This window comes from Callithrix jacchus, chromosome 5 (genome assembly GCF_049354715.1).
Source record: "Callithrix jacchus isolate 240 chromosome 5, calJac240_pri, whole genome shotgun sequence".
Taxonomy (NCBI): domain Eukaryota; kingdom Metazoa; phylum Chordata; class Mammalia; order Primates; family Cebidae; genus Callithrix; species Callithrix jacchus.
Genome location: NC_133506.1, coordinates 95227431 through 96380863, shown reverse-complemented (window position 1 = coordinate 96380863; position 1153433 = coordinate 95227431). Strand labels below are relative to the sequence as shown.

The 1153433-nt window shown below is 40.9% G+C and overlaps 5 protein-coding genes, 5 long non-coding RNA genes, 5 other non-coding genes and 5 pseudogenes across 38 annotated transcripts in view; 12 read left to right on the top strand and 8 right to left on the bottom strand.

The window, feature by feature from the left end:
- APPBP2 (amyloid beta precursor protein binding protein 2) overlaps window positions 1-52863 on the bottom strand; it is a 74644-nt gene extending 21781 nt beyond the window's left edge. Inside the window, exons 1-6 of one of the 2 annotated variants that reach the window (XM_078373718.1) lie at window positions 52444-52863; window positions 31729-31817; window positions 27055-27083; window positions 25439-25590; window positions 15558-15681; window positions 1871-2039 (exon numbers count right to left, since the gene is read on the bottom strand). In XM_078373718.1, coding sequence (XP_078229844.1) covers window positions 1871-2039; window positions 15558-15681; window positions 25439-25559 — 414 coding nt within the window. In that variant the 5' untranslated portion in view covers window positions 25560-25590; window positions 27055-27083; window positions 31729-31817; window positions 52444-52863. The remainder of the gene's footprint in view (window positions 1-1870; window positions 2040-15557; window positions 15682-25438; window positions 25591-27054; window positions 27084-31728; window positions 31818-52443) is intronic. The other variant, XM_002748188.5, reaches the window with a different exon arrangement.
- On the top strand, window positions 39928-40299 carry LOC108591772 (splicing factor 3B subunit 6 pseudogene; annotated as a pseudogene).
- A 54-nt stretch (window positions 52864-52917) lies between the features above and the next one.
- On the top strand, window positions 52918-89854 carry LOC118153788 (uncharacterized). The gene is made up of 4 exons (XR_004743333.3): window positions 52918-53140; window positions 85962-86054; window positions 87466-87567; window positions 89727-89854. It is a non-coding gene; the product is annotated as an uncharacterized LOC118153788 (long non-coding RNA).
- Window positions 89855-136367: 46513 nt separating this feature from the next.
- On the top strand, window positions 136368-188949 carry PPM1D (protein phosphatase, Mg2+/Mn2+ dependent 1D). Of its 2 annotated transcripts, XM_017972501.4 has the most exons (7): window positions 136368-137060; window positions 154631-154859; window positions 162301-162425; window positions 174400-174590; window positions 180876-181118; window positions 183841-183889; window positions 187503-188949. In XM_017972501.4, exons 1-6 carry the CDS (start codon window positions 136589-136591, stop codon window positions 183868-183870), a joined length of 1290 nt encoding a protein of 429 aa, XP_017827990.1. In that variant the 5' UTR covers window positions 136368-136588; the 3' UTR covers window positions 183871-183889; window positions 187503-188949. The 2 variants fall into 2 exon arrangements, with proteins under 2 accessions (XP_017827990.1, XP_002748233.1); XM_002748187.7 differs by lacking the exon at window positions 183841-183889.
- On the bottom strand, window positions 186425-186526 carry LOC118154293 (U6 spliceosomal RNA). Its single transcript, XR_004744170.3, has one exon. It is a non-coding gene; the product is annotated as a U6 spliceosomal RNA (small nuclear RNA).
- Window positions 188950-207255: 18306 nt separating the features above from the next.
- BCAS3 (BCAS3 microtubule associated cell migration factor) lies at window positions 207256-961809 on the top strand. Of its 19 annotated transcripts, XM_078373694.1 has the most exons (27): window positions 207256-207291; window positions 209494-209581; window positions 213602-213656; window positions 226394-226469; window positions 253997-254103; window positions 285287-285368; window positions 337673-337745; window positions 434417-434524; window positions 437421-437497; window positions 455921-455997; window positions 465294-465377; window positions 474923-475093; window positions 482284-482377; window positions 501183-501316; window positions 557898-558162; window positions 582205-582355; window positions 594224-594268; window positions 602062-602186; window positions 605371-605536; window positions 607647-607747; window positions 646159-646259; window positions 649264-649460; window positions 654479-654576; window positions 936497-936664; window positions 948798-948863; window positions 957688-957778; window positions 960963-961809. In XM_078373694.1, exons 2-27 carry the CDS (start codon window positions 209499-209501, stop codon window positions 960997-960999), a joined length of 2832 nt encoding a protein of 943 aa, XP_078229820.1. In that variant the 5' UTR covers window positions 207256-207291; window positions 209494-209498; the 3' UTR covers window positions 961000-961809. The 19 variants fall into 19 exon arrangements, with proteins under 19 accessions (XP_078229820.1, XP_078229822.1, XP_078229823.1 ...); XM_078373696.1 differs by lacking the exon at window positions 594224-594268; XM_078373697.1 differs by lacking the exon at window positions 948798-948863.
- On the bottom strand, window positions 210304-210380 carry LOC118154349 (small nucleolar RNA SNORD74). Its single transcript, XR_004744216.1, has one exon. It is a non-coding gene; the product is annotated as a small nucleolar RNA SNORD74 (small nucleolar RNA).
- Window positions 251309-253988, top strand: LOC118153787 (large ribosomal subunit protein eL32 pseudogene; annotated as a pseudogene).
- TRNAK-UUU (transfer RNA lysine (anticodon UUU)) lies at window positions 314227-314299 on the top strand. Its single transcript has one exon. It is a non-coding gene; the product is annotated as a tRNA-Lys (tRNA).
- On the top strand, window positions 429990-431045 carry LOC103793152 (WD repeat-containing protein 25 pseudogene; annotated as a pseudogene).
- LOC118154408 (small nucleolar RNA U13) lies at window positions 518117-518217 on the bottom strand. The gene has a single exon (XR_004744270.1). It is a non-coding gene; the product is annotated as a small nucleolar RNA U13 (small nucleolar RNA).
- LOC118154032 (immediate early response 3-interacting protein 1 pseudogene) lies at window positions 555068-556521 on the bottom strand (annotated as a pseudogene).
- Window positions 814861-859402, top strand: LOC144582630 (uncharacterized). Its single transcript, XR_013535719.1, has 2 exons — window positions 814861-818020; window positions 818102-859402. It is a non-coding gene; the product is annotated as an uncharacterized LOC144582630 (long non-coding RNA).
- LOC144582629 (uncharacterized) lies at window positions 900405-913210 on the bottom strand. The gene is made up of 2 exons (XR_013535718.1): window positions 910130-913210; window positions 900405-909653 (listed from the first exon to the last, which is right to left on the bottom strand). It is a non-coding gene; the product is annotated as an uncharacterized LOC144582629 (long non-coding RNA).
- Window positions 961810-962421: 612 nt separating the features above from the next.
- Window positions 962422-968450, bottom strand: LOC144582628 (uncharacterized). Its single transcript, XR_013535717.1, has 2 exons — window positions 968092-968450; window positions 962422-962703 (listed from the first exon to the last, which is right to left on the bottom strand). It is a non-coding gene; the product is annotated as an uncharacterized LOC144582628 (long non-coding RNA).
- A 245-nt stretch (window positions 968451-968695) lies between these two features.
- Window positions 968696-978176, top strand: TBX2 (T-box transcription factor 2). Its single transcript, XM_078373713.1, has 7 exons — window positions 968696-969417; window positions 970516-970783; window positions 971795-971941; window positions 973154-973230; window positions 973330-973493; window positions 973896-974530; window positions 976783-978176. Exons 1-7 carry the CDS (start codon window positions 969020-969022, stop codon window positions 977233-977235), a joined length of 2142 nt encoding a protein of 713 aa, XP_078229839.1. The 5' UTR covers window positions 968696-969019; the 3' UTR covers window positions 977236-978176.
- Window positions 978177-980376: 2200 nt separating this feature from the next.
- On the top strand, window positions 980377-990402 carry LINC02875 (long intergenic non-protein coding RNA 2875; the record flags this gene model as incomplete). The annotated part of the gene is made up of 1 exon (XR_004742704.3): window positions 980377-990402. It is a non-coding gene; the product is annotated as a long intergenic non-protein coding RNA 2875 (transcript).
- Window positions 990403-990484: 82 nt separating this feature from the next.
- Window positions 990485-994200, top strand: LOC100400509 (small ribosomal subunit protein uS2B pseudogene; annotated as a pseudogene).
- Window positions 994201-1024183: 29983 nt separating this feature from the next.
- TBX4 (T-box transcription factor 4) lies at window positions 1024184-1056233 on the top strand. Of its 4 annotated transcripts, none has more exons than XM_035300701.3 (9): window positions 1024184-1024343; window positions 1028235-1028420; window positions 1029278-1029372; window positions 1037563-1037682; window positions 1039170-1039317; window positions 1050585-1050737; window positions 1051711-1051799; window positions 1051903-1052132; window positions 1054665-1056233. In XM_035300701.3, the coding sequence occupies exons 2-9, from the start codon at window positions 1028238-1028240 to the stop codon at window positions 1055279-1055281; spliced, it is 1635 nt and encodes a 544-aa protein (XP_035156592.1). In that variant the 5' UTR covers window positions 1024184-1024343; window positions 1028235-1028237; the 3' UTR covers window positions 1055282-1056233. The 4 variants fall into 4 exon arrangements, with proteins under 4 accessions (XP_035156592.1, XP_035156591.1, XP_035156590.1 ...); XM_035300700.3 differs by having other exon boundaries at window positions 1054662-1055411; XM_035300699.3 differs by lacking the exon at window positions 1024184-1024343 and adding an exon at window positions 1026756-1027066 and having other exon boundaries at window positions 1054665-1055411.
- A 35534-nt stretch (window positions 1056234-1091767) lies between these two features.
- Window positions 1091768-1149143, bottom strand: LOC128932124 (uncharacterized). Its single transcript, XR_008481571.2, has 4 exons — window positions 1149037-1149143; window positions 1096491-1097805; window positions 1095667-1095821; window positions 1091768-1091913 (listed from the first exon to the last, which is right to left on the bottom strand). It is a non-coding gene; the product is annotated as an uncharacterized LOC128932124 (long non-coding RNA).
- Between the last annotated feature and the right edge of the window lie 4290 nt (window positions 1149144-1153433).

Below are 1153433 nucleotides of genomic sequence, written 5' to 3'. Positions count from 1 at the left end.
TTTACATCTGAATTGTCTGTTTAGTTGAGTGCTTACTTTGTCCCAGCTACTGTCCAAAGTATTTTATGTGCATTAACACATTTACCTGACAACAACAGTCCTATAAGATATGTACTATTATGGGAAACTGAGGTATAGAGAGGTTAAGTGGCAGGCAATAGGCTAGTATCTAGGTACGAAGTGGGAAACAAAACAAAAAATGTCCTTCCTCTCCTGGTGCTTAGTGGAAGAAATAAAAAAGGCAAAATAAATTATCTTAGGCTGGGTGTGGAGACTGAAGTGGGAGGACTGCTTCAGCTCAGGAGTTAAGAAACCAGTGTGGGTTATCACATAGTGAGACTTTGTCTCTATCAAAAATTTAAAAATTTAGCTGGGTGTAGTGATGTGCACCTGTAGTTCCAGCTACTTGGTGGGGCCAAGGTGGAGGCTGTGGTGAGCCATGATCATGCCACTGCACTCCAGCCTTGATGGAGTAGATGCTATCTCAAACAAACAAACAAACAAAGACAAGTGTGGCCATATGATTTCTTTCGGCAATTAAAATATGAGAAGTGAAATGTGCCTTTTCTGGAAGAAAAGTCCAAGAGCCAGCAGTACTTCTCCATGAAGTTTCTGTCCCCGTGCCCAGGCTGGTAATGTTCTAGATAGGTATGTTCCACATAGACCCAAGAACCATACTGGGTCTTGATCAAAGTACAGATATAATGTTAAGAACAGCCATAGCCATCTGAAGACAGGAATATATTATGAGCTGGAAAGAAACTGTCATTGTTCCAAGCTATTCTGGGGTTGATACAAACTCTGCATAGCCTAGCCTATCCTGACTAACACAAGAACGTGGTGCTAATTCATCAAACTATGTCCTTAAGATTTGTGTACTTTTTTGTAAATAACAGTGAAAAGCTTATTTATCACTAAAAGATTAAACTGTCAAAAATTATCCAAGACTTCTACATTCCTTATGAACGTGCTGAGAGTTGCAAATACATGAATAAGGCATTGTATAAACCCCTAAATCCAAATGCAGAAAGAAAATAACAGTCAGGTTGGGCATGGTGGCTCAAGCCTGTAATCCCAGCACTCTAGGAAACTGAGGAAGGTGGATTACTTGAGCCCAGGAGTTTGAGTTCAGCACAGGCAACATGGTGAAAACCTGTCTCTACCAAAGAAGACAGAAAAAGTAGGCAGGTGTGGTGATGTGTGCCTGTAGTCTCAGCTACTTGGGAGGCTGAGCTGCGAGAATCGCCTGAGCTCTGGAGCAGATTGTGGTGAGCCGAGATTGTGCCACTACACTCCAGCCGGGGAGACAAAGCAAGACCCTGTCTCCAAAACTACAACAAGAAGACCATCCAAACAATTTAGGCAGATACTTTTGGTTAAATTAAAAGAAAAACAACAAAAAAAAGGGCTCTAAATTATATATTTATATATTTCAAATTCATCTCACAAATAATCCTTTTGTCTGATTTCACTTTTCTTTTATTGGAGACAGAGCCTCACTTGGTCACCCAAGCTTAAGTACAGTGGTATAAACAGGGTTCACTACAGCCTCAACCTACTGGGCTCAAGGGATCCTCCTGCCTCAGCCTCCCATGTAGGATGACCATCACAGGCATGTGCTACACACCCGGCTAATTTTTTGTAGAGGCAGGGTCTCACTTGCCCAAGCTGGCCCCAAACTCCTGGGATTACTGGTAGGAGCCACAGTGCCCGGCTTGTCCGATTTAAATTTTCCATTACAAATGTGTACTGCCTTAAACCTAATACGTAAAAATGAGATCCGTAAGAAAAATAGGAGAAGACTATTTGATTTGCCCTCTGTTTTATAAGTACTTATTGGTCACAATGAAATGTACCTTAAAACACTTACCTCATCATAGTGACTTTTTGCAAACAGGAGTGCACACAGTTCTCCATAGAGTGCAGCTTTATTTGCTTGCTGGCCATGTTTTGATAGTTTATCCATATATGTCTGAGCTAATTTAAATGTTTCTTCACCCAAATGATATTTGCAGTTTCCATTTCGCACATGAAGCAATCTATAAAACACAAATAACATTGCTCTGTTTTTGATATTTCCAGCTTGGTGGACCTCTTACCAATCACCTAAATGACTTAAGGTAATTAAATGTAATTACAAGGCAGCATCTGAAAATAAGTGTGTGGCCCAAATTGGAGTTGACCTCATGCCCAAAAAAGAAGTACATGCTTTTTCCTGAAAGCTTCCTATAATTAATCTCATCACTGTTGATTCCTTATCTTCTCTAAATATTTGATATATTTTGTGTACTCAGCATGTGCTGCATCTAAAAAAATGACATTTACTCTTTCTGTTCGAAGTCCACAAGTAATATAGTCTCAGTATAAGAAACTTGGAAAATAATGACGAAAATAAACTAAACATAAAATATCTTCTATTCTTATTCTTAGTTTTAGTATAGTCTGTGTAACACTTGATCGGTTACTACTTATTTCATGATGCTTCATAATGTTCATTTTTATTTCTTTCCAATAAGACAAATTTACTGAAAACAGCAATAGTGTCAACCATTTATTTTAAAATCTTTATCCTCTATAGTGGAAATACAGAGTTCTTTACATAAAGTAACTGTACGACCATGTTGACTATTTAATGATATGACAAAATAGTACAATACTTTAGAGAACACACTAGTATTGATAGCAATAGACTGTATATCTATACAGACTGTACAAAGATAGGCAAATATTGTTAGGACTAGACAAATTATTTATTTATTTATTAAATGCTAGCTAGAACATTATGTTCATGTATCAAGCCAATATAATTTTCTGAAAATGCTCAGTCTGAGAAGGAACAAAGGCATAAAAGCTATTTGAAAGAAAACCAAGGATGGAGAAGTTAGGAAGTATTCTTCAGGAGCATCAAATCAACAGATATATGAAATTTATTTTTTCCATCTATACCACAAATATTAACAGATTAATAACCCATAATGAGAAAAAATCAATCTTTTAATCTTGCATAGTTAGGGAAACAGATTAACTTTAAAAGAATCAAGACTAATCAATAAAGTGATGAATACTATACAATGGCAGTGTGTATCCTCCTAACACATACCATACAGTTATCTGCAAAATCTATTACTGTAAGAGGCTTACGTTCTAGTGGTGAAAAGGGTATTAGGATAAGAAGACAAATATACAAATAAGACTTTCATTTAAGGATAAATGCTACAAAGATGATAAAAAGTAAGGTAATATGATAAAAAGATTCTTAAAGGAGGTGTTTAGGGTAGATAGGGAAGAATTCTCCTGGGGTGAAAATATTTAAGTTGATACCTAAACGATGACAGTGGAGCTGGCCAAGTAAAAATCTGGTGGGGAAGCATGTTCCAAAACAGAAGAAACAGCCCCTGAGAAAGGATGGGGGGAAATCCTGGCATAGTCAAAGGAACAGAAAGAAAGCCAATTCATCTAGACGATAGTGAATAAAGGGTTATGTAAAGAGAAATGAGACAGGGGAAATAAGCAAGATTTTACAGCACCTTGCCGGACGAGGAAAGGAATTTCAGTTGCAACAGTAAGGGAGGTGATTTGACTTATGCTCTAGAACACTATCAAATTTCCTGAGATGTCAGAAATGTTCTATGCTGTATTGCTCAATTTGGTAACCACTAGCCACAGTGGCTGAGTATTAGAAATGTGCCTAGTGTGACCCAGGCACATTTTACTTTTAATTAATTTAAGTTTAATTAATTTAAACTTAATCACATATGGTTAATGGCTACCATATGGGACAATGCAATGCTATCAAGAATGCTCTGGCCACAACAGTGTGGAGAACAGATTATAGCAAAGCCAAGAATGGAAGCAAAGCAACTAAGGCAGAAGATATTGTAATAGTCCAGAAAAAAAAGTCCTTGAGAAAAAAAGGATTAGTATTTGAAACATAGATTTGATGGCCAAATGGTTGAAAGAGAAAAAAATGAGAAAACCATAGGTTGAAAATTTAGAGAATAAAAAGAACAGTACTTACTTCTCATTTCCACAATACTAAGAATTTCCTTCCTAAAGACCTTCACTGTAGTAAGTATTCTCCTGAAATAACAATCTGTGGATATTATTTAGTAATTGGCACATGATGAGTTAACAAAATAAACACTATGCCAGAAAGGCACAGCTTGATATTTTCTCCAGTCCCTGCTAAATGTCTGTTTAAACAAAAGGGCAAATTAAACATATGGAGACTCTTTAGGTCTGGATGTTCATCTGGGCTGACAGTAAGCAGTATACTGAATCCAAGGAATTTTTGGTCCAACTTATTATGGTCTAATTTTATCCCAACATTCTGCCTAAGGAAAAGGCAGCCTCTCAAAATGTGGCACTACCATGTAAGCACAGTATTTTGCTTTCTTAATAACATAAAATCACGTCTACCTGATCAACACCTATTGTTAAGGGCAATTACTATTTGATTGAACTATTCATTGTTTGAAATGAAAAATATACAAATGTAGAAGTCATTAGTTTACTACTATATTTACCATTAAGACTGAATATGACTAGTTAAGGAGCCTCATCAGCCAGACATGACAAAAGCAAAATACACTGAAAATGAACTAAAGGAAAAGAATTTCTCTCCTTCTTTTAAGTGTCTTTTTCTAGAACCAGTTTAAATTTTTAGAAATAAAGGAGAGCTTGAAGGAGTGAGCTGCATAATGAAAATAAAGACTAGTACGGGTTTTAAAATATTTTTTATTATGGTAAAATATATATAAAACTTTGCCATATGAGCCATTTTTAAGTATACAATTTAGTGGCATTAATTATATTCACTATGTCAAGCAACCATCAATACTATCCATTTCCAAAACTTCTTTATCACCCCAAAGGGAAATTCTAAAAGCATTAAGCAATAGCTTTCCCTTTTGCCTTACCCCTAAGTCCCTGGTAACCTTTAATCTGCTTTCTGTCTCTATAAATGTGCCTATTTTAGATATTTACAGTATTTGTCCTTTTATGTTTATAAAAGGATAAAATTTTCAAGGTTCATCCATGTTGTAGCATATATCAAAACTGAGGGAATCACTGTATGTACATGTATGTAAATGCCAAATTTTGTGTATCTATTATCTGTTGATGGATACTTGGATTGTTTCCATCTTTTGACTTGTGAAAAATTCTGCTATAAACACTAGCACACAAATAACTTTTGATTCCCTGCTTTCAATGTTTTTAGGCATATACCTCGGAGTGAAATTGCTGAGTCATACAGTAATTCTATGTTTAGCTTTTTGACAAACTGCCAAACTGTACTCCACAGCAGCTGCACCATTTTACACTCCCAGCAACAGTGAACAGTTTCCAATTTCTCTTTTTTTCAAATGCTCTCTCAGCAGAATCACTGGATTTCTTCTCATCCTTACCAACACTTATTTTCTGTTGTTTTTACTTTTTTAATTGTACCCATCTTGGTAGGAATAAAGTGGTACCTCATTATGTTTAATTTGTATTTCCCTAATGCCAAATGACACTGAGCATCTTTTCACGTGCTTACTGGCCATTTATATATTCCTTGGGAAAACGTCTATTCAAGTCCTTTGCCCATTTTTTATTTTATTTTATTTTTTGAGACAGAGACTCACTCTGTCATCCAGGCCTGGAGTGCAGTGGTGTGGATCAAGCTCACTACAGCCATGATCTCCTAGGCTTAAGGGATCCTCCCACCTTGGCCTCCTAAGTAGCTGAGACTACAGGCCTGCGTCACCACACCTGGCTAATCTTTTAAAAATTTTTTTTTTTTTTTTTTTTTTTGAGACGGAGTTTTGCTCTTGTTACCCAGGCTGGAGTGCAATGGCACGATCTCGGCTCACCGCAACCTCGGCCTCCTGGGTTCAGGCAATTCTCCTGCCTCAGCCTCCCTAGTAGCCGGGATTACAGGCGCGTGCCACTGTGCCCAGCTAATTTTTTGTATTTTTTTTAGTAGAGACAGGGTTTCACCATGTTGACCAGGATGGTCTCGATCTCTTGACCTCGTGATCCACCCGCCTCGGCCTCCCAAAGTGCTGGGATTACAGGCTTGAGCCACCGCGCCCGGCCCTTAAAAAATTTTTAATAGAGAAAAGGTCTTGCCATGTAGCTCAGGCTGGTCTCAAACTCCTGGGCTCAAGAAATCCTTCTGCCTCAGCTTCCCAAAGTTCTGGGATTACAGGTGTGACCCACCATGTCCAGCCTGCTCTTTATTTTATTAATTATTTTTTGACTTACAGTTTTGCTTTTGCCCAGGCTGGAATGCAGTGGCACGATTGGCTCATCGCAACTTCTGCCTCCTAGGTTCAAGTGATTCTCCTGCCTCAACCTCTGGAGTAGCTGGAATTATAGGCACCCGCCACCATGCCTAGCTAATTTTCATATTTTTAGTAGAGACGGGGTTTCACCATGTTTGCCAGGCTGCATTTTATTTTTTTTGAGATGAAGTCTTGCTCTGTCGCCCAGGCTGAAGTGCAGTGGCACAATCTCAGTTCACTGCAACTCCTGCCTTCTGGGTTCAAGTGATTCCCCTCCTCAGCCCCCTGAGTAATTAGGATTACAGGTGTGCACCACCATACTTGTGTGTGTGTGTGTTTTTTTTTTTAGTAGAGACAGAGTTTTACCATGTTGGCCAGGCTGGTCTCGAACTCCTGAACTCATCTGATTTGTCTGCCTCAAACTCTGAAAGTGCTGGAATTACAGGTGTGAACCAACACACACAGCTTCATTTTTAAATTATTTGTAGTTCTTGACATATTCTGGATACTAGAACCTTATCTGACATATAATTTGCAAATATTTTCTCCCATTCCATAGGTTGTCTTTTTACTTTCTTGACGTTTTTTGATGTACAGAAGTTTTTTATTTTGATTAAGCCCAACAAATCAATAGTTTTACTTCTTCCTTTCCAATACTGATGCTTTTTGTTTTTCTTGTTTAATTTCTTCTGCTAACGCTTCTAGTACAATGTTGAACACCACTAGTGAAAGCAGGCATCTATGTCTTGTTCCTGATCCTATGGGGGAAGCTTCTAGTCCTTCACTATAGAGTATGATGTTAAATGTAGGTTTTTCTTTTTCTTTTTTTTTGATGCCCGGTTAAATGTAGGTTTTTCATAAATACTTTTTATCATGTTGAGGAAGTTCCTTTCTATTCCTAGCTTTCTAGGAATTCTTTTTTTTTTTTTTTTTTAATCATGAAAAGGTGTTGGATTTTGCCAAATGTCTTTTTTGTGTCAACCAAGAAGACTGGGTTTTTCTTTTTCTTTTTTCCCCTTTATCCTATTAACATGGTGTATCACATTGATGTTCTTATGCCGAACCACCCTTGCACTCCTGGGATAAATCTCACTTGGTCATAGTGAGATTCTAGTGGTCTAATATTCTATTAGATTTGATCTGCTAGTATTTTTTTTTTTTTAAAGACGGGGTTTCACCATGTTGGTCAGGCTGGTCTTGAACTCCTGACCTCAAGTGATCCGCCCGCCACCTTGGCCTCCAAAGTGCTTGGATTATGGGCGTGAGCCACCGCGCCCAGCCCTGATCTGCTAGTAATTTGTTGAGGATTTTTATATCCATATTTGTAAGAGACACTGGTCTGACACTGTCTTTTCTATGATGTCATTTTTTGGTCTTTGGTATTAGGGTAATGTTGTTCTTTTAAAATGAGTTAGGGGGCTGGGCGCGGTGGCTCACGCCTGTAATCCCAGCACTTTGGGAGGCCGAGGTGGGTGGATCATGAGGTCAAGAGATCGAGACCATCCTGGTCAACATGGTGAAACCACGCCTCTACTAAAAATACAAAAAATTAGCTGGGCATGGTGGCATGTGCCTGTAATCCCAGCTACTCAGGAGGCTGAGGCAGGAGAATTTCCTGAACCCAGGAGGCAGAGGTTGCGGTGAGCCAAGATTGCACCATTGCACTCCAGCCTGGGTAACAAGAGCAAAACTCTGACTCAAAAAAAAAAAAAAAAAAAAAAAAAAGAGTTGGGGCTCGGTGCAGTGGCTCACACCTGTAATCCTAGCACTTTGGGAGGCCAAGGTGGGCGGATCATCTGAGGTCAGGAGTTTGACACCTGCCTGGCCAACATGGTGAAACCCCGTCTCTACTAAAAATACAAAAATGAGCCAGGCCTGGTGGTGGGCACCTGTAATCCCAGCTACTTAGGAGGCTGAGGCAGGAGAATCACTTAAACCTGGGAGGTGGAGGTTGCAGTGAGCTGAGATCATGCCACTGCACTCCAGACTGGGCAAAAGGGTGAGACTCTGTCTCAAAAATAAAATAAACAAAATGAAAATGAAAATAAAAATAAAAATAAAATAAAATGAATTAGGAAGTGTTTCTTCCTCTGCAATGTCCTGGAAGAGTTTAAGAACTAGTGCTAATTCTTTAAATGTTTGGTCGAATTCACTAGTAAAGTCTTGTGGTCCTGGACTTTGTTGGAAGGTTCTTGATTATGGATTTAATTTCTTTACTTGTTATAGGTCTTGTAAGAGTTTCTATTTCTTCTTGGGACATTTAGGTAATTGGTACATTTCTAGGAGATTTGTCAACTTTATCTATATTACCTAATTTGTTGGTGTTCAACTGTTCATAGGAGTCTCTTTAAATCCTTTTATTTGTGGAAGATTGGTAGTAATGTTTCAAGTCCCATTTCTGATTTTAGTTATTTGAGTCTTCTTTTTTCTTTATTAGTCTGGTATGGTTTTAATTTCAAGTCAGGGAGGACATCACTACGAGAGTGTTTCTTCTGCTAGAGAATGTAGAATCTGTACCTGATACCTCAAACCATGGCAGTAATCTTACAAGCAGTGGAGAGCTAACCAAAGAAAAGACGGGTACACACAGAATTAGCAGACAGATGATACAAACCTAGTTAATCAATAACCTCTATATATTCAGAATTAACCTACCCTGGAGGCACTCAACATTGTACTGATTATCTTTTTATCAAAGTTTTTTATTTTTAAGGTACACTGCTTATGTTGGTGGCTCCAATCTTATTTGCTACACATAGGTTTATGATCTTTTTGTAAATTATACATTCTAGTATCAATATCCCTTTCCTATCAATTTATGATTTTAATCCTGAATTCTTCCTTATTGTCAGTATTATTGTTTTGGGGTGTTAGTGTTTATTGTTAGTATTATTGTTTTTCTTTTTATGACATAGCACTAGCTTTTATTTTTTAACCCTTTTGGCAACTGCCACCTTTAGGTAGGAGAATTGAGCCCATTTACATGTATTATGATGATAATTATATTTCATCTAACCTTTTCACCTTATTTTTCATTTGTCATAATCAGTTATTTCCTCTATTCTCTTCGCTTATGAACTAGCTTGGTCACGTTTCCAATTATTCTCACCCATATGCGTACCACCTAGTATGGAAGTTTTATCACATTTTTCCATTACACGAGGCATTTAAATACCCAGCTCTAGCACTGATAATGTTTGAACATTAAATAATGATGCCCTTTCCTACTCTACCCACAAAGATGAGAACTTTATAACACTTTTACTTTTCCATTCTCCCAAATGTTTATTTTACTTTTTTTTTTTTTTAAGAGATGGGATTTCTCCATGTTGGTCAGGCTGGTCTCGAACTCCTGACCTTGTGATCCACCCACCTTGGCCCCCAAAAGTGCTGGGATTACAGGTGTCAGCTACTGTGCCTGGCCCCAAATGTATATTTTTAAAATAGGCTATATGCCTATTAAAAAATAACCTGAATGTAAGGTGAACCTCCATTTTCCATCTAACAATATTTTTACCAACTCATATATATCAAGTTTTAGGGATATATGTGATAACATTAAAACACCTATAATTTATATTTAAGGTCAGGTGTGGTGATTATGCCTATAATCCCAGTATTTTGGGAGGCCAAGGCAGGAGGATCACTTGAGCCCAGGAGTTTGAGACAAGCCTGGGCAACATCCTGAGGTCTTGTTTCTATTAAAAACAGAAAGAACAAAAATTTATAACATTTAAATCTTTCCTTATACATACATATTGAATTAAATTTTCAAAAATCGCTTTTCCTCTTCACAATTTGCTTTATCCAAATTATTCACATGTACCTTAAACATTTAGCTTCATCATCACCATAGTTATTTCTTTAGTCACCTGACAGTTTTTACCTTTTAAATAAATAAATTCTTCCTTGGAATGACAGTTTTTTAGAGTAAAACCTTTTCACTTGTTTGAAAACCAGTACTTCTGAACCTCTGATGTCACCAGAAATTTAATCCAAAGCTACCAGTCACCATTTGCAAAGCATTAGGACTGCTGGGCTTTTCAATTTCTCCTATGGCAAGTAGTCATCCACGATCTCCACAATTGAACTACTCACTCCATCACTTTTCAAAGTAATCTTTAAAAAGCCGGTTAATAAAATTATCCAACTCTTAAACTATAAAGTCATGACCTCCAGAATAATTCTAAATTTGTTAAATTTCATTACTTTTTTTCTTTTTTTTGAGACCATTTTGCTCTTGTCACCCAGGCTGGAGTGCAAGGGTGTGATCTTGGCTCACTGCAACCTCCGCCTCCCAGGTTCAAGCAATTCTCCTGCCTCAGCCTCCTGAAGTAGCTGGAATTACAGGTGCCCACCACCTTGCCCAGCTAATTTGTTTGTATTTTTAGTAAAGATGGGGTTTCACCATGTTGGCCAGGCTGGTCTTGAACTCCTGACCTCAGATGATCCATCCACCTTGGCCTCCCAAAGTGCTGGGATTAACAGGCATGACCCACTGTGCCCAGCTAGTCTTCCCATTCTTAAGGAAGATTTGAAAAAGGAATTCCAAGGGGAGGTGACAAGAGCTTAGATGTTAGTGCTAATGCTAATTTTTTGTATTTTTAGTAGAGATGGGGTTTTGCCATGGTGGCCACGCTGGTCTTGAACTCCTGAATTCAAACGATCTACCCACCTTGGCCTCCCAAAGTGCTGGGATTACAGGTGTGAGCCACCACGCTTGGCCTCATTACTTCTTTAGAAAAAAAAATTTTGCTAGGTGGTCTCTATAAGCTTCCTGGCATTAGAACTAACTGAAGCTTCAGGTTAACATTTCTTTCCTGAATACTACTTTGTTGTTTAAAATACAGGTTGACTATCCTTATTTGAAATGTTTGGGACCAATCATGTTTCTAATTTCAAATTTTTGGATTAGGAACACTAAACCTGTAATAGATTTGACATGGTAACTAAAAATTTTTGTAATTTCTAAAATTTCTTTTTCATCTCTGGTTTGAAAAAAAATCCTTATTTAAGGCCTATTACAAATTCTCAATTTGTTCTTCATTCTCTTCCTACTCCATTTACATGTGAGACATATATTACAATATTCATTATTTACCATTGTTTCTATATCATCTTCCCCTACTTGGAAATTGTTATTATTAATAAGAATTTTTTTTAAAGCTTGTAAATTTTATTTTAAAATAAAATAAAGACAGTCTCATTATATTGCCCAGGCTGGGCTCAAGCAGTCCTCCTGTCATGACCCCCTCCAAGTTCCAGGATTACAGGCATGAGATACCATGCCTGGCCGGAACTTATATTTGGTTAGAGAAGTTCTTTGATTATTTCCTTCTGATAAGGTACATGGAGGTATACTGGGTCTTTATATATTTGAAAATTATTTCTTTTGCCCTTAAAACTGGTGAGGTACAGTATTTTCTCTCAGTAAATGAGATTTCTATTTCTATTTGGATTTCAGGAAATTCAACTGCCCAGGGTTCTCTTTCAATCCACATTCAAGTCTTTACACACACTCCACCATCCAGTAGTTCAAGAAGTTCTTATCATTTTTAAAAAACTACTAACGTAATATATATAAATGGTTTAAAAACATAATAAATAGTAGAAAAGCATTTGGAATAAAATGAAAAGTTTGTTCTGCCCAACTCTGACAAGCCCAAAGGCAATCTCAATCTCTGTTCTCTTATCTGGAGGTGCTAGAGAATTCTTGACCTCAGACAAACCATGCTCACATGGATTGATTAACTCCATAGAAAAAAACTGAAAAGGGGGCTGGGGGTGTGATTTTAAGTTTGTCATCTCCCAGTAACAGATCAATTCAGTAACTGGTTATTTCTGAGCAGCAGGGTTATAGGCAACAATTTTCTTCCTTATTACTTTCTGTATTTTCTGGATGTGTTTGGCCACAGACATGTAATAACCAAGAAAAACAAAGCTATTAAATAGAAAATGAATAAATGGAAATAGGCAGGGTCCTCAAAGAATACAAAGGACTGAAAAATGGCATCAGGTTTAACTACTTTCTATTAAGACCTTTGTTCTATAATGTTCTGATGTTCTATAATGTTCTAGCCTCAGATTAGAAATTGGTTTTGTGACATTAAATTGAAAAACCTACTTTTATTCTTGCATCAGGCTCAAAGCCTGGTATTGGCCAAAGGATTTGATTAGTATCTGCTCTGCAAAACACTTCTTTTCCAATTCAATTAAACACATGGTCAATTAATACCCCAAGTTTCTCTATGCCTTAAAAAAAAAGCTAAGTCATAAAAATTTTAATCTTTTCAAACAATAGATGAAAAAAATTAATTATATAAATTATATTAAATATCCCAAATTTCTCTCTGCCTTAAAAAAATAAGCTGTCGTAAAATTTTAATCTTTTCAAACAATACTACGTAGATAAAAAAATTAATTATATATAAATTATAATACACCTATAATAACCAATAATTTGGCAAGGTTAGTTGAGATGGAGTTTCGCTTTTGTTGCCCAGGCTGGAGTACAATGGTGCAACCTCCGCTTCCTGGGTTCACGCAATTCTTCTGCCTCAGCCTCCTGAGTAGCTGGGATTACAGGCAGGTGGCACCACGCCCGACTAATTTTGTGTATTTAGTAGAGATGGGGTTTCTCCATGTTGAGGTCTCAAACTCTCGACCTCAGTTGATCCACCCCCCTCGGTCTCCCAAAGTGCTGGGATTATAGGCATAAGCCACCACGCCCAGCAGCAAGGTTAGTTAAATAGAGGCAAATTTTATTTTGAAATTTCAAATTCATAAAGACAAAATATCCTGGTATACAGGCAGTGAGTTGGCATTATAAATGACTTTGTTCCTTGGTCCAGACAATATTCTAGTTTCACATGTGCTTGCTGAAAGGACAGCCAGTTCTGAATTGTTAATTATTCTTTCTATGTATTTAAAAATTTTTTGTAGAAATGGGGTCTTGCTGGTCTCCGATTCCTAAGCTCAAGCAATCCTCAAATCTTGGCCTCCCGAAGTGCTGGGATTATAGGTGTGAGCCACTGCACCCAGCCAGTTACCAGAAATCATCCAATATTCCTCATGTCTTCTTCCTTAATGTAGATCCATAAATTCATTGATGCACAATTAAAAATGTTTTGCTTCTCAGACTATATTATACAGATTAGAAGTTATGTAGAATGTGTTCCAGTTTCCAGTTTAAAAGACAGGTAATCAAAGAGATAGGGTTAGACTTCTGGGAAAGCAATTTTTTTCTGATTTAAAAAAGAAGACTCAGCTGGCATGCACTTTTTGCCCTCCCCTCTTCTCACTGCCTATTAACAGTTGCTATAACCATAATGATGTGAGCTACTTGCTAACGATGACAAGTTAGGAAGGAGAGAAGGAGACCGATTTGTCTTGTGAGAAAACTAAACCTTTTGGTAAGGCTAAAGCCAAATTTATACAGGAGCCTTAAAATCAGAAGAAACACAGGTAATTGGATGAACTAAATCTGAATATGTGAATAAAAAAACTAAAGCATATACAAAAAAGAAAGTGTTTTATCTTTTGGTCAAGACTGCTATAGTGAATAATCTATGATAAAATCATACAAAATGCCTTTTCTGTTCTAAATTAACCAGTTTATATACATACCTCCCAAATCCCATATGGGATAGTCTAGTCAAATATAGAATAGGCAGAAGGGGGGAAAAATGAGAGATTATTTTTATGAGTACTATAAATTATAGGGCTAAATACCAGTCCTTTTACAGTTTCTGCACACAAATATTCCTATAATTTGTCATACACTTCTAAAGCAGATGTGGGAAATTGTCACCTTCTAAAATATTATTTATAATTAAGATCACATATTGCAAAACTAACTTCACTATTTGAATGTCTATGTGACATAGATAAATCTTGTATAAAAAAGGGCAATGACAGCTTCAAAAGACTGAAATTCAACTGGAAAAAAAAAAAGAGTTTTACTCAATTTTAGCTTAAATCAACAGTAATCTGGCTGGGTGTGATGGCTCATGCCTGTAATCCCAGCACTTTGGGAGGCCCAGGCAGGAGCAGTGTTTGAGCCCAGGAGTTGGAGACCAATCTGGACAACATAGCAAAACCCCATCTCTAATAAAAATAAAGTAAAAAATATATTTAAAAAACCCCAAAACAAAAATACAAGAGTTTTATAAAAGACTATTCTGGCTTTGAAGGGATTCAGATTTAATTAATTCATCTAAAAATACCTAGAAATATGTACCTTAATTCCATAAAAAGAGAAAATTGTATATTCAATAAATTGATTGGACTTTTATAATTAACTTAGGATACAGAATTTCCGCTGTTTAATTTTTTGACTTTATTTTTATTTTCTTTTAGTTTTACATAAAAAATTCTTTTTAAGAAATGCCAAATCAAATTGGGGGACAAAGAGAAAACCTGTATGAAAATAGCTAAAGGTAAATGTAACATGTGCAGACAAAAATCAGGACAATAAAGTAGTTATTTTTAGATTTGCTTGACTTTTAAGAGTATCTATAAAAAAAGTAATAAATACAAATGTATCTTCAAAGAAAGTTGTTCATAAGTAAAGTACTAATCTTGTTATGCACAATTACGGAAATATAAACGGAGCAGGGGTACAAAAGTAACACCCAAGAAAAAGTACATTTGTGGAGTTTCCTAGCATTCAATGTCTACTGTAGTTCCTAGTACTAATAACTATTCAATACATACTTCCTGAATGAATAAACAAGCGCTATGACAAAGCAAAATGATATACAGAAACACATTCTGGGCCAGGCTCAGTGGCTCAAGCCTGTAATCCCTGCACTTTGGGAGGCCAAGGCAGGTGGATCACCTGAGGTTGGGAGTTTGAGCCAGCCTGATCAACATGGTGAAACCCCATCTCTACTAAAAATACAAAAAATTAGCTGGGCATGGTGGTGTATGCCTGTAATTCCAGCTACTCAGGAGGCTGATACAAGAGAGTAACTTGAACCCAGGAGGTGGAGGTTGCAGTGAGCCAAGATCGCGACACTGTACTCCAGCCTGGGTGACAGAGCGAGATGTCATTTCAAAAAAAAAGAAACACATTCTGGTTCACAATACACAAATCTAACCTAAGTTGCCTATAGCAGATTAACTATTTTAGAGATGAGAGAGAGGAGGCCAGACTAGTAAAACTATGACATATAAATATCATCTCAGAGAGTTACTCAAATGTTGGCATATACTTAGAACAGCTAAAACTATAAAAGCTACTAAATACCACTAGAGCATGTAATTACAGGATATGTTCCAACTTACCTCACACAACATTCTACTGCACGAAACCAATGAAGCATCTCATCATGTAGAGTACACAACTGAAGGCAGGACAGAAAAACTTTCTCAGCATCACTGTACCAGCCTGCATCTGAAAGAAAGCCACCTAAAAAACAAGAAACATCATTTGATAAATAGCCTGAAAGCTGAAATGACATGCTGACAGTGAATATTGCCTAAATTTTAAAAACCCCATGATAATAAAGTCTTGTGTTTAACACAGATATGAATTGTAAGATTTTTATAAAAAGATTTTGAACTAGGGGAATGAGGATTAAGGCTAAGACCTTGAATAAGAAGTCAAAGTTTCAACTCTCTAAGAATACTCACTCCATGGTCTAAGAGTTGTAATTTTCCAGCTAATGAGCTAAGTTATTTTACTATTTTTATCTTGCAGTGTACATACAACTTTAGCTTCTCCCAATATGAAATCCCAAAGAAGATAAATCTGAATATACTTTTTCTTCTTTTTTTTTTTGAGACAGTTTCGCTGTTGTTACCTAGACTGGAGTGCAATGGCACGATCTTGGCTCACTGCAACCTCCGCCTTCTGGGTTCAAGCAATTCTCCTGCCTCAGCCTCCCAAGTAGCTGGGACTACAGGCACGCATCACCATGCCCAGCTAATTTTTTATTTTTAGTAGAGACAGGGTTTCACCTTGTTGACAACGATGGTCTCGATCTCTTGACCTCGTGATCCACTCGCCTCAGCCTCCCAAAGTGCTGGGATTATAGGCGTGAGGTACCGTGCCCAGCCAAATCTGAATATACTTAATCTTCTTAGTAAGCAGCACATAATGGAGGATATACAGATTAAAAAAAAAGACTTCGATGCTTAATTATCTTTTTTTTTTTAAGCAAGAAATTACTGTTCTGGATATTATTTACTCAGAATATTATCTTTTTGAGGAATTTCACCCCTAAAAATGACTAACATTTAATACACTGTTACTACACTGTGTAAAACACCTCGTATTGTGGTAACTACTCTACATGAACTCACTCACTTAACTTTCATAACACACCTTCAACTTAAATGAAATAACTGCCCCAGTTTAATAGATGAAAAAACTTGAGTCACAGAAAGGCCAACACTTATAATTCAGCAAGTGAAAAGATTCAAATCCATACAATCTGACTTCAGAGGCTATGTCTGTAGTCCCTATACTACATTAGTTATTAAAGAATAATTTCTTAGTGCTATTCAGGATTAGTTACAATAACCAGAAAACACGAAGTAACATACCATCATGGTATGTTCTAAAACATGTTTTTTTGCACATTAAAAAAAATCTCTGAAATTATTTGAGACCAGCCTGGGTGAAATGGCAAAATCCTGTCTCTACAAAAGATATAAAAGCCAGCCAGGTGTGGTGGCAAGTGCCTGTAGTCCCAGCTACTCAGGAGGCTGGGGTGGGAGAATGGCTTTAGCCTGGGAGGCAGAGGCTGCAGTGAGCAGAGATCATACCACTGCACTCCAGCCTGTGCAACAGAGCGAGACTCCATCTCAAAAAAAAAACCTCTCAAAGTAGAGTACATGATAAAACTGATGGTAATATTACAATAATTGGCCGCATTTTTTTTCTTGGCACACAAAAAATTACAGTGTGTCTCAATAGTATTAATGTCTGAGTCAACAAAATACTGTATTTTGCTTAGATTCACATTTTATATTTAATTAAATCCACATGTAATTAAGCAATTTTTAAAATTAATTAGAGAGAACTGTGCTTTAGAACTTTCTAGGTTTCTCACCAAGTTGGGCAGAATAATGAGGTTATTATTCATATTCATACTAAGCAATATTCTATTTATTGTCCCAGCATATTGTGTATTGGGTTGGTTATTAGAGTATTTTCTTTCAGCTTCAAATTCACACTACTAGAGTATGTTTGAGGATGCTGAGCAAGGACTCTGCAAACCACATTTCTCCTTTGCTAGCTGGCTTCCTGTTAGGCTCAGCCAATAGGAGGCACTGGAGAAAGGCTGCAAGACTGCAAGAGCAAAGGACACTTTCTTTCCTGTTTGTGTTAGTGAGGTTCCTGCTGACAAAAACACCCCGGGGTTTGCTTCTTTACTCTGGTAGTAGTAGTTCATTCCATTAAGTAATAGTCAATACCAGTTGCAGTTTTCCAGTGCTTGCAAAACCAGTTTCACAGCACTCCATCAAACACCAGCAACAGTCACCCAGATTGTCCCTCCTAGAGGTCTAGCGTAGACCCATGGCCCTCTTTTCAGACCTCTGAGGCACCAGTAACAGCCTAACAGCATCCCAGCTTTACAGGGCAAACCCCTACAATTTCTAATTTCTAATTCCAACCTCTTCTCTTGGTTTCCCAAGCCACAGGTATGGTAGCCAGTTTTCACAATACTCTACTATTCCTAATATTCTACTGCTGTGTCCCTAATACTCTACTGTTGCCCTTTTTGTCTTTTTAGTTCTCTAATATCTGGTTAAAAATGATTTGTATTAGGCCAGATACAGTGGCTCAGGCCTGTAATTCCAGCACTTTTGGAGGCTGAGGTGGAAGGATCAATTGAGGCCAAAAGTTCAAGACACGCCTGGGTAACACAGCGAGACCCTGTCTCTTAAATAAACAAATATTCTTTATATTAAATATCTCTAGAACATGGATGGATTTTGAAAATATTATGCTAAATAAAATAAGCCAGCCACAGAGATCACATATTTTTTTCTTTTTTTTCTACCAAGATGGAGTCTTGCTCTGCCACCCAGGGTAGAGTGCAGTGGCCTAATCTCGGCTTATTACAACCTCTGCCTTCCGTGTTCAGCGATCCTCCTACCTCAGCCTCCCGAGTAGCTGGAATTACAGGCTCATGCCACTATGTCCAGCTAATTTTTTTGTATCTTTGGTAGAGATGGGGTTTCACCATGTTGACCAGGCTGGTCTCACACTCCTGACCTCGTGATACACATGCCTCGGTCTCCCAAAGTGCTGGGATTACAGGCGTGAGTCACTGTGCCCAGCCAAAGACCATATATTTCAAGAGTCCATTTATATAAAATGTCCAGAACAGACAAATCTAGAGAGATAGAAAATGAATGATGTTTGCCTGGTGTTGGAGGGAAATGGAAGTGAGTGCTAATGGGTACTGTTTTCTTTTTGGGGTGGTAATAATGTTCTAAACTTATTGTGGTGATGTATGCAGAACAGTTCTCTGGGTAATTTTTTCACTCTCTGGGTAATTTCAGGATTAAGACTGATAACTATAAGTTTGCCAGGACTTGTTTCTCCCTCCAAGGTATCTGTGTATCTGGGTCATTACAATGGCCAGATTGGCATAAGTAAATGTGGAGATGACTGAGGACCTCAATGAACACTAGTCTTCCTTTCATCTTCTTTGATACTAAATTTCTCCTATGCACACATTTTTACATGATCATCCAGAACTAAAGGGGTATCATCCTTAACATCAGTCAAGATCACAAGTTTTTAGAGACTTTCTTTGGACAATGCTTTGTTGCTATTGACATTCCTAAGACTAAAAAATAAATGCTGAGGGTCCCTTTCAAAAAAATATGTTCTGAAGTTCCTTCAGCAAGCTGTCTTTGACTACCACAAAGAATGATTCTAAGATTAAAGAAAAGAGGCCAGTGTGGTGGCTCACGCCTGTAATCCCAGCACTTTGGGAGACTGAGGCGGACGGATCACCTGAGGTCAGGAAATTAAGACCAGCCTGGCCAACATGGTGAAACCCTGTTTCTACTAAAAATACAAAAATTTGCTGGGCATGGTGGTGTACGCCTGTAGTCCCAGCTACCCAGGAGGCTGAGGCAAGAGAATTACTTGAACCCAGGAGGCAGAGATTGCAGTTAGCTGAGATTGTGCCACTACACTCCAGGCTGGGTGACAGAATGAGCCTGTCTCAAAGAAAAAAAAAATTACAAGAAAATGACTATTAAAATTTGCTGGGAAAGATAGGTATGTATATGTGTGTACACTTTTAAGACAGAAAACACACAGCACATGCACACAGTAATGGGAGAAGTTAAAATAAAAAATAGGGCTGGGTGCAGTGGCTCACAGTTGTAATCCCAGCACTTTTGGTGGCCAAGGTGGGTAGACCACTTGAGGTCAGGAGTTCAAGACCAGCCTGGCCAATATGGTGAAATCCTGTCTCTACTAAAAATACAAAAATTAGTTGGGCGTGGTGGTGCATGCCTGTAATCCCAGCTACTAGGGAGGCTGAGGCAAAAGAACTGCTTGAACCTAGGAGGCGGGGGTTGCAGTGAGCCAAAATCACACCATTGCACTCCAGCCTGGGTGACAGAGGCAGACTCCATCTCAAAAAAACAAACAAAAAACACCCCCTAAAACAAAAGTAGTTTGTGGTGATCAAATAGTACTGCATCCTGATAGTGATGGTGGTTATATGACTCTTTACATGAATCAACCGTACAGACACATACACACACAAATGAGTGCATGTAAAAACTGGTGAAAACTAAATAGGGCCAGGAGTCTAGTTAATGGTATAATACCCAGTGTCAATTTCTTGGTTTTGATATTGACCTACAGTTATATAATATGTGACCACTGGGGAAGCTGGAGGAATGGTTCAAAGAATTCTGGGTACTCTTTTGCAGCTTCCTATTAATCTAGTCACTTCAAAAAAATTTGTTTAATAAAGAAAAAAAGAGCGAAGTGTAATGGCTCATGCCTATAATTCCAGTAGTATGGGAGGAATGCTTGAGCCCAGGAGTTCAAGACCAGCCTGGAAAACATAGCAAGACCTTGTCTCAACAAAAATAAAATAGCTGGATGTGGTGGCACATGCCTGTTGTCCTAGCTACTTGGGAAGCTGAGGCACGAAGACTGCTTGAGCCCCAGAGTTTGAAGTTACAGTGAGCTATAATTGCTGATATGGCTGGACTGTCCCCACCGAATCTCATCTTGAATTATAGCTCCCATAATTCCCATGTCTTGTAGGAGGGACCTGGTGGGAGAGAATTAAATCACAGGGATGGTCTCATCAATACTGTTCTCAAGGTAGTGAATAAGTCTCACAAGATCTGATGGTTTTATAAGGGGTTTCCCCTTTCAGTTGGCTCATTCTCTCTTACCTGCTGCCATGTAAGATGTACCTTTCACCTTCCACCATGATTATGAGGCCTCCTCAGTCACATGAAACTGTGAGTCCATTAAGCCTCCTTTTTCTTTATAAATTATCCAGTCTCAGGTATGTCTTTATCAGCAGCATGAAAATGAACTAATACAATAAATTGGTGCCAGTAGAGTGGGGAACTGCTATAAAGATACCTGAAAATGTGGAAGCAACTTTGGAACTGGTAAAGTTTGGAAGTTTGGAGGGCCTAGAAGAAGACAGAAAAATGTAGGAAAGTTTGGAACTTCCTAAACACTTCTTCATTGTCTTTGACCAAAATGCTGATAATGATATGGATAGTGAAATCCAGCTGAGGTGGTCTCAGATGGAGATGAGGAACTTGTTGGAAACTGAAGTAAAGGTGACTCTCGCTATGTTTTAGCCAAGAGACTGGTAACATTTTGTCCCTGCCTCAGAGATTTGTGGAACTCTGAACTTGAGAGAGATGATTTGGGGTACCTGGCAGAAGAAATTTCTAATCAGCAAAGCATTTAAGAGGTGACCTGGGTGCTGCTAAAAGCTTTACTTATTTATTTATTTATTGAAACAGAGTTTCGCTCTTTTGCCCATGCTAGAGTGCAATGGTGCGATCTCGGCTCACTGTAACCTCCGTTTCCCAGGTTCAAGTGATTCTCCTGCCTCAGCCTGCCACGTAGCTGGGACTACAGGCACTCACCACCATGCCTAATTTTTGTATTTTTTAGTAGAGACAGGGTTTCACCATGTTGGCCAGGCTGGTCTCAAACTCCTGACCTCATGATCTGCCTGCCTCAGTCTTCCAAAGTTCTGGGATTACAGGTGTGAACCACCGTGCCAGGCTCTTGTTTTGTTATGTATGTATGTATGTATGTATGTATGTATGTATGTATGTATGTATGTATTTATTTGAGACAGAGTTTCGCTCGTTACCCAGGCTGGAGTGCAATGGCCTGATCTCGGCTCACCGCAACCTCCACCTCCTGGGTTCAGGAAATTCTCCTGCCTCAGCCTCCTGAGTAGCTGGGATTACAGGCATGTGCCACCATGCCCAGCTAATTTTTGTATTTTTAGCCGAGACATGGTTTCACCATGTTGACCAGGATGGTCTCGATCTCTTGACCTCGTGATCCACCCGCCTCAGCCTCCCAAAGTACTGGGATTACAGGTGTGAGACGCCGCGCCCAGCTGTTTTATTTATTTTTATTTTTTGAGATGAAGTTCTCTTTGTCACCCAGGCTGGAGTGCAGTGAGGCGATCTCAGCAGTGCAGTGGGAAGTTATCAACTCACTGCAACTTCCACTTTTTCTGTTCAAGTGATTCTCTTGCCTCAGCCAGCACCTCCCGAGTAGCTGGCTCAGGGATTACAGGCTCCCACCACCATGCCTGGCTAGTTTTTGTATTTATAGTAGAGACAGGGTTTCACTATGTTGGCCAGGCTGGTCTTAAACTCCTGATATCAAGTAATCCACCCGTCTCAGTCTTCCAAACTGCTGGGATTAGAGGCATGAACCACTGCACTTGGCCAGCATTCAGTTTTTTTTTTGTTTTTTTTTTAATGGAGTCTATTAACTCCTGGGTTCAAACGATTCTCCTGCCTCAACCTCCTCAGTAGCTGGGACTACATACCCAGCTAATTTTTGTATTTTTAGTAGAGACAGGGTTTCACCATGTTGGCCAGGATGGTCTCAATCTCTTGACCTGGTGATCAGCCTGCCTCAGCCTCCCAAAGTACTGGGATTCTGCGCCTAGCCAGCATTCAGTTTTAAAAGGAAAAAGAGCAAAAAATTTGGAAAATCTGTAGCCTGAGGATGTGACACAAAAGAAAAACCCATTTTTGGAGGAGAAATGCAAGCTGGCTATAGAAATTCACATAATGTTAATCTCTAAAACAAGGGAGAAAATGTCTCCAGGGCATTTCAGAAACCTCTGTGGCAGTCCCTCCTATCATAGGCCCAGAGACCTAGGAGGAAAAAAACACTCTTGTGGTTTTGTGGCTGAGCCCAGGACCCCACTGCTGCGTGCAGCCCAGGGACTTGGTCCCCTGTATTCCAGCTGCTCTAGCCATAGTTAAAAGGGACCAAAGTACAGCTCAGACCATAGTTTCAAGTCCCAAGCTTTGGCAGCTCCCAGGTGGTGTTGAGCCTATGGGTGCAGAGAAGTCAAGAACTGACATTTGGGAACCTCTGCCTAGATTTCGGAATGTATGGAAATGCCTGGATGTCCAGGAAGAAATTTGCTTCAGGTTGGAGCCCTCATGAAAAACCTCTGCTAGGGCAATGTGAAAGGGAAATGTTGGGTTGAAGCCCTTCAACAGAGTCCCCACTGGGGCACTGCCTGCTGGAGCTCCAAAAAGGGGGTCACTGTCCTCCAGATCCCAGAATGATAGATCCACTGAAAGCTTGCACTGTGTGCCTGAAAAGCCACAGATACTCAATGCTGGCCGGTGAAAACAGCTGAGAGGGAGGCTGTACCCTGTGAAGCCACAGGGGTGGAGCGGCCCAAGACCATGGGAACCCACCTCTTCCATCAGCATGACCTGGATGGGAGACATGGAGTCAAAAGAGATCATTTTGGAGCTTTAAGATGTGACTGCTCTGCTGGATTTCAGACTTGCATGGGTCCGTTAGCCCCTTCATTTTAGCCAATTTCTCCCATTTGGAATCACTGTATTTATTCAATGCCTGTACCCCCACTGTATCTAGGAAATAAACTAACTTGCTTTTGATTTTACAGGCTCATAGGCAGAAAGGACTTGTCTTGCCTCAGATGAGACTTTGGACTGTGGACCTTTGAGTTAATGCTGAAATGAGTTAAGACTCTGAGGGACTTGCCGGGCACAGTGGCTCATGCCTGTAATCCCAGCACTCTGGGAGGCCAAGGTGGGTGGATCACGAGGTCAAGAGATCGAGACCATCCTGGTCAACATGGTGAAACCCCGTCTCTACTAAAAATACAAAAAATTAGCTGGGCATGGTGGCGCATGCCTATAATCCCAGCTACTCAGGAGGCTGAGGCAGGAGAAATGCCTGAACCCAGGAGGCGGAGGTTGCCGTGAGCCGAGATTGCGCCATTGCATTCCAGCCTGGGTAACAAGAGCAAAACTCCGTCTCAAAAATAAAAAAAAAAAGACTCTGAGGGACTGTTGGGAAGGCATGATTGGTGTCAGAATGTGAGTACCTGAGATTTTGGAGGGGCCAGGGGAAGAATGATATGATTTAGCTGTGTCCCCACCCAAATCTCATCTTGTAGTTCCCATAATTCCCATGTTGTGGGAAGGATCAGTGAAAGATAACTGAAACATGGAGGTGGTTCCCCCATACTGTTTCATGCCATTCATACATATTTCATGCTAAAAATAAGTCTCACAAGAGCTGATAGTTTTATAAGGGGTTTCCCCTTTCACTTGGCTCTCATTCTCTCATCTGCCACCACGTAAGATGTGCCTTTCACCTTCTGCCATCATTGTGAGGCCCCCCCCTCAGACACGTGGAACTATGAGTCCACTAAAACGCCTTCTGCTTTATAAATCACCCAGTCTTGGGAATGTCTTTATTAGGAGCATGAAAATGAACTAATGCAATTGTGCCACTGTACTCTAGCTTGGGTGACAAGAGTGAGACCCTGTCTCAAAATAAAATAATAAAACAAAATAACAAAAAAGGTAGCAAAAACTTTAATATGCAATTGCCTGAAACATGTTTATCTATACAGATATGTGAAAACCATATAAAATTTTATACAAACATTAAACAGATTTTTCTACATGTATAGCACACAAAACTTTTTTCTACTTTTATATTTATCATTTATTTATTTATTTTTTAAATTTATTTTAGAGATGAGGTCTCGCTATGTTGCCCAGGCTGGTCTTGAACTGCTGGGCTCAAGTGATCCTTCCACCTCAGTCTTCAAAAGTGCTAGGATTACAGGTGAGAACCACCATACCCAGCCTTTTTTTTTCTTTTTTGAGACAGAGTCTCCCTGTCACCCAAGCTAGAGTGCAGTGGCACAATCTAGGCTCACTGCAACCTCTGCTTCTCAGGTTCAAGTGATTCTCATGTCTCAGCCTCCTGAGTAGCTGGGATTACTGACAATGTGTCACCACACTCAATTAAGTTTTGTATTTTTAGTAGAGATGGGATTTTGCCATGTTGGCCAGGCTGGTCTCAAACTCCTGATCTCAAGTGATCACCAGCCTCAGTCCCCCAAAGTACTAGGAATTATAGGCATGAGCCACCATACCTGGCCCTATCATGTATTTTTAAGGTCTCACAATGTTGCTACTATCCTCATAACATCCCCATGAGGAAATAAAAAATAATCCTTATTTTAGAGATGGAAAAACTGAGGCTCCAAAAGGATGAAGTTCCCTGACACAGCCTACAGTATGTAGGTGAAAGAGGCTGGTGGCAGCATGACATGGTAGAAAAATAAGTACCTTAGAATCACACAGACAAAGGATTCTAAACTTAGCTCTACTAGCTATGTGACTTGAGCCGGTTACTCAACTTTTCTGAGTCTGTTTCCTCATTTGTAAAATGCTATTAATACCAACACTTAGTTAGAATGTCATGAGGATTTAGAAAGACACTATCCAAATATATAGTATAGTGCTTTGGCACAGAGTTAAATAGTTCTGATGTTCTTCTCATAATCTTCTTATGCAGACTCTGAAAAAATCCTGGAAGAATTCTTTGTTAGCAGGTTTAATTCTGAGTCCATCACAGGACAAAACACTTCTGTTTTACCATTACTTACCTAAAACAAAGCCAACCTGAATGGCTTTTTCCTTTACTGCAGCATCTGATTCTGCTATATAGGAGCACCGCCTACTGAATGAGTAGGCCAAGACTGAAGCAACTTTAACACCATGATCCATCAAAGCCTGAAAACAATGATGAAGCAAATGTCTGTAAGAAAAGAAAAAGTTTATTTTATAGAGGTAATTTATTTTTCTCCTTTTAGAAAGTGCTGCTTCTCTTCTCTTTTAAATAATAGCACCATTATTTTCCAGGATGGAATAAGATAAAAAGCATTTTGCCTTATCAATTATGAGGCCAAAATTCAAAATTTAGCCTAATATCTTTACTCAGTAGATAACTGAGTGATCCTACAACATTCAGGAAAAGTACACAATGTGTAATTCGATGACAAGGAATGATGAAGCTAACTTTTAAAATTGGCTCTAAAAACCAAATTGTAATCCACAATAAAAAGGTACATAATCCAATTCTTAAAAGGTAATGAAGATATGAACAGCTGTTTCTCCACAAAAGATATACAAATGCCAATAAACACAAAATAAGAAGTTCAACATTATTAATGATTAGGGAAATGCAAATCAAAATCATGATGGAAGTAACACTTTAAACCCAACAGAATTTTAAAATATATTTATTTATTTATTTATGTTCTAGAGACAAGGCCCTGCTCTGTCACCCGAACTACAGAGAAGTGGCATGACCACAGCTCACTACAGCCTTGAACTCCTGGTCTCAATTAAGATCTTCCTGCTTCGGCCTCCAGAGTAGCTGAAGGCTCTCTGGACACCCATCACTACACCCTTCTATAATTTTTTTGAAGTGGTCACATGGTTAAAAAACAAAAACAAAAACGGGAACTCTCATACATTGGTGGTGGGAATACAAAATGGTACGGCTGCTACAAAAAACAATTTAGTGGTTCCTCAAAACGTTTAACATAGGGTTACCATATTATACAACCTAGGTCTATACTCAACAGAACTGAGACTATATACACACAAAATATTGTTTAACCACATTCACAGCAGCATTATTCATAATAGTCAAAAGGTGGAAACAACTCAAACGTTCATCAACAGATGACTGGATAAGCAAAATGCAGTATTATCCTTACAATGGGAAAGTATTCAGCCATAAAAAAAAAAAAGTAGTACTGATGCAAGCAACAACATGAATGAACCTTGAAAATGTTATGCTAAGTGAAAGTGTCAGTCACAAAAGACCATATAAGACTCCATTTATATAAAATATCTAGAATAGACAAATCTATAGAAACAGAAAGTAGATTAATGGTCACCCAGTAACTGAGAAAATAGAGTGACTGTTAACTGAAAAAATGGTAAGCCAGAGTAAGAGGAAATGGAGTGACTGTTAATGATTTCTTTTTGTGGTGATCAAATTTTCTAGAATTAGATAGTGGTGATGGTTGCAAAATCTTGTGAATAGTTGAATGGTAGCATTTAAACTAGTGAATTTTACAGTGTGTGAATTATGTTTCAATAGAAAAAAAGCTTTTAAACAAAATTGTAAACAACAAAGTCACTGATTTGGATAAAGAAAAAAAAGGCCAATTTACATGCTTTTAGTTTCACAAATACATAAAACACTTACCAAAGGATTTGGACTTGGTGAAAGATAACCTAAGAGATGAAAGAGAGGTATTCCACTAAATCTTTACAACAGCCATGTTTAAAACTACCTAGAGAGATTCAAATCCCCGAAAGCTAACTTTTCCTTAGAGTCAGGAATATTTTTTAAAGTTTTTCTAGTCTTCTTTTACCAAAATGATAAGTTCTCATTTATTAGTTTTTCTTACAGACTAACTTTAATCAACTAATCAAGAAGTCTCTCTACAGTCTTAGTACATAGGCCATATTTCAAAATTATCCTTAAACCCTGAAATCATGCTATTTGCTTACTTGTTTGTTTATTTATTTATTTTTAAGACGGAGTCTCACTCTGTCGCCCAGGCTGAAGTGCAGTGGCACGATCTCACCTCAGCACAACCTCTCCCTCCCAGGTTCAAGAGATTCTCCTCCCTCAGCCTCCCGAGTAGCTGGGATTACAGGCACCCACCACCAAGCCTGGCTAATTTTTGTATTTTTAGCAGAGACAAGGTTGCACCATGTTGGCCAGGCTGAACTCCTGACCTCCAGTGATCCACCTGCCTTGGCCTCCCAAAGTGCTGGGATTACAGGCGCGAGTCACTGTGCCCAGCCAATTTACTTGTTTATTATCTCATCATGCCTCTCTAAAATACAAACTCCATGAGGAAGGGACCTTGTGGATCATATTCACTGCTATGGTCCCAGGATCTAAAACAGTATCTGGAAAATGTACTAAATATACACAATGGTCTACTATTCAGACATAAAAAAGAATGATGAGATCCTTGCCAAGCGTGGTGGCTTACGCCTGTAATCCTAGCCCTTTGGGAGGCTGAGGTGGGCAGATCACCTGAGGTCAGGAGTTCGAGACCAGCCTGACCAACATAAAGAAACCCTGTCTCTACTAAAAATACAAAATTAGCCAGGTGTGGTGGTACATGCCTGTAATCCCAGCTACTCAGGAGGCTGAGGCAGGACAATTGCTTGAACCTAGGAGGTGGCAGTTGCGGTGAGCTGAGATCACGCTATCGCACTCCAGCCTGGGCAACAAGAGTGAAACTCTGTCTCAAAACAAACAAACAAACAAACAAACAAAAAAAAACAAAGAATGAGATCCCACCATTTACAATAACATGCATGGAACTATATATGGTAGGTAAAATAAAGCCAGCCAAGGAAAGAACAACTTTGCATGTAGTCACTTATTTGTGGGAGCTAAAAATTAAAATAATTGCATTCATGGAGATAGAAGAAGGATGATTACCAGAGGTTGGGAAAGGTAACTGGGGAGAAGAGGGCAAATGAAGATGGTTAATGGGTACAAAAAAACAGGCAGAATAAAATCTACTATTTGCTAACACAACAGGATTATAATAAAAAAAAATTTAATTCTACATCTTAATAACTAAAAGAATATAACTGAATTGTCTGTAACACAAAGGATAAATGCTTGAGGTGACGAATACCTCATTTACCTTGATGTGATTATTACACATTGCATGCTTGTATCAAAGTATCTTATATAACCCATAAATGCATGCACCTAGGTACCCCTAAAAACATAAAAATATAAAAATAAAACAAAACAAAACAGTACCTGAAGCATATTAAACACTCAACAAGTATTTAATCTGTTGAATAAACGCCAACAACTTTGTAAGATTCTTATTAGAGATCAGCAGTATTTTGTGAAGCTATACTCATATTTTCCTAGAAATTCAAGTTAGGAAAGAAAATGGCAGTTAAACTTAGCAAAGAACACTAAAGAGAACAGCAAGTAGGTCAGGCATGGTGGCTCACACCTGTAATCCCAGCAATCTGGGAGGCCAAAGCAGGTGGATGGCTTGAGCTCAGGAGTTTGATACCAGCGTGGGCAACATGGCAAAACCCCGTCTCTACTAAAACTAGAAAAATTAGCCAGGTGTGGTGGTGCATGCCTGTATTCCCAGCCACTCCGGAGGCTGAGGTAGGAGAATCAATCACCTGAGCCCTGGAAGTCAAGGCTATAGTGAGCCATGATCTTGCCACTGTACTCCAGGATGGGTAATAAAAGTGAAACCCTGTCTCAAAAAACAAAAAAAAGACAATAGCAAATACAATGAAAAGCCAGATCTGTAGCTACTTCTACATGACTATATTTACAACAGGAAGATGAATTCAATCTCCCTTTTTTTGAACTCAAAAAGCTAAACTGCCAAAATGTTTTAACTTTCCAAAGGGGATAGAAGCAGGCAGAACAAATTATCTTCTCTTTGTCACCAAGCTTCTGTTTGGGGCTGTATAATTACTGCCACAGTATTTTTACTATATTTTCTATGATGCTGGCAAAGACTCCTTGAGTTGTCTTAAATTGTTTCAAATTCTACTTCTAGGTATGTATCTATAGATATGCATACATATGTTCACCAAAAAACATTTACAAGAATGTTCAGGGTAGCATTAGATATAATAGCTAAAAACTGGAAAGAGCCCAAATGTCCATCAACAATAGAATGAATAAATAAAAACATATTCATATAATAAAACACCATATATATATACAGCAGTGAGAATGAACACACTGTAAATGCGCATAAGTGATTCTCATAAAACAATACTGGGGGGGAAAAAAGCCAGACACGAAAGTGCACAAACTGTATAATTTTATTTAATATGTTCTAAAATACATAAAATGAATCTAGTGGTTACCCTAGGGGAGGGGAAGCAGTGACTGGAAAAATGTGTAAGACAGGGGTTCTGGTAACAAGTGCAAATAAACATAATTCATAGTAAAATAATACCAGGCATATGGAAAAACCAATTGAAACAATTTCTCAATGAAACAATTTTATAGATTTATATTGGTTCTACACTTACTAGGCAAAATTATTTTATCCATTCTAAATTTTCTGATATAATCAGATTTATGAAATAATTTCTAAACCACATAAAACATTAGCCAAAATAAATGTAACTTCGGCGGGGGGGGGGCGGATAACACAGGGAGAAATGCCAGATATAATATGCACCTAAAGTTAAATAAATAGATTTAAAAAAGAAAAAGAGCTGTAGTGGAATTTTTTTAAAAAGTAACTTAAAAATGAATTTGGCTGGGCACGGTGGCTCATGCCTGCAATCCCAGCACTCTGGGAGGCCAAGGTAGGCAGATCATGAGGGCAAGAGATCAAGACCATCCTGACCAACATGGTGAAACCCTGTCTCTACTAAAAATACAAACATTAGCCGGGTGTGGTGGCACGTGCCTGTAATCCCAGCTACTCGGGAGGCTGAGGCAGGAGAATTGTTTGAACCCGGGAGGTGGAGGTTGCAGTGAGCTGAGATTGTGTCACTGCACTCTAGCCTGGCGACAGAGTGAGACTCTGTTTAAAAAAAAAAAAAAAAAAAAAATTTGTATTTAAGTCCCAGCACTTTGGAAGACTGAGGCAAGAGGATCACTTGAGCCCCAGGAGTTCGAAACCAGCCTGGGCAACCTAGAGAGACCTCATCTTCACTAAAAATAAAAAAAAATTAGTTGGGTGTGGTAGCATGTGCCTATAGTCCCAGCTACTCAGGAGGCTGAGTTGGGAGAATGGCTTTAAGCCAAGGAGAGTTTGTTTGCAGTGAGCTATGAACATGCCATTGAACTCCAACCTAGGCAACAGAGCAAGAATATGTCTCAAAAAAAAAAAAAGTATGGAAAACAGTAGGACAGTTCCTCAAAAAAACTGGAAACAGGAGTTGGGTGCAATGGCAGAACACCAGTAGTCCCAGCTAGCAGGGAGGCTAAGAACGGAGAATCCCTTGAGCCCAGGAGTTTGAGGCCTGCCTGTACAATATAGTGAAACTAAGTCTCTCAAAAAATAAACAAATAAAGATAGAATTACCATATAATCCAGCAATTCAACTTCTGGGTATATAACCAAAATAACACAAGGCAGGGACTTCAAAAGTCATTTCTATACTCATGTGCAGAGCAGTATTATTCACACTAGCCAAAAGATAGAAATAACCCAAATATCCATTGACATGACAAATGAATAAACAAAATGTGGTATATGCACACAATGGAATATAATCTATCCACAAAAAGAAATGAAATTCTGACTTGTACTACAACATAGATGACCCTTAAAAACATTATGCTAAATGAGGGCGGGTGCAGTGGCTCATGCCTGTAATCCCAGCACTTTGGGAGGCCGAGGCAGGCAGATCACCTAAGGTCAGGAGTTTGAGATCAGCCTGACCAACATGGAGTAACCCTGTCTCTATTAAAAATACAAAATTAGTTGGGCATGATGGCGCATGTCTGTAATCCCAGTTACTGGGTAGGTTGAGGCAGGAAAATCACTTGAACCCAGGAGGCAGAGGTTGTGAAACTCCGTCTCAAAAAAAAAATTATGCTAAATGAAATACAACACACACAAAAGGATAAACATTATAGGATTCCACTTATACGGGATATCAGAGCAGTCAAACTCATCTCAAGTACAATGGCAGCTGCACAGGATAAGGGGAGGAGGGAATGTGGAGTTACTATTTAATGGGTAAGGAGTTTTTGTTTAGGGTAATGAAAAAGTTCTGGAAATGAATGGTGCTGATGGTTGCACAATGTGAATATACTTAATGCCATTGAATTTGGTTAAAATGGTAAACTTTATGTTATGTATATTTTACCACAATTTTTTAAAAAAGAATTTACCTTTTATCCAAAGCTCTCAGTACTTTAGCAAAAACTTCCAATTCACAAAATTCACTGCCCAGTTGACATAAGCGTCCCTGTTGGTAAAGCTGAAATAAAAAACAAATAATTATGATTTTAAAATTCTACAATTTTATTTTTAATAATATTTGATAAATGTAATTTGATTTATTTCAGGAAAGATGCTTAAAAGAAATGTAACACTAACAAATTTCTACAATTCATATAAAAATATTTTAGTAGTTGTATATAATCATTATAAATTGGTATTTGTAAACCCCCTAGAACAAACAGTACCTGGAACATGGTAAGTACTACAGAGTACTATATAATTATGTATTTATTAAATACAGATAAAAATCTTTAAAGAAATGTTAACCTGTTAACTTTTTTACTTAAACAAAACTGGAGAGTCAATGTAAAGTTATCAAAATAATGGCAAAGGTAATGTCCAGAAAACAGAGCTGGTCAATATGACCACCTCAAAAATCTCAGTTCAGTCTTGAGTGTAACAATTCAAAAACACACCAAGAGTAGAGTATGTCTATAATAATGCAGAATGAAAGGATTTCTAATCACATCATAATGGTTTATACGTCCTAAAATTTTAGAACTGCTATTTAAAATAACATTTTAAGGCTGGGTGCTGTGGCTTGAGCCTGTAATTCCAGCTACTAGGGAGGCGGAGGAGGGAAATTGCTTGAGGATGGGGCAGGAGAATTGCTTGAACTCAGGTTGCAGTGAGCCAAGATCACGACACTGCACTCCAGCCTGAGTGACAGAGTGAAACTTTGTCTCAAAAAAAATAAATAAAAACAAAAACAAGTTATACAACTACTTTGCCTAAAAACAAAATTTTATGTATTTTACAATTCACTGTATTCCTTTAATGACTAAAAATTGGTGCATCCTACTAAATGAGTTTTAAAAACAGAACTTAGAAAAAGTGTTGCTTTAGTTTGAAAATATGTCCTATTAACGAATACTGGCAGTTTCTATATTCAGCTGCTTAATTTTTCTTTTTTTCTTTTTTGAGATGGAGTCTTGCTCCGTTGCCAGGCTGGAGTGCAATGGCACAATCTCTGCTCACTGCCTCCCAGGTTCAAGTAATTGGCCTCCCAAAGTGCTGGGATTACAGGCATGAGCCACTGTGCCTGGCCTTTCTTTCTTTCTTTTTCCTCCCTGAGAGACAGTCTCACCTCTGTCCCAAAAGCTGGAGGGCAGTGGCATGATTATGGCTCACTGAAGCCTCAATCTCCTTCTTGGGCTCAAGCAATCCGCCCACCTCAGCCCCAGACAGTAATTAGACTACAGGTATGCACGACCATGCCTGGCTAATTTTTCTATTTTTTTGTAGAGACAGGGTCATACTATGTTGCCTAGCACAGTCTATGAACTCTTGGGCTTAAGCAATACTCCTGCCTAGGCCTCCCAAAGTGCTGGTATTAAGGCCTGAGCCACTGCCCCCAGCTTTGATGCCTGCCTGTCTTTCTGACCTAATCTTTTACTACTGTTTCTCCCTGTCCCCTATATTCCTCCTACCTTAGCTTTCTTACAGCTCATAAGTTGCACACATATGCTACTACCTCTACATGAAGCACTGGTAACATGATTCTTTGCCTGGTTAGGAATATATAATATATATATATATATTATAACTTTATAACTCATCCAAATCCTCTCAACTACTATGTTACTTCCTCACAGAGACCTTCCTCTGACTCGGCAATCTAAATTCTGTGTCCTGTTAAACTTTTTCATGACACGCTGTTTTTTTTACCTCCATGGTAGCATTAAGACATGCAGGCATTCACTGCTGAGCAGTCATTTGTTAAATATATTATTCCGGCTGGGCGCAGTGGCTCACGCCTGTAATCCCAGCGCTTTGGGAGGCCAAGGCGGGTGGGTCACGAGGTGAAGAGATCAAGACCATCCTGGTCAACATGGTGAAACCCCGTCTCTACTAAAAATACAGAAAATTAGCTGGGCATGGTGGCGCGTGCCTGTAATCCCAGCTACTCAGGAGGCTGAGGCAGAAGATTTGCCTGAACCCAGGAGGCAGAGGTTGCGGTGAGCCAAGATCACGGCCATTGCACTCTGGCCTGGGTAACAAGAGCGAAACTCCGTCTCAAAAAAAAAAAAAAAAAAAAAAAAAAAATATATATATATATATTATTCCATCACATTCAACCTTCTATGAGGTGACCATAGTCACCACTATATTCCCAATACGTAGCACAGCGCCTAGTGTATTGAATATTTTCTTTTTTTGGAAAAAAAATATTTTCTTTACTCTCTTTTCAAAAATTTTAGATTTGGGGGTACATGTGCAGGTCTGTTACATGAATATATTGCATAATGCTGGGGTGTGGGCTTCAACTGAATCTTCCTCCCTCCCTCCCTCCTTCCTTCTTTCCGTTCTTTCTGCAGGTTTGTTACATGGATATATTGCATAATGCTGGGATGTAGTCTTCAATTGAACCTTTCTTTCTTTTTTTTTTGTTTTGAGACAGAGTCTCATTCTGTTACCCAGGCTAGAGCACAGTGGCACAATCTTGGCTCACTGCAACCTCCATCTCCCGGGTTCAAGTAGTTCTCGTGCCTCAGTCTTCCAAGTAGCTGGGATTACAGGCTTGCACCACCATGCAATGCTAACTTTTATATTTTTAGTAGAGATGGGGTTTTTCCATGTTGGCCAGGCTGGTCTAGAACTCCTAACCTCAAGTGAGCTGCCCACCTCAGACTCCTGAAGTGCTGGGATTAGAGGCATGAGCTATCATGCCTGGTCCCATTAAATATTTTCTAAATCAATAATCCAAATTGGTACTTACCTACTTTAGATGGAATTCAGAAACTCAGAAGACACAAAAAAATTCAAGATATAGTCTCTACTCTAAATCAACACTAAATCAATGATTTAGTATTGTTATTATAGTACATCCTTATTTACTGAAATCGTCCAGGTCAATCTGGTTGGTAACTGTGACACTTTGGGAAAAACCTCATTTCCACACAGTTTACTACTGCCTCTCCAATCAGACTGTAAGCACCTTTCATTTTCACTGTCACCATGGCTGGAGTGCAGTGGTGTGATCACAGTTCACTGCAGCCTCCAATTCTTGAGCTCAAGAGAGTTGCTTTCCAAGAAGATACATGCTGCTACACCCAGCCAAGCTGTTTCTTTTTCTTTCTTCCTTTTTTTTTTTGGAGACAGAGTCTCACTCTGTTGCTCAGGCTGCAGTGCAGCAGCACAATCTCAGCTCACTGCAGCCTCTGCTTCCCGGACTCAAGGGATTCTCCAGCCTCAGCCTCCAGAGTAGCTGGGACTACAGGTGCGAGTCACCAACACCTGGTTAATTTTTGTATTATTTTGTAGAACTGTTTTCTAATCTCAAAAAATTTAGAATCTTTCAAAAGACGAAAAAAAATGTTCACAGATTATACAACAAAGGGAGACAAACTGCTTTAAGAACACAAATAGGCCGGGTGCAGTGGCTCAAGCCTGTAATCCTAGCACTTTGGGAGGCCGAGGCAGGTGGATCACAAGGTCAAGTGATCGAGACCATCCTGGCCAACATTGTGAAACCCCATCTCTACTAAAAACACAAAAAAATTAGCTGGGCATGGTGGCGCGTGCCTGTAATCCCAGCTACTCGGGAGGCTGAGGCAGGAGAATTGCCTGAACCCAGGAGGCGGAGGTTGCAGTGAGCCGAGATCGCGCCATGGCACTCCAGCCTGGGTAACAAGAGCGAAACTCCATCTCAGAAAAAAAAAGGAGCACAAATAAAATATCTACTCCAAGAAGTTCAGATGTAGAGAAATTGCTAGTAACATTTCGAGCAATATGGCAGACAAAGATGCTAGCCTTTCAACCCTTTTCAAACATACAAAGGCTGGATATTAAAAAAATAAAAATCACAAAATAACTTTTGGATAAATAGCTAAACTGAAACCAGGCATAGAAACCCCAGAGTTGCCAAAAATTAAGAAAATACAAACTTGAAAGTACCTAGGTATCAAAGTCCAGAAAGGAGCTGAGGCAGTATATCCTGGAAGCAAAGAGACCTGGAGATTAACAACCTGCCTAAAGAAGTCTATAACATCTCCTCTGGTCTTAGCAAATCTCCTATGAAAAGCTGAAACCTCCAGCCCAGGACATACATGGGTACCTGGTCCAAATTCATACTACCTAGATGATTTACAGACCCCAAACTCAGAATATGGCATTAAAAAGGTCTGAAACCAGTGAAACTCATGAAGTCCCCAGACAGACACATGCAAACACACCCAGGTCTTTCTGAGGGGAGATGAAAATGCTGTATATACTGATCAGCAAAATTTAGACTTCAGGAAATTCTGTAGAGTTTGCAGGACAAAGGAATGTGTTTCTTCAACAAATAAGTTGCAAAGAAAAGAAAACAGAAGGAAAGGTAAACTGTAGATCAAGAGAGACTAAAGAGGTCTATCAACAAAATGTTAACATGTGAAACTTACCTGGATCCTGATCCAAACAAGCAAACTATAAAAATATACACATTTGAGGCCTGACATGGTGGCTCATGCCCTGTAATCCTAGCACTTTGGGAGGCCGAGGCGGGTGGATCACGAGGTCAGGAGTTCGAGACCAACCTGGCCAGCATGATGAAACCCTGTCTCTACTAAAAATACAAAAATTAGCCAGGCATGATGGCACATGCCTGTAACCCCAGCTACTCAGGAGGCTAAGGCAGGAGAATTACTGGAACCTTGGAGGCAGAGGTTGCAGTGAGCCAAGATCATGCCACTGCACTCCAGCCTAGGTGACATAACAAGGCTCCACCTCAAAAAAAAAAAAAAATACACATTTGAAACAACTGAAAATTTGAACAGTGACTGTATATTTAAGAACATTAAAGAATTATTGTTCATGTTCCTTAGGTGTTATAAGAGTATGGTAGTTACTAAAATATGTATAGATGAAATTATCTGATGTCTAGATTTGCTTCCCAACACTACATGAAAGGGGAAAGTGAAGGGAAGAATAGATTCAGTAACAAGACTGGCCAAGAACTGATAACTATTAAAGCTAGGTGGCAGACATATAGGAATCTATTATTCTATTCTGTTTTTCTACGTATTTAATTTTCTAAAACAGAAAATTCTTATAAATGTATCCTTTATCTCTAACATAAAAGAAGAATATGTTTCATTTAATAAACGTGTTATCTTCACTTACATGATTCTGAAGGCTGGCACAGTGGCTCATACCTGTATTCCCAGCAATTTGGCAAGCCAAGACGTGAGGATTGCTTGAGACCAGGAGTTCGAGACCAACAGGGGCAATGTAGCAAGACCCCCTTCTCCATAAAATAAATAAAAAAATTAGCCAGACGTGGTTGTACATACCTGTAGTCCCAAGTACTTAGTTTGAGCCCCAAAGGTTGAGGCTGTAGTGAGTTATGATTATACCACTGTGCTCTAGCCTAGACAACACAGCAAAATCCTGCCTCAAAAACGATTTTAAAAAGTAAAAAACTCATTTGAGGTTGAATGTCATGGCTCACACCTGTAATTCCAGCACTCTGGGGGGCCAAGGTAGGAGGACTGCTTGAGCCCAGGAGTTTGAGGCCAGCCTGGACAATGTAGGGAGACTCCATTTCTAAAAAAAAAAAAAAAAAAAGCCAATCGTGGTGACATGCGCCTGTGGTCCCAGGTACTTGGGAGGCTGAGGTGGGAGGATTGCCTGAGCCTGGGAAGTTGAGGCTGCAGTGAGCCATAACTGCACCACTACACTACAGCCTGGGTGACAAAGTAAGATCTTGTCTCTGGGGAAAAAAATTCATCTGTACTCTGAAAAAATTATAGACCAGGTGCAGTGGCTCATGCCTGTAATCCCAGCACTTTGGGAGACTGAGGTGGGCGAATCACTTGGGGTCAAGAGTTTAAGATCAGCCTGACCAATATGGAGACGTCTCTATTAAAAATACAGAATCAGCCAGGCGTGATAGCACATGCCTGTAACCCTAGCTACTCAGAGGGCAGAGGCAAGAGAATCGCTTGAACCCAGGAGGTGGTGCGGTAGTTTCGGTGAGCCAAGATCGTCCCATTGCACTTCAGCCTGGGCAACAAGAGCAAAACTCCATCTCAAAAAAAAAAAAAGTTATATCAGAATTCCTTTTCTTTGTACTTTATACCATACATTTAATGTCCTTTATCTGTTGTTTGATTACAGTGTCATTTCAGAAAATAGTTTACTAAAACTTAAAATATGCTGTCCATTTATGATGATGATGTCACTAGGTCAATCATCCATGAAACAAGAAATTAAGAGTTTTTTTTCCTCCCATGGTTAAAAGAATGAACTGTGTATTTACCCAGATTCTCCTACTGCATATTTCACTTTATAGGTCAATGGCCTAATTGTCAAGATAGTATAATTGTGTTAAAGGTAGGAGATGTTACCATAGTACAAATGGAAGTTCAAAACAAAAATCTAGCTAGATGTTAAGGCATAGCCAGCAAGCAATAACCAGTCAGACTAACACAATATATACCAGCAATCTCTGTATTTGGAATAAGTTTCTCAGCTTCTCTTCTTGAAGTTTTACTACCAATATGTGGTGAAAATCAGAAGTGTTCCTATGAGGCAGAAGGAGAGGTCAGTATAGCTAAGAAAAGACGTTCTGGCCGGGCATGGTGGCTCACACCTGTAATCCACCTTGGGAGGCCATGGTGGGTGGATCACGAGGTCACGAGATTGAAACCATCCTGGCCAACATGGTGAAACCCTCTCTCTACTAAAAATTACAAAAATTAGCTGGGCATGGTGGCGCGCACCTGTAGTCAGCTACTAGGGAGGCTGAGGCAGGAGAACTGCTTGAACCTGGGAGGCGGAGGATGCAGTGAGCGAGATCGCGCCACTGCACTTCAGCCTGACACCTGGCGACAAAGCAAGACTGTCTCAAAAAAAAAAAAAAAATATATATATATATATATATATATATATATTCTGCCTCTATAAGAAAACTCATTCTATATTCTAGATAACCAACTGTAAAACATTTGTTTTCTCTGATTTCAGAATTTATGTTTTTAAGAACATTAGAATATGTAGGGAATTTCAAAAAGAATTGCTCAATTTTACCATCTACATAGAAAAATCACTGTCAACATAATGGCACACTTTTCAGTCTCCTTTTCTTATTGATTTGCAAGAGTTTGGAATATGCTTAATAAACTTTAGTATATAATATACATATTTTTTCCCACTACACATTTTTAAAATTTTTAACTTGGTTCTAAGAATGGTTCTGGGGATTCTGATTAAATTTACACTGAACATATAGATTTTGGGAAGAGTTACATATTTAAAACCCCAAATCTTCTAATCTAGGAACAAAATATTGTCTCTTCTACATTTATTGAAGACTTCTGGGTGTCTTTTTGGATTTACTCCTTGGGGTGTTTTATTATTTTGAATCAGACGTAATCTTTCCTGTACTGCATATAGAAAAATTGAATTTTTAATTATAAACATGTAATCAGCTCCTTTACTGCTATAGTTTTTCAGTTGACTTTGCCAATTTTTACTAATTCTAATTGTACTGGTTAGCACTTCAAGAATGTTAAATAGAGATGGGAGCAGTGGCTCACGCCTGTAATCCCAGCACCTTGGGAGGCCAAAGTGGGCGGATCACGAGGTCAAGTGTTTGAAACCAGCCTGGCCAACACAGTGAAATCCCATCTCTACTAAAAATACAAAAATTAGCCAGATGTAGTGACACGTGCCTGTAGTCTCAGCTACTTGGGAGGCTGAGGCAGGAGAATCGTTTGAACCCAGGAGGCGGAGGTTGCAGTGAGCTGAGACTGCACCATTGCACTCCAGCCTGTGCAACAGAAGACTCGTCTCAGGGGGAAAAAAAAAGTGCTGAACACATAGTATACAGTTTCAGAAATAAGTCTGAAAGTCTTTACTTTAAAAAATAAAAGGGTTTTTTTGTTTTTTGCTCTGGGAGTCCATTCGAAAGGGAATGCTACATGGATGTGTCTCGGCGTGAGACAGTGCTATTCTGTGGGTGCTATAACAGCTTCCGGCAGAGCCTGGGTGTTGATGTCCAGCGCCCTGACGCCATGCAGCGTCTGAAGCCCAGCTAACTCAGGAGGTGTCTGGAGGAGTTTCAGCATTTGCTACAGTAACCTCATCAGCCTGCCAAGACAGCAATGCAAGTGGCTAAGAGGGCAGGCATTTGACTTCCACCTGAAGTAAATAGAATACTATAAATAAGAAATCTGTCATACAAAATCACAACTGAATCAATGTATGATATATTTGGCAAATACGGAACTATTCATCAAATCAGAGTGGGGAACACACCTGAAACTAGAGGAACAGCTTATGTGGTCTATGAAGAAATCTTTGTTGCCAAGAATGCCTGTGATCACCTATTGGGAGTCAATGTTTCTAACAGATAATTTGTGGTTTTGTACTACAATGCCAACAAGGCATTTCAGAAGATGGACACAAAAGAGGAGGAGGAACAGTTGAAGCTTCTCAAGGAGAAATATGGTATCAACACAGATCCACCAAAATAAATGTTGTTTTCTACATTTTTATTTTGAGGCTGGGCACAGTGGCTCACGTCTGTAATCCCAGCACTTTGGAAGGCTGAGGTGGGTGGATCACTTGAGGTCAGGAGTTCAAGACCAGCCTGGCCAACATGGTGAAACCCCATTTCTACTAAAAATACAAAAAATTAGCCAGGCATGGTGGCATGCACCTGTAATCCTAGCTACTCAGGAGGCTGAGGCAGGAGAATCGCTTGAACCCGGGAGGCGGAGGTTACAGTGAGTCAATATCGTGCCATTGCACTCCAGCTTGGGCAGCAAGAGCATAACTTCATCTCAAAAATAAAATAAAATACAGCAAAGCATACATGTACAAAGTAAAAAGCATCTACAACCCTACTCCTTAAGTAAACACCATTAAAATTTTGTTTTGTGGCCAGGTGTGGTGGCTCATGCCTGTAATCACAGCACTTTGGGAGGACGAGGTGGGCGGATCACAAGGTCAGGATATTGAGACCATCCTGGCCAACATGGTGAAACCCGTCTCTACTAAAAAAATACAAAAATTAGCTGGACGTGGTGGCAGGCACCTGTAGTCCCAGCAACTTGGGAGGCTGAGGCAGGAGAACTGCTTGAACCTGGGAGGCAGCAGTTGCAGTGAGCTGAGATCAGGCCACTGCACTCCAGCCTGGCGCCTGGCAACAGAGCGAGACTCTTTCTCAAAAAAAAATTTTTTTTGTTTTGTTCCCCTATATTTCTTCTTTCAATGTGAACACATAAATATACATATATTTTCCCCACATTAAGAAAAAAAAAGCAAAAATGGCCAGGAATCGTGGCTCACACCTATAATCCCAACACTTTGGAAGGCTGAGGCAGGAATATCACTTGAACCCAGGAGTTCAACACTGGCCTGAACCATGCGGCAAAACCTCATCTTTGGAAAAAATACAAAAATTAGCTGGGCATGGCAGTACACAACTGTAAGTCCCAGCTACCAGGGAGAATCACTTGAGCCTACGAGGTGGAGGCTGCAGTGAGTGGTGACTGTATTTCTGCATTCCAGCCTGAGTAAAAGAGCAAGATCCCGTCTCAAAATAAACAAACAAAAAACCCACAATGGAGGCTAGGCAAGGTGGCTCATACCTATAATACCAGCACTTTGGGAAGTCAAGGCAGGAAGAGCACCTAAGGCCAGGAATTCAAGACCAGCCTGGGCAACATAGTCAGACCCCATTTCCACCAAGAAAGCAAAAACAAAACACACACATAAGATTATTCTATTCATACTACTTTGTAACAAACTTATTATTCTCCCTACTTGCTCTATGTTCTGGCATCTCTACTCCAGTATATACAGAATACTCATTCTTTATAAACGCACTATGATAGTCCACTCCTGATTAGCATACGGTTTTCAACTTTGCCATCGTTATAAACAAACACTGAATATCCTTGAATAGGATTTTCCACATATTCAACAAGTATTCCCGGAGAAAAAATTCTTTAAATGGTATTGTTGGTTAAAGGGTATGAGTGATTTGAATTTTTCAACCATGACAATCTGATAGGTAAAGGCTGATATTATTTTAAAACTTTTTTTTTGAGACAGGGTCTCACTCTGTCACCCAGGCTGGGGTGCAGTGGTGCAATCTCAGCTCATTGCAACCGCCATCTCCCAGGTTCAGTGATTTTTCTGCCTCAGCCTACCGAGTAGCTGGGATTACAAGCACCCGCCACCACACCCAGCTAATTTTTTTATTTTTAGTAGAGATGGGGTTTCACCATGTTGTCCAGGCAGGTGTCGAACTTCTGACCTCAAGTAATCCACCCATCTTGGCCTCCCAAAGTGTTGGAATTACAGACATGAGCAACTGCACTCCAGCCGGGGAGACATAGTGAGACTCTGTCTCAAAAAAAGAAAGTTTTTTTTTTTTTTTTTGAGACACAGTCTCAATAAAAATAAGTCAATAAGAAACATAAGTCCAGGCTGAACGCAATGGCTCATGCCTGTAATCCCAGCACTTTGGGAGGCTGAGGCAGGCAATCACTTGAAGTCAGGAGTCTGAAACCAGCCTAGCCATGGTGAAACTCCGTCTCTACCAAAAATGTAAAAAATTAGCCAGGTGTGTGGTGTGCACCTGTAATCGCAGCTACTGAGGAGGCTGAGGCAGAGGTTGCAATGAGCAGAGATCCTGCCACTGCTCTCCAGCTTGGGCGACAGAGTAAGACTCCATCTCAAAAAAAAAAAAAAGATGAGAATGGTGGTATCTGGTCTGATTCCAAGGTTTGAGATGCTGTACACTGCCCAATAAACATACATCCCATTAGTTAATGTGGTTGTCTAAGAATGGAAGTTTTTTCGATTCTTGTGCATTTTAAAAAACAGATCTTAAGTTGTTAGGACATAAACAATATAAAGTTTTTTTGGATCTCATTACTTAATAAACAGAACTGTCACAGGTATTTCTTTTAGCCTGGGGTTACCATGAACCAAGTGTTACAAAGTGAGAAAGTTTAGGAACCTCTGGTATACATTCCTGTGACTGCTTTATTTTACTCACTATCATTTGCAAGAGTTATTCATATTATTTCAAGTAGTTGTTGTTCATTCATTTTCATTGTATAATATTCTACTGTATGATTATCCCACTATTTATTAATATTAATTCTTCTATTGATGGGAATTTGGACAATTTCCACTTTGGGGCTATTATGAATAGTGGTGCTATGAACATTCGTAAGCATATATATCTTGATGTAGCATTACTGGCTTACAGGGTGTGTATATGTTCAGTTTTAGTACATAATGCCACTTTTCCAAAATGGCATTATCAACTTACATTCCCACTAACAATGTATTAGAGTTTTTTATTTTTCCATATCCTTATTTACATTTTCATTTTGTCACTGTGACAGGTGTACAGTAAAATAGTACTTCTCTGAAGAGAAAATAAGGTTGAGTTGCTTTCTAAATGTTTGACTAGCCCTTTGAATATTCTTTTGGGATGCCTATTTAAGTTCTCTTCATTAAAAACAAAACAAAACAAAAAACAAAAACAACCAAAAAAAAAAAAACCTAAGTGTTTTTCTCTGCTATTTTTTTTTTTTAAAGACATAGTCTCACTGTGTCACCAGCCCAGAGTTCAACAGAGCAATCTCAGCTCACTGCAACCTCCACCTCCCAGGTTCAAGCAATTCTCCTGCCTCAGCCTCCCAAGTAGTTGGGATTACAAACGCCTGCCACCATGCCCGGCTAATTTTTTTTATTTTTAGTGCAGATGGGGTTTCACCATGTTGGCCAGACTTGTCTCAAACTCCTGACCTCAGGTGATCCACCTGCCTCAGCCTCCCAAAGTGATGGGATTACAGGCGTGAGCCACTGTGCCTGGCTTTTGCTCTGCTATTAATGTATAATTCTTTATGTGTACGATGAGTCCTTTGTCAGATAGAGGCACTGCAAATATCTTCTCCCACTCTGTGGCTTGATTTTTCACTTGCTTAATGATATCTTTTGATAAGATGTTCTTGATCTTAATATAGCACCAATTTTTCACACTTTATATTTACCTACTTTGAGATCCTAATTAATATTTGCTGACATAAAGAAATTTTTTTTTCTAAAAAGCAGTTTTGTTTTTACACATTTAGATGAGCAATTTATCTGGAAATGACTTTTGTGTGTGGTATGAGGTAAAGTCAAGATACTTTCTTCCCTGATACAGAAATTAATTGACTAATACCATTAACTTGACTTTCCTTTCCCTATCTTAGTGCTGTATCACCTTTATCATAATGTTGGTGATGGCATATGTATCAGTCAGTTTCTGGACTGTGCATTTTGATCCACTGGGCTATTCGTCAACCCATGTGCCAATACCATATTATCTTAACTGTTACTGCTAGGTAACAATTAAGTTTAATTCCTCCAGATTTTCTATCTTTATCATCATGATTCTCTTGCATTTGGCTTCATCTTGCACTTGTATTTGTATTTCAGTTGAGTATCCATTAATGTTCATTGGCCATTCATATTTCCTCTTCTGTAAGCTGGCTGTTCAGGTTTTCAGGACATGAATTAGTTGCCTTAGCTGCCTTTCTCAAACTGATTAGAATTAGATCTTTCTGTATAAAAAAACATGCCCTTCATCTGTCAAATGCCGTCATTTGCAGAGTGTTTTTTTAAAGTGTGCTAACAATTTCTTTTTCTTTTTTTTTTTTTTTTTTTTTGAGACAGTCTCAATTTGTCTGCAGTGCAATAGCATGATCTTGGCTCACAGCAACCTCCCCATCCTGGGCTCAAGCAATCCTCCCACCTCAGCCTCCCAAGTAATTGGAACTATAGGTGTATGTCACCATGCCTGGCTAATTTTTTATTATTTTTTGGTACAGACAGCATTTTGCCATGTTACCTAGGCTAGTCTTGAACTCCTAGGGTTGGGCAATCTACCTGCCTCGGCCTCTCCAAGCGCTGAGATTACAGGCATGAACTACCATCCCCACCCTGTATGTGTTTGTGAAAGACAGAGTCTCACTCTGCCAGGCTGACAGTGGAGTGAAAAGATCACCACTCACTGGAGCCTTGAACCTCCCAGGCCCAGGTGATCCTCCTGAGTAGCTGGGACCATGGGCGCATGCCACCGTGCCTGGCTAAGTTTTAATTTTTTTGTAGAGACAGGGTCTCCCTATGTTGCCCAGGCAGGTCTAGAACTCTTAGCTTCAAGCCATCCTCCCAGCTTGACCTCCCAAAGTTCGCAGATTACAGGAGTGAGCTACTGCTCCTGGCTCTCTACTTTTTAATGCATTCTAACACATCAATTTCTTTTTTTCCTCCGGGTTTCGGTTTCATTCTTAGAAAAGCCTTCTTCATGCCAAGATGGTATTCCATTGTTGGCAAGATGATAAGACAAGAGAAGAGGTAAAGATAGATTTTAACATTATTTTTACATTACTTTTTTTTCCTTTGAGCCAAGTTCTCACTGTGTTGCCCAGGCTAGCATGTGATGGCACAATCACAGGTCATTGAGTGGCCTTGACTTTCCAAGCTTCAAATGACCCTTCCACCTCAACCTCTCTAGTAACTGGGACCACAGACATGCACCACCAAGCCTGAATAATTTTTTTTTTTTTTTTGTAAGGACAATGTCTCACTATGTTGCCCAGGCTGGTGTGGAACTCTTGGGCTCAAGCAATTCTCCTGCCTTGGTCTCCCGAAGTGCTGGGATTACAGGTATGAGCCACTGCTCCTGGCCACTTATTTTTATAGTGTTTGACATTTTCATAATTTGCATATTACCTTAAAAATATTTTTTTAGGCCAGGCACAGTGACTCACATCTGTAATCCTAACACTCTGGGGGGCTGAGGCGGGAAGATTGCTTGAGGCTAGGGTTCAAGACCAGTTTGGAGAACAAAGTGAGATATGATTTGTCTCTATGAAAAAAAATTTTTAAGGTATTTTTGTTGTTATCTCCTACAAGAAGGAGAAAAAAATTTTTCTTAATTAACTAGGTCTGGTGGCATACACCTGTAGTTCTAGCTACTAGGGAGGATGAGGCAGGAGGATCACTTGGGGCCAGGAGTTCAAGGCTGCAGTAAGCTATGATTACGCCACTGCATGATAGCCTGGGAAACAGAGGGAGGCCTTGTCTCTTACAAAAGAAAGAAAACCAATTTCTCTAAAAAAGAAATTTCAGTCATTTCCCATTCCAAAATATTGACCCAATAATTTCTTCTGATACTTTTATAATTTCAGTAGCCAAATTTAATCTTTTTTTTTTTGTTTTGAGACAAGGTCTCACCCTGTTACCCAGGTTAGAGTATGGTGGTGCAATGACAGCTCACTGCAAACCTCAGCCTCCTGGGCTTAAGCAATCCTACTGCCTCAGGCTCCTGAGTAGCTAAGACTATAGGCAGGCAACACCACACACAGCTAATTTTTTCTTTTTTGGAGAGATGGGATCTCACTGTGTTACCCAGGCTGGTCTCAAACTCCTGGACTTAAGCAAAATCCTCCCACTATGGCCTCCAAAGTGCTGAGATTACAGACAGGAGCCACCATGCTTGGCCGTCAGTGAATTTTTTAAAATTCTCAGAAAACTGAATGTTGGTTCAAGCTATATATAGCTATACAAATATAGATAAAAAGAAAAAAATTAACTCTCATCCTAAATCAGAACCTAATTAGTACGGTTTTCAGCATGATACTTGTTTTTATTTTGTTTTTTTTTCTTTTCAGCATGATACTTTAAATAATTTTTTTAAAAAATCATTAAGGAGGCTGGGTGCAGTGGCTCACTCCTGTAATCCTAGCACTTTGGGAAGAGAAGGCTGGCAGATCACCCAAGGTCAAGAGTTCAAGACCAGCCTAGCTAACATGGTGAAACCCCCATCTCTACTAAAAATGCAAAAATTAGCTGGGCGTGGTAGCAGGTACCTGTAATACCAGCTACTTGGGAGGCTGAGGCAGGAGAATCACTTGAACCCAGGAGGCGGAGGTTGCAGTGAGCTGAGACTGTGGTACTGCACTACAACCTGGGCAACAGAGCGAGACTTGTTTTAAAAAAAAAAAATCAAGATTGTGAACATAATAAATAGAACACATTACTGAAACATGTCACCTAGGTAAAGCTTAACTGTATGGCATACTTCGTATTTGGAACAAAACACAAAATAGACCTTCGGCAGTTAAAATAAAAAGATCATAAACTTCATTTTATTAAAGAGATAGAGTCTCACCACATTGCCCCGGCCGGCCAGTCTTGAACTCTTGGACTCAAGAGACCCTCCCAGCTCAGCCTCCCAAACTGCTGGGATTATAGGTGTGAGCTATCATGTCTGACAATAAACTTCATTCTTTAGAATAAGAATGCAGCCCCCTGTCTATTTTCTTTCACTCTGTATCGAGTTCTACAATTTTTTTTTTAAGAGATGGGGTCTCACTGCGTTGCCCAGGCTGAAGTGCAGTATTCACAGGCACAACGATAGCTAGCACACTACATCCTCCAACTTCTGGGCTCAAACCATCCTCCTGCCTCAGATTCCCCGGTAGGTAGGATGGGACTACAGGCATGTATCACTGCATCTGGCTTACAATTCTTTCACTTCATCTTATCCGCTTTTATACCAAAATGGTTGGAGAGAAAACTTTCAGAATCCAAGCCACTACAATCACATGCCACCTAACATTTTGGTCAACAACCAACTGCATATACAGGTGATCCCATAAGATTACAATAGAACTGAAAAGCTCCTATTGCCTAGTGACATTGCAGTCCAATTACTTTATTTTTTAACAGTAATTTAGTGTAGTTTAAGTATACACTGTTTATAACATCTACAGTAGTGTACAGTGATGTCCTAGGCCTTCACATTCACTCACCACCTACTCACTGACTTACCAAAGCAACTTTCAGTCCTAAAAGCTCCATTTATGTTACGTGCCCCATACAGATGTACCATTTCTTATCTTTTATACTGTATTTTTACTGTAACTTTTCTATGTTTAGATCAAGCTTGCCCAATGCACAGCCAGCAGGCCGCCATGTAGCCCAGGACAGCTTTCAGTTACACTTTTTGTTTTTCCTTTTTGTGAAGAATGGGGTCTCGCTATCTCACCCAGGCAGGTCTCAAACTCCTGGGCTCAAGCCGTCTTCCTGCCTCTGTCTCCAGAAGAGCTGTGATTACAGGTATGAGCCATCACACCTGGCCCCGAGGACAACTTTGAATGCAACACAACAGAAATTCATCAACTTTCTTAAAGATTATGAGATTTTTTTTCCTTTTTTCTTTCCCCTCAGCTTATCAGCTATCGTTAGCATATTTTACATGTGGCCCAAGACAATTTATCTTCTTCCAACATGGCCCAGGGAAGCCAAAAGATTGGACACCCCTGGTTTAGATACAGACATACTTACTACGTTACCACTGCCTACAGTACTCAGTAAAGTAACAACGCTGTACAAGTTTGTAGCCTAACAGCAAGAGGCTATCCCATACAACCTAGGTGTACAGTAGACTTTACCATCTAGGCTTACATATCTATGCTTGTGTAAAATATACTCTCTGATGTTCCCGATGTTCCCACAAGCATGAAATCGCCTAACAATGCATTTCTCAGAACGTATCCCTGTCATTAAGCAACACATGACTGTATTTTGTAGGGTACTGATTTTTACTGAACTGTCAATTCTTTTACATATTTTTTTTTTTTTTTTGAGACAGAGTTTCGCTCTTGTTACCCAGGCTGGAGTGCAATGGCGCGATCTCGGCTCACCGCAACCTCCGCCTCCTGAGTTCAGGCAATTCTCCTGCCTCAGCCTCCCGAGTAGCTGGGATTACAGGCACGCACCACCGTGCCCAGCTAATTTTTTGTATTTTTAGTAGAGATGGGGTTTCACCAAGTTGACCAGGATGGTCTCGATCTCTTAACCTCGTGATCCACCCTCCTCGGCCTCCCAAAGTGCTGGGATTACAGGCCTGAGCCACCGCGCCCGGCCTCTTTTACATATTTTTAGTAACCTTTCATTCTCATACATCTCAGTAGCCATTCCCAACTTCTGTTTAGACTTCCTACATAAAAGCTACTACTACTACCAATCATCCTCAGCAAATGAACTCACCTCCTAGTTCATTACAATCATTCTTACAAACTTATCTATATTAATGACTTGTTTTGAGATAGGGTCTCCCTTTGATGCCCAGGCTGGAGTGCCGTAGCACAACCAAAGTTTACTGCCTGCTCTGACCTCCTGGACTTAAACAATCCTCTCACCTCAGCCTCCAAGTAGCTGGGATGACAGGCATGCACCATCACACCTGGATAATTTTTTCTATTTTTTTGCAGAAGCGGGGGTCTCACTATGTTGCCTAGGCTGGTCTTGAACTCCTGGGCTCAAGCGATCCTCCTGCTTCAGCCTTCCAAGTGTTGGGATTACAGGTGTGAGCCCCGTGCCTTTATATCTTTAATTATTTCCTTCTGATCTTAGAAGAAAAGTTATTTCCCCAACTCCAATATAAGGATAATACCTTAATTTAGGTATGGTGAAGGAGGAAAGACCAAAAATGGGCAAGACTCATCAACTAATGGTCCTGCTCAGGGACCTTGCTCCATAACTTATTTCCCATCTCATTTGGATATTCAAGCTCACTCTCTTGGTTTCTGCCATGCAGCCAACAAATATATTCTAATGTCTTCCATTCTTTACATAAAAAAAAAAAGAAGAAATACTTCATATTTTACCCTATTTATCAACTCCTCTCTCCCTTCCCTGCTTATGGAGCAGTCAACACTCCTACTTCTTTACCTTCCATTCATTTCATAACCCCATCTCCTAATGCTTTATGACTGTGCCTTTATCTGAAGCTATTACAAAAATTAACACAGTCATACTGTACTACACCAAACAAGCAGATGGGGAAATTTATGATTCCACAAATACTACAATTTTGTCTATGACTATGCCTACTGATGGAAATTTGGACTGCAAGAAAGATGTAGTGATGAGTTTCTCCTTGGCTTTAAAGTGTAGAAAAATGGAAACTGTAAATAGTAAAGCTTCCTAAAATTTTCACGAGTTGGGCAGAGGACTAGCATATTATATTTATGTGTGCAATTATACTGCTTTAAAAAGTTTCTCCAGCCTGGGCAATATAGCAAGACCTCATCTATACTGAAAAATAAATAAATAAAAATTAGCTAGGTGTGGGTGGCATGAACCTGTAGTCCCAGCTACTCAGGAGGCTGAGATGGGAAGATTGCTTAAACCCAGGGGTTCAAGGTTGCAGTGAGCTATGATCACCACTGCACTCCAGCCTGGGCAACAGAGCAAGATCTTGTCTCCACACAAAATAAGTTTCTTATACTTATGTATAAGTACAAGAAAACACTGTATAATACAGTGTTTAAGAGGAAGAAAAGCCAGGTGTGGCAGCACATGCCTGTAGTCTCAGCTACTCAGTAGGCTGAGTCAGGAGGATAACTTGAGTCCAGGAACTCAAAACCCCAAGCCTGGGCAAAATAGCTAGACCCCCACCTCTTTTTTTTTTTTTTAATTTTAATAAAAAGAATAATTTCTTCTTATACCTCCACTAAAAACTAGAATAGATTCCTGGCATTGAATTTCACTCTACTTCTATGGAAGCTAATAAAAAATTAGGGTTATAATATCTTTCACGAAAATAATCTACTCTCTTAAGATAGGTATCTAAGTAAAAAAGCAAGGAACTCAGGAACTAAATATCAGGCTTAAGACCTTAATTAAATTACTTAACTTTCTCACCAATAAAGCAGGGTAATACTGTACTCTACTTCAGAAGTACAGTTTAATTCTGAAGATTAAACAAGGTAACTATATAAAAGCACTTAACACAGTTACAGGCACATGTAATCTGCCTTCATCTTAGCACAGTGCCATACTCCCAATAAGCATACAACTATTAAGAAGTAAAAGTGTACCAAAAAGGAGCAATATTAAAACTGTGTGAACTACGTCAAACAGAAATTCTGACAAAAGCACCGTCTGTTCATACTAACAGTCTTCAAATGAAAAGCGTCAATTAGAGGTGAAAGTTACTAGAAGACATTCAAGTATTTTGAGCGAATTCAACTAGTAAATATACTTTGATCACATTCCCAATAATTTCTTCTGAAGAGATTACATATGAGGTACAAGATTACATATGATTTAATAAAATGGACAGAGAGCACACACAAAGTTGCAGTCTCCCAGGCTGAGAAAGACAAATCTAATTTGTCCTTCCTGCAGAGGAATGTATCTTAAATGAACAAAATGTCCTTAGATATACACAGAAGAAAATAAATGTATCAAAGGGATTAAGAATAAAGGAAACTTTTTCCTAAATCAAAAATTATAATATGCATGACCTAAATGAATCTTCTCCAAGTATTTAGGGGGGAAACTCCACTTTAATTGTTAGAATTGGTGCAAAGCAGCTGGATTTAGCAGAATGCAGCCCATCAACTGCTAATTCTGAAAAAAAAAAATATATATATATATATATATATATATATATATATATATATTCTAGGCAATCTTCCCAATAAAACAACTGCCATAAACCGTACCTACATAAGAACATACACATTTGTTAAAATATCAGTTTACACTGTTAAAGCCAAATTACAGATCAAGAGGAAGTATTTAAGATCTAAAAAATAAATTACGTTCTACTTCTGGTAACATTTTGCATGGGTGGCTACTGGAGACTAAGCCTTATGGACACGGATTCAAGACAAGGAGGACTGAATAATAAATCCAGTGTTCATATTCAAATGTGGGGGAGAGAAGAGGCAGGCTCTGAGTTCATAAAGTTCTCCACACTCTCAAAACAGTGCAAAAATAGTTCACATCTAAGGACATTTACCCTTGAAACTCCTTGGAGAGTGGCTTGGAGACTTTCTGTTCAGATTTTTGAGAAGCAATTCTTAGCAAGATTGCAACTTTCAAACACAGGAACATAATCGAAAGTATTTTTTTGATCTCTCTCCCTGTCCTCTTCAAACAGTTGATCAGCACTGCCATCTTCAAAAATTCCTAATTTAACTGCAAGTATAAACTTTTTCCTCTCCCACAAAAAAATCAAAGCTTTAAAGAATATGCAAATAAAACACACAGATTATTTCCAATAATCCCTAACTTCTTCCCAACTGGGAAAAGAAAGGAGAAATGAAGGAACACGAGGCAAAAAAACCAAAACACTAGGGGAAGGAAGGAGGTGAGATGAGAAAGTAGGAAGGGGTCGGGGGAGGAGCAGGGAAAAAAAGTCTAGCTTATGCTGACACTTAATTGGAAGGAAAGGGTGGAAAATATCCTGAAGATACAAGCTAGAAGGAAAGGACTAGGTGGGACAGGGGCGCGATAGAGGAAGTCCACGGAAAAGGCCTACCAAAGAGGGTCACTGTGTAGAAAGCAACACCAAAAGCGGGCAAGACTCCTCAGGAAGATTATTGCAAGGCCCCAAAAGCTTAAGAGACAGGGCATGGGGAGACAGGGTGCTTCTCAACTGGCAACGCGGCCACCGCATCAGACGTTTCGGGAAGCAAGCCTACTGCGAGGGGTGAGGGGTTAACTGCGGGGGTTCGCAGACGTGGAAGGGGGTGCGGACCCCGGGGTTGCGGGCGGAGAGCAGAGAGCAGGCCCACGGCGCATACCTTGTAGTAAACATCGAACTGGATGTTCTCGGGCAAGGAGCGGATGTCTCGGCGGGAGCGGATGTAGTTGTCCACGACAGCGGAGATGGCGGTGTTATAGAGAGTCTCTGGGATCCACTCTAGTTCCACGGCCGCCATCTTCCTTCCCTCCTCCTCCGCCTCCTCCGCCTCCTCCCGAAGGCCCCCGCCTCCCTCCGTAGCGAACCCCTCTGCGGCCCCGGAGGATTCGGAGGGGCGGTGGCAGCCACGCGGGCGCACGGCAGAAGGCACGGCTGCCCTGCCTCCGCGGGCGAACTGAGGAACCGCGGCAGCGGACGCAGCCCCGGGTGAAAAGTGGTACCGAGAACAGCGGCCGGCCAGGCCAAAGCCTCACATTCCCGGTTTGAGAGAAACCCAGGTTCCGTCCCACCGCGGATCTCTGCAGGGGCGGGGCTGCGTGTGAGGCGTCATGACGTAAGCGCACGCCGACGCGCCAAAGGGGAGGAATGCGCCGGGCGGAAAACTTAGGAAGAGCTGGATGCCTCCCCCGGAGAGCGTCGTTTCCTAGTGCCCGGCTAGTGGAGTGGAGTGTATAGGGGTAGACTTTTCACACAGGGGACAAATTATTGCACGATATTTGCACCCCCCGTTCCGAGTCACTCGGGCGCATCGTTTACTTCAGCAGGTTCTCTGCATCACGGACTCTTTTGAGGCTCAGGTAAAAGTTTGGATCCTCTCCCCACAAACGAGCAAAATTATCTGTACATTGAAAATTATGCATTGAGAAAATTCACATTCCTCTGGAATTAGACTGCAGTTCCTAACCCAAGTTAAGAACCCGCTGTCCAAGAACTAGGGGTAACGATAGAAGAGAGACTTACTTTTCTTTGTGTAATTATTTGCACCGTTTTAACTTTTTGACCATGTTTCTTTATCCAAATAAAATTTCCGAAAAAAGAAAACTCCTGCCCCAGAACTTAGTAGGAAGGCTAGCTTGATTATGGAATTACAAATAATAGTAAGAGAAAAAAGGCTAAGTGATGGCCGTGATAGGACTTAATGATATTCCAATTCCCAGAGTTACAGTGGCAGCTTCAGGGGATTTTTGAATAATTGGTAGTACTTGTTTCAGCTTTTTTCCTTTCCAGCCTGAACATCTGCTGTTTATGTAACTTAATCTTCTAAGTCTGCAATTTCAAGAATTTGATGTAACATCTTTCTGTTCTAGGAATTTAACATGGAAATTATTGGCCATAGTGTTGGTGAGACTATCAAACTCATAGTCACTCTTATGATGTAAGTCCTGAAAACAGCGATAATAATGTCCTCATTGACATTTAGAGATATAAAAGAAGCAGAAAGAGTTTTTTCGGTTTACCCTTCACCTAGTACTTATGTGTTAAATGGTTAAATAATTCCACAAAAAAGAAACACACTTAATCTTCTTCAGTCTATATAAACTCTTCCTCTATAATCTATGAAAGTAGGAAAGCTGTGAATGGCCTCAAGATCAGATTGCTGGATTTAGCAAGTAAAAAAATACAAATGTCCAGTCACATCTTAATGTCAGATAAACAAATAGTTTTGAAATGTAAGTATGTTCCATGCAATAGTTTGGCTCATGCATTCAGTTCAGTCAGCAAATTCTTCATCGCTTCTTAGGCGCTGGTGCTTTTGAAGCTCAGGATTCCTGCCCCACAGAAAAGAATAATTATCTATTATTTCTACAAATATTACAGGGGACATGCTTATACTAAAAACTTATTTATGACCAGCCTGAGCAACATAGCAAGACCACCATCTCTACAAAAAAATTTTAAAATAGCCAGGTGTGGTGGCGTGCACCTGTAGTCCTAGCTACTCAGGAGACTGAGGCAGGAGGATTACTTGAGCCCAGGATGTTGAGGCTGCAGTGAGCCATGATCATGCCACTGCACTCCAGTCTGGGTGACAGAATGAGACCCTGTCTCAAAAAACAACAAAAAACTTTGTTGTTCATCTGAAATTCAGATTTGACTGGACATCCGTATTTTATCCAGCAACCCTACCTCAAGGAATCCGTGAATCCCCTGAAATTAAATGCACATGTTATTGGACATTTTGGCTAAATCAGGACCTGTAGTAAGGTCCTGTAAACAGGTAAAGGTATGTCAGACACACATATTGATTGCTGTGTAAACCTTGAATGCTTAGTATATTAGTCCATTTACACACTGCTGATAAAGACATACCCAAGACTCAGCAATTTATTAAAGAAAGGTTTATTTGGCTTACAGTTCCTCATGGCTGAGGAGGCCTCACAATCATGGCAGAAGGCAAGGAGGAGCAAGTCACATCTTATGTGAATGGCAGCAGGCAACGAGAGGCGAGCGAAAGGGGTTTCTCCTTATAAAACCATGAGATTTCGTGAGACTTATTCACTACTATGAGAACAGTATGGGAAAAACCACACCCATGATTCAGTGATTTCCCACTGGGTCCCTCTCACAACACGTGGGAATTATCGGAGTACAATTCAAGATGAGATTTGGGTGGGGACACAGAGCCAAACCATATCACTGAGTTAGACATTAAAAAATGTATATAGTCATAAAGGGGATTCTGGATGAAAGGGCCTGTTGATCCTTCTTCACTGCTTTCATACTGGAAGTTATTCAGATGTGTGTGATGGACTAGGAGGTCCTGACCAAGAGCAGATAAACTGCCAGATAGGATAAGACCCCTGAGAAGGACTTAGTCCTGGCAGTATTCATCACCTTCTAATTGAAGAGCCCTTGGGCCCTAAATAACCAGCAGATATACCCAGGTACTACGTTGTGGACCTTGGATATGATCCTCTGAGACTTGCTAGCTTCAAGTGCCAGCATGGCCACAGAGGGGTAGAGCACCAAGTGGGCCCTTGGGGTTCCTGATTCCAGGTCTTGACTCTTAAATGGCATTTCTGACCTGCCCTGGTCCAGAGTAGAGCCCACTGCCATGCCGGGTGAGTCTCTGGCCAGACAGCATTCACCACACACTGATTTGAGAGCCCCTAGGCCTTAAGGAAACATTGGTGGTAGTCTGGCAAGTACTTCCCATGGCTTGTGGTGGTGGTGGCTACAGAGTGAGGCTAGTCTCCCTATGGAAAGGAAAAGGAAGAGTAGGAAGGACTGTGTCTTATGGTTTGAGAGCCAGCTCAGCTGCAGTACAATAGAATACCAGGTAGACTTCTAACATTTTTTACTCTAGTCCTTGATTACTGGACAGTACATCTGGATCTACCTAGGGCCTGGGGGAACTTGCCACCTTGAATGGGCAAGTTCAATGGAAAGACACACACTTGGCTAGCTTTGCCACCTGCTAATTGTAGAGCTCCAGGGCCTTGAGTGAACGTAAGCAGTAGCCAGGGAGTGGTTACAGCAGGTCTTGGGTGAGACCCAATGCTATGCTGGCTTCAGCACTAACCCAGTGCAGTCATAGTGGTGGTGGCCACAGGGATGCTTCTGTCACTCCACTCCCAGCTTTATGTGGCTCAGGACAGAGAGAAATTCCATTCATTGGGGCGAAAGTAAGATAAGAGAACAAGAGTTTCTGGTAATCCAGAGAATTTCTCCCAGATGCTGTCCTTGACCATCAAGGTGGTAAGAGTCTGCAAGAACTTCAAAGAACTACAGTGTTACTGGGTTTGGAGTAAATCCCCCCTCCTCCCAACCAGCTCCAGGCAGCTCAGCACAGAGAGAGAGAGAGATTTTGCATATTTAAGGAATGTAAGGGAAGAAAACAAGAGTTTCTGCCTGGAAATCCATGGAATTCCCTTGGATCTTATCCAAGAACACCAAGATGGTACCTCTACAAGTCTGCAGGAACACAACATTACTGGGCTTGGGATACCCCCTAAAGCAGATACAGCTTAGATCACAGCACTGAAGTCCTTTGAAATATCTGGAAAGCCTTCCCAAGAAGGACGAATACAAACAAGCCCAGACAGTGAAGACTGTGATAATACCCAACTCTTCAATGCCCAGACACTAAAGAACATCTACTAGCATCAGTACCATCCAGGAAAACATAACTTAATCACATGAACTAAAGAAACCACTAGAGACCAATTCTGGAGGAACAGAAATATATGAACTTTCAGACAGAGAATGCAAAATAGCCATGTTGAAGAAACTCAAAGAAATTCAAGATAACAGAAAGAAGGAATTCAGAATTCTATCAGATAAACAACAAATAAATTGAAATAATTAAAAAGAAGCAGAAATTCTGGAGCTGAAAAATGGAATTAGCATACTGAAGAATGCATCAGAATCTTTTTTTTTTTTTTTTGGAGATGAGGTCACACTCTGTTACCCAGGGTGGAGTGCAGTGACATGATGTTAGCTTACTGCAGCCTCAACAACCTCACAGGTTTACGCAACCCTCCCAACCTCAGTCCCTGGAGTAGCTAAGACTAAAGGTGTACACCACTATGCGTGGCTTGAATTTTTTTGGAGAGATAGGGTTTTGCTGTGTCGTCCAGGCTAGTCTTGAACTCCTGGGCTCAAGTGATCTATCTGCCTCAGCCTCTCAAAGTTCTGGGATTAGAGGTGTGAGGCACCACACCCAGCCCAGAGTCTTGTAATAGCAGAATTGTTCAAGCAGAAGAAAGAATTAGTGAGCCTGAGAACAGCTATTTGAAAATACATGGGCAGGCTGGACGCAGTGGCTCAAGCCTGTAATCCCAGCACTTTGGGAGGCTGAGGTGGGCAGATCACCTGAGGTCAGGAGTTCAAGACCAGCCTGACCAACATGGAGAAAACCTGTCTCAACTAAAAATACAAAATTAGCTGGGCATGGTGGCACATGCCTGTAATCCCAGCTACTTGGAAGGCTGAGACAGGAGAATTGCTTAAACCTGGGAGGCAGAGGTTGTGGTGAGCAGAAATCACGCCATCGCACTTCAGCCTGGACAACAAGAGTGAAACTCCAACTCAAAAAATAATAATAGAAAAAGAAAATACACAGAGGAGACAAGAAGGAATAAAAAACAGGCCGGGCGCGGTGGTTCAAGCCTGTAATCCCAGCACTTTGAGAGGCCGAGGCAGGTGGATCACGAGGTCAAGAGATCGAGACCATCCTGGTCAACATGGTGAAACCCTGTCTCTACTAAAAATACAAAAAATTAGCTGGCCATGGTGGCATGCACCTGTAATCACAGCTACTCAGGAGGCTGAGGCAGGAGGATTGCCTGAACCCAGGATGCAGAGGTTGTGGTGAGCCGAGATCACTCCATTGCACTCCAGCCTGGGTAACAAGTGAAACTCAATCTCAAAAAAAATAAATAAATAAAAACAAAAACAATGAAGCATGCCTACAGGATCTAGAAAATAGCCTCAAAAGGGCAAATCTAAGAGTTATTGACCTTAGGAGCTGGAGAAGGAGATCAGGGTAGAAAGTTTATTCAAAGGGATAATAACTGAGAATTCCCCAAACTTAGAGAAAGAAAGATATCAATATCCAAGTACAAGAAAGTTATAGAACACCAAGCAGATTTAACCAAAAGACTACTTAAGGCATTTAATAGTCAAACTCCCCAAGGTAGAAGATAAATAAAGGTTTCCCTGACAAAAGCTGAGGAATTTCAACACCAGACCTGTCCTTAAAGAAATGCTAAAGGGGCCGGGCGCGGTGGCTCAAGCCTGTAATCCAGCACTTTGGTAGGCCCAGGCGGGTGGATCACGAGGTCAAGAGATCAAGACCATCCTGGTCAACATGGTGAAACCCCGTCTCTACTAAAAATACAAAAAATTAGCTGGGCATGGTGGTGCGTGCCTGTAATCCCAGCTACTCAGGAGGCTGAGGGAGGAGAATTGCCTGAACCCAGGAGGCGGAGGTTGTGAGCTGAGATCGCGCCATTGTACTCCAGCCTGGGTTACAAGAGCAAAACTTCGTCTCAAAAAAAAAAAAAATGCTAAAGGGAGTACTTCAGTGAGAAAGCAAAAGACATTAATGAGCAATGTGAAATCATCTGAAGGTAAAAAATTACTGGTAATAGTGATTTTGATAAAGATAATAGAAAAGCACAGAACATTATAACATTGTAACTGTGGTGTAGAAACTACTTACGCTAAGCAGAAAGACTAAATGATGAACCAATCAAAAATAATAACTATGACAACTTTTCGAGACATAGACTATAAAATAATATAGAAATAACAAAAGTTAAAAAACGGGGATGAAATTAAGACGTAGAGTTTATTAGTTTCTTTTCGCTTGTTTATGAAAATAGTGTTGTTATCAGAGTATAATAATGATTTATAAGATAGCATTTGCAAGCCTCATGGTAGCCTCAAACCAAAAAACATACAATGTGTACACAAAAATAAAAATAAATAATATTATCAGAGAAAATCACTTTCACTAGAGGAAGACACAGAAGGGAAACCAGGAAGACCACAAAACAATTAGAAAAGAAATAAATTGACAGGAATAAGTTCTTATCAATAGTAACATTGAATGTAAATGGACTAAACTCTTCAGTAAAAAGACATGGAGTGGCTGAATGGATGAAAACACAAGACCGGTTGATCTGTTGCCTATAAGAAACACACTACACCTGTAAAGACACACATAAACTAAAAATAAAAGGTTGGAAAAAGATACTCCATGCCAGTGGAAACCAAAAAAAGAGCAGGACTAGTCAATGGGATATCATCTCACTCCAGTTAAAATGGCTTCTATCCAAAAGACAGACAATAACAAATGCTGGCAAAGATGTGGAGAAAAGGGAACCCTCATACACCATTGGTGGGAATGTAAACTCGTACAACCACTTTGGAGAATTGTTTGGAGTTTCTCAAAAAACTACAACTAGAGCTACCATATGACTCAGCAATCCCACTGCTGGGTATAGACCCCAAAGAAAGGAAATCAGTATTTCAAAGAGATACCTACACTCTCATGTTTGTTGCAGCACTGGTCACAATAGCTATGATTAGATTTGGAAGCAACCCAAGTGTTAATCAATAGATGAATGGATAAAGAAAACAGTGGTACATACACATAATGGAGTACTATTCAGCCTTAAAAAAAAAAAAAGATCCAGGCACCCTGGCTCACACCTGTAATCCCAGCACTTTGGGAGCCCGAGGCAGGTGGACCATGAGGTCAAGAGATTAAGACTATCCTGGCCAACATGGTGAAACCCCGTGTCTACTGAAAATACAAAAATTAACTGGGCATGGTGGCATGGGCGTGTAGTCCCAGCTGCTTAGGAGGCTGAAGCAGGAGAATCGCTTGGACCCGGGGAGGCAGAGGTTGCAGTGAGCAGAGATTGCACCACTGCTCTCCATCCTGGCAACAGAGTGAAACTCCATCTCAAAAAAAAAAAAAGATCCTGTTCTTTTTAGCAACATGGATGGAACAAGAAATCATTATGTTAAGTGAAATAAGCCAGGCACAGAAAGACAAATATTACATGTTCTCACTTATTTGTGGGATCTAAAAATCAAAACAACTCATGGTCATAGAATGTGTAGAAGGATAGTTATTGGAGGCTGGGAAGAGTAGTCGGGGGTTGGGAGGGAGATGGGATTGTGGTTAAAGGCTACCAAAAAATGGAAAGAAAGAATAAATCCTACTATTTGACAGCACAACAGGGTGACTATAATCAATAATAACAATTGTACATTTTTAAATAACCAGAAGATTGTAATTGGATTGTTTGTAACACAAAGGATAAATGCTTGAGGAGATGAATACCCCATTCTCCATGATGTGATTATTTCACATTGCATGCCTGTATCAAAACATCTCATATACCTCATAAATACATATATCCACTCTGTACCCACAAAAATTAAAAATTTAAATCTTCTTTTTGGGCCAGGCACAGTGGCTCACACCTGTAATCCAAGCTACTTGGGGGAGAGGTAGGAGAATTGCTTGGAAGAAAAAATATATATATGACTATATGTGTGTGTGTATACATATATATATGTATATATATATATATATATATATATATTTTTTTTTTTTTTTTAAAGGATAAGCCAGATGCAGTGGCTCATGCTTGTAATCCTATCACTTTGGGAGGCTGAGGTGGGTGGAATGCTTGAGCTCAGGAGTTCAAAATGAGCCTGGGCGACATGGTGAAACCCTGTCTCTACAAAAAATACAAAAATTAGCCAGGCATGGTGGCTTGCAGCTATACACCCAGCTACTGGGGAGACTGAGGTAGGAGAATTGCTGGAGCTTGGGAGGCGGAGATTGCAGTGAGCCAAGACAGCACCCCTGCTCTTCAGCATGGGCAAAAGAGCCAGACCCTGTCTCAAAAAAGTATAAGGTCCTAGAAAAACAATTCACCATGAGGGTTAGAGGAGTCAGGACCAATAGGCTGGCATCTATACTAAAGGTCAAAGGTCCATTTTCAGGCTTGGGCCCTCCGGAACTGACTGACTAGAGAAACTAGTGGAAACTAGGTCATTTTTGTTGTGGAGTATCCACAACTAAGGGAAGAAAGGTCCTCCCTTGTACCCCAGAAAATCAATGAAGCTTACCAGAGTGGGGATTTGAACTCAGTTATTATGCTATGCTGCTTTCCATGTTTTGGACTAGAACATAGAATCTGGCCGGGTGCGATGGCTGAAGCCTGTAATCTCAGCACTTTGGGAGGCCGAGGCAGGTGGATCACAAGGTGGTCAAGAGATCGAGACCATCCTGGTCAACATGGTGAAACCCCGTCTCTACTAAAAATACAAAAAATTAGCTGGGCATGGTGGCGCATGCCTGTAATCCCAGCTACTCAGGAGGCTGAGGCAGGAGAATTGCCTGAACCCAGGAGGCGGAGGTTGCGGTGAGCTGAGATCACGCCATTGCACTCCAGCCTGGGTGACAAGAGCGAAACTCCGTCTCAAAAAAACAAAACAAAACATAGAATCTGAGTTTCTAGTGGTCAGGAACAGAACATAAAGGGGCCTATATGTGATGCCAATGGCCCTGGACTTTGTCTTGGAGCTGATAGGCAATCCTTAAAGCATTGTAAACAGGAAAGTAAACAGATCAGATTTGTGTGTCAGAAAGAAGATGGCAGTAATCTATGAGCAACATAGAGAACCAGATCCAGAATCATGCTCTCCCAGTTCAAGAAGGGTAGAATACAAAAGAGGCCTAAACTGTTATGGCCACCTATAACATTTTAGACAGAGGACCTTAATATCACAAAACTACCCCTGTAGTCTACCAAATCCCCCTTAATCCTTGGCTTTTGATAGCCTCAAATTTGGCAGGAGGCCTTGCACCACACAAAGCTATCTGAGACATGAATCTTGTCCAAAAAGATCTTGAGAATCCTAAGAGTCTATGATGCACATTGTGATAACTTGTTTTTGTTTTTATTCTTTGAGATGGAGTCTCACTCTGTCTCTAAGGCTGGAGTGCAATGGCCTGATCTCAGCTCACTGCAAACTCCACCTTCGAGGTTCAAGCTATTCTCATGCCCCAGCCTCCCAAGTAGCTGGGATTACAGGCATACACCACCCCTGGCTAATTTTTGTATTTTTAGTAGGGTCAGTGTTTTCACCATGTTGGGCAGGCTGGTCTCAAACTCCTTTATTCAGGTGATTCAGCCTCCCAAAATGCTAGGATTATAGGCATGAGCCACTGTCCCTGGTCCCTACTGTGATAACTTTTAAGCTGAAATTACCTTAAGGATCCCTTCACTGAGATGAGATCTAAATACTTTCCCCTTCAATCTGGGCGGATTATGACTGCTCCAACCAATGGAGTGTAGCGGAAGTGATGCTGCCTGCCTTTTGGGGCTAGATTAGAAAAGGACACTCGAAGGTCACCTCGTTATCTATAATACTCACTCTTGGATTCCTAAGCTACCTTGTAAGAAGATCAGCTACTCTGAGGCCACCATGCCCTGAGTGATATGATTATATATTTTTTGGTTTTCCTCCATGGTTCCTGACTCATGGCTCCTGTGACCCTTGTAATTTCCTCAGGGACTAGAGCAAAACGAGTATCTTTTGTGAAAATATTTGCCCTTTTGTCCTTGGTTCCTGAAACAGCTCCAGGGAATAAAGATGAAAGACAGTTTTGTGTTACTTATAACAAGCCCCTTGCAACCACCACACCTGAGCTTATGTTAATGAGGTGGTTTTTGGAAAGCTTCTAGATAACCACTGGATGGGGGTGCTGCTTGCCAAGGGAACCGACCAAATGTTCAGAGGGTTGGAACTCGTAGCCCTACCATCCACCTCCAGGGAGGGAAGTAGGGGCCGAAGGCCACCAGTGGCCAATGACTTAATCAGTTGTGACTGTGCAATGAGGCCTCCATAAAAACCAGAAGGATTGAGTGCAGGGGGCTTCCAAGAAGTTGAAGGAAAATACATCTAAAAGGCAATTCACTGCAGCTTCACGAGGATGGAAGTTTTTGCTCTTGGGACTGTTCCAGACCTCCTCACCCTATATATCTCTTAATCTGGCTATTCATTTTGTCGACCTAAAATAGTCAAAAGGATAAGAATCTAATGTAATTATTTATTTATTGAGACAGGGTCTTACTGTGTCATCCGGGCTGGAGTGCTCAAGCAGTCCTCCCATTTTGACCTCCCAAAGCCCTAGGATTACAGGTGTAACCCACCTCACCCAGCCAGAGTCTGATTCAAAGAGAGTTTATTCAAGCACAAAGTTTGAGGACAGCCTCCTGGGAAACACAGATTCCAAAGGATGGAAGTCAGTGTTTTGCAAATGTGAAGTTTGGATCATTTATATAGACAGAGATTGGGGAAGCTTAACAGAATGTCAACATCTTTCTATATAAGCCTCTCTCCCTGCCTCCCTCCCTCCCTCCCTCCCTCCAGGGTCTTATTTGTTATGTAGTCTGGAGTCCAACGGCGCAAACATAGCTCACTGCAGCTTCTAACTGCTGGACTCAAGGGATCCTCTCACCTCAGCCTCCTGAGTACCTGGGATTACAGGTACCAACCACTGCATCCAGCTCTATATAAGACTTAATGCATAGTTACAACGATCTGATTAGTCAGGTGGTCTTTTTCTTTCATCAAAGGTATATTTAACATTACACACTGAAGATATAGCAGTCATGGGGTCTTTTTCGTCATCTGGTCTGTACCTCCTTTAGGTACACAACAATAAAGGAGGTGGTTAATCTATAACAAAGATGAGTGAGTGGAAGGGGAGGAGCCGTGGTCTTGCTTAGTCATTTATAAAACAAGAACAGTGAGGAAGAGAGTTAATCTATAATCTAAGGAGCAGAACTTGCAAACATGCTATGTGACTCAGTCTCCAGGGCTTAACTTTTTCCTTGGCATAATAAATTTAGAAGGTCCTGTTTTTATTTTCCTTTACAATTTGTATCCTTTAAAATATCCTGGCTGGGCACGATGACTCATGCCTGTAATTCTAGCACTTTGGGAGGCCGAGGCGGGCAGATCATTTGAGGTCAGGAGTTTGAGACTAGCCTGACCAACATGATAAAACCCCATCTCTACTAAAAAAATTTTAAAAATTAGCTGGGCATGGTGGCAGGCGCCTGAAATCCCAGCTACTTGGGAGGCTGTGGTAGAAAAATCGCTTGAACCCAGGAGGCAGAGGTTACAGTGAGTCAAGATCGTGCCACTGCACTTCAGCCTGGGCAAAAAGAGTGAGACTGTCTCAATTAAGAAAAAAAAATCCTTTTATAATAAACTTGTAAATGTAAGTAAGTGTTCCCCTGAGCTGTGAGCCACTGTAGCAAATTAATCAAACCCAAGAAGAGTGACATGGGAACCTTAATTTATAGCCAGTCGATCAGAAGCACAGGTAAAACAGGCTGGGACTTGCAGTTGTCATTCATTTGCATCAAAGTTGGGGGCAGTCTTGTGGGATGGAGCCCTCAATCTGTGGGGTCTGATGCTTTCTCCTCTGATGCTTTCTCCAAGTAGATAGTGTCTGAATTGAACTGGAGGATACCCAGCTGGTGTCTGCTGCAGAATTGATTGATTGCTTGATGTGTAGGGGGAAAAAATCCACACAGCTGGTGTCACAGGCATATTGTGAGGGTATAGTAGGAGAAACTGAGTATTTTTTTTTTATAATCATACCCTGACAAAGCCCAAGCCTAATGGAAGGCTACATGTAAGCACTGTAGTCACAGCTCCACACTACAGCCCTTGAGTCATCCCAGCCCAGGTTCAGTGAGGAACCTTCAGATGATTCCAACTGTAAGACATTTGAGTCACCCTTTATTTTGTCCCACCGAACCTGCAGCTTGGGTCACCCCAAAAGTGGAGGCAAGAATGTTCCCCAAAAGTGCTCCAAACCATCTCAAGATGAGGCTGGTTGGGATTCATAAGAAAGAAGCACAAAATGCTATCATGATCAGTCCAAAGCATTTATTAGTGGAACTTACATACAGAGTGTTGCAGCATATCCTCATGACAGGTGGTGAGAGAAAAAGAATGTTCTACCTGGGTATGTCTGCAGCAAAGGGGTCAAAGCATAGAGTTTACATGAGGGTTTAAGGAATTTGACTCAGTACTAGGGCCAGTTCTTTCTAGTAAACCTAAATAGCTTTATCAGTGCCTGGGGATGTTCAAGGCCCCAGTTTGAATTCATGCTTACTGGGAAAAACATACAGCTGACAGAGAGTCAAGGCACTCTGGTTTTTGGTCAGGACACAGAAAGTGGGGGAAACTGGGAGACCCTACACCTTCAGTCTTCCTAGACAAGGGCCCAGCATCATGGAGCCAAAACAAGCATCCCTGCTGTGCTCTGTTTGAAATTCTCACCCACAAAAGTGTAATAAAATGGTTGTTCATTTGTATCACTAATGTTGGGGGTGGTTTGTTATGCCAAAATAGATAGCATAGATACCATTCCAATTCCCTAAAGTTCCCAGGAACTCATTATCTTAGACTTCATAATAAACCTATTCCTTTTCAGAGATACATTTCACTAAGCATATGGATTCATTGATGAAAATGATACTATTCAGGCTGGGTGTAGTGGCTTATGCCTGTAATCCGAGCACTTTGGGAGGCTGAGGTGGGTGGATCATTTGAGATCAGGAGTTGACCAGCTTAGCCAACATGGTGAGACCCTGTCTCTACCAAACATACAAAAATTAGCTGGTCATAGGGGCACATGCCTGTAATCCTAGCTACTCGGGAGGCTGAGGCACGAGAATCGCTTGAACCTGAGAGGCAGAGGTTGCAGTGAGTAGAGATTGCACTCCAGTCTGGATAACAGAGTGAGACTCTGTCTCAAGAAAAGAAAATGATAGGATTTGTTGCCTATATTAGACAACTTTCATAATTTACAGACTATGACTCTGCTACATTTTTAAGTGTGAACTGCCTAGTCACAGAGTGTCAAAATGGAGACAATGATTTTTTTTCCTAAAACTGGCCTTTTTCAGAGCCCTCCAAGTCTAAAATGTATGTATTCATTGCTCATCAAATAAATAGGATCTTGTCATGGCACACCTATGACACCACACATCATAAAAGCTAAATGAGGCTGGGCTCAGTGGCTCATGCCTGTAATCCCAGCACTTTGGGAGGCCGAGGCAGGCAGATCACGAGGTCAAGAGATCAAGACGAGCCTGGCCAACATGATGAAACCCCGTCTCTACTAAAAATAACAAAAATTAGCAGGTGCCTGTAATCCCAGCTACTTGGGAGGCTGAGGCAGGAGAATTGCTTGAACTTGAACCTGGGAGACGGAGGTTGCAGTGAGCCGAGATCAAGCCATTATGCTCCCTCCTGGGCAACAGAGCAAGACTCTGTCTCAAAAAAAAAAAAAAAAAGCTAAATGACTAGGTCATTTTGTAATGACACATGTAACTTGAAACAACCACAGATCAGAGAAAGTCTTTGTCAACAACTTCTGGTCATCCAAGAAAACAATGTGGATAAGAAATCCAGCCTAGGCCAGGTGCAGTGGCTGACATCTGTAATCCCAGCACTTTGGGAGGCCGAGGTGGGCGGATCACGAGGTCAGGAGTTCGAGACCAGCTTGGACAATATGGTGAAAACCCATCTCTACTAAAAACACAAAAATCAGCCAGTCATGGTGGTGTGTGCCTGTGGTCCCAGCTACTCAGGAGGCTGAGGCAGAAGTATCACTTGAACCTTGGAGGTGGAGGTTGCAGTGAGCCAAGATAGCACTACTGCACTCCAGCCTAGGAGACAGAGCAGGACTCCATCTCAAAAAAAGAAATTCAGCCTAATTCTTTTTTGTTTGTTTGTTTTGAAACAAGTTCTTTCTCTGTTGCCCAGAATGGAGTGCAGTAGTGCCAGTACAGCTCACTGCAGCCTTGACCTGGGCTCAAGTGATCCTCCCACCTCATCGTCCTGAGTAGCTGGGACTATAGGCACATGATACCAGCCCAGCTAAATGTGTATATTTGTAGGCACAAGGTCTTGTCATGTTTTCCAGATTGATCTCAAACTCCTGGTCTCAAGCAGTCTGCCAGCTGCCCAAACTGTGGGGATGACAGGTGTGAACCAGCACAGCTGGCCTAAATGCAGCCTAATTCTCATCATCCCTCATCACCCATATCTGCAGAAAACTAAAGAGTTTTCTGAACATGTTCATAGTTACCATCCATCTTGTCTTGGCCCCTTTAAATTCACCCTGCTTGTTAGACATATATCCTATGACCAAAATTAATCCTGTTATCTGGTAGGCTGTTCCCTTGTTCTTGCTCTTTACTGTGTTTACTAACATATACACCTCCCTGCTGGGTGCAGTGGCTCACCTGTAATCCCAGCATTTTGGGAGACTGAGGCAAAAGGATCACTTGAGCCCAAGAGTTGGAGACCAGCCTGATCAACATGGCAAGACAAAATCTCTACAAAACTTTTTAAAAAAACATTAGGCAAGTGTGGTGAGGTGCACCTAGCTACTTAGCTGAGGCTGATGCAGGAAGGATTGCTTGAGCCCGGGAGGGCAGAGCTGCAGTGAACAGTGTTCACACCATTGCATTCCAGCCTGGGTGACAGAGCGAGAACCTGTCAAAAAAAAATCCTGTCCCTGCTGGCTGCCATGGCACACACCTGTAATTGTACCACTTTGGGAAGCAGAGGAGAGGGATATTGCTTCAGCTCCAGAGTTCAAGGCCAGCCTGGGCAACATGGTGAAATCTCATCTCTACCAAAAAACATTACAAAAATTAAGGCCAGGTACAGTGGCTAACACCTGTAATCCCAGCACTTTGAGAGGCTGAGGCAGGTGGATCACTTGAGATCAGGAATTCGAGACCAGCCTGTCCAACCTGGTAAAACCCCATCTCAACTAAAAGTACAAAAATTAGCCGGGCATGATGGCAGGTGCCTGAAATCCCAGCTACTCAGAGGCTGAGGTGGGAGAATCACTTGAACACAGGATGAAGAGGTTGCAGTGTGCTGAGATCGCATCAGTGCACTCCAGGCTGGATGACAAAGCGAGACTCTTGTCTCAAAAAAAAAAAAAAAAAAAAGATTGACCGGGCAAGGCATACCTGTAGTCTCAGCTACTTGCTTGGGAGGCTGACGTGGGAGGATCACCTGGGCCCAGGAGTTCAAGGCTACAGTGAGCGGTGATTGCACCACTGCACTGCAGCCTGGGTAACAGAAAAGACCTGCCTTAAAAAAAAAAAACAAAAACCAGGCCAAGCATGGTGGCTCATTTCTGTAATCCTAGCACTTTGGGAGCCCAGAGAGGGTGGATCACTTGACACCAGAAGTTTGAGACCAGCCTGGCCAACATGCTGAAATCCGACCCCATTAAAAATACAAAAATTAGCCAGGTGTGGTTGTGCATACCTGTAATCCCAGCTACTCAGGAGGGTGAGGCAAGAGAATCACTTGAACTTGGGAGTCAAAGGTTGCAGTGAGCTGAAATTGCACCACTGCACTCCAGCCTAGGCAACAGAACAAGACGCCATCTCCAAAAAAACATCATCCCTATTTGACCCTAAGAAGCAAAACAAAGTATAGGCTCTGATTAGCCAGTCCTTATTTTGAAGAAGCCCACCTGAGGCTGAAGCAGGAGGATTGCTTGAGCGTGGGATGTCAGATTGTGCACACACAATCTGCCTACTCGCCTTGACAATCTGAAGTAGAAATCCAGCATAGAAGGACTGACTAGTTTTGGATTCATGCTGCCAAGGCTTGTTTAATGTATGGAATAAAGGCTTAAGGATCATATATGGAAAGACAGACATGTAACCAATGATAATTCATTGTGAAAAGTCTGTAATAGGGTTTGCACAAAATCTTATGGGAACACATAAGGAGGAGATAATGACTTGGTTTGGGTTGTAATAATGCTGTAACCGTTCCAATATAGGTCAATGCTCAAGTATTTTAGTTGCAATGAAGCTCATAGGAAAATAACACTGGAACACATTTACTTGAGCAATTATAAGTGGGTTCATTTTCTTTCTTTTTTTTAAAACATGGGTTCATTTTCACCCTGACATTGCACTTAGTAAAAATTGCTAGAATCTTTTCTAATTATCAGAATGTATAAAATACATAGAAGTTTGTGAATCAAAGTTGTGGTTCTTGGCTGGGTGTAGCCACTCACACCTGTAATCTCAACACTTTGGGAGGCCAAGGTGGCTGGATTGCTTGAACTCATGAGTTTGAGACCAGCCTGGGCAACATGGTGAAACCCCATCTCTATGAAATATTTTAAAAATTTAGCCAAGCATAGTGGTGTGCACTTGCAGTCCCAGCTATTTGGGAGGCTGAGGGGAGAATCCCTTGAACCTGGGAGGCAGAGATTGCCATGAGCCAAGATCACACCACTGCACTCCAGCCTGGGTGACACAGTGAGTCCTTGTCTCAAAATTAAAAAAAAAAAAAAAAAAAAAATATATATATATATATATAGTTTTTTAGAACTATATATAGTTCTTTATGACATTTAAAGATTATAGCTTTTTCAATGACATAGAAAATAGCAAAGATCATGGATCAGGAAAAAAATGTAAAAGTAGGGGCTTGACCTGGTGGCTCATGCCTGTACTCTCAACACTTTGGGAGGCTGAGATAGGAGGATCACTTGAGGCCAGGAGTTCAAAATGAGCTTGGCCAACATAGTGATACCCTATCTCTACAAAAGAAAAATTTAAAAAATTAGCCAGGCATGGTAGTGTGCATCTGTAGCCCCAGCTACTTGGAAGGCTGAGGCAGGAGAATTGCTTGGGCCTAGGAGTTCAAGGTTGCAGTGAGCCATGATTGTGGCACTGTACTCCAGCTTTGGCAGCAGAGTGAGACTGTCTCAAAAGAAAAAAGAAAAGAAAAACTAGGAACAAGGAAAACTATAGGCAATATAATATAGTCATATAATAGTGACAACTCTTGAGCCATCTGATAGAAATACCATTATTCTGAGTGATCCCATATACCTCTAACCTCCCACCAAACATTTTAGTTACAGTGTGCAAATGACACATGTTTTTAACTTAGAATACAAGATATATGGTAAGGCTATCTACTGAGCCTAACAAATACTAAAGAATTTGGGTCCAGCTTTTTGTTTATTAAGGCTGATGTATCTATAAGATGTTCAGGCAGCTATAGCCCCAGCTACCCTGGAAGTTGTGCTGAGGTGGGATTTCTTGAGCTGAGGTGTTTTAATCCAGCCTGGGAAACATAGAAAGACCCCCATCTCTTAAAAAAAAAAATATATGTATATATTATGTATAATATGTATATATAATATGTATAATATGTTATACATAATATATATAAAGTATGCATACATATGGCCACACACACATATATATTCAGGAAGACATGGGAAAAAGCTTTAAGACTAGGGAAAATAATGTGGTAATTGTTGATGATAGGTAAAGATAAGAGAGTATAGTATATCAAAAGAGAGAAAGAATATTGCTATGGTTTGAATGTTTGTCCCCTCTGAAACTCATGTTGAAACTTAGTCTGGGCACAATGGCTCATGCCTGTAATCCTGGCACTTTGAAAGGCCAAGGAGAGAGCATCTCTTGAGCCCTGGAGTTCAAGAGCAGCCTAGGCAACATAGTGAGACCCTGTCTTGACAAAAAATTTAAACAAATTGCTGAGTATGATGACACAAAGCTGTTGTCCCAGCTACTTGGAAGCCTGAGGTGAGAGAATCATTTGAGCCCAAGAGCCTGCGGCTGCAGTGAGCTGTGATCATGCCACTGCACTCTAGCCTGAACGATAGAGTGACCCTGTCTCAACAGAAAAAAAAAGAAAAGAATCTTAATTCATAGTGTAACAGTGTTGGGAAGTGGGGGCCTTTAGAAGGTGATTAGGTCATGATGGCTCTGTCCTCATGAATAGATTAATCTACTCATGGGTTAATTAATGAATGAATTATGATGGGAGTGGGTTAGTTATCATGAGAGTGGGTCTGTTATAAAAAGCCAGGTTGGCTCTCTCTCCTGAGCTCCCTAGCCATGTGATGCCCTATGCTGCCTAAGGACTCTGCAGAGAGCCTCCCAGCAGAAGACCCTCACCAGATGTAGCCTTCATCCTTGGACTTCCCAGCCTCCAGAGCTGACAAAGTAAATTTTCCTTATAAATCAGTCCCTCTAGGATAGTAAGTTGTAGCAACAGAAAATGGACTAGGACAAATGTGTAATTCAAGAGAAAAGAAAAAGAGGTCACATAATAATCTGTCCCCTTAAGGTCTCTTATAGTGATATGTTATAATTTAACATAGTATGATATACAGTAGTCCTTCCCTTATCTGCTATTTTTCTTTCTGCAGTTTCAGTTACAGTCAACTGGGGTCCAAAAATATTAAATGGAAAATTCCAGAAATAAGTTCATAAGTTTTAAATTGCCCATCATTCTGAGTAGTGTGGAAAAAAAAAACTTTAATTCTCCATTCTGTTCTGTCCTGCAGAACAGGGCAGAGAATCGTCTTTTTTGTACAATATATCTACACTGTATACACTATATACCCATTACTGTATAAGAAAAAATATACTATATATAGGATTTGATACTATCCGAGGTTTCAGGCATCCACTGGGAGTCTTGGAACGTATCTTGGAAAGCAAAGTAGGGACAACTATATATAGATGCCTTACCCCACGAACTGGTCCATAAGCATTTTTTTTTTTTTAGATGAAGCCTCACTCTGTCACCCAGGCTGGAGTGCAGTAGTATAATCTCAGCTCACTGCAACCTCAGCCTCCTGGGTTCAAGCAATTCTCCTGCCTCAGTCTCCTGAGTAGCTGGGGTTACTGGCATGCATCATCAACCCCAGTAAATTTTTGTTATTTTTAGTAGAGATGGGGTTTCACCATGTTGGCCAGGCTGGTTTTGAACTCCTGACCTCAGGTGATCTCCCAAAGTGCTGGGATTACAGGTGTGAGCCACTGCACCCGGCCCTCATAAGCATCTTGAGGACAGAAACATAAATATTATGTATTTCAGGTACCAGGTATAGTGCAGATATAGGATGAGTATTTAATAATTGGGTGAAAAGGAAAGATCCTTTCTACTTTTCTCTAGAGGGAAAAGCACATATTCTACTAGGTTTATGTAGGTGTTTGCTGCATTGCAAAACATTTACTTTCTTTAAAATTCAAAGTAGCAAAAACATACACTTTAAAATATTTTTTTCCTGCTGGGTGTTGTGGTGCACAACAGTAGTCCCAGCTACTCAGAAAGCTGAGGCAAGAGGACCGCTTGAGCCCAGGAGTTTGAGACTCTAGTGAGTTATGATCACACTTGTGAATAGCCATTGTACTCTGGCCTGGGTAACATAGCAAGATCCTGTTTCTAAAAAAAAAAGAAAAAAAGACCAAAAAAAAAAAAAGAAATTTTCTTTTTTTAAAAAATGTGCTATAACATAAAATGTACCATGTTAACCTTTTCTTTTTTCTTTTTTTTTTTTTTGAGATGGAGTCTTGCTCTGTCCCTTGGTTGGAGTGCAGTGGTGCGATCTCGGCTCACTGCAACCTCCACTTCCCAGGTTCAAGCCATTCTCCTGCCTCAGCCTCCCAAGTAGCTGGGCCTACAGGCGCCCACCACCATGCCCAGCTAATTTTTGTATTTTGAGTAGAGACGGAGTTTCACCATGTTGGCCAGGATGGGCTCAATCTCTTGACCTCGTGATCCACCCGCCTTGGGCTCCCAAAGTGCTGGGATTACAGGCTTGAGTCACCACGTCGAGCCTATTTTAATCAGTTTTAAATGTACAATTCATGGGCATTAAGTATATTTACAGTGTGAACAACCATCACCACTAGCTATTTCCAGAAAAATTTCATCATTCCAAACAAAGCCTGTACCTATTAAACAGTAAGTCCCCAGTCCCCTGTCCCCACATCAGGCCCTGGCAACCAGCTTTCTACTGTCTGTCTCTAAATTTGCCTATTTTAGGTACCTAATGTAGTGGAATTATACATTATTTGCCGTTTTGTGTCTGGCTTATTTCACCTAGCATAATGTTTTCAAGTTCATCCGTGTTGTAGCATGTATCAGAATTGCATTCCTTTTTAAGGCTTAATAATATTCCATTGTGTGTACATGACACATTTCATTTATTCATTCATCTGTCAGTGGATGTTTGGGTTATTTCCACCTTCTGATCTAGATGTTTGGGTTATTTCCACCTTTTGACAAATGTGAATAATGCTGTGGTGAACATCAGTGTACAGCATTTGTTTGTGTCCCTGTTTTTAATTCTTCAGGAATATATCCAGGAGTAGAATTGCTACACCATATGGTAATTCTATGTTTAACTTTTTGAGGAACTGCCAAACTGTTTTCCACAGCATGTGCACCACTTTATATTCCATCTAGCAATGCACAAGGTTTCCAGTTTCTCAGCATCCTCACCAACACTTGTTATTTTCCTTTTTTAAAATAATAGTCATTCTGGCTGGGCACGATGGCTCATGCCTGTAATCCCAGCATTTTGGGAGGCCAAGGCGGGTGGGTCACTTGAAGTCAGAAGTTTGAGACCAGCCTGGCCAACATGGTGAAACCTTGTCTCTACTAAAAATACAAAAATTAGCTGGGTGTGTTGTCGAGCGCCTATGATCCCAGCTGCTTGGGAGGCTGAAACAAGAATTGCTTGAACCCTGGAGGTGGAGGTTGAAGTGAGCCAAGAACATGCTATCCTGGGTGACAGAGGAAGACTCCATCCCCTACCTCCCCCCAAAAAAAGAAAGAAAAGAAAAAAATCGCTGGGTGTGGTGGCCCATACCTATAATCCCAGCACTTTGGGAGGCTGAGGCAGGGTAGTGGGGGGGTGGTCACTTGAGGTCAGAAGTTCAAAACCAGCCTGGCCAACATGACAAAACCCCTTCTCTACTAAAAATACAAAAATTAGCCAGGCATATTGGTGCAAACCTGTAATCCCAGCTACTCAGAAGGCTGAGGCAGGGGAATTGCTGGAACCCAGGAAGCGGAAGTTGCAGTAAACTGAGATCAGGCCACTGCACTGCAGCATGGGCAACAGAGCAAGACTCTGTCTCAAAATAAATAAATAATTAAATAAAATAATAGTAATTTTAATGGGTGTAAAATGGTATTAAAATATTTTTGTAGCCAGGTGTGGTGGCTCATGCCTGTAATCCCAGCACTTTGAGAGGCCAATGAGAGAGGGTCACTTGAGCCCCGAAGTTCAGGGCAGCAGTGAGCTAGAATGGCACCATTATACTCCAGCCTGGGCAACTAGGCAACAGAGATTCTGTCTCTTAAAAAAAAGGCTGGGTGGTGGTTCACAATCACTTGAACCTAGTAGTTTAAGACCATTGTGGGCAACATAGTGAGACCCTGTCTGTACAAAAATAGAAAGTAAAATAAATTTTAAAATTAGCCAGTTGCGGTAGTACATGCCCATGATCCCAGCTACTTGGAAGGCTGAGGTAAGAGGATCGCTTGAGCCTGGGAGGTCAAGACTATACTTGTGAGTCATGATTGCACCACTGCACTTCAGCCAAGGTGAAAGAGCAAAACCCTGTCTCTAATTAATTAAAGTAAATTTTATCTCACAAAATCCACAGAGGGGTGAGCTAGCCTGTTAAGAAAAGCATATTAAGTTTAGAGTTGAAGACACTAAAGTTATGTTGGAAAATGTTTAGGCAAACATGTCAGAAGCCTTAAAAATGTTCAATTCCAACTGGTTTTATAGATGTTTTCTCACATCTTCAAATATATTATAAGGATGTTTATACAGTTTGTTTACATGGTAAATACCAGTCTTTTTGTTTGTTTATTTGTTTGTTTGAGTCAGGGTCTCACTCTGTTGCCTAACCTGGAGTGCAGTGGCATAATCACAGCCCACTGTAGCCTCAACCTCCCTGGGCTCAGATGATCCTCCCACCTCAACCTCCTGAGGAGCTGGGACCACAGGTGTGTGCCATCGTGCCCAACTAACATAACCATTTTAATGTGTGAACTGAAGTTACTCTGCAACCCTTCCCCTACATTGAGGCAGCAGCTATTGTGGTTCTATGTTTACTTCTTTTAAGTGAGAGGGCACAGAAGACAGAAACAGGAGCCTTTTGTTTAAAAGTCTAGCCCTGAAGGGAAATAGAAAGAGCTAATATGCATAGACACTGCAGTAGATTTGGGAACAACTTGATAAACAGAGCTTCCACATCCCTCATACAAGCCAGTTTGCCTGGAGAGGAGAAAGGAAAAGGAAAGTACCCTGCAGTTCCCTCCCCACGCCACCGCTATCTCCACCCATAGATCCCAGAGGAGGAATCAAAAACTAAAGATCTGTGGCATCTGACTGCATAGGACCTATTTTCACAGGAAGATTTGAGAAATTGCAGTAGGAACCCAAAATGGAACAGCTGCCTGATATGCCCAGGCTGATGGGCCTTAGACAACATCTCCAGGCCCCTCAGCATGATATGGGAGTCTTACAATGATGCTCTTGAATTATCTGGTGGTAACCAGCATCTGTGAAGTGTTTTGGGTAATTCAGTAGTTGCTCAGAAAAACAATGATTTCTGTGTGTCTGGGAACTTCAGGCAGCCTCCCAGAACTGGCCACTGACAGCGTGTCACAAGGGTTGACAATTCCAAGGTGCCCGGGAGAAAGGACAGAGAAATTTGCCTCTCCAGAAGCTCTGTGATCCAGAAGGAAGAAAGCATAGCAGTGATGGGCACAGACCATGGCCATGGATGAAGTAGACATTGGCCATCTTACAGATGCTGATCACTAGCAGGATGAAACAGCTGTAAGCATTTTTTGGTCCTTGGATCACATGACTCAAAATTAAAATTCCAGGGATAAAAAGGCTGATTGGCTCTCTTGGTCACATGTCCACCTTTGGCCAGAGGGCACGTCGATATAATTGTTCACCAAAACTACATCAGCTAGAAAAAGGGTAACAACCTAAGAAAACAATCAGATGATGTTACCAAAAGACGGGATCAGGAATGTCTGGCAAGCAAAAACTACAGATGTCTGAATTCACCACATGGACTCACAGTGTCAAAGATATAATAGTTTGTTGGGTCTTTTTTCCCCCGAAAACTGTCTGCAAGTAAAGATATGATAGTGGTTTTGTTTTGTTTGTTTTGTTTTGTTTTGTCTGAGACAGAGTTTTGCTCTTGTTGCCCAGCCTGGAGTGCAATGGCATAATTTCAGCAACCTCCACCTCCCCGATTCAAGAAATTCTTCTGCCTCAGCCTCCCAAGTAGCTGGGATTACAGATGTGCACCACTGCACCCGGCTAATTTTGTATTTTTTAGTAGAGACAGGGTTTCACCATGTTGGTCAGGCTGGTCCTAAACTACTGATCTCAAGTGATCCACCCACCTTGGCTTCCCAAAGTGTTGGGATTGTAGCCATGAGTCACCGTGCCTGGACAGTTTTTTTTTTTTTAATCAACTTTTTTTTTCTTTTCTAGACAGGGTCTCACTTTGTCTCCCAGGCTAGAGTATAGTGGCATGATCCTGGTTCACTATAATCTCCAACTCCTGGGCTCAAGCAATCCTCTGCCTTTGCCTCCTGAGTAGCTGGGACTACAGGTGCAGTGCATACCACCATGCCTGGCTATAAAAAAAATCAACTTTTAAGGCAAAATTTACATACAATAAAAGTCATACATTTTCAGTGTACACATGGATGACTTTTGACAGATGTACGCATGTATGTAACCACCACCCCCAGTCAAGGTGGACATTCCCATCTCCCAAGAAGTTCCCTGGTGCTCCTGTGCAGTTAGTTGTCACAAATCACAAATGCCCCAGCCCAGGCAACTATTGTGTGATTTCTGGTACTATTGGTTAGTTTTGCCTGTTGTAGACTTTTGTCTAAATGGGTAATGGTCTAATATTTTTAATATTCCATTTTATTACCTATTAGCTTCTAAGTTGTGGGTACATATATATATGACCAGATTCTATATATAGAGATAGATGAATCTAGATGAATCATCTTTATATATAGACAGATGGAGAATCTGATCACTTCTCACCACTGCTATTGCTACCACCGTGGTCCAATCCATCATCATCTCTCATCCAAATGACTGAGATAGGCTCCTCAAATGGGTCACTGCATTCACCCTTGTCATTCCTTTGCCCAAAACCCTGCAATGGCTTCCCTATTTCACTCAAATTAAAAACAAAAGTCCTTCCCATGGCCAAGAAGACTCCACACAATCTGAAGATCCCCCAGCTCCCTCTCACCTCTCTGACTGGATTTCCTACTGGTCTCCTCCACTCTAGTCCAGCCACAGTGGGCACCTTGCTCTTCTGTTCCCTCTGCCTGGATCACTCTTCCCACAGAGGCCTTAACTATTAACTTTCTCACCTCTTTCAAGTCTCAGCTCAGACAGTACCTTTTCAGTAGACCTTCCCTGATCACCTTAAGTAACATAACTACTTGACCTCCAACCCATTTACTCCTAATCTTCTCCTTTCTCTGCTTTACTTTTTCCCATAGTACTTACCATTTTCTAACATGCCACATAAGTTAGTAATTATTATGTTTATGTTATTGCCTCTCCTCCTCCTATTAATAGAATGTAAGTTCCACAGTGGTAGGGATTTCTGTCTGTTTTGTTCACTGTTTTATCTCCAGTGACCAGAACAGTATCTAGCACATAGCAGGTGTCAATAAATATTTGTTGAGTTTAATAAATAGGATATGTTTAGATCCCCACTGATATTTAAATATCAGGTTTACTGTTTAGGTTATTGGCTCTTCTGCCAGTAACCTAATATGTAGATAATATCAGTCTATGTACCTTTTTCTAAGTAGAGGTCATCTGTGGAAAATTCTTAATGCACAAGCCCCTCTTTTAAAATCCCCAAATGAAATAATCCCAAACTTTAACAAGTTGTCTATACTGTTGATTCCTCCAAGCCTTTCAGCTTCATGGAAATCACTTGAAGACTAAGGTGTGAAAGGGGTTTCTCTTTAATTTTTAGTAGCAAGATGAAATTTTTTTTCTCCTTGAATCATTTCACCAGAAAGTTGGAGAGATGGAAGTAGAATGTGTGTAATTTGTTCACCACCTTTGGCCAATTCAACATCTATTTTGTATTAATAGTTTTACAAAACAGTATTTAAATATTCCTGACTTCCAGTTTCAGTGGTTTGAACAACTGAGCTTTTCTGCCAAAAAATACCTCTTTGCCAAACTCCATTATAACAACAGTGTAAGTATTTTTTTAAAAGACATAAACCAATAAGAATAAAGAAAACAAGGCCAGGCACAGTGGCTCACACCTGTAATCCCAGCACTCTGGGAGGCTGAGGTGGGTGGATCACGAGGTCAGGAGTTCAAGACCAGCCTGGCCAACATAGGGAAACCCCGTCGCTACTAAAAATATGAAAATTAGCCAGGTGCAGTGGCATGCACCTGTAGTCCTAGCTACTTGAGAGGCTGAGGCAGGAGAATCACTTGAGCCAGGGAGGCAGAGGTTGCAGGGAGCTGAGACCACCCCACTGCACTCCAGCCTGGGCAACAGAGTGAGACTCTGTCTCAAAAAAAAAAAAAAAAAGAATTAAGAAAACGAGTTCACAGGTTCTACAAATTAGGAAAACTAATAAAGAAAACCGGAATAGAGGCAACAGTAACATAATTTTGTCAATAGGAATGGATATTAACTAACAGTAGATCCAGGACACCACAAACTTAAGCCAGGAATGGATAAAAGAGACAGTCTTATTTATGTCACAGAACTTGAGGGTACTCCTCTCACCTTCAGCCTTCTTCCTGCTTCAGCTCCCAGAATGATTACAACTAGGTCTGTACCATCTAGGCAGGTGAAGAGGCTTCCCTAGGGACTCTTAATAACCGGAAAGGGCTAAAGAAATTGACATGAGGTGTTCTTCAAAACAGCTGGGTCAGGTTAACGGTTAGTGAAGGCCACAGTCAACGTGCCCCACCCACATATAAAACCCAGAGGCAGCTCAAGATTAAATAAGAGCACTCAGCCAAGAATCACCAGACATTAGTAGCAGCTAATGTAAAACAGCGACCAAAACACACAGCAAAAAGCAACTTGGAGGAAATCTATATAAGGGAGAAGAAAGCAAACAAACTATTACAGTACTCAAATCTTCACAGATATTTCATCTATTAAACAAGAATAAGATGAAATTATAAAAGGGAACATTTAAATTCCAAATTTTAGAGAGCAAAAGAGCTCTCGGGAATTAAAAATATGATCACAGACATTAAAAACTCAATAGTAGTTTTGGAAGTCAAAGTTGAGGAGATTTACCAGCCTGGGCAACGTAGAGACATTGTCACTACTAAAAATAAAAATACATTAGCCATGTGTGGTGGCACTTGCCTGTAGTCCCAGCTACTGGGAGGCTGAGGTGAGAGGATTGCTTAAGCCCAGGAGTTCAAGCTTGCAGTGAGCTATGATGGTGTCACTGCACTCCAGCCTGGGCAACATCTCTGCAAAAAGTAGGAAAAAATTAGTCAAATGTAGTGGCATGTGCCTGTAGTCCCAGCTACTTGTGAAGCTGAGGTGGGAGGATCACCTGAACCTGAGGGAGGTTGAGGCTATAGTGAGCTATGATTGCGCTGCTGTGCTTCAGCCTGGGTGACAGAGCGAAACCTTGTCTTAAAAAAAAAGGAAAGAAAAAAAGAGAATAGAGAAAATTATCAAGAAACAATTTAGGAGAATTTTCCCCAAACCGAAGAACACAAATAACATGAGTATCTAAATAGAAAGGGCCTACCAAGTGCCTAGAAGATTGGATGAGAATAATCCTCCACCAAGGCTCATCAGTGTGAACTTTCAGAACACTGTCAACAATGAATGGGTTCTTCCAGCAGGATTTTAAAAATTGTAATGACATCGAACTTCTCAATAGCAACGCTGTTGTAAAAATGTTTATTAGTGTGTCATCTTGAGGTAAACTAAAAGTATTTTCAGATGTTGAACTTCTTAAAAAAAAAAAAAGGTTGCTCCCTGTGTGCCCCTTCTCAAAAAACTACTAAGGGATAGCCAGGGGAAGTGGTGCATGCCTGTAGTCCCAACTACTTGGAACCTGATGCAGCATGTCAGGTTCAAAGTTAGGTTCCAGCTCATGCTGAGGTCTGAAGGGAGTGGGTGGATGAGTGGCAGATAGCTGAAAGAGGGGCCACAGGCAGGTGAAAGATGGTGTCATTCAGCATCTCTCCTGCACTGTCTGTCTCTGTCTCGGCTACCTGTTCCAGCTCTGTAGCTCCTGCCACTCGCATACACAGCTGCACAGCCAGCTCTCCCTACAAGGTCAGCAGCTTAACTCTCTCTCTTTGGGCATGAGTGTGCTTGTACAGCATCAAGGGGCAGTTATACCTTTTACAGGCATTAGGGGCTCCAAACCAAGTGCGGAGCCTTTCCATGTTGTGGCTACATAGTGGTGATTATATATCAAGTGGAGTTATGCACCTGCACTCCAAACTCACTGAGTCACGCAGAATGTTAACCTCAGCCCATTCCCACTGTGGTGAAGCCATGTTCCTTACACAGGAGGATCCCTTGAGCCCAGAAGTTTGAGTCCAGCCCAGGCAACATAGCAAAAGCCTGTCTCTAAAAAAAAAAAAGTAAAATATTTTTAAAATAGGAAGCTACTAGGGATAGACTCCTCCAAAATAAAGGAATAAACCAAGAAGGAGGAAATATTTGACACAAAATGAAGGGTGTAACCAAAAGAGAGTTATATAGTAAACCACTAGGATGGTTGGAAAGGAAGATACAAACAAGAAAGTGGTATAGTCCTAGAGAGGAACCAGTACAGATTGGAGCAGGCATGAAGGGTCTAGAAGAGATGTCCAAAGAAACACTAAATTAATAGATTATAATTGCTTGAAAAACACTTGTTAGATCTGGGGTCTGGGTCCAGCCCATGCTGAAGTCTGAGGGGAGTGGGTGGATGAGCAGAAAGAACACTTGAGGGGTCGTAGGCAGGTGAATATGGTTTTATTCAGCCGCAGCTCTCTTACATGGCTTACTCAAACTAGCTTTTTACACTGTTCATCCTGTCTTGGCTGCTTAGTCCAATGGCTCCCACACACACCTGTGCAGCCGGCTCTCCCTTGCCTTCAGGGTCAGCAGTTTAACTCTTTTTCTCTCTGGGCACAAGCAAGCCACACCGTGTCCTGGCTCCCTCTTTTCTGTCAGATGGACAGCTTTGGCGCTCTCTCTCTTTCTCGGGGTGCCAGCACACCTGCCATGTCAAGTCATGTTGAGCCTAGCCAAGCCCAAGATCCCCTGTACAGCATTAACAGGGCAATTATGCCTTTTACAGACAATAGTGGCTCAGAGCCAAAGTTACAATTGGCCTGCGCGCCAAACTCGCCGAGTGATGCAGGCCTGGATATCCATCTTGGCCTATTCCTTGACCAAAGCACATCCATATGTACCTTACTCTCCACCCTCTAGGCTGGGGGAGACACAGGCCTTGGACAGACAGGCTTGGCACACAGGCCTGACATATAAACTTTGAGGATGCAGGCCTGATACATACACGGGCTTGACATAGAAGCCTAACACACAAGCCTTGGGCACACAGGCCTGATACATACATAAGCTTTGATAAACTACCCAGCTATTGGTGCAGATTATTTTAGGTGTCACCTCCTTGGTGATTACCATTCACAGTGCCTTGAGTTTAGCTTATTAACTACTTTGCCTATACCTGCTTTGAAACCATATGGTGTCAGTACATGGCTGGACTGCACCAGCAGTAGCACCCCAGCTAGACCCACTTGTACACAATACCCTATTAGGAATGGGGGGAAGCCCTTCCTAACAATGAAGGCTTAGGGTCTGGGGATGCCTCCGGTCCCATGGCCTCATCTTGCATTAGGACTTCAGGTCCCAAAACCTCTTGTAACTCTGCTGCTAAGGAACTTGTACTCAGCATACTCTACTGCTTTAAGTAGACACCCCACTTCGCTAAAGTCTTCCCTGTCCCTGTCCAGGGGTCGTTATCCATGAACACACCCATTTGCTATTGGGTTAGTCATCAGCACAATTAATGTAACCCATCCTGCCAGGCTCTTGTGCGCCTGAAGGGCAGCATATGCAGTTACTCTTTTCCCAGTCTCAGGGATGGTTACCCATGAACACACCCATCCCCCTGTTACTGACTGCTTCTTTATTAATGAACACCGGAGCTCAGCTCTCTTCCACAGCCGGGACTAAAAGCTTACTGGCGGCTGGGCGTGGTGGCTTACACCTGTAATCCTAGCACTTTGGGAGGCCAAGGTGGGCAGATCATGAGGTCAGGAGATAGAGACCATCCTGGCCAACATGGTGAATGAAACCCTGTCTCTACAAAAATACAAAAAAAACATAATAATTAGCTAGGCGTGGTGGCGGGCACCTGTAATCCCAGCTACTTGGGCAGCTGAGGCAGGAGAATTGCTTGACCTCGAGAGGTGAAAGTTGCAGTGAGCCAAGATTGCACCACTGCACTCCATCCTGCTGACAGAGCTAGACTCAGTCTCAAAAAAAAAAAAAAAAAAAAAAAAAGAAGCTTATTAGCACGTCCAGGTGCTCCATACACTGCTATAGTCCCTAGCCAAAGCTATCTGTGGTTACATCTATATCTAGTGTAAATGGGCACCTTTGGTTTACTACCCAGAAAGGCTGTCTAGGCCTCGTCATCCCAATCCCAGGCAAGAGGGGCGCTGTCACTTTTAAACCTGCAAGAGAATCAGAGGTTAACCTAACATTATTAACAAAACCACACATATGGTGGGACTATACAATAGCCCAGCCAACAACACTATGAAAGTCCACGGTTGCCCTCCCATGAAGGCAAACTGTTCCTGGCTCTCTGGATAAGAAGTCCCAGTTCCGTTATCAAGCAGTCCAGCAAGTCCATGATAGATGGTATAGCTGGCAAACCGTACAAAACATCCACCCCCAGAATGTCTTAGGTATGGGAGACACATACACAGTGCATAACTGAAGAACCAAGCAGCTGATACCAAGATGCAAAGACACAGGTTTTCCTTTCACTGACCAGCTTTCATAGCTGTTTATGCAGCTCTGCCTGGAAACTTATCTGGGTTCAGAGACCAGAGGTTTGCCAAATCCACATGTGGCTTTGTCCAGTGTCCCGCAAGCTGGGCACCTTGGCCAGTTCTCTTATCAAGCAGAAACTGCTTTACACTTCCACTGACTGCAGCAGGTACTCTTTGAACTGGAATGCTTGGGTGGGAATGGGTTGCACAGCAGTGTTCTTCTCCTGAATGACTTGCGCTAAGTCTGTACACAACTGCCGACATTAGTTGCTTAACTTCCGCAACTCAGTGGGGACACAGGCACCATAGGAAATGGTTCCACCATGGTTCCACCATGATAGGGGGGTCTCTGGGCCCACCCTTGGGGCCCAACAGCTGTCTGTGCTCTATTTTCTGATGGACTACAGGGTGAGCCTGCAATGAAGGTTCTTCTTCCTCCCTGTACTGCATCCTGCAGGGACTGGGCATTATTTCCCTCAGCACAGTCACAAATGCCCATCTGACTCTGCTGGCAAAGGTATGTTCCTTTCAATGCTGTGCATATCCAGGTGCTTCAGTGCCTTCTCCACACTCATGGGGTATCTGTCCACTGCCTCCCATGTTTCCACTGGGGATCATTCAAGCAGCACCACTATGACCAGGTACCACAGCTCATGCTGTGGCCACATAGTTGACCTGGGAACCCTCAGGGGTTGAAGACTCACTCACCTCATCCTGTCCTCATTTCCAATTGTTAGATCCTAGGGTCTGGGTCCAGCCCATGCTGAAGTCTAAGGGCAGTGGGTAGATGAGCAGAAGGAACACTTGGGTAGCCATAGGCAGGTGAATTCGGTTCTATTTAGCAGTGGCTGTCTTACACAGCTTTTTCAAACTAGCTCTTTTACACTGTTCACCTTGTCTCAGCTGCTTAGTCTGGTGGCTCCCACATATACCTGTGCAGCTGGCTCTCCCTTGTCTTTAGGGTCAGCAACTTAACTATTTTTCTCTCTGGGCACGAGCAAGCCAAGTTATGTCCTGGCTCCCTCCTGTCCGTCTGCAAGACAGACAGCTTTGGCTCTCTCTCTTTCTCTGGACACCAGCACATGCCTCATGTAAAGCCATATTGAGCCAAGCCAAGCCCCCAGAGCCCCTGTATAGTGTTAGCAGGACAATTATATCTTTTACAGACAATAGTGGCTCAGAGCCAAGTATGAACTTACACAAAAAGGTTATATAACAAGTGGTGGTGTGCGCCTGTGCACCAAACTCACTGAGTCATGCAGGCCTGGATATCCACCTTGGCCTATTCCTTGACCAAAGCATATCCATATACATTACACCACTGTTTTTAATGTATTAAGAGCAGATTTATATAACTGGAATAAGTTTGGCGTTAAATTAATAATAAATAATTAAAAAGCCAAATAAATGAACAAACAAGATAACTCCAGGAAAGACAAAAATGTAAAAGGGACAGTAATCATACTATAATATTAGCATGGATAAAAATAGCATTTTTCAGCTGGGTGCAGTGGCTCACGCCTATAATCCTAGCACTTTGGGAGGCTGAGGCCAGTGGATCACCTGAGGTCAGGAGTTTAAGACTAGCCTGGCCAACATGGTGAAACCCCATCTCTAGTAAAAAAATATATATATATACATAAATTAGCTCAGTGTGGTAGCAGGCACCTGTAATCCCAGCTACTTAAGAGGCTGAGGCAGAAGAATCGCTTGAACCCGGGAAGCAGAGGTTGCAGTGAGCCAAGATTGCACCATTGCACTCCAGCCTGGGCAATAAGAGCGAAATTCCATGTAAAAAAAGAAAAAAGTAGCATTTTTTACTTCTCCTTCCTGCCACTTTGTGAATAAGGTACTTTGCTTCCCCTTCTCCTTCCACCGTAATTAAGCTAGGAGAGGATATGCCTCCACAGCATGGCAGACTATCGATGGGGGACCTGAGAAACTGAAGTTCTATACAAATCAAGGGCAGAGAGGATGCTCCAGGTGATGGTGAAGCTAAGCTCCAGTTGGACAAGTGGAGGATGGAGTATACCAAAACAATGTGAACTGATGAAAACTGCTGTCACTGATTCTCTCCAAGCTGAGGGAATACACATGGTCCCTGCCTCCCACGAAGAGCCATTCTTGATATTCATCCAGCAGCATTGTATGGAGATCAAGAAATCCAAAAGGGCTGTGAACTATTTATGTTCTGAGCCGGGCGCGGTGGCTCACGCCTGTAATCCCAGCACTTTGGGAGGTCGAGGCCAGTGGATCACGAGGTCAAGAGACCGAGACCATCCTGGTCAACATGGTGAAACTCCGTCTCTACTAAAAATACAAAAATCAGCTGAGCATAGTGGCTCGTGCCTGTAATCCCAGCTACTCAGGAGGCTGAGGCAGGAGAATTGCCTGAACCCAGGAGGCGGAGGTTGCAGTGAGCCGAGATCGCGCCATTGCACTCCAGCCTGGGTAAACAAGAGCAAAACTCCGTCTCAAAAAAAAAAAAAAAAAATGTATGTTCTGTTCAGTTTCAAGAGCTCTGAAATGCAAAGTGAGATGTACACTAAACACATGAGAAAATGCAAATACCTTTATAACACTTTTCTCATAGCTCTATTTTCATCCCTATTTGAAGCAAGTCATTAACATTCACTTTATCATAAATATAATGGCAACAAGTTTTAATGTGCACAAATCAAAACATTTTATAAATTAAAAAAATAGCTTTTTACATTATTCAACTTACGGAACTGTTGGACTCTAAATTATATGGCTGTATAACCCTAGAAAACTAAATACAAAATATTTTATATCATTCTATTTAGGGTATTAGATAAAAAATTAAATAACTTATAATGACTAAACTGGCTAATTATTGTCCTTAAATGGATATTAAAAGCGAATTTTTCTCCTTTGGTAAAGTAACTAGCAAATGATGAAATGTGAAAGTGTTTCCTGGTATATAGATTCACTGAATTCCTTTGACCCACTTAAACAGAACGTGTGACATTCGTGAAATAGTAACTTAATAGCTTTAAAAACAGCTGTTCTGTAGCTCCAAATTAATTTAGCTTTTCTTTTTTAACATGTCTACTTTATGAGAAAAAAACGTGAGAAATGAGTTGTTCTTTTGCTTTCAGGCCCTGCCCTACCATGAGCTGAAGAGGCAGCAACATACATGTTTGGAGTTTAGCAGGGACTGAGAAGGGTGGAAAAGAACTGCCTAACCAAAGGTATCTTTCCCACCTGACTTCCAAGACATCAGAACATTCTCCCTAGTAGATACTCTTTTATATGTGAATATTAGCAATTGCTGTTAAAATGAAAACAGGTTAAACTTATTAGGTTATCATCACCTATGAATAATTTAGACTATCAGCTTATCAGATCTGTCAACCAGTCTTGTAGTGAAATCCTGGTGTTAAACAGTACAGAAATAGGAGAGAAGAAAGAATTGTCTAAGTCTGCCCTGTCCAACAGAAATATAAGCCATATGAGTTGAAATTTTCTAGTAATTAGCAAGTAAAAAGAAACAGGTGAAAGTATTTTTCTTTTTCTTACTTTCTCCTCTTCCAAGGTGAAATTATTTTTAATAACATATTTTCTTTAACCCAAATAACATATTTTATTTCACCTAAAATTTTTCAAACATAAAATCAGTATAAAATTATTAAAGAGATATTCTGTATTCTTTTTTGTACTAAGTCCTTGAAATCCACTGTATGTTTTATACATATAGCACATCTTAATTTGAACTAGACACATTTGAAGTTCTTAATAGCTACATGTGGCTACCATATTGGACAAGCAGGTCTAAGTCAGTGGTTCCCAAAGTGTGGCTCCTAGAGCAGCATTATCAGCATCACCCTAAAACTTGTTACAAATACCAATTCTCAGGCTTCATCCCAGATCTACTAAATCAGAAACTCTGATAGTTGGGCTCAGCAATCTGTGGTTTAACGAGCCTTTCAGGTGATTGTCATAACATGTTAAATTTTAGAATCAGCAGTCTAAATTATAGGGAACTGGCGGGAGAAGTTTTTTCCTTGCTAAGTATTAGAATAAACAGGGTTCAAAATTCAAAAAGTACAAAAACATATACAGTGAAAATCTTCCTTTCCTAGCAGGCACAAGCCCTCTATCTCCCCTCCCTAGAGGCAATCAAAATGTTATATTGGTAGGCAGCTGTCATACCAGACCCCTATTGACTTCAATAGGGATGGTACCATGTTTGAGAGGCTGAAGACAAGATGTAGAGCCAGTGAATGAGACATAGGGTTTATTTAATTAATTAATTTATTTTTTGAGACAGAGTCTTGCTCTGTCACCGAGGCTGGAGTGCAGTGGCGTAATCATGGCTCACTGCAGTCTCAACCACCTGGACACAAGCGATCCTCCTGTTTCAGCCTTCTGAGTAGCTGGGATTAGTCCTGGTTAATTAAAAAAAGAAGGCATTAGTCCTAGCTAATTAAAAATTTATAGAGAGAGATGGGGCCTCACTATGTTACCCAGGCTGAGAAATAGGGTTTATTGAGAAGACTTATATACAGGACAATCAAGTGGTGCCGGGCTGGACAGGAGCTGCATTTGCTTATAAAAAGCATACTGATTATATAGCATTTTCACTTAGCACTCTCACCTTAGGAACCTCCACCTGACAACCTTCATTAACCCAAAACAAAGGACCACAGTACCCTGTATGGCCTGCATTCCATGGGATGAGATGGGGATTCATGCTTCTCATAGGTAAGGAATGAATTTCCTCACTGGCAGCTCCCAGGTTCCTTTTTTTTTTTTTTTTAAGAAACATGTTTATTTTCTGTCAACCTTATTTCCATGTGGCTTATCAGCCTGTGGAAGAACAGCTTAAGACCACTCGGTGGTTATTCCTACCCATTCAGTGGCCTGAGCACTGGGAGCTGCAGACCAGGCTTCCGTGGCAGGCTGAGCTCTCCAGCCTTCAGTAGGGAACTGCTGGATAGGTGCAGAGGGCAGCTGCCACCTTCAGACAAGTCTATACTCTCAGGCAGAGGAGCAGTGAACTCAGGAGCTAGAGCAGTCCACTCATTCTGAAATTTCTCCTCGGTCACAGCTTTTCTACAGTAGTAGCCTGCTCTTTCTCTTTCTTTTCTTTTTCTTTTTTTTTTTGAGACGGAGTTTCACTCTAGTTACCCAGGCTGGAGTGCAATGGTGCGATCTCGGCTCACCGCAACCTTCGCCTCCTGGGTTCAGGCAATTCTCCTGCCTCAGCCTCCTGAGTAGCTGGGATTACAGGCACGCGCCACCGTGCCCAGCTAATTTTTTGTATTTTTAGTAGAGACAGGGTTTCACCATGTTGACCAGGATGGTCTTGATCTCTTGACATAGTGATCCACCCGCCTCAGCCTCCCAAAGTGCTGGGATTACAGGCTTGAGCCACCGCGCCCGGCCCTCCTCCTCCTTTTCTTTTCTTTCTTTCTTTCTTTCTTCCTCCTTCCTTTCTCTCTCTCTCTCTCTCTCTCTCTCTCTCTCTCTCTCTCTCTCTCTCTCTCTCTCTCTCTCTCTTTTGAGACAGAGTCTCACCCTCTTTGCCAGAACTTTGGGAGGCCAAGGCAAGCGGATCATTTGAGGTCAATAGTTTGAGACCAGCCTGGCCAACATGGTGAAATCCCGTCTCTACTAAAAATACAAAAATTAGCCCGATGTGGTGGCGAATGCCTGTAATCCCAGCTACTCGGGAGGCTGGGGCAGGAGAGTCGCTGAACCCTGGAGGCAGTGTTTGGAGTGAGCTGAGATCACACTACTGCACTCCAGCCTGGGCAATAGAGGGAGACTCCGTCTCAAAAAAAAAAAAAAAAAAAAATCAGATGGGAACTGACATACAATTTTGTTAATATGGACAAAACTAGTACACCTTAATTGTAGCTTAAGCTTAGGTTTGAGGCTAAAATAAAGCATCTTACTTACAGCATGAATCCAGATCTTATGACCCACACAATCATGCATTCTTGCAGATAGATCAGTAAAAGCGAAACACACGTCCCTTCTTAACTGCAATTTCCCTTCGGGCAGTTAAAGTCCCAAATTTGATTTTCCCGATTTTTGTTTGGACTGATGAGTCTGGTTTCCAAGAAGAGTAGCTAAATCTCACGTTAGAAATATATCCTGTTTATCAGACATGGTTTGAAAAAAAATTGATTGGGGACTGAAAGCGCTCATGTCTACTTCACTGTTTGTGTGTGTGTGTCAGTGTTTTCATTTGTTCGAGAGGGAGTCTCACTCTGTCGCCCAGGCTGGAGTGCAGTGGTGTAATTTTGGTTCACTGCAACCTTCGCCTCCCAGGTTCAAGCGATTCTTGTGCCTCAGTCTTCGAAGTAGCTGGGGTTACAGACATGTGCCACCATGCCCAGCTAATTTTTATATTTTTAGTAGAGATGGGGTTTCACCACGTTGGCCAGGCTGATCTTGAACTCCCGATCTTGGGTGATCCTCCCACCTCGGCCTCCCAAAGTGCTGGGATTATTGGCATGAGCCACTGCGCCCAGCCTCTACTTCACTGTTGATCTGCTGGTCCACTTGGTAGATAAGGAAGTCAGGCCAGACCCCTGTTGCCAATGGTTATGTATATTAAACCATATTCCTTGAAGTTTGGCTACAAAGATGGCATATCGGCTTACTGTTACATAGTTATTGATGCAAGGGTATGTTTCTAAAGTATAAATATACCATTTTACTTCCCTGATTGAAAACTTCTAATGATTCATCATTACCTAAATCATAAAGTGTGTTTTTCATAATATGGCTTTTATAGCCCTTAACAATCTAATCCAAACCTACTCCTCAGCCTCTTTCCTTATTCTCACCCTACCTCTGATCTCACTCCCGTTTCTTGAAATTTGGGTCATTGTTTGTTTGTTTTTAAATAGAGATGGCGTCCCGATGTGTTGCCATGGCTGGCCTTGAACTCCTGAACTCCAGTGATCCTCCTGCCTTGGCCTCTCAAAGTGGTAGGATTTCAGGCATGAGCCACCATGCCCAGCCGCCTTCTTCTTCTTCTTCTTCTTTTTTTTTTTGCAATTTTAAGCATATATAATTATTTTATGAATGTCTGACTTTCCTATTAGATGATAAGTATCAAGAGAAGAGGAACTAACCTCTGCAACTAGTGCAGTGTCTAACACATACCGGGAACTCAACAAATACTTCTGGACTTAATCATATTGACATTATTATTATTATTATTATTATTATTATATGTTTGCCTTCTCGACTGTCACCCTCGATGTCCCACAAGGTATCAACTTCTTTTTTTTTTTTTTAAGTACATGCATATATGCAGTCCATAGGTATGGGTTTTTTTTTTTTTTTTTCATGAAAGAAAGAAAGAGAAAGAGAAAAGGGGGAGAGAGAACAGGAGTCTTGCTCTATTGCCCAGGCTGAAATACAATCTAAAAGTAGGTATTAAAAACCTCTTTTATGCTGATAATTGTGCTTAACAGCGGAGACAGGAAGGAATAAGGAAAGAAAATAACAAACAGCCAACCAACATTTCATTTAAATCTGTGAAATGCTATGCAAATGCTGAAGAGTGATTTGCTTCCATTTATGTGGTCACTTTCAAAATAGGTGTAATCTGATACTAAAAAAAATGTATATTCTGTGGACCTGGGGTGAAGAATTCTATAAATATTCACTGAGTTTACTTGTTCCAGGTCTGAGTTCAAATCATAAATGTCCCTGTTAATTTTCTATCTCATTGATCCGTCGAATATTAACAATGTGGTGTCAAAGTCTCCCGGTAATATTGTGCGGGACTCTTTATAAGTCATTGAAAACTTGTCTTATATATCTGGGTGCTCCTATATTGGGTGCATATATATTTATGATCATTGACTCCTATTGTTGCATTGATCCTTTTATCATTATGTAATGTCCTTCTTTGTTTCTTTTAGTCTTTGTTACTATTAAAGTCTATTTTGTCAGAGACAAAAGTTACAACTCCTGTTTTTTTTTTTCTCTCCATTTGATTGGTGAGTCTTCCTCCAACCCTTTGTTTTGAGTCTGTGTGTTCTTGCTTATGAGATGGATCTGGATACAGAGTGCTGATGTGTTTTGACTTTTTATTCAGTTTGTGTGTCTGTGTCTTTGACTGGGGCATTTAATCCATTTAAATTTAGGATTAATATTGATATTTGTGAGTTTAATATTGTCATTTAATACTAGCTGGCTATTTTGCCCATTAGTTGATATAGATTCTTCATTATGGAGATACTCTTTACCTTTTGGTAAGTTTTTGGGATGACTGATACTGGTTGTTCCTTTCTGTGTGTAATGCTTCTTTCAGAAGCTCTTGTAAAGCAGGCCTGGTGGTGATGAAATCTCTGAGTGCTTGCTTGTTCACGAAAAATTTTATTTTTCCTTCATTTATAAAGCTTAGTTTAGCTGGATATGAGATTCTGGGTTGAAATTCTTTTCTTCAAGGGTATTGAATATTGACCCCCACTCTCTTCTAGTTTGTAGGGTTTCTGCTGAGAGATCTGCTGTGAGTCTGATAGGCTTCCCTTTATGGGTAACCTGACCTTTCTCTCTAGCTGCCCTTAGAATTTTCTCCTTTATTTCAACCCTGCTGAATATAATAATTATGTGTCTTGGGGTTGCTCTACTTGAGGAATATCTTTATGGTGTTCTCTGTGTTACCTGGAGTTGAGTATTGTCCTGCCTTACTAGGTTAGGAAAGTTTTCCTGAATTTCCAGCTTGGATTCATTCTCTTCATGACATTCAGGTATACCTATCAAACATAAATTAGGTCTTTTCACATAGTCCCATATTTCTTGGAGACTTTGCTCATTCCTTTTTACTTTTTTTTCTCTAATCTTGTCTTCTCGTTTCATTTCATTAAGTTGGTCTTCAACCTCTGATATCCTTTCTTCTGCTTGATCAATTCGACTGTTAAAACCTGTGCATACTACGTGGAGTTCTTGTATTGTATTCTTTGGTTCCATTAATTCACTTATATTCCTCTCTAAATTGTCTATTCTCGTTACGATTTCGTCAAACCTTTTTTCAAGGTTCTTAGTTTCTTTACATTGGGCTAGAACATGTTCTTTTAACTCACAGAAGTTTCTTATTATCCACCTTCTGAAACCTAATTCTGTTATGGGAATGCACTCGTTCTCCATCAGGCCTTGTTCCCTTGTTGATGAGGAACTGTGATCCTCTGTAGAGGGAGAGGCATTCTGATTTTGAGTATTCTCAGCCTTTTTATGCTGGTTTCTTCCCGTCATTATAAATTTATCCACCTGTCGTCTTTGTAATTACCGACTTTCAAATTAGGTCTCTGAGTGGACGTCCAACTTGTTAATTCCCAGCACTGAAATCTGAGCTACCCACTGTGCTGGCTAAATCAGTGGCGTCAAGATTCTTGGTGCTTTTCTGCCTGGGCGTCTCCGGTCTGGCTTCCCTCCTGAATCCCTTCTTCAATCAGCTGAATGGGTGACTCTGCCTTTGCGGAGCTCCAAACGTCAACCAAAAGGGGACCCAGTCCCGTTTACTCTGCATTAAAAACTGCCATGCTGGGGCGCTGGCAAAACCGCCGTGCTGGCCACAAGAGTTGCGCCAGCCACAAGAGTTGTGCTGGCGACCCGTGGGGCTCCTCCGCTGGGAATCTCCTCGTCCGTGAGCAACAAAAATTCATCTGAAAGTGTGGCATCCTCTCATCCTCTGTGCTTTCACTGGGAGCTACAAGTCTGAGCTGCTAGTGATCGGCCATCTTGGATCTCTTCCGCCGCCGAGCCTACTTCTTGAAATGTGGTCTCCAACCATGACAAAAAACTGGCCATTGCCTAATCAGGTAAGACATGATAAATCACACTCCCTAGGCTCTTGAAGTATCTTATCAATATTGAGAATACCTGTTTACCCTGATTACTCAGACTATATCCTGCCTGGGCTGTCAGGCAACTCAAAGTTAAATTTTTATTTTTTATTATTATAAGAGACATGGTCGGTGTGGTGGCTCATGCCTGTAATCCCAGCACTTTGGGAAAACAAACTGGGCAGATTGCTTGAGTCCAATAGTTCAAGACCAGCCTGGGCAACATGGTGAAACCCCATCTCTATAAAAATAGAAAAAATTAGCTGGGCATGATGGCACATGCCTGTAGTTCGTTCCAGCTACCCAGGAGGCTGAGGTGGGAGGATCACCTGAGCCCGGGAAGTCAAGGCTGCAGTGAACTATGATTATGCCACTGCACTCCAGTCTGGGTGACAGAGTGAGACCCTGGCTCAAAAAAATAAATAAATAAAAACAAGAAAGACATATATACCTTGCTATATTACCCAGGTTTGAATGCAGTGGCTATTCCCAGGCACTATCATGATGTACTATAGCCTCAAACTCCTGGGTTCTAGTGATCCTCTCAGTGACCAGAGTAGCTGGGACTATGGGCACATGCCACTGTACCTCGCTTTCACAGTTAACTTTAGTGCCTACTCACTAACTCTTATTAGCCTAATTATCTTTTCCATTTATTTGGACCATATTTTTGTCATTATATTTAAGACTTTATTTTTTTAATGATAAAATCAGTGAGATATAGAAAAGAGGAAAAATATTTAAAGTGCTATTTTTAAATATTATTTATATCTTAGTTATTTAGTTATTTTTGAGACAGTCTCACTCAGTTGCCCAAGCTGAAGTGCAGTAGCATAATCTGGGCTCAGTGCAACCTACACCTCCCAGGTTCAAGTGATTCTCCTGCCTCAGCATCCCAAGTAGCTGGGACTACAGGTGCATGCCTCACGCCTGGCTAATTTTGTATTTTCAGTTGAGACGAGAGTTCACCATGTAGGCCAGGCTGGTCTCGAACTCCTGACCTCAAGTGATCTGCTCACCTTGTCCACCCAAAGTGTTGGGATTACAGGCATGAGCCACCACACTCAGACTATTATTTTTTAAAGAAATACATGCTGTTGTTAAAAAAGAAAAAGTACTCAAGTGTATGAACTATACAGTCACACATTCTTCCCTAACTCCACTGCCCAGAAGTACCTAGTTAAGCTTAACATATATACTCCCAGATTTTTCATATAAGCAGCTGATAATCTCATACATTGCTGGTGGGAATATAAATTGGCACACCATTTTGGAAAACTGTGACACCATCTACTAAAACTAATTATACACATAGACACAATGGTCTCATTTTTAGGCATACATCCAGCAGAAATGTAGGCATCTGTGAACTAAAAAAATATATAAATGTTCATATAAGCATGATTTCACAGTAGCTCCAAACTGGAAACAACCCAGTTGTAGAATAAATAAATTGCAATATATTCAACTTGAATCTCTCTCATAAACAATAATGACCAGAGAAGTCAGACAAAAAGAAATATGCTGTATGATTACATTTCTATAAAGTTCAAAACAGGCAAAACTAATCCAATAATGGTAGAAATCAGGAGGTAGTTACCTTTGGGGAGATCTCTGTGACTAGGAGGATGCATGAGAAGGCATTTGCGCTATTAATAGGTGTGATTGCTTTGTCATAATTTATTAAGCTGAACATGGATGCAGTGAAAAGATATTGATCTCATTATTTTTAATGGTTCCAGGGTCTTCCATTGGATGGATGTTTACTAATTTAGTTAACCATCTCTCTACTGATTGCACATTTACATTAGTTTTTTAGGTTGTTATTCCTATGATAATGCTGTTGTAAACAACCTTATATAAATTCTTCCATTTTTATGAATATATCTGTAAGATATATTTCTAAATAGAGGAACTGATGCTTCAAAAGAAATATATGCTGTAAATGTTGATAGATATTGTCGTAAAACCCTGAAAAAAAAAAACTATAACAATTTGCATTTTCACACAGGACATAGTTGCCTAATTTCCATAATCTGAAAATTCACTGGGTAGTATTGGTCTTTTACATTGCTGCCTTTAGTAGGTGAAAGGATTTTCTCATGACTGTATTCATTCTCTTTCTTTCGATCTTTCTTTCTTGCTTGCTTTTCTTTCTCAGAATCTCGCTCTGTCACCCAAGCTGGAGTGCAGTGGCGTGATCTCAGCTCACTGCAACCTCTGCCTCCTGGGTTCAAGCAATTCTCCTGCCCCAGCCTCCTGAGTAGCCAGTACTACAGACACCCGCCACCACGCCTGGCTAATTTTTGTATTTTTAATAGAGATGGGGTTTCACCATGTTGGCCAGGCTGGTGTCAAACTCCTGACCTTGTGATCTGTCTGCCTCAGCTTCGCAAAGTGCTGAGATTACAGGTGTGAGCCACTGCGCCTGGCCAGTTCTTTTCTTTCTTTCTTTCTTTTATTTCTCTCTCCTTTCTTTCTTTCCCTCCCTTCCTCCTTCCTTTTACTCTCTTTCTCTTTTTCTTTTTTTCTTTGACAAGTTCTTGCTTTGCTGCCCAGGAGTGCAGTGGTGCAATCATAGCTCATTGTAACCTCCAGCTCCTGGGCCAAAGTGATCTTCCTGCCTCAGCCTCCTGAGTAGCCAGAACTACAGGCACTTGACACTGTGCCTGGTTTCTCATTCATATATATTTTTTTGAGATGGAGTTTCACTCTTGTTGCCTAGGCTGGAGTGCAATGGCATGATCTTGGCTCACCACAACCTCCGCCTCCCAGGTTCAAGAGATTCTCCTGCCTCAGTTTCCTAAGTAGCTGGGATTACAGGCATGCACCACCATGCCCGGCTAATTTTTTGTATTTTTAGTAGAGACCGGGTTTCTCCATTTTGGTCAGGCTGGTCTCAAACTCCCAACCTCAGGTGATCCATCCACCTCAGCCTCCCAAAGTGCTGGGATTACAGGCGTGAGCCACTGTGCCTGGCCCTCATTCATATTTTTAAATTATTTTTGGTGAATTGAAAATTTTTAAAGTTATTAGCTGTTTGCTTGTTATTTGCTATTTGTTATATGCTATTTGTAATCGCTTGATCTTATTTATGTTTTTCTCTTTTGTTCCCCCTCTAGGGAGTTGTTTGCTTCTAATCTATATTAAGAATACTAATCCCGGCCAAGCACAATGACTCATGCCTGTAATCCCTCTACTTTAGGAGGCCAAGGCAGATCGCTTGAGCTCAGGAGTTTGAGACCAGCCTGGGCAACACAGTGAGATCTGTCTCTACAAAAAAATTTTAAAATTAGCCAGGCATGGTGGCTCATGCCTATAGTCCCAGCTATTCAGGAGGATAAGGTGGAAGGATCACTGGAGCCCGGGAGGTCAAGGCTACAGTGAAAACTCCAGCCTGGGTGACAGTGAGACCCTGTCTCAAAAAAAAAAAAAAAAAAAAAAAAAGTGAGAGAGAGAAAATACCAGTCCTTTATCAAGTGGTACATTCAAAATATGTTTTCCAGGTGTCATTTGGAATTTGTCTTCATTAATAGTAACATTTGCCCTAAGAAATAGTAGTTTAAATTTTTATGTGTTCTGTTTTATGTTTTCAATGTTTTCTAGTATCTTGTCAAAACTCGAAGGCCAGTAAGCAAGTTTTTCAGAATTTGTCCCGTGCTGACATTTTGTGTTGGTTTTTTCCTGGAACACAGTGTACCCTTTGGATATTCCAAGGGAGGAGATCAAGGTAATATCACACAATTCCTGCCCACACATCCTGGGCTGGCCTCCCAGACGCTGTTCTCAGGCAAATAAGACAAGCAGTCTAGCTCCTCAAGGTTTTTATGAACAGCTCTTTTGATACTGGCCTCTGAAGCCTTTGAAATGGGTCAAGGCAGAACATTTACCTTTTATCCAATAGTTGCTTATACACTACAAGAGAAATCACAGCTTATTCACTACTCAGTTACATTTTCAAGTTGAGTTTATTAGTTGTATCACCCCAATGATCCTGTGCCAGTTATTTTTCAGTCATAGCATTTGAAGTATAGCAGTATGTTTCGTCTCTTACAGTTTGAGAGAAAATGATGTTCGCAAAATGAACTGCCCACCCCTCCTTTACTCCCAAAGAAGCATTAGAGTATCCAGATTTCCCCTTTCCCAATTCTCCTTTTGCAGGGTTCTAGCTGGAAGGGTCTTACTCATGTGCCAGCTCAATGTCAGGGCTCTCCTTAATTTTCCACTAGAGACATTGTGGTTTCTCCAGCTCCTCCCAGGATGTTCCAACCCAATTCTGTACTTTTCCTCACTTCTAAAAGGACCCATTAAAAAAAAGTTAAGACTCATGCCTGTAAACCCAGCACTTTAGGATGCCAAAGCAGGCAGATCACATGAGGCAGATCACATGCGAGCCCTGTCTCTACTGAAAATACAAAAATTAGCTAGGCATGGTGGTGCATGTCTGTAATCCCAGCTACTTGGGAGGCTGAGGCACAAGAATCGCTTGAACCTGGGAGGTGGAGGTTGCAGTGAGCTGAGATTGAGCCACTGCACTCCATGTGCCACTGTGCCTGGTAATTGTTTTATTTTATTTTTTAGAAGTGAGGTCTGGATATGTTGCGTAGGCTCATCTTGAATTCCTGGCCTCAAGCAATCCTCCCCACTCAGCCTCTTGAGTCTCTGGAATTAACAAACATGAGCCACAATGCCTGGCTAAAATGGGTACATTTTATCATATACAAATTACATCTTAATGAAGCTGATTTTTGGGTGGGTTGGGAATGGAGTCTCCCTCTGTCATTGGAGTGCAGTAGTGCGATCTCGGCTCACCGCAACCTCTGCCTCCTGGGTTCAAGCAATTCTCCTGCCTCAGCCTCCCAAATAGCTGGGATTACAGGTGCTTGCCACCACTCCTGGCTAATTTTTGTATTTTTAGTAGAGATGAGGTTTCTCCATGTTGGCCAGGGTGGTCTCAAACTCCTGACCACAGGTGATCTGCCCACCTTGGCCTCCCAAAGTGCTGGGATTACAGGGGTGGGCCATCGCACCCGGCCAATGAAGCTGATTTTTTTAAAATGCTAAAATCAAACTACCTACACTTTTTCTTTATTTTCAGGCACTGTTAAGGTTGAACTGTGTCCCCCAAAAGAGATGTTGAAATTCTATCCCAAGTATCTCATAATGTGACCTGATTTAGAAACAGGGTGGTTGCAGGTACAATCAAGTCAAGATGAGGCAATACTGGATTAAGATGAGCCCTAATCCAGAGACTGTTGTCATAAGGAGAGAAAATTTGGACACAGAGACACAGACACATGGGAAGAACACTACGTAGTAAAGGAGGCAGAGGCTGGAGTCACTCGTCCACGAAACAAAAAAATGTCAAGAATTGCCAACAACTACCAGAAACTAGGAAGAATCAAGGAAGGATTTTCCTGCTCTCCCAGCTCTCCACCAAATGAGGATACAGTGAGACAGCTGCTGTCTACAAACCAGGAAGAGTGCCCTGCCCAGACACCCAATCTGCTGACACCTTCATCCTGGACTTCTCGGCCTCCAAAACTGTGGGAAATAAATGTTGTTTAAGTAAAAAAAAAAAAAAAAAAAAAATAAGTTTCTTCCCCTAGAACCTTCAGAGAGAGCATGACACCTCAATTTTGGACTTCTAACCTCCAGAACTGTGAAAGAACAAATGTCTGATGTTTAAAGACACCCAGGACCAGGACTGGTGGCTCATGCCTCAAATCCAAGCACTTTGGAGGCCAAGATGGGGGAAATTGCTTGAGGCTTGGAGTTTAAGACCAGCCTGGGCAACATAGAGAGACCCTGTCTCCATTTTTAAAAAATTTAAAAATTAGAGGCCAAGGTGGGTGGATCACTTGAGGTCAGGAGTTCAAGACCAGCCTGGCCAACGTGGCGAAACCCCATCTCTACCAAAAAATACAAAAATTAGTTGGGCAAAGTGATATGCACCTGTAGTCTCAGCTACTCAGATGGCTGAGGCAGGAGAATCAGTTGAACCCAGGAGGCGGAGGTTTCAGTAAGTGAAGATCCCACCAGCCTGGGTGATAGAGCTAGACTGTCTAAAAAAAAAAAGTAAAAAGTAATAATAATTTAAAAATTAACTTGGCATGGTGGTATGTGCCTGTAGTCCCAGCTTCTCAGGAGGCTGAGGTGGATAGGAGGTGAAGGCTGCAGTGAGCTGTGATTATGCCAGTGCACTCTAGTCTGGGTGACACAGTGAGACTTTGTCAGAAAAACAAAAACAAAAAGCGTAAAGACACTTAGAAGGAAGGAGAAAGAAGGAAAGACACCCAGTTTGTGATAAATTGCTACAGAGTCTAGGAATCTAATACAGACATTTAGAATTATTTTTGTAATATGCTCTTGCCCTACAGAGATGTTTTATAGTCAGATATGAAGTCAATGAGCTTGAGATCTGAAAAACTTCCTCTTTACCTTGCACCTCCTTGGCAGAGTTCTCAGAGCACTAGTCTTCTAGGCAGCCCGCATCCAGCCTGCTCTCACACAGATGCTGTCTGGCTCCTGTTGAGGGTCTCCAGTGACTCAGATGCCCAGCTTCACAAACCCCCTATACTCGTAGTGTGTGTTTTTCTTTGCCTATGGAATGGGCTATAGTATTTCAAATATTAATGTGCATTTCCTTACTTTCTAGATCATCACATTTTTTGTTGTTGTTGTTTCTTCCGGAAGAGATTTTTCCACAACCTAAAATTAGTTCTGAATCTCCCCTTGCTTTGAGAAAACAAGGGTGGAGGGTGGGGACATCACTGTGGAATGTCAGAAATGAAAGTCAGTACATTTTGGTTTTTAAGTTCAAAAGCTGTTTATGTCTCATAAAGCAAAAAATACCACATAGGTAGAGACTGAGAATGTCACAACCTTTCCTCACTCCTACAACCACCCTGGTAGCATTTTTATCTCCTTCCCAGGAATATTAACTCCAAAAGGAAGAAAGATCAAGTAGAAAGAAATGTAACTGAGGGGTTTTAAACATGAATTGAGATATAATTGAATTTGATTAAGTTTATCTTAAACTAACAAGATTGTTTTCTGCCTCAGGCAGGATGGGGACTCAAGGTCAGAAATTAAGATTGACTTGTAGAAAAGTTCTACTTGGCTGGGCATGGTGACTCATGCCTGAAATCCTAGCACTTTGGGAGGCCAAGAAGGGAGGCTCATTTGAGGCCAGAAGTTCAAGACCAACCTAGGTAATATAGTGAGACTTCTATCTCCACCAAAAACCACAAAAATTAGCCGGACATGGTGGCATATACCTGTGGTCCCAGCAACTCAGGAGGCTGAGATGGGAGGATCACTTGAACCCAGGAGGCTAAGGATGCAGCAAACTTTGATCTTTCCACTATATTCCAACCTGGGTGACAGAAAGAGACCTTCATTTCAAAAAACCAAATTAATTAACTAAATTAAATATAACTTTTCTTTTTTTCTTCTTGAGACGGGTCTTGCTGTTTCGCCCAGACTGGAATGCAGTGGCACCATCTCAGCTCACTGTGACCTTGACCTCCTGGGCTCAAGTGATCCTCCCACCTCAGCCTCCCAAACAGCTGGGACCACAGGTACATGCCACCACACCCAAATAATTTTTTAATTTTTTTGTAGAGATGGGGTCTCACTACATTGCCCAAGCTGGACTTGAACTCCTGGGCTCAAGTGATCCTCTCTTGGCCTCCCAAAGTGCTGGGATTATAGGTGTGAGTCATTGTGCCCAATTAAAAAGTTCTATTTTCTATACACCTGCATTTGGAGGACTCTGTGGGTGAGCATCTATCTGTCTCCTTAAGTTGTACACAACTGGTTCCTCACTTGCCTCTCCCTAGCCCCAGCCCTGCTCTTCATTTGCTGCTTTCAGAGGGTATCTTTCAACATTTTCCTGAACTTGGGCCTTCTCTGAGAGAGATCCAGCAGTTTCTGAGATCACTAACTGCTAGTTTACAAAATCCCTTGGGGTCCCAGATGTCCTCCCTATTTCTTGAGAATATTTTTGGCTGGGCACAGTAGCTCATGCCTGTAATTCCAGCACTTTGGAAGGCTGAGGTGAGTTGATCACCTGAATTAGGAGTTCCAGACCAGCCTGACCAACATGGTGAAACCCCATCTCTACTAAAAATACAAAAATCAGTTGGTGTGGTGGCACATGCCTGTATTCTCATCTACTCTGGAGGCTGAGGCAGGAGAATAGCTTGAACCTGGAAGGTGGAGGTTGCAATGAGCCAAAATCGTGCCACTGTACTAGAGTCTGGGCAACAGAGCAAGACTCTGTCTCAAAAAAAGAAAAAAGAATATTTTTTAGGACTGTTATAGCTGAGTAAAGGTTTTTTTTCATGTGTCCTTGAGACTTATAAGGACAGCCTTTCTTCCTGAAAGTCCCTCTTCTCCCTCGCATCCTGAAAACCCCTATTATACTCTCTGCCAAATTTGTATTAAAAGTCACACGTGAGCCCAGATGACAGCTGATTCTCTATAGCTAACAGAGGGCTAGCAACAGAAATCTTATATCCTGGCGATATGTAATATACTACCTTTCTTGTCTAGTAATGAGAGTCCTTAAAGGGTCTAGTTTCTTCAAAAAGAATGCACTCTCTGAAACTAGACAACAACCTTATAACTTTGAATCATTCCCTAGCTAGAGAAGAGCATATCTTGTAAAATAATTTTATATGTTCTACTTTGAAAATGCCCCCTAGTGGACAGAACTAGAAAGGTTTTCATAATAACAACCAGTCACCAGATAATCACTGGAGTGAGCCCAGGTGTTTAACAAACCCTCCAATTGGGTCCACTTCCAGCACACAAACCATCCAAGTGGCCCTGTGATGACTTTTCTCCTGTCTTTTCTGCTTCCATCCAAATTAATCACGACACAATAATTAAGAAAATATTTGAGGCCGGGCAAAGTGGCTCACACCTGTAATCTCAGCACTTTGGGAGGCTGAGGCGGGTGGATCATTTGAGGTCAAGAGATCAAGACCAGTCTGGCCAACATGGTGAAACCCCATCTCTACTAAAAATACAAGAATAAGCTGAGCATGGTGGTTCATGCCTGTAATTTTAGATATTCAGGAGGTTGGGGCAGGAAAATCACTTGAACCAGGGAGGAGGAGGTTGCAATGAGCCAAGATCACGCCACTGTACTCCAGCCTGGGCAACAAAGTGAGACTGTCTCAAAAAAAAGCAAAAGAATTAATATCAAGAAGAAAATGTTGGTTGTTCCATTTCATGTTGTTAGACGTCCAAGTTGCTAGCTATTGTAATGGCAAAATATTTGGGAAAGTACATGGAACAATGGTTCATGTGCTGGGCAATGATGGGAAGCTAGTAATTCGTATGTCCACTCTCCAACAGCATATAATAGTTTATACCTAGCAGGAAAATCACTAAAGTAAAATCTCAAACATTATATGAGAGTTTAATAGGTACTAGGCCAGGCACAGTGGCTGACACCTATAATCCCAGCACTTTGGGAGGCCGAGGCGGGTGGATCACAAGGTCAGGAGTTCAAGACCAGCCTGGCAAAGATGGTGAAAACCCATCTCTACTAAGAATACAAAAAATTAGCCAGGCACGGCAGGAGGCACCTGTAATCCCAGCTACTCGGGAGGCTGAAGCAGGATAATTGCTTGAACCCTGGTGGCAGAGGTTGCAGTGAACCGAGATTGTACCACTGCACTCCAGCCTGGGCAATAGAGTGAGAATACGTCTAAAAAAAAGAGAGAGAGAATTTAATAGGTACTTTATTGTTTGGAAAAAAAAAACATATAAATCATGACTGTTTCTTGCCACCCCTAAGAGTAGCAATTTAAAACTCTGGAAATCTTTTAAACAAAGATAGGAAGCATTCCTTCATTTCAAACATAAGAGTACTTGCAGATAAGATCCCTGAAATCTTCTTTTGAGAAATGTCAGGGCAAAACTGAGATCCAGTTTCTGAGTTTAGATAGAAAAATTGCTGAAACTTTTTAGAGTATTTGGAACTTCAAATTATCTGTGACTCCACTTTTACTGAGTCATACAGCAGCCATTACAGCCCTTTTCTGTTTCTTCCTTTGTGTTGCTCCATCCTAGGTTTGGGAAATGGTACATTTCTTCCTCTCTGCCCACTAGCAATTTTGCATTTCATTTTCAGGTAGGGGCAGAGACACAAATAAACACCTATTAGAAATTACAGGGTGAATAATTTTTGGATGAGACAGTTTCAAAAATCATGAGCAGGACCTATGGCAGACCCCCTAAGGTCTCATATAATGTCCCCTCCACATGTCTCTGCTTCTAGACACAGCTGTGCTGAACAGTTCCATGCATGTTCAGAGGCAATTAGCATTGAGTGTGCCCATGAGTACACATATGCATCCTGTTCAGTACCCAGGACATTTTCCAGTGCCACAGTAGCCTGCTAGACCCATGGAAAAGTACAGTCCAGGGCAACCTTCAGGCAGAGAGGGGTGGAAATAGGTGATGATCCAGCCTCCTTTCCTTCGGAAGAATCACTATAGGAGGCCCTGGCTCACTGGAGCCCCTGATACCCACAGTCACAACCGGGATAATGACCTTTATATGATCTTTTACTCCTTCTATGTTTCACTCTCCTCTATGTCTCCTGTGATCACTTTCCAAATAAACTACCTTCATTCAATTCTTTGTCTCAGCCTCTGCTTTTTTTTTTTTTTTTTACTTTTTTTTTTTTTTTAAGACGGGGGGGTTTCACCATGTTGGTCAGGATGGTCTTGAACTCCTGACCTCATGATCTGCCCACCTTGGCCTCCCAAAGTGCTGGGATTACTGGCATGAGCCACCGCCCCAGCATCAGCCTCTGCTTTCAAGTGAACCCAATCTGTATTCACTAGGAGACAAGTGAGAAAGTATTCTGAAGTCCATTTTTGCTCTAAGTTAAGAAGAGTATACCTTCCGTTTTCATGCTACTAAGAAAAATAAAATAAATTTTAAAAAATTTAAAAAAAGAAGAGTATACTTATTCCGGACCAGATACAGTAGCTCACATGTGTAATCCCAGCACTTTGGGAGGCCAAGGTGGGCAGATCACTTAAGGTCAGGAGTTTGAGACCAGCTTGGCCAACATGACGAAACCCCATCTCTACTAAAAATACAAAAATTAGCCGGTCGTGGTGGCAGGCGCCTGTCATCCCAGCTACTTGGAAGGCTGAGCCAGAAGAATTGCTTGAACCTGGGAGGCAAGAGGTTCCAGTGAGCTGAGATCACACCACTGCACTCTAGTCTGGGTAGTAGAATGAGACTTGATTTCAAAAAAAGTAAAAAAGAAGAGTATACTTATTCACTCCCAATGTTTTATTTGGTTAAGTGGGGTGACATCTATTCCCATTTTTCATCTCTCTATGGTTAATATACTGTTGCCACACTGGCCTTCTTTCTGTTTCTCAAACAAACCAGGCAATTCCTGTCTTAGGGTGTGTGGAGGAATTGTTCCTTCTTCCTGGAACACTTTCCATCTGTGGCTTCACGTGACTGGCAGCATCTTGTCATTCAAATCTCAATTCAATTGTCACTTTCTCAAAGAAAACAACCTTGACCAGCAAAAGTAACCACTATACATACACACACTCCCAACACCCTAACATATCACTTTGATTTATTTTCTTCATAGCTGGTATAGATTTATCTGGTTGGTTTGTTCAATTGCTTATTGGTCGTCTATTTCCTCCTCAAAACCTAAGATCCAAGTACAAGTAGGTACTCAACATACCTTTGCTGATTAATAAATCTCCTGGACCAGGTATGGTGGCTCATGCCTATAATCCCAGCACTTTGGGAGACCAAATGGGCAGATTGTTTCAACCCAGGAGTGTTGGGACCAGCCTGGACAACATGGCAACACCCTGTCTCTACAAAAAATAAAAATAAAAAAATAAGCTGGGGATGGTGGCATAAGCCTCTGGTTCCAGCTACTGGGGAGGCAGAGATAGGAGGATCTCTAGAGCCCAGGAGGCAGAGGTTGCAGTGAGCCAAGATCAGGCCACTGCACTCCAACCTGGGTTATAGAGCAAGACTGTCTCAAATAATAATAATAAACCCAATAAATCTCTTTTTACCTATAAAGAATTGATTATGTTTTCTTGGACTTGTGCGCAAAAACGAATATGGATTTTTTTTTTTTTTTGAGACAGAGTCTCACTCTGTCACCAGGCTGGAGTGCAGTGGCGATCTCAGTTCACTGCAACCTCTGCCTCCTGGGTTCAAGAGATTCTCCTGTCTCAGCCTCCCAAGTAGCTGGGATTACAGGCACACACCACCACACCCAGCTAATTTTTGTATTTTTAGTAGAGACAGGGTTTCACCATGTTGGCCAGGATGGTTTTGATCTCCTGACCTTGTGATCCGCCCACCTTGGCCTCCCAAAGTCCTGGGATTACAGGCATGAGCCACCATGCCCGGCCACTTAAATACAAATTTTTAACAGAGACTGCTCAGCTCACCAGTGTCTGGGAAAGGGCAGCCTAGCCTCTCCCTCTACATATATCAAAGGGTTGGAACAGAGCATTCCAAAGAATGATCCAAGTAGAAACCTCTGAAGGAAAACCTCTATGAACATTCCATTTGACGTATGAGGAGCTTAGAATTTAGCTCCCAACTGAAGAATTTGTTTGTCGCCTTCAGTACTTGCTTAGGCTTGCATTACCTTACTCCAAGGGCCTCTTTACCTTTTTGGCAAAGTCTAAGTTTGTCACAGAGGTGAGATTTTTTTTTTATTTTGCTTTTACAAAGTCAAGGTTTTTCGCAGATTGGAGGAGTCCAAGTGAGACTGGGTGGAGATGGGGCTTGGCTTCAGCTTACCTGCCACTAGAGCATTCCCACTGAAATGCTCACACGACTACGTCACTGCTAATAATCCTTTTACTTAAAGAATTCCAGGAACTGGCCTTGGAGATAACCAAGGTTACAGAGTGTTCCCCCTTGGGAAGGAATGTCAAACAACTGACTTACAGCCTGCTTGTCGTGGCCAGACCACCAGGTAGTCCATTACTCAAGATAACCATCACAGTCAGATATGCTGACCTGCATACCCTACCCCTCACGTGCTTTGTCCAGCCCAGCCTGCATACCCTACCCTGGATGTCAGTTCTCATCAGGGAATTCTTTCTCTTGTGCTGCCTCCCTTACATCTCAACATAAGCTCCAATGAAGCCTTGTCTGGGAAAACTCTTTTGGCCTCATGTCAATTTCTTTTGCATCGAGAGTCCGAGAACCCATGGTCAGTAACATAAGGAGACATGACAACTAAATGCAATATGGGATCCTGGATTGGATCCCAGAATAAAAAAAGAATATTAGTGAAAAACTGATAAGATCTAAATAAAGATTGTCATTTCTTTAACAAAAGAAAAAAGTAACTATGAAAAATAGACTAGATATAAGACTAAGGTAGGCCATTCCCAGAATCCAGCTTTGAAAGACTTTGCCACCTTATCACAGATCAAAAGTGCTTCCCAGAGTTGAGAAACTATACTTGCATGAGGAAGAGGATACATGAGTTTAAAGAAGTTTCCTACCCATCATCTTTTCTCTTCTCTGCTCCCTCTTCCCCCCTTTTCTCTCTCCATCTCAAATATATTTTGAATGTGTTATGAGCTATAAAACTCACAAAGTACAAAAATGGATGCGTACTTTAAATTAATACTGTGTTAGCCTGAATAATAATCCTCCCTAAAACAAAATATTTACATCTAATCCCTGGAACTGGTGAATGTTACTTTATGTGGGGAAAAAATAACTTTGCAGGTGTTATTAAGTTAAAGGTCTTGAGATGGGGAGATTATCTTGGATTATGTAGGGGGCTCCTAAATAAAATCACTTCTATCTTTATAAGAGGAAAGCAGAAGGAGACGACACAGACAGAAGAAGAAAAGGCAATGTGACCATGGAGGTGGAGATTGGAGTGATGTGGCCACAAGCCAAGGTGGGCTAGCATCCACCAGAAGCTAGCAGAGGCAATTTGACTATAATGTGTCTAGCTAAGGTTTTTGAGTTTATTCCCCTTGGTGCTCATTGCACTCTTGAATGTCTTGTGCTTTTCTTCAAATTCGAGAAGTTTTCAGCCATTATTTCTTCAAATATTTTTTGCACCCTTTTCTCTCTATCCTTTCTTTCTGGAACTCTTATTATTTGTATTTTGGTTTACTTGCAGGTTACCCACAATTCTCTGAGGCCTTTATTGTTATTTTCTTGCTGTCCTCCAGATTGGCTCTCAGTGGACTTATCTTCAGATTGCTGAAGACAAATCTGAGACAGGATCTTGCTTGTCACTCAGGATGAGTGCAATGGCACAATCATGGCCCACTGCAGCCTCGAACTCTTGGACTCAAGTGATCATCCTATCTCAGCCTCTCACCTCAGCCACTGTTGGAAATGGGTTTATAACATAGGGAAAGATCCACACCGAGACAATGGATTACTCAGCAAGGCTAGTTTACTTTCTGCAGAAAGGGTGCAACTCATCAGCAGTCTTGCCATGAGAGCACACCTGAACAAAGTAGACAGGGACATTTATAACTTTCATAACCTCATGCAATCACCCTACGGCTGTGTCCAGTTTCCATTGGCTGGAATGGGACCTCACATTCTATGGTTGACTCGACTGGCTAAAAACTTGAAAATTTCCTGAATAGAAAAGGGTGAAAGAAGACAAGGAAGAAGAGGAAGCTAGTCAGGAGAAGGTCAGGAGAGTTTCCAAATAAGGAATGGCATGCACCAGGGTTTGGAGCTTGCCCAGTTCTGTTCAGACATGCTGGAGCAAGTCAAGGTAGCTGATTAAAGATGTAGCTGATTTAGAGAATATATATATGTGGGTATATGTTTATGCTAATAGCAGATAATGGCCATAGAGCAAGAGATTGTAACTCCTTATAATGTAGTCTAAGATATACACTTTGAAGAACTTTCCTATCTCTCACAGCCACCATGCACAGCTAATTTTTTGATTTTTTTAAGAGATGGGGTCTCACTATATTGTCCAGGCTGATCTTAAACTCCTGGACTCAAGTGATCCTCCTGCCTAGGCTTCCCAAAGTGCTGGGATTACAGGCATGAGCCACTGCACCCAGTGGGTTTTGTGTGTTTGTTTTCAAGATGAGGTCTCAGTCTGTCTCCCAGGCTGGAGTGCAGTGGCACAATCATAGCTCACTGCAGCTTCAAACTTATAGGCTTAAGTGATCCTCCTGCCACAGCCTCCTGAGTAGTTAAGTGCATGCCACCATGCCTGGCTAATTTTTAAATGTTTGCAGAGGTGGAGGTCTCACTACGTTGCGCAGGCCAGTCTTAAACTCCTGGCCTTTAGCAATCCTCCCTCCTCAGCTTCCCAAAGCACTGGGATTACCGGTGTGAGCCACTGCACCCAGTCCCAGGTTTGGTCATTGTCAGTTCAAACCCATTGTTGAGCACCTCTAGTTAATTTTTCATTTCAGTTCTTATACATTTCAACTCTAACATTTATATTATGAGCTAATTTCTATCCTTTATTGATATTCTCTATTGGCAAGATTTTGTCATACTGTCCTTTAGTTCTGTTTTTTTGAGACAGAGTTTCACTCTTGTTTCCCAGGCTGGAGTGCAGTGGCATGATCTCGGCTCACCGCAACCTCTGCCTCCCTGGTTCAAGCCATTCTCCGGCCTCAGTCTCCTGAATAGATGGGATTACAGGTATGCGCCACCATGCCTGGCTCTAATTTTGTATTTTTAGTAGAGATGGGGTTTCTCCATGTTCATCAGGCTGGTCTCAAATTCCAACCTCAGGTGATCTGCCCACCTCAGCCTCCCAAAGTCCTAGGATTACAGGCATGAGCCACCATGCCTAGCCCTCTTTTTACTTGCTTTCCTTTAGTTCTTTGAGCATATTTATAATAGCTGATTTAAAGTCTTTGTCTACTAAGGTCAAAATCTGGATGCACTCAGGGACATTTTCTGTTTGCTGCTTTTTGTCCTGTGTATGCGGCATACTTTCCAGAGGTGGTGGTGATGGTTGTTTTTGTTGTTGTTGTTTCTCCTTATTTTTTGATGAGTTTCTTTGAATAATTCTATAACTTCTGTATTCTGTGCATTGTGTGGCAATGGAGTTCTCTGCTAGCTTTTCAAAAAAAAATTATTTATAAGCTAGAATTCCTAGGTGTTATCTCTGGGTCAATATAATTTAGTGATCAACCAATGAACAATTAGAAGAATTCCCTTAATGCTTTGTCTTTCTGTCCTGTCTTCTTTGCCAAGGGAATCTGTATGAGAAGGAATGCCTTCATACTTTAAGCAGTTTACAAGACAGCCTTAGCTTTCGTTTTCTGCTTGCCCATGAGCCTTAAGGTCAGCCAGAAGAATGTGACTGGAAACTTCTTAATTCCCATCTCTTTCCTAGGTAAGTACACAGCCTAGAGCATGCACGCAGCCTTTTAGATCCCCTGGAATATGCTGAAACTTTTCAAAGTTCCCTACATCTAGTTCCCTTTTCTAGTTCCCTATATGTCTCTTTCTCCAGGATGTTCTTTTGGATTCTTGCTTACCCCAATGGAAAGTGCAGTCTTAGCGTCAACATTGCTAGCAGATGGCTCTTGTTTTGTTAACGCCTTGGGAGTCGGGCATTTTTTCTGATGAGCTGAGTTCTAAGTCATCAAATAATTACAATTCCCTAAATAGAGATTTTCCAAAGAGCTGCAAGTTTGAACTAAATACTGGCTGGGCTTGAGGGATATTTCTTTTAACTGACCTCCACAACAGGTCAGCCCTTGCCATTGGCTGTGAGACTGCTGCTCACAGCTTCCCTTCCTCTGCTGAGCTGAGGAAGGGAAGGTGGATGGGAATAGTATCACATCCATAAGTTAAAATATCACAGATCACACTGCCTTAGCAAAGTTTAATAGTTTCTCTTGGATAGACAATTCTGTTTGTTCCTTGGCTTTCGTTAATTTCTAGAGTTCTAAAATGGTTAGCCTTAGTGGTTTTGCCAGTAGTTTTCATTGCTTGTGTGGGAGAGCATGTTCACAGAGGTGAACTATTCTGGAAGTTAATCTCCAGGCAAGCTCATTCTTTTTTTTTTTTTTATTGAGACGGAGTCTCACTTTGTTGCCCAGGCTGGAGTGCAGTGGCGTGATCTCAGCTCACTGCAACCTCTACCTCCTGAGTTCAAGCAATTCTCCTGTCTCAGCCTCCTAAGTAGCTGGGACTACAGGCGCATGCCACCACACCTGGCTAATTTTCGTATTTTTTAGTAGAGACAGGGTTTCACAATATTATTCAGGCTGGTCTCAATCTACTGACCTCAGGTGATCTATCTGTCTTGGCTCCCCAAAGTGCTGGGATTGCAGGCATGAGCCACCGTGCCCAGCCAGGCAAGCTCATTCTTAAACATGGTTCTTCTCAAGTCTCCTACATCTCTGCAGGGAAAGTTTCTATTTAAAGTCTGTCCTGCTTTCATCAAGCTAAAGGCCAGACTATGAATCTTCATAGCAGTATGATTTAAGCTTATTCTGCTGTGGAATACCCCCACTATCATCAAGGTGTATTTTTTTTTAATGGAACTCCCAGAGGTCAATGGAACATATTTTATAAAGAGTATCCCAAAAGTCTGCTGTGTGATAGAAGGCTATTTACTGATAGAGGCATCCTAGACCAAAGATAACTTGGATAATTTACAAGAGCAAGAGAAAAAAAAAAAAAGAAGATAACTTGAGTACTGTCACATTCTCTGCACAAGTGAACTTGTGCAATTGCTGGAACAAATCTGAATACATTCTTCTGGTTCTGTTTATTTTCATTTTAGAGAAAGCTTCTTGCTATGTTGCCCAGGCTGAACTTGAAATTGGTTCTGTTTTTTATCATCAAGGATGCATTCTTATTATCTATTTATTTTCAGATACATAAATCTCTGTTGCTCAGGCTGGAGTGCAGTGGCATGATCTTGGCTCACTGCAACCTCCGTCTCCTGGGTTCAAGCAATTCTCCTGCCTCAGCCTCCCAAGTAGCTGGAACTACAGGCATGCGCCACCACGCCCAGCTAATTTTTGTATTTTTAGTAGAGATGGGGTTTCACCATGTTGGCCAGACTGGTCTTGAACTCCTGACCTCAGGTGATCTGCCCACCTTAGCCTCCCCAAATGCTGGGCTTACAGGTGTGAGCCACCTTGGCCGGCCCAGGATGTGTTATTTATCTATCATTACCACCTGTAGGGAAATGTTGGCAACAGATGCTTGGTGCCACAAAGAAGAATCAGCACTGAGACAAAGAATCTCTCAATGAGGCAATTTTACTTTCTGAAGAAAGGGTGCTGTCCATCAACTATCTTGCCATGAAAGCACAATGAACAAAGGAAAGGCAAACATATTTATTCTTTATGCATTGGGTCCTTACTGCTCTGTCTGATCTCCGTTGGTTGGAGCTGGACCTCACAATCTAAACTTGATTGGCTAACAACTTAAAACTCTTCTAAATAGGTAAAGGCAATGGAGAACAAAGGAAAAGAAGAAGCTGCTTGTGAGAGGGCTTAGGAAAGTAATAACATTCTTAAATAAGGAAGGGGCATAGGCTGCGAGCTGGGACGTGCCTATGAACATGCCCAGCACAAATATCTTGGTTAATGTACAAGGACATAGAATGTCCTCATTCCTTTATATCTAACAGCTACAGAGAATAGGACTTAACAAAGACTGACTAGCAAAAAGCAAGAAGGCTTTGAAGAAAGTTAGTCTTTAAAAGAAACTATTATTTCTAACACCTATTATTATTCTTTAACAAGAATGGAAACTTTGAAGAGGAACTCTTTTATTTTCCACAGGAAAGGAATAGCACTATGGACTACTTGAGATGAGGTGCTAATTTTCCTGCTTAGCTCTAGACCTTTCATCTGGCATTTGTTTCACCTGGAGCCAATCAATAATGCCATTTCTACAGACTGCTCAGTCCCTCTCCCGAGAATCAGTTCACATTGTCCACATGTCATTCATGACTTTACTGCTGGGACATGAACTGTGCCTTTTTGGGGTCTCAGATGGTAGTGTGAAAGAAGATACACTTTCTGTCTTTAATGAGCTTTTATTATCCTCCAATGATTGAGTGTGGATGAAGAAATAGACAACTACTCCTCTATCTCCAAACAACTGATTAAAATAACCAAATGGGCCAGGTGTGGTGGCTCATGCCTGTAATCCCCGCACTTCAGGAGACTGAGGTAGGCAGATCACTTGAGGCCAGGAGCTCGAGACCAGCCTAGCCAACATAGTGAAAACCTGTCTCTAATGAAAATGCAAAAATTAGCCAGGTGTGGTGGCACACGCCTGTGATCCCAGCTACTCGGGAGGCTGAGGTGGGTGAATAGCTTGAACCCAGGAGGAGGAGGTTGCAGTGAGCTGAGATCATGACATTACACTTCAGCCTGGGCAACAGAGTGGGACCCTGTCTCAAAATAATAATAATAATAATAAAAGGAAAATTAGCATCAATGATAAAAATATACATATCAAGCCAGGTACAGTGGCCCATGCCTGTAATTCTGGTGCTTTGGGAGCCCCAGGCAGACGAAACCCTATCTTTACATATACTCAGTGTGGTGGCACATGCCTGTAGTCCCAGCCGCTTAGGACGCTAAGGTAGGAGGATCACTTGAGCCCAGGAGACTGAGGCTGCAGTGAGCTGAGATCATGCCACTGCACTCCAGCCTGGGCGAAGGAGTAAAACCCCATCTCAGAAAATAAAACACACACACACAACTGACAAAACAGTGGAAGGGTGAGAAATATGCCCAATGATAATGGTTACCTAGGACTGAATGCTGGGGTAAAACCCATGTATACACCTACTTGTTTGTTTGTTTGTTTGTTTGCTTGTTTTTTATAAGATGGGGTTTCACCATGATGGCCAGGCTGGTCTTGAACTCCTGACCTCAGGTGATCCACCCACCTCAGCCTCCCAAAGTTCTAGGATTACAGGCATGAACCACAGCGCCCAGCCTATATACACCTATTTATAAGAGAACAAGAGAATAGTGCAGTATCATGAGAATTGAGGACAGGAAATCTTGGCAGATTCCTACTAATAACTACTAATCACAGATACAAGATCTAGAAAAAGCTGTTTCTGGAAGATATGTGGGCCGTTTTCCTTGAAATCTCTTTTCACGGATCTGTCAAAAATACCTGAAGGCAATTGCACAGAGTTTAGGAGAGAAAAGGAGGCCATAAAAAAGAAGAAAATCTGTGGTGAGGTTCTACCCTGACTGGAACATCTTATTAGAGCAGGTAGCTCATCTCAACACTGGGAGAAGTTTCCTTATTCTTATGGGCAACTGACCCCACGAGGCAGTTTCCCTCACCTCAATTTACAAAACAGTGAGGAAGGGAACCACACACTGCTATGCCTTGTACCTGAAGCACAAGCCAGGCGAAACAGGCCAGCTGCGGTGGCTCACGACTGTAATCCCAGCACTTTGAGAGGCTGAGGCAGGCAGATCACTAGAGGTCAGGAGTTTGCAACCAGCCTGGCCAACAGGGCAAAACCCTGTATCTACTAAAAAGACAAAAAAGTTAGCTGGGTGTGGTGGTATACTCCTGTAATCCCAGCTACTTGGGAGGCTGAGGCAGGAGAATCACTTCAACCCAGGAGGTGGAGCTTGCAGTGAGCTGAGATCACGCCACTTCACTCCAGCCTGGGCAACAGAAAAACAAAAGAAAAAAAAAAACAACTCAGCTATCAAAAACTGTCATCTGGCAGGGCATGGTGGCTCACACCTGTAATCCCAGCACTTTGGGAGGCCAAGGCAGGCAGATCACTTGAAGTCAGGAGTTTGAGACCAGCGTGGCCAATGTGATGTTGAAAAACTAAAACACTGTCACCTGGGGTAGCAATTTGAACAAACAGTGGGAAAAGGTCCACAAAGGCAAACCTGTAGATAAGATGACGCATGGCACTGACTTTCTCTCAACCCTTGTGCAGGAAGCTAAATTGTTCAACTGGTTGTTTAAATCCACATAATGAGAGATTCCAACAGCATCCAGGTAAATAACGGGACCCAAGGAAAATAAGTGCAGATATTTTTAGTTAATTATTATGTCTATTCTAAATCAGGAGGTGACAATATTTTTTTAAAGGACTCAATCGGTAAACATTTTAGGCTTTGTGGGCCAACAGACACTATGAAGCCTATTATGTAGGTACTTATATAACAATTTAAAATGCAATCATTTAAAAATGTTAAAAACTATTCTTAGCTTGTGGGCTGCTAAAAAAAAATCTCTACCAAAAATACAAAAATTAGCTGGGCATGGTGGTACACACCTGTAATCCCAGCTACTTGGGGATTGAGGCAGGAGAATCACTTGAATCTGGAAGGCGAAGGTTGCAGTGAGCTGAGGTCGAGCCACTGCACTCCAGCCTGGGCAACAGAGTGAGACTCTTTCTCAAAACAAAAACAAAAACAAGGCCAGACACAGTGGCTCACACCTGTAATCCCAGCATTTCGGGAGGCAAAGGTGGGCGGATCACCTGAGGTCAGGAGTTCAAGACCAGCCTGACCAACATGGAGCAACCCTGTCTCTACTAAAACTACAAAATTAGCTGGGTGTGGTGGTACATGTCTGTAATCTCAGGTATTTGTGAGGCTGAGGCAGGAGAATCACTTGAACCTGGGAGGTGGAGGTTGTGGTGAACTGAGATCAAGCTATTGCACTCCAGCCTGGACAACAAGAGTGAAACTCTGAAAAAGAAAAAACAAAGGTGAAGCTGGACATGGTATCTTATACCTATAATCCCAGGACGTTAGGTGTCTGAGACAGGAGGATCACTTGAGCTCAGTAATTCAAGCCTGCAGTGACCCATGATCATGCTACTGCACTCTGGCCTGGGTGACAGAGCAAGACCTTGTCTCAAATAATAAGACTAAGATGCCAAATGAGTAGTTATGAACGTGTGGAGGCTTAAGTTACCTGGAGGAGGCTTGGAATGATGAGAAGATAATGGGAGAGGGAGGCAGCAGATAAAGGACCAGGAATAAGGTTCTTGAGTGTTACTTTGGGCATACAGATCTAGAATTGTGTAGCAGCACTTATCCTCATAGCATTCCCCATCTTGTTATAGGGGCAGAGCAAATGGTACAGGATTGTTTCTGGGGATGTCTAGTGTTGGAAACAGATGCTTGGTGCTACAAAGAAAAATCAGCACGGTGACAAAGGATCTCTCAGCAGAGCAATTTTTACTTCCTGCACTGCAGGAAGGGTACCCTCGCTAGCCATCTTGTCATGAGAGTACAATGAACAAAGGAAAAGCAGACATATTTATCCCTTATGCATTTGGGCTTGTCCTTATTGCTGTGTCTGATCTTGTTGATTGCAGCCAGACCTCACAATCTAAACTAAAACCTGATTGGCTAATAACTTAAAACTTCTTTAAACAGGTAAAGGGCATAGGCTGTGAGCTGGGACATGCCTGTGAGCACTTCCAGCACAGATATTTTGGTTAAAGTACAAGGACATAGAGTAGAATATACTACATGGCTATAAGCTTGGCATGTCTAACAGCTACACAGGATAGGGCTTAACAAAGAGTTATTAGCAAATTTATTTTTTAACAAGGAAACTTTGAAGAGAAACATTTCTACTTTCCACATCCAGGTTGATAGAAGAAGGAAGGGATGCAAGGGAGGTCAACATGCTCCTGAGTGAGCAGTTGGAGTGATAAACCATGGAAGTCAGACTAGAGAAGGAAGGAAAAGGGAGGTTAGACTAGAGAGGTTGAAACAACATAGAAGGATGAGGAGCCTATAGGTCTCTGTATGATCTAAGAATAGTCGTAGTAAAAGTTAGGGCATGGGAGATCTGGAAGGAAACGTGGAAGATAGAGAATGGTAGATACGAGGAATCGGGCAGCAAGTGCTGAGGCAGCTGCTGTGGCAGGAGAATGGCAGATACATAGAAGTTTAAGATTGGTAATGTGGCACAGCTTCCAGGATGTTTATGTATGAGTCTGATTGGCCTAATGTGAAATGTCACTTGAGTTGATTAAGTCATGGAAGCGTGAGGTTATTGTGTTTAATGTTTTCCTCTGAAGAAAGGTGACATTATCAGGATGGTAGCACAATATGGGATTTAGAGGTAAATAGTGAGCAAGGTGCTGCATGTTCTTATAAATGTAAAATAGTAACCATGAACTGATAGATAAGAAAAGTTGGAGAGGATTTTTTACCCTTCTGAGAGAAGTACTGATTTGGTACAATGAAAACAAGAAAAATTAAAAATTCCCTCTAGACCCTATGATTTGTAGATTCTGGGAGACCATGAACCTCCTAATCTCAAAAGGATAGCACCAGGAGTAGGATTTGCAGGATAAGACAAGAAGGGAGTCGGGGAGGAAGATTATAGAAGAAAGGAGAATGTGGGAGACTTTGTTTACAATGGAAATAAAGATCCAGAAGTCAGAGGGGAGAAATATCTTAAGGAGGGGAGCACTGGGTGAGGCAGGAAAGAGAATAAATAATTTTTTAATATTAAAGAGACATATTCATTTTTAAAATGCTGACAGGGGCCAGGCACGGTGGCTCACACCTGTAATCCCAGCACTTGGGAGGATGAGGTGGGTGGACAATTTGACGTCAGAAGTTTGAGACCAGTCTGGCCAACATAGTGAAACCCCATCTCTACTAAAAAGACAAAAAATTAGCCGGGCGTGGTGGTGGATGTCTGTAATTCCAGCTACTTGGGAGGCTGAGGCAGGAGAATCACTTGAACCCAGGAGGTGGAAGTTGAAGTGAGCCGATGTTGAGAAATGCTGAGTGTACGATAAAATTATATTGTTTGCTAAGAAGAACAATGGCAAGGAAAACCTGGCTGCTCACCACCCCCTCCACCACTGCCCGACACAAGTGGAAAACTGCTTGGGGCATTCTAAAGTAGCAAAACAGTAAGTGCATCAGTTACAACAATTCTTTAAGCATGGTGTATGTGACTCTGCCCCCGTGGCTCCCTCGTGGAGAATACTTTCTAGTTTGTCCTTGATCAGTGGTAAGCGGGCACCAGCTGCCTACCTAGTTTATCTTGGTTCCATGAGAAAACACAGGACACCTATTTGTTAATAATAATCACCTTTTCAGAGAGAATAAGCGTGAGTCAGAATCTGCTCGAGGCCCTCAGCCTGGAATGCTGCCAGTCCCCTGAGGCTCTCATCTCAGAAGGCTGTTGACCCCTGGATAGTCCCACTTTGCTGTTCTATCTGGGTGTCTGCTTCTTAATGCCTTCACTACTGCCTGGGGTCTCTATAGCTAAGCTGGTCTTGGTAAGCTGAGGTTGTGCCATTGCACTCCAGCCTCCCAGAGTGCTGGAATTACAGGCATGAGCCACCATGCCCAGCAGAAGCCAAAGCTTCTTTGGGAGGCTGAGGTGGCTGGACCACTTGACGTCAGAAGTTCGAGACCAGCCTGGCCAACATGGTGAAACCCCATCTCTATAAAAAGTACAAAAAATTAGACAGGCGTGGTGGTGGTCCATCTCCCTCCAGTATGCCTAAATTCCATGCCAGTATGCCTAAAATTATTGAATTTTTAAGTTTCTAAATCACAACACCTAGTCAAGCTGGGTGTAGTGGCACATGTCCTATATACTGGGAGGCTGAGGCAGGAGGATTGCCTGAGCCCAGGGGTTCCAGGCCAGCCTGAGCAATATAATCAGACCCCTTCTTAAAACAAAATAAACTACATATTCAATAAGTGTGAAAAATTTCAAGCAGGTATTTGTAGTTACCAGCCAAAGAACAATCTTAATTCTTTCACTGCCTTACATAAGTTCCTTGTCAACTTGTCTGGACGAATTAACTGCAAAATGTTCCTTTAATAAATAATAAAACAAGCTGGGTGAGGTGGCTTGCACCTATAATCCTAGCTACTCAGGAGGATGAAGTGGTAGGATTTGGCCAAGGTTTCCAGACCAGCCTGGACAACACAGCAAGACCCCATCTCTATCTTTTTTTTTTAATTAGCCAGATATGGTGGCCTAGCAACTATAGTCTGGGCTACTCAGGAGGCTGAGATGAGTGGATTGTTTGAGGCCAGAAGCTGGAAACTACAGTGAGATCCCATCATGCCACTGCACTCTAGCCTGGCTGACACAGCAAGACTCTGTCTCAATCAATCAATCAATACACAAATAGACTTTCTGTATAATGTTATGAGAAGAGCTAACTGGAGAGCAACAAGCCTTCACCTAATGTTCATAGTTCCCTCTCCCCTCACCCTCCCCCTTGCTCTCAGCAAGTAATTTTTTTTGTATTTTTAGTAGAGATGGGGTTTCACTATGTTGGCCAGGCTGGCCTCAAACTCCTGATGTCAGATGATCCACCCACCTCAGCCTCCCAAAATGCTGGGATTACAGGCATAAGCCACCATGCCTGGCGGAAGCCAGAGCTTCTTGTTCTGAAGACCCTCTTACTCATAAATTCTATGCCAGTCTGCACAGATTTTATTCAGTAATTTCTTACTTCATTGAGAAGATACAGGCCAATGGGCAGTGAATTCTTCAGTGTCCTATCCTCCCTCACAAATCTACAAACTTATCTGCAACCTTGTCAATTCTTGCTTTTTCCTTTTCTTCTCAGTGGTGAAATTCTTTCTTTTAAGATGATTTTCTCCACACATACTCTAAATCAATCATCATCTGAAGATTGATAGGAATTTAATTCTTATGCTCCATCCCAGACTTACTGAATCAGAAACTCTGGGAGTGGGGCCAGCATTCTGTGGATTAACCAGCCTATCAGGTGATTCTGATGCATGCTAAAGTTTGAGAACAATCATTAAAGCCCTACTATTCAAAGTGAGGCCCATGGACTGGCAACTTTGGTACCACCTGGGAGCATATTAGAATTGTAGACTCTTGGGTGCCCTCTTAGACCTAATGGAGCTGAATCTTCATTTAATAGGATCTTCCAAATGATTTCAAGATCCCCAGATGGCTCATGTACATGTTAAAGTTTGCGCTCTGCTCTAAATATCAGTCGCTTCTCATGGATTTTCCTCATTTTTCCCTCTCTCTTTTACTTTTTCCATTGTTTTGTATCTTTCCTGTCAGCATTTTATTTTTTTATTTTTATTTTTTTGAGATGGAGTTTTCTCTTGTTGCCCAGGCTGGAGTGCAGTGGTGAGATCTCGGCTCACTGCAACCTCCACCTCCTGGGTTCAAGCGATTCTCCTGTCTCAGTCTCCCAAATAGCTGGGATTATAGGCATGCAGTGCCAAGACTGGCTAATTCTTTGTGTTTTTAGTAGAGATGGGGTTTCACCATGTTGGCCAGGCGGGTCTCGAACTCCTGATCTCAGGTGATCCACCTGCCTCGGCCTCCCAAAGTGCTGAGATTACAGGAGTGAGCCGCTACACCTGGCCCCTTTCAGCATTTTAAAAATGAATATGTCTATTTAATATTTAAAAATCATTATTCTGAGCAGGCGCAGTGGCTTACACCTGTAATCCAGCACTTTGGGAGGTTGAGGCAGGCAGATCACTTGAGCTCAAGAGTTGGAAACCAGCCTGGGCAACATGATGAAACTCTACATCTACCAAAAATACAAAAAATTAGCCAGGTGTGATGGTGTGCTCCTGGAGTCCCAACTACTCAGGAGGCTGAGGTAGGAGGATCAATTTAGCCCAGGAGGCAGAGGTTGTAAGTGAGCTGCGATCGAGCCATTGCACTCCAACCTGGGTGACAGAGTGAGACCCCATCTCAAAAAAAAAATTAATGAAAAAAGAAAAAAGTCATTATTCACTTTTTAGCTACTTCTCTCTCCTATTCACAGACAAGCTTCTTAAACAACTTATCTATACTGTTACTGTAACCAAGGTTTTTTCTCATCTCCTCACTCACTCCTTAATCCCTATCAGCCTAACTTGTTCTTGTCACTCCACTGGAACTTCCTGAGTAAGGGCAACAAGAAACCCCTTATGGATAAATCCACTGGATGATTTTCAGTTGTAAACTCACTTGACCTCTCTACAGCATTTGATGATATTGGCCATGTTTGCCTTCTTAAAATTCTCCTTTGATTTTTGAATAGGACTTTCTTTCCATCTTCTTCTATCTCTCTGACCACTCATCATCATTCTTTCTTTGGTCTTCCCCGCTCCTACACCTAGTCTGGGTACGGCCGGGGAGTGGGCCTACTTGATCTAAAACAAAGTTTCCCAGTCTCAGCACCCTTGACTCTTTGTTGCAGGGGGTGGGAGGGTGGCAGGGGGAGGCTTCAGGGGTGGGGGTGTCCTGTGCATTGAAGGATGTTTAGTAGTAACATCCTTGGCCTCTACCCACTAGATAGATACTAGTAGCATTTTCTCTCCTCAAGTTGTGACAATCGAAAATGTGTCCAGATATTACCAAATGTCCCCCAGAGGAAAAACTGCCCATGGTGAGAACAACATATCTAAAAGCAATCAGATGTGACCTGGTTCTGGTAAACAGTAAGAGAGCCTTGCTGGCTGAAGACTTCTAGGAAAGTTCTTTTTTATTTTTATTTTTTCAAATGCAGTCTCGCTCTGTCACCCAGGCTGGAGGGCAGTGGCACGATCTCAGCACACTGCAATCTCCACCTCTTAGGTGCAAGTAATTCTCCTGCCTCAGCCTCCCAAATAACTGGGATTACAAATATGCACTACCACATTCAGCTAATTTTCATATTTTTAGTAGAGATGGGGTTTCCTCATGTTGACCAGGCTGGTCTCAAACTCCTGACCTCAAGTGATTCGCCCACCTCGGCCTCCCGAGGTGCCTGGGATTACAGGTGTGAGCCACCACACCCAGTCTGCTCGGAAAGTCCTTTACTTGCAAAAAAGCTATGGGAAGTTATTCTTTATCTCCTGTCATATGGGGAAGCATGTAGCCATTCTACATATATGTAATGCCACAGGTAGCCATTCCATAGCTCTGGATGAAGAATGAAGTGGTTTCTGATGACATCGCTGGATCAACCAGTTCTGTGTCAGCCCTTCCTCTAGATTTAGTCCTGACTAATACACCTTCCAAACTCACCTACTCATCCTGTCTCCTGTTGTCCCATTCCTTCTACCTCTTTGTCTCTTAGCCCGTCCCCTTCAGATTGACATTTCATTTGCACTGTTTGGTTTTCTAATTTATTTTTCCCAGTAGATACTAACTTTTCCTCTATCTTTCTCCACATTTTACATGGAGGCTAGTATCTCACCATTGTCACAATGACTGCCAGCTCCCAGGCCTCAACGTGGAATCTCAGAAGCAACTCTTTCTGTACAGCTGAGGGGCATGTGGAACATAGAAGTTAGGAAGAGATCTGGCTGGGATCCAGAAACCTCCTTCGCGGCATGTGAGGCTCAATCATGCCCTCTGCTGATACTAGGTCAGGAGGCTGGACAGCTCCAACTTGAAACTTGAAGCAAGGTTTTAAGACCTCTGCTTTCTCATGTTGAAGAATTCGAATAGAGAAATAGAAAATCCAAAAATGATGAGTCCTTGGAATGGATAGGACACATAGACTTGAGAGGCTTGAATGTGTTTTTTGTCTGTTTGATTCCCTTCTCTATTCCCAGTGTTTCAAGCAGTTCTAAGTCCATGGTAAGTGCTTAGAAAATATTTGTGCTGACGAGCAAGCAAAGGCTGTTCTGCTGTGAAAGGCATAGTGGAGACCCTTATGCTCCTAGAAAGATGCAGAGAACAATCGCCTTGGTTCCTGACAAGTCCCTGTCCAAGGTCCTCATCATGCTTGGGTAGGCTTCCTGCCCTCTGGTTCTTTGTGATATCCCTATATCTGTGTAACAAATCATTTTTTTCTTATACCATTTTGAGGGGTTCAGCATAGATTGCCAGTCTTTCTTTCTTCCTTTTCTTTCTTTCTCCTTCTTTCATTCTTTCTTTTCTTTCTTTCATTTATTTGAGACAGAGTCTCATTCTGTCACCCAGGCTGGAATGCAATGGCACTGTCTCAGCTCACTGTAACCTCCGCCTCCCAGGTTCAAGCGATTCTCCCTGCTCAGCCTCCCAATTAGCTGGGACTACAGGTGGGTGCCACCACACCCGGCTAATTTTTTTGTATTTTTAATAGAAACGGGGTTTCACTATGTTGGCCAGGCTGGTCTTGATCTCCTGACCTCGTGATCCACCTGCCTCAGCTCCCAAAGTGCTGGGATTACAAGCATGAGCCACTGTGCCCAGATTTTTAATTTTTTATTTTTTGAGATGGGATTGCTTTGTCACCCAGGCTGGAGTGCAGTAGGGCCATCATGACTCACTGCAGCCTCAATTTCCCAGGCTCAGGTGATCCTCCCACCTCAGCCTCCCAGGTAGCTGGGATTACAGGTGTGAACCACTGTGCCCAGCCTCTGGGCTGGTCTTGAACTCCTGGGGTCAAGCGATCCTCCTGCCTTGGCCTCCCAAAGTGTTGGAATTACAGTCATGAGCCATCATCAATAAACTGAACATTCTTTTAAATAATTCAGAGAGCTGATTCCATTCAGGGGCTCCCATTTATGGAGCTTTACTTAATTTAAAGGGTGAAAGGGGAAAATGTTAATAAATCATCATTCCTATGCTTTGGCATCTGCTGAGATAGCTTTTTCTGCTACTTCTCTTGACACCCTGGCCTTTGCGAGGACCATGATATGGCGGACCATGATGCACCTGCCACCATGCCTAGCTACTTTTTGTATTTTTAGTGGAGAGGGGGTTTCACCATGTTGGCCAGGCTGGTCTCAAACTCCTGACCTCAGGTGATCCACCCGCCTCAGCCTCCGAAAGTGCTGGCATTACAGGTGTGAGCCACTATGCCTGGCCTAATTTTTAAATTTTTCTTTTGTAGAGATGGGAGTCTTGCTTTGTTGGTTTCAAATTCCTGTCCTCAAGTGATCCTCCCACCTCAGCCTCCCAAAGCGCTGAGCCATCAATTCCAGTCTTTTTTTTTTCCACATACAGAAAAATATGGAGAATAACAAAATGAACATGTGTCCTCACTACCAAGGATCAAAGATTATTAACATTTTTGTCATATTTCTGTCCTATTTTAAATAAATGTAAAAATTACAGATTAGTTTTATATTCCTTTACCTCTTGCTCTGTACCTCAGAGTCGCATTAACCATGTCCTCTCCCCAGGGGCAACAACTACCCTATTTGTTTGTATTCTTCCAGTAGAATTTTTAGATTTGAAATACATTAGATTACTTTATACTATATATATATTACACAAATTATTTTACTTTAGCAATATATAATAACATTCTTTTTTTGAGACGAAGTCTTGTTCTGTTACCCAGGCTAGAGTACAGTGGCGTAATCTCAGCTCACTGCAACCTCTGCCTCCTAAATTCATGCAATTCTCCTGCCTTGAGTAGCTGGGATTACAGGTGTGTTCCACCAGGGCCAGCTAATTTTTGTATTTTTAGTAGAGATGGGTTTCACCTTGTTGGTCAGGCTAGTCTCGAACTCCTGACCTCAAGTAATCCACCCGCCTTGGCCTCTCAAAGTGCACAATTAAAGGCGTGAGTCAGTCACTGCACCTGATCTATGATAATGTCTTGAATGTGTATGAAATGTATATAAATATGCTATGCCATATCAATTTGTGTATTCATTTTAAATCATCCACTTAAGGCTGGCATGGTAGGTCATACCTGTAATTCCAGCACTTTCGGAGGCCGAGATGGGAGGATTGCTTGAGGTCAGGAGTTGGAGAACAGCCTGGCTAACATAGTGAGACTCCATTTCTATTTTATAAAATTAAAATATTGGCTGGGAACAGTGGATCATGCTTATAATTCCAGCACTTTGGGAGGCCAAGGTGGGTAGATCACTTGAGGTCAGGAGTTTGAGACCAACCTGGCCAACATAGTGAAACCCAATCTCTACTGAAAATACAAAAATTGCTGGGCATGGTGGGCAGGCCCCTGTAATCCCAGCTACTAGGGAGGCTGAGGCAGGAGAATTTCTTGACCCTGGGAGGTGGAGGTTGTAGTGAGCCTCGATCGCACCACTGCACTCCAGCCTGGGGGACAGAGCAAGACTCCATCTCAAAAAAAAAAATTAAATTAAAATACTAAAAATAAAATAATCTACTTAGGCTGTGCATGGCTCATGCCTGTAATCTCAGAACTTTTAGAGGCCAAGGCAGGAGGATTGCTTGAGGCCAGGAGTTTAAGACCAGCCTAGACAACATAGTGAGACCCTGTCTCTGGAAACAATACAAAAATTAGCCAGGTGTAATAATGTACACCTGTAGTCCCAGCTACTGAAGAGGCTGAGGTGGGAGAATCACTTGAGCCCAGGAGTTAAAGGTTTCAGTGAACTATGAGCCTGCCACTGCACTCCAACCTGGATGACAGAGCGAGACCCTATCTCAAAAAAATTTATAAAAATGCAATTATCCTTTAAGATCTTGTAGTTGTTTTTTTTTTTTTTTTTTTTTTTGAGATGTTTCCATGTTAACACAATGTACCAGTTAGGAATGCTTCTGGCTAAAAATAATGCAAACTCCAACCAAGAGTAATTTAAACAAGTGAACTTTTTTCTCTCACATACAAATATTCTGGAGGTCAATAGCTGTTGACATTTTTTCATAACTCAGTTATGTCAGGGACAGAATCTCTGTACTTCTCCTGGCACTTCCTTCACAGCCGTATGCAGTGGGGAGGCAGTGCCTGCTCCATTCATCTCTAGAATCCCTCAACAAACTTCCAATTATATCTCTGATCCGCTGGGCACAATGGTACACCTGTGGTCCCAACTACTGAAGGCTGACCCCAAGAGTTTGAGACCAGCCTGGGCAAGAAAATACCTCTTCTCAAAAAATGAAAAAAAAATCTCATTTTTTTCCCATGGTCCAGGTGCAATAAAGCTTAGGAAAGGGGATAATTAGTCTTTTCACCCCATGGAGAAGGTACCAAATGGAGAAAGGAGTCAGGAATGGTTGCTGGGTCAGTCAGTCAATGTCTGGTATACTTTTCCTAAAAGAATATTTCTGGCCGGGCGCGGTGGCTCATGCCTATAATCCCAGGATTTGGGGAGGCTGAGGTGGGTGGATCACGAGGTCAAGAGATCGAGACCATCCTGGTCAACAAGGTGAAACCCGGTCTCTACTAAAAATACAAAAATTAGCTGGAGATGGTGGTGCGCGCCTGTAGTCCCAGCTACTCGGGAGGCTGAGGCAGGAGAATTGCTTGAACCCAGGAGGCGGAGGTTGCGGGGAGCTGAGATTGTGCCATTGACCTCCAGTCTGGGTAAGAAGAGGGAAACTCTGTCTCAAAAAAAAAAAAAAGGAATATTTCTTGTGACTTCTATTACAGTTATGTGAATTTTCTAACTTATTCCACTATTGATGAATGTTTCCAATTTTTGTTATTTCAAGCAATGATGCAATGAACAACCCTGTATATGTCTTCTTGTGAGTTTGTAAAATCTTTATCACCTTCATTGCACCGAAAAAACTGGCTCTGCTAAATTGTATATTTTTGCATACTGGGATAGGTTTTTGAAACAAAAAAGCTGAATGTTTAACTTTTTCCTCTCTAACATCACTTTCTTGAGGCACAAACCCAAATGTCTTTGAGTAAGGGAAGAATCACGAGGGAGTAGGGATGTCTAGGGGTGGAAAGCTAGTGAACATTATAAAAATGATTTCCTGCTACAAAGAAATTAATAAAGTCTTTTTTTTTCTTTTTTTTGAGACGGAGTTTCGCTCTTGTTACCCAGGCTGGAGTGCAATGGCGCGATCAAGCAATTCTCTTGCCTCAGCCTCCCAAGTAGCTGGGACTACAGGCATGTGCCACCACGCCCAGCTTATTTTTTTGTATTTTTAGTTTCACCATGTTGAGTATGGTTTCGATCTCTTGACCTTGTGATCCACCTGCCTCAGCCTCCCAAAGTGCTGGGATTATAGGCGTGAGCCACCGCGCCTGGCCAATAAAGTCTTAATATATTAAAAATTGTATTCTGAATTAGTACATAAACAAAAACTAGGACATTTTTTGAAAAACTCACCAGGAAGCAGAAAGCTCAGAACAGACCACACAGGATGAAAAGAACACTGCAACACAATAATTCAGGAAAGTTAGGAGCTCAAACAAGACCAATTACACTAGTTACAGGATATCCTCAATTCCCTAGCAAGGAGGAGCAAAAGATTTTTATCTGTGTCAATAAAGATTCTTTATATTGCAAGTGAAGAAAAATCCAAGGCAAACTGCTTTCATTAGAAAAGAAAATAGGCAAGACTATTGCTAAGTCCAAGGATAGTCATGACTTTATTGAAAGTTCAAATCATGTTAGTAGGATCTAGCTCCCAGATCCTCTTCCTCTGAGTGTTAGCTTCATCTTCAGACTAATTCCTTTCTTGGTAACAGAGGGGCTGTAGCAGTCCCAACTTCACATTCACAGGACACAGAATCCTGAAGAAGCATTAGCTTATCTTCCAGTAGTTTCGTTTTATTAGGGAGAAGTTTTTCCTTCCCAGAAGTTCCAGCAGATGTCTTTATATCACATTGGCTTCTGACTAGGTTATGAGTTCATTGATGAACCATCAGTAAGGCCATGGAGATGAAACATGTTGACTGGCCTAACCCAGTCTGAGCTCTCCCAGAGCTGAGGCTGAGACCAATTCTACCCAATCATATAGCTTGAGAGTAGGGGAGGGAGTGATTACCCAGAAGAAAATCTTTGTATTATTTCACCAAAAGAAGGGTGTTCAACCCAGCAATCTTGTAACTGGGTATAGACCCAAAGGAAAATAAATCGTTTTACCAAAAGGCTACATGCACCCATATGTTCATTGCAGTGCTATTCACAACAGAATCAACGTAGGTGCCCTCAATGGTGAATTAGGTAAAGAAAATGTGGTACACATATACACCACAGAATACTATGTAGCTATAAAAAAGAATAAAATCATGTCCTTTACAGAAACACGGATGGAGCTGTAGGCCACTATTGTAAGCAAATTAACACAGGAACAGAAAACCAAATACCTCATGTTTTCACTTATAAGTGGGAGCTGAACATTGGATACATATGAACATAAGAATGAGAACAATGACACTAGGGACTAAAGGGAGAAGAGGGGGTGACAGGCAAAAGCTGAAAAACTACCCATTGGGTACTATGCTCACCACCTGGGTAATGGGTTCACTTATACCCCAAACCTCTGCATCATGCAATCTATCTTTGTAACAAACCTACACATGTACCCTCTAATTTTAAAATAAAAGTTGAAAAAGAATGGCTGGGCATGGTGGCTCATGCCTGTAATCCCAGCACTTTTGAAGGCCAAGGCAGATGAATCATCTGAGGTCGGGAGTTTGAGATCAGCCTGACCAACATGGAGAAGTCCTGTCTCTACTAAAAAATACAAAATTAGGTGGGCATGGTGGCACATGCCTGTAATCCCAGCTACTCAAGAGCCTGGGGCAGGAGAATCACTTTAACCCGGGAGGAGGAAGTTGCAGTGAGCCAAGATCAGCCACTGCATTCCAGCCTGGGCAACAAGAGCAAAACTCCATCTCAAAAAAGAAAAAAACAGAAAGAAAAAGAAAAAAGAAGAGTGAATGGATGCTATGGATACAGGAAAGGAAAAAACAAAATGTCCACTAGAGTATCAGAAAAAAATTTGTATGATTTTTAGTTAATTATGTGTAAGCAGGTAGAGTTAGCCATATTAATCTCATTACAAAGACAGTCTGTCATTATCTATGAATCCTTTGACTCATTTACCTCATTTTTCTTTCTTTCTTTTTTTTTTAAGACAGAGTCTCACTCTATCACTCAAGCTGGAGTGCAGTGGCCTGATCTCTGCTCACTGTAACTTCCGCCTCCTGGGGTCAAGCAATTCTCCTGACTCAGCCTCCTGAGTAGCTGGGATTTCAGGTGCCTCCCACCATGCCCGGCGAATTGTTGTATGTTTAGTAGAGATGGGGTTCCACCATGTTGACCAGGCTGGTCTCAAACTCCTGACCTCAGGTGATCCGCCCAACTCGGCCTCCCAAAGTGCTGGGATTACAGGCGTGAGCCACCATGCCCGGCCTATTTACCTCATTGTTCATTACAACCTATCCAAGAATAATTATAGACCAGAAGTTCTTTCCACCAATCACCACTTATATGATAAACCTAATCATTAAATGATAAACCTAAATCAGTGCCCTCGATATCCTGTGAAAAAGATATTGAGCGAGGCACAGTGGCTCATGCCTGTAAACCCAGCACTTTGGTAGGCTGAGGTAGGAGGATCACTTGAGACCAGGAGTTTGAGACCAACCTGGGCAACATAGGAAGACTCTGTCTCTACAAAAAATCCAAAAATTAGCTAGGTGTGGTGGCATACCCCTATATTCCAGCTAATTTGAGAGGCTGACGTGGGAGGATAACTTGAGCCCAGGATTTTGAAGCTTCGGTTAGCTATGAATGTTCCACTGCACTCCAGCCTGGGAAATACAGCATGATGGACAATGGACTAACTACTACTCTACTTGGTAGATGTCACTGATAGTTTCTAGCTATAGGAAGAAACAATAGCAAATTAATTAGATTTTTATTTTGCTTCTGAAATTAATTCCCTGTCTCAGAAAAAGAAAAGATATAGAAGTCCAGTGCATGTTGAATCCTTGGAGATAGACTTCAACTCTCTGATCCTCTGATACATCCACACACTGCTGCTCCCATTGTTGAGTTAATGCTTGTTCACTAACCTGTTTGTTCCAGTTGTTCTTGTTTTAATTACATACTTAAATAAATGTTACATTACATGATGAAATAAGGGTGGAGGAAAAATTATTTCTATGAAAAGTAAATTGAATACTTTTGAAAGACTAATAACGGCAAATCTTTTTTTTTTTTTTTAAAGACAGAATCTTGTTCTGTTGTCCAGGCTGGAGTACAGTGGCGTGATCTCAGCTCACTGCAATCTCCACCTCCAAGGTTCAAGCGATTCTCTTACCTCAGCCTCCTGAGTAGCTGGGATTACAGATGCCCGCCACTGTGTCTGGCTATTTCTATATTTTTAGTAGAGACAGGGCTTCACCATGTTGCGCAGTCTGGTCTTGAACTCCTGACCTCAGGTGATCTGCCCACCTCAGCCTCCTAAAGTGCTGGGATTATAGGTGTGAGCCACCCAACCTGGACCAAGCTTCCCCTTTTTAAATAAGTGTTTTAGGAATTCAAAGTTACAGTGAGCTATGATCACGCCATTGCACTCCAGCCTGGCAACAGGGCAAGACCTTGTTTCTAAATAAATAGTTCTGAAGTCCCTTCTAAGTTCAGTTAAGCCCCACATACTGGATAGAGGCAGAAAAATGTGAAAAAAAAAAGTTATGCCTTATAGTTTAACACACAGGAACGCTGAGTGTTCTAAGATAATCTGCTCCTATACTAGCTCAGAAACAAAAATTTGTTAACACCTACAAACAAATGCAATGTTTAACTAATTTCTATCTTAAGGGTGGTTTCTCTAATTTTGTCTCAAAATCTGGATGGTACACTATTAGAGACATAAAATCTTCTGCATCAGAAGTGTAGTAAATAGTACTGCTGTAAATAACGCAAAAGCAATTAAAAAAAACAGTACTACTGAGTAAAACTAAACCATACAGTAATGACCTCAAGGAAAAAAATGCTTTGTCCGAGTTATTTAAACAAATAGCTTTTACTTAACTTTTCATAAAATGGAAAAAAAAGACAAGGAAAAGCAATGAAGCAATAAAAACTAGGCCACATCTCTTTAGAAAAAGAAAAAAAAGGCTAAGCTAAGTGCATAAGCAGAACTATCCGAAGAGACAAAGGTAGGAATATTCTTTCCTCATTATTAACTCAGAAACCACTTATCTGCAGAAGCATGACAGACTGAATTTCCACGGCTAATTAAGAACATATACAGGTTTGATACCTTTGGGACTCTGGCGGCTGTGATTCTAATTTTGTGTCTCCCACCAATTTACGTTCACATACAATGAATGTGACAGTGGTAGTCAGATTAGAATGATTATTTTGTTAAATACTGAGTTGCAAAAATAACAGGGTCAGAGTAAAGGCAGGTGTACAGAATTTAACCTCATGAGACACATTATCTCACAGCTGTAAATATACAAAGTGGCTGTAATAGATGGACGATGAACTACTACTTTGTAGATGTCGCTGATCTTTTCTAGCAATGGGAAGAAACAATAGCAAATTAATTAAATTTTTAATTTGCTTCTAAAATTAATTCTTTGTTTTGTTTTGTTTTTTGAGGCAGAGCCTTGCTCTGTCACCCAGGCTGGCATGCAGTGACACAATCTCGGCTCACTGCTACTTCCATCTCCCAGGCTTAAGCTATTCTTGTGGTTCAGCCTCCCAAGTAGCTGGGATTATAGGTGGGCATCACCCTGCCCAGATAATTTTTGTATTTTTAGTAGAGATGGGGTTTTGCTATGTTGGCCAGGCTGGTCTCAAACTCTGAGCTCAAGCAATCCACCCACCTCAGCCTCCCAAAGTGCTGGGATTACAGGCATGAGCCACTGTGCCTGGCCTAAAATTAATTCTCAGAGTGTATGTTTGAAGATTTTGAACTCTATAATTAATAGGAAGACATGACTCCTAACTGAACAAATCAGTGGTTGACAATAGTTAACTCTGAAATAGATCTAAACATATATAAAATCCTGCCATCTGATAAAGGGAGTATCAGTGACCAATGGATAAAAATGGATCATTTTACAAAACACATTGGGAAACATACTTGTTTGAAAGAAACTCAAATTCACTTTATGCCAAAATAATTCCAGATAAATTTGAATGTAAAAACACATTTTAGTCAGAAAAATACCAAATGAAAACATAAAATTTTAGTCATATTTAAGTAATCTCAGAAGTAAAAAAGAACATTTTCTGGATTTTTGTTGTTGTTTTCTTTTTTAAGATACGAGGTCCTGGTTTTGCTATGTTGCCTTGGCTGGTCCGGAACTCCTGGCCTCAAACAACCTTTCCACTTTGGCCTTCCAATGTGGTGGAATTACAGCCATGAGCCACCATGCCTGGCTTAAAAGGACACTGAGAATATTTTAAGCATAAAACCACTGGAAATATCACAAAGGAAACTTCAAAAGATTTTTAAGGATATTTTTATACCATGTTTTCTTTTAGTATTTTAAAAAATATATTTATTTACTATTATAAACAATGTTGCCGTGAAAGTGATTGTATATCTAACTTTTCCAAAGATACCTGTATGGTAAATTCCTAGCAGTGGAACTTATAGGTCAAAGGATATATGCAGTTTTTGTTTATTTATTTGTTTTCGAGACAGGGTCTCACTCAGTCACGCAGGCTGGAGTGCAGTGGCGCAATCATGGCTCACTGCATCCACAACCTCCCTGGGCTCAGTTAATCCTCCTGCCTCAGCCTCCTAACTGGGACTACGGCACTCGCCACCAAACCCCGCTAATTTTTTGTTTTCCTTTGGTATCTTTTGTAGAGATAGGGTTTTGCCATGTTGCCCAGGCTGGTCTCAAACTCCTGGGCTCAAGTGATCCTCCCAACTTGGCCTCCCAAAGCGCTAGGATTACAGTCAGAAGCCACTGCATCTAGCCATAATATACATAGTTAACATTTCAGTTGATATGAACTGAAACAGAAGTATCAAATTACATCCCCACTAATAGTTTATGAGAGTGCTCCTCTCCTACAGCTTTCCCAGCCCTACATGTTATCAAACTTAAAAGATTCTTTTGCCAATCTGGTAGGTAAAAAAGATTTTGTTTCTTCTTAAATTTTTAAAACTTTTTCCTTAATTTTAGCTGTTTAAAATCCACCTGCCATTTTATTTTAAATGTGGCATGAGTTAAGAATTTGATCTGGCCGGGCGTGGTGGCTCACGCCTGTAATCCCAGCACTTTGGGAGGCTGAGGCGGGTGGATCATGAGGTCAAGAGATCGAGGCCATCCTGGTCAACATGGTGAAACCCTGTCTCTACTAAAAATACAAAAATTAGCTGGGCATGGTGGCGTGTGCCTGTAATCCCAGCTACTCAGGAGGCTGAGGCAGGAGAATTGCCTGAACCCAGGAGGCGAGGTTGCAGTGAGCTGAGATCGCACCATTGCACTCCAGCCTGGGTAACAAAAGCGAAACTCCATCTCAAAAAAAAAAAAAAAAAAAGAATCTGATCTGTTTCTCCCCTCAATGATAGAAGTTGTCCCAACAAAGGGATGGACAGTTGTCCTAACATCAGTTGGTGAATAATCAGTTCTCCAATTATTTGAAATGTCACATTGATTATATACTCTTTCTCATGTCTGCATTGATCCATTTCTGGACTCTGTTCTGTTGATCAATTTGGTCATTTCTCTATCAGTGCCAACTTTAGTTGGAGTATTCTGATGTCAGCCAGGCACAGTGGCTTAAGCCTATAATCCCAGCACTTTGGGAGGCTGAGGCGGGCGGATCACCTGAAGTCGGGAGTTCGAGACCAGCTTGACCAAGAGGGAGAAACCCCATCTTAACTAAAAATACAAAATTAGCTGGGCATGGTGGCAGGCACCTGTAATCCCAGCTACTCAGGAGACTGAAGCAGGAGAATCATTTGAACCTGGGAGGCAGAGGTTGCAGTGAGCCGAGATCATGCCAATACACGTCAGCCTGGGCAACAAGAGCAAAACTTCATCTCAAAAAAAGAGAATATTCTGACATCTGGCTGGGCACAATAACTCCATGCCTGTAATCCCAGCACTTTGGGAGGCTGAGATGGCCAAATCACTTGAGGACAGGGGTTTGAAACCAGCCTGGCCAACATGGTGAAACCCTGTCGCTACTAAAAATACAAAAACTATCCTGGTGTAGTGGTGTGCGCCTGTAATCCCAGCTACTCCAGAAGCTGAGGCACAAGAACTGCTTGAACCCAGGAGGCAGAGGTGCAATGAGCTGAATTGTGCTACTGCACTCCAGTCTGGGTAACAGAGCAAGACTCTGTCTCAAAAAAAAAAAAAAAAAGAATATTCTAATACCTGTAGGACAACTAATCACCTCCTTTTTCAACATCTTGGCTATACTTATCCATTTTCTCTTCCAGATAAGTGCTGGAATCAACCTGTCAAGAAAAAAGAGAATCTAATTGGAATTTTGATTAAAGTTATAATAAATTTGTAGATTAATATGAGACCAATTGAGTTGACTTCTCATCTAGAGACATGGTATGTTTTTACATTTATTTAGGCCTTTTTTCTTTAGCAAAATTTCCTGGTTTTTCTCATATTAATTTTACACATTTCTTGCTAAGTAAATTAATTAATCAACTCACTTAACAATTCTTTGTCCTAGGCTCACAGTATGCAGCAGTGAACAAGACAAGTTCCTTGTTCTCATGGAGCCGATATTCTAATTGGGACAAATAAACAAACAAAAAAGATCAGCTAATGAGAAGTCCTCTGCAAAGAATTAAAATAAGTTATGTGATAGAGAGATATTGAGTGTCTACTTTAGATTGGATGGTTAGGAAAGTCCCTTTATATTTCAACTGAGATCTGAGTAGCAAGAAGAATTCAGCTTTGTAAAGCTGCTGGGAGTGGGGATAGCATTTCAAGAAGAGGGAACTGCTAATGAAAAAAAATCACTTACTCTCCTAATAGTTTGGTATTTTAAAAAGGCCAGTGTGGCTAGAGGTTAGTGGTGAAGGGGGAAGTGTTATGAGAAAATGTGAGACAAACATTTAGGGGCAAAACAGATCATTCAGGCCTAAGGAGTTGGCATATCATTTTTTTTGAGACAAAGTCTCTCTTGCTCAGGCTTCGGTGCAGTGGCATGATCTCAGCTCACTGCAGCTTCTGCCTCTAGGTTTGGGTGATTCTTCTGCCTCAGCCTCCCCCAAGTAGCTGGAACTTCAGGTGTGCCAAAAGGCCTGGCTAATTTTTGCATTTTTAGTAGAGAGAGGGGTTTTGCCATGTTAGCCAGGCTGGTCTCCAACTCTTGGCCTCAAGAGCTGGTCTCTACCTTGGCCTCCCAAAGTGCTGGAATTACAAGTGTAAGCTACCATGCCTGGCCCATATTATTTTAAATGTGATGGAAGCCATGAATGTATTGAGTAAAAGAATGACTTGATCTGATTTATGGTTTTTGAAAGATTGACATAGTTGCTGGAGGAAAAAGGATCACAGAGGGCCAAGAGTGAAAGAAAGATTTGTGAGAAGGCTAGTGTAGTGGTTCAGGTAAGAGGCAATAGCAGCCAGGTATGGTGGTGGCTCACACCTGTAGTCCCAGCTACTAGGGAGGCTGAGGCACGAGAATTCCTTGATCCCGGGAGGCGGAGGTTGCAGTTAGCTGAAACCATGCCACTGCACTCCAGCCTGGGGGATGGAGGGAGACTCTGTCTCAAAAAAAAAAAAAGAGAGAGAGAGAGAAAGAAAGAAACCAGAACATGTTTACACAAATGGAAATGATCCAGAAGAGGAGAAATTAGTCTGGGTGTGGTGGCATATGCCTTAATCCCAGCTACTTTGGGGGATAAAGTTGGAGATCAGCAGTTTGAGGCTGCAGTGAGCTATAATTGCACCTGTGAATAATCACTGCACTCCAGCCGGTGGGCATCATAGCAAGTCCATGTCTCTAAAATTTAAAAAGAGAGAGAAAGGAGAGATTGATAAGGCAGGAGCAAGGAGGATCATTGTTGGAGCAGTAAAGCTCTTGAAAAGGAGAGAGTATGGAAGATACGGACAATATCTTGAGAAACAAAGTGGACGAGAAGTGACATGAATAGTGGAAAGGGAGACAAGTGGGCTATGAAAAATGACAGGGAAGATACCAGGGATCAGTAGGTGACAGCATCTCAGAGTAGTGGCAGTCTGCATGAACTTTAAAAGAACTTGGGTTTCTGAAGGAATAAGGAAGAGAAGTGGTTTGGAGGTAATATGAGGAGTGGGCCATAAGATAAGAATACCTGTGAGAGGAAAATAACCTTCTGTAGTTGAAAAGTTGCACGGGAGATAGTTTTGCCAAGTGTTAAACCGGGTTTCAGTTGGAATGGGAAGTTGATGGGAACATTTACAGAAGAGGCTAAGAATAAAAGGGAAGTGACTGATGGCAGATGTTGAAATCAAAAGTGTGACGTGAAATGGTTAGGATGTTTGAAGAGTGGGATATGGAATCAGAGTAGCTGAAGCAGAGTAGCATGGAAATATTAGAGCAATAAACGGGTTGCACAGATGCTTTTGGTTGTGATTCAGGTGGAGAGGATTATAAAGCATGGTGGAATTATCTTTTGGTAATCTCCTGGGTCAAAGGTGGTGAACCGTAAGAGGAATAATATAGAGCTACACAAACCGTTCTTGTTGCAGGTCTTGTGGTATGGAGGCTGCTGCTAATATCTCATTTAGGGTTTTTGTATTCCTGTTATAAAATAGGGTCTGTAGGTTTCCTTTTAGTGTTCACAATGTTTCTGTTTTATTAACAGGGTTATGATAATCTCTCCAAACAAGTTGTGATTTTTTTTTTCAAGCGCTTCTATGCCCTGGAACCATCTGGTCTAGTGCTTTTTGGGGCAATGGATATCTTCGATTATATTTATTTTTATTTAGTTGATCTATTCAGATTTTCTACATTTTCTTGAGCTGATTTTGCTTATTTATATTTTTATTGGTATAAAGATTTTTTTCTATTTGTATTTCTTGTGCCAACTGTATGTACATTCTCCCCATTCCCATTTCCATACTGTTTTCAGGGCATTTGAAAATCTCAAAGGTTGTACAGGAAAGTACAAAGGTTGATGAAGTGGCCAAAAACGGAAAAAGTGAACTTTAAAGTGATTCAACTACAAAACGTATGCTACTAGTGTATGCCCCGCTCTGCGGCTTAACTCCGTGGAAATCCCGTGCAAAGGTTTTAGCGCTGGGATTGTGACTGACCGAGTCGGTGAAGAGAAGGGACGATCACCAAACCTTTAAGAGCACTGTCGCTCTTGGCAGTTTTTGTCAGTTATTTTCTAGTGATAACTTGGGAGTGATACCGCAAGAATAAAATGCTGTATCCAGAGCTGGTTGGAACGAGCACTGTCTTTAACAAAAGCTGAAAAGATCTGCTAGGAATTAGTTAGAATCCAGCCCTCTTAACGTCTCTGACATACCTAGCTATGTGAACCCGAGACTGTACAGCTGACGGTGGAAATTTCCCAGGTGTTTTTTAAACAACAGAATTGGACGACCTCCCTCCTCCATTCCCAGTCGGAAACGTCCCACCCAGATCCAGCTCAAAGGTGCCGCACTTGTTCCGGCCAGTTCACAATCGCCCTTCGGAAGGGAGGTTTCCCGCCATTTCGCTTAGCAGCGGAGGGTGAACTCTTCTCTCTTCATTCTCCACTCGCTAGGGGCCCGAGCCCTAGCTGCCCCCGCAAAGCGAGCAGCGGGACGCCAAGGCCAGTAGGCCGCATTAAGAACCCCGGACAGAGCCAAAAGGCGACACAGACCAAGCTGCGGGGGAAAGGCTCAGCAACTGCAGACAACCCTGACGGCGCAATAGCCCGCGGCGTGGGGCAAGCGAGCTGGGAGGGGCGCAGGCCCATCGCCAGCTGAGGGAGGAGGGAGCACTGTCGTCGCGGGCGGGAGCGAAGGCGGGTATGAAGGGCGGGCTCGCTCCACTCGACTCCGGATTGGTGAGACTCAGAGAGCCGAGTGACGTCAGCGGGGGAGAACGCCTGATTTGTGTGGTGGGCGCGGGCGGGCGGGGGAAGCTCGGTGCGCAGGCGCAGCTCTCCGGCTCCGCTCGCCCCGGCGGTCCGGCCCAGCTCTCGCGGACAAGTCCAGACATCGCGCGCCCCCGGCCTCCGGGACCGCCCCCTCCCACCTCTCCGCGGCGTCGAAGATAAACAATAGTTGGCCGGCGAGCGCCCAGTGTGTCTCCTGCCGCCGGATTCGGCGGACTGCGTGGGACCGGCGGGATCCCGGCCAGCCGGCCATGGCGGGGCTGTACTCGCTGGGAGTGAGCGTCTTCTCTGACCAGGGCGGGAGGAAGTACATGGAGGACGTTACTCAAATCGTTGTGGAGCCCGAACCGACGGCTGAAGAAAAGCCCTCTTCGCGGAGGTCGCTGTCTCAGCCGTTGCTTCCGCGGCCGTCGCCACCCGCTCCTCTCGGCGGCGAAGTCTCGGGGAAAGGCCCAACGGTGGCAGCCCGAGAGGCTCGCGACCCTCTCCCGGACGTCGGGGCCTCGCTGGCGCCTGGCCGCTGCTGCCGCCGCCGTTCCTCCGTGGCCTTTTTCGCCGTGTGCGACGGACACGGCGGGCGGGAGGCGGCACAGTTTGCCCGGGAGCACTTATGGGGTTTCATCAAGAAGCAGAAGGGTTTCACCTCGTCCGAACCGGCGAAGGTTTGCGCTGCCATTCGCAAAGGCTTTCTCGCTTGTCACCTCGCCATGTGGAAGAAACTGGGTAAGTTCCCTGGCTTGTTTGGCGCCCGCCCCTTTTTTCAGGCAGTTCAGGGCTTTTATGGCAGCAGCCCCGCGTGGGCCCCCGGCACCCGGAGCGCATCCAAAGTGTACATTGATGGAAGTGACGACTCTTTTAAACGGTCGAATAGCGCTTTGCTGGGTGGAGGTCCCGGCAAACCAAGTGGCCTTGGGGACGATAGGATTGCTGTCTCCCTGCAACCTCTTCTCGCTTTATTTCCGTCCTCCAAGGATCAATGGGAAGCAGTCCTCTCCTTTCGCTGCTTCACTTTGGTGGCAGTCAGCGAAAACGTGTTTGAAACCAGGCGCCAGATTTTGGCCAAAAGATAAGTTGATGATGTTACCTGGGCCAGGCGAAGGAGAAATTGGAGTGTTTCCTTAGAATCTGTCATAATTTTGCTCCTGGAAGTCTTGTCCCTCTCGGTTGCCTCCTACCGGTGGTGTCAGTTCTCCAGATTGACCCAGGATAGCTGGGGTTGGCTGGGAGTAAAGCGTGAGCTAATTTAGAAGGGCTGAAGTGTAATCATCCGGCAATTTAAAGTTTTGGAAGGAATTCCGTTGTAATGATGGTGAGATATTTTTAGGTTCATAAACGTGTGCTGCTTATGAAAAATAAAAGCGCGGAACGTGTTGCCTCTTAAAGTGGCCCCGTGTTAAGGGTGTGCGTTAAATTCTGCTTGAGCTTTCTTTTTGGAAATTGCCTTAGGTAATTGCTTTCAGATAGTTCTCAACCGTTCCTACTTTAAAAGTACTTATAAATTGTAAATGCCCGTCAAAATAGGAAAAGGCAAGGAATTACTGTATACTGGGAGGAAATCAAGGCCTTAAATGTCTAAAAATTCGGTATAGTTGTAGTTTCATCTGAGTTTTAAATGTTTGTAAAGCGGGCAGGATTTCTGTACTCAGCAGTTACAGAATCATCTTACAGGTTTATAATTGCTTATCTATTGCAGTGAATAAATAGCATGCATCTTTGTTAGAGCAAAGAAGACAATGCTCTCCAATGGTGGGAAAAAACCTTCTTGTTTATGGCAGCATAATAAAGTTGCTTTATTTTCAGCAGAGGGATGGAGACATAGAGAAAAGAGTTAAAGATTTAGCAAATACAGAACATTTTTAGAAAAGTATTGTCATAGAGTTGTAGATTCGCCGGTTTCAAAGAATGTTTTCCATTTGCTTGGCTTTCTGCCAAGAATTAGTTGATTGACTCAAAGATCAGCCAGCCAGTAGGCTTGATGGAGGCGTTTCCCATTCAGTCCCAGGGGCCTCTCTTTATGGATGTATTTTGTTTTTGTGTAGGCACTATAGAGCTGAAAGCACTGTAGTATATTGTAGAAATATGTCATATCATTGACTGCAGGGCAACGAGAAGTCGACAGCAGGACAAGAGAGGAAGATTAGACACAAAGAACTACTTAGAGTCTTGTTTATTTTACAGTATACTTGGAGCAACATGAATTTGCCATATGTTTGAACTTTAAGGATAAAAAAAACTTTAAGGCATAAACCCCGTTACATGAGCATTTAATTTAATTTTTTTTTTTTTTTTTTTGAGACGGAGTTTTCCCTCTTGTTACCCAGGCTGGACTGCAATGGCGCGATCTCGGCCCACCGCAACCTCCGCCTCCTGGGATCGGGCAATTTTCCTGCCTCAGCCTCCCAAGTAGCTGGGACCTACAGGAACGCGTCACTAATTTTTTTTTTTTTTTTTAAAGAGACTGGCGGGGGCGAGGTATGTATGTGGGCGGTCTCATTTTGTTGCCCAGGCAGGGCAACAAGCGATCCTGGGTTTAAGCGATCCTCCCGCCTCAGCCTCTGAAAGTGCTGGAATTAAAGGTGTGAGCCACAGTGCTGGACCTGCAGCAACATTTTTTTTTAGTAAAGCAGGAACCATGTTGTTAAATGCAAATATGTATGGTTTTGTTTTACATACACAGACTTTTCGAATTAAGCTTTCACTCTTATGATGCATAGAACCTTACACTCCAGAAAAATGTTGAAGTTTATTTTGGGCCTGGCGCGGTGGCTAAAGCCTGTAATCCCAGCACTTGGGGAGGCCAAGGAGGGTGGATCACGAGGTCAAGAGATCGAGACCATCCTGGTCAACATGGTGAAACCCCGTCTCTACTAAAAATATAAAAAATTAGCTGGGCATGGTGGTGTGTGCCTGAAGTCCCAGCTACTCAGGAGGCTGAGGCAGGAGAATTGCCTGAACCAAGGAGGCGGAGGTTGCGGTGAGCCAAGATTGCGCCATTGCACTCCAGCCTGGGTAACAAGAGCGAAACTCCATCTCAAAAAAAAAAAAAAAAGAAGTTTATTTTGTACCACAGCTAGACCTCAGACTTTGTCCTCAAAACTTGGGGAAAAAAAGTAAGCTAATTATATTGGGAGTTTTCACAAAGGAAATGAGGGTTAAAAAATTTTTTTCTAGTCACAGGTTTGAGAAAGACAAAAAATTTGTATTGTCACAAATTCTTGGATGGCTTCACATTTTCTATAAAATAAACTATAGTTTGTAATCTGCAGGCCAACCCCTTTACCATCCAAATTCAGCCTCTCTAGTAAATTATATCTGTTAAGGCGAATTTCCATTACATTACTCACCTTTTTTCAGGGAACATGGAAAAATACTCCATTTCCATTTTCTTGGCTTCTGGTTTTCAGCCCGCCCCCAACAAGGAAAATTAAAACAAAAATATATCTATCATATAGATTCCCAGTCAGTATTTTTTTTTCTGTGAAGACTTCTTTCTTTTGGAATTGAGCATCCTTTTTTCTAATTTTGTAGTGCTCATTGGATTGTAGTAGTAGTTCTCAAACTTTTTGCTCTCAGAACCCTTCATACTCAAATTATTGAGGACCCCAAAGAGTTTCTGTTTAAGTGGGCTACATCTTCCGATATTTACTATATGAGAAATTTAAACTTAGAAAATTAAAAAAAATTTCTTCAAAAACAAATATATGTTTATACACACACACACACACACACACACATATATACACATACACACATACACACACACACACACACACACACGCACTTTTTTACCCAAATAAGAAATAGTGGTGGGAGGAATGGCATTATTTTACATTTTTGCAAATCTCTTTAAATATTTAGCTTAATAGAAGACAGCTGAATTCTCATACCCACTTCTGCACTCAGTCTGCTATGCTATTTGAAGTGTCTAAAGAAAAAGCAGCCCCACATACATATGTAGTAGGAAAAAGGAAAAATATTAGTCTTTTCAGATAATTATGGATATTATGCACAAAAGTGGTAATTTCTTTCTTTTTTTTTACTCAGAGGAAGGTAGAAGAAAAGTAGTTTCTTAAAGTTAGTTGAATTGGAATTTGAAACCTTAGTAATGAATTTTGTACTCTTACATTAAGATCCATTGGTTTGGTTTGTACTTTGAATGAATCTTCTCTGTGTGTGATTTTGTGACATAGTGCTTTAGTCATTTGGAAAAATAATGCTTCACTCAGTTAAGAACATCTTCTGAATAATAACACATTTCATTATACAATATCAAAGAAAATCATATTTGTTAATATCACTGATCTCATCAGAAAAGTCTTTAAATATTGAGAAGCTATCTAGCTCTCTGTTGTAGGTACACATTTTCCAAAATGTATTTTTCAAGCAGAAATTAGAAATGTATTATTGACAACAAATACCGTCAATTTTTCTTGAATTGAAAAGCTCACTTTGTTCATGTTCAAATGCCCAAGTCTTATAATAACACAGTTTATCAGTCTCAAGGAAAAATGATGGTCCATGAAAAATGTGGCTAGTTCATTACATGACTCAGACAATCACAGGTGCTTTTCCTCTTATCAGCCCTAGTATGTAATAAAAGGCTGTTGTATATAATCTCCTTTTAGTCATATTAAAAACATGTGCAGCCTGGGGAACATGGTGAGACCCTGTTGCCACAAAAAATAAAAAATTAGCTTGGCATGGTAGCATGTGCCTGTAGTCTCTGCCATTTGGGAGGTTAAGATGGAAGAATCGCTTGAGCCTGGGAGGTTGGGTTACAGTGAGCCATGATGGAGCCTCTGCATTCAGCCTGGCAACAGAAAAAAAAGTGTGTATTCATGGATTGAGATTTAATAAAATTAGTTTTTATTGTGTCATCAAACATATTCTTTTTTTTATTTTTTGAGACAGATTCTCACTGTGTTACCCAGGCTAGAGTGCAGTGACATGATTTGGGCTCACTTTCCCAGGTTTAGCCTCCAGAGTAGCTGGGACTACAGGTGTGTGCCATCATACCCAGCTAATTTTTGTATTTTTAAAGTGGAGACGGGGACAGGGTTTCGCCATGTTGGCCTGGCTGATCTCGAGCTCCTGATCTCAAGTGATCCATCTGCTTTGTCCTCCCACAGGCCTGAGCTACCACGCCTGGCGAGGAATATTCTTAAGTGAAACTACCTTGCCTTTTCTGGGCTGTAATTAGGTAGCTGTGAAGAATGCAGTGACTAACAGCTCAGTCTGGTGCCACTGCCTTGACTCCTGCCAAGGCACCAGCAGTCTACCATTGGTACAAATGTCAGCACATGAAAAGGACAAATAAACTCTTGAATTATTATGAAAATAGTTTGGCCTTGTAGAATTCCTATAAAGATTACACAGACCTCTGGGAGATACTGGTCTGCTGTAGTATCTGCCTGTCACCTAAATCTTGAGGTCTTTGGGGCCAGAGATATTGCCTTACTCATAAGTAATCCTTTTAGGATTGACCGCATAATACCTTGCCCAAAGTAGCTGCTCAACAACTAGTTGAGTTGAGTTCAGTTTCTGTTGAGTGTAAATAAATAAATGGACTTTCTTTCATTTTTTTAAATTAAAATTTCTTTCTCCCTTTAAAAAATTGTGCTAAAATATACATAACATAAAATTTATACCAGGCTCTGTACTGTGGCTCACACCTGTAATCCCAGCACTTTGAGAGGCCGAGGCAGGCAGATCACCTTAGGTCAGGAGTTTGAGACCAGCCTGGACAATATGGTGAAATCCTGTCTCCACTAAAAATACAAAAAAATTAGCCAGGTGTGGTGGCATGTGGCCATATGTAATTTCAGCTACTGGGGAGGCTGAGGTGGGAGACTCACTTGAACCGGGAGGTGGAGGTTGCAGTTAGCCGAGATCGTGCCATCGCACTCCAGCCTGGGCAAAGAAGCAAGACTGTGTCTCCAAAAAAAAAAATGTCTTCAGAGTCAGAATTTTTTTCCTTTTTAGGGCTGAATAATATCCCATTATATAGATATTACATACAAGCCTTAGTTTTCTGTTGATGGACATTTGGGTTGTTTCCACTTTTTTGCTATTGTGACTAGTGCTGCTGTGAACATTGGTGTACAAGCATTTGTTTGCATCCCAGTTTTTAATTGTTTGGCTATAAACCTATAAGTGGAATTTCTGGATCATATTGTAATTCTCTGTTTAACATTTTAAGGACTTGCCAAACTGTTTACACAGCAGCTGTACTATTTTACATTCCTACCAGCAATGTATGAAGGTTCCAATTTTCCCATATTCTAACATTTATTAACTTTTTCATTAAAAAAAGTATCCAGGCCAGTCACAGTGGCTCACACCTGTAATCCCTGCACTTTGGGAGGCCGAGGCAGGCGGATCACCTAAGGTCAGGAGTTCGACTAGCCTGACCAACATGGAGAAGCCCTGTCTTTACTAATAATACAAAAAAAAAAAAAATTAGCTGGGCGTGGTGGCACATGCCTGTAATCCCAGCTACTCAGGAGGCTGAGGCAGGCGAATCACTTGAACCCAGGAGGTAGAGGTTGCTGTGAGCACAGCTCTCCACATTGCACTCCAGCCTGGGTAACAAGAGCAAAACTCTGTCTCAAAAAAAAAAAAAAGAATCCTAAGAATATGGAATATCTTACGTTTTAAGGTTGTATCTTTTCTGTTACTTAGCCCTTCTTGATTTATTTGATTAGTGTTAAGCTTGATCTGTCTTTCTAATGCTGTGTACCCCTCCCAAATTTACAAAGGAAAATTTTTAAAATGGGTTGTTTTTGTTTTGAGGTAGGGAGATTTGGTAAATACAGTATGGAATGAAAGCAAATGAATATATATTTTTTTGAGATAGAGTCTTGTTCTGTTGCCCAGAATGGAGTATAATGGTGTGATCAAAGCTAACTGCAGCCTTGACTTCCTTGGCTCAAGAGATCTTCCTGCCTCAGCCTCCCAAGTAGCTGAGACTACAGACATGTGCCACCGTGTCCAGCTAATTTTTTTAAATAATTTTTTTGGTATAGACAGGGTCTTGCCATGTTGCCCAGGCTGGTTCCTCACCCTGGGTTCAAGAAGTCCTCCTACCTTGGCCTCTCAAAGTGCTGTTATTACAGACATAAGCCACCTCACCCAGGCCTGAATATATTCCTTTTTAAAAAGTTATTATTTTTCTTTTACGTTTATTCATGATCATAGTTTTAGTTTGTGCCTAATTTATATATATTCGCATATGAGTTTACTGCCCTTTTATTATGCTTGCCTTCTAAGAAATAAGTTTTAAAGTTCGTATAGGCTTTTTTTAGGTTTACTTATTGGAAATAATGTTTTAATTGCCCCTTCTTTTGATAGTTTAAAGAAGATGGTGAACTGAATGCAGCTTTTGCCTGTGTATTATAGTCTTATCAATAATATTCCGATTCTGTTGAAATAAGTGAAGGGTGATGATCTCTGGTGTGATCACAGGGAATTAGCCACAGTATTTGTAAAGGAAAATGAAATACAAAAGCTTCATTTGTTAATTTGGACTGAAGACTTAGAGCATTCATTTTAAAAGACTATGACCAAGGAAATCATTAAGAAGTTGGTCTTAACCTAAATTGTTGGTTCTTGATGTGGCATTACTTTAATTTAAAATGGAAGGAAACTGAAGTGGGGAGAGAGAAAGAACTGAATTTGAAGAAACCTCTTAAACCATACAATTTTAAATGTGTATCTTGTTTTAAGTTGGTCATTCCCATTTTTTCACTATCAAGGATCTTCACCTTCTCATAAATTATACATTCTGAAAGAGTTGTGTGTCATGTTACTTATCAAGTTCAAATTTATTTTTTCCATTTTCAATATCAGTCATTACTTTTGATCTGTGATAGGTAGTCTCTAGAATTGATAGAGAAAAGATAAGCAATTTAAATTCTAATTAGTTTCTGTATTATGCAAGTAAATCTAGATTTCTTTGAATCTTTATGTTATGAAATACTCAAAAAGGTATAAAGTGATATAATAAACACTCATCCATAACTCAGGTTAAAAAATAAACGTGCTGGGCACTGTGGCTCATGCCTGTAATCCCAGAACTTTGGGAGGCGGAGGCGGGTGGATCACCTGAGGTCACGAGTTGGAGACCAGCCTGGCCAACTTGATGAAACCCCATCTCTACTAAAAATACAAAAATTAGCCAGACATGGTGGCGGGCGCCTGTAATCCCAGCTATGGGGGAGACTGAGGCAGGAGAATTACTTGAACCTGGAAGGCGGAGGTTGTGGTGAGCAGAGATCACGCCATTGCACTCCAGCCTGGGCAACAAGAGTGAAACTCCAACTAAAAAAAAAAAATTTTTTTTTAATTACCAGTATAGTTAAAGCCCCCCTCTCTCTGTGTTATATTATATATTTTCTACTCCCCATGAGGGACAACTGCTTCTGTATTCAGTGTTTATCATCCTCACTATTTTCTTTATAATTTTATTGTGTATGTCTTTAACCAATATACAGTACATTTTGTATGTATGTTTGTTTGTTTGTTTGTTTGTTTTTGAGATGGAAATTTCGCTCTTGTTACCCAGGCTGGAGTGCAATGGCGCGATCTCGGCTCACCACAACCTCCGCCTCCTGGGTTCAGGCAATTCTCCTGCCTCAGCCTCCTGAGTAGCTGGGATTACAGGCACGTGCCACCATGCCCAGCTAATTTTTTGTATTTTTAGTAGAGACGGGGTTTCACCGTTGACTAGGATGGTCTCGATCTCTTGACCTCGTGATCCACCCGCCTCAGCCTCCCCAAGTGCTGGGATTACAGGCGTGAGCCACTGCGCCCAGCCTTGTTTGTTTCTTAAGACAGAGCCTTGCTCTGTCTCCCAGGCTGGAGTGCAGTGGTGCAATCTCAGCTCACCACAACCTCTGCTTCCTGGATTCAAGTGATTCTCCTGCCTTAGCCTCCCGAGTAGCTGGGATTACAGGCATGCACCACCATGCTCTGCTAATGTTTTGTATTTTTACTAGAGGTGGGGTTTCACCATGTTGGCCAGGCTGGTCTTGAACTCCTGACATCATAATCCTACAACTTTGGCACCCCAAAGTGCTGGGATTACAGGCGTGAGCCACTGTGCCTAGCCTGCATGTTTCTTATAACTTACATATGATATCTTACTATCTGTATGGTATTATCCCGCCTTATCTGTGGTTTCACTTTCTGCAATTTGTTATAATCCTTGTTCAGCGTCAAATATTACATAGAAAATTCTAGAAAGAAACAATTTGTAAGTTTTAACTTGTGTGCTGTTGGGAGTAGTATGATGAAACCTTGTGCCATCCCACTCTCAGACCCTGACACTGATCATTTCTTTGTCAGCATATCTATGCTGTATATGCTACCTAGCTGTTAGACACTTGGTAGCTTTTTAGTTACTTAGTAGCTTGTTAGTCACTTGATAGCAGTCTTGGGTGTTGTTTATCAGATCAACTCTTGTGGTATTGTAGTGTTTGTGTTCAGTGACCCTTATTTTACTTAATAATGGACCCAAAGAGCAAGAGTAGTAATGCTGGCATATTGTTATACTTATTTCATTTTATTAATGTTAACCTCTTACTGAGCTTAATTTCTAAATTGCATTTTATCATAGATATGTATATATAGAGAAAAACATAGTATATATAGAGTTTAGTACTAGCCAAAGTTTCAGGCATCCACTGGGGGTTTTGGAACATATATATGCCCTTGGGATATGGGGGTACTGTTGTATTCTTCTGGGTTTAGTATTGTATGTGATTCTTCCATGTTGACACACGTAGCTCTAGTTTGTTCATTTTCACTTATGGATAGCATAAATATACCAATATGGTGCTCATTCATTGTATCTTAGAAGGCTATTTGGTTTTACAACTATTTGTAATTAAAAACATTGATGTTTGGAATATTTCTGTACATGTCTTTTATTGTTTTTCAAATATCTGATGGGTTCTCTGAGAGCCTGGCTTTGTCAAACTAAAGCCTACAGGCCACATTGGGGTAACACCAGTTTTTGTAGATAAATTTTTTTTTATTGGAACACTGCCAAGAAAATTTGTTTATACAGTGTCTGTATTACTTTCACACTTTGGCAGCAGAGTTGAGTAGTTGTGACAGATACCATATGTTTTGCAAAGCCAAAGATATTTCTCTGGTCTTTTATGGAAAAGGTTTGCTGACCCTGCTCTAGTGTACTAGGAGAACAATTGCTGGGTCATGGGGTATGTATGTCTTGGACCTCACTAGATATTGCCAAATTGCTTTCCAAAGTGTTTATACCTGTTTACCCCCCTGAAGAAGTGTAGTGTAGGAGAGTATCATTCCTTCACCTTCTTGCCAATACTTGAAGTGGCATTTTATGGTGATGAAATTTTATCTCATTGTGATTTTAATTCTCATTTCTCTGATTACTCATAATAAGATTGAGCACCTTATTATCTTACTGTGTTTATGTAGAACACTTTCATGTTTTCTTTCTTTTTTTTTTTTTTGAGACAGAGTCTGGCTCTGTTGCCCTTTTGCCCAGGCTGGAGTGCAATGCCTTCATCTCACTGCAACCTCTGACTCCCGGGTTCAAGTAATTCTCTTGTCTCTGCCTCCCGGGTTCAAGTAATTCTCTTGTCTCAGCCTCCCAAGTAGCTAGGATTACAAGCATGCACCATCATGCCCAGCTAATTTTTGTATTTTTAGTAGAGATGGGTTTCACTGTGTTGGCCAGGCTGGTCTTGAGCTCCTGGCCTCAAGTGATCTGACCTACCTTCTCCAATCTCCATTTCTAGGTAACGCCTGAGCCACTTTCTGTCTTGTAGATTATTTTGTTTTTCTGTAATTTTATATATAGTCATATGTTGCTTAACAACAGGGATGTGTTCTGAGAAATGTATCTTAGGTGATTTTGTGTTGGTGAGCGAATATCAGAGTATACCAACACAAACCTAGATGGTATAGCCCACTACCCACCTAGGTTATATAGTGTAGCCTGTTGCTCCTAGGCTACAAACCTGTATTCAGGGCTGGGCGCAGTGGCTCATGCCTGTAATCCCAGCACTTTGGGAGGCTGAGGCAGGTGGATCACATGAGGTCGGGAGTTGGAGAGCAGCCTGACCAACATGGTGAAACCCTGTCTCTTAAAAAAAAAACAAAAAAACAAAAAACTCGTATGCAGGTGTTATGGTATCAGTGTTAACTCCCTGATTTTGTTGGCATTGTAGTTATGTAAGAGAATCCCTTTGTGTGTAGGAATTAAATAGTATAAGTATTTAAAATGGTTGGGATTTGGTGCTTTACACACTATTGCTTCAAGAAAAAGAAAATACAAAAACACGTGCCGGGCGCGGTGGCTTACACCTGTAATCCCAGCACTTTGGGAGGCCGAGGCGGGTGGCTCACAAAGTTAAGAGATCGAGACCATCCTGGTCAACATGGTGAAACCCCATCTCTACTAAAAATACAAAAAATTAGCTGGGCACGGTGGCGCGTGCCTGTAATCCCAGCTACTCAGGAGGCTGAGGCAGGAGAATTGCCTGAACCCAGGAGGCGGAGGTTGTGGTGAGCCGAGATTGTGCCATTGCACTGCAGCCTGGGTAACGAGAGCGAAACTCCGTCTCAAAAAAAAAGAAAATAGAATTATTCTTGCAAAAAAGAAAAGGTAAAGCTGAAGATATAAAAAAGATCAGAAAGCTGGATACTTTTAGGAATCTAGGCAGCAGTTTCATTAGAGTCCTGCTGTTGGATATGTACCAGATAACAGAGTCTGTTTTTTTCAATGAAAAGAATAAATCAGAAACAGCAGCATTTGGAGTCACCATTTGATTATGATAATTAACTGTCATTTTCCAAGAGCTATCAGATTTTTGCAGTGGTCAAACTATATAATAGGAATATATAGGATTTACTACCCCTTCTTCTTTCATGTTTTACCAATGGCAGGAATCTTGGATTCTTTGAGGGATGTGACATTGCTTTTATTATTTTGGAATAGTCTCATTGTTAGGGTGCTCCAAAGTCTTGCACTTGGCCTTTTTTACGATAATAGGCTTCCTAACTTATCAGTTAAAAACTTTGAGGAGAAGCTATTAGTTTTTGTCTAGCTAATTGAGATTCCATTCAGTCTATAGATATGGGGGAGGTGTGTATTATGTAATAATAAATGGTTTTACTGCTTAAATAAGCTCTTTAAATAAGGGCTAAAGTGAAAGCAGTATAACCTTTTTTTTAATTTGGACTATTTCTTCAGAAAAAAAATTCTCAAAACTGAATTATTTGCTTAAATAATGTATGCCTTTTGATGGTTACTAATAAATGTTTTCAAATTCCTCCGTGAAGCCTTTACATCTCCATACTACTTTGGAATTAGAATTCTATAAGAACTCTTAAGTGATTGAGAGTATGTGCTCTAGAGTTGTACTGCCTACCTTCGAATCCCAGCTTCTCCATTTACTACCTTTGTGCCCTTGAGGTTTGGGCCCTTTGTGCCCAAATAGGTTTCTATTTGCACCAAGATATCCTTACCTGTAAAATAGAGATGACAGTACCTACCTCTTGAGAGTTAAAAGAGTCAGTGAATAAATAGTAATTGGTACATACATAAGTTTGTACTTAAGTGTCCTAAGGTTTAAGTTTTCACAAAGAACATACACATTCTGTAACTAGTTATGATAGCTTTAGTTTATTAAGAATTTTATATTTTTATGTTAACAAAAAGTTACTGGTTTTGCCTTTATGACATGTGTATTTTCTTGCTTAAGAAAATTTTCCTTAGGCTGGGTATGGTGGTTCACGCCCTCTAATCCCAGCACTTTGAGAGGCTGAGGTGGGCAGATTGCTTGAGCCTAGGAGTTCAAGACCAGCCTGGGCAACATAGTAGAACCCTATCTATATAAAAAATACAAAAATATGCTGGGTGTGGTGGCGAGCACCTGTAGCCCCCACAAACCCAGCTCCTCAGGAGGCTGAGTGATAAGAGGATTGCTTGAGCTCAGTAAGCAGAGGTTGCAGTGTGCCAGGATCGCACCACTGCACTGCATTCTGGGTGACAGAGTAAGACTCTGTCTCAGAAAAAAAAGAATACTTAAGTGAGAGTTAATGTACTTACTATCTGATGCTGTCTTTTAATGCACTCCTAGTTTTATGTCGTTAAAGATTAAAATATAAAGTAGAAAACAAATACTGTAATAAGGGAAGACAGTATAAAAATATCAATTCCTTAATATATAAATTTAGTGCAATTTCAATCAGAATCTTAAGAAGGTTTTTTAATTTTGCAAGTTGCTGCTAAAGTTCCTTTGGAAAACTGCGTGGGAGAATTTTCTTTCCCTTTTTTGGTGGAGGGTAGAGATAGGGTCTTAATATATTGCATAGACTAGTCTTGAACTGCTGGTCTCAAGCTGTCCTCCTGCCTTGGCCTTTCAAAGTGCTGGGATTACAGGTGTGAGCCCCATGTTCAATCACAGTGTGTACTACAGCTTCTAACTCCTGGGCTCAAGCAATCCTCCTGTCTCAGCCTCCTTAGTAGCTGGGACTGCAGGCATGAGTGACTGCACCCAGCTTTTTAAGTTTCATTTTTTTGTTTGCTTTGGTTTTTGGAGGCAGAGTCTTGTTCTGTCACCCAGGCTGGAGTGCATTGGCATGATTGCGGCTCACTGCAGCCTCTGCCTCCCAGGCTCAAGTGATTCTTGAGCCTCAGCCTCCTATAGCTGGGGTTATGGGTGTGGTGGTGCACAACTGTAATCCCAGCTACTCTGGAGGCTGAGGGATAAGAATTGCTTGAACCTGGTTGGCAGAGTTTGCTGTGAGCTGAGATGGAGCCACTGTACCCTACCCTGGGCAACAGAGCAAGGTTCTGTCTCAAAAAAAAAAAAAAAAAAGAAAAAAAGAAAAAGAAGGCTAGGCATGGTGGCTCACACTTGTAATCCCAGGACTTTGGGAGGTTAATGTGGGTGGATCACTGGAGGTCAGGAGTTTGACACCAGCCTATCCAATATGATGAAACCCCATGTCTACTATAAATACAAAAATATTAGCTGAGTGTGGTGGTGTGTGCCTGTAACCCAGCTACTTGGGAGGTTGAGACACAAGAATCACTTGAACCCAGGAGGCAAAAGTTGCTGTGAGCTGAGATCGCGCCACTGTACTCCAGTCTGTGTGACGGTGACAGAGCGAGACTCCATCTTAAAAAAAAAAAAAAAAAGAAGGAAAGAAAGAAGACTTAATTGAGGGATATTTAAACTACTAATTATTAAAAAGTACTATAAATAGATTAATAGGATGAGTTCAGAAATAGATCTAAGGCAAAATGTAGTATATAATAAAGGTGACATTTCAAATGAATAGAAAAAGTATGGGTTAGTCATCATTTTTAGGTCATTGCAAAATATCTCTTTGTTCATGTTAGGCTTTTGACCAAAAGTGTGATTTGAATAGCATTGCATCTAAGGATATTTATTTTTAGATTTGTTTTTCACTTGCCATTTTGTTTTAGGTGATTTTTGTGAATGGCTGAATTATTTGTATACTGTAGGTAAATTTTATTTTCTTTCTTTTATTCTTTTTTCTTCTTTAAGAGATGGAGTCTTGCTCTATCACCCAGCCTGGAGTACAGTGGCATGGTATAGCTCACTGCAGCCTTGAACTCCTGAGCTGAAGTGAAGCTCCTACTTCCCCCTCCGAAGAAGTTAGAACTAACAGTTGCATGCCACCACACCTGGTTAACTTTAAAAAAAGGTTGTTGTTGTGAAGACAGAGTATGGCTATGTTCCCCAAGCTGGTCCTGAGCTCCTGCCCTCAAGTGATCCTCCCACCTTGGCCTCCCAAAGCGCTGTGATTGTAGGCATGAGCCACTGTATCCTGCCAAGTTTTGTTTTTTGAATGTGCTTTAGAACTCTTTCTGAGAGTTCATCTCATTTATTCATTCATATTTATTATGGTAGAAGTTGTTGTTGTTTTTTAATTTACTTCAACTTGTTTAAAAAGAAAGGGCATAGCCAGGCACGGTGGCGCATACTTATAGTCCCAGCTGCTTGAGAGGCTGAGGCAGGAGGATTGCTTGAAACCAGGAGTTCAAGGCTATAGTATGCCTTGATCATACCTGTCAATAGCATGCACTCCAGCCTGGGCAACATGTTGAGACCCTGTTGCAAAAAAAGGGAAGGGTTTTATCAAAAGCTAGTAAACACCCAAAATAATTGATTGAAAGGGCTAAAGAAACATGCATTATATTCTAGGATGAGCTTCTAGGAAATAACTTCTGTAACCAGATTGCACAACTGGCTGGGCTACAGAGCTGTCCTTGCTATGATTTCTGCCAGCAAAATATACCTTCTTGCTGCTTTTTAAAATTTTTAAATATTATGAAATATATGTATAGAAAGGTCATAAAACAGAAATGTACACTTTAGTGAATAATTATAAACAGAACACCATCCAGTTTGGAAAGAGAACATTGTCTGCACTATAGATATCTCTATGTCCTTTCTGATCTCTTATTTCTATCTCCCCCTAAAAAGCTACCTTCCTGACTTTTGTGATGAGAGTTCTGTAATGATTTACTTATTTTTCTTAATAGTTTTACCACTTTTCTCTAAACATGATTGTTTTTGAAGAAAATCATGCTGTATGTGTTCTTTTATCCTGTGCTTCTTGTGAGATTCTTAAGTGTTTTATGTAGTATTGTCCATTTTCACATTGAACAACTTGGGCTGTTGCTCATTTTTAGCCCTTATTAACAATGCTGCTTTGAACATTCATATGTAATTTTTAATTATTGTTTATAGTCTTGCTATATATCCCAGGCTGTAAACTCCTGGGCTCAAGTGATCCTCCTGCCTCAGCCTCCTGAGTAGCTGGTACTACAGGCATGCACTGCCATTGTTGACTCATGTATTTGTTTTATATGTATGTTAGTTTGTGGTATATACCTAGAAGGTAGTCAAAGAGTATACATATCTTTACCTTTACTAATTAGTGCCTAAATGCTTCCTGAAATGTACCAGTATACATTCTCCAGTAGTTGATAGTCCATGTTGCTGCATTTTCTTAACCACAGTTCAATTGCTATTGTCAAACTTTTAAGTTATGCAGTCTTGTAGTTATGCAATACTATCTCATTGTGGTTTTAAATTAGTATTTCCCTAATGATTAAAGAAGCTGAATACCTTTGCATGTTTTGTGGCTGTTTGGATTTCCTCTTTTGTAAAAGACTTGTTTAAACTTTTTGTTCATTCTTTTATTTGGGTAGTCTGTCTCATTGATTTGATTTGTAGCAACATTTTATGTATTCTGGATGCTTTTCCTTTGGTGCGGGTGCGTGCAAGTGTGTGTGCGTGTGTGTGTGTGTGTGTGTGTATCCTCTTCCATTCCGTGTGTTCTTTTTTCATTCCAGTTATGGTATCTTCTGAAGAATATACTTTTGTAGTTGCTTTTTAAAAAGATGTACAATGTGATGATTTTATATATGTATATATTGTGAAATGATTACCACAATCAAGTTAATTAGCACATCCATCACCTCACATAGTTACCTTTTTTTGGTGGTGAGAACAATCAAGATCTATTTTCAGCAAATTTCAAGTCTACAAAACAGTATTAACTATAGTCTCTGTGTTGAACATTAGATACTAAGAACTTAATCTTCTTATAAAGGGAAGTTTGTACCTTTTGACCAACATCTCCCCACTTCTCCTACCTTACTGTGTGGAGAGTTTAGGCACTGACCCAGCTTCTGCAGTTTGAAAATTTATCTGCCAACCTCCTACCATCCATTTCTGCCCTCATCCGTTACCACCCTTCCTTTTGAACTTTGCTGGGACTCTGTTAAAAAGGGAAGACTCATTTACTGTTTATTACTGATTGTTCTTTTTGCTTATGTTGGATTATAAGACTGTATTTTGACTTTTTTCCTTAACATAATTCTATTTGTTTAAACTTCCAGGAACTCTTCATCTTTGCTTATGACCTTTCTATGTGTTTCGTAATTGCTGTGGTTGTTTTCTTTTCTTTTCTCTCTTTTTTTTTTTGTGACGCAGGGTTTTTTTCATGTTGGTCAGGCTGGTCTCGAACTCCCAACCTCGGGTAATCCGCCCACCTCGGCCTCTCACAGTGCTGGGATTACAGGCATGAGCCACCATGCCCTGCCAGACTTTTTGTAATATTTATGTTCTGTCCTTTCAGTGGGATTTTGGTGGGGAGAATATGTCATTGTTTGGACTTATTTTGCCATCGTGAACTACAAGTTTAGTGTTACAGAATACTTTAGAATTGTTGAATGACAGTGAATTTAATTAAACAATATAGGGTTTGTAATTTAATATACAGGGATTCTGCCACTGAATTTTTGAGTTATCTCAAGCAGTTTTCTTAATTATTCAAAATATTGATATCCTTTTCTGCAAGATGAGGAATAAGTAAAATAAATAAATGAAATAATCATAAGTTTGTTACAAGCATTATTTGAAATAATACATGTAAAGCTCTTAGTATAGGACCTGGTAATAACTCAGTAAATGTTATTTGTTAAGTAGTGACTATTCAAAATAGTTACTTCAAAAACAAATCAAGCCAGGTGCAGTGGCTCACGCCTGTAATCCCAGCACTTTGAGAGGCCTAGGCGGGTGGATCACTTGAGGTCAGGAGTTTGAGACCAGCCTGGCCAACATGGTAAAACCCCATCTCTACTAAAAATACAAAAAATTAGCTGGGCATGGTGGTGGGCACCTGTAATCCTAGCTACTTGGGAGGCTGAGTCAGGAGAATCATTTGAACCTGGGAGGCAGAGGTTGCAGTGAGCCGAGATCAGACCACTGCACTCCAGCCTGGATGACAGAGTAAGACTTTGTCTAAAAAATAAAAATAAAAACCAAATCAAGTAGGTTTTTCAGAAAGCCTTTTCGAAGAGAGATTAGATTAGTAAACAGATGCTTAGTGGCTGGCTAAATGATAGCAAAACTCTTTTGAATCAAAACTGACTCAGATGAAGAAAACCTCTTAACATATTCTTTCCTTTCAGTGTAGTTAGGACTAAGAGTTATGTAGCAGTAGTAAACCTATCCTGTGGTATGTTTCTGTTAGGATTGGTTTGATAGTTGTATTATAATTGTAGTATTTGTAGAATTAATTTATTAATGTATTGATTGATTAACCTAAGTCCTTTAGTAGTTTTCTTAAATTTTTCTTAAATTTTTTCCTATGCTAATTCTAATGTTAACATGCTCATTCACGGTATGCTGCCATTTGTATCCTGACAGTGTATTAATGTTTATATTTGTAAGAGTAAAATATTTTATTTCTTATTACAGCGGAATGGCCAAAGACTATGACAGGTCTTCCCAGCACATCAGGGACAACTGCCAGTGTGGTCATCATACGGGGCATGAAGATGTATGTAGCTCATGTAGGTGACTCAGGGGTGGTTCTTGGAATTCAGGATGACCCGAAGGATGATTTTGTCAGAGCTGTGGAAGTGACACAGGACCATAAGCCAGAACTTCCCAAGGAAAGAGAACGAATCGAAGGACTTGGTGGGAGGTAACATTCTGTTTTCTCTTTCCTCTCTGGGTTCTATTTAGTCCTTTTATGCTTTACTAATGAAATTGACCTACTACTCTCCCTTTTACTGAAGTTACTTTCTTAGTACTACAGGTTTTTTAGTTTGATGTAGTACCCATGTATGTGCATTCATATTTTTCTCATTATTGTGAATTGACTGTTCATTTCTGGTATTGACTCTAAAAGGAGATAATATTTCAGTGGGCCTCAAGGAACAATACAATACAAGGCTTTATTGAAAACCTTTCACGTAAATACTGATCAGCATTATCTTCAGAATCTAGACAGAGCAGCTCTTGGAGATCCAGAGTAGAACACTTTGAATCTGGCTGGGGAAAAAAGTTAAGTTAGAATTAACCTTCAGCTTTTTTCATTGATTTCAGATTTGCAGCAGACCTTTCCAATTATTATTTTCTTTGTTTGGACTTAGTGTTTCAATGTGTAGCTAATTTGTAAACCAGGAACTGAAATTGATTTCAGTATTATATTTTATGATTCAAACTTAAATGAAAGATTATTCTAAAAATCAAGACTGAATAACATGAGAAGATTTAAAAATTATCTCAATATTAATGGTTAAAAATTGAGGGTATGAAGCAAGTTGAGTAGAATCCAGTGATTTCTAAATAATCATTCTAAATAAAGCCTTCCCGTAATATCACTACTTGCCTCCTCTTTTTTGCTTTTATGAAATCAAAATTGATCTTCTGCAGAGAAATAACAAACTAAGGAAACTAATTAGCATCCTTAAACTATAAGGAGTTCAACAAATTAGTAAAGTACTAAAGTGCATGGCACCCCTGGATAGGAGAGAAAATTTTAACAACACGAAAAATGCAAAACAGTATTAAACATTTGGGGGGGAAAAAAGTTAAACATTAAAATGAAACTATTTCCTGTTATTAGATTAATAAAGATTTAAAAAACCAAAGAGATTCCTTTAGTGTTTTTGTTGAAATGGTTACACTGTTGGTAGGATTTATAAATTGGTAATACCTATGTAGAAATATTTATTTTCTATAAATATTAACTTTAAATGTTTCCATTAGCTTTAAATGTTTATTAACAGTAATTTTAGGAATCTATTCTAAAGAAGAAATCTGAATTGTGGACAAAAATATCTGAATAGAGTTATTGATTGCAGCATTTTTAATGACTATAAAAGGCTGGAAGTAACTTCAAGGCCCAACAGCTGGAGAATGGTTAAGTATATTTAGCAAACGCATTCATAATACTGAATGTGATACAGCCATTAAAAATGACATTTATAGGTAAGTTTATAATACTCCTGGTGTTTTGAAATTTTTCCATCAAGTAAAGGTAGACAGAGTAATGTAAACTCCCATGTATATGGGGAATGTTTAATGATACGGAAAAATGCTTACGGTCACAAAAAAAGCAGGATATAAAATTATATTTCTAGTGTTACCTCAGCAATGCAGAGAGATGGGAATAAGATGGGAATATTCCAAATTTTTATAAACAAGTGATGAGATTTTATACACACATACACGTTTATTTTAATTTTCTTAATGGTGACATTCATTTGGTTTAAATTCAGGTAGCATAAAAAGAGAATAAGCTATGGAAGATCTTTCAGCTAGTACTGTCCCAAAGGCCACCTGGTTTCCTCCACTTGATAGGCAACCAGTATGGCTGTGTGTCCTTTCAAAAAAGAGATACTCATATACAATCAAATATATTATGGAGCTGTACCATGTACAGATGTATCATCATTTATTTAATCAGTCTTCTCTTGAAGTAATTTTATTTCTAATTTTTTTGTTATTGCAAACACTGCTGTGAAATGAAAAATCTGCACATGTGTGTTTTTATGCACTTGTCGGTTTATTTGTAGAATCATTTCCGAAAAGTGGAATTGCTTGGCCAAACAGGTGTGTGTTTTGAATATTGATAACTATTTGTCTGTCCTGGACAACATATAGAACTTTCTGATCATATCCAATTTCAGGTTTAAAAAAGAAGTGTCTCAGTGATGTTGTTTTAAAAAAATTTTTAAGAAATAGAGATGAGGTTTTGCCATGTTGCCCAGGCTGGTCTTGAACTCCTGGGCCAAGCAGTCCTCCCACCTTGACCTTCCAAATTGTTGGGATTACAGATGTGAACAACTGTGCCTGGCCCCAGTAATGTTTTAATTTGAATTTATCTTATAAGAAATGTTGAATCTGTCTATATATTTAAGTACCATTTATATTTTCTTTTCTCTGTATTTGTTTTTACATTCAGTGTTCATTTTGGGGTATTGTTAGACTTTCTTTTTTCACATTAATGTGTAAGGGCTATAAACGTTAAAGAAATTAGTCTAATATATGTGATGTGAATTTTAGATATTGTTTCCAGTTTGTCTTTTGATTATCCTCCTGGAACTTTTTCTGTGTGGAAGTTTCTTGTAATGTAGTTAAATTTATTAGTTTCTTTTGTTACAATGTTTTGGATTTTGTGCCAGTGAAGCTTTTTAATAAAGTCTTCTGTATTTTCTTTTAGTACAACAGTTAGGAATATTTTTGGTCTTAGAAACCCTCTTTGTTCTTTCTGTTTATTTGTTTGTTTTTGAGACATGGTCTCACTCTGTTGTCCAGGCTGCAGTGCTGTAGCACAATCATGGCTCACTGCAACCTCAAGTGTTCTTCCCACGTCAGCCTCTTGAGAGCTGGGACTACAGGTGCACCTGTGCAACCATGCCAGCTAATTTTCTTTTTCTTAAAAAAAATATTGTCTCTTTTGGAAAGAGACAATATGGAAAGAGACAATATGTTGCCTAGGCTGGTCTCAAACTGGGCTCAAGCAGTCCTCTTGCCTTGTTAATTCATCTAAAAATAGCAATTATGAACCCACTACGTGTTTTGCCAAAACATTTAGTGAGAAGACTAACATTGTTTTGGTTGTGTAAGTTTCTTTCTTTTTTTTTTTTTTAAATTGAGACGGAGTTTTGCTCTTGTTGCCCAGGCTCCCCAGGCTGGAGTGCAATGGCATGATCTTGACTCACTGCAACTTCTACCTCCCAGGTTCAAGAGATTATCCTGCCTCAGTAGGAAATTAGCTGGATGTGATAGCACACACCTGTGATCTCCCAAGTAGCTGAGATCACAGGTGTGCGCTACCACACCCGGCTAATTTTTTTGTAGTTTTAGTAGAGACAGGGTTTCTCATATACACTCTGCCCTCCCCACTACCTTCCAGGCTTCCCCACTGTCAACATCCTTTTCCAGAGTGTTTGTTATACTCAATTAGTGAACCTACAGTGATAGATATATCATTATTACCCAGTGTCCTTAGTTTACATTAGGGTTCACTCTGGGTATTGTACATTTTATGAGTTTTGACATAAATGTCATAACATGTAGCCATTATAGTATCATGCAGATTAGTTTCATAACCCTAAGAATCCTCTGTACTTTTCCTATTCATCCCTCCCCACTTACTCCTGGCAGCCACTGATCTTTTTACTGCCTTCATAATTTTGCATTTTCCAGAATGTCATATAGTTGGAATCATATAGTATGTAGTCCCTATGGATGACTTTTTAATATATGCATTTATCATTTGTAATATACTGGTTTACTGAATTATGTAGATCTTGCAAATATTGACACTTTTTATTATAGTGAATCATATCCAGTCATGCAGCCTCTCAAAAAACTCCACTGTATGCATGTGGTTTTCGTAGTATTATGGAAAAAAAACTAACCTTGGGGACATCCTGAAAAAGTCTTCAGCAACCTGCTGGGGTCTCTAAACCACATTTTGAGAACAACTTTCCCAGTACTATTATGGTTTTCATCATCTTTTATATTTTAATCTTCAATCCTTCTGGAATTTTAAGATCTAAGTTATGTAGTAAGTATAAAAGTTAACTTTTTTTCTAGATGGCTATTAGTAGCCACTTATAATTAATTATACATCTTTTTATTACAGAGTAGCAGGCTGAGCAGGCTTAAGACCCGTCTTCAGTGGGAAGGTCACCTTGAATTTACCCTCTCCTTGTATTTCTCTGGTTAAGATAAATGTGGATATCACCTCTGTTATAAGACGGCATTGCTTATTGTAGAATGATCCTTGAACAGAATTGCATCTTGGTAGGGAAGTCTTTGAATGAACTATACATTTCTATTCGGAAGCACAGACCTTGGCTTCCTTATATGCATGCAGTTTGTCTTGTGTAGGGACCAAGAAACTATAGTCATGTGCTGTTTATTACATAGGTTTCTGTGACACCTGAAGCTTACCTAAGCTAGACCCTGTCATCTTGCTTACAACTGAACCATCACTTGGGAGATTAAAAAATGGCTTCTGGCTGTCTGAATTACTGCTGAAGACAACATCCTTGAAGCGTTATGGTAGTGTACTGTATTTCCTGCCGAATATCCTGCAAAGTTTGATGAACCTCCTTTCAGGCTATAGTTTATTTGATCCTGTGATTGTGAAGGTCAGAATATGTCTGAGACCTCTCTGCTGGTTGTCATGCTCAGTGGGCTTTTCAAATTATAAACAGAATTCCTTCATATATTTGGGTCTTTTCTGGGCTATTTTTTCCCCTGCTTATTTACCAGTATTATAATTTTTAAAACTGAGACTTTGTTGTAATTTTTAATATTGGTAGGCCTGATTCCTTTTCATTAATCTTTCTTTAAAAAATACTTCTCTTGGCCAGGTGCAGTGGCTCACACCTATATAATCTCAGCATTTAGGGAGGCCAAGGCTGGTGGATCACAGTCAGGAGTTTAAGACCAGCCTGGCCAAGATGGTAAAATCCCATCTCTACTAAAAATATAAAAAATTATCTGGGCGTGGTGGTGGGTGCCTGTAATCCCAGCTACTCAGGAGGCTGAGGCAGAGAATTGCTTGAACCTGGGAGGCAGAGGTTGAAGTGAGCTGAGATCGCACCACTGCACTCCAGCCTGGGCGACAGAGCAAGACTCCGTCTGAAAAACAAAAAACAAAAAACAAAAAACTATTATTGGGACCAGGTGTGGTAGCTCACACCTGTAATCCCAGCACTTTGGGAGCCTGAGGTGAGCAATCACCTGAGACCAGTAGTTCTAGACTAGCCTGGCCAACGTGGCGAAACCCCATCTCTACTAAAAATACAAAAAAAAAGTATCCAGGTGTGGTGGTGCATGCCATAATTCCAGCTATTCGGGAGGCTGAGGCCAGAGAATCTCTTGAACCTGGGAGGTGGAGATTGCAGTGAGCCAAGATCATGCCACTGTACTCCAGCCTGGGCAACAAGAGTAAAAACTATGTCTCGGGAAAAAGAAAAGAAATAAAGCGGTTGGCTGCGATGGCTCACACCTGTAATCCTAGCTCCTAGATGGGAGGATCACTTGAGGTCAGAAGTTTGAGACCAGCCTTAGCAACACAGCGACCTCCATCTCTCTGTAAAAATATTTTTATAATTAAAAATAAAATAAATGAACAAAAAAGGAAATAATTATTTTCTACAGAAGAAATTACCCTTTTGTGTTTAAAAATATATATGACTATTCTTTCTTGTTTTTTCACTTGAATTTTAAAATTATATTTTATTTGATTTTAATAACTTTTTTAGAAAGAGTTTTTTGGCTTTATCGCTAAAAATACCATCTGGACAGTTGGACAGATACTGTGCCATTTTGGAGCAGGTAACTTTTTGCAAAAATTGAGCTATTTTATTATAAGTTATTTCCTTGCTTCCCTCTGTCCCAGCCTAGGCAACAGGCCAGCATTATGTTTTTCCAGGCTTCTGTTGCTGCTCAGTCAGCTCTCTGCATGTCAGGCTGTTCCTTTTTACATGCCTTTTAGTCATATAGGACAACAACATGGAGTGCAGTAAAAGCAGCATCTTTTATACCATCATTGCTTTGGTTTTTTGTTACTAGATTTAAAACTTCTATGTTTTAATCAGTATCATTATTTGTCTTTTTGTTTCTCAGAAAACAGATCATAATATCTTTGAATACTAAGTGTCAGGAGAGCTGCTTGTCCTAGTTATGTTGAAAGCAGCTACTGTAAATTACTTAAGTACTGAGTCTTACCTTTTAGGAAGCAGGTTTAGGAAACAATAATAGAGCTTTAAGATGGTATTAGGGCAGAATGTTGGCATCTTACCATAACTCTATGTTTCATGGATTCTTGTGAATGGCAAATTTAGTCTTTACTCTGCTGTTGACTCTTGAGGATCATTGCTGAAGAAAGCTTAATATAATAAAATGAATACCTTTGATATTTAACTCTTGTGATGATCAACGTGTTGATTTCAGAACTTATTTAGACTAGTTCTTGGCTGGACATGGTAGCCCATGCCTATAATCCCAGCACTTTAGGAGGCCCGGATGGGAGGATGGCTTGCACTCAGGAGCTTAAGACTAGCCTGGCAAGCATAGTGAGATCTGTTCTCTACAAAAAAATTTAAAAATTAGCCACATATGGTGGTGCATGCCTGTGGTCCCAGCTTTTTGGGAAACTGAGGTGGGAGGATCACATGAGCCTTAGAAGTCAAGCTGTGGTGAGCCATGGTCACACTACTGCACTCCAGCCTGGGCAACAGAGCAAGACCCTGTCTCCAAACAAACAAAAACTAGTCTTCAAAAGGGATGGAAGGTCAGGCATGGTGGCTCATGCCTGTAATCTCAGCGCTTTGGGAGGCTGAGGCAGGCAGATCTCTTGAGGCCAGGAGTTCAAGACCAGCCTGGCCAACATGGTTAAACCCTGTCTCTACTAAAAATACAAAAAGTAGCTGAGCATGATAGCAGACGCCTGTAATCCCAGCTACTCAGGAGGCTGAGGCAGGAGAATGCTTGAACCCGGAAGGCAGAGGTTGAGGTAAGCCGAGATTGCACCATTGCCCTCCAGCCTGGGCAACAAGAGCAAAACTTTGTCTCAAAAAAAAAACCACCACAAAAATTGTAAAAATTCTGCTATGTTTTCCCCCATCCTCAACAGAAACCCTCAGAACTCTATAACCTTTCCTTTATGATTGCTTATATCATGATTTAGTCCCTCTCCATTTATTTATTTATTGAGATGGAATCTCACTCCATCACCCAGGCTGGAGTGCAGTGGTTCCATCTTGGCTCACTGCAGCCTCCACCTCCTGGGTTTAAATAGTTCTCTCCACTTAGATAAGGTCTTCTGCCAACCCCCAATTGCTTGCTAATTAAATCATTTTGCTTTTTTTTTTTTTGACATGGTAGTTAAACTCACTTTTCTTCACATTTGATTCATTTGGTTGTACTGCCTATTCTAGTAATCTCAAAATTTTCCTCTCTGAACAGGAATTTCAGCTTATGCATCTTTGTATCTGAAACACATAAGGCATTATTTTGTGATAATGTAGTCTTCTTTTATTAGTTATTTAATATATTGAGCTACCTTGTTATATTTTAATCATTTAGATTATTTATGTGAACTCTATTTTTAGTGTGATGAACAAGTCTGGAGTGAATCGTGTAGTCTGGAAACGACCTCGGCTCACTCACAATGGACCTGTTAGAAGGAGCACAGTTATTGACCAGATTCCTTTTCTGGCAGTAGCAAGAGCACTTGGTAAGTGGGACTTAATTTGGTGAAATTATATCGAATTTTCTACAATATATGGTGACAAAATAAAAGAGGAGACTGAGAACTAAACCATTACTTGGCATATGGTAAGGATAGACCTATCATGATATTCTGTTAAATGTTTTAGAACCTAATCGAGGCCATGCATGGTGACTCATGCTCATAATCCCAGCACTTTGGGAGGCTGAGACTTGAGGTCAGGAGATTGTTCCAGTGCACTCCAGCCTGGGTGAAAGACTGTGTGTGTGTGTGTGTGTGTGTGTTTTAAGCCTAATTGAGGGGAAGGTTTAGGTATCTATTTCACCAATAATTGCCCTTTGTTTATGAGTCACATTCAATGTTTTGCTAGTTTCTATCTATGCTTAAAGAGGTATATGCATGTCTAGGCTTAATGTTACCCTTGAAACTTTTTTTTTTTGAGATGGAGTCTCACTCTTGTTGCCCAGGCTAGAGTACAGTGGCACAATCTTGGCTCCCAGGTTCAAGCGATTCTCCTGCCTCAGCCTCCCAAATAGCTGGAATTACAGGCATGCGCCAACAAGCCGAGTTAATTTTTTTTTTTAGTAGAGATGGAGTTTCCCCATGTTGGTCAGGCTAGTCTCGAACTCCCGACCTCAGATGATCCTCCCGCCTCAGCCTCCCAAAATGCTGGGATTACAGGCATGAGCCACCATGCCTAGCCTCCTTTAAACTATTTTTAAGTATCCTATCCTACTTTAGCCCTTAATATTCCTCCTGAGAGCCTTCAAAACCTCTTTTTTTCTTTAATTAGCAAAGTGAAATAACTATGAAAAAAAGTTATATTTCTGGTCTACCTGGTTTTAGAAAGAAGGCTAGAGAATTATATCTATTAACATATCTTACCTTGGCTATGCTAGATGGGGGTAGTTTTTCCAAAGAAAATGTCTCTGAGAAAATGCAAATTTGTTTTTATTTTAAGAGACAGGGTTTTGTTCTGTTATTCAGGCTGGATTGCAGTGGCATGATGACAGCTCACTGCAACCTCTACCTCCCAGGCTCAAGTTATCCTCCGACCTCAGCCTCTCAAGTAACTGGCACTACAGGCGTGAGCTACCATGCCTGGCTAATTTTTTCTTTTTTGAGGAGATGGGGTCTCACTTTGTTGCTGGGCTGGTCCTGGGCTTAAGCCATTCTCCTACCTTGGCCTCCCAAAGTGCTGGATACAGTGGCTCATGCCACTGTATCCAGCACAATGTGTGTGTGTGTGTATATATATATATTACAGGCATGAGCCACCACGTCCAACCACTACTCATGACTTTTAACCTAGCAGCTGGAAAGATAGAGTTGAAATGACTGGAACATCAGTGAAAAGGAGAGGTTGGAAGTTCAGTTTTGGACACATTACCCTTTAGGCACTTTTTAGACATTAAGATGGTGATACCTATTTGGATTCCAATTATAAGAATTGATTTCAGGTGAGGTCCAGGCTGGAGATTTTAATTTGGGGGAGCCAGTAGCATATTGATAGTATCCAAAGTCTCGAGGTCATATAGGGATTGAGTACAGAGAGAAAAGGGGGAAGGTCTAATGGCCGAACCTTGAGGATACTTTCACTATTCAGACTTGGAGGATGTGCTCTGGTTCCACTTGAGGGTTGGATTCAAATTTTAAAAGAAAAGAGTTAGGGGATATGAGTGGAGGAATAAGGTAAAATAGCTAAGAGCTGTAAGTCAAATAGCAGGAAATTTCAGAGAGGGTGCCCTGGAAGCTAAGTGAAGAAAGTGTTTTCAGAAAGAAGGTATTTCAAATACTGTTGTAATTTAGGTGGAGGGGGGGATTGAATGACCATGGGATTTAGGAATGTGGAGGTCATTGGTGACCTTGACAAAGAAAGTAGCTTTTGGTGGAATAGGGAGACCACAACCATGATTGGGGTTAAAGAAAGAACTGTCTTCTTGAGTAGGAGGAATAAAAGTTGATACAGCAAATTTAGACAGTTTTTGGTAGAAGTTACCTTATTTCAACATAATTATGTAAACACATACAGAAATTAATTAATATTTTGATAATAGGGCTTACACAAGACAAAATAGTTTTAGTGATAAAAAAGCTTTTTTCCTCTTGATTTTTCTTGTCACATATTTCTTTTCAAAAATAATGATACCTTTTAGATTTTAATATTTAAGTAAAAAGGCTTTGTCTTACTACTTTTCAAATCATTATTCTGACATTTGGAAATTTTTTTTGTGTGTGAAATGGAGTCTCACTCTCAGGTTGGACTGCAGTGGCATGATCTCAGCTCACTGCAACCTCTGCTTCCCAGGTTCAAGTGATTCTCCTGCCTCAGCCTCCTGAGTAGCTGGGATTACAGGCACGTGCCACCACACCTGGCTGATTTTTCTATTTTTAGTAGAGACAGGCTCTCATCATATTGGCCAGGCTGGTCTTGAACTCCTGACCTCAGGTGATCCACTTGCCTCAGTTTCCCAAAGTGCTGGGATTACAAGTATGAGTCACCAAAACCAGCCCAGAAAAAATATTTTTAAAAGAGCTATGCTGGCCAGGCACAGTGGCTCACCCCTGTAATCCCAGCACTTTGAGAGACTAAGGCGGGTGATCATGAGGTCAGGAGTCCCTGAGACCAGCCTGGCCGACATAGTGAAACCCTGTGCCTTCTAAAAATACAAAAAAATTAGCTGGGCGTAATAGCAGGCGCCTGTAATCCCAACTACTCAGGAGGCTGAAGCAGGAGAATTGCTTGAACCCAGGAGGCAGAGGTTGCAGTGAGCAGGGATTGCACCACTACACTTTAGCCCAGGCAACAGTGTGAAACTGTCTCAAAAAAAGAAAAAAAAAAAAAAAGGCTATACAATTGGTTTTCTGAGTTTATCTTGTTGCATGGAAGTACTTATTGGCTTAAAGTAAATTAAATGCTAGTAGTTAGCACACACCCTTATGGTTTATGGCCGTTTTTCTTCTAGCCTTTTTTTTTTTTTGGTGGGGGAGGAGGTGGGAATAGATTTCTCCTTGTCAATGTTGGTACCCTATAGACACTGATGATGATAATTACTCAAGTACAAATGTGGCAAAGATGCCTCTTAGTGGCTGCCTGCTGGAATTGCATTAGAGTCTTGCAAATTATTCGTTGGGGAGATAATTTTTGAGTACAGTGTGTATAAAGCACTCTGTATGTACAAGCACGTGATCTTTGCCCTCTTGGAGCTTCCAGTCTAGGAAAGGGGGAAGGCATTCATCAAATGATCACAAAAACGGAATTTTTTTTTTAATATGGAGTTTCGCTCTTGTCACCCAGGCCGGAGTGCAGTGGTGCAATCTCAGCTCATTGCAACCTCTGCTTCCCAGGTTCAAATGATTCTCCTGACTCAGCCTCCCAAATAGCTGAGATTACAGGTGCCTACCACCACACCCAGCTAATTTTTGTGTAGTTTGTATAGACGAGGTTTCGCCGTGTTGGCCAGGCTGGTCTCAGGTGATCAACCCGCCTCAGCCTCTCAAAGTGCTGGGATGACAAGTGTGAGCCACTGCACCCAGATAAAACTGAAAATTTTTAATTCTTTTTTTTTTTTGAAATGGAGTCTCACTCTTGCCCAGGCTGGAGTGCAGTGGCACGATCTCGGCTCACTGCAACCTTCGCCTCCCAGGTTCAAGTGATTCTTCTGCCTCTGCCTCCCGAGTAGCTGGGACTACAGGCTTATGCCACCACACCCAGCTAATTTTTATAGAGATGGGGTTTCACCATGTTGTCCAGTCTGGTCTCAAACTCCTGACCTCAGGCGATCTGCCTGCCTTGGCTTACCAAAGTGCAGGGATCACAGGCACGAACCACTGCACTCATATAATTCTTATATGTATTAATGAAAACTTAAAGATATTTTACCTAACCAGAGAGTCAAGAAAAGTGACATTTGAACTGAGATTTGAAGAACTGCTAGAGGTTAAGGAGGAAGAAAGTGTGTTTTAGGCATAGAAAACAGCATTTTCAAAAATCTCAGTGATAGGAAGAAGCATAGTGACATAAGAAACTCTGGTGAAGGCCAGTGTAGCTGGAACAGGGATAAAGAAATAAGAGACTTGGATAAAATGAGAAAATACTGCATTTTATAGGCAGTGATAAAGAGTTGTGTTTAACTGGTGGCTCACACCCATAATTCAAATACTTTGGGAGGCCAAGGCAGGTGGATTGCTTGAGTTCAAGGAGTTCAGGAGCAGCCTGGGCAACATGATGAAATCTCCTCTCTACAAAAATTTAGCTGGGCATGGTTGTGTGTGCTTGTAGTACCAGTTACTCAGGAGTCTTTGGTGGGAGGATTGCCTGAGCCCAGCAGGCTGCAGTGAGCCAAGATTGCGTCACTGTACTCCAGCCTGGGCAACAGAGCAAGACCCTGCTTCAAAAAAACAGAGAAGTATTGCATCTATTTTAAAATCAGTTGTAAACTATAACAGAGTAAAAGTGGGAAACATAACCAGATTTGTGTGTTTTTAATTGTGGAATTGTGGTAAAATATACTTAACCTACACATAACTTACCGTTGTAAGCATGTAGTTCATTAAGTACAGTTACACTGTTATGCAACCATCACCACCATTCATCCTAGATTCGTGGAGAGGTTTTAATTTTTGTTTTTGTAATTTCAACTTTTAGATTCAGGAAGTACATGTACAGGTTTGTTACATGGCTATATGCTGAGGTTTGGGATATGATTGATTACATCATCCAGGTAGGGAGCATAGAGTACCCAATTGTTAGTTTTTCAACTCTTCCTCCTTCCCTCCCTTCTCCCTCTAGTAGTCCCCAGTGTCTATTATTGCCATCTGTATGTTTATATATACCCAGTGTTTAGCTCCCATTTACAAGTGAGAACATGTGGTATTTGGCTTTCTTTTCCTGAGTTAATTTGATGAGGATAATGGCCTCCAGCTGAATCTGTATTGCTGCAAAGGACATAATTTCATTCTTTTTTTGTGGCTGTGTAGTATTCTGTAGTGTGTATGTACCATATTTTCTTTATCCATTTCACTTTGATGGGCACCTAGGTTGATTCGTTGTCTTTGCTATTGTGAATAGTGCTATGATGAACGTTTAAGTGCAAGTGTATTTTTTGGTAGAGCAATTTATTTTCTTTTTGATGTATACTCAGTAATGGGATTGCTAGATGGAATGGTAGTTCTGTTTTAAGTTCTTTGAGAGATCTCTGTATTGCTTTCCACAGTGGCTGAATTAATTTATATTCCCACCAACAGTGTGTAAGCATTCCCTTTTCTCTGCAGCCTTGCCAGTATCTGTCATTTTTTGACTTTTTAATAGTAGCTGTTCTGGCTGGTATGAGATGGTAACTCATTGTGGTTTTGATTTGCATTCTCTAATCATTAGTAATGTAGTGCTTTTTATGTTTGTTGACCACTCGCGTGCCTTCTTTTGAAAAGTGTCTGTTGATGCCTTTTGTCCATTTTTAATGGGATTATTTGTTTTTAACTTGTTAAATTAAGTTCCTTATAGATTCTAGATATTAGATCTTTGTCAAATACATAGTTTGTGAATATTTTGTCCCTTTCAGGTTGCCTGTTTACTCTGTTGATAAGTTTCTTTTGCTGTGCAGAAGCTCTTTAATTAGGTCCCTCCTGTCAATTTTTGTTTTTGTTGCAGTTACTTTTGAGGATTTAATCATAGATTCTTTCCCAAGGCTGATGTCCATCCAGGATTCTCATAGTTTGAGCTCTTATATTTAAATCTTTAATCCAGTAGATTTGTGTTTTAAAGAGAATTTTGATTGCCATTTTGAGAATGAATTAGAGGGGGTAAACATTGTTGGAAGTTCTCCATGGGAAGCCACTCAGAGGGGTGTTGAAATTTGCTAGGGGTAAGGACCACTGAATGTCTTGTGTACTGCTGGTTGCCATCTGCCAAGGAACAAGCAGAAAATATACTGGAACCAGAAGAAAGGGCCTCCTCTTTTCTGGTGTCCTTTCAGCGCCCTCTACTGAAGAAAAAAGGGAATTGGCTGTCTGCCAGTGTTCAAGGCACCTCCCTTCAGGACCTATAGAAATGATGTTCTGTGATCTTACTTTGGTGTAGTAAGTTACCCTAGACCAATAATAAAATCCATAGTTAAAGGCTCAGTTCTAATACTTACCAGTTATTTGATCTTATATAGAGTCACATAGACTTTTTGAACTGGTAAAATAGGGGAAAGTGACTATGAAGATGAATAATCTATCTGGTGAGTCTGTTAAAAGGGACTTATACCAGCAAATTTGAAAGAACTTGAGCATCAAAATGAATCATAACAGGAATAAATTTTAAAATATTGAATAAAAAAGAATCTATAAGTCTGTGTTGAGAAAGAATGTACAAGTAGAGAGAAGAATGGAAAACTTTTTTTTTTTTAACATTTAAAGGTGTTTAATTGGGTAATGAATGATTTGCAAATTGAATGTGCCGCAGCCCCACTCCCCTGCAACCACAGCAGATGCAGAGAGACTGCAAGGAAAACTCTTCTTTGAAAAAGACTTTCGGGTTAGGTACAGTGGCTCACGCCTGTAATCCTAGCACTTTGGGAGGCTGAGGCAGGTGGATCATGAGGTCAGGAGATGAAGCCCATCCTGGCTAACACGGTGAAACCCCATCTCTACCGAAAATACAAAAAATAGGCCTGGCTTGGTGTCACGCGCCTGTAGTCCCAGCTACTTAGGAGGCTGAGGCAGGAGAATTGCTTGAACCTGGGAGGCGGAGGTTGCAGTGATCCGAGATCGCACCACTGTACTCCAGGCTGGCCAACAGAGCGAGTCCCTGAAAACAAAACAAAACAAAAAAAAAACCAAAGTAAAAGCTTCTTTGGGGGCTGGGCACGGTGGCTTATGCCTGTGATCCCAACTTTGGGAGGCCGAGGTGGGAGGATCACAGGGTCAGAAATTTGAGACCAACATGGTGAAACCTTGTCTCTGCCAAAAATACAAAAAATTAGCTGGGCGTGGTGGTATGTGCCTGTAATCCCAGCTACTCAGGAGGCAGGAGAATCACTTGAACCCAGGAGTCGGTGGTTGCAATGAGCAAAGATTGAGCCATTGCACTCCAGCATAGGCGACAGAGCAAGACTCTGTCTCCAAAAAAAAAAAAAAAAGGCTTCTGGGCCAGGCACAGTGGCTTATTCCTGTAATCCTAGCACTTTAGGAGGCTGAAGTGAGTGGATTGCTTGAGCTCAGGATTTTGAGACCAGCCTGGTCAACATGGTGAAACCCCATCTGTAGAAAAAAAACAAAAAATTAGCTGGCTGTAGGGGGTGCACGCCTGTAGTCCCAGCAACTTGGGAGTTAGGTGAGAGGATTGCTTGAGTCTGAGAGGCCAAGGCTGCAACGAACCACCACTGCAGTCCATCCTGGGCGACAGAGTAAGCCCCTTTCAGAAAAAAAGACTTTTGGAGGTTGGGAAAGAGGAGAAAAAAGAACCAAAATAAAGTAAAACTGTCAGCTAATAAGTGTAGTTAGAATGTTCTATCATCAGTTTATAACCATTATAATAATTTATTCATTCAGGAATCATCAGTAGATGCTAAAATATGGCATATTTTGGTACAGAATAGGATATTTCACAGAGCCTCAAACTTGCACCCTACAGACTACTCACCAGTTAAAAAAAAAGGCACTTTATGTTGCCAGTAGACAGCACTTTAACCAAATGACCAAAGTCAGTACTGCCAATAATAGGACAGACTGACACACTGTCTCTCTTCATGTGATGTGCAGAGAAGGATGTGACATCAGCAGTGTAGTTCTATAGCCAAAAATGAGTTTACCTGGACATGAATCACTGTAGAGCATGAGGAGACAATCCAATGGATCCAATTTAAAGGTCATTGTGCAAAAAAACTGTCTTCCTTTTTTTATTTTTAAGATGGAGCCTCACTCTGTTGCCTAGGCTGGAGTGCAGTGGCATGATCCTGGCCATATCCAGGTTCAAGCAATTCTCCTATCTCAGCCTCCTGAGTAGCTGGGATTACAGGCGCACGCCACCACACCCAGCTAACTATTGTATTTTTAGTAGAGCCAGGCTCATCTCAAACTCCTGACCTCAAGCAATCCACCTGCCTTGGCCTCCCAAAGTGCTGAGATTTCAGGTGTGAGCTGCCACACCCAGCAAAAGGACTGTTTGAACTCTTCACAATTGTCAATACTGTGAATGATAACAAAGCAAAACCCTAGGAAACTGTTATAGGTTTAAAATGGCTAAAAAAATGACATACAATGAACGATTTTTTAAAAGGTTTTTAAAGAATAAAGATAGGGTCTTACTGTGTTGCCCAGGCTGGTCTTGAACTCCGGGGCTCAAGCGATCCTCCTGCCTCAGCCTCCCAAAGTCCTGGGATTACAGGCGTGAGCCACCTAACCTGGCCAAAGAATGATCCTTGAATGGATCCTGGATATTAAATGCATTATTGTGACAACTGGGAAAATTGAACACTAACTTTATATTATATAGTAGTGTAGCAATACAAAATTGCCTGACTGTGGTAAAATAACATCCTCATGCTTAGGAGATAAATGTCGAAGTATTACTATTTGGAGGTAAAGTGTTTTGAGTCTGTAATCTAATCTCAAATGGTTCAGCAAATAACTAAAACCATTGTCTGCTTAAAAGATCCCAAATAGTCTTCAAATGAACTATTAGAATTAATAAATGGATTTTGCAAGTTCACAGGACCTAGATTCAGCATACATAGTCTATCATATTTTTATGTACTAGAAATGAATAATTCATAATGAAATTTAAATAAGGATCATTTATAATTGCACCAAAAAAAACCCCATGAAATACTTAGGAATAATTGTAACAAACTATGCTTAAGATTTAGGAAACTACCAAGTAATGAAAGAAATCTAAGAAATAGAAATAAACCATATATCTTAGTCAAAACCCAGATATATTAAAGTTAGAATTTAAGTTAGAAGAAACAAAAATTTAAATTAGAAACAATCTCTTCTTCTAAAAACCTATTGAGGTTTATTGAGAAAGAAATAGAGCTTGAGGGCCGGGTGTGGTAGCTTACACCTGTAATCCCAGCACTTTGGGAGGCCAAGGCAGGTGGATCACAAGGTCAGGAGATTGAGGCCATCCTAGCTAATACAGTGAAACCCCATCTCTACTAAAAAATTAGCCGGGTGTGGTGGCATCCGCCTGTAGTCCCAGCTACTTGAGAGGCGAGGCAGGAGAATCACTTGAATCTGGGAGGTGGAAGTTGCAGTGAGCCGAGATCACGCCGCGGCACTCCAGCTTGGGCGACAGAGCAAGATTTTGTCTCAAAAAAAAAAGAAGAAGAAGAAGAAATAGAGATTGAGACCAGGTGCGGTGGCTCATGCCTGTAATCCCAGCACTTTGGGAACCTAGGTGGGCAGGCCATCTGAGGTCAGGAGTTTGAGACTACCTTAGCCAACATGATGAAACCCTGTCTCTACTAAAAATACAAAAATTAGCCAGGTGTGATGGTGGACACCTTTAATCTCAGCTACTCGGGAGGCTGAGGCAGGAGAATCACTTGAACCCAGGAGGCAGAGGTTGCAGTGAGCTAAGAACATGCCATTGCACTCCAGCCTGGACAACAAGAGTGAAACTCCATCTCAAAAAAAAAAAAAAAAGAGTGAGATTGGCAAGATATTGGAGACTAGTGATTTCAAAGTTGTCAGTAGAAGTTGGAAACTTGAAAGGATGTTTCACCAAAGCAACCTAAATATACGCATATATATATATGTGTATGTAGGTAGATAGATAGATAGATAAGTATCTCTAGGAAGATAAGAACATAAAAATAATGGTTCCTACAGGGAAAACTGGAAGGGCAGTGATGAGAAAGGAGAATTTTCACTGTATACCCTTTTGTATTTTTTGGATTTTTTACCATGTGAATATATTACATAGGTACTGTGGCTCATACCTATAAGACAGGTCCAGTGCCGTGGCTTATACCTATAATCCCAGCACTTTGGGGGATGGAAGTGGGAGGATCACTTGAGTCCAGGAATTGGAGACCAGCCTGGACAACATAGTGGGATCCCATCTCTACAAAAAATAAAAAATTAGCTGGGCCTGTTGGTGCACACCTATAGTCCCAGCTGCTTCAGAGGTTGACGTAGGAGGATCACTTGAGCCCAGGAGATTGAGGCTGCAGTGAACTCTGATCGTGCCACTAACTGTCTCCATGTTTTATTTTTATTATTTTGTCAACCAGGGAGCTTTATTTTCTGTTATAAAGAGGTAAATGTGTTTTTGTGAGCTTATCTGGATTATAATTAGCTTTTAGTGGTTGCATGTGTTCTGTTCTACTGCTCAGAGGGTTGAATTGCTCTTTGAAGAGTCTGGTTAGTAATGATTTTGCTATTTTCAAGTGGGAGTAATTGACTTGAATTATTTCACTGGACTCTGAGCATGAATTGCCGGTATTTCTCATGGGCGCTAATGGGGAGGTTTAAATAAGGGAAAGGCTAAAGAGCTTCCTCTTGTTTGACCAAAAAAAAAAGAGAGACCTACTGAAAGGGGACAAAAATTGTTTAACCTCTTGTCTGAAAATCTTTTGCTTTGAATTTAGGCCTTTCCCTTAAGTAGTTCATGATAAACCAAAGAGGTAGAAATTAATGTTTTCTCCTTTCTGTCTCCTCTTCCTCATTTATTGGAAACAAAAGAAAAATTTATATTGTTTCATTTATGTTGTCTTACGTATTACAGAAAAGTAGATGGTTTCTATAAATCATTTTTATTTTCTTCTGTTTCAGTTTTATTGATCTTTTATATGGTCTGAGTTGACTATATCTAATAGGTCTACAGGCAGAAGTTTAGGCATTGTTTTTATGTGGAGCTAATCAAGGAGAAGGATAAAAGTAAGAGCCTTCTTTTTCCGGCTCACTGAAAGGGAGAACTGTTGCTCTCCAAAAGTTGGTCATATGGTTGGGAAAGAGCATTAAAATGCTAGTTTTTCGATTTTGAATTTTCTTCCAAGTGACTGGTACTCATTCTGTAAATTTTGATGTAGGTACTTTACTTATCTAGGGATTAACAGGAAGTTTGCACACAGCCATTGGTACTTCTGTTTGTAGGATAAGTTCTCATTTTCTCCTTTTTCTTAAAAATTATCTTGATTAATCCTGGCCCTTTGTGCTTAGCCTATCAAATTCTACAACAGTCCTTTGGGGATTTTGGTTAGAATTGCATTGACTTTGTAGATTATTTTGGGAAGAATTAATATCTTTATTATAACAAGTATTCCTATCTATGAATGTGATCGGTTTCTTCATTTATTTAGATTATCTTTTTAATGTTTCAAAATAGAGCCTATAATTTTCATAACAGGTGTGTATACCTTTTATTAAATTTGTTCCTAAATACCTTATATTTTGATCATTGTTAAAATCAGATTATTTAAAAATTTATATTTTCTAAGTATTACTATGGTATAGAAATACTGTTGACTTATATATTGGGTTTGTATTTAACAACTTTGCTAAACTTTCCTACTGTAATAATTTCTTTTTGGTTTTCAGTGTAGAAATGAAATTATCTCAGCTGGTTCTGTTTCAAGATTAAAAAAAGTAGTGAAATTTCTGCAATAATAGTATTATTTTCTCCTTTCCATTTTGTATACCTTTTATTTTTATTATCTTACTGTGCTGGGAAGGACTCAGTATAGTATTAGAAGAGAAGCAATGATACAAGGTATAGTTTGCTTATTCCTGCATTTTAAAGGGAATACTTTTAACATTTTATCTTTAAGATGATTATTACAGAATTCTAGTGGATGTACTTTATCAGGTTAAAGAAGTTCCCTTTTATTCTTGCTTTGCTAGAAAGTCATCATGAAAGAAGTTTGAATGTTATCAAATGCTTTTCTGCATCTATTGAGATGAACTGTGTGGATTTTCTCTTTTAATCTGTTGCTGTCATACTATTGGCTTCCAACTAATACTTCTTGCTTTTTCTGCTCCCTTTCCCCAGGTGATTTGTGGAGCTATGATTTCTTCAGTGGTGAGTTTGTGGTGTCACCTGAACCAGACACAAGTGTCCACACTCTTGACCCTCAGAAGCACAAGTATATTATATTGGGGAGTGATGGACTTTGGAATATGGTTCCACCTCAAGATGCCATCTCAATGTGCCAGGACCAAGAGGAGAAAAAATACCTGATGGTGGGAAGTGATTGAATAACTTGATATTGTTGTCTAAACATTGTTTTGGTACTCTGTCAGGGTCTTGAATATGAATTAAGGACATTCACCTCGGGTAGATTTTTGCATTTGCCTGGATCTGCTAGTGGGTAAAACATAGACTTTGTAGATCCTAATCATTAGGGGAATGAGACAAGAAATAAGTAAGAGAAACCTAATAACAAAATACGCAATCACTGACTTCAGTATAAATTGGCCTATGAAACATTGCTAATTCCTTATTTTTAAAATGACATATAATTTGCATACCATAAAATTTATAATTTTAAGGTATATAATTCAGTGATTCTTAGTGTAGTTCACAAAGCTGTGCAACCATCACCACTACTACTTTTTTTTTTGAGACAGAGTCTCACTCTGTCACCCAGGATGGAGTACAGTGGTATGATCTCAGCTCACTCTAACCTCTGCCTCCCAGGTTCACGTGATTCTTCTACCTCAGCCTTCCGAATAGCTGAGACTACAGGCATGGGCCACCACACCCAGCTAATTTTTTGTATTTTTAGTAGAGATGGGGTTTTACCATGTTGGCCAGGCAGGTCTCGAACTCCTGACCTCAGGTGATCTGCCTGTCTCAGCCCCACAAAGTGCTGGGATTACAGGCGTGTGCCACTGTGCCTAGCCTCCATTACCACTACTTCTACTACTTTTTTTTTTTTCCAAGAGATGAGGTCTCACTATGCTCCCCAGGCTTGTTTAGAACTCTTAGGCTTAAGCAGTCCTCTCACCTGAGCCTCCTGATTAACTGGGACTACTATGCTGCCATGTCCAGCTTCTAATCTTACAACATTTTCATCATGATCCCCTAACAGTGTACATGGACGTATCTGGAATCAAAGACCCACAGATGGGTTATCCTTAGAAAAGATGATCTTTCTCTTAGATGGAAGGAATGGTAAAGCTGTATTTTGAGGTGAAACGAGAGGCAAATTGATTGAATTTTTGTTAAATTGCCTTCATTCAGGCCGGTGTAATGGCTCAAACCTGTAATCCCAGCACTTTGGGAGGCCAAGGTGGGTGGGTCACCCAAGATCGGGAGTTCAAGACCAGCTTGGCCAACATGGTGAAACCCCGCCTTTACTAAAAATATAAAATTAGCCAAGTGTAGTGGCACACACCTGTAGTCCCAGCTACTTAGGAAGCTGAGGCAAGAGAATCTCTTCAACCTGGGAGGCAGAGGTTGCAGTGAGCCAAGATTATGCCATTGGATTCCAGACTGGGTAATAAGAACGAAACTCTGTCTCAAAAAAAAAAAAAAAAATTGCCTCCATTCATTCACTCAACTAACATATTAGGTACAGGGGTTACAAAAGTAAATAGAATATGGTCCTTCCTCAGCACTTACCATATTATTATAAATAGAATATATAAATAACTAACAATCCCATTCGATTATGAGTTCTTTAAAGGTGAGAGTCATCTTGATTCAGTTTTATAATTTCAGGGCCTGGTGTCTTGCATTTAGTCGGAGATTATCAGATATCAAAGAATAGCATAAAGATTGTTCTGTCGGGCTGGGCGCAGTGGCTCAAGCCTGTAATCCCAGCACTTTGGGAGGCCGAGGCGGGTGATCACGAGGTCAACAGATCGAGACCATCCTGGTCAACATGGTGAAACCCCGTCTCTACTAAAAATACAAAAAATTAGCTGGGCATGGTGGCACGTGCCTGTAATCCCAGCTACTCAGGAGGCTGAGGCAGGAGAATTGCCTGAACCCAGGAGGTGGAGGTTGTGATGAGCCGAGTTCGCACCATTGCACTCCAGCCTGGGTAACGAGAGAAACTCTGTCTCAAAAAAGAAAAAAATTAGATGAGTATTGAAGGAAGCATTCATATAATAATAATTAGAACAAGTCTTGTGATACTTGAGTGAGACAATAGAAAACTTCAGAAGACTGCATAGGAAGCTTCATGGAAGAGAGTGATATTTGAGCAAGAAAGTTTGTAGGATCTAAGGCAACAATGGTTTTTGGAAAAAACACAAAGAAATACATGTAGGCCCGGCATAGTGGCTCACGCCCATAATCCCAGCATTTTGGGAAGCCAGGGCGGGTGGATCACTTGAGGTCAGGAATTCAAGACCACCCTGGCCAATATGGTGAAACCCCCTCTACTAAAAATACAAAAATTAGCTGGGCATGGTGGCATGTGCCTGTAATCTCAGCTACTTGGGGGGCTGACACAGGAGAATCACTTGAACCCAAGAGGCAGAGGTTGCAGTGAGCCAAGATTCCTCCACTGCACTTCAGCCAAGGTGACAGAGTAAGACTTTTGGTCTCAAAAAAAAAAATTTTGAGTGGACATAACTACACTTAAAAATAGAGATTTAAAAACACACTTTAAAAAATTTGAAGAGAACTATACATATTTACTTCAAATATATATAGTTTTTGTGTATAAAAATGTATAGTTTTATGTGTATGTATATAAAGAAATTTGTACACTTTCAAGTAGTACAAATTTATCATTTGTACTACTTGAAAGTGTACAATTCAATAGTAATTAATACATTTATATTCTTTTTTTTCCCACTCTTCATATCTCCTTCCCCACTACCCTTCCTGGCTTCTGGTAACTACAGTTCTACTCTCTCTCTTTGCGAGATCATGTCTTTATGTGCTTAGATTATTTTATTTAGCATGATTGACTCTAGTTCTATTCATGTTGCTGCAAATGACAGGATTTCAGTCTTTTCTGTGGCTGAATACTATTTCATTATACACACACACACACACACACACACACACCCCATTTTCTTTCTTTTTTTAAAAAAATTTCTGGACTATTGTGAATAATGCTGCAGTAAACATGGGAGTGCAGATAGACCTTCAGTGTATTGATTGTCTTTCTTTTGGATATATGTGTAGTAGTGGAATTGTTGGATCATATGGTAGTTTACTTCTTTCTTTTTTTTTTTTGAGGAACCTTCATACTGTTCTTCATAGTAGCTACACTAATTTACATTCCTGCTAACATTGTTTGAAGGTTCCCGTTTCTCCACATTCTCAGCAGCATTTGCAGTTGCCTCTCTTTGATACAAGCCATTTTAACCGGCATGAGATGATACATCATTGTGGTTTGATTTGCGTTTCTCTAATGATTAGTGATGCTGAGTATTTTTTCATATATCTGTTAATCATTTGTATGTCTTTTGGGAAATGAGTGTTTTAGATCTTTTGCTCATTTTAAAATTGGATTACTTGGGTTTTGTTTGTTGCTACTGATTTAAGCTCCTTACATGTTGTGGTTGCTAATTCCTTGTCAGATGGAATAGTTCGCAGATATTTTATCCCATTCTGTAGGTTGTCTCTTCTCTTTGTTGATTGTTTGCTTTGCATTTTAGCTTGTATTTTCATTTGCCTATTTTTGCTTTGGTTGCTGGTGCTTTTGAGGTCTCATGCAAAAATTGTGTCCTGGAGCATTTCTTCCATGTTTTCTTCTAGCAGTTTCATAGTTTGTGAGATCAAAATAGATCTCACAAAGAGTGAATAGAATTGTGGTTACCTATTCTACCAATTGAGGTCTTAGATTTAAGTCTTTAATCCAGTTTGATTTGATTTTTGTGTATGGTGAGAGATAGGGGTATAGTTTCATTCTTTTGCATATAGTTATCCAGTTTTCCCAGCACCATTTATTGTTGCTCTTGGCACCTTTGTTGAAGATGAGCTGGCTGCAAATTGTGTGGATTTATATATGAGTCTCTTTTCTGTTCCATTGATCTATGTGTCTGTTTTTGTAGCAGTACCATGCTATTTTGGTTACCGTAGCTCTCTAGTATAGTTTGAAGTCAGGTAGTGTGATGCCTCCAGCTTTGTTCTTTGGCTTAGAATTGCTTTGGCTATTCAGGATCTTTTGTGGTTCCGTATAAATTCTGAGCTTAAAGAAAAAATTATGTGAAGAATGTCATTGCAATTTTGATAGGGATTGAATCTTAAATTGCTTAGGGTAGTATTGTCATGTTAAAAGTGTTAGTCCATCCAATCCATAAGCATGGACTATCTTTCTATTTTTTGTGTGCCCTCTTCAATTTCTTTCATCAATATTTTCTAGTTTTCTTTTATAGAGCTTTCACAACTTTGGTTAAATTGATTACTAGGTATTTTATTATTTGTATACCTATTGGAAATGGGATTATTGCTTTCTTGATTTCTTTTTCAGATTGTTTGCTATTGGTATAGTAAATGCTGCTGATTTTTGTATGTTGATCTTGTGTCCTGCAATTTCACTGAATTTATCAGCTCTAACAGTTTTTTTGGTGGCATTTTTGTTTTTTGTAGATAGGGGATCATGTTATCTGCAAACAAGGCTCATTTGACTTCTTCGTTTCCAATTTGGATGCCCTTTATTTCTTTGTCTTGCCTAATTGCTCTGGCCAGGACTTCCAGTATTTATTTATTTTTTTACCTGAGACAGAGTCTTGCTCTGTCTCCTAGGCTGGAGTGCAATGACACGATCTCGGCTCACTGCAACCTCTGCCTCCTGGGTTCAAGAGATTCTCCTGCCTCAGCCTCCCGAGTAGGTAGGATTACAGGTGCCTACCAACACACCTGGCTGATGTTTGTATTTTTAGTAGAGACAGAGTTTCACCATATTGGTCAAGCTGGTCTTGAACTCCTGACCTCAAATGATCCACCTGCATCAGCCTCCCAAAGTGCTGGGATTACAGGCGTGAGCCACCATGGCCAGGCAACTTCCAGTATTGTATTGAATAACAGTAGTGAGAATGAGGCATCTTTGTTTATTTTAGTCCTTAGAGGAAATACCTTCAATTTTTTTCCTTATTCAGTATGATGTTAGCTGTGGGTTTGTCATTTTGAGGTATATATCTACTATACCCACCTTTGATGAGGGGTTTTTTATCATAAAAGGAATGTTCAATCCTATAAAATGCTTTCTCAGCATCTATTGAAATAATACGCTTTTGTTTTTGAGACAGAATTTCACTTTGTCACCCAGGCTGGAGTGCAGTGGTGCAATCTTGGCTCACTGCAACCTCCATCTCCTGGGTTCAACTGAATCTCCTGCCTCAGCCTTCTGAGTAGCTGAGGTGGGAGGATCACTTGAGCCTAGGAGGCTGAGACTGCAGTAAGCCGAGATCACACCACTGCACTCCAATCTGGGTGACAGAGGGAGACCCTGTCTCAAAAACAACAAACAAACAAATTTCTACTCTTTTTCATCATTCATTTATTTCTTCAGGTACTTTTAATACATGTAGGCAGCCGGGCGCAGTGGCTCACACCTGTAATCCCAGAACTTTGGGAGGCTGAGGCGGGCGGATCACCTGAGGTCAGGAGTTCGAGACCAGCATGGCCAACATGGTGAAACTCCATCTCTGCTAAAAATACAAAAAAAAAAATTACCTGGGTGTGGTGTTGGATACCTGCAATCCCTGCTACTAGGGAGGCTAAGGCAGGAGAATTGCTTGAACTGGGGAGGTGGAGGTTGCAGTGAGTTGAGATTGCGCCATTGCAGTCCAGCCTGGGCAACAAGAGCAAAACTCCGTCTCAAAAAAAAAAACAAAAAACAAAAAACATGTAGGCTTATTTTCTGGAGTACATCATTTTCATTTCTATTCTGTGAAACTTAGCAGATTTCAAATTTATGTATGACACTGAAAGCTTTATTCCAAGCCACATTTATTTGCACAAAATGAGATCCTTTTGGTTTTGTTTCCCTTACTCATTTGGTTGGTATATATTTGTTCTCTTTACTATAAGCAGTTACTGTGTTACTTTTTCTCCATATGAGTGACATTGTTTATACACACAGATACACAAAGTTGTTTATATTTCCTTTTCTCTGGATTTTGTTTATATTCTTTGACAATTTTTATGTTGAGTCATTGTTTTCGATTTGCAGAAGCTCTTATGTTAGGAGGAAATTGACCCTTTGTAATGATTTTTTTCACCATGCCTGATTGTCGTTTGTGAATTATGTTTTCTAAATAACTTGATGTTTACTTTCTAAGTAACTTCTTTATAACTTTTTCTAATTAAAGTTACAGTGAAGGCTGAGTTTCTTGATAATTTCTGAGTGAAATTTAGTGACAGTCTAAAACTGTGTTTTGTTAGTATTTGTTTTAATTCAAGAAAGTACTATTTTGACATAGCTAAGGAAACTGGGGATAATGTGTGAAAATTTGGGAGCTTTATTTAGGCCACAATGAACACCAATTATTTAATTTGATATAGATGTAGTGGCAGCTAAATCTAAGTTACTTTCCTTCTTATTCTTTTGAATACAGGGTGAGCACGGACAATCTTGTGCCAAAATGCTTGTGAATCGAGCATTAGGCCGCTGGAGACAGCGTATGCTCCGAGCAGATAACACTAGTGCCATAGTAATCTGCATCTCTCCAGAAGTGGATAATCAGGGAAATTTTACCAATGAAGATGAGTTATATCTGAACCTGACCGATAGCCCTTCCTATAATAGTCAAGAAACCTGTGTGATGACTCCTTCCCCATGTTCTACACCACCAGTAAAGGTATATAGTTCCATAGTTTTTAAGTTATGTTTTAGTAGTCATCAATTCTTTGGTTAGTGTCACCTGGAAACAATTTTTAAATTCTTACAGGATTTTGGATTTGAACTCGATTCAACAAAGTGATGTAACTTATTATTAAAGAGCGATCTTTACGTCAGTACTAATCTGAATGCCAGCTGTGTGTACAGAACTAATAAAAAGTTGATTTTGGCTTATTAAGAATATTATCATTTGCCATCTGATGCCATGAACATTATTTTTAAAGTATTTAAAAGTTAGTGAAGCACTTAAATATATTTTATTTGAATCTCATAGCCCAGAAGTAGAGCAAATGTTATTATTTCATTTTATCAGTAATAAACCTGAGAGATTAAACTGTCCAAACAAGGTCATAGAGAATCAAGATTGAGCTGGACCTGAGGATAGCAGACATTAGAACTGGTTGTCTATTAACTTGTATAAGAAACCTTATTCCATCATCAAGAGACCCTTGAAAGCTGTAAATAAAATGAAAAAAAAAAAAAAAAAAAAAAACAAAAAAAAAACTTTTCCTCGGCTGGGCACGGTGGCTCACACCTGTAATCCCAGCAATTTGGGAGGCTGAGGTGGGCGGATCACGAGGTCAAGAGATCAAGACCATCCTGGCCAACATGGTGAAACCCCATCTCTACTAAAATACAAAAATTAGCGGGGCATGGTGGCGCACACCTATAGTCCCAGTTACTTGGGAGGCTGAGGCAGGAGAATTGCTTGAACCTGAGAGGTGGAAGTTGCAGTGAGCCGAGATTGTGCCTTTGCACTCCAGCCTGGTGCCTGGCGACAGAGCAAGACTCTGTCTCAAAAAAAAAAAAAAGAAACCTTATTCCTGTTTTTTATCCATGTTAATATTGAATGAGTTTAAGATATGCTGTGAAATAACCAAATTTTAAGTTGATATCATACTTTCCTGTTTTGATTTACTAAGAATTCAAATACCTGGTTGTGTTTTCATACTAATTTTTTCCAATAAAAATTAGCAATATTGATTGATAATTGCTTTAATATATAGTATGGCTATTCTGGCCTTCTGAGAATGTGTTTTCAGTAGACTGACCATTAAAATGGGAAATATAGCAAAATCTAATGTCATCTATTCAGGCAGTTTTTTAAAGTGTCAAAGGCTTTTAATTTTGGGCATTGTAATTCTATAGCTAGTATTTGGAAATGTATTGTCACTGTTTGGCTTCCTTTCGCTTTACATACATATGGAAAAAAACACATATGGTCAGATGAAATGGAATATTTTCTTTTTTTGAGACAGAGTTTCACTCTTGTGGCCCATGGTGGAGTGCAGTAGCTCGATCTTGTCTCACTGCAACCTCTACCTCCTGGGTTCAAGCAATTCTTCTGCCTCAGCCTCCCAAGTAGCTGGGATTACAGGTGCCTGCCACCATGCCCTGCTAATTTTTTGTATTTTTAGTAGAGATCAGGTTTCACCATGCTGGCCAGGCTGGCCTTGAACTCTTGGCCTCAGGTGATCCACTCACGTCAGCCTCCCAAAGTGCTGGAATTACAGGCATGAGCCACTGTGCCCTGCCAAAATGGAGTATTTTCATTTACAAAAGCTTTCTTTGAAAACTGAATGGTAATGCAGGTTGAAACCTTTTAAAACCTCTTTATTTTCTTTTTGAAGCTGTGAAGGAGCTTATGTTTGTCTATTTGCCTATTTCTGAATATTTGTATGTAATTTTTACTTTTATGTTCCCTAATAAACCGACCTTTAGGTAGTGTAGAGGAGGAGACATTAGGGTGGGGAACAGTGTGAGGGACAAAAGGGCATTCTTAATATTGACCTCAAATAAAAATTATTGTAGTCTACTGATTGGCATTAGTAAACCCATACATAAAATATATTTTAAAAATTACTTAAATTCTGATAGTGACCTAATAATAACAAAGTAAAGATAAGGAGATGTATGTATGCCAAAACTTATATGCAGGTATAGTTATTTGTTAACCAGTTGGCCATGCCCAAATACAGGAAAATATTTAGAGTAATTCAGAATAATTAATATTGTTGGCTCTGATCTAACAAGTAACAAAGACAAATTTCTGTGCAGAAATTGTTTTTGGTTTATTTACCTTAATTGACATAAAGTTGAATATTCCTGACTATATTTTATCTATAACATTTATATCATTGTTAAAGTTATCTCATGTTTAGTAGCACAGAGATAAATTTATTTTTATTATTTATTTATTTTCTAAAGACAGTGCCGTTTCACCATATTGGTCAGGCCGGTTTAACTCCTGACCTCAGGTGATCCACCTGCCTCAGCCTCCCAAAGTGCTGGGATTACAGGTGTGAGCCCTGTGCATAGAGATAAATGTAATGATTATTTGGTTAAGATTGAATAGTTTCAGAGACTTATTCACATTCAGACTATGCATTTGAGACTAGATTTGTCTGTAAACATGTCAACTTCCATTTGAATTCTGACGTAAATTAGTCTTTGTTTTGGGATGAAGATAGTGGAAAAGCCTTTGTTTAAGTGGTAGATCACTGTGACTCACGTTTCTTTCTGTTTGTTTAGGGCAAAACTAAATTTAGCTATGTTTTATAAGCTAAGATTTATAAGAAAGGAATGGAGAAGAGAGGAAAGAGATTCAGAAAATTAAAATTTAAGATTTAGTTGTGTTTTAGGCACCAGTTTGTAATTAATTGTTTAATATTGGATTACAGGGTAGATGGGAGCAGAAAGTTGATCTCTGAAGCAGTGAACTTTTTTAAAGTATGTATTTTTAGGGGGTAACCTCAATATAACGTAATTGTTTTATGAACATGCAGGGCTTAGCAGTACAAATCAATCTGGGTTAAGTCTAAAAAGTCTAAACAGTTGCCTGTGCTAACAGATGCAATGTATTCTCACCAAATGCCAATAAAAAGAGAAGAAAAAGGAAAAGTTCAAGGCGAAAGTGGGGGAAGAGAAGCCAGCACACCTGTAGTGTCAGAATAATAATAATCTATGCATTTAAAAAGATATAGCTGGCCTGGTGCGGTGGCTCACGCCTGTAATCCCAGCACTTTGAGATGCCAAGGCGGGTGGATCCTGAGGTCAAGAGATCAAGACCATCCTGGCCAACATGGTGAAACCCCATCTCTACAAAAATTAGCTGGGGGTGGTGGTGCATGCCTGTAGTCCCAGCTACTTGGAATGTTGAGGCAGGAGAATCCCTTGAACCCAGGAGGGGGAAGGTTGCAATGAGCTGAGATTATGCCACTGCACTCCAGGCTGGCGACAGAGCAAGATACTGTCTCAAAAAAAAAAAGGCACACAGCTAAACAAAAATTAAAATATATTATGTTAACTCTGAAGTCATTCCATTATTTTTTTTTTTATAGAGGAATTCCTGTTAGTAACTGAGAATTTTTTGTTCTTTTCTTCAGTGTCCATTGGTCCTAACGTCAATATATATGTGTTTTTTAATAAAGCATATTAATGTTTGTTGTTAGATTGAGATCATTTTAGAAACAAGTTTCTGGGCCAGGTGTGGTGGCTCACCCCTATAATCCCAGCACTTTGGGGGGACCAAGGCAGGTGGATCACTTAAGGTCAAGAGTTTGAGACCACCCTGGCCAACATGGTAAAACCCTGTCTCTACTGAAAATACAAAAATTAGCCAGGCATGGTGGTGAACACCTCTATCCCCAGCTACTCGGGAGGCTGAGGTAGAACAATCACTTGAACCTAGGAGGCAGAAGTTGCAGCGAGCAGATATTGTACTACTGCACTCCAGCCTGGGTGACAGAGCAAGACTCAGTCTCAAAAAAAGAAGCTTCTGGGTGCCTTGAAGTTTCCTTTTATTTTTGAACCTCCCTGCCTCTCTTATTTTCCTTTCCTTTTAATTCTAGACAATGGAAACATTCCTATTATAAGTACATTTTTATATAGCACTTTTAAGAAAGGTGTTTATTAATAGAGGATTTTATATCAGAAAAAGATCAATATGTCTTTATTTGCCGCTCTACAAAAGGATTTGCTTGGGCTTTTCAGAATCTGTTAGAATTTTAATAAATTTGATTGAGAGTCCACTTGAGGAAAATTTTACATGTTTTGGGGGAGAGAGTATTTATGCTTTAACTCTGGACCTTGATAAACTATTAAGACAATGATTTTGTGAAATGTTATTAGTTTGGAAGAGTTGAGTTTGATAGTAAGAATGTTCTTATCTGGAGATGAGCCGATATTCTGCGTATATGTAGATTTATTTATTTACTTTTTTTTTTGAGATGGAGTTTTGTTCTTGTTACCCAGGCTGGAGTGCAATGGCGCGATCTCGGCTCACCGCAACCTCCGCCTCCTGAGTTCAAGCAATTCTCCTACCTTAGCCTCCCGAGTAGCTGGGATTACAGGCACACGGCACCGTGCCCAACTAATTTTTGTATTTTTAGTAGAGACGGGGTTTCACCTTGTTGACGAGGATGGTCTCGATCTCTTGACCTCGTGATCTGCCCGCCTCGGCGTATATGTAGATTTAGAGCACTACACCAAAAGTAGTGGTGCATATCTATCTAGATTGACATGAAGCTTTTTTAAAACAGCATTTTTAAAAACAGTAAGTGCCCTCGATAATTCTCATTTATTTCATCAACTGGGAATTTCCCTTACCATTTCAGTAGGGGCCCATGTGTACCACTTTTCTCAGATCACAGGATGGTATTTAGTGTTTGCAGGATGAGTGCAAAGCAATATTGATGAGTTTCCATTATGGCATAGTTGCTTTAATGTTGTACTTTGCTTTAATAATGTGCTTTAATATTGTAATGTTTCCCACACTGCATACTCAAAAATTAGAATTTAGGAGATAGAAAATAAACCAAAAACCACAATTTTGTTGCTTATCCCACTGAGGTGCTCATCCGCCACTCCCAGTGGTTACACTAGTTTTCATTACTAAAAAATTGAGATTTTAATTTTTGTTATTTATTTATTTTTTTGTGAGACAGAGTCTCGCTCTGTCACCCAGGCTGGAGTGCAGTGGTATGATCTCTTCTCACTGCAACCTCCACCTCCCGGTCTCAAGCAGTTCTCCCGCCCCAGCCTCCAGAGTAGCTGGGATTACGGGCATGCACCACCATGCCTGGCTAATTTTTGTACTTTTAGTAGAGATGGGGTTTCACCACATTGACCAGGCTGGTTTTGAACTCCTGACCTCAAATGATCCGCCTGCCTCGGTCTCCCAAAGTGCTGGGATTATAGGGGTGAGCCACTGCACCCGGCCAAAAATTGAGATTTTTTTTAAAGTTTTTTTTATTTTTTATTTTTTGAAATATGTAATGCTTCATGAATTTGTGTCATCTTCACACGGGGGCTATGCTAATGTTTGTATCACTCCAATTTTAGTATATGTGCTGCTGTAGCAAGCACTTAATGGCATCTTAAAGTATGTTTTTGATGGTTCTTATGGAAAATATAAGGCTTTTCTGAAAAACAACTAGAGCAATTTCATCAGCATTATGTTATTGTCAAAAGTAAAATTAAAGCATACACAGGCTGGGCGTGGTGGCTCATGCCTGTAATTGAAGCACTTTGGAGGCCAAGGTGGGCATTTCACCTGAGGTCAGGAGTTCAAGACCAGCCTGACCAACATGGTGAAACCCTGTCTTTAAAAGAAAAAAGAAAAAAAGAATACACAGAGTATGCAACACTTTTGATCTTCACCATGTTTGGGTACAGAATAGTGGAAGAGTGAAGGTGTGCCTATGGTTAATTTTGAGGGTCTGGTTTGAAATCTTGTTCCTTAATGTGTCTTATTTTTGGTTACCTGCAAGTAGACAGAAAAACTTGTGACCACAAGAATTTTCACCCACTTGAATAGATTATTTTATAATTTCATTTATTATCCTGAAGACAGATTTCAATGTCACTTTTTTTTTTTGAGACGGAGTCTTGCTCTGTCGCCAGGCTGGAGTGCAGTGGTGCAATCTCGGCTCACAGCAACCTCCGCCTCCTGGGTTCAAGCGATTCTTCTGCCTCAGCCTCCCGAGTAGCTGGGACCACAGGCGCGTGCAACCTTGCCCAGCTAATTTTTTGTATTTTTAGTAGAGACGGGGTTTCACCGTGTTGGCCAGGATGGTCTCTATTTCTTGACCTCTTGAGCCACCCACCTCGGCCTCCCAAAGTGCTGGGATTACAGGTGTGAATTACCCTTACTTTATATTGTCTTCTCACTCAGGTTCTTCCCATTAAACCTTACACATAGTTTAGTAAATATGTGGTGAATGAATTAGTGAATGCATACCATGTTTTGCCATTCTAATAGCTTCATAAGAAGCCTAGTAACACATGTATAGGCTTGTTGAGTTCTAGGATAAATTTTTTCTTGTTTTACCTTATTTTTTAGTCACTGGAGGAGGATTCATGGCCACGACTGAACTCCAAGGACCATATACCTGCCCTGGTTCGTAGCAATGCCTTCTCAGAGAATTTTTTAGAAGTTCCAGCTGAGATAGCTCGAGGGAATGTCCAGGGTGTAGTCATGCCCTCAAAAGATCCAGAACAACTTGAAGAAAATTGTGCTAAAGCCCTGACTTTAAGGATACATGATTCTTTGAATAATAGCCTGCCAGTTGGCCTTATGCCTACTAATTCAACAAACACTGTCATGGACCAAAAAAATTTGAAGATGTCAACTCCTGGCCAAATGAAAGCCCAAGAAATTGAAAGAACCCCTCCAACAAACTTTAAAAGGACATTAGAAGAGTCCAATTCTGGCCCCCTGATGAAGAAGCATAGACGAAATGGCTTAAGTCGAAGTAGTGGTGCTCAGCCTGCAAATCTCCCCACAACCTCACAGCGAAAGAACTCTGTTAAACTTACCATGCGACGCAGACTTAGGGGCCAGAAGAAAATTGGAAATCCTTTACTCCATCAACACAGGAAAACTGTTTGTGTTTGCTGAAATGTATCTGGGAAATGAGGTTTTTCCAAACTTAGGATATAAGAGGGCTTTTTAAATTTGGTGCCGAAGTTGAACTTTTTTTAAGGGGACAAAATTAAAAGAATATACAGTTTGACTTTTTGGAATTCAGCAGTTTTATCCTGGCCCTGTACTTGCTTGTATTATAAATGTGAATTTTGTAGATGTTAGGGTATAAGTTGCTGTAAAATTTCTATAAATTTGTATCCACACAAATTCAGTCTCTTACTCTGATACACAGCAATTGTGACAACAGGGCTAAATGTTTAAAGAAATCAAAAGAATCTATTAGATTTTAGAAAAACATTTAAACTTTTTAAAATGCTTATTAAAAAATTTGTATAAGCCACTTGTCTTGAAAACTGCACAACTTTTTAAAGTAAATTATTAAGCAGGCTGGAAAAGTGATGTATTTTCATAGTGACCTGTGTTTCACTTCATGTTTCTTGGAGACAATTATCTTTCAAACATTTTTAATTTCTGATTTCATAATTCAGAACTAAATTTTTCGTAGAAGTGTTGAGCCATGCTACAGTAAGTCTTATCCCATTAAAATACTATGCAGTATCTCTTACATCAGTAGCATTTTTCTAAAACCTTAATCATCAGATATGCTTACTAAATCTTCGGCATAGAAGGAAGTGTGTTTGCCGAAAACAGTTCCCTTCTTTTTCATACCAGACCAATGGCATTATTAGGTCTTAAAGTAGTTACTGCCTTCTCGTGTTTGCTTAAAATATGTGAAGTTTTCCTTGCTATTTCAATAACAGATGGTGCTGCAAATTCCCAACATGTCTTTAAATTATTTGATATCATACAGTTTTCATTGATTATATGGGTATACGTTCATCTAATAAATCAGTGAACTGTTCTTCATGTTGCTGGATTTGTAGTTGTTGGTTTATTTTAATGGTATGTACAGGTTGAGTATCCCTATCCAAAATGCTTGGGACCAGAAGTGTTTCAGATTTTTTTAAATGTCAGAATATTTGCTTTATACTTAGCTTTTGAGCATTCCTAATCTGAAATTCAAAATGAGCATTTCCTTTGAGCATCATGTCTACTCTGAAAAAGTTCCCAATTCTGGAGCATTTTGGATTTCGGATTTTCAGATTAGGGATGTTTGACCTGAATTAACATTCTGTTGTGCTATGATCATGCTTTAAAGTGAGTTTATTTTTATTTATTTATGTATTATTTTATTTGTTTGAGATGGAGTCTCACTCTTTTATCTAGGCTGGAGTGCAGTGGCATGATCTCAGCTCACTGCAACCTCTGCCTCCTGGGTTCAAGTAATTCTCTTGCCTCAGCCTCCCTCCCCAGAAGCTGGGGTTACAGGTGTGTGCCACCACACCCAGCTAATTATTGTATTTTTAGTAGAGACAGGGTTTTACCATGTTGGCCAGACTGGTTTTGAACTCCTGACCTTAGGTAATTTGCCCTCCTGGGCCTCCCAAAGTTCTGGGATTATAGGTGTGAGCCACCGTGTCCTGCCTAGAGTGAGTTTAAAATACAACTTAAAGTCTTCATTTTTGCATACTGAATTTTGTATTTTAATATAGAATACATTGAAATAGGCTGGGTGCGGTGGCTCACGCCTGTAATCCCAGCACTTTAGGAGGCTGAGGTGGGCAGATCACGAAGTCAGGAGATTGAAATCATCCTGGCCAATATGATGAAACCTTGTCTCTACTAAAATACAAAAAATTAGCCAGGCATGGTGGCAAGCATCTGTAGTCCCAGCTACTCGGGTGGGTGGGAGACTGAGGCAGGGGAATCTCTAACGTGGGAGGCGAAGATTGCAGTGAGCTGAGATCATGCCATTGCACTCCAGCCTGGTGACAGAGCAAGACTCCATCTTAAAAAAAAAAAAAAGAATACATTAAAATAAACTAAATAATAAGAATGTGATTAAGTCAATTATGGCTTATAAGCATTATGTAAAATATGTAGCAATTTAAAATGAATAAAACACTGTATACTTTGGTAATACAGGGAAAAATCTAAAGGAAATTAATACAGAAACACTAACTATATTATTTTGATGTGATGACTTGTACACTGAGGTATTTTTTAATTTATTAATTTGGAACAAAATCTGTCATTGAGAGATTCAAGAGTTCATGAATTCAATGTCATGCACCTACAGTATGCTGCAAACTCATTGGAAACATAACTGTTTTTTATAGGAAAACTTAAAGAGTTTTTCAGATCTTTCCAAGAGAGAGATAGCAACTAGCAGACACTTCTGGAGTCTGTTCGTTGTGAAGGGCCTTTCCATCTTGTACACCTGTAATACTATCCTAGCTGCACCACCTGAAAATCCAGCAAGCCAGGCGTGTTGTCACATGCCTGTAGTCCCAGCCACTTGGGAGGCTGAGGTGGAAGGATCACTTGAGCCTGGGAGATTTAGGCTGCAATGTGCTATGCTCCTGCCACTGCACTCCAGCTTAGGTGACAAAGTGAGACCCTGTCTAAACAAAACAATGACAACAAAAACCAGCAAAACTAAATACATATTGAAATCCATTTGGGCCAGATGTGGTGGCTTCTGCCTATATTGCTAATACTTTGGGAGGCTGAGGTGGGACAATTGCCTGAGCCCAGGAGTTTGAGACCAGCATGGACAACATAGAGATACCCATCTCTGGCCGGGTGTGGTGGCTTACGCCTTTAATCCCAGCACTTTGGAAACCGAGGTGGGTGGATCACTTGAGGTCAGGAGTTCAAAACCAGCCTGTCCAACATGGCGAAACCCTCTCTAAAAAACCCCATCTCCACACACACACACACACACACACACACAAACTAACTGAACATGGTGGTGTGTGCCTGGGGTCCCAGCTACGCAGGAAGCTGAGGTGGGAGGATTGCTTGAGCCTGGGAGGTGGAGGCTGCAGTGAGCCGTGATCATGCCACTGCACTCCAGCCTGGGCAACAGTGAGACCCTGTCTCAAAAAAAAATCAATTTATCTACTTTTTACTTTTTTTTCTTTTTTGCCAGTGGTTGTAGAATAGATGATGTAATCTGTGTTTTTCAAATAAGTTAATGTAAAAAGTGTCATGGCATTCTTTCCTACATCACGTTATTTTTTAGTGCAGTAGAGTCTAATTCCTTACCATATTAATAGCTAATGTTGGAAACCTTTTTGAGACATGTAACTGTACGTGTTAAAATTACTTATTTTTTTGTATGTGTTCCTAGGGCTTTGGTTAGACTTACTCTTTAAGGGAGTTGAAGCTGTTACACAATCACAAATAATACTTTAATGTTTCTGTTTTTCTTAAATTTTGTCTATGTAACACATAAATCATTATAATACATAATGGAAAATTCATGACGTGTAAAATGAAAGCCCCCTCTTCAGTCCCCAAGACAGTCAACATTTCCCCGTTTTTTGTGTGTATTCTTTCAGCCATAGGCTATGCATAGACATGCAATGATTATATTTATCTTAATCTTATTTTTTGAAGATTTTTCTTTATCAGTACATCAAAGAGCCTCATTCTTTAGTATTTTAGTTTACAGATGTAAGTTATTAACTATGCCATTATTTAACTATGTCTATACATTCTGGTTATTTTCAGTATTTTGCAGAAGATAATTCGTGATCTGTGTATCTTATGCCACAAGGATTAAAATACATATTAGTTATCCATTGCTACAAAATAATATCGAAATTTAGCAGCTTAAAACAAATATTGGGCCGGGTGTGGTGGCTCACGCCTGTAATCCAAGCACTTTGGAGGCCAAGGCGGGCAGATCACCTGAGGTCGGGAGTTCAAGACCGGCCTGACCAACATGGTGAAACCCTGTCTTAAAAAATATATATTGGTGGGGCACGGTGGCTCACACCTGTAATCTCAGCACTTTGGAAGGTCGAGACAGGTGGATCATGAGGTCAGGAGTTCGAGACCAGCCTTACCAACATGGTGAAACCCCGTCTCTACCAAAAATACAAAAAATTAGCTGGGTGTGGTTGTGCATGCCTGTAATTCCAGTTACTTGGGAGGCTGAGGCAGGAAAATCGCTTGAACCCTGGAGGCAGAGGTTGCGGTGAGCTAAGATTGGGCCATTGCACTCCAGCCTGGACAATGGGCAAAACTCCTCAAAAAAAAAAAAATATATTATCACCAGTTTCTGAGCCTCAGAAACCTGAGAGTGGTTTAGCTCTGGTGAGTCTTGTGGTTTTCGTCAAGCTACCAACCAGGGCTACAATCTTTTGAAGGTGTCACTGGGGCTAGAAGATTTGCTTCCCACAAGACTCAACAGCTATTGACAGGAGACCTCAGTTGGTTGCCACATGTTCCCCTCCAGAGGGCCTTTCACAACATGGCAGTTAATTTGTCCCCAGAGGAAGCAACCCAGAGGGCAAGGCAGAAGCCATGATGTTTTTTGTAACTTAGCCTCTGGAAGTGTCCTATCAATTCTGTTTTGTTGTTCACACAGACCAAGTCTGCTTACACACAAGGCATGAATTCTAGGAGGTAGGTATTTTTTTTTTTTTTTTTTTTGAGATGGAGTTCCACTTTGTTGCCCAGGCTGGAGTGCAATGGCGTGGTCTTGGCTTAGCTCACTGCAACCTCCACCTCCCGGGTTCAAGCGATTCTCCTGCCTCAGCCTCCCAACTAGCTGGAATTATAGGTCCCTACCAGCCCGCTGGGCTAATTTTTGTATTTTTAGTTGAGACGGCGGAGGGGGAGCGGTCAGGGGGGTTCACCATGTTGGCCAGGCTGGTCTCAAATGCCTGATCTTGTGATCTGCAGAGGTGGGCATTTTTAAATGTCATCTGGAAGGAGGCTATCACAACCTAGAAGTTAAAAGCTTTGATACTCCAAAATACAGCATGTATAACATTTAGTAAGATGTGCACTAGCTATGTTTTGGTAATAATGAGTAATGTTATTTTCATCATCTCCCAGATTTCTGGAAGATTGCTCTAGAGGAGTAAAGCATCTTAGCGTATTTTCTGCCTAATTAAACTATCTCATTAACAAAGTTGAGAATAAATTTAAATTTTTTTTTTTTTTTTTTTGACAGGGTCTCACTTTGTCCCCAGGCTGATGTGGAGTGCATTGGCACGATCATAGCTCACTGTAACCTTTAACTCCTGGGTTCAAGTGATCCTCCCATTTCAGCCTCCCAAGTAGCTAGGACTACACATGCATATCATCACACCTGGCTAATTCTTAAAATTTCCGTAGAGACAAGGTCTCACTACTTCTCTTTCTATGGAAAGAGACAGGGTCTTAAATTCCTGGCCTCAAGTGATTCTCCTACCTCAGTCTCCCAAAGTGCTAGGCAAATTTTAATCTTTCAGGGAAAATATTTAGGCAGTATTAGTGGTTGCATTAGGGATTACAATGTACATACATTTAGAGTCTACTTAGAATCAATGTTCTATGACTAAAAGTGGAATATAGAAACTTAACTAGCTGGGTGTGGTGGCATTTGCCTGTAGTCCCAGCTACTCTGGAGTCTGAGGTAGGAAGATCATTTGAGCCCAGAAGGTTGAGGCTGCAGTAAGTTGTGATCACACCACTGCACTCCAGCCTGGGCAACAGAGTGAGACCCTGCCTCATAAATAATAAAAGTAACAAGTTTTAGCAAAAGGAAAAACAGAGTTAAAAGAGAGCAAGGCGGGTGTGGTGGTGCAGTCCTAGCTCTTGTAGTCCTAGCTACTCAAGGAGATGAGGTGGGAGGATCGCTTGAGCCCGAGAGTTCCAGGCTGTAGTATGCCATGATCACACCTGTAAATAGCTATTAGACTCCAAACTGCACAGCATAGCTAGGCCCTGTCTCTTACACAAAACACAAGCTTTAAAAATGAGACTGGGTGCGGTGGCTCATGCCTGTAATCCCAGCACTTTGGGAGGCTGAGATGGGTGGATCATAAACTCAGGAGTTTGAGACCAGCCTGATGGTGAAACCCTGTCTTTACTAAAAATACAAAAAATTAGCTGGGCTTTGTGGCATGGGCCTGTAATCCCAGCTACTTGAGAGGCTGAGGTAGGAGAATTGCTTTAACCTGGGAGGTAGAGGTTGCAGTGAGCTGAGATTGTGCTACTGCACTCCAGCCTAGGTGACAGAGTGAGACTCCATCTCGGGGGTGAAAAAAATTGAAACAGGGCCGGGCGCGGTGGCTCACACCTGTAATCCAAGCACTTTGGAGGCCAAGGCAGGTGGATCACCTGAGGTCGGGAGTTCAAGACCAGCCTGACCAACATGGTGAAACCCTGTCTTAAAAATTAATTAATTAATTTTAAAAAATTGAAAACAGGCGGGTGCAGTGGCTCAAGCCTGTAATCCCAGCGCTTTGGGAGGCAGAGACGGGTGGATCACAAGGTCAGGAGTTCGAAACCAGCCTGGCCAACCCCCATCTCTACCAAAAATACAAAAATTAGCCAGGCGTGCTGGTATGCGCCTGTAATCCCAGTTACTTAGGAGGCTGAGGCAGGAGAATTGCTTGAATCTGGGAGGCAGAGGTTGCAGTGAACCGAGAATGCACCATTGCACTCCAGCCTGGACAACACAGTGATACTCTTGCAAAAACAAACCAAACCAAAAAAAAAAAAAAAAGGCCGGGCGTGGCGGCTCAAGCCTGTAATCCCAGCACTTTGGGAGGCTGAGGCGGGTGGATCACAAGGTCAAGAGATCGAGACCATCCTGGTCAACATGGTGAAACCCCCGTCTCTACTAAAAAAAATACAAAAAATTAGCTGGGCATGGTGGCACGTGCCTGTAATCCCAGCTACTCAGGAGGCTGAGGCAGGAGAATTGCCTGAATCCAGGAAGCGGAGGTTGCGCCATTGCACTCCAACCTGGCTAACAAAAGCGAAACTCCGTCTCAAAAAAAAAAAAAAAAAAAAAAGAATGTGGTGCTTAAAAAAAGAACTAGGTCAGGCACAGAATATGCCTGTATTCCCAGCACTTTGAGAAGCCGAGGTGGGTGGATCACTTGAGGTTAGGAGTTTGAGACCAGCCTGGCCAACATGGGGAAATCCTGTCTCTACTAAAAATACAAAACATTAGCCGGCTGTGGTGGCATGAACCTAGAGTCTCAGCTACTCAGGAGGCTGAGGCAGGAGAACCGCTAAAACCCAGGAGGCAGAGTTTTCAGTGAGCTGGGATTGGGCCACTGCACTCCAGCCTTCATGACAAAGTAACACTCTGACTCAAAAAAAAAAAAAAAAAAACAAAAACCTCATTAAATATGACTTTAAAACATCTTAAGTCTGGTGAAAGATGTAAACCTACAGATTCAAGCTCATCAAATCCCCAAAGAAATCTTGTTACATAAGCAAATTGCTAAAAACTAAAGAGAAAAACAATCTTGAAAGCTAACAGAGAAAGAAACAATGCATAATGACCTACACAGGACTAATTTAAATTACAAATATTTCTCTTCAGAAACCATGATAGGGCTGGGCATGGTGGCACACCCTGCCTGTAATCCCAACTACTGCAGAGGCTGATGCAGGAGAATTTAATGAGCCCAAGAGGTAGAGGTTGCAGGGAGCTGAGATAGCGCCACTGCACTCCAGCCTGGGTGATAAAGCAAGACTCCATCTTGAAAACAAAAAGAAAAAGAAAAAAGAAACCATGAAGATCAGATGAAGTGGCTTTTAAAATTTTTTATTTTTTATTTTTTTTTTTTGAGATGGAGTCTTGCTCTGTTGCACCCAAGCTGGAGTGCAGTGGTGAAATCTCGGCTGACTGCAACCTCCACCTCCCGGGTTCAAGTGACTGTCCTGCTTCAGCCTCCTGAGTACCTAGGATTACAGGCACCCACCAAGTGCCCAGCTAATTTTTCTATTTTAATGGAGACTGTGTTTCACCATTTTGGCCAGGCTGACCACGGATACTTTTGTTTTGGAAATTAATCTGGTTAGGTTCATGTTACAGGTTTGAATCAACTACCTGTGGGGTATGGTTCTAATGTCAATTTCATTTTAGAAGTCTCTTCCATTGTGTAATTTGGTCTGTCCGTGTACGTGTATATGGCCCAGAGGCTAGTATGGAACCTCGGGGCAGTGAGCTGTTTGCTGGTTCAGCTCTCAAAAGTCTTTGCTTCGCTAATTAGGAGCTGTTTGATTCACTCCATGGGATCACTTTCCTGAGTTCCTCTCTCTCTCGACTGTCTCCAACAGTACTTTCCCCTTCCCTGAGGCTACCTTTAACATGCTCTGGGGCTTTAGATCCCTCATATTTCCACCACTGTGCCTGCTTCTGGCTAGACAGCTTATCTTTATGTCTTGGTCCTCCTCTGTAAAATACAGGTAACCCTATAATGACTAGCACATAGAGCTCAGGAAATGTTACCTAATATTATTTTTATTAAGTACTTATGAACACTGTTAACTACAGATTCAGTTTTCCTTGATTTTAAGGCAGTTTTTGACCAAGGTAATATATATGGTGAAGGCAAATTATGTTGTCTTGGTTTTTTTTTTGAGACAGAGTCTCCCACTGTCGGCCAGGCTGGAGTGCAGTGGTGAGATCTCTGCTCACTGCAATCTCCACCTTCTGGGTTCAAGCAATTCTCCTGCCTCAGCATCCCAAGTAGCTGGAATTACAGGTGCCCATCACCACACCTGGGTAATTTTTTGTAATTTTAGTAGAGATGGGCTTTCACTATGTTGGCCTGCCTGGTCTTGAACTCCTGACCTCAGGTGATCTGCCTGCCTGGGCCTCCCAAAGTGCTGGGATTACAGGTGTGAGCCACTGCAACCGACCTTTTTTTTTTAAAAAAAAAAAACATATACAGAGTTTTGCTCTTGTTGTCCAGGCTGGAGGTTAATGGCACAATCTCAGCTCACTGCAACCTCCACCTCCCAGGTTCTTTTGTCTTTTTTCTTTTCTCCTGCTCCCCACCCCTACCTCCCAGGTTCAAGTGATTCTCCTGCCTCAGCCTCCTGAGTAGCTTGGACTACAGGTGCTCGCCACCATGCCTGGCTAATTTTTGCATTTTTATAGAGGCAGGGTTTCATCATATTGGCCAGACTGGTCTCGAACTCATGACCTCAAGTGATCACCCTGCCTTGCCTCCTAAAGTGCTGGGATTACAGACATGCACCACCGCACGCGGCCACCTTGTGTATCTTTTAAACAGTTGATAAAACTAAGGTTTGGGGGCTGGGCATGGTAGCTCATGCCTGTAATCCCAGCACTTTTGGAGGCCAAGGCAGGTGGATCACCTGAACTCAGGAGTACAAGACCAGCTTGGCCAACATGGTGAAAATACGTCTCAACTAAAAATACAAAAGTTAGCCAGGCACGGTGGTATGCACCTGTAATCCCAGCTACTCAGGAAGTTGAGGAAGGAGAATCACTTGAACCCAGGAGGCAGAGGTTGCAGTGAGCCAAAAAGGCAGAGGTTGCAGTGAGTCAAGATTGAGCCACTGCAGTCCAGCCTGGGTGACAGAGGAAGACTCCGTTACAAAACAAAACAAAACAACAAAAACCAAGATTTGGTCTTTGTCAGCAGTTTCACTTTCTTGTATCTTTTTAAGAGTCTAGGGTGGGTTTATTTATATTTATTTATTTTTAATTTTGGAGAAGACAGGGTCTCATTCAGTTGCCCAGTGCGAAGTGCAGGCACAGTGACACAATTACAGCTCACTGCAGACTCAAACTCTTGGACTCCAGTAATCTTCCTGCCTCAGCCTCCAGAGCAGGAGTATAGGCATGGGCCACCACGCCCAGCTAATTTTTTTGTAGAGAAAGGGTCTCACTATATTGCCCAGGTTGGTCTTGAACTCCTAGGCTCACGCAATCCTCCTGCCTCAGCCACCCAAAGTGTTGGGATTACAGGTGTAAGCTACTGTTACTGGAAAGGGGTCCCTATCCAGACCCTAAGAGAGTGTTCTTGGCTCTTGAACAAGAAAAAATTTGGGTGAGTCCATAGAGTACAGTAAAACAAGTTTATTAGGAATGTAAAGGAATAAAGAATGCCTATTCCATAGACAGAGCAGCAGGATGAGTTGCTAGTTGGCCATTTGTATGGTTATTTCTTGATTATATGCTAAACAAGGGGAGGATTATTCATGACTTTTTTGGGAAAGGGGTGGGCAATTCTCAAAACTGAGGGTTCCTCGCCTTTTTAGACTATATATGGTAACCCCTTGACATTGCCATGGCCTTTGTAAACTGTCCTGGCCCTATTAGGAGTGTCTTTTAGCATGCTAATGTATTATAATTCATGTATAATGAGCAGTGAGGACAACCAGAGGTCCCTCTTGTCGCCATCTTGGTTTTGGTGGATTTTGGCGGGCTTCTTCACTGCAACCTGTTTGTGCTGACCTCCTGTCTGATCCTGTGATTTATTTAGAAGGCCTTGTTATAAGTGGAATTTTCAATGCCACAAAAGAAGTAGGAGTTGAATATAAATTTCCTCAGCAAGGCAATTCACTTTTTTTTTTTTTTTTTTAAAGATAGAGTTTCACTGTTGTTAACCAGACTGGAATGCAATGGCATGATCTCGGCTCACCGCAACCTCCGCCTTCTGGGTTCAAGCAATTCTCCTGCCTCAGCCTCCCAAGTAGCTGGGACTACAGGCGCGCACCACCATGCCCAGCTAAGTTTTGTATTTTTAGTAGAGACGGGGTTTCACCTTGTTGACCAGGATGGTCTCGATCTCTTGACCTCGTGATCCACCCGCCTCGGCCTCCCAAAGTGCTGGGATTATAGACGTGAGCCACTGTGCCTGGCTGGGCAATTTACTTCTATAGTAGGGTGTGGCTCACAGATGGAACAATGATGAGTGTACACCTGGACAAAGAAAGGAAGGGGCACTTATGCCGGATGGAGGTCGACACTACTGCTGTGTTATTCCCCTGCTGGCTAGGGTTAGACAGCACAGTCTAGTCTCATTCTGATTGGCTATTTTAAAGGTAGCAGGGGTACAAGCCCGAGTGGCGGGGCAGGTAGTTTGGTGGGAAAGGATGGTTACCGGCAGGTCAGAGCAGGAAAGCAGAGCTCAAAGCAGGTGACCAGGGCAGGTGACTGGAGCAGGTGACTGGGATGAGTCAGGATGGGGTAGGGGATCGGGGAACAGATGTGAACTACTGATTAGAACCAGTGGAATAGGTTGTTTACTGAAACTACAAGTAAGTTTAAAATAGAGATTTAAAGAATAAGAGAGCTAAACATATTGGCATACTAATATTTTGAAGAGAAACTTGGGGTTCACTATATCTAACAGCCTAACCTCCTGGGAATGCAGCCCAGTAGGTCTCAGTCTCATTTTACCCAGCACCTATTCAGGATGGAGTTGCTCAGCTTCAAAGACTACTGACACTACTATGCCTGGGCAACAGTAGAGTAGGAGCTCCTACATTTAATTGCTCCTCTTAGTGAATAGAGCATCATGGAGAATAAATGAAACAATCCTTTCTGGTAAAGAGATTTTGTTACATTTTAGTTACAGGCAATAGAATTATAAGCAGTTACAAAGTAGCACTGACCTCTCAAAAATAAGCAATGACCATACTTAGCCTGGCTGTGGCTCACTCCTATAATCCCAACGCTTTGGGAGGCCAAGGCAGGCGGATTAGTTGAACCCAGGAGTTTGAGACCAGCCTGGGTAACAAAGTGAGACCCTGTCTCTACAAAAAAAAATTAATAATTACGTGGGTGTGGTGGTACATGCTTGTGGTCTCAACTATGTGGGAGGCTGAGGCAGGAGAATCACTTGAAGGGGGGGCGGGGGGCGGAAGTTGCAGCAAGCCAAGATCATGCCACTGCACTCCAGCCTGGTGACAGAGAGAGACTCCTTCTCTAAATAAATAAATAAATAGGGCCGGGCGTGGTGGCTCATGCCTGTAATCCCAGCACTTTGGGAGGCTGAGGCGGGTGGATAACGAGGTCAAGAGATCAAGACCAACCTGGTCAACATGGTGAAACCCCGTCTCTACTAAAAATACAAAAAATTAGCTGGGCATGGTGGCGCATGCCTGTAGTCCCAGCTACTCAGGAGGCTGAGGCAGGAGAATTGCCTGAACTCAGGAGGCAGAGGCATGATCTCAGCTCACTGCAACTTTTAGTAGCTGGGATTAAAGGAATGCGCCATGCCTGGCTAATTTTTGTATTTTTAGTAGAGACAGGGCTTTACCATGCTGGCCAGACTTGTCTTGAACTCCTGACTTCAGGTGATCAGCCCACCTCAACCTCCGAAAGTGCTGGGATTACAGGCATGAGCCCCTGCACCCTGCCTTCTTCAGGATGTGTGCTGGATTTGGGAATAAGTAGAGGCATCCAACATAATAAACAACTGCAAATACTTAGAATTTTGAATAAAAATTATGGGGAAATGCTGTTTCAGAAAGCATAGGTACCTAGTACCTAGTATTCAGGATGGACAAATGACATGTACTAACAGTAATTAATAGAGGTGAAGTAATAGGATTCTGGATTATGTTGGTTTTGCTATTCTTTTTTTTTTTTTGAGACGGAGTTTCGCTCTTGTTACCAGGCTGGAGTGCAATGATGGCACAATCTTGGCTCACCGCAACCTCCGCCTCCTGGGTTCAAGCAATTCTCCTGCCTCAGCCTCCCGAGTAGCTGGGACTACAGGCACGTGCCACCATGCCCAGCTAAATTTTTTTGTATTTTTAGTAGAGACGGGGTTTCATTACGTTGACCAGGATGGTCTTGATCTCTTGACCTCGTGATCCACCCGCCTCGGCCTCCCAAAGTGCTGGGATTATAGGCGTGAGCCACCGTGCCCGGCCTGATTTTGCTATTCTACAAATTTTGTAATTCTACTTTTTAGGAGATTACTATGAAATGTAGTGTTGGCCGGGCGCGGTGGCTCGCGCCTATAATCCCAGCACTTTGGGAGGCTGAGGCGGGTGGATCACGAGGTCAAGAGATCGAGACCATCCTGGTCAACAAGGTGAAACCCCATCTACAAAAAAAATTAGCTGGGCATGGTGGCGCATGCCTGTAGTCCCAGCTACTCAGGAGGCTGAGGCAGGAGAATTGCTTGAACCCAGGAGGCGGAGGTTGCAGTGAGCTGAGATAGCACCATTGCACTCCAGCCTGGTAACAAGAGCGAAACTCGGTCTCAAAAAAAAAAAAAAAAAAAAGAAAGAAAGAAAGAAATATAGTGATAGTGTTTAAAAATTGTGGGCTGGGTGCAGTAGCTCACACCTGTAATCTCAGCACTTTGGGAGGCCAAGGCGGGTGGATCCTGAGTTCAGCATCATCCGGGCTAACATGGTGAAACCTTGTCTCTACTAAAAATACAAAAATTAGCTGGGTGTGATGGTGCATGCTACTGTAATCCCAGCTATTCAGGAGGCTGAGGAAGGAGAATTGCTTGAATCCAAAGGCAGAGGTTGCAGTGAGCCAAGATTGTGCCACTGCACTCCAGCCTATTGACAGAGCAAGACTCTGTCTTGAAGAACAAAAACAAAACAAAACAAAAATTGTGACCTAATGAATACATCAGAAAAAGTCAATATTGTGAGTAATTAATGTATTTTTATCTTGTAGGTAGAAGATTTTAGAGAAAAGTGATGGGGCTTTATTTTTTAAACTGTTTTTTCTCTTACTTTGCTGAAAATGAAAATACTAACATTCACTATAGTTTGTGTGAAAACAGGTTATTTCTGCACTGCTGAAAATACAGGATTATTAACGTGTTTTTGGTGGCCTGGGTCAGTGAGGAAATAGTTTGTTTAAGGCTTAAAAAACAAACCAAAAGAAGAATCCTATCCAAAACAAAAACACACAAGAAAGTACACATTGACCTTGAAATCTGGCTCACATTTGGACAGCTCTCTGATTATACTCCAGGGATTTTTGTTGTTGTTGTTGTTCTGCAGGGCCATAGGAGAGACAATCTTAGTCATCATTAATTTATTATACTGGGCCAAGGTAGCAACTGGAAAAACAAAGAACTCTTGCTTAAAATTACTCATTTCCACTAAAAATGACTTTCGTAGCTTGGATTGCTCGGTATCAAGAACAAATAGTTCACTGAAGAGTTTCTCCTCATCTCTGTCCTTTGGAGTGACACATGAGCTGGCAATATGTACAAAGCATCAACTAGTTACTTCCATTAAAAAATATGATCACCACATGTTTTATCTCCATGTGAAGGCTCATAAGAGAATCCATCTTTGGATTCTCTTACCATCTTTGTGAATAACAAAATGGGCTAATTAGAACTAGTTCGTAGTTCATTTGGATAATTTTTTTTTTTTTGAGACAGAATTTGCCCAGGCTGGAGTGCAATGGTGTGATCTTGGCTCACTGTAACCTCTGCCTCCCAGGTTCAAGTGATTCTCCTGGCTCAGTCTCCCAAGCAGCTGGGATTACAGGCATGTGCCACCACACGTGGCTAATTTTGTATTTTATTAGAGATGGGGTTTCTCCATGTTGGTCAGGTTGGTCTTGAACTCCCTACCTCAGGTGATCTGCCTGCCTCGGCCGCCCAAAGTGCTGGGATTACAGGTATGAGCCACTGCACCCAGTCCCATTTGGAGAAATTTCTAATTAGATCTAAGAACTTTAAATTTGGGCTGGGCGCCATGGCTCAGGCCTGTAATCCCAGCACTTTGGGAGGCCAAGGTGGGCAGATCATGAGGTCAACAGATCGAGCCCATCCTGGTCAACATGGTGAAACCCCGTCTCTAATAAAAAAACAAAAATTAGCTGGGTATGGTGGCAGGAGCCTGTAGTGCCAGCCACTCGGGAGGCTGAGGCAGGAGAATTGTTTGAACCTGGGAGGCGGAGGTTGCGGTGAGCCAAAATCGCGCCATTGCATTCCAGCCTGGGAAACGAGCAAAACTCTGTCTCAAAAAAAAGGAAAGAAAGAAAGAAAGAAAGAAAATTAGCTAGGTGTGGTGCTGCAGGTCTGCCATCCCAGCTACTCAGGACGCTGAGGTAGGAGGATCACTTGAGCCTGGGAAGTCGAGGTACCAGTGAGCTATGATTGTACCACTGCACTCCAGCCTGGGTGACAGTGACACTCTGTCTCAAAAGAAAAAAAAAAAAAAAGGAAAGAAAAAAAATCTTATTTACTCATAAAAAGCCTATGGGTCAGGTGCAGTGGCTTACACCTGTAATCCCAGCACTTTGGGAGGCTGAGATGAGAGAATCACTTGAGCCCAGGAATTTAAGATCAGTCTGGGCAACAAAGGGAAACCCTGACTCTACAAAAAAAAAAAAAAAAAAAAATTTAAAAATTAGCCAGGCACATGTTGGTGTGTGCCTGTAAGCCCAGCTACTTAGGAGGCTGAGATGGGAGGAGGATCACATGAGCCCAGGAGTTGGAGGTTGTAGTGAGCTACGATTGCACCACTGCACTCCAGCCTGGGTGACAGCAAATCTATCCCCCCACCTCCAACGTCCTAGCTTAAAAAAAAAAAGCCAATGAGCCTCATAATATTTCTTCTACAATTTATGAAGGATGAAACAAATGAAGGCACAGAAATTTACTCCCACTAAGAAATGTATCACTCTTAAATGAAAGTTGCCAGGAATTAAAAAAAAAAAAAAAGAAAAAGGAAATGTGTAACTCAGTGTTCATCGTATTTGTAAATGGCACCATTCAGCTGATCAAGCCCAAAATACAGAAAACATCCTTCCTTTTTTTTTTTTGAGACAGTCTTGCTCTGCCGCCAGGCTGGAGCGCAGTGGCACAGTCTCGGCTCACTGCAACCTCCGCGTCCCGGGTTCAAGCGATTCTCCTGCCTCAGCCTCCCCAGTAGCTGGGACTACGGGCGCCTGCCACCGCGCCCGGCTAATTTTTTGTGTTTTTAGTAGAGACAGGGTTTCACCATGTTGGCCCGAATAGTCTCGATCTTGACCTCTCGATCTTATTTTTTATTTTTTATGTATTTATTTTTTTAGACGGAGTTTCGCTGTTGTTACCCAGACTAGAATGCAATGGCATGATCTCTGCTCACCGCAACCTCCGCCTTCTGGGTTCAAGCAATTCTCCTGCCTCAGCCTCCCGAGTAGCTGGGACTACAGGCGCACACCACCATACCCAGCTAATTTTTGTATTTTTAGTAGAGACGGGGTTTCACCTTGTTGACCAGGAGGGTCTCGAACTCTTGACCTCGTGATCCACCCGCCTCGGCCTCCCAAAGTGCTGGGATTATAGGCGTGATCCACCGCGCCCGGCCGACTTTTAGATCTTGACCTCTTGACCTCGAGATCCGCATGCGTCTGCGAGGGCCTTGAGCCACCACACCCTGCCCCCCCACCTTTTTTTTTTTTTGAGACGGAGTTTCGCTGTTGTTACCCAGACTGGAATGCAATGGCATGATCTCTGCTCACCGCAACCTCTGCCTTCTGGGTCCAGGCAATTCTCCTGCCTCAGCCTCCCGAGTAGCTGGGATTACAGGCACGTGCCACCATGCCCAGCTAATTTTTTGTATTTTTAGTAGAGACAGGGTTTCACCATGTTGACCAGGATGGTCTCGAACTCTTGACCTCGTCATCCACCCGCCTCGGCCTCCCAAAGTGCTGGGATTACAGGCTTGAGCCACCGTGCCCCGCCTTTGTTTTGTTTTGTTTTGTTTTAAACACCTTTAAGATTTGTCGGACTTGAACATCCTTGATTCTTTCCCTTCATCCTGTAACTGAGCCCAGGCTGAGAACAGAAGCTCATGGCATGACAGCCAATGGGTCAAGAGTCAAGGAGTTAGAGCAAGGACAGCAACTTTATTTCCGAGAGCTAGCAAACCGGGAAAATTATAGAATAATATCCTAAAGAATCAGGCCGGAGTGCAGTGGCACGATCTCGGCTCTCTGCCTCTGGCTTCCGGGTTTAAGTGATTCTCCTGTCTCAGCTTCCCAAGAAACAAGGACTACAGGTGAACACCACCAGACCCAGCTAATTTTTGCACTTTTAGGAGAGACGGGGTTTCTTCATGTTGGATAGCCTGGTCTTGAACTTCTGACCTCAGGTGATCCACCTGTCTTGGCCTCCCCAAAATGCTGCGATTATAGGTGTGAGCCACTGCACCCGGCCTAAAGAACCATCTTTAGTCAGTACACATTTCAGGCTCTTTTTGTGTTAAGGGCAGGGGGAAGGAGAGGGGTGGTGACATTTAGGCGCCAGGGAGGGTTCCTGGAGGCCTGAAGCCTTTCTGTTATTGGTCAGGTCACAACACTCCCACAAACTCTCAACATTGTTACTTGTGTGTACACCCTCCTTATCTCCTTGGGGGTTAGTTTTGGGAAGGAACTATTATCATCCTTGCTTTAAACTATAAATTTCTCCCATAGTTAGTTTGATCTATGTGATAAACAAAAGCAGTTAACCTAGATATCACTGAGGGGTGGGAGTGAGGAGTTTAGGAGCAAAATGGAGTTAGTCATGCTAGGCCTATTTTTCAATGTTACAATTCCACATTATTTCAATATTTCAAAATATATTCTTTATTTTTTCTTTTCTTTTCCTTCTTCTTTTTTTTTTTTTTCTTTTTAAATAGAGTCTCGCGCTGTCACCCAGAGGCTGGAGTGCAGTGGTGTGATCTTGGCTCACTGTAACATCTACCTCCCGGATTCAAGCGATTCTCCTGCTTCAGCCTCCCGAGGAGCTGAGATTACAGGCATGCGCCACCACACCTGGCTAATTTTTGTAGTTTTAGTAGAGACGAAGTTTCACAGTGTTGGCCAGGCTCGTCTTGACCGTCTGACCTCATGTGATCCGCCTGTCTCAGCCTCTCAAAGTGCTGGAATTACAGGCATGAGCCACCGCGCCCTGTGTGTTTGTTTGTTTCGTGTTTTTTGTTTTTTTTTAAGACGGAGTCTCGGTCAGTCGCCCAGTGCTGGAGCGCAACGGCGCGATCTCGGCTCCCTGCAACCTCCGCTTCCCAGGTTCAAGCGATTCTCCTGCTTCAGCCTCCCGAGTAGCTGGGATTACAGGCGTGTGGCACCACACCCGGCTGTTTTTAGTAGAGACGGGGTTTCTCCATGTTGTCCAGGCTGTTCTAGAACTTCTGGCCACAAGCGATCTTCCCGCCTCGACTTCTCAAAATTCTGGGATTATAGGCGTGAGCCACCGCGCCCAGTCCACCATTCCCGTTGGCATTAAATCTGATAATACATATGGAGTACTGTATATTAAGTATACAAAGGACTATGCTGAGTGTTTAAGAAATCAGTCAATATTATTCTTTTTTTTGAGACGGAGTTTCGCTCTTGTTTCCCAGGCTGGAGTGCAATGGCGCGATCTCGGCTCACCGCAACCTCCGCATCCTGGGTTCAGGCAATTCTCCTGCCTCAGCCTCCTGAGTAGCTGGGATTATAGGCACACGCCACCATACCCAGCTAATTTTTTGTATTTTTAGTAGAGACGGGGTTTCACCATGTTGATCAGGATAGTCTCGATCTCTTGACGTCGTGATCCATCCGCCTCGGCCTCCCAAAGTGCTGGGATTACAGGCTTGAGCCACCGCGCCCGGCCAATATTATTCTTATATTAATAAATTTAATTATGAAATGACAACGGCGAGATCTCGATCCTCAACTATAAGGGAGTCGGAAACTGAGGCAAGGAAGGGGTCAGGCGTGGTTTACAATATTGCTCAAATTGTTGAGATAACCGGCCGCGCCCCTTATTCAGATCAACCGTCCTCAGCTGATCAACGGCGCGAGCCAGCCTAGGCTCCCGGAAGGTAAACACATCGCCAAGGGCGGGGCAGAAGGCGGGTGTTAGACGAGTGAGTGGCCACTTAAAACTGATTGGCAGCTGCCATGTCCACGTGCTCTGAGCTTCGAACCAGCTGTCGCGAGAATTAGATGTAAACAGAGCATTTATCCGGTCCTTCGGCTCCAACCTGAGACGCTCGCGTGAGCGAAACGGGAATCTGGGGCATGTTGTTTTTCTTTTCAAAGCCACGAAGGTTCTGTGTTCCAAAAAAATATACATGTTCATAATTATTCCCCAGCTGCCTGCGTTCGCAACCGAACCTAACACGTCGGATTCACCCGAACTTACATGCTGTTGTTGTTTCCTTCCAACCCCAGCGGATTGGACACATTCAGGAGGCGGGTCCGCCTCTTTTCTACTTGCTGGTTGGCGAAGCTGACCTACAAGGGCGGTGCCCGGCGGTAGCCAGTTTGCTTCTGGGATTGGCGAGAGCCGTGGTTCCGCTGAGGTGTGGTAGGAAGTGGCAGCCGTCAATCACGCGAGGAGACTCCAAACAGCCTAGAGCTGGAGAGCAGCGTTAACCGGCGGGGCGGCCGGTGAGAGGGCTGGCGGGGCTTTGGCTTTGGGGAGGCTTGGGGAGGACGAGGGACCGGCGGCGTGAGGGACTGGGTCGGGATGGCAGGAATTTGACAGGAGAGTGGTGTCAATACTGGAGGGGGAGGGGAGCAGTGCAAGGGGCTGGAGGGCGGCCGGGGGCAGCAGTGGCTCCGTGTTGAGGTTAAGTGGGCAGCGCAGTGCTAGAGTCTTTCAGGAGACTGGGGCCTGAGCGGCTGACGAGGGTCGTCCCCAGGAGACAGGGCCCTTAAAGGACAGGGCTTGGGAGACTGTGGTTCGAGAAAGCAAGAATGGGATGAAAATGAGAGGGCTGAGGGGCTGGAGGTGCCGGTACCCACTGAGGAAGTGGTGGCTGCGCTAGTTGGGGCACAGGGTGTTTTGGTTGTAGGAGGTGGGGCGCACAGGTTGGGAGTTTTCTCATCAGCTGTGAATGCTCCTCACTTAGAAATGATGGTTTCAGGTGCCTTCAAGATGAGTTCCAGGCTCTGGGCTTTCCTGAACCCTCTAAGAGATCTTTGCTGTTGCTGTCAGTCCTCTTTTTTTTTTTTTTTTTTTTTTTTGAGACGGAGTTTCGCTCTTGTTACCCAGGCTGGAGTGCAATGGCGCGACTTCGGCTAACCGCAACCTCCACCTCCTGGGTTCAGGCAATTCTCCTGCCTCAGCCTCCTGAGTAGCTGGGATTAGGCGTGTGCCACCATGCCCAGCTAATTTTTTGTATTTTTAGTAGAGATGGGGTTTCACTATGTTGACCAGGATGGTCTGGAACTCTTGACCTCGTGATCCACCCTCCTCGGCCTCCCAAAGTGCTGGGATTACAGGCTTGAGCCACCGCGCCCGACCCCGCTGTCAGTCCTCTTTTAACCTTAACCAAGCCAACTCCATGCCCTTAAAATCTCAGTGATTCATTCAGAAACTCATGAAACAGTCTAGGATCAGGATTTACAGTTGTGACGGGAAAGGGTAAAGGGCTGTAACAACATTTATGTGTATATTACTTATTTGACTGCTTACTACTAGTCAAATACTTATTTGACTTATACGTTGCTTATTAAACTCCGGTGATTAGGTAACTCCCCAGTAGTGAGGGGTTACAAATTGATTTAAACTGTGGCCACGCAGTCTTTACTCATAGATTCCCGACAGGTTTAATTGGAAGGTAGAGTGGTTTCATGTCAATTGTTCCGTTTGGTCTTGAAATACTGTACCATGTGTATTTTGCAGTGAGTATCTCAACATAAAATTTCAGTAAATTCCAATCATGATCTGGTTCTCTTACCTTTGTAATTTATTTATTTATTTTTTGAGGTGGAGTTTCGCTGTTGTTACCCAGACTGGAGGGCAGTGGCACGATCTCGGCTCACGGCAACCTCCGCCTCCTGGGTTCAAGCAATTCTCCTGCCTCAGCCTCTTGAGTAGCTGGGACTACAGGCACGCACCACCATGCCCAGCTAATTTTTGTATTTTTAGTAGAGACGGGGTTTCACCTCGTTGACCAGGATGGTCTGGATCTCTTGACCTCGTGATCCACCCGCCTCAGCCTCCCAAAGTGCTGGTATTATAGGCGTGAGCCACCGCGCCCAGCTTACCTTTGTAATTTATGTTAATAGACCAAAGGGTACAGTAAGAGTCTTCCTTAAATTGTTTTGTGGTTCTGAGGCCTGGTCCTATTAAAAAACAAAACAGGATGGGCGTGGTGGCTCACTCCTGTAATTTCAGCATTTTGGGAAGCTAAGGCGGATGGATCACTTGAGCTCAGGAGATCGAGACCAGCCTCGGCAACATGGCGAAACACTGTCTTTACAAAAAAAATATAAAATTTAGCCGGGCATGGTGGTGTGCACCTGTAATCCCAGCTGCTCGGGAGGCTGAGGCATGAGAATTGCTTGAGCCTGGTAGGCGGAAGTTGCAGTGAGCAGTGCTGCTGCCACTGCACTTCATCCTGGGCGACAGAGTGAGACTCCATCTCAATACCCCAACCCCCTCATTTTAATTTGAAAGAAATTAAAAATCTACTTTCTCTTTTTTTCCCCTTTCTGGTGTAATAGGAATTTCTTGGAAAGTTTCCTATATTTGAGGCATTTTTGACAAGGGATCTATGGTGAGCAATCATAAATCTTCCTCCCTACCCCAACAATGATCCATGTCTTTCTGTTTTTTTTTTGTTGTTGTTATTCTGGAAACAGGTTTTATGAATGAAGCTATGGCTACAGATTCCCCAAGAAGACCCAGTCGTTGTACTGGTGGAGTTGTGGTTCGCCCCCAGGCTGTCACGTAAGCACATTTCAGATAAGCCCAATAGCTGAAGAAAAGACTCAGGATAGTAACTAACATTCAGGTTTTCTTTATGAACAGTGATAACTTTTGTAAAACCCTTTTAAATGTTGGCTTTATGGGATGAATAATTATTTCCAAGGCTAAATGAAGAATTGGAGAGTTAAGTTGATGTATTTAGCACATTTACAGAGTACATGAAGAGCACTATGCTAAATCCCGAAGAGCAGTGTTTTCTAACTCCAAGTTTAAAAAATTAATGGATCAGTAAATCAGTTTAGTGGGTCAGGACTAGTATTAGAAAATGAAATAGAATATAATAAAATATATAGCTGAGAATTCATATTCCATGACATGCACACAGATGTGTTCATATGTATGCATGTATTTACCAGATGGTGATGTAAAATGTCTCTCTTTTAAGTTCAAGGGTACCTGTGCAGGTTTGGTAAATAGGGAAACTCATGTCATAGTGGTTTTTTGTGGAGACTATTTCATCATCCAGGTATTAAGCATAGTCCCTATTAGTTATTTTTCCTGATCCTCTCCCACTTCCCACCCTCTATCCTCTCATAGGCCCCAGTGTGTGTTGTTCCTGTCTGTGTATCTATGTGTTATCTGTAAAAGGTATGTCTTAGTCTAGGTCTCTGCCAGAAAGTTTCAAAGTAAGTTACGTAGTACATTTCTGTGATTTTGGCATTCTTTTTTTTTTTTTTTTTTTTAAACCATCAGAGTGCTTGGCATTCATCATCACTCTCAGATGTCCCTACCATCACAGGCTTCATCAGAGACAGGGCACAAGAGCCGAGGCTTCTTCGCAATTCTACCAGAACAATATAGTTGCAGCTTAGATCATGCCTACCAAATGTGCAATTCCTGACCATCCTTGGCTTGTGGGCCCTGACCGGAGCCGCTTCCTACCTCAAAAGTGATTTTGGCATTCTTTGACAAAGAATGTCTATACTTACTAGGAGTTTATAATCTAATATGGCTTGAAGATATATATGTACATTTTGTTTTTGAGATGGAATCTCACTCTGTTACCCAGGCTGGATTGCAGTGGTGCCATCTCAGCTCACTGCAGCCTCTGTCTCCTCCTCCACCTTCCAGATTCAAGCGATTTTCCTGCCTCAGCCTTCCACGTAGCAAGGATTACAGGCATGCGCCACCACGCCTGGCTACTTTTTGTATTTTTAGCAGAGAAGGGGTTTTGCCATATTGGCCAGCCTGGTCTTGAACTTCTGACCTCAGGTGATCTGCCTGCCTCGGCCTCCCAAAGCGCTAGGATTCCAGGTGTGAGTCACCGTGCTCGGCCAAGGATATGTATACTTGAAGGCTGAGGTGGGAGGATTGCTTGAACCCAGGAGTTTGACACCAGCCTCAACAACATACTGAGACCCTAATGTCTTACAAAAATAAAAAAAATTAGCCAGGTGTTGTGGCAGGCACCTGCAGTCTTAGCTACTCAGGAGGTTGAGATGGGATGATCACCTGGATCCAGGAGCTTGAGGCTGTGGTAAGCTGTGATTGTGCCATTATACTCTAGCCTTAGTGAGAGAGTGAGACCATGTCTCAAAAAATATATATGTATATAATATGTTTCATATATATTATATATATATATATTTTCTTTTTCTTTTATTAAGATGGAGTCTTGCTCCGTTGCCCAGGCTGGAGTGCAGTGGCACAATCTCAGCTCACTGCAACCTCCGCCTTCTGGGTTCAAATGATTGTCTTGCCTCAGCCTCCCAAGTAGCTGGAATTACAAATGTGGATCTCCATGCCTGGCTAATTTTTGTATTTTTGATAGAAATGGGGTTTTGCCAAATTGGCCAGGCTGAAGTAAACAAGTAAATAAGTGAGATAATTTCAGGCTACGATTGTGCACAGTGTACTACAATGGATAATGACAAAGGAGAATATAAATAAGGCTGTCAGGGAAGGTCTCTCAGAGGAGGCAACACTTAACCTGGAGATCTAAAAGGAACGGAAGGGTACGGGAAGGAATCCAGATAGAGAGAAAGTTGGTATAAAGGTCTTGATTCAAAGAAGAACTTAGTGTGTGCTAGGAATTGAAGTTGCATATGGCTGAAGCAGAGTAAGGAGTGACAAAAAATGAGGTTGGCCTAATAATTTTTTTAGACCTAATCTATTTTTCTAGATCTCTAGGGCATGCTGCTTTTTAAATAGGATTTATGGTAAATCATATTATTTTCAAGTGTGATTTTTCACGTCTCTTGAAATGGATTAGAATTAGTATTTTGATTTCTTTTTGTTTTTTGAGAAGGAGTCTTGCTTTTTTACCCAAGCTGTAGTGCAGTGGTGCTATCTCGACTCACTGCAGCCTCCATGACCTGGGTTTGGTGATTCTCCTGCTTCAGCCTCCTGAGCAGCTGGGATTACAGGCGTGCACCACCAAGCCCAGCTAATTTTTGTATATTTAGTAGAGACGGGGTTTCACCATATTGGCCAGGCTCGTCTTGAACTCCTGACCTCAAGTGATCTACCTACCTTGGCCTCCCATAGTGCTGGGATTATAGGCGTAAGCCACCATGCCTGGCCCGAAATAGTATTTTGAAGTATTTTTTCTCCACTTGCTGGAATTTATATGCTTTATATTTAAAATATATTAATTTAGTGTCCTTACATAATTAACAATGTTTTTTCCCATTCACTTTGTTTGATTTTTTGAGATGGGGTCTTGCTATATTGCCTAGCCTGGCTGCCAACTTCTGGGTTCAAGTGATCTTCTCACCTCCCCTTACTGAATAGCTGAGACTACAGGCACATGCTACTGCACCCAGCTTTCCCTCATTTTTATTGTTTCATGTCTTTCCTATACCAAAATTCTGTGACGGCTTAATAGCTTCTTCTAATACCTGTATCTGCTAGAAAATACAGACTCACTTGCTATATACAGGTAAGGGACTAGGTTCATAACCAATTTAAAGAGAAGGTCACTAGATAGTGAGTCATCAGCAACAGTTTTACTTGCTCTAACTAGGGCATTCTTCTGCTCTGACTCAAGAGGAGAAGCATTCTTTTGCTCTGCCTTAAGTCTCTGTTGTCACTCCTTCAAATATGGCTTAGAAGTTATCTCTATCAAATTAGGAGATCATGCCTTTTTTTTTTTTTTTTTTTCTGAGATGGAGTTTCGCTCTTGTTACCAGGCTGGAGTGCAATGGCACGATCTCAGCTCACCGCAACCTCCGCCTCCTGGGTTCAAGTAATTCTCCTGCCTCAGCCTCCTGAGTAGCTGGGACTACAGGCGCGCACCACCATGCCCAGCTAATTTTTGTATTTTTAGTAGAGATGGGGTTTCACCTTGTTGACCAGGATGGTCTCCATCTTTTGACCTCGTGATCCACCTGACTTGGCCTCCCAAAGTGCTGGGATTATAGGCGTGAGCCACCGCGCCCAGCTGATCATGACTTTTAAAAAGAGATAATATTAAGAGATTCTACTCATGAAAAAAGAAAAAAAAGATAAATAAAAAAGAGATAATGTTTAAAGATGTTGAAAGCTCATTTACATTTAATAACATATAAAGACCCATGAAACCAGAAAGTAGTTAGTTTAGCAGAAATATCAGATGATAAGAGTTAGCCTCTTTTTTTCTTTTCCTTTTTTGAATATTACAAGTGATGCCTGTAATCCCAGCACTTCGGAAGGCTGAGGTGGCAGGATCGCTAGAGCTCAGGAGTTCAAGACCAGCCTGGGCACATGGTGAAACCCCATCTCTACAAAAAATACAAAATTTAGCTGGGCATGGTGGTGCATTCTACTTAGGAGCCTGAGGTAGGAGGATTGCTTAAGCCCGGGAGGTCGAGGCAGCAGTCAGCCGAGATTGCATGACTGCATTCCAGCCTGGGTGACAGAGTAAGACCCTGTCTCAAGGAAAAAAAAAAAAAAAAAGGAAAACAAAAATGAGTTACTTTATTAAGGCTTGTAAATAGAGCTTTTTTTCATGGTCTATATTAAGCTCTCCTAACCAGTGTTGTCTATTCCACCCTTTTCCAGAGAGCAGTCCTACATGGAAAGTGTTGTGACTTTTCTACAGGATGTTGTGCCACAGGTAAGTGTCTATATGTGCCTTCAGAAATAGTCAGTTTTACCTTTGTTCAGGAGAACTCTGAAATGTTTGGTTTCCAAAACTTGACACTAGTACCAGCAACTTCAGAAAGTGTTTTGATGTTTTAGCATCCTGAGCATTGGTAGGATGGGACTATGTTAATGTTTAGATGTGCAGCAGTGTTGTGATGACAGTGGCATAAAGATTATTCCTCAGGACTTTCCCCTCCTAAGAAGAATCATGGTGAATTTTTAGTAGAGTTGAGACCTGGGACTCTCGTAGGTTTCTGTTTTCTTGTCCTATTTAAGGATTGTCTGTCAGAAGGGAAAAAAGCAAGATACACTCTTCACTCCTTAACTAGACATTAGCTATATTGTACCTTAGCACAAATCTACTTCTCTTTTATATTGAGCAGTATTTTTGTGTCAACTAGGGTATCCTGTTACTCCAACTGATAAGAGACTAAATCTTTTACTGTTCCTTTTATATAAATACGAGAATGAAGAATGAGAATAGCCTTACTGGGATTGTCTAGTATATTATTGCCCAAACCTAACATAATTATCACTTGGCATGCTTGTTAAAAGTAATAATAATTTCCTCTCTCAGAGACTCTTAACTCAATTGATTTGGGATGGTAACTGGTAACCTGCAGCAATAGTAAGAATCTCAGGTGATTCTTATGAAATGGTAACTTTGGGAAGCACTGTTCTAGTGGGAATACTGAAGGAAAAGGTTTCCATGCTTCTCCTTATGGTTATGTAGTCTTCCTTTTTTCTTTTTTTTTGAGTTGGAGTTTCACTGTTGTCACTCAGGCTGGAGTGCAGTGACACTATCTCGGCTCACTGCAACCTCCACCACCCGGGTTAAAGCGATTCTCCTGCCTCAGCCTCCTGAGTAGCTGGGATTACAGGCATGTGCCACCACACCTGGCTAATTTTGTATCTTAAGTAGAGATGGGGTTTCTCCATGTTGGTTAGGCTGGTCTCGAACTCCCGACCCCAGGTGATCCACATCAGCCTCCCAAAGTGATGAGATTACAGGCATGAGCCACTGTGCTCAGCCTGTTAATATAGTCTTCCTTAACTACACTATTCAGGGTATCTGTAACTGCACTATTCAGAAAGGACATTCATAAATCCAGTGTCCCAGCTTAATGAGATGATCCTAGAAAACAAAGTGCCTTCAACCTGAAAAGCTGAGTGGGAAGAAAAGGAGAAAAGAAACAGAGTGTCATGGTAATATAGTAGAAGCAAAACTAAAATCAGTTGCAGGACATCAAAGAAGGCTTAATGAATGAGATGCCATATAAATTGAGGAATAGAGTAGAGTAAAATCCAATGATGATAAATTGAGTGGGAATATAATGGGGACAGTAGGATTCTAGTAGATGTTTGCTTTATTTGGCAAAGAAATTATAACTTACATTTTGCACATTAGACTTAGAGTAGCTTAGTGATTAAGAGCACAGACTTTGATATTAGACCTGGCTTTGTATTTCAGCTCTGCATCTTACCAGTTCTAGACAAGTTACTGAATCTTGAATCTTTCTTTCTTTCTTTCTTTTTTTTTTTTTTAAATTTTTATTGCATTTTAGGTTTTGGGGTACATGTGCAGAACATGCAAGACAGTTGCATAGGTACACACATGGCAGTGTGTTTTGCTTCCTTTCTCCCCTTCACCCATATTTGGCATTTCTCCCCAGGCTATCCCTCCCCAGCTCCCCCCCTGCTGGCCCTCCCCTTTTCCCCCCGGTAGACCCCAGTGTTTAGTACTCCCCTCCCTGTGTCCATGTGTTCTCATTTTTCATCATCCGCCTATGAGTGAGAATATTCTCACCTGTGAGGTATTTCATTTTCTGTTCCTGTGTCAGTTTGCTGAGAATGATGTTCTCCAGATTCATCCATGTCCCTACAAACGACACAAACTCATCATTTCTGATTGCTGCATAATATTACATGGTGTATATGTGCCACATTTTCCCAATCCAGTCTATCATCAATGGGCATTTGGGTTGGTTCCAGGTCTTTGCTATTGTAAACAGTGCTGCAATGAACATTCTTGTGCATGTGTCCTTATAGTAGGACGATTTATAGTCCTTTGGATATATACCCAGTAATGGGATTGCTGGGTCAAATGGAATTTCTATTTCTAAGGCCTTGAGGAATCGCCACACTGTCTTCCACAATGGTTGAACTGATTTACACTCCCACCAACAGTGTAAAAGTGTTCCTTATTCTCCACATCTTTTCCAGCATCTGTTGTCTCCAGATTTTTTAATGATCGCCATTCTCACTGGCGTGAGATGGTATCTCAATGTGGTTTTGATTTGCATCTCTCTGATGACCAGTGACGATGAGCATTTTTTCATATGATTGTTGGCCTCATATATGTCTTCTTTCGTAAAGTGTCTGTTCATATCCTTTGTCCATTTTTGAATGGGCTTGTTTGTTTTTTTCCTGTAAATCTGTTTGAGTTCTTTGTAAATTCTGGATATCAGCCCTTTGTCAGATGGGTAAACTGCAAACATTTTTTCCCATTCTGTTGGTTGCCGATTCACTCTAGTGATTGTTTCTTTTGCCGTGCAGAAGCTGTGGAGTTTCATTAGGTCCCATTTGTCTATTTTGGCTTTTGTTGCCAATGCTTTTGGTGTTTTGTTCATGAAGTCCTTGCCTACTCCTATGTCCTGGATGGTTTTGCCTAGATTTTCTTCTAGGGTTTTTATGGTGCCAGGTCTTAAGTTTAAGTCTTTCATCCATCTGGAGTTAATTTTAGTGTAAGGTGTCAGGAAGGGGTCCAGTTTCTGCTTTCTGCACATGGCTAGCCAGTTTTCCCAACAGCATTTATTAAACAGGGAATCCTTTCCCCATTGCTTGTTTTTGTCAGGTTTATCAAAGATTGTATGGTTGTAGATATGTTGTGTTGCCTCCGATGCCTCTGTTTTGATTCATTGGTCTATATCTCTGTTTTGGTACCAGTACCATGCTGTTTTGATTACTGTAGCCTTGTAGTATAGTTTGAAATCCGCTAGTGTGATGCCCCCCGCTGTGTTCTTTTTGCTTAGAATTGACTTGGCTATGCGGGCTCTCTTTTGGTTCCATATGAAGTTCATGGTGGTTTTTTCCAGTTCTGTGAAGAAAGTCAATGGTGGCTTGATGGGGATAGCATTGATTCTGTAAATTACTTTGGGCAGTATAGCCATTTTCACGATATTGATTCTTCCTAACCATGAACATGGAATGTTTCTCCATCTGTTTGTGTCCTCTCTTATTTCGTTGAGCAGTGGTTTGTAGTTTTCCTTGAAGAGGTCCCTTACGTTCCTTGTGAGTTGTATTCCTAGGTATTTTATTCTTTTTGTAGCAATTGTGAATGGCAGTTCGTTCTTGATTTGGCTTTCTTTAAGTCTGTTATTGGTGTAGAGGAATGCTTGTGATTTTTGCACATTGATTTTATATCCTGAGACTTTGCTGAAGTTGCTTATCAGTTTCAGGAGTTTTTGGGCTGAGGCGATGGGGTCTTCTAGGTATACTATCATGTTGTCTGCAAATAGAGACAATTTGGCTTCCACCTTTCCTATTTGAATACCCTTTATTTCTTTTTCTTGCCTGATTGCTCTGGCTAGAACTTCCAGTACTATATTGAATAGGAGTGGTGAAAGAGGGCATCCTTGTCTAGTGCCAGATTTCAAAGGGAATGCTTCCAGTTTTTGCCCATTCAGTATGATATTGGCTGTTGGTTTGTCGTAAATAGCTTTTATTACTTTGAGATACGTTCCATCGATACCGAGTTTATTGAGGGTTTTTAGCATAAAGGGCTGTTGAATTTTGTCAAATGCCTTCTCTGCGTCAATTGAGATAATCATGTGGTTTTTGTTTTTGGTTCTGTTTATGTGTTGAATTACGTTTATAGACTTGCGTATGTTGAGCCAGCCTTGCATCCCCGGGATGAATCCTACTTGATCATGATGGATAAGTTTTTTGATTTGCTGTTGCAATCAGCTTGCCAATATTTTATTGAAGATTTTTGCATCTATGTTCATCATGGATATTGGCCTGAAGTCTTCTTTTCTTGTTGGGTCTCTGCTGGGTTTTGGTATCAGGATGATGTTGGTCTCATAAAATGATTTGGGAAGGATTCCCTCTTTTTGGATTATTTGGAATAGTTTCAGAAGGAATGGTACCAGCTCCTCTTTGTGTGTCTGGTAGAATTCGGCTGTGAACCCATCTGGACCTGGTCTTTTTTTGTGTGGTAAGCTCTTAATTGCTGCCTCGACTTCTGACCTTGTTATTGGTCTATTCATAGTTTCAGCTTCCTCCTGGTTTAGGCTTGGGAGGACTCAGGAGTCCAGAAATTTATCCATTTCTTCCAGGTTTACTAGTTTATGTGCATAGAGTTGTTTGTCATATTCTCTGATGATGGTTTGAATTTCTGTGGAATCTGTGGTGATTTCCCCTTTATCATTTTTTATTGCATCTATTTGGTTGTTCTCTCTTTTCTTTTTTATCAATCTGGCTAGTGGTTTGTCTATTTTGTTGATCTTTTCAAAAAACCAGCTCTTGGATTTATTGATTTTTTTGAAGGGTTTTTCGTGTCTCTATCTCCTTTAGTTCTGCTCTGATCTTAGTTATTTCTCGTCTTCTGCTGGGTTTTGAGTTTTTTTGATCTTGCTCCTCTAGCTCTTTCAATTTTGAGGATAGGGTGTCAATTTTGGATCTCTCCATTGTCCTCATATGGCCACTTATTGCTATATATTTTCCTCTAGAGACTGCTTCAAATGTGTCCCAGAGATTCTGGCATGTTGTGTCTTCGTTCTCATTGGTTTCGAAGAACTTCTTTATTTCTGCCTTCATTTCATTGTTTACCCAGTCAACATTCAAGAGCCAGTTGTTCAGTTTCCATGAAGCTGTGCCGTTCTGGGTTGGTTTCTGAATTCTGAGTTCTAACTTGATTGCACTATGGTCTGAGAGACTGTTTGTTATGATTTCAGTTGTTTTGCATTTGCTGAGGAGTGCTTTACTTCCAATTATGTGGTCAATTTTAGAGTAGGTGTGATGTGGTGCTGAGAAGAATGTATATTCTGTGGATTTGGGGTGGAGAGTTCTGTAGATGTCTATCAGGTTTGCTTGTTCCACGTCTGAGTTCAAGCCCTGGATATCCTTGTTCATTTTCCGTCTGGTTGATCTGTCTAATATTGACAGTGGAGTGTTAAAGTCTCCCACTATTATTGTGTGGGAGTCTAAGTCTCTTTGTAAGTCATTAAGAACTTGCCTTATATATCTGGGTGCTCCTGTATTGGGTCCATATATATTTAGGATCGTTAGCTCTTCTTGTTGTATCGATCCTTTTACCATTATGTAATGGCCTTCTTTGTCTCTTTTGATCTTTGTTGCTTTAAAGTCAACAAAGACTTTAAAGAGACGAGAATTGCAACTCCTGCTTTTTTTTGCTCTCCATTTGCTTGGTAAATCTTCCTCCATCCCTTTATTTTGAGCCTTTGTGTATCCTTGCATGTGAGATGGGTTTCCTGGATACAGCATACTGATGGGTTTTGGTTTTTTATCCAGTTTGCCAGTCTGTGTCTTTTGATTGGTGCATTCAGTCCATTTATATTTAGGGTTAATATTGTTATGTGTGAATTTGATACTGCCATTTTGAGGCTATCTGGCTGTTTTGCCCATTAGTTGTTGTAGATTCTTCATTATGTTGATGCTCTTTAGCATTTAGTGTGATTTTGGAATGGCTGGTACTGGTTGTTCCTTTCTATGTGTAGTGCCTCTTTCAGGAGCTCTTGTAAAGCAGGGCTGGTGGTGACAAAATCTCTGAGTACTTGCTTGTTCGCAAAGGATTTTATTTTTCCTTCAGTTATGAAGCTCAGTTTGGCTGGATATGAAATTCTAGGTTGAAAGTTCTTTTCTTTAAGAATGTTGAATATTGGCCCCCACTGTCTTCTGGCTTGTAGAGTTTCTGCCGAGAGATCTGCTGTGAGTCTGATGGGCTTCCCTTTGTGGGTGACCCGACCTTTCTCTCTTGCTGTCCTTAGTATTTTCTCCTTTATTTCAACCCTGGTGAATCTGATGATTATGTGCCTTGGGGTTGCTCTTCTTGCGGATTATTTTTGTGGTGTTTTCTGTATTTCCTGGATTTTTGTGTTGGCCTATCTTGCTAGGTGGGGGAAATTTTCCTGGATAATATCCTGAAGAGTATTTTCCAGCTTGGATTCATTCTCTTCATCACATTCAGGTACACCTATCAAACGTAGGTTAGGTCTCTTCACATAGTCCCACATTTCTTGAAGACTTTTTTCATTCCTTTTTGCGCTTTTTTCTCTAATCTTGGTTTCTCGTTTTATTTCATTGAGTTGGTCTTTGACTTCTGATATTCTTTCTTCTGCTTGTTCAATTCGGCTGTTGAAACTTGTGCATGCTTCGGGAAGTTCTTGTATTGTGTTTTTCAGCTCCTTCAATTCCTTCATATTTCTCTCTAAGTTATCCATTCTTGTTATCATTTCCTCGAATCTTTTTTCAAGGTTCTTAGTTTCTTTGCATTGATTTAAAACATGTTCTTTTAGCTTACAAAAGTTTCTCATTATACACCTTCTGAAATCTAATTCCGTCATTTCGTCACAGTCATTCTCTGTCCAGCTTTATTCCCTTGCTGGTGAGGAGTTTTGGTCCTTTGTAGGAGGTGAGGTGTTCTGGTTTCGGGTGTTTTCCTCCTTTTTGCATTGGTTTCTTCCCATCTTTGTGGATTTATCCACCTGTCGTCTGAGTAGTTGCTGACTTTTTGATTGGGTCTCTGAGTGGATGCCCAGATTGTTGATGATGAAGTATTTCTCTTACTTGGTTTTCCTTCTACCAGTCTAGCCCCTTTACTGTATGACTGCTGAGGTCCACTCCAGGCCCTGCTAGTCTGGGGTGCACATGTAGCAGCTGTGGAACAGTGAGGGATGCTACCAGTTTCTTTTTTTGCTATCTTTGTCCCAGAATGATGCCTGCCAAATGTCAGTCTTCTGGATATAGATGGGTTAGGGAGCTGCTGGAGGAGACATTCTGTACTTTATAGGAGCTCAAGTACTGAGCTGTGAGCTCTGTTGTTCCTTCAGGGCTGTTAGGCTGCTACGTTTAATTCTTCTGCAGCAGAACTCATAAAAAAAAAAACCCTTTTTTTCTCAGATGCTCTGTCTCGGGGGGTTGGGGCTTTCTTTATGAGTGTCCATTGCGCTGGCCTGCCCAGCTAGGAGGCAGTCTAGGCACTCTTTGCCTGCCGAGGCTCCGCCCTGGTGGTGTGAGGTCTGCCCTTTTGCTGTAGGCTCTTCCCTGTTGCTGCAGTCTCCGCCCTGTGGCAGGGTCTCTCTGTTGTGGCGGGTTGCCTCGGCAATGACAGGCTGCATCAGCAATGGACATGTACCTCAGTAGGGGCAGATTGCCTTGGTAATGGCGGACGCCCCTCTCCCACCGAGCTGCACCATCCTGGGTCCAGCTGTGTCCACAGTGAAACTCTTCAACTGGAGCGTTTGGAATCGCTGTTTTGTTTGTCCCATTGCGCTGGCCCAAACGCCATTTCCCTGGAATCTCCTGGCCTGGCTCACTGTCCAAGTCCCGTTTAATCATATGGATATGCCAGTCTGCCCTCTCAAGTCTCAGATTGCCAGTTCAACAGGGCCCCCGGACCTGTGCGCTTTGTGCGGAGCGCTGTGGAGTGCCGCTGCACTGTAACGCTGGCCGCCGGCTGCACCGGCCGCTGGCTGCACCAGCTAAAACCTCTTTGCTGGCGCCCTGCGTCTCTTTTATACCTGGGAATTTCCCCGTTATGTGGGCAACAAAGATCTGTCTGGAAATGCGGCCCTGACTCACCCTCTGCGCGTTCACCGAGAGCTTCAATCCTGGGTTGTTCTCACTGCGCCATATTGAGTCCGTCCTTTTTTTTTTTTTTTTGAGACGGAGTTTCGCTCTTGTTACCCAGGCTGCAGTGCAATGGCGCGATCTCGGCTCACTGTAACCTCTGCCTCCTAGGTTCAGGCAATTCTCCTGCCTCAGCCTCCTGCATAGCTGGGATTAGAGGCACGCGCCACCATGCCCAGCTAAATTTTTGTATTTTTATTAGAGACGGGGTTTCACCATGTTGACCAGGATGGTCTTGATCTCTTGAACTTGTGATCCACCCGCCTCGGCCTCCTAAAGTGCTGGGATTACAGGTGTGAGCCACCACGCCTGGCACAACTTACTGAATCTTTCTAAACATCAGTATTCTTATGTATAAACTGGGGTTAATCATCTTATTTATCATCGGTTTGTTTTGAAGCTTAAAGGGTGTCATGTATGTAAAGCATAAAATAGAGCCAAGCAAATTCTACGGAGCATTTCCTGGAGGGAGCATGAGGAGACTGGAGATCCAGGGTGGAGATGTAGCTTTATGGCATATGATTGGTAGTTGAAATAATCAGATGAGCCAAAGACATTACAATTTCTAATTGTGATGGTGTGACATTATCATTTTAGCACCTACTCACCATAGTTTGCTTAGGAAAGCAATAATAGGAGTTAACTTTTTGTTATATTAGACATTTTCTCTACTGTTTCCTTGACATGAAAACAGTGCTTTCTAATATTTTTTTCCCCACATTTAATTCAGATGCTGTGTTGGTACTTTGTGGTCAGACATTAAAAAATAATATTTTCGGCCGGGCACGGTGGCTCATGCCTGTAATCCTAGCATTTGGGAGGCCAAGGTGGGTGAATCACCTGAGGTCAGGAGTTCAAGACCAGCCTGGCCATCATGATTAAATCCCATCTCTTTTAAAAATAAAAAATAAAAAAAAATAATGTTTGCTGCCAGTATTATGTTCTACCTCCTGCTCTATTCTGGGAATCATCAAATTCGTGGAGCCTAGATATTCTCTGAGTCTGCAAATATCTTCCTAAGGAGAGAACATGTTGTAGGACTGGCAACAGCAGCTTTAGTTATTACCCATTGGATTCTAGTTGTGTTAGCATTGATGGCTGGTAGTTGCCCTTAGCTGTGTCTTGATCTAATGATTTCACTTATGAAAATTTATTTATTTATTTATTTAATTTATTTTTTTCAATACCTATTTCTAATACATATTTATTTTTTTGACACGGAATTTTGCTCTTGTCATCCAGGCTGGAGTGCAATGGCATGATGTCGGCTCACTGTAACCTCCGCCTACCAGGTTCAAGAGATTTTCCTGCCTCAGCCTTCTGAGTAGGTGGGATTAAAGGCATGTGCCACCATGCCTGACTACTTTTTGTATTTTTTTTTTTTTTTGAGACGGAGTTTCGCTGTCATTACCAGGCTGGAGTGCAATGACGCGATCTCGACTCACCGCAACCTCTGCCTCCTGGGTTCAAGCAATTCTCCTGCCTTAGCTTCCCGAGTAGCTAGGACTACAGGCACGCGACACCATGCCCAGCTAATATTTGTATTTTTAGTAGAGATGGGGTTTCACCATGTTGACCAGGATGGTCTTGATCTCTTGACCTTGTGATCCACCCTCCTTGGCCTCCCAAAGTGCTGGGATTCTAGGCGTGAGCCACCGCGCCCAGCCTACTTTTTGTATTTTTAGTAAAGACGGGGTTTCCCCATGTTGGCCAGGCTGGTCTCGAACTCCTGACCTCAGGTGATTCTCTCACCTTGCCTCCCAAGGTGCTGGGATTACAAGCGTGAGCCATTGTGCCTGGCTGAAAATTTATTTAAAAAAATAATTCAACAAAGAAAAGATTAAAGCTCAGAACTTTTCAGTATATATGAAATTTTTACATTTTCAGTGTAAAAACTTGTAACCAGCTTAAATATTAATTAATACTCAAGCAAATGATGATATATCATGGTCCCTACAGAATAATGTGCTGTAAATAAAAATTATACTTATGACAATGGTACATTATGGAAATTATTTTCTCTATGGTGAACAAATAAGACAACATACAGAATGATACCTACAATGATTATAGCTATGTTATATAACATTGAAAAATAACTTTGTACTTATGCATATATGTATGTGTGTTAGAAACCAGTGTTAAGGTATAAAAGAAGTAAATCTGTTCAGTAGTGATATGAAAGTTTGACTCTAAATAAGAAAGCTAAATTGGTTGCTCTTGTTTGAAGGACTTTTAATCAGTGCTGAGGGGAAAAGGAAAAAATGTGTGGCAGTACATTGACCTCTGTAAAGATATCAGGTGATGCTGGATGTGGTGGCTGACACCTTAAATTGTAGCACTTTGGGAGGTCTAGACAGGCAGATTGTTTGAGCCCAGGAGTACCAGACCAGCCTGAGCAACATGGTGAAACCCCATCTCTTCAAAAAATACAAAATTTAGCTGGGTGTGGTGGTGCATGCCTGTAGTCCTAGCTACTTGGGAGGCTGACGTGGGAGGATCACTTGAACCCAGGAGGTGGAGGTTGCAATGAGCTGAGATCATACCACTGTACTCCAGCCTGGGTAACAGAGCCAGACCCTGTCAAAACAAAAGCAAAAACAAAAACAAAAAAAACCCCAAAAAACTTTTTTTTCCTTTTTTCTTAAAATTATTATTATTATTTTTTTAAAGAGGGTTTCACCATGTTGGTCAGGCTGGTTTTGAACTCCCGACCTTAGGTGATCTGCCCGAGTTGGCCTCCAAAGTGCTTGGATTACAGGTGTGAGCCACCATGCCTGGCCGGAAACTTTTTTTTTTTTTTTAAGACGTCAGGTTAAAGCTAGAAGGGCAATGGTGAGTCTGTGTCTCACTGAGAATAAAATATCTAAGCACCGGAAAAGGAGATCATAAGAAGCTGAGAGGCAAATAATGATGTGCTGTACCTTCTTTGTGCAAAGCTGTAATAAGGAACACACGAAGCAGAGCTCAGGTGCTTCAGTCAGCTTTTCAGAATGTTCTAAAAAATGCTTAATAAAAAACACCACGTCCACTAAGGAGAGAGGAAAACTTGAAGACACATTGAAAGCATATAAGCCTCCTTTTGCAAGAGTTATTTCCCACTCACAGGGAAAGCAAAAAGAGGTTCATGAATCCCGATACACTGAAAGACCTTCGACCTTGTTGTGTTCTGCATATCACTCAGAAATCAAAGGAGAGCATCTTGAACGTATTGGAAAGGAATAGGTCTGCTAATCTGAAGAAGAATTTGAAAATGTTATTGCTTCACCAAGTTAAAGGAAAGGAAAGCCTGATACAGGAGAAAAGGAAATTGTCCTAAATGCAAGGTAGCATCCTGGATTGGATCCTGGAGCAGAGAAAGGACATTAGTGGGAAAACTTGTGAAATTCAAATAATGTCTGGGATTTAATAGTAATGTACCAGTGTTAGTTTTGTAGTTTTGAGAAATGTAAATGTCAGATTTGATTAGATAATTAATATTTGGGGACAATTTTTTTTGAGACATGGTCTTATTCTTACCAGGCTAGAGTGCAGTGGCACTATCATGGCTCACTGTATCCTCAGTTTCCCAGGTTCAGCTGATCCTCCCATCTCAGGCTCTGTAGTAGCTGGGACTATGGGCGCATGTCACCATGCTCAGATTCTTTTCTTTTTGTAGAGACGGGGTTTTCTCCATGTTGCCTAAGCTGGTGTTTTTTTTTTAAAAAGGTAGTTTGCGCAGGGCATGGTGGCTCTCCTGTGTAATCCTAGCACTTTGGGAGGCTGAGGCAGGGTGGATCACCTAAGGTCAGGAGTTTAAGACCAGCCTGGCTAACATGGTGAAACCCTGTCTCTACTAAAAATACAAAAAATTAGCTGAGAATGGTAGCACATGCCTGTAGTCCCAGCTACTCAGGAGGCTGAGGCAGGAGAATCATTTGAACTCAGGAGGGGGAGGTTGCAGTGAGCTGAGAGCGTCTACTGCATTCCAGACTGAGTGAGACTGTCTGGAAAAAAAAATATATATGCTTTATGGAGCAATGCCTCCTTTTGAATCCTGTTGATACTTTGTGCCATAATGCTTATCTTTGTTACCTTCGAAGGTTTCCAGGAAGCAGCCGATAGGTTGGGTCTGGAAGCCTGATAAGAGATTTAAAAAGTACAATAATATTCTTGAAAAGTATAGGTTCAGTATAATTGCCACAAATTTTGTTTGTTTCTGAGCCATATTTGTTGACCAGTATAGGAGATGGTTAGTTTTTTGTGTGTCTTTGAATTATAGTAATGCTTTATAAGGGATTATTGTATTTTACGTTTCTGCGGTTCTTTTTTTTTGAGACAGTCTTGCTCAGTCATCTAGGCTGAGCATATAAGCCTCATTTTGCAAGACTTACTTCAAAATGGCACGATCTCTAATCGTGGCAATCTCTGCTTTCCAGGTTCAAGCGATTAGGTCTAGTGTCTCAGTCTCCCCAGCAGCTGGAATTACAGGCTTGTGCCATCTCACCCAGCTAATTTTTTGTGTTTTTAGTAGAGACAAGGTTTTGCCATGTTGGTCAGGCTGGTCTTGAACTCCTGACCTCAAGTGGTCTGCCTGCCTCGGCTTCCCAGAGTGCTGAGATTACAGCTGCCCAAACTGCCATTCTTTTAATAAGTTAAAAACACTTTTGGCCAAAGTTATCAGACTCATGGATAATATTCTTTGGGGGTAATAAGGTTCCAAATGTTCTAGTTACCAAGATTTAGGGTTGGTGAAGTTGGAGGAGTATAATGTTGGCTTTAAGTCACTGTTTATTTTGAACATCAGTAATATTAAAGCTGTAAAATATGTTTATTCAAATGTTTCTGTTTACTATGCAGGCTTACAGTGGAACACCTCTAACAGAAGAAAAGGAGAAAATAGTCTGGGTCAGATTTGAAAATGCAGATTTAAATGGTATGGTTTTAACTTTTTTGGGACATATGAATTAATTGTTTGGAGTTGACCTGATTCCCCAAAGAGAGCCTCTACTTTAGTCAGATTACTTTCTCTTATAGTAATTTTTCGGTTTTCGAAATAAAAGGTAGCATAACCACAGTACAGAAACTTTAGAACTAATACTGTGTAACAAGTCTTAAAGTAACTGTAACACAGTGTGTAAGTGTTAAACTTCAATCAAGTTAAAGTGAGTTAAAATTTTCTTAGGTTAAAAAATAGTTTTCTTAAAAAAGGGGTTATTTAAGTTTGGTCAGTTGTATAGGATTTTTATTTTTTAACAGAATTTTCGCTCTTGTTGCCCAGGCTGGAGTGCAATGGCACGATCTCGGCTCATTGCAACCTCTGCCTCCTGGATTCAGATGATTCTCCTGCCTCAGCCTCCTGAGTTGCTGGGATTACAGGCATGCGCCACCACACCTGGCTAATTTTGTATTTTTAGTAGAGATGGGGTTTCTCCATGTTTGTCAGGCTGGTCTTGAACTCCCGACCTCAGATGATCTGCCTGCCTCAGCCTCCAAAAGTACTGGGATTACAGGTGTGAGCCATCATGCCTGGCCTGTATGGGATTTATAACTGCAAAATAATCATTAGTGTTGAACTTTCTAGGCTTGAAAATTATTATTATTTGAGATGGAGTGTAACTCTGGTGCCAGGCTGGAGTGCAGTGGTGTGATCTCGGCTCACTGTAACCTCTGCCTCCTGGGTTCAAGTGATTCTCCTGCCTCAGCCTCTCAAGTAGCTGGGACTGTAGGCACGCACGACCCCACCTGGCTAATATTTGTATTTTTAGTAGAGACAGGGTTTTTTTTTTTCTTTCTTTCTTTTTTTTTTCTTCCATTTTTATACCACTATACTAATGAGGAAGAGACAGGGTTTCACCATGTTACCTAGGATGGTCTCAATCTCTTGTCCTCGTGATCCACCTGCCTCTGCCTCCCAAAGTGCTGGGATTACAGGTGTGAGCCACTGCACCTGGTTGAAATTTTTTTCTGAACAGAATTTTATGCTAGTCCAGGATCTGTTCTCAGATATGTTCCTTTGCTCTTTCTTTTAAGGGGGCTGCCCCTTGTGTGTTTCCCAGTCTACCTTGTTGTCTTCTGGCTGAGTTTGGGAGACACTGGTGAGAAATTGAATGTGAGGATGGGAGAAAGGGAAAAGTATTATTCCTCCTCCTTCTGTCAACAGCTGTATTTCCGCTATGGGTTTAGCTCCTCCTACACAACCCCATTGGCATTCCAGTTTCTGCCAGGTGACCCACCATCCTGCACTCCTCTCTTGTCTCTTTAGCCTACAGGTCATAATGACTTCTTGCTATTGGTAATGGATAGGTTGCCTCACAGTTCCTTATTTGGCATCTCAACTCCTCCATCACCTGTGTAACCAGTTGTCTGTATTAAATTCCCTATTTTAAACACGCTGAGTTGTTTTCCTAGTGTATTTTTTTTTTTTTTTTTTTTTTTTGCGGGCATGAAAGTTTATTAAAAAGCTTTAGAACAATAAGGATATTAGCTGGGCTTGGTGGTGTCTGCCTGTAATCCCAGCTGCTCTGGAGGCTGAGGCAGAAGAATTGCTTGAATCTGGGAGGCAGAGAGGTTGCAGTGAGCCGAGATTGTGCCACTGCACTCCAGCCTGGGCAACAGAACAAGACTCTATCTCAAAAGCAAACAAAGGACCCCCCCCCATAACCCCCAAATAAACAAGCAAAAGCTTTAGAACAGTAAGGAAAGGAAGGAAAGGACAGAAGGAAAGTACAACTCAGAAGAGAGTCAAGTGGGCAACTTGAGAAACCAAGTGCATAGATTGACCTCTTGACTTGGAATTTTGTATGGTGACATACTTCCAGGATCTTGCATCACTTCTCCCCACTCCTGAGATCTTACTGAGAAGCTGTTGATCAGTTTTAGATGTTTTCTATCTATTAGAACATTGCCTTTCCCTGGCACTGGCTATGACCAGTTATTGTTTTAGAGAAACAGTTAACAACCGCCAACCATCACCTGATGGTTGCCCAACACGCTTGGTGTGTGTCTAAGTGGGGAGCCCTCTCCTGCCCTACTCATACCTGATTAGCTGTCTACTACTGTAACCTTTCCCTCCTCAAGAGTCCATGACCCCAAATCTTTGGGGGAAAATGGACGAATCTGTAACTGCTTCCTGCTGACAGAGGATTGGTGGTAGTTCTGTGGGTCTTGACCTCTTACAGGCTGTCAGGGCTGAGCTGGCTCCATGAGTTAGTGACAGCAATATCCAGCCAGGTGCAAGGGAGAGGGGCAGGAATTCACCTTTATTGTGTCCCACTGATGGGCAGTCTAGAGGTTCCCTGTAGATAGTGAACTCTTGAATATTGGGAGGACAGTATGCCTCACTGAGAATCGTCTGGAGCTTACTGGCCACTAGGGAATGTATCCGAGTCATGGCCCCAATATATTACCTGTGGCAGGTATACAGGTTATCCTGTTACTGGTGGCATATCCGCGAGGGTCTGTATTGACTTCAGTCCTTGCCTCCTGAGAAGAAAGAATTTTACTGAGGGTCATAAGGCAACAAAAGAGACTGAGGCAGGTTTTAGAGCAGGAGTGGAAGTTTATGAAAAAGCTTTAGAACAGAAAAGAAGAAAGAAAAGAAGGAAAGTGCTTAAAATAGGGCCAAGTGGGTCACTGGAGGAACTGTGTGCCCCTGGTTGGATGTTGACTGATACACTCGAGTCTTTACTTTCTCTAAGACTTTTTGTTTGTTTTTGATATTTTTTATTGTGGTAAAATAGACATAGTATAACATTTGCCATCTTAACCATTTTTAAGTGCATAGTTCTGTGACAATAAATGCATTAATAAGGCTGTGCAGCTGTCACCACCCTCCATCTCTGTAACTTTTTTTCGTCTTGTAAAACAAACTCTATACCTTATGTTAAATAATAATTTTACATTTGCACTTCTCTCCAGCCCCTGACAACTGCTTTTTTACTTTGTGTCCATGATTTTGGCTACTCTTAGCACCACATATAAGTGGAATCATATGGTATTTGGCTTTTTGTAACTGGCATATTTCACTTAGCATACTGTCCTCAAGGTTCATCTGTGTTGTAGCATAGGTCAGAATTTCCTTCCTTTTAACAACTGAATGAGACGGGGCATGGTGGCTCACACCAGGAATCCCAGCACTTTGGGAGGTCGAGGGTGGAGGATTGCTTGAGCTCAGGAGTTCAAGACCAGCCTGGGTAACATAGTATGACCCTGTCTCTACAAAAAATTAAAAAATTAATGAGGCTTGGTGGTGTGTGCCTGTAGTTCCAGCTACTTGGGAGGCTGTGGTGGGAGGATAGCTTAAGCCTGGGAGGTCTAGGTTGCAGTGAACTGAGATCGTGCCACTGCACTCCAGCGTGGGTGATGGAGTGCAACCCTGTCAATAAATAAATAAAGACAGTTAAATAAGTACATAAATAAAAACAATTATTTATAAGAGGCTGGGTAGGCTGGGCACTGTGGCTCATGCCTGTAATCTCAGCACTTTGGGAGGCTAAGTTGGGAGGATCACATGAGGTCAGGAGTTCAAGACTGTCCTGGCCAACATGGTGAAACCTCGTCTCTATTTAAAAATACAAAATTAGCCAGGAGTAGTGACACATTCCTACAGTCCCAATTACTCAGAAAGCTGAGGCAGGAGAATCACTTGAACCCAGGAGGCAGAGGTTGCAGTGAGCTGAGATCTCGCCATTGCACTCCACTCTGGGTGATAGAGCAAGACGACGTTTCAAAAAAATAATAATAATAATGGAGTCTCATTCTGTCACCCAGGCTGGAGTGCAGCAGCACAGTCTCGGCTCACTACAATCTCTGCCTCTTGGGTTCAAGCGATTCTCCTGTCTCAGCCCCCCAAGTAGCTGGAATTATAGGCGTGCGTCACCATGTGACTCATACTTCTATGAACATGGGTGTATAAATCTCTCTCTCTTATCTTTTTTTGAGGCAGTTTCACTCTTGTTTCCCAGGCTGGAAATGCAGTGGCATGATCTTGGCTCACTGCAACCTTTGCCTCCTGGGTTCAAGTGATTCTCCTGCTTCAGCCTCTGAAGTAGCTGGAATTACAGGTGCTCACCATCATGCCCAGCTAATTTTTGTATTTTTAGTAGAGACAGGGTTTCACCATGTTGGCCAGGCATGTCTCAAACTCCTGACCTCAGGTGATTCACCTACCTCAGGCTCTCAACGTGCTGAGATTGCAGGCATGAGCCACCGCGCCTGGCCTCTTATCTCTTTGAGGGTCTACTTTTGAGAATTGCTGGCTCATATGATAATTCTGTTTTTAATTTTTTAGGAATCACCATGGTTTTCCTCAGTGACTGTACCATTTTTCATTCCCAACAACAATGTACAAGGGTCCCAACTTCTCCATATCCTTTCTAACACTTGTTGTATTCTCTCTCTCTTTTTTCCTCTTGATAGTAGCCATCCTAATGAGGCTGGGTTGTGGTTTCAATTTGGATTTCCCTAATGATTAGTAATGTTGAGCAGCCATTTGTTTAGCTTCTTTGGGGAAATCCCTATTGAAGTCCTTTGCCCATTTTTGAATTGTTTGTTTTTGTTTATTTAGTTTTAGGAGTTTTCTAAATATTCTGGGTATTCCTTTATTAGATATATGCCATGAAAATATATTCTCCTATTCCGTGAGTTGCTGTTTCTTCTAAGACTTTACAAATATGAAGACTTTTTTTTTCTTTTTTTTTTTTTTTAGAGCTACCATCCAGGATAAGAAAGTCTGAGTGTCACTTTTACAGATTGATTTCCTTTGAATTTTGGATTCTCTATTAGCTTATTCATTCAAATAATAAAAATTTGTTGGGCCTTCTTAATGGAGAGTAAAACATTCATTTGTAAGGGTGATTATTTATGATATCCATGACAAATATTTTTTGAAATGTTTTTTTCATTTTGGAACATTACACTGACTGAAATTAGAAGAAGAAGCAGTAAAGCTTCATCCCAGTGTTTTTTATAGACTCTTCCTGCTATATTTCTCTTTGAAAGCTTATTGTTTAAATTTTCTTTCTTTCTTTTTTTTTTTTCCCCAAGACATACGGTCTTGCTCCATCACCCAGGCTGGAGTGCAGTGGCTTGATAATGGTTCACTGTAACTTTGACCTGCTGGGCTCAAGCAGTCCTCCCACTTCAGCCTCCCGAGTAGCTGGGACCGAAGGCGTGTGCCACTGTATTTGGCTAATTCTTTTTTTTTTTTTTTTTTTTGAGTTGGAGTCTTGCTCTTGTCGCCCAGGCTGGAGTACAGTGGCACAGTCTCCGCTCACTGCAATTTCTGCCTCCCAGGTTCAAGCAATTGTTGTGTCTTAGCCTCTCAAGTGGCTGGGACTACAGGCATTTGCCACCACGTCCAGCTAATTTTTTTTCTTTTTTTTTTTAGTAGAGATGGGGTTTCACCATGTTAGCCAAGATGGTCTCAGTCTCCTGACTTTGTGATCCACCTGCCTCGGCCTCTGAAAGCGCTGGCATTACAGGCATGAGCCACTGCTCCCAGCCCAAGTTAAAGGAATTTTAAGGTCACATAATCAAAATGTTAAAAGTATTATCACCCAGCCGGCGTTGTGGCTCACGTCTGTAATCCAAGCACTTTGGAGGTCAGGGCGGGCGGATCACCTCAGGTCGGGAGTTCAAGACCAGCCTGACCAACATGGTGAAACCCCGTTCTTAAAAAAAAAAAAAGTATTATCAAAATAATTTTTACCCAGGCAAGATTTTCACTTTTCTTATTTATTTTTTAACAACAAGTAAAAATGTTGGGGTAATGTTCCATGAAGACTTTGCTTTATTGAAGTAAAAATACATTTGGAAATGCAGATGCATCCTACTGAAAAATTATTTAGCACTATGTATCCTATTGAATGTAAAGTAATTTTCCTTAACTTAGTATCCATAGCTTAATTAACTTATTTATCTTAGATTTGTACATTTTCTCCTAAATACTTTAGCAAAGTCACATGTCTTTTGGTCTCTCTTTTCTATAGTATACTGGTATATTGTGTGATATTGTGGCTGGGTTTTTGTTTTTTTTTTTTTTGAGACGAAGTTTCGCTCTTGTTACCCAGGCTGGAGTGCAATGGTGCGATCTCGGCTCACCACAACCTTCACCTCCTGGGAACAGGCAATTCTCCTGCCTCAGCCTCCTGAGTAGCTGGGATTACAGGCATGCATCACCATGCCCAGCTAATTTTTTGTATTTTTAGTAGAGACGGGGTTTCACCATGTTGACCAGGATGGTCTCGATCTCTTGACCTCGTGATCCACCTCCCTTGGCCTCTCAAAGTGCTGGGATTACAGGTGTGAGCCACTGCGCCCGGCCCTGTGGCTGGGTTTTTAATGGATATTCTTTTTATTTTCTTTGGCCCTAGGTGTGTGTCAGTGTATATATTTATACCTGTGTGTACATATGTCTGCCTGTGTGAATCTGTGCATATTTTAAGGCAGTAGTAAATTATACAGTCAAATGACAAAATTCCAATTGAGTTTAAAGATCCAAATCGATTTTATTTGCAATCTGGAATACTTCATTCCATGGTGGCTCACGCCTGTAATCCCAGAACTTTGAGAGGCTGAGTAGGGTGGATCACGAGATCAAGAGATTGAGACCATCCTGGCCAACATGGTGAAATCCTGTCTCTACTAAAAACACAAAAACTAGAGGCCAGGCACTGTGGCGCACACCTGTAATCCCAGCACTTTGGGAGGCCAAGGCGGGTGGATCACGATGTCAGTAGTTTAAGACCAGTCTGGCCAAGTTGGTGAAACCCTGTCTCTAATAAAAATCCAAAAATTAGCTGGGCATGTGGCATATGCCTGTAATCCCAGCCACTCAGGAGGCTGAGGCAGAAGAATTGCTTGAACCTGGGAGGCAGAGGTTGCAGTGAGCTGAGATCGTGCCACTGCACTCCAGCCTCGGTGACAGAGGGAGACTCTGTCTCAAAAAACAAACAAACAAAAATAGCTGGGCATGGTGGCATGTACCTGTAGTCCCAGCTACTCAGGAGGCTGAGGCCAGAGAATTACTTGAACCCGGGAGGTGGAGATTGCAGTGAGCCAGTGTTGTGCCACTGCACTCCAGCCTGGCAACAGAGTGAGACTCTTGTCTCAAAAAAAAAAAAAAAAAAGTTCCAATGAGCTGAGCAGAAGAGGTTGGTTTTAGAAATGGAGAAGGCCTGAAGGAGAAACACAGAAGAAAAAGTGGACTTGTCATTTTAAAGTTACTTCCCCATAAGGTGTGAACAAAGAAACAAAACAATAGAGAAATAATTTACTGATTAACATCAGGTTACTTTAGGTTACCTTTGTTCTAAGGATTAAAACAGGAAACTTTATTATCATGCTGGTTGAAGATTGAAACAGGCCTGCTTGGGAAATTGGCTATTATGTCTCTTTTCCGATTTCTCCAAAGATCAGGTAACAACTTAGTTTCAGTTTGGTGACGTGGAACTTTTTTTTTTTTTTTTTTGAGATGGAGCCTTGCACTGTCACCTAGGCTGGAGTGCCAGTGGTATGATCTCGGCTCACTGCAACCTCTGGTTCAAGTGATTCTCCTGCCTCAGTCTCCCAAGTAGCTGAGATTATAAGCACCTGTCACCATGCCCAGCTAATTTTTTGTATTTTTAGTAGAGATAGGGTTTCACTGTGTTGGTCAGGCTGGTCTTGAAGTCCTGACCTTGTGATCCACCTGCCTTGGCCTCCCAAAGTGCTGGGATTACAGGTGTGAGCCACCGCACCCGGCCCTTTTTTGGTAGGGGATTTTTTTTTTAGAAAGAATATCTCTCTGTTGCCCAGCCTGGAATGTCGTGGTGTGATCTCAGCTCACTGCAACCTCTGCCTCCTGGGTTCAAGGGATTCTTCTGCCTTAGTCTCCCAAGTAGCTGGGATTACAGGTGCGCAACACCACTCTGGGACAAAGTCTTGCTCTGTCACTCAGGCTGATGTGCAGTGGTATCATCTCAGCCCACTACAACCTCTGCCTGCTGGGTTCAAGTGATTATCCTGTCTTAGCCTCCCAAGTAGCTAGGATTACAGACACATGCCACCACACATGGATCATTTTTTGTATTTTAAGTAGAGGCGGGGTTTTACCATGTTGGCCAGGCTGGTCTTGAACTCTGTACCTCAAGTGATCTGCCCTCCTCAGCCTCCCAAAGTGCTGGAATTACAGTCATGAGCCACTGTGCCCAGCCAGATTTCTTCATTCCTAGTCAATGTACTAACTTTGGCTTGCTGTTAGTAGAGATTCTGCTTTTGGAGTTCAGTAGGGAGGATGATTAACCAACCCTTTGTATCATGCATGGTTACTGATCTCTTTCTGCTTTCAGGCAGTCTGATTTATTTATTTACTTACTTTTCGATATGGAGTTTCACTCTTTTTTTTTTTTTTAGTTTTTCCTGAGTTATTTATTTTTTTCTGATGGAGTTTCACTCTTGTTGCCTAGGCTGGAGTGCAATGGCACAGTCTCTGCTCACTGCAACCTCCCCCTCCTGGGTTCAAGCAATTCTCCTGCCTCAGCCTCACGAATAGCTGGAATTACAGGCATGTGCCCCCACATCTGGCTAATTTTTGTGTTTTTAGTAGAGACAAGGTTTCCCCATGTTGGCCAGGCTGATCTTGAACTCCTGACCTAAGGTGATCTACCCGCCTCAGCCTCCTAAAGTGCTCAGGTTATAGATGTGAACCACCTGCTTGATTTATACCCAGGCTTGTTTCTCTCGACACTACACTGAGGAGAAAGGTATAAGTAGCCAAAGCAGTTTAATCTGACATTTTTCTGTCAAATTCTCTAAAGGCGAGAATATAGTTTAAATCCCAGAATACATCAGATCAAACTGATGCTGGTTTACTATAGTATAATGGGAATTGCTTTCTAGCCTGTGCAGTGAAATTTTTACCATCCCCTAATCCCATACTTCATAGTTCATACTTGACCAGTTTTTTTTTTTTCTAGACAGAGTCTCACTTTTTTACCCAGGCTGGAGTGCAGTGGCATGAACTTGGCCCACTGTAGCCAACCTCCTGGGCTCAAGTCATCCTCTCACCTCAGCCTGCTTAGTAGCTTGGACCACAGGCATGTACCACTATATCTGGCTAATTTTTTTTAGATGGGGTCTCACCATGTTGCCTAAACTGGTCTCAAATTCCTGGGTCCAAGCAGTCCTCCTACTTTGACCTCATAAAGTACTGGGAGCAGGTGTGAGCCACCATGCCTGACATGGCCAGTTCTAATATACAGGTCTAGTACTATATTTGGATTTCATGTTCAGTAGGCCCTTTTTTTTTTTTTTTTTAAATTTTTTATTGGATTTTAGGTTTTGGGGTACATGAGCAGAGCATGCAAGACAGTTGCGTAGGAACACACGTGGCAGTGTGCTTTTCTTTCCTTCTCCCCTTCACCCACATTTAACATTTCTCCCCAGGCTATCCCTCCCCACCTCCCCCTCCCACTGGCCCTCCCCTTTTACCCCCAATAGACCCCAGTGTTTAGTACTCCCCTTTCTGTGTCCATGTGTTCTCATTTTTCATCACCCGCCTATGAGTGAGAATATGCGGTGTTTCATTTTCTGTTCTTGTGTCAGTTTGCTGAGGATGACGTTCTCCAGATTCATCCATGTCCCTACAAATGACACGAACTCATCATTTCTGATTGCTGCATAATATTCCATGGTGTATATGTGCCACATTTTTCCAATCCAGTCTATTATCAATGGGCATTTGGGTTGATTCCAGGTCTTTGCTATTGTAAACAGTGCTGCAATGAACATTCGTGTACATGTGTCCTTATAGTAGAACGATTTATAGTCTTTTGGATATATACCCAGTAATGGGATTGCTGGGTCAAATGGAATTTCTATTTCTAAGGCCTTGAGGAATCGCCACACTGTCTTCCACAATGGTTGAACTAATTTACACTCCCACCAACAGTGGAAAAGTGTTCCTTTGTCTCCACATCCTCTCCAGCATCTGTTGTCTCCAGATTTTTTTAATGATCGCCATTCTAACTGGCGTGAGATGGTATCTCAATGTGGTTTTGATTTGCATCTCTCTGATGACCAGTGACGATGAGCATTTTTTCATATGATTGTTGGCCTCATATATGTCTTCTTTCGTAAAGTGTCTGTTCATATCCTTTGCCCACTTTTGAATGGGCTTGTTTGTTTTTTTCCTGTAAATCCGTTTGAGTTCTTTGTAAATTCTGGATATCAGCCCTTTGTCAGATGGGTAAACTGCAAAGATTTTTTCCCATTCTGTTGGTTGCCGATCCACTCTAGTGACTGTTTCTTTTGCTGTGCAGAAGCTGTGGAGTTTCATTAGGTCCCATTTGTCTATTTTGGCTTTTGTTGCCAATGCTATTGGTGTTTTGTTCATGAAGTCCTTGCCTACTCCTATGTCCTGGATAGTTTTGCCTAGATTTCCTTCTAGGGTTTTTATCGTGCCAGGTCTTATTTTTAAGTCTTTAATCCATCTGGAGTTAATTTTAGTGTAAGGTGTCAGGAAGGGGTCCAGTTTCTGCTTTCTGCACATGGCTAGCCAGTTTTCCCAACACCATTTGTTAAACAGGGAATCCTTTCCCCCTTGCTTGTTTTTGTCAGGTTTATCAAAGATTGTATAGTTGTAGATATGTTGTGTTGCCTCCGGTGCCTCTGTTTTGTTCCATTGGTCTATATCTCTGTTTTGGTACCAGTACCATGCTGTTTTGATTACTGTAGCCTTGTAGTATAGTTTGAAATCCGGTAGTGTGATGCCCCCCGCTGTGTTCTTTTTGCTTAGAATTGACTTGGCTATGCGGGCTCTCTTTTGGTTCCATATGAAGTTCATGGTGGTTTTTTCCAGTTCTGTGAAGAAAGTCAATGGTAGCTTGATGGGGATTGCGTTGATTCTGTAAATTACTTTGGGCAGTATAGCCATTTTCACGATGTTAATTCTTCCTAACCATGAACATGGAATGTTTCTCCATCTGTTTGTGTCCTCTCTGATTTCGTTGAGCAGTGGTTTGTAGTTCTCCTTGAAGAGGTCCCTTACGTTCCTTGTGAGTTGTATTCCAAGGTATTTTATTCTTTTTGTAGCAATTGTGAATGGCAGTTCGTTCTTGATTTGGCTTTCTTTAAGTCTGTTATTGGTGTAGAGGAATGCTTGTGATTTTTGCACATTGATTTTATATCCTGAGACTTTGCTGAAGTTGCTTATCAGTTTCAGGAGTTTTTGGGCTGAGGTGATGGGGTCTTCTAGGTATACTATCATGTCGTCTGCAAATAGAGACAATTTGGCTTCCTCCTTTCCTATTTGAATACCCTTTATTTCTTTTTCTTGCCTGATTGCTCTGGCTAGAACTTCCAGAACTATATTGAATAGGAGTGGTGAAAGAGGGCATCCTTGTCTAGTGCCAGATTTCAAAGGGAATGCTTCCAGTTTTTGCCCATTCAGTATGATATTGGCTGTTGGTTTGTCATAAATAGCTTTTATTACTTTGAGATACGTTCCATCGATACCGAGTTTATTGAGGGTTTTTAGCATAAAGGGCTGTTGAATTTTGTCAAATGCCTTCTCTGCGTCAATTGAGATAATCATGTGGTTTTTGTTTTTGGTTCTGTTTATGTGTTGAATTACGTTTATAGACTTGCGTATGTTGAGCCAGCCTTGCATCCCCGGGATGAATCCTACTTGATCATGGTGAATAAGTTTTTTGATTTGCTGTTGCATTCGGCTTGCCAATATTTTATTGAAGATTTTTGCATCTATATTCATCATGGATATTGGCCTGAAGTTTTCTTTTCTTGTTGGGTCTCTGCTGGGTTTTGGTATCAGGATGATGTTGGTCTCATAAAATGATTTGGGAAGGATTCCCTCTTTTTGTATTGTTTGAAATAGTTTTAGAAGGAATGGTACCAGCTCCTCTTTGTGTGTCTGGTAGAATTCGGCTGTGAACCCGTCTGGACCTGGGCTTTTTTTGTGTGGTAGGCTCTTAATTGCTGCCTCGACTTCTGACCTTGTTATTGGTCTATTCATAGTTTCAGCTTCCTCCTGGTTTAGGCTTGGGAGGATGCAGGAGTCCAGGAATTTATCCATTTCTTCCATGTTTACTAGTTTATGTGCATAGAGTTGTTTGTCATATTCTCTGATGATGGTTTGAATTTCTGTGGAATCTGTGGTGATTTCCCCTTTATCATTTTTTATTGCATCTATTTGATTGTTCTCTCTTTTATTTTTAATCAATCTGGCTAGTGGTCTGTCTATTTTGTTGATCTTTTCAAAAAACCAGCTCTTGGATTTATTGATTTTTTTTTAAGGGTTTTTCGTGTCTCAGTCTCCTTCAGTTCAGCTCTGATCTTAGTTATTTCTCGTCTTCTGCTGGGTTTTGAGTTTTTTTGATCTTGCTCCTCTAGCTCTTTCAATTTTGAGGATAGGGTGTCAATTTTGGATCTCTCCATTCTCCTCATATGGGCACTTATTGCTATATACTTTCCTCTAGAGACTGCTTTAAATGTGTCCCAGAGGTTCTGGCATGTTGTGTCTTCGTTCTCATTGATTTCGAAGAACTTCTTTATTTCTGCCTTCATTTCATTGTTTACCCAGTCAACATTCAAGAGCCAGTTGTTCAGTTTCCATGAAGCTGTGCGGTTCTGGGTTGGTTTCTGTATTCTGAGTTCTAACTTGATTGCACTATGGTCTGAGAGGCTGTTTGTTATGATTTCAGTTGTTTTGCATTTGCTGAGCAGTGCTTTACTTCCAATTATGTGGTCAATTTTAGAGTAGGTGTGATGTGGTGCTGAGAAGAATGTATATTCTGTGGATTTGGGGTGGAGAGTTCTGTAAATGTCTATCAGGTTTGCTTGCTCCAGGTCTGAGTTCAAGCCCTGGATATCCTTGTTGATTTTCTGTCTGGTTGATCTGTCTAATATTGACAGTGGAGTGTTAAAGTCTCCCACTATTATTGTGTGGGAGTCTAAGTCTCTTTGTAAGTCATTATGAACTTGCCTTATGTATCTGGGTGCTCCTGCATTGGGTCCATATATGTTTAGGATCGTTAGCTCTTCTTGTTTTATTGATCCTTTTACCATTATGTAATGGCCTTCTTTGTCTCTTTTGATCTTTGTTGCTTTAAAGTCTATTTTATCAGAGATGAGAATTGCAACTCCTGCTTTTTTTTTGCTCTCCATTTGCTTGGTAAATCTTCCTCCATCCCTTTATTTTGAGCCTTTGTGTATCCTTGCATGTGAGATGGGTTTCCTGGATACAGCACACTGATGGGTTTTGGATTTTTATCCAATTTGCCAGTCTGTGTCTTTTGATTGGTTGCATTTAGTCCATTTACATTTAGGGTTGATATTGTTATGTGTGAATTTGATACTGCCATTTTGATGCTAAGTGGCTGTTTTGCCCGTTAGTTGTTGTAGATTCTTCATTATGTTGATGCTCTTAACATTTAGTGTGATTTTGGAATGGCTGGTACTGGTTGTTGCTTTCTATGTTTAGTGCCTCTTTTAGGAGCTCTTGTAAAGCAGGCCTGGTGGTGACAAAATCTCTGAGTACTTGCTTGTTCGCAAAGGATTTTATTTTTCCTTCACTTCTGAAGCTCAGTTTGGCTGGATATGAAATTCTAGGTTGAAAGTTCTTTTCTTTAAGAATGTTGAATATTGGCCCCCACTCTCTTCTGGCTTGTAGTGTTTCTGCCGAGAGATCTGCTGTGAGTCTGATGTGGGTAACTTGACCTTTCTCTATGGCTGCCCTTAGTATTTTCTCCTTTATTTCAACCTTGTTGAATCTGACGATTATGTGCCTTGGGGTTGCTCTTCTTGCAGAATATCTTTGTGGTGTTCTCTGTATTTCCTGCATTTAAGTGTTGGCCTGTCTTGCTAGGTGGGGGAAGTTTTCCTGGATGATGTCCTGAAGAGTATTTTCCAGCTTGGATTCATTCTCTTCGTCCCCTTCTGGTACACCTATCAAACGTAGGTTAGGTCTCTTCACATAGTCCCACATTTCTTGGAGACTTTGTTCATTCCTTTTTGCGCTTTTGTCTCTAATCTTGGTATCTCGTTTAATTTCATTGAGTTGGTCTTCGACTTCAGATATCCTTTCTTCTGCTTGGTCAATTCGGCTATTGAAACTTGTGCATGCTTCACGAAGTTCTCGTATTGTGTTTTTCAGCTCCTTTAATTCATTCATATTCCTCTCTAAGTTATCCATTCTTGTTATCATTTCCTCATATCTTTTTTTTAAGTTCCTTAGTTTCTTTGCATTGATTTAGTACATGTTCTTTTAGCTCACAAAAGTTTCTCATTATCCACCTTCTGAAGTCTAATTCCGTCATTTCATCACAGTCATTCTCCGTCCAGCTTTGTTCCCTTGCTGGTGAGGGGTTTTTGTCCTTTCTAGGAGGCGAGGTGTTCTGGTTTCGGGTGTTTTCCTCCTTTTTTCGCTGGTTTCTTCCCATCTTTGTGGGTTTATCCACTTGTCGTCTGCGTAGTTGCTGACTTTTCGTTTGGGTCTCTGAGTGGACACCCAGATTGTTGATGATGAAGTATTTCTGTTACTTGGTTTTCCTTCTACCAGCCTAGCCCCTTCGCTGTACGACTGCTGAGGTCCACTCTAGGCCCTGCTTGTCTGGGGTGCACCTCTAGCAGCTGTGGCACAGCGAGGGATGCTACCTGTTTCTTTTTCGGCTATCTTTGTCCCAGGATGATGCCTGCCAAATGTCAGTCTTTTGGACATAGAGGGGTCAGGGAGCTGCTTGAGGAGACAGTCTGTTCTTTTTAGGAGCTCAATTTCTGAGCTGTGCACTCTGTTGTTCATTCAGGGTTGTTAGGCTGCTATGTTTAATTCTGCTGCAACAGAGTTCATTAAAAAAAACCCTTTTTTTCTCAAATGCTCTGTGTTGGGGGGTTCGGGCTTTATTCTTCTATGTTCTTTGAGGTGTCCTGCCCAGCTCAAAGGCAGACTAGCCACTGTTTGCCTGCCGAGACTCCGCCCTGCTGTTGTGTGATTCGCCCTGTTCCTGCAGGCTCTGCTGTGGTCTCCGCCAGGCCCTGCGGCGGAGTCTCTTTGTTGTAGCGTGTTGCCTCGGCAACGGCAGGCTGCGTCAGCAGTGGGCGTGTATCTCAGTAGGGACGGGTTGCCTCGGCAACGGCTGGCTGCGTCAGCAGTGGGTGTGTATCTCAGTTGGGGCGGGTTGCCTCAGTAGTGGTGGACGCCCCTCCCCCACAGAGCGTCTCGGACCGTCTGCTCAGGATAGTTTGAAATCGCGGTTTTGTTCGTCCCACTGGGTATCCCAAACGCTCTGTCCCTGCAATCCCCTGGGCTGGCCTACTGTCCAAGTCTCGTTCAGTCTCAAGTCCAGCCCTCTCAAGTCTCAGGTTGCCGGTTCAACAGGGCACCCGGACAAGCGCGCCCTGTGGGAATTGCTGGGTAGGGCCGGCCGCCGCCGCCCCGGCTGCCGGCTTCGCCAGGCAGACTTACTGCCTGGCGTCCCGTGTCTTTTCTATACTTGTGAGTTTCCTTGTTCTGTGGGCAACAAAGATCAGTCTAAAAATGCAGCTCGGACTCACCTCTTTGCGGATTCAACGAGAGCTCCAATCCTGGGTTGTTCTCACAGCACCATCTTGAGTCCTCTCGGCCCTTTTTTTTTTTAAAATTTTTTTTTTTTAAAGATGGGGTTTTTACCATGATGGCCAGGCTGGTCTTGAACTCCTGACCTCAGGTGATCCACCCACCTCGGCCTCCCAAAGTGCTAGGATTACAGGTGTGAGCCACAGTGCCCAGCCCCGTAGGCCCTTTTTTTTAGTTGCTTTAAAATAAAAAAGTAATTGTTTTAAATAAAAAAAGGGATTTTTTTTAATTTTGGAAAAACAAGGATAGCATAAAATTTATCATTTTAACCATTAAAAATTTTAGAAAAATATTTATTGATTATTTAAAAAAATTTTTTTTTTTTTTTTTGAGACGGAGTTTCACTCTTGTTACCCAGGCTGGAGTGCAATGGTGCAATCTTAGCTCACCACTACCTCCGCCTCCTGGGTTCAAGCAATTCTCCCACCTCAGCCTCCTGAGTAGCTGGGATTACAGGCACGCGCCACCATGCCCAGCTGATTTTTTGTATTTTTAGTAGAGATGGGGTTTCACCATGTTAACCAGGATGGTCTTGATCTCTTGACCTCGTGATCCACCCGCCTCGGCCTCCCCAAGTGCTGGGATTACAGGCTTGAGCCACCGCACCCAGCCAATTATTAAAAATTGAGACAAGGTCTCACTGTGTTGCCCTGGTCTCAAACTCCTGGGCTCAAGTGATCCTCCTGTCTCAGCCTCTCAAAGTGTTGGGCTTATAGGTGTGAGCCACCTTGCACAGTCTTAATTTTTTTTTAGTAAAGACAAGGTGTTGCTACGTTGCCCAGGCCGACCTTAAACTCAAGTGATCCTCCCACCTTGGTGTCACAAAGTGGGATTGCACATTGCACATGTGGGCAACCATTATCATTTTAAAGTATATAGTTCAGTATTATTAAGTAATTCACATTGTTGTACAACAATCTCTAGAAGTCTTTATCACGCAAAACTGAAACTCTATAACTATTACACAACAATTCCACAGTCTCCACCTCCCAGCCCCTGGCAACCACCACTCTACTTTCTGTTTCTATGATTATTTATTATAATGACAGGGTTTCACCATGTTGGTCAGGCTGGTCTTGAACTCCCGACCTCAGGTGATCCGCCCACCTTGGCCTGCAAAGTGCTTGGATTACAGGCATAAGCCGCCATGCCCAGCCTCTTTCTATCATTTTTAACTACTTTAGGGACCTCACATAGGGTAGAATCATAGATTATTTACCTTTTTCTGATTACCTTATTTCACTTAACGTAATGTTCTCAAGGTTCGTTCATGTTGTAGCATGTATCAGAATTTTCTTTAAAATTTGTCATATTAAAGTTACTTCCCCTGTAAGGTGTGAACAAAGAAACAAAACAATAGAGAAATAACTTACTGGTTAACATCAGGTCACTTAAGGTTACCTTTTGTTCTAAGGATTAAAACAGAGGGAACTTTATTATCATGCCACATTTTAGTCATTCATTTGTTGAAAGACATTTGTGTTGCTTCTGCCTTTTGGCTTTGTGAACAATGCTGTAACAAACATAGGTGTTTAATATCTCTTCTAGTGGAATTGTATCATTTGGTAATTCTTTAATTTTTTGAGGCACCATCATACTTTTTTCCTTACAGGATTTAAAATTTTATTTTTAGAGACAGGGTCTTCCTGTGTCATTCAGGCTGGAATGATCACAGCTCACTGCAATTTTGAACTTCTGGGCTCATGTGATTCTCCTTCCTCAGCCTCTCAGGTAGCTGGCAGTATAGGCACATGCCACCATGCCCAGCTTATTTTTAAATTTTTGGTAGAGATGAGGTCTTGCTATGTCGCCCAGCTGATCTTAAACTACTGGACTCAAGCAGTCCTCCTGCCTCAGCCTCCTAATGTGCTGGGATACAGGCGTGAGCCACTATACCTTGGCTCATAGGGGATTTAAAAATAATCTGCTTATGGATCTGGTAAGGGGAGCGGCGTCATGCTTATAATCTTTGTGCACTTCTTGTCACTCCTCTCTGAATGTTTGCATCTCTTCTTTGACTTCTTTTTAGACAGTTGGTGCAGTGCTTACTCAAAGCTCTTTATTCATACCTTTATGATTATATGATAAGATCAAAGACAAAAAAGTATTCATTAGGAAATCTAGATGACTCAGTCTGAGTCACTCTCCCATAATTGGAATAGTTGCTGTAGCCAAGGATGTAGTACTAGAATTGCTCAGCTAGTCATGTGCCTTGCCCTGTGCTTGACGGAGGATGAGATTAGTTACCGGAAAAGAGGGAGGTACAGAATGGGAAGTGTGTGAGGTACGAGGTACAGAATGGGAAGTGTGTGAGGTACACAAAGGTAATAGCTGCTGCAGCTGGGCACAGTGGCACGCACTTGTAGTCCCAGATGCTCGAAGGTTGAGGTAGGAGAATCGCTTGAGTCTAGGAGTTCTGGGCTATAATGTGCTATGCCAATTGGGTGTCTGCACTAAGTTCAGCATCAATATGGTGACTTCCCGGGAGTAACCACTGGGTTGCCTAAGGAGGGGTGAACCAGCCCAGTCTGGAAACAGTTAAAATTCCCATGATGATCATTAGTGAGATGGCATCTGTGCATAATAGCACAGCAGTCCAGCCTGGGCAACACAGTGAGACCCCATCTCTAAAAGAAAATGCTGCTGTAAGCTTCTATTGCTCTAGACGTTTGGGTCCCACAGATGCCTCAAACTCTGATTTCTTTTCCCATCTAATCGTCTCTCCTTAGCAGCTGTGCACTGACCCCACTTACCTTTCAGGTCATTAAAGCCACAGAACTCTTCATGCCTCAGGATCTTTGCAGAGGGGACCCTGTAGGTGAAATGTTGTTTTCTGCCTCTGTCATCATTTACCTTTTAGAGTGTACAAAAATGACTCCACAAGCTGGGTGCAGTGGCTCATGCCTATAATCCCAGCACTTTGGGAGGCCAAGATGGGTATATCACTTGAGCCCAGGAGTTCAAGACTAGCCTGGGTAACATGATAAAACTCCATCTCTACAAAAAAATACAAAAAAATTAGCTGGGTGAGGTAGTATGCCCTTGTAGTCCTAGCTACTCAAGAGGCTGTGGTGGGAGGATTGCTGCAGTCCAGGAGGTTGAGGTTTCAGTGAGCTGTGTTTGTGCCACTGCACTACAGAATGGGTGACAGGGCAAGACACCTGTCTCTGAATGAACGAATGAGTAAATGAGGGATGGAGGGAAGGAAGGAAAAGAAAGAAGCAGGTTTGGGAAGAAAGATTCAGTTTTGGCCAGGCTCAGTGGCTCATGTGTGTAATTCCAGCACTTTGGGAGGCCAAGGCATGTGGATCATCCGAGGTCAGGAGTTCAAGATCAGCCTGGCCAACATGGTGAAATGCATCCCTTTTAAAGATACAAAGAAGAAAAATGTATTTTTAGCTGAGCATGGTGGTGGGTGCTTGTAATCCCAGCTCCTCGGGAGGCTGAGGCAGGAGAATCAATTTAACCCGAGAGGCGGAGGTTGCAGTGAACTACTGCACTCCAGACTGGGTGACAGAGCGAGACTCTGTCTCAAAAAAAAAAAAAAAATTAGCTAGGCTTCATGACGTACATCTGTAATTCCAGCTACTCAGGAGGCTGAGGCACTGGAATTGCTTTAACCTGAGAGGTGGAGGTTGCAGTGATCATACCACTGCACGCCAGCCTAAGTGATGGAGTGAGACTCTATCTCCCAAAAAAAAAAAAAAATCAGAAAGGAGAGTGATGAAATAAAGTAAAGGAAGAGATGTTTATTGCTTTATGATTTTAACAAAACATTTATTGTACAAAAATATGGCAAATAACACAAAAGTATAGATTAGTGAATGAGTTTTTACAAATTCACTGCTTATATAACTGGCACCTAAAATATAGGATATAGTTGACCCTTTAACAACATGGGTTTGAACTGCACAAGTCCACTTTAGTTATGCCCAGACTTTTTGGAATAAATGTGTTGGAAAATTTTTTGGAGATTTGTATGACACTTTGACAAAACTTGCAAATGAACCACATAGCCTAGAAATATAAAAAAAAAAATAAGAAAAAGATATGTTATGAATGCATAAGATGTATATAGATACTAATCTATTTTATCATTTACTATAAAATATGCACAAATCTAGGCCAAGCAATGTGACTCATGCCTGTAATTCCAGTAATTTGGGAGGCTGAGGTGGGTGAATCATTTGAGCTTAGGAGTTCAAGACCAGCCTGCCCAACATGGTGAAACTCCATCTCTACTAAAAAAAAAAAAAAAAAAAATTAGCTGGCGTGGTGGTACATGCCTGTAATCCCAGCTTCTTGGGAGGCTGAGGCAGGAGAATTGCTAGAGCCTGGGAAGTGGTGGTTGCAGTGAGCCGAGATGGCGCCAGTGTACTCCACCCTGGGTAACAGGGAGAGACTCCTCAAAAAAAAAAAAAAAAAAAAGGTATGTTCTCTCTCTCTCTCTCTCTCTCTCTCTCTCTCTCTCTCTCTCTGTGTATGTATAGCTATACACCCACAAATCTATTATAAAAAGTTAAAATTTATTGAAATGCACACACACACACTTGACAGTACATGGTGCCATCTATAACCATGTAAACAAATGTACAGATGCAGTATTAAATTATAACTGCATAAAATTAACTGCGGTACCTACTGTACTACTGTAATAATTTGTAGTGACCTCCTGTTGCTGTTGCATGGAGCTCAAGTATTATGAGTATCCACTTAACATCATATCTGGTGAGCAGTTTGTCTTTCTAGTAAATTGCATCACAGTAAAAAGTGATCTCTTTAGATTCTCACCTGTTTTGCATCATGTTAATTGTAATACTATACCTTGAATAACACTGGGACCCATATGAAGTGCCCACTAGTGATGCTGGAAATTTTCCCAAGAAACAGAAGTCATGACACGATAAAAACTTGAATTGACTGATAGGTAGTATAGGTTGAAGTCTACAGCTGTGATTCAAGATAAATGAATCTGGCCTAAAGACTATTGTAAAAAAAGGAAATGATTTTTTTTTTCTTTGAGACAGTGTCTTACTCTGTCACCCTGGGTGGAGTACAGTGGTATAATCTCAGCTCACTGCAACCTCCACCTCTGGGGCTCAAGTGATCCTCCCACCTCAGCCTCCCAAGTAGTTGGGACTGTAGGCATGCACCAGAGTGCCTGGTTAATTTTTGTATTTTGTTTTTTTTTTTTTTTTGTAGCGATGGGGTTTTGCCATATTGCCCATACTGATCTCAACTCCTGAGCTCAAGCAATCTATCCACCTTCGTCTCCCAAACTGCTAGAATTACAGGCAGGAGCCTCCATGCCCGCCCTGAGAAAGGGAAATTCGTGATGCTACTATTGCAGTGACACCGGCAGGCACTAAAACCTTGCACATTTTGCTAAATACTTTTTTATCTCATATTGAAAATGCAGGATGGTGTGGTGGCTAATGCCTGTAATCCCAGCACTTTGGGAGGTTGAGGCAGGTGGATCGCCTGAGGCCAGTTGTTTGAGACCAGTCTGGCCAACATGGCAAAAGCCCGTCTCTACTAAAAATACAAAAATTAGCCGGGCGTGGTGGCAGATGCCTGGTGCCTATAATCCCAGCTACTCAGGAGGATGATGCAGAGGAATCACTTGAACCTGGGAGGCAGAGGTTGCAGTGAGCCGAGATCATGCCACTGCCCTCCAGCCTTAGCAACAGAGCGAGACTCAGTCTCAAAAAAAAAGAAAATGCAGCTTTTAGGCCAGGTGCAGTGGCTCACATTTGTAATCCCAGCACTTTTGGAGACTGGGGCTGGCAGGTCACTTGAGCTCAGGAGTTTGAGACTAGCCTGGGCAATGTGGCAAAACCCCGCATCTATAAAAATTAGCTGAGTGTGGTGGTGTGTCCCTGTAGTCCCAGGCAGGAGAAATGGCCTGAGCTTGGGAGACAGGTTGCAGTGAGCTGAGATAGCACATTGCTCTTCAAGCCTGGGCAATGGGAGTGAAACTCTGTCCCAGAAATCAGTCAGTCAATCAATCAATCAATCAGTCCATCAAATGCAGCTTTTACATAGGTACAAGATGCTAAAAGAAAGACTTACCTGGCCGGGCGCGGTGGCTCAAGCCTGTAATCCCAGCACTTTGGGAGGCCGAGACGGGTGGATCACGAGGTTGAGAGATCGAGACCATCCTGGTCAACATGGTGAAACCCTGTCTCTACTAAAAATACAAAAAATTAGCTGGGCATGGTGGTGCGTGCCTGTAATCCCAGCTATTCGGGAGGCTGAGGCAGGAGAATTGCCTGAACCCAGGAGGCGGAGGTTGCAGTGAGCTGAGATCGCGCCATTGCATACCAGGCCATATCCAGCCTGGGTAACAAGAGCGAAACTCCGTCTCAAAAAAAAAAAAAAAAAAAAAAAAAAAAGACTTACCTATAACTCTAATATGATTTGAGAAAAAGTGAAGTCATTATGTGACAACTTAAAGCAAAAGGAAGGTGGAAAATCTAAAACTGGAGAATTTAATGCCAGAAAAAGGTGGTTTGATAATTGTAGAAAGAAACTTGGTTTAAAAAATGTCAAGATAAAAAGAGAACCAGCTTCTGCCAACCAAGAGGCAGCAGGGGAGTTTCCAGGTGCCATTAAGAAAATCAGGAGAAAGGTTATCTGTCTGAATGAGTTTTTAATGCTGATGAAATGCCCTATTCTGAGGGAAAAAAAGCCACAAGAGACATTAGGAAGAGAAGTGCACATCTGGAATTGAGACAGGAAGGCATAGACTAACTATTTTGTGCTAATGCAGTCATGTTTATAATCGGGACTGTCCTTATCTATAATGCTGCTAACCCCTGAGCCTTGGAGGGAAAAGATAAATAGCAGCTGCCAATTTTTTCATTGTACAGCAAGATGACCTAGCCCTTTTTCTGGATTGGTGTGATTCATGCTTTGTTCCTAAAGTCAGGAAGTACCTGGACAGTAAGGGACTGCCTTTCAAAGTTTTTTGAGGCTGGGCTCAGTGGCTGACAACTGTAATCCCAGCACTTTGGGAGGTTGAGGCAGTGGATCACTTGAGGTTAGGAGTTTGAGACCAGCCTGGCCAACATGGTGATACTCCATTTCTACTAATACAAAAATTAGCCAGGCATGGTGGTGTGTGCTTGTAATCCCACCTACCCAGGAGGCTGAGGTACAAGAATCACTTGAATCTTGGAGGCAGAGGTTGCAGTGAGCCAAGATCATGGCACTGCACTACAGCCTGGGCAACAGAGTAAGACTCAGTCTCAAAAAAAAAAAAAAAGTTTTATTGATATTGCACAGTACCCCTGGCTACCTGAAATCTCATGAATTCAATACCAAAGGTGTGGAAGTAGTCTACTTACCTCCAGACACAGTGTCTTTATCTTGATCTAGGGCCTCTAGATCAAAGGGTCACACGGACCTTTTAAAGCTCACTATACATGGTACTCTATGGAAAGGATTGCCAAGTCTGTGAAAGAACCCTGATGGAACATCAAGAAAGCGTGGAAGGATCACACCATTGAAGGTGCCATCAATGTTACAGAAATAACCATGAAAGCCAACAAGCTTGAAACAATAAATTCTGCTGGGGAAAACTATCCATATGTTTTGCATGACTTACAGGATTTACGATAGATAATACCATTGAGAAAGTCATGAAAGAGGGCTCATGCCTGTAATCCCAGCACTTTTGGAGACCCAGGCCAGTGGATCACCTTAGGTCAGGAGTTCGAGACCAGCCTGGCCAACATGGTAAAACCCTGCCTACTAAAAATACAAAAATTATCCAGGCGTGGTGGCGGACGCCTGTATTCTCAGCTACCTGGGAGGCTGAGTCACAAGAATCGCTTGAGCCTGGGAGGCAGAGTAAGCTGAGATCGTGCCACTGCATTCCAGTCTGGGAGACAGAGAGTTTGTCTCAAAAAAAGAGGAAAATCATGAAAGAGGTGTAGATGTGGCAAAAAAAATGAGAGGTGAAGGGTTTCAAGATAGCGATCTTGGAGAAATTCAAGAACTAATAGATAAGACACCAGCGAAATTAAGAGAAGACAGCTTGACAGAGCTCAGTGCTTCCAAACCAGTGCTAGATCATGAGGAAGAAGATGTAGAAGAAACAGTGCCAGAAGATTGATGTTAGTCTCCCAGAAAGTTTCCAGTTATTTAAGACTGCTTTGACGTCTTTTAGACATAGATCTTTCTATAATACTGGCACTGAAATAAAAGCAAATGGTGGAAGAAAGGTTGGTACTATATAGAAACATTTTTAGAAAAATTTGCAGAAATATCAGAAACAAAGTACAGTATATTTTCATAAAGTTATACTGAGTATGCCTGCCTCTCCTGCCTTCCCTTCCATCTCTCGCTACCCCTGAGAGAGAAGACCAACTCCTCCTCCTCTTCCTCTTCCTCAGCCTACTCACTGTGAAGACAAGAATGAAGGCTTTTTTTTTTTTTTTTTTTTTGAGACAGAGTTTCACTCTTGTTGCCCAGGCTGGAGTGTAATGGCGTGATCTCGGCTTGCCACAACCTCTGCCTCCCGGGTTCGAGCAATTTTCCTGCTTTAGCCTCCCGAGTAGCTGGGATTACAGGCATGCGCCACCATGGCTGGCTAATTTTGTATTTTTAGTAGAGACGGGGTTTCTCCATGTTGGTCAGGCTGGTCTCGAACTCTTGACCTCAGGTGATGCACCCACCTTGGCCTCCCAAAGTGTTGGGGTTACAGGTGTGAGCCATAGCTCCTGGTCATGAAGACTTTTTTGATGATCTGCTTTCATTTAATGGATTCGCTTATGTATTTTCTAAGAATACAGTATATGAAACATATAACATATAAAATATATGTTAATTGACTGTTTATGTGCCTTCTGGCCAGTGGTAAGCTATTATCAGTTAAGTTTTTGGGTGAGTCAAAACTTATACATGCCTGTATTCTGTCCTAGAACTTTGGAAGGCCAAGGTGGACGGATCGCTTGAGGCCAGGCACTCGAGACCAGCCTGAGCAACATGGCAAAACCCCATATCTAGTAAAAATACAAAAATCATCCAGGTGTGTTGGGGGCTGCAGTGAGCTGAGATCATGCCACTGCACTCTGGCCTGGGTGACAGAGTGAGACTCTGTCTCAAAAAAAAAAAAAAAAGACCCTAAAACCTTATACCTTAGCGATCTCCTCCTCGGCATCATGGCCGCCCTTAGACCCCTTGTGAAACCCAAGATCGTCAAAAAGAGAACCAAGAAGTTCATCTGGCACCAGTCAGACCGATATGTCAAAATTAAGCATAACTGGTGGAAACCCAGAGGTATTGACAACAGGGTTCATAGAAGGTTCAAGGGTCAGATCTTAATGCCTAACATTGGTTATGGGAGCAATAAGAAAACAAAGCACATGCTGCCCAGTGGCTTCTGGAAGTTCCTGGTCCACAACATCAAGGAGCTGGAAGTGCTCCTGATGTGCAACAAATCTTACTATGCTGAGATCGCTCACAATGTTTCCTCCAAGAACCGCAAAGCCATCGTGGAAAGAGCTGCCCAGCTGGCCATCAGAGCCACCAACCACGATGCCAGGCTGTGCAGCGAAGAAAATGAGTAGACGGCTTATGTGCACGTTTTGTGTTTAAATAAAACTGGCATTTTCCTTCCTTAATTAAAAAAAAAAAACCTTATACTTTTTTTTTTTTTTTTTATGGAGACAGGGTCTTGCTCTGTCACCCAAGCTGGAGTGGAGTGCAGTGATATAATCTTAGTTTACTGCATCCTTGACCTCCCGAGCTCAAGTGATCTTCCCAATTCAGCCTCCCTAGCAATGGGGACTACAGGCCTTTGTCACCACACCCAGCTAATTTTTGTATTATTTGTATCGATGGGGTTTCACCATGTTGCCCAGGCTAGTCTCAAACTCCTGGGCTCAAGCAGTATGCCCACCTTGGCCTCCCAAAGTGCTGGGATTACAGGCGCAAGCCACCATGGTCGGCCTATACATGGATTTTGATTGCATTGGGGGTTGGGGGGACTCGGCATCCCTTCACATTGTTCAAGGGTCAGCTGTACTTTTCCACTTCCAATCTTTATGTCCTTTATTTTTTGTTCCTAATTGCACTATCTAGGGCCTGTAGTACAATGTTGAATATAAGTTTTAAGTTTGGGCATCTTTGCCTTGTTCTGCCTCATTGGGAGAAAGCATTCAGTCTTTTACCATACATATGATGTTAGCTATCGTGTTTTCATAGACATCCTTTGTTCTTGGTTTGCTGAGTTTTTTTTTTTTTTAAAGATGGGGTTTCACCATGTTGGTCAGGCTGGTCTTGAACTCCCGACGTCTGGTGATCTGCCTGCCTTGGCCTCCAAAGTGCTTGGATTACAGGTGTGAGCCACCAAGCCTGGCCTTGCTTGCTGAGTTTTTTAAAAAATAAAATAGCTGTTGCATTTTAGCAAATGCTTTTTTTTAAACATCTGTTGAAATGATCATATGATTTTTCTCCTTTATTCTGTTAATGTTGGCAAATTGTAATTGGTTTTTCCAATGTTAAACCATCTTACATTTCTGGGACAAACTCTGTATTTTAGTGATTGGTTATCCTTTCTATAATGTGGAATTCAATTTGCTAGTCTTTGTAAAGTATTTTTATATCTATATTCATGAGGAGTATTGATTTATAGTTTTCTTTTTCCTTTTTTTTTTTGAGATGCAGTTTTGCTCTTGTTACCCAGGCTGGAGTGCAATGGTGCAATCTCGGCTCACCGTAACCTCCACCTCCTGGGTTCAGGCAATTCTCCTGCCTCAGCCTCCTGAGTAGCTGGAATTACAGACACGCGCCACCATGCCCAGCTAATTTTTTGTATTTTTAGTAGAGATGGGGTTTCACCACGTTGACCAGGATGGTCTTGATCTCTTGACCTCGTGATCCACCCGCCTCGGCCTCCCAAAGTGCTGGAATTACAGGCGTGAGCCACCGTGCCTGGTTGATTTATAGTTTTCTTATAATACCTTAGTCTGGTTTTGGTTGCCCCAGAATGAGTTGGTACTTCTTTCCTTCTCTTCTGTTTTTTAGAAAAGTGTGTAAGGCCAGACACAATGGCTCATGCCTATAATCTCAGCACTTTGGGAAGCTGAGACAGGTGGATTGCTTGAGCTCAGGAGTTTGAGACCAGCCTGGGCAACATGGCGAAACTCTCTCTCTACAAAAAATACAAAAAATTAGCTGGGCATTATGTCACATGCCTGTAGTCCCAGCTGCTTGGGAGGCTGAGGTGGGAGGATCATGTGAGCCTAGAAGGTCAAGACTGCAGTGAGCTATGATGGCACTACTGTACTCCAGCCTGAATGAAAGACTGAGATTCTGTCTCAAAAAAAAAAAAAAAGTTTGTGTAGAATTGATGTTATCATTTCTAGAGCCAGGGACTCACTCTGTCACGTAGGCTGGAGTACAGTGGTGCCATCATAGATCACCACAGCCCTGAATTCTTTGCCAAAGCCTTCTTCCACTTCATTCTCCAGAGTATCTGGGACTATAAGTGTGTGCCACCAAGCCTAGCTAATTATTATTGTTATTATTTTTATAGAGACAGGATCTTGCTACATTGCCCAGTCTGGTTTTGAAGAGAGGCCTCCTACTTTGGCCTCTCTTAAATGTTTGATATTATTTAAATGGTGTGGCTAGAAGCTATGTTGAAATGGGCCAAGGAACGACAGATAGATAAGGAAATAGATAGCCAGGATGGACAACTTTGAGAGTTCTGACTATGAAGAGAAGAGATGATAGTTACTAGAGAGACGTAAAGGTCGAATCAGGCGTTAAAGAAGTACAGTTGTTTTCTTGATTGACTTTATCTTTTAAATTTGCTTCTTTGTTACTTAATTCTAATTCAGATACATCAAGAAATCTGGAATTTCATGAAATACACAGCACTGGGAATGAACCACCTTTGCTGATTATGATTGGCTACAGTGATGGAATGCAGGTCTGGAGCATCCCTGTAAGTATGCATATGGTTGAATACCTAAAACATTATACTTTCCAGCATGTTAGCTTATGTGAAATCTGTAGATACTTTTTTTTTGAGAGAGTCTCACTCTTTCACCCAGGCTGGAGTGCAGTGGTGCGATCTCAGCTCACTGCAATCTCCACCTCCCATGTTTAAGCGTTTCTTCTGCCTCAACCCCCCGAGTGTCTGGGATTACAGGCGTACATCACCATGTCCAGGTAATTTTTGTATTTTGTATATATATTTATATATATCTTGTTTTGAGACAGAGTTTTGCTCTTGTTGCCCAGGCTGGAGTGCAATGGCATGACCTCAGCTCACTGTAACCTCTGCCTCCCAGGTTCAGGCGATTCTCTTGCCTCAGCCTCCCGTGTAGCTGGGATTACAGGCATGCGCCACCATGCCTGGCTAATTTTGCTGTTTTTTTTTTTTTTTTTTTTTTTTTTTGAGGTGGAGTCTAGCCCTGTTGCCCAGGCTGGAGTGCAGTGGCGTGATCTTGGCTCTCTGCAACCTCTGCCTCCCAGGTTCAAGTGATTCTCCTGCCTCAGTCTCTCAAGTAGCTGGGACTACAGGTGTCTGCCACCATGCCTGGTTAATCTTTTGTATCTTTGGTAGTGACAGAGTTTCACCATGTTAGCCAGGCTGGTCTCAAATTCCTGACTTTGTGATCTGCCACCTTGGCCTCCCAAAGTGCTGGGATTATAAGCATGAGGCACTGTGCCTGGCCCTAATTTTGTATTTTTAGTAGAGATGGGGTTTCTCTATGTTGGTCAGGCTTGTCTTGAGCTCCTGACCTCAGGTGATCTGCCTGCCTCAGCCTCCCAAAGTGCTGGGATTACAGGCATGAGGCACTGCGCCTGGCCCAATTTTTAACACTTTTAGATGGAGACAGGGTCTTACTGTGTTGCCTAGGCTGGTCTTGAATTCCTGGGCTCAAGTGATCCTCCCACTTGGCCTCCTAAAGTGTGGACATTATAGGCATGAGCCACTGTGCTTGGCCAATTCTATTCTTTTTTTTTTCCTTGCCGGTTGCGGTGGCTCATGCCTGTAATCCCAGCACTTTGGGAGGTCGAGGTGGGTGGATCACAAGGTCAGGAGATCGAGACCATCCTGGCCAACATAGTGAAACCCCATCTCTATTAAAAAAAAAAAAATTCTATTCCTATAATTGTCATATAATTAAGTATCAAAGATGTGGAATTTTTTTTTTAACTTGGCTTTACTTTTTAGAGGTAGAAGAATCATGCTGTTATGTCATGAAATTAGAAGTATTCTTTTTCTTTTGTCTTTTGGGAAGTGTAGCTGACATTTTTCAGGGACCTGCAATTTTCTTTGTAATTTCGGTATTGTTCCAAAGTAATGGAAAAAGTACTTAAAAATTGGCAGTGTTTTTTTTTCTTACTGGGAGAAATATCTGGGTTGTGATAAAAATGAAAGGATTTCTTAAGTATAATTTTTTCTTACTAATAGAGAGTACATTTTCCTTCATTATGCTGTTTGTTGACAGAATTGAAGACAACGAGGACGCTATACCTTTAACGAGAGGGTTGAGCCCTCTGGTTAGGGGTGTGGACTGGATTGAACACATTCCTTTGGTGGTACCCAGGTTGCTTTAACTGCCCACTTGTTTTGGTTATAATTAGAGGTATTACTTTTAATAGTTTTGAAGTTAACTTCTGTTTATCTTTGAGTAATTAAGGTTTATTCCTCCTTAGGCCTAGATTGTATTTTGAGAGACTTGAATAATTTTTTTTAATGGAATTTTTCTTTGACCAATTGTATATTGTTGTAATACCCCTATTTCATGAATTAGGGCCTGGTGCAGAGGCTCATACCTGTAATCCCAGCACTTTGGGAGGCCAAGGCAGGCAGATCATTTGAAGTCAGGAGTTCGAGACTAGCCTGACCAATTCTGTCTTTACTAAAAATACAGAAAAAGTTAGCTGGGTGTGGTGGTGCATGTCTGTAGTCCCAGCTACTCTGGAGGCTGAGGCAGGAGAATCGCTTGAACCTGGGAGGGGAAGGTTACAGTGAGCCAAGATCACGCCACTGCGCTCCAGCCTGGGTGACAGAGCAAGACTGTCTCAAAAAACAAATAAATATAGTGAGACTTTCTCTCTACAAAAATTTTTAAAAAATTAGCCAGGCATAGTGGCATGTGCCTGTGGTTCCAGCTACTTGAGAGGATGAGGCAGGAGGATTGCCTGAGCCTGGGAGGTTGAGGCTGCAGTGAGCCATGATTATGCCATTGCACTCCAGCCTGGGTGACAGAGTGAGACCTTGTCTCAGTCAATCAATCAATTAGTCAATCAATCAATGAGACAATGACAATCTGGAAAAATAAGATGCTTATGTTCCATTGATTGAGCTCTCTATATGGTCAAAGAGGTTTATATACATATTATCTCATCTGATGTAGAAGTTATCTTGTTTTACAGGTGGTAAGATCACGCTGCTTTTAAGAGGTGGAACTAGAATTTAAACTAGTTCTGTCTGGATTCCAATTCAAAGCCCATAATCTAAGAGCTGTACTTAATCGGTTTTCAAATATGACAGCTAAAGTTATGACATGCGAGTAGTTTTGTAGTTTAGGTTTAGTTTTTGTAGAAGTGAAGGGAATTTCCCCCTCTCCCTCTGAAATAAATTGGCAATAGATTAACAGGAGGAAAAGCATACATGTGCACAAGAGCCATACAAAATATGAGACTCTCAGTAGGGCCTGATAGCTGAAGCTTCCAAAGTACTTTCTTCATGAGGAGAGGGAGATGGAGGAATATAGTCAATTTTGAGAGTTAGTAAATGATTCTCAGGAAAGTTGAATGGGCCCAAAGAGCAGAAAATTGTTTATAAGTGGTTCTCTTGCGAAATGGGATCTGAGAAGAGATGATAGCCTGTGACAAAGTCTGTCTAGATGTGGTGTCATTTCTTGGCTTTCCTTCCTGCAATTTGATATTTGGAAATTAAAAAAAAGGATGGTTGTGTCTGTACTGAACAGGTATAGAGTTTTCTTTCTTGTCATTATTTACTAAATGATGCAGTATGATTACTTACATAGCATTTACATTGTACTAGGTATTATAAGTAAGAGATAAAGTATATGAGAGGATGTGTATAGCTTGTATGCAAATACTATGCCATTTTATGTAAAGGACTTGAGCCTCATGGTATCATTTGGTATCTATGGGTGCTTTGTGGAACCAGTCCCTCACAGATGGTGAGGGACAGTTGTATTTGCTTTTTTTGTTTGTTTGTTTAGTTTTGAGACTGAGACTCACTCCGTTGTCCAGGCTGGAGTGCAGTGGTGCCATCTCGGCTCACTGCAACCTCTGCCTCCTGGGTTCAAGTGATTTTCGTGCCTCAGCCTCCCGAGTAGCTGGAACGACAGGTGTGAGCCATCATGCGCTAATTTTTATATATTTTTAAGTAGAAATAGGGTTTCACCATGTTGGCCAGGCTGGTTTCAAACTCCTGACCTCAGGTAGTCTACCCACCTTGGCCTCCCAGAGTGCTGGGATTAAAGGTGTGAGCTACTGTACCCGTCCTGCATTTTAAAAATAAAGATGAGGTCTCACTATGTTGCCCAGGTTGGTCTTGATGTCTGGCGTCAGGCAGTCCTTCTGCCATGGCCTCCCAAAGCACTGGTATTACAGATGTGAGCCATCATGCCTGGCTGTGTATTTGCTTTTGAGTAAATGTAGGTTGGCAGAAAATCAACCCTTGTCCAAACCTTAGCGTAGTTTTTGCTTCTAGTATGTGCTCAGGACTTCCTTTAGTTGAGTTTAATATAACTATCCCACTGTGGCTCATGCCTGTAATCCCAGCACTTTGGGAGGCTGAGGCAGGCAGATAACTTGCGGTAAGGAGTTCAAGACCAGCCTGGCCAACATGGTGAAACTCCGTCTCTACTAAAAATATAAAAATTAGCCAGGCATGGTGGCAGGCACCTGTAATCCCAGCTACTCGGGAATTTGAGGCAGGAGAATTGCTTGAACCCAGGAGGTGGAGGTTGCAGTGAGCTGAGATGCACCACTGCATTATTGCCTGGGTGACAGTGTGTGAGACTCTGTCTCAAAAAGAAAGATAAAACTGTCCATCTTGGAGTCTCAGGTTAAGAAAATGAGCATATCATGGTTAAACATTTAAACAAATTGTCTGTTGAAGTACATAGATATGAATGGAACTTAGATGATGCCTAAGAATATTATTAATTAGAGTCAGCTCAAAAGCAGAACTATGCAGTAGTTTACTGCCCAATCTCTACCGCTTTGTAAATGAGATGGCTGCAGGAAAGCACCAGCTTTCCTAGCTTTCCTGAGCTCTCACAGCCCTTCTTTCAACACACCTGATGTAACATAGAATGATTGTTATGCTTGTGTTCTGGATAAACAATCCTTTTTCAACTCATGCCTAACAATGTTATTGCCTCTTTTTTGGTGAGGTAAATATAGGCTTTCTTGCTTAAAATTTTTAATTAAAAAAATCAAAGGTATCTTTGTATATATTTTAAAAACCAAATAGTTTTGTGAGATTCAAATATGAAAAAAATGTTCTATACTCTACCTTTCATCACTCCTTCAAATCTAGTAGTTATTGTCATTTTAGTATTTATTTCAATCATTTCAAAATATGATACTTGTTATTTATTTTTATTTTGAGATGGAGTCTCACTGCAACACCCAGGCTGGAGTGCAGTTGTGCGATCTCAGCTCACTGCAACCTTCGCTCCTCAAGTTCAAGCAATTCTCCTGCCTCAGCCTTCTGAGTAGCTAGGACTCCAGGTGCCCACTACCACCAGATTTTTGTATTTCTAGTAGAGACAGGGTTTCACCATATTGGCCAGGCTGGTCTTGAACTCGTGACCTCAAGTTATCCGCCTGCCTCAGCCTCCCAAAGTGCTGGGATTACAGGAGTGAGCCACGATGCCTGGCCTCAAAATAAACTTCTTGAAGATTTTTTTTCTCCCAGTCTTAGATTGATTGGTGCCACCCTATATTGGTGTCATCATATGTCATGCTTTTTTTCATATTACAGCAAAGTTGTATATTAATTTATTTTTATTTAAATCTCTCTCTTCTACTAGCTCCAAGACTGTGAAGACCACATCTATTGTGCTCACCACTGTATATCCCAGACATGTGCTGAATAAGTGAACATCATTTAAATCTTCATAGTTCACCAGCCACCCTACCATAATATCTGTCATCATCTAACATGGTATATATTTGTTTATTATCTATCTTCCCCACCTACCAGAATGGAAATTCCACAAGGAGAATATCATTTGTACTTATCCCATACACTTATTAATTCATTCACTCAGCAAAGATTTATTAATTGTCTGTTACATACCAGACTGTGTAGGTGCTGGGATAACACTGAACAAAACAAAGTCGTTCTCCTTGTGGAATTTCCATTCTGGTAGGTGGGGAAGATAGATAATAAACATATCATGTTAGCTGGTAATGGATGTTACCATAGGGTGGTTGGTGTTGCTGTGGGTTGCTCTTTTATATAGGATGGTCTGAGAAAGCCTCTCAAAGACCCAGTGACATAGTGGTGTGAAGTTATCCACATGGGTATTTGAGGGAGGAACACTCCAAGCCAGTGCAAACACTGTGGTGCAGAATATGTTTCTTATATTTAAGAATAGCAAGGAGGCAGTTTAGCTGGAGTTAGGGGAACAAAGCAAAGAATAAAAGAGGTGGCAGTTGACTAGGGCTTTGTTTTAGCCCTTGTAAGGACATTTAAAATATCAAATATAGAGCAGAGTTGAAATTTTACAGTGGAAATACTTACACCTTACACCTGCCATCTAGAGCAGCAGTCCCCAACCTTTTTGGTGCCGGGGACTGGTTTTGTGGAAGACAATTTTTCCATGGGCTGGGGCTGGGGTGGGGATAGTTTCAGGATGATCCAAGCACAGTAAATGTATTGTTCACTTTATTTTGATTATAATTACATCATAATATATAATGAAATAATTTTACAACTCACCATAATATAGAATCAGTGGGAGTCCTGAGCTTGTTTTCCTGCAACTAGATGGTTCCATCTGGGGTTGATGGGAGACAGTGACAGATCATCAGGCATTAGATTCTCTTAAGGAGCACGAAACCTAGACCCCTCACATGGGCAGTTCACAGTAGGGTTCCTGCGCCTATGAGAATCTAATGCTGCTGCTGACCTGACAGGAGGCAGAACTTAGGTAGTTATGTGCGCAATGGGGGGCAGCTGTGAATACAGATGAAGCTTCGCTTTTGATTGCCTGCTTCTCACCTCCTGCCGTGAGGCCTGGTTCCTAACCAGTACCTGGCCAGGGATTGAGGACCTCTCAACTAGAGTATACCCTTAAAATTTTACTATTCTTTCTGTTTTTTTTTTCCCAGTTGTTTTTTTCAGGCAACCCTCAAAACCAAAAGGGGTTCATAGAGCTGCTTACTACACTTTGCCTCATATCCATCTTATTCAGTGCATTTCAGAGGAAATGCAAACATCAGCATGCTTTCCCCTAACTACTTTTGCATGCATATAATTAACTAGCAATCAATATTTGGTTAGTTTTAAAATTTTTTTTTTAAACAGAGCCTCGCTCTCTTGCTCTGGCTGGAGGGCACTGGTGCCATCCCTGCTCACTGCAGCCTCTACCTTATGGGTTCAAGCAATTCTCATGCCTCAGCCTCAGTGAGTAGCTAGGATTACAGGCACATGCCACCATGCCTGGCTAATTTTTGTCATCTTTTAAATTTTAGCTGTTTTGGTAGTTGATACCTTGAGGATTTACTTAGCATTAGCCTTTCCCTGACGACTTATAATGTGGAGTACTTTTTCATGTTTCTTGGCCGTTTGTATATCTTTTAGCAATGATTTGTATAATTTATTTGCCCATTAAAAAATCTTAGTTGTAGAAGCCATTGGAGGACTTTGAATAGAGGTAATATCACTTTTAAAAAGAAGAAACATATGTGAGGAGCAGATTTGGGTAGAAAGATAGTGAATTTGGTTTCAAATGTGTGACCCATACTGGTGATAGTAATCTGTTACTGGCAGCAAAAAGGTGAAGTGTGGAAAATGAGAGTAAACTTATAGAAACCAGTTGGATTTTCCAGTGCACCCAACCAAACATGTATAGTTTACAGAAGTATAGTTTGTGCCAACTTTTAGAAAAATAAAAAAGTAATTTGTCTTTTTTGACAAATGGTTTGAAAAACACTATCACCAAGGCATCTAGTTAGAGTTGTTTTTGATTAGTATGTTTAGACATGCAATCATGTATTATTTTATTTCACATAAATAACCTTTGATTATTAACATTCATTTTAGCATTATACATTCTTTGTAGTCATTAGAATAAAATATATAATTTTCAAGGAGGAGATTTGAACTGCAGGATGAGGAGTTGGACTTATTATTTCAGCTATAATAATTTGGACTCATTGAACTTGTTTTGGTAACACATATTCCAAATGCTGTCTGTAATATTGGTCTTGTGGTGGCATTAGGATGAATAGCAGGAGAAAAGAAAGGTTATAAGGCTAGTTAGGAGGGAATTTCAACACTGCCTAAATGTTAGATGTTGAGAGCCTGAACTAACTTTGTTGTGACAGGATTACCAAAAACCGTGGTAAGTGGTTAGACATTTAGAAGAGAAGAAAGTCAAAGATGTTTCCAGAGTCTTGACCTGGGGGCTAGTGCTGCTTGGTATGAGAGATGGCATCATTTTTGCAGAAATAGAATTTTATTATTAGACTTATACTATGTTAAAAATAATATAAAGCAAAAATTAGATAGTATATTGTCTTATAAGTAATAAAGGGTTCTCAGTTAAAGTTTCCATGGTAAAAGTCTCTTGATATTTTCCCACATACTTTTTGCTATCTGTTTAAATGGCTACTTAGTTTTCTCTTCTTTTTTTTTTTTTTTTTTTTTTAAAGACATAGTCTTGCTCTGTCACCCAAGCTGGAGTGTAGTGGTGCAATCACGACCTCAACCTCCTGGGCTCAAGTGATTCCTCCACCTCAGCCTCCTCAGTAGCTGGGACCACAGGTGTGCATCACCATGCCCAGATGATTTTTGAAATTTTTTTTTGGTAGAGATGAGGTTTTGCCATGTAGCCCAGGCTGGTCTCGAACTCTTGAGCTCAAACGATCCTCTTGCCTTCCCCTTCCACAGTGCTGGGATTACAGGTGTGAGCCACTATGGCTAGCATCTTATCTTCTTTTGAAATGCTTATTTTTTTCTAAAAAAGTGGAAAATGTATTTTTCACAGCACCTAGAATATGGCAGTTGTATTGTGTGTGTGAAACAGTATACAGTTGGCCCTCGGTATCCATGGATTCTGAATACATGGATTCAGTCAATATGGATAGAAAATACTTGGGAAAAGAGTAAAAAAATAATTCAACAATAAAAAATAACACAAAAACGACAGTATAGGCTGAATGCGGTGGCTCACGCCTGTAACCCCACACTTTGGAAGGCCGAAGTGGGCACATCACAAGGTCAGGATTTCAAAACCAGCCTGGCCAACATTGTGAAACCCCATCTCTACTAAAAATACAAAAATTAGCTGGGTGTGGTGGGGTGGGCACCTGCAATTTCAGCTATTCGGGAGGCTGAGGTGGGAAAATCGCTTGAACCCAGGAGGCAGAGGTTGCAGTAAGCCGAGACTGTGCCATTGCACTTAAGCCCTGGCAATGGTGTGAGACTCTGTCTCAAAAAAATAAAAGGACAGTATAGCTATTTACATAGCATTTGCATTGTATTAGGCATTATAAGTAATTTAGAGATGACTTAAAGTATGTAGGAGGATGTGGGTAGGTTATATATGCATAGGTTATGTGCAGATGCCATGCCATTTTATAAACGGACTTGAGCATTGGAGGTTTTGGTGTCCACAGGGATTCTGGAACCAATCCCGTGTGGATACAGAGGGATGACTGTATTTTTATTTCAAAAGTTAGTATTTGTAGTGTTTTCCTGGAGCTGTGCTTACACGGTACTTCAATGATCTAACACTAGGTGTCGCTACCACATTGAGCTAAGAAAAGTACAGCTGCTCCTTGAAAGGAAATACTTGCCCTAAAGCTCTTTGTGTAGCTTTTACACACTAAAAGCTTTAGAGCAAACATGCAAGGGCATTCTTGAGGTAAATACCAATTAGTCTACTATTTATTAGAGGTTGGGTGCCAATAGACCTTGTCATGTTAAGATGGTTAGCCAGGAAACAGTTTTTATGGGTTTCATTTGGGAGTAATATAAAGTTAGTGATTTGGGTACACTGGCAAGCAGAGAAAGGTTGAATATGGATGCAGTCCAGTGAAAAAAATTGCCTTTATTGAGAATAGGACTTTATTTTGTTTGGTCCATTCTCTTCTTCCTGGAAAGATAAGTAATAGGTGGATCCTTAGACATCTGCAGTGAGAGGGCATTCGTTGTTATGGATGAGTAAACAGTAATACTGAAGTAACTTCTGGAATTTACCCATATTGGTGGATTAAAATATCTTTTCTTATAGTATGTTTCCTAAAGTATCACTTCAGAGAAGTCTTGCATCTGAAACTTAATTTTTCCCTATGCGCGAATGGTGGCATGACTTTTGTTGATTTGACATAGGCGGTAGGCATTACTGTGAGTTTGAAATTTATCGTTGTAAGTTAGAATCTTTCTTATTTGAGATATTTTTGATGTTTTTCTACTCCAAAACAATATACTGATTTATAAGTCTGTGGAATGCATTTTTTTCCTGGTACACGTTATTGAATATACATGCAGTAAAATGCACACATCTTTTTTTAATTTTTTTTTTTTTTTTTTTTTTTTTTTTTAGAGACGGAGTTTCGCTCTTGTTACCCAGGCTGGAGTGCAATGGTGCGATCTCGGCCCACCGCAACCTCTGCCTCCTGGGTTCAGGCAATTCTCCTTCCTCAGTCTCCTGAGTAGCTGGGATTACAGGCACGTGCCACCATGCCCAGCTAATTTTTTATATTTTTAGTAGAGACGGGGTTTCACCATGTTGACCAGGATGGTCTCGATCTCTTGACCTCGTGATCCACCCGCCTTGGCCTCCCCAAGTGCTGGGATTACAGGCTTGAGCCACCGTGCCCCGCCTCTTTTTTTAATTTTTAATTTTTATTTTTTTAGCCAGTGCAGCCCTGCGGGGGTGACCCCCTTGCAGAGGGCCCCTGCAAGGGGTAGGCACCGGGAGGGGAAAAAGCAAAGCAAAAAATGCACAAACTTTAAGTGTACGGAGTAAATTTATATCTTCTAACTATCATCCTAGGTTAAGATCTAGAACATTTCCAGTACCTCAGAAAAGTCCCTGTGCCACTTCCTTGACAATAGTGCCTTCTTCCTACCTACAGATAACCATTATTCTGCTATTCTGACTTCTGTCACCATCGATTTGTTTTTTCTGTTCTTGAATGTCTAAAAAATATGATATAGATTTAAAACGTATATATTCTTTTATGTTCTGGCTTGTCTCTTAACATTACAACTGTAAGATTATTTTTTCTGCTATTGTGTATAACACTAACTTTGCTGTGTAGTATTTATAATGAACACAATACATTTTGAAAAATCCATTATATGACTGAGAGACATTTTTGTTTCCAGTTTTTGAGTGTTATTAATAAAGTTGCTCTGAAAATTCTTGTATATGGTAATTTTTGGTGGACGGAAACAAAAAATGGTATTTTTTGGTGGACATAAACACTCATTTCTCTTGGGTATTGACCTGGGAGTAGATTTATTGTGTCATAGGGTAAGTATATGTTTACCTTTAACAGGTACTCCCAAATAGTTTTCAAAAGTGGTTTTGCCAACTTTGTACTCCCACCAGAAGTTGGAAGTTCTGTTGGTCCTGCATTCTTAGCAGCACTTGGTATTGTCAGTCTTTTTATTCTGTTTCGGATGTGTTGATATCTTCTGGGAGGTTTTAAAAATGCTTTTTAGGCTGGGCCCAGTGGCTCATGCCTGTAATCTCAGCACTTTGGGAGGCCAAGGTAAGAGGATCCTTTGAGATTAGGAGTTTGAGACCAGCCTGGGCAACATAGTAAGACTCTGTCTCTACCAAAAATAAAACATTAGCTGGGCATAGTGGCATGTGCTTGTAATTCCAGCAATTCAGGAGGCTGAGGGTAGAGAATCACTTGAGTCCAGGAGATCAAGGCTACCATGAGCTATGATCATGTTACTGACCTCCAGCCTGGGCAACACAGCACACAGTAAGATCCTGTCTCAAAAAACGCTTTTTATTTTGCAATAAATGTTAAACTTCCAGAAAATTTTGTAATGTATACAAGGTATTCCTCTTGCCCATTATGCAGATTCACCAATTATGGATTTTGCTTTATTTGCTTTGTTATTCTCTCAGTGTCTGTATCTATACACATATTTTCTGAATCATTTATAAATTGGGGAAATGATGTAATCATTTCCATAAATTATTATTTTTGAGATGGAGTTGCACTCTGTTGCCCAGGCTGGAGTGCAGTGGCGTAATCTTGCCTACTGCCACCTCTACCTCCCAGGTTCAAGCAATTCTCCTGCCTCAGCCTCCCGAGTAGCTGGTACTACAGGCATGTGCCATCACGCCCAGCTAATTTTTTGCATTTTTAGTAGAGAGGGAGTTTTACCATGTTGGCCAGGCTGGTCTTGAACTCTTTGTCTCAAGTGATCCACCCGCCTTGACCTCCTAAAGTGCTGGGATTACAGGTGTGAGCAACTGTGCCTGGCCCATTTCCACAAATTATTTAGTTTAATTTCCTAAGAATAAGCAGATAGCCATAGCAAGGTCATCAAACCCAGGATATTTAAATTTGATGCAATACTATTGTGGAAACTTCTTCATATTCAGATTTCATTCATTGTCTCAGTAGTCTCCTTTATAGCTGTTGTTACTTTTTCACTTTCTAAAGATTGTCTTTTGATGAAAAAGTCTGGTTCAGATTTTTGATCTTTTACTCTATTATTATTTCTTGTATCATTGTTTACTCTAAGGACATGAAAATATTCTTCTAACCTGGGTGGGGTGGTTCATGCCTGTAATCCCAGTACTTTGAGAGGCTGAGCCAGGTGGACCACTTGAGGTCAGGAGTTTTAAGACTAGCCTGGCCAACATGGTGAAACCTGTCTCTACTAAAAGTATAAAAATTAGCTGGGCATGATGGTGTGAGCCCTGGGTAGCTGAGGCATGAGAATTGCTTGCACCCGGGAGGCACAGGTTGCAGTGAGCCGATATTGAGGCACTACACTCCAGCCTGGGTGACAGAATGAGACTCTTGTCTCAAAAAAAAAGAAATTCATTTATATTTTCTTTTAGTGTATTGTTGTTTTTACTTTTAGGGTTAAGATTCATTTGGAAGACAAAAACTTTGTATGTGTATGGTATGAGATGGGGTCAGGGTTATTTCTTTTTCTTTTCCTTTCCTTTTTTTTTAAGAGATAGGGTCTCACTCTGTGTTGACCAGGCTGGAGGAAATGTCACTAATTATTTGTGGTCTGTGTCAGTGGTTCCCAACTAGGAGTAATTTGGTTCTCCAAGGGGCCATTTGGCTATTTGTTTTATTGTCATGATTGGGTGTTGCTACTGGCATGTGGTAGGTAGAAGCCAGAGATACTGTTCTTCATCCTAAAATGTACAGAACAGCCTTTCTGGAACAAAGAATTGTCCCATCCAAAACATCAGTAGTGCTGAGGTTGAAAAACCTTGGTCTGTGTGATCAGTGTTAGGACACAGGTATGAATAAAGTGCTGTAGAGCCCCCAAGGAATGACGGCTGCCTAGGGATTTTTTTTTTTTCTTTCTTTTTTTTTTTTTTTTAACCCAGGATCAAACCTGGGGGAGGAGTTTTAACACTAGTGCTCTCTAGTAAAATTTCATAGAATATAAAAAAAAAATAGTTCCAACTAGAATATTCAGAATGCACCATACATTATTTTAGGCACATTGTATGTATTATTTATTATCCTGTCAATTTTACTAGTTAGTGTTAATCTTATTTTACACTTGAAAAAATTAAGAGTTATATTTAACTAGGTCAAGTTTTTAAATAGATACCTTTTAAAAAACAGACTTTAAGGGCTGTTTTAGGTTCACAGCAAAATTGAATAGAAAATATAGGGAGGTCCCATATACCTCCTGCCTCCACATACACACCCTTTCCCACTGTTAACATTCCCAGCATGACATTATTGTCACCCACAGTTTACATTAGGATTCATTTTTGGTGGTATGCTTTTTTTTGTTTTTTTTTTGACACAGGGTCTTGCTCTGTTGGCCACACTGGAGTACAGTGGTGAGATCTTGGCTCACTGTAGCCTCTGCCTTCTGGGCTCAAGCGATCCTCCCACCTTAGCCTCCCAGGTAGCTGGAACTATAGGTGCATGCCATCAAGCCTGACTCATTTTTGTATTTTTTTGTAGAAATGGAGTTTTACCATGTTACCTAGGCTGATCTGGAACTCCTGACCTCAAGTGATCTGCCCACCTTGGTCTCCCAAAGTGCTGGGATTACAGGTGTGAGCCACTGTGCCCAGCCTGAGTTTTGGTGACATATATATAATTTTTTTTTTTTGAGACAGACTCTTACTCTGTCGCCAGGTTGGAGTGCAGTGACACAATCTCAGCTCAGTGCAACCTCTGCCTCCCCTTTCAAGTGATCCTCCCCCCTCAGTCTCCCGAATAGCTGGGACTACAGCTGTGCGCCACCACCAATAATTTTTTTGTTTTTTTTTTGTAGAGTTGGGGTTTCACCATATTGGCCAGGATGGTCTCGATCTCTTAACCTCGTGAACCGCCCTCCTCAGCCTCCCAAAATGCTAGGATTATAGGTGTGAGCCACTGTGCCAAGCCTGGTGGTATACATTCTATGTATTTTGACAGATGATATAATGACAGGTATCCACCATTGTAATATCACCCAGAATAGTCTCACTGCCCTACATGTCCTCTGTTCTCTATCTATTCATCTGTCCCTCCCTGATAAACCCTGGGCACCATTGATCTTTTTACCATGTCCATTTTTTTTGCCTTTTCCAAAAAACCATATAGTTGGAATCATACAGTAGGTAGCCATTTCAAATTGGTTTCTTTCACTTAGTAATATGCATTTAAGGTTCTGTCATGTATTTTCATGACTTGATAGCTTATTTAAATGCTGAATAATATTTCATCATATGGGATACCATAGTTTGTTTACGATAGATATATCTTTACAAAATTTAATTTCATTTAATTTTTGAGGCAGAGTCTCGCTTTGTCACCCAGGCTGGAGTGCAGTGGGGTGATCTTGACTCACTACAACCTCCACCTCCTGGGTTCAAGTGAATCTCATGCCTCAGCCTCCCAAGTAGCTGGGATTACAGGTGCCCACCACCATGCCCAGCTAATTTTTGCATTTTTAGTAGAGACAGGATTTCACCGTGTTGGTCAGACTGGTCTTGAACTCCCGACCTCAAGCAATCCACCATCTCGGGCTCCCAAAGTGCTGGGATTACAGGCATGAGCCTCATGCCTGATATCTTTTTAAAAATAAAGATAATAAGCATACTATGAAATACACAAATCTCAGGTCCATAGTTTGGTGATTTTTTACTTGTATATATGTATTTGTATATATGTGTGTTTATATGTGTCTATGCATGTTTGCATGTGTACACATACAAGTACATGAAACCACCATTGGGGAGAAAATGTAGAACATATTTGTCCTCAAAGTTTTCCAGTCAACATTACTCCTCCTTTCAGGATAAGATAATTACTATTCTGACTGTAAATTAGTTTTGCATGCATTGAACTTTCTATAAATAGAGGCACACTGTATGTACTCTTTTGCATCTGTCTTCTTTTGCTAAATACATTTTTTAGATTCGTCTGTGTTGTTGCTATATCATAGTAGTTTGTATTTTTTGTTTTTACTATTGTGCTTTATTTCACTATTTTAATATACCTTAATCTGTTCAGTTATTTTCTTTTTGATGGGCTTTGTGTTTCTGGCATTTGCCTATAATGAATAAAGTGTCTGTGAACATTCTTGTAGATATATGGACTCTTTTTTTTTTAAGTTGCCTAATGGAATTGCTTAGTCACAGGGTAGGTGGCATATATTTAACTTTATTAGAAATTTCCTCCCTCCCAAAAAAAGAAATTGCCCAAGGGTTTTCCAAATAGGCTGTATTGTTGGATATTTTCATTTGTAGTATCTGGGAGTTATTACTTGTTCCACTTACTGCTACTATTGATTTTGTCAGTCATTACAAAAAAATCATCTTGTTAATCTTACAAATTAATGTGATACCTATTTTATGGAAAAAAACTTTTAGGCTTCTATTTAATATAAGCAGTTCCTCTTTGGTTAATTATCTATTGCAAATCTACTTTAATCAATGGATTAAATCAAGATAAGTTTACAATACCATTAAAATGTAACAAATTCAGTCTTTTAAAAGTGGAAAGAGGCGATGAGCCAAAATTGGGTTATCTGTTGCACTGTTTTCTCTCTTCGCTTTTTAATTGAACCCCTATCAGCATGTAATAAAATAATGAGAATCCAGTTTGTATGTCTGAGTGATTATGAAGTGTTTATGACAGCGGCTATGCTGACACTCTCTATAATGGTGTTACATTGACTTTTGAACACCTTCTGATCTGCCTCCAGGCGTGTGTGTAAGTGTAGTCTGAGTGGTTTTACATTAACATCTACTCTGAGTAAGATCTCTTGACTACAGAAGTGTTAGTTGCAAATGGAAGATACCATTAAGGCGGCTTCAAAGGACTGGAATGATATTTGGATTGGTGCATGCTGAAATAATGGCTAGAGTTTTGAAGTGTAATGTCTAAATCAGTGTTGCATAACTGAAGGAACGTGTGAGTTCAAACCACTTTTCTTTGATCTTCCTTTAGGAAATCAGGCTGAAGGGGAAAGGCCAACGTTGCCTTAAAATACTCCTTTCTATGTGTGCAAAAATCTGGAAGTTTGAAAATATGATTACAAGTTCCATTCATTATTTGTGTTTGTGGTTTTCATATTGTTCTTGAAATTTACTTCCTTCCTGCCTCAAGTTTTGTATTATGAATTTAGTGTCAAGACCAGAATATAGGCTGGGTTGCTGTTTCCTTTATGTGGTCAGCAAATATCTGTTCTATAAGTTGTTAGTCCTCACAGATAGCATTTTAGGCAATTTTTGTGGCTTGTATTTTTTTCCTAGATGGTATACACAGTAGGTCACAGAGATGCTGACACTGACATTAACTGAATTCTTTGTGGTTAGGCAGGAAAAAAAACAAAACAAAAAACAAAAAACTTGTTCCTAATTTTAGGAGCTTTCAAAAGGACTACTCTTTACTATTAGGAAAACCTTCCTCAAGCTGTTCTATCTTAAGTTTTTGAAATTGTGGAGGCAGAGCTGTAAAAAATAAAAGTAACACACTGACAGTGACTTGTTAGAGAAACAAAGGCCTGATTTAAGAACTGTTTTGAATATAGTGTATTTATAGGAGAATTCTGATGTCTCTTTGGGCTGGTTATTTTTGGCAGTCTTTTTGTTTCCTTATCTACGAAATGAAAATATATTATCAAATTGGCTTAAAGGGTGGTTCTAGGGAGAGATTCTCGGCTTTCAGTAGAGCTGGCTCTATAGTTACTGTGGTCACTCATGTAGCTAGGTGAGTTATTTTTGTTGCTTCTTTACTGAATTCATTAGTATAAGGTGATATCTGCCATGCCTCTCATATTCTCCTTTACATTTTTACAATTTCTCTCTAATTAAATTATTGTTATTAATTTTTAAGTTTAAACTATAATGAATCAGTCTTCTTTTTAAGGAACTTCATTTCTTCCAGTTGTATCTGTATGATTAGTACATGTGAAATAATTAATAAATTGATAACTATATACGTGTTTATTTATTTATTTATTGAGACAAAGTCTGTTCTGTCATCCATGCTGGAGTGCAGTGGCATAACCTTGGCTCACTGCAACCTCTACCTCCCAGTTCAAGCAATTCTCATGCCTCAGCCTCCCAAGTATCTGGGATTACAGGTGTGTGCCATCACGCCCATCTAATTTTTGTGTTTTTGGTAGAGATGGGGTTTCTCCATGTTGGCCAGGCTAGTCTCAAATGTCTGGCCTCAGGTGATCTGCCCACCTTGCCCTCCTATGGTGCTGAGATTATAGGCATGAGCCACCACTCCTGGCCTTCATGTGTTTATTTAAATGGGTTATGTGAGGTATTTTTGTTGCTTTAGGAACCGAATTCCTTAGTAGATTTCCTTTCTCTAGTCTCTATATTTTTACCTTTTATCCTTGATTTTTTTTCTATTAGAGAAGATTAACATTTTGTGGGATTTTTTTTTTTGAGACGGAGTTTCGCTCTTGTTACCAGGCTGGAGTGCAGTGGCGCGAACTCGGCTCACCGCAGCCTCCGCCTCCTGGGTTCAGGCAATTCTCCTGCCTCAGCCTCCTGAGTAGCTGATATTATAGGCACGCACCACCATACCCAGCTAATTTTTTGTATTTTTAGTAGAGACGGGGTTTCACCATGTTGACCAGGATGGTCTCGATCTCTTAACCTCGTGATCCACCCGCCTTGGCCTCCCAAAGTGCTAGGATTATAGGCGTGAGCTACCGCGCCCTGCCCGGGATTTTTTTTTTTTTGAGTTGGAGTCTTGCACTGTTTGCCTGGGTTGCTGCAACCTCTGCCTCCCAGGTTCAAGCGATTCTCCTGCCTCAGCCTCTCGAGTAGCTGGGATTACAGGCATGGGCCACCACACCAGCTAATTTTGTATTTTTAGTAGAGATGGGCTTTCTTCATGTTGGTCAGGCTGGTCTTGAACTCTCAACCTCAGATGATCTGCCTGCCTCGGCCTCCCAAAATGCTGGGATTACAGGTGTGAGCCACTGTGCCTGGCCTACTTTTCATAGTTTATATTGTGATAGGACCTGATTTTTGGAATAAGACTACAATTTCCGGGGTCTCAGGTATTGGCTGCTCTTGTTCTCTGTCTTCCTAGGTGAAATTAGAGCAGTTACTAATTTAGAATACTCTGAAATCAAAGGTATTTTTGAGAGAAAGGCAAAATGCACTCGAGATAAACACGAGGCATTCTTTTCCTATTGTCTTCTGTGTCTAGTGGCCCATGTTAAATACTGATCTTTGGTTGGGTGTGGTAGCTCACACTTACAATCCTAGCACTTTCAGAGGCTGAGGCAGGAAGATTGCTTGAGCCCAGGAGAGTTTGAAATCAGCCTGAGCAACTTTGTGAGATGCCCCCTTCTACAACAGAATTTTAAAAAGTTACCTGGGCATGGTGGCATGTACCCATGGTCCCAGTTACTTGGGAGGCTGAGGTGGGAGAAATGCTTGAGCCCAGGAAGTCGAGGTTGCAATGACTTCCAGCCTGGGCGACAGAGCTAGACCCTGTCTCCAAACGAAATCAGGTTTTCTTATCGTTGAGTTTTAAAAGTTCTTGGTGGCGGGGCTCGGTGGCACATGCCTGTAATCCCAGCACTTTGAGAGGCCGAGGCGGGTGGATCATGAGGTCCGGAGTTTAAGACCAGCCTAGCCAGGATAGTGAAACCCCGTCTCAAAAAAAAAAAAAAAAAAAAAAATTCTTTGTATATTTTAGATAACAGTACTTATCAGATGTGTCTTTTGCAAATATTTTCTCAGTTTATGGTTTGGCTTATTCTCTTGACATTGTCTTTTGGAGTGCAGAAGTTTAAAATTTTAACCAAGTCTAGCTTGTTGTTGTTTTTTTTTTTTTTTACACAGATGGTGCTTTTGGTGTATCAAAAATGTCATCACTGTACGCAGTATCAAATAGGTTTTCTCCTACATTAATTTATTTACTTATTTTTAGAGACAAAGTCTTACTCTACTCCCCAGGCTAGAGTCTGGCTCTAACCCCCAGCTAGAGCCTTGCTCTACTGTACAGGCTTCTACTACACAGTAATTCGATCCTAGCTTGCTACAGCTTTAAATTCTGGGCTCAAGTGATCCTCCCACCTCAGCTTCCTGAGTAGCTAGGGCAATAGGTGCACACTATCACACCCAGCTATTTTTTCAATCTTTAGTAGAGATGGAGTCTTGCTATGTTGCCCAGGCTGGTCTGAAATTGTTGGCCTCAAGCAGTCCTCCAACCTCAGCCTCCCAAAGTGCTGGGATTGTAGGGGTGAACCACTGTGCCCAGACTCCTATGTTATTTTTTGAGTTTTAGAGTTTCATGTTTCACATTTAGGTCTGTAATCCATTTGGAGTTAATTTTTGTGAAGGGTGTCAGGTCTGTATCTATGTTCATTTTATTGCATGTGGATGTCCAGTTGTTTCAGCACTATTTGTTGAAAAGACTGGCTTGGCTCCATTATATTATCTGTGCTATTTTGTCAAAGATTAATTGACTGTATTTATGTGGGTCTATTTTTGAACTCTTTGTTCTGTCCCATTGATCTGATTATCTAGTCTTTCACCAGTACTACACTATTTTGGTTACTGTAGCTTGTAAGTCTTGAAATCAGTTAGCATCAGTCTTCTGACTTTGTTTTCTCCTTCAGTATTTAGTTGGCCATTCTGAATTTTTGCCTCTCCGTAGGAACTTTAGAATTGATTTGTCAATAGCTACAGAATAAATTGCTTTGATTTGGATTTGGATTACATTGAATATATACATTAATTTGGAAAGAACTGACATCTTTTTATTTTTTATTTTTATTTTTTTTTGAGACAGAGTTTCGCTCGTTACCCAGGCTGGAGTGCAATGGCGCGATCTCGGCTCACCGCAACCTCCGCCTCCTGGGTTCAGGCAATTCTCTTGCCTCAGCCTCCTGAGTAGCTGGGATTACAGGCACGCACCACCATGCCCAGCTAATTTTTTTGTACTTTTAGTAGAGACGGGGTTTCACCATGTTGACCAAGATAGTCTCGATCTCTTGACCTCGTGATCCACCCACCTCGGCCTCCCAAAGTGCTGGAATTACAGGCTTGAGCCACCACGCCCGGCCAGAACTGACATCTTTTTAATATTGAGTCTTCCTATCAATGAATATGGAATGTCTCTTCATTTATTTAGTTATTTTTTGATATGTTTCCTCAGTTTATAGTTTTTCTCATATAGATTGTGTACATATTTTATTAGATTTATACCTAATTATTTCATTTTTGGTGGCACTAATGTATATGGTAATATATTTTTTTTAATTTCAAATTCCACTTGTTTAATGCTTGGATATAAGAAAGTGGCTTTTGAATATTAACCTTGTATTCTGCAACCTTGCTGTAATTCCTTATTAGCTTCAGCTTTTTTTGTTGTTGTTGAATCTTTTGTGTTTTATACATAGATGATCATATCTTCTGGGAACAAAGACAGTTTTATTTCTTTCTTTCCCATTTTTATACCTTTAGTTTCCTTTTCTTGTTTTACTGCATTGGCTAGGATCATGTTAAAAAACCCAATGAGGGGGGACACCTTGTCTTGTTCCCGTTCTTAGTGGGACAGCCTTGAGTTTCTCGTAGTTAACTATGATTTCTTATTTTATTTTATTTTTGAGACAGGGTCTCAATCTGTCACCCAGGCTTTAGTGCAGTGGCATGATCTCAGCTCATTACAACCCCTGCCTACTGGGCTCAGGTGATCCTCCCACCTCAGCCTCCTGAGTAGCTGCGACCACAAGTGCATGCCACCATGCAGCACTAATTTTTGTACTTTTTATAGAGACAGGGTTTCCCCATGTTGCACAGGCTTGTCTCAAACTCTGCGCTCAAGTGAACCACCCAGCTTTACTTCCTAAAGTGCTGGGATTACAGGTAAGTGATGTTAGCTGGACTTTTTAACATTGTACTTTAAGTTCTGGGGTACATGTACAGATCTTGCAGGATTATTGCATAGGTACACATATGCCATGGTGGCTTGCTGCCTCCATCCCCCCATCACCTACATTAGGATTTCTCCCAATGTTATTCCTTCCTTACCTCCCCACCCCCGTTCCTACACCTCCCTGTGCCCATGTGTTCTCATTGTTCGACACCCACCTATGAGTGAGAATATGCGGCGTTTGGTTTTCTGTTCTTGTGTCAGTTTGCTGCCAATGATGGTTTCCAGATTCATCCATATCCCTACAAAGGACATGAACTCATCCTTTTTTATGGCTTTTTAGTATTCCATGGTATGTATGTGCCACATTTTCTTTATCCAGTCTATCACTGATGGGCATTTGGGTTGGTTCCATGTCTTTGCTATTGTAAACAGTGCCGCAGTGAACATACATGTGCATATGTCTTTATAATAGAACGATTTATAATCCTTTGGGTATATACCCAGTAATGGGATTGCTGGGTCAAATGGAATTTCTAGTTCTAGATCCTTGAGGAATCGCCACACTGTCTTCCACAATGGTTGAACTCCCACCAACAGTGCAAAAGTGTTCCTGTTTCTCCACATCCTCTAGCATCTGTTGTCTCCAGATTTTTTAATGATTGCCATTCTAACTGCTGTGAGATGGTATCTCAATGTTTCTTTGTAGATATTCTTTAATCAGGTTGAGGAAGTTCCTTTCTATCCTAGTTTCTAAGGAGTTTTTTTCTTTTTTTTCACGAATAGGTGTTGGATTTTGTCATATGCTTTTTCTGAATCTGTAATTTGACCATGTGATTTTTACCGTGTAGTTTATTGATGTGATGGTTTCTGTTAAGTGAGCAATTAAGTGAGTGTAAGTGAGCCAGCCATTCAACATTTTTTGAATGTTGAACCAGTTTTGCATACTTGGTATGAATTCTACTTGGTTCTTTATTTTATTTTCAGAGTCAGGGTCTCACTTTGTCACCCAGGCTGTAGTGCAGTGGCACGATCATAGCTCACTGTTAACCTCAAACTCCTGGACTCAAGCGATCCTCCTGCCTTGGCCTCCCAAAGTGCTTGGATTACAGGTGTGAGCCACCGAGCCCAGCCTCCTTGTCTTTCATTTCCAATATTAGTGTTTTGTGCCTTTGCTCTGTCTTTTTCAATTAGCTTGGCTAGAGTCTTAATTTTATTCATCTTTTCAAAGAACCAGCTTTTGGTTTCATTGATTTTCTCTATTGATTTCCTTTTTCAATTTCATTGATTTCTGCTTTATTTTATGTTATTTATTTTCTTCTGCTTACTTTGGATTCAATTTGCTCTTCTTTTTCTCGTTTTTTAAGGTGGAAGTTTAGATTGTTAATTTTAGATCTTTCTTGTTTTCTAATATATTCAGTCAGTGCTACAGATTTCCCTCTGTGCACTGCTTTGACTGCATTACACAAATTTTGATAAGTGGTATTTTCATTTAGTTAAAATATTTAAACATTTTCTAGAGCTTTCTTCTTCGACGTATGTGCTACTTAGAATTACGTTGTTTAATCTTCAAATATTTGGTTATTTTCCTGCTATCTTTCTGTTTCTAGTTTCTACTATAATAATTCCATTGTGGTCATTGTGTGATTTCTGTTCTTTTATTTTTTTATTTTAAATTTATTTTATTTTATTGTATTTTATTTTGTTTTTGAGACAGAATCTCTCTCTTGTTGCCCAGGCTGGAGTGCAATGCTCACGGCAACCCCTGTCTCCTGGGTTCAAGCAGTTCTCCTGCTTCAGCCTCTTGAGTAGCTGGGATTACAGGCATGCACTACCACGCCTGGCTAATTTTTGTATTTTTAGTAGAAATAGAGTTTCACCATGTTGGCTAGGCTGGTCTCAAACTCTTGACCTCAGGTGAGCTGCCTGCTTCAGCCTCCCAAAGTGCTGCGATTACAGGCATGAGCCACAGTGCCCAGCATGTTCTTTTAAATTTGTTAAGGTGTATTTTGTGGTCCAGAAGATGCCCTTTCTTAGTGAATGTTCCATGTCTGTCTGAAGAATGTTTATTCTGCTACTGTTGTAAGAAGAAGTTTATAGATGTCAATTATATTCAGTTGACTGATGGTGCTGTTGAGTTCAACTATGTCCTTTTGTGCTTTTCTGCCTGCTGGATCTGTTCATTTCAGATGGAGGGGTGTTAGAATCTCTAATAGTGGATTCATCTCTTTCCCTTTGCAATTCTTTTTTTTGCGGTATGTATTCTGTGTCGTTAGGCACGTATGTAGTAAGCACCAATTAAGTCTTCTTGGAGTATTGACCCCTTTATCATTGTGTAATATCCCCCCTTTTCCCTGATAACTTTCTTTTCCCTGATAACTTTCTTTTCCCTGAAATCTACTCTGTCTGAAGTTAATACAGCTGTGGCTGTTTTCTTTTTTTTATTGTTAGCATGGTATATCTTCCTACATCCTGTTACTTTTAATCTGTCTTTATATTTAAAGTGAATTTCTTCTATACACCATACAGTTAGGTCTTGTATTTTAATCCATTTTCACAGCCTCTGTTGTTTAATTGACATATTTAGACCATTGATGTTTAATGTGATTATTGATATAGATGGATAAATAGCTACCATATTTGTTCCTGTTTATTTGTTGCCCTTGTTTTTATTTTTATTTTTTCTAGTGAAAGGATCTTGGTCTGCTGCCCAGGCTGGAGTGCAGTGGCATGATTGTAGCTCACTGTAGCCTTTGCTTAATTGATCCTCCTGCCTCAGTATTCCATGTAGCAAGCCACCTTGGCTGGCAAATTTTATTTCTTTTATTGTTGCTTTTTTTTATTCTTTTTTTTTTCTCTTCCACACTTTTGCTGCCTTTTTAGTTTAATTGAGCATTTTGTATGATATTGTTTCTTATCTTTTTTAGCATTGTCATTTATACTACATTTTTAAATTCTTTTAGTGATTGACCTAGAGTTTGCAATACATTTGCAACCAATCCAAGTTCACTTTCAAATAACACTGTACTGCTTCATGGGTAGTACAATGCCTAATATTAACACACTATTCCTAATTCTCTTTTGTTTCTTCTATCATTGCTGTCATTTGTTTCACTTATGCATGAGCCCATATATCTATACACACAATACCACACATATATACATAATTGAGTACATTGTTGCTATTGTTTTGAACAAACTTTTATGTGTAAAAAAATTAATAAGAAAAATAAGTTTTATTTTACCTTCACTTTTTCTTCTCTGATGTTTTTCTTTCCTTATGTAAATCTGAGTTTCTGACCTATATTGTTTCCCTTTTCTCTGCAGAACTTTTAACATTTCTTGCAAGGCAGGTCTACCAGCAACAAATTCCCCCAGTTTCTGTTTGTCAGAGAGTTTTTTACTTTTGTTTTTGAAGGATGATTTTTCAGGATACAGAATTAGAGTTTGCTGTTTTTTTTTTTTTTTTTTTTTTTTTCCCGCAAGACTCTGAAGTAATTCACTCTTAGTGAAAAGGCAATGTAATTCTTATCCTTGCTCTTCTATAGGTAGGTAATTTTTTTTTCCTCTGGCTTCTTTCAAGATTTTTTCTTTGTCTTTGATTTGTTTGCAATTTGAAAATAATATGCCTTGGTGTAGGATTTTTTTGGGGGTGTTTATCCTGCATGCTGTTCTGTGAGCTTACCTGTTCTGATTCTGATGCTTGTTTAGTGTCTTCAGATTGCATTGTTTACCTTTTATTATGCTTTCTAATTTTTTGTTAAACAGAAGATACGGTCCATGTATGGTGGTTCACACCTGTAATCCCAGCAGTTTGGGAGGCTGAGGTGGGCAGATCACTGAGGCTAGGAGTTCAAGACTAGCTTGGGCAATATGGTGAAACCCCATCTCTACAAAAACATACAAAAAATAGCAGCTGGGCATGGTGGTGGGCACCTGTAGTTCCAACTACTCAAGAGGCTGAAGTGGGAGAATCGTTTGAGCCCAGGGCAGCAGAGGTAGCAGTGAGCTGAGATCATGCTGGTGCACTCCAGCCTGGGTGAAAGAGTGAGACCATATCTCAAAAATAAAAAAAAGGAGGATATGATGTATTGGGGAAAAGGAACTGTGGTAAATTACCATTAGTAATTGAGTGGTGGTGTGTGGGGAGGGAAAGTGTTCTATAGTCCTGTGGGTAAGTTTTAGTCATTTGCTTCACAAAATTTTTTTTGAGTGTGTGTGGTGTGTTTTTTAACACCCTTGGGTGAGACAGGAAGGTAAGAGGAGACTGGAGTTTGGTATTTACCTTTCCCCAGGTAGGTTAATCTCTGATATAACCCCAGCAAGTTAGGCTCTCATAAAATAGTTTCTGTCTAGGGCAAGCTTTGTTAAGAACAGAATGATCTGGTCTGGTGTATTTCAAGATGGTTCCATTTTCACACCCACTGCCAGGTGTAAAAATTGAGGCTTGAGGGGATTTTTATTCAGTATTGGGTGTTAGGGCCTGGTGGAGCTGCTGGGGGTAAAACACATCAGTGTGAGGCCCCCCAGGTCTTGGTCTCCCTGGAATTTTTACTTTTCACAATTTTTAGTTTTTATATTTTACAATGTCTTGTTGACATTGAGCCCCTAGAAATTTGTGAATCACAGTTTAGGTATTCCTACCTTGGTACTGGTTCCTGTGAAGGCTTCTGCTTGTGGATTTCTGCTCTGGTAAATTGTGATTCTTTGTATCTGCCTATCTGTCTCTCCAATTTTTGGGGCAGCAGTTTTGCTCTATGACCTCATTTTTCTGATGGATGTAAGGAGAGCTGTTCAGCTTTTACTTGTGGTCAGATCTAAGTGAAGTCTTCTGAGCTCTGTATGTGTTGGCCTGGAAACTGGAAGTCTGAATTTTTACAAATCAATGCCTTTCTGCTTCAGAGGACATTGTGTTGCTATAACCTAATCATTGCACCTTAGTTTGAGGAAAGGATTGGTCATTATTATATTTGGAATTAAGATATGAGTTTCATTATGTACAAAAAAAAATACTTGTTCCAAGAGCTGCTTAATTGAGTCCTTGAATCTCATTAACATTCTGTGCTATCATACCTATCTATGGTCCTTTCGGACAGAAGTCTTACATCATCTGCCCTCATGGAGGGCCATTATAATAAAGACTATTTGTGTATATATTACTTTGAGACAGAATTACATATCCATTGGAGACTGATTTATGCATTTTATTCACATACATCTATTGATTTAAATTCATAATTTCTGGACACCCACCAGAATGGCTGACACTAAATATTGGCTAGTATATGGAGCAGATAAAATTCTTGTATGTTGCTGGTGGAAGTATAAATTGGTACAATCACATTGGAAAACAATTTTGTCAAGATCTGCAAAAGATACACATATGCCTGCCCTAATACACAGAAGCAGTTACTCTGCTAGATATATATCCAAGAGAAATATGTATACATGTTTACTAAAAGACATTTGTGAGAATATTTACAGCAATATTCTTTATTATGTTGTTTTTCAAAATGGTAAAACAGTGATTCTCATACAACTATATAAGGGACAGATATCCAGCGCTTTTCAAACTCATTGATTAGGGATTTGGGATGCTATTACAGCTGGTTCAAAGAAGAAGGTGACTATCACAGAGAGGCAATTAGGAATACTAAAATGAATTTTTTAATAGATACAAACTTGGTTAATATTCTGTTGGCACTAAAATGTACTGTTTGGAATAATCGTTTCTACAGAGTGGAATTCTGTAGAATTGTCTCTGCCAGACAAAATTCATTTTCATTTCTGTGCACAAGAATCAATTCCTTTACTATCAGTTTTCTACAACTCAGAGTATTTGTACAGTAGCCCAGTCAAAGACAAAGTGTAGATCCCCTATAGAATCAGATAACCCCAAAGGGTCTGCCAGAGAGCTCTTGGTAATCCATAGAAAAAACACACAGAACACATAATAATTTTTTCACCATTTCAAAATCTTTCACAATTTTCCTTGACATCTTTTTTTTTTTTTTGAGTCTTGCTCTGTTGCCCAGGCTGTAGTGCAATGGTGTGATCTTGGCTCACTGTAACCTCCACTTCCTGGGTTCAAGCAATACTCCCACCTCAGCCTCCCAAAAGTAGCTGGGACTACAGGCATGTGCCACCATGCCCTGCTAATTTTTGTGTTTTTAGTAGAGATGGGATGTCACCATGTTGGCCAGGGTAGTCTCAAACTCATGACCTCAAGTGATCCACCCACCTTGGCCTCCCAAAGTGCTGGAGTTATAGCCATGAGCCTCTGTGCCTGGCTTCTTTGATATATTAAGAGCTAAAAACTAGAAGTAAAAAAATAAAAACTTCATGAGCAGTACAAGGGATAAAATTGTAATATTTTCATACAGTGGAAATCTATATACCAATGGGAATAAAAAAACTACAATTGCATGCAACAATGTCAATTAATTTAGTAAGAATAGTAACGTGTGAAAGAAGCTATTCCCAAGGGTACATACTGTGTGAACCTATTTACATTAAGATGAACAAATAGAACTTATATAATGTAACATAAATCGGAATTGTAGTTATGGTCACTCTTGAGTTGGGATTATGACTGAAGAGAGATGTAGCAGGACCTTCTGTGTATCCATAATATTCTTTTTCTTGATGTCTCTTGGTTCAGAGGTGTATTAACATTTAAAATTCATGTTGTACATATACTTGTGATATATGTATTTTTTCTGTTTCTTACCTTTCTATAAAGTTTGCTAAAAGAAAGTCATTTGCAGACCACAAACATTCATCTAACCAGTATGTATAGGGGAAAGTAGGGAAGTGCATATGTACTTCTGTCCTAATAATGCAGCATTATGGAGCAGTATTTTTATTGTCTTTGGTATTTGATTGAATTTTCTATATTATAGACAGTCTATGAGAAGTCATCAGAATTTTAGAAATAAGTTTGGTTCTGAGGGTAAGATGACCTTCATCTGCTTTTAGGATTCTCTAAAAGCACTTCTACAGCTCTCCCAGAACTTGTATAGCCTTTTCTGTGTGTATATTATTGTCTTAGCTGTTGTAATTTCCTTTTGCCTTAGATTGAGTTGTAAGATTCTAAACTTGTACCACCCCCACCCCCTTTTTGGTTTGGTATGTAATTTGCATATTTTCACCATGCGAAAGCTATTTTCTATGGTTGGAAAAGATTTTTTTTCCTACAGTGTGAACAAATCATTCTTTGTTCTCCTTATTGTGCCTCCAAACTGGTACGTCCGGTTTATGCTCCAAACAACAAAAGTCTGTCATCAGAAATTAAAATGCCAATAAGAACAAAGGCAGAGACCAGGAGGAGCTCTTGGAGAGGTTTTCTCCCTGTTCACTCCTCTCCCCAAGTTACCACAGTTGCCAGGAAGTTGAAATACTGCTTGGCATACTCCTTTTTTGTAGTTCTACTCTTGTATTTATTGTCATTGTTGGTTTAAAAGTGAACTTATTGCTTTGTATACTTCTTTTCAGGATCTATGAAATCCTTATCTCTGAGATTCCTTGCCTAATGAGCTGTCTTCGTAAAACCTAAAAAAATCACTCCTGACAGCCGAATAAATTCAGTTTTGGCACTTATTTGAAGGCACATTTTTCAGTGAACATATTTTATAAAATTATTATTCAAAAAGATAGCTAAAGCAGAATCTTAAAGACTAACCATCCTATGTGTGTCTTTTCTGAAATGTATGCATCATATCTGTATAAACTTTGTTAACACTGTTTCTGTTCTGAAACGGTACTGTAATGTAGAATTCGCACAGACTATTTGGAAAGTTATCTCCTTGAGGAAGTTTGACATTTTGTGACTCACACAGGATAGTTTAGAATTATGCTTCTAAGTTCAATAGGTTGTACAATCCTGATTTTAATATATTCAGAAATATCTATAAATGTGATACAATGTTTCCTCTGCTCCCTTGATGCCCTCCCCCAAGTTATAATTAAACAGAGATCCTGGGACCTTAGAGGTAATGAAGAATGGACGGTGAGTGTGGGGATGCATTTTATAATCAGTCTAAATTTTTTTTCCCCTCACCTGTTGCCTTATATGTAAGGAAGGATTTAGGATAAAAGCTTCGAATAGGGCATTTAGGTTTGTTTTGAAAGCTGTTTTGCTGAAAAGTATTGTGTATTCAGGTTTCAAAATATTTTTCTATGTCAAAGTAATCTCTTGTGTATTAAATACAATAGCAAACTTTTATCACACTGTGAGTATGCTAAGACAGATTTGTTTTTTCTTTTCTTTTTTTTAACACTTCTTTAACATACAGGTTTTACTTGATAGGACTAAAAGCTAAATACTAGAACTCTGGCATATAGAAATAATAGTACAGAGTGGTGGATTTTGTTTTAAAATACTGTAATTTATTATAAATGTAAAGTGAGACGTATTACTTGAAATATAATTTTAATGTAAGTTCTATGGTATTTAAAACATTTTTAATTTTACTAATTGGAATAGCATGTATATTGGGTAACACCTGTTAAAATAATTTATTTTTAAAATGTAATTGGCTTGGCAGTGTTTTTATTCTTTTGGCTATTGTTAAAATCTTAAAAGATAGATGGAAACGGCAAATAACTTATCTGTAATATAGTTAGATTACATTAGTGTTATGCTTTTTAGCATAAATCTGCGTAGAATAAAAAAGACTGTAATTTTTAGATTTCAGAGAATGTATGATACTGCATTGTGGGGGAAGTTGAACAAATAACCTTTTAAGACTTCTTCTAAATTTTGGTTTTTTTCTATAATAATGTAGACTATAATGGCCATGGTTTTTATTCTGAAAATTAAAAGTTACAAAGGTATTTGTAGAGTAAGTAAGTTCTTATAGTTTGGTATAATGAGTTTGTAGCTTTTCTGTGTTTCATTGGTGATAGGTGGTGCTGTTGTTGCACAGTTAATCCTGGGATTCTTCACGTCTGCATCCCAAGTGCTACAGAAGGATTTATTGCTAATAAATAATTTGCAGTAATTATCATAAGCAAAATGAATATGATGGTTATTTAGGTGTTGCTGCAACTTAACATTTAAGAAACAAAAATATTTATAGTTTGCAGCTCTTAAATTCAGATAGAAACTGAAAAATCTAAAAAGTAGTTACTCTACAAGCTCTGAAGATTTATAGTAATATTGTAAGATTTACACACTTTTTACTTTATAATATATACATCTTTGATATTTTAAACTGATTGTATGGCAGGCCTATTAAAAAAATAACATCAGTACGTTTCCTCTATTGAATTTATATCTTTATTACATTGGTTGTAAGTTCTTTTGTATCTTGAACTGGTTTTATAATGTTTGCCATTTTCTCTGATATTGCGTATTTCATCAAACACTAGGCAATTATGAAAATGTTTTAAGAACTACAGAACCATGTACAGTAATTTAATCTGTCCATTTCACTCCCTCAGCTCCCCCAAAGATAAACTCTTAGTTCTGTCAGTTGAGATGGAAATAGGAAAGCTATTCTTAACTATAAATTAATGTGCTCAGTGCTTCAATCAGCAGTTTGAAAAGCAGTTGTTTTCACACTTGACACATATTACCATGCCCCTCTACCTTTTATTCTTCTTTTTAAAAAAATTTTATTCCCCCAAAAATGTCCTGAATATACCCTTTACCATTTGAAATAATAGAGTGAATGACTCAAAATACTTGGATATTCATACAGTGTTGGATCTATATATGTATATTTACGTGTATAATAAAGTGATGACTTTGAAAGTTATATACACAATTTTTTGTACACAGAATACTGAAATTAGAAGTATCCTGGAGGCCTTTTTAGCAGCTTTTCCATTTTATGATTGCCAAAGAATATAGGCTTACTGAGGTTAAATGATTTACTCAAGGTTAACGGACAATTAGTTGCCTAACCATAAGTATACCTAAATTACTCATATTTTACTTAAGTGTTCTTTGCAATATGTATTGCTTTTTCTCATTTACAATATATTTGTTAAAGTTGCTGCAATATTTGAGATTTTCAAAGTAGTATTAAAGTTTGGTTTTCAAAGAGAAAGCAATTGTGCAGGAACTGTACAGATTTCTAATGGCTTAATAAGATAAAAATTACAGACTTTCAGAACAGACCTTTTTCTTTTTTTCATATCAAGTGTGTGTTCTTACAGTTTTCTAAAATTACTTGCAGTAATTTAAGATGTGAATATATTTAACTTGTATGACCAACAATACAGTGTGTGGGTGTATGTATATATATGTATATATATTTCAGACAAAATATTGTTATAAAATTTAGAAGATCTTGTTTTTATATAATACTGTTGTGACCTGCATTTTCCCACTGAAATATTTTCTTTCTTCTCTTATGCAGATCAGTGGGGAAGCACAGGAGCTCTTCTCTGTTCGACATGGCCCAATTCGAGCAGCTAGAATCTTGCCTGCTCCACAGTTTGGTGAGTGTAGTCCTTGAGAAAATAATCATTCAGAAAAGAGTTTCTCTTTTGTTGGTCTTGGACTACAAACAGCAAGAATGATAACTAAAGTCTGTTTTCCTCCAAGTGTTCATTCCCCTTCCCCACCTCCCCCAAAGATAAACTTAGTTCTGTCAGTTGAGATGGAAATAGGTAATCTTAACCAATTCAATATGGCCATTCACTTTCTGCTGTGGTTTTGATTTATCTTCATCCTCTTTGATCTTGCTTTAGCCTCTGCCTTTGCTGGCTCTTTCTTGAAGTCCTTTTCTCTCTTGGTTTTCATGGCATCCTTCTTCCCAGATCCCTTCCTGGCTGACTGTGCCGCCTTTGTTATGTTTCTGGCTTAGCTTTCTTCTTTGGGTATTCCTGAAGTCTCTGTTGTTCTCATGCCTTTGCCCTCCCCTTCTCAGTTATACTTATGCCATGGAGAGCTTGGTTTTCACTTTTATCTGGGTTGTAGATGACTCTGTTCTCTGCATCTACAGCTATGTCAGAAGTGGAGTTTTGGGATTTTAAGCTTGTAATTCTGCTTTAATAGCGAATACTTCTTACTGTTGTGTTTAAATAGTATATATGTTTTATATTAAAAGAATTCAGATATGTGTTTGTATTAAATCTGCTGCTTAGATGGCTAAGTAACTTCTTACTCCTTAAAACTCTGAGTTTTCCAAAGGTAATATTTTATTATCTTTCCTGTGTTCACTCAAGAATGCTTTTGCCTGTGCACTAAAAACGTAATCATAATGATCATGTTTGGATACTTTAAAATCCTTTTAAAAAGAGGATATTAAAATATTTTGATTCTATTATATTTTAAAAAGTTATCTGAAGTAAAAAAAAAATCTTATAAGACTTCTTGTAGCAGTTAATCCTCTAAATTTGTGAGAATGATGTTTTCGAAAACTTACAACATTGTGATTGTGCGTAAATAATTTAGGGATTAATTTGGCAACTAAATCTGCCTGAATGAAGTGAGCAGCGTCAAGGAAACAAGGCAACAGTATCTTGCAGTCATGTGTAGATTTTCTTCCTTGCTATTCAACTCTGGCATATTCTGATTTCAGCTCTTTAGCTGTCTCTGTTTCTTCCCCACACAATTGATCGAGTTCTCTCTCACTCTCTCATGCTCTGTCACTCTCTCTCTTGTTCTGTTTTTTTGTTGTTGTTGTTGCATTTATACTTTGGTGAAATATTTTGACGGTGATGATTCTAGACCATCCTTTTCTAGAAGGTTTTTGGAGTAGCCAGTTTTCTCTTTGGATGGTTGGAATCAAGGAGGACTTTATTACTAAAGGACTTGGCTCTGTTTCTTTGCGTGTAATTCACAGACGAAGATTTTTCCCTCTTCCTGTTATTTATGAAGTTGTTTTGTTTATGCTTATTATCAATGTCCATCTTTTCTCAACTTTAAGGAGAAATATATCATGAAAATATGTAATATTGCTAATATTTTATGTAAAAGATTTAATTTACTTTTCTCTTTTAAAAAAGATTTCTTCCTTCACTATAATGTACTCGTTAAAAAATGGATTGTTAGATTTAAAATATAATCTTACATGGGTAAGTTTTCTGTTATGATTTGAACAAATTACTTGTGTAGCTTTTATTGTATTAATTTTTTAGATTTTTTAAAAAGACTGGTCAAGTACAGTAGTGAGAAGGGGGGAAAGTAGAACAAGGAGTTTCATCTGTAACTGACTGTAAACAATCAATTGAGATAACTCACTACCTTTGGACCACCCTTTTAGATATTTTTTCGCCCAAAGTTATCCATGTACATGATCACATAAAACTTTTAATGGAAAAGAGTAATACTCACTTTTCTCTTTTACTCATTTTGCTCTAGTTTGTTATGGTGGAATATGTGGCTTTCTGAAAAAGGTTGTGTGGGAGATATTATCTGCCTTCATTCTTCCTTCACTCTTGATAAATTATTTGGCTGGATAACAAATACGTATTTATAAGAATGTTACTTCAGAATTTTGAAGGCATCGGTGTAACGTAGGTTGAAAAGTCTGAGGCCATTTTGATACCTTTTTCTTTGTAGCTTGTTTTACTTTCTGGAAATTCGTACAATGTTGGCTTTGTTCCTGATGTTCTGAAACTTTGCAGCCTTGTGTCTTGATTCATACGTTTTCCTGGACCCTTTTAATGTAGAAATGCAAGTCTGGTATTTTGACAGAATGGCTTCAAATTTTTGTTGTTTTTTGCATTAAGTTTTCATTGTTTACTCTTTCTATAACTTGTATTATCTGGATGTTAAATCCCCCCGTACTGCTTAATTTAAAAAAATTAATTGCTTTTTTAGAGATAGTTCCAATGTGGCTTACTAATACTTTTTTTTTTTTTTTTTTTGAGACGGAGTTTCGCTCTTGTTACCCAGGCTGGAGTGCAATGGCGCAATCTCGGCTCACCGCAACCTCTGCCTACTGGGCTCAGGCAATTCTCCTGCCTCAGCCTCCCGAGTAGCTGGGATTACAGGCATGTGCCACCATGCCCAGCTAATTGTTTGTATTTTTAGTAGAGACGGGGTTTCACCATGTTGACCTGGATGGTCTCAATCTCTTGACCTTGTGATCCACCCCTCTCGGCCTCCCAAAGTGCTGGGATTACAGGCGTGAGCCACCGCTCCCGGCCCACTAATACTTTTATTGAATAATTCTTTTCTACTGTTTTGTTTTTCTTATCATATACTTCTCATATCCAGCACCTTCATCCCTCCTTCTTTCCCTTCCATTCTTCTTTTTGGTATATTTTATATATAAGTAGGTAGCAAATAGAATCCAATGATATATAAGAAGAATTACACATCCGGACAAAGTAAGATTTATTCCAGAAATACAATGTTGGCTAACATTTGCACATTAATGGGCCGAGTGCCGTGGCCATGCCTGTAATCCTAACACTTTGGGAGGCTGCGGTGGGTGGATTACGAGGTCAGGAGTGTGAGACTAGCCTTGCAAACATAGTGAAACCCAGTCTCTACTAAAAATACAAAAAATTAGCTGGCCATGGTGACGGGCACCTGTAATCATAGCTACTCTGGAGGCTGAGGCAGGAGAATCACTTGAACCCAGGAGGTGGAGGTGGCAGTGAGCTGAGATTGTGCCATTGCACTCCAGTCTGGGTGACAGTGCAAGACTCCATCTCAAAAAAAAAAAAAAAAAAAAAAGAAAATTGATCAACATAATCTGTATTAGAGTGAAGAAGAAAACCTGTATGATCATCTCAATGGAAGTAGGAAAAAACCTTTGCCACAACTCAGTAGCTATTTATGATAAAAAGTTTTAGCAAACTAGAAATAGAAAAAAAACATTCTGAATATGATAAAGGTTTTTCTTTAAAAAAATCTATAGCAAGTGTCATACTCAGTGGTGATATAGTGAATGCTTTCCTGCTGAGTTCAGGACGACTTCTATTACCACTTCTATTTATTGGAGTTTCTAGCAATTACAATAAGGCAAGAAAAAAAAAAAGACATAAAGATTAGAAAGAAGGATGTGAAAGTGTCTTCATTCATCAGTAACATAATTGCACACATAGAAAATGCAATGGAACCAACAAATGGTTAGAATTAATCAGTTAATTTAGCAGACCTGCAGCATACAAGGTTCTGTAAGTCGTTTGTGAACTGAATCCCTTCCTGTGTATTTTTCCAGCATCATGTTCTGCCATCCTTACCCTGTCCCCTCCACTAGTCATCACAACATTCCCTTGTGATAGTTGTACTGCATTTCTTTCATTTCCTCAAAAGAGCCATCTTCCTGCTTTCAGATCTGCATTTGTTATTTCCTCTCCTAGAATATTCATGTCCTTCTACCGCCTCTTGCTCCTTATCCACTGTCAGTAGCATGTGCTCCCATAGGACTTCATGTTCTTTAATTGCTCATTTGCCTCTTATTTGCTATATCTGTAGACTGTTTTTATGTATTCAGTGCCTCACAGAGTGCTTTATATAAGGTATTAATAAATATTTGTTGAATTTTGCTGGATTGTGTGATACTTTGAAAGTTAAGACCTGGAAGAAGAAGTGAGTTCTGTTTTTGAAGGTATTTCTGTAGAAAGTCTGTCTCCTAACTAAAAGTGAAAAACTGAAGGATTTGGTTGTCTTCTTATCTCACAGAAGACCAGCATTGAATTTAAGGAATTTAATTCATGGCAGCATAGCTTATGCATCCCTGCTTCTTCATGGCCACTATCAGCGATAATTGATTATTTTCTTAATGAACCTAGATCTGCTTTAGAATTTTTTTTTGATGCAACAAAATTAGAAAGCTATGACCAATTAATTGGTATTATCTCAGATAAAAACTGTTACTAATTATCTTTCAAATCTGTTCTTCTAGAACTTAATTCCAAGTAATAAATTCTTCTTATTCATTACTCTAAGTAGCCATTTCGGCTTTTAGTACCTCACTTTTGTAATAAAATGTATCACTATGGGCCAGGTGCAGTGGCTCACTCCTGTCATCCCAGCACTTTGGGAGGCCGAGGCTGGTGGATCACAAGGTCAGGAGATCAAGACTATCCTGGCCAACATGGTGAAACCCCTTCTCTACTAAAAATACAAACAATCAGCCGGGCTTGGAGGCATGCACGTGTAGTTCCAGTACTTGGGAGGCTGAGGCAGGGGAATTGCTTGAACTGGGAGGTGGAGGTTGCAGTGAGCTGAGATCGCGCCACTGCACTCCAGCCTGGTGACAGAGCAAGACTCCGTCTTAAAAAAAAAAGTATCAGCATGTATCTTTTAATATACAAGTCAAAAATTTTATATGGTTATAGACTTTGTGCTCACAAAGATTATTTCTGAAGAATGGGATCAGAAGAGGCTTTCACTTCCTTTAATATGTTTTTTATTTCTTAAAGTAAGGACCATGTAATTCTAACCACTGAAAATATTGATTATTAAAAAATCATATAATACTGAAATGTGGGCAATGAAAATTTATGTGATACTGTGTTAGCAAAAGTAAACCTGACTGCTGCTTCCTTTTCATCCTTCCTCAGATGTTGAGCATGTACTGAAGGCCCATATTAACAGTATATATTTCCAGGTTTTTTTCTCCTTAATTATTCACACATGCATAACACTAACTTATATTATTATGTCCCAGGACTGATTCAGATTCTTTATATGTATTACATGTATTGGACATTATTTTATTTCAGAACGTAGATATTTCTTTTATTATTGCTAAAAATTACGTAACATGTATTGTATGGGCATTTATGTTGTTTTTCAGCTTTTTCCCTATTGGTTATGTTGTTGTGTACCTAAATATATGTACATTTTAAAAAATATACAAGGAATTATTTTTTTTAAGGATAACTACTAATGGGGATATTGCTCAAAGGATCTGTGTATTTCAATTTTGATGCATGCTGTAAAATTTCCTCTGAGAGTGAGTCTACCAACATTTTTACGTGAGAATGCCATTTCTCCTTATTCTGTCCTATACTGGTTATTATGAATGTTTTCAATCTTTGCCTGTCTGGATAACAGAAAATCCTATTCATATGTAACTCAAAAATTTTTATTTTTAGAGACAGTCTCACTGTGTGGCCCAGGCTGGGATGCAGTGGTGTGATCCTAGCTCACTGAAGCCTCAAACTCCTGGGCTCAAGCAATCCTCTACCATAGCCTCCTGAGTAGCTAGGAATACAGGCACACGTCAGCATGCCTGGCTAATTTTGAATTTTTTTGTAGAGGTGAGGTCTTGCTATGTTGCCCAGGCTAGTCTTGAACCCCTGGCCTCAAATAATTCTCCCATCTCAGCCTCCCAGTGCTGGGATTATAGATGTGACCCACTGTACGCATATGTAATTTTTTGATCCTTGATTACTAGGGAGCATACAAAATACTCATATTTTTACTATTTATATTAATTAATACCACACTTACTTATATTCTTTCTCATTGATTGAGCTCTTTACTAGGTTATTATTAATCTTTTGTTTTATATTAAAAAAAATCCTTCTGTATTTTACTATGCCTAACTCTAAACCATGACTTTTCTTGAAAGTTTAATTAACATTTTGTTTTGTTGTAGTTATTCATCTTTTTGTTCTGTTACATTTTCCTTACTGTTCATGGTCAGGAGTAGTTCTTGCTTGCCAGTCTCTGATTTTAATAGATTTTGGACAAAATTTCTCATTTATTATGGAGTTTCCCTTAATATAACGTTAGCTTTTTGGAATGACAGGAACTATGTTTTTCTAATATTTGCATTCTTTGCAGTGACTTGTATAATAATAATGTGTGCCATATGAGGGGTGCCCCATATTGAATTTATTCAATATTTTATAGATAACAGTCTAGAATATCACTTTTTGTAAAGTGTTTATAAATTATTAGTGATCAAATGATATATTTTATTTTATTTATTTTATTTTGAGATAGAGTCTCTCTCTGTTGCCCAAGCTGGAGTGCAGTGGCACAATCATGGCTCACTGCAGCCTTGACTTCCTAGGCTCAAGTGATCCTCCTGCCTTGGCCTCCTAAAGCACTGGGATTATAGGTATGAACTACCACACCTGACTTTCCCCCTTGCACCCCTCACCCCCCCACAGGGTAGAATCTTGTTCTGTCATTCAGGCTGGAGAAGGGTGGCACAATCATGGCTCACTGCAGCCTTGACCTCCTAGGCTCAAGTGATCCTCCTGCTTCAGCCTCAGGCATGTGCCACCATGCCTGGCTAATTACAGAGTCATGCTCTGTTGCCCAGGCTGGAGTGCAATGGTGTGGTTGTAGATGGGGTCCCACTGTGCTCCACAGGCTGTTCTTGAACCACTGGCCTCAAGTGATCCTCCTATTTTGGCCTCCCAAAGTATAAGGACTACAGGCCTCTTTGCCTGGCCTGGTGTTGTTTTCTGCATTAATAGAGTTTATAACTCTTAAGAATTACATTAGCCTTGTGTATATGCTGTTTCCTTCCTGCTCATGGAGAAAGATAATCATTTTGGCCTTGAATAATTTCTTAGAAATGCAGATGTAAATTAAAAAAAAAATACACACACACACACACACACACACACACACACACACACACACACAGTCTGTTCAGCCAAAACACTAGCAAACCTCTAAAAGTAGGCCAACTGACATTTGTTTATATTCCTTACCAGTCTTTTGCAAAGATGAAGAAACAGGCTTATTGACATTTTAAATGGTAAACTATGAGATTTAGGGCTTCTCTAATGTTTTCTGCTCTAATTACTTCTCAGTTTGCCTTGTATATTGTATATTTTTAAAACTAACACCTAGTCTTTATTATTGAGGTCTTACTGCTTGTGATCATTTAGATTTTTGTAATATTTTGCTAAGCCTGTGATTTAGGTAAATTGTAACTTGAGAACATATGTTCTGTTCATCTTTTATTTCTTTAATGTTTTCTGTCAGAGAACAGTGTTTCTGGGGGAGAATGTCTACTTTAGAGGTGCTGCTTTTTTAGTTTGGTGATTTCATGGTTTTAGGTATAAGAAACTGATTTCAGAAGATTCTTAGTTTATACGTAGCTGAACCCTGTAATTAGGATGTTTTTCTATAAGAGCTGTAGAGAGAAATGTACTGAACAGAAAAGAGAGGTGATGCTTGATACTTTTCAGATAACGTTTTAGGTTGATTGTATACATTATTACCGCTTTACCACTGTTCTGCAGGGTGAGTACCATTATTCTAATTCACAGGAAAGGAGACTTAAAGCTCAAAGAAATTAACAGTTGGTAAATGGTGAAACTGAAACTTGTAATATCAATTATTATTTGGTTATATAACACTAAGTATAAAAAAGTACAAAGTATCTCAAAATCCTATTCCCTGAAGATACCCTGTGTTAATCTCTTGTTTTATATCATTTAAGCTTCTTTATACACACACTCCATATACATGATGTGTTTTAAAAATTGGGATTACTGTGTAATGTATTTTGATCCTTTTATTAATTTAACATTATTAGTTGAGCATTTTCCTGTTATTAGATATTCTCCTTTAATATGCCTTTCAATAGCTGCATACATTTTCATCATGTGGGTTTACAATTATTTAAGCAACTGTAACATTTTTCATTTTTCTCCTATTTTTTCTATTTTTAATTTTTTAATTGATACAAATATTTTATATGTTATGTGATACTTGCGAGTATTTCTTACATGCATATAGAATGTGTAATGATCAGGTTAGGGTATTTTAGGTATCCATCACCTGAAGTATTTATCATTTCTATATGTTGGTAACATTTCAGGTTCTCTCTTCTAGCTACCATGAAATATATAATACATGTTGTTAAATATAGTCATCCTACTCTGTTATTGAATATTGAGGCTTACTTGTTCTAACTCAGTGGCCCCAACTTTTTCAGCATCAGGGACTGGTTTTGTGGAAGCCAGTTTTTCCATGGATATGGGGGCATGGTGGGGGGATTATTTTGGGATGAAACTGTTCCACCTCAGATCATCAGGCATTGGTTAGATTCTCATAAGTGTACAACCTAGATCCCCCACATGCACAGTTTGTAATGGGGTTGGTGCTCTTATGAGAATCTAATGCCACCACTGACCTGACAGGAGGTGTAGCATAGGCGGTAATGCCTTCTCTTCTAATGCTTACCTCCTGCTGTTTGGTCCAGTTCCTAACAGGCTCTGAATTGATACCTGTCTGCGGCCCAGGAGTTAGGGACCCCTGTTCTGTGTGTTTGTACCCATTAACCAACCTCTTTTTATCCACCCCACTTCTATCCACACATTATTCCCAGGCTCTGGTATGTATCATTGCATTCCCTATCTCCATGAGATCAGCTTCTTTAGCTTCCACATATGAGGAAGAACATGTGACATCTGAATTTTCTGTGCCTGGCTTATTTCACTTAACATAATTACCTCCAGTTCCATCCCTGTGCTGCAATGACATGATTTTATCATTTTTGATGGCCACATATTATTTCATTCTGTATTTATACCACATTTTCTTCTTTCATTCATTTACTGATTGGCACTTAGGTTGATCCCATATCTTTGCTGCTGTGAATAGTGCTGCGATAAACATGTGAGCGCAGGTTATACAGATTTTGTTTTCTTTGGATAAATACCAAGTAATGGGATTGCTGGATCATATGGTAGCTCTATTTTTAATTTTTTGGGGAATCTCCATATTGTTTTCCATAGTGGTTGTATCAGTTTACACTCCCACCAACAGCATATAAGAGTTCCCTTCTTGGCTAGGTGTGGTGGTTCACGCCTGTAATTCCAGCACTTTGGGAGGCTGAAGTGGGTGGATCATGAGGTCAAGAGATCAAGACCATCCTGGCCAACATGGTGAAACCTCCTCTTTACTGAAAATACAAAAATTAGCTGGACGTGGTGGCATGCGCCTGTAGTCCCAACTACTTGGGTGGCTGAGGGAGGAGAATCACTTGAATTCTAGAGGTGGAGGTTGCAGTAAGCAAAGATCATGCCACTGCACTCCAGCCTGGTGACAGAGCAAGACTCTCTCAAAAAAAAAAAAAAAAAAAGAAAAAAGGAGTTTCCTTCTAAATAAAAAAAATTAGCCAGGCATGATGGTGGTGTGCACTTGTAATCCCAGCTATTCAGAAGGCTAAGGCAGGAGAATCACTTGAACCTGGGAGGCGGAGGTTATAGTGAGCTGAGATCGTGCCACTGCACTCTAGCCTGGGAAGCAGAGCCCGACTCCATCTCACACACACACACACACACACACACACACACAGTTCCCTTCTCTGCATCTTTTATTTTTTTTATTTTAGCTAATGGCCATTCTAACTGGGGTAAGATGATATCTCATTGTGGTTTTGACTTGCGTTTCCCTGATGCTTAGTAATTTGAGTATTTTTCTTGTATACCTATTGGCCATTTTTATGTCTTCTTTTGATAAATGTCTGTTCATGTTCTTAGCCCACATTATGATGGGATTAAAAAAATGGTTGAATTGTTTGAGTTCTTTGTATATTGTGGATATTAGTCCCTTATTGGATGAATAGTTTATAAATATTTTCTTTCATTTAACAAGTAGTCTGTTCACTCTGTTAATTGTTTTCTTTGCTGTATGGAAGCCTTTTAAGTTTAATGTAATCCTATTCATATATTTTTGTTGTAGTTGTCTGTGCTTTTGAGGTCTTTAGTTATGAAGCTTTTGCCTAGACCTATGTCTTGAAGTGTTTTCCATATATATACATATATAGTAGTCTTATTGTTTTAGGTCTTACATTTATGTCTTTAATCCATCTTGAGTTGATTTTTGTATGTGGGGAGAGATAGGTGTTCAGTTTCATTTATGCATATGGATATTGAATTTCCTCAGCACCATTTATTGAAGGTGTCTTTTTCCCTGTGTATATTTTTGGCATCTTTATAAAAAATTAGTTGGTTGTAAATATATGGATTTATTTCTAGACTCTCTGTTCTGTTCCATTGGTTTATGTTTCTGTTTTTATACCAATATCATGCTATTCTGGTTATTATAGCCTTGTAATATATTTTAAAGTCAGATAGTATGATGTGTTCACCTTCTTTTTTCTTTTGACTCAGGATTGCTTTGACTATTTGGGCTCTTTTTTAATTCTATACACATTTGAGAATTGTTTTTTCTAATTATATAAAAAATGACGTTGGTATTTTGAGGTTTATTGATTTTGTTTATCTTTTTGAAGAACCAACTTTTTATTTCATTGATATTTTGTACTGTTTTTTGAGTCTCTGTTTAGTTTGCTCGAATCTTTATTCTTGCTTTTATTCTGCTAATATTGAGTTTGGTTTGTTCTTGCTTTTCTAGCTTCTTTAGGTGCATTGTTAGGCTGCTTATTTGAAAGCTTTCTACTTTTTGGATGTGTTGATTGCTATAAACTTCTCTTTTGGCACTGCTTTAGTTGTATCCCAAATGGTTTTGGTATAATGTGTTTCCATTTTAATTTGTTTCAAGAAATTTTTAGATTTCTCTCATAATTTCTTCAGTAAACCAATGGTTGTTCAGGAGTATCCTGTGTAATTTCCGTGTTTTTGTATAGTTTACGAAGTTCATGTTGATATTGATATTTAGTTGTATTCCACTGTAGTCTGAGAAGATTTTGTTTTGTTTTGTTTTTGAGACAGAGTCTTCCTCTTTTGCCCAGGTTGGAGTGCAGTGATCTTGGCTCACTGCAACCTCTGCTTCCTAGGTTCATCAATTCTCCTGCCTTAGCCTCCTGAGTAGCTGGGACTACAGGCGCTTGCCACCACTCCCAGCTAATCTTTGTATTTTTAGTAGAGATGGGGTTTCGCCATGTTGGTCAGGCTGGAAGATTTCAGTTTCTAAAAATTTGTTGAAAGTTATTTTGTGGCCTAACATATGGTCTGTCATGGAGAATGTTCTGTGTGTTGATAAGAATGTTTAACCAGCCTGGGCAACATTGCATGACCCCATTTCCATAAAAAAAATTAGCAGAATGCATATTCTGTAGTTGTTGGATAGAATGTTCTATACATATCTGTTAGGTTCATTGGTACTGAAGTCCAATTTAAATTCAATGTTTCATTGTTGATTTTCTGCCTGAATGATCTGTTGAATGCTGAGAGTGGGGAGTTGAAGCCCCTCACCATTACTGTATTTCAGTTTATCTCTCCCTTTATATATACTAATATTTACTTTATGATGCTACAGTATTGGGTGCATATGTATTTAGAATTGTTATATTCTCTTGCTGGATTGACTCCTTTATCATTATATAGTGACTTTAAAAAAAACTGCTTTAGTTTTGTTTCATTTTGTTTGTTTTATTTTTATTTTATTTTATTTATTATTTATTTATTTATTTATTTATTTTTTTGAGACGGAGTTTCGCTCTTGTTACCCAGGCTGGAGTGCAATGGCGCGATCTCGGCTCACCGCAACCTCCGCCTCCTGGGTTCAGGCAATTCTCCTGCCTCAGCCTCCTGAGTAGCTGGGATTACAGGCACGTGCCACCGTGCCCAGCTAATTTTTTTTTTTTGTATCTTTAGTGGAGACGGGGTTTCACCATGTTGACCAGGATGGTCTCGATCTCTCGTGATCCACCCGCCTCGGCCTCCCAAAGTGCTGGGATTACAGGCTTGAGCCACCGCGCCCGGCCTTGTTTTATTTTTAAAGATGAGGTCTCATGGTGTCATCTGGGCTGAAGTGCAGAGATGTGATTGTAGCTCACTGCAGCCTTGAACTCCTAGGTTAAAGCAGTCCTTCCGCCCCAGCCTCCTGAGTAGCTGGAAGTACAGGTGTGCACCACCATGCCTGGCTAATTTTTTAAAAATACTATAGAGATGAGGGTTTTGCTCTGTTGGCCAAGCTGGTCTTCAACTCCTGGCTTCAAGTGATCCTCCCACCTTACCCTCCCAGAACACTGTGATTACAGGTATGGCCATCGTGCCCAGCCAAATTCTGTTTTATCTGATATCAGTATAGCTAGTCTTGCTCACTTTTAGTTTCTATTTGCATGGAGTATGTTTTCTCCATCCCTTTACTTTGAGTCTAAATATGTCTGTAGGCAAAGTGCATTTCTTACAGGCATCATATAGTTGGATTGTGTTCTTTTATACATTCAGTCAGCCCTTATCTTTTAAGCAGATAATTTAATCAATTTACATTTAGGTTTATTGATATGTGAGGTTTTGTTACTGTCATATAATTTGTTTTTCTGGTTGTTTTGTATATTCTTTGTTTTTTTTTTTCTCTTATTGTTTGTCATTTTGTTTGGTAATATGCTGTAGTAGTATCATTTGAGTCCTTTCTCTTCTTTATTTGTGTGTTTTCATGATCAGGTATATGTTATTCTTTCACTTTCATGTTTAGGACTCCTTGGAGCAACTCTTGTAGCTAGTCTAGTGGTGACGGATTCCCCCAGCTTTTGCTTATCTTGGAAAGACTTTATTTCTTCTTCATTCATGAAGGATAATTTTGCTGAATATAGTATCCTTGAATGACAGGTTTTTATGTTTTTTATTTTATCACTTACAGAATGTGATTCAATTCTCTCCAGGCCTATAGCTTTCTGCTGAGAAATCCACTGTTGGTTTAATGGAAGTTCCTTTATAGATGACTAAATGCTTTTGCTTGCTGCTGTTAGTATCTTTTCTTTTGCTTAGCTGTAGTTTGACTATAAAGTGCCGTGGACGAAGACCTCTTTGCATTATATCTGGGGATTTTTGGACCTCTTATTTGTGAAAGTCTAGGTCTTTCTCTTGCTAGACTTGGGAAGTTTTCATCTAATATTTTGTTAAATAGGTTTTCTAACTCTTTCATTCTATCTTCATCCTTGTGAATATCAGCATTTCAAATTTTTGGTCACTTTATGTTGTCCCAAATGTCACAAAGGCTTTGCTCATTCTTTTTCATCCCTTTTTCTTTATTCTTGCCTGACTGCATTATTTCAAAAAACTGTCTTCAAGTTTTGAGATTCTTCCTTCTGCTTGATCTTGTTTATTGTTGCGTTTGAATATATTTTGTATTTTATTCATAGAATTCTGTTCTAGAATTTATTTTGCTCTTTTAAAAAATACTTCTTTTGTAAACGTCTTAGTCATATCTTGAATTGTTTTTCTGATTTTTTCTTATTGTTTTTCAGAACTCTCTTGTATCTCACTGAGCTTCTCTAAAATCAGTATTTTGAATTATTTCTCTGGGATTTTGTGAATTTTTTTATTGGACCCTGTTGCTCGAAAATTATTGATTTCTTTTGTAGGTTTCGAAACCTACAAAAAATTTTCTTGCTTTTTCATGTGTCCAAGTCTCTTTACATTGATATCTGCACATCTGGTTTAATAGTCGGGTTGCTTCTTCCAATTTTTTATTTTATTTTATTTGTGCATATTTTTTAGAGATGGAGTCTCACTTTGTTGCCCAAGCTGGAGTTCAGTGGCGTGATCAGGGCTCACTGCAGCTTTGACCTTCTGGGCTGAATCCTCCTACCTCAGACTCCCAAGTAGCTGGAACTACAGGCATGTGCCACAATGCCTGGTTAGTTTTGAATTTTTTGTAGAGACAGGATCTCACTATATTTCCCAGCCTTGTCTCAAATTATTGGCCTCAGGCAATCCTGCCTCGGCCTTCCAAAGTGCTGAGATGTGAGAGGTGTGAGCCACCATACCCATCTACCATGGGTAGGGTGCTTTGGCTCTGATTTTAGGTGCATATGTTAGTGTGAGCACTGTATAATTTCTTTGGCTGTAAACAATGTGAGTGGTATCTATGATTTCCTTGGTAGCTGTGATCGTTAATACTGTCAACTTGATTGGATTGAAGGATACGAAGTATTGATCCTGGGTGTGTCTGTGAGGGTGTTGCCAAAGGAGATTAATACTTGAGTCAGTGGGCTGGGGAAGGCAGACTTATCCTCAGTCTGGGTGGGCACCATCTAATTAGCTGCCATTGTGACTAGAGCAGGCAGAAAAATGTGCAAAGGCTAGACTGGCCTAGCCTCCCAGCCTACATCATTCTCCCATTCTCCTTGCTCCTCAGCTTGCAGACATTGTAATCCTGTGAGTTAACAATTAACTCTCATTTATATATACATATCCTATTAGTTCTGTCCCTCTAGAGAACCCTAGTACAGTAGCTTTGGGTACAGTTATTAGTGGAGGCTGTGGTGAAGTTTTGCTGGGCGATTAGGACACCTGGTGGGCCATTCTTTGTATTCCAGTGGTGGCAGTGATAGGCTGATTGTGCCTTTCTGCCCCAGGGCGGCTTGTACTGGCACCAGTGTTTGTGGGTCCAGGCAGTCTGAGTCTTGGGCCTCAAGATGGCTTGCTTAGCAGTGGTGGGCCAGGCATGTGAGGCAGCTTTTCAGGCCCCTGGACAGCTGGTATGATGTGGGGAGTGGCAATAGCAGTGGTGAAGCAATACACTGGAATCCGAGTGGTTTATGCTGATATTGGCTGCAACAGGTTGGCAGACCTGTTCTTTGACTTGATGGTGGTGCATAGTTGTAGGTGCCAGCTCTTGGCAGGTTGTATTGGCCCGACTGCAGACCCCAGGAGGAGTGGTCAGGTGCCAATGGTGATGTACTGATCTGGGTGATTTCCAGGCCCTTGGGTGACATGCTCAATTACTGTGGGGACTGGACTGGATCAGAAGACTTGTCCTTGGGTCCCTTGGTAGTGCATTCTGGTGATGTCCATGATAGGCAAGGGCAGGATGGCCCCTAGCCCACTGGTGGAATGCTCAGGTGTTGGCAGTGGTGTCTGTGCTGCAGTTCTGCCACTGGGGAGAGCGAGGTCACTCAGTGGGAGCAGCATAGGGAGGTATCTGGGATGTGCAGTTTTCCTGTGCTCTTCTCATACAACAGCCTGCAGTAGTGGAGGTGGGCTTCGTCTTTGAAGCACTTAAAAGTGCCTGGTCTCTTTTTTTCTCCTTGGCCTGGTGCTAGAGGCAGCATTAGCCCTAACCCTAGCCCCAGGTCCAGCCCCAGGGCAGGTCACAGACCTTTGGAGACTGGCTGTGGGTCTGCTATGGGGGAGGGGGAAGGCCCCCCTCAACAGGAGCAGCCTAGGCAGTGGCAGTGGGATTTGTCCTTGGGTGAAGGTGCCCTGCCTCCCCTCTCTCTCCTTGGCCCAGTGGCCTCAAGGGAAGGACATAGTCCTTTGGGGTTTGTTTTTTTTTTTTGTTTGTTTGTTTTTTTTTTTGGAGATGAAGTTTCACTCTGTCACCCAGGCTGGAGTGCAATGGTGTGATCTCTGCTTACTGCAGCCTCTACCTCCTGGGTTCAAGTGATTCTCCCCCTACAGCCTTCTGAGTAGCTGGGATTACAGGTTCCTGCCACCATGCCCGGCTAATTTTTATATTTAAGTAGAGATGGGGTTTCCCCAGGTTGGCCGGGCTGGTCTTGAACTCCTGACCTCAGGTGATCTGCCTACCTTGGCCTCCCAAAGTGCTGGGATTACAGGTGTGAGCCACCATGCCCAGCCTGGGTTTGGTTCTTAGAATGGTGCCAAGCTACAGCTGTTTAGGGCTTGGAAGCCTGTGGGAGTGCAAGTTCCTTCTCTGCAGCAATACCTCTGTCATTCTATAGGCAGTTCCCTATGTTAGTCTTGAGGCCTATACGGGGCAAGGGGTTCTTGTGTAGTTAGTATTGTGAAACACTGTGTGGGGGTGTGGAGCCTTGGGGGTCTGTCTCCCCCCTTTCCTCTGCCTATGAGCTTTCCCCAGTTTCTAGTCCATCCCTACTTCCCTCTCCTTACTTGTTACCTGCTTTCAGTCCTTGCCATCGACCTCTTTAATACCAGTCTTCTCTCTCTTATTTTTTTGAGCTGGATTCACGTTCTGTCACCAAACTGGAGTGCAATGGCGTGATCTTGGCTCACTGCAACCTCCAACTTCCTCGTTCAAGCGATTCTCCTGCCTCAGCCTCCCAAGTAGCTGGGTTTACAGGCACGTGCCACCATGCCCAGCTAATTTTTGTGTTTTTATAAGAGACAAGGATTCACCATGTTGGCCAGGATGGTCTCGATCTGCTGACTTTGTGATCCAAGGTTGTAGTGACCCAAGATCGTGTCACTGAACTCCAGCCTAGGTGACAGATTGAGACCCTGTCTCAAAAAAAAAAAAAAATTTAGTTTTGGGTTCAAGATCACTTACTGCAGATAGTATGCACCTCCTCCACAGAGAGGAACAAAAATAGCAAGTAGATATTCACACTTCAAATAGATTGTCTAAGAGAGAACACTGGGGCCAGGTGCGGTGGCTCATGCCTCTAATCCCAGCACTTTGGGAGGCTGAGGTGGGTGGATCACTTGAGGTCAGGTTCGAGACCAGCCTGGCCAACATGGCAAAACCCTGTCTCTACTAAAAATACAAAAACTAGCTGGGCATGGTGGTGTGCATGTAGTCCCAGCTACTCGGGAGGCTGAGGCAGGAGAATCACTTGAACCTGGGAGGCAGAGGTTGCAGTGAGCCAAATCACACAACTGCACTCCAGCCTGGGCAACAGAGTGAGACTCCATCTTAAAAAAAAGAAAAAAAAAAGGCATCATGTGAAGTAAGTTAGTTCCATGTAAGCTTAATGATTCTGACCCAAATATAAAAATGAGTTTTCAGTTTATTCGGATAAATACCAAGGAGCATGCTTTTGGCATTGTGTGGTAAAAGTATGTTTAGTTTTGTAAGACACTGCAAAGCTATCTTCCAAAGTGGCTGTATCATTTATTATTTCCACGAGCAATGAATGAGAGTTGCGTAGCTTGCATCTTTGCCACCATTTGGTGGTGTCAGTTTTCTGAAATTTGACTATTCCGATAGCTGTGCATTAGTATCTTATTGTTTAAACTTGCAATTCCCTAATGACATATGATATGGAACATCTTTAAATGTGCTTGTTTGTCATGTATTATCTCCTTTAGTAAGGTGACTCTTCAGGTCTTCAGGTCCTTTTTTTTTTTTTTTTTTTTTTTTTTGAGGCAGGGTCCCCTCTGTCACCAGGGCTGAAATGCAGAGGTGTGATCATGACTCACTGCAGTCTTGACCTCTCAGGCTCAAGCAGTCCTCCCAACTCAGCCTCCCAAGTAACTGAGACTATAGGCAAGCACAGCCACGTCTGGCTAATTTTTGTATTTTTTTTTTTTTTTTTTTGAGACGAAGTTTCGCTCTTGTTACCCAGGCTGGAGTGCAATGGCACAATCTCGGCTCACTGCAACCTCTGCCTCCTGGGTTCAGGCAATTCTCCTGCCTCAGCCTCCTGAGTAGCTGGGATTACAGGCACGCGCCACTATGCCCAGCTAATTTTTTTTGTATTTTTAGTGGAGACGGGGTTTCACCCTGTTGACCAGGATGGTCTCTATCTCTTGACCTTGTGATCTGCCCACCTCGGCCTCCCAAAGTGCTGGGATTACAGGCTTAAGCCACCGTACCTGGCCAGTTTTTGTATTTTTTGTAGAGATGGGGTTTTGCCATGTTGGTAAGGCTGGTCTTAAAACTACTGGTCTCAAACCATCTGCCTATCTCAGCCTCCCAAAGTACTGGGATTATAGCATGAGCTACTGTACCTGGCCGACTGTTCAGGTCTTTTGCCCATTTTAAAATCAGGTTTTTCTCTTATTGTTGAGTTTTGTTTTATTTATTTATTTTTGAGACAGAGTCTCATTCTGTCACCCAGGCTGGAGAGCAGTGGCATGATCATGGCTCACAGTTGCCTCTGCCTCCCAGGTTCAGGTGATCCTCCTGCCTCAGTGTCCCGAGTAGCTGGGACCACAGGCGTGTGCCACCATGCCTGACTAAATTGTTTTATTTTTTGTGGAGACAGGGTTGTGCCATATTTCCCAGGCTGGTCTTGAACTTCTGCACTCAAGTGATCCACCTACCTTGGTCTCCCAAAGTGCTGGGATTACAGGCGTGAGGCACTTTGCCCAGCCTTAGTGTTGTGTTTGGAGGAGTTCTTTGTATGTTTTTGGGTAATAGTCCTTTATCAGATAAGGCTTTTGGAAATATCTTCTCCTACCTATGGCTTGTCTGCTTATTTTCTTTACAATACTTTTTACAAAGTATATTAAAAATACTTTTTCTTTCCTTCCTCTGCATGGATTTTAGCTCACCTGTTGTTTCATAACTCACTGATGCTTTGTTCACTTTCAAAGTCTTTTCCTCTCCCTTCTTCCAGTAGTTTCTATTGCTGCCTCTTCCTATTTCATTGTTTTTGTGTGTGCAGTATCTAATGTTGTTAACCTATCCAGTGTATTTTTTTCTCTCAGATACTGCATTTTCCACTTATAATTTGCATGTACATGTGTATGTGTGTGTGTAAAGACGGAGATCTTCCATGTGTCTCTATCATGCTCATTTTCCCTTCTTGAATAAAAGGAGTATGTTTATCATAGGAATTTTAATGTTATCTAATATGATTCCATTGATTGATTTTTCTCCTTATTATGGGTTGTATTTATTCCTACTTCTTTGTATGACTTAAAATTTTTGTTTGGATGCCACACATTTTGAATCTTAGATTGCTCAGGGCTACTTTATATTCCTTTAAATATTTTTGGCTTTGTCCTGGGACACAGGTAAACTACTTGGCAATAATTTTATTCTTTCAATACTTTCTCTTATTCTTTGTTAGGTATTCCTAGAATAGCCATTAATCTAGAGCAGGGGTCTATAGACATTTTCTTAAGAGGGGGTCTATAGACATTTTCTTAAGAGGGCTAGATGGTATTTTAGGCTTGTGGGCCATCTGTCCTGAGTATTCCACTATTCATCTCTGCCCTGTTGGGTAAAAACAGCCATTGACAATACTTAAATGAATGAGTGCTAAGTTGGGGCATTCATGGGGCTCACGTCAATTGTTTCACTTGTCTCAAGGATCACTGACCTGGGTTGCCTGCTGTCAAATGTCTTGAAACTGTTTTTTTTTTTTTTTTTTTTAACATTTTATCTGTTTCTTAAGTTTTTCTAGCAGGAGGGGAAATCTGATCTGCTGCAGAGGTTAAGCATTTTGCCTTAGCTCCTTATTTTGGATAACTTAAGAGTGCTTAGGATAACTCTGGGTACATAGTAAAAGTTCTATGTGAGTTTTTGTAAATAAAGAAAAAAAATTTGGAATTGAATTTCATTTGTAAGACAGTAAAAAATTTTAGTTTATCTTTGGAGAAGTTAAATCTCAAACACTTTGAAAGATAGAGGCATTATAGAGAAATTTCTGGAGGTATCATAGCATTATTTGTGTTTTCTTCTCTCGGGTGCGAGATGCAGTAGCAAAAGCAAGTGATAAAAACACCAAGGGATTCCTTTATTTCTTTTAATCTCATGAATGGGTAAAGGAGTCTTAAACTTTCCTTCTCCTCTTAACTATCAACAAGGGACTACTATGATTCTTGCCTTTCAGAGACTGGCATCATTATTTTCTTTCCCCATGATGCTTTTAGTCTTAACAACAAGAAGTGAGGGCCCCCACTGTTATCATTTAAACTATCTTTTTGGCACCTACTGTTTAACCTAGTTTTCATTGAATTTTTATCTCTTGTTTTTACTGTACTCTGTTTTTTATGTATATATAGGTTTTTACCTTGGGAATATTTCAGGATTTCTAATTTTTTTTCATTTGTGGAACATGGAAATAATCTAATTTGAGGCCAAGTAAATTTATGTAATTTTATATAGTTAGCAGTAACAACCAGACACACTAATAAAAAGCTTCTAATTTTAAAATAAGGAAAACAAAAACTGGGTGTGTGCAAAGGAATGATCTGCACAAGTTTTAGGATACTGACTACCGGGTAATGGGTGATACGGTTTGGAATGTATGAATCTGTGTGAGTAAATGAAAGTTTTTGGCAGTGTTTTACTTCTTATGGATGGTGGGGAGGGGGCGTAAGTGTTTATTATTAAAATATAAAGAAGAGGTCCATGTATTCATTGAGAAGAAATGAACCAAGAATTATGAATATTCTAATTCTTTGTACTTAGTGCTCAAGGTAGAGAGGAGAAAGATGCAAATGAGAGAAATGGAATATGGCAGTCTTTATTGGATTATAAATAAAAAAATTAGAATTATGAGTTGAAGATTAAAATTAAAGTTTGGGTGAAGAATTTGAAAACAGACTTATTTCCCTCTATATGGGAAATACATACAGTATTTTGCCCTGAGAAGTTTTCTTGGTATAAAGCTGTACTTCATAGTTTGTTAATGTTTTAAATTTATAACAGTATTAACTCTTTGTTTCACTTTTAAAGTAATCTGTGTGTGTGTGTGTATATGTGTGTGTGTGTGTGTGTGTATGTGTGTGTATACTCTTTAATCAGAATGACTGCATATATAGAGCTAATATCTGCTCTTGGTATTTTATTCATATTTTTGAAAAAGCCACTATAATATCTCACATTAGTCATTTAACCTTTATGCATTAATATTAGTTTTCCAAATGTAACTAATATTTTTCTTTAACCTATCTTATAGCAGTATAAGAACAAATGAAGTAAAGTATATACATATATGTGTGTGTGCATGCATATATATGTATATGTATATATATATTTTACTGACAAAATTGATAAAATCAGCAAATATCAGGAGGGAGCTCCATGACTTCCACACTGCTACTGGCAGTATGGAAAAAGTGGCTCCAGAACTCTTGGTGTCTTTCCCATCACCACCTTATTCTCTTTGTTTCCTACTATACTCAAAAAAGCATTGCCACTACTGTTATCCAACTATGGCCACTAAGTTCCTTATGTTTTTTACCCTTGTTTACCTCAATCACCATAACAAACTCAAAACTTGGCCAGGCAAAAATAAACAAACAAACAAACAAATAAATAAATAAACTTGGCCAGGCATGGTGCCTCACACCTGTAATCTCAGCACTTTGAGAGCACGAGGCAGGTACATCACTTAAGGCCAGGAGTTGGAGACCAGCCTAGCCAACATGGCAAAACCCCATCTCTACTACAATTTTAAAAAATGAGCCAGGCGTGGTGGTGGGTGCCTAAAATCCCAGCTACTCAAGGAGGCTGAGGCATGAGAATTTCTTGAATCTGGGAAGCAGAGGTTGCAGTGAGCTGAGGTCATGCCACTGCACTCCAGCCTGAGCGGCAGAGCAAGACTCTGTCTCAAAAAAAAAAAAAAAGAAAAATACCATAAAAACTCACAGGTTATTTCTCATTCTCACCCTCTCTCCATCTGGCATTCAGTTTACAAACTCCATCTCTATTCATTCCCGCATTCTCTCAAATACCTACTCCAGAAACTTTTTGACAGGGCCCTCTTGGAAGTCACTATCCATCATCTGCAAAATTTCTATGTCCTCATCCTCTTTTTGGAAAGTTATTTCCTCTTTCTTTGTTGCTGCCTTTCTTTCTTAGTTATTACCTTTTAGTTTTTGGAGATTAGATTTTTATCTCATAGTTTTCTTTAGTACCACTCCTTTCATAATTTCTAAAAATGAACATATTTTTTATGCTCATTTGAAATGCCTGTGTCTTCTTTGGTGAAATGTCCGTTATGTCTTTTGCTAATTGCTATTGAGTTTAGATAGTTCTTTACATACTCTGGATACATGTCATTTGTTGGATATATGATTTTCAAGTATTTTCATTCTGTCCTTGGCTTATAATTTCATCCTCTCAGTTTGGATGAAGTCCAAGTTATCATTTTTTTCTTTTATCAGTTGTGCCTTTCATGTCCTATCTGAGTACTTAGTAAATCTGTAACACTGGGGCCTTTAGCATCCTTGTCTAGAATTTGTGATTTTCCTGTTTATCACTCTTTCCCCTTCTCACACTCGTTTCATCTCCTCTGAACAGAATATATTTTTAGTTAATTTTATAAGGGATTATTAAGATAGATACTATTATATGGAATTCATTCATATGCTTGTTTCATTTTGTGGTGGAACAAAATTTTAAATTAATAAAATTGTGTTCTATAATGAATAAAGCCTTATTTTCTTTTTTAAATAAAATTTATTTATTTTTTTAAATTGAAATGGGGTTTCACCGTCTTGGCCAGTGGTCTTGAACTCCTGACCTCAGGTGATCCACCCACCTTGGCCTCCCAAAGTGCTGGGATTACAGGCATGAGCCACCGTGCCTGGCCAATCCTTATTTTCAAATGAGAATAGAGATAAGATAATTTGCCACAAAATAGTGAAATCCATGCACACATTATTAACTTTGATGGTTTCCTTCTCATTTGTCAGGTATTGTTGTTCTTGGGAAATTGGTGCTTACTCAGTAAGCAGTTTGTGTTACTCAGCAAGACTTATTTTCCTACAGTCTGTAAATCTTTAAAGGAACTGGACAGATTCCCACAATTTAGAAGTGGATGTATTTGATATCTGAGTGGCATAAGTGGCTTTAAATCTCTTTATAAGATGATATACCATGAAAAAAGATAGCTCTAGCATTTGACCCTGTAGTAGTATTCTTTTGGTTGAATGTTTTATTTGTGTGTGTTGGGTGTATGCTCTAAGTAGCATATGATTGTGTGGCATGATAAAGGTATGGTTTATTTATATATTAACACATTTCAATGAAAAATTTCCTTGTGTCTATAGATTTTTTTTCTAGCAGATATTTGAACAAATATCTAAACAATCTTTTTTTGTAGTACACTTTCGGTTAATATTGTATTAGTGCTCTTAATTTGTCTTAATACAGCCTTGCTTCTAACCACATTATATTATTAATATAATTATATTAATATAATTTGGTTAGAATTAAAAGAATACTGCATCAAATTATTTTCAGGCTATATGTGTAAGGTACATATGAAACATAAATGAATTTCATGTTTAGACTTGGTTCCTATCTCCAAGACAGCTTATTATGTATATACAGATATTCCAAAATCCAAAGGATTCTGCAATCTGAAATGCTTCTGTTCCCAAGCATTTCAGATAAGGGGTACTCAACGTATACCACTCTCTTGAGTTTTTCTGAATCGTGCAAGAATGGTATGATTCTGTTTGAGAAATCTTCTTGGTGCTGTTTAACATATAGACCTTTGCAAAATAGGTAAGACAAGGCTCTAATATGATTACTGGAGCTTGGTTTCTATTGCAGTATTTTTGGGAAAATATCCAAATGTCTAAAAATCTTTATTTTCATTTTATTTCTTTTAAATTTTTTGAAACAGTATCACTCGTGTCGCCCACGGTGGAGTGCAGTGGAGTGATCTTGTGATCTTGTCTTGCTGTAAACTCCACACTTCCGGGTTCAAGCGATCATCCTGCCTCAGCCTCCCAAGTAGCTGGATTATGTGTGCCTGCCACCATTCCAGGCTAATTTATCTATTTTTAGTAGAGACAGCCTTTCACTGTGTTGGCCAGGCTGATCTCGATCTCCTGACCTCAGGTGGTCCATCTGCCTTAGTCTCCCAAAGTGCTGGTATTGCAGGCATGAGCCACCACGCCCAGTCCTAAAGAACTTTTTGTCATGTTAGTACTGTAGGTAACTTGTCATACACAGAGATTTATTGGTATAAAAGATCTCTTGATATGAATTTTTGATAACTTTTTTGGGAAATACTTCTACCTAAGCTGTGTTGCAGAGCTTCCCCTTACAAATTATATCACAGCTTTGTTCCTTCTAATTTCCAGGCTGAGGTCCTTCATATCTTTCTTTGAGTTGTGGCTAATATAGCTGTACATTTTTTGAGATGCTTTCCTAAGTTAATTGTAGAATATCTGTAGATGTTTTGTTAGATGTGCATACAGATATTTAAATTTTGACCCTTTAAGGTAGTTTGCCACCATGGTTCTGTCTTATTTTTTGTCTTTTTTGCCATCTTTTTTTTTTTGAGACAGAGTCTCACTTTGTCGCCCAGGCTCGAGTGCAGTGGTGTGATCTCAGCTCACTGTAGCCTCCAACTCCTGGGTTGAAGTGATTCTTGTGCCCCAGCCTCCAGATGGGGTTACAGGTGTGCACCACCATGCTGGGCTAATTCGTATTTTTAGCAGAGATGGGGCGGTCTCACTGTGTTGGCCAGGCTGGTCTCAAACTCCTCACCCCAGGTGATCCACTGGCCTCGCATCCCAAAGTGCTGGTGCGAGCCACTGTGCCTGGCTTTTTTTTGGCCATCGTTCCCAACGAAAGAATTTTCTGATTGGGCATGGTGGTTCATGCCTGTAATCCCATGACTTACGGAAGCCAAAATGGAAGGATCACTTGAGATTAGGAGTTTGAGACCAGCCTGGCCCACATGGTGAAATCCCATCTTTTCTAAAAATGCGAAAATTAGCCAGGCATGTTGGTACATGCCTATAGTCTCTATTACTCAGGAGGCTGAGGCATGAGAATCTCTTGAACTCACTTGGGAGGTGGAGGTTGTTGTGAGCTATGATTGTGCCACTGTGCTCCAGCCTGGGTGACAGAGTGAGACCTTTTCTTTGTTCTTTTTCTTGTTTTTCTCTCTTATTTTTTTTCTTTGAGACAGAGTCTCACTCTGTTGCTGGGCTGAAGTGCAGTGGCATGATCCTGGCTCACTGCAACTTCTGTTTTTCGGTTTCAGGCAAACTCCTGCCTCAGCCTCCCAAGTAGCTGGGACTACAGGCACTCAGTACCATGCCTGGCTAATTTTTTGTATTTTTAGTCGAGATGGGGTTTCACCGTGTTGGCCAAGATGGTCTTGATCTCTTGACCTTGTGATCTGCCCGCCTGGGCCTCCCAAAGTACTGCAATTACAGACGTGAGCCACCGTGCCCAGCCATTTTTCTCTTTCAACCTAGCTTAATTTATACTTATTTGAATCACATTTCCTCTTATTGTTTCTGTTGTATTTCTGTGTTTTTCCCCCTACCCCTTAAAAACAAATATAAAAAGAACTTTTTATAAAAATGAATTATATAATTATGTGTATTTCTTTACCTATTTTTTTCCATAATTCAGTTTTTTCCTGCATTAGTTGATAACCGTTGCTATATACTTCTAGACCTTTTTCTAGGTGTGACTTTCTTTTTATTTTGATGGAGACTTACTAAGGTTTCTGGTTCTTTCTTTAGAAATTCTGGAAAATTCTCTGCCATTTATCTCTTTGAATATAGTGTTTTAAATTATTTCTGTCCTCCTGTCATTGCCCTCACCATCCTCCACCTAGAATTTCTGTCAGAAACTGAGCACACCAGATGAATAACTGAGTTAGAAATCAGATTAATTTTCACAAAAGCGAAAGAAACCTAAACCTGCTACATAGCCATTTTATCTTAGATAAAGACTGCAAATTAAGGATGACCACAAAAACTTTAAAAACTACTTTTGTTTATCTGTTGCATTCTTTCAAATAGCTTGTAGCACAGTGCGAGACCTAATAATGGTTGGTTAATAATTGCCTGTGTAATTGAATTTATAGTTAAAGATGTTATGTTATTTTTACCAACCTTTAAACATCACTTTAAGAATTCTTCATTTTATCTTAGTTTATGATAACAGCTACCCTTTTTTTTGAGTACTTGGTATGCTTGAGGTAGGTAGCATCTCCAGTTTACAGATATGGCAGTTGACCTTCAGAATGTAGGTTACAAACCAATTAATTATGAAAGTCAGTTTGGAAATTCATGCCTATTTGATTTAAAATTTCATGCTCTTTCTGTTTTCTTTGTTACTTCTGTTCAGATCAAGTGTTGTGACCAGAAAACATGTTAGTTGGTCTTTTGAAATTCTAAATTACGGCTTTCTCTGTCATGCCAATTAAATTTGGGGCCTCAAATGCATGCACATGTATACTTACGTATTTGTGTACATGCCATAAATATAGGTCTTTCCAGGGAGTGGAAGGGATGAATAACCAGAGCACACAGGATTTTTAGGGCAGTGAAAATATTTGATATGCTAATACATGTCATTATACATTTGTTCAAACCCATAGAATGTATGCAACCCCAAGAATGAACCCTAGTGTAAACTATGGACTTTGGGTGATAATAATGTGTCAATGTAGGTTCATCAGTTGTTCAGTCAACAGTTTATTTATTTATTTTTGAGACAGTGTTGCTTTTTCGCCCAGGTTGGAGTGCAGTGGTGCAATCATAGCTCACTACAGCCCTTAACTTCTGGGCTCAAGTGATCCTCCCACCTCCATCTCCCGAGTAGCTGGAACTTTAGGCGTACACTACCACGCCAGGTTAATTTTTGTATTTTTTGTAGAGATGGGGTTTCATTATGTTGCCCAGGCTGGTCTCAAACTCTTGTGTTCAGTCTGCCTGCCTTATCCTCCCAAACTGCTGGGATTATAGGCGTGAGCCACTGTGCCTGGAATCAACAAATACTGATAACGTGGTAGACTGTGTATATGTGTGGTGGGGGATGTATTAGAGATTTCTATACTTTCCTCTTCATTTTGCTGTGAACCTAAAACTGCCCTGAAGAAAATAAAGACCTTAAAAACAAACGAAAAATATTTTTTAAGCATGTTAACATTTTTGGTGATACAGTATTCCTCATAATAGCTACACAACAGTTTTCCCATCATTAACTTCCTATTTGCCTTTTTGTCTGGGCATATTTGTTCTAAACTAAATGTACTCCACATCCAAGTTATATACAGAGTTTCCACATTTGTATAAATTATGAGATAATGCTACAGGTGTGATTTGAGACCGTTTTTGTTTATTTCTCATGTTATAATATTCTCTTTGACTTCTCTAGACTTCTTTATGGGCAGCTGTAGTGTACAATGAGAATTCGCCACATAAAGTTTCCTTAAATAGGGGAAGATAAATGAGATGTGGCTGGGAAAATATAGACATTAAGTATAATATAAAGCAGCACTCCATTGTAGAACTGGTGCCAGGAAACTATCTAAACATCTGGAATATGGTCAGAATTCTACATTAAATAATGTCATCAAAGCATGTAGTATGTCTAAGTTCAGAATCTCTTTTATTGAAGATGTTAGGCACCTTATCTAAAGGAGTGCAGCATTTATAATTTGGGAATACAGAAGAAAGAAAGGGTCTACATGTAAAATTACCAAATTGAAAAAAAAAGGTGAAAATAGTAATGATGGCATGCATTCTTTCTAAAATATTAAACAAAATAATTTTTTAAAATGAGGTGGAATCTCGCTATGTTGCTCAGGCTGGTCTTGAACTCATGGGCTTGCAATCCTCCCATCTCATTCTTTCGAGTAGCTGGGATTATAGATACATGCCACTGTGCCTGGTTATGAGAGAAATGTGAATTTTAGATGCATTTCTGGAAAGTAACTCAGCAAACAATATTTACTAAATTAAATGTATCTAGCAACCACAAACATGCCCTTTAACTTATGAGTTTCACTTTTTTTCTTAGTTTTTTGAGACGGAGTCTCACTGTTGCCCAGCCTGGAGTACAGTGGTACAATCTTGGCTCACTGAAGCCTCTACCTCCCAGGTTCAGGTGATTCTTGTACCACAGTCTCTTGAGTAGCTGGGATTACAGGTGTGTGCCACTATGCCCGGCTAATTTTTATAATTTTAGTAGAAATGGGGTTTTGCCATGGTGGCCAGACTGGTCTTGAACTCTTGGCCTTAAGCGATCTGCCCACCTTGGCCTCCCAAAGTGTTGGGGTTACAGACATGAGCTACTACTCCCGGCCAGTAGTTTCACTTTTGAAAGTCTGTTTCATAGGAGCAAAAGTACCTATACATTACCAGAATATTTTTACTAGGATGTTTATAGTCAGATAGCCTGAATGTACGTCGGTAGGAATGGTTGGACGAATTGTTAACAGCCATATTGTGCAATATTATAAGTGATTAAATACTGAGTTAGGTGTATATTTGTTGACCTAAAGGGATTTACTTGAGGTATTGAGTGAGAAAAATAAGATACAGAGCAATGTGTATGCTAATGTCTCATTTTGTTATCTACAACATATTATTACGGTTATCTACAACATAAAAGAACTCTGCTGTATTTAACAAGTCAGCTCTCAGTATCTGTGGTTTCCACAACTGTGGATTTGACGAACTATGGATCAAAAATACTTAGGAAAAAAGTTATGTCTGAACTAAACTTATACAGACTTTTTCCCTTTTCATTATTGCCTAAACAATACAGTATAATAACTGTTTATATAGCATTCACCTTGTATTAGATATTACAAATAATCTAAAGATGATTTAAAGTACACAGGAGGATATGCATAGGTTATATACAAGTATGATGCAATTTTATGCCAGAGACTTGAGGACTTGCAGATTTTAGTATCGGAGGGAGGTCCTGGAACCAATCCCTCACAGATACCAAGGGTCAACTGTTTATGTTTTATTCAGGATTGAATTACTATGGATAAAATTATGAAGTAATTTCAGGGTATTAATATTGTTTACCTAGACATATGGGCAGAATGCAAAGATTATATATATATATATATATATATATATATATATATATATATATATACATACACAGTATGAGGAATCCTGGATAGCTCAGTTGGTAGAGCATCAGGCTTTTAATCTGAAGGTCCAGGGTTCAAGTCCCTGTTTGGGTGTGTCCTGTGGCTTTTAGTACCTAATTCTGACTCCACCTTTGAAAAAAACAAAAAAGAAAGAAAAAAGAAAAAGCGTTGTTTTAGCTGGGAATGGTGGTGCACACCTATAGTCTCAGATACTCAGGAGGCTAAGGTGGGAGGATTGCTTGAGCCTGGGAGGTTGAGGCTGCAGTGAGCCAAGATTGGGCCTCTGAGTTCCAGCATAGGCGACAGAGCAAGACTCTCATTTCCCGCCCCCTGCCAAAGTATATGTATATAATATATGTCAGTGGAAATCTGAAATATAAAATCTATGTATATTACTATGAATATGTAAACATTTTAATATGCTCATTGACGAGACTCGTGAACATTAATTGACTTTGGTATGGGAGCAGGCATGACTGCCCATGTTTACAGTCAGCAATCGAAATGAAAAAGAGATCAGTTGTTCCAAGTGTTTATCCTAAGGTTACTTGTTTTTCTGTTAACATTTCTCTAGAGAGACCAGACTACAAATCGTAAAAGCCTTATGTTTTATTATTGACAATCCCTTTTAAAGTTGAAGTGATTAACATTTGGAGTGAATTGGATTATTTTTTATTCTAATTTGTGTGTTTTCCAACTTTTTATTTTCAAAAACTTCAAGCCTTCATAAAGAAAGAAAGCATAGGATAATAAACACCTACATATCCTTCACCTAGACTGATTATTAAGATTTTCTTATACTGTGGATAAAAAAGGAGCAAAAGCTCACCTCTTTTCTCCTACTCTAATCAGCCACTGTTAATGTCATGCAAACAGTTTATGTATTCTTTACCACTAAACATATTTCTTATTTGCTTAAATGTTTAAAATGAAGGCATAATTTATGGTAGATAAATACACAGAATTATGTGTTATAGTTCGAGTTTTGACAAATGTATATGGAGTTGTAATCTATACCCCTGTAAAGCTAGCATTTCTGTCACCCCAGAAAGTTCTCACCTGTGCTTTCCCAGTCACCCTCATCTCTGCCAGAAGCTTCTACTGTTCTGTTTTCTTTTGTTTCAGTGAGCAGTTTTCCCTGCTTTTGATGTTGTTGCATACATCAATATATCTTTCCTTTTTATTGTGAAGTATATTTCATTATATGAACATACCATGTTACCAGTTTTTCTGCTGATGGAATTTGGGTTGAATATTGCTTGGAGTTATTATGAGTGAGCTATTATGAACATTCTCATTCAAGTCTTGTTTCATAGAGTTAACATTTGAGTATGCTGAGCAAATAAGTAAATCAACAATATATAATGTGCACAATATGAGGTTCTGTTAAGTGCTATGAAGAAACATATCAGGATAAGGAGATAGAGTAGGATGGAGGATGGTCTCCAGAAACAATTTCCTGGTTAGGAGATATTTTAGCAAAGACCCAGCAAAGTATACAAGTGAACTATGCAGATCACAAGGAGAAACTGTATTTCCAACCAGAGAGGAGAAAGAGTAGCGTTACTGAGGCAGGGGTGTGTTTGATATACTCCAGTATGGGGGCAGAGTGAGTGAGCAATGTGGGGAAATGATAAGGAGGTACTGGCGCGATGGTAAGAAGAGCAAGACAGGAGTCAAGGACATGAATATTGTGTGTTTTTTTTTTTTTTTAACTAGAAAAGTAGATGAACGGTTTCACCATGGTAGGGTTGCCAGAAACAGCACAAAGTATATAACGTTTGAGTTCTTCTATGTTACAGCATCATATTTAGTGCTTTGTGTATATTATCTTTTTACAACAGTACTAGGTGGCATATTGGTACTTATCCCCATTTTACAGGTGACAGGATTGAAACACTAAGGGATTAAATGCATTAGCCTTTTTATCAATAATTTTGTTTACAATTTTCAGCAGATGAGTTGATCATGTATTCTTTTTTAACAGTAGCTTTTTCAGTGAATAAGAGTAACTAACAGAAAAGAATTCTTGTCTAGCTTTGAGGTTCATACGTGGCATTTAGTACTACAAGAATTTGGACAAGTTATTTAACCTCTCTTAAGATCACGTTACTCCTCTATAAAACGGAAGATTTGTATTTGGTGCTTTTTAAGGTCTGAGGAGTCTAAACTGTGAAAGAGCACAGGGGGCTGATGATCAAAGTGAAATAGAAGGTACCATTAAAGGTTAAGGGATACCTCATATATTTAACATTCAAAAAATACTGTCTTTAATATAGTTTAATAAACTTTTTGGAGTCACTGTGGAGGCTGAAATCTACACATATATTTTAGATATTTAAGGCAAATGGCAAAGATGTCTTTGGTGATCATATTTAGTTTAAACAGTTCAAGGTAGTACGATTTATGGCTTGTTTCTCCTTTTTTGTGGGTTAGTTGATGGTGCCTGGAGCCTCACCATCTGTTTTCCTGTTTCTCCCTCTTTATCTCATCTTTCACTTCATCTCTCTTCTCTGTCTCAAAAAATTGCTCACAGTTTTCTGTTTAGATAAGAAATAACAGAGTATTATTCAATTCATAATGAAGATTATAGAAAATTTGGTAGGAAAATAGAATTTTATAGCACACGACATTGACAGAATCTAAAAATTTACACATAAAATTTATTGACAATAGAATCAAACTTTATGGATAAAATTTGGATTTGCAAAATTTGACTGCACTTTGAAAGCTCACATTGAGAGAATATATAAGTTAAACTCAACAAGGAAAAACTGATTGAATCAAATCTATCTTAAAAAATAATTTCAGTAAAATAAAAAATGAAGCATAAGACTTGGAAATGGTTTAAATGATAAATTTAGTTGTTCAGTGGAATTCTAGAAAATATTTTTCTTAGTGAAAATTGATTAGTTTTAGCATACTTTTGCATAAAATCTTTACATTCAAGATATAATTCTTAACATCAAAAGACTAGAGTTATTTCATTATCAGTTGGATTTTTATTTGCCTCTGGGTCTATTTTTGGACCCAGGCAGAAGCCATTTCTATTTTATGTCTTGAAATCCTTAAGGCTGATATCTGAGCTTAAACTCTTTGGTTTAAATGAGTTTACAATGGTGTGTGTGGTGGGGGATATTATTTAACATTTTCTGACAAGCAGACGCTTTTGAATTTTTTTTGCGTGGGAGAGGAGTTGGTGACTTGGTGGGCAAGCCCATTTTCATTACTTTAATTGTGCGATTTATTAGGATTTTAAGCTTTTTGTAAATGTTTTTGTGTTATAGGACAGAATTAAAAGGATTTAGAATAAAAGGAGTTTAACAAAAGGACTGCAACAGGATTGCAATAGTTTTTATATTTGATGGATTTGGCTAGCCGCTTTTCATTTCAATCATCGTGGTACATTCTGTTAAATTGCGGTAGAACAGGTGTGTGTAACGTCATTGTCTCTATTGTACATGCAAATAAACACACAATTTTATATATAAAAAGTTAATCCGCTGCAATTTGGAGGATTATGTTATGGGAGGGTGATGACTCCATTAGGCATCATGAAGAGTACATGTTATTTATACTGCACAAAAAAACAAGTTAATAGCTACAATGTTCATGAGATTGTAGAATTTTTATATGGACACTTTGAATTGTATTTATTCAAGCTATCCCCAATAAAATTATTTAAATGAACATTAAGATTTTGTTACATTGTTTTCTAACTCTGAAACAAGAATTTTTTTACTGGATAGTCTGCCTTCTATAAAGTTGGAATTTTAAAAAAATACTTGTTTATTGTAGATTCTGGTCTTTTCTCCTTGCATGGACTTTCTAGTAAATGTTTTTGGGGGTTATTGCCATTCTTAATGTAGGGCTTTTATTTTGTAGTTTAAAATTTTTGCTTCTTTGAATATCCATAAACTATATAAATCTTTAGTAAGTATTATGTACCTGATCTACAGAACAAAATTTACTCGACTGATATACTTCAGTAGGTCAGTGAAAACTACTGGAATTTTTCAATTCAGGTTTGAGAAAAGCAAAACAATCACAACATTCTTGCCAGTATTATTTGCATTTTAAAAACTTGATGTTTCATTTATCAAAATACCAAATTGATATGAATAATATAGGTCCAAACTGTAAAGACCTTGTAAAGACCAGGAAGTAGGAAGAAAATAGGTATTGTTAAAGGTGAAGGTGAAATATGTAGGAGTGAAGAATTGGCTCTGTATAGATGAAGTTCATTTATAATTAATTTGGAACATAAATATTGTGGACTGTGAGGCTGTTAATTTTTAACTTATGCTTGGATCAAAAGTCATTTTGTGCACTGTGAAATTGATTTGTTTAGCAGGAGTAATGGCACACAATGTACAGTAAATTATGTTTGAACAAACCTATTTTTGATGCTTTCTCAATACATAATCACAGATTTGTATAAAAGATATAGGCACCTTTATATAATTCTAAAATATTTAAATAACTGTAGAGAGTTTTATTCATAAACAGTTGTTTTTAATGTTTTTGTTTCTGTTTTTGAGGTGTAGTCTCTCTCTGTTGTCTAGGTTGGAGTGCAGTGGCATGATCTCAGCTCACTGCAGCCTGTGCCTCCCCAGTTCAAGCCATTCTCCTGCCTCAGCCTCCTGATTAGCTGGAATTACAGGCACATACCACCTCGCCCAGCTAATTTTTTGTATTTGGTCTCAAACTCCTGACTTCAGGTGATCCACCCGCTTCAGCCTCCCAAAGTGCTGGGATTACAGGCGTGAGCCACCGCACTTGGCCTAGTTTTGTTTTTCTTTTAGAGTTGGGGATTTTGCTGCATTACCCAGGCTGGAGTGCAGTAGCTATTGATAGGTATAATCATAGAACATAACAGCGTTAAACTTCCAGTGTAGATACTATAGTCTGGTGTCTAAGAGATGATAGAACTTGTCTAAACTTAATTTTCAGTCTTAATTATTATAATCACAGTTAAAAAGTATTACAGTATGTCAAGTCACAATCTCAGTATATAACCATTAACCTGTCCTTTGGATTAAACCTCATTATTTTTGGAGCGATCAATTAACATGGATTGTTAATGTTGCAAATGCTTTTTACTGACCAGGCATGGTGACTCATGCCTGTATCCCAGCTCTTTGGGAGGCTGAGGTGGGAGAATAAAGATAAACACTAATTTCAGTTAGCTAGAAAGGGACTTAACTCTTACGGGTTTAGGAAGCAGAAAATATTTGGAAAGTGTAGCCAGGGGACTTCAAAATTATCTCTTAGGCTGGGTGATAAAAAGCATTTTTATTGTCTGTTTTTTAGAGATGGTGGCGCATGCCTGTAGTACTAGCTACCTGGGAGGCTGATAAGGAAGGCTCATTTGAGCCCAGGAGTTAGTGGCTGGAGTGAGCCCCTAGTGAGCTCATGGCACCACTGTAGTAAGCCATGATGTAAGCTCATCATGTGAGCCATGATGTGAGTGCACATCAGTGAGCTGTGATGGCACCACTGTACTCCAGCCTGGGTGACAGAGGAAGACACCATCTCTAAAAAACAGACAATAAAAATGCTTTTTATCACCCAGCCTAAGAGATAATTTTGAAGTCCCCTGGCTACACTTTCCAAATATTTTCTGCTTCCTAAACCTGTAAGAGTTAAGTCCCTTTCTAGCTAACTGAAATTAGTGTTTATCTTTATTATGTATTTATGTATCCATCTGTCTATGGATATTTGTCCCCTCCAAACTTCATGTTAAAATATGATCCCCCTTGTAGCAAATGTCAGAAATGTTGGGAGGTGGTGATGGCAGCTGTGGCCATGGCAGTGGCTTCTCCTGGGCTGCATGCTCCATGGAGCTGGTGGGAGCCAGGAACAGGCAGAAGCCCCACCTTCTTCTGAGTTGGCCGGGAGGGAGCCTTGTGCATGGGCCTCGTGCTGGCACCTGGAGCTTCCTGCCCTGCCGCAGCTAGCATGCCTGGCTGTGAGTGGTGTCTGGACCCCATGCTCACTCGCCCACACATCCCTCACCACTCTGCTTCTTCCTGGCAGGCATGAGATCCAGCCTGGTAGTGTGAGCTGAGTGCAGCCTGCCAGGCTGAGTGGGCCCAGTGGGCCTGAGTAAAACTTGGGCAGAGGTGCCACTGGCCCAGAGGTTTCCAGCTGGCAAAGTGACACTCTAAGGATTCTGTAACAGTGGGGCCTGGTGGAAGGTGCTTGGGTCATGGGGACAGATCCCTCATTAATAGATTAATGCTCTCCCTTAGAAGTCAGTGAGTTCTCACTCTGTTAGTTTCCAGAAGCTGGCTGTTAAAAAGAGCCTCCCCAGCCATTTGGCATGTGATCTCTGCAAATGCTGGCTCCCTTCTGCTTTGTGTTGTGAGTTGAAGCAGCCTGAGGCCCTCATCAGCTGCTTAATATTGAACTTTCCAGCCACCAGAAGTGTGAGCCAAGTAAACTTCTTTTCTTTACACTACCTAGTCTCAGGTATACTGTTATGGTGACACTAATTGTACTAAAAAAATGAATGTGACTACTTAAGTTTTTAATTTTTTCCCCTCTTCCACCCTAGTGTGACTATGTTAGATGTCTCATCTCAGTGGAATCATGTAATATTTATCCTTTTGTGATTGCCTTATTTCACTTACAGTGTTTTCAAGGTTCATCCATGATGTTGTAGCACCTGACAGAATTTCCTTCTTTTTTCTTTTCATTTTTCCGTACGTTTTTGGGGATACAGGTGGTATTTGGTTACATGAGTAAGTTCTTTAGTGGTGATTTGTGAGATTTTGATGCACTCATCACCTTAGCAGTATACACTGCATCATATTTGTAGTCTTTTATCCCTTGTCCCCATCCCACTTTTCCCCCCAAGTCCCCAAAGCCCACTGCATCATTCTTATGCCTTAGTGTCCTCATAGCCTAGCTCCCACATATCAGTGAGAATGTACAGTGTTTGGTTTTCCATTCCTCAGTTTAAGAGATAATGTGGTATATCACATTTATTGACTTGCATATGTTAAACCATTCCTGCATCCCTGATATGAAACCCACTTGATCATGGTGAATTATCTTTATGATATGTTGTTACATTCAATTAGCTAATATTTTGTTAAGTATTTTAGCATCCATGTTCATCAAGGATATGGGTCTGTAGTTTTCTTCTTTGGTTATGTTCTTTCCTGTTTTAGTATTAGGGTAATCCTGGCTTCAGAGAATGAATTAGGGAGGGTTCCTTCTTTCTCTGTCTTGTGGAATAGTGTCAGAAGGATTGGTACCAATTCTTTTTTGAATGTCTGGGAGAATTCTGCTGTGAATTCATTTGGTCCTGGACTCTTTTTGTTGGTAATTTTTTAAATTAGCATTCCAATCTTGCTGCTTGTTATTGGTCTGTTCAGGGTATCTAATTTTTCCTGATTTAAGCTAGGAGGGTTGTATTTTTTCAGGAATTTATCCATCTCTTTTAGGTTTTCTAGTTTACATCCATGAAGGTGTTCATAGTAGCCTTGGACGATCTTTTGTGTTTTGTGTCAATTGTATTAGCTCCTGTTTTGTTTCATAGGTTAGTTATTTAGATTTTCTTTCTTTTCTTGGCTAATCTTGCTAATGGTCTGTCAGTTTTATTTATCTTTCTAAGAACTAGCTCTTGTTTCTTTTATCTTTTGTATTTTTTTTTCAATGTCATTTAGTTCTGCTCTTGGTTATTTCCTTTCTTCTGTTGGGTTTGGGTTTGATTTGTTCTTGTTTCCCTAGTTCCTTGAGGTGTGACCTGAGAATATCAGTTTGTGCTCTTTAAGTCTTTTCGATGTGGGCATGTAGGGCTATGCACTTTCCTCTAAGCACCATTTTTGCTATATCCCAGAAATTTTTTTTTTTTTGGGGGACAGAATCGCACTCTATTGCCTAGGCTGGAGTGCAGTGGTGTGATTTCGGCTCGCTGCAACCCCCACCTTCCAGGTTCAAACAATTCTGCTTCAGCCTCCTGAGTAGCTGGGATTACAGGCACGTGCCACCACGCCCAGCTATTTTTTTGTATTTTTAGTAGAGATGGAGTTTTGCCGCCTTGGCCAGGCTGGTTGAGATCTCCTGGCCTCAAGTGATCCACCCACCTTTACCTCCCAAAGTGCTGAGATTACAGGCATGAGTTACCAAGTCCGGCCAATTTTCTTCTTTTCTTAAGACTACATAATCCATTCCAGTATACCACATTTTCTTTATCCTTTCATCTATCAGTAGACTTTTGGATTGCTTCCACCTGTTGGCTGTTAATGACTTATGCTGCAATGAACATAGGTGTTCAAGTGCTTGCTACATTTATTTTTTACTTTTATTGTGTGTGTGGGGTGGGTGGGAAAGAAGATCTTGCCATGTTGCCCGGGCTGGCCTTGGGCTCCTGGTCCCAAGCAGTTCTCCTGCCGTGCCTCCTGAGTAGCTGGGACTATAGGTTTGTAGCACCACACCTGACTACATTTATTTTTAATTAAAAAGCTTTATTTCTTAGAGCAGTTTTAGATTCACAGAAAAATTAAGCAGAAAATAGAGTTTTCCAGCCTGGGCAAAATGGTGAAACCTTGTTTCTGCAAAAAAATACAAAAATTAGCTGGGCATGGTGGTGTGTGCCTGTAGTCCCAACTGCTCAGGAGGCTGAGGTGGGAGAATCACTAGAGCCGGGAGGTGGAAGTTCCAGTGAGTTGAGATCATGCCACTGCACTCCAGCTTAGGTAACAGAGTGAGATCCTGTCTCAAACAAACAAAAACACATAGAGTTTCTGTATACCCCCTGACCATACTCAGGCACTCCCTCCTTCCACTTCCCACTTTTTGCGTCATTGTGGTACATTTGTTACAAGTGATGATCCTACACTGACACATTCCCCGGAGTCCATAATTGACATTAGGATTCTCTTGGTATAGATTCTAGAAATTTTCACAAATGTATAATGATACGTTTTACAAATGTATAATGAAATAGTAATCCACTAAGCATCATACAGAAGTTTCAGTTAAAACTTAAAACTTGAAATTCTTAAAATTCCTGTGTCATGCCTATTCATGTCTTCCTCCTAATCCCTGGCAACCATTGATCTTTTTACTGTTGCCATAGTTTTATCCTTTCCACAATGTCCTGTAGTTGGTAACATACAGTATGTAGCCTTTTTATATTGGCTTCTTTCAATGAGCAATATGCATTTAACATTCCATCATTTCATTAACTCATTGCTTTTTAGTCTGTTGTTTGGATATACCACAATTTATTTATCCATTCATCTGCTGAAGAACATGTTGGTTGCATCCAAGTTTTGGGAATTATAAATAAAGCTGTCATAAACATCATGTGCAGATTTTTTGTGTGGGCAAAAGTTTTCAGTTAATTTTGGTAATTACCAAGGGACGTGATTTCAGCTTTTTATGGTAAAAGTATGTTTAGTTCTGCAAGACACTGCCTAACTGTCCTCCAATATGGCTGTGCCATTTGGCATTTCCATTAGCAGTATGTGAAGGGTCTTGCTTGCTTCCTCTTCAACATTTGGTGTTGTCAGTGTTCTGAAATTTGGTCGTTTTAGCAGCTGTGCCAATGGCATCTCATTGTTTTAGTCTAGAATTCTGTAATAACATGTAACCTAGAGCATCTTTTCATATGCTTGTTGTGTGTGTCTTCTTGGGTGAGGGTGACTGTTCAGGTCTTTTGCCCATTGTGTTTTCTTGGTATTTAATTTTGTGATTCTTTTGTATTGGCTAACAATCCTTTTATCAGATGTGTTTTTTGCAGATGTTTTCTAGTTTATGACTTGTCTTCTTATTCTTTTTTCATGTACTTTTTAAAATAGCAAACCAGAATTATTTAATATTATAGAAAATAATTTTGAAAGCAATTCTAGCAAGAAGTTTTCTCTATTCTATCTTCCATTAAAATGTTATTTTTAAACAATTACAGACTTACTGGAGTTGTAAAAATACTACAGAACAGTCCAGTGTATCCTTGTGTGTACATAGTTTCATGTCATTTTATCACATTTACCACCAGCACAATCAAGATACCGCAGTGTTCCATCACCACAAAGATCTCCCTTATGCTACCTCCCTACAACGTCCCCAGCCTTGAGAACCATTTTTCTCTATCTTTATAATAATTACTTTGTCATTCAAGATTATTACATAGTAGAATTATAAAATATGCAAGTTTTTTGAGATTAGTGTTTTGTTTTGTTTTGAGACAGTCTTGCTCTGTTGCCCAGGCTGGAGTGCAATGATGTGATTTTGGCTCACTGCAACCTCTGCCTCCTGGATTCAAGCAATTCTTGTGCCTTAGGCTCCTGAGTAGCTGGAATTACAGGTGCGCACCACCATGCCTGGCTCGTTTTTTAAGTAGAGATGAGGTTTCACCATGTTGGCCAGACTTGTCTTGAATTCCCAACCTCGAATGATCTGCCTGCCTTGGCCTCCCAGAATGCTGGGATTATAGGCATGAACCAGTGAGCTACCACGCCCAGCTGAGATTAGCTTTTTCACTAGCACAGTACTCTTGAGGTATATCCAAGTTGTTTAGTCTATCAGTAGTTAGTTCCTTTTTATGTTGATTAGTATTCTCTGGTATGGATGTACCATTCATCTGTTGAGGGACATCAGGGGTGATTTCAGATATTGACTCTTATATCTAAACCTGCTATTAACATTTGTGCACAAGTTTTTCTGTGAGCACAAGTTTTTATTTCTCTGGGATAAATGCCCAGTATGGTGATTACTGGGATTTTGTTTTGTTTTGTTTTTTTAGTTTTTGTTTGGACAAAAGTCTTCAGTTCATTTTGGTAATTACCAAGGAGTGATAATTGTGGCATTTTATATTTCTGCTGTGGCATTTTATGTTTCTGCTAACAATGTATGAGACATCTAGTTTCTGTTTATTCATCTTGTTCAGCGTTTACTATTGTCATGATCCTTTGAGCTCTTCTAGTAGGTGTGTAGTGATATCTCACTGTACTCTTAATTTACATTCCCTAATGGCTTTTCCTGTGCTGATTTGCTATCTGTTTCTTCTTTCCAGTGAAATATCTCTCTCTTAATGTCTTTTGCCCATTTTCTAATTGGATTGTTGTTTTACAGTTGAGTTGTGAGATTATATATTCAAGATTTGAGTCATTTGTCAGATATGTTGTTTGCAAGTATTTTTTAAAGTGTGGATATAGCTTGTGCTTTCATTCTCCTATAATTTTAATTAAATCCAATTAATTGATTTTTAAAATTATCTTATGGATTATACTTTATGGTATCTTGTGTAAGACTTCATCAAACACTGTATCCTACAGATTTTCTTCTAAAAGTGGTAGAGTTTTACATTTAAATCTATGCTCAATTTTGTGTTAATTTGGGATTAATGTAAGATTTAGTTTTTTTTATTATTAATAGACATCCAGTTGTTTCAAGGTCATTTGTTGACTATTCTTCCTCCAGTGAAGTGCTTTTATACCTTCATAAAGAAAATCATTTGCCCATATTTGTGTGGTCTATTTCTGTGTTTTCTTTTCTTCCTTTAATCTATTTGTGTATTCCTCTGCTAGTACCACTAACTCATATGTACTGTAGTTATATAACTCTTGAAATATGTTAGAGTGATTTCCTTCACTTTCTTCTTTTGTTAAACCTGTTTTAGCTCCCTTACATTTCCATAAAATTTTAGAATACTCATGTTTATAGTTGCAAAAAATCTTGCTGGAGTTTTGGTAGGAATTGCATTAAACTTTATATCAGTTATGTATCTCCATGTAGTTAGGTTGTCTATTTCTTTTATCAGCATTTAGTAGTTTCCAGTACATAAGTCCTGTCCATGTTTAATTGATTTATACTTCAGTATTTAAATTTCTTTCGAACAAGTATAAATGCTCCTGTACTTTAAATCTCAATTTTCATGTGTTCATGGTAGTATGTGTTTTTGTATGCCACTCTTATAGCCTGTGACTTGCTGAACTTATTCTAGTATATTTTTTTTCTTGAGTTTTTTTTGTTGTTGTTGATTCCTCTGGATTTTTATGTAATCAATCATGTTATCTATAAATAGGGAGTTTTATTTCTTCCTTTCTGATCTGTATGACCTTTATTTTGTTTGCTACCTTATTGAACTGGATAGAACCTCTAGTACTCTATTGAAAAACAGTGGTGAGAGTGGACATCCTTGCTTTATATCTGACCTCAGAGGAAAAGCATTCAGTTAGTATGATGTCAGCTGAAAGATTTTGTGTTAAGTTGTATCATTTAATACCTGGAGCAACCACTTGAATTGCTAATCCTATAAGAATCTGTTTCTGAGAAGATCCAACATGGCCGTTTAGGAGCAGCTCAGGATTGCAACTGCCAGTGAAAGTGCAGAGGGCGAGTGGACATCACATTTCCAGGCAGATCTTTATTGCCCACAGACCAGGAGATTCCCAGGCAGAGGAGCCCCATCGGTCCCCAGCACAGCTGAACCCGGGATGGTCCCGCTCTGTGGGGGAGGGGCGTCCACCATTACTGAGGCACTCTACCCCTACGGAGGTAGTCTGCCATTGCTGAGGCATCCCACCATTGCTGAGGCAACCTGCCATTACAGAGAGAGTCCGCCATTACAGAGGTGGGCCATCATTGCCGAGGCAGTTCTAATCACACCCATATAAACAGGACTACAGGGAAGTTCACATGGCAGCAGGGTGGAGCCCACAGCAGCTCAGCAAAGCCTCTGCAGGCAGACAGTGACCAGGCTGCCTCCTTGCTGAGCAGCACAGCCCTGAGAAAAAAGGCAGCAGCACAACGGAAACTCATAAATAAAGCTCTAACTCTCCGGGACACAGCACCTGGGGAAAAAAAGGCGTTTATGAGTTCTGCTGCAGCAGACTTAAACGTACCTGCCCACCAGCTCTGAATGAACAACAGAGCTCGCAGCTCAGCACTTGAGCTCCTATAAAGGACAGACTGTCTCCTCCCTGACCCCAGTATATCCAAAGAGTCACCTCACAAAGGACTGATCAGACTGACATTTGGCGGGCATCATTCTGGGACAAAGGTAGCAGAAGAAGAAACTGGTAGCAACCCTTACTGTTCTGTAGCTGCTGCAGGTGATCCCCAGGCAAGCAGGGCCTGGGGTAGACCTCAGCAGTCCTACAGCAGAGGGACCAGACTATTAGAAGGGAAACTAAGAAAAAGAAATAACTTGATCATAAACAAACTGGATGTCCACTCAGAGACCTAATCTAAAAATCAGCAACTACAAAGATGACAGGTAGATAAATCAACAAAGAGGGGAAGAAACCAGTGCAAAAAGGAGGAAAACACCCAAAACCAGAACACCTCTTCTCCTACAAGGGATCACAACTCCTCACCAGCAAGGGAACAATGCTGGATGGGGAATGAGTGTGATGAAATGACAGAATCAGACTTCAGAAGGTGGGTAATGAGAAACTTCTGTGAGGTAAAATAACATGTTCTAACCCAATGCAAAGAAACTAAGAAACTTGAAAAAAGTTTTGACTAAATGCTAACGAGAATGGACAACTTAAAAAGGAACATAAGTGAATTGATAGAGCGGAAAAACACAACACAGGAACTTCACAAAACATGCATAAGTTTCAACAGACAAATTGACCAAGCAGAAGAAAGGATATCAGAGGTCAAAGATCAACTCAATGAAATAAAAAGAGAAGGCAAGATTAGAGAAAAAAAGCGTAAAAAGGAATGAACAAAGTCTCCAAGAAATATGGGACTATGTGAAAAGACCTAATCTATGTTTGATAGGTGTACCTGAATGTGATGAAGATAATGAATCCAAGCTGGAAAATACTCTTCAGGATATTATTATCCAGGAAAACTTCCCCAACCTAGCAAGGCAGGTCAATATTCAAGTCCAGGAAATACAGAGAACACCACAAAGATATTCCTCAAGAAGAGCAATCCCAAGGCACATAATCATCAGATTCACCAGGGTTGAAATTAAGGAGAAAATGCTAAGGGCAGCCAGAGAGAAAGGTGGTTAACCACAAAGGGAAGCTCATCAGACTCACAGCAGATCTCTCAGCAGAAACCCTACAAGCCAGAAGAGACTGGGGGCCAATATTCAACATCCTTAAAGAAAAGAACTTTCAACCCAGAATTTCATATCCAGCCAAACTGAGCTTCATAAGTGAAGGAAAAATAAAATCCTTTGCAAACAAGCAAGTAATCAGAGATTTTGTCATCAGCAGGCCTGCTTTACAAGAGCTCCTGAAAGAGGCACTACACATAGAAAGGAACAACCAGTACCAGCCACTCTAAAAGCATACCAAATGGTAAAGAGCATCAACACAATGAAGAATCTAATGGGCATCAACTAATGGGCAAAACAGCCAGCTAGCATCAAAATGGCAATATCAATTCACACATAACAATATTAACCCTAAATGTAAATGGGCTAAATGCCCCAATCAAAAGACACAGACTGGCAAATTGGATAAAAATCCAAAACCCATCAGTGTGCTGTATCCAGGAAACCCATCTCACATGCAAGGATACACAAAGGCTAAAAATAAAGGGATGGAGGAAGATTTACCAAGCTAATGGAGAGCAAAATAAAGCAGGAGTTGCAATTCTCGTCTCTTTAAAGTCTTTGTTGACTTTAAAGCAACAAAGATCAAAAGAGACAAAGAAGGCCATTACATAATAGTAAAAGGATCGATACAACAAGAAGAGCTAACGATCCTAAATATATATGGACCCAATACAGGAGCACCCAAATACATAAGGCAAGTTCTTAATGATTTACAAAGAGACTTAGACTCCCACACAATAATAGTGGGAAACTTTAACACCCCATTGTCAATATTAGACAGATCAACCAGACAGAAAATGAACAAGGATATCCAGGAGTTGAACTCAGACCTAGAACAAGCAAACCTAATAGACATTTACAGAACTCTCCAGCCCAAATCCACAGAATATACATTTTTCTCAGCACCGCATCACACCTACTCTAAAATTGACCACATAATTGGAAGTAAATCACTCCTCAGCAAATGCAAAAGAACGGAAATCATAACAAAGAGTCTCTCAGACCACAGTGCGATCAAGTTAGAACTCAGAATTCAGAAACTAACTCAGAACCGCACAGCTTCACATGGAAACTGAACAACTGGCTCTTGAATGTTGACTAGATAAACAATGAAATGAAGGCAGAAATAAAGATGTTCTTCAAAACAAACGAAAACGAAGACACAACATACCAGAATCTCTGGGACACATTTAAAGCAGTCTCTAGAGGAAAATATATAGCAATAAGTGCTCACAAGAGAAGCAAGGAGAGATGCAGAATTGACACCCTGTCATCAAAATTGAAAGAGCTAGAGGAGCAAGATCAAAAAAACTCAACACCTAGCAGAAGACAAGAAATAAGTAGCAGAACTGAAGGAGATAGAGACACAAAACACCCTTCAAAAAATCATTATATCCAGGAGCTGGTTTTTCAAAAAGATCAACAAAATAGATCACTAGCCAGATTAATAAAAAAGAAAAGAGAGAATAACCAAATAGATGCAATAAAAAATGATAAAGAGGATATCACCAGAGATTCCACAGAAATTCAAACCATTATCAGAGATTATTACAAACAACGCTATGCACATAAACTAGTAAACATGGAAGAAATGGATAAATTCCTGGACGCTTGCATCCTCCCAAGGTTAAACCAGGAAGAAGTTGAAAACCTGAATAGACCAATAACAATATCTGATGTTGAGGCAGCAATTAAGAGCCTACCACAAAAAAAAAGCCCAGGTCCAGATGGGTTCACAGCCGAATTCTGCCAGGCACACAAAGAGGAGCTGGTACCATTCCTTCTGAAACTATTCCAAATAATCCAAAAAGAGGGAGTCATTTCCAAATCATTTAATGAGACCAACATTGTCCTGATACCAAAACCCAGCAGAGACTCAACAAGAAAAGAAAACTTCAGGCCAATATCCATGATGAACATAGACACAAAAATCTTCAATAAAATACTGGCAAGCCAATTGCAACAGCACATCAAAAAGCTTATCCACCATGATCAAATAGGCTTCATCCTGGGGGTGCAAGGCTGGTTCAACATACGCAAGTCTATAAACATAATCACCGCATAAAAAGAACCAAAAACAAAAACCACATGATTATCTCAATTGATGCAGAGAAGACCTTTGACAAAATTCAGCAGCCCTTTATGCTAAAAACCCTCAACAAACTTGGTATTGATGGAATGTATCTCAAAATAATAAAAGCTATTTGCGACAAACCAACAGCCAATATCATACTGAATGGGCAAAAACTGGAAGCATTCCCTTTGAAATCTGGCACTAGACAAGGATGCCCTCTCTCACCACTCCTATTCAATATAGTATTGGAAGTTCTAGCCAGAGTAATCAGGCAAGAAAAAGATATAAGGGTATTCAAATAGGAAAGGTGGAAGCCAAATTGTCTCTATTTGTAGACGACATGATTGTATATCTAGAAGACCCCATCGTCTCAGCCCAAAATCTGAAACTGATAAGCAACTTCAGCAAAGTCTCAGGATACAGAATTAATGTGCAAAAATCACAAGCATTCCTATACACCAATAACAGACTGAAAGAGAGCCAAATCAAGAACGAACTGCCATTCACAATTGCTACAAAGAGAATAAAATACCTAGGAATACAACTAGCAAGGAACGTAAAGGACCTCTTCAAGGAGAACTACAAACCACTGCTAAATGAAATAAGAGAGGACAAAAACAGATGGAGAAACATTCCATGTTCATGGTTAGGAAGAATCAGTATCGTGAAAATGGCCATATTGCCCAAAGTAACTTACAGATTCAACGCTTTCCCCATCATGCTACCAATGACCTTCTTCACAGAACTGGAAAAAATTGCCTTAAACTTCATATGAAACCAAAAGAGAGCCTGGATAGCCACATTGATTCTAAGCAAAAAGAACACAGCAGGAGGCATCATACACAGCAGGAGACTTCAAACTATACTACAAGGCTATAGTAATCAAAACAGCATGGTACTGGTACCCAAACAGAGGTATAGACCAATGGGACCAAAACCAAGAGGCGTTGGAGGAAAAACCACACATCTACAACCATCTGATCTTAGACAAACCTGACAAAAACAAGCAATGGGGAAAGGATTCCCTGTTTAATAAATGGTGTTGGGAAAACTGACTAGCCATGTGCAGAAAGCAGAAACTGGACCCCTTCCTGGCACCTTACACTAAAATTAACTCCAGATGGATGAAAGACTTAAACATAAGACCTAACACCATAAAAACCCTAGAAGAAAATCTGGGCAAAACCATTCAGGACATGGGAGTAGGCAAGGACTTCATGACCAAAACACCAAAAGCGTTGGCAACAAAAGCCAAAATAGACAAATGGGACCTAAGCAAACTCCACAGCTTCTGCACAGCAAAAGAAACAGTCATTAGAGTGAACTGGCAACCAACAGAATGGGAAAAAATTTTTGCAGTTTACCCATCTGACAAAGGACTGATATCCCAAATTTACAAAGAGCTAAAACAGATTTACAGGAAAAAAATGAACAAGCCCATTCAAAAGTGGGTAAAGGATATGAAGAGACACTTTACAAAAGAAGACATACATGAGGCCAACAATCATATGAAAAAATGCTCATCATCACGTCATTAGAGAGATGCAAATCAAAACTAAATTGAGATACCATCTCATGCCAGTTAGAATGGCGATCATTAAAAAATGTGGAGACAACTGATGCCGGAGAGGATGTGGAGAAATAGCACTTTTACACTGCTGGTGGGAGTGTAAATTAGTTCAACCATTGTGGAAGACAGTCTGGCGATTCCTCAAGGACCTAGAAATAGAAATTCCATTTGACCCAGCAATCCCATTACTGGGTATATATCCAAAGGATTATAAATCGTTCTACTATAAGGACACATGCACATAAATGTTCATTGCAGCACAGTTTACAATAGCAAAGACCTGGAACCAACCCAAATGCCCATCCATGATAGACCGGACAGGGAAAATGTGGCACATATACACCATGGAATACTATGCAGTCATCAAAAATGATGAGTTGGTGTCCTTTGTAGGGAAATGGATGAACCTGGAGACCATCATTCTCAGGAAAGTGACACAAGAATAGAAAATGAAATACTGCATGTTCTCCCTCATAGGCGGGTGTTGAACAATGAGAACTCATGGTCACAGGGAGGGGGGCACTACACACTGGGGTCTGTTGGGGGGAATAGGGAGGGACAGCGGGGGGTGGGGAGTTGGGGAGAGATAGCATGGGGGGAAATGCCAGTTATAGGTGAAGGGGAGGAAGGCAGCAAATCACACTGCCACATGTGTACCTATGGATCTATCTTGCATGTTCTTCACATGTACCCCAAAACCTAAAATGCAATAAAAAAAAAATCTGTTTCTTCTCTGTTCGCTCTTGGAAGCTTTTCTTTGTTATCACTGTCTTGAAACAATATACTCTGATATTGTCGTGTTTCATCTACTGTGCTAGAACCTGAAAAAGCTGATAAAATCGTAGTTTTTTGTTCTGGCGAAACTTTTTGAATTATTTCATGGGTGATTTTCTCCTATTTTCTCTCATCTCTTTTTGGAACTTCCGTCATCTATGTATTAGAAGATTGAACTCATGCCTTTCAGTTTCTTGTGTGTGTATAAAGAGATGCTTTTTTTCTTCTCTTGTGTTTTTGCTCTTCTGTCTGGAAAATATTCTTTTGTTTATTTTTATTGCATTTTAGGTTTTGGTGTACATGTGAAGAACATGTAAGATTGTTGCATAGGTACAAACATGACAGTGTGATTTGCTGCCTTCCTCTCCATTGCCTATATCTGGCATTGCTCCCCATACTATCTCTCCACAACTCCCCACCCCTTGCTGTCCATCCCCTATTTTCCCCTGACAGACCCCAGTGTGTGATGCTCCCTTCCCTGTGACCATGTGTTCTCATTGTTCAACACCCGCCTATGAGTGAGAACATGCGGTGTTTGATTTTCTGTTCTTGTGTCAGATTGCTAAGAATGATGGTTTGGACGTTCACCCATGTCCCTACAAAGGACAACAACTCATCATTTTTTATGGCTGCATAATATTTCATGGTGTACATGTGCCACATTTTCCCTGTCCGGTCTATCATGGATGGGCATTTGGGTTGGTTCCAGGTCTTTGCTATTGTAAACTGTGCTGCAATGAACATTCATGTGCATGTGTCCTTATAGTAGAACGATTTATAATCCTTTGGATATATATCCAGTAATGGGATTGCTGGGTCAAATGGAATTTCTATTTCTAGGTCCTTGAGGAATCACCACACTGTCTTCCACAATGGTTGAACTAATTTACACTCCCACCAGCAGTGTAAAAGTGTTCCTATTTCTCCGCATCCTCTCCAGCATCTGTTGTCTCCACATTTTTTAATGATTGCCCATTCTAACTGGCGTGAGATGGTATCTCAATTTAGTTTTGATTTGCATTTCTCTAATGACCTGTGATGATGAACATTTTTTTCATATGTTTATTGGCCTCATGTATATCTTCTTTTGTAAAGTGTTCATATCCTTCGCCCACTTTTGAATGGACTTGTTCATTTTTTTCTTGAAATCTGTTTTAGTTCTTTGTAGATTCTGGATATTAGCTCTTTGTCAGTTGGGTAGATTGCAAAAATTTTTTCCCATTCTGTTGGTTGCCGATTCACTCTAACGACTGTTTCTTTTGCCGTGCAGAAGTTGTGGAGTTTGATTAGGTCCCATTTGTCTATTTTGGCTTTTGTTGCCAACGCTTTTGGTGTTTTGGTCATGAAGTTCTTGCCTACTCCCATGTCCTGAATGGTTTTGCCCAGATTTTCTTCTAGGGTTTTTATGGTGTTAGGTCTTATGTTTAAGTCTTTCATCCATCTGGAGTTAATTTTAGTGTAAGGTGTCAGGAAGGGGTCCAGTTTCTGCTTTCTGCACATGGCTAGCCAGTTTTCCCAACACCATTTATTAAACAGAGAATCCTTTCCCCATTGCTTGTTTTTGTTAGGTTTTTCTAAGATTGGATGGTTGTAGATGTTTGGTGTTGCCTCTGAGGCCTCTGTTCTGTAACATTGGTCTATATCCTGTTTTGGTACCAGTACCATGCTGTTTTGATTACTGTAGCCTTGTTAAATTTGCCTCTGATTCTTGTTTTGAGTTTAAAACTATATATAACTGCCTGTAAGCCCAGCACTTTGGGAGGCCAAGACAGGCAGATAAACTGAGGTCAGCAGTTTTAGACCATCCTGGCCAAAATGGTGAAACCCCATCTCTGTTAAAAACACAAAAGTTAGCTGGGTGTGATGTCACATGCCTGTAGTCTCAGCTACTTGGGAGGCTGGAGCAGGAGAATCATTTGATCCTGGGAGGCGGAGGTTGCAGTGAGCCGAAATCGGGCCACTGCACTCCAGCCTGTGCAATACAGTGAGACTCCATTTAAAAAAAAATATATATATATATCATGTTTTTATCATTCTTCGAGAGCTCTCTTTTATTCTCCAAACCTATTTTTTTTATTGTATTCTTATTTTGTTTCATGTCTGCAGTATCTTATCTTACATCATGGAAATTATTAATGACAATTTTTAATTTTTAATGTGTTCTTCCTGTGTAGTATTACTTTCCAGATGACTTAAACATTGACTGTTTGCACATGATTGTCAGTGGCAAACTGGAAGGCTAATTGAAACACTGCATATCTGTTTGTTGACTTTTTTTTTTTTTTTAATGAAATTTCACTCTTATAGTACAGGGTAGAGTATGATGGCACTGTTTGGGCTCACTGCAAACTCTGCCTTACAGGTTCAAGTGATTCTCATGCCTCTGGCTCCTGAGTAGCTGGGATTACAGGCACCTGGCTAATTTTTGTATTTTTAGTTGAGACGGGGTTTCGCTATGTTGGCCAGGCTGGTCTTGAACTTCTGATGTCAGGTGATCCACCCACCTCAGCCTCCTAAAGTGCTGGGATTACAGGTGTGAACCACTGTGCCTGGTTTATTTGTTGACTTTTAACTTTATTGTGAGGTGCTTTGATTGTGGTGTTTGTTTGTTGGACCCCTCTGATGGATAGTATATTTTAGTCTTTCCTCGTGGACTTGTTAGCGTGTCTCAGAGGAGAGTTACAAGTGCCCACCTAAATAAAGGATAAGGTTCTGCTGCTAGTGTCTTGGAAGCACTTGGGAAAGGCAACATGAAGGGTGATGAAGGTCTGTTTCAGCATTAAATGTTAGTGTTGTCATTTAATCTTCATTTTTTTGTTTTGCATTCATGTATACCCAGTGTCCTTCTGTCTGTCACTAGAGAGTAACCATTCAGCTTTGTGCTGGGAATGGGGAAGGTGAGTGCCCTAACGAGGTAAAGATCTTAGCATCGTTGTATTTTTCAGATAGCCAATATCAAATCTAGTCTTCTTTATTTTAGCTTCATCTCCCATCAAATCCAGTACCCAGTATTATCAGTTATTGTGCCTTTTAAAGATTCTGCAATATAAAGTGATTTGGGTGTCAGGTTTTCCCCCACGCAGTACCTTGAACTTTTACTTACGATTGCTAAGTCAGTCATCAGTCTTCTATTTCCAAAATTTGTTGGGGTTATATATTTTTAAAGTCAATTTAATTCAATATTTTTTTTTCTTAGAATTTTCTGAAGGTATAAAATGAAAGTCCTGTGTTCAGTCTACCATCTTAACTCAGAAGTTGAAATAGCCATTTACTTTTTTCTTAGACATTTACCTTCTTATTTAAAAAACAAAGGAAAATATTTTGGGGGAAATTTATATATTCACATGGTTTGAAAATGAAAGACCCTAAAGTATATAATGAAAAGTTTCTTCTATCATTTTTTTTCATTTTTCCTCTTATAAGTAACTGTTACAGTGTTTTTTTATGTATCCTTGTGGAGTTCATATATGCGTGTATGCAGGTCCTTTTTTCTCCTCTTCATAAAAACGGTAGTATATTACTCTGTGTCTTCCTATTGTTGTGTGTATTCCTTTTTTCCACTTCATATCTTCTATCTCATTACATGTTTTTACAGACTAATTCATTCTGTTGTTTTGCAGTGGTAGGAAATATTCCACTATAAACTTGAAATGTTTTATCTTTTCGTATTATAAACAATGCTGTTGTGAATAATATTATATACAATTTATTTCTCTCATGCCTGAATATATATGTAAGATGAACTTCTAGCAGTGACTTATTGGATTAAGGGGTATTTGTATTTCAATTTTGATTAATATGATGATAAGATTTTGTCAGATTTTTGGAATTTTTGAGGAGCTCTTAAATAAGTGTCAACATGTATAGTTAAATTTCATTATATAGTCCTTTCGTATCACATTTAGTACTGGTGTTATCAATTATTGTGGCTTTTAAAGATTCTGTGATGTTGCTATTTAGTTTGCTAATATTTTGTTAAGGATTTTTGCAGTTAATGTGTATCAATGGGAATGACCTATTACTTTACAGTTTTCTTGTCCTGAACTACCTTTATTTAGTTTTGACATCAAGATTATACTAGTTTTAGGTAATTAGTTGGTGGGGTATGGAATGGTTTTCTGATCTCATGGAGAATGTGACTAAGATTGAAATTGGTGCCAGTTAACACATTAAAAATATGCTGGTTCAGGTTGGGCATGGTGGCTCATGCCTGTAATCCCAGCACATTGGGAAGCTGAGGCAGATGGAGCACTTGAGCTCAGGAGTTCAAGACCAGCCTGGCCAACATGGTGAAACCCTCTCTCTACTAAAAATACAAAAATTACCTGGGCATGGTGGCATGAGGCTGTAGTCCCAGCTACTCGGGAGGCTGAGGCAGGATAATTGCTTGAACCTGGGAGGCGGAGGTTACAGTGACCTGAGATTGTGCCACTGCACTTCAGCCTGGGTGACAGAGCAAGACTCTATCTCAAAAAAAATAAAAAAATGCCGATTAACTTGAAAAAAATTTTATTTATTTATTTATTTATTTTGAGATGGAGTCTTGCTTTGTCACCCAGGCTGTAGTGCAGTGGCACGATCTCAGCTCATGTCATCCTCCGCTGCCCAGGCTCAAGCGATTCCTCTGCTTCAGCCTCCTGAGTAGCCGGGACTATAGGCACTCACCACCACGCCTGGTTAATTTTTTTTTGTATTTTAGTAGAGATGGGGTTTCACCATGTTGACCCAGGATAGTCTCGATTTCCTGACCTCATGATCCGCCCACCTCAGCCTTCCAAAGTGCTGGGATTACAGGCGTGAGCCACTGTGTCCAGCCTGATTAACTTTTTAAAATTATTACATATATAATGGTAATTTATAGTAGCTTTTCTACTTTTTATTGTCAATTATATAAATTATATCAACTTAAAAATGAATATTTTTCTTTTTCAAGTATTTTGAAAACATGAAAATAATGGGAAGTATATCATGATATTTCTCAAAGCTTACAGTTTTTTTTATGCTCCCTATCAGGTGCTCAAAAATGTGATAACTTTGCTGAAAAAAGACCCCTCCTTGGTGTTTGTAAGAGCATTGGATCTTCTGGGTAAGGAAATTTAAAAAATTCTTTGCATCACCTATTACAAATTTGTGTTACTGCAGAGGGCAAACTTTGATGTTATAAAATCTTCGGAACCATAAGATTAAGCTCTCATAAGAGAGAAGAAGGAGGAAGTAAAACATATTTAGGGTTTCCTGTGATGCAGTCACTAAACTGCTTTCTCTGCTATTTTTTCATATGCAGGGTGATAGTAGGAGCCAAAATAAAACCAGGAATAGATTAGAATATACCCTCTCATTGAGAAAAATATTTTTTAGTTTAGTGTTTCTAATATGATCACTTATCACGGCATTTTTACACTGGATTAGAAGTTACCACTGGGTGGTAATAATAACTTATTTTTATTATATAATAATTGTTATTAACAGTAAATGACATTTATTGATACTATAGCATGTGCCTGACATTGTTCTAAACATTTTGCATGAATTTTCTTTTTTATTTCTTACCATAATATTGTGAACAAATAGAAATATCTTTCCAGTTATTGCATTTTCTCAAATTGAACTTCTAGCTTCAGGGAAAGTTGGGAAGTGATTAAGGTTTTGTTAGTAAGGAAAATTATCAAAATGGATATTAGGTTGGCTACTAGCAGTCTCTGCCCCATGCTTTCAGTAAATAGTGTACACTTCAGATTATGTGACATTGGAGAAGGGAATGACATATTAATAATATAACATTGTAGCTATAAATTAACCTAATAATAGGTGAGGAATTATTAGGTTTCAAGAGGTAAATATATGACTCAAAAGTGTATATGTTTGCTGTCTCATTTAAATGTCTGTCTCTGGGCCTGGTAATTTAAAAGAATAAATATTTTTTTCTCAATACTACTGCTACTACTACTACTACTAAAAAACATGGTTAGGTCATGGAGTCTTGATTATTGTTTCCTAATGGTATTGTTTGACTTCATAGGCTACAAGACACATTTCTTCAAGTGTAGATTTTTTTTTTTTTTTTTTTTTTTTTTTTGAGGCAGAGTCTCACACTGTTTCCCAGGCTGTAGTGCAGTGGCACGATCTCAGCTCACTGCAATCTCTGGCTCCTGGGTTCAAGCAATGCTCTTGACTTAGTCTCCTGAGTAGCTGGGACTACAGGTTTGCGCTACCATGCCCAGCTAAGTTTTTTGTATTTTTAGTAAAGACTGGATTTCACCATGTTGGTCAGAATGGTCTCTGTCTTCTGACCTCATGATCTGCCCGCCTCACCCTCTCAAAGTGTTGGTATTACAGGTGTGAGCTACTGCACCTGGCCTCAAGTGTAAATTTTTTGAGACATAAAGCCTTTGAGAATTTACTGTACACTCAGCACTTTGCCAGGTATAGGATAAGGATACAAAATCATGAAAACCCAATTTCTTTCCCCAAAGGCTTTTGAATGTGGCTGAAAAGAAAAAGTACAACACATGCAAAATAATTATGAAATAATGATGCATGATAGGAATTCAGAGAAGGGAGAGCTCAGTGTATATCAACTAATGAGAAAAAGCCTCATGGAGAAGGAGCAGCATAGGTTAGATCTTAAGGAATGAGAAATATTGTAGTAGATGTGCCAGAGTAGTTTGTAATATAGTAGTGGAAGAGAAACTGAAATAAATACATTTAAGAATGGTAAGAGTTTGTGGGCTGGGCATAGTGGCTCACACCTGTAATCCCAACACTTTGGGAGGCCGAGGCAGGCGGATCACGAGGTCAGGAGCTTGAGACCATCCTGGCTAACACAGTGAAACCCTGGCTCTACTAAAAATGCAAAAAAAAAAAAAAAATTAGCCGGGCGTGGTGATATGCGTCTGTAGTTCCACCTACTCGGGAGGCAGAGGCAGGAGAATCACTTGAGCCCAGGAGGCAGAGGTTGCAGTGAGGCGAGATCCTGCCACTGCACTCCCACCTGGCGACAGAGAGAGACTCTGTCTCAAAAAAAAAAAAAAAAATGGTAAGAGTTTGTGACTTAGATTTAATGGCATCTGCAAAATAGGTGAAAACAACTATTGTAGTACTCTGAAACTCACCCAAAGGCATATAATAATCTGAAAGGTGTTTAAGCTTGAGAAACTGCTAATCTTTGCACAACCACAGTGGGAATCTGTGGCATTCATGCCTGCAGCTGCTCCCATCTCACTCTGTGCTTTCTCTCTTCTAAGTCTGGTTGGCTGATTAGTTGGTGTAGAGGATCTTCCAGGGTGAGAAAGGTTGTGTAGACTAGTGCCTTACCTGCTGTGCTTGGAAAATTCTCACTCATCTCTGAGTGGCAGGTATTGCATATGCCCACCAGCATTGTCTGCAGAAATTACTGTTTTGGTGGCATGTGTGCTTTGGGAGCCAGTGGCTCTTTCAGCCTAAGATAATGATTAGCTGTGGGTGCAGAGGAACCATGAAAAAGTGTCCAGGGGAAAGAAAAATCTGGGTAGATGTACAGATCCTTTGGCAAAGGAAAACGACTTTTGTTGACTTGGGGTATTTGAGCAAATCTTCTGTTGAATAGTTGGCTATCCACTAAGATACATAGACACATGGCCAGACCCTGAAAGTCAGGCTTGAAAGTAAAGCAAGAATAAAAGAAATAATAAAACTGAGCAGAGAAATCAGCAACTAGCACATTGTAGAGGAAGACCAATTTCACAGAATCCAGAGTTGTTATACCATAGTTTATACAATGTTTTTAAATATAAAATTATGACACATACCAAGAGACAGGAAATTGTGGCAGTGATCAAAAGGCAGGCAATAGAAATCATAGCTCATTGTCTCCAGGTGCTAGATTTTACAGACAAGGATTTTAAAGCAGCTATTATAAATAGGTTCTAAGATCTAAGTAAACATGTATAAAGAAATAAAGGAAAGGGTTATAGCAATAACTCAACAAATAGAGAATCTCAACAGGGAGTTAGAGTTTATATAAAACTCTGCTCTGCTTTTTTTTTAAAAAATCAGATAGATAAAGGATAGTTGGAACTCAAGTGCCATCAATAATTCATGAGTTGATACATACATACATACATACATACATACATACATACATACATACATAGAAACAGTTGAATTTATGACAACTGAGTTTGTGTGTTTATTTATTTTAGAGACAGAGTCTCCCTTTGTCACCCAGGCCCAGGTGCAGTGGTCCGATCATAGCTCACTATAATCTTGAACTCCTGGGCTCAAGAGATCCTCCCACCTCAGCCTCCTGAGTAACTGGGACTATAAGTTGTGACACTATGTTTGGCTAATTAAAAACAATTTTTTTTTTAATGAGCTTAAGGTCTCACTATATTACCCAGGCTGGTCCTGAACTCCTGGCTTCAAGCAATCCTCCCATCCCAGCCTCCCAAAATGTTGGAATTACACATATGAGCCACCACACCTGGTCCAATTGTATTATTCTCATTTTATGCAAGAAGAGGCTAACAGGTTCAGTCACACAGTCATGGACCCAGGCTTCTGCTTGACCCTCAAGCTATGTTCTTTCCAGTAACCATACTATTTGTCATTATGGAGGACATTCTTCCATATATACACAGGCATGTTCCATCTACAGACTGTGCTAAGGGTGTCTTAACCTCAGGTTTAGATATTTATATTTTTCTGACCAGTTATTTTCAGAGGTAACAAAAATTTCTTAAAAAAAAAAAAAAGAGTACGAGGTTAGGTTAGGACAAATTAAGTAATTTTTTTATCCCTTCCAAAGTACCTAGGACTACAGGTATGTGCCACCTTGCCTGGCTAATTTTGTGTGTCTTCATTTGAGACATGTCTTTTAATGTGTGTTGCCCATTTTTTAGTGGGGTAGTGTTTTGCTTGTTGAATCGTTTAAGTTCCTTATAGATTCTGGATATTGGATATTTGTTGGATGCACAGTTTGTGAATATTCGTGATTCTGTAAATATTCACAAAAAATATATTCACAAACTGTGCATCCAACAAAGGTCTGTAGATTGTTTGCTCTGTTGATAGTCTCTTTTGCTGTATAGAAGCTCTTTAATTTGTTCCTAATTGGGTATTTTGTTTTTGATACAGTTGCTTTTGAGGACTTTGCCAAGGCCAGTATCCAGAATGGCATTTCCTAGGTTTTCTTCTAGGATTTTTATAATTTAGGGAGTCCTTTCCCCATTGCTTGTCATTGTTGACTTTGTTGAAGGTTCCATATGAGTTTTAGAGTAGTTTTTTCTAATTTTGTGAAAAGTGACATTGGTAGTTTGATAGGAATAGCATTGCATCTATAGATTGCTTTGGGCAGTATGACCATTTTTAACAATACTGATTCTTCCAATCCATGATCATAAAATGTTTTTCCATTTGCTTGTATTGTCCTGATTTCTTTCAGTAGTGTCTTGTAGTTCTCCTTATAGATATCTTTAACCTCGTTGGTTAGATGGTATTGGGTGTGTGTGTGTGTACCCACTGCAAATGGGATTGCATTCTTGATTTGGTCTCAGTTTGGACATTATTTATATATAGAAATGTTACTGATTTTTCTACCCTAATTTTTTTTATCCTGAAACTTACTGAAGTTATTAATTAGTTCTAGAAATCTTTTGGTGGAGTATTTCAGGTCTTCCAGGTATACAATCATATTGTCAGTGGAGAGAGATAATTTGACATTTTTCTTTTTTCTTATTTGAATGCCTTTTATTTCATTCTCTTGCTTGATTGTTCTGGCAAACAGTAGCTTCTTAAGAGAGTTTTTGTGTTTGGCATATATTTTGATGTAGTGTTTCTGCACAAGTAAAGATACTTTTGTTACTTAGTATGTTTGACATATACTACTACATAGCCATTTAGTTACTTAGAATTTTTCAGGGTGGAAAAGGACTTCCCTGATTTTATTTCTTCATTTAAACACGTTGTTTAATAAACTCAAGGGAGGTCTCCTTTACATGATAGCAGGACATGCTATCATGTAATATAAGAAGGACATGGCTATTAGAAAATTGTGGTTGCTAAATTCAGGAACTATTATTTAAAAGTCCGTTGCCAACTTATGTCTAATGCAAAGTAATTTTGAGAATGGGCAGGTTCCCTCCCTCACTTCCAGTTTTTTAAATAAAGTAATGCAGGCAGTTGATAATGTAGAACAGAAGATGTAAGTGCTTCCAAAATAGTTTAAGTTAATGAGACTCAAGTTTATAGGCATAAATATAGGTGATACAAGGAACCATTTCGGGAACCAATGAAAAGTCTGAAATAATAGAGTAAGAGAATTCATAGTTACTAGACAGCAGATAGAATAGCTACTGCCTAAAATGGAGATGGAGAAAGTCACACATAATCATGCAGTGGCTGCTTAGAGACATTCTCTAATTTCACGTGTACCTTGAGAATGTTGACTTTATCTTGCCCATCTTGCTTTATATCCAGTAGATTCAAATATATATATATATTTTGCCTAAGTAAATTTTAGGAAGCTTGCTATACTAGCAGTTACACTCATCATTTACTTTCTTAGTCTCACTTTTTTATGATTGAGAATATCTCTTAATCTAAGGAATCATATGTCCTGTACCTGGGTGTTTACATTTTCATAGCCCGCTGGGTACAAAACCTTAGGACATCACTTCATTTTGAGAGGAATGGGATGTGCAGGTTGCTCTCTGTCTCCCTGGCACATGCTTTGTTGAGCACCAGGTGGTTTAGACTTTGTCAAGTTGCTTATATTCACAACTAATACTGCCTATTAAATTATTCTTGGGAAAATTCAGTAAGATTTTCTTTTGATGTATAACTTTTCTTTTTTTTTTTTTTGAGACGGAGGAGGCTGGACTGCAGTGGCACGATCTTGGCTCATTGCAACCTCCACCTCCCAGTTCAAGTGATTCTCCTGCCTTAGCCTCCTGAGTAGCTGGGACTACAAGCGTGTACCACCACGCTCAGCTAATTTTTGTATTTTTAGTAGAGATGGGGTTTCCCCATGTTGGCCAAGATGGTCTCGATCTCCTGACCTTGTGATCTGCCTGCTTCAACCTCCCAAAGTGCTGGGATTATAGGCGTGAGCCATTGGACCCGGCAAACATTTCATTTTTATAATTCATCTTTCCTTTTCAAAGAGGAAGGGAATTGTTATAGAAAGTGTCAATCAAAGTCAAAATAAAAATATAGAGATGAATCTATGCAAAACATTTTATTTGAGAATGTACATAAAACCGAATTGCAATTTGGGGCACGTAAACAGATTGGGGCAGTTTTTGGCACGTCTGAAGAACAAAGAAAAGCTTGGGAAATTAGAGAAATGCAACACTTTGTTTTAGAAGAAAGCTCATTGACACTAGAGTGACAACGATGGAGTCATGGCAGTTCGTTTCAGCAGTTACTAGTTATAACTGATCTTAGGGTTATAGCAGGCAATTTCAGCAGCTGGGCTTTACAGCTGATTTTTGGAGCAGGTGCTATGTGCCCCAGGTGCTTTCCCCCACTGGCCTCTTGACTCTGATTTGCTTGGGTAAGACAAAAATGACCTGATCTGTATAATTAGCTCTCAGAAAGTAATCCCAGTTGTTCATATTTTATCCTTTATAATAAATACATTGCTCCTAGTCCAAAATTTAGCATACTGTCTCTTACTGCATTGATGACAGTTATTAAAATGCCATTTATTTAGGTATTCTAGTGTTTTGTTGTGTTTTGAGAGATCATACCATAATTCCAGATAAGTCATTTAAGCTCTTGGAAAGGGATAATGTTTATTTTGCCACTGATCCAGAAACTAAGGTAGTGTCTTGTGTAACAATGTCAGAGAGGGAGGAAGCCAAAGTTTATTGTGTGTTACATGCTAACCATTTCTCCGAATGTAGCTATTTATGGTTAGGATCTTGTTGGCTACTATGAGTAATAGCAAATGAATAACATTATGCAAGAGCTGACTGCAGACCTTCAAGAATGTTTAATATATTATGATCACATTATACACATTATGTGAAATATGACCTTTATGTAGAGAGAATCATAGACTATGAGAAGTGGAAAGAACCTTGAAGATCACGTAATTTCACTGCCTCATGTTGTAAATGAAGAAAGAGGTTAAGTGTTTGTCCAGAGGTTCCCATCACACATTACTGTGGTGGGGGAAAACTCTTGTAAGAGCGAGAGAAAATTTCTTCATCTCAATTGGTTAGGAATCTCTTATCTCTTGTTATATAGGCATTCTATGGCCATTGTTTCCAAGACTGGATTTCAAGACTCAGAAACATTAAAGTCTTTTGTTTGAAAAATTATAATTGAGTATCAGGTATTACTTTGAATTTGCTTTGAGAAAAGCAAAATAATCTTTTTTTTTTTTTTTTTAATTGAGATGCGGTCCCAATCTGTCGCCCAGACTGGAGTGCAGTGGTACGATCTTGGCTCACTGTAATCTCCACCTCCTGGATTCAAGCGATTCTCCTGCCTCAGCTTTCCAAGTAGCTAGGACTACAGGTGTGCACCACCAGGCCCGGCTAATTTTTATATTTTTAGTAGAGATGGGATTTCCTTATGTTGGCCAGGCTGGTCTCAAACTCCGGGGCTCAAGTGATCTGCCTGACTTGGCCTCCCAAGGCACTTGCGCCAGGCTGAGAAAAGCAAAATAATCTTAATAGCTAAATAGGAGGAATGACTTAATTTCAAAATCGACTGTTTATTAAATAGAATACAATTCATAATATTAATATTTTTCTGTCATTATTACAAACTGGCGAAAACATCATCTTGGATTGGCAGAAGTCCATGGAGTGGTATTTGGGAACCAGTTTCATAAAGCTGCAGTTATTAGGTGGAGGTTAAGCGCAATATCACCATCCTGAGGTGGCACTGCACTGACTTTGTTTCATTGTTTGTCTAATATAAATAAAGGTTATGTTATAAAATGATTAGAAGTAGAGGGAGATTGCTTGGGATAATAGGTCTGTGACTCTTCTTTTTGTTGTGAAATATCCCAGAACTCTCATATATGATACTTGATGTTTTTAATTTTGACTTATTTTTGTCAGTTTTGTTTGCAAGGTCTGACCGGTGTTATTTCCATAGGCACCAAAGTAGATTTACACCATTTCCCAGTCTTTGCTGCTCATAGACAGGGGCTCTTCTAGAGTTGGCACCAAATCCAGACACCAAGTCTTTCATTTGCCCATCTCTCTGGCATTTTTCAGGCTTTCTGTGGGTATCTGGATTTTCTTCTGGCTCTCTGCCATGGCTCTGTGGCTCTCTTTACTCCTCAAAGAAAGGTTTTTACATCTGTGGTATACTTTTTATGCTGAGAGCTGCCGCATTGGCATAGAGACTTTCTTAATGGGATGGGTAAGCATACTAGGGGATCCAAGAACAGAGATGATTCGTGGGCCTCTGGGCTTTAGTATTAACTTAGAACCATGAAGACTTCAGTGCATGCTAGATATGATCTCTGTTTATCTGGTTATGGATGTAGGCAACCTTAGGGAAATAAGATGACTTTCCTGTTACTTCTGTTTAATTTTTGTCATGTGGCTTAAGGATATTTTTTATAATATGTCTTAAAATGTTAACATTATCTTTCATAAACAGGAGTCAATGTATAAAATACTAATTAAGTACATTTTTCATGACCCCAGTTCACTTAATTACTTAAAGCAAATTTTTAGTTTTTGTGTGATTTACCAGCAAAGGGCTGGAACATTACACACCTGACTCACACTTAATACAGTTTAAAACACATGCTCAACAAATCTCAGTGGGAGATTAAGAGTTGTCTGTTAGTGTCAATGAATACACATATTCTATTGTCAAATTGTAACCATGGGCTAGTTGTTTATGTATTTATTTTAAACTATAATATTTAAACTATGGACACATCTAATGAGTGTGTGAGATTTTATTTGCGGACTTTGTATATTTTCTTGTGATATTGAAATTGGTACAAATCTCAAATGGTTTACCAAAATGGTTATGTGCAGGTGACCAAACCAAACGAATGCTGGTTTAATTTCTTAAAGAATCGATGTACTTGCTGTTTGATATATGTAGTATTCCTGAAAATCTGTGCTGTTCGGGCTCTTGCTGGAAACAGATAACATACTCAAAGTAGGTAATTCAAAGAGAGTTTAAGTAAAATAACACATGTAGGAGCTGAGACTCATTATCCTTCCCTCTTCTCCCTTTCTCTTCCCTCCCTCGCCCTGCCCTTTCTCTTCCTTTCCTTTCCCCTTCCTCTCTCCTTCCCTCTGTTTCTGAGATCCTGAGACAGGATATCACTCTGTAACCCAGCCAGAAGTGCAGTGGCTTGATCCTAGTTCACTGCAGCTTCAGACTCCTGAACTGAAACAGTCCTCACACCTCAGCCTCCTGAATAGCCAGCACTATAGGTGTGAGCCACCATGCATGGTTTATTATCATTTCTAAGCAGAGAAGATAACCCTTAGTAAAGCCTGCAGAGAAAGCGATATGAAGAGTGTTAGCAACAGGAACTATGGGCTCTGGTGGATGGGTTTTGGCTATCTTCAGTAGCCTGACAGTGGTGCATCTCATTTCTCTAAATGCTTCCTGTTGGGTCAACCCAGTCAGAAATGGATTCTGAAGGTCCAGAGAGCCCACTGATGCAATTCATAGGATATGAGTCAGTCTCCCAAGACAAAGAACAAGATATAGAGAATGCAGTGTGTATTTGGAGGGGCAGTACACTTCATTCTACAAAATTTCACACTAAAATGAATAGAAATAGGTTTGGTGAAATGTATGCAACATTGTTTTCAGAACAATAATTTGAATACAAAATTAGAACATTTAAAAAGTTGTTGACTGGGGTTTTCAAGATGGCGCAGTAAGAACAACTTGGGATCTCAGCTCTCAGCGAATGCTCAGAGGGTGAGTCAAAGCCGCATTTCCAGATGGATCTTTGTTGCCCACAGAACAGGGAAAGTCCCAGGTGGTAGGAAAGACATGGGACCCAAGTGCAGCCAGTTCGGCTGTTGCAGCCGCTTCAGCCGGTGCTGCAGCGCAGGCACTCCCCAACAATCCACACAAAACACACGGGCCCAGGTGCCCTGCTAAACTGGCAATTTGAGATTTGGGAGGGCAGATTAGCATATCCATCTGATGAAACGGGACTTGGACAGTGAGCCAGACCAGGAGATTCCTGGGAAGTGGCGTTTGAGCCAGTGCAGTGGCTAGCTGCACGGGAAATCACACAGATCCCGGTGCTCTAACAGTGAGCAACCGAAACACCTGGGAGAGAGCCATCCGTTCAACTTAAAAAAAAAAAAACAAAAAAAACTCGCTCTGAGGCAGGGAGCCAGGCGAGTGGGCTCAGCGGGTTTCACCCACACAGGGACAAACAAAACGGCAACTCAAAACGCCCTGGGTGGAGAGTTTCACTGCTAGCACAGCTGAATCCAGGATGGTGCAGCTGGGTGGGGGAGGGGCATTCGCCATTACCGAGGATATCCACCCATACGGAGGTACACTCCCATTGCTGACGCAGCCTGCTGTTGCTGAGGCAACATGCCATAACAGAGAGACTCCGCTGCAGGGCGGAGCTGGTGGCAGCAGGGCGGAGCCTGCCGCAGAGCCCGCAGCTGCAGGGCAGAGCCCGCAGCAACAGGGCCCACACCACATCAGTAGGGCGGAGCCTTGGCAGGCAAATAGTGACTAGACTGCCTCCTAGCTGGGCAGGATAGTGCCACGGACAATCATAAAGAGAGCCCCAACACCCCCGAGACAGAGCATCTGAGGAAAAAAAGGGGTTCTAAGAGTTGTGCTGCAGCAGAATTAAACACACCTGCCTAACAGCCCTGAATGAACAACAGAGCTCACAGCTCAGCACTTGAGCTCCTATAAAGTACAGACTGTCTCCTCAAGCAGCTCCCTGACCCCTGTAAATCCAGAGTCACCTCAAAAAGGACTGATCAGACTGACATTAGGCGGGCACCATTCTGGGACAAAGATAGCAGAAGAAGAAACTGGTAGCATCCCTCACCGTTCTGCAGCTGCTACAGGTGTACCCCAGACATGCAGGGCCTGGAGTGGACCTCAGCAGTCATACAGCAGAGGGGCTAGACTGGTAGAAGGAAAACCAAGTAACAGAAATACCTCATCATCAACAATCTGGGCGTCCACTCAGAGACCCAATCGAAAGGTCAGCAACTACTCAGACGACAGGTGGATAAATCCACAAAGATGGGAAGAAACCAGCGCAAAAAGAAGGAAAACACCTGAAACCAGAACACTTCACCTCTTACAAAGGACCAAAACTCTGCACCAGCAAGGGAACAAAGCTGGATGGAGAATGACTGTGACAAAATGACGGAATTAGACTTCAGAAGGTGGGTAATGAGAAACTTCTGTGAGCTAAAAGAACATGTTCTAAATCAATGCAAAGAAACTAAGAACCTTGAAAAAAGATTTGAGGAAATGATAACAAGAATGGATAACTCAACGAGGAATATGAATGAATTGAAGGAGCTGAAAGATACAATACGAGAACTTCACGAAGCATGCAGAAGTTTCAATAGCCGAATTGACCAAGCAGAAGAAAGAATATCAGAAGTCGAAGATCAGCTCAATGAAATAAAATGAGAAACCAAGATTAGAGAAAAAAGCGCAAAAAGGAATGAACAAAGTCTCCAAGATATGTGGGACTATGTGAAGAGACCTAACCTACGTTTGATAGGTGTACCAGAAGGGGACGAAGAGAATGAATCCAAGCTGGAAAATACTCTTCACGATATTATCCAGGAAAATTTCCCCCACCTAGCAAGATAGGCCAACTCTCAAATTCAGGAAATACAGAGAACACCACAAAGATATTCCGCAAGAAGAGCAACCCCAAGGCACATAATCGTCAGATTCACCAGGGTTGAAATGAAGGAGAAAATACTAAGGGCAGCCAGAGAGAAAGGTTGGGTCACCCACAAAGGGAAGTCCATCAGACTCACAGCAGATCTCTCAGCAGAAACTCTACAAGCCAGAAGAGAATGGGGGCCAATATTCAACATCCTTAAAGAAAAGAACTTTCAACCCAGAATTTCATATCCAGCCAAACTGAGCTTCATAAGTGAAGGAAAAATAAAATCCTTTGCGAACAAGGAAGTACTCAGAGATTTTTGTCACCACCAGGCCTGCTTTACAAGAGCTCCTGAAAGAGGCACTACACATAGAAAGGAACAACCAGTACCAGCCATTCCAAAATCACACTAAATGCTACAGAGCAGCAACATAATAAAGAATCTGCATCAACTAATGGGCAAAACAGCCAGCTAGCATCAAAATGGCAGGATCAAATTCACACATAACAATATTAACCCTAAATATAAATGGACTAAATGCACCAATCAAAAGACACAGACTGGCAAACTGGATAAAAAACCAAAACCCATCAGTGTGCTGTATCCAGGAAACCCATCTCACATGCAAGGATACACAAAGGCTCAAAATAAAGGGATGGAGGAAGATTTACCAAGCAAATGGAAAGCAAAAAAAAGCAGGAGTTGCAATTCTCATCTCTGATAAAATAGACTTTAAAGCAACAAAGATCAAAAGAGACAAAGAAGGTCATTACATATTGGTAAAAGGATCGATACAATAAGAAGAGCTAACGATCCTAAATATATATGGACCCAATACAGGAGCACCCAGATACATAAGGCAGGTTCTTAATGACTTACAAAGAGACTTAGACTCCCACACAATAATAGTGGGAGACTTAACATTCCACTGTCAATATTAGACAGATCAACCAGACAGAAAATCAACAAGGATATCCATGGCTTGAACTCAGACGTGGAACAAGCAAACCTGATAGACATTTACAGAACTCTCCACCCCAAATCCACAGAAGATACATTCTTCTCAGCACCACATCATACCTACTCTAAAATTGACCACATAATTGGAAGTAAAGCACTCCTCAGCAAATGCAAAACAACTGAAATCATAACAAACAGTCTCTCAGACCATAGTGCAATCAAGTTAGAACTCAGAATTCAGAAACCAACTCGGAACCGCACAGCTTCATGGAAACTGAACAACTGGCTCCTGAATGTTGACTGGATAAACAATGAAATGGAAATGAAGACAGAAATAAAGAAGTTCTTTGAAACCAATGAGAACGAAGACACAACATGCCAGAATCTCTGGGACACATTTAAAGCTGTCTCTAGAGGAAAATATATAGCAATAAGTGCCCATATGAGGAGAATGGAAAGATCCAAAATTCACACCCTATCATCAAAATTGAAAGAGCTAGAGGAGCAAGATCAAAAAAACTCAAAACCTAGCAGAAGACAAGAAATAACTAAGATCAGAGCAGAACTGAAGGAGATAGAGACACGAAAAACCCTTCAAAAAAATCAATAAATCCAAGAACTGGTTTTTTGAAAAGATCAACAAAATAGACAAACCACTAGACAGATTGATAAAAAAGAAAAGAGAGATCAACCAAATAGATGCAATAAAAAATGATAAAGGGGAAATCACGACAGATTCCACAGAAATTCAAACCATCATCAGAGAATATGACAAACAACTCTATGCACATCAACTAGTAAACCTGGAAGAAATGGATAAATTCCTGGACTCCTGTGTCCTCCCAAGCCTAAACCAGGAGGAAGCTGAAACTATGAATAGACCAATAACAAGGTCAGAAGTCGAGGCAGCAATTAAGAGCCTACCACACAAAAAAAAGCCCAGGTCCAGATGGGTTCACAGCCGAATTCTACCAGACACACAAAGAGGAGCTGGTACCATTCCTTCTGAAACTATTCCAAATAATCCAAAAAGAGGGAATCCTTCCCAAATCATTTTATGAGACCAACATCATCCTGATGCCAAAACCCGGCAGAGACCCAACAAGAAAAGAAGACTTCAGGCCAATATCCATGATGAACATAGATGCAAAAATCTTCAATAAAATATTGACAAGCTGATTGCAACAGCAAATCAAAAAACTTATCCATCATGATCAAGTAGGATTCATCCCGGGGATGCAAGGCTGGTTCAACATACGCAAGTCTATCAACGTAATTCACCACATAAACAGAACCAAAAACAAAAACCACATGATTATCTCAATTGACGCAGAGAAGGCATTTGACAAAATTCAACAGCCCTTTATGCTAAAAACCCTCAATAAACTCGGTATCGATGGAACGTATCTCAAAGTAATAAAAGCTATTTATAACAAACTAACAGCCAATATCATACTGAATGGGCAAAAACTGGAAGCAGTCCCTTTGAAATCCAGCACCAGACAAGGATGCCCTCTTTCACCACTCCTATTCAATATAGTACTGGAAGTTCTAGCCAGAGCAATCAGGCAAGAAAAAGAAATAAAGGGTATTCAAATAGGAAAGGTGGAAGCCAAATTGTCTCTATTTGCAGACGACATGATAGTATACCTAGAAGACCCCATCGCCTCAGCCCAAAAACTCCTGAAACTGATAAGCAACTTCAGCAAAGTCTCAGGATATAAAATCAATGTGCAAAAATCACAAGCATTCCTCTACACCAATAACAGACTTAAAGAAAGCCAAATCAAGAACGAACTGCCTTTCACAATTGCTACAAAAAGAATAAAATACCTAGGAATACAACTCACAAGGAACGTAAGGGACCTCTTCAAGGAAAACTACAAACCACTGCTCAACAAAATAAGAGAGGACACAAACAGATGGAGAAACATTCCATGTTCATGGTTAGGAAGAATCAATATCGTGAAAATGGCTATACTGCCCAAAGTAATTTACAGAATCAATGCTATCCCCATCAAGCCACCATTGACTTTCTTCACAGAACTGGAAAAAACCACCATGAACTTCATATGGAACCAAAAGAGAGCCCGCATAGCCAAGTCAATTCTAAGCAAAAAGAACACAGCGGGGGGCATCACACTAGTGGATTTCAAACTATACTACAAGGCTACAGTAATCAAAACAGCATGGTACTGGTACCAAAACAGAGATATAGACCAATGAATCAAAACAGAGGCATCGGAGGCAACACAACATATATACAACTATACAATCTTTGATAAACCTGACAAAAACAAGCAATGGGGAAAGGATTCCCTGTTTAATAAATGGTGTTGGGAAAACTGGCTAGCCATGTGCAGAAAGCAGAAACTGGACCCCTTCCTGACACCTTACACTAAAATTAACTCCAGATGGATGAAAGACTTAAACTTAAGACCTGGCACCATAAAAACCCTAGAAGAAAATCTAGGCAAAACCATCCAGGACATAGGAGTAGGCAAGGACTTCATGACCAACACACCAAAAGGATTGGCAGCAAAAGCCAAAATAGACAAATGGGACCTAATCAAACTCCACAGCTTCTGCACAGCAAAAGAAACAGTCACTAGAGTGAATCGGCAACCAACAGAATGGGAAAAAATGTTTGCAGTTTACCCATCTGACAAAGGGCTGATATCCAGAATTTACAAAGAACTCAAACAGATTTACAGGAAAAAAACAAGCAAGCCCATTCAAATGGGCAAAGGATATGAACAGACACTTTACAAAAGAAGACATATATGAGGCCAACAATCATATGAAAAAATGCTCATCATCACTGGTCATCAGAGAGATGCAAATCAAAACCACATTGAGATACCATCTCATGCCGGTTAGAATGGCAATCATTAAAAAATCTGGAGACAACAGATGCTGGAGAGGATGTGGAGAAAAAGAAACAATTTTACACTGTTGGTGGGAGTGTAAATCAGTTCAACCATTGTGGAAGACAGTGTGGTGATTCCTCAAGGCCTTAGAAATAGGAATTCCATTTTACCCAGCAATCCCATTATTGGGATTTATATCCAAAGGACTATAAATTGTTCTACTAAAAGGACACATGCACACGAATGTTCATTGCAGCACTGTTTACAATAGCAAAGACCTGGAACCAAGCCAAATGCCCATCGATGATAGACTGGATTGGGAAAATGTGGCCCATATACACCATGGAATATTATGCAGCAATCAGAAATGATGAGTTCGTGTCGTTTGTAGGGACATGGATGAATCTGGAGAACATCATTCTCAGCAAACTGACACAAGAACAGAAAATGAAACACCGCATATTCTCACTCATAGGTGGGTGATGAAAAATGAGAACACATGGACACAGGGAGGGGAGCACTACACACTGGGGTCTATTGGGGGAAAAGGGGAGGGCCAACGGTGGGGGAGCTGGGGAGGGATAGCCTGGGGAAAAATGACAAATGTGGATGAAGGGGAGGAAGGAAGCAAAACACACTGCCTTGTGTGTACCTAAACAACTGTCTTGCATGTTGTGCACATGTACCCCAAAACCTAAAATGCAATAAAAAATTAAAAAAAAATCTCAGATTAGGAGAACTCTGAAAAATATTGTTTTGAATATTAAGAATCATGTTTCAGGGGAGGGAGAGAATTAACAGCCTTTCTTTGCCTTACCATACTTTTTATGAAATGTTTTATAAAATTGTAATTGGAATGAAGCAGCTGCTAAAGTCGTCAGTGTCTAGAGGAGGAAAAATTGAGCACAGGAGCAAACTACTGTTTTACTCAGTTCCTTCCAATGCTCAGCTGAAGAAGTTCTCACTGAAAAGAGCTGCTGAAAGCAGGCACAGTGGCTCATGCATGTAAATCCCAGCACTTTGGGAGGCCGAGGGGCAAGGGGGGATCACTCGAGGCCAGGAGTTTGAAACCAGCCTGGCCAACAAGGTGAAACCCCATCTCTACTAAAAATAAAACAATAGCTGGGTGTGGTGGCAGGCACCTGTAATCCCAGCTACCCGGGAGGCTGAGGCAGGAGAATGACTTGTGCCCAAGAGGCGGAGATTGCAGTGAAATGAGATTGCACCACTGCATGCCAGCCTGGGCAACAGAGCGAGATACTGTCTCAAAAAAAAAAAAAAAAAAAAAAAAAATAGAACAAAACAAAACAAAACAAAAAAAAAAAAAAAAAAAGAAAGAAAAAAAGTTGTTGACTGAGTGCTGTGGCTCATGCCTGTGGTTCCAGCACTTTGGGAGGCCGAGGAGGTAGATTATGAGGTCAGGAGCTTGAGACCATCCTGGCGAACATGGTGAAACCCCATCTCTACTAAAAATACAAAAATTAGCTGGGTGGGGTAGTGCATGCCTGTAATCCTAGCTACTTGGGAGGCCGAGGCAAGAGAATTGCTTGAACCCAGGAGGCGGAGGTTGCAGTGAGCCGAGATCATGCCACTGCACTCCAGCCTGGTGATAAGAGTGAGACTCCGTCTCAAAAAAAAAAAAAAGTTGTTTTAATGCTAATAATAAAATTATTAAATAAAGGATTTTACCTAAAAAAGACAAAGATGCCTTGATGGAATGGGGCTATAAGAAAGAGTTGAGACTGTTAAGTTATGGAGAAAAGAACAAAATGGACAAAGACCAGGGAGTAACACTCTTTAAGCACTTTCAAATCTGAGGGCATGGTCAAATTGAGCCACAGAAAACATGATTTCTCCTAGTTTTCTGCACTCAGTTGATCTAATGTGCTTTGTATTCAATTGCTGTTAAATTATAGTACAAACAAGTAAAATACTATGAATTTTATTTATTAATATAACTTACTTTTTTTTTTTCTGAAACAGAGTTTTGCTCTTGTCACTCAGGCTGCAGGGCAGTGATGTGATCTTGGTTCACTGCACTCCGTCTCCCGGGTTCAAGTGATTCTCCTGCCTCAGCCTCCCAAGTGGCTAGGATTACAGGCACTCACTACCACGCCTGGCTAATGTTTGTAATTTTAGTAGAGATGGGATTTCACCATGTTGGCCAGGCTGGTCTCAAATTCCTGACCTCAGGTGATTCACCCACCTCAGCCTTCCAAAGTGCTAGGATTAAAGGTGTGATCTACTGTGCCTTGCCATAATACAACTTCTATGAGGTACTGACATTCCCCATTGAGAATCATAATTGTAGCAGAAAAGACTGCAGTGTGTGTGCCCATACATACTTTTAACATCGAATTATTGAGGTATAATTGTAATTGAAAGAAGTATACACATTTAAGGTGTACAGTTTTATGTGTTTGATGCATATACACTTTTGAAACTGTTTTACAAATAAGTCAATGCATATATTATTCCGCAAAATTTCCTCATGTCTCTTTGTAATTCTTCCTTCTGCCCCTCCCAGCTCTTTTCTTCAAGATAACCAATGATCTACTTTCTGTTACTATAGATTAGTTTGCATTTCCTGAAGTTTTATGTAAGTGGAATCATATAGCATGTACTCTTTTTTTGGTCTAGCTTTGATTATTCAGCATATTTTTTTTGAAATTCAGCCGTGATATTACATGTATCAATAGTTCTTTTTTTTTTTTTTTTTCTTTTTTAAGACAGAGTCTCCCTCTGTTACCCAGGCTGGAGTGCAGTTTTGTGGTCTTGGCTCACTGCAACCTCTCCCTCCTGGGCCCAGATGATCCTTCCACCTCAGCCTTTTGAGGAGCTGGGACTATAGTTTGTGCTCTACCGTGCCTCGCTAATTTTTTTATTTTTTGAAGAAACGGAGTTTTACTATGTTGTCCAGGCTGGTCTTGACCTCCTGAGCTCATGTGATCCATCTGCTTTGTCCTCCCAAAATAGTGCATTCATTTTTATTGTGAAATATTACTATATTGTATTAGTTTACTAGAGTATGATTATGCTCTCACTTGTTGATGGATATTTTGGTTGTTTTTAGGTTTTGGCCTTTACAAATAATGCTGCTATGAACATTATATTCAAGTCTTTTTTTAGACACATATACTTCCTTTTCTCATGAGCAGATACCTACAAGTAGAATGGTTAGATCACATGTTAGATGTGTGCTTTTCAAAGTGGCTGTACAATTTTACATGTACCAGTAGAGTATGAAATTTCTAGTTTTTCTGTAGCTTAAGAAACATTTAACATTGTCAGTCTATTTTTTTAAGTGTTTTTGATTTTAGGCATTTTAATAAATATGCAGTGGTGTGTCATGGCATTAATTTGCATTTTTACAAGTTATTTTTCATTCTTAATCCTTAATTCAGTTATCTTTTTATTCATAACTTTCTGTTATTTGGCCATTTCAAGTTAGTGAATTTCTGATTTATAATATTGTTTTATATCTGCAGTTGCTTATTTGGCTACAGACTTACCTTACATAGCTCTTGAAAAGCTATACCTATACTACTTTACGTACACTTTTTTTTTTTTTGGCATAATGGTTTTTGCACAAAACACAGTTTGAAATACATACAAGTTAAGAAGTAATATTCCTGTATATAGTTTCATGCAGAGACACTGTTGCGAGTTTAGTCAAAACAACAGTCTCTAGTCAAAGAATATTGTATCAAACAACTTCGAGATGTACAGTTTCTATTTATTGCAGAAACACCTTTCAAGGAATTACACTTCCAGATCAGACCTATCAGTGTTCTGATGGTGTTCCCTCTCACTTGACTGTGAGCTGCTTTGTGAGCCTTGCTTTAACCAACAGTATGTCAGTAGACACACCAGAAATGCAAGCTTGAAAAATGTGTTTATACTGGGATTTGGTCTGTTAAACAACCATTGTCATTATTATTTGAGGGTGAAATACCACATGGAGAAAGAAACCCAACCATCCTCACTTTCTTAACTTGCAGCCAACTCAGAAGTACAAAATAGCTATACAAGTGATCCCAGGGGAGAATATCAAGAACAACCCATCCAGTTCACAAAATATGAGAAATAAACTGATTATTCACCTAAGCCAGTGTGATTTCTACTGGTTTGTCATACAGCAATGGATACATGAACCATAGTAACCATCTTTGTATTACAACAAAAAGTTTTGCCTTGCTTATATATGCCTAGTTAGAGGGTAAATATGGTAGTACTGTCACAACTCTTTAATCCGCAGTTTGCCATGTTTCTCTGTGTTTTGGAGCACTCTTGATTTTTAGCTTTTATTTTGTCCTAAGTTGTTGTTTGGTTTGAGAGCAAGGGAATCATGAGTCTTAAAAAGGTTGAAAAAAGGGTGAGGGGAATCATGCAGATACAAGGGAAGCAAATGGGAAAAATTTTAATCACTTAGCAAAATATTACTTTATAGAGAAGATTGAGGCCCTGCACAGTAGCTCATGCCTGTAATCCCCATACTTTGGGAGGCTGAGGTGGGAACATCACTGGAGCCCAGGAGTTCAAGACTGCAGTGAGCTGTGATTGTACCACTGGCCTCTAGCCTGGGCAACAGAGTGAGACTCTGTTTCTTACAGACAAAACAAAACAAAGCAAAATGGAGAGAGAAAGGGAGAGAATTGAAAATGGATGTAGAATAAGAGAAGTTAATTCTCTTTAGAGTTAGGTCACTGACTGATCTGGTTCTGTGTTCTAGGAAGTTTCATCATCTTCAAAAATAGACGTGGTGTTTGAGAAACATTGTGTGTAATACACTGCATGGAGAAGGAAAGCCAGTGGTGGGTTGATATTGTCAAACTGTGAGAGAAGGCAGTCTTCCATCTTGTGCTTTTTTTTTTTTTTTTTTTTTGACATAGAGATTCTTCCTTTATGACTCTGCCAGCTTTTTGTTTGCTTTAGTTTTGGCACCATAGTGTTGAGGAAAAGAAAATTCTCATCAAGCATGTCTGATTCTGATATTGACTGTCCCCCTGGAAGTGGATCACCTGACTGCTACCTTTCAAAATTTGGCTCCCTGGCACTCTTTCTTATCAATAGCCATATAGGAGCAAGTCATCTCTCACTTTGACTAGTATAATAAACTTTTATTATGTGTTAATGTTAAATAATATTTCTTTCTCTTGAGTAAATGTGAGTTTGTATATTATTCATTACAGTTTTTCCCGTTATAAGTATTGGAAATTGTTTTCCGTTTAATGCCTTTTCCTTCCTTTAGTGGCAGAGTTTTCAGGAAGAAATTCCAGTCACTAAGTAGGCATACATATATAAAATTATGTTATGCTGTTGTGTTTTAGTTTTCTGTTTTGTGGGATTTGGGGAGATATTAAGATAAAATTCTGGCTTTCTTCTGGTAGCTTTATGTGAAATGTTGTTATTCCATTTTTGGTCATAAGTTCAGTATGATTTTTTTGGTGATGGCCTTAGCATTCAGTTTTAGAGATGTTAGGGTTCTGGCTGGAGGAGTATTGGTGTTTTAACTGGTTTCCTAGTGGGAGTATTTTTTTTTTTTTCTGTAGGTATAGTGAAGCATAGGGTTTCTTCAATAAATGGTATTATGGGGTAATGGCTTTTAGTTCCTTTGCTGATTTTCTTATGAGACCCTTACTTTCAGCTCCTTTCTTCTTTCTTCTTTTTAATCACAAAATTCCCAAGGGACACATCTCATTTCTGATGCTTTTCCTCTGATTCTTTCCCTTTGACTGGCATCTCTTATCCAGTACATATTCTCATCTCCTTCTTTGTGATTCCCTAGTAGCCCAAGCTTTGATTCAACAGGTCTTAAGCCTGTTTTCAGCATTTCCTTGCTCAGGGTGAGACTCCCTGCTTCTCAGAGTGAATCCTACATGACTTTTTTCTGTGTTCTGCCATCAGTAGGTCCATTTCATTCTTATGTTTTACAAGCAATTCCTGCTCAGCTCTGGTGCCAGCTTAGGAGCCACCTTGGCCAATTTTGAATATATATCATCCCCCAACATAATTCTTATTTAAAGTTGGGGGTTTTTCTGTTTTCTAGTTATGCTATGTTGTGATTTAGGAGTGATTCCATTTGTTTTCCTTGTTGATGTGTTGTTTTTTGGCAGATGTTTGGAATTAGGTGGCTGTAAAAATACGTGGGTTGGACTGGGCACAGTGGCTAATGCTCATAATCCCAACATGTTGGGAGACCAAGGCAGGAGGAACACTTGAGCCTAGGAATTCGAGACCATCCTATGCAACATGGTGAAAGCCTGTCTCTATAAAAAGATACAAAAATTAGCTGGGTGTGGTGGCATGCGTCCATAGTCCTAGCTACCTGGGAGGCTGAGGTGGGAGGATTACTAGAGTTGAGGAGGCAGGGGTTGCACTGAGCTGAGATCACGCCACTGCACTGTGGCCTGGATTACAGACTGAGACACTGTCTCAAAAAAAGAAAAAAAAAAAAGGGTTGTATTGTATTTAAGTGTACCTTGCTTGCTTTTTTTCCCTTTTAATGTATTACGGTATGGTTTATTTAACAGTGAACATTGATCCTACCTTACACACATTATTTCATTATATACATATCCTAGTAATATACATTTTGAAAATATAGATCATAAATGAAAAGAGCTTAACATAGGCCATCTTGTGCTTTCACCACATCTCTGAATCTCATGTGTGGCTTTAAAAGATTTTGTGTCAGAATATGCTGGTGTTGAGACAATCAAAGATGGCTGAATGGGAACAGCTCTGGAGTGCAGTTCCCAGTGAGAATGCAGGGGGTGAATGATCACTGCATTTCCAAATGAATTTTTACTGCCCACAGACCAGGAGATTCCTGGGTGGAAAAGCACCGTGAGTCTCCAGCACGGCTGTTTCAGCTGGTGCAGCAGGTCTCCACACAAAAACTCACACAAATCTGGGTGGCATTTCAACTGGTGCCTGGAATGCCTGGGAGACATAGTCATCCATTCAACTGAAAAAAAGGGGGCTGAAACAGGGAGACAGGTGATCTGGCTTGGTGGGTCCCACCCCCACAAAGACCAGCAATCTGAAATGCCCTGGATTGAGAGTTTACTGCAAGCACAGCTGAACCTGGGATGGTCTAGCTTTGTTGGGGGAAGGGTGTCTGCCATTACCGAGGCAGTCCACCACTACTGAGGCAGTCTGCCATTACTGAGGCAGTCCACCATTACTGAGGCAGTCCACCATTACAGAGACAGTTTGCCATTACTGAGGCAGGCCGCCATTACTGAGGCAGTTCTAACTGTACCTCTATAAACAAAACTGCAAGGAAGTTCACACAGCAGCTGGGCAGAGCCCACGGCAGCTCAGCAACGCCTCTGCTGGTAGACTGTGACTAGGCTACCTCCTCTGCTGGGCAGGGTATCTTGGAAAAAAGGCAGCAGCACTTCAGGAACTTATAAATAAAGCCCCATCTTCCCAGGACAGAGCACCTGGGAAAAAAAGTGGTTATGAGTTCCGCTGCAGCAGACTTAAACGTACCTGCTCATCGTCTCTGAATGGAACAATGGAGCTCATAGTTCAGCACTTGAGCTCCTATAAAGGAAAGACTGTCTCTTCAAGCAGCTCCCCGATCCCCATATATCCAAAGAGACACCTCATAAAGGAGAACTTAGGTTGACATCTGGCAGGTATCCTTCTGGGACAAAGATAACAGAAGAAGAAACTGGCAGGAACCCTCACTGTTCTGCAGCCGCTGCAGATGAACCCCAGGTGAGCAGGGTCTGGAGTGGACCTCCAGCAGTCCTATAGCAGAGGGGCCTGACTGTTAGAAGGAAAACTAAAAAATGGAAAGAAATAACTTCATCATCAACAAAACGATGTCCACTCAGAGACCCCATCCGAAAGTCACCAATTCCAAACACCACAGGTAGATAAATCCACAAAGATGGGAAGAAACCAGTGCAAAAAGGATGAAAACACCCAAAACCAGAACACTTCTCCTCCCTCAAGGGTTCACAACTCTTCACCAGCAAGGGAACAAGGCTGGATGGAGAATGAGTCTGATGAATTGACGAGACCGGCTTCAGAAAGTGAGTACTAACAAACTTCTCTGAGCTAAAAGAATATGTTCTAACCCAATGCAAAGAAACTAAGAAACTTGAAAAAAGGTTTGATGAAATGCTAACAAGAATAAACAGCTTAGAGAAGAATATAAATGAATTGATGGAGCTGAAAAACACAACACGAGAACTTTGTGAAGCATACACAAGTTTCAGGAGCCGAATCGACCAAGTAGAAGAAAGGATATAGGAGATTGAAGATCAACTCAATGAAATAAAATGAGAAGGCAAGATTAGAGAAAAAGTAAAAAGAAATGAATAAATCCTGCAAGAAATATGGGATTATGTGAAAGATCTAATCTATGTTTGATAGGTGTAATTGAATGTGACAGAGAAAATGAATCCAAGCTGGAATACACTCTTCAGGATATTATCTGGGAGAACTTCCCCAACCTAGCAAGGCAAGCCAATATTCAAGTCCAGGAAATATAGAGAACACCACAAAGATATTCCTCAAGAAGAGCAACCCCAAGGCACATAATCATCATATTCACTAGGGTTGATATGAAGGAAAATATGCTAAAGACAGCCAGAGAGAAAGGTCGGTTTACCCACAAAGGGAAGCCATCAGACTCAAAGCGGATCTCTTGGCAGAAACCCTACAAGCAGAAGAAGGGGGGCCAATATTCAACATCCTTAAAGAAAAGAACTTTCAATATAGAATTTCATATCTAGCCAAACTAAGCTTCATAAGCAAAGGAGAAATAAAATCCTTATGAACAAGCAATTGATGAGAGATTTCATCACCACCAGGCCTGCCTTACAAGAGCTCCTGAAAGAAGCACTAAGCATAGAAAGGAACAACCAGTACCAGCCACTCCAAAAACGTACCAAATGGTAAAGAGCATCAACACAATGAAGAAACTGCATCAACTAATGGGCAAAACAACCAGCTGGCATCAAAATAGCAGGATCAAATTCACACATAACAGTATTAACCTTAAATGTAAATGGGCTAAATGCCTCAATCAAAAGACACAGACTGGCAAATTGGATCACAAGTCAAAACCCATTGGTGTGCTGTATCCAGGAAACCCATCTCAGATGCAGGGGTCAAAAAGACTCAAAACAAAGGGATGTAGGAAGATTTACCAAGCAAATGGAGAGTAAAAAAAAGCAGGAGTTGTAATCCTAGTCTATGATAAAACAGACTTTATCCATCATGATCAAGTAGGCTTCATCCCAGGGATGCAAGGCTGGTTTAACATGCACAAGTCTATAAATGTAATTCACCACATAAACAGAACCAAAGGAAAAAAACCACACGATTATCTCAATTGATGCAGAGAAGGCCTTCAACAAAATTCAACCTTTGTTTATGTTAAAAACTCTCAATAAACTAGGTAGTGATGGAACGTATCTCAAAATAATAATAGCTATTTATGACAAACCCACAGCCAATACACTGAATGGGCAAAAACTGGAAGCTTTCTCTTTGAAAACTGGCACTAGACAAGGATGCCCTCTCTCACCACTCCTATTCAATATAGGATTGGAAGTTCTAGCCAGAACAATCAGGCAAGAAAAAGAAATAAAGGGTATTCAGTTAGGAAAGGAGGAAGTCAAATTGTCTCTCTTTGCAGACAACATGATTGTATATTTAGAAGACCCCATCATCTCAGCCCAAAATCTCCTGAAATTGATAAGCAAATTCAATAAAGTCTCAGGATACAAAATCAATGTGCAGAATTCACAAGCATTCCTATACACTAATAACAGACTTAAAGAAAGCCAAATCAAGAATGAACTGCCATTCACAATTGCTACAAAGAGAATAAAATAGCTAGGAATACAACTAACAAAGGATATAAAGGACCTCTTCAACAAGAACTACAAAGCACTGCTCAAAGAAATAAGAGAGGACACAAACAGATGGAAAAACATTCCATGCTCATGGTTAGGAAGAATCAATATTGTGAAAATAGCCAAAGTAATTTATAGATTCAATGCTAACCCCATCAAGCTACCAATGACTTTCTTCACAGAACTGGAGAAAATCACATTAAGCTTCGTATGGAACCAAAGGGAGCTCACATAGCCAAGTTAATTCTAAGCAAAAAGAATAAAGCTGGAGGTATCATGCTACCTGACTTCAAACTATACTACAAGGCTACAGTAGTCAAAACAGCATGGTACTGGTACCAAAATGGAGATAGATACAGAGAACAGAACAGAGGCCTCAGAGACACTGCCACACATCTACAACCATCTGATCTTTGACAAACCTGACAAAAACAAGCAATGGGGAAAGGATTCCCTGTTTAATAAATGGTGTTGGGAAAATTGGCTAGCCATGTGTAGAAAGCAGAAACTGGACCCCTTCCTGACACCTTACACACTAAAATTAACTCCTGATTGATTAAAGACTTAATAAAAACCCCAGAAGAAAACCTAGGCAAAACCATTCAGGGCATAGGCATAGGCAAGGACTTCATGACTAAAACACCAAAAGCATTGGCAACAAAAGCCAAAATAGACAATGGAATCTAATTAAACTTAAGAGCTTCTGCACAGCAAAAGAAACAATTATTAGAGTGAACTGGCAACCAACAGAATCGGAAAAAATTTTTGCAATCCACCCATCTGACAAAGGGCTAATATCTAGAATCTACAAAGAACTAAAACAGATTTACAAGAAAAAAATGAACAAACTCATTCAATAGTGGGCGAAGGATATGAACAGAACCTTTTCAAAAGAAAACATATATGAGGACAACAAACATATGAAAAAATGCTCATCATCACTGGTTATTAGAGAAATGCAAATCAAAACCACATGAGATACTACCTCTTGCCAGTTAGAATGGTGATCATTAAAAAATCAGGAGACAACAGATGCTAGAGAGGATGTGGAGAAATAGAAACGCTTTTACACTGTTGGTGGGAGTGTAAATTAATTCAACTATTGTGGAAGACAGTGTGGCAATTCCTCAAGGATCTAGAAATAGAAATACCATTTGACCCAGCAATCCCATTACTGGGTATATACCCAAAGGATTATAAATTGTTCTATTATAAAGATGCATGCACACGTATGTTTATTGTGGCATTGTTTATAATAGCAAAGACTTGGAACCAACCCAAATGCCCATCAGTTATAGACTGGACAAGGAAAATGTGGCACATATACACCATGGAATACTATCAGCCATAAAAAACGATGAGTTGGTGTCCTTTGTAGGGACATGGATGAATCTGGAAACCATCATTCTTAGCAAACTGACACAAGAACAGAAAATCAAACACTGCATGTTCTCACTCATAAGTTGGTATTGAACAATGAGAATGCATGGACACAGGGAGGGGAGCATTACACATTGGGGTCTGTTGGGGGGCACTAGGGGATGGACAGCGGGGGGTAGGAAGTTGGGGAGGGATAACATGGGGAGAAATGCCAGATACAGGTGATGGGGATGTAGGCAGCAAACTACATTGCCATGTATGTATCTATGCAACGGTCCTGCATGTTCTGCACATGTACCCCAGAACCTAAAGTGCAATAAAATATTTTAAAAAAGAAAAAAGAATATGCTGGTGTCTTAGTTTGTTCCTTTTACTATAACAAAATATCACAAACTGGGTAATTTATAAATAATAATGATTATAACAGTTCTGGGTTGTCTGTGATCAAGGCAATGGCAGTTTTGGTGTCTGGTGAAGAAGGCTCAGTCTTTGCTTCCAAGGTTGCACCTTGAACTCTATGTCCTCACATGGTGGAAGGACAAAAAAACCTAGAGTACTCCCTGAAACCTCTTTTATAAGATTTCTAATCCCATTCATGAGATTGGGAAAGCTCTGTCCTCATGACTTAATCACCTCATAAAGGCCCCAGTTCTTAATACTATCTCAGGGAATTCAATTTTATTTTTTATTAATTATTTAATTATTTTTGAGACAGAGTCTTGCTCTGTCGCCCAGGCTGGAGTGCAATGTTGTGATCTTGGCTCACTGTAACCTTTGCCTCCTGGCTTCAAGCAATCTTGAGCCTCAGCCTCCTGAGTAGCTGGGATTATACGAGTGCATCACCATGCCAAGCTGATTTTTTCTATTTTTAGTAGGGATGGGATTTTGCCATGTTGCCTTGAACTCCTGGGCTCAAGTGATTTGCCTGTGTCAGCCTCTCAAAGTGCTGGGATTACAGGCATGATCCACCATATCTCCTCTGATTCAAATTTAGCATGTGAATTTTGGGTGACACATTTAGATTACTCTAGCTGGTAAGGTTAAAAAAAAAAAGAATATATTTGTAAAAGGTTTGCTTCTATACTGCTTGATTCTGAATTTAAGAATAACAGTTGGCCACATACTTACTAAAATGGGATTATCTACCCAGATATCTTACTAATGTGTATTTCATGTAGCAATGTTGCAAAGAGGTATGTTTTCCACAAGCTGCATGTAGTTCTTGTCTTCTCATCTCTCCTGAGCTATTTACCTGGAAATTTAATAGGAATGCTTAGAAATGTGACATAAAGAAAGATCACCAGAAGATAGTAGTCTATAATGTAAATCCGAAGAAAGACTACCACACAACAAATATTGGCAGGTGTAATGATATTGTGGATGATATTGGGCCTTCAGTGGCAGCTTTTGCAGTTTAACAGGACATCTGCTTGTAGTGATGTTTTTGTTTAATGGATCTCAGTTTGATTTTGTATTCAATAATTTTTTTCATATGTGGTTTTAACCTAAGGTTTGCACTCCATAATATTTATTGGTATTCCTGAATCCATGGATAAAAATATAGAATATTGGAACTAACAACGGTTTTGGAGTCAGATCTAGCTGTGAGTTACTAGCTGTGTAAACTAAATACAACTAAATTACTTGATAGTTCCTCTTTTTTTTTTTTGAGATGCCTTGTAATTTGTATATTAAGGAGACAATACATTTCAAGAATTGCTTAAATTCTGATACCTAGATTTAAGCATGTGAACATGTGATGAGACTTTTAAACATACAATTAAAGCTGTTCATCATAATTTGCTATACTGCCAACATTAGTTACTTTGGAGTGTAAGTCAAATGGTTTAAAATAATCCTGTGACATACCTAAAGAACACCTTCCTATATGATGTGTGCAAATTACTTCTCAACGTAAAGGTCTTTTCACTTTAATTTCTATGTTACCCAGCTCTGAAGTCACTACTTGGGCTTATCATGGTCCACAGACAAGGAGGGGGTGGCAAATAACCAGGACTGATGAAGATGTATATGGATATATAGATATGGATGGCACAGCAGAAGGAAACACAATTGGGGAAGTGGAAGCCTTCAAGAAGCAGAATATAATGATAAACCCCTCCTACAGAAATGTATAATTTTTATCACTGATACCACAGGATAAATTACATATTATGCCATCTTCAAGTAACAGTTGAGGCAATAGAATAAATGCAGAGGCATTACAATAAATCCCACTTAATACAATGAACTATACAGACCAACGCTTTTCTACAATTGTTTTTTCCTCATTGACAGTTAAATACAGTTTTACTTTCACAGCTTGACAATGAAGGGCCATACACTGAAGCTAATACATACCTAGCATTTCAGCCTAAGCTTGTCTATGTACATAGCTAAAGTCAATTACAAGGCTAGCACTCGAAATGCTAGGGGAACTTCTTTGTAAAGTAGTTTTTACAGGCATTAAATTTCATTTTACATCATGTCCTTTCTAGGGACATGGATGAATCTGGAAACCATCATTCTCAGCTTGTTTTTGTTTTAATATTTAACTATAGTAGTGTTTTGGAAAGTTAAATGAAGAAGAAATGCAAATATAAAAGCTCTGACTTTGCCCTGTATGTATGATGACTTCAGTGTATTTGACGGTTCTGAGGCTCACTTTCCTTATTTTTAAAGTAGTGCTTATAATGACTGCTGTGCTTGGTTTTTGTGGGGATTCAATGAGACACTGTTTTCAAATATTGATTATATCCTGATACATGTTAGGTGTGCCTCATATTATTTGGGTTAGGGAGGTATTAAGTATAGTTAGGTATCACTCTTCAGCAGGAATTTCTTTTCATGCATATTTATATACTTTTTTTGAGCAGGAGTTTTGCCTCTGTGACTATTTGAGAAATAGGGCTGTACCCACCTTATCTGGTGCCTGTGCTACAGATTTGTCCATCTCCATTGCCTGAGTACTGTACCTACAGGTCTTTAATTTCATTGGAAAATGGTAATGTGTTTAAATTCCCTACAGAAGCTCATATAGTATAAAGTGATATGTGTGTGTGTTTTGTGTTGTCTTTATTGAGGTATTACTGAAACATGATGAACTGCATATATTTAAAATGTACAGTTTGATAAATTTTGACATCTGTATATATCCATGAAACCATCACTCCAATCAAGATAACAAGCATATCCATCACCCGCGATAGTTTTCTCATGTTTCTTTGTAATGCAGTCTTCCTGCCCCTCCCTTCATAGAAGGAGCATGTTTCTATGTAATAGGTCTTATTGAGTAGCAGTGCCATCTTCACTTTGTTATGAGGTTTTTTTGGAAATACTTGGCTGTCACATAGTTCAAAGTGACTATAGTATACAGTTAAAAATACAAAGGTAAAAGTCTTGAGTTCAAAATTGTTTTTTCTTCTGCTCTGCAACTTAAACCAAAAAGTAAAGCTTTCCATCTAGAATCAGTTCATAAAACAACTAAAGGGCTTGCAGTTTCTCTGTGTAATCGTTTCAAAACAATAGTTTTTTTTTCAGCCACCAAGAAGGAAGCAGTCTTGACATATAAATAGAAAACAGATTGAATTTTTGGCTGATAATGCTATACTGGTTTAAATGTTGGTCCAGTCAACTTCAGGCTTAGATTACAAGATTTGCAAATTAGAGGAAAACCAAAAGGGAAAGAACATCTGCACAGATTCTGACTTTGTGGAATTCCATACAGGCATGCTGACTTGACTTCTGGTGGAACAGGGGATGTACATAGTGAATAAGCCTGAAAAGAGATCACTCTTGTGTTGTGATTATGTTTTTTTTTTTTTTTAATTTTTTATTGGATTATAGGTTTTGGGGTACATGAGCAGAGCATGCAAGACAGTTGCGTAGGTACACACATGGCAGTGTGCTTTGCTTTTCTTCTCCCCTTCACCCACATTTGGCATTTCTCCCCAGGCTATCCGTCCCCACCTCCCCCTCCCACTGGCCCTCCCCTTTTCCCCCCAATAGACCCCAGTGTTTAGTACTCCCCTTTCTGTGTCCATGTGTTCTCATTTTTCATCACCCACCTATGAGTGAGAATATGCGGTGTTTCACTTTCTGTTCTTGTGTCAGTTTGCTGAGGATGATGTTCTCCAGATTCATCCATGTCCCTACAAACGACAAAAACGCATCATTTCTGATTGCTGCATAATATTCCATGGTGTATATGTGCCACATTTTTCCAATCCAGTCTATTATCAATGGGCATTTGGGTTGATTCCAGGTCTTTGCTATTGTAAACAGTGCTGCAATGAACATTCGTGTACATGTGTCCTTATAGTAGAACGATTTACAGACTTTTGGATATATACCCAGTAATGGGATTGCTGGGTCAAATGGAATGTCTATTTCTAAGGCCTTGAGGAATCGCCACGCTGTCTTCCACAATGGTTGAGCTAATTTACACTCCCACCAACAGTGTAAAAGTGTTCGTTTTTCTCCACATCCTCTCCAGCATCTGTTGTCTCCAGATTTTTTAATGATCGCCATTCTAACTGGCGTGAGATGGTATCTCAATGTGGTTTTGATTTGCATCACTCTGATGACCAGTGACGATGAGCATTTTTTCATATGATTGTTGGCCTCATATATGTCTTCTTTCGTAAAGTATCTGTTCATATCCTTTGCCCACTTTTGAATGGGCTTGTTTGTTTTTTTTCCTGTAAATCTGTTTGAGTTCTTTGTAAATTCTGGATATCAGCCCTTTGTCAGATGGGTAGATTGCGAAAATTTTTTCCCATTCTGTTGGTTGCCGATCCACTCTAGTGACTGTTTCTTTTGCCGTGCAGAAGCTGTGGCGTTTCATTAGGTCCCATTTGTCTATTTTGGCTTTTGTTGCCAATGCTTTTGGTGTTTTGTTCATGAAGTCCTTGCCTACTCCTATGTCCTGGATAGTTTTGCCTAGATTTCCTTCTAGGGTTTTTATGGTGCCAGGTCTTATGTTTAAGTCTTTAATCCATCTGGAGTTAATTTTAGTGTAAGGTGTCAGGAAGGGGTCCAGTTTCTGCTTTCTGCACATGGCTAGCCAGTTTTCCCAACACCATTTGTTAAACATGGAATCCTTTCCCCATTGCTTGTTTTTGTCAGGTTTATCAAAGATTGTATAGTTGTATGTATGTTGTGTTGCCTCCAGTGCCTCTGTTTTGTTCCATTGATCTATATCTCTGTTTTGGTACCAGTACCATGCTGTTTTGATTACTGTAGCTTTGTAGTATAGTTTGAAATCCAGTAGTGTGATGCCCCCCGCTGTGTTCTTTTTGCTTAGAATTGACTTGGCTATGCGGGCTCTCTTTTGGTTCCATATAAAGTTCATGGTGGTTTTTTCCAGTTCTGTGAAGAAAGTCGACGGTAGCTTGATGGGGATGGCATTGATTCTGTAAATTACTTTGGGCAGTATAGCCGTTTTCACGATACTAATTCTTCCTAACCATGAACATGGAATGTTTCTCTATCTGTTGGTGTCCTCTCTGATTTCGTTGAGCAGTGGTTTGTAGTTGTCCTTGAAGAGGTCTCTTACGTTCCTTGTGAGTTGTATTCGAAGGTATTTTATTCTTTTTGTAGCAATTGCGAATGGCAGTTCGCTCTTGATTTGGCTTTCTTTAAGTCTGTTATTGGTGTAGACGAATGCTTGTGATTTTTGCACATTGATTTTATATCCTGAGACTTTGCTGAAGTTGTTTATCAGTTTCAGGAGTTTTTGGGCTGAGGCAATGGGGTCTTCTAGGTATACTATCATGTCGTCTGCAAATAGAGACAATTTGGCTTCCACCTTTCCTATTTGAATACCCTTTATTTCTTTTTCTTGCCTGATTGCTCTGGCTAGAACTTCCAGTACTATATTGAATAGGAGTGGTGAGAGAGGGCATCCTTGTCTTGTGCCAGATTTCAAAGGGAATGCTTCCAGTTTTTGCCCATTCAGTATGATATTGGCTGTTGGTTTGTCGTAAATAGCTTTTATTACTTTGAGATACGTTCCATCGATACCGAGTTTATTGAGGGTTTTTAGCATAAAGGGCTGTTGAATTTTGTCAAATGCCTTCTCTGCGTCAATTGAGATAATCATGTGGTTTTTGTTTTTGGTTCTGTTTATGTGGTGAATTACGTTGATAGACTTGCGTATGTTGAACCAGCCTTGCATCCCCGGGATGAATCCTACTTGATCATGATGAATAAGTTTTTTGATTTGCTGTTGCAATCGGCTTGCCAATATTTTATTGAAGATTTTTGCATCTATGTTCATCATGGATATTGGCCTGAAGTTTTCTTTTCTCATTGGGTCTCTGCTGGGTTTTGGTATCAGGATGATGTTGGTCTCATAAAATGATTTGGGAAGGATTCCCTCTTTTTGAATTGTTTGAAATAGTTTTAGAAGGAATGGTACCAGCTCCTCTTTGTGTGTCTGGTAGAATTCGGCTGTGAACCCGTCTGGACCTGGGCTTTTTTTGTGTGGTAGGCTCTTAATTGCTGCCTCAACTTCAGACCTTGTTATTGGTCTATTCATAGTTTCAGCTTCCTCCTGGTTTAGGCTTGGGAGGACACAGGAGTCCAGGAATTTATCCATTTCTTCCAGGTTTACTAGTTCATGCGCGTATAGTTGTTTGTAATATTCTCTGATGATGGTTTGAATTTCTGTGGAATCTGTGGTGATTTCCCCTTTATCATTTTTTATTGCATCTATTTGGTTGTTCTCTCTTTTATTTTTAGTCAATCTGGCTAGTGGTCTATTTTGTTGATCTTTTCAAAAAACTAGCTCTTGGATTTATTGATTTTTTGAAGGGTTTTTCGTGTCTCAATCTCCTTCAGCTCAGCTCTGATCTTAGTTATTTCTTGTCTTCTGCTGGGTTTTGAGTTTTTTTGATCTTGCTCCTCTAGCTCTTTCAATTTTGAGGATAGGGTGTCAATTTTGGATCTCTCCATTCTCCTCATATGGGCACTTATTGCTATATACTTTCCTCTAGAGACTGCTTTAAATGTGTCCTAGAGGTTCTGGCACGTTGTGTCTTCATTCTCATTGGTTTCAAAGAACTTCTTTATTTCTGCCTTCATTTTGTTGTTTACCCAGTCAACATTCAAGAGCCAGTTGTTCAGTTTCCATGAAGCTGTGCGGTTCTGGGTCGGTGTCTGAATTCTGAGTTCTAACTTGATTGCACTATGGTCTGAGAGGCTGTTTGTTATGATTTCAGTTGTTTTGCATTTGCTGAGCAGTGCTTTACTTCCAATTATGTGGTCAATTTTAGAGTAGGTGTGATGTGGTGCTGAGAAGAATGTGTATTCTGTGGATTTGGGGTGGAGAGTTCTGTAAATGTCTATCAGGTTTGCTTGCTCCAGGTCTGAGTTCAAGCCCTGGATATCCTTGTTGATTTTCTGTCTGGTTGATCTGTCTAGTATTGACAGGGGAGTGTTAAAGTCTCCCACTATTATTGTGTGGGAGACTAAGTCCTTTTGTAAGTCATTATGAACTTGCCTTATGTATCTGGGTGCTCCTGCATTGGGTCCATATATGTTTAGGATCGTTAGCTCTTCTTGTTGTATCGATCCTTTTACCATTATGTAATGGCCTTCTTTGTCTCTTTTGATCTTTGTTGCTTTAAAGTCTATTTTATCAGAGATGAGAATTGCAACTCCTGCTTTTTTTTGCTTTCCATTAGCTTGGTAAATCTTCCTCCATCCCTTTATTTTGAGCCTTTGTGTATCCTTGCATGTGAGATGGGTTTCCTGTATACAGCACACTGATGGGTTTTGGATTTTTATCCAGTTTGCCAGTCTGTGTCTTTTGATTGGTGCGTTTAGTCCATTTTCATTTAGGGTTAATATTGTTATGTGTGAATTTGATACTGCCATTTTGATGCTAAGTGGCTGTTTTGCCTGTTAGTTGTTGTAGATTCTTCATTATGTTGAAGCTCTTTAGCATTCAGTGTGATTTTGGAATGGCTGGTACTGGTTGATCCTTTCTATGTGTAGTGCCTCTTTTAGGAGCTCTTGTAAAGCAGGCCTGGTGGTGACAAAATCTCTGAGTACTTGCTTGTTCTCAAAGGATTTTATTCTTCCTTCACTTCTGAAGCTCAGTTTGGCTGGATATGAAATTCTGGGTTTAAAGTTCTTTTCTTTAAGAATGTTGAATATTGGTCCCCACTCTCTTCTGGCTTGTAGTGTTTCTGCCGAGAGATCTGCTGTGAGTCTGATGGGCTTCCCTTTGTGGGTGACCTGACGTTTCTCTCTGGCTGCCCTTAGTATTCTCTCCTTTATTTCAACCCTGTTGAATCTGACGATTATGTGCCTTGGGGTTGCTCTTCTTGCGGAATATCTTTGTGGTGGTCTCTGTATTTCCTGCAATTGAGTGTTGGCCTGTCTTGCTAGGTGGGGGAAATTTTCCTGGATTATGTCCTGAAGAGTATTTTCCAGCTTGGATTCATTCTCTTCGTCCCCTTCTGGTACACCTATCAAACGTAGGTTAGGTCTTTTCACATAGTCCCACATTTCTTGGAGACTTTTTCATTCCTTTTTTCGCTTTTTTCTCTAATCTTGGTTTCTCGTTTTATTTCATTGAGTTGGTCTTCGACTTCAGATATTCTTTCTTCTGCTTGGTCAATTCGGCTATTGAAACTTGTGTTTGCTTCGCGAAGTTCTCGTATTGTGTTTTTCAGCTCCTTTAATTCATTCATATTCCTCTCTAAGGTATCCATTCTTGTTATCATTTCCTCGAATCTTTTTTCAAATCTTTTTTCAAGGTTCTTAGTTTCTTTGCATTGATTTAATACATGATCTTTTAGCTCACAAAAGTTGCTCATTATCCATCTTCTGAAGTCTAATTCCGTCATTTCGTCACAGTCATTCTCCATCCAGCTTTGTTCCCTTGCTGGTGAGGAGTTTTGGTCCTTTCTAGGAGGCGAGGTGTTCTGGTTTCGGGTGTTTTCCTCCTTTTTGCGCTGGTTTCTTCCCATCTTTGTGGATTTGTCCGCTGGTCGTCTGCGTAGTTGCTGACTTTTCGAATGGGTCTCTTTCCGCGGACACAACGTGAGCTCCAATCCTGGGTTGTTCTCACAGCGCCATCTTGAGTCCTCCCATGATTATGTTAAAGGCAAAAATTGAAGTAGATAATTAGACAATTTATTATGAAGAACAATGACAGTTTCTAAGTCAAGTATTTTTAACCGTCGTTTTTGGGAAAATCTTTTGTTGATGCAGTGAGATGTTATTTTGTCAGAATAAAACCTTGCTAATTGTGTTACTTGACTTTCTGGTATCATAGTATTGGGATTTGGAAAAGGTAATTTGCTACAACTAAGGTTTTAAATTGGTTAAAATCAAAGACTATTTGGATATAATTTATTCTGTAAATAACACAGTCTCAGTGAGATGTAAGCTTGTCTGCTACTGGGCTAATCATACATTGTGTATATGATTTTATGATGTTTTATAAAGATCACCTCTCCTGCCATTTAGATAGGAATCTTAAGAACTGCGTTATTTGATTTTTTTCCCCTTTTGTTCTGAGAAGAGGCTTCCTTATGTTCTTTCAAGACATGTTTATGGGTATCTGTTACATTTCAGCTACTGTTAAATAATCCAGGACATTGTTTCTTAACTGAGGGGAAAAAGGTAGAGATGATTTTGATCCCCAGGGGACACATGGCAGTGTCTGGGGGCATTTTTTTGGTTGCCACAACCTGGAGTAGAAGGTGCTGTTGGTATCTAGTGTGTAGAGTCAAAGAACCTGCTATACTATGCAACCTATAATTTGCAGATCAGCCCTTAACAGCAAAGAATTATCTAGCCCATAATATCGATAGGGTCAAGTTTGAAAAACCCTGATCCAAGAAGACAAAAATCTGTATGTTTAGAGCTAACATTCTTAGACATTGTATTGCTAGAGCTGACATTCTAGCAAGGAGAGAGAAACAGTAAAAAAAAATAAGTAAAATATATAGTATGGTGATATAATGTATAAAAATAGTAGAGGGCTGGGTGTGATGGCTTATGCCTATTAATCCCAGCACTTTGGGAGGCCCAGGCAGTTGGATCACAAGGTCAGGAGTTCAAGACTAGCTTGGCCAGCAAGCTGATACTCTGTCTCTACTAAAAATACAATAAATTAGCCAGGCATGCTGTATGTGCCTGTAATCCCAGTTACTTGAGAGGCTGAGGGAAGAGAATCACTTGAACCCAGGAGGTGGAGGTTGCAGTGAGACAAGATTGTGCCACTGCATTCCAGCCTGGGCAATAGAGAGAGCCTCTGTCTCAAAACATAAAAAATAGTGGAGAAACTAGTTATATAAATATGGATAGAACAGTGGTGTTTGTTGTTGATGGTTATTTGGATGGTTTGCCATTGGGGGTTTGATGAATAGTATGGATATAAACATTTCTATATTGCTTTTGGTATACATTTCTGTTTGGTATGTATAACTAGGAATGGACTTGCTGGGTCTTAAGTTCTTTGTTAGATATTTCTAAGCAGTTTTTATTATTCCATGAATCTTTATTTATAGCCAGTATATGAAATAATTAGAACAATATAGTAAATGTATGTCATTTCCTGTTTTGATTATATCATGAGTCTTATGAGATTGCGTTAAATAATTGGGATTTGAAATCCTGGGTGTGTTATTTCTCCACTGGCAGCTATTGTAAATATACCTTTGTCTCTTAATTTTTCTTCCTAATATTCAAATATTGAACACTTTTATTTTTTATTTTTATTTATTTATTTATTTTGAGACAGAGTATTCCTCTGTCACCCAGGCTGGAGTACAATGGGGTGGTCTCAGCTCACTGCAGTCTCTGCCTTTCCAGGTTCAAGTGATTCTCCTCCCTCAGCCTCCTGAATAACTGAGATTACAGATGAATGCCACCACTCCTGGCTAATTTTTTTATTTTTAGTAGAGATGGGGTTTCACCATCTTGGTCAGGCTGGTCTTGAATTCCTGACCTCATGTTCTGCCCACCTCAGCCTCACAATGTATTGGGATTACAGGCATGAGCCACTGTGCCCGGCCTGAAGACTTTTAAATAGTGTTTCTTACGTTTGAGAAATGTAAAAGTAACTGTAACAGTATAAAACATGATGGTTGCACATGCATAGTTGGAAAACCTACCTGGAAAATGGCAGAAATCTAATGTCATCTAGATCATGAAGGGGAAAATTAGGACAAATATGAAGCCCTGAATAGTTAACCTTATAGAAAAGGTCATGCTAAATGAATTGGTACAAGAAATTAAAAAAAAATGCCATATGATTCTGGGTTGTGTTTTTTTTTTTTTTTAAATTTTTTATTGGATTTTAGGTTTTGGGGTACATGAGCAGAGCATGTAAGACAGTTGCGTAGGAACACACATGGCAGTGTGCTTTTCTTTCCTTCTCCCCTTCACCCACATTTGGCATTTCTCCCGAGGCTATCGCTCCCCACCTCCCCCTCCCACTGGCCCTTCCCTTTTCCCCCCAATAGACCCCAGTGTTTAGTACTCCCCTTTCTGTGTCCATGTGTTCTCATTTTTCATCACCCGCCTATGAGTGAGAATATGCGGTGTTTCATTTTCTGTTCGCTGAGGATGACGTTCTCCAGATTCATCCATGTCCCTACAAACGACACAAACTCATCATTTCTGATTGCTGCATAATATTCCATGGTGTATATGTGCCACATTTTTCCAATCCAGTCTATTATCAATGGGCATTTGGGTTGATTCCAGGTCTTTGCTATTGTAAACAGTGCTGCAATGAACATTCGTGTACATGTGTCCTTATAGTAGAATGATTTAAAGTCTTTTGGATATGTACCCAGTAATGGGATTGCTGGGTTAAATGGAATTTCTCTTTCTAAGGCCTTGAGGAATTGCCACACTGTCTTCCACAATGGTTGAACTAATTTACACTCCCACCAACAGTGTAAAAGTGTTCGTTTTTCTCCACATCCTCTCCAGCATCTGTTGTCTCCAGATTTTTTAATGATTGCCATTCTAACTGGCGTGAGATGGTATCTCAATGTGGTTTTGATTTGCATCTCTCTGATGACCTGGGTTGTGTTTTTTGTTCAGTATGGTACAAGGGCCATATTTTTTTTCTTTATTTCTTTCTGTAAAGTTGTTGGTCATGACTTAGGATATGGAGGACCAAATATTTGAAGAGAATTTGGAAAGATTTAGAAAAATTCCTTTTGCCACAAAAGGAGTTTAAATTATAAACCTGACTGAAGAACTTGAAAAAATGACAAACTTTGAAGTATTCTTTTATGTTTATGAACAGATTATTATTATTATTTTAAAAATAAACTTTCTGGCCCAATAAGGTATTTGTCATAATTGCTATAATATCCTAGAGCCAAGATTTTCTTTTTCTTTTTCTTTTTTTTTAAATAAACATCTTTTTGTTTTTTTGAAACAAGGTCTTACTCTCTGACTCAGGCTGGAGTGCAGTGGTACAGTCTTGGCTCACTGCAACATTGCCCCTTCGGCTTAAACAGTTCTCCCACTTCAGCCTGCTGAATAGCTGGGAATACAGGTGTGTGCCACCACACTCAGCTAGGTTTTGTGGTGTTGCCTAGGCTGGTCTTGAACTCCTGAGCTCAAGCGATTCTCCTGCCTTGGCCTCCCTAAGTGCTGGGATTATAGGCATGAGCCACTGTGCCTGGCCAATACCAATAAATGTCTTTGATTGAGGTATATGGGTGTGTGTGTGTGTGTGTGTGTGTGTGTGTGTGTGTGTGTGTCTCTCTCTCTCTCTCTCTCTCTCTCTCTCTGTCTTTTTGAGACAGAGTCTTGCTCTGTCACCAGGCTAGAGTGCAGTGGCATGATCTCGGCTCACTGCCACCTCTGCCTCCCAAGTTCAAGTGATTCTTCTGCCTGCCTCAGCCTTCTGAGTAGCTGGGACTACAGGTGGGTGCCACCACGCATGGCTAATTTTTATGTTTTTAATAGAGACGAGGTTTCACCATGTTGGCCAGGCTGGCATCAAACTCCTGACCTCAGGTGATCCACCCACCTCAGCCTCCCAAAGTGCTGGGATTACAGGTGTGCACCACTATGCCAGGCCTATGTTATGTCTTTTTTATGTTAACTGATTTTATCTTTTGTTAGAAAACAATTGTGGTGACTAGTGGTGTTCTTTGGATTTATATGATTTTATTAACATCTTGTTTTTCAAACACAATATACAAAGAAGGTTAAAACAGTTATTATGAGATAACTGACATGTTAATTACTGCCTCCCTATGTGGGTATGGATGTGGGTGTGAGTGAATGTGCTTTTGGAGAGACTGATACAGAAGAAGGGACAGTATTTTGAGGGTTTGTATGGTGGTGGGTTTCTTTTTATTAGAAGCCCTCAAATATATGGTATATTTAAATCTTATCGGTTATTTAGATATAGTCATATTTTTCTCTGTATAAAATATAAAGTATAATAATTTATATATTGTAAAGTAACATCATTTAAAATTTTTTGATTAGTATTTTTCACTTTCTTGAAAAATTTAGAGTAGTACCTTCTGAATGCTTGTCTGTCAGTTTTGTCCATGCACCTTTCTCAAATGAGGAAATAAAATGTATGTTTATGATGATGAAAACAGCTGCAGTGCATACTTCTGAGAGTCACTTGTCAAATGAAGCAGCAATGGAGGAAAAATGATAATATACCACTCCACTATTAAGTATAAAACTGCTGCAATTGGTGCCGTTTTAAATTATTAAACACTGTAAATGCCATAAAGTTAATTAGAAGAGGAACAAACTCTACAAAGATAAATGTGTTTTCAATATGATTGTTAGGGGAGGGTACTAGAAATCAGTGAATAGAGAGGAAATTTATTTCTGGCAGGACTCTAGACATGGAACTGTGGCTGAACTTTTTACCCTAATTACCTCCTGCTAATGCCTGCAGCGGGCTGGAATCAAAGTGGTGCTTCAGGCCCTGGAAATTCTCTGATGTGGCAAACGTTTGTTGTGTGAGGAGGGTTTCTTAAGAAAAAGCAGAATATTGTGACAGGATTTAAAAAAATTTCTCAGTTACCACCCACCTCACTTGTTGCCTACAAAAATAGAGTAATTGTTTGCATCTGTGTGTGCTTTTTTACCACCCCCGCAAGAAATAACTGTTATAAATCAATGTGACATAGATCCAGTGAACTGAGGCTTGCCCGAGGTAGGATTTTTTTTGTTTTGTTTTGTTTTTAAAGGTTCTTCTTTAATTGAAAATTTAGATTCCAAATGTAAAGAGGTTATTTTTTATAGTTGAGAAGAAACATTCTATGCATTTTTAAGGAGAATTTGGATCTTAAAGTGTGCTTTTCAAAAAGAAATCTCATAACTTTTGTCATATCAAACTGGTAACTATTAAATTGCTTTATCCTGGAAAAAGTGGGAATTTCCACTTTTCATTATTAGTTCTCCATCTAAGACTAGAACCTAAAAGACATTTCTTTTTAATCTTTGAGAAAGTTTTTATCATTCCATTTATGTATCACAAAAGGTTTGGCCATATATGCATTTTTGAAATAAAAAGAATTCGTTCTTTAAAACCACTGACTTTTCGACTTCTGCTTTTAAATGCAGTGTTTCTATAACACATAAAATATAAGTACCATGACAAGTCATTTTATATACTCTATTTAAAAAAAGTAGAGATGGGGGTCTCACTGTGTTGCCAAGGCTGTTCTCAAACTCCTGAGCTCAAGTGATCCTCCAACCTCAGACTGCCAAAGTGCTGGGATTACAGGTGTGAGCCACCATGCCTGGCCCATTTTATATATTCTGAGAGAATCCAATTTTCCAAATAGTCTGCCCTTGTGCACCTGTGCTGTCTTGTGTCTCCAGCTCCAGCCCTTATCAAATCTTCTTGAAATATCTTTTAGATACTTCTTGAATGCACTAATAGCACTGTTTTTTTAATGGAAATAAAACCATGTTTTGTGTTGGTAAAAATTTAATTTGGCCATCTTTTAGTTAGATATCCTAAATGAATAGCTTTAATTTTTGAAAGCAGAATGCTGTGAGTTTTCTTGATCCTGAGCAATAAGAATTTTAATGAAATCCCAGATTTTCCCAAGATTGTGTCAGAAACTCACACCTTGCTGTGGTTACAGATTGCTTCAGTATAACCTTAGTATTTTGCATTTTGCACACTTGTACTTTTGCATCGCATCTTCATTCATGTAATAGTTTTGTGAATTTTGAATGAGGGCTATTTATGTGAATGAGGGCTATTTGTTTGAACGACCAAGTTTCAAAGTTATGTTACAAATAATTTATTTTTATTTTGTAGAGTACATATGCATGCAAAAACTTTGATCAATGGTAAGGCACTTAGATGTTTTCACTTCATGTATCTCAAAATTGTAATTATCCACATTTGATGTAATAGATGTAGTTCACAACATTTGTCTTTGTCGTTTGACTCCCCTTCATTTTCCCCCTCAATTCCAACTGCCTTCACAAGAAAAGCCAAATAAGAAAACATTTTATTTCTCTGTGTACTATGAAAAGTAATATTTCATGGTAATAATATGTCAATGTGAAAACTACGTTTTAAAGCCATATTTATATCTTTAGGTATTTGATGCAATTTCATTTATATTTCGCTATAAAATAACTTTGCATATTATTATTAGAAAGATTGAAACTATCTTATGATATTTTTCGGATTCTAATAACACAGGGAAGAGATTATACTGATTTGGCTTAATCACAAATTATGTAATATGACAACATTTACGTAAAATGAATGTAAATATTACTAGTTTTCAAACAAAACATACTTTATGCTATAAGAAGAATAATTTTGTTGTACTTCAATAATATGTCAAATTTCTCAGGAGTATTTAGAAAAGGATATTTCATTGTCTTTTTAATAAATATAAGCAAAAAAATAAATATAAGCAAAAGCTTAGATTTTCTGCTATCATTTTAAGAACTGACAAGGAAAATAATTGACAAAACTTTTTTACACATATCCTTCTCGAAAATGTTTCTTGTTCTGTTTTGATATAGCAGGTTATTCCTTGATTTTTACAGTTAGATTTTAAGCATAATCGATTAATTTTGGCTTTACTTCGTTTCTCAGTGTGTCTTAAATGCTGTGATGAATGTTTGGTTTCTTTGAAATGTTTAATAAAGTGGTTTCTGTTGATTATATGTATACTCAAACTAATGTACATTAGTAGATTATCAAGTTTTAAGATACTAGAGTAATAAAACTGGGCGTACTCTTTCCCATTATAGCAGTATATTTGGCCTCACTGTGCTTGCTTGACAGAAGACGGTGTAATTAACATCTTTTTATGAGTTGAGCCAGACTTTAGTGTCCTCATTTCAAGTACTCCATGTTTTTTATTTTTTAGTTTGCTGTAGTTATGTATATCTGTTGATATGAAAAATGACTCTATTTTTTATCATAACTGATAAGCAGTTTTAGGTTACATTGCTTTTAGGGAAGTAAATCCCGACAACAGATTGCTTTTTGTTGATGTTAGTGCTTTTACCATAGCCAACTTACAAATTTTTCGTAGTATATTCTTTTAGTTTTCAAAAGTTCTCTATAATATTATGACTCACAACTAACTGTACATGATTTTTAGGGAACTTTATGAGGTATTTCTTTATCATTAAAATTTTAATGTTTAAATTTTTAACTGGTCTGTTTTGTCTTTCTATTCTTCTGTATTCCTCTGCCAACAGTTTCTGTGATTTTATCAGAAGAAAGTGATAAAATAGGAATTGTGCAACAGAGCCTTCTAATAGACTCACTAAATTCATGTATCTTCCAAAATGTAAAAATAGTGAACAATTTATTAATATTTCTGCTATTAAAGATATAAATGCATTTTTTACATGGGGATTTACAAGATGAGATTCTTAGTATCCTGGATGACTACTTTCAAACAGTACACAATAACAGTTCTGCTATTATTATGGCTGATTATATTATCTATTACTTGAATACCAAAGGGCAGATTTGTTAGTTCTTTCTTTGGTTGTTTGGTAACCTGATGTTACTGAAGTCAAACTTGTAATTCCAGTCTTCTTTTAATTATTGTCTACATCTATAAGTGGCTTTCCTAATCAACCAGTAAATGAATATCAACAACTTAAATTTTACATATTTAGCAACCAAAATCTTTGATATTGTTAGAAACATTTCTACTGGTAGTTTATTGCTGAACATTAAGTGTTCCTTTTTTTGAATTTGAAGATTGAATCAAGTGTTGAAAGAAAAGCTTTTCTTATCAGGTCATGGTTGCTGAAATAAAAGAAAGAAACAGAAGCTTTCCTGTGTAAAGTTTTACCTACATCATAGGGTTATTGTAAAGGTTAAATGAAATAATACTTGTAAAGCTGTAATAACAATGGGTGTTATTTATCAAATGTGCAATATTCATATTCTCATGACGAAATTATAGATATTATACAACAGTAACAGATACAAGCCTTATTAGAAAAGTAAGATCCACAAAAGGTGGATTGTCAAACATTTTAGGATGTTTGTTTCAGAAATGAAATTTTGCCAAGTGTATCTCTTGAATTCATTTATTCATTTAGTCATTAATTGTTTAGACTTTTAAATGGATTTTAAAAAGTAGATTCTCTAAAAAAATTTTATCCTCTCAGCTTTCTTGGGAGATTTGTAGAGAAGTTTTAGGGTCACAGCAAAATTGAGTGGAAGATAAAGTTCCCACATGTCTCCTGCCCCCATACATTTATAGCCTCTCTCATTTTCAACAGTCCCCACTGGAATGGTACATTTGTTATAGTTGATGAACCTACATTGACACATCATTATCACCCAGAGTCCATAGTTCACATTAATGCTTACTCTTGGTGTTATACATTCTGTGGAGTTAGATAATTGTATCAGAGTGATAAAATCTTTTAACAGATATGTAACATTAATTCTCTTTTTAAAATTTTAATTAATTCTTTTAACAAGCAGTAGTAATGCTCAACATATAACAGTGAGCAAGACTTAATCTCTGCTCTCTGGAAGCTTATACAGTAGTTCTTTTTAGTGAAAGAGCTTATAAGTCTGAAAAATGTACAGATGGCATTAACTAGATTGTTTAGTTTTGTTGTTTGCATTCCTTCATTAATAATGTTTTAATATCTCCACATAATAAAAAAGCATGGAAAGTATCCTGGGAGGACTAATGGGTAGTTATTTTCTTTATTAGAACAAACTGTTGTTTGGTTTGAACTCTATTGTCATTAGCCTTGGAAATGTTGGAATTTTTCGTTAATATGGATTATTAACAGTATTTACAGATATCTCATATATATTGAATTATGAATTGTCATATAGTACTTTTAGATGGAATCATTTCCTTTGGGGAAAACAGAAAAAGTAGAATGTTTCCTGTGTGTGTTTTAGTTATAATAACCTAAACATACTTTTATACTACTTTATATTAGATCAACTTGTGTAGAAAAGTAATTAGAATGTTTCACTTGCACCTCAGTAGATTGAAACTAGTTTAGAAGTTTTAAAATGTGCTCATTATTTTTGGGATTTGTTGATTTATCTGTTTGGTGAAGGCAGAATTTGGATTTCAGTTTAGGGAAGATGATACTTAAAGGACTGACAAACTTGTATTTTGTGTTATCAGGAAAATGGGACCTGATTATTTCTTGGAGACTTGGAAAATTTTGCTGTATTGTCAGATGATTGCACTTTAACCTTTTATCTAGTAGAAATTTTACTTTTCTTAGGTGAGATCAGAATAGTTGAACTGTAGATTTATATGGCAAAATTCATATTAGTAAATGTATATTCAATAAATAGATGTAATAAAAGATGGCAAACTAGCTGTTCTAAACATCCACAACCTTATTTAAGCCCTTTCTTATTCAGCAGATAATCATACCTCCTGATTTCACTGGAACTTTAATCTAATTTATTTGGAATTTCCCGATTCTTTCAATTAAGCCAAAAACCGATTATTTGGTAACAGCAGTAAAATTGATAACCCTTTAATGAGATTGATTAAGAGAAGCAGGAGATACAAATTACCGATATCAGGAATGAAAGAAGGGGCATCACTACAGATCTTATTATCAATCAAAGTTAATAAGGTAATATTATACAACTTTTATGGTAATAAATTTGTTAACTTACATGAAATGGAAAACCTAACTCTTTGAAAAGTTTTTGACAAGTGAAGAATAATAAGTAGAATAATGTTCCTGGGGAGCACTTTAAAATAATAAGCAAATATTTCACTATATATATTTTTTCGAGATGGAGTTTTGCTCTTGTCACCGAGGCTGAAGTGCAGTGGTGAGATCTTGGCTCATTGCAACCTCCACCTCCTGGGTTCAAGTGATTCTCCTGCCTCAGCCTCGCAAGTAGCTGGGAACAGGTGCATGCCACCATGCCTGGCTAAGTTTTGTATTTTTAGTAGAGGAGGGTTTTCACTATGTTGGCCAGGCTGGTCTCAAACTCTTGACCTCAGGTGATCCACCTGCCTAAGCCTCCCAAAGTGCTGGGATTACGGGTGTGAGCCACTGTGCCTGGCCACACAATACTTTTTTAAAATTCATTTTAAATTAAAATTTAACATTTAAATTAAAAAAATTTAAAGCTTATTTTTTCTATGAAGGAAGGCCATAAAACATATGATAAACCCCACAAATTTATCACAGAAATGATGATGAATTGGAAGGCATGGAAAGGAGAATAGATAGAAAATGGAAGTAAATGAGAGACTGAACAAAATGGGAAGAAAATCGCAACATGTGCAGAGTTGCCAAATAAGAATAGCAAGGCATTGTGATTGAGGAAATATTTAAGGTAAAATTTAAGAAAACTTTATGGAAATAAAATGACTTTATTTGATGTAATGAAATAGCACAGCATGTACTAAGGGTAATTGACTCAGAATGGTCAATTCCAATATATATCATTTTAAAGTTTCTGGATTTTAGGAGCTTTAATAACTGGAAGTTGGTGACAGAGGATGTGGGGTGCAGAGAGGGAGTGGTGAGGATCAGCCTGATCCCATATTACCCCACGACAACTAGAGCAAATGCTATAAGACTCCTGAGAAAGATAGTGAAAAGCAGCCCAAATTCACTTGAAATAGAAGGGTATAGGTAAGAGATCAGCAAACTTTCTCCTGCAAGATTAGAAATATTTTAGGTTCAGTGGATGATATGTTCTCTGTAGCAACTAAACTATAGACAATAGGTGTGGCTGTGTTGCAGTAAGACACTGACAAAAATAGTAGTGGGGCAGGATTTTGGGCATAGTTTGCTGACTTCTATACACCGTCACTTTGGAAATATCTTTCTAGATAAAAATCTAAAAAAAATTAATCATGCTGTACCCATGCATGGTTTTTGTTGTTTTTATTAGAGACAGAGTTTCACTATGTTCCTTAGGCTGTAATGCAGTGGCTATTCACAGGCATGATCATGGCACACTGCAGCCTCAAACTCCTGGGTTAAAATGGGCTCAAGTGATTCTCCTGCCTCCTGAGGGACTACAGGTTTATGCCACTGTATCTGTCTTATGCATGGTGTTTAGTGGAGGAAGATTGTGTGGGCATAGTAGAAAATAGTATCATATAAATAAATAACATGTATGTCTATATATTATATTACATGTATCTATGTAAATAAACTGGCAGCCTGTATCTGTTTCCTGTAACATTTCTTTCATAATTTGAATTTTCATTGTATTGGTTTATCATTGTGGAATATCAAACATTTTCTTGTATTATAACTTAATTTTCAATCCTTAAAAGAAAACTCAGCTATTTATTTTGAAGCTTTTTTTTTTTTTTTTAAATTTTTTATTGGATTATAGGTTTTGGGGTACATGAGCAGAGCATGCAAGACAGTTGCGTAGGTACACACATGGCAGTGTGCTTTGCTTTTCTTCTCCCCTTCACCCACATTTGGCATTTCTCCCCAGGCTATCCCTCCCCACCTCCCCCTCCCACTGGCCCTCCCCTTTTCCCCCCAATAGACCCCAGTGTTTAGTACTCCCCTTTCTGTGTCCATGTGTTCTCATTTTTCATCACCCACCTATGAGTGAGAATATGCGGTGTTTCATTTTCTGTTCTTGTGTCAGTTTGCTGAGGATGACGTTCTCCAGATTCATCCATGTCCCTACAAACGACACGAACTCATCATTTCTGATTGCTGCATAATATTCCATGGTGTATATGTGCCACATTTTTCCAATCCAGTCTATTATCAATGGGCATTTGGGTTGATTCCAGGTCTTTGCTATTGTAAACAGTGCTGCAATGAACATTCGTGTACATGTGTCCTTATAGTAGGACGATTTATATTCTTTTGGATATATACCCAGTAATGGGATTGCTGGGTCAAATGGAATTTCTATTTCTAAGGCCTTGAGGAATCGCCACACTGTCTTCCACAATGGTTGAACTAATTTACACTCCCACCAACAGTGTAAAAGTGTTCCTTTTTCTCCACATCCTCTCCAGCATCTGTTGTCTCCAGATTTTTTAATGATCGCCATTCTAACTGGCGTGAGATGGTATCTCAATGTGGTTTTGATTTGCATCTCTCTGATGACCAGTGACGATGAGCATTTTTTCATATGATTGTTGGCCTCATATATGTCTTCTTTCATAAAGTATCTGTTCATATCCTTTGCCCACTTTTGAATGGGCTTGTTTGTTTTTTTCCTGTAAATCTGCTTGAGTTCTTTGTAAATTCTGGATATCAGCCCTTTGTCAGATGGGTAGATTGCGAAAATTTTTTCCCATTCTGTTGGTTGCCGATCCACTCTAGTGACTGTTTCTTTTGCCGTGCAGAAGCTGTGGAGTTTCATTAGGTCCCATTTGTCTATTTTGGCTTTTGTTGCCAATGCTTTTGGTGTTTTGTTCATGAAGTCCTTGCCTACTCCTATGTCCTGGATAGTTTTGCCTAGATTTCCTTCTAGGGTTTTTATGGTGCCAGGTCTTATGTTTAAGTCTTTAATCCATCTGGAGTTAATTTTAGTGTAAGGTGTCAGGAAGGGGTCCAGTTTCTGCTTTCTGCACATGGCTAGCCAGTTTTCCCAACACCATTTGTTAAACATGGAATCCTTGCCCCATTGCTTGTTTTTGTCAGATTTATCAAAGATTGTATAGTTGTATGTATGTTGTGTTGCCTCCGGTGCCTCTGTTTTGTTCCATTGATCTATATCTCTGTTTTGGTACCAGTACCATGGTGTTTTGATTACTTGTAGTATAGTTTGAAATCCGGTAGTGTGATGCCCCCCCGCTGTGTTCTTTTTGCTTAGAATTGACTTGGCTATGCGGGCTCTCTTTTGGTTCCCTATGAAGTTCATGGTGGTTTTTTCCAGTTCTGTGAAGAAAGTCGATGGTAGCTTGATGGGGATAGCGTTGATTCTGTAAATTACTTTGGGCAGTATAGCCGTTTTCACGATATTAATTCTTCCTAACCATGAACATGGAATGTTTCTCCATCTGTTTGTGTCCTCTCTGATTTCGTTGAGCAGTGGTTTGTAGTTGTCCTTGAAGAGGTCCCTTACGTTCCTTGTGAGTTGTATTCCAAGGTATTTTATTCTTTTTGTAGCAATTGCGAATGGCAGTTCGCTCTTGATTTGGCTTTAAGTCTGTTATTGGTGTAGACGAATGCTTGTGATTTTTGCACATTGATTTTATATCCTGAGACTTTGCTGAAGTTGTTTATCAGTTTCAGGAGTTTTTGGGCTGAGGCAATGGGGTCTTCTAGGTATACTATCATGTCGTCTGCAAATAGAGACAATTTGGCTTCCACCTTTCCTATTTGAATACCCTTTATTTCTTTTTCTTGCCTGATTGCTCTGGCTAGAACTTCCAGTACTATATTGAATAGGAGTGGTGAGAGAGGGCATCCTTGTCTTGTGCCAGATTTCAAAGGGAATGCTTCCAGTTTTTGCCCATTCAGTATGATATTGGCTGTTGGTTTGTCATAAATAGCTTTTATTACTTTGAGATACGTTCCATCGATACCGAGTTTATTGAGGGTTTTTAGCATAAAGGGCTGTTGAATTTTGTCAAATGCCTTCTCTGCGTCAATTGAGATAATCATGTGGTTTTTGTTTTTGGTTCTGTTTATGTGGTGAATTACGCTGATAGACTTGCGTATGTTGAACCAGCCTTGCATCCCCGGGATGAATCCTACTTGATCATGATGAATAAGTTTTTTGATTTGCTGTTGCAATCGGCTTGCCAATATTTTATTGAAGATTTTTGCATCTATGTTCATCATGGATATTGGCCTGAAGTTTTCTTTTCTCGTTGGGTCTCTGCCGGGTTTTGGTATCAGGATGATGTTGGTCTCATAAAATGATTTGGGAAGGATTCCCTCTTTTTGGATTGTTTGAAATAGTTTTAGAAGGAATGGTACCAGGTCCTCCTTGTGTGTCTGGTAGAATTCGGCTGTGAACCCGTCTGGACCTGGGCTTTTTTTGGGAGGTAGGCTCTTAATTGCTGCCTCGACTTCAGTCCTTGTTATTGGTCTATTCATAGTTTCAGCTTCCTCCTGGTTTAGGCTTGGGAGGACACAGGAGTCCAGGAATTTATCCATTTCTTCCAGGTTTACTAGTTTATGCGCATAGAGTTGTTTGTAATATTCTCTGATGATGGTTTGAATTTCTGTGGAATCTGTGGTGATTTCCCCTTTATCATTTTTTATTGCATCTATTTGGTTGTTCTCTCTTTTATTTTTAATCAATCTGGCTAGTGGTCTGTCTATTTTGTTGATCTTTTCAAAAAACCAGCTCTTGGATTTATTGATTTTTTGAAGGGTTTTTCGTGTCTCAATCTCCTTCAGCTCAGCTCTGATCTTAGTTATTTCTTGTCTTCTGCTGGGTTTTGAGTTTTTTTGATCTTGCTCCTCTAGCTCTTTCAATTTTGAGGATAGGGTGTCAATTTTGGATCTCTCCATTCTCCTCATATGGGCACTTATTGCTATATACTTTCCTCTAGAGACTGCTTTAAATGTGTCCCAGAGGTTCTGGCATGTTGTGTCTTCGTTCTCATTGGTTTCGAAGAACTTCTTTATTTCTGCCTTCATTTCGTTGTTTACCCAGTCAACATTCAACAGTCAGTTGTTCAGTTTCCATGAAGCTGTGCGGTTCTGGGTCGGTTTCTGAATTCTGAGTTCTAACTTGATTGCACTATGGTCTGAGAGGCTGTTTGTTATGATTTCAGTTGTTTTGCATTTGTTGAGCAGTGCTTTACTTCCAATTATGTGGTCAATTTTAGAGTAGGTGTGATGTGGTGCTGAGAAGAATGTGTATTCTGTGGATTTGGGGTGGAGAGTTCTGTAAATGTCCACCAGGTTTGCTTGCTCCAGGTCTGAGTTCAAGCCCTGGATATCCTTGTTGATTTTCTGTCTGGTTGATCTGTCTAGTATTGACAGTGGAGTGTTAAAGTCTCCCATTATTATTGTGTGGGAGACTAAGTCCTTTTGTAAGTCATTAAGCACTTGCCTTATGTATCTGGGTGCTCCTGCATTGGGTCCATATATGTTTAGGATCGTTAGCTCTTCTTGTTGTATCGATCCTTTTACCATTATGTAATGGCCTTCTTTGTCTCTTTTGATCTTTGTTGCTTTAAAGTCTATTTTATCAGAGATGAGAATTGCAACTCCTGCTTTTTTTTGCTTTCCATTAGCTTGGTAAATCTTCCTCCATCCCTTTATTTTGAGCCTTTGTGTATCCTTGCATGTGAGATGGGTTTTCTGTATACAGCACACTGATGGGTTTTGGATTTTTATCCAATTTGCCAGTCTGTGTCTTTTGATTGGTGCGTTTAGTCCATTTACATTTAGGGTTAATATTGTTATGTGTGAATTTGATACTGCCATTTTGATGCTAAGTGGCTGTTTTGCCTGTTAGTTGTTGTAGATTCTTCATTATGTTGAAGCTCTTTAGCATTCAGTGTGATTTTGGAATGGCTGGTACTGATTGATCCTTTTTATGTGTAGTGCCTCTTTTAGGAGCTCTTGTAAAGCAGGCCTGGTGGTGACAAAATCTCTGAGTACTTGCTTGTTCGCAAAGGATTTTATTCTTCCTTCACTTCTGAAGCTCAGTTTGGCTGGATATGAAATTCTGGGTTGAAAGTTCTTTTCTTTAAGAATGTTGAATATTGGCCCCCACTCTCTTCTGGCTTGTAGTGTTTCTGCCGAGAGATCTGCTGTGAGTCTGATGGGCTTCCCTTAGTGGGTGACCCGACGTTTCTCTCTGGCTGCCCTTAGTATTCTCTCCTTTATTTCAACCCTGTTGAATCTGACGATTATGTGCCTTGGGGTTGCTCTTCTTGCGGAATATCTTTGTGGTGTTCTCTGTATTTCCTGCAATTGAGTGTTGGCTTGTCTTACTAGGTGGGGGAAATTTTCCTGGATGATGTCCTGAAGAGTATTTTCCAGCTTGGATTCATTCTCTTCGTCCCCTTCTGGTACACCTATCAAACGTAGGTTAGGTCTTTTCACATAGTCCCACATTTCTTGGAGACTTTGTTCATTCCTTTTTGCACTTTTTTCTCTGATCTTGGTTTCTCGTTTTATTTCATTGAGTTGGTCTTCGACTTCAGATATTCTTTCTTCTGCTTGGTCAATTCGGCTATTGAAACTTGCGTTTGCTTCGTGAAGTTCTCGTATTGTGTTTTTCAGCTCCTTTAATTCATTCATATTCCTCTCTAAGGTATCCATTCTTGTTATCATTTCCTCGAATCTTTTTTCAAATCTTTTTTCAACGTTCTTAGTTTCTTTGCATTGATTTAATACATGATCTTTTAGCTCACAAAAGTTTCTCATTATCCATCTTCTGAAGTCTAATTCCGTCATTTCGTCACAGTCATTCTCCGTCCAGCTTTGCTCCCTTGCTGGTGAGGAGTTTTGGTCCTTTCTAGGAGGTGGGGTGTTCTGGTTTCGGGTGTTTTCCTCCTTTTTGCGCTGGTTTTTTCCCATCTTTGTGGATTTGTCCGCTGGTCATCTGCGTAGTTGCGGACTTTTCGTTTGGGTCTCTGAGTGGACACCCAGAATGTTGATGATGAAGTATTTCTGTTGCTTGGTTTTCCTTCTACCAGTCTAGCCCCTTCGCTGTACAACTGCTGAGGATCTGCTCCAGACCCTGCTTGTCTGGGGTGCACCTCTAGTAGCTGTGGCACAGCGAGGGATGATATCAGTTTCTTTTTCTGCTGTCTTTTTCCCAGGATGATGCCTGCCTAATGTCAGTCTTTTGGATATAGAGGGGTCAGGGAGCTGCTTGAGGAGACAGTTTGTACTTTATAGGGGTTTAATTGCTGAGCTGTGCACTCTGTTGTTCATTCAGGGCTGTTAGGCTGCTATGTTTTATTCTGCTGCAACAGAGCTCATTAAAAAACCCTTTTTTTTTTTTTTCTCAAATGCTCTGTGTTGAGGGGTTTGGGCTTTATTTTTGGATGTCCGATCAGGTGTCTTGCCCAGGTAGAAGGCAGACTAGCCACTGTTTGGCTGCCGAGGCTCCGCCCTGCTGTTGTGTGATTCGCGCTGTTCCTGCCGGCTCTGCTGTGGTCTCCGCCACGCCCTGCGGCGGAGTCTCTTTGTTGTAGCGTGTTGCCTCAGCAACGGCAGGCTGGGTCAGCAGTGGGTGTGTATTTCAGTAGGGACGGGTTGCCTCGGCAACGGCTGGCTGCGTCAGCAATGGGCGTGTATCTCAGTTGGGGTGGGTTGCCTCGGCAACGGCTGGCTGCGTCAGCAGTGGGCGTGTATCTCAGTTGGGGCCGGTTGGCTCGGTAGTGGTGGACGCCCCTCCCCCACAGAGCGTCTCTGACCATCTGCTCGGGATAGTTTGAAATCACGGTTTTGTTCGTCCCACTGGGTATCCCAATCCCTGCAATCCCCTGGGCTGGCCTACTGTCCAAGTCTCGTTCAGTCTCAAGTCCAGCCCTCTCAAGTCTCAGGTTGCCGGTTCAACAGGGCACCCGGACAAGCGTGCCCTGTGGGGATTGCTGGGTAGGGCCGGCCACCGCCGCCCCGGCTGCCGGCTTCGCCAGGCAGACCTACTGCCTGGCGTCCCGTGTCTTTTTTATACTTGGGAGTTTCCCCGTTCTGTGGGCAACAAAGATCAGTCTGGAAATGCCGCTCTGACTTACCGTTTGCGGATTCAACGAGAAGAGCTCCAATCCTGGGTTGTTCTCACAGCGCCATCTTGAGTCCTCCCGTCCCTTTGAAGCTTTTTGAAGGTAGAGAGTTTTTCTAATAAATCTTTGTATTTAATCACAAATAAGGGAAAATTACTTTTTTCAATATAATGTATTATGTCTTTGCATCTTATGTTGTCTGTTAGATCTCTATTGAAGAAGAATGTCTGATTCCAACCCTAGTTGTAATATTACCTCCTATTTTTGTGTGGAGATAATTGCTTACCCCTTTGTGTCTGGTTACTTCTCTATAAGTTGTGGGAGTGTTGGAAAGTTTCATAACCCAGTGTTTTTTGAGAACTCTACAGAAGAAAAATTCAGCATACAGTTATTATTAACTAGGCTCATCACAGGTTTAGTTTTTAATATGGTTAAGTTTCCATTTTCTTTGCTTTTTCTTTTTAATTACTTAATTTAAAACAAGACCAACTGGCTTTTGTTCTTTAGGAGCCAAATAAGAATACAAATAATGTAATACTATCAAAAATTTTCCTCTTAAATTTAAAGCATGAGATTCAGTAACACATGTTGAAGGTCTTGCAGCTTTTTCCCATTTAAAAATAAGTGTTTCCGTGCTTCTTGCAATTTGTGGTAGATTTTAAATGTCTTTGCTGTTTTGTGTTTCACTTATACATGCACATTCTTGGAAAATGTCACTTTCTCAGATACTTTGTTCCCCTTTTCCTAATTTTGTTTCAATCTGTTAAATATCATGAATGAAAATAATAAAAGTCTTTGTAAAGGAAAATAGTATTAATGTTTAGAATTTTGAAATCATGAAAGGCATATTTCACATTGCTTTAAAGTGATGTTCATTGTATTGCATTTTTTTTTAAAAAAAAAAACCTCTATTTTGTAAACATTGTCCAGGTTAAGAATGACTATGATTCTAATAAAATATACAAGTATAAAATAAAAAAAATACTTTTACAAATAATTAAAAATAGACGAGAGATAAAATTTGAATATTTTGTTAGGGATTTACGAAAGTTGAGTTTTGGAATTGAATTTAATATTGTGATATTTGTAATTCTTGTTTTTCATCAAGCATAAAAGATCCTTTTGCGTCTGTGTACTGTATCATTTTTCAGGAGGTATTTAACTTTTAAAGATGCAGAAGGTACAGTGTGAGGCTGCCATCTTCTTTCCTTCATGGATTATTATTTTTAAAAAGCTTAAGTATTCAACATCAAACTTAGTCTTCACAAAAAACTCAAGGCAGTTAGCTCATTTTTATTCTGTAAATGGAAAAAAGCTAGTTTGTGACAAAGAAAATGAATTGTTGATCCTATGATATAAAGATATAATACTACACAGGAAAACTTAGGTGTGCATAGCTAAAAATCGTATTCCTGTTTTTTGACCTATTCATGTTTTGGCTCTTTAGTGGTTCATTTGACTGGGCCTCACTGCATTCTTGACTTTTCTCTTAAGTAGAAACTTGGATCGGAAACAGATTGTCAGAAGGTTTTTCTGTGTTTACAATGTGTATGGTAGTATTTATATATGAAAAGATTCCTAAGTTATGGGTTGAGAATTCTCATGATTACTCAACCAAGTAATGTGGTTATATACATTTGGCCAAATCTTTTAACAGGTTAACCTCAATTAAGAACAAATTACTGATATAACTTATGAAAATTAAAATAACTTTTGATTAAAATTGCTTAATGCTTGGTAGGCTTCTCTGTTTTTATCATTTCAAAAACTGTCCCTATTGTCTCAATAAAAGTGAGTTAGAACACTAGAAATGTTAGTGTGTTATAGAGCTTGACCAGTAGAGGCCCATTTGGTTAGATTTGTTTCAGAATCTATTTTTTAAATTTTTAAAATTTAAAATAAAAGTTTAAAATTTATTTAAATAAATTTGTTTAATAATTTTTAATCTACTTTTAAGGAAATTAATTTGGTAGATTTAAATGTAGCACATGTAAATGAAGTCTTAATTGTACTTACATTGCTGAAATGTAATCATTGTCATTTTGAAGTAGTATAATGGCAGAAGGACTGAAACTTTATTATGTATCTATTAAAAAAATCCTTCTGTGGCCAGGCACAGGGGCTCATGCCTGTAATCCCAGTACTTTGGGAGGCCAAGGTGGGTGAATCATGAGGTCAAGAGATGAAGACTATCCTGGCCAACATGGTGAAACCTCGTCTCTACTAAAAATATAAAAAAAATTAGCCAGGCTTGGTGGTGTGTTCCAGTAGTCCCAGCTACTCAGGAGGCTGAAGGCAGGAGAATTGCTTGAACCTGGGAGGTGGAGGTTGCATTGAGTCGTGATTGAGCCACTGCACTCTAGTCTGGCGAGAGAGCGAGACTCTGTCTAAAAAAACCAAAAATATGTAAATAGGTGAAATGCCCAATCAAAAGACACAGACTGGAAAATTGCATAAAAAGTCAAGACCCACTGGTGTACCATATTCAAGAAACCCATCTCACTTGCAAAGACACACATAGGCTCAAAATAAAGGGATGAAGGAAGATTTTACCAAGCAAATGGAGAGCAAAAAAAAAAAAGGAGTTGCAATCCTAGTCTCTGATAAAACAGACTTTGAACCAACAAAGATCAAAAGAGACAAAAAAGGGCATTACATAATGGTAAGGAGATTAATGCAACAAGAAGAGCTAACTATCCTAAATATATATGCACCCAATACAGGAGCACCCAGATACATAAAGCAAGTTTTTAATGACTTACAAAAAAACTTAAGACTCCCACACAATAATAGTGGGAGACTTTAACACCCCACTGTCAATACTGGACAGATAAATGAGACAGAAAATTAACAAGGATATCCAGGACTTGAACTCAGAACTGGACCAAACAGACCTAATAGACATCTACAGAACTCTCCACCACAAAACCACAGAATATACATTCTTCTCAGCACCACATCACACTAATTTAAAAATTGACCACATAATTGGAAGTAAAACCTTCCTCAGCAGATGCAGAAGAACAGAAATCATAACAAACAGTCTGTCAGACCACAGCACAATCAAATTAGAACTCAGGATTAAGAAATTCACTCAAAACTGCACAACTACATGGAAACTAAACAACTTGCTCCTGAATGTCTGCCGGATAAATAATGAAATGAAGGTCGAAATAAAGATGTTCTTCGAAACCAGTGAGAACAAAGACACAATATACTAGAATCTCTGGGACACATTTAAAGCAGTGTCTAGAGGGAAATTTATAGCACTAAATGCCCACCAGAGAAGCAAGGAAAGATACAAAATCGACACCCTAATGCCATGATCAAAAGAACCAGAGGAGAAAGATCAAATTCAAATGATAGTGAAAGGCAAGAAATAACTAAGATCAAAGCAGAACTGAAGGAGATAGAGACACAAATAACCCTTAAAAAATTAATAAATCCAGGAGCTCATTCTTCAGAAAGATCAACAAAGTGGTAGACCACTAGCCAGACTAAAAAAAAGAAAAGAGAGAAGATTCAAATAGAGGCAGTAAAAAATGATAAAGGGTTCAACCATTGTGGAAGACAGTGTGGTGATTCCTCAAGGATCTAGAAATAGAAATACCATTTGACCCAGCAATCCCATTACTGGGTATATATCCACAGGGTTATAAATCATTCTATTATAAAGACACATGCACACGCATGTTCATTGTGGCACTGTTTACAATAGCAAAGACTTGGAACCAACCCAAATGGCCATCAATGTCAGACTGCATAAAGAAACTGTGGCACATAAACACCATGGAATACCATGCAGCCATAAAAAAGGATGAGTTCATGTCCTTTGCAGGGACATGGATGAAGCTGGAAACCATCATTCTCAGCAAACTGGTAAAAGAACCAAAAACTGAACACCACATGTTCTCCTAAGTGGGTGTTGAACAATGAGGACACATGGACACAGGGAAGGGAATATCACACACTGGGGCCTGTTGTGGGGTGGAGGAGTTAGGGGAGGGATAGCAGCAGGTTGGGGGATTGAGGAGGGATAACATTGGGAGAAATACCCAATGTAGGTGACGGGGGGATGGAAGCAGCAAACCATCATGGCATGTGTATTCCTATGTAACAATCCTGCATGATCTGTACATGTACTGCAGAACTGCAAGTTTAATAATAAAAAGAAAGCTATCAAAAAAACGATAAAAGGGATATCACCACCAATCCCAGAGAAATACAAACTACCATCAGAGATTACTATAAACACCTCTCTGCAAATAAACCAGTAAATCTAGAATAAATGGATACATTCCTGGACATCTGCACCCTCCCAAGAATAAATCAGGAAGAAGTTGAATTCCTGAATAGACCAATAACAAGGTTTGAAGTTGAGGCAGCAATTAATAGCCTACCAACCAAAAAAAGTCTAAGACCAGACAGGTTCACAACCGAATTCTACCAGAGGTACAAAGAGGAGCTGGTACCATTCCTTCTGAAACTATTCCAAACAATACAAAAAGAGGGAATCCTCCTCAACTCATTTTATGAGACCAACATCATCCTGATACCAAAACCTGGCAGAGACACAACTAAAAAAGAAAATTTCAGGCCAATATCCTTGATGAACATTGATGCAAAAATCTTCAGTAAAATACTGGCAAACCAAATCCAACAGCACATGAAAAAGCTTATCCATTACAATCAAGTCAGTTTCATCCCAGGGATGCAAGGCTGGTTCAGCATCCACACATCTATAAACGTAATCTATCATATAAACAAAACCAAAGACAAAAAACACATGATTATCTCAATAGATGCAGAGAAGGCCTTCAACAAAATTCAACAGGCCTTTAGGCTAAAAACTCTCAATATTAGGTATTGATGGATTGTATCTCAAATAAGGGCTATTTATGACAAACCCACAGCCTATATACTGAATGGGCAAAAACTGGAAGCATTTCCTTTGAAAACTGGTACAAGACAAAGATGCCTTCTCTCACCACTCCTATTCAACATACTATTGGAAGTTCTGGCTAGGGCCATCAGGCAAGAGAAAGAAATAAAGGATATTCAAATAGGAAGAGAGGACATCAGATTGTCCCTGTTTGCAGATGACATGATTGTATGTTTAGAAAACCCCATCATCTCTGCCCAAAATCATCTTAAGCTGAAAAGCAATTTCAGCAAAGTCTCAGGATACAAAATCAGTGTGCAAAAATTGCAAGCATTCTATACACCAATAATAGACAAATAGAGAGCCAAATAATGAGTGAACTCCCATTCACAGTTGCTACAAAGAGAATAAAATAGTTAGCAATACAACTAACAAGGGATGTGAAGGACCTCTTCAAGGAGAACTACAAGCCACTGCTCAAGGAAATAAGAGAGGGCACAAACAGATGGAAAAACATTCCATGCTCGTGGTTAGGAAGAATCAATATCATGAAAATGGCTGGGCAGGGTGCAGTGGCTCAAGCCTGTAATCCCAGCACTTTGGGAGGCTGAGGTGGGTGGATCACGAGGTCAAGAGATCAAGACCATCCTGGTCAACATGGTGAAACCCCGTCTCTACTAAAAATACAAAAAATTAGCTGGGCATCGTGGCGCGTGCCTATAATCCCAGCTACTCAGGAGGCTGAGGCAGGAGAATTGCCTGAACCCAGGAGGCGGAGGTTGCGGTCAGCTGAGATTGTGCCATTGCACTCCAGCCTGGGGCAACGAGTGAAACTCCATCTCAAAAAAAAAAAAAAGAAATGGCTGTACTGCCCAAAGTAATTTATAGATTCAATGCTATCCCAATCAAGCTACCAGTGACTTTTTTCACAGAATTGGAAAAAAACCACCTTAAACTTCATATGGAACCAAAAAAAGGCCCCATAGTCAGGACAATCCTAAGCTAAAACAAACAAAAACCAAAGCTGGAGTCATCACGTTATCTGACTTCAAACTATACTACAAGGCTACAGTAATCAAAACAGCATAGTACTGGTACCAAAACAGAGATAGAGACCAATGGAACAGAACAGAGGCCTAAGAAAGAATGCCACAGAACTACAACCATCTGATCTTTGACAAACCTGACAAAAACAATCAATGGGGAAAGGATTCCCTATTTAACAAATGGTGTTGGCTAGCCAAATGGAAAACTGGCTAGCCACATGCAGAAAGCTGAAACTGGATCCCTTCCTTACACCTTATGCTAAAATTAACTCTAGATGGATTAAAGATTTAAACATGAGGCGTAACACTCTAAAAACTCTAGAAGAAAACCTATGCAGTACCATTCAGGACATAGGCATAGGCAAGGACTTAATGACTAAAACACCAAAAGCATTGGCAACAAAAGCCAAAATAGACAAATGGGATCTAATTAAACTTAAGAGCTTCTGCACAGCAAAAGAAACAATCGTTAGAGTGAACTGGCAACCAACAGAATGGGAAAAAAATTCTTGCAATCTACCCATCTAACAAAGGTCTAATATCTAGAATCTATGGAGAACATAAACAAATTTATAATAAACAAACCCATCAAAAAGTGGGCAAAGGATATCAGAAGACAGTTTTCAAAGAAGACATTTATGCAGCCAACAAACATATGAAAAAAAGCTCATTATCACTGGTCATTAGAGAAATGCAAATCAAAACCACATTGAGATACCACTTCTTGCCAGTTAGAATGGTGATCATTAAAAAATCAGGAGACAACAGATGCTAGAGAGGATGTGGAGAAATAGGAACGCTTTTACACTGTTGGTGGGAGTGTAAATTAATTCAACTATTGTGGAAGACAGTGTGGCGATTCCTCAAGGATCTAGAAATAGAAATACCATTTGACCCAGCAATCCCATTACTGGGTATATACCCAAAGGATTATAAATTGTTCTATTATAAAGATGCATGCACATGTATGCTTATTGTGGCATTGTTCATAATAGCGAAGACTTGGAACCAACCCAAATGCCCATCAATGATAGAAACAAAATGTGGCACATATACAACATGGAATACTACACAGCCATGAAAAAGGATGAGTTCATGTCTTTTGCAGGGACATGGATGAAACTGGAAGCCATCATTCTCAGCAAACTGACACAAGAACCGAAAACCAAACACTGCATGTTCTCATTCATAAGTGGGTGTTCAACAATGAGAACACATGGACACAGGGAGGGGAACATCACACACTGGGGCCTGGGGGTGGGGGGCTAGTGGAGGAATAGCAGAGAGTAGGAGGGTTGAGGAGGGAGGGATAGCATTAGAAGAAATACCTAATGTAGATGACAGGGCGATGGATGCAGCAAACCACCACCATGGCACGTATATACCTATATAACAAACCTGCACGATCTGCACATGTACCCCAGAACTTAAAGTATAATAAATAAAATAAAATAACAAAAATGAAACCCTCTGTCTTTGAGATCACACTAAATCTAAATATCATTGTGTGGCAAAAGAGAGAAGCTGGATGGGTTATGTATTGCTATATAACGTATTAGAACACATTTAGCATATTAGAACAACATTTGTCTTCTCATAGTTTCTGTGGGTTAGAAGTCCAGGCACAATTTAACTGGTTCATTACCTTAGGTCTTACAGGCTGGAGTCAAGGTCTCATCTAGGGGCTTGACTAGGGGAGAATCCACTTCTAGCTTTCCTAGAGGCAGTTCTTAAAGGCTGTCTGCAGTTCCGTGGTATAGGGCTTTCCCATACAGCTGCTTACATAATCAGGCTTCCAGAAAGAGTCTCTAGTGATGGCCTTTGGGGAGACTGGGGACCACCAAATGGAAGATGACACGAGGCACCTTTTGAGGTGCTGAAAATGTATTTTGTTATCTGTGTGGAGTTATAAGGGTATATGTACTTTATGAAAATTTACCAATGTGTACACTTTAGATTTTTACACTCATTTTAGGTATGTTATACTTCTATATATCTTTATTTAAAAGTAATTGTAAAACATACTTTAATAAATAACTGCTAGTTACTTTTAGATTTTTTGATACCCTTTTCTACTTTGGAACTAATTTTTTAGTTGATATGACTCAACAAAAGTAAATGATAGGTATATCCTACCACTGCTTTAACCAGATCATTAGATAACCTTTAAAAATAGGAGGTCTTTGGGTCGGGTGCAGTGGCTCACGCCTGTAATCGCAGCACTTTGGGAGGCCGAGGCGGGTGGATCACGAGGTCAAGAGACCGAGACCATCCTGGTCAGCATGTTGAAACCCCGTCTCTACTAAAAATACAAAAAGTTAGCTGGGCATGGTGGCGTGTGCCTGTAATCCCAGCTACTCAGGAGGCTGAGACAGAGAATTGCCTGAACCCAGGAGGCAGAGGTTGCAGTGAGCCGAGATCATGCCATTGCACTCCAGCCTGGGTAACAAGAGTGAAACTCCATCTTAAAAAAAAAAAAAAAAAGGATGTCTTTGATTGCAATGGAATTTCAGCTTTATATATTTTGGTAGTAGACAACCTTATACATTTGGTAAATTAATAGGAAACATAGTTATTAAAAATGTAAGGATATTACTACATAACATACCAAAAATAGAGGCATGAACTGCTTATATTCAGGTTAACTTCTGGCACTAAAATACCACCTGCCTATATGGTAATTAAAAAAAGAAAGTATAGTAGAACACATCTTTTTCAATTTTCTGTTTGTAACCCTGACTATAGCTAGTTCCATGTCCTTTTCCTCTGCAGTATTCTGCATACTCTACAGGTCATGGTCATCTGTGATTCCACATTGTGGGTTATAGTTCCTTTCTCCACTTATTTATATTCTCATCTAAGTAAGTAGTACTCACATTTGCTTACTCCTGAGTGTGCTCTCTCTCCTTTCTCTAATGTTCAGTTTCTAAGCTCTTTTTTCTGTATCCTTGGAGTCTACCATTGTGTTGAAAATAAACTCCTCCGTATCTACAGGCTGGCTTTCATTCGAAAGACAATTATTTTCTGATAACACTCACTTTGTTTGGCTTTTGCATTCTCTTAGCTTTTTTTTTTTTTTTTTTGACAAGGTCTTGCTCTCTTGCCCAGACTGGATACCATGGCCCAATTATAGGTCACTGGAGCCTTGAAATTCTGGGCTCAACATATCCTCTCTTCTCAGCCTCCTGAGTAGCTAGGAATATACTTGTACACCACCACACCGAGCTAATTTTTAACTTTCTTTTTGTAGAGTTGCTTGCTACACTACCAAGACTGATTTTTGTTTTTTAATGTGTGTGTGTTTTTATTGTTACCTAATTTTACGTAATATTGGTATATATTTTTAAAAATTGGCTAAAGTTTATACATACCCTTTTCCTAGTGTCTTTATTACTATTTGTTGAAGTTAAGAATATGTCCCTCACACCTGTAATCCCAGCACCTTGGGAGGATGAGACATGTGGATCACAAGGTCAGGAGTTTGAGTCCAGCCTGGCCAACATGGTGAAACCCTGTGTATACTAAAAATATAGCAATTTGCCGGGCCGTGATGGTATGCACCTGTAATCCCAGCTACTCAGGAGGCTGAGGCAGGCAAATTGCTTGAACCCAGGAGGCAGAGGTTGCAGTGAGTCAAGATCATGCCACTGCACTTCCATCTGGGCAACACAGTGAGATTCCATCTAAAAAAAAATAAGACTATATCCCATTTCCATATTTTTGGCAAGATGTGCCCTCCTGTTTCTCTCCCTACACTCATAGTCATACTGCCATTTATTTACCTTGTGACCAGCATGACAGATTGTGTCCTTTTCATATACAGGCTCATATCAGCTATTTAAAGAATTGAGGTCATTTCTAATTCTTACTTTCAAATATTCACATGGCTATATGGGCAGTGTTACATATCCTTTTTTCGTCTGCGCTTATCTCTTTTTCTTACTGTTTGTTTTTCTTTACGCATATTAATCTCTAACATTTGATTTATTTTACTCATTTATGTGTTTATATTGTGTTCAGTAGGTGTCTCTACCTACTAGGGTATGTTCAGCAGTGGGAAGGATTTTGCCGTTTTGCTCATAGAGCCTGGCATAAAGTATACAACTAATAGAAATTTATCAAAGGAATAAATTAATGATAATATAATAGACAGTAGTTCCCTCTGCCATTCTGAGATTGAGACCTAATTTTGACTTAAGATTCATTGTTACTTCCATATTACTCAAAATAATTTCATTGGTATTTAATAACCCATTTTCGATAAATTCCTTCTGTGATATATGAGGTGTTAGGTTATACCAACATCACATCTGGTTCCCAATCTTCCCTATATAGTTGTACGAAAAGCTTCAGTTTTTCCATTTTTTTTAAAAGGTGCTATGGTCTATCTCTATAGAAATAGAGTTTTACACTTTATGCTAACCTGTAAATTGCTTGCCCTTGGTTCAGATACCTTTGTTGGTCAAACTAAGGGGAAGGGCCCTAATAGTATCAAGCATGACCGTCTAAGACTACTAGCTTATCATGAGATAGTGCGTAAGACGGTTCTCTTTATGTCAGTTGTAGCTGGCAGATCTTTTAATTGACCTGATGTATACAAGTATCGAAAGATTGCAAAGGAAGAAGTAAGCATCTCAATCTGGCAGGATATCATTGTAGTCAATGAGTAGACATGAGGATGGAATAGAGCCAGGTAGATAGAATACTGTGAGTAAAATAAAGGTTTAAGGGCCACAGTACATGTTGCCTGAAAGGGGAGAATGTAAACTAACAGCAAGGCTGGGCGAGGTGACTCAGCCTCTAATCTCAGCATTTAGGGAGGCCAAGGCAGGTGGATCACCTAAGGTCAGGAGTAATTAGCCGGGCCTGTAATCTCAGCTCCTTAGGAGGAGCTGAGGAAGGAGAATTGCTTGAATCCAGAAGGTTGCAGTGAGCCGAGATGATGCCGTTGCACTCCAGCCTGGCCAACAAGAGCAAGACTTCATCTCAAAATAAATAAATAACCCCAACAAACAAACAAAAACCTGAGTCCATCTTGTGGAGGTCTTTATTTGCATAGTTAAAAGTTTGAACTTTATGGCAGTGGTGTGTTATTGAAAGCTTTAGAAACAGGAATTAAGTGATTAGAGAGAATTGTTTAGGGAGATTACTATGACAAGATGGATTTTAAAGTTCGTAATGTTTGAGTGTGATATAATAAAAGAGATCACAAGGGATAAAGTCCGCTTGCTTATGATCCTTAATAGTGGCCACTGCTCATACACTTTGTTTCTGAACATCTTGTTTTCCTTCAGCTGTGCTGGTTTCTGCTTCATTCTACAACATTTATTGATGGTAAACTATGTCTAAGCACATGCCTGGGCATCTGAAATGAAAAACATACTATTATTGGCTTAAACAAGATCACAATCTGATGAAGACTTAAAGTATAAAAATATTTTGAAAATGTTATTGTTCCTAAAGGTTCCACCCTGTGTTCTATTCTCTTGGTTACATACTCCCTTTCTACTTCTTTCTTTCCCTCCGTCCGTCCATCTGTCCTGTTCCTACCATGGAGAAGGGGAGGAGAATGGGGTCTAAGGGAGAAGGGAGAGGCTGTTTTGGGAGGGGCTGGGGTCTTACCCCACCCTGCTTTGCACCCTGTCCCCATCCCAACCCCTTCCCTCTGTGTCTGTGTGGGTACTTCCCCAGTCCCCTCCCTGCTCTAACCCCCAACCCCCGCCCCCCACCCTTAATTGCTCCCATTCCAGTTGCTGCCTGCTGCCGGCTGCCGGCTGCCATGTGTTGTGCAGCTGTCTTCAGAAGGGTAAGGTGTGGCGGGAGTGTGGAACAGCCCCCTGCCAGCCCTGCCCCTACCCTCCCTTGGCCGCCTCTACCAGAAGTCCTGGTGGTGATAAGAGTCGGTGTCACAGTATTTTGTGACAACCACTCTGTTGGCGAACTTGCGGCCTGTCAGGCCCTGCATAGCTCACTGCAACCTTGAACTCCTGGGCTCAAGTGATTCTTCCACCTCAGCCTCCTGAGGACCTGGGCTCACAGGTATATACCACTGCACCTGGCTAATTTTTTTTTCTTTTGAGACAGAGTCTCACTCTGTCACCCAGGCTGGAGTACAGTGGTGCGATACCAGCTCACTGCAGCCCCAACGTCCCAGCCTCAAGTGATCCTCCCACCTCAGCCTCCTGAATGGCTGGGACCATAGATGTGCACCACTACACCCAACTGATTTTTAAACTTTTTTGTGGAAAGGAGGTCTTGCTTTGTTTCGCAGACTGCTCTTGAACTCCTGGGCTCAAGTGATCCTCCCTGCCTTGATCTCCCAAAGTGTTGGGATTACAGGCATGAGCCACTGCGCCTAGCCCTGTTCTGCCTCTTTGTCATTTTTTTTCAATCAGGATCAGGTATATTTCTTATGTCAAAAGTGCTTTTTTACTAGTATGGTTGAATATGTATACACAGGCATCTCCACTTCCTGTCTTGTTTAGTAGCATCAACAGGTTCTCATTCAAATTGGCTCAAAACCTCAATGTCAAAATAATCTATACTTTGCTGTTGTTGGGTATTATGTAAGTGTCAAGTTCCTGTTAACTGATGGTGTTGGTGAGTTGTTCTGTATGGTTTTTTGTCTAGTCTATCAATTGTTGAGAGAAGCATGTTGAAGTCTTTCCTATTATAATTTGTGGATTTGTCTATTTTTCCTTCCAGTTCTACCCATTTTTACTTCAGATAACTTCCAGCTCCGTTGTTCAGTGTATATACATTTAGGGTTGCTGTGTCTTCTTGATGTATTGACCCTTCTATCTTTATTTTCCTCTCTGTCTCTGCTTATTTTCTTAGCTCCAAAGACTACTTTATCTGAAATTACTCTGGCAGCCTCCCTCCCTCCCTTCCTCCCTCTCTTTCTCTCTCTCTTTTTGTTGAGGTGACTTTACATAATATAAAAGTTACCATTTAAAGTATACAATTCAGGGTCCAAAGTGGCTCCCGCCGGATGTCGTGGCGCTTGCGAAGGCGAGGTCATGAGTTCAGGGCTAACCTGAGCAACCTTACAAGCTCACATTGATTGGCAAAATAAATAAATAAATAAATAAATAAATAAAATAAAGTATACAATTCAGCAGCATTTAGCATATTTACAATGTTGTATTACCACAACCACTATCTAGTTCCAGAACATTTTATTCACATCAAAAGAAAACCTCATACCCATTAAGCAATCCTTCCCCATTTCCTCCTTCCTCCAGCCACTGGCAACCACCAATCTGCCTCCTGTCTCTATGGATTGACCTGTTCTGGGTATTTTATATAACTGGATTCATACAATAAGTGACCTTTTGTTTCTGGCTTATTTCACTTAGCATAATGTTTTGGAGGTTCATCCATGCTGTAGCATGCGTCAGTACTGCATCCCTTTTTATGGCTTAATAATATTACATTGTATGTATATATTACAATTTGTTCATTCATCTGTTGAGAGACATATGGGTGTTTCTACTTTATGGTTGTTATGAAAATGCTGCTATGAATATTCATGTAAAAGTTTTTGTGAGAGCATATGCTTGCATCCTCTTGGGTATATACCTACGAGTAGAATTGCTGAGTCATATGGCAATTCTGTGTTTAACTTTTTGAGGAACTGCCAAGCTGTTTTCCTTAGGCGATGTACCATTTTTTTTTATTCCTACCAATACTGGACCAGAGTTCCAATTTCTTCACATTCTTACTAATACTTGTTATTTCTGATTTTAATTTTTAAATTATGACCAACCTAGTGGCTGTAAAGTTGTATTTCATTGTGAATTTGATTTGTATTATCCTAATGACTAATGATGTTGAGCATCCTTTACACACTTGTTGGCCATTTGTATATCTCCTTTGGAAAAAGTCTATTCAATTCCTTTGCCCATTTTTTTTTTTCTTATTGGAATGTTTGGCTTCTTGTTTAATTGTAAAATTATCAATACATTTGGGATACTAGACCCTTATCTGATATATTGGTCACAAATGTCTTCTCATATTTTATGGTCTTCTTTTTACTTTCTTAGTAACGTCCTTTGTTGCACAGTTTTAAAATATTGATGTAATCTGATCTGTTTATTAATTTGTTATTTATACTTTGTTATTTATATTTAGATACTATATCTAAGAATCAATTGCCAAATTCAAGGTCAGGAAGATTTACCTATTTGTTTGCTAAGAGTTTTATAGTTTTTTTTTTTTTTTTAAAGAATTTTGTAGTTTTATATTTGGGTCACTAGAACCATTTTGAATTGGGGGCTAAGGTTTTACTTCATTCTTTTGCAGAGAAGTATCTACTTGTCTCAACATAATTTACTGAAGAAAAAGACTGTCCTTTCCCCATTGAATAGACTTGGCAGCTTTTTCAAAAATTAATTCATCATTAATTTATTTTTGGACTTTGAATTCTATTCCATTTTTGGAACATTAGATATTAGTATGTCTAATGCTAGGCCAGTTTCACAGTGTTTTGATAACCAGTTTGTAAGTTTCAAAATGTGACTCCTTCAAATTTGTTTTTTTCCAACTTTGTTTTGGCTGTGGTGCCACTTGTACGTAAATTTGCATTTAGGATTGGATTTCTCATTTCTGCCAAAAAGGCCATTGGAATTTGGATAGGCTGTTGTTTTGCTGTTAACAATGGTACCGTTTTCTTCATTTGTCTTTTGGATTGTTCATTGCTAGGTTTTGCATGTTCATCCTGCAACTTTGTTGAATTTATCAGTTCTAGTACTTTTTTATAGATTATCTGGAATTTTCTCTCTATATAAGATCATGTTATCTGTGAATAGATGCCTTTTATTTCTTTTTATTGCCCAATTGCTTTGTGTAGATCTTTCGATACAATGTTGAATAATAGTGGGTATCCTTGTCTTGTTCCTGATGTTAGGGGACAAACTTTCAGTTTTTCTTTATTGAATGTGGTGTTAGCTGTGGGTTTTTCATGAGCCTTTTATAATGTTTGCAAGTTTCCTTCTTTGTTTTTTTAGTTTTGTCTTTTTTTTTTTCCTTTTTGTGGAGAATGAGATCTCGCTATATTGCCCAGGCAGGTCTTGAACTCCTGGACTCAAGCTGTCCTCCTGACTCTGCCTCCATAAGAGCTGGGATTACAGGCATGAGCCACTGTGCCCTGCCTCCTTCTTTCTTTCTTTCTTTTTTATTTTTTTAAGGCAGGGCTTTGCTCTGTTACCCAGGCTGGAGTGCAGTGGTATGATTGTAGCTTATTGCAGCCTTGACCTCCTGTGCTCAAGCAGTCCTCTAGCTTCAGGACTACAAAAAGAAAGTAGCTGGGACTACAAAAAGAAAAAAAAAGTACTCTGGTATTTGCAGATAGGCTTTAAACCATGGCAGTCCTTGAATGTGTAGTAATGCCATATACAACTCTGCCTTAGTCTTCACTTCCATCTTGAGATGAGCCAGAGGCTCAGCCAGGGGCGTAAAATGAGAGTCCTTGCTGTTTTTCTTTGTGCAAATGTTTGGCCCTGTGTATGAGTGTTTTATTTTTTATGCCCCAGTATATTAGTCAAGGTATATAAGCACAGATACACACACACACACACACACACACACACACACACACACACACACACAATATTCATTTTAAGGAATTGGTTTGTGTGATTTTGGGGTACAGCAAGTAGGAAATAGGATAGGCTAGCAAGCTGGCAGGCTAGAAATTGTCAGAGCAGGATTGATGCTGCAGTCTTGAGACAGAATTTTTTTAAATAACATGTAATTTCACAAATTGAATCTCCATGTTCAGTTCTTTTTTAATCTATCTTCCTTTTCAATCTCTTTATTCATTTCCTTTTCATTTTGGAAAATGTTTATACTACACAAATTCAGTTTTCTGCACAAACTAGTCTATTTATAGCTTCATGTACATTTTCTGTTTTTACTACTTTTTTTGGAGGGGTAGGATACAGAGCAGAGTAACGGACTTGTTGGGTGTTTATTATTTGCTTGAGCATGGTATGTTTTCTGTATTCTTATGAAGAAAATAAGGCTTATTTTTCCAAAATTAAAAAAAAGTTTACAAAGAGATTTTCTCTTGGGAAGCTATTATTCTAACTTGTAGCTGAGGTTCCACAGCAAGTGGTGCATAGTAGTGTTTTATAACAAATATCAGGCTGGGGGCAGTGGCTCATGTGTAATCCCAGCACTTTGGGGGCTGAGGAAGGTGGATCACCTGAGGTTAGGAGTTCGAGACCAACCTACCAACATTGAGAAACCTCATCTCTACTAATAATACAGAAAGTTAGCCAGGTGTGGTGGTGTGTGCCTGTAATTCCACTTCTTGGGAGGCTGAGGCAGGAGAATCACTTGAACCCAGGAGGTGGAGGCTGCAGTGAGCTGAGATTGTGCCACTGCACTCCAGCGTGGGCAACAAGTGAAACTCTGTCTCAGGAAAAAAGAAAATTCAAGTTGTTGTATGGATTCAGTGAGTCATTTGCAAGAACTGATTTTCTTTTTGCAATTCTTTTCAAAGAAATGTTATTTCATGGTACATTACATTTATTTATTTAATGAAAATTTTTTTTTTTTTGAGATGGAGTTTTGCTCTTGTTGCCTAGGCAGGAGTGCAGTGATGCAATCTTGGCTCATCGCAGCCTCCGCCTCCTGGATTCAAAGGATTCTCCCGCCTCAGCCTCCCGAGTAGCTGGGATTACAGGCGTACACCACCACACCCGGCTAATTTTTTTGTGTTTTTATACAGATGGGGTTTCTCCATGTTGGTCAGGCTGGTCTTGAACTCTCGACCTCAGGTGATCTGCCTGCCTTGGCCTCCCAAACTGCTTGGATTACCGGCATGAGCCACTGCGCCTGGCCTGTGACTAATTTCTTTATCATGTGACCAGCTGTTGCAGCCTCACATCCTGGGCAAAGACAAACTGACCAATGTGCTCCTTGGGCTGGATAATCACACTTGCCTGTAGCAGTTGCTCAATTTGGTAGGCATGTGGCTCACACAAAGGCCTAATGCCTTTTGTTTTGTTTTTGTTTTTGTGAAAATCCAATGGTTTCTGTACCATTTGTTGAAGACTATCCTGTTTCCATTGAATTGCCTTTGCTTCTTTGTCAGTGATCCATCGTCTATATTTGTATGGGTCTATTTTTTGGTTCTCTGTTCTGTTGCTTTATATTTTCTCTGTTCTTTCACCAGAACCATACTATCTTGATTACTGTGTCTTTATAGTAAGTCTTAGATGTCAGGTAGCATCAGTTTCCAGCTCATCTCTTCTCCTTCAGTATTGTGTTGGCTATTTTGAGTCTTTGGCCTTTCCATGTAAACTTCAGAATCAATTTGTCAACACTCAAAAAAGCAACTTGCTGGATTTTGACAAAATTCAACACCCTTTCATGATAAAATCTCTCAGCAAACAAAGAATAGTGGGGAACTTCCTCAATTTGATAAAGAATTTCTACAAAAAATATACAGCTAACATCATACCTATGGTTACAAGCAATATACTTTCCTTCTAAGGTCAAGAACAAGGTGAGGATGTCCACTCTCACTTCCGAGTGAAAGTCCTAGCTGGTGCAATAAGACAAGAAAGGGAAATTAAAGGCACACAGATTGGGAAGGAAGAAAGGAAATGTTTATGAAATTTTGTTTATTATTTTTAAAAGTAGTAGACTTGTATTGGGCAGTTTTAGGTGTATAGAAAAATTGACTGAAAAGTACAATGTTCTTTTTTCTTCTTCCTTTTCCTCCTTTGTTGTTCTTTCTTCTTGACAGGCTCTTACTCTGTTACGTAGACTGGAATACAGTGGCACAATCATAGTTCATTGCACATTTGAATTCCTGGACTGAAGCAATCCTTCTGCCTTAGCCTTCTGAGTAGCTGGGACTACAGGCATACTACCATGCCTCGCTGGCTTTTTTAATTTTTTGTAGAGATGGTGTCTTGCTACATTGCCCAGGCTGATCTTACACTCCTGGGCTGAAGCAGTCATCTCACCTTGGCCTCTAAAATTTTGGGGATTAGAAACTGAAGCCACTGCACTTGGTGCCTGGACTGCCTTATTCTTGATACATCCACTTTCTCCTATCACTAACACATTACATTTGTGTGTCTAGTACATTTGTTTCAGTTGATGTGCTGATGTTGATACAACTGATATCCTTAGTTTATATTAAAATTCACTCCTTGATTTGTACATTCTGTGGCATTTGAGAAATGTATGGTGCTGTGTACCCACTATTATAGTATCAAAAAGATAAAGATTCCGTCCTTTTTTCCCTCCCCCAAACTCCTGGCACCACTGCTTTTTTTTTTTAAAACTGTATCCCTGGTTTTGCCTTTTTCATAATATTACATATTTAGTGTTATGCAATTTTAGACTTTTTCTGACAGGCTTCTTTCACGTAGCAATATGCATTCAGGATTCCCTCATTTTTTTTTCTGGTTTGATGGCTCATTTCTTTTTATTGCTGAATAATATTATTACTAGCAACAAAGAATGAAATACTTAAGAGAAAAACAAGCAAAAGGTCTATATGAATAAACAATAAAATACTGATACATGAAATAAAAAAAGATATAAATGTCATCTCTTTCTAAGTGGATCTACACATTCAGTGCAGTTCCTATGAAAATACAAGTAAGTTATTTTGTGGATATGTACTAATTCTAAAGTTTGTATGGAAAGGCAATACTCACAGAAGGTAACAGAGAAAATCTAGGTGGCCTGGAGTTTGATGATGACCTTTTAAATACAACACTGAAAGCACAATCATAAATGAAAAAATCAGTAAATTGGACTTCATTACAATTGAAAACTTTTGCTCTGTGAAAGATTATTTTAAGAGAGTGAGAAGACAGGCTGCAGATGGTGAGGAAATATTGGTGAAAGACATGTCTGACTAAAAACCTATTATCTAAAGCATGCAAAAACCTCTTAAAACTGAACAGTAAGAGAATGAACAACCTTATTTAAAAAATGAGCAAAAAACCTGACTAAAGAAGATACACACGTGGCAAATAAGCATATGAAAGATGCTCAATAGTGTATGTGATTGGGGAACTGAAAATTAAAAGTAACAATTGGATACCATATTTTCAAAGTACTAAAAGCTCTAACATTGACAATACCGAATTGCTGAGAAAATGTGGAATAGCAGGAATGCTCATTTATTGCTAGTGGAACTGAAAAATTGTACAGCTACTTTCAAATACAATTTGGCAGTTTCTTACAAAGCTAAACATGCTCATACCATAAGATGAACCAATTGCCCTCCTTGGTATTTAGTTCAATGAGTTGAAACTTATGTTCTCACAAATACCTGTGTAAAGATGTGTATAGCAACTTTATTCATAATTGCCAGAACTTGAATACAACCAAGGTGTCCTTCACCATGAAAATAGGTAAACATTGGTACATCCTGTGACTGGAATGTCATTCAATGTTACCTCAAAGGAAATGAGGTATCAAGCCATGAAAAGACATGGAGGAACCTTGAATGCATATTACTCTGTGGAAGTCAATCTGATAATCATACTCTATGATTCTAACTCTATGATTAAACTGTGGAGACAATAAGTTGAAAATTTATGTCCACACAGTCTGCACATGAATGTGCATACCAGCTTTATTTATAATATCCAAAATCTGGCAGCAAGTTGCCTTTAAGTAGGTGAATGGATTCACAAACTGTGGTATAGTCATAAAATGGATTATTATTCTTATTTCCAGTGAGTTTTTTTAAAAATCTTCCTTTCTTCTTATTTTGGTTGTTCGTGTGCTAGTTGCATGTATAGTTTTATAAGAAACTGTTAAACTGTTGTTTAGGGGACTGTTCGATTTTATATTCCCACCAGCAATGTGTGAATGATTCAATTTGTCTTTATCTCTTCCAGTATTTGTTGTCACTATTTTAAAATTTTCATCAGTTTTGATAGATGGGTAGTGGTATTTTTTAGTGGTTTTGTATTTTCTTTTTTTTTGAGATAGGGTCTCACTTTGTTACCCAGCCTGGAGTGCAGTGGTACAATCACTCCTCACTGTAGCCTCAACTGCCTGGCCTCAGGTGCTACCCCTACCTTAGCCACCAAAGTAGCTGGGATCAAAGGTGCACACCACCATACCTGGCCACTTTGTATTTTTTGTAAACAGGGTTTCACCATGTTGCTAAGGCTGGTCTGAACTCCTGACCTCAAGCAATCCTGCCTGTCTTGGCCTCCCATGGTGCTGGGATTACAGGTATGAGCCACTGTGCCCTGCTGTTTTGTATTTTCTTTGTGGCTAATCGTGCATCCATGTAATCTCTTTCATGAAATACTTCTGCTTATTTACTTTGTTAAAAGAAGGCCATCAAGAAGGCCATGACTGAGGCCAGCTGAAAATATTTCTGATTCTCCTGGGATAAGTACTTAATGATGCTATTTGCAAAAACTACCATCTTTTCCATATCCTTTGAAAGCAAATGCCTATGACTCAATATTTGATTATATAGATTATAATGAAGACTCAACCTCCTAGTTTGTTATTAATGGGAGAAGAAGTAAGAAAGTGTGTGGAGAATAGGTTGATAGGCCTGAATTTAAGATATATATGATATATGATATGAAAATTAAAAGAAGTTTTAGCTAAGTATAATTATTTTAGTTTGTCCAGTGCATTCTAAAATTATAGATTGAGGCTGGGTGTGGTGGCTCACACCTGTAATCCCAGCACTTTGGGAGGTGAAGGTGGATTACTTGAGGACAGGAGGTTGAGACTAGCCTGGTCGACATGGTGAAACCCTGTCTCTACTAAAAATACAAAAATTAGTCAGGTGTGGCGTCATGCTCCTGTGGTTCCAGCTACACAGGTGGCTGAGATACAAGAATTGCTTGAACCTGGGAGACAGAGATAGCAGTGAGCCAAGATCGAGCCACTGCACTCCAGCTTGGGCGATAGAGGGAGACTATGTCCAAAAAATTCTTTAAAAACATTATAGATTCATTTAGATGAAAATGTTTAGTGATTTCTTATTGATTTTTATCTTCTATATTTATAATATTTTTTCTTTTAAGAAATCTAGTGTAAATATTTTGTAGTTCATAATTACTTAATTTAACCTTTTTATTTTCAATAGAAGAAGGATTTTTTGAAATTTGTTCTTTAAATAGTTGTAATTAACCCTCTCTGCTGCAATGAATTCACTGGGTAAATTCCATACCTTTGGCTCTTGTAATATATAAAAATGAGGACTTTTTCCTGCCTAATAAAATCTTAATAACTTTCTTTATGAGTATGGGTCAAACGTATAGTAGGTAACAGATTGTTCTGATAAAATTTTCGACACACATGCTCAATAACTCACTATAAAGCAACTTCGATAAAGAAAAGGTCGGTTAAAGAGAATTTGCATTCATTTCTATTTTAAAATTATCAGGAATAGTGTAAAGTACCTTTACTCTGCATTTTTATATGTATATATGGGATCCTGGGCACAAATTACTGATGTTTAAAGAACTGTTTAGTAATAAAAATTGCGTTCTTCCTGTCTTTCCTGTAACCTCTCATATTTGTTTACAATAGATTCAGTTACATACTAAGCTTGGCTCTGAAAATGTCTTCTAGCAACTTACCCCCTTTTTTGCTGTTAGGTTTATCTTTAAAGTCATAGCTCCATGTTTAAATGTCAAACACAAACCGTTAAAAATAATCCATTACAGCTCTGTAGAAGTCACAAAAAGACTGTGTTCTATGTACAACTTTCTTGTGCACTGTTTTCTACACCATTTGTGGCTTGTATGATAGAAACTAAAAGCTTGTTTCATGTCTTTGTATTTTAATATAACACGTTATGGGGCATGCATAGTGATTATTTTATGGAAAACTCTCATCAGCCTGCCCATGAGGAAAATTAAAATTGTCTTGCTATGTTCCATGGAAATGGTCAAGGCTTTTCAAAAGAGAAAAGAGAGGACAAAAGAATATGTCGGGCGTGCACACAACTGTGTCATTGGCAGGAAGCGTGCTGACTCCTTTGTGAATGTGTGAATTTGCGAAGACCCTTATTTTAAAGAATTATCTTTTCCTATTAGCTGTTAAGTGAGAGATTTTTCTCATATATAAATAGTTTTCAGTTTTGACAAATTTTGTTCAGTTATCTACAAGCTGAACCTTCATAACATTTGTTTCGTCTGTTTCTAATGAAGGCTTGTTGCAGAAAGAATCTAAGTTGTGACATTTTATGGATGATGCCAGTGAAATGATCAGAATTCCAGTGTCTAGTGTGTTGTAGCCATAATGAGCTCCTAATTGAAGGCGACAGGCTGCGTTTTTCCCTCCTAGTTGGTCAGGCAAAATGTTAGATTTCATTCATTATTAACTCATTCCTTATCAGCAGAGGACTGGATTAATTTGTAGGGAACATAAATAATTTTTGCTTTGTGTTAATTTTAGAGATTGAAGTTCAGGCTATACAAGATTCCCTCCCACCTCCAGCTGTTCTGATTGTATGCATTTGTGTAACTGCCATCATAATACTGATACTGTAACATTTCTGTCACCCCTAAAGTTTCTCATGCGACTTTGTGCTCGTCTTCTTCCCCTCTCTCTGGCAACACTGATTTGCTGCTTTTATTATAGTTTTGCCCTTTTTTTGTTTTACCTTTTCATAGAAGGGACTCATACAGTGTGTAGACTTTTATGTATAACCTCACTACCCCCACAATCATTATATTGAGACTCATTTTTGTTGTTTTTTTAGATAATTTGTTCTTTTTAAATGCTGATGCTTTTCATTGCATTAATGCATAATTGGCCATTCATCTATGATGGACATTTCATTGTTTCTAGGTTTTTTATTATGGATAATAAAATACGTAGTTGTGACATATGGAAAATGTTTTTTTTTTTTTGTTTTTACAGACCGATAAAGTATTTTTCAGAGTGATTATAACATTTTGCATCTCCAACAGTAATGTGTGAGAGGGTCAGTTACTTTGCATTCTTCCCATAACTTTGTACTTTGTACTATTAGTTTTTTTTTTGTTTTTTTTTTGTTTTTTTTGAGACGGAGTTTCGCTCTGGTTACCCAGGCTGGAATGCAATGGCGCGATCTCAGCTCACGGCAACTTCTGCCTCCTAGGTTCAGGCAATTCTCCTGCCCCAGCCTCCTGAGTAGCTGGGATTACAGGCACGCGCCACCATGCCCAGCTATTTTTTTTGTATTTTTAGTAGAGACGGGGTTTCACCATGTTGACCAGGATGGTCTCTCTATCTCTTGACCTCGTGATCCACCCGCCTCAGGCTTCCAAAGTGCTGGGATTACAGGCGTGAGCCACCGCGCCCAGCCTGTACTATTAGTTTTTAAAATTTTTGTCATTCTAGTGGGTGTAGTGGTATCCATTAGTGGATTCAACTTGTGTTTCCCTGATAATTAAGTATATTGAACATCTTTTCATGTACTTACTTGCTATCTGTATATCTTCTTTAATCAACTATCTTTAAAAATATTATGGCCATTAAAATTGTATTCTTCTTTTTGCTCCTACAACAGTTATCATAGAATTATGGTCATTTTATTTATTTGGTACAAACAGCTTTTTAATTTTTTCATGCATTAAATCATTTATTTTAGAGCTAGTGTAAGCTTAGCCCATATTATGTTATAACATTAATTTTAGTGCTGACATTGAAATTAAACATTAAAACAACATCAATACAGAAAAATATGACTTAATATGTGCAAGAGAGTTAGCAGGAAAAACTTGATAAAGAATTTTTTTCCTTCCAAAATTTATTATTTTTTATTTATTTATTTATTTTTTTTTTTAATTTTTTAAATTTTTTATTGGATTATAGGTTTTGGGGTACATGAGCAGAGCATGCAAGACAGTTGCGTAGGTACACACATGGCAGTGTGCTTTGCTTTTCTTCTCCCCTTCACCCACATTTGGCATTTCTCCCCAGGCTATCCCTCCCCACCTCCCCCTCCCACTGGCCCTCCCCTTTTCCCCCCCAATAGACCCCAGTGTTTAGTACTCCCCTTTCTGTGTCCATGTGTTCTCATTTTTCATCACCCACCTATGAGTGAGAATATGCGGTGTTTCATTTTCTGTTCTTGTGTCAGTTTGCTGAGGATGACGTTTTCCAGATTCATCCATGTCCCTACAAACGACACGAACTCATCATTTCTGATTGCTGCATAATATTCCATGGTGTATATGTGCCACATTTTTCCAATCCAGTCTATTATCAATGGGCATTTGGGTTGATTCCAGGTCTTTGCTATTGTAAACAGTGCTGCAATGAACATTCGTGTACATGTGTCCTTATAGTAGAACGATTTATAGTCTTTTGGATATATACCCAGTAATGGGATTGCTGGGTCAAATGGAATTTCTATTTCTAAGGCCTTGAGGAATCGCCACACTGTCTTCCACAATGGTTGAACTAATTTACACTCCCACCAACAGTGTAAAAGTGTTCGTTTTTCTCCACATCCTCTCCAGCATCTGTTGTCTCCAGATTTTTTAATGATCGCCATTCTAACTGGCGTGAGATGGTATCTCAATGTGGTTTTGATTTGCATCTCTCTGATGACCAGTGACGATGAGCATTTTTTCATATGATTGTTGGCCTCATATATGTCTTCTTTCGTAAAGTATCTGTTCATATCCTTTGCCCACTTTTGAATGGGCTTGTTTGTTTTTTTCCTGTAAATCTGCTTGAGTTGTTTGTAAATTCTGGATATCAGCCCTTTGTCAGATGGGTAGACTGCGAAAATTTTTTCCCATTCTGTTGGTTGCCGATCCACTCTAGTGACTGTATCTTTTGCCGTGCAGAAGCTGTGGAGTTTCATTAGGTCCCATTTGTCTATTTTGGCTTTTGTTGCCAATGCTCTTGGTGTTTTGTTCATGAAGTCCTTGCCTACTCCTATGTCCTGGATAGTTTTGCCTAGATTTCCTTCTAGGGTTTTTATCGTGCCAGGTCTTATGTTTAAGTCTTTAATCCATCTGGAGTTAATTTTAGTGTAAGGTGTCAGGAAGGGGTCCAGTTTCTGCTTTCTGCACATGGCTAGCCAGTTTTCCCAACACCATTTGTTAAACATGGAATCCTTGCCCCATTGCTTGTTTTTGTCAGGTTTATCAAAGATTGTATAGTTGTATGTATGTTGTGTTGCCTCCGGTGCCTCTGTTTTGTTCCATTGGTCTATATCTCTGTTTTGGTACCAGTACCATGCTGTTTTGATTACTGTAGCCTTGTAGTATAGTTTGAAATCCGGTAGTGTGATGCCCCCCGCTGTGTTCTTTTTGCTTAGAATTGACTTGGCTATGCGGGCTCTCTTTTGGTTCCATATGAAGTTCATGGTGGTTTTTTCCAGTTCTGTGAAGAAAGTCAATGGTAGCTTGATGGGGATAGCGTTGATTCTGTAAATTACTTTGGGCAGTATAGCCATTTTCACGATATTAATTCTTCCTAACCATGAACATGGAATGTTTCTCCATCTGTTTGTGTCCTCTCTGATTTCGTTGAGCAGTGGTTTGTAGTTCTCCTTGAAGAGGTCCCTTACGTTCCTTGTGAGTTGTATTCCAAGGTATTTTATTCTTTTTGTAGCAATTGCGAATGGCAGTTCGCTCTTGATTTGGCTTTCTTTAAGTCTGTTATTGGTGTAGACGAATGCTTGTGATTTTTGCACATTGATTTTATATCCTGAGACTTTGCTGAAGTTGTTTATCAGTTTCAGGAGTTTTTGGGCTGAGGCGATGGGGTCTTGTAGGTATACTATCATGTCGTCTGCAAATAGAGACAATTTGGCTTCCACCTTTCCTATTTGAATACCCTTTATTTCTTTTTCTTGCCTGATTGCTCTGGCTAGAACTTCCAGTACTATATTGAATAGGAGTGGTGAGAGAGGGCATCCTTGTCTAGTACCAGATTTCAAAGGGAATGCTTCCAGTTTTTGCCCATTCAGTATGATATTGGCTGTTGGTTTGTCATAAATAGCTTTTATTACTTTGAGATACGTTCCATCGATACCGAGTTTATTGAGGGTTTTTAGCATAAAGGGCTGTTGAATTTTGTCAAATGCCTTCTCTGCGTCAATTGAGATAATCATGTGGTTTTTGTTTTTGGTTCTGTTTATGTGGTGAATTACGTTGATAGACTTGCGTATGTTGAACCAGCCTTGCATCCCTGGGATGAATCCTACTTGATCATGATGAATAAGTTTTTTGATTTGCTGTTGCAATCGGCTTGCCAATATTTTATTGAAGATTTTTGCATCTATATTCATCATGGATATTGGCCTGAAGTTTTCTTTTCTCGTTGGGTCTCTGCCGGGTTTTGGTATCAGGATGATGTTGGTCTCATAAAATGATTTGGGAAGGATTCCCTCTTTTTGGATTGTTTGAAATAGTTTTAGAAGGAATGGTACCAGCTCCTCCTTGTGTGTCTGGTAGAATTCGGCTGTGAACCCATCTGGACCTGGGCTTTTTTTGTGAGGTAGGCTCTTAATTGCTGCCTCAACTTCAGACCTTGTTATTGGTCTATTCATAGTTTCAGCTTCCTCCTGGTTTAGGCTTGGGAGGACACAGGAGTCCAGGAATTTATCCATTTCTTCCAGGTTTACTAGTTTATGTGCATAGAGTTGTTTGTAATATTCTCTGATGATGGTTTGAATTTCTGTGGAATCTGTGGTGATTTCCCCTTTATCATTTTTTATTGCATCTATTTGGTTGTTCTCTCTTTTCTTTTTAATCAATCTGGCTAGTGGTCTGTCTATTTTGTTGATCTTTTCAAAAAACCAGCTCTTGGATTTATTGATTTTTTGAAGGGTTTTTCGTGTCTCAATCTCCTTCAGCTCAGCTCTGATCTTAGTAATTTCTTGTCTTCTGCTGGGTTTTGTGTTTTTTTGATCTTGCTCCTCTAGCTCTTTCAATTTTGACGATAGGGTGTCAATTTTGGATCTCTCCATTCTCCTCATATGGGCACTTATTGCTATATACTTTCCTCTAGAGACTGCTTTAAATGTGTCCCAGAGGTTCTGGCACGTTGTGTCTTCATTCTCATTGGTTTCGAAGAACTTCTTTATTTCTGCCTTCATTTCGTTGTTTACCCAGTCAACATTCAAGAGCCAGTTGTTCAGTTTCCATGAAGCTGTGCAGTTCTGGGTCGGTTTCTGAATTCTGAGTTCTAACTTGATTGCACTATGGTCTGAGAGGCTGTTTGTTATGATTTCAGTTGTTTTGCATTTGTTGAGCAGTGCTTTACTTCCAATTATGTGGTCAATTTTAGAGTAGGTGTGATGTGGTGCTGAGAAGAATGTGTATTCTGTGGATTTGGGGTGGAGAGTTCTGTAAATGTCCACCAGGTTTGCTTGCTCCAGGTCTGAGTTCAAGCCCTGGGTATCCTTGTTGATTTTCTGTCTGGTTGATCTGTCTAGTATTGACAGTGGAGTGTTAAAGTCTCCCACTATTATTGTGTGGGAGTCTAAGTCCTTCTGTACGTCATTAAGAACTTGCCTTATGTATCTGGGTGCTCCTGTGTTGGGTCCATATATGTTTAGGATCGTTAGCTCTTCTTGTTGTATCGATCCTTTTACCATTATGTAATGGCCTTCTTTGTCTCTTTTGATCTTTGTTGCTTTAAAGTCTATTTTATCAGAGATGAGAATTGCAACTCCTGCTTTTTTTTGCTTTCCATTAGCTTGGTAAATCTTCCTCCATCCCTTTATTTTGAGCCTTTGTGTATCCTTGCATGTGAGATGGGTTTCCTGGATACAGCACACTGATGGGTTTTGGATTTTTATCCAATTTGCCAGTCTGTGTCTTTTGATTGGTGCATTTAGTCCATTTACATTTAGGGTTAATATTGTTATGTGTGAATTTGATACTGCCATTTTGATTCTAAGTGGCTGTTTTGCCTGTTAGTTTTTGTAAATTCTTCATTATGTTGAAGCTCTTTAGCATTCAGTGTGATTTTGGAATGGCTGGTACTGATTGATCCTTTCTATGTGTAGTGCCTCTTTTAGGAGCTCTTGTAAAGCAGGCCTGGTGGTGACAAAATCTCTGAGTACTTGCTTGTTCGCAAAGGATTTTATTCTTCCTTCACTTCTGAAGCTCAGTTTGGCTGGATATGAAATTCTGGGTTGAAAGTTCTTTTCTTTAAGAATGTTGAATATTGGCCCCCACTCTCTTCTGGCTTGTAGTGTTTCTGCCGAGAGATCTGCTGTGAGTCTGATGGGCTTCCCTTTGTGGGTGACCCGACCTTTCTCTCTGGCTGCCCTTAGTATTCTCTCCTTTATTTCAACCCTGTTGAATCTGACGATTATGTGCCTTGGGGTTGCTCTTCTTGCGGAATATCTTTGTGGTGTTCTCTGTATTTCCTGCAATTGAGTGTTGCCTTGTCTTGCTAGGTGGGGGAAATTTTCCTGGATGATGTCCTGAAGAGTATTTTCCAGCTGGGATTCATTCTCTTCGTCCCCTTCTGGTACACCTATCAAACGTAGGTTAGGTCTTTTCACATAGTCCCACATTTCTTGGAGACTTGGTTCATTCCTTTTTGCGCTTTTTTCTCTGATCTTGGTTTCTCGTTTTATTTCATTGAGTTGGTCTTCGACTTCAGATATTCTTTCTTCTGCTTGGTCAATTCGGCTATTGAAACTTGCGTTTGCTTCGCGAAGTTCTCGTATTGTGTTTTTCAGCTCCTTTAATTCATTCATATTCCTCTCTAAGGTATCCATTCTTGTTATCATTTCCTCGAATCTTTTTTCAAGGTTCTTAGTTTCTTTGCATTGATTTAATACATGATCTTTTAGCTCACAAAAGTTTCTCATTATCCATCTTCTGAAGTCTAATTCCGTCATTTCGTCACAGTCATTCTCCGTCCAGCTTTGTTCCCTTGCTGGTGAGGAGTTTTGGTCCTTTCTAGGAGGCGATGTGTTCTGGTTTCGGGTGTTTTCCTCCTTTTTGCGCTGGTTTCTTCCCATCTTTGTGGATTTGTCCGCTGGTCGTCTGCGTAGTTGCTGACTTTTCGTTTGGGTCTCTGAGTGGACACCCAGAATGTTGATGATGAAGTATTTCTGTTGCTTGGTTTTCCTTCTACCAGTCTAGCCCCTTCGCTGTACGACTGTTGAGGTCCGCTCCAGACCCTGCTTGTCTGGGGTGCACCTCTAGTAGCCGTGGCACAGCGAGGGATGCTACCAGTTTCTTTTTCTGCTCTCTTTGTCCCAGGATGATGCCTGCCTAATGACAGTCTTTTGGATATAGAGGGGTCAGGGAGCTGCTTGAGGAGACAGTTTGTACTTTATAGGGGTTTAATTGCTGAGCTGTGCACTCTGTTGTTCATTCAGGGCTGTTAGGCTGCTATGTTTGATTCTGCTGCAACACAGCTCATTAAACAACCCTTTTTTTTTTCTCAAATGCTCTGTGTTGAGGGGTTTGGGCTTTATTTTTGGATGTCCGATCAGGTGTCCTGCCCAGCTCAAAGGCAGACTAGCCACTGTTTGGCTGCCGAGGCTCCGCCCTGCTGTTGTGTGATTCGCGCTGTTCCTGCCGGCTCTGCTGTGGTCTCCGCCACGCCCTGCGGCGGAGTCTCTTCGTTGTAGCGTGTTGCCTCAGCAACGGCAGGCTGCGTCAGCAGTGGGCGTGTATCTCAGTAGGGACGGGTTGCCTCGGCAACGGCTGGCTGCGTCAGCAGTGGGCGTGTATCTCAGTTGGGGCAGGTTGCCTCGGCAACGGCTGGCTGCCTCAGCAGTGGGCGTGTATATCAGTTGGGGCAGGTTGCCTCCGTAGTGGTGGACGCCCCTCCCCCACAGAGCGTCTCGGACCGTCTGCCCGGGATAGTTTGAAATCGTGGTTTTGTTCGTCCCACTGGGTATCCCAAGCGATCTGTCCCTGCAATCCCCTGGGCTGGGCTACTGTGCAAGTCTCGTTCAGTCTCAAGTCCAGCCCTCTCAAGTCTCAGGTTGCCAGTTCAACAAGGCACCCGGACAAGCGCGCCCTGTGGGGAATGCTGGGTAGGGCCGGCCGCCGCCGCCCCGGCTGCCGGCTTCGCCAGGCAGACCTACTGCCTGGCGTCCCGTGTCTTTTTATACTTGGGAGTTTCCCCGTTCTGTGGGCAACAAAGATCAGTCTGGAAATGCAGCACTGACTCACCGTTTCCGAATTCAACGCGGGCTCCAATCCTGGGTTGTTCTCACAGCGCCATCTTGAGTCCCCTCACCCTCCAAAATTTATTTTAGGTTCTGGAAGTATGCATTCAGATTTGTTACTTAGGTAAATTGTGTGTCACTGGAGTTTGGTGTACAGATTATTTTGTCCGTCAGGTAGTGAGCATAGTACCTGATAGGTATTTTTGATCCTCACCCTTTCACTTTTTACCCTCCTCCCTCAAGGAGGCCCCCGTGTCTGTTGTCCCCTTCTTTGTGTCCATGTGTGTTCATTGTTTAGCTCCCACTCATAAATGAGAGCATTCTGTATTTGGTCTACATTAATTCACTTAGGATAATGGACTCCAGCTGCCTCCATGTTTCCGCAAAGGACATGCTTTTGTTCTTTTTTATGCTGCATAATATTCAGTGATGAATATGTACCACATTAAAAAAATCCAATTGACTGTTGATGGGCATCTAGGTTGATTCCATCACTTTGGTATTGTGACTAGTGCTGCAAAGAACATAGTAATGTATGTGTCTTTATGGTAGAATGACTGATACTCTTTTGGGTTTATATCCAATAATGGGATTGTCCTGTGTCGAATGGTAGTTCTAAGTTCTTTGAGAAATCTCCAAACTGCTTTCCACAGTGGGTGAACATTCCCACCAGCAGTGTCTAAGCATTCCCTTTTCTCCACAGAATCTATTATTTTTTGACTTTTTAATAATAGACATTCTGACTGGTGTGAGATGGCAGCTGATTGTAGTTTTGATTTGCACCTCTCTAATGATTAGTGATGTTGAGCATTTTTTTCATATGCTTCTTGGCCATGGCCATGTGTATGTCTTCTTTTGAGAAGTGTCTGTTCATGTCCTTTGCCCATGTTTTAAATGGGGTTGTTTCTTTTTTGCTTGTTGTCTTTTTAAAATTCCTTATAGATTCTGTATATTAGACCATTTTCTGTTTGCTATTGATAAGTTTCTTATGCTGTGCTGAAGCTCATTAGTTTAATTAGGTACCACTTGTTAATTTTTGTTGCAATTGTTGAGATTGGTTTTGGAGTCTTCCTCATGAAATCTTTGCCAGGGTGTGTGTCCAGAATGGTATTTCCTAGGTTTTCTTCTAGAGTTGTCTTTTTTTTTTTTTGAGACAGAGTCTCACTCTGTTGCATAGACTGGAGGGCAGTGGTGCGATCTTGGCTTACTGCAACCTCTGCCTCCAGGGTTGAAGCAATTCTCTGCCTCAGCCTCCTGAGTAGCTGGGATTACAGATACCCACTACCACGCTCAGATAATTTTTGTATTTTTAGTAGAGATGGGGTTTCACCATGTTGGCTGGGCTGGTCTTGAACTCTTGACCTTGAGATCCACTCACATCAGCCTCCCAAAGTGCTGGGATTACAGGTGTGAGCCACCAGGCCTGGCCTCTTCTAGAGTTTTACAGCATTATGCTTTACATTTCAATCTTTAATTTACCTTGAGTTGATTTTTGTATATGGTATAAAGATTTTTGTATTTGGAGCCCAGTTTCAATTTTTTATGTATGGTTTGCCAGAAATCCCACCATCATTTTTTTTTTTTTAGTAGTTGAGATGTTTTTATTTATTATTTTTTTAATTGCATTTTAGGTTTTCGGGTACATGTGAAGAACATGCAAGATAGTTGCATAGGTACACATGTGGCAGTGTGATTTGCTGCCTTCCTCTTCTTCACCTATATCTGGCATTTCTCCTCATGCTATCTCTCCCCAACTCCCCACCCCCCGCTGTCCCTCCCCTATTCCCCACAACAGACCCCAGTGTGTAGTGCTCCCCTCCCTGCATCCATGCGTTCTCATTGTTCAACACTTGCCTGTGAGTGAGACCATGCGGTATTTTATTTTCTGTTCTTGTGTCAGTTTGCTGAGAATGATGTTCTCCAGGTTCATCCATGTCCCTACAAAGGACACCAACTCATCGTTTTTGATTGCTGCATAATATTCCATAGTGTATATGTGCCACATTTTCCCTGTCCAGTCTATCATCGATGGGCATTTGGGTTGATTCCAGGTCTTTTCTATTGTAACCAGTGCTGCAATGAACATTCGTGTGCATGTGTCCTTATAATAGAATGATTTATAATCCTTTGGATATATACCCAGTAATGGGATTGCTGGGTCAGATGGAATTTCTAGTTCTAGGTCCTTGAGGAATTGCCATACTGTCTTCCGCAGTGTAAAAGTGTTCCTATTTCTCCACATCCTCTCCGGCATCTGTTGTCTCCAGATTTTTAAATGATCACTATTCTAACTGGCGTGAGATGCTATCTCAATGTAGTTTTGATTTGCATTTCTCTAATGACCAGTGATGATGGCATTTTTTCATATGTTTGTTGGCCTCTTGTATGTCTTCTTTTGTAAAGTGTCTGTTCATATCCTTTACCCACTTTTGAATGGGCTTGTTTTTTTCTTGTAAATCTGTTTGAGTTCCTTGTAAATTCTGGATATCAGCCCTTTGTCAGACGGGTAAATTGCGAAAAATTTTTCCCATTCTGTTGGTTGCCAATTCACTCTAATGACTGTTTCTTTTGCCATGCAGAAGTTGTGGAGTTTGATTAGGTCCCATTTGTCTATTTTGGCTTTTGTTTCCAACACTTTTCGTGTTTTGGTCATGAAGTCCTTGCCTACTCCTATGTCCTGAATTGTTTTGCCTAGATTTTCTTCTAGGGTTTTTATGGTGTTAGGTCTTATGTTTAAGTCTTTCATCCATCTGGAGTTAATTTTAGTGTAAGGTGTCAGGAAGGGGTCCAGTTTCTGCTTTCTGCACATAGCTAGCAAGTTTTCCCAGTACCATTTATTAAACAGGGAATCCTTTCCCCATTGCTTGTTTTTGTCAGGTTGATCAAAGATTGTATGGTTGTAGATATGTTGTGTTGCTTCCGATGCCTCTGTTCTGTTCCATTGGTGTACATCTCTGTTTTGGTACCAGCACCATGCTGTTTTGATTACTGTAGCCTTGTAGTATAGTTTGAAGTCCAGTAGTGTGCTGCCTCCTACTGTGTTCTTTTTACTTAGAGTTGACTTGGCTATGGGGGCTCTCTTTTGGTTCCATATGAAGTTTAAGGTGTTTTTTTCCAGTTCTGTGAAGAAAGTCATTGGTAACTTGATGGGGATAGCGTTGATTCTGTAAATTACTCTGGGCAATATGGCCATTTTCATGAAACTGATTCTTCCTAACCATGAACATGGAATGTTTCTCCATCTGTTTGTGTCCTCTCTTATTTCATTTAGCAGTGGTTTGTCGTTCTCCTTGAAGAGGTCCTTTACGTTCCTTGTGAGTTGTATTCCTAGGTATTTTATTCTCTTTGCAGCAATTGTGAATGGCAGTTCATTCTTGATTTGGCTCTCTTTAAGTCTGTTATTGGTGTATAGGAATGCTTGTGATTTTTGCACATTGATTTTGTATCCTGAGACTTTGCTGAAGTTGCTTATCAGTTTCAGGAGATTTTGGGCTGAGATGATGGGGTCTTCTAGATGTACTATCATGTCGTCTGCAAATAGAGACAATTTGACTTCCCCTTTTCTTGTTTGAATACCCTTTATTTCTTTTTTTTGCCTGATTGCTCTGGCTAGAACTTCCAGTACTATATTGAATAGGAGTGGTGAGAGAGGGCATCCTTGTCTAGTGCCAGATTTCAAAGGGAATGCTTCCAGTTTTTGCCCATTCAGTGTGGTATTGGCTGTTGGTTTGTTGTAAATAGCTATTATTATTTTGTGATACATTCTGTCACTACTGAGTTTATTGAAGGTTTTTTTTAGCATAAAGGGCTGTTGAATTTTGTCAAAGGCCTTCTCTGCATCAATTGAGATAATAATGTGGTTTTTGTTTTTGGTTCTGTTTATGTGGTGAATTATGTTTATAGACTTGCATATGTTGAACCAGCCTTGCATCCCTGGGATGAATCCTACTTGATCATGGTGGATAAGCTTTTTGATGTGCTTTTGCAATCGACTTGCCAGTATCCCACCATCATTTATTGATTAGGGAGTTTTTTCCCTCCTGCTTGTTATAGTCAGCTTTGTCAAAGATTAGTTAGAGTAGGTGTGTGGCTTTATTTCTAGGTTTTCCAACCTGTTCCATTGGTCTATGTGTCTGTTTTTGTACCAGTACCATGCTGTTTTGGTTATGTTACTATAGCCTTGTAGTATAGTTTGAAGTCAAGTAGTATAATGCCTCCTGATTTGTTATTTTTGCTTAGGATTGCTTTTACTATTCAGGCTCTTTTTTGGTCTCATCATTTGAATTTTAGAATACTTTTTTTCTAATTCTGTGAAAAATGCTATTGGTAATTTGATAGGAATAGCATTGAAAATGTAAGTTGCTTTGGGTAGTGTGGACATTTTAACAATATTGAGTCTTCCTATCTATGAGCATGGCATGTTTTCCATTTGCTTGTGTCTGATTTTTTTCAGCAGTGTTTTATAATTTTCATTGTAGAGGTCTTTTACCTTTCCAGTTATCAGTATTCCTAGATATTGTATTCTTTTTCTGGGTATTCTGAATGAGATTGCATTCTTGATTTGACTCTCTGCCAGAATAGTGTTGGTGTATAGAAATGCTATTGATTTTTGTACATTGATTTTGTATCCTGAAACTTTGCTGGAGTTGTTAAAGAAATCTAAGAGCCTTTTTGGACAGAGACTAAGGGTTTTCCAGGTATTGAATTGTATCATCTGCGACTAGAGATAGTTTAACTTCCTGTCCTCCTATTTGGATGTCTTTTATTTCTTTCTCTTGCCTGATTGCTCTGGCTAGGACTTACAGAACTATGTTGAATAGGATTAGTGAGAGTAGGCATCCTTGTCTTGTTCTAGTTCCCAGAGGGAATGTTTCCAGTTTTTGTCTGTTCAGTATCATGTTGGCTCTGGATTTGTTATAGATGGCTCTTATTACTTTGAGATATGTTCCTTTAACATCTAGTTCATTGAAGGTTTTTAACATGAAAAAATACTGAATTTTATTGAAAGCATTTTCTGCATCTGTTGTGATGATAGTTGGTTGTTGTTTTTAGTTCTGTTTATATGATGAATCATATTTATTGTTTTGCATATGTTGAACCAACCTTGCATCCCAGGAATAAAGTGTACTTGATCATGGTGGATTTGTCCTGCTTTTCTATGTCCTGCTGGATTTGATTTGCTAGTATTCTGTTGAAGAGCTTTCCGTCTGTGTTCATCAGGGATATTGGCTTGAAGTTTTCTTTTTTCATTAATGTCTCTGCCAGGTTTTGGCATCAGAATGATGCTGGCTTCAGTGAATGAGTTGGGGGAGTCCCTCATCCTTGACTTCTTATAATAATTCCAATAGGATTGGTACCAGCTCTTCTTTACACATCTGGTAGAATTCTTCAGCTGTGAATGCATCTGGTCCAGGGCTTTTTCTCATTGAAGTTTTAAAAAAATTACTGATTCAGTTTTGGAATTCATTATTGGTCTTTTCAGGTTTTAATTTCTTCCTGATTGAATTTTGGGAGGTTGTTATTTTTCCAGAAACTTATCCATTTCTTTTACGTTTTCTAGTTTCTGTGCGTAGAGGTGTTAAAAAGAATGTGTTGCATACATCATTATTGTTAGGTCATAAGATTCTTTCCTTTTCTTTTCTTCCCTTTTTTAATTTTTGGAGACAGTTTTTCACTCTGTTGCCCATGCTGGAATGCAGTGGTGTGATCAGAACTCACTGCATCCTCAGATTGCCTCAACTTTCCCAGTAGCTGAGACTGCAGGTGTATGCAGAATTTAAAAAATACTTTGGACACAAAAACTTTGTCAGATATCTGTTTTGCATATATTTTCTCATAATATGGCACTTGCCCTTTTATTTTTTAAAATTTCTGTCTGATAAACAGTAAAAGTTTCAAATATTGATAAGTTGTGTTTTGTCAATTATATCTATTTCCATGTATTCCTTTTTCTGTTTAAGAAATAGGTTACGAAGATTTTTCTCCTGTATTTTGTCCTAGATGTATAGTTTTTGCTATTATATTTTTAGACCTATGATCACTTTGAGTTTGTTTTTGGAGCAGTTTGATTTTTTACATACAGAACTATGGTTCTTTTGGCACAATTTGCTCCAAAAATGATATTTTAATCATTTAGTTATATTGTACCTTTGATGAAAAACAGTTGGCCATACAAACATGAGTTTATTTCTCGACTTGCTATTCCATTTTCTTGAAATATATGTGTACACCTATACCAGTACTATACCATCCTTATTATTGTAGCTTTGTAAGTCTTATACATGTAAATCATTTGTATATATCTGTACCTCAGAGATATTGTATAGGGTAGGTTCAGTTCAAGATGACCCCAATAAAGCAAATTTCATAATAAGGCAAGTAACATGAAGTTTTTGGTTCTTTAGTGCACATAAAAATTATATTTGGCTAGGCACAGTGGCTCATTTCTGTAACTCCAGCACTTTAAGGTGAGGTGGGAGGCTTGCTTGAAGCCAGGAGTTTCAGACCAGCTTGGGCAACAAAGCAAGACCCTGTCTTAAAAAAAAAAAAGAATTGGCTAAATGTGGTGGTGTGCAACTGTAGTCCTAGCTATTCAGGATGCTGAGGCTAGAGGATTGCTTGAGACTAGGAATTAGAGGTTACAGTGACTTCCAGTTCAGGTGACAGAGTAAGACCCTGTATCTAAAACAAAAAACTGAAATAGGTATGTTTAAACCATACTAAAGTCTCTTAAGTGTGTAATAGCATTATGTCTTAAAAAAAAAACAATGTGTATATCTTCAAAATATTTTATTGCTAAAAATGGTAATGATCTGATACTTCAGTGAATCATAATCTTTTTGCTGATAGAGAGCCCATAAGGGCTCTTTCCTGTTCAGAGTCATGAAACCAATACACAAAACTGAAAGTGAGGCAGTGCAGGCTTTATTCAGTAGCCTTGGAATTGGAGAAGTGGGAGCTTAGCGTAACTTCTTAGCTCCTGAGAAACCTGGAAGTTACAGATATGGGGCATCTTTAATGAAGGGTTTGGGCATTAAGAGCCAGGAGAGGAATATATTTTTCTTGGAAAGGGATGGAGATTTTCCTGGAATCAAGGAGCCACCTCTTTTCTATGCTTTCCTGGTCTTTTCTGGTCATTGTCGTGGTGATTGTCAACTGTCATGGTGCTGATGGGAGTGTCACTTAGCATGGAAATTGGATTATAATGAAGCCAGAGGTTCTTCAGAGGTCAAGTAAGCTGCCATTGTAGATTTCATCAGCTTTAGCTGGTTTAGACCTAAAAAGGAACTTCTGACCACAGACATCCTGTTTCCTAAAAATAAATGGAGTTAAAGCTGAGTAGGAATTTAGCCATGTCACATAGGCATTGCATTGGCCAACAAAAATGGGGTAGGAGTCCAACCAAGTCATGTAGGCAATGAGTAACATTAGGGCCTTGCTCTGGATTAGGCTTTGGCTTAAGGGAATGTTGTGTTTAATCTTCTATCTAAATCACGAAAACTTTCTCCATATCGGCAGTAAGCCTGTTTCATTTTCTTCTCATTCATGTGTTCACTGGAGCAGCACTTTTAATTCCCTTCAATAATTTTTTCTTTGTGTTCATGACTTAGTTATGTGGTGCAAGAGGTCTGGTTTTCTGCCTGTATCAGCTTTCAGCATGTCTTCCTTACTAAGCTTAATCATTTCTAGCCTTTGATTTGAAATGAGAGATGTGCGACTCTTTATTTCAAATGAATGCTTAGAGTCTATTGTAGGATTATTAACTGGTCTACTTTCCATATTGCTGTGTCTCAGTGATTAAGGAGGCCTGAGGAGAGGGAGAGAGACAGGAGAACACTGGGTAGGTGGCACCTCCAGAACATACACATTTATTGATTAAATTTGCCGTCTTCTCTGGGTGCACTTTGTGATGCCCCAAAACAGTTTACAATAGTAACGTCAAAGATCACTGATCACAGATCATTCTAACAGATATAATAAATGAAAGAGTTTGAAGTATTGTGAGAATTACCAAAATGTGATGGAGAGACGCTAACTGAGCACATGATGTTGCAAAAATGGCTTCAGTAAACTTGATTGACACAGGGTTCCCACAAACCTTAAATTTGTAAAAAAAAAAAAATAAATTAATTAAAAATGCAGTTTCTGTGAAGCACAGTAAAGTGATATGCCGTAAATTAGGCATGCTCATACATAATAATCATGTTATCTTAATTTACAAAAAGATTTTAAAGTTGGCTTGTCATTGTGTTTAAAAAGGCCTGGTAGGATTTTGATTATGATTACCCAACAATCCCATTACTGGGTATATACCAGAGTGTCTGAGTTTATTCAGCCGTATTTGAACAGCCATTATAAAGAAACCACGGTTCCCCAGAAAGTGCTTTTCTACCTGAGAGGCCACAGGGGCCCTGTCAACAGTGTTCAGTGGTGTCCAGTGCTTTCTCAGAGCCACATGCTTCTCTCCACTTCTATGGATAAAATTTTCAAGGTATGGAACGCTGTGGACTCTGGGTACTGCCTGCAGACCTACTCCCTGCACACAGAGGCAGTGCGGGCCGCCCGCTGGTCTCCCTGTGGCCGGCGCATCCTCAGTGGTGGCTTTGACTTCGCCCTGCATCTAACAGACCTTGAAACAGGAACCCAGCTATTTAGTGGTCGAAGTGACTTTAGAATCACTACCTTGAAATTCCATCCAAAAGACCACAACATTTTTTTATGTGGAGGCTTCAGCTCTGAAATGAAAGCTTGGGATATAAGGACCAGCAAGGTGATGAGAAGCTACAAGGCCACCATTCAGCAGACCTTGGACATCCTGTTCCTCCCGGAAGGCTCTGAGTTCCTGAGCAGCACGGATGCTTCCACCCGGGACTCGGCTGACCGCACCATTATTGCCTGGGATTTCCGGACCTCTGCCAAAATCTCTAATCAGATTTTCCTCGAGAGATTCACCTGCCCCAGCCTCGCCTTGCACCCCAGGGAACCCGTGTTCCTGGCACAGACCAATGGCAACTACCTGGCCCTTTTCTCCACTGTGTGGCCCTACCGGATGAGCAGACGGCGGCGCTATGAAGGGCACAAGGTGGAGGGCTACTCAGTGGGCTGCGAGTGTTCCCCAGGCGGTGACCTGCTGGTGACGGGCAGCGCTGATGGCCGGGTCCTGATGTACAGCTTCCGCACAGCCAGCCGGAATGATTATCAATCATTCTTCTATGACAACACAAGCACACGTATGTTTACTGCAGCACTATTCACAATAGCAAAGACTTGGAACCAACCCAAATGCATATCAGTGGTAGCCTGGGTAAAGAAAATGTAGCACATATATACCATGGAATACTACGCAGCCATAAAAAGGATGAGTTCATGTCCTTTGCAGGGACATGGATGAAGCTGGAAACCATCATTCTCAGCAAACTAACACAGGAACAGAAAACCAAACACTGTATGTTCTCACTCATAAGTGGGAGTTGAACAGTGAGAACACATGGACACAGGGAGGGAGATATCACACACTGGGGCCTATCGGGGTGGGGGGCTAGGGGAGGGATAGCATTAGGAGAAATACCTAATGTAGATGATAGGTTGATGGTACAGCAAATTACCATGGCACATGAATATCTGTGTAACAAACCTGCACGTTCTGCACATGTATCCCAGACCTTAAGGTATAATAAAAACAAAACAAATAAAACAAATACGTAGTTCAGTTTGGGGAGACTTGCCATCTTAAGAATATAACTCCCAATCCAAGAACATGTATTTACTATTATTTATATAGGTCTTTGATTTCTTTTATCTGCATTTTATAGTTTTTAGCTTACGAATCATGCATGTATTGTGTTAGACTTATATAGAATTATTTCATATTTTCTACTTCATAGAATTTCATATTTTGTATTTGCTATTGCAAATGATACTTTCAGTTTCAAATTGTTCATTTTTATACAAACATATGATTTTATATGTAGACCTTGAATTCTGCAACCTTGGTAAAATTCTAGTAGCTTTTTAAAGAGATTCTTTGGGATTTTTTTTATGTAGATAATGTTATCTGTAAATAGATAATGTTGTTTGTGTTGGTTTTAGTTCTACCTTTACAATCCAGATGGTCTAGATCTTTTTGCCTGTACTTATTGCACTGGGTAACATTTCTTATACAATGTTGAATAGGAGTGATAAGTTCAGAAAATTTTACCTTGTTCTGGACCTTACAGGGAAGGTGTGTATTCTTACATCTACAGATTTTTTTGTCGATGCATTTTATCAGGTTCTAATTCTAACTATGGTTTGTTCTGTGTTTGTCTCCTGAAAAGGGTGTTGCCTTTTTATTCCTAAAAATGCCACATCTGTATCTTTCTAATGTGGCAATAATCATAGTGGTTTCCCCCCTTTTCTTGTGAATATGGTGAATTACATTAATAGATATTCTGTAGTAAACCAGCCTTGCATTCCTACAATAAACTTCACCTGGTTTTATATTGCTGGATTTTATTTGCTAATATTTTCTTAAGGAGTTTTGGACATATATTTATGAGACATATAGATATACAAGCATATCTTTTATTTTCTTGCAATATATTTATTTAGTTTTTGGATGTGTGCATTATAAAATATGTTGGAAAGTGACTCTTCTACCTTATGAAAGAGTTTGTGTATGATAGGTATAAGTTTTTTGTTTGATTAATCCATAGAGCTTAGAGATGAAGGCATTTTTGAGGATTTTCTTGATAAGAAGTTATGAATTCAATTTCTTTTTAGATATTGGGCTATTCAAATTGTCCTGTGTAGATTGGTTATGGCAGTTTGTACATTTTAAGGAATTTGTCTGTGTTATCAGAATATTCCCTGTTTTCTTTATGTTACTTATTTGTTCCTTCTGTGATTTTTTAACACTTTGACTAGAGTTACTGATTTTGTTATCTTTAAAAAAACAAAATTTTAGCTTTAGTGATTCCCCCTCATTGCTTACTCATTTTATTTTATCAAGTGCTTGTTGCATTTTTATTTCCTTATTCCTTATTTTTTATTTCCTTTTACTGAATTTAACTAGTTCCTCTTTTAAAACTTTCTTAAATTGGAAACATTGGTTTCTTTGTCTATCCCTGTGTCTAGAACACGTTTTTTTCTTTATTATATCTTTGCAATAAGTCTTAATCATATGGAATGCATTTTCATATATGTTCTAGAATGAGATCTCACTTCTGGTATATTTTTGATGAGGTTTTAAACTATCAATCTAGAGTCTTTTAGGCCATGTTATTTGCTTTTACATAGGTTTTTTTTTAGTTTTAGTTTTTTTTTAAACAGAGTTTCACTGTCTCTCCCAGGCTGGAGTGCACTATCTTGGCTCACAGCAACTCCACCTCCCAGGTTCAAGCAATTCTGCTTCAGCCTGCCTAGTAGCTGGAATTACAGGTGCTTGCCACCACACCCAGTTAATTTTTATATTTTTAAGTAGAGACAGGGTGTCACCATGTTGGCCAGACTGGTCTGAAATTACTGAGCTCAAGTGATCTGCCTGCATCGTCTCCCAAAGTGCTGGGATTACAGGCATGAGCCACCATGCCCAGCTTACATAGGTATTTTTTTAAACCATTTTATTTCTTGTGTACATATGTCAGAAATATTTCCTTAGATTTGTTCCAAGATACTCAAGGGTTAAAATTTTACTAATTGTTCTCAATTTATTAAAATATACCTGATGTTTGTATATTATACTTTTATCTAGTAACCTTGATAAATCCATATAACAGTTTGTCTTTATTGTGAAAATGCCTCTGTGTGTGTGTGTTTATGCACAGATGACATATATTTCTACATACAGATTGGTATTTTTGGCTTTTACCCAATTAAGTTTTTAGCAAATAATGACAGCTTTATTTCTTCCTCCTAGTAATTGCTTTTCTAGACTTATGCATAAGACGTTGCATACGATGTTGAATAGAAATTATCATAATGAGCATTTTTTTCTACATCCTGCTTTCAGGGTCAAACTTTTTCATATTTTATGGGTGTTTGCCAGCTTTTGTTTGTTAGTTTTAAGGTTGGTACCCTTTATCATTTTAAGGAAATGTTTCTTATGACTAGACTTTGAAGTTTATCAGATTATTTTCTGTATCTATTGTTGTAATCATATCATTTTTCTTCTTTTTTTTTTTTTTTTTTTTTTGAGATGGAGTCTTGCTCTATTGTCCAGGCTGGATTGTAGTGGCATGATCTTGGCTGACCTCAACCTCCACTTCCTGGGTTCAAGCGATTCTCCCGCTTCAGCCTCTCTGTAGCTGGGATTATAGGCATGCACCACCATACCCGGCTAATTTTTGTATTTTTTTAAGTAGAGACCGGGTTCCACCATGTTGGCCAGGCTGGTCTCGAACTCCTGACCTTGTGATCTGCCCACCTCAACCTCCCAAACTGCTGCGATTGTAGGCATGAGTGATCACGCCTGGCCTAATCATATCATTTTTCTTCCATGTAGTACTAATTTGGTGGGTGATATTTTTTCTTTGCCAAATTTTGCATTCCTAAGTTGACATAATATAAAGGATGTATTATGATCATTTTTGGGGTAAGTTGTCAATCAGTTTACTAATATCTTGTTAATCAGAGGTTCAAATATTATGTTAATAAGAAAATGTAGAGATTATTGGTCTTCTTTTAAAAAATAATGACATTTTTCTTTTTTAGCACAAGCCCACCATACTGTTGTGTGGATCTGTATTCACTTCGTACTGGGGAGATGGTCAAGTCCATTCAGTTTAAGACACCTATTTATGATCTTCATTGCAATAAACGGTAAGGATTTTTTCATATGTTTCTTGTATCAAATAAGAAACATGCTCTCCTTGGCATGGAGAACTCTACCAATTTCAATGACTAACTTAGATTTATTTTTAAAAATCTCAAGGAAACACCTTCTGAATTCTGTTCGATGGAATAGCTCTACAATTTCTTGATGAATGTATTCAGACTTGTAGTCTTGATCCATTAGGGAACTGTGAATTCAGTTTAGTGGAATACAATGAGCATTTGTAAAACAAAATGGAAACGAATAGAAAGTATCAGAGCAAACTTTAAACAGTTAAGTATTGTTTTGAGAAATCTTTTAATACAGCTTTTTATATGTATGATGGATATGCTGATTTATGATGTGAAATGTAATTTTGCTGTGAGAACCCACCAAAACTTTTGAAAATCATGTTCCTGAACTATAAAAAATGCTTTAAAATATTTTTATTCCTTCATACTTCACAATGGCACTAAAATAGGGACTAGACTGATTTTTATCCTTAACATTTATCTCATTTAGTTGCTGGGAAAATATTCAAATCTATCTTGAACTTCTATCTGACCTCTAGGGCTAATGACAAATTAATCACAGAACATTAGGTGAGAAAGGAACCTTAGGATTCTTCTATCACTTAGCACTTTCCTTTTCCATTTGAGCAAACTGAAGCCCTAGGATGGTAAATGTCTTGATCATTAGCCCTTAGATACCTCATCTAAATCTTCCCACCTTGGCCTCCTGAAATGTTGGGATTACAGGTGTGAGCCACCATGCCAGGCCTAGAAAAGTTTTTAACAGGCCCAGCTAGAAAAAAAAAAATCACAAGGATTTAACAGTAATGACTCATTAGAATTATTCTGCATCAGTAAATTAAATAGTTCTGCTTTTAAAAATGAACAGAACTGCCACAGTGTCTTCCACAATGGTTGAACTAATTTACACTCCTGGGAGTGGCAATTTCTCAAGGATTTAGAAATGGAAATTTCATTTGACCCACCAATCCCATTACTGGGTACATACCCAAAGGATTATAAATCATTCTGTCATAAAGTCACATGCACACGCATGTTCACTGCAGCACTGTTTACAATAGCAAAGACCTGGAACCAACCCAAATGCCCATCAATGACAGACTGGACAAGGCAAATGTGGCACATGTACACCATGGAATACTATGCAGCCATAAAAAATGATGAGTTCGTGTCCTTTGCAGGGACATGGATGATTCTGGAAACCATCATTCTCAGCAAACCGACACAAGAACAGAAAATCAAACACCGCATATTCTCACTCACAGGCCAGTGTTGAACAATGAGAACACCTGGACACAGGGAGGGGAGCATCACACACTGGGGTCTGTTGGGGGACACTGGGGGAAGGACAGTGTGGGGTGGGGAGGTTGGGGAGGGATAACATGGGGAGAAAAAGCCAGTTATAGGTGATGGGGGGGATGGAGGCAGCAAACCACCTTGCCATGTAAGTACCTGTGCAACAACCCTACATAATCTGCACGCGTACCCCAGAAACTAAAATACAATAAAAAAATGAACAAAATTAACAAAGCATGCATATTAAATAATACATTTTTCTTTTTCTCTTCTTATATTAGCATCTGTTGCCCAGATTTACCAGCTCCAAGTTTGAAAAATAAGCTATTAGTTTGTTAAATATTTATTAACAATTATCATCTTTATTTAATTTTTTGAAGTAAATATTAAGCTTGGCTATTTATATTAATGTCCTGAAAGGAATAGCACAACATGAAGTAGTGGTTTTGGATGTATTTTAGAAACTTTGTTTTAATAAAGTGTTTATAACTAAATTATTTTCTAATTATTTGTAAATCTTGGGCATTGGGAAAAATACTGCTTTTACAGATTCTTAGTGAATTTTACTATATTGACTCATCAGAAATGACTTGTTTACACTGAGTAGCAGTTGTCTTAGATTTATATGTGTTGGGAAATTCATCAGCCATTTAGACTTAAAGTGATAGGTTATATAAATCCATTTTATGTTTAATACCATGACTAAAACATCACTGGGAAACACATTTAGTAGATAGCCAACAATTTACTATCTTTCTTATTCTTTTTTTTTTCCATTTCTTTTTGAGCCAACGCCTCACTATGTTGCCCAGGTTGGTCCTCAATCTCCTGGGCTCAGGTGATCCTCCTGCCTTAGCCTCCTGAGTAGCTGGGATCACACTCGTGCAACACTGTGCTGTGCTTAATTTCATCCGTTCTTAATGTAGACTTACTCGATTCAAAAATAAATGAAAACAAAACTTTATTTTATATATTTATATTTTTAGAGACGAGATCTTGCCCAGGCTAGAGTGCAGTAGTACAATCATAGCTTCCTGCAGTCTTGACCTCCTGGGCTCAAGTGATCCTCCTGCTTCAGCCTCTGGAGTAGCTAGGACTACAGGCTCACACCACCACACGTGTTTAATTTATTTTATTTTTATTTTTTATAGAGACAGGGTCTTCCTATGTTGCCCAGGCTGGTCTTGACCTCCTGGCCTCAAGTGATCCTCCTGCCTCTGCCTCCAGGAATTTTGGGATTATAGGCATGAGCCACTATGCCTGGCCAAAACAAAACTTTATTAAAAGACAAACTTTTTTTGAGGTTGTAGTTTTTTCTTTCATGACTTTTCTTCTTCTCATCTCTGTCTTACTTATATATAGGATTTTTTTGGTTTATATTTTTACATTTTAAGAGGCAGAAGTTCCTAGCCTAAATATTATAGGAAATGTTTAATTTTAAATGTTTTAATGTTAAATGTTTAATAGCATTAATAGGCATTTGTTTTCATCTAGATGATGTAATGCATTTCTGATTCCACTTATTGAATTTCACATTCACTTCTTTTCTTTCTTTTTTTTTTCTGTCTAATTTTAGGATTCTTGTCGTAGTCTTGCAGGAGAAAATTGCTGCCTTTGATAGCTGTACTTTCACAAAGAAATTCTTTGTCACAAGTATGTACCAAATTTTTTTCCCCTTCATATGCATTTGGGTTTATACTACTTACTTGACACAATCAGAAAACTAATGGTAAATGTCTCAACAGTATGTAATGTTTTCAGTTTTGGTAATTGTGATTCTGTGGATGTCCTCATTGTATAATATAATTGTATGATATATATTTTCAACTTTCTAACACATTTTCTTCATAGTTTTATTGTAGGTTACCATTCTCCTTATATACTCTCCTTGAGAAATTGTGATTTAGTTTCATGTAGCCATTTCATGCTTTCAAAGCAGTTGTTAAATTGCTTAACATACCATACTTTTATCTTGTACATTATACCTTTACATATGAGCAAAATTTGTTTCTACTAACATAAGTATCAGTCATTTAACCAAAAGGTGAAAAAAATACATATTTTTCAAGTAAGGACTAACATTTTAAAAGAATGTTTTAAAACCTTTAATACTGTTAAATAAACTTATATTTAAGTTTAGATAAACAGTGGGAAATGTTATCTTTAGGAGATTTAAAAGGAGAAGTTGCTGTAATTTAAGGGGGTCAAGAAGACTTCATGTAAGAATTACTATCTACACTGAGCCCAGAAAGATATCTTAGTTTCAACCCTGGTGAATCTAACGATTATGTGCCTTGGGGTTGCTCTTCTTGAGGAATATCTTTGTGGTGTTCTCTGTATTACCTGGGGTTGAATATTGACCTGCTTTGCTAGTTCAGGAAAATTTTCCTGAATAATATCCTGAAGGATTAAAACATCGTAAGGAGAAGGGGTATTAGTGAAAAGGCAATTCCAGTCAAGAAGACAAAGGAAAAATGTACCTATAAGACTGTAAGGAGAATTTCCTTTAAAAGTTTTGTTTGTGTTTGTAGTTTGATAGTATTTGCAGCTTCCCAGTGCGAGTATTTGGCAGTTTGATATTTTGTAATAGAATTTGTGGCAAGTCCTCATTTGGACCAAGGTACAGATTTTCTGTATGATGAAACAAAACATAAATATATGAAGCCTTGGAAAAAATACATTGACAGAATCAATATAGAGTTTGGCATATTTTCAAAGAAAGCAATGTAGCAATTTCATATTACCAATTTTACTGTAACTTCTTAATTAAACCATATGTGACAGAGGTAAGAGTGAAAGAAGTTTTTTTTTTTTTTTGGGAGGAAGGGAGGAAGGCAGGAAGGGAGGGAAGGAGGAAGGGAGGAAGGCAGGAAGGGAGGGAAGGAGGAAGGGAGTAAGGAAGGAAGGAAGGAAGGAAGGGAGGAAGGGGGGAGGGAGGGAGGGAGGGAAGGGAAGGAAGAAATCAAGCAATGAGAGAGACATTGCTGACCTGGATCTAGAGGTTTACAAATTGATTCCTTTTTTTTGAGAGAAGGAAAGAAAAAAAAATGAGTAAAGGAGAGGAAGAAAGAGGAAGAGAAAGAGGGAGGGTGAACGGAAATATTGCTTTATTCTGAAAAAAGATAGGTATTAATAATGGCCAATAAATGTTTCATTTAAACCTATGAGTAGGTGTGATGTGGTATTGACAAGAATGTATATTTTGTGTATTTGAAGTGGAGAGCTCTATAAATATTTATTAAGTTTACTTGTTCCGGATCTGAGTTCGAGTCCTTGATATCCTTATTAATTTTTGGTCTCATTGAATCTAAGTCTCTATATATATTTGGGTGTTAGGATCATTAACTCTTGTTGTTGCATTGATCCTTTTACCACTATATGTTTGTTGCATTAAAATCTATTTTATCCGATATGAGAATTGCAACGCCTGCTTTTTATTTAGTTAGTTATTTATTTTTGCTCTCCATTAGGTTGGTAAATCTTTCTCCATCCCTTTGTTTTGAGTCTTTGTGTATCCTTGCATGTGAAACAGGTCTGGATGTAACATGCCATTGGGTTTTGGCTGTGTCTTTTGATTGGGGGATTTAGTTGATTTAAATTTAGGGTTACTGCCATTTGATGTTAACTGGATGTTTGATCTATTCGTTGATGTAAATTCTTCTTTATGTTGGTGCTTTTTACTTTTTGGTATATTTTTAGAAAGGCTAATACTGGTTGTTTCTTTCTGTGTGTAATGCCTCTTTCAGAAGCTCTTGTAAAGCAGGCCTGGTGGTAATAAAATCTCTGAGTACTTGCTTGTTCATAAAAGATTTTATTTTTCCTTCAGTTGTGAAGTTTAGTTTGGCTGGATATGAAATTCTGGGCTGAAGGTTCTGTTCTTTGAGGATGTTGAATATTGGCCCCCACTCTCTTCTGGCTTGTAGAGTTTCTGCTGAGAGATCTGCTGTAAGTCTGATAGGCTTGCCTTTGTGGGTAACCTGACCTTTCTCTCTGGCTGCCCTTAGTATTTTCTCCTTCATTTCAACCCTGGTGAATCTAACGATTATGTGCCTTGGGGTTGCTCTTCTTGAGGAATATCTTTGTGGTGTTCTCTGTATTACCTGGGGTTGAATATTGACCTGCTTTGCTAGTTCAGGAAAATTTTCCTGAATAATATCCTGAAGGGTGTTTTCCAGCTTGGATCCATTTTCTCCGTCACATTTGGGTACACCTATCAAACGTAAATTTGGTCTTTTCACATAGTCCCACATTTCTTGGAGACTTTGCTCATTCTGTTTTATCCTTTTTTCTCTAATCTTGTCTTCTTGTTTTCTTTCATTAAGTTGGACTTTGACCTCTGATATCCTTTATTCTGCTTGAACAATTCGAGTGTTTAAACCTGTGCATACTTCTTGGAGTTCCTGTATTGTATTCTTCAGTTCCATTAATTCACTTATATTCCTCTCTAAGTTGTCTGTTCTCAATAGGATTTCATCAAACCTTTTTTCAAAGTTCCTAGTTTCTTTACATTGGGCTACAACATGTTCTTTTAATTCACAGAAGTTTCTTAGGATCCATTCCCTGAAGCAGGATTCTGTCACTGGGATGCACTCGTTCTCCATCAAGCCTTGTTCCATTATTGATGTGGGACTGGGATCATCTTTAGGGGGAGAGGCGTTCTGATTTTGAGTATTCTCAGCCTTTTTACGCTGGTTTCTTCCCATCATTGTAAGTTTATCCTCCTGTCATCTTTGAAATTACCAACTTTCAGATTAGGTCTCTTGAGTGGACGTCCAAGTTGTTAGTTCCCAGGGCCAGAACGGCGGTGTAAAGGCTGATGGAGCTTTTCTGCCCAGGATTCTCCTGTCTGGCTTCCTTCTTGTGTCTGTAATAGGCGACTCTGCGTTCCCGGGGCTCCAAACCTTGGTCTGAAGGGGAACCAGTCTCCTTTACTCTTTGCTGAGAGCTGTGTGCCAAGGTGCCATCACAGCTGCTGCGCCGGCCTCAGGAGTCGTGCTGGGGACCCGTGTGGGTCCTCCAAACCTCGGTCAGAAGGGGAGTCAGCCCTGTTTACTCTGCTCTGAGAGCTGCTGCCCCGAGGTGCTGGCGAAACCGCTGTGCCGGCCTCAAGAGTCGCGCTGGCGACCTGTGCGGCTCCTCCCAAACCTCAGTCCAAAGGGGAGCCAGCCCTGTTTACTCTGCTCTGAGAGCTGCCGCGCTGAGGTGCCGGCGAAACTGCTGCGCCGGCCACAAGAGTCGCGCTGGTGACCCATGTGACTCCTCCACTGGCGATCTTCTGCTCTGTGAGCGACCAGAATTTGTCTGAAAGTATGGCGTCCTCTAGGTCTCTGAGCTTTCACTGAGAGCTGCAATCCCGAGATGTTAGCGATCGGCCATCTTGGATCATTCCCGAGAAAGAAGTTTTAAGCAGCAGAGAGAATAGAGGATGTATTCTTCTTAGTTTTTATTGCTATTTGAAATTGATAGTTCTTGCAGGAAAAAGTATATTTGTAGTCATCTTAAATTGGTTAAATGTATTTTAAATATATATATATATTCAATTTTCAATAATTTGGCTTATTATGTAAACATGTAATAATGTAGCACTATGGCAAAAATATTGTATCTTAATTACATTTTTAGTGCCACAGATGTGCCATTTCTTTTTCTATAAAGGCCATAAACAATAACTTTTTATTTGGGGAAATATATACATGTATATAACTAGAGAAGTCATATAAAAAACACCCACGCATTTTTTATCTAGTTTCAACAACTATCAAATAATGGACAATCTTTTTCATTTATACCCCTTTCTCAATTATTTTGAAGCCTATTGCAGACATTATAGAATTTAATTTATACATATTTATTATGGACATCTGAAAGATAAGAAGTTAGAAAAATTACCAAGTGATTATATAATTATCATCCAAACTGCAGTCTTTTGATTTGCATAGTTGCCATACTGGACTTAACTCTGATCAACATATGTAAACTTGTAAAGTCCTAAGTGAACACAGATTATGGTTATCTTGTCCATTTACTACCAGCGAAACTCCCAAAGTTTTTGGTATACCAAAACCTACTTTATGAGCATCCTTGCTAAATCTTTTCTGCAACTCAATTTCCATGCTTCTTATGCCATATTTAATTTGAATGACTCATTATTCTCATTTTGTTGGAGATACATTTTTCCTTTGTCTTCTTGACTGGAATGAACTTTTCACTAATCCCCTTCTTATGACGTTTTAATCCTATATATCTTTCTGGGCCCAGTGTAGATAGTAATTCTTACATGAAGTCTTTCTTGACCCCCTTAGCTTATAGTAACTTCTCTTTTTAAATCTCCTAAAGATAACATTTCCCACTATCTGTCTACAGAACATTAGATTTTCAACATACTATACAAATCAGGATGCCCTGGTCAAATATGCTTAGGAAATGCTACTTCTGTTGAGATTGGCAATGGTGATTACTATTTTGTCTGTTTAATTTTATTTAATACATTTCTTTATTTCCCGTGTTTATTTGATAACAGACGGGTTCATTTGTTACCCAACACCCTTTGGGAATGCTTTTGTAGTATGTAATCTCTGTCTTTTGAGGCACTTACATTCCGTCTTGTATACATTTTCTGTCTGTTTGCCACTAGACAGTAATCTCATTGGGCGAAGAGTACTCTGTTTTGGATTGATGATATAAGGTTATATCATGGAAGGCGTATGTGTTTGTTATGTCCTTGCCAACATAAAATATTAATGATACTTTTTTGTTGTTCTTTTCATAATAAAACCCAGTTCACGTAAGGTGAATACATTCATCAAAATTAGGAGTTCTGATTTCAAAGCACAAGTAGTTCTTTTTCAGAATGTTTAGGTAACAAAAATGTTTGTGATAATAGTATGTCTGAAAATGTAGTGCTACTCTGTCAACAGTTACCAGATGAGGAAGAAAATTATTTATCTAGGATTAGTACAGATCTTTATAGGTCTGAGTTGGAAATTAAAAGTGTTTGGTGAATATTTTAAGAAATGAATATATATATATACATACACATCTATGTACATATGAATGAAATTTCTCTCTTACAAATCACATTGGGGTAAATAGAGAAATTTTGTAAAGAATGAGTTTGTTAGAAAATTATGTCTTTATAGGCATCAGCTCTTGAGTATCTTTCCTGTCTATCTGAAGGATTTCCCCTTTGAAAATGAGATCATCTGTTTCGCAAACTTTTAGTAAGCACAAAATATAAGTCAAATTTGATAAAACTGAACCGGAGATTGAGTTGTTAGCACTTTTTCTTGAATTTTGTGCTTTTCTTTTTCCTTAATGTCTTTTTGGGACATCTTTGCCATATATTTTTGTATACTTCCCCCTTTTACTAGACCACTGAATAGAGGAAACAAGCTTTGTTAAAGCATTATTCTCTCTTGTATCCTGTGAATCTTCACAACAGGAGGAAATCTAGAGGGGTCAACAGTGTTTCTGGTACCGTAGAAAGGTACTTTAAAAGTGGCATGAAGCTTTTAATTAGTCCTGGTCAAGTGGCTAGAGGTCCACAGTGATGAATTTTCAGTCATTCCTGACCCATCACTTATTCTCTCATAGTAACGTTTGCATAATGGCTCTCATGGGCTGGGGATTCCTTAAAATCTAATTAGTGTGGATTTCATAAAATCTGAAATGTATGTTACTTAATGGTTAAAATATTTAAAAAAGTAGTAAATCAAAGTACATTCTGTCATTTTTGGGAATAAATGTTGGAAATAAGTGTAAAACTATGGATATAAGCCCAGTAATGTCTTTTTTTTTTTTTTTTTTTTTTTTTAAGATGGAGTCTCATTCTTTTGCCCAGGCTGGAGTGCAGTGGCATGATCTTGGCTCACTACAGTCTCTGCCTCCTGGGCTCAAGTAATTCTCCTGCCTCAGCTTCCCAAGTAGCTGGGATTATAGGCGTGCTACACTATGCCTGGCTAATTTTTGTATTTTTAGTAGGGATGGGGTTTTACCATGTTGGCCAGGCTGGTCTAGAAATCCTGAGCTCAGGTGATCCATCTGCCTTGGCCTTCCAAAGTGCTGGAATTACAGGCATGAGCCACCACGCCCAGCGAGTAAGGTCTTTGAGCGAAGGTGTTCTTAATTTTAATATGGTTGTCAGAAAGTAGGATAGTGCATATCCTTGGGAAGAATAGTGACTGAAAGGGAGGGAGTATAAGAGGGTGCTTTGGGGAGTCTATAATGTCTTTTTTTTGTTTGGTTGTTATTTATGTGTTCACTTTGTTGATTTGGATAATTTTGCATGTATATTATATTTCAATACATACTTAATATGAAAAATTTCAGAAAGCAACAGCAGCATATGTTTGTGATTTCTTTCTTTATACTCTGGATACAATTTGATGTAGCATTTCACTACGGGTCTCACTTACCTGTTCATCTACAGATACCCTTACCAATAGTAGTAATATATTTTATTTCATACTTCCATTAGGAAATATGTCATTCTTAGTTACAAATTATTTTACTTGAAAGCCCTTGGGGTCAAATTTATGCATCTGACATATGATTTTAGGTTGGTAAGATTGATAATACTCTGCAAATATTTGAATGATGGAAGTCGGCTGCTTTTCTTTGAAATATTACAGCTTCTTCTAATGTGATTTATATCAATATTTAGAACAAAATTCACCATGACCGGATTTCGGAAATTAAGGAACAAAAACTTAGGAACAAGTCACTTCAACTTGAAAGAATCTTATTTTCCTCCAGTTTCTACATCTTCTCCCTGTTTCTTTATACGGACTGAAACTTTTGTCAGGTTAATCCCATGCTTGTAAGCTGGTTTTGCCTGTTAGACTGAAAGCTATAGGATATAGAGATTGGAGGACAGGTTATTGGGATATAGGGAGCAAGTGGGACAGGGCATACTGAGATAGCATCTGTGGTAGTTCATTTGCCTGTAGCACATAGTTTTTCTCCATTAATTGGTACCTAGTTCTTAAAGTAGGACCATAGCCCATGTCGAGTGACAAGATCTCTACTTAATGAGGGTGTTGTTTTGATCATGCAAGCAGTTATCTTCTAAAATAGTTTGAAAAGCTTTTGCATACTACCTTCTTAGTGCATTGGTTATAAACAAATACAATGAAGGGATTGTAAAATAAGTAGAGACAGCTGTGTCCATTAGATCAAGCATCATGGGAATTTGTGCCAAAGTGTGGAGGGAACAGGTAAAGAGAGCTGCTAGAGGACTGTTAATGGAACACGTCCAATATGATGAGAAAGGAGACACCTTTGTATTTCGATATAAAGAAAAAGTTGCCTTGAGCAGCTGTCTGATGTGGAAATCCAAAACCAGGTATGATTAGGAAAACAAAAGACAAAGACTGATAGATGTCATTAGCAGTCATTTTCAGTATCCTTAAATTGAAAGGTAGATATGAAGTCTCCAGAGAGATGAAAGGAGTGTACAATAGGCAATCTTGTTCCATTGGCCTCTGTATTTACTTGGAAGAGGAAAAATTATTTCTTACCATCTTTGCGTTATTTCTTGGTTTTAGTGTGTTCTTCATTTATATTAACGATGAATAACAAATAGAACAAATGGAAATGCAAATTTTACTTTAAAATGCAAAATTATCTTTAATTTTTGAAACAGGAGCTTTGCTTTTATGTGAAGAAACAAGTTTGTGATATTTATGAGAATTCAGCAATAGGTTAGTGTGAGTTTTAAGTTCAGCGTACATTAAAAGTTAAACCTATGTTTGTTTTTCTGGGTTCCACATAAGATGGACAAGATCACTATGATGTTTTCAGGGCATGTGCTGGTGCAGGATACATAGTGGACACTCAAGGAGTATGTGTGCAATGAACTAACTTGTGACTTATTCTCTGCACACAATTATCACCCACTGAGTTTTAGAATGGCAGTACTCTGAAATTCATGGTATGCTTCATATACATGAAAAAGAAACCAAAAATAAAATAGGAGTTTTAAACTCAAAGCTCATGAAACCTTAAGAGGGTCATTAATCAGCTGTATGATGGTTAAACAAATCTGTGAAATGACATTTAATATTTTATGTGCTTGTATGTTTTTCTGGGGAAGATGTTCATAATCTTTTTTGGACATGATACAGTATGTGGTCTTTTGTGACTGGTGTCTTTCACTGGTGTCTTGCATGGTAAATATATAATCAGTGTTTCTCCACTGTCCAGTATCTATCAGGTCTTCCTTTCTTTTTCTATATTCCATTGCATATATATGCCACATTTTATCTGATCATTAGTTGATAGATATTTGGTTGGTTTTCAGTTTTAGGCTGTTGTAGATAATGGTTGTATGAACACTAGTGCACAAGTTTTTTGGTGGACATATATATGTTCTCTTGGGTATGATCATTTGGCTATAAGTTTTTGTTATTTTGATTTGAATTTCCCTGATTGCAAATGACACTGACGTTTTTTTTGAGATGGAGTCTTGCTCTTCACCCAGGCTGGTGCAATCTCAGCTAACTGCAACGTCTACCTTCCAGGTTCAGGTGATTTTTCTGCCTGAGTAGCTCGGATTACAACTGTGTGCCACCACACCCAGCTAATTTTTGTATTTTTAGTAGAGACAGGGTTTCACTATGTTAGGCTGATCTCGGACTCCTGACCTCGTGATCCACCTGCCTCAGTCTACAAAAGTGTTGGGATTACAGGTGGGAGCCCCTGTGCCTGGTCGGCAGTGACCTTTTTTTTTTTTTTTCCGAGATGAAGTCTCCTCTGTTGCCCAGGCTGGAGTGCAGTGGTGCGATCTCAGCTCACTGCAACCTCCACCTCCTGGGTTCAAGCAATTCTCCTGCCTCAGCCTCCTGAGTGGCTAAGACTGAGACTACATGTGCGTGCCACCATGCCGATCTAATTTTTTCTTTTTTAATTTTTAGTAGAGATGGGGTTTCACTGTGTTAGCCAGGATGGTCTCAATCTCCTGACTTTGTGATCCATCCACTTCGGCCTCCCAAAGTGCTGGGATTACAGGTGTGAGTCACTGTGCCTCGTGGGCACTGGCCATTTTTAATGTGCTTATTTGCCGTTTGTATATCTTTGTCCATTTTTAAATTGAATTATTTGACTTTTCAATATTGCATGGTAGCATTTTATATTGTAGATATAAGTCACTTATCAGATACATTTTTTGCAAAAAATGTCTCCTCATTCTTTAGGTTGTCTTTTCACTTTCTTGATGGTGTCCTTTAAAGCATGTTAAGTTTGCATTTGTTCTGATAAAATTCAATTTTTCTGTTGTCATATATAAGAAATCATTGCCTAATCCAAGGTCATGAAAATTTACAGTATTTCGTTCTAAGGATTTAATCATTTAACTTTTATATTTAAGCCTTTGATCCATTTTTGTATGTGATGTAAGATAAAGGTTCAGCTTCGTTCCCATCTGGATGCCTTTGCATTTGGATATCCAGTAGACCCAGTACCATTTGTTAAAAAGACTTCTTTAACCTTTGACTTGTCTTGGAATTCTTGTTGAAAATCAGTTGACTATAAATGTAAATATCATTGTTTTGTTTGTTTGTTTGTTTTTTAAATTTAAAGGCCTGAAACTTTTTCTTTGTCCTTGCCAGGAAAAATAAGGCAAAGTGTCACAGAAAGCAGTTCAGTTTTTTGCTTTTCAGAAGGAGTTCAGGTCACCTTTCCATTAGGAACACTTTCTGGGAGGATACCATCTAAAATTTCATCATGCTTGTGTGCCTTCTTAATTACTTTTTTAGTAATGGAAAAATACAGTGTACTTCCAAAAGTCTTTTACCTTCATTAAAATTGGGAAATGAGTTTTTTTTACCATCCAGTTCTCTCTTTGTTCGAAAACATTGCAAACGTGTTAGAATTAGGCCTCGTATAGAGATTCATGTCTGCCCAACTACTTGTTTTCAGAGTTTACCTAGAGGCAAAGGTTAATCTTTAAAGGAGTTATGCTTGTAAGGTTGGGATAGTGCTGAGTGACTTATGTTCTGCTGATTCTACCTCTACAGCATTCTTTTGGCAAGTAGGAAAACAGTTTCTTTCATTAAAATACTCTGTAATTCTTGAGGTCCACTGAACTCTAAAAATATGGACTCAAAAGATGAAATGAAGAATTGTAAACTGTGTTTTCTCTTAGGATCCTTTTGTATTTGTGAGGTTAAAGTAGTTATCAGAATTGATTGAGAGCCATATTATTTAGTTTTAAAGCTAACGCAGGAGATGAGCTATGTCTAATGTGACACTGCAGTTCACAGGTACTTGGTTCTGTTTTCATGACGAGTTTTAAAAGGAGGAAAACTTTTTTGATGATATTTATCTTCATTTCTCCAGCTCTAAAATTTTTAAGGACTATATTATACATAGTCATATATAAAAGTATATTTTTAATGAATAAGATTAATTTACTTGTGGCGAAGGATTCAAGATGGCGCGGCAAGAACAACTCAAAATTGCAGCGCTCAGTGAACGCTCAGAGGGTGAGTCAAAGCCGCATTTCCAGATGGATCTTTGTTGCCCACAGAACAGGGAAAGTCCCAGGTGTAGGAGAGACACAGGATGCAAGCGCAGCCATTTTGGCTGTTGTGGCCGCTTCGGCCGGCGCCACAGCACAGCGGCACTCCACAACACTCCGCACAAAACACACTGGTCCGGGTGCCCTGCTAAACTGCCAATCTGAGATTTGGGAGGGCAGATTAGCATATCCATCTGATTAAACGGGACTTGGACAGTGAGCCAGACCAGGAAATTCCTGGGAAGTGGCGTTTGACCCAGCGAAGTGGGTCGCTGCACGGGAAATCACACAGATCCTGGTGCTCTAACAGCAGGCGAACGAAACACCTGGGAGATAGCCATCCATTCAACTAAAAAAAAAAAAAAAAAAAAAAAAGAAAGGAGCTCTGAGGCAGGGAGCCAGGAGAGCAGGCTCGGTGGGTTTCACCCCCACAGGGACAAACAAAACGGCAATTTGAAACGCTCTGGGTGGAGAGTTTCACTGCGGGCACAGCTGAACCCAGGATGGTGCAGCTCGATGGGGGAGGGGGCGTCCGCCATTACCAAGGCAATCCGCCCCTACTGAGGTACAGTCCCATGGCTGACGCAGCCTGCTGTTGCCGAGGCAACCCACCATAACAGAGATACTCTGCCACAGGGCAGAGCCCGCAGCAAAAGGGTGGACCCCACATCAGCAGGGCGGAGCCTCGGCAGGCAAATAGTGAATAGACTGCCTCCTACCTGGGCATGACAGTGCAACGGCCACTCATAAAGAAAGCCCCAACTCCCCGAGACAGAGCATCTGAGGAAAAAAAGGGGTTCTAAGAGTTGTGCTGCAGCAGAATTAAACACACCTGCCTAACAGCCCTGACTGAAAAACGGAGCTCACAGCTCAGCACTTCAGCTCCTATAAAGTACAGACCGTCTCCTCAAGCAGCTCCCTGACCCCTGTATATCCAGAGTCCCCTCAAAAAGGACTGATCAGACTGACATTAGGCGGGCACCAATCTGGGACAAAGATAGCAGTAGAAGAAACTGGTAGCATCCCTCACCGTTCTGCAGCTGCTACAGGTGTACCCCAGACATGCAGGGCCTGGAGTGGACCTCAGCAGTCATACAGTGGAGGGGCTAGACTGGTGCAAGGAAAACCAAGTAACAGAAATACCTCATCATCAACAATCTGGGCATCCACTCAGAGACCCAGGCGAAAAGTCAGCAACTACTCAGATGACAGGTGGATAAATCCACAAAGAGGGGAAGAAACCAGCGCAAAAAGGAGGAAAACACCCGAAAGCAGAACACCTCGCCTCCTACAAAGGACTGAAACTCCTCACCAGCAAGGGAAGAAAGCTGGACGGAGAATGACTGTGAAGAAATGACGGAATCAGACTTCAGAAGGTGGGTAATGAGAAACTTCTGTGAGCTAAAAGAACATGTTCTAAATCAATGCAAAGAAACTAAGAACCTTGAAAAAAGATTTGAAAAAAAATTTGAGGGAATGATAACAAGAATGGATAACTTAGAGAGGAGTATGAATGAATTGAAGGAGCTGAAAAACACAATAGGAGAACTTTGCGAAGCATGCAGAGGTTTCAACAGCTGAATTGACCAAGCAGAAGAAAGGATAAGTCGAAGATCGACTCAATGAAATAAAACGAGAAACCAAGATTAGAGAAAAAAGCGCAAAAAGGAATGAACAAAGTCTCCAAGAAATGTGGGACTATGTAAAGAGACGTAACCTACGTTTGATAGACATACCTGAATGTGACAAAGAGAACAAATTCAAGCTGGAAAATACTCTTCACGATATTATCCAGGAAAATTTCCCCAACCTAGCAAGGCAGGCCAACACTCAAATCCAGGAAATACATAGAACACCACAAAAATACTCCACAAGAATAGCAACCCCAAGGCACATAATCATCAGATTCACCAGGGTAGAAATAAAGGAGAAAATACTAAGGGCAGCCAGAGAGAAAGGTCGGGTCACCCACAAAGGGAAGCCCATCAGACTCACAGCAGATCTCTCGGCAGAAACTCTACAAGCCAGAAGAGAGTGGGGACCAATATTCAACATCCTTAAAGAAAAGAACGTCCAACCCAGAATTACATATCCATCCAAACTGAGCTTCATAAGTGAAGGAAAAATAAAATCCTTTGCAAACAAGCAAGTACTCAGAGATTTTGTCACCAGCAGGCCTGCTTTACAAGAGCTCCTGAAAGAGGCACTACACATAGAAAGGAACAACCTGTACCAGCCATTCCAAAAACACACTAAATGCTGCAGAGCATCAACAAAATGAAGAATCTACATCACTAATGGGCAAAACAGCCAGCTAGCATCAAAATGGCAGGATCAAATTCACACATAACAATATTAACCCTAAATGTAAATGGGCTAAATGCACCAATCAAAAGACACAGACTGGCAAACTGGATAAAAAACCAAAACCCATCAGTGTGCTGTATACAGGAAACCCATCTCACATGCAAGGATACACAAAGGCTCAAAATAAAGGGATGGAGGAAGATTTACCAAGCAAATGGAGAGCAAAAAAAAGCAGGAGTTGCAATTCTCATCTCTGATAAAATAGACTTTAAAGCAACAAAGATCAAAAGAGACAAAGAAGGTCATTACATATTGGTAAAAGGATCGATACAATAAGAAGAGCTAATGATCCTAAATATATATGGACCCAATACAGGAGCACCCAGATACATAAGGCAAGTTCTTAATGACTTACAAAGAGACTTAGACTCCCACACAATAATAGTGGGAGACTTAATATTCCACTGTCAATATTAGACAGATCAACCAGACAGAAAATCAACAAGGATATCCAGGGCTTGAGCTGAGACCTGGAACAAGCAAACCTGATAGACATCTACAGAACTGTCCACCCCAAATCCACAGAATATACATTCTTCTCAGCACCACATCACACCTACTCTAAAATTGACCACATAATTGGAAGTAAAGCACTCCTCAGCAAATGCAAAACAACTGAAATCATAACAAACAGTCTCTCAGACCATAGTGCAATCAAGTTAGAACTCAGAATTCAGAAACTAATCCAGAACTGCACAGCTTCATGGAAACTGAACAACTGGCTGTTGAATGTTTATTAGATAAACAATGAAATGAAGGCAGAAATAAAGAAGTTCTTTAAAACCAATGAGAACGAAGACACAACATGCCAGAATCTCTGGGACACATTTAAAGCAGTCTCCAGAGGAAAATATATAGCAATAAGTGCCCATATGAGAAGAGTGGAGAGATTTAAAATTGACACCCTATCATCAGAATTGAAAGAGCTAGAGGAGCAAGATCAAAAATCTCAAAACCCAGCAGAAGACAAGAAATAACTAAGATCAGAGCAGAACTGAAGGAGATAGAGACACGAAAAGCCCTTCAAAAAAATCAATAAATCCAAGAGCTGGTTTTTTGAAAAGATCAACAAAATAGACAGACCACTAGCCAGACTGATAAAAAAGAAAAGAGAGAACAACCAAATAGGTGCAATAAAAAACGATAAAGAGGAAATCACCAGAGATTCCACAGAAATTCAAACCATCATCAGAGAATATGACAAACAACTCTATGCACATAAACTGGTAATTATGGAAGAAATGGATAAATTTCTGGACACTTGTGTTCTCCCAAGCCTAAACCAGGAGGAAGCCAAAACTATGAATAGACCAATAACGAGGTCTGAAGTCGTGGCAGCAATTAAGAACCTACCACACAAAAAAAGTTCAGGTCCAGATGGGTTCACAGCCGAATTCTACCAGACACAGAAAGAGGTGCTGGTACCATTCCTTCTGAAACTATTCCAAATAATCCAAAGAGAGGGAATCCTTCCCAAATCATTTATGAGACCAACATCATCCTGATACCAAAACCCGGCAGAGACCCAACAAGAAAAGAAAACTTCAGGCCAATATCCATGATGAACATAGATGCAAAAATCTTCAATAAAATACTGGCAAGCCAATTGCAACAGCACATCAAAAAACTTATCTACCATGATCAAGTAGGATTCATCCTGGGAATGCAAGGCTGGTTCAACATACACAAGTTTATAAACATAATTCACCACATAAACAGAACCAAAACCAAAAACCACATGATTATCTCAATTGATGCAGAGAAGACCTTTGACAAAATTCAACAGCCCTTTATGCTAAAAACCCTCAATAAACTCGGTATCGGTGGAACATATCTCAAAGTAATAAAAGCTATTTACGACAAACCAACAGCCAATATACTGAATGGGGAAATACTGGAAGCATTCCCTTTGAAATTCGGCACTAGACAAGGATGTCCTCTTTCACCACTCCTATTCAATATAGTACTGGAAGTTCTAGCCAGAGCAAGCAGGCAAGAAAAAGAAATAAAGGGTATTCGAATAGGAAAGGTTGAAGCCAAATTGTCTCTATTTGCAGACGACATGATAGTATACCTAGAAGACCCCATCGCCTCAGCCCCAAAACTCCTGAAACTGATAAGCAACTTCAGCAAAGTCTCAGGATATAAAATCAATGTGCACAAATCACAGGCATTCCTATACACCAATAACAGACTTAAAGAAAGCCAAATCAAGAACGAACTGCCATTCACAATTGCTACAAAAAGAATAAAATACCTAGGAATACAACTCACAAGGAACGTAAGGGACCTCTTCAAGGAAAACTACAAACCACTGCTCAACAAAATAAGAGAGGACACAAACAGATGGAGAAACATTCCATGTTCATGGTTAGGAAGAATCAATATCGTGAAAATGGCTATACTGCCCAAAGTAATTTACAGAATCAACGCTATCCCCATCAAGCCACCATTGACTTTCTTCACGGAACTGGAAAAAACCACCATGAACTTCATATGGAACCAAAAGAGAGCCCGCATAGCCAAGTCAATTCTAAGCAAAAAGAACACAGCGGGGGGCATCACACTAGTGGATTTCAAACTATACTACAAGGCTACAGTAATCAAAACAGCATGGTACTGGTACCAAAACAGAGATATAGACCAATGGAACAGAACAGAGGCATTGGAGGCAACACAGCATATCTAGAACCATACAGTCTTTGATAAACCTGACAAAAACAAGCAATGGGGAAAGGATTCCCTGTTTAATAAATGCTGTTGGGAAAACTGGCTAGCCATGTGCAGAAAGCAGAAACTGGACCCCTTCCCGACACCTTACACTAAAATTAACTCCAGATGGATTAAAGACTTAAACATAAGACCTGGCACCATAAAAACCCTAGAAGAAAATCTAGGCAAAACCATTCAGGACATAGGAGTAGGCAAGGACTTCATGACCAAAACACCAAAAGCATTGGCAGCAAAAGCCAAAATAGACAAATGGGACCTAATGAAACTCCACAGCTTTTGCATGCCAAAGAAACAGTCACTAGAGTGAATCGGCAACCAACAGAATGGGAAAACATTTTTGCAGTCTACCCATCTGACAAAGGGCTGATATCCCAAATTTACAAAGAACTCAAACAGATTTACAGGAAAAAAACAAACAAGCCCATTCAAAAATGGACAAAGGATATGAATAGACACTTTACAAAAGAAGACATACATGAGGCCAACAAACATGAAAAAATGCTCATCATCACTGGTCATCAGAGAGATGCAAATCAAAACCACATTGAGATATCATCTCACGCCAGTTAGAATGGCAATCATTAATAAATCTGGAGACAATAGATGCCGGAGAGGATGTGGAGAAAAAGGAACACTTTTACACAGTTGGTGGGAGTGTAAATTAGTTCAACCATTGTGGAAGACAGTGTGGCGATTCCTCAAGGCCTTAGAAATAGAAATTCCAGTTGAACCAGCAATCCCATTACTGGGTATATATCCAAAGGACTATAAATCGTTCTACTATAAGGACACATGTACACGAATGTTTATTGCAGCACTGTTTACAATAGCAAAGACCTGGAACCAAGCCAAATGCCCATCGATGATAGACTGGATTGGGAAAATGTGGCCCATATACACCATGGAATATTATGCAGCAATCAGAAATGATGAGTTTGTGTCGTTTGTAGGGACATGGATGAATCTGGAGAACATCATTCTCAGCAAACTGACACAAGAACAGAAAATGAAATACCACCTATTCTCAGTCATAGGTGGGTTATGAAAAAAGAGAACACATGGACACAGGGAAGGGAGTACCAAACACTGGGGTCTGTTGGGGGGAAGAAGGGAGGTACAGTGGGGGAGGGGAGCTGGGGAGCGATAGCCTGGGGAGAAATGCCAATGCGGGTGAAGGGGAGGAAGGCAGCAAAACAGACTGCCGTGTTTGTACCTATGCAAATGTCTTGCATCTTCTGCACATGTACCCCAGAACCTAAAATGTAATAAAAAAAAATTTCTCTCCCTAATTAAAAAGAAAAGATGAATTTACTCAGTCAGAGTAATCTATTATGTAAATACTACACAATTTATATTAGAGTATGTTGCCTTTGTATAATTTTTAGTGTATTTTTATTCTATATGTTTATATAATATGCATTCAGTAGATAATAGTAATATTACAGTTAACCTGAGGTCTGTTTTCCAGAAACCCAAAGCATTGCAAACATACTCCTTCAAGCAGTAGCATAAATGAGCAGTTTTTTAAAAAGTGAGCAATAAAATGAGAAAGCTTTTATTTATGTGGACTTTCTTTTAGGGTCTGTCTCTTCTCTATAAGTTTATAATTTTCTTTTTAAGATGACAATTCAGAATAGATGGCAATTTAGGGAGCTGGGTTGAAAACGGCTGTACTGGAAGCAATAGTAAGGTGTGCTTCTTTAGTGCTTTTGAGCACAGCAATAGGAACATGATCAGAATGGCTGTCGAGTGGCGTGTAGGGGAAACTGAGCAGTGAAGAAAACAGACAAATTCTTCAATTTACATATCATTCTAATCAAGTTGGAGGAAGATAGAAAATAAATGGTAAATATATGTCATAGAACAATTTACTGTTTTTATTGGCTAGAACTGGAAGCAAGAAGAATGATATTGAGTGAAATATAAATACAAAAGATTATGCAGTTCCCCATCATCTTTCTGTGGAGGAAGCTTTTCAGTTTCTTGTCCTCATTGGCCTCAGTGAGGTTAAATACTGTTTTCTCCCCATCACAGTATCATGTCTGATAGTCTTATTTATCTTTTGCCCTTACATTCATGAACCCATCATATCCTCTCTCTCTCCTCTCCCAAAATCCTTCCTTGATTTATGAATGTTAGATTTAAAACGGCCCTTCTTAACTTCATTCTCTTGTTTAGGAATAACTGTATAAAATGCCCAGTGTTTGTCAAAAGTGATGACAAATTCTTTCCAGATTTGTTTTTTATTGGGACAGAGTTAAAAATCCAAAGAAACAAAACAGAGGAGGAAAAAAATGAAGCTCATTTACTGTCAAAATAATGACTAGCATTATGGGAATTTTATGTGAGACTTGAAAACATATAAGCATGTGATTTTTCTATTTTTCTGGCATCAACATGATGCACCAGTAGAAAAGTTATTAAGAAATTTCTCAATAGTGTCATTTGAAATTTTTCAGGCTGCTATCCATGTCCAGGGCCAAACATGAATCCTGTTGCTCTTGGGAGCCGCTGGCTTGCTTATGCAGAAAACAAGGTAAGATATGGCCTGTGTTTGGATTATTTGTAATGAAGTAAGTGTTGAAGGACTTTCCATAATAAATACCTATGCCCCATAGGTGATTACCAATAATAAATGTTTAACTTACTAGTTCATTTGCTTTGGTTTGGGTTTAATTTTGCAACTAATAATTGAATTCTTTTAAGGATTCTTAAATCTTTGACAGTTCTCATTAAGTCCAGACTCTGTAGAACCTTAATTTTTTAAGCTTGGTTTTATGGAGAGAACTTTATCCTATTAATACTAGAGTGCAGCATTGAGATTACCCCAGTAGTGATATTAAGGAAAGTAGTTTCTGACTTTTTAGAAATCAGGAGGCAGAGGTAATGTCTATCTTCATTGGTAGATTAGAAGCCTGGGCATAGAATAATTTAATTGCCATTAACCATATGCTAACAACTAGATCTAAACAAGGGTTCAGACTTTTCTTCTTTTTTGAGATAGTATCTCACTCTGTCATTAGTCTGGAATACAGTGGCACTATCTTGACTCACTGCAGCCTCTGCCTTCTGAGTTCAAGTGATTCTCCTGCCTCAGCCTCCCAAGTAGCTGGAATTACAGGCATGTGCCACCATGCTTGGCTAATTTTTGTATTTTTAGTAGAGATGGGGTTTCACCATGTTGGCCAGGATGGTCTTGATCTCTTGACCTTGTAATCCAACCACCTCAGCCTCTCAAAGTGCTGGGATTACAGGTGTGAGTCACCACGTCTGGCCCTAGCCATTTGTTTTAATGATTACATCATATATGTTCACCTTCTATTACCTTTTTCAGTTATTTATTAATTTATTTAAGGTCATCATGTTAAGTGAAAATACTGTATTTATACACTAGGAATTTTATTTATGTCAAATTCAAGGAAAAAGGTAAATTTGAATCTTCAAAAAGAAAGGTAAAATTCTTTTAATTTCATTAATTACCCTGCATGTGAATGTAGAATGAAATCTGAAGCATTCTACAGATTTCAAAGAAGATCTACTATTTTTGGTTATGTTTTTGCTGGTTGCATAGTTAACAAGTGTATCTTGGGATTAATATAAATTAGTATGAAATAGTTCTTGACAAGGTTAGGATGTGGTAAGTAAAGTAATTATTTGGTAAAGCCACAGGGCTACTAGATCTCTAGCCTCTGGAATGTACAAACATCAAGAAACTACTGAAGAACATTATTTTTCTGGATAAATTCTTTGAGATCTTAATCATGAGTCTGTCTGCAACTACTAGGTATGTTACATCTTACTCAATTCAGTGTTTATATTCCATCCTGTCCTTTCTCTTGATTTTCTGGTATATCTTGTAAAAATAGCTCTTTCAAATTATTCTTTTCTAACAAGACTGGAGGAATACAAGTAAGTGCAGTGACACAATGGTATCTTCTAATATTTATATCTATCTGTAAAGCATTTCCTTTGAGTACTGGAGACATCCAAGGCAAAGATGTATAAATTGTCCCTTGGATCTTGTGGATCTATTCTCACATGTGGAGAACTGCCCGTTTGAAAGTGGAGATAATATGTGAATAATTACATATTGTCTTTGAGGGGAAAGAACTCCCTTCATAGATGCATAGCCTGAATAGGCGCCAATTGTTTTCCCTCTTGAGGAACACGTTAATATCTGGTGTCATGTACAGAGACCAGACAATGTAGTGGCCTTCACAAGGAGTTTGTGAATCAAATGTTGTACCTTCATTTTGCAAATATTTCTAGATAAATGTCCTTACATAGAATTTTCTTTTTTTCCTTCTTTCTTTCTTCCTTTTTTTTTTTTTTTTTTTTTTTGAGGTGGAGTTTTGCTCTGTTGCTGCCAGGCTGGAGTACAGTGGCATGATCTCAGCTCACTGCAAACTCCGTCTTTCAGGTTCAAGTGATTCTCCTGCCTCAGCCTTCTGAGTAGCTGGGACTATAGGCATGTGCCCCCACACCCAGCTAATTTTTGTATTGTTTTAGTAGAGACAGGGTTTCACCATGTTGGTCAGGATGGTCTTGATCTCTTGACCTTGTGATCCGCCCACCTCAGCCTCCCAGTGTTTTGGGATTACAGGTGTGAGCCACTGTGCCTGGCCACATAGTATTTTCATAAGACCTAGCATTTATTAGTTTCTAATTGTTTTAGCTTTGGGGCTTAGTATGGAATTATAAAATTGAATTGAATTTTGGGGTAACAGTCTCCTTCAGTGAAAATGTTCTTTGACTGTAAAATCTTGAGAAGCAATATATCTTTTTTTGGTTTTGTTTTCTTTTAAGATTCATGGGGAACACGTGCATGTTCATTATATAGGTATATTGTGTAAGGGTGGTGATTGAGCTTCTAATGTATCCATCACCCAGATATTGAACATTGTACCCAATAAGTGATTTTTCAACCCTCAGCTGCTTCCTACCCTCCCCCTTTTGGAGTCCCCACTGTCTATTAGTTCCATTTTGATCATCATGTGTACCCATTGTTTAGCTCTCATTTATAAGTGAGAACATGCTATTTTTGATTTTCTGTTTCTGAGTTAGTTCCCTTAGGATAATGGCCTCCAGCTCTATGCATGTTGCCACAAAGAACTATTTCATTCTTTCAGTGGCTGCATAGTATTCCATGTTGTGTATAACCATATTTTCTTTATTCAGTCAACTGTTGATAGACACTTAGTTTGGTTCCATGCCTTTGCTATTGTGACTAGCACTGCAATGAACATACAAGTACAGGTCCTTTTAAAAATGATTTCTTTTCCTTCGGATAGATACCCAGTGGTGGGATTGCTGAGTGTCATGGTAGTTCTATTTTTAGTTTTTTGAGAAATCTCCATACTGTTTTCCATAGAGGTTGAAGTAATTTACATTTCCACCAACAGTGTATAAGGATCCCCTTTTCTACATATTCATGCCAATATCTGTTTTTCATTTTTTAAGAATAGCCATTTTCGGCCAGGTGTGGTGACTCATGCCTATAATCCCAGCACTTTGGGAGGCTGAGGCTGGTGGATTATGTGAGGTCAGGAGTTTGAGGCCAACATGGTGAAACCCCGTCTCTACTCAAAATACAGAAAATTAGCTGGGTGTGGTGGCTCAGGCCTTTAATACCAGCTACTTGGTAGGCTGAGGCAGTAGAATCGCTTGATCCTGGGAGGTGGAGGTTTCAGTGAGCTGAGATCATGCCATTGAACTCCAGCCTGGGCAATAAGACCAAAACTCTGTCTCAGAAAAGAAAAAAAAAAGGCCATTTTCACTGATGAAAGATGATATCTTGATGTGGTTTTTAATTGCATTTCTCTGATAATTAGTGATGCTGAGCATTTTTTTTCAATACTTGTCACTTAACGTTTCTTTTCAGAAATGTCTGTTTATGTCCTTTGGGGTTCTTAGGGGTTTTTCATGGAGTTTGTTTCTTTTCTTGTTCAGTTGTTTGAGTTTCTTGTATATTCTTAGTTGAAGGTATAATTTACAAATATTTTCTCCCTTTGTGTAGTTTGTCTGTTTATCGATTATTTCTTTTGCTGTGCAGGAACTTTTTGGTTTAATTAAGCCTCATTTGTCTATTTTTGTTACGTTTGTTTTTGGGGTCTTTGTCATAAATTCCTTGTCTAGGACAATTCTAGGTTTTCTTCTAGAATTTCTATAGTTTTAGGTCTTACATTTAGATCTTCAATCCATCTTGAATTAATGTTTCTGTATGCTGAGAGATAGGGGTCTGGTTTCATTCTTCTGCTTATGACTAGCCAATTTTCTCAGCTCCATTTATTGCATAGGGTGTCCTTTCTCTATTTTGTATTTTTGTCAACTTTGTTAACAAAAAAGATCAGTTGCTTTTAAGCATCTGACATTATTTAGTTCTCTATTCTGTTCTATTGATCTATGTATCTTTTTTTTCTTTTTCAGACAGAGTCTTGCTCTGTTGCTCAGGCTGGAGGGCAGTGTTGTGATCTCTGTTTACTACAACTCTGCTTCCTGGGTTCAAGTGATTCTCTCTCCTCAGACTCCTGAGTAGCTGAGACTACAGGCACATGCTACCACACCTGGCTAATTTTTGTATTTTTAGTAGAAATGCAGTTTTATCATGTTGGCCAGGCTGGTGTTGAATGCCTGATGTCAAGTGATTCACCCACTTTAGCCTCCCAAAGTGCTGGGATTACAGGCGTGTGCCTCTATACCCAGCCTCTGTCTATTTTTGTACCAGTACCATGCTGTTTTAGTTACTGCAGCCTTGTAGTATAGTTTGAAATTCACAGCCTTGTAGTATAGTGTGATGCTTCCTGATTTGTTCTATTTGCTTAGGACTGCTTTGGCTATTTAGGATTTAGGCCTTTTTTTTTTTTTTTGCTTTTATGTGAACTTTAGGATTGTTTTTAAAAGATCTATCTTCAAGTTCTGAGATTCTCTCTTTTGCCTGATGTCGTGAATCGTTAAAACTTTCTAATGTGTTTTTTGTTTCCTCCAATATATTCACTTCCAGAATTTCTTTTTTTTATTTTTCTGTTTAAAAAATTTAAAAATTTAGCTTTTTTTTTAAGAGACAGGATCTCACTGATCTTACTGTGTCATCCAGGCTAAAGTTCAGTGGTGCAATCATGGCTCACTGCAGCCGTGACTCTCAGGGATCAAATGATTCTCCTGCCTCAGCTTCCTGACCGAGTAGCTGGGTCTACAGGTGTGTGACACCACACCAGGTAAATTTCTTTTTTTTTTGGTAGAGATAGGGTCTTGCCTTGTTGCCCAAGCTGGTCTTGAACTCCTCGGCTCAAGCAGTCTTTTCTCCTTGACCTCCCATAGTACTGGGATTACAGGCATGAGCCACTGTACTTGGCCAGAATTTCTATTTGACTCTTTTAAAAAATATCCATCTCTCTGGTAAATTTCTCATTTGTATTCTGAATTGTTTTTCTGATATATCTGTATTATTTTTCAGAAATTTCTTGTATCTCACAAGATTGTTTTAAATTATTTGAGTCCTATGTCTGGGATTGCACAAATTTCTTTTTGATTGAATCTGTAGCTGGAGAATTGTGTTTCTTTGGAGGCATCATATTTTCTTCATTTTTCATGTTTCCTGTATCATTACATTGATATTTGCACATCTGGTGCAACAGTTACCTCTTCATATTTTTACATTTATTTTCATAGATGAAGATGTATCTATAGTACTGGTTGGATAGGGCAACTTGGTCTTGGTCTTGATTCTGGGTGTATACAGTAATATAGTCTTTTTTTTTTTTGCTGTATACATCATTAGGGGTATGTATTATCTACTTAATAGGTTAGGGTGTGTTTATTAGTGGTGGCTGTGGTGAAGTTTTGATGGAGACTGAGTTGCCAGGTTGGCTGGTCATCAGTATGCAGTGGTGGCAGCATTGGGCTGAGTATGCCTATACTTGTGCCCCAGATTGATGTACATTGGCACCTATATTGGTGGTTACAAGTGGGCTGATTCTTGGTCCTCCAGGTAGCTTGCTTGGATGCTGGTAGTGGCAGTGGTAAATGATGTGGGTGGGCTGTGTCTTGGGCCCCTGGGTAGCCAGTGTGACATCATGATAATAGTAGCAGTGGCAAGATGATTCTTTTTGTCCCTGGTGGTGTGTGTTGATGTTGGTGGTGGCTGCAATGGTCTGGGGCTTCAGGAGTCAGTTTTCAGGCCTGTAGTTGGAGCTTCCAGGTAGGTACCAGCTGTGGGGGCATGGTAGGGAGATAAGGCCAAACTTTAGACTCCCTAGAGGAGTGCTTATGTACCCAAAGAAGTGGATTGGGTTGGGCAATCCAAGGACCCTGGGTTATGTGTTCTGTCTTGGGGGGTTGAGGGCAGAACTACGCTGGGTAGGGTTGTTCTCAGGCCCTGCAGCGGTGAGAGCAGATACCAGCTATGGTAGGTGGGAACAGGGTAATCCTAGGAATAGTTCTTGGGTGAGTGGCTGCCTCTGGAGAGGTTAGGTCTGGCCTCAGTAGCCACAGCTAGGTTGGTGGGTGGGGAAAATGTGTCTCGTTCACACCCCAGTCCTAGTGGGGCTCACCCCCCAGTCCTCGTGGCAATGGCATATACCTGTCTAACCCCCATCCCTGGCTGCAGGAGCCTCTGCCCAGCTCACAACCAAGTCTCAGTGGCACCTCATGCATGTCTCGTCTCTGTCCTGGTAGCACTTGCTTTCCTGCATTGGTAGCTGCTACAACCTATGCTTTACTTGATTCTCAACCCCTACTGCAGGAGTGTGCCCAGATCACACCCTATTTCCAGCAGTGACAGCCTGAGGTTCCCCCCCGCCCCGAGACTGAGTCTTGCTCTGCTGCCTGGGCTGGAGTGCAGTGGTATGATCTCAGCTTACTGGAACCTCCACCTCCAGGTTCAAGCAATTCTCTTGCCCCAGCCTCCTGAGTAGCTAGGATTACAGGCATGCACTACCATGCCTGGCTAGTTTTTGTATTTTTCGTAGAGACTGGTTTCACCATGTTGGCCAGGCTGGTCTTGAACTCCTGATCTTGTGATCCACCTACCTTGGCCTCCCAAAGTGGTGGGATTACAGGCGTGAGCCACTGCACCTGGCCTCTGAGCTGTTTGTTTGTTTGTTTGTTTTTTTAACACCTCAGTCCCAGCATTGCTAGGCCCCTGTGCAGCATGCCATCTGCCAATAATTAAGTTTGAAGATGGTGTCTTACTGGTCATGGTGTCTTGTGCCTGTAGTTCAGCTACTTGGGAGGCAGAGGTAGGAAGATTGCTTAAGTTCAGGAGTTCTGGGCTGTAGTGCACTATGCCAACTGGGTGTCTGCACCAAGTTCAGCATCAATACAGTGACCTCACAGGAGTGGGGAACCACCAGGTTGCCTATGGAGGGGTGAATCAGCCCATATTGGAAATAGAGCAGATCAAAATTCCCATGCTGATCAGTAATGGGATGGCAACTGTGAATAGCCATTGTACTCCAGCCTGTGCAATGTGGTAAGACCCTGTCTCTTTAAAATAGAAAAAGAAAATGGTGTCTTGCTATAGCCACTTAGGTCTCAGAAAGTGTATAGGACCCTCCCTGTAGCAGTTCTGTTCAGCAGTCTCCCAATGTCTCCCTATGTTAAGTTTCAGGGCTTGGGAGGGTTGAAGGTCTCTCCTCTGGCTAAGATTGCATGATTCAATGGTGGGGAAGTGGGCTGCTGGAGTTCTTTTACTTATCCTTGCCTTGTGTTAGGAAGTCACTCTCAGCCTATCCTAGCCAAGCAGGCTGTCTTCCTTCTCCTACCCACTTTTGCTGTTTCCTGTTACTTCTCTGTTGAATTCTAGTCTTCTTCCTTGGACAATGTATTTGAAGTGTGACTCTCTATGCATTATTTTGGTTCTCCTGTGTGGAGGACATGAGCATGAAATGGTTCTTGACCAATCCTTTCTTTCACAAAAATAACATAGTATATATGCTCTTTGGAAAACTGTTTTTCTTTTGCTCAATAGTATTTCCTGGAAACTAGTTGATTTGAATAGAATTTTGCACTGTGGAAAATTCTGACTTGTCCTTAATTTTGTTGAACCAAGATGCAAATGTAATTTTCTGGTGATTCTACATTTTAGATAAAAATTTCTGTCTTAGTTACTTTTATGTAGAACTAGTGACTCAGTTGTAGTTGAATTTGAAAGGTAAGAATAGGACCAGGCATGGTTGGTGTTTCATGCCTGTAGTCCCAGCGCTTTAGAAAGCTAAGGTGGGTGGATCACTTGAGGCCAGGAGTTTGAGACCAGCCTGGCCAACATGGCGAAACCCCATATCTACTAGAAATACACACACAAAAAATAGCCAGGTGTGGTGGTGCATGCCTGTAATCCTAGCTACTTGGGAGTCTGAGGCAGGAAAATTGCCTCAACCCGAGGGGAAGAGGTTGCAGTGAGCTGAAATGATACCACTGCACTCCAGTCTGGGTGATAGAGTGATACTCTGTTTCTGGAAAAAAAAGAAAAAGAAAGGAAGGAAGGTAAGAGTGTTGTTTATTTTTATATATTTGTCCTTGAGTATTTTAATTGCCAGAAGCAGAGAATAAGCAGTAACCTTTCTTTCCTTGCTCATGCAGCAGGAGGCAGCAGAGGAATAATTTTCATAATTCTTCAAATGTGTGTTTGTGGTTGAATGAGTGAGGGAGAAAAAGATTCTGTTTGCTAAAATGATCACTCTATGTGAAACCACATTTGATGACCACCTATCATTTGGAAAATTCCTCACTTCTCTCTTTGAAATCTACTTAAGCGTCATTCAGTGTGAAATAACAGATGATCTAAAAAAAAATCTTAACTTTGCATCATATAATACTTTTAAAGGTTTTCCATTCTATGATAATATATTACTATTGCTTTCAGGGATATTTAAAATAACAATGTCAGTGATGAAGAAAATTTTGAATTAAGAATAAAAGGATTACATATCAGTCTTCATCAGAGGATCTGGTTTTAAACTATGTAAAGCTTTTTTACTTTTTATGTTTTGGGAGATACAGATTCTCTGTGAATTCCAAAGGTTTTAAAAAACTCATGATGTGAAGTTCTAATACTCTACCCTTGTCATCTTGTTTTTTTTTTAAGTGTTAAACATACAAATCTGGCTAATGACTTTTTTTTACTAAATGTAGGAAGTGAGGACCAGTGGTGAATTTAATCCTTGTTTATTACTTAGCAAATGAAATAATCATGTATCTCAAAGTAGGGATTCACTTTGAAAATGGGCAGTTTGCTTTATTCATATCAGTCACAAATAAGGATATGTCTTTTTTATTCCTAATGGTAAAAGCTTAAGCTATCTGAAGTGGACAGCTAGTAAATTTTTCATAGTTGATTTACACGTAATTGTAACACTTTTCCTCTGACACAGTTGAAAATGCAAATATGGCAAAATCTTTTGTCTACTTTTTATGTTTTCTTTTATAATCTTTGTGGAGGAATTAACAGGATAAAACATATAATTTGTTAACATGTCAGAGATTTAAGTTAGGAAGTCATGTGTAAGTCCTTTGAATATGTTTTTAAAATTTATTTGTGGAAAGGCCACCAGACCCCAATCCTACCATTTCAGAGTTTATGGATTCTTAAAGACTATTCATCTTGTAATTAAAACCGTAGTTGAGCATGAAACTGCTTGAGTGGCACCAGTAGATTATAAAAAGGGGTAAAATGTCTCAGCAGCGCATTTAGCTGTTTGTCTGAAATACATTCATGCAAACATTCCCTCCTATCACCATCACTATGCGTGGTGAATAAACTCTATCCTAATAGCCTACAGAGTTAAACCGAGTAATAGAAATGACTTTCTGGTTTTCTCCCTCTCTTTTTCTCAGTTGATTCGATGTCATCAGTCCCGTGGTGGAGCCTGTGGAGACAACATTCAGTCTTACACTGCCACAGTTATTAGTGCTGCTAAAGTGAGTACCTCTGAAATCTCGGAGAGTTGTGATTATGTGTAGTAATTGTTCAGATTTCTCTCCTGAATTATATTTTCGATTGTAATGATTGTAGTGCTTGTACGTCTCCAATTTTAAATATTTTAAGTTTGTTAGCTAGCTTCAAATCTGTTATCAAATTACTACCACATTTGGGAAAAGCTTTCCATGTTTTAAACAGTGACTTCTGGATTCTCTGTGATTTGCATCATTCTATCTACACTGACCTCCTTTTGCTTCTTTGAACATTTCTGAGTCTTCTCATGAAAAGAATATTATTCCCTATGAAAACTTGAGTCAGTTCCTTGTCACATTCAAAGATTCTTTCATATCGAGGGGCTGCCCCCTTCATGTTTGTCAAGTGAGCTCTTTTTTTTCATGTGTATGAGGGTGAATTTTGATGACGGCCGGTAAACTTTATGCTGATTATAAGGTATTCTTACAACCACTAACCTTTTGAATTGTGAAGTATATAACAAAACAATTCTAATAATAGGAATGACAGAGTGAATCTAAATGACAGCATATAATAGAAAGCACAACCATTGAGAAAAGAACAGTTTAAAGCAAACCACAGAGTAGGAATCAAAGGTCACACTGTTTTATGTAAAAAAAAATACAAAAATACTTCATATTTATTTGATCACAGATGCTTACATGATGTGCTTCAGAATGTGTTCCTTGGGTTGATGAGAGAAGCATTACGTAGTTTGCACCCAAAAGAGAATTAACCTTTAAGTCTTTATGCCTATAATACTATGAATTTTAGATTTCAGATATCTTTTTTTTTTTTTTTTTTCTTAAGACAGGGTCTCACTCTGACAGCTTAGGCTGGAGTGAACACCCACCTCAGCCTCTCAAGTAGCTGGGATGACACGCGCGTGCTGCCATGCCAGACTAATTTTTTGTATAGTTTGTAGAGACAGGGTTTTCCCATGTTACCCAGGCTGGTCTTGAACTTCTGAGCCCAAACAATTCGCCCATCTCAGCCTCCCAAAGTGCTGGGGTTATAGGTGTGCACCACCGCACCCAGCAGTTACAGAGATCTTAATAAAGATTGCTCACTTTTTAATTGTGTATAAAAAATTATGATGGTTATTTCAGTGAAGAGCTGAGAGAGTATTTAGAAAGCATTTTTAGTATTAGTCTCCTTATTTATCTACAAAATATAAGAATGAGATCTTTATCTCAAGTATTAGACTCCTTTTCAACTTCTTTATCTAATACACATGGATCACAATAGCTTAGCTTATGATCATTTTTAGTCATTTTCAGTTATGGAATGGAGAATAACTTTTCAGCTCCTGTTTGCTATTCTTATGTTTTTATGTGCTTATATAAAAACAAAGTGACATTCAGTCCGTGTTTTGTTGTGGACCGCTGGAGGGAGTGAGACTGGACTTAAGATGTTTTAAAAATAACAAGTGCAGGACAGACGAAGTGGCTCCCACTAGTAATGCCAGCACTTTGGGAGGCCGAGGCCGGTGGATCACGAGGTTGGGGGTTCAAGACCAGCCTGACCAAGATGGTGAAACCCCTCTCTACTAAAAATACAAAGATCAGCTCGGTATGGTGGCGGGTGCCTGTAATCCCTGCTACTCAGGAGGCTGAGGCAGAGAATTGCTTGAACCTGGGCGGTAGAGGTTGCAGTGAGCCGAGATCACACCACTAGATTCCAACCTGGACTACAGAGTGAGACTCTGTCTCAAAATAAATAAATAAATAAAAATAAAATAACAAGTGTAGACTTCCCACTTTCTCATACCTCAGTATTGGGAACTGTGAGGCATATACTCATGTCTTCCACTTTGAAGACTCTAAGAAATTATGTTTAATATAACACCTTAGGACTGGATACTGTGGCTCATGCCTATAATCCCAGCACTTTGGGAGGCTGAGGTGGGAGAATCACATGAGCTCAGGAATTTCAGACCAGCTTAGGTAGGCAACATAGTGAGACCCTATCTCTAAAAAAAATATATAAAAATAATCTGAGTGTGGTGGTGCATGCCTGTTGTCCCAGCTACTCCAGAAGTTGAGGTGGGAAGTTTGCTTGAGCTTTGGAGGCCAAGGCTACAGTGAGCCATGATTGCACCAGCAGTCCATTGCACTGCACTCCAGCCTGGGCAACAGTGTGAGATTCTGTCTCAAAAAAAAAAAAAACCATCTTAGTTCAATTTTCAGTAGGCTATTGGCCATTAATAGGTTGGTTATAATTCATTATAAGCTCTGGCAATATATAAATTTCTGCAATTGGTTTTTGAATAAAGTGGGTAACGTTTAATTTTAGTTTAATTGTTTTTGCCTGATGTCAATGCTTATTCATATTCATGATTATAAATTTACAAAATAAAGGGAAAAATCACTAATGAACATTAAAGTTACCTGTCTTTTGATAGCATGTGTGTTTGTGTATACATGCATATTTTAATTCTTATTACTTATTTATATTTAACATTTTTTCCTTTTTTGAGACAGTCTTGCTTTGCTGGGAGTGTAGTGTCATGCTCATGGCTCACTACAACCTCCAACTCCTGGCTCAAGCAATCTTCATGCCTTGGTCTTAAGGGCTGGAATTACAGGCATCAGCCACTGTGCCTGGTCTGCATGTTTAATTTTTAGAAACACTCTGATTCTAATTGTATAGTGTACCCTGACCTTTTAACTTATAATAAATATACCTAATTCAAATATCATTAAATATTGTTGAAAACATTTTTTTCATGTTCATATGTTTTATATATATATATATATATATATATATATATATATATATACATTTTTCCATATCCTCATAATATTGGACTCCTAATCAGAGAGTATGAATATTTTGGAATTAAAACATATTGTCAAGTTATTTTGTTAAAACTTTTTCTAGACCGGGTATGGTGGCTCATGCCTATAATACCAGCACTTTGGGAGGCCAAGGCAGGCAGATCACCTGAGATCAGGAGTTCGAGACCAGCCTGACAAACATGGAGAAACCCTCTCTCCACTAAAAATACAAAAATTAGCTGGGCATGGTGGTACATACCTGTAATCCCAGCTATTTGGGGAGGCTCAGGCAGGAGAATCTCTTGAACCTGGGAGGTGGACATTGCGGTGAGCCAAGATTGTGCCATTGCACTCCAGCCTGGGCAACAGGAGTGAAACCCTTTCTCAAAAACAAACAAAAAGAACACCCAACATTAGACGGGTGTGGTGGTGCCTGCCTGTAATCCCAGCTACTCAGGAGGTTGAGGCAGGAGAATCGCTTGAACCTAGGAGGCAGAGGTTGCAGTGAGCTGAGACTGGGCCACTGCACTCCAGCCTGGGTGACAGAGTGAGACTCTGTCTCAAATGAAACGAAACAAAAACAGAAAAACTGCACAACTTTTTCTAGACATAGAGGGATCCTTCATTTCACTTTCAAAGTTTGGATATTTTATATAGAAAAGATTGAAAAGTTGGAATGATTTCTCCCCCTAAATGGTACTAAGAAGGTATTAGAGAAATGTTTTTAAATGTTTGTAGTTAAATTAACTATTTGAGGTATGAAACAGTTCTACTTTTGTGTGGTAACTACATCAGAATGACTTCTCGAATTACATAGTATAATTCTAGATATATTTTTTCTTTTTACTCTTACATTATGTGTTGTACTCCTCTTAGTGTGTTAACTTGTGAAAACTCATACATGTGTAATCTCTTTACTTTTCTGTTTGAGAGAATATAAGGGTTATTTTTTTTAAAAAAACCTGCAAAGAGGTTTCCAGACCTAGAAATGTCTAGAGAATTCTTTTTAACCTTTAAGAATAAACAATGGCAAAAGTACAAAAACTCTTCCAGAGAATAAGAAAAGGCAGGTTATGCCCAATCTGGTTTGATGAAGCCAGCTCACCTCAATACTAAAACTTTACAAGAACATTATAATGCAAGAACACTACAGTCTGAATCAATGAACATAGATGTGAAAAAGCTTAAATAAAATATTTGCAGAAAAACGTCATTATAAAGAATACAATATACTGTGTCACAGTCCATTTGGGATAAGAATATATAGGACATGAGTAATATATAGGACACAATATATTCTGTTTCACAATCCATTTAGTGTTAGAATATATAGGACACAATTCTCTAGTATATAGGACAATATATAATGTGTCACAATCCATTTGAGATAAACCACAATGTAAGACTGGTTTATGACTCAAGATCAATGAGCATAATTTGCACATTTAACAGGAGAAAATTATATGCTTATCTCAATAGATGAATAAAAACTATTTGATAAAATTGAACATATATTCATTGATAATATCTTTATAAATAGTGATAGTTTCTGGTTCTCTGGATTTTTAAATTTTTCTCAAATTATCAAACTTGTTTAAACACAGTAAACCTAGTTATACTGAAGTCTGTTTCTGATAACTCTAATGTCTAGTTCCCTTTTGGGTCTGTTTCTGCCGTGTGTTGTTTCTGTTGGTTCTTATTTATAATGACTTGAGCCCTTGTGAAGTGGTATTGTTTGTCTGGGGTAATACCTGAGGTTTTTGTCTCATACCAAGGAAATTGAAGACGCACACACACAAGGAGTGGGTTTAAGAGCGGAAGTTTAAAAGGCGAAAGAAAGAAGAGAGCTTCCGCCTGAAGAGGGAGGGGGCCGGAGCTGGTTTCCGGGATTGGGGTGAGATGCGATTGGTTTTATAGATGAGCTTGAGGAGGCAGTGTTTGATTTACATAGGGTGTAGTGGATTGGTTGGACTAGGTGTGCCATTTACATAGCATGTGTAGAGGCTGGCTATCCCAACATAATTTTTTATTATGCAAATGGAGTCTCTACCTGGCTGGTGCCATGTCGCCTGCACATATGGTGACAAAGAAAAGGGAAGAGGGAAACTCTGTGTTGAATATATCTGACTTCTAGGGATCCCTTTTCTGTTGTCACAGCTGCTAGCATTTCACCTATGCAAGCTTCCACTTGCTTATCTATGCTTGCAGCTTGATCGTTTAGGCTGCTTTTTGTTAGAAAAGAAATGATTTGGGGGCTGATTTTTTACTCTCACTAACTCCCTAAATAATTTCTTTTTAACTCCTATGAAACTTATTTGCCAGAATTTATTTCAAAACTTTTTAGAAATAGTTTTGAGTTTGGGATGACAGTGGAGTTCTGGGACAGTATTAATCTTGAATAATAATCCAGTTTTAGGGATTGAGATTATTTAAGTAAATTCACCTGCAATAGCTGTGCTCACGTTATTGCTCTAGGTGCACTCTTCTATTGTATATTTCTTTATGTTCAAATCCAAACTTGGAGGGAATATTACCAGTTAGACCCATTTGAGAGGGCTTTGACTCTCGTGTATGACTTTCTAGTTCTAGCTCTCAAAAACACACTTAGTTTCTCAACATCCTACCTCCTGCTTCCCAGAATCACCAGATACCTCTAGGCCTAAATGCCCAGCTGAAATGTCTGGATTTCCTTATTCTTTCTGATTCTGACCTTGTAACTCTTCACCATGTTGTTAAATATTCAGTACTTTCAAGCAGCATTTTACAGAAATACTTTTATTTTCCTAGTTGTTCTCGTTAGTGGAAATCAGATTGATCTGACTTCCCCACCCTGTCATTGTTAAAAATAGAAAATACATTTTTTTATTTCAAGGTGATAAATTTTTTGAGATATAACATGGAAAGTACGTTAAAAGGACATGTAGTATGTACTCCTTAAGAAAAATTCTTATCTTAAAGTAATTTTACAGTTATTTTATTAAGTCACTTTCTCTGAAAACATACTACTCTTTTTTGCTCTTTCTGATGACGTCTTCCTTTGTGGCTTCATAGAGGTTATTAGCTACTTTGTTGTTCAGAAGGATTAATTATTAATTTTTTTGTCTTAAATTATTTTGTCTCACTGCATGTGAGGATGAATATATTCATTGCATATACACTCGGAGCTCCTTAGAGGAAATAATCTTTTTTACATTTTCTGCATTTTCAAATTCAGCTTTATAATATTTATGCTACTAATGTTTTTCCTTTGATTTTCATCACAAGTAGTTTGACTTTTCTCATTAAAAATATGAGTCATGATTTTCTATGGCAGTGAGAAAGAAAAAAGTTAATATTGAAATTCCTCACATGAGATTATTTGACACATTTATAAAATCTTGGTCCATATTTTCTGTTTCCCTCATTATGATCTTATTTTCATGTGTGTTAACCCCGGTGTGGTCAATTGATTTAATAAAACTGCCCCTGTTTTCTCTTGTTATCTGATAACTTCTTAATGACAACTAACAGCTTTTGTGAGAGCAGCACCATTAGCACTAATGGATAGGGAGGCCAACTGATACGGCATGGGAAAGGTTAAAGATGACTAGTGACCCTTCAGCAAATCTGCTTGCAGCAGAACAGAATAAGTACCATGCTCATTGGAATTATAGGTCATAACGGATTTTCTAACACTTCTGTTATAGTCTCTAATGTTCAGCTGTCTTACAGCTACAGTTTAGTTCTGTGAGTACTTGTGTGAAGATTAATCAGTGATTTAATGAACTTTTTAATGTAGATACCTCGGATTGTGAGGACACTCAATCTCATTTTTCATTCCTTTTGTCCAGGTTATATTTTTTTCGTTTCTATTTTTTGCTGAGGCTTTATAATTTTTCATATATATTTGAGAAAATATATACATACTCTGTTTACTAAAATTAATTGGAGAGACAAATTACTGTGAGGTGATTTAGATTTGCATTAAATAACATTATCAGTTAACTTCTGGACACTAGTGCTCATAGATGTGCCTGATTCTAACATGGAAACAAGTTTACCCTAAAACAAGGGTCTTTACAAATACAGAAAACTTCCAGCACTTCTCTATAGCCACCTTGGCTCTCTGCTTAGTTAATGGTTATGATAAATAGTAGTATCTTGTAACTTGCTATACAAAGTGCAGATTTGATTACTTAAATTTTGAGTTTAGATTTTTGTCCACTAATAAGGTGACTCCATCAATAGTCATAGTTCCCCCGACACCCTCCCACCCCCATCCCCAGGAAATATCAAGCACTCTTCATGTAATATGAGCCATTGACTATGAAATATACTGCTGTCTTCTCTTTGTGAATCTTTTCCCTGGTTCTCTTATGTTAACTTTTTTTTTTTAATTTCTATTTATTTTTATTTATAATTGTTTTGATAATCATCTTGATGAGGTATTACAGCTGTTTGGTCTTCATCTACTGGATTTTTATCTTGTGGTTTGCTTTGGTACATTACTTTCCACTTTTTATATGCTCCAGTTCTTTTAGTTTTATTCCTATTCATTGGTATAAAAGCATGAAATAATAGGCTTAGGGGCAAATGAGGAGGATATACAACCAAAGACTTTAAAACTAAAAGGCATTCCTTTGATAAAGGGATAGCTGCATTTAAGTGAGAGCATCTCCATTAGCATTAATGGAGTGAGTACATCAGCTGAGGCATCTCAGAGGTTAATCAGGCTTCCTGGCCTGCTCTTGACATCAATACACTGTGGCGCCTGATTCTGTTGGTCCGTCAGAGGCTTACTTGACAACACTCTAACAGACTTTGTGTAAGTCATTTCTTGTGAATTATTGAAAGAAATGTTTGGCTGCTAATTGAGGAACACTAATGTGTTTTATAATCACTGGAGTTTGAGTTTTTAGCACTAAACAAAACAATTACAATTGATTTGTGGCTTTTTCTTGGTTTTAGTTAGCTGTAAGTTATATCTTTTTGTGTGAATTCAACAGATAGCTTTGCTGGTCATTTTAATTTAAGTATTTATTAGTCCATTATGGATCTTAATTTTTCCTCTTTTCTACCCATCAGACCTCTGTGTTTTATATTCATTAGATGTGAGATCACAAGTAGTTACAGAAATAGATAGTAACAGAAATAGACACTACAGGACAGTGGTTAAAAACCAGGCTATGGAGATAGATGATCCCAGTTTTGAATTCTGACTTTGTCATTGGGTAACTGTTTGAGCTGCCATTTTGCTTAACTTCCCTAGCCTCAATTTTCTCTTTCATAAAATTAAAGTATCTGAAGAAATCTATCAGCATAGTTTATGTTAAGTGCCTTCACCAGTCCCTAGTCCATAGAAAAGGCACTGTGGAACATAGCTACAGGAAAATAATGCATCTATTATTAGTGCTAGTTTTATGGTATTTTAATAGAACATTTCTTCGTAAAATACTTCTCCCCTTTTTAATTTTAATCTAATTGTTGCTTAAATCACATTTCATGAATTAAAATTTGAAATATCATGTATATAATAGTTTATATTCTCAAATTTAGTCATAGCATGTGCCAGAACTAGGTGAGGATATTTGTTTTTCGTAATTGTTTTAGAAAAGATAGTCACCTAATTGAGGATTAACTTGAAATATTTTAATGGAACTTTTTTCTTACAACATGAGAATTGGAAAAATATACCTAATATTATTTAAAATGTAAAATATCTGTGTATTCTAGGCTGCCTGTTTTAGTTCTAATGATGACACTCTTCAGCAATGTGTGACTCACCTACATTTGTCTTTGGTAGCCTTCTTCCTTTCATTTTGTTTTCTATAGACTCAGGAACTTGAAGCTTTATTCCTTTCAGATGAAAAAAACTTGTTGTTTAAAGAAATTTTTCTATTAATGTGTATGAGAATAATCAGATATTTACATAGAAGAAGGTATATTACATGAGTTAGTTTTACTCTTTGGTTTTGAATGAAATGGAACTGAAATGTAATTACAAACATCTTAAGTTATCTTTAATTGAAATAATATAGTAGGAGCACCACATTTTAATTGTTTTTTGTTACCAGATAGAAAATAACTCTCTTAACTAGTTTAGTATGATACTTCATTCATCCAGTAATTAATATCTTGAACAGAGACTGTATTTTCTGTATGCTAAATCTTGGTGTACAGAATTCTATAACAGCATATTTGTAGATTTGCTTTGGAAGCACTTTCTTTTCCACATACATATTCTACTAATGTCTCAGTCTTTTTCATACTAGAAAATAGATATACAATTAAATTTACAATATTTCAAAAATTGAACATTTCATAGTTTCTACTTCTATGTCATTAGTTTTAAGATGTATACATTAAGAGGAGGGAATGAAAGAAATATCTTTTATAAAAGTGTAATTGTACCCTTATGTAAAACAGAGCTCTTTACTCTTTAATTTTTTTAACTATGGCTTTATCCCTGCCATGGTGAAGTCTTAGCTTGAGGGAACGGCATCAGTAAAGTCTTTAAAGATGTAAATTTTGGTATATCAAAAGACTTTAAAGACTTTACTGATGCCGTTCCCTCAAACTAATACTGATATTCTAATTAAAATTCAAGGTCATTAAAAGTCAGGCTGAATGTCTGTGGTAGTTTATTGCTATATAAAATATTGTCAGAGAATAAAGAATTTAACATTATGATTAGGAAAACTAAAAAAATGCATATTTCTATGTCGTGTCCAAATACTGATGTGAAGTCATATATTTTACCTTTTATTGTACAGACATTGAAAAGTGGCCTGACAATGGTGGGGAAAGTGGTGACTCAGCTGACAGGCACACTGCCTTCAGGTGTGACAGAAGATGACGTTGCCATCCACAGTAATTCACGGCGGAGTCCTTTGGTCCCAGGCATCATCACAGTTATTGACACTGAAACTGTTGGAGAGGGCCAGGTAAGAAGAACTTTTGGTGTGCGCAATGTGTGTTACCTGCAAAGATGGGGCTAAGATCAAGATTAGTCAAAATGTATTTGGCCTAGTAGATTATTAATTTGGAATTTTAGGAATTGAGATTATTTCAGTTGATGTGTTTCTTTAAAAATGATTAGTAACATGTTAAAACCTGTTATTTTGAACATTATTAATGTCTCAAACCTGAAGGCAAAGTCAAGGTTGTAAGGTTCTAAGATTCTCTTCTTGCTCTGTGAGAATATTTGTTTCATAAATACGTAATTATGTAATGTTTCATACTGTTCTGTTCATAATCGTCTTTTTCTTCTTAACTTGCCACCCCAGAGACTCAACTATTGTTTCTTTTTCATGTATAGTGACATTTGTCATAACCTAAATGATAAGATTAATAAATTTCTCCTTCCTTCCTTCCTTCCTTCCTTCCTTCCTTCCTTCCTTCCTTCCTTCCTTCCTTCCATCCATCCTTCCTTCTCTCTCTCTCTCTTTCTTTCTTTCCTCTTTTTTTTTTTTTAAGATGGTGTTGCCCAGGCTGGAGTGCAGTGGATCTATCTTGGCTCACTGCATTCGCTGCCTCCTGGGTTGACATAATTCTCCTGCCACAGCCTCCCAAGTAGCTGAGATTATAGGCACGTGCCACCACGCTTAGCCTATTTTTATGTTTTTATTATTGATTGATTGATTGAGACAGAGTCTTGCTCTGTCCACCAGGCTGGAGTGCAATGGCATGATCTTGGCTTACTGCAACCTCTGCCTCCTGGGTTCAGATGATTCCCCTGCCTCAGCCTTCTGAGTAGCTGGGATTATAGGTGTTTGTCACCATGCCCTGCTAATTTTTATATTTTTCAGTAGAGTCAAGTTTCTCCATGTTGGCCAGGCTGGTCTCGAACTCCTGACCTCAAGTGATCTGCCTGCCTCAGCCTCCCAAAATGCTGGAAGTCACTGTGCTCAGCCTTGATTTTTGTAATTTTAGTAAGGACAGGGTTTGCCATGTTTTCCTGGCTGGTTTTGAACTCCTGGCCTCAGATGATAATGCTTGCTTCGGTCTCCCAAAATGCTAGGATTACAGGCATGAGCCACTGCCCCTGGTCATATAAATTTCTTTTTAAAGGCAGGACCATACTTATTTAAAGGAATTTATAAAAATTAATAGTTGCAAGTTACATAATTTAGTGAGTAGTATCACAGTTTATAACAGCTGTTTTCTTTTCTATAAAAATATGTGAAAGTAGCATATCACAATACATATGTGGCAATAGCTTATTATAAAATCTCGTGTCTTCTGATACAGTGTTGTGAAATTTAAAAAATCGACCTTCAGAAATATTTACAGTGGGTGATTATAAGCATGAAAATGCATGTTACCTTTGCATATAAATCTTGCTGGTAAGATAGCATTTGGGTGTTTTCTCCCTCATGCACTCTTGAACTTTGTTTTCTTTTATATCATAGTCTTCATTTTAAATAAATGTTTCTTAAAGGAAGGCAATTTTTTTATTCTGATGATCATTGATATAAAAATGCAATCGAAAATCAATTCCTAGAGTGAGATAGGAATAGACAGTATTTGTGAAATAAAATTCCTGTTAGTTTTTATACAGAATATATAATTGTGTATTCAGAACACAATGGTTAGAAACTGTGTGAGCTGTTAGAGTATTAACCTTAAATATTGCATATGTTTTGAGAAAATGTTTCCAGTATATATGGGTCGACATCTTGATGAAAAATTACATATGGCAGCTACTTATGTGCTAGTTCCTATAGTAAGATTAATGGCATCAAGAAAATTTTATTGCAATTAAAACAAAAAAAAAACTTTGAAATTCTGGGTTATTAAATGTGGCTGTTGTATTTTACTTGAAATCTGAATAATAATTCTCTGCCTCTCCTGTCTTAACTTTGTGGTTAGCCAAATATGTTACAAATTTGTATTTTTTTAATGACATGCTGGAAAACTTTTCAGTTGACTCTAATAACTGTGTTAATTAGTTGAACTGGATACACAGAAATGTTCTCTTTTTTAATTGAAATGAAATTTATTAACCTTTAGTGTTGTGAGTGTTAGAGTGAAAAAATTCCTTTTGTTCTTTGATTTTTGATTCTTAAGTAATTCATCTATAAGGCCACCCACATTTATTGGGTAGTAGCAAGTCTCAACATTGTCTAGGTCCATACATCTTTTAAAGATCCAGCATTTGTTGATAGAGAGATTTGGCGTTATTTCAAAAAAGAAAATATTATCTCAGCATTTTTGATGAAATAGAGGTGTAATTTGTATATTTATTTTGTTAAACGGAAGTATGGGGACATATATAAAAATGTAACATTTAGGCCTATATTTTAAAATGTGGTTTAATTTTTTTCTTCAAGTTCATTAACTTTTTATTACCTTTAAAAAGGAAGTCTTCATTTTGGAGTATAGAAATAGACTATAGATTGCAGAGTTGCAAAAGTTCGTTTGTGATAAATGTATTGATAACACTTGAAACAAAGACATTGATTAAGAAGAATCATAGAAATGCTAACTTTTGAAAGTTAAGAATCTTACATGTTGTTCAACATAGAACATTCTGCCTTTTCTGTTATTGGTTGGTAGCCCCAATCTTCCACGTGTGACATATTCTGAAATTTTAACTTGATTAAAAAATTGTTAGAGGACAGGAAAGAAATTGATTTTCAATAAAAGGGAAATTAGTATGTACATTTTTAAAGAGTTATAATTTTTAAAGCAAGATTTGTACAGTATGATACTATCTTTCTTTTAATTAACATGAATCTGTTTTTTGTCAATAAAATGTTTTCTTCCTGATAAGTAGTTCAGTTGGAGTACAGGCTCTTTTTAGATTATGCCGGATTGTATTCAAACTGCAGTGGTTAATGTCATAGATTTATTGCTTTTAGCCAGTTTGGTTGATGTTTAGCCTAAACTATAATATTTTTCCTTTTCCAGATACAACTTAGATTGTTTATGAAAGGCTGACAATACATTGACTTTTTCTGTTTAAATCCATTGAGCCTTTAATAATGATATTTTTTGTGTTTACAATGATAGTATATAAAATTAGATTCACCATCTTTCTGATGCCATATCGATTAGTTTAATTTTATGGTGATGGGATCGTTGTGTGTTAACTGCATTAAGGAGGAATGGATTTGATTGACTTTGCATCCATTTTTATCTGTGTTACTTTCATGTTTTATTTAAAAGCATTTCTTGACCAGAATAAGTTAACTGGTATAATTTGCTTTTTACACGTTTATATAGTTGAAGTTAGCAATGTGGCAAAATCTCTAATGGAAATAAAATGCTTCAGAATGATGACATAAATCTGAGCTATTTCTTGCTTGAGGAGCAAGTGTTATTCAAAATAATTTAATAGCTTCTGAGGTGTTTTGTTCATATGATAAAGGCTTATCCACCTTATATCAATTCATGTGCTCTGCTTTGTTTAATGTAGTCAGGTTGTTAATAGAAACTTAAGAGTTCATTCTGCTTTGTTAAGTGGTGAGTAAAGGTTCCATGTCTTAGGAAAATTATATTGAAAATTATATCTCTGACATGAATGGTTTTAGGCTAGATGATGATGCAATGGAGAACATTATTCCAAAAGTATCTGGTTGTTTATATTTGTGAAATTCATAAAGAAAACATTCAAAGAATCTTACGTAGTGGTAAGATTAATGTGCCTTTTTGCTGGATAGCTTCTATCTTTATTATTGCCATCAAATTGAATACTCAGTGCTAATTGTGTTGGAAGAAAACATATAGGGTGTAGGGTTATAATATACAGAAGGAAAGGGAATCTTGTAGATAAAGTTTAAAGTAGAAAAATGGGCAAAAGATAGAAATAGATATTTCACAGAAAAAAATAAAATACGGTTGGCCATTGAACAACATGGGTTTGAACTGCACAGGTCCACTTATATGTGGATTTTATTTGTCACTACCAGCCCTTAGACAGTAAGACCAACCCCTTCTTTTCCTGGCTTTCCTCCTCGTCCTCAGCTTACTCATTTCGAAGACATTGAAGAGGAAGACCTTTAAGATTGAGTCACTTTCACTTAATGAACAGTAAATATATTTTCTGCTTGCTTTATTGTAAGAATGTAATCTATAATATGAATAACATACAAAATATGTGTTAATCGACAATTCTTTGTCATCATTTAGGCTTTCAGTCAATAGTAGGCTATCACTTGTTAAATACTGGGGAAGCAAAAGTCATATGCAGATTTTCAGCTGTGCAGGGGGTTAGCATTTGTAAAACATGAGTTGTTCAAAGGTCAAGTATACATAAAAATGACATGAAGTATACCCATATCTTCACTTGTTATTAATATAAGAGAGCTGCAAATTAGAAGAGAGATACCACTTTTTACTTATCAGAAACGGAGCCACTCAAAAGCTTGCAATATATTCTATATTTTTAACTTTTAGTTTTGAAATCATTTTAGACTAACAGTAAGTCGCACATGCCTTTCACCTTACTTCCTTCAACTTAACCCGAATGACGATATATTTTGTAGCTATAGTGCAGTACCAAAGGAAGAAAATTTTCTGAGTGATGGGGGTTTAAAAAAAAAACTCGCTTGGTGCGGTGGCTCATGTCTGTAATCTCAGCACTTTGGGAGGCTGAGGCAGGCAGATCGTCTGAGGTTGGGAGTTTGAGACCAGCCTGACCAGCATGGAGAAACCCCATTTCTACTAAAAATAAAATAAAAATTTAGCTGGGCTTGGTGGGTATGCCTGTAATCCCAGCTACTCGGGAGGCTGAGGCAAGAGAATCACTTGAACCTGGGAGGCAGAGGATGCAGTGAGCCAAGGTTGTGCCACTGAACTCCAGCCTGGCAACAGAACGAAACTCTGTCTCAAAAAAAAAGTTGAAATTTAAAAAAATATGTCATGTAAACAGTAACCATAATGGAATTAGAGTGGCTATAGTAATATTAAAGACTTTACCTCAAGAAGTATTGCTAGAGTAAAAGAGAGACATTTCTTTCATTGATAATAAAAAGGTCAATATGATAAAACAATTGTGAATACATAATACAGATAAAACAATTTTTTTTCTTTTTTTGCTCTGTGATACTTGTTCTAGAAAACCATTATTAATATGTATAATTAATAAAACAATTATTAGTGCATAAATTCCTAGCAACACAGCCCCTGAAAACATTGAACAAAATCTGACAGAATTGAAAGAAGAAATTTTAGCTCTTTGTTACAGCCCAAGCTTTCAATAATTTATTCTCATTAGTTGATAGGAGTAAGCACTCTCTAATTTTCCCCATGCATGTTAGTAAACACGTACGACTATTTATTAAATAATTGATAGAACAATTGGATAGAAAATTAGAAAAGACTTAGAAGACTTGATTGACGTTATTTACCAACTTGACCACCCAAAACCTGTGGAATGCACATTAATTTCAAAAACATCTGGGACATTCATTTTACATGATAGAGCAGATGCTGGCCATGAAACAAATCTCAATAACTTTAAAAGGATTAAAGTCATGCAGAGTATTTCTCTAAGGACAGTGAAAATCAATAACAAAATTCAATTTGGAGAATTTCCAAATATTTGGAAATAAAACGTACTTGTAAATAACTCATGGGTTGAAGAAAGAAGCTTAGGGACATTAGAAAATATTTTGAATTGAATGAAAATGAAAACAGAACATATAAAAATTTAAGGAGTGTAGCTATACTATTATATGGAGGAAAATGTACAGCTTTAAATGCTTATTAGGAAAAGAATATGGTCTGAAATTAATAATGCAAGTGTTCCCCTTAAAAGACTATAAAAAGAGGAGCAAGTTATAACCAATGCAAGGCAAATTAAGCAAATAATAAAGATCTGGATGGAAATTGATGGAACAGCAAACAGTGAAATATTGGGAAAATCTAAAATTGATTCTTTGAAAAGATCAATATAATCAATGTATTTGTAGCTAGATTGAAGTGGAGGTTCTAGCTAGAGCAATAAGTTTTAAAGATTGGAAAGGATAACATTTCAGACATTTTTGTGATGGCTTGTGATCGATATGATATTGTAGAGCATCACTGAAGTGTAAAGTTAAAATGGGTAGCTTTTATGGTATGCAAGTTGTATCTTTGTAAATCTTTCACGCACACAAATACTATCTTGGTGCTTAAGTACATTGTTTTTTGGGCTATATTTGGAAATACGTTGTTACTGATAGAAAAACTGTTCTAGTCATTTACTCTGTATCTTTCAGGGCAGGTATAACATTTGGCTTTATTCAGAGCTCTTAGCAGGGTATTTTACACATAGTAGGACTTTAGTCTAACATGCATTTTTGAAAGAAAAAACTTAGCATTGCCAGTGTAGGACAACTTCCAAGGTTACTTCAAATTAAATTTCTCTGTGTCTAAATATCATGTTCCAAAATTGGTGTAATAGGTTTTCTTTCTGAAACATTAGGTAAGAACAGTTTTTCAAAAGTTGTTGAACTAATGATGGGAAATTATATAGCTGTAAATTATATTTCAGTATAGCCTTAAAAATTAAGAGGAGTGAATAAAAGAAACTCCATTTGAGATACAGAGCTACCTAAAAATACACCTCTGCTTTTATGATTTGGTAGTAGTTTCAAAGTTGTTCTATTTTTCTCTGTAAACTAGGAGTTGAAGAACACACCTTTCAAACTATAATATGAAAATGTTATTGGTTGATTTCTCTGTACACCTCCTTGTTTTTGTTTAACATGTTATTTTCCCTGTTCTCATGTTATATTTCAATAATGGGCAAAAAAATTGTGATTTTCCAGCAGATCCCATAACACAGTAAGACCTATATTTCCTGTCCTTGGATAAAGCTCTAAGTGATTTTGTAAAGAATTGAAAATAGTTGATTGTATTATTTTTTTTTCTCTGAACCTATACTTGAAGAAGTAATTGTTTCTGTCATCTACAGTCAAGTTTGCTACTCTTTATTTAGAGTTTATATGACTGATCTGCTTAGGGGCATGTTATATCTCTTTCTTGATTCTAAAATGGAATTCTCTCCTTATATTGACAAGCATGATTTACTAGAGAGGAAACGTTATTTGGTCAGTGGAATTGTGATGTACCTTCTTATAGTCTTCAAGCTTGGTTATTGGTGAGAAAATATATACCTCCATTTGTCTTTATTTCTTTTGCGAAGGTACTTGTGAGTGAGGATTCTGACAGTGATGGTATTGTGGCCCACTTCCCTGCCCATGAGAAGCCAGTGTGCTGCATGGCTTTTAATACAAGTGGTAAGTTTCTCTCTCTCTCTCTCTCTCTCGTAGACCATTTATATAATGGGTTTTTCCAGCCAAATATGAAATATGGAATCTGACTTTTCTTCATGCATCAGTGTGTATCAGAAAAGTTATGAAGTTATCATATTGAATAGATGAATTTATAATAAAAATTTAATACTCTAAAATTAGTTTTGTTCTCAATAAAGTAGCTTTCAAACAGTAGCCATTTAAGCAGTTATTGAGTTATATTAATTTATATTTATAATTACTCCAAGAACTTCAGTATTCCAAACTAGAATATTAATAGATATGAGCAGTGCTTTTTTTGTAACTTGAAGTTTCTATGTAACTTACAACACTTTGTAAGCTAATTTAATTTTCTCTGATTTTGTTTAGTGGTGTTCTTTGTTTTTCTGTTTGTTGTTAAGGTTTACTCCTTTTTCTTATATCTCTTTAGTTCCTTTTAATATAGCATGTGATTTGTACCTCTTAATTTTTTTTGCAATGTCACGCACAGTTGTCTTAAATTCTGCATTTGTAAGATTTTTAATTTTTTATTTAATTTTAAAATTATTTTTTAAAAAGATACAGACAGAGTCTCACTATGCTGCCCAGACTGATCCTGAACTTGTGGCCTCAAGCAATTCTCTTGCCTTAGCCTCCCAAAGTGTTGCCACCATGCTTGGCCAGATTTTTTTCATTATGATGTTTTTATATTTCTCCATTCCTTGGATATCTGTTAACTGGAATTTAAGTTTAGAGGTATAAATCCATTCAGGCTGAGGAGTTTTTGTTTGTTTGTTTCTAAACTTCTTAAGTATTGCTGTCTACTTAATTTCATTCCCATGGGAGACACATTATTTTAGGTTGTCTCCCTATTTGTGGTGCTACATTTGATCACATGACTAGGTAATGACAATCACATATCTACATTATTGGAAATAGGGTTTTCTTGTGGAGATTAACAAGTACTGACATTATTTCTGAAGCAACTTTTTAATAAATAATTTTGTTACATTGAAGGTTGTAGAATGGTGGGCTGTTTTCTTAAGTCTGTCCTGGTCTCTGCATTTATTGACTGTTATTCTTCTATAGAAAACATTTTCTCTCATCAGCCAGGATTAAACAATATTTCTCCTATATATCAAAAGTAGTATAAATGCCTAATTCTCTCTCTCTCTCTCTCTTTTTAAATGACCATTTTTCACATTATGGAGTTGGTGTAATATTCCAGTAGTAGAAAACAAGTTACAGGTTGAGTACTATATATCTGAAATGCTTGGAACCAGAAGTCTTTCTGATTTCAATATTTTTCTTTTTTGCTTTTGGAATATTTGCATATATATTGTTATCTTGGGGGTGAGACTCAAGTCTAAACACAAAATTTGTTTCATGGACACCCTGTACACATAGCCTGAAGGTGATTTGATACAGTATTTTAAGCAATTTTGTGCAGGAAGCATAGTTTTGACTGTGTTTTAACTGAGACTTAGTACATGAGGTCAGGTGTGGATTCTCCAGTTGTGGCATCATGTCAGCCCTCTAGTTTTGAAGCATTTCAGAGCATTTTGGTTTGTGTTATAGGAAGAACATAAATTTTTGGGAATATTTTGGTGTTTCAGATTAGGGATGCTCAATCTGTATTTTAAAAATGCTTTGTAAATAAAACTGCTGTTTTGTTTTCAGAGCTTGTATAGTCATCAGAAACTTGCAGTCTCTTCAGATCTTACCCATTTGGTTGATGTACCTAAGGAGCATGCTATTTTAATCTTAGTTTTCAGAAATGGTTATATTACTTAAAATTGATGAGAAAAGCCCATCCTTTTCTCCTTCCTTTCATCTTTTCAAATGAAGAATGATAGTAAGAGATTATCATTATATAGAGATACTATTTTATAAAGCACTTCAAATAATCTATCCTCTAATATCTTAAGTTATCTTTGATTAAGGGAGCAGGATTTTTATCGTGATTGGTGATCAGTAGGATTGATTTAATTAATAAAGGCAAGATATATTAAAATTATCTGAATATTGTAGAAATTAAGTTAAATGTGAAAAAAACAGTCTGGAAGTTATGTTACTTGTAGCATTCCACTTGGAATAACCAGTATGGCTCATTTTGATATTCCATCTGTTATGTCAAATCTCCTTTTTGCTAGTGTACATTTCACATAAGTCCTACAGTGCTTCTGATACTGGCAGCTGTGTTTTTTTCCTATGACTTTGCATTATAAGAAGAATATATTTTATAATATAAAGAGTGTTGCAGTCATCTCTTATCATCATCTGCAATTAATTTTCTATCATAAAATGGTTTCATAATTTTGATCTACATTTGCCATTTGATTTCTTTGACCTCTCACATTTGTGTTTATATAATAAGGTTAAAAATAGCAATATTTATACCTGTTTTTCTGTGTTGCTGGGACACTAGGTTTATAACTCTATGATGTAATTTATTTTGTGATAATCATTTGTTTAAATATTTGTTTCCCTTGCTAACTTCTCTGTTCCTCCTACAAAGAGATCAGATGTCATTATTCTTTGTATCTCTACTGCTTAGCATGGTGTCTCAGAGTAATAGGAAACTTAGTGAATTATTTTGAACTATTCCCCACTATGGATATATGACACTGTATTAGGCACTGTTTTGACAAAGAAGGTGATAGGTCAGTCCAGTACTTTTAAATACTTTTTTTCCTTATTTTTTAATAGAAATTTTGATGAGAGTTTACTGAAGTTCTTGTGGAATTTATTCCCTTTGAAATGGTTCACGATATATAGAGTTTTCTTATTCTGATATTACATAGTTGTTTTATATAGCAATCTATGAAGCTTGTTAATATCATTGGAAATAATCCCATATAGAGATCTGATTAGTAAATTGTATCTGTAAACTTGTGAGTGATGAAAATAATGGTTTTTAAAATATGATTTCACATTTATTTATAATTCTCTAAATATTGCTTATGCCTCAAAATTATGGTAGAGCCTATACTTTAATATATTAACAAAAAAGCACTTAAAATACTTATAATTTTTTAAAATCTTAGGTATTCTATTTTGTGGTTTTTTTGTTTTGAGATGGAGTTTTGCTGTTGTTACCCAGACTGGAGTGCAATGGTGCGATCTCCGCTCACTGCAACCTCCGCCTCCTGGGTTCAAGCAATTCTCCTGCCTCAGCCTCCTGAACAGCTGGGACTACAGGCGCGCACCAGCATGCCCAGCTAATTTTTTGTATTTTTAGTAGAGACGGGGTTTCAACATATTGACCAGGATGGTCTCGATCTCTTGACCTCGTGATCCACCCGCCTCGGCCTCCCAAAGTGCTGGGATTATAGGCGTGAGCCACTGCGCCCGGCCTTTATTTTGTGTTTTAAATAATTTCATTCTAAGAAAGTGGTTCTTAGGCTTTACCATATTGCTAACAGGATCCACGCTACGAAGATGTTTTAGAACCCTTTATCAAAAACGTTAATGCTTTCTGGTATGATTTCACCTGTTTCAGCTAACACATTGGAAGACACGTCTTTCACTAGGGACTCTATTCACCTTGACTGGCTGAGTCTTGGTAATTGCGTTAATAAGAGATAGTCCCTATGCATAGAGTCTGCTTGCTGGTCAGTTACAAATGCACAAATAGGGTCTTAAGGAAGGAAAACCCTTTGTGGAGTAAGGATAGCATGCTAGGGGATAAATATTAGCCTGGTTTTGAGGTACTGGAGACAGCTCTTCAAAAGAAAATCAATTCCAAGCTTGGACCTAAAAGATAAGTAATTAGAAAATAATGACTCAGGCTGCGCGCGGTGGCTCAAGCCTGTAATCCCAGCACTTTGGGAGGCGGAGGCGGGTGGATCATGAGGTCAAGAGCTCGAGACCATCTTGGTCAACATGGTGAGACCCCGTCTCTACTAAAAATACAAAAAAATTAGCTGGGCATGGTGGCGCGTACCTGTAATCCCAGCTACTCGGGAGGCTGAGGCAGGAGAATTGCCTGAACCCAGGAGGCGGAGGTTGCGGTGAGCTGAGATTACGCCATTGCACTACAGCCTGGGTCACAAGAGCGAAACTCCGTCTGAAAAAATAAGGAAAAGAAAATAATGACTCAGCGCCTGGGATCATATATATTATTTGAATGAAAGAGGCAAGAAAAATGTGGCACATTTGAAATAGATTGCGAACCGTAGTCTATATAGTGGACTCATTAGTTTGTTGTGCACAGATATGTTTTTCAATGTATTCTCGTTTCTGCAACATTTTATAAATCCTTTGTACCTGTTTAGATATCTGTATTCAGTGGAGGGTATATAACTCAGTAACTACTCATACAGTTGGTTTGCACAGTGCTTTATAGTAGCTGGTAGACAAAATTTTATGTAATTCCTTAAATTCATCTTATTTACTTTCAGCTTTGAGTATTTCTGCTGTTTTGAATGTTGACTTACTACTCGATTATTAGAAAACATGCAGAAAATGCTCAATTCTTAATTATTTGAAGTCTGGATATTTTTCTTTCTCTTTTTTTAGTTAGCAAGTGCTTATCAGTAGCTACCCAACTTTATTAAAAAAAATTTTTGGGGTTAGCCATAACTTCTAACTGTTAATCAGGTCATATCATTAGGTGACATTTTATTTTGCTCTGCTAGTTTCTGGTTCATATTTACTGTTCTAACCCTTCTGATTGATACACATATGTATACACACACATATACAGAGCATATGTTTGAGTAAGGAAACTGCACTGCTATTTGTAAATGCATAGATACCTCAGTAGCTCGGTTTTTTTCCCATAAATTATTATTTGTCTTATAGTTTTAAAAGTGTTTTTGTGAGATAAAATGATGTATTTTCTAGCACTCTTCATTTAAGTCCTCCACATTAGTAAATAAATTTACTAATGTGATTAAGAAATGGGACATTATAAAATGAGGTTGGAGTGCTCATAATCCCAGTGACCCAGGAGGCTGAGATGGGAGGACCACCACTTGAGGCCGGGAGTTTGAGATTAGCCTGATCAACATACCAAGATTATGTCTCTAAAAAAAAAACATGAAAAAAAAAATTAGCTGGGCATGGTGGCATGTGCCTGTAGTCCCAGCTACTTACTTGGGAAGCTGAGATGGAAGAATTGCTTGAACAAAGGAATTAAGGCTGCATTGAGCTCTGATCCCACCATTGCCCTCTAGCCTGGGTTACAGAGTAAGAGCCTGTCTGGGAAAAAAATTAAAAATTAAATAAAATGAAGTAGTTCTCTGCACACTGACTGAATTCTATTTGTTAGGTTCTGAAATTTTATTAATTGGCATTTTGCACAAAGATATGTACTTTCAATAGGACTTAACACAGTAGTTACAGTTTTTAATTTAAATTGGCTTTTTCCAAAGTATAGCTTATAGATCCTCTAGTAATATACTCTAGTCTTTCTTTACCCATACATGTAACCATGTATGTATTAAAATTTATATTAGGAAGTTTTAACCCTCTAATAATTCTCTAATTTGGTTAAAGGCATTTTCATGGGATGTGTAATATAGTTAATAATAACAGTATTGCTTGTTAGAATACTTTTTACTAGTTTAGGGAAGTTCATGTAAAACAAACAAAACATGCAAAAAAGTTGATGGCATGATTTTTGTTTTTAAAGCTGACCTTACTCAAACCAGTTTACCTGTATTTGTCACTGGTACACTTAAGAATATAAAGAAATTTCTTTTAGTCTTTTTTTATTTAATTAAATTAATTATTTGTTTTTTGAGCTGGAGTGTTGCTCTGTCACCCAGGCTGGAGTGCAGTGGCAAAATCTTGGCTTATCACAGTCTCCGCCTCCTGGGTTTAAGTGATTCTCCTGCCACAGCCTCCCAAGTAGGTGGGATTTCAGGTGCATGCCACTGGGACTGGCTAATAATTATATATTTTTTAGTACAGATGGGATTTTGCCATGTTGTCCAGGCTGGTCATGAACTCCTGACCTCAGGTGATCTGCATGCCTCGCAGGGTTTCACTATGTTGGCCAGGCTGGTCTCAAACTCCTGACATTGTGATCTGCTCGCCTTGGCTTCCCAAATTGCTGGGATTACAGGTGTGAGCCACCGCTCCTGGCCCCTTTTAGTCTTTTTAAAAGAGAGACATGTTTTTAGATGACAGTTTTATAAACATGTCCTGGACAACAAAATCCAAGAACAAACTAGGCCGGTAGCCACCTCCTGGAAAACGTTAAAAATAATATAAAATGTACCTGATGGAATAACACCGCAAAATGAATTTTGGAGACCATGTAGGTTGGTCAACTGGGTGGCATACATTTCTGTCTTGTATGGGACCTAGTTACAGAAGAAATGAAGTCATGCTATTAAATAGAATTGTGAAACTTCTAGTTCAGCAGCTGCATTCAGTTTGTTTTTCAATTTTTTATTCCCATTCTTGTTTGTTAGCTGTGACTTTGAGTCTAGAATTAAAACAAATATTTTAGTGGCAGCGTTTATGATTTGTTTAGAAGTACCAGATTGATCCTCAGGCTTAGATCTGGGCAGATTCAATATGGGCAGTGTAAATTTGTTGCTCTCAGGGACAAATTGAATAACATTTTCTAGGGAACTTAAAAAAATTAATGCACTTTATTTATTTTTTGAGATGATGCCTCACTCTGTTGCCCAGGCCGGAGTGCAGTGGCATAATCTCAGTCACTGCAGCATCCACTTCCCAATTCAAGCAATTCTCCTGCCTCAGCCTCCAGAGTAGCTGAGATTACAGGCATGTCCCACCAAACTTGACTAATTTTTTGTATTTTTAGTAGAGATGGGGTTACAGCATGTTGGCCAGACTGGTCTCGAACTCCAGACCTCACCTGATCCCCATTTTCCATCCATTAAGTATCTTTCAGCTCCTTAAACATGTTATATCATTTGTCCTCTGCCTGAAGTCAATTTTTTTTCTTTTTTCTTTCTTTTTTTTTTTGAGACAGAGTCTCCCTCTCTGGCCCAGGCTGGAGTGCAGTGGCATGACATGGGCTCACTGCAACCTCTGCCTCCCTGGCTCAAGCAATTTTATGCCTTGGCCTCCTAAGTAGCCTGGACTATAGGCACTCAGTCCTGCAGGCACCACCATGCCCGGCTAATTTTTTTTTTTTTTTTAGTAGGGATGGGGTTTCACCATGTTGCACAGGCTACTCTCAAACTCCTGAGCTCAGGCAATCTGCCCGCCTTGGCTTCCCAAAGTGCTATGATTGTAGGCGTGAGACACCATGCCTGGCCAGAATCATCTTTTGCCTGGCTAACTCTTACATTGAGTCCTATCTTAAATATCATTTAAGAAGTCTTCTCTGACTCTACATAAAATGTCATGTTCCCCTTCCTCCTTCACTTTGTCACCCAGTTGGGCAAGCTAGTTAATCTGCTTGGTATGCTCAATGCCTCAGTTTCCTCATCAATAAAGTGGGGGCTAATACTGATATCTAAAATAATACCTGGCCAGGTGCACTGGCTCACACCTTTAATTCCAATACTTTGGGAGGCCAATGCGGGTGGATAGCTTGAACTCAGGAGTTGAAGTCCAGCCTAGGCAACATGGGGAAACTCTGTCTCTACAAAAAATACAAAAATTAGCTGGGTGTGGTGGTGTGCACCTGTAATTCTAGCTACTTGGAAGGCTGAGACAGGAGAATTGCTTGAGCCTGGGAGGCAGAGATTGCAGTGAGCCATGTTTGTGCCACTGCACTTACATGGGTGACAGAGCAAGACCCTGTCTAAAAAAATGAAAAATAAAATAAAATAATACCTAACAAATAGAATAACCTCAGTAGATATTTGTCATTTCTGTTTTCATTACTATCAATCACCTTCATCCTAGTTTTAAAATTATTTACATCCATCAGAGTATCTTTTCAATGTATTCTCTGTTAGAGGTAAGCTTTTATTAACATTTTTTCCCCACATATTAGCCAAGTAAGTTTCACATACTTGATACTGAATAAATGCACATTGAATAATTATAATAATTAATTCCATTGGATTGTTTCATAATTGTAATCATGGAAAAACTGTAGCAGGACAAAGTTAACTCATTTATTCAATGTTGTTATTCATTTGTTGAATAAAATCAGCTTATGTCTAAATTGTGGTTTGAATAAGAATTGTCTTTGTCTTTGTAATGTGGAAGTGATCCATGATGGCAAATTATAATACTTGCAGATACATACCACAGATAACTAAAACTGAAATATGTAATAGGTGTTAATTAAAAATACCTCATGGAGGCCAGATGTGGTGGCTCATCCTTGTAATTCCAGCACTTTGGAAGGCCGAGGAGGGCGGATTACTTGAGGTCAGGAATTTGAGACCAGCCTGGCCAACATGGGGAAACCTTGTCTCTACTAAAAATACAAACATTAGCTGGGCGTGGTGGCACACGCCTGTAGTCTCAGCTACTGGGGAGGCTGAGGCAAAAGAGTTGCTTGGACTAGGAGCCTGAGGTTGCCAAGATGGTCCCACTGCACTCCAGCCTGGGCGACAGAGCAAGATTCTGTCTCAAAAAAAAAAAAGCACCCTGTGGAAATGACATTTTTATGTCATAAGACCAATAGATTAGTATACTATTAATTTTATTGTTTTAGACAACAACAAAGGAATATTTCTTATTTATCAAACTGTCGATTAGAGACATAAGGAAGAAATCCTCAATTCTCTGCAATAAGCCTGACATAAACAGACCTGCCACCTTTAATTCAGTAAATAATTGATTTGCTTTCCCAGAGGTATTACTTCTGCCAGCTGAGCAACTGAGGACTGTGAAGTATAACACATCTGCATTTTAAATAATTACCCCTCTTTGGCAGGGAAATTGCTTTTCCATCCATTAATAAGAGGAAAATGAATGTTGAATCTCCAGTGAAACAGAGTAAATATGTATCCCTTTAGATGCTTTGCTACATCTTTAAGAGACTTGAAATTCTTCTGGTTACTTTAATGCTATATATTGAAAGGTGATTGTGGTCTTTGGTTAATCGTTTAAAAAGTTTAGGTTTTTCTTTTTGGACATAAAAGTCCCATTGATTCTAGCAAGTTGTTAGAGAAATACTGTGTCTTGATTTGTTTTTAACATCTACAATGCATCACAGATCCACAGAATAACATGGCTTGAGATTTTTAATCTGACAGTTTATCCCTATCAGACACCTATATTATTTCATTCACAATGCAAAGGCAACGTGAAGAATTTATTTCCTTTTTTCATTAGAAGAGGATGTTTCCATAGTAGGTTTGTTCTTATCCTCTGTTTCATCGTCTTGTAAACCAGTGTGCTTTACTCACGTAATGGATTGACTCCCTGAAGAATTAGTTCTGTTTGCTCTCTGTTCATTGTGGCACTGTAGTTGTGTAATAGAGGGATCTTTGCAGAGGTCATTTACCATTAGGTGTAGTAGGTTTAGTGTCTAGGGACCACAATACTTTTAGAACCTTGCTATAATCTTCTGATTTCTTTTAAAAGCACAAAGAAATCATGGTTTTAAGTTAATATAATGGAGTCATAAAATACAACTTTAAATATTTTTTCATGGAGGAGAGGGCCCATGAAGACCAAAATACCCAGGTACCACCTAGAGTCCCAGTGTAGCCCTGGATTCCATTAGTAAGTGAGGAGCCTTGCCCATTCTTCATCACCACTGCCACAGCACGACCACTTCATTGAATAAAGGTGCTCAGTTAATAGTGCGTGAACTTATGGAAGATATGAATGCATACACTGGGATACTTTGTAAAAATGTGAAGTAAACATACATACCTGTAAAAATATACCTATGGACAACAGATATAACATACCTGCAATAATATAATCATATTTAATTTAATTTTGAAAAGGGTAAAGAAGGATCTATGTAGTCAGGTACATATATGCAAAACACCTGTTGATTTCAACTTTCATTTGTCAGTATACCCTTACTGGTTGTTAAACGCTGAAGCGCTTGAATACTTGTTTCCCCTCCCACTTGCCTCTGGTTCTCCCTCAGTGGCCCAGGCAGTGGATACCTTGTTTCACTATTCTCATTCAGATTGGCCTGTATCTTGCCATACATTAAATATTTTCACATTGCTTTGAAAACGGCCTAGATTTTTCTCAAAGATATATATACATTTCAGAGAGATTTATTAGATATAGTAAGGTGGGTATCTGTGAGAAATGAAGAGTGGATGCAGGAATGGAGGAACAAAGAGAAAATGTAAAAACAGTAAGAGTCTGGGTGCAGTGACTCATGCCTGTAATCCCAGCACTTTGGGAGGCCAAGGTAGGCAGATCACTTGAGCTCAGGAGTTTGAGACCAACTCGTCCAACATGGTTAAACCCTGTCTCTACTAAAAATACAAAAATCAGCCGGATATGTTGGTTCGCGCCTGCGCCTGTAGTCCCAGCTACTTGGGTGGCTGAGGCATGAGAATCACTTGAACTCATGAGGCGGAGATTGCGTTGAGCCAAGATTGTGCACTTGCACTTCAGCCTGGGTGGAAGAGCAAGACTCCTTTTCAAAAATAAAAATACAATACAATAAAAACAGCAAGAGAAGGTTTATGTATAGACTTATTAACATAGATGAAATGAAAAGTCTGATTAATTCTTCCATGTATCTGAAGTCTAAAAAGGATATCTAGAATGCGATGAAAGTGGAGGTAATATATATCAATTAGAATTCAGAATTAATAAATGTAATGTTACTACAGTTTTAAGAGTATAACAGTGTAAAATAATACTATTAAATAAAATTATAGTTAAATAATTTATACTGTAATTATTGATAAAAATTTAAATGAACTGATTTTGTAATTTTTCCTTTGTTCCTTAGAAGACATTGAATATGTAAATATATATATATATAATTTGATTATGTACAGAATGCCTGCCTACCCAGTCATCTTTTTTTTCTATTTCTTTTTTTTTTTTTTTGAGATGGAGTCTCACCCTGTCGCTAGGCTGGACTGCAGTGGCGTGATCTAAGTTCACTGCAACCTCTGCCTCCTGGGTTCAAGCGATTGTCCTACCTCAGCCTCCTGAATAGCTGGGACTACAGGTGCACACCAGTACACCCAACTAGTTTTTGTATTTTTAGTAGAGATAGAGTTATACCATGTTGACCAGGATAGTCTCAATCTCTTGATCTCATGATCTGCCTGCCTTGGCCTCCCAAAGTGCTGGGATTGCAGGCGTGAGCCACTGTGCCAAGCCTACCTGGTCATCTTTTTTATGGATCAGCCATTGTTCTTATATATTCTTGTTCTGTAACATAGTTACAGAGTTACGCTTTGACATTGCTCCTGTAGGTAATCAAACCTAATTTCCAGAGACATTGGTCATTTGGTAATATTTTCAAAATATGCTCATATACCCAAAATGTGTTAACTGATGTACTGTTTGATACAGCATACTTGATGACTATCTTTGAAAATTTATCTTTCATCTAATCATCATTTGTTACTTACTTAGTTTCTGAACACTTGGGCCAGAACCCTGATTCATGTCTGTTATATTTTCCTGTTAGTACTATGATAACTGGTTCTTTGAGCACCCATTTAGCGAAGCTCAAACTCACTGACCTCTTTTTTTTTAACCCCTCACCATGTATCTGTTTCTTTTATATATCCTTCTCTGAATGCCGTGTTTTGAGTTTCTCTCTCTTTTTTTTCTTCTTTGGGGGTAGGGTAGCTGCTCAAGTGTTTTAACTTTCTAAGTGGTCTATTTAACATCTTGTATTTTCCCTCTCGCTGTTCACTCCATATAAAAACAACATGTTTATCTTGTCCTCATGTTTTTTTTTGCTTTTGTCTGTCTTCATTTTTATTGAACTGTAACTTACGTAACACAGGTTGCACAAATTTTACATATATGGCTTGTTGAATTTTATGTATGTGTATACCCCCTAAGCAACATCCAGAGAGTTTAAAAGATCTCTTTCAGACATCTCTGAAACACACGGAATGCCATCCCTACATTTAGAAATTCCTGCATTTCCAAATTTACCTTTCAAATTATTTTGCAGTTCCTAACACATAAAGAATCTATTTGATAAGGATTGGTATCCATGAAATCCTCTTCTTTTCTTATGCTGTTCATAATTATTTCACTTTACTATCCCTTCTGTCTCACAAATTCCTGTTAACCTTCATTCAGGGTGTACTTTACTATGTACTTCTAGCAATTATTGTCTGTCACTCGAATTTAGCATTAGTTGACTGTGTGTTTGTGTGTGTATCTGTATCTATAATTTTTCCTTGAGGTTGGTTATAGTCTGATACTGCTATGTAGATACCTATAGATCTTGAGTACTAAGCTTTGTGTTGGAACAGATTATATACCAGAAGCTAACACTGTTTTATCCTTAGACTTTTCCAGTGATATTTCTCACCCTTTGTGGATTCCAGCCATCATATCTGTTAATTGAAATGAAGTTGTTTCTAATGCCCTCTTGAAACAGAAAACTGGGAACTGTATCATTTACTCTTTTCCTGAATAAAGTTATGAGTCAGTTTAATCTATCCAAATTAAATTTTCATATCTTTCCAATTCTCCAACTTTACCTAAGTAATTTAACATTTTTGTCATCTCAGTGACCCTCCATGTTGCAATGTTAGAATATGAGCAAGAAAACCCATTTAATTCTGATAACACAGCATATTTTTATAAAAATTTTGTCACACAAAATGTGACAAAATTTTTTGTCACTTTTATGCCTTGATATATTAGTAGTATTTTGTGTGTTATTATTCATAAATGATTAACCTTATTTTATATATTCATTTATTTATTTTGAGATGGAGTCTCACTCTTATTGCCCAGGCTGGAGTGCAATGGCACAGTCTCGGCTCACTGCAACCTCTCCCTCCCAAATTCAAGCAATTCTCCTGCCTCAGCCTCTCAAGTAGCTGGGATTACAGGTGCCCACCACCATGCCTGGCTAATTATTTTATTTTTAGTAGAGATGGGGTTTCGCCTTGTTGGCCAGGCTGGCCTCAAACTCCTGACCTCAGGTGATCCACCCGCCTTGGCCTCCCAAAGTGCTGAGATTGCAGATGTGAGCCACCACGCCTGGCCAAAATTTATGTGAAAGTTCAAAGGACCTAAAATAGCCATATCAATCTTGAAAAAGATAAGAAAATTTAAAAGACTTAAGCTACCTAAATTTCTGAATTAATCTAAAGCTCACCAAGAAAGGATTTTTTAGGGGGTAAATATAAACATAGATGAGTGAATCTAATGTCCAGAATTATATTTGATTTTTCAGAAAAGTGGCAAGTAATTAAATAAATGAAGTGTAGTTTTTTTCAACAAATGGTCCTAGAACAACTGGAATATCTTTTGGTGGGAAAATAAATTTTACTAATATCATACATAAAATTAATTTTAAATGGATAATAGGCTTAGCATAAACACTAAAACTATGAAACTTTAAAAAGAAAATAAAAGGTTTTATCTGTTAATCTTGGGTTAGAGAAAGATTTCTTAGAGCACCGAAATCACAAAATTTTCATCAAAATTGAAAATACCTTGGGAAGATGTTAGATAGTGAAAAAGCATGACACGGACTGGGAGAAAATTTCTGATGATTGATTGATTGATTGATAGATATTGAAAATACACAATTTAAAATGAGGAAAAGATTTAAACAATCTTGTCACAAAAGAAAATATTTAAAAGCCAGTAAGCACATGAAAAACTGATCAACATCAGTGATCACCAAGGAATATTGGCACGTTAAAACTGTGAGAATACCAACTGAAATTATTAAAAAGACGGACAGTATCAAATGTTGGTGAGGTTACAGAGCTTGTGGGAATGTAAAATTATATAGCCACTTTGGAAAATAGTTTGGCAGTTTCTTATAAATATTTAATATGTGACCCTGTGATTCCACTGTTAAATATTCATCCAAGAAAAATAAAAACATATGTCCACATGGTGACTAGTATTTGAACGTTCATAGCAGTTTGAGTCACAATATTAAATAACTAGAAACAGTCCAGGCATGGTGGTTCACGCCTGTAATCCCAGCATTTGGGAGGCTGACGTGGGTGGATCACTTGAGGCTAGTTTGAGACCAACCTCGCCAACATGGAGAAACCCAGCTACTTGGGAGGCTAAGGCAGGGGAATCACTTGAACCTGGAGGCAGAGGTTGCAGTGAGCTGAGATGGCACCACTGCACTCCAACCTGGATGACAGAGCAAGACTCCATCTCAAAAAAAAAAAAGAGAAACAGCTAGGGAATGGATATATAAATTGTGGTATATACTTACGATGGAACACTATTCAGTAATATAAATCAATGAATGATGTACTGTTAAATGCAGCCAATAGACTGAGAATATATTTTGTGATTACATTTCATGAAATTCTAAAACAGGCAGTATTAATCCCTCATAAAAGAAAGCTGATGAATGGTTGCTTGGGGCCAGGTGGATGGGAGAGGATGGTCTGCAAATGAACACAAAGGAACTTTTTTTGAATGCTCTCTCTCTTGAATATGGTAGTATTTATATAGGTATATGTGTTTGTCAGATTTGTCATACAATACACTTAAAATGAATGGATTTATTATATATAAATTATATATTAGTAAAGATTAAAGTGTTAAGAGATATTCTGGCAATGGACAAATACTCTCAACTACCTGAAAAAAATGAGAATACATGTACCTAGACATACACCACTTTCCCAAATATCTATTTGGTAAAGAAATCTGTTAAAAATAATAAACATTAGAATGCTTAATATGGAAATCCACTGGAAATGACCAGAGATGTCATCATAAGCCTGAAAATTTTATGATTCAAAGAGAAAGAAAATAATTAAATATTTAAATAATGATGTTAAGACACTTCAAACTGATAAAACTCAGGAGGATGAATATAACAAGTTAAAAAATAAAGTGAGCTAGAAAATCAGTTGTTGACTTTGTATACTTTTCCATATGAAACAATTAAGGGAAATATCACTGATTTCCTAATTTATGTAGGTTATGGATATATGCAACCTTTGTAAGAGATCAGCTAAATCATCTGCTTTGTTTGGTGGTATTTACTTCAATGTCTTTAACAGAGTGTTATGTAGCAAATTTGATAAATATGTACTATATTTTAGGCTACTAAAGTGGAAGAATACATTGATGAGTTTGATAATTAGTATCTGTAAGCAGCTTAAAAATATGCTCCTATAAGCCACTTAAGAAATTGATGCTGCCCATATGGAGACTTTGGGACCATTGTTTTCCAGTATTCATATTCAGCTTGAATGTTTTATTAATCTGATTTTAATAAGCTATGATATTATGGATTTGTGAAAACTGAGGTTAAAACTTTCTTTCAGTACTGGGATTCTGTTTCTTTGCTTTCGTGTTTACAAATTTGGGTATTTTTCTAAATAATTTGTAGGTTTGCATCTATACAGGTGTTAATTGAAAAGTATTACATGTATCAGCATTAATGCCAAAGTAAAAAATTGTTTTATGAGTGATATAATCTGAATTCCTGTAAAGATTTCTATTTGATTCAGCATAATTGTGTTTATATACCTTTTTGGGAAAGAGTGTGAATAGCTGGTCGTTCGTCTTCTAGTTCACATGTGTGCATATGATAACCATACAATTAGGTAGGTGTTATAAATAGGATATGGCAAAAAAGGCAAACCTACTCATGTTTCCAAGATTTTATAGCATATGCCTGGGGAAGTTTTGCTACTCTTTAATTTACTTTTTGGGTTAACCAGCTGACGCCCAGTTGAAAAGACTTATGTTCGTGTGAGGCCACAAAAGCCTTAATGTTCAGTCTCCAGCTAACTCAGATTTTGGAGGACGCTGTGTACCATCAGCAGCTTCAATCCCCACCCTCTAATGCTAATGCTCATCTATCAAACTTGAGGCTGAGAGTGAGGGAGAGGAAGCTTCCAGATAAACATACAGCAGTGCCTAAACAGCTAATCACTCTAGGCTTCCGCTTCCAGGCTCTATAATTAGAAGTCCTTCTTTTTCCTTGTATTCTCAGATGACGCAAATGCTTTTTGTGGCTTGGCACCTCATTTGGGGCGTGGGTTTAGTTTATGGCCAGGCCAGAGTCTGGTTTAGTCTTCTGATGCTGCATAAATAGTTCTCAAGCCACAGTCTACTCTGTACAAGTTTTTCCTTTTATGTATATGTACATTTTAACTTGTTTTCTAGAAGAAAAAAAAAGCTTGCTATTGCCATAGCAGAATGTGTGCAAAAGAGGAAATTGTAAATGAAAAGAAAGCACGTGATTATATAGTCTTGTACTAGCTATTTTTCTTCTGCTCCTTAAATTTTTTCTTTTATTTTCAAAATTTTATGAAAATAAAAAAACTTATTGGTGGATTGCATTTGCATGGAGGAGTGGAAAAAAAAGTGTTTGAGATTGGATGCACAGATGATATTTAATGGACATTTTCCTGAAAATTTGAATTTGTTTTACATAATCATAACTAAACAGATATGAATGCCAGTTTGCAAAGATAGGAACATATGGGAAAGTGTTCATTTGTGATTTTCATTCATATGTAAAACAGTAATAGTCTTGAGTTGGCAAATGAGGACCTTTATTTGAATGCTCATTCTACATAAAACATTGGTATGATTTAAAATGAAATGTAATGAAGTTTATAGTAGGTGAGAAATATATGTTACAAATGCAAATTCATCTTATTTTTGTCAGAATATTTCTACTGAATTGTTTGTCAAGTGCAGAAAATTTGTTACAGAGAGGTGGAATCAGAACATAGTAGTGGATTTACTGATAATTCAAACTTAGTATAACTCAGCAAAAAAGTAGGAAGAGTGGCAAAGTAGTGTCTGCAAATGGACAACAAAGCATTTATGCCTAAACTTAGAAATTCATTGTTTGAATAACAATAAGTAAGGAATATAAAGTATGTCAATAATCTTATGATCATAGCTAGATATATTATGAGAGGTAAGGTTATATATTGTTATATGTTTAAAAAATAATTTATTAAATTATTAAATTACTTATAATAAATGGCACCTTTCATTTTCTCAAATGTATTATCTTGGAAATAGGACAGTGGCATCTAGTAGGTTATTTTAATTTTGTGACTAGAGCTGTACCTTATATTTGCCAAAGAAATAGCAAACTCAAATGTACTTTATCTTTTCACTGAAATGACTATCTTGTTTTCCCTCAGATGCTTAATTTTCTTTCATGCCTTTTTGTTCAACAAAACATTAGTTTAAATGCTTATACTAATGTGATTCTACTTCTGGGAATAGCAATGTAAATGTACAGACTATTCTTCCCCTAGAAAATAATTATGAAACCTGGACAAAATACAAATGAACAGGCACATAAAATTAGATATGTATATTATAATCTCTGGAACAAATAGTAAAATTTTTATATAAAGAGATATAGCTCAGAAGTCCATAGATAAGTTGTTTATTTTTAACATTCACCAATAAAGATTATTAAAAATAAGTAGTCTCAAAACAGCAAGAAAGCCTGAGAAGAGAAATAAACAAAATTGAACAAAATGTTTTAGTTAGCTTTTTTATATTCAATTTTTATATTCAATAAAAAATATAAAGGCTGGGTATTCAATAAAAATTTATATTCAATAAAAATTGAATATTATAGGCTGGGTGCAGTCCTCACTTTGGAAAGTTGAGGCAGTGCCTGTAGTCCCAGCTACTCAGGAGGCCGAGGCAGGAGAATGGTTGAACCCAGAGGGCAGAGGTTGCAGTGAGCCGAGATTGCGCCACTGCACTCTAGCCTGAGACATATTGAGACTCTGTCTCAAAAAAAAAAGAAAAATCACACATTTGAAAACTAAAAATTTGTCTCAGCCTCCTGAGTTGCTGGGACTATAGGTGCATGCTACCACGCCTGGTTAATTTTTGTACATTTTTAGTAGAGAGGGGGTTTTGCCATGTTGGCCAGGATGGTTTGGAACTCCTGACCTCAGGTGATCCACCTGCCTCAGCCTCTCAAAGTGCTGGGATTACAGGGGTGAGCCACCGTGCCCCTCCAAGATAAGTTTTAAACTGGTGAATTAAGTAGAGGAAGTAGTAGTTGGATTACTAGATAAATTGGAGCATAGAATTAAGGTTTGAAGAAATTGCAAAACAGAGAGTGTGGATTTTAGTTCCATGGGAGTATGCCATTTTCACATTCTTTGTTTTGACAAATGATTGTGGCTAGGCATGGTGGTTCATGCCTGTAATCCCAGAGATTTGGGAGGCTATAACAGAAGGAGTGCTTGAGGCCCAGAGTTTGAGAGCAGCCTGGGCAACATGGCAAGACCCTGTCTTTACAAAAAAAAAGAAAAAAGCCAGGCATGGTGGCATGTGCTTGTAGTTCCAGCTACTTGGGAGGCTGAGAGGGAAGGATTGCTTGAGCCCAGAAATTTGCAGTTGTAGTGAGCTGTGATCAGGCACCTACACCCCAGCCTGGAAAACTGAATGAGATTCTGCTTCAGGTAAATATAAAATAAAATTGTGAATTCTGTAAATTCATCATTGATCAATTCAAGAATGTTAAACTTCTCTCTGCTAGTTTTACAGGAATGCCATAATACCTGCATATCTAGTGTTTATACCTTGGTGATATAATGATGTGATATAATGATATACATTAAGCTTGGTATTCTCATGAAAAAGATACTTTGTTTTAATTTTTTCTTTTGTAAAGTATCTTAGAGCCTTGGTAATTTTTTTCCATTTGATAATATTTTAAATATTGTTGAGTAGCTTTTTAGAATATTTCATCCACATACAGAATCATTTTTATTTTTACTCTTTGTTTTTTGTCTTCCAGGAATGCTTCTAGTCACAACAGACACCCTTGGTCATGACTTTCATGTCTTCCAAATTCTGACTCATCCTTGGTCCTCATCACAAAGTGCTGTCCACCATCTGTACACTCTTCACAGGGGAGAAACTGAAGCCAAAGTAAGCTTTGTATTTTTTCAGAAGGCGATTTCTTCGTGTAATATGACATCTACTCTAGCTGGTCATTTATATCACATTGCAGCTTAATGTTGATGTTTGTGAGAAAATATTGCTTTCTGTCATAGAATGGGTTAGATAATTTGGGGAAAATTCCATTTGACCCAGTAAATACATAAACACTAGATGAATACTTTTTGTTTAAAAATTCAACAAATTTTGATAAAATAGTAGCTCTGTTTATCCTGCTCTTCCCAACCTTATACCATTTCTTGCCCCAGAGAAAATCCCTGTCATTCATCTGTTGTCTCTCGAGACCTTTTACTGGACATTTTGATTCTCTAGATATAAATATGTGTGTGCATACATACACACACATATACATATAAATACAGACATAGTCATATAAACAAAAATAGATTAATGATGAATATGGATATATGGATATAGTGGAGGCTAGTGAGAAACAGTTATGCACATCCCTCTTTAGCTTGATATTTAGTGACATTATATTATTTGTATGAAATCATCCATGGTGGGACTATTTGATCATGAAAATTTGCAAAAACTACAAATCAGGGCTATTTTTTTCCTTCAGAGAGCTGGATGTTAAACATTTACCAGCACATAATCATGTATACATGCATGGGTACATATATGTTCGTATGTATCATTTACTGAGTACTTACATCAGGCATCATGCTAAGTACTTCACAGATATTTAATATTCTTAATATCACATGGTAGATCTGTATATTTTCTTAATAGCCTAAAATCTCAAATACCTTTTGTTTCATACCTTATATGCACTTGCCAGTACTGTATATATGTTATTCTACGAGTCCAAAGTGGTTTCTCTTAAATTCCCACCAAAATAAACAACTATAATGGACTGAATCATTTTAAATATAGAGAACTTAAACTCTAATAGTTATAAGAATATGTTTGAGAAAGCATGAGTTCTTACCCTAGGTCACTTCTTTACTAATTCACTCTGAAAATTGATAAACCAAAAATATACAGTGTTTACTCTTCTTATATCAATTTAATAAGACAAGTAGTTGATGAGGGAAAGATTTTTCATTGAAGGATTCTTTTTTTCCCCCTTGAAATGGAGTCTTGCTTTGTTGCCCAGACTGGAGTGCAGTGGCATGATCTCAGCTCACAGCAACCTCCATCTCCTGGGTTCAAGAAATTCTCCTGCCTCAGTCTCCAGAGTAGCTGCAATTACAGGTGTGTGCTACCCCGCGTGGCTAATTTTTGTATTTTCAGTAGAGATGGGGTTTCACTGTGTTGGTCAGGCTGATCTTGAACTCCTGACGTCATGATCTGCCTGCCTTGGCTTCCCAAAGTGCTGGGATTACAGGCATGAGCCACTGCGCCCAGCTTCATTGAAATAGTCTAACATAAAAAATGCTTAAGTAAAATTTTAAAAATTATTTTTAAAGTTTCTTATAAAATTTTATTTATTTGTTATTATTTTGGGGACAGGATCTTGCTCTGTTATCCAGGCTGGAGTGCAGTGGCACGATCATAGCTCAGTGCAGCCTTGACCTCCTGGGTTCAAGTGATCCTTCTGTCTCAACCTCCCAAGTAGCTTTGACTACAGGTGCATGCCACCACACCTGGCAACTTTTTCAGTTTGTTTTCTTTTTTTGTAGAGATGACACTATGTTGTCTCACTGTGTTGCCCAGGCCAGTTTCAAACTCCTAAGCTCAAGTGATCCTCCTGCCTCAGCCTCCCAAAGTGCTGGGATTGCAGGTGTGAGTCACCACCCTGGCCTATTTTTAATTTTTGTGGGTACATAATAGTTGTACATATTTCTGGAGTACATGTGATATTTTGATACAAGCATACAATGTATAATGATCACATCAGACTAATTGGGATATCTATCACCTCAAACATTTATTGTTTCTTTGTATTGGGAACATTCTAAATCTACTCTTCTAATTATTTTGAAATATACAATAAATTATTGTTAACTATAGTTACTTTTGCACCAAACTAACAAATCAGCTTCTAGATATAGTTAGCACTTTGGAGAAAATATGGAAATAGAGGGATAAAGTAAACAATATCATGAAACTGAAACTATCCAACTCTAAAATATATCAAGTTCTACAATACAAATATGGCTTGATTTCTTTAACAAATAATTGTATTGGGAAAATAAAAGTTGGCCGGTTGTGGTGGCTCATGCCAGTAATCCCAGCACTTTGGGAGGCTGAGGCTGATGGATCAGGACTTCAGGAGATCGAGACCATCCGGGCTAACATGGTGAAACCCCGTCTCTACTAAAAATACAAAAAATTAGCCAGGCATGGTGGCACATGCCTGTTGTTCCAGCTACTCTGGAGGCTGAGGCAGGAGAATTGCTCGAACCCAGGAGGCAGAGGTTGCAGTGAGCCAAGATCCTGCCAGTACACTCCACTGCAGCCTGGGCGACAGAGAGAGACTCTGTGTCAAAAAAAAAAGTCGATGTGTGGTGGGGGAAAGGTGAACTGTTAAAAATTTGAAGGAGACTTTGGAGAGCATCATCTAAATACAAAGCGTGGACCTTATTTAAATAGTCTTTCATACAAACTAAGTATAAAAAGACATTTCAGACAAGTGTGATATTTTTACATTTGACTTACCATACATTATTTATTATTATTAGATATTATATAGATAATATTATTAGATACTTAAGAATTTAAAGTCCTTATTTTTTAGTGATGCAAAAGTATTTACAGATATCTGGAATTTCGTTTGAAATGATCTAGTGGGAGGGGACGGTTGGTTAGATAATAAGACAAGTGACAGAAGAAAATAGAGGGATGGTTATGTTGGTTATAAGAGACTTAATATACACATTGAGTAAATGCATTGTGAAAACTTTGTTTGGACCCTGATCTAAATAAAGTATAAAGAGACTTTTTGAGACAGTTGGAGAAAATTGACTATGAGCTAGGTATATATGATGTTTATCACGTATGACTAATTTGCTGTGTATGTAATTGTGTATCTGTTTTGTAGAGACAGAGTCTCGTGCTGTTGCCCAGGTTAGTCTTGAAATCCTGGGTTCCCACCTCAGTCTCCAAAGTGTTGGCATAAGCCAGTACATTTTCTCGTAACTAATTTTTTCACGTCATTATGTATTAGGCATATATTCTGAATTATTTGCTGGTGAACAGATATGGTATCTCTAATGTGCTTTAAAATATTCTAGCAAAACAAACAATGAGATAGTGTCAACACATTTGCAAAGTGTTAATTATTGAAGTTGAGTGATGCCCACAGAGGTGGGTAATGTTAACATTCTCTATACTTTTTGTATGTTTGGAAATTTCTCTAATAGGAAGCAAAAATAACACCCTTCACCAACTTTTTTACTTACTTTAGCTTTATAACTTGATGCATTGTTCATTTTCAAAAGCTTTTGCAACTGTTGTGTTTTAGAGTGACCTTACTGCGTTATATCGTGAATCCTGTGGAGATTTTGATTTGAATTGAATTGAAATTACATTTTAATACAATTAGAACTGACATATTTATGTTGTGGAAGTTTTGCAACTAGGAATTATAACATTTTAAAGTTTGTCATTGCTGTGATATGGCAAAACTATTGAAAATTTTGTATTGAATTTGCATCTTCCTGCTTTGTTAGATTCTCTTGTAAGATGTTTTTCAGTTAAATTTTCTTGGAATTTCTAAGTGGAATACATTTTCTGAAAATCATTGCTTTTTGCTTTTATTTTTCTCTTTTTGGCTAGGAACTCTAGAATATTATGCAAATTTGTAGTGATAGCTATATTCTTTGCTTTTTGAATAATATCTTACTTTGTTTTCCTTTATTGTTTTGCTCTGTTTCTTGAATATTTTTTATTATATAAGTAATACATAATAACATTTTGGAGGTAAATTTTAGACAATCTGGAAATGCATGGAGCAAAGTATCAAAGTTACCTGACCCATGAACCTCTCTGCAACCAGAGCTGCTTTGCTCGGCAATCTGCTGTGCCTTCTTAAGATTTCCATATGTATTCATGTAGATGAAATTGTTCTTAACAGTGCAGTGGTATTATATCTTTTTCAGTTATTACCCTACCACTGGAGATCTGAGGATTAAATAAAGAGATTTTACTTAACTTTTCTAATTTGAGTTCTGGCAGTTAAAGATCAACAGTTCTTAAAAGCTATGTATGTTTATTTCTGTTTATTATCTAGGGGAAAATTTAACTTACTGATTGATAGGGTTTTGGCATTTTCTTTTTTGAGATGTAGTCTAATTCTGTCGTTCAGGCTGGAGTACAATGGTGCAATTTTGGCTCACGGCAGCCTCTGCCTCCCTGGTTCAAGTGATTCTCCTGCCTCAGCCCCCCAAGTAGCTGGGACTGTAGGCACCCGCCACCACTCAGCTAATTTTTGTATTTTTAGTAGAGACAGGATTTCACCATGTTGGCCAGGCTGGTCTTGACCTCCTGACGTCAGGTGATCCACCTGCCTCAGCCTCCCAAAGTGCTGGGATTACAGGTGTGAGCCATCATGCCTGACTGGGTCTTGGCATTTTCATAGTCCAAGTTCTATTTGAATTAATTCATCAGCTTTAATTAAAATGTTAAAATCTTGAATTCGTATCCTTTATTGTATACTTTTTCTACTTTTTGTGTGATTGTTGCTACAGCTCAGAAAAAGTTAAAGACAGGATATGGGTTTGCACATTTTTCAGTATCTCTATTATTTTATCATCAGGCTAAACTGGGAAGTCTTATCTTTTTAATTTTTAAAAAGTTATTTTTAAACTTTTTTTTTCTTTTGAGATGAAGTCTCACTCTGTTGTCCAGGCTGGAATGCAGTGTTGCAATCTTGGCTCACTGCAGCCTCTGCCCCTGTAATTTTCCTGTCTCACCCTCCTGAGTAGCTGGGGTTATAGGTGCCTATCACCATGCCCAGCTACTTTTTGTGTTTTTAGTAGAGATGGGGTTTCACCATGTTGGCGAGATGGGGTTTCACTCTCACCAGGGTGGTCTTGAACTCCTGACCTCAGGTGATCCACCTGCCTCAGCTTCCGAAAGTGCTGGGATTACGGAGGTGAGCCACTGTGCCTGGTCTAAACTTTTAAGGTCAGGGGTACATATGCAGGTTTATTATATAGGTATATTTGTGTCATGGGGGTTTGTTGTACTGATTATTTTGCCATTTAGGTACTAGGCCTAGTAACCAATAGTCATTTTTTTCTGATCCCCTCTTTCCTACCATACCTCACCCTCAAGCAGTCCTCAGTGTCTGTTGTTCCCCTTTATGTGTCCATGTGTTCTCATCATTTAGCTTCCACTTATAGGTGAGAACATCCAGTATTTGGTTTTCTGTTTCTGTGTTAGTTTGCTAAGGATAATGGCCTTCAGCCCCATCCATGTTCCTGCAGAAGATATAATCTCATTCTTTCTAATGACTGCATAGTATTTCATGGTATATATGTGCCACATTTTCTTTATCCAGCCTGCCATTGATAGGCCATTTAGGTTGATTCCATGTTTTTGCTATTATGAATAGTAGAACATATGTATCCATGTATCTTTATGGCAGAATGATTGATATCCCCTTGTGTATATACCCAGGAATGGGATTGGGCTGAGTTGAATGGCTGTTCTGTTTTTATTTCTTTGAAGAATTGCCATACTGCTTTCCCCAGTGATGGAACTAATTTACCTTCTAACACTGTATAAGCATTCCCTTTCCTCCACAACCTCACCAGCATCTCTTCTTATTTGACTTTTTAATAATAGCCATTCTGGCTGGTATGAGATGGTTTCTCCTGGTTTTGATTTGCATATTTCTGATGACAGTCTTTTGAAAAGTGTCTGTTCATGTCCTTTGTTCACTTTTTAGTGGAGTTGTTTGGTTTTTTTTTTCTTATAAATTTGTTTAACTTTTTTTTTTTTTTGAGATGGAATCTAACTCTATTGCCAGGCTGGAGTGCAGTGGTGCAATCTTGGGTCACTGCACCTCTACCTCCCGAGAATTGTTCAGGCAGTTCTCCTGCTTCACCCTCCCGAGTAGCTGAGACTACAGGTGCATGCAACCATGCCTAGCTAATTTTTGCATTTTTAGTAGAGATGGGGTTTCACCATATTGGCCAGGATGATCTCAGTCTCTTGACCTTGTGATCCCCCCACCTTAGCCTCCCAAAGTGCTGGGATTAGAGGCATGAGCTGCCACACCTGGCCTGTTTAAGTTTCTTATAGATACTGGGTATTAGACTTTTGTCAGATGCATAGTTTACAGATATTTTCTCCCATTCTGTAGATTGTCCATTTACTCTGTTGATAGCTTCTTTTGCTGTGTAGAATCTCTTTAGTTTAACTGGAGCCCATTTGTCAATTTTTGCTTTTGTTGTGATTCTTTTGGTGTCTTTGTCATGAAATCTTTGCCAGTTCCTGTGTCCAGAATGGTATTGCCTAAGTTATCCTCCAGAGTTTTTATATCTTTGAGTTTTATATTTGAGTCTTTAATTCATCTTGAATTGATATTTTTGTATGATGTAAGGAAGGGGTCTAGTTTCAACCTTCTGCATATGGCTAGCCAGTTACTCCAGAACCATTTATTGAATAGGGAGTCCTTTCCCCATTGCTTGTTTTGTCAGCTTTGTCGAAGATCAGATGGTAGGTGTATGGCCTTATTTCTGGGCTGTCTAGTATGTTCCATGGGTCTGTGTGTCTGCTTTTGTATCAGTACCATGCTGTTTTGCTTACTACAGTCCTGTAGTATAGTTAGAAGTTGGGTAACATGATGCCTCCAGTTTTGTTCTTTTTGCTTAGGATTGCCTTGGCTATTCGGGCTCTTTTTTGGTTTCATATGAATTTTAAAATACTTTGGAAGTCTTGTCATTTTAGAAAATTGTGGTGAAATGCAAAAAGAAAACAAACAAAAAAGCCAAAAAAACCCCCACCATTTTAAAGCATACAGTTCAATGGTGTTAATTAACACTGTTGTACATTCATTACCATCATCCAGGTAATCTTAACCTTTAGCATTGAATGACTTTTCTAAGCTATCACTATTTACCATTTTATCCATACCAGTAGTTCCTCAATTAGAGAGAAACTAGAAAATGGAATTTTAGTCATTAGCTCAGTATCTTTTCATTTCTTCTAATGTTCCCATCAGGCAGATTATCATTTATGTGCAAATTTTAGTTCATTCATAAATAAGTATGGGAATATTTAACATTTCATACATATAATGTCCAATTTCTTTCTTCTGGAAGAAATACTTAAAGTATTTTTACCTTCTTGAGGGTGAGGATTGTTTATTATATCTGCTTTATTCTTCCCCAAAATACCTACAATGCATACTTTTAAAGTTTCTATAGCATTTAATGAAATTGATTCTTCTATTATGATTTCATTTTAGAAGTATATATGTTGGATTGTGATTTATATTTTTTATTTATTCAATATTCATGTTCAAAATTACTTATTTCTTCTCCTCTTTATCTAGATGGAATCAATTTTTCTTTGTGTCACTCATTTTATGTTCCATTATAGTACATGTTATTTTGTATTTTGACTGGTTGTCTACTTGTCTGACACCACTAATACTGGGATTGCTTTTAAAAATAAATTGTGCCTTATTGATTTTTATATGCACAGGTCTTCACCAAGAGAGATATATTTTTTCCTTGGACGATATGAAAGTAGAAGGCCAACATGACATGATGCCTTATTACCCTCAATGGTGGAATGTGTATTTCTACAAATGAGAACATTCTTTTATGTAATCATAAAAAATCAAATCAGGCTGGGCACCATGGCTCATGCCTGTAATGCCAGCATTTTGGGAGGCTGAGGCAAGTGGATCATGAGTTCAGGAGTTCGAGACCATTCTGGCCAATATGGTGAAACCCCATCTCTACTAAAAGTACAATTAGCTGGGCATGGTGGTGTGCACCTGTAGTCCCAGCTACTCAGGAGGCTGAGGCAGAAGAATCCCTTGAACCCAGGAGGCGGAGGTTGCAGTGAGCTGAGATTGCACCACTGCACTCCAGCCTGGGCGACAGAGCAAGACTCTGTCTCAAAAAAAAAAAAAAAATTCAAATTAATTTCCATCATCTAATTTTCAAACTCCATTTTAATTTTCACTGATTGTCCCAGTAACTAGCAAAAGGATCTAGTTTGGGGAAACTGAATTTTTATCTCTCTTTAGTCTCATTCTAGAACAGGTCATTATTATTTCTTAGACTTTTATGTTCTCAGCACATTTAAATATTACAAGACGTTTATTTTTGTTGAAAGTGCCCAAATTTTTTTCTCTTATGTTTCATTATGATTAGATTTAGCCTACTTATCTTTGACAGGAATGTCCCAGAGTAGATGCTGGTTTTTATTGTATCCTATCAGGTGGTACATGATTTTGACTTGTTATTGATGATGATCAGTTTAATCACATGACTGAGATGGTGTCTACTAGTCTTCTTCACTGTGCAGTTACTCTTTTGTACTTACAAAAATTTACATGGTTTTTTTGGGGCAGTAATTTAAAACTATGTAAATATCTCATTCTGTATCTGACTTTCAGTTTATTCCTTTATTTACCTATCATTTTGGCCTCATAGATTTCTATTTTATTCATTGGATCACTCGTTGAGCTTGTCCTTACTTTCTGGCACAACTAACTTGTTTATTCATAAGTTTAGTTACCATTTGTTTTTGTCTCTTTTGTATAGAAGTTTTAAATTTGATGGGGATTTTATCTAGAGTTAATATTTCAGTGTGCTTCTGGGCACATTTTGTTTCTTAACTCTGTTTCAAACCCTGTCCCATCATAGATGAGGTAGTCACTGAGATGCTCTACCTCAACTATGACCTTTTAGAATTTGGATATTTTAAGTGCTTAACACCTATTTTTGATACCTCTTTGTATTAGAGTTATTTGCCATTTAATTTATCTATAAGTCCAATATGGAAATAGAAATTTTGCTTAAGCTTCTTGGTATCTCTCATGCTTAGAATGGAGCCTTGCAATATTGTGGTGCAAATGTTTGCTAATGCCAATGATATTCCTACTTAACAGGGAGGAAAATAAAATAGAAATTATTTACATGATTGTGTCTAGAACACAGTCTGTAATTTGGGAGATTGAGAATTTCTAAACCCCATATACCGGGACCTCAGTTAGTGACCACAAAATTAATTTTTATAAGGTTCTACAGAAAATTATTTTGAACTAATACATAAAATTTAATACCAGTCATGAAATCTATATATATCACATGATCTATTTGGCCATCTTTGAGTACTACAAAAGCATGTTTTTCTGGATTCTTCCAAGAACTCTGAGGGTACTTTAATCAGGCAACGAAAAAATTCAGTATGTGGATCTAATTATACTGAATTAAGTTATTTTGTGGTCTATGACTTGGGATATCCTTTGCATCTGACAGTAATTTTTCTCATAAAGCACATATGTAGTAAGAAAAATAGTCCTTGTTTTAAACAGTAAATGTAAATCTTACATGTATTTTGTTAACATACTTTCTCAAGCAGACTCAGGTCATTTTTGTACTTAGCATACTAATTTTGGTAATGGCAAACTTGCTTTTGAAACAACTGTAAATCAGAAAAGTGTTAATTTTGCCATACTAGAATAATACTGCAAAATAATATGATTAGTATCTTCAATTGTCAAGGGGAAAACAATCTAGCTATTCAATATTATTAACTGATAACTATTTGATGATTATTTTAGATAAATGCAAATAGTGTGAGGATGTTCCAAATATTGCCTAGTTAGGCTTATACTAATACTCAAATTTAATTGTCCTTTCTGTAACTTTTTTTGTGAATTTAACAACCCTATGCATAGCCCTATAGTCATGTAATTTTATTCAGTTTTTCCCCCAAAAACATCATTTTTATTGAGATAAAATACACATACTATAAAATTTATTTTTAGAAGTGCAATTCAGTGTTTTTTGTTATGTGCTTAGAATTTGCACATCATCACTAATATCTAATTTCAGAACAATTTTGTAATCTTTAAAATAACCCCTTTATCCATTAGCAGTCACTCCTCATTCCTATTTCCCAAGCTCCCTTATATACTTCGATGCTGATTAGTAATTATATAACTAAGGACAGGCTAAATACTTTCTTTAATCTTCAGGTTACTCTTTTGTAAAATGGGGCCAATATTGATTTCAGAGTTTTGAGGAAATATCAGAAATATTATATGTAAAATGCTCAGGAAAGCACTGGCACAGTAAATGCCAAATAAAGAGTTGATATTAGTGCCTCTACTTTTGGCCAATATAAGTTAAGAGCTGGATTAAGTCTCCTACCTGAAACAGCTAAACAACAAATAGTGGTTTCCTAGTTACTGTACAGTAGTTGTTGAAAGATGGCCATCCCTGAGAGATGGAGAACAAATGAGAGAGGATGCCTATGATTTCCCCGACTTACTGCCTTGAGTTTCCGGTCATGGTGCAGGAAGGGGGAACCCTAATGGAGCCTGGTAGTCTCCCTGAATTGATGAGATATTGCTAAGAGTCCCAGGAAGCCAAGATCATAGATTCTCAATACAGTGGACCAGAGATATGGGAGCTGCAGAGAGAGAATTCTGGAGATCTGCAGAGGAGACATAAGAACAAAGAACTACCATCAGACCATAAAGGCAAGAGTAAAACTATCTTTTATTCACAGATGACATGATTGTCTATGTTGAAAAACTAAAGGATTTTATTTTTAAAAAAAGAACTAATGAATGATTTTAACAAGGTTACAGGATATATGATCAATATACAAAAATCAGTTGGACTTCTGTATACTAACAGCAATGAATTGATCATTTTAGAATATCCAAAAATGCATACTACTGACATTCAGTAAGCAAGACTTGTACTCTGTAAGCTAGAAAATATTGCTGAGAGTAGATAAAGATGTAAATAAATGGAGAATTAAGCCATTTTCTTATGCTAGAATACTTACCATCATTAAAATGTCAGTTCTGTCCAAATTTATTCATAGACTCAGTGTAATCTGCATAAAAATCCCAGCAGAGTTATTTTTTTGGTAGACATCAACAAGATAATTCTAAAATTCACATGAAAATGCATAGGACTTGTGAGCAAAATAATTTGCAAATGAAAAAGTTGGAGGAATGTCACTACCTATATCAAGACTTATGAAAACTGTAATAATCGATAGGGATCCTGTGACCTTTTCCACACATATGGAGACAATTTATTTTTGACAAAGGTGCAAAGATGTGTAAGACAAGTTTTCTCAGATTACAGACTTAAATGTAGAACCTATAACTATAAAGTTATTATAAGAGAACCAAAAGAAATCTTTGTGACTTGGGTGAGGCACAGACTTTTAAAATGTGACATTAAGGTCGGACACAGTTGTAATTCCAGTACTTTGGGAGGCTGAGGTGGGAGGATCACTTGAGCTTGGGAGGTCAAGGTTGCAGTGAGTCATGATCACACCACTGCACTATAACATGGGAAACAGAGCAAGCCCCTGTCTCAAAATAAAATGTTTTTTTTGTGTGTGTGTGTGTTTTGCAAAATTTTCTATTGCAAAATCCATTAAAAAATTGATAAATTGTATTTCATCAAAATGAAACACATCTGCTCTTTGAAGAAAACCATTATGAGAATGAAAAGACACAAGTCACATGTCTTATGTCAACAATACTTTTAAAGAACTCCCCACAGTCAGTGAGTAGAGAAACTAAATTTCTCATATTTCATACATTGCTATACACAATATGGTACAGCGAGACTGGGCGTGGTGGCTCACCCCTGTAATTCCAGCACTCTGAGAGGTCGAGGCGGGTAGATAAGCTGAGGTCTGGAGTTTGAGAACAGCCTGACCAACACGGAGAAGCCCTGTCTCTACTACAAATAAAAAATTAGCCAGGCATGATGGCACATGCCTGTAATCCCAGCTACTGAGGAGACTGAGGCAGGAGAATCATTTGAACCCAGGAGGTGGAGATGGTGGTGAGCTGAGATTGCGCCATTGCACTGCAGCCTGGGCAATGAGAGTGAAACCCCATCTCAAAAATGAGTGAGGGAATAAATAAGTAAATAAATAAATAAAATGGTACAGCTTCTCTGGGAAATAATTTTGCATTTACTTAAAATATTAATATGTACTTACCATAGAATCCAGCAATGTCAATCCTGGGAAGATTATTCACATTATAAAATTCATGTTGTTCAGGATAATGTCTCAAATTACTCAATGGTTTTTATCCTGTGGTTATCATAACAAATTGCCATGAACTTGGGAGCCTAAAATATCTAAAATGTATTCTCTCACCGTTTTGGAGGCCAAAATCTAAAATCTAAATGTAAGCAAGGCTGAACTTCTTTTGGAAATTCTGAGGAAGAATTTGTTTTTTGCCTTTTCTAGCCTCTGGTGGCCTTTACCATTCTTGAATTTTTTTTTTTTTTTTTTTTTTTTTGGGGTGAGGGAAGGGAAGAAAGGAAATCAAGCAATGAGAGAGACATTGCGGACCTGGATCTAGAGGTTTACAAGTTGATTTCTTTTTTTTTGAGAGAAGGAAAGAAAGAAAGAAAAAAAAGTAATGGAGAGGAAGAAAGAGGAAGAAAAAGAGGGAGAGTAAATGGAAATATTGTTTTATTTTGAAAAAAATTGGGTATTAATAATGGCCAATCAATGTTTCATTTAAACTTATGGGTAGGTGTGATGTGGTATTGACAAGAATGTATATTTTATGTATTTGAAGTGGAGAGCTCTATAAATATTTATTAAGTTTACTTGTTCCGGATCTGAGTTCGAGTCCTTGATATCCTTATTAATTTTCTGTCTCACTCGTATCTGGGTGTTAGGATCGTTAGTTCTTGTTGTTGCATTGATCCTTTTACCACTGTATCTTTGTTGCTTTAAAATCTATTTTATCCGATATGAGAATTGCATCTCCTGCTTTTTATTTATTTATTATTTATTTTTGCTCTCCATTTGGTTGGTAAATCTTTCTCCATCCCTTTGTTTTGAGTCTTTGTGTATCCTTGCATGTGAAACAGGTCTGGATGTAACATGCCATTGGGTTTTGGCTGTGTCTTTTGATTGGGGGATTTAGTCAATTTATATTTAGGGTTACTGCCATTTGATGTTGACCGGCTGTTTTATCCATTCGTTGGTATAAATTCTTCTTTAGGTTGGTGCTCTTTACTTTTTGGTGTATTTTTAGAAAGGCTAATACTGGTTGTTTCTTTCTGTGTGTAATGCTTCTTTCAGAAGCTCTTGTAAAGCAGGCCTGGTGGTAATAAAATCTCCGAGTTCTTGCTTGTTCATAAAAGATTTTATTTTTCCTTCAGTTGTGAAGTTTAGTTTGGCTGGATATGAAATTCTGGGCTGAAGGTTCTGTTCTTTGAGGATGTTGAATATTGGCCCCCACTCTCTTCTGGCTTGTAGAGTTTCTGCTGAGAGATCTGCTGTAAGTCTGATAGGCTTGCCTTTATGGGTTACATGACCTTTCTCTCTGGCTGCCCTTAGTATTTTCTCCTTTGTTTCAACCCTGGTGAATCTAACGATTATGTGCCTTCGGGTTGCTCTTCTTGAGGAATATCTTTGTGGTGTTCTCTGTATTACCTGGGGTTGAATGTTGACCTGCTTTGCTAGTTTAGGAAAATTTTCCTGAATAATATCCTGAAGGGTATTTTCCAGCTTGGATTCATTCTCTCCGTCGCATTCAGGTACACCTATCAAACGTAAATTTGGTCTTTTCACATAGTCCCACATTTCTTGGAGACTTTGCTCATTCCTTTTTATCCTTTTTTCTCTAATCTTTTCTTCACGTTTTATTTCATTAAGTTGGACTTTGACCTCTGATATCCCTTCTTCTGCTTGAACAATTCGAGTGTTTAAACCTGTGCATACTTCTCGGAGTTCTTGTATTGTATTCTTCAGTTCCATTAATTCACTCATACTCCTCTCTAAGTTGTCTATTCTCAATAGGATTTCATCAAGCCTTTTTTCAAAGTTCCTAGTTTCTTTACGTTGGGCTACAACATGTTCTTTTAACTCACCAAAGTTTGTTATTATCCATTCCTTGAAGAGTGATTCTGTTATCAGGATGCGCTCGTTCTCCATCAAGCCTTGTTCCATTGTTGATGTGGAACTGTGATCATCTTTAGACGGAGAGGCGTTCTGACTTTGAGTATTCTCAGCTTTTTTACGCTGGTTTCTTCCCGTCATTGTAAATTTATCCTCCTGTCGTCTTTGAAATGACCAACTTTCAGATTAGGTCTCTTGAGTGGGCGTCCAGGTTGTTAGTTCCCAGGGCCAGAGCAGCTGCGTTAAAACTGATAGTGCTTTTCTGCCCAGGATTCTCCTGTCTGGCTTCCTTCTTGTGTCCGTAGTAGGCGACTCTGCCTTCCCAGGACTCCAAACCTTGGTCAGAAGGGGAACCCGTCCCGTTTACTCTGCGCAGAGCGCTGCCGTGCCGAGGTGTCGTCACTGTCGCTGCGCCGGGCTCTGGTGTTGTGCTGGGGGCCCGTGCGGGTCCTCCAAATGTGTTTACTTTGCTCTGAGAGCTGCTGCGCGAGGTGCGGGCGGAACCGCTGTGCCGGCCACGAGAGTCATGCTGGCGACCCGTGTGTTTCCTCCACTGGGGGATCTTCTGCTCCGTGAGCAGCCAGACTTTGAAAGTGTGGCGTCCTCTAGTTCTCCGCGCCTTCCATGAGAGCTGCAATCTCGGGATGTTAGCGATCGGCCATCTTGGATCGTTCCCCATTCTTGAATTATAGCCACATCACTCAATCCCTCTCTCTCTCATTGTATTGCATCCTCCTCATTTCTGAGTCTGCTCATCTTCTGTATTTCTTGTAAAGATACATGGGCTTGTTTTAAGTACCAACCTGGATAACCCAGGATAAGCCCCTTCTCTTAGGATCTATGACTTAATCACCAATTTTGCCAAAGAGTAACTCTTTGGTCTTTTAAGGAATGTGGACATCTTTTGGGGGCTATAATTCACTTCTCTATATTACCCTCTTCTGTCCCCCAGAATTCATGTTCATGCCATATGCTAAGTATTACCTTTTTCCCTTACCAGTATCCTCAAAAGTCACAACCGATTATAGCATCAACTCTTAAGTCCAAAATTAAAAAATATATATTATCAGCTCAAAGGTTCAATTTCATCATCTCAACCATCTGACTCTGGTGTGGTTGAGACTCTGGAATTCATCCTGGGGCAAAATTCCTGTGCCTTTGTGGAGCTATGAAACTACAGTAAAAGTTACCTCCTGCCAAAATGCAGTAATAGGACATGCATAGGATAGACATTTCAAAAGGGAGAAATGGGAAAGAATAAAGGAGCCACTGGTTTCAAACATGTTTAAAATCTAGCAGGGCATATCCCATTTTGTGTTTCAAGGCTGGAGTTTCCTATCTGGCTTGAGGCGCTGCCCTCCTGGACTGCAGCTTCATTTTCTGGGCCTGTGGCTCTGCCCACTCCTACCTTGGTCCTACTTGGACCTTTAAACCCACATCCCTGCCCTTGGAGTCATTAATACATTTTATTGAAGGGTAGCACAGGATTCCACCTAAGTAGCTCTATCAGCCTGTTTCCTGCTTGTAGAATTTTGCAAGTCCAGTAGCCCCTGCCACCACTGCCCCCGCTGCCCCCTCCGCCGCCGCTGCCTCCTCCTCCTCCTCCTCCTCCTCCCTCCTCCCTTTCCTCCTCTTCCTCCTCCTCTTCCTTCTTTTTTCTTTCTTCTTTCTTCCTTCTTCTTCTTCCTCCTCCTCCTCTTGTTCTGTCTTCTTTCTTCTCTTTGTGCCTGTCAGTCCAAGATGGCAGATTCTGCAGATACTACATTCTCAAAAACCTTGTGTATCTCCTCTGTATGTCATGGAGATCCATGCCATCAGACAAGAGGACAATCCACAGATCTTTCTTGGATTTCCCTGTCTCTATTCCTGGCTTCTGTTGGTTGAGTGGATCCATGAAACACATGCCTGATGTCTTCAGCAGAATATCATCAAGCTATACTTTTGGCCTTCTCTTCAGAGCACATTTTCCTGATCATGAAACTCCTCATAGTAGCATCTTTTTCTCCTACACAGGATATTCAAATACCAGAAGATCCAAAGAAAGTATTACTTAATGGTAAAATTAGAAGCCCTCTGAACAGCAGTAAGGGAGATATTTGAGGTCAGGGAGAAATTCTGAAAAACTTAAAATCATATCATAAATTTTGTCATTTAGCCTGATGGAATGAGAGGAACTGGATTAAACCTCTGCATTAGTCAAGATTTTACCAGAGAAACAGAATCAGTAGGTCATTAAAGAGGTTTATTGGCATATATGATTGTGGGGGCTGGCTAGGCTAGTCTGAAAACAGTAGGGCTTGCCAGGAGGACTTTCCTAGTGGAAAATCCCAGGCAGGAGCTGTTGCTTCAATCCCTAGGATCACAGTAGTCACAGTAGCAGAATGAACCCCAAGATTACCCAGATGTAGAAAATTATAAAAATTATTTTCTTAAAAATAAAATTTCAAATTTGGAATCATTTTAGATTTACAGAAACCTTGTGAAGGTAGTACAGAGTTTCTATATATTCCTCATCAATTTTCTCCTATTTTTTACACTTTAAAAAATTGAGATTAAAATATACCTATAAAATTCAGCATCTTTACCATTTTAAAGTTTACAGTTCAGTGGTAATAAATACATTTATATTCCTTTTCTTCCCCTTCATTGCCCCCTGCCCCACATTTCCTGGCCTCTGATAAGTGCCATTCTACTCTCTCTCTTCATGAGACCCACTTTTTTTCCCCACAGCAGATGGGTAATGTGCTAACGTCTTAAGGACACTTTAGGGAGGCACATCTCACACAAGAGCATGAAAACCCAATCATGCTTATGCAGTGCAAAAGGAGCAAAGATCCACTTTTGTAGTTCCCTCCTGGGAGTGAGATCATGTAACGTTTCACTGTGCCTGACTTATTTCTCTTAACATAGTGGCCTTCAGTTTCAGCTGTGTTGCCACAAATGACAGGATTTCATTCTTTTTTAATTGTTGAATATGTCATTGTATATATATACCATATATTCTTTGTTCATTCATCTGTGGATGAACACTTAGGGTAATTCCATATTTTGGCTATTGTGAACAGTGCTGCAATAAACATGGAAGTACAGATATCCCTTAGATACATTGATTTTCGTTCTTTTGGCTATATACCTGGTGGTAGAAGTGCTGAATTGTTTGGTGATTCTATTTTTAGTTTTCTGAGGAACCTCCATACTGTTCTCCATAGTGGCTGTGCTAATTTACATTTCTACCAGCAGTGTACAAGAGTCACTTTTCTCCATATTCTCACCAGCATCTTTTATTGATTGTCCTTTTGATACAAGTCATTTTTACTGAGGTGAGATGATATCTCATTGTGGTTTTGGTTTGTGTTTCTCTGATGACTAGCGATGTTGAGCATTTTTTTTCATATACCTATAGGACATTTGTATGTCATCTTTTGAGACATATGTGTTCAGATCTTTTGTCCATTTTTAATTTTCTTATTTTTTCTCTTGTCTCTAGTGGGGTTGGATTTTGCCCATTTTAAAATCGGATTATTTGGGGAGTTTTGCCATTGAGTTATTTGAGCTCTTTATATATTGTAGTTACAAACTCTTTGTCAGATGGATAGTTTGCAAATATTTTCTCCCATTCTAAGTGTTGTTTCTTCACGTTGTTGATTGGTTCTTTTGCTGTGTAGAAGCTTGATAACTTGAGGTAATACCATTGGTCTATTTTGCTTTGGTTGTCTATGTTTTGAGATCTTACACAAAAAGGCTTTGCCCAGACCGATGTCCTGGACTATTTCCCTAAAGTTTTCTTTTAGTAGTTTCATAGTTTGAGGTCTTAGAATAAGTCTTTAATCCATTTTGATTTGATTTTTATTATCGTGAGAGATAGGGGTCTAGTTTCATTTTTCTGCATAGCTATCCAGTTATCCCAGTAGCACTTATTGAAAAGACTGTTCTTTCACCTTTGTATGCTCTTGGCATCTTTGTCGAAGATGAATTGGCTGTAAATGCATGGATTCATGTTTGGTTTCTCTAGTCTGTTCCATTGGTCTACGTATCTATTTTTTGGGTTATTGTAGATGTGTAGTAAATTTTGAAGGCAGAAAGTGTGAGGCCTTCAGTTCCTTTGGCTCAGGATTCCTTTGGCTATTTGGGGTCTTTTGTGGCTTCATATAAATTTTAAGATTTTTTTCCTATTTCTGTGAAGAATGTTGTTGAAATTTTGATAGGGATTGCATTGAATCTGTAAACTACTTTGGATAGTATTGTCATTTTAACAGTATTAATTCTTCTGATCCATAAGCATGAAATATCTTTCTATTTTTTGTGTCTTTAGTTTCTTTCATATTTCATAGTTTTCTTTTTATAGATCTTTCACTTCTTTAGTTAGATTAAGTCCTAGGTATTTTACATTTTTGTAGATATTACAAATCGGATTGCCTTCTTGATTTCTTTTTTCCGATTGTTCTCTGTTGGTGTATATAAATGCTACTGATTTTTGTATGTTCATTTTGCAACTTGCAACTTTACTGAATTTGCTGATCAGCTCTAACAATTTTTTGGTGAGCTCTTTTGCCTTTTCTAGGTATAAGATCATGTTGTTTGCAAATAAGGCTAATTTGAATTCTTCCTTTCCAATTTGGATGCCCTTTATTTTTTTCTCTTGCCTAATTGCTCTAGCCAGGACTGGAAGTATTATGTTGAATAACAGTAGGGAGAGTGGGCATCCTTGTTTTGTTCCAGTCTTTAGAGGCCTTCATTTTTTTCCCTGTTCAGTATGATGGTAGCTGTGGATTCTCATATATGGTCTTTATGAAATATGTTTCTTCTATACCCATTTTGATGATTTTTTTTTAAGTCATAAAGGATGTTGAATTTTATAAAATGCTTTTTCAGTGTCTGTTGAAATATGTGGTTTTTGTTCTTGATTCTGTTAATATTATATATCATGTTTATTGATTTGTCTATGTTGAACCATTCTTGCATCCCTGGAATGAATCCCATTTGATTATTGTAAATGAGCTTTTTAATGTGTTGTTGAATTCTGTTTGCCAGTATTTTGTTGAGGATTTTCACATCTATGTTTGTCAGGGATATTGTCCTGTAGTTTTCTTTTCTTGTTGTGTCTTTACCTGGTTTTAGTATCAGGGTAATGCTGACCTTGTAAATGAGTTTGGAAGTATGTCCTCCTCTTCAAGTTTTTTGAAGAGTTTGAATACAATTGATATTAATTCTTCTTTAAATGTTTGGTAGAATTCAGCAGTGAAGCTGTCAAGTCCTGGGATTTTTTTTTGTGTGTGTGTGTGTGTGTGGAGGCTTCTTATTACAGCTTTAATTTTACTTGTTATTGGTTTGTTGAGGTTTTCTATTTCTTCATGATTCAATCTTGGAGGTTGTCTGTTTACACAAACTTATCCATTTCTTCTAGGTTTTCCAATTTGTTGGTGTATAATTGTTCACAGTAGTCTCTAATGATTTTTTGTGTGTCTGAGATCTCAGTTGTTATCTGTCCTTTCTTTGTTTCTGATTTTATTTAAGCCTTCTCTTTTTTCTTAGTCTAGCTCACGACTTGTTGATTTTTGTTTACATTTTTGAAAGTCAATGTTTTGTTCCATTGATCTGTATTTTTTAGCTTCAATTTCATTAGTTTCTGCTCTGATTTTTATTACTTCTTTCCTTCTACTATTTTTGGCTTTGGTTTGTTCTTGCTTCTAGTTTGTTGAGGTATATCATTAGTTGTTTATTTGAAGCCTTTCATTTTTCTTTCATTTGCCTTTTAGTACTGCTTTTGCTGTATCCTATAGATTTTGGTATATTGCTTTTTTTGGGGGGGTGGATTGAGTCTTGCTCTCTTGCCTAGGCTGGAGTGCAGTGGTACAATCTCGACTCACTGCAACCTCCACTTCCCAGGTTCCAGTGATTCTCCTGCCTCAGCCTCCTGAGTAGCAGGAATTACAGGCACCTGCCACCACTCCCAGCTAATTTTTGTATATTTAGCAGAGACCATTTCACCATGTTGGTCAGGCTGGTCTTGAACTTCTGACCTCAAGTGATACTCCCTTCGGCCTCCCAAAGTGCTGGGATTACAGGCGTGAGCTACCACGCCGGGCCTCTATATTGCATTTCCATTTTTATTTGTTTCAAGACATTTTAAAATGTCTTTCTTAATTTCCTCATTGACCCATTGATCACTCAGGAGGATGTTATAACTTTATGCGTTTATGTATTTTCCCTAGTTCTTCTTACTAAGTTCTAATTTTAGTCCCTTGTTGTCATAAACAATATTTTATATAATTTTTACTTTAGCAATTTTGTTCAGATTTGTTTTATGATCTAAAATATGGTTTCTTCTGGAGAATGTTCCATGTGCTGGTAAAGAAAATATATGTTGCAACAGTTGGATAAAATGTTTTCTAAACATCAGTTAGGCTTATTGGATCTAATGTGTAGTTTAACTCTGCTGTTTCATTGTTGATTTTCTGTCTGAATGATCTGTCCATTACTGGAGTGGGGTCTCCTTCTTTTGTTGTTTTACAGTCTACTTTTTAGATCTATTAACATTTTCTTTATAGACTTGAGATATCCAATGTTGGCTACATAGATATTTATAATTCTTACATATGCTTGCTTCATTGACCCCTTTATCATTGTAAAGTGTTCTTCTCTGTCTTTTATAATCTTAAACTGGTTGTCTACTTTCTCATATAAGTATAGCTACTCCTGCTGTTTTGGTTTCCACAGATATGGAATATCTTTTCTGACCCTTTCACTTTCAATCTATGTGTGTCTCTATAGGTGAAGTAGATTTCTTGAAGGCAGCATATAACGTGGTCTTGTTTCGTTATTCGTTCAGCCTCTCTGTGCCTTTTAGTTGGATAATTGAGACCATTTACATTTAGTGTTATTATTAAGTAAGGCATTACTACTGCCATTCTTTTGCTTGTTTTCTGGTTTATTTCTTAGTGCCTTCCTTTGTGGGTAAGTGATTTTCTCTGGTAATATGCTGTTAATTTGTTGCTATTTCTTTTTAATGAGTCAGTTAAAAGATTTCGATACAAGTTTTTGTGTTGTGGTTACCAGGAGGCTTACAGAGACATCTTATAATAGATATAACAAGTTGTTTTAAAGAGACTGCAACTTAGATTACAAATACAAGAGTAGAAACGAAGGCAAAAGAAGATGTAAAAAAATGCTATACTTTTATTGCATCACCTAGGTTTTCTTTACTTTTTTTGAGATGAAGTTACCCAGTGGCATGATCTTGGCTCATTGCAACCTCTGTCTCCTGGGTTCAAGTGATTCTCCTACTTCAGCCTCCTGAGTAGCTGGGATTATAGACATGTGCCACCATGCCCAGCTAATTTTTTTGTATTTTTAGTAGAGACAGAGTTTCACCACATTGATCAGGCTGCTCTCAATCTCCTGATCTCAAATGATCTGCCCTCTTAGGCCTCCCAAAGTGCTGGAATTACAGGTGTGAGCTACCGTGCCTGGCACCTGCAGCATCTTGACTTTTAGTTGTCTCAGTTTACATCGTTTGTATTACCTATGTCTTAACAGGTTGCTAATAGTAATAATTATTTTTTATATATTTATCTTCCAGGTTTCTTTTTTGTTTGTTTGTTTGTTTGTTTGTTTGATCTTTCTTTTTTTTTATAGCATTTTAGGTTTTGGGGTACACGTGCAGAACATGCAAGACATTTGCATAGGTACACACATGGCAGTGTGTTTTGCTGCCTTCCTCCCCTACACCCACATTTGGCATTTCTCCCCAGCTCCCCCTCCCCGCTGTCCCTCCCCTCTTCCCCCAAATAGACCCCAGTGTTTAGTACTCCCTTCCCTGTGTCCATGTGTTCTCATTTTTCATCACCCACCTATGAGTGAGAATATGCGGTATTTTATTTTCTGTTCTTGTGTCAGTTTGCTGAGAATGATGTTCTCCAGATTCATCCATGTCCCTACAAAGGACACAAACTCATCATTTTTGATTGCTGCATAATATTCCATGGTGTATATGTGCCACATTTTCCCAATCCAGTCTATCATCGATGGGCATTTGGGTTGGTTCCAGGTCTTTGCTATTTTAAACAGTGCTGCAATGAACATTCGTGTGCATGTGTCCTTATAGTAGAATGATTTATAGTCCTTTGGATATAAATCCCAGTAATGGGATTGCTGGGTCAAATGGAATTTCTATTTCTAAGGCCTTGAGGAATCGCCACACAGTCTTCCACAATGGTTGAACTAATTTACACTCCCACCAACTGTGTAAAAGTGTTCCTATTTCTCCACATCCTCTCCAGCATCTGCTGTCTCCAGATTTTTTAATGATCGCCATTCTAACTGGCGTGAGATGGTATCTCAATGTGTTTTTGATTTGCATCTCTCTAATGACCAGTGATGATGAGCATTTTTTCATATGTTTGTTGGCCTCATGTATGTCTTCTTTTGTAAAGTGTCTGTTCATATCCTTTGCCCATTTTTGAATGGGCTTGTTTGTTTTTTTCCTGTAAATCTGTTTGAGTTCTTTGTAAATGGGAGTGTACCTCAGTAGGGGCGGATTGCCTCAGTAATGGCAGATGCCTCTCCCCCACCGAGCTGCACCATCCTGGGTTCAGCTGTGCCTGCAGTGAAACTCTCCACCTGGAGCATTTCGAATTGCCGTTTTGTTTGTCCCTGTGGGGGTGAAACCTACCAAGCCTGCTCGCCTGGCTCCCTGCCTCAGAGTGCCTTTCTTTCTTTCTTTTTTTTTTTTTTTAACTTGAACTAATGGCTCTCTCCCAGGTGTTTCAGTCAGCCACTGTTAGGGCACCGGGATCTGTGTGATTTCTTGTGCAGCGACCCACTGTGCTGGGTCAAACGCCACTTCCCAGGAATCTCCTGGTCTGGCTCACTGTCCAAGTCCCGTTTAATCAGATGGATATGCTAATCTGCCCTCCCAAATCTCAGATTGCGAGTTTACCAGGGCACCCGGACCAGTGTGTTTTGTGCAGAGTGTTGCAGAGTGCCGCTGCGCTGAGGCACCGGCCGAAGCGGCCGCAACAGCCAAAATGGCTGTGCTTGCTTCCCATGTCTCTCCTACACCTGGGAATTTTCCCGTTCTGTGGGCAACAAAGATCCGTCTGGAAATGCAGCTTTGACTCACCCTCTGCACATTCACTGAGAGCTGCGATCCTGAGTTGTTCTTACTATGCCATCTTGAATCCCCCCTATATCTTCCAGGTTTCATACTAGAGTTATGAGTGGATTGCACACTACCATTTCAGTTATATTTTGTGTTTCACCATGTGCTCTTTACCAGTGGGTTTTATAACCTTGAAAAGCTTTCTTTTTGGACATTAGAGTTTTTTTTGGTTCGGTTGGAATTGTTCTCCTTAGCATTTCTTGTTATGTGTGTCTGGTGATGTTGAATTATCTATTTTTGTTTGTCTCAGAAATACTTTATTTCCTTTTCATTTTGAAGTGTAATGTTTTCTCCTTGAGCACTTTGAAAGTGTTGTTACAGGCTAGGCGTGGTGGCTCAAGCCCGTAATCCCAGCACTTTGGGAGGCCGAGGTGGGCGGATCATGAAGTCAAGAGATCGAGACCATCCTGGCCAATGTGGTGAAACCCTGTCTCTACTAAAAATACAAAAATTAGCTGGGTGTGGTGGCATATGCCTGCAGTCCCAACTACTCAGGAGGCTGAGGCAGGAGAATTGCTTGAAGCCGGGAGGCGGAGGTTGCAGTGAGCCGAGATTGTGCCACTGCACTCCAGCCTGGCATCTGGTGACAGCGTGAGACTCTGTTTCAAAAAAAAAAAAAAAAAAAAAAAAAGAAAATGTTACATTCTCTCCTGGCTTGTATGATTTACATTGGGAAGCCTGTTGCCAGAAAAGTTGGAGATACAGTATTTGCTTCTTTTCTCGTGATGCTTTTAGGATCCTCTCTTTGTCCTTGACCTTTGAGAGTTTTATTATTATATGTGTTAGAGTATTATTTTTATTCGGATAGAATCTGTTTGTTGCTCTTAGTTCTTCCCATAACTGTGTATTTGTATCTTTCTTAAGTTTTGAAAAATTTTCCATTATTATTTCTTTGGCTGCATTTTCTACCCTTACCTTCCTCATGAACACCAGTAATTCTTAGATTTGGTCTTTCTAGGTAATTACTTACATCTTGTTGGTGGTATTCATTCCTTTTTGTTCTTTTTCCCCACTGACTGTATTTTGAAATACACAGTATTTTAGGTCATTGATTCTTTGCTTTGCTTGGTCCTTTCCACTGTTGAGAGTCTCTAATGAATTCTTCAGTTCAGCAGATATGTTTCTCAGTTCTAATATTTTCATATTTTTCCCCAATCTCTTTGTTAAATTTCTCTGATAAATTTCTGAGTTGCTTTTCTGTGGTTTATTTTATTTTTTGGAGATCACTGAGTTTCCTTAAAATGGCTATTTTGAATTCTTGGTCAGAGAGCTCATAGATCACTGTTTCATTAGGGTCTGTCACTGTATTTTTGCTTTGTCTGTTGGGAAGGTCATAATTCCCTAATTGCTGATTTTTTTTTTCATTTGTTTAGCTATATCTTTGCATTGAAGGATTATTTATTTAAGTTTTATCTATCTACCTTGTTTTGGTTTTATTGGGTATATTTTTCTTAGTGCATTTTTGTTGCCCAGGCTGGAGTACAGTGGTGCAGTCATTGCTTACTGTAATCTTAAACTGATGGGCTGGAGCAATCCTCTGACCTTAGCCTCCTGAGTAGTTTGGACCGCAGGCACGTGACACCATACCCAGCTAACATTATAAAGAATTTTTTTTGGTGGGGGGTGTAGAGACAGACTCTCACTGTGTTGTCCAGGCCTGTCACAAACTCCTGGCCCCACGTGATCTTCTCATGTGCCTTGGCCTTTCAAGGCTCTGGAATTACAAGCATGAAGCATTGTGTCTGGCCTCTTAGTGAATCTTTACAGCTAAGTTGTTGCCTCCCTTTTGGATACAGGTGGTACCTAAAGCCCAGGTTCACCTCGGCTCTGCTAAATGGAGTGCTGCATATCCTGATTTGGGAACACCCTAAAGTGGTTATCCCCACAGTGTGTCAAGGGTTTGTGCCCAGGGACCTTTGTAATATATCTCTTACTGCATGGTGCTGCTGAGCAGCAACTTTAATTTGGTGTATCCTTTGGCCAAGTAACAGAACAGAGTTTCCTGGGCTTGGGATCGTAGTCTAGCCTCTCCACTTTGTCGCCTGTCCTCAGGATTGTTTCTCCCATCAGGGAACCACGATATTTACTGCAGGTTAAGGCAAGGACAGGTTTCCTGCCAGAGCACCCAAGATGGTAAGAAACCTGGTTTACCACCTCAGTCTCACTTTTTCTGGTATAATCACCATGAGGTAGGAGTAGATTTTCTATGTTTTTGTTGCCAGGCAGAATTGGGGGAGGGACATCACAGATCTGGAAGTCTGAATCTCTGACCATTCACTCTGAATTTTTTTCCACTTCTCTGTGGCCTCAGAAATTGTCTCATCCTCATATTTGAGTTCTGGGTGTTACTGGTTAAAATCTCATTGCTATATATTTGTTTTTGGTTTTCTGCAAGGGTAGTGAAGCCAGTTAGCTTCTGTGCCACCACTTTGGAACTGGAAGTCTCTATTTTCTAGTATAAATTATTTTAAAGCATCTATTATTACGATGCTCAATGACATGAAGAAAAATATGCTTCTTTTAAGTAAAAGGGTAGGAAATGTCAGCAGAGAAAGAGAAAGTGTGAGAAATTACCTAGTGAAAAGTCTACAACTTAAAAATAGAATATCCAGAATAAAAAATGGATGTGTTAACAGCAGAATTGATTAATAAATTTGAAGATAGATCACTAGAAATTTTCAAACTGAATGAGTGAAAAAATAAATAGAGCCTAGCAACATATGGGACAATATCAGAGCTAACATACATGTAATTATTGCAGAAGGTGAGGAGAGACAGTAAGGGAGGAAAAAAATATTTAAAAATGGAAAACTTCCTACTTTTGTCAAAAGACATACATTTGCAACTTCAAAAAGATAAGCAAACAACACCCTAGATTAAATACAACAAAAGCCATATCTAAGGACATCATATCATTTTTCTGAAACCAAAGTAAGTAGGAAATCTTGAAAGGAGGCAGAAGAAAATAATGCATTATACACAGAGAAAGTATATTTTAACACACTATCGACTTCTCATTGGAAACTGTGGAAGTCAAAATACAGTGAAATAAGGTGTCTGAAGGATTCAAAGAATAAAATGTTGGCCACCTGAAGTTTTCCATCAAGCAACAATATCCCTCAAGGATGAAGGAGCAGTAAAGCCAGGACATCCACTCTAGAAATTATGCTAGTGCACATAATACCAGGAGCAAATTTGCATCTTTAGGAAATAATAAAGAATACGATAATTTCTTGTTGAATAGAAAGGATGATTTTTCCCTTTTAAAAAGTTGTGTCTAACATATGGAAATGATAAGTCTGTGTGTATTTTATGTACATGTAATGCATTTGACAACTATAGCACAATGATGGAAGATGCTTGGGTGGAGGCAGGTATATGGAGCTGTACTATTGCAAGGTTCAACATTGCTGTACATAAAAAATCAATACTTCAATGAAAATGGCATACTAAAAAAGTTCAGTTAATGCAAAAGAAAATAGGAAAGGAAAGGCAGAGGCACAAGAAAAAGAGGGATAAACAGAAAACAAATATTAAATGGTACCTCAAAATTCAACCATATAGAAATTACATTAAATATTAATGTACTCCAATATAAAGGAGGAAATTGCCTATAAGATAATGTTGAATATAGAGACATTAATATGATAGTAAATGTATGCTAAAAGATACATCATGAAAATAAGAATATTAGAAATTTGACTGTATTAGTGTCAACTAAAATTGAATTTAAGACAAAACCTATTGCCAGAGATATATTGTACTGTTCAAAAGTCAAATTATCAGGAAAATTTAAGTGTATGCACCTAAACTTGGTTTTAAATGCACGTAATTTAAATGCACCTTGACATTTTGGGCTGGATGATAAAAAAGAAAATAAATACAGCTGCTACAGGTGCACCCCAGACAAGCAGGGCCTGGAGTGGACCTCAGCAGTCGTACAGCGAAGGGGCTAGAATGGTAGAAGGAAAACCAAGTAACAGAAATACTCCATCATCAACAATCTGGGTGTCCACTCAGAGATCCAATCAAAGAGTCAGCAACTACACAGACGACAGGTGGATAAATCCACAAAGATGGGAAGAACCCAGCGCAAAAAGGAGGAAAACACCCGAAACCAGAACACCTCGCCACCTAGAAAGGACAAAACTCCTCACCAGCAAGGGAACAAAGCTGGATGGAGAATGACTGTGACGAAATGACGGAATTAGACTTCAGAAGGTGGATAATGAGAAACTTTTGTGAGCTAAAAGAACATGTTTTAAATCAACGCAAAGAAACTAAGAACCTTGAAAAAAGATTTGAGGAATGATAATAAGAATGGATACCTTAGGAATATGAATGAATTAAAGGAGCTGAAAAACACAACACGAGAACTTCGCGAAACATGCACAAGTTTCAATAGCCGAATTGACCAAGCAGAAGAAAGAATATCAGAAGTCAAGGAACAACTCAATGAAATAAAACGAGAAACCAAGATCAGAGAAAAAAGCGCAAAAAGGAATGAACAAAGTCTCCAAGAAATGTGGGACTATGTGAAGAAACCTAACCTACGTTTGATAGGCGTACCAGAATGTGATGAAGAGAATGAATCCAAGCTGGAAAATACTCTTCAGGACATTATCCAGGAAAATTTCCCCCACCTAGCAAGACAGCCCAACATGCTATTGCAGGAAATACAGAGAACACCACAGACATATTCCGCAAGAAGAGCAACCCCAAGGCACATAATCGTCAGATTCAACAAGGTTGAAATAAAGGAGAAAATACTAAGGGCAGCCAGAGAGAGAGGTCGGGTCACCCACAAAGGGAAGCCCATCAGACTCACAGAAGATCTCTCGGCAGAAACTCTACAAGCCAGAAGAGAGTGGGGGCCAATATTCAACATCCTTAAAGAAAAGAACTTTCAACCCAGAATTTTATATCCAGCCAAACTGAGCTTCAGAAGTGAAGGAAAAATAAAATCCTTTGCGAACAAGCAAGTACTCAGAGATTTTGTCACCACCAGCCCTGCTTTACAAGAGCTCCTGAAAGAGGCACTACACATAGAAATGAACAACCAGTACCAGCCATTACAAAATCACACTAAATGTTAAAGAGCATCAACATAATGAAGAATCTACAACAACTAACGGGCAAAACAGCCAGCTAGCATCAAAATGGCAGTGTCAAATTCACACATAACAATATTAACCCTAAATGTAAACGGGCTAAATGCACCAATCAAAAGACACAGACTGGCAAATTGGATAAAAAGCCAAAACCCAGCAGTGTGCTGTATCCAGGAAACCCATCTCACATGCACGGATACACAAAGGCTCAAAATAAAGGGATGGAGGAAGATTTACCAAGCAAATGGAGAGCAAAAGAAAGCAGGAGTTGCAATCCTCATCTGTGATAAAATAAACCTTAAAGCAACAAAGATCAAAAGAGACAAAGAAGGCCATTGCATAATGGTAAAAGGAGCGATACAACATGAAGAGCTAACGATCATAAACATATATGGACCCAATACAGGAGCATCCAGTTACATAAGGCAAGTTCATAATGACTTACAAAGAGACTTAGACTCCCACACAATAATAGTGGGAGACTTTAACACTCCACAGTCAATATTAGACAGATCAACCAGACAGAAAATCAACAAGGATATCCAGGGCTTGAACTCAGACCTGGAGCAAGCAAACCTGATAGACATTTACAGAACTCTCCACCCCAAATCCACAGAATATACATTCTTCTCAGCACCACATCACACCTACTCTAAAATTGACCACATAATTGGAAGTAAAGCACTGCTCAGCAAATGCAAAACAACTGAAATCATAACAAACAGCCTCTCAGACCATAGTGCAATCAAGTTAGAACTCAGAATACAGAAACCAACCCAGAACCGCACAGCTTCATGGAAACTGAACAACTGGCTCCTGAATGTTGACTGGATAAACAACGAAATGAAGGCAGAAATAAAGAAGTTCTTCGAAACCAATGAGAACGAAGACACAACATGCCAGAACCTCTGGGACACGTTTAAAGCAGTCTCTAGAGGAAAGTATATAGCAATAAGTGCCCATATGAGAAGAATGGAGAGATCCAAAATTGACACCCTATCGTCAAAATTGAAAGAGCTAGAGGAGCAAGATCAAAAAAACTCAAAACCCAGCAGAAGACAAGAAATAACTAAGATCAGAGCTGAACTGAAGGAGATTGAGACACGAAAAACCCTCCAAAAAATCAATAAATCCAAGAGCTTTTTTCAGACCGCTAGCCAGATTGATTAAAAATAAAAGAGAGAACAACCAAATAGATGCAATAAAAAATGATAAAGGGGAAATCACCACAGATTCCACAGAAATTCAAACCATCATCAGAGAATATGACAAACAACTCTATGCACATAAACTAGTAAACCTGGAAGAAATGGATGAATTCCTGGACTCCTGTGTCCTCCCAAGCCTAAGCCAGGAGGAAGCTGAAACTATGAATAGACCAATAACAAGGTCAGAAGTCGAGGCAGCAATTAAGAGCTTACCACACAAAAAAAGCCCAGGTCCAGACGGGTTCACAGCCGAATTCTACCAGACACACAAAGAGGAGCTGGTACCGTTTCTTCTGAAACTATTCCAAATAATCCAAAAAGAAGGAATCCTACCCAAATCATTCTACAAGACCAATATCATCCTGATACCAAAACCTGGCAGAGACCCAACAAGAAAAGAAAACTTCAGGCCAATATCCATGATGAACATAGATGCAAAAAATCTTCAATAAAATATTGGCAAGCCAATTGCAACAGCAAATCAAAAAACTTATCCATCATGATCAAGTAGGATTCATCCCGGGGATGCAACGCTGGTTCAACATACGCAAGTCTATCAACGTAATTCACCACATAAACAGAACCAAAAACAAAAACCACATGATTATCTCAATTGATGCAGAGAAGGCATTTGACAAAATTCAACAGCCCTTTATTCTGAAAACCCTCAATAAACTCAGTATCGATGGAACATATCTCAAAGTAATAAAAGCTATTTATGACAAACCAACAGCCAATATCATACTGAATGGGCAAAAACTGGAAGCATTCCTTTTGAAATCCGGCACTAGACAAGGATGCCCTCTGTGTCACCACTCCTATTCAATATAGTACTGGAAGTTCTAGCCACAGCAATCAGGCAAGAAAAAGAAATAAAGAGTATTCAAATAGGAAAGGTGGAAGCCAAATTGTCTCTAATTGCAGACGACATGACAGTATACCTAGAAGACCCCATCGCCTCAGCCCCAAAACTCCTGAAACTGATAAGCAACTTCAGCAAAGTCTCAGGATATAAAATCAATGTGCAAAAATCACAAGCATTCCTCTACACCAATAACAGACTTAAAGAGAGCCAAATCAAGAACGAACTGACATTCACAATTGCTACAAAAAGAATAAAATACCTTGGAATACAACTCACAAGGAACGTAAGGGACCTCTTCAAGGAGAACTACAAACCACTGCTCATTGAAATCAGAGAGGACACAAACAGATGGAGAAACATTCCATGTTCATGGTTAGGAAGAATCAATATCATGAAAATGGCTATACTGCCCAAAGTAATTTACAGAATCAACGCTATCCCCATCAAGCTACCATTGACTTTCTTCACAGAACTGGAAGAAACCACCATGAACTTCATACGGAACTAAAAGAGAGCCCGCATAGCCAAGTCAATTCTAAGCAAAAAGAACACAGCAGGGGGCATCACACTACCCGATTTCAAACTATACTATAAGGCTACAGTAATCAAAACAGCATGGTACTGGTACCAAAACAGAGATATAGATCAATGGAACAGAACAGAGGTATCAGAGGCAACACAACATAGTTACAACCATACAATCTTTGATAAACCTGACAAAAACAAGCAATGGGGAAAGGATTCCCTGTTCAACAAATGGTGCTGGGAAAACTGGCTAGCCATGTGCAGAAAGCAGAAACTGGACCCCTTCCTGACACCTTACACCAAAATTAACTCCAGATGGATTAAAGACTTAAACATAAGACCCGGCACCATAAAAACCCTAGAAGGAAATCTAGGCAAAACCATCCAGGACATAGGAGTAGGCAAGGACTTCATGACCAAAACACCAAAAGCATTGGTAACAAAAGCCAAAATAGACAAATGGGACCTAATCAAACTCCACAGCTTCTGCACACCAAAAGAAACAGTCTCTAGTGTGAATCGGCAACCAACAGAATGGGAAAAAATTTTTGCAGTGTACCCATCTGACAAAGGGCTGATACCCAGAATTTACAAAGAACTCAAACAGATTTACAGGAAAAAAACAAACAAGCCCATTCAAAAGTGGGCAAAGGATATGAACAGACACTTTACGAAAGAAGACATATATGAAGCCAACAATCATATGAAAAAATGCTCATCGTCACTGGTCATTAGAGAGATGCAAATCAAAACCACATTGAGATACCATCTCACGCCAGTTAGAATGGCGATCATTAAAAAATCTGGAGACAACAGATGCTGGAGAGGATGTGGAGAAAAAGGAACACTTTTACACTGTTGGTGGGAGTGTAAATTAGTCCAACCATTGTGGAAGATGGTGTGGCGATTCCTCAAGGCCTTAGAAATAGAAATTCCATTTGACCCAGCAATCCCATTACTGGGTATATATCCAATGGACTATAAATCGTCCTACTATAAGGACACATGCACAAGAATGTTCATTGCAGCACTGTTTACAATAGCAAAGACCTGGAATCAACCCAAATGCCCATCGATGATAGACTGGATTGGGAAAATGTGGCACATATACACCATGGAATATTATGCAGTAATCAGAAATGATGAGTTTGTGTTGTTTGTAGGGACATGGATGAATCTGGAGAACATCATTCTCAGCAAACTGACACAAGAACAGAAAATGAAACACCGCATATTCTCACTCATAGGCAGGTGATGAAAAATGAGAACACATGGACACAGAGAGGGGAGTACTAAACACTGGGGTGTATAGGGGGGAAAGGGGAAGGCCAGTGGGACGGGGAGGTGGGGAGGGATTGCCAGGGGAGAAATAACGAATGTGGGTGAAGGGGAGAAAGCAAACAAAGCACACTGCCATGTGTGTACCTATGCAACTGTATTGCATGCTCTGCACATGTACCCCAAAACCTAAAATGCAATAAAAAAAAAAGAAAAGAAATATATGCATCTAAAACTGAGTTTTAAAATACATTTAATAAACATAAGTAGAATTAATAGGATGAGTAATACTACAATAAACATTGGTGTTTAATACCACTTTCTTGATGTTTGATGGAATAAATAGAGAAAAAAGACATAAATTATTAGAATAACACTATCGACCACATTGTCCTAATAGATAACCAAACCCAACGACTGCAGAATACATATTCTTTTCAATTATGACGTCATGCATAGTTTGAATGGATATGAAACAGTGGATAATAAATGGTACTTAAGCCACAGGCAACACATTTATTTATTGATGAATTTGGATGGCAATCACAGTGCAATTGAAGGTATTGTAGGCTTGATAAGCAGTTTGATTCCATTCATTTCCATCAGTGATTATAACCTTACCTTGGGCATGAGTGGTCCAGATTGTTCAATTAGCAGCCATGATTTCTGTGCAGAACTCATGGCCCCCAAAACTTGTATCTGTAATCTGCAAGTGATTAGTCTTCCTTGTGGCAGATGAGACCACTGGTCAGGCCATTGTCAACTGAGGAAAAGTCAGTAAAAATAAAACTTCTGGAGGGTTGTCAGAATTAGGAGTCAGCAAACTACTTCTTCTTCTTTTTTTTTTTTTTTTTAAACTTCTTCTTCTTTAATGGACCAGATAATAAGTATCTTTGACTCTGCATTCCATACGGTCTCTATACTCAGCTCTGCTGCTGTCATACAAAAGCATCCACAGACAGTATATAAATGAATGGGCATAGTTGGTCCAACCGTCCTAGTTTTAGCCTAACCCTGAATTAAAGCTGGGGTGATGGCTTTGCATTATTCTACCATGCTGATTGCTCCTTACTTCAGTCAGCCTTCCAGAGTTGTTGGGGTTATACAGTTGTCAAGGCCCAGTGGGCATCATCAGGTTTCACCTGATGTTTTGCCTGTGGCTTAAGTAATTATTTAAGTAAATAAATGTTTTGGCTGTGGCTTAAGTACCATTTATTATCCACTGTTTCATATCCATTCACCATCAGTGAATCAGGCCCAGGTATTTAAAGGAAGCTCTGTGAATCCAGTGCTTATTGAAGGAGTGGCATGTTTCAGGCAGTGGAGTAAAAGATAAAGTGGCTGTAAAACCCAAGGTTCTGCTCAACCAGGCTGGCTGTACTCTGCAATATACCATTTCCATTTGAATAGCAGTCCCTGTTGGTTGGGCTCTTCCCATCTTGTTCATTTCCAAGTTTGAGTTGACCCATCCCCAAGTAAGTCTAGAAAGTCACAGAGCCTCCATGGGTCAATTGTTCAATCACAATTAGAACTTGGTAGCTTGTTAATAGCCGCCTTCTTAAAAAGGGAGTGTACCTGGTGGCTGTATCAGGCAGGTGGCGATGTTGTACTGAGATAACACCTCTGAGTACTTCAACCATTAAGCCTTTATCTAAACATTTTACTCTTGGAATTCTGTGTTTCTGGCATATAACATGGGAAGGAACTGGAAGCCTAGTAGGTGGTCTGCTGTGCAGTTGTCTCACTATCACCTTGGTATACATGCACAAGCCTTTAAGTACAGTTATGTAAGGCATTAATACTAGTTATATATTCATCAACATAAGTCACAATGATAGTACATTGAATGGAACTAAAGGGTCCCACCATTTTACATCCCATTCCAGTATGTCTTTCCCCCACGAAAATTATAGACTAGTGTGTTTAATGTGCACATGCCAGTTGCTTCAGTGACAATTGCCCTTTGATAACATTATTCCCTGTCTGCATGACAGGGGAAGCTACCCTGTGTGGATAAGGTGTGACAGCCAGGATGTTGGGCTTTTACCTCACTTGGCCTTTTTTCTTGGTGGGGGACAGGGTCTCGCTTGGTCACCCAGACTAGAGTGTAGTAGTGCCATCATTGCTTTCTGCAGGCTTGAACTCCTGGGCTGAAGAGATCCTCCACCTCAGCCTCTGGAGTAGCTGGGACTACAGGTGCACACCACCATGCCCCACTAATTTTTCTTTTTTATTACATTTTAGGTTTTGGGGTACATGTGCAGAACGTGCAAGATAGTTGCATAGGTGCACACATGGCAGTGTGTTTTGCTGCCTTCCTCCCCTTCACCCGCGTTTGGCATTTCTCCCCAGGCTATCCCTCCCCAGTTCCCCATCCCGCTGTCCCTCCCCTATTCCCCCCAATAGGCCCCAATGTGTAGTACCCCCTTCCCTGTGTCCATGTGTTCTCACTTTTCCTCACCCACCTATGAGTGAGAATATATGGTATTTCATTTTCTGTTCTTGTGTCAGTTTGCTGAGAATGATGTTCTCCAGATTCATCCATGTCCCTACAAACGACACAAACTCATAATTTCTGATTGCTGCATAATATTCCATGGTGTATATGTGCCACATTTTTCCAGTACAGTCTATCATCGATGGACGTTTGGGTTGGTTCCAGGTCTTTGCTCTTGCAAACAGTGCTGCAATGAACATTCGTGTGCATGTGTACTTATAGAAGAACGATTTATAGTCCTTTGGATATATACCCAGTAATGGGATTGCTGGGTCAAATGGAATTTCTATTTCTAAGGCCTTGAGGAATCGCCACACAGTCTTCCACAATGGTTGAACTAATTTACACTCCCACCAACAGTGTAAAAGTGTTCCTTTTTCTCCACATCCTCCCCAGCATCTGTTGTCTCCAGATTTTTTAATGATCGCCATTCTAACTGGCGTGAGATGGTATCTCAATGTGGTTTTGATTTGCATCTCTCTAATGACCAGTGATGATGAGCATTTTTTCATATGTTTGTTTGCCTCATGTATGTCTTCTTTTGGAACGTATCTGTTCATATCCTTTGCCCATTTTTGAATGGGCTTGTTTGTTTTTTCCTGTAAATCTGTTTGAGTTCTTTGTAAATTCTGGGTATCAGACCTTTGTCAGATGGGTAAACTGCAAACATTTTTTCCCATTCTGTTGGTTGCCGATCCACTCTAGTGACTGTTTTTTTTGCCGTGCAGAAATTGTGGAGTTTGATTAGGTTCCATTTGTTTATTTTGGCTTTTGTTGCCAATGCTTTTGGTGTTTTGGTCATGAAGTCCTTGCCTACTCCTATGTCCTGAATGGTTTTGCCTAGATTTTCTTCTAGGGTTTTTATGGTGTTAGGTCTTATGTTTAATTCTTTAATCCATCTGGAGTTAATTTTAGTGTAAGGTGTCAGGAAGGGGTCCAGTTTCTGCTTTCTGTACATGGCTAGCCAGTTTTCCCAACAGCATTTATTAAACAGGGAATCCTTTCCCCATTGCTTGTTTTTGTCAGGTTTTTCAAAGATTGTATGGTTGTAGATATGTTGTGTTGCCTCCGATGCCTCTGTTCTGTTCCATTGGTCTATATCTCTGTTTTGGTACCAGTACCAGGCTATTTTGATTACTGTAGCCTTGTAGTATAGTTTGAAGTCTGGTAGTGTGATGCCCCCTGCTGTGTTCTTTTTGCTTAGAATTGACTGGCTATGCGGGCTCTCTTTTGGTTCCATATGAAGTTCATGGTGGTGTTTTCCAGTTCTGTGAAGAAAGTCAATGGTAGCTTGATGGGAATAGTGTTGACTCTGTAAATTACTTTGGGCAGTATAGCCATTTTCACGATATTGATTCTTTCTAACCATGAACATGGAATGTTTCTCCATCTGTTTGTGTCCTCTCTTATTTTGTTGAGCAGTGGTTTGTAGTTTTCCTTGAAGAGGTCCCTTACGTTCCTTGTAAGTTGTATTCCTAGGTATTTTATTCTTTTTGCAGCAATTGTGAATGGCAGTTCGTTTTTGATTTGGCTCTCTTTCAGTCTGTTATTGGTGTATAGGAATGCTTGTGATTTTTGCACATTGATTTTATATCCTGAGACTTTGCTGAAGTTGCTTATCAGTTTCAGGAGTTTTGGGGCTGAGGCGATGGGGTCTTCTAGGTATACTATCATGTCATCTGCAAATAGAGACAATTTGCCTTCCACCTTTCCTATTTGAATACTCTATTTCTTTTTCTTGCCTAATTGCTCTGGCTAGAACTTCCAGTACTATATTGAATAGGAGTGGTGAGAGAGGGCATCCTTGTCTAGTGCCGGATTTCAAAGGGAATGCTTCCAGTTTTTGCCCATTAAGTATGATATTGTCTGTTGGTCTGTTGTAAATAGCTTTTATTGTTTTGAGATACGTTCCATCAATACCGAGTTTATTGAGGATTTTTAGCATAAAGGGCTGTTGAATTTTGTCAAATGCCTTCTCTGAGTCAATTGAGATAATCATGTGGTTTTTGTTTTTGGTTCTGTTTATGTGGTGAGTTACGTTTATAGACTTGCGTATGTTGAGCCAGCCTTGCATCCCCGGGATGAATCCTACTTGATCATGATGGATAAGTTTTTTGATGTGCTGTTGCAATTGGCTTGCCAGTATTTTATTGAAGATTTTTGCATCTATGTTCATCATGGATATTGGCCTGAAGTTTTCTTTTCTTGTTGAGTCTCTGCCAGGTTTTGGTATCAGGATGATGTTGGTCTCATAAAATGATTTGGGAAGGATTCCCTCTTTTTGGATTATTTGGAGTAGTTTCAGAAGGAATGGTACCGGCTCCTCTTTGTGTGTCTGGTAGAATTCGGCTGTGAACCCATCTGGACCTGGACTTTTTTTGTGTGGTAGGCTCTTCATTGCTGCCTCAACTTCAGACCTTGATATTGGTCTATTCATAGTTTTGGCTTCCTCCTGGTTTAAGCTTGGGAGGACACAGGTGTCCAGGAATTCATCCATTTCTTCCAGGTTTACTAGTTTATGTGCATAGAGTTGTTTGTCATATTCTCTGATGATGGTTTGAATTTCTGTGGAATCTGTGGTGATTTCCCCTTTATCATTTTTTATTGCATCTATTTGGTTGTTCTCTCTTTTCTTTTTTGTCAGTCTGGCTAGTGGTTTGTCTATTTTGTTGATCTTCTCAAAAAACCAGCTCTTGGATTTATTGATTTTTCTGAAGGGTTTTTTGTGTTTCTATCTCCTTCCGTTCTGCTCTGATGTTAGTTATTTCTTGTCTTCTGCTAGGTTTTGAGTTTTTTTGATCTTGCTCCTCTAGCTCTTTCAATTTTGATGATAGGATGTCAATTTTGGATCTCTCCACTCTTCTCCTGTGGGCACTTATTGCTATATATTTTCCTCTGGAGACTGCTTTAAATGTGTCCCAGAGATTCTGGTTTGTTGTGTCTTCATTCTCATTGGTTTTGAAGAACTTCTTTATTTCTGCCTTCATTTCATAGTTTATCCTAATTACATTCAAGAGCCAGTTGTTCAGTTTCCATGAAGCTGTACGGTTCTGAGTTAGTTTCTGAATTCTGAGTTCTAACTTGATTGCACTATGGTCTGAGACACTGTTTGTTATGATTTCAGTTGTTTTGCATTTGCTGAGGAGTGATTTACTTCCAATTATGTGGTCAATTTTAGAGTAGGTGTGATGTGGTGCTGAGAAGAATGTATATTCTGTGGATTTGGGGTGGAGAGTTCTGTAAATGTCTATCACGTTTGCTTGTTCAAGCCCTGGATATCCTTGTTAATTTTCTGTCTGGTTGATCTGTCTAATATTGACAGTGGAGTGTTAAAGTCTCCCACTATTATTGTGTGAGAGTCTAAGTCTCTTTGTAAGTTGTTAAGAACTTGCCTTATATATCTGGGTCCTCCTGTATTGGGTCCATATATATTTTGGGATCGTTAGCTCTTCTTGTTGTATCGATCCTTTTACCATTATGTAATGACCTTCTTTGTCTCTTTTGATCTTTGTTGCTTTAAAGTCTATTTTATCAGAGACGAGAATTGCAACTCCTGCTTTCTTTTGCTCTCCATTTGCTTGGTAAATCTTCCTCCATCGTTTTATTTAGAGCCTTTGTATATTCTTGCATGTGAGAATGGTTTTCTGGATACAGTACACCGATGGGTTTTGGCTTTTTATCCAATTTCCCAGTCTGTGTCTTTTGATTGATGAATTTAGCCCATTTACATTTAAGGTTAATATTGTTATGTGTGAATTTGATCCTGCCATTTTGATGCTTGCTGGCTGTTTTGCCCATTAGTTGATGCAGATTCTTCATTTTGTTGATGCTCTTTAGCATTTGGTATGTTTTTAGAATGGCTGTTACTGCTTGTTTCTTTCTATGTATAGTGCCTCTTTCAGGAGCTCTTGTAAAGCAGTCCTGGTGGTGACAAAATCTCTGATTACTTGCTTGTTTGCAAAGGATTTTATTTTTCCTTCACTTCTGAAGCTCAGTTTGGCTGGATATGAAATTCTAGGTTGAAAGTTTTTTTCTTTAAGGATGTTGAATATTGGCCCCCACTGTCTTCTGGCTTGTAGAGTTTCTGCCGAGAGATCTGCTGTGAGTCTGATGGGCTTCCCTTTGTGGGTGACCCGACCTTTTCTCTGGCTGCCCTTAGCATTTTCTCCTTCATTTCAACCCTGGTGAATCTGATGATTATGTGCCTTGGGGTTGCTCTTCTTGCGGAGAATCTTTGTGGTGGTCTCTGTATTTCCTGGACTTGAATATTGGCCTGCCTTGCTAGGTTGGGGAAATTTTCCTGGATAATATCGTGAAGAGTATTTTCCAGCTGGGATTCATTCTCTTCGTTGCATTCTAGTACACCCATCACATGTAGGTTAGGTCTCTTCACATAGTCCCACATTTCTTGGAGACTTTGTTCATTCCTTTTTGCGCTTTTTTCTCTAATCTTAGTTTCTCGTTTTATTTCATTGAGTTGATCTTCGACTTCTGATGTCCTTTCTTCTGCTTGTTCAATTCGGCTGTTGAAACTTGTGCATGCTTCATGAAGTTCTTGTGTCATGTTTTTCAGCTCGTTTAATTCTTTCATATTTCTCTCTAAGTTATCCATTCTTGTTATCATTTCCTCGAATCTTTTTTCAAGGTTCTAAGTTTGTTTGCACTGATTTAGAACATGTTCTTTTAGCTCATGGAAGTTTCTCATTATCCACCTTCTGAAGTCTGACGCCGTCATTTCATCACACTCAATCTCTGTCCAGCTTTTTTCCCTTGCTGGTGAGGAGTTTTGGTCCTTTGTAGGAGGTGAGGTGTTCTGGTTTCGGGTGTTTTCCTCCTTTTTGCACTGGTTTCTTCCCATCTTTGTGGATTTATCCACCTGTCATCTGAGTAGTTGCTGACTTTTCGATTGGGTCTCTGAGTGGACGCCCAGATTGTTGATGATGAAGTATTTCTGTTACTTAGTTTTCCTTCTACCAGTCTTGCCCCTCTGCTGTACGACTGCTGAGGTCCACTCCAGGCCCTGCTTGTCTGGGGTACATCTGTAGCATCTGCGGAACAGTGAGGGATGCTACCAGTTTCTTCTTCTGCTATCTTTGTCCGAGAATGATGCCCACCAAATGTCAGTCTGATCAGTCCTTTTTGAGGTGAGTCTTTGGATATACAGGGGTCAAGGAGCTCCTTGAGGAGATGGACTGTACTTTGTAGGAGCTCAAGTGCTGAGCTGTGAGCTCTGTTGTTCATCCAGGGCTGTTAGGCAGGTGCATTTAGGTCTGCTGCAGCAGAACCTATAAAACCCCTTTATTTTCCTCAGATGCTCTGTCTCGGGGAGTTAGGGCTTTCTTTATGAGTATCTGTTGCACTGTTCTGCCCAGCAAGGAGGCAGTCTAGTCACTATTTGCCTACCGAGGCTCCACCCTGCTGCCGCGGGGTCCACCCTGTTGCCCGTGGGCTCCGCCCTGCTGTTGTGGGCTCCACCCTGTTGGCGGAGTCTCTCTGTTATGGCAGGTTGCCTCTGCAACAGCAGGCTGTGTCACCAATGGGAGTGTACCTCAGTAGGGGTGGAACGCCTTGGTAGTGGTGGACGCCCCTCTCCCACCGAGCTGCACCATCCGGGATTCAGCTGTGCCTGCAGTGAAACTCTCAACCCCGAGAGTTTCGAATCGCCATTTTGTTTGTCCCTGTGGTGGTGGGACCCGCTGAGCCTGATCACCTGGCTCCCTGCCTCAGAGCTCTTTTTCTCTCTTTTTTTTTAAGTTGAATGATTGACTCTCTCCCAGGTGTTTCAGTCGCCTGCTGATAGGGCACCGGGATCTGTGTGGTTTCCCGTGCAGTGACCCACTGCACTGACTCAAATGTCACTTCCCGGGAGTCTCCTGGTCTGGCTTACTGTCCGAATCCTGTTTAATCAGATGGATATGCTAATCTGCCCTCCCAAATCTCAGATTGCTGGTTTAACACGGCACCGAGACCAGTGCGTTTTGTGCGGGGTGCCACTGCGCTGTGGTGCTGGCTGAAACGGCCGTTCAAGCCGAAAGGGCTGTGCTGGCATCCCGTGTCTCCCCTACACCTGGGAATTTCCCCGTTCCATGGGCAACAAAGATCCGTCTGGAAATGCAGCTAGGACTCACCCTCTGCGCCTTCACTGAGAGGTGTAATCCCGAGTTGTTCCTACCGCGCCATCTTGGAAATAGTCCGCCCCACTAAGTTTTCTAAAAATTTTTAGAGACAGTATATTGCTGTGTTGCCCAGGCTGGCCTCGAATCCCTGGCCTCAAGAGATCTTCCCACTTTGGCCTCTCAAAGATCTGAGATTGCAGGCATGAACCACTGCACCCAGCCTGAAAGTATTTTTAATGCAAGTGTTTTTATCAGTTCTGATGGATAAAAATTGTTGAAGTACATGGCTGGCAATATCTCTAGAACTTGTATTTTAATTCCCTTTTTTATGTTTCTTTATGTTTTCATTAAACATAACATCATCATATGGTTTGGACTTTGACAACGTATTATTGGTATATGCAGTTATCTTTACGATTTGAATACCATTTTTATAGGCATCTAAAAGTTTAGTACTTTTGGTTTTTAGACTTTTTAACCAGGAACTCTTTGCTCTTGGGTTTTCTTTCTTTTCTGGTAGGGTTAAAAAGGGTGTTGTTAATTTGGATCATTAGGCATACTTTTGGCCATAGAAAGAAAAGCACATTTAACAATGGTTTTTTTAAAATCAGGGTTTATTTTTATCATGTTATAAAAAGTTTGCTGCTGGTCTTGGCTCAATGATGTCTTTGTGACTTTTTTTGCTCTTTCCCTCATGATTGCTTTATAAATGTCACTTTGCTGGGCATCGTTTCAATGCCCAGATGGAAAGAAAGGGCAGCGTCAGTGATGTTAATTTCCTTTATCAGGAAAACAGATACTTTTCCAGAATCCAGCAGTAGCCACCTGCCTTTGTCTGAGTATCATAACTTTGTCAGCACTTGTTGTAAAAGAGGCTAGGCAATCACTCATTAAGTATCTGTAGTGGCATTCAGTGAAGGAACAAATGTTGGAGATGATGTTGGATTTGCCTCTCAGTAGTTTTGAAAAGGAGTCTGGCTCTGTCCACCAGGCTTGAGTGCAGTGGTTTAATCCCAGCTCACTGCAACTTCTGCCTCCCGGGTTCAAGCGATTCTCCTGTCTCACCTTCCCTAGTTGCTGGGATTACAGGCTCACTCTGCCATGCCCAGCTAATTTTTTTTTTTTTCCATAGAGATGGGATTTTACCATGTTGGCCAGACTGGTGTTAAACTCCTGACCTCAAGTGATCCATCCGCCTTGGGCTCCCATAGGATTACAGGCATGAGCCACTACCCCCAGCCTAAAAATACTTCTTAAAAAATAATTTCTAAGGTTTGGTATGGGGTTGGAGGGAATGCTGTTGCTGGTCACTTTATTTTCTAGCCTGGTATTGCTGATCAATACCAGAGTTATTATTTGACTATTCTAAAAATGCAGATTTCTTGGTCATCCCCCCTCCCACCCAAATACCTACTAAATCATAATTCTGAAGGTGGGACCACAGGATCTGCATTTTGTGCAGATAATCTCAGTGCTTCTTAGCACACTAAAGTTTAAGAATCTCTGCTTTAGATTTTAGGATGTTAAATCCCAAAATTTTATCACTGTTATTAGTTGAGTTTGTTATTGAGTTTTTAGTGGTGAATTCATAGCCTTATAAAATGCTGATTTCTACATCTTAGATGCTGAAATGTAGAAATATTTAGTTCTAGTCCTCAGTCCTCTTGTTTCATATGTACTTTGACTTCAACCCATTTTGTGAATTAATTTTGTTAAATTAAGTTTTGATAAAATGTTGAACATTGTTGAAAACACATTTTTTGAAATTTTATGTTTCATGTGAGTATATCTGCTATATCAAATATTGGTTACCCCAAATACTACAGTTCTTAATTCTCAAATCAATGAAATATTTAAACACAAATAACCCAGATTACTCAAAGTATTTATGTAAATCAGAATTACTGGACTAGGACCAGAGTATGTTTTTAAGAACAAATATCTGCGCTTTTTAGAGGCCTAATTGGTTTCTGATTAGCCATATTTTATATTATTATAAATAAATGTGAGAGATTATAAATATACTAAATAATAAGGAACATTTAATGAATGGCCAATTACATAACCCAATGTAAATTTGCAGAACATTTAATTAAACATTGTAATACTGTGTTTGTATCTCATTAGTTAAGAAATCTGACATTTGTATACTTAAAAACTCTAAATTGATAATAATGAGTGCCCTAATGAGGATTCCCAGATTAAGTTAGGTGCTGTTTGCTTGAATTTTTCTTCTTATGCCACATTTTTATGCTGAATGGAAGGAAACTTTATTAAGAACATCTGGTTATACCTTTTACCCTTATTTAAGCCACTTGCTTAACCCAACCCCAGATGTGAAATGAGCCAAAGCACAGATAAAAATGCTAGTTTAGCCTTCTCAGCAGCTGCTTATCTTCCTTTGAGCATAGACAGCAAAAGCATCTCTAAGAACTAAGGGGCTATTAAATGAAACCACAAACTATAAAAATAAGCTATAGAACTTTACTTTCAGCAAACTGGCAAGTTAGTGTTCCTTTCATTTTTTTAATGACAGATTTATTGAGGTTTAATTCAAATACATAAAGTTCTCCATTTTATAATGTACAAGTCAGTGGTTTTTTTTAGTATATTCACAGTTATACATTGATCACTACCATTCAATTCAAGAACATTTTTATCACCCCAAAATAAACCTTGTACCTATTCAAGTCACTTTTCATCCCCACTCCCTGATCCTTGGCAATTACCAATTTATTTTCTGTATCTGTGGATTTGCTTATTTTATGCCTTTTATATAAAATGGAATCATACAATATGTGGCCTTTTATGTCTGGTTTCTTTCACTTTGCATAATGCTTTAAAGTTCATCCATTTTTAAATATGCATTAGAAAGTTCATTCCTTTTCATGGATGCATAGTATTTCGTTATATGGATATATAACATTTTGTTTGTTCATTTATCAATTGATAGACATTTAAGTTATTTCCACATTTAGGCTCTTAGGAATCTGGAACATTTGTATAGTTTTTGTATAAACATATGTTTTCAGTTCTCTTGAATATCTAGGAGTGAAATTGCTGGGTCATATGGTAACTTTATGTTAAACTTTTGGAAACAGGTTTTTTTTTTTTTAAGCTTTTATTTTTTAGAGATGGAGTCCTACTCACTGTTGCACAGGTTGGAGTGCAGTGGCTCAGTCATAGCTTACTGCAGCCTCAAACTCTTGGGCACCAGTGATCCTCCCACCTCAGCCTCCCAAGTGATTGGGAATGCAAGCACATGCCACTACACCTCGCTAATTTTCTTTTTTGTTTTATGTAGACACAAGGTTTCACTGTGTTGCCCAGGCTGATCTCTGGCTTCAGGTGAACCTTCCACTTCAGCCTCCCAAAGTGCTGGGATTACAAGGGTGAGCCATTGCACCTGGTGGAAGCGTTTTATAAGTGGCTATACCATTTATATTTCTCCTATGGAAATTTGAGGATTTCAGTTTCTACACATCCTCACCAAAACTTGTGGTATCATCTTTTTTAATTTGAGCCATTCTCATTATGGTTTTTATTTGCATTTCCTTAATGACAATGATGTTGAGAGTCTTTTCATATGCTTATTGGCCATTTGTTTATCTTCTTTGGAGAAATATTTGTCCCAGTCTTTTGCTTATTCTTTATGTTGTCTTTATGTTGTCGAATTAAGTTATTTATGTATTCTAGATACTAGATCTTTATTGGATATATTATTTGCAAATACTTTCTCCCATTGGTTTTATTGTTTTTGTTTTGTTTTGTTTACTTTCTTAATGCTATTCTTTTTTTTTTTTTGAAACAGGGTCTCACTCTGTCACCTAGGGTAAAATGCAGTAGTGTCATCATAGCTCACAGCAGCCTTGACCTCCCTGGGCTCAAGTAATCCTCCCACCTCAGCATCCTGAGTAGCTGGGACTACAGGCACACACCACCATGCCCAGCCAATTTTCGTATTTTTTGTAGAGACAGGGTTTCACCATGTTGCCCAGTTTGTCTTGAACTCATGGGGTCAAGTGATCTGCCCATCTCAGCCTCCCTATGTGCTAGGTTTACAGACATAAGCCACTGCACCTGACCTTTTTCTCTTTTCTTTTCTTTTCTTTTTCTTTTTAAAGAGACAGGTTTTCACTCTGCTGCCCAGTTGGCATGCAGTGGCACCAGCATGGCTCACTGCAGCTTCAGGCTCCTGGGCTGAAGTGATTCTCCCACCCCAGCCTCTTGAGTAGCTGGAACTACAGGCATGTGCCACCATGCCAGGCGAAGTTTTTATTTTTTGTAGACACAGGTCCTTGCTGTTTAGCCCAGGCTAGCCTTGAACTCCTAGCCTCCAGCAGTCCTCCAACTTCAGCCTCCCAAAGTGCTGGGATTATAGGCATGAGCTAACATGCCCAACCAATGTATTCTTTGATACACACAAAGTTTTTAATGTTGAAGAAGTATGACTTACCTACTTTGTCTTGGATTGCACGATCTCGGCTCACTGTAGCCTCTGCCTCCCAGGTTCAAGCAATTGTCCTGCCTCAGCCTCCCAAGTAGCTGGGATTACAGGCATGCACCACTATACCCAGCTAATTTTTGTATTTTTAGTATAGACGGGATTTCACCATGCTGGCCAGGCTGGTCTGGAACCCCTTACCTCAAGTGATCTACCTGCCTCGGCTTCCCAAAGTGTTAGGATTACAGGTGTAAGCCACCATGCCTGGCCATAAGAGTGATAGCAGTTGTTGGTATTCCAGTGAAAACAGACATTTGGACAGAGTTGGAATATATTTTTATGATGACAATAATAATAATAGCAAACATCTTTGTATAGTGCTTATGAAGTGCTAGGTACTGTTCTAAGTACTGTATGTAATAACTCATACCCAACAACCCTATGAAATTGGTATCAATATTCCTATTTTTCAAGTGAAGAATCTCAAGGCCCAGAGCTGGTAACAAACTTTCATATGTGTGTAAGTGGTAGATATAACTGTGATATATTGCCTCTAGGTAAAGCTTATAACATGTGACTTTATAGTATTGTTTCCATGTACTTTTATAATCTATAATATTAAACTTTGTAGATTATTTTTTATTTCACATTGGTATTTTAAATCTAACCTGATATGAAATTATATGTGTATGCATACACATGTGTATATATATATATTTATGTGATGTATATAACTGGATAGTAGATATACTGCATTTTTGCATTAAGAGTTGTCTGGAAGGATGTTTTTCAAGATAGTGAGAAGTAGTTGTCTCTGTGTTGTGGGATTTATGTATGTGTGGTTTTTTTAAATACTAAAGTGATTTCCCCTATTTGTGTTTTATTATTTTATTGTATATAGCTATATTCTACCTTGAAAACAAAATAAAGTGTCTGCTTGCTATTAAATTTCATTTTTCTTCTATTAAGCAGATAATCCATGTTTTTAAAAATTAATTAATTTATTTTAGAGATTGGAATCTTACTCTTTTGCCCAAGCTAGAATACAGTTACACAATCATAGCTCACTGCAGCCTTGTAACTCCTGGGCTTTAGTGATCCTTCTCTCTTCTCCTCCTGAGTAGCTGGGACTACAAGTGCACCACTGCACCTGGCTTGCTATTGAATTTTTTAAAGAACCTTAATTTCATTGGTCTCATATTCTTAACTCATGTCTTGTATGGACTCTTCTTAAGAGAAGACTTTCTGTATAGTTTTTCCTCTCTGTACTGTGAAGAATCTGTTAATACTAACTTTGAATTTCAACTGAGGAAAAGATTGTTCCTGAAAAGAATGCCATTCTTCTCAATGTAGATCTATATTACAAAACACTATACTGAATTGTTGTATTTTGAATTGCATCAACCAAAATTTTTGTCAAAATTTGATTTTTCTCGTTATAAGCAACTACATAGGATCCTTGATTTTGCTTTCTTGTCTTCAAGGCCTAACATTTATTATCTGGTCCTCTAAAGAAAAAGTTTGCCGACCCCAGTTCTAAAAGAAACCTCCACTTCTCTTATACCCACAGTCATTTTCGGCATTAGTTGTATAGCATTTTTAAATGTGGCCAAACATGAGCACATATCTCTTGCTATGTACATCTGCTTAGTTCCTGAGTTCAAAATATTGACTAGTGAGTGTCTTAAAGAAATAATTTTCTAAATATGTTTGTGTCCTAAATTTGAGAGCAGAGGGTAGTGAGTGGTACCTGTACTTTTAAAATATTTGTTGTCACAGTGGCCTAATCCGTACATGGTAAATGTTATTTGTCATGATATTCATGGTATTTAGTGCCATAGAATTAAATCAGTGATGCAACTCGACTCCTCTCTAGTTCTTCCTTTTATGATGAGAAAATGTTTATTAGAAATAGCATTCCATCTGGCTGGGCATGGTGGCTCACGCTTGTAATTCCAGCACTTTGGGAGGCCAAAGTGGGTGGATCATGAGGTTAGGAGTTCAAGACCAATCTGGCCAAGATAGTGAAACCCTATCTTTACTAAAAATATAAAAAATTAGCCTGGCATGGTGGCAGGTGCCTATAATCCCCGCTACTTGGGAGGTTGAGGCAGGAGAACCGCTCAAACCTGGGAGACAGAGGTTGCAGTGAGCCGAGATCCTATTACCGCACTCCAGCCTAGGCCACAGAGCAAGACACCATCTCCAAAAAAAAAAAAAAAGATAAAGAAATAACATTCCATAATTGAGGTCCAAAAATCATGCAGATAATGTCATCACCTTATTACTAGTTTTTCATTTTCACAGGTTTTTTTTCATTTTTAATGTCTGGAAAACCAGCTAGTTAGTTGAATAATAGCAACAGTTAAATTATTTTACATTTTGTGGAAAGGCAACTTGTTAGCCTCTGTAATGTTATTTAAAGGATTAAACTTTCCCTACTTATTTTGACAGCTGATATCTTTAGCAGTCTTCTCTGCTCATTTATATATGCTGAAGTGTCTTCAATGTCATCGAGCTGAATCACTTTGCTAATAGCAGTTTTCTACAAAAGCATTAGGTGGAATTCTGTCTTCCTGACTTGTTACTGATTGTTAACACCACCTCTATAACATGAGTATTCTTTTTGTTTTTAAATTACATTTTAGGTTTTGGGGTACATGTGAAGAACATGCAGTATTGCTGCATAGGTACACACATGGCAGTGTGATTTGCTGCCTTCCTCCCCATCACCTATATCTGGCATTTCTCCCCATGCTATCTCTCTCCAACTCTCCACCCCTCACTGTCCCTCCCCTCTTTCACCCCAACAGACCCCAGTGTGTGATGTTCCCCTCCCTGTGTCCATGTGTTCTAATTGTTCAACACTAGCCTATGAGTGAGAACATGCGGTGCTTGATTTTCTGTTCTTGTCTCAGTTTGCTGAGAATGATGGTCTCCAGGTTCATCCATGTCCCTACAAAGGACACGAACTCATCATTTTTGATGGCTGTATAATATTCCATGATATATATATGTGCCACATTTTTCCTGTCCAGTCTATCATCAGTGGGCATTTGGGTTGGTTCCAGGTCTTTGCTGTTGTAAACTGTGCTGCAATGAACATTCATGTGCATGTGTCCTTATAGTAGAACGATTTGTAATCCTTTGGATATATACCCAGTAATGGGATTGCTGGGTCAAATGGAAGTTCTATTTCTAGGTCCTTGAGGAATTGCCACACTGTCTTCCACAATGGTTGAACTAATTTACACTCCCACCAGCAGTGTAAAAGTGTTCCCATTTCTCCACATCCTCTCCAGCATCTGTTGTCTCCAGCTTTTTAATGATCGCCATTCTAACTGGCATGAGATGGTATCTCAATGTGGTTTTGATTTGCATTTCTCTAATGACCAGTGATGATGAGCATTTTTTTCATATGTTTGTCTTCATGTATGTCTTCTTTTGTAAAGTATCTGTTCATATCCTTTGCCCACTTTTGAATGGGCTTGTTTTTCTCTTGTAAATCTGTTTTAGTTCGTTGTAAATTCTGGATATCACCCCTTTGTCAGATGGGTGGATTGAAAAAATTTTTTTCCCTTCTGATGGTTGCTGATTCACTCTACTGACTGTTTCTTTGGCTGTGCAGAAGCTGTGGAGTTTGATTAGGTCCCATTTGTCTATTTTGGCTTTTGTTGCCAATGCTTTTGTTGTTTTGATCATGATAAACGATGAAGGGGATATCACCATAGATTCCACAGAAATTCAAACCATCATCAGAGATTATTACAAACAACTCTATGCACATAAACTAGTAAACCTGGAAGAAATGGATGAATTCCTGGACATTCACCTCCTCCCAAGCCTAAATTAGGAAGAAGTCAAAACCCTCAAGAGACCAATAACAAGGTGTGAAGTCGAGGCAGCAATTAAGAGCCTACCACACAAAAGAAGCCCACTTCCAGATGGGTTCACAGCCGAATTCTATCAGACATACAAAGCGGAGCTGGTACTATTCCTTCTAAAACTATTCCAAATAATCCAAAAAGAGGGAATCCTTCCCAAATCATTTTATGAGACCAACATCATCTTGATACCAAAACCTGGCAGAGACTCAACAAGAAAAGAAAACTTCAGGCCAATATCCATGATGAACATAGATGCAAAAAATCATCAATAAAATACTGGCAAGCCAATTGCAACAGCACATCAAAAAGCTTATCCACCATGATCAAGTAGGATTCATCCCGGGGATGCAAGGCTGGTTCAACATACACGAGTCTATAAACATAATTCACCACATAAACAGAATCAAAGACAAAAACCACATGATTATCTCAATTGATGCAGAGAAAGCCTTTGAAAAAATTCAACAGCACTTTATTCTAAAAACCCTCAATAAACTCGGTATTGATGGAACGTATCTCAAAACAATAAAAGCTATTTACGACAGACCAACAGACAATATCATACTTAATGGGCAAAAACTGGAAGCATTCCCTTTGAAATCTGGCACTAGACAAGGATGCCCTCTCTCACCACTCCTATTCAATATAGTACTGGAAGTTCTAGCCAGAGCAATCAGGTAAGAAAAAGAAATAAAGGGTATTCAGATATGAAAGGAGGAAGTCAAATTGTCTCTATTTGCAGATGACATGATTATATATCTTAGAAGACCCTATCATCTCAGCCCAAAATCTCCTGAAACTGATAAGCAACTTTAGCAAAGTCTCAGGATACAAAATCAGTGTGCAAAAATCACAAGCATTCCTATACACCAATAACAGACTTAAAGAGAGTCAAATCAAGAACGAACTGCCATTCACAATTGCTACAAAGAGAATAAAATAGCTAGGAATACAACTAACAAGGAACGTAAAGGACCTCTTCAAGGAGAATGACAAACCACTGCTAAACGAAATAAGAGAGGGCACAAACAGATGGAGAAACATTCCATGTTCATGGTTAGGAAGAATCAATATTGTGAAAATGGCCATACTGTCCAAAGTAATTTACAGATTCACCACTATCCTCATCAAGCTACCAATGACCTTCTTCACAGAACCGGAAAAAACCACCTTAAACTTGATATGGAACCAAAAGAGAGCCCACATAGCCAAGTCAATTCTAAGCAAAAAGAATAAAGCAGCAGGCATCACACTACCGGACTTCAAACTATACTACAAAGCTACAGTGATCAAAACAACATGGTACTGATACCAAAACAGAGATATAGACCAATGGAACAGAACAGAGGCCTCAGAGGCAACACAACATATCTACAACCATCCGATCTTTGACAAACCTGACAAAAACAAGCAATAGGGAAAGGATTCCCTGTTTAATAAATGGTGTTGGCAAAACTGGCTAGCCATGTGCAGAAAGCAGAAACTGGACCCCTTTCTGACACCTTACACTAAAATTAACTCCAGATGGATTAAAGACTTAAGCATAAGACCTAACACCATAAAAACCCTAGAAGAGAATCTAGGCAAAACAATTCAGGACATAGGCGTAGGCAAGGACTTCATGAGTATTCTTAAAATGAAAGAAGGAAATTCCTTTTTATTGACAGACCAGGAAGTGGTCTTGATCATAAGTGTTTTAGAAAAAGATGTTAGATAAAATAGTTCAGTATCAATGCAGCTGGAACACAGATTGTCTAACTTTATATAGTTGACTCTGTCATGTGAAAATGTATTTCATATTATAATATTAATTTCTTCTGGTACTGGGTTTCTCATCTCTTGCTTTTTCTGTTTACATCCTTCTGTGTCCTGCCTTTCCCTTTCTCTTGCTTTTCTGCTACTTCCATTCTTTCTTCTGATCTATTTAGAAAAGTCAGTTAAGCTGAACATAATCGTAGGCAAGCTACAGAGGTTAAACACTTCTGGAACAACTATTTATCTGACATACTGGGAGTGTTGTGAGTTAAATTTCTCAATTTTCAGGACAGTCTTTATAACATTAATGTGTCATTTGGATGTGTTTAAATAATCGGGATTGGCAGACATGTGGTTGAATTTTGAGTTTGTTCATGTATTGATAATGTTCGTCTAGCAGTTTTCTACCAATGAAGTCTCTTATCTTGATACATAAGACTAAAATTTCTTTTTTATTTAAAAGATTCCAGGCTCTTTTAAAAACTTTGATGGCTACCTGTAGCTTTTGTTCATGGTGCATCTCTGAAATATATAGTTTTATTTGAAGATCTTGTATATTGAAAAGTGCTTCTCTGACTACTTGGGTACTTTTCCCTAATTTTGATATTATAATGAAGCTAATATGCCTCATACTCATAGATATGTATATATATAGCTATTTTTTAATTTTTGTGGGTACATAGTAGGTATATATATTTATGGGGTATTTGAAATATTTTGATACAGGCATATTATAAATAATAATCACATCAGGGTAATTGAGGTATCCATCACCTCAAGCATATATCCTCTGTGTTATACACAATCCAATTATACTCTTTTAGTTATTTAAAAAATATTTTTTAGTAATTTAAAAAATTTTTGTGGGAACCTAGTAGGTACGTGTATATATTTATAGAGTACATGAAATGTTATGTTTTGTCCAGGTGCTGTGGCTCATGCCTGTAATCCCAGCACTTTGTAAGGCCGAGCTGGGTGGATCACCTGAGGTCAGGAGTTTAAGACCAGCCTGGCCAACATGATGGAACCCTGGCTCTACTAAAAATACAAAAATTAGCCGGGTGTGGTGGTGGGTGCCTGTAATCCCAGCAGTTGGGAAGGTTGAGACAGGAGAATCGCTTGAACCCAGAGGCAGAGGTTGCGATGAGCCAAAATCAAAACACTGCATTCCAGCATGGGTGACAGAGCAAGACTCTGTCTTAAAAGAAAAGAAATGTTTTAATACAGGCATACAATGTCAAATAAGTGCATAGTGAGGAGTGGGTTACCCATCTTCTCAAGAATTTATCCTTTGAGTTATAAACAATTCAATTGTATTCTTTTTTTTTTGAGACAGAGTGTCACTCCCGTTGCCTAGGCTGTAGTGCAGTGGCACAATCTCAGCTCACTGCAACCTCCATCTCCAGGGTTCAAGCGATTCTCCTGCATCAGCCTCCCCAGTAGCTGGGAGTACGGGCATGTGCCACTATGCCCAGGGAATTTTTTGCATTTTTAGTAGAGACAGGGTTTCACCATGTTGGCCAGGCTGGTCTGGAAATGCTGATCTCAGGTGATCCACCTGCCTCAGCCTCCCAAAGTGCAGGGATTATAGGTGTGAGCTATCACATGTGGCCTCAATTATATTCTTTAAGTTATTTAAAAATATATGATTAAGTTATTATTGACTATAGTCACCCTATTGTGCTATCAAATAGTAGGTCTTACTCATTCTATTTGTTTAAAAATGTAAAATTAAATTATTGTTGACTACAGTCACCCTGTTGTGCTATCAAATACCAGCTCTTATCTATTCTTTCTATTTCTTGTACCCATTAGCCATCCCCACTCCCACCTCATCCTTCCACTACCCTTTCCAGCTTCTGGTAAACATCCTTCTATTCTCTGTATCCATGAGTTCATTGTTTTATTTATTTATTTATTTATTTTTAATTTAATTTTTTTTTTGAGATGGAGTCTCACTCTGTTGTCCAGCCTAGAATGTAGTGTCGTGATCTCAGCTCACTGAAACTTCCACCTTCTGGGTTCAAGAGTTTCTCCTACCTTAGTCTCCTGAGTAGCTGGAATTATAGGCATGCACCACCATGCCTGACTAATTTTTGTATTTTTAGTAGAAACAGGGTTTCACCAAGTTTACCGGGCTGGTCTTGAACTCCTGACCTCAAGTGATCCACCCACCTCTGTCTCCCAAACTGCTAGGATTAAAGGCATGAGCCACCGCTCCTGGCCAAGTTTATTGCTTTAGGTTTTAGATCCCACAAATAAGTGAGAAAATGCAAAGTTTGTCTTTCTGTAAGTGACTTATTTCACTAAACATAAGAACCTCCAGTTCAACCCATGTTGTTGCAAGTGACAGGATATTATTCTTTCTTTTTATGGCTAAATAGTACTCCATTGTGTATATGTACCCCATTTTCTTTATCCCTTCATCTGTTGATGGGTCCTTAGCTTGCTTCCATATCTTGGCTATTTTGAATAATGCCACAGTAAACAGGGAAGTGCAGATATCTCTTTGATATATTTCCTTTCTTTTGGGTATATACCTAGCAGTGGGATTGCTAGATCACATGGTAGCTCTAGTTGTAGCTTTTTCAGGAACCTCCAAACTGTTCTGCATAGTGGTTGAATTAATTTACATTCCCACCAATAGTGTGTGAGGGTTCTCTTTTGTCCTCGTCCTTGCCGTCTTTTGGTAAAAGCCCCCCCCCCCCTTTTTTTTTTAACAGAAACTCTCATTTTATTTTCAGCTTTACATTTTTGACAAGTGCAAGTTGAGCCAGTGATATAAATATTCCAATAATGATTGAAGTGATAACTTCTGCCACGACGTCCTCTGTATCTCCATTTCCTCCACTGATATTCATCCAAATAATAAAAGTAACACAATTGCAATTGAGTTTACTATTATCAATGGCACTCTCATCACAGTTCTTACAGATCAAATAAGGTTCATTAGCTGCGATTTAATTCCTTCTATCCAAATCCACCAATTCCCTGGTCTGTTCCTCAACCAATGTTCTTGAGGAATCGCTCCTCATGTAGCATAGCCATGGCATTAACGCAGAGCAGGGCTGCCTGCAGTAATGAGTACAGGGTAAAGGCTGTGGCTGTCTGGAGCTGCCCAAAGTCCAAGTGATTTATCTCCAGTCGCCGCAAGGGACGTCAAAAGCTCTTTTTTTTTTTAAACATGGGGAAGATGATGTCTCATTGTAGTTTGATTTTCATTTTTGTGTTGATCATTGATGTTGAACATCTTTTCATATACTTGTTTGTGATTTGTATGTCTTTTGAGGAAATCTATTCATACCTTTTGCCCATTTTTAAATAGAATTGTTAGATTTTTTTCTTTTGAGTTGTTTGAGCTCTTTATATTTTCTAGTTATTAATCCCTTGTCAGATTGACAGTTTACAAATATTTTCTCCCAATCTGTGGGTTATCTCTGTCGATTGTTTCCTTTGCTGTTAAAAAGCTTTTTTAACTTGATATGATCCCATTTGTCTATTTTTGCTTTGGTTGTCTCTGCTTGTAGGGTAATACTCAAGAAATCTTTGCCAATGTCCAGGAGTTTCCTGCAGTGTTTTCTTATAGTAGTTTTGTAGTTTTAGGTCTTAGATTTAAGTTTTTAATCCATTTTGATTTTATATGTATATGGTAAGAAATATGGGTCTATTTTTATTCTTCTGCATATATATCCAGTTTTCCCAGTACTATCTATTGAAAAGACTGTGTTTTCCCCATTATATTTTCTTGACATCTTTGTTGAAAGTGAGTTCTCTGTAGGCATGTAGATTTGTTTCTGGGTTCTCTACTCTGTTCTATTTGTCTGTGTGTCTGTTTTTTATGCCAGTACCATGCTGTTTCAGTTATTTGAAGTGAGGTAATGTGATTCCTCCAGTTTTTTTCTTTATGTTCTGGATAGCTTTGGTTATTCTGGGTCTTTTGTGGCTGTATGTACATTTTACGACTTTTTTTTCTATTTCTGTAAAGAATGTCGTTGGTATTTTGATAGGGATTGCATTCAATCTATAGATTCTATATGGTATTATGGATATTTTAACAATATTGACTCTACCAATCCATAAACATAGAATATCTTTCTGTTTTCTTGTGTCCTCTTCAGTTTCTTTTTATCAGTGTTTTTTAGTTTGCATTGTAAAGATCTTTCACTTCTTTGGTTAATTGCTAGTTATTTGATTTTATTTGTAGCTATTTTAAGTGGGATTACTTTGTAAATTTCTTTTTCAAATTCTTCACAGTTGGCATGTAGAAATGCTTCTGATTGTTGCATGTTGATTTTGTATCCTGCAACCCTACTAAATTTATTTATGAGTTCTGATAGTTTTTTGGTGGAGTCTTTAGGTTTCTCTGAATGTCAGATTATATGATCTGCAAACAAGGATCATTTGACTTTTTCTTTTCCGACTTGATTGCTCTGGCTAGGACTTCCAGTACTTTATTGAATGACAGTGATAAAAGTAGCCATCCTTGTCTTGTTCCAAATATTAGCAAAAAGGCTTTCTGTTTTTCCCTGTTCAGTAAGATACTAGCTGTGGGTCTGTTGTACATGGCTTTCCTTGTGTGGAGGTATGTTCCTCCTATACTCAGTTTTTTGAGAGTTTTCATCATGAAGTAAGGTTGAATTTTTATTGCATATATTTCCAACATCAATTGAAATGATTATATGGTTTTTATTCATTGTTCTCTTGATATTATGTGTGATATCGATTTGTGTATGTTGAACTATCCTTGCATGCCTGGGATAAATTCCACTTGGTCATTCTAAAGATTTTTGTAATGTGTTGTTGGATTTGGTTTTCTAGTATTTTGTTGAGAATTTTTGTGTCAATGCTCACCTGGGATATTGGCCTGTAGTTTAGTTTTCTTTTCTTTTCTCTCTTCTTTTCCTTTCTTTTTCTCTTTCTCTTTCTTTCTTTCTTGCTTTCTCTTTCTTTTTGATGTTTATATCTGGTTTTGCTATCAGTAATACTAGCCTTGTGGAATGAGGTTGAATGTATTCCTTCCTCCTCTACTTATTTCAATAGTTGGAGTATGATTGCTATTAGTTCTTCTTTAGATATTGGGTAAAGCATCTAAGATTAAGCAGTGAAGCTTTTGGTCCTGGGGTTTTCTTTTTGAGACTTTTTATTACAGCTTTAGTTTCATTACTTGTTACTGGTAAGTTCAGGTTTAGGATTTTTTCATGGTTTGGTTTACATATATTCTATGACTGCTTTGACATTCCAAGAGTAGAGTTGAGTAATCGCAATAGACAGTAGAGCTTTTACATCCTACAAGGCCATATGGCCTCTAATAGAAAAAGTTCGCCAGCTGCTGCAGATACATGAGTTGTTGTTGTTATCAGTTATGTGTGTGTGTTGGGGGGCGAAGGGCATTGAGTGTTTTAAGATCTTCTTTATTTGCATCTCACCTCTCTTCCGGGTCCTGTATGCCTGACTATTGAAGTAACATTCTACCTAATGGAGTTTTGATCAACTGTCATGTGAAACTCATCTATAGAATATTTTTTTAAATTTTATAGCCCGATCGTAGGTACATTTGGTAATGGGGCAATCATTTACATTCATATTTGGTGATGTGTGATAACTCTTAGATAAATCCAAGTAGTTTGAGACATTTTTGTATCTTTTCTTATATCATTTCTAGGTACAAGACATCTGCTTCAGCCATGACTGTCGCTGGGTTGTGGTCAGTACTCTCCGGGGTACTTCCCATGTTTTCCCCATCAACCCTTATGGTGGCCAGCCTTGTGTTCGTACACATATGTCACCACGAGTAGTGAATCGCATGAGCCGTTTCCAGAAAAGTGCTGGACTGGAAGAGATTGAACAAGAACTGACGTCTAAGCAAGGAGGTCGCTGTAGCCCTGTTCCAGGTCTATCAAGCAGCCCTTCTGGGTCACCCTTGCATGGTAATTTTCTGTCTCCACTCTTCTATTGAATCTTCCATTTGTTCTTATTTTTACAGTTCTAGGATAAAACTAAACTTTTAATAGTCTTTTCCTGTAAAAAGATCTTAGGCTTATATGAAATTATTAAATTTTAATTTAATAATTAAATCATTTAATAAATTGGAGCCAGTATAGTAATGGTGATCTTTACCATGCTATTTTAACTCCCTATTTCAATATATAATGAATATTTGGTATTATATTTATGGAATGTAAAACTTGGAACTATTATTATAACTTCAGAGAACTGAACCTTATTTTACATATCTCCTCCAGAACATTCTATGTTCAACTGGACACGATGGTTTATTAAGAAACATTCATTGTAGCAAAGAAATGGTCATGGGTAATGTGTATTTTAGAGAGAGCAGCATTTGCGTTTTATTTTAAAATGGGATTGGTGGGATTTCTGCTAATATGTCACAGAAAAAAACAAACAAAAGCAGAGCAAATAGCTTTGTAATCATCATCCCAGTCAATAAATGGAACATTATTGGAATCTCTCTTTTATGTACCTTCTCCATAACATTAAACCACAAATCTCACTTTTCTGGTAACCACCTCTTTAGTTTTTTTTTTTGAGACAGAGTCTCTGTCACCAGGTGCCAGGCTGGGGTGCAGTCACATGATCTTGGCTCACTGCAACCTTTGCCTCCCAGGTTCAAGCAATTCTCCTGCCTCAGCCTCCGGAGTAGCTGGGACTACACACATGCGCCACCACGTCCAGCTAATTTTTATATTTTAGCAGAGACAGGGTTTCACTATGTTGGCCAGGATGGTCTCAATCTCTTGACCTCATGATCTGCCCTCCTCGGCCTCCCAGAATGCTGGGATTACAGGCGTGAGCCACTGTGCCCAGCCTACTTTTTAAAATAGTTCTCCTGAGCAAGTATCCTTAAACAGTGTTGTTTCCATTTTATGTAAATGAAATTATAGAGTATGTGTATTTTGAAATATTTGGCTTCTTTAACATTATATTCGTGAGGTTCATTTATGTAGTTGCAGGTAGGTTTAGTTCATTTATTTACAGCTCTCACTTATTCCATTGTACTTCTATTAATTTATCCTTTCTACTACTGCTGATATACATTGCATGGTTTCAGGTTTGGGGTAATATGTATACTAATTTTTGAGGGGAAATTCTTGATCACAATGTAGGTGAAACTTAACCTTGATAAACAACACTGGAGTGGTTGTACCATTTCATTATCATTAGAACGACAGAAAACGTTGACATTAGATCACTTTTTCTGGAGCAGATTTCCCTTGATAGGTGACCATTTTAGGTTTTCAAGATTGGGGAATCTTAGATAGAGAGACTATGGTTACCACAGAAAGTCATTGTTATTTTATTAATTGATCTGAAATTCACATAACATAATATTGACTATGTAAATGTGGCAGTATATTTATAGTGTTGTGCCACTACTACCACTGTTTCCGAAACATTTTCCTTACTCCAAAAGGAAACTGCATGTTCTTTAAGCACTTACTCTTCATTTTTCTTTCCCCTAATCTCCTAGCAAACACCACTCTCTGCTTTGTAGATTGTTAAATTTACTTTTTCTATATATTTTATATAAATACAATTATAGAATATATGACCTTTTGTTTATGCCTTCTTTCATTTAGTATAATGTTTTGGAGGTTCATCCACATTGTAGTGTATATTAATACTTAATTCATTTTTGTGGGTAGATTATATTCCATTGTAGGGATATAATGCAATTCTTCCATTCATCCAGTGATATACTTTTGGGTTGTCTCTACCTTTTGGTTATTGTGAATAGTGCTGTTATGAGTATGTCTGTACATGTATTTGTTTGAGTACTTCTTTGTAATTCTTTTGAGCATATACCTATCCTAATTTGTTTCAACTTCTATACTGATGGCATTATACATTCTTTTGTAATATCTGATGAATTCCAGATGTGTGTGTGTGTGTGACACACACACGCGCGCGCACACACATACGTACTGTAGGAAACTTTAAGATAGACTGAAAAAAAATACAGGTAAGTATTATCCTCGGGACTTTTGTAACTCAAAAAAATGAGACCTGTTTTCTCCTGAGATCATACTTTATGCTTTGGCTCTATTATTTTTAATGAGAATGATTGTTATTCATGTGTATTTTACTTAACTAGTGACCCATGATATTTAAGGTTGAAAATTTTTAGAATCAGTCCTAGATGCAAAAGGTTGTTGGGAGCTAAACATTAAGTATACGTGAACATAAAGATGGGAGTAGTAGACACTGGGGACTCCTGGAGGGAGGAGAGTGGGAGGGGTGAGGGTTGAAAAACTACCTGTTGGGTACTGTGCTCACTACCTGGGTGACAGGATCATTTGTACCCCAAACCTCAGTGGCATGCAGTTTACCCATGTAACAAACTTGCACATGTGCCCCTGAACATAAAATAAAAATTGAAAAAAAAGCTTATATATCAAAAAAGTCTTTAGAATTTTAGTACAGTAAACTTTAGAAAGCTATGAGATGTTGATATTTTCAGCTATTTGCAAGACATTGTATTTCAGACTTAACTAGTTACATTTTTGGTATTCATGTTAAAATTGTGTTCTCTAGATGTATAGTATAGGTTCTTTGGGGACTTTTCCTTTTGTGTTAAATATTTCTCTTACCTTAAAATTTCACCAAAATCTTTTGGCAAACAGATTTGCTGTCCACATGGGGCAGCTAGGTCAATAAGAGAAACCACAGATGTATTAGTAAATAAAGAAGTATTTGTGGTCCCTACATTTATATGACTTCAGAAAATATTCCCTTGAGCTTCTTTATTGTTCTTATTCTTGCGTCTTTATTCAGCAAACCACATAAGAGGTTTTGTGCTAGGCTTTAAGCATAATGTGCACAAAAGATTATGGTCATTCTTACCCTCATATATCTTCTATTCAATGGGGAAAGACAGATATTAAATGGCTATGTACAAATATTTTTTAATATATTTTTGTTGAAGGTTGCAAGTGCCAATTAATGATTTTGTCATTTGTAAAAGGATGGTAATTAAAAAGTAATACTAGATTTCCAAGTCAAAATATACTGTTTTCTCTCAGCTTTGTTGCTTTCTTGTCTCTCCTCATGATTTTTGCAGAAATATCAGAGAGGAGAATCCACCCTGTTTGACACTGCTGCTGTACCTAAGATTTCTTTTTGTAAGCAAGGAATTTCAGGCAGCCTATTCCTCTTGATAAATAACACGTATTAAAATTTTATTTCCAGAATTTCCCTCTATTACTCTGTGTAGTTTTTCTCATTTTTGAAGCATAGACATTAGAGCTATGGTTATTTTTCTTCATGTTTTTTTGTATCTTACATGTCATAACAAAATGGGCATTGTTGTTGGTTAGTTCTAAAAATGATGTATTTACAGTTTGTGTGGGTAAACAGTCTGATGCTGGTCAAAAACAGTGTAAACCATTGAACAGGGAGGGATTCATCTTGAAAATGAATCATGTTTTGGCGGTATCACCGTTGTTTGTCTGTGCTCTTTTTAGCCAAGTAAAGGAAACTGTTAGATAACAGTTGATATAGGGGTATTTCCTTTTTACTCTTTGGAGCCAATCCAGTTTAGGTTAGGATTATTTTATCTATTTGCCAATTTTTTTTAACTTTCCAGAGGATGTTTATTTATTTGAAATATAGTCTTTATAAATATCTCCTTCATTTCCTATCTTGTTGCATGAACATTTACTTAGTCTAGTTGAGGAGTTTTGTTTTTGTTTTTGTTTTTTTTTTAAAGAGGCCAGGAGGCAAGGAGAGGAGTTCTTAACTTGTGATCCATGAACAGGATAGGAAAAAATTTACATCTTTATATTCACTATCCTTTAACCAAAAGTAAGCATTTCCTTTTTATTATGAACATAAAAAACACTTGAAAATAATATTAACAGTGCTTGTGATATAATAGAAAATGCAGACATATGCATGTCACTTTATATATGAAATATATATTTTGAAGTGTCTTGCATTATTGAATATATTTAAAAATACTGTTTTTACTCATCACTACTTTGAAATTATTATATAATATTTTAGTATTAGTTGATTACATACATTACTGTAGCACTTTATTTTTAAAATATTGATAGCTGTACTTTAATATAGTACATTTTCTTTTGTAATTATATGTCTTTTTTTCATACTTTGTAAGTATTATTATAAGAAACATTCCTCAGGCTTCCCCAGACTGTCCAAATAGTCCTTGATACAAAAATGGTTAAGAATCCCTGATCATTATTTCTTCCCTCATCTATATCAGTAATCTCTAACTTCTTTTTTTTTTTTTTTTTACTATCACAAGCACTTGCTTTGTTAACCATAAATATGATCTGCCAGTTTTCTGCTTAAGATCTTTGTGTCTCACCATACTCCTAGAAGGCTGGAGAATGTCCTATCTTATTTCCAGCTTCTTGTCTAAACCATGCTTAGATTTCTGTATCCTTCCCTGAATATGTCACATGTATTTATTTTTTAATAACTTTACTATTTGTGGCTTTTCTCTATTTGACATTATTATTGCCTCTTTGAATGCCTACTAAGCAAGCTAAAATATTACTGCCTCTCTTAAGCCTTCTTTTGATTTGTATCATCTCAGTCAACCTTGGTATTGGTATGCTCTGTATCCTTTTATCATATTATAATATGCAAGTTATTCATTGATATGTCTGGGTTTCCTGTTAGATTGACCTCCATGAGCACAAAGTCTTTTTGTTGCTATCTGGGCAATTGACATAGATTCTAAGGCTTTATTTATTTAAGATGGAGTCTCGCTCTGTCACCCTGGCTGGAGTGCAGTGGCACCATCTTGGCTCACTGCATTCTCCGTCTCCTGGGTTCAAGTGATTCCCCTGCTTCAGTCTCCTGAATAGCTGGGATTACAGGTATGTACCACTATGCCTGGCTGATTTGTTTCTCTTTTTCTTTTTCTTTTTTGAGATGGAGTCTTACTCTGTCTCCCAGGCTGGAGTGCAGTGGCACAATCTCTGCTCACTGCAACCTCTGCCTCCTGCGTTCAAGCAATTCTCCCCTCTCAGTCTCCTGAGTAGCTGGTCTTATAGGCACATGCCACCACACCTGGCTAATTTTTGTATATTTAGTAGAGATGGAGTTTCACTGTGTTGGCCAGGCTGGTCTTGGACTCCTGAGCTCAAGTGATCTGCCCACCTTGGCCTCCCAAAGTGCTGGGATTACAGACATGAGCCACTGCGCCCAGCCTAATTTTTGTATTTTAAGTAGAGACTGGGTTTCGCCATGTCGGCCAGGCTGGTCTCAAACTCCTGATCTCAAGTGATCCACCTGCCTCAGTCTCCCAAAGTGTTAGGATTACAGGCATGACCACTGCGCCCAGCCCAATTTTTGTGTCTTTAGTAGAGACTGGGTTTCGCCATGTTGGCCAGGCTAGTCTCAAACTCCTGACCTCAAGTGATCCACCTGCCTCAGCCTCCCAGCATGCTGGGATTACAGGTGTGAACCACCACACCTGACCAGATTCTAAGGCTTTAAACCAGAGTTTTAAAACATCTTGAAACTAGAGTTTTAAAACATGTTTAGAAGTTCTAAAAAAAAATTTTAGATTTAAATAATTACTTGTTAGAATGAAGAGCTTTTTATTCATAGTAACAACTTAAAAAAATTAATATCTCTAAGACATCATTTGATCAACAATGTTAATCAACATTAATTAGTGTTTATTGTGTCCAGGCACTGTTCTGTGTAGTAGGAATATAGCATTGAACAAAAGAGCAGGATGTCCTTGTTACCATGGAGCTACTGAGAAAAATGAGGGAAGGGAACTAGGGAATGCCTAGGGAGGATTGTGATTTGAAATTAGTATGCTTCCCATAGGCCTCACTGAGATAACATTTGAGCAAAGATCTGATAGAAATAAGAGAGAAATTCATGTAGAACAGCCAGTGTAAAATCCTGAAGTGGGAGTGTGCCTGAAATGTTCAAGGAATGATAAGGAGGCCAGTGTGGCTGAAGCACACTGCTTAAAGTATGTAATAGGTGATGATATCAGAGAGGTAATATGGGCAGATTATTGTTGGCCTTTCACTCAGTGTGAGATGAGGAGGCTCTGGAGGGTGTTGAGAATAAGAGTGACATGAGAATACTATGTTTTGGCAGGACAATAGTGGAGGTCTGTCTGTATTAAGAACACACAGTCTGTATGTGGACATGGGTGGAAACTTAGTTGAGAAGAGTTAGGAGAGTATTGCAAAAATTCAAGCAAGAAAAGATGAGGTTTGGAGTAAGTTGTTTATAGTGAAGATTGTGAGAAGTCATTAGATTCTTGATATATTTTTTATGGTATGGCCATCAGAATTTCTGGTAAGTTTATGTCAAGTCTGAAAGAAGAGATGAGTCAAGATGACTAGTAAAACTTTGAGCCCAAATATCTAGAACGATAAGGTTGCTGTCAATTGAAATGAGGAATGCTGTGGATGAAGCAGGTTTTATGATGGCAACAGGATCAGGAGTTTTGGACATGCTAAGTTTAGTAAAATGTCTCTTTGACCTCCTACTGATGACGTTAAGTAGGTAGTTGGTGCTATGAGTCAGGAGGTCTGTGGAAATCAGTCATTTATAGAGTGATAAATGTTTGCAACACATAGATAGCTGAAACAAAAATGGGATGGGATCACCTTGTAGGTGAGTGAGTTTAAAAAAGAGATGTCCCAGGACTAAGCCCTGGGGCCCTCTGATATTAAGTAGCCGGTGACATACAAAGGAAAACTATGAAAAGTCCTAGAGGCCAAGTCAATTAATTTTTTTAGAGAGAAAGGAATGATTAACGTGTTGAATTCTACTGATTGATCCAAGAAAAAGACAGAAGACCATTAAAATTAGTAATATAGAACTGTGGTCCCCAACCTTTTTGGCACCAAGGACCAGTTTTGTGGAAGAGTTTTTCCATGAGCCAGTGTGGGGAGGGGTGGGAGGTTTCGGGATGCAACCGTTCCATTTGAGATCACCAGCCATAAGTTGGATTTTCATGAATCCTTAAATGTGCGGTTCACAATAGGGTTCGTGCTCTGACGAGAATCTAATGCTGCCGCTGATCTGACAGGAGGTGAGCTCGGGCCGTAATGCTTGCTTGCCAACCACTCACCTCCTGCTGTGCAGCCTGGCTCCTTACAGGCCACAGACTAGTACCAGTCCATCGCCTGGGAGTTGGGAACCCCTCATGTAAAAGACGTCTGTCTTTGATAAGAACCCTTTTGGTGGGATGGTAGGTGCCTTATTAAAATCCAGTGGACTTTAATAAGAATAGGAAGATAGGCCAGTGCTGACAAGTCTTTCAGGGAGCATTGATGTAAGGGAAAGCAGGAAAATAGGAAAATTAGAGGGGACAGAGGATGTTACTTTCTTTTTCACAGGGAAATGGGTAGTGAGGATGGGTGCAGGTATTGGAGCTTTAAGAAGAAAGGCAAAGGTAGGAAATAGTCCTCTAGGAGAATAGGCATTCCTTTCACCAGTTAGTAAATTTTCATTAAATAAATAAAGCATATCTATCACTGTTATTTGTGCCCTAAGTAAATTTAATGACATGTCTTTACTTTTCCAACTTCAATACCAAGTTTCTACACCTCGATTACTTTCTCCCTACTTCTTCAGGTATACATTCAACCCCATCTTTCAAGCCTAGCTTGTGAGGTACTTTCTCCCTCTAAAAATAGGTTGAACTTCATATATTTGCTCCTTACTCTTTATCTGTACTGATAGTTTTCTACTTTCTACCTATCATCATTATTGTTTTAATTTTAGATAAGGGAGTACATACATAGGTTTGTTACATGGGTATATTGCATGATACTGAGGTTTGGGCTTCTATTGATTCCATCACTCAAATAGTGAACACAGTACCCAATAGGTAGTTTTCAACCTCCCCCTCCACCTTTTCCTCCATGCTTTTGAATTCCTAGTGTCTGTTGTTCCCATCTTTGTGTCTGTATGCACCCAATGTGTAGCTCCCACTTATAAGGGAAAACATGTTATATTTGGTTTTCTGTTTCTACATTAATTCACTTAGGATAATGACCTCCAGTAGCATCTATTTTGCTGCAAAGGGCATGATTTTATTATTTTTTATGGCTGCATAGTATTCCATGGTACATATGTACCACATTTTAAAAATCAAATCCACCATTGATGGGCACCTTGGTTGATTGCATATCTTTGCTATTGTGAATAGAACTGTGATGAACATATAAGTGCATGTGTTTTTCTGTTAGAATGATTTATTTTCTTTTGGGTGTATACCCAGTGGTAGGATTGCTGGGTCAAACTGTAATTCTATTTTTAGTTCTCTGTGGCATCTCAAAATTGCTTTTCTTAGGTACTGAACTAGTTTACATTCCCAACAACAGTGTGTAAGTATTCCATTTTCTCTGCAGCCTCACCAACATCTGTTGTTTATTGACTTTTTACCAATAGCCATTCTGATTGGCATGAGATAGTACCTCATTGTAATTTTGATTTGCATATCTCTGATGATTAGTGATAAGCATTTTAATACGTTTATTGGCCACTAGTATGTCTTCTTTTGAGAAGTGACTGTTCATATTCTTTGCCCATTTTTAATGGAGTCATTTGGGTTTTTTTGTTGTTGATTTAAGTTTCTTATAGATTCTGGATATTATTCCTTTGTTCAGATACATAGTTTGTAGTATTTGTCCCCATTCTGTAGATTATCTGTTTACTCTGTTGATAGAAGCTCTTTAGTTTAATTAGGTCATAATTGTCAATTTCTGTTTTTGTTGCATTTGCTTTTAAGGACTTAGTAATAAATTCTTTGGCTAAGCTAGTGTCTAGAAGAGTTTTTCTTGTGTTTTCTTCTAGAATTTTTATAGTTTCAGGTCTTACATTTAAGTCTTTAATCCATCTTGTGTTAATTTTTATAAGTGGTGAGAAGTAGGGGTACAGTTTAATTCTTCTGCATATTTATAGTTAGCCAGTTTCTCCACACTATTTATTGAATAGTTACATCTTTTCCCCATTGTTTATTTTTGTCAACATTGTTGAAGATTATCAGGTGGTTGTAGGAGTGCAACTTTATTTCAGAGTTCTCTGTCCTTATGATGTTGGTTATGGGTTTGTTATAGATGGCTCTTATTATTTTGATTCTACTTGTTATTTTTGATGCTAATGATTACTAAGTTAAAGCTTCCTTGGTGAGGGAAATTGGAGGCCCTGGAATCAGACTCCCTGGTGGTAGAATCTATCTTACATGATTTCCTAACTCTGTAACCTTAGACAAATTATTGATTCTATCTGTACCTCACTTTTCTTTCTGTAAAATTGGAATAATAATATAGCAATCTTATAGAGTAACCATGAGAATCAGAGCACTTTAAATAGTGTTTGGCACATATCAGTAGAGGATTATTTTAGCTGCTATCATTAGTATCATTATTGATACTGCTGTTAATATGAGAGTCTATAGAAATGATTCATTATTTATATTTTTGGTACAGTTTCTCTTATCCAGAAAACAGGATAAATGAGTAATTCACTAAATCATATATAAATTAAATATAGTAATTGTGTACTTATTCTTGAAAGCTTTTAGAACAATCCTGGCCTCAGTATTCATAAGTTGAGTTTCTACATTGTTTCGGAAATGGAGACACTAATATAAAACCAAAAGTGATGGTAGTTTTATCATTTTAATTGACTTTTGCTCATTTTAATGGCATACATCAGGAAATATGGTTTTATAAATCAGTACACCTATTCTTGAGGCTTTGTCATTTCTTTATTTTGCAAATTAGTTTTCAATTTTAGGTTCAAAAATATAGAGTTTGTTGTATCATGGGACTTTTAAGGAATTTGTTTTCTTCCTGCAATTCCCATTGAGTTAACAAGCAGATCTTGGATTCACTTCTTCAGTTGTCTGGAATTACTGGAAGTGTCTGCTTTCCTATTAACTTGTTCATCCTCAGTCGAGGAGTCATCTTTGAGTCACAGCTTTTGGCATCTGAATTCTGTATTCTGCTTTGTCTAAATGGAAGTAGTTGTTGAGACTTGGAGACATTTGCACAAAGCCTCTCATTTCTTGGACTTGGAGCCTTCATATTTCAGTAAAGTGCTTTTACAAAACTGGAAGGATCACTTTCTTTTAAGCATCTGTATGAGGCATTCTTTTTACTACTCAGGGACTCTGTTTATAGCTTTCATTTGATGGTTTATTATAATTTTAACTTTTGTTGATCAGTAGTTTTCTTGATGTAGACCACATCACAATTGTAAATACAAAACAACTGCACATTTCAGCCTTATATAGTTTCACCTTCTTAAGCGAATCAATGATAAAGTGATGTTTCTCGACTTCTCTTTCTCCATCACTGTTTACTTGTGGATTGAAGTTTCCATGTGTATGTTTTAATTTTTGCCAGTAAAAATCAATCATGTGCACTGTAGCTCTGCTTTAAATTTTATGCCTCATATGACATAGAGTATATAAATAGTATAAACATGTTAAATGGAAAAAAAAGATCTTATGGGGTGATATCTTGATTTAGTACCTGGGTCTTTATTGATTATGTGTACTTTATTGTTTTAGCTCAAATGCAGTTTTGTTTCTCATTTGTTGTTTTCAAATTTAAAGTTTTCGTGTTGAATTTGTTTTCTCAAGTTATTCTATCATCTTTTAAAAAAATGTTGCTATAACGCTTTGCTAGTTTTGACATTTACTATTTTCTCAAGATAGTGCAGATGAGTTTGTTAGGGAAAGTGGATAAAAAAGATTGACCTCATAATACCTTCCTGAAAACAAGATGCTTTCATTTGAGAATCATTAATGAAGGAAACTATTAAATGAAGATTGTACAGTTGTTGTTTCTAAATTTTTTTAAGATAAATTTTAGGTTCTCAGTAAAATTGAGAGAAAGGTATAGATAGCATAGTTTTTGAGGAAAATAAAATTGCCTGTGGGATATCTTTTAAAGGAAACCTGATATTTAATTGCTTACAAATTATACTTTAAAATTTAGTGCTATGAAAATTAATTTTAAAATATTTTAAACCTAAATAAACTCTATTTAGATACTTTATCGTTTTGTGTATTTCATTTTGGATATAACATGTTTCTTTTCTCTGTAAGTTTGCCTTTAAATAAATGCCAGATAATGTAGTTATCCCTTGACGCTAACCCAGAATTTCTTCTTTTCTTTTTACTGCTTGTGGAAATATTTTTACTTTCCTATATATTTTTTACATTGGCAAGTCATAAACTCCAGATTTCAAAGTAGTTTTATTTTTAAATGGTTAATGAGACATGCCTCTAGAGGGCAATGTTTTCTCAACTTTTCTAATTGTAACCAAGGCAACCCTGGCATGAACTTGAGGTAATAGGGATGTTAATATCTTATCAGATCTTGAATAGCCTCTCTTCCTTTTTATTATGTTTTCTGTGATTTATTCTTCAATGTCTTCTTAGAGAATTAGACTTTGGAAATATATTACTATCAATTAATGTCCTTTCTGAGTACTACATGCAGATACCCAGTTCCTCTCAGTGAATGCCAGTGATTGAATAGAGGTAAATATTTTAGTTATATCATTTGAGTAGATGGGGTCATTATGCTAAATTTTTTTTTTTTTTAATTCTCTATGTGTTGCTGTTTGCGGACTTGTAATCTGTATACTTTATGATGTCAGAATGATTAAACTTCATTTTTGAGGAATTAAGGGATTATAAGGGCTAATAGTTATCTCTTTTCTGTTAACATTGGTTGTTGTTTACCTTTTAAATATAATTTTTATTTTTTATCAAAGAAATACATGTATTTATTATAAAAGTCAAAAATATAATTTTGTCATGAAAGAAGGCACATTTTGGCCTATCCTCCTCACTCTCGGGTGTCATTCCCCAGAGCCTTCTTCTTTCAACTCTTTAGTTTTTTTTCTCAGCTAGTTTTTTTTTTTTTTTTTTGGCCCTTTCCTGGAAATCCTATTACTTGAATAATGTATTTCCTACATGGAGCCCTTAACTGTCTTGCCTATTTTCTATTTTTTTTAACTTTATGAGAATATCCCCAACAAATCTTCTGTTCTTGTTGCATTTTTATTTCTGCAACCTCTTTTTAATATGCTTTTCTTTCAACATTTATTATCACACCCTATTCTTATTTTATATGTGTAATATTTTTATCTCTTTAAGAGAAATAAATTTTGAAGCTTTTTTATGCTCCTTTTATTATCTCCATTTCCTCAGTTCCTTTTTCAATTTTTTTATTTTGTTGTTTATCTTTAATGTTGGAGAAGCAATTTTTTTTTCTTTTCCTACTTTCTTTTTTCCTTTCCATTCTCTCTTTAAATAGAGACAGAATTTTGCCTTGTTACCCAGTCTGGTCTTGATCTCTTGGGCTCAAGCAATCTGCCCACTTCAGCCTCCCAAATTGCTTGGGATTACAGGTGTGACCCACCAAGCCATCTGGAGCAGTGATTTTCAGCCCTTGACTGTACATTATACTTAAGCTGGATAGATATGAATAATACTGAGGCCTAGAATCCATCCAATTGATTGAACCAAACACTGACCTCAGTGACTGGGAATCCTTGATGGATCATTGGCTGATCATTTTTATTTTATTTTTAAATTTTATTATTTAATAATTTATTTTTATTTCATTTTTATTCAGCTAATCAACAAATAAACACTAAGGAACTGATTAGAAGCTTTTGAATGTGGGAAGGGCATACCACCTTATAGGTATCAGTGGTATATCAGGTAGGATTTGCCATTTTGTCACTATCTGTAAGTCTTCCCACAAAGAAATCCTTCTATCCTCTGTTCAGGGTGGGGTTGGGGTAATGAAGAATTTCTGGCAATAAACTTAGAAATTAGTTTTTAAGAAATTGAAGGAGTTACATTATTTTTGTCTACTGATTAGAATAACAAAAAGAATTTGGAGAACCTATTTGCATATGATTGCAAATTTCCCTAGTTAAGAAGTATGATCGCAAACTTCCCTAGTTAAGAGGACAGTTAAGTAAGAAATTCTGGTCTGGTTTCACTGAAATACAAATATTTCTATGGAAATGTGGAGATGAAATTTTTAGTTGCCAAAGTAAATAAATGTAAAAACTACTTATCCAAATATAGATGTACAAATGGGTAGAACAACAAATGAACATAGTTCATTTCCTTATGTACTTATCAAAAGGAAGACTTGAAATCTTTTTTAAAAAATTGGAGAAAAATTGGAGAGGAAGAAGAGAGTGAGTAGGCATCTTAGGATGTGTAATAGCTGGAGTCTAAGTGATTGACCCAAATGAAGAGATTTAGAAAATATCAGACTTGAGAATATCAGACAAGAATAATCTTGAGGTTAAAATCTGAGCAGGAAGTAGAAATCTGCTAGTTGATAGTTGTAAACTACAAAAGGATAACAAGACTGGGATCAGGGCTATGCCAGGATTATGCATACAAATAGAAATTACGATGGTTCTTACCATGATAAGGTAAATGGTACTTTGAATTTGAGGAGGATGAGAAAAGGAAAAGGATTTAAGGTTCATTGAAAGAGTTATTAACATTGGATGATGTGTTTTTGCAGGTGAGAATATTGAAGCTAGAATGAGGCACAAGAGGGAAATTACTATTTCAGAATGGACCAAGGTGGAATTAACATGGGCACTGTTGTTGTTGGCTTCAGAAGAAATAGAGCATTCCATTTCCTGTTTTAAGAGCTATCACTAGTGAGGAAGGCTTAATTAATGTTCAATAATATTTCACTCTGGTTTAGTTTTGGAACAGATTAAAATGTGTCTGTATTTGATAAAACCATAGATGAGGGAAGATACAGCATGACAGTACTGATAAATGAATATAGCTTTCTGGCAGTGCTACAGCTGATTAAGAAGTGTTTCAGCTTGATAGGGAATTACAGGGAAAGAAGAGTCATTATTTCTCAAGTGGGGATTGTCATGGTATCACTCCTCTTTGTGGTTCTTACTGTCAAGGGTCTTTTATAAAAGTAGGTTTTACATACCTAGGTAAATTCATAGGCATACTTTTGGAAAACTAAATCTAGAAGAGAAGGGATTGATCTATTTAGTATTTGTGTGGTGTGCTTAGTTTGATTTTTCTTTTTTTGGGAAACTGTTCCACAAATTGTTGATAGTTTAAGCAGCTAAATTGTATATTGGTTTCCTGTTTTCATCTTGAATAAAATATGTAAGCATATTTTGATAGATATTTAAATGTTTTAAAACTGGAAATAAAGTATATGTGAATAGAAAGGTTTTATCTGCCCTGTTGTCAAAAATGCTGATTTGGCCCTTTTGCACTCTACTCCCATCTTTGCATGGTTGTTATAATCTGTTGCTCTTTCCCATCTGAAGGAAATGCATCTTTGACACTTCTCATGACCTGAGTCATGATGCTGAAATAGAGCCAGAAAATATCCTTAACAGTCTTGGGTAAAAAGAAGGAAGGCTTCCGTAGGATGGGGCGGGAGAATAGGGGACTGTGGGGAGAAGAGAGTCTTTGCTATTTCAGTTTTTACATCATTTTGATTGTTAGGCAAGTTACTTACATTTTATGGCTGTACTATTTTATTCAGGAGAAAATGCTTTGATTTTATATTAAAGTGTTCCTTGTGTGTACTTTCTTCAATGTATAGGTGTACAAAGTATATAAAGATAAGTTCTGCAAATATAAAATTCAATAGTTTTGAGTTCTCCAGATCTAAGAAAATATACTTTAAATCTTGCAATTCTATATTTTGTCTTATTACAAAGTGTTTACCTCAGAACCATGTTCTGATACTTCTGCATCTTATATGTTTAGCAGTTTAAGTAATAAAGTTACATTTGTTGAAACAAGAAGATAGGATTCCATATTTTTTCTGTCTACAGTAAAGTATTTCTATTTATTCTGTTGATATACAAAATTCATTGTGAGATTAAGATGGGAGAGTTGAGTACAGAGTATTTTCAAGAAATAATTTAATGAGGAGTTATACTTTGGGGAACACATTTCAACTCAGACTTGTTCTAAGGGATATTAGGTGATGGAGTTTTAATTGTGGGGATTTTTCATTAGGTTAAAACTCCTCACTTCTAGGCACTTAGTTTTCGTACTATATTTGAGCTATTTCTAAGTGTATCATATTAAAGCACCCTCAAAATTTCCCACTCCCGAGTGGGAAGTATAAGGATATTTTCTGGCTCTATTTCTACTAAAGCACCCTCAAAATTTCCCTGAGTGGGAAATTTTCCCTAGTGGGAAATTTTGAGGGTGCTTTAATATGATATATTTAGAAATAGGTTGAGGCTTAAGGTCAAAGATCTGTTTCTTTTATTTTTATTTATACATATGAAAACTTTATCTTCCCTCTCATAGCCTTTTTACTGTTTTGTTTGATTTTTCATTGTTGAAAAGAGTGTCAAACTATAATCTTAATACTTACATTAAAAATTGCTACAACTTCTTAAATATTAAGAGCACCAATTCTTAATGCATTCCCTTAATTCCAAAATCTTGGAGTGCTCTAAGAATAATAAGTAGTGAACTTACCATTTTGAGGGAGGAGATTTTGTTCATTTAACTTACAAGTTTGAGTTGACTATGTGATTGAGACTTAATTGTATGAAACTTTTCAGACAGATTTTTTAATATTTCAGTAGAATTTCTCACAGCTAATTCTATTATTTTTCCCTTTGTGTTCTTGCATTTTATAAACATTGTTCCTAACTTGTTAATTTCATTTCCTTTTCTAGGCTAATTTTTGCCTCCTAAGTTTTTAATACTCCTTGTTCTAGGCCCACCTTGGTACCTTTTAGAAGTAATGTTGACTATACTTGCTCTACTTAGAATTCTAGCAACAGTGATTATTTCTTTATGACTTTTAATTTTTAGGCATCAAATTTCTAAATTTATTGGGTTTGTTTTAGCTTTAAGAAAAGAAAAATACTCAAATTTGTATGTTATAGTAGCAGGCATATTCAGGTAATAATTAAGAGGTGACAATGGATTCACAATAGAAAAGGAAAACTACCTAGCTAATTATTTATTGGAGTATTCATACATAAATATATACAGTTTCAATTCTCCTGAAAGTACATTTTTAATTCTAGTGAGATTTAATAAGCCCTAGGCAAAGCTCCATGCAGGCTACTTTGTATGTGGTGGGAAGAGGTGACGACAATATCATTAATAATCTCAATCCCCATCCTGTAAAAAAAAAAAGAAAAAAAGATTGGATTCTTGTTTTCAAGTCCATTTTATGGGAGATTTCTTTTGTCTTCCTACCTTCCCACTTTCTCAAAGTACCTACAGTAATGTCTATGGTGACATAACTTTTTACTTGAAAAAAGCAACAAGTGTTTTGCTTGAAATGCATCAAAAATTGCAGTTTATACTTCACTATCTATTGCCTCAAAAAAAAAGTTATAGGCAAAATAAATTAGTGCCCAGACAGGATTGTCCTTGAGCATTTTCTGTCTTTAATTATCACTTAAACTGTTTATTGTGTTTATCATCTTTAAATATGTGTGTTTGCATGTGTGTGTCTGTGTGTGTGTGTTGACACACTAAAATTCATTTTCTTTTAGTTGTGTGTTCCACTCTCCTTGGCTCCTGTGAACAAGCATTGCTTCCGCCCAGTTTGGTATGTGGGTCAGAAGGCACTGTTTCTCACCAGGGTGCTGCTGTTTCCTTTTCCGACTTGAGTAGATTACGGATTATACTGGAACATGCCTGAGAAAAGGTCATAAAGAAGGGTGAAAGTCCTGAACTGCAGCTGGGAAACTTGACATTCTCATCTAGGAAAGGGGAGAAGAGAGAGAGAGAGACACACACACACACTCGCATCCCAACCAAAAACAACCCACCTGCAGGAAAGTCCCATTTACACAGGGCATTTTTTATTAAATAATTATTGAGAGTTTGACTGAAAAAGCTTTAATGTTAAATTGGATGGCAAGCAAGAACTAACCAGTGTTTTTAACCTTTCAGAGCCCAGATTTCTAGTGACTATTTCAAAACAAGCTACCATTGTATCCTTTGACAGAGTCAAGAAGTCAGAGATTTTCAGCTACACAATTAACTTAAACTCCTTGGTATATTTTAGATTTCTATCCCTGTCAATTTCATAGGAGGATATTAAAAACAGACCAAAAGCTTTACTCTTCTGTAGAAAACAAAAGTTTACCAAAAAACCCCTGTAGAACTCATCATCTATTTTTTATTTTTGAAAAATATGATATAGGGAATAGAACAGTTACATGATGTCTTAGAATAGGTAAAGTGTTGCAAAGAGGGCAAAAGTAAAGGAGATACTTGGGAATAGGCTGTTTCTGTAGAATGGTCTTCTGAGGCGTGCCAGAGTCACACTGATGCTGGACTTCAGTGTGGCTCAGTAATCCAATTTCAAAATGCAGGAGTTCAAAATAGGAGACCAGAGACACTAACTGAGGAACTTGTGTCCTAGAACAATAGTGGATCTTGTGGATAAGTGTATGGAGAGGTGATGAGAACAGAATTTAATACAATTGTAGGAGTCTAGAGTACTAAGTTATAGGAAGGTGTCTATTGCAAACCTTCAGAAAAGTGGAGTGCCCAAAGTGGGTAAGGTTTGTGTCTGTGATAAGAATAAATGAGATGATATATGGATCTCCTAATAACACTGCTCTTTCATAGGGCACCATTGCTTAGTGTCCTTTGCTCTTTTTGCAAATGAAGCTTTGCCATTATACCTGTTTACTTCTTATCTCTAATGACAACAAAAGGACAGCACTCTTTTTATCCTCTAAATATTTCACTTGACCCACTTTATTCCATCGTAGGTCTTAGTTTCTCATACCTTCTGTTCCTAAAGAATCTTCTTTGTCCTCCATTAACAATAACTTTTAGAAACCTATAACAAAAATTTCTCTACCTACCTGGTATGACACTCTTTTAACATACTTTCTGATCTACAACTATTATCATTTGATTCCTTAATGTTATTTTATCTGATTTTATATTAAGATGTGGAAATTTTTTAAAGGTAGAAAGGATGCATATGCATTCGTTCTTTATCTTCCCTCTTATTTGCATTTAAGAAGAAATACAACTATACATGTGTACACACAGATACACTGATAGCAACTTTAATATTTAACATAATCTGAAATGTTCAACAATTTCAGTTTTGCTAGCTTCAGAGATTTCTTGCAGTTGGCAGTTTGCCACATTCACATGTTCTCACATCACTGCATTCAGAAGCTAAGAATACCAACCTGGCAGCTTCTGCACAGAGGGTAAAGATAAAACAGAAAGGAGTCTAACTTTGCAGCCACATTACCTGGGAGTTGCTGCTGATGTCTTTTCCACAAATATCCAAGTTTGTCAAAGCCCAGTAAATCTTAGAAAGTTTATTTTCCTTGTAGCATCTGTGTTTTATAATGGGTCTTTTAATTTGTTTTTACTTTGTCTGCAGGGATTTCTTTTGTCCGGAGTTTTCAGACTCTGTCTTTTTTTTTTTCCTGTGGAAGTGAGTCCGTTAATGATGGCTGGTTTGGGAATATGCCTCTCTGCAAAGCTGACCTGACAAGCTGTTCCTCCAGCACAGCAACAAAGCCCATTGTTATTTTCTCTGTTCACTTTCATCCTCAACTTAATCCATTTTTCCTCTGTGTTTTTATAGTATAAAATGTCTGAGAAAACATAATTTAGGACAAAGCATAAGTAAGGTGGCATTTTGAAGTTAGCAAAACTTTTAGTAAACAGATCACACCATGTCATTCTTATATATGCAGACAGTAGAACTATGTGTTGGTATGAATATTGAGAGTTAGTGTCCCCTGAAGTACAAATTACCTGTAGATATCCTTTATCCAAAAGATAACAGGAAAAAAAAAGCACAAGAAGTTGTTTTCATAATTCCTTTTTTAAAAATTGCAGACTTTTAGGAGATGAACACAGAAAGTCAGTGGTTGAACCCCAGACATAAGTGGTTTAATGGTTTTGTATTACAACATTAAAAACAATAATAGCAGTAAACAAAAACTGAAAGTAGAACAAAAACAAGACATCATAGATTTAAACATCAAGGGATGTTTTAAAAATTCAGATTTTAAAATAATTTTATATTCCTAAATAGAATTCCTGCTTTAACTTACTGAGAAGCCATTTTATTGGAACTTGGAATTTCTTCCCCCCAAGAGAACTCCATCTATCGTGGGGACTGGTAAACCTCTAAAGGATCAAAGCTCTAGTGGATTTGGATAAAGACCCAAAAGCCTGAGGCTTATGCAAGTTTATCTATATAGAGTAAGCCCCAAAAACTGGGATGAGAGTCTTAGATGAGCTTATTTTCTCATGAGATTTTTGGGACTTCCTCTGTCTGCATGTGCCAGAAATACTGTGAGAATATTCATTCTCATGGCATTTGTCACTTACAGGTCTCGTCTTTGCTGGAATTTGAAAGTATAATGGTGTGTGAAATATTTTATGTATCTCAAGACTTCATGCAGTCCACTACCAAAACTGCAATTAAATAATCTCTGTTCTTTTTCACTGTACTCTTACAACAAAGGAAAAAATAGAAGAGTATACTAAAGAAAGGTTAATGAAGGTGATACCTCCTCTTAGATCTCAGAAATATTATTTGTATCTTATGTATTTCTGAGAAGTGGAGCAAAGAAAAAGAATAGCAACAGACTTAATCTAGGTCCAAGGCAGACACTACAGTTTTCTTCCTGATAAACTTCTTTAATGAAGAATTCTGGCTTGAAAATGTAGGCTTGATATAACCACATGGAAATGTCTAAAGATCTATTTTTAAAGTTATCATGTCTGACCTCCTGGGCCAGTGAACATGAAACTGAGCAGAATACTGAAAGCTGCAGACTCTAGTCATCTGGCAACCTTCTGAAGTCCTGAGTGCCCTCCAGAATTATTTTTTCTATAGATCATAGAGCCGTATTTTTCTCTGCCTCCTGGATATGGAAATAAATATATTTACTTCATTCATTCAGCAAACATTTATTGAGTTATTAGCTATTAATGACTAGTAAGACACTGTCCTCAGGAGTCCAGGCAGCTTGATGGAGTCTCCAGTATTGTGGAGGGCAAATCTGGAGGTTTGTTAGATTCTAGCTGAATTTTCAAAGAAAGTCTAAGACAGAATAAATAGTGTAAAATCATTTACAACCAAATATTTTAACAACAGGTTTGCGAAGAAAGGATTGGTAGGCTGTTTTGTATATTTATTTCATTTATTTCCTTAATATGTGTTATTTACATGTCTATGTTAGCTATTGAAATTTCTTGTCCATGCTAGTGCTTTCATTTTACTAACTTCTCATATTATTTATATATCTCTCCTCCTTTATTTTCTACAAGAACAGCAAAATAAGGAGATACAGATTCCTTCCTTTATGCTCAAAATTTGTATACCTTTTCTACCTTTTTAAGTTGTCCTTTAAACTGATAATAAAAGTGACTCCTTTCTTTTTGCTCCTGAGTCATTTTTCAGATGTAATTATTAGCATGTTTTTCTCGCATTTTTCATTTTTTGTTAATATGTCTTTCTGTACCATTATATTATGAACTCTTTGAAGTCCCTTGGACTTACTCCTTCAGAATCTAGAACACGGCCTGATACCAATAAGCCTCCAAAAGTGTGAAGTGAAAGAGCAAAGGCTGAATGAAACTTTTGCTTGGTGCTATATGTCATCTTTGTTAATGTCTTCTTTTCAGCGTCAGTCTTTAAATCTTGGATCTGTATCTGTGGCCTTGACTTTTCCTATCAGTAGTTCCTTTGCTTATTCCTTACAATCTGACTTTTCCATCTCACTACTGAAACAACCCTACTGAAGACTGTTAGAGTTAGTACCTTTTTCTCTGATTTTGTCTACTTGGACCTTGGCTTTTGTTTATTATTTTTTATTTGATTTATTCATTTATTAATCACCTGGGCACAGGTGGGCTAGGGCTGAATAGGGTGTTAGCTAGACCTTGGCTTTATTCACCATTTTATTAATATACCTATTGCTTCATTAAAGCTGTATTTATAAGTTGCTGGCCATATCCATTAATATGTAAGACAGACACCACCCCTACAAACATAAACATGAATGTAAAACCTACACAACTTACTTTACTCTGTCAGATGTGCTGGTTTCAAATGGACTCTATAGCATCAAACAGGAGCAGGTTGAGAAGGCTAGGTCTGAAGTTCTTTGTATGCTATTCTGAGGATGTCCTTTATCCTGGTGAGACAGTGAAGCATTTTAAGTCATGCCTAGCTAAACCACAGTTTTGGAACTTCTCAGTGGATCACCTCATTTTCCTAGACCACTCCTTTTATCTGTCAAATTCAATGACTTCAACATCTATAATCTTCCCTTGCTGAAGAACCTAAGTTCCTACTCCTCTGGCTCAATTGAGAGGTCCTCCGAAAACTGAAATATTTTATCTTCTACTGCTTCCTATGATCTCTCCTCTGCAGTAGTTAGAGATTTCTCACTACTCCTCACACAATGGCATCCCTTTATGCTGTTCTCCCCTCGTGTTATCCTTCATGCCCAGAGTGTTCCTTCTCTCCTACCCTTATCCATATTTTGTCCAGTTTTCAAAATCTAGATTGTATCCCATTTGCCCTTTTCCTTGAGCCCTTTTCCAAATAAAGCTGTTCCTACATCTACTTATCTTTAGTTCTAGACAATTAACACTTAATGATTCCTGTTTGTACCTGTTAGACTGTAACTTCACGATAACAAGGAAAACAATCCCTTCAGTGTTATCATGGGCTAAGGCACTCATCAAATATTTGTTTACTAGTTGTGAAATATATATGATGTACACATTCTTAATTTTCAGCAGCTTGTGACTTAAAGTTGCAGTCTGATTTCAAATTCAAATTAATATTAGCATAGTTGTCTAATAGCAATCTCATAATTATTTACATCTATATTGGCCTTGAGAGTGTGATGATAAATTACTTTGAATGGCTTAACTATAAAGCAGGTTTTCTCATATTCTTCTACATATATAGTATTGTAATGGGGTTTCTCCCTTCATATTTTCTACAAGGTTCTTTGTTGTAGCCTAAATCATCTTGTATATATTGTGAATGCTGTCTTTTGTTATTCCTGCAACAGGTGTAGATTGCTTCTGTTAACTTTAATGTGTATTCTGAATTAGAAATTGAGGAGATAGAGAAAGATTTTATTTGCATGAATTTCTTATCTTTCCCCATATTTTACAAAAGAGACATTTATCAAAGTTTAACTTGATAATTCTGTAGAGTAATATAGAAAGACAGATTTGCGTCCAAGGAAGAAATAGCATTTGGTTAAGCCATTATCTAATTCTGAAGCCACTGTCATCTTATGATTTTTACCATTAGATACTGTGTGGTAGTTCTCCCTCTATTCTGAATCCATGCTATTTTTAAAGCAATTGTTTTTTAGGGTGTGTTTTAAAAATAAGATATTAATTAGGACTTTTTTCGGGGGATTCTTTTGTTGTGTACATAAATTTGTCACCTTAATTCAAATTAGTAAAAAAAAGTATATGTGTGCGCTTTCTATAGTTATCATTTTTAAAATACCATATGTATTGCTAAGCACATAAATGGGGTTTGATAATTTTTATCAACAGTCAAGAACAATGATATAAAATTACATTAGATTAATAAGTTTTCTACATGAAAGAATTGTTGAATTACAGGCACTGACTTATTCCATAACACAGAATATGAGATAATTTTTATAACGTTTCTCTGTAAATCCATCAATTAATAGAAATTTAATTAATTACAGAAAATATATAGAATTATAGAAAAAATAATTCTTTTTTCACTAGAAAACTATAGTAATCAAGAAAATGTGGTATTGGTTTGCTTTTCCCCTGTTGAAGCAACATTGTAATAGAAGTTCTAGGTAGGTCAGTTAGGCCAAAAAAAAAAAAAAAGGAATCTAAACTGGAAAGGAAGAAGTAAAGCTATCTCTTTTTTGAGGATGATGCAATTATGTATGTAGAAAATCCTCAGGAATCCAGAAGATATTATTAGAACTGTGAAATGAGTTCAGCCAAGTTGTAGGACATAAGATCAATGTACAAAAGTTACCTGTATTTCTATACATTAGCAATGAATAATCTGAAAAATGAAATTAAGAAAACAATCTCATTTACAAAGTACATGAAATAGTAATATGTTAACCAAAGAAGTACAAAACTTATACCCTGAAAGCTACAAAACAACATTGGAATAAATTTAAGAATACCTAGGTAAAGGGAAAGGCATCCTAAGTTCTTGGATTAGAACACATAATATTGTTAAAATGGCAGTATTCACCAAATGGATCTCCAGATTATATGTAATCCCTATCAAAAGCTCAGCTGGCTTTTGTCTAGAAATTGACAAGATATGAGGGAAATAGCAGATTGTATTGAATAATAAGGACCTAAGAAGGCCAACAAATCACTTTAACTGTCTTTAGAAAGATAAGGAATTTAGCCCTAATTCCCAAAGACTGAAATATGTTTATAATCAAGTCACACTGATGTTACCAGAATACTTCTTTTTGTCTGTTTAGAGACAGTATCTCTCTATGCCACCTGGGCTTGGATTGCAGGGGTATGATCATAGCTCACTGTAACTTTGAATACCTGCTATCAAAGTAATCCTCTCGCCTCAGTCTTTTGAGTAGCTAGGATTACAGCTATGTACCACCACACTCAGCTAATATTTAATATTTTTTGTAGCGATGGAGATCTTGCTATGTTGCCCAGGCTGGTCTCGAACTACTGGCCTCAACCTATCCTCCTGCCTTGGTCTCCCAAAGTGTTGGGATTACAGGCATGAGCCATCCAGCTTTACAAGAATAGTTTGGTTTCTTCTCATCCACATAATTGTAATTCTCTTGGCATCAATTCTACCTTTGATGCCTTTCTTAAATGATTACTGGAGTCAGTGAAAACCCTATCAGAGATAGGGAACTTCCCTTCATGATGCTTTTCTTTATTTTTCTCTTTGTAGGGAAACTGAACAGCCAAGACTCCTATAACAATTTTACCAACAACAACCCTGGCAACCCTCGGCTCTCTCCTCTCCCCAGCTTGATGGTAGTGATGCCTCTTGCACAAATCAAGCAGCCAATGACATTGGGGACCATCACCAAACGAACAGGGTAAGGCCTCAGGCTTGTTGCTTTCTTAACAGCTGTTTTAGAGGGTTGAATGAATAAAAATAACACATACATTTTCTTTGTGTGGTTTTTATTATGTTCTTCATTTCCAGCTCAAATGAGACTTAATGGCATCAGATTAAGTACAAAGCACAGAACTTGTACAAATGTACTCACACACAACCATGTATACACACATCCACCGAGAAAACAAAGCAGTGACAAGCTGTGAAAACTAGTATTGGCTAATCAGAAACAGATCCATCTACTTCGTCTTATCCTCACTGCCTTGTGGCTTTGTCTGAAAGAAAGTACAGTTTTATTTTCCTGGCTCTTTCAGGATTTGAAATGACTCCCAAATTTTGACAGATACAAATATGGAGAGAACCTTAGATGATAACCATGTTTTTAATACTTTGAAAAAGTCATCTATACTAATCTTTCATTAGTGTCAAGACAGTGTGATGTTATTGGTAATTTTCAATGACTCACTTAATTTATTTGTTCTTATTTTAGCTATTTTAGCAGTTTGCTACCCCTTAGGAATATAATATTAAAACTTCATTAGGTTCCTGAAAATAAACTGCTAGTTCTATGATAGATAGTCAATTGTATATTAACACTGGAAATCCATTTTATATCTGAAAATATACATGTCTATAGGCAAATTCCTTGTTTTCCATAATGAGCAATCCTGAAGTTTAACCTAGTTTGAAATGGAACAACTTTTTTACATTTCTGTATTAAAGTAGTAAGGAGAAAACCCTGTCTTGGCCTCAAACGGTCCTCAAGTTCTTTTCAATGAAAGAAATATATTAAATTATTTGGCTGCTATGTTAATGTATCTTAATTTTGTTGTGCTCAGTATTAATGTGTTTGTAGAGGTCACTTTTGTGAGAGAAAATAGTCAGTAGCCTCAGGGACAAGGCCTTTCAGCTCCAGGTATCACCATAACATAGAAATTGACCCTATAGCTAGGTGGAGTGGTGGTTGTGTATAAAGAGATCCTAGGCTGGGTGCGGTGGCTCACGCTTGTAATCCCAGCACTTTGGGAGGCTGAGGTGGGTGGATAATGAGGTCAGGAGTTCAAGACCAGCCTGGCCAACACAGTGAAACCTCCTCTCTACTAAAAATACAAAAATTAGCTGGGTGTGGTGGCGGATGCCTGTAATCCCACTTACTTGGGAGGCTGAGGCAGGAGAATCACTTGAACCCAGGAGGCAGAAGTTGGAGTGAGTGGAGATTGTGCCATTGCACTCCAGCCTGCCTGATAGAGCGAGACTCTGCCTCGAAGAAAAAAAAAAAAGAGAGAGAGAGATCCTATTGCTGCAGGTAGACGTAAAATTGAGTCTGTGGCTTTTGCTGTATTTTTCAGCAAAACTTCATCTCAAATCAGACATCTTAAGGCACCAATAATTTGGCCTGTATATCTTTTAAATTTTTTTTTCAGCTTTTTAACTCTTTGTATCTAGTAAAAGTATAATTTTAAATTGTCTTTCAACTTTCTCTTCTCTCTTCCTCAGTTTATTTTAAAATAAGTTAAGAATAATGGCAGTGAATAGTGAAGAGGTTATGTTCTTTATATTCGCAATTAGGTTACTTTTTCATCGTATATTACATTCCTGGCATGTAGAATCAAATAAAAATAGGACTAAATCTGGAATCACAACTTTAAAGTTTCTTTTTTACTTACTGAAGTTAGTCAGTACATAATTGTATCATCTTGATTCAGTCCAGCATTGTACAATTCTCCAAAGCACTTACAAATTTTAGCCTGTCTTTCCTGAATCTAAGTGAAACCATCCTCAAAATTGTTTCTCTGTAATTTAATTTTATATTCAGAGTGAGGGAAATTTAAGAAGCTTCAAAAGGCTCCTGGAGTCATAAAAGCATATTCTGGTGCTTTGTTTCTGGTGTATGTTTATTTAATTTTAACATAAGAACTGTCCTGTTTTATAATGCAAAGAATTAGCTGTCTTTTTCTAATGAGCTTCTCCAAATATATCTCTGAAATAGTAACTGAAGTTTAGTGCATAAAATGATACGATGTTAGAATTTAATTCATAATATTTATGGGGAGGGGTAGGAAGTGAGTCTACATTTTTATGTAGTATTTGAAATTTTCCATAAGAAGATAAAATCTCTTGCTCTCTGTCTCTCTCTTGCTACCCAATTTCTCATTGCACTAAGATGAATAGAAACTGTTAGTCATTTGGTGTCCTCCTGTGTTACCACACATTATGAATTTAGATAAAATTCTTATGTTTCCTTTCTTATAAAAATTTGCTCTCTGTTCTCAGATTTTTGGAGCATGTATTCTGTTGCATTATGAACGGTTTGATAATTATAAATAAATGAAGTATTATTTGAGTTATTTTATGTGCTTTGAAATGAGTGTTAGTTAAGATACTTGTATCATATTGTAGACTAGGCTTCATATCTCAATTCATACCATTTTATTTCTGCCATGGTTTCAAATTCTTTTTAGCATGTCTTATATTGAAGTGTTGAGAAAGAATAATTTATACTTGTCCCACAATGAGTACTAGGTTTACATTTTTTGTGACATAGTTTCAGACTTACAGAAATGTTGTAAGAGTAGTCAAAAGAATTCTTGTATACCCCAATTCCCCAATTTTTTGTTTTGTTTTGTGTTTTGTTGTTTTGAGATGGAGTCTGGCTCTGTCTCCCAGGCTGGAGTGCAGTGGTGCGATCTCGGCTAACAGCAACCTCTGCCTCCCAGGTTCAAGCAATTCTTCTGCCTCAGCATCCCTAGTAGCTGGGATTACAGATACACCACCATGCCCAGCTAAATTTTGTAGTAGAGACAGGGTTTTGCCATGTTCGCTAGGCTGGTCTCAAATTCTTGACCTCAAGTGATCTGCCCACCTTGGCCTCCCAAAGTGCTGGGATTACAGGCACGAGCCACTGCACCTGGCCCCAAATGTTAATAGATCAACTTATTTGCTTTATCTTTCACATTCTTTCTTTCTGCCTGCATATACACTAACACATCATTCATGTTCTCTCCCTCTGCCTGCTTATATAACATATACATGTTATGTTTTTCCTAATTGTTTTAGAATAAGTTGTAGACTTAATATACCCTTATCCCTATATACTTCAATGTGTAATTTCTAAAGGCAAGGACATTGTCTTATTTAACTATAGTACAGATATCAAAAGAAAAAATCTTGAATGTATTTCATTAGTTTTTTCAATTCCACTTAATTGTTGTCTAGAATGAATTTCCTACTTGTGGCATAGCTTTAGTGTACTACAAATTACTCAGCCTACTATTCCTTTTTTCCCTCCCTAGCTACTATTTTTTATCCTTTTCTATTAATATAGAGTGCAGTGACTGATAAGACTTTGATGATAGTGGTCAGTCATAACTTATACTTCACTATTGCTGGATTACAAGATTCAATATCCTTAAACCAGAGGTCCCCAACCCCTGGGCTTCAGACTGGTACCATTCCCTGGCCTGTTAGGAACTGAGCCTCACAGCAGGAGGTGAACACCAGGTGAGTGAGCTTTACCACCTGAGCCTCCTGTCAGATCAGTGGCGGCATTTGATTCTCATAAGAGTGCAAACCCTATTGTTGTGAACTACACATGTTGGGGATCTAGGTCGCATGCTCCTTATGAGAATCTAATGCTTCATAATCTTAGGTGAAACTTCCATGAAACCGGTTCCTGGTGCCAAAAAGGGTGGGAACCGCTGCTGTAAGCCATTCTCTGATGTGTTTGTTGATTATACTCAGAAACTCCTATTGACTTTTCTGATTATTCTTTTACTATGTCATCTAAACATTTAATCCTAAAGTTTTCAGAATATAATACATGGTTTAATTATCTTAAAATTTAACATTTTCACTAAAATACATGTATTTTGCCTCGTCAAAAGTAATATTTGATTTGTGGGAACCAAATATATTCTATGAATTTTCATTTTTGCCATATGCTGAGTTTTGAACAAATCTCAGACAATATTTCATCCCATTAGCTTTCATCCTATTTGATTCTAAAGGCTATATTTTATTAATTTTTTTTACTATGACAAATTATCAAGACTGGAGTTAGCTAATTTGCATTCATTATTGGCATTAAGTTTTATTGTATTTGCTGAGAAATCTGATGGCTCCATTAATATCACAGGGTGATGAGCACATGAGAGTTTTCATTTTCCGTGTATCTCTTTTCATTCTGGAAATTCTCATTTACTCAGAGTTTGCTTCTATAAAACTCCTTTTCTAGTATTTTGAAAATTAAATCAACAATAAGTATTTGGCATGGATTATGTGGAAAGAAAACACAGAGTGACCCACTTATAAACAAATAAATTATATCCTGTTTTCAATATACCTGACAATATAGTTGGTAAAATTATATACTTAGGTTAGATGAGTTTTTATTTGGTCTAAGTCCTAGGTATTTTGCACATACTCATAAAATAACCACAAAGTGCTATATTTCTAAAGCAAAGATTTCTAGGATCCAGTAATTAAATATCCAAATTGAGTTAGATGCCTCAATTTAAACCTTAAGGGAACAAAACGTGTTGTTACCATATTCAACATCTGCCTTCTTACTTTTGCAAATACATGGGCCTGAAATCCTGTGCAGTGTCAAGGACCATCTGTCTCACTGCGAGACATACAGGAGGCCAGTAGAACTACAAATAGCAGAAGACAGATGTATTTACACCTTCTTGTTCAGTACCTTGAAGCAGCACTTGGAGGTAATAAGGCCTGTTTTGGCAGCAGCTGCTGCTTAACTCTATGACAGTATACATTGATGTAGGTAAAAGAAGTGTTAGAAATTATTTAGCTTCAACAGTTACCCATTCAAACGGACTCTGTTTTCTTCTAGTTTAAGACTGGAGGTTTAAAAAGTCCAGGTTATTATATCCATCATGTTCTTATCATATTTAAGTAAGAATAGCTCTCCTCGTCTATTAAAAGTTAAATTAGGTGCTAAGAGTTTCCTTCATGTCTTGGATGTTAGGTTTGTGTAGTAGGGATTTATTAGCAGCATTTCATAGGTGTTTGGCAATATCAAGTGAGTGATCAAATTTTAAGAAATATTTTCTGTGTAAGAATTTACAAATTAAAAATTTTCACCAATAAGCTTAATTTTATCTGCTTAAAGCTAAAATTATTTATATATACGAATTATTTTGTGGACACAAGCAAAGAACAGTAAATTTCCAAAAGAAGTCGTGGTAGGTAGTTCCATGGGAATAAAAAATATTAAATTGAAAATGCAGTTACTTCTTGCTCTTACCTAGGTAGACCACTTTTTGTGACGTATCAGATTTGCTCTCTCATAGGTTTCCTTTTTCCTAAATGGAAGTAGCTTCTCATTTCTTTTCCCCTCCCCATCTTTATATTTACTAATTTCTTTTCTTTTCTTTTTTTTTTTTTTTTTTTTTTTTTGAGTCAGAGTCCCGCTCTGTCACCAGGCTGGAATGCAGTGGTATGATCTCAGCTCACTGCAACCTCTGCCTCCTGGGCTCAAGTGATTCTCTGACCTCAGCCTCCCGAGTAGCTGGGACTACAGGTGGGTGTGTGCCACCATGCCTGGCTAATTTTTTTACTCTTTGTAGAGATTGGATTTCTCCATGTTGCCTAAGCTGGTCTTGAACTACTGGTCTCAAGCGATCCAACTGACTCAGCCTCCATCATGCTGGGATTATAGGCATGAGCCACAACACCTGGCCATGTTTATTCATTTCTTTGTGAAGATTTAGATGGTTATTAGGAACCTGGAGACCCACCCTGTAAAGTAGTAGGTTAGGTAATGTTGTGGAAAAAATATCAAATTAGGAGTCTCAGGTCCTAGCCTCTTCTCATCTGGGTTCTACCACCTATTTGCCAGTGTGTCCTAGGTAAATTTCTTCTTCTGAAAAATCAAGTTTATATGTATATGGATTATAATCTTTTATTCTTATCATGTATGAGTTTCTTCCAGTTCTTTGATCCCATTTGTAAGCCTCAGGACTGTTGAGCAGCTGTAAGCCAGTGCTGATGAGCACAGGCCCCATTTAGAAAGCATAGATGCTTTTAAATGATATTAAATGGAAGCATTAAATAGCATTTATTTGGACACATCCACTTAATATTTGTAGGCCAAACCTGCTGTCAGACCTGGCTATGTGAGTAAATGATATTGGCATATAGTAGGCTTTGCAGAAGGTCTGTTCCTTATTTTAATTCAATTAGATACACCTTGGCCCATTTAGACAGTTTGACCTGAGCCCTGAACTTTATAGGCAAAGTTCTAAGAATTAAATGGGAAATATTTGGAGAAAGACCACCAGATACAGTTATAATAGCATGGGTAATTCCCTACCTTACATCTCTACCTTATGTAACTACTAGTTCTTCATAGCTAAGAAATGGATGTTGAGTTCTAGATATAAAATAATGGACAATGTATTTTCATTGGAATACATATGGATGTCACTACATATGCAATATATTTAACATAGTTTGAATTCCAATTTTTGTACTAAATCAACGGAGTACTAACACCATAGTTTATTGCATGTTATCATAAATCTGGGAATTTTTTTGGATGATGTCTACTATATACCATATTTTTGAAAATCAGCAGGCATAAATTTCTACAGAAGTTTGACTTTATTTATATTATGTAAATCTCTTTTTTTGCCACTTATGACAGAATTTTAACATTATCAGTGTTTTTCTAATGAAAAATCACTGAGGCTCAAAGGCAGTGGTGTGATCATACTTTACTGTAACTTCAAATTCCTGGGTTCAAGAGATTCTCCTGCTTCAATCTCCTGAGTAGCTGGCACTACGGTCATGTATCACCACACCCAGCTAATTTTTTAAATGTTTTGTAGAGATGAGGTCTTGCTATATTTCCCATGCTCATCTTGAACTCCTACCCTCAATCAGTCCTGCCTTAGCCTCCCAAAGTTCTGCAATTAAAAGCATGAGCCATCATGCCCGGCCTTCTTTTTTTTATTTTTTTTCTTGAGACAGAGTCTTATTCTTTCGCCAGGCACCAGGCTGGAGTGCAGTGGCGTGATCTCAGCTCACTGTAACCTCTGCCTCCTGGCTTCAAGCAATTCTCCTGCCTCAGCCTCCTGAGTAGCTGTGACTACAGGCATGAGCCACCATGCTCAGCTAATTTTTGTATTTTAGTAGATACATGGTTTCACTATGTTGGCCAGGATAGTCTCAATCTCTTGACCTCATGATCTGTCTGCCTCAGCCTCCCAAAGGGCTGGGATTACAGGCCTGAGCCACCGTGCCTGGCCTATGCCCAGCCTTCTAATGGAAATCTTGTAAATCTTGAGTTTATAAGTTAAAATTGGGTATCAAATTAGACACTTGTCCATTTTAGCTTCAGTTTGCCCTACAGATCAATATTTGACTACCAATAATACCATAGGTCTCTTTGGTAGGGAGCAATTAAAATTAATGAAAAATTCAAAGTAGAACTTAAAAATGATATTAGGAATAATTTACTGATATGCATGTGGGAAATGTGAGTTCATTTCAGTTGTTTTAACAGAGGGCACACAGAATTTAGAAGTCATTAGAATCTCTAGAATTTATTTTTAGAGAAATATGGCTCTACTTCAATATTTGTCACATAATGTTGTATAGCTTTTTCTCTGCTTTATCTCTGTTTATTACACTTAATATTTATGTGGGCTCATTCTGATGTCTATTATGTGGTAGTGCCTGAATTGTCTTAGGACATGATTAATTGAAAAATAGGGTTTATAGAGTGTGTTTATAGAACTTGTCTCTCAGATACCAGGTACTTTAACTCTGGAGATGATTGAACAGAATTGCTGCTAATACCTTTTAGCACTGGAGTCAGATTATAGAGGATTGGAGGATTTAAGATCAAATCTAGTTTTACTTTTTTCTCACATAAAAAAATTCATATTTGCCTTGTTTTCAGCTAGTGAGACTGAAGACTTTGTGGTACCATGTGACATTCAGCAAAATGAATCAGTTGAATGACTTACATAGTGTTATGGTATATTATAAAACATAATTCTTTCCTATCTTCTGGGAGATTCCAGAAGAAACCCTCTGAGAACTAATGGCCAGATCATTTCATGGTGATCTATAAATAAGTCTATAATATTTCTAGATATTTAGTCTCTTGACCAGATTTTCCTGAGGTTTAAAAATCAGAATTCAGCTCAGAAAGGATATAGTTATGACAAATTGAATAGATTTTTTATGGCAGGATTGTTAAGCCTGCTAATATTAAAGATGATTGAAAAACACAAATTATTCATGTTTGAATATAGTAATTTGGGTTGCCTGTGTTAAAGAGAATATTTAATTCAGTATACACTCTCACTCACATTATCTCTTTCTCCTTTCCACCCTCATCCCGCTTTAATACAAAACTACAGCTCTGAACTTTTGGAAGGGGAGAGGGTAGTCATGGGTGAAGACAGCTGGATCATGGATTTGTACTTTATGACTTTATATTTTCATTCTTTTGCTACTGGGGAAAGATGAAGTAGGCACATTTCAAAAGAACAGCTGACACTACCCATGCAAAGACAGTAATTACATCAGTCACTGTAATTCTTTGGAGTTTGTGGATCTTCTTTCACATGTATACGGCAGAGGTCTACCTTGTAGGACTAGGCAAGAGGTGGGTGAGTATAGATTTTATACATGCCAAGTGTACATGCTAAACCAGGTCCTCACCTTGTCTCTCCAGCCCCCTTTCTCCTTGAGTTCTATTAGCCAGTGGATGCTAATTTGATAGAAGTAGGATAATTTTTTTTTTTTTTTTGAGATAGTCTCACTCTCTTGCCAGGCTGGAATGCAGTGGCACGATCTCGGCTCGTTGCAATTTCTGATTTCCTGGTTCAAGTGATTCTTCTGCTACAGCTTCCTGAGTAGCTGGGATTACAGGCATGAGCCACAATGCCCAGCTAATTTTTGTATATTTAGTAGAGACAGGATTTCACCATGTTGGCCAGGATGGTCGCCATCTCCTGACCTGGTGATCCGCTCGCCTCAGCCTCCCAAAGTGCTGGGATTACAGGCGTGAACCAACACACCTAGCTGAAGTAGGATAATTTTAACACAAATGGGTCAAATTGTGAATAGTGAACCTTATTGTTTTCAAACTTGACAATAATGTTATTTATTTAGTATAGGCCTGTAAACTACAGTGCCTGGAGTTTTACAGAGCATTTTAGGATCATGGGACTAGGAAGTAGCTAGAGAAATCTCCTTTTTGGTAACATGTTACTGCCTGGAAAGGAAAATCTGAGTTTTTTTTTTTTTTTTTTTTTTTTTTAAGTTTCTGTATCATTTCTTTGGCTAATGTATGTTTCCTTTTTACATGTAAGGAAACCTAAACCTGGAAAAAAGGTATTTACTGGCTCTATAGGTAGGGAGTATCAGATGGTCTTTTGAACTTTTAGAAACTTGAAGATTTTGTTTCATTTTTGCTTGTTGGTTTTTGCAGTCAATGGGGAAACCTTTTAAGTAAGAAAGGACTAAGTTAAACTTCTAAATTCCTTATAATAAATCAGTATACTGATGTTCTGGATGAGATGGGAGACTACCCCAAGTAGATACAATATACACCAAAGAGCAACTTAAGCCTGGACATTCCAGATTACAGTCACTTCTGTCAGAATCATTTGGACAATTTGGTTATTTCAGGTGTCCTGTCTAATGAGGTAAAATTAAGAGAAGTTGTGTACTGTGTGACAACAAAAACCTCTTTGTTTTAGAGGCATTTGTAGGCATATAGAAATGGCTTGAACCATTCATTTTACTATAATTTCAGAATGGGCTCAGTATTCTGTTGAGAGATTGTACTCTTCAAGTAGTCTTAGTTAATTAATTTTATCTTTAGTTTTTTGTTTTTTTGTTTTTTTGAAACAGAGTCTCCCTCTTTCGCCAGGCTAGAGTGCAGTGGCACAATCTCGGCTCCCTGCAACCTCCACCTCCCAGGCCCAGGCAGGATTCTCCTGCCTGAGCCTCCCAAGTAGCTGGGATTACAGGCACATGCCACCTCTCCAGCTAATTTTACCATGTTGGGGTTTCACCATGTTAAACAGGATGGTCTCCATCTCTTGACCTAGTGATCTGCCCACCTTGGCCTCCCAAAGTGCTGGGCTTACAGGCATGAGCCACTGTGCCCTCCAGTATTAGTTATTTAAATCTGTGTTTTTCAAACTGCAAGCTGAGCTCTAGTAACATTTTGGTTTTGAGGTAATTAGTCATGAAATCATATAAAGAGATTATGGCCAACATTGTTTTTTCTTTAATGAAGTAGAATAGAAAAAAATGCAGTTCTGCCACTGGTCCTGCAGACCAGCAGCATTGCTGTTACCTAGGAGCTTATTGGAAATACAGAATCTCAGATCCCAGCCAGACCCACAGTGTTAGAATATGCATTTATCTGCATTGTAACATAATCCCAACATTAGTGTTTATAAAACATTGAAATAAAAAATAGTAAAGTTTATTACAAATAAAAATGCATTCATTAAGTTGTTTCAGTCTTCTTTGACTGTATTCATGCACATACAAGCTTATACCTTAAAATGTATTTCTAAGGGTTCCCAGTCAAAAAAGTTTAAGGTCTACCATTTTAAATGTGGATGCTGACATCATATCACTGAGTATGTTCTTATGAGTAACTGTGAGAGAGCTATCTTTGCTTGGCATTGACATCATCTGTACAATTTGGTTTTACTTTTTCTCTATCTTACTTTTCCTTCTATTTCATGTTCTTCTAGTTATCTCTTATATGTCTCTGTTCCTTTCTTTGTATATGATGCACTTCAAGCCTCAAAATTGTACTCACTGTCATGAAAACATTTTTCTCAAGTTTTGCTTTGTGGTCAAATATTCTCAATTTACTGAGAAATTAATGCTAATCAACAGGTTTTTGTTTTTTTTTTTAATTCTAGAACCAATTTTGAAGAAGGAGATACCCACTTTCTACCAATGTGCTTTTCTCCTCTGTTTGTTATGACTTCCAAATGTCAGATGTTACAGTACCATTTGGTTTGGATATCATTAGATCACTCTGATATGTGCAGATATGCATGGTGTATCTTAAATGCTGGGAACAGAATTTTGAGAAGAAATATGTATAACATTAAAGTCTTACTTTGTATCCCCAGTTGTATTTTAAACAAGTGATTGTAGCTTAGTTTACTGTGTACTAACCTAACCTAGTGCAGACCAGGTAAAGGAAGCTAACCTCTTATATCGCTATTAAGAGACTTCCTAATTTCCTGGATTATGACCAAAAATAGAGAAAAGTTATACTAGTTGTACTTAGTGTTTTTTCCATTGACCGACAATATACAGTTCAACTTATGACAAATAAGCAGCTGAAAAATATGTGCCTCTTTCTGTGATTCTGAGACTGGAACCAACGAAAAGCCAAGAGTGTCAAATCAAATTTTTTATCCAGTCACCGTCAGCTAATTTTCACCATTTTGTGTCACACAGCCACACTTCAGTTGCTATTGATCTCATTCTTCTCCATCTGGTTATTCCATTTAACTTATACTTTGTTTTAAAGGGCTTCAGCAGTGAATTATATTTTATTTTAGATTAGAAATATTACAGGGGTAATCCAGAAAAGGGGGAAAAATAGATAATTTTGAATCCCTAACTCTCAAAATTAAGGGCCTTGTTATTACACATCATTCTGTTTATTGGTTATTATCAGGCAGTATGTACAGCAGAATTGTAAATGATTACTAATTTTTTAGTTATTTTTATCCATACTTTATAACAGTATGATATACATGTATTTGCTAATGTTAAATGAGTTTTTCTCTAATTTTTTGTGCATTTTCCCCCTTTTTCCATGAAGGCCATATCTCTTTGGAGCAGGGTGTTTTTCCATAAAAGCTCCATGGTGAGTTCCAGTTCAGTCCCGCATGCCTCATTCATTTGCTGTACTCTCAAAAAGTAATTCATTTTGTATTTTTGTTTCCAGTTGCATGGCCTGATCACAGTTAGATGCACCAAGTTACTGAATAATTTGTAGACGGAACATGAATGTTGATATTTAAGCTTTAGAAAAGCAGTTTTCTTGGTTTCATTTTATTCTTTAAAAAGTAAAAAAAAAAAAAATCACAGTCGAATTTTTTTTAAATAGAAGAATTCTCTCATAATGCTTATAAATATTACAAGACAAGGCTAACACCCAAGTTTAAAGCTTTGAGTATTATAGTATTAGAAGTTCTCTACATATCATGCATAGCATTTGGGGACATGATTTATTTTAAGATATAAATATATTTAAGGTATGCCAAAAGTGGCTTATAAAGTTTTTGTTGCATTTTACTTGGTCCTAAAGAGACAAAAGTTTTGTTTTGAATAGTTTAGGTATTTAAGGGGCTACATAATGACAAAATAATACTTTACGTAAAACCTCCTAAATAATTATTTTGAATTATTAACACATATACATCATAGCTTAATTACTTGGTAATTTCTTCCATATCAGTGTATAGAATATAGCTTTGTTAGTCTTAGGCATGAAGGTCATAGAAAACAAATATAATATGTTTAATACTTTCATATAAAGATGGGAAATAGAATGTGTTAAGAATGATATAAAATGTTTCTTGGTTAAAAGTTAGACTGCCTGGGTCATAGATCCCAATTCACATACTTACTAGCTGTATGTTTTGGGGGAATTTTCTAACACATTCCTGTTTCTTATTTCCTTATGTATTAAAAGTACCTATCTCATAGGTTCACTATGAGAATTAAGTAAACTGATATATATCTCAGTATATGTTAGTATATAACAGTGCCTGGCACATTAGTAAATGTGCAGTCACTGTTAGCTGCTACCACTGTTTCTTTTCCAGTTTCAGGGGTAAATACCATGTTTCAAAATAAGCTTCTTTAAATTAGATTATGTTTTTCACTTTTAAGGATATGTTGGCCAGCAGGAACTTTTGAGAAATGTAAGGTATATTAATTTTATTAATTTAGTCAGAATACTTGAAAAGAGTTCTGCACATATATGTGTAGTTCTCATAACTGCTAACTGGGAATTGTTAATAGCGTTCTATTACACTAGAAAAAACATTTTAACGTTTTTTTCTGTTGGACAAAAAGAAGCTTAAATAGTTTTTTAAGGTTAATTATTATTTGATACAAACTAATTTCAATGTTTATATGCCATAGGAAGATCTGAAAATTTTATTATCATTTAAGAATAGGTGACGTAAAACAAATCAACATAAAATTTTCCTCCTTGAAAATTATAATTAGACACAGTTTGCAAGACTATTCTAAACAGATTCAGAACATACGTGAATGTAAATCTCATGAAAGTCGATCTTTATTTATTTTGTTAACCAGATGTCTTCTAAAAACAAATAAAATACATAGATCTTACTTATGAGCCTTCCAGTGATTGGTGAATTTTAAATGCCACATTCAACATACGACAAAATTTCTTTGTAGAGTAGCTTAGAATTAAATTCCATTTAAGGATAAATTCTTCTTCTAAGTACAAAGCCAAGAGTTTTAGTATGTTAATAAAGATTGAAGTTTTTGCATAGAAGTAAAAGATGGAATAACAATTGTATGTTAAATAAGAAAAGTTCATTCCTCCAACAACGTATGTGCTCCTCACATTGAAGCAAAAGCACTTGTCAACCAGAAATGATTTGAGGTTGAAACAAGATTAAAAGAGCCAGATTAAAGAAAGGGATATATGAAATATAGTAGACTTCTAAATCATTGCCTGTCTTTTAGAAGACTGCTTTGTGGTTTGTTTGATGCCATCGTTAGCTCACAAGAAACTCGTTTTTAGTCACTTATACTAGACTAAAAGGTCCTCCTTTAAAACGTTACTTTCCCAGTGGTGCATGTTTTTTCCATTAAGATCTTAATGAAACCTCAAATTAAGGCAGCAAATGAATATAAATTTGACAACTTCCTCCATGTTGTTTATAAGATCTCCTTTGTTTTAATAGTTTTTGTTATTTTTCCATGTTATTTAGCATTCAACCTGAGAATTTTTTATTTACTGTTCTGAAATAAAACATGCTAAATAAATATGTTTTAATATATCCATTTATAGGGTAATATATGTATTTTGGATGAAAAATGAAATTTTTACCTTTTAAAATGAAATATAAATTTTCTACAAACTTTTTATTAGTTTCAAGTTGCAACGTTAACACTTAGCTAAGAATTTGCTTTTGGTATATCACAATTTCTGTTAATTCTTTGTTCTTCATTAAATCGGTTTAGTCGTTTACATTCATGCACTTTCATTTCAGATGAGTCAGTCAGAAAATAGTCATTCCCTTTGGTAACAAAATAAGCTTGTTGGAAAGTGAAAAGTGCATCTTCAACATTTTAGTCACTCTGGAATTCCCTGGTATCATATGTCCTCTAGATTAGTTTAACTAGGATATTTGAATTTGGATGACTATATAAAATAATACAAAAGAATGATACAAGTAACATACTGTTTAAACATAGACATTTAAGATAATTCCAGTGTGAATTTTTGAATCTGAATTTTGCTTTCAATATTACAAATGAATAAGAATTTATCAGGCTCCTACTTCGCATGTAGTATTGTATTTAAGCTACTGTTATTTTTGAATTGCTTATCAAAAAATATATATGACAGATAGGTAGTCCACATGAGTGTGTTTCTTCCTTGTAAAATGTCTTCGTATTATATAAGGGTAAGTTTTAAAGAATTAAAACTTGCATATTATAAAGTTTTAATTAGGATTTTCTAAGAGTTTTGATCAAGATATAAAGAGTTCATATAAACCAATCTTGTTCTGTTAAATATTTAAACATTTTACAGTTTCATTTTTTGAAAGGTAAAGATTTATATGGAGAGGAGAATTTATTTTTAGTTGCTACATTTACACAAATCTGTTAGACCTTTAAGAAAAATTTATGACAGAATAGAATAATCTTTGACAGATTATTAGTATCTTTAGTTATTTAAAATAAAATACTTTCAGTTTTCCCATTTCAGTCTTATTTTAGAAACTAAGATTGAGAGTGAGAGAAAACTTCCAAAAGAATATAAAGAATATTTTTTCTTCTTTTATAGAAAGCTGTTATACCACTTGTAATACATCAATATTGTGTCTTACATTTAAACTCAAACATTGACTGTCCTTTTAAGAAACGTTTTAAGAAAGGAAGGAAATGGTGCTTCTGTCTCATATTAGCTCCTTCCATGCTTGTGTCCTTCCACACAAGGCACTGGAGCACCTTGCTGCTTATCCTGCCATCCACAGATACTCCACATCTATCCTATTCTAATAGTAAAATTATTCACATGAAGATCGTTGTCCTGTAATTTTTAAGCAGATATCATTAGAGTTTTATACTCTTTTTTTTTCCTCTTTGAAGTTGAGTACAGAGAAAAAATAGGCAAGAAAAATTTAATATGCTGACCTGGCTGGATTATATAATAAAGGCCAAGGGAAGAAAAATGGGGAACTTCAGTAGGCTTTGTAAATGCTTTTAAAGTCCTAGTAATGTTAATATCCCTACAATTTCTGATGATTGCAGTGAAAATGATTCTTGTTCTATGGTTAGGCGGTTAAGTATTTCCTCAGAAGAAATAACAAGGAGTTAAAATCCTGATTTTTAATTTAGCATCTTATTTGTGAATTTGGTTATTTGGCTTTTTGTTTGCTTGGGCATTGGTTTTTCTTTTGATTACATTGATTTGTATCAGACTTAGTAAATATGATATTTTGTGGTTGTCATTTCTTCTGAGATGCTGAAAGTTGGATTTATTCCATTTTTCTTTTATGTTTTACTCAAAAGTTAACTCAAATTTTTAAAAAACTATTGAAGATGGGGTTATTTATGAGAAGCTAAGGGTAGTAAAGGAACAGGAATTATCAGTAGAAAGGAGTTCATCAGGAGTATGTTTTGTTCTCATGTACAACCATTAAAAAAAATGGATGAGTCCACATAATCAATATTGTTCATCTTCTGGGCACCAATCTAAATTGAAATACTATTTTAGTATCATTGTATGTTCAGACTTTACCTGCTTTGAACAAACATGCCCTGTAAATCATTAAATAAATGAGAGAAGGCATCCAAACACCCAGAGAACTTTTTTCTAAACTTTCAAATGTTCTGTAATGAGATTTTTTTCAGACCCCTTTAGGAGTAGAAAGGGAGATGTTGAGAACAAGATAGAAAAAGAAGGTTAGCATTGGAGTGCTTTCCTCTGAAGACTGGGTCACCAATCTGTAAATTTACATAATACACAAAGCTAGCATTTTTCTAATACATTCAAATATGTGTCATTTTTCAATGTTTTATCTTTCTGTCAGCAAAAGGTTATTTTGTGATAGAAATATTCTAGGTCATTGTGGAAACGTTCATACATGGTATGTCACTGTCACACATTGATAGAAAAGCCCTTCTGCTTCTGCCAAGCCTTCTTGAACTTTTAAAAACTTAGGTTGAAGGGCAGATTGAGCCAAATTAAAATTTCTGACTTTGAATGTATCCCCTTAGAAGATATTTTATTCATAATATTTTTATTAGATTATTTTTCCTTTTTATTCCTCTGCAAATCTTAAAGACACACACATATTTTTATGTTTTCATTTTGCTGAAATACCACAGTCATTCCACATTATAGATTGATGATAGAAATAACTTGATATGAATGTGTTTACCCAGTATTCTCCATACTCAACACACAACACTATGTTATGTAGCAGGTAGCGAGTTATTTTCAGGCTGAAAACTCTTGACTCATTAATAAACACAGACTTTTACTGATGGAATTTAAGGCCCTATCAGAGGAAAAAAGAAATGATGAAATATAAAAATAAAAATGATAATGCTTTATGGAAATGAAGCATAGTTATAGGAGGAACTACTTATTCCCTGTAGGAGATAATGACCTTATATAAAATAACACTGTGTTGATGCTTTTTACTTGTGTGTTCCAAAACAAAATTGTATGTAACTTTTAGAGGTATAAGAGATTTTAGCTTTTGACATGAACTGATTAGACTGCAAGCTAATAAACATACAAAGAATATTTTTTGTATGTCAGAAAACTAAATTGATGTCCTCTAAGTTTTCTACTTTTTATCGTGTTAGAAAGTTGGCCATCTGCCCCCAAAGCAACTATTTTTAAGTCTGTTTAGGATGGTTACTTTAGAGAGACCATCATACTCACTTGTTACTTACCGCATGATTTAAAATAACAACAGTGACATCCAGAATTTGCAAAAGAGCTTTGAGTTTGTCCCAATGAAGCGTGTTGGTACATTATAGTAGCTTTGTTTTCTGATGGTGATTCTAGTAAAAGCATATAGTTGCAAACTGCTTTCAAGAAACTACAATACTTTTATCTCTGCCATTCCGCCAGCCCCCATCCTCCCCAAACTTCTAAGGGTTAAAAATGACCAGTGGTGCCTAAAAAATACCAGTTAGAGGAATTTGTCAGTTCAGCAATAGTAGTTCAGGGATAGAAATAAAAGCTTTCAAAGTAACCTTAAATTCTCAGGTAATGCAACGGAGCATCATAACCAGAAAGAACAATTCTGATGCCAGTGACCCAGATATCATGGGAAGGTGCATGTTTGTTCAGGTATAGGGCAGAGGAGAGTCTTCCTTTCTAGAAGTAGGTTACTGCAGTTGTGCCAGATGCAAGTATGAAGGGGTGAAACAGTTTACAGAACCAGATTTATTTCCCCTCAGAAGCTTTTTATTTAAAACAACATCTTTATTCCTGTCACTGGAAGTCTCACTATGACTGGTTGACATTTTAGGCATGGAAGTTTTTTGTTGTGGGAATCATGAGAAGTGTTTTAAGAAATGTTAATGGTAGAAGAGGTTTTTTTCATATGTAGTAATAGGCATTACCATGGATTTTGTTCAAAGAGGGAGACCAAAGGGACCAATCAGAGTTGCCTCTGATCCAGATGTAGCTTTCCTTAAAGGAAGATGTTAAGACAAACCTCAGGAAATAAGATGTCTGAGAGACTATTAAAAGTGTCCTAGAAACTGGGAAACTGAGATTACCAAAGCAAAGTCTGAATTTTTTGAAGATTAGGTTAGGGCTGAGGGTCATATAGAAGAGTTAGTATTTGCTGAGTACTTTGATATGGGAAAGTACTGCCATGGGAACTTTACCTGCTTTGTCTAATATGGTGGTTCTCAGATTTGAGCATGCATCAGAATCATCTGGAGGATTTGGTTCAAAACACAGATTGTTGGGCTCCATTCCCAGAGTTTCTGATTTAGTAGATCTGGGATGGGGCCTATGAATATTTGCTTGCACTCCTAAGAATTTCTCAGGTAGTACTATATGAGCTGGGGACAGCGCTTTGAGACAATATAATCATTAAAATAATCCTATGAAGTAGTCATTACTATTTCTATTTTACACATGAGTAGTCTGAGCTCTGAGAGGTTAAATAACTTAACTAAAAGTCACACAGCTAAGAGGCGACAGCACTGGGATTCAACTACATGTTTCTTCCTGACTCCAAAACTATCTCTTTCCATCCCACCATACTTTATTAAAAGATGAAGGGATAAGAAAAATTGAGCAAAATAAGGTAGAAATAATGTTTGACATTGGAGACTGACTTAGCAGAGGGGAACATCGGAGCTCTAGTTTTTACTGTTTCCTACCTGGGCTGTGATCTTGACCAGTGCATGATGAGGCTACTATATGAATTAGAGAAAGTAATTTATCAAAGGTGGTTGGCAAAATTGCTTTTGGAAGCTCTTGATAAACCAAAAGAGAACAGAAATACAGGATTGAAAAGAAGCTGTGAGGCCAAAAGAAGCTGTGATATTAAAAGCCAAGTATAAAAACTTATTTGTGGAAAACAGAGGAGAGCAACTTCTTTTTAATGGCAGTGACAGGAAGTAATGGAAGTTACTAAATGTACCCTCAGACATATGAGCAACAGAAAAAATTTAGGTTTGAGAGGCTATTGATATGTAACTCCATCTTGGTCTTTTTCACTGAACAAAAATAGACACATCATTTTCACAAATTTAAGAAGAAAAAGACAACAGATAGAACACCAGTGAATATTATTGCATTAGACGATTAGCTATGCTCCCCTTAACGCTGTCTACCTCTCCATAGCATTGTGGCTGAGAAAGCGTTTTCAAGCCTTCGTTCTATGTCACCTCATTTTGATCCATACCGTCTCCATTCATTTGTACTGTTAATCCCACATCTTAGAAATTGGTGCAAAAGTAATTGCTGTTTTTTTGCTATTAAGAGTAGTGGCAAAAACAGCAATTACTTTTGCACCAACCTAATATATATAAAAATGACGTGCTAAACCATTTTATTATTATGAGATGTTTATGCTGGTACTATTGCTTCACTTTGAAATTTCTAGAGAAAAGTTATCCATCTGAAAAGAACTGACTTGGATTTTGCCAGCACATACTTCAAAAAAGAGTTGATTTTTATTGGTCTTATAAATGGTGCTCTCTTTACAAAACTCTGGAACTTTGAACTAATTTGACTTTTACTCCAGGATATGGTCTCACATCATCATTTATTGCTTAAGGCAAAATGCATGTTCATATTGGAGGACTTGAATGGGGTAGAATTTAAAGGAAAATCTGTCATTACCTAACAGACTGTCATTTCATCATGATAATTATTTTTTACTGTTATTTTATTTTTTTAAGCAAAGTTAAACCTCCTCCACAAATTTCACCCAGCAAATCGATGGGCGGAGAATTTTGTGTGGCTGCTGTCTTCGGAACATCCAGGTCATGGTTTGCAAATAATGCAGGTCTGAAAAGAGACAAAGGTATGTATTTTGGCTGAAAAAATAAATGTTCTATTTGTAGTTTTTGCTTCTTGAGGGAAATTGCTAGCAGTTCCCCTAGAATAATCTTGTACCCAGTAGTCTGGAAACCATTTTTTTAAATATAATTAGTCTGTCACTCCTCAACTAATTACTCAAGCCTAGTCAAAAAGAAAAACTATCCTCTCAGTATGAACGTTAAATGAATTGCCCACTGAGTGATTGTGTTTTGTTTTGTTGGTGATAATCTACAGGTGATCTCAATGCTGTCAATTCTATACCCATTTTATACCTTTTACATTTTTACAAGATAGTTTCACATCCTTGTCTATGCAGTATGGAGAGGAAAAGCCTCATTGTCCCTGTTTTAGAGATGAATAACTTGAGACCAGCAAGTTTAAATATCTTAGCTAAAAGCACTAGTTAGTTAGGCAATAGAATCAGAGTTTGAAACGAGATTTTCTAGTGTTAAAAATCTTAACATTAAAAAAAAAAAACTCTCTGCCATGTTTTTTTGTTGTTGTTGTTTTGCTTTGTTTTGTTTTTGAGACAGAGTTTCACTCTTGTTGCCCAGGCTGTAGTGCAGTGGCACAATCTCAGCTCACTGCAACCTCCACCTCCAAGGTTCAAGTGATTCTCCTGCTTCAACCTCCCATGTAGCTGGAATTACAGGCACCTGCCACCATGCCCAGCTAATTTTTTGTAATTTTAGTAGAGATGGGGTTTTACTATGTTGGTCAGGCTGGTTTCAAACTCCTGACCTTGTGATCCGCCTGCCTCAGCCTCCCAAAGTGCTGGGATCACAGGCATGAGCTACCATGCCCAGTCCTCTGCCATGTTTTAAGAACATGATTAAGAAAAAGAAGAAAGGAACAGCCTGCCACTGAGAAATAAGGCTCAGCTTTTGTGGTTACTATTGCTCCTTTGAATTAATATACAGTAGTCCCTCCTTATCTGTGGAGGATACATCCAACATCCCCAGTGGATGCCTGAAACCTCGGATGGTTTGGAGCCCTATATGGTACGATGCTTTTCAGTCTAATAACCAAGACAGCTACTATTGGACTAATCAGCTGGTAGCGTATACAGTGTGGATATGCTGGACAAAGGATGATTCATGTCCCATGCAGGACGAGTGGGACAATGAGAGATTTCATCACACTACTCAGTGTGCCCTTTGAAGTTAATGAATTGTTTATTTCTGGAATTTTCCATTTAATATTTTTGGACCGCAGTTGACCATGGGTAAATGAACACACACCTAAGGAGGGACTACTGTAGTTATTATGTTTTTAATCCCTGCTTTGATCACCAGGGTCCATACCTAAAATGTTTATAGGATTAATACTTTGTAGCATGTGATTCCTTATTGCTTATGTTTAGAAGAGAATGCCTACATTCATAAACCAACTATATCATTTTGAATGTTATGATTTTCCCCTTAATATTTCAGTATTTTTAAACTAGGTCACAAACTGGGTTGTTACTAGGGCACTTCTCTGGTGAGTTCCACAGGCTGTATTGTTCTTGGCAAAATGGCTCTCCTTTATGCTAACACTGGCAGTCAGACATGAGCCCTTTCTCTTGTTATCGCCTTTCAGTGACCCTTTCCTTGGTAATAGGATCTCAGGCACAGCAGGTTCCTTACCTAAGTGGGAGAGGATACTGTTAAGTATGCAAGCCTTCCATTTCCTTATCCCATCTTTATTTTTTTTGTTACCTCCTTAGGTTTAATGATGCTATCGAAAGGACTTTTTGTTACTAGTTAAAACCTTCTGTGAAGCTCGATTTCAAATGCTTCTCCCTTCTGTTCTAATTACCTTTTTAACTTGCTACTCCTTTATGTCCCACTGGCTGATCATTAGCCATTTTCTCAAATCAGCTGTAATTGATTCCCCTGACATAGAGATAAGGTGACCCACCCAGCATTCATGAGTGATTTTATATGCTCCTAGGTTTACTGTAAAACCTGAGAGAGAGAATTAAACCTGTTTTGGTAGTGAGTACATGTGTATTCCTTATAAAGTCAGTTGATTAGATCCACATTCAGCACCTGACTTCTCAAAGTATGGCTGATCTTCATTTACCACAGGGGCCAGTGATCCCATGGAGAGAAAGAAGAGGACTTGGGGGAAGGGGATGCACATGCATGTATGCGTATGTGTGTTGAACAGACTTTATTTTCTAAAGGAGCTTTAGGTTCACAGCCAAATGAGCAGAAGGTACAGAGATTTTCCATATATACCTTCTGTACCCATACATGCAAAGCCTCTTATCAGTATCCCCCACCCTGGTACGTGTGTTTGAACTGATGAACCTCCATTGATACACCATATGTTTTTTGTTTATTTTGATTCAGAAATTTAAGTTCTAAATTTAAATTTTCTGAGAAAAAATAGATGAGACATTAGGCTGATTTAGGCATACAAATAACCTTTCATATGAGTCATTTGGTACATTCAGGGTAACTAAATCTTAGTCCATACGTTATTCCTTTTCAGTTAGTCCATTCCCTGATATCATTCATTTTTCATAATGTGGGACAAATTACATTGTAAACAAATACAAAATCTATAAAATATTTTACTATATTAGGATTTGGGGCAGAGTCCTATCATTCTTAAAATAAATTGCTTAAGATTAAAATAGTCTGATATTATAGATATTTTCATATGTGAAAATGTCTAGCATGTACTTATATGAGGCAACCTTTAGGCAAGGAACAAGCACCATATGGAAAAATTCCTTTTGGCTGGGTGCAGTGGTTCATGTCTGTAATCCCAGCATTTTGGGAGGCCAAGGTGGGTGGATCACATGAAGTGAGGAGTTTGAGCCCAGCCTGACCAATATGTCAAAACCCCATCTCTACTAAAAATACTAAAATTAGCTGGGCATGGTAGCAGGTGCCTATAATCCCAGCTACTCAGGAGGCTGATGGGGGAGAATCACTTGAACCTGGGAGGCAGAGGTTGCAGTGAGTCGAGATCGTGTCACTGTACTCCAGCCTGGGCAACAAGAGTGAAACTCCATCTCAAAAAGAAAAATTAGAAAAAATAAAAAATTTCTGTCTTTTCATTTTCTCTGAGCAGCCTCAAGAGGGAACTGTTAAGGTCATTAACTTGTAAAAATTATTCTGTGCTCCTTTTATGCCATCATGACACATCGGGTTCTGTTTCTCTGTTTGTAGATCAGTCCAAACAAGTTGTAGTTGAGTCCCTGTACATTATCAGTTGCTATGGCACCTTAGTGGAGCACATGATGGAGCCCCGACCCCTCAGCACTGCCCCCAAGATTAGTGATGACACTCCACTGGAAATGATGACATCACCTCGAGCCAGCTGGACTCTGGTTAGGTAGTACCTCCTTTCTTTTTTTTTTTTTAACAGTTTCGTTAAAGTATATAAGATTAAAAGTGTCTAATTTGATAAGTTTTAACATGCATACAGCTGCGAAATCATCACCAAAACATGGCAAACATATTCATCATTCCCAAATGTTTATTTGTGGCCCTTTGTAATCTCTCCTTCTTTTGCCCCTCTTTGTCTCTACAGATTAGTTTACAGTTTCTAGAATTTTATATAAATGGAATCATACAGTATGTAATTTTTAAATCTCACTTTCATCTAGCAAAACAAACTATATATCATTACTTTTTTTTTTTTTTTGAGACAGAGTCTTACTCTGTCATTCAGGCTGGAGTGCAGCGGTCCAATCTCGGCTCACTGCAGTCTCCACCTCCTGGGTTCAAGTGATTCTTCTGCCTCAGCCTCCTGAGTTGCTGGGACCACAGGTGCCCACTATCACACCTGGCTAATTTTTAGTAGAGATGGGGTTTCACCATGTTGGCAAGGCTGGACTCGAACTCCTGACCTCAGGTGATCAACTCTCCTCTGCCTCCCAAAGTGCTGGGATTATAGGCCTGAGCATCTAGCCCTTCATTACTTTTTCATTTGACGTAATTTATATACAATAAAATTAACCTATTAAAAGTAACTTTTCACAAAGTTATGCACTTATCACTGCAATCAATTCTTATCACCCTAAAAAGAAACTTCATACCCATTAGCAGTCACTCCTTATTTTTCTCCAACCCTTCATACCTAGGCAGCTGCCAGTTTACTTTCTCTATGGATTTTCCTACTCTGATTATTTCATATAAGTGGAATCATACCATAGGTGACCTTTTGTGTCTGGCTTTTTCACTTAGCTTATTTTCAAGATCTATCCATGTTGTAGCATATATCAGAACTTTATTCCTTTTTGTGGCTAAATAATACTCCATTATATGGTTATACTGCCTTTTGTTTATCCATTTATTACTTGATGGATATTTCTACTTTTTACACTATTATTAAATAATGTTGCTGTGAACATTCATGTACAGATTTTTGTGGGGACATATTTTTTAATTGTCTTCTGAATGCACCTTGGAGAATACCTCCGTTTGAACTTCTTTCTCCTTGCACTTTTATGTTAAATTTTCTCATACTTGTACTTCCACTATTTGCAATCTCATGCTCATTGAAAATAGAGAGTAACATTGAGATAGCCATTAAGGGGAATAGAAACTAATATAGATAGATTTGAAAGTTTCTCTGAAAGTGATTCTCTGAGATACAATGGTTAGGTCTTGTAGGAATGTTCATTAAGAATCAGAGTCCATATCAAAAGTACGTAATGATTAGAATCTTTATAAGCTATAACCAAAAGGAAAAAATGAAACCTGGAATAAAACTTCTTTAATATAGTTCATCATCCAGGAGAGAAAAAATTGTTCCTGACATGTATGGAAGGAAACAGACAAAAATGGATATGAAAATGATTCCTGTCCTTTTGACATTTTAAAGTATTCTTATATTGATTTTTGGAGGCTCCAGCATTCTTTACAACTATTTTACTATGCTGGATTGACCTGATCAATATCTGATTTATCAAGCTTATTTAGGAGTGGGCAGATCTAATTAACATTACTGCACCATCATTATTGAAATAGTGACTTATTTCAGAACTCGGATGCTAATTTGATCTATAATAAGTTATCCATTTACACAGCTGTGTTTTATTAACCATTTTACCTACTTCATTTTATTTTAAAATATACACATATTTTAAGAATAGAGAGGTCAGAAATTACATAAATTAGAACTACTTAGTTATAACATTTGAATTTTATACCCGTTTAATCTTCTGAATGTCTTGCCTATCTTGTTGGAGGGTCTTCTGATGTTAAGCTCATATTGACTACATGTTGTTTGTATGAAAGACGGCCACCTTTTTGTTTTTTCATAGCAGATGGCTTTGTGTTTCAGGTTTCAGCACATTCATTTTAATGATTACAAGTTTACTTTAATGATCACAAAAATAGTGTGAGTTTAAGTCATTGTTCATCAGTGATGACAGTCTTGGTGATTTACCTCCCATCTATTAAGCTTAAATATTAATATTCTTCTGCTGTTTCCTTAGAACCCCTCAATGGAATGAATTGCAGCCACCATTTAACGCAAACCACCCTCTGCTCCTCGCTGCAGATGCAGTACAGTATTATCAGTTCCTGCTTGCTGGCTGTAAGTAGTACAGATTTTTTTTTTCCTTTCGTATGGTCTATTCAGATTTCAATCTTAAAATGCTAGCTTTTAAAGCAAACATTACCACTGGTCCGTAGGCCATAGGCCTTCAATAATTAGTCTGAGGCAAATAAGATATTTAATATGAGTATAAGCCATAAGCTTTAGTATACATTATATCTCTGACTGCTTATACTCTGTACCTATGAAATATATTCCTGTAATATAATAGTTAAGTTGATAGGTAATATCTGGAGGGCTCAAAAATTAAAACAAACACAAAAGCAACTACGTGAAAATACTAGGATATAATAAAAAGTTTCATAAAGCTTGGAATCTGTTTCTAATATGAAAATTTTAAAAAGCCAAACTTAGCACGGTGAAAAGTGCAACTGTGAAAATTATGCCAGCAGGCTTTTCTTTTGGTCAAATTTTACTTGCAGTAATGAGGTAAAGATTCCAACTCTATTTGTTTGTTTGCTTACTTTTATGTTTAAGCATTAACATTTGTAGAGACTGAACCAAGTTCATTGACCTAGATATGGCCTTTTTATATGGAAAGCATTTAAAAGCAATTTAATATTTATTATCCTGTTTGTGTTTATAGAATTAAAAATTGTTTACAACTCTAATTCAGTTTTGTTGAGTAGACTGAATCCTTAATTTAATTTGATGGCTCTGAGCATTTCATGTTTTAAAGAAAATTCTTAAAAATCAACATTGACATGTTTTTAATGGAGCTTTGTTGTATTTAACGTATTTTCTTGCCCGGTGTATTAGAAAGCATGAATTAAAATCGTTGTCAAATGATTTTATTTTTATCTTTATAATGTGTTATATATTGTACTGGAAACAAATATTTTATAGACTTTGCTTTCAAGTTGTGAAACTCCATAACTGTAATCAATGGTTGACTGTCTTGCTCTCTTATATAGTTGTTGAACTCTCTCTTCTTCTAATTCATTTTTTTGAGTGCCTACTATGTGTGAGGCAGCTGTGATTTAAATGTGATTAGTATATCGCTTCTGTCCTCAATGAATTCACTAATTCAGAAGACAGATGTTTAATAAAAAAGTAAAATAAAATGGGGTAGGTGTATCAGTGGAGGGTTATAAATTGAACTGTGGGAGCAGTGACGTGTATTGCCTAAGGCATCACTGAAGGATAATATGTCAGTGGTTTTCAGATTGATTCCAGAAGCAGTGCATATAGAAGTTGTTAGTTTCTAGATTTTTTAAGCATATATTTAACTGTCATATGAACTGGAAAAATACATGATGTGAATATGATATGAAATAAGAATCATGAGTATATTTTTCATTACTTCTCAAGGAGCAAAACTAACTGTTGAATTAAGCATAGTTGACTCTTTCGGAATTAATATTGGGTTTTGTTTTGTTATTTTGATACCTATTAAGTCTGTTTAATAGATATACAATAACAAGTCTGAAATATTTACAAAAAATATTGGGGAAAAGATATAGCTCTATCTGTCTCTTAATTGTTTTTTATTCCAGTGATGGACCTTATTGACATTATACTATGGTTGATTTTAGCTGCCCTAAACACCTTTTCTAATTCTCAGAATGACAGAAATCCCCAGGTGCATAATTTAAGAACCACCACGGTTGGCAGTAGTAAGCCATCACATGTTTTCAAGCATAGGAATGACACCATCAGAATTGCATTTTAGAAAGATCATTCTCGCAGCATTGCAGCAGGAAGTTCAGAGGAAGGGAATGGAAGCTAGGTGATCCTAGAGCAAGATGAGACCCTTAAATCAATGCTGTATTATAGAGCAGACAGAACAGACCTGTGAGATGTTGAAGAGTTGGCATAGAAAAGAATTAGAGGTTGGGCACCGTGGCTCATGCCTATAATCCTAGCACTTTGGGAGGTTGAGGCAGGCAGATTGCCTGAGCTCAGGAGTCAGAGACCAGCCTGGGCAACATGGTGAAACCTCGCACACACACAAAAAATCAGCCCAGTGTGGTGGCGTGCACCTGTAGTCCCAGCTACTCAGGAGGCTGAGGCACGAGAGTTGCTTGAACCTGGGAGGTGAAGCTTGCAGTGAGCCAAGATGGTGCCCCTGCACTCCCAGCCTGGGCGACAAAGTGAAACTCTATCTCAAAAAAAAGACAATTTGAAACTAAGTAGTCACTAATTATTCTGTGGTTTCTAATGTAGAATCAGCAGATTCTTGAATAATGTCATTTTGTTTAACGTCAATTCTTTATAAAGCTGATTAGAAAAAATAATCACTCCTGCCTGGGGCCATTGCCTGTTCTGGAGTTTTCACGTTTTCCCCATGTCTTCATGGGTTTTGAGTGAGTGCACAGGTTTTCTCCTTGATACCAAAGGTATGCATGTTAGGTTGATTGGCATGGCTAAATTGTGTCTCAGGCTGAGTGAGTATGGGCATGCGTATGTGAGAGTCCCCTGCAGTCAGATGGTGTCCTGTCTAGGGTTGGGTCCTGCCTTGTACCCTGAGCTTCCAGGATATGCGATCTGTCCACCCATAACTCTGAATGGGTGAATACAAGTTATTGTAAAATAAAAATTCTTAAAATATATGGTAAATCACACAAATGCACAACAATATTAAAATTTTCACTTTGCAAACATTTATTCCTTGATTTAACTAACCAGCACTTCAAGCTCCACTACTCAGTGATTCACTACAAAATGAGTAAATACTTGTATTGTTTTGATTAATCTTTATTAAATGTATATATAGCTCACATTTATTTTGATGTTTAATATAAAAGCATCTGTGGTCTTTATTCAGAAGTTTACTGATTTTTTTTTTTACCAGAACACAGTATGCCATAGGACCTTAACTCTTGTTTACATCAATTAGCCAATGGTAAAATTGGTTTTGTAATACTTCATTTTACTTAAAGTCAGTTTGCATGATGTTATCAATGATGTTAAATGAGGACTTATTGTATAATGCATTCCATTTTAGACCTTTTGAGTTCCAGAGGGACTAATAATTGGGATAAAGTTGAAAGGACCTGGGTTCTAGTTCTAAATCCAGCAATAACTTGATAAATGTAGATGTCAGTTATTATACTTGCTCTTATACAGATGTTATGATGATCAGTGACGTGATCATCATAAAGTCCTTTTTAAAACTGTAAAATAGTTTATACATTTAAGTGTTATTATAAGCTTTTGTTTCTTATCTCAGAAGAATATATTTTCAAATGATAGACTTCTGGGACTTTTAGTACAATTTATAAAACCCTTTTTGTATTCAGCATTAACAATGGAATGCCTGGCCCAGGCATGGTGGCTCATGCCTGTAATCCCGGTACTTTGGGAGGCCAAGGTGGGAGAATTGTTTGAGGCCAGAAGTTCAAGACCATCCTGGGCAACATAGAGAGACCCTGTCTCTATCAAAAAAATTTAAAAATTAGCTGAGCATGATGATATGCACCTGTAGTTCCAGTTGCTCAGCAGGCTGACGTAGGAGGATCACTTGAGCCCAGGAATTTGAGGTTTCTGTGAGCTGTGATAACACCACTGCACTCTAGCCTGGGTGACAGAGCAAGATCCTGTCTCTTAAGTAAAAAAGAAAGGAATATCTATTCTGTCTATGTGATTCTGATCGTAGTGTCAGATAAAAAAAGTATCTTAGATAGTCATCATAGTACTTCTTTACAGTGAGAGTGAAAATACAGATGGACTTGATTTTAACGTCAAGTTTTTGGCTGGGCGTGGTGGCTCACATCTGTAATTCCAGCATTTTGGGAGGTCCAGGTGGGTGGATCACAAGGTCAGGAGTTTGAGACCAGCCTGACCAATATGGTGAAACCTTGTCTCTACTAAAAATGCAAAAATTAGCTGGGCCTGTGGCATGTGCCTGTAATCCCAGCTACTCAGGAGGCTGAGGCAAGAGGATCTCTTGAACCCTGGAGGAGGAGGTTACAGTGAGCCGAGATCACATCACTGCACTCCAGCGTGAGCAACAGAGCGAAACTCTGTCTTAAATAATAATAATAATAATAAGTCAAGTTTTTTTACATAAAGAATAACATATCTGATTGAGAATGCTGGGCATGCTGGTAGCAATTAAATATGCAAAACATGGACATTTGGGTCAGAGGAGTAAAGGCTTGAAATACAATTGATAAAAGCAACACTAGGCTAGGTGTGGTGGCTCACGGCTGTAATCCCAGTACTTTGCGAGGCCAAGGCGGGTGGATTTTTTGAGGCCAGGAGTTCAAGAGCAGCCTGGCCAACCTGACGAAACCCTGTCTCTACTAAAAATACAAAAATTAGCCAGGTTTGGTGGTATACACCTGTGATTCCAGCTACTGAGGAGGCTGAGGCAGGAGAATCACTTGAACCTGGAAGACAGAGGTTCAGTGAGCCAAGGTGACCCTACTGCACACCCGCCTGGGTAACAGAGTGAGTGAGATTTCATCTCAAAAAAAAAAATATATATATATATATATATGCAATACTGGTGCCACTTTTAAGAGAATACCTTTACCTACCCATCTGTTGCACCCTTTCTGCAAGGTAGAGCTATTAAGGCTCTACTCTCTCACTTTCTCCCAAATTTCCCTTACTCAAGCCATTTGGAAAGATACTACACCTCTTAAAACACAAGTGTATCCTACCTGGTGCCAGAAAGTTTTTGGTTTTCCTTAGCCATGTTGGAAATTACCTCATATTTCCCAACTTGAAGACTTTAATAAATGTTATTTTCAAATATAGTGATTTCTTGGCGTCATGGGAAATTGGTTCCAGAACCTCCCTCAGATACCAAAATCCATAGATGCTCAAGTCCCTGATGATGTATTATTTGCATGTGACCCACAGACATCCTCCTGTTTGCTTTAAGTTATCTTTAGATTACTTATAATACCTAATACAGTGTAAGTGCTACATAAATAGTTGTTATACTGTATTGTTTGGGAATGATGACAAGAAAAAATTGTACATATGTTCAGTACAGACACAACCATCTTTTTCTTTGATGGAATATTTTCAACCTGTGGTTGGTTGAACCAATAGATGTGGAACCAGGGATATGGAAGGCTAACTGTATAACTTTTTAGTAGCACTCTAATACACACTTCACAAATGTTGCAAGCATTTTTTTTTTTTTTTTTTTTTTTTGGTATTTGGATCTGCGGATCAAATGAAGCAGACCCGTACAAACTCCAGGAATTATAATAATAGTAGACAAAGAATGATTTAAATGGAAATGGGAAAGAGACTTTGTCTCAGCGATAAGAGAGCAGGCGAGCAGGATGTTTAGCAGGGAATCTCCACTCCTCTTCCAGCCCGGTAATCATAATAAATACACTGCTAGTTGATAAACAAAGTTCTGTGTATGTGGCAAAAACAAAGTTCTGTATATGTGGCAAAAAGGGTGGCTTGTAGTAGAAGGAAAGGGGAATCAGCCCCAAACACTAAACACCTCTTATGTAACCTTAACATCAAGTACGTGAAATCTCAAAATTCTGTATTCTTAAATTGTAGTAACATTTCCTACCTATATTAATTGAGTGGAATGACCAGAATTAATCAGTTTTTACTTTTATTGAGGAATTTTGCTGTATCACAAATTGATACCCCAAATTGAGGAATTTTGGTTTATTATAAATTAGATCATAGTGCAGTGCTCTGTACAGAGACCTCTGTAGAGGCGCAGATGATTTCTCTGTTGTTAGGTGGAACCATATGAAATTGGTATTTTTAATAAGTTTTTTAAAAGTCTGAAATTTCAGCAGTTTTGTAGATTAACTTATATATGTGAACTAAATATATAGATGGTAATCTAATCTTTCTATTTAACTCAGTAAAGGTAACAGTCAAGAATATATAATGCAAAAGATGTTTTGTCTTGGTCAACGGAATGTTGGGCATAGTTTATAAAAAGATGACAGCAGAGGACATTAGTGATATCTGTGTTAGCACTTTATTTACTCCCTATAAAATAAAAATTACATACTATATTGCCTTCTAACATAGGCATTATATTTCAGGGTACTTCTTTGCCAAAAATGAAGCTGAATCATATAACATATCAGTAAATTCCAGCCAGCTTTGAATATGATCCCAAAGTAGACAATAACTTTTTCTTCAGTCTGCTGTAGAGCTTCCAATTTGTAAATTAAAAACAGAGCTTACCAAGTTGACTTAGGAAAGCCTTAATTAAAGGAAAAATAATGTTTCCTCCTTTTCTTTCAGGTAATTTAGCAGCAACAGTATTTTTTCTTTTTCTTTCTTTCTTTTTTTTTTTTTTTTTTTTTTGAGACAGAGTCTTGCTTGGTTGCCCAGACTGGAGTGCAGTGGCACGGTCTTGGCTCACTGCAACCTCCGCCTCCTGGGTTCAAGTGATTCTCTTGCCTTAGCCTCCCAAATAGCTAGGATTACAGGCATGCACCACCACGCCTGGCTAATTTTTTGTAATTTTAGTAGAGATGGGCTTTCACTGTGTTAGCCAGGATGGTCTCAATCTCCTGACCTCGTGATTCGCCTGCCTTGGCCTCCCAAAGTGCTGGGATTACAGGTGTCAGCCACCACGCCTAGCTCTCAGTAACAATATTTTTAAGTTGTGGACATTAACAAGCTTTGTGGAAGAGTGGGTTTCAGAGTTTGGACTTCTTTCCAGATCAGTCTGTGAATATGTGAGAAGTTGCTCTGTAAGCCTACTGAGTTTTATTTGTAATAGAAATATACATTCATTCAACAAAAATATAGCTTTCATCTACAACAGAAAGGTGACTGGGATCCATAGTACTTCCCTGTGTATTATTGGGAGTTTACTTGGTTTCTTCTAACTTTAAAAGGAATTTGAGAAAGATGGAGAGAATATTTTATATATTTCAATTTGATTTCAAATTTTGGAGAGATAACAGTGTTCTCTTAGTTTCATTGACTATTTCTTGAGGTTCCAGTTGAGTAGTAGCTTCACAACAAGATGGAATAACAGGGGTCAGATTTATTTTTCTGCATATAACAACAACAGAAACAAAAATCATATATGAAACAACTGTTTTCAAGTCATCTGACATCAGGGAATGAAAGATTGTGATCCCTGAGAGATGGGAAACAAATGAGACAATCCCTGCACTTGCCTCAGTTTGTTGTTTTTGGAGTTTCTAGGCTGTGTCACTGTGAGAGAGAAAGCAAGTGGAACCCAGAGGACTCCCTGAGTTGAGGATACAGAGCTGAGAGAGTCCAGTAAGACCAAAGAAGAGTGGGTATCGGCAAATTACCATGTGCTTGTTGTAAATAAAGCTTTATTGGATCATAGCCACACACATTTCATTTATATCATATAAACACAGAGTTGAGTAATAGTAACTGAGACCATATGACCCACAAAGCCAAAAATATTTACTGTTTTCAAACCCTGACCTAGAATTTGTTGGATAGGGTATCAGGGGAGATCTTCATGGAGAAAAAATGCTGAAGACTGACAAGGGTCCTTTTCCAGTATTCAAGAGAATACTGGTAGCTGTGAGGAAACTGTCAACAGCCTAGGAAACAACCAACTAAGTGTCTCAGAGGGCACAATGGTGGCACAGAGTCAGGACCAGTGACGCTAAAACAGTTATTATGACTATATTCCATATGTTCAAAATCTTTTTTTTTGAGACGGAGTTTCGCTCTTGTTACCCAGGCTGGAGTGCAATGGCGCGATCTCGGCTCACCGCAACCTCCGCCTTCTGGGTTCAGGCAATTCTCCTGCCTCAGCCTCCTGAGTAGCTGGGATTACAGGCACGTGCCACCATGCCCAGCTAATTTTTTGTATTTTTAGTAGAGACGGGGTTTCACCATGTTGACCAGGATGGTCTCGATCTCTTGACCTCGTGATCCACCCGCCTCGGCCTCCCAAAGTGCTGGGATTACAGGCGTGAGCCACCGTGCCCAGCCCTCAATATCTTAAATAGATATAAAAATATAATAAATAGATACTTAGACATAAATATAAAAAAAGTCTAGATGTGAAAACCATAATGTGTGAGGACAAAGCTTCATTGCATAAAATTGAAGATTATAAATTGCAGAAAAATAATCCCAGAGCTTTGGGAGGCCAAAGTGGAAGGATTGCTTGAGGCCAGGAATTCAGTACCAGCCCTGTCTCTACAGAAAAAATTTGAAAAATTAGCCGGGTGTGGTGATGCATGCCTGTAATCCCAACTACTCAGGAGGCTGAGGCAGGAACATTGCTGGAGCCCAGGAGGTCAAGGCTGTAATGACACGTGATTCTGTCAGTGCACTCCAGGCTAGGCAACAGAGCAAGACCCTGCATCAGAAAAAAATTAAATTAGGCTGGGTGCAGCGGTTCACACCTGTATTCTCAGCGCTTTGAGAGGCCGAGGCAGGCAGATTACTTGAGGTTGGGAGTTTGAGGCCAGCCTGACCAACACGGAGAAACCCTGTCTCTACTAAAAATACAAAATTAGCTGGGTGTGGTCGTGCATGCTACTTGGGAGGCTGAGGCAGAAGAATTGCTTGAACCTGGGAGGCGGAGGTTATGGTGAGCTGAAATTGTGCCATTGCACTCCAGCCTGGGCAACAAGAGCAAAAGTCTGTGTTTTAAAAAATTAATTAATTAAATAAATAAATTGCAGAAAAAAAGAGTAGCGAACTTGAAGATAGTGCCAGATAAAGTATCTAAAATGAAACATAGAAAGAAAATAATTTTGAAAGAGTATCACTGAACTGTGGGAAAATAGATAATAGTAATCAGAGTTTCTGAAGAAGGAGTGGTGGGACAGAAATAATAGCAAAACATTTCCAAATTGGATATAACTATAAAACTGCAGATAGAACAAGGTCAGTAAACCTAAAGAAAGGCATACCAAACTGTATTATTTTTACTTATTTTTTGAGTCAGAGTTTTACTCTTGTTGTCCAGGCAGGAGTACAATGAATGGTCTGATGTCAGCTCACAGCAACCTCTGTCTCCTGGGTTCAAGTTATCCTCTTGCCTCAGCCTCCCAAGTAGCTGGGATTACAGGCATGCGCCACCACAGCCAGCTAATTTTGTATTTTTAGTAGAGACAGGGTTTTCCATGTTGGTTGGGCTGGTCTTAAACTCCTGATCTCGGGTGATACACCTGCCTTGGCCTCCCAAAATGTTGGGATTACAGGTGTCAACCACCATGCCCAGCCCCAGAGTATCTTACTATGAATTTGCTCAAAATCATTGACAAAGAGAAAAAAGTCTTAAAAGCAGCCAGAGGAAAAGACATGTTATACACCAAGGAGCAAAGGTAAGCAGATTTTTTTTTAAGTATGGAAAGAAAATAACCGTCAACCTAGAATTCTGCCCTGCCTTTGACCCCTAAATCTCTGAAGATGGCAGAATTTTAAAAATTTCAGATATATGAAAGCTTAAAGAATTTATCAGCTGTAGACAGCTTCATATGAAATGTTAAAGGGAGTCTTTAAAAGAGAAGAAAATGACATCAGCGCAAAAGGAATTAAGAGCACTGAGAATTGGGAGAAAACATAGGTAAAAGGGTGAGATATTTTTCTAATTTGTAAAAATGTAAATGATTAAAATTTAAAATATAGTTGACTTGTTTTAAAATATTGACTGTTAACAGAAAAAAAGGCACATTGTTCTTAATGTATGTGTGTGTGTGTGTGTATGTGTATGTGTGTATATATGTTTGTATATGTATGTGTGTACACAGTAGCATAAACTCCAGGGTGGTGGGAAATGAAACTATACTATCATTAGATTTTTGTAATATATGTGAGTTTGTTAATATTACTTGAAGGTAAACTGTGATAAGTTAAAGATGTACATAATGGACTCAAAAGCAACTACTAAAATAACAAAAACAAAATGTTGTATTTAATATGTCAACAAAGGAAATAAGATGGAAACAAGCAAGAGGGTGTAATTCTAACTGTATCAATACTCATTAGTTATAAATGGTCAAACATTCTAATAAAAAATGAGATTGTCAAATCAGATTTAAAACGTAAGTTCTAGCTATATGCTACTTATAAAAACTTTAAACTTGGAATTGCTACCTTAATATTAGACTAGGTAGGACACTTCACCCAACCACAGAATACACACTCTTTTCAAGTACACAGGAAACATTGACCAATATAGGGAATCTTCTTGGCTCTAAAACAAGTCTCAATACGTTTAAAAGGTTTTAAGTCATACAAAGTATATTCTCTGACCATAAAGGAGTTAAGTAAGAAATGAATTACAGAAATAGCCTTGGAAAGTGCACAAATATTTGGAAACTAACACAATTTTAAACAGTTTGTGATTCAGAGAATAAATCTAAAGGGAAATAAATTATTTTTAACTGAATGACATTGAGATCAGAATATATCCATATCTTTGGATATATTCTTTAAAAAACTACTCAGTTTTTTAAAAAAGTAGATCTAGCTATTACTAGTTGGCACACGTTTGATGACCCTCAAGAAAATTATTCTGAGTGAAAAAAGCCCATCTCCAAAGTTTCCACATTGCATGATTTCATTTATGTAACATTCTCAAGATGACAAAATAAAGATCGATAATAGAATAGTGGTGACCAGGGCTTAGGGATGGGGTGGGAGAGAAGCAGGTGAATGTGCCTGTATAGAATTATTACAAGGTAGATGTTTGTGATGATAGAACAGTTCTGTATCTTGATTGTAGTGGAGGTTATACCAATTTATACATGTGATAAAATTGAATAGCCCCTCCCCACATAAAATGAGTGTAAAACTGTATATATAAATTTCATTATATCTGAATAAAGTCTCTGGATTGTATCAATGGTGATTTTCTGATTTTGCAACTGAGCAGTGGGTACACAGAGCGTCACTGTACTGTTTTGCAACTTTTTGTCAATCACTAATTTCAAAATAAAAACTTTTTTCTTTTTAATGGTGACAGGGTCTCACTCTGTCACTCAGACTGGAGTGTAGTATCTCAATCATGGTTCACTGTGCCCTCCAGCTCCTGCACTTAAGTGATCTTCCTGCCTCAGCCTCCTGGATACCTGGAACTACAGGCTTGCACCATCATGCCTGGCTAATTCAGAATAAAAAGTTTAAAGAAAAACAGGAAAATTTATGGAATGGCCCTAAATCCATACTCAGGGGGAAAATTATAGGGCTAAATGTTTATATTATAAAGGGAAAAGATCTGAAATCAGTGACCTCAGCTTCTACATTAAGAAACTGGACAAAGCAGAGCAAATTAAAGCAAAACAGAAAATAGAGGAAAAAAGGAAACAATAAAATCAGAGTGTGAATCAGTGAAACAGAAAACAAAAACAATAAAGAAAAAGCCGTGAAACTATGCTGTGCCTTCTGCTTGGGGTTAATGGGATTCTTGGATGTGTAGATTTATAGTTTTCATAAAATTTGGAAATTTTTTTCTTTTTAGACAGAATTTCACTCTCTTGCCCAGGCTGGAGTGCAGTGGCACGATCTTGGCTTACTGCAACCTCCAGTTCCTGGGTTCTAGTGATTTTCCTGCCTCAGCCTCCCAAGGAGCTGGGACTACAGGTGCGCACCACCACGCCCAGCTAATTTTTGTACTTTTAGTAGTGACAGGGTTTCACCATGTTAGCCAGGATGGTCTTAATCTCCTGACCTTGTGATCCACCCACCTCGGCCTCCCAAAGTACTGGGATTACAGGCGTGAGCCACTGTGCCCAGTCCAAAATTTGGAAATTTTTATGCAGTTATATCTTCACATATTTTTTTCTTTCACCCTCTTTGTCATTTTCCCTCTTTTGGACTCCAGTTTTTTTTATGTTGACCACTTGCTACTTTCCCAGCTCACTGATACTTGGTTAAGATTTTCTCATTCTTAATTTCCTCTCTGTTTGATTGTATATAGTTTTTAATTCTGTATCTGAAAGTATATTAATTTTTTTTCTTTATGTTAATTTCATTCCATGTATTTTACGTTTCAGATACCATATTTTAATCTCTTGAAGTTCCATTTGAATCTTCTTTATATCTTTTATTTCCTCTTCCGTAACTAGATGTTTGAACGTATGGAATCTTATGGAACTATAGACAACTCGACATGTTAGAAGGCAGCAGATGAGAGTGAAAGCAAGTAATTAGAAGGAAAAGCAACTAGTGCAGAATTTTATGTGATGGAAGTCATAAAACAATGCTTTGGGAATTAGGAAAGAGGATCATGAGTTGAATTAATCATTCTAAAAAGTCTTACTGGAACCTGACCTTAAATAGTAGTGTTTTTTGACAAAATCTTAGTTTTTATTGTACTGAAGATAACTAAGTCTGTTGTGAGTTTCTCTCTTTTTCTTTTTTTCTGAGACAAGGTTTCTCTCCCATTCCCCAGGCTGGACGTGCAGTGGCACACTCTTGGCTCACTACAACCTCCACCTCTCAGGTCAAGTGATCCTCCTGCCTCAGCCTCCCAAGTAGCTTGGACTCCAGGGGTGTGCCACCATGCCTGAATAATTTTTTTATTTTTAGTAGAGACAGGGTTTCACCATATTGGTAGGCTGGTCTTGAACGCCAGACCTCAAGTGATCTGCCTGCCTAGGCTTCCCAAAGTGATGGGATTATAGGCATGAGCCACCATGCCTGTCCTGTTTTGAGTTTCTTTTGAATAGCTAGGCTATTAATTTATATGCTTTAAAAAATATGATTGTTTTACTAATCTCTTAGACTTCACTTACATTTTTATTTTGGCATTTACATACAGTAAAGTAGACAGGATTTAAAAGTAGTGTCGAGCTTTAGTAGAGAAGTACTAAAATCAGAAGTCAGCAACATGATTAAAGTTAAATTCTAGGGATCTTGATTCCCAACCATATGTACTGCTGGCATATAAACCACAACATTGAAACTAGAAAAGAGCCAATATTTTTCATTCTAATATAAAGTCATGCATTTGGATTTAGAATGAAGTCATTTAAAAATATTTTATTATCCTATTGTTTCGTTAGTTTTGCAGTCCAGTGGTGATACGTTTTGTGCATGTTGCTGTTACCAACTCCACCCCCTGCTGCTTATAAAAAGGACAATGATACAAAAAGTTAAAGAAATTATTGGTGTTTTCTACCATGGATAATGTCAGTGTCCTGGAAAAACAATTAAATATGCAGCAGTTTTTTTTATGAGCTGCTCCCTTTCAAGTGTCACATTAGATTTAACCTAACATCCTGGATTGCATTGCTGTTGTGGTATGTGTACTGTACATGGTGGAGGTACTCAACAATATTTCCTTGCATTGTCCATAATAAATATTTGCCCAGGACTGGATAGGGGTAGAAGGGGAAGAAAGAAATGTTTTTCTCTTGTAGAGGAAGCTTGTAATGTAGGGCTTATTTAAAGAGTATTTATAGTCCATTGTTGTCCATAGGGTGTGTCATACTGCTCTATCCAGGTTTGAAAATCTGGGATAGTTAAAGTTTTACTTATTTATACTTAGACTTCTCGGTTGACATATATCCTTCCACAGAGAAATGATTTCATTGAAACAGTGATTTTCTTTAAGAAACTAAATATTTGAGGCATTCAGACCCTGAATTTACCCACATATATGTTTTATAACTTGGGGAACATTATGAAATTAAAGTTTCTTTTTCAATGAAAAGATATCAAGTAGTTAAATGAAAGTACCATCAACAGTCTGCAAATATTATAAATGATGAACTGAAAGTTTCTAATAGATTTCCCTTTTGCCTTTGTGTTCATTGGTTGCATACTTCTTCATGTCTTCGCATAGATCTTCAGACTTATGGAATAGAGTTCGTTGAGTTCTTCTGTCATTGCTGGCCTTGAGATGTTTCAATGTTGAAAGTTCTTTCCATTATAACCTAGTTATCCATACCCTATTCTGAAGTGAATCTTGGCATTTTCTATCATTTGCTTTAATATTTACCAGTTGGGAAAAAAAAATGTAGATGTCATACCACCATTCCTGTTCTAATTCTTCTTTTGGGCAGGGGGAGACAGGGTCTTACTCTGTTGCCCCCAGGCTGGAGTGCAGTGGCATGATTACAGATAACTGCAGCCTCTACCTCCCAGGCTCAGGCCATTCTCTTGCCTCAGACTCCTAAGTAGCTGGGACTACACCAGCATGCCTGGCTAAATTTTGTATTTTTTTGTAGAGATGAGGTTTCGCCATGTTGCCCAGGCTGGTCTCAAACTCTTGGGCTCAAGACCCACCTTGACTTCCCAAAGTGCTAGGACTACAGGCATGAGCCACCACACCAAGCCCCGTCATAATTGTTCTTTTTTTTTTTCAGATGGAGTGTCACTCTGTTGACAGGCTGGAGTGCAGTGGTGCGATCTTGGCTCACTGCAACCTCTGACTTCCTGGTTCAAGTGATTCTCCTGCCCCAGCCTCCTGAGTAGCTGGGATTACAGGCACATGCCACCACGGCCACCTAAATTTTTGTGTTTTCAGTAGTTGGAGTTTCATCATGTTGGTAGGATGGTCTTAATCTCCTGACCTCATGATCTGCATGGCCCACTTTGGCCTCCCAAAGTGCTGGTACTATAGGCGTGAGCCACCACACCTGGCCCTGTCATAAGTGTTCTTAATATCAAAGTGAAACAAAAGGAATGTCTCTATAAAGGGCTGCTTTTTACTTTTTAATGACTTTATTTTACAAAATTCTATGCGATGGTGGTATCTCAGTGTTCCTTCAGATTGTTATATGACTTGCTATTTTTCAGATACTGTTGAGAGTAAGCATTTTTTCCATTGAAGCTAGTCATATTTATTGTATTGGATTGAAAGATTTGACTGGGCTAGGACACTGATTCTGATAGATTAAAGAAAAAGCATCTATCTACTGGTCATAAAGCCTGTAGGCTATCAAAACTCTGCTCCTGATGTCATTTATGCTATCTCACCTAAAGAATCTTAAGTTTAAGATTCTTTCATGCAGATGCTGATATTCCTGAATATGTGTTTTGATGATTGCATAGTGGGAATAGGGGATGCAGCATTTGAATATATGTTTTCCCTTTTCTCCAAAAAATGAGGAGCTAAAATAGAATGGTTTGTCTCTGCTTACCTGCTGTAATATAATGGGTTGATATTGGCAGGAGCTTGTGGGTTGATGTGGCATCACTTCCATCACTACGGCTAATTGCTAATAAATGACTGGTTGGGAACTTAGGAGTAATGCTACAACTGCCTGCTGTGTTAGTGGTAACAGGAATTCTGGCGCCGTTTCAGGATCACTATTTGTATTTGTCTCCCAGAGTTGGAATACAGTCGTTTCTCTCAGTTTAAGCCTTCTCTATAGAATTTCTGTCAATTGTTTGACTCCATTAAGTGTGCAGAGGAAATAAAAACGTGAATGACCAATCCACCAGGGGCTATGGATAGACCCTTTCTTTGTCCATGCTCAGAACACTGCATTAGGTCTCATTATCCATTTATAATAAGTGACCTCTGCCCCCTGGGTCACTGAAAAATATTCACTGTGCTTTACTGACACATAGGGCACCTTTCTCAGCAGACATATAAAACAATGGGACGTCTGGTAGTCTGGAAGACTAGTATACATTGCAGGTTTTTAAATAAATACACAGCCTTGTGCCAAATTTCTCTTCTAATTTTTTTTCTCTGCTCTTAACATGGTTTATAAATGGGCCAAGGGGATCCTAATGTCTGGAAAATAAATGTATTCCTTATATCTTTTCTTTCTTATTCTTCTAGTTTTAAAAAGATTGCCATGTTTTTCCATTGTATTTTCTAGAAATGATTTTCCCTGATTTTGCATTTCCTTATAGAGTACTATAGAAAGCCTTGGATATAGTGAATGGAGAGAGTTATCATCTTTGGAAAGTGTTTGCCAAATCTGCTCAGGATGGCTCTGGAGGTTATCTGTGACATGCTCAAAACCTGTCTTCTTCTAGCCCTCTGTTCTACCCAAACTGGTAGTGACCAACCTGGAAAAGGACTGGACCCTTCTTTGGTCACTGTAGTCCACATTTCTTCTATGGTATAAATTGTGGACCACCTGCCAGAATGCTCTGCCTATCTACTGGTTCTGTCTCCAGCTTCTAAGATGGAAAGTAAGAAAACCATCATGTCCAGAGCTTTACATAGTGTCAGCCGAAGGGCAGCCTTCCACGAGTTGGAGTCTTGACCACCAGTAACTAACTGTGTGGCGTTAGTACAGTGCCTATGTTATATACTGATAGAAGTCAGTCATTTACTTGAAATATATTGGGACAAGAAAAATAAAAGACTGAGAAACACTTATTTTGCAAGTCATATGAACAACGTTAAGAGTGCAAATTAAAAATTTAACTTATATGTTATTTTAATTAAAGTATTTAAAATACATTTATGAAGTATAAAAATTATTTTATAACGTACTTTTTAAGGTTTAAGATGCAGGCTTTGCCTTAACAAAGCCATATTCCTCTTAGAACTTACCGATGTTGTATTTATTGTTACATATACTGGCTTGTTTATTAAAAATACATGAGATACACAGAAATTTGAAGAAACTCAGTTTATTATAATAAATCAGCTGCCACCCTGTCCAGGGGACCCAGGGGTTTTATTATAACAAAATGGTCTTCCTGTTAAGTGAGGTACTACTGCCTGCTCTCAGATACTGGAATACCGAGGTGTTATCTCCATAAGAATGACCATTGCATCCATGCACAGGTTTTCTCTCCAAACGAGTCATGGAAAACCTCATAGTTGTTAGAACTCTCTCTATAACAAGAATTAATATATTAACTGGATTATAGCATTCTTTGACAAATTGCTTACTAAATACATCAAAATTGATTGGATCGTCTTTATTTGAATTGACAAATGGCTGCATTAGGAGAAGGAGGGAAATCCATTAATTATAGCTGCTCTCGACCATAGGAAATGTAATCGTATAAATATAGATTTTGCTAAAACAAAAATGTCTTCTTTATGGTAGTATTGTTTATATGCATAATCTATGTCTCTTTGCCATTAATAGAAGGCCTGTGCTTACCTACCATCTTTTAAATAATAAAAAATTAATTTCTGTGGTGTTAAAAAAAGGTGTGTTCTACTCTCTCCTGATTACATAGTCATTTTTAAATATTCCAGAAAATATCAGCAAAACTCTGTAGCTCCGCCTTTCTACTCAATTTTCAATTGCACCTCTATTTGTCCATCTTGTGCTTCTATGTTCATATGATTTCCCAGATAACCTTACAGATTTGTGACTGTTCCAGTGTAACAGGGCCTTTACTCAGGAAACAGGAAATCCAGACACTGATGGTTTTGACTTCCTTCACATTGTTACCTTGATGAATCGTTGCCTTCTACACCTCAGTTTTCTCATCTTGATAGTTTAAGGGTATAAAAATCTTTTTCAACTTTAAGATTTGAGGAGGTGCCTGCCCTAAAATCTCATAACTTGTTTTGAAACTCATGAAAATTAAGACCCAAGACATGTTAAAAGAGAAGGAAACAAGCAGCTAGGACACCGGAAGTCAGGGTCTTTGTCTTATTACTATTTTTTTTCCCACATTTTACGTAGTGATAGAATTTTCTAATAGTTTGAAAATAATTCCTGATTATAAAATAGTAGAAGCAAAGCAGCCTGTGCTATTCTTTATGGAAAATGTGTGTTTCATAAACATTTTCAGGCAATCATTTTGAATTATTCTTTATTTCTAGGAATACCTAGAAATCCCTTCTTTCTTCAAATTAATGTATCCATGATTTTAGTTTTTCCTACATTTTAATACTTTGTTTTAAATTAGTTTTGTGTCTTTAGCGTAGCTACTTTTTTTTATTACAGCCTCTTTTAGCTGTTGATTATAAAGCTAACATATTTAATATTTTACTTCTTGAGTTCTGACTATTCCGTTTATCAAAAATTTTAATTTTGCTTTGATAGTATATAAGCTCTTATCATTACTGAGTTCCTCTTTCTTTGAAAGAAATTTTCTCTCTTGATTTTTCTTATTGAAGGTAACCAACCCAGTAACCAAGGCATAAGGGAGGTGGGTGAGTGCCAGAGATCGTCTCTCTGAAGTTTCAGTCTCTTCTTCATAGGACAGGAGACTTTTGTCCTGTCATAGGACAGGAGACTTTTGGCCATGCGATTTTGTGGAACTTGGAAGAGAGACCAGAAACACTGCATTGTCTTTGTTGCCTTTATACCATCAGGCTGTTGTCTTTTGTACAATGCTTTCTTTGTATTTTATGACTTCGTGGCAAACACCTGTAACCACCCTATCTGTTTGAAATCTGGTCAAAGCTGAGATTTGGGGATTTTGTGAGGATAGTGTTTTTTTTTTTTGTTTTGTTTTCTTGGTCACTTGGCTGACTTCTGTGCTCTTTTCTAGATGCTAGAACATCATCTGTGGTTGCATCATGTACATCTTTACCTATGAAACCAACAAACTAGTATTTTCTAAGATGAAATATTTTAATCAGAGGTGTTATAGACTATGTAAAGTAGCATTTTGATTGTTTCTGTCATTGCATGTGAAGCTTCCTTAAATGTCTGTAACCTCCTTATGTTGTGACTTCTGATTAAAGTAATTTTTCCCCGTTGTTTAGAATACATGGATGTTTATTATGATTATAGAAAAGATTATATTAAATTACACAGACATTGAATAGACAGACAACAGAGACTCTCAGACAATGATATAATTGATGTTTGGGGATGAAAATCTCTTACATGTTTTATATGATATATTTAATTTGAAATAATGAACCTAGGTAATGAAGTGATAAATTGAGGTGAGGCGATTTTGCTTAAGGTTAAGAATGTGGTGTTTAGAGTCTGCAGTCCTGAATTTGAACTGTCTCTGCTACTTGCTATCTGGATGACTTTATGTAGATAATCTCCCCAAACTTTTTTCTCCCTGTCTGTAAAATGGGAATTAATAATACCTACCCATTGATAGATGATAGATAATATGAGATAATTGATCCAAATGCCTTACCCAATAGCTTGGATAGAAAAAAGAAACTCACTAACAATAGCTGGTGGTTGTAAGTAGTTGTGTGAGAATGAATAACCTTCTCCTGTGAGGACTTTCTTGCCTCTAACAATTCCACCTACTTCATCACAGACACTACCAGGTGGCTCAGGTAAAGATACTTTGTTGTGAAGAGAAAGCATTTGTATTTTATCTCCTCTGATTTTCAGTGGTCATCTGGACAATTATGGCTCCAATATTGGATGCATTTTCGAAGCTATAGAAAGACATTTTACTGGCTGGGAGTGGTGGCTTATGCCTATAATCTCAGCATTTTGGGAGGCCAAGATGGGCAGATCACTTGAGTCCAGGAGTTCTAGACCAGCTTGGCCAATGTGGTGAAACCTTGTCTCTACTAAAAACACAAAAATTAGCTGGGTATGGTGGTGCGTGCCTGTAGTCCCAGCTACAGGCTGAGGCAGGAGAATCTCTTGACCCTGGGAGGTGGAGGTTGCAGTGAGCTGAGATCATGCCAGTGTACAGAGCAAGACTCTCTCCAAAAAAAAAAAAAAAATTTTTTTTTAAATTTTACTCAGCAGTTCTAATGTTTTAATGTAAATTAAAGTTTTTTTTTAGACCTACTTTCTTTGAGCATCTTTTTTCCTTTAGTAATTTATAGAGAGTGAGATCTTTCTTGGTGTCCTGTATTATCTTGAAAGGCTGTGCTCTGGAAGTTCTTTTTGACAGTTGCGTTTAGACTCTGAAGCTTTTCCCTAAAAAGGTTAGACTCTTAACACTAAAACTTCTGAAATCCTGGAAAAATATTTGCTTTTCTGAGATTATCATTGGAATCACTGTTCACTATTGCAATGATTGAGGAAAATTAGAGGAACTTTTATTTTTTATTCCATATTCTTTGAAGTTTACAATTAGTTCATGTAATATTAATAGTCCATTTTCAAAAAAAAAATATATATATATATAGGAAGGAAGAAAAAAATGACAAAGTAGGAGAGAGAGAGAGTGAAAATAAAGTAAAGAAGAAGAAAGAAAGAAGGGAGGGAAGGAGGAAAGAAATGCAGGGAAAAAGGACAACCTCACTTTGTTGCACAGTATGAAAATAAAATGGTATACAGCAATGAAAGTCAGCCAGACCCAAACTATAAACATGGATGACACATATAGTATTATGTGAAAAAAACCTGTTCTATAAAAGTATTACTATGATTTTTTAATTGCATTTTAGGTTTTGAGGTACAAGTGAGGAATGTGCAAGATTGTTGCATAGGTACACACATGGCAGTGTGATTTGCTGCCTTCCTCCCCATCACCTATATCTGGCATTTCTCCCCATGCTATCTCTCCCCAACTCCCCACCCCCTGCTGTCCCTCCACTATTTCACCCCAACAGACCCCAGTGTGTGATGCTACCCTCCCAGTGACCATGTGTTCTCATTGCTCAACACCCACCTATGAGTGAGAACATTTGGTGTTTGATTTTCTATTCTTGTGTCAGTTTGCTGAGAACGGTGGTTTCCAGGTTCATCCATGTCCCTACAAAGGACACGAACTCATCATTTTTGATGGCAGCATAGTATTCGATGGTGTATATGTGCCACATTTTCCTTGTCCAGTCTATCATTGATGGGCATTTTGGTTGGTTCCAGGTCTTTGCTATTGTAAACTGTGCTGTAGTGAACATTTGTGTGCATGTGTCCTTATAGTAGAACGATTTATAATCCTTTGGATATATACCCAGTAATGGGATTGCTGGGTCAAGTGAAATTTCTATTTCTAGGTCCTTGAGGAATCGCCACACTGTCTTCCACAATGGTTGAACTAATTTACACTCCCACCAACAGTGTAAAAGTGTTCCTATTTCTCCACATCCTCTCCAGCATCTGTTGTCTCCAGATTTTTTAATGATCGCCATTTTAACTAGCGTGAGGTGGTATCTCAAAGTAGTTTTGATTTGCATTTCTCTAATGACCAGTGATGATGAGCATTTTTTCATATGTTTGTTGGCCTCATGTATGTCTTCTTTTGTAAAGTGTCTGTTCATGTCCTTTGCCCACTTTTGACTGGGCTAGTTTGTTTTTTTCTGGTAAATCTGTTTGAGTTCTTTGTAGATTCTGGATATCAGCCCTTTGTCAGATGGGTAGACTGCAAAATTTTTTCCCATTCTGTTGGTTGCCGATTAATTGTCATGACTGTTTCTTTTGCTGTGCAGAAGTTCTGGAGTTTGATTAGGTCCCATTTGTCTATTTTGGCTTTTGTTGCCAGTGCTTTTGGTGTTTTGGTCATGAAGTCTTTGCCTACTCCTATGTCCTGAATGTTTTTGCCTAGATTTTCTTCTAGGGTTTTTATGGTGCCAGGTCTTATGTTTAAGTCTTTAATCCATATGGAGTTAATTTTAGTGTAAGGTGTCAGGAGGGGGTCCAGTTTCTGCTTTCTGCACATGGCTAGCCAGTTTTCCCAACACCATTTATTAAACAGGGACTCCTTTCCCCATTGCTTGTTTTTGTCAGGTTTGTCAAAGAGTGGATGGTTGTAGATGTGTGGTGTTGCCTCTGAGGCCTCTGTTCTGTTCCATTGGTGTATATCTGTTTTGGTACCAGCACCATGCTGTTTTGATTACTGTAGCCTTGTAGTATAGTTTGAAGTCTGGTAGTGTGATGCCTCCTGCTTTGTTTTTTTTTTTTGCTTAGAACTGACTTGGCTATATGGGCTCTCTTTTGGTTCCATATGAAGTTTAAGGTGGTTTTTTACAGTTCTGTGAAGAAGGTCATTGCTAGCTTGATGGGGATAGCATTGAATCTGTAAATTACTTTGGACAGTATGGTAATTTTCATGATTCTTCCTAACCATGAACATGGAATGTTTCTCCATCTGTTTGTGTCCTCTCTTATTTCGTTGAGCAGTGGTTTGTAGTTCTCCTTGAAGAGGTCCTTTACATCCTTTGTTAGTTGTATTCCCAGGTATTTTATTCTCTTTGTAGCAATTGTGAATGGCAGTTTGTTGTGGATGTGGCTCTCTTTAAGTCTGTTATTGGTGTATAGGAATGCTTGTGATTTTTGCACATTGATTTTATATCCTGAGACTTTGCTGACATTGCTTATCAGATTCAGGAGATTTTGGGCTGAGACGATGGGGTCTTCTAGATATACAATCATGTCGTCTGCAAATAGAGACAATTTGACTTCCTCCTTTCCTTTTCAAATACACTTTATTTCTTTTTCTTGCCTGATTGCTCTGGCTAGAACTTCCAATACTATATTGAATAGGAGTGGTGAGAGAGGGCACCCTTGTCTAGTGCCAGATTTCAAAGGGAATGCTTCCAGTTTTTGCCCATTCAGTATGATATTGGCTGTTGGTTTGTTGTAAATAGCTTTTATTATTTTGAGATACGTTCCTTCAATACCTAGTTTATTGAGGGTTTTTAGCATAAAGTTCTGTTGAATTTTTCAAAGGCCTTCTCTGCATCAGTTGAGATAATCATGTGGTTTTTTACTTTGATTCTGTTTATGTGGTGAATTACGTTTATAGACTTGTGTATGTTGAACCAGCCTTGCACCCCCAGGATGAAGCCTACTTGATCATGGTGGATAAGCTTTTTGATGTGCTGTTGCAATTGGCTTGCCAGTATTTTATTGAAGATTTTTGCATCTATGTTCATCATGAATATTGGCCTGAAGTTTTCTTTTCTTGTCGAGTCTTTGCTGGGTTTTGGTATCAGGGTGATGTTGGTCTCATAAAATGATTTGGGAAGGATTCCCTCTTTTTGGATTGTTTGGAATAGTTTCAGAAGGAATGGTACCAGCTCCTCTTTGCATGTTTGGTAGAATTCAGCTGTGAACCCATCTGGACCTGGGCTTTTTTTGGGTGGTAGGCCCTTAATTGCTGCCTCGACTTCAGGTCTTGTTATTGGTCTATTCGTGGTTTTGACTTCTTCCTGGTTTAGGCTTGGAAGGATGCAAGTGTCCAGGAATTCATCCATTTCTTCCAGGTTTACTAGTTTATGTGCATAGAGATGTTTGTAATAATCTCTGATGATGGTTTGTATTTCTGTGGAATCTGTGGTGATTTCCCCTTTATCATTTTTTATTGCATCTATTTGATTATTCTCTTTCTTTTTTATTAATCTGGCTAGTGATCTGTCTATTTTGTTGATCTTTTTGAAAAACCACCTCCTGGATTTATTGATTTTTTTTGAAGGTTTTTTTGTGTTTCTATCTCCTTCAGTTCTGATGTGATATTAGTTATTTCTTTTCTTTTCTTTTTTTTGAGATGGAGTTTTGCTCTTGTTATCCAGGCTGGAGTGCAATGGTGTGATCTCGGCTCACTGCAACCTCCGCCTCCTGGGTTCAGGCAATTCTCCTGCCTCAGCCTCCTGAGTAGCAGGGATTACAGGCACGCACCACCATGCCCAGCTAATTTTTTATATTTTCAGTAGAGACAGGGTTTCACCATGTTGACCAGGATGGTTTCGAGGTCTTGACCTTGTGACCCACCCGCCTCGGCCTCCCTAAGTGCTGGGATTACAGGCTTGAGCCACCACACCTGGCCTATGATTTTTTAAATTATCACGTACTGAGTGGTCCAGACTCTTTCATGTATTTTATACCCTAGCGTAAAAAAGTCAAGATGACTCTGTCGGTCTGCAGGTCAAGAAATTGTTGCTCAGTGTCTTTGAAACATTCATAAAATAGTTTTTTTTTTAAAAAAATTATTAGAGAAATATTAAATGGACATAGTACAGAGTTGTATAAGGAATCTATCAATTACCAAGTTTCAACAATTTACAACATTCTGCCACAAAGTATCATAAGAAAGCCGTTAACTATTGTGTCTTTTTACCTGTGATTCTTCACTATACATCTGATTATAAAGACTTTTTAAAAAACGCTACTCCCATGCCATTACATAAAACATAGGTGAGGCAGGGGCAGTGATTTGTGGAGATCTCTGTTTAGTAGTTTGACATTGTAGAGCAGGAGAGGAAGATCAAGCCTGGAAAATGCTCTCTTACTTTTGGAAAGTTAACACCCTACAGTGGTTGTAGGCTTGTGTTCTCTGTCTCATGTTTTCCCCTGTCTTTTTAGTTTTGAGAATTTTCTGATGAATTTAGAGATAAAATATGGAAAACATTATGAATGCTTAATGATTGTTTGAAAAGATTTTAGATTATGTTCCTAAGTATAGGGTGAAAATGTTGGTGTCTTCCAGGTCTCTAAAAGCTTTTATCTCTCCATGCCAAGGCAACTTTGCCTCTTTTGCTTAGGCAAGAGACAATCTGTATATAATTCTTCCTGCAGTATAATGATGTGGGGTTTTCTAGTATGTAACTAGATAATAAATGAAACATGAAAGAACTTGCATTAACTCTCTGCAAAAAATGATTTTTGCCATTTTTACATTTACAAATATCATCCCCCAGCTACTGCCTGCTTTTTTTTGTCAGGGCTTGGTATAGATACTAGACTGAGTGCTACATTAGAGTCTTTGCTCTTCAACTGTGCCATTGTAGATGGAGTCAAGAGCAATAAGTTTACAATAACTGTCCTATTCCCTGCAAGTACAAATTGGTACATTGATTACTGAACACGATTTAACGACCAAAAACAGTGATTATTTACCTTTACAACATCAGTTTACAGTAGGTTCCATATATGCTCTACTCATCCTAGTATCTTATAGGATATATTATATTTTAGAGTGTTCCTTACATTTGGAATGGAGAATTGATTATTCCTGAAAGAAATGCATCTAACATTCAGGTTTGGCTATGAGATTATAGTTGCTACTGTTGAAAGATTACAATTCATAATTCTACACTGAATTTAGAATAGGATGCCTTCAGCAAATAATTGTTCTTCTGAACAAAAATACAACAATGTTGATAAAGCTGGTCCTATGTTTGATATTTATATGTGTAAATACAGCGATAATGATAAATAAGCAGATAGGGAGACACTATGCATAAACAAATTAGAAGTAGCATGCCCCCTTTAAAAAGTTACTGAACCTAAGAAATAGGGGAAAGAAACACATGACCCACTATGCAGTAAGGTCAGCTTTTATTTTATCATCTTCAACATTCTGTTGATGTATATCTAATTTGTTTACATCTATTGACTATGGTGTACTGCACTAATACACTATTGACTATGGTGTAAGGCACTATATCAATTGTTTTGTTCTTATTCCCAACTTTTAATTAAATAGGAATTTTTATATAGCTACCTGATATACACAGTTTAAAAGGTAACAGAAAATATCCAGTGGAAAATAAATCCTCTGTATCCACCACCATCCTCATCCCCTCCCAGGAGGCAACTACTAATAGTAATAATGTATTATATTCTACACTACTATAAAGATGAGCTTTAATAAGAATGCTTTTCTTGTTACATACGAGTCTGGCCAGATTATATAACCCATGGTAAGACAACAGTTGTTATTTGCAAGGTCTAATACAGTTACAATAGAATTCTTTAAAATAGTTAAGTGCAGACTTACTTTCTAGCTATCCTGCTGTTGGTGATTTAATGTACATATAGTGCAGTTGTACTATTAAATGAGTTGCACTAGTATGAGTTATAGTAGAACACGGTAAGTAGATATTGTATGTGTCTTTCCAGGTAAATATGAGGGGACTTCAAAAAGTTCGTGAAATAATGGAATTAAAAGATAAAAATTAAAAATATAAACTTTATTTTTCAAGATAAGCCCCATCAAGTTAAAGATATTTTTGTAAGTGATGATACTAGCCATTTAGTCCATCTTAAAGAGTTGAAGGTCCTGGGAATTTAATTCTGTCAATGCTGTCTTTTTTACATTAACTAAGGAAGAATGGATACCCTTTAATGATTTTTTTAAGATTAGAAGCAAAAAGTCTGAAGGAGTCAAATCAGGATTGTGAGGTAGATACCCAATGATTTCCCATCAAAACTCTCACAGCATTGCCCTTGTTTGCTGAGAGGAATGAACAAGAATATTGTTGTCATGGTGAGGATTCTCTGGTGAAGCTTTCCTAGGCATTTTTCCACCAAAGCTTTGGCTAATTTTCTGAAAGCACTATCATAATTAGTAGATGTTATTATTTTCTTTGGCCCTCCAGAAAGTCAACAAGCAAAATGCGTCAAGCATCCTAAAAAACTATTCTCATGACCATTGGTCTTGCTCACTTTTGCTTTGACTGCATTGCTTCCGCCTCTTGGTAGCCATTGCTTTGATTGTGCTTTGTCTCTTGGATCATACTATAATAGTAAAGCCATGGTTTATTTCTTGTTACAGTTTGTTTTTTTGTTTTTGAGAGAGAGGGGGCCTTGCTCTGTTGCCCAGGATGGAGTGCAGTGGCACAGTCTCTGCTCACTGCAGCCTCTGCCTCCTGGGTTCAGGCAATTCTCATGCCTCAGCCTCCCACGTAGCTGGGACTACAGGTGTGCACCACCATGCCCAGCTAAGTTTTGTATTTTTAGTAGAGATAGGGTTTCACCATGTTGGCCAGGCTGGTCTCAAATGCCTGACCTTGTGATCCGCCTGCCTTGCCTCCCAAAGTGCTGGGATTACAGGCGTGAGCCCCCACACCCGGCCTCCTGTTACAGTTCTTTAAGGAAATGCTTCAGGATCTTATTCCCACTTGATTAAAATTTCCATTGAGAGCTTTGCTGTACAGCAGCTAATCAGGGAGGAATGGTTTCGGCTCTCATCAAGCAGAAAGTTTGCTAACCTTTAATTTTCGATCAGAATTAGGGAAATGGAACCAATTGAGATATCTTTGGCACTGGCTGTAGTTTCTGCGGTTAATCATTGGTCCTCTTCAGTTAAGGCACAAAGAAGATGAATTTTTTTTTTAATGAAATTGATATGGATGGCTTGGCCACTGAGGACTTCATCTTCAACACTATCTTCTCCCTTCTTAAAACGAACTATCCATTTGTAAACTGCTGATTTCTCTGGGGCATTTTAAAGTATCAACAATTTTATCATTCTTCTATCCAAACTTGCCTGTAAACTTGACATTAGTTCTTACTTCAGTTTTAGCAGAATTCATGTTACTCTGATAGGGGCTCTTTTCAACCTGATACATTATCCTTCCTTTCACCTCAGATTAGATCCTACTCAGATGTGCTATAACAAGTTAGTACATTTATTTTGGTGCAGAATTTTTTGAAATCCATGCATAGTTTTTTAACAATATGCATTTCCATAAACTTTTTGAAGACCCCTCATAAACTCCACCTTGACCTTAAAATGACTTGACCTTGCAAATGTTTTGAGGGGATTGTTAGTCTATTCACTTCTTAGAAGTATATTAGAGGCTGGGTGCCATGGTATACATCTGTAGTTCCAGCTACTCAGGAGGCTGAGACGGGAGGATCGCTTGAGGCCCACGGCTGTAATTCACTGTGATGACCATGGTTGTGAATAGCCACTGCCTGCCAGCTTGGTCAGCATAACAACACCTGTCTCTTTAAAAAAATATTTGTGGTGGCAGGCATCTGTAATCCCAGCTACTCAGGAGGCTGAGGCAGGAGAATCGCTTGAACCCAGGAGGCAGAGGTTGCAGTGAACTGAGATTGTACCATTGCACTCCATCCTGGGCAACAAGAATGAAACTCTGTCTCAAAAAAAAAAAAAATACATATACACACACACACACACACACACACGCTTGGACTGTTTGAAATTTTTCCTTAATAGAGATCTGGCTGATAGCATGAACCCGTCATACTTTATTCTTTCTATCTATTTTATGAGATATTTAGGGCCACTAAGAAGCAAAACTCAATTGTAAGCCCAGCCAGACTACCTCCAGGTGTGATTTGTCCAGATGCTAAATGTAAAATGACCTTTTTGGTAGCAAGAACAATAAATTAAAGCTCCTTAGTTTATGTCTTCTGTAGTAATATTATGATACTGTGGGAGTACAGAAAAGGAGATGAAGGGGGGGGAAAAGATGCACCCAGAGTTGTCATTTTTTCAGTGAAATCTATTAGCTTATACACAGAGAAGAGCCATACTTTTTCTAATTATATATGGCCTGTGACTGTTCTTCTGGGAATGTGGAATAAAAGGAAAGTGAAACCAGAGATGTACAATACTGACTGTTAGAAAACTTTAATAATTAATTAGAGAACATCTATGGTACTACAGGGTCAGGGTGCAAGGAAGATCATTGATCCGTATAATATATAACGTGGGTAAAGCTTGTTCCCCTTTACGTATTGTTGTTTTATTGGTATAGGGATGCATGCTAATCAACAGAACAACCAGTGATAGTCCATGAATTGCTTTACTGCTCTGTGTATTAAATTTAGTGAATTCCTCTACATTTAAATTGTCACACTTATAAATCAGTGTGAATTTTAATACTACCCATTTTCAAGGTAGTTATGTGTGTTATATTTAATCTGAGAAACTTCTCCCTTTTCTTAGTCATTTAAAAAAATCACATTTTAATTTTTGCCACTTTGATAGGTATGCAGTGATAACTTGTTTGACTTGGTAGATCTCTAATTACTACGATTTAAATATATTTGTTGGATATTATAATTCCTTCTCTGTGAATTGCTTGTTCATTGATAACTGCCGTTGTTCATTTTGATTTTGAATTATTTGTCGTCAGAACCTTTGTTTTAAAAAGACAAGTTTTAGTTTCTGTACTAACAAACTACATTTCCAAGTAGAATTTCATCCTTACATCCCGAGTGCTTTGTGATCAGAAACAGAGTTTGGTAAAGAGCCCTTGCTTATTGTATGGTGCTATATAAATGCTGTTTTTAATAAGTACCAAAAATATATTGAAGTTTGTCCTTGGAAGAGAGTTTATCACTGTTGGCCTTTTGGTGAACTTTGAGCCTGAGCTGTTTCATTCAAGGCAGCATGATGTCATTTAACTGCAAATTTCTCTGTTGCTAGAAAAAGGAATGTTGTTCCTCTAAATAACCTAAACGACTGAAAAATGCTGGCATAACATTATTCATCTCTCAGGTTTCCATTAAAAACTTTAACATGGGAAGGGTTTTATTGTTTGCGGAGGAAGGGTGGAGAAATGATAAAAAGCAGGAGAAAACAAAAACAGTATCTGGTCCTGAATCTGAAGAATTCCACTGCGCATATAAAACTCATCTGCCAGAAGGACCTAGTTTGCATTCACTTACCCAGATAAGAGCTTTGGGTCCATCTTTGATTCTTCACTTACAAATCAGAGTGTGAATTTTACATTTATAACTAAACTTATAAATGTGTTTAATCATTTATAGATCAGAGTGTGAATTTTTGAATTAAAAGACTAAATTTTTTTCTAGATATATGTATTCAGCCTGTTATCATATTTTAAATTTCCAACAAAACCTTAATGTAGGTAACTATCTGATTATCTCACATATAAAACTAGGTACCATTAGTGTCAGCATTTGTATCCTTAATTTGAAAAGCAGATTTCTCTGATAGTGATAGCATCGCCATTAATTTCAAGGAGTAGAAGAGCTTCTTAATATCTGCTAGAGTTGGGAGGCTGGAGTTTCCAAACAGTGATACCTATAGTCGATCAGTTGTGTCCTCTAAAGCTTCCAGAGCTACAGCTAAGAGGCTTTATTACTGGAAATTTAAGAAATGTAGGAGAGGATAGAACAAGAACAGAACAAAACCAGTCGAAAGAGACTTTTCCTTCTTTACTTTTGTAAATAAGCACTGCTCAGTGTTCAGTATTATGCTTTCTGCTAGTTTATATAAAGAGGATGCTTACAAGCTGTGTGTAGTCTTTTAACTTTTACATGCATTGGCAAGTGTTTTTCATTGCTTTAAATGAAATAGCACTGGATACAGATATTTTTATTTTTATTTTTTCTTTGTAAAGAAATACTTAAATCTTATAAGCTTCATTTGTAGGAGGTCTAATTTTTTTTTCTATCTAAAATCATGCCCAATATAATGAGAGTAATTAATTACCTGTTCTAACGTACATTATATTCAATATGTTAATGATAAAACTCTTACCTTTTGTATTCTAAGTAGAAGACTGGATTAATTGCAGATGATCTTTTTTGATATCTAGTTGTTTCTTTGGGAATATTTTAAAAGGAATTTGATTCCATTAAATTAAGGTTATCTTCTTTTAAGGGAAAAATTGAAATGTTAGGTTTAAATTTTTCTAGGACTGGTAATAACTTATTCTTGGAATCTTGGTTCAAATTTCACCCATCCTAACCTATATTAAGTAGTGTTAAAGAAGTGGATAGTTGAGAAAACTTAAGGATGTCAGTTTAGATATCTGTTAGTACAATGCTTATACCTTTAATCTTGCAATTATTATTTGCATACTTTAATACTCTGCACCTATAGTTTAGCAATATATTAACCAATACATTTAACTTTATCTAACTCATAAATACCATATTTTCTGTGGGTAATTTTAAAAAATTCTTTGCACATTGATTCTTTTATTAAGTTGCAGAAGACATCTAAAAATTCGAAAATATAATTCTTCCAAGATTTTTATTTGAAAAGTTATATTATTAATTGACCTTTTGGAATATTGTGAATTTTGTTATATGGGATTCAGACTTATGGATATTATTAAGGGACCATTAATCTTTCATTTAATAACTTTATATATGTTTTTCTACGGACTTGGCAGTATTTTTGCTTTAGATTAACAGGACTAATTTTCAATGGTCAGCCCTTAAGTAGATTGGCTTTTGTCTGGTTTACACATACTCACATATGAAAATATATAAATAGACTGGGCGCGGTGGCTTACGCCTGTATGTAATCTCAGCACTTTGGAAGACCAAGGTGGGCAGATCACAAGGTCGAGAGATGGAGACCATCTTGGCCAACATGGTGAAACCCCGTCTCTACTAAAAATACAAAACTTCACTGGGTGTGGTGGCGCTCACCTGTGGTCCCAGCTACTCAGGAGACCGAGGCGGGAGAATTGCCTAAACCTGGGAGGTGGAGGTTGCAGTGAGCCAAGATCACGCCACTGCACTCCAGCCTGGTGACAGAGTGAGACTTCATCTCAAAAGAAAAAAAAAAAAAAAGAAAAGAAAATATATAAATATATACATAGAAACACACACACATATACACAGAAGCCCATATATCCCTGTAAGAAAAATACCATTAGTGATTTTTTTTTTAGCTCTTATTTACTCACTACAAATACAATTTGCTTATAAACACTAAAAATGGACTGGCTCACAGTTATCTCATAATGATCTACTCATCCTGTCCTTGGTTTTTGATCTATATTTGGCAAATTCCTGTGTATAGAGGCAATAGTTTTGAAGTTGTGTTCTCTAAAATAAATTGATAGCATATCCATTTCAGTTTGGTAGATTAGGTGTGTTTGAAAATTACTGTACTGAGAACATGGCAAGATTTATATCCTTTTCTTGTACCAAGTCTATTAATTATCTAAGGACAATTGGTAAATATAAAAGATAATAAACATTTTTCTTTAGGGTAGCTATTGTGTATCTTGGTCCATTGAACTTGGATTTGCCAGATATGTAACTCTATTTTTCTCTAAATAAACTATGAAGTCTTTTTTTAGTACCTCCATTCTAAGAAAAGTGCAAAAATTAATCTCAATGAATTATACTGCCTCTAAAGTTATATTTAAATTCTCTAGGGTTTATAGTGTATGAAAGTATGAGGGAAGGGATTTGGGGACGTTTTATCCTAAGTGCTACCACTGACAGGTCCCATTTCCTCACCAGATCATTGGTCATTGGTTAATATAGTTTTCTGTAGCATCCATTCTTTTTTATTTATTTATTTATTTATTTGATTTTTTTTTTTTTTTTTTTTGAGACAGTCTCACTTTTTTGGCAGGTGCCAGACTGGAGTGCAGTGGTGTGATCTTGGCTCACTGCAACCTCTGCCTCCTGGGTTCAAGCAATCCTCCTGTCTCAGCCTCCCAAGTAGCTGGGACTACAGGCATGTGTCACCACGCCCAACTAATTTTTGTATTTTTTAGTAGGGACGGGGTTTCACTATGTTGGCCAGGATGGTCTCAAACTCTTGAGCTTGTGATTCACCCGCCTCGGCCTCCCAAAGTGCTGGGATTACTGGTGTAAGCCACCGCGCCTGGCCCATTCTTGTTTCTTATTCAACTCCTGTCAGTTCTCTGGACTGTGTCTGTGTTATTCTTGTACATGTATGAAACATTCTTCTCCTCTAAGCCATGGGAAACATGGTAAGATTGTCACAGACCTGGCTGTACAGACACACTATGTGCACACCTTTTCTACTCTTGTACCATATGAGGTCTCTTGCCGCTTCCCTTAACTCAGCCCAAGAACGAAGACATAAGTTTTCACAGCCATTGGTCTCTAAAACTTTTTCTGGGATTCTGTCATTTCCCACTCCTCTTTGTGACCCTCTTTTTTCCCCTTTCTGTCTCTGCCACTTTTGCTCCAATCTCAGGGTATCATTCCTAATATTTGAGTGGTTAGAAGCATGGAACCTTTGCTCTTATCAGACTTTTTTTTTTTTTAAATCAAGGTTGTCAATTCTTTTTTTCATGTGAAATCGTATGTCATTCCTTCCCAAAGGAGTGAACGTAGAATGTTCTTCCTACCTGGATTGGGGGAAATTTTTTAATATAAATAAATAGATGTGGTGAAATAAAATGAATAGACTTTGCCAGAGAAGCAAAAGAGAGGATAATTCTATTTAAAGAAAACGCCAAAGAAGTAGGAGGTGAACTACAGACACAAATAATGGCAACTTACAATTAAAAAACAAAGGAGTGACTTGGGAAATAGTAGAAGGAGAGATGAAAAAGAAGCATTGAAAAAAATCGTGCAAGACCAAGAAGAATCCTCAAACAAATGGAAGTCAAAAGGTTGCAGATGTACAGGAAAAGGAAAGAGTAATAAAGCTGACCAGCCTGGGTTTGCTAAAGGAAAAGTACAGTTTCAGGGCAAGAAGACTACATTTGATGGTGATGATGAATGTGTTGGAGAATGGTGCAACTGAGCCAATGAAAAAGAAAACAGGAAGTGGTGCCAGAGATTGGTAGTTTAGTGCACAGATTTTAGATTCATTTTAATTAGGTTTTAAACTGCTTTTGTTTCGGGACTTTTAAAACAAAACTACTCTTCAATGTCCTACTCTTCAATGTAGGCCTACTCTTCAATGTCCACTTGCAAAAAAGAAAAGCTTTCAGGCCAGCTGTGGTGGCTCATGTCTATAATCTTACCATTTTGAGAGGCTGAGGCAGGTGGATCACTTGAGGTCAGGAGTTTGAGTCCAGTCTGGCCAACATGGCAAAACCTCATCTCTACTAAAAATACAAAAATTAGCTGGACATGATGGTGCACACCTGTAATCCCAGCTACTCGGGAGACTGAGTTGGGAGGATCACTTGAACACGGGAGGCAGAGGTTGCAGTGAGCCAAGATCACGCCACTGTACTACAGCCTGGGTGACAGAGTAAGACCCTGTCTCAAAAAAAAAAAAAAAAAAAAAAAAAGAAAGGAAACTTTTTTGTTGTTGTTTAACTTGTCTTTTTTGTGATTCAAATGAGAATTTTTTGAATGTATAGTTCTATTTGTGTAATTTCAATTGATTCAATATCAAAAGGAAGATTCTTCCATGAAATTGTCTTTGTAATATGAGAAAGTATTAGTACAAACTAAGAAAATGTATGCTATATAAAAAGAACAAACACTTAGTTTATTTTTTCCTTTTTGTGCCCAAAGGTTTTGAGAATAAACTTTTTTTTTTTTTTTTTTGAGATGGAGTCTTGCTTTGTAGCCAAGGCTGGAGTGCAGAGGCATGATCTTGGCTCTCTGCAACCTCTGCCCCCCGGGTTTAAGCAATTCTCCTGCCTCATCCTCCCCAGTAGCTGGGATTATAGATGAATGCCATCATGCCTGGCAAATTTTTATATTTTTAGTAGAGATGCGGTTTTGACATGTTTGCTAGGCAGGTCTCAAACTGCTGACCTCATGATCCTCCTTGGCCTCCCAAAGTGCTGGGATTACAGGCGTGAGCCACCATGACTGGCCAAGAATGAATTTTAAACTAGAATACTGGCTATTGATTATGGGCCCTTCCCACAGATAATTTATCCTGTCTGCTAGGCTGGCTTTCTTTATTTACACAGACAGCCTGGTAACATGAAAAAGAATTACTCTCACAAAGCTTTTCAATACTGTATGTAGACTGACCAAAATCAAGAGACTTCCTGATTTCTTTGTGTGAAAGTTGTATGACTCTGGCAGATCATATCTGTAAAACAAAAACCACCTAAGGATAAAGCTTTCATTTCCTAACACTTAACCACCCTTGGCTAAAAAAACAACTACAACAACAAAAATTAAGAAAAGTATTGAATACTGGTAAGCTGAATGTTTTAGATCTGTCACTTTAATTCATGCAAGTACTGGCTTGACATATCCCCAACATCAGCCATGGCAAACAGAGCTTGGGTTTTCTGCTATTATGGCCATCTATACTGAAATTTGAGGTTACAGTGAAGAGTTTAGAAGGATAAGAAGTGGACAAAAAAGTAAATCCTATGAAAATGATAGAACTTTTCTATTTTAAATTTCTAATAATTGATAGTTAGCTTAATCTCAAAATAGCCATGCTTATTTCAGAATTTTCTTGTCTAGATTTTAGAAACAGTTTTAAGTAGCTAATTATTTTCCTCCTAAGCTCTCAAATGAAAACCAGTTTGTCATATTATTTTCCTTCTAAAGGATAATATAGATTCTCCAGACTTTTGCTACTGATTATTTTAGAGGAATGGCAGTGAGTCTACCCCTGTATATCACAGCTCTCAAATTTTAATGTGTAATGAAATCACCTAGGGGTCTTGTTGAAATGCAGATTGTAATTCAGTAGGCCTGGGTGGGTGGAATGTGAAGTTGCTTATTTCTGACAAGCTCTGCCAGGAATGTCAGTGTTGATGGTCTGAGGACCACATTTGGAGGAACAAGACTCTGCCTTGCTATACTGTTGGGACTGTTGTAAGGTATTCCATACTGCATATTGTAATTCCTAAAACTGTGTAACGAATCCAATACTGGGCCGGGCACAGTGGTTCATGCCTGTAATCCTGGCACTTTGGGAGGCTGAGGCGGGCAGATAATGTGGTCAGGAGATTGAAACCATCCTGGGCAAAATGGTGAAACCCTGTCTCTACTAAAAATACTAAAATTAGTTGGGCATGATGGCATGTACCTGTAATCCCAGCTACTTGGGAAGCTGAGGCAGGAGAATTTTTTGAACTCTGGAGGCAGAGGTTGCAGTGAACTGAGATTGCACCACTGCATTCCAGCTGGCCAGTGAGATACCGTCTAAAAAAAAAAGAATCCAATACTGAATATGATAGGAAGACCACCAACAGATTTTAATATATTACATTATCAATTTTGAACAGTAATGTATCTAGTTATATGTTTAATACCACAGTGCCAGTTAATGATTAGTTTATTGTGAAAAAATATGTTCCCTTATTGCACTCTTCTTTCAGACTTTTCAAAATTACTTGGATTTTAGTTATCTTTCAGTTATATGCTTTTCCTGTTTTGATGTTTGTGCCTGTTACCCAATTTAGTAATAAAAATGTATCAAACATGGAAAAAATGGTGGGGATAAGGAAGGATATTTATTTAATGGTAAAAAATATTATCCCACCTTACTTATTTTTTATATGCCCATCTTCTGATGGCTTTTAAGCATGCTTAATTAGAAAATATTTTTAGTGAAAGAAGGAGATGGAAATTCTTACAATCTTTTTAGCATTTTGGGATGCATGTTTATGGTACTATTTCTAGATGTATATTTGGAATCTTTATTACTTCCTTCAGAAAGTTAATGAGGGCAGAGAGGATCCTTCTCCCTTCTCACTGGAAAATTCCAAACCTACACAAAACTAGAAAATAATAGTATAATGATCCTCCATGTGACTATTGGCTGGCTATGACAATGATGAACTAATGACCAATCATCTTTTCATCTGTAATCGTTCTTCCCACCTCCATACCTGCCACTAGGTTATTTTGAAGCTAATCCCAGATGTTGTATTTTCCCTTTTCTGATGAAGGATAATTAAGTGTCCAGCCATTCTGGTGCCATTACTTACTTAGTATAGAATCCAAAACTCCAACCACCCAGTAAATACTTAATTGAGTACTTATTCTGTGACATGTCTAGACTCATAGACTCAGCATATTTAAAACACAACATAAACTTGGAGAAATTCACATTAGGTACTAGCTAGTTACATAAAGCATGGTTTCTCACTTCTACTTATAACTTTCCAATTGCTTTCCATTGTATTACTCCAGCTTTATTACAAAAAAGAAAAGAAAAGAAAAAAAGAAAGAAAGGAAAAGCCCACAATAACCTGTTGGTCCTGCCCCCTTTGCCTTGCTGACTCATCTTCCACTCACAACATGGCTTACCCCACCCAACCACAGTGGCCTCCTGGCTGTTAGTGATTTCCTTTATGTTTATACCTCAAAATCTTTGTACTTAACATTCCGTTTGTAACACCTTTCCTTCAGATATTTGCAGAACATATTACCTTACCTCTTTAAAAATCTTCTCTGCCCTCATCTGCTTTCCAGCCTGTACATATTTGTCCATATTCACATTTTTCACTGGTATTTAAGGGGTGGGAATTTCCAGGATCCTCTTATTCTTCTCTGTATTAAGAATTAATATAGAATTTATTGGTGTGAAAATAATTTAGCCTTTTGAAAACATCAGTTTATATATATATCAATTATTTCCAAAAGAATGCTGAAATAATAGATAGTTATTGTAGTATTCTTTTCTTCTTGATATTACTGTCATCACAAGAATGTAGGTGTATGCTTTTGTGATCATTTGTGTTTTGTTCAAATGCCACCATGCTTCTTGGCTGTAGAACTATGATTTTGAAGAACTAGCAGCTAAAAGTTTTGACCGCTGCAGATCTTACACTTCAATATTATGTATGCCTCTGTTGGGTAATTCACTAAATTAGCATTTCTCCTCTTGTAGCAAGTTAAGATAAGCATTTTGTGAGTCTGTGTCTTTTAAAATCTTCCCCTAGATTATGCTTGTCTATTTTATTTGTTTCTATTTCACTAAGGTATAGTTTTTCAAAATACTACCTTGTTCTAGCAAAAGCTCAGTGAGGCTGGCATTCTCTTCACTGGTTGGGTAAGTGTATAACTCTTTACGGGAATGTATATTAAGAAATTTATATATTCACATCCTCTGTTTACATATGTAGGAATCTAGCTCAAGGAAATTTTTGTGTGTCGATGTGTATATGTGAATGTCTTTGGGTGGTGGAAATTATCAGGTTATATTCTGCTTCTCATTCTTTTCTATTTCTTCCATACCTCTTTAATGATCATCTTTTACTTTCTTACTTTTCTTCCTGCTTACCTCCCCTCTTTTTCCTTTGTTCCTCCCAGTACTTAATTGCTTGGTTTCCCTGAGTATTAAAATGGTAGGCCATGTGTGGTGGTTCATGCCTATAATCCCAGCACTCTGAGAGCCAAAGCCAGAGGATCACTTGAGGCCAGGAGTTTGAGAGCAACCTGGTCAACATTGTGAGATCCTGTCTCTGCAAAAAAGAAAATATTGGGCAGACATGGTGGCTCATGCCTGTAGTCTCAGCTACTTATTAGACTGAGGTGAGAAGATGGTTTGAGCCCTGAAGTTTAAGGTTACAGTGAGCTGTGATCATGCCACTGCACTCCAGCCTGGGTGATACAGCAAGATCCTATCTCTTAAGAAAAAAAAAAAAAGGTTAAATAAATATGTATGAGTTTGGGGGTTATATGGGAAATATCTATATCTTTAGGTCTACTTTGCTGTGAACCTAAAACTGCTGTAAAAAAAAAAAAAAAGAAAATAAATATTTTTAGAGATATGGAGACAGAGTGAGTAAGTGGTAGCTTCCAAAGAAGAGACTGAGACTTTGAGGAGATAATGTCTGGTTCATATTAGGAACTCAGTAAATGTTTTTGAATTATTTTATTGTTTTACTAAGCAAATGCTCCTATTTGAATTAAAAAGTAGGCTGTTTATAATTTGCCTATGTCATGCCACTTAAGAATCATGAAAACTACTCAGGTATCTAAGAAAAATGATGCATTTCTCTGGATAAATGAATTTTTTTCGGAACCGAAAGTGTTTTTCAATTAAATGTGCATTTTATGCCTAGCATTTATATGAAGCTGCTAAGTAAACTCTCTTAAAGAATCCTAATGTCATTCCCCCAATAAATAGATTTGTCACTGCTCTTCAGTGTACCTCTGCTATTAGCATGTACTTAGTTGTTTATTTCATTTATTGGAAGAAGATGTCATTACGAAATTCCTGTAAATATTTTTTAAAGTATCTTTTTCCTAAGAACTTTATTCTTACTTGTTCGATAATTATTCGAATTGCCTCTGTGCTTTAAAGTATTATATTTTATCTTATAAATTACCACAGTATCCAGAATGGTTGTGCCCACATCTGTGTGCTTTAAATCTATTTTCTTTCTCCTATAGTGGTTCCCCCTGGAAGTCCTGGGCCCATTACTCGACATGGGTCTTATGACAGTTTAGCTTCTGACCATAGTGGACAGGAAGATGAAGAATGGCTTTCCCAGGTAAAACTCTGAAATATTGGGATTATTAAAGTAACAGAAAACAGAAATTTACTGTCTGTTTTTTTTCTTTTCCTTAGAGGTAAGTGGGGACAATTAGTAACTCTTTGCTGGGTTATCAAGAATTAGTTGTCTTTCCATATTACAGATTACTCACAAATATTGCTGCTGGTGTACATATACATATTATACATATTTGTGTGTGTGTGTGTGTGTGTGTGTGTGTGTGTGTGTGTGTGTGTATATGTTAGCTTCCATACATGTGGCATAAAATTTGTGTATTTTTCACAGAATCTATTTAAAGCCTTAGGGCCTTGGAATGAATTAATTAACTAATTTTTGAGACAGAGTCTTGCTCTGTCACTCAGGCAGGAGTACAGTAACATTATCTTGGCTCCCTGCAACCTCCGCCTCCCAGGTTCAAGTGATTCTTATGCCTCGGCTTCTTGAGTAGCTGGGATTGCAGGCACGCACCAGCATGCCTGGCTGATTTTTGTATTTTTAGTAGAGATAGGGGTTCGCCATGTTGGCCAGGCTGGTCTTGAACTCCTGACTTCAAGTGATCCACCCACCTTGGCCTCCCAAAGTGCTGGGATTACTGGTGTGAGCCACCGTGCCCAGCCAAGAGGTTGGAATTTAAATGGGCTCTTTGGAACACATTTTCATCAGATTTAAAATAAAAGCTGACCTTGTTGAAATAGTGAAGCCACTCAACAATCTTTGGGATCTGTTTCGTGGAGCCAACATTTTCTAAAGGTTGAATTCATACTTCCATTATTATAAATACAACATTCCACTCTAGAAGTTCTGATGGTACATGCCTGGGTTTCCTTTCCTAAGCCCATGTAATGCTGCTTCTAGTGGTCTCTAAGCCAGCCATACAGCATTGCTGGGACTGCAGGCATGCATCACCATGCTGGCTGATTTTTTTTTTTTTAATCTAGAGACAGGATCTCCCTATGTTGCTTAGGCTGATCTTGAACTCCAGGGCTCAAGTGATCCTCTTACGTTGGCCTCTGAAAGTGCTGGGATTACAGGCATGAGCCACCATGCCTAGTCTCCAACAGCTTCAATTGACCATCCTTCCCCTTGCCAGGTGAAGCTGTCTTCATCTCAGAGGGCGTTGAAATAAAAGATACTTAGGCAAATTTCAAAATGATGGGATTACAAATGACTTCATTACAAATGCTGTTATGTCTGCCTCAAGTCTGACATCATTTTGTGAAGCTAATGATCTATCTCAGATTACCAATCTGGCAGCTTTTCATCGGACAGGTGTCTCAGAAAATGTGGAGGCCATTTGTAGTTTCATTTCTTTTTCAAGGAGTGTAGCCTAAAACCTAAATAAGTCTGGAAACTGGGAAATCAAATTGTGTCTAGGTAACATGTATTTATTTCATCACACCAAAAATATTCATAGGAAGTTCCTTGAAGGAGGTCGATTCTTCAGTTCATGGCATATGACAATCCGTCCTTCCTTAATGATAGGAAGATAAAGTAAACCCAAAATGCATGTGTTTTTTCCAAAATCAAAATTTTGTCCAAGGAATGCTGTCAGAGAAACCACTGTCCTTCACTTCATCTTTTCAGTTAGAGAAAGGAGTAATGTGTGCTATCAGTGTGAAAGCATATACAATATGTTTGTCCGGCACCCAACAGGAGAGTGAATAGGAACATCTGGCCATCGCCTCGGTGAAATTGCACAGGCATCTGTTTACCTCTCGGCTCTGTGACACTGATGGTTTTGAGCTTAAAATACACAGAATGCTTTATCTGTGGCCTAATTTACATTGCTGAATACAACTACTTGAATCAGAAATCACTATCCTCAATGTGAGCATTTTTCTCCCTGTGATTAGTGGGAATGTGAATATTGTTCCAAAGACCATGATGATTTTGCCCTTTTGGACTCACAAACACAGAGCTACACTCTGTGAACCTTTTCAGTTATGTTTTGTTAAGAATTAATCACCACAATCAGAGAAATGTGATTAAATATAAAAGAACTCAGGACAAAAATAAGGCACGTGGGAAGTTAATTACATAAAGTATTTGCAGAGGCATGGATGTAGCAATGACAAGACAGTTAAACTAGTTTGCATATTTAATCTCTCATTCGAGTTGCTTATTTGTAAAAAATCATGTTATACGTATATTTTCAGGCTTTTCCCAGTGTCTTCCACCCACTTCTTTGACTTTATAATGTCTAATAAAATATTGGGAACATTCCCTAACCCCTCCATTGAGTGTGAAATTCACAAAGTATTTTGGTATTTCTCTTTTGTAGCACATAAAATGCCTGTGTCAATATTTGTGGCAGTTGAGAAAACACACTAATTAATGATATTTGGAAGACAAATATCTAGTTTGAGAGAAAATTCATAATAATTTTTTTCATTTAAAAGTGGATTGGGGGAATATTAGGACAGTATAGTAAATATTATAATATTTTATTATGGAAAGAAAGTGGCTTTGGGCATTAAAATTATTTCAGACCTTTACTTTTCCTTAGATAGTTCAAGAACAGGTTCACGTTTGTCATGAGCTCGATCCTCAGTGAAGGAATTCCTTTTAATCTGTGGATTAATAGATGTAGTATTCAGTGCATGCCTACAACATGGTAAGTACAGTCTAGAGTAAATGGAAAGATATACCCTAGGGAGCTGACACTAGTTACATGAGGCAGGCAACTGGTTCTTTTACTTTCATATGATTTTTGTGTTGTATGTGATATGTGCATGAGGTGTGCATATGTGTCTGTGTATGTATATGTACACAAAATGTATTTTTTTTTGTTTATGTTGCTGAAAACCAGTAGAGGGATATTTTGATTGTCTACATCGTCTGTGATTATTATTACCTTTTAATTATGGGTATCCTATCCCTTTCCCACTTTAACTTGGGGTTCTTGAAGAATGTGGATATTGACAGGAAGAAAGGGGGATTGTGAAAGGCTCTCAAATTGAGATCATAATCCATTTAAATCATCATTGCTACTCTGTTCCAGGTTGAAATTGTAACACACACTGGACCCCACAGACGTCTGTGGATGGGTCCACAGTTCCAGTTCAAAACCATCCACCCCTCAGGCCAAACCACTGTCATCTCATCCAGTTCATCTGTGTTGCAGTCTCATGGTCCAAGTGACACGCCACAGCCTCTTTTGGATTTTGATACAGATGATCTTGATCTTAACAGTCTCAGGTAGGAAATGGGAACTAGGGAGTGATTTGAATGAAAGGAGTAATATGTTCATGTGAAATGAACATCATACATAATATTTACATTTCCCCTTTTGACACAGTATCATGTTGCAGTCCACATGTACTGTTGCATGTGATTTACTGTCATTACTTGGGATGGTATATAGGATATCATGTGGGATTACATTACATGAAATAAAAATTTGTTTTTCAGATTGTATTTTCCCTAAATCTAATACTCACGGGACTTTTCAAGTAATTCCACTTTTTGATGCTTTGCTCATATTTCTAACTGGTTGAAGTCTGATTATGTACTCTTTTCCTGATCTTTCTGAAGTTGGCATCACCTTTCAATTAAATTTCATCTGTGATTTTTATCTAATCCTATATCTTCCTTCTTTTCGATTATAAAAAGTTTTTGAATGGAAAAATGTTGGTATAAATCCAGTTATATACATATATTATTTTTATAATACATGTTCTCTTATCCTTACTTGTAGGAATCCTAGTACAGGTATACAAATTATGCTTTTTATTTTTAGCTTATTTTTTTATTGCTACTCAGTTTTGACTTGCAGTCTTAAGTTTGCTTAGCAGTTTAATTTGTTATATCAAGACTTGACACATTAGGGTACAACAGATAATGAAGGACTCAGTCTAATATAATATAATCTCCCTTTTCTTGTCTTCTCTTTAAAAAAAGTTCTGTAGTGTATTTTGAATGTAAAACACCCTCTGACACCTTTAAAAAAATAGTGGAAATATGTTTTTGTCGTCTTTTTGTCAGTAGCAATAATAAACTTTTATTACAAAATAAAAATTGCAAAGTTGGATTATGCCTGATATATCTGTTTAGAAAATATGACACATATTTATTGAGTACTATCAGGGACTCTACTAAGTGCCAGGAGATATTCCTAGAGTACGGCCAGTTGCCTACTTTGGTCTGAATTGCAACTCTTCATCTCATTCCCTAATCCTGTTCTTACCCCATTCTTCCTCATCTCTTTATTTTATTTATTTTTTATTCTATTTTATTTTATTTTTTGAGACAGGGTCTCTCTCTCTCACCCAGGCTGCAGTGCAGTGGTGTGATCTCTGCTCACTGCAACCTCTGCCTCCCAGGTGCAAGCAGTTCTCCTGCCTCACACTCCCAAAGAGCTGGGACTACAGGCATGTACCACCAGGCCCAGCTAATTTTTTGTATTTTTAGTAGAGATGGGGTTTCAGCATGTGGCCAGGCTGGTCTTAAACTCTTGACCTCAAGTGATCCTCCCGCCTCAGCATTCCAAAGTGCTGGGATTACAGGCATGAGTATTTTTTTTTTTTTTTTTTTTTTTGGTTTTTTTTTTAATTTTTTTTTTTTTTAATTTTTTATTGGATTATAGGTTTTGGGGTACATGAGCAGAGCATGCAAGACAGTTGCGTAGGTACACACATGGCAGTGTGCTTTGCTTTTCTTCTCCCCTTCACCCACATTTGGCATTTCTCCCCAGGCTATCCCTCCCCACCTCCCCCTCCCACTGGCCCTCCCCTTTTCCCCCCAATAGACCCCAGTGTTTAGTACTCCCCTTTCTGTGTCCATGAGTATTTTAATTTTTTTGAGACTGAGTCTTACTTTGTCATCCCAGGGTGGAGTGCCATGGTGCAATCTCAGTTCACTGCAACATCTTCCTCCTGGATTCAAGCAATTCTCCTACCTCAACCTCCCAAGTAACTGGGATTACAGGCACACACCACCATGCCTGGCTAATTTTTGTATTTTTCGTAGAGGTGGAATTTCACTATGTTGGCCAGGCTGGTCTTGAACTCGTGACCTCAGGTGATCTGCCTGCCTCTGCCTCCCAAAGTGCTGGGATTACAGGCATGAACCAAAGCGCCCAGCCTCATCTCTTGAAATGACTCTTGAAATCTCTCCTTTCACACATGCCACATCTACTTCTTTACCAACTTAGGTCATTTCTATTCAAAATACATCTAGAAACCTTCCACTCTTCTCCATTCCCAATGCCAGCACTCTAGCAATGTCTCACAGACCCCTAACTTGGTGTCTCTTTTTAAATTTTTGCTTTCCCCTGACTGATATATCTTCTTAAAGAAGGATTCATAAAGTTGAATGCATCTACTTTCAATATCTCGTTTAGTGTTTTTCATTTGTTTAGTCTGCTCTGTGTTTTGTTTCTTTTTTCTCTACATTTTTTGTTCCAGCATAATTCCTCCAGCTTTCTAAAGATGACATTTTTTGACCAAGATGTCAGGTAATAATGACAGAATACAGTGAGAGTGTAAGACCAGTTTTCAGTAGTGCTAATGTAAAAATACGGTTTAGATTAGGACCTCAAGCCATGGTCAGGTAGTCAATTCTTTTCAGTCCTCAACTTAGTGATTCAGTGTACTCTGTTCAGAGTACAATAGTCATTTGGTTATTTAAATGTTAATAATAAAGCATTTAAAATAACTAACCAGTTTATTCTCTTTACAACTAGGTAACACATTTAGTTTCTTTGCAAAATCATGCACAAAACACTGTCTCATTTTTTTCTAGTGAGTGACTAGTTGCTACTGTAAAGCTATGCTTTTTCTTAGGAGGTCTCTGCCCCATTGTTTTGTGGCCTCCTTTAGCTTTCTTTGTTACTCTTTTCCTCAGATACAGTTCTTCTATTAAGATCTTTCTAACTCCCTTCTTTTAAAAGTAGATATAGTGCCAGGCGCCATGGCTCATGCCTGTAATCCAGCACTTTGGAAGGCTGAGGCAGGCGGATCACAGGGTCAGGAGATTAAGACCATCCTGAGACCATCCTGGACAACATGGTGAAACCCTGTCTCTACTAAAATACAAAAAATTAGCCTGGTGTGGTGGCACACACCTGTAGTCCCAGCTACCTGGGAGACTGAGGCAAGAGAATCACTTGAACCCAGGAGGCAGAGGTTGCAGTGAGCCGAGGTTGTGCTACTGCACTCCAGCCTGGCAACAGAGAGAGACTCCATTTAAAAAAAAAAAAAAAAAGTAGATGTAGCTACGTTTTTCAGAATCCTTAAGAATTTTCCTCAGAGACTTTCCCTTTGTTAATAACACTAAATAACTCCCTCAATTTAAAAAAAAATCTAAATGACTTTAAATTGTTTATGTTTGATTAGAATATTGTCCTGTTTACTGGATGCATATAACTTTAGAAACCTTTATATTGAGCGGCAGGTTCATAAATTTCTATTAATTTCATGTGTAATTTATATTTTAAATTTTCAGCGGATAAGCTCGGTTGGGACCTTGGCTAAGACCCTACAGCACAGTTTTTATGGAAAATTTAGATTTAACTTTCATCAATTTTAAGTCCTTTTTAGTACCACCATTTCTCACCCAGCATCCAATTAGAAATCCAACTATTGAAATTCTCCTCATTCTCATTTATAATTGCTCTAGCCCAGCTCCATGTTTCTATTTTCACCTTCTGGTACTAGATCATCTATACTTCTCTCCTTTGTTTTTTTTTTCCTCCTCACAAGAAACACATGCATTCAAACTAGTTTCATAACTAGTCTACAATTCATACTTGACATTTCAGCCTTCTGTCATTTGTCCCATGTTTCTTATCAACTTTTCATCTTCCCCCAATACCCTTTATGAACTCTACACTTCAATCATATTATGTACTTGAAGATGACCTGACTTTATCATATTGAGTCACTGATCTACATTTCTGCATGTTGCAGTCCTGTGAGTAAAGGCCAATTCTTGCTCCTCTTCATTATGCATATACTATTCCTATATACAGACCTAATTCCTGTTTGAGCTCTACAAGGTCTCTATCTGATGTGGACCCTTAATGTATTCCCCCGTCTCCTCAATCTGAGCTTTTATTATTTATGTAATTCATATTTACACTTCAGTTTTATTTTGCATTGTCATGAATTTCATGTGCTGTGTCATGCGTATAGACATTGGTCGGGGTTTTGTTTTGTTTCGGCTTTTTCCCATAGTAATTCTGACATACAGTTAATATTCAGTAAATACTTACTGTATGAATGAATTACCAGAAATGCATGCATATATTGTTGTAATACGTTTTTGTTTTTCTAAGTTGTCTGGGACTTTCAGATCTTTTAATCTTCCAGATATCTTTATGTTGATAAGATTTATTCTAATGCAGCTAGAAAGAGACACTTAGCATTTACGTGTTTATTATTCTTTTTTTTTTTTTGAGATGGAGTCTCACTCTCTTGCCCAAGCTGGAGTGCAATTACCCAATCTTAGCTCATTGCAACCTCTGCTTCCCAGGTTCAAGTGATTTTCCTGCCTCAGCCTCCCAAGTAGCTGGAACTACAGGCGCGTGTCACCACGCATGACTAATTTTTTTGTATTTTTAGTAGAGACAGGATTTTACCATGTGAGCCAGGATGAATGTTTATTATACTTTAAATTGTATGTAGTAATTTGCACATTACTGAGATTCTCATTGATTCTTATATGCTAGTTGGTAATTTTATAAAGGTAGCTCAGTTAGTAGTGACCCTAGCTAGCTCCTCCTCCCCCAGCCAAAGTACACCTTTGTTATCCTATGCTTCCTGTCAGATGTAAAGTATCTTTCATTAAGGATTTTGAATTATAAATTTTGGATAACAAAATTTGGATTTTATAATCCAAATTTTGAATTACATATTGCTACCTTTTATAGAACACATTAATAGCTATGATGCTATTCATGAATTTCAGGATTCTCAAAACTCTTTGTGTGTGTCCCTTGGAAATGCCAAATTGTATCCCTTTAAATTAATGTTAGCTTTTCAGTCCCTTCCTTAAAATCTGTGGAATAACACACACAGATAAGTTAGAAGGGGTCTGGAGTGTAGAGAATGTTTGTAGTACTTTATCCTTGTGCAGCAATTAGGGACTACAGCTCCCCTGTTTGTCTTGTTTTAGGATGGATGGTTCTTTAATGGATTCCTGATTTAAGGTCTTTTGTATCAAGTGACAGTTTTGATGCCAGTAACATATATGAATTAAATTAAATTGCATTGCAGGATCCAGCCAGTCCGCTCTGACCCAGTCAGCATGCCAGGGTCATCCCGTCCAGTCTCTGATCGAAGGGGAGTTTCCACAATGCTTGATGCTGCCTCAGGTAGAAAACCATCTCTCATATGTTTATTGGGCAGTCCTGTGCTTTTTAACTAATTTTCTCGCACAATTTAGAGGATGACATTTATTTGCTTTCTTCTTTATTTTTTTGTTTTGTGGTGTGTATACATTTTAATGCAGTACTGTGCCTATATTTGTTGCTGAATAATGCCATGCTTTTAAGCATTCCTAAGGTTGGTGAAAGATGCAGTGGAGTTGGCACTTGATTAAATGTAATGAACATAGTATTGAAGGCTACAGGGTTGATGACTATTTTGCCTTTGATCACTGAAATGTGGAGAAGCAACCTGGACAGAGAATGTAAATACAATATATGGATTCAATTTACTCAACCTGTTGAGTATCAAAGTGCCTAATCTGTGGAAGTAGAGACAGTCCAAGTGCTATAGCTTAAATGATTTTATTATCAGAAGCATGAATTTTAGAAATTCATTAACTTAACTCTAGTCAATCACAGTTATTAATTTTTTATCCTTGGAAACAAGCTATGAATATGTATTATTAGTACAGCGGAGGAGATCTTTGCCTTTGTAGGTGATAGTTGCTCCATTAGTATTATAAAACTGTTTTCCGCCAGGCCTGCTAAATAGAACTGTCTGTAGTGATATATTTTCTCATCTCTGAGTCAAGTGATAAAATAAGGACAGTGATGCCCTGCTTTCAAGTCCAGCTGGGGAGCATCTGAAGACAGTGCACAGCAGGATTTTGTCCAAAAATTCTCTCTCAAGTAGAATTATTAAATACTCGGCATTAGTCAAACAGTTGAGTAAGAGAGGATTTTAATCTATGGCAATTTCAAAATCCCTAGAGACTGCTGATTTGATTGAGGCTTAAACTGTGAAAGAAAATGGAAACAAATATAAAACTGATTTGTGAAGGTCACTTTAAAATGACCAAAGTTTCTGTCTGTGGATACATTTTTAAGTTTCAAAGCTAATGGGTTTTATACATATTCTTAACTTTCTGATTTTTTGGTTAGTGTATTGCACCCTGCATCTTACTGAGTTGCCCCGTCTAGGGGTATGCCTTCATTTTTAATGTAGACTATTACTTTAAAGGACTTATACTTGTTCCTAACGCTTAAACTTAGCAACTATGGTTGTCCCCTGGAAATGAGCATGGAAATTTGTAGAGTCTCTGTCATTGCTTCCCTGTGTTGACTGAGATATTGAGATAGGAACTTAAACAATAGATCTTTCTTATAGTCACATTCTGAGAATGCTAAGAGATGTGCTCATTTGGAATGATCATTTACAATTGTGAATCCTGGAAATATTACAGATTTTAACCTGAAGTATTTTATTCAAGATTACAAGAGTAGGTCTTGATTGGGCTTTTTAAACCTTCTTAAACTACCAGATTGGTGATGTTTTATGGTCAATTGACTAGCCACTAGGAACACAGGCTGCCAAAGCAGTTACCTTGTGTTATTAAAAGTGAACATATTCAATACTATATTCTGAGGTAACACTCATTTTCTTTTCCTTTTTTTTTCCAACGTCCTGGTTGGAGTGCAGTGGCGCAATCTCAGCTCACTGCAACCTCCATTTCCCGGGTTCAAGCAATTCTCCTGTCCCAACCTCCAGAGTAGCTGGGCCAGGCGCCTGCCACCATGCCCGGCTAATTTTTGTATTTTTAGTAGAGACGGGTTTTCCACCTTCTTGGTCAGGCTGGTCTCGAATTCCTGACCTGATCTTCCTGCCTCAGCCTCCCAAAGTGCTGGGATTACATGTGTGACCCACCGTGCCTAGCCAACACTCCGTATTTATGATGTAGCAATCTTAGCTGTATATAAAGTCATCTCATGCAACATGGGAGGAGCTTCAATGAACTTTATTTAAATCCTTTTTCAGGAAGAGTTTTTAAGTTGATTTTCGAATCAGGAATTAGAGGCTACATGTAAATAATCTGACTTGTAAGTAGTCCTAAGATTACTTAATTTGCATCAGAGATATACTCTATGAGTTTGCAGAATATCGTTCTATCGCATTGAACCTCTCTGCCTGAAAGTACCAATCTTTTGAGTAGGAAAGAACTTCTTGATGGCTAAGCTTTATTATTATATTTCTAAGCTTATTTTCATTTCAGGAAGCCATGGTACCTTTCTGAAAGACAGCCAAAACAGTGAAACATATGGGCTGCTTTCTTTAACTTTGAGCTAAAGAAGCCCCATAGATAAAGAATTGGACTTTTAGGAGTAATTCTCTCTTCAGCTACCTTCAAGGTTCGGATCCCTTTTGAAAGAAAAATGTATATTAACACATTTTTTGAGTGAATAATGTTTTGTTGTAGAATGTTCATCCACTTTAATAGGACCAACAGTTTAACAGAATTACTTTCTATGTCTGTGGAAAACAACATCTAGGCTAACAAAAATCAAGGTAACAAGTCTAACAAGATTGTGTCTAAATGATTTGAGTTCTTTATGGAAACAAATTTTTTTTTCTTTTATTGCATTTTAGGTTTTGGGGTACATGTGCAGAACATGCAAGATAGTTGCATAGGTACACACATGGCAATGTGTTTTGCTGCCTTACTCCCCTTCACCCACATTGGGCATTTCTCCCCATGCTATCCCTCCCCAGCTCCCCGCTGCTGCTGTCCCTCCCCTATTCCCCCCAATAGACCCCAGTATGTAGTACTCCCTTCCCTGTGTCCATGTGTTCTCATTGTTCATCACCCGCCTATGAGTGAGAATATGCCGTATTTCATTTTCTGTTCTTGTGTCAGTTTGCTGAGAATGATGTTCTCCAGATTCATCCATGTCCCTACAAACGACACAAACTCATCATTTCTGATTGCTGCATAATATTCCATGGTGTATATGTGCCACATTTTCCCAGTCTAGTCTATCATTGATGGGCATTTGGGTTGGTTCCAGGTCTTCGCTATTGTAAACAGTGCTGCAATGAACATTCGTATGCATGTGTCCTTATAGTAGAACGATTTATAGTCCTTTGGATATATACCCAGTAATGGGATTGCTGGGTCAAATGGAATTTCTAGTTCTAGGTCCTTGAGGAATCGCCACACAGTCTTCCACAATGGTTGAACTAATTTACACTCCCACCAACAGTGTAAAAGTGTTCCTATTTCTCCACATCCTCTCCAGCATCTGTTGTCTCCAGATTTTTTAATGATTGCCATTCTAACTGGCGTGAGATGGTATCTCAATGTGGTTTTGATTTGCATCTCTCTAATAACCAGTGATGATGAGCATTTTCTCATATGTTTGTTAGCCTCATGTATGTCTTCTTTTGTAAAGTGTCTGTTCATATCCTTTGCCCATTTTTGAATGGGCTTGTTTTTTTCTTGTAAATCTGTTTGAATTCTTTGTAAATTCTGGATATCAGCCCTTTGTCAGATGGGTAAACTGCTAAAATTATTTCCCATTCTGTTGGTTGCCGATTCACTCTAGTGACTGTTTCTTTTGCCGTGCAAAAGCTGTGGAGTTCGATTAGGTTCCATTTGTCTATTTTGGCTTTTGTTGCCAATGCTTTTGGTGTTTTGTTCATGAAGTCCTTGCCTACTCCTATGTCCTGGATAGTTTTGCCTAGATTTCCTTCTAGGGTTTTTATGGTGCCAGGTCTTATGTTTAAGTCTTTAATCCATCTGGAGTTAATTTTAGTGTAAGGTGTCAGGAAGGGGTCCAGTTTCTGCTTTCTGCACATGGTTAGCCAGTTTTCTCAACAGCATTTATTAAACAGGGAGTCCTTTCCCCATTGCTTGTTTTTGTCAGGTTTATCAAAGATTGTATGGTTGTAGATATGCTGTGTTGCCTCCGATGCCTCTGTTCTATATCTCTGTTTTGGTACCAGTACCATGCTGTTTTGATTACTGTAGCCTTGTAGTATAGTTTGAAATCCGGTAGTGTGATGCCTCCTGCTGTGTTCTTTTTGCTTAGAATTGACTTGGCTATGTGGGCTCTCTTTTGGTTCCATACGAAATTCAAGGTGGATTTTTCCAGTTCTGTGAAGAAAGTCAATGGTAGCTTGACGGGGATAGCGTTGATTCTGTAAATTACTTTGGGCAGTATAGCCATTTTCACGATATTGATTCTTCCTAACCATGAACATGGAATGTTTCTCCATCTGTTTGTGTCCTCTCTTATTTCGTTGAGCAGTGGTTTGTAGTTTTCCTTGAAGAGAATCCCCTAAGTTGTATTCCTAGGTATTTTATTCTCTTTGTAGCAATTGTGAACGCCAGTTTGTTCTTAATTTGGCTCTCTTTAAGTCTGTTATTGGTGTAGAGGAATGATTGTGATTTTTGCACATTGATTTTATATCCTGAGACTTTGCTGAAGTTGCTTATCAGTTTCAGGAGTTTTGGGGCTGAGGCGATGGGGTCGTCTAGGTATACTATCATGTCATCTGCAAATAGTGACAATTTGGCTTCCACCTTTCCTATTTGAATACCCTTTATTTCTTTTTCTTGCCTGCTTGTTCTGGCTAGAACTTCCAGTACTATATTGAATAGGAGTGGTGAGAGAGGGCATCCTTGTGTAGTGCCAGATTTCAAAGGGAATGCTTCCAGTTTTTTCCCATTAAGTATGATATTGGCTGTTGGTTTGTCGTAAATAGCTTTTATTATTTTGAGATACGTTCCGTCAATACTGAGTTTTTTGAGGGTTTTTAGCATAAAGGGCTGTTGAATTTTGTCAAAGGCCTTCTCTGCATCAATTGAGATAATCATGTGGTTTTTGTTTTTGGTTCTGTTTATGTGGTGAATTACGTTTATAGACTTGCGTATGTTGAACCAGCCTTGCATCCCCGGGATGAATCCTACTTGATCATGATGGATAAGCTTTTTGATGTGCTGTTGCAATCGGCTTGCCAGTATTTTATTGAAGATTATTGCGTCTATGTTCATCATGGATATTGGCCTGAAGTTTTCTTTTCTTGTTGAGTCTCTGCCAGGTTTTGGTATCAGGATGATGTTGGTCTCATAAGGTGAATTAGGAAGAATTCCCTCTTTTTGGATTATTTGGAATAGTTTCAGAAGGAATGGTACCAGCTCCTCTTTGTGTGTCTGGTAGAATTCAGCTGTGAACCTATCTGGACCTGGGCTTTTTAGTGTGTGGTAGGCTCTTAATTGCTGCCTCAACTTCAGACCTTGTTATTGGTCTATTCATAGTTTCGGCTTCCTCCTGGTTTAGGCTTGGGAGGACACAAGTGTCCAGGAATTTATCCATTTCTTCCAGGTTTACTAGTTTATGTGCATAGAGTTGTTTGTAATATTCTCTGATGATGGTTTGAATTTCTGTGGAATCTGTGGTGATTTCCCCTTTATCATTTTTTATTGCATCTATTTGGTTGTTCTCTCTTTTCTTTTTTATCAGTCTGGCTAGTGGTCTATTTTGTCAATCTTTTCAAAAAACCAGCCCTTGGATTTATTGATTTTTTGAAGGGTTTTTCGTGTCTCTATCTCCTTCCGTTCTGCTCTGATATTAGTTATTTCTTGTCTTCTGCTAGGTTTTGAGTATTTTTTCATCTTCCTCCTCTAGCTCTTTCAATTTTGATGATAGGGTGTCAATTTTGGATCTCTACTCTCTTCTCATATGGGCACTTATTGCTATATATTTTCCTCTAGAGACTGCTTTAAATGTGTCCTAGAGATTCTGGTATGTTGTGTCTTCGTTCTCGTTGGTTTTAAAAAACTTTTTTATTTCTGCCTTCATTTCATTGTTTATCCAGTCAACATTCAAGAGCCAGTTGTTCAGTTTCCATGAAGCTGTGCGGTTCCGAGTTGGTTTCTGAATTCTGAGTTCTAACTTGATTGCACTATGGTCTGAGAGACTGTTTGTTATGATTTCAGTTGTTTTGCCTTTGCTGAGGAGTGCTTTACTTCCAATTATGTGGTCAATTTTAGAGTAGGTGTGATGTGGTGCTGAGAAGAATGTATATTCTGTGGATTTGGGGTGGAGAGTTCTGTAAATGTCTACCAGGTTTGCTTGTTCCAGGTCTGAGTTCAAGCCCTGGATATCCTTGTTAATTTTCTGTCTGGTTGATCTGTCTATTATTGACAGTGGAATGTTAAAGTCTCCCACTATTATTGTGTGGGAGTCTAAGTCTCTTTGTAAGTCGTTAAGAACTTGCCTTATATATCTGGGTGCTCCTTTATTGGGTCTATATATATTTAGGATCGTTAGCTCTTCTTGTTGTATCGATCCTTTTACCATTGTGTAATGACCTTCTTTGTCTCTTTTGATCTTTGTTGCTTTCAAGTCTATTTTATCAGAGATGAGAATTGCAACTCCTGCTTTTTTTTGCTCTCCATTTGCTTGGTAATCTTCCTCCATCCCTTTATTTTGAGCCTTTGTGTATCCTTGCATGTGAGATGGGTTTCCTGGATACAGCACACCGATGGGTTTTGGCTTTTTATCCAATTTGCCAGTCTGTGTCTTTTGATTGGTGAATTTAGCCCATTTACATTTAGGATTAATATTGTTATGTGTGAATTTGATCCTGCCATTTTGTTGCTAGCTGGCTGTTTTGCCCGTTAGTTGATGCAGATTCTTCATTTTGTTGAAGCTTTTTACCATTTGGTATGTTTTTGGAATGGCTGGTACTGGTTGTTCCTTTCTACGTATAGTGCCTCTTTCAGGAGCTCTTGTAAAGCAGGCCTGGTGGTGACAAAATCTCTGATTACTTGCTTGTTTGCAAAGGATTTTATTTTTCCTTCACTTATGAAGCTCAGTTTGGCTGGATATGAAATTCTGGGTTGAAAGTTCTTTTCTTTAAGGATGTTGAATATTGGCCCCCACTCTCTTCTGGTTTGTAGAGTTTCTGCCAAGAGATCTGCTGTGAGTCTGATAGGCTTCCCTTTGTGGGTGACCCGACCTTTCTCTCTGGCTGCCCTTAGCATTTTCTCCTTCATTTCAACTCTGGTGAATCTGACGATTATGTGCCTTGGGGTTGCTCTTCTTGTGGAATATCTTTGTGGTGTTCTCTATAGTTCCTGGACTTGCATATTGGCCTGCCTTGCTAGGTTGGGGGGAAACAAATTTATGGGAAAATTTTGTTGTAGATTCTTCTGTTAAAAAGAGGCTAATACATTTTTATAATTGCTCCTGAACCAGGAATTGTGCCTCTGATTATGATTCATGCATTGAGTCAGCTGCACATTGGGAAGATCCTTATCTGGAGGTTTCATTGCCTGTTACTTAGAGATATGACCAGGGGACACATCTTCTATTGGTCTTCATTTCTTTGTATTATCTTCAAGCAGTTTATATGACTTCATGTATTGGCTTTTAAATTATTCCTATGGCACATGTTACACTTAAGCCTCTGTTTTAGTGACAGCTGTTGCTCTGTCTAACCTTGTGGTGGTATCATTATTTTTCATGTACTTACTTTTTTCACAGATGTAGAATTTAATGTGATATAATTAAATCCTTTGACAATTATAACAGTTTTTAAAGTGAAAATATTTTATTTAAATCTTGGGTCTGCAGTTTATTTTTTAGATATCTATATTAATCTAACAGTGTTATTCCATCAAAACTAAAAGAGATGAGCAGAGTGTTCCACTTTTACCATGTAATGTTTTTTTTCACAATTTTTTAATCATCTGGTAATCTCTGGTTTACTCTTTTGCAAAGAAACACATTGCGTAAGATACATATTTTTAAATTATTAACCTTGGTGATTTATACACAGGTTGAATTCTATGCCTTTAGACACCTATGAACTGGTGTCTTAATGTCTCTCTATAAAATACATATAGAGTAGTTTCAATTTTCAGCAGTTCAATAACTGCTTGATGAATAGATGTTATTCCCATCACATCTGTTTAATCTTGTCTTTGGTGATTCAAACAGCACCATCCCGGCAGGGCGCAGTGGCTCATGCCTAGAATCCCAGCACTTTGGGAGGCCAAGGGGAATGAATCACTAGAGATTAGGAGTTTGAGACCAGCCTGGCCAACATGGTGAAACCCTGTCTCTACTAAAAATAAAAAAATTAGCTGGGCATAGTTTCATGTGCCTGTAATCCCAGCTACTCAGAAGGCTGAGACACGAGAATCGCTTGAACCCAGGAGGTGGAGTGCAGTGAGCTGAGATTGTGCCAGTGCACTCCAGCCTGGGCAACAGAGCAAGACTCTGTCTCAAAAAGACAAAAGAAAACAAAACCATCCTACCTAAAATTTCGTTGTCGGGGGGAGGAAGTTAAATAATTGTAAGATGTTCCCTTCTTGGCTGAGGAGATCATTCTGGAAATGGACACATTATAAGATTTTTAACCTAGGACACAGGCTAGCCAGAACAAATGGATTTGAGGCAGTTGCTCACTTTTTCCCATGACCAGCTAATGAACAACAGTGTCTGTGAATCACTGATAGTATTTCTCACTAAAGCACTGCATCAATTTATTCATTTTTTTTGTATGTTCATTTTGGCTAGATAGCTAAGAATTTCTTGCCATCGTTTGTAACTTATAACATGTGCCCTTCTTTTGATGAACTTGTAGGACCTCTAAAGAGAAAGAAAAATAGCTGTCAATGTCTTGTTGGAACTTTGTTTTCCAGATTGGTGACTGTTGTTCCAAAACTTGAAGTCTGCACCTACTAAATATGCTTTCCTTGCTTCTGCATCATTGAATCAAAGAGCCTAGAAAGATTTTGTTCACCCTGAGTCTGTTTGTCCTGATTTGTAGTTGTACTGTGGAGGTTAATGTTTACTAACAAAGAACTCAGATAGTTGAGATTGAAAAACAAACTTATGCCTGACTTTTATGCAGAGCAGACATCTTTTTCAAACTCTAATAAAGAAAAAAATTTATAAAGTTATCAAGTGTGGTGGAAGCAGCATTTGTCTACATGCCTGAGGAAGACGGTAGTGTGAGAAGGTCAATTGTGACAGATAAGTAAAATGAGTTCTTATCCTTCTGAGCAGGCTTGATAAGGTATTAGTGTTGCATCAAGCATTTCAGTAAATAGGTACAAAGTTGCAGACTTTGTGTTTTTTGTTGTTCTTGACTCAAGAGAAATACTACTTCTGTTGTACAATTGAAGTAATAAAAATAATTAATTTAGGAGATAAATTTTGAGCACCTAATTTTTCCCACTATCTAGATAACTTGTTTATTGAAGAAAATTATACACTTAAAATTCCAAACTACTTTCATTTGATTGATTTTGTAATAATTATTTATGCTGACTTTATGTATTTGGCATTTGGTACATCACCTTCGTAAAAACAAATAGTACTAGAGAAGTGTGATTAGATATTTTGTCTTGTAGTCAAATCTATGCTGGAAGGACCTTCTTACAGAGGCATGCTTTTATCATTTAGGGATTTTGTTTATGCACTGGGGGAAGAATATTCTAAGATTATATTTCACTGTATCAACAGTTACCATTTCAATCTGAGGCAGACTTAGATATTATATCTTAAAGGCTATCAGAGGCACAGAGATGCCGATGGTAAAAATAAAGAGATTTGTGAGAGACACTGTTCAGTCTACAGTGGTATGGGCACATAGCTCCATGATCTCAGAGCTAGAACTCAGTGAAAAAAGCCATGACTTTATCATCATGGTCTTGAACTTTTGCTAAAACCTTCAAGTCCACTCATTCTCCTACCATGCCATTCACTTCTACATCAGTAAAAGAAGATTAAGAGTCCCTATGCACACATTTGCTTTGGGTTTTACTTGGAGAAAAAAAAAAGAGTCCCTATTGCAAAACTTTTTTTTTCTACTTTTTTTGGAATGGTTGTCTTCAAATTATTTCCTAAAATAACTCCTGGATATAAAGTTCTTCAGAAATATTAATATTTTTTGAATAAATGATGTGATATTCAATTAACAGAGTTTCAGATATTCTTGGTGATTATAAAGTGATGAAAACTTCAGGCATGTACCTTGGGTATTGAAAGCTTGCGTGGGAGCCGTAAGAGGATTAAGTAAGAATAAGAATGAAATTAAAAGAAGGCTCAGCCCTGACCTGTGAACAATCCCTCAGAAGGGAAAAATATTCAAACTCAAATATTAAATCAGGGGAAGTGTATACATTAAATTAATTCTAATCTTTCAACTATCTTTTCTCTGTATAAAATCAAAATTAAGTTTTAGAGATTAAGAATGTAAGGAAAAAACCTTATTTGCCCACAAGGAAAATGCTCAGCTGCATTTCTCCTTTTCTGATTTAAACATTCCTCTTATTCTTCTTTCTAATATTTATAGTATGTTAGAAGATCAAAGTCAAGTTAACAATGAGGAAAATTTTAGTTTAGCACAATTAAGAAAAAAATGATAGTCCCATTTGAAGATGAAGAAACAGTAAACAGAAGTAGAAGCTGTTGGGAAAGTGTCTTCTGATGACGCACTGCTTCTTTGAATAAATCTTTGTGTCAACTAAAACCTTGCCTCTGCTTTCTATATTGCAAGCACCAGGTCCTTCACGTGACTTTAAATCTTGCCTCAGCATTTTGAGAAGGAATGGGTGCAGTTCTTCTCACTGTTAATATGCTAGGGTTCTGCATATTTACCTGGAACTTTTTGACCAAAGACCCAACTTTTCGCTTCTGTGCCTTTACTCCGTCTCTCATATAGGATTGGACCATTTATGTAGTTTGCTGCATCAGACTATGGTAGCTAGAGGACAAGGTTGGGGGCAGTATTAGAATTTGTTTAAGTCTGAACCGGGAATTCCATTTGTCTTAGTGACATGAGTGTCAAACTGTTAGTGCCACACTATTTTAAACTGTGTGCAAGAGCCTGAGAGGCTTATGCTTATAGGTGCCATCTATAAACTTAGAAACAAACAAAGAGCCCCTCTCCATTGAATAGTAAGCCCAGTGGGCAATTAAAGAGCAGCCTGGGACTCCACTCAGTCAACTAGTCAGAACCAGAGCTCCTGATATTCCCCCTGGATATTGTTGAGAACTGTCACAAAAAGGCTAAAGTAAATAATCAAAATGAAAATAGTCATTCCAGAGAAAAGTCTTATTCTGGAAGCTTGGTGTTAAGGAAAGAATAATGACCACTACTTTATGGATCTTTAATTTTAGTCTCAGCAGAGCTCCTTTCAGCTTGAAACATGGATGAAGCTGTACTTTCAAGCACCTCTGAAGAGGTTTTTAAAATCAGGATATAATTTAGGTATGGCAAAAATGCACATATTTTAATCATACAGCTTGATGAATTTTTATACTCAGGTGGCCACCAGTCACATAAAAACATAGAATATTTCCATCAACACAGAAAGTTTCTTACATTCCTTCCAGTTAATACTACCTGTGACCTAGAGTTAACTACTTTTATCATCACAGATTAGCTTTGCCTATGTTAAACTTCATATATTTGGAATCATCTTGTATCTATGCTTTTGTATCTGAGCTCTTTTGCTCAACTTAATTTGCTTGCAATTTATCCAGGTATTACATGTATCACTAGTTCATTTTTAATATTGCAGTGTAGTGTTCCATTCTGCAAATATACCACAGCTTATTCATCCATTATTCTGTCATTTCCAGCTTTTGGCTATTAGGAATAAAGCTGCTATAAACATTTGTTTTCTACAAGTCTCTGTCTCTCTGTCTCTCCCTTTGTCTCTCTGTCTGTCTCTCTAGTTAACATATGCATATACTTCCTTTGGACATATTCCTAGTACTGGAATTGCTGGATCACAAATTAGGCATATTTTTAACTTTATTAGGAGCTACCAACATGTGTTCCAAAATGACTGTACCATTTTGCATTCTTATCAACAATGCATGAGCATTCCAGCTGCTCCACATTCTGATCAACATTTTATATTATTGATCTTTATTTTAACCATTCTAGTGGATGTGAACTGTGGTTTTAATTTGCTTTTCTCTGATGAGTAATGATATTAAGCACCTTTAATATACTCATTGGCCATTTGGATGAGCTTTTGTAATGTCCTAGTTAACTCACTCATTTTTATTAGATATGTTGTCTTTACTGAATATCAAGTGTTCTTTAAATATTCTGGATATAGGTCTTTTGTGATATATATATGCATTGCAAATATTTTCTTTCTGTTAATTGCCTTTTCACTTTCTTAATGGTGTCTTTTGACAAGCAGAAGTCTAATTTTTCATTGTTTTTTCCTTTTATGTTTTCAAAACAAAATATGATCTTTTGTCCAGTCTTTTTTTTTTTTTTTTTTTTTGAGATGGAGTCTCACTCTGTCACCCAGGCTAGAGTGCAGTGGTGAGATCTCAGTTCACTGCAACCTTCGCCTCCCAGGTTCAAAGCGATTCTCCTACCTTAGCCTCCGAAGTAGCTGGGAATATAGGTGCACACCACCAGGCCCAGCTAATTTTTTCTATTTTTAGTAGAGATGAAGTTTCGCCATGTTGGCCAGGCTGGCCTTGAACTCCTGACATCAGGTGATATGCCTGCCTTGGCCTCCCAAATTGCTGGGATTACAGGCATGAGACACCATGCCCAGCCCCTCCAGTCTTGAGAGATACTCTTCTCTAGAAATTGTATCATTTTAGCCTTCACATTTAGGACTACGATCTTTTTCAAATTAATTTTTTATTGTGAGTGGTTAAGCATGGTGGCTCATGCCTATAATCCTACTTTGGGAGGCCCAAGTGGGCAGGTTGCTTGAGCTCAGGAGTTTGAGACCAGTGTGGGCAACATGGCAAAACCCTGTCTCTACAAAAATAGAAAAATTAGCCAGGCATAGTGGTGCACACCTCTAGTCCCAGCTACTTAGGCGGCTGAGGTGGGAAGATCACTTGAGCCTGGGAGGCTGAGGCTGCAGTGAGCTGTGATTGTGCCACTGTACTCCAGCCTAGGTGGCAGAGCAAGACCTTGTCTAAAAAAAAACGTGTGTGTGTGTGTGTGTGTGTGTGTATGAGATGATGTAAGGCAGGGATCAAGGTGTTTAGTTTCTTCTATATAGATATCCAGTTGCTCCCACACTGTTTATCAAAAAGATATTCCTTTCCTTTAATGAATTACACTGTCTTTTTTTAAATTTTATTTTTTTTCTTGAGTTCTTTATTCTGTTACATTGATTTATATAGCTGTCTTACCCATATTGTACTATCTTGATTACTGTAGCTGCTTAGTAAGTTTTGAGGTCTCAAATTTTAATGCCTCCACTTTTGTTTTTCTTTCTGGTTATCTTAGCTATTCTAGAGCCTTTGCATTTACACTTATGTGCATTTGTATGAACATACCAGTGATTCCTCAAAGTGTGGTCCGCAGAACTCTGGGAATTTCCAAGACACTTTCAAGTGGTCTATTAAGTCAAAATTATTTTTATACTAGCAGTAAGTTATTATTTGCCTTTCTTTTTTCTACTCTGGTGACATTTAGTGCAGATGGTGCAGAAGCAGTTGTGGATAAAACTGGTGGCCTCTTATCATAGTAAAGGCAACGGCACCAAACTATGCTAGTAGCCTCTGCTACCTACTTAGAGTTCTTTTTTTTTTTAAGCTGTATTCACCTAAGAATATATTCGAAGCAGTAAAAATCATCAATTTTAATTTTATTAAGTTTTGATCCTTGTGTAACTCCTTAATAATCTATATATCAAATGGGAATGAATGCACAATAGTCTTGAGGAAAAGCCATTGTGATTTGTAAACTGAACTAGCAACTGTTTTCATGGAATACCATTTTATCTGAATAAAACAAACTATGTTTATTCAGACATGGGCATTCGGCAGAAATTTTCTCAAAAATAAACCAAGCCTGTCACTTTGAAGAAAACAAATAACAATATTTATTACCAATAATTAAATTCTAGCTTTCAATTGAAAATTAGAAATTTGAGAATCTTTTATCTACTACTGCCTGCTTAACAGGGTCCCAATATTTAAAGATATTTCTCATGAAATAAATAGTGATATTAACTAATATGATTTTTTACATAATGGATTATAAAATATATCAGCATTTGATACATTTTCCAAATGACCAATTTCATGTTGTTACAAAATTATGCATGAGTAAAAGACTCATTCCAAGTGCAAGATAGGACAAAGGATTTTAATGTAATACAATATGAAAGTTAATTGATATGGTTTCAGATTCCGCATTGTAACCAATTTGTTAAGGGTCATATCAAGGAAGAACATCCCCAGAACCTGAAAATGATATTAATATGTTTATTTTTTAACAGTTACATATTTGAGTGAGGCCAACTGTTCTTCATGTATGTCAACCAAAACAGCATATCAGAACAGATTGAATTCAATAGCAGATATGAGAATCTAGCTGTTGTCTATTAGAGAGTTTTCTAGGAAAAATATTACTTTTCTCACTATTTTTGATAGCAAATATTTTTTTATATAGAATGCAATTTAAGGCTTTATTATTATTTTTAAATTAGTCAAAACATAATTGTATTAAATGTTGATAGATATAGCACATATAAACCAATGATCTTTGGGGTCCTGGGGTTTTTTTGTCATTGTCGTTTGCTTTTTTTGAGACAGAATCTGGCTCTGTCATCCAGGCTGGAGTGCAGTGGTGCAATCTTGGTTCACTGCAACCTCTGCCTCCTGGGTTCAAGCAATTCTCCTGCCTCAGCCTCCCGAGTAGCTGGGATTACAGGTATGCACCACCATGCCCGGCTAATATTTGTATTTTTAGTGGAGATGAGGTTTCACCATGTTGGCCAGGCTGATCTCCAACTTCTGAACTCAAGTAATCTTCCCTGCTTGGCTTCCCAAAGTGCTGGGATTATAGGCATTAGCCACCATGCCCGGCCAGGGTTCTGAGTTTTTTATGCACACTGGGATCCTGAATTGAAAAATATTTGAAAACCACTGGTATGCATGTTCTCATACACACAGGTATTAAATAAGCAGCATGTTTATTTCTGCAGAAATTCACATGAGAGTCGATTGGGACTTCATTGAATCTGTATATCAAATTTAGAAGTATTGACGTCTTAAAAATACTGAATCTTCGAGAACAAAGTTTTTTTTTTCTTTTGAGACAGGATCTTACTCTGTTGCCCAGGTTGGATTGCAGTGGTGCGATATAGTTTCACTGCAACCTTCACCTCCAGGGTTCAAGTAATTCTTATGCAGCCTCCTGAGTAGGTGAGATTACAGGCAAAACGTAAACTTTTATGACTTTTCACTTATTTAAGCCTTCTTTAATTTCTCCTAGGTAAGTTTCAATGTAGAAGTCTTATACATCTTATATAAAATTTATTTCTATTATTATGTGTTGATGATAATAACTATAGCACATTTTATTTCACTTTTCAGTTTTCTTTATAGTATATAGAATAAAATATTTTTCTGTGTAATAAACTTGTTTCCCAGCCTGGACAATATAGTGAGACCTCATCTCTACAAAAACAATTTAATAATTAGCTGAGTGTGGTGGCATGTGCCTGTAGTCCCAGCTACCTGGGAGGTTGAGGTGGGAAGATCGCGTGAACCCAGGAGATGGAGGCTACAGTGAGCCAAGACTGCTCCACTGCACTGCAGCCTATGTGACAGAGGGGAGACCCTGTCACAAAACAAAAGGTGAACTTGTATCCTGCAACTTTTCCAAATTCATTTAATATTCTAATAGAATCCCTTGGATTTTCTACTGTGTAATCATATCATATGCAAATAAAGATGGTTTTATTTATTTTTAATCTTTATATTTATCTTTCTCCCATATTACACTTGCTTAAACCTCCACTACAATATTAAATAGAAATTATAATATTGAAGACTGGGGCATGGGCACTGACGCCTATAATCCCAGCACTTTGGGAGGCTGAGGCAGGTGGATCACCTGAGGTCAGGAGTTCAAGACCAGCCTGACCAACATGGCAAAACCCTGTCTCTACTAAAAAGCACAATAATTAGCTGGGCCCAGTGGCAGGTGCCTATACTCCCAGCTACTTGGAAGGCTGAGGCAGGAGAATCCCTTGAACCCAGGAGGTGGAGGTTGCAGTGAGCCGAGATTGTACCATTGCACTCAAGACTGTCTCAATTTAAAAAAAGAAATTATGGTATTGAATATTCTTGTTTTCTTTTCAACCCTAGGAGGAAGGGTTTATTATTTCACTCTTAAGTATAATGTTTGATAAGTAAAAATTTATCAAAACTGAAGCAGAGAGAGAGAAATAAAACAGGACTCAGAATGAGTGGTATATCAAACTATAGCAATATCAAACTGCCTAACATCTGTGTAATTATTTCACATATATGGAAGAACAGGAGAGAATACGGCAAAAGAAATACATGAAGGGTTGAGAATTTTCCAAAATGAATGAAAGACATAAGCCAAAGTTTTAAGAAACTCGATGTACAGTGAGTGCAATATTAAGAAACACAAAGAGGAATATAAGTGAATTAACGGAGTTGAAAAATACAACATGAGAACTTTGCGAAGTATGCACAAGTTTTAACAGCCAAACTGATCAAGCAGAAGAAAGGAAATCAGAGGTTGAAGACCAACTTAATGAAATAAAATGAGAAGACAAGAATAGAGTAAAAAGGATAAAAAGGAATGAGCAAAGTCTCCAAGAAATATGGGATTATGTGAAAAGTCCTGATTTACGTTTGATAGGTGTACCTGAATGCAATGAAGAGAATGAATCCAAGCTGGAAAATACTCTTCAGGATATTATTCAGGAAAACTTTCCCAACCTAGCAAGGCAGGACAATATTCAACTCCAGGTAATACAGAGAATACCACAAAGATATCCCTCAAGAAGTGCAACCCCAAGGCACATAATTGTTAGATTCACCAGGGTTGAAATGAACAAGAAAATACTAAGGGCAGCCAGAGAGAAAGGTCAGGTTACCCACAAAGGGAAACCTATCAGACTCACAGCAGATCTCTCAGCAGAAACCCTAAAAGCCAGAAGAGAGTGGGAGCCAATATTTAACATCCTTACAGAAAAGAACTTTCAACCCAGAATTTCACATCCAGCCAAACTAAGCTTTACAATTGAAGGAAAAATAAAATCTTTTGTGAATAAGCAAGTACTCAGAGATTTCATTACCACCAGGCCTGCTTTACAAGAGCTTCTGAAAGAAGTATTACACATAGAAAGGAACAACTAGTATTAGCCTTTCTAAATATATACCAAAAAGTAAAGAGTATCAACATAATGAAGAATTTATATCAAGTAATGGGCAAAATAGCCAGCTAACATCAAATGGCAATAATTTTAAATTTAAGTTGACTAAATCCCCCAATCAAAAGATACAGCCAAAACCCATTGGTATACTGCATCCAGACCCATCTTACATGCAAGGATTTATAAAGAGGCAAAACAAAGGGATGGAGAAAGATTTGTCAACCAAATGGAGAGCAAAAATAAATAAATGAAAAGAAGAGGTTGCAGTTCTTGCCTCTGATGGAATGGATTTTAAAGCAACAAAGATCAAAAGAGGACATAATGGTAAAAGGATCAATACGACAAGAAGAGCTGATGATCCTGGATGTGTACGTACCCAATACAGGATACATAAGTCTTATAAAGAGACTTGGACTCCCATACAGTAGTAGTGGGAGATTTCAACATCAATATTAGATAGATCAATGAGACAGAAAATTAATAAGGATATCCTGGACTTGAACTGAGCTCCGGAACAAGTAAACTTAACAAACATTTATAGAACTCTCCACTTAAAACACACAAGATATGCACTCCTATCAGTACCACATCACACCTACGCACAGGTTTAAATGAAATACTGGTTGGCCATTATTAAGCATGATTGATGGTATAAGGGAGGTTTTCAATACCCATTTTTAGACTGCATTCTAGCCTGGGCAACTAAACAACACTCCCGTTCTCTCTCCCTCCTCTTCCTCTTTTTTTCCTCTTCATTCCTTTCTTTCTTTCTTTCTCTCTTTCAAAGAAAAAAAAAGAATTTGTAGCAGCGTATTCATGGATAAACATTTGAATGAATAGATAAAACTTTTGGTTGATTTGTGGATACTTTTTGTAAACTAGAATCTCATTTGGGGCTAAATTATAGATATAGAATTAACATATCATACATAAGTTTGAAAAAGCAAGAGATTAAAGAGCAGTGAAACTGCATGCTTTTTGTGTGTGTGTTATAGAGGAGAACATGTTGGAGATTTATGGTAACACCTCTACCTCTAAAAAAAGAAAAACACACACAAAGAAAACCATAACTAGGGATATTATAATCAAACTGTTCAGATCTAAACATAAGGAATTTGAAGAAGCCTACTCTGTTTCTTTAGTTCTTAGATTTATATTTAGGTGATGGTTTCGACTTTTGATAAAACAAGAAATTGGACAAGTAGCAGGGTGATTTTTAAGTTTCCTTGGCAGTGTGAGATCCCTGTCTCTGAATAATTAAGAGCTCTATGAGAAATCTTCAGGATGTTTTCCAATAGACAGAAGTAAAAGAGATGGGAAACCAGTATTAATTTATAAACAGGTGGGTGCCCAACACTGTGCTAGGTCTTGCCACATGTCTCATCTCATTTAATCTTCTTGAATTAGGATCACAGGTGCATTTTAGCAATATTCAAAGAACAAGACCTAGGACACCTAGCTCCTGATACTTAAAATTACTTAAAGTGCATTATGGTGACACCTCAGATGAGTCCAAACCTCTTTCTACCCTGACTAATCAAATATTCATTTCAAAACACTGTATGCTGAAATGAGCCATGTGGGAGTTGAAGAGAATCAACTATTCAGGTGGTGAAAATGTGTGAATGCAGCTGACAGATGACGTTCCAGTATGATGAATTCCCAGCTTGTCCCTATTGCTTTAGGCAACAACTGACAGGCCTGACTGGTCATTGACTTTCCATTCCTGGCATTGATAGGACAATTCTTAGTGTCACAGATCCTTAAAAGCTGCCCCTGTTATAGTGGATATAAACGGTACTGGAGGGTCCTTCTTGCCTAGAGATGTAATCAATATGATCTGGAGTTCTTGACCTGAACTTGTAATTATTTGGACATTTTGAAGGTAGCTTGTTGGTATAGAAAATGCTTATATTCAGAACATTGGGACTAAGTTGTGCCTGGAGAGGAGAGAAATAGAGGTTTTCTCCCTCTTTCTGTTCTTAATGTTTAAGAAGCTTTCACAATCATCACAGAAGAGAGTGATATTATAGGATTAGAACATTGTATTTTTGGTTTTGGGTCCTGAAGTTCAAATCTCACCCCTGAAGTGATCCTGATAATTTACAAATGTTGTGACTTTAATATTCTGTGACTTATAATTGGGATTTTTCTAATACCAGAGTAGAATTTGGGGGAGGATTTTTTTTCAAAACACAAATACCTGAATTTGAAGTGAGGCTTGGATTTAAATAATAACACATTTGAGTTTGAGCTTTTCTGGCAATTAAGTGGTATGCTGCAGAAAGGAGTTAGGTGAGCATGGCATCTGTGATCCATGGGCACGAGTGAGTAGAAGGAGATGATATTGATCGCAGTTCTTACGTCTCTAAATGTTTTTAAGTTATTGGGATCAAGATTTTGTTGCCAAATGAAAATGGTAAAAGTGGAAGGATGAAACACCTTAATAGTAGGTGTGGATCCTGATTGCTCTATTACTGCTTGTTACTGCTTGGCTTAAGATACCCCTGGATGGCATTGTTACTGGATTCCCCTATATGTAGCCTGCTTGGAACAAAGGGGAAAAGTTTATAATAAGGACTCTTTAAGAACAAGTGCTGTCTTTGTTTCTCTCTTTGCCTGATATTTGTACCTTCCACAAAGCAGATAATCAATATTTGTTGATATCTGATTAATAATGATAGTCAATGATAATCAACAATGATAACCATTGTTGATATCTTATAAAACATAAGGCTTTAAATATGTCATAAAATGATATAAAATTGATAATGTTGAGTCTTTTTAAAAAAATTTTTCTGTCAGTGTTCAGAAATAATGTAATGCTGGGTCTTTATCTTCATTACCTGACTTCAACCTGGTCCTCAATTAGGTTTGCCCTTATGTTATGATCATTATTCCTTCGTTTAGGCCTATGGTCAATTATGTGATCAACTGAAATATTTTACAGAGCATTTCAAATTACCTTTTATGTTATTATTTTAAAGCAGCATTATGTTAAAGCAGAATGTTTCTTATCTTTGATACAAGCTTTTGTTCTATTAGACTTAGCATGGAAATTTTTGTTTTAAGAATATCTTTATAAAGCATTAACTATAACAAAGTCCTGCTTTCTGGGATCTGTGGTAAACATGTACTGAAAAGAATGAATATGCTTTTGCTTTCTGTTCATAATAGGTTAAGTTTCAGATGTAATTTTAGGGATATTTTGGGCCACCTTTGAAGCTAGCCCATTTTGGGCACAGGATATTGGCATATGGAGATCTGAGCTTAAGTTCCATTCAGCCAAAACATTTTGTTGAAGAATTGCAAAATTTTAGTAGTGTCACTACAATTTAGTTACTTGTACCTATGCTCTAGACAGCTACAAGAAACATGGTAGAATTGACTTCTGTTGTGTGAAATGGCATCTCGAGTCTTAAACCTATTTTACTTTGGTGTTCTACAATATTTGGAAAGGCAACTGTTATCCTATAAATGTTCAATGTTAAGACTGTAGAGAATGCTAAGTTACTTAGTTGAACTCCCCAGTTAGTTTTCCCTTCTTTAGATAAGTTTATGTAGTTCTCAAACGAATGCTTATAAGATTGGGAACAGAATCCATTTACTCTTCTGTTTTTCTCTACCTATAGAGGACATAGTGAACCCTTTGACCTTCTATTTGGGCTGCCTTTTACTTTTCTTCTGTTAGAAATTCGTAGTCTTGAGTCAGTACCTCAAATTAGAGTTTTTATAGCCATGAGAGGGGCCCAGTTCCTGAATCACATGGCCTAAGCCAGAGAGAACTACGGATGGTAGAGCAAAGGCGCCTGAAACTTTTCATTTCTCTTGAAACATGTTCTTCATTTTACTCTTTATTCCAGCCTACCCCATTGATTAAATTAATTACTTTCTCTTCTGTTCTTAAACTTTTACTGTTATGTTTACAATCTCTTATTAAAATTAGCTGGATATTGTTTTTCATTCTAGACTATCAGCTGATCTTTGTATTCCCCATAGCTCCCTGAATGGTTCTGACACATAATAGGTACTCAACAAATGTTAATAAATTCAACATTTCATCATGGAACATTGAAACCAAGTTCTTACATTTGCCTGGAAACAATAATTACCTTCTCAAAGAGAAACTGGTGGCTAGGAAGCAGAAGTGACATGGAGACCATCTTTCCATTGGAGATCATTAGAACACGGACATGCATTATCCATGCAAATGTAAATTAAACTCTGTTCTTAACAGTGTACTTTTTAGGTTTTTTTTTCAACAACTGTGAGGTTAAGTGATTTCCATAACTTGTCTACTGTCACACAGCTAGTAGATGGTAGAGCAAAGGTGTGAATCTGAAAACTTCACTTTTCCCGAGACCTTCTCAGCCAACCTTGATTTCATTCATATATATAATCATCAGGACATGTATATGACCTAGGAACTATTTATATTTATTCTTTTTATCATATACTGTTGTATCATAGAGGTCACAAAATACATCACCTCCATTCTGGAATGGCACCTCTATTTTAAGAGACTATTGGCAAAACCTCTCCGATGAGATTTTGATGATGGAAAACTGTTATATTCAAGGCTTGCCTAATTATACCCATGTCTCACAGACACCCTTTAAGTAGCAGTTATTTTCAGCTAGGAAAGCCACTGTCAATCAGGTAATGGTTTCTTAAGCTGAAAAAGGCTTTCCACTTAAGAATGGTGATTGGCCAACGATACATTTCTTTTTCATATGCTTATGGGAAAATTCAAACTAAAGGAATACCGGTTCCTCTATACCAGGGGGTGTGGGAGTGCAAGGTTAGCAAAGTGATTATATTTCCCTTAGAAATATTGCTAATTGCTTTTTCAAAATATGGATTAAAACTTAAAACACACCCAAAATACACTGATTCTAAATGGACCTGACACCTTGATCTTCAATCATGGAATAACATATGAGTGAGGATTCCCAATGGACCATTGTACACTACAATATTTATTAATATAAAGATCTAAGAGCTCTTAGCCACTTTCAAACTTATAAGAGCTGTTCAGCTCTCATCCTCTTGACTTGTGTTTTCACATTTTAAAATTCTGGTTTGGTTTGTGTGATGTATTCAGAAATACATCCCTGCTGGGCACCGTGGCTCACTCCTGTAATCCCAGCACTTTGGGAGGCTGAGGCGGGTGGATCACGAGGTCAAGAGATCAAGACCATCCTGGTCAACATGGTGAAACCCCATCTCTACTAAAAATACAAAAAATTAGCTGGGCATGGTGGCGTATGCCTGTAATCCCAGCTACTCAGGAGGCTGAGACAGGAGAACTGCCTGAACCCAGAAGGCCGAGGTTGTGGTGAGCCGAGATTGCGCCATTGTACTCCAGCCTGGATAACGAGCGAAACTCCGTCTCAAAAAAAAAAAGAAATACGTCCCCACCTCAACTTCAGAATAATCTTTGGCTTTTTAATAAATTTAAGGAAGCACAGATATGAAAGTATACCCATTAATACGTAGGGACTGCAGTGCCTTTAACTGGCCCATTTTCTGCCTCTGTTTATTCATCTGCAAAATGGTAACTAAGTTTTTTCTTCTAGTTAGTTGATATGATAAAAATATTAATAAATTGAAAGGCTGTGGGATGACGCCTTTATCAGTTCCTGCTATGAATGGCTCACTGTAGTTTACTTTAGCATATATGGTCTCAAGAGTAAAAATAAGAAATTACTAAGGACCCTCCCAAACATAATACTATTAACATTCACAAAAACAGCTCTAGGTATATTAGTAGATGGCCTTGGCTGAGACAAAATTATATTGAGGTTGTGATCATGAAAATTAATGTAAGCTGATATAATTTTGACTTGTATGCATCTGTTTTCATGACAGAAGCCTATTTGGAGAACTTTATTCTTGAAAAACTGTGGAATTAAAAGTTAAATAAATACGATACTTAACATCTATACTTAAATCCTGAATTATATGCAACTCATAGAATTTCTCTCCTATATGCATATTAAAATTATATATAATGAATTAATCGTGGTTTTAAGTAACATTTGGTTTCTGAATACACTATGCTAAGCATTCCACATACATTATCATCTGTATTCTCCACAAAATCTTATGAGGTAAAATCATTGTTATAATTTCCATTTTTTGAGAAGAAGGTGTGATTCAGAGAAATTAAGTATCGTATACTCCATCCCAACTTTGGCAGTGTCTGAGTTTTTTTGTCATGAACATGTTTTACATAGCTGATTGTTAAAGCACATTTTTGATAAATTGTTTGAATAGACAGGTGTGTAATGCAAGTGCATGAACTTTGTGGTCAGGTGTAGGTTTGATGCCCATTTCTGTAGCTCGCTGGGTATATAACCTTGAGTTTCTTAGGGAGTTTCTTCTTCCATAAGAAGAGTATAGGAACATCTGTCTCCAATGTTATAAAAATTAATAGATAAAACATTTGTAAATCTTCTGGCCATAGTTCAGGTACATAACAATGACTCATTAAATGTCAGTTTTCACCACCTTACCTTCTTTCCATAAAAGACTTTCTTTTTGTCTGTCCCAAAGTTTTAGTTTTGCTCTTCATGTGTATTATAATGTATGAGGCTGTGGGATGTGCTAAGGAGATAGGTAATCGTCCTAAGGAAATAGGATATACTATTGTCCCCATTTTATAGTTGAGAAAACAGACTGAAATATGTAGATGCCAGGTCAAATCCCCATAGCAGTCTGATTCCAGAGCCTGTGTTTTCCTATAATGTGCTTTGGTATAAAGATACATTCCAATAACAGATTGTATTTTGATATTTCAGACAAGAATTAAATCCCAGAAATTATTATCTTGCACCCCCATCCCTACCCTTCAGTTCTTCCATTCTGAGGTTGTGCTGGTATAATTGAGATACAACAGTGTCTTCTAATCCTCAGTTGACTCTTGTAATAAGTTTGTATATTAAATGCTCAAACACTCTTCTGATTCTAAAATCTGTGATCCTCTGTCATTTGGATACATTTGCAGTAGTCTGAGGCAGCTCTGAGAATTGTTTAAGGGAAAAGTATTCATCACTGTGGCTTTAGTAAGGAATATGTTGGCATTTTTACTCTTGAACTCCAGGAACTCTTACTGACCTGAAATTAACCAGTTTATGGGGGTTTTTGGTTGGGACTAAGGAATGAAATTAACTCCCTAAGCCTCCTGAAAAAGAACGTCAAAATACTGCTTCCCAAATGGATTTAACTTTAGTTATATTTGTTTTTACATGTAAATACATTTTGCTCAGCCTAAAAAGGCAAAGAAATGAAGCTTTTTGGTTTGCCAGAGGAACAGATTACTCTCCTGAGCATGTTAGACTGATTGTTTATATGTGTTTTTCACGACGTCTTACTGCCTTTGTCTGTCTTTCATGGTCTTTTTTCTCTGTCTCTGTTTCAGTTTGTCCTGTTTCTATGTCTCCCTCACAGCATCTGTCTTCCTATTTTGATAATCCTGTTTTATCTCTATAAGGGAAAGGTTCCCTCAAGGATGCAGAAAATGTTACTATTTTTATACCAGACCCTAAATATACAAAAGATTTAAACTTAGCTATAAAACTTTGTTCCACGATCCAAGATGGCCGATCGATAACAGCTCGGGATTGCAGCTCTCAGTCAAAGCGCAGAGAACTAGAGGACGCCACACTTTCAGACAAATTCTGGTCGCTCACGGAGCAGAAGATCCCCAGTGGAGGAACCACACGGGTCACCAGCATGACTCTTGTGGCCGGTGCAGCAGTTTTGCCGGCACCTGGGCGTGACAGCTCTCGGAGCAGAGTAAACAGGGCCGGCTCCCTTTCTGACCGAGGCTTGGAGGACCCACACGGGTCGCCAGCATGACTCCTGAGACCGGTGCAGCGGCTGTGATGGCACCTCAGCACGGCAGCTCTCGGCACAGAGTAAACGAGACTGGCTCCCCTTCTGACCAAGGTTTGGAGCCCGGGGAAGGCAGAGTCGCCCATTACAGACACAAGAAGGAAGCCAGACAGGAGAATCCTGGGAAGAAAAGCACCATCAGTCTTAATGCTGCCGTTCTGGCCCTGGGAACTAACAACTTGGACGTCCAATCAAGAGACCTAATCTGAAAGTTGGTAATTTCAAAGACAACAGGAGGATAAATTTACAATTACGGGAAGAAACCAGTGTAAAAAGGCTGAGAATACTCAAAATCAGAACGCCTCTCCCTCTAAAGATGATCACAGCCCCACATCAACAATGGAACAAGGCTTGACGGAGAAAAAGTGCATCCCAGTGACAGAATCACTCTTCAAGGAATGGATAATAAGAAACTTTGGTGAGTTAAAAGAACATGTTGTAGCCCAACGTAAAGAAACTAGGAACTTTGAAAATAGGTTTGACGAAATCCTATTGAGAATAGACAACTTAGAGAGGAATATAAGTGAATTAATGGAACTGAAGAATACAATACAGGAACTCCGAGAAGTATGCACAGGTTTAAACACTCGAATCGTTCAAGCAGAAGACAGGATAACAGAGGTCAAAGTCCAACTTAATGAAATAAAATGAGAAGACAAGATTAGAGATAAAAGAATAAAAAGGAATGAGCAAAGTCTCCAAGAAATGTGGGACTATGTGAAAAGACCAAATTTACGTTTGATAGGTGTACCTGAATGTGATGGAGAGAATGAATCCAAGCTGGAAAATATCCTTCAGGATATTATTCAGGAAAACTTTCCTGAGCTAGCAGAGCAGGTCAATATTCAACCCCAGGTAATACAGAGAACACCACAAAGATATTCCTCAAGAAGAGCAACCCCAAGGCACATAATCATTAGATTCACCAGGGTTGAAACGAAGGAGAAAATACTAAGGGCAGCCAGAGAGAAAGGTCAGGTTACCCACAAAGGCAAGCCTATCAGACTTACAGCAGATCTCTCAGCAGAAACTCTACAAGCCAGAAGAGAGTGGGGGCCAATATTCAACATCCTCAAAGAACAGAACCTTCAGCCCAGAATTTCATATCCAGCCAAACTAAGCTTCACAACTGAAGGAAAAATAAAATCTTTTATGAACAAGCAAGTACTCAGAGATTTTATTACCACCAGGCCTGCTTTACAAGAGCTTCTGAAAGAGGCATTACACACAGAAAGAAACAACCAGTATTAGCCTTTCTAAAAATATACCAAAAAGTAAAGAGCACCAACATAAAGAAGAATTTTCATCAACAAATGGATCAAACAGCCAGTTAACATCAAATGGCAGTAACCCTAAATTTAAATCAACTAAATCCCCCAATCAAAAGACACAGCCAAACCCCAACGGCATGTTACATCCAGACCTGTTTCACGTGCAAGGATACACAAAGACTCAAAACAAAGGAATGGAGAAAGATTTACCAACCAAATGGAGAGCAAAAATAAATAAATAAATAAATAAATAAATAAATAAAAAGCAGGAGTTGCAATTCTCGTAGCGGATAAAATAGATTTTAAAGCAACAAAGATACAGTGGTAAAAGGATCAATACAACAACAAGAGCTAACGATCCTAACACCCAGATACATAGGCACTTAGATTCAATGAGACAGAAAATTAATAAGGATATCAAGGACTCGAACTCAGATCCGGAACAAGTAAACTTAAAAAATATTTATAGAGCTCTCCACTTCAAATACATAAAATATACATTCTTATCAATACCACATCACACCTACTCATAGGTTTAAATGAAACATTGGCCATTATTAATACCCATTTTTTTTTTTTCAGAATAAAGCAATATTTCCGTTCACCCTCCCTCTCTCTCTTCCTCTCTCTCTTCCTCTTTCTTTCTCTCCTTTACTCATTTTTTTTTCTTTCCTTCTCTCAAAAAAAGAAATCAACTTGTAAACCTCTAGATCCAGGTCGGCAATGTCTCTCTCATTGCCTGAATTCCTTCCTTCCCTTCCTTCCCTCCCTCCCTCCCTCCCCCGCTCCCTCCTCCCCTTCCTCCCTTCCTTCCTTCATCCCTTCCTTCCTTCCTTCCTTCCTTCCTTCCTTCCTCCTTCCCTCCCTTCCTCCTTCCCTCCCTTCCTGCCTTCCTCCCTTCCTCCTTCCCTCCCTAAAAAAAAAAAACTTTGTTCTTGGCATACATTTGGCAGATAGTCTTTTGCTTGGGTGAGACTTTTCATTGGGATTCTGGAAGTGTTGGGATGTCACTACCCTCCACTCTTCCTTCTCCAAGTATGACATTAGTGGTTTTAGCTCTTGTTGACCCATCTTTAAACCAAAGCTTTATAGCCTATTAGAAGCACAGTGTGGATTTTTCTTATGACACGTTGGAATAAAAGAAAAACCTTCTCTAAAGTTACAAATGGTTTCATTTACCAAAATGACTATTTCACTTGGAAAGTTTTGTCGTTTCTGTAAAAATTCCAGGAGTTGGGTGGGCTTGATGTCCTCTTTCCCGTTCCACCTCCCCACCCACATACTCATGTCAGCAAAGATGCTGAGAGTTTCATTTCAGGCTTTTAAGAGGCAAGGCCTTGACCAAGGAGTAACTAATGTGTAGTTTTCTGCTTTGTTTTTTAAGTTTTCTTTAAATAGCAGATCTTTATAACTTTTTCATCTTGTATAACGGAATTAAAAAACCCCTTTTTCTATTGAAACTAAAGTAAGGAAATAATACAGGATGGCTTTATAGTGTTTATTTCATTGTAGAACATAGGGCAAATGCTTTCGAGCATCAGTAATTATTATTTGAGGCAACCTTTGGGGATTGAGATATATGCCTTTCAGAGCTGCCCTAAATCTCATTCTTCATCATTTATTGGCTCACATAGCAGTTTCCTTTAGTTAGGATCGGTGTCAATACCTTGAGCTCCAAATCAGGTATTACATGTCACCTTGTGAGATGTCCTCTGCATTATCAATGTTCATCAATTGATTCATTGAAGAACTTTAGATGATCATCTCAAAGCATTAAAGAAATGAAACATATTTGCCCTCTCTATAAAAAAACTACTTAAAACCTTATCTTACATTTTACTTAGCAGAGTAACTTTGCCCAGCTCTGGAGCAGAGCATTCTTAAAGGTAAGCCCAGTTGACCTAAGCATTGGATGATTCTGCAAGTAACCCCTGCGCAAAAGATTTCCTGGTGGAAGCAGGTAGTGTCTTTTGCTAGGGTACCAGGTTGTTTAATAAAGCTAGGAATAGCTGAGAGTAGGAAAAGTCATGAAGCATTTTCTCATCACAAGTTGTGTAATACATACTTCAGGTGACCTCCATGGGTTTCCTCACTGCTTTTTGGCTCAGCTGTCGCTTTTTATGGAACCATATCTGTATTTCCATCTCTTTCATCCCTCTGTTTTTATGAGAATAAAAAGTAAATTGGGTGCTATTTAAATATTCTCTACTTACATTTATTGAAAACTACCCTGCCGCAGGGCACAGCACATTGGAAAACTGCCTTGCACCAGCCCAGTTTTCCACCCAGGTGGTTTACCCCAAAACCTGGCCTTTGCTTTCCTCAGACCTTTAATTTCTTTAAACTAAATGATCACAGGAAAATCTAGGAGGAGCTAGTTTTATTTGTGAGGTTTTCAATAAAACCTTAGTGGAATGTGGCTAGAACACCAGAACCTTGAAAGGCAATGACTACTATGCTGACACTAGAGGAAAAACCCACAGAATTCTTAGACCTCTTGCTTTGAGTGTGGGGGGAAAAAATGAAAAAAAAACAAAAAGTGAAAGAGCTTTAGTACTGGTACACTTTGGGAAAGAAATGCAGCTAGGGATGTTTGGTTAAATTCATTTGTCACATATTGGTGTTTTATTTAAAATATTGTTCAGAAATAAACAACTGATACATGTTCAATTCTGTGCCTTTCTGAGTAGCCTGGTGAAATCTTACAGCATTCCTCCCAGGCCATGAATTATCCCTTTGTCCAGCATCTCCAGGCTGTCTATGCTACCTACCCTTTAGGCACTTGGCAGCCATCTTGGTTCCACTATTGCGGTGCTTGTATTCAAGTCACCATTAGTTTATTTAATGGCTGTAAAGCACAAGAGTAGTGATGCTGGCATATTGGTATATTTATTCTATTTTATTACCAGTTATTGCTGTTAATCTTTGTGCCTAACTTATACATTAAACTGTATCATAGTTCTGTACTTATAGGAAAAAACATGGTGTATACAGTCATGTATGGCATAATGACCTTTCAGTCAACAGTGGACCTTTTATGCTTGTACAGCAGTGCTCTGGTAAAATTACAATACCAGATTTTTACTGTACCTTTTCTTTGTTTATATATACAAATACTTACTGCTGTGTTACAGTTGCCTGCAGTATTTGGTACAGTAACACACTGTACAGATTTTTTTGTCTAGGAGTAATAAAAGAGCTTAGGTATGTCCTAGGATATTCCATCTAGGTTTGTGTAAGTACACTATGATGTTTGCACAGTGATGAAATCACCTAACAACACATTTCTCAGAACACATCTTTGTTGTTAAGGAGTGCATGGCTGTATAGGTTTGGTACTGTCCATGGTTTCAGGCATCTACTGGGGGTCTTGGAATGTATCCCCCATTTATAAGGAGTGGGGGACAGTTGTAGAATAAATGGTATTTTGAAACTTGCTTCATTTATTGTCAGCAGATTTCCTTCAAGTCATTAAATGTTTTTGAAGACATAGATATTTTAATGGTGATTTGATCATTTATTTCTCTAGTTTTCTATCATTAAACTTTCAGAATAAATAAAAATCGTTTATATAAATCTTCGGGGTTATCTGTGATCATTTGTTTAGGATAAATTCCTAGAAGTGGAAATTCTGGGTCCACAATACATATATTTTTAAGTCATTTTATGTTTACATATTGCCACGTTGCCCTAAGTAAAGTTCTATCAATTTGTGCTTCATTCAGCTAAGTTTGATGTTCCACATTTCCTTCCTTTAGTCTTGCTTTGCTAACACTTGTCTAACTTTTTTTTTTTTTTTTTTGAGATGACGTCTTGCTTTGTCGCTAGGCTGGAGTGCAGTGGCACTGCAATCTCAGCTCACTGCAACCTCCGCCTCCCAAGTTCAAGCAATTCTCTGCCTCAGCCTCCCGAGTAGCTGTGATTACAGGTGCCTGCCACCGCACCTGGCTAATTTTTGTATTTTTAGTAGAGACGGGGTTTCACCCTTTGCCAGACTGGTCTTGAACTCCTGACCTCATGATTCACTCGCCTTGGCCTCCCAAAGTGCTGGGATTACAGGCGTGAGCCACCACATTAGGCTTACTTTTTTAAGCCAGCCACACTAGGCTTACTTTTTTAACGGACTTCAATTTGGTAGACTAAAAATAATAATTCTCTCTTACATTGACGGTAGGAATGTAAAATGGTATAATCACTGTAGAAAACAGTTTGGCAGTTCCTCAATAAACAAAACCTATTATTCCCATACTATCTAGCCATTGAACTTCTGGGTAAATAACCAAAAAAATGAAAACAGTAAACTTGTATGACAGTGTTCATTGCAGCATTATTCACAAGAGCCAAAATGTGGAGACAACCCAAGTATCCACCAAAAGAAGAATGGAATAAACCAAAGGTGGACTGTCAATGCAATGAAACATTATTCAGGCCAGGAGCGGTGGCTCACATCTGTAATCCCAGTACTTTGGGAGGCTGAGGCGGGCAGATCACCTCAGGTCAGGAGTTTTGAGACCAGCCTGGCCAAGCATGGCGAAACCCCATCTCTACTAAAAAAAAATTAGCTGGGCATAGTCGCAGGCCCCTGTAATCCCAGCTACTCGGGAGACTGAGGCATGAGAATCTCTTGAACCCAGAAGGTGGAGGTTGTATCACACCACTGTACTTCAGCATGGGGGATAGAGCGAGAGTCTCTCCAAAGAAGACAAAAGAAAAAGAAACATTATTCAGCCATAAAAAAGAATGAAACTCTCATTTAAATTAAGCCAGAAACAAAAGGACAAACAGGGTATAATTCCACTTATATGAAAAATACACAATAGGCAAATTTGTAGACACAGGAAGTAGATTAGAGGTTACCAGGGATTAGGAAAAATGGGAATGGAGAGTTATTGTTTACTGGTTACAGTCTGGGAAGTGAGTAAAAAATTTTGGGTTCAGAGGCTAAAGCAGGTGGATCACTTGAAGTCAGCAGTTTGAGACCAGCCTGGCCAACATGGTGAATGTCTATCTCTACTAACTACAAAAAAAAAATTAGCCAAATGTAGTGGTGCCCACCTGTAGTCCTAGCTACTCGGGAGCCTAAGGAGGAGCAGTGCTTGAACCCAGGAAGCAGAGGTTGCAGTGAGCCAAGATTGCGCCACTGCACTCCAGCTTGAGCGACAGAGACTCCATCTCAAAAAAAAAAAAAAAGTTTTACGAATAGGCAGAGGTGATGCTTGTACAACATTATGAATGTCTTTAATGCCACCAAATTGTATTACTGAAAATGGTTAAAATGGCAAATTTTGTTTTACATACTGTGACCACCATCAAAAGAAAGAATAATAAGTTTTATTTGGGGAAGAAAGCAATTTTAATCTTTATTTGTTTGATTATTATTGAGGTTGAACATTGAACAAAAATGTTAATTGCCCCTTGACCATTTTGAAGTTTTTGTATTCTCATTGATTTGATTTGATTTTTTGAGACAGAGTCTCACTCTGTCACCCGGGCTGGAGTGCAGTGGCAGGATCCTGGCTCACCACAACCTCGGCCTCCCAGGTTCAAGCAATTCTCCTGCCACAGCCTCCTGAGTAATTGGGATTACAGGTGGGAGCCACCACGCCCAGCTGATTTTGTATTTTTAGTAGAGATAGGGTTTCACCATGTTGGCCAGGCTGGTCTCAAACTCCTGACCTCAAGTGATCCACCCACCTTGGCCTTCCAAAGTGCTGGGATTACAGGTGTGAGTCACTGCACCTGGCCCTCATTGATTTTTAGATCTCATATATGAAGATTATTAATCTTCTGCATTTATATTGCACATTTCATATGTTACAGATAAACCATGGTTGTTTTAGAAACATTAGAATGCATAAGAAGGAAGGTAGGCAGGGAGGACAGGGAGGGAGGGAGTTCAGAGTCATCTAGAGATAAACCTTTGGAATATATACTTCCACATTTTTTTACTCTGTGTTTATCATGAATATCCTTCCATGTCAGTTTTGTTTGTTGGTTTAAGAGACAGGTTCTTGCTGTGTGCCCAGGCTGGTCTTGAACTCCTGGGCTCAACAGATCCTCCTGCCTCAGCCTTCCATGTAGCTGGGACTATAGGCATGCACCACCATATCTGGCCTCCTTGTCTTTTTTTTTTTTTAATTTAAAATTTTTAATTTTTGTGGGGACATAGTAGGGGTGTGTGTGCGTGCGTGTGTGTGTGTGTGTGTGTGTGTGTACATACATATATACCCTACTATATATATATATATATATATGAGATGTTTTGATACAGGCATGTAATACATAATAGTCACATCATGTAAAATGGGGTGTCTATTCCTTCAAGTATTTATCCTTTGTGTTACAATGTAATTATCCTCTTTTTGTTATTTTAAAATGTATGATTGTTATTGACTGTAGTCACCCTGTTGTGCTATCAAATGCTGTGTCTTATTAATTCTATTTTTTTGTACCCATTATTCCTCTCCACCTCCCTCCTACCCTAACATCAACCTTCCCAGCCTTGGATAACCATCCTTCTGCTCTCTATCTCCATGAATTCAATTGTTTTGATTTTTAGATCCCACAAATGTGTGAGAACATGTAATGGGTGTCTTTCTGTGCCAAGATTATTTCGCTTAGCGTAATGACCTCCAGTTTCATCCATGTTGTTGCAAATGACAGGATCTCATTCTTTTTTTATGGCTGAATAGGACTCCATTGTGTATAAGCACATTTGTTTTATCCATTCATCTGTTGTTGATAGACACAAATTTTGGCTGTTGTGAATAGTACTGCAATAAACATGAGAATGAAGTTGTCTCTTATATATGCTGATTTCTTTTCTTTTGAGTATATACCTGGCAATGCAATTGCTGGATTGTATAGTAGCTCTAGTTGTAGTTTTTTGTGGAACCTCCAAACAGTTCACCACAGTGGTTGTACTAATTTACATTTCCACCAAAGATGTATAAGGGTTTTCCTCCACATCCTTGCCAGCATTTGTTATTGCCCGTCCTTTGGATATAAATCATTTTAACTAGGGTGAGATGATATCTTATTGTAGTTTTGATTTGCATTTCTCTGATGATCAGTGATGCTGAACACTTTTTCATATGCCTGTTTGCCATTTGTATCTCTTTTTCTGAGAAATATCTATTCAGATCTTTTGCTCACTTTTAATTAGTGTTAATAGATATTTTCCTATAGAGTTGTTTGAGCTGCTAATATATTCTGGTTATTATTCCCTTGTCAGATGGGTAATTTGCACATATTTTCTCACATTTTATGGATTATCTCTTCACTTTGTTGATTGTTTCCTTTGCCGTACAGAAGCTTTTAAACTTGATGTGCTCCCGTTTGTCCATTTTTGCTTTGGTTGCCTGTGCTTGTCGGGTATTACTCAATAAATTTTTGTCCAGACCAATGTCCTGGAGGATTTCCCGTGTTTTCTTGGAGTAGTTCCATGGTTTGAGGTCTTAAATTTCAGTCTTTAATCCAGTGGTCTCCAATGTTTTTGGAACCAGGGACCAGTTTCATGGAAGCCCATTTTTCCATGGACCAGGGTGGGGGACAGGATGGTTACTGGATGAAACTCTTCTACCCCAGATCATCAGGCATTAGATTTAGATTCTCATAAGGAACATGCAACCTAGATCCCTCACATGCACAGTTTACAATAGGGTTCCTGCTCCTATGAGAATCTAATGCTATCGCTGATCTCACAGGAAGCAGAGCTCAGGCAGTAATGCTCTCCCCCAACCCACTCCCACTGCGCCACTCAGTGGGTGGCTCATCTGAGGTTGTACACCTCCTGCTGTGCAACCCAGTTCCTAATAGAATGCAACCGGTACTGGTCCATAACATGGGGGTTGGACACCCTGCTTTAATCCATTTTTTTATTTGATTTTTGTATATAGTGAGAGAGAGGGGTCTAGTTTTGTTCGTCTGCATATGGATATCCAGTTTTCCCAGCACCTTTATTAAAGAGACTTTTTCCCATTATATGTTCTTGACACCTTTGTCAAAATTAAGTTCACTGTAGGTGAGTAGATTTGGTTCTGGGTCCTCAGCCGGGCACAGTGGGTCATGCCTTTAATCTCAGCACTTTGGGAGGCTGAGGAGGGTGGATCACCTGAGGTCAGGAGTTCAAGACCAGCCTGACCAACAGAGTGAAACACCATCTCTACTAAAAATACAAAAATTAGCTGAGCATGGTGGTGAGTGCCTATAATCCCAGTTACTCTGGAGGCTGACACAGGAGAATCACTTGAACCTGGGAGGCAGAGGTTGCAGTGAGCCAAGATGACACCACTGCACTCCGGCCTGGGTGACAAGAACAAAACTCCATCTCAAAAAAAAAAAAAAAAAAAAAGAGATTTGTTTCTGGGTTCTCTATTGTGTTCCATTGGTCTGTGTATCTGTTTTTATGCCAGTACCATGCTCTTTTGGTTACTATAGCTTTGTAGTATAATTTGAAGTCAGGTAATGTAGTATGTTCTTAAATTTTGTTCTTGTCGCTTTGGATAGCTTTGGCTATTCTGGGCCCAGGTCAGTTTTTCATAACTATGTTGTTTTCCATTGTATGCCTGTTTTATAAATTATGTAGTCAGTCTTCTATTTTAATTAATCATCCCTCTGTTTAAAGTTTAGTTCATGCAGGAGACCATGGTACCATGGGAGCACCTCACCAGTCTTTGGGGAATTCTTAGAGTTCTTCTCAAAAGAGATGGTGTCTAATTTGAGTTGGAAGGGCTACAGAGTTAGGTGTTTCCCTTCTGACAAAAATACTCTTAAACACAGGAAGCTAAGACCTGTCCCCTTGTATCCTTCCCTCCTCTACTAGGTCTCACATTTAGTAACTGGAAAGCTGGGATTTAGATTCCCAGTTCATGAGCATCAAGCTCAAGCTCTTTTAGTGATGTCACACTGCTTTTCAGAAGGTGGCTATTTGTACTTACAAGCTGATGTCTCTACTGCTATAGCTGAAGAAATTTTTGAGTTTATCATGTTATGTTGAGCCATCTTGCCTTAATGTAATAGGCAGAAAGTCATTTAGGAAGCCTCTAATCCTGCCTAATGATGCCACTATATGAAGTGCATCCTCCCAGCAGACTTATTACTCCCTACACTTTACAGAGGTGAAAGAAAATTGACATTGGTCTAAAGTGTACATATCCGTCTGTGTCATTTTATCATGTGCACAAATTCATATAACCACTACCATCATCAAGATACAAACTGTTCCATCACCACAAATATCTTGCTCATTTTCCTCTAACCCATTATAGCCACATTCCGTTCCCATCCCACCATCACCTCTGACCCCTGCCAACAACTAATATATTCATCTCTATAATTTTGTCATTTTGAGATTTTTAAGAAATTAAATTTTATGGTATGTGACCTTTTGATATTGCCTGTTTTTAAAATGGATTATAATGCCTTTAAGATCCATCCAAGTTGTCGCATGTATCAATAGTCTATTCCCTTTCATTGCTGAGTAGTATTGCATGTTATGGATGTAGCACAGTTTATTTAACTATTCACCTATTTTACATCATTTTAGCTGTTTCCAGTTTATGGCTATTTCAAGTAAAACTGCCTTGAACAATCACATAAAAGTTTTCACGTAGATAAACAAAGTTTCATTTCACTGAGCTAACGGCCCAAAAGCTCAGTTGTTGGGGCATATTGTAAGTGTATGTTTAATTTTTCAAGAAGCTGCCAAACCATTTTCCATACTTGTCTGTATTATTTTGTAATCCTACCATCAATATGTAAGAAATCTATCTATTGAGAAAGACTTGTTGAAGTCTCCAATTGTAACTGTAAATACATCTGTTTCTTCCTTCAGTCCCGTCAGGATTTGCTTCATATGTTTTGTAGCTCTGCTGTTTAGTGCATGCACATCTAGGATTGCTGTGTTTTCTTTGTGTAACTTTTCATCATTATATAATGTCCTTCTCTTATCTAGTAATTTTCTTTTCTCTAAAGTCTACTTTATCTTATATTAGGATAGCCACCCCTGCTTTCCTTTGTGTAACGTTTACATCATATATCTTTTTCTAACATTTTACTTTCAGTGTGTCTGTATCATTATATTTGATATGTTTAAAATGGATTTCCTGTAAAAAACATATAGTTGAGTCATCTTTTTGAGTCCGTCTTCCAATATCTGTTTTTTAATTGGTGTTTATAGACCATTAACATTGAATATAATGGAAAGTAATTATCTGTCAGGGCTTAAGTCTGCCATTTTATTTTTTATTTTCTGTTTGTTCTCTGCTTTTTATTTCTCTGTTTTGTTTTGCCTGCCTTCCTATGGGTTGTTGAACATTTTCTAAAATTCTATCTTGATTTATCTATAGTGTTTTTAAAAAATATATCAATGGATTTTTGGGGAACAAGTGGTATTTAATTATATGATAAGTTCGTTAGTGGTGATTTCTGAGATTTTGGTGCACCCATCACTCGAGCAGTGTACACTGTAACCGATACGTCATCTTTTATCCCTTGCCACCCCCTACCCTTTTCCCTGAGTCCCAAGAGTTCGATGTATCGTTCTTACATCTTTGTGCCCCCTTAGCTTAGCTCCAGCTTATGAGTGAGTACATAGATGTTTGGTTTTCCATTCCTGAGTTACTTCACTTAGAATAGTAGTCTATAATTCCATCCAGGTTGCTACAAATGCCATTATTTCATTCCTTGCTATGGCTGAGTAATATTCCAAGCACATACCACATTTTTCTTTGTCTGCTTGTTGATTAATGGGCATTTGGGATGGTTATATTTTTGCAGTTGTAGATTGTGGTGCTATAAACATGAGTGTGCCAGTACCTTTTTCGTATAATGACTTCTTTTCCTCTGGATTCCCAGTAGTGGGATTGCTGGAACAAACGGTAGATCTACTTTTAGATCTTTAAGGAATCTCCACATGGCTTTCCATACTGGTTGTACTAGTTTACATTCCCAGCAACGGTGTAAAAGTGTTCCCTTTTCACCGCATCCATGCCAACTTCTATTATTTTTTGATTTTTTTTATTATGGCTCTTCTTACAGAAGTGAGGTGGTATTGCATTGTGGTTTTGATTTGCATTTCCATAGTGTTGTTACACATTTTTCCGTATGTTCGTTGGCCATTTGTATATCTTCTTTTGAGAAATGTCTATTCATGTCCTTAGCCCACTTTTTGATATGATTATTTGGGTCTGTTTTGCTGATTTGTTGGAGTTCTTCATAGATTCTAGATATCAGTCGTTTGTCAGATGTCTAGACTGTGAAGATTTTCTCCTACTCTGTGGGTTGTATGTTAACTCTGCTAATTATTTCTTTTTCTATGCAGAAGCTTTTTAGTTTATCTAAGTCCCATCTATTTATCTTTGTTATTGTTGCATTTGCTTTTAGATTCTTGGTCATAAAATCTTTGCCTAAGCCAATGTCTAGAATCTTCTAGAATCTTCATGGTTTCAGGTCTTCGATTTAATTGTTTATCCTGAGTTGACTCTTGTATTAGATATGAGGTGAGTTTCGTTCTTCTACATGTGGCTTGTCAATTATCCTAGCACCATTTGTTGTAGGGTTTTTATGTACAGTTTTAAAAATTGTGGTTCTTTATATATCTTTATTAGTGGCCAATATATGTATATTACATTATGTATTCCTAACTCATCACAGTCTACTCCTATCATTATTTCACCAATTTGAGTGTAGCCTTTCTTCCCCTTATGTCCCTATACCACCCCGATTTATAATATCATTATCTTTAAACATTCTCTTAAATGCATTTAGAACCACATCAAAGAGTGTTGATTTTGCCTTAACTCTCAAACATAATTTAGAAAACTCAGGAGAAGGAAAGCCTATAGTATTTAGTCATATTTTTGCTTGCTGTGTTTTTTCTTTCTACTGTTCCATGGTTACTTCATTTATTTTCCTTTTGTTAAGAGATCTTCCTTTAGTCATTCTTGTAGAGTAAGACCACTGGTAACAAATTCTTAGTCTTTCTTCATGTGAAAATGTTTTAATTTCTCCTTTATTACTGAGTGTTATTATGGCTGGGTATAGGATTTAATGTTGATAGTTCTTTTCTTTCAGTACTCAAAAAAAAAAAATACCATCACTGTTTTTGACCCTCTGTGTTTTCTGATGACAAATGTGACATTAATTGAAGTTTTTTTCCCATATAAAGTGTTATTTTTCTCTCACTGACTTCAAGATTTTTCAGATGTTTAACTACTCTATGATGATGTCTCTTCTAGTGGGTTTTTTTTCTTTGGAGATGGAGTCTCACTCAGTCACCCAGGCCAGAGTGCAGTGGTGAAATCTCAGCTCACTGCAACTTCTGCCTCCTGGGTTCAAGCGATTCTCCTGCCTCAGCCTCAGAGTAGCTGAGACTACAGGCATGTGCCACCATGCCCCGTCTCATCTAGTGGGTTTCTTTAGAAGTATCCTGTTTGAGGTTCAGGATTTAGCTTCTTTAATGTGTCAATTTATTTATCTTACAAAATTTGGATGTTATTCAACTATCATTTTTCAAATACTTTTTCAACCCATTCCCTTTCTTCCCTTCTTCCAGACTTAAAGGGATAGAAATGTTACATATTTCATTATAATCTCACAGATCCCTGAGCCTCTGTTATTCAGACTGGATAATTTCTATTGCTCTGTGTTACAGTTTACTAATTCTTTCTGTGCCTCTTCATTCTGCTATTGAACCCATCCACGTAGCTTTTACTTTTGTTTATGGTATTTCTCAATTCTAAAATTTTCATGTGAAGCCAGGTGTGGTGACTCACACCTGCAATCCAAGCATTCTGGAAGGCTGAGACAGGAGAATTGCTTGAAGCCAGGAGTTGGAGACCAGTTGGGCAACAAAGCAAGGCCCTGTCTCTACAAGACAAATTTAAAAATTAGCTGGGTGGAGGGGCCTGCACCTGTAGACCAAGTTACTAGGGAGGCTGAGGGCAGAAGGATTGCTTGAACCCAGAGTTTGAGGCTATAGTGAGCTATGATCACACTACTGCACTCCAGCTTCAGTGACACACAAAAACCCTGACTCAAAAATAAGTAAATAAATAAATAAAAATTGCATTTTATTCTCTTTTGTATCTTTTACTTCTTTGCTAAGACCTGTTTCTTTGATGAGGCTTTGGGTGTTTTTAGAGCAATTTTAGTTAGGTTCCCAGTACAATTAAGCAGAAGGTGCAGAGATTTCGATATACTCGCTGCCACCCCCCCACACATTATCAACCTCCACCACCAGAGTAGTAGTATATTTGCTATAACTGATGAACCTAACACTGACAGTTGATATATTATTATCACCTGACATTTATATTTCTTTCATTTTCATTTTTATGTGTTTTTAGGATGTTCATAATTACACATTGAAACATTTTTATCATGGCTGCTTTAAAAGTCTGTCAGATAATTTTAAGATCTCTGTTATCTTGGTGTTCATATCTATTGATTGTCTTTTTTTCATTTGTTATGATATCTTCCTGGCTGGAGGTATCTTGAGTCATTTTCAGTTGAAAGTTGGGCATTTCCCTATGATATAAATTGTATTTAAGCCTTCTGTTTTAAAGGGCTGTCTCTGGTATCACAATGGCAGGGGAAGTAGGATGTTCTATCTTATTTCTGCCAGGTGGAGGTAGAAGCTCAGGTTCCTTACCATGCTACTGTTGCTACCCAGTCAGGTTTCTACTGGGCAGAGATGGGAGTTCCAGCTCCCAGCATAGTCTCCAATGACAATGCATTAGTGCTGGATGATACAAAGTCCAAAAATGGATTCTCCCCTAGACCTCTTTCCTATGCACCTCAGTGGAGAGAAGGAGTGGTCCCTTCTTACTCCAAGCAGGGGTGAAAATCCAGGTTTTCCATTTGTTCTGCACCAAAACTGCATGCGTGTGTTAGGAGGTGGTTCTTGTTACCAGCAGATAGGGATGAAAGTCCTGGCTCTGCTTAGTCTTCTCCAACACCACCCCAGGGGAGGTGTAGGGCACCTTGTCACAGCCTCTTAAGGGCGGAGTCTGGGCTCCTTACTTGGCTTTTCCCTGAGTGGGTAGTGGGGGTGCCACAAGCTTTTGTGTGGCGTTTGGGTAGAGTAAAGCAATTATTGTCTGAAAGTTTCCATCTTGCTAGGCTGCACATTCCTGTTTATTTGGCAGAAGAGAACAAGCTTTTGTTGTGACAAAGCATAGACAGACCTTGAGGTTAGATAACCTTTACCAATATGGGGACTAACCTCACAAGATTCTGTGCTGCTATTTGGAGTAGATATTATTTGTTTTTTGTCCTAACCTGTTTTTTTGTTTGTTCGTTTCTTATTCCATATTAACACTACTCCCAAAATGCATTTTGGTTTTTAAATTATTTTCCAGAAAGTTGAAAGTTCCTATGTTTGTCAATTATTTTAATATTCCCTATATTTTTAAATGGATGGTTGGTTGGGTGTCTCTAGACACAACACTTCACACTAAGCAAGGCTGACAGTTAAGTGATGTGGAAGCCATTATCTCACCTTTGTGCTTGCAGGCTGTGGCCTCTTGCCTTTTTCTATTTCATAATAAATAGCATTAGCATTGAGGAACTTTTTAACACCTATTGAGGGCAGGGTTTTTCTAATTCCCTCTAAGAGAGGCTTTTAAAAATGAATGACTAAAACCTAACAAACATACATAAAAGATAGCTGTGTAGGAATCTTACATATTAATTTAGATTCAGAAATACCAAATAAAATACCAACAAACCAAATTAAACATTACAGTAAAAGAATCATCTACCATGACAAAATATGATTTATCCCATATTATAAAATCTATTATTGCAATGTATAATATTTGTTGGTCTGCTAAGAAAACACAATAGTGTCATTTGATGCTGAAAGGGCATTTGATAAAATTCAGCATTTATTTATGAGATTTATTCTGAGATAACTAGAAATAGATGTCTTCTTTAAATAATAAATAATAGCTATATTAAAACAAAAACCATAATCATATTTAATATGAAACACTCTTGGCATTCCTCCTAAAATCTTGAAAGGGCAATCATACTAAGACCATTATACAATTACTCTAGGTGTTCCGGAAAAGATAGTAATATGTAAAACACAAAGAAGAGCTACAACTACAAAACCACCATTCACAGATAATATGATTTTTTCACCTAGAAAATTCAAGAGCATTATCTTTGAACTTATCAACAGATGAGATGCTTAATAAATATGTAAAACATTCCTATTTCTATAAACAAGTAAAAGCTAATTAGATAGTCGAATTCTTTAGAATATTTCACTCCTGATAGTACCAGAAAATATAAAATACTTAGAAATAACCCTAAGAGGAAAGATATAGAGCCTATATAAAGAAAATTATGAAATTCTAGAGAGATTACAAAATTATTTACATAAATTAATGTATCATGTTCTGAATAAGAAGACTGATGAAACAACTGAAGATATTTCCAAATTAATTCAGAACTTTTGTGCAATCCCAGTCAAAATGCCAGTGGATTTAGAATATTGATAAAATTATTCTTCAGTATATCCGAAAGTATACAGGCAAGAATTGCTAAGATAGCTTTTTAACTTGACAATAAGTAGGAATTTCACAACGTTTTATTATGAAATATTCCAAACTTACAGAATATTTTAAATATAGTACAGTGAATATATACACATTCTCACTAGATTCAATAATTGCTAACATTATGTGACATCTGTCTACACCAAAGAGAAATTTAAATAAAAATGAACAGTGTTCTGTTGTAAGTGTGGTATCAGCTAAAAACCCATCTTTCCTTTCCCTTAAAGCACCTTCTGAAAAGAATAACTATACTTGCTATCAACAGTTTCTTTGTGTGTGTGTGCATACACACATTCATGCTTTCTTTTCTCTTTAACTCCTCATTATGAAAAATTTCAAATATATGCAAATACAGAATGAATAGCCTGATGTACCCCTAAAAATCAAGTGGTTTTGACCCTTTGCAACCCATCACCAAACTAGTTTTATATGCTACCCCACCACTCTACCATATTATTTTGAAGCAAATCCATATGTCATGTTATTTCATTTGTAAATATTTTAGTAAATATCTCTAAAAAAAAATTTTTTTTTAAGATGGAGTCTTGCTGTGTCACCCAGGCTGGAGTGCAGTGGCATGATCTTGGTTCACTGCAACCTTCACCTCCCGGGTTCAAGCCATTCTCCTGACTCAGCCTCCCAGGTAGCTGGGACTACAGGCATGTGTTACCATGCCTGGCTAATTCTTTTGTATTTTTAGTAGAGATGGGGTTTCACCATACTGCCCAGGCTGGTCTCGAACTCATGACCTCAATTGATCCGCCCACCTCAGCCTCCCAAAGTGCTGGGATTATAGCCATGAGCCACTGCACCCAGCCAGGACTCTTTTTTATAAGCAAAATATGATCATGCCTGAGAAAATTAATAATGATAATTTAATATCAAATTCCGATTTATGTTAAATTTCTTTATCTCATTTTTAAAGTCATGTTTCACATAAGAACTATACATTGCAATTGGTTGATATATCTCATAAGACTCTTTTAATATGTAGGTTTATCCTCCATCTCCTTGTTTTTACTTCTTTATGGTTTATTTGTGGAGGAAACCAGGACATTTATCTTATACCATTTCCAATAGACTGTATTTTGCTGATCTCTTGGTGTCCTTTTGTTTCAAATTTCCTGTAAATTGTTCATTAGATCTGGGAGATTGGTTTGATCAAATTTTATATTTTGGCAAAAATATTTCATGATTTTTGTAAAGGTTTCATGGGCACTTAAAAAAGGGGTTTATTTTCTTTTTTCAGCATGTAGAGTTGCAATTTCGTCGGTTAGATTTACCTCGTTAATTATGTTATATGCTTTTTGAGAGAGCTATAAATGTAGATATACAGACATATAACCTGTTGTGGACTTAAAAATGGTGAAGTTAAAATCTCATGCTGCTAATGTTTTTCTCTACTTTTCATTATAATCTATAGTTTTGCTATATGGTGTCAATGTTGTATTATTTGATATATAGATAGTCATAATTGTTAGAGTATTATTATAGAATACACCTTTTAACATTTCTAGATGTCCGTGTCCCCCCTCTTTAATGCTTTTGTCTATTTAAGATTGTAACCACTGCTTTGCATTTTAATGTTCTTAGAAGAGTACAAAACTACAAAAAATATTATGAAAAATTTTGTAGTTATGGATTTATGTAACTTTATAGTATTCATTCATGGATGACAGAGAAGGAGCAGATCAGATCTCGTAAATAGTATTTAACCTCCAAGTGATAGGATTATAAAAAGTTTTAATTTTCTTTAAGTTTTTCCAAAGTTTTCTGTAGTGAGCCTGTGTTATATTTGTAAGGCCCCAAAACATACTATTTTTACAAAAGAACGTTTAAGAGAAAGTCTGCAAAGGTAGATCGGTTTTCTTAATATTTTCAGCATAGTTTTGCCACGGCTGAAATAGGAACAGTATTGAACAGTCTCTTTTCCCCCACTTTTAATCACAACTAAAATCATACACATGCATCTGCCAGTGATGCATTTGAAATGGTGAAATCTGATTGCAAGAAACTGTGACGTGAATAAGTAAAAATTTACTACAGTCTCTGATGTGACTTGAGGATTAGAAGTAGAATATAGGAGGCCTTTTGAAATCTGTCTTACATTCACTCAGGCTTCCCTTGGTTTTGAGCCAGATAACAAACCCTTCAGTTGAATTTTTTCCATCCAGACACTGGCTTAAATGAAGGTATACTGAACTTGGAGATGTCATTTCAGCATTTGGCTGGAAGAACTGTTGTAGAGGAGCTTCTTTAGATATGAAACCATGAGGGAATTCTCAGAGTACATGCATTTTCACACATCTGCTAATGCAAAAGCCCCGTGTGAGCATTAGGGCTCAGGAATGTGATGTGGATTCGAGATGATCTCCACAGGATTTTGGCAGGTCAGAACAAACATTATCTTGCTCCCATATGTTTTTGTAGGATCTTGAAAGGGAAATCATATACATTTCCTTAAACTCACATGCTGAATTTTCCCACATAGACAAAAAAAAAAAATCTCAGCAAAAATAAATTCAAGAATATGTATATATGATGTTCACATATTTAGCATATGTTGTCAATAGAACAATGTAAGCTGACAGCTATTGGAATTCACATACAGTTTGCATTTACTTTGATTTATGTTTAAATGGCTTATCTCAGAAAACCTGACCCAACAGATAAAGACTGTGAAAGATTCCACATTATGGGTAAATCTTTTTTTGAGCAGGGGGAATGAAGTTTTGCTCTTGTTGCCCAGGCTGGAGTGCAGTGGCACCATCTCGGTTCACCGCAACCTCCACCTCCCGGGTTTAAGCAGTTCTCCTGCCTCAGCCTCCTGAGTAGTTGCCCGCCATCATGCTTGGCTAATTTTTTGTATTTTTAGTAGAGATGGGGTTTCATTGTATTGGCTAGTCTGGTCTCGAACTCCTTACCTCAGGCGATCTACCCACTTCTGCCTCCCAAAATGCCGGGATTGCAGGCATGAGCCACCTCGCCCAGCCACTGGGTAAGTCTTTTTTAAATTCTCTCTATATTTCCTTAGGTACAGCATATATGTGACCTGGTACCCCACACCTCCCCAGCTTCCCTATCAATATTGCAGTTCCCCCAAATTGACACCCTTATCAATAGTGTCGTAGTATTTCATATAAATCTGACATATTCACGGTATAAAAACAACCAGGGAACCCCTGTGAAGCTAAGAAACTGTTTTCAAAAATAATAATGATAGTATACACTGTAGACAAAGACCCTATCTGTTTTTTATCACCCTTGAATAAACTCAGCCCTATTTGATATGGGGCCTGACATAGAGTGGGCAGTCATTAAATTTGACTCACCCTTTTCCTAAGTCTTTTTTTTTCTATTTTAATTTTTTGAGGGAGGACAGTGGAGGGACTCAGTCCCACAAGACCTAAGTTTTTTAATTCTCTACTTGTAGTCCCTCTGTATGTAATCTGCCCAATATTAATAGTTTGGCTTCTTTTCTCTGCAAACATATGATTAAAAGTTTAATAAAGAAATAGAACCTGTATCAGCAACTTAATGGCCCTTGTGTCAAGGATAGCCTATTGGTTGATTCTCATTGGCATACATGCTGACATATTTAGTTTTATTTCATTCTTTGATACAGCCAGGACCTTCTGTAGAACTGAACATAATTTTGAAAGAATGATCACTAATCACTATTTGTTTTCATGTTTTGTGAATGAGTTTTGTTGCTATAGTCGCATGTGTGTAATCGAATTGATTTTCAAACCAGTTCTTTTATGTGCTTATACCACATGGTTTTCAGCTATCAAATGTTATTTCAAACTTGTATCTAGGATATATATATACTTTTTTTTTTATTATTTAACATTTAGAGAGAAGTCAGTTATCTTTGACCTCATTTCTTTTACTCATTTTGTGTTTGTTTCTTTAACACCAATGGTTTCCTATTGGCTTATTTAGCTGGAAAAATTATTTCTATAGGGCAATAAAACCTGGGGTTCTGCTTTACAAAATGAAACATGGAGTGATAATATCATTAATTTAATCTATTAACACATAATTGCTCTTGGGTTCTTTTCCTGTTATCTTGAGCCATCAAGGTTATGTTGCTTTACTTGATCTGAATTTGTCAGTCTATAAAAGTAGGGATTATAATATTATAATGCATCTTTTTCATTTAGTTTGTTAACTACATTCTATTGCAGAACTGTTATTTTTAAGATCGTGGAGATCCCTAGAAGTACTGGCATTTTTGTACCAGTTATTCATATTTCATTGCATATTAGTATTTTGGCATCATTTCTTACATACCTTGTTAGTGTTTAGGGAAAAAAATGTGGAAGCACTTCTTGATATTTTTTTCACTGTTTTTCCCTAGTGAGTAGTGTAGTTAATCATATTAAAATGTTCTTCAGTTTTGAAATATGAGAGATTTTTCAAGCCCTTTGAAAAAATGGTTATAGTTCATTTTCCATATATTACTCAACATTATGGATCTGCCTGCCAAGTGATCCCAGGTGTGGGATTGCAGCAGGTAATTTCCTGAGCTGTATGGTACAGATGATTTTCTGTGTTAGAAGATGCTATCAGCTCACCTGGCCTCTTAGTGACAGAGAAATCCTTTGTTTATTCATTTAGTAGGCAGATTAACCCTAATGAATATTGGCTTCCTGGAAATAGATACAGGTGACAATGGCAAAGTGAGGAGAGGGGAGATGTAAGACAAATTCCCTTTTCTTTCTTCACTTATAAATAATGGTGGCTTTCATAGGAGAGTGCTTTAAATCAGAAAGGAATGCAAAATATTTGAACCCAAAAGATAGATTTAAATAATCAACCTTTAATTTTTAGTTCTGAATGTCTATGTATATTTATATTTTTCAGAAGAACTAGAGATTTTCTAATATTGGCAAATACTTAAAAGTTTCATGTTGCCATTAGAATTAAACAAAAATATTTAATTAAATACTTCATGCTGGTTTGGGGAGAGCTACTCACTTGAACACAGAAATACTTTCCTAATATTCCTTGTACTCAGATAAATTTTGTGAATTAGAGAAGTCTGACATTCAACCTCTCTCAGCCTCTCTCAGCCATGAAAGAAAAATGTGCATTATTCTGTGTCCTTTCTTATAGTGTGATCATATTGGTTCAATGACATATTTGTTTTCTCAGAGCAAGGATAGAGGACTAATCTAGGCATCAGAAAATTATTCGTAGAGTTATACTATAAACTATGAAAAGTTCCTAGAAATAAGCTATTTTAAATTCATTGCTCTACTATGGCTTTTAGAATATTGGCAAAAAAAGACATTTTTACCAATATAATTTCATGGATATTTGATTATATAACTAATAATCTATGATGAAAACAAAATGTTCGTGATTGCAACTCTAACTTTTGCTTACCAATGGATAGAGTACTTTACAACATTTTTCTGTGAATGATTTTGGAGATACATTATTCCCAAGATGGAAATGTATAGATACAGATGTGAAAATCTCTTAATGTTCAACCAGACTTTTCCAGATCTTACAGCTATGATTTATACTGCATTCTCCAAAGACTTCCAAAATGTCTTCTTTTACATAACTTTATCCATTAGAGGAAAAGTTAAAATTCTTCCCCTCAACATGCTAAATGTTGAATATAGGCTTTTCATGATACTTTGTAGTTGACTATAAAAGCTCTAAAATTTCAGGAAGAAGTGGAAAAACAGTTTACCTTTCACAAAGATTTAAAATTTATGATTTCTCTTAGCTATAGAGTTGAGATTCTGCTTGAATTGTGTTATTGGGAATTTGAATAATGTGAAATATATATGAATTGGAAGCAGTAATAAATTGTGAATGAATCTTTTGCTTTTTACTCAAGATTACTTTATCCTTAAAACTAATGTTTCTATAACCTCTGACCGAATACAGAAGATCCAAAATACTTCCAAGGGTGAGAATTTTTCCTTGCCTGTGAGCAATTTAATTCATTACAGTTGTGTGTGCATTGTGGCATGTGGGTACATCAGAAGCATATTTGCAAATTCTGAATTTACGTATCACCTTGCCAAAATGTGCGGCAATCCTTTACTGAATTGTCAGTAATATTTATTTTCAGGGACATTGGAAAAAAAGAAAGCAGTGTGTATGTGTCATGTTATGTCACATGAACCACTGCCTATGTTAAATAGATTTTTCTTTCCTTTTAGTGAAAAACAGAAGGACAATAGTCATTATATGATTTTGTATTTTAAGTATTTTCATAATCCAACATAAATTGGCCCACCCAAGGATTATGTCTGTCTTGTAAAGATATGTTTATATAGTCATTGGGTGAAAGATTGCAGAAGTTGAACCACTAGTTTTGAAAGTTGAGCCAGACCAGGAAAAATCAGGATACAATTTGGCACTTAGGGAGACGAAATGATTTCCTTTTTAGCTGCTGATTTCTACTGGGAAATGTATCCTTGGACTGAAAATTGCATCCGGAAAAATGTTTATGTAGTGTTTTTCAAATGACTGATTATTCTTCTAACCTTTAACATGAACTGTGTCTAATTTTGGTCTCTCTTAACTCTTTCATGACTAGGGGATTTTTCTTTGTGGGAAAAACATTACAACCATATCATTACTACTTTGAATACCGGAATGTCTTACATGGTAACAAGAATACAAAATGTGTTAAGATTTCTTTCTGGGTTATTTTTCCAAGCAGGTAGTAGAACACCAAGGTTATCTACCCTATTATTAGATTACATTTAAATTAGGATACATCTCAAAACATAAACAAAAAAAAAAAAAAAAAAAAGAAGAATACATCTCCAGCAGCTGCATCTCTTCCTCTTCACCACCAGCTACACATGTGCCATAGGAGCTTTTTATGTAATATTTGGTCTTTGCAAAGATTTGTACTTCTGTATTTTCTTTTTTGTGCATTTAGTGACTTTTCTGGCTAAATGATTGCTAAATATTGTCCATCACAGATTGAGGAGCCTCTGTTCATGTTATATCCAGTCAAGGAGCCAGGTTAGAGAAGGCTTCACCACTGAGTTATTCTAGGTGACCGTGGCAGGGGTAAGGGGACACTGGGCATTTCATGGTGGTCACTTCTGCTTACAACTCATGAGCTATAACTGTGCTATCCAATATAGTAGCTACTAGCTGTGTTTTTAATTTACATTTAAAATAAGATTTAAAAAAATTTATAATTCATTTTCTCAGTTACACTAGCCACATTATCATATTAGACAGTACAAGGTATAGAACATTTTTATCATCATAGACAGTTCTGTTACAGACTACTAGGTTAGAACTTTAAGAGGATGGGGATGTATGGTTATTTTGTATGTCCAGAGGTGGGAAAGAAGGAAATATTACCAAACTTCAGTAATGTCTGTCATCACTGGTAAACTGTATGCTTGAAAATTACTCCTCAGATCCTCTGTCTTCAGTTTTTCCCTTTTTGGGGGAGTAGAACAGGAGGGAAGGGGGCTACAAAGTGAGGAGGGTGATATAAAAAAATTAAAAATACATATACACATGAACACATACATACTGCTTCTGGCCATGTGAAAAAAGAAAAGTTAAGGAGTAAATACTTGAAATTAACATTCTGCCTCGCAGGAGTCATTCTGTTCAATGTCTTCCTTTGAAGGAAGACTCTGTATTGCGTTTGTGTGGCTTTGGGGAAGACATTCAGCAAAGAACACCACAATTCCCATGGAGCTCAGAAAATGTGATTAAGGAGTTTGAATGTAATTACCCAAAGTTTGGCTTTTCTTTTAAAGAACCCATTCATTTTAGAGATTCCTTGATACTGTAAACCTGACAACTCAATCTGGTTTTCTTTTAGGAAGCCTTCCACCAGGAATAGTGTGAGTCAAGGATGAGTACATAAAAATGAAGCCCATGCTGTGAGGACCGCCTGGGCAGCATTAGACTTTGACTTAAATCAGATTTCATCTATGGCTGACACGCAGAGGAGATACTTAGTGAAATGTGTAGAGATCCATTCAAGTTCCTTTCTTATTTGTTTGGTGTATTAGCTTATTTAAGTGAAAGGTGGGATACCAATAGATATACATTCAAACAAATCACCCTGCAATTATTGCTGAACTCAGTAATGATAATAGATTTGGAAAACGTTCTGTGTTTTCAAAGACAGAGGTTGACAAGCAATGGACAAACTTTCCATTCTTTTCTATCTCAAATCATTTGAATCATTTGACAGCTATATACAATCTGCAGCACTTGTAAAATAAAAGAAAAAAGTGTGGAGAGAGAGAAAGCAAGAAAGTAACCCAGCAGAGTTTGTGACAGAAACTGTTAGCCCTCCTTTGTGTTGTTTCTGCACTTTCTTGTCAAACATCTGGAAACCAGCATATTGGCAGTCGTCTCACAACATGATTTTGCATTTACATCATTGTGCTAGCTGGTAGAATTTTCTTCCCCCCCAGGAAAAAAAAAATCGGCAACGTTTGGTCTGTCACAAGGTCAAGTGATGATTAGTGATGCAGTCTCTCCTAAACACATGGTTAGCACAGAAAAGTTAAATCAGTTCCCCAAAATTTGGTAACCATTAGAATACTTCCCAAGTCACTTCCGGATGTCAGGCCTAAGGTGGAGAGTGGGACAGGGCTATATTGAGTTCTTCGCAGTTTTCTACAAAAGGGATTTAGTTTGGCAGCTGATCCAGCCAAGGAAATACTCATGCAAGGGCAGAGCTAGACAGGAAACACTTTTGAAAGTGCTGTTTTGATAGAGGATCATGAGATCAGGCAAAGAGCTGTGAACTTTATATGTAGCCTAGGCCATGTAGCACTAGGCTAGCCACCTGAGGGCATGGAGTAAGAAAGGAAATTAAAGAAGAAGGGCCAGAGAACTTACAGGCAGTTTTCTTTTCTCAAAAGAGCAGTGCTAAAAACTATGGATTTCTTTGAAGTAGAGGAACATAATTAATGAATTCCTTCGTTGTTGTTGTTGTCTTTTTGTAAAACGTTCTACCACCATTATTCACCTTTACATTTTCGACACGATTGTTAGACTACTAGAGCTAACCTCATCCGTTCTAACCACCTTTTTGTAGCTCTCAAAAGAGCTGTCTTCCAAGGAAAACACTGCCCTGAGCAAAGATTGTATTTTTAGAAGATGGACGTTTTATAATGGTAAGTTTTGACAACTTGCTCTGGTTGCCATGTGTCTCCCAGTCCCGCTGGTGGGTGGGTATTTGTCAGGAATGAGAATATGTCTGAGATGGTCTGCTTTATAGCAGCTAGTCTTGATTTGTAGCTTCCAGGGCCTTAGGCATCTTTTTGGCTCTGGAAACATAGAAGGCTTTGGTTGCCTTGGCTGTGCTATTGGAGAAAAGGAGAGTCTCCTGTTTTAGGAGGTGCAGATGTCCAGTCTCAGAACCATTGTTTGACACCTTTAGTTCTCGCCATGTTCTTCTTATATCCTTCCTTGTCCATATTTTAGAACTTACAATCTGAGTATTTCTTCTACTGAGCTATTCTTCAAGGTCTGCAGAAGCCATTTTTGTTTATAAAGCTGAAATTTCTCACAGCAGATCATTTAATTATTTCTGTCTTAATCACATAATTTCAAAGAAAAATAAAATCTTTATCTGTACTAACAAAGGCTGCCAACACTTTTCTGTATACTACCAATGATTCTTGTTTTGTAGCTTTTTGTTCGTAAAGGCAATGTTGTATTCCACAGCACCATTGCACACACTCTGTGTGTGACTCAGACATTTGGCAGGTTCAAGATAGAGCATATGGATGATGCTCTAATGACATCTGTCCAGCTGTTGTAATCACAAATTTGGTGGACAGCTGAAAGACCCACTTTCACCTTAATGGAGTTTATGCGACTAATTTTTAATTTACTGTACATTTTTACATGTCTCAGGTTTATTAATAATAATTCCACAAGTATTTCTCTCAAGTCTAAATCCCAGAGCTTTATTAAAAGTGGCAAATTATCTTCCCAATTAATTATGAGAAACTCATCTGTACAATTTTTTTATTCTCCACCAATACAACCCAAGGACACCAATCATTAGAATAACCACAAAACTAATTCTTAATTACCTTTTGCCTGGGACACTGCAGAAGTAACCAAATTGGTCCTCAAACATAAGCCTTTCTAATCCTGCCGCCTCCCTGGTTTACCTTGCATAATTTGAATAGAATCTTCTTCCTCAAGTAAGTTTTATCCTGTCACACCTGTTTTCAAGAACCTTTGATTGTATCTCATTTTATAACATGAAGTTCAAATGTTTTGAATGGAGATTTTAAAAGTCTAGCCATGCTTCTTGTACATCCCCTCTAGGAGCACCCCCACTCTAATCAAATTGACCTTTTTAGTTTAGCTGGGCTCCAACCAGTTCTGATTCTAGCTCCTGAAGTCAGCGTCAAGAAATATTTGTCTTGGGCCAGGCACAGTGGCTCATGCCAGTAATCTCGGCACTTTGGAAGGCCGAGGCGGGTGGATCACTTGAGGTCAGGCATTTGAGACCAGCTTGGCCAACGTGCAAAACCTTGTCTCCACTAAAGATACAGAAATTAGCCTGGCATGGTGGCATGCACCGGTAATTCCAGCTATTCGGGAGGCTGAGGCAGGAGAATCACTTGAACCTTGCAGGCGGAGGTTGCAGTGAGCTGCGATCACGCCACTGTACTCCAGCTTGGGTGACAGAGCAAGAGTCCATCGCCAAAAAAAAAAAGATATTGGAGACATAGGTTCTAGAGTAAACTCTGCCACTACCTAGCTAGGTTGACCTTTAACAAGTCTGTTTCACTTTTTCATAGGTTATTTCTAAGATACTTTCCAAATGAAAAAAATACTTTATGTTTGTAATTTTATACATGTAATTCCACTTAAGCAAAATAACAAAAAATAACAGTCATGTCATAGACATTAGAGAGTTCTTAACTGAAATGTTTCATTTCCTAATGATATCGCTGAAACAGCAGGTGTGACAGAGGGCTCCCTGACTTTGATAGTTTTAATTATCTTAATTTATCTTCTGTTCCTCTTCCTTGGACTTAATAAGTTTTGAATTGGGTATGAAAATTATTAAGTCAAAGGTATAAATTATAGTTCACTAAATAAGTTCATAATCTGTTTTATACCATTAAAATGAAATCATATTCCAAATTCTTATAATTAAGTGTGAATGATTTGCATTTGAGATTTTAAAATAAAGCCTAAACATTGCAGTCCCTTTCCTTCTTCACCCATTTATTTCTGCGTCAGGGCCTTTCTTCCTTGAGGACTGCGGGCCTCCAGCCTTTTCAGCCTGTAGTGATCTGCACTTCTCTGTTTTTCTTTCCCTGAGAGTGCTGATTAGTGACTTGTGGTGTGGATTCTGATTTATCGCAGACCAGAGCTGCCCCTTAGGGGCTGAGCAGAAACACTCATGAAGGAGCCTGATTAAAAAGAGTGGTAATGAAGACAAATGTTTCAGAGGGAGTTGAGAGAAAACCAGTCCTTGGCATTCCCCGTAGCTCCTCTGAGCTTTTGAAAAGGAGGTAGTGGTAGCCAAAGGAAATATTTCTTCTTTGTTGTTTATTTCTCATGGCACTGGAAACATTTTTCTTTTCCTCTTGGGTGTTCTAATTCTCACTTGTTAACTGCTTTTCATGCAGAGTTGCAATTAACCCCTGGCAGATACCTCACCATGTTCTCCTTATAGCCCCTCTATCCCCAAAGAAGTTTTTAATGCTTTGACCTATAACCATTTTAAGATTCTTCAGACGTGACACTTGCCTAATTTCTCAGATCATTAAATCACACGTCTGGTTTTCTCCAGTGATTTTTACTAAATTTGATGGTAGGTGCCTATAATCACCTTCCCTTCTTCTTATTTTTACAAGACAGAATGCCAGCAGAAAAAACAAATTCCTGTTCAATTGGTAATTTTAAACACAGCTAGGTCAAAAAGTTTCAAATCTAGTGTTAAGTCTGTAACTGAAGGCACCACTCCACAATTACTTGAGTATAGGTGAGAACTTACTTGACAGATAATTATGGTTGCTTTCCCTGGGTCTTGGGGCATCTACCAAATCCTAATGGTACTCCTACCGTCTATGGCTGTGTGAGCTATAATCTACTTCCCTGGTCCAACTTAACCAAAATTCTTTTTTCTTTCAGAAGATTCCCTAACATTGGAATAAATGGTAAGAATATAGATTGCTTGTACGAGGCTTGAATAATGAGTCTCTAAATTATATTGAGTGGTCAAAATACTATATTCGGAACACACAGAGAGAGAGAGAAAGATAAAATGCCTCAGAAGCCGTGAAACGTTCTAGGGAGCAAAAGCATACCACTGTGCCTGCTCTTGTTAATTGTGGAGGAGGCAAGATGGAGAGAAGGAAAGAAAGACAAGAGAAATAGAGGAGTCCACTCCCCTATCCCTGAGAAGAAGCTCCTTACCAGGTCTATGTGAAAGATCAAAGAATCCAAGCAAGGTTCATAAAATGCCACCACCCCTGATTCATGACCTGACCTACTGAAAGGTTTAACTTCTACAGGCAGGTTGTGGTTTCTGATCCAATCAAGTGTATTCCTTTTCTTGGAGAAAATCTCACTGTACTTAGAGAATCTTGTCAAATATCTAAGGCTAAAGGAAAATTTAAAATCTAATCCAATCAGATGAATAAGCTGATAAAAAGATAGAACCATTAGTGTGAGGGCAGCATTTAAAATGATCTCTATGGCTTTTCTGGGATTTTTACCTCGGTCTCAAGAAAAACAAAAACAAAAGCCCAGAACAACAAATGAGTTGAATGTTGCTCAGATATAAGGGAATATTTGAAGTTAACCCTTTCTGATGAACATCTGAGATGAAAGATCTCCATTAAAGATGAAATAGCGTATACTAAGAGAAGGGTTAGGTAAGAACTTTCACACTTACTTTGGTTCTATTGAAGTTGGGTCCATCTTAAAGATTAAACTCTTTCCCAAGTATAAAGGCAAGGTCAGGGTCTGAGTTAGGCTAATTGATGTCAAGTACAGGGTCTGTTGGAAAAGCCAAAAATTGCTGCAACTCATCTGCCAAGAGACAAAGCTTTAGGCTGCTGGACTAATTCCCAAGTTTGTAAGATTACTTTAGGAGCACCCTCCAGGCTAGTGGAAGGATGTGCAGATTTCAGCCATTGGACATTACTTCCCTGTTAAGTTGGGAAGAAAGACTTAGTAATTTTCAGGACTGAACCAAATTCCCCCTTAAGGATCGATGCACTGTCTTCCTAGTCTGAAATACTGGCATACTGTTCTTTATTTTTCCTGACTTCAAACAGGCATATTAAGATTTCATGGATCTCTGAATCTTTCTTTGAGGATCTGGGAACACATCAGAAAAACCAGATAGAAAAGAGGGAAGAGGAAATAGGTTATTTCCTTAGCTTCCTGAAGCAAATGAATTGGAAGGATGCTTTCGGAGACTTTCATTGGCCTCCAACTGCCTGGAATCTCAAAAAAAAAAAAAAGTAAACCCCAAAAACTATCTTTGATTCTTTACTGTGTAATCTTTTAACAAAGTATTTTGCAAACATACTTAGCATGTGATTTTCACATATGTATTCCAACAAACCATGGAGCAGAGTTGGAAAGATGAAAGCATTTGAAGACTGCAAAGTAATTTTAAATTGTGGGATATATTAACAAAGGAGTCACATACAAAAAGGAAGAAGATGGAGAGTTGTCCTGATTTATAAAATAAATATTTCATATAGTCTGCTATAGTCTGGCCAGTATGGTCAGACAAAAGTCATGTTCAGAATAAACACTGGAGTGATTTATACATCCCAAAAAGAAATGGAAGAAATATCATTTTGTAATAATATAAGGATCAATAATAGTAATGAATATTTGTTGATTTTTTAAAAAAATCAGCTGTTAGGCATTGTCCTCAGACTTTGTGAGCATTATCTCATTTTTCATCATTTTATAAATTAGGAAATTGAGGTCTTGTGAAAGTAATGTGCCTGGATTGTACCACAGTAGGCTGGTGGAATGAGGATTTGGAACCATGCGTGTCTGACTTCAGAGCCCTCACTTTTTACACCAGCCTCTACTACCTCCCTGGTTAGTTAATTTATTTGTAAAATGAGAGTACTGGACTGGGCAATTTTAGATCCTTTGGTTCTGGAATTATAGAAAAGTATTATAAAGTTTGGAGAACTATGTTATGGTGGTACATTTAGAGACAAACTGAAATAGCAATTGTAATGACATTTCAACTTGATAGCTAACATTGATGGAGCCTGTGCTATATAATTATGTAATTAAATTTACAAACACCTCATTTAATCTTCAAAACAATCCTTTTGGCATTGGTTTATTGTCCCTAAGAAAGATTAAGTAACATCTACAAATCATAGAACTAGAATTATTCATGACAACTCAGCCACATCAAAGATCAGTTTTTAAGATTTCAGATGGTTAATACTCTAATTTTGTCTTAGGTTATTTTTTTTTAATAAAGCATTTTCACAAATTAGTAAAAGTGATATATAGTATTTTCTTCAAAACTGGAATTGTTTTAGACTTCTTGGTTGAAAATAGTTCCAAATAAAACATATGAGGTTTGCAGTGGTTTGAAGACTTTAGAATCTGACTTGAGATGAAATCAGGACTATCTGAGACAGTGAGATCACCTAAACTGCTAAGTGTGAAGTGCCCTGTTTCATGCTTCTCATAATGACATGATGAGGCCATTAGTATTATCTTTATTATATAACAGATGATTATAAATGGTAGAGTTGGTTTCTTATTATCTGGTACTTTTTGTCACTTAGCCCTAATTTTCTTAATTCAAGGACATATTCTGTTAGTACTAGGGAGCAAGTTTAAGACGGACTTAGCCACACTAATCAAATTACATCAGTGTCAAGTGCTCACTAATTAACACAAAATTTATATCTGCATTAGGTAAATGTCATTTCACCACAGTGGCCTGAAATAAGCTTTTTATTCCTTTGAGTTAGCATAGCATGTCATTGTAAGTATTACAACAAGCTAATAACAAAATTTAGGCCCATGGACATTTGTTATTTAGCAGGAAATAGCTAGAAGACAGTCAGTACATCCAGAGATCTGTAGGAAAATTCCCTGCTTCATTTTTTAACTGATCAGCTAGCTAATTTGTCACGTTGAGCTCCTGTGTGTACATCATAGCAGGGCTTGGCAGAGTACTGCCAACCCTGTCTATATGCAGCCCACGGGCTAAGAACAGTTCTCACATTTTTAAATGGGAGGAAAAACATCAAGAGAAGACTTTATGAAAACAGAAAATCATATGAAATTCAAATGTCAGTGCTCATAAATAAAGTTTTAATGGAACATAGTCATGTCTGTTCACTTATGTATTGTCTATGGCTGCTGTCCAATGATGGCAGAGTTGAGCAATTGTAACAGAGACCATGTGGCCTAAGCATGCTTACTGTTGGGCTGGTTACAGAAAAGCTTTTCCAACCAGAAGCTCCATTCCAAACTCTTTCCTAACATGGCATACAAAGCCTTTAGGATCTGGCTCCCATTTGCCTCTTCAGTTGCTGCTGCTGCTGCTGCTGCCACCGCTGCTCCTGTTTCCACTTCCGTCACCACCACTGCGACCTCCTCCTCCTCCTTCTCCTTCTTCCCTGCACCCCCAACCCCTCAGCAGCCTGAGCTCTAACAATTCTGAACAACTGGCACCTCTTAGACTCCAAAATGCCTTGCACCTATTTAAATGTTTTCCAATGCTATTCCCTCTACATGAAATCATTTCTTTCCATCCTGAGTACCTTGGCAAGTTCCTGTCTTCAGTATTTTTACTTAAGTATCCCCTCTTCTCTGTACCCAGAGCATCTTGGACAATAGTTTTGTTTCCACCTTGCATTCATTCACTAGACAGTAACCTTTTTTAAGACAGATGCTATCTCTTCTTTATCTTTATATCCATAGGACAGGGTTTCTCAGCCTAAGTACTGAAGGTATTTTGGACTGGACAATTATTTGTGTATGGCTGTTCTATGCATTGTAGGATGTTTAGCAGCATTCCTGGCCTCTACCCATTAGGTAGTAGCATGCCCCCTTCCCACAAATGTCTCCAAATATTGCCAAATGTCCTCTTGTGAGCAAAATTGTCCCCATTTTTTATGTATGTATATATGTATTTGGAGACACAGTCTTAATGTTGTCGCCCAGGCTGGAGTGCAGTGGCGTGATCTTGGCTTACTGCAACCTCTGCCTCCTGGGTTCAAGTGATTCTCCTGCCTCAGCCTCCCAAGTAGTTGGAATTACAGGTGTGCACCACCACACCCAGCTAATTTTTGTACTTATAGTAGAGACAGGATTTCACCATGTTGCCCAGGCTGGTCTTGAACTCCTGGCCTCAAGTCATCCACCTGCCTTAGCCTCCCAAAGGGCTGAGATTATAGGTGTGAACCACTGTGCATAGCCAATTGTCCCCATTTAAGAACCACTGCCCTAGAAACCAGCAGCAACCAGCCCTGGTGGGTACTGAGAAAATGTTGAATTATTCAGATACTTGATTGACATTGAATTGTACACATCAAATGTAGTATGAATTGTGAATTATATTTCAATAAAACTTTTTTCTTTTTGAGATGGAGTCTTGCTCTTGTTGCCCACGCTGGAGTGCCAAAAAAAAAAAAAAAAAAAAAAGCTAAAAACTGAATTATCAGTAGAACAGCCCACATACTTTATGGACAGTGATGCGTTTTTGTATTGTGGTAATTACGGTTTTGGTTGGTTGGTTGTTTTCTTTGAGTCCACTGAGGAGCCACTGTTTTTTTCTATATCTTTAGATCTTGATATGGTAGGACATGTGCAATCTATATTGAATCATCATAAAGCTTGAATTTTCAGCCTACACAAACAAAAGATAATTCATAAGGTCATTTCTTATCTTTCAGATAGAACCTTCGAGCAATGGCACTAAAACAGATAGGATCTATGAGGCTGGTCATCTTTGGCATGGCACTGTATGATAAAACTTTCTGTGATAATGGAAATGTGGTATATCTGTGCTGTCCAATATAATAATCACATGTGGCTACTGAGCACTGGGAATGTGGGGCTGTTATAACCAAGAAACGGAATTTTAAAATTTCATTTAATTTTAATTAATTTAAATTTAAATAGCCATATGTAGCTAGTGGCTATCATTTTGAATAGCACAGCTTTGGAAATCTTAGCTTTGACAAAACCACAAAATTAAGCTTATCCCCAGCAAACATCTTAGGTGCCAGAGACCACAAATTTGGATTGAATAAATTACCCATGTTGAGTATCTTTGGAATGTATGGGAATTTCTGCTTATACAGTGCAGATTAAGAGATTACTGTTGTACTTTGGCTGCGTGACCCACACAGAACGAATTACTCTGCTGGGGGCAAATTCATACTCCAGTGTTACTTCAACATTTCTGAATATATTTCCATAAGCAATTTTGCATTTTTTATTGACTCTATTGTAGTAATTACAAAATAAATTATCCATTTAGGGGGCAATGTTGAAGCATTGAAGAATAAATGGATACATGTGGTGTATTTGATTTTTTCAGTGTTTAAGAAGTGTTATTGGAATAAGAGACTTCTGCTTTATTGAAGTCCTATAATTTTTTACTAGAACATTGGTTTTTTTGGCTCTTGATCCAAATGACAGCTGAATTTAGGAATTGAACAGAAAAATAACAACTCTTCTTTGGGCATCTTTCTGATTATTTACTTTGAAATTCAGAGGATTCCATGTCTTAGAATATTTTTTTCATACTCATAAGATTTGAATTGTGAAGATAAGAAAATTATAAGTGGATAGATTTTCAACAGCAGTACATTCTTAAAAAGAAGAAAAATACTTTATTTCAAATGCCATCCTAAATTAGCTGTAATCTTCAAGTTATTTTTAAACCCACTTTATGCTTTTGCTTACATTTGTTTATTAAATCTATTAGATCTAGAAAAAATCAATTATAATAGAGACAGAGACGAATTTTTTCTTCTTGGATTTTCAAGAATTATTCTTTTTTTAATATTTCTTTTCCCCCGTATTTGTATTGCTAGTGATAGAAGTTCTGAATTTTGGATACATTCTTGGGCTTAAAGAGTACACATTTTTTCCCTTAGAGTTATAGATGATCTAATCTAAAAAGTTGGAGGACTTAAAAAAAAACTGTGAAGATATTTTTTTTCTTCATTTCCTGATATGTTCCTTTAAGGAAGTGTGAGAAGGTTAAAGATGTCTGTGATCTGGCCAAATGAGGTTCACAAATGCTGTTTTCATATTTGTGGTTTTGGAGTTTCCTCTTACACATGTGTCATCCTTCTTCAGTTTCTCACTCTGTGGAGAGAGCATGGCTGCACCCTTTGCATTCTGGGCACACATCATCTAGGCTAAGTCTGGGCTTTATTTGTAGCAGAAGCCATAATGTTCAGGAGTGGGTGAGCTACATAAGAAACTCCCTTTGAAGGATTCCTTGTGCAGATTGCTTATCAGAAAAAGTGTAAATGCTATTATTGACTATTTCCTAGAACTCATATGTGCAGCATAGTTCAGTGTGATTACAAGTCATCATGCTACATGATGTAGGGAATATAAAAAATGAAGAAGGCATACTCCCTGGCCCCCAGACACTTGGAATTCAGTTAATAAAAATACAACCCTAGTGACCATACAACAAGGCAGATAGAGTTCTCTTAGAATGCAAAGAAAGGTAAAATTCGTTGTAATGGGTGACCAGGGAAAGTTTTATGGAAAAAATGCCATTGGAGCTAGAATTTGAGGAATACATGGAATTTTGGCAGGTGAAGATTGAGGGAAGGGATTATCTATTGTCGAGACAAAAAGTCATATGGCCGGGCACAGTGGCTCACGCCTGTAATCCCAGCACTTTGGGAGGCTAAGGTGGGTGGATCACTTGAGGTCAGAAGTTTGAGATCAGCCTGGCCAATATAGTGAAACCACATCTCTAGTAAAACTACAAAAAATTAGCTGGGTGTGGTGGTGCACACCTGTGATCCCAGCTACTCAGTGGGCTGAGGCAGGAGAATCGCTGGAATACAAAATGCAGAGGTTGCAGTGAGTCAAGATCACGCTACTGCACTCCAGCATGGGTGACAGAGCCAGACTCCATCTCAAAAAAAAAAAAGAGAAAGGAACAGAGTCACCAAGGCATACACATACTGGACCAATTTGGGAAAAAACAGAAGTTTACTTTGAATATATCGCAAAGGATATGTGAGGGAAAGCTGTGGAAGATCCAGCTGTCAAGGGTGGTTAGGACCAGACTCTGAAAATGTAGAGTGCTGGTGGGAGATTTGGAACAGGAGACAGAGATGGAAGGTTTTGAGGTGGGGAAAATTATTCTGGCAGCAGGATTAAAACTCTAAAGGAAAGTAGCCCTGCTAAGTGGTTATCACAATCAAACATTTACCAAGTAATCACAGCAAGTGAAGTCCAATTTGTAAAGTCACATAAAAGTTGCTTATCTCTCCACTTTTTTTTTTTTTTCTGGAGAAATAGCACTCTGGCATTTGGCCATCTTAGTATGGCCTTTATATGACTTTGAAATGCAAGAGAAAAGAGAGAAAAGAATATTTTCTTTATAAAGTCAGTTAAAAGCTTCTCTTTTGCGACTTTTAAGTTATAAATATATTACATATTTACATTGTTTATAGTTCTTACATAAAACTTTCATGTTCTTTTCCTTATAAAATGACTATATGACATTGGGCACATTACAGAGTGTAATGTAGTAGATTGATAGTACATGATTTAAGAGAAATCTTGTCCTAATCCTAAAAAAATGTTAAATAAGGAAGCATGCCTCCTTGTGCTCTTTGTCCATTTGAGTTTTTTTTTTTTTCTCCAAAATCGTAATAGTGAAATAGGACAGGCATGAAGCCTGTGAGAGATCACTGCTACCACTTCTACTTTTCATTATCAATACTATCATATTTCTTTATCCTGGTTCACCTGTACAGTGGGACTAGGCTGGTTCATTTAAACATAGTAATGAGTATTCATCCTCTATTGCCTTTAGAACTTAACCAGTATATAAATGTTACATTCTTCAACCAAGGGCCTTTACATTCATGTTTAGGGCATTTGATTGCTTAAATGTTGAAACAATTATAAATAAGTTGAATTAGGCTGATCATAGGGGTTCATGGCTGTAATCCCAGCACTTTTGGAGGCCAAAATAGGAGGATTACTTGAAGCCAGGAATTTGAGACCAGTATGGGCAACATACCAAAACTCTGTCTACAAAAAAAATTTTTAAGTAACCAGGTTTGGTCGCAGGAGCCCATAGTCTCAGCTACTTGGGAGGCTGAGGTGGGAGAATTCTTTGAGCCCAGAAGTTTGAGACTACAGTGAGTTATGATCACACCACTGCACTCCAGCCTAGGTGACAGAGTGAGAACCTGTCTCAAAAAATAAAAGTTGAATCACACATGTTTTAGATTATGAGCTTACTAAAAATTAAACAATTATACAGAAATACTCAAGTTCTTGAAAGAAGTTTGTTGAGGGTAAGATTTATTTAAATGGAGTCGTTTTATTCCCATTTCCACTCTCATTTTCTCCTTTTCCCTAGATATATACACCTTCTCATTATTGGTGTTTATTACATGTAAGTTTCTCTTGTTTTTTTTTTTTTAATGAGCTAAATTTATGATTAGAGTACTTGGCTACATACTGTATATACCTTATCTCATTCAATCTTGTTGACCGTCTGTAGGTTGTTGCTTTTATTTCTGTTTTAGAGATGAGGAGACAAAGACTTAGAAAGGTCATTTGCCCAAAGACACAAAGTTAGTAATTGGCAGCGTCAAATTTAAACCCAGGTCTGTACAATTTGAAGCTGATGTCTTAACTACTATAGTACACTGGTTTCCTTGATGCTAGATGACGTGACCCCAGTTTTGGTAATGGAGGAATACTGATCTAATCCTAAGTGGATGTTTGCCTGAAGGAATCAGAGAATTTTAAGAATGAAAGGGGGCCGGGCGCGGTGGCTCAAGCCTGTAATCCCAGCACTTTGGGAGGCCGAGGCGGGTGGATCACGAGGTCAACAGATCGAGACCATCTTGGTCAACATGGTGAAACCCCGTCTCTACTAAAATTACAAAAAATTAGCTGGGCACGGTGGTGCGTGCCTGTAATCCCAGCTGCTCGGGAGGCTGAGGCAGGAGAATTGCCTGAACCCAGGAGGCGGAGATTGCAGTGAGCCGAGATCGCGCCATTGCACTCCAGCCTGGGTAGCAAGAGCGAAACTCCGTCTCAAAAAAAAAAAAAAAAAAAAAAGAATGAAAGGGTACATGGAAGCCATCAGCCCTCATGTAAAACAAAAGTCCTGTGTATTTGATAAATGTCCTCTATTTAACTAGACTTGTGTAGTGCCCTAGGAGTACTAGTTAGCACTAGTAACAACATTCTGGGGCGGGGGAGAGTAGGGGAACATAGCATCAGAAAAGATTGATTTGGGGATATAGAGGTGAAGGCAAGAAGAGGCAGTCATATAGAATAATGTGCTTGGAAGATCTCTGCCTTTTCACCTACTGCATCTGACAAAAATGGATTTGATGACATCTGGGATTTGCTTCAAAATAATAGAGGAGGAGGGGAGTGGATTTGGATGTGAATGGGGCGGTATTGGCCTGGTTTGATGGTTGTTGGGGTTGTATGATGGAAGCATGGGTTTTGTTATAGTTTTCTGTTTTGATGTATGTTCAAAATTCTCCATAATAACATGTTTTTAAAAATTATTTGAAAGTGCTGGTTCCATGATTTTATAGTGGTTAATTATGTATATGTTTTCTTATCCAAAATTATCTTGGTTTTTCTCAAAAGAAGCTTTTTCTTCTATTGTTCCCTTTTAGAATCTCCCTCACCTCTCTTCCTGATTATTTATTAAAGGAACTCAATGTATTCAGTGGTGAAGGTGAAGGTAACTATCAAATGCCCATGTAGCTACAGTATTGGCATAATTTATCTAATTTTTCTTATGAGTAAGTTCTCTTTGACTTTATTTTTGAACTCAACTTGCTTGCATTGTTCTTGTTAGTAAAAAACATTGCTAGAATGTACTTAGTAATTGGAGTCAGCTGCACTTAAGACTGTTCAGCCAGACTGTTATTTTAGCCTTCACTAGTAGGGTTTTTAACACCAGTTTGACCTTACTTTGAAACATTCTCAAAATACCATACTTTAATATCAATTTATATACTTTCATATTAAGGCAGGGCCAGGTCCCTAGGGAAAAAAATAATGAAACTTTTACTTCCCACAAATATAGAATAAAGGTAGATGTTTTGATTTTGTTTTTTAAAGAAAAATAGAGGTAAAGACATTAAAATTTTCCTTTCATCAGGACATAATGCTTGCAAAACATTCTAAAATATAAGTCAGTCAGACATGGTAGCTCATGCCTGTAATCCCAGCACTTTGGGAGGCTGAGGCAGGCGGATCACCTGAGGTCTCAGAAGTTCGAGACTAGCCCAGCCAATATGGCGAAACCCCATCTCAGTGAAAAATACAAAAATTAGCTGGGCATGGTGTCACCCGTCTGTAATCTCAGGTACTTAATAGGTTGAGGTAGGAGAATTGCCTGAACCTGGGAGGCAGAGGCTGTAGTGACTCCAGCCTGGGTGACAGAGCAAGACTCTGTCTCAAAAAACTAAAGCGTAAGTCACAGAAAGATAGGACACCTACAAATTAGAGGTGCTGGTTCCATTGGCCTGTGTGTCCTACTGTTGCCTTGGGATAGAGACTGAATCCTCAATGTGAGGCACCAAGCAGATGATGATTATTCATGAAATCAGAAATAATTTTTTTCCCAAAATACTAAATTCCCATAATTTACGTGAATTACATTTTAGGCAAGTAATGCTCAAGTTTTCTGAAAATAGAAGTTTTTGTTCATTCCATAGGAGGACTCTTTTTTTTGCCATCGTACCTATTTTTTGCCACTGGTAAACTCCTGCCTAGAGGAATGCCAGAGATGGAATAAATTTTGGAGTGTATTTTTTTGTAGTAGGGTTACAGTATTCTGAGGACTTTGTTTTTTTCTCTGAGAATACAACTATCAGCAAATCCATATAAGGCAAGGGACTCCCTACCATCTCTTCTGAGCCTTTACATGTATGTTCTAGATACTATGACAGATCCAGTGCCTGTGAAGACCTGGAACATTTCACACAATCACACAGATGTTTTCTTATGCTATATAGGAATTAAGCAAGTGTTTTATAATGAACTGTCCCTCCAAGCATTCTCTATCTTCTAGTAATGCAAAACCATTAGACACCCGGTAAGCAGTCCTTTTTAGGTCTAAAATGTTGACTACTTTATCTCTGTTACCTTTCTGAAATATTTGGTCTAATTTTTTTTTTATAAAATCTGTGAAAGTTTGAAAATTTATAATTGTTGATCCTCAGTAGTCAAAAAACTAGTCCTTTAACAACACAATATTTCTCTGCATGTTCTCGAGCGTGTATTTAAGTTAGCTTTAGTTAACTCTTTATTTTCTGGAGTACTTCAAGTCAGCTCTTAGAATTGTTTTTACGGGTTGCTGAGGAAGCTAAAGGTCAAAGATGCTTTCTTAGTCAGTTGATTTACCTCAAAGAATTAATTCATGTAGATTAACTGAAATAATGATACTGCTAAGATTCCCAGATCAAGATCATTATAGCATTTAAGTAGGCCCTCGGTGACAAATTGCTCTAAACCTGTTTGGCTCACCACCATAAGGTTTAAAACTTAAAAATATAAAAGTGCTTAAAATTTTCTTTCTGTTTCCTTATCAGAAATATTCATTTAGACCATAACAACTGTTAGAACAAGATAACAACTCTGGGCCAGCTGTCAAATGTTTACCATTATCAAAACTCTCCCTGGAGGGAGATGCAACTTTGGCTCGCCTCACCGGCAGTAATTTAATTTTTCCTTCATTCTGACTCGGAAATGGCAGCATTTTTCAAAGCTTCCTCCCACTGATGGCTGAAATTTTCCTTGTGAAATGATTTCCACCAGTCTTGAATCTTTCTTGTTTCTGCCGTCTTCACCTTTGCTGATGGCTCTGCAACTCATCACCAGCTATGCAAACTGACAGTTCACATCCTGGGGCAGCAGCGGGGTCTGGCCTGCAGAAAGGAGCAGCCTGACCAAATTTACGCTCACAAGATCTCTTAATTCACAAAAGCATTTGCTCTAGTTCCTGTTCTCTGCTGCAGGGGCTACGGAGAGGGAGTGGGGGTTGGGGGAGGACCACTGGGAGAATGTTCTGAGGAGAAGAGAGGCTCTCTTCACACTCTACTGAGTACACAGACTTTGGAGATGAAAAACAGACGGAGGGAGGCATTTCCAACCATCTTGCTGATCTGTGCAGGAGTTCATTGAACTGTACAGCATAGCACCAGACCCTTGTGCCATTTAATGTCATTTTAAAAAATTATTCTTATATGTTCAGCACAAATATCCCTCTCGTTTTTACTTAAGCCGAAAAAGAATATAAAAATTAAAGGGAAATTGAAATCTAAGTCTTGCAGTGAGAATGACCAGAAATCATTTTCCTCTCTGGAGAGTTCCTGTTTAATATGAAAGTCCTCTTAACAAGCGTGGACAGAGGAAGTTTTAGGTTTGATTTGAACTTCATGTACATGACATATTTCATTTTTTTCTTCCCTCACAAATTTCAACCCAGGCCACTTGTTTGCAGAGACTGCCAAACCTTCCGTGGCTGCTTCCAAGATACTCCTGGAATCTGAGATTACCTTTTATCCTCTTGATGGAGCATGTTTTTGTTTTTGTCCTTTTCCCTGCTCTTCTACTTTTCTGGGGAGGACTCATCCCCCTACGCATGATCTACCCCCAGATAGCTGACACAGTAGTGTTCCATAGCACAAGGTTAGTTACCCTTTTTTTTGAGACAGTTTAAACTGTGGCCCAGGCTGGAATGTAGTAATGTGATCATGGCTCACTTCAACTTCCACTTCCTGGGCTCAAGCGATCCTCCCATCTCAGTCTCCGGAGTAGCTGGGATTACAGGCGTAAGCTCCAACACCCCACTGATTTTTTTTTTCTATTTTCTGTAGAGACAGGGTTTTGTTATGTTGCCCAGGCTAGTCTCAAACTCCTAGGTTCAGGGGTCCATCCCCCTTGGCCTTCCAAAGTGCTGGAATTACAGGTGTGAGCCACCGCATCTGGCCAAGGTCTCTTACTGATGTACTAGTTTGGGTCACTCTGAAAATTACTTTCAAATAGTAATTGTTTAAAATGCCTGAGCTCTTAGGACTGTTTCTGCCCTCTTCCCCCAACCCCCAAATATCTAAAACAACCTAATCAAATCGATAGGTTGTTTTCATGGCTGTCAAAATGGAACTAAAATTAAGGTAAAAATGATAGAATCTTAGCTAGAGTGGCAGATTCAAATTCTAGGCTTTGCTGGTCCACTGATGATGTTCATTTTCTTTCCTTATGACTGTCATAATCAGAGTAAAAGAATAAGATTGTAGGTGATAACACAGTCCATTAAGAATGTATGATTTTGCTGAATTGAGATTGATCTTTAAGTGTGAGTAAAATGTGTTATGCAAATTGGTAAATAATATTTCAGAGGGGAACATGCACTTGCCAGAGAAAATGAAAATATTTCAAACCCACTTAGTTTGTTGTAATGACAGAAGTTCCTTTTCTTTCTTTCTTTTTTTTTTTTTTTAATTTTTGAGACAGGGTCTTGCTCTGTTGCCCAGGCTGGAGTGGAATGCAGTGGTGTGATCATGGCTTACTGCAGCCTCGGTCTCCCAGGCTCAAGCAACCCTCCTGCCTCAACCTCCCAAGTCATTGGGACTATAGGTGCATACCACCACACCTGGCCAATTGCTTTTATTCTGAGACAGAGTCTCGCTCTGTCACCCAGGATGGAGTGTAGTGGCATGATCTTGGCTTACTGCAACCTTTGCCTCCCAGGTTCAAATGATTTTTGTGCCTCAGACTCCTGAGGACTTGTGACTACTGGTGTGCACTGCCATGCCCGGCTAATTTTTTCTATTTTTATTAGAGACAGGGTTTTGCCATCTTGGTCAGGCTGGTCTCAAACCTGACCTCAGGTGATCCACCTGCCTCAGCCTCCCAAGGTGCTGGGATTACAGGCGTGAGCCACTGTGCCCGTCCATGCCTGGTTAATTTTTGTTTTTGTAGGGATGGGGTTTCACCATGTTGCCCAGGCTGGTCTTGAGCTCAATTGATATATCCACCTTGGCCTCCCAAAGTGCTGGGATTACAGGTGTGCACTATCATGCGTGGGCTGACAGGTGTTTCTTATACCAAAGCAGCATATTCTTCTCAAATATAACTCACCTGCTTCCTTGTTTCAGACTGGCCATTTCCCTAGTTGCCTGAATTAGAGGTGTTTTTATATTCTCAACAAAACTTTAGGGAATATACACCTTAGAAATGTGTAAGTTGGTTGGGAATGCAAACACCAATACAAGATATAGTACATACTAAATTCCGCAAGGAACATTGTTAAAGGTAAGTGCTATGGGAATTTTAGGTAAGTAGAGACATTCAGAAGGTTTAGAAAACTGTGTGTGTGTGTGTGTGTGTGTGTGTGTGTGTGTGTGTAATTTATATTAATACAGCTCTCTCTCACACATACACATAGAAGTTTTTGTGTTATTTCCAGAGCTTGATATAAAAGGTTTAGCTGATATGTCTCTGAAGCCTCCCTCAAATTTGGAGCCAACTCACTTTATTTGATGTAGTAGCTCATATAATGGTTACCTTTTATTGAGTACTTACTATGTACCAGACATTATGTGCCAGACACTGTTCCAAACACTGTGTTAAACCACTTCATGGAAGGCTCAAAAACTCAGAGGCTACACTGGCCAGGTTTAAGTGATGGGGGTTATACAGCAAATTACCTACATTTAAGGTTGCTGCTACTGTTCCATTCCATGTTGCCAACTGCAGAAATATGGGCCCGGTGTTGCCAGACCTTACATTTAGTCAAAAGAGACAGGAAATTCACATTTTTATGGATATTTCCTGATTTTTTTAAAACAGTACAGGCCAACTGAACCAGTTGGTGACTTTTGCTGTATGTACTCCATTTTATCCTCATAACATCCCTACAAAATAGGTATAATTATTTGTATTTGCTCACTCTCAACACAGCTAATACAGAGCAAAAGTAGAAATCTACTGCAGGTCTGTCTCCCTCCCAAAAACTATGTTGTTATTGCGCTTTCTCCTCAGCTTCCCTAAACTCATGAACGTGGTGCTATTGGTAAAAATGTGCTGTTTGGTAAAGCCAGACCCTTAACAAAATTATCAAATGCATGGTACTGTACCACAGAGTGCCATTTTCCAAAAAACAGTTATTCATCGCTTTGGGAGAATTAATTATAACATGAGGATATTGGTAACTGAAAATATCAAACAAAAGCTCTGTTGACTTTGCTACGGATTTTTTATTTTAACTCCACGGTACTTCTAGAAAAGGCGTACAAATACTCTAAATCGTTTATAGACTTCTTCAAGTTTCTCAGAGTGGCAAAAGTATTAGTGGCAATTTTACAAAGCCCGACCTTGCCAGAGAGAGAAATCAGTGGTTCTCAGGGTCTACTAAATATTTAATCACTTTTATTAAAATTCTAAATGAACTTTGTCGCCTGGAGGAGTTAATGCACCTCCACAAACCTGTCTTCAGCTGGTAAGATCAGACCCATTGTTATTATTATGTACAGCTGTAAAAAGCTGGGTCCGTAGCATAAATTGCAAAATACTTAGGCCAGAAGATTACTCGAGAATTGTATTGCTCGTTCAGTTATATATTTTGATCTTTATTGCTAGTAGGTTTTTCCTCATGAGAGTTGGGGATTAACCTTGCTTTTAATGTAAAAAGTCTATCTGTGAGGGTAAAAATAGAAAACAAAAATAGGTTTTTAATGGCAACTTTGGTTCTTAGCATTAATTTTACATGCATTTTTCATTCTGAACTTTTAAACAGTTTTGAGAAACACATAAGAGATTTGTGAACAGGGGCAAGGGAGGGTCAAATGTATCAAATCCTTGGATTCCAGCAAATGTAGGATTTGTGGAAGAGCAGAGAAGCACACATGTGTTGGGAATGTAAATGAAAATAAAACCCCACTTTGTGAAGGCTTTGAAAATTGAGTGCACCCTGTTATGGCAAATGTCTGAGGCGTTTGTCTTCTTAATAAATTAACCAAATATTAAAATAAACATTACTTTTATCAGTCTGCATTTTTCCTCTCTGGATGAAAGTGTTTCAGGAAAAATCATAAAGGAATCTATGGTAGCTCAGAGAGGTTAAACTCAACAGTTGTTTTCTTTGAAGTCTCTGGCCATGAGGTTAATTGCCAAAACTGCTTGTGGAAAAGGTGGTAACAATTTAACAAGACTGTACAACTGCAGAGACTTAGATGAATATCAGGTGTTTGCAGATGTTTTTTCCTAACAGGAAAGGGGGTGGGGAGGAGAGGCGGAACAGAATGAGAAACCGGGGAAGAGAGAGGCCCGACTAAAGTTCCAACTAAACAGCCAATAATTCTTTGTTTGCTTAGCCAGTCATTCTGTAATTGGCCAGGAGGTTAATAGGAGTCTATTGATTGGTCAGGAAGATTGCTTACTGTGGCTATTTTTACAGTATGTTCGCAGACAGAAGACTGCAATTACTGGAGCTCTCATTCCCATTCTTTAGGGCCATGGCCACTCTGATTTATGAAACCCGATCAGGTTGCTGTTGGCAGTTTATGTTTTAAGTGTTGCCTTCTGGGTCTTTGCTGCTTATGGGTCGGTGTGCTATTTCTCATCATTTAGTGTGGTCATTTGAATAGGTAAGCTTATTTATGACTTACTTAAGTAGGAATACATTAAAAATAATAACCACCACCCACGTACACTGAAAAGTGGGAACAATCATACAAGATGTGTGACAGAGCTCTGCTTGTTCTAGAAATAGAAATTCTGCTACCAGGACAGAGTTTACAAAAGACCAGGAAATAAAATAATACAGCCCTTCCTTTCTCTGTCTTTAACAGACATGTTTCTCAACTCTCCTCATTAATTCCTGCAAATTGATTACACTTAGATATGCTTTCCTATAACTTCTCATAATTAGATTTGGTCTCTGGTATGTTAGAGTTAGGAAACTGAGGCCATGTTTTAAATGTCTTTGACTCCCAGACTGCTTTTGGAACTTGGGACAGGATTTTTCTGTCTTAACCCATCCTGACCTGGTCTTGACCTTAGCATTACTAATAAGATACTTACCTCATCATTTTGTTTCTCACTTGCTGAGCGTGACTATAAATCCTCCTGTTACCCAAGATCTTGGTTTTCCACACTTGTGCAAACCTTCTTTTGTAGTTCCCTGGGAGCCCAGTTGAAGGGGAGTAAATCTTTAATACTGATAAGGCCCTTGAGCCACAGATTCCTGTATTGGCACATCTAGAAGACTGAATTTCACCTACACTTCCAACTTCTCATTTCAAGCTACAATGACCACAACTACTGCAATTACTGTTACTGCTCCTACTACTACTGTTACAGGTTGACTGTCCCAAATCCAAAATCCCGAATCTGAAATCTAGAATGCTTAAAAATTCAAAACTTTGAGTGAGTGCCAATATTACACTCTATGGAAATGTTCATTGGAAGATTTCTAATCTCCAGATTAGGGATTCTCAACCAGGAAGAATATAATGCAAATATTCTAAAATTAGACAAAATTCAAAATTCAAAGCATTCCTGGTCCCAAGCATTTTGGATAAGTGATAATCAACTTATACCACTACCACTTCCTCCTCTGTTTTTTCCTACTTTTGTTTTTAACCTGTTAACGACCTGGCAAATTCCTGTATTGCTTCTAAAGATCTCTCTCATTCAAAACAAAACAAAACAAAAAAAACACTTTTTTTTTTTTGAGACAGGGTCTCACTCTGTCACCCATACTGGAGTGCAATGGCACAATCATGACTCACTGCAGTCTCAACCTCCCTGGCTCAAGCCATCCTTCCACTTCAGTCTCCCAAGTCGCTAAGACTGACTAGCACACCCAGCAATTTTTTAAATTTTCTGTAGAGACAAGATCTCGCCATGTTATCCAGACTGGTCTTGAATTCCTGGGCTCAAGTGAGCCTCCTGCCTTGGCTTCCCAAAGTGCTGGGATTATAAGCGTGAGCTATTGCACCTGGTCAACAACTATGTTTTGAATGACTACTGTATGCCAAGCGCTCTTGGCAAGGACTCTGGATACAGTGGTGATGAGACAGAAGACAGGATTTTCATGCTAATAGTCCTCCTGCAAACGTGAATGTTCCTAAAATGCACCAGACTTACTGTAAGAAGTGTGGCAAGCACCAGCTTCACGTAGTGACATAGTACCAGAAGGACAAAGATTCTGTGTGTTCAGGGAAAGTCGTTTTATCATAGGAAAGAGAGTGGTTTATAGTAGGCAGACTGAGCCTATTTTTCTAGAAAATGGTTAAAACTTGGAAGAAAATAGTGCTAAGATTTGGATATGTTGAGCCCAACCTCAGATCTAAGAGAATGCTGGTGGAGGTGGTAAAAAGAGAAGAAAGGGCCAAATTATCCAGTTCTAAGTTTCAATCTTTTTTTGTTTGTTTTTGAGACAGTCTTGCTCTGTCACCCAGGCTGGAGTGCAGTGGCGTGATCTCGGCTCATTGCAACCTGTCTCCCAGGTTCAAGCAATTTTCTGCCTTAGCCTCCCAAGTAGCTGGGATTACAAGCACCTGCCATCACCCCCGGCTTATTTTTGTGTATTTAGTAGAGAAGGGGTTTCACCATGTTGGCCAGGCTGGTCTTGAACTCCTGACCTTGTGATCCACCCACTGGGATTACGGGAGTGAGCCACTGTGCCCGACCAGTTTCAATCTTTTTTAAAAATATTATAAAGCGAATAAAGTCTTAAGGTTATCTTCTTTTTTAAAAAATCCCAATACTGCAGATTTCTGGTCATTCTTCCTCAAAGGACCCTTTAGTTTGGTGAATATACCTCTCTCCACAAAGCAGTGAAAGGTATGCTTGCCCCACTAGGGCGAAGGATCTAAAACAGCCTCCCAGAGATTTATTTTTCTGTAAGGGAATCCCTTATTGTTGAACTGTTATTTTTTTTACTGCCTGAACTTGGAAGGATATAATGCCTTTCCTATTTTTTACCTGTTTTGAAAGAAAACTTCTTTCTTTTGAAAGAAATTTTCTAGCATCCTGTGCTAGCTTACAATTTTTCTTGTCCTCCTGAGCTTACTACAGCTCAAAAGAACCTTCATAATTTTCTCCCTGTCTGCCAGTTGAAGCTGGAACCCCCTTTCTCTTCCCATGGATCCTGTAAATAAGAGAAGTGGCCTTTTCCTGCCTGTCACCCATTACCTCCCTTTAGAAGTCCATTCTGGTGGTAATCTCACCTTTTATGAGAGTGTTTTTCAACTGTTGTAACTAACCTGTTGTTACCATAATACAATGATGTAGGACAGTGTTAATCGACGTGTCCTCCATTGTGGTAATTATGGGCCAAGTAAAGTAAAATGTTAGTTGTTAGGTCTCCAGTGGGATACTCTGCCACCAGTTCCACTGGAGTTTGAGCATCTCATTCCTGCCTTTCTTCCTGGTTCATGTCTAGGCAAGATTGCCTTTTCTTCTCTGATTCCTTATAATTTTAATAATTGTTTTTACTGTGAATATCAGAGGGAAAGAGATGAGTTTGCACTTAAAAGATGCTGACCACATAATCTCTCCAACCTCATCAAACCCCCAATAGGTAACATCTCCTATTTAACTTGGAATTCATAAGAGAAGTTAGCTTGTTACTTTTAAATGGACTACAGGTTCTTTTTATTGTCTGCTTTACCATAATTCAAAAATCTCAGAACCCCAGAGAACCGTCCTTAAGATGAATTCTCTGTACCATTGTATGCCTTTAGAATCCTTGTATCATTTTGTTGTTGTTTGGTATGTTTTGCTAAACTTTGCTGTTTACCTCATTATCAACATTTATATCAGAATTCAACAGCAGTCATTTTAGATTCTTTAGTAACAGTGATGTGTGCACTTTTATACCACTGTTTTCCAAACGAATTAACAACCAACCAACAACCATACACACAAAAACGGGAATAATTCATGTTCTGACAATGGCCAGCTTAAAGGTCTCATTGTTTTAGTATCCTTTCACTGTTGCTAAAGAAATTAAGAGAATGGAGAAAACAACCCATTGGTTTAGGGAAGGGAAGCCAAGGTTGAGGGAGTAAATGTCATCCCCCCAATGCCACTTTGTTGTCCTGAGGGACCTTTCCTTTAGATATTTGTCACACTGCTTTCCTTCAGCTTGTTTTCTTTTCCCTTGTTTTGAACCAGTGTCCTTTGCTTTTGCGGAAGGAAGGAAGGGAGGGAGGGAAGAAGGAAAGGAAGAGAAAAGAAAACTCATGTAATACAGCAAAGACTGTGAACTAAGAGTTGGAGCAAACGCAATATTTGGAGATGCAGCTATTTTAAAACTTTGTGTGCTGACCTAGTCATGATACAATCATCTTTTTCTGGAACAATTCAGAGGGATTTTCTTTGCAAAATTCTGTGATTTTAGTTTTCATAGTTCCTGGACTAATTGCTGGCACAAGCTGTTTTGTTTTGTTTTTTGTTTTTGTTTTTGTTTTGTTTTTGAGACAGGGTCTCTCTCTCTTGCCCAGGCTGGAGTGCAGTGCAGTAGCAGGATCACGGCTCACTGTAGCCTACACCTCCTGGGCTCAAGCAGTCCTCCCAACTCAGCCTCCCCAGTAGCTGGAACCACAGATGTGCACCACCACACCTGACTAGTTTTTTTATTTTTTAATTTTTTCCTATAGATGAGGTCTCCCTATTTTGCCCAAGCTGGTCTCAAACTCTTGAGCTTAAGCGATCCTCCCCACATTGGTCTCCTGAGGTACTGGGATTATAGGCTTGAGCCACCGCACCCAGCTTCAGAGGGATTTTGTTCTTGAGAACTAAAATATGACTTCTGTTAATTATCAGAATATTTATTATTTAATGTGTTTAATATAAAAAGGATCTAAGTTTATTGTAAATGAAGGCGCTGGCACTAAATATATTTTTATTTTTAAATTACAGTGTTTAAGTATCCATTTGATCAAATGCAACTGGTTTGGGTTTTTTTTGGTGGAGGGTGTTTGGCTTGCAAAAGATAAATCATTTCAGAAATGTGTTCCTATTTGCACTTTTTCTTGAAATTTTCTTTTGACCATGGAAAAGTGATCAACAAACAATACTGAGACATTTCAGGCGTCATGGAAGGCTCTTAGGAGGTCACTTATGTGATGACCTTAAGAAACCCATTTCATTATACAATGAAAAAAGTGTAGGAAGCTTACATATGATTTTTTTTAAAGTTTCTTCAGGCCAGAGCATGGATTAAGGAAACTTTAGCAAAGAGTAAAAAGTTTTAAAACACACAGTTTGATATGAATTTTGGTGAAAGTTATCAGAGACAAATACTAGTGGGCCAGCTAAAACACTGTATTTATAGGAAAACTTGAATTGGGGCAGTAAATATGTCCTGAGGCTTTGGTGGCATCATAAAGTATTGGTGCTTTTTGTGTGTGTGATTTATTGTTTTATCAACAGAAGTGAGCACTTGTGTTCAGAAAAGGATAATTCACACTTAAATCTTGTTTTATTTAATCAAGCTTAAATTACAGGTTAGAGTGGTAGCAAAAAAAAAAGTGTAATATTTAGTTTGAATCTTAAATTTGCCACCCAGACCTGCTTTCTCTAGGAGCAAACCTCGCTGGTATTTGTCAATAAACAAGAGAGAGATACTGACTCCCAGATAACAGGCATTTGGTAAACTGGCGACAGTCATGTGAGCGAGAATGTTAAAATGACTTCAGCTCTTTCTAGCTTCGTTATGTCAGCCTGGCAGATCACATATGGCATTATGGAAATCAGCAAATGAAAACCATATTGATCAGCATTGAGAACAAATGTAAAAAAGGTGGTCTCAGGGAGGAGCAGAGAAGAAGAATGCTTTCCTGGTCAACCTGATAGGCCCTTGTTAAGGCCTTTTAATCATTTATTAACGTAGCCCTCCTTCTTCCCTCTCCACTCAGATTACCTCAGCCACAGAGCATCCTGCTCCATTTATCTTTTAATGCTTCCTTGATTTAATTTATTTTTAAGCTCTAAGTTATACTCTTATTTCAGAATTGAGTTTTACTTTTCATGGGATTGTTTTAAGTGACTTAAATGACTTTTCCCAACAAGCTCACCAGGCATTCAAAGGAAGAAAAGCATTTGCTAAGATTCACCTATCAGCAAATAATTTACTCAGTATGCACCACAAACAAACGCAGAGAGACAGAGAAACACAGTCAGTGAGACACATTAAAAAAAAAAGTAAAATCTGAGTTGTTACTAAGTCTAATTCTCTGGTTAAAGTTTGGGTCAATATATTCAGTTTAGTCTTCTTTTCAGGGTTGTAGTTGAGCCTGGTAAAATTCCTGGGTCTAAAACTGGAATCTCAGGCACCTCTCTTTGCCTCTTCATTCTCTGACTTAAGGAGAAAGGTGGAGTTTTGCTTTATCGTGTTTCTTTTGGGGGAGTATGTGGTCTGCCAAAATGAGATAGAGAAATGGAAAGACGTGGTTTGTGGAGGATTCTGTTTTCCTTGAGTTTCCTTACCTGAAATGGTCTCTTTGGTTTTGTACATTCAGACTTAGGTTGGAACGGGCTTGCTTCTCTCTCCCACATTCTCCCTACTCAACCCCTGCCTCCCCTTTTTATTTTTATGTCCAGTTTCATCATTTGGTAAGAAATTTCAGAAAAATTTTAAAATATGAAATTATGTCTTTTTGTAGACCTATGGGTATGAATCCTTGGAATACTAATTGGCACATAACAATAATTGTTTCTATCCTGCTATAAGGCATGAATAACTCCTAAAAAATTCACATGCACACGAAAAATCTGCAGTATAGATATAAGTTAATGCCCTGAAGCTGGTACATACCAACCGACTCACTGATAGACTTTATGACTCATTTAGGTAATTAACACAACCTAATATTTGCAATTATTTTTCCTTTGAAACAGCACATTAAAAAAACAAATTCTACAACATTTAAACAGTTGAGGCAACACTCTCCTATAAATTTAGCATTGAATTTCAAAATGCATGTTTATTTTAAAAAGCCAATATGGTTAATCTCGAAATCATTGAACTTTCTCTTTGCTCAGGACTCCTTGTCTGAGGCTGTTTGGGATGGATTCATTTTAACTTTTATTTCCTGTTTCTTTGCTTTACCAGTGCATCTGGGGGAAGTAACTCTGGTTAATTTGGATATTAAGAGATGTACAATGTGAAGATCTAATTGGTCTAAATAGAATTCAATAATTTTATTCATTTTGGTTCTCCCTTGAGACTCCTAAGATATATTCAATAATATATTTGAAAAATCCAGGTATAGAAATCTCTTTTATCTTTTCTTCGTCTTGTACACTCCTTGATTTGTAAGTACTTTTCATCTTAGACTCATATTACTATCCAACTTTCCTTTCTGGGCTCTACATCAAACAGTGTAGGAATTGCAGCAGGAGTGCTATCTGTGGAAGACTTACTCCCCTTGTTTGTTGCAGAAGAGCAGAACATTAAACAGTGAGTGGACTATGTAGAAACACTTTCCCTCTCCGGCTCTTTTCTCCCTGCCTCTTCTTTCAATCTTGCCTCTCCTTCTCTTCCTCTCTTCCCCTCTCTCTCTCTCTCTCCCCCTCCCCGCATTCCCAATGGGAGTGTTGTTTATAGAGCATTATAATTTATAACTGAAGAGAGTGGATTTAATTTCAGTGGAGAGGCTCGCCAGCAGGGCGCCAGCCTGCAATCATATGAATCAGCAAGCTGCAAACTCTATTGAATGGAAAGTATTATCGCTGGCCACAAACGGACACTGTTTCTCCTAAACAACTCCCTTGGTGCAGGAAGACCTTGTCTTCATTCATCTATTTTACATATCTACTTCTGTTTTAATTTTGCCGTTTCCTAAAAGTGTTTTCTGTTTTAGATTGCAACTTTTCTCTAACTACCTTATTTCCTGACCCAACATTGGAGACTGCTCTTGTATATTTCTGACTGATTTGATATCTCTTCTTTCCTTGTTACTTACCATGTATGGCTAGTTTTCTGTTTACTTCTCCTTCCTGTATGCAACTCTTTTTTTTTTATGAGACCTGTTAAACCTGCAAAAAAAAACTAACCATTAGCATTAATATTGTAAAATGCTAGTCAGTTTGGATCACCTAAACTTAAATCATGGATATTTTGTTTATACTCTGACATTTTTTTCTACATTCATGGAGAGATTTATTCTGTTGTCTTGCAAACATCTGGGAGATGATTTCTTATTCTTTACATGACCCATCAGATGTCTTGTAATATTAGTACTTGTACCTTTATGCCATGTTTTTCTCAAGGGTTTCAGTCATTTTTTAAGAAAAAGGGGTAGAATATGTGCATGACTTGTGGCTGGTATTTGTTTTTTGTTTTAACTCAAAATCAGCTGTTTTAATGTAGCTAAACTAAATTTCCAGGTCATTCCAAAAATCAAGTCAGACTAACTTTGCTAATAGCTTTTTAAGAAGTATTTTACTGAATTCATGCAGCTGTTATAACTTTTGGGAATTTTGGTAGTGAATCTTTAACTGAGATTAGACAGATTGCATTACTGTTGCATCAAATATCATGCGATCTTCATCCAGACTTTTAAATAATTTCAACACTTATGCCTTAACAATAAAATCCCAGTTGCACAAATAGCAGGTTTACTGATACTGATATTTGCTTAAAGGAAGAGAGGGATATAGCACATGAGACAGTAAGGCAGCTCCAATAAAGGAATTTGATTTAGATTTCATTGGAAAGCCAGGCTAGTCTGACTATATTTACTTAAAATGAAGGTCGTAAAAAATACTAACTGAAATGCAAAAACTAGCAAATAACAAAAGTGAACTTCTAATAACAAAACTTCTAATCAGAAATTTGATTAGAAGTTCACATTTTGTCAGAAATAGATCTTTTTTGTTATATAAAAGGCAATTATTTATCAGCTTGCATATATTCTTGATACAATTTAAAATCAACAACTCAGAATATATATAACCATAATTTTTCTCATTTCAAGCACAAACTTATGAATCCATATGTATTCATACATTTTTTCCTTTAAAGTATTAGAGTTACAGTCTTCACTGTCTCAGCAGCTAGGGTTTTCTTTTTTTTCTTTTTGCCTTTGATTACTCAATAAGAATTACACATAGGAGCAGAAAATCAATATGTTTACCTCTGCTTATTTTCAAAATTGAATGTTGCTGTGGTTTGATATCAGAGACCGTATACCCAGTATCAGCTTTGAGGGATTTTGTTTGGTTTAGTTTAAAATTCCTTGTGTGGGTAGAAACTGCCTCTAACAACAATTAACTATCAGTAAAAGTAAAATGTTCATTTTTTTCCCAAAGAAGTAGTGTGTGAAATGAAGAAGAAAATTGTGACATGATTTCAGGTGAACATGTTTCTAAATCCTTTTATTCCTGACTTAAAACCATTTGGTAAGTCTGACCCATGATATTGTAGATTTTTACTGAATTATTAAGATTATAAAAACTACAGGCAGCTGTCTTCACACATCTTCAGACAGTACTCTTACGCATTTTTAACATCCTTGAGGAGATGGGAGAATTGTGTTGAAGTGCAGACATTTGATTAAGGTTTGAATGACTCAACAGCAGTGAAAATGCTCTTGCCTTCATCTTTTCAGAGGCCTGGAGAGGGAGGCCGTTTGTCTTTGCACTGGAGTCCTGCCTTCTTTGTTTTCGTATTTTGTTTTGTTTTTGTGTAAAAGTTGTTCCTGTGATGTAACATTCAAGAAAAATCTGGTTTATTTGTGCCTCATCCTGATTAATTCCTATTTTTAAAATCTACCATAAGAACTCTCAAAATCCAATCCTAGAACAGAGAAGTTGTGTTTGCTTGTGTAGTCTATGCAAAAGATTAGTTTCTTTAAATTCATACGCACAAGTTAAATTAATACCTTTGAGAATTTTCTGCAATTGAAGTAAAACAAAAAATATGTGTTTGGTATCTTTGACTTTTTTTTTTTTTGTAGAGACGGAGTCTCACTGGTATCTTTGATTTAAATAAAAATATATACTGAAAATAGAACAATCTATAAATACATTTGTCCGAAATCTTTATGTGCTACTAGATTCAAAGATATAAATTAAGTGCAAGGAAGTATCATTCACTAAAAAATTGCTTTTTATCATCTAAAGCAGGGTGGTTATTTTTTTCTTTTTGCAGAATTTTTGCATGTTATAATGACCTGACTTCTTAACATATTATCTGATTCCTTGATCAGAAAAACTTTATAAAAATAGTCTGAGTTAATTTTTTTTTTTTTTTTTTACCTTACTGGGTAACCTTATAAAAGTCCCTCCACTAGTCATAGAGTGAATATGTCAGATTTAGGTAATTGCCATTGCCACACTTGATGGTTAATATGTGGAATTTCCAAGCACTGATCTAATAAAACTTGCTGAGGCATCATGGCAGACAAATACGTCTCCCCTCTCTGTGACTGTGCTCCAGCATGGTAGGCTTGGCAAGCTTAGCAAAGCTTAAAAGTCAGTGCATCTATGTGATTCAACTTTGCTTTGACTGGGAGTAACTGAGTACACCATTTGTTTTCTTTTCTAAATATCAGAAAAATTGTATTTTCCATTGACTAGGGCCTTTTAAGAAAAAATGCCTAGGGCTGATGGTTTACCAACTTTTCTACCATCTATGCCTCCAAAATATAAAAATGGTCATGGCCTTATTATTGATTGTAGTGAATCACCCTATGGTCGCTCTAGTTAAAACTGCGACCTTGAAGCAGGGATTGGGTGAGGAAGGCCCTACTTGTGGCGGCTTTCCTCACATTTTGGAGCTTTGATGTGTTCCTGCAGCTGATATAAATGCAAGGAGGGAGTGTCAGGGAGAGGCAGCTGGCTGGCAGCGACAGATTAAAATATTTCTGACCCACAAATGTAACCAAATGGCCATATTTCTTCATTTAACATAATTAATACCTTGTATTTCCATTGACTTTGATAAAGTGGCCTTCCTCTTCCCACCCCATCCCCCTTCCCTGTGTCAACTTTGGGACAACTACAAGAGATCTATAGTTAAAATACTCTGCAGATGATGAAGGATAGCATGTCTTAAAAAAGCTAACATAAAAGTCTCAATTAGGTTGCTGCCTAGCAGGAAGCTTATAACCACATTAAAATGGAAAAGTTATTTCATTTTTAGTATACTGTATTTCAGCTGCAAGAGTTGCAATCTGAGAGTAATATGAAACATTCTGGTTTGGCTGCCAAGTAAATCCACATTTTATTATAAATTTATAATTACAGGAAATATATGAAAAGTGTTAAATATTTCTTATCAAATATTGTTAGAGAGGTATTCTGGTTACATTTGGAATTCAGAAAAGGCCTGGGTTGGATTTTGATCATGTTACAAGGTCCACTTGTTGCCTTTAATTTAAAGCAGTTGTCCCAATTTCTTGACCACAGAGCATAATGTTTTAAAATTTATTCTTTAAAAGACAGAGATAGTGGCACAAAACGTGCTGTGGGTTTAAGCAGTGTTTGATTGATAATGTGATTATTCTGTATCTTTTTTTTTCTTTTATTTTGCCTCAGTATAAACATTTCTGAATGAAAAGATAGAAGATGTCTTTATTTTAAACAACCTAGTGGTGGTTGAAGAGGCCATCTGGAAAGGCGATGTCAACGGAGGGGTAGGGTGGTTGCTGGTGGAGGGGAGTAGTCAGCGCCCCCCAGCACACACACTGGCCCCTGCAATTCCAGTTTCATGGTGCCTGAGTTGCTGTCTGGTTGGCTGAACTCATTCTCTTCAGCTTATATTTAACTCGTCACTTGTTCTAGAAAAGTAGTACTGCCTTCTCTGGCCTTTATAAACATATTGCTGGACAAAGATGAGCAGCACTGATCTGCTGCGATGGTCAGAATTCAATTATATTACTCTCTCTGAGGCAAAAAGCACACATTTAATGCCATAACTAAATTGGATTTCTTCTACGAAGAGATCCTAAATTTGTATTTAATAGCCAGCTAAATGTAGAGCTGACTTATATTTATAGGCTGGTTGTAGATTTGGTTGATAGAATATGAAGTTTGATCTGTATGTGGGTGGTTTTACTATCCCAAATGAAATGTACATATCCTGGTCCTGCACCATGTTTTTCTTCAGTAAAAATGGAAGATCTTTTATTGGAAAATATCCTGGGTAAGTAAACAACTTGTATGGAGCCATGGTTCTTATAGGAGTGTATATGGTTCACATAGGAAGTGGGAGCCTCGTTAAGATTCTGATTCCCTGTGGGATGGGGATAGGTAGGGAATCATTTCTCAGGAGAAGGAGAGCTTGCATATGGAAGGGGTGTTCCTGCCAGCTGGGTTTCTTTGTATTCCCAGCAGAAGGATGTTTCATATGCATTTGCCTCTACAGGAATTTTCTCATACCATAGATATAAAGGCCAGATATACACACCGTATTTTATTTGGAGATATCTTGCAGAATTTCTGCCTATCTTTTTTCATGCTGCAGTCTGTTGTACAGCAGTAAGATCAAATGATTCCAGTAATAAACCTTATTGGTATGGTTCACTGATTTTTTTGGACTCTGCATTTATTTTAGCAGACTTCCCCAATAACATTTTGCAGTTTTCAGCTTTTAACTGTTGAAAACAAAAATAATAAGTAAACCAGTTCAGGACTACATTTCTCTTTCTGAAACTGATTCCATGTCATAGTGCCGTCCTTGGGGAGGAACAGCTTCTCTAGCCAAGGCTACAACCCACGGAACCACTCCTGATGGAATATGAGAAAGAAACATGTATTATTTACTTCTTAATGTTTCTGCCTTTTGTTGTTATTTGGGACACTCAAGAGGACCAACATGATGTTAGAGCTTTTTACTTAATAAAATTATATACATATATATTTCATTTAAGTTTATAGGTAATCCTGTAAGTTTAGTCTTCGTCTGGGAAAAGATTAAGGCAACATTCTATTCACATTCATTCAGCAAATATTTGTTGAGTACCTATTATGTGTCATAATAGTGAGTACCTAGAATACATTTACCAGGGTAGATGTTGTTCCCATTAAACGAGTAAGGCCCTACAGCACACATGAGAAATATTATTTAATAAAATGTTTTTTCTATGCTAAAATTTTGCAGATCAGTTCTTCTCAACTATTAGGAGATGGGATGGTTTCTAGTCTCTTAACACTTGAATGACCAAGATATTTTAGACTTGAAGTATAATTACAGTATGTTTTTCCAGGGCACAGCTTCCCAGAGTCTTTCTTTAGTTTAAAAGTTTCATTTCAGAGTCCTTTATGGAATGTAGGTTAAGAAGTAGTAATATTCCATCTACCCAAAAGTAAAACGAATTTTTAAAAAGCTCAAATAAATCAACGATTTATTTGAAATGACCAGATTTTTGGGCACTGAAATCAGTGATAAAGATATGACTTTTTTTTTGAAACATCAATATTGGGAAATTTAGAAAGCCCTTAATAGAAAGAGATGGAACTACTATGCTATCATGTGTGTAGTAATTCCAAATCAATGGCAAGGTTTTGATTGATCTTCTAAATTTTTAAAGAAATACTAAATTATGTTCAGTGTAGTTTTTGTATTAAACATGTGCTATGATTTCAATATGTCCCCAGAGTTTATGTGTTAGAAATGTAATCCCCAGTGAAAAGGTGTTAAGAGGTGGAACCTTTAAGAGGTGATTAGGGCTGGACACAGTGACTCACATCTGTAATCCCAGCACTTTGAGAGGCTAAACAGGAGAACATTTGAGGACATAAGTTAGGGACTAGCCTTGACAACATAGTGAGACCCCATCCCTACCAGAAAAAAAAGGCCATTAGATCATGAGGGTTCCGCCCCCATGAATGAATTAATGCTGTTATTGCAGGAGTAGGTTAGTTGTTGCAGAGTGGGCTGGTTATCACAGAGTGGGATTCTGACTAAAAGGTGAGTTCAAATCAGTTTTCTTACTCTGTCATGTGCTTGCTTCTGCCTTCCATCTCCCACCATAGAATGACCCTCACCATGTGTCTAAACATCCTGCGTATACCACAAAAAAAAAAAAAAAAAAGAGAAAGAATGACTCTCACCAGATGCTGGTGTCATGCTCTTGGACTTCCCAGCCTTCAAAACTGTGAGCCAAATAAACTTTTGTTCTTCATAAATATAGCAGCAGAAAATGGATTCAGATAGCATGCTTCATAGTATTCTAGTTCCTTATGAGTCAGTATCCACAAATGATAGATATGATACCTGTTCATTCATAAGAATGTTCTGTTAACCTCAGCATGGTATTCATTTCCTGATTGGACCACTTTCCTGGTCCATTATGGAAAGGTGAACAAACCAGCCAACCCCACATGGGCATTCAGATTGAATGGTGTTGATCCTTACTTAGTTGTTTCTCCATGGAGGTGGCTGTTAAAGCAGCAGAGTGCTGACAGGCCTGCCTCGAAGAAGGGAAGCAGTAACAGTTTCTACCCATTCAATTCTTACTCCTTTTTTATGCCCTTTCCTTCCCTAATAGTTTCCCTAATTATCTGGTATATTTCAAAGGAAGCTCTGTTAGGACCAGTAGCACTTAAATTAGACACTTTTCCCTCAAAGGTAGCCTTGGGATCCAAAGGAATTAGAATGAACTCACCAAAGCAGCCAGATCCTCTCCAAAAGGGCACTTAACCTTAGTGCCCACCAATATTTATCCTGGCCACATATACTTTCATTAGTATTATGTACTCTGAGGTACATATTTACATTATTTTTAAAAAGTTATTCTGTTTTTTTTTTTTTAAACTTTTTTTTTTTTTGAGACGGAGTTTCGCTGTTACCCAGACTGGAGTGCCATGGCATGATCTCGGCTCACCGCAACCTCCACCTCCTGGGTTCAAGCAATTATCCTTCCTCAGCCTCCCAAGTAGCTGGGACTACAGGTGCGCACCACCATGCCCAGCTAATTTTTGTATTTTTAGTAGAGACAGGATTTCATCTTGTTGACCAGGATGGTCTCGATCTCTTGACCTCAAGATCCACCCACCTCGGCCTCCCAAAGTAAAAAACGTTTTTTAAAAAAACTTTTTAGGCTGGTCATGGTGGTTCATGCCTATGATTCTAGCACTTTGGGAGGCTGAGGCAGGCGGATCACCTGAGGCCAGGAGTTCAAGACCAGCATGACTAACAAGGAGAAACCCAGTCTCTACTAAAAATTCAGAATTAGCCAGGTGAGATGGCACATGCCTGTAATCCTAGCTACTTGGTAGGCTGAGGCAGGAGAATCACTTGAACCCAGGAGGTGGAGGTTGCAGTGAGCTGAGATCTCGCCATTGCACTCCAGCCTGGACAACGAGAGTGAGACACTGTCTCAAAAAAAACTATTTTAAAAAGAAAAATTTATTCTATTCTTTCAAAGAGTTATTCTCTATTTTTAAAAAGTTATAATTTATAGAGAACTCTTCACTTAAATTACCTGTATTAATACTTGAAATCATTCAAAGAGGCAGGAATTACTATTTTATATTTTTTAGATGAGTAAATGGAAGCTTAGTGATGTTAGGTTATTTCAGCATAGTTACTAACCAATAGAGCTGGGAGTCAAACTGAGGTTTTATAAATCCAAATTTTGTCTTTCCACCAAGTGACTCTACATAATTCTTATGATGTTAACGATCATAGCTAAAGTAGGTAATTGCTACTTCAGCTTCTTGATGAATGAGGGAAACTAAGTCTCATAAGTTTTTCCCCATAATTGCTAGTTTAGTCTTCGCGAAACAAAGTACCTTTCCCAGGATTCCTTTTGGCAGATTATCAACAAGCAAAATCCTTGAATTCTCTCATGGCATATTTTTTGTCCTATAAAGTAGCTTATTTAACTGTAATTTCATCGTGGTCTTCCCCCTGAACTACTTACTAGTTAAAAGGCAGTTTGCATCAGGCCCTTCTAATAGCAAATCGTTCCATAAAGCATTTCCTTTTTCTTTTTCTAAACATTTTATTATTATCTTTTTTTTTTTTTTTTTTTGAGACTGAGTCTTCCTCTGTTTCTCAGGCTAAAATGCAGTGGCATGATCTTGGCTCACTGCAACCTCCACCTCCCGGGTTCAAGCAATTCTCCTGTCTCAGCCTCCCAAATAGCTAAGATTACAGGTATGTGTCGCCATACCTGGCTAATTTTTGTGTTTTTATTGGAAACGAGGTTTCACCACGTTGACCAGGCTGGTCTTGAACTCCTGACCTCAAGTGATCTGCTTGCCTTGGCCTCTCAAAGTGCTGGGATTACAGGTATGAGCCACTGCATCCAGCCTGAACTTTTATTATTATTATTATTTTTTTACTTTTAGAGACATCCTCTCACTCTGTCACACAGGCTAGAGTGTAGCGGCACAATCATAGCTCACCGTGGCCTTCAACTCCTAGGCTGGAGTCATCCTCCCACCTCAGCCTCCTGAGTAGTTGGGACTACAGGCGTGTGCCACAATGACCGGCTAATTTTGTTGTTGTTATTGTAGAGATGGAGTCTCACTATGTTGCCCAGGCTGGTCTCCAGCTCCTGGGCTCAAGCCATCCTCTCACCTTGGCCTTCCAAAGTGCTGGGATTATAGGCGTGAGCCCAACCGAGCACTTCCTTAAAGAATCTATTTATTTTGTGAAATAGGTAAATACTTATTGAATGCTAATTGGGTTTATGGCAGCGCGGGAGGTGAGAAAACTTTGTTCTTTTCCTAATTCAAGGACCCTTAGTTAGGAAAAGATGAGGTATAAGTGCATTTCAATTACTTAAAAAATGAAGAGATAACACAAGGCACTATGTGAGTAATTGCAAAATTAATGGCACGAAGAGTAAATGCTTATCATAATATTAGAATTGCAACACTGATAAAGTCCTTATCTAGTCCCACTTCCTTAAAAGAAGATAAAACTCAGAAAGATGAACAATGCAGGCTTAAAATTATACAGCAAGATATTGCCAGATCTAGAATTCAAATTCAGATCTTTTGGCTATCAGTCTCTCACCTGAACTACACTCTCTCCTTGAACTGTAGATACTTAGATTTTTGAGAGTGAAAGGAAATGTCTAGCAGGTATCTGTGAAACCTTGTGCTATACCCTGGGCATTCGGCACTAGGTACTAGAAAAGATGGTCCCCTGACTCAAGTAGTTTACAGTGTAATAGAATAGACATCTAAAAAACTGCACTACAAGGTACTTAAGGAAATGACACAGAAGAGCTTTATATACATATGCTGTGGGAGCCCAGACATTGGAAAACAAACTTTGTTTATGAGGACTGGGGTTTCTTGTAGGGGATACCTTTGAACAGGTAGCAGTATTTGGAAAGGCACTCCATACAAAGAGAAGGGCTGTGATTTGCATTATATTTTTTAGTGCTTTCATGATTTGTAGCTATTTTCTTTTACTCTTTCTAGTGTCATCTCTGTTCCCCATGCCTACTTTTCACCATCTTAGACACTTGTACACGTGCCTCACTGCCAAAACCTGCATTTCGACATTTGCTGTAACTGTAGGTTAACTTCTCTCCTCTTTGGTATGATGCAGCGCTGCCTGCCTCCTGATGGTAGACAAATGCAATTTATGCCCGCTGACAAAATTAAGTATTGACTTGTTTCATTTGCTGGGTCGGGTTTGACTTTGCTTTTTTCCCATCTGTCTCCTTCTGTCTGTTTTTGATTTATCTAACTCTAGGCTTTTCTTCTATTCTTCCCCAGTTTCTCCTCTGTTAACTCTCATACTCTGGAAGATCTTTTTGATGACTCCTTGTTCCAACTCTGTATGTATTTATATCTACCATGTGGACTTCTCTTGTTCTTTAAGCCTATTCTCTCTCTCTCTCTCTCTCTCTCTCTATTTCTCTTTGTTCCTTCCTTCCCTCCCTCCCTCCCTCCTTCCTTTCTTTCCTTTCTTTTTTTTTGAGATGGAGTTTCACTCTGTCACCAGGGCTGGAGTGCAGTGGCACGATCTCAGCTCACTGCATCTTCCTCCACCTTCCAGGTTCAAGCCATTCTCCTGCCTTAGCCTCCCTAGTAGCTGGGATTACAGGCACCCACCACTATGCCCAGCTTTTTTTAAAATTTATTTTATTTTATTTTATTTTTAGTAGAGACGAAATTTCACCAGGCTGATCTCGAATTCCTGATCTTGTGATTCACCCACCTTGGCCTCTCAAAGTGCTGGGATTACATGTGTGAGCCACTGCACCCAGCCTCCTTGAGCCTTTTCTGTTTCTCTCTTCTACATTTTGTATTTGGCATTGAATTACCATGCTACAAAATGGGCCAACTCTGTTGCGTAAAAAATAAATGCAATCAAATGAAGGCTAATTTATTCTTAACAGCGACACTGAACGCCTGGAGATTAGGTCATAATTTTCTTACCTTTTCAAATATTTATCTCGAATTTTCCCTCCTGCCAAAGTGTAGAATTCCAGAGGTTTTTCCCCCAGTAATTTAATTAGGCCACAAGTTTGAGGCTTAATGGTAGATCAAAAAATGTATGATATGCTTGAAAGATCAAGACAGCAAATTGATTGCTGTTGTAGCAAAGGTTGGCAAATGTGGGAGAAGGAGCAGGTTCTGCCCTGTGCTGCAGGATCTGAGTCAGCGATCAAGGTCAGTCGCAGTTCATTAACTTCTTCTGAAGGCTTATAGTCATTGTAAATATAACTGCTCATACCTTATGTTATCATTATATAGTATGGTTTTGCAATAACTTATATTCACCTCAAACATAACCTAGAGTGATAGAAGGATGCTGAAATGTCTAGAGTAGTGTAAACTGATTTCTGACCATTTTTCCTAGTTTCCTAATGCCCACAAATGGAAAAGTCTCACCTCTCAAGGTACAAGTGTGGATAAATATTCTCACATGTGCTGAGTGAGATCAGACAGGGACTTGCTCTTAAACAAATCCTCCAAAAATTAATATTTATTTTGAGGAGCAATATACAGGGATTCTCATTGTACTTCCAGCCAATAGATTATTTGACATTAGAATGTATTTCATATTATTAAGATATCACCATCAAGAAAGATATTTTCTCAACAATTTTAATACCTATGTCATTCTTATGTTCAGACAATACTAAAACACATTTTAACTGTAAATTGCTACCTTTAAGCCCACTTTTAAATGATGTTTAAAATATTTTACTTGAAACAAAATGGCAAATCATATTAAGCCTAACAGTTTTAAAGAAGTCTAGGATAAAGGTAACAGTCCTTTACACAGAAGCATAATAGCTTTGTTTGAGATTTTTGTATATGTATAACCAACTGTGCAATGAGATAGGATTCTTTTTTTTTTTTTTTTAACAATTGAGATGAGGTTTTGTTGTGTTGACCATGCTGGTCTCAAACTCCTGGCCTCAAGTGATCCTCTCATCTTGGCCTCTGAAAGTGCTAGGATTACAGGCGCTAGCCCTGCTGAGATAGAATTCTTTTAAGGATTCCTCAATGTATTTTAGAAACATTCACACCAACCTATATAAATAAACACAAAGTCAGAAATATTATTATACTTTTTCATTTGTTAAACATACGTTAAAGACCATTTGAGTTGCAGACAATGGTGGTGGTGATAAGATAATGAATTGAGGGGTTTTTTTAAGCCAAGAATATCTATGGATATTGGACCATTTTTACGTATCTCATTTAAAATAGATTTTGATCCAGTTTCTATGAGTTGATTTTTCTGAAAATGAAATAATTAACATTCCTTCCCCCCACCCCCCCCTTTTTTTTTTTTGAGACAGTTTTGTTCTGTTGCCCTGGATCTTGGCTCATTGCAACCTCCACCTCCCTGGTTGAAGCCATTCATGTGCCTCAGCCTCCCAAGTACCTGTAAAGATGCGTACCACCACGCCTGGCTAATTTTTGTATTTTTAGTAGAGACGGGATTTCACCATGTTGGCCAGGCTGGTCTTGAACTCCTGACCTCAGGTGATCCGCCCTCAGCCTCCCAAAGTGCTAGGATTAGGTTTGTGAGCTACTGCGCCTGGCCAACGGGCATTCCACACACCGAATTTTACAAGGCCTTCAATAAATGCAGGCACCAGACTTACCCTTCCACCTGAAACAAACTGAACAATGATATGATGTAATGGTTTTCAAGGTCTTGGGTAACAGGCAGTTAAGGATAGTGAACCCTGAAAGACGGGAAACAAATGAAGTGAGCCCTACAATTGTCCTAGCTTGTCCCAGTACATATTGAATGGAGGGGAAATCCAGGTGGAGTATAGCAGTCTTCCTGAGTGGAAGAGATAGAGGTGGGAGGCTGGGGAGGCTGAGGTGGCTAGAGTTCACAGGGCAGATTCCCCGAGAGGAAAGAGCTACACACAAAAAGAACATTCTAGATATCTACAGAGGACATCCTGCAAGCCTTCAGCTGAGCACATGGGAAAATACCCAAGTTCCAGGAAAGAGCCACTTAAAAAGATCAGAAGGAACATTCACTGGCACTTATGCAGCACTGAGAGTAATTTCTGTTCCCATTGGCCAGATTGGGAAATCTCATAATTTGCAGGTAAACAAATACAGGATTTTTATGTCAAACGTGGGGCAAAATTTTCACTAAACTTCTCTAGCCTTCCTTGCCTTAAAAGCAAGATCCAAGGCACCTCATAATTTAATTGCTTTTAATGAGTGACAAAGAGAAAAATGTTGTAAGGTTCTTACACTGTATATGAAGTGGTATAATACATCCTAAATGTGTAGAGTTGGATAAGTTACAAATATATGCTATACATTGTAAAGCAGCCTCTAAAATAACAGGTGTAGCTAATCAGTTAACAAATGAGATAAAATGGCATCCTAAAAATATTCAATAGATCCAAAAGAAGTCTCATGGGAACAAAAAAGAGAGAATGGAACAAAGAATATATGAACTAATAGAAAACATTTAGCAATATGGCAGATTTAAACTTAGCCATATCAAAAGTCATATTGAATGTAAATGGTCAAAACACCCAATTAAAAGACAGAAAATGTTAGATTGGATTAAAAAAGGCAAGATTCAACTATATCCTGCTGATAGAAATCTCACCTAACTATAAAAATATGAATAGGACAAAAGCAGAAGGGTGGGAATAATAATATATTATGCTAGCACTAATTTTATTTTATTTTTAAATAGAGTCTGTCTCTGTTGCTGAGGCTGGTATACAGTGACACGATTATATAGCTCACTGCAACCTCAAACTCCTGGGCTCAAGTCATCCTCCTGCTTCAGCTTCCTGAATAGCTCAGGCATGTGCCACCATGACCTGCTAATTTAAAAAAATTTTTTCTTTTAGTAGAAATGGAGTCTCAGCTGGGCACAGTGGCTCATGCCTGTAATCCCAGCTTGTAGGGAGGCCAAGGCGCATGGATCACGAGGTCAGGAGATGGAGATCATCCTGGCCAACATGGCGAAACTCTGTTTCTACTAAGAATACAAAAATTAGCCAAGTATGTGGCATGTTCCTGTAGTCCCAGTTAGGAGGCTGAGGCAGGAGAATTGCTTGAACCCAGGAGGCAGAGGTTGCAGTGAGCTGAGATCGAGCCATTGCACTGCAGCCTGGGTGACAGAGCAAGACTCTGTCTCAGTTGGAACAAAAAGAAAGAAAAAAACAATGGAGTCTCATTGTGTTGCTCAGGCTGTTCTTGAACTTCAGGACTTAAGTGATTCTCCTACTTTGGCCTCCCAAAGTGCTGTGATTACCAGTGTGAGCCACCACACCAAGCAAACACTAAGCTTTAAAAAGCAGGAATGGATATATATATATATATATTTGCATTTTAGGTTTTGGGGTACATGTGAAGAACATGCGAGATTGTTGCATAGGTACACACATGGCAGTGTGATTTGCTACCTTCCTCCCCTTCACCTATATCTGCCATTTCTCCCCATGCTATCTCTCCCCAACTTCCCACCACCTGCTGTCCCTCCCCTGTTCCCCCAACAGACCCCAGTGTGTAGTGCTGCCCTCCCTGTGTCCATGTGTTCTCATTGTTCAGCACCCACCTATGAGTGAGAACATGCGGTATTTCATTTTCTGTTCTTGTGTCAGTTTGCTGAGAATGATGGTTTCCAGGTTCATCCATGCCCCTACAAAGGACACGAACTTGTCATTTTTGATTGTGGCATAACATTCCATGGTGTATATGTGCCACATTTTCCTTGTCCAGTCTATCATTGATGGGCATTTGGGTTGGTTCCAGGTCTTTGCTGTTGTAAACAGTGCTGCAGTGAACATTCATGTGCATATGTCCTTATAGTAGAATGATTTATAATCCTTTGGATATATACCCAGTAATGGGATTGCTGGGTCAAATGGAATTTCTCTTTCTAGGTCCTTGAGGAATCGCCACACTGTCTTCCACAATGGTTGAACTAGTTTACACTCCCCCCAGCAGTGTAAATCTGTTCCTATTTCTCTACATCCTCTCTAGCATCTGTTGTCTCCAGATTTTTTAATAATCACCATTCTAACTGGCGGGAGATGGTATCTCAATGTAGTTTTGATTTGCATTTCTCTGATGACCAGTGACGATGAGCATTTTTTCATATGTTTGTTGGCCTCATGTATGTCTTCTTTTGTAAAGTGTCTGTTCATATCCTTTGCCCACTTTTGACTGGGCTAGTTTGTTTTTTTCTTGTAAATCTGTTTGAGTTCTTTGTAAATTCTGGATATCAGCCCTTTGTCAGATGGGTAAACTGCAAAAATTTTTTCCCATTCTGTTGGTTGTGAGATTCACTCTAATGACTGTTTCTTTTGCCGTTCAGAAGTTGTGGAGTTTGATTAGGTCCCATTTGTCTATTTTGGCTTTTGTTGCCAATGCTTTTGGTGTTTTGGTCATGAAGTCCTTGCCTACTCCTATGTCCTGAATGGTTTTGCCTAGATTTTCTTCTAGGGTTTTTATGGTGCCAGGTCTTATGTTTAAGTCTTTAATCCATCTGGAGTTAATTTTAGTGTAAGGTGTCAGGAAGGGGTCCAGTTTCTGCTTTCTGCACATAGCTAGCCAGTTTTCCCAATACCATTTATTAAACAGGGAATCCTTTCCCCATTGCTTGTTTTTGTCAGGTTTGTCAATTATCGGGTGGTTGTAGATAGGTTGTGTTGTCTCCAAGGTCTCTGTCCTCTTCCATTCAGTACCATGCTGTTTTGATTACTGTAGCCTTGTCGTATAGTTTGAAGTCTGGTAGTGTGATGCCTCCTGCTGTGTTCTTTTTGCTTAGAATTGACTTGGCTATGCGGGCTCTCTTTTGGTTCCATATGAAGTTTAAGGTGTTTTTTTCCAGTTCCATGAAGAAGGTCATTGGTAGCTTGATGGGGATAGCATTGAATTTATAAATTACTTTAGGCAGTATGGCCAAGGAATGGCCATATTAATAGACAAAGTAGACTTCAGAGCAACAAATATTATCACAGAGTAAGGAAACATTTCATAATTACAAAAGAGTCAGTTCATGAAGAGAACATATCAAATCTAAATGTCTGGCTCATTACAGAGCTTCAAAACACATGAAACAAAACTGATAGAACTGCATGTAGAATTAAGTAAACACACAGTTATAGTTGGAGACCCAACATCTCTTTCTCAGTCCTCAATAGAATAGACAAAGAATCAGCAAGAAGGAAATAGAATATTTAGGATAACATTGATTACTGACTTACTCTAGTTGAGATTTATTAAAAAAAACAACAAAAAAACAAAAAAAAACCACACTGCTAACAGCAGAACCACCTTCTTTTGCACACAAACTATTTATTACAACACATTCTGAGTCCTAAAGTAAGCCTCAATAAATTTAAAGGATTTAAGTCAAACAAAGTATCTTCTGACCACAATGGAATTAAATTAAAAATCAGTAGCCACAAGAGATTTGGAAACATCACCAAGTATTTGCAATCTAACATGTCTAGATAACTCATGGATTTAAGAAATAAAAAGGAAAATTAGAAATTGTTTTGAGGTTGGGCATGATGGTTCACACCTGTAATCCCAGCACTTTGGGAGGCCAAGGCGGGCAGATCAGTTGAGGCCAGGAGCTGATTTGAGACCAGCCTGGCCAACACTGAAATCCCATCTCTACTAAAAATAAAAAAAATTAGCCAGGCTTAGTGGTGCACACCTGTAGTCCCAGCTACATGGGAGGTTGTGGCATGAGAATCATTTGAACTTGGGAGGCAGAGGTTGCAGTGAACCAAGATCATGCCACTGCCCTCCAGCCTGGGTGACAGAGCAAGAACCTGGCTCAAACAAACAAAAACCCAAAAACTATAACATGGATCAAAGCGGAAATTATTTAAATAAAAACAGAAAAACAATAGTGGAAACTCAAACCTTAGTTCTTCATTTTAACACCAATAGTATAATCCACTTTTGAAAATGGATATTGGACTTCATCAAAATCAAGAAAGTCAGTTCCTCTAGTGATTCTGTTAATGGATTTTCACATATTGGAAGAAAATTAATTTTTAAAAATTTACAAATAAAAATTATATATTTGTAATGTACAACATGTTTGTTTTTGTGTGTGGTAGGAACACTTGAAATTTATTCTCAGCAGTTTTGAAATATACAGTATATTCACTGTATGAACAGGAAATTATTAACTATAGTCTTATTCCTTCTTACTAAAACGTTGTACCATTTGACCTACATCTCACCATTTCCCTCACCCCAGCCTCTGATAACCACCATTCTACTCTCTGCTTCTGTGAACTTGTTTATCAAATCCATGCATAATTGAGATCATAGGGCATTTGTCCTTACATGCCTGGTTCATTTCACTTAGCATAAGGTCCTCCAAGCTCATCCATGTTGTCACAAATGACAGGATTTCCTTCTTTTTTAAGGCCGAATAGTATTCCATTGTGTATATGTGCCACATTTTCTTTTTATGTGTTCGTCTGTTGATGGACACTTAGGTTGATTCCACACTTAGGCTGTGTGAATAGTGCTATAATAAACATGAGAGTGCAAAATATCTCTTCAACACACTAATTTCCTTTCCTTTGTGTATATATCCAATTTTAGGAGTGCTTATGGTTTCTGTGGTTAAAATAAAGAGATGGCCAAAGTATGATTTCAGTAATCACATGGTATATTACTATACGAAGAGATTCTCTTTCCTGCTCCCCTGCAATGCTCAAAGAGGGGGGAGAAAATGAGAACAAATCTTGTAGGGAATACACTCGATAGACACAGTGAGTTCCATTTTATTTAGAGTCCAATTGATGAAATCTGGTAACTCAATTAGGATAGAATCAGGCCTCCATGGAAGTAAAGTCTAATCAAGGTTTGACATGTACTATGAGAGCTATGAGAGCTTCTCAGGAGCGATATTTTGACTGCACACAAGTCCTTCTACACTAGTGAGTGCTGCAGGTGTTGGCAGGTGAGACTTTGGAGAATAGCTTGAAGGCTGACAAAGAGTAGTTCTGCTGCATCCTGAGGTCTCAGTATGTCTTGTCAAAGTCCTGAGGTTAGGCCAGCCATGGTGGCTCACACCTGTAATCCCAGCAATTAGGGAGGCTGAGGCAGGAGAATCACTGTTGGCAGGAGTTTGAGACCAGCCTGAGCAACTTAGTGAGACCCCAACTTTGTAAAAAATTTAAAAATCAGCTGGGTGTGGTGGTGCATGGCCATAGTCCTAGCTACTCAGGAGACTGAGGCAGGAGGATCACTGGAGTTTGTGGCTGCAGTGAGCTATGATTGTGTCATTGTGCTCCAGCCTGGGTGACAGTGGAAAAAAAAAAAATCTTGGGTTTACATGTATTTTGAAGTCCAGTGGTTGAGACTGATAACTCTCATATGTGATCTGATAAGGTGTGACATAACATTGTCATGAGGAAGGGCATTATACTCCATGTTTTTATCTTAGCAAAAGATAGGTCACCAATGTAGCAAATTATGTGAATGTTTGGAATAATTTCAAAGCTGTCACAGCTAGATTATAGGATAGCTATATTTTTAATTTTTACAGGAACTGCAATACTGTTTGCTATAATGGCTGTACTAATTCACATTCCCACCAACAGTACACCATGGTTCACTGGGAGAAAACATTAATGGAAGCTACACGCGGGGAGAAAGTATTTTACAGTCACCCAACTGATAAAGGACTTGTATCCAAATATATAAATATAAAAAACTCAGAACTCTAGAATAAGAACAAAAACAACTGAATTTAAAAATGGGTAAGTTTGAGACCAGGCATGCTGGTTCACACCTGGAATCCTAGCACTTTGGGAGACTGAGGCAGAAGGGTTGCTTGAGTCTAGGAGTTAGAATCCATCCTGGACAGCAGAGTGAGACCCCAGCTCTACAAAAAGTAACAGAACGTTAGCTGGGTGTGGAAGTATGTGCCTGTAGTCCCAGCTACTCCAGAGGCTTAGGTGGGAGGATTGCTTAAGCCTTGGAAGGGAAGGCTGCAATGAGCTGTGATTGGCCACTGCACTCCAGCCTGGGAGAGAAAGACCCTGTCTCGAAAAGAGAAGAAAAAAGAAAAGTAAATTTGGAGAAATTTAAAATGTAGAGAAAATATTGTTCCTTAAACTGTCCACCTTATTTATAAGGTGATATATATAAATAAAAAGATTGATATTACACAATTTTCAACCTGTCAGAAAAAATAAATCACAGACAGTGTGGGGGACAAGGCCTTGGCCTTTTGAGGGTTGCATTCATTTTTTCTTTTACTCTCAGGAAATAAGACTAAAAATCAGGTGATATATGTATATATCCATATATGCATATGGTTATGTAATATATTATGTATATATTTAATATATATGGCTAATATATATATTTTTATTCTGGCTTGATACATATAAAAGCTATTTGCCCAGAAATTTTTTTCTCCCTATTTTTGTTTTCATTTTACTCAATGGTATAATTTTTAGTCTTATTTCCTGATAGTAAAAGAAAAAATTAACCCAACCCTCAAAAGGCCAAGGCCCTTTCCCCGCATTGTCTATGATTTGTTTTTTCTGACAGGTTGAAAATTGTGTAATGTCAATCTGTTTATTTATTTATTTGTTTGTTTGTTTATTTATTTAAAGATAGGGTTTCCCTATGTCGCACAGGCTGGAGTGCAGTGGTGCTATGATGGTTCACTACAGGCTCTACCTCCCAGGCTCAAGTGATCCTCCCACCTTAGCCTTCCAAGTAGCTAGAACTACAGTCATGCCCAAACAATTTTTGAAACTATTCGTAGAGACAGGCTCCCGTTATATAGTGCCTAGGCAGGTCTTGAACTTCTGGGCTCCAATGATCCTCCTGCCGCAGCCTCCCAAAGTGCCAGGATTATAGGCATGAACCACTGCACTCTGGCCTCAATCTTTTATTTTTTAAAACAGGCAAATAATTTGAAAAGATTTGACCCAAGAATATATATATAGATGTTGAATACCATTAGTCCTTAGAGATTTTCAAATTAAAATGAAAATGAGATCCCACTGCGTGCTTATTAGATATTCCAAAATTTAAAATGCTGATCACACCTAGTCTGGGGCAAGGACATAGAGAACTGGAGCTCTTGTACATCACTTTTGGAAATAGAAAATTGTACAAACATTTTGGAAAATTCCTTGGTAGTTTCTTAAAACATTAAACATGCACTTGTCATATGATCTAGCCATTTCATTTCTAAATATCTAACCAAGAGAAATAAAGGCATTTGTCCATATAAGAATCGTACATGAAAGTTGAGTATCAGCTATATACACTTGTAGTAGTCAAGAACTGGAAATAAACCAGTGTCCCTTAACAGGTAAATGGAGAAACAAATTGGCATTTATCTATAAAATGGAATACTACTCAGCAGTAAACAGGAATGAATTCTTGATAAATGCAATAATATGGGTAGATCTCAAATAAGTAAAAGCAGCCAGGACAAATGAATATTTGCTGTATGGTTTCATTGCTAGAAGATGCTAACTAATCTGTGGTAATTGAAAGCAGGAAGTGGTTTCCTGGGTATACAAATGGGGCAAGAAGAGAGATGGATTAAAACGGGGCATGATTTAACCTTTGGCAGTGATGACTATACTATGTTCATTACCTTGATTGTGGTGATGATTTCATGGGTATATACATATGTTAAAACTTCTAAGTGGTGTACTTTAAATATATCCAACTTAGTGTGTGTAATTAAACTATCAAAATATATTCTCAAGGATGGTGGTTTATACTCTCATTCTATATTATGTTCAGCAGTGCTATTTTGAGATTTTAAAATTTAGTATACCAATTAATTTAGTAGGTCTTTCAAGTGGAAGTTATATAGTATCTATCGGTTGACCTGACTTGTTTCCAAGCCCGTCATTATTTAATGAGAGAGCTAAATTCATGGCATTTTGATTTTGGACTAAACCAATTGAATATGTATATTACATTCAACTATTATAGCTTCTATATGGGTAATCTTTTTTCCTACATCTCTACATTCTATGATAAAAATAATTGGACACATGCTTGCATCTTTGAATGTTTGCCTTGGTATTTTGCTTCAGACTCTTCAAATACAGACTTTAATCCCAATCTTTCTTTTTTTATTTTAAATTAAAATTCACAGGTTCTGGTTTGGTGGGCTGTATATACTCAATCCGCCATCTTATTCCATGGAAGTCCTGCTTGGACATTATATTTTGAAATCTGTATTACAAAGTCTTTTATGCTTTTATTAGGTTAGTACTTTAAACCTTAGACATAAGAAAAAAGACTATCAGCGAAAATCAATTGAAATGTAGTTAGATAAAGATCTGATGTACAAGCAGAAGGCTTAGTTGCAGCACAATATAATCAATTAGGACTCTCCAGCTGCATACAGAGTTTTACCCATCCAATCACTTTTCACACGTTTCTTCCATTAGGTTGACTAGAGTTGTTCTTTTTTTAATGTGAATTATGATGAATGAGATTGTTGTTATGAATATAGAGATGGGTCATTATCCTACAGAAACCAGATCATGCTGGTGTTTAGTGATTAGGGTTATCTGCTTCTGCTATCAATAAAGTACAGATTTATCTATCTTAAAATATGATTGGGAAGCCATAGTCATTGTTATCTAATTCATTTAACAATGTTACAATACAAATTTATATTATAAAATTGTTTTTGTTCAGCTGGGTAATTGATATAACTTTTAAGTTGTGAGGTTAAAGGAATATAATTTTTCAAATAAAGGTGGGAAATTTTCCATGGCTTAAAATGAAATATTCCTCAGGAATTAGTACCCCCAAATTTAACACCCTGAGTATAGCCCTTTAAGATGTCAAAATGTGGAAAGAAGAAATGAAGCTGACACACCCTATATGAAGACACTGGAGCTTTGCAAAGTAATGAGCATCCATTTATTCCAGACGTCCTATAATTAATTATTACACTCTAAAAAATGATATGACTTTTTCCTGGATTTAGGTTGAGAAATTCAAGAGGTGAGAAGGCGTTATTGGATCTGGTTTAACGCACCAAGTGTCTAAAAATGCCATTACTAGGTAAATTAGGCTGTCAGCCTAACATTAGCATTTTTTAGTTAACAGAAAAAAGACTCTAACCTTAGAAATCTCCACCCAGGTAGATTAGTAGAGAAGACCTTGCTAGAAACAGCTATTTAATTTGTTTTTCTTTGTCTTTAAAATTGAATTTCTGTTTTTGTTCTTATTTTAAGTTTTTTCTATTCCAGACTCCTATTGTCACCAAAAAAATGCTTTGCTTTTTTTTAAATCTACAATCCAATACCTACAATACTTTGCCCTCACAGATGTCAATGCATGGATAGAAAAATGTCATTGCCTGCAGTCATGGATAATTTTAACGTTATGTGGAAAAGTAGGAACTGTTGCCTGATGGTAGTGGACACCAGAGAAAGCCCCAATAGAGATGCTGTTCTTGGAACTTCCAGGCCAGCCTTTGAGGTCCATTGATGAAAAGACCTTTGTGTTTTGTGCCATGAGGTGGGGAAGGAGTGTTCAGTACCAGAAGAGTTAATAAACACCAAGAGCTGTGCTCATCTTGTAGCTTTACTAAGGCTTAATCTGTAAGCTTGATTACCTCCTAACCCTCTATCTCTTGCCTCTCCCTTCAAGCACTGCGGGGGATTTATGGCGGTATTAGTGGCATTTTGCCCAACATTGGCTTTAGGGAAATCATTCTACAAGAAAGAAAAACAGAAAGACTGAATCTGTCTGCTGTGTGTGGTCATTAACACAAGGATAACATTATGAACTCCAGAGGGCAGGAGGGGATGTCTGTCCTTACTAGAAAACTACAGGTAAAATGTCACTGTTTTTCTCTTTCTCGCTCTTTTTTTTTTTTGGCAGCCCAATTTGTTATAGGCCTAGTGGCATCATCTAGAAGCACTCACTTGAGACACTTTCAGCAGAATGTTAAGTCATTTATAATGGAGAGTTCTTTGTATTCTCTGTGATGTTTCATAAAAATATATCTGCAAGCTGTAGCAATCTGGGATTTTTTTTTTTTAGAGACACACAGAGTTTCCATGTAATTAATTCCTGGTATTGAGATATTCTGGAGTCCGAGGCCAGATTGAGTGCACCGTTTTGCCAAACATCATTAAGTCATTAGGGTAAGGGACTTGTTGTGAAGGACCGATTAAAAGCTCAGAGAAGCTGTCGTACATTTTTATATTAATCCCAAGAGCTTTCTAATATTCTCTTTTCTCCTTCTAATGAGAAGTCTCAGATAATGATGTATTATTTCACTTAAAAAAAATCTTGGAAAATAAACCAAGACAGGAAAATGATTATGGCCCCAGATAAGAGATTAAACTATTCAGCCAACAAGCTGTCATAAATAAGTTCTGAGCCAGTGTACTGTTAAACTGGGAGCCACTGGGTAGAAATCATTTGGCTAAAATTCTGGCCCAGTGTTGTCAGAAGATATGAAAGAAATAATGAAAATTCTCTCTTGCCTCAGGGTAAGTAGCACACTGCACATCCAGACTTGATTGTCAGATCACCTGAAGGACAGGTACCTTGCAAATATGAGGAAACAACTCAGAGGGCCCAGTAGTAAGTGATGCACTTCTGTACCATACGAGGGCTGAAGCTTGCTACCTTTCTTGGGAGCACTGATACCATGCCTTGTGTCTGTGTAGTGGAACAGAAAGCAGCAGCACAGAGGGCATATGGCATTGTCTGCAGTAGGCTTTATGCTTTAGGCATAGAATAAACTTATCCTAGCCATGGAGCACTTGAAATGAGAGGGAAATAAGATGACCAGGTAGAGCCTGATAATAGAATATAACCTCCAGGAGGACGGGGTCTTATCTTCTGTCATTGCAGCCCTAGTTGGAATAGTTCCTGATGGAGTATAGCAATTTGCTTTAAAAAGAATCTGAGGTGGCCGGGCGCGGTGGCTCAAGCCTGTAATCCCAGCACTTTGGGAGGCCGAGGCGGGTGGATCACGAGGTCAACAGATCGAGACCATCTTGGTCAACATGGTGAAACCCCGTCTCTACTAAAATTACAAAAAATTAGCTGGGCACGGTGGTGCGTGCCTGTAATCCCAGCTGCTCAGGAGGCTGAGGCAGGAGAATTGCCTGAACCCAGGAGGCGGAGATTGCAGTGAGCCGAGATCGCGCCATTGCACTCCAGCCTGGGTAACAAGAGCGAAACTCCATCTCAAAAAAAAAGGATCTGAGGTGAGGTGTGATGACTTACATCTGTAATCCTAGCACTTTGGGAAGCTGGGGTGGGAGAATCACTTGAGCCCAGGAGTTTAAGACCAGCCTGGGCAACAAAGTGAGAATCTGTCTTTACAAAAAATTAAAGTTAAAAAAAATTATCCCAGTATGGTGGCACATGCCTGTAGCTGCAGCTACTCAGGAGACTGAGGTGAGAGGATCACTTGAGCCTAGGAACTTGAGGCTGCACTGAGCTGTAATAGCACCACTGCGCTCCATCCTGGGCAAAAGAGCAAACAAACAGTTTATTTAATTAATTGGTATGACTGGTGAGGTACAAGATGATTCATTCCTTGACTAAGTCTGTGCTTACATGCTAAGGCCCGAAACTCTGAAGACCCACTGATAGTGGTTAAATGTAGGATTATAATCAGAGTAAAGTATGGAGTTGCCATAAAATAATTCTGATAGCCACTCAGGGAGCTAAGAAGTGATTTATTGCTATAGGTGATATTATCTTTGAACCTTTGCTTGACCATTTATGGATCAATACACCCAGAAACAGTCTTTTGTGTACTAACACAGCCAAAGAGCTTGACTATTTTAATCATTTCCCTTTGATAGTCTGGTCATTTCTTTTGCCTTTTGAAGAAAATATCCATTAATTGGTGTTTCTTTTTGAGTTGCCAAATGCCAAAAAAGTAGACAGTTACAGTGTGAATTCAGTATAGACCATCTTCTTGATGGTCTGAGATACTAGTTGCTAAAGTTATGTCGTTCGCTCCATGAGAGGTGACCCATTGTGGTAGTAAACGGCAGAATTAAGAAGATGTCTTGAGAATAGGAAAGAAATAAAACACTTTTAAAAAATGTTTTCTTTAAGTTCTGGGATGCATGTGCAGAACGTGCAAATTCGTAACATAGATATGCATGTACCATGGTGGTTTGCCGCACCTGTCAACCCATCATCTAGATTTTAAGCCCTGCATGCATTAGGTATTTGTCTAATGCTCTCCCTCCCCTTCCCCACTACTCCTCAGCAAGCCTTGGTGTGTGATGTTCTCCTCCCTGTGTCCATGCAGAAACATAACACTTTAAAAAAGTTTCAGGACACAGTTGGGAAGGTAAAGGGGGGAAAAAAGCTATGAAGAGGAAGGTATAGATTAGAAGGGAAGGAAAAGACTGGTGCTCAATTAATTGTCTTCTTTTTTTCCCCCAAAGTATCAATAGCTTTAACTATTTTTCTGTTTATACAGATAGAACATACTGTACTCACTGAAAATTAAGTGTGAGAAAAGAATAATGAAGAATGTTGCAATTTTCGCAAAACCCCATGTCTCAGTGATAGTTCCATTTAATATTTTGTTGTATAGTTTCTAGATCTCTCTGTATATGTCTGTATATATAATATTATTAACAACACTGCCATGAAATCTTTGCTTCTGTGTTCATCCATAATGTAGTTATTTCTATAGGATAGCGTCCTTGAGGTACAATGGCTGACTCAAAGAGTATAGATGTTTTAAATATGTGTCAAACTGCCAAAGGTGCCAAACTGAATTTGGAAACAAACTTGACTATATTCCTTTGAACAGAAATTTTGTTTCCTGTGTATCCCTGCCAGAATCTGGTGGTCTTTTCGTTAGGCAAAAAGTTCTTTATCGTTATTTGTATCTCTTCTTTTGTGAAATGTCTGTTCATATTTGTTCCTCTTATTTTAATTGAGTGGTTTCTTTCTTATTTGTAAGATTTATAAACCCTAACACTTTAAACACTTTATCATATATTTTTGCAAATTTTCCCAGTTTGGTCCTTCATAAAGGACCCAAAGTGATGTCGTTTGTTATACTAGAAAATTTTAACTTTATTAATGTTTTTATTATTTGCTTCTATTCCAAAAGCTTCCTCATCTTGAATATATTGCAGTCATCCTTATTTTCCTTTAGTCCTATCATCCAACTTTTAGTAAACCTGAAGAATGATGACCTCAGAAATGATAAATGGCCATACAGCTGAGAATTGACCATGGCTCTCGACTCCTTTGCTTAAAATGAACAGAGAGTAAATCCTCAAGTTATCAATGGTTAAAAAAAAAAAAAAACCTTTCTTCCTTTATTTTGTACCTTTCTTCCTTTCAACACTTTTGTTCTTCCTTTCTATATCTGTAAGGTACATAAGAGCCAGATAAATAATTTCCACCTGTTTTAGTAACAGTGTTGACTCTTCAAGAATGGCATAGTTTCCTCTTCTCTCTTCTCAGAAATGTATTGCCTTCACCTGGTAATTCATGGGTTGAGTTTGAGTAGATTTTAGAAAGTATTTTCTGACAATTGATGTAGTGAAGATATTTTGCTTCTGTTACTCTGATCATCTACATAGAGCGATACACTGGATGATAAGAGTCAACTCTAAAATCAAAAGAGATAGAAGCTTCACCATGATATTTTTCTTTGTCTGCTATAACTAAGTTTGCCTTTATTCTTGAATTGAAGTACATGATATGACAGCAGAGGCTGGAAAATTTTCAGTTGCTTAATATTTTATTTCTAATACCAAAAGTCTATAATCTTGCTTTATCCTTTTTTTAAAAAAAAAATCTTGAGACAGGGCCTCACTGTCCTGCCCAGGCTGGACCAGTGCAGTGGCACGATTCTAGCTCAGTGCAGCCTCAACCTTCTGGGCTAATGGTATGTTCCCACCTCAACCTGCCTCATAGCTGGGACTGCAGATGTGCACCACCACACGTGGCTAATTTTTTTAATTTTTTGTTTAGATGAGATCTCACTGTTTTGTCCTGATGGTCTCAAACTCCTGGACTCAAGTGATCCTCCCACGTTGGCTTCTCAAGGTGCTGCGATTGTAGGCATGAGCCACCAAGTTTGGCCATTGCTTTATGCTTGAGATTAAAAATGCTGTCTCATAGTATCTAGATATTCTGAATTTTGCTTAAAAGCATCCCACTATTTTTGAGAGGCATCTAAAGGAGTATAAGAGTGTGGATTATGAGTTTGTGATAGCATTTTTTTCTTTTTTTAACTTATTTTGAAAAATTTAAAACATAGGCAAAAGGAGAAAGAATAGCATAAAAAATTCCCCCCTGGCCATCACCCATCTTCAATGATTATCAATAAATAACCAAGCTTATTTCATCCTTATCTCTCTAACCCCACTCTTTGCTGGTTATTGTTATTTTTATTTTAACAGCTTTATTTGGGTATAATTTACATACAATAAAATTTATCCATGGTAAGTGTACAATTTAATGATTTTTTTAAGTAAATGTACAGAGTTATGCATCCAACCCCACAACAGAGTTTTAGCATATTCCTATTATCCCATGTTCCCACATGCTCCTGAACAGGAGCTCACACTCCCCAACCCTAGGCAGTCATTATCTAATTTTTGTCTCTATGTATTTGTCATTCTGGACATGGCATGTAAATGAAGACATACAATATGTAGTCTTTTTAGGCTGGCTTGCTGGCCTAATGTTTTTGAGATTTGTCCATGTTGTCGAATGTAGAATGTTATGGATTGTGTTAGTATTTTGTTTTTGTGGTCGTGGACCCCTTGTCACTGAGCTTTCTTGACCTTGATCTTGGCTTGAATGTGTGGGCTATGTGCTGAATAACTTCCCTATTACTTTCAGTGTCATTTTAGAGGAAAAGACAGTTGTCTCGTCTTTGTTTTAAGGAACTGATACCTGCTGTGTGTTCATGCTGATTCTTAAGTTATTAAAGGACATATTTCCTTAATAGAAGAACCTTCTTTCAGGATCCTGTTCTTCCTCCCATTATTGAATACTATTTTTAAAAATTTGCTATTACAGGTTTTCCTTCAGAAACTCCCCTTCATTTAAAAATCTAGTTTCTTGCTTTTAGAAAAGAAAACATTACTTTAAGTTTTACCATTTCATATGTCAGTTGCCAAATTGTCCACTGTAGGAAAACTCATTGTCAAGAGCTCATAAGAACAAAAGCCTGATTTTAAGTATAGTTTTCAGACAAACATGTTTTGAACTCCATGTTGTCTCTAATTGGAAATTTTCCCAGACCAGGCACGATGGCTCTCCCCTGTAATCTCAGCACTTTGGGAGGCCGAGGCGGGCAGATCGCCTGAGGTCAGGAGTTCGAGACTACCCTAACCAACATGGAAAAACCTCATCTCTACTAAAAATACAAAATTAGCCAGGCATGGTGGCACATGCATGTAATCCCAGCTACTCAGGAGGCTGTGGCAGGAGAATCACTTGAACCCAGTTGGCAGAGGTTGTGGTGAGCCGAGATCATGCTGTTGTACTTCAGGCTGGGCAATAAGAAACTCTGTCTGAAAAAAAGAAAAACAGGAAAAAAGACAATTCCCCTTTTCCATGCCCAGAACAAAGAAAAAAAAAAAAAAAAGAAAATTTCCTTTATCTCTGTAGTTCCAAATATAATATTTTTAATCTAATATTCAGTGTAAATATATTTTTAATTAAAAAATATTTTTATTTTTAATTCATATGATGCCTCAAGCTAAGTATTACATACAGGACCCATAAACATGTTTGCTGTATTTTTCTACATGAGGTTTGTTGAAATGTTTAAACTGTCCCTAAGCATGGTGCTGAAGTGCTATATATCTGTTCCTAAGCTTTATTTAGGTAAATGTTACAGTGCAGTTTGCTGTGAATTTAGTATTAATGAATCTACAATATGGTACCTCCAGAAAAAGAAATAGGGAGTTCACCTATCTGTACAAAGCTTCTTGGGAAAATGCTAGGGTAGTATCTGTAGTGCTTGATTGAAACTGTGGAAAAGATAGAAAGGTGACTAAATTTGTGGATTTATGAGAAGGTGACTGATTTTTTTAAAAGTAAAATGGACAGAATAGTTGATAGGCTGAAAGCCAAAGAAATTTACCATCATATTATCCAGCGTCAGGAAAATGTTATGCCCTTCTCAACTAGTGCTGGCTGGTTTGAACATTTCAAAAGGCAATATGGTGTGAAGAATATTAAACTTTCAGGCAAGGTATGGTCTGCAAATGCAGAAGAATTTTTAAAATACCAGCTTATGTGTTACACAGAAAAAGGATTATATGGAAAAGCAGGTTTTCAACACTGTTGAGACCAGCTTGTTTTTGACATTGAGGAGATATTGGCACAAGAACCTATGTAATGTTTAATAAATGACATTTTAGTTGATGAAAATGTCGTGACCAGGGTCTTGCAGGAACCTAACCCTGTTTTTCCCATAGAAAATGTCAGTTATCCAGTGTTCATCATGACTTCCTAAGTACCTTGAATAATGAATGATAGATTGTAATTGATAAAGTAATTGTTTGCAAAACACGTAAAGAAGTCTTATAATTCAATAATGAGAAAAAAAAAACTCAGAAAGTGGGCATTTGGACAAACACCACATAAGATTTTTAAATGACAAAAAAAGTACATGAAGATTCGCTCTGTCATTAGTCATTAGGGAAATGATACTGAAATGAAAAGACTGACAATACCAAGAGCTGGTGAGGATGTGAAGCGACTGCAGAACTCTTACACTGTACCTTGTTTTAGGGAATGCAAAATGATATACCCACTTTTTAAAATAGTTTGGTGGCTTCTTATAAAGTTAAATATACACTTGCCATGTAATCTAACCATTCTGTCAGTAGGAATATACCCAGGAGAAATGAAAATCAGTGTTATAAAAGGATTGTATGTGAATATTCCTTGCAGCTTCATTCGCAATAACCAAAAACTAAAAGCAAACCAAATGTTCATCATCTGGCGAAGGGACAAGCAAATCATGTTACCTCCCTACTTAGCAATAAAAAGGAGGTACTGATATACACAGCAACATAGATGAATTTCAAAAGAATTGTGCTAAGTGACAAATGGCAGACATAAGAGACTATATCATATGTGATCCTACTTACATGAAGTTCTAGAAAATGCAGAACTATAGAGGTAGAATACAGGTCAGTGATTGCCAGGGGACAGGAGTTGGGGGAAAGGGATTGACTCTGCAAAGGGATAAAGGGACTTTTTGGAGTGATGGAAATATTCTATATCTTGATTGTGGTGCTGATTACGTACTATGTACATTAAAAAAAAAACCCACATCAAACTCAACACTTAAAATGGGTGAGTTTAATTGAGGGTAAATTAAAACCCTTACAAAGCTGGTTAAAACAACAGTGACAAAAACTCCTTACCAAAACCTGTAAGGCTTTGGTCAACTTACCAGCACAAACCAAGACTTTGTTATCAGGGACATTCACGTCAGACCCTTCACGAAGAGATTTTAAGAACTTAACTCAAAATAAATAATAAATTAGTATCTACTTTTCCAACTTAAAAATAAAAATTTTATTTGAATGTATAAGCCTCTACTTTAGCCAAAGCTCCTGGTGAGTTGGGCTAGCTCCATATACAGTAGTAATAATTAAAATTTTTCTTTCTTCAAATGGCTACTAGGCTAATGGTTTAAATACTTACCCCTATTCTACTATATTGTCTTCCATGACCATGCAGTGACCTCTCAAAACAAAAGTTAGAGATCGGAAGTAACTAACTGACAATTACAGTGGTTGATACACTCCAGTTTAAATAGAAGTGTCCTTGGTTAAAATATGGTTCATTCATCGGTCAAACTGTCCTTATTTCCTTTAATTGAATTAAGATGGACAAATGAGAGATGTGTGCAAGACAGGAAAAAAAATCCTTTCACAAATCACTGGTATCCTCTCTCTGAGTGTAAAACGAATCAATTAAAAGCATGTCAAAGCATCTTTTACTGCTGAACAGCTTTAATGCAGAAAACATTTATTACAAAAATTTGAGTGAGAAATTGGTTACCTTATACAGTTAAACATAATTTATTGTTATCTCTGAGAATTGTGGATTATTTTATATCCACATGCTTGGCTGAAAATTAAAACTTTATGCTAAGAAAGCCTTCATTTTTCATCTTATCTTCAAGTTGGAAATACCGACTTAAGAAAATACAACATATAAGAAAATACACAATTCACACTTGCATATACACAATTTAGTTTTATCTGTACATTTACCAAATAGTTGCCTTGGGGGAGATGTAGCATTAGGATGGAGGGCGAAATACGATTTTTATTTTTTCACCTAATAGCTAATCGCTTTGAAAAATATAGTGTGTCTTCTCTTTCCAGTGCCTTAAATTGATATTTAACATGTGATAGCTTATTTATATATTCATATACATTTTTAACCCATATGTTAAAGTTGTCTTTATTACAGTTAGTTACCTGTCCCTGTATCTTAGTCCTCTTTTCACTAGTATACACGTGTAAATGTATACTGCTTAACGAAACCATTTTTAACCTGTTTGTAAAGGTTGATTTTATTACAATTAGTTATCTATTCTTATATCTTAGCTCTGCTTTCACTAGTATACACATGTAAATTTATGTAACTCAGAGCCTGCTTCCAGCTTGTCTTTCTTTTTCATACTTGAATATGTTTTTTCCTACTTTCAAAATTTGGTCAAAATATGCTGATAACTTATTTTAATAGTTCATTTGAATTTTTGGCTTAATATTATTTTAAATTTTCAATTGGTTCAAAATTTAAAACATAAAAGCATACATAATGAAAACTCTTTTTCCCTTCCCTGTCCCCAGCTACCAGTTTCACTGTTAAGAGGCCACAAATATTAACAGTTTCCTTATTTTTCTAGAAATGTTCTATGCGGTATACATTTGGTTAGGGGAAAAAATGAAGTAACCTTTATTTATTCAAAATCTCAAGAATATTAAAATGTCATTGGTTTCTATGTGTTATTTTTATAGTGTCAACTTGCCAACACAAACCAACATAAACCAAGACTTTTAAGTGTTATCAAGGACATCAAGATAGACCCTTCACTAAGAGATTTTAAGAACTCGCTCAAAATACTCTCAGCGTGAGGCTTTTAGAGTTTCCTATCTTTGGACTTTATGTTGCTGATATGTATTCTCGGTTAGATTTCTGCTATGTCTGTGAAACTCCTCTCTTATCATTCGTCTTTTAGTCGTGGACAAAGCCAGTAGAAGAGCATGGTTATGAATGATTGAGTAGCCCTGATGACTAACACTGCTACGCATGTTCTTTTCCCTTCGTTTTAGAGTCTATACTTGAAAATTTTTCTTTCTAAAACACCTAGAATTGAGAATGACAATTTTACCCCTTTACCTTCATAATAAAGAAATAGAATTTAAAAACACAGAAGAGAAAGCTACAGTCCAACAAAAATTGGCAACCATGTATAGGGCTATTTATTGATGACTTTGCTCATTGGCAGTATAAAGTGTGTGTCACTCATCATTAGCAGTAAAAATTTCACCACGTTATGTTCTCTTTTTATTTTCTCTGGTGGCAACATGTGGCTGAACAGGGCCACTGGCTGTGGGTCAAGAGGTCAGTCTTTGAAGTTAAGAGTGGATGGTGTCATTTGCTATTAACCTAAGATTAGCAGCTAAGGTCATTCATTCATTCATTCATTCATTCTTTTTTACAGATTTCCTCTGTTTGTATAACATGCCAAATCAATCTTGCCCAATTTTAGAAGAATTTCTCCTTTCCGATCAGCATTTTATTTGCTTAAATTTATCATTAAGGTATTTTTTTTTCTATCCAGATTTCTTTCTAGCCCCCATCCTCGTCTTCAAAGCAATGTTAACTTTCCTTAAATTTAAAAATTTTCCTGTCTTTAACATTCATCTTCCAATGTACAGATGCATCTAATATGTTTTTGGCTCTTGAACTTTTGAGGGAAAAGCAAATACATGGCAGAATTGTAGGATTTCAGGGATGTCTTCACCCCTGAAACTGTCTCTCCTTGCTATTCTTGCTATTGAACCATCTCCAACTCTTAAATTGGAAGTTTTGTTGTGGTTTACCTTTAAGGATCTGTTAAGTTGGTACCCTGATATCTGAAACCTCCTATTTCTCTTTTCTCTTCAGCCAAAAATATTACCTATTCTGATGTAGTTTCATCAATCGTCTTTGAAATATAAAGAGACCACTTGTCTAATAAGTGTTCTCCATGAGATTTTTCAACAAGAGAGTTCCCTCTCAATTACTATTTTATGTTCTGGTATAGACCACAAGTCTGGGAACAAAGTGGATTTTGGGTATTTTATATCACAGTTGTTTCTGTTAAACCTTGGCTCATTTTATTACTAGAAGGAAAGCATACTTACCTTAAAACAGCATTATTGTTATTGGTGATTTTCTTTTTCTCTAATCCAGCACTAGGTCTTACCTTGTGCTAAGCATATAGAGAGTCCACTGTAGATGCAAGTACAAGAAGAGATCCTTCATGCAACTGCGAAGAGTGCTGTGTCAAGGTTAACACATATAAAGAAGGAGAAGAAAGTAAAGTGTGTACATACAAATTTTAAATAGGTTAAACCTATAAGATATACATTAAAAATCAACTGGAAGCTGGGCGCAGTGGCTCACACCTGTAATCCCAGCACTTTGGGAGGCTGAGGCGGATGGATCATGAGGTCAAGAGATCAAGACCATCCTGGCCAACGTGGTGAAACCCCATCTCTACTAAAAAATACAAAAATCAGCTGGGCGTGGTGGCTCATTCCTGTAGTCCCACCTACTCAGGAGGCTGAGACAGGAGAATTGCTTGAACCCAGGAGGCGGAGGTTGCAGTGAACCGAGATCTCGCCACTGCACTCCAGCCTGGTGACAGAGTGAGACTCCGTCTAAAAATAAATAAACTGGATTTCAAATCATGTTATTCAGTAAAAAATGGCATACTTGCTGGGTGTGGTGGTTCATGCCCATAATCCCAGCACTTTGGGAGGCTGAGGTGGGAGGAGCCTGGGAAGTTGAGACCGGCCTGGGCAAGATAGTGAGACCTCATCTCTACAAAACATCAAAAAATTAGCTGGGCTGAAGCAGGAGAATTGCTTGAGACAAGGAGGTTGAGGCTGCAGTGAATTGCTATTATGCCACTGCACTACAGCCTGGGTGACAAAACAAGACCCTATCTAAAAAAAAAAAAGAACAGCACACTTCAAAGGACGTGGTGGTCTTTGTTGCTAAGCTCCTTTATATGCTTGGAGTTGAGGAAAGTAGAGAATATTTAAGGAAAGCTTTCTGTAGAAGTACACCTGGGAGAAATGCAGTCGCAATCCAGGTAGAGAAGATAAGCGTAAGTAAAGACACAGCAGCAAGAGAAGGTGTGCTATATTCAAAGAGCTCATAAGGAGATTGACTTTACCATCATATAAAGTCCTGGCAGGGAGTCATAAGAGATTAATTCAGGCTGGATGCGGTGGCTCACACCTGTAATCTCAGCACTTTGGGAGGCCAGGGCGGGCGGATCACAAGGTCAAGAGATTGAGGCCATCCTAGCCAATATGGTGAAACCCCTTCTCTGCTAAAAATACAAAAAATAGCTGTGAGTGGTGGTGCATGTGTGTAGTCCAAGCTAATTGGGAGTCTGAGGGAGAAGAATCACTTGAACCCGGGATGCAGAGGTTGCAGTGAGCCAAGATCACACCACTACACTCCACCCTGGTGACAGAGCGAGACTCTGTCTCCAAAAAAAAGAGAGAGAGATTAATCCAGAGCAGTGTGTATTTTAGTTAAGAAACTTGGACTTTATCCTATAAGGATGGAGAAGGGTTTTAAGCAGAAAAGGAGTGACAGAGTCAGGCTTGCATTTTAAATGTAATTTTGTAGCTGTAGAGAGAGCAAATGTGAAGAAAGATTTAAGATGAAGTCAGAGAGATCACTTAAAGTGTTGACCTGACACCTAGGGCAGGGGTAAATGGAATTGAAAGGAGAAGAATGGAGAGGAATAGAAAGTTGAAAAATAGCTACAAGTTAAAATCATCAGGCATGGTGATTGGATATCAGTCATGAGGAGAAGTGAGAGGAGCTTAATATAAATTCCAGGTTTCTGTCTATGCTAATTAAATGGAATAGAGAATGTTAAGAGAAGCAGTTTAAAGAGGAACTGGATACTTTTAGGAATGTTGACCTTGATGCACCTATGAGATGACAAAAGGCAGATCAGCCAGCCCTGAGTAAAAATGTGGGCATTACCAACACATAGCTATGGAAGGTGAAAGGGAAAGTATGCAGGGTGAGAAAACTGGTGGGTCTAAAGCCACGACCTAAAAATCAGCAAAATATTATAGATTGGCATAGGATGACTTGTACAGAAGGAACTGTCAAAGAAGCATGAAGAGAACCCAAAAAATGCAGTGCTACCAGGAGTCATAGGGGAGTGAGTTTCAATCAGCAACGTCATTCATGATAGAATAGTACAGTGGTTCTTGATGATAAGGACAGTAGTCATTGTTTTATAACAATAAGCAAATTATTAGAGTCCAGAGCAGTTTGCATATTGCAGGAAAGAGGAAAGCTACATTACCATGAATTATAGAATGAATAGAAATGACTAACCTGGCCAGGTGCAGTGGCTCACGCCTGTAATCCTAGCACTTTGGGAGGCCTAGGTGGGTGGATCAACTGAGGTTGGGAGTTCAAGAACAGCCTGGACAATATGATAAAACTCCGTTTTTACTAAAAATACAAAAAGTAGCTGGGTGCAATGGCATGCACTGTAATCCCAGCTACTCTGGAGGCTGAGGCAGGAGAATCACTTGAACCTAGGAGGTGGAGATTGTGGTGAGCTCAGATGATGCCACTGTACCCCAGCTACATAGTGAAACGTCATCTCTGCAAAGAATTTTTATTTTATTTATTTTTATTTTTTTTTGTTCCCAGCATTATTTTTATTTTTTGAGGCTGAGTTTTTCTCTTGTTGCCCAGGCTGGAGTGCAATGGCATGATCTCAGCTCACTGCAGCCTCCACCTCCCAGGTTCAAGTGATTCTCCCACCTCAGCCTCCGAAGTAGCTGGGATCACAGGCATGTGCCACCACATCCAGCTAATTTTGTATTTTTAGTACAGATGGAATTTCACTATGTTGGTCAGGCTAGTCTTGATCTCCTGACCTCAAGTGATCCACCCACCTCAGCCTCGCAAAATACTTAGATTACAGGTGTGAGCCACCGCACTCCACTACCAAAAAGTTTTAAAAAGTAGCTGGGTGTGGTGGCACATGCCTGTGGTCCCAGCTACTCAAAAGACTTCGGCAGGAGGATTGCCTGAGCCCAGGAGTTTGAGGTTACAGTGAGCTGTGTATCACCACTGCACTGCCGCCTGGGTGACAGAGCAAGACACTGTCAAATCATAGTAGTAATAATAATAAATCAGCCTGGGCAAAATAGGGAGACCCCATCTCTACAAAATAATTTTTAAAAATTACCCATCTACTCAGGAGGCTGATGTGAGAGGACTATTTGAGCCCAGAAGGTTGAGACTCAGTGAGCTGTGATTGCACCACTGTACTTCAGCCTGAGGGCAGAGGGAGACTCTATTTCTAAAACAAAATTCATGAAGTCAAGTCATAATTTAATATGAATAAAGCCAAATTAGAAAGTGAGCAAGTAGGAGATGAATTCACTCAGCTGATAGGAAAAGAATAAATTGAGATCCTCAAAAGGACAAAGTAATAACTTTACAAAATAAGAGATTGTATAGCAAAAGATCCCTGAAATGAAGCAAGGTAAGAACAGGTAGACATGCAAAATAATCACTTCAAAATATTAGCAGCAAAATAATAGACATTGAAATTTAACTCAGTAACAATATTACACTGTATATTTATTTGAACAGTAGTTCACTCAGAAAGAAACACAGAGGTATAAAAATGTGAAAGATTAGTTGACAAACAGAGAGTTTAGATACTGGGCATGGAGGTTCATGCCTGTAATCTCAGCACTTTGGGAGGCTGAGGAGGGCAGATCACCGGAGGTCAGGATATTGAGAACTGCCTGGCCAACATGGTGAAACCCTATCTTTACTAAAAAATACACAAATTAGTCAGGTGTGGTAGGTGCCTGTAATTCCAGCTACTCAGGAGGCTGAGGCATGAGAATCACTTCAACCCAGGAGGCAGAGGTTGTAGTGACCCGAGATCATACTATTGCACTCCAGCCTGGGCAACAGAGTGAGGCTCAGTCTCAAAAAAAAAAAAAAAATGAGCATGGTGGCTCATTCCTGTAACCCAGCACTTTGGGAGGCTGAGGTGGGTAGATCACCTGAGGTCATGAGTTCAAGACCTAGCCTGACTAATATGGAGAAACCCTGTCTCTACTAAAAATACAAAAAGTTAGCCGGGCATGGTGGTGTGCACCTATAACTCCAGCTACTTGGGAGACTGAGGCAGGAGAATCACTTGAACCCGGGAGGCAGAGGTTGTGGTGAGTCAAGATCGCACCATTGCATTCCAGCCTGGGCAACAAGAGCAAAACTCTGTCTCAAAAACAAAAAATAGTGTTTAAAATGTCAATATTTATATAATTTATATAAGACAGAGAAAATATTTCCTTGCAATTTCACAGACTTTGTCATTGGTTAACCCAAGTTCAGAGAGGCTTCAAAATCCCATCAGTTAATTCCCTAGCAAGTGAACACTGACTGAAATTCTGAGCTGCCTTTAAAGCAATTCTAGCTTTAGATAGGGAGAAGTGATGTTCACATGATAACTACTGAGAATTTTCTAGAATTGTAGTCCTCAGATTGAAAGTATAACTTGAGTGTTGAGCAGAGTAAATAAATTTGTATCTATGTACTTTGAAGTATACTTGAAGAGCGTTGATTTTTAAAAGGTTGGCTGAGAGAAAAGACATCTTTTCTACATAAATGTGAAAATTAGGTTGATGATAGACTTCTAATTTGGTGACAATAGATGCAAGAAGACAATGGAGTAATATGCCAGAATGCTGAGCAAAAATTATTCTTATCTTACAATTGTATACTCATCTAAAATTCAATATTTTTACACAGTCGCAGGAGTTTACCACTGTCATGCTTTTGTTGAGAAAGAGAATCCTTTAAAGATGTGCTTTACCAGCAAAATATAAATGTAATGGTAGGAGTGATATGCAAGCATCAGAATTATGATATTAATTAACTTTGAATGTTACAATAATAATAGAATAGCAATACCTTTCATATTATGATTTATTTACATGGGACGAAAACCCCAGACAGTAATGACAAGGATGATATGGGGGTGTTCACTGGCAATTAAAGCATATTCAGGACAAATATTGAGATACTGAGTAACCCAGAAAAATTTGTAATTAAAGTATAGTATAAAAATGTAAGGACATTGCCAGGTGCAGTGGCTTACGCCTGTAATCCCAGCACTTTGGGAGGCTGAAGCAGATGGGTCACCTGAGATCAGGAGTTCGACGTCAGCCTTCTCTACTAAAAATACAAAAATTAGCTGGGTGTGGTGGCACATGCCTGTAATCCCAACTACTCAGGAGGCTGAGGCAGGAGAATTGCTTGAACCCAGAAGGTAGAGGTTGCAGTGAGCTGAGATCATACTACTGCATGCCAGCCTGGGAGACAGAGAGAGACTCTGTCTCAAAAAAAAAAAAAAAAAAAGGACAAACCAGGATAGAAATATAATCTACAGCTTCCAAACATATAGAGAAAAAATTACTATAGAAAACTATCAGTACAATACAAGCCAGGAAAAAACAGATCATACAAAATAAGATAGTATAAGCCCTAATATGTCAATAATCAAACTTCAATGACAGGGGATATAATGTTGAATTTTTGCAAACCTAGTCATATTCTGCTTATAAGAAAAGTACAGTCCAAGTGTGGTGGCCCACACTTGGTCCACACCTGTAATCCCAGCACTTTGAGAAGCCAAGGCAGGTGGATCACCTGAGATCAGGAGTTTGTGACTAGCCTGGCCAACATGGTGAAACCCCGTCTTTACCAAAAAATACAAAAAATTAGCTGGGCATGGTGGTGGGTACCTGTAATCCCAGCTACTCAGGAGACTGAGGCAGGAGAATCACTTGAACGTGAGAGGCAGAGGTTGCAGTGAGCTGAGATCACACCACTGTACTCCAGCCTGAGCAACAAGAGCAAGACTCCATCTCAAAAAAAAAAAAAAGAAAGAAAGAAAGATGTATTAACTGTGTGACTCTTAGATTCATAGGCTAACTTTCCTTTTGGATTATTTTTCAATGACTGAAAATGCCTATATTAGGAAATATCTTCACTTTCCATCTCCAGCTCCCATATTTGTCAGTTCTTCTATTTTGACCTCTAAGATGTGGTTCACATTTTAATTACAGTTACGTATGGCAGTCTCCATCTGCCAGAGCCAGCCAGCCTGCAGGGTTGAAGAGAATAAAGGAGAACTTAATACTGCCTTCTTTCTGACAAGCTTCTCATGGAGTTTTCCCTTTCACGGTTCAGACTCTTAACAATCTGTTGCAATGACTGAAGTGTCCTGTAAATGATCACTTACTATAAATATTCAGGTATATTTGTCACTTTAAGCATTAACAGTTTTTAAGAAATTAAATTTCTTTATTCATACATATACCGATTTTGCTTATGGCCAGAAGGACTTGATACAGGACATGAAAGTTGAAAAAATTTGCTGTTTATTCTCTTTTCCTCATTTAACTGCAGATAAAATATTGGTTGTCCAGGATAAATCATCCTTAATGGGATATTTATACTCTTCCCTTCAAACACTATGCGTTTCCCCACCAACTGTACTCTCCCTATTTCTTTTTTTCCTTTTTCTTTTTTGCAGACAAGGTCTTTGATGCCTAGACTGGTACGCAGTGGTGCAGTCATAGAGGTTCACTGCAGCCTCAACCTCCTAGGCTCAGGTGATCCTCCAACCTCAGCCTCCCAAGTAGCTGGGACTATAGGCATGAGCCACCATGCCTGGCTAAATTTTTCTTTCTTTCTGTCTTTCTTTTTTTTTTTTTTTTTTTTTTTTTTTTTAGAAACAAGGTTTCTCCATATTGCCCAGGCTGGTCTCAAACTTCTGGGCTCAAGTGATCTGCCCACCTTGGCCTTCCAAAGTTCTGGGATTACAGGCATGAGCCACTGCACCCGGCCCCTCTCCTTTTTTTTAAAGATGGAATTTCTCTCTGTTTCTCAGGCTGGACTCAGACTCCCAGACTAAAAACTGCCCTCTCACCTCAGCCTCCCATGTAGCTGGGACTTATTTATAAACTTTTTAGTTAATTGTGACTATAGTTATGCACAGATTAAACATATATTTATTCCGGTTGGTAATGATCATAAGGAAAAATCTGATCGGCTATCTTTGGGAATGATTGTAGACTGTAGTAAAGATCAAAGTCCAAACTGATTTTTATCCTTTTGTCCTGTTAAAGTGTAGGGATCTAGAGTACTTATGGACATTGATGTCAGAAGCACATATATGTACTTTTGAAACTGAAAATATAGCTCTTTTTACCTCTCATCTAACTTTGGAGACAACAATTGCCTTTCCAGATCTATTTAGATGACTTCTGAGGCTTATCTGTCTCATTTGTTGGTGCTATAAATTCTTGCTCTGACCCTAGCTGAAATCAGTGTAGTCTGAACTACTGGAGAGAAGTTATTCCATAATACAGTGAATCTCAGAATTTATTTTTTCAACTGATACTTCCAGCTCTGGATTCTGTGACATTTGCCCAAAGGGAAACACCGGTCCTTTGGATTACACTGTGCATCCATTGTCTGAACTGTCACAGCAATAGCGCGTAAAGCTGTTTGCATAGCGTGCTAACTCTATCAGGGTCATTTCCAGTCTGTGGCCGCTAAAAATGAAAACCATGCCCCAGCCGGGACAAGAACAGGGTCAACAGCTGGCAAAGGATATGGCAATCATTTATATAAATACGCTTTCTCAATCCCACAAAAACAAAAAACCCCAACCCAACAGCTGGGAAGGGTTGGAAGTAGCCCCAAGGCTGGTTAGTCCCCTTCCAGATGGGGAGGTTAGACTGGGGCTAGCCAGACTGCTCCACATAGACTTCCGATTTGCATTAGAAATGAAAAGAGGAGAGGAAAGGGAAAAGGAAGAAAGGCTACAAGCATGACTGCTCTGTTTTTCACCTAACTTAATCAAATAAGTGAAGACTTTCCGAGACGGAAGGCTTGCATTTATCGGCATTCACGCTCTGTTTTTTCTGTTTATCGTAGTGTCTATACACTTTTTCACTGCTGAAACAGAAAGCATATATGCCCTAAAGTATAGTTTATATATAATGTCATGGTTATTTGTAGACAGATTGAAGAAGCAGTCTCAGATTTATGTCCTGTTTACATCTTCCAAACACTTATGTAGAACATTCAATGTTAGAGAAGATAATAATTGTGGTGTTGGCTCACTCCCAGAATTTTATCCAAGGGATAGGATTCATTTTTGTAATTTGATTTGCTTTATAATACATCGTTATTGCACATCTAATATATCCAACAGAATAACGAATCCCATTTTACTGGGTTCATCTTAAGGTTGCATACCATGAGGCAAAGTATTGTTTTTTGTAACCTGTTGATGCTTCAAGAGGCAAAGGGGAAGAGTATATGACTTTCAAACTCTTCCAAGAGTGACATATAAATAAAAGATACCACAGTGTTGATGAAAAATTTGTTCTCATTATCTAGAAATGGGCCGCTCCTTCCTAATAGTGGGGAATTCTGCTGAAGCGAAATTGAATGGCAAGTAGCACTTTCCTCCTCTCCAGTCTTATATTTGCTTAAGGGAAAGCTTACATAATGAATACATTTATAGGTGTAGGATGAGCTCATGCTATCAGAATCCATAAAGATACATAAATTTGGCTCTTTTGCCAACACTGAGGCATTGTCGTAGAGAATCTTCTAGGTAATGCATTTTCCTTCTTGTAACGATCTGCCTGAAACAAACATTTAGCCTTACTCACGGAATGTCAAAAATAGAAGGAACTGTAGTGATCATCTCAGATACCTCCTCTAATGCTACTGCCAGAGTAGAAGAGATCAGAAAGCTAGAATGTGCAGAGGGAGAATGCTGTGGACCCCTCAATCAGGTATGCATTTTCCAACCATATGCACACAGAGGACCCTATCCTGAGAAAGAACAGTGCCAAGACTAGATAAACACCCCCAGGAGACCTGAATTATGATAGCTATCTGCTGATCCCAAAAACACTGATTTACTGTGTAATTGTATAAAGTAAACTTCCCACTTTGTTCTGTGGCCCTTATAGTATCAAAACAAATGTTGCTCAAGCATCAACACTTTATTAGAAATTCTCATGACATCTAGATGTGGTTTTGGTCAGATGTTTCCATAGATAAGTAATAAGATAAGTGTGTTAGGTGTTGGCTCTGAAAGTCTATCCCATCTATATAGTAATGAATATTAGACTTTAAGCTTGTTGGGGGCAAGAAAACTAAATCGTCTTCATGTTTATATCCAGTGAACCTTGCATATATGAGTACTGGTGGATGTTTGCTGATATGCGAGTAAGATAAAATGCAGGATATGTTGATTTTCAAATAATTAATTTAATATTTTCTTCTCTAATAGGTACAGCCATTTTATACTAAAACTTTTGGGGGGAAGGGCCATTACCTTAATTTACACAATAGATCATTTATGTTTTGCCAGAGAGTGAAAGTAGACAAGGATGTTTTTGACAAGTTGTCATTACTATTCCTGCCATCTTTGATTCTGACCCATTTTTAGCTTCTGTGCATTTACTTAGTTAATCTATTTGATTTGAATACACTGTTCAGTTAGTTTAAAATACTTTCTTAGCATTTATCTTCAAACTTTAAGTGTGAAAATAAGGCTGAGGCCTAGAGGTGTCCTCAGAATTTAAGAATTAGTGGTTTAATTTCTTGACTCTGAGAGTCCAAATGTTTCCTTGGATTGATGCAGATTGCAGATTGCTTTAACGTCATTGGAAGTTTGAAAGGTACATGTTTCTAAAGCTTTTAAGATAATGATACTTAGAAATCACTGATTGTTCCCTGACAATGAAGGCCTTTAATATAGGTTTACAAGCTCCAAAACTTTTAATATATCTTACCATACTCTGATTAGTAGAAATATATAACTGAAACCAACCTTTCTCTATCCTGGAAAAAAAGTATCCGGTGGAGTCTGTCCTTCCTGAGCTTAGATAAAGCAATTCTTGTTATCTTATTTTTATATTATTTAACCTTTTCCAATCTATAATACATTTGTGGTCTTACTGGGATATACCAGGAAGAAATTTCTTCCATTTCCTCTTTCTCTTTTTAGCCTTCTATATACCATGTGGAACCACAGAATGCATATGTTTTTATCTGTTCTGTTATATAGAATGTATATGCTGCCGGGTATCCTTACTCTTTCCTCTCTATACTGCCACAGCTACAACTGCTTCCCCGTGAAACATTAGAAAAGCACAGGTCAGAACCTAGTGCATGGTGTTACATTAAAGACAACTTGATATACTGACTGCAAATTCCCTCCTGTACTTTAAAGGCAAATAGTAGTGATCACAACCAAATTTAGATTGTGACACCATTGTTTAGGTGTATGTGATTCATTTTGATTATCTAATCACATATTTTTTTTTTCGCCTTCAATTTGTGCCCTGACTACACCTTGTGAAACGTTAGGACTGGGACAATGACTTTAATAAACAAGTTATTCAAAAATACTTTCAAGGTGGACAATTTTAACTTTAAATGGTGAGCCCAAAGGGTAATGAATTACTAATACCATAGTTCCCTTCTCAAACAGCAGTGACAGTTTAATTTTGATAGGTTACCCATGATCTTTGCAAGTGTGTTCATGCCAGGAATGTTGTCCTCAGCATTAGATCCTCTCTCTTTTCCTTTTCCAAAAGCCCACTAAAGTTAGTTCGCTTAAAACTACCTGAAAACATCTTTCTAGGCATCCACCTTACTTCAGGGCCCTAGGGTCATAACCTCTTAACCTTACGGGTTATAGGTCTCTTGCTTTTTGATCTTTCTTGGTTCTTTAGTTTTTGCCTACTTCCTCCACAACATTCAAGCCTTGTTATATAAGGAAATTGGAAACACTAATTTTGGATGAGATAAGTTACCCTTTCTTCCAGAATAATCCAAAACGATGATTTTAAATAGAAACACGCTTGGGAAGAATTTAACAAAACCAACTACAGCATCCTGTCTAAGCCAGTTTGAAGTTGCCCCACTTCATTTCTTATCCTCTTTTTAAAAAACAAAACAAAACCTACTTGGAACCTACTGTTGACTTAGTGATAAAGGTTTTATTCAGGTCCCAAAGGCAGCTTGCTTGAGACATCAGAGGGAGTCAGAGTGGCCTAAGTGAATGAGGAGATTAATATTAATACAATTAGTAGGTTAGCTTATTATTCTTGCCTTATTGGCAGTACACTGTTTGATAATAGTGACAACTATCATCAATTTGGCACTTACTATTGACAAATCATTATTTATTTTATAGCCATAGCAACTTTGAGAAGGAGAGATTATTATCCTTATTTCATAATAAAGGAAACTGAGCTTCAGAAGGGGTCCTTGGCTTGCCGAAGGCCATATGGTAAATCAGTGACTGAGCTGGTGTGGAATGTTAGCCTCCTGGAGCCGGATCCCTTCAGCCTCCCAAATACTGGTATTGGAGAGGCATTAGGACTAGAGCATATTTCTTTTGATTATCAATGCAGGTGGTGGTAAGATATCCTCAGCTGTTTGGCTGGCTGTCTTACCATATTAATATCTTTTTACTATTATCTTCTGTTTCAACCAAAATTTGGGTTTTGTTACTTGGCCACATCCATAGGGTCAGGTTGAGTTTACCTGTTTGAGCCTAATAATCAAGTATTGTACTGAAATTCCAAATAGAATTGGAAAATATACTTTTTTGATGGGTTACCTTTGCTCTTTCCTGCCTCAGCCCAAGAATCTCCATTAGAAATAATAAAAACCCTCGTAGAATTTTAAAGCCAAGTTAGCAGCCCTGAGTCAAGACAGGTGTTTATTTTTAATTCATCCTCACAAAGCACTATTTACCCATTCACCAGACAGAGCAAAAAAGGACAAATAGTAAAAAAAAAAAAATTATAGGTCATACAATTGTCTTTTTGTTCCATAAAAATTAGGAGGTATCTTTTAAAATGTTAAGATAATGTTTAAATGAATACATTTTAACCCAAACCTAAAATCAAACAATGATAGGTATATTTCTTCTTAAGTGCAGACTACCTGGCATTCACTGGTATCTGCTAGTGGCAAAGTCAGAAGGAGGAGGCCTGCAGATAGTAATCATATTTCCATCACATGGAAATCACCGACTTGCCTGACTTACAAGAGCACTAAGTATGTGTGTTTATGTGTGTATTTGTTCTGAATTTGTTTTGATTTTATCTGACTTGCCAGCTGCATAAGCGGGCAAAGAATGTAATGTGGAAACCGTCCACTGCCACTGGAAAAAGGATCCAAGAAGAATTCCTCAAGCTGGGAACATGAGCTGTGAGCAACATGTTTAAATAGCTAAATATCCAAAGTTTGAATCATGTCCATTTATTTGAGGGGATACACTCTCTTATTTGAGGGTTAAAGAGCCCTTCTGACTTAGACTATAACAAATGTGGTGCTGGAGGAGGTGAGAGACTTGAAGCCCTAGAGAGTTTGCTCAGATTGTGGTTAATGATGAGAGAGAGTACCATGACCCCCTTCATGAAGTACATTCCATGTTTAATCTGAAAACTCCATGAGCTTTTAAAAAAGCCTTTTCTGTACTTTCCAGTGAGGGAAAAAGGTAAGGGAAAGGAAGCTACTTTTTTTTTTTTTTTAAGTAATTTTTATGTGTCAGGCATTATTTGAGGTACTTTCAGAAAGGTGGTGATTTTTATCCCCATTTTATGTATGAGGAAACTGATGATATCTGAAATGATTTGCACAATCTTTCACAGCTAATTAGGTTGGGATCAGGTTTTTAATCCAAGATCTGACTCCAGTGCCCATGCTTTTCTCAACTCCCTTGAAGCCTTAATACTCTCAACAAAAAGTTTACTATCCTTCCCCCCTCATTTTCTTTTTTTTTAAATACTTAATTTTTAATTGTTGAGTTTACTTTTCTTCTGATTTTACTTGTTTTTCCTCTAAAGGAGCTGTCTGGGCTAACTACTCCATTGGTTAGAATATGATGCCTTTGAGCCAAAAATCTTGTTTGATCTCAGAATAGGCTAAGTTAATATTTTACAAAGAAAAGCTGAGAATTATATGGCATCACCATTAGCCTGATATTGCCACAAGAATATGAGATGAGCTAAGAGTGTGTCTGACTCAATGCCAACCCCAAAAAACAACTCAAAAGCATGTCTTATTGTTTTCAGATGATCTGAGTTTTCAAAAGAAAAAAGATCAATCCTAGAAATAAATAGCCTAAATAAGTCATAAAGTCAATTAAGTAAAGATTTCCCCTTATATATCTGTCCTATTTTAATGTAGGTAATCAAGGTACTGAATTTTCGATAGACAGATTGTAGTATCAGCATGGTGATGAAAGTAGTCTTCCTCTGCTGTGAATTAAAGCTAATATTAAATGTATGATTGCTGAAGTTTACTATGCACTAGCTCTCTCTTCCAAAAAATTATTTAAGTTAAATTAAATTTTATTTATTTATTTTTGGTAGCTCCTAGATCTAAAAGGGAATAGTTTTTTTCCTTCACAATTTCAACACTTCTCCTTTTTTCTTTTCTTTCTTTCTTTTTTTTTAAGACAGAGTTTTACTCTGGTCACCCAGGCTGGAGTGCAATGGCATGATCTCGGCTCACTGCAACTTCCCACCTCCTAGGTTCAGGCGATTCTCCTGCCTCAGCTTCCTTAGTAGCTGGGCCTACAGGTGCCTGATACCACACCCAGCTAATTTTTGTATTATTAGTAGAGATGGGTTTCACCGTGTTGGCCAGGCTGGCCTTAAACTCCTGACTTCAGGTGATCTGCTCACCTTGGACTCCCAAAGTGCTCGGATTATAGGCATGAGCTACCACGCCCAGCCTCCTTCTTTTTTTTTAATGTAAAAAAAAGTCCATCTTTGGTTTTTGCTAGGTACAGGCATTGATCGGTTCTACCTTCTTTTCATTTAGTATTTTTAAAACCTACGTTTTCTATCTATCATCATGCTTCTCATCTTAAGAATGTTTTTAAGCCATTCTTTTTCTTTCATTTATACCCTGGTTTAAGCGCATAGTAACATTTTCTGTATGGGCAAACTGAGTTTATTGTAGATAAAGAATATACAGCTTTTAAAAATCATTTTTGGAGAGTAAAGAAGACTAATTAATAGAACTAAATTTAAGTCCAGTCTGAAAGAACCTTCTGCCTGGCATAGTTGAAAGGAGTCTTCCCAAATGCACCTCTCTTACCACTGCCTTAGCAGTTCTTCCTTGTGAGGTGTTTTGTTTGTTTGTTTGTTTGTTTGATCTGGAGTCTCACTGTTACCCAAGGCTGGAGTGCGGTGGCACAATCTCAGCTCACTGCCACCTCTGCCTCCTGGGTTCAAGCAATTCTCCTGCCTCAGCCTCCCAAGTAGCTGGGATTACAAGCACCCACCACCATACCCAACTAGTTTTCAGTAGAGAAGGGGTTTCTCCACTATGTTGGCCAGGCTGATCTCAAACTCCTGACCTCAGGTGATCCACCTGCCTCACTCTCCCAACATTGTGGGATTACTGGTGTGATCCTAACGAAGGTTAGGATTTTTATTATGTCTTCCTGATTTCTGGGGGATAAAGAGGGAACCAAAAAGACAGATTATGAAGAAATTAACAGTTTCCACATTGCCATTTTTGTAAAATCAGGAAAGAATAACAGATGATCAGAGACTAGTTAGGGAGAAAAGTGATCAAAAACACTTGACATTTAAAAATTTGTGGAAACTTCGAGCTACATATTTTACCTTCTGTTCATCTTTGTAACCATTTTTTTTTTCAGGTTGAGTGTGATTCTTTCTTCCCAGCTGGAGCTTTCAGCCTCGTGTCACTCTGCAGAGAATATTTTCAGTCTACGAGTGTCCCCTCCTTGGCACTCAGTTGGGACAGTCAGCACTGCCTGTGGCCCAGAGCTAATTAACTGCATTGCCATCAGGGCTCTGAAATGACAGAGGCAAAGGGCAGAGAATGGAACCAAGAGATCATTCAAAATGGGGTTCAAGCTGGGAGGCAGTGCCCGGCCCCCTTCTTTCACAGCTGGGGTTTTGGCAGCCTGTCCTCGGGTTGTTCAGCCTGGTGACCCTAGCCGCCTGTGATTTACTAACTGTTTTACAAACGTTTCCTCACTCTGGGAGGTTTGATATACTCTTCATCCTCCTCAGCTGAACCAGAGTCACTCAGTCTCTGAGCCAAACCTGAGTTTGTTTACAGCGTTTCCGGAAATTTTCACAGAGGGAGGGAAAGTCTCCCTCCTCTTCCAGTGTTTTATTTTTAAGTCAACACTTTCCTCAAGTTTATTTGTGCTAAACCGAATTCTCCTACAAGGTATCGCTCTGTATTCAAATGGGAATTGCTACATTTCTATAAATAGAACGAAGGTCATGCGAACGAGTTCAGAAGATTCTTGATATCACATTTTACAAGGCCTTTACATTTAGCTCACTATTTTTTGAAAATAATATTCTATGTTTGGATTTGTCTTTTTTTCCCACATTCATATTAGACTGAGCATTATGTGAAAAAATTGAATTTGGGAAACATTGAGTGGAATATTTTGTAAGCTGAAATACCCATGTTAAAAATAACAAAATGCGTTGTTGCTTCATTGTAACTTTCTTAAAAACAGAATTTATAGCTCATTTATTAAATATTTCTAGAACATAATTGCCTCTGACAACACAGTACCAGGGTTTTTTCTTTAAATCTAATTCCCATTAATTGCTCAGTCTTTACCTTGGCTGAGAATGAAAAACTGCCTTGGAATTTACCAAATATTTAGAAAAACTCGAAGAAAAATTAGAGTTGGCCTGGCCTGGGGGCTCATGTCTGTAATCCCAGCACTTTAGGAGGGTGAGGCGCGTGGATCAGTTGAGGCCAGGAGTTCAAGACCAACCTGGTCAACATGGCAAAACCCCTTCTCTACAAAAAATATAGGAATTAGTCTGGTGTGAGGTCACATACCTATAGTCCCAGCTACTCAGGAGGCTGAGGTGAACGGATCACCTGAGACAGAGACAAGTTGAGGCTGCAGTGAGCCATGATTGTGCCACTGCACTCCAGCCTGGGTGACAGAGTGAGACCCTGTCTCAAAAAAAACAAAGAAAAAATGAAAAATTAAAGAACGATAGGATAAAAGTTTAGGGAGGCTGATTGCATCTGCAATCGCAGGCTTACTTTTGGTCCACACTAAGAAGAAATTAAGGAGCAAGCACTAGTAAGTATGCAATGGATTATCTTTATTCTGTTCATCTTCCCAGCCCGCTGTTAAAATAGACGCAGAATTGTAAGACTCTCTTATTAGAAAGTAAGTTTCTTTGGAATTTATTTGTCTGGGAAATGTAAGAAGTATTATTTTTCTCATTTCTACCTGTCAAAAAAAGATTGAAACTGAAAGAAAGGAAAAAAAAAGGCATTATTTCTTTCCTCCTTTTCTGTCTTCTAAAGCCAGAACAGACAGAATATATCCTAAATTGGATACAGCCAGAGAACAGTTTCCTGATAAAATATGTTTTAGGAAGGAAAAATTGTTACAGTTCAACATATCCAGCTGGACTTCCTGGTGGGCCTCCCACATTGTCAACATCAGTAGTATTTATTTGTTGACCAACAGAAGACCACCAGAATGAGGTATTTTCATTTCTGCATACTTCTAATTCTACAAGAAAGATAGCTGTTGAGAGAGCTAGTATGAAGGAAATGGCAAACAAACACCATAGGTGATCCTGTGTGACATTCAGGAACTATTGCAGACTTCTAGGACTCAAGACAGTCTCCTCAGCCATAATGTCATTGACCTTGACATACTCAGAACAAATTGGTCTTTGTGATTGCTACCACATGCTGTAGTGCCTCCTAATCCTGCCATTGGTCTGGAGTGAAGCAGGGCAGGAGAAAGGGCTCCTCATCAGTGGATGTGCTTCTTTTATGTTCCTTCGACTCTTGCCCAGCATGCTTTTCCCATTCTGTTTAGTCTTAAAATGGCTAATTTAAAGTTTCTTAAGCTTTGTAGGAGCCACAGAGTGCACCTAGTTTTGCCAAGCAAGTACTGAATAGGTAAATGGTCATTGTATTCTTAGAGCATAAAACTGTTTCAGGGCCGGACACGGTGGCTCACACCTATAATCCCAGTACTTTAAGAGACTGAGGTGGGTAGATCACGAAGTCGAGAGATCAAGACCATCCTGGCCAACATGGTGAAACCCTGTCTCTACTAAAAATACAAAAATTAGCCAGGCATGGTGGCATACATCTGTGGTCCCAGCTACTTGGGAGGCTGAGGCGGAAGAATCGCGTGAACCCAGGAGGTGGTGGTTTCAGTGAGCCGAGATTGCACCACTGCACTCCAGCCTGGAAACAGAGCAAGACCATGTCTCAAAAAAAACCAAAAAACAAAAAACTGTTTCAGGAGCAAAAGATGAGGCAAACACAAGCAAAAAGACAGCCTTTCTGCTTAGTTAGGAAGATAATTTATGTCCCCAAAGCTCTTTCAGTGATCTGTACCCATCAGATCAGTAGAATTTGAACTTGTTTTCCACCTGAAGAGTCAACTGAGATGGGTAATTAGCACACTCCTCACTTCTGGTTTTCTTTTACATATGTAGGTTTTTTCATTTATATGGAGAACACAAGTTTTAGCCAGTAAAAGTTTATGTAGGCCCTTCCATTTCTTGCACTCTAGTTACAGGCACCTACTAAATGTTTCTTGAGTGAATAAATGAATCCTGGACAGATTGGGATGTATGGCATAAGTCATAATCCTTGAGAAAGCCTGACTAAACACTGTTGAACCATTGCCTTATGCACAGGGCAACCTCCGGCATTCTCTGTTCATCATGTCCACAGTGTTCCCCAAATTCTGAATCAGATGCTTATTTAATGTGGAGAGTAACTTTATATTTTATAATCAGTAAGTCATACTTAACTTGGTTTGTACATATTAATATATCTATAAATGTTGGTAGTTCCTTTGTGGCACTATGAATGACTATAATGTTAACTAAACTGGATTTTTAGATTAGAAAATTGTGAGTGGGGGCCAAGTGCAATGGCTCATGCCTATAATCCCAGTACTTTGGGGGCCAAGGTAGGTGGATCACCTGAGGTCAGGCGTTTGAGAGCAGCCTGACCAACATGGTGAAACCCATCTCTATTAAAAATACAAAACTTAGCTGGGCATGATGGTACATGCCTGTAATCTCAGCCACTTGGGAAGCTGAGGCAGGAGAATCACTTGAACCCAGAAGGTGGAGGTTGCAGTAAGCCAAGATTGCACCATTGCACTCCAGCCTGGGCAACAAGAGTGAAACTCTGTCTCAAAAATAAATACATAAAAATTGTTTGTGTCGGGGGGGGGGATCTCCTATGAATATACCAGTTTTTACTTTGATTTAATCAATTTGTGTGTGTATGTGTGTGTAACTTCCTTTCTACATAGAGTTAAAATAATTTTGTTTGGAAAGAACAGATATGTTAGGGGCACTAGTGACATGTAAGCTACGACAGAATATATTTTTCAAGTACCTCTTTATTTGAAAATGCAATACTAGAATTTGTTCTTTCTTAGCAGCTTTTTGAAGTTTTCTTCACATGAACTCTTGAAATGTGCCAAGGATGGCAGAGATGTTTTTAAAACTTTTATTGGCTAGACACATAAAAGAAGAGAAATTCCCATTTTTCTTTTCTGTCCTTATATTACTATATCACTTATTCTGCAGCCTATGTTTTTCTCTCTCTGGTATACGTGATTGACATCACTTTCTTGGCAATTCGTGCAATGGTTATACATCTGTTTATTCTTCTTACTGTCTGCATATTAATAATCTTTCTAGATGCAGATATATATTCATTTAATATTCATTATAACTTTAGGGTACAGATACTGTTGTTATTCTTTGATAGATGAGGAAACTAAATTCAAGAAAGATCACAAATATGTCCAAGGTTACAAAGACAGTAAACGTATGGCTAAATTCAAATCAAGATGCCCTGGCTCCTGAGGTTGTGCTCCTGATCGCCAAACTCATGGCATTCTATTCTGTGATAGTATTCTAGTTAATGGTTTCCCCATGGATGTTGTCTAATATTTTTTGCATTTACAAACAAAACTGCAGTGAACATCTTTATACATATTTCCTTGTGCAGTGATTAGCATTTTAAAAGCATGAATATATCTGCTCCTTAGCCTTCTGCCCAAATTTCTATATTGCTTTAGAATCCAGAGAAGGAGAAAATCTGCCCTCTTACATGGCTCCAGGAAATACGCTGGCAGAGGGACTATTTTTCAGTTTTCTTAGAGTTGTAAGACTTAAACTAAGAGAAATGAGGTACATGTATATATATGTGTGTGTCTTGCTTAGTGAGAAGTGGTGGGTAGAAATAATTTTTCGGTTTTTGCTGAGATCTTATTAGTAACATGGCTAAAAACATTGGCTTTGCAAAATTCTCAGTAAGATTCTTGTTCTTAAATAGAATTAGAAGGGAAAAATTACTATTAATTTTTTATATGAAAAAAAACTTAGGAGATAATGCTGATCACATACCCTTTTCCTATTATATCTTAATAAGTAACTTATTTAATCTTTTAGAAAGTGGTCCATAAAAGATTTGTTGATTTCTACTTAGTATTTAAAATCTAAATTCAGGATGGGAAGGTTTCATGAACTTTCCTGAGACCTAATAGCTTCCTATCCCATTTTCCTGGGCTTGGTATTTTAGTTATTGTATTGCCTACTCATGTAGTTGACTTTTCAGTGTATTTCATTTTGTCTAAAGCTGGACTCTAAGCTCTTACTCAGCTTGACTTTAAACCCATGGTTTCGTTTTCTAACATTATTAATGATTAATATTGAAGCACCAAAGAAATGTGCTAGTAAGTGTCGTTAAAAAACTGAGTTTTTCTTCTGTTATAGACACTTCCTATCCTCAGCTTGAGTTGAACTCGAATCCCATTAGCCCAGCTTAATTTGAGAATGTTCTAAAAAAAAAAAATGGAGAAGCAAAGCACGTGGTCAACCCAAATGCTAATATGAGAGACTCGTTTTTATAAAGCTAGAAGTCCATGTTCTATGAGGAAAGCAGGTATCCATGTTGTTGATGCTCCCCAGAGAAAGCCTCAGACACATTTTGTTCCCAAACAGAATTAGAAGGAAAAGGTCTGCTTAGCTGTCTTTTCCTGTTTAAAATACAGCTGCCCCTGCAGTAGCCTTCAGCTCGCTGGGGCTCTGCAAATTTGCGGTGCAAGTCTATGATAGAAGTGGTGTGGAGTGGTTTTGTTGCTAAGAGAAAAGTGCTAAAAAAGAAAAAAAGGAGGGCCTGTATCTCTTGTATAGCTCAGATCCTTTGGGTATTTAATGTACAGTTTCAACAAAGGACACTCAGAATTATACCTCTGGTTGGTTCAAAATTGCTTAAATGTTGAAACATATGGTCTTATGTTCCATTTGTTAGGAAACAACCAGCTGTTCTCAGCCTGCCAAATCCAAGTAAACATCCACTGTGTGGAAGAGTGAATCTGAAGTGGTTCAGTAAAAACATAAAAGCTGTTTTTGCTGAAGAAGAAGGAAAAAAAAAGGCCACCCTGAAACAACAGCTAGTGAAAAAAAAAATCTCATTCTAATAATGTCTTTTCCCTGGATTGCTTAGAGCGGACTGGGGAGCAGGAATGACTCTAGAGCAATTTCAGTTTAAAAAGATTTGTAGGCAAGTTTGCCGTCATCTTCTGTTGGTGAAAATCATGTGATTGTCTTGGTTACAGTGATTATTTTAATAAAATGCAATTATCTGAATAATTAATTTATTTGACTACTCCACTGTGTCCTCCGTTCACAGAGGCCAAAATGTCAAAGATCAAGTAGATTGGGAGAATAGGAAAATTCTCATTATAAAGGCAAGGGGAGGAGGGAGAGGATGAAATATTTGGAATTTCAGTGCAGTGGTTTCTATTTATCCGAAATGTCAAGGGCAGTGTAAAATGTATTTTTAAAATGTGTTTCTGTATGGTTTGTGCCCATTCTTGGCATGGCTGTGGCTGTACAGAGGCCATTGTTCTTTGAGGAGTATGAGGGGGTGTCTTTGTTCAAAGTGACAAAAAGAAGACTTGGAAGACTGGGCTTCCTTTGTTCCTGTGCGGTGCTGTAAAATTTGGTTTGAAATTAGGACCTCAGGGAAGGACCTTCAATAGAGAGCTTTCATTTCCTGCCAGCATTTTAATCACTCTGGGGTTTAAAGTGGTTGGCCGGCCAGCATAATGGCCCTATGTTTAATAGAACAGCTTGTATCTTGAAGGCCAGTTAAGGGATCTGTCATCCGCCCAATATTCGTCTTTTCTGTTTCCTGTCCATTTATGAAGATCACCCACCCTTTTAGGTGGCTTCCCTGGATCATTCTGTAGGAGAGCTCCTGCCACTGCTTCTTAAAGAGGTTGAAGAGAAACCCAATTGAGTGTGGTCCAGTCTTCAGCTCATGCAGGAAAGTTCTGCAGAGTGCTTTAGTTAGACATGAAATTCACATTTGGGAGTTGGTTCCATCAGCTGTAGAGGGAATGGGTCAGATATCACAAAAATGTATAATTGGAAGAAGATTAAAGTTTATCCACATCTTAGAATTGTTAGCACCTATTGACCTGATAATGTGCTCACATTGTCACTGTGGTGGAAGTTAATGTCATCCTGTCATGCACAGAGATAACATTTCCTGAGGAGTGAAGTAACCCAATGGGTTTGATCCTGTTGTATATAAAGGAAATTCACAGTTTTTCTAATACAGTGGCTTGTTAACTCTGAAGGCAGGCTATCTTTGGAACCGTTCAGAAATTTATCTTTATAGTTTTTTAAATGATATCCAGAACTCCTAAGGGAGTTAAATATTAGAGACAAGTCTTGAAAGAGAGAGCCAGCTGTAAGAAATAAGGGTTCTGAATCTCTTCCCCAACTCATGCCTAGTGGATAAGAGTAAGATAACATCAGTAAAGGCCTGAGATTCACCAAGTTTTCATCTAGACCTGTCACTGAAATTGCTCTGTAACCAGGTGCTGAGAATGGCCTTGTGTTGTCCGTAATAGTGAACTGCTTGGCAGAGGTAATTTTAAGGGTAACTATTAAATAGGATCACTATTTAATAAAAGTGTTTCCCTAATTCTGAGTAATACCATACACGAATGAGGAGAGAGAGAAGGAGGGGACCTTTTCAACTACTAGCACACACTCTATCCTGTCTCATAGCCAGATGTGCTACAGACAAACAGAACCACAGAGAAGCCACTTTTCATGGACATTTTTCTTTTTTGCAGATACATATGTGTTATCATGGGGCAACAAAGGCATGCATAAACCTCATTCAGCAAAACTGAAAAGATTCTATGAGCAATCTATCTGAGCCAGCGTCATCCATACCCACAGAGATGATGAGCCAAAGCCTTAGCTCCCATAGCCTTCCCTGAGCTAGGGTCCCAGTGCTGAGTGGAGGACAGGAGGAAAGGCAGTTATAGAGAGTAATGTTTGGAGGCATTCTCAGTTATTCAGAAGAAATGGAATGATGTTAAAATTCTCCCAAAAAGGTTGGCACCACCTCACTTCCCTCTACCCCCTCAGTAATCAGTAATCATTGTCTGGGATGTTCAGATGATAATCCAGTTGGCCACCAAGGGCTTGTGCTTCCTTACTGACTGTATCTGTGATCTGTAAGACTTTTCAAACATGGGTTTAAACATCCACAGACTCCTGGCTCTTTAAGAGCCCTTCTCCCATTATGTCCCTTTTGACTTCTTTTGTTGTGTCTCCAGCTGCAGATTTCCTAGCTGCCCAATTTGAGCCCTTTTGAGTTGGCCTCCCTTGGTTGAGTAGCTGTTTGAAAGCTGATTTAAAGTGAGTGTTGCTACACCTAAGAGCTGTTGGTGAAAAGAATGCTGTCTACCACAGCAGAGATGGCCAAGAAAAGCAGACAGGGTCTCCTGAGGCTGGTATCGTGGATGTGCATTCGTCTAGTAGGAATTATGCATCATTAGACTGAGATTCTTATTTTTGCATCCAGGTCATCTCTCCATCAAAAAAAATGCTGCTGACATTTCAGCTACGGAACCATCATTGTACTTACACCAGTCTGTTCCCACACATGAAATGTTATGATTCACATAATCACTCAACAGCTCATCTGAAGGTCTAGAGTATGTTTACTGGGTAAAAAATTTCAGGCATAGACTGGGATAGAGAGCTGCCCACAAGGGCAGTCAGTGCCTTAGAATAAAGTTAATATCGTCAAAGATCTGACTATAATTCATTTCATTCACTGTTGCAGTTTGCTGTGTGGGTGTTTCTACAATGTGGGAAACTCGTTTCATTGAAGAGTCTGAATATTTTGTAAGGAAGTGAAGAGTTGCAAGTAATCTTTTCTGTAAGGTTATGAGGAGAAACAAAGCAGCTAATGTTAGAAAGAACTGGTGCACTATTGTCTTCTGTCATTTGTAAAACTAAATAGGAATATTCTGGACTTCACAGATTTATATCCCCAACTTACTGCTCCTTAAAGATTATACAAAAAGCATACCTTTGAAAAGATCTGTTCTATTGGAAGGACATCCTATTTTGAAGCTCAAATAGTTTTATTTTTATTTACATATTTATTTTCAGAAATACGGTCTCCCCCTGTCACCCAGGCTGGAGTGCAGCAGCATAATCATAGCTCACTGCAGCCTCAAACTCCTAGGCTCAAACGATTCTCCAACCTCAGCCTCCCAAAGCATTGAGATTACTAGTGTGGGCTACCACACCCAGCCTTGAAGCTCAAATACTTTTCAAATATAAAATGATATATGTAACAAAGCATAGTTCTTTGTCTGTAGAAAATGTATCTCTGTGTTCAAAGAGCTACCTAAATTCTGCTATATTAACAAAGTATAGAATAAAGTTTTATATATATATATATATATATATATATATATATATAAAATATGCTGAGGCAGGGAGAATTGTTTGAACCTGGGAGGTAGAGGTTGCAGTGACCTGAGATCATGCCACTGCACTCCAGCCTGGGCCATAGAGCAAGACTCCATCTCAATAAATAAATAAATAAACAAATATTTAAAAAAATTTTTTTTAATGAACTATAAAAGTATTACGATGGACTGTTCTTTGTAATTAACAGGTCCACAAGCTAGTGGCCTTTCTGGAAAATACTGAAAGCTAACTATTCAGAAGAGTATGGTCTTGATAAGAGTATACTAAGTAGATGCTAACCAGTAGCTAGCAAGCTTGTTGTTGGTTTCATTGCAGAAAATTTACTACTTGCATCTACTTACTGCATTGGTTTACCCTCAAGAAAAAGAAATACAGCCTCTATATACCTCTTACACCCACTAGATACAACTAATCAGGATCTCCTGATAACTGGAACAGATAAACAGGAAATAATAACCAGGATTAATTTCACATATTATCTATTATTATAGTTTTTCCTAATCTACTCCTTGGCTTAATCTAATTCTTTTCAGTTCGGGGAACTAGCTTCCTGAAAATGGACGACAAAGGTACTTTTTACCTATGCCTTATGCTTTAACTCTTTTTAGAGAGAAGCAAATCTGTTTTGAAACTCATGTATTAAAATATTTCAGGGTCACTAGCAAAAAAAAAAAAAAAAGTACTTTCTTAGTTGATTCTTTTTACTCTGAATGGAGAAACTAGAAATCTGGGTTTTTACTTATCCCTGTCAGTAACTAGCTCTCTGTCCTTTTGACACTTCACCTCTCTGTTCTTCAGTTTAGTGTATTGTGAAGCATCTGCACTAGATGATTCCTGACCTCCCTCTAGATTTGTAGTAATTCTACTGATATATTACTTGGATAATACAGGCAATATTTAAATGTAAATTTCCAAATACCTGTATTCCAACATCTCCATAGAGTGGGAACCAACCTGCATTATGCCACTGACTATAAAATACAGAGGAACATACTTTTTAAGCTACTTAAGCTCAAACTAAAATTGTTGGAATTTAAAGAAATGTGGAAGGCTAACATTAACCTCACCCAATTTCCATCTCTTTTCACATTTACCTCCTTAATTTGCTAACCCTTAGTTCGTGTTATGCAGGCTCCATTAAATGTGAACACTAACGTCTCTTGGTGTAGTAGTTCTCAACCTTGTCTATACATTAGAATTCCTTGGATACCTTTTAAAAATTCCAGTTGAAGTTCGAGCACAGGCATCAGTATTTTTTAGATTCCCTGAGTGATAGCAGTGTGCAGCCAAATTTGAAAACCTTTGTCTTAGATCTCTGTGCTTTTCAGGATATAATATGTAAATTCACTTTTCTAGAATATTCAAATATGTATTTTGGTTGGTTCTTCCAGTAGTAGATTGCTGATATTTCAGAACTCTCTGCTGAATATTGTCTATATATTTTATTCCATACTAATTTCTCTAATAGTCATATCACTTTCTTTGGAGAGATAGCACTGCTTCAGATTAGGCAGCACAATATGAATTTTCTATTCCCATTTCCTAAGATTAAGCTAGCAGGGAGAATCCTTAGAGTATCATGGGATGTCCAGAAATTCAGGATGACTTGAGACAGATGAATGGATTTAGGGTGGTGTTGATGTGCATTTATTTATAACACAAGATGCTCCTAGTGGGATTTATATCACCATTTTGTCAGATTTTTCTTAAGTCTACAAGATATTGAAGGGGAAGCTTTTTTTTTTCCAGCAATTGTCTCTAGCTGAAATAGAAGTATAAAGTAAAAACACTTAACAGCTCAAAAACAACATACCAAATGGAAACGTGTAGGATTATAGTATGTATCATTGTACCTATGAACTATGCAGGTCAATAAGTGTTTGTTGATTTTATTTTATTTATTTTTTGAGATGGAGTTTCACTCTGTTGCCCAGGCTGGAGTGCAGTGGTGTGATCTTGGCTGATTGCAACCTCCGCCTCCTGGGTTCTAGCAATTCTCTGCCTCAGCCTCCCGAGTAGCTGGGATTACAGGCACCCACCACCATTCCCAGCTAATTTTTGTATTTTTAGTAAAGACAGAGTTTTTCACCATCTTGGCCAGGATGGTGTTGAACTCCTGACCTCGTGATCCACCCGTCTCGGCCTTCTGTGCTGGGATTACAGGGATGAGCCACTGTGCTGGGCCTCTTTGTTGATTTTATATGATGTGAGATGATGATTTTCAAATAGACTCTTCCATGAAAATACAGGATTTAAATGTGTATCTGCTTGAATATAAATACCTTCATATAGGTAGTATGCAAAGTTGTCTACCATGTGTAGCTTAAAGTTAGCACTAGTTTTGGCTGGGTGTGGTGGCTCACGCCTGTAATCCCAGCTAATATGAGGTGAAACCCCGCCTGTACTCTAAAAATACAAAAAATTGCTGGGCGTGGTGGCTCATGCCTGGTAATCCCAGCACTTGGGGAGGCCTAGGTGGGTGGATCACAAGGTCAAGAGATTGAGACTATTCTAGCCAATGTGGTGAAGCCCCATGTCTACTAAAAAACAAAAAAAAAAAACTACAAAAATTAGCTGGGCGTGGTGGCACATGCCTGTAATCCTAGCTACTTGGGAGGCTGAAGCAGGAGAATCACTTGAACCAGGGAATCAGAGGTTGCAGTGAGCCGAGATCACACCATTGGACTCCAGCCTGGTGACAGAACGAGACTCCATCTCAAAAAAAAAAAAAAAAAATATACAAAAAATTAGCTGGGTGTAGTGGCGGGCACCTGTAGTTCCAGCTACTCGGGAGGCTGAGGCAGGAGAATCGCTTGAACCTGGGAGACAGAGGTTACAGTGAGCCAAGACAGTGCCACTACACTGCAGCCTGGGTGAGAGAGTAAGACTGCATCTCCAAATAAATAAATAAAGCAAGCAAGCAAGCACTGGTTTTAAAGTATCCTCCATTTTTTTGTGATAGTGAAAATCTAGATTCCTGGAAAGAATAGATTCTTTTTCTACCTGGATGATTTCCAGCCCTTACAATGGTTTGGAAGCCTTTGGTAGGCATATTGTGGCCCCCAAATCATTTTGGCTTAGTTTGGCTTGCCCCAGTAATGTAAATTATAGGAAATCTTTCTTGGAAAGGATAAACAGGAACTGAATGCTACCCCCCCTCATTCCCACTCATCGTTATTTGGAGCTATTAAAGGAGTGGGCAAATAAATGGAGGGCATATTCCCAGGACCTAGACACACTCCAAAAGTCTGCATTTTTATCCTGTTAGGTTTTCCAGACCTGATATCATTAGGCAGCTTCCTCTGACTAGCTGATTTTCTTGAGAAACATTATTCTTGATCCTGTAACATCCCACACAGTTTTGCTTCTGCTCCTCTAAGCCCTTTTCCCCCCTTCCTAAAAGTAATTTTTTTACAAAAATTCCTAGTGCCAAGCACAAAAAAAACTATACAAGAAAAGTTTCAGACTTCTCTATAGCAGTCTTGGTGGCTGACTTTATTGCTCCTCTGAGAGGCCTTCAGGCTTTTGAATGAGTACTGTTATAATTGTTCACTGGTAATTTAGTGGACTGGTTTCCACCAGAATTCTTGGGATTATCCGATCTTCTCCAAGTAGCTCTCCATTTAATATTGCTGTGTTTACCATTTGGTTATTGTATCACAATCTTGATCCAGCCAGAACATGAAGAACTGAGATGGCTAAAGGAAAAACTCCTAAATGTGGGGTCATGAGAGATTATATTGGGCACCTTATAACTTGTTCCTTTTGGAGCTGGTTACACTGATTTTCTCAGTCTGAAGTCCTCTCTCTACTGCCCCATTCCAAGGCTAGTGTGAGCCCATTATCATAGTGAGTAGTATGTCCAGAAGGTTAGGTAATGCCCCTTTTCCTAGCTGAATGACTGAAGACTGAATTTTCCTAAGATTGCTGGGCTTACCTTAAATTCTTCTTTCAAAATGGAAAATGCCCAAACCCCAGTCTGTGTATCCTTAGAGCCAGGGAAAAGGACCCTGAGATGGACATGCTCTTGGCATCCATCAGTTAAATTTCATGTTCCTAGAGGTCCTACAATCCTGTATGTAAAGGTACAGTGAGTAATTGCACCTGCATTGTAATTATTTTGGTAACGACTCCTTTCCTCTCACCAAGAGGCACAGGGATGGGTCTGCACAGTTGCTTGCATGAACATTGTGGTTCAAAGAGCTGATATTTGTTGTTTAGGCAAGCAAGACAGCCAATGGGCTGAACATCTCCATTCCATCCTGCTGTTTAGTTTTGTGATTAAATAGCCACTTACCCATTTCCTGTATGGTCACATAAATTGAAGGCGAGTTTTCAATTTGCTATGAGGACAGGGACTTAGCTAGGGTTACTGCAGGACCAAATTTGCCTAGGTCCCAGCTTTACTTGTACCAGTTTAATTATTGTTGCTTATGTCACCCAAAGGTGTACCAGTTTGGATGATAGTCACCTTACTTATCACCCTATGTTAAACATAGGAGGACCAAAAGAAAGAGCTACTAAATGGAATGATACCAGAATCTGTGCTTCTAAAGTAATTATAATTAGCTTGTATGTCCCATTGTTTTCAACGTAAGTGGTATCACTTGAATCCAAAAAAGTGATCTCCCTCCTCATTTTCTGTTGGCTGATAAAGGATGGCTCTCTAGAATTAGAATTCTGAGCTCTGTACCTAATATTTTTGTAGGAAATATGAAACAAGACAGTAAAGTCCAAAAGCAAACAGGTCTGTAGCCTTTTCACTAAGTGTTCACTCTTCTAATGGGGTATGAAGGCGAGTAGATGATGGTAGAGTAGGTTGTCCTCTAAACATACAACCTCTCAGAAAGATCCTCTCCAGTAATCCTGTGTCTCAGTGGTACTCGGTGATACCCTGGAGAGGAACATTCCAGTGATTCCTCTCTGGGCATATTTCCTAGGGAGTTTTGGGAGCCATGCAGTGTTCAGGTTCAGGACTTTTGGGGCAGATCTCAATATACAAAAGTCTTTCTTTCTCAGAGGTGGCCCACTGGCTTGGTCTCTGTGTGCCCATATTACTGGTGCTGCCAGCTCAGGGAGTTTATGAAAATTTGATGTAGAAATTAGATTGTTGCTTATCTTGTACCTTCTTGCTCATAGTATTGACAGTACCACTGAATTGCTTGAGGCAGATAGCATCTCAGCGATCACTGCACTATTTCAGCTTTCTGCTGCTGACAACATCAGAAGTGTTTTAACAGGGTTTTAATGGGCAGCCTCTGTAGCTCCTTGGAGGGTTGCAAATAGCTGCCGTGAGAAACCCTCTCTGCTGCTCTGGGCTGACATGCCCTCTTTTCTCATCCAGCTGCTGCTTGTTTAGATGGCCGCCGTCCTGGTGACAAGCACTTCTTATTTGGGCTGAGCAGTACTAGGACTTGAATTCCAGAGATGAGATTGTGTAACATAAAAAAGGAAAGGTCTTTTAAGGACATTTTCTTCCCATCCTGTTTAGGGTAGGAAAAACAAGGCAGGTTAAGCGGGGAGAGGATTAGGCAAGAAAGAGGGTCTAACCAGAAATAAGTTTGCCGGTTCCAGAACCTTTCAGAGGAAAATCCTGGTGTGCCATTAAATCTAAAAAGTTTTCGAACAGGCACAGTGGCTCACGCCTGTAATTCCAGCACTTTGGGAGGCTGAGGCAGGCAGATCACAAGGTCAGGAGTTCGAGATCAGCCTGGCCAATATGGTGAAACCCCATCTCTACTGAGAATATACAAAGTAGCTGGGAGTGGTGGTGGGTGCCCGTAGTCCCAGCTACTCAGGAGGCTGACGTGGAAGAATCACTTGAACCTGGGAGGCGGAGGTTATAGTGAGCCGAGATCGCACCACTGCCCTCCAGCCTGGATGACAGATTGAACCTGGGAGGTACCTCTACTAAAGATACAAAACAAACAAAAAAACTAAAGTTTTCTCATTTGATGGAGTCACATGAATCTATTTGGAGAATGTCAGGCCCAAAGCTTGTATTTTCTATTAAATAGCTTACCCACATTTTAGAGTTTACAGTTAATTAATGCTACTTTGTCAACTTGGTTGCATTATTTGATCTTCAGATTCAACAAAGTAGCTGAGTTCTCAACTAATGACTTAAAACTTCAAATTTTAGGATTAAAGGGAATGGATATCCACTCCACCTGGAATTCTCTTTGCTGAAACAGTGAGGTAGTGAAATGAGGTAATACAATGACACTACATTGATTTCCCCCCTGTGGCGCCAAAGACAGTTCTTGATCTCTGTAACCAGTGACAACAGGATACTCGAAAAGGAACTAGTGGTAAGAATGGAAGAAAAAAAATCATGGCCAAATTAATAAAGTTATTGGTGTCATACAGGAACTTGGTCTAATCAGGAGGGGCCTCCTGAGGAAAGGATGTCTGTGTTCCACCTAGAAAGTATAGTTCAGGCTGGGCGCGGTGGCTCAAGCCTATAATCCCAGCACTTTGAGAGGCCGAGGCGGGTGGATCACGAGGTCAGGAGTTGGAGACCAGCCAGACGAGCATGGTGAAACCTCATCTTTTTAAAAAAACAAAAAAGGGTAGTTCATAGTAGAATCCCAGTGCTACAGTGTTGGTGCAGGTATCAGCTGCTATAGTCATTTCTTTACATCACTTTCACTTCTCAGGGACATGGAAACAGTAGTTTCCCTGGCTTATGCTAAAGGGGGATCTCGGAATACTTTCTTCTAATGTGTGTGTGTGTGTGTGTGTGTGTGTGTGTGTGTGTGTGACAGAGAGAGAGAGACAGAGACTTCCTTTACTTCAAGCCCTACCTACTTAAAATTGGCTATTATCATTATCATCATTCACAGTGTTTCAGGCTGCCTGAAAAAAAATCTCCTATCAGACACTTAAGGCCATTTCACAGCTTCCTCTTCCCAAACCAAGTTGATAGTACTGGGTTATCATCTGTCCTTTAGAGATTTAAGATTCTTAACTTCTTGTCACCAGCAGAGGCATGACTTTAGCTATTAAGGGATAAATCTGATTATCACTATTGGAAGAAAAAAAAAAGCCAGTACACCTCTGGGACACATGGCATGGATTCTTGGGAAGGCCCAAGCCTGTTTCCCCTTCACTTTCTTAGAGCTGGGCATCTTTCCTAAAGCTGCTGGTGCTGTGTATTATTGGGACTGTTACCCTGACAGATTTCCTTAAAAAAGGCTTAGATGGTGCCTGTGGTTGGGGACCTCTGCAAGGCACCAAAAAAAAAAAAAAAAGAAACCTGCAGGAGACTACATACTACGAAGGAAAAAACACAAGAATGTGGGCTACAGGAGAGTGTAATGTGAAAAGCATAAACCCTAGAGTTATCCAGAATGCCAGCCACATCACTAACTAGGAAATAGGTTTACCTGCCTCTGCCACAGTTTCCTCATTTGTCAAATGAAAATTACAATGAGAATTTAACTTACCTGATAAGTTTGTTGGGGATTAAATACGATAATGCCGTATAGCACAGTGCCTGGCACATGGTGAAGCGCTTAATAGGGGCTTACTATTAAGAATACATGCCTGCTGCTCACTAGGTGCATATGATCCCACTGTGTGTTCAAAGTGCTTAGTTTTAAGGAATTTGTTAACAGTCATACTAACATAGGTACAAGTATAGAGAACATATAGTGGCAGAATAAAATCAGTAAACCAAGATATGAAATAATAGTGGAGAACTGTAAAGAAATGATAAAAACAAGGACTCTGCATAAAACTCTGAAAGAAACGGTGTCCGTAGGCTTGTCAAACCAGAGACCTCCATTTTGAAAACCTACGCTCTCTTTTACAGTCGAAAAGCAAGAAACTTAGACTTGACTAATGAGTATGGTCTTGGTGTGATCCTTCCTTTCTCAAGTCCTCAGTTTTCTGTGTAAACTGGGAGAGGCGGAGTAGATGCTCTCTCCAAGGTAGCTTCTGGTCTAAAAATCTGTAAGCCTACTTAAAAAGAAGAGGAACCATAGCATTCCTCTTTTCGCTGTTGCTCCGCCATATTTGCCTGAGGTACAGATGTTTCATAGATCTCTCCTGATACATTTTTCTGTGAAACCTCAGGCTCCTGCCTTATGTCTCAGTAGCTTAGTAATAAGCGAACATGGTTAATTTGTTCTAGTTTATTGCTGATTGGGTGATTTATGTCACTTGCCATGTGGGTTTTTTATTTTTATTTTTCATTCAGTGACCAGTGGTCTTGGTCAAGGTGGGCCATGGCCACTCTGTGATGCCAGGTTGATTTGTCTGCCTGTTGGCTTTTTTGGTTTTTGCTTTGAAGTTTCCTTTTGCCTCATCATCTGCCTTGAATGAAATTTGCTGCTGCTCTGGGCTTGTGATTTCCTTTGCTTTCATGTTTGCTTCCTTTCTGAAAGACAGGGTTGTAATTTGTTCGCTGTGGAGGAGCCAGCCCTTCAGCTTCCTTTCAGTGATAGAGTCCTGCCTGCCACACTGGGCCTCTCTCCTTTTCCAGTTCAGTTGCTCCCAAAATCACTAGTTTAATTCTCCGTATTTAAAGAACACCATTGCAATATCTCCCTTTCCTTAATCACAATTGCAATTGGTAATAGTGGAATGTATTTCCTACAAATATTAGTGGAGCTTGTTTTTGGTTTGTTTGTTTTGAAACAGAATTTCACTCTGTTGCCCAGGCTGAAATGCAATCTCAGCTCACTGCAACCTCCGCCTCCTGGGTTCAAGAGATTCTCCTGTCTCGACTACCGGAGTAGCTGGGATTACAGGCATGTGCCACCACGCCCAGCTAATTTTTTTGCATTTAGTAGAGACGGGGTTTCACCATGTTGGTCAAGCTAGTCTCGAACTCCTGACCTCAGGTGATCCGCCTGCCTTGGCCTCCCAAAGTGCTGAGATTGTAGGTGTGAGCCGCCATGCCCAGCCACAGAGCTTTTTTTTTTTTTTTTTTAAGACAGAGTCTTGCTCTGTCGCCAGGCACCAGGCTGGAGTGCAGTGGCACGATCTCAGCTCACTGCAGTCTCCGCCTCCTGGGTTCAAGCAATTCTCCTGCCTCAGCCTCCTTAGTAGCTGGGACTACAGGTGCGCACCACCATGCCCAGCTAATTTTTGTATTTTTTAGTAGAGACGGGATTTCACCACATTGCCCAGGATGGTCTCGATCTCTTGACCTTGTGATCCACCCGCCTTGGCCTCCCAAAGTGCTGGGATTACAGGTGTGAGCCACCGCAACCGGCCTGTTTTTTTCTTTTTTTAATAAATATTGAAAACATTTAAAAAGTTAATAGAGATACATCTAATCAGTTCCTAGAGAGCTTGTACATTGTCAGACCTGGTCATTCTCCTATCTTCCCTTGAGTGCTGTCTCTGTGCTCAGGCACTTTCCTGTTTAATATACTACCTGCCAATAACTAGCTAAAAGATGTCAGGGTGTGTGTGTGTGTGTGTGTGTGGTGTGTGTGTGTGTGTGTGACGGAGTCTCACTCTGTCACCAGGCTGTAGTGCAGTGGCATGATTTCAGCTCCCTATAACCTCCACCTCATGGGCTCAAGCCATTCTCCTGCCTCAGCCTCCCAAGTAGCTGAAACTACAGGTGCGCGCCACCATGCCCAGCTAATTTTTTTTTTTTTTTTTGTATTTTTAGTAGAAATGCGGTTTCACCATGTTGGCCAGGATGGTCTTGATCTCTTGACCTTATGATCCACCCACCTCGGCCTCCCAAAGTGCTGGGATTACAGGCGTGAGCCACTGCGCCCAGCCACTAGAAGATGTCTTTAACCGTGAATCATTAGAAAGATTGCAAACTATCTTTCTATGATATATGGTTTTTAAAATTTTAAACCTAGCAATTAGGATACATTTGATACATAGCAGTTATGAAACCTAACAGTTAGGATACCGTATAGAAAAACTTACATTTGCATCTCTGAGGGCCTTTGATGAGGTGGTCATTTAATGAAAGACTCAGCTCAAGTATTTTCAAAACAGCTGGTTTACTACACCTGGATTCCTTATGGTGTGTAGAGTTGTGCCTGAAGATGTCAACCAGGCAGTAGAGCTAGAACCGGGTTGCAGTGATCATGTCTGAAGGATGTCTGCTAAATATCATGTACTTGCGTTTGAATAGAAGGAGGTGGGTGAGAGTGAAGTTATTATTCTTCCATTTTTTTCAACCACCTGTAATTGAGAGTAGAAAAACATTTGCTTTCTATCAGTTTGATAGTCCATCTTTTCTCCTGTATTTGATTATATAAAGCAGTTTTTATTTTGATCCTATATCTTTATTATTTTCTCACTGATTTATAAGAGAAATCTTAGAGCATCTATTATGTGCATGGATGATGGAAGGATATACAAAATAAAGTTCTCATTAGGAAGATGGACTAAGAATATATGTATGACTGTAAAGTGATATCAAAAGTACAGGTGAAGGTGTGGCAACAATCAGAGGAAAGGGAAATCAGTTTCCTCTTGAAGTTCAGGAGAGATTTTGTGGAAGAGGTATCATTTGAGCTGAGTTTCATTATATGGAAATAAGAAAGGAAAGTCATCCCAGTCAGAGAGAGCAATGCTCGGAAAACAGTGTACATATGGGAACAAGCAGGTGGTTTGGTTTGCCTGTCAGACAGTGTGACAAGGACAGTAAAAGGAAATAAAATCTGCGAAATAAGTTAGACTATAGAGTGTAGGCCTTTGAAATCTTTGCAGTGTTTGATATACATCTGGGGTCAGTTGGTCCATTGGGATTTGAATCTTAACCCTACCACTTCTTACCTCCGTGACCTTGGATATATTCCTAATCATCTCTGTACTTCAGTTTCTTGGTTTGTGAAAACTAACAAGTGAAATTAATTCTATGAATATGCTTCATTTAATTCAGTAAATCTAAAATATCATTATTTCAAGATTTAATCAATATAAAAATTGACGTACTTTCAGCACATGTATTTCAGCCTGGCCGTATTTCAAGCGCTCAGTTGCCACGTGTTGCTAGTGGCTACCATATTGAACAGCACAGATCTAGAACATTTGGAACCCATTCTTCTGTTCTCCTGTCTTTGGTTTTATGAACATAAAGGAGAAACATTAGGATTGAACACATGTCATTCCATGCTGATATCCATAGCTACCACTTACAGATGTTGTCAAGATTCCAGAAGTTAATCCAAGTAAATTTTGGTCTCAGTTGGCTATAGGAGACTTGTCAGCAATTACATAGAATGAAAGCAATCACTGCTAGCAAGTCCATCCTTTTGGACTTACAAGTATTGTTCTGGCTTTTTCTTTTTTTCTTTTCTTTTTCTTTTTTTTAAGACGGGGTTTCACCATGTTGGTCAGGCTGGTCTTGAACTCCCAACTCAGGTGATCTGCCCACCTTGGCCTCCAAAGTGCTTGGATTACAGGCATGAGCCACCATGCCTGGCCACATTTTCTTTTTTTTAAAGAGAAATAAGACTCATCTCTCCTTTATTCTTCTCCTGACCATGCCTGCCTTTGTATTCCTGACAGCCTTAGAAGAGCACAGATTATGTGGTAAATATAATAAATACCCCTTTTCACATTAGATGTGGTCCTTTGAGTTCCCAGCACTGATCTAATTCCAATTGCTTCTAAAGTTTGCCTTTTACACTTGTGTTGGTTTTAGCCGGTGGATACTACGTCAAAGGTCATGAACTTGTACACTTCCTCTCCAAATTACAGTATCAGTGCCCAGTTTGTCAAGATCTCTCTAGATTAGTTTTTTTTAATTTTGCTGCAGTTGGTTGATTCACAAAATCATAAGACCTTTTTCTTCTTTCAAATGCACAGTCAATGAGAGACAAAGAAGAAGGAAAGGAAAAGAACTGTTTCCTCAACATCTTAATTATCTGTTTTAAGTTCTTCTATAAGTGTGTCTCTATGGATGTAGCTTTACTGCTTAAAGCATCTAATTGAATTCAGATCTTTAAATCTCTTTGGATCAAGAAACAATAGTAAGCCCAGGGCATATTATCCCTACAATCCAGAAACATTTAGGTGTCTTGCATTTGATGCATATGTAATCAGTTTACTCTCCCAGCTTCTTTTTCTACCTAAAATCTTAGTGATGTAATCCAGTGATGAAGGGGATATTTATTCCTGTTTTAAAAGGATACAACCAAGGTAGGGAAGGCTTCATTATTGGTGATTATTCAGAAAACCTATTTTCTTTACATACGCTATGGAAACAATGAATATTGTTTTCAGCTATAGAATACAGCATATGATTATACTTTTGTAAATTGCCCACTTTTCCCCTATCTATGTTAATTCCAATTTGAAAATGTCTGTGTCCAAAAATACAGCATCAGCAAGGTGCTAGAGTCTCTGATCGGGGAGCTAAGGTGGGAGGATCGTTTAAGCCCAGGAATTTGAGTTCAGCCTGGGCAATAGAGCAAGACTCTAGCTCTAAAAAAATTTTTTTTTAATTCTAAAATATCTACTGACCATAATAGTGTCTATCATATACATAGTCACATTCTTGTTCTGTCCAAATTTCTCTCTAAAGAATTCAGGAAATAATTGTTTTGTAATTACCTACTTTTCGGCTAAGTCCAGCAGGTCTAAAAAGAGTGGCAATATTTGAAACATTTAAATTATATTAAGATTTCTTATTTTTTGTATAGTTGAAGAAAGAATTCAGACGTTTCAAACTTTTGTATGGAGATCTTTGTTAAGTGGATTTTATGCTTGCTTCTTAAAACAAAATATATTGAATATACTTTGCTGTAGGACAGGGCCTAGCCCATAGTAGGCATGCAGCTCTTATTTGCTGAATTGTGTTGAATGACTTACTGTTAGGAGCATCCAGTATTTATGAGGTCTTAAATTTTAAGGTTTAAATTTTTTTTTTTAATTTGATCCTTTTTGCTCAGGTGCAAAATAGCTCCAGTACTCACATGTATTTTCTGTATTTTTTCCTTTTTGCCATCAAAGCTGACAACCCTATCTCTTAGAGACAAACCTTTAATTGACTACCTAATATGTGCCAGATAACCATAGCTTTACATGGGATATCTCATTTAATCCTCACAGCAGCCATATGAGATAGTTGTTACTGTATCACATTTACGTATTAGGGAACTGAGGTTCAGAGAGATCACATTTGTTCTTATTGCTATCAGTTTGCCTGTCTATATCCTGTAATATCCTTTTCATTTATAATTTGTTGCTTCTAATCCTGAGGACCAGAGATCCAGATAAATAAAATATGCTCTGGTGGGCCTTCCTGATGGGACCCACAGGGGAAGAGACTGGGAGAGGAGTTCCAGGTTGGGGTGTGTATGGTGGTTAACTGGGTGCTAATGCCCCTTTCCCATAGGTTATGGTTACTCCATAGTTAAGCTAATGTTACCTGGTTAGCCAGAATGAACTGATTTTGGCTAGACCCTTTTCTTGTCTAGGAATGGAGAAATTACCAAATGAATTCCCACAGACTGTGCTAGAGGAGCCACAGACTGTTCTGAGAAGCTAGTGAAATTTATGAAAAATTCTGAAAAAATATACATGCATATACAATGTTACATGTGCTTTCAGGGATTTCAGGACCCCTCTGAAATCCATCCCTGGATCCCAGATTAAGGTAATTCATTTGGCCTCTGTGGGTGGATGTTAATCACTAATGCTGTTACAACCTAAACCTGTCCCTAAGACCAGAAATTACAATTAAGAACAGAGGAACTCTAGGGACTGTAGGAAGTTTGAAACAGAAAAGGGCTTTCTTTGGCTTTTGGAAGGAATTGGTGTTTGCCCATGAATAAATTGTGATGACCAGGTAGATAGTAGAAGCAGGCCTGTGTGCTGGGGAGACCTTCTGTGCCCTAAGGCCACGTGGCTGAGAGACAGGTGGGAAGCCAAGGAATAAGAAACTGGGCGTAGGTCCTATTAATTTACACCAGCCCATCAAGTTAGAGCACACTTGGGAAAGTTCTGGCTACTCTGAAGGTGATTTTTAGAATCAGAAACCTGTACTTGAGAAATACCACTTTTTGTGTTATTTATATTTTCTATAATGATCTTCCTTTTGCCCTCTGCTTCATTTTATGTAAAATTGGTACTAACGTCAAACATTGAAATGGAATTTTGCAACTCTCTGAGTCTCTCTATAGGGAAGCATAGGTGATGCAGTGGGGTTAGCAGCAGTTTTCCTATTACTTGGGAGTGAATCCTCAGGGAAATAAAGTGCAAAGGCTTAGCCACAGGTATAGCCAGAGAATCCCTTTCCACCTGGGGACTGTCCTTTCAGATTTCCAGCGCAGAAGGGTTTTGCATCTTCTTTTACTAAGAAGACCACTTCCTTTACACACATGCCTGCATACTCCTTCACCCTCAAGGCCCAGTAGAAACCAGCAGTAGGACTTTCCTCACTTTTCAGCTAGTAGGACTCATGTGAAGAGCGAGTACACGGCTCTTAATTGAAGTCTTGAACAGTTTCAGTGATGGGAAAATTCTTTATTATTTTGTTTCAAGAGTCTTCTAAGCTCCAGTTGAGAAATTATGAAGGAGACTATAGACACATTGGAATCTATTACCAGAAAAATTGCCTTAACAGGAAACCGTAATTTATAATATAGTTTTTTTTTTAAGGTGGGAAGGACACATGGGTATAGTGTATTTTAAAAAGATTTAAAAGCTCTAAAATACAGGCACACGTCACTTTATTGCACTTCCTTTATTGTGATTTGCAGATACCGCATTTTTTACAAATTGAAGATTTGTGGCAACTGTGTTAAATCTGTAGACATCATTTTTCTAACAGCATGTGCTTATTTCGTGCCTCTGTGTCACGCTACGGTAACTGTCACCAGATTCCAAACTTTTGCATTATTATTGTATCTATGATCTGTGATCTTTGACGTTACTGTTGTAATCATTTGGGGGTACTCCCAAACCATGCCCACGTAAAACATCAAGCTTAATAAATGTTGTGTGTCCTGACTGCTCCACTGAGTAGTTGTTCCTCCATCTCTCTGCCTTTTCTCAGCCTTCCGATTCCATGAGCCACAACAATATTGAAATTAGGCCAATTAATACCCCTACAATGGCCTTTAAGTGTTCAAGTGTAAGAAAGAGGTTCACCACTCACTTTAAAGCAAAAGCTAGAAATGATTAAGCTTAGTGAGAAAAGCATGTCAGAAGCCGAGACAGGCTGAAAGCTAGTCCTCTTGTGCCAGTTAGCCGAGTTGTTAATGTAAAGGAAAAGTTCTTGCAGGGAATTAAAAGTGCCACTCCAGTGAGCACAGAAATAATAAGAAAGTGAACCAGCCGTGCTGCTGAGACGGAGAAAGTTTTAGTTGTTTGGATAGAAGATAAAACCACACAACATTTCTCAAGCTGTTGGCCTCAAGCACTCCTCCTGCTTCGGCCTCCCAAAGTGCTGGGATTACTGATGTGAGCCACCCTACGTGGCCACCACCACATTCCTTTAAGCTAAAGCCCTGATCCAGAACACGGCTCTATCTCTGTTCAATTCTCTAAAGCCAGAGAGAGGTGAGGGAGCTGCAGAAGAAAAGTTCGAAGCTAGCAAAGGTTGGTCCATGAGGTTTAAGGAAAGAAGCTATTTGCATAACATAAAATTGCAAGGTGAAGCAGCAAGTGCTGATGGAGAAGCATCTGCAAGTTATCTAGATCTAGCTAAGATCATTGATGAAGGTGGCTGTGCTAAACAACAGACATCTGATGTCGACGAAATAGCCTTCTATTGGAAGAAGGTGCCATTTAGGACTTTTGTAGCTTAGAATGTTTCAGATATTTGCTCAAAGTTATACCGTGAAGTATAAGCTACAGAAGAGAAGTCAATGCCTGGCTTCAAAGCTTCAGTTGAAGGACAGGCTGATACACAATGGCAATTAAATCTCAACATTAGTCTTGAAGGGGATGCTCATAATATAGCACAGACCAATTTTCTTTGTCTAAATACAATAATTTTCCTTCCAGGCACCCTCAGTCCACGTTAATGAGCCACATTCTTGTTTTTCTCCATTTACATAGCTCTAATAGTAGAGGAGAGATGCTTTATGCATCCTTCTTACCCAGTCTCTGGATATGGAGCCACAGCCTTGCCTGCTGCCAGCTGAAAATTCTCCTGAAGCTAGGCTTTTATCTTCAAACTATAAAATAGTGTTGGGCCAGGCACAGTGGCTCATGCCTATAATCCCAGTACTTTGGGAGGCCGAGGTGGGCGGATCACCTGAGGTCAGGAGTTCAAGACCAGCCTGGCCAACATAGCAAAGCCCCATCTCTACTAAAAATACAAAAATTAGCCAGATGTGATGATGTGTGCCTGTAGTCCCAGCTACTCAGGAGGCTGAGCCAGGAGAATCGCTTGAACCAGGGAGACAGATTGCAGTGACCTGAGATCATGCCATTGAACTCCAGCCGAGGTGACAGAGCACGACTCTGTCTCAAAAAAACAAAAAAATATATATAACGTACTTTTATTTATATATGTGTGTGTGTAGAAAGAGAGAGTTGATATTATGTGCATATATGTATACTTTGTTTCAATATGTAAGCTATTTGTCTGCCAAATTACTTTTCCATAAAATTTTAGGCAAAACAGCTCTCCCTGGTCCACCATTACATACGCTCTCAGAAACACTACAATAACATACAAACATTGATAGAGGTTATATATCTTTTCCTTTTTTTTTTTTCTCAACTTTTAGACTACAGGGGGCACATGTGCAGGTTTATTACATGGGCATATTGTACTCAGGTAGGGAACATAGCACCCGATAGATACGCTTTCAGCCCATGCCTTGTCTCTCCCTCCCTGTCTAGTTCACAATATCTATTGTTCCCATGTTTATGACCATGGGTGCTCAGTGTTTCACTCCCACTTAAAAGTCAGAACATGTGATACTTGGTTGTCTGTCCTTGCACTAATTTGCTTAGGATAATGGCCTCCAGCTCCATCCATGTTACTACAAAGGAAATGACTTCATTCTTATTTATATTCCATGGTTTAGATGCACCAGATTTGCTGTATCCAGTCTACTGTAGATGGGCACCTGGGTTGATTCCTTGTGTTTGCTACTGTGAATAGTGTGGCAATGAACATATAAGTACAGGTGTCTTTTTGGTATAATGATCTATTTTTCTTTGAATATGTACCCAGGAATGGGATTGCTGGGTCAAATGGTTGCTCTGTTTTAAGTTCTTTGAGAGTTCTCCAAACTGCTTTTTACAATGGCTGAACTAGTTTATATCCCCACCAACGGTGTATGAGCTTTACCTTTTCTCTATAGCCTCACCAACATCCCCTTTTTTTTAAATAGAGATGAGGTCTCACTATGTCGCCCAGGCTAGTCTCAAACTCCTGGGCTCAATCAATTCTCCCACCTCGGCCTCCCAAAGTGCTGGGATTATAGGCGTGAGCCACTGTGCCTGAACTGACTTTTTAATAATAGCCATTCTGACTGGTATAAGATTATATCTGATTGTGGTTTTTGATTTGCATTTCTCTGATTATAGTGATGATGACCATTTTTTTCATGTGTTTGTTGGTTGCTTGTATGTCTTATCTATTCATGTCCTTTGCCCATTTTTTAGTGTTTTTTTCCTTTTTTGCTTGTTAAGTTTCTGATTATAGCTTCTGGATGGTAGGTCTTTGTCATATGCATAGTTTGAGAATATTTTGTCTCATTCTTTAGGTTGCTTGTTTGCTCTCTTGATAGTGTCTTTTTATTGCTTTACTTTATCTCCATTTTACAGATAAGAAACAGGTTTTATTAGTTTCAGATATTTGCTCAAATTCATACCATGAAGTACAAAGCTGTTTTTAACCCATGCCTTTCTTAAGTTCCAAATCCGTAATGCAGGAACCATGCTGGGGATTAAGGAATCCTACCTACAAAAGAAATGAGAAGGCTGGGGACAGTGGCTCAGACCTGTAATCACATCTGTAAGCACTTTAGGAGGCTGAGGTGGGAAGATCGCTTGAGCCCAGAGTTTGAGATCAGCCTGGGCAACATAGCAAGACTCTGTCTCTACAGAATAACTTTAACATTATCCAGGTGTGGTGACATGCACCTGTAGTCCCAGCTACTCAGGGGGCTGAGGTGGGAGGATCACTTGAGCCTGGGAGATCGAAGCTACAGTGAGCCATGATTGTACCACTGCACTCAAGCCTGGGAGAGACCATGTCTCAAAAAAGAAAAGAAAAAGAAATAAGAAGGAGAGTTTAAAGGCATTCCACAAAGTTAGTGGTTATATGCTAATTTGTGTAGTGTGCTTTGTTTCCCAGATAGGTTAGAAGCAATTAATTCTGGATAGGCATGTGTGTTGTATGTAATGACAGGTACTGACTGTAATGTTTTATTTTGGCCAAAAAAGGTGGGAGATGGAGAGTAATGTTCCTCAAAATCATCATCTGGCAGGGTGGGAGATTGTTTTTCTTTTGTATTACAGAGAAGCAGTCTTAGGTAGGAAATTTGTTGTATTCATGGCAGTTTGACAGACTCTTGGACTATAACCTTTTTCATGTTCCATGTTCTAGTCCTGCCTTGAGGACTCTCTTTTGAGTAAAGAAACTCTTCAAAAACTCATCTCTGGGCTTCATCCTGAGGATCCAGGACCAGTGTTATCTTTCTTAAGAGGAAAAAGAATCATAATGGTGGAAAATTCTTTGCAAATCCTATTGAAGTCTTCATTGATCTCTTCTCATTGATCATCACTGGCCTCTTCAACCCTTCTGACTATGTGTATTAGAAATAATTATTATATTCTTCTGATTGTGGTTTTTACAAAACAAAAGAAAAAAATGAAACAAAAAAGAAATAATTATTATTATCAGTATTAAAATAACTTTTCTTTGTCTATTTTAATTATTTTCTTTGTTAACTGTTTTTTTGTTTTGTTTTGTTTTGTTTTTAGTGTTTCTTATCTATTTAGCAGGCCACTGTGGTTAGCCTTGAGCTAGTCTTGTAAGATGCAAAATTATGTTGCCTGAATCAGTTGGGAATTTCATGGAATTTGCTTCTATTTGGCTATATTTCCAGATGGAACCATGTGCCGAAGTGTTTGTTTTGGGCCTCCATGAAGTCATTCCTTTGCAGTGATCTGTAGTTAGACTGCTCTCTCTTGGGACTAACCTGTGTGACTAATTTGAGTAGGAGGGTGATAAACTTGGTCACCACTTAAAAAGGGGCTAAAAATACTTCTTTTTTTTTTTAGCCCCCTCTCCATATTATCTAGCAACACTCTTTGAGGGATAAGGGAAAGGAGGTGATAAAGATTAGAACTGATTGGGAAGTTTCTGAGTGCCCAAGTTTCATTTAGGAAGCTTCACACCTTTGAGCCCCAGGGAAGAGTTTGGACCGCAGGCTTTTACAGGTTTGTAGTAAAATCTGAGCTGCCCAGAACACTCTGTGGCTAATGGCTTTTGCAGAAGTGATTCTGCAACTGAAGATGGCCATCAAACTAAGTTTGTATTGGTTCATCGTCCAAATCGAAACATGACTGTTAATTTGAGTTATTGTGCTAAGTATCTCTAAGAAATGTTTCTTTTTAAGTTGCAGTCTTCTGACCAAAACACAGTAAATGAAGGGCTTCCCTAAAAGGTGCAGCCAGAAGACTTGAAGACTGGAGAGGGATTCTTGCCTTAACCTTGTCTGATTCACTGAGGGACCTTGGATATGTCACAGTCTTCCTGTCTCATGTTTCCTTTACTTAAAAATGAAAGCATGGATTAGGCTAGCTCTTTGTCAAACCTTCCTGCTCAATTCATCCTCCTAATTGAAGAACTCTTTTTCTAATAAAATTTTATGCATGACCCCAATCTGTAAAACAGATACAAGAGGAGATGCTTTGGTTAATAGAGGGCACAGAGAGAATCTCTCTCTGGCTTCAGTTCTGGCCCCTGAGGCACTGTCCTGTCTATTGAGCTTTCTTTAAGAGCTCTTCCAGCTGTGGCATTATTCTAATTAATGTGAACTGAGTATTACTAATATCAGATTTGGGGTTTTTTTTTCACATAGTACCCACATCAGGGAGCAAAAAAAAGTTGTCTTAAATTGCAGAACGATTTCAGCTATTAGAGGGTGTCATTCATTGATACTAAAGACTAGTAGTGGTGTAAACATAGCATTATTAGAAGTTATAGAAATTCACAATAGAAACCCCCTTCCTCTGTCCCAGAATGCATGGAGCAAGAATGCAGAATGGGGAAGATACTGATAAAGCTGCAGCCATCAGAGCTCACTTTCTAAGTTTCCTACTGAACGCTAGGACACAATTCCCTCCTCTTCCTTCCTCTTCTTCCCCAAATCCCAGATTCCTGCACCATTGCTGAGGAAGTTGGAATTTTGGCCAAGTGGCTTTTCTTTATTACTCCTGTCCCTCGCTCTGACTGGAGCCAGGTCTAAAGTACTCTGATTTCCACCTGTCACCTCAGCCAAGACCTTGCAGATTCAATACTAAATTGCTGTATAGAATTAAATTCTGAGCCTTCTAGGAAAAGTTTCAGAATGTGTTTCTTTGCTGTTGTTAATTGCAAAATCAACAGACCTCCCTCCCAGGGAGCGGAGTTTCCTTCTCCTTTGGTGGGCTTCCCTCTAGCAATTCAGGGGCTCCTAGAAGCAGATTAACACCTACAGTTCAGACCAGCTTAGAGCTCACTTCATATCCCACTGCAAAGCTTTCACCAACTCGTGGACCTGTGGCTAGTCATTCCCACCTTTCTTGCGCCAGGGCCTTTCCCAGCAAGTAGTCTTTCCACTGACCACTAGAACTATACCCTCTGGCTCAGGCTTTCTCCCAAAAAAATAATCATAGTATACTGCTTCGCATTTTCTCTCAACTTGTCTCTGTCCTAAGCACTTTATTTATTCATTTATTTATTGTATATTTTTTTGAGACTGAGTCTTGCTTTGTTGCCCAGACAGGAGTGCAGCGCCATGATCTCGGCTCACTACAACTTCCACCTCCCAGGTTGAAGCAATTCCCCTGCCTCAGCCTCCCGAGTAGCTGGGACTATAGGTGCGCGCCACCACGCCTGGCTAATTTTTGTATTTTAGTAAGGATGGGGTTTCACCATGTTGGCCAGGATGGTTTCAAACTCCTGACCTCAGATGATCCGCCCACGTCGGTCTTCTGAAGTGCTTGGATTACAGGCTACTCGAAGGCTGAAAGAAGGGATACATGTGGTTTCCAGGATCCTTCTTAGCTAGTTATGGCCAAACACCAAAGACTGGCAGACAGGCAGCCTGGGAAGATCTCAAATAAGTAACCTTCAATTAAAATGTACAATTTTGAGAATTTGGATATTTGACAAATAAATTAGCCACTCAAGTTGCTTATGTATGAATGTGCTTGTTTAGCAGGTAGAGTTATTATTCTCTCATGTTAAAATTTATTAACAAGAGCTTAATTTCATTCCAAACAGATTGTGTCAAGGTGACAATGCAGTACAGAAATACAGTGAAATATGAGATTCTTGAGCCTTTAGTAGATGCTGAGCTGGAGACCCCAGTTAGTGCTACCTTTCTCTAAACAGCTCCAGCCATGAAGCTTTTGACCTTTTCACTTTTAAACTTTGTTTGAACTTGGAAAGAAGACTTTTGAATTGTTTAAAAAAAAAAAAAGTAGAAGAAGGAGAAAGACAAGGGAAAAAAAGGTTAGGGAGGCTGCAAAAGAGATGTGGAGACTGGGGGAAAAGGACTGATTATATGTTAGCTTAACAGTAATACCAGGAAAATAATCCTCCTCTTGTCTAGGCATTTCTGCTACTGGGAGCCACAGGGTAATCAGCTCACATGACATACCCAGAGGCGAATGCTAGCCTGTGCTGTTTTTGAACATATTCAAACAAAGGCTGATTATCCAAACAAGAATTTGGACTGTAGCAGTCGGACCAGTTAAATTATAGTTAGTAAAACGTGGTGCCTTGTGAGCTTGGAATGTTACAATTGCAGCTGGATCTTCTGTCAGGCAGCCTTACTGCACAATAAAACCAGAGATTTTTATCTCCCCAGGACTCAGTTTAACTCCTTGGGTGCAAAGAGAAAAGTGCCAGCTATCATACCTCAGAATCCTGGAAACTTCTGTCCCCCTCCTGTCAGAATGCATGAGGCAGTGGCATTTTTGTGGGGTTCCGTGGGAAAGTAGGAGAACGAAGGCCAGTTGCTCCTTTTCTTAGATCTTATGTTGGAGATAATCATCTCCTTTTTTAAGCCTTTAATTTCTTTTCTTTCTTCCCTTTTTTTTTGAGATGGAGTCTCACTCTGTCGCCCAAGCTGGACAGAGCCTACCTAGATGCAGCGGGATCTAGGCTTACTGCAACCCCCGCCTCCTGCGTTCAAGCTATTCTCTTGCTTCAGCCTTCCAAGTAGCTGGAACTACAGGCACGCCACCACACCCAGCTAATTTTTGTAGTTTTAGTAGAGTTGGGGTTTCATCATGTTGGTCAGTTGACCTCAATCTCCTGACCCCGTGATCCACCTGCCTCGGCCTCCCAAAGTGCTGGGATTGCAGGCATGAGTCACCGCGCCCAGCCTTTTTTTTCTTTTTGAGATGAAGTCTCTCTCTGTCGCCAGGCTGGAGTGCAGTGGCACAATGTTGGCTCACTGCAACCTCTGCCTTCCAATTTCAAGCAATTCTCCTGCTTCAGCCTCCCAAGTAGCTGGGATTACAGGCACCCGCCACCACACTTGGCTAATTTTTTTGTTTGATTTTGAGGCAGAGTTTCGTTCTTGTTGCCCAGGCTGGAGTGGAGTGGCACGATCTTGGCTCACTACAACCTCCGCCTTCCAGTTTCAAGCAATTCTCCTGCCTCAGCCTCCCAAGTAGCTGGGATTACAGGCACCTGCCACCATGCCTGGCTAATTTTTGTATTTTTAGTAGAGACGGGGTTTCACCATCTCAGGCTGGTCTGCAACTCCTGACCTCGTGATCCACCCACCTCAGCCTCCCAAAGTGCTGGGATTACAGGTGTGAGCCACCGCACCCGGCCACAAGAGTATTTCTTCTTGATCAATTCCATCATAACGAGACAATCTGTTCTCAGAGCTCTTTCTGACAGTGATTTATTATGGTGGTACAGAGCTGGCTTCGGCGGGTCTTATCTCTTTATGGCCTTGCTTGTTCTGAGCAACACATTTGCTACCACTGTTATATGGCTCTCCACTTCCCGGTTTCCACAGGGTGTCTTCACCATATTCTTATCCTCTGCTGACCCTGCCACAGTCTTGTTTTCTTTCCTGTCCTCTTTGATATACACTGTTATTGTAAGCCAGGCTGTGGCTTCTGGGAGGGGTGATTGGCAGGGTCAGTCAGACATAAGCACTGAAACGTGTGTCCCAGAGGTGGAAGCTAGATTTCCTCTCAGGGCCCCAAGGCCAACCTCCTGTGATGGCTTCATGGCTAGAAATAGCAAAATGGAAATGGATATTGCAGATAGTCCAGACAAGCAAACAGAAGTCCAAATGCTTGGGTACCTAGTATTTTTTTAATTTGTGTGTATTTTTAGCAATAGAAGTAATATAGCATATCTTTGAGCCAGTTTTTCCTAGGTGTTGTAGATAGGTTGGCGTTCACAGTTCTTAGGGGACAATCAGACACTAATTTAGTGAGCTCATTTTTGAAATGCAAAAGCAAAAGTGAATAAAACAGCAGGTTATCGTAGTGTAGATAGTAGGATTTGATTGGCACCAACATCTTTATTTAGCTTGGGTTAGAACAGATTCTCTGTGTATCAGATTTGAAGAGGAGATCTTAGTTTTTATAGCAGTACCGTCAAAGATAGTTGTATATCCGAGAGGAAAGCTGGAGTTTGAAATAATGACTAGCTCTATAGATTTTCAGCTTTTTTGTTTTAGGGTTTTGTTTTTGTTTTATATTCAAATTGCAGAGCTTCTAGCAGATAGTTTTGAAATCTTTGTGAATGCTTTCTATAACTTATGAAGCTTTTGGAAATTTGATCTAGTGATGTGTAATTCTTTCTTTCTGATGTTAATCATTTGCATTTTATCAGTGGCTCCAAGATTAATATAAAAAGGGAACTTCATTTACTCTGAGTGATCATGTTTCAGTGTGTTAATGTTTTAGGAGTAGCAGAGGACAACATGCAACTGTTAAGATCTGGATCATGCTAAAAGTATTAAAGTTGGCTTTCAGAGATTAGATTTTTCCTACTTAAAATTAAGAACTTAAAGATTTTAATCAAGATAATCCTAAAATGTCTTAAGGTGCAACTTATTCTGGAGGTGATACCAGTTGGAATAGTAAAGACCAAAGGAGAAATAGTGAGTTAATGTTTACTCTTTTATTACTATTTTAATCAAATGGATTTACAACTTGACCTTTTAAATGTGAATATATTTTTTTAAAAGAACACTCAGGTATGTGAAGCTATAACTGTTGTGTTGAAAGTTCTCAGCCCTAAAAGTTTTGCACTTGAATGTTAAATGTGTTTGTGATAAAAATATTTTGATTGGGGTTTTCTGTGTGGGTGTTTACATTCTCCTGGTGACAGGTATTTTGGCTCTGTAATCACGCCGCCTCAACCAGCAGCAGCAGCAGGAGCAGCAGGAGCAGGAGCTACCATTTATTGAATGCCTGCTCTATGATAGGCTCCTCTAGGCACTTTATATACATAATTTCGCCTCCTTAACAACCATCCTGCTGGGTAGAATAGTATTTTTATTTCACAGATTCAAAAACAGCCTAAGAGAAGATAAGTGGTGGGGACAGGCTTTGAACTCAGGTTTCTCTGATTCCAAAGTCGACATTCTTTTCACTACACCATGATAATAAAAAGGAACAAGTAGAGCCAAGCATGCTGGCTCATGTCCATAATCCCTGCCCTTTGGGAGGCTAAGGCAGGTGGATCACTTGAGGCCAGGAGTTTAAGACCACCCTGGCCAACATGGGGAAAGCCCATCTCTCCTAAAAATACAAAAAAATTAGCTGGGCATGGTGGCGCACACTTGTAATCTCAGTTACTCTGGAGGCTGAGGCAGGAGAATTACTTGTACCCAGGAGGCAGAATTTGCAGTGAGCCAAGATCATGCCACTGCGCTCCAGCCTGGGTAACAGAATGAGACTCCGACTCAAATAAATAATAAAAAGGAATACGTGTAGCTGACTTTTATTTGAGACTTACGAGCCTTAGCACACATACCCTAAGAATTTTAAAACAGATTTTATCTTATTCACTAGAACAGATTCAGTTACCTTTATCATTGAGCCCTGTAACTGATGGGTCCATTTCTTTTAATTTGATCTTGGATACACAGAAGTATATCTTAACTAAAACTTTCTCCCCAAAAAGGAGCATTTTTAAAAGGTCCCAAGGGCTGTTATTTTTTAAATGATTTGATGAAATCAAAGACAAATAGTTTGGGCTTTTGATTAGATTTCGATATGCCACTCTTACTAGCTTTCTCTTGTTTGAGCATGACAGAATTTTTGCCATGAGAAACCTGCTTCTGCCCCCTCAGTTCTCACTCCCCATCACTTACCCTTCAAAAGACTCTGAATAGCAGTTACAATACAGTTAGATGTTCTTTGGGGGACCCTCATATAGTGAACACACTGAATCTGTGGATTTAGTGTTAGAGGCTTGACTATTTGAATGTGATTGCAAAAGTCAATGAGGACTCTTGTTTTGACTACGAATTTGGAGGTTGGTGTTTAGCTTAGCACGTGGTGAAGCTAGTGAGTGAGCCTGTTTACCACCCAGTACCCACATCTCCCTTTGGCTCTGTTGTTTTCTGCTTGTTTCATCCTGTGACTTAAACACACACACCTTAGCCAACTGTTTATGCTAATTATGAAAGAGAAGTCAATGTAAATAAGCCAGATAATAGTTTGGCGATAAATCCAGTTTAAAAAATGTACTTACCTGTTTTTCTCTACTAACAACATTTAACACATGGAATAAAATTTGGTTGAATAAATGTTTAATGTCTCTAAGAAATCTAAGAGCTTTCATAATAGTATAAGATTCAGGTTTTTTTCTTGTTTGTTTGATGTTTACTAAAGAGGAATTGTTTCTCAGTGTGAAGTATATCCAGGACCAGAAATGGCTCTTGTTATCCAAGGTAAAGAATCCAAACAACAGGAAGGCAGTATAAATACCAGAGCCTGACCTAAAGGAGACCTTTTGATGTGTGCTGGTTAGCCCTTTGACAAATCACGATACCTTAAAACACATAAGTATATTTATAGTGATGTCTGAGTTACTTGGAAGTCTGTTTTAGACAAAATGTATGTTTGGTTAATATTGCTAGGCATAGACTGTAGCCCTCCTCCCTTCATATGAGATGCTTTAGGCATGACAAAACCCACCTGTGGTGCGTAGACCCCTCCTCCAATTAGAACGACATCATTGAATGCAAATTTACAAAAAGCTATGGCAGAAACTCTAGTTAAAATCTCGTGAGATGCAAGGAGCCTGGAATTTAAGAAGCTCAGGGAAAATATACATTCAGAGCCCATCTTCTACCAGTCAGCCTTGTTTTTGCTTAGATCATTTTATTCTTTTTCTGAGCCAGTGTCGAATTGAAGTAATAGTGATCACAGCTTTTCACAGTTCTCTAAAGACTATTGCCTCTTCACAGCCTTCATGAATTAACCTCAATTTCTTTCAAGCATAATTCTTTTTTATTTTATTTATTTTATTTTTTTTGAGATGGAGTTTCGCTCTTGTTACCCAGGCTGGAGTGCTATGGCATGATCTCGGCTCACCACGACCTCCACCTCCTGGGTTCAGGCAATTCTCCTCCCTCAGCCTCCTGAGTAGCTGGGATTACAGGCACGCGCCACCATGCCCAGCTAATTTTTTGTATTATTAGTAGAGACGGGGTTTCACCATGTTGACCAGGATGGTCTCGATCTCTTGACCTCATGATCCACCCACCTCAGCCTCCCAAAGTGCTGGGATTACAGGCTTGAGCCACCGTGCCCGGCCCAAGCATAATTCTTTAAAAAAAACTTTATTGAGATATGATTGACATACAAAAAGCTATACACATTTAATGTATACCCTGTGATGAGTTTGGAGATATGTAAATATTTGTCAATCACCTACAAAAGTTTCCCGCTGCCCTGGCAGGATTTTTTCTTATTTAAAGCTGAGAAATATTCCATTGTATCTATATACTGTATTTTCTTTATCCATTCATTCATCAATGGACATTTAGGCTGCGTCCATATCTTGACTATTATGAATAATGCTTCAGTGAACATTCCATTCAGAGAAGTGGAGATGCCTCTTCAAGATTCAGATTTCAGTTTCTTTGGATATATACCCAGTAGTGGGATTGCTGGGTCATATGGTAGTTTTATTTTTAATTTTTTGAGGAATATCATAAGTGTGTCTCAAGAAAATATAAAGACAATATAAGAAGACTTAGAATTGAGTACAGTTTGATTGAATCTAGGGTAATCCTTTTATTCTGACCTTCAGGACTTTTATTCACTTACATTCCTTTATGTAGCACAGTTCCCTGCCAGAAACATCCATTATGGAGAAAGTGACAGCTTGAGACTTCAGGGAAAATAATAACTTCTAACTATTTTATGTAATTGAGGGATGAGTGTTTTGGTACTTCCCTTAAGAGATGGGATCCTGCTCTGTCAACGAGGCTGGTGTGCAGTGGTATGACCATAGGTCTCTGCAGCTTCAAACTCCTAGGCTTGAGTGATCCTCCCACCTAGGCCTCCCATGTAGCTGGGAATATTGGTGTGCACTACCACACCCTGCTAACTTTTTCAGTATTTGTTGTTGTTCTTGTTGTTTTTGCTAAGAAATAGTCTTGCTATGTTGCCCAAGCTGATCTTGAACTCTTGGCCTCAAGTGATTCTCCCTGTCTCAGCCTCCCAAAGGAGGTTAACATTATTCATCATGTTAAAATTAGTTTTAACATGCTAATTACTTTAAGTTTTAAAAGAACTAAAGCATTTTTAAGCCTCTTTTTTTAAATTGAGTAATACATATTATTTAAAAAAAAAAAAAACAGGAAAAAAACAGAAGCAAAAATAAGAAAATTAAAATCACTTATAATTCCCTTAATTAGAGTTAACAACTATTAACATTATGGTATTTATCAGATTCTTGTATCCATTTGTATACATACACACTCTTTTCTGTAAAATGAAATCACACTGAGCTTATCTGTTATTAAGTGATGAGTCTTACCTATCCTGTAATGAATGTGTTTTCCTTTGCTTTTTTACTAAACACTATATTGTGAACATTGTGAATAAAGTCAGCGGGTTACTAGAAGTCAACAAAAATATGTGCTATTAAAGGATAACAATAGTTAAAATTCAGAGTATTATTTTAATTTAGTGTTAAAATTACCCTAATCTCACATACTTGATTCACTCTGTATTTTTAAAAATTAGATACATAGAGAAGGAGCAATTTTTTAAAAGATTTAACTGCAATTGCATAGTGTTTTGTGATTTCATTATTCATCTTTCTAAATATGGTATAATAGACTATAATGTTAGTAAGTATATCAGTTCATTCTCAGGCTGCTCTAAGGACATACCTGAGACTGGGTAATTTATAAAGGAAAGAGGTTTAATTGGCTCACTGTTCTGCATGGCTGGGATGCCTCGGGAAACTTAAAATCGTGGCGGAAGGGGAAGCAAACATGTCCTTCTTCACATGGTTGCAGGGAGAAGAATGAGTGCCCAGTGAAGAGAGGAAGCCCCTTGAAAACCCATCAGATCTTATGAGAACTAACTCACTATCACAAGAACAGGATGGGGGAAACTGCCCCCATGATTCAATTATCTCTACCTGGTCCCTCCCAGGGAACATGGGGATTATGGTAATTATAATTCAAGGTGAGATTTGGGTGGGGACACAGCTAAACAATATCAGTAAGCATTTATTTATATTTATTTTTTAGAGACAGGGTCTTGCTATGTTGCCAAGGCTGGATTCAACTCCTGGGCTGAAGTGATCCTCCCACCTCAGCCCCCTGAGAAGCTGGTACTAAGGCATGTACTATCACACTTAGCTTAATTTTAGGAAGTATGTAAGCAAATGTTATTGATCTGTATAAAATTGTTTGTTTTAAAAGGTGAAAAGTTGTTTCCAAACAATGTGTCAGTTAGTTTTTTCTCTTTGGTAGACAAGTTGTATATGTACAAATCAAAGCTGTAGAAGTACCTTCTTGCCTGACATTCAAGTGGTTTCAGATGGTAGGCTTTAACATAACAAGAGGAGATATTGGGCTCTAGAAATAGCAGTTCCTAAGGGAACACCTGCATTTAGTGCTTCTTTTTCATGTTAATGAAGTTCTGTCTCATTGAAAGAAAAAATAAAAGATTCTTGAGTAGAGGTACTTACAGCCTAGTGCAAAGTCAGGAAGGCCGTGGAGCTGATGGGCAGCTCTTTAGGGTCCAGGGGTCCATTCTTGGTGGACTCAGTGTGAAGCTAAAGCTGGAAGGTCACCTCTTCTACTATGTGAAAAAATCTGAAGCTGTGAGCGTTCAAGTGATCCACCCACGGTGTCCACAGTGATTGAGAGGGCTGAGACTTTAGAATTCTGCCTTTCTAAGACCCAGATTTTGCCTGCTTCACACACTGACAGGAATTATCTTCTGTCCTGGGGAGTCTTATGGTTGATATGGTCAGGTACAGTGGCTCACGCTTGTAATCCCAGCACTTTGAGAAGCTGAGGCGGGCAGATGTCTTGAGTCCAGGAGTTCAAGACCAGCCTGGGCAACATGACAAAACCCCATCTCTACAAAAAATACAAAAATTAGCAGGCATGGTGGCATGTGCCTGTAATCCCAGCTATTCAGGAGGCTGAGGCGGGAGGACCACAGAAGCAGAGGTTGCTGTGACTCAAGATGGCACCACTGCACTCCAGCCTGGGTAACAGAGCAAGACTATCTCAAAAAAAAAAAAAAAAAAAAAAAAAGATTTAGGTTGTTTCCCCCAGTCTCCCAGGTCTCTCTTTTTAATTCCAAAACTAACCAGAAGTCAATATAGTAGCCTTGGTATTCAGGTGTAGGCTAGGGGAGGCACCTGACATGGCCTCATTGGAGCCTATATACTGGAATTAGAACAGTTGCTACAGGTTAGCTCTTGCATTAAAATGCAAGTCATGCTTTTGTTTTAATACAATATCAACTATTCAGTCCTGACATGGTTTAAAATCAATGTGGCTAGTTTTGCCTTTGAGAGAGAGACAGAGTGTGTGTGTGTGTGTGTGTGTGTGTGTTATTGTGTGTAATAACCTAATTGACACATAGTCATGACGTTTTCCTTCAGCCTGATGTTATGCCATCATTCAGAGACCCATTTTGTTTAATTTGTTTTTTCATATAGTTTCTGGTAGGAAAAATGCATTGCTTTAGCACTGAAATTAGCTTGATTGAAATGTCTTAGACTTTATCATTTTCCAGTGGCTCAAAAGGTTATTTCCCAAGTGTTTAATTTTTTAAGTACAGTATATATTAATTTCACTGCTACTTTCTGACATTCATCATTCCATGAAAAATTATCACAACTGAATACATAAAACAGACTTTTATTTACACTCCAATTCCCATTCAGTGTAAAGTTATTTAACTTTGAAGATAGCATGCAAATTTGATAAAGATGAGGTTTTTTAAAAACTGGACCATTTATTGATTTGCCAAATATAATTTTTACATTTTCCTTATAGTGTTCTATAATACATCTTTCAGAAGGAAAAAACTTGAAAACTAATATAATCTTCAGGAACTGTTCAGTCAGAAATAATGAGTGGGGAGGTCACTTATCAAACATATATTGTTTAAAATACTTATGTTTAAGTATTTCTAGTCTTTGAGGTAAAAAGTTCTGCCATGAAAAATATGGATTCATTGGGCTTCTGAATTCTGTACAACATGTCACGATTTCTGCTCTGCAGCTAAAGATAGAAAGTAAAATAAAATGTTCTTTGTCCATTTAGTTATCCTTGACTCCATGAAATTCTCCAAAGTAATTACTGGTGACCACAATACCACCTACCAGCAAGAGCAGCATTGACCATGTGCCAAGTTCCTTATTGCTGACCGCAGCTGCTCTTGACTACAGCAGATGTTTCTCCTTGTGCCTTGGCAGTAAAATTTTATTAAGCATTTTTGCAAGTAGAGAGCAGCATACTCTACCTGATGAGTGGCTGTAGATCGTAGCCCTTTCATGCAATCAGCTTATATTCTTCTTATCTGCCATCAGGCCCCCACCTCTAGGTTCCTTGAATCTCACCAGCCAGGCCTCAGGACTTGCAAACTGCAGTCCTCTTGGGTTTGCTTCCCCTACCAACCCATGTAATTTTCCCAAAGAAAATAATGTTAGAAGAGCAACCGCACTTGTGGTTAAAACTTACTGCATTAAAAGGCTGTCACATTGGAACTTTGCTCCTACCAGTTGTGGGTTTACAAAACGGAGTTGGGGTACTTTGCTGGGATGTTTTGTTAGGATGCTTTTCTGAATTTTTCCACATCTCTTTGGTTTGGATATTGACTTGGAAATCTCTTTTGAATTAGCTTCTTTTGGAGAGCTCTCTGCTTTTCTGAGCACTTCTTGAATCCTTTCCCCATCAAAGCCACCGAGGGAATTTCTGCTCTTCCTATCTGTTTTGTAGATGGTACCCTATTTGAGTCCTTCTGAAGACTAAAGGCCTGATTTTGCTTCTGGGTTGGATTGGATGGTTTAACATAATTTGTCTTTATGCTTTTTGTCCTGGGTAAAGGAAATATATTTGTGAGTTGTGGCTGATACTACTTTAAAAAAATTTAAAAAGGAAATCTAAGGACCATTCCTATGATGATTGCAACCCATTCCTCAGTTCTTTCAAAGAAAACAACTAGTAAAGATACTGGCAGTTGAAGGTCTAAGTCCCAGCATGGCATGAATTCCCAGAGAGCCTTGGGCCTTGGGAGGAGGGGTAAAATATAAGATTAGAGTGCAAAGGTCGTCTGGTGACAATTTGCCTGGTTTATGCTTCCTCAGCAGGGAGGAAATAAGTAGCAGTGACCTCAGTCCTGAATTGCCATTTCAGAAGTGTATCATGGTGGGAATTTCTCTAGCCAGCTTTGTGGCAGATGACCAACCGTGATAGTCTGATTTTAAGGCCCCTAACACATATGATACCAGGACATCTTTGAATATTCTATTTAGTCTGTACTCGGACACATTGGACAAGATGAGTGAACTACTTTAGACCTATAGGTCAAGAAGTTTGAAGCAGTATATTCACCGTTTACACTTCAAACTCTTGGAGTAGCTTAACAAAGTAGTATTGCTGTCAAATATTTATAAAACTTCCTTATTCTTTGCTCTTAAAGAGAAGACATTGTTTAGATGAATATATATTCTTTTCCTATGTATTCTACTCCTGCAAAAATTTGTTTTTAAAATAAGAAGCTTGGTTGGGCATGGTGGCTCACGCCTGTAATCCCATCACTTTGGGAGGCTGAGGTGGGTGGATCATCAGAGGTCAGGAGTATGAGACCATCCTGGCCAACATGGTAAAACCCTATCTCTAATAAAAATAAAGCAATTAGCTGGATGAGGTGACAGGCGCCTGTGGTCCCAGCTACTCAGGAAGCTAAGGCACGAGAATCGCTTGAACCTGGGAGGCGGAGGTTGCAGTGAGCCAAGATCGCACCACTGCACTCCAGCCTGGGCAACAAGAGTGAAACTCTATCTCAAAAATAAATAAGTAAATAAAAATAAGAAAGTGCTGGTGTAGGTATTTGGCTCAGCTCAGACCTATGCCTTTTTTTGATGTTCCCAGAGCAGAGCACTCCTTAAACTAGGATAAGGAAAGTTAATTTTAATCCTCCAAAGGCTTATTTGCTAGCACAAAAGGTCATGAAACACACCCAAAAACGATATTGCTGAAATCTGAAGGAGCGGGATCTCAGCAGCAGAGATGGACTGTAGTGTCCCAACGTAGAATTGTGTCTCTGGCTGAAGAAATGGTTTGTTTTAGGAACGCCAATTAATACAAAAGCTACAGAGTGGAAGAGTTTTCCCTTAACTGATCTAAGGGAAAACTATTTTTCTCATGTTGTTTTAGGAAACTCAGAAGATAATTATTTAGAAATGTTTGTGGAATCATGGTCACAGGCGTTATTTCCAAATATGTTTAAGTAGCTGCTCTCTGCCCATTATTTTTGTAATTACTGTGCCTTAATCTGTTATCTGTCAAAAGGGAAAAAAATCTTTCTGAATCTACTGATATACTCATGGAATACCAACAACAACAAAAAATGTGATGACCCAATCACATTTAAAGCTTTTAAAGCTTCCTTTTGAGATTTCTTAGGGCACTAAAATATCACCTGCCCCAGAGATTACAAATCAGAAATTGAATGAGGCAGGCTTAAAGAGGATCAGAAAACAAGATACCAAATTGGAGCAGCCATTGTGGAACTAGGGAAGGTTATGAAATGGTCCTGCTCTTCTGTAAAGAAGGTTGAAGACACCAGGCCCCTTTCCCTGGGTTTGTCTGGTGGAAGTTTAAGGTAAGTTCATACCCTGGGCCCAGTAGAGAGCTTTGCGTTCATGATTGTCTGCAAATGGTTTGACAAACATAAGACCTCAGTGTTCCTAGATCATTTATCCCCCTCAGAAATGTGTGCTGAATATGAAGTAAAAGGTTACTAAAGGGATGATAGGGAAGAAAACCTAATTACCAGTCCTGGTAATTTTAAACATGAGAAGATTTATAAACAGCAGCTTCTTTATACACTTGTGAGTTCTGATATGTTGTGAAAATAGGGTCTACTAAGCCACTGAAAGGATTCTCAATATATTGTGTGAGATGGAAAGAAGACCAAGAGAAAGGCTTGTTTTTCACGTTAAAGAATTGCTTTAGAAACCAAGGTTGTGACTGAGCACTGCTCTGCGCTGTATCAAGCCATAATATCCAGTGAGTCATGAAGGCATTAGGGAAGCACTGGAGACATCATAAGAAGCATTTGAGTTAATGTTGAGATAAGAAAGATGATTATCTCTAAAAAGAAATTGAAATTAAAGGGCACTGTCTCCTATTTTCGGACAGCTAAAAGGCATTCTTTTCAGTGATCCCTCCTTTACTAGCCCACATACATGCCAGGAGTGTATGAACTAGAAACCAGGCTTTTAAGCTGAGCTGTTCATACTTGTAGACTGAGACCTTGGGCGAGTTACTGCCCACTTTGGCTTCAGTTTCCTCACCTGAAGATGAGTGATCAACCAGGTAGTCTCTATGGGGCCCTTCTGGTCCAAGGAGTCTATCAGTCTGGTTTTTGAACATTGTCCTACATTGGACAATCTCAGAAAGGCTTTATGACTTGTGGCTGCCTTTGTGGTGCTTCATGTCAGTGGGAGGTCTTAAGACTGTGGACCACTAGGGAGACCAGTGTTTAATCTACTTCCTTCTCACCAAGAATTCATGCCTCTAGCCCTGCCCCCAGGAAACCATTCAGAAAGGTCATTTCATTTCCTATGAGCCAGTCTTACATCACTGGTTCAAGAATTGGGCACTGCTTGCCCAGCCAGTATTTGTCAGGCTGATGATAAGCTGGTGGAGAGTCCGTTAAGTCAACACCTGTCTAATGAATTTGGGATTCCTTACTGAAAAAAAAAGACTGGGCCAGGTGGAGTGGCTCATGCCTGTAATCCCAGAACTTTGGGAGGCCAAGGCAGGTAGATCACCTGAGATCGGGAGTTTGGAACTAGCCTGGCCAACAGGCAAAACCCTGTCTCTACTAAAAGTACAAAAAATTAGCCAGGCGTGGTGGCCTGTAATCCCAGCTACTTGGCAGGCTGAGGCAGGAGAATCGGTTGAACCCAGGAGGCAGAGGTTGCAGTGGCCCAAGATCTTGCCATTGCACTCCAGCCTGGGCAACAAGAGCGAAACTCTGCCTCAAAAAAAAGACTGGATCCTGGTCCATCCAAGATGCTGCCCTTGAAACCTTTGGGTTGATGAGTGATATGTTGGTCTCTTGGGACAGGGCTGTACAGTTGAGAAAAGTAGCAAGAACATCAGATCTCTGCAGGTCATCTGGCCCCCATAAAAAAGCAATAGCAACTGGGAAAAGGCTAGACTGCTAGGTTCCCAGCTATACTGGATTATTAGACAAAGCTACTCACTCCATCTTTGTTTATAGAACTCATTTTCAGGAACAAGTGTTTTATAGTGAGGTGGAGGTTGTAAAGAAGCTATTTATAATGAAGATCCCAAATATGTGAGCCTTCTATCAAGCTTGATCTAAAGGAACTTTATATGGGTGGCAGTTTAGAAGAAAAAGAGAGAAAAGGATAAAGAAAAAAACTAATAAAAATAGCTGAGATCACTCAACAGTTATCAAGAAACAGATACTACAGTTTTATAACACCAAGTACTAAAAGTATATGCACTCTTAAAAGGCAATTAAAACGTATGCTCCAAAACTATAAAACATTTTCTTTTCATCTGCAACATAGAGGGCAGATTACAACACATTAATAACGTTTTGTTTAGAGTTCAGTTTCTGATGGTTTCCAAATGTAGTCTGTGTAGATTAACCAGAAGGAGTCCAGTTCCCTTTTTTAAGAGCGCTTGTAAAGGAAAGCAATGTGGTAAGATTGTTATGAAAAGAGAGTGTATTTAGGAAATAGCACTTAGCAGGGTCTCTCTGAATGGCTGCCAGGTCAGGAAGCTGAAGTGCAAGGCTTGGCCCTTGTTCAGCGCCCCCAGTTCCAGCTTCTTGACCACACAGTACGTCAGGAACATGTCACAAGCCAGCCAGGAAGACTCAGCCCCGCCCATGGGCCAGCTTGGCACGGCTGCTTTCACATAACCCAGGGCTCCAGAGGGGCCGGAGGCAGGCATTCCAGGGCCACGGGAACATGCAAGTTTTTAAAATAGAAATGAAGGACTTAAAAAAAAACAAGCCTGGGAATTAAACAGTTGCTGTGTCCTTGAATCCTTATGGAACATGGTTCGCCATGTAGAGCGGCAGAGGTGAAAAGGGCCTTCAAGGTTATCTCTGCCCTCTGCTTATACACAAGGACATTGACCTGCCTACACCGCAGTGATAGAGCCAATCATGGAATCTGTATCTGTCAGCTCTTAGTCACCTAAACCCACTGGCTTTTACCTCACCGGGTTAAGGTGTCCTTTTCTCTTTGGATTTTGGCTCTAGAAAGCTGTCTAGTAGTCTGTTGCCATGCCTTTTTTTTTTTTTTTTTTGAGATGGAGTCTCACTCTATTGCCCAGGCTAGAGTGCAGTGGTGCGATTTCATCCGCCTCCTGGGTTCAAACAAGTCTCCTGCCTCAGCCTTCCAGGTAGCTGGGATCACAGGCATGTGTCACCACACTTGGCTAATTTCGTATTTTTTAGTAGGGACAGGGTTTCACCATGTTCGTCAAGCTGGTCTCCAACTCCTGACCTCAGGTGATCCACCCGCCTCGGCCTCTTAAAGTGCTGGGATTACAGGCATGAGCCACTGTGCCCGCCTGTTGCTATACCATTTGTTCTTAACTACCTGCCTAACTTCTATGTGTCTCAGTCTCAGTTTCCTCATCTACAAAATGAAGATAATATCAATGTCTAGTCTGGGTGCAGTGGCTACACATGTAATCACAACACTTTGGGAGGCCGAGGTGGGCAGATCACCTGAGGCCAGGAGTTGGCCAGCCTGGCCAACATGGTGAAACTCCATCTCTCCTAAAAATACAAAATTAGCCAGGTGTGGTGTCACACACCTGTAATCCCAGCTACTCAGGAGGCTGAGGCAGAAGAATCACTTGAGACAAAGGTTGCAGTGAGCCAAGATCATGCCACTGCACTCCAGCCTGGGAGGCAAGAGCAAAATTCTATCTCAAAAAAAAAAAGTGTGTGTATTTTCAATGCCGCTTCACAGTTATAAGGATTGATAGAATAAACATGTATAACAGATACGGTACTGGTGTGAAATGAGGGCTCAATAATGTTATCTATTCTCATTCATAATAGTATTATTAGCGTTATATTATCATTTGTATTATTGCTACTACTATTTCTACAGCTGCTACATTAGCAGTCACCCTCAGGAATTTGGCCTAGAGCGTATTGTGTATCAGGCCTATCGCAGGAGACTGTTAGACCCAGGATTGGAGGCGGGAGAGCAGAGTAAAGGGGAAGGTAAGTCTAGGATACCTCTGGGCCAGTGGTTGGTAAAGTCCTGTGCTCAGATTCCGGCTGTAGAACAGAGGTTCAGAGGTGGGCTTTAATGTTACTGTTGTTTGTTTTTGCTTTGTTTTGCCTTCCCATTTGTGTCGTATAGTTTTAGTTAAAAGAGACTTGAGAGATAATTAAGTGTATATTACATACACTTATTTCAGTTCAGCCTCCACGGTTTACATGGGGGAAAACTGAAGCTCAGAAAGAAAAAGTGGCTTGCCTTGCTAGCCTAACTTGTATTGAATAGAGCACTTGTCTAATTTACATGTAAAAGGAAAACTGGAGGAGAAAGAGCCTTAGGATAATACCCATAAGTTCTAAATCCTTTAGCCTTTCTTATACATCAGGCCCACTGGGACCCTCCTTAAAACCCCCGTTTTGACCTGGTTCCTTAGTCAGCATGGAGACAAGCCTGAGGAAAAAACTCAAGAGAACCAGCCTCCTTCCTTAGGTATTATTAGAGAGCAATCCCCTATAAAAGTTAAGTGGATGTTTGTTTTTTATTTAAAACCTTCAGGAGATTTAACCCTGCTGGGCTACTCCTGCCTCACCCACAGCAGTGTCCCTTCAGGCCTCACATAACACTCCTACTGTAAAGAGAGCTTGCTTTCAGAATGCTTAAACAACGACCTGCACATTTCTTTCCTTACTTCAAGGCTACAAGGCTGATTTAGAAAGTAAAATTACTTTCTTAGTTGATGCCTCAATTGTCTTTTCCTTTGAGCTCTTATGTCTCCTTTGCCCTAGTGTCAAGTCGATTTTCCTGTTTTGCTAAAATGTTTGATTAAAAAAATGTATGGCCAGGGGCAGTGGCTCATGCCTTTGGGAGGCCAAAGAGGGCAGATCATGAGGTCAAGAGATCGAGCCCATCGTGGCCAATGTGGTGAAACCTGGTCTCTACTAAAAATGCAAAAATTAGCTGGGCATGGTGGCATGTGCCTGTAGTCCCAGCTACTTGGGAGACTGAGGCAGGAGAGTCACTTGAACCCAGGAGGCAGAGGTTGCAGTGAGCCGAGATCGCGCCATTGCACTCCACTCTGGCAACAGAGCGAGATGTCTCAAAAAAGAAGAAGAAGAAGAAGAAGAGAATGAAATGGAAAAAAAAGGAAATGAAAAAAGAAAAAAAAGATTAGAAAATTTATACTGCTTTACATACCCAGTTAGGACAGTATATGGTTACTGGAAAAGTCTTTCATCCTTATCAGCAACAATACTACAACAACAAAAGCATTATTTACCTAGAAAAATCAACTATAAATTCATTTAGCTTTTTCCTTATTCTGACATTCCCTGGTTACATTGAAACAGCCCTGTTGTGTCATCCTCTTTTCTTTTTCCTGGTATTTTCCTCTTTGGGACTTTGGTTTCATTTATCTCAATTTGTTCTGAAGGCACTAAGGCAGATTTTCAAAGAGCTGTAAATGTCACAGGGAGAGCACAATGACTTATTGAAGTTTCACATGTTGCTCTTTTTGGAACTACCAGAGATTGGAACCAATTCTCCATCCACATCTCTACCCGAGTGTTAGATGAAAGTACCCAAGTATTCCCTTCTCTGGTGCTTGTCCAAAGTATTACTCCCAGCTAATCTGACTCCCAGTTGCCAAAGAAAAGAACTCCTCATCTCTAGGTCACCTCACGAGGTAAGAAGATAACTTAAATGAGTGTGCCCAAGTTTCTTTCTCTTACAGCCTCCAGATTTCCAGAAGACACCTTCATTAGTTTCCACATCACACCTTCCTACCTTTCCTCTTAACTTGCTGACATCTGGAAAGTATCACAGGAAACTGATATGACTACCAAGGGGCAGAGGCTTTGTAGAGCATCAGTACCCCTAAGTCTATCCATCCTTCTCTGGAACCACAATGGGCACATCCTCGCACCCTGTGGAATCAGTGTTAGTCCTGAAATCAGAGTACTTTTATCTGGGTAGTTGGCTTAAGTGCCGTGTCTGTATTTAGTGAAGCTTTTCCATCAGAATTCTTATTCTTTAGAAGCCTTTTATAGACTATTTCTTCATTTGACCACACTGCACAGGGTTTTAGTCCTAAAGGATTCCCAATGTAGCTAGCTGCTCATGTGGAGAACTGTATCACAGCTTTCTTTTCCCTAAGTTATTTATGGTAAAGTCCTGGCAGTTTGTTTAGATGTTCAGTGAGTGACACCTAATAGAAGAAGTGGAGAAGGCTGGACTTTCGGTGATTTGGGGTCTTCTTGATGGTTTTCTTGTCAACTACTATGTACAGATTTGCTCCGAGACTTTGGGGATGGGAAATGCTGTTCTCTTCTCCCCTGGAAATTGAGTCTGGCCGAATTGACAAGATATTTTCTGAAACTCCAAGTCATAATTATACCATATTTATTTTCTGATTTTTTTTTTTTAACCTTTCACAATTAATGTTTCCCAGCCTCTGTCAGCCTCTACTGGTAGTCAGGAGAAATGGGCCAATGGCTTTATGTAATTGAGGCTTCTGTTTTAACATGAAAGTATTATATTTACCTTCAAAATGACCTTGACTTAGATCAGACTCCCTGAGGTTGTCAAGCCTTCCCTCTTCAAGCCAAGAGGTAATTTTGTTTTGTTTTTTGCTTTGTTTTTTATTTGGTTTATTTTATTTTTATTTTTTGAGCCAGAGTCTCACTCTGTTGCCCAGGCTGGAGTACAGTGGCATGATCAAGGATCACTGCAACCTCTGCCTCTAGGGTTCAAGCAATTCTTCTGCCTCAGCCTCCTGAGTAGCTGGGATTATAGGCATGGGCCACCACACCTGGCTAATTTTTATATTTTTAGTAGAGACAGCGTTTTGCCATGTTGGCCAAGCTAGTCTCAAACTCCTGGCCCCAAGTGGTCCTCCCACCACAGCCTCCCAAAGTGTCAGGATTCCAGGTGTGACCACCAAGCCTGGCCATTTGGTTTTGTTTAGGTGTCTTTGTCCATGGAGTTGATGCCCACTTCCTGTCTTTGAAACCAGTGAGTTGTGTCACCAGAGAGCCTTGGACACAGACACACAAAAATAATAATTTCAAAAGAAACCTGGGGCTTTCAGGGTTGCTGGTATGCCATGGCGTAGGACCCAAAATGATCTCCTCAGGCTTCGACCCCAGCCCACGCAGATGGTATCTGAGCCACTTACAAGTCAAGGGTGAACCTTAGTACTGCGTACAAGTAAGTATCTGAGTAATTCCTTGGGGTTAATTAACCTAGGTACTCTTTGAGGTATTTTCTCTACCAAAATTAAGATTTTTGGATTAAAAAAATTTTTTTTTACATTTTGCTTTATATTTACAGAGCGTTTCCGCTCACATGATTTCCTTTTAAATCTAGATCTTTGAGATGGGTGTTGTCATGCCCATTTTGCTGATAAGGCTTAGTGGAAGAAACGCTAAAATCACTTTGCTAATAAAGGGAAGAACTGGCCGGGTGCAGTGGCTCACACCTATAATCCCAGCACTTTGGGAGGCTGAGGTGGGCGCATCATGAGGTCAGGAGTTCGAGACCAGCCTGGCCAATATGGTGAAACCTGGCTCTACTGATAATACAATAATTATCTGGATGTGGTGGCACATGCCTGTAGTCCCAGATAGTTGGGAGGCTGGGGCAAAAGAATCACTTGAACCCAGGAGGTGGAGGTTGCAGTAAGCTGAGATCACACCACTGCACTCCAGCCTGGGCGATAGAGTGAGACTCTATCTCAAAAAAAAAAAAAAAAAAAGGCAAAACTCTGACAGTCCACCCATGTCCTCAGTCATTTCTTCAAGAATGCATTTACCAAACCACCTTCCTTTGAATGGAATACTTCAGTGGTCCCAGGAGAGTTTTCCTTTATTTCAAAATAGCAAATATTTTGATCATGTTAAAATATTTGTCTTCTCAAAACCTTGGATGTGTTGCATCTTCATATAATAGAAATCTGAATTTGTTATTGTCTTGTTTAAGGTAACATTATGTAGAGAGAGGAACACAGAATTTGGGATGAATCAAATAATTTCAAGTATGATTCTTCTCTATAATAGATGTGTGACTTACACTTAGCTTGTTTCTTCATCTAGACAAATGTGAATGACAGACCAGCTCAAAGGGGTCTTGCAAGTATTGAATTCAGTGACAGAAGCACAGTGCCTAATATTAATAGGAATCCAATAAACAGACATTTCCTTTACCATTTTCACTCTGGTTCAAACTGATCTTTTCTTTCTTACCTCCCACTTCTTTCTTAGATGAAGTCTTTGCTCATGGGAAATGTAATTGTTTATCATCTCTTGAGCGTAGATTTTCTTTTCCCACCTTCCTATTTTTGTGCACACTGCTCCCTTCCTCTGAAGAGCCCTGCCCCTCTCTGTGTCCTTCATACACTCCTGGTTAATCACCTGTAGGATTTCTACTCATCTTTCAAGGTTTAGAGAAAATAGTGCTCTTCCTCTCAGCCTTTCTGATTATTTCAATCAAAAATTATCTTCTTTTCTCTGAGTATCTTTGTCTTTAGTAGTCATTGCCCTCTTTTAGAACTTACCACGTTTCGCCTTATGTTGTCTTGAAGTATGTATCTTTATTTTCTTTTCTATCAGACTTTAAACTCCTTGTAGAAAGGGGTTGTTACTTCTTGCCTCTAGATATCCACCGTAATGTGTAGCATAGTTCCTAGGAAGCTGCCTGGTATGATCAAAAGAACACAGGTTTTTAGAGGCAGGTTTATCTAGGTTTGAATTGTGGGGCTGCCACTTCTTCACTAGCTGAGGCCTTAGAAAAGTTGCTTCACCCTCTGGGCCTCTGTAAAATGTGAATAATTACCTACTTCATGGTATCATTGTGTGGAATAAGTGAAATGGCATGTAGAGTGCCTGGCACAAAATAGGTGCTTAATAAATGTTAGATTGTTTCCCTTGATCATAATACAACATTGATTAAGTAAGTAGAATGATTTTTGCTCCTTAATTCATGATTTTCTAAAGTGCAGAATTATGGATAATACATTTTAGACTCATTTGATATAACAGGGACTGGTATACACCCTCTGTAGTTTATTTGGGAAGCCAGTCATCACTCTGTGGAAGAACCACCGAACACTAGCTGAATATTGACAACTGACTACGCTATCCTATTCCAGCATATGGATTTGTATTCGTAATTCCCCCAAGATAAGATTTTACCGTCCCTCTTAATTTTATTAATCCATTCTAAACTGACAGATGTTGCAGTGAGATTTGAGCTCTTGGGGATTCTTGTTTTGTTTCTGATTAAAAGATGAGTTTCCTTCTTAAACCCAAGGGTCTAAGTATCAGTGCCCTTCTCTCCTAAACAGCTTGCTTAAATGCCAGAAGTAAACTTGTTATTCTCTATTGGATACTAAAGAAGCTTTTCAGTGTCTAAACCCCTTCTAAATATGTTTCCTTCTAGGAGGCAGAAGAGCGGGAATTGTTTAGCATAGTACCTGGTACTTTGTAGCTGCTTGGTAAATAGTAGTTAATATGATCATTACTTGTATTTACATTTTTATTTTGAAAGAGCATGGGGAGCATAAGCAGAGCTCACAGAACTAATCTGTGTTGATCTCTCTTCTTCTTGAGGGCACACAGAATTTGAGAACACTGAAAGTCAGCCAGATAATGACCCAGGGTTATGGGCAGTGTTCCAGTATGGTTTGTGCTTTTGTTCCTTTTTACTGGAGTCCAGCTCCGACTTCAATAGCACGGTAACTGCCAGTTCCTATCCATAGGGGTTGAGAACATCGTCGGATGATATGTTTAATACTGGAGAAGCTGGGTTGTCTAAGTCGTGGTCCATTCCTAGGTTACTGGCAGATGTGTGAACTGCTACTCCAGAAAGCAAGTTGGTCAACAGAAGAATTTTAATGAAGCCATTTAAGTTTTCCAGCCATTGAAGCTGGTTCTCTTGGGGTTTTTTCCCCCTTCCATCAACCTGCTTTCAAGAAGAGGCTCATGTTCTAGTTCCAGGGCACCAGTCTTAGAGTGGGTAGTCGTTCATTACTGGCCTAGGACAATCATATTGGAGATCTCCCTAGACATCAGACACTTGCTATCATTTCTGTTCCCTTCTTGGCTAACCCTCCTGGTGCTTTTAGGGGCACCTGAGGTCACTTTTTGTCCTAAGGCATGTCACTCTGTGGCGTCTTACTGAATAGGGTATGCCTTTTATCACTTTGGACTGACCTGGTAATAATAATACGAATAGCCACTGTTTACTGAATTGCTGTGTGAGGTAGGCATTGCACAGGGTGCCTAGCATAAATTTTTATTAATCTCACAACAGCCCTTTAAGGTAAGTATTAAGGTCGGTATTCCTTTTTTTTTTTTTTCTTTTGAGATGGACTCTCACTCTCTTGCCCAGGCTGGAGTGCAGTGGTGTGATCTTGGCTCATTGCAACCTCCACCTCCCAGGTTCAAGCAATTCTCCTGCCTCAGCCTCCGAGTAGCTGGGATTACAGGCACCTGCCACCATGCCTGGCTAATTTTTGTATTTTTAGTAGAGATGGGGTTTCACCATCTTGGCCAGGCTGATCTCAAACTCCTGACCTAATGATCCACCTGGTTTAGCCTCCCAAAGTGCTGGGATTACAGGCGTGAGCCACCGCACCTGGCCAAGGTAGGTATTCTTATACCCATGTTACAGATAAGTATTGGAGAAGTTAAATAACTTGCCCAAGGTTTAAACAGTTACTAAATACCGAAGACAAGACTTAACTTCAAAGCCCTGTTTCCACTTTATTTACAGAAACCTCAGAATGCCCCTGAAACTCTGAAATCACTATGGTATTTCACACTAACATTACCAGAAATTCCCAGGACATTAATTCAGTCATCTGAGTTGAGTGTGTAGAGCATTACCCAATGAGAAAACAGTAGATTTCCGCAGTGTTATAAGAAAACCCAGAGAAACCCATAGTACATTGGACAAATTGGAATTGAAAAGCTTAAGTAAAAAAATACTTATTTTAAGGTCATCTGTTTATACTGACACAAAGTCTATAGAAAATGAGAGAGTTGGCATCATGTTTCTGAAATATGCAATTTTACAATGGGAACATGTTATAAAATGCCCAGCCACTGTTGTTTTCCTTGGAATTTAGAGTGAGAGACATGAAGGCTGACAACTCTCTTCCTGTTTTAGGTCAGAGCTTCAAGGAACTTTGTAATCTTCCCACCAGCTTTATTCTCTCCTGGAACTCACGGGTAAAATTAGATGCTGGCTGGACTTCAGTAGTTGACTTTGAAAGCTTTCAGAGGCCAAGTCAGACAACTGCAGCAGACTGCTTTCTCACAGTACCACTTTGAGAGACACTTTGTACAGACTAACATAGTTTAGTAAACTGATGAGTGTCTGACAATTCTGCCATAAAACACCATTAATTACAATGCCTACAGGAGCAGAAGAAAATTATCTTTGTGTGGTTGATCTTGGAAACAGGATCAGGCTTTATCTTCCTTTTACCAATATGCTGCCTTTACCTCTTGATGTTGCTATACTCTAGTGTACTATTACAGTTGAAAAGCAACAACTCTAGATGAGGATTTTGTTGGAATTATTTTATTACATGCATTCTGATTGACTCTAGGAGGTAGACCTGGTGAAAAGGGTGTGGGGAGAAATTATTTAGAGAGTCAATGCTCTCCCAAACTATCATCAAATGCATTTCTCTAATTTGACACATTTTGCCTGGAAGTCACAGAAATAGATTGAGGTGCCCCCATCAGAATGTAAAGAGCCAGAAACTAAAACCAGACTAAAAAGGGCCAACCCATTAGGGAAGTACCTCCCTGTGGAGTGGGTGGGCAGGGAAAGAAGGTTCAATGGCAATTATTAAACACTGATTCAAAAATATGCTTATAGGAGTTGCGACCCGGGAAAATCCTCCTTCCCAGTCTTAGCTGGTCAGGGGACAGTTAAGTAAAAAGAGTTCTGCTTATTCTCTGCTGCAGGATGCTACCCCCTGACCCTTTATAAGTCAGCCTTGCCTGATTACTCCTTTTAATTCAAGGCTCAAAACAGCTTGTAAAGTTTTTTTTATCATTCCTTTCCAGATTGTGTGGCCCACACTGCAGCATTTTGTCCACATCTGTTTTCCAACCTCATTACTCTTCTGTTAGTACATTCATTAGAAAAAAGAGCTGTTTATTTCTTTTCTGCATGTTTCCCCCCAGTTTCAAAAGCTACAATGGTAAATCATGAGGTGTTTGATGTGACCATCTCCATGATTTCTAGTATACAAATTGGTGGTTGCATCTACAAGAATTGGTTGAACCTTATTGTTTAAATTAGCTATACCCCAGCCAAGACTCACAACTCACATGAGGCTGTTTCATTGTAGACTGAGATTGTCAAGACTTCTCATTTCTGTATCAGAATGTTATATCATTCCTTCTAGGGTACATAGTAATAATGTGAATTTTTTTGGCTAGTATGACTCCTGCACACTTTAATTGGAATATAATTATTTAAAGACATATGGAAGCTGGGAGGCAAAGCTTTAGACTTAGGATAGTTTTACTTAGTTAAAAGAAAGCTAAGAGAGATGAGACAAGGATACTCATGAATACCATTTCTATTCAGTGTTATACTAGAAATACTAGTCAGAACAATGAAACAAGAACAACAGACTAGAGGTGTATAAGAATTGGAAGAAAAGAGACACAGCTGACTTTATTTCCAGATTACATTATTTGCTACATAGACAATCCAGAAGAATGAACAAACTGTTAGAATTAATAAAATAATTGAGCAACATTGCTGGATACAGAACTTGACCTTTGTGATAGTAATAACCAATTAGAAAAAAAAATCCTGTTTGCAATAATAATCAACAGCACAAAGAAGCTAGGAATAATCCTTAGAAAACCTGCAAAACCATTACAGGAAATGTATAAAGAAAGTTGAAGGAATGAAAGAAGACCCATGTCAATGGACATACACATATTCATAGATAGGGAGACTTAATTTTTTTTTTTTTTGAGATGGACTCTAGCTCTGTTGTCAAAGCTGGAGTGCAGTGGTGTGATCTCTGCTCACCATTCATCTCCGCCTCCTGGGTTCAAGTAATTCTCCTGCCTCAGCCTCCCAAGTAGCTGGGATTACAGGCATGTGCCACTGTGCCCAGCTAATTTTTGAATTATTAGTAGAGATGGGGTTTTGCCATGTTGGTCAGGCTGGTCTTGAACTCCTGACCTCAGGTGATCCACCTGCCTTGGCCTCCCCAAATGCTGGGATTATAGGCATTGGGCCACTGCACCCAGCCAGGAGACTTAATATTTAAAAGCTGTCAATTACCCTCAAGTTAATCTAGAAATTAAATGAAATTAGGATGAAAACCATGAGAAGTTTTGAATTACTCAGAATCTTAGCAGGAAACCAACAGCACACACAGAAGTGTTCACCAAGGGGAGTTAATGGAGGACCTGTTTATAAAGGTGTAGACAAAGCTTAAGGAAAACCAATAAACCAACGGGAAGGTGAGGCACCCTGAGCTAGCCAAAGCAAAGAAGCACCTTTAGCACCCCCGGGACTGAAGCTGCAAATGGGTGCAACCTTTTTCAGAACCCAGACAGTGCTGTAGCTTGAGTGTAGTGAGGCCCACCTGGCAGGCCATCAGTAGAGGAACAGCTGCTACTAACCTGGACATAGTGGCGAGGGAGCCAAGGAGAGAAGCGCCTTGCCTTGTTTCTCCTTTTGCCCTTCATTCTTCTTCCGTTGACTCTCATTAGCTGAATATAAGAAGGAGAGACCCAGTTGATGCTGCCCATGAGAGGTCAGCTTCATGGGACATAGAACAAGGTGAAGAATAGAAAGGGTTTCTGAAGGAGCAGTCAGAGAATATCCAGTGAAGGTGTTTTTCATAGTATTTTTCAAGGTGATCTTGAACTTCATGTGGAAGAACAGAGGATTAAAACCAGCAAGGAAAGATTTTGAAGCAACCTATTATGATTTTTATTTGAAATTTAACTTAATTTCTTTCCTGCTGGATATTAACTTGTATTATAAAGCTGTAATAATTAAAACAGAATGGTGTTGCAGAGAAAGACAAAAGACAGAGAATGGAACATAATCTACATATATGTAAAAACTTGATATATGACAATCAGTGCTGAACGATGGACTGTTCAGTAAATTGTGCTGAGACAAATGATTATCCACATAGGAAAAATTTAGAACTTCATATTAGGATAGCAAAAATAAAAAAATCTGGCCTACATGTTGGCAAGGGTTGGACGCGTATGTGCTGTTGGTAGAAGTATAAATTGACACAATCCTTTTAGAGGGTAATTTACAATATCTAGTAAAGGTATATGATTCTGGAGCCAGAGTATTCCCCGTCTGTAAAATTGAGTTAACAAGTGAATCTCCAAAAGATTATTGTGAAGATTAGATGAATGTGTATGTGTGTATGCATATACTGTGCATATATACACACATATATATGATGCTTAGAACAAATCGTTGCCACAAAATAAGCTCTATTTAAATGTGTCATTGTTGTTATTTTTAGATCTTGCAGTTCTACTTTCTAGGTATGTAATCCAGAGAAAATTCTGACTTGTATATAAAAGAAGATTCATTCAAAAATGTTTATTTCAAATGAACAAAAAAATGGCTTAAAATCATGATACAATCGTTGTGTAGCAGTAAGAATGATTGAAATAAACCTGTATGTAGTAAGAAAGGTAAGGCTTTTTTGAGAGAGAGAGAGTCTCACTCTTGCTCAGGCTGGGGTGCAGTAGCATGATCTTGGCTCACTGCAACCTCTGCCTTTACCTCCTGGTGCAAGTAACTCTCATGTCTCAGACTTTTAAGCAGCTGGGATTACAGGTGTGTGTCACCGTGCCCGGTTAATTTTTGTATTTTAGTAGAGACAGGGTTTTACCATTTTGGCCAGGCTGGTCTTATAACTCCTGACCTCAGATGATCCATCCCACTCTGCCTCCCAAAGTGCTAAGATTACAGGTGTGAGCCACCATGCCTGGCCTCACAGATAAGTCTTAAAAACATGTTGAGAGTGAAATCAAACCAGATTGCAGAGGATTAAGAATAGTCTGGGCTGGGCGAGGTGACTCACTCCTGTAATCCTAGCACTTTGGGAGGCCGAGGTGCGTGGATCACCTGAGGTCAGGAGTCAAGACCAGCCTGGCCATCATGGTGAAACCCCATCTTTAAAAAAAAAAAAGAATAGTCTGATGTTGGGAAGGCAGGAGACATGAGAATGGGGAACGGCACAGAGAGATTTCAGCCCTGTATCTAATATCTCATACCTTTCAAACATTTTCTAAAATCTGAACCAAAAAGAGAGCTAAGCAGTAAGTTATGGTCAGGTTTTAGAAATATAAAAGGGATTTTAGAAAGTATGATAGAGAGAAATTGCCCTACAGAGGGAAGTATATGGTCTTTGGGGGCAGACAGCCCTGTATTCAATTCCACTGTTTATTTTTATTATCTGTATAACCTTATATAAATTACTGAACATTAGTTATCTCACCAGGTTAGTTTGACAATTACATAGGATACTGTATATAAGAAAGCACGGTACCTGATACATAATAGATATTCAATAATTGTTCCATTCCTTCCCCGCTCCTACAAGGAAGAAAAAAGACAAATCAACATCTCTCTTGGAAAATACTCTAGACCAAATTTCTGCTTCTATGGGCCTGGTTTCTACAATCTTGTTTTGCTACAGTTCATGTTGATTTTAAGTAAGGCTTGCCAGTTCATGCCCAAACTTAGTGAAGCAAGCTCACTTGATAAAGAAATGAATTTTAGGACTTTACTATATAAAACCATCATTCTTCTTCCCCCTCCTCCCCCACATCAAGTAGTATATCTGCCATGGTTTGTGTTTGTCATGCTGTCCTGGACTCTATGTAGGAAAGATTTAATGACCATGGACCTTACCTTTGTTCTAAAAAAAATCTTTCACTATACCATTATTATAAAAAACACTCGTAAGCTCACACCATCTCTTGCTAACTGAACGGGAGAATAGTTGCTCTTTTTTTCTCTATATAAAAGACAAATGTCTTTATCTTATGGAAAATCTAGCATCACCTTTCATAGCTACTAAAATATTTCTTTTATTTGTTGCTTATGATATTTGCTGTTTGATTATTGTTTTTATAAAGATATGAAATCCATATGAAAGCTCTTGTGGTCACTGTCAGTTATTCCAAGGGGGAAACCTGCCTCACTTTCATTAAAATGGTATCTCTTCTAGGCATACCCCTTTTGATCATTAACAAGCAACTTAATACTTTTCTTATGAATACTTCTGTAACAACCAAATTAGCAAACATAGGCTTGTGCTTTAGGATTTGATCTTGTTTTTACCTTAGTACTTAGGAGTTTAGAGTAAAACATTCAATGCTAGGAAGAGACTGTGCAATAATAGCTAAAGGAGACAAATTGCTTAAAGAGAAAGAGGCATACACCATCAACACACACAACTATTAGTGGACAAAGGAAATGGCTAATGTGTGGAAATTTAAATGATGATCTTCTTTCTTGCATGCTTCTCACAGGAAAATTCATCCTGAGCAATTCCATTTCAGACAAGGCTTGGGAAAGGGGAATTAGTTTCCAGAGGAACGTATGAGAAGCATCTTGGGCCTGAATGATTTAACACTGAACTAAGACTTGGTATCTGAGAAGCTGTATCTAAGAGTGGAGAGCTGAAATAAGAGGCTTAGGAAAATTTTCCTGCCTAGTGTCCTCAGGGCTTACCAAGATGACCTTACATGTAGGTACTGTTTTCCAAAACTGACATATTTAGGAAATCTTTAAAGATATCTAATTGCTACAATTAGTATGACTCACAGCCCTTTGCACCTTCTGTTGTTATGGAGTCCATCCCATTTCATGTTAGAAATTTTCTGTAATGTAAGCCTATTTAGTCTATTTTCTCCCACTTTGTAAACACCCTTTTCCCATAGTTGCAAATGTCTCCAGCATTATTTGTTTCAATTTGTAAATTTTAGAAAGGCTAGAATAAACAGTGTCCTCACACACGCACACTCATCTATTGCCAGACATGCACTATCTCTAGCCAGAGATAGAGTCAAAAGGGGACCCTCCATATTTTCTTTATAGCACCAGAATTGCAAAGCAAGATTGTTTGCTTCTTGTCCCCTTTCTACTAAGATAGGAAAGTTAATTTTTAAATTGCCACCATGGTTAATAAACTAAAAGATACCAAGTCATGATGTCAAGGCTTTTATGTTTTGAAAATAAAAAAGTAATTTAGGCCAGGCATGGTGGTTCACACCTGTAATCCCAGCACTTTGGGAGGCCGAGGAGGACAGATTGCTTGAGGTCAGGAGTTTGAAACCAGCCTGGCCAACTTGGTGAAACCCTGTCTCTACTAAATACAAAAATTAGCTGTGTATGATGATGTGCGCCTGTAATCCCAGCTACTCAGGAGGCTGAGGGAGGCGAATCATTTGAATCTGGGAGGTAGAGGTTACAGTGAGCTAAGATAGTGCCACTGCTCTCTAGCCTGGGCGACAGAGTGAGACTCGGTTTCCAGAAAAAAAGGAAAATAAAAGGAGGTGGCTAGGTGAAACGTCGTGGAATTTTCCGAGCAAAGCCAGGAAGTGCTGTGTAAGCAAGGACCATGTGATCTTCAGCATGACCATTGGGGAAGACTGCCCTCCTTTGTTTTCTTCTCCTCCACGTCCAAGAACCTGTCCTATGTAGGTCTTTGTGTGCACAAAGCTCACTGAAAACCCATACTCACCCCTCCCTGAAAAAAACTGGGTCATGTATCTCTTGAATATTTAATGTAATGTCCTACATTTGGTGCCTGGAGAGAAACTGTTACTCACTTATAGATGTCACTCAGACCATGGATAGACTGTCATTCACTAAAGATACAGTATCCTTAGTCATATTTGATCTTGGGGACTCTTTGCACCTCTGCTTTTTCCACCTTTGCCTGTTTTGCATTTTTCATTTATTCATTCAGTATTTTCTATTAACTAAGGATGATTCCTTGACTCCTCAGACTTCCAGATGAATAAGACACAGACTCTGTGTTTAATGTCTATTCCTCAATCTAGTTGGGGAAGTAGAATTATACAGTCATTTTGATAGTGTTTCTGTCTGTCTATCCCTCTCTTTTTGGATCACTACTATAATTTTTTAGTTTGCTTTTGCTTTCCATTTGCCAAATACAAATTATTTTTTATTGTGGTATTAAAAAACATTATCATCTTAAGTGTCCAGTATAGTAATACATACACATATTATTGCACAACAGCTCACTAGAATTTTTCACCATAAAAAACTAAAATCCTATACCCATTGAACGATTCCCATCTCCACCCTTAGCTCCTGGTATATAAGTGGAATTGTGTAGTAATTGTCTTTTTTTTTTTTGAGACAGAGCCTCACTCTGTTGCCCAGGCTAGAGTACAATCTCGATTCCCAGGTTCAAGCAATTTTCATGCCTCAGCCTCATGACTAGCTGGGTTACAGGCATATACCACCACACCTGGCTAATTTTTGTATTTGTAGTAGAGATGGGTTTCACTGTATTGGTTGGGCTGGTCTAGAACTCCTGACCTCAAATAATCTGCCCACCTCAGCCCCCCAAAGTGCTGGGATTATAGGCGTGACCCACCACACCCAGCCAGTAATTGTCTTTTTATGATTTGCTTCTAGCATAATGTCCTCAAGGGTCATCCATGTTGTAGCATATGACAGGATTTCCTTATTTTTAAAGTCTGAATAATATTCCCCTGTATACATGTATATACTACATTTTCTTTATCCATTTATCCTTCAATGGATATTTAGGTTGCCTCCATCTCTTTGACTATTGTGAATAATGCTGCAGTGAACACGGGTGTGAAAATATCTCTTAGAAAATATATTTTCAATTCTTTTGAATATATATCATAAGTGGGATTGCTGGATTATATGGAAATTCTATTTTTAATGTTTTGAGGAGTGTCCATGCTGTTTTCCATAGTGGCTACACCATTTGCATTCCCACCAACAATGCACAAGGGTTCCAATTTCGCCACATACTTAGCAGCACTTGTTATTCTCTGTTACATTTGTTTTTTTGTTTCTTTTGATAGTGGCCAACCTAATGGGTGTGAGGTGGTCTACGACTGTGGTTTTGATTTGCATTTCTCTGATAATAGTAATGTTCTGCTAGCAACATTACTATAGCTTTTTTCATACAACTTGTTGGCTATTTGCAGCTACTCTTGGATTAATGTCTATTCAAGTCTTTTGCCACCCTCCTCCTTTTTTTTTTTTTTTAAATTAAGACAAGCTCTTGCTCTGTTGCACAGGCTGGAGGGCAGTGGCATGATCTTGGCTTACTGCAGCCTCCGCCTCCTAGGCTCAAATGATTCTTGTGCCTCAGCCTCCCCAGGTAGCTGAGATTACAGGCATGTTCCACCATGCCTGGCTAATTTTTTATATTTTTAGTAGAGATGGGATTTTGCCATGTTGTCTAGGCTGGTCTCAAACTCCTGGCCTCATGTGATCCACCCACCTCGGCCTCCCAAAGAGCTGGGATTACAGGCATGAGCCACTGTGCTCGGCCCCAACTGTATTCTTTTGTATGTAGTTAACCAGTTTTCCTAGAACCATTTGGGTTTTTGTTTTGTATGTTTGAATAAGGTCTCTCTGTTGCCCAGACAGGAGTGCAATGGTGCAGTCATACTCACTGCAGCCTCACACTCCTGAGTCCAAGCAGTCCTCCTGCCTCAAGTTGCTGGGACTACAGGCACACATCACCATGCCCAGCTAATTTTTCTATTTTTCGTAGGGATGATGTATCATACTGTTGCCCAGACTGGTCTCAAACTCCTGGCCTCAAGCAGTCCTCCCACTTTGACCTCCAAAAGTGCTGAAATTAAAGATGTAAGCCATCATGCTTGGCTAAATTAATTGAAGAGACTATCCTCAAATTATGTTTTAAAGGAAAAACTGAAATATATTCTTTCTTCCATAGAATAGTGCTTCAAACATATTGTATGCAGAAGCAATCAATAAGCATGCAGCCAAAAATATAAAAAAATAAGAATTTTAGAATCTTTTCGAGCCGTTAATGAAAAATACTAGATTATTTTTCAGGATTTGGTGATATTTAAGGTGTTTGTCAGTGTTTAAAACCATATAATTTTGGCTGGGCACAGAGGCTCATGTCTGTAATCCAGCACTTTGAGAGGCTGAGGCAGGCAGATACCTTGAGCTCAGGAGCTCAAGACCGGCCTTGGCAACATAGCAAAACCCTATCTCTACAAAAAATACAAAAATTATCTGGGCATGGTCTCATGAGACTATACCTATGGTTTCAGCTACTCGGGAGGCTGAGGTGGGAGGACGGCTTGAGCTCCAGGAGGTTAAGGTTGCAGTGAGCTGAGATTGCACCACTGCACTCTAAAAAAAAAAAGCAATTTTGATCATCTCTCCTCATTCTAAGTAAAAATTACTTTCATATATAAGTTGCATTGTGTAAGTTTCAGGCTATGCATAACTAGATCTACTCCTGTTCAGACATACTACACTTTATGTCAATTTTGCCTTTTTACCTCTTGATATCTGCTCCAGTCCAGACGTGTTGACCTTCATACCTGAGACAGCATCATCTTCACTCCTAGATTAGATCTCCTGCGCCCTCCTATATCCCATGTGATTTTTCTTGGCTTATGTCCTCACTTTGGTAGAGGACATCCTCCTGTAGCTTCCATTTCTAGTGTTCTCTATTCCTTTGTATAGATCTAAGTTTCAGTTTTCCTTCACCCAGATTTCCTTTAATGCTTCTTGAAACACCAGTATGCTAGCTAGAATTCTCTTAACTTTTGTCTTAAGATGTCTATTTTTATTTTTTTCTGAGACATGGTCTCACTTTGTCACCCAGACTGGAATGCAGTGGCATGATCATGGCTCCCTGGCAGCCTCTACCTCCTGGGCTCAAGCAATCCTCCTGCCTCAGTCCCCAAAGAAGCTGGGACTACAGGCACGTACCACCACACCTGGCTATTTTTTCATATTTTTTGTAGAGACGAGGTTTGGCCATGTTGCCCAGGCTGACTACCTTTATTTTAAAGGATATTTTGCTGAATATGATGTTGCATGAAAAAGGAATACCATTTTTTAAAAAGCTAGATGTCATTCTGGCTGTGTGGATTCTGACAAGAAGGGAGCAGTTATTTGTTCTGTATGTCATGTGTCTTTTACCTCTGGCTACTTTTAAGATTTGTCTATTTTTCACTATTTTGATGATGATAAGCTCTGGACTCGTTTTATTTATGTACATCCTATTTTATAGTTTGTTGAGTTTCTTGGATCTATGAGTTTATTATTTTTATCAAATTTGAACATTTTTTGGCCATTATTTTTTTCAAATTTTTTAATGGCTAACCCTCCCTCTAAGACTGCAGTTTCACATATCAGACCACTAATAGGTCACTATGGCACTATTTTTTCTTTTTCTTACAAGTTTTAATTTTCTCTGTGCTATGGTTTAGTTTCTATTGCTGTATCTTCAAGTGTAGAGGTCTCTGGAGTGTTTAATCTTTTGTCAAGTTTATTTAGTAAATTTTTTATTTTTAGAAGTTATGTTTGGTTCTTTTTTTAATATCTCCCATTTCCTATCTTCATTATGTTCATATTTTCTTTTAAATCTTTGACTTTTTTTTTTTGAGACAAGGTCTCACTTTGTTGCCCAGGCTGGAGTGCAGTGGCACAATCTCTGCTCACTGCAACCTCCACCTCCTGGGTTCAAGCAATTCTCCTGCCTCAGCCTGCCAAGTAGTTGGGATCACAGGCACCTGCCACCACACCCCACTAATTTTTATATTTTTAGTAGAAATAGGGTTTCACCATGTTGACCAGGCTGGTTTCAAACTCCTGACCTCAGGTGTCTCGGCCTCCCAAAGTGCTGGGATTACAGGTATGAGCCACCACGCTGGCCTGAACACATTTTTAACAGATGTTTGAAATTCCTCCTATAAAAAAACTGCAGCCAACATCAGACTTAATGGAGATTGAAAGCTTTCTCCTAAGATCAGGAACACAGCAAGGGATGTGTCCACTCTCACCACTGCTATTCACCCAAGTACAGGAGGTTTTGGCTAGTACAGTAAGGGAAAATAAAGAAACCAAAAGTATCTCAGTTGGCAGGGAAGAAGTAAAACTGTTTTTATTCCTAGAAAACATAATTGTCTGTATAGGAAAACCTATGAAATCTGTTTTTATTTATTTGGAGACAGGGTCTTGCAGTGTCACTCAGGCTGGAGTGCAGTAGCATGAACATGGCTGACTTCAGCCTCTACCTCCTGGTTTCAAGTGGTGATCAGACTTCTGAGTAGCTGGGACCACAGGTGAATGCTATTACGTTTAACTAATTTTTAAAATTTTTTGTAGAGACAGGGTCTCACTATTTGCCCAGGGTAGTCTAGAACTCCAAGCCCAAGCAATCCTCTCACTTTAGCCTCCCAAAGTACTAGGATTACAGGCACTAGCCACTGCACCCAGCCCTGAAATCTGTTTTTTAAAAGCTACTGGAACCAATAAGGAATTTAACAGTGTCAGAACATGACATCAATATGTAAAAATTGATTGAATTGTCGATATACTATCAACAAATAATCTGAAATTGAAATTTTAAAGCAATGCCATTTGTAATAAGTAAATAGCACAGATATTGAATGGAAATATATAGAATAAAGGATTCCTTATAGGGATTAGGTCTGTGCATGGCCTTATGTGATTGCTGGTGCTGCTGAGGAAGTCTCTTGCCTTTGAGTCTCTTGGTGGGCCTGAATATGGAGCAGGGCTGAAGCTGGGAAGAAAGTTTAATGTGAATAAGCAGAAACAAAGGGCAAATTGGAGCCCATGTGCATTTCTCAGACACGATCTCACCTTGTTGCCCAAGCTGGAGTACAGTGGCATAATCACAGTGAGCGGCGGCTCACTGTAGCCTTGTCAGTGCCCTTAGCCTTGATAAAAGGGCAGACTGACCTGCAGAAGAAGCTGGTACTCTTCACTACAAAACTGCATGTGCACTTGACCCAGAAGTCACAGAATGTGAAGGAGACTATCTCATGAGATCTGGGGGACAATGTAGTCCGGCAGGGTGGCTGGCATGTCAGTTACAGTAAACACAAGCTGCCACAGGACCATGTACCCTGCATTTACCCTTCAAAGCATAATGATTGCTGCTGTCTTCCACCTTCCACATCTCATGGAAATTTTTCTTACAATTAACACCAACTTGTAATCATACATGGAAGAGAATTCTCAGAATCGTAGTTCTAGATTAGCTAAATTGATACAGTACAAAGCCATTATACTCCTTAATAGTTTTTTGATAGCCTTAGGTATGAAACCTTATAAAAGGCAACCTATTTCGCAAGGTTGTAGGATATACTGTAAGTATATAAAAATCACTTGTGTTTCTATACAGTAGCAATGAGCAAACTGCACATGAAATTAGGAAAGCACTTTCATTTACAATAGCATCAAAAAGAATGAAGTACTCAGGAGTATATTTAACAGAAGTAAAAGCTTTGTTTTTGGGAGAAGTTATAGAACTAAATAAATGGAAAGATATTCCATATTCATAGATCAAAAGACAAAACTGATAAGATGGCAGTGCTCCCCAAATTGATGTACAGATTCAATGCAATCTCTGTCAAAATCCCAGCTGACTTCTTTGCAGAAATTGATGAGCCAGTCCTAAAATTTATGTATAAATTCAAGGGTACAGAAAAGCCAAAGTAATCTTGAAAAAGAACAAAGTTGAAGGCCTTGACTTTTCAATTTCAAAATATACTTCTAAGCTGTAGTAATCAAGATAATATGGTACTAGCATATGGACATACAGCATAATGGAATAGAATTGAGAGTCCAAAAATAAACCCTCACATTTACAGTCAATTGATTTTTAAACATGGATGTCAAGACAATTCCATGAGGAAAGAATAGTATTTTCAACAAGTGGTAGGCTGGGCATGGTGGCTCACACCTGTAATCACAATGCTTTGGGAGGCTGAGGCAGGAGGATCACTTGAGGCCAGGAGTTCAAGACCTGCCTGGGAAACAAAGTGAGACTTTGTCTCTTATAGGAAAAAAAGAAATTTTCCTATAAAATTTGGAAATATGGTGGCGTGTGCCTATAGCTCTAGTAACTTGAGAGGCTGAGGCAGGAGGATTGTTTTTTCTAGGAGTTCAAGGTTGTTGTGAGCTGTGATCATGCCAGTGCACTCCACCTGAGTGACAGAGCAAGACTGTGTGTCAACAAAAACCAAAAAAGTGGTAATGGGACAACTGAATATCCACATGACCCTACCGCTACCATACACAAAAATTAAAATGGATCAAAGACCTAAATGTAAGAAGTGAAGCTATAACACTCTTAGAAGAAAACATGAGTAAATGTTTGTGACCATGGATTAGGCAATAGTATCTTAGATATGACACCAAAAGCACAAACAACAAGAGAAAAATAGATAATAAACTGGACACTATCAAACTAGAAAACATTCAGGCTTCTAAGAATAACATCAGGAAAGGGAAAAGACCCACAAAATGGGAGAAAATTTTTTCAAATCAAATCAAATAAGGGACTTATGTCTAGAATATATAAGAACTACTACAACACAATAATATAAAGACAAATAACCCAATTAAAAATGGACGAAAGATCTAAATAGACACTTCTCCAAAGAAAATATGCAGTGGCCAATAATTGCATGAAAAGATGCTCAACATCATTAATCATTAGGGACATTCAACTCAAAACCACAAGGAGATACTAGTTGGCACCCACTAGGATGGCTATGATCAAAAAGATAAATAATAACAAATATCGATAATGATGGGAAAAGTTATAGGCTGGCAGGAATGTAAAATGGTGCATCTTCTTTAGCAAACTGGCAGTTTCTCAAATGGTTACCAGAGTTACCATATTATCCAACAATTCCACACCCAGGTGTATACCCGAAAGAAAAACATGTCCACACAAAAAATGAATTTATACAGAATTTTCATAGCAGCATTACTCGTGATAGCCAAAAAGTGAAAACAAATGTCTATCAGTTGTTTTTGTTTGTTTGTTTTGAGAAAGAGTCTCACTCTGTTCCCCAGGCTAGAGTGCAGTGGCACAATCTTGACTCAATGCAACCTCCTCCCACCTCAGTCCCCACGAGTAGCTCAGACTATAGGTATGTGCCACCATGGCTGGGTAATTTTTGTGTTTTTTGTAGAGACAGGGTTTCACTAGGTTCCCAGGCTTGTCTCAAACTCGGGCTCACAAGATCTGCCCACATTGGCCTTCCACAATGCTAGGCTTACAGGTGTGTGCCACCATGCCCAGCCTCTAGCAACTGTTGGATGGACATACCCAAAGGAATTGAATGCAGCAAAAGGAACTGATGCTTATGTGTTCCTTGCAGCATTATTCACTCTAGCCCAAAGATTCAAACACCCTAAGTGTTCAACAGATTAATGGATAAACAAAACATGGTATGTTCATACAATGGAACACAAAATATTCCATAAAAAGGAATGAAGTTTTCATACATACTAGAGCATGGATCAGCCTTGAAAATATTTGTGACTGGAAGTATGGTTCCACTTCTATGAAATGTCCAGAATAGGAAAATCTACAGAGATGGAAAGTGGATTCCCTAGGACTGGGGATATGAGATTGGGAGATAATGGCTAAGAGGTACGGGCTTTCTTTTCAGAGCAATCAGAATCCTCTAAAATAGGTTGTGATGGTTGCACAATTCTGTGAATACACTAAAAGCCATTGAATTATATACTTGTTTTTTTTTTTAAGATAGAGTCTTGCTCCATCTTAAAAAAAAAAAAAAAACCCAGGCTGGAGTGCAGTGGCACTTCTGGGCTCACTGCAATCTCCTCCTTCCAGGTTCAAGTGATTCTCCTGCCTCAGCTTCCTGAGTATCTGGGATTATAGGCCCATGCCACCACACCCAGCTAATTTTTGTATTTTTAGTAGATGGCATTTGACTATGTTGGCCAGGCTGGTCTCGAACTCCTGACCTCAAGTGATCCACCCACCTCAGCCTCCCAAAGTGCTGGGATTACAGGTGTGAGCCACTGGGCCCAGCCTAAATTATATACTTTAAATGGATGAATTGTATGATAGGTGAAAAAACCTTTGTTTTTTCTTTAAGGCAGCCTAGGACTGACACACCTAACAAGTTCTTGCTTCTTTCTTCTCTCTCCATTGGTCAGTGATTCGTTTCGTAGGCAGGCTTGTGCACAGATTGGGGGTTCCATTCCATTCCTTATTATTTGGGTTCCTCTTGAAGAGCAGCTTCTGCCTAGCCCGTGGTAGCTAAGAGATTCACAAACCAATTTGTATTTTGCAAACTTTACCCTGGGGCCATAGCAGAGGCTATTCTGAGAACAGCTGTGGGTCTAATTTTGATGTGGCCCAGTGACTGTTCACCAGACCTCATCACTGCCATTCGATCTTAATCATTCAGTCTTAATCCCTTGGAGGACACAGAGTTGTTCGGTCCATCCTGGTGTAGACCACAAACCATGTTTAAAATAGTGGGCTAAGCCATTGGGCCTCCATGGTGAGGTGGCACCAGTCCCTCTGCTTGAGTGGAAAAAAAAAAAAAGCTAGGCCGGTAACCACAAGCCAAGTTGGGCTTGGCTGCTGCGGGCTGATTGGGTGACTGCGGCAGTACAAGCTTTGCTAAGCCTCCTTTGGCTCACTTTTTCTCCATCTCCATGTCTCTACATCTTTCTTTTTTTTCCTTTCAATTCTGCTCCTTCCAAGTCTACATTAACTCTTTGTTTAGCTTGGTTCCAGAGCTGTAAGTACTTTCCTTTAGTCAACTATTCATCTCTTGGGTAGTTCTCTCCCTACTGTCAGCAGAACTCAAGAAATCCTCTAGTTCAAAAAAAGAGTAGAGTTGTAAGGGACCTCAGAACTCTTCTACCTCAAGGCCCTTTCTTTACACTTGGAGACCCTGGTACCCAGAGAGAGAAAGTATTATGCCACAGTTACCCACCAACTTGGTCTAGGCCTGGGATTTGGTCCCATTATCCCCTCACTCCTGGTTCATTACTCTTTCCATTTCTGAATGAAGCCAGACACACATTGCAGAAAGAAGTAGGATTCTGAAGAAGTGTAGTTCTCTTTAGATAGATACAGATACAGGATCAATAATAGTCTACCTCAAAGACAGTTATTATTATTATTATTATTATTATTATTATTATTTTGAAATAGACTCTCACTCTGTCACCCAGGCTGGAGTGCAATGGCATGATCTCTGCTCACTGCAACCTCTGCCTCCCAGGTTCAAGCGATTCTCCTGCCTCAGCCTCCCAAGTAGCTGGGACTACAGGCACCTGCCACCGTGCCCAGCTAATTTTTGCTATTTTTAGTAGAGACAGGGTTTCACCATCTTGGCCAGGCTTATCTCGAACTCCTGAACTTGTGATCCACCTGCCTCAGCCTCCCAAAGTGCTGGGATTACAGGCATGAGCCACCACGCCCAGCTGAAAGTTATTATTTCCTAAAGTCCAAGAGGCTATTGGATATCACTCAGTCCAGCTCCAGGAGGTCATCAGGTTTGTCTTTGGAAGGAAATGTGGGGTAGTTGACCTCGTAGAAATAATGTCTAATTTGAAATCAGGATCCAGGTTTGAGTAACAACTCTTCCACTTAAAGATTTCACATCTTGCATGAGTAAGTAATTTGTTCTCTGCACTTCAATGTACAGATCTATATAGCAGGAGTAACAGTACCTACCTTGGAGTGTGTTGTATAGATTTGATAAAATAATGAAAGTAAAAGCTTATTTTAACTTGAAACAAAAGGTGTATTCACATGAAAAGGTTGGCACTGTGTGTGTGTGTGTGTGTGTGTGTGTGTGTGTGTGTGTGTAGCAAGAAGTGACCTTTCCAAGTGTATTTTTATGGCAGATTAGTGCTTACGTGGTCAGTGCCAGAGCTAAAGGTTCTGCCAGTTCTCTTCACACATGCCTGATCATTTGGGCAGCAAACATGGAGCCATCTGGGCATGTCTGGACCCTTAACAGGTTCAAGGCTTTCTCCAGCAACTCCCAACTGACTGGCTTGTTGTATTCCCATAGTACCTCAGCCTTCTAAAAAGGTATTACATACTTCATGCTTTAAAAAGAAAATTGGGCATAAAATGTTATTAAAAAGATACCTACTCTTATCTCCCAGTCCCTGCCCAGAGAAAATAACAGTTAGCAGTTTTTACGGTGTTTCATTCCAAAGATGTTCTGTGCATCCTTTTGTCTTCACATCAAAAAGATACCCTACGATGCACACTCTTTTTCTATATTAATACATCTTGGAGATTTTTCCTTTTTTTGGTATTTATAGAATTTCCTTATTTTTAGAGACAACATAGTTTTCTACTATTTATTTCACAGTCCCCATTGTTGGACTGTAGATGGTCTTCAAGCTTTTGTCATTAAAAATAGTGTTAAAGTAAGTAGTTTACATCTTGGGACATTTGTGTAATTTCATGTATATAAATAGTTCTTAGAAGTTGCCAGGCATGGTGGCTCACGCCTGTAATCCCAGTACTTTGGGAGGCCAGGGTGGGCGGATGACAAGGTTAGGAGTTTTAGATGAGCCTGGCCAATATGGTGAAACCCCATCTCTACTATAAATATACAAAAATTAGCCAGGTGTAGTGGTGTTTGCCTGTAATCCCAGTTATTCAGGAGACTGATGCAGAAGAATTGCTTGAACCCAGGAGGCAGAGGTTGCAGTGACCTGAGATCACACCACTGCACTACAGCCTGGCAACAGAGTGAGACTGTCTCAAAAAAACAAAATAGTAGAATTCCCAGGGCAAAGGATAAGTGACCTGGGAATTTTTTGTAATTTTATTATTTAATGTCAAATTTTCCATCATAGTCACCATACTAAGTTATACTCCCACCCCCAATGTATGAGCGTACTTATTTCTCTACACCTTGCCTATACAGTGTGTTATCAGATTTTTTGGTCTCTGCAAATCAGATTCAATGTAGTATTTTATTGTAATTTCAATCTGCATTTCTCTTTGACTGGCTTTGAACATATTTTCACAAATTTAAATGTCATACTTATTTTATTCATTGTTCCTGGTCTTTTCCCATCTTTATATTTTTTTTTTATCTTTTTCATATTGATTTGGAGTAGCTTTCTATATACTAAGCAAATTAGCACTCTATCATATATATTAAAAATATTTTTCCAAGTTAGTATCTTTGCCATATAAATTTTAGAATTTTATGTGTTTATCAATAATTTCTGGGGTTTATATCAGACTAACTTTCTCATTTCTCTATTGTTTTAAAAATTTTTTGTTTTATGGTAAATCTTTGTTTTCTGCTGATTCCTTTTTGCAAGACTGTTGTGCACATAATAGATGTTCAAGACTTTTTTTCTAAACAGCTACTTCAATTTAGGCTGTTTCATGTAATGAAAGAAAGACTGACTTTGGATTCGGAAGACCTCATTGACAACTAACTATAACACATTCAAACTTGTTAGTTACTAGGTACCTGCCTCCTGGATTTTTGTGAATATCTAATCAGATCGAGTGAATTAATAATGAGAAAGCCCTTTCTAAAAGTATAAAGAAATTATTTGGGACAGTTTTTCAGTGAACACATGATGCTTTTGTTATTTTTATCCCTAATTGGTCTCGGGTTTGAAATAAAATTTGTCTCTAGGAAAAAACAAAGCTCATAAATGCAGGGTTTTCTTTATTGCTTCTTTGGGAATACCTTACCAATGAGAAAGCTTTCCTGAGCCCTGGTTGGGAGCTGAATGAGGAGGGGCAAATTGGGCCTCTGGTGAGAGGTTCTCCCCAAGTGTCCAGACTAGTAACTTTTAAGAGTTGGATGGTTGGAAAAAGTGGGCAGGAGATTTGGATAATATTCCAGGATAGAGAGTTCACTTTTACTATGCTGAAATAGTTCAAAGGCAAAGTCTTCTGGGAACTAATGTTGGTCACGTTGGCTTACTCTCAGACAGATGTGACTTCCTGTGTCAGGGAGGGAGGCTCCAAGGACAAGTTGAATGCCCAAGTTATAGAAAGCGATGTTTAAATTGGTCTTTGTCAATAAAACAGAGTATCTCAAGTGTTTGCAAAAGAAGAAAGCCCATCAACACACAGCATATGGACCAAACCCTTCCAGAAGTCTGTTTACCTCACTTTGAGAGAATTTCCCTTTTGGTTTAATGAGTTGGTCACATTACATCATCTCTTTACCTAAAATATGAATTTTAAACATTTTTTATTGAGATAATTTTTTTCACATAGTGAAATGCACAGAGCTTAAATGTGTAAGTAATTAAATGAGTTTTAATAAAGGGGAGATATTACAGTAAAATATATTTTTAACATCTATATTTTTATATATAATACATATTTTTAAAATACATATTTTTTTTCAACGGTGATTTTCCCCCTTTAAAAATAAATTAGCCCACCAGGCATGGTGGCTCACGCCTATTATCCCAGCACTTTGGGAGACCGAGGCAGGTGGATCACCTGAGGTTGGGTGTTCAAGACCAGCCTGATCAAGATGGAGAAACCCCATCTACGAAAAATACAAAATTAGCTGGGCATGGTGATGCATGCCTGTAATCCCAGCTACTTCGGAGTCTGAGGAAGGAAATCACTTGAACCCGGTGGCCAGAGGTTGCTGTGAGCCAGGATCACACCATTGCTCCAGCCTGGGCAACAAGAGTGAAACTCCGTCTCATAAATAAATAAATAAATCGTCCATGGCATCTTTTATTTAAATAATGCTAAATAATACTATGATGTTGTGATGTTGTAATACTAAAAGTTGTGATTTATTTTTGCTCCGCGTTGCTCCTTTATGTATTGAAAACAGTTGGGCAGCCATGACATTCAATGGTGCTGCCTACTTCCTTCAGAGATGTTACCGTTTTATGTTTTAATATAAAGGTGACCATTTTGCTGGAAAAGTACCATCAGCTAGCCTTGGTTTTCTGTGATTGATCCACCAGACATTAAGCACCCACTCTATGCTGGGTACTTTATATTATGTTTAGTTCATTCTCCTTATTATATTTAGTTAACTCTCCTATTTAGTTCATCAGAGATGATGAAGGGATGACCAAGTGAATTTGTACCAAAATGAGGTTGAAAAAGTAAAAATTGATTTAAAAAAATTTTTTTTTGAGATAGAGTCTCGCTCTGTTGCCCAGGCTGGAGTGCAGTGGCTCAATCTTGGCTTACTGCAACCTCCGCCTCCTGGGTTCAAGCAATTCTACCTCAGCCTCCCGAGGAGCTAGGACTACAGGCACGCACCACAATGCCCCACTAATTTTTTTTGTATTTTTAGTAGAGACAGGGTTTCACCATGTTGACCAGGATTGTCTCGATTTCTTGACCTTGTGATCTGCCCACCTCAGCCTCCCAAAGTACTGGGATTACAGGCGTGAGCCACCACGCCCGGCCCAAAAAAAATTTTTTTTTAGAGACAGAGTTTTTCTCTGCCACCCAGGTTGGAATGCAGTGAGGCAGTCATAGCTCACTGCAGCCTTGACCTCCTGGGCTCAAACAATCCTCTTGCCTCCTCCACCTCTGAAGTAGCTGAAACAACAGGCCACCACACACAGTGGTAAATTGATTTTTAAGCAGTTAGACCTTGAACTGACTCACCTGGGCAGCTTTAGTTGTACCTTTGGTGTTATGATCTGAAGGCTTGTTGACATCTGTTGCTGCTTCTGGGCTCCTTAGAATGAGCAGTGCAGCCACAGCTGCATTTTTTTTTTTCCCTCCTGCTGTTTAGGCTTCATTCTCACTGGATTTTCAGCCTATCTGGGCATTTATTTGTCCCCCTAAGGCCATGCCAATTGTTGCAAAGGTAAAGAGAAGGAATTCTCAGAAGAGCTGTCAGGGTCCCTGCTTGGGAGAGCCTCCACTCACCCAATAAGTGAGGAAATTTGCCCAGGCATGGCAGGGTTGGCACAGTGATCTGATGCCACCTCAGAAGGGACAGCAGAAGCTTCCTCAGCACCTAGCTAATGCCTGTTGTTGAATGAATGAAGTGAAGTTCTCAAGCAAGTGTCATCAAGGCCCTCTCCTTGCTCTCCTATCAGTTTGTGAAAGCTTTGCTACCCTAAATTCTTGTCCCTGGTCTCTGTTGGGACCATGCCTGCTGACTGGTGCTGACCTCAGTGTCTCTTCTGTCCACTAGTGATTCAAACCAACTATCCTGAAACTGCCTTCACCTGGGTAGACCAGGGACCACAAGAACCAGAGAAATGAAACGTATCACTTGAGAACTAAATTGGGGTGCTGTGCTTTTCCCATCCTCCTAGGTTGTGTTTTTACTTGCTAAAATGAAGCAAAGCAAATATAACAATTAGTGCATGGCAGAGTCAGTGCTAGTAAGTATATATAAAAGAGAGAACTGAGTGCTACTTTCCAACCTAGAGTAACTTCCAAGTCTGAATACTTTGTTTTCTGCAGATTTTCAACAGGTTTCAGTTATACTTTCTCGGCCCTAAAGTAAAAAGCTCTACATGCTTCGTTTGGTTTATCCATAGGATCTAGACTAGAGTAGAGGATTGACTCAGTGAAAATGTTTATTCCTCTAATTAAGCAGAATTAAGGTCTGGACTCAAAACTGTCTTGAGCTGTGCTAGGCATAATTGAGATGCATGGACTTTGTGTAAATAATGTACTTCTAATTGGCTTTGATTAAGTGCAAATTAGAATCACACTTCACTCCAGTGTGATTTACATTCCTAAGCCCTTTTACTAACTGAAGTACTGTGGGTGGCCGATAAGGCTTGTTTATCCAGGAGACAAGAGGCTAGGAGCTGGAGATCTGCAGTTTCCCAAAGGTAAAGGAGCCTGCAGCTGAGACTGGAGTTTCGGACATGTTACCGCCCATCTCCAGTCCCTGCTTCAGGCGAATCAGCTTTAGTCCTCTACATTCTAAAGCTCTACCAAGCCGGGCACAGTGGCTCACGCCTGTAATCCCAGCACTTTGGGAGGCCGAGGCGGGTGGATCACGAGGTCAAGAGATTGAGACCATCCTGGTCAACATGGTGAAACCCCACCTCTACTAAAAATACAAAAAATTAGCTGGGCATAGTGGCGCGTGCCTGTAATCCCAGCTACTCAGGAGGCTGAGGCGGGAGAATTGCTTGAACCCAGGAGGTGGAGGTTGTGGTGAGCTGAGATCGCACCATAGCACTCCAGCCTGGGTAACAAGAGTGAAACTCCATCTCAAAAAAAAAAATAAATAAAGATCTACCAATTGTTTTTTGATTTTCAAGACTTGGAAAACTTATCTTCACTCTCACACACACACACAGGCGGTACATGAATATTGGAGTTTCTCTTGTGAATCCTCAGACCTAAAACAAACCTCAGGCTTTGACTGTCATTATCATGACACCTTTTTACTCGTGGACCAGAAACATTACATAAAGGAAACAACTGGTGGGAAGTTTTTCCCAAAGAGTTCCCAGTGTGTGGATGTGAGTCAACAGACTGCTGCAAAGTAGCTTAAACTCTACATACCCTTTGGGATTTCTTTGCAGCTTTCAAAGGGTAGGTCCTTGCAACTGTCCCTTGGTGAGCCTGCAGTGGGGGTGGGGAGTATGAGACATTTCCTCTTGCTTCTGAATTCTCTGGATCTGCATTTGAAAGTTGTCATGAGCAGATGAAACAGCAGTTGCTGGGTTTTTACTGATGTTGCCGCCCACTCCTATGCTGGTGAAGTCTAGCATGTGGCGAGGCCTTTGGTTACTGGGAGGCTGGTAAATAGGCAGCAGGATAGGAATCCGACATGGTGTTTATGACCCTGGAGGCCATATGACTGGACCTGGAAGGGTTTCTCCAGATTTTCTCACATTAGCATGCTGCTGCTTGGTGCAAGACCAAAATATAACATGTTAGAATAGGGATTTTAACACCAGCAGAGAGTGCTAACAGTGTGCTAGGATCTGTGGGCATGCTGTTAGCAGGGATACGTTAAACACTCGCTTCATACCCTTGTGACGGTGGCTCCTAGGGCAGCCAGAGGAGCATGTCGTCTTCAGAGAAGTTTGGGTCATAAATATGTTTGGGCTCTAAACTCTGCCATGGGCTTACCAGAGTCAGAAGGTAGCATATTTAGACAAATTACACTACAGAGATCCTGGCCGGGGCAAGGAAGGACAGAGAATGCTTTCTAGGCCCTTTATACTACATTCATTCATTTATTCAATGAAACTTTTTTTTTTTTTGAGTTGGAGTCTTGCTCTGTCACCCAGGCTGCAGTGCAGTGGTGTGATCTCGGCTCACTGCAACCTCTGCCTCCCTGGTTCAAGCAATTCTCCTGCCTCAGCCTCCAGAGAATACAGGCACATCACCACGCCCACCTAATTTTTATATTTTTAGTAGAGATGCGGTTTCACCATGTTGGCCAGGATGGTCTCGATTGCTTGACTTCATGATCCACCCACCTCGGCCTCCCAAAGTGCTGGGATTACAGGCATGCGCCACCACACCCAGCCATTCAGTGAAACTTTATGGGCCACCTACTGAGCCAGACACCAGAGGTGCAATTAGAATATGCCCTGGGCTTTACACCTAAAGAGCTCTGTGGAGTTTGGGAACAGATCTCTGTAGAGATCAATGACAACCAAATGTGGTACACGCTGCAGCAGAGAAGGGGAAGCCTACAGTAGCGGCTGTCGTGGGGAAAATTGTCTGCCATACTGCATTCGCTCAAAGCAGCTTTGATTCAGCTTGAGGGCCACATGCTGTTCCAAGAAATTGCACTTTGCAGGGCTGGGCATGGTGGCTCACACCTGTAATCCCAGCACTTTGGGAGGCTGGGGCAGTAAGATCACTTGAGCCCAGGAGTTTGAGATCAGCCTAAGCAACATAGTGATACCTTGTCTTTATGAAAAATCAAAAAATTAGCCAGGCATGGTGGTAGGCTCCTGTAGTCCCAGCTACTACTGAGGCTGAGGTGGGAAGATCACTTGAGCCCAGAAGGTTGAGGCTACAGTGAACCAAGATGGCATCACTGCACTCCAGCCTGGGTGACAGCATAAGACCCTGTGTCAAAAACAAAAACAAAACAAAAGGTGTACTTATTATTGACTTTCTGAAGAAAAAATAATAACAACAATAAGATATTAACATTCGTTCAGTACATACTATGTGCCAAGTATTGTTCTAAGTACTTTTGTTCATTTTCTCATGTAATCATCACAGCATTGAAAAGGTACCATTATTTCTATTTTAAGAGGAGCAAGCTGAAGCTTGGAGGGTTGAAGTAACTTGCAGAGGAATCAGGACTCGAACTTGGGTCTGATGTAGACTAGCTTGTTAGTCTACATCCAGGTGTAACAGACTATGAGTCAGAAGCCCTGGGCTCTGTTGCTGACTTTCTTACTAGCTGGCTGTGTGCTCTTCAGCAAGTCACTCCCTGTCCCCGCCTTGGTTCCTTCCTTAACCACTTCATTAAATGAGGCACTCAATCAACTTCTTGAATCAAAGAAATTACATGGACTGTGGAGAGGGAAAGTGTGAGGTCTTCGACTGCTCGCTATGCTACTACTATCGGTTGTGAATTTTGTGGCCTTGTCATCTGCTGGCCCTAAAGTATGTAGTATAGACCTTTGTCAGTCTTCTTGACCTGGGTGCTTGATTCCAGAAAGCCTCTTAAAGTAGGGCTCTGTATCTTTCTTTGTCAGTAGTGGAACCAGGCAGCAAGGGCCCAAGGTTATCAAGTACAAGGGCTCTGTCCCAGAGCCATCTCTGCTACAGATTGTCCTAGCTTTAGGTCGGCATGCACTTTCTACTTCAGATCCCCAGTCAGTCCTTGTTGGCAAATGTGGTGCTTTGATCTTTTAAAAGGTGAAGTTAAGCCCAAGACCTTGACCAAGGTTAAGTTCTCCTTCATTCCGGTGAGTTAGGAGGAGTGCTTTCTTGTCTGACTGACAGAGACAAGCAGCCAAGTCTGCAGCAACCACAAAATATGGTGGACTAGAGAACTGGAAATTTTCTTGACAGTTTTTAAGGCAGAGATGCCTAGAAAGAAGTTATCACCCCGCCCCCATGCTAGTCCTCCCAGCAAGCCTTATACTCGGCTGTGGGGGAAAGTGCTGGACTGAGAACCACCAACTGGCCAGGCAAGGATGGTGGCTGGTGTTTTGCAGGTACCTTGGTATTCAGAAAAGCCTTAGAACAGAAGATTTTGCTTTTGAAGGATAGGGGTGGAGCATGAGAAACATGCTCATATCTGTAACCAGTGCAATGTTTAAAATGACCCATCCCATTCAGCAAGGCCCTTCCTCTGCACATTTCCTCTTGGGCAGGGCCCAGAACAAGTGCACCTTCCTTCCCACCCCTTAGTCCACTTGTTGGAAAACCTATTTCATACTCTTAATGCTGTCTAATCCTTCTAACCATATTCTGGAACTTGACTTTGACTTGAGTTATAGTTCCGAGTACTCAAGTAATCGGGAGAGAATGTACCACCATGACTCACCTGGCTCACTCAGAGTGGTTGGGGTGCTGACCCAACAGACTCTCAGTCACTCGTGGAAAGGGGTCTCTCTTCTGACCATTTCCAGACATCTTCAAATGATCTCCTTTTGATTTTTAGGTTCCTTTTTGCTCTTCACTTACAATTTTTCAACATCAGACATGGCTGTTTACTTCCATGTACATTACTGCAATATGAAACCACTCTGTCCTCTGAGAGCAAATAAACTGGCTTTAATGGGTGTGCTGTCAACTAACAGCTAAAGGGTTAAAAGTTTTAGCAGGCAGGCTGGCCAGCAGGAGTTAGTGGTGTGGAGTAAGAGGGACGCCAGCCTGTCTCTAAACTTTTTGGCCCTCCCCAAGTACAGAGATGAAGGAAGAGCCTCTATAAATCACTGGAGATTAGAGACCCTGTTCTTGCCGACTCCACAGGGTTGCACTGCTTAATGTCAAAGCCTCACGTATTACTTTAACAGCACTCCTTTTCTTTATTAAATCCACTTTGAAATAAAAAAAAAATGATGATCTTTCCAGTAAGGGGGAGAAGGCTAAAAGGATTTAGAAAGTATCTGCTATGTTACATTACAGAGACTAATAACTGTTTAGGGAGTAAGTAACATTTTTGCACCATCTTAAGCCATAAAAACGAAAAGAGGTATAAAGGTCTGTTTCTTAGAATCAATTTGTTTTGAGTGTTTATTTTGCCCCGTGTCCTTGCCTCCAGGTTTCCTTCAAAGTGTGAGCAAAGCAACTAGGAAACGGTTGTGAGTGCTGATGGCCAAAAGGTCTGGGACACTAAATTTTTCAGAAATGAGGGTGTTTACTTGGGTTCATGTGTGTGTAAACGGAGCATGGGAGGGAGTGTGGTGGTGGAAAGAGTTCTACTTTTGTACTTAAAAGAAAAAATGCAAACTTTGTGTTCCTTTGGAGGCCGAGACCAAGCTTATCTCCTTCATCTGACTTTAATGAAGACATATTTTAAGCAGCTGCACCCATGTCAAATGGTATATTTTGGCTTAAAACGTCCACCTTCTGGGTGGGAGGTTTCTCAAACTAAGAAGTTGGTGGTAATTATAAGCTAATTGAGGAGCAGTAAGCAGAAGTCTGATTGTCACAAAACGTAAGTTAAAAATTAATTTATATAGATGAAAAGAGTGGCATGAATTGGTACTTGTTAAAGCTGGCGGTGGGGTTTATGATACCATTCTCTCTGCTTATAGATTTTTTTAAATGTTCATAATAGAAAAATAAATCAGTTTAAAGAAAATGCTTAGTGCTTAGTAACCAAAAATAAACCAGTGTGAGCTAAAACATTAAATCACCAATTACAGCATTTTAATTTATACTTTCAGAGAGATCTCTAGATAAAGAAAAATGGCACAGAGAATTTGGGTGCCTCTAATTTGTTTGCTACCCATTAGCACTTGAAGCTTCTGTTTTTTCCTTTATAGTCAGATGCCCATTACTTAAACAGAATTGCTCCAGGAGGGTAGGATTCTGTCATTAAAAGCCCAGAAAAAAGCCTTGAAAATCTTGGGAGTAAATGTGGTCAAGGGACTTTTTAGTTTGCCTGTTTGAGTCAAGCACTGGTGAGCCAGGTCCATTTTGTTTTTAGGTTTCACTTGTTCAGCAAACATTTGATGAACAACTCTAGCTTGCCAGGTATTTTGCTAGCTATTGGTGATTTAAACAAGCAAACAAAAAACCGAATCACCCAGTCTCCAGCTCTGGAGAAACTTACCATCTTAAAAGGAAATATTAAAAAAAGATTACATAGAAAGTAGCATGAAACCTTAAAAATAAAGGCCACTTTTACTATACTCGATGTAGGGAAGGGAATTGAGCTTGCTTTCTGTAGCTCCTGGATTATGACTTAGGGAAGGATTGTGAGATTTGAGATGAGCTAGGAAAAGTTTTTGAGCTGACTGCTAAATGGGTATGGTGGTGTGTCCGTTTGCATTTTGAAGTTTGGAGAGAGTTCACACCTTTAAAATGTGGTTCATATTTGTGGGGTAAAAAATGGCTCGTTTTGCCATGCTTCCCATCCAAGAGCTGACAAGTCACAGCTTTTTATTCTGACAAACAGCTTGAAGGTATCACCTCTTCAGGCTCCTGACACAATGAATTGCGGTTCTTCATTTATGGCAGTTTGTGCTTTGTGTACACTTTCATGTGTTTAGGATGGTTGCCCAGTTTTAAAGTAGCAGCTCTTAAAATAGCTGGAAATGGATTTGGAGTTCAGGTTTGGTTGAAAGAGGGTTGATGGTGCTTGTGTGTGTGTTGATGTGTGCACACTTGCAAGCCCGAATGCATGCATGTGCGGCTGTGAGTCAGTCCGGAGCAGTTTACACAGGAGTCCATTGTGATAGAAAATAAAAGGCATGTGGGGTGAGGAGGAAGAGGGAGGAAGGATTGCATCTAGTGATCCTGGAACAGTTGCTCAGACCAGCATTTAGTGTTTTATTAGGAGAGAACAACTCTATAAAAGGAACAAGAGGTTCAATCATTATGGAATGGGGCGACAGGAGGCAGCTGCCAGTATGACTTTGAAAACCCTTTGAGATCCTAGAAGACTTGCCACATATAACGTGCAGCAGCTGCTGGGATCATTTAGGAGAAATGCAGAACTTGGCACCCACCACCCCTGCAGGGGATAGGATTCTAGGATCACCCGAATTTTTTCTTTAGATGAGCTCCAACCCCCATCCCTCTTACCCCCCCCCACTTCCCCTCCCCACCACTTTCCTTGCCACTGAACATTCTCACAGCAGTTCATGTATTTTTCTTTCTTTTTTATTTCAGGTAGTTTTGCAGAGAATTAAGAGAAAATGATAGTCCCCTAGTTTTATTTGAAAAGAAATGAGGAACCAGGCATGGTGGCTCACACCTGTAAGACCCAGCACTTTGCGAGGCTAAGAGGGCTAGATCACTTTGAGCTCAGGAGTTCAAGACCAGCCTGGGCAACATGGCAAAACTGCATATCTGCTAAAAATACAAAAATTACCCAGGCGTGGTGGTGTGCGCCTGTAGTCCCAGCTACTCAGGAGGCCAAGAGAGAGGAGAATTGCTTGAACCCAGGAGGCAGAGGTTGCGTGAGCCAAGATCACACCACTGCACTGCAGCCTGGATGACAGAGTGAGCCTCCATCTCAAAAAAACAAGAAAAAAGAAATGAGGGGTGAGGGGTTCTTTATGCTTGGGAGTCAGGCAGGTATGGCCAGGTTGGGAGAATACAGAGGGTCCCCTATTCTTGTGCCCATAGTGTACTTGATAAACAGGTTACCAGAGCTTTACAAACTATCACTTACATGATGTCATGCAAGTAACAAAGTATGTGAATTTCATTTTTTAAAAATATGCCTGGGATGTCTGTTTTTCATCAATACATACAGAATATTTGCAAAGTTGAACCCTTCAACTTTAAAAATCTCCAATTAAATCATATGAACTTAAGCAATAATCAGTGTTCAAATAAGCCAGAAAAATGTTATTTATGGGGGGTTATTCTTAACAAGTGTATCATTTGACATATGTATAAAATTTCGGGTAGGTTTTCTCAAAGTATAAATGCCAATAACGGCTAAACTTTGGCAACCAGTTTCCTCTATGAACTCACATTCTGTGAGCAAGCTCAGAGATCACCAGTATGTTAGTAAAAATTATTAGTGATGTAATAACTTCACTGGGGAACAAATGGAGGGAAAATTAAAGGGTGGATGTGGAGATAGTCATAGTTTCATCTTTAGAAGGGGTATTATAAATCATGTAAGTTGGAAATCTCACTTACAGCTTGAGAAAATCCTCCTGCCCCTTCAGTCCAAGATATTCTGATAACTTCTCTCCTGCCTTGCCTTCTACACCCCAGTTTGGAAATCATTCCCACTCTTACTAATGGGAGAGCTGCATATCTTTCAGATACGTTGAGATGGTGGAAAAAAAAATAAGAACTGCATATTTAACCCTCCTGGCTCATCTTTAAGATAAGACTACTAGGCCCCAGAGAAGTCCCGTAGAAGATAGCAGAACAAGGTTTTCATATTCTGTCACTTGGAAGTGACAGCTATATGGACCCAGGCATTTCTAGGACATTGAATCACAACCCTCGTGCTGCTACCACATGACCAGAGATCAACACTGGCAAGTATGAAAGAGAGGAGACTGTAGGGCTGGTGCTATGAGGAACTGTTTATGGTCATATCCTTAAATTCCATTATGTGCAGGATTCAACAGATCTACTGGAAGTAGCACCTAATTTTTATTTATTCATTTCTTCAGACAGGCTTACACTCTGTCACCCAGGCTAGAGTGCAGTGGCACAATCTCAGCTCATGGCAACCTCTGCCTTCTGGGTTCAAGTGATCCTCCCACCTCAGCTTCCCAAGTAGCTGCGACTATAGGTGTACACCACTGCACCCAGCTGAGTTTTGTATTTTTTTTGGTAGAGGTGGGGTTTCACCATGTTGTCCAGGCTGGTCTCAAACTCCTGACCTCTTTGGCCTCCCAAAGTATTGGTACTAATGGCGTAAGCCACAGCATCATTTTTCTGCAAAGTAGGTTGTTGTATTTCTAGTTAAATAGTTATGCAATAGATTAGAGTATTTCATCCTTGTATTTTCCAGTCTCCAAAATATGTTGTTATTTTAAAATACAATGCATGTATAGAAAAGATTCCAACTGCTGTAGTTAAACTTATATTGGAGTTACTCATCATGTGTGAAAAAAGTCTTGCAATATAATACCTTAGGTTTTATACCAGGCCCAAAATAGGTGGTAGTACTATGTATGATGTCCCCACTCAGGCCCTTTCCTTCTTTGAGGGACAAGGAACTTCCCACCAGCCTAGGGAGAGTCACCCATTCTAAGTATCTTTAAACATTTGATTAAGTCATACAGGAACAAGCAGAGTTATGCTAGCCACAGCATGGTATTTGGAATTCCTTTTGTTATTAAAAAATTCCACTCTAGTTGTATGAGTTCAGGAAGCCTGAGAAGGGATAAGAAATAGAGCTCTTGTCTAGTGCTGTTTTAACACACTGCTTCAGGTGTTGGTGGGCAAACTGGCTCTGAAGGGCCTTGAGTTCTTCACACAGTTGACTCCCAGGCCCAGTCTGGGTGGCAGAAATGCCCTACCTCACTGGATATTCTTCTGTCTCATCTCTCCTGTCCCTGTATTTGTCAGGATTCTCAAAACATTGTATTGTCACTTAAAAACAATAAGACAGGCCATACCCAATCTCAGTTGCTGGGATTTAGTCTGTATTTGATGCAGCTGGTCTTTGGCTTGAGCTCGGTCTTCTCCAGACATCATAAGGCAGTTTCTCTGGAGACTTCTGGTTCGTTGCTAGTCTTGAGATCTTTGCCCCTAAGTCAGCACTCTCTGCTCCTATGGTGCTTTCAGAATGGCAGGTCCATGAAACATCAGCTGTCTTAGTAATTCAGAAAACAAAAGGCAGCCTCCAAGCCTCTGATGACATCACTACTCAAGACTGTGGCTGGCAGGAAGGGCTTGGTGTCACTTTATGAAGGAAACAAGCTGAGAATCCCACCTTCTAAATAGTCCCTGCTAAGTGCTAAAGTCTTGATTAGAGATGTGCTTCTCTCTAAGCCCTTGGAGGGTAAGCTCCCTAATAAGCCGCTGGAGAGAGGCAGTCTACACAAGGTACTCCCTTTAAGTGGAGAGTCACAACATCTGGAATGATTGTGCTGGAATACTAGGGAGCCTGGGCAGTAACGCTTTTTATCCTTCCTTAAACTTTATTCTCAAGAGAAGTCGTTTATAAAGAGCAGGTGATACGCAAGGAGGCGTTGGTGATGGAGACTTCTGCTGGAGAGCAGCCTGGTTCCTGGGGAGGATAGGCAGAGAACCCCTGTCTCAGACTGACGACGCCTGACATAATCCCCAAGCCAAAAGACAGGCGGAGAGAGTTTTGTCAGATGAGTAGCTGTCCCTCTGTCTCTGCGGGGGAAGCGCCTTTGCTGTGGAGTTGCTGCTGCCAAGAGTGGCAGTGCCTTCCAGATGAAGGTTCCTTTGTCCAGTTATTTGCCTAGTTATAGTAAAGCCTATTTCTGATACCACTCAGGTCAACAACTGCCTTGTTGAGATGTCCATGGTTGCCATTGGAAATTTCTGTAGGTCATCACAACTTCCAACAGAGCAGTTGCTCAGACAGCTCTTGCATCAGTCCAAAAGGGGCACGAAAAGTTCCCTGAAAATGAGTTTGTTTTGCCAGTGATGTTTAGAAAAATATTTCCAAAATTTCTTCCCAGGGACATAGAATATATCATTACATGAGAGACAGATGTCTGTTTCCATATTCTCTCATTCTTCCAGTCAGGTTGAACAGCCTTTATCCAGAGGTCACATGTGTTCTCCAAGTTCCTGGTGGTTACCTTGAGTTACCCCTAATGACAATTGGATGGACCAGTTGCTAGTAAAATGAGCAAAGGCAACTAGCATCACTATGAGTTTATGGTTCCAAAGGCCCTTCCAGTGGGTTTCAGGGAACCCAGTGGTTCCAAGGCAGGCAGTAATATTTTTCCAAACTTCAGGTTCTCTATGGAGAGACTGTTCTTCAGGACTCTGCCTCGTTTTGAAAATGGTGATTTTGACAAAGGTACATGAAATAGGGCTCTTTTGTCCAAGCCCTAATATCGACATCATCTCCAGCCAAAATTCTCATTCCCCAGTGGGAATTCTTCCCCGTCCCTCTTGCAGTTATTACTGTGTTTCTGTAGGACAAGATGTATTTACTAGAACATATTTCTACCATTTTATTGGTTTATTTATTCAACAGAAATTTATTTATTTATTTTGAGACAGAGTCTTGCTCTGTCGCCCAGGCTGGAGGGCAATGGTGCGATCTTGGCTCACTGCAACCTCCGCCTCCCGGCTTCAACCAATTCTTTTGCCTCAGCCTCCCGAGTAGCTGCAATTACCAGTGCCCATCACCTAATTCTTGTATTTTTAGTAGAGATGGGGTTTCCCCATCTTGTCCAAGGTGATCTCAAACTCCTGACCTTGCGATCAACCCACCTCGGCCTCCAAAGTGCTGGGATTACAGGTGTGAGCCACCATGCCCAGCCCAACAGAAATTTATTAAGCACCAACCACATGGCAGAGGAGGCATCCTGGAAAAATTATTGACTAAACCAAGTCTTGAAGAATGAGTTGGAATTAGCCAGGCAGCCATGAATAGTGCTTGCAATGTCCATTGACAAGAGAGGACAGAGCACAAATGGAGTTACCTTTCGTTCAGGACATCTGGGATATAAGACATAAATGCTTGGAGTTGTGGGAGAAATAAAGGGGTGATGATGGGAGGTTAGGTGTCATGGTGGAGAGCCTGAAGGCTTTGGGGAGCCCCTATGGAATCTTAAACAGGGTAATATGATCGACACGTGTTTCAGTAAAACCACTTAGGCTACAGTGTGGAAAACTGAAGTGGGATGAGACCGGATCCAGGAAAACCATCAGGTACCAATTATTCATGCAAGTGAGGAGTGATGAATGCCTTCAGTAAGGTAGGGGCAGGAGGAATGGAGAGGAGGTGCCAACATGGGAAAGGAAATTCAGGGGCTCCATGACAAGTCAATGCATATGGGATCTAGAATGCAATAGGGAGGTGGGAGTCTAGGATGACACTCAAATTCTGGCTTGACAACTGAGTAGAAAGCAGTACCCGTCACAGAGGAAGAGGCTGGGGATAGAGGAGAGAAGGTTTGTTGACTTTGGAACATACTGAGTGAGGGAGCCTAGAGAACAACCGAGAGAAAGGGAAGCCAAAGTTGTCCTCCCTGACTTCCTTTATTGGCTTAGACTGTCTAGTGATCTAGTGGTGTGTGTGTGTTTAGGGACGGGGGAGGGCAGAGATGGGCATGTGGAAACTCTCAGCATCTAAGAGAAGTTCACCTAAACCCCCCTCCTGTTGAGATTATTTCCAAAATTTGACCAGATGTTTAAGCATATTAACAAATGATTAAAGCAGCAGTTGGCAGGGACCTAAACCCCTGTGGAAATAAGCAAAGGAGCAAAACTGCAGAGAAAGCCAAGCCCAGGTGTTCTTACTAGAAGGGAGGTCACTGTGGTGGGGGTCCTCAGTAGTTGATGGGCAGAGTCAACATGAAGCAAGCTGAGTCTGGTGGAGAGGGCAAAATCAGAAATCCAGGGAAAGCACAGGTGTTTGTGTTCACTGTGAGAATAACATCAGCCATGCGCTCAGTGATCTCTTTATTCCATCCATTGTTGATAGGACATTCTACTTTGCTCTGTAGCCAAATATTTTTCTTTTTCTAAGGGATGTCATCCCTTAAAAAGACTGTTTCTACATTGTCCAGAGAGAATAGTATTAAGGACCATTGATTAGCATTTTGTTGTAGCAAAATGAACTAGTGGTTGAGCAGTTAACTTGCATCTCCCCTTCAGCTTCATCGGTAACTTTCTGTGGGGCTTTGGGCAAGTCATAAGTTTCTCTCTGGACCTTAGCTTTCTTCCCCGTGAAGGTAAGGAGCCTATCCTGGCAGGTTTCTAGAGTTATTTTCAGCATTATCCTTCTAGATCTGTGTTCATTCCTGGCTTAGAATGGCAGATTCTTCTCAGTCACCAAAGACATAGGCCTGGACATCAACAAAATGCTTCAGTAAATTGTAGATTCCAGCACACTTTATGCCTAGTGTGTAACAGGGCTGGAAAATTGCCACAGAGACACTCACTACAGCCCTGAACCCATTAGGGGTCATTTAGAATGTCAGGTTTAAAAATCAGCTGTCCCCCCAGGCCCCTCCCTGCCCAAAGCTAGCTCTCTAGCTAGCCTTAGGTAGAGACTGCATTTCTCATTGATCTTAAAATAAAAAAGGAAATAAAATTAAAAGGACTTTGAACTCTAGTATGTGGAAACCATTCCAAATGCCCTGGTCTTTGTGATCATGCAAAGGCTGGCCCTCTTGAGCATCTTCATTCTCCACGTGATTGATCCTGTAGCTCACGTTCTCTGCCCTTAGAATAATGATGAGAGAGATCCTTGGGGAGGCCCACTGCCTTTTCAGCCTACTTCCAAAAGGGAGCCAGAATTCAAGCCTCCAAAGGGGACTCATGCTTCTGTTTCTGCGGCTCTAGCCGCGTCCTCCATCTTTCTAGTCATCCTTCTCACCCTTTTCTGGCAACAGAGAGTTCAGTACTCTCAAGTATGGGCTGCCTTCCAGTTCAAAGTAGTCACGTGCCTTAATTAATTAATTAGCTAATAATTTTTTGAGATGGAGTCTCACCCTGTTCCCCAGGCTGGAGTGTAGTGGTGTGATCTCAACTCACTGCAATCCCTACTTCCCAGGTTCAAGCAATTCTCCTGCCTCGGCCTCCTAAGTGGCTGGGATTACAGGCACCTGTGCCACCACGGCTGGCTAATTTGTATTTTTAGTAGAGCCGGGGTTTCACCATGTTGGTCAGGCTGGTCTCAAACTCCTGACCTCAGGTGATCTGCCCACCACAGCCTCCCAAAGTGTTGGATTACAGGCGTGAGCCACTGCAATTGACGTATAATTTAAAAGTTACATTACAAAAGATGGGATTCTGAATAAACTTGGAATAAGGTGTTTAAATAAATTCCTGACAACTCCTGGCCATTTCATAACATTCTTTAGAGGGTTTGGGGTTCATTGCCCAAAGAATATCATTAATACTTGTGCTGTCAATGTGGGGCAGTTAATGAGTATCCAAATGTTTGCTTCACACACAGCTATTAGAGAGCCAGAGAGGTTTAGTTGCTTAGCTGTGGTTGCACAGCAAGTGAGTGATGAGCAAGGATTAGGAACAATCCAGGTGGTAATGAAACAAATGTTTTGGCTCTGACAGCATAGTTCAGCAAAAGGATGCTGGTCCTAAGACAGGGAGTGCAGCTTAGCCTTCGAGTCCCATTGTTATCCCAGGAGAACTGTATTTTCTACTTTCCTGACTTCTATTATGACAGGGGTTTTTTTTTTAAATGATTTAAAATTTATGTGCATGTATGTGCATGAAAATATGTGGCTGCTCACAGATACATATATAGAAGATGAAAGAGAAAAATAGACAACTTATAATTACAGATATTTTCGTTCATCTGGTATCCAGATGATCTCCCTTGATTCTGACAGTTTTGACAAATCAGTTTATTAAAATTGTGAATGTAACCCAGAGATGTTTAGTACGGTACCAGGCAGAAGGGGCTTTCTCCTCACATTACATTTTGCTGCTGCACTATTAGACGTAAATACAGCTTACACTGAAAGGACAAAGCAGCCCGTCTTCTATGAGAAAGATGTCACTTGCCACATGTAGTCCCAGTTTGTTTCACTGTCCAAAGACCCTAGGATCTTTTCATAATGCTTTGACCTCGATGAAGCACAGAGAAGCGTCTGGTCCCCATGCCCGCCCTCCTCCCCTTTAACTCCTTCCCTGTCCATTCGACTTCAGGTTTCTAATGAGGAAATTTGCTCCATAAGCTCCCAGAAGGCATTACTCAGGTGACATTTGGGGGAAGGAAATCATCAGTAGGGCAAGTTTTAATTTAGGGCATTTAAACCCATGTGTTTAAGTACCAGATTTCATTGCAACTCTGTAGAAAACATGTACGGCATCTTGACACAGTGTTCCTGGCCAAAAAAAGAAAGAAATGAAAAATGTATGGCAGTAAGAAGCAATGCCATGGGAGGGCAAGCTGGGAACAGTGAACACTTGAACAATGAGAAAAGAAATGTACAAAATGGAACTCTATTCATTCGCTGAAAACAAGGAAAAGAATACCTTTTTTTCCATCATTAACTGCCACAGAAATTCCAGAGAAGTGTTTATGTCCTTTCTGATTAGCTTCAATTGAAAATGTTTTCTACACTCTGATTTTGTTTTGCCAGCTTCCTCCCCCTCATCTCTTCTAGACTCTACCCAGGAATCATTTGTAGGCAAACATGTGTATCTGTGGCAGGGCATCTTCATCTTTGTGCCACAGACCACTGGCAATCTGGTAAAGCCTGCAGGCCTTTTCTCAGCATATTTTTAAATAAAGTGTGTAGGAACATAATTACTAAATATTTTAAATGCCTGCACATTTATGATATAGTAATATTATATGTATTTTAACATATTAACTAAACAGAATTCATCACTACTACACTTTCAAAGTCATAATGTGTGTGAAAACATAATGTGTGTGACGGGGGTCAGCAAACTGTAGCCCTCTCTTCTGCAGACTGTTTTTGTAAATAAAGTTTTATTAGAATATAGCCATGCTCCTTCATGTACATATTGTCCATACCTGCTTTCACACTACAGCAGCAGAAGTGAATAGTCGTTCTCACATCATACGGCCTTCAACGTCTAGAATATTTGATATCTGGCTCCTTCTAGAAGAAGTTTTCCAATCCCTGGTGTAAATTGCAACAATAGTAATGTGCAATAAAAAGACTGATTTCGACTGGGTATGGTGGCTCATGCCTGTAATTTCAGCACTTTGGGAGGCCAAGGTGGGCAGATCATGAGGTCAGGAGTACTAGACCAGCCTGGCCAATATAGTGAAACCCCATGTCTACTATTAAAAAATACAAAAATCAGCTGGGCATGGTGGCAGGTGCCTGTAATCTCAGCTACTCAGGAGGCTGAGGCAGGAGAATCACTTGAACCCAGCAGATGGAGGTTGCCAAAATTTCACCACTGCACTCCAGCCCCAGCATGACAGTGAAAGACTCCGTCTGAAAAAAAAAAGACTATTTCTATTGGTTACAGCCACAGGTTGCTAACTACTGTTTTCTGCCCACATTCATAATTGATATAAGTGCTGAATTTCAGTTAGAAGTTAACAAAAATGTAGGAGTAATTTTTTTCCCAATCAAAATTCATGGACCACCTGAATTCTATTCATGGACCCCTTGGAGGCCTGTGGACCCCAGGTTGGTAACCACCAAATGGGATTATAGTTTAAAGGGCCTTTCAGCCAAAGAAATACTTTCTTTACTGTGTGAAGAATCTGCACCCTTTCCAACCCCCTCACAAATGTCTGCATATTTTCATATCAATGAAAAAGACATCAGATCATCTCTAGAATTAGGTGAAGCACGGCCACTTTGAACTCTATTTGCATCCTGCAAAGACCCAGTGTCTTGCTGAGGAAAGGCTAGTTCTGTCAGCTAGTCCTAAGAAAACGCTGAGATTCTCTACACATAGAGTCAGCTCATTACCACCTCCCCATCCCACTCTGGCGAAGCTAGGAAAAAGAGCCAAAAATTCTCCCCTCCCCCCACTCCCAGGATTCTCCTGTTCTCTCTGGTGTATTACTTGACTTTCCTCATCTTGTCTCTTAATGTCACATCAGCATGTACTGCGGGATCTGACTTTGCCATTTATGTGGCTGTGATGTCTTATTCTCCAGAGACAGCTTCAAGTATTCAGCAATAACTCATGTCCACTTAATGTGAAAATTGGTACCATCTAATAGAATCTTCAACATGCTAGCCACACCATTCCAATAATGAAATGCAAATTTTTCTGCCTTTTTACTGTGGTCATTTTTAGATTCTTGAGGAATGAAATATCCTCTTTATTATGAGTTAAGAACTGGAAATTAAGATCTGGAGAGTTCTTACACTATTTTTAGATAGTCTCCTTATCTGGAGTCCTAGGCTCTCTTTAATCCTGACAATCTACTCACAAGGTCCATATTATTATTACTCCCATTTTCTTACTAAGAAAACAAAGATTTCGGTTACATTGATGAGTGACAGATCCATCCTTTACAGTATCAGCTGTGGCCTCTGGATGTGTTTTTATCTAAGAGAATCCTATGGTAGTTCAGACTTTGTAGAGAAAGGCAGTGAGATGGAACAGTTCTGGCCAGAGGAGATCTAAGGTCTAGATCACTTCCTAAGTTTCTTTTCCACAAAATACGGGCTTTGAGAGAGAAGCCCATCTCTAAGGCCCCTTCTGGTGCCATCTGACCATCCATGGTTCTAGGATATTCAAAGCAAGGGACAGTGGAGCCAGTTCAACTTGTGATGAGCTCCCCTGTCTGCCTTTCAGACTGGCCATGGAAGGGAAAGGCCTGCCTGACAGTGGGACCTCTGAGATGGACCTAAAGCACTTCAGCCCTTATCCTGTGTGCTGAGCAGCTCTGCTGATGCAGCAAAGCTGGGGGATAGTATTGATTTTCCAGATAATATTAGCATGTCATCTTATTGAGGCAGAATGAAGAGAATTTATGGGAAGCTGGAGCCACACACTGCTGCAGGAGTGTGCCCAGTCCAGTCTGTGGGCATCTTCTGAGCTGCCTAAAACAAGAAAAAAATAATCCGTCATCAATGAGAGTCGGGAAAAATGTAAACAAGCACCTGTGTTTGGGGATACAGCATCGGCCTGGAACTCCTGAACTGCCAGAGAAACATCCAGTGGATGAGAAGGAACACATGGGCTTCACTGGCAGTTAGTGCCGTGGGTTTAATAGAGTTTGAGTACTGATCTAGATTCAGCCTCCATCACCGCCCAGCTTCTGGGATGGTGATTTGAACTGACAGTCTTACCACCTGTTGTTCATTGGACTTTGGTACTTTCTACTCCTGCTGTCTTTTCTCATTACTGCTCCGGACTTCCTTCTAGAAGAGTGGGTACAGTGGGGAGTGCCCAGCCCACAGGAAGAGGACACAGGTACATGTGAGTGTGCACCCTCTCCCTTTGCCTATTTCTGACTCTGCTTGGCTTGAGTCAGAGTTGGTATTTCCTGTTCCCTTCTGTTCCCTTACAGTGAGCACTTACTATGCTGTACTGGGGTTCTCTGCTTACATTTCTGACTTCCTTCTGGACTGTGAGGTAATGAAAAGCAGAGGCTGAAAATGCATCTCTGTGACCCCAGCACCAAGTCTCATGCCTGGCACTTAGTAGGTGTTCAGCCTGCTCAGTGAGCCCAAAGCAGCAGTGAGCCCAGTCAGAAGAAAAGCCTGGCATACAAGAAGGAGCATGGCCTTTGAAAGGTTGGTCGACCTGGGTTCATATCCACTGTTTGCCTCATTACCGTGTGAACTTCAGCAAGCTCCTTAAGTTCTGTCCTCATCTGTTAAACATGCATAATCACCTACACTGAATTGTGATAAGGGTTAAATGAGGTAATATATGTTACGTGCTCAGAAGAGCCACTAGTAATAAATTATCTGGGGCATGGTTGTACATGCTTGTAGATCCTACTTGGAAGTCTGAGGCAGGAGGATCACTTGAGCCCAGGAGCTCGAGGCTACAGTGAGCTAGGATTGCACCACCCCACTCCAGCATTGGTGACAGAGTGAGATTCTTATCTCAAAAAAAAAAAAAAAAGTGATTTTCTTTAAAATATTTCTTTGAAACTAAGCCCAGAGGTACTATTACCTTTTGATCACTATGATTAATCATTCCTTAATAGAACTTTGGATTTTTCCTCAGGCTTAAGTACAATGGTTATTTCTAATTCTTTGTGATTTTTCCTGACTTCAGATCTTTCTGGAACAGCTCTGGGTCTCTTGGCCGATTTGGCATCAGGGCTCTGGGCCTTTGTCCCCAGCTTCTGTGATTCCTTCAGAGGTCTGTCAGTGTTGATCAGAGAGTCATTCCTAGTAGTCCTTGAAGTTTTCTTTTACTGCTTTCCCCACAAACCATAGAATGAGAAAAAGGATGATTAAAGTGAAGGGCCTAGCCTAGTGCCAGCCCAAGCTGGGACTTGCTGAACATTGGTTTCCAGTCCTATGGCCCCAGAATACCCTGCAGTTACACCTCAGCTGTGGGTTCCTCTGGGTCGGTCCCCAGAAGGAGATTTTTTCTGCCAGTTTTAATTTACTTTTTGGGGAACAAAAAAAAAAAACCACCTGTAATTTTTTCCTCTCTACTTTTACTAGAGTTTTCTAGAGTTTTATTCAAGTTCCTTGAGCATAATCTCAGAGAAGAATCTAACCGATTTTTTCTCTCTCCCATTGCATTTACTACAGTTATAACGATAATAAATGTGGAATTAACTTTCTTTAGCTTTTAGCCAATATGTAAGCACTCCCCTTTAAACTCTGTCTCTGCGTTTGGTGTCTACCTGTGTAAAATAGAAATAATCCCAATCTTTTCAATGAGATTTTGCCAAAATAAATTGGTGTTCAGAAATAAAATGAACTATATAAATCTGAGAAACTGTAGAGAGGCCTCTAATTTTATGTCCAAGGGCTCTACATCAAATTACTTTTTCCCAAGTGTTCTAGAAAGGGTTATATTCCTGAGTAAGGTCTTAATGGCCAGTTCAAGAAATAATCAAGTTAAGTGTATTTAATTCATACTTTTAATTCATTTTTTTGTAATACTTTCTGTTAGACACTTCCATATGATCTATGTCCAATGCACAGCAAAACATCTGACACATGGTTACAGATGTAACACAGATAATGCTATGTGAGCAGCCCCAAACAGAACAACTTGACAATGTGGAGACTCATACTTTCCAAGCACTCATTAAATTAAGCAGAGAAATAATCTATTTCATCCATAACATTTTGTTTTATGTATTTAGCAAACCCTTTTAAGAGAGCTATATGGCCGGGTGTGGTGCCTCATGTCTGTAATCCCTGCACTTTGGGAGGCTGAGGCAGGCGGAATACTTGAGGTCAGGAGTTCAAGACCAGCCTGGCCAACATGGTAAAACTCCATCCCTACTAAAAATACAAAGAAATTAGCTGGCCATGGTGGTGCATGCCTGTAGTCTCAGCTACCTTAGAGACTGAGGCAGGAGAATAGCTTGAACCTAGGAGACAGAGGTTGCAGTGAGCCTGGGCGATAGAGCAAGACTCCATCTCAAAAAAAAAAAATAGAGCTATGTAAGGGCCTCCTAAAAAAGGACCTAGGAATTCAGATTAGAAACTAGACCAGCCAGGCAATGGAGTTCATGCATCCCAGTGCTGTAAGCAACAGAGTAGGCACAACTGGCCAAGCCCTGGAAGTGCAGCCGAGTGTGTGTGGACTCCTGGTGCTGGTGTTTATGCCGTCTGGCAAATATTTCTACCCAAGCCTTCAGCTAGTTTACACCATTTCATTTTACAGCCTCTTATGATGATAGTAACCAACCCTAGAAAAACATCAAGCATTAGCAACCATAGTGTTGGGAGATGAATGTGACCCCAGCGACCTCCATCCACCCCACCCCCATTGCCCTCATCCCCCTCACCGCCCCCTCTAGTGTTTGGTGAATTTCTCCAGCCAAAGTGGTTGCCATGGGTCTTGGGTTAAAGAAGGCTATTTGGAGGGATTTTTCTAAACACATGCATACAAATGTTGAGAAATAGCACTCAAAAAGCAGGAGTCATACACAGACCCCAGCCTTTCTCGGTGAGTAAGACAAAAGGCAGCGTGATCTATAAATATGGTAAAGTGCCTTGAAACGATGAGTCTGCAGAGGGAGGGGGTGAGGGTGGTTTAGGGAAGGCAGGAGGAAGACAACAATTACATCTTAAGTTGCATTGGTTAAGAACAGAAAAATATAAGTTGGCACGCATTCCCATACTGGCCTTTTAGAACGGATTGGTTTGTAACACCATACTAAGTCTGTTTTCTATCAGTGATTCCTGGCCAGCTTATTAAACAGATTTATACAATGAAAGAATCTCATAACAGAAACATTCACCTTCTTTATTACTTGGCATTATTTATGGTTTGAGTTTTTTCAGCTACTTTTTAATGCACTGGAATCTGCCAACATTATACTTATAAAGTTTATGTACCAAAACATAAGTAGGTTGGGAGAATATTATATGTGTTTCCTCTCTCCAGCCATGTGGCTTCCCCCAGCAGAGGCTTTGAGGACCTTTCTGTCCCATCCTCTGAGCATCTTCGGCATGGAATCCTGTTTCTTTTAGCAGTCCATGATTCTTGACCAAAACAAGTTCCCTAACCCCATGGCCCTCAAGGAGTAGCACTTCTTTCAGCCTTGGGTTTAGCGACAGGGAAAAAAGAACCCTAGCCCATGTGAGGATGTGTATGAGGGAATTAGGTAACTCTCTACTGATTTGCAAACATCTCAAAATTTTCAAGATGAAAAAGAGACCCAGAGTCCCCTCTCATCCTCCCCATTCATTCTAGGGCAATGGGGGCTGGTGGAGAGGCCCCATTTTTGAGGGAACTGGTATGGGCATTGTACTGTGTACTAAATGCCTGAGTACTAAACTCTGCATTGCCACTCCCCATGTTGCCCTTCTGTAGAAGAGGAAGCAGGAAGCCACTGGCAGGGCGTAACTGTAGACCCAAAGTGGGCATCAGAAGGGTCGTGGCAGCGTGTGGCCCTAATCCTTTCCTGCCTCACTTGCCTTCTGCTTCCCAGCTCCATCATAGCTGGGATGAATATTTTGATTTGCTTGTTTTCCCTGAGAAAGAACAGTTTCTATCTCGGGTATTACCTCCTTTCCTGAAGCGTATTCTCCTTCCCAAGGTAAACACACACATCCAGAAGGCACTCTGAGCAAAGCCTGGAACTGGAAAGGTGGCCCAGGGGCTTTGGGATTGCAGAACAGCTGCTGTGGAAAAGTAGTATCCTGTTTATGGGTTCAGGAGGCAGGATGTGGTGACAAGAGGGAACCCAGGAGCCTCCTGTGAATCTGTCTGCACCCTTGTGAGATGACGCCCACAAAGTCAAACGGCAGCTTGTTTAAGGAAGCCATGAACACTAGCAAATGTAGTTAAAAGTGAAGGGATAAAATTAAGGGAAACACGTATGCTTAAAGCAGTTTTCCTTTGAAAAACTACAGCATTTAGGCTACCAGGTTATGTTTCCTTACTAAGAAGCCATATCCCAGCCATGTGGCAAGAATTAGCCATTGCCTTCCATATGGTTAGTAATAATAAATGTAAGAATTTAGAAGCTAATGAATCAGAGGGAGTTGCTACGGGTTTGCTGGGTGAATGGATTAAAGGCAATTTCTTCTTTCTCCCCACTTCCATCTTTCCAGTCCTTTCCTCCTGGTATGCTTTTATGCATATGAGCTTCCATCTCTGGCCCACTAACCCCTATTTTGAAGGAACCTTTGAATAATGTGGAAGGAGACCATCTAAAGAACTCTCTGGCCGGGTACGGTGATTCACACCTGTAATCCCAGCACTATGGGAGGTTGCGGTGTTCAGATCACCTGAGGTCAGGAGTTTGAGACCAGCCTGGCCAACATGGTGAAACCCCGTCTCTGCTGCAAACACAAAAATTAGCCGGGCGTGGTGGTAAATGCCTGTAATCCCAATTACATGAGAGGCTGAGGCAGGAGAATCGCTTGAACCTGGGAGGCGGAGGTTGCAGTGAGCCAAGATCACGTGACTGAACTCCAACCTGGGCAACAGAGGGACACTACATAGCAAAAAAGAAAAGAAAAGCATTGACCTTTTGGCCTGTGTGTGTGTGAGTGTAGCGGGAAGCACTTGGAGGGAGGTAGAATGCCAATGAAGATCTTCAGTGATATGAGTGGCTGTTGAGCTCAGGACATAAAATTTGGACCTGGAGCAGTTCACTTCAACTTCAAATCCCAGCTCTGTCTCTTGATAGCTGTGTCACCTTGAGCAGGTTACTTACCTCTCAGTGTCTCAGTTTCTTCATCTATAAAATAGTATACCTGCATCCTCCGGTTCTTGTGAGAATTCAATGAATTAATATGTGTCTAACACTTAAAATACTGCCTGCCCCTAAAAAATTGCTGCTTGTCAGTAAATGCTATGTGTTATTTTAAAATTATTATTATTATTATGTTCACATGTCTTGTGTGAATATGCCTAGATGTGATATGTATATATTTTTCCTTTTTAAATTTTGAGATTATACTATACAGGGAGCCTGATTTACTTTCTATGTCACCACATGTAGATATACCTTAGACATTAATTTAAAGTCAATTTTCTTTTGAAAAACTTTCCAACCTCATTAGAACTAGGAGATTCTATGTAATGGCGCCTCTCCAAGACTGGATCTTGCTGTGGTTGATGGAGTTACATCCTTCACAGCACGGTCCAAATTAGAGATCTCCAGTCAGGCTGTTTGGTTTGTGAAACATTTGGATATTTGTTTTTTAAATCCATATTAGGACATGTTATTCAGTGTTTGGAGAAATTAGTATGTGCTAATTTCTAGGCTGCTTGAAGAACTTGGGGGGTAAATTGTTGCTCCTAAGTCCCCTTAAATATAGGACAGAAGGGAACTTGGCATCATCCTGTGTTGAAGAAATAAGTTTTTAAGTCAAGCGTAAGGTAAGCAGGTCATGCCACATTTCAGCCTCATCAGGCTGTACTTTTGCAGATGGTTGTGGCCTCTGGGTGTCCTGTCAGAAACAAAGCAGGAGGGGAGATTTGTTTTAGATCTTGCTCCTAAAATATGGGCCCTGGGCTGTCAGTAAGAGGTGCTGGTCCTTGCCAAGTCCCAGTGTTCTCCCTCATTCACACCTAGGTGACAGTGGATCCAGCTTTACATAAGCAAGTCTGGGATTCTGCATGTTCTGATTATTTGCTGTCTGTGGAGGGGTCTAAGTCTGTCCAAGGAAGGGGAAGGGAGCACGGAGAAGGGGTGGGTATTGGCTCAGAGGGGCTAGCACATCCAGCAGATGCCAGTTCTCCCAAAAGGCAGGTCCCCTGTGTGTTTCACATCTGGTACTGAAGTGGCTAGAGCAGTTGGCACACCGCAAATTGACGCTGCCTTGGCCATGCTGATGGGGTAACTGGACTTTCAGGATGGACTCCCTGAACAATCTTGCTACTGTGGCTGGCACAAACAGGCTTTTCTTTAGCAGCAGACGTTCATGTCTTCTTGCTCCAACTTTTTTTTCTTGAACAAACATATGTATTGTGGCCAATGCAAGGAAAATCCCACTCACCATTTTGATCTGAGTTGCTTCTGTCCTGAAACAATGGTCTAGTGTGCCAGGGGCCCTCGGGATGCTGGTTTCCATGCCCGGCTCTAGTTTTATGCATCTCCTTGGAAGACCCTAAGGCCAGAAAGCCATCGGTATTTCTGCAGGGCCTCCTACCACCATCGGGGACATCAGTAGCTCTGTATCTGATTGCCAGAGATTGAGCCTCAGCACTAGCCTCGGGTTCAGGACTGGTTACAGTCAAAAAGCAGTGCCGGTCCTCTCTCCCACATGATGGCCTCTTCACAACTTAAGTGGGCATAACCGAAGACTTGCATTCCTCTTTGAGCATCCACCTCACTCAGGTGAAAGAAATGTGGCTCTAAGCACTGCCAGTTTATGAATAAGCACTGCCCAAGTGCCAGGGACAAAGTTAGACACTTCCTGTCTTTCATCTTGTTGATCTCCTCAAAATCCTGTGAGGTTTTTAATCACTGACTCAGTAGCATTCATTGAGACACCTACTCTGCGTTAGGCTAAGACTAGTAGTGATGACCAAAACAGACAGTCTTTGGATTCATGGTGATGACTTCCAGGTAGAGAAAGCGAATGCTGTTATTTTGCTTGGAGAGGAAACTAAGGCTCAAAGAACCAATGCTTTCTCAATGCCATTCGACTGTAAAGGGTGGGGCCGTGATTTCAACGCCGTGATTCCACTCCAAAGACTGTCCTCCCTTCACTGTGCCCTATTACCTTCCTATAGGAAGCTTAATCTGCGGTTCTGCTTAAAATATGAGGAAACATCTGGAATATTAGTTTTCAACCACATTTCAGACACAGAAAGTGGAGCCTAAGGAATAGCCCAGTTGGCTCATCTCTGAGAGCGGGTAAGAGTAGAAAAGAATTGCTGATCTCAAGCATTTTGTTACCAGAATAACCCCACAGGAGAGGCCTGGCTGAACTGGGATTTGTGTGGGCCAGACAATGTAAGGGATTTATTTCTGAGGCTGGAGGACAGAGCATGGTCTTGGGTCCAGCTCGGCGTCCTCTCTTGGGTCCTGCTCACTGAAGAGGTGCAGCATCTGGAGGAGGACTTTCCGGCCAGGGTAGAGCTCCTCAGGGCCCAGGCAGTTAACGATTAAACAAGAAGCAGCCTTTGGCTACAGACCTAATGGTTTGGGTTCCAGGGCACAGGATAAAAATACATGACTGGAAAGGCAAGCTCCCAATTAAGTGGGAGAGCTCAAGCAAGAGATGTTTCAGTGCTGCGGAGCCAGTGACCACACGCGGGCCTGCTGTCTCCTCCGCCAGCCCCATTCGCCTGGCCCCATACTTAGTGTTGGCTCCAGAGTCTTGTGGGGGAAGCTGGCTGGCAGCACACAGGCTGTTCCTCTTTTCCATTCAAAGAGAATCTTACTTGCCTTCAGCCCAGCAGATTATCTGGCTTGGCATCTTGGGATAGTAGAATGCCAGAACTAGAAGGGCCCTTAGGATTATCTAGCCTAGTGCACTTAGAAACCAAGGCACACACAGGGGAAGTGACTTGAGCAGAGTCACCTTGTCAGTTCGTGGCAGGGAGGAGATGCACGTTTTGATCTGATACTCACATTCTCTTCTCCCTTTCTACTAAGCTGGCGCCATTAGCAGCCTGCCAGTAGCACCTCTTTCCTTTGCTCCCACAAACCTAAAAGCTCTCAGTCTTCTCCTCTTTTATAGGAAAAGATACCGAGGCAGGGAGTGTAAACAGTGACCACAGAACTGACAAGTACAGATGCCAGAAAGGGAACCGCAGAATCCCGACCAGCAGGCCTGGGCCTTCACCCTCTGACCGCATTCCCTCTCTAAGAACATGTTGTGGGAGGCCTGGATTTGGCCTCCTTTGAGCTCCAAGCCTGACGACAGCCCTCCTAATGACTACGGTTCCTGGCTTCCTCTTGCCACCGACTTTCCCCTCCACCGCTGCCTGGGACAACCTTACAGCTACAGTGACTTTGAGTCTTGCCAAGACAAGCCCAATAGTTACTTTCAGACTCAAGTTCTTGCCAAGCCTGAAATAGTAATTGCCTGAAGGGATCCAAAAAGCTGGGCTTTATCTGCAGCAGAGACTTAGTAAATCAAAACACAGGTCTTATCTCCCTATTCTCTCCCCTCTGTTGTGTGGTCTCCTAAATGAAAAATGTTACCTAATTGCCTAAAACAGCTGGCTTGATGTTTAATTACTTCAGCTCACTAACCTGGTATTCTGGGCCAATAAACTAGACACAGGGAGTGGATAATGCTCTTTGCAGATTGGACTTGTCCAGGTTTCCTCTGTGAGAAATGTTGATCTCAGCCACCAGAGGGAATTCCGAATTTGAATGCTCTTAGCAGTCGTTTGTCTGATGTTGGAACTCCTCTTCGCCCATCTGAGGAACAGTGTGCCTGGAAAATGCCTTGAGTCCTCTCCCCAACATTCCAGGGACGCGTCACTCTGCACCGCTCAACACGCACTCCCTGTTCGGTTTTTTTGAGATGGAGTCTCACTCTGTCACCCAGGCTGGAGTGCAGTGGTGCAATCTCAGCTCACTGCAGCCTCCACCTCCAGGTTCAAGTGATTCTTGTGCCTTAGACTCCTGAGTAGCTGGGATTGCAGGCGCCCACCACCACACCTGGCTAACTTTTGTATTTTTAGTAGAGATGGGGTTTCACGATGTTGGCCAGGCTGGTCTCAAACTCCTGACCTCAGGTGATCCACTTGCCTCGGCCTCCTAAAGTGCTGGGATCACAGGTGTGAGCCATTGTGCCAGCCAACGCCCTCCTGTTCTGAGGTGTGGCAGGTCCTGCAGAACAGTCTCAGAGCAGGCGCTAGGCTGACAACGGTACCATTACTCTCGCCTCAGGCTTCCCAGAGCAAAGAAGCCCATGGAAGAGGCTACACACGTCACTGGTTAATGACAGAGCCCAGGTATGGGCCAGTGAGTCCCAACGATCCTGGGGTGTCTCTTCCTGTCCCCAAGGACTCTGTGGCCTCAGCCTCATGCCTCAACACTCCCCCATGTGGGTCCTGGGATGTGACTGGGCTGAATGACTCCTGTTTGATGCCCCATGCCTTTGCTGGTATTGGTCCCTAAGATGTCCCCAGACATGCCCCTCACCCAGTATCTCTGCCCTCCCATCTGCCTCTACACGTTGCTGCTTCCCCTCCATGGCTCCCCTGGAGTAGCACAGCTCCACACAGCCTTTCTTCTTCACTCCTAGGCAGGCTCACGGGGGCCTATAACTGATACCTTAAAGTCTCCTCCATTGTCCATCTACCTACTTCTCTATCTCACAGAACCACTTTAGGACCAGGATTTTCCCTTTTCATCTCTGATCTCCAGTGCCTAGGCTAGTGACCATCTATAGCAGGTGCTGCTGAGGCCTCACTGCCAGTTGTCCCTCTTGGTGCTACTACCCCACTGACCTAGGTCTCTACACCGAGCCCTCTCCTTGCATGGCCTCACCCCACTGTCGATGAAGCCCTCCATTGCTGCCATGAGCTGCCATGAGCTCCACCTGCCATGAGCAGGTGCTTTAATCCCAGCACTTTGGGAGGCCAAGGCAGGCAGATCATGAGGTCAAGATATCAAGACCTGGCCAACATGATGAAACCCTATTTCTACTAAAAATATAAAAATTAGCTGGGCGTGGTGGCAGGCACCTGTAATCCCAGCTACTCAGGAGGCTGAGGCAGGAGAATCACTTGAACCTGGGAGGTGGAGGTTGCAGTGAGCCAAGATCATGCCACTGCACTCCAGCCTGGGTGACAGAGCAAGACTCCATCTCAAAAAAAAAAAAAAAAAATTCGTTCACTGCTTTGTTTTCTTTAAAAAGTTTAGGATTCTAAAGAGCAGTGTCTTCTCTCTAAATTTAATATGCTTATACCCATTATATTATGTTTAGCTCTTATGCCCTAGGTATTTGATCAGTTTGAGCATTTCATTGCTAGGCCTTTCAGAGGCCTCTGCTCCATGTCTTCCTGCCATCCTCACTAGCTCAAGACCAAGCAGAAGGGCCAGAGAGAGAGAGGACTCCTCCAGAGCCCAGTGGGACTCACTGGCACACAATGTGCAGTATGATAGAATAAAACAGTGTAACGGCATGCTTCCTAAATAACAGGTCATATGCTTTAATTATTTCATCTACTGGTAGTGTATGGCCTCTATCAGCAAAAAAGCCTTTCCCAAACACCTGCTGATGGGGCTGGGCAGTGTCAGGCTGGATGAACCAGACAGTTCCTGGTGCTTGGGGCATGAAGCAGGGAAGGGCAGCTCATGGCAGCATGGAGGGCTTCATCGACAGTGGGGTGAGGCCATGCAAGGATAGGGCTTGGTGTAGAGACCTAGGTCAGTGGGGTAGTAGCACCAAGAGGGACAACTGGCAGTGAGGCCTCAGCAGCACCTTTAGAATCCAGCAAGACCCCTCTGGGTAGGGTGGGGTGGGAGAGTAGTAGTTGACAGAGTAAGTAGGACACAGTTGTTCCTATGAACTGAAGCCAATCAAGGCAGGGGTCCAGTGCCCAGATTGGGGAACTTGTCCTCAGGGATAGGACAGAGCCTAGTAATTAGAGCAGAGTCACAGTGAGAGAGCCAGCCAGGGGCCCTGCCATAGGAGGCCTGATGTGGCATCTCCTCCCCTTCAGCCACCTAAGGGCAGACTTGAGCAGAGGTCCCTGATGAGGTCTGTGGGGTGGGGTCCAGGCAGAACCTGAACAAAATGCCATGCCCAAGGCTGTTCTGGCAGGCTGAGCATGTAGGACCAACAGTGAAGACACAGCAAGAACAGGGTCTGTGCTGCGGGTGTCCAGGCTGGCCAGAGGCTGCCTCTGCTGCCAGAACTCCGTCCCCACTCCTCGGTTCCTCTCCTCCACCATCACACCAGGAGTCAGGGCCCTGGGGAGAGCCGACTAGAACACATCCTAGAAAAAGGATGGCTAGGACTATTTCTGCAAGATGGAATCAGCTCTTCATTCAAGATGTAAACTGTGGCCAGAACTTACTGAGTGTCCTACGGGTGAAGTCTACCTAGGCAGGAGTAGAAATTCTAGAATTAACTGACTTTTCTCCATTGGAAACTTTCTTCTCAGACTCTAGAATCTGCAGTGCCCTGTTTGCACTCCTTGGTGGCGATGGAGCAGCAGCCCTCTTCTCTCCTGTCTTACCTGCCTACTGTAGTCTTTCCTTTTTCTGAGACAGAGTCTCACTCTGTCACCCAGGCTGGAGGGCAGTGGTGCAGTCTCAGCTCATTGCAACCTCTGCCTCCCAGGTTCAAGAGATTCTCCTGCCTCAGCCTCCCAAGTAGCTGGGACTACAGGCACCTGCTACCACACCCAGCTAATTTTTGTATTTTTAGTAAAGATGGGGTTTCAACCATGTTGGCCAGACTAGTCTCAAACTCCTGACCTCATGATCCACCCACCTCGGCCTCCCAAAGTGCTGGGATTACAGGTGTGAGCCACCGTGCCTGGCCTGTAGTCTTTCTTGAAGCCTACCCAGACAGCACCATCTCCCTCTCTCAGTGACATTAGCAGCCCCTCCTCCCCCTCCCCGCAATTGACAAATGTGGGTGTTTCTAAGTGTCTTATGGAGTTAACAAGGGATGCACCACTTAATCACATGTGGAACTGCCAACAGATGAACGGTTATTTCCCATGTGCCTCCCCACCCTGCAGTGAGGCAAAAGCCTTGTGTTGGGGTTTCTGAAGAGCCCTCCTGCTCTGAGGACATTTGCTATTTCCAGCCAGAGTTGTCCACCTGCAACTTTCTGCTAGGGTTAGCAGTTTCATCTCCCATTATTAGAGTCCAGCTGTGACTTTGAAGTTGGTTTCATCATGTTAAATGTTAACTGTAATTTCTCTTGGCCCTTGCTGGAGAGTGCTTTCCTTACCGTTGGTATGATAATAGCCACAGCTATATTGGCCATGTGCTAGCTGACCACCTCAGCAATTGCTTTTGCTCCCAGAGTGACATAGAAGGAGCTTTGTACTATGCATCACGGAACTTGGGTTTTGACCTGGTTCTGCCAGGAAGCCATGGGATCTTAAGCAAGTGCATTCTCTTTTCTCATCCTCATTTTTCTGCTCTGTACAATTCTGGGTAAGGGCTACAGGATTTCTAAAGCCCTTCCACTTGTGAGTCTTGATTCCAAGATGGGGAGAATGCACAATTACTCGCAACTCCTCTTTCTCCCTCTGTCCCGGGCCTATGCTCCCTGCTATAGTGCTTCTCCATGTGCTTGTCCCAGTAGGTAGCTGGGGTCAGGGAATACTAGCAATATGTAGAGAGCTCAGGGCCATTCTGACCCTCTGAACTTGAAATCCTCGGAGAGTGTCCTATTCTAATAAAAGGGTAGAATTTTGGTGCTATGACACCCCCTACAATAAACTCGATTATATTAAGGAAATCTTAGAACTCAGAAGTACAGTCTAGCTTGATAATTTACAATTCTGCTGAGATTCGTATGAGGAATAATTATATCTATTTATTTCACTGTCAGAATGTTGACTCAAGATTTTCGTATTGTCTCTGTCACTGAAGATTATAATTAAATAATATGCCATATGTATTGATCACATTTTTACAAATTTGCTTGATATGCTATAGAGGCTTTTTTTTTTTTTTTTTTAACATATCACGAGATTAAATTTAAAAGTTGCCAGGCTATCTAGGTCTGTTTAAGAGATTTTTTTTTTCCTGAATAAACAACAATTTTTTGATGGCTTATCATTTTGACATCAACTAAAGTAATTTCCTTTCTCCTTAGTACAGAACTGTATCTCTTTTAGCCTTTAGTCAGACTCAATAATGACATTACAATAAGAAGTACTATGTATCTTGGAAGGTAGACTTTAAATTTCCTTTGTGCATAAACTTGCAGTTTTTCATAGAATAGTCTTTTTTCTTTTTTTTCTTTGAGATAGAGTCTTGCTTTGTCTCCCAGGCTGTAGTAGCATGATCTTGGCTCACTGCAACCTCTGCCTCCCTGTTTCAAGTGATTCTCCTGCCTCAGCCTCCCGAGTAGCTGGGATTACAGGCTTACACCATCACACCTAGCTAATTTTTGTATTTTTAGTAGAGAAGGTGTTTTACCATGTTGACCAGGCTGGTCTCCAACTCCTGACCTCAGGTGATCCGCCCACCTTGGCCTCCCAAAGTGCTGCGATTGCTGGCGTGAGCCACCGTGCCCAAACAGAATAGTCTTTTTTTTCTGTGCATTTATTATGAGAACTTTTCCAATGGAATTCGAACTCAGGTCTCTTTTGTCCAAAGCCCAGTTTTTCCTTCTGCATCAGATGTTCCATGCCTAGACAGTAGCACTATGAACCAAAAGACCTGGGTTCCTCACTCATCCCTTGGACTCTTAGCTAAGGAATATGGTGAAAGAATATATTCCACTACAGATTTTCCCAGCCTGTTTCTCTTTTGCTTGAGTCACAAAACATTTACCTACTTTAGGGACAGGAATCAGAGAGCACAGTGAAACCTTTTCTAATATTTGCTTTGGATACATGTTTCATATATATTCTGAAGTAGCATGACGAGTTTCTTCAGTCTGCCCGAAACACGTGTAATCAGCTCAGTCATAATAACAATATAGCACATGTGTAATGTTTTATAAAGGGTCTTCATAGACCTTATCTCAGATGAGCGTTAAAGCATGCTGTGATACAGGCAAGGATTATTATTATTAGTTCATTTAATGGATTCTTTTTACAAAGGCCCAGATAATTTAAGATTTTTTTCATCTCATCCAGCTAAGAAATAATAAAGCTGAGACTAGAACTCATGTCTTCTGAATTCTTAACCTAGTGTCTTTTGGCCTCCTTTTTTTTTTCTTCTAATGAGCTTTATAAACATAAGTAAAACTGTATCTCCAGCTTCCCTTACCTCTTCATTTGTTTACGGCAGGCTCTTCATGTTGCTGTAACATCCCTTCCCCTGAATAGATGTTGCATGAAGTAAAATGGTAGCACCAGCTGGGCATGGTGGCTCATGCCTGTAATCCCAGCACTTTGGGAGGCCGAGGTGGACAGATTACCTGAGGTCAGGAGTTCAAGACCAGCCTAGCCAACAACGTGAAACCCCATCTCTACTAAAAGTACAAAAAATTAGCCAGGCATGGTGGCAGATGCCTGTAATCCCAGCTACTCGGGAGACTGAGGCAGGACAGTTGCTTGAACCGGGAGGCAGAGGTTGCATGCTGTAAGCCTAGATCATGCCACTGCATTCCAACCTAGGCAACAAGAAAGAAACTCCATCTCAAAAAAAAAAAAAAAAATGGTAGCATCTTTTTAACCCAAGTAAAGACAGAGCAGTAGCAAAAGAAGAAAGATCCTGATTGTATTTGACTGAGAGACTCACATTCCTCCTACCTCATCTCCCATGTCCCTTCACTATTCATACTGTGGCTTCTTGGGGAAGCTCATGACCTGTTTTCAAAGAGCTTGATTGTAGTCTTGGGCCATGAGGAAATGCATGAGCAAAAGCAGCAATGGCAAGTGGCTGATGACCCCAAGAAGAGGCCATTTGGTGTCGGGTGGTAAGAGGTTGTGGTCAGGAAGCACTTTCCTCCCTGGGTCATCTGGATGCCCCTGCAGGCCGCCAGGCTGATTGTACCCTTATCTCTTCACCCTCAGGGAATCTTGCTCTGTTGACTGACACTTAGGTTGGCATTTGGTCTTTATCATCAGGGATTCTTCACACCAGTGCAAGCCCTAGGAAGGCCGACCGGCAAATCATCCTTGTGGCTGTTCTAGTCTCTAAAAGGAGACTGACGTAGTGCTCTTCGATCTGGCCATGCTTCTCCTGGGAAACAAAAGGGGATAGTAGGGAGAACTCTGGAGGGCTGGATTTTAATCCTTGCAGTCTGTATGAACTTGGGCAAGTTACCGATCTCTGAGCTTCAGCTTAATTCCTTTATAAGTAAATTATGGATAATAACACCTACCCCCATTTATTTCCTCAGATTAGTATTGGGAGGCATGAGTGAGCTTCTATGTAAAGGCGCTTTGCTTAAATGCAAGGGACCCACTCTGAAGGAAGGGACTAGGCTCTGGGAGACTGTTTTAGGGGACCTGTCAAACTGAGCAGTTTTTAAGACGAGAAAGAATTGTTTTCTCTCCTTACCCCTAGTAAGGACCAGGATTGCCTGCCAGGGTTACACCCATCCCTCCAAGCCTTCCGCCCTCCTTTAAGGAGTGACTGAAACTCAGCCACTATTTGGCTGTGACATTTCTTCACATCTGAGGCACAGCCAAGAAAATGGCCTCACTCTCCCTCCCACTCTTCTTTCCTTTTTCCTCCCTTTCTCCTGCCTTCACTTCATTTCAAACAAGCGGGTTGTGTTAGTTTGTTTTTTCATGAGGTTTTTCCAGCCTCTTGTTTTTCTTTGTCCTTGACCATAAAGAACTCCCAGTTACCCAAAGCTGAAAATAAAATTTGGCAGAAGTAAGGCAAAAGTGTAGTCTCATTGATGTTGATATTTTTAAGCCTCTCTTGAGAGAGAGAGAGAGAGAGAGAGAGAGAGAGAGATGTGGTGGTAGGGGCGGGGGTTGGTCCTCTGGGAGAAAGGGGCAGATTGTCATGGAATAAGTATCTGTTTGAGTACCCTAGGGTGACAAGTTTACATCTTTTTCTGAAAACAAGGCACCTTCCTTCTTTTTAAGGAGTGTTGTAGCTGTTTTGATGCCTTTTCAAAGTGCCACAATTAATTTGATTGAGCTCCTAAGCAGTTGGTTTAAAAAAAAAAAAAAGGAAAGAAAGAAAAAGGAGAATGGTCACATGAATTTAGCATCACATGGGAAATTCACTGTAATCCATCGGTCTTTTAGGCAGCTGATGACCATGGGCCAGATTGTTCATTTCACAAAGGGGAGCCTTTTAAAAATGAGAAGACTTTTGTCTAGAGCCCAAACTTCCCCAGGGGGAAGGACTCATTTATAACCCATTCTGATTATTCTTCTCTCCTTAAATCTCACTAGTTAAATATGAATCTTATGTGGTGCACTCAGCCACAACATGGAAATAAGTAGTGCAGTGAGCAGTTAGTATAAGGGAGTTCCAGCCCCGGTTCCAGTCTCAGCTTTGACCCTCCCTGGTAAGCTGTGTAATCACAGGTGTGGCCCTGAGCTGATTTAAGATTTGGTTTTCTACTCTGTGAACTGAAGCAGTGACACTCATCCTTCCTACTTTGGAGGATGGATTTAGAAGAGAAAAGTTGTTGATAATGTAAAAGAGTTTTGAGAAATATCTTAGCTGTTCTCAAAACTTGGGGGTGTGGAGGGGATTGGTGAATTTGCAGGGAAATTGGTGACCAAGGTCTCCAGTTCCTTCCTCCATATGGCATCTCTGTCAAAAGGTGAGCCTCTGTTTCCTTAATCTGCGCCACTTCCTGCGAGGATTCAGGGCCCATTCATCACTGTGGTGCCGAGTCCCCAGGAAGTCAGTGTCCTGCTGCAGTGCTCTGCCGCTGTAAGCGATCCAGCAGTAGCAGGCAGAGCTCACTTTCCACGGCCCCCAGTCCTTGTGTGGGCTCCTTGCCTCCTTGTTTCTCCCTTTTCCCAGACACTTCTTCCCTTCTTGTTTGCACATTCTTCCTGGAGGAAAATGGTAGCTCATTGTCAAAGGTTGGGTGGGAGACAAGGTAAGAACTGTTAGTGTCTGTGAGATGTTTGGGGATTTCTCATCGTGTTCACCCTGGCTTCTGGCTGGAATCCTCACACCCCTTGGGCTGGGGCTGCCTTCCTCTGTGTTCTCAGTGCGCTCTATAAGCCTCTGCTAGACCACTTAGTGCATGGGTCATCCTGGGACGCTTCCCATCAGGCTGTGTACTCCTCCAGAGGCAGGGACTCCACCCTTCCCATTTTCTGTATCCCCAGTGCCACACATATGCTAAGCACTCAAGAAATGTTTCGATCAATGAGTCAGAGGTGAAATTTCCATTGGTGAAACTGAAGCCCAGAGCTGACATGTGAGGTGATCACACAGAGAATACTAGAACTGGGATTAGACTAAGGCAGAGATTCACCCGTTCAAACCCTGCAAGGCTGATCACCATCAGGGCAGGGTAGGGAGAGGCTGCCTGGAGGATGTGTGGTAATATTGATATATGTACATGTAATATTTGTGTGTGTTAAATCCTAGTTCTAGTATATCCACTGTGGTATATCTATATATATATCCTGACCCAGGTTGGCTGCATGTTAAAAAATCAAACTGAAATCACCTCCAAAAGGAAGGCAGCACTGAGTAACAGTAAAGTCAGAGCTGGGCTTGGGGTCAGCAGCCTGGCTTCCTGCACTGCCAGCTACTGGCTCTTTGACCTTGGCTGAGTCATTTCCTCTCCCTCATCTCATTTGCCTTGTTTATACAATGGTATCTGGCCAGGTGTGGTGGCTCACGCTTGCCATCTCAGCACCTAGGCAAAGGCAGGCGGATCAGTTGAGCTCAGGAGTTTGAGACCAGCCTGGGCAACATAGTGAGACCACATCTCTATTTAAAAAAAAAAAAATAGGGCCAGGTCCTGTAATCCCGGCACTTTGGGAGGCTGAGGTGGGCGAATCACCTGAGGTTAGGAGTTTGAGAACAGCCTGACCAACACAGAGAAAACCCGTCGCTACCAAAAATACAAAATTAGTTGGGTATGGTGGTGCGTGCCTGTAATTCCAGCTACTTGGGAGGCTGAGTAAGGAGAATCGCATGAACCCAGGAGGCAGAGGTTGCAGTGAGCCAAGATTGTGCCACTGCATTCCAGCCTGGGCGACAAGAGTGAAACAATATCTCAAACAAAAAAGAAGAAAAAAGAATGTAGACTGCTGGATCTCTGAAATTTCTCCGTATTCAGAAGTCTAACCTTCTAAGACTTTCAAGAGTTTTAGAAAAAAGTTTGAGCTCCTAGAGGAAAAAGAGGAACCATTTTAAAACTTAAGTTAGAGAGTTCTTGCAAAGGAGATTTTTTTGTTAGAGATACTGAAAATTCTTTTTTTTTTTTTTTTTTTTTTTGAGACAGTCTCGCCCTGTCGCCAGGCTGGAGTGCAGTGGCATGATCTCAGCTCACTGCAACCTCCGACTCCCTGCTTCAAGCGATTCTCCTGCCTCAGCCTCCCAAGTAGCTGGGATTACAGGCATACGCCACCAGGCCCAGCTAATTTTTGTATTTTTAGTAGAGGTGAGGTTTCACCTTGTTGACTGGGATGGTCTCCATCTCCTGGACCTTGTGATTCACCTGCCTCAGCCTCCCAAAGTGCTGGGATTGCAGGCATGAGCCTCCACTCCCAGCCCCAAAAATTCTTATCTTAAAACCATTTCCACTGGAGTCTGTCCCACCATGCATAGTCAGCCTGTGCTTTAAAGCCCCCCTCTTCCCACTGCCAAATGAGTTGCTGATGGGAGGCTTTTGAATGTTTGACTCTGTGTCTCTGTGAACCACAACAGGACCACAGGCTGTTACACACTTAGCATTTAACTAATGTTACGGAGTGACAGAATCGCGTTTGTGTGGCTGATAGAGACCATTGCAAGTAACTAACAACCATACAAATAGTGCCCTGACCTTTTCATACCTGTGGAGGCTGATTCTCAGCCTCCACTCTGTCCTGCACACACTCGGGTGGCCTCTCCCTGCCCTGCCCTGAACAGTTACTAGGGCTCACAGGGCTTGCAGGGTGACCCTCTGCCTCAGGGAGATGGGTACTGCCCGGAGGGTGGTGAGCCTTCGTTGGGAAGACCTGCACTGGCCCTCCCTGAGGGCTTTCCACACCAGTTCATTCCTGCTCAGTGGCAGGCACATTTCACACTGAATTCCACCCCACGGGGCTGTGTCTAATTGGACAAATTTGAACAGCGGGCAGCACAGCCACTGCAGCAGGGAGCATTGAAATATGGCCCAAGCAAGGGACTAGAATCTTAAAGTGACAGGGCTCCGTTTTCAAAGAATAACTGGCTTCCAGGAGTAACAGGCCTGATGATGACCAGCAAGAGAGAGATGGGCCAACTCCACAAAGCAGGGGCTTTTTTAGGGAGATGTTTTTGAAATGAATCTCTCCATTTTTTCTGGTCTTCGTGGCAAGATAAACAGGATACGGTGGTCCCTAGGGACTGTCTTCTGGGACCCAGTCATGCCGAGTGTTTCTCTCACTAGAGACTCACAGTATCTGGATCCAGATTAAATCTGGCTAAAACATACTGCAGAGAAGCCTCAGCAGAAAGAAGAGTGAAAAATCATGTTGTCATACATTACTTAGCACCCACCATTCATTTGTTCGTCATCCGTCAAATCTCTATTAATGCTAACTGTGTGTGCTATTAAATGCACTCTGCCCCAACACAGGGGAGCTTGTGAAGTTTGTGGTCTAGGAGGGGAATAGACATTAATCAAACAGTCTCACAAATTAACATAATTACAAATTGTGTGGAGTATAATGAAGGAAAAATTCCATGTGGTGTGAGAGCATCTGAAAGGGGTATGCAGGGAGGGTTTCCCTAAGGAGGTCACGTTTAAGCTTGGCTCTAATGGGTGAAATAAATCAGCAAAGAGGGTAAGAGGGGAGGAGGTGAAAGAAATGGTCAAGGAGTTGAAAGACGGCCTGGGTGGCCGGAGCTCAGCACCTAAGGGGGAGAATAACCTGGGGTGACTGTGAGGTCTTGCTGCTCATGTGGACTTTAGTTTTATCCTGAATGAGAAGCATGTTTTCAGCAGAGGGTAAAATGATCGTATTTGAGTTTTTAAAGATCATGCCTATAATCCCAACACTTTGGGAGGCTGAGGTGGGCGGATCACCTGAGTTTGGGAGTTTGAAACCAGCCTGACCAACATGGAGAAATCCTATCTCTACTAAAAATACAAAAAAAATTAGCTGGGCATGGTGGCCCATGCCTGTAATCCCAGCTACTTTGGAGGCTGAGGCCGGAGAATTGCTTGAACCTGAGAGGTGGAGGTTGTGGTGGGCTGATACCTTGCCATTGCACTCCAGCCTGGGCGACAAGAGTGAAACTTCATCTGAAAAAAGAAAAGATCACTCTGGCCTTGGTTTGGAAGACAGGACAGGAGACTGTTACAGAAGTCGAGTGGAAGATGATAGAATGAATTAGGCTTCCCCAGTAGCAAACAGAAGAGGACAGTAATGTGGACAGTCATGAGTGTTAGGAGGGCTTTGTTATGGAGTGGATATGGGTGGGTGGAGAAGAGGAGATGGTAAGGATCTCTCCCCAGTTTTCTGACTTATTTCAGTCATTTGATGTCATTCGGTAAGAGCCGCCAGTCACATGGAGGAGGAGGAGGAGGCTTGGATGCATTGCATTTCCAGTGGAGATATCAGTGCTGAATCCACAGTCGGGTCTATGGGTCTTCAGCACAGAAGAGATGTTTGGTCTAGGTGTTTCCTTGGGAAAGAATGGGGAGAGAAGAATGGGAGGTGACGAAAAGATGGATTGGACACCATCTCTCCTTTTAGGCAGCTCAAAATCTGTTTGTATTTTTTGTTAGAGGAAAAAAAAAGAAATGATAGAAGGAAAAATATTTTTAAAGTAAATATAAAAGAGCAATAAAATTTTTTATTAAAAAACTAAATTTAAAAAAATCGATATTAGGCAATTGGACTACAGAGTCTAGGAGACATTTACAAAGTAATATAATAATTGTAAATGTTTACGATGTCATAGAAGTATAATGAGACTATATTGAGGGTTAGATAACAGGCAAGTATGTGGTATGTGGAGACGAGGGAGCAAATAGAAAATGAAGCAGATCTTTTTTTTAAAAAAAAAACAGGCTGGGTGCGGTGGCTCAAGCCTGTAATCCCAGCACTTTGGGAGGCTGAGGCGGGTGGATCACGAAGTCGAGAGATCGAGACCATCCTGATCAACATGGTGAAAACCCGTCTCTACTAAAAATACAAAAAATTAGCTGGGCATGGTGGCACATGCCTGTAATCCCAGCTACTCAGGAGGCTAAGGCAGGAGAATTGGCCGAACCCAGGAGGTGGAGGTTGCAGTGAGCTGAGATTGCGCCATTGCACTCCAGCCTGGGTAACAAGAGCAAAACTCTGTCTCAAAAAAAAAAAAACAGTCTCTCTCTGTTGCCCATGCTGGAGTGTGGTGGCACAGTCTTGAGTCACTGCAACCTTCACCTCCTGGGTTCAAGCAGTTCTCCTGCCTCAGCCTCCCGAGTAGCTGGAGCTATAGGCGCCTGCCACCACGCCCAGCTAATTTTTGTATTTTTGGTGGAGATGGGATTTCACCATGTTGGCCAGGCAGGTCTCGAGCTTCTGGCCTCAAGTGATCCACCTGCCTCAGCCTCCCAAAGTGGTGGAATTACAGGCATGAGCCACCACACCCTGCCAAAGTGTGACTGAATAAAACAAAGGTGACATTAGTTCAAGGGGCTTAGTAGTAGGTGTGACTTTAAGGTTTGTGGTGGTTGATCAGACACTGTTGGTGGGGGTGTAAATTGGTGCACAGTTTTTGGAAGGCAATTTGGTAGTAACCATTATACATTAATAGTTTATTCTCTTTCACCCAGCAGTTTATCTTCTAGGAATTTATTTTACAAAAATATAGGTAAAAATATTAAGGTATAGACAAAAGCACTGTTGTAACAGCAAAGAAAAAAATGAAATAATTGTTGATCTGTAGAGATAGTAACAATAAATTTTGGTATGTATGTATCATGGAATAACCTATAGCTTTTTAAAAATGCTTGAGAACATTTTTAAGTTTTAAAAACGCAAGTGAAAAACAATGTGTCTAATAACCTGTAGAGAAAAAACTAGTAGAAGCATAAAGCTCCATTAACAGTGCTTGTCTCTGGGGTCGTAAACAACAAAAACAAACAGGAAATTCTCACTCTGCTTTGTGGTTTTATATAGGTAAAATAGTTTACAGTCACCATTGTCAGCTAATTCGGGCTGCGATAACAGAATATCATAGACTAGATGGTTTAAACAACACAAGTTTATTTCTCACAGTTCTGGAAGCCAGAAGTCCAAGATCAAAGTGCCAGCATGCCTGGGCGCAGTGGCTCACACCTGTAACCACAACACTTTGGGAGGCCAAGGCTGGCGGATCCCTTGAGCCCAGGAGTTCAAGACCAGCCAGGGCAATATGGCGAAACCCTGTCTCTACAAAAAATATAAAATTAGCTAGGCATGGTGGTGTGCATCTATAGTCCCAGCTACTCAGGAGGCAGAGATGGGAGGATCACCTGAACCAGGGGTGATCAAGGCTGCAGTGAGCCCTGATTGTGCCATTGCACTCCAGCCTGGATGACAGAGTGAGATCCTATCTCAAAAAACAAGACAACAAAAAACAAAATGCCAGCACATCTGGTGTGTGGGGAGGACCCACCCCCTGGTTTGCAGGTAGCCATCATCTTTCTGTGTCTTCACATGGCAGGGGGTGAAAAAGCAGGTGTCTTTTTGAGATGGCGTCTCGCTCTGTTGCCAGGAGTGCAGTGGTGCGATCTTGGCTCACTGCAACCTCCACCTCCTGGGTTTAAGCAATTTTCCTTCCTCAGCCTCCCAAGTAGCTGGGACTACAGGCGCCTGCCACCACGCCCAGCTAATTTTTGTATTTTTAGTAGAAATGGGGTTTCACCGTGTTGGCCAGGATGGTCTCGATCTCTTGACCTCGTGATCCACCCGCCTCAGCCTCCCAAAGTGCTGGGATTAACAGGCATGAGCCACCGCGCTGGGCTGAAGCAGGCTGTCTTTCTAAGGGCACCAATCCCATCATGAGGACTCTGCCCTCATGACCAAATGTGCCCTACCACCAAATACCAACACATCAAGGGTTAGGGTTTAACATATAAACTTTGGGAGGATACAGACATCCAGGCCATACATTATTTTTCTAATCAGAAATAACAGTCAAGACTTTTGAAGAGAACAGAAGTGAGAGAGCAGGAATGGTGACTATGGAGTAACTCCAGGTGAGGGTGAGGAGGAGAAAAATTGGTTGCATCCTCTATTTGTTCTCACCATCTCCTCCAAGCTCACCTGCAGAGCCTCACTGCATTTATCCATGAAGACTGCAAGACCCCGCTTACATGCTCATTCTTCGAGCAGCTGTTTCTGATGATCAAGTTTAGAATGGCTGTTTAATGAGCATTTAGTGAGAATTTCCATTTAGCAGACACCGTAAGACGCTGAAAATAGAAAATGAAGACACAGCCCCTGCCCTAACAGAACTTTCTGTTGAGGGGGAGAAATTGCCAAGTAAACAGATGGCTGCAGTTCAGGATTCAGTCTAGATGCCCGGAGGTCTCTTCTCAGTCAATGAAGATGGTCTCTGAAATTTCTAGTTTCTTTTCATAGGCTGGGAGAAGGGCTGTGAGTAGTTTTTTTTAATTTCTTCATTTCTTTCTATCTTCCTTCCCTTCCTTTCCTTCCCTTTCCTCCTCACCCCTCCTATCCCCTCCCTCCCTTTCTTTCTTTCTTGAGACAGGATCTTGCTCTATCACCCAGGCTGGAGTACAGTGACACAATCACGGCTCAATGCAGCCTCAAACTTCTGGCCTTAAGTGATCCTCTGGCCTCAGCCTCCCAAAGCACTGGGATTACAGGCATGAGCCACCATGCCCAGCCAGTAGTTTCTCACTTGCCTAAGTGTTCACTCTGAGTTGGTCTGGGCCCCCAAATGAGTTGCCCAAGCCTTCATTCCCTGGGGAGCTGGCCATCCTTCTCAGTGGAAGGTTTTATGACAGAGGACAGCATGTGCCTCTGTGGCCAATTGGCTAAGTCCATGATGAAGCTGAGATTCACATTCCTGATCTGTAGACTCCGTAACTTCTCAGACCTCCACAGCCACAGGCCCCCAGTAGTCCCCCTGCCCATCTGGCTATTCCTCAGAAACACATGCCAGTGAGCACACGGGATACCTGAAGTGCACAGAGGACTCTGGCAGCAATGGCCAGGGAGTAGGGAGAGCCGGATTCTAATCCCAGCACTACCACTACATAGCATGAATGGGAACAAGTCACTTTCTTTCCCTGGGGCTTGGTTTCCTCATTTGCAAAAATCAGCTGATGGTGCAACGGTCTCTGCCAGTGTTGACATCCTGCAGTGATAGTGGGACAGTCCTGCCATCCCCCTACTAGTCAGGTAAAACCACCTCCCAGAGGGCCTCTCTCGGTCGTGAGTGTGCACTAGAACAGTGCCAGGGGATTGAACAAATACAACTCCTTCTTGAAAACTACTATAGATGCTGTTTGTAGAGGTGAGAAAAGCATCTACGACCCCGTCCTGCCTTCCAGGAGCTTCGGATTTCCCCAGAAAGGTCAGAGAAATATACATGAAACAGAAGCAACCCTAGAACCCTCAGCACACAGGGGTAGGGGATGGAGGTGACGGGCGCTGGAGTATGGAGAGAGGCTCTTTGGCTGGACAGTTGCCAAAGACTCCCGCTGATCTTCAGAGAGGTTTTCCTTTCATAAGGCATGTGACAAGCGCTTTACCTTGTTTCATTCCAGGATGTTCTGTTCTCTAGATCTGTTTCTGACGGGGTATGATCACCAGAGCTTCTGAAATTTCCTTGGGAGTGAGGAGAGGGTTGGCAAGCAGCCGCATGCCCTTATCCCTTTATTGGAGAGTATCCTGGATGCCTACTTTGTCACAGGAGGAGGTCACCTGGTTTAAGCCCAGAACTAGTTCAAGACAACTTTAACCTTAAGAAAAAGGTCCAGGCTGGGCACAGTGGCTCCTGCCTGTAATCTCAGTACTTTGAGAGACTGAAAGAGGAGGCTCGCTTGAGCCTAGGAGTTCAAGAATCGCCTGGACAACAGAGTGAAACTGTATTTTTAGTTTTAAATTTTTATTTTTTAATGTTTTTAAATGGAGGAAAAAATGAAAAAGGTTCAAATAATATAACCCTTCCTACATCCCACTCCTACAGGAGAGGGAAAGTGAAAGAATTCTTGTGATGAGAACTCATGAACAAAGAACATGTTTCTGTCATTCCCGTCTAGCATGGCTTCTCAGTATGTACTCAGCACGTGGCTGGTGTGCTTGTTAGCCTTAGCTGATGACCTGCCTGAATTCTCAGCCCGTCACTAGGGCCAGCAAGAGCTTTATCCGCCTGTAACTGAGTCTGTGATGGGCTCGATTGTCATGCTTTTTGGGGGAGTTGTACCAAACCAGCCTTTTCCCCTGTATCATCCTGTGCTGGTCTGTCTCTTTTGCATGTTTGGGCTAATCCTCTCCATATGTGTGTCTGGTTTGGCATGCGGGTCTCAACCTCCCATGAGCAGGGTGAGGCTGCCTCAAACAAGTGCAGAGAGTTGCCACCCAGCCCGCTGGGCTCTGGAGCTGGGCCACGGGCTCCTCTCTTGGAAAGGCTCTGTGGAGTGGCACCTGGATGGCTTCTCTTTTGTGTTTTGAGAGCATAAGAAGGCATTCATAGAACAGATACCACCTGGTGACTCACTAGAACATTCTCACTAGGACAGCAGTCTTAAGGACTGCCCAGTGCTCAGCCACCGAGTCCTCCAGGCCCTGAACGTCCTGCTCGGACTTCGGCATCCCCTCCCTTCCCTCCACCATCCGAGAGGCCAGCTTCCTTCACCAAGGGAGCCCCTGCTTGCCCTTTATTGGAGAGTATCCCGGATGCCTACCTTGGCACGGGAGGAGGTCACCTTGTTCAAATAGTTGTGAGGGGCAAAGAGTTCACTGGTTGGTAGGGTTTATGGCTCCACATTGAAAGGAGGGAAACAATTTGACAGCAAGAAAAGACTCTCCTGTAAAGAGACTGTTACAATTTTACAGAGTTCTTTCCAATTGGTTGCCTCTATTAATCTCTGTACTACCCTGTGACATGGGAATTACTATTTTTTTCTATTTTTTGTCTGCTTTTTTTTTGACATGGGAATTATTATCCCCACCTTTTTTTTTTTTTTTTTTTTTTTTTTTTTAAGACAGTCTTGCTCTGTCACCCAGGCTGGAGTGTAATAGTGTGATCTCGGCTCATGGCACCCTCCACCTCCTGGGTTCAAGCAATTATCCTGCCTCAGCCTCCCAAGTAGCTGGGATTACAGGCATCCACCACCATGCCTGGCTAATTTTTGTATTTTTAGTAAAGACAGGGTTTCACCATGTTGGCCAGGCCGATCTCAAACTTCTGACCTTAGGTGACCCGCCTACCTTGGCCTCCCAAAGTGCTGGAATTACAGGTATGAGCCACGGCGCCCAGCCTATCCCCATCTTAAAAAGGAGGCAGCTAAGGCTCAGAGAAGTCATGTTGCAAGTCCAGGGTAGAGCCAGAACTAATCTGGTTGCCTGACTCTGAGTTCAGTGAGCTTTCTAGATTATTGCCGTCCCCAAACCTACACTGCTGCAACCTGGAGGTTCTACAAGCCCTTTCTCATAGACTCAGCAAGGTGCTTTTCTGAGACCCTGCCTGTCTCCCTGGACCCTGCTCACACCTTTGTCTGGACCTTTATTTTGTGAGCAGAGAAATGAAGTCTGGTGAGAGGAGCAAGTGTAGTTATGCACAGGGAGCAGCTGGCCCCTCAGACCTTGTCAGCCACCTCCACGGTGGTTGTTAGTCCTGGAAAAGCTCCATCTTCAGAGGAGTTTGTGCCCAGCAGCTGATCTCTACCTGTAATCTTCAGAGGGTATCAGTTCTTACCAGGCAATAGCTGTCTGTGACCTCAAGCCAGGCCCAGGACAAAGTGGAGACATTCTGTGAGGTAGGCAGGCCTCTGCCTCAGCATCACTAATAGCTCACCTTCCTGGCCACTCACATTCTGGCGCCTCAACCCTTGCCAATCCTATGCAAACTACACACTGTCTGTCAACCCTCACTGCCATCTTGAGCTCAAGAGCTCCTTTCTTGCCCTCTAAACTAACACTAGAGCTTTATCAAGTTCTTGAACCTTTTTTTTTTTTTTTGGAGACAGAATCTCACTCTGTCATCTAGGCTGGAGTGTAGTGGCGCGATCTCAGCTCACGGCACCCTCTGCCTCCCCGGTTCAAGCGATCCTCCTGCCTCACCCTCCTGAGTAGCTAGGATTACAGGGGCCTGCCACCATGCCCAGCTAATTTTTATATTTTTAGTAGAGATGGGGTTTCACCATGTTGGCCAGGCTGGTCTCAAACTTCTGGCTTCAAGTGGTATGCCCATCTCGGCTTCCCGAAGTGCTGGGATTACAGGCATGAGCCACGGTGCCCTGCCATGTTCTTGAACCTTCCTGGTCATTTGCTTCCCTGATTGAGAGATGAGTCAGCATTCATTCATTCATTCATTCATTTGGATATTAATTCAACATATAATTTGATGAGCCCCTAAGAGAGCCCTAGGGACTCAGAAAGGTAATCAGACACAATCTCAGCCCTGCAGGTCTTTACAGCCTAGCAAGGGAGACAGATGTGTAGACAGATGATCACCATACAGCAGAAGTGTCAACAAAGAGCTTCCAAGCTCATGTCAAAGCCATCTCCCTTGAACACCGATGAGAGGGAGGATGTGGGGATCAATAGTTAATTCCTTAGAAGTCACTGAAAAAGCATGTAGGAGACAAGGCTGAGCTGGATGACCTTGAGCAAGTTACGTAACTTCTCTGAGTTTCAATTTTCTCATCTATAAGATAGGAAGATAAAACCTACGTTGCAGAGTTATGTTGTAAGAATAATGATATATCCAGTCATTGAGCTAATGTCTTACATGTAATAGATCCTAAGAGGGCAAAGGAGGCACCACAAATATTGAATCGTATTTTTGGGAAACCAAAGTGTCAGAGGAACAGCTCACTATAACAGCAACTAGTATTTATTAATGTCCAGTAAATGTCTGACTCACTGATGGGCCTGGGCCCAGCACCTAAGGCTGAGACCTTTACTGCACCTGGCCTTCCTGAGCAGAAGTTGGTCTCTGGATGGAGAGTGCCTGAACCAGCCTGATAACCTGACTGAGGTCCTGAACCTGAGCAGAGGGCCTCAGTTAACAAGAATAAAGCCTTGGCACTGTGGTCATCCCAGGGGCACCCAGAGCAGGCCAGAGTCTTCCTCAGGCACATCACTGCCCCAGCTTTCAGCCAGGTGTCATTCTCAGCCCATTTTTTGTTCTCACCAAGTTGACTCAGCAAACTTCCCTTAGGGAGCCTGGTTTTAGGCAAGCCTGCTTCCATTGAAGTCCGCAGGCCTTGTGTGTGCTTTGTATGGTCACAGCAGCGATTTCTTCCCAGGGTTAGGAGGGGGACTTTCCCCTCTGGGCTAACATGCTGAGTCTTCCTCTCCAGGGAACACTTGCAATGTGTCTGTTGTCAGGGTCCCTAATGGTACAGGACTGCCTCCTCTTCCCCTCTCACTCAGAACTACTATTTTCTGTCTGTTGGGTCCCATCAAAGGGTCTGGGCCTTTTTTCCAGTTGTAAGACTCTCAGCAATGATGCCAAGATGCCCCTTGGCCATTGATCCTCTACAGCTGCCTCAGCTCAAATCACCAGGGAGTCAGGGTCCCTGTGAGTCAGGCTGTGCATAAACAATCCACTCCCTAGGGCTGTGCCTGCTTCTGTGGGTGCTGACTGACTTCCCTGAGAAATGCTCTGCTGAGCCAGGTGCAGTGGCTCATCCTAGCACTGTGGGAGGCTGAGACAGGAGGATCATTGGAGGCCAGGAGTTCAAGACTAGCCTGGGCAACAAAGCAAGACCCCCATCTCTAGAAAAAAGTAGAAAAAAAAAATGCCTTTCTGGCTTTGAAAATTAATTGCCCCTCTTAGAAACTGGAAGAAAGGGAGAAAAAGCAGCTTCTGGTTGTATTTTCTTCTCAGAAATCCACAAACTCCAATCTGGCCAGAAATGCAAAGTGCCAGAGTCTGAGCTGGAGTGTGGGCACCTGAGGGGGCACTGCTCAGCCTGGCAGCAGTGGCTGCCTGCCAGATTGACAGCTGTCTTTAGACCTCACCCCAAGGGCCACCAGCTCCCCACCTTAGGGAGCCCTCTCTCCTGGCCTCCTTTCCGTACTTTTTAGATGCAGGGCGTGTTGGCTTTCCTTTCGCGCCTCCAGCTCCAGAGGCCCTGCCCCAGTGGTGCTGCTCTGGATCAAGGCCTCACTAAACTCCCAGCTCCCTGGTTTGCAAAGCAAACTTCAGCCTTTCACTATTTACCTTGGCAAGCCCAGGACCGGATTGATGATCTGTAAAGTGGATTTGTTATTTGGCTGTTTGCTTTGGCAGCTCTTGAAAGCGCTTTGCTGATTACAGTCCCAGATGTCATTGCATACATTACCCTGCTCTATAACGGGGCTTTGAACACTTTAATTTGAACTACAAATACTATTAAGCTTTTTGCACCTCTTCTGCCTTTAGTTCTTGGATATTAAACATCAGAACAGACAGCCTGCATTCTCTTAGGCTTCTTTCCCCTGATCTTTGTTAGACTCCTCCCACAGAGAGCTTTGAGCTTTCTTCGTATTCTCTGTGAGTCCTTCTAGAAATTCTGCCCACCTATGCCCAGGTCTAGCTCAGCTACGCTGGCAGCAGCCTTGCCAGTTTTTACCTAACAGGTAACGTGACTTTCTAGTTTGGAAGGTGCACTGCGTTCATGCCAAGGCTGGCTTCCCCACAGTCACAATCATTTGTACTTTGCACTAGGGCTCCGTTTCATTCATCCACAGGGGTGCTGTATCCATTTTTTGTTTGTCTTGATGTTACTGACACCTTTCTTTGGGGAAAGCTAGATTTGGGAGCATGAATGTGTCATGTCATTTTGCCTAGAGAGGAAAAGGGTTTTACCCAAGGTTACACAGGAGAGGCAGCAGCAGAACTTTATCCTTTCCGGCCAAATGCGGTGGCTCACACCTGTAATCCCAGCAATTTGGGAGGCTGAGGTGGGCAGATCACCTGAGGTCAGGAGTTCAAGACCAGCCTTGCCAAGATGGTGAAACCCCGTCTCTACTAAAAATACAAAAATTAGCCAGGCATGGTGGTGTGTGCCTGTGGTCCTAGCTACTTGGGAGGCTGAAGAGGTTCAGGAGAATTGCCTCAACCTGGGAGGCGGAAGTTGCAGTGAGCCGAGATCACCCGATGCACTCCCGCCTGGGCAACAGAGTGAGACTCTGTTTCAAAAAAAGAACTTTATCCTTTCCAAACTCCAAGCCTGGATTTCTCCCCAGGATCCCGTTTTTATACTTTATTTAAAATCGCCTCATCTGAGTTGGAACAGGGACGTGATCCCTGACTATGTGTAAATAGAGGCGGTGGCAGATTCGCATACCTTGGGGAGTTAGCGGTGGAGAGTACTGGTGTTCCTAGCTAATGTGGGGGTCTGTGATTCAGTGTTCTCCCAGGTCAGCGCTCCTTCCTATTGTAAATAAACCATTAGCTGGGGGCCTCACCTCAGGAAGCAATGTAAGGCCCAAGGGAAATGGCCAAAGAAGTCAGCTTGCAGCCTCCAGGATGAGGCTTGGCTTTGCCCACAGCCTCGGCCCCAGGTCTTCCTCTTGGAGCAACAAAACGCTCGCAGGGATCCTCCTGCCAAGTTCCTGCCAGGCTTCCCTTGCCTTTAATTTGCCAAACTCTGTGTGAATGGCCACTACGTCTGTTACCCTCCAAAGAAAATTACGGTTTCTAGTACACCTAAATGAAATAATGGTGGGATTGTTTTTAGTATTGTATTTTTTTTCCTTTTTCTTTTTGCGTTCACCCTTAAAGATCATTTTTTGGTCTACTCCCTCTCCTCTAGCCTTAAAGTGTCCACCAGGTTCTTGGCTGAAATGTTTCAGCGTTTCTGAAGGCGTTAGAAACAGAGAAAGCCTCCTTGGTATGGAGAATTTGTGACGTGCCTATTCCCACACCAGTCCTGCAAGGAAGGTAGTTCTTTTTTTTTTTTCTTTGTTTTTGTTCAAGTAGGGAAGACATTCTGAGAGACAAAATTCTGATGCACAGTAAGATATCGTTTTGCATCTACATACTTTTTTTTTTTTAAGACAAGATCTTGTTCTGTTGCCCATGCTGGACTGCAGTGGCATAATCTCAGCTCACTGCAACCTCTGCTTCCAGGCTTCAAGCAGTTCTCCTGCCTCAGCCTCATGAGTAGCTGAGATTACAGGCACATGACACCACACCCAGCTAATTTTTGTATTTTTAGTAGAGATGGGGTTTCACCATGTTAGCCAGACTGGTCTCGACTGGCCTCAAGTGATCTACCTACCTCGGCCTCCCAAGTGCTGGGATTACAGGCGTGAGCCACCATGCCTGGCTGGAAGATAGTTCTATCCCATTTTATAGTTGAGGAAACCAAGGCTACATGAGGGAAAGCACTCCACCCAGTAGCCCACAGATCTGGGGCCATTGTTAGTCTGGGTTCTGACTTAGGCACTGCAGTGTTCCTTCTGTGTTGTGAGCACCTCAAAGGTAGGTCGAATGTCACGGCTAATGTTGTATCTCAGTGACTAACACTGGGCCCAGCTTATGTTAGCCCCATAAATATTTGTTGGTTGAATAACCATAAATCCACTCAAGTGTTTCTGATTTTAAGTGACCTTGTCTTCCCTGTGGCCAGTCTCCGGCGGGGGTGGGAGGTAGGGGACAGACACTCAACTTTAAAATATTTCAGTTGAAGAAGTTAATTCACTTTGTAAGTTTACTTTAGGAGTAGAGATTATTGCAGTATTTTTGGCCACCACTCTCAAATTCTTCTAAACCTTTACTATAATAAGCAAATTCAGCAGATTAAGGACATACTTAACTGCCAAATGGTGTTCTGAACTGTGTAAAGTTACCAGAGTCGCTTTTTTTTTCCCTTAGACAAAAGATTGTGTGGGTTCTGTGAACTTCTCTGCTTCTTTTTAGCTCTTCCTGTTTTATTGTGTTTGAAGTATCTTTGTGGTGACCTGTTGGGATTGGATTCTTCCATATGGAAGTGTTTCTTTAACTTTTTAATCGTTTCTTTTGGGAAGTAGAAGGTTAGGAGTAGCAGATGTTTTTCTGGCGTTGTTTGCCGAGGGGAGGTAGGGGCTTTTGGAGCTGTGAGTCAGGCCAAAGCCAGCCTGGAAGAAGAAGGCTGTCCCAGGGGTGGGAGGCTGCCCATCACCGTTGGATCTGGCCGAGCAGGCCCGTGTGGGAGTCGTAGCTCTGTGTCCTCACCCTGACTAATGCCTTTTCCATTTCCCAGGAAGAATACATTTTCCCCTGTGACACTGAGAAGTTATTTTTTTCAATGTCCCAAAGCAAATTCTTATCAGTCCTCAAATGGGAAGCCTGTCTAGTGCCCTTACCAAGAAAAAGAAAAAAAAAAAAAGAAAGGAAAAATAGCAAATAAAATGAACCCTTCTTCCCCCCACTGCCTTCATGGCAGTCACGTCCCGCTTCATAGCCCATTACCCCATTTCTCAGTGAGCCAGAGTTTAGCATCTTGGTTTTGGGAAGAGAATTTTTGCAAAGACCCATCTGCTTCTCCCATTTTCTCATGTTCTTTTGGACCCTATTACTCAATCAGTGACATGTGACCTCCTGGGAAGGTTGTTCTGTGGAGGTTGCAGAAACTGGTGATTGGCAGTCATCTTCCCAGCTCTCAGCTTCAACCCTGATTCTGACAGTGGCAGGGGCCCCTTGCCCTTAGTCTGTTTCACTTCCTGCCCCTAGTGCCCACCTCTCCTTCATCCCAGGTCACACTGGAAAGCCAATGAAGAAAGGGCTTTGGTTCAGTGAGTGAGAGCCTCGAGGCACTGGCTCCCTTAGATCCAGAGGATGAGGATGCAATGGGAAGACCCATGGAGCCACCTAAAGGAGCTTAAACTAGGACTTCCCTTGGCACCAAAGCTTTGCAGATAAACTAGGGAATCTCAGCATGTAAGGAATGAGGAGCCTGGGCACAGTGGCTCACAGCTACAATCTCAGCAGTTTTGGAGGTCATGGTGGGTGGATCACCTGAAGTCAGGAGTTTGAGACCAGCCTAGCCAACGTGATGAAACCCCATCTCTACTAAAAATACAAAAGCTAGTTGGGCGTGGGAGAATGCATATCTCTAATCCCAGCTACTTGGGAGACTGAGGCAGGAGAATTACTTGAACATGGGAGGCGGAGGTTGCATTGAGCCCAGATCATGCCACTGCACTCCAACCTGGGCAACAGAGCGAGACCCTATCTAAAAAATAAAAAATTTTTTAAAAAGGCAAAGGAGGTGAATGGAAGAGTCAGTAAAAGAGACTACAAAGTCGTGATCAGAAAGATGAAAGGAAAACCAGGTGAGTGTGCTGTCCTTAAAGCTAATAGAGAGGGACCAGCTATGTCAAAAGCATACTTGACCTGCTGAAAGATGAGGTCAGATGATAGCTGAGAAATGGCTGTGGGATTCAATAATGTGGAGGTCTCTGCATTAATTGATTTGTTGAAAAAGAAATGGGGACGTCATTAACTTTGGAAGAACAGTTTCAGTACAGACGGTGGGGCAGAACCTCATTGGAGTGGGTTCAAAGAGAGAAAGGGAGGAAAGCAATTGTAGACAGCAAGTCCAGACATCTCTTTCAAGGAGTTTTGATTAAGGGAAGGAGAGAAATGGGGCGGTAACTAGAAGAGGAAATGGGGTCAAGAAGGTCTTTCTTTTTTCTTTTTAATGGAAGAAATACTAGCATAGTGATGGCAAGAGAGGGTGGGGCTTGTGCATACACGGAGGGACTGGCCTTGGTGGAAGGAAGGGAGACTGTGAATACAAAGATGCAAGGGGTGGGTGGATGCCGGGATGGGACTTGAAATCCCTCTCTGATGGCTTCCATTTTCTTGATGAAGCCAACCTCTAAGCCCCCCACTGAAAGTGAGAATGGTGGTGAACATACTGGAAGTTTGAGGGGAGAGGAGCAACAATGAAGTAATCATGGGAGGGAATGCGCTCAGGAAGTAGAACTGGAGGACGGCGTGAAAGGTCCGTCTGAGGTGGAGGGATCATCAGTTGAGGCTCAGACCACTCAGCATGGTGTGCTTTCCTCCCAGCTGCGAATTGCTGTCGGGGGGCCGGGAATGGGTGGGAAGCTGGATTTAACAAGGTTGTGGTTTCACCAGGCAGGTATGGCCAAGGGAGAAAGAGATGCAGAAGCTGAGAGTGTGTGCAAGGGACTGAGTGTAACAACTGGATGTGGTGGGAAGAGAGGACATGGGGGGGCAGTGAAAAGCAGGTGGGGTCAATGGATTATAGACCCTGGTGAGGTTGTTCTTTTTTTTTTTAAAGACAGGGTTTCACCATGGTGGTCAGTCTGGTCTTGAACTCCTGACCTCAGGTGATCCGCCCACCTTGGCCTCCAAAGTGCTTGGATTACAGGCATGAGCCACCGCACCCAGCCCTACCCTGGTGAGGTTGAAGGCTGCTTGGAATTGGGGTAGCAGAGGCAGAGAACCAGAAAGAGAAGAGGGATCTTTGATCAATGTGGGATATTTGAGATTAGGATTGTGATGGGGTTTGCAGTTATTGTTAATTCCATCAAAGGAAGGGCTGTGGCAGTGAGCGGCAGAGGGGAAGGAGAAGGGCGCTGGAAGGGAGGAGGGTCAGGGCCTGAGAGCCAGGTTGTTGACAGGGTCATCGGTGTGACTGTGACAGGGTTGGCGTTGTGACACTGTTAAAGTGGCAATGAAGCAGGAGCTGGAATCATTAAGGAATAAGGAGTGTGAGTGTGCTGGGGGCATGGGGTGGCCACAGGAACAGACTGTAACAAGAAGGGGCAGTGGGTGGAATAATCTTATGACACAATCAAAGTTGGGGGTTTATCAAAGATAGAAAAGTCTGCGTCTACGAGGAGCAAAGAGGACATCAGCTCCCACCTCAGTCAGCCACCGCAGGAGAGGACTCTGGGGCAGGTGGCATCCTCAGAGGAGAGCCTAGTATTTCCCAAAATACAGCACTTTAGAATTTACAGAAAGACAGTGAGTGGACACTTCCTGTTCCATTGGATCCTTTCAGCAGCGCTTCAAGTGGAGAGGCAGATACATGATCCCCGTTACGCACATAAAGTCACTAAAGCTGGTGGAGCTAGAGCACTCGTGCAGTGACACTCAGCCAGCTGCTGATGGATTCCGGTCTTCTGACTCCAAGTCTAGTGCTCTTTCCACAGCATTGTATGGCCTACCTTTAGGAGGCCAGCAGTACCTCAGTAGAACCATAAAATCACAGTTGATTCATAGTTGCAACTGAAAAACACACTCAGTCCAAAGCCACAATGGTTGTTATCACACTGCTTCCAAAACATGAGATTCAGCCCCCAAAGATGGGTTCAGGGAATGGCAATCATCTGGCCTTTTTTCTGCGAATCCAAATACCTTTTTTTTTTTTTAAGACAGTCTCACTCTGTCACCCAGGCTGGATCGCAGTGGTGCGATCTTGGCTCACTGCAACCTGTGCTTCCTGGGTTCAAGCGATTCTGTTGCCTCAGCCTCCCGAGTAGCTGGGACTACAGGTGCCTGCCACCACACCCGGCTAATTTTTTGCATTTTTAGTAGAGATGGGGATACTAAAATATCTTAAACTTAGTAGCCAGTAGGGCACAGTGGGTATTCCTTTTCAGGGATGATTTACATAACAATTTTTGAGTGGGGATCATAGTTTTAAGAAAGTTCCAAGACCACAGCTTTTTAGAAACTATTGACAGAAAAGTGACTATGAGATGTGGACAGACAATGGAGTAAATAATGAACTTAGGACAATGGTTTAGGGCTTCTTTTGAGATGGAATCTCTTTAGCTCGGGCTGGAGTGCAGTGGCAAGATCTCGGCTCACTGCAACCCCTGCCCCCTGGGTTCAAGAGATTCTTCTGCCTCAGCCTCCTGAGTATCTGGGACTACAGGCATGCACCACCACACCTGGCTAATTTTTGTAGTTTTAGTAGAGATGGGGTTTCACTACGTTGGCCAGGCTGGTGTCAAACTCCTGACCTCAGGTGATCCCTCCACATCAGCCTCCCAAAGTGCTGGGATTACAGGCATGAGCTGCCGTGCCCAGCCTAGGGCCTGGTTCTTAAGCATGTCATTTCCTTCTTGATCCTCAGGCCCAGTGAGTGAGGCAGTGGCGCGGTCCAGGACCTCCCAATGCCAAGCACATCCCCTTTTCTTCCTCACTGGGGCAGGTGCTTACACAGGTAGAGAGCCCAAGCCCAGGGTGGCAGCCTCAGTTGCTCAGTCACGCAGCGGGCATGTGCTGACCCCCATTACAGTCCCAAGCAGACAGAGACATGCACCACACTACAGAAATAAACACAGTAAAGGCCTAGAGGTTTCTGTCACACACCATATGAAGAGATTTTCTTTTAAATGAAGGCGAGAGAGTAACTTCTTGGCCACCTTCTCCTATTTTGCCAGCCTCCTGGGCCACTGAGGAGGGTAAATTCGTGGAGGGGTAGAACCCTGTGCCTCTGTCATCGCTCTCTGCCATGCGTCTTCATAAGCACGTTGGCTAAGGCTGTTGCCACACAGGGTGGGAACGGTAACATTTCTACAGGTGCCACCTGGAAGAGCAGAACGAGCCCTTCCATTTCATAGCCTGTTGTGTATGGTACCAGAATAGCCTCTGAATGGAGAGAATTCACAGGTCTGCACCCTGTTCTCTGACCACCAGTGGTCAGGCAGACATACTGACCCAGGCAGGAACAGAGATCCAGCCATGGTTTATAGCAGCCGGGAGTGCCTCAGAATCACCTGGTGAGCTTTTTAAAGATACAGATACCCTTTTGCCCCAGAAATTCTGATTGTAGTCTGGGGTGGGCCTTGCAGCTCCACAAATGGAAAGCTCACTTATTGATGGGAGAAGTACTGGTTGAGGAAGCGTAGGCAGAGGTTTGAGCCAAACAGGGAGATGGCAAGGCAACAAACATCCCACTGCCGCTCCTCTACCACCTCTGAGTGTGATCAGATGTCTCTCCTGACAGATTCTCCTCTCAATATTATCCTCCAGGAACTTGTGATTATCCTCTGTCTAAGTCAAAAGCAGCTTAATTCCTCTAAAAACAGTGCCAGTTGGACATTTCGCCTGTAAAGAGAGAAGCAAATCTGTGTCAGCGTACTTTGCTCAGTTCAGCCCTGCAGCCCCCATGGTGACCCTAGACCACCTCCTCCCCTTTCTCTTCCTTCTACAAAGTCCAGCGCTTTGCTGGGTGCCTGGTTGGTGAAGTCAGGTCATCCCAGCAAAACTGGGTGCCTTGCTGGATACAAGCTTGGGTAGAGTTGGCCACATGAAATGTGATTGGCAAGAAGGTCCTGAGTGGGCTGAGATGGACAAGAGTCAGAAGACAAGGGCCAGGAGCCTGAGGGCAGGCTGAGGATGCCAGCTAGCCCCCGACCCCAGTGAGCACTGCATCTGAGTCTAAGAGAGGCCTCACTGATACCCATAAAGATGTGGACCATGTGAACCCTTTTTATATAGGGGAACCTTAGTTTACCTCCCGAAATCATCTTTTGACATTAAAAAAAAAAAATCCCCTTGCTCTTAAAGAGCCAACCTCTTACCAGTTGCTTCTCTTTTGTCAGAGACATGGGCCTGTTCGACCAAGACTCTGGGTCTTCTTGTCAAGACTAATTTCCTTCCAGGCCCAGTTTCATCTTCATGGGGACTTTCTTCCATCTGTGCACTGATGTTAGTGTCCTGTTGACATTTAAAGTCCTTGATTCTCTGGGACCAATATAGAGACATTAAAGAAGGCAGGTCCTAAGTTTTGAGGGTACCATGGAGAGCAAAGCAGATGATATCTCTGCCCGCTTGGGGCTTATATTCTAAAAGAGGAAATAGCCAGAAATGGCAGTAGAGTGTGCTACATGCTGATAGGGCAGGTTCGGGGCACCTGACCTAACCTAGGGGAGGATCAGAAAAGGCTTCCCAGAAGTTCCATTTCAGCTGCAGTAGAGGGATGAGCAAGGCGAAGTGGAAAGGCCGTGGGGTGAAAGGAAGGAGGTTGTTGGAGGGACTGAGGGAGGTTCATCATGGCTTCCCAAAAGGACAGGGGAAGGGAGTGGGAGAGATGAGCCAGGGAAGCAGCAGGGCCCAGCTCAGTAAGTAAGGGACAGCCACGATGAGGAGTGGCAGTCTTCCACTGTGCACTGATGTTAGTGTCCTGATGCAGTGTCATTCCAGGCCCTTGTTTGCCATCACAGACAGGTATTTTATGATTCCTGGATCTGAAATACACACACACACCCCTCACAGAAAAATAGCCACTCTGTCCCTCTCATGCGGAGGAAGCTCAGGGGAATCTGGAGTATAAACCATCCGCCTGGGCAGAGCTCGCCTGCCATAATCATCTTCCTCCGCCTCGGAGTACCACTCAGCCTCACACAGCACCAGCTCTCTGATGAAGAATAGAAGTGACAAGGGCAAAATAAAAATCTCTCCAGAATGTATTCAGTGGGAAACTGAAGCTGGGAAGGGGAAGGACTGTTCTCGTTCCCGGACAACACTCGCACTCCTGCCTGCTCTCATCAGAGGAGACTCTGCTTCTGCTCTGCCTGACCAGCTGGCTGGGCAGTTCTTCAGGGGCTGTGTCTTGTGCTTGTCACTCCTACCGTGGGTCACTTTTAAGATGTGTGGACTGCTGAATCTTTAAAGGAAAGAACGAGAAAGGGAATCCCAGAGGCAGTTGATGGCAGGTGATTTGCCAAGAATGAGGAAAAAGTTGTGACAGGTTTGGGGAGCTTGAGAGGAAGAAATACAGGAGGGAAGTAGCCAGGAACCCATGGAAAAATGAAGGAGGGATGAGGGAGGAAGGGAAGGAAGGAGGGCAGGCTGAGGAGCAGGGAATGCCTAGCTGAGAAGTGTGTCATGGTGCCATTTGACACAAGCATGCGCATTTTGTGTAGCACAGCTCAGCAGCCTGGATGGTTCATCTTGATGGTTTGACAAAGTGAAAGTGGCAGATAGGCTAGGAGGAGCAGAGGTGGGGAAGGGGGTTTAGGGCGGACTTGGTGAGGGTATTAGAGGACCTGTGAGCCCCAAATACAGGGATGGGCAGTGAAGGAGTGGCACCAGGAAGAAGCCAGTAGACTGGGATAATAGGGAGGGCGTCAGGGGTAAGCAGGCTCCTTGAGGTCAAAGAGCATGATAAGAATAAGGACTGAGGGGGAGAGAATAGGAAGTTTCATGATGGCTATATGGGATTTCTAAGCTTGAAGTCCTAGAAATGCCAATTGTAGACAATGCCGTGAGCCAGCTTCTTGAGTTGCTGGAGTGGAGGTGAAGGTCCTTGATGTGTGGACTGGAGGTCAGTGAATGTCAAGGCCAAGGGCATTGGCTTGGTCATGCACCTGACATCATCCTTTTAGTGTTTGGCAGAAGTGGTTGAGAAGGTGACAGTAGGTTAGGTGCCATAATCCTTGCTGAACTCGAGGAGTTGACTTACAAGCCCTGCAGAGTCCAGTGGCAGGGATGCTCGGGACAGATTTTGTGAGCTCTGGGCTTCTCTCCTGACTGGAAGAGTGATGTCATCCATTTGTATTCCTTTGGAGAAGTACTTCCTTTGATTGTCAGGTCATTTTAGCATGATTGAAAAATCAGGAGAAAACTTTTTTAAATGCCCGAAGGGATTTTTTTTGTTTTTGAAACAGTCTCCTTCTGTCGCCAGGCTGGAGTGCAGTGGCGCTGTCTTTGTCACTGCAACATCCAACTCCTTGGTTCAAATGATTCTCCCACTTCAGCCTCCCGAGTAGCTGGGATTATAGGCATGCACCAACACACCCAGCTAAATTTTGTATTTGTAGTAGAGATGGGGTTTCACCATGTTGGCCAGGATGGTCTCGATCTCCTGACCTTGTGATCCATCTGCCTTGGCCTCCTAAAGTGCTGGGATTACAGGCGTGAGCCACTGCGCCCAGTCGCATGAAAGCAATGTTAAATGAGATGTCCAAAGTTCTGGCCTCTGGGTCCAGCCCTCTGACCTAATACAAAGTCACTCTATACCTCAGCCTCTTTCTGAAATGGAAGAGCTGCCCAGGACTGTTAGGCTCCGCAGGATAGCAGCACATTCAGGCGTTGACTGTGTATCAGGTGCTGTGCTGAGCACATTCACTGAAGCCTTAGTATTTTTATTATTCCCATTTTATAGCATTATAAAGTGAGCTGAGAGAGGTAAATAATTTGCTTAAGGCCATATAACTATTAAATAACAGAACAAGGGCCTTGAAGCCTGAGCCTTTAACCATTTCCTGTACTGCCTCCATTAGGCTCTGCAAATGTAAAAATAAGATAAAACAGTCAGTACTAGGTGTAGGAGAAGGATGAAGGCAAGCCACTTCGCAAGCTCGTCTACACCGTGTTAGAGGTTGGCATGTGCTGTGAGGATGTGGTAGGGGGACTGGTTCCTCCTCCAGGGTGACTCCAGGAAGGCTTCGTGAAGGAGCTCGTGTTGGGCTAAATCTCAAGGCTGCAGAAGGCAGCTTGTCATGTCACTTGGCACCTCTTCTCATGTTGGTCTGAAATCAGGTCATTGTCCTCTCCCTGTGTCCTGTTTTGCCCCGTGGGGCCACAGAAAAGAATAAATTCCCTTTTCAATAAAATCGCTGTTTAAGTATTTGATTTTTGTTTTAACAAACCTTTTTTTTTTTTTTTTTTTTTGAGGCAGAGTCTTGCTCTGTCACCCAGACTGGAGTACAGTGGTACAATCTCAGCTCATCACAATCTCCACCTCCCAGGTTCAAGCAATTCTCCTGCCCCAGCCTCCTGAATAGCTGGGATTACAGGTGTGCATCACCAAACCTGGCTAATTGTTTGTATTTTTAGTAGAGATGGGGTTTCACCATGTTGGCCAGGCTGTTCTCGATCCCCTGATCTAAGAGTATCCACCCACCTCAGCCTTCCAAAGTGCTGGGATTACAAGCATGAACCACCACACTCGGCCAGAATCACTCTTCAAATATTTGGATAGTGAAATTGTAGCTTTTATATTGTCTTCCCCAGGTTAAACAACCTTGATTTCTTCCTTCCCTTCTTCCTGCTAGGTGCCAGGAACTGAGGCACTGTGCTGTGCATTGGGACACAGAGATCTATAAAGGAAAAGCCAGATGCTGCCCATAAGGAACTTACAGTCCAGTGGGAAGAATAGGCCAGAAAATACTTTATTGCCTTTGTCTGTCTCCTTTACCAAACTTCCCATCATCCAGCATAGTGGCTGGTGCATAATGGGCATCTATTGTGTCTCTTGCGGAACTGGTGACTTGAGGTGCTATGTGAAGGTGATTCAGTGGAAATTCTGCACTTAGAGTATTGTGGGGGCCTGTTGGAAGACCTAAGTCAGACCCTGAAGGGGAGTGGTAGACTTCTCCACATGACCTAAGTCCCCAAAGATGAATAGGACTTCACGGGGGAAGGCATTCCAGGCAGAGGGAGCAGCAGATGCAGAGGCACAGGGGGCAAGGTGCAAGGTGGGGTGTAGTATTCAGAGTCTGGAAAGCTGGTAGGGCCAGATGATAGACAATTGTGCTAAGAAGACTGGGCTTCATCCTGAGGGCAGAGTAAAATGTTCAGATTCACACTGTGAAAAAGGTCACTCAGGTGGCACTAGGAAGAATGAATTGAAGGGAAGCCACATTAATAGGCAGAAAGACAATGTAAAGATTGCTGGAGTAATCCCAATGAGAACTGGTAAGAGCCTAAGCCCAGTGGCTACGAAAAGTGGGAGATAAATTCAAGAGGGCTTGGGAAGGAAAATCCACAGGACTTACTGGTCAGCTGGTTGGAGGAGCACTGTTTGGGGCAATCAGAAGAAGGTGTTGCCACCCACCAAAGTAGGGCTACAGAAGGAAGAGCAAGGGCTGGAGAAGTAAGGTAGTGGGTTTCTTTGGGAAGTGTTGAGTTGGAGATGCCTGTGGAACATCCAGCGAGGGTGTTTGGTCTTATACAAATGGATCTGGAGCCCAGGAGAGAACTGAGTTAGTGGTGCTGTTTTGGAAGTCAGTAGCATGTAGGTAGCATTGGGTATTTGTAACTGTTAGAGTAGCTGAGCTCGCCCGAGAAAGAAGAGAAGAAGGCTGAGGGCACCAAAATTTGAGTTGCAGAGAGAATAAAATAAGGTCTTGGGAGAGACTTGGGGGCTGTCGGAGAGGGAAGAGGAAAACCGAGGAAGCTAAAGATGGGGGTAGTCAGCAATTTCCCATGAAGTCAACTTGCTTAATAGAATCTGGGCTGCCCACAAGGGACCACATCATTGTACCTAGCTGCCATGATTGTGGGGGGATGGTCATGTGTTTCTGCCATCTCTTGGACAGAGTTAAGGATGAATTTAAGGACCTGTGCTTTGGAGCAGTGGTTTCCAAAATCCCTGGATAAGAATCCAGTCCTACCCTAGAATCCCACTGCATTGGAATATCCAGAAGGGCCTGAGAATTAATATGCTCAATAAGCATTCCAGGTGGTTCTTCTCCTCAGGGAAGTCTGGGAATGACTCTCCAGATCATAGGTTCTTTCCAACTCCACAGATCACACCCCCACTCTCCCACCTGACACACAAACACCCTCCAACCTAAAGTTCTTGAGAATCCCCAAGGCGACGAGCCACTGTTACTGATGGAACCATGTCATGAGTCCCTCAGATGCGTGGGGATGAAAATGCTAACCCACTGACCTAACAGAGTTTCTGAACAATTGAGTATCTGGGACTCCACTGGAAATTTTGCACTTAGATTATTGGCCCAGCTCTGCTTCTCTGAAAGCTTTTAGACCAGAGCCCCTCACTGCCCCCTGGTGTAGACAGTCTGATTGCCTACTCCATTTTGTGGAATAATGGGCCTGACTGTAATCCAACATGTTTTTTCAAACTAGCATATGTTTCAGAGCTGACTATTAAAGAGGTGTGGAAGAGGTACCATATGTAGACAAAGAAGACATTTTTGGGTTATTGCCATGGAAAGAGCTGGCTGTACTTGTTTACATATTTAAGACCTAACACTGCTTCATGTCCCCAGAAGTGGAATTACTGAAGCATGCTTAATACATCTGCTCTCAGGAGTAATTTTGTAAATAAGGCCTTCTTCTCTACCAAAGGTATTAGGCATAGAAATAGTTCAGAGGGCCAGTGCCCCTTGTGTGAAATTGCAGATTTTTGAAATTAAAACATTGTCATTCATTACTGAATAGTTAAGATCAATAATCTTTCCTAAACAATTAGCTTTGGGACATTGTCTTTCTAGGAAAAATAGAAACATAAATTATACATATTTATTGCAGAGAGAAGGGACCTACTGAGTAGAAAACTCAGGAATGTGCCTCTAAGGAACTTAGGGACTGCTCCTTTTTTGGGTGCTTTTATTTCATTAAAACAAATAATATATTTTGGCCAGGTGCCGTGGCTCATGCCTGTGATCCCAGCACTCTGGGAGACTGAGGTAGGCAGATCACCTGAGGTCAGGAGTTAGAGACCAGCCTGGCCAACATGATGAAACCCCGTCTCTACTAAAAATACAAAAATTAGCCAGGCATGGTGGGAGGCACCTGTAATTCCACTGAGCTACTCAGGAGCCTGAGGCAGGACAATCACTTGAACCCGGGAGGCAGAGGTTGCAGCGAGCCAAGATTGCGCCACTGCACTCCAGTGTGGGTGACAGAGCGTGACTCTGTCTCAAAAATACATACATACATACATACTACTGTATATATTTAAGGTATGCCCAAAGGAAATTCATCCCTTCGTAAAGATATTTGTGTGTCCCTGTTCCTGTAGCATTATTCACAAAGCCAAGATATGGAAACAATCTGTCAGTGGATGAATGGATAAAGAAACTATGGTGTATCTATACGGTGGAATATTATTCAGTCTTCTTTTTTTTGAGACAGAGTCTTGCTCTGTTGCCAAGGCAGCAGTGTAATGGTGTAGTCATGGCTTGCTGCAGCCTCAACCTCCCAGGCTCAAGAGATCCTCCCATCTCAGCTTCCTGAGTAGCCGGGACTACAGGCACGTGCTGCCACACACTTTTTTCTATTTTTAGTAGAGATGAGGTCTCCCTATGTTGCCAAGGCTAGTCGTGAACTCCTGAGGTCAAACGCTTCTCCTGCCTTGGCCTCCCAAAGTGCTAGAATTACAGGTGTAAGCCACCATGCCCAGCCTTCAATCATAAAAAAGAAGGACATCCTGCAATTTGCCACAACTTGGAGCTATTTTGGAATGAGAGGTTGAAGGATGGTGCTGTCTGGAGGTCCCTTTCAGACCCATCATATGTACTTCAGATCTGAATATAGTGAAGGCTTGTTCTTTCCCCCATCTATTCAGAAAACAATTACTGGGCACCTATATTTGGCAAGATCTGTGCTGGGCACTTTCCTAAACCTTAGATACCTTTGGGACATCAGAATAACTTCAGGGTGAGCTCAGTTTGATCCTGGAGGATAGCAATTGAGTATGTCATGCAATATTAAAACTGTTATAAAGACATTGCTGATAACTTCTCATTTCCAGTTTAGCTGCATCTTGAACTATGAACATTTCCACTCCTCAAGAAGCTAAACAGCAAGGGAATTATCCTTACATCTCAAAGTACCTGGTGCGAAGTGGTGAAAGCATCCACCAAAGGCCACCTGGCTTCTGGGAGCAAAATCCGTACTTGACATTCAGATTCCATGTTTGATTCTTGAATGATCTGTCATATAGCCTATCATTTGAATCTTAGCGCAGTTTTGAAACTTACAATGAGCAATCCATAACTAGCGGCGTTATTTCTCTTATACAATGGAGAAAACGGAAGTTCTGGGAGGTTAAGTGAGTGAGTTGCACAAGGTCAGTTGGTTAAGCCATACCAGAGCTAGATCAAACACTAGCTTCTCACTCTCAATTGAGTAATCTTGCTGCCAAAGAGCTTGACGGCCTTATAACTACCTCATCTCTCCCCCATCCCCACCCCTACCCCCACCCCTTCTCACAATGGCTTAACCAGGAGGATGTAGGGAGGTGCTAAATGAAGAGAAGAGATTGCAGCTAGATGAAAAGGCATAAACAACTTCTGCTTGAGGGTAGCTCCAAGGACAGGGGTGGAAGGAGATGGGCTGGTTCTTCCACTACCAGCCACTTCAGATCTTCAGAAGTGGAGAGCCACCTCCTACATTAGAGGATACACAGCTCATATCTAGGCCTCTTCCCTTTAGAGGGAGGCCTGGACTGACTTTTTGCCAGCTCATTGAGCTGTTAGTTAGGTATTTCTACAGCAAACACTGCTTTTACTTCTTTACCTTTTTTCCCCCCAATCTGAGGGATATGAGAAAGTGCTTCTAGTAGTTTTTCAGCCCTAAAGGCATTTCTAAAACTAAAATGAAACAGTGAGAAATGAATTCCTTCGTTCAGCTGTTAGCCCTAATTCAGAGTGAGATGACAGGTCCATGTCCCTCCGACATAGTTACAGGAGGTCTCTGGGCCCCTCCTGGGAGCCCCTTCTTGCTTTGGCATTTTTCTTTTTTCCCTCTTTAGGGATGAATCCAATCTTCTTCTGATCCATTATGTACCTTAGGCCCAGAGATAAAAAGATAGGTTTTCTCGTCCACACAAACACACCCTGGGCTGACTATAAATCTGCTCCTTGCCTGAGTATAGCAGAAACAAAATATGTTGCTTCCTCCTCAAGGGAGGAATTGGCATTTCTTGCACAAGGAAGGGGTGAGAGGAGGCCCTACTGGCCTTTTTGAACTTGCTTCTCAGCTAGGGAAATGAATAACATCCTGATTGGCCTCGGTGGAGTAGAAGTGGAGGGAAGGGGGGGATCCTAACCCCTGCTCCAGCCACAGCTTCAGAAACTTTACCCGTAGGCGCCACACTTGGCACATGATGAGACCGTGAGTGGAGGGGAAATCATAACCAGATTAACACAGTGATTTGGGCATTTTTCACACTTATTAACGAAGTGGGCTTTTGACAAGGCCTAAGCAGAGCCTTCTCCTCAGGCGAGCCTGGACTCCCACCCCTCTCCTATAGGCAGTAAGGCCAGTGAGGGGAAAGGGCAGAGACGACCCAAGCCTCACTTGCCCTCTGCAGGTGTGCAGGGAAGGCCTGGTGCTGCTACACTTCTGCTTGGTTCCTGGGCTGCTAGCGGGAGGTATGAATTTCTCTCTCTGCCTTAATAGAGCATTAACCCCCTTCCCTGGAACTCATGTTAATGCTTCACACAAGGCTGGGACTGCAGGGAGAGGCCAAGAGACTGGCAGCTGAAGGCGATTTGAGGATTGACTCCTGGGGTGGGGAGGAGGAAGAGAGAAAAGGGAGACACCAGTTGAATGTCAGCTGGATAAACAAGCCGGATGTCATGGGCCCAAGACCGATGTACAAGACCAAGTTTCTGTCTACTCCTGCTTCTGTCACAGGCCAGGTTCTGTCCCCTCCTCTCCCTGGGCCTCCATTTCCTCGTGTTTAAATGAGGAGATAGAACCAGGTATACTCTAAGGGGACCAACAGCTAAAATATGCTTCTGGGGACAGGCCAGGGTGAGGGACATGCGGTATGGGTAGTAGTTCTGCAGCTTCAGGGCACACAGAACCCCTGCAGGTCTTAGTAAAATACAGCTTGTAACACAGGAGGTCTGGGGAGGGGCCTGAGCAGCCGCCTTTCCCACAGATTGCCAGGTGAGGCCACCGGTTGCTGCGAGCAGGTGGAGCGCACTTTGGACAACAAAGGGACTGAGTGTACAGTTAGGTTCTCCGTCTAAGCTCTGCCTGCACTTCACTTCCCTGCCGTCTCCTCGGCTATGAAACAGGAAAGGCGAATCGTAATGGTTGCCTTGTCTTCCTCCCTAGGGGTGTTGTGAGGATTATGGGAGCAAACGCCTGTGAAAGCACCTTGTAAATGGTACAGCAGTGTGCGCCTGAGGGATTATTGTCATTGTTAAGATGTCTGCACCTCGTGGCTCACCCTGTGTGTTCCTGCAGCTCCTCAACTTTTCCCTGCTTTCTCCGTGGTTTCCACACCTGGGCTGCTGACTCAAGGGGACCAGCCAAGGCTGAGCAAATGGTCTGGCATGTCGAGGCAGGAAATGACATTTCCCAGGCACCCAGGCTCCTAGCACACCTTGTGTGATAAATTCTAGTGATACCAAGCTGAGTGCTGCCCCCACCCCCAAGGCTGCAAGACCAGAACAGGAGGCTGAAAGTCAGGGAAGTCCCTGTGAGACGAGAGCCCTGAGCACCCACTGGTCAGATTTTAGCAAGGTCACTCACCAGTCCGCCGCAATGGTTCCACTTCTGCACCCGCTGCAGGCAGCCATGATGCTTCTGCAGCGCACCAGTTTGTTCACTGAGACCTTCACAGAGGGTCGCACAACAACCGTGGGCAGTAAGAAACTGAGTTGACTGAGGCAAGTCACTAAACCACCTCGAGCCTCGGCATTCTCATCTCTGAAATGGAGTTGACAGTGTCTGTTCTGCCTGTGGTAAAAATTGCTGTGATCCCACAACTAAAAGGAAAGAATTATGAGAAAATACGTACTGATTCTGTGAAAATATGTGAGACATTCGTGAGAGACTTCCTGTTCCAGTGGACTCTTCCACTGCCCTTGAGTGAGGGACATCCGGGCCTTCACATTCATGCTAATCCCATCACCCTTTGTGTAAGGTCCTCTGCCCACCTGAAGCCTCAGGGCCTGATGGAAACCATCCCCAGCAACTCCAGAACAGTGTTGCTGCTTAGCCTGCTCTTCTTATGCCAAGTGTTTGGTTGAACAGCTTTGGTGTAAGGGCCTGTAAAATACTTTACCCCAAGTCAGAATAGCAGGCCAGGCCCAGATCATCCCACATCCCAGGGCCTGACCCTACACTCCAGCCTGAAAATCTGGTACAGGTTTGTCCATCGCAGTGAGAGCTGATGGTGTAGATGGCCAAGAGAAGTGGAAGGTTGACCGCACACTGCAAATACAGATGTTTATTGCCCAAGCTGGGAATGCCATTTTAAAACCCACATAGTTAGGAGACTACCAAAATAAGAAAGCTCAATATGGGTCAGGAAGCCGGGCACAGTGGCTCACACCTGTAATCCCAGCACTTTGGGAGGCGAAAGTGGGCGGATCACAAGGTCAGAAGTTCGAGACCAACGTGGTGAAACCCCGTTTCTACTAAAAATACAAAAATTAGCCAGGCGTGGTGGTTGGTGCCTGTAATCCCAGCACTTTGGGAGGCCAAAGTGGGCGGATCACAAGGTCAGAAGTTTGAGACCAACATGATGAAACCCCGTTTCTACTAAAAATACAAAAATTAGCCAGGCATGGTGGTGGGTGCCTGTAATCCCAGCTACTCAGGAGGCTGAGGCAGGAAAATCACTTGAACCCAGGAGGTGCAAGATGTCCTGGGCAACAGAGCTAGACTTTGTCTCAAAAAAAAAAAACAAAACAAACAAACAAAAAAATGGGTCAGGCGTCAAACCAGTCAACTCCTCCAGTACTGTAGGCACATCTGGGCCCCTCCCCTTCAGGGCAGGTGGACTCCTCCCTTCCTTTCCCCACAGCTGCTGTCCCAGGGCCTTAGAGGAAAAAATAGCCACTGGCTCCAAGTCGGAGCCAGTGTGCCCACCCATCCCTCCCTGGTCTTTGAAATTCCCAAGGCCAGCAGGGGCCCAGGCCTGCAAAGCTGGGCCACCAGACACCTCCGCCAGCTGGGGAGGCAGAGAGTTCGCACTCTGAGGAAACACACATCCTCAGAGGAGAGTGAAAGATCAGAAATAATCCAGGAGGACAAGCCACTCGTGTCTGTGTGTATATTGGGTTTCACATCTGAAATCCAGTCGTGATAAATCTGGTTTTTAAAGCATCTTCTTTGATTAACAAAAACAGAACACTTCTTGGCCCAGGTTTCAGACTTCAAAGTTCTCAGTCGAGAGCCTCATGTTTGACTTATTTGTGAAGCACAGAAATCACAGGATTTAGCTGGGTTGCTCCCCCCACCCCTACTACCCAACTGCAAGAACCACTTTAAAATTCTGAAATAGAAAGACTCAGCTGAAAACCCCTCACTGGTACTGGAACCATATTTTCAAAATAAAAATTCAGCATGGGTTTTAGTGGAGAAATTACAGGCTTTGGAGTCCAGTGAACCTAGAATCAGAATCCTGACTGTACCCTTGATCTTGTCATCTTCAGCAAAAATTTTACTTCTGCCAGTTTCTTGAACTGTAAAAGGGGAATAACATCCACTTTATAAAGTTATTGGGATGATTTAAATGCAGTAGTGTATATGAAGTAGCTAGCTATGCCTGATGCAAAATGGACGGCTGGCAAATGTTAGTTCTCTTACCTTTCCTGATATCTGACCACAGACTGAATTCTTTGGAATGAGGACTGTCCTAGAAAAACCTGGTTTGTATGCTTGCTGTCTTGAGAGATTCAGTTCCGTGTTTTTCCATTCAAGGAATTGTTAGGTTTCCGAGGATAGTTTGTCTTGGAAGTGTATTCTGAGCCCTGCTATAGGAATCCTATCACAGCCCTCTGTGTACGTTTTCTATCCACCCGAAGAAGCAGGTCAGGGCAACCTACAGGAAATTTTTTTTTTTTTTTTTGAGACTGAGTCTCTGTTGCCCAGTCTAGAGTGCAATGGTGCAATCTTGGCTCACTGCAACCTCCGCCTCCTAGTTCAAGCAATTCTCCTGCCTCAGCTTCCCGAGTAGCTGGGATTACAGGCACCTGCCATTATGCCTGGTTAATTTTTGTATTTTTGTAGAGACGGGGTTTCACCATGTCAGGCAGGCTGGTCTTGAACTCCTGACCTTGTGATCTACCTGCGTTGGCCTCCCAAAGTGCTGGGATTACAGGCGTAAGCCAGCTTGCCCAGCCAGGAAACATTTTCATTGGAGCCAAGCTACAAAATGATTCTTCTCTTCCCACTTGGAGGGGGAAAAATCATGAGTGTGCCAAGTTTAAGTTGAAGAGTAAAGGGTATCTGGCGTCCAGTCTGGGAATGCCAGTGTCACCCTGCCTTGGAAAGCTCTCCTGTTCCCTGAAGCACCACCTCTATGTTTGTTCTGAGTGTAGAGCCAGTCAAGATTCTCCTTACCGGGGTAACGATCCAAGATGGCCGATGGATAACAGCTCAGGATTGCAGCTCTCAGTCAAAGCGCAGAGAACTAGAGGACGCCACACTTTCAGACAAATTCTGGTCACTCACGGAGCAGAAGATCCCCAGTGGAGGAACCACATGGGTCACCAGCGCAAATCTTATGGCCAGCGCAGCGGTTTCACCGGCACCTTGGCACAGCAGCTCTCGGAGCAGAGTAAACAGGGCTGGCTCCCCTTCTGACCGAGGTTTGGAGGACCCACACGGGTCCCCAGCACGACTCCTGAGACAGCACCACAGCGCGGCAGCTCTCAGCGCAGAGTAAACGAGACTGGTTCCCCTTCTGACCGAGGTTTGGAGCCCGGGGAAGGCAGAGTCGCCCATTATGGACACAAGAAGGAAGCCAGACAGGAGAATCCTGGGCAGAAAAGCACCATCAATCTTAACACCGCTGTTAAGATTGGATAACAGCTCCCGATTGCTGTGAACTAACAACTTGAACGTCCAATCAAGAGACCTAATCTGAAAGTTGGTAATTTCAAAGACGACAGGAGGATAAATTTACAATGATGGGAAGAAACCAGCATAAAAAGGCTGAGAATACTCAAAATCAGAACGCCTCTCCCTCTAAAGATGATCACAGTTCCACATCAACAATGGAACAAGGCTTGATGGAGAACGAGCGCATCCCAATGACAGAACCACTCTTCAGGGAATGGATAATAAGAAACTTCTGTGAGTTAAAAGAACATGTTGTAGCCCAACGTAAAGAAACTAGGAACTTTGAAAAAAGGTTTGACGAAATCCTATTGAGAATAGACAACTTAGAGAGGAATATAAGTGAATTAATGGAACTGAAGAATACAATACAGGAACTCCGAGAAGTATGCACAGGTTTAAACACTTGAATTGTTCAAGCAGAAGAAAGGATATCAGAGGTCAAAGTCCAACTTAATGAAATAAAACGAGAAGACAAGATTAGAGATAAAAGGAGAAAAAGGAATGAGCAAAGTCTCCAAGAAATGTGGGACTATGTGAAAAGACCAAATTTACGTTTGATAGGTGTACCCGAATGCGACGGAGAGAATGAATCCAAGCTGGAAAATACCCTTCAGAATATTATTCAGGAAAATTTTCCTGCTAGCAAAGCAGGTCAGTATTCAACCCCAGGTAATACAGAGAACACCACAAAGATATTCCTCAAGAAGAGCACATAATCGCAAGGCACATAATCGTTAGATTCACCAGGGTTGAAACGAAGGAGAAAATACTAAGGGCAGCCAGAGAGAAAGGTCAGGTTACCCACAAAGGCAAGCCTATCAGACTTATAGCAGATCTCTCAGCAGAAACTCTACAAGCCAGAAGAGAGTGGGGGCCAATATTCAACATCCTCAAAGAACAGAACCTTCAGCCCAGAATTTCATATCCAGCCAAACTAAACTTCACAACTGAAGGAAAAATAAAATCTTTTATGAACAAGCAAGTACTCAGAGATTTTATTACCACCAGGCCTGCTTTACAAGAGCTTCTGAAAGAGGCATTACACACAGAAAGAAACAACCAGTATTAGCCTTTCTAAAAATATACCAAAAAGTAAAGAGCACCAACATAAAGAAGAATTTACACCAACAAATGGATAAAACAGCCAGTCAACATCAAATGGCAGTAACCCTAAATTTAAATCGACTAAATCCCCCAATCAAAAGACACAGCCAAAACCCAACGGCATGTTACATCCAGACCTGTTTCACATGCAAGGATACACAAAGACTCAAAACAAAGGGATGGAGAAAGATTTACCAACCAAACGGAGAGCAAAAATAAATAAATAAATAAAAAGCAGGAGTTGCAATTCTCGTAGCAGATAAAATAGATTTTAAAGCAACAAAGATATAGTGGTAAAAGGATCAATGCAACAACAAGAGCTAACGATCCTAACACCCAGATACATAGAGACCTAGATTCAATGAGACAGAAAATTAATAAGGATATCAAGGACTCGAACTCAGATCTGGAACAAATAAACTTAATAAATATTTATAGAGCTCTCCACTTCAAATACATAAAATATACATTCTTGTGAATAACACATCACACCTACTCATAGGTTTAAATGAAACATTGATTGGCCATTATTAATACCCATTTTTTTTTCAGAATAAAGCAATATTTCCGTTCACCCTCCCTCTCTCTCTTCCTCTTTGTTTCTCTCCTTTACTCATTTTTTTTTCTTTCCTTCTCTCAAAAAATCAACTTGTAAACCTCTAGATCCAGGTCGGCAATGTCTCTCTCATTGCTTGAATTCCTCCCTTCCCTTCTTCCCTTCCCTTTCCCTTTCCCTTTCCCTTTCCCTTTCCGTTTCCTTTTCCTTTTCCCTTTCCCTTTCCCTTTCCTTTCCTTCCCTTTCCTTCCCTCCCCCTCCCTTCATCCCTTCCTTCCTCCCTCCCTTCCTCCTTCCCTCCCTTCCTGCCTTCCTCCCTTCCTCCTTCCCTCCCTAAAAAAAAAAAAAAAAAAAAAGATTCTCCTTACCTGGACCTATGCTGATGACTGATCTCTTGGGCTCACAGACCTGCTCAGTGACCTCATGATGTCACTGAAGGGCCCAGATAGTTCTTGACAGTCATGAAAAGGTGCCTCCCAGGAAGCTGGGCCTGTTTATCCAGAGGTTAGTTGTGGGGAGGGGAGACAAAGAGGACAGATAAAGGGACTTGATTTTAAAATCAACTCCTTCCAGAGTTGTTGTTCTAGCCCTTTCTGATCTGATGTATGACATTTGTACAGAGGTGGAATCATTTCCGCCATTTTTCACACACAAGTTGGTGCACATTCCTAATATGAATTAAAAATAAATATGCCATATGTACACAGGGATGAGTCAACCTTGCGTGCAGCCAGCCATGGCCACTGGGAGAAGAGTCAGACATGGGCCATGGAGCTGCAGGCCGACCTGCCCCTGGCTGAGTCAGGGTGAACACCAGATTTGACAGAGGAGGCATGGCAGCAAGGTCAGGCCCCTCCCACACTTCGTACAGGCCCACCGCCTGGTCCTAGCATGAGTGCTTCTCCCAGGAGGCATTTTATTCTCTCTCAACTTTTTCTTTTCTTATATTTTTAAAAACTGATTACAAAAACTGTAGGCCAAGCGCAGAATTTCTAATTATAAACATCATGTTTATGACCACCACCTTATATTCTACTGCAAGAATGAAGTATAATTTTCCTAACAAGTACCGTAGTACAGGGTCGTGTTAGAATGGCAATGAGTGTTTATGCATGAAGGTTGTTGCTTCGTAGGTTATGTGCTTGGCCTAGAGTTCTGGAAGTGGCATCCCTGCCTAGGTCGTTAGTTGGGCATGTTTTTAATTCTTTTTTTTTTTTTTTGAGACAGTATCTCCCTCTGTCATTCAGGCTGGAGTGCAGTGGCGCAATCTCAGCAGACTCCAACTTCTGCCTCCTGGATTCTAGCGATTCTCCTTCCTCAGTCTCCCGAGTAGCTGGGACTATAGGCATGCGCCACCATGGCTGGCTAATTTTTCTATTTTTAGTAGAGACAGGGTTTTGCCATGTTGGCCAGGCTGGTTTTGAACTCCTGGCCTCAGGTAATCTGCCTGCCTCAGCTTCCCAAAGTGCTGGGATTACAGGTGTGAGCCATCACATCCAGGCTTGATTCTTAATACATATTGCCAAATTGCCCTTCAGATAGCTTATACCAGTGATATTCCTGCCCACAAGTCTATCTCATTCCATTCTTACCCATGTCGAGTATAATTCTGCCTGCTTATTAAAGAATTTAGGAAGCTACAAAGTTCTGTCTTCACCCTTAGATGTGGGGAGATCAGAGCTAAGAGGTCGCTTCCCCTACTCTCCTGTGCCCCCTGCAGGCATCCTCAGAGAAAGTGGGGTACACATCCTCACTATATGCTTTTACTCCCCACCAAGGCCCTGGCTATGTAATTGACAAGTAATTAGTCAGCCTACTGCCCAGACTAGGAGCTGAGGCGGCTGTTCCCCGCCCCAGTATTGCTCCTCTGGCTGCTTGCCTCTGACCCAGTGTTCCCTCAGTCACTCTCTTACCCTTTCATAGAATCCCACTGCCCCTAAGAAGAGCTGCTTACAGAGCCCAAGGGTAATCCTCTAATTTTGAATGGGCCTGTACAGCTTATAAAGCACTTGTCAAACGACAAAATTATAACAAACTTCATTATAGATCTAATTGGCTTTATTTGTGATTCATGAATCTGGGCAGCCTCCATTCTACAAAATAGAATGAGAGTTCCCACTGGCCAATAGGAGAACAGCGGGTTTTATAAGGTGAGATCAAGGAAACAAACAAAAAGCTGATTAGTTAACAGGTTACTTCAGGGTTGTTTTCTTGTTTTCTGTTTTTTTTTTTTTTTTTTTTGAGAGGGAGTCTCTCTCTGTCACCCAGGCTGGAGTGCAGTCGTACAATCTCATTGCAACTTCTGCCTCCCAGGTTCAAGTGATTATCCCGCCTCAGCCTCCCGAGTAGCTGGGATTACAGCTGCCTGCCACCATGCCTGGCTAATTTTTTGTGTTTTTAATAGAGACAAGATTTCACCATATTGGCCAGGCTGATGTCGAACTCCTGACCTCAGGTGATCTGCCTGCCTCGGCCTCCCAAAGTGCTGGAATTGCAGGCGTGAGCCACCACGCCCAGCTGGGTTGTTTTTCATAAAGGATTAAAGTCTGCCCTGACTCAGTTAGCCTGAAATCTCCCATTTTCAGAAATAGCTGGTCTGTTTTGGGATCTGTCTGCTTCCTTAAAGTTTCAGTTTGATTATGTGGCATTTACCATGGGTAATTTCATTTCATTTTGGTCTGGTCGGTGGGGTCTAGTGCAGGAGCTCAGTTCAAAACAGTGGCCTCCCATAACTTTTGTTTTCTTTCTTTTTTTTTGAGACAGTCTTGCCCTGTTGCCCAGGCTGGAATGCAGTGGTGCAATTATGGTTCACTGGAACCTCCGCCTTCTGGGTTCAAGCAATCTCCTATCTCAGCCTCCCAAGTAGCTGAGACTATAGGCACATGCCACCATGCCTGGCCAATTTTTATATTTTTTCGTAGAAATGGGGTTTCACCATATTGGTCAGGCTGGTTTCAAACTGTCAACCTCAGGTGGTCCACCCGCCTTGGCCTCCCTAAATGCTGGAATTACAGGCATGAGCCACAGCGCCCGGCCAACTTTTGTTTAATATACTCTTTCATACACTTTCTGATCTAATGCTCACAATACCCCTGGAAGCCAAATATTTGTTTCCCTGTTTTATAGGTTTATTATTTTCCTAGGCTGCTTTAAGGAATTATCATAAACTTGGTGACTTAAAACAACAAATGTATTCTCTTGTATTTCTGGAGGCCAGAAGTCTGAAATCAGCGTGTGAGCAGGGCCACGCTGTCCTCCCTTGCCTCTCCAGGCTTCTCACAGCTCCCGGCATCCCTTGGCTTAGGCAGGATAACTCAAATCTGTCTTTGTCTTCATATGGGCTTCTTCCGTCTGTGTCTGTGATCCCCTCTTTTCTCTTTTTTTTAGATGGAGTCTTGCTCTGTAGCCCAGGCTGGAGTACAGTGGTGCGATCTCAGCTCACTGCAACCTCCACCTTCCGGGTCCCGGTTCAAGCGGTTCTCCTACCTCAGCCTCCCAAGTAGCTGGGATTACAGGCACGAACCACCATGCCCAGCTAATTTTTGTATTTTTTAGTAAGAGATGCGGTTTCACCATGTTGGCCAGTCTGGTCTTGAACTCCTGACCTCGTGATCCGCCTGCCTTGGCCTCCCAAAGTGCTGGGATTACAGGTGTGAGCCACCACGCCCAGCCCCCTCTTTTCTCTTTTAAGGACACCAGTCATTAGATGTAGGAGTCGCCCTAAATCCAGGATGATCTCAACTTGAGATCCTTAATTACATTTGCAAGGACCCCATTTAAGGCCACATTCTGAGGCTCCAGCTGGACATATCTTTTCGGAGGTGGGGTGGAAGGGAATGAACACCATTCTACCCATTGTAGTGGATAAGGAAACCAAGGTTCAAAGAGGAAAATGACTCTCCCGAGGTCATGCAGTGAGAAAGTAACAAGAGCTGGCATTTGAACCCAGGTCTTCTGCTTAACGTATGCCTTTAATTGGGTAAAAACAAAACTCTTATGGTATGATTGCTGATTGTCCTCTGGTTTGTAGAAAATGAAATTGGAAGCTTTTGCCCTAGGATACATCAAATATCAGACACCATTTTCTGGTAGAACATTATTGTTGATGACATTGCAATTTTAGTGCCAATGTGAACCCCTTAAATGGACATCATTTATTTATTTTCTGTGTCATAAATAGGAAAATTAAGACCTAGAGGGATGATTCTGCTGAGAGAAAAATAGAATAGTTGAGAGAGAGAGAGACAGAGACAGACCAATCGACCCAGAGGGATTAGTACTAGACTTGCCCAGAGTAACCAGAAAAGTTAATAGGAGAATTCCAGTTATGACCTAGATGTCTTGATTTGTAATCTATGTTCTAACCTTTAAAGTGTGCATTATGCTATTGCATATATTGCAGTTGGGAAAATGGCCTCCTTGTCCAACTAACTATGTTAGATTGTAAAGAAATTCTTAGTCCAGTTGCTGTTAAACCCCTCTTCCCTGGCTCTGGACCATGTTGGCCACACCTGGTAGTCTGCTCATGGACTTCTGACCAAGGAATAGTTGCTTCTCACTGGGGCCCCTGAGGGCCTGTGAGAACAGATGTGCATGCTGTCACCACACCTGGCACATCAATGTCTCCTGGCTTTTCAACACTGGCGAAGGCATTTCTTTGCTGTATTGGTACCTTTCCTTTCTCTGCTCAGTCCACTTCTAAACACGAGTCGTATCGTTTAAGAATAACCTAATGCCCAAAACCCAAACCTCACAGCCAAGTGGATGCATATCATGGTTCACTAGTTGTCACAAGTTTGGTGGACATTAGATCATCAGAGTCATAAAAGATTGCTGGACTCCAGGCCTGCTTGCTCTGTCTATGGATATGGGAAGGCTGTTATCTTGGGAATCAATCTAAAGGATTGAGAGGGACAGATGGGGTCCCCATATCCTCTCACCGTACCTGCCTTCCCACAGTGAACTAATCTGTTAGTCATGACATAGTCCGAATGACATAATTATATACATGTCTATGAGTATTATATGTATTACCTATATACATATTAGACCCAGAGGGATTAGTGACTTGCCCAGAGTAACCAGCAAAGTTAAGGGAGAATTCCAGTTGTGACCTAAATATCTTGATTTGTAATCTATGTTCTGACCTTTAGAGTGTGCATTATAACCACATATTGCAGTTGTGCAAGTGGCCTCCTGGTCAAAATAACTTTGTTAGATTGGAAAGAAATTCTTAGTCCAGTTGCTATCGAACCCCTCTTCCCTGGCTCAGGACCATGTGATACGATTCATATAATATACAATATCTGATATATATCTATATGTCACCGTGGGAGAACCCTAATATAATTGGCTATCAGATGTATCCACAGGTGTGATATATAATATAGCTGTGGTATATATAATATGCCGGTGGACATATCTGATGACCAATTGTATTAGGGTTCTCTAGGGAAACAACTATAAAAGAGATATCTACAGAGATTGCATAGATAAAAGAAGATTTATTTGGGAATTGGCTCATGTGATTATGGAGGTCAGGAAGTCACTGTCTGCTGTCTGAAGGTGAAGAATCAAGAAAGCTGGTAGTGTATAACCAGGGGAGCTGATGGTGTAAGTCCTGCTCCAAGCTCAAAGGCCTGAGAACCAGGAGTGCCAGTGTCCAAGGGCAGGAGTTAGCATCCTAACTCAAAAAGAGAGAATGAATTTGCCTTTCCTCTCCCTTTTTAATATATTTAGGCCCTCTGTTGAATGATACCTACCCACAATGGTGAGGGCAATCTTCTTTCCTCAGTTTGCCAACTCGAATGCTAATCTCTTCCAGAAACACCCTCCCAGACACACACAGAAATAAGCCTTACTGGCTATCTGGGCATCCCTTAGCCCAGTCAGGTTGACAACATGAAATTGACCATTGCACCAAGAAGAGCTAATGTCAGCCTGTGCTTACAGGAACTGTGGAGAAAGAGGTGTCCCCACAGCAGCAGCCTTAAGCTCAGTTTGGTGAGCAGTTTGGTAAGCTTGGCCAGGAGGCTTTCCTCTACACTGGTCCCCTCATCATGCCTGGGATCGTTTCTTAGTTATTGTAGACATCATCACCACAACCTCTCACCCGGGAGGGCTAACATCTTGTAAAGCATTGCTTATTGCTGGTTTTGCTTTTGGTATCTGGTCTCCCTGGTAGTTGGAAATCTGATCAACAGGCTCTCAGCAAAGCCCCAACCTGGGCTGAACCTAATTAATGCAAAGCAGAGGCTGTGTCACGGTCTCATAAATAGCTAGGGTGTGATTAGACACTATCAGCTTAAAGGTGCATCCTACCTGTCCCCTCCACCTGCAGCCCCTGGGCTTCCTTGCCCCTTTAACAATGGTATACAAAGGTAAAGCACGTGTTCCCCAAGCCTCCCCAGGAGCTGCCAGTTTGCCAGCTGTCACAGCATGCCTTTAATGGGTTTGTGAAACCCAAGAACCTGACCCATTTCTCCTCTGGGGAAAGAGTATAGCACAGGATGCCAAGCTGGGAAGCAGGATTTGGGACGCTCACCTGGATGAGACCAACTCTCTCTGCCATCCTAGGCAGACTGTTTTGTTTTTCTAATTTCCAGTGCCTCGAAATCTAAAGTAAGTACACAGAAGGCAGTAGGGTAAAATCGTGACATTGTTTTCTGCTCACTTATCTTCTTCTTCCTTCCTCTCTTTTAATTTTAACTCCATTTTCTGCCTACTCTGACCCTAGATATTCAGGCTCTGGTACCCCACCCAAAGGGTGTTGACTCCAAAGTGACTGTCAGATTTCCCAGCTGGTCATAATCAGCCAATAAATGAACCTGTTTTGAGGAAGCATGATGTACAAAGTTCTGTGCCTATTTTCATTATGGAGGAATTCATGCCCTCTGGAGCTTCTAAACTAGTTGGAAAAGCAGTTCATGTGAACAGTGTAAGGCAGTACAGAAATACGGCCATAGGAATGATCTAATTAACCTGGGGTTCACAGGTGGGTTTCAGAGGCTAATTGCTTGCATCATTTTGTATATGCAAGCACACATTTTTTGAATAAGTGCCTAGCTTTTATCAACTTTACCTGGAAAGATAGAGAACTTTTTCTGCCGTTAGAGTTTGAGCAAGAGTATTCTTCATACCTTCGGTAGTTGAGCCGGTAAGACTTGAACTCATTCTTAGAAAATGGTATTCAGGGCAGGAGGCAGCCCTGAAGGAAAGAATCTCCAGGAGATATCCTGGGAAGACTGCTGAACTTAGAACCAGCTGCCTCATGTCTCTGAAACTCAGTAAGATGGAAATCTACAAAATAGTGATAATTGCTGCTTCCCATGGTTTGGTGAAGTCATATAAGCTCCTCTTTTTAAAAAAACAAAAAAACTCCCTCTGTACCTTAGTATAGTGCTCGACTCATGTCAGAGTGGACACTAACCAATATTTGATGTATGTGTGAGTTAACTGAAATAACAAATGTGAGAGGGCTTTGTAAATAGTAGAGTACTGCTTCTGAAAAAGATCTTTGTTGCCAAGCCTGTTTATTTTGTCCTTTGCAAACAGCCTGCACTAAAGTGAGTAGCTTCTCCCTCCTTGAAACTGACCCTTTCCCCTGTAATGGGGCTCAAAGAGCCAGCTCATCTGATGGAGTGTCCCTGGGCTGGTAAGATGAGTGATAGCTGCGCCATCAACACGGACAAGATGTACAGTTTCCTAAGAGCCCAGAGATGACCTCACCCTCCAAGGGCTTGGCCTCTTCACCCGGGTGCCTGCTGAAACACACCTGCAGCCTTGCTCTACTCCAGGACAGGGAGATTCCAGGAGCGCCTTTGCTGTTCTCAGCAAAGAGCCTGCGAGGGTGGAAGGGAGAGAGACAGCAGGTATGGCAGAGCCTCTGATGGGACTCCTAGCAGTATAAGCAGGACCACTGATTGCATCCTCTCCATGATGTCTCAGGACAGGAGAAATGGTCAAGTGCTCCTTTACTGAACACTTCTGGTATCTCCTGTCTTCTTCCACAACTTCCTTGTCGTGCCCATGCTAAGAGAGAATAGACCTACTATCACATTTTTTTTTCTTGCCTGCGCAATCAAGCAGACAGGGTGACTCATTGTCATTACTACCAAACTCTGAGCAACTTGGGCTGGTTGGGAGTGGGAAAGATTTTTAAATGTCATTGGGTGAAGGTGACAGAAGTTCTCAGAATGGCAAGAAAGATAGAAGTGGTTTACACATGTAATAGTTCTTGGCCAGGCACAGAGGCTTACGCCTGGAATCCCAGCACTTTGGGAGGCCAAGGTGGGTGGATCACTTGAGCACAGGAGTTTGAGACCAGCCTGGGTAGCATGGCGAAAGCCTGTCTTGACAAAAAATTAGCTGGGCATGGTGGTGTGCACCTGTAGTCCCAGCTACTCGGGAGGCTGAGGTGGGAGGATCACTTCAACCCAGGAAGGTGAGGTTACAATGAGCAGTGATTGCACCACTGCACTTCACTCTGGGCAAAAGAGTGAGACCCTGTCTCAAAAAAACAAAACATCTCTCTACTCCAGGTGCTGCTAAGGGAAACAGTGTGTGAGCTGATAGAATGAGCTCCAAGCTAAGAATTAGGGACCCTTGTTCCAGATCTGTTTCTCAGAGACTTTCAACATGTCATTTAACCTCTTAGAGCTTCCAGGTTCATCACCATAAATGGGGGATAGTACCTCTACTCCCTCTCAGGATCATTGTGATAGTCAAAATTTATGAAGATGCCTCAAGCAGTATAAAGGTATACACATTTGTCAATAAGAACATATTCGTGAACACACCTATCTGCAGAACACTCACTGTGTGTCAGGTCTTTTACATTTATCTACTGCAGCCCTCACAATAGTCCTATGTGGTTGTATTGTTTTTCCGTTTTTGTGGATGAGGAATCAGAGACACATGCCTGGAATCGTACAGCTCACAGGCATTAGTCTACCCTGAAGCCCAGGCCTGTTTCCATCCTCCACTCTGATACTAGCTCATGATTCTTTTCTCCTGTGTAATGTTACTTTGTTCCTTAAAATATTACACACCCCTCAGGCCTTTACCATCTCTTATGGACTGGCTCCACTCTTACCCGAACCTTTCTTGCTATAACTTTGATTGACTGATTAACTGACAGAGTCTCACTCTGTCACCCAGGCTAGAGTGCAGTGGTGCAGTCTCGGCTCAGTGCAACCTCTGCCTCCGAGGTTCAAGTGATTCTCCTGCCTCAGCCTCCCAAGTAACTGGGATTGCAGGTGCACGCCACCATGCCCAGCTAATTTTTTGTGTTTTTAGTAGAGATGGGATTTCACCATGTTGTCCAGGCTGATCTTGAACGCTTGGCCTCAAGTGATCTGTTCGCTTGATCATTGTATTTTGTAAAATACAAAAATTAGCCAGGTTTGGTGGCACGTGCTTGTAGTCCCAGTTACTTAGGTGGCTGAGACATGAGAATCACCTGCATCCAAGAGGTGGAGGTTGAAGTGGGCCGAGATTGCGTCACTGCACTCCAGCCTGGGTGACAGAGCAGGACTGTCTCAAAAAAAAAGCTGAGTGTACAGGGAGGAGGAGGGCCTCCGTTTTCTTGTTATCATTATGCCCCTGTGTCCCATGCAGACCCTTCAGAAAAATGATGAGGCTGTAGCACTGTAGCACTAGATCTTGTCAAGTAAGACTGGGGAAGTGCTGGAAGTGGGGACTTCGCTTAATCTCTTCACTCCTGTGCAACAGGGCAAAGGGTTATTCATTCTACTTTAGAGATGGAAAAGGAGTTAGAAGGACTGGCCATGCATCACGCAGTGAGTAGGCAGCAGAATCAAAAGCCTAGTGTATGTCAGCAGCCCTAGCATATGCCAGAGACCTCCTCCTTAAGGAGCTGGGCACCTGGGAATTGCTGCCAAGGGTAGTTGAATGTTGCTCTGGGCTTGGCACTGCCAGTGCATGGCTCTAGTGCAGTTCAGGCCCTGGGAGAATCATCTGACACCCAGCCCCACACCCCCAATTTCCAGCACCTAGCTTACCAGATCTACAGCCTGACCCTTCTTGTTGGAGAGAGGTGGTATAGGGAGCTCCCCATTCTCAAGTCCTACCTGACTTGATCCCAAGCAACCCACTCCCAAGGGGGCCTCTTTTTGGGGAGATGTACTTACAGATGCTGCCCATTCTCCCAGTGCCAGGAATCTTCCCTCCAAGTAGGTATGAGATAAATCAAAGCCAAACTTGGCTGATGAAATTCAGGAGCCAGTAGTGACCCTTGCCACACATATAAATCGCAGCGGGCTGGCCAAGGGTCTTTGTCTGGCCAGGAGAGTTCAGGATTATCTGGTCCTCTTTGCTGATGTATGGAGTCACCGGCTGTCGGAGTGTTTACTCACGGTTATCACCTCACTGCTGTGGCCATTATCAGAGGCAGGGCCGCCTGCCGAGGCTGGGGCTCGCACCCTCTCTATTACCACCTGTCATTGGTAGGGAGTGTGTGCTGACGCTGCCCAGTCCTGACTGCCTGGGGAAGATAGTTTCTGACAGCTGATCAAAGAAGAGAAGCAAGGCCTGATAAAGAGTGTATGTTTCGTGTACTTTTAACTTTGGGAAACGTTGGCATTTGCATTTTTTTCCCCATCTTCCTGGTGCTGGCAGGAACCAAGCCCAATAAATGCAGTGGATTCAGTTACCTAATCGCTGAGGAAATGGTGTGTGTGTAAAGCAACGAAGCATGACTATAATCTCCTTCCAAGAGAGAGTAGATGAAATAAGCTTTCACAGAAGACCTCCTGTATAATAAAGTAGAATAATTTCAGTTAGGACTCTGAAGTGATCTCGCATGTAAAATCTAATCTTAGCGTTCAGCAGAACGCCACGTACTTTTTGGAATTGGGGAGCAGCTTTGGCTTGAGGACAGATCCTTGCCGAAGATGCTATCACCCAACTCTTTGCTGGTATCCCTGGTTGTTCACTTGTCCTTGGGTAGCTGGGAGACTAGCTGGTGAAGTAGAACACGTTCGAAACTGAGGCATCAGGAGAGCCAGTTCTTGGACCTTGTCTGCCACAGACTTGCTGTTCGATCTTGGGCCATAACATCTCTGAACTTCAACGATAAATGAGAAGGTTGGTTATAGTTATAGGATATAATGGTTAAGAAAGCTTTAAAAAACATTAGGCTATATAACCCCTTCTTTACATGAAAATTTATTTATTTATTTATTTATTTATTTATTTATTTGTAGAGACAGGGTCTCACTCTGTTGACCAGGCTGGTCTCAAACTCCTGGCCTCAAGCGGTCTTCCTGCACTGGCCTGTCAAACTGTTGGGATTACAGGTGTGAGGCAGCACTCCCAGCCCTAAATGAAATTTTAAGTGGAATCTCATTGTATCAAAAAGAGGAAAGTAGGAATGTGTGGGTTGAACCTGGGAAGGAGGTTGTCTTCCCCTGTCTCAGTTCTTGAGGTGGTCACTGAAGACCAGGGGAACCCTGTAGCTCCTCAGAAACAGTTTTAAAACCACCGGCCTCAGTGTCACAGAATTCATTCCAGAGATCTGTGCATTCTCAGCGGCCTGAGCTGCTTTGTTCTGCGTTACACATGCTGTTTCGCAGTGTGCTTCCATCCTGCAGAAAGACGAAAATGGACCCTGGGTATGGAAAGGAGCGGGTGGGAGGGAGACAAGAACGGCCAGCTCTCTGAAGGTGTGGACTCAACGTCAGATGTCCCGTGTGTGCCACAGGTACCTTTGACCGGAGCGTGACCCTGTTGGAGGTATGCGGGAGCTGGCCCGAGGGCTTCGGGCTGCGGCACATGTCCTCCATGGAGCATACCGAGGAGGGCCTCCGGGAGCGGCTCGCTGATGCCATGGCCGAGTCACCCAGCCGGGATGTCGTGGGATCCGGAACAGGTAAAGGGGTCATCAGACTTCTAACCTGACTTGATCAGGACCGGCACCTGCTGGTGCAGAGCTCCTTTGGAATCGTTGGTGGGCATATGTTTGTTTCTGCTGTTCATTTCTTTAGTTAGCACTCCAACAGCTGTCCATTTGAGCTCTGGTGTGGAAACCCTGTGTAAAGGGGAGCTCCCAGTGGAACTGCCCTTCCCGCATGGAATACCACATGCAGGATTGCCATGATCAACACCACTGTGCAAGTGGCTCCCAGAAAGACACCTTCCTCCTTTGGGGGTGTCCCCAAGTCTTCCAGCAGCGCCCAGGCAGAGTCCTTAGGCTGTACTGACTTGGATTGGCAAGTCTTAGCAGGGCCCGCCCCCTTGAGCGGAGTAAGCATGAAGCAGGCTGGGCTGGTTCCAGTCCCCACCAGCTTCTTCTCATGCTGCCTTCGGCCCTGCATTCTTGCTTCTGAGTGAGTCCAGCAACTGGGGTCTGGGTGGCTTCCTGCATCCCAGAGCAGTCAGAAGACATCCTTAAATGAAGAGTGCTGGCCCAAGAAAGCACGCGCGTGCACACACACACACACACACACACACACACTCACTTGCTGGCTGGAGGCCTTTTCCCTCTGGCTCGCCTGAGTCTTCTCAGGACTGTTACTCTGCTGTGCACTGCTCCATCCCCACTTCACATGCCTTCCTGGAAAGAGGACCCCAGTGAGGAGAAACTTACAACCCTGGGGCAGGCACCGATCAGGACCAGCAAATTTTGAGTCAGCACATTGAGACAGGGCTTGAAATGTCTGGCATCATCAAAGGTCCCGCTTCCCTGTGACTCCTCCGGATTTTTAGATGTTTGGGTTTATAGTTAGGCGTTTCCCCCGTTCCGCCCATCCCCAGGCCAGTCCCTCTGTTCCTCCACTAAGATGTATCATCTCCACAGCACCAGCTTTGTGGCCTGCCCGTGGTGCTCCTGTAATAACTGGCAAATGAATGGGATGGAACCGATGGGTACATGGGAGGAAGAGGAGGAGTTTGGCCACATGGGTAGCATGTCATCATGCCATTGTTCTAGATGAGAAGAAGCTCTGCCATCTCCCGGGGCTTTATTTCGCTTCCCCTGGAAGGGGGCCTAAGCAGGGATGTGGCTCACAGCACAGCCTTTCACCTGCATCTCTGGGGTCCCTGGCCAGCCTCGGCTCACGTAAACCAGAGCCTGCTGCCACTGGACTCACTCCCCAGCAGACTCCTCTTCCGAGGAATGGAGGAGCTCCTGGGTGGCTCTTCTCTCCCACCACCTTCTCAGGAGCCCCTGGGAGCATTTCACTGTCATCCAGCAAGCGGATTTGAAGGTGCGTTGAGTCACAGCTGTGGAACTTCAGCCTGGCATAGTCACCTGCGCAGCACTGGCAGCAATGCATCTGCCAGACAGCTGAGGGATTCAGGAGAGGCTTTGTGCCTTAAGCAGGTTCATGAAATTAAAAAGAATAAGAAAAGAGAAAGAAAGATAGAGGAAATTAAAACTGCATGACCCACAGGTCCCTTTTTTTTTTTAGCAGAGGGATTTCATTGTCTTCCCCAAACTGTCACCAAAAGTGATTCAGTTGGTTTTCTCTGACCATATTAGATGTATGTTTTGTTTTTAAGAAAAAAACTACTTTTTTTTTCCAAGATGGAGTCTTGCTCTGTCACCCAGGCTGGAGTGTAATGGCACGATCTCAGCTCACTACAACCTCCACCTCCCGAGTTCAAACAATTCCACTGCCTCAGCTTCCCGAGTATCAGGGATTACAGGTGCCCACCACCTCACCTGGCTAATTTTTGCATTTTTAATACAGACAGGGTTTCACCATGTTGGCCAGGCTGGTCTCGAACTCCTGACCTTGTGATCCACCTGCCTTGCCCTCCGATAGTGATGGGATTACAGGCAGGAGCCACCATGCCCAGCCTGAAACTACCTCCATTTTAAAGGCCAGTAAGTGAAGCAGATCTTATGGAAGTTACCCACTTACCATGGTGGAGAATCACTTTTCACATTTTCCAACTAGAGGTTGAGCATCAGCCTGGTAGTGCACCCTGGGACTTTGAAAGGGCACCCTGGTACACCCATGCCCGGGTCAGCCTATTGCCCGGAGATAGCTGGGGAAATACAGTGCAACATGGGTGGGAATGTCCAGCAAGTCACTCTTTGCCCATAACAACCTCGCAGTCCCCCTCTTTCTTCCCACAAGCCTACTTCTCTAGGTTGGCTCATAGGACAAACAGGGTATCAGCAAGTGTATGCCTCTGTTAGGTCCTCTGATGCAGCAGAGATAAGTCAGTTCCCTTAATGCTTTCCAGAAGGCACAACATGTGACACAGCAATCGGGACCAATGGCCTCGTTATCAAAGTATGAATGAAACACAGAGGCCAACTGAAAACTTGCTCCCATGATCCCTGATGAAGCAGCCTATTCTATAGCACGCCTCACTGTTACATAGGTCTAGTCAGCCTTCATTTGTAGATTTCTGTAATGTAAAAACTCCTATTATGGCCAATTCAACCTGCCACATGTTATCAGCTGGCTAACAGAGGTTCTGGAGATGTAACAGTGGGCATTCCAGCACCTGGCTGGTAAGCTGTACCATAGGGCAGGTCAGCTCCCCACAAGGTAAAGCAAAACCTTTTCAGATTCACTGTTCAGAGTGGAGTTTCACTATTCTGGGGGTTGGTGGGTAGCTTTGGTCAAAGGATACACAGTGTCAGTTAGATAAGAGTAAGTTCAAGAGCGCTATTGTCCAGCATGATGACACTAGTTAGTGACAATGTATTCTCGAACATCACTAAGAGAGTAGATTTTAAGTGTTCTCAACACAAAAAATGGTGAGTATGTGAGGTAATGCATGCTAATTAGCTCGATTTAGCCATTCCAAATGTATACATATTTCAAAACACTATGTTGCACATGATACATATATATCATTTTTGTCAATTAAAAAATACATTGTTTTTTTTAAAAAAAGAGTGGTCTTCAGACCCACCACAGCATCATTAGCCAGAAGCTGGTGAAAAATGCAGAACCTCAGGCCCCGCCCAGCCCCACTCAGTCAGGGTCTGTGTTTCAGCAGGGTCCCTGTGCCTGCTGAAGTTTAAGGTCAGCTTTAAATGATCGTTAACTTATAGAGCAGATGGCAGTTCTTTGGTCTGTGATGGATGCTGAGTAAATAGTTGAATTCGATCGCATATGTGATTTGCAACTCCAGCTCTAAGATAACTGACTGAATTGCATTCTTGCTAATAGCCTTATGCCCCTGGCCTATCACCCTTCCATCTTCCCATTCGGCAAACTCCAATTCAAGCTCAGTCCAACTCTGCTCTTACACCTGGGCTCCCATAGAAAGGATGCATGTTATTCCGATTGGGGCCTCTACAGACCCGTGGTCTCTCCTCTCCACTGGAGCCTGCACTGTATTTTCCTCACGCCCCACCCCCATTCTCAGTTTGCACTCATCTTTTGCAGCAGAAGCCAGTGCCTAGCCCAGTGTCTGCGGTAGAGACACAGCGAGGATGAACTCTCACTCAGCCTGGGCCTCCGCAGTTCTGCAGCAGACCCTGCTTACTGCCGTGGCTTCCAGCCTATCTTCATTCTTAGAGATTCTCCAGATCTCTGGTCCACTAAGAATCTGTATTTTGTTTTTGATCTTTTTCCCTTAATGTGTTCACTTAGTATGGTGCATGTGCTCAGTCCATCATCTTGAACTCTTGAAGTCCCTGTCATTCTGATGGATCCTATTTCAAACTCCCTGTTCTCCTCAAATCTTACTCCACCATCTTGTGCCTTACTCTCAGAGAGAAAATCCGAGGTTATCATTTGAGAAATTTCTCAACTTTCTGTTACCCAGATCCTAAACATCCCTGCATCAATGCTTCCCCTCCTCCTGTAGCAGAGGAGGCGCAGTTCCTACCCCAGCCCGCCCAGCCGCAGGGGCTCTCCCAGAGTCACCTCCAGACACTGGGTTCACCTCAACACTGGCCCTGCCAGCCCCTCCCCGCCTGCTCGATGCTCTCCCTGTAGCTGCCTTTCACCACTCTCTCCTGGTTTTCTCCTGCCTCTGGCTGCTTCTCAGTCCTTTTCTTCGCTCATCCTTAGGCATATTTCTCAAGGCCCTGTCTTGGCCCTGGTCTCTTATCCCCCAGCACCAAGCAGTCTCTGCTTCCATGTCTCCAATTACTATCCATAAACTGATGATTTCCAAATAATTTCCAAGTTGGCTTTCTCTCCTGATCTCCAGAACCATCTATTGAGCTACCTACTGACATATCCACATGTCCACAAACTGAATGCCGCTCCTGGGACCCTTTGCTTCTCTCGAGTTCCCCCATCCTGATATCCTGAGCTCGTTGAGACCAGCCACTGCCCTTGCTCCAGACTCATCTCTTGCTGCCCTGGGTGAGCTCCAGCCAAGCTGAACCCCCAGAAGGTCCCTGAGCACATGCACTCTCTTGCCCGCCAGGCTTCTGTGCATACTTTTCCTTTTGCCTGGAATGCTGTTTCTCAAAGCCCCCTCCTCTCTCTGTTACCCCCCTTAAAATAACTTGACTAATTCCTGCTTAGCAGACATTCCTTTCAATATTGCCTTTTCTAGAAAAATAGAATTTTTAAAGTAAACAAAACATTGACTTATTCTAACTGTTTTGTGTCTAGGTAAAGATATAACTTAATTCCAGCAAAAAAGCTTTTTAAATAAACACCTGTGTATGTATTAAGTCCATTTTCTCTTTAGACTTTTAACTCTTTGAATAACTGTGTAGCTGCCCTAGGCTTTGTTTTTAGTGTTCTCCCACACCGGATATCAAAAGCCCAGGCCTTATGCATGGGTCGGGATCCCTGTATAAAGTAATTCTTTTCTTTTTTCTTTTTTTTGGATGGAGTCTTACTCTGTCACACAGGCTAGAGTGCAGTGGCATGATCTGTGCTCACTGCAACCTCCATCTCCAGGTCCAGGTTCAAGCAGTTCTTCTGCCTCAGCTTCCCAAGTAACCGAGACTCAGGTGCCCACCACCATGCCTGGCTAATTTTTTTTATTTTTTAGTACATACAGGATTTCACTGTGTTAGCCAGGCTGGTCTTAAGCTCCTGGTCTCAAGTAATCTGCCTGCCTCCGCCTCCCAAACTGCTGGGATTACAGGCATGAACCACCGTGCCTGGCCCTGTTTAAAGTAGTCTTTTTTTTTTTTTTTTTTTTTTGGAGACTGAGTCTGGCTCTGTCACCCAGGCTAGAGTGCAGTGGTGTAACCTTGGCTCACTGCAACCATCACCTCCTAGATTCAAGCGATTCTCCTGCCTCAGCCTCCCAAGTAGCTGGGATTACAGACACCCGCCACCACGCCTGGCTAATTTTTATATTTTTAGTAGAGATGGGGTTTCACCATGTTAGCCAGTATAGTCTCGATCTCTTGACCTCATGATCTACCTGCCTTGGCCTCCCAAAGTGCTGGGATTACAAGCGTGAGCCACCGCGCCCAGCCACCTTCTGTTATTCTAAGGAAAGAACTATCTCGTACTTTCTATTTTGTTTCATTAAAAAAATGGCATTCATGACCCACTGAAGTGATTTCATAATACGTTGATGAATTGTAATCTGCACTTTGAAAGTCAACGCTCTAGCTTATTCTCCTAAATCCTCTGAGTTTTCCCGTTTGTGTGTTAATTACTCTGCAGAAAAGGCTTTAAGACTATTTTCAACTAAAGCTCTTCCAGAGATTTCTGTTGGAAGCTACTTTTTTTTTTCTTTTGAGACAGAGTCTTGCACTGTTGCCCAGGCTGGAATACAATGGCACGATCTGGGCTCACTACAACCTCCACTTCCCGGGTTCACACAATTCTCTTGCCTCAGCCTCCTCCTGAGTAGCTGGGATTACAGGCATACACCACCACACCCGGCTAATTTTTTGTATTTTTAGTAGAGATGGGGTTTCACTATGTTGGCCAGTCTGGTCTCGAACTCCTGACCTCATGATCTGCCTGCCTCAGCCTCCCAAAGGACTGGGATTACGACCGTAAACCACACCGGCCAGAAGCTACTTTTATGTATTGAAAGGGCTGAGCCTTTCTTGTTCTCTTGTTAACATAAAAAGCACACTTCGACCATTAAGCAGTTTTTCAGTGATCTCAGGATGGCTTCAGCAAGTAACAAATATTTGTTGATTGCCTATGTTTTGCAAAAGATGACCTAAAAGCACTATTCATGTGTGTGTGTGTGTGTGTGTGTGTGTGTGTGAATATGTGTGTATGTGTGTGTGTGTGCATGCACATCCATGTGTGCTAATAAAGTCTTTCAAGACTGTAGAAAGTCAGCTCTCAATAAATGTGAGCTATTTTTTACTGGAGTTGATCAGATATGTACCAAATAACTCAGTGTGTTGGACGCCTCTCCTGCCTGTAGAATAAGCTCTTCCAAAGGGCCTTGGAATGCCTACCTGGCTCAATACTGAGGGCTGGGAACTTTTTCATTCTAAGACTGCATTTCCAAGAGGAGTCATATTGGCCCAATCCCACCACAGGGTGCCACATGATCAGATGACAATAATTGCAGGCACCAGTGCCATGTGTTAATTATCTCATCTTTTTTTTTTTTTAAGACAGAGTCTTGCTCTGTTGCCCAAACTGGAGTACAGTTGCCCAATCTTGGCTCACTGCAGCCTCCACCTCCCAGGTTCCAGCGATTTCCCTGCCTCAGCATCCCAGCTAGCTGGGATTATAGGCATGCACCACCATGCTTGGCTGATTTTTTATTTTTAGTAGAGATGGGGTTTCTCCATGTTGGTCAGGCTGGTCTCAAACTCCTGACTTCAGGTGATCTGCCCATCTTGGCCTCCCAAAGTGCTGGGATTACAGGCATGAACCACTGCACTGGTCCAGTTATCTTATCTTTTAGCCATCCCTACTCTCTGGTCAGTCCCATTTTAAAAGCAGATAAATGTTCACTCTAGAAAGTAGTTGACCACATTGGACTTTGCAGACATTTGAGGTGTGGTGGTGGTTAGAATTTTCTGCCTCCAACATATTTTTTAAATCTGCAATTCAGAGAAGAGAACTTCACCCAGTCCAGCCCTAGGGGTAAATAGATGCACCCTACTGACCCAACTCATTGCAAGGCCATAGAAACAGGAACTGGCAGTGTTACCCCAGGCAGCTGGAGAAGTGACACTTACATGTGTGGTGTGGGCCCTGAGATTTTCTGATTCTAAGTGAAAGGCGAGCCTCCTTTACGGGTCCTGCATTATCCACCCTGTCCCATCCTAAGCAAACCCGGAGGTCTTGTAAGCTGAAGATTCTGCCTTCACAGGGCCAGCATAGCCATAGTCCCATCGGTCACATTCCCTGCTTCACCGCGGCCAAGCTGCTTTGATCTTTCCGAAGAATCTTCCCTCCTCTTCCTATAGCCATTCTCTCAGCCAAACTGATGTTTATCTTGGATACCCAGGAAGGGTCACAGTCTTTTGGCCTCCTGAAAGTAAGACTCTCTCTCTTCTCCAGGATGCCCAGCATGGCCACCCATGAGACCCAGTCTTCAGTCTTTAATTTTTTCCTTCAAGGCTTACCTATCCAATTTCCTGGGCCCCCTTCTCAAGAAGGCTAGGGTGATTCCTCGGTGCAAGTTATAGCTCTGGCTTGGTCTGGCTGTCTTGCCAAAGACTCTAGGCTTCTCTGGGCAATATCCTTGATTGCCCACTGCTCCTAAAATTGCCCCTCTCTCTGCAACACCAAGCTCCTCAGCAAATGCTGTCACGCAAGCAACTTAGCCAGCACCTAGGGCCTTTCCTCTGCCTCACCTAATTAGGCCCTGGAGTTTTCCTGCTCCTACAGCTTCTAGAAAAATTCTTTCAGTGTCTTCTCTGAATGACCTCATCCGTGGCCCAACGCACTTTTTCTGTGGTTGGGGCAGGCAGGCTGTCTGTCGGCATCTGCCAGTTTCTTCCCCCATAGGCTGGGAAAAAATCAGAGACGTGGTTCCTACCCTCAGAGAGATGAAGGCACCAGAGGAGGACACAGTACTAAAGTGTGGGTCTGCTTCTCTCTGACTTCTACCCCCAGCTTCCCACCAGGCCTCCCTAACTGAGCTAGACCAAGTGGAAGCCAGAAGAGCTCCTGTGCCCACGGAGCATGGTCTCTCTAGAATGCAGAGGCAAAGCTATAACTCCCCAGTACCTAATGCCATGATTGCTGAGGGTGGGAGAAGAAAATGTCCCCAGAGGCACACAGCCACCAAATAGAGGGCCCCGTCCCACCAGCAGGTCATAAGCATCCCTGCTCAGGACGAGAGGGAGCAGCTGTGCCAGCAAGACTGTGTGATAGCCAGTGGCCTCGGCAGGGGTGGTAATGTTGGTGTTGCTATTTGTATCTCAGTTCAGTGTCGGATTGCCTATTCCTAGCTATTTTCCATTGGCAAGAGAGGCCAAATCCGAGACCCCTTTCAGTTCCCAGCATCAAGCTCCTGCCATTGGGAAAAATGTTTTTTGTTGTTTGTTTGTTTGTTTCCTTTTCGATGGAATTTGAAGCCCTCATCAAGAAACGGGGGAAGCCTGTGACCCGCGGCAAGTGCCTTTGCGTCTCTGGGCTCAGTTTCTTCCTCTCTGACACAGTGGGAGGGGGAGCTAGTAAATGTAGTCATTGCTGGCCTCCTGTAGCGTCCTGGCCTCTGGTGTTCTGGCTACTGTATGGACCACCCGCCCTACTCATTTACTCCTCCCCGCGGGAGCAGTGGCCACACCTCCCAAGGGACTTGTATGCCTCAGACTCTGCCTGCCACACAAATGTCCTCTAATTGTCACAGCACTGCCAGGTACAAAGGAGGAAACAAAAGACATGAAGTGAGATTATAACTGAAAGATGTAGGATTAAAATAAGATATCTGGGCAGAGGTTTCAGTTATGAAGATCCTGCCGGTCTCACCTGGTCTGAAGGGTGGGAGTCCTATCAGTCATTCTCGCCTTTTACTCAGAATAAGCAGGGATCCAGCAGAGGAAGGGGACTCTCACCTGCAAAGCCTACCTTGACTGCCGTCTCACTTCCCTGCTCAGAAAGTGCCCAGGCCTCACGGTGGCTCACACCTGTAATCCCAGCACTTTGAGAGGGTAAGGTGGGCGAATCATGGGGTCAGGAATTTGAAACCAGCCTGACCAACATGGTGAAACCCCATCTCTGCTAAAAATACAAAAATTAGCTGGGTATGGTGACGTGTGCCTGTAGTCCCAGCTACTCAGGAGGCTGAGGCAGGAGAATTGCTTGAATCCGGGAGGCAGAGGTTATAGTGAGCCGAGATAGTGCCATTGCACTCCATCCTGGGCAACAGAGTGAGACTCCATCTCAAAAAAAAAAGAAAAGAAAGTGCCCAGGCCTGCGCATTACCACCCAGGCTCCTCACCATCATGCTTCTTTTTTTTTTTTTTTTTTTTTTTTTTGAGACAGAGTTTCGCTATTGTTACCCAGACTGGAGTGTAATGGCACAATCTCAGCTCACCACAACCTCCACCTTCTGGGTTCAAGCAATTCTCCTGCCTCAGCCTCCCAAGTAGCTGGGACTGCAGGCGCACACCACCATGCCCAGCTAATTTTTGTATTTTTAGTAAAGACAGGGTTTCACCTCATTGACCAGGATGGTCTCGATCTCTTGACCTCATGATCCACCCACCTCGGCCTCCCAAAGTGCTGGGATTATAGGCCTGGCCGCTTCTGGTTTCTTACAGTCCTTCCCCATCTTCCCCGCCAGCCTGATGTCCCACCTCCCCCTCCAGCCTGATGTCCCACCTCCCCCTCCAGCCTGATGTCCCACCTCCCTTCTGCAGTCACCTCCACATATTCCACCTCCTCCACCTTCATACAAAAGTAGGATCCCAGCCTCCCCAGCACGCACCCTGTTCACCTGGCTCTGGCACATGTTGGTCAGCCCTCAGGAGCCTGCCACCCTCCTACTCTACCCAATCTTAGGCCAAGCTCAAGTCTCACCCCTTCAGTGTTGCTTTCCCTGACCATGAAGCCAAATTTGTGCAACTCACTCTGTCTCTGAATTTCTGCACCACCTACTCACTGGACACTGGGCCCTAGGCAAGTAGTGTATGTTGCCTTTTCCATTAACTTGCTGACCAGTTCCCTTGGTTCTGCCATTGGAGAAGGGCCGACCCTGGTGGTCCCTCCAGCCCCTCCCTCACTCATACTCCCATGAGTGTGTCTTGACCCACTTCTGATTCTTTGAACTGAGTCTGAATCAGCTTTGTTATCCCCAGCCACCAGCCTTCTCCCTGCCCAGCAGCCAGCACTGGAAGGAGAGCCAGGCTGAGCCTCAGTTCATGTTTGCTGAGTGACTGGATTGGTTTCTGTGGCCTCTGAGAGGTGAATGAAAGCCAGTCAAGGCAGTGGGAATAACTATTGATTAAAAGTCACACCTGTTTGTTTCTGGCCAGGTCCCAAATCTGCTTCTGGGTAGATCGTTCCCCAACCTTCATCACTAAGGCTATCGGAGGCCTCACCAGGGGCAGAGCTGCAGTGGGAGTTTGGGGCTGAGAATCTCCTCTGCTTATTTCTTAGTTGTCTAAAGTCACCTTTCAACTCTTTCACCAAGGCACAGTGATTCCTATCAACAAGGAGGAAGTGCCGGTGTGGCCTCTGTGACCGTTCAGAGTCCCCTCTCCAGGTGCTGTTCCGACATGAAAGCAGGAATGACTGTGGAAAGGCACAGGCTTGGACTGAGGGGCTGGGGGAGGGCTGTTGGACCCCCAAAGCACAGGCTCTCCTCTGGAAGCCTTAACGTAGGTAAATGGTTAATAGGAGGGAGGATTTCTCCCTGCTCCTCCTCCTCTGCCACAGTACTGACTTTTAACCACTGACCTTTCTGTGAGGTGTGAGATTCTGAACAAAGTTGAATGTGGTCATGGATGGTTAAATACCCACCTTTCCCTTCTGCCCCTGCCTCTGCCCCTCTCCCTTCTCAAAACATGGCCTGAGAACTGCAGGCCACCCACTGGATATGGTGGCTGCTGAGAGAGGGAGACACACTTGCTCACAGAAAATGAAAGTTGGCAGTGACCCTCTGACCCTTTAGGAATCCAGAGTCTTGGCTCTTAGGAGCCATAGAGAGCCCTGTACCCAGAAGGCCAGGCCAAGCCAAGCCAATCTGACTTAACAGAGAAGCCAAGTTTCCTAGTAGAAGAAGGCACTTTGGAGCACTCTTACCGGAAACAGCTTTCCAGCCTCAGTTTTTTGCTTATTTCTTCCTGCCAGTTCCCCTCCTACCCTACTCCTGCCCCCAGGGACCTGCCAGCCCACTGCATAAGACATTTTTAAATTTGTTGGCAAAATCCCCAGCACCAGGCTCCATAGCCTCCCCCATTGCCCACGTATTTTTTACTGGGTATAGTGCACTACCTGGCATTTCCACCCCTCTGCGCCCTCCATTGAGTCTGGTGAGAATCACCACCCAGCTGTGTCATTCGTTCAGGGTGACTTTTCCATTCCATGCCCGCTGTGTTCGCTTTTCCTGGAATGCTCCCATCATCTCCCGGCTCCACTGGGCCAGGGCCAGTGTGCCATCTCCACAGCATTGTGTGTGACTGTTTGGTGCTGACCCAAGGGGGGCATTGGAGGAGTGTGAGCCTAGGCTGGGTCCTTGGAAGGCCTGGAGTTTCTTGGTTTCGTGTATTATCCATCCCCGACCACTGAGAGCTGAATGGGAGTGTGCGGTTAGTGCCCTCGAGTTGGTCTTGGTGACCTCTCCCTAAGTCCACCCTGCCAAGCAGCTTTGAACTTCAGACTTGGTTTCTAAATCCACGGAAGCTGAGAATAGGAAGAAAATCTGAGGGGTTACCCAAGATCCCAACTTTCTCTCCACGTCCTTCCCTACCCCAGCCCTATGCAGCAGGCAGGAGTAGGAACTCAGTCAGCTGGACTGGGGAGGAGGGGGAGAGGGAAGGATGATACCAGTTTAGGCCAGTGAGAAATCTGTAAAACCCTAGACGTGCTGTGCCTGGGAACAGACCGTGAACACCCCCGTGAAGCTCTTAGTGGTCAGACCAGATTTGGGTATTGACTCACTTTGATCTCAGCTCTTCCTGCTCTCTTAAAGGTCCAGTTTGTGATCCTCTTTAAAGGAATATTTTATTTTCAATACAGACACAGCCCTTGACGTAGCAGTAAAAACCTTCCCCCCCGAGAGACACGTGGCTGTGAAGTGTTTTGGTATGTAATGTCCTATCTTTGCCTACGTGGAAGGGTTTGTCCCACTGCTGCTTCTGTCCTTCAGGAGGGTGCTCTCCTACACCCTCGTGCCCAGGCCCCGGAGCACTTGAGTGAGGGTAGGGGTCAGCTTAGGCGGGAGGTCTCTTCTAGCTGGGGACTGGTTTGGGATGGGGAGCGGTTGTCATCCCTCACCCAACAAGAGTTTCTTTGAGAACGCCACTCCCTGCCCCCCACTTTGAAGATGGAAGTCAAATTTTCGGACTCTGCGGTGCAGAGCAGAGAGGTCACTAGGCTCTAATGCATTTACCATTGACTGCCCCTCTTGTAGTGCGTCTATTAGTGAGTAATTTGATTTGTACCTATTCATTTGCAGTCCCTGCAGGAGCCTGGAGCTGGCCCCTAGTATAATTGGTGCTGTCTCTATTTTTACATCATTAGATTAGCCCCGACTCCTGGCCACTTGTTGTCTGCGCTTGTCTGTCCATTTATACAACCTAATGTAACACAAAATTCATTACTGATCACATTACTTTCAACTCTGAAGCCAGCCTTGTGATAAACATTTGGTTAACCCCTTCCTACCCATGGGAGGACTGACAGAACAAATGCACTTCCACCCGACAGGCAAATCAATATCTTAATACACCAAAGTGGAATTGCATTTCTAGATTTGTTATTCCTCCTGGAGGAGCAAATGGAAAGGCTCACCCGAGCCAGCTGAATTGAATAATGAATAGAGCCCCGGCACCAGTAGCCAGTCTGCGAGCACAGCACAAAGGCAGCCCGGCCTCAGCCCAGCCTTTTCCATCTGGACGGGTGGCGGCATCTCCACAATTGGCTGAGACTGTGAGCCTCTCCCAGCCACGGCATGTGGGCTTTAGACACAGGCTGGGACCCCAAAGAGGGCAACAGAGGCCATGCCCCAACACCATTCCTTTGGCTAGGCTTGGCCTGGAACACTAGACCAAGAACTGGGTTAGTAAATTTCGAACCTTATTCACCAATGTCAAGGCTACCAGACGCTAAATGGCCGCTGAGAAATTAAATCTATGACTAAACTTAGGTTTACCATTTGGAAACAAATATAAAAAACTCTTTCTCTTTAAAGCCAGGTCAGTGACATTGGGATTGGTTAGTTCACACCAACTTGGGTGTGTGTGCCTGTCCCTAAGGCCAGCATTCTTCGGCACACAGATGCCATATGTGCCTGTATGTGGTTCTGGTTCTCTGTTAAGGTTGCTGTGAGCAGCATGTGGGACTCTAACACAGGAGCTGGCCTGGAGTCTTAAAGGGACCTCAACTTCAGCATAGCATTATTAATCTAGAAAATTCTCTCCTACCCCCAGCCTGCTCATCCTTTCCCCAACCCTCATTGATCTCTGGGTAGCAGTCACAGCCGAAACAAGTTATTAACTTTCAGGACAGTTTGTTTCAAAGTAAAAAAGACCCTCACTTATTAAGGAACTCTCATAAAGCCTGGGGCCAGGCGCAGTGGCTCACGGTTGTAATCCCAGCACTTTGGGAGGCTGAGGCAGGCAGATCACCTGAGGTCAGGAGTTTGAGGTCAGCCTGGACATCATGGTGAAACCCCACTTGTACTAAAAATACAAAAATTAGCCAGGCATGGTGGCACAGCCTCGGGAGGCTGAGGCAGGAGAATTGCTTGAACCCGGAAGGCAGAGGTGGCAGTAAGTGGAGATTGCATCACCACACTCCAGCCTGGGTGAAAGAGCAAGACCTTATCTCCAAAAAGAAAAGAAAAGAAAAGAAACTCTCATAAAGCCTGTACCACAATGATTAGAAAAATAGAGGAAGTAGAATGGAACCCATTACCATGAAAGTCATAAATGCCGTGAACTGAAGATCCTCCAGTGGGAAGGGAAGCTGGGAAAAGCAGCCCTCCAGGGACCATTCTGCCTGGATTTGGATATGGGGAAGTCCTGGGCAGGAGGCCAAGGAACAGAGGCACTGAAGCCTGAAACAGGATGCCCCCTCTCACACAGGACTGTACCTTGGACCCAGCTGTCCCTTAAGCTGTCCAGAGCCCTTCCAGGCCAGCAGTGGCAGTCTGTGAGATGTGGAGGTCCTGGAGATTCCTGGAGAGGGCTCAGGCACCATGTGGGGCCTTGTCTATTAGGCGGATTCCTCCACCGTCTCTCACACCTCTCCTCCTTTGTGTACAGGGAGGGGTGGGGAGAGGGGTGCCTCCTTGAAGCAGTCCCAGGGCCCTAAGGTGGGAAGTAAGAGGTGGGGAAGGGCCTCCCCTGCCCTGGGCTGTAGGGCCATGCCCAGGCACAGGGGGTTCCTTATCCCAAAGACTCCAGAATCATAATCCTCAAGCACTTCCTACTGTGAAGAGCTACAGAGAAAGCAGGAGTCCCCTCAGCAGATTATTATGACACCCCCACATCCCAGCAGTGGAAGGACACTGGTGTGTCACTGAGGTGAGCCTCGGCACAGTGCTATCTCCTCAGGGTCGGGAGACCCTTACAGAAGGAGTGGGGGCACTGACCCCCCACCCCCACCCCTGACCAACCCCCAGCACACTGCCTTGCTCAGCGGCAAGCCTGCAGCTTTGGCCTCAGCTCTTAATCCTCTCAGGTGGGTAAATGGAACATGGGGGTGGGGGAGATCCGGGTATCCCATGCTGGCCCCAGCCCCATAAGCTCTAGATAACAGATCAGAGCACAGGCCTTAGCCTTTGCAGAATAGGACAGACCAGTGGCAGGGAGAAACGCACGTCTGCCCATGGAATGAGAGACTGATTTCTTAACCTTGATGGAAAAGGGGAAAGCCACATCTTACCAAACTCTTCCGCTGTGTTGTAGGGAATTTAATTACATTTGGACATTTGAATGAGAACCAGATGTGGCTATGCCCGCCGGCCAGCAGCATTCAAAGGACAGCCGCTCCCCTGTGGTCCACAGGGCCCAGTGCTATCTCATCACGCTGGAGGGGACCTCAGGGAGCCGGGAACTAGGGTGGGTCTTCCAAGCTTCAAGGCTGGACTCCAGGGCACAGGCAGGTCAAGGCCAGCTGCTAGCACCTGGTGCCAAGGGTGAGCCTCCAAGCCCTGTGCCCTCTTCATAGCTGGGCATAGCGGGCCTGTGTGCTGGTGCCTGAGACTCCTCCAGGCCCCTCCACACACAATGGTGGCATGGCGGCACCTGGCCGGGCGTTCTTCATCCCCCAAGCCTGCCTGCCATGCCCCTCAGCACTGAGTCCACCCTAAAAGGCATTGGCCAAGGCTCTGCTCCCAGGGTGGCACTGAGGAGCTGGAGCTAGGAGGGGCATTTCAACCCCGCTCCTGGGGGCTCTCCACCTGCTGGAGACAGCAGAGGCAGCAAAGCTTATATTTTGCCCACAGGTCTCAAGTGCGTGTCCGGTGTGGGTTCTGCTTCTTAAAGCCCCCTGCATGCTTTTCTCGTTAGAGCCACACACACCCAGTGTGGTCACCGGAGCAGACCCTCCCCTCCTGTGCCACAGATGCTGATGCAGATGAGAAGTGAAGTGACTTGCCCAGGTCATTTGACACATCTGTGACAGCACTGAGTCTACAGTCCTCCTCCTCCCCGGCCCGCCACGGGGAGCTGTAGGCCAGGGCTTCTCCACAACTGGCCAGTCCTGAGCCTGGCTTCTCAGACACATCAAAACAGGGACATAGGAGCTGGGTCAATGCAGCCTTTTCTGTCCCCTTGTATGGCGTGTGGTGACTGCATGTACTCTCCCTTGGTCAGGGTTTCAAGTTTCACTAATGTGTGGGCACCAAGAGGGTCCCTGGATGTGGAGTCCAGTCGAGATGGTCTGAGTGGGTGATCCGGCCATGTTCTCTGTTGAAGCCAAGATTTTGGGAGGCTTTCCTGGGAGTGAGGTGTGGCAGCTGTCGGGGGTGGGGGATATGGCCCCAGCCCCACCAGGCCAGCACAGTCTGTGGCTCAGACATGCTGGTGCTACCACTCTTCACTGGTTCAAAGGCTGCAAAGGTGAACCCACGCTGGGCTGAAGCTCCACCTGGAACTCCAGTGCCCTCCCCACGACACACACAGGCACAGTAGGCTCTAGAGGAGAGGCGTGACGACTATAACAAGCCTGGTAAACGTGGGACAGGTGCTGTGGAGAAGCCCCTCCCGAGTTCTCCTCAGTCCTCAGGCCTCTCTCCTCCCCCACCTTTCCCACCTTCTTCCTCCCTCCCCAGCATTCCAGCACACACATCTCCTGGCATCTGCCCTGTCCCTGCTGGGGCCCCCGGGGATCCAGGGCTCTAGTCTGTCTCTAAGCCCCCCTCATGGCATTAAGGCCGCACTGGCCTGCTGTCATGAACAGGGCTTGCCTGAGCTTTCCTCTATGGGTCCTGGAGGGAAGGGGAGCCGGCAGGGGAAGGGGACATGCCCGTGCCCTCCCTGGTTTCTCAGGTGGAAGCTCAGGCACAGAGAGGGCCCTCTGCTTGCCTGACTTGCAGTGTCCTCAGCCCTCTCCCCAGCCAGATGTCGGTCATGACTTTCACCTTCAAGAGGTGGTGGACACCTGGCAGCATCTGAGGTCTCTCACCCTCAGGTCTCCCAGCAAACCCTGCTGAGGCTTTAAGCACCTGTGCCTGGCCCAGTGGCCAAGGACGGCAGTTCCGGTGATCTGAACCAAGAGCACCAGAGGTTTCCCTTCAGTGTTAGGAGCTGGCGGGGGTGGGTGCAGGATATGCCATGTCTTGCCTCATTCTGCTTGGAAACAAAAGCTGGGCTAGGAGAGAAAGCCTGTTCCTAGGAGCCTGTGGGTGGAAGGAGACTCCAGCCAGGGAGGCCATGCCTGCCCCCAGGCCCCAGCACTCAGGCAAGAGCTTGCAGGAGCCCAGGCTGTGTTGTGGGGAAGGCACCAGTGCACGAGGTGCCTGGGCCAGTGGTCTGTGCTCAAACTTAGGCATGAGGCCCTTAGCAGGCCAGAGGGAGCGCTGCCTCTTACCTGCTCCTTGGTGCCAGCAGCCCAAACCAGGATTCCTGTTAGCAGAACCAGAGGAGTCTTTTCATCCTCGGCTTCCAGAAGCTGCCCTCCTTCCTTCCTCCAGCATGCGTGGGAAGAGAACAGTAACCCCTTCCAGAGGAGAACGGGGACTGCCTTCTCAGTCCCTGCCAGCCCCAGCCCCCATCCTCCCAGGCGCTCACCACTGGTGGGCCAAGAGGACCCCTGGTCTGTGGGTGTGGCAATGAACTCTAGAGCCTCAGGAGGAACCTGGGGGGAGGGGAGCCCCACACTGCAGGGTGTAGGGGTAAGCTCAGGGGAGCCAGGCAGCCTGGGAGGTGGGGATGCTGAGTGCGGTGGGAAACAGGGCCGCCTTTAACTGCTGCACTTTTCACCTCCTAAAAAGTGCCCTGGGGGCTGCGGCTGGCTCCAGCCCAGAGTGTGGTCTCTGACAAGGCTGTCAGGGGTTTAGAGCCAGTCTCAGCCAACTCCATCACTGTCTGACTGAGCAGGCCCCCCCGCCTCCCCAGCCACGCTCTGGGAGAGAGAGCATTTGTTTCCAGGCACAGGACTGGTGTAAGCCAAGCAGCCCCGAGCCATGTCTGCCTGGGCCACTCCTCTCCAGGTGCCAGCACCAGGAAGCTGCCAGCCCTGCACAGTCCCACGCGTTTTGTTCGTCTTCCCTCCATCTAGACTCTCTCTCTCCAAGCCCTATTTTGCGTAGCTGGTCCTGTTTGTAGGACATAAGGGCCCTGCACACAGGCCCCTCGCTGACAAAGTTGATTACTTGGGGCAGACCACATGTGGTCCATTTGCTGAACTTCTAGCAGTCCTGTGGTCCCCTGGCCTCTACCTCACATGTCCCATCAAGGGGAAAATGCAGAAAATGCCTGACCTCCTAATGAGAGGGTCTCCCCCACTATGTACCTCACTCCCCATTCAAGAAGCCCCAGGCAGAAGCGGACCAAAGCTGTTGGTTGCACACCTCCTCAAAGCCACGTGCTGGGGAAGCTCCGGCAGCTCACTGTCTGCTGTATGCCTTGCAGCCCTCACTCCCCTGGGCTACCACCAAGCCCAGCCCCAGCAAGGGTCTTAACTATAAGACCTGCTAATGTGGGAGAGCTGAGAGGTGGGTGCAGGCGGGAAAAATCGATGCGTGTCAACAGGATTAGAAATTTATTTTCCATCTTGGAAGAGGGTATTTGCAAAGAGGCGAGGAGGGAAATGAAAAGCTGTAAACACATATCTGCCATCTTCCTCCCTGGGCCATTTCTTGATTAAAAAGAAAGACTCCTTCCCAAGCTCCAGTGGAAGCCAAGCTGGTGAGAGCCTGGATGGCAGAGACACCTCCTGGGGAGGGAGGCTGGAGAGGGACCTGTAGCCCTGTGGATCATCACAGTGACTAATCCGATTGCAGCAATAATAGTAACTCACATTTGCTGACTGGAAGCGTTAAGCACTTTGTGATGCACTCTACATGCATTATTTAATTTCATTCTTAGAGCCAGGCTGTGACACAGACATTGTTAACCTCATGTTCGGGAACCTCAGGCTTGACAAAGATTCAAGTAACTTTCCCAGAGTCTCCCAGGTACAGGTGGCCAGGGCTGTGCTCTTTACCACTTCCCTAAATGCCTCCACCAGCCTGGGCAGACACTGCCCCTCCGCCTTTCTTGGGTTCTCTGAGGCTGGGGGAAATGTCCTCCCCTCACTGCTAGAAGGGAAGGAGCTGTGGGAGCAGGGTCAGACTGGACCCTGAGGTCTCATCCTGCTTCCCCAGGCAGCTTGGGTGGAGAACTGCAGCCAGGACCCACTCACAGTGCTCGCCAGTCCCTTCAGTGGGCAGCATGTTGACACTCATGTACAGAGCCATAGACGTTGCTCCTTTTGTGGTGGCAGAGGTGCCAGAGCTGACCAAAGACTGAGCCAGGAGCCCTAGGCGGCCTCTTCCTAAGCACAGAGCGCTGCCCTCCCTGGCCCCTCTCAGGTCCCTGAGAGTAGGGCTCAGTGTCCCCCACACCACTGCAAGAAGCCAGAGGAGCTTTTCTCAGGGCCTCTGATTGGCCAGACATACTCCCTGCTGTCCAGCTCGGAAGAGACCTAGGGAACACCAAGCCCGAAGCAGAATTTCCTTTTTTTTTTTTGAGATGCCAGGCTAGAGTATAGTGACACAGTCATAGCCCACTGCAGCCTAGAACACCTGGGCTCAAGGGATCCCACTGCCTTAGCCTCCTGAGTAGCTGGGACTACAGGCATGTGCTACCACGCCCCTGCTAATCTTTTAATTTTTGGACACGGTTTTGCTGTATTGCCCAGGTTGGTCTTGAACTTTTGGCTTCAAGTGATCCTCTTGCCTTGCCCTCCCAAAGTGTGGGATTACAGGAGTGAGACACTTGACCCGACCCAACTTCAGATCTGACCTGCTGCTGGGGCCCCTGGTTTGGTCTCCCCAGCTTTCCCTGCATCTCATATAGGCCCTGTGCTCTCCGCATTTCACCCCTCCCAGGGTCCGCTGCCCATCAACTCACAGCCTGGCAAAGGGGACACAGCACCAAACTGTGGGCAGAGGGGCAGGGGCTCATGCTGCACAGCCCAGCTCAGGAGGAGGGCAAGATATGGGCAGCTGTGCCCTTGCCTCCTCACAGAGAATGCCCCACCCCATCTTCCTTGGCTCAACGCTCGTGGGTGGCCAGGGTTGCTTCTCTCACAAGGCCAGCCCCTCTGACACCTTTGAGTTTGGACCTTACTCCATATGGAGTGGGGCAGCATGAGGATCCAGCTTCCTTTTTTTTTTTCACCCTGAGAACAGCAGTGCCAAGGATCGAGCTGTCTCATCCTTCACTTATTTCATGAGAGCAGAGGTACCTTTCAGTCTCTACTCATTCATTATCCCCCTACCCCTGTGGCCTGTCCATCCTGGCCCAAGGCATAGAGGGGCAGCTGCTGGTAAAAGGCCCATTTCCAACATGAGCCAATGGGGATGGCTCTCCAGCGTGGGCATGGGGGCTGGTCTCGGTGATGCCAGAGCTGCCAGCATCCCATGGCCCACACCAGCAGCCATGCTTTCTCGGGGGCGGGGGGAGCAGTTGCAGAACCAGAACTACGGGCTGCTTCCTCTTCTTGGTTTTGCTCTCTGCAGTGTGGGGATATAGCATCCCCAACCAGGGGACCACATTCCTGGAGAATGCAAGGTCACAGTGAAGTGGCTGGGGTCTAGCCACTTGTCTGGAAGCCACTCCTCCTCTCCTGCCCTACTGGGGCCTGGAGAAGTTCTTTTAGAGCTTTTTCCACTGACCAGAATCTCCACACAGCTAAGGTCGGAGGCAGCTGGGGACACTTCCCTCATTCCCTGCCACAGAGCCCCCAGCACTCTCTTCCCGGCCCTGGCAGGTTCCTGACGGACTTCCCCCACAGGGCCACCTCAGCCGCAGGACAGCTGCCCAGACCTGGGGGTATCAGGAGTGAGGAAGGAGGGCAGCAACCGGGAGTTGGGCCACTGAGTCAGAAGGTCCAAGGGCATTCCTTAAAACTGCAGTCTGTCTCCCTGTCCTCTTCTGGCAGCCCACCCGAATGGGGCCCCACCCCTCCCACTTCCTACAACTGTTCCTCATGCTGAACCTGTCACCCCTCCCCCACGCTGAACGGGGTCTTGGCTCCCTCCGTCACAGCACTTCCATCTCTGGGACCCCCAAGACGGATTGGGCCCCAGCCCCGACACATGCATGTCACTGTCCTCCTCGACTGCAAGCTTCCCCTCCTCCCGGTGTGCCCCGCGCCTCCTGACATCTCTCCACCTGCTTGCAGAGATCACTGTACTTCTCAATCGTTGTCCATCTTTTCCAAAAAGATTCCTCAATGCTTTTCTTTTCAAAAGGGAAAAAAAAAGGAAAAAAAAAACAATGCCAACAGCCCAGCGTCCGTGAGCAACCCAACAGTAACAAAGCATGCGTTCGGGATGGAGGAAGGTAAGGCCACACATTTCCATTTGCCGCTTGTCCTAGGGCTGGGCAGCCGGGATGATGGAGCGGGGATCTGAGCAGCCCTCCTCCCCGCCACTTCCCACACACACACCCCTGTCTGCAGGGGGAGGAAGAGAAGGGGTCTGAGAGGAGGCCTAGAGAAAAGCGCCCACCAGGCTGCCCCAGGGCCAGCAGGCCCCCTTTTCTTTCACTGTGAGTCTGTGTTGAATAATGGGCCCCCACCTCCCCTTCCCACATCATTCGTTCATTCATTCATTCATTCTAGAAATGTTTAGGGTACCCATGATTTTCCAAGCCACGAGGGATACAGAGATAAGGCACAGAAGCCCCCTGAGGGGGTCTCCCCTGGATGAGGAGACACATGGGAGGGTGAGGGGGCTAGGAGTCAGCACAGCGCAGGGTGGGGTCCGGCGGGTTCTGCGAGGGGACAGGACAAGCCCACAGAGGAGTGGACGCTGGTGCTAAGTTTTGGAAGATGAGTAGGTGTTCTGGGGCCAGGGAGCCGGTGAAGGGCTTTTTAGTCAGAGCAAGTTCTGTGAGCACAGGCCCAGAAGCCGAGAGCCCTCTGGAGGGGCCACGCACCACACGGCTTCATCACTTTTGTGTCTCAGGCACACTGGGTACCACTAGCGAGAGGTTGGCGGCAGGTCATGGAAGGCCATTTCATAATGCTGGGGTGTTCAGACCTTGCCTTGAGGACTGTTAGGAGGGGTTGAAGGCTTTCACACAGACAAAAAGCAAGATAAGGGCCATACAGTAGAGAGCCAGCTCTGGCTTCCGTACGGGGGCTGGCTTGGGTATGGGGGTGACCTGGAGTCAGGAGACCGAGGCACACAGTGCAGGCTTAGCCAGGGCAGAGGCAGAGGAGAGAGAAGTTCAGCAGAGCCTTGGTTACCCTGGGGTGGGGGCGAGGGAGAACCCTGCCCCAGTCCATCTTTCCCAGGCCTGACTGGGAAAGGGAGAAATCGAGCAAGGCGCTCAGGCTGTCCCTGGCCCCCGGGAAGAGCACATTCACCTTGTAGGCTGCTGGGCGACTTTCTCTGCTCTGTGGTGTGATGGGCTGGGGTGCGTCCACGAAGACTCACTGGTGGGGCCACCAAGGCTGCAGGGGTATTTGCTGGGGGCCTGTGCCAAGGGACAGTGGTCGTGCCAAGCTGGGGCCCGGGCTCCTGTTTCCTGTCTTCCTTGGCAGTGTGGACGTGGGGATATTTTGCATCAAGGCCGTTGAAGCTGTCCCTCAGCTGTAAAAAAGGGCCAGCCTTCCGAATCCTGGTGGGTCCTTCCTCTGGGGCCTTCTTCCTTAGGCCTGGCCCCATCCTAAGGAAGCCCCTGCTTTTCTTGCTGCCGCCTGCGCTCCTCTCCCTCCCGCCTGGCCCTGCTGTCAGCGCCCCCTAGTGCCGGCCGGCCACGCTTGAGGGCAGTGGGGCCTCAGATCCATCGCTTCGGCTTGCTTGTGTGGAGGGAAAGCAACAGAGGGGGCTCTCTTCTTGGAATCTGGAGCTTCCATGTAGAATCCTCAGGGTCTGCTCTTGGCTTTCCCATCCTCTCCACCTCATGGCACAAAAAAATGGCCTGTCCCCACAAATTAGGGTGATACTGAAGAAGGAACAGGAAAAAAGAGATCCTACTTGCCTTGTTTTCTATCCTTATACAGACAGCTCTTGACTTTCCCAGGCAGCCAGTGTCCCTTAGAGGTCAGGGACCATAGCCAGGTCCTCAGCCCCTGTCCACAGTCCCATCCCCCACTTCCCCCAATCAGCCGAGAGGCCCTGGTGTCGCAGTGAACCGTCCCACCGAGACCCAGGCCACAGACTTGGTGGGTGCTTCCCAGCCCTCCCTGCCCCCAGCCCAGGTGCCCACTTCCTCCCCACTCCACTCTGTGGCCACTGCTCCTGGGGCCTGCAGGGAGTGGGGGTCAGTGGCTCGTTCCTGGCTGGCCGGTCCAGGAGTGAAGGCCATGACCCCTTCATTCCCTAACCAGAGCCAGCTGTGCTGCGCGTGCAGCGGCAGGGGGCCTGGGAGCGCTGCAGGCTGAAGACGAAGGTCTCAAGCCAGGCCAGATGAGTGCAACATTTGTGCACATCTTGCTGTTTCAAATGACTGCTCTGAGGTCCTGCAGTCCTGGGTGGACGCAAGTCTACACATCTTGGCTTGGGGCAGATTCAAGACACTGCTTGGTGTGTGTACGCCCACATGTCAGAGCCCCTGGGGTAGACTGAAAGGGAATCGGAACTGGCCACCTTCAAAGAGCCAAGTAATTGGCTCTTCCTTGCACTCAGCAAACGGAATTTTGTTCCCAACCCACCTACTCCAGGACCTGACTTAGGTCAGGAGATGGTGGGACACTGGAGGGGCCCGTAGCTGAATGAGATGGGTCAAGCTGCCATATCTGAAATGGAAACATGCATGCACAGGGCCAGGGAGGCGGAGAAGAGGAGGGCGGGGCTCCTCTTTCAGGCTGACTCTGAGGGGCCTCCAGGAGACTTTGGGGCCTAAGATGAAAGGAGAAGGGAGGCACTTCAGACAAACAGGGACCCTCTCTTCAATGGAGCGGCCCCTCTCAAACCAGGTATTCCCTCCCAGGGAAACAGGACACTTGCCAGGAGGTGCCAAAGATGAGCCAAGACCTGGCCATCTGGCGGACTGTGTGCGTGAGCATGAGTGAATGAGTGGCAAAGCCAGGCGGAAGCTCCAGGCACAGGCCGGGCAGGAGAGGGGAGGTGGGGACAGATCAGGCAGGAATGCTTCAGGCCCTCCCGTACCCTGGCTTCTCCCCACCTGCCTCCCCTGTAGAGCCGGGACAGGAGGCACTGTGGAGTTGGGGGCATGCTGGCTGAGCATGAGTGTGTGTGCAGGCACGGGCACGGGCCCTGCAAAGAGCAGTGTCATCCACACACATCGTCAGGGTGGTCGTGCTTCGGGGCTAAAGGGCTTCCTGCAACAGGGAAAGACCATGCTCTTGCACCAGAGTCTGCCAGCCAAGGGGCTTTCCCTCCCCTGTGTGCCCTGAGCTGCCCCCCGCCCATCCAGGGAGCAGGTGGGGATCCCCCTGCAGAAGAATACAAGTGAACCCAGAATGACGCCTCAAGGCAGGCAGCCTAACCCAGGTAGTGCCCCTACTCCCCAGACCCAACTCTGACCAGGCCTGGCCCTCTCCTGTGTCTTGCAGAACTTCAGCGAGAGGGAAGCATCGAGACTCTGAGTAACAGCTCAGGCTCCACCAGTGGCAGCATCCCAAGAAACTTTGATGGCTACCGATCTCCGCTGCCCACCAATGAGAGCCAGCCCCTCAGCCTCTTCCCGACTGGCTTCCCGTAGGTACCAGCAACTGCTTCTGACTGGCCGGCCCCCTCCCCTGCTGGAGGAGGGGAGAAGCCTTCCTCTGGTCCTACCCTTCAGTCTCTGCTCCTCCTTCATCAACACCTTCCCCAAGCTTAGTGACAGCAGCCGCCCATCCTACCTGGATGGAGAAGAGACCCTTCTCCCAGCACCTCAGCGTACCCTCCCTCTGCGTACCTGTCAGTGGAGGCTGTGGCCAGGAGAGACTGCAGAAGCCCGGTCCCTGTGTATGTTTGCACATGACATCCTGCATTGGATCTGCTTTTGTATTTTTTAACCATACCCATGAGGGAGGGGGGACCTAGAACAGTGACCAGATGTGGGAGACTGGGTGGGGGCAGGGTCGATGGTCCAGCCGGGCTTCTTGACCCTGAGTAGACAGCCGAAGCCTCACCTCACGTCTGGCTGTGATACACACTGCCCGCAGCTTCCCTTGGTCAGCCCCCCTCCAGCACGGGGTGAACTGAGGCCCAGAGTATTAGGGAAGGAGGAAGGGAGGAGACACCTCCTCCCTTCCTCCCTTCTTTCCCCATCTGTTTATGGGAAGAGTTTGTCTTTCTTATCTTTAAGCCCCTTTATCCTGGTCCTGTACTGTTCAGTGAAGGAAACCGTGGTTATTGAGGCCCTGTCGAGAAGTGCACGTCTTGTCCAATAAATCATGCTGCAATTGGTGTCTATCCCTGAGTTGCTGGGGTCAGGGTCCTCTCCAAACGCTGAGAGTCCTGTGGCCTGAGCGCCCAGGATCCCAACGCCCCCTTTCATGTGCACCTGGGGGCAGAAGGAGTCAGTGGAGGGTTGGAATGGGAAGGAGAACTTTTGCCCTGGAATTTGGATGAGGCCTGATTTAAGCCCATTCTCCAACATCTTGCCTGTTACCAGAGGCAGTGAGTTCTTGGGGTACCACAGGCTTGGACCCTCCTCTCTGAGGGTCTTGCCTGGCCATGTGCTGGTGGGTTGCTCTGGGGAGGAGAGCCTGGCAAAGCCTTTTCCAGGGGTTGCCTTGTAACTGCCTCTCTCTTCAAACTCAGAAGATGGAAGGGTGGGTATCTCATGAAACCTGGCTGGAATCTTCAGATGACAAGTGCCTGATTTTGTCTCCCTGCCCCACCACCACCACTTCTGGACCTCAAATGAGTGTCAACAAGGAGATGGGAACAGGGAGGACAAATGGTGTGTTGAGCAGGAAGCAGGAAGAAGACGAATGCTAGTCCTAGTGCCCCTTCCCTGGCCCACACTTCCCAGAGACCTCAGGGAGGCCTTGGAGATGGAAGGAAACCCACGGAGCCAGGTGTGGTTTGGGTTAAGTTTAATGGAACAGCCATAGAAAAGTTGAGTTCACAAACAAGCAGGCCTTCCCATGCAACTGTCCAGCCAAAGCTGGGGCTGCTCCTGGGGACCCTGCCCCCTTCACACACACCCATCCCATCCCTGGTGCCCAAGAGGCCCTCATCTTCAGTTCACTCTGCCAGATCAGTTGGGCACGTTGGGGGCACAGGTGGAGGGTTGCTGAATCCCACTAGACTCCGTAGGCTGAGAGATGATCCTACACAGGGTGGTCTAAGCCTGGGCACCTGCAGGGTGAGAAGTCACATGCCAGACTGAGGCATGCTGGGAACACAAGCCTGGCCCCAGCAATAGGGGTTGCTGGAGGAGCTGCAGCTTTTCCCCATCTTGCTGAATTATTGATGGGCCTGGCACTGCCCCTACCACCAGCTAAGCCATGTTTCAGTCAAAAAGGGACAAGGAGGAGAGTGCTACCAGGCTACCTGTGCATGCTGCCCATGGCCTGTCCCCCTGCTCTAGGGAGCATAAGCCCCTCTGAAACCACCCTAGGAAACATGGATGTGGCAGAGACCTTGCTGCCAGGGGCTCTCTCAGCCATTCAGGGAACCGGCTGGCAGCTTAGAGAATCAGGAGTCCTCCCTGGCCTGGCCCTTCCCCTCCAGCGGGGGCAAAACAGCTGTGGCCTCCCCCAGGCAGGGAAAGTGGTGGGTGTAGGGCTGGACTTGCCGGCTGAGCTTGCAGGACAATCTGGTTATTCATCTGCTCGAAGCCAGGGCAACTCTTTGAGTATGCGGGGGAAGGGTGAGGATAAGAGAGGCCAGATAAGCTGGCCCCACGGCGGCTGCCACTAGAGCTCAGGTTATCAGAAAGGCTTTGGGCCTGGCCTCCGGCTAATTGGGGAGGTTATGGAGCCTGCCATAGCCTGTAATCAGCTGGAAGTGAGAGCTGGGCCCCAGGGTGGGGTCCTTACTGGCCACTGGCCCCTGAGCAGCTGCTTCCTATCCTCTACCGATAACATCCAGGGCAATCTGGGACTCACTCCAGCCCCAGCAGACCTCATGGTGGCATCACCTGGGAGGGCATCAGAGCATGAATCACACTGTGGCCGGACCAGGGGACCTTTAGGAATCCACGTGACCTTCCGATTCTCTCGGCACTACCTGGTCAACGGGCAACTTTACTATGGACTTCCTCTCAATTTGATGAAGAATATCTTCATGATCTGGAAAGAGGCTAGTGGGAGCCAGGGTGGCAACTGAAGGAGCGAGGGTACTGTCTAGGATGAGAAAAGGCCCAGTGGGCCTGAGGCTGATGCAAGCACACAAGCTCGAACACCAGAGCCAGCCAGCCCTTCTGTAAACGAGCAGAGGCCAGGCAGGCAGCCACCAGTCTGGACATGGATATGGTTTCTCAGTGGTAAGGTTTTATTTCACAATTCAGGGGCTCACAAAACTAGAAAATACCTGAGAGTTCTGTTTGATCCTCATTTCTTACAAATGGCAAGCAAGCCTGAGACCCAGAGTAGGGCAGGGCCTAGCCCAAGGTCACAAAGTCACAAACCTAGTGAACCGATCCCTGCCTGCACCTAGCTGCTTCACACCCTGGCCAGTTCCCTTAGAGGGACCCAAATCAGAGCTGAGCTTCCCGTCCTATGCCCCTATCCCATCCAGGATGCTGACCCAGCTGACCTCCATCCCCACTCCATCAGGCTTCTGGCTGGGGCTGAGAGACTGCCTTGGCAGCTGCTCCCTTGCCCCTGTATAGCTGGAAGGCAGCCCTCTCCTGCAGACCTAGAACTGGAGACTCTAGAGGCAAAGGGACAGTGCATCCTGTATGTTTTGAATTCAGAGCAAGAGCCCAGGGGAGGGTGGCGGCCCTGGCATCTCAGGATCACCTTGCTGTAAGAGCAGGGGTAGGCAGCTCAGCAGCACCGCCTTCTTGGGAGTGGATTTGGACTTGCTCTCTTTAAGGTCCCAGGGTCCCATCCCAGCTCTGCCACCAGCAGGCACGTGGTCTTGGGTGAATGACTGCACCTCTGGGGTTCAGGGTCCTCAGTGTAAAGAGGGAAGAGAGCAGCATGCCCTTCCCGGAGGTGCAACACAGAGCAGAAGCAGGCAAAGAGGAAGCTGCGGGTCCACGAGGCAAACCCAAGGTTCGAGGTGCAGAAGTTGATAGCCAAGCCAGGTAGCCTCTTAGCAGGCAGGGATCAGGAGGGCAGAGGCTGCGCAGCTGGAGCCCGGGACTGTGGGGCGCCGTCCCCACGCTGCTCCAGGGAATCCCGACCCGCTCCCTACGAAAGCGTTTCCGAATGCGAACCCAGAGCCTGTAAGCGCCCCGGCAGTCCCACCCCTCTGTCGCAGGTGGGCCCGTCCTAGGGGTCCTTCCTGCCCTCTACCCCCTCTCACAAGCCACTCAGTAGAGCGCCCCCCGTTCACGCTCCCGTGATCCCAGAAACCCGCACCCATGATCTTGCCCCATGCACATCCACGCACGAAGGTTCACAGACACGCACCTCACTTCTGCGGCCCAGGTGTCCCAAGCATACAGCTGCCACCAGCGGAACCGCGGCCCCGAGCCAGTGAGCCGTCTGCAGCTCCCAGGGTTACCGGGCTCCCCAGAACTCTGGGAAAGTCATCCAAAGTCCAGCGGGGATGCAGGCCGCGTGATCTCGCCCTCAGGTGCAGAGCGACACCCTTCCCGGCCCGCAGAGGCCAGGCTGGGCCTTGCCCTCGCATCCGCCAGGATGATGAGGGACGGGGCCACACAGGCCGTGGCTGCTGAGGCGCTACCCTGGGCCACCCCGCAACAAGAAGGGAGTCCGGCCGCCCGCTCTCCCCGCGTCCCCCGCCCCATCCCAGCCAGTTGGCCCGACCCTGCGCGGGATAATTGGGACAGGAGGGAGGCGACAGGCGGGCGGCGGCTCCAGAGAGACTGCGCGCCTGTCAGCGGCAATTTGTTTAAGTGGACGGGACGGGCCGGGCCGCTGCGGGCTGGGGTCACGGAGGCCGCAGCCCCCACCCCAGCCAGACCTGGGACCGCGGGGGAGCCCGGCCGGGCCGCTAAACCGGGCTGGTTGGCGCCAGGGCTCCGGGAGGTGCTGTATGGCTGGGAAGCCGTGATGGGAATCAACTCTGTCTGGGGAGTGTCCTTCACCCCCACACTCCCCAGGTCCAGGAGGAGACCGACGCGCCCGGCGGCACCCTCACAGCTGCCCATAGCACGGGGCCACGCGCGTCCCCTGTGCTTAGCCTGGGCACATTCGTCTGCCAGCGAGCGCTGAAGCCAGTCTGCAGCCCGCGCCCCGTGACTCGGACGCACGTCCGTCGTCCCCTCTGCCACACGGCCGCACAGCCCAATCTTTCTGCCACCCCCTGCCCGCGGGCTCACGCAACCCCGGCCTCGCACACAGACGAGGAAGCGGCGGGGACCCCCTGCCACCTCGGAGGCTCAACCTGGGGAAGGTCCCAGCAGTGCCCCTCGACCCTTCGAGGGGTGGCGGGGCCAGCGGACGGAAGGGCAGCCGCGCCTGCCTCAGGACCGCGGCCCCACCGGCCCAGGCCGCCCCCTCCCCCTTTCGCTGTTGCGGGAAGCGCGGGCGCACTGTCCGCGCACCACCCGCGGGAGCCCGTCCGACGCCCAGGTCGGAGACCGCCTGCGAGAGGGAGGGGCGGCCGAGCGCGCGTCCCCCGCCCGTCCGCGGGGCCCGGCCGATGCGAAGTGACAGGGGCCGGAGCTTTGTTGTGGAGCCTCGGCCGCCTGGCGCCAGCCGCCCCCGCCCGCGCCCTCCCCCTCCAGCCCCGGGCGGCCCGCTAGGCGCCCCCCGGGGCCTCTTAAAGAAACACGCACACTCGGCCCGGGGGAGTCCTCCAGGGGCGCGGGTTCCTGGGAAGAGGGAGAGGGCTGGCGAGGGAGGGGCCCAGCGGGAGCCGCACGGCGTCGCTTCAGGGCCTTTCAGGCCTCCCTAGCGCCAGTTTTCGTTGAGCCTCCGGCATTCCTAGCCAGAGAGTTTGGCTGGGGGTCGCTACAGACTCTTCAGAGCGGCTGCCACAGGACCTCCGGGCGATTGCGGGACGGCGGGGCGGGGCGGGCGGTGGGATCCTGACCGGGACAGACCCCCGGGAAGCCAGAGGGCAGGTCCGTGGCACTGTAGGTGGGGTCGAGGTCCCCAGAGGCAGCCATTGCACTGTCGCCGCCGGGTTTCTTGGTTCAATAGCCCAGGCCTGAGTGTTTCAAACTCTCCAGGCCTCGGACCCCCTGGACCAGCTATGGATGGACTAATGAAATGGACTAACGTCTAAAACGCACACATTTAGATGTACACATACTCTTACAAGGACAAAAGTACGTGTACACACACACACATTTTCACACTCGACTTTGCAAATGCATTCACAGATTTCTAGGCCGGTACCTGGATACCCGGCTAGGGAAAGCTGCCCTGGTTCTCTGGTCACCTCATCGGCTGCACAAACGTGTCCACAAGGGTCCCTTCCGGAAGGGGCATATCTCGGCTAAGGTGGAGCCGGCAGGTATTTGCCTGTGCAAAACTGCAACGGATCCTACCCCGGCTTCGTAGCCTGCGCAGCGCGGAGTCAAAGATTCGTTCTGGCCAGAAAGAAGGTACTAAGAGAGGAGCGACCCAGCCAACGGCGAGGTCGTGGAGAAAACCCTGTGGGGGCGGCGCTCATACGTGCAATAATGAGTTGTGAGTGCCTTGGGGTCGGTCCCGAAAAGTAGGGAAAACGGTTGCAGAGGCCGAACTGCTTCCGCAGGTCCCAAATCCGCACTGCCGGAAGAGATCCAGCCTTTAAATGCTGCTCCCAACGTTCAACACGAAGTGCCCTGCGACCGGTGTGCGCAGCGGGCGGGCGCCTGCATGGGTCAATGTTGGATGTGGGATGTACGCGCCCACCACGCGGTTTTACGGGTGGGAGTATCGCCTGTGGTTAGTGTAAGCTCTGTTTTTTCCTTCGGAATACGACCTCCAGTAATCAGCCTGAGTGTCCGCGCCCGAGCCCGATTGGAAGCAGGTGCGTGGTCGCTCCACTCTCCCTGTGCACACTAAGTTACAGCTCTTGCTGCGCGCAGGGAGCACCACACGGGGCCCGAAACACACACACACACACACACACACACACACACACAAAATCACTTCATAGGGAGGGAGGGAATACTGGGGCTGCCGGAAGACGGAAGACAAGACTGATCGTGGAGAAGGGGGCTTCAGTCATAGGTGCTACCAGACACCCCGACTCCGCACTCGTTGCTTAGCACTCCTGAACTTAGGAGACTCCGAGAGATGAGAACAAACTCTTAAAAAGTGATTGACAAGGCGAAAAGAGGATGCTGGTATTTCGGATGAAAGAGACTTTCGTCTCCGGTACCGGATAGGGCGAAAATTCGTTGGGTCGCTGGTGGAGAATCCGGGGTCCGCTCGCGCAGTGCCGCCCTGTGCTCAGCGAAAGGTGCGCTCACCTTTCTAACCTCGAGGACCCACTCTCCCGGCCGCCAGAAAGCTCGGGGCGGGGCCAGGGCCTGCGGAGAACTCCAGGTTCCTTCGAGTATTCCGGTTTGGGCGGGCGCCGGTAGGGGGTCCCCGCGTTTCCCCAGCGCAAGGCCGCATCCCGCTCCCTCCTGCGCCGGCCCCAGCAGGGCTCGGCCATGACTCCACTCACCAGCTCCCGCCACCTGGGATCCGCTCCGGGACCTCGGCCGCCCGAGCCTCCCGATTCGCCCGCCCACTGGCCTCGCTTTCCAGCGCCTGCAGTCTCTCTCTGGAGCGCAGGGACCCCCAGGCGGCGCCGCGACCGGGAGCTGGGTCGGAGGCCAGTCTGGGGCGCCGGCCAGAGCGGCCGAGCCTCCAGGCACGGGAGAAGAAGGGCGCCCTCTCTCCTCTCCGGGCCGTGTCAATGCTTTGCACTTGGGGCCAGCGTGCGGCTGCGGGTCCTTCCCCAAGGCCCTGGGACCCCGGCGCCCCTCGCCTTAGGCCCTTTCGGCGGGTCAGGTCAGCCCTCCGCGCTCTCCAGTCCCGCGCAGGCAGCAGTGGAAGCGGGCGGGAGGTGGGGGCCGGGACAGGAGGAGGGGTCTCAGGGCCCGGCGGCCCGTCATTGGTTAATATTTTATTCTGTTGACATGTTTTCTTACTGCTAAGGCTTCCGACACCTTCTCCCAGGCCCCCCCTCCCGGCCAGAGCTTGGCCTGAGCTGTCAAAACCCCGCCCCCGGAGACCCACAATTGGTCCAAAAAGCGTAAAATCAGCAATCAAGGGGGGCCTGGCTCGTTAGCGCAGGGGATCCGAGCTGGGCAGGACATGTGAGATAGTCACAGTTTTCCAGAGATCACGACAAGATCTAACCAGTCGCGCGTGGTCCCCGGCGCCGGAGCAGGCCAGCCCAGCCCAGCCCGGCCCCGCGCAGAGCCCCCGCCGCCCCCCGCGCACAGAGCCCCGTGCCCCTTGCGGTGCGCCGGACGGAGGGCCCGGAGGAGCAGCTGCCGCGCCCGCCACCCGGGTCGTCCGTCCTCCGCGCGCGCCGCCGCCCGGGCCGGGGGTCCGAGCCGCGCGCCCCCGGCCCCGGCCCCCGGGCGCCTGGGCCGGATGTCCCGATGAGAGAGCCGGCGCTGGCGGCCAGCGCCATGGCTTACCACCCGTTCCACGCGCCACGGCCGGCCGACTTCCCCATGTCCGCCTTCCTGGCGGCGGCGCAGCCCTCCTTCTTCCCGGCACTAGCGCTGCCGCCCGGCGCGCTGGCCAAGCCGCTGCCCGACCCGGGCCTGGCAGGGGCGGCGGCGGCGGCAGCGGCTGCTGCAGCAGCAGCGGCCGAGGCGGGGCTTCACGTCTCGGCTCTGGGCCCGCACCCGCCCGCCGCGCATCTGCGCTCTCTCAAGAGCTTGGAGCCCGAGGACGAGGTGGAGGACGACCCCAAGGTGACGCTGGAGGCCAAGGAGCTGTGGGACCAGTTTCACAAGCTGGGCACGGAGATGGTCATCACCAAGTCGGGGAGGTAGGGCGGCCGGCTGGCCGGCTGGAGGGCGCGCGGGCGGGAGGGTGGGCTGGGGCACGCGACCGCACCGACCAGCGCAGAGCCCGGGACTCCCGGCTCGGGGCTCCAGGCTCTGGCCCTAACGCCACGCTTCGCTCCCACAGACAACCAAGTTGACTTTTCTCGTTTGGCACTGGAGTAATTTTTTTTTAACAAAAACACTAAAATCCCCCGAAAGAAATAAAATGAAAACAGGCTGCTAAAGAATAGCCCCAACAGTTCTGAGCCAGCGCGAAGGAGGCCCCGCGGCTTGGCCCTGGCGGTCTTCTCCGCCCCGCACTCTCGCCCTTCTGCGTCCGGTCCGTCTCCGAGCTCGAGGGAAATTCAGCCTCTCCCAGACTCTGCTCCTACCCCGGAGCCCCTAGTGGGACCCGCGCCCCGCTAGCCCCAGGCCGGTCGCTTAGTTCCCGGCAGCGAGCCCTGGGTCAGCCGAGCCCACCGCGTCACTGGGCTGGGATCCCTTGCCCCACCGCGGGGATCCGAGCCCTGGACGCATCCACCGCCCCAGGCCTTAAAGCCAGAAGAAAGCCACAGCCCCAGCCCCTCCACCCTTCGACTCAGCTACCGAGAATCCAGGCCTCGGGTTCACCCTCTTCCCCCGAACTGCACGGCCAGGATGTCTGATCAGGCTCTATAGCCCAGTTCCCAATACAAACACCTTCCACATTTGTTTCTGGGAGCTTCCGTCCCAAGTGGGTATTTCCCCTGAACGAATTTCAGGGAGATTCAGGAGAAGCGATAATATTTCTGGAGGACCTAGACTTCTCTCCTGGACATCGGCTTTCATCTCAGATCAGGAAGAAAGAGGGTCCCCAGATCTGAGCACAAGGCCTAAAGGAGGCCGTTTAGGGTCTGACAGGCAGAAATGGGATCTTCCGGGAGCAACAACCACATATGGCGTCTCCCGGGCAGCGATGAGAGGGCAGAGCAGAGGACCACAGGGGGAACAGCCAGGCAGCAGCGGTGTGCGCCGTAGCGAGGAGGGAAAAAAAAGAAGAGGGGTCCTCGGACCCAGAAGAGCCGGTTCCAATGGGATCTCCTCCCTTCCCTTCCTCCCAGGCGGATGTTCCCCCCCTTCAAGGTGCGAGTCAGCGGCCTGGACAAGAAGGCCAAGTACATCCTGCTGATGGACATTGTTGCCGCTGACGATTGCCGCTATAAGTTCCACAACTCGCGCTGGATGGTGGCAGGCAAGGCCGACCCTGAGATGCCCAAACGCATGTACATCCACCCAGACAGCCCAGCCACGGGGGAGCAGTGGATGGCCAAGCCTGTGGCCTTCCACAAGCTGAAGCTGACCAACAACATCTCTGACAAGCACGGCTTCGTGAGTGTAGGGGCAGGGTGGGAACAACGGGCGGGAGATTGCCGACCTGGCACTGCAGCTGAGCAGGAGAGCAGGGCCCCAGAATCTCCCAGGGGGAAGCGCTGGGCAACCCCCCAGAGTACTCCTGCCCGGGTCACTGCCCTGTGACCTACCGGAGCTCCGCTCATCAAGCCTGGAGAACGGTGGGATTGGTGGCTGTTAAGCTCCAGGCAGCTCGCAATCTCAGTTCATCAGGCTGTGGAGGGCCCCTCCTGGGTCAAGAGGGAAGCAGGTGCTGCCCGGACTGGGTCTGCAGTGCTGGGCCCCAGAGGTCACCCTGGTCTTGGCCTGTAGGTGCCGAGCTTGGAAGACCTGCCCGTGACCTCAACTTGTCCCTCACCCTTCCACCAAGACCCACGTCCCTGGCCCTCCCCCAAGACCAGGGGATTTAAAAGTTAAACCACCCTCCCCACCCACTCCCCAGCCTCCCTAAGACTTTCCCTCCTCCCACAGGCAGATGCCCAACTGGGAGGAGAGGGTTTGGGGGTTCTCCCCATTTATGCCTGAGCAAGGCCCCAGCAAATGGGGGGTGGGGTTTCATAGAGCAAAAGGAAGAGCCCATTCTGAGGTAGGGCAGTTGGTGAGCCCCCAAAGGCTGGAATCCTCTCCCTGTGGGGTTAGAGGCCTTTGCAGAGCCAGAAAGGAAGAGAATGTTAAGACTGGAATTGTAGGGTTTTATTTTGTTTAGGGTTTTGGGGAGGTCTTTTTGTTTGTTTTGTTTTGCTATGTTTCATTTCTGTTCCCAACCGGGAATTTTTTTTTAATGGCTAGAGAAAGAGACGCTATGAAAAAGAAAAGAGAAAAAGTAGAAGAAAAAGAAATAAGAGAAAAGAGGAGAGACAGGAGAAAATGGGGAAGGGGAAGAACCAAGAGAGAGATAGAGAAACGGAGAGGGAAAGGTCAGGTCCCCAAAGAATAGAAAAGCTGGGGCCGGGGCTGGCGGCTGCCGGCTGAACCCCGCCCTCCCCGCAGACCATCCTAAACTCCATGCACAAGTACCAGCCGCGCTTCCACATCGTGCGAGCCAACGACATCCTGAAGCTGCCGTACAGCACCTTCCGCACCTATGTGTTCCCGGAGACCGACTTCATCGCCGTCACTGCCTACCAGAATGACAAGGTGCGCGCGGAGGGCGGTGGGCCCAGCCCCTGCACCGACGCCCCCCGACCCATGCAGTCCCAACCGTCCGCTCACCGCCCCCGCGGCCCCCCGCACAGGATCCAGACGCTCGCGACCCGCTCCAGAGCACCGAGCCTCGCATCCCTAAGGGCAGCACCCACGGAAGTCCTCCAGGCGCCCTCTCAAGCCCACCGCGCGCACACACAGGCTCCCCTAGGGCGCGCAAACAGCTGGGCGCTCATTCGGGTGGAGATGTTTACTAAGCAATTAGCAAAGACTCTGGGCCAGCGCAGACATTTTTACATTTTATTCGTTTTTTTCTTGGCTCGGGAATGAGAATGTAAATGAAGGAGGGCGCTGGAGGCAATCTACCCAGGTTCTCCGGACGGTCCGAACCCCGGGCCCAGTTTTCACTCTCCCGGGGGAGTCAGAGGGTGGGACAGGTGACACGGCCCCCCCACAAAGCACCCCTGGCTACTCCTCTGAGTCAGTCCAGACCCCTTGGGAGGCGCAAGATCCCTTGGGAGGCGCTTAGAGAATTTCCTTCCAATTAAAGGGCTTTTTCTGTTTGCGGCTTCTCCACCCTCGTTCTAGTGGACAGAGCATCACCCCTCTAGGCCTGTGCCCTTGTGCGCCACTGTCGAATGAGAGAGAGGGTACGAGTGTCCGTGCTTGTCTTTGTGGCTTTGTGAACCAAGATGTACGCTGGGCTGTGCGTGCTCAGTTTGGGCGTGTTGGATACCTGTGGAGGCGGATGAATTCGTTTGGTTCTGTGGGAGCTTGTTCTGTGTATACTTGGCGAGCCGCGGGCCCGTGAGTGTGATTTGGCTTTGTGTGTACCTGCGGCCTTGCGTGTACTCTGCAGTCTCTGTGCGCATCTGCAGTCTGTGCGTGCCTGCTCAGGAGCGGAGTCGTTTAATTTGCGCAAGCCCGCGGGCGGGTGAGCATGCTTGGGCGAGTTCCGACAACGTGGCACAACTTTGGGCCTGTGTGGGCCTGTCTAGGGATAATTCCTCGAATGAAGTTTTTGGAGGAGGACCCCGTCGCGAGGCCCTCCGCCGGCCTCACTTCGGGGCGTCCCATGGTGGGGGGTACCAAGTGGACCCTCCCTGGGTCTCCCCTTTGTGGCCAGCCGCCGCTGACCTCGGGGTGCCCCCGACCAGGCTGGAAGAGCCACCGCCTGACCTAGCGTCGCCCCCTCGGTCCCCGCAGATCACGCAGCTGAAGATCGACAACAACCCGTTTGCCAAGGGCTTCCGGGACACAGGGAATGGCCGGCGGGAGAAAAGGTGAGGGGCGAGCACGGCAGCCCTGTGGCGGGTGCCCGCGGGAACAACAAGCAAGAGGGATACGCTCTTCGCTGACCCGCTCCTTCCGCTCATCCCCAGGAAGCAGCTGACGCTGCCGTCTCTGCGCTTGTACGAGGAGCATTGCAAGCCGGAGCGCGATGGCGCAGAGTCGGACGCCTCGTCTTGCGACCCTCCCCCCGCGAGGGAACCACCGCCCTCCCCGGGCGCAGCGCCGAGTCCCCTGCGCCTGCACCGGGCTCGAGGTGAGGGTCTGACCGGAGGAGGGAAAGGGAGGTTGTGGGGGCGGGGGGGTGGGTCAACCGGCTCATCTGAAAGGCCAGGGAGGAAGCGTCTGCGAGTGTCGGGTTTCCGTCCCGGGACTCCCCTACGAGGGCAGTCCCGGTAGCCAGAAGATCCGGCCTGACTTCGAGGCTGGCCCTTGGGCGCCGTGTAATTCTCTGGCTGTAGAGTTTCCTCGCCAGGGCTTGGTTCCTTCCACTATAAATCCCGGGTCTTGGATTAGGTGACCTGCAGCTGCCCCTTGCTAGACTCCAGCAGCTCCTCCGACTCGGCGTCCCAGAGAGTAGCCCTTCCCGAGTCTCCCTGATCCTGCGCGTCGGCCTCTGCCGCGGCCCCTGTAACCCGCGCGCCCCCTCTCCCCGCAGCTGAGGAGAAGTCATGTGCCGCGGACAGCGACCTTGAGCCGGAGCGGCTGAGCGAGGAGCGCGCGGGAGCGTCACTAGGCCGCAGCCCCGCTCCAGGCAGCGCCAGCCCCCCTCGCTTGACCGAACCCGAGCGCTCCCGGGAGCGGCGCACTCCCGAGAGGGGCAAAGAGCCGGCCGAGAGCTGCGGGGACGGCCCATTTGGCCTGCGGAGCCTGGAGAAGGAGCGCACCGAGGCTCGGAGGAAGGACGAGGGGCGCAAGGAGGCGGCCGAGGGCAAGGAACCCGGCCTGGCGCCGCTGGTGGTGCAGACAGACAGTGCGTCCCCTCTGGGCGCCGGACACCTGCCCGGCCTGGCCTTCTCCAGCCACTTGCACGGGCAGCAGTTCTTTGGCCCGCTGGGAGCCGGCCAGCCGCTCTTTCTGCACCCTGGACAGTTCACCATGGGCCCTGGTGCTTTCTCCGCCATGGGCATGGGTCACCTGCTGGCCTCGGTGGCAGGCGGCGGCAATGGCGGAGGCGGCGGGCCCGGGACCGCCGCGGGGCTGGACGCAGGCGGGCTGGGTCCCGCGGCCAGCGCAGCAAGCACCGCCGCGCCCTTCCCGTTCCACCTCTCCCAGCACATGTTGGCATCTCAGGTAAGACCTGTGACCCCCTGGCAGCGCCAGCAAGCGAGGAGGCCAGGGAGATGGCAGCTGAGGCCAGCAGAGGGCCTGAGGGGTGCCAGGGGCGCTGGGAGCCTCTGGCAGACAAGAACTCCATCCAGGGGAGGCACCGGGTCGCCCTTTAGGACACCTGGGTTCTTAGAGAAGAGGACTGTGTTATAGGTCCAGGGTCTGGCCAGGGCGACGCTTCTGACTCCTGTGTGGCCTTTGGCAAGTCTCTGACCCTCTCTGGGCCTGCTTCCTTCCCTGTGGCGCCAGCCAGACTCTTCTGACCCTCACAGACCAGAGCCGCCCAGGTGCCCATCAGACTCTTCTGACCCTCACAGACCAGAGCCTCCCGTGGCTGTTGTGAAGTCTACTCTTCTGGACTGAGGACATTTTTTCTTGGGAACAAAGACCCTTGGCTCCCTTCCGTCCTGAGAGGCTAGAGTGGCAAGCCAGCCAAAGGGAGGAGGAACATTTGCATTATTTTCTGGAAACTTGACCACCAGCCCTCCCAGGTGTCTCTGGCCCCTCTCAGGCCTTCTGCAAAGTCCCCTGCTCTGGCAAGGGACAAAGCTGGTCTTTCCCCCACCTTGACTTCCCCCGGACCCCCAGACACATGTCAGGAATGAGACTCAACTCCTCAGGCCCCATGGAAATTCTGAGCTCCCAGGGTAGTGTTGCTGAAAATGTGGCTGGGGCACAGTAAGGAGATCCGGTGGGGAGAGTGGCCTCTTTGGTTGCTTGGGTGGAATATTCCCTGTGGAAAGATTTGGAATCTCTTCATTCATTTTCTTCCCTCTGAGGTTTCTGGCAAATTGAATCCTTGAGATTTTATCTCAAGGGAAGGAAAATAGGAATTCAGGTCTGAGAAAGCTCCTTTGGTTCCGAAGCAAACATTTTAAAAGTTGGGGTGGGGGGCACAGGCAATTCTGAAATGAGTTTTACACACAGCTCAGTGTTAGGGTGTGTAGAGTGTTTGAGTATCAGCAACCCTCAACTGGGACTCTGGGCTGGAGGGGAAGCCTCCCGAGAATGGAGTTCAGGGCCCAGAGGTTTAATCTGCACCCCTCATTATTTGTATATGTGAATGCCTCCTCCCAGACAAACTGGTAATGATCACCCGCATCGCAGAGGTTATGAGGAAGTCAGGGTTTCCAGACACAGCCTTGCAACAGGTGCATGGTGCGGGTGAGAATGCCAGCACCTGGGAGGCGTCTGTTGTTAGAGCTGCTGGTGGTTACATTCCCAGGCCAGTGCAGCCCATACCGGACTTCAGGAAGAGCCACATTTCAGATCAGGAAGAGATCTGAAGCCTCCCTCCTTCCTCCCAACCTGAGATGCCAGGTCTAAAATGCCCAGTAGTAGGGCCTGGCCCTCTCAGGAGGGCATTTTCTCAGGCCTGATGAAGCTGCCTCTTTCCTTCTCCCTGCTTGAGACAGGCCTGAGGCTCCCAGGGAGCCCAGCACAGTTCTCAGCCCCCTGCCCTCCTCCCCATACCCACCCGCTCTGGGGAGTGAGCCATTATCTCAAAGGTCAGACCATGCAGGAGGCTGATCTCATGAACTCAGGAAGGTGCTTGTCCAGGGGTTCCTGGCTGCGGTGCCCTCCACAGGCAAAGACTACATTCCTTCCTCAGCTGCCAGTGAGGTGATGCCAGGAGTTCCCTGTATAACTTTCAGGCCACTTTATGAACTGGTTGGCTCCTGTGCCCTCCTCCTGGCTCAGACAGGAGAACCCTGAGCACGTGAGCAGAGAGAAGGGGAATTTGCAAGGCTCTTTCCCCAGCCTGGGCACCCTCAGCCCTTCAGAGCCTGCAGATAGGAGGGGTGGTGAGGACACCATTCTGAATGAGCAGAACCTCCAAGACAGCCAAAGCTGCCTACTTGCCACCTGGCCCTATGCCTGCCCTGTTTTCTCCCTAAAGGCCTTCACCCATGCTAGTGCAATCACCTAGACTGTCCTTTCCATTACCCCTTCTGTAATACCCAGCACAGAGCTTGACGGTAGGTAGGCCTTTGCATCAGCCTGAAGCCATCTCCCCCTTCTAACTGGATTTGGCCACAGGCACACCGGCTCATGCTTATGTGTGCTGCCTGTGGTTATAGTTATTTGAGCTGTGTCTTTACATCCCTAAAATAGCAGGGCAAGGTGTTGAGGATAGCACCACCCCAGCACCCAGCCCACCCTCAGAAACACCTCAGGCAGGATGTCTAACCCTTGTCTTGTTTTGTTTCTTCCAGGGAATCCCAATGCCCACTTTCGGAGGCCTCTTCCCCTACCCCTACACCTACATGGCAGCAGCAGCCGCAGCCGCCTCGGCTTTGCCGGCCACTAGCGCTGCAGCTGCCGCCGCCGCAGCCGCCGGCTCCCTGTCCCGCAGCCCGTTCCTGGGCAGTGCCCGGCCCCGCCTGCGCTTCAGCCCCTACCAGATCCCGGTCACCATCCCGCCTAGTACTAGCCTCCTCACCACCGGGCTGGCCTCCGAGGGCTCCAAGGCTGCTGGCGGAAACAGCCGAGAGCCCAGCCCCCTGCCCGAGCTGGCTCTTCGCAAAGTAGGGGCCCCGTCCCGCGTTGCCCTGTCGCCCAGTGGCTCGGCCAAGGAGGCGGCCAATGAACTACAGAGCATCCAGAGACTGGTGAGTGGGCTGGAGAGCCAGCGAGCCCTCTCCCCAGGCCGGGAGTCGCCTAAGTGAGGGGCTGCCCTGCTGCTCCCCTGCCTCGCAAGCCACCGGGGCTCCCTGCCCCTGCTGCTTGGGACGTGTACAGCACAGAATGGGTATTTATTTAAATAAAGGAGCAAAGTGGGCTGCAGCAGCCGGAATAGAGCCTCGTCTAGCAAGTCGAGGCCTGGGACACTTCCCTGGGCCTCAACAAGGAATCAGGCTGCTGGAAACAGTCACTTGGGAGCTGCTGGGCTCGGTCCAGATCCACTCCAGCGTCAAGGTGGCATCCGAGGGTGTCTCTGGTCTTCCAGCCCGGTGGGAGAGGCCTCATCCGGGGCCCAGCGTCCCTGCAGAAGCCAGAAGGTGCAGGGGCCAGGGATGGGAGCCTCGGAGGGAGTCCCAGAGCCCTGGGCCTTGGGCCTGGACCGCGAGAGAAAGCTGGGTTGAGAGATGCTGGAGCCAGTGAGACTGAAATCAGTATAGAATTGAGCTGGGAGGGGACCTGTCCTGTTAGTCCCCCCACCTCTTCCCCAAGAGACAGGCACCCCTTCCAGCCCTGGGTCAGCGTAGGGAGTGGCACTTCTGCCTTGAGTCCCCAGGGGAAAAAAAATATTTATGAAATAAATGGTAATTTGTGTAAATAAGCTTTAAGGTTCCCATAATATGCAAATTGGTATTAATTTATTCAAAGGTGTACATTGATGTGTACATATATTTAGAGATTAACTCATACATTTAATTTTTTCCCCATTTTACATGAGCATCTATATTGTACAGGGCTGGAGGGGCCCTCGGCTGCGGGAGAAGGCCCCGAGCCCCGGAGGAGCCCCCACCCCGCCGGCCCCTCGGCCCCTCCGCCCGGGCTTGGCTCGCCCGGCCCGCGGGCTCCACCTCAGGTTTTCACTTTTCGCTCCGGAGCGAGAACGAAATGACAAAAACGCGAGAAAACAATAAAACGCTACAAAGCGAAGTGAACGGCGCTGTGCGCTCTGTGGGCCGCGCGGGGCGGGGGCGCTGCACGCGCGCAAGGAGGGATGAGAGGCGGGGACAAAAGGCTGGGCGCCCCTCGCCCAGCGTGGCAGCTGCATCCCGGGGGCGGCAGGGCGGCTGGGGTGCTGGCGGAGCGGCTACGCCGGCCGGCGCCGGCGCGGGGGCGCCCGCTGTGTCCCAGGCCGGGGCCGGGCTCCCCCTGCCGGCCGCTCCCGCCGCTCGGCGCCTCGGGGCTGGGCACCCACCCCGGCCAGGAGGAGCGCAACCGAGCGGCCTGAACTCCAGGCTTCCGACTCCCTTTCCGGGCATCACACTGGAAACGCATCCCTTTTCAATGCTTCTGGGTAGGTGGGCTGGGAGGATGGGTGCTCCCTGTTCGCTCTCTCCCTTCCGAGGAGGGGTTCGGCTGTGTCCTACCCCCTAACCACCGCCAATTATCGCTGAGCCTAGAATTCTTTCCCCCCTCTACCTCCTGAACCTCAGAAACAAACGTTTCCTCCCCGTCAGGGCTGTTAGCTAGAGTGGCAAAAACTGGATTAAAAGTTCTTACTTTAACTCATCTATCTAAATCCCTGTGGGAAGTGGGGTCAGTGGGCTATTTCTATTCCTGCCTCAGTTTCCCCTGTATAATAATGGGCTTGACTGGGGTGTCTCAGGGATCCCGCTGTGTCAATCTCCATTATGCTGGTCCTCGCCGGAGACCCACTCCTGCAAGGACAGCTGCCTCCCGCCTCGCTCCGGTGAGCACCCAGGGCCACATCCTCCTTGCCAAGCTAGCAGGTGTCTCCAGCCCCCACTCCTAGCAGTGGGGAAAAGGTGGGAGCTGGGCAGGCACTCCTTCAGCCAGGGGTCTGGTCGGTCACCGAGCAACCCACCTCCTTCCCAGTTCTCTCCTCTTTAAGACTTGGGGACCCTGAACGCCCTGCCCGAACAGGCTGCCCACCTTGGGCACCGCACCGGGTGAGGCCTGGGGAGGGTGCTGGCTTCCAAGACGCCAGGGACGTTGAGATGGAGGAAGAGTGAACGTGAAGGTGGAATAGACAGTTGGGCCCCCAGACCCCCAGGACGTTTTCGAGGGCCGATACATTTGCAAGAAGAGAGAGAACCAGGCCCGCCTCTTCAAGAGGGGGCTGCTCCCAGGCCACGCCGATTGCGGCTGGAGCGGGGAGGGGCCTCAGCCGGTGCACAGTGGGAGGCTGCAGTAAGTAAACTGTGTCCCAACACCAGAGGGTGGGTTCCCGCTTCCCTGCCCCAGACCTGCGGGCAGGTCCGGGAACCCGACGGAGACAGAGAAACCCCTTTTCCAGCCCAAATAGAAGCCTGTAGGCAGCGCGTTGATTAGAGGTCGCTTTGGGCTGAAACGCCTCTGATACTCCCAGAGGAGAGCCGCGTTTGCGTCCCACGGCTTCTCACTTTCAGCAGGACATTAGGAGGGAGACGAGTCCGCTGCGGGCTCGCAGTGGCCTGCGGACAGGGCTGCGGACACCAGGGGGCAGCACCGACCTGGGGTCGCGCTAGCGGCGCGGGCACGGGGGAGACTGGTGGCTGCGAAGGCCGGGCGGGGCGGCCTCGTCGCGGCCTCTTTTAGGCCGCGTCGTTGCTGCAGCAACCCGGGTGGTGTAGGGTGGGACTTCAGGGCCTCGAGATCCCCCACCCCACTCCCGCCGCCATCTCCCGCCGCACTTTTCCCCTCCGAGTCGCCCACCCGGCGCTCCGCTGGGCCCCAGCTGGGAGCCTAAGTGCGACTGCGGGAACCCGCGGCTGATGGCTGGACCTTGTCCCAGACAAAGGCTAGGCCACTCCCAAACCCAATTAAGCCACCCTTGTCCCCGGCCTCTCAGCACTTATTGTCCCCGGGGTCGCCAATTAGCCCAGGCGCCCCGCGTACCCGCCGCTCCAGTGCCGCAAGGCCTCCTTAACCCTTCAGGGCCTGGCCCGGGGGCCTTGGACGGCAGAGCCGCCGGCAGGCGCGTGGCAGGAGGGCCGGTGCTGGGGCGATGGCGTTGCCTGCTGGCGGCCTAACCTGTCGCCCCCGGCCCCCGCGTGTGGGGCGTGTGGGGTCTAAGAGAGAATTGTGCGTGTCGGTGTCGGGTAGCGCGTGCGATTCCCAGAGGAATTCGGAGACTGTGGGTTGAGTGCGGGGGCTTCCAGAGGTCCCTAGCGGCTAAGCCGCGCTGATCCCAACGCCCTGAGACCTCGTTTCCTCTCGGGTTAATCAGAGTCTTCCGAGCTCTCAAGCCCTTCCTCCCCCTCTCTCCCGCCGCTGCTGCGGAGAACCCGAGCCACCGGTGTGGCCTGGCCCAGCCCTCCCGAAGGGCGCGGCTTCAGGGCCCAGCTCCCCAGCAGACCGCGGATTCCTACGCGGGGCGCTCCTGGGGCGGGAGGAGCACGCTCAGCCTCGCTGTCTCCAGGACTCCCACGCGCGAGCGCCCAGACTCGAGGCCCCCGACGCCCCATTTCCCGGCTTCGCGATGGCCCCTTGAGGGACAGCCTCCACGAGACCTGGATTTACACCCCGAGGCTGCCTTCCTCCGCTCTGGGAAGGACCCAAAATCCAGTCCCGCTTCCTCCCCCTCCTTCGCTGTCCAGGGCCCCAAGGTGCCGAGCACCGGCCGGCGGGAGCCCGCAGGAGGCCGAGAGCTCCGTGCTCTCAGGACTAGGCGGCAGCGGGGGAGCCCCTGCGCGTTTGGGAGGGCGACCGAGCTCCGGCTCCCCTGGGTATCCTCCCGGGAGCGTCTTCGGGGTAGAGGCTGGTCGCCCGGCGCTGAACGCGTCCGACCACGCCCGTTACGGTTTTGCGTTTAGATTTCGTTTGGGGCTCTCTGAAGGAGCATATCTGCTCCTCCTATTGGATGGGGATGAGGCCGGGGACCCCGAGCCCACTGCGGAAACACCCGGTTTCCAGAGCGGACGGCTGCGCCTCGTTTCCCCGCGCATCCTCTGGGCGGCTCCCGCAGCGCCCCGCTGGGGGCGAACCCAAAGTCTGCCCAGGCCGCGGGCCTCGGCAACTCCCTAACAGGTCCACGAGATGGCGCTGCAGGCCAGGGCCGGGGCCGGCCACCTGGAGAGAGAGCGGAAGGTAGACTGGGACCCCGGCAAGCGGGGCACGGAGACGCAGCCACAAAAGCACGCAGAGCCGGGTCCGGAGCCTCGCATAGGCCGCCGAGGGACTTCGGGTCTGCGGACTCGCGGAGCTGAGGGCTCGAGGCTCAGGATGGGGCCTTTCTACCCTGCTTCCGGGGCCGCCCGGTAGCGCCAGCTCGGCGACCTTCCAAGCAGGCTGCAGACCCCGACCTGCCCTCTTCTGCGCGTCGGCAGGGCTGGACCCTCGCATTCCCTCTGCGGGGAAGAAGCCGCGGGACTCCGGCCTCCCGGGCCCCTCCGTTGGGGGCTGTGGTTGGGATCCGCGGCGCGCCGGGCGCACGGCCCTGGAAGCGCGGGGCCAACTCGGCGGTGAGGACTTGGGGGCGGGGTAGGGGAAGGATCGGCGGGCATCCAGCGCTCCACGCGCGGCGAGGGCACCCTCGGCTCCGACCCGCCCTCCTCACCACCCTCACCCGGGTCTTCAGGGCGGGGTCTTCAGGGTCGAGGGCAGGATGTGCCCGGTGGAGCCGCTGCTGAGGTCCGGCCTCCGTAGGGGAGGCTTTGGGCTGCGTTATTCAGCTGGAGGTGGTGGGGACTGGGGGAGGTGGTACAGGGGTCAGCCTGAGAATGTCGCCCTTGGATTGAAAGCCACCAAGGCTCTGTCTGGGTCAGGTCTGAATAGGGGGCAAGGGATGTGAGGCTCGTTGGCCGCGGAATACCAGAGTTGGAGGGGGTGGGGCTTAGAAGCCTGTTTCCAGCTGAGCCTTTGTGTCCCCAGATGAGCTCTGGCACCCTCAGAGATTAACCCCACACACGTTTCCTCAGGGCACACGGCTAGAAAGCAGCACAGCTAACACCAGAGGGTCATTTCCACTGCAATACAGTCACCGGCTGGGTGATGTGACCCGGGCCAGATGTCCCTGCACTAGGCTCTCAGCTCTTTTCTCTTTCAAAGTAGCGTAGCAGAGAATAGGACCGAATCTTGGTGATTTAATAATTATCTGCACGCTCATCTATGGCAGAGGTCACTGCTTGGTAGGAAAACTGGACAGGAGCTAGATAGGTACAAGGTCGAACTCTGCCTCGAGAGCTGTGGGTGCTCTTCAAAAATGTGACTTTATTTTCTGGGCCCCAGAATCCTCATCTGCAAAATAAGTAGTTTGGACTGAAATCAGATTGATCTGTAAATGGCCAGTTGACTTAGACCCAGTTTCCAATGACCACCCCACCCAGCCTCAACTGCCCAGACAAGAGCCATGTTCCCATTGAATGCTTGAGGAATCTGAGCCAGAGGGATAGGCAGAGTAACAGACCTGGAGGACCTTGCCAAGATTCTTGGGGTGGGGGAGAGGGCTGGTGGCCTGGGTGAATTCCCAATGAGGAAATTTTGTTCTAGGTCCAAGCCCCTCAGGGAATCGGTGGCCTCCACTCCCTGTGGGGTGCGATTGTTGGTCACAGCTTGGCCTTCCACCTTGAGCAAGCTGCTGTTGGAGAGCCACAGACTGTTGGTTTTGGGGAGGGGTGACTTTGGTCCCCAGCACCACACTTTGTTGACCGCATGTGACTTCTCCCGGAAGAGAGAAAGGAATACCAGTGAAGGCCATTCAGGCACCCAGGTTTAAGGGTGTTCCCCAGGCTAATTTCTCATCTGCGAGGAAGCCCTCATGACAGTCAACACACTTTCACATGTGGTCTCTCCCCGACCCTGGCTGGCAGGGTGGAGATTGTGAGTCCCCATTTCACAGACATGACATTGAGGTTCAGAGAACTGAAGTGAGGTGCCCAAGGCCATCCACTAAGTAAAGGACAGAGCTCTTTCACAATCCTGTGGGCCTGGCCCTTGGAAACCTTCACTGATGAAGTGATGATGGGTGAGAGTCAGACTTGCAACAGGAAAAGGGCAAAAGGGGCAGAGGATGGAGTGCCCAGATATTGGTGAGAGAAGCAGCCTGGCTCAGAGCCTAAGTCCAGCAGGCCGGGGGAAGTGGCCTCATGGCTCCCGTCAGCCCAGCTGGGCCCACAGGGACCACTGGCCAGCGCAGGGGCTTCTCAGTGTAAAACTAACAGGAGCGTTGGGAGGGGGTGCGTCCCATGCTCAGTTCAGGGTGTGGTTCATGTTCGCTCTCATTATTATTTACTTCTCTCCCAAAGAGAACAAGTAGGATGCACTCTGGCCCCATGGTGCCTGCTCCTCAGCCTGACAGGAGCAGCTGTGGAACGGCCACTGTGTGCTTAACATACACACAGATGTTTTATTTAATTCTCAGCACTGGGTGGTTGGTACGATTACCTCCATTTTACAGACAAGAAAATGGCCAAAGGTGATAGAGCGGCTAAGAAGCAGGTCACAGGGCCACACCAGGCTCTGGCAGACCCCAGGCCTGTGCCTACCGTTCCTGCTCCACAGCCCCTAGGCTGCAGAGAACCCTGGCATTTGGCCTGTGGCGGGCTGTCCTGGGAGCTGGTTTTCATGTAGCCCTGGACTGGCTGGTCGATTCCTTCATCCAGCCCTCACTTTGGGTTTTCTTTATTTCCTTCTTGGGGGGCTGTCCACACTTCCATGCTTTGCCTACCCACAACCATCCCCATTTGCCCACGACAGTTCTGGTTTGAGTACTGGCATTCTGAGTTCTGGAAAACCTCTCAGTTTTGAGCAAGTCACCCAGTAGGTCACCCTGCCATCCCCACACACATACCCCTACACTGGGCCAGGAGACCCAGGAATAAGTGAAACAGACAACAGCGCCCTTATTGAGGAGCCAATGATCTGGTACAAGATAGCAACATTCAATGAGTTGTCCTCCCAAAAGAAGACAAAGTGGTGCATAGGGTGGGGTGGGAAAAGACTTAGCCCCAGGAAACTGGGGGCAGAGAGGAGCTGCAGAGCCTTAGAGAGGCTGGGGAGCTGGCAACTGGCCTGGTTTCTCCAAGGAAAGCTACCCCACCAAACATCTTCACATTGCGCATGTCTCCGTGTGTTCATGTATGTCTGTGTGGCAGGTGCATGTCTATGTGCGTAACACTCGGCAGGAGTGCAGAAAGCCCTTGCTGGGTGAGTGACTGAAGTGCACCTGGTCCCTCCAGGATACTCTCCCAACACCCAGCCTCAGGTCCTGGGCCAGAGGCCCGTTCTCCAAATCCACTTGTGTCCCCCACGGAGAATTCTGGAGGGCTTCCGGTCTTCCTTTCAGCCAAGAGGGCCTCCTCTCTCTCCTGGGGAACTGAGGCCCAGGGAGTGTGTGTGTCTTGCTTGAGGATGTGCCTCTGCAGGAGAAAGTTCCAGGCCATCCACAGACACTCCTGGCCCTCAAACCCTGCTCTCTACCTGTGCGGGTGATTCTGTGCTGCCTAAGGGTCTGGAAATTTCTGGTCTCTGGAGCAACAGGGCAGACCTCTCCACCGGGGTCCCTTGGGGAAGCTCCTAGCATGTTTGTCCCCACAATCTTTCCTCTGGAGTAGAGGGCCTTCCTCAAATGCAGCTGAGATGAAGTCACTGCCCTGGTTAAAGCCTCCCAATGCCTTCCCTTGCTCTTGGGGTCAAGCCCAGCCTCTTTGGCCTGGCACTGAGGCCTGTGTGAGTCCTGCCTACTCACCCCCTCCCCAGGACTCCTCCCCCACTGCCCACCTCTAGGCTCGTTTTGCTGGCCTTGCCTTGGCCTCCCCATACGCACATGATTTTTCCTGGGCTTGGAATGCTCTTCCTGCCTTCCTCCAAAAAACTCAGCCCACTGGCTCCTTCTCCAGGGAGCTGCTCCTCTGCCTTCTCCCTCCTGAGTTGGGTGCCCACGCACGCCCTGTCTCGTGTTAGTGGTCAACGAATGTGTGGACTTGGGCAAGTTACTCTACCTCTCCATCACCCCTGCAAAGTGTGGATACCAGCACCTGCTCCTGCGTGGTTCATAGTGGGGCTGGTCTGGAGCTTGGACCAATGAGTGATGGTTCCCGCCCCTTGGGGGGGACCCTAAGCACTGCTGAGGACGGAGCCTGGGGCGCTGTGCGAGTGGGGAAATAACCCTCAGCCCAGCGCAGCCGCCAGGGCTGGGCCTGCCAGAGAGGAGCCCCTTTCCCACCCTGGAGGCCAGGCGCGGGCCAAGGAGACTGAATGTGCCCTAAACCTGGGGGTTTAGACTAGAGGGGGCCCAAGGGCCTGCCTGCTGGGTGTCTGCGGATGAACGGCGGCGAAATCCTGAGGCCAAAGAGCCTTCATGCGCACGCGCGCTGGCGACACCTCCTCCCTCTCCCAGGGAAGCGCGGCCCGGGGAGTGGGTATTTGTTGCCGCAGGGTGGTTGCTGGTGACCCGGCTGGATTAATATCTTCTGTGGACTGCCTGCGCTGTGCGGGCAGTGGCTCCCACCTACCACTAGATGGGGATCTGGAGTCGTTCAAACCAGGAGTCGGGGCTTGGGTTCAGGCCTGGAGCCCCTCGCCCTCCTGCCGCCAGCCAGGGTTTCCCAGCCTGCCTGGCTGCAGCCTCCCAGACACTGGGCCCGCGCCCTGTGCCTCCACTTTCATTTCTAGCTAGGCACTGCTGCCAGGGGATAACATTGAGGGAAACGAATGAGAACACGGACTGTGCAGCCAGAGAGCCCTTGGGTTCAAATCCCAGCTGCACATGCGGTTCTGGGGCTTTGGCTCCTTCCTCATCTCTGAAATAGACTCATTTACTTATTCTGCAAAGGGCAGGAGGAAATGTGGCTGCCCTAATCACCACTCAGAGTTGTGGGAATGGGCAGTGTCTTGTGTGCTCTGATCCCTCACATAGCACAGCTAACCGGGGACAGTGGCTGTGTTCCAAGTCTTCCCCGTGCCCCTGTCTCACTGATAGAAACGTACCTGTCCCACGGCTCCCTCCCTTGGGACCTTGCTGGGAGAGAGGGGCCCATCTGACTTAATGCACTGCCTTTCCAGATGCTGTACTGGCAGCTTCCATCCGAGCTGGAGTGGGGGACCAGACTCTGGCCTGGGTCCCAGGGGCACCAACGCAGAGGCACAGATGTCTCCCCTCACGCCACGCCTATCACACAAGGGCCCTGCCTCTTCTTCCTCTATGAGGCTCTGGGCCAGGGCTGAGGGATGATTTCCCTTCTCCTCCATTCACAGGCAGAAAAATTGAGCTTCAGAGAACCCAAGACAGGTTCTATCAGTGGGGAAAAGCAAAGAGTTGGCCCAGGGAAAGGGAACATGGAGGTTGGGGTTGCACCAGTCTTGGTCTTGGTCACCTTGGTTCAGGTGTCCCCTTCTTTCATGCCTTGTGGTCTTTTCCCTGACATAGGAGAGATTTGTATGACAGTCCCCATCTATTCAGACATCAGAACCTGCCACGCCCAGAGAGAGCTGCTCTCCCTCTCACCCCTTTGGGAGCCAGAGGTCTCTTCCCCAGGGTGGAAAGATGGAGGTTAAGAAGGGGTTAACCCTTCTTGTGTTCACAGCACTTCAACAAGGATGCATTGAGTGACGGCTACAGTGTCACGTGTGGGGAGTCCTCCCTCTATCTCTCACACACTCTGGACTCCTTGCTATTTTTTCTTTCTTTTTAAAAATTGAGATGTTATTTGCATAAAACATACTATGAAAGGGTACAATCCATTAGTTTTTACTCTACCAGATTGTGCAACAATCACCACTGTCACTCTGCAGCCCTTGACAACCACGAAGCCGCCCTCTGTTTCTGTGGGTTTGCCCATTCTGGACATTTCATATCAACAGAATCATATGCTTTGTGCCGTTTTGTGACCGGCTTCTTCCACTTAGCTTACTGTTTTCAAGGCTTACCCATGTTGTAGCACATATTGATACTGTCATCCTTTGTACCACTCAGCCAAATTCCATCACGAGGCTATTCACCTCTTATTTCTGCATCGTCAGTTGATGGGCATTTGGGTTGTTTCCGCTTTTGACTATTATGAATAATACTGCTCTGAACATTCACGTCCAAGTCTTTGTGTGAATATGTTTTCATTTCTGTTGGGTATGTCTAGGAGTGGAATCACTGGGGCAGATGGTAATGCTAACTTTTCTCCCCACCAGCATCCAAAGCAGTTAATGCTAACTTTTTGAGGAACTTAGCAGTTAGCACTTACCAAAGTGATAACTTTTTATCCAAGTGCTGACTTTTTGAGGAACCACCAAACTGCTTACCATGCCACCATCCCACCAGCAATTCCTTGCCATTTCTTGAATGTGCCAGCCACACTGCTCCTTGGTCCCTGACTTCTTTCTTGGCGAGGCCATCATTGGCCATCTGATGGAAAACAGGAGCCCACTTTCAGCCTCTCCACTCCCTTCCTCTCCCTGCCTCTGTTGTCGATATCAGATGTGCAGAGACTATTTTACTTACTTATTTTGTTTATTGTTTCCCCTCACTAGAATTGAGCTCCGTTCATGGTTCTATCATTGGTCCTAGAACATTTTATGGCACATCTAGGTGCTCAGTCAACGTTTGTTGAGTAACATGAGTGAAGGAATGTAGGACGCCATGCCAGGTACACAGGGCAGAACGTGGTGAGTTCTCATGGAAATGGACCAAGTGTGACCGAGGCCACAGGGAGGTAAACTGAGCATCACCAGGGCCTCCTGCCTATACATTTCTCCACCTATCAAGTTGACCTCGGGGGCTCAGGACAACCCATGCTTTCACCCTCATCAGACCAGCAGAGAAGAACCGGGCCTCCTCCCCCAAACTGGGCAAGAGCTGGGGATACAGGTTAGTTAGCCATGTTGTCATCACAACAGTTCTGTCTCCTGCATGGGACACTGTAGACAATGCAGTGGTTGAGGAAGGATTTGAAGGGTGGCAACTGGGGAGGGGATTCATGTGTCAGTGCCCTGCATCAGCCCTGTCTGTCCCCACCCAGGTCTCCATCTGCCTTGGATACCCAGATGTGAGAGCTGCTCAGTCGGGAAGGATGTTGGCCTTTCCCATGCCAGGAGTGAGGGTCACAGTCCCAGCTGTCCAGCTGACCCAGCAGGCATTTTATGGCTTCACCTCAGCTGGCCTCTGGACATATTAGTCAGGAGTCCTTCTGTCATAAGGGCAGAAATCCAACTCAAGCTGAAGAAAAAGGGCAGTGTGTTGGCTTGTACAGGATTTGGGGAGTGCAGGGAAGGGACAGCTGCCTTCAGAATGCTGGGGGCTAGAGACACATGCCCTGGCACTGGCTCTCTCTGTCTCCATCTCTCTCCCTTGCTTTTTCTCTCATTTCTTTCCTCTCTGTGTTGGCATCATTCTCTCCTACCACAGATGGGCTTCTTCATGTGGCAGGGGGCTTGGCTGCAGGCAGCTGTGAGTTACAGAAATCCAGCTTCGTGGCTCAAAAGGGAAGGAAATGGCTCTGCTGTTCTACTTAGAACAATCCCAAGGAAACACTCAGATTGACCCCTGGGATCATATGCCCATCTCCCTCCTCCACCACTGTTGTCAGTGCGGCCACACCAGAAAACCAGGCTTGCTGGTCTCTCTCAAAATGCACACTGACTCCCTAGTACTTCCTTCACAATATAGTTCTCTCTCTCTCTCTCTTTCTTTGGGACAGGGTCTCGCTCTGTCATCCAGACTGGAGTGCAGTGACATGATCACAGCTCATTGCAGCCTCAACCTCCTGGGCTCAGGTGATCCTCCCACCTCAGCCTCCCAAGTAGCTGGGACTACATGTACATGCCATTATGCCCAGTCATTATTTTTTCTTTTTTTCTTTTTTTTTGGTAGAAACTAGGCTTTCACCATGTTGCCCGGGCTAGTCCCAAACTCTTCAATTTAAGCAATCTTCCTGCCTGGGCCTCCCAAAGTGCTTGGATTACAGCCATGAGCCACTGTGCCTGGCCTGATTTCTCTTAATCCATACAACTGCTCTGGAGAAACATATACTGGTCAGGGCTCTTGTAGCTCCTACTGACAAAAGCCCAACTCAGATTAGCTTAAGCCAAAAAGGGAATGTTTTACTCTACATAATTGATAAAAGCAGGTGTAGACTTCAGGCATAGCTGGTTCCAGGGAGTCAAATGAGACTGGGCTGTCTCTTACTGGCTCCAGCTCTTAGCCGGACTTCCCTCTGTATTGGCTCAGCTCTCAGGCACATCCTCCCCAAGCATCAGGAAAAAGTGGCTAGGGCAGCCTGGCTCAAATGGCCTGCAGAGCCCTAATTCCCAGGGGAAGAGGGAGACTGCTTTCCCTGCATAGAGCAAACTATCTCAGGGGACTGGTTGGCTCCCATAAGGGTTCAATATCTACTCAAGGCACAGGAGAGAGAACTATATTTGGCGAGGCCAGGTCATGTGCCCACTCCTGCACAAAGATGAGACAGGGCTGTGAGGAGTAGTGCCCCCTGAGCAGAGACAGGGCAGACTGATTGTATGTGTGGCCAGCTGCGCAACTTTCCCATTGCACAGATGAGGCCTGAACAGATAAGGCAACTTGCCAGTACCATAGGCTAGAGACACAGTCAGGATTCAAAGGCATATCTGTCATCTCTTCCCAGAAAACCAGCCTGCCTCCTTTTAAAGTGCTGAGTTAAAACACCCTTGAAGAAGTAGATTCCTGGTGACAGCCATATCATTCCCAGCACCCCTTGCAGCAACTGCCACAGAGAGGATTGCATCGGAGGCCGAGTTGGCCGCACTCTCAGACAAGATCTGTGACCAGCTCTCCATGGTTGAAAGGGTCTCTGGTCATTGACTCCAGTTGTCATGCTGAGTCATCAATCCAAACGAGGTTTGATTTTTGGCAAGGGTGCCAAGACTATTCGATGTCGGAAGGATAGTCTTTTCAACAAGTGGTGCTGGGAAAACTGGACGTCCACAGTTCCGTCTCCTGGATGGGACACTGTAGACAATGCAGTGGTTAAGATAGGATTTGGAGGGTGGCAGTTGGGGAGAGGCTTCATGTGTTGGACGCTTACCTTACATGATATACAAAATTAACCCCCAAATGCATCAAAGACCTAAACTTAAGAGCTAAAGCTACAAAACTCTTAGAAGAAATCACAGGGGCAAATCACGACCTTGAATTTGGCAATGTTTTTAAAAACATGACTCTAAAAGCATAGACGACAAAAAAATAGATATATTGAACTTCATAAAATTAAATACTTTTGTGTACCAAAAGACACTATCAAGAAAGTAAAAACGCAACTCACAAAATGGGAAAAAATATTTGTAAATAATATAGCTGATAAGAATTTAATATAAAAAATACATTATTTCTACAACTTAACAACAAAAAGATAAATAACTCAATTACAAAATGGACAAAGGACCCCGAATAGATTTTTTTTCCAAAGGAGATAATACCAGTGACCAGTAAGAACATGAAAAGATGCTCACCATTATTAGCCATTAGGGAACGGCAAATCAAAACCACAAGATATCACTCCACACTCACCAGCATGGCTAGAATTTTAAAAGAGAGAGAGAGAGAGCCAGGCATGGTGGCACACAACTGTCGTCCAAGCTACTTGGGAGGCTGAGGAGGGAAAATCACTTAAGCCCAGGATTTATAATCTAGCCTGGGCAAAATAGTGAGACCACCACCTGTACTAGAAAGAAGAGAGCGAGCGAGAGAGAGAGAGAGAGAGCAAGAGAGAGAGAGAGAGTGAGACAGAGAGAGAGCGAGAGAGAGAGAGAGAGAGAGAGGAGAGAGAGAGAGAGGAAGGAAGGAAAGGACGAAGGAAGGACAGGAGGAAAGAAAGAAAGCTTGGCAAAGATGTAGAGGAAAAAAAATTTTTTGAGACAAAGTCTCACTCTGGAGGGCAGTGGTGCAGTTATACCTCACTACAGCCATAATCTCCTGGACTTAAGTGACCCTCTACCTCAGCCTCCTAGGTAGCTGGCTCTGTAGGTGTGCGCTACCACTCCTGGCTAATTTTTGGCTTTTTGTAGAGACGAGGTCTCACTATGTTGCCCAGGCTGATCTCGAACTCCTGAACTCATTTGAGATCAGCCTGGCCAATATGGCAAAACTCATCTCTATTATAAATACAAAACTAGTGGGGTGTGGTGGTGGGTGCCTGTAATCTCAGCTACTTGGGAGGCTGAGGCAGGAGAATTGCTTGAATCCAGGATGCAAAGGTTGCAGTGAGTGGCTGCACTGCACTCCAGCCTAGGCAACAGAGACCCTGTCTCAAAAAAATAAAAAATAAAATAAAATAAAACATAGTAATACAATTAAAATAGGACGTGAACATAACAAATGTACCCCTCTGGTTGGGGACATTGAAAATGGGGGAGGCTGTGCATGTGTGGGGGGCAGACGGCATGTGGAAAACCGCTTATGAATGAATGAATTTGTATGAATAAACACCACCTTTCTCTCAATTTTGCAGTCAAGCCAAACTGCTCTAAAAATTTATTTAAAGGGGGCCGGGCGCGGTGGCTCACGCCTGTAATCCCAGCACTTTGGGAGGCTGAGGCAGGTGGATCACGAGGTCAAGAGATCGAGACCATCCTGGTCAATATGGTGAAACCCTGTCTCTACTAAAAATACAAAAAAAAAAAAAATACAAAAAATTAGCTGGGCATGGTGGCGCGTGCCTCTAATCCCAGCTACTCAGGAGGCTGAGGCTGCCGTGAGCCGAGATCGCGCCATTGCATTCCAGCCTGGGTAACAAGAACTAAACTCCATCTCAAAGAAAAAAAAATTTTTAAAGGATATGCATCTTTCACATAGATTTACCTGACAGTTTGTTTTCCAACAAATATGTATGGAGCAACCATTCAGTGAAGGCATCTGGTTGGCACTGGGAGGTCCATGACGCAGTTGTGCCCTCAGGGGTCCTGGGACTACAGCGGAGCTTGCCAAATTCTCAGACAGAGGGGAGCTGGATGAAAAGGACGTGCAAGAGCAAAGAACATGAATTTGCCTCCTCAGTGTCTCCAAATTGCCCAGAGGTTGATTACAAGCATTAAAGTCCTTTCCGTGCTACCCACAGAGGGGTCCATACGGTGTTGTTCTGGATTCCTGTCTTAACTTAAAGGGAAACTTTCACAATGTCTGGAGCTCTTGGTGTCCCGCACATGAAGGAGGAAGATGTCCTTAAGTTCCTCACAGCAGGAAGCCACTTAGGTAGCACCAACCTTGACTTCCAGATGGAACACTACATCTAGAAAAGGAAAAGTGATGCCATCTACATCTGAAGAGGACCTGGGAGAAGCTTCTGCTGGCAGCTTGTGCCATTGTTGCCATTGAAAACCCTGCTGATGTCAGTGTCACATCCTCCAGAAATACTGGCCAGAGGGCCGTGCTGAAGTTTGCTGCTGCCCCTGGAGCCACTGCAATTGCTGCCGCTTCACTCCTGGAACCTTCACTACCCAGATGCAGGCAGTCTCCTGGGAGCCACGGCTTCTCACGGTTACTGACCTCAGGGCTGACCACCAGCCTGTCATGAAGGCATCTTATGTTAACCTACCTCCCAGTGCTCTGTGTCACACAGATTCCCCTCTGCGCTACGTGGACATTGCCATCCCATGCCACAACAAGGGAGCTCACTCGGTGGATTTAATATGGTGGATGCTGTCTCAGGAAGCTCTGTGCTTGCGTGGCACCATTTCCCATGAGCACCTGTGGGAGGTCATGCCTGATCTCTGCTTCTACAGAGATGCTGACGAGACTGACAAAGAAGAGCAGGCTGCTGCTGAAAAGGCTGTGAACAAGGAGGAATTCCGGGGTAAGTGGACTGCTCCAGCTCCTGAGCTCACTGCTTCCCTGACTGAGGGTACAGACTGGTCTGACCACACCTCAGCGTGCCAGGCCTTTGGGCAGAGGGCAAGAGTTCAGGCTGCAGCTGCCCTCTGTGCCTATCCAGCAGTTCCCTACTGAAGACTAGAGAGCTCAGCCTGCCACGGAAGCCTGGTTTGCAGTTTCCACTGTCAGGCCACTGAATGGGTAGAAACAACCACTGAATGTTCTTAAGCTGTTCTTGCACAGGCTCTTAAGCAACGTGGAAGTAAGGTTTATGGAAAATAAATATCAGTTAAAAAAAACCTGTTAAAGTCATCTGAGCTCCATCCTGACCTACTGAGTCTGAATGTGCTCGGCTGGATCTCCATTTCTGGCCTAGGCGGGAACCACAGCCAGAGGACTTGAACTAGGAGGGCGTGAGAAGGGCCACGCAGCTTCCTCCCTGCCCGTGGCCAATGATTCACCAATTCAGTTCTCTCCACTCCTAGAGCCTCATGCCCTGGCTGCCAGAAGTTGCCCGGTCTCTTTAAAGCTCTCCTTCAGGAGAAGCTCCTGACTTTGGTCCATCTTGGGGGAAACAGAAAACAGCTCCCCACCCCCTCCATTCCACTATCTTCTGAAGAGTAAAGGCTGATTAAGAGCTTTGCAACTTGGGCAAATGTATCAATCCTTTGCATAGATGGTGTTTCTGCTCCTTTGGCCTGAAGACTCAATGCCAACCCAGTACCCCTGGTGAACACATCCCCTATGTTGAGAATGGTGGGTGTGGGGTTGCGTGGGGGAGATTCTGCCCTCTGCTCACTCAGGCCTCAGGAGCTGAGGTCACCAGGCAGCTGCCACTCTGTGGGCACCCATTTTGTTTTCATGGGCCAAGTCCTGGAATGGGGAAGGCATATGTGGACAGTGGGCAGAGACATTGAGACATTGACAGAAGGTCTGTGTCTCAGCCAGAGATCACCTGGCACCTCAGGATTTGCCACTAGACCCCTTCCTAAGGCTGGCTGGGCACTAACTTAGGCATCACTAGCATGTCAGGCCTTTGGGCAGAGAGCAAGCGTTCAGGCCTCAGCTGCTCTTCCCGCCTAGAAGAGAGTGACTGTCTTCTATTCGAATGTGTGCCTTGGGATGGTTTTGTTTTTCTTTGAGATGGAGTCTCGCTCTGTGGCCAGGCTGGAGTGCAGTGGCACAATCTCAGTTCACTGCAACCTCCACCTCCTGGGTTCAAGGGATTCTTCTGCCTCAGCCTCCTGAGTAGCTGGGACTATAGGTGTGTGCCACCACACCTGGCTAATTTTTGTATTTTTAGTAGACACAGGGTGTCACCATTTTGGCCAGGCTGGTTTGGAACTCCTGACCTCATGAACCGCCTGCCTCAGCCTCCCAAAGTGCTGGGATTACAGGAGTGAGCCGTACCAGGCCGTGATTGTATTTTGAAATCCTAAATCAGGACAGCAGACCTGATCAGGTTCAGGCCTCAGCTGAACCTTTTTTTTTTTTTTTTTTTTTTGAGACGGAGTTTCGCTCTTGTTACCCAGGCTGGCGTGCAATGGCGCGATCTTGGCTCACCGCAACCTCCACCTCCTGGGTACAGGCAATTCTCCTGCCTCAGCCTCCTGAGTAGCTGGGATTACAGCCACGCACCACCGTGCCCAGCTGAGTTTTTGTATTTTTAGTAGAGACGGGGTTTCACCATGTTGACCAGGATGGTCTCCATCTCTTGACCTTGTGATCCACCCGCCTTGCCCTCCCAAAGTGCTTGGATTACAGGCGTGAGCCACCGCGCCCGGCCCTCAGCTGAACTTTTAAAGGACTTTTCTAGTTCTACCCACAGTAATATTAATTATCTTATTTCTCACCAGATTATTTCCAACCTCCAGTCAGCTAATTAGTGACCAACTGATTTCCATTCGACAATGATTAGTTCAACTTGTTCTAAAACAAATAATAATTATCCATAACATTAAATATTGAATGCAGCTAAAATAGACTCTGTCCTGGAAATGCGAGACCAGGGGTTCATATATGGGTGATTTTGGACCCCAGGAGACGTCTGGCAGTGTTTGGGGACATATTTGGTTTACACAAGCTGTCACCAGCATCTAGTGGGTAGAGGCCAGAGATGCTGCTGACTATCCTACGATGCACAGGGCAGCCCCCACAACATGGAACTCTCAGGCCCACATGTCTATGGTGTCAAGTTTGGGAAACCTTGCTCTGGGCTCTCTGGGGCTGTGCCTATGCAGCCAGGGTGGCAGCCGAGTGTTGGTTTTCTCCTCACGCTTCATATCTACTTAGGTCCTGTCTGTGACACTGTTGTCAGAGGGGAGAGGCTTGGAACCCCTCAGCTCTCTGCTGCTTCCCTTTTTGTTGGCAGATGCAAGGAGATGACTGCCTTTGAAGAGATGCCCCAGGTACCAACCCATGCCTGGCAAGGGGCAGGGACTGTCTTGAATCAGCATCTCTCACTGGGGAGACGAGAGCAGAGACCGGACGCAGCAAGAGGGTAGGCAGAAGCACTGCAGGATGCAGAGGGAGAGGCGCGGGCTCTAGCTCTATTAGACTCTGCCTCTAACCTGGCCATTTCACCTCCATGCCTGTTTCCTCCTCTGTCCATTGGACACAGGTTCTAAACAGGGTTATTGTGAGGGTCAGGGAAATGAAGGCTGGAACAGGCTTGCGGAAAGCACTAAGGCTGGGCAGCAGCACCTCGTGGGGTCCCTGCTATGTGTGCTGAGGGCCCCAGCTGAGCTGGCAGGTTGGAGCATGGATCCCAGGGAGCACGCACTGTCTAGTTTCAGATAGCTGGTGTGCTTGGAGCACAACAACGGACTAGCTGGCAAGATGGTGCAGGGCAGCATGTGGAGCCTCCCATCTGGGGGCGCTGCTTTCCTTTGGAGCTCTCAGACAGAGGGAGCAGGAGGCCTAGTGAGTCTGGACATGCAGCCAGGTCTCATGCCTGGAGGTTAGCGCAGGGAGCGATGTGCTAGAGCAAGTGGGCTCCATGTCTTGGCCAAAAGCAGGTTGAGGCTGGGCGCCGTGGCTCATGCCTGTAATCCCAACACTTTGGGAGGCTAAGGTAGGAGGATCACTTGAGCCCAGGAGTTTGAGTCCAACCTGGGCAGTATAGCAAGATCCCCTTTCTAAAAAAAAAAAAATTTAATTAGCTGGGTGTGGTGGCATGTGCCTGTAGTCCTAGCCTGGAGAGGCTGAGATAGAAGGATCACTTGAGCCTAGGAGGTCAGGGCTGCAGTGAGCCGTGACTATCACTGCACTCCGCTGTGCAACAGCAAGACCCTGTTTCAAAAAAAAGAAGGGCAGTTTGATCAGAAGCATGGCCTTGTGAAGTGATGAAAACTAATATCTGCAGCTGCTGTTTTGAAACGTTAGTATTTTTAGTACCTTATGAAGTGGTTTTGGAACCTTTGTTGCCTTTAGGCATTTATGTCCCTCTTCTCAGGTGTTTTTTCTTTCTTTTCTTTTCTTTTGTTTGAGACAGAGTTTCCCTCTTGTTGCCCAGGCTGGAGTGCAGTAGCTCGATCTCAGCTCACTGTAACCTCTGCCTACCAGGTTCAAGAGATTCTCCTGTCTCAGCCTCCCAAGTAGCTGTGCCATCACGCCCAGCTAATTTTTTGTCTTGTTAGCAGAGACAGGGTTTCACCATGTTGGTCAGGCTGGTCTTGAATTCCTGACCTCGGGTGATTTGCCCACCTTGGCCTCCCAAAGTACTGGGATTACAGGTGTGAGCCACTGCGCCCAGCCTTCTCAGGATGTTTTAAATCTACTTTTAAACTTCTGATTCTTTTGTAGCTGATCATTTTTCTCTGTATTGTGTAAATTAGCAAAAATTTGGAATAACCGAAATGCCCAACAATAAAGCCTTTATTGGAATGAATGAAAAATCTAACAATAAGGATTCATGGGAGAGCACTAGAGACGCGCGCACACACACACACACGTGCGTGCACACACATGGAAGAAACCCATAACCAAAGTTTACAGATTAAGATAAATCAAAAAAGTTTGAAAGTCCTAAAAGCATGCATGCGTGTGTGTGTGTGTGTGTGTGTGTGTGTGTGTAATATTTTATTTCTTTTAATTTTTGTTTTTGTTTTTTGTTGTAATTTTTTTTTGAGATGGAGTCTCACGGTGTTGCCCAGGCTGTAATGCAGTGGCGCAATCTCAGCTTACTGCAATCTCCACCTCCTGGGTTCAAGCAATTCTTCTGCCTCAGCCACCCGAGAAGCTGGGTCTACAGGTGTGTGCCACCATGCCCAGCTAAGTTTTTTATATTTTTAGTAGAGGCAGGGTTTCACCATGTTGACCAGGATGGTCTTGATCTTCTGACCTCGTGATCCTCCCGCCTCAGCCTCCCAAAGTGCTGGGATTAGAGGCGTGAGCCACCGTACCTGGATTTTTTTTTGGTGGGGGGGATGGAGTCTCGCTGTCACCCAGACTGGAGTGCAGTGGCACAATCTCAGCTCAATGCTACCTCCACCTCTTGGGTTCAAGTGATTCTCCTGCCTCAGCCTCCTGAGTAGCTGGGATTATAGGTGTGTAATTTTTTTAGAGGAGGTATTGGAGTACAGAGGTCATACTTGCTACCCCAAACTTAGAAACAGACAATCAGTTACTAGCAGTGTGATCCTTGGGCTGTTATTTAGTTTTTCTCTACTTCAGTTTTCTCATTTGCAGAAGGTGAACTGTAATAATGGGGCCAAAGGAATGAGGAGCCCGCCGAAAGGGCTCCCAGTGGCCAAAGCTGGAACAATTTGAGCAACGAAATACATAAGGCAGTACTGGATTATAACCCAACATATGCCATAAAGATCCATGAGTTATACTGACACTAATAAATGATCGAGTAGAGTAAGTTAATCAGTGGGAGAGAATAGACAAATCTGTGAAGAGGAACTCCAAATATTGATGTAGATACTCCATGCTCAAGGAAGTGGAGTGTAACTCCCCACTCCTGAAGGGTGGGCTGTGCCAGTGACTTCCTTCCAGCTACTACAGCATGGAAAGGGGCAAAAGGATACCCTTTACGGTGGAAAGCTGGCAAACACGACCTCACCCTGGTGACCAAGGCTAGCATCATTAGTGAGAAGTTATTCTCATAACATGTCTTCCATATGATTCATGAGAATGACACTCCACTTCTGTGGCCTTCGTCCCCCAGACCCACGCCTTCTGTCTAATCATAAGAAAAATACCAAACAAACCATAATCAAGGAACTTCCACCAAATGTTTGACAGCACTTCCTAAAACTGTTTAAGGACGTCAAACACAAGGAATATCTGAGAAACTGGCACAGCCAAAAGGAGCCTATGGAGACATAATAACAAAATGTAATGTGGTCTCCTGGATAGAATCCTAGAACAGGAAAAGGACATTCAGTTAAAAAAAAATAACGCTAAGCAAGTCTGAAAGAAAGATGGACATTAGTTGTAACAAATTGATATAGTTTGGCTGTGTTTCCACCCAAATCCCATCTTGAATTCCCGTATGTTGTGGGAGAGACCAGGTGGAGGTACTTGAATCATGGGGGTAGTTTTCCCCATACTGTTCTTGTGATAATGAACAAATCTCACAAGACCTGATCATTTTATAAGCGTCTGGCATTTCCCCTGCTTGTACTCATCCTGCCGCCCTGTGAAGACGCACTTTCCACCATGCTTGTAAGTTTCCTGAGGCCTCCCCAGCTATGCAGAACTGTAAGTTAACTAACCTTTTTTTCTTTAAAAACTACCCAGTCTTGGGCCAGGTGCGGTGGCTCAAGCCTGTAATCCCAGCACTTTGGAAGGCCAAGGCGGGTGGATCACGAGGTCAAGATATCGAGACCATCCTGGTCAACATGGTGAAACCCTGTCTCTACTGAAAATACAAAAAATTAGCTGGGCATGGTGGTGCACACCTGTAATCCCAGCTACTCAGGAGGCTGAGGCAGGAGAATTGCCTGAACCCAGGAGGCGGAGGTTGCAGTGAGCCGAGATTGTGCCATTGCACTCCAGCCTGGGTAACAAGAGTGAAACTCCGTCTCAAAAAAAAAAAAAAACAAACTACCCAGTCTCAGGTATTTCTTCATAGCAGTGTAAGAATGGACAAATACACAAACATATCATATTAATGTAAGATGTTAACAATAGAAGAAACAGGGTGTGAGGCAGAATATGGGACATCTATGTGCTGCTTTTGCAACTTTTCTATAAATCTATTCTAAAAATAAGGGTTTATTTTTAAAAGTAAGTAATCGTGTCTACATTATGTTGCTGCTGGGATTACATGCATCAGCCGCTGCACCCAGCCAACAAGTGATTTATATCAAGCATTTGACACACTAGTATATGGTGTTTAATGTTAGCTATTATTTATCATTATTGTTCTTATTTGTATTTTTCTTATTAAAATAGCAATGTGTACTCTTCTAGAAAAATTTACAAATGAGCCAAATAAAAACATAAGTCAAAAAGAACACCCACAACCCCACATTCTCAGAGAGAACCACTGGTCACACCTTGCTGTGGATCCCTTCCAAGGTATAATTAATTTTTACAAAGCTGGAATCACTCCATACATATGGTTCAGTAAATGGCCATAATTTGTTTAAGTAACCCATAAATTATTTGATATTTAGGTTGTTCTAACTGTTTGCTCTTAAAAATGGATAAGAGCACAAGTAATGGACTAGCATTAATTAAGAAGAAAAAAGAAAAGCTTGAAAAATTATAAAAATTGGACACTTATGCTGAAATAAGTTAATCAAAATGACCTTATCCGAAAATCTGATGGCTGACTTTTCTTTTCTAGATATGTTTTATTTCATAATTAAATTTTTTTAAGAGGAAAAGATTACCTGGCATGATTTGTTTTTTAAAGTTTAAAAGCTTCGTTCATTTATGATGATGATAATAATTTTTTTTAAAGCTACATTTGCTCAATGGATTAATATGGGCTTTTTCCCCCCCACCTATGCATTATTTTAAAAAAGTATTTATTTATGGCTGGGCGCAGTGGCTCATGCCTGTAATCCCAACACTTTGGGAGGCTGAGGCAGGCAGATCACCTAAGGTTGGGAGTTCAAGACCAGACTTTTTATTGTATATTTTTAGGTGTACCACCAACATGGAGAAACCCCGTCTTTACTAAAAATACAAAATTAGTCAGGCATAGTGACACATGCCTGTAGTCCCAACTACTTTGGAGGCTGAGGCAGGAGAATTGCTTGAACCCAGGAGGTGGAGGCTGTGGTGAGCTGAGATTACACCATTGCACTCCAGTCTGGGCAAAAAGAGCAAAACTCTTTCTCAAAAAAAGAAAAAAAGGATTTATTTATTTATTTGCCTATTCTGAGAGCATCATTTTATCCTTTTATTGTATATTTTTAGGTATGCCACTTGATTCGGATATACATTGTGAAGTAACCACTGCCATAAAGACAACTGACATATCCATCACCTCACATAGTTACGTTTTTTGTGTGCATGGTGAGAAAACTTGGGACTTACCTTCTTAGCAAATTTCAAGCATATGGTACAGTATTGTTAGCTATAGTCATCAGGCTTTATATTAGATCTCTAGAACTCATTCATCTTGCATAGCTGAAACTTTGCACTCTCTGACCAACATCTTCTGATTTTCCCCTTCCCCCGCACCTGGTAACTATCATTCTTTTCTTTGTTTCTATGAGTTTGACTATTTTAGGCTCCACATACAAGTGAGCTCTTACAGATTTGTCTTTCTGTGTCTGGCTTATTTCACTTAGCATAATGGGCATGGTGGCACATGCCTGTAATCCCAGGCCTATCCAAGTTGATGCAAATGACAAGATTTTTTTTTTTTAAGGTGGGATAAGATTTCATTGTATATGTATGCACCACATTTTCTTCATTCATTGTTTTGGGTTGTTTTTAGTGTGTTTTTTTGAGACTGAGTCTTGCTCTGTCACTCAGGCTGCAGTGCAGTGGCACGATCTCAGCTCACTGCAACCTCCACCTCCTGAGTTCAAGTGATTCTTTTGCCTTAGCCTCTCGAGTAGCTGGGATTATAGGCATCCACCACCACGCCCAGCTAATTTTTGTATTTTTAGTAGAGATGGGGTTTCACCATGTTGGCCAGGCTGGTCTGGAACTCCTGACCTCAAGTGATCCACTGGTCTCGGCCTCCCAAAGTGCTGGGATTACAGGAGTGAGCCACTGCACCCGGCCTTATTCATTCCTTGTTGATGGACATTAAGGTTATTTTCATATCTTTGCTACTTTGAGTAATGCTGCACTGAAAATAGGAGTGCAGGCAACTTTTCAAGACCTAAATTTCAGTTCCTCTGGATGAATACGTAGAACTGGGATTGCTGGATTATATGGTACTTCTATGTTTAATTTTTTGAGAAACTTTCACGCTGTTTTCCACAACGGCCATAGCAACTTATATCCCCACCAACAGTATACATAAGGGTTCCCTTTTCTCCACACCCTTACCAAAACTTATTTTTTTAAAAAAATACAAGTTAAGTGTCCCTTATCTGAAATGCTTAGGACCAGAAGCATTTTGGATTTAAAATAATTCCCAAGATATCTCATTATGTATATGCAAATATTCCAAGCTTTATTTTAAAAGGTTGTTCTAACTCTTTGCTCTTACAAATAGGCAACAGCACAAGTAATGGACTAAGCATTAAGAAGAAAAAAGAAAACCCTGAAAAATTTTAAAAACTGGACATAAAGCTTGGAATATTTGCATATACATAATGAGATATCTTGGGAACGGAACCCAAGTCTAAACACAAAATTCATATATGTTTCACACATACTTTATACACATAGCCTGAAGGTAATTTTATACAATGTTTTAAATAATGTTGTGTATGAAACAAAGTTTGTGTACACTGAGCCATCAGAAAGCAAAGGCACCATGATCTCAGCAACCAATGTGGACAATCTGTGGTTGTTTAGCATCACTATCATGCCTGAATCTAAATTTATATGCTACTAATTAAACAATTATTTCCTTACATTTATTCACACAAAAGCACTTAACGGCAAAAAATATGACATACTTTTTTTTTTTTTGAGACAGGTTCTCACTACTGTGTTGCCCAGGTTGAAAGGCAATGGTGTGAACATGGCCCACTGCAGCCTTCACCTCATGGGCTCAAGCAATCCTCCTGCCTCTGCCTCCCAAGTAGCTGAGATTACAGGCACACAACACTATGCCCTGCTAATTTTTAAATTTTTTATTTCTTATTTTTGTGGAGACAGGGTCTCAGCATGTTGCCCAGGCTGGTCTTGAACTTCTGGCTCAAGCAATCCTCCTGCTTTGGCTTCCCAAAGTGCTGGGATTACAGGCATGAGCCGCCGCACCCAGCCAACAACAGCTTTTGTCTTAGAAGTGTCTTTTTGTCCAGGTGCAGTGGCTCACACCTATAATCCCGGCACTTCAGGAGGCCAAGGCGGGCAGATCACCTGAGGTCAGGAGTTCAAGAACAGCCTGGCCAACATAGTGAAACCGCATCTCTACTAAAAACACACAAAAAATTAGCAGGACATGGTATCACATGCCTGTAATCACAGCTACTCAGGAGAATGAAGAGGAAGAATTGCTTAAACCCGGGAGGCAGAGCTGGCTGTGAGCCAAGATTGTGCCATTGCACCCCAGGTTGGGCAACAAGAGCAAAACTCTGTCAAAAAAAAAAAAAAAAAAGAAGTGTCTTTTTGATTTTATAAACAGACATGATTTCTTGTTCTGTGATGAATGCATGCTGCTTAAGTCCTTTAACAAGCCCGTCATACATTTTCACCATGCCATCTATAGACATTTTTTCTGCAAAAAAATGTTAACAATGTCATCTTCATTGCCACTATTATCACAATCACTTTGACTCGGAGCCATTTGGCCATTTCACCATCAACCAATGAGTAAACAACTGGAGCCTTATTATCAATGTCAAAGCCCTCTTGATATCTACTTCTTCCAGCTTACCGGCAGACTCTGAAGGAATATTTTTTGCACGTGAAAGAAGGTCAGATGCCATTTCTTTCTCACTTAACACCAATTCTTTCTCACTTGATACACAATTCTTCAAAGTCACCACCTTGTTCCTCATCACCACTGAACATAGTCAAAGGCCAGAGGTTGCACCAGGGATGCACAACTATGTCTTTAGTTACTGTGTTCCAAGCACTGGCAACAGTATATGTGGCATCCTTCATGTCACCTCCTTTTGAAAAACTTCTGCACCTGTGCCTCTGTTCACTGCTGCTAGCATTCTGTTCAATAAAGTGTTCTTATATTTACTCTTCATTGATGTAAGGATACCTGGTCACATGGAATTAATGAAGTCACATCTGGGGGAAAATACATGGCATAAACATGATTTTCTGTGAGAACTTCAGTTGGAGAATGAGCAGCACAGTAATCAAGGAATAACAGTCTTACATCATCATGCATTCCAGCTTCCCTGCCGTGAGCACTGGCTACTGGTACAAAATGTTTGTGAAACCAATCATAAGAGATGTCCCTGATGATCCATGCCTTCTTGTTAGCATACTAGTGGACTGGTAAGAGCGCTCCTTGTTAACAGGGAGGATGCGAGCTTTTGCCAATCACAGCAAGTTTATACTCATGGATGCTTGCTGCATTAGCACATCCCAGCAGCTACTCTATCCTTGGCGTCTTTTTTTTCTTTTTTTAAATTGAGGCAGAGTCTTGCTCTGTTGCCCAGGATGGAGTACCATAACGTGATCCTGGCTCACGGCCAACCTCTGCCACCCAACCTCTTCAAGTGATTCTTGTGCCTCAGCCTCTTGAGTAGCTGGTACTAAAGGCATGCAACACCACATCCTCCTAATTTTTTTGTATTTTCAGTAGAGATGCTGTTTCACCACGTTGGCCAGGCTGTTCTCAAACTCCTGACCTCAGGTGATCTGCCCACCTCAGCCTCCCAAAGTGTTGGAATTAGAGGTGTGAGCCACCATGCCTGGCCTATCCTTGGCAATCTTAATTCCTGTCTCATCAACTGTAGTCAGTGTCTTTCTGGGCCAATAATGTCAAAACAGTGATGTTTCATCAGCATTACAGACTTGTTCTGGCATCAGATTTTTATTAGTGATGACTCGGGCAAACTTGTCAATTAATTTCTCTGCCACTTCATGATCATCACAAATTTTAAAATATGTAATGCTGCCTTTTCTTAAGTTTCTACAACCAGCCTGTTGAACATTCATAGTTTCCTTCAATTTTCAGTTCACCGTGATAGACTTTTGCTTGTTTCATGATCAGTGGCCGGTATTTACTGCAGCACTTTTGATCCCACTCTTTCAATACATAATCAAGATCTTCATTATTACTTTATACATGGTTTTTTTTTGTTGTTGTTGTTTGTTTGTTTTGTTTTTTGAGACAGTGTCTATATCACCCAGACTGGAATGCAGTAGCTTAATCTTGGTTTACCGCAACCTCCACCTCTCCAGCCCAAGCAATCTTCCCACTTCCTGAGTAGCTGGGACTATAAGCACACATCACCACACCCAGCTAATTTTTTTTTTTTTTGAGACGGAGTCTTGCACTGTTGCCCAGGCTGTAGTGCAGCGGCCCAATCTCGGCTCACTGCAATCTCTGCCTCCTGGGTTCAAGCAATTCTCTTGCCTCAGCCTCCTGAGTAGCTGGGACTACAGGCATGCACCACCATGCCCAGTTAATTTTTTTTTTTTTTTGTATTTTTAGTAGAAACGGAGTTTCACCATGTTGGACAGGATGGTCTTGATCTCCTGACCTCATGATCTGCCTGCCTCGGCCTCCCAAAGTGCTGGGATTACAGGCGTGAGCCACTGCGTCTGGCCTGTTTTTTTGAGACAGAATCTCACTCTGTCACCCAGGCTGGAGTGCAGTGGTACAATCTTGGCTCACTGCAACCTCCATCTCCCAGGTTCAGGTGATTTTCGTGCCTTGGCCTCCAGAGTAGCTGGGATTACAGGTGTGTGCCACCACACTCAGCTAATTTTTGTGTTTTTAGTAGAGATGAGGTTTCACCATGTTGGCCAGGCTGGTCTCAAACTCCTGGGCTCAAGTGATGCACCTGCCTTGGCTTCCCAACATGCTGGGATTACAAGAATGAGCCACCACACCCAGCCAATGTTTTGTATTGTTTTGTAGAGATGGGGTTTTGCCATGTGGTCCAGGCTGGTTTTGAGCACAAGCAATCTCTGCCTGCCCTGGCCTCCCAAAGTGCTGGGATTATAGGCATGAGCCACTGCACCCAGCCTGTTTTTCTATTTTTTTTTTTAATTAACTTCTGTTCATCGCTTTCAGCATAGAACTTCAACAGTTTATCCTTCTGTTTCTTCAGGTCATCTATGGTGGTCATTCCAACACCATACGCTTCTGTAAGACATTTCATGCTTACCCTGCTGTCCAGTTTCTCCAACAGCTTAATTTTCTTTGCTATAGATAAACATAACTGAGTCCTCTTTTTCTCACCACTGTTACCCACAGAGTATCTGTAAGCCTTTTTGACATTTTCAAATAATATCTTTACACCACAGAGCAGAGAATAAGCAAAAAGAAATCCCACAGGGAGTAATGCACATAGGTATTGACCCCATGTGGGGCACTGTGGAGAACCTGAAATTGGTGCATCTGGCCTGCACACCATTTTCCAAATGGGTTATGCCATTTTATAACCCTTGGTGGATGTACTTACATGGGGAAATCTGGACATATGCAGAAAAGATATATCACAGCTGAAGGGGGCAGTGGGTGGTTTACCCCTTGGGGATGCTGAATAAACTGTGTGTTGTGTGTCTGCATTTTCATTATGACAAATCATATCAGGTCAGATATGGAATTTTCCACTTGTGGTGACATGTTGACACTCAAAACCTTTCAGGTTTTGAAGCATTTTATATTTTGGATTTTCAGAGTAGGGATGCTCAATCTGTAATGACCATGTTGACAGGTGTGAGATAATATCTCATTGTGGCTTTGATTTGCATTTCTCTGATGATTAGTGATGTTGAACACCTTTTAATATACCTGTTGGCCATTTGTATGTCTTCTTTAAAAAAATGTCAGCTCAGGTCCTTGTTCCATTTCTAATCAAGCTATTTGTGTTTTTATTGTTGTTTTTGTTTTGCTATTGAGTTGTGTGAGTTCCTTATATATTTTAAGTATTAACCCTTTATCAGATATGTGGTTTGAAAATATATTCTTCCATTCCATAGGTTGCCTTTTCATTTTGTTGATTGTTTCCTTTACTATGCAAGAGCTTTTTAGGTTGAGGAATCCAATTGTTTGTTTTTGTTTTTGTTGCCTGTGCTTTTGGTGTTTTTGCCATGCCCAATGTCAAAAATCTTTTCTCCTATATTTTCTTCTAAGAGGTTTACAGTTTCAGGTCTTATGTTTAAGTCTTTAATCCAATTTGAGTTAATTTTTTTTATATGGTGTAAGAGTAGGATCCAGTTTCATTCTTTTGCAGGTGGATATCCAGTTTTCCCGGAAGCATTTATTAAGAGTCTGTCCTTTCTCACATTGTGTATTCTTGGTGTCCTTGTGAAAGATTAGTTGATTATAAATGCATGGATGTATTTTTGGACTCCCTATTGTGTTTTATTTGTTGATGTCTGTTTGTGTGCTAGTATAGTACCATGTTTCTTCAATTACCATAGCTTTGTAATATAGTTTGAAATCAAGGAGTGTGGTTGCCCCAACTTTGTTCTTTCTCAAAATTGCTTTGGCAATTTCGGGTCTTTGGTGCTTCCATATGAACTTTAGGATTGTTTTTTCTATTTCTGTAAAAACTGCCACTGAAATTTTATAGGGACTTCATTGAATCAGAAGATTGCTTTGGAGTATGGACAATTTGACAATATTAATTCTTCTAGTCCATGTATATGATATATCTTTTCATTTATTTGTATCTTCTTCAATTTTTTTCATCAAAGTTTTATTGTTTTTAGGGTACAGATCTTTTACCTCCTTGGTTAAATTTATTCCTAAGTATTTTATTTTTTTATGCCATTGTAAATGAGATCATTTTATTAATTTCTTCTTTGGGTTGTTTGTTGTTGGTGCATAAAAATGCGACTGCATTTTATATGTTGATTTTGTATCCTGCAACTTTACTGAAGATGTGTATTAGTTCTGACAGGATTTAGGATTTTCTATATATAAGATCATATAATCTGCTAACATACAATTTGATTTCCTTCCAATTTGAATTTCTTTTATCTATTCTTCTTGCCTAATTGCTTTGGCAAACACTTTCAGTACTATTTTGAATACGAGTAGTGAGAGTGGGCAGACTTGGGTTGTTCCTGTTCTTAGAGGAACAGTTTTCAAATTTCCTCTGTTGAATATGATGTTAGATGTGGGCTGTCATATATGACTTTTATTATGTTGAGGTACATTCCTCTATAATTAATTTGTTGAGTGTTTTTAATCATGAAAGGATATTGAATTTTGTCAGATGTATTTTCTGCATATATTAAAATGATCATATATTTTTTATCCTTTATCTGTTAATGTGGTGTACTTCACTTATTCTTTTGTATATGTCAAACCATTCTTGCATCCCAGGGATAAATCCCACTTATCATAGTGTATGGTCCTTTTAATATGCTATTGAATTCAGCTTGCTAGTATTTCACTGAATGTTGTTTGTTTATTGATTTTCTGTCTGGATGATCTATCTAAGGTTGAATGTCTTCTGTTTCTCCTTTCAGTTTGTTATTTGCTTTATATATTTAGGTGTTCCAGTGTTGGCTATATGTATATTTACAATTGTAACACCTTCTTGGTGAACTGACTCTTTTATCATTCATTATATGATGACTTTCTTTGACTCTTGTGACAATTTTTGACTTAAAGTCTATTGTACCCAGTATAAGTATAGATACCTCCGCTCTCTTTTGGCTTCCATTTGAGTGGAATATCTTTTTCCACCCCTTTACTTTCAGCCTGTGTGTGTCTTAAAGCTAAAGTGAGACTCTTGTAGGTAGCACATAGCAGGATTTTTATTTTTTATTTTTTTATTTTTGAGACAGAGCTCGTTCTTACTGCCCAAGCTGGAGTGCAATGGCATGATCTCGGCTCACCCCAATCTCTACCTCCTGGGTTCAAGCAATTCTCCTGCCTCAGCCTCTCAAGTAGCTGGGATTACAGGCATGTGCCACCACACCTGGCTAATTTTGTTTTTAGTAGAGACGGGGTTTGTCCATGTTGGTCACGCTGGTCTCGAACTCCCAACCTCAGGTGATCTGCCCGCCTCAGCCTCCCAAAGTGCTGGGATTACAGGCATGAGCCACTATGCCCAGCCTAGGATCTTGTTTTTTTAGTTGTTCAGCTGTTATGTCTTTTGATTGGTGAAATTAAATCATTTATATTTAAAGTAATTATTGATAGGTAAGAACTTACTATTGCCATTTAGTTTTCTTCTGTTTTGCAGTTTCTTTGCTGTTTTCTCTACTGCTGTCTTCCTTTGTGATTTAGTAATTTTTATAGTATTATGTTTTGATTTCTTTCTCTTTATATTTTGTGTATCTACTACAGATTTTTCTCTTTGTGACTACCATGGGATTACAGAAAACATTCTATTGTTATAATAGACTATTTTAAACTGATAAAAACTTAACTTTGATCACATACAAAAACTTTAACTTCTTTTCCCCTACATTTAATGTTATTAATATTACTGTTTACATTTTTATAATGTGCATTCATTAATAAATTATTGTAGCTATAGTCATTTTTCATACTTTTGTCTTTAAACTTTTACATTGGTGGTAAAAGTAATTTACATGCTACCATTACATAATTAGATCATTCTGAATCTGACTATACATTTACCTTTGATAGTAAGTTTTATAAATTTCATATGTTTCTTATATTTAGTGTCCTTTCATTTCTCTTCTTTCTTCTTCCTTCCTCCCTCTTCCTCTCCCTCTCCCTCTCCCTCTTCTTCTCCTTTTTCCTTATCCCTTCCTCTTTCTTTCTTCTTTTCTTCTTTCCAGTGCTGGCTGATGTCCTTTCATTTCAACCTGAAGAACTTTCTTTAGCATTTCTTGTGAGCAGTAATGAACCTCAGCTGGAAAAGTCTTTATCGCTCTTTCATTTCTTAAGAATAGATTTGCTGGGTAAAGTATTCTTGGTTTGCAGTTGTTTTTGTTGTTTCAGCACTTTGAATATGCTAGAACATTGACTAATACTGCGAATATTTTTTTGTTTCATGTTGTGCCGTAAGTCATACAGTTCCTTTTCATCCTTTCTTCTTATTGTTTCTCTGATTGGATAATTTCAAATGATCTGTCTTTGAGTACACTGCTTCTCTCTTCTGCTTGATTAAGTCTTCTGTCAAAGCTCTCTATTGAATTTTTCAGTTCATTCATTGTATTCTACAGCTCCAGAATTTCTGCTTAGTTCTCATTTTGTTCTTGTATTGTTCTGATTTTGTTTAGTTGTCTGCATTCTCCTCTACCTCAGTGAGCTTCTTTAAGTCACTTATTTTGAGTTATTTATCAGGCAACTCATAGGTCTCAATTTCTTTGGGATCAACCACAGGAGCTTTATTTTGTTCCTTTGGTGGTGTCATGTTTTCTTAATTCTTCAGTTCCTTTAAGTGTTGCATTTCTGTCTTTGAAGAACCAGTCTCCTCTTCCAGTCTCTACTAACTGGCTTAGGAAGAAAAAGACAGTCACCAGACAGTCAAGATTTTGGGGTCTTGCAGTCCTTTTCTATGGATTCACCTGCCCCACTCTCTTTTTCCCCCTTGGGGGTTAAATCTTAGGATTGTGTGCCTACTCTCAATCTTGTAAAGTCAGGCCAGGTGTTGAGGGCCTCCTTTTAATTTTCTTCAGGGTAGTGCCTTGAAGTGTTCGAGGTTGTGCACCTTCTCTCAATCCTGCAAAGCTGAGACAGCTGCTGATATCTACGTGCTGTCTATGGGCATTTGCATGTGTCCTCTGTGGTGATTTGCACTCACTATCTATGAAGGCTCAGGTGCTCTGTCTCAGGAGTGCACAAATACCATCTGAGGGCTTTTGCATGTGCCATTTCAGGGGCACATGCAGACTGCTGGGGATGTGAGTCATCCAGTTGAAGGTACTGAAGGTGAGGCATCCCAACAGGGTTTTCAGACAGGACTCCTGGAGGAGTCTCAAGCAAATTAATAGGATTTACCACTGGTTTTTAATAGTTGTGTGGCTGCTCCTAGCCCCCTCAAGACTATTAGCTTTGTGGTCTTCTCAGTGATCTGGGTAGGGTGAGGCAGAAGTGAGCCTCTTGGGTAATAACCTGTAAGGTTGGGGAAGCTGGACACTCACTTCACTCTCACTGTTCCCCATGGAAGAAACTATGGACTTGGGCACTAAGCCGTGCTGTCTTTGGAGTGGGGTGATGTAGGTCAAGTCACACTACTTTTCTTCCTCTTCTTTTTCTTCCTCCTCCTCTTCTTCTCTTCTTCTTTCTTCTTCTTCTCCTTCTTCTTCCTCCTCTTCTTCTTTTCTTCTCCTTCTTCTTATTCTTCTTCCTCTTCTACCTTTTGTTTTTGATAGAGTCTTGCTGTTGTCACCCAGGCTGAAGTGCAGTGGCACAATCTCAGCTCACTGCAACCTCTAGCTCCTAGATTCAAGCAATTCTCCTCCCTCAGCCTCCTGAGTAACTGGGACTACAGGCGCCCACCACCACGCCTGACTAATTTTTGTATTTTCAGTAGAGACAAGGTTTCACCATGTTGGCCAGGCTGGTCTGAAACTCCTGACCTCATGTGATCTGCCTACCTCAGCCTCCCAAAGTGCTGGGATTACAGGCATGAGCTACCATGTTCTTACCTTCATCAATGCATCTAGTCTTAATTTTTGTTTGTTTTTTTGTTTGGATAGAGTTCTGTAATTGCTTCACTGGACTCCTGGTTTCCTACTTGAGGTATTCTTCTTGTCCATGGATGGTTGTCAAAATTGATATTTCTATGGAAGTATGAGGATGGGAATCTCTTATTCTACCATCTTGCTGTCATCACTCTGGCAAAAATGTTCAGTGGTTATCTCTTTTGTTTTCTTTGCATTCTGCCATAATTACCAGATTCTCTCCAATGAGGACATTTTACTCTAAAGCAGTGATAATATCATGGACAATGAATGAGTGTAATCTTTTCCAACCAAGTTCATTTCACTTTCAAGTAAATCTATTTACTATGTAGTATTATAAATGCTTCTCAAATATTTAATAACTTAATGAAGTAAATGAGTATTATTTTGCTCATTTTACAGATGAGGAAACTGAGGACCAGAGAAACTAAGTAGATCACCCAAGATAACACCTGAGATGTATTGGACCCAGTGGCCAAGCTCTTAACCACCATGCCATGCCGTCCAGAAACCCTCTGGGTCAAATTGCATGCAGTATACAGCCTGTCCTGGGCTCACAAAGAGGTGACAATTGCACTAACTTTTATGATTCTGGAGCCTGGAATCTGGAAGCCATGGAATTCCAAAAGAGGCCCCCTGTTAGTTGTGTGGCTTTGGGAAAGTCCCTTAACTCCCCTAAGCCTTGGTTTCCTTATTTGTAAAATGTGCATGATTCCATCTGCATTCTTTCCTGCTTCTCAGGGTTGTTCTGAGCTCAGGTATGTGAAAATATTCCATAAACTGCGAAGGATACAGGTAGGCAGGAAATCAAGGGAGAGAAATCAAAGGGATGTCATGTAAACAAAGGTGCCTTAAAAGGATTGTGAAGATCATCGTGAGGGAGCTGTGTGAAGAGGAATTTGGTTCCTGAGGAGGGGCAGTGGGACTGGGGTAGAAACAGGTTTGGTGTTAAATCTTGGAGGGCTTTAATGTCAGATGAGGCATTGGGATGTTACTGACAGTAAAATAAGGAGGGTGGGCTATGAAGGGTCATCCACTGCAAAAATACAGCATGATTGCAGAGTTGTCTTCAGCCTCTCTGCTGATAGGCCCAACTTCTAAGTGAGTCTGAGAGAAAGGGCTCCCCAAAACAGGCCCTCTGGGCAGGTGAAGACTCAGGTGGTGTATAGGGACTTGCTGGCAAGTTTTAGTCAATGCCCATGAGAGAGAAGCAGGTACAGGAGGCCAGCATTACGGTTCTTTCCAGGAGCCTAGGAAAACCAGAGTGTGAGCCTCTCCCATTTGGTGACTCCTTCCAATTTATGGTAGTCAGCTTATTTGATCATCCAACAGCCTGGGATGGAGATGAACTACTATCTTCCCTCCACAAATCTGCTCTTCCTAATGTCCCCAGTGACTCTAACTTCCTCCTCCTCAAATCCTCCTTAATATGGTTGGGAGTAGTTTACATTGCTGACCTCTCCCTTGCTCCTAAAAAGTCCTTTTTCTGCCAGGATTGCACTCTAGAATTACAGGAAGAAAGCATCTGAATGTGCTAAGGTCACATGGTCTTAGCTGGGGGTGAGTAGAACCCCTTCAGTGATGGTCCCACCAAACTGTAACTCAATCCTGATATTGTAAACCTTGTTTTTAAAAGCCTCTAGAGAATGATTCTTTCTCCTCAAACTCAACCAAAATTCTGAACCTGAAAAGGGAGGGGATGAAGTCCTGTGTACAAAATCACAACCGTCCATCATACTCCTGCCCAGAGACATCCTTAACTCCTGCCTCTTCCATACTCCATTTCTCCTCAATATCTTTCTAAGAACTTCATAATAACTGTCCTCATCACTCCTTGCTGCCAGTCTCTACCTGCAAATCTAACTGCCCCACTACCAGTCATCTTCTAAAGTACAATCTGGGCTGGGCATGGTGGCTCACGCCTGTAATCCCAGCACTTTGGAAGGCTGAAAGCAGATCACTTGAGGTCGGGAGTTTGAGACCAGCCTGGCCAATATGGTGAAAATCCGTCTCTACTAAAAATACAAAAATTAGCCGGGTGTGGTGGTAGATGCCTGTAATCCCTATTACTCAGGAGGCTGAGACAGGAGAATCTCTTGAACCCAGGAGGCGGAAGTTGCAGTGAGCCAAGATCACGCCACTGCACTACAGCCTGGGCAACAGAGCAAGACTCTGTCTCAAATAAATAAATAAATAAATAAAATACAATCTGATCAGTCCAAGCTGCTCCTTCCCTCCTCCGCCTCAAAAAAACCCTTTATGGCTCCCCATTGCCATTAGCTAAAGTTCTTAATATGGTTTACAAGGTCCTTCCCAAACCTTATCTTTCAACAAGGCTTCATTTATCACTCCAGCCCCACTACTCCTCAAACAGGCCTCTCTATGCCTCTGTCTATATTCTTCCTTTTTCCTGGGTGCCTTTCCCACATTCTCTGTCTGGAAGGATCCCATTCATATTCATCTTTTAAGCCAGGATGAGTTGGTTAATCCCTCTTTTGTACTCTCTTCACGCTCAGTAAGGATTTAAGATTAAAGCCCTGAGCACATTTTATTATGGCGTTTGTTTACAAGTCTGTCTCCTCCACTGGACTGGGAGCTCCCCTAAAGTAGACTGAGTTTTCCTCAGCTTTATTGCTCTAGTGCTTAGCATTGTGCCTAGCCTGTGGTGTTTGGTGATTTTAAGTGAGCTGTACAGATGAGGAAACTGAAGCTCAAAGAGAACAAGTCACACACTTAGAATGAGCAATCTCCCTAATGGCAGTCAAGTTGGAAAGATAGCTGTAATCAATCAGATTGTGCTTTGTAATCACCAGGCAGTTGCTAAAGACTGGAAGGAAAGGGTGGTAACCAGCTATCTCCCTGTGCTCTTTGAGAAAACGGGCTCCAACTTAAATGGTCAAGAGGGATTTAAGTTAAAGACGAGAGAGACCTTCTCGTTCCTGGGTCTGGTAGACAAAAAAGTGAGCTGACTCAGAACGTTTGTGCACTTTTTGCCTCTGGAGGCTTTTATGAACAAGATAGACCTTATTATCAGGGCTGAGTGGCAAGTCCTGTTAGAGGCCGACAAATGGCTGAGCTGATGTCTGAAGAAGCTGCCTCTTGAGGAAGCCCTTGAGGAGCAGAGGAACCAGTGAGAAGACTTTAGTTCCCATGGAGCTCAAGGATGCTTGGGGGAGGGGGAGACAGAGGAGGGAGCCCTTCCTAATTAAGCTTCTACCCACGAGTGCATGTGAGGCTAATAAGGCAGCCCCGTTCCAGGGCACCTCTACACCCAGCCAGCCGGTCTGCCTGTTTATTGCCCGTATGGAGATCATTAATGCCTCCTGACACTGGGGTCACTCCTGGGGTCAATCCCGGAGCCCGTTCTGCAAAGCAAGGGGAAATGAACTTCCCAGCACATGTGGCTCAGGCTTGGCAGGGAGGGGGACTGTGGTCACCCCACACCTCAGCTCTGGGAGAGATCAGCACTCCAGGCAGTCAGACCCCCCAAAACAATCCCCTCTACCCATGCTGGACTCAGGGGGGGTGGTCCTGGGGAAAGGCGAGGTGGAGGCCCTTGTCTAGGCCGGGACAACCCCCACTGAGGCTGTCCCAACCGACAGACAGACACTAATCCCCTGGCGACGGACTGGGCTGGTGTCTGGGAGCTGCAGCTGCAGCTCAACAGGGGCCAGCCTGCCGGCCACAGGTGGCGGGAAGGCACAGGCCTGGTGGCCACGTGGGCGCGAGCTTGGGCCTTGGCCCCACCTTCACCCGCTTCCCCCTTGTTGATTGGGCCCCTTCCTCCTCCAGAATCCAAGATGGTGGAGGGGGGCAGGCTTCCAGGGCGATCAGAGCTTCAATTGGTAGAATGCAGGCCCTTTGAGCTGAAGGACGGCTCCAGTAGCCATTCAGGGAACTCCTGCTGGTGATGGCAGTGGGTACTTAGCCACCTTACCTCACACTTAAGCAGCGAGGCGACCTGAGGAATTGGTCTCCCGCAGGCTGGCATGGGCCACAGTGAGAACGAAGAGACTCCACACGGCTGCTGGGCAGGCCCCTTACCAGCCTGGGGCGTCTTCCTCCATAATGGAACTGAGAATCAGTCCCTACCTGCCCAGCAAGAAGACAGGGAAAACCTCCAACTAACTTGGAGGAAATCAATAGGATTACGAGGTTAATGCCAGAGCAGGCTGAGTGACAGTTACCAAATAAATGATCTTGGGAGGACATGGTTGAGGTTAAACGAGGCCCAATAAATAAAGTAACATGTTCAAAGGAGAAACTTCAGAAAATGCACGTATGCGGGGATGGGGGGTGGCGGTGCTCAGGCCTAGGGACTCCTTCCTATCCTCCCGTCGGGGGCCTGTTGAATTTCCCAGAGGAGCCACAGCCCCGGGTCTGCCTCTCGCGAACCTATAGGCTCGGGTCTGCACCCTGTTCCGTGCCAGTGTGGGCACAGCTCCAGGGCAGAGCACTCCTTGGACAGCCCCCCGGCTTTGGAGACTGAATGAGGGAATGGAAAGTCTTACTGTGGAGGCCTGACCAGTTAACAGAGCCCCAACATGCCTCTGACTCCTTAGAGAAAAGACCAACTGCAGCAAGAGGGGTGGAAGCTAGATGTGAGGAGGCACTTCCCAGATTGATGGAGAGCTTATGGGCCTTGGAGGCAAGGAAGTTTCCTGTAGGCCTTCAGCTGAGTGTCTTTTCTTCATGAAATCTGAAAGGTTTTGGTCACTGAGCAGTGAGCAAAGCCCCTTCTCCAGTTTCTTCCAAATCTTCCCACTGATGCCCATATCAAGCCTCCTTCCACTCCCATTTCCACTGTGCCCTTTAGAATTGGATACTGAAAAACCTAAGCACAGAGAGAGCAGCTGTGGGTGAGTGGGACCCCAGGCAGATGGGGGATGTTTGAGAAAGAAGGCAGCAGGAGACAAGGACCTTGGTGACATGGGATTGGGGCACACAGAAAGCTCCAGGACGCAGCTTCTTGGGACCGCAGTTGGAAAAGAGGCTTGAGCTTGGTACAGACTGATGGAAGGGCCCTGTGATGTGGGGAAGGAGTGGAAGGCAGGAACGATGTGCCTTTTATTGGCGTTTCATTCAGCTTTGTTGCCATGAGTCATTTGGCTGTGTGTTTATATAGTGCCTTCATAGTAACAAATCAGACTCCACCAGGCACAGTGGCTCATGCCTGTAATCCCAGCACTTTGGGAGGCTGAGGCGGATGGATCACCTGAGGTTGGGAGTTCGAGACCAGCCTGACCAACATGGAGAGACCCCATCTCTAGTAAAAATACAAAATAAGCTGGACGAAGTGGCGCATGCCTATTATCCCAGCTACTAGGGAGGCTGATGTGGGAGAATCACTTGACCCCAGGAGGTGGAGGTTGTATTGAGCCGAGACTGTGCCATTGCAACAAGAGTGAAACTCCATCAATAAATAAATATAAATTAAAATAAATAAATCAGACTCAAGGAAGGAGAGAGAATGGTGTTCTGAGCACCCCAGGCAACGCTTTAGTGTGTCCCTCCATACCCAGGGCTGGATTGCCTCTGGGGCAGTAGATCTGTGCCCAAGTAGATGGGATGTGGGGTAGAAGCAGAGGGTTCTTTGCCCAGCGGCCTGTTATAGGGGGTTTAATTCTAGATAAAAGCACATTTTTCCTTATGGTCACTTGTTTTTGACATAGTCAAGAATTTGCCTTTTTTAAAAATTGTATTTTATAGAGATAGGGTGTTTTTGTTGTTGTTTGTTGTTTCTTTGTTATTTGTTTGTTTTTCGAGACAGGGTCTCACTCTGTCACTGAGGCTGGAGTGTAATGGTCCAATCTCATCTCACTGCAACCTCTGCCTCCCGATTTTAAGTGATTCTCCTGCCTCAGCTCCCAAGTAGCTGGGATTACAAGCGTGTGCCACCACACCAGGTTAATTTTTATATTTTTAGTAGAGACAGGGTTTCACCATGTTGGCGAAGCTGATCTTGAACTCCTGACCTCAAGTGATCCACCCGCTTCAGCCTCTCAAAGTGCTGAGATTACAGGCATTAGCCACTGCACCAGGTGGAGATAGGGTCTCGCTACTAAGTATATTGCCCAGGCTGGTCTTGAACTCCTGGGCTCAAGCAATTTTCCCACCTCAGCCTCCCAAAGTGCTGGGATTACAGGCCCGAGCCATTGTGCTGGCCTAATTTGCCTTTTTTGGCCAAGGCTGTGCTCTCAGCTAGAAAGGGCCATCAACATCATCTTTGCACATGAAAAGCTTACAGCAGAGTCTGTGTGTACAATGCTCTTCATTCCATCAGCATTGTGTCCTGGTGAATGAGCAGCTCACTCCAGGTGGTGGTCCTGCTGGCTTTCTTCCGGTAGCTAACATGGTAGGAGTCAGCAGGAGACAGAGAATGCTATTCTTAGGAGCATCAAGGATACTGGAAGTGCCCTCTCTTAGAAATCTGAAGAGAGAGATGATTAAGTTTTTGGTCTCTTGGTGAGTATTGTATTTTTTAGCAAATGAACAATAATCATAACCAATAGGTTATGATCTTGGATTCTCCAGCCTTATAGATCCAATGACCTCTTTTCTTACCGTGAGACCTCAGTGAAGTCCTATTTATAATAATCATACTACTATTAGAGTGTTACCATGTGCCAGACGCTATACATATCTTTTTATATGTATGTATACACATAACTCAACACCATGAAGTAGGTTGTGTTATCTCTGTTTAACAAATAAAACTGGCTTAGGTTAAGAGACTGGAGAGCGGTTTATTTAAAAGCTTAGGCACTGAAGATTTAGACTAGTTTGGCTTTAAATCCTGACTTCACTTCCTGGTTGTATGGCATTGGGCAAATTATTGGACCTCAATTTCTTCATCTGCAAAATTGAGCTTATGATAGTAACCACCTGATAAGGTAGTAAGGTTGAAATGAGATAACGCACACAAATTTCTTAGAATTATGCCAGGCAATTGTAGGTGCTCGGTAAACGCTGGCTATAATTGCAAGCCCTCAAAGCACTTTTATCTATGTGCTGTCACTTCACCCTTTCTACCACCCTATGAGCCCCCATGCAACCCTGTATGAGGTGGGTGTTAGTATTCAATTCATTTACAGATGAGGAAGCAGAACCTTAAAACTCTGCTCTAGCCTTGAAACTCTGACCTAGAACATGCTATTGGTCCCTCTGTAAACAGACCTGAATTCAGGCTTTTAAACGTCAAATTCAAAGCATTTTCTGATACTTGAATGCTAATTTATTTTAGCTTCTCATTCAGAAATATCCCCAAGGAGCTGAATTTAAAGCCAAATTTGGATTATCTATGCTTAAGATAGATAGAATTCAAGAATTAGAATTCAAGAATTTCTCCCATTCTTGAATTCTAATTTATTTTAGCCCCTCATTCAACAATATCCCCAAGGAGCCGAATTTAAAGCCAAATTTGGATTGTCTGTGCTTAGGAAGAATGCAAAGGAGAAAGGGAAAAAAGGGAGGTGTTTTAAAAATTAAATATCTCTGATTTAGAACATTTTTTCACCTAGCACGACCCTAGCAGATATACCTTCCTCTGGTACTAAGAATATTTCAGAGAAGTCTTACTGGAGAAAATGGAAGGAAATGGGGATTCAGGAACATGTTGTGTAAGAATGGGGGAGGGGAAATCTGACCTTCTACAGAAAATCCACTGAAGGAAAAGGTCTCTGAATCAGGAGGTCTACATTGCTCAGGCTATGCAAAACCCTGACTTGATCATTCATTCCTTACCTCTGTAGGGTCTCAAATGAGAGTTAAAGGAGGGATCCACCTGTGCTGCACTGTCTCTGCCCTCAGTACCAAAGGCACTCAGACCCGTCTGCCTCCCCCAGCTCAGAGATCAAGGCAGCCCAGTCCTCAGTTCTTTCTACATGGAAGTTTCTAGTTTTCCCTGGTGGGAGAAGGGCTGGGAGAGCAGGGTGAGAGGTCAGGTGAGCAGATCTGCATCTGTGGTGTGAGGGGAAGCACCTGCAGCAGCAGCTGCCACCTCTACCCATCCCCTGCTCGGTCCTTCTTTAGCCTCCCAGAGGGAGCTCAAGCTCCTGCCCCACAGCCGTCCTGAGTTTGCTAATCTGAATGGGATGTGGGCTGAGGAATCTGGAACCAAAACTTGGGGCGACTGGGTGACAATAAAGCTACAGGGGGACAGATCAAGTCCCTGCTGCCTCATCCATACTTTTCCTTTTGGAGCTTAATGAGAATCCCTGGCCTTAGACCACAGCATACACAAAATGTAACTGGGAAAGAAATGAGGAGGGATTTTGTGTCCTGGTTTTGGATTGGAAGGCTTGGGCACATGCACACTCAGGTAAGTATCTTTCATTACGGAGTAAGGCACTCAGCACTGAGATGGTGAAGCAAAAGGGTGGCTTGAACCCAGAAGTTTTTGAGGCTGCAGTGAGCTATGATTGCATGCCAGCCTGGGCAACAGAATGAGATCCTGTTTCTAAAAAAAAAAAAAAAAAAAAACACTGCGCTTGGAACTTGTACATATGCTTCAGGAATATATTTGGCTGTAAGTAACAGACATCCATCCAGACAATGATGAAAAGAAATAAGGTTTATTTTTCTTGTTTGTAAAAAGCAGGCTGGCACTGGTTTAACTGCTCAATGATGCCATAAGGAACTCAGGCCCTTTCTTTTTTTTTTCTGTGATATCCTTGACATATTGACTTTGATCTTTCTTGCCTTAAGGTCTCTAGAGAGTGAGAACTTCAAGGATTTCATCTGCAGGGGAAAGGAAGACCACATCTTCCCCTTTATCAAGAAAACAAAATATTTCCCACAACCTTTCTCCCCTCCAGTCTTCCGTTTAGGTCTCATTGGCCAACACTGGATTACGGGGCCATCTCTAGCTACAAGAGAGACTAGGATAGTAGAGAACAGGATTTTCATGATTTTCATAGACCAGTGGTCCTCAGCCTTGCCTGGAACTCCTGGGCTCAAGCTATCCTCCCACCTTGGCCCCCTGAGTAGCTAGGACTACAAGCAGCGCCACCACACCCAACTTTGGCTCTACTCACAGAGATTCTGACTCAGTTGGTCTGGGTTGGGGCTTGGCACTGGTATTTATTAAGTGATCCAAAAACCTAAGTTTTTTTTTTAATTGTAATTGCTTTTTGCTACACTATGGTGCCAGCTCATCCTCCAACAAAAGGTCATCCTCAAAGTCACCCCAGGCTCTAGGGAGCCATCTCACTGTGCTGACTGGCACCCCCCACTTATCCTGTAGCCCCTGCTCTCTCTGGGATTGATTATTTGGGTGACTAATTAGTCAGTTTGCAGGTCATTCATTAATTAATTTGCAGTTAGTGATGGGTTAGTCAATCAGTTGGGTAACTAATAGAATGGTCAGTTGGCCGTTCCTCCTGTTTTTATGTGTCTAACACATAGTAAGCATTTGATATTTCTTTGGATGAATGAATCCATAAAATAGAGACAAAATGGAGTTAATTCATTATCAAATGAGATGGCAGCTGTGAAACCACTTTGTAAATGATAAAACACTGTACAGATATAACAATAAACATTTACATGAGAAACTACTTTATTATTATTATATTATTATTATTATTATTGAGACAGAGTCTCATTCTGTCTCCCAGGCTGAAGTGCAGTGGTGTGATCTTGGCTCCCCGCAACCTCTGCCTCCCAAGTTCAAGCGATTCTCCTGCCTCTGCCTCCTGAATAGCTGGGACTACAGGAGTGTGTGACCATGTTCGGTAAATTTTTGTATTTTTAGTAGAGACAGGGTTTCACCATGTTGGCCAGACTGATCTCAAACTCCAGACTTCAAATGATCCACCCACCTTGGCCTCGCAAAGGACTGGAATTACAGGCGTGAGCCACCGCACCCAGCCAAGAATCTACTTACAAAATTTAGGGCCAGGACAAAGTCTGTTCCTTCACCATTCACTAAAGACTTACTCTTTCCACATTTCTGACATGGAGAACTACCATTTTGCTCTGCTGCTCATAAGCCAGATATTATTCTCAATTCTAATAACTTTGCCAGCATTTAGTGATAGCATGTATACTTTCTCATTTTTCCTTGATCCTAATGTGTTTTTCTACTTGTGTTTTAATTAGCTAATTTTGGTTATTTGGTTTTTGTTTGTTTGTTTGTTTGTTTTTTTAACTTCACCAGCTTTGTATTTGCTGCTGCCCACAGCGGCCGTATCACATTACCTGCTAGTCCCCAGAGCTGCCCCAGCCACTAGCCCTGTGACATCGTAGCCCAGAAGTGGGCTAGTCAGCAAGCAGCACCCACTCCATCCCAGGGGGCCATAGAGAATGCCCCTCCCTTCCCAACCCTCACACTAGCAGCTGAAGCTGGGTCACCCCTCCTGCTTTCCCACAATAGAGCTTTCTATGTTCAGCCATGCTACACAGGCACTGTTTCCCCCTAGCCCTCCTCCCCAGCACCTCCCTGTGGGGGGCTGGACCCCGCCTCCTCCCCAGCTTGGAGGCGACAAGGCACGACCCAGCACCTACCACGGAATGGCTCCATGGTCCCTGGGCCTCTCTACAGCCTTTTGGGGAAAGGAGAAAGGTAGAATACATTTTTGAAGTACTTGGGAGTAGTCTCTATCAGGCACCTACCATATGCCAGGCATTTACAGGCATTAATTTTGGCAATCCTCACAATCATCCCCATTTTACACGGGCATTAAGGGACTTGCCCAGGGTCACCTAGCTGCACGGTGAGCAAGGAATCAGAGACAGATTTCAAAACTAAGGTCAGCCTGTTACCAAACCTGAGCACTTTCTCCCAAGACAACCCAAATCAGTGTGACAGATGCGTGGTACGTCATTTATTTGTTTAGCTAGTTGAGGAAGATTTTTATACTTGGAACTCCTTAAAGTAGTTTTGGAGAAAAAAAAACTGGTCTTTTCCTCTTCCACACAGGCTCTTTTTCAGTAAATACTATGCAGCATCCATTAGAAGCTTTTCTATTATTTTACATAGAACTAAGAAGAAAAAACGCTGCTAATTAAACTATGACACACCATTAGCTATCAGATGCATCCCAGTTTCAGAGTTATCAGAATGTAAAAAAAATGTGTGTCTTAGAGTCAGTGGACTGAGGTATTCCATTCTAATAATGGGGAATGTGCACACAGAGCCTCTCTCGCTTACTCAGTTGGTGGCTGGTTTTCCCCTTCCTTTTCACTGCCAAAAGCTTACCTGTTCCTTCCATATCTCATTTCTCCATGTCATCATGAACCTGTTGATATTAATTCAGACTGTCTGCCACGAGTCTCCAGAAAGCCTTGCACTTAAACGAAGGTTCCAGTCTAGCTTTTTTTTTTTAATTAAAGAGCTATACTACATGGTCTCATTATGAACATCCTTCAATGATTGTCAACAAATTCCTTCCAGAGTCTGGCCTAACTCTCGTCTTCCCGTAGTACCTGGTGATTCACTGCCTTCCCTGTTCACCATTTCGCACAGTAGTTGGTTGGTTAGCCTGTCTACTATTTATTCGCAAGGGATTTCCCTACAGGCTGTTGGATAGGGCTTGGGAGGGGGCTTGTGAGCAGAAGCTGAGGCATGTCATCCAGATCTCTTACCACAGGAAACACGACCCCCCAGGCATCTTCTGAAACGCCAGGGCCTTCCTTTTCTCCATTCCAGGAGTCCGCAGGATTGGGGAAAGATCCAGCATCTCCACTCCTCTTAGATATTACTTCCCCTCCCTGGTTTGAGACTTTATGAGAAGAGTGGTGATGGGTGGTGGGATCTGGTACTGTAAGGATGCTAGGGACCTGAGCAATGGCGCACTGATGAGCTGGTTTTCAGGCTCCTGACAGCAACAGCAACTGGCTTTTCTGAGTTGGTGTTTTGCTTCCGCCTTTGAGTGCAGGGTGGTAAAGGAGGCATTGATGCTGGTTTTCCATTTCCTAGCATTAGAACAGGGTCAGACCCACCCAGGAAAAGAATTTCCCCAACCCCTTCCCTTCAAGCTGATTTTGAGGTCAGAATCCAGAAAGAGACAGAGGCTGGTTGAGCACAAGGTTGGAGGGATGGAGGCAGCCCATGCTAAGTGCCAAGGGACCACTCTGGGGATCCTTTTTGATGAAAATTCTGGGGCCTTTGCAGATGGGTGGGCGGGCCTATTCCTGCCCCAGGATTCTGGGCATATGACAGGCGGGGAGGCTGGGGCAGAGGCTGGGGTCCACATGGGTCTGTCTGCCAGTGGAACTGCAGAGTCCTGTGGCAGGCACAGACAGAGAGAAACAAGGGTAGAGGCTGGGCAGGGAGGCCTAGGAGCTGAGCAGGCCTCCCTTTCTGAGGCAGGAAGAACCGGCTGGCTCCATGCAGTACACTCCCCGGTCTCCATTTCCTAGACCAGGGCAGGTATCGAACTTCCTCTTCAGCTCTCTAGGATCTCAAGGAGCTGCCGCGGAATCCTGGCCGTGGGCCGCAGTTTCCCCAGGAGGCTCTGCCAAGCCTGGCACCTTCCAGCCCGGCCTGGGCTCGGTCAAGGCCTGAGCCGGACTCGGCCCCGACTCAGGCCGACCCAGCACCTCCCCGCCGCCGCCGCCGCCCCGCGCCAGGCCACCGGGCTTCCTCCCTGGTCCTCACCCCTGACCTCCGCGGCCGACTCCGAGGCGCGCCGGGCCGGGTCCAGCGCCCGCGGCCCCCTCGGCCAGACAAGGAGGGCAGGTGAGCAGAGGGGCCGCGCCCAGACCAGGCCGTCCCCAGGTCGCCCAGAGCGTGCCCGGGCCTAGAGGTGCGAGGCCGCGTGGTGGGCATGGTTGGGAAGCAGAGCGTGGGCCTGGGAGGCGCGTGTGCGCCTCGACCTCGGGATCCGGGCTCACAAATGAACGGCGCGTACGGCTGGGAGCTGGGCTTGGGGAGCCGGGCTCTGCGGGCCGGAAGCCCGCGGCCGTGTGTCGGTGGAGGCTCCTGCCTGGAATCTGGCGCCTGCAGGCGGAGGCCCGGCCCGGCCGAGGAGCGCCCCATTCTTCTGGCACGGCGGGGCCGGGCGAGCCCTTTTGGTTGTCGAGCCAAAGCTGAGAGCCGCGCGGCCGCTGGTCCTCGCTTGCTGCCGGTCTAATCTAAACCATGCGGGGCTCCCAGCCCCTACCCAGGCCCTGGGGCCCGAGGGCCAACGGGAGGGCACTGGGCCGCGCGGTGGAGGAGCCAGCGGCTCTCGTAGGGCTCGGGGTCCCGGGGACCGCGACGCCGGGGAACCCTGGAGCCCCCCTCCCTGGGGAACAGCGGGCGCGGACTGATTGACGGCGGCGACGTCAGCGCGGAGTGGGGGGGGGGCGGCCCCAGAGGGAGGGAGGGAGGGAAGGAGGGAGGAGGAGGAGGGAGCTGAGGCCCCAAAGTGCAGCCTAGGAGATCAAGGGCCCGCTCCAGAGCAGGGATGTGTCCAGCCCCGAGGGCACGGCGGGCAGCGGGACCCTGACCCAGCGCCACGGAGTCGGAGCCCCGGCCGGCCGGCCCGCGCTCCTCCGACCCGAGTCTGCAGGGGACCTCGGGCCGCTGTTGCCTCCGCATGCGGCACCGCAATTAGGGTGAGTGTCGGTTCCAGCCGAGTGGGGACGAGCTGGGAGTGCGGGGCTGGGGCCACAGGGGTTCAGGGTTAGGCTGCAGGGTCGGGGAGGATGAGCTGGAAAGGGGTGAGTAACGCGACCCGGGGAAGAACTTCAGGGGCGGTCAAGGTTGCGGGAAGGCGGCGCGAAGTGCCTTCGTTCGTGTTGCCACCTCGGCCCGACACCTAGTAGTTGGGGCAGAAGCCCTTCTCTCTGAGTAACGCGAGGAATTGGGTCTAGGGACCCAAGAGCCTAGAAACGGTAGCGCCAGCACCCTAAGAACAGGGCTAAGCCGTGACAGGCGGAGCGGTGCCCTGGAAATTGGTGTTTGCAGAATGAATATGCAAGGCCAAGAAAGAGGGCCGGGTACTGAAGCGAAAATCCATGTAGAAATGTGAGTGATCAGAACATTGGACTCAGAGCCTTTGATGGAACAAGATAGTCAAAATTAAAACAAGGAGCATTATATATAAATAATGGTCGATGATTAAAGATTATGAGAATGTGAGCAATTACGAAAGAAAGGGCTAATGGCATAACTGATATAACACGTAAACTTTCAAATAATAAAATCATAGTCACTTTCAGAATCAACTGAAAATAGTAATCACAGTTTTAAAAGGATTAAAGACAAAGTAATTCTAAATCGAGGAACAATTTAAGGACTGTTGTATTAAAACCAATAGCATTAATACAACACACAGTAATAGTGTAACATTACTGAACTGTAGGAAACTAAGAAACTATAGGAGAAAGATGAACAATGAAAATACTATTAAGGGAATACTATTAGTGATAGAATAATATAATGTATTATTGATACTATAGTGAACTATTTAAACAAGTATTAACTAAAATCTTAGGAGCAATAGTAATATAAATAAAGGCATATTAACGAGAATTGCTGGAGTAATCTGACAATTTATGACCAATGTATGAATAGTCACAAGAACATTATAAATAATGGTTGATTAATAAGAAGTATTGTACCAATGTGATGAAAATAATCAGAGTATTAAGAGCTACAGCAGTATTACAAAGTATGGCAAAATAACAAGGGGTAATGATGTGATGAAAAATAACCAGCAAATTAAGATCTGTAACATTACAAATAATTACAAAGTAACAAGCTATTGTCAGGGTGTGTGGAAAATAATACCTGGAGCGTTATGAGCAAGCGTAACAAAACATATTGTGGTTAGATACAAGAAGTATTATAAAGATGTGGAGAAAATTAACATGAATTTCGAGAGCAATTATATGACAAGTTACAGTAAACAAGAAGTTATTGAAACAGCGTGACAAAGTATAAACCAAATGAAGAGCAAGCAACAGAAACGTATTAGGGATACAACGCAAAAATAAAAGTTAATAATAGATTAACCGTGACCTATTGGAACACTATGTCACCTCGATATTGGTGATAGTATTATAAATGTGCCAGGCGGCCCTGAAATGATAGAGCAGTGACAGGAAAACAACAAATGTAATAACGGTAAACTAACGAATCAAACGAGAGCTTTAACCACGCAGTATTAGAGACACAAAGTAATCATAATCCACGCGGTAGGATATTCTCAACGTTCCCAAACTGACCAAAATACTACTCTGATAATAAGGACAATTAAAATATTTTAAAACAGTATGAAGTAATAACAATTCCCCCAGTGCAAGATACATATCACCAGTAACCTAACAGTGAAAAGAAAAAGCCCTTTCTCTTTGCAAAACGAGGCAGCTGAAAGCAATGGACCCCATCGCAAAGGGAGCGGAGGCTGCGGGCCGCGCCCGCTGCGGAGTGGACGTGAAGGATGAGCGCTGAGCCCTGCCCAGGCTAAGTGCGGGATCCCGCGGTGCCAACGTCCGAGCGCGTCCAAGCTCGAGGTCTGAGAGGACCGCGGGGACGGCCGCAGGGCTGGAAAAAAAAAGGAAATTGATGGGGAGCTTCGGAGGGGGCAAGCTGTGGCGAGGTTATGAAGTGGCTTCGTGGCCGAGAGAAAAGGAAGAGGCAAACCCGGAGCCCGGGAAAGAGCACCGCGCAGGCCTCGTCCCCAGTCCGAGCTGCGGGACCTGCGTCGGTGGACAGGGGCGGTGAAGGAGCTCCTCACCGGGCAGGACCGAGCACGTAGGACTGAGAGCGCAGGGCACGAGCCGCAGAGCTCCGCTGCACCTCTCCGGGTGTGACGAGAGCTCCATAGAGGACCCCGTGGCCATGCGAGCCATGCGCGAGACGCCTCCTCCTTGCATCCCGCAAGCCGCCACACGTGGGACCAGCCGATCGATCGGTCGTTAGCGCCGATCCCGCCGGGGCCCCAGACATAGTCGGACCCAGCGCGCTGGCCCAGGCGGGCAGCTACCCCACTAAGGCAGCGGTCCCCTGTGCAGGGACTCCTGCGTTTCAGAGGCTCGGCGCCCCCGCTCACACGTGCGGGAGGCGGGTGCTGATGCTGGCCACGTCCAGCGTGTCTCACTCCCTGTGGCTGTAGCCGAATACCGGCCAGCCTGTCAGCCTTATCTTTATGGGTTTTTCCCAACCCGGACTGGCCCCGGCCCCTTTTTATCTCCTCGGTTGCACTTGGCTTGTTTACTTTGCGAGGCCCTGGGAGTCGAAGTCTAGGCCGGGGATGAGGAGGCCTCGGAACAGAATGGGCGAGAGGCCTGAGCCCGGGGATGCTCCCAGAGGGCCCGGGGAGAACGGAAAGAAGGTAGGAGGAGAAAGGCAGAAAGGCAGAAAGGCGGAGCATTCGGCCCCAAGATGGGCCCTCAGACCTGTAGAAAGCCGCACTGGAGCGCCCAGGTCCAGCAGGATGGGGGAGAGCGGAGAGGTGGAAAGAAGCAGCGGAGGGAGCGGCGCACACCCCTAAGGGATGCGGGCAGGCTGGGCTCTCATCCGGATGCCCAGGACCTGCTTCGGGCAGGGAGCAGACACCTGGGTAGGGGAGTGAATCGGCTAAGGCACCCGGGAGAAATGTAGCTGTGCCAGGCAGGGCTAAGTGGTTCCTGTGAATGGGCCCAGCCTACCCGCTGGGCCTGGTCCTTGGCTGGGAAGGGTGTGGGTCTTTAGGCCCAAAGCAGAGGCCTGTGGCGCTAAAGTGTGCCTGAGTGAGCTTGTGGTGAGAACGCCAGCGCCAGGCAGGGAGGCCCTGGCCAAGGGCAGGGCCTGAATCAGTCACCCAGGAGAGTGTGGCTGCTCAGGCGAATGGGATGCTGTGTGAGAGGCTGTGCTTGGGTGTGAGGATGTCTGTGCTAGAATGGGAAGAGAGTGTCTGTGGACGGCGAGTGTGCTGGAGTGAAACCTTTGGTTCAGGAAGTCTCTGCCTCAGTGCTGTCCCAGAGATTGGGTGAGGGCAGATGGGTGAGGTGAGCCTGAGGGGCCGCCCAGCCCAAGGCCCTCTCTGCACACAGGTAGGGAGCTGCAGACGCCTGGCTCTCCTTTCCTACATGGCCAGAAAGTGTCCTGGCTGTCCTGGGGCCCACAGAGAGGGCTGGACCCTGGTTATTGGGGAACAGCCGAGAAGACCCAGGCCTCAGGCTCCACCTGAGCTCAGTAGGAGGGAGGGACTCGGGGTGCAGCTGGGGCAATGCCGAGAGGGCGGTCCTTCCTCCAGACCTACTCACCACAGAACCCCACACCCAGGGGCAGGCAAACACTGAACTGGCGCAGACCCTCCCAGGTCCACAGCCCTAAGGGAGGAGGCGAGGGACCTGCCCTCCACGCAGGCTCCCTCCTCCAGCTCAGGAGGGGGCGGGGTCCACGTGTGCCAGGGCAGCCTCTGCGCCCCGCACGAAGCCCCTGGAACGGCTGGAGAGGGCCACGGGGCCTCTGGCGAGCGTGGACCTGAGCGAGTGACTCGTTGTGTGCTGTACCCGCAGGAGATGCTGCAGGATAAAGGCCTGTCCGAGAGCGAGGAGGCCTTCCGGGCCCCGGGCCCAGCGCTCGGCGAGGCCAGCGCCGCCAACGTCCCCGAGCCCGCGCTGGCAGCACCGGGTCTCAGCGGAGCCGCGCTAGGCAGCCCCCCGGGCCCCGGGGCCGACGTCGCCGCCGCCACCGCGGAACAGGTAGGGCTGCGCCAGCCGTCGGATAAAAGTCGGGCGTCGGTCTGCCTGCGGGGCAGCCTGTGTCGGTCATTCCGTCTGATTGTCGGCAGGACTCGCTTTGGGGGAACCTGTGTGGGTTCAGGACGGTCTGCCTATTCGTTCTCCACTGGGCAGGGCTCACTCTCTCTGCCTTCTGGGTCCTTCTCCACTTTGAGCCCTTGGGGCTACTCTGGGACGAGCTAGAGCTAGAGATAGATGAGAGAGGGAGTAAGAGAGAGGGAGACCCCTGGAGACCCGGAGCACTGGAGCCAGCCAGGACCAAGTGTCCGGCCCCAACAACCCGGAAAGGGCCTGGGACCGAGCGGAGGGCAGGAGGAGGCGACCCCGCAGATGCGCATGGGAGCCGCTGCGGGGCTCCGAGGCCTCTGGGACATCGCCGAGGGACTTCACAGTGATAATCGGACGATCACAGCGCGCGGGATGCTGCGTGGGCATCTATGTGTACTATCCGCAGGCGCGAGCCTGGCCGAGGGTGCGTGCGCCTCTCCCTGCCTGTGTCTGCCCCACGAGCCTGTGGCGGTGGCCCGCCACGGAAATGTTCATGAGTGTGCAGGAGTGTCGTCTAACCTGCGCTGGCCACTATGTGTCCTCTGCGGGTCCCTCCGTAGGTGCACCTTCAAAGGAGGGTGTTTTAGCCACCGGTTAGTTCTTTTAAATTCACGAATAGTTCAAAATCATTCAGTGAAACGAAATCTGGAGGCGTGGGCTCCGGGCGGGTAGGGTTCCGCACAGCTTTTCGGGTCTGGTTCTTCTTTCCTCAGGCTCCGCGTGGAGCCCTGGGCCAGGCAGACACGAGTCCCTCTCCCTCCCATCCCCAGACCATCGAGAACATCAAGGTGGGGCTGCATGAGAAGGAGCTCTGGAAGAAGTTCCACGAGGCGGGCACCGAGATGATCATCACCAAGGCGGGCAGGTCAGCGCTGGGAGATTTACTTCCGGTGATGGCGGTGGGGAGCAGTGGGGGCCGGGGGTCCCTTAGAAATCCTCTTGGGCCCGGCCTGGTGGCCTTTTAGAGTCCTCTCTGCGTCCTCCGGCCTCAGTGCCACCTCCCTCCGCAGCTGGGGACTGGGCCACCAAAGCCCACAGGGGGCCACCGCAGCCGCTCGGGCCTGGCGGTGGAAGACCAAGGGGAGGGGCAGCGCTATGCAAATGAATGCGAACAGGGATCACGAAGCCCAAAGTCTCAGTTCCAGCACTTTGGCCCTCTGGAGGACTGCTTTGTCCTCTCTTCGAGGACCTGCGAAGGTTTCTCGGGAATGCATTGACTGGGGACCCTGAGATACCTCTCAGTAGATGGGAAGAGGAAACTGGACTTTGCTGTTCAGTATTCATACATTTTCGTGAGTGACTAGAACCCCAAGCTTGTCATCTCAGGGGCGCAGCTCTTCCGTTTCCATCCCCATCTCCGGCCAAAGGGAAAGCACCACGTTGGGCTCCCTGTGTGCTGCTGGGAGAGCGGCTCTCGGTGGCTGCCAGAGAAGGATGATTTATAAAGTGGAAACATCTTTAAAATGCGCTGGTGTCTGTGGGAGAGAACAGGGAGGAGAGGATGAGAGGAGGCATATTCACAGGCAGGGGAGTGAGAGATTCAGTGGGGCTGGTGTCTGGGGTGGGGGCAGGAGTGTGGAGGAGAGCAGTTGTCAGGTGAAGGTGGATTGCTGTGGACAGAGACACTGGCAAGTTCAGGTTCAGGAACTCCCTCCCCACCCACTCTGCCCCTTCCACATACACACTTGATTTCGGTCCCTGGGGACAGATTAGGTGTGAAAATGTCCCTTTGCCCGGATGTGTCTCATAATTGGGATTTTGAAGGAATAAGATGATGAAACCTCAAGGGCCAGGAGTTCGGAGCCAGACCCTGGCCGGTGGGGGGTCCAGTTCCAACGCAGCTACTTTCATCTGTGCAACCTCAGACAAGGTACTAACGAGTCTCTGCCCCCTCCCCACTCCATCTGTAAAAGAACAAATCTTGCCTCATACATTGTATGTAAAGCACTGAGTTCCTGTGACATGCAAGCACTCAAGAAGTGCTAGTGAATAATATGGGCAATAATTAGAGACGTGTCTGGCATCCTGCTCAGCATTTTCTTCCACGTTTTAGAGAACTTAGCTCTGCTGAACCGCTTAGGGAACGACAGACTATTCAAAGGAAACACAAAGGCAGTTGGTTTGCTGTGTGCAGTGCAGGGGTGCTGTGGTCCTTCCCATCTCTGCTCACTGGCAGGCCTTATAAAGTTTTCTTTATTTTGTTGAGGGTAGCGTTCTGGGCGCTTGGCCACCCTCAGGTCTTAGCCAGGGAGGTGGCATCACCACTCAGGGCCTCTATCAGGGGAGGAAGTAGGTTTACTTTAGTGCCTGAGCTTGCTGCATTTTGGGGATGGAGCTAGGGAAGGAGGATGCATTAGGGGGCTGGCAGAGGGTACCACATGGAGCTGTCATTGGGGACAGTGGAAGCCAGGTGTCACAAGGCCTGCCTCTTCCTGGCTGAGTGCACTTGGGCAAGTTACAGTCTCTTTGTAGCTCAGTGGTGTCAGGGAAATGGTGACTGAAGACCTATCTGCTGTCCTTTCCTTTTCTATTACTGTGAGACTCAAACCAGGGAATCATGTGGATGATGCTTGGTAAATGGGTAATCCACGGGGTCAAGTGTGAAGGGGAATGGGGATCATTCTCGTGCCTGCTGATGTGAAGAGAAGGTAAGAAGAAAGAGAAAGGTTCAGAACTTCCACTTTTAGGCAGCAGAAGTAACTTTGTCTCTTGAAAATAACTGGCCAGCGTGTTCTCTGTGCGTGCCTGGCCTCTGCCATTTTAAACAAAGGGCACGTTGTGGTTTTCCTCAATGGGGTTTCCTGCGTCTTCATGGGTCCTCCTCCTCCTCACCCAACACATACACTTATGCACACACTTCCAGAGGTGGCCAGCTTCAGGCAGATGTTTGTGCTTGATCTCAGTTGAGGCTTAGAGATGGACCTTAGGGAATGATAATACTTTTAAAATGTCTGTGATAATGTTGGCCAATTATGGAGCCATCACAGCCTTTCCCTCGTCTGTCAGAAAGTTGTCCTTGCACCGAGTCTAGTTCTTAAGAAAATCACTAGCCTCATGCCCCTAACCCCTCACCCCTCACAGATGCCCTTTCCACCTTCATTACCTGCCCCCACCTTCAGCAATCACTTTATTGCTCTGATCTGCTTTACTCTGGCTGTGGTTCTTCAACATCCTGTCCAGTGGCGCTCTCCCTGCTCCCTAAATTCTGTGTGCCTCTACTGGAACCCTTCTTGGGACATTTCCATTTCTTAGTCTGGGCCTTTCTGCTAAACCTGGAATCATAGGTTCCTAGATGGCTAGAGCTGGAGGAGAACCAAGAGAACATAAACCAAACCCTAGAGAAGCAAAGTCAGTCAGTTGCCAGGTCCACACAGGCCAAACAGATGAGGCGCCCCACCTCCAGAACACAACTCCTACTTTGATAAGTTCCCTTGACAGCTTTTTTATGGGGTCCTATTCTGTGTGGACTGTGGTTCTGCTGTAGAGACCCTGGCTGATTAGGGACATGATAACTGCCACCTGGCTGGGCAGGAGCAGGTCCTGGAGAAGTGGACCCAGAAGTTCTCAAGCCAGTTTGGGTTCTTGGGTCACAGGCTTCCTTCCTACCTTAGCCCTTTGGGTCCTTGAGAGTCTTGAAGGTCAAGGGAGAGAATCCCTTTCACTGGATAGTGACTTTGAACTGACAATCAATTTGGGCGGGTGGATAAAATGTCAGTCGCCATGTGAGCCACCAGTTTCTGAATCCTCAGCAACCTCCACGTCAGGTGCAAAATGGGGGCCACAGGCCGCTGCAGTCCATCTCAGCCTCTCAGGTCTCTGCGCCCAGAGGGTTCATGCTGATAACTGCAGACAGCAGATTCCTCTCTTGGCCTCCTCACATCCCTGCCAAGCTTGATCCATGTGAGAAATTGCATTTTCTCCCAAACATAGATAAAAGTGAGCGCCACAAAAAAATTAAATATAAACCTCCCCAAAATGAAAATTGCCTAACCGTCTCACTGCCCTTCTCCTAGGTCATGGTTTTGCCACCAGATAAATCTCCACTATCAGCCTTCATAGCCTGTTGAGTTCAATGTTGCTTGTGTTAGTGACAGTGAATTTGCGTTTGAAAAATGAACTACCGATGAGAACTCCTGTTGAACCTGTATTGTTTGTTATTCTGAGGCAAGGATTTGGCCCGGCTTAATCCGGGGCTTCAAAGCCAATTGCCCTCACTCTGTATACAGAGCGTCAGAGCCCAGTGGCGTGGATGATAAGAGAAGTAAGGGTTGAAGACACTGGGAAAGTGGGTTGGGGAGAGAGTGCTTTGATCTCTTTCTAAAGTATTTTCTGAAAGCAAAAGTCTATCAGAAGGAAGTGCCTTTAAAAAAATCTAAGAGAAGCAACTGATCTTCCAAAAAAACATCCATTCCACACACTCACCCCTCCCTCCCTCAGGGAAAATATTTCTTAAATATGCTTTGGGTGAATTAGAAAACTGTGTGTGTATGCCTCTGTGCATGTGTGCGAAACGTGGAAATTGGTTTAATAGCTTCAAAATCAGAACTCATTTGGCTACAAAAGGCTCGGTCTCAGTGTAGGTGGCACCAGCAGTCCCACTTCTAACCCCAGCCTTGGATGTTGGGCCCGGACCTCTTCCCAGCACACCCAGGATTCCTCCTGAAGACACCCCGATTTCCCCCAACATCAGGAGAAACAAAGAGTTTTCAGGGGATCCCTGCCGTTTTCCTGTTGTTGGTTCTTTTCAGGCTCTGGGATCCAAAAATTAAATATGTGTACACATATATACACATGGGAGGGTGGTGTACACACACATACATAATTTTTAACCTAAATGTATTGCAGTGGAACATTCCTACAGAAGAGCCCACACATCTTAAGAGTGCAGCTTTACAGGCTTGCACAAAATGAACACACTCGTGTAACCTTCATCCAAATAAAGAAACAGATCATCACCACCACCGCCCCAGAATCTTTCCTGTGTGCCTGCCGGTCAGTGCCGTCTCCACCCTCCAAGCCGCTCTCTAGACTGCTGACCCCTTCTGGCTGGTGTTCCCCCTACACTGAGGGAGGATCCGTGTAGCTCTTCCTGGAGTCCCCAGGGACCTCCGAGAAAGGCAGAGCTGCGGTGGGGTTGGGGCTTGGGGGACCCTCCAGGTGGAGAGAATCTAGGGGTGCCCCCTAGTCTCTGTCCCTCTTCCCAGAAGGGGGCTGCGAGTAAGTCAGCGCCTTGAATTTGGCCACCGCTTTGGCCAGGGAGCTCCCGCGGGTCTCGAAGCACAGCTAGCTGGAACTGGCGTGTCCCCACTCAGCAGTGAGTTCGCAGTTACGGGTTTGTTGCCAGAATTAAAAAGCCCCAAACCCTTGCCCCGCGCCCGGCGCGCCTCCAACACCGAGAAACGTCCGAGGAAGCTTATCTTAGCAGTTCATTCTAAAGCCATTTCCGAGTATGAATAGATAAAGGCTCCAGCCCCGCACCCTTTCAGAGCCTGTTTCATGATCAGAGGAGAAGCCCCGGGCTTTCATCTCCTCCCGGGCCGGCGAACAGGCAGCTTGTTTATTCCCCTGGCGCAGCCGTTTCCGCGTCTGGGTTGGGGGGAGTCCCCGCCTGTCTGGGGGCACGGGAGCCCAACAGGGTGCGGGGAACTGGGGGAGCATGGAGAGGGTGCGTGGGGCGCAGAGAGAAGGCGAGGGGCACGTGGAAAAGGTGCCGAGGGGCTGGGGAGAGGGAGGGGCCGGAGGACTAGGTGGGAGCCGGGAGAGAGTGGGGGGCGCAGGGAGAAGGTACAGGGAGGGGAGCAAGGGAGAGCGCACCGGGGGAGGGTTCGCTGGGGCGGGCCCAGAGGTAGACTGCTGAGTGCCAGGACAGGCAGGCTTCACCGGACAGCGACAGCGCTGGTGGCAGGGCCTGCGTGGATACAGAGGCACTCGCAGTGCCTTCCTTCTTGGTCACCCCTCCCACCCCAACACACACATGCAGGAGGCGTTGCTTTCCACCTTAGGGTGTTGGTTTTTGGGAACCTTCTATGTCATAAGTAACAGAAAAAATTTACATCTCACTCCATCATTTCGAATTTTTCATTAGAGAGGCAGAGCCCAGAGGAAGTCACAGCTCCCAAACCCAGCCTGGCCTCTGCCGCCTGAGGCACACAACGCTGGTGAACACCCCCAAGTCAGGCGTCTAGGCACCAACTTTAGTATCTTCAGGAACCCAAGAGCATATGCCCATGGGGCCTTGAATTCTCCCCTCGACCAGGGCAGGAGGCTGATGGAGGTGGGAAAGGGGGCCTCACCTTCACAGGCAGCCCTTCCCCAACCCTGAGTGGACTCTTCCCCTCTTCTGGAGTCACCTAGGCAGGGAAACAATGGTGACTAGGGCCCCCCACCCCACCCCAGAGGGTCATGTGCATGGCTCAGAAGCAGTTTCCAAACCGGACCCAATCAAGACCTAGACATCTGTTCCATTGAAGGCAATGGACCTCCCTGAGCCAGTTCAGCCTGAGCAGAGGGTATTTGAATTCCCCATTTAGACCAGACATCCCACCATCCCTCGATGCTGCTCTAGGTAGAATGGAATTGGTGGGCAGGGGAGGCGAGGCTGAGAGATACTCACCTTCCCTGTGCCATTGCTCACATCTCCCTGAGGCTGTTATCAGCCAGGAATCTGGCCTATGATCAGTTTCCAAGAGGGACCAGGTCCCAAGACACCAGGGGGGGACGCAGAGCACTGGCTCCTCAAAGGCCTTCCAGAAAGCACTTAGTCAGTGTCAGCCTGGCCTCCTGGGCTGCAGAGATGAAGCCCAGCAGCGAGAAAGAGAAGGGGAAGCCCAGGGCCCCTTAGCCTCCTCTCAGCCTAGGCTATGACGCCTGCCGAAGTGGCAGTGAGCCCTCTGCTCCTGGGCCCCTGTGTGGACACCAGCCCTGGAGGGAAACCTTGGCTGCACTCTGCTGTTGCCACCTGGAATGATTACAGGAGACAAGCTGAGTGCAGGCCCCCAGTGCCAGGCCAGCCCAAGCATGGCCAGGGCTGCCCCATTTTGTGGCTGTTTCTGTGGCAGTTACAAAATGGTGGCCTGGAGGGGGCAGGATTCTTGGTCTTCCCCCAGGGAAGGGGGAGGCGAGGCAGCTGCTGCCCTTCCTGCTTCAGCTGTAGGCCCACCAGGAGAGAGGCAAGGCCAGCAAAGGGTGGTGCAGGCTCCAGCTGCGCCCCCAGGCCCCATAGAAGAGCTGGTAAGCAGGAGGCAAGGTTGGGTTCCTGAGCCCTTTACTTCCCCCACTCCTGGAGAGGGGGCGGGGTGGACATTTGAAAATGCTTTCAATTGACATCTGAGACAAATTCTTCCACACGGTTTATAAGTCCCTAGACTTGCAGCTAGAACTTCCCTCCTCCCTCCAGGCACGCACACATCCACACATGCGCACTTGCACAGCACTCACATGCACCCGGTCACACCGCCCCCCATCCCCACATCCCTGGCCTACAATGCTTGCACAGGCCTCTCCTCCAGCAATAGGGGGGCACAGGCGGGGCTGGTGTGGAAGTGAACCCTCCACCTCGGTCAGGGTCCTGGCCTGGGCTTAGAACCTGCCAGCTTATAGAGGCTTTGACCCTTTCCAGAAGCCCTGTCCTGTCCAGGTGCACCTGGTGACAAACTAGGGGCCTCTGATCATCTGTTTTTGGTGTCTTGGACAGCTTTTCCTGGAGCCCACACTGTCTTGGGTTAGTGAGAGGCAGAGAACCACCTGATGGTTTCCCCAGAGTGGACCTGCTGGGCAGCGCACAGCATAGCTCAGGGGGGCTTAGTGTCTTCACGAAGTGTGTTCAGCTAGGTTTGGATCCTGTTTCTCTTGGGGGACACCTTTGTGGAAAATCAGCTGGAGGTGGGAGATGGTGTCTGAGGAGGACAGTGAGAAGTTCTGTTCTTCCCTCTGGTGAAGTCAGGGACCTGCTGACCAGGGGAGGGAGCAGTGCGGGTTTGTGTACCTGCCTTGCTGTTGTGTGTGTGTTTGTGCTGAGGGGTGTGGGGAAGCCCCCCTCTAGAATGTGCCCTCAACCTCAGGGCCCTGGACAGCCTCAGCATGGGCTGCAGGAAACGGCAAACTTCCTGGGTTTTGGTGAATCCAGTTTCGTAGTAGGTCATACCACTTCTCCGTTTACTTTGCTGAGGGTGGAGTGCAGCAGGGGTCTGTGCTCATTCACACAGCAATCTTTGAGATAGGTGGTCATGCTATCCTCGTTTTAAAGATAAGGAAACCAAGGCACAGAGAGGTTCAAGCAAGTCACCTAAGGCACAGAGAGGTTCAAGCAAGTCACCTAAGGCTTGTCAGTGGGAGGCCAGGCTGTGGACCATGGCAGGTGGCTTCAGAATCTATGCCCTCTCTTATCCATGAGGCTCCTGGACCGACTTTCCCCTGATACTCAGGGTGCACAGGTCCAGGTATTCGCAGGGAAAAACTCCCCTGCTGGACACACCGGAATAGCCCAAGCCTAGCAGCGTTTTGACAGCAGTCTCCCGTTTTCTTGTGGGTTGGTTTAAGGCCTAAGGGTTTCCACAGAGGCCTGACCCAGAGGAGGCAGCTCATTGTTTATGGAAGCAGTTGATGGGGGCTTCCAGCCCCCTATATTTGCACCCCAGAACTTCAGTTGTGTCTGGGCTGGCAAAGGACAGGAGGAAAATTAAGGCAGCCAGGTTGGCATCAGAACCTGCTCCCGCAATCCTGACTGGGGTCTCTGTGCTTCAGCTGCTCAAGGCACTAGCCCCAAGTCTCAGGGGATTATGGGGGAGACAATAAGTGAATTTGGGAAATGGTGTAAATTCTCCTCCTGGACACAGACTGATAGCTGCAAGGTTCAGAGACAGCAGCCAGTGACACCTGTTCCCTGGGCAGTGCAGACAGAGGGGGAAGTGAGTTGTGCAGGTCATACAGCTGTGACCAATGCCAGGATCCTGGCCAAAAGGGCAGTATCTCTCGGTGACCTTCTGCCCCTCGTTCACTCTGTTCCATCTCTCCTGGTGTTCTGTCGACGCTCCGCCTCACCCCTTGGCTCCCCAAGGAGGATGTTCCCCAGCTACAAGGTGAAAGTCACGGGCATGAACCCCAAGACTAAGTACATCCTGCTGATTGACATCGTCCCCGCCGATGACCATCGCTACAAATTCTGTGACAACAAATGGTAAGTGGACCATCCCCATGTTGCCCACCTTCCCTCATCCACCCGCTGGCCGCAGGCCCCCACCTGGTGTTTGGTCCGGGGAATTTCCTGGCTACCTGAGTGACTGCCCAGATCTGCAGGCTGGAGCCCACTGCCCGGAACTGGCCGTACTGAGGCTGAGGTGGTCAGGAATGTCTGCACGCCTGCTGCAGCTGGGGTTGGGCTGAAAACCAGCTGCATGTTTGGGAGTTCGGTGGATTGCAAGGGTCTCTACTCTCCTCATGGCCATGGACTGTCCGGTGACAGACAAATCATGAACACTGGCCAGATTTAGACTCTGTCAGTGCTTCACTGTGGGGAAGCTGGGAGCAGTTCTCTTGAGGACATTAGGAACAGGGCCATTACCTGGTGTCTGTTGCTCCATGTCCTCCTTGGCCTCAGGCCTCTCCAGCCATCGACTAAGTGAAGCTCTGCCAGGGGGCTGGTGGATAGGACACTTTGGCGAGAGGCTGAGAGACAGAGAGGTGAAGGGACAAAACCAAACTAGGGCCAGGTCAATAAATTCTGGGCTACCTTTCGTGAGGCCAACTCCTTAGTCTCTGACTGGCCGGGAGCTTGGAACAGTGCTCCAGGATGCTGGGCTCCGTGGCAGGCGGGCCACAGAGCTGGAGAGATTTGGCTAAGGAGGCAAGGTTTGGTGGCCATGTCCTGGCAAGGGCCATGCTTCTGTTTCTTCTCTCTCTGGGCTAGATTAGAATTCAGAGCAGACTCTGGCTGAGGGGAGAGCTACCAATTAATTTCTTACCATTGTTTTGGGGACAAGCCATTTGGGAGTTGTCTAGATCCTCTGAGAAGCTCCCTCTACATAATATAATTTATAACATGTGACAATCATAATCATACCAGGTGTGGTGGCTCATGTCTGTAATCCCAGCTACTCTGGAGGCAGAGGCACGAGGATGGCTTGAAGGTCAGGAGTTTGAGACCAGCCTAGACAATACAGTGAGATCTCTGTGTCTATAAAACATAGAAAAAGTTAACTGCGCATGCTACTTGGGAGGCTGAGGCAGAAGGATTGCTTGAACCCAGGAACTGGAGGCTGCAGGGAGCTATGATCATACCAGTAGCATGGGTGACAGAGTGAGAACCTATCTCTTAAAAGGAAAAAATTTTTTTAATCATGAGTGTAAATTTACACAGAAGTGCCTAAATCTCCCCACATTATCTTTGTGATTAGCCCCAGTCCTTTGAATAAATGACCCCATTTCCCTGTAACCTCCTTTTTTCTTCTACTGCAGTAAAATAAAGGAGATTCTGGACTGCTCTCTCTTTCTCAGCACCTCTCCTCTGTCCCTCATTCCGACCCCTGAAGTCCTAATTTGACAATGTGGTGGGACCAGCAGCTATTTTTTTCTCTGGTCAATGAGAGTTTGCTCCAAGAGGGGACAGGGAACCTGGCCTCACCAGCCCCCGGGGTAATTGCCAGCTCTTATCTGTTCTGTTGGCAGGATGGTGGCAGGGAAGGCTGAGCCGGCCATGCCAGGAAGGCTGTATGTCCACCCAGATTCTCCTGCCACGGGGGCCCACTGGATGCGGCAGCTGGTCTCCTTCCAGAAGCTGAAGCTGACAAACAACCACCTGGACCCCTTTGGCCATGTAAGGATGGGGGCTTCCTAGCCTCGGGAGGCAAGTCTGGGGCAGTATTAGGGATAAGACAGGCCAGGTTGGGGATGGGGAGAATCTACTCTGGGATCCAGCTCCAGGCTTTGGCACTCGCTGACCAGTTTAGGGAAGGAGCTCAAGCCTCTGAGTCCAGCAGAGAGCTGGACTTCCCGGCCATTTACTGGCTGGGTAACTCTGGGCAATTGTCTCAGCCTTTTTGAACCCCACTTTCCTTGTCTAGAAAATGGAGATGACCATATTTAGCACCTTTCACATTGTGAGACTTAAACGAGAGGGTATACAGGAAGCACTTTGCAGACTGGAGGTGCTAAATAAATGGCAGCTATGACGATAACGGTGACGGGCTACATCTCAGCCGCAGTTCCCCAAATCTGGCCTTGCTGGAACATAACACAAGACGAGTAAGCCTTTCTGAGCAAGAGTCACCGATGCATTCCAAAGCCCCTCTGTGGCGTGCACCATCTCCCTGGCCTGACAGCCGCCTGCTTCTGGAAGGAAAGGTCTTGCCCTGGCTCCGGTGTTAGCTCCTGCTGGGTCTGGCCTGGCCCTCACAGAAGAGGTTCTGAAGCCCCGAAGATGCTGCTGACGCCCCATCCAGGCTGCCCAAGCTCATTCTTTCCCCATCTGGCCCTGGCAAGGCCACAAAAAAGAGATTTTTATGTGGAAATTTTTAGCTCAAGTGTGTGGCAAACAGAAGTCTGGCAACCTGGTACTATCTGCCAGGGCACAGGCCCCGCCCCTCAAGACTGCCCGTGGTTACTGGGGCTTGCAGGGTAGGGGCAGTGGAGGCCGCAGAGATGCAGGCATGGCTGGTGGGGTTACGGGATGCACAGGTATATCTCGCTTTTAGGCCTCAGCTCTAGTTCTGGGCAGCTGTGTGCTGTCAGGATACCTGAATCATAGTTCCTTATGGAAAACTCCAGCCATCCTTCTTTTCTGATTGAAGGGTATGTAACTGGCAATGAGCTTCTAGTTTTATTTTCTCAGAATCTGTTCAGTTCTTTTCTGAGTCCTTGGTGAGCTGTAAACAAGCAGCTGGGAGCATGCTTCATTAACGCCATCAATTCCTGCCTTATCTTATCTGGTTTGTGATTCCCTATACTGGGTTTCCCATACAGAGCAGGCCCATGCCCAAAGGGGAGGATCAGCCAAGATCCTGCCTCCCTGAGCCCCAGGGCGTTTCAGCTGAGAGGCAGAGGGGCTTCCTGGGTCTCCCTGGGCCCCATCCTGGTCAAGACTTCATTCCCAGTCAACTCCTACCTGACTTCCTGTGCTTGGCCAAGCTGTGGCACCAACTCAAAAGGGTAGGGAGGGCCTCTGGGTTGGGAGGCTAGGGAACCTGGCCGATGACTGCACACACACGCAGACCCCATGGGGGGTGAATACAGAGCTGCATCTTTAGGTGGCCATTAGTCCCTAGGGACCCAAGCCTGGAGAGGATTTTGGATGTGGCAGCTTGTTGTCAGGCTCCCAGCTCCAGGGATGCCTCAGAGGACCTCTAGAAAGTGAGAGGGGAGGGAGGGAGTCAAGGGATGGAAAGCTGGGCCTTCTTTAGGAAGTGGGAGAGAGCGCTCTGGCCTTCGCAGCCCAGCAGTAGCTCTTCCCAGCCTGGCTAACCTCTTCAGTGTCTCTCCGTGGGTCTGTGAGTTATTTGTGATAACTGCATAGAAGTCAGGGCCACTGAGGATGCTTGACGGGCTTGTGATGCCCCTGGCTGCACCCCTCATGCCTGCCTGGGGCTTCCCTTGCCTTGGCAATAGGGATACTCCCCATGAGAACTCAGCTTTCTCCCTGGACAAGTGGGATGTGGAGCATCTTCCTTCTCCCTTTATCCCTACACTTACCCAGTTACTTGCAGCTTATTGGCTACAGCAGCCCTGTGGGTGTGGCAGGGCCCAGGTACTGTCTCAGACCCCGGCCTTCTGCTTCCCGGCCCAGTGTTCTCTGGGCTTCTCCACTGCCTTTCTGTACCCAGGGCTCTATCGTCACCTATTTAGATATCATCAACCCTGAAGAGGGAGCAGCCCCTGGCCATTCAGACAAGGGCTGTGGAGGGACACATCGGGGCACAGCAGCCCATTGGGCTGACTTTCTTCTGGCCCTTGGCCCATGCCCGTAGGAGTGGTGAGCTCCCATCGAAAGGTGAAGGAGTCGCCCTTCTTGGCTTCTCAGTGCAGGAGCCTGGGGAAAAGCCATGTTATATTGGGAATTGCCCTTCCTTCTGCACAACCCACTTCCACATTTTCAGTTTGCCCTGAAAGCTTCCAGACCTCAAGGCACTGTCTATCGCTGCAGGGATTTGGACTTTTCCTGGGGATCCTCATGCTATCCCAGGAGCTGGAGCAGCTGCCTCCTATCAGCAGCCCTCACCCCCGGCTCCTGCCCAAAGGGGTAGGCTCTCTCCTTATGAAGGGGCAAGTCGAGAGCCCATGAGAGTGGCTGTGGCATCATCTTGGGGCCCAACAGGTGGACTCAGTGTCCTCCTAGCTTGGAGATCCTCAGGCCCAAGCCACCCTATTTCCTCATCCCAGGAGATGAGCAGGGTGGCTGGGAGGCCATGTGTCTGTTCACTGGTGCATTAAGGCCTCAAAGAGCAGGAATCACCGACTGCCTGGAGTGAGGGTGTAGAACAGCCATGTTGGGATAATCCAGTTTTCCTGGTTTCCCTGTCTTTCAAGATTCCCTCCTTCCATGAATGCTACTCTGCTCTGAAGTCTGAGGACCTTAGGGTCCAGTTGACATGTTGGGCATGGTAGCCCGTCCTGTGTGGCAGATGGAGCCCTGGAACAAGAACCCCTCAGACCACATGGCCAGAACCTCCTGAAACACAGGACTGGGCTCTGATGAGAAACTCCTTGTGGGTTTTTGCTGTGGGATTAGGAAAGCCCTCACAGCAGAAACCCACAAGGAATTTTCCAGTCCCAACCTTGGAGGGCAGGCTCAGGAAAGCAGATTCAGAATCTGACCATCAGCACCCGGGAGTCAGCTCCAATCCCGAAGTTGGGGCAGGCCAGGATCAGAAAGGACCACAGGGCTGGGGCTGGATGCACTGCCTCCAGGTGGCCTGAATTCAGCTTTGCTTCTGCTGTTCTGCTGGCCACAAAGCTGCCTGCCCATTGTCCCCTCCAGCCTGCCACTCCCTCCCATGCCCAGCAGGGTCCTGTGCCAGGCAACATGAGATGAGAAGGGAAGCTGCTTCTCCCTCATTCCCCCTGCTCCCGCTTTCTTTCTCCTCTCTACTGATTAAGCTTCTAGCAATACCTGGACTTCAGGAAGTCGGGGAGGGTCTCCCTGGGGCATAGGTGGGACCTGTATCCTGCAGCAGGACTCGGAAATGGTGGCACATGGGTGTCCCAGATTGCTGAGGAGGGAGGGAGGGCCAGCTTATGACCTCTGACATAGTGAGTCCAACTGTTGGAAGGGCTGCATTAGCCCCGGGGCTACAGGTGTGGGCTGCAGATCCTCAGTCCCAAAGTGGCACACACTAGTCCCCTTAATATGCTACGTCCTCCTTTAGCCGCTGGGTTTCATAACTGTCCTAGGCCTGACTGCCCCTCCCTTAGGCCTGGGACTGTCTTCCCACCCTCTTCGCCTAAGTAGCTACTCCTGAGCTTCGAGATCCAAGCTCAAACGCCCCTTCTTCAGAGTTGGGGTCCTTATTCTATGCTGTCAGAGCACCATGCACCTTTTCATGCTGGTACTCACCAAAGTTATAATTTTATACCTATTTGCATCTTAAAATTTTATTTATGAATAGGAAATACTTTCGCATGCTTTAAACATAAATCATTGAATAAACTAAAATATCTCCAATATGACATCTCTCTTTACTTGTTCCTGATCCGCTGCTTCTTTCAAGCTCCGCTGCAGGAAACCATGGTTACCAATTTCTTTTCAGCTGTTTTTTGTTTGTTTGTTTGGGTTTTTGTTTTGTTTTGTTTTTTGCACATAGGCAGAATATGTAATCTGAAATCCCCTTTTACTCACAAAAGGTGGCATACTATAGAAACTTTTTTTGTATCTTGCTCTGTAAACAATAATCTCTCTTGGAGAATAGTCCATTCAGAGAGAGCTGCCTCATCCCTTTCACAGCTGCACACAATTATTATTATTATTTTTTTTTTTTTAAAGATGGAGTTTCACTCTTGCTGCCCAGGCTGGAGTGCAATGGTGTAATCTCAGCTGATTCCAACCTCTATCTCCCAGGTTCAATGACTTCTCCTGCTTCAGACTCCTGAATAGCTGGGATTCCAGGCACCCACCACCACACCCCGATAATTTTTGTATTTTTTTTCTTTTTTAGTAGAGATGGGGTTTCACCGTGTTGGTCGAGCTGTTCTCCAACTCCTGACCTCAGGTGATCCACCCACCTCAGCCTCCCAAAGTGCGGGGATTACAGATGTGAGCCATTGTGCCTGGCCTGCAGCTGCATAGAATTTGATGATTGTTTCAGAAATCACGTAGCCAGTTCTTCTTTGAAGGAATTAGATGTTTTCTTATTCTTTGTTCTTCTGATTAAGCTTGTACACATGCCATTTTACGCTGTGACAAGTCTACCTGTGTCACAAATGGTGTGTTCAGATGGTACTTGGATTTATAACTTTGAAAATATTACCAAATTACCCTCTATGGGAGCTGTACTGATGTACATATTTCCACCACTGCTACAGCCTTACCAGGAAGGGTGGGAGAGCAAACTTGTGGCTTTTTGTCAGTTTGACAGATGAAAAGTGGATATCAGTTTTAGCTTTAATTTGCATAGTATGAGTAAGGTTAAGCATCTTTTTCTATAATGTCCTCTCCTGTGAACTGCTGTTCGTATCCTCTGCTCATTTTTCTTGTAGGTTTTTGATATCAATTTCTAGGAGCTCTTATAAATTAGGAGGATTTAGTTCTTATCTTTGATACGCGATACACATGTCCAGGTTATCATTTGTCATTTGGTTTGCTTGTAGGGATATTCCCAGGGTGAAACTTTTGATTTCAGTCTTTTCTTTATGGATTTTGGATTTTGAGTTATTGAAAGCCCTAGTCCACTCCTTACTTAAAAGGGAATTTTCTTCTAGTATTTTATGGATTTATTTTAACATCTAAACCATTGATCCCTTTCAAATTTATCCTGGCATTGATTTGAGGTGTGAATCCAATTTTTTTCTTTTTTTCTGGAGAGGTATCCAGTTGTCCCAGCACCACTAATTGAGTTGTCCTCTTTCCTCCCCTGGTTGAGGTGCCTTATTTCTGAACACTAAATCCCCGCATGAATGTGTGCCTGTCCGCGCGCCAGTCTGTTCACTGTTGAGACTGGATAATAGGTTCTAGTGTTTGGCAGGACGGGGCCTCCTTGATCTTCTTCAGCGTTTTCTTGGCTAGTCTTGCCTATTTTTTCACATAAACTTTAGAATAAGCTTGTAGTGCTGAAAAGGAACTTATTTGTATTTTTATTGGATTTGCTTTAAATTATACATTTACTTAGGGAAGACTGATAGGAATGCTTTTCTATTTGCTGAAGGGTTTTTTGTTCCTTCAAAGTATATTCAGGTTTCCTTGAAACAGCCCTGCCCATTTCTTGTTCTTGTGGGTCACCTGATTTGTTACCATGATAAATGCAGCCTCTCTTCCGCTACATTTTCCCATCACTTATACAGCTCAGTTTTGGGGTTACCATGTGACTTCCCCACCAGATAATAAACCATTAGGTTTTCAATCACTGTGGTGTCCTAGTGCCTAACCACCATGTCTGGCAAACCAGTGGGTGCTGGTGGATGGTAAGTGAATGAGAACCTGCTGAAGGGGGTGGTAAGTAGACAGCAAAACCACTTCCCTGCCAGGGACTGCTGACCCCCAAAGCTTATGCTGCTAATTTGCCAGTGGGGACCCAGAACTATTTATCTCCCTCTTCCCTCCTTTCCTGCCACATTTGCTGACCCCTGACAACGTGCCAAGCCCTGAACTCCAGATCAGGCCCCACCCTCCCCAGCCAGGTTAAGGTACAAACTCAGGCTTGGAAATTAGTACTAATTCTGGCTGTGCTTCAAATAGGCTCTCTGATGCTGGCAAATGCCTGCACCTCCCTGGCCCGCAGTCCCTCGCCTGTTAAAATAAGGACAATAATAATTAATGCCTACTTTATATGGATACTATAAAGATTAAGTTTATGATGGATGTAAATGACTTAGCACAGGCCCTGGCACATAGGATATGCTCAGTAAGTGCCAGCTGCTATTGCTGTGGCTGTGGCAGAAGGCAGGAAGGTTTGGAGGCCCAGGTGCCACCCAGGATTGCTCCCCTGGGAGGGAGGCCAAAGGCTCATCTGGCCAAGGCCTCTTGAATGGGCTGATGGGCTTCCTGACTCAGTTCTAGTCTGAATTTTCCTTGATGTACCTCTTATCATTCTGGGCCTCAGTTTTCTTTCTTTTCTTCTTTTATTTTTAAGCTGAGATCCCGTCTCTGTCCTAACCTCTTTGTAGAGCTGGCGAGGATCAGAAGGATGGTGGAGAAGGTAGTCATAGAAAGTTAAATTGTGATACAGGGTAAATCTGGTTTTTGTATCTGACAAAATGGACGTTAGCCACACTGTTGAGTGGCTAGCATCCAGATAATGTGTGTTCCGTGATGGACAGTAGGGCCTGCCGACCCACATCCCTTACAGCGTTTAACTGGCACCTTCTCATTAACTCTTAGCTTGTTGAGAGAAGTGTGTGCTCTCTCAAAGGCCATCTGGATCCTACTCCGGACTGTGTCTCCAACCAGCTGTGTGTCCCTGGGCGAGTCACGTCCCCACTACCAGCGTCTGTTCCTCATCTGTACAATTAGAGAGCTGAACACAAATGATCTCCACGGTCTGTCTCTCCATGCCCTAATGTTCTGTGATTCCAATGTAGATAAATCTGGGCCTTGTTGGCCAAGCATGCTATGGCAATCTCTTGAGGAGAGGGATGTTTGGCGCAATTGCAGCTGTTAAAATAGAACAGGGTTCTGAATTGTGGCCAGAACGTAATGAATCCCATTTCTGTGAAACAATGATGATGACGGAACCAGTCGTGTAGAGGGGTTGCTGACGTGGCTGGCCCATTTGGCCCCATATCCTCTGCAGCAAATATAAATGTGAAGCTCTGGCAAAGTAGTTTAATGTGCCTGAGGAACTTCCGAGCAAAGCCAGGTGTATGAGTCACCAAGCTGGTTTCACATTCTCCCGGCTGATGGGACTAAGGCTCAAGTTTATACTTGCCTTGGCTCATGGGTGGGACTCTCTTCCAGATACCTGTCCAGGCTCCAGACTGTCAGAGTCGGAAGGGGGTCTGGGACCACTTAGCCAAAGGCCCCACTTCATAGATGAGGACACCAATGGTTGGAGAAGAGCTTGCTCAGGGCTCTTGACGCTGGTGAACAGAGATCATGAAGGCGTCTGCACCCTTCTTGACTTCTCTGTGACTGGGGTGACCCTCACCTAGTGCTCCCACCTGCCCCTGTAGGACTGGCAGCTTCCCTCTGTGCAGGATTGCCTGCCAGACCAGCTGGTTCTCTGCCTTGGAAGGCGTGTTGGGCAGTCTCCCCACCCTAGTCATCAGGGACTTTGTCTGATGGGCTAAGGAGTTTGGCTTTTATTCCAAGGGTCAAGAGGGAATGACCAAAGTTGGGATTGTGAATACAAGGCATTTATTGAGCCCTATATTTATTGGCAGCAGTGGTAGGAGGGGATGTGGGGGAAAGAGGAGGAAATATTGAAGGCCCTGCTCTTAAGCAATGAGCGTCTTGCTGAATCTCCCAGAAGGTTCTGAGCAGGGGAGTGAATTGCTAGGATGTGCTGCAGGTGGAAATGGAGAGAAAGTAGATGTAGGTAGGAGGAGCTGTCCCAGGACCCCACCCAGAGATGGTGGGGCCTGAAGCAGGGGTGTACAAAAGGAATGGATGAGCTTTTGTTTTACAGACAGTCACAGGAATTGGTCACTGAGTGGACCTGGAGGTGGATGATGGTGAGGAGAATGGGAGTTGATGATGATACCCAGGGCTGTGACCAGCCCACAATGGCTCATGATTGGCCAGGTGTCAGGAGCGGGGTGGCTGCTGCCATTTGTTCTAGTGTCCTGCACAGCCTGCATGGGGTGCTGGCACCGATGGCTCTGTCTTGAGTTCTCTCAGCCCACGGTCTCTGGTCTCCCTTTGTGCTGCCACCGCTAGAGAGCTAGAGTGACCGGAGCAGGGGAGCCTTCATGCCAGGGAGCTGGAACATGCGGGAGCTCATGGGAGAGCATCTCTGCCCATGTTTCATCACAACTTTCGACCTGAAAAATGCCTTAGAGATGATCTTGTCTTTAATGAGCAAGTAAAGACCAGAGAGGAGGAGCCACATTTCCACGGAGGGTTTGTGGCCGTCGCCCAGATCTGCCCACTCCCAAACCCAACCTTGCACTCACTAGATCCTGTCTGGGGGCAAAGGAGCCTAGAGGTACAAAGGATAAAGGGTATGGTCCTTTCTCCTGAGGAGTTTAGAACTAAAATAAGAAGAAATAGGAAGCCACTAGGAAGCAGAGTAACAGCCAGGTAGACAATGTATGAGAAGTAAATTTCAGAACTGGGCGTTCAGAGCAGGCCCTTGTACCTAAGACTTCCCGGAAGAGATGTTAGGCCCAGAAGGTGAGAAGAGAATGGGAAAGGAAGATCAAGACAGCAGAGGGGACTGCGTGTGCAAAGGTGCGCAGGTGGAAACTGGGCATTCCTGGAGCATCGGCCACCGCCCAGGTACTCCATTGCTGGATCTTCCAGGAACTTGGGTCCTTTGTGGGCACCTGCAGCTCTGTGAATTGTGCAGCGTGATGGAGTCACCTAAAGGGGCTGGGAGGTGTTTTCCAGGCCCAGTTCCTCTCACCACAGGAGGATCCCCAGCATCCTGGAAAGGGACAAACATCGACAAGACCTCTCTGAGCAGGACCTGTGTCTTGTAGCCTCACTCTGCATTCCTCACCTGGCAGGACCCCAGTGGGGCAGCAAGTCCCCAGCTGCAAGACCTTGTTTGGGGTTTGGGAGGTTATGTACTTGCCTCGTGAGGGTCCAAAGGTTTGTCACTGAGGGCTGAGTGGGGCGTGGGCAGTTCAGAAGTCAGAAAGTGTGGTTCCTGCTGGATGGAGCACCCAGCCCAACCAAGGAGCCCAGGGAAGGCCAGTGCCCACAGCCCAGCTTGTGGCCCACCCGCTTCTCAGCTGAGCTGGCTCTCTAGGCTGTCCCTGTGCCCCAGGGCACAATGAGAACAGAGTCTTCCCAGACTAAGACTTTGGCCTAGGCTTACCATGAAAGAGCCTGACTCTGGCCTTTCTCTCAGCACTCTGGTCACCAATGGGTTAAACTTTTCAAGGCCACACCTGGTGGCTCACGCCTGTAATCCCAGCACTTTGGGAGGCTGGGGTGGGTGAATCACGAGGTCAGGTGTTTGAGACCAGGCTGACCAACATGGTGAAACCCTGTCTCTACCAAAAATACAAAAATTAGCCAGGTGTGATGGGGGGGTGCCTGTAGTCCCAGCTACTCAGGAGGCTGAGGCAGAAGAATCACTTGAACCCAGGAGGTGGAGGTTGCAGTGAGCCGAGATCACACCACTGCAATCCAGCCTGGGTGACAGAGTCAGACTTCATCTCAAAAAAAAGAAAGGAAAAAAAAAAAAAACCATTTTCATTAAGCGTCAGCACCAGACCTGGTCCTTGGGAACCCAGAAGGGCAGCAGCACACCGACCGACCCAAGGAAAGGGCACTCTCAGCTGCAGAGAAGGGAGCTCCGGGGAAAAAGATCCGAGGGCCTGTCTGGCCCGGCCAGGACAGAAACCAAAGGGTTAACAGAAGCTGCAGGGCTGATAAAATGCCCCAAATTCCTGGTCCTGCCTTCAATGGGGAGGGCGTCTGGCAAATGTCAACGATAAAAAATACATTTTAATGGCACATGATGCAGCTGCTACCGTGGGGCGCAGCCAAATGAAGTGGGTTTGGAGCAGCAACTACTGTGAGCTGCCCTCAGGGGCTCTGGCAGCCGAGCCTCCAGGGTGCTTTGCTAAGCTTTGTCCAGCCAGGCGACCCGCCTCCCCCAGCCCATGGCATCCTCAAGGGCCCTTGGGGCCAGGGGGCCTCTGGCCTTCTATGACATTATTTTAGGAACTGTGCCGTCTAACCTTGGCACCTTGAACACTAGCTCACGAAGATCTTCCCTGAGGGCTGGGAGTAGCCTTGGGCAGTTCTGAGGGCAGAATACATCTGGGTCTCCCCAGCACACTGTCAGCAGGCCTCTGTGAATGCTGAGAAATGCATGAACAAGGCTAGGTGCGGTGGCTCACACCTATAATCCCAACACTTTGGGAGGCTGAGGTGGGTGGATCACCTGAGGTCAGGAATTCAAGACCAGTCTGGCCAACATGGTGAAACCCTGTCTCTACTCGAAATTTAAAAATTGCCTGGGAATGGTGGAGCATGCCTGTAATTTCAGCTACTTGGGAAGCTAAGGCATGAAAATCACTTGAACCCAGGAAGTGGATGTTGCAGTGAGCAGGGATTGTGCCACTGCACTCCAGCCTGGGCAAGAAGAATGAGACTCCATCTCAAAAAAAAACAAAAAAAAAGAAAAGAAATGAATGAATGAATGATGAGTGATGTCACAAAAAAAAAAGTTACAGTGGGACATTTTCCTCAGCTTCCTCCCTCTCCCTCATCCTGCAAAACCCAAGTATTTCTAGAAGAGGCAGGTCATGCGTAAGACTGGTATGAGAAAAGGCGAGGCGGGATGGGACCCCTGAGGGAGGGAGGTTATGTGTTATGATCCTATTTTACAAATGTGGAAATGGAGGCACAGAGAATCCGAGTGACTTGTCTGAGATTAAGCAGTGAGTCGGCGGCACCCTGGACTTTTGCTGACAGCTCAGAATTCCACCTGCTACACTTTGCTAAGTTCACATAGCCTTTTACACTGTCAAGGGCTTACTCAAGGTCTCCATTGCCACAGTGAAGCAATTGGTCACATCAGGGAGGGCCTGGGGCTGGGCGTGGGTGCTGGTACAGAGAGGCTAAGTGGGGTCGGGGGTCAGAGTGTGGGCCCCAGAGCCTGGTTCTTGACTTGGGAGCTTCAGTCCTGGTCGGCAGGCCCTCCTGGATCCTGAGCTTTGAGGAGAATGAGGAAAAACCAGCCTAGGACCAGATGAATGAGGTCAGGGCCTGGGGCTGGTGGGTGGGGACCTGGCACTCAGCTTGAGACCCTTCTCTTCCAGATCATCCTCAACTCCATGCACAAGTACCAGCCGCGGCTCCACATCGTTAAGGCTGATGAGAACAACGCTTTCGGCTCCAAAAACACCGCTTTCTGCACCCACGTGTTCCCAGAGACCTCCTTCATCTCTGTGACCTCCTACCAGAATCACAAGGTACAGCCACTGCTCACAGCCCCACAGCTCCCACTTTATACTGCCCTGCACTCCTTCCACCATGCGGAGAGGCAGGGTCTGAGTCCCAGCAGGGGTTGGGCAGGCCCGGTGCAGGGCCCTCAGAAGCCTACAGAGTCCCTCAGAGCCACGAACAAACTGAATGGTGAACAGAAAAGGACCCTCAACGTGTCCATCTCCAGCGCAGAGGAATTACAATCTCTGTGTTTTGGGGATTGGAGCAATTTGGCAACTGTAAAAACCAAGAGCTTGGAGCCTGCCTTGTGATTTGAGCATTGGGCACTTTCATTCCACAGTCTTCTTTCTCGTGGTTCATCTCCTGGTGCCTGCGGAGAGAGGGGTGGGGAATGGGGAGGGGCCCTGGGTGCTGTCAGCTGTGTGGGAGCAGAGCCTGAGCCAAGGCCCTCCTCTCGCTGTGGGCGGAGGTGCCCCAGCCACCTCGCTACTGCCCTGCCCAGCCCAGCCACCCCCACTGCGTCCCGGTCACTAACAGCCATGCTGCCACACCCATCTGCTTTCCACAGTATGCACACAGAAACTGGCAAGGTGGGCAGGGGTCCCTGGGGGAAGTGCTGTGGCTGTGGTGGATTTTAAGCAGAAGAGTGACAGGGTCGGAATTGCATCTAGAACGGTCACTCAGAGCCTGATGAGGTGGCTGCAAGGACTCTGGCTGCACACCCAGGGTGCTCACTGGGAAGCTGTTACTGGTCCCAGGGAGAGACCCACGGGGACAGACGCTGGCAGTGCAGGGGTCTGGGGAGCAGGAGGAAGCATCGGAGGGTGGGGAGCAAGGGGAAGGGATCAGGGCCAGGGACAAGCCAGGTGTGAATGGCAAGGCCCATTTCTCCGGACCTGCCCTAGTTCTGCCTGTGCCTTCGGTTGGGGAGGAGGGAGGGCCAGAGGCCAGCCCAGTCCCACCCTCTTCCTGGTGACCTTGTGTGGTTTCTCTCCACAGATCACCCAGCTAAAAATTGAGAACAACCCTTTTGCCAAGGGATTCCGGGGCAGTGATGACAGTGATCTGCGTGTGGCCCGGCTGCAGAGGTGGGGCTTCGTGGCTCGGGAGTGGGGGGACAGATGGGGGTCAGGCACGTGTCAGTGCATTGTCACTCTCTTCCTGTCTCTCCTTCCCTCCCCACCCCTTCAGCAAAGAATACCCTGTGATTTCCAAAAGCATCATGAGGCAGAGGCTCATCTCCCCCCAGCTCTCGGGCACACCAGACGTGGGCCCCCTGCTCGGCACCCACCAGGCACTCCAGCACTACCAGCATGAGAATGGGGCGCACTCGCAGCTCTCGGAGCCGCAGGACCTGCCCCTCAGCACCTTCCCCACCCAGAGGGACTCAAGCCTCTTCTATCACTGCCTGAAAAGACGAGGTAATGCTCTCCTGGTCTAGAAGCCCTAAAGGGTCAGAGGAGGGGTGAGGTTCTCCCCACAACCACTCCACACACCCCACACACACACATGTGCACACACATGCACGTACACACACACACAAACATGCATCCGATGCTTGTGTGGCCTGGGAGAGTGGGCCTGAAGGGTTAGGAATCATGGTTGGGTGCAGGGCCATCTTTCCCAGTGCAGGGACGCTGGTGTTCATATTTAATGCAGCCTTTGGAACCCTCACCGACGGCTTGTAGCCCTGGTGTCCCCAGACACCGTTCCAAGTGCTGCTTTGCCGTCACTGCTCTGAGAGCCTCATGGGGTGGGCTGAAGGCACACAGTGAGCTGCGCTCTGCCTGGAAGCGCGGGAAGAGGCTGATGCTTCCCAGTCCAGAGGTTTTGGGATTGGGGCTGTTATTTGTCAAAGCAACATCAACTCCAGAACAGGGAGGACTTGGTGCCCCACGTGCAGAGGGCCTTCCACCCAGTCATTCCGGGATCTACAGAGGATGCTTGAGAGTTGAAATAAGCTGTTGTGGCTGTAGATGGGGGCTGGGAAGACAAACCACAGCACCCTCTGTGCCGGGCACCTTTGTGAAGAGGAGGAGCCCGGAGCTGGGCACCATGACATCTGTGCTCTGTGCCAGGCCTTGATTTCTCCATGGATAGAATTGCGATGATTTGTGTTATTCCACCAGAAGCCCTTACCAGGCCGCTGAAATTCCCTTCGGAATGAGCCTGGGGACTTTTGCTTGCCATCCAGAATGTTCCCTCAGCCTTGCTCCTAGGAACTAGCCCTTTCAGCCGAGTATCCCCTGCACAAGTCTCATTAGAACTCAGTGACCTAGAGCACGGGTCGGCAAACTGTGGCCTTTGGAGCTAACCTGGCCTGCTACTTGTACATCATAGTTTTTACATTTCAAACTAATTGAAAAAATTCAAAAGAAGAATATTTCCTGAAATGCGGGGATTATATGAAACTAAAGTTTTAGGATCCATGAAATGTTATTGGAACACAGCCATGCTCATTTATTCACGGTACAGGTTGTCTGTGGCTGCTTCGTGGGCCAACAGCAGAGTTCTGTAGTTGCAACAGTTACCCTGCAGCCCACAAAGCCTGAGATATTTCCTATCTGGCCCTTTGCAGAAAAAGTTTGCTTGCTCCTGACCTAGAGTGACTGGGCTGCCTGCCAGGATCAAGAGCTTAGTGCAGGGAGAAGAGAGGGATTTGGAAAGAAGATGGAGAATCGGGCTGAGTGAGGAGCAAAGAAGAGAGCTAGGTCAGGGAGAGGAGCAGGTCTCCCTGGGCAGGGCAGATGCCATCAGCAGGGGCAGAGGGGAGAAGTGGGTATAGACCTTCACACCCACTCACCCACTCTGTTTCCAGCCCTGTGTGTGCACATGGGCGAGTGGGTTTTGTTTTGTTTGTTTGAGATAGAGTCTTGCTGTATTGCCCAGGCTGGAGTGCAATGGCACGATCTTTTCTCACTGCAACCCCTGCCTCCCAGATTCAAGTGGTTCTCCTGCCTCAGCCTTCCGAATATCTGGGATTACAGGTGCATGCCACCACACCTGGCTAATTTTTATATTTTTAGTAGAGACAGTGTTTCACCATGTCAATCAGACTGGTCTCGAACGCTTGACCTCAAGTGATCTGCCTGCCTCAGCCTCCCAAAGTGCTGGCGTGAGCCACCACACCCTGCCCAGATGAGTAAATTGGCTCAGTGGGCTGCTCCCCAACCCTCAGGCCTGGGTCAGCCCTGGATTCCAGGAAAGGTCGTGCCATTCCAGATAGTTAGGGCCTCCTGGTAGAGGATGTTGAAAGGCACACATACATGATTTGTGGCATCTGATGTCATCTTCCTCCAGAGTATCTGCTTAGCCTGAAAAGTATGTCGCCTTTTCACTTATTATCATATCTATTTCTTAATTTTGTAGACACCGTTATGTTGGAACCTGGGTAGTAACAGTCTGATGGCTCTTCTTTTACATGTAAAGTTAGTTCCTCTTCTAAAACAGCAGAAGCATGCCTCTGAGTGGCTTTGGCTCCCTTAGGTCTTCCTGGGAGCTGAGAACGGGGGCAGAAACCTCACGGCCTTAATTTTCTGGCTACTTCAGACAAACGGGGCCTCTGGGCCTGGGCTGGCCTGGCAAGTGCCTCCACTTTCCGTGGCCAGGACGAGCCTCGCCAGACAATGCCACTGCACACCAAGGCCTCTTACTCCCAAGAGTCAGGCTGGCCAAGGATCAAAGCCCAGTGCTGCCTGGCTAAGCCTGGCACTCAGTGTCCGGTGATGTGGTATCCCCCGTGGCCTCTGACTAGGGTCTGTAATCCGACCACTTCTTGGCAGCTGCCACTATAAAAGCTGTGGCTGATTAAAATGGCTCTGGGGGTGCCATGGCAACATGGGGAGGGCAGGCGTGGAGGGACAAGGACAGGCTGTCCCGGCACCCAGCAGGGTGCTCTGGGGCCTGGGCTGGTGGCAATGGCTCTTCCTGAGTGTTGCTTTGTCTTTCAGCAGATGGTGCCCGCCACCTGGACCTCCCCTGCAAGCGATCCTATCTGGAGGCACCCTCTTCTGTGGGGGAGGATCACTACTTCCGTTCTCCCCCTCCCTACGACCAGCAGATGCTGAGCCCCTCCTACTGCAGTGAGGTGACCCCCAGAGAAGCCTGTATGTACTCAGGTTCAGGGCCCGAGATTGCTGGGGTGTCTGGGGTGGATGACCTGCCCCCACCTCCACTGAGCTGTAACATGTGGACTTCAGTGTCACCGTACACCAGCTACAGTGTGCAGACAATGGAGACTGTGCCATACCAGCCCTTCCCCACGCACTTCACCGCCACCACCATGATGCCTCGGCTGCCCACCCTCTCCGCCCAGAGCTCCCAGCCACCAGGAAACACCCACTTCAGCGTCTACAATCAGCTCTCCCAGTCTCAGGTCCGAGAGCGGGGGCCCAGCGCCTCCTTCCCTAGAGAGCGCGGCCTCCCCCCGGGGTGTGAGAGGAAGCCACCCTCTCCGCATCTGAATGCTGCCAATGAGTTTCTCTACTCTCAAACCTTCTCCTTGTCCCGAGAATCTTCCTTACAGTACCATTCAGGAATGGGGACTGTGGAGAACTGGACTGATGGATGAGTCTCATGCCTGCTTCACAGCCCCGGGACCGTGTTGCTCCAGTACTAACCTCTGTGGGTGGCCTGCACTACCAAGGAACACAGGGAGGTATTCCAGAGGGAGTGTGTGTGTGTGTGTGTGTGTGTGTGTGCACGTGAGCATGTATGTATGTGGAGAGCATCTGTCTTCTGACATACAACTGAGGTCATGGCAAGGAAAAAAGAAACCACAATTATCTAAGAAGTGATTTTGGCTACAGGACCTGAGTCCATTGTAATCTGACATCTCTTAACATGCCCATGGATGGGATGGGAGTGGAGGGTTCATATGAGTGATTCAGAGGGTTTTGTAATTGTTGATTTTCTCAGGGGCCAGGTGGTGAAGTCTCTCCAATGGGGAAAGATTCTCATTGCTGGGTGTGAGGGCTCTGTGCACACCGTAGAGGTCCTGGCCTTCTATTCGCAAGGGGAGCTGAGAATCTTGTTTTGGTAGCTGGAGGCCCACTCCTTTGGTTTCTGACAAGTCTGGGAGGCTGCCTGAGAATGGGCTCAGCTAAGCCACAAAGTGTACTTTAAGAATGCAGCTGGCTGCTCAGTGAGTGGCCTAGATATTGATTACCAGAGCTCAGAGGTCTGAGGGGTGACGATTGGAAAGGGTCATGTGCTAAATGTCACCTGAGGGATATTTTTAAAGGTTTTTTTATTTTTTCCTTCAAGAGGAGAAAAAATGCAACCAGTAGCATCTCTGTCATCATTCAGGTTTTGTAATAAAGCACAGAGCCCTTCCCCCTAGATCCCAAACATACAGTCTGTCACTCTGGTGTGCGGAGAGTCAGCCTCCCAGGCACCATACCATCTGCATCCTATGATGGGCAATTATGAAACACACCCCACCTGGCATCATCCCCCTGTTCTTCTCTCAGAAAATCTATGCTTCTGGAGCTAGAAAGCCAACAGAAATAAAGATAATTGAGAAAAATTCATTTCTTCCAGTAAATTCAGCCAGCGAGCTCAGAGGAGCAAAGAAAATTCTCTAGCATGGTGCTCACACAGTCCTCAGCCCTGCATTTTAGCATCAAACACCACCAGGCCATCAGTGTGGCTGGGGTGAACTCTCCATCAAACGTGGGAAATCACTAAACTCTTTGCATGCTGAACAGCTATTTATATATTATATAAATAAATAAATATATTATATATATATATATATATATATATCTCACAAATGCAGGCCACATGTCAAATTCAGCTTTGCTTTTTACAAATGAATGAACTTAATAAAAATGAACATTGGAGGGGGTATTTGGAAAGACATCTATTTAAATTTTTATTACATGTTTGATATTAAAAACTAAAAATGGTTTAGATAAAACATATAAATAAATAAATATATATATATATATAAACACACACACACTACAGATAAAGCTTTTTTAGAAAACACATTAGCTAACAGGTGATATGAAACTTCAAGTGTTTTGTTATATAGCATGGACGTTTTATTTTGCATATCGGAACATAAAGCCATTTTACAACTGTGAAGTGTGTGATACTGTTTATTATTGACTTGTTATTTCTTGCCTCTGCAATGGCCTCTGCCTCCTTTTTGCCAATATTTTTTTCTCAAGTGTCAGGTGAGGCCCTCAGTGCCTCTGAACATTTGTACTGTGGAGCCTCTGAGCTCAGAGTGAAATCACTTAGGACCAACAGAGCAATTGCATCTTTGATCTCATGCTACTCCTCAGGTTATGAATCTGGGCTCCAGGGTCCACAAAGACTCCAGAAGGGCAGGCCAGGCAGTAAAAGAAGAATCTTGTCTCCTTTCAGCAGTCAACACATAAGCTGGCCATTTGGGGAAAGTGGTCTCATAAGTGGGGAATTTCTGGTGGGATTTTATGTGGCTGCTTCAGAAAAGGAACTGAAGAGCAGGTTCAAGTCAGTACCAGGGGCTTCCTGGAGCAGTCAGGGGTGTGAGTTCATCACCACTATCACTCCAGAGAGGGTGAGTCAAGGCCTGGCAAAGTCCCCATTTGCCCACACCTTTGCCAGGTCCCTGAAGCTTGGCCACAAGATAGAGAGAGGAAAAAAGAGGTGAAATCCAGCCCAGGTTCACTCTAGATTGCAAGAGGCAGGCATAGGAAGGTGCTGCTGCCTCTCCCTCCTTAAGGCCTTGCCACCTGCCCTGCCCCTCGTGGCTCCTTCCCCAAAGCTGCTCACTTGCATCCAGCATCTCCACTGCAGGCTGCTCTGGGAACCCAGGAAAAGAGAAGGCAAGAGAGGTGTGCCCTTGAATCCTTGTCCTGTCAGGGCTGAACAAGATTTCCTGCTGGGTAAGGAGTCCACCTTGTCTCTTGTTTCCCCGCAGTCTTTCTGTGGCTCTAGGGCTGCTCTCCAGCTGGACTTCTTCCTGCAGAACAGGAAGCCAAGCCCCATGCTCCCTTAGCTGTTGGCTCCCACCTTGGGCTTCTTGGTTATGGAGAAAGATGTAAGCTTGGCTCAGGGGATGTGGGGGAAGGTGCTCTTCCTAACTCCCACCTGCTGTGCTCTTTTATTCTGGGCGAAGACTGCACATCTGGGACACTCCATACCTTCTAAAGCCCAGTCAGAGGGCTGGGGGCAATGCGGATGTTCCTAGGTTCTCTCCAAACACGTGGTTGGCTGAGTCTGACATGAAGAAAGCCGCTTCTTAAAGGGGTATTTTGCCTTGAGGCAGCCCACAGCTTCCTGCCAGCTTGCTGGGAAGCGTGAGGTCCCTGGGCTTCCCCACCTGGGCATGGCCAGAGCTGGGCCTGCAGTGGGATTTGTGTAACTTTCCTGCCCCTCTGAATCAACAGCTCAATAAAAAGGGGGCACATGGGATATCCTGAAACAAAGGGCACCATTCAGGAGCGCCAACAGGTCATACATCATCAGCCAGAAACCTGCCACATGAAAAGGGTCTGCTTCTGCTGTGCCCTGCCTGGGAAGGGGACAAAAGCCAATTAACGTTCAGCTGCCCGTCCCCCGGCAGTGGCCTTGGGGGTTGTGCTCTCCAGCCCAGGGCCAGGCCCCTGGGGGGAAGTCCAGGCAGGCCTCTCAGCAGCAACTCAGCCACCAACAGTTGGCCCTCAACCGCAGAAGAGCCTGGAATAACAAAAGGGAGAAGGGAAAGAGAAGCTGGGTCAGCCTGACAAATTGTTAAAAAACCAAACCAACTTCCAGCCTTGGCTGGGCCTCAGGGGGTCAAGAGGCCTCGGCTCGCCCCACTAATGGAGCCTGCTCAAGGAGTAGCAGTCCAGCCTTGCAGTGTCTTATCTTACAACATAAAATTAAAACCCACTTAAAAGGCCGGAGGGCATGTTAACATTCCCCCTGCTGTCTAATTGAAGTAGTTCCCAGCGCAGAGGATTTCGCTTGAAAGATGTTTTTCTCCCAGCCCGGCCGGGTCTCCAGCTCAGCGGGCAGGGGAAAGGGGTGAGGAGGGAGCGACTGTTAGCTTGCCACCCCCACCCAGGCGGCAGGTGGCGACAGCAAAGGTTAGACCAGGCTGGGTTGTTTGGTATTTTTTAAAAATTTACAAATTCATTAGCAGCTATGTCGGTAGAGGCCACACTCCTGACAAGAAGACCTGGTAATGATTCAAATGCGGTGAGCTCTGCAGCAAAACCTGGCCATTCCTGCAGCCAAGAGATTTCCATGCCGTCCCCTGCAAGCCCTCTCTGCCCCCACGCAAATCGATGACAGCTCTCCAAGGCATACGGAACCAATCAGGGACATCCTGTCAAGGTGATGAACTTGCACTGGCCATCCCGAGTAATGGGAACCAGTCAGCCTGAAGCCGGCCTGGACTGAAAGCCAAGGTGACAGCTATTAAGCAATTGTGAGCCGAACAAAATGGCAAAGGGGCCGGGTAATCAATTCAATTTCGATGGGCAACCCGAGCAACCACAGCGGCTGTCGCAGCTGATTAGGGAGGGCCAGGCTGGAGCTTTCAATGCGAACCCATCACAGATCAGAAACAGGCCCGGGATGAAAAGGGAAAGAACCGTCTCCTGAGGAGCAGGCGATGAAGGACTCTGTTTTATGTGACTGTGTTCTTCCTTCTCTCCTTAAAGAAAGAGGGGGGAGAAAAAAGCAAGCAGTTTGGAGATTAGATAGTTTTCTTTTCAGCCATTTATCATTATGAAGGAAAGTAGACAGCGCAGGGGCCGAAGAATCTCCAGTGGGATTTCTGTGAAGTCTCACTCGGAGGGGCCAGGTTTACACGGTGCAGCTCCAACAGCCCTGCTTATCACCGCAGACTTGACGGGGTCTGCAGAGCATCGAGGGTCCCTCTTCTCTAACAAGGGCAAACAGGCCCCAGTGCCCCGAAGAGTGCAGAAATTCTCCTGCAGAGACCCCAAGCCAGCACATGGCATCATTTGTGAAAGTTAAAGCCCGAGTCAGAATAATGGGGAGAGGAGGAAAATGGGAAAGGGAAAGATGGGGGGATTGTGCATGGTCCCTGCAGGGGAGGCCCTAGTGGTGGCCTCCCATCTCTTCCCGGCCCAGGTCAGGGCAGCAGGGGCCTCTGCTGTGTCTGCTGGCCTGTCAGCACTCATCCCAGGCCAATGGCAGGCCCTGGCAGCCTGCCTGAACATTCTAGGCTTGTGTTTGGTTGTTCTGTTCTCCGGTGCAAGGGTTTTGGGGGGCAGAGCAAGGGGCACCCACAGGCACAGAAGCCAAGAGACAGAGAGGCCAGCCATGGGATGTGGAGGGATGGAAGACGCATGAGAGCAGATGGTAAGAGACGCAGGACCAGAAGGAAAAGAACCATTTTGGAGCTAAGGGAGGGTCCAAACCTCTGGGGCAGGAGGGCTCAGGGGTAGGACTGGGTGGTAGTGAGGGCGGAAGGCTGAGCACCTCCTCCTTGGAAAACTAGAGCATCGGTGCCTATTCAGACAGTTCTTAGAAGAGCTGCAAATGGAGAATTAACCTCACTAGTAATCTAAAACGCAAACTGAAGTGATCATATGCCACTTTTGTCTAGCAGATTAGTAAACATTTAAGAAAAGATGTTGGGGCCCTCTTTCAGTCATTGCTAGTGGGAGAACAGTTTGATATGGTTTTTCTGGAAAGAGCAATTTGGTAGCGAGGATACTCTAAAAGTGATCATACCCTAAAGAAAATATCCAGAAATGTGGACATAGTTTAATACTGTATGATACTCATTGTGGTTTTATTTTTTAATGGCCCCAAATTGGAAGAAAGTAAATTGGTAAATTATGAGATACTCACATTCTGGAAATACGATGCCATCATTGAAATCACATTTACAGAGGGCCCTTAGTGACGTGAGACTTGATTTAAAAATAAGCAAAAACGAGGATCATAATGTAGAGTACAATTTCAAGAAAATTTGAAATGAAAACAAAAAGATTGGTGTTGCCAAACTGTAGATCATTAAATAGCAGTTAACCAGGGGATCAACTACATCTGTATATACATGAAATACTCTGTGAAAAAAAATTTCTGACAGATGGTCTCCCATTTGTGTGCAATACAAAACAAAAACCATCCAGGGCGTCCTAACATCGATTAAGCAGAAACGTGCAGGAGATAGCGTGCATTTATGTGCCTGTGTGGTGTGTGTGTACATATGATGTATGCATGTCTGCTGTATGTGTACATATGTATGCGTGTGTGCTGTGTGTGTACATATGATGTATGCCTGTGTGCTGTATGTGTACGATGTGTGTGCGTGTGTGTGTGTGTTAGGGACACAGACCTGATTTAGAAGAAACTGTTTATGATGTTTCCCTCATATATCTCTGTTTTATTTAACTTGTTACAATGGGCACGTATTATTTCTGCAATTTAAAGATTTAATTAAATTTTTTTAAAAGCCCATGATTACAGAAGTACCCGAAGAAAAGAAAAAGAAGAAAGGCTGAAAGAAATTGTGCCCCAAGGCTAACGGCAGTAACTTCAGGACGTGCTGGCTCTGCTGAGCGCTGCTGAGTGGACCTAGATTGGCCTCCGGGCCTCCCCACTCAAACTGGTTTTCCTCCCCTCTTTGGCTCTCCCCTCAGACACCTTTCTCCTACCCAGACCTTTCATGCTGCTGGTGTTCAGTCTGGGGCTCCAGCATGTCCCACTCTCCCGAGGTCCTCTCCCTGGGTAATGACATCTGTTCCCATGGCTTTTCTCACCAGCATATGTCAATGAACCTCAAGTCCAATCTCATTTCTCTCTCCTGATACTGTCTCCTGGACATTTCTGCCAGAAAGAGATGTGAGGTCCTCCGATTCAGACTGGAGCCCAGACTCTCCCTCCAGGCCTCCTTCATGCCCTCCGTTTTGGTCATGGCACCACCAGCTGGCATCCAGTTGCTCCAGTCAGAAGACTGGGCTTCAGTGCCACCTCCCTCCACTCCCTACCTGCCCACCCCACACACCCACCAAACTGCAGATTCTACCTTCTGAAGATCTTCTACAGCTCTACACATTTCCTCTCTTCCGGCAGGCCCAGCAGGGTTTGCTATCACAGCAAATCCTTGGATCTGGGCTGGCCAAGATGTCAGTTGCCAGAGGCTCTGGAGCTGGGGCTGCTGTGAATGGTGCTCCTGGGCCTGAGCTGTCACTCATGGAGTGATGGTTTTCTGACATGTGGAGCAGGGAATTGCCCAAGCAGCAGCTGTGAGGCCACTCAAGGAAAGGACTGCTGCCTTTACTGGCAACCCTGCTTTCAGCTCTGCATGGCCTGAATCCTGCGCTCTGGCTGCCACCTTGCGCGTGGGGAGGAAGCAGGGTACTGCTACAGGCCATCCCCCAGGGTCACAGGCTGATGGGTAGGTCTGTTGCTTCCTCGGGACAGGTGGGCCTGGGAGTACTGGATTAGGGGTTTCCAGCATCTGACCCCCAATCTCTGACACCTCTTTCTCCTTCAAAGATTCCAAATGGCCTCTTCCTTCAAATCCTTCCATAGGAGGCCACTCAGTCTATGCCAAGATGGGACTGGCTTTGCCTCTCTCTTAAGAGAAAAAACCTGAAACAAATCAAACTAAGGCCAAGAAGCCCCCAATATGGCTCCTTGTGTGAAGCCTCTAGCCCAGGGCCTGGCACAGGGCATGCACCTGGGAAACATCAGTGCTCCTGGGTCCTTCATCCCTTCACAGCCTGACCTCTCTCCTCTCTCCAACCCTAACAGGTACCTGTATGGGCCACTGGACAGCAGCGAAGCAGCCACTCGCCACAGATAAGCCTGCAGATAAGCTAGTGAGCTAGACGAGTCTCTCAGCATGTATGTGCTCATGTAAACCTATGGCACTGGGTATAAGGAGCTGTGAGACTCCTCCAGATATAACTGAGTGCGTTGTCTATGGCACTGGAGAGCACCGCTCCCACGGGAAGGTGGGAAGTGTACTCCTGTTCTATGCCTGGGCACACTGAGGCTCCTCTCACACCTTCCCCAGCTGTCCTGCTTTCTGCTTTTAGAAACACCCTCAGTAGGAGAAAGGCTCATCCCAGCAAGAGCCACCTGAGACCCCCTGGTTCTGAGAGGGCAAGGCTGATTTGTGTGCCGCTTCCTTTTCCAGGCCAGGCAGGAGAGCAAGTAGGAATTGGGAGCTGATCGAAAATGAGGAGGCCAATGGCCACAGGGTCTTTGGAGGCTCGACTGGTGAGTTCTGTAGAGGATCCTCCAGCATCAGGTTTGACGAAGTCTGGGCAAAGTATTCTTCCTTCCTTCCCTCCCTCCCTCCCTATTTTCTTTTTCTTTCTTTCTTTCCTTCTTCCTTTTCCTTTCTTTCCTCCCTCCCTCCCTCCCTCCCTCCCTCCCTCCCTCCCTCCTTCCTTCCTTCCTTCCTTCCTCCCTCCCTCCCTCCCTTCCTTCCCAAACAAGGTCTCACTCTGTCTCCTAGGCTGGAGTGCAGTGGCACCATCTTGGCTCACTGCAACCTCCACCTCCCAGGTTCAAACAATTCTCATTCTTGTGCCTTAGCCTTCTGAGTAGCTGGGATTACAGGCATGCTTCACCCACCCACCCCAGGCTAGTTTTTGTATTTTTAGGAGAGATGGGGTTTCACCATGTTGGCCAGGCTGGTCTTGAACTCCTGACCTCAGAAGATCCACCCGCCTCGGTCTCCCAAAGTGCTGGTATTACAGGGGTGACCCACCATGCCCATGGACCAGGTATTCTCTAAGCCTGCGGACTACCTGCAGCCTTAAGAGTTGATGACTTGGCTGGGCATGGTGACTTACACCTGTAATCCTAGCACTTTGGGAGGCCAAGGCAGTTGGATCACCTGAGGTCAGGAGTTCAAGACCAGCCTGGGCAACATGGTGAAACCCCTGTCTCTATTAAAATATGAAAATTAGCCGGGCATGATGTTGGGTGCCTGCAATCCTAGCCATTCAGGAGGCTGAGATGGGAGAATCGCTTGAACCTGGGAGAAGGTGGTTGCAGTGAGCCGAGATCGCGCCACTACACTCCAGCCTGGGCAGTAGAGTGAGACTCCATCTTAAAAAAAAAAAAGAAGAGTTGATGACTTAAGATCTACCTTGCTGCTGCTTCTTTTCTAGCCTTCCACCAAGAACAGGTGCCGGATTTTGCACTCTGATATCCCCTTTTCCCCTGAGGGGTGAATGCTGTCTCACTGAGGTAGATTTCTCAGCATCCATGAGGTAGTGACACCAACTCAGCCTCTTGAGCCAGAAATCCTGGGTTCAATACTTGGCTCTGTCACTTTCTGGTTTGTGCCTTTAAACAGCATAGCCATTCCTTCTGCGCCTGCCAATGCATTGGAGATAATATTGCAAATAACATCTGCTTCTTGGGATCCTGGAGATTAAAATAACGTATGTGAGAGGGCTTGGCACATTCTTGTCCCTGATGTTCCGATACTGAACAGGCACTCGATAAATGCTGGCTCCCGCCCTCCTTCCTGCCCCTCTTACGGAAGGGCATTGCTTTGGATTTCAGATTCGGAAAGACAGGGTGGAATCTGAACTCTCTGAGTTTTAGTTTCCTCATCTATAAAATGAGAAAAGAAAAATACACTTTACATTGAGTTTATTGGTAATCAGTCCTCAGGCATTGGGCTTGGCACCCTACTATGTCAGGATCGTCATCTCTAATCCTCCCCACAACTTGGTAGGAGAGGAATTAACACCTTTACCTCACAGAGGAGGAAACTGAGGCTCAGGGAGGTGAAGAAATGTGCTCGAGGTTATGGGTCAGCAATAGTTTCAAACCCAGGTCTCTCTAACCCAAAGTTTTGGCTTGTTTGTTTTTTTTTTTCTTTTTTGAGATGGTGTCTTGTTCTGTCACCCAGGCTGGAGTGCAATGCTGCGATCTCGGCTCACCACAACCTCTACCTCCGGGGTTCGAGCAATTCTCCTGCCTCAGCCTCCTGAGTAGCTGGGATTACAGGTGCGCGCCAACATGCCTGGCTAATTTTTTGTATTTTTAGTAGAGATGGAGTTTCACCATATTGTTCAGGCTGATCTTGAACTTCTGACCTCATGATCCACCCACCTCGGCCTCCCAAAGTGCTGGGATTACAGGCATGAGCCACCGCTTTTTCCTCTCAGATGCCGCTGCTGCTGCTGTTATCACCGCTACTACTGCTCATTCTCTGCCGGTCTTGCCTTCTTTCCTTTTCCTCTGAGGCCACTGGACTCAGTCGCTTTGTATTTTTAGTGACTTTGAGTTTATTAACAAAAATAAAACAAAATGTCTTTTAAAATAAGTTTATTACTTGAAGGGTACAAAATGGCCGAGAGTTACCCTTTAGAGGATGATAATTTACAATCACCTCCACCAATCCACCCATCCCCACAGGGCCATGAAGCTGGGTTGTCTTTTGCCCTCCACCTCACAGAGAAGGGGCTGATCGAAGGAGGGGGTGCCACGGCACCAGCTCTCGACTCTCCAAGCTGGTAGAGTCAGGAAATAGTTCAGGTACCTCGAAAGCAACTGTTTAAAGTGTTTGGGGGGGGGGAAATAAAGTGTTTTAGGGATGTCCCCAAGCCCCACATGGCTTGGGTGGCAAAGCTAGGGTGTCCTTTCCTTGTCTTTCCAACTCTTGGTCAAAATATGCTTCCTTGGGATGAGTTAGAAGAGACTCGTTTGGGAGTCTCTTTTCTTTAACTTCCAGAATCCTAACTAGGGTGCCTGAAGCAAGGGCTGGGTCTGTGAAATGACGCAGCTCCATTAGGAATGATGGAAACTATGCAAGCTGCTTTTAATAGCATCAAATATGGCACAGCACAGTCTTCCTTCTCTCTAGCCCCCACGTGCTGGTAGCCTGGCCCACATGCTCTGTGGCCGCCCAGACTGAAAAGCCAGTGACCATCTCTTCAGGGCAGCGATGGACCTCAATGTACTTGGGACACAGTATAGGAGACTCAGGCATTAAGCTCCAGCCTGTCCCATGAGAGACCCAAACTTAATTTTCTGGCCCAAAAAAATGAACCTTTGGCTTCTTTTTCTATCGGTGCAGAGCAGAGCACAGAGCTTGGGACTCAGCATGGGGAGATGTGGTCCTAGCCCCGTGTGTGTCATGCTGGCCGTGTCTCCCCTCTCTCTGAGCCTTCTTTTCCTCTTCCACACAGCTCCTCACAACTCTTGCAGCACGAAAGGACAATGATTCCCAAATCATGTTTGCAATCACGAATTCCTAAGCCATGGCAAGGCTCTGTCTGAATCTATAGCAGACCTCGCCAGAGCAAAGTTAGGGAGGGAGGAACTAGAACTTCTCTATTTATCTTACATTTTAAACTTATTCTCATACTTTTCAAATATCGAACCTCTATATTTATATAGTAGTGCATATGTATAATAAGTAGATCAATTTGTAAATAAGATATTGGTAGCTTGTGCCTTAAGATTTGTTTGTTTGAGATGGAGTCATGCTCTGTCGCCTAGGCTGGAGTACAGTGGCACCATCTCAGCTCACTGCAACCTCCGCCTCTCAGGTTCCAGTGATTCCTATGCCTCAGCCTGTTGGGTAGCTGGGACTACAGGTACGCACCAGCATGCCCAGCTAAGTTTTAAATTTTTGGTAGAGACAAGAGTTTCATTATGTTGGCCAGGCTGGTCCTGAACTCCTGGCCTCACATGATCTACCTGCCTCAACCTCCCAAAGTCCTGGGATTACAGGCGTGAGCCACTTTATTTGGCCTTAAGGTTTTTTGCTGAAGGGAGGTGAGATTAAAACAAAAAAAGTGTGGAGGCCACAGGGGGATGGGGAGGTCATCATGCGTCTCTGCTCGCAGGCTGGGACCTCTGCCCCTCCTGTGATGCTCTGGGCTCTCTGCCGTCCTCCCAGAGGTGGATAACCAGAGTTCCGCATGGAGAGGCCAGGCCTGGGAGCAGAAAAACAAGAGGCCTGGAACTTCACTGCTTGTTAGATGTCTGCCTAATCTCTGTGAGCCTGTCTCCCCACGTTAATTAGGGGTAATAAAATCCTCCCTATCTTCCAAGGTTATAGAAAAGATTAAATGAGATGATAGAGATGAAACGTGTGCTCAGTTCAAATTGTCCCCCTTCCCTCCATATAATTTGCCTGTCTGCACAGGACTCATTTTAGCTGTCTAAAAGAGTGAGATTTTTCTGTCCTGGGAAATTCTATTTATTGACTTTATTGCGTCTCCCGTCTCACAGTTAAGCCTCCTTTACCGGATGCCAAAGTCCAGATCTTTGTGAGGTTGGGTGCACAAGGCGAGCGGCAGGAGGGCGACGCTGGGGGGCTCCAGCCTGGTCCTCCCAGCACTCCGAGCGTCCCGCACAGCCAGGGGTTTGGGTCTCATCCAGGATTCACGACAACGTTCGAGGACACTTAGAAAAGAGTGTGCCTCCAGCAGGTCGGCCAGCCATCCTTACCAGCGCTCCCAGGAAAGGATGGCTTGAGCTTTGCTCCCTCATTCCACATCACTTGCCACACTTGGTGACACCAGGGATACATCTATTGTGGAGAGAAAGTCCCAGCTTTGTTGCTGTCTTGTTGGAGGCCTTGGGCAAGACCCTCTATCTTTCTTGTCTTCACTGTCCTCTGTTATAAAAAGGGATGAGTAGCATCTATGTTGCCAACCTCCTGGCCTTGATCCATGGGCCAAATGAGATGCTTCTGAATGAAAACATGTAGTAAGAAATGAAAGGGATTGCGACGAGTAAGCTTCTTGTTGGTCCAATCAGTGCCAGTCCATGCTCATTTCTTCAGGAAAAGACCCACTGTTTTTTATAGGCTAAGTAGGGGGAATGATTGGCAAGGTACTGATCAATTCCATTAGCTCAAAGAGGGGGATGATTTAGCATCACCTGCCTTATCAGTCTCCCCACCCCGCCTGCATCCTCAGCTTTTGAGGAGGTCAATTTCCGGCACACACAGAAAAGCCTGTGGCTGCAGGCCGGGAACAATCGGCCACAGTGCTCCTCTCGTGTTGATCCTTTCATTTCCTCCTGCCAGGGACAGCGGTTCTAAGTTTCGCGCTACTCCTTTGGACTAATCACTTGTAACAGCCCTGAGCACTCAGCCCCTCTCTCACTTTTGCTGTCCAGCTACTGCTCTGTATGGCAAGGTCTCTAATTGGGACCTGATATTGGACAAACGGCAAGAGAGATTCAAGGAGCCGGTTCCCTGGACCCCAAATATCCTGCCCCCAACTTTACAGCTCAGGCGGCCATGGAGAAAGCGTGAGTCATACCCGAGAGGTGAGGCCGCGGCTTAGGAAAGGCTTCGGCAATGACATTTTTCACGCTTTTAATAAACCCCTGTATTATTAGAACTTGCCAAAGCTGAATTTAATGAAAGTCTTAGGCCCTAAGGCTTGAATTTTTCTTTTGTATCGCAAAACGAAACCAACTGGTTCAATTCAAATTAACCCCAGAAAATGAAGGGCTTTATATTTCTTTCTTTCTTTTCAACCCTACCCCCGACCCCTCACCTCCCACCCCCGCTCTCTCTTCTCTCTTTCTCTGCCCTCTCATTTTCAGATTTTGCTGTGATTACAATCTCTTGGAAGAGAAGAAAATGTACAGGAAGAAGAAGAAATCAAACGAGAAACATACTCAGACAGATACAACTTTCTCCATGGGATTCCTTAAGCAGAGTTACCGATCACGGATACAAATTCATGTGAGAGTGTTTTAAAGAAGAGAATGAAAAGGCAAAAAAAATAAAGAGCCTTCTCAAATTGTACCAGAGACACAATCGGATTTAACATTCAGTTTTATGAAAGCTCCTTCAATTAGACCTGCTAAGCATCAACCTTGTGCTATACTGGTGCCCCCAAACAATCATTCCAGAAATAATAAAATGGCACGTTCTTTATTTTTCAGATTTCTGAGGCTGATCCCTTGGAAACTACCCTGGGGGGCGGCATTAGGGTGGTAAAGCAAGTGCCCCTGGACACCTGGCTTTCAACTATTCAGAAGTGATGGTGGCAGGAAATAGGCCAGCGGCAGCCTCCACGTTTGCAGAAGCTAATGAAAAGACATCTTTTTCCCCCTCACAGCTACATTCATAAACAAATGTTCACTATCCAACCTTCACTCCCATTTGGCACATAGCTCCCCAATAGAGTAGGCCTTGAAATGCCTCCTTGTCCTTTATGGATCAGAAAGGTACCAGGCCCCACCCTTATAGGGCTTCCCTGCAGGCCTTCTTGAAGGCACATCAGTCAGCCTCAGGGGCACACGACCCCCATTGGAGCTACTGGACTAGAAAGTTACCTAAGACGTGCTCGGGAGGGAAAGGATCGCAAACACCCTGCCTTTGGCATCTAGAGGCCTGCGTTGACGGGGCTGGGAAAAATCCCAGGCCCAGGGCTGCCTTTGTCTTGCCTGATTCCTCCTTTTGGGAATCAGGCTCAGCTCCGATTCCTGCAGGGAAGTCCCTGCTTGGCATCAAGGCTGGCCTCAGGCATAAGATCCTAATTATTTGAATGGTATTTGTTTTCATAGCTCTTTTTTTTTTAATGTGTCCAGGTCGATGGCATTTTAATGCCTTATTAAACAGGGGTTTTACAGCAGTCTGTCTGTTCAGTCTCTGGGTCCATGCCTGCACTTTGTGTGCAGGGATTTTATCTTTCCTGCTGGCCGAAAATATTTTCCGAATTCCCTATAAAAGTTTTTGAGATTTCCTAAGACAAATAGAGCTCCACCAGCTCTAAAATGACCTCGATGCAGTCAGAATTATATTCAGACACAGGCTGTCTCCCCCGTTTACACAAAGAACTGAGCCTCGCTTGTACTCATTAACTACCGTTATGAGGACACCAGATTTGCTCCACAAATGTGCCGGTGCATAAACACACAACTGTACCTGGGATGGCTCACCAGAATCCCATTCTTTGCTGGTTTCTTCCATCCTCTCAGATGGCTGCCTTGGCTTTGAAGGTGGCATCAATAGAGCCTGTCCAGGATGCGGTTTCCGTAACAGTGGGCAGCAGCTCCCAGCTGAGGGACTAGCCAGGCACGCAGCAGAAACATGGCTGTCATGAAGACCACAGAGCCAACCCCTTTTGTTTATCTGCCAGGGTTGAAACCTTTATGAAAACCAATTGTTTTTTTGGAAAGAAGCTGGATTTAGAAAATATTATGATAAGCCACAAATCATGCTACTTAGTGTTATGAAAAAAACCTAGAACAGACATAGGTTCAGATCTCCTTTCTGACGTGCTATAGGGTGTGATCTTGGGGAAAATAAAAATAAAAAACAGTCTCAGGTTCTTTATTTTAAAACATAGGGGAATTTATATATGTAAATTCTCAGGGTGGTTATGAGAATTGAAATGAAGTAACGTGGCAGGGCACGGTGGCTCACGCCTGTAATCCCAGAAGTTTAGGAGGCCGAGTCACTTGAGGTCAGGAGTTTGAGACCAGCCTGGCCAACATGGTGAAACCCCATCTGTACTAAAAATACAAAAATTAACCCAGTGTGGTGGTGGGTGCCTATAATCCTAGCTACTCAGGAGGCTGAGGCGGGAGAATCAGCTGACCCCGGGAAGCAGAGATTGCAGTGAGCCTAGATCACACCACTGCACTCCAGCCTGGGCAACAGAATGAGACTCTGTCTTGGAAAAAAAGAAAAAAAAAGAAAGAAAGTAATGAGGTAATGTATATAAAGCACCAAGGGCCATGGCTGGCAAGAGTAATTTGTAAACAGCAGCTACTATCTCCATTTTCTGAGGGACCTGAGGACTCACATGGGCAGCAGCATAGCCGCAGTGTGTCCTGAGCCTTTGGTAAGGATTCTGGAGGTGGGAGGGGAAAGGAGGCCTCAGAGACTGAGTGCTGACTCTGGGCCAGATGCGGCGGTAGGCGGTGAAACTAGAATTTAAATTCAAATCTGACTCCAAGATCTGCAGGGCTGGTTCCACTGTGCAGATTGGGAAAAGTGTTGAAATTAAACATGGGGAATTATGTCAGCTGCCTGCAACACAGCCTAAGCCTGAACCAGGCCAGATGGGGCTCATTTTGCGTAGGTGGCATTAAAAAAAAAAACCCTCCAGTGGTAACTGTGTAGCCACCAGGAAGCTTCCTCTGAATTTCTATTTTGCTAGGTCATTTTTCAGCATTACCCTTTTGGTAGTATTTCGCTAAAAATGCCACATTTAGCATTTAAGATGGACAGACAAATACCCTGAGAAGTTGGCAGGGATGTCCAGCCCATTCAGGACGTTTTCTGCTTATTTCATGTCTGCTGGTATTCAGCACGTCACAACCAAAGATGGCTGCAGTACAAAAGGACAATTAATCAAGGGTCATGGTTACGCTTCTGTGGTTAGAATCAGTCATTTATTTAACTACGACTTTCCACTTTCATGGAATGAATGAATACTCTCAATTTCAAGGACAATTGTATGTTTCATTCCTTGAAACTGTTTGATTCTTTTTCAAGTCAGCTTAGTGTTTTTCTGATGTTCACAATCTTTTCTTTTTTGTATTTAATTACCTTGAACAATTTTTAAATAATCTCTAGAGGATAATTCTGTTAGCTGAAGTTCTGGTGGGGAGGGGGTGACTAATCTAACCCTGCCATTTACTGGGTCTACTGATATTTCACAACAGATATTTATCTTTTGTTATTTGGAAATTTTGTAAGAATTCATCCTAAGCTAGGCTTTATGACCTGTCAGAGTCCTTCAGAAAAGTCTTGTTTTTGAAGATTAACCTCTTACTTTGATTTTAGTCTGGAGATTGTTAGACTATGCAGGAAGTATGAATTCAGACCCCAAACCCAACAGAAGACACAGTTTCTTTGTCTTGTGCTGAGTGAGAGTTTTTTGTTTGTTTTTGTTTTTAATTTGATACAGAGTCTCACACTGTCACCCAGGCTGGAGTGAAGTGGCACCATCTCAGCTCACTGCAACCTCTGCCTCCTGGATTCAAGTAATTCTCATGCTTCAGCCTCCCAAGTAGCTGGGACTACAGGCTTGCACCACCATACCCAGCTAATCTTTCTATTTTTAGTAGAGACAGGGTTTCACCGCGTCACCCAGGCTGGTCTCGAACTCAGGACCTCAAGTGACCTGCCTGCATTGGCCTCCCGAAGTGCTGTTATTATAGGTGTGTGCCAGTGCGCCCAGCTGACATGGGAATTTTGGGGGGGTTCCAGTAATTCGTAAGTCTCAATATCAACTCCATTAATTTCTTGTCCCCATATGTCAGTAAAAACTCAAGCTCCTGGCAGTCTTGAAGAATAAAACTGGAAAGGGTCTCACACTACATAAAGACTTATCATAAAGCTATAGCAGTTAACGCTGGTGCAAAGGTAGATGAATGGGCCATTGAACAGGACAAAAAGTCCAGAGATAGATGCACACATACATAATAGCTGAATCATGAAAAGGGTGGCATTGCAGTGGAAAAGAGTGGTGCTGGGTCAGTCGGATAGCTCTATGGAACAAAGTGAAGTTTGAGTCCTGACTCAAAAAATATATAAAAAATAACTTCCAGATTGATTGTGATCTAAATACGAAATGAAAACAATAAAATATTTAAAAGAAAACATAAAATAATATCTCCATGACCTTAAGCAAAACAGAGATTTCTTAAAGAGGACCCAAAAAGCACTATCATAATGGAAGAAATGGACAGATTGATTGGTCTATATTAAAATAAAAATGTATGTGTATCAAAAGATCCACTAAGGTAACAACAACAACAACAAAAACAAGCACAGAATAGAAGATATTGAAGACTCAAATTCAGAATGCATTTTACAAACCTTCTGTAAATCAGTAAGAAAAAGGGCCCAGCATGATGGCTCCTGCCTGTAATCTCAGCACTTTGGGTAGATCACGAGGTCAAGAGATCGAGACCATACTGGCCAATATGGTGAAACCCCATCTCTACTAAAAATATAGAAATTACCTGGGCGCAGTGGTGCAGGCCTGTAGTCCCAGGTACTTGGGAGGCTGAGGCAAGAGAATCATTCGAAGGTGGGAGGCAGAGGTTGCAGTGAGGCAAGATCGAATCACTGCTCTCCAGCCTGGCGACGGAGTGAGACTCCGTCTCAAAAAAGAAAAGAAAGTATGAAGAAGACACACAACCCAATAGAAAAATGGGCAAAAGACTTGTATGGGCTATTTGCAAAAGAGGATACTCAACTTGTTGAGAAACACATGAAGAGGTGCTCAACTTCAATAGCCATCAGGAGATTGCAAATTATGACTACAATGCAATACTGCTATACTCCCACCACAATAGCTAATAAAAAAGGTAATACTGAGTGTTAGTGGAACTTTCATCCACAGTTGGTGGGACTGTAAACTGGTACAACCACTTGGAAAACTGTTTGTCAGTATCTACTAAACTGTTTGTCAGTATCCTATAACTATGTTTAGTAGGAACATACCCCATGGCCAAGCAACTTTCCTCTTAGTTATATCCAAAAGAAATGCATATATGTGCTTTACAAAAAGTATGTACAGCATATTAACAGTGCATTATTCATTATATTACAAAAGTGGGAATGACCCAAATGCTCATCTGTAGTAGAAAGGATAAATAAATTGTGGTATTCATATAGCAATAGCAATGGGAATGAATCAGTTACAACTAAATGCAAAAGCATAGCTAAATCTTGCAAAATATAATGTCATGCAAAAGAAGCCAGGCTTAAATGAGTACAGACCTCATGTTTTCATTATATGAAGTCCAAACAGGCAGAAATCCGTCAATGCTGTTAGAAGTTAGAACAGAGATTTCCTTAGGAGGGATGAGCAGTGACTGAATAGGTTCCAAGGAGGGCCTCTGGAGAGGGGGTAAAAGGCTGCTTCTTTGTATGAGTACTAGTTACATGGATGTATTCACTTTGTGAAAATACATCCAAGTGTACAACTTTAACTTGAGCAAATTTTTGAACGTATGTTATACTTTAAAAAACTTTACTCAAAATCAGTCTATTTTTAAAAGATAATCTGCTGGGTGCTGCGGCTCATCCCTGTAATCCCAGCACTTTGAGAGGCCTAGGTGGGAGGATCACTTGAGCCCAGGCATTCGAGACCAGCCTGGGTAACATAGCAATACCCCAACTCTATTAAAAATTTTAAAAAAATAGCTGGTCGTAGTGACCCGCACCGAGCTATTTGGCAGGCTGAGATGGGAGGATCACTTGAGCCCAGGAGTTCAAGGCTGCAATGAGCTATGGTTTTACCACTGCACTCCAACTTGAGTGACAGATCAAGATCCTGACTCTAACCTAGCAACAGTAATAATAAAGATAACCCTTAACTAATTATTAACAGAAAAACAAAATTTTAGCCCTTTTATTAATAACACAGGTAGTCCCAGCATCAGCTTAAAGGTACAACTCCTTTAGTTTGTACATTTTTGGTCTTCGAGATTTCTCTTACTTTCCTGAAAGCTCAGTTATGTATTTAAGTGAACGTTGCTCTATTTTTATCCATCTTCCAAGAGATTTTTGAGCAGGAGTATTTTCAGGGTATCTAAGTCATAATATTGCCAAAATCAGAAGTCTTCTATGAAAAGGGACTCAACTTTAGTAGTCATCAGGGAAATACAAATTATAGCCACAATTCATACCATTATGTCCCTGATTTTTAAAATTTCCATAAGCATTTTTACTTCTCAAATGGCTCTGTTCTAACAGAAACAGGGATCTAGCCTGAGTCAACCATGAGGCAAAAGACACCGGTGATTTAGAATAGTCTCCAGTCCACAAATGATTCTTTAAACGTCACGCTGGACTCACAGACATGCTGTCTTCCTTGTTGTACCAGGTAAGCTATCTTTCAGAGCTGGGGAGACAGGAATGACAGGAGAGAGGGAACTCTGCTTTGAAAGAGCTTGCTTTCTCTTTCCTTTGGCCTTAGTGTGTTTGAGAATGCCAGTTCAGATTCATTTTTGAAAGGTCTGATGATGAAGTGTGCTCAGCTGGAGCAAAGAAATTTAAGAGGCATACAGATACTAAATCTTGTGGAACTGTTAGTTCTCAGGTTGGCAGGGAGAGGGTTAGATTAATAATTTTGATATAAAGGTATTTTCTCATTAGTTCACAAAGTGATTATTTCTTTCCGTTGAGTCTCTATTTAAAGTTTTAGTCAAATTGAGAAAAATGTCTAAAAACAAGATGAATCAGGTAGTTTCAGGCCTCTGCCTCTACGCTGAGCTTGCTGGTATATTTCACATGGGAAACAGAAGGTGGACATGGTCCTATAATCTAGGAGCATGTTCTTTAACTGGGAACTCAGAGGTAGCACGTGTGCAGTAATAGCAAAAGTGAGGGGTATAATTACCACCCACAACCTGGGCCATATGAAAGAAATTCCCCTAACTTCCCTCCTCTGCATCTCCAAACTTAGTTAGTTCTTTATTTGTTTTTATTGTGCATGGCATTTATTTTAATACTTTTCCACTACATTTTCTTTTCTTTTCTTTCTCTTTTTTTTTTCCAAGACAGAATTTCACTCTTGTTGCCCAGGCTGGAGTGCAACGGCACCATCTCGGTTCGCTGTAACCTCTGCCTCTGAGCCTCAAGCGATTCTCCTGCCTCAGCCTCCAGAGTAACTAGAATTACAGGCATGTATCACCACACCTGGCTAATTTTGTATTTTTAGTAGAGACAGGGTTTCTCCATGTTGGTCAGGCTGGTCTTGAACTCCCGACCTCAGGTGATCTGCTCACTTCGGCCTCCCAAAGAGCTAGGATTACAGGCGTGAGCCATCGCACCTGGCCTATATTTTCTAAGTGGTTATTTCTGAGATGTAGTAGGAAAACAGTTTTTATTTTGTAAAGGACTGCTATGGTTCTCTTGAGTCTAGAGGTTTTTATTTATTTCTATTAGATTTTCTAGTTAATCTTATTTGCAAATTATAGTCACATGTCACTTAACAATAGGATACATTGTATTTTTTTGTAAAAACAGGGTTTCACCATGTTGTCCAGGCTGGTCTTGGATTCCTGGACTCCAGTGATCTGCCCACCTCGGCCCCCCAAAGTGCTGGGATTACAGGCAACGGCCATCAGGCCCAGCTTTAATAATAAATTAACCTTAGTTTACTGTAGCTTTTTATTTTGTAAATGTTTTAATTTTTTGACCCTTTTGTGATAAATAATACTTAGCTTAAAACACAAACCCAGGCCAGGTACAGTGGTTCACACCTGTAATCCCAGCACTTTGGGAGGCCTAGGCGGGTGGATCACGAGATCAAGATTTGTACATTCTTAGTGTCTAGGTTAACCTAAAAGAGAAATCACAAAGCATGCCAAGGGAAAAAATTATTCGGAATAAGATGATAGATGGAGAAGTCAGTAAATACATGATGTTCTTGGAGATCAAATGGCAACAGATGCAATCATCAAATATATAGTAAAAGAAAACACAATAATAAAACACTAGAAGGATGTACAAATCAAGACAAACCACGTCTCTCTCAAGTACCAACATCTGTATTCTTGTTGCCCTCTGGGTATTGTTATTTGATGTCCTGTAGATAACTCAAGCTTAACATGTTCAAAACTGAACTCTTTCCTTTTCCTTCCCAAAAAAAAAAAAAGCGCTTCCTCTTGTGTGTCCCAAACAGAGGCTGATGATTCACCAACCTCCTGGTCATGTAGGTGAGAAACCTCAGAGTCAATGTTGTCTTCATCTTTTTCCTCCCTCTCCTTTTCACATATGATTGGAATGCAAGTGCTTTTGTTAAACAAGATCCAAAGGGTGGAACAGCAAAATTAGAAGCTCTTATGTGTGAGTTGCTATGAATGATGTGAAATAAGATCTGGTCCCCACATCTGTAGTAGTAAGAAATAAACTGCTATTTCAAGCAAAAACTGATTGCAGGCACTTCTCCTATAGGAAAGCTGCAAAACTGATTTTCAGGATAGATGAAGTTACTGTTTAGGAAAACACCTGACGGAATTTTTGGCTGAGAAAGGCACCGCTGAGATGTGGTAGACGGAGAGAGAGCTGAATTTCCTTGTGGAATAAAGTGAGAAGACTTGACTTTCTGCGGAGAATCACTGTGAAGGGGATGGGTGGCCATCAGAGAGGGCAGAGATGTCAGGATATATGAGAAGGATTAGGGAGAAAAGAGGGCTTACGAATACGGCAGTAAGCCAGAACCAAAGGAAGGAAGAATTTCTTTCTAGGAAAAATTCTCTATCGTGGGGACGGCCTGGGACTTTTGGATCCTGCTGTCTCGTGTTCACTCCCACGTTGTTTGCTCTACCACATTATTAGCCCTTCTATGACTCCCATAAAAATAGACTATCCCTAACAGCCTGTGTAGATGGTGTTGAAGGAAACAAAGGGTGAGGGCAATAAAAAAGAAGTACAGCCTCCTCCACATCACCCCTCCTTGAGGCCGTGTGGCTGGTTGCAGCGCCACATGGAGGAAAGGCAGTTTAGGACTGTGCCCTTGAAATAAAACCCCCTTTCCTCAAAGATGCCAGAAAAAAAGTGACATTTGAAAGGGAGCAGGCAGACACTTGGATTGCACTTTCACTCTAGAGGGGAGATAACACAGCAAAATTACAACTGTTACAAAGCAGTGTCAGCTAGGTGCCATGGAGTGGTACATGCAAAAGACAGTTGGAGTTCATTAGAGGAAAACAGAAATGCTGAAAATCACCAGATCTGGGGAGGCCTTTGATATTAATGAAAATGGAATGAGATAGAAGTATTTGAATAATGCCAGGTGCTGTGGCTCACGCTTGTAATCTCACCTACTTGGGAGGCTGAGGAAGGAGGATCATTTGAGCCCAGGAGTTCAAGGCTACAGTGAGCTATGATCATGCCACTGCATTCCAGCCTGAGTGAGAGGGCAAGACCCCATCTCTAAAAAATAAAATAAAAAATAAAAAGAATGATCTGAATATAAATAACAAAAGCAACGTGCACACCAACAACACAAACACAGATCAGTGGGCTCTGAGTTACTAAACGCTGTCACAATGGCTTTGGCAAGTTTAAGAGCACATTTTTAAAAGCAAAACAACACTCAACATTTGCTGATTAAATGAATGAATGAATGAATGAAGAATCTTTTTAAAGTAATTCAGAATGGGGAGGTGATAAATGAACCAGTGCAACTGATCAAGTGGGAAAGATTGTAAAATAAACAAATGAATGACTTACAAGGATTATTTGAGATCTCGAATTGGTATGTTTACTGAAAGATAAATTTGGCTAATGAAGAAATAAGCAGCACAAACATTAGGGCATCTAATTACTTTACCAAGCTCATGTACCTGGTGCTAGCCAGGCCAAGGTCAACTGATGAAAAGATCAACTGAGGGGGAAAAACCTTAAAAAGATTCTTAAATTCTGCAATAAAAAGCAGTAAAGACAGAATAGGAGGCTTTGAATCCAAACGTCACTGCAACTGACTCTGGATTCACTGTGATCATAGCTGGCTACTCTGAGTAGATTAAGGTAACAGAGGAAAACATGTGCAGGAAGGGGTGTGTGTGTGTGTCTGTGTGTGTGTACGTGTGTGTTTGAGGTTTAGGTCTGTGTGCTGCAACAGGGATGGGGGAGGAGGATAAGAATGAAGGTCTAGGGGGCATTTTTGAATGAAACTTTGTGATTAACAAAATAAAAATCGGAATGCCCAATTGTACTTTGTACAATCCTGGCCTAAAATTTTGTGCTTGTAAATAATAATATTGGCTCATGGTGCTAATATTCCTGAGTATTTAAAGAGTCATACCTCGGGCCAACAATTATCTCTCTACTAGAGTCTTCACATGGGCCCAATGTGTGGATGTGAGTTGGGGAGACTGGCGAAGGACGGGTTTGTGGCAGAGCTCACAGATGGGCTGAGCAGGTTGGCTGCCGGGGAAGGGCTACACTTCCTAAGGCAAAGGGAGCAAGCATTTGCTGAGAGCTGAGTGCCATGCAGGCAGTTGATCTGGATCATCTTATAGATTCTCACAAGTGAATGAGGCAGGTGCAGTTATCTTCATTTCACAGACAGGAGACTGAGGGTCTGAGAACTTACACAGTGGATAAGGACTGGAACGTGCTTTAGAAACCAGCTTTGTTCAGCTCCACAGTGAACCCTAAGTAAAGGGGAAGGGTTTCTTTTTACAGCTTCCTACTGACTCTCAGGAATAAATAATATTTTTGCAACTCTGATAGCTGTTTGACACTAAGCAAAATGCCCCTAGAACAGGTGAAAGTTATCAGCCAAAGCCTGTACTTTTTGGGGGCCTCTAGAGGCAAACTCCTGCTTTGAAAAAAAAAATGTGTGTGAAATAAACTGAATCAACTCCGGATTCCTCCCAAATAACACTACCCGAGAGGCGCTGGGGGAGGCACTCACTAAGGGTGAACTAAATCCCAGCTTACTTTTCCTCCTCTGAGAAACAGTAATGTAAGAAAAGAATGGAGATAATAATTACAAACTATATTAAAACTTCTGCTTATCAAAAAGTCAGCACAAGTCAGGGAAAAGATAAGTTAGTAATATATTTGCAATACATTAGCTAACAAAGATACAGCACATGTAAAGAATTTCTATAAATTAATAAGAAAAAGACAGATAATTCCATGGGCACTGTGGCATGCACCTGTAGTCCCAGCTACTCAAGAGATTGAGGTGGGAGTCTCACTGAACCCAGGAGTTTGAGGCTGCAGTGAGCTGTGATGGTGCCTGTCATGGCACTGCACTTCAGCCTGGGCAACAAAATAAGACCCTGTCTCTTAAAAAAAATGTTGGGCAAAAGGCTTGAACATTGTATTAGTCTGTTTTCACACTGCTATAAAGACACTACCTGAGACTGGGTAATTTATAAACAAAAGAGGTTTAATTGACTCACAGTCTGCATGGCTGAGAGGCCTCAGGAAACTTACAATCATGGTGAAGGTGAAGAGGAAGCGAGGCATGTCTCACATGGTGGCAGGAAAGAAGGAGGATGGGGAAACTATCACTTTTAAAGGATCAGATCTCATGAGAATTCACTATCACAAGAACAGCTTGGGGAAAGTGCCCCCATGATCCAATCACCTCCCACCGTGTTCCTCCCTCAGCAAGTGGGGATCACAATTCTAGATGAGGTTGGTGAGGGCACAGAGCCAAACCATCTGAAACATGTACTTCACAGAAGAACAAATAAGACTGTCTGATAAACGTATGAGAAAGATACTCAATCTCATTGAACATCAGGAAAATGCAAATTTAAATCACAAAGAGTTACCATTTCACATTTACTAGATTGTCAAAACTTAAAAGGTTAAATAAAACCAAACATTAAAAGAATATAGAGTAACTGAAATAAATACACACTGTTGGTGGCTGTGTGCAACCATTTGGAAAACAGTTTGGCATTATTTGGGAAGCTGAAGATATACAAACCCTATAATCCAGCGGAAAGAAGTCCCTGGAGAAATTCTTGCCATGTTGTCCAGGGGGCAGGTATGGTAACGTTCAAAGCAGTATTGTTTGCAGTGGCAAAACACTGGAATCAATCCAAGTATCTATCAAGAGGAACTTGTTAAATACATTTTAGCATAGTCAAGCAACGGAATATTAAACAGCAATGAAAATAAATGAATTATAGACATGCACATCAACATGAGTGAATGTTGCAAACATGATGCATGAAAGAAGTTGCAGAAGGATACATATAGTATGATACCATTTTTTTTTTTGAGATGGAGTCTCACTCTGTTGCCCAGGCTGGAGTGCAATAGCACAATCTCAGCTCACTGCAACCTCCGCCTCCCGAGTTCAAGTGATTCTCCTGCCTCAGCCTCCCGAGAAACTGGGATTACAGGTGCCTGCCACCATGCCCAGCTAATTTTTGTATTTTTAGTAGAGATGGGGGTTTCACTGTGTTGGACAGGCTAGTCTCGAACTCCTGACCTTGGAATCCACCCACCTTGGCCTCGCAAAGTGTTTGGATTACAAGCATGAGCCACTGCGCCTGGCCTATGATACCATTTTTATTAAACTTAAAACAAAAAACTGAAGAGTGTAGTTTAGGGTTGCATACTTATGCAGGCGAGCCACATGTAATAAACATGCCGTTCAGGTTAGTGCAGCCTCCAAGGTGTAGGAGGAGAATTTGAAATTGGGGAGAAATGCATAGGATTATTTGGTGGTGTGAATGATTTTTTTTTTCCCTAGCTTGTGTTTTGGGAGCATAAGTGTTTATCTTATTATTCATCTGCCTATATATACTCTCTGTATATTACTTTGTATAATTTTAAAACATGGAGAAGGAAGTAATACTAAGAGCCTGGAAACGTACTGGCTTTAAGAGGAACTTCACTTGCTTCTCCTAATCAGTTAATATTCATCGAACACTTTCATGTTGCTTTATTGACTCCCTTTGGAATGGAATTTGTGGTGGATTAAAGGGTTAGAGAGCAGCAGGTAAAATTGTTAACTGTTGGGAGAGCTGCAGTTTGCTGTTGACATTTAAAAAGGAAAAGTTAGACCTCAGGTTTGACTGGCCGTTAAGTGCTCCATGGGCATCTCAGTTGGTACCAGCATTAATGAAGATGTTTCTGAAAATCCCTCTGGTGACAGAATCCTTGTTTCCAGAGATAGAAATCATGTTGGTGGCTTGGGGTTGGGCTCAGAGCCACGGATTCCTTTCCCTGCTCCCTAACCAGGTGCCGTAGCCAGGTATTCCCTGGCTCCCCTGAGATAAGCCTCAACTCCCCCAGCCTATTTGGAATCTAGGGGCAACCTCTTGCTCAGGAATGGGGAGGTCCCATAGGGTGGTTGACTTGCTTGCTGCTGCTCTGCCTTTCCTTGAGGGGCACATATGCCCGGGCTACTGTTGTCCCTTCTCTTCCTGAAATTGTCAAAGCCCCAGGACTTGGGAAGATGAGGCTCTCTGAGCTTCTCGCAGATTAAGCAGACTGGTACAAGTGCCAGTCTGCCTGAGTACTAATTACCTGAGCTAAGTCATCTGGTTCAAGCTCTCACCACTCTCAGGGACCCCTGCCATACTTGCAGAATTATTAAATATTAGCTTCTTGCCATATCAGATTATTTAAACATTGGGATTTATAATGTCACTCTTGGGAGCTTTCCCCTGGGGACTGATTTTTCAATTTAGCTCACATTTTGAATGTCTTTACCAGCCTCAGTGGCCAGTGAGGTATTAGAGGATGTGTGGAATGAGTGGAAATCTTAAAATGAAGAGCTTAGAGAACTTTCCATTAATGATCACCGTAGATACCTTTGCTTCTCTGAGTTACCTGTAAGTTGCTACCAATAAAAGTCAGTCTATTACATGTGTTGACATATATGATCTTTTCTGTTTACAGAAAACCTGCAAGGAGGGTATAATTATCTCCACTTTCATCACAAAGGAAATGGAGGTTTAAATACATATTGGTCGAGGTCACAGAACCTGTAAAAACCTGAATCAGCTGCTGATTCCAGTTCTCTAGGAAGCTGCCTCCAGTTGGAAATTGATATGTCTTTTCAAGCAAGAAGAGCTTCAGCCGTCCGGTGGTGAGTCACGGTAAAGGTCACATGACATGTTGCAACAACATTAGATTCTACTCCTTTTCACTGCCCTAGTTCAGCGCGTAGGAAATCTATATTTCTGGTGGAACAATATTACTTTTTCATAACACATTTTCTGAAAATTAATAGAGGCAGGGCTTTGCTGCATCATAGAATCACAGTTTAGCAGCCCATTTTTACCAAAGCTTTGGGGGTGTTTATAGGAGTCCCCAAAATGTCTGAAACTAGACATGTCTCCATTTTTGAGTGCACAGCTTTAAAAAAGCTAAGAGACTGGATGCCAAACTTCAGCCCAGAGTGAATTTTTACGACTGGCGCTATAAACCTATGAAATTAGGGGTTTAAAATGGAAATGCTGACACAATCTTTGCACTTCGTAGAACGTCAAGAGCTGATGGGGGTAGTGCTCTCTGCTCGCTGCTGCTGGCCCCTGCTGGGCTAGGAAGCTTCCTGTCCAACTTTCTTTACTTTGGGGCCTCTGATTCTCTTCTAGGCTTCTCCAAGCCTCCCTCTGGTCTGGCTAGAAAAGGCAGCTCAGATATAAGCCCATCTACAGATGTTCAGGGTCAGGCTCTGAGCTGGCTTCGGAGTGCAGCCTGGGGAAGCCTTGCTGGTTTCAAGCTCTCTGGTGTGGCCTTGGTCTGCTGGCCAGCCCTCCTGGTCTCAAAGCTTCCAAGTGTCCCTGAAAGGTACTGCACGGGGCCCTGTTCCTTCTAGAGCCAGCCATTAGCTTCCTGGGAATCCTTCTATAACTGCAGAATGGAACCATTTCTGAGGCATCCAGGGTTCCCACTGGATTTACTAATGGCTTTTGCTGAGTGCTGAGTTTATATCCTCCTGAAAAGAAAAGCTCTATTAAAAACTTTTTCCTTCATGGCAGTAAAGTGACAGATAGTGATTGCTGCCTGAAAGTCACCTCAGATCAGCCTGGCCTCAAGCATACAGACCTTGAGTCCGACTGCCTGGATTCAAATCTTCCAAGTACCTACCTCACAGAATTGTTTTGAGAATTAAATGAGGTTGGTCGGGCGCGGTAGCTCATGCCTGTGATCCCAGCACTTTGGAGGCTGAAGTGAGCAGATTGCCTGAGATCAGGAGTTCGAGAGCAGCCTGGCCAACATGGTGAACCCCTGTATTTTCTAAAAACACAAAAATTAGCCAGATGTGGTGCTGGACACCTGTAATCCCAGCTACTCAGGAGGCTGTGGCACAAGAATCACTTAAACTTGGGAGGTGGAGGTTGCAGTGAGCCAGTGAGCTGAGATCATGCTGCTATACTCCAGCCTGGGTGACAGAGCAAGACTCTGTCTCAATAAACAAACAAACAAACAAATAAATGGTGATATATGCAAAGTGCATGACACGCCCTAGGCAAGTATTAAGTGAAGGTAGTGCTCTTCTACCTTGAAGCAAGACAGGGTACGAACCTGAGAGGACTGGCTCTAGGAGGCCTGCACATGAGTGAACCGAAGGGAGAGAAGAATGGAAATTGATGACTTCAAAATAAAATTGTATTTTCACAGTGCTCCGAGTGTATAATCTCATAATTTAATTAGAACATCCCTCAAAGGAAGGTTATCTCACTTTTATAAACTGTGGCTCAGAGAGGTTAAGTGATTTGGACAAGGTCACGCAGGGAGTAAATGAAAAGCCAGGGCTTAAACTATGTCCTGATTCTAAGTTTGGTGCTAATTTCATAGATTTCTTCTGTTTCCTACATTTCATGGAACTAGAAGGAGTGATGATAATAGCGGAGTCCTTGGTCTGAGTGTGACAACCCACGCTTGTAATCCCAGCACTTTGGGAGGTCAAGGCAGGCAGATCACTTGAGGCCAGGAGTTTGAGACCAGCCTGGCCAATATGGCAAAACCCTGTCTCTACTAAAAATACAAAAATTAGCTGAGCATCGTGGCATACCTTTGCAATTCCAGCTATTCGGGAGAACTGCTTGAACCGGGGAGGCTGAGGTTACAATGAGTTGGGATCACAAAACTGCACTCCAGTCTGGGTGACAGAGCAAGACTCTGACAAAAAAAAAAAAGTGGAGTCCCCATTACCCTATGGGTTCTTAATTTAAAAGAATGATTTTATACCTTTAAAAAAGGACACATTATTTAAAGAAAGTGTATTTCATTTCTTTACCACTAAGGACTCCAGAACATGTAATGGAATTGAGGTTACATGTTCCTTACAAGTGAGTAGTTTTCTTTTTTGATACAGAGTTTCACTCTTGTCACCCAGGCTGGAGTGCAATGGCACAGTCTCAGCTCACTGCAACCTCCACCACCACGCCTGACTCATTTTTGTATTTTTAGTAGAGATGGGGTTTCACCATGTTGGCTAGGCTGGTCTTGAACTCCTGACCTCAGGTGATCTGCCCGTCTTGGCCTCCCAAAGTGCTGGGATTACAGGTGTGAGCCACTGCGCCTGGCTGAGCATATTAGTTTTAAAATGGAACTAAATTGAGTTTTCGAACTTAATTCCTCTTTCTTTTATTCTTTCCCAATTTTAGCTTCAGTCATTTTATTTTCCTTGGAGATTCTTATAACACCCTTCAGTCCATGGTCCAAATTCACTTGCAAAACAATAGAGTAAGACAGCATAAAAATAACAGAAGCTGCTTAAGAAATTCTTTCATAATTTGGTAAAATTTGCTTAGATATCTGATGCCCATATAAATGTGGGCATGAAATCATTAAACAACGAAACTCTAGTTTGCTACAGTCACAAAGGAAGGTGTGATGTAACCTAAGAACTGTCATTTCTTCTGCACAGTTTTCAGGTTGTTCTGTTCTCTTCCTAAAAAAAGAAACAGAGAAAGGGAGAGCAGACAAACAAGCGAGAGCAAGAGATACTAAAGCTGTGCAAGAGAGAGTGGCTGTGGCATGCACTTTGAAGGGCGCAGAGTGAAAGAAAGTGAACTTTCATTTGTAACAGCTTTAAATGGTTCTGTTCAGGAGCAGATGGGGAACCGTTTTGCTAGTGCTATGGAAATACAGTTCAAAGGACTGCAATTACAGACCAAACTCTGAGCAATTGCAGACAGAGAAGCTGAGAATTTTCTGCAAATAGTTTAAAGCATTTGGACAAGGTAGACCAGCAGAAATAGATGACAGCACAGAAGTCAGAAAGTCGGCAATGTACCACCACACAGCGAAAGAGTAGGATCTGAACAGTACCAGGAGAGAGACGACCCACCAGTTCTTTAGTGTAAAATGATTACTGCTTAATATTGAAACTGTATTAATGCATAATCAGAACCTGATGATTATAGTAGAGTTTAGACATTTATGTATAAATTAACAAAATATAGCTTATTCTACAATGTACATTTTGTCCTATAATATATATTTCATCATATGATATACATTTAGTCAAGCCTTTAAAAGGATCAATAAGATCCTCTTTAAAGTCTTTATGAAGTCTTCAGTTCAAACAGACAAAATTCTTTAACTATTCATGATAATTGAACCAAGTGGATTCCAGCTCCTAACTATAGCTGGGATTTTTTCTTTCCTTTTTTTTTTTTTGAGACGGAGTTTAGCTCTTGTTGCCCAAGCTGGAGTGCAATGGCATGACCTCGGCTCACCACAACTTCCACCTGTGGGGTTCAAGTGATTCTCCTGCTTCAGCCTCCCGAGTAGCTGGGCTGGGATTACAGGCATGCTCTACCACTGCTGGCTAATTTTGTATTTTTAGCAGAGATGGGCTTTCTCCATTTTGGTCAACCTGGTCTTGAACTTCTGACCTCAGGAGATCCGCCCGCCTCAGTCTCTCAAAGTGCTGGGATTACAGGCGTGAACCACCACACCTGGCTATAGTTGGGATTTTGATGCCAAAAATTGGCAGGCAAGATAAAACAGCTCAGAACAGTGCCCGATGAAGGGCAAACCACACTTGCAACTGCATATATGTGATCAGGTTTGTGTTAATGACCCTTTATGCTGCAGCATTCACAAAATTTCTCTCTCATCTTGCGACTTTTTCCTTTCTTTTATTAGTAAGAAATTATAGCCATCCTCCATCTCTCAGTTTCTCATGATCTCAGTCTCCTACGGTCTCACCATGATTCCTTTCCTAATGTGTTCCGTATTTTAGGCCATATATCTCCCCTGAGCCAGTCAGAGCCCAGTCTCTCCAGATACACAGCTATAAACCAGGAAGAAAGCAAAACTGGAGAGTTATGAGAATGAAGCTTTATGTATCACCTGCTATGTGTCTAGAACCCCGTTATATACTTCATATGTATTTCCTCATTTTATCTTTGTAACACTATTTTGGTCTTATTTTCTCTATCAGATGATGAATCTGAGGTTCAAAGAGACTGAACAATTTTCCCTAGGTCACACAGCTAACAAGTAGAGGAGTTAAGATGCAGAATTGGGTCTGTTTGATTCCAAAACTCACATTCTTTCCACTGCACCACACTGCTTTCCAAAAAGTTCTCCGAATAACCGAGACTTGTGTTGCAAAGTATGAGCCCAAGGTATGTGATTATGTCTTTTACTCATATAGGTAGTCTAAAACCCTCACATAGAACTTGTGAGTCACAGTTGTCTGGTTCCTAAGCCTATAGCTAGTTAGAAAGAAGTAGCAAATTAAAGATGAGGGAGGATTTTGTGAGCAAGTGCACTGATTACAGTGAGAAAAGGCAGATGGCAGCTTGATAGTAAGAAAAAACCACATTCAAAAGCAGATAGGGCTGGGCATGGTGGCTCACTTCTATAATCCCAGCACTTTGGGAGGCCAAGGCAGGGCAGATTGCTTGAGTTCAGGAGTTGGAGACCAGCCTGGACAACATGGCAAAACCCTGTCTCTACAAAAACAAAAACAAAAATTAGCTGGGCATGGTGGCATGCGCCTAAAGTCTCAGCTACTCAGGAGGCTGAGGTGGGAGGATTGCTTGAACCCAGGGAAGTCAAGGCTGCAGTGAGCCGTGATCACGCCTTTGCGCTCCAGCCTGGGTGACAGAGTGAGACCCTGTTTCAAAAAAAAAAAGCAGATATAGGAAAAAAAAGCATAATAATTAACAAAAGCTTCATATTAAGTGATGTTAATACAAAAACTGCTATCATTTAAATAGTACCTACTAAGTGTCAGGCTCTGTGCTAAACGCAATGATTTTTTGTTTGTTTGTTTGTTTGTTTGTTTTTGAGACAGAGTCTCGCCCTGTCATCCAGGCTGGAGTGCAGTGGCACGATCTCAGCTCACTGCAGCCTCTGCCTGCTGGGTTCAAGCGATTCTCCTCCCTCAACCTCTCAAGTAGCTGGGACTACAGGCGACCGCCACCATGCCCAGCTAATTTTTGAATTTTCAGTAGAGACAGGGTTTCACCATATTGGCCAGGCTGGTCTCAAACTCCTGACCTTGTGATCCATCTGCCTTGGCCTCCCAAAGTGTTGGGATTACAGGCGTGAGCCACTGTGCCCAGCTGATGCAATAATTTTTAAAACTCAGAGCATTTCCACTTTTATTTGTTCACAATGGGACTCTGTATTAATTTCACTTGAAAAAGAATTTTGGGGTGAACGGTATTTTTTAAAAACTGCCGTTTATCACATAATTCTCAAATCAGCACTGTGATTTAGCATTCCCATTTTACAGATGAGAAATGGGAGCTGAAAAAAATTAAGAACTTTACCCAGGTTTATATACCTATTCATAGCAGGAGCCAATATTCCAACACAGGTCTGCTGACTTTGGAGTCTGTGTTCTTTCCACTGTCATGCTGCCTCCACATTTATACTGATGGCTCTGAGTCACTAAAAAAGGTTAACTTATAACCATTTAAGAAGCCAGGGAAATTACATTGCTTAAACTGGTGGAAAAGTGTACTCAAATGGCAAGCACCCAGCTACCCGGGGAAACTGAGCTCTCTGTCCAGATACATAATAACAGGGGAGCTATACCTTTCCCAAGTTTATCTTTACATGAGTGTAATTTTGTAATTTTCATGTCTCTTTCTTGAAGACGTACTCACATAGTAAGCATGAGAGTGATAACATTTTCAGTTGGAATGTGAGTTGTCTCACCCTCATGGCAATGACTTTATGGAATCACCATTCATTAGCAGAATCTGCATATACACATAATTTATGAAGTACTATTCATAAAAGCATGTTTTATGAATAATAATCTGCAGGCTGCTGAAGCCGTATCTTTCATGACATCTTTCTAATGATATTGTCAGAGGGAAAAGTAGTTATAAATCATCCTTCAAATCCCTTAAAGGTTGAAAGGTAAGTAGTAACTAGTCATCTTCAGAACTCATTGGATTTACAAGTTTATCCTTGAATAGGTTCATGACTGAGACTAGGCCTCATTAATCTTAATCATATCAAGCAGAGTACCTAGTAAAGTTAGGTCAGCAATGGCTGCTATCAGAAAGTCAGGACATACTTCAGACAAGAATGCACTCAGTTCGTAGACACACATACCCAAGCCGGGGATTTAGGAGAGATTCACTGGAGACACAAGTAGTCTCAATAATGACAATAGCTAGAGAGAGGATTCCAGCACCAAACACACAGCCAATAAAACCACTGAGGTGCAGGGTCAGACCAGACTTAAGTACAGATTCATCCAGAACATGACTGGCTCTATTAAAAAAAGTCAACAGAAACCTTGTATGCAACAAGTGGCCAATTTGGGGCTTTCATGGGTAGACTGTGATCATCCTAGGAGACAGGACTGGAGAGCATCAAGCTCAAGAAGAACTCTGCTCTGAGCCCTCCATTTAGATGTGGGGAGATCAACACAAAATGCAGAGTAAAAGGGAGGGGGTAAGGAGAAACCACATCGTGTAGACAGATTCTTGCATTTGTCAGAGATGAGGGAGATGAAAATTGTACAATTTTCCATTGGAATGTGCGTTCTCTCATCTTCATGGCAGTGACTTTATTGAACCACCATTCATTAGTAGAATCTGCACATACACAGAGTTTACGAAGTACTATTCATTAAAGCATGTTTTGTGAATAATAATCTGTGGGCTGCAGAAGCAGTATCTTTCATGACATGTTTCTAATGATATCGTCAGAGGGATAAGTAGTTATAAATCATACTTCAAATCCCTTAAAGGTTGAAAGGCGGGCTAGGCACAGTGGCTCATGCCTGTAATCCCAGCACTTTGGGAGGCCGAGGCTGGCAGACCACTTGAAGTCAGGGGTTCAAGATCAATCTGGCCTACGTGGCGAATCCACCAAAAATAAAAAAAATTACCTGGGCATGGCGGCAAGCATCCGTGATCCCAGCTACTGGAGAGGCTGAGGCAGGAGAATCACTTGAACCCAGGAGGTGGAGGTTGCAATGAGCCAAGACTGCCATTGCACTCCAGCCTGGGCAACAAGAGCAAAATTCCATTTCAAAAAAACAAGAGTCGGGGGGGGATTGAAAGGTAAGTAGTAACTAGTCATCTTACTTAGTAGAGATTGACCTGACCGGAGAAGTGAAGAGGGGTTATCTGTCACACAGTGTTGTGAACCTAACTAGTTGGGTTACTATTTTCCAATATTTTTAATCTTGTGAAACATGCAAACTTGCCAGGAAGTTGCAGGCTAGATATCCTTTTCTCCTCTCTCCATCTCTCCAGCCAAAATAGCTCATTCACTTACTTTATTGAATTTCTCGGAGAGTCTGTAAGCTCCTTATGAGCAAGGATATCATATTTTATACATCCCTGTTTTCCCTGCAAAGCCTAGTACAAAAACACAGAGTAGGCTTTCGATAAATCTTTGTGGATTTTAACTGCCCTTTCTGCCCTCTATCACTACACAGAGAAGACATTTGCCTTCTTCTCTTGTCGTTTTTGTTGACTAAACTCCTTAAGTTTGGGTCCAAAACTTTTAAAGTGTGGAAAAACACAGGATTTGAAACTGACAAAGGAAGCTCTTGTGATACACAGAAAGGTCTCAGCATGGGATGAGAACCTATGTTGGGTGATTTGATTACAGCCATCCTTGATTTTGTGAGCTTTCAGATTTCCACCTTACTTAACTTTTGGTGTTTTGTTATTTTTTCCTTAAGATTAAGCTTTCTCTTTTCTATCTCCCTCACTCTCTTTTTAAACCTTTGGAGAACTTTTATTTGATGCTTCCTTGTTTAGCTTTGTAATAACAGGAGTAATTTCTTTAATTATAATACTGCCTGTGATGAATGCATTTTTAGCAGCTTTATTGAGATATAATTCATATACTATACTTCATCCACTTAAAGTGTACAACTCAATGATTTTTAGTGTATTCACAGAGTTGTGCAACTATCATCACAATCAATTTTAGAACAATTTCATCACCTCAGAAATAAACCCCATACCCTTTAGCTCTCTCTCTCACCCTCTTTTCCCCCACACTTCCTAGCCCTAGGCAATCACTAATCTACTTCCTGTCTCTATAAATTTACCTATTTTGGACATTTCATATAAATGCAATCACACAATATGTGATTTGTGACTGACTTTTGTCACTTAGCATAATGTTTTCCAGGTTTGTTCATGGTGTACCGTGTATCAGTGCTTCATCCTTTTTATACCCAAATACTATTCCATTGCATGCACAGACTACTTTTGCTTAAACATTCATCAGTTAATATTCAATTAATATACAAATATTCAATTATAAGCCAGATACAAACATTCAATAACAAGTATTGGGTTGTTGAAGATGTGGAGAAATTAGAACCCTCACACACTGCTGTCTGGAATGTAAAATGGTTCAGCTGCTTTGGCAAACTCTTTAGAAGTTCCTCAGACAGTCATCACAGTTAACAAATGGCCCAGCAATTGCACCCCCAGATCTTTTTTGATTCTAACCATCCTAGTAAAGTGATACCTCACTGTGGTTTGGATTTGCATTTCCCTGATGATTAATGATGTGGAGCACCTTTTCATGTGCCTATTGGCCATTTGTGTATCTTCTTTGTAGAAATGTCTATTCAGATTCTTTTTATTATTGTGTGATAAGTGTTCTTTATATATTCTAGATACATGTCCCTAATCAGAAATACAATTGCAAGTATATTCTCCCATTCTGTGGGAGAATAAAATAACACAATACTTTACATCAATATTTACATTATGAATATACATCAATGGGATAGAACTGAAAATCCAGAAATCCCATAAAGCCTAATGTATCTTTATGCCAGTACCACACTGTCTGGATTAATGTTACTTTGTAATAAGTTTTGGAATTAGGAAGTGTGAATCCTTCAACTTTGTTCTTTTTTTTTTGAGACGGAGTTTCGCTTTTGTTACCCAGGCTGGAGTGCAATGGCGCAATCTCGGCTCACCGCAACCTCCGCCTCCTGGGTTCAGGCAATTCTCCTATCTCAGCCTCCTGAGTAGCTGGGACTACAGGTATGCGCCACCATACCCAGATAATTTTTTGTATCTTTTTTTTTTTTCTTTTTTTAAATTTTTTATTGGATTTTAGGTTTTGGGGTACATGAGCAGAGCATGCAAGACAGTTGCGTAGGTACACACATGGCAGTGTGCTTTGCTTTTCTTCTCCCCTTCACCCACATTTGGCATTTCTCCCCAGGCTATCCCTCCCCACCTCCCCCTCCCACTGGCCCTCCCCTTTTCCCCCCAATAGACCCCAGTGTTTAGTACTCCCCTTTCTGTGTCCATGTGTTCTCATTTTTCATCACCCACCTATGAGTGAGAATATGTGGTGTTTCATTTTCTGTTCTTGTGTCAGTTTGCTGAGGATGATGTTCTTCAGATTCATCCATGTCCCTACAAACGACACAAAGTCATCATTTCTGATTGCTGCATAATATTCCATGGTGTATATGTGCCACATTTTTCCAATCCAGTCTATTATCAATGGGCATTTGGGTTGATTCCAGGTCTTTGCTATTGTAAACAGTGCTGCAATGAACATTCGTGTACATGTGTCCTTATAGTAGAACGATTTATAGTCTTTTGGATATATACCCAGTATCTTTAGTAGAGACGGGGTTTCACCATTTTGACCAGGATGGTCTCGATCTCTTGACCTCGTGATCCACCCACCTCGGCCTCCCAAAGTGCTGGGATTACAGGCTTGAGCCACCGTGCCCGGCCTTCTTTTTCAAGATTGTTTTGGCTATTCCAGGGTCCATCAACTTTATATGAACTTTAGAATCAGTCTGTCAATTTCTACTAAGAAACCAGCTGGGATTCTGATAGGGATTGTGTTGCATCTTGCTATCTTAGTTATATGTCTGCTGGTCCACAAATGTGAGATGTTTTTCCATTTATTTAGATCTTTTTTTTTGAGATCGAGTCTTGCTTTGTCGCCAGTCTGGAGTGCAGTGATGTGATCTTGGCTCACTGCAACCTCCGCATCTCAGGTTCAAGTGATTCTCCTACCTCAGCCTCCCAAGTAGTTGGGACTACAGGTGCCTGCCACCACGCCCAGCTAATTTGTGTGTGCGTGCGTGCGTGTGTGTGTGTGTATTTTTTGAGACGGAGTCTTGCTCTGTCGCCAGGCTGGAGTACAGTGGCGCAATCTCTGCTCACTGCAACTTCTGCCTCCCAGGTTCACACAATTCCCCTGCCTTAGCCTTCTGAGTAGCTGGGACTACAGGCTTGTGCCATCATGCCCAGCTAGTTTATTGTAGTTTAGTAGAGACAGGGTTTCATCATGTTAGCCAGGATGGTTTTTATCTCCTGACTTCTGGATCCACCTGCCTTCCAAAGTGATGGGATTACAGGCGTGAGCCACCATGCCTGGCCTATTTAGATCTTTAAGTTTTTCTTTCAAAACATGGTTTTAGTTTCCAGAGTATAGTTTTATACTTCTTTTGTTAATTCATTCCTAAATATGAATTATTTTTGATGCTATTGTGAATGGAATTGCTTTTTAAATTTTAGTCAAATTGTTCATTGCAAGAAACTTTTATAGAAATACATTTTTAGGCCAGGCACAGTGGCTCATGCCTGTAATGCCAGCGCTTTGGGAGGCCAAGGCTGGCAGACTGAGCTCAGGAGTTCCAGATCAGCCTGGGCAATGCAGTGAAACCCCATCTCTCCTAAAATACAAAAAATTAGCTGGGTGTGGCTTCACGCACCTGTAGTCCCAGCTACTTCTGAGGCTGAGACAGGAGAATTGCTTGAACCCAGGAGGCGGAGGCTGCAGTGAACCAAGATTTCTCTATGGCACTCCAGCCTAGATGATAGTGAGACTCTGTCTCCAAAAATACATTTTTATATGTTAATTGTGTATCCTGAAACCCTGCTAAACTCATTTATTGTAAGTTTTAATAATTAGTGAATTTCTTAGAATATTCTACATAGATCATCTCATCAGCAAATATAGATAGATTTATTTCTTCTTTCATCTTCTATTTTTTGGAAGAGTTGGTGAAGAATAGGTATTAATTTTTTTTTATATGTTTGGTAGAACTGGCCAATGAAGACATCTCTTTCTGGGTTTTTCTTTGTGGGTACTTTTAAAATTATTATTATTACTAATCTAATCTCTACTTGTCATCACTTTATTCAGATTGTCTATTTCTTCTTGAGCCAGTTTTGATAATTTTTGTGTTTCTAGGAATTTTCCCATTTTATTTAGGCTATCTAATGTAGTGGCATACAATTGTACATAGTATTCCTTTATAGTCCCCACTTTCATTTCCAGTCTGAGTCTTCTCTCTTCTTTGGTCAGTCTAGCCAAACGTTTGCTAATTTTGTTAATCTTTAAAAAAACAGGATTTTTTTGTTTCATTTAATGTTCTCTGTTGTTTTTCTATTCTTTATTTCATGAATTTTGCTTTTGCTTTGATCTTTTTATTTCCTTCCTTCTGCTTGCTTAAGGCTTAGTTTGCTCTTCTTTTCCAATGTCTTAAAGTGGAAGGTTAACTCATGAACTTGAGATTTCTTTTTTTAAAAAATATAAGCGGCTGGGCGCAGTGGCTCAATCCTGTAATCCCAGCGCTTTGGGAGGCCGAGGCGGGTGAATCACGAGGTCAAGAGATCGAGACCATCCTGGTCAACATGGTGAAACCCCGTCTTTACTAAAAATACAAAAAATTAGCTGGGCACGGTGGTGCGTGCCTGTAATCCCAGCTACTCAGGAGGCTGAGGCAGGAGAATTGCCTGAACCTAGGAGGCGAAGGTTTCGGTGAGCTGAGATCGCTCCATTGCACTCCAGCCTAGGTAACAAGAGCGAAACTCCGTCTCAAAAAAAAAAAAAAATATATATATATATATATATATAGACATTTGCAGGTATTAATTTCCCTCTAAGCATTATTCTAGCTTCATTCCAGCTAGAATTGGTGTATCATGTCTTCATTTCCTTCATCTCAAAGCATTTTCTATTATTTCCCTTTTGATTTCTTCCTTGGCCCATTGGTTATTTAGGAGTGTGTTCATTTCCCCATACTTGTGAAACTTTGTGTGATTTTTATCCTTTTACCTTTATTGAGGCTTGTTTTATGGTCTAACATATTGTTTATCCTGCTTCGCTTTTCTTATGCTATAGGTGCAAATTCCTTAGATCATTAGATCATTAAGAGCCTGAATATGACAGAAGGAAGCACCGTCCAACTGGTTTTTAACTCCAGCTTTTCTATTTAGCAACAATATGGCCTTGGAATGTCCATTTTCCCTCTCTGGGATTCAGTGTCCCTGTTTATATAAAGAAGACCAGTTTAGACTAGAAGACTTCTAAGGCTACAGGACTGGTTTTAAATTCCAATTCTTAGCTAAGCGTGGTGGTTCATGCCTGTAATTCCAGCATTTTGGGAAGCCGAGGCTGGCAGATCACTTGAGGCCAGCAGTTCGAGACAGCCTGGCCAACAATAAAGTACAAATAAACAATACAAATACAAAAGTTAGCCAGGCATGGAGGTGTGCACCTGTAATCCCAGCTACTTGGGAGGCTGAGCAGTGAACCCAGGAGGTGGAGGTTGCAGCAAGCCAAGATTGTGCCACTGCCCTCCTGGCTGGGCTACAGCAGAAGGCTCCATCTCAAAAAAAAAAAAAAAAAAAAAAACAGTTCTCTCACTAGCTTGAATAAATCCTTTCATCTCTCTGAAAAGAACTTTCCTTATCTCTAAAATGAGGATAATAATACCTGAATTTGCTGAGTTGTTTGAAGACTAGAATAACATATGCATAATTACTGGCAATGTTAGGCCTTCAAAAATGAGTTTTGTTGATGTTGTTTTAATGATGATAATTGTCTATTTGTCCTGTGGTTCACCATAACACAACAGGCTAAGTTCACCTCATACAAAAACTTATCTGTTTGTCATCTGCTCCCCAAAGCCACTAGCTGATGTAGCTTACGCTGGTCCACTTCTATGGTCCACTTTTAGAATCCCATGTATATACTATGCTAGAATGAGGCATTTCATGGTAGCATCAATATGGCCTCAATAAAGCTTCTTACGTAAGTGACATTTTCTGTTTTGTACTTGATGTTTACTTTCCTCTTCAGAGATCACAGTATTTTATAACTATATGCTTTATAATTCCATACTAGGCACAACTTCTCACCTACAGGGTGTGTCATCAACTTTTGTAAGATGTGGAGAAGCAGCCAGTGAAACTTGGGTCTCAGGGAAGCATTACGACATGGTAGGTCCTATAAATCTAGCCCATAAACCCTCTCATTTTAATTGCTTTGAGCTCCTTGTCTTCAGTCAATCCACCTAAACATAAGGAAAACAAGATCGATTTTGAAACACAGCAGGGAAGAAGAAAGAAGAAATTCTATCAGATTGATGTGAGGTAGAACTGTACTCTGGAGGCGGGGCTTGGACACCAGACCAAATTGAGGGAAGGGCGGAAGCACCTTCCCATAAGACATGCCCACTAGTGTGCCATGTCAGTTTATCATTGCCATGGCAACACCCAGAAGTTACCACCCCTTTCCATGGCAACCACCCCACAACCTGAAAGTTACCACCCTTATCCTAGAAATTTCTGCATAAGCTGCCCCTTAATTTACATAAAATTAAAAAGTGGGTATAAATATGAGTGCAGCCCTGCCTCTGAGCTGCTACTCTGGGTGCATTGCTAACGGAGTGGCCCTGCTCTGCAAGGAACTGTACACTGCAGCGTCAATAAAAGTTGCTGTTTAACACCACCAGTTTGCCCTTGAATTTTTTACTGCGTGAAGCCAAGGACCCTCCCAGGCTAAGCGTTGATTTGGGGGCTTGCCCATCCTCCATCAAGACCATGCAATATGTGGAGATAGGAGGGGCTGAATCTGAGAATAGAACTCACAGCACCAGATTTAGAGATCTTATATATAGGGGAGGGGAAAGAAAAGGTCATTTTGAGGGGGGAAAGGGAAAGGAAGGTCATCTGATGCTTACTCAGGTTATCCAGCTACTGATGCCTGAAGAATCAACTCAGGTCTGAAGAGTGATTGCAGGGTAAAGCACCTCTTGGTAAAACACCCCTGGAGTAGGATACTATGGTAGAGAATGAACAGGAAATTGCAGGCACTACTCCAGGCATTTAAGCTATGTTTCTTTGAAGAAAGTCGGTTCTCAGTTGTGCCACAAAATAGGAACACAAAAGGTGGCGAAGAGTGAGTAGGAAGAAGCTGAAGAAGTTGTCTCCACACTCACACTCTTTCTTTCCAAAGATTAAGTCTGTTAGCAACTCCACTATCTCAATTAGGCCAAGTTTTGGCAATACAGGAATGCAGTCCGCATAATTTATTCCTGGTCAAGAATTTACTAGGAGTCTACCAGGTGCCCCATCCCACATCCCAGAGAACAGCAAATTCACTAGAGGAATTGGCAGCTTTTCCAAACCTCTCCACTAGATCAAGACTCCAAACGTGTAGCAGCCACAATGCTTTCCTTGGACGAGCCTCCGAGCTTTTATTAGCTTTTTGCTGTTTTTCTAGGTTAAATCCATTGGAAATTGGATTCTCTTTAAAAAGAAGTCTATTTTGGTTGAGAATACAGAGTATGTGGAATAATCAAGTCAGGTAATCTCTGGGGATTTGGATTAAGAATTCTCTGCCCATGATGCATCATATTTAGCTTTTATTTTTGGTGAAAGCCTAGTCTAAGAAATTGTATGAAAAAAATAAGCAAACAATCACAATCTTTGGAGAAGAGAAACGATGTCTGAGTTAGCTATTCAGTGAGCCTCAAAGATTCTGGCTTTGTCCTTGCATGTTTAAGGTTGACAGGTGTTTCCAGAAAAACGACTCATGTTTATTTAATGCCAGTACTGGAAGCCAATAAAAAGGCTGGACTTCTTGGCTCTCGGATGCAGTGTGATTTGGGGTTTTTCTCTCTACTACATTAACCACACATTCCTTAAAGAGTACTTACAGTCCTGGGAAGGATGTAAAATGTCAACACTGAAGTAAGATCACAAAATTCCTGGAATCACAGCAAACATGTTGTTAAGGATCAAACTGAAGATGTGCAAATCAAACACAATACTTGAAACATTTCGGTTTCCGAAAACCGAGCTTTTCGGTTCATTCTAAAAACTTAACGATTGCTCCAGATTCAGGGCAATGGCACGTGCCCCCACTTCTAGGTTCTTCTCTGAAGAGCTCGGGGCACTTTCCAGACATGACTTCATTTACTCTCCCGGCAACTAGCAGTGTGGGAGAGAAGAGCGAAGCTGTTCTCTCTGTATTACACATTGAGGAAAAGTGTCCTAGAAGAGAAATGATAGTCACATCAGCTGTCAGGTGAAAGAGTTGTGTGTCTTTTTGCCTTTGCAAAGACAAAATCCATGGAATGTGAAAGCTGGGAGAAAACTTAGACACCATCTAGTGCAGTGGTTTTATACACAAGTAATACTTCAAAACCATTTTAACAATCAGCTATAAATTTTGCCAAAAGGGCATTAGAAAAACAATACTTGTCATCCCATGAAGGCAGGAATATTATAACGCCAAAGAGGTAGGAAGAACAACTTCAAGACACACAATAGTCCTTCTCCATAAAGGACCATTTGCAACTTTGTATCAACACACACACAAACACACTGTGTTTCCCTAGTTTTTCTCTTTTTATCATCACAGACCAGCTTCAGTAGAAGGGCAGACATATAGGAATTTAGCCTACACCTTTATTTTACTTATGAGAAAATTAAGACCTGCAAAAGGAAGTAGGGCTGCCAGATAAAATACAGGACACCCTATTAAACTTGAATCCCATGCAATATTCTGGACATACTTATGCTCACTAATAATTTGTTGTTTATCTCAAATTCAAATTTAACAGGGCGTCCTGTATTTTTATTTGCTAAGTCTGGCAACTCTAAAAGGAAGTGACTTCTAGTTACTTGACTTGAAGTAACTGTGCTTAATAGTAAAATTAGAAGGAGAAATCAGTTCTGAGTCCAGTAAATTTGCTTTACTACACTGTGCTACCTTTTAATGCATCATAGCCTTGCTCTAATTCAATATAATTCATCACCCACACGAATTCACAGCTTGGGTGTCTGCAATCTCTTGCACACCTCTAATTTTAGTTTCATTGTTCCTAATTCTAATACTTTCTTCTTTAGATCCCAAAGTTTATTCTCTCTCTATACTAACAGTTATCAAACTTTTTAGCCTCAGGACCCTTTATTCTTAAAAATTATTGATGACCCCAAAGAGTTTTTATGTATATGAATTATATCTATCAGTATTTAGTGTACTAAAAACTAATATTGAGAAAAAACTTAAATATCTTTTTATTAATTCCTTAAAAATAAGCTCATTACATGTTAACAGTAAAACAATTTTAATTTTCAAAACTGTATTTCCCAAACATAAATATCAAGAAGAGTAGTAGTAGTAGTAGTAGTATCTATTATTTTTACAAAATCTCTTTATTGTCTGGCTTAACAGAAGACAGCAAATTCTGATATCTGCTTCTGCATTTGATCTGTTGTGAAATGTTGTTTTGGTTGAAATGTATAAAGAAAAAGTATCCTCAACTGGGCACAGAGGCTCACGCCTGTAATCCCAGCTCTTTGGGAGGTAAAGGTGGGTGGATCACCTGAGGTCAGAGTTTGAGACCAGCCTGGCCAACATGGTGAAACCCCATCTCTACTAAAAATACAAAAATTAGCCAGATGTGGTGGCAGGCACCTGTAATCCCAGTTACTCGGAGGCTAAGGCACGAGAGGAGGAGGTTGCAGTGAGCCGGAATCGAACCACTGCCCTCCACACTGGGCGACAAAGCAAGACACCATCTCAAAACAAACAAACAAAAAAAATAGAAAAGAAAAAGTAGCCTCAAACAGATATGTGGTTGAAAAAGGAAGGAGTGTTTCAAGTAGCCTTTGAAGATCACTGTGACTATTTTTTAAATGTTACACCAAAAAATTGGTATTTTTAAAAAAATTGATACTTCTTTTAAAAAATTGATAGTTTTCAATGATTATTTGCAGTATAAAATGCAACCCCTTAATAGTAAAACTTTTGTTTTTCTTTACATTAAAATCATTGGCCTCTCATGTACTTTGAATGGCTTGCTTCCCCATAAATGATACATCATTTGTTGGCAACTTGCAAAACATTAGTTCATTAAGTCATGCAGGTCCTCCAAATGTTGACACATTTCCTTATACATTTCCACAAATCACATTTGTTAACATTTGTGATATTTGTTAATTCATGTGATCAGAAACGACTGAATGTTTTCTGAAATTCTGCTTTTGTTTGGAAGTTGGAATTTTATTATTGGCAACGATCAAACTGCTTTGTTGAAGTGTCAGGCTCCTTTTCTCATCACTGAGAAAATGTCTACCAAATCCGAGTAACCAGAACTTGCCTGTAAGTCATTTTTCAAATAAAAATAAGGTGCCATGAAAAAAAGCAACTAACTCAGCTTGCAACTCAATTACAAGGTAGTTTTCCTTGAAATGGTCATTGTCCTTTGCTATGCAGCAGAAGTGCCTATGTGTGCTTCTCACTTTGCCACACTGACCCTTACCAAGAGTTGAGGCTTAGAAAAATAAATGTTACTTCATCAAGGATATTTTCAAGTTATATATATATATATATATATATATATATATATATATTTTTTTTTTTTTTCCCCCGAAACGGAATTGCATTCTGTGGCCCAGGCTGGTGCAATCTCACCTAACAGCAACCTCTGCCTCCTGAATTGTTCAAGCAATTCACCTGAGTAGCTAGGATTGCAGGCACACACCACACTCAGCTAATTTTTGTATTTTTAGTAGAGACGGGGTTTCACCATGTTGGCCAGGCTGGTCTCAAACTACTGACCTTATGATCCACCCGCCTTGGCCTACCAAAGTGCTAGGATGACAGGTGTGAACCACGGTGCCCAGCCTGAAACTGGCTATTTTTGTTGTTTTGCTTTTGTTTTTAATATTGAGTGCATTGTGATGAAAAATGAAGTGACTACTAACTAGTACAGTTTGGCGATAGCAGTTTTACCAACATTACTTTTCAACCCTCAATGCATATGCCAACATAGTGCACAAGACAAATTACGCCTTAGGATTTTTTTTTTTTTTTTTTTTTTTTTTGAGTCTCACTCTGTCACCAGGTTGGAGTGCAGTGGCACAATCTCGGTTCACTGCAACCTCCACCTCCTGGATTCAGGTGATTCTCCTGCCTCAGCCTCCCGAGTGGCTGGGATTACAGGCATGTGGCACCATGCCCAGCTAATTTTTGTATTTTTAGTAGACACGGGGTTTCACCATGTTGGCCACAATGATCTCGATCTCTTAACATCATGATCCACCTGCCTCAGCCTCCCAAAGTGCTGGGAGTACAGGTGTGAGCCACCACACCAGGCCTGCCTTAGGATTATTAAGAAAAAATAGTTTTGCCCTTTTGGACCCCCTGATAGGATCTTGGGAACTCTCAGGGGTCTGCGGACCCTACTTTGAGATCCACAGCTCTATCCCACCTTTGCTCTAACACACTCAGAAACAGCTGAAATGCTTAAGAAGAAACTCAAGCCTAAAACACATTAAGAGAGACAACTCTTTTGTTCCAATTCATCACCACAGTATAAACCTGCAAAGAAGCCTCTGGAAACCTTTTTCTTTATTCATCATGAAAATAGATCTGTGGCCTACAATAGCATAACTTAGATTCTGTGAACTGCTCCTGAATGCACGGTGTTCCTTGGGGCCTAGAATGTTCTTGGCCATCTCCTACTCCTAATTCTATGCATTCTTCTGGGAAGCATTCTTAAATCCCTTAAGACTGAATTCCCACTGCACTGTGCTTATCATTACGGGCAGGGATTAGGAGGCAGGGAGAGGAGAATAACATTAAGTCCCTACTTAAATTAATTAAAGTATTTCAGGCATCATGCTGGATACTTAACATTTAATGCTCACAAAATCTGTGCGAGATAACTTTATAGTTTAGAGAGGGTGAAAATGTAGGTAGTAAGAACTGTTTGAATCTAAAGCTCTCTGTATTCAATCATGGGTTCATTTTCTACTGCTTAGGGAAATTTGATTTCGTTGTAATTTCTCTTATCTTCATATTTATAAAGTGGTTTAGGTCAATGATCTCTGATTCCTTTTAGCATTAAAATTTTAGGAGTTGATGATTCTTGGCTGCTTATGGAGCTACTGACCAATTATTCAGCAAACTTCATCGAGATTGATAACCATAAGTTTTTACACTTCCCTGCAAGTCAGAGAGGGCTGAAGAGAGACTATGACAGAGATGGCCTGCGGAGGAGCAGAGAGAGGGCTGAGGAGGCTGTGATGGTATGAACTCTGAAAAGACATACTCAGCCCATTCATGGAAATCATCAGATGGCTAGAAATTGATATTCAAAGTCATACTATTAGAAAAGAAGAGTAAATGTACAGAGCATAATTTTGAAAAACAAGATAAAACAAGGTGGGGAACTCTGTCCTGCCAAAAATCTAATTGTTTTGTTTTTTGAGACAGGATCTCACTCTGTCACCCAGATTGTAGTGCAGCAGTGCAATCTCTCTCACTGCAACCTCTGCCTCCTGGGCTCAGTGATCCTCCCACCTCAGTCTCCCAAGTAGCTGGTACTACAGGCATGTGCCACCACACACACGTACTGATTTAATATTTGTTGTTTTTTTTTTTGTTTTGACCAGAGACAGGAGGTCTGGTCTGGAACTCCTGGGCTCAAGTGATCCTCCTGCCTTGGCCTCCCAAAGTGCTGGGATTACAGAGGTGAGCCACTGCACCTGGCAAAAAAAAAAAAAAAAAAATCTAACATTTTGACATTTGATACTGTAAAGTTATAGTACTTAAGACACAAAAAGTATAAACTGAAAAGAAAAAAATTGGTGAATTTGACTATTTTGTAAGTTAAAACCAAAATGACATACCATAGAAAAAGTGAAAAACAAGACACAGGCTAGAAAAAGATATTTAAAATCTAGAGAACCAAAAAAGGATAAGTGCCCGGGATACACAAGGAGTTTCTACAAATCTGTGTGAAAAAGACAAATAATGCCTCAAAAAGGGATTAAAGATAGAAAATTCCATTTCACAGAAGATGAAACACGCATGGACGGTAAATAAATAGATATTAAACCTCACTAAGCAAGCAATGAGATATTAATCCATCAGATTAACAAAAATTACAAATTTTTTTTAATGTAAGTGTTGGCGAGATAGTGAAACAGAACCTGCTGGTAGGAGTGTAATTTGATTTGATTTTGGAAAATAAATTGATAATAAATAGAGAAAGTGAATATGCATTTATGCCACTACTTACCAGTTCCACTTTTGGGATATACTCTAGAGAAATTCTTGTGCATGTGCACAAAAAAATACGCACAAGAATGTTCACATTAGCAATGATAATAATAGTCAAAAATAGTAGGTGAGTTAAATATCCATTCACAGGAATTTCATCAGTACATGGTGGTATCACCAGGCAATGAAGTAACATAGAGGAGTGAAAATTCGTGAGTTGGAGCTCCATTTATCAGTGTGGATTGCTGTAAGATACAAAATGCTGAGAGAAAAAGAGCAATTTTTCATAAGCATACACATGGATAACATTTCTATGAAGTGTTTAAAAACGGATATTAACGCTATATGTAGTTTAAAGATACAATGCATATATAGTAAAATATACAAAAGTGCCTGGAAATGATAAAATGCTAGATTCCCTCATCTAGGGGATTGGAAGGAGGCTGCAGCTAGTGAAGTGTACACACTAACAGCTTCAATTTTATTGCTAATGTGTAATTTCTTAAGTTAGGCTGTGGGTGGAGAGGTGTTTGCCACATTATTTTTTACATTTTTTTTATGAATTAATGTTTTTTAAACCCAAGGGCAAATGTCTGAAAAAATTTTTTTAGGCATCACAAAGATACATATCTTCTCTGGGCAGCCAAACCTTTTTCTTCTATTGGTTTTTTTATCAGTATATTGATTTTTTACAATCAGTTGGATTACTTTAAGGGATAGTTTCAGACAAAACAACACAAAAACTCATTCTCACCAGTTAAGTTTCACAGTATGTGCTTTCTGGAATAAAATACTGCAGTGCAGAATTCAGCTTATGTCATGTGGGGTCAAGGGAAGAAAAAAGAAATAACCATACCTGGAAAACAGCATGGAGAAACAGGCCCTGTATGCACACGGTTTATTTGTTCAGGCTTGTAGCAAGGGGTAAGGGAAACATGAACATACCTTGGTCATAAATTGTCATGTAAAAGACAAAGAGAAACTCTGGAATATTATGAAACTATAAATTACTTCTGCTGAAAGGGTAGAATTTGCAGTATCCCCTTAACCGCGGTTTCACCTCCCCACTTTTGACAGAATAACTCCTGTTCTTTGGAGAAAAACACATGAAATAAATGTAAAACCCGAGAGGGAAATCATCTAATATGTATACCACCTGCCTAATAAAATGAGGATAAATTTGGTTTTTGGCTAAGTAGATTTGCTTATGTTTTAACTTAGTTAGAGGCACACGCCATCTAAATTACGTATTTATTTTCATTCCAAAAGCACAACACAAAGGGACAAAAAATAATTTGATAATGTTTAAGTGGCTTTGCTTTCAAAAACAGACATCATATGATAGAATTTCTGTTTATAAAAAAAGACCCAATCAGTTCTCAGGTTAGCACAGAATCACGTCTATTTATTAATTGTGCTAATGAGATCCTGAAACATCACTGTTCGGCCTCCAGCTCAGCCCTGGAATCTCAGACCTGTGGTGCTGAGTTACAGGAGTACACAGATCCTTTTACCCCAGATTGCCAGCGCTTTACTCACCGAGCTAATGGCTGCAGGTACCAAACAATGACTTCTCAAAAATAAACATATCTGCTCTCTTAAAACTCTTTCTCCCAAATCCTAGAAGGCAGCAGGCCTCATGAAGAGCTACCTGCAAAATCCTTCCTTTGAAGAAATACACAAATGAGTCAATCCCCCGTTAAGGGATTTGCTAAAAACAAAGGTCCAGGAAGCCACATAAAAATGATTTGTGAGGCTGCTTGACGCCTGACATTTTTTTTTAAACCCTTTCTATGCTCCATTTCAAAAAACAATGCATCTGCAGGCAACTTGACTGCTATTTAAGGCGAAAGGCTGGTCTCAGAAGTGTATTTGAGGCATCTATTCAATCTGGAGTTTACTATAGCCAAGAACTAAACCATAAAAACAGGGAGAACTTTAACTAGAGTCAGGGCCAGATTGCCGTCCTGTCTCTTCCATCACCTTCTACTTACACGAAGTTACTGCCAAATGGAGCACTGGCAATTGTGCAGTGAGTCCCCATTTCATCTGGGTTGACGTGACTCTCACCCTCATGGTACTGGCAGTGCCTGTGAGCTGCTGGTTGTGCAGTTGTGCTGGGAAGACACGAAGCTAGAGCTTCCGGGGCCCACTCCAGGGGTATCGCTTTGGCTCTATTCCATGTACTATATTGGGTGGCAGAAGCAGACATATATTTTTCAGTAGTCGGTATTCCATTAAAGAGAAAAGAATGGCTGGTGTTTGGGTGTCAGAATAGGACCTCTTTTTGATACCCCTTAGTCTAGTACTATATTTTGATTATGGGGAAGAAAAATGACAAGAAACTTAATTTGACAAACATTCACTACGAAGAGTACTAGCCATGATTTTTGAGGGCTTACAAGTTAGCCTTCTGCCAAGGACTTTTCAGACGCTGAATTGTGTGATCCTCTGAATATTCCTACAGATATAACTATTATCCTTGTTTTATAAATGAGGAAACTGAGGCCCTGAGAGATTTAGTAACCTGATTCGGGTCACACTTTTACTAAGTGGCAGATTTGGGATTTGAGTTCACATCTAGTCAAACAATAAAACCCTTTTCGATACACTGAAATGCTTTTTCAGAGTTATTTTGTATGTGAACTACTAAGGTGCTGTAAAATCAAAACATTTGGGTACATTAAAATGCATTATGTCTCCCTGAATAATGTACTATATAGTGGTAGGTACCAGAACTCCATTTTGTAGTGGGAATGCTAAAATATGAAAAGGTTATTTCGTGTAATACAGCACTTTAAGGAAGATCTGTGGTCTCGACTTGACCCTTTTGACTTTACTGCTGTAGGAAAGTTATAAAACATTCAGTATCTGACTCCTCTTCTTCTGCTCCCGTGTTTGATCTGTCAGTAGACGTTTACAAAACCCTCTTTGTTCCCAGGCAATGTTAAATAATGGAAGAGGAAAAAAATTACCATTTCCCCCCTAAAGTTATTCACAAATAAGTTGGCTAAAAAAATCAAAAGATGTATGAGCTCTTTTTGGAATTAATTCATTGAAAAGAACCATTACAGTATCTATATCCCTTCCCATCTGGAATTTATTTTTTAAGACGCTCATTGCTTCTCACAGGTTCAATGTTACCCATTTCACACCATTTAACTATTGAAAGCACTTGAAATTCCGGACCATAGGAGCAGAGCCAGGGTCTTACCTCGTGATGCAACTAATGTGTCAGACTTGTAAAATAGCTCTTAGTGGCGGGCCTCCATTTAGAGAAAGACGGAAACTAGCTTTAAATACTTAGAGCTTTAATATCTAGTCCATTATACTAAAGCAGGGTCTTGTAAAGAGTCAATTATGGGATACTTCTGATTTGATCCACATGCAAGGGAAATCCGCTTCTTTGCCTTTAAATCCCCATTGTAAGTGTCTTGTTTAAATAATTAGTGACACTTTTTCTTTGATCAAATTGATTCATATTGTTATTCTTCTATGTTAATTTAAAACTTAATCCATGTAAAACTCTAAAGTAGATTTTAATCTCGCATAAAGAAAGCTTTCTCCCAAAGAATGAAGTTTTCCAGAAAACATTTTAATTTTTAAAACATCATTAATTTATTAAAAATAAATTTATTTTTCTATAAGGAAATATGTGAATCTATCATGAGCCAAAATCGTAACGTTATTTTTGGTATGTAGCGTGATACCTTTCAGACAAAGACACACAAAGTATAAACTACATGCTTAATAGCATGTCTAAGCAGCTAAGCAACTGAGAACTCTAAAGACGGTCAAATGTAATCTCAGTTTATGGTTTGGGGGCTAAACAGTTTACATATATTTGAAACATATTGTCAAAGGGTTAATAACTCTCATTTAAACTTTATAATCTAAGAATTGATCAATGGAAATAAAATCAAAATGCGAGATTTTCATATCAAAATCAAACTTTGAAATATTACAATATCTAATATTGGTCAGGGCACTGGGAAACTGGTGTTCTCATGCACTACCAGTGGGTATTAAATACTAGTTCTCTGAAGGGCTTTTTGAAAGATATAATCAAAAGCCTAGAAAATGCACATTACCTCCGATCCAGCAAAAACAGTTCTAGCAATTTAGGAAACTAGTCTCAGGAAACAATCATAGGAAGAATTTAGTTACGGAGATATGTCAGTACTGATTCTAACAGTGAAATATTGGGAAAGAACTACAAGCTCCTCAACAAGGAATTTGTTATATGCACTATACTTGTACTCACAATTATATCCCTAGTATCTATTGAATAAATGAAGGAATATCTATACCCCTTTTAGAAGGATGTTGTACAGAAACATTCTGTTATGTGTATTTGAAACATATTGTCAATTGATTAATATCCCTAATTTAAACTTTACTCATAATCAAATGTGTTAGGGAAGATCATCATAATATATAATACTATTTTTATATTTTAATTTTTGTTTATTTATTTATTTTTGAGATAGAGTCTTGCTCTGTCACCCACATTAGAATGTGGTGGTGCAATCTCAGCCCAATGCAACTTCTGCCTTCCAGGTTCAAGCAATTCTCCTGCCTCAGCCTCCTGAGTAGCTGGGATTACAGGTGCCCACCACCATACTTGGCTAATTTTTGCATTTTTACTAGAGACAGGGTTTCACCATGTTGGCCAGGCTGGTCTCGAACTTGTGACCACAAGTGATCTACCCATCTGGGCCTCCCAAAGTTCTGGGATTACAGACATGAGCCACCACACCTGGCCATTATTTTTATTTTTAAAATGCGAAGGTGTGGAGAAAAATTGGTAGGCTATACAGATACTCCTCGATTTATGAACATTATAGCTTAGCCTTGGCCTACCTTAAACATGCTCAGAACACTGACATTAGCCTATTGTTGGGCAAAATCATCTAACACAAAGCCTATGTTCTAATGAAGTGTTGAATATCTCCTGTAATTTACTGAATACTGTACTGAAAGTGAAAGCTAGAATGGCTGTGTTGGTCACTTTCACTGCCGCTGCCCAGCATCACGAGAGAGTATCATACTACATATCCCTATCCTGGGAAGAGATCCAAATTCAAAACTCGAACTATGGTTTCTACTCAATGGGTATTGCTTTTGCACCATCATAAACGTGAAAGATTGAAAGTCCAGCTGTTGTAAGTCAGGGACCATCTGTACATCAAAATGCTAATAGTGGCTATTTCTGGGTTAAAGGCTAATGTTTATTTTTATATTTTCATCTCTGAATTTTCTAAAATAAACATGTATCGCTTTCATAATATGGTATAATTTCAAACACTTGTGCAATTTGGAATTATTTGTACAAGAAATATATTCTCCAAATTTTAGAAAATATCTAAGTAGGGAGCATAAATATTGAAAGCACTTCCTTCCCATCTCTATTCCCAAATCCACACCCTTTCCAAGATGTGACTACTATTAATAGTTTGATTGATTCTGAAAATTTTTCTATATATTTACATCTTATGTGTGTGTATATATATACACACATAAATATCTTTCCATTTTGATTTTAAAAATGTTGTTCATAAATGAGATTGTATTCTGTGAATCCATAGATTCATAGTCTACTTAGTTACATGAATATTTATATTACTTATCTTTTGTTGTTTTTTGCTATTATAAACAATGCTGGATAAAAATCTTCATGTATATGTCAGTGTATACAAGTGTAAGTATTTATCTAGGCTAAAACCCAAGAAACTTAAGTAATAGGTTGATGAGAGTGGGCATCAAATTGCCTTTCAAAAAGTCTTTTAATGACCAGCCTGACCAACATGTAGAAACCCCCTCTCTATTAAAAATGGAAAATTAGCCGGGCATGGTGGCACAAGCCTGTATTCCCACCTACTCAGTAGGCTAAGGCAGGAGAATCGCTTGAACCCAGGAGGCGGAGATTGCAGTGAGCCAAGATCGCGCCACTGCACTGCAGCCTGGCAACAAGAGTGAAACTATATCTCAAAAAAAAAGTCTTTTAACATCCCCTACCTTGATGGCACATTTATTATAATTGATGAGCCCACACTGACATCATCACACCTAGAGTCCATAGTTTACATTAGTGTTCACTCTTGGCGTAGTACATTCTATACATCTGGACAAATATAAGGATATGTATCCACCATTATACAGAGTAGTTTCCCTGTCCCCAAATTCCCCTGTGCTTCATCTATTCATTCCTCCCACCCCCTGGACTCCTGGCAACCACTTACCGATTTACTTTCTCCAAAGTTTTGCCTCTTCTGTAATGTCCTCTCATTAAAATCATATACAGGCATATGTCTTTCTTTTTCTTTTTGAGATGGAGCCTTGCTCTGTCACCCAGGCTGGAGTGCAATGGCGTGATCTCGGCTCACTGCTACCTCTGCCTCCTGGGTTCAAGTGATTCTCCTCTCAGCCTCCTGAGTAGCTGGGATTACAGGCATGCACCACCATGCCCAGCTTTTTTTTTTTTTTTTTTTTTTTTTGTATTTTTAATAGAGACGGGGTTTCACCATATTGGTCAGACTGGTCTCAAACTCCTGACCTTGTGATCCACCCACCTTGGCCTCCCAAAGTGCTGGGATTACAGGCGTGAGCCACCATGCCTGGCCAGGCATACTTCTTTTAGTTACACTTCACTGGTATTGCATGTTTTAGAAATGGAAGGTTTGTGGCAACCCTGCATCACGTAAGTCTATCGGCACCATTTTTCCAACAGTGTGTGCTCACTTCATGTCTCTGGGTCACATTTTTGTAATTCTCACAATATTTCAAACACTTAGATTATTATTATATAAGTTATGGTGATCTGTAATCAGTGATCTTTGATGTTACTATTATAATTGTTTTGGGACACCAAAACCATGGCCATTTAGTATGGCAAACTTAATCAGTAAATGTTGCATGTGTTTTGACTGCTCCACTGATCTGCCATTCTCTTGTCTCTCTCTCCCTCTCTTCAGGCTTCCCTATTCCCTGAGACACAACAATATTAAAATTAGGCTAGTTAATAACCCTACAATGGCCTCTAAGTGTTCAAATGGAAGAAAAGGCTGCATTTCTCTTTCACTTTAAAGCAAAAGCTAAAAATGATTAAGCTTAGTAAGGAAGGCATGTTGAAAGCTGAGATAAGCCAAAAGCCAGACCTCTGTGCCAAACAATTAACCAAGTTGTGAATGCAAAGAAAAAGTTTTTGAAGGGAATTAAAAGTGCTACTACTGAAAATGCATCAATAATAAAAAAAGTAGGAGGTCGAGGCAGATGGATCAATTGAGGTCAGGAGTTCAAGACCAGCCTGGTCAACATAGTGAAACCCCATCTCTATTAAAAATACAAAAACTAGCCATGTGTGGTGGTGAGTGCTTGTAATTCCAGCTACTTGGGAGGCTGAGGCAGGAGAACTGCTTGAACTGGGGAGGCGGAGGTTGCAGTGAGCCGAGATTGCACCACTCCACTCCAGCCTGGGTGACAGAATGAGAATCGATTTCAAAAAAAGAATTAAGAAGAAAGCAAAGCAGCCTTATTGCTGATATGGAGAAGTTTTAAAGGTCTGGACAGAAGATCAAACGAGCCACAACATTCCCTTAAATCGAAGCCTAATCCAGAGCAAAGCCCTACTTCTCTTTTATGAAGGCAGAGGGAGGTGAGCAAGCTGCAGAAGAAAAGTGTGAAGCTGTAAGAGGTTGGTTCGTGAAGTTAAAGAGAAGAAATCTCTATAACATAAAAGTGCAAGTGAAGCAGCAAGTGCTGATGTAGAAGCTACAGCAAGTTATTCAGAAGATCTAGTTAAGATCATTGATGAAAGTGGCTACACGAAACAAAAGATTTTCAATGTAGAAAAAAACAGTCTTCCATTGGAAGAAGACGCCACCTAAGAAGACTTTCATGGCTAGAGAGAAGTCAATGCCTGGACTACAGCTTCAAAGGACAGGCTGACTCTCTTGTTAGGGGCTACTGCAGCTAGTGATTTTAAGTTGAAGCCAATGTTCATTTACCATTCTGGAAATCTTAGGGCCCTTAAGAACTGTGCTTAATTGACTCTGCCTGTATACATGTGCAGGTTTGTTACATGGGTATATTGCATAACACAGGTTTGGGGTATGAATGATCCCATCACCCAGGTAGTGAGCATAGTACCTAATAGGTAGTTTTTCAGCCCTTTCCTCCCAACTCTGTTTCCCACAGTAGTCCCCAATGCCTTTTGTTCACATCTTTATATCCATGTGGACCCAATATTTAGTTCCCACTAATAAATGAAAACATGTGGTGGTATCTGGTTTTCTCTTCCTGCATTAATTTGCTTAGGATAATAGTCTCCAGCTCCATCCATGTTGATGCAATGGACCTGATTTCATTCTTTTTTTATGGCTGCATAGTATTCCATGATGTATATGTAACACATCTTCTTTATCCAGTCCACTGTTGATGGGCACCTAAATTGAGTCCACGTCTTTGCCTGGGAATAGGTGGTGATGAACATAACAGTGCATGTGTCTTTTTGGTAGAATGATTTATTTTCCTTGGGGTATATGCCCAGTAATAAGATTGCTGGGTTGAATGGTTGTTCTGTTTTTAAGTTCTTCGAGAAATCTCTAAACTGCTTTCCACAGTGGTTGAACTAATTTACAGTCCCGACAAGAGTGTATAAGTGTTCCCTTTTCTCTGCAGCCTTACCAGCATTTGTCATTTTTTACTTTTAAATAATAGCAATTCTGACTGCTGTGAGATGGTATCTTACTGTGTTTTTGATTCTCATTTCCCTGATGATTAGTGATGGTGAGCATTTTCTCATATGCTTGTTGGCTGCATGTATGTCTTCTTTCAAGAAGTATCTTTCCTTTGCTCACTTGTAAATGGGGTTATTTGGTTTTTCACTTGTTTAATTAAGTTCCTTATATATTCTGGATATTAGAACTTTGTCAAATGCATAGTTTGCAAATATTTTCTCCCATTTTGTAGGCTGTCTGTCTGCTCTGTTGATAGTTTCTTTTGCTGTGCAGGAGCTCTCTAGCTTAATTAGGTCCTACTTGTCAATTTTTGTTTTGTTATCATTGTTTTTGAGGACTTAGTCATGAATTCTTTGGCAAGGCTGATGTCTAAAATAGTGTTTCCTAGGTTTTCTTCTAGGATTTTTAGAGTTTGAGGTCTTACACTTTCTATATGTCTTGAGTTAATTTTTGTATATGGCAAAAGTTAGGAGTCCAGTTTCATTCTTCTGCATATAGCTAGCCAGTTATCCCAGCACCATTTATTGACTAGGGAGTCCTTTCTCCATTGCTTATTTTTGTCAGCTTTATCAAAGATCAGATGGTTGTAGGGGTGCAACTATGCACTGGGTACTCTATTCTGATCCATTCATCTATGTGTCTGTTTTTGTACCAGTACCATACTGTTTTGGTTACTATAGCTTTATAGTATAGTTTGAAGTCAGGAAACTTGATGCTTCGGGCTGTGTTCTTTTTGCTTAGGATTGCGTTGGTTATTCAGGTTGGTTTTTGGTTCCACATGAAGTTTAGAATAGTTTTTTCTAATTCTCTGAAAAATGACATTGGTAGTTCAACAGAATAGAGTTGAATCTATGGATTGCTTTGGGCAGTATGGCCATTTCAACAATATTGTTCTTCTTCCATGAGCATGAAGTGTTTTTCTGTTTGTTTGTGTCATCTTTTATTTCTTTCAGCAATGTTGTGTAGTTCTTCTTGTAGAAATCTTTCACCTCCTTGGTTTGATGTATTCCTGGGTGTTTGTGTGTCTGTAGCTATTGTAAGTGAGATTGCATTCTTGATTTGGCTCTCACCTTGAATGTTATTGGTGTATAGAAATGCTACTGATTTTTATACATAGTCTATTGATATTTTAAGCCCACTGTTGAGACCTACTGCTCATTAAAAAAATTCCTTTCAAAATATTACTGCTCATTGACAATTAACCTAGTCATCAAGAACTCTGATAGAGATGTACAAGGAGATTAATGTTATTTTCATGACTGCTAAAACAACATCCATTCTACACTTCACAGCTCAAGGAAAAATTTCAACTCTGAAGTCTCATTTTTTAAGAAATAGATTTTGTAAGTCTATGGCTCCTAGATAGTGATTTCCATGATGGATCTGAGCATAGAACATTGAAAACTTTCTGTAAAGGATTCGTCCTTCTAGATGCAATCACATTTGTGATTCATGGGAGGATATCAAAATATCAGTATTAACAGGAATTTGGAAGAAGTTGATTTCAACCCTCACTGGATGACTCTTAAGTATCAGATGATTGTTAGCATTTTTAGCAATAAAGTTTTTTGGGTTTATTTTCTGAGACAGAGTCTTGCTCTGTCATCCAGGCTGGAGTGCAGTGGCATGATCTCAGGTCACTACAACCTCTGCCTCCTGGGCTCAAGTGATTCTCACATCTCAGCCTCCTGAGTGGCTGCAATCACAGGCATGTGCTATTTTTTGTATTTTTAGTAGAGACAGGGTTTTATGCTCAGCTAATTTTTGTATTTTTAGTAGAGACAGGGTTTCACCATGTTGGACAGGCTGGTCTCGAATGCCTGGCTTCAAGTGATATGCCCACTGCAGTCTCTCCAAGTGCTGAGATTACAAGCATGAGCCACTGCACCCAGTCAGCAATAAAATATTTTTAATTAAGATGTGTACATTGTTTTTTAGATATAATGCTATTGCACACTTAAGGGACTATAGTACAGAGCAAATATAACTTTTATATGCACTGAGGAACCAAAACACTTGTGTGATCCACTTTATTGTGATATTTGTTTTATTGTGGTAGTCTGGAACTAAACCCACATCTCTCTGGGGTATGTCTACCATATGTAACCTTTACAGACTAGCCTTTTTCACTTTGTAATATGCATCTAAGTTTCTTCCATGTCTGTTCATGGCTTGATAGCTCACTTATTTTTAGCACTCTATTCTGTTCCATTGATTTATTTGTTTATTCTTTCACCAATACTATTAATACAATGTCTTGATTACTATAGCTTTGTAGTAAGTCTTGAAATTGGGCAGCGTAAGTCCTCTAACTTTGTTCTTCTTCAATATTGCGTTTGCTATTCTGGGTCTTGTGCCTCTCCATATAAACTTTAGAATCAGTTTGCAGAAATCCACAAAAAAGACTGGGCACAGTGGCTCACGCCTGTAATCTCAGCACTTTGGGAGGCCGCAGTGGCCCGATGACCTGAGGTCAGGAGTTTGAGACCAGCCTGACCAACATGCAGAAACCCCATCTCTACTGAAAATACAAAAAAAAAAAAAAAAAAAAATCAGCTGGGCATGGTGGTGCATGCCTGTAATCCCAATTACTCAGGAGGCTGAGACAGGAGAATTGCCTGAACCCAGGAGGTGGAGGTTGCGGTGAGCCAAGATTGCGCCATTGCACTCCAGCCTGGGTAACAAGAGCGAAACTCCATCTCAAAAAAAAAGAACAAAAAGAAGTCCACAAAATAACTTGCTGGGATTTTGATTGGAATTTCATTGAATCTATAGGTCATGCTGGGAGTAACTGACATCTTGACAATATTGATCTTCCTGTCCATAAACATGGACTCTCTATTTATTTATTTGATTTTTTTCATTAGAATTTTGGAGATCATGTAAATATTTTGTTAATTTTATACTTAAGCAATTCATTTTTGGGGGTACTAAATAAAATAAAGAAGTAGAATTTTAATTTCAAGTTCTATTTGTTTATTGCTGGTGTATAGAAAAGTGGTTAACTTTTGTATGTTAACTTTATATCCTGCATACTTGCTATAATTGCTTATTACTATTGGGAGCTTTTTTGTTGATTCTTTCAGATTTTCAACATAGATGATCACACCATCTGCAAACAAAGTTTTACTTCTTCCTTCATGGTCTGTATACCTCTCTTATTTCCTTTTATTGTCTTATTGCATTAAATAAGACTTCTAGTCTGATGGCAGTGGTGAGAGGGCATGTCCTTGCTCTTTTCCCCATCTTAGTGGGAAAGCTTTGAATTTCTCACCATTAAGTATATTAGCTATAGGTTTTTGTAGAGGTTCTTTATTAAGTCGAAGGAGCTCCCTTCTGTTTCTAATTTACTGAGTTTTTATTATTAATGGGCATTACATTTTGTCAAATGCTTTTTCTGCATTTATTGACATGATAAAGTGATTTTTCTTCTTTAGCCTTCTTTTGATGTGATGAATTACATTAACTGATTTTTAAATGATGAACCAGCTTTGCATACCTGAGATAAATCTCACTTGGTAATGGTGTAGAGTTTTTTATACATTCTTGGATTCAATTTGCTAATATTTTGTTCAAGATTTTTATATCTGTGTTCATGAACAATATTGGTCTGTAGTTTTCTTTCTTCGTGATGTCTTTGTCTGGTGTTGATACTAGGGTAACACTTTTATCTTCTGAACGTAAATATGGTAGAATTCACCTATGAACCCATTTGTGCTTGGTGCTTTCTGTTTCGTAAGGTCATCATTACTAATTCAGTTTCTCTAATAGGCATAGGCCTAGATCATTTCTTCTTATGTGACTTTTGGCAGATTGTGTCCTTCAAGGAATTGGTCCATTCCATTTAGTTTATCAAATTTGTGGGCAGAAAATAGTTGATAATATTTCTATATTCTTTGTAATGTCCATAGGGTCTGTAGTGATGTTTCCTCTTTTATTTCTGATATTAGTAATTTGTGTCCTTTCTCTTTTTTCTCGGTTAGCTTGGCCAGGGACTTATCAGTTTTATTGATCTTTTAAAGAACCACCTTTTGGTTTCATTGATTTTTCTCTATTGATTTATTTTCAATTTCATTGATTGCTGCTCCAGATTTTATTTTTTTCTTCTTCTACTTACTTTAGGTTTAATTTGCTCTTCTTCTCATTTCCTAAAGTGGAAATTTAGATGATTGATTTTAGATCTTTGTTTTCTAATACACGCATTCAATGTTACAGATTTTCCCCTAAGCACTGGTTTTGCCATATCCTGCAGATTTTGATAAGTTGTGTTTTTATTTTTATTTAATTCCAAAATATTTTAAATTTTCTCTTGAGATTTCTTCTTTGACACGTGTTATTTGAAGTGTATTGTTTAATCTCCAATTACTTTGGCATTTTCCAGCTATATTTCTGTTACTGAGTTCTTGTTCAATCCTATTGAGGTCTTAGAGCAAACATTGCATGATTACTATCTTTTAAACAATGCTTTAATTATTATATCATTATAGCAAGTTTTTGAATATGGTAAGGCAATTGCTCCCTCGTTCTTTATCAAGTAGTTCTGTTATGGTTTTATTCAGTTTCTTTTCAGTAAATAATTGAGAATAAACTTGTCAAGTTCCACGGAAATACTTAACAAGATTTTGTTTGAGATTGCACTAAACTTATGAATAATTTTAGGAGAACTGTCATCTTCACAATATTGGGTCTTCCAATCCAATAACATGGTATTTATCTCCATTGATTCTTCTTTTATAGCTTTCATTGAAGTTCAGTAGTTTATTTTATGTAGGTCATACACATTTCTTGTTAAGTTTATTCCTAGGAATTTATTTATTTCCTGTAATTGCTGGATTATAAGAAATCTATTGATTTTCTACATTGATCTTTAGTTAGTTACTTTGCAAAATTCTCTTAGTAGTTCTTAGAGCTGTTGATTTTTCTAATTAGACTAACACATGGTCTGCGAACAATGACGATTTTGTCTGTTTCCAATATTTATTATTCTCATTTACTTTCCTTTTCACATTGCATTAGCTTTCAGTATAACATTAAGCAGTAGTTATAAAGGGCATCCTATCTGGTTTCAGATTTTTAAGGAAATGCTTATAAATTTGCTATAAATTTTGTCAAGTTAAGGAAGTTTACCTTTACCTGTAATTTACTAAAAATGGTTGTCTTTGTTTATTTAATAAGGAATGGTGCTGAGTTTTATTAAATTTTTTTTAAAGGGAGGCTATTATCTTTTTTATTTGTCAATTTATGAACTATTAAATCATCTTTGGATTTCTGACATTTATCCTAGTTTGATATAATGTACTTATCATTTAATATATCATTGAACTTTACTTGTGAATATATTATTTACATTTTTGATCTTTCATAAATGACATTGGTCTATATCTAAGTGTAGGCTGCCCTTGTCCAGATTTAGTTTCTGCCTATGAGGCTGAGATAGAAAGTTTAACTCACAATGTTCTAGAACATTTTATCTATTGAAAGAAACAATTACTCCTTGAGATTTTGTAGGATTCATCTGTACAAGATTAGGCTTGATGTTTCTTAGAGGAAGACTTCTCACTTATCATTTTTTAAACATATTGAATTATCTTATGGACTAGATTTGAAGTTATATTTTTCTAGAAAGTCTTCTGTTTTATTTAATTTTCAAATTTATTGGTATGTAGATAAACTTTAAATGTATTGATTTGGGCTTTTTGTGCTTTCTTTGATGTTGATCAGATCTGCAAGAACTTTGTATATTTTACTGATTGCTTTAACTTCAATTTTTTGTTTTATTCATTGGTTCTACTAGTTTGAGTTTTCCATCAATTTCTGCTTTCATCGTGATTAACTCATCACTTCTTTGAGGGGCTTATTTTATTGTTTTTTTCCCTAATTCTTTGAGCCAAATGCTTAAGTCATTTGAATCTTTCTATGTTCTAAATACACTCTAAAATTGTCCTCCAAATATCACTTTGTTTGCAATATCACAGATTTTGGTATATTGTGTTTTTCTTTATTTCCATTTCCAAATAGCTTGTAATTTAATAGAATAACATTAAAGATGCTTAATTATTTTTTCATAGAGAGATTTCGGGGAAAATATCCTTTATTAATTCCTAATCACTAATTTTATTGAATTGTGATTGGAAATTCATGTCACATAAGATTTCCATTTTTCTGGCATTTGTTAAAATTTCACTTTTAGTTTAACACATGACTGAATTTTGAGAGTCTTCCATGGATGTTTGAAGATAAATGTATTGTGCTTTCTTGGGTATAATGTTCTACATACATCATTTAGCTCAGATTTGTTTGATTGTTAGTTTGAAGCCCTTACGTGTTTGCTTTGTGTGTGTACATGATCATCTGATTTCTCATAAAGAGTTGTTAGACTATTCCACTTTAATCGTGGATTTGTTAATTTCTTCTTGTATTTCTATTGGTTGTTACTGAATAATGTGTATTTTAAAGCTATGTTCTAGTTCATTAAAGTTCAAAATTCTTATTTCTTCTTGATGGATTGCATTTTTATCAAAATGAAAAATCTTTATCCCTTTTGTTGTTTTTCATCTTTTACAATAAAACTAGTATTTTGTCTGAAATTAATATTGCTATATCTGCTTCCTTGACATTTATCGAAGATTTTTCCATTTCTTCATTTTATACTTTTCTTCATCATTTTATATATGTCCCTTGTAAATAACATATAACAAGACTTTTGAAAAACCCGATTGGATTTTCTATCCTTTAATTGGAGAATTTAACTGGTTTACATTTATTATGAATACTGGCATATTTTGATTTAATCCTGCTACCTCACTTTATGTTTTCAATTTACTGTTATTTCCTTTTGATTGCCTTTTGTTGGGTTGATTTATTTCTTCTTTTTCCCTTTATTTATTGTTTTGGAACCCATATATTTCATTTTCCCAGTGGATTATTTAACATTTTTAACGTTAAGTTTTCTAATTTTTCTGTTTTTAAAATCATTTGTGTATATATCCAGACACCTCTTGGACCCAACACGAGTCTTAGCAAACATTCATTCTGTCTTGTACTTTCTTCTTTCTTCTTCTACCTCACAAACTGAAGTCATCTGGTACTTTAGTTCCAGGTCGTTAACTATTTTTCATCATGCATGAATATCATTAGACTCATTTTAGGTTTTGCTTCTTTGCTTACTGTTTGTTTCTGATATCTGTTATATTACTCTGAGTTCCTTATACTCCTCTAGAATTTTTCTAGTAATTCTCTAAAGACAAAATTTGCAGATGATAAACTTCTAAGTCTTACTGTGTCTTAAAATGTCTTAATTTTTTCCCCACTATATAACTATTAAAAAGGAGTAAGATTTTAGTTTTAAAATAATGTTCCCTCATTATATTGGGTTATTATTTCATCTCAATATAATTTTGGTATCTAGTTCCAGTAATTAGACATAAAATGTCACTATGGTATCTATCCTTTTGTAGATTGTTTTTCCTCTCTTTATTTTTGGTATTTTGATGGAAGCCCATGATGCAGACCCTTTTAATCTTCCTTCAGACCTGGGAAATTTTCTATTATTTCTTTGATTATTTCCTCCCTTCCATCCTCTATGGTCTCTTTCAGGAGTTCTTCAAAATATCTAATCTGATGAACTTTTTCTTTTCTTTTTTTGGCATTTTATAACTTTTTGGAAGAGGTGAGCATATTATCAGATCAAAACTTTAATCTAGTCTCTCTATGCATTATTGAGGAAATTTTAAGATAAATGTCAAATTATATTTTTGAATGTGATTGAATTAGGGCTCTGGTTATTTTTCAAAATAATATTTTTTAAAAATCCTTGAATGGATTCCCTGTAGATAACCCTGTGGAATTTTTCACTTCTTCAGCCAATATTTATTTAGTGCCTAAATTTTGCTTGGCATTGTTCTAGGTTCTAAGGATTGGAAGTTTTTTAAAAAGACATACAATTTTACTGTCTGACAGTGTCTCAACCTTGGTACCACCCACATTTGACTGGATAATTCTTTGTGGTGGGAGGTTGTCCTGGCCATTAGAAGATGTTTAGCAGCATCTCTAGTCTCTACCCCACAGATGCCAGTAGCACCACCTCCACCCCATTACTGTGACAATAGAAAATGGATCCAGTTATTGCCAAATATACTCTGATGGGCAAAATTGCACTGTCCCCAGCACACTCCCTGCCACCACTGAGAATCACTGGTTTAGCAGGGAAAACAGCTAGTATACTACCTGGTCTATGGGAGTGGAAGAATATATAGAAAGTTGGCACAAAAAAGGTAACTGTTAACCCTGCCTGAGGTTCAGGAAAGGTTTAACAATGCAAAAGATACTTGGCCTGGATCTTAAAGAAAGATTTAGGTATTTGTCAGGTAAACAAATTCCTTGGCCAGGGGTGATGGCTCTTGCCTATAATCTCAGCATTTTGGGAGGCTGAGGCGGGCAGATCACAAGGTCAAGAGATCGAGACCATCCTGGCCAACGTGGTGAAACCTGGTCTTTACTAAAAAATACAAAAATTAGCTGGACGTGGTGGCACATGCCTGTAGTCCCAGCTACTTGGGAGGCTGAGGCAGGAGCATTGCTTGAACCCAGGAGGCGGAGGTTTCAGTGAGCCAAGCTAGAGCCACTGCACTCCAGCCTGGCAACAGAGCAGGACTCTGTCTCAAAAAAAACCCTTAAGGAGAGAAGAAAGAATAGTAATATTTGGGAGAAAAACAGTGTGGGAAGACAGAAAGGTTGAAACAGTTTGATGCACCTGACAAACTCTTAGCAGTTCCGTGTGTAGTTGGAACATGGATTTGAGGGCTATGGTAAAAACGAAAGGAAGCAATAAAGCTGGAGAGCTAGTTAGGGACAAGGTTATAAAGGAACTGGCAGGCTATGCTAGGAAATTTGTGCTTTGTTCAATAGCAATGGAAAACCACTGGAAGTGTTAAACAGGGGAAGGGCATTTTGGAAAGGTGGTTTTATAAATATATAAATACGCAGTGAATGATTTTAAATGATATGAAACTAGAAATAGGAAGGCCGGTTAGAAGAGAATTGTAACAACCAAGTTAAGGACCCAAACTAGGGCAATGGGGGCCAGAGAGATGGAAAATGGGACATGCAATATATAGGAGGTAGAATTGATAAGAGTTCCTAATAGTTATATGGAGAATAAAGAATTGGGAGGAGTTAAGGACAATGTCAATTTCTGGTGAAAAAAAAAGAGTAAATGGAATTGTTCATAGTGAATTGTGTTTACAGGCAGAAAATTCAAATAAAAATCCCTGGGACAAAAACAAAAAAGAAAGAAAACAAAAAACCTAAGTATCTTGTAGCTCTATAGTTCTCACTTACCACAGACCAAGTAAATTGATGGTTCTTAGAAAAACAGAACCAACACCCCCCATTCTTCCCCCAAATTCACTGTTTTCTTTGGTAACAATACATTTTAACATTGTCTCTAAACATTTTCTCATGGTCTTTTTATTCCAAAGCTTTAAGAGAATGGTTTATATATTTTTTTCAAATTATTTCACTGTTGAGCCAACTCATTTTTGACACATTATTTCAACTGTTATAGACAATTCTATCCATAAAATGACTTAAGTTCCATAAGCAGCCATAAATGCCAAACAATTCAAGGGTGGGAGAATTTTTTCAGCAACTTCACTAAAGAACTGTGGTACTGAGGACCTCTACTGTTGAGAATATGAATGGCTTCACTGCTAGGATTAATTTTCAGAAAAACATCAACCAGGCATAGGCAATCTGCAGCCTGCCCAAAGTACAAAAACTATTTGCAGAGGCACACGGATAGCTGTGTCCCTGGAACCTACGCAGAAATGTTTATGAGGTAGAATTTAGGTCTCCTCTCACCTTCTGGACTTTTCTATCTCCGTGTGCTCAGGGTCTAGCCCTGTCTTCTGGCTTGAGTCTGTGTTGGGCCTGATTACTACAGGTTTTTCTTGTTCTTTTCTGTTCTGTTCTGTTCTGTTCTTTCCTTTCTTTCTTTTTGTCTCTTTTATTCTCCTTCCTTCTTTCCTTCCTTTTTCCTCTCTTTCTTCTTTCTTTTCTTGTTTCTTTCTTCTCTCTCCCTTCCTTCCTTCTTTTCTTTTCTCTTTCTCTTTCCTTCCCTCCCTCTCCTTCCATCCCTCCTTCTCCTTCCCTCCCTCTTTTCCTCTCTTTCTCTTTCTTTCCCTCCTTTCTTCTCTATCCTTCCCTCCTCCCTTCCTTCCTTCCTTCTTTTCTTCCTTCTTTCCTTTTTGAGGCATACAGTTTTTCCAAGGCTTTTTTGAAACACAATTACAAAGTAATTTAATGTTTGCAGAATTTAAATCCACTGATGCTAAGAGTTGGAAATAATCTATTATCTAATGTCCCCTAGTCTATGCTTAGATTCCTTTAAAAAGGAAAGCGCTTTTTCGGTCAATCCACCGCCTATGGAGTGAAGGACTCTGTCTCAGATTGTTAGTACTTAGAAATACACAATAGTCAATAGAAATAGTCCCTTTTCCACATAATTTTTATTTACTCTACCCAGATGCTGCAATGTTAATGAAAGCACTAGATTCTCCTACAAGTTACTCCCCAAGAAAGTCTGACTTTAAAAGATGTTTGATTTTGCCAGGCCATTGAGCTTAGGACACATTTTGCTTCAGATTTCCTAATAGTTATCTCAGATTTGAAAACACTACAATTACTTTCAAAGTGGGATCCTTGTGAGAAGCTGTTGTCAAATGCCACAAGCTATAGGATTGGAAGAGATTTCTTTTGTGTTTATATTTAATACCTGCATGGCCATGGCTGTGTATGTAGTGCACTTGATCCTTAAGTGCGATTTCATTCCAGTATTTCCATGACACTCAAGATCAGTGTTTAAATTCACCCAAGGGCCTCTCCAGTATAGTTTGGCCAGTAATTATCCCACATGCTAGGACTGGAATTAAGGCTCCACTATTTATTAGTTTATTACCAGGGAACTTGTTCAAGTTACTTGACTTCTCACTCAATTTTCTCCTCTGTTCAAATGGAATAAATAAATTATTATTATTTTTTTTTAGATGGAGTCTCACTTTGTTGCCCAGGCTGGAGTGCAGTGGCTCGATCTTGGCTCACTGCAACCTCCGTTTCCAGGGTTCAAGTGGTTCTCCTGCCTCGGCTTCCCGAGTAGCTGGGACTACAAGCACACGCCACCACACCCTGCTAAGTTTTTCTATTTTTAGTAGAAACAGGGTTTCACCATGTTAGCCAGGATGGTCTCAATCTCCTGACCTTGTGATCCGCCTGTCTTGGCCTCCAAGAATGCTGGGATGGGATTACAGGCATGAGCCACCATGCCCAGCAGAGAAGTAACTTTTTTTTTTAAAGGTTTGAACAAGTTAGATTTGTGAAAACATGTAAGATAAAGACTGATGCAAAATGAATGTTCAATGTTCCTAAGGTTCTCTTTTCTCCCTTTCCCTTTATAAAAAATCAATTCAAACTGAGAAATACCTGCATTTACAAATACGCTTAAGGGGGATCCTTCATCAACAACATATTTCCAAGCCAAATGTGTGTCAAACCCAGTTCATGTCTTCATCAGATTGTGTTTTTACCACAAGAAATGCTCTCAAATTGGGGTTTATGCTGACAAAAGGAATTGGGTGTTAGAGGGCTTGGTCGTTCACAAAGCACCAAAGGCGTGATCTGCTTTGCTTAAGGAATTCTATAGAACTGCAAAGAGTTGAGTCTACTCCCACAGTCATATGTGAATTGGGAGAGCTGGTGCAGGGGGCGAGGCAAGGAAAGGATCCCATGAAAGCTGATGAGAGAAAGCAAAGCCCCAGATATAAAGAAGGCCCACATCATCTCTAGCACTATCCAATCACATTCGCAACGGGGCAGCATTGTGCATTTGGGCTTCCGTACAGAGAAAGTTCAGCAGCTCCTGTGCCTAGCCTTTCAAGACTCAGAGTGAGGTCATCCTGTCACACTCAGTTTTGTTAAAAATATATGTCAAACCAGCTGGGAGCAGTGGCTCATGCCTATAAACCCAGCACTTTGGGAGGCTGAGGCAAATGGATCACTTGAGGTCAGGAGTTCAAGACCAGCCTGGGCAACATGGTGAAACCCCGTGTCTACTTAAAATATAAAAATTAGGCCGGGCGCTGTGGCTCACGCCTATAATCCCAGCACTTGGGAGGCTGAGGCGGGCAGATCACGAGGTCAGGAGATGGAGGCCATCCTGGTCAACATGGTGAAACCCTGTCTCTACTAAAAATACAGAAAAATTAGCTGGGAGTGGTGGCACACACCTGTAGTCCCAACTTCTCAGGAGGCTGAGGCAGGAGAATCGCTTGAACCCAGGAGGAGGGGGTTGCAGTGAGCCGAGATCGTGCCACTGCACTCCAGCCTGGGCGACAGAGCAAGACTCTGTCTCAAAAAACAAACAAAAAAACAAAACACATGCCAAACCATATGCAGAGACCCATATACTATGATACAAATGCAAGCTGGTACACATAAATGTATTTTCCCACTGTCCAGAGATTTTGTTGTTGCAGAAAACAAAACCTTGGAGTGAAATGTAAAAGCTAATGGCTCCTATTCACTGAGAAAAATGAAGAGGAAATGGTAATTGGGTTGAAGAAACAGCAAGTTAGCAATTGGGAGATCAGAGACCCAAAGTACCTCCCACTGTGTATCTGTGGAACCGAGTCAAGTCCTCTCCTCTAAAAAGTGTTTCAGTTTTCCCACCAGCATGCTCTAAAGAATAATACTGACTGGTGCTCCCAGGGGAGGAGATAATAAGCATAAAATACTTTGCGATCTTACTTAAGACAGTGTTACCTAAATCCCAGTCATTACTACCACTAATACACTAAGATGATAGCATCTGCAGGAAGGCAGGCATCACCTTAAACACAGAGAGCTATCAATCACCTCAGATCCTTCAAGTGTGTCAAGTAACGTGCAAGTGAAAGATATGTAAACTACAGTACTGCTGTCAGGGTGGTTGTGTGTGTGTGTGTGTGTGTGTGTGTGTTAGATGGAGTCTCGTTTTATCCCCCAGGCTGGAGTGCAGTGGCTTGATCTCCACTTACTGCAACCTCCACCTCTCCACCTCCCGGGCTCAAGAGATCCTCCCACCTCAGCCTCCCGAGTAGCTGGGATTACAGATGCAGACCACCACGCCCAGCTAATGTGTGTATTTTTCATGGAGACGGGGTTTCACCGTGTTGGCCAGGCTGGTCTCGAACTCCCCATCACTGACCTCAAGTGATCCACCCGCCTTGGCCTCCCAAAGTGCTGGGATTACAGGTGTGAGCCACTGAGCCCCTAATCACCTAAGGGTGATTTTGTATAAGTCTCAAGCCTTCACTGTGAACATTTTGCTGCCAAGAATAAATGATTCTGAATTCCAAGTAACCTCATTACCGCAGGATGAGATGGTCTTGACCAGTCTACCTCTCTTGAGGCTTTCAATCTTGGCAGCACTGCTATGATTCCCACATAGCCGAGGCGCATGTGCAGGACTGTGTGAACTGTGTGGTATCAATGTAACCAGAAAGAAAGATGCTTACTTTAACCAGGGAAACCACTTCCAACCTGGGATTATAAAATGCCTTCCTAAATCCAAACTGCAACTTTTGTCTTAGACCTCACCTCCAACTAATGCCGTCAGTGCAGATCAAATGTTTAGATTGATAAATGCGGCTTACTGGCGCGAGGGACTCGCTCATTGACAGAGCCCAGAATCCAAAGGTGATTAGTTGACTAAGGAGGGAAGATGAGCAGCAGACGGGCTTGTTTGTCATTTTGCACACTTAATCACATAAATCTCATAACACCAACTGCAGCTGCATGGCAGGAAATTAAACACTGACAAAAATAAAACCAAAGCTCCCAAATCAGTTCAGACACCTGTTTCACAAGAATAAGTGTGATAAGATCATCTGTGGGTGGCAATTTTTTTTCTGTACCATCATTTGATAACTATTTTTCTCCTCTGTTCCATGTTTTAGTTAAAACCACAGATAGAAGAACATGTAGACATTCTTAATATTTGAATATTGACACACATACTTTAGGATTCATTTTCATAAAAGTGGCTGCTTTTTGTACAATGTAGATGACTGTTGTATTCTAGATTTAAAAAGCAGACTGAATTCTAACTGAAAAAAAATAGAATATCCTTTAACTTTGGTTCCTAATTTATATACAACATATTTACTATTTCAGAAAGAAGCTGGCTTAGGGATTTCCTTTAACTCTACCACAAAATGCTAAAAATGATGTATATTTCCTTACACACACTTTCCAATTTGATTCTAATCAAGATTTCCCTCTCAAATGGTTTAAAATTTTTTTTAAATTTCTATATCACTTGGATTGTACCTACACTGTTTAAATGAATAGTTTGCAAGGCAGATTATAACCTTTTAAAAATCCTAGTATGCAAGAATATTATTTCAAAATTGTTTCATCCAAATGAAAAATATCAACTTAAAGATTATAAAACTTGCTTTGCTTAAAAGAAAAAAAAAAAGGTAGCCACAGTTTTGTACCATCATTTGATAACTATTTTTCTCCTCTGTTCCATTTTCTAAGTTAAAACCACAGATGGAAAAACGTGCAAATCAGTCAAACGTTTGAGCAAATATTAGCGAAAAAGGAAAGAAGAAAAGACCCTCTTCTGGGAAAAACCGACCATTTACTGTAGTGCTAACTTTAAAATGTTTTTAATTTTAAAACAATTTTTAGATAGAAAACTTTTCATCAGATTCAACTTTCAGCACAGGAACAGAGTTGAGTTTCGCTTTCACAGTGCAAATATACAGAAAATTCCAGAGATGTTCAAACGCGTCAGACACCTACAAGAGCCACCTCCCAGCGGATGAAACTCGGAAAAGCTCCGTGGAGGAGGGTTTTCGTGGCTTCTGGAGCGAGTCAGCGCGGACCACCGCAACTCTTTTCAAAACATAGCAGCGTATGGAGAATAAGGCATTCCAAGCACAAAATGAGCACCCAGCAAGAGCTGCAAAAGAGTCTTTTACCTAATTAAAAGCTTACATTTACAGAACTTCAGAGCATGGCCGTTTCAGCTTCACTTTGCCAAAATAATCAAGCAGGATGAAGCAAAACAAATACAAGAACAACAAACCTACCGCTCTGGTTTTGATTTGCTGCCCATTACATTGGAGAGGTTTGGTCTGCTTGGGCTAGACTCTTTCAAACGTCTTCCAAATGCCCTATAATGACACCTAATTTTACATTTAACTCTTAGAGGAAAATGCTGTTTTCCTCGTGATAGTATTTGTTCTATTTGAACATTATCAAACTGTTTGTTCTAATCCATTAGGAAAAACCGTAACAAGGCCCTTCTAGAGGCTGTTCCTAGTTAGGAAGGTGACTGAAAAGATTTAGATCTCAAGTCTGTCTTTAAATCTTCTAAATGAAAGATGATTTACAGTTGAACTACGAAAATGTGAACACTCTCAAGTCTGGAAAGTTTCAGTCTGAATCTAGATACCTTAAATCAACGCAAAAGACTCTGTCTCACAGAACCAAATTTTACAAAAATCAGGCTCTATGCTCAAATCTCGTTAATAAATTATAAAGGGTTCGTTCATGTACTATGTTTTAAGTTCAGCTAGTTTCAGCTGAGGCACTATTAGTATTTCCCTATAATGTACGAAGAAATGAATAATAAGGCTTGCATTTAGAGATAGAATAGCATAGAGTGCTAGAAAATTGTCATATAATGATCATTTTTCATTCAGAATAAAATATATTTCTAATAGTTTGATAAACTGGAATAGGGAGAGAAGGTTTCCCAGGCTGTTCAGAAGACTCCTCCAGGTTTAGCTACAATTAAGGTCAATTTTTATAAACAGAAATTTCAAATTATTTGAAATTTTGACCAGTTTAGTAGTGTCTGGTCTGGAGACCTCATCACTGCACTCCAGCCTTGGTGACAGAGTGAGACCCTGTCTCAAAAAAAACAAAACAGGCCAGGTGTGGTGGCTCACTCCTGTAATCTCAGCTGTGTGGGAGGCTGAGGTAGGTAGATCCCCTGAAGTCAGCAGTTTGAGACCAGCCTGGCCAACATGGTGAAACCCTGTCTTTACATATAAAAAATTAATCGGGCATGGTGGTACGCGCCTGTAGTCCCAGCTACTTAGGAGGCTGAGGCAGGAGAATCACTTGAACCTGGGAACTTGCAGAGAGCTGAGATTGCACCACTGCACTCCAGCTGGACAACAGAGCAAGACTCCATCTCAAAACAACAACAAAACCACTTTCACAGCCACCATTTCATCAAATCTTCTCAATATGTATGAAGTGGACATTATCATTATGTCAACTTAAATGCATTGGCTTCCATTTTCTGCACTCAGCCGATGCCCTTGCCCTTGACCAGAGATCTTATTTCCAGGCAAGAAGCAGTAAGTACAATGTGGTAGAGACCGTGGTTAGAATCCTGGATTTGGATCCAGAATCCAAATCACTTGAGGCAAGTTTCTTTTCACTGGAGATCATTTTCCTCATCCGTAAGACAATGGAATTAGACCATGTATCTTTAAGAATTCATTCCAGTTTAAAATTCCCTGAATCCTCTGGAAAGGAGGAATACTGGGCGACAAAGCCCCCGTGATCATATTACCCAGGGCTCTCATCAGACCTTTGGGTAAATGCTATAAAACTATCCAACTAACTGGATATCTGAATATTCAAAACAAGAACTAAAGGTTAAGAAATTAGAAGATTTGAAAAAAATGAAGGTTAGCGAGCTAGATAGATGAAATCTTCCAGAAAGAAAAAATTACATGGTAAAAGTTGTGTGTATGGTGTAGGTATGCATAAGTTTTACTATAGATACTGGAGGCAAAGGAGAAAAAAAGAATACAAATCAGGAAGGAGACAATGACAAGAACAAGAGATTTGCAAAACCATGTCAGAAGTGATCCTTCTGAAAAATGAATAAATAGAATTTCTCAAAAATGAGGGTGACGGTTACTCAAACTTGCGTCCTAGAGGCCATGGAGTAGTGGCTAGAATATCAAACTCAGACTCAGAAGGCAGATTCTATTACAACTTAAACTCTGACATTTATTAAGAATACGCGACAGCTTCAGTCACTTTGCCAATCCAGATCTCAGGTGAGTCATCTTAAGGTGAGTAAAAGGAAGGCATAGGACTCAATGATCTTTAAGGTCTCTTAGAGATCTTATATTTTATGATTCAACATGGTGAAATAAAAGCATTTTTCTGTAAAGTTAGCTGAGAATCCAAGAAATGCCTTAAAAGTTGATATAATAATAATATCTACTTCATACATATTGAAAAGATTTGATGAAATGTTGGCTGTAAAAGTGGTTTTGTTGTTGTTTTGTTTTGTGATAGGGTCTCCTTCTATCACCCGGGCTGGAGTGCAGGGGAGAGATCACAGCTCACTGCAGCCTTGGCCTCCCAGGCTCAAGCAATCCTCCCACCTCGGCCTCCCAAGCAGCTGGGACTACAGGCATGTGCCACCATACCTAGCTCATTTTTGTACTTTTTGAGTACAGACAGGGTTTCGCCATGTTGCCAGGGCTAGTCTTGAACTCCTGAACTCAAGAGATCGGCCCACCTCAGCCTCCCAAAGTGCTGGGATTATACACATGAGCCACTGCACCTGGCTGAAAGTGTTTTGTAAGCTGTAAAATGCTATGCAATTGATGGTAGTAGTAGATATTATTATTTATCAACATTTTAAGAAAATGAAGAGTTAATATTGATGAAAATTTCAGTACACCATAGTAGATGGTCAACACGTATTTTTTAAATAAGTAAGTGGATTAGAAGGAACTTGTCCAATTCTACAATGAGAAAACTGATAAACAGATTTGCAGATATAAAGCCGGGAAGCTCATATTCACATTCTGGGAACATGAGCAAACAGGAAGCCCAGTTCAGTAACAGAGCAAGAGAATGTGTGTGGAAAGATGCTTCTTCCCTTGAGAGAAAAATTTCTATTTTTGATTCTTTAGTTTCAAAAACCATTTAAGTGCCAACCATGTATAAGACTTTATGCTAATTTCTTTTCTTTTCTTTCTTTCCTTTTTTTTTTTTTTTTGAGACAGTGTCTGGCTGTGTCTTCCAGGCTGGAGTGCAAAGGCAGGCTCTCAGCTCACTGAAACCTCCACCTCCCAGGTTCAAGCGATCCTCCCACCTGAGCCACACAAGTAGCTGAGACTACAGGCACATGCCACCACACCCAGATTTTTATATTTTTTTTTTTTGTAGAGACAGGGTTTTGCCATGTTGGCAAAGCTGGTCTTGAACTCCTGGCCTCAAGTTATCAGCCCTCCTTGGCCTCCCAAAGTGCTATGATTACAGGCGCGAGCCACTGTACCTGGCCTTTATGCTAATTTCTTGAGCATGGTTTTGCCATGTTGGCAAAGCTGGTCTTGAACTCCTGGCCTCAAGTTATCAGCCCTCCTTGGCCTCCCAAAGTGCTATGATTACAGGCGCGAGCCACTGTACCTGGCCTTTATGCTAATTTCTTGAGCATGGGGAGTAGATGTTCTAGAAAAAGACAATTCTTGTCCTCAAGAAGCTTACAATTAATTTGAGAGAATAATAAAAACATGCTAACTATGATAAAATGTGACAAGTACGGTTAGTAGACACAGTGCTAGGTCCTACAGAACTGTGAAATAGGGGCAATAATTATGCTTGGGAAGAATGGAGGATGGAGGATGAAGAAGATTTTCTGTAGATCTTTTTTAAGGCGTACCTTAAAAGATGAATAGGATTTCATTAAGCTCAAAAGGCGAGAAAGGCCTTCCAGGCAGAAGACTGAAAGTGTTCTAGAGTAGAAATGTAAGTGAGAACCGAAATCCCATAGATAAAAATTGAGTATATCAATTTTTAAAAGGGAAGCCAACGCATTTAAGGAGGGTGACCGAGCAATGGTTAAAATCCTGATTGTTGGAGAAATCACCATCTTCACAATCACATTAACAATCACAATGTACTTTTTAAGAGTGATATTCTTGAACAGATTGTTGGTACAATAACTAATTCCAAAAATGTCAGCATGTGGACGTGTGTTTGCTGTGGTGTTTTACAAAGGAAATTAAAAAGATACAAAACAGAACCTTTCAGAGCTTAATTTAGACTAATATAGTATTAGGAACATCATAGAGCTTTAAAAAATAAAACATTTTAATTCTTAGTTTGTAGTCAAAAATGGGCTTAAAGGTAACATTACCTATAAGTTGCCCCAAATTATTTGGCTAAATACTTACATTTAAGGCTTGGATTCTTCAACTCAAATCACTTTTAAGAACACATATTGACTCATTTTTTCATCTTTGCCCAGGGCATTCTTTTAGCTCCCTTCCAGAGAGGGGGCATATATTTTACCCGCGTTCCTGTCCCATCTCACCACTTGCTAATCGGTCTGGTTGAAATACCTCTCCAAACCTATCCTCACCACTAGTTAATCACCCTAAGTAGTCACTTTTGAGTGCTGCAACGTAAGACATACCATCCTTGCCACATTCCCAGATCCTACTGGCTTAGGTCCAGATCTGGGGACTGGAAATTCAATCAGAACCATGCTTTCCCATGGAATTTGACCTTGTATTATTTTTAACACATACAGTCCAACAGAAACAAACAGCCATGAAAAGGAACTTCACATATTAAGCACACAGCAAGCTCTTAGGTAAACATGCCAGATTATGCCAAGTACATAGCTGCTAAGGACACCATTATCCTGCAGGTCCCTCATTTAGCATTTTTGCTATTAGAAGATATAAAACCACCCATCTGAGTAATACTAAACAGGTGTTCTGGTCTAAAGATCTTTTGGAGAAGATGGTTCTGGAAGGGTGGGAAAGAACCCCTGGGTCTTCTTTTCAGTCCTTTTACATTTCCCGTGTTCCACAAAGGTCAAAGTACTTTTATAAGAGGAAATGAAATGTTACAAACCAGCACTAAAATGAAATCACTCTATTTTCTCACCTAACCCCACCACAGTCAGGGCGCTTGGAACTCATGTCTCCCTCTTTCTACTAAGCTGTGGTTCCCAATTTAAGATTTTGAAAAATGTCTCTGGCTGTAATTCACATGCTGTAATTCTTCAGAAGAGGATGTGATTCTGGAATTTCTTATTTAAGAAAGTAATGAATTAATAATAAACTGGATGCTTCAACATCTAAATCACAATCAAATTTTTCATCGCTTTCTTACACTGACCACAGCATTCGCGTATGTACACATGTACCGTCAGTATGTGTGTATGCTTCTATTGTTGAACACATGCATATTAAGAAGGCTACCCGGTTATTCATAGGTGTCAAACCTGAAGGTCCTCACTCCCCTAAACATCCTCTGTGTTCCATCTGTGAATCCCTTCCTCCTTCTGCTGAAACCAATGATCTTTTTACCATCTTATAGTTTTGCCTTCCCAGATGTGATATAGTTGGAATCATACAGCTGGCTGAATCATACGTAAAATTAGCTGGGTGTGGAGGCAGGTGCCTGTAATCCCAGCCACTCATGAGGCTGAGGTGGAGAATTGCTTGAACTTGGGAGGTGGAGGTTGCAGTAAGCCGAGATAGCGTCATTGCATTCCAGCCAGGGCAACAAGAACAAAACTACATCTCAAAAAAAAACAAAGATGAAAAAACAGTTTTGAAGATTTGTCCAACAGCACTCCGCTAAAAAGTAGTAAAGTTATAAACAGGAAAAAAATACCTACTGAACTATGTATGTTTACTCCAAAAGACCTACTAATCCATGCATTCTGTTCAGTTGCACTGATACAAAAATGAATATTATGTTCTCTATATATACATGCATAATATCAACATAATATGCTGAATGGAGAGTCGCAGAGATTGTTGTGGGATCACAGAAGAAGAGACTTTTTTTTTGAGACAGAGTTGCACTCTTGTTACCCAGGCTGGAGTGCAGTGGTGCGAACTCAGCTCACTGCAACCTCCACCTTCCCAGGTTCAAGCAATTCTCCTGCCTCAGCCTCCTGAGTAGCTGGGATTACAGAAGAGGCATGCACCACCACACCCCGCTAATTTTTTGTATTTTTAGTAGAGACAGGGTTTCATCATGTTGGCCAGGGTGATCTCAAACTCCTGACCTCAAATGGTCCTCCCAAGACGGCCTCTCAAAGTGCTGGGATTACAAGCGTGAACCACTGCACCCAGCTGGGACTTCTAACTTCAACCTAGAACCTCTAGAGAAAACGATGTCTGAATTTGTCCTAAAGGATGAGGAAGAATTAGCCAGGCAAAGACTCACCAGAGAGCAATGCTGGCAGATGGAACACAGTAAGGAAAAAGACACCAAAGGTATGAAACAGCTGTTGTGAGTATGTAACAGCCTTTTTTTTTTTCATCCAGTATTGCTAGAGCATCAAATTCTACAGGAGATGGAGAGATGCAGAGGATAAGACTGAGTAAGGCTTGGGGGTGGGAGAGGGAGAGGTCTTACGTGCATATTAAAGAGCTTGGGAGAACAATCCAAGATGGCCGATCGCTAACATCCCGGGATTGCAGCTCTCAGGGAAGGCGCGGAGAACTAGAGGACGCCACACTTTCAGACAAAGTCTGGTCGCTCACGGAGCAGAAGATCCCCCAGTGGTGGAAACACACGGGTCGCCAGGGCGACTCTCGTGGTCGGCGCAGCGGTTCCGCCGGCACTTCGGCGCGGCAGCTCTCGGAGCAGAGTAAACGGGACCGGTTCCCCTTCTGACCGAGGTTTGGAGCCCCGGGAAGGCAGAGTCGCCTACTACGGACACAAGAAGGAAGCCCGACAGGAGAATCCTGGGCAGAAAAGCACCATCAGTTTTAACGCCGCTGCTCTGGCCCTGGGAACTAACAACCTGGACGTCCACTCAAGAGACCTAATCTGAAAGTTGGTAATTTCAAAGACGAGAGGAGGATAAATTTACAATGACGGGAAGAAACCAGCGTAAAAAAGCTGAGAATACTCAAAGTCAGAACGCCTCTCCCTCTAAAGATGATCACAGTTCCACATCGACAATGGAACAAGGCTTGATGGAGAACGAGCGCCTCCTGATGACAGAATCACTCTTCAAGGAATGGATAATAACAAACTTCGGTGAGTTAAAAGAACATGTTGTAGCCCAACGTAAAGAAACTAGGAACTTTGACAAAAGGCTTGATGAAATCCTATTGAGAATAGACAACTTAGAGAGGAGTATGAGTGAATTAATGGAACTGAAGAATACAATACAGGAACTCCGAGAAGTATGCACAGGTTTAAACACTCGAATTGTTCAAGCAGAAGAAGGGATATCAGAGGTCAAAATCCAACTTAATGAAATAAAACATGAAGAAAAGATTAGAGAAAAAAGGATAAAAAGGAATGAGCAAAGTCTCCAAGAAATGTGGGACTATGTGAAAAGACCAAATTTACGTTTGATAGGTGTACCTGAATGCAACGGAGAGAATGAATCCAAGCTGGAAAATACCCTTCAGGATATTATTCAGGAAAATTTTCCTAAACTAGCAAAGCAGGTCAACATTCAACCCCAGGTAATACAGAGAACACCACAAAGATATTCCTCAAGAAGAGCAACCCCAAGGCACATAATCGTTAGATTCACCAGGGTTGAAACGAAGGAGAGGATACTAAGGGCAGCCAGAGAGAAAGGTCGGATAACCCACAAAGGCAAGCCTATCAGACTTACAGCAGATCTCTCGGCAGAAACTCTACAGGCCAGAAGAGAGTGGGGGCCAATATTCAACATCCTCAAAGAACAGAACCTTCAGCCCAGAATTTCATATCCAGCCAAACTAAGCTTCACAACTGAAGGAAAAATAAAATCTTTTATGAACAAGCAAGAACTCGGAGATTTTATTACCACCAGGCCTGCTTTACAAGAGCTTCTGAAAGAAGCATTACACACAGAAAGAAACAACCAGTATTAGCCTTTCTAAAAATACACCAAAAAGTAAAGAGCACCAACATAAAGAAGAATTTACACCAACAAATGGATAAAACAGCCAGTCAACATCAAATGGCAGTAACCCTAAATTTAAATTGACTGAATTCCCAATCAAAAGACACAGCCAAAACCCAACGGCATGTTACATCCAAACCTGTTTCACATGCAACGATACACAAAGACTCAAAACAAAGGGATGGAGAAAGATTTACCAACCAAATGGAGAGCAAAAATAAATAATAAATAAATAAAAAGCAGGAGTTGCAATTCTTGTATCGGATAAAATAGATTTTAAAGCAACAAAGATATAGTGGTAAAAGGATCAATGCAACAACAAGAGCTAACGATCCTAACACCCAGATAGGAGACTTAGATTCAATGAGACAGAAAATTAATAAGGATATCAAGGACTCGAACTCAGATCCAGAACAAGTAAACTTAATAAATATTTATAGAGCTCTCCACTTCAAATACACAAAATATACATTCTTGTCAATACCACATCACACCTACCCATTAGTTTAAATGAAACATTGATTGGCCATTATTAATACCCAATTTTTTTCAAAATAAAGCAATATTTCCATTTACTCTCCCTCTTTCTCTTCCTCTTTCTTCTTCTCCTTTACTTATTTTTTTTTTTTAATTTCCTTCTCTCAAAAAAAAAGAAATCAACTTGTAAACCTCTAGATCCAGGTCGGCAATGTCTCTTTCATTGCTTGATTTCCTTTCTTCCCTTCCCTCCCTCCCTCCCTCCCTCCCCGCTTCCTCCCTTCCTTCCTTCCTTCCTTCCTTCATCCCTTCCTTCCTCCCTACCGTCCTTCTTCCCTTCCTTCCTGCCTTCCTCCCCCCAAAAAAAAAAATAAAATAAAATAAAATAAAATAAAATAAAATAAATAAAGAGCTTGGACTTTATTCAGTTGGTAATGAAAAACCACCAAGACTTTTTAGCAGGAAATGTTAGGCAAATTGTTCCCGGGGTAGTGTGGATAACAGAGGTTTGAGAAGACGAGAAGGAAGCCCAGCTGGGAGGCAAACTGGGATGCATGTTTGAATTAAAACATTAGTAGTAGGGATGGTGAGGTTTGCCCTTACACTATGTCTGTAGGGCACTGATGAAACCTGGTGAAAAGTGAAAGTGTTAAAAACAGTTTGCATAGTACTCCATGGTGTATATATGCGGCACGTCCTTTGCAGGGACATGGATGAAGCTGGAAGCTATCATTTTCAGCAAACTAACGTAAGAACAGAAAACCAAACACTGCATGTTCTCACTCATAAGTGGGAGTTGAACAATGAGAACACATGGACACAGGGAGGGGAACATCACACACAGGGGCCTGTCATGGGGTAGGGGGCAACGGAAGGGAGAGCATTAGGACAAATACCTAACGCATGCGAGGCTTAAAACCTAGACAGTGGGTTGATAGTTACAGCAAACCCTTATGGCACATGTATACCTATATAACAAACCTGCACATTCTGCACATGTGTCCCAGAACTTAAAGTAAAATTATATATATATATATATATATACAGTTTGCAATGATAATATATAGTAATATATCACCAACTTAATAGCTTTTTTAAAAGAATAACTTTTTCAATTGCAGACAATTAACCTGGCTATTATTTTGGCATCAGACACATGTATAATCCTAATACTATATTAATAGATATGAATATTAAATCAACTGTAAGCTCCTTGAAGGCAGTACTTTTTCTTTATATTTATGTAACACAACAGATTGCCCAGTCTAGGGTATGTAATAGGCATACTCTAAATACTTGTTCGTTAGTGAAGCTTAATTATTATATTAATATCTTATAAGAAAAAGTATAATTTTGACTATAATAAAGCTTAATATTAGTGTATGATATAGTTAATAACAGATGTTAGTAAATTTAAACAGGAGAAATTCTAAAAGCAAAACAAGTATTCTCACAGTAGCCAATAATTACTTTTATGGAATATTTTTAAAAAGCAAAAACTAATAAAGATATCAAGACATTTCCAGAAAATGAAGCTATACCTTTAAGAAAAGTTGCTGCCACATAGCTGGGAAAGAAAATCTTTTCAGAGACATGATCAAAGGATTACTGTGTTCAGTTGAAAAAGCAACACCCACACCTGCTGAAATATTAGTTTTCTATTAATGTTTACATGGTATTAGACGCTTTAGTATTTTTCTTACAGCCCTTTTATAGGATGAGAAGTTGACAGAAAGTTATCTCTTTGTGCCTTTTGAAAATTCTACATCTGTCTAGAGGCTGAAACTTCTTTTGCCTCTTTCTTTTGTTCTATTGTACACACTAGTGACTTTTTATTTAAGTGACTCACTATTGATGCAACTTGTGAAAAGTTCAGCATAGCTGGCAATTAAATGAAGGCATTTTAGAAAACATTACAACTTTTGTGTTAATGGGTGTAACCCAAAAGATGGGTCTAGTGAATATTCTCTTTCATGTATTGTGACTCCACCACATTAAAACCAGATGATAAATAAACATTAAAAACACTTTTAAGTACAAGGTATTGTCAAGCAAAAATCATTGATCTTGTACCTAACATGTTAACAATGATCAAACAATATCATTTATGAATAAGAGTACAGAATGAACAATACTGCATTCTATATAAAGTATAAATCGCTTGAGCTATTCAAAAAATATTTTCAATTTGCCTCGAACTTCTTTTCACCTGAAACAATTATTACTAGGAACTATTTTCTCTATGCAAACTAAAAATGAAAATGAAGTGGAAACAAGCTGAAAAGTTCCTAAACACACATCTGTTTTTTTCTACAGATCTGATAGGTTGGATACTTTGAAGCATTTTAAAGCTAAAAGAAATTTCAAACACCTTAGATTAACATTGAAATTGACTTCTTCACCTGATTTTTAAACGTGTTGATCTCTGAGACAAGAAGCCACATGCTAATTAACCCAGGTTTCATTTCAATTAAAACTTCAAAGAAGAAACACATTTTGGAATGTATTACAAAGTTATAGTGACTAATCTACGTGAGAACTCTTTGAGTTATAATTTTGTTTAAGTGTTTCATGTGCATTTTTGTTACTTAAAAGCAAACCTATACTTGAGATGTCTTTTTTGTTTTGTTTTTTTAAGACAGGGTCTGGTTCTGTTGTCCAGGCTGGAGTGGAGTGGTGCCGTCACCACTTGCTGCAGCCTTAAAGTCCTGAGCTCGGCTATCCTCCCGCCTCAGCCTCCCACGCAGCTGGGACTACAAGCACATGCCACCATATGCTGCTATTTTTTTTTTTTTGGTAGGTTTGGGGTCTCACTATGTTGCCCAGGCTGATCTCAAACTCCTAGGCTCAAGCAATCTCCCTGACTGGGCCTCCCACAGAGCTAGGAAGACACAGATAAGCCACCATGTCAGGCCTTTAGTTGTCTTGATCTGTTAGTGGGAAGCGTTCCTCACCAACCTCCACCTATCCCCAGTTTTTTTTTCTTCCAGACTCAACACCCACCATGAAAAGATGCCAGAAAGAGATATTACAAATGTGCAAGTCATTACTATAAGCACTGAAAATAGAATGTTTCCACAGGTTCAGCTTCAGCTCATGTATCTCCTCTGTGTTTATCTAACCAACCACACCTATGTGGACATAATGATTCACAGAGAAGAATAATAATCCATATTTAAGCACATAATAACCCATATTAAGAAATACCACCCAGGGAAATACTGTTATGAGTGAGGTCATGAGGCACATTTGCATTTAGCCTGAAAGATGCATATACGAATTGCTAACCTAATGGCTCAGGTGCCAGTGAATATGAATTTGTCCATCCTCTAGATGGACTAGAGGAGCCAGACCTCTAGTCCATCTTTGAGGCCTTGTAACTGACAATGTCAAGCACATAAAGTAGGGAAGGAGAGGATCAGGGACATGCACCATGCTCCAGGCCAGAACAAATGTCCATCTGCATCAAAAGAGAGGTTGACTTTGTGAAGTCCACAGGTTATGAAAAGTAGCTATACTGGGGTGGGGCATGAGGTTACCTGAAGGATGTATAAAACTGTCAAACATTGGCCAGGTGCAGTGGTTCACGCCTGTAATCCTAGCACTTTGGGAGGCCGAGGTGGGAGGATCACGAGGTCAAGAGATCAAGACCATCCTGGCTAACATGGTGAAGGCTTGTCTCTACTAAAAATATTACAAAAATTAGCTCTTTTTTTACATGTTACAAACATGTAAACAGTATATAAAAATAAAGGGGGCTGGGTGTGGTGGCTCACACCTGTAATCCAGCACTTTGGGAGGCCAAGGCGGGTGGATCACCTGAGGTCAGGAGTTCGAGACCAGCCTGGCCAACATGGTGAAACCCTGTCTCTACTAAAAATTAAAAATTAGCCAGGCATGGTGGCATACACCTGTAGTCCCAATTACTTGGTAGGCTGAGGCAGAAGAATTGCTCAAATCCGGGAGGCAGAGGTTGCAAGGAGCCAAGATTGTGCCACTGCACTCCAGCCTGGGTGACAGAGTGAGACTCCATCTCAAAGTAAATAAATAAATAAATGGGACAGATTCATACACACCAAATTCGCTGAAGCCAGTATAACAAAGTGTTAACATTTGTAAAAGCCACTCATTCATTGATTGACATTTGAGTTGTTTTCACCTTCTGGCTATTATGAATAATGCTATGAACTTTTGTGCACAATTTTTTGTTTGATTACATCTTTTCAATTCTCTTGGGTAGGTACTTAGGAGTAGAATTGCTGGATCATATGGAAATTCTATAACTTTCTGAGGAACCACCAAACTGCTTTCCCCAGCAGCTGCACCATTTTATATTCCCAGCAGCAATACACAAGAGTTCCAACCTCTCCACACCCTCACTAGCACTTGTATTTTCCATTTTTAAAAAATTATACCCATCCCAGCGGCTGTGAAGTGGTATCTCCTTGTGGTTTTGCTTTGCATTTCCTTAGTTACAAGTGATGCCGAGTATTTTTTATGTGCTTATTGGCTACTGACTATTCACGTCATTTGCCTATTTTGAAATTGGGTTTGTTGTTGTTGAGTGGTAAGATTTTTTAAAAATATGTTCTAAATGCTAGATCCTTATCAGATAAATGATTTGCAAATATTTCCTTTTATTTTTTAGGTTGTCTTTTCACTTTTTTTTTTCCTTTTTTTTCGTGTGTGTGTGTGTGTGTGTGTGTGTGTGAGACAAGGTCTTGCTCTGTTGCTCAGACTGGAATGTGATGGCATGATCATGGCACACTGCAGCCTCGACCTACCTGACTCAAGTAGTTCTAGCTACTGCTCCTGCCTCAGCCTCCCAGGTAGCTAGAACTGCAGGCACACGTTACCACAATACCCAGATAATTTATTTCTTGTTTTTTGTAGAAAAGGGAGCTCCCTATGTTGTCCAGGCTGTGGCCTCCCAAAGTGTTGGGATTACAAGCATAAGCCACCATGCCCAGACTTTTCACTTTCTTAATAGTGTCCTTTGATATGCAGTTTTTAATTTTGATGGTCCAATTTATCTACTTTTTTGCTTGTTTGTTGCTTGTGCTTTTAGTGTCATATCTAAGAATCCATTGCCAAATCCAAGGTCATAAAGATCAACACCTAAGTTTCCTTCTAAGAGTTTTATAGTTTTAGATCCTACAGTTAGGTCTTTGATTGCTTTTGAGTTTGTTTCAATATATGGTGTGAGGTAGAGATCCAACTTCTCTTGCATATGGATATCCAGTTGTCCCAGCACCATTTGTTGAAAAAATTATTCTTTCCCCATTGGAATGATCTTGGGACCTTTTTCAAAAGTCCATTGACTATAGACACATGAGTTTATTTCTGTACTCTCAGTTGTATTACATTGAGCTATCATGCTCATGCCACCATGAACAAGGATGTACATACTCTGGACAACAAATTATAAATGCTTTCATAGTGATACTGGATCACTACTATTAGTATCAATTGTATTGTGCAGTAACAATGCCGCTTCAAGGTCTACTGAAATAAATGGGATATTTAACTTTATAGCAAATAATTCCAAACTTGTATTTTTAGTTAATTGTATTTTATGTGGCTTTCTCTTACTGAGAGTTGTATGTTGTCCTACCATCAGCATGCCTGTCATAACTTGCAATCTCATTTTCCCCTTCCTAATTAATTATCTTTAATGCTTCTGTGAATTCAGATAACTGAGTTTTATTCATTCAATAAGCATTTTGAGTGTCTACTATTTTGGCTTATGAGGAATTGTGTGACTTTCATATGTGATGGTGAGTATGACAGCACTCTCAATTCAACAGGCATACGTGTACACAGCTCATTTTAAAATAAAATGTTAAGTGCATTAATAAAGGTGGGAATCATATTGTGGGAGTATAAAGAAGAAAGTGTTAATTTAACACAGAGATAGGAGAAGGTTTCACAGAGGATGTGACATTTAAACTAGGCCTTGAAAGATTAATTGGATTTTGTCAGATCCTGTCAGATTAAGAAGGATGGGAAGTACATTTTAGGGAAAGAGAATATACCGTATTTAGGCAGCAGTAAGTAGTCCAGTGTCATACAGTTATGGTAAAAGGCAGGGGAATGAGCAGGCGCGGTGGCTCAGCCTATAATCCCAGCATTTTGAGAGGCCAAGGCGGGTGGATTGCTTGAGCTCAAGAATTAGAGACCAGGCTAGCCAACATGGTGAGACCCTGTCTCTACTGAAAATACAAAATTAGCCAGGTGTTGTGGTACGTGCCTGTAATTCCAGCTGCTCGGGAAGTTGAGGCAGGAGAATCTCTTGAACCCAGGAGGTGGAGGTTTCAGTGAGCCGAGATCGCTGCACTCCAGCCTGGGTGACAGAGCAAGACTTGGTCTCAAAAAATAAAAATATAAAAAATAAATTTTTTAAAAAAGAGAGACAGACAGATGAGGGCAGGGTTAAGAGAACAGCCTTGATCACAGTACTATGCTAAGAAGTTTGAGCTTTATTATGAAGGCACCTGGAAAGCAGTAAAGACTTTTGTTTGGAAAATGATGTGGTTAGTTCTATTTTAGGAAAAGAATTGAACTGGTAGTGGTGAAACTGAGGCCACAGGGAGGTTAATTTTTTTTTCTTTTTTTGAGATGGTCTCTGTCACCCAGGCTGGAGTGCAGTGGCACAGTCACAGACCACAGCAGGCTAACTTCCCGGGCTCCAGCAATCCTCCCGCTGCAGTCCTCTCACCTCAGCCTCCCAAGTAGCTGGGCTCACAAGCATGCACCACCACACCCAGCTTATTTTTGCATTTTTCGTAGAGATGGGGTTTCGCCATGTTGGCCAGGCTGGTCTAGAACTCCAGAGTTCAAGTGGTCTGCCTGCCTGGGCCTCCCAAAGTGCTGGGATTACAGACATGAGCCACTGCATCCAACTGGGAGGTTTTTAATCAATATGTGAAATGATGAGCTGGCAGTGGGAATAGATTTGTGATTTATAAAAGGAAACCACCTGAGTTAGAGTTTGAGGCACTTTCTGATGGGTAAAATGTGTAAGAAAGTCAATACACAGACTCTGAGATGCTCATCTTGAGGGTACTATGAGGAAAGAAACCATTAAAAGAGTATGGGCTTTACAGTCACCAGGGTCTCAACCCTGGCACTGCCCTTTCTTAGTTACTTAACTATAAGCAACTTCCTTAGCATTGTAAAGAAATATCATAGAACACTGCAACTTCCGCCTCCTAGGTTCATGCAATTCTCCTGCCTCATCCTCCCAAGTAGCTGGGATTAGAGGTGTGTGCCACTACGTCCAGCTAATTTTTGTGTTTTTAGTGGAGACATTTTCACCATGTTGGCCGGGATGGTCTCGAACTCCTGACCTCAAGCGATCCACCCACTTCAACCTCGCAAAGTGTGATTACAGGCATGAGCCACTGCGCCCGGCCAAGGTACATTAATAATATCACAGGGTTCATGGGAAACAGTGACTGATATAACATGAATGGTATTCAATAAATGTTAGTTTTTGTATTTTTCTTCCCCTCCCAGATTCTTCACTATACTTTTGGTGGTTGAGGGTACCATATAAATGACCTTGAGATTTAGCATTATTATAATAGTTTTTAGGTTAATGAAGCGGTTAATGAGAAAATAGCAACTCCCATGCTTCCCTTTGAACTTGACACAATTATATTCTAAATTGTGCACTTTAGTGTGGGAGCTGGATGTCATTTAAGGTGCATGCCATGCCAGCTTCGGTTTCTGCCCCTCTGTTTGGAATGCTCTCCATCCATCGCTTTCAATATGCCAGTCTAGCCCACCAAGCTCAACTGAAGCATCATCTCCTTCAGGAAGCCTCTTTTCTCCTCCACCCCAGGTAAGGTTTGCCTTCTCTGGGTCCCCATGTTGTTGTATGATACAATGTACTAAATGCAGTGACAGAGTGCACTGTTTCAGTGATCTGTTTGCATGCTGGCTTTCCCTCTGTGGATAACAAAGGATCAAGAACTGGGTATTATAGATGATGTCAGTGTTTCCTCCGTTCCTATCCTAGGCCTGGCACATACAAAACACTTGATAAATATCTGTTCAATAAAGAAATAAAGAAATTTTAAAAATCACTCACCACTCAATTCAAGTGCTTACAAGTCACATTCACTTTCCCGTCTTGAAGCTCTCCTGCCTACTTACTAGCCTGTCATTCTCCTCAGAGAGGAAGCTGTCGTGGCTCTGAAGGGACTGATCTTAACCTGAAAACTCCTGCATTTCAGCCTGGCTCCACCACGATGAGCTGTAAGAGTCTTGGGCAAGTCATTGAGGCTCTTTGCCCTTGCTTCCTCAGGTTCAAAGTGAGAATACTCACGGATGTGTAGCAAGAGTTAAATGAAATAAGACATAAAAGACTCTGTCACATAGTGAGTTTTCATCACTTATAGATTACATATCATTTTTGTTATAAATTGAAGTTAGAATATAGCTGGAAATGAAAACATTCTCAAAAATTTAGATCTATCATGCAATTGACTCAGATTATTCCACTCATCCAGGGAACTCTGTTAAATTGCTTTTATTTCTACTGTTACCCTAGCACCAGAATGAACTTCTTAATAAAAATAAAACAAAGTAAAACACCCCAGCCTCAAAGTCCTTGCCAGTCATAAATAACTTGAAAGTTATTTAAATGAAGATATATTGCCTCTATAATGGGGTGCTGTCTATAAATCAGGAAGAAAAACAAACAAATAAAAAGCCTATTAACGTGAAATGCTGACAAATCTGTGTTTTCAAGGGCCCTACAATTGATATTTTCAGAAGCTCTAATAAAATACACATTCATCGTGTCTGTCTCTCAAGCCCCACAAATGTCTGATCACAGTGACTTTGGGAATGAATGCTTGAAGAGTCAAGGAAAGTTTCACCCTCAACAAAGAAAAACTGTGGCTGTTTTTTTAAAGACAGTGAACTTTAGTCCTCCAGGCACCAAAGAGCTTTTATGGCTCTTTCCCACAAATCAGCCCTGGGAAGCTCTGGGAAGGATGCATTAGTGTGATGCTGCCATCTGCAGCCAGGACTCTCTATGTGCTTTGATAACATGAACAAATACTGATCCCAGGCCCGGCCAGACAGCATACATTTTGAATGGTCTTTCAAGTTGCTTCCTTGAGTAGGGAAGTACTCATTAGTTCCAAAAGAACTGTTGGCTGACATTTCTCCTGGTCAGCAAAGGAACTCATTTTAGTTTCACCTGAAGAGAAATTCCATGCAGAAGATGCTTCCACTTGATATGAGTTTTCCTGAAGTTCCATGGCATGCATTTCTATAAGATGTTATTACTACAGGAACTTTTTCAAATGAATGATGTTTGTGTCCTTGGATGATGCTACGAACTCACTTCAGAGGGCAGTTGGGTGGAGATGTCACACAGTCATTCATAAGCAGGTGATTCAGCCCACAGGAGTGCTGGCTCCAAATGCCACAGGATTGCTCCCTGACTATTTTGCCTTGAGTTTTGGCCTTTCCCTCTGTTCTGACAGAGGCAGAAGGAAATAATTAACAAAAGAGGGCATCAGTCTTCTTTCTAGAAGACAATTTTTTTTTCTGGTTGGACAATTAGCATCCAACTATTATATAAACTGCATTTATAGCCGGGCGCAGTGGCTCACGCTTGTAATCCCAGCACTTTGAGAGGCCGAGGAGGGTGGATCACGAGGTCAAGAGATCAAGACCATCCTGGTCAACATGGTGAAACTCCGTCTCTACTAAAAATACAAAAAATTAGCTGGGCACGGTGGCGCATGCCTGTAATCCCAGCTACTCAGGAGGCTGAGGCAGGAGAATTGCCTGAACCCAGGAGGCGGAGGTTGCGGTGAGCCGAGATTGCGCCATTGCACTCCAGCCTGGGTAACAAGAGCGAAACTCCGTCTCAAAAAATAAAAATAAAAATAAATAAACTGCATTTATAAAACATGCAACACTTCCAGAAATAACCAACTTCACAAAAATAAAACTCATGCCTACCATTTCCGGTCTTCAACTAGTTTCCAGGTTTGTTTTCTTTCAGCTAAGTATTTGATCTCTTTTGTCTCACGCTTTTTTTTGCATTTTTCTTGTCTCATTATGAGTCATCTCCTAAATTTGCTTCTCCTAGATTTCAATGCTCACCAAAGAACACAATAATAAAAATCAATGTTCATAATCTCCTTAACATATCATCATCTGAATTATCTTACTTATACCTTCATAGTGTCTCAGTGTATTTTACATTGAGTTTGACTAGTTTCCCAATGTGAATAAAACTTCCACAGAAAATGTACAGGTTCAATTAAAAATGTTAGTGTGTTGATACCTTCCCAGCAATTGAACTTACACAACTACTTGATGTTATGCAATGACTTTTGGTCATCATAAGCCATATAACTAAACCACCCTTTTCTCTTGTTTGGCAGATGAGAAAAATAAGGTATTGTAAGGGTTAAGTGACTTATTCGAAGTCATCTCAAGTAATCTGTGCAGACACTTAGAGATTCTTATTGTTCAGATCTGTACTGAGGTCCTTGCAAGAACATTCACCTCTTCTTTTCACCTCTCTAGTGAAAGGTTTGTTTCAAATTTTTCATCTGTAAAATGGGTATCAATTTCTCAAATCAAATAGTAAGAGAATAATTTGTGACAACCCATTCAGTTCCTCAGAGATGGACTAGAGAAGAAAAATGAGATATCATATTGGAAAGCTTACTTAGTGTTAAGGAGAAAATCTAAATTTAAAATGAGAGCTTTATGTTTTTATAGCTTCGGTAGTATGTATTACTAGAAAGTCATTCAGTACAGAAGCAAGTTATTCAGCTTGTTTATAAAATAGTTAAGAAAAAATTGCTAGCAACTTCATTGCAAAGCAAAAGGTTAAGACAAATCTAGTTAACTCATAATCAATCCTTTGAAATACCCAGGATAAAATAGAAATATCTTAATGATTATTACTTACTGCTTTGAATCATACCTATGCTTTCTCAAGATACAAGCAGTGTGTGTGTGTGTGTGTGTGTGTGTGTGTGTGTGTGTGTTTTCATGGCATGGAGAGAAAAGACAACTATTATCCCTCTATCATCTTCAGATATTTTTCTCTGGGCATGATATTTTTAATCATCCATTAGAATTATGTCTATAGAGGGCAGTGCACATCTCAAATAACTCTAAATACTTAAAATACATTCAGAAACATATAAACTTTTGCAAGCATCTTTCATTGTATTATAAAACCACCAAACACACATTTTTAATTATTTTTGTTATGGAAACAAAATATTTCCAAGTAGTATTTAGTAGATGGTAGATTTCAAATTAAACTAAAAATGTGCCCATAACATATATCCAAATATTTTATAAACTCTGAATGGTTTAAATTTTTACAATCAAACCAGGTCTTGAATAGCAAAAAAGGACATATGCACAATACCAGATCCAATAAACAGAAACAAGCACTAGTTACACTGTCCAGACATTTTCATTTTATGTATTTAACACATATCTCTAGTGATGGTTGTACAACCCTGAATATGCTGAAAACCACTGAATTGTATACCTTAAAAAGAATTTTATGGTGTATGAATTAAATCTCAATGAAACTTATTTTAAAGAACACATCTAGCTAAATATTCTGTAGGAAATAATATATGACTTTTTTCCTTGCTAGCACCATATTCTAGAGTAGATAAAAAGTGAAATAAAATATTAATTGCAGCTCAGATAAAGTTATGCTTTCTGTTCAGGGTAGGATATCTTTGTGCTGTAATTACAAGCCTTAAATTCTGATTTCAAAGATTTGTGTGAAATTCCCACTGAAACCAGTGACCATTATAGTACAAAGCTCACGTATAATTTGGCACATTCTGTCGTATATTTGTATTTTTAAAGGATTCTTTGTTACAACTTTCATCTGTTTTTGTTTAACTGACAAAAAGATCAGGTAAAATTCATGATATTTATTTTAAGAAAAATCTGGATACAAAGATGAAAATTACCCCAGTACAGCAATACAGATTTGCACTCACTAAGAGTTTTCGAAAATATATTGTACGCACTCTCCATTTGGATTTTTAAAGAAGGAGTCATTAGAAGACTCATCCTTTTCTGGAAAAATGTCTCTGATCGTATCAAAGAATCTTAGAGTCAGAAGCACTTTAGTCATAATCTGGTTAAATCCAATGCCGTCCTTGATGAAGTAATAGACACCCAAAGAGGTTAAGTAATTTACCCAAGGTCACACAGGAAGTTAGTGAAAGAGCTAGGTCAAGAATATGTCTCCTAATACCCTAACCAAAGTTTTTCATTCTCTTATTCCCTAGACAACTATCATCTGGGAAAAATTAAAATTTGTTAAGCATGTCCAGTTGAAAAAAAATTGTATTCATCACAACCCCACATACAGCAGGTGCTTAAGAAGTATTTTTAAATTATGAATTATCTTCCATCTATGTTTACTAGTTTTTTTTACACAATGGTTTTGTGAGATATTTTGTAATTCATCTCATAATGAAGAAAGTTGGACAGGGAAGGAGTTATGGAAAAGGTCAAACAGCAGCCACATCTCTTTCCAAATTCCATTGTGCCTCATGAAATCTCAAGAGAGTTTCAAAAATCGGTCATGTGATGGAGCCATGAAATGAACATGATTGTGCTCTGCTAGAGAGTGTAAACTGAAACAATCGGCCTTGAAAACACACAATTTCTATCAAAAGCCCTTAACATGTTCTTATAAATTGATCTAATAATTCTATGTCTGGTAGCCAATTACATAAATATAAACCAAGATGCAGAGATACAAGTTTTCAGAGAAATGTTCCTTGCAGTAGTACTCATGACAAAGTGATAAACATCCACATAGCTGAGAATACCACAGTATATTCATTTGAAAATTACCACTGGAGGCTGATAAAATGAAATTGAGAAGAATTTAACACAAAACATATTTTATGTGATATAGTGTGAAGTTTAAGAAACAGAATATAGAATTGTATATATGGTATTTTTTAAAAAATATAAAAACCCATGCACAGAAAAATATACTGGTTGTCTTTAGGTAGTAAAACTATGGGCGATTTTTCTTATGTTATCCATGTTTTTAATGAAAAATATGTATTGCTTTTATAGTAGAAAAATATCTAACATTATTAAAAATAAGTATTTTTAAAACAAACATAATATGAGTCAACTGATCAAAAATAAATCCAGAAAATATTATTAGAATCTACCATTGGAATAAAGTATGCCCTAACACTGCATCATATTATCCGATGCCGTCATTTCTGATGTTGTTGCCTCGTGCTTTTTTTTTTTACAGAATCACACAATTAGTAGCTAACAATATATATTGTCCTTTGAGAGTCTAAAGAATATCATTCACTCTAGAGCTTATAAATATTTCACTCAATTGATTTGTTTGATCAGACCACACCAATTAAAAGCAAACAGCTACATCTTGCAACCTTCATTCAGGTGAAGGGGCTCCTCTAGCTGCCTCCTGCCAGCGTTCCTACTTTCAGTCAGTCGCCGTTTTCCTACACATGGTGAAGTCATGTTATCTCTTTGGACTATACCAGCATCTAAACTCACACAAAAGCACCAGGGGCTGTAATCCCTCATTCCACAAAACCCCGAGTTAACCAAAGTTGTCACACATAGATCTGGAAAGATGGCAAACTCTTTAAAGTTAATAGCAACTGTCTAAAAGCATAACAAAACGAAACAAAAAAAAAAAAAAAAAAAACAGGTCCTAGTGAACTATTAAGAGGAAATTTTCATTTAAAGATGAGACTTTGTGAAGGGGGATTTCCCCCTGTTGCTTACACTTCGAAATAACAAGGCCGGCTAGAAGAACCCTGTCTTCCTGTCAGCATGATTCACAGTCCAGCATCTGAAAGGAAGATGAGCCTTTCCTGACTAGATCTTCAGGAAGACAACCACAAAAGCATACTGACAACCTGTGCTTCTGCTGTCAGAGATCTGCACATCAATCAATAAGACTCCATATGGCATCTGTTTTCAGTGATCATGTCACTTACCATCAACATCACATTAAATCCTTGCGGTAAAAAAGAGTTCTTTTCCCTGTATTCACAAGCGAGTGATCTCTGAGTTCCTCCATCCCCAGGCCTCTCGCTTGGGGAAGAGAGCACAGCGCAACAGTGTCTCCTGCCGCCTGTTAGCGAGGTGACATGCATGCAGGGAGGGGCTCTCCCTCCTGAAAAGGAATGAAGACTTAATCCTCCACCGTACTTGACTTCATTCCAGTGTCTGCTTTCTCCACAGTCAGTTAAGATGGGCTTTGAATTTGACATTGTTCATTTCAAAGTATAAGAATACCACGATCTCTGGTTTTAGAACTCTTCTATCATTTAGCAACTTCTCATATCCTTTTGATTTGTCACATGTTCACTTCCATGCTGGCCTGCTCATCACCCCTGCCTTCGCCTCAAAAAAGCAACACAAGATAGCTAGTTAAACCTGGAGTATGGGGCTGGGTGCGGTGGCTCACGTCTGTAATTCCAGCACTTTGGAAGGCCGAGGTGGGCAGATCACAAGGTCAGGAGTTCGAGACCAGCCTGGCCAACATAGTGAAACCCCATCTCTACTAGAAAAAAAAAATTAGCCGGGCTTGGTGGCAGGCACCTGTAGTCCCAGCTACTCGGAAGGCTGAGGCAGGAGAACTGCTTGAACCCAGGAGGCGAAGGTTGCAGTGAACTGAGATCGCACCACTGCACTCCAGCTGGGTGACAGAGCAAGACTCTGTCTCAAAAAAAAGAAAAAAAAATCTGGAGTACAGTTACATCAACAGAAGAGTCTGAATTTGAATGCCAGAAAGAAAATGACTGGTGTCAGGATATATCCTCGCTGTTTTACAGGTTTTGGCATAGCATGCAGGGGGATGTCATGCTGGAGGCGTGCCACTAAAACCCACATGAGTGCAAGTTGACTTTTTAGTATTTGTTCAGATCCTCCATGGAAGAAAAATGCATGTCTGGGAGCAATCACACTCAAGCATATATCTTCCTCTGATGCAATTTCGTGAATCCAGTGATAAAAAGAAGTTGTGACTTTTGACATTACTGAATCAATTCCGAGGTACTGTTTGAATCAATCAGGTTACTTCTTCCTCTAAAATAAATTCAGTATGTTTACCCTGTTACCATATGTCAAAAGAATGCATTTGGAAATCTCATGAATTAGCTCATTTATTTAAAAAAAAAAAAAAAGCAGGGAGGGAGAACTCATGTAGAAAACTGCATCATGTTTGCCCCCAAATTTCTGGTCATTATCCTGGGGATTTGCTCCTGAGGAATGCCTGGTTTTTATTGTCTCTTGGTTTGGGAATATTTGACAAGCAAGATTGCACCTATCTTAGATGCTAATGAAACGGCCTTTGAGTGCAAGGAAGAGCAACTCCCTCCTCTAGTCTCAGACCAGCTACAGTGCTAAGGTCGTTTGGATATAAGATGAAATCATAGTCTGTTAAGGCCTCCCATTTCTTAAGAAGCAAAAGAGCCCATTGCTCTAAGATTGATCTGACTTTCCACCTCTCTACGCTGATCTGTAGCAATTATTGTTTATTTTGGCCTGTAATCATAGCCAGTCTTGAATTGTTCCCTAATTGTTCCAGAAGTACCTCTCTTGCCTCTGGAACACGACTGATTTAAGGGTATCTAAAACTTGCCACAGTCCCTCCAGCCCATGTACCCTCATTGAAATGATTTGAAATTTCTCTTTGTCTTAGAAATCTCAGTGACAACACATACATTTTAAAAAGTGTTGTAAGAATCAGTTTATTAATATTTGTGCAGCACTTCAGAAATTTAAAGCCTTAAAACACTGTAGCTGTATAGCAACTTAGTAAGATAATTAACCAACCACTTCTAACTTGAAACTGTGTAAGTATGAACATGTTTTACTTCTGAGTATTTTATTCTTTCTTCCTTTTATTGGCTTAAGCATAATACTATACATTCTGATGACTCAATTTGAATGAAAGAAAAAGAGACGTTTTTAGTTTGAATAAGAATTACCTTACCAGTTAGCAGTATTATTTTCTCTAAAGATACAGAATGTTTTTCATTTTAATCCACCATTTTTAATGCCCTGAGCAGAAAGACTATTAAAGGTAAACACATGAATGTATCCCCTAGTTTAGGAAGGCATTTGATCTCAGGCTTTGTTTTGCATTTGAACCAGGATACTCTTTAACATGACAGTCAGCCCCTCCCAGAGTGAAAACAGACTATTGATTTCTCTTATACACAGTTAAACTTTCCATTATGTGTCCTATTAATAATCATATTTGCCTTTGTGGTGTGTACTGGTTCCTGATCTCTGAGCTCAGACCTCTCTAAATAATCCTCTCTAAACTACATAACCTTTGAGATCTATTCCCCAAAGACCTGTTGGAAGAAATTTCCCACCATGTTTATAACATTCCATGACCCAAGCATACAGTGAGAATATAAATTTGTCTTAAAGCAAAAATTAGAATAAAATAATAATTAGAAGCCTGTTAAAATTTACAAAATGTTTAAATGTATTTACTGATTATTTTTCTGGCAAGATGTGGTGTTTAAACCATAAAGAACTCTTAGCCTAAACTGTTTTGAAGACAAGAAAGTAACAAATAAGTGAAACCATAATTTCAAATCAATAATAGAAAACAATGTAATCCCAGCGCTTTGGAAGGCCGAGGCAGGCAGATTACTTGAGGTCAGGAGTTCGCGACCAGCCTGACCAACATGAAGAAACCCCATCTCTACTAAAAATATGAAAAAATTAGCCAGGCGTGGTGGTGGGTGCCAGTAATCCCAGCTACTCAGGAGGCTGAGGCAGGAGAATCACTTGAACCCGGGAGGTGGAAGTTGCAGTTGGCCGAGATTGTGCCATTGCACTCCAGCCTGGGCCACAAGAAACTCCATCTCAAAAAAAAAAGAAAAAAGAAAACAATAGAGAAAATCATTTGAAATAAAGGATTATTTTCTTTAAAAAAAGTATGAAATTTCATTTACTTTGCTGAATATTAGTTTTAATGCTATCATGAATATTACTCTTAGGGGAGAGTTCATTCCATCTTTGCAACCTCAGTGCTTAACACAATGTCTACAACAATGAAGGCCCTCAATAAATACTTAACAAATGAGTGAGAAAATGAATGAATGAATGGTTAAATGGCCCACATACCTTACCACTGATGTTCAGTTTACAGATGTACTTGAAACAAATATCTAGAAGGCAAACAAATAAGCAGAAACCAAACATCTTTCACCTGGATTCCTTGAAACTAACCCTGGAACTCATTTGAGAGTATTTGAGAGGAGGCTCAGTTGGAGACATTATTATGGAAGAGGGAGAAAGGCCGAATCCAGATACTTGGATGGCTCAAAGTAGAGTCTTAGAGAGGTTAAAGTTGGTGGACTTCATTGCCAATAATCCTTAACTTTTTGTTCTGAATTACTTCTAATATTATTTCACAAATTCATTCAGGTCTATATTTATGCAAATAATATTTACAGGTAAAGGATCATCTTTTTTCTCTAAAGTGTATTTAATTTTTAAAATCATAGCCACAGGGGAAGCTAATTTTCTTGCTGAGAGAGAATACATTCGGACTTCTCATTGGGATCAGGGTCCACAAGATGCCCAGAAGTATGTTTGTTGAGGGCAGTACAGAAAATCTTGGCGTATGTTATCCATTTGGGAACAAGCACACATATCTACATTGACATGGGGCAATTTGTTAGACCCAGAGGCAAGATTCTAAATGATGTACTATGAACAAGGCAAAAATAAGAAAATGGTTTAAAAAGCACATCATTAGATTCAGAATACAAATACCACCCCCAACTAGTTTAAACAGAAAACACACCACCTTGTGGAATGAAAGATAAATGCTTTACTATGTTCTGCCACTTATGAATGATGTCATCACTGTGATTACATGAAGAAGAAACTTCTTAGCTCCAGATGGTCACCATTCCCTGTCGCTGGTAGCCCTGGTATTCATAAGTAAGCATAATTTTTGTTGAATTCAATTGTCTAAAAGCACACTGCCTTTTTTCACTGATATGAGAGCATGAGTACACTGTTTTATGACTCTCTCAGTCTTTGTTAATGGTGTTTCTATAGGATTTATTCTTTTAGTAACCACTAGCTTTGCCGAGATAACCAGATAGACTTTTTAATTTTTTTTTTTTTTTTAGAGACAGGCTCTTGCTTTTTTGCCCAGCCTGGAGTGTAGTGGCATGTTCACAGCTCATTGCAAACTTGAACTCCTGGGCTCAAGCAATCCTCCTGTCTAAGCCTCCCAAGTAGCTGGGACTACAGGCACGTGCTACCAGGCCCCATCTCCAACAACGGGGATTACATTTCAACATGAGATTTGGAGGAGACAAATATCCAAACCATATCACCCAGATAATTTTTT

Excerpts from the sequence above, each read along its gene's own strand:
- BCAS3 (XM_078373712.1), top strand. The coding sequence starts at position 209,499 with ATGAATGAAGCTATGGCTACAGATTCCCCAAGAAGACCCAGTCGTTGT. Across the intron at positions 337,746-434,416 it reads AAGAGCATTGGATCTTCTGG|CACAAGCCCACCATACTGTT; the intron begins GTAAGGAAATTT and ends TTTCTTTTTTAG. Across the intron at positions 475,094-482,283 it reads AAACTGTTGGAGAGGGCCAG|GTACTTGTGAGTGAGGATTC; the intron begins GTAAGAAGAACT and ends TCTTTTGCGAAG.
- TBX4 (XM_035300698.3), top strand. The coding sequence starts at position 1,026,881 with ATGGGTTTTTCCCAACCCGGACTGGCCCCGGCCCCTTTTTATCTCCTC. Across the intron at positions 1,050,738-1,051,710 it reads CCTCCTACCAGAATCACAAG|ATCACCCAGCTAAAAATTGA; the intron begins GTACAGCCACTG and ends TTCTCTCCACAG. Across the intron at positions 1,052,133-1,054,661 it reads TCACTGCCTGAAAAGACGAG|CAGATGGTGCCCGCCACCTG; the intron begins GTAATGCTCTCC and ends TTTGTCTTTCAG.
- PPM1D (XM_002748187.7), top strand. The coding sequence starts at position 136,589 with ATGGCGGGGCTGTACTCGCTGGGAGTGAGCGTCTTCTCTGACCAGGGC. Across the intron at positions 162,426-174,399 it reads GGCAGTAGCAAGAGCACTTG|GTGATTTGTGGAGCTATGAT; the intron begins GTAAGTGGGACT and ends CCCTTTCCCCAG. Across the intron at positions 174,591-180,875 it reads AGGAGAAAAAATACCTGATG|GGTGAGCACGGACAATCTTG; the intron begins GTGGGAAGTGAT and ends TTTTGAATACAG.
- TBX2 (XM_078373713.1), top strand. The coding sequence starts at position 969,020 with ATGAGAGAGCCGGCGCTGGCGGCCAGCGCCATGGCTTACCACCCGTTC. Across the intron at positions 969,418-970,515 it reads GTCATCACCAAGTCGGGGAG|GCGGATGTTCCCCCCCTTCA; the intron begins GTAGGGCGGCCG and ends CCTTCCTCCCAG. Across the intron at positions 970,784-971,794 it reads TCTCTGACAAGCACGGCTTC|ACCATCCTAAACTCCATGCA; the intron begins GTGAGTGTAGGG and ends CCCTCCCCGCAG.